Source organism: Ceratotherium simum, chromosome 26 (assembly GCF_057802395.1).
Source record: "Ceratotherium simum simum isolate JZ-2026a chromosome 26, ASM5780239v1, whole genome shotgun sequence".
Lineage (NCBI taxonomy): Eukaryota > Metazoa > Chordata > Mammalia > Perissodactyla > Rhinocerotidae > Ceratotherium > Ceratotherium simum.
Window position 1 is genome coordinate 34,430,188 of NC_141925.1, and position 1,153,433 is coordinate 35,583,620.

Here is a 1,153,433-nt window from a genome sequence, read left to right on the forward strand (position 1 = left end):
AAGAACAGGGACAAACCAACATATATGGAAATGAATATACAAATTAGTGGATAAAGGATGTTGGACAATTAATAATCCATATAAAACATTAGTTTCCTGCCCATAATGAACACAAAAATAAAATTCTGATGGACTAAAGACTTTAAATATAAAAAAAATTAGAAAACTCTTAATAGAAAATATAGAAAAATATATTTACGGCCTTTGTGTAGGGAAGTATTTCTTAAACAAGAAGCAAAAAATACAGACTATAAAGGAAAACACGGACGGATAAATTTGACTACAATAAAATAAGGCTTATGTAAAACAAAAGACAAAGTAAAAATATAAGGCATAGGCAAGGAGAAGTAATAACTGATTAAGATATGGTTTCCAGAATATATGAAGAATTTCTCAAAGTTGGTAAGAAAACCAAAAACTCAATAGAAAAATGGGCAAAGAAAACAATAAAGGAATTCATTAACAAGAATTCATTGACAAGGAAACCTGCATAGCAAATAAATATATGAAAAAGAAAAAAAGTCAGGGGCCAGCCCAGTGGCATAGTGGTTAAATTTGTGCATTTCGCTTCCGTGGCCAGGGATTCGCAGGTTCGGATCCCAGACGCAGACATACGCATCGCTTATCAAGCCGTGCTGTGGCAGGCATCCCACGTATAAAGTAGAGGAAGATGGGCATGGATGTTAGCCCAGGGCCAATCTTCCTCAGCAAAAAAAGGAGGATTGGCAACAGATGTTGCCAGGGCTAGTCTTCCTCACCAAAAAAATAAAATAAAATACAAGGTCAATCTCACCAGGAATCAGGCAAATGCAAATTAAAACAACAATAAGATATTGTTTCACACCCATCAGGCAGGTAAAAATTTTAAAGTCTGACAATACTAACAACAGCAAGAATGAGGAGAAATACAAACTCATATATTCTGTGCAAGTATAAATTGTCACAAACTTTTGAAGAACAATTGGCAGTATCTTGTAAAAACGGAGATGTGCATACTCTACCTCCCTCCAGTTGTATTTCCCGATGTATGTCCAAAATGTTTTCACCAAATGTGTGGGTTTTTTCCTCATACCAACCAATTCTCCAACTCTCTGATACCAACTGGGTGTCCCACAATTCAATGCAATTCTGACACTACCTGGAGTTAGTGCAGACCCCAGGGTTAAGGGCTCAGTCCCACAAGACTGCCCCCACTCACTTCAGCTGGCAGTCACAAGTCCCAGGGGCCACCTGTACTTCTGACCCACTGGTGAAACCGGAACTGATAACTTGGGGGTTCCCGTGACCCTCTCCTCAGGTTCGATAACTCACCGGCATGACTCACAGAACTTAGGAAAGCACTTTACTTACAATTACCATTTATTATAAAGAATACAAGTCAGAAACAGCCAGATGCGAGATGCCTAGGGCAAGGTATGGGGGTGGTGGTGTGCAGAGCTTCCATGCCCTCTCTAGGTGTGCCACCCTTCTCAATGTGTGCCATCCACCTCAGTGTGTTCACCATCCTGGAAGCTCTGCAAATCCCGTTGTTTAGGATTTTTACAGAGGTTTCATTACATCAGCATGATTGATTAAATCATTGGCCACTGGTGATGGAACTCAATCTCCATCCCCTCTCCCCTCCCCGGAGGTCCGTATGCAGGACTGAAAGTTCCAACCCTCTAATCATACGGTTGGTTCCTCTGGCAACCAGCCCCCATCCTGAAGCTATTTAGGGGACCACCGTGAGTTATCTTATTAGCATAAACTCAGGGATGGTTGAAAAGGGCTTGTTAGGAATACCAAAAAATGCTCCTATCATCCATATCACTCAGGAAATTCCAAGGGTTTCAGAAGCTGTTTGTCAGGAACTGGGGACAAAGACCAAATAGATATTTCTTACTGTATCACAATGCCCTATCGAAACACCCACACAAGTGCACATTAAGAGAGGTCCAAGAACATTCATTGCATTATTGCATATAATAACCCCCTAATTCTATCAGTTAGTAACGATAATATGATGTTCAGTTGCTAGTAATAGAGACATATCTATACAAGGGTTTATTCTCTCGCATTAAAAGAAAAGTTCAGCGCTGGGATAAAGGGTACATAAAGTCACCAGGGACCCAGTTCTCTTGTGTCTGCCTGCTCTGTCTGGCTTAGCAGGCAGCCTTCACCCTCAGCATCACCACATGGTTTAAGGTGGCTGCTGGAGCTCTGGCTATCAAATCCACATTCCAAGCAACAAGAAGAGGGAAAACGAGGAAGAGCAAAAGGGCATACCCCAACTGTCCCTCTTTAAAGGAGCCTTCTCTTAAGTCTTGTCCAGGAACCCCTGCTTATATTGTTGAGACCACAGTACAGACATGGCCACATCTGGGAGCAAGAAAGATGGGAAAAGATATCCTTTCAACTGGGCACATTTTTGCTCTCAATAAATGTGGGATCTGTTACTAAGGAAGGGAGAAAGGGATTTGGGAAGCAACCAGCAGTCTTTGCCACTCAACTTAAATGTCTATCTTTAGGAGAATGGATAAATAAATTGCAGTATATTTTCTCAATGGAGTACTGCATAGTGGTTAAAATGAAGGAAATGGAGCTACATGGATCCATATGGATAATCCTCAAAACAGAATATCTTGCCTGAAGAAGAATGTTGCAAAATGATTCAAAATATATGATACCATTTATATAATGTTTAAAAGCCTGCAAAACAATACAATGTATCTTTTATAGCTATAAAAATACTATGCTGGGAAGATACAAAAACATGAAGGAGAATGAAAAACACTAAATGCAGGATGGTGGTTACTTCTGGAGAGGGAGGGTGGCCAATGGGATCAGAAAGAGACACATCAAGGATTTCAATTCTACCTGTAATGCTTTATTTCTTTAAAAAGAAAAGATTTCAAGGAAACAGCAAAATACTGTCTTGTTAAATTCTAAGTACCCAGCATTTAACCTAACCTACCATTCCCTATACATTTCTGTAAGTTTGACATTTTTCATAGTATATAAACTAGAAGCAGGGAGAGAGACAGAGAGAGGGAGAAAATATATAAAGGTGTAACTAATGAGGTGTAACTTACATATATGTAGTGAATTCATACATCTCAAGGGTACAGCTTGATAAATCTTTACAAAGTAAATACATCCGGAGCATGCTATAAGCCAGCGCTGAAGAAGCTTCTCTCTAGCCCCGTCTCAATGATAGCCCTCACAAAGAATAACCACCATTGTGACTTCTATCACCATAGATGAATTGTGTTTGTTTTTGACTTTTGTATGAAGGAATCATGCAGAAGCCTACAGTATATTCTCTTTAATGGCTGACTTCACCTTCTCAGCATTACTTCTACGAGGTTCATCCTAAGGGGCTGTTCTCTAAAATTCCTCGGTGCTGATCCAATCAGGAGGCAGGGGCTCTGCGTTCAACGTAAGGAAGAACTTCATCCTTCAAGTCCTGAGCCCTGCAAAGCAGCGAGGAGGGAGATCTAAGTTTTGGGTGGTTTTCAAAATCCTTCTGTCCCTGTGTCTGTTTAAGGAGCTGGTATCTTGCTGACAGCTGTAGGTGGATTTGAAAATGTTCCCAAACTCCTTCTGCCCCTCAGTTTCCCGTTTCTCTCTTCTGATGTCTGCTTTAAATAATGTAACAACCAAGAGTCAGGGACGGCGGGAGAGACTTGAGAGAGCCCTCCCATCTCAACTCTCAGACAGCTTACCAGGAGTGTAAAAATAATTAAAGCTGCAAAGGGAGGTGTAGGTAGTGTTATTTTTAGACATATGTCCAAAGTTTGCCTCTCTTTGGCGTCCTGTTCCAATCCTTCACTTGCTGCCAGCACTTTAAAATGTTAACTCCTTCAGGTCGTTTTCATCAAAAATGTTAACTTACAAAGCAAAAAGCCGAGGTTTGTTATTGTTAAGAGGCAGAGGCTACAGACGCATGCTGGTAGGTCTCGCAGCTGGGCTGGAAGGAGGCAGTGCTTCGAAGTTTCCTGATGTGGAATCTGTCTCCTGCGTGTTGAGTGTTGATGGGCTGTGTTCCATCTACCTGCTCCCTGGTGTGTGGGGGCTGCAAGGTGGGCCACTGTCCCCAGGCAGCCATCATGCCAGTCAAACGCTCCCACTGGCTGCTCATAGTTCACTGGAATCAAGCATTGAAATTAATGGACTGATGGAAGTCTCTGCTCAAAATTACAAAAATGACAGGGGTGTTGGTGTAAAACACACACACACACACGCACACAATGTGGAGCCTAGCCATATTCTACTCCTACTTTGAATGAACCATTTTTCACTTCCATATTATCACTTTGTTTTGTCTGCAGCAGTGAGGTTAATCAGAATTATGTATCCTGTCAGTGGTTTTCCTGGAAAGATGGATTGCCAAAGATGACAGTCTGAATTTGACCCCAGACCCATTGCCTACACGTTTATACTCCATTCCTAACATACCTAAAGAACCTATACCATAATGGTTTTGTTTTTGCATCAAACAAGAGTGTAAAGCAAATTTTTCACTAATTATCCAGGTAAAACAGAATGTCTTGAAGCTCAGAAAACACTCCTGGTGAGAATGCAATTAATAGTCATGTCTGTGAATGGGAAATGCAGAATCATGATGTTGACTAGGAGAAAAAGGGCCATGTTTGTTGCCTTAGTGAAGCTGATTCACTATCCATACAAGGGAGATATTGAGCTTATTTCAACAAAGAAGAAAAATGTGGTCAAGTTCATTCTCTGTTCAGTTTAACCCGAACTGGATGGTGTCTATTTGCTTGTGATTTCCCTTTGACTCAAGAAGAAAGAAAGAATCACGACTCTGGAGAAAGGAAGGATGGAAGATCAGCAAGGTGCTGATGAGATGCCAGCTGAATTATGGAGAGTCTGTCCAGAAAAGGGGGAGTTGGTGTACTTGAAGATTCAGCCAAGGAGAACAGTGGAAACCAATAAATTATTTTGGCTGCTGAGAATAAAAACCTGTTGGTGGAAAAGGCACAGAACGGAGTGACTGGGAAGGAAAGGAAGGGAGTGTTGAGTCAGATTTCGATTTGGTGCCAGCTCCTCGAAAGTTGTAAGAGACAGCTGGCATGGTGGCTGCTGCCCTAATCCTCTGTCTGCAGCTCCCTGGGGCCGCACGACGCAGCCTAGCTTTTGTCTTCGCCAACTGGAGTTTGGAGAGAAAAGCTCCTTGTTAAAACTTGAGCCACTTGTACATGTATCAAATCTTGAATCTTCTACTATGTGCCCACACCTACCAGCGATTAGCAAACAACAAAATGCCATTAAAAGAAGAAAAAATACCCTTTAAGGATGCAGGTACCTTTGCATCTCTCTGAGCCAAAGCCCACGGACTTCCAGTCTGGTCGAAATTGCTACTAATTAATACATTTTCACTTCCCACTGAAAGAAAAAAAATTTACAATTAAGTCAGGCAGCCTACGAATAATCACTCTAACACCTTCTATGTATGTTTTGAAACGTGCCTCTCACATTTCATGATCCGTTTATTTTACAAGATGGGTAAACAGCAGACAATTATGGCAATAATATGGCTGAGGTGTTTGGTTTTTATCTCTTCGCAGTAAATTGTGGTTGTTCAAGCCTTCACAGTAATGGTTTCCATCCCTCTCTCAATTTCTTCATATCACTTGACAATAAATATGAGTTTTTAAAAAAGAATGTTAGTTTATTATAATCATATCACCTATTCAAATAGCAGTATAATTAAAAAATTTCTTGGTAGGCATGACTCAGATTAATTACACTAACAAAGATATTCTATGGTACGTGCCTCTGAAAATATAATATTAAGTATATTAGCTCTGTTGTGTGTCATTTCTTCCTGCATAGGCAAAAAGTGCTATCTGGATAATTGAGCAAGCAATTTTGCTTTTGAAAGATGCTATCAAAGGACACGAGGATTTAATTTCAGATTTTTTATTAGAAGACAGTGCATTCCACATGTAATTCTCAGCACGAGATCAGGGCTGACGTGCTTCAGAGGTTCATAAGCAGCTGGCACAAATATCAAAAATCAAAGGCAGGGCAATGAGAGAGTTGGACCACGGAGGGCTTCTTAGCATCTTAGACCTGTTCTTTTTATTGCCAGTTCCCTCAGAAATGTCCTTAGTCTACCTTTGCCAGAGGCGTTCTCAGACTTAAAAAAGGGGAGCCTGGTAGGCTGTTTGTAGAGGTCCAAAAGGATTAAGATTTGAAGGTGACAGCCCTGTTGGGATAATCTCCCTCAAAACTTCCCAAACAGTTGAGGGTAATATCCTTATACCTTTTGCATATTGGCTTTCTCCTGGGGGTGGTCTCAAAGTGTTTTTGAAAAAAGTGTTTCAAGAAAATAGGCAATCTGTTAGTGTGATTTAAAGATTACTTCCCAAACTCTCACTTCTGTAGAGTGCAGCAGGAAACTGTGATAATGTCACAGTGAGCCTTCCTCCACAGTGACATGGGTGGCCTCCCATTAATTAGGTTAGGGAAATGCAGAACTAAATTGCTATTTGGGAAGAGTAGAATGAAATACTCTTTTTTTTTTTTTTCCTGCCTCCTGAATTTTGAATGCATTGAACATGGCCATCCTTTAAGACCCTCTGACATTTGAAAGTAAGAAATCTGGGGTTTAATTTTATTGTAAAGCCCTTCTCCCCAGTCCCCACACTGTCATGGCAGGTCCACAGAGAGAGCCACAACTCTAAATGGTCATTTTTATGACAGTAATGAAAACCACGAAGCTCCGCCCATAGCACTCTAAATTTACAAAGTGGCTTTGCAAATATTAGCTCATTTTTTTGTGAACCCAAGATCCCTAGCACTTGGCAATGGTGGTGGGTGCGTGGGAGTCATGTTGAGTTTGCTTTATTTTTTTATTTCGTAATAGGAATTAAAGCAAAGGGAGAGCTAATCATTCCACTTTGTAGAACTCTCTCTGCCCATCTCTCCCTCTCCATGAACTCCGAATCTGTATTGAGCTCCACAGACCCTCATCACATTTTATTTGGGTGCTATTCTTTATGGCTAAATGTGCTTCCCATAGCAGTTCTGAAGGGTCCCTCAGAATGCCAGGAGGTGACACTTCCTGCTTCTCCGGGGGTCGCCCATTCTGAAATGTGATCTCGCTCCATCCTTCTCCAATCATTAGTGTTGATGGGGGAGCAGGTTTACACTGTGAAGCCAGCACAGCTGTTTTGTGACTCATGGGAATATCATATTTAGCATGTTTTCCCCAGTGAAATGTATTTATTTAGATGACACATAATACTGTTTAAAAGCCAAGACTGCTTTGCTCTTACATTCAGCCTTATGGAAGAAAATGGAGGAATAAAAAGGCAGAATGAGCTCATTTGGGAGAGCCAGCTGGTCAGAAAGTCCTCTCGGGCCATTCATGCAATGAGCTCACACTGGAAATCTAAACAACAGGGAAATCGACACTGGGTCCTGAACTGTGGGGCACAAGAAATAGGATGTGGCTTTGTAGCCAGCTCATCCTAAGCATTTGTGGTTCACAAATATTGCCACTGGGCCTGGGAGATCACTGATCACACACAACCATTCTGGAGAGAAAAACACAGTCATCTACCACTTGAGTTGATAGGGCATCTCGGGAAGTGATAGCAGCATTGTGGCTTTTATCCTCTCTGTGGGTTAGCCTCTGGAAGGTAACAAGCCCATTAGCACTTGAACAAGCCAGATGGCCCACTCAGCAGACAGCAGGCTTCCCCCTTAACAGGGTCCCCCAACTCAGCTGTTCCCAGGCTTGGCATTACTCTGCCTTACAGAGCTAGAGTTCAGAACATCCCCCAAATATAGAGAATTAGGGGGGAAATGTGCAAATGAAGTTAACCTGTAAGTGATGGGCAAACTTCCCATTTTTTTTTAACGTTCTTCTCGGTGATGTCTGGAGCACAGTGACTTTGCCAAAGCAGCATGCTGGAGGCAATCTCCAAGAGCTCCCATTTTATTAAGTGTATCACCTTGAACTTGTTCACATTCAATCTCTTCTCCCTCCTTCTTGCCCACCTGCGCAGTCTTAAGAGCTTCCTGTTTCCCTGTCATCAATTTCCCATCCCTTGTCCTTTTATCTGCCAACGCTGAGCTTTCTCTGCACTCCCCCCGCCTCTTCTAGCTCTTGTAAAAGAACGTTAAACAGAACTGGGGCTGGCACTGATCTTTCAGGAATCTTGCTCTTTACACCTCCCTATGGAGAAAAGGCTCTTTGTCATTGGCATTTGTTCCTTGCTCTCTGTCACTCCCTGACTGTGTCCACACAGCCTCCATCCCAACTGGTCAGTGGCTCAATTATTTCAAAAGGCCTTTAGTGAATACAATTTCTTGAAGTCTGGAAAGTCTAAGTAGGTGTTTTTCAAACCATTTTGGGCCACCACTGGACAACAAGAAGGGTGTGAATGTATAGATCAAGACCAGAAAAGTTATTCAATCAACTGGTAGCTGACCATGAATAGCAGCAAGGAGCCCAGGGAATGGTGAAACATAGGAAACGGCCCTTTCCTGCCTGGGTCACCTTTCAGTCTTTACAGAATCGGCCTCAGGTACAGGCTATCAGGGAGCCCATCTTTCAGAGGTCACCTTCCACCTTCCCTTTTCAACCCACTCCCCATTCAGGGTCTTGATCTCCAGCTTCTGATTCCCTGCATAGTCAAAGCCAGGGAAACTTGTTCTTTGTTCTATCCTGGATGGCAAGGGAGATGGTCAAATTTTTCTGTGGGTGTAGTGATGATGATGGTCATGATGATGATGATGAAGAAGAAGAAGATGATAAGTGGTGATGAAGATGATAGTGGTGATGATGATGTTGGTAGTGGTGGTGATAATGATGATGAAGATCATGATGAAGAAGATAATGATGATTGTGATGATGGTGGTGGTGATAGTGATGATGATAATGAAGATGATGATGATGGTGATAATGAAGAAGATGTGGTAGTGATGATGATGGTGATGGTGATGATGAAGATGATGATGTTAGCGGTGATGGTGGTGATGGTGGTGATGGTGATAATGATGATGAAGATGATAATGGTGATGATGATGGTGCTGGTGATGCTAGTGATGGTGATGACGATGATGAGGCTGGTGATGACAGCAGCAGTTAAAAGTGCAAGGCACCATTCTTAGCATGTATTAGCTCATTCAGTCTTCAGGACATCCTTATGAGCCAAGATTTACTATTATGATAAACTTCGTTTTACAGATGAGGAAACTGAGGCACAGAGCCATCAAGTAACTTGCTTGAGGTGACATAGCCAGTAAAGGCAGAGCTGGACTTAGACCCAGATGATCTGGCTCCAGAGCTCATGCTCTCAGTCACTGTACTGAAGGTGAAGATGCTTCAGAATCTTTGGTGTGGTAAATCTAGAAGAAAACGAACTTGTATTACTATTACACAGAACTACCATCAATCATGTTAAATGACCCCTCAGCAGTGAGGACGGGATGGGAGCTGAGAGGACAGAGAATCCCACCATGCCACACCATTTCTCAAAAGGAATCTTATGTAGAAAATAATTACAAGCAGAGCTGTTTGGGAAAAACAGGTAAGGGGGCCTGGAGTCTTGTTTCCTGACCTCCTCAAAGACCCTCCAAAGTGGCCCTGAAGGTTCTGCCCCCAGAGACCCTAGGGTGCTGTAGAACTCAGCTGGAAAATCCTTTGGTTCCAGGTGTAGTGGATAATACTAGCCACCTTTTATTGCCTACCTGCTACCTGCCAGGTGATTTCTTTATGAGTTTTAGCCCTCAATACTGCCTTTGGAGTGAGGTGTGGTTATTCTCACTTTACAGGTGGGGAAACTGAGGCTCAGGCAAGCTTTGCAACCAGTCCAGGTTCTCCTAGTCTAAGTTGGTGGCAGAGCCGGGGTTGAAGTCAGGACCGCGCGATTCAGAAAACCTACTCTCTCCCGGATATATTGGCTGCTACTGTACATTACCTCATTGAATGAGAGCCATCAGTTTCCCTTTGTGCACACACCACTCACTCTCTTGGGCCTTGGAGGACTCCAGTACAGCCATCAGGTGTGATTTCTCTGGGAAACACCTGTGTGGCTGCTCTCACTCCTACACCCCACTCATTCCTTGCCCTGTAGGTTATTTTTAAGTCCACAGGCTTCTCTTCTTTATTCCAGTTGCCACCAGCTTGGTCCAGATGGAGGGTGAGAGCTGACTCATCTGTGCTGTCATTCTCCAGGCCCCACTGAGACTCTCTAATGGCCGGGGTCACATCTGTGAGCTGACATCCTCTCCAGCACAGGGGCCATTTGAGCTGACAAGTCCCACACTCCTGCCAACGAACCATCCCAATTTCATCCATGAGCTCCTGCAGTTTTCTCAGGTGGATGTCATCTGCTTGCAGTGATTTATCTGCACTTACTTCTTTCCAATCTGGCTTAGAACATCCTGGTATTGACCATGGTTTGATCTAGTACCTGTCTGCTGCAGAAGCCATTCTAATAGCCTCTGTAGACCAAGGCTAGAAGTCCATTCAATCTGTTAGCTGTTTTCTTTTTATCCTTTCTCCTGTAGAGAACATCTATTAGTCATACCATCCTTTTCAAGAGTGGAGTGAGCGATGGGGTTGGTGGTTTGCGCTCTCCTAGCAGGATGCTGACCTTGTCTGTGATCAGGGAGTTGTGTTGCTTAGTGACTGACAGTATCAGCCTCAGAGTCAGACCGATCCAGAGGCTGAAGCCTGGTTCCACTGCTTCCCATCTGGGGAGCTTGTCTGGCCAGTAACGCTTTCTCCCCCTTTAGGGAACTGCTCACCCCACACTCCATCATGAAGATTGTGCTGGGGTCGCCAACACAATACACAGTCCCCTTGGACACAGTGATTGGTCCAGGGATAGGTCAAGCAGAATCCTTCCCTGAAATTTTTCTAAATAGAGCCTGTGGGGGAGGCTGTTTTTACTTATGTAGACAATCCAGAGCTGCAAAGTTCCTTTCTCACATCTCCAATGGAGAAGATCTATTTCGAATAGGTACGAGTGATGCCAACAAGCACAGAGAATGAGAATCAAAAGACAGGGAGGAATTGGGAAATGGGGAGTGAGTAGGAGAGCTGTCCCCTACAGCTCAGTTTCTGTGGTCTCCAGAGCCAGCAACATCGCTTGCCTTTCCAGTTACATGAATCAATGAGTCCTTCTTTTCCCCTTGAGCTAGTATGTGTTGGGGTCTTGTGATTACAACCAACATGTCCAGATTAATCTATCCCCCAACTGAGTTTCCTACTGTGTCTTTAGAAGTCTTTCCTCTTTAGCGTCATTAAAAGGCCTCTTTTCATGTGATTGGTTTGGGAATCTATTGCAAAATACACAACAAAATCTTGGAGGCCCAACTGTGTCTGGCTATGCCTCAGAGGATTCTCTACTTCCACCTAGACAAGCTTCTTCTTTTTTCTTTTTCTTTCAGTGATCCAAACTATTTACAAAGTACTTTGTACCTTGTGCCTCATTAAGTGCTGTCAGCCACCTTTTGAGATAGGAATCTATTCATTCTGTCAACAGACCTACTATGTGCCAGGCACTGTTCTTGGCACTGGGAATACACTAGTGAATAAGACCAAGCTCCATCTTCACGAACTTATATTCCAGTGGGAGAGATAAACTAGTGAGTGAATAAATACACAATATAATTTCAGGTGGCAATAAGTCCTATGACGAACAAATAGATCAAGTCAGACAGTCACTGGGGGAGTTGGGTGTTCCTAGGTGATCTAGGCAAGGTGTTCGTAGGTGAGAATAGAAGCCCCTTCTGAAGAGTTGACATTAAACCAGAGACCTGAATGAACTCATGGAGTAAGCCAGTGGGAAGAGCATTCCAGGACTATGCTACAGCAAGTCCAAAGACCCTGAAGCAGGAATGAGATTGGCATAATCTAAGAAAGCAAGGCCGACTGGATGGTATGAAAGTGAGGGGTAAGTCTAGGCATCCAATAGCCCACACAGTACCTCTGTGTTACTTAGAAAAAGGTACCCTTTCTGGGTAGACTAATTACCACCAGGCATCATTGTGCAGGACACAACCTGGACAACTGTACCTGGCATTCATGAAGGAAATCTTAGGAGGAGATAAGGTCAGAGAGAGACAGGAACCAGACCATGTAGGATGGACATTGGATTTTACTCCCAAGTTAGCACTGCCCAAGAGAAATATAACATGAGCCGCCCAAGAGAAATATAACATGAGCCACATACGTAACTTAAAATTTTTTCAATAGCCAAATTTAAAAAGAAACAAGTGAAATTATTTTAATAATATACTTTATTTAACCAATCTATATAGAATGTAACATTTCAACATTCAATCAATATAAAAAATTAATGAGATATTTGTCACTTTTTATACTATTTTTCAAAATCTGTTATATATTTTATACTTATAGCACATCTCAACTCAGCTGAATTTTCATTGGGAACACTTAATCAGTATTTAGATTTCATAAGTTTACAGTGAAGTAGATTCACATACCCAGCTTGTCCCAGATATATTTAAAAGTTTTCTAATAACTGAATTGGGCATCAGTTTTTAAATTAAATTAAATTAAAAATTGATTTCCTCAGTTGCATGAGCCATATTTCAAGCGCTCAACAGCCACATGTCCAGGGCAGGTCTAAGCGTTCTGGGAACCGCTGTAGGGTTGAGAACAGAGAGTGACATGACTTTATTGGCCTTTAAGAAGGAAATTCCTGGAAGCTGTGTGGAGAGTGGACTTGTAAAGGGGCCAGACGGGAAGCTGGGAGACCAGTTCTAATAGTCCAGATAAGAGACAATGGTGCATTGCACGAGGGTGGTAAGGCTGGTGGTGAGAGGGGTCAGATTTAGGATATATTCCGAAGGTTAGGCTCACAGACGTTGCAGGGAGAAATGGAGAGTGACGCCAGCGCACAGGCAGACTTTCTGGGACACTAAGGAAGCTGAAGCCTCAAGACCCCTCACTTGTGTGGCTTCTCTCCAAGGCTTGGATTTTGTCAATGCCAAGGTGTGACATTTTGTCGACTTTTTTCAAATGTGTTAACTTGCGGTGATTTTTCACTCATTCCAAATAAATATTCACTTTGTTCCTTATTTTATGAATAATCTTTTTTTTTAAGAGGGCTTTTTTGAAAAAGCTTCAAATTCCATAAAAACCTGGATCAGCCTCTGACCTAGGGTATTACTAGCCCATCTTGAAAATGTGAAAAATGAGACTTGAAGGGAAGGGGTAAAATGACTTGAGTAAAGCAAATCAATAAACTTTGTGTGTTTTTCTGTAATGAGGCACTTTTCATCTGGTAAGTTGTCTTAAGACCATGCTCTGGCTTTTATAGAGTTATTCATCCTTTTTAATGCCCCCTTCATGTTTTCCTAAAGCCCACTTTTGACCATACTATCCCTTGAAAGGGACAGGTAAGTAGGTAAGATAATTCTTGGGTGTGTGCTCTCCCCAATCTCCCCCAGACAATGAATTTGTTCTGTGACTAGGAAGTAGTGTAACCTGAGGGCTAAACTGTGGATTTGCCGTCAGATGCCTGGTGTTTGAGTCCTGACCGTGGTGCTAACTCACTGAGTGACCCTGGGCAAATCACTGAGCCCCATCAGTAGAACATGGACAGTAGCACCTATTGCGCAGGTTGGTTATGAGGATTCAATGAGTATTCAGTGATTAATTGCTATTATTATTATTATTTTGTCTATTTTTGTGTACCTGTCCTCCATGACTTCCTGGTCCAGTCATTGCTCGTTAGTCAAGGCCAGTGTCCTAACCCACCTATAACAGAAAAGAGTCAGTCAGCCCATCACTCCTTATAAAAACTTGATCTTTGCACCATCTTAACCAAGCAGTCAAACTTGGCATCACCAGCAGTGGGACAACTTGACATTGTGTGCCCCCGATGTGATGCATTGAGAAGGCCACAGCACTCATGTCCTTGTCAAAGTGTTTAACCTGAATGAAATCATGAGAATCAATCCCAAATCCAGACGGTGGGGCATTCTAAAGGACAACTGGTCTGGACTCTTCCAAAAGTTTAATGTTATGAGAAATGAACAAGCAAAAAGAAGTGAGGGACTAGTCTAGACTCAAGGAGTCTGAAGAGACAGAACCACCATGTTCTGTAAGCTAACCCTGCTTGGGTCCTAGTGAAACCAAACGAAACAAAACGGCTACAAAGGCATTCGGGGAACAAATGAGGAAATGTATTAGATGACTGAATTAATGTTTATTCTTATAGGCGTGATGTTGGCGTCATAGCTATTATCAGTAAAACACAGACAGTAATATCTCCTGTACAGGGTGGTTGTGAGGATTAAATGAGAACTCCATGTAAAAAAAAAAAAATAGGAGAATGTCCTTATTTTTAGGAGATATAGGGTGAAGTATTTAGGGGTGAAGTGATATGAATGGTTCAGCAAGGAGAGAGACAGAGAGAGACAGTGGGGTGAGAGAGAGAAGGAGGGAGGGAGAGGGAAAGAGAGAGAGAAGGGCAAACTGCTAACACTGGTAAATCTACAGAAAGGTGTATGTGTGTTCATCATACTATTCTTTCAACTTTTCTGTGTTTAAAATTAAAAAAAAAAAAGCCACTGACCTTCAAAGCCACTTGACCTTTACTTTCTGTTCAATAACATATTGGGCCTACCTGTGCAGCGTAATGAAAGGTTTCCATCAGCACCAGGACTAATCAGGCCACTCTGCTAACACCAGTTAACGCTTTTCTCTAATCTCCGTTGTCCCCACCCAGGGCCTGGCAGTGTGGTGGGGGGCAGAGTGTGGGTGTGACTGTAGCAAAGCCTTTTTATTACACGAGATGGAATTTCCACTCCCTGGGATTCCCTAGCATATCCTCTGTCAGGTAAGTCCAGGTGCCTTGCTGCTATTTACGTCACTTCTCTTCAAGCAGCTTTTCTCTGTCCGCCCACATGCCCCTCTCCTTCTTGCATAGTTTCTGGCCTAGAAGCCTATCCCATCAATTGTTCGCCTGCCACCAGGTCTCCAAGTTGCCAGCTATGTCAAGATCTCCGTTTGCTGCCAAGGATCCATATGAGCCATCTTATGATTTAGGCTCCTGGCATTGAGATATATAATTTGGCTTTGTTTATTTGACTCCTCTCTGCCTACCTAATGTCTCATTCAATGGGTCATCTTCTGTCTATTCCGTTTATTTTTTTAAGAAGATTACAAGGCTTTCCTCCTGGCCTCTATAACCGAAGCGTCATCAATCTTTATCACTTGCTGGCTTACCCCATTTCATTTTAAGTTTGGAAAATCTAGTGAAATAAATGGTGGACCTTTTTAAACTCCTGTAATAGAACCTGTATTAGTTGAGCTGTGACAGCAGAAGATTCATTTGTATCACAGTTAATTGTTCCTCTGTGTGTCCTACTCCAAGCTATAAGTTCCTTGAGGACAGGGACTGTGTCTTGTTCTCTGGCCCTCAAATTGTGTCTGGTACATAGTAGGAATTCAACAAATGACTCTTGAATAAAAAAAAAAAAATCCCTTTTGCTATAATCATAACCTCTCGTTAATTGGACAGGCATTCATAAGGAACAAGCCATTTCCCCTTAGACATCAGAAGGTTAACAATTCGTAAAGATCTCCCTGGTCTTTTAAGTCTTCAAGGCCGTTGTTATGCACAAGAAGTGTTTGCAGGGGACTTTTCTGGGCTCAAGGCACAGGGAAGAAAGAGGAAGGATTCAGTGCAACATGTATTTTTTGACCTACTACTGGTCAAGTCCTCTTGCTTTCATTCAACAAACTTTATTATTTACCAGGAGCCAGCATTCCAGGAACGATGTTGAGTACCAAGGATAAAAGGTGAAGGACAACTGATTGCTCTTAAGAAACTCCCAGATACACAACTGATAAACAGACAAAGTGGAGAAAAATAAGTGCCGCGAGAAGAAAGGTGGAACATTACCCAGAGTCCCGTTTCTAGAATGATCTCAAAAGCTCTTGAGATAAGAAATCAGCAAAATGATAAAGACAACAGTATTCGTAGAGTTTGTTATAATCACAGAGCATTCTGACGAGATGTAGATCCTCATCACCGTTGAAACATGAAACATACTCCTCACTTTATAGAGGAGAAAACAAAGGCTCATGGAGGGAAAGTGACCTGGCCTGGATCTCAGAGCCAGGCAGCAGCCAAGCAAGGACCTCACCCACTGCTTTGCCCCATTGTATGGTCCTACCTCTGATGAATTGGTGTGAGCTGCTAGTTGCACAGTAGGCTCATCAATTGCTCTAAAATTCTGATTCAATTGGCCTGGGGTCACTCTGTTTCTGAAACTCCCTGGGTGATATTAATGAGGACTGTTGTGTAGTAACCATATCTTTTTATTCTGTATTTTTGATATCTTGGGAGCTTGCTCATCCTGGAGGGACTGCCTTCCCAAGGTTAACCAATGCCTAGAGATAGTAAATAACTCCTTTGTGAGAGTGGCTTTGTGCAAACCAACCAACCAACCCAGAAGCCACACCCCAAAGCCCTCCTCCATGGGGATCTCACACTCTAGGCCAATATCCCTGTGCCCTGGTCTCCCCAGGGACAGCCATTATGCCCCAGGGCACATTGAAAGTATTCAAACTAGCCAATCCTAAGCCTGCTTCCCCTGCCTCACACATTCCTTTCAGAGAAAACCACAATGAAGGCCTTTGCCCACATTTCCCCTCACTCCCGCTGCCTGACTGACCCTGGTGCTTCCCCCACATGCCCCTCCCCCTGGGAAGTGTCCCCTCCTCTTGGGAACTGTAAGTAACAAACAATCTATCTTTTCAATGACAGGGGTCTCCTGATCTGTTAGCCTTGCCATACCTAAATAATAATAAAACCTATACCCTAAAACACAGTGATATGAGGAATGGAACCAATAAGAATTTGCAGCTCTGTAGAAAATTGGGATCACCCCCCTGAGAGGTCCCTTCTTCCTCTTCCCTTCAAACAGAGTGGCTTCCCTATTATGTAGTTTACATATGATCTTTTAAAACATCATTTTTTTTGTGTGTGTGTGAGACGATCAGCCCTGTGCTAACGTCTGCCAATCCTCCTCTTTTTTTGCTGAGGAAGACTGGCCCTGGGCTAACATCCATGCCTATCTTCCTCCACTATACATGGGACGCCGCCACAGCATGGCCTGCCAAGCAGTGCATCGGTGCACGCCCGGGATCCAAACTGGTGAACCCCGGAGCGCTGCAGCAGAGTGCGCACACCTAACTGCTTGTGCCGCTGGGCTGGCCCCTAAAACATCATTTTGATCACGGCATTCTCTTGCTCAAAACACCATAACGACTCCCACAAAGCCCAAGTTCTTATCATGTCCTCTAAGGTCTGCTCCCCACGGACTTGCTGACCTCACCCCCCCAGCTCACTCTCCTCCACCACACTGGCCTCTTTGCTGCTCCTGGAACCCTCTAGGCAGCCTCCCTCTTTAGACTGATTCCCTCTGGCCAGAATACTATCCCCCAGATAATCCCCAGGCTCAACTCCTCCCTCCCTCAGGTCTTTGCTGAAATGTCACCTCCTCAGTGGGGATACCCTGCCTTCTCTGTTCTACCTTTTCTTTTTTCCAATCACCCTATCACCCTCAAATATTTGATATCATTTATTTATTGTGCTTATTGCTTTGTCTCTCCTCTCCTCCCCTCTCGAACCTACTATGTGTCAGCTCCACAGACCAGGAACTTTGTTGGGTTCCTTGATATATTCCAAGGACACAGAAAAGTGCTTGGCACAGAGTAGGCATTAGAATTAACACTTGTTGAATGAACAAATTTCCACTTAAGATTTTGTTGAACAAAGGCTCCTCAATAAAAAAAAAAAAAAAAAGAGTTTGCAAACAACTTGCCTGATCTCTTTAACCATCTTCACGTTGAGAATGCCCTGGACCTGCAGGGTGTCCATTGTGAGGGTAAAGGATGTTTGTAAAAATGTCAAGGGAGGGTCTTCTAGCAGGGACCCTGAGAACAGCCAACTGAATGTCACTTCTGCTCTGGGCATGATGGTGACTCACTTATAAATAGTATGATCATCGAACACCAAAGGAAATGAGCGTCTGGGAGAAAAGCATCATTATTTTGAAAAAGGAAATCATGCCCAATGACATCTCTATTAGGGAGTAAGACAGTACAAGAGGACACACATGGAAATAATAGTTTATACTTTCAAAGAGTGCTTGACAAGGTTCTGCACCAAAATCTGTTTTTAAACCTTTAGTTAGCATTGTATAGGATGGGCAGTGTGGTTTTTTTTTAATGGATAAGAAAATGGCTTGGGGATGGAGAGAAAAGAACTGTAATGAAGCAGCAACTCTGGAAGGAACCGTATCAACTGCAGGGTCTTCGGCGAGGAGCACTGGAAACGTCCCTTGTGATGTTTTTGCAAATGACCTGGAAGAAAACATACCCAGTGAAGTCAGTGACTCAGCACGTGACCTTGGACCTTCCTGGGTGGTGGAATGTCATGCCAATGGAGACAAATGGCCGGAGGTCTTCAGGGCTGAGTGCGTGGGCAGGGAAGTGGCAAATGGGCTCCTCTGGGGCAAAACTCGGTAATGCATTCAGGGAAAAAAAACATGCAGCTGTCAGCCACGACCCAAGGAATGGGCCTAGGAGGCACCATACACTATTTCTGAAACACATCAGCCAAGATGCGAACAGAATACTGGATCTTACGAGGAAGGGCTTCAGGTCATTAAAGGGCAGTTCGTTATCCCACTGCTTTACGAAATGCCTTGTCTTCCACCAGTCTCTCCCCATGCCCTCCAACCCTATGCTGGGGTTTCCCTGCTCCCCTTTTGTAACTCCACACTTTTGAATGTTGTGTTGCCCTCTGCAGAGCGTACCACCATCCTGTGAGTTCCTAGTACCCTTTCAATCCCAACTCGAATGCTTTCTTCTCTGTGAGACCTCCCCCGACCACAGGCCCAGCCGTCACTGCTCAGAGTTATCTCGCCTCCTCTGTATTCATATAACTCTTTGCTCAGACCTTTGTTGAAAGCATGTTAAAATGGTCTGCTTAATATTTGTCTCTTGCACATCGAGCTCCTCAGAAGTGAGAAATGTGTCTTATACAGTTGGCGCTCAATAACTATTTATGGGATGCACAAATGGAGAGCAGACCTACTCTGTGTATCTCAAGACAGACACATGGAGATGGGAAAGGGCCCAAGTCAGCGATGGTGACCCTGGGGAGGGAGGAGCCAAAGTAGGGAGGCAGGTCTTTTTGGTGTGGAAAGATGATGGCTAAAGCAGACACAAGTCACATGTTGAGATCCTTGAAAGTATAGGGAAGGTGAACAGGGCCCTACTCCCCAAGTCAAAGAGTACTGGAAAGAAGAGGCAACCCTTGACATTTAAGAAAAACTCTAAAATATTTTTCACAAAAAGAAAGCTGCCTTAAATCTTTCTGGCTATGAATCATCATAGTTGTTTTTCTTTTTTTTTTTTTTGGTAAGGAAGATTAGCCGAGCTAACATCTGTTCCCAATCCTCCTTTTTGCTGAGGAAGATTGACCCTGGGCTAACATCCATGCCCATCTTTCTCTACTTTATATGTGGGACGCCTGCCACAGCTGGCTTGATAAGTGGTGCATAGGTCTGCGCCCAGGATCCAAAAGTGTGAACCCCAGGCCACTGAAGTAGAGCCCAAAAACTTAACCACTATGCCACCAGGCTAGCCCCCGAAGCATGGTATTTTTTTTTAATCAACATTGTTTTGGCAAAATTTACATACAATTAAATACACCTATTGTTATGGCATAGTTCAATGAGTTTTGACAAATGTTTATACCCATGTAACCAATTTGATTTCTATCACTACAGATTAGTTTGCCTGTTCTAGAGCCTAGTACATACATTTGGTGTCCAGCTTCTTTCCCTCAGCATTGTGTTTCTGAGGTTCATCCCTGTTGTTGTGTGTATCAGTAGTTGCATCTTTTTCATTGCTGTATAGTATTTCATTGTGGGACCACAGTATATTTTATCCATTTATGTATTGAGGATTTTTGAGTTGCTTCCAGTTTGGATCTATTTTGAATAAAATTGCCATAAACATTCATGTACAAGTCTTTTTGTGGCTAAGACACAGTGTTAATGAGAAAATAAAAGAGACAGAATCTCAGAGTTGGAAAGGAAAGTTGATAGGAATCCTAGCTCTTGCTGAATCCAACCCTCTACTTGCTGTTTTCCCTCCTCTACCACATCCCTGAAACCTGGCTGTTTGGTCTTCACTTGCCCCACCGACAGGGAACTCACTATCTCTCAAGGTTCCTATTCAGTGTGGAGAAAGCTCCAGTTGCTAGAAAGTTCTCCCTTAACTGAATTTCGACTGACCACTGGATAGGGCCCACCCACTGGTGCTGAAATGAAGTCAAATAACTTGTCCACACAGATATTTAAAAACAGCTACCAGAGTCACTTCAAGTCTTTCCCATCTTAGTCTACACATCCTTTGTTCTGTCAATCATTTCACTCGAGACTTGCCCTAGCTTATGGCTGTCCCTCTTAAGCTGCACCACCAAGAACCAAACACATTACTCCAGCTGTGGCCAGGCTGGCCCAGCATCGGCCAGCTCGTTCCTCTCACTGCACACGATGTTGACCCTGCTTTAGCCCGGGACCGCGTCCATGCATTGCTGACTCCCACAGAGCTCACAGGCAGCAAGGGAGCAGCCTCAAGACTTTTCTCACATGTGCTGCTATTAAACCATGTCCCCCCACCCCCATCCTGTGCTTCCCACAGTGGGTAGCAGATTTATGGCAATGGTACAGGCTTGAAAATACAAATAGCTTCAAAAATGATTCAGACAACTTCATGGCTGAGAATGGCTTGTTATGGCAAACTGGGATGTTCTGTTGCACATTTCTTGCTTTTCCAGCTGACATCAGGATAAATAACTATGTTGGATTAGATGGTTTTTGAGGCCCCTTCCAGCTCTCAAATTCTGTGATTCCTTGTCCTTCCTTCTAATGTTCTTTGGTGCCACTGTTGGCCCCCAAATGAAGCCAATGGGGCCAGGAGGCTGACTCAGTTGTAATGTTTTCTGAGAGGGGAAGAAGGTAGAGGAAAGAGGAAGGAGGGAGAGGTAGGCAGAAGCAGCATTACTAAAAATTCCAAACATCACTCAGTATGAGTTGGACAAAGGCTGTTCCCTCCTCATGTGGGAGGAGAGAGATGCTAGCACCACTTCCACATTAAAACATAACTTACTTTAGTTTACTTATTATTTATTATAAAGTGAAAATATTCATCTTAGAATTCTTAGAAGCTAAGAAAAATCTAACAAAAAAACCCCACCTATAATCCTATATAGGAATGACCACCATTAACATTTTGGTGCATTTTCTTCCAGTCCTTTTTAATGTTTGTTTATCTATCTTTAGATCCATCCATCCATCCCTCCATCCATCCATCCATCCAATATATATCCATGTCTTCCAAATTTTGTAAAAGAAAAATGGCATAAATTATTTTCCCCACTTAACACTACCTTGACCACTTTCCCATGTCATTAAATATTCTTTGAAAAGATAGATTTAATAATTTCATAGTATTCCATGATGTAGACAAATCATAATGTACAATAATTCCTACTCTTAGATATTTGGGTTGCTTCTAATGTTTTCCTATTACAAACAATGCCAAGATAAGCATTCTTGTAGATGAATTTGCATTTTTGGTTAAAGATATACTTATTGGAATGTAATTTTGGGCCAAAGAATATGAACTTTCTTAAGACTTTTCATATATATGTATTCCCAAGTTACTTCGATAATCCCTATGTGACTCTGAAGTCATGCATCTCTTTCATCTAATAACTCTTCAGAATGATGGAGTAGATCAACTCTCAGTTTCACTTCCTAACTGAATATAGCACAAGAGTGAAAGGTGAAAGCTACACACAAAACCCCAAACTTCCCTCCAAGGATCCTAAGCCCCATAAGGGAGGGAAAAAAACCATGAACGGTGAGAAAGAAAATTGGAGGTAACTTGCCACAACTGAAAAAAACCACGTTGCAGAAGCAGAAATGCCAAGGAGCACAGGTGTACAAAGATGTCCCTTAAGCAAGAATGGCAGGTCCTGTACTATTAATGCATGGTAATTCTTGGGGATTGTGCCCACGCGGCTAAAGGTACCTAGTCACTCATTGTGTTGGTTTGCTAGGGCTGCCATAACAAAGTACCACAGACTGGGTGGCTTAAACAACACAACTTTATTTTCTCACAGTTCTGGAGGCTGGAATGCCAAGATCAAGGTGTTGGTAGGTTCCTTCTGATGCCTCTCTCCTTGGCTTCTAGACTGCTGTCCCTTTGCTGCCTCTTCACATGGTGGTCCCTTTGTGTGCCCACATCCCTGGTGTCTCTTTGTGTGTCCAAATTTCCACTTATTATACAGAGGCCAGTCAGATTGGATTAGGGCCCACCCTAATGACCTCATTGTAACTTGACTCCCTCTTTAAAAGGCTTATTTACAAATACAGTCATCTTCTGAGGTAGTGGGTGTTAGGGCTTCAACATATAAATTTTGGGGGCACACAATTTGGTCCATACTACTACTAGAAGGAATGGTTTATGTGGCAGGCTTTGTATTTGTAATCTGATTTCATGGGCTTCTAAAGGCAGGATTCCTGGCCCCGCAAAGTACCCTTCCTCCAAGTAGTTCCCTGAATCCTCAGGGAGTATCTGTGGTAGACTGTATTTTCCAAAATGGCTACAATATCTCCTATCTTGCTGCTCTTCTGCAATGTGAACTTGCCTCCCCCGAGTCAAGAGGTGGAGTCTAATTCCCCCTCCTCTTGAATCTGGGCGGGCCTTAGTGACTTGCTTTCAACTGATAGTGGAAGTTTGCTGCATGCTTTCCAAGGCTAGGTCAGAAAAGGTCATGCAGTTTCCAGACACTTGCTCTCAGATGCTCCCTCTTAGAACCCAGCCACCATGTTGTGAGGAAGCCCAAGCTACATGGTGAAGCCACATGTATGCAGTCTGGTTAAGAGTCCCAATCAAGCCCAGCCTGCAAGGAATCCCAACTCTGGTACCAGACACTGAGTGAAGAAATTCCAGATGATTCCAGTCCCCAACCATTTCCCCACTGTACCCCAATTAAATTCCTGACCCCCAGAACCTGTGAGCGGAGTAAAGTGATTGTTTTATCCCACATTTTGGGGGGATGAAACAGAAGCCAAAAGAGGGTCTATGACTTATTCAAAGTGCTGGCGAATGATGGAACTAGATTAAAATCCAGCCTTCCCCGTTTTCAATCTACAGCTCCTTCCACCGTTTATTCTTTCAACAAATGGTTATTGTCTATAGTGTACCATACACTATTCTGGGCACTGGGGAGACAGCAGTGACACTTGCATATAGCTTCAGAGTGCAGAATGAGGACCAGTGGATGGACATTGCAGAAAGGCTGATTACAATTCAGTGTAAGTGAGACATTGGTAGTAACCAGAACTTTCTCCAAATGGAATGATCTTGAGAAATGACATAGAGGAGCTGAAAGCCTCAGGCAGATGATTGCACTTAATAAGTATTAAGATCAGTCCCAACTCTCTCTTCCAAATCTGAGATTCCATCACTTCCATGCCTTGCTCCCAAAAGGATTTAAGAGCTTTCTTTTATTTAAAACTTCCTCTTTTAAACAAAATGCTCATCAAGATCCTTTCTAATAAGTTTTCATGGTGCTGTCTGCACAACATTTATCCTGCCTACCCCAAAAGCAGGAGATAGCATTGGAAGACACAGGTTCAAATCCCGGCTCTACATCTCACTGGCTGGGTAGCCCTGGGCAAATGATTTAAATTTACGGAGCCTCAGTAAAGTAGAAAAACATACTTCTTATCACACAGGGATTGTTGAGGATTAAATAAAGTGCTTATGTGAAAACCAGGTGGAGAGATATCTACTGATTCTGTTCTATTGAATCTGCTAATCTCTCCCTTTCTCCACAGCAAATATCTTAACAATTCTAAATTCTACTCTTAAAGGGTGCCAATTCCCCTCCTCTCTCCATCCCTAAAATAGCCAGGTCCCCTGTTGAAGACAGTGATAAAAGGAGAGAGAAGCAAAGATCAGCTGCACCTTCCTCGACTTTCCCTGACCACTCACAGCTGAGCTGTGCCCTCCACCCCTTCCCCATCCTCCCTTTACAACGGACTAGATAGCCCTCCCCTGCGTGAGGCCAAACCTTCACTCACAATACATTCCCAAGGGTCTTCAGGACCCTGAGCTATTGATTACCAATAATCAGTTGGTAATCTTGGGTCTCCCTTTCTACAGAGAAGAAACTTCCCTCGAGCCCAAATCTTCTTGCCACCTTCTGCCCTCACCCAAACCTCTTGAAAGTGTCACCTTCACCTCCCACTCAGTCCTCTACCGCCTGGGGCTGGCTCAGGGTCCCACTGAAACCGCTGTCACAGCTCTGGGAAGACATCCTTGTCACTAAATCCAGGGGTCACTTTTCAATCCTTAGCTTCACATCATTCTCTCATCTTTGCCATCGTAGATTCCTTGAAGTCATCTCTCCTCATCACTGGGACACCATCCTCTCCTCTTGCCTCTGCTCCCTCCTTCTCAGCTCTGCCCCCGAACACCTACATGTCTAATGATCGTATCCTGTGAGGACATCCCACAGACATCTCAAAGCTAACGGATTCAAAATTGAATCGGGTATCTCTCTCACCCCCATCCCTCCAATTCTATTCCTCCATCTGTGTTCGCTCTCTTAAGAAACAAAATGGCCGTTCTTCCAGCTGCTCAAGCCGGAAACAGGTGTCATCCTCAACACCTCCTTTTCTTAACTATGGCTCCTACCTCCTAAATAGTTCCTAATCTGCCTCTTCTCTCCCACCCCAACTGTCTCTGTCATTTCCTATTGAAATTGCTGCAAGGGTCTCCTCGCAGATCTCCTGGCTTTCAATCCTGCCCAACTCTGATCCAGTCCAGGGCCTGAATACTGTTTCTAAAACCGTATCTGATTATGTAACTCCCTGTTTAAAAACCTTCAGTAGGTCTCCATTGTTCTCATGCTAAAGTTCATACTCTGGGCTTCTGCATGTGGTGTTCCCTCTGCCTGGAACACCCTTTCTTCTTCTCCCTGCTGTTGATTCAACTCCTGTTTATCCTTCAGGTCTCCATTTAGATGTTACTTCCCCTGGAAAACTTTCTGATTCCCCAAGGCTGGGAGATCCCTTCTCAGACGTTCCCTTAGGTGCTTTTGTCTAGCATACAATTACTGTAATTGTTTATTTACCTCTTGCCCAGCACTGGGACTGGCGCAAATCAGGAATTTAATAAATACTTGTTGAAAAGTAAGAATGGAAGAAATTACTTTCCAATGGTTCTCAAATTTGAGCAAGCATCAGAGATTCTGATTGGAGTTTCTGATTCTGTAGTTTGGGGTGATGCCCCAGAATTTGCATTTCTAATCAGGTGATGCTGATGATGCTGGTCTGGGACCACGTTAAGAACTCCTACTTTATACAGTTTAAAGCAGTCTGAAAGGTGAGGGATAGTTGCTTTTAAAGAAGGCTCTTAGAGGTTTTTGGAAGGTTGGTAAATTTCTAGTACCTCTCTTCTTCATAGCTTCCCTAATAAGAGCATTTCATGAGAGTTTAGCTTCTGAAAAACTCAGGAAACTAGGTGAGCTCTAAGGTAACGGAAGCACACGCCCCATTAGGGATCAAAGGCAGCACCTGGCGGCTCGTTAATGGGTTGCCAGGCAACGGAACAAAGGTGAGGCTGAGGCCCAGATTAGCAGCTGGCAGGAATCTTAGAGTGAGCTACTGAGGCATCCAGAGGGTAGACTTCTCATCAGGAGAAGACCACAGAAACCAGGTGTATGGAATCCCCGTGATCATTGCCTTGATTTGTACGTGGACGGGCACAACATCCCCGTGCAGAGAAGTTCATGTTGTAACTGGGCCTCTAATAGGATTGGGGAATATTTTTCTCAGAAGAACCACTGAGAACCCATGAGGGACATTTCTTAATGAGTTATAGGTACAAAATGACTTAGGCTCATCACCACCAGTTTTTTAAAAATGAGCTCCATTGATTTATCTTTTATTATAAAATACATATTCACATTTGAAAATTTAAAAGGTACAAAAAAGCATATTAATCCATGTCCCCTGAAGGAAATCTTATTCAAGTTTGCATCCATCCTTTCAGAAAAAAAATCAGGTTAACATAAAAGGGATTATTCTATATATACTTGCTCAATTACTTTATAAGAACACAACTGAATATAGTGGACAATTTTTGCATCAATACTTCTCTACATTCTTTTAACAGTCATGTGGGATTTTATTGTGTAGATACACCATATTGTACTTAACCTTTCTGGATGGGTATTTAGGTTACTTTCCATTTTTTGCTATTATTAGGAATGCTGTGGTGGACAACCTTACACAGACATCTTTGTGCATTTGTCAGGTGGAATGCCTAGATCAAAGACAATTTGTATTTAAAGTTTAGCTGCAGATTGCAAGTTTCTCTCCAGAAAGGCTGTTTAATTTATATTCCACCAATGTGTGCTCGTTACCAGATACCCACACCAACACTTGCCATTATCAGTCCTTTAACATTTTTTTTTGTTTGTATGTGTGTGAGGAAGTTAGCCCTGAGCTAACATCCGCTGCCAATCCTCCACTTTTTCCTGAGGAAGATTGGCCCTGGGATAACATCCGTGCCCATCTTCCTCTACTTTATACGTGGGACACTGCCACAGCATGGCTTGACAAGTGGTGCGTAGGTCCAGGACCAGGATCCGAACCTGCGAACCCTAGGCCACCAAAGTGGAGCATGCAAACTTAACTGCTACACCACCGGGCCGGCCCCTAACATCTTTTTATAAGCCCTATTACTTTAATTTTTCCATTCTTGGATCAATTTCTTTGATTGGGCATTCTTCAAACATTTATTTTCTCTTTATGTTTCTCCCAGACTTGCCTGTTCATGTTCATTGCCCATCTTTCTATAGGAATTGTTCATCTATTTTTCTTATTGACTTATAAAAGCTATTTATATATAGAGAGATTAATATTTGCTCCAGTTCGTTGCTTGTTTCTCTTGACACTTTTTTTTCACAGTGACATAAGGAGGTTTTTGGTTCTTAATTTGTATACAGTTGAGTCTACTGATGTTCTAGGAACTTGTATATTTTCCTTTGAAAATAGAAAAAATAAAATTATAATTCTATCATTTAAAAAATCTTCCCTTTTATCTCATGGCCCATTAAGGGCAAAAGAAGAGAGAAGAGAAAAGACAGAATGAAACAAAAGAGGAATGAAGACAGAGGAAGATAGAGAACACAAGAGAGAGCTGTATTCACTAGGTTTATTAAATCCCTAAGAGATATGGAGTGATTCTCAAACGTTAATTTATATATGAATCACTTGGAGATCTTGTTAAAATGTAGATTCTGATTCAGTAGGTCCGGGAGGGGCCTGAGATTCTGCATTTCTAACCAGTTCCCAGGGGAGACTGAGGGCCCCTGGACCACACCTGGAGTAAAGCTAGGCTTTACATTATGACAAGGGGACAACATTGGTGGTCTCGGTGATAGTATTAACGCCACTTAAATTACCATTTGTTTGAAAACTCTTTTCTCTCTCTTTTTAATTAAGCAGGGAAAATCCTAACTTCTTGTTCTGGAAAGTTAAGCAGGGAAAATCCTAACTTCTTGTTCTGGAAAGGAGGAGATAGCCACAGCTCATTTTTTAAAGAAAAATAAGCTACCTTTCATGGAGTAACATCCCTCTCCTCATGGCATTTTAGAATATGTGGCTAAAGATTTTTAAAAGCGAGTGTACTGGTACAAAATGTTCACTTCTTAAGACCTTCTCATTGGGCTGGATAAAATGAAATTGAGAGATTAATTGGCCCTTTTGGGCAGAATTATTCCAGCTCTATACTGGCTATCTCCCCACCCCAGCATTATAAAGGGGTTTCTCTGTATTATTTTTGAGAAATAATAGCTACAGTCTAAACACACCCACTAAGACAGTAACCTAATGGGTCATGTAAAAAGCAACACAGTCTGGTGGGGGGGAAAGAAGTCTTCAGCTAGGACTCAGGAGAGCTGGATTTCTGCTCTGGCTTTAACACGGCTACTTTGCGTATATTAACTTCCCTGGCTTGGTTCCTTCAACTGTAAAATGAGACGATATTAGAGCCTCACTTACCCAGCATGATTCTGGAATAAAAAAATTCCCAGAGGGGTCTCAGGACCTTCTGGAGCAGCATGATGTCAATGCTCCTCGTACAACCTAGAGTACGCTGGCTTGGCTTTCCAACTTCCAAGTGAGTTTCCACAAAGCTTTCTCTGAACTGCAAAATAAGTCACAATAAAAGAGGTTCTGGGCATTTTTTGAGTGTCCCAAAGTCAAGAAGTTGCCTGAGCCATATTCACACCCATGCTGTGAGGGCGTATGGGCATGGCTTGCTAATTGCAAGGAAAGTAACGGGTATATGTTTCTATTTGAAAGGAAACGGTTAAATGTGGACGGGACTCAACTGGTGGACAGCGCAAGGGTAGTTGGGGACAGTACTGCCAACTTGGTATGGGGAAACGGAAACCAGCATTTGAGTGTGAATTATCTCACTTCTGGGAGACAACTCTGTGAGATGGGAATTATTCCTAACTTTTTACAGGAATTTACAGTCAGCAATTTGCCCAGATTTCACAACCAGAAAGAGCAGAGCAAAGACCTCAAAACCCTCATCTGCCTCACTCATAGCCCACCCCACCCATCTCTGAGCAAAGCAGAGGTGCTCAGAGATGAAGCCTCAGTTTCCCCATCTGTACTAGTGACAGCACATCTCACCCAGGTGAGATGGGGGGATTAGTGTGACAATGCCACTGCACAGGGCTGGCACAGGGTAAGCGCTCAGTGCACAGCAGCTATTGCTTACTTTTTCCCCTAAGGCCCTGCTATAACCCTGCAAGGTAGAAGAGGCCCACAGCAGCTCCAACAGAAAATATCAGAAGATAACCCCCACTCCCAGTCTCACCCACACGGCCTCAGGACTGCACGCCCCAAAGGGCTCTGCTGTGCTGTTCAGTCAGTGCACACTAGTGCTGGAGCCTTCTACATGTTCTTGGAGACCATGCCTCCTCTCGGTTGCATCTCTGGCCCTCCTGGCATGGTCTGGGAATTGGGTAGAGGGCAGGCCCTGGGGGCAGATCTAGTTCAGAATTCACCTCCTCCAATTGGCTGCTGTCCTTAGGTCTCAGCTTCCCTGTCTTTCCTTCACAGGGTCATTGTTAAGACTTAATAGAGGTGGGGCAGTGTACAGTAGGTGCTCTGGAAGCGGGAGCTGGCTCGCACTCTGGAACCTCAGCCACAGTGACCTGCTCTCCACTCTCCCGCCTGGATCCTTCTTGGCTGGGGCAACAAACAGAACAATAACAGCAAACCTGCGCCCAGTGCTTCCCGGGGAGCCAGCACGCCCTGTCCTGTTGCCATCACCACTTACATGATCTCACTCAATCTTACATGCCCCCAGGCTCTCCCGGCCAACTGCCAACAGCATCAGACTGTGTGTCACCTTCCAGGCCTCCTCCCACAAAAATGCTGGCCTCCCAGACTCCAGAGCGTTTAGTTCACCCCATAAACTTTGCTAATGCTTACCACATGCTGCCTAGCTCGAGCATCCGCGCCCCACCCCCAGTCGCAAGCTCCCAGGACCTGCCTAGGAGACCCTCCCTCCTAGGGGACACTCCCCACTAGGACACCCTTCCCGCTAGGGGACCCTTACCCAGGGGACCCTTCCCCGAGACCCGCCCATCCTCCCGCGGGAAGCAGCCGGCGCTGTGGTCCCCTCAGGCCACACATGACCTTGGACGCCCTGCAAAGCCGGCGTGCACTCCTCTCTACAGGCAGCAGGTCTGCGCCCAGTAGAGCCTTTTGTTGCTAGGAAGTGAAAACCCGATGGAGAGTGTTTCTCGTTGGCAATAACGGTAACTTGGCGCGTAACCACCCGAGCACGGAGCCTACGGGTGGCAGCAGGGCGGGCTGGGGGCACCAGGAAGGACACGCCCACCTGCCCAGGCCCGCGTCCCGCCCGCCCGCCGGGCCGAGCCCGCCCCTCAGCCGCACGTGCGCCAGCCCACCTGCGCGCCGGCACCGCCCGGGCCCGGGGAAGCCGGCGCCGCCCCCGCCCGAGCCGCCCCTGGAGCGCGTGCCGAGACGGCGCCGGCCTGCAGTGCCCACCGCGCGTCCCTAGGGGGCGCAGCTGGCGCGGAAAGCCGCCGGAGCTGAGCGCGGGGCCCGGCGCGAATTTCCAGGCGGGCGGGCGCGGCGAGTTTGAAAACAGGCGAGGCGTGGAGGCGGGACGCGGGCGCCGCGAGCCGCCTCCCCTCGACCAATCAGCGGCGGCGGCGGGCGCGGGCGGGCGGCGCGTGCGGCCGGGCTGTGAATGGGGCGCGGCGGCGGCGGAGGGCGAGCGCCGGCGCGCGGGCGGGCGCACTTTCTCCTCAGCGCTGGGCGGGGGCGGCGGCGGCATCTCCTCAGCGCCCGCCGGACCCTTCGGAAGACGCGGCGCGGCCCGGGCGTTCCTGCCGCGGGGGCGCTGGGGGCGGCGTGACGGGCATCTCCCCCGCTGACAACTTCTCTTCCACCCGCGCCCCTCGGCGCCAGCTGCCCGGGCCCCACACCTGGCCGCCCCGCGGGCGCTCGGCTGAGAGGCCACCGCCCGCCTGTCCCGCCCGCGGGGCCCGAGGCCGGGGGCGGCGGCTCCTTGGCATGGCCCTGGGCGCCCGGCTGGCGGCCGGCGGCGGCGCAGCGGGCCCGGGGCGGCCGCGGGGTCTCTGCCCGGCCCCGAGCGGCGGCGGCGGCCCCGCGGAGCCCGCGCGGCGCCCGAGAGCCCCGGCGAGGACGCGGGCCGGCGCGGCGGGCGGCCGCTGACAAAGTTGAGCGCGGGCCGGCGGCGCGGATGGTGGGCGCTGCTGGCGCTCCAGCTGCACTTGCTCCGGGCGCTGGCGCAAGGTAGGAGCGGGCGCGGGGCGGCCGGCCGGTGGGGACGCTGCCGACCTCCTTCCTCCCTCCGCGGGCCGGGCGGTGGGGCCCCCGGGCGGGACTGCGGCCGCGGGTCGGAGGGGGCGAGGGGTTGCCGCGCTGCGCCTTCTCGTTCCTGCGCGCGCGGGGCCGCTCCGGATGCACCCCGGTTGCTTTTCATTCTGTGAAGCGAAGCCGTGCAACCCCAAACCTGCTAAGTTGGGCGCCGGCGCTCCTTGGAGCGTTGCAGTGATCGAGATGGGTGGGTGTGTAGCTGACTCCCGTTCGCATCAGCGCCAGGCTTCCCAGTACCAGGTGTCGGGCACCCGGCGCCGCCTGTTGCAGCCCTGTCCCCGGGGCCCGTCCTCCCCAGGCCCCGGAATCCCTCCGGCCCGCCGCCCGACCCCAGGTGGGTGCCAGACAGTGGAGAGACCAAAACTTTCGGCGCCCACAGCTTTTCCGCTCGGCTTTGTTTCCTGCCTCTTGAGAATACAGTGGAGGGTCTCTAAGTAGGTGCAGCCCATCTGGTGATTCCAAATGACCGCTTGAAAAGGGAGAGGGAAAATCTCATGAACCGAGCTTTCCCTCCTAAATCTGGATCCTTTAAAAAATCCTGGCGTGTACTCCAGGCTAGTGAGCATCCCTTTTCAGTGAAGTTTGCTTGTCTGAAAAGAAGAAAGATATGAGCAAACAACAACAACAACAAAATGCAGAAATGACTGTGTTAATATGTCCTTTTGGTGAGGTCTTGTGAGATGAGAGTAGCTGTGTTGCTGTTGGCAGTTTAGGCAGTTGGCGTTTGGGTTCCTTAGCTGTCTGGTGGAATACTACTAGCGCGGTAAGGAGCTGAGATGGACGCAGTGTGGGAGCACTCAATTTAAATTAGCGGTGCTCAGTGTCCAGGGAAGATGATTTATGTGTAGCAACATAGTATTTAAATGTAATAACGTTTTAAAGGTATGAACTCAAAACTCGTATCCGATAGTGTGGCAGCTAACTCATAATTCTTTTGTTAATGCTAACCTAAGGTTATCTGATTGTGGTCCTCCCCGCCCCCTCCCCCAGGCTTTCATAAATGCCTGCTTTCATGTTTTGCTACAGGAAAACAAATTGCCATATTTCTGGTTAATTTAACTCCTCCATTACTTGGAAAATTTTCATTTCACTTATTTTGCTTCTTTTTGCTTAATGACTGGCTTTGGTAGGAAAGCATTTATTAAGTCATTTTGTAAAAAGGCATCTGTAGATTGCCAGAGAAGCCAGGTTCAAATGAAGAAATTTAAATCACTTAGGGATGACCTTTAAAATAGAAATGGTGTTTATTATTAAGTTTTCCTTTTTTTTTTAAACAGTGACTTGCACTTTGCAGTAAGCTGTGTACATTTATACCTTTGAAGATTTGTGCACAAGTTCAAATGGTGGGAAAAAATCTGCTGGCTTTGTTTTGAAGTATATTACACGATTTCAAGTTTTTATCAGTTGCACTTTGAAGGCTGTATAACGTGTCACACTTTAACATAAAGTTGATGAAAATACATTAATTTTTTGAAAAAACATACTGAGACAGCAGTCAAACTTTGTTAGGGAGGAATATTTTATTCCTTCTCACCAGTAAAAACATTGGTACCTGTTTTACATTTATATGGTTTATAAAGTGTACGGATCTTTTAGTGTAAAATTTCAAATAGGTTGTCACAAATTTTGAGTTCATTGACAGGTTTCTGTTCTCTGTGAAATGTATAATATATCCATCATTTTTTATATCATATTGAAAATTCATACTACAGGGGAGATGTCACCATTTGACAAAAGCTCATGTATCTTGAAAATGAAAATTTTGGTGCTGCTATAGAGATTTCTGATGGGATGATGAGTTGGTCTTTTGAAGGGGGAATGTATTCTCTTGAATCTTATCAGATAAAATGTAACGTTCTAAATGGGATACTTACCACTAAGTTGGAACTAGTCATAAGTACTGTATTACTATGTAGCTAGGTGAAGCAATTCCTAATTTCTCTTTATGTGTTTTCTTCTAGTGGTGTTTCATGTGATTAGGCTTGGTTATGATATCTTGGGAGAAAATAAGTATAATATTGACCAGTAAAAGTTACATGTAGTTACATAGTCTAAGTCAAGAGCAGAGTACATAATTGACCATTATGTGAAACACCAGGTTTAGTTCTTCCAAATGTAACTTTAATAGTCCTGGGGTTTCTTCTTTCTACATGGTAATGAGAATTTCTGAGGTATATACTCTGCTTATTGGTGTGCATTTGTTTGTGACTTTTCTAGATTCCTAAAGAGCCAAGTTTTTAATTCTGAAAGGCAGGTGGCAATGCATGCTTTCTTTATGTTGTCCACCAACGAGCCGGACCTGAGTGTTTTAGAAGGATGCCTTCTGAGGCGAAGGATGTCAGGGTCACAAGTATAGTGTGTGTGAAGTCTGTGGTGCCCTAGCTTTACTGCTGGACCTTCGACAGGCTTATTGATTCTCATCACGTTCAGTACAGCCTCTTGTTAGGCGGAGAGGGGTACGAATGCTCTTCTCAGTTACTGCTTTGGGGTTTTTCATGGTTCTCAGTTTCTCCTTTGGAGTTATTTCCAGTCACTTAGAATGATGGTTCTCGAACTTTGTGTATCAGCATCACCTGGGGAATTTGGTAAACCTGTAGAGGGCCAGCTCCTTTTGTTCAGTGAGCCACAGCTTGCTTTCCAGGTGATCCTGATACACACCAGAGTTTGAGAATCACTAACTTAGAGTGCCTTATGTTTTTCCTCATTCTCCCCCCTGCTGACTTCCTGGAACCGTGTCTCTCAAACTTATTAGAGTCACTGGGGAGCATTAAACAATACTAAGGCCTGGATCTCATTCCCGGAATTTGTTTTAATTGACTTGAGGTTTGACCTGGTCAAAGGGAGGTTTAGAAACTCCCCAAGTTTTTAGTCAGTTGTTCTGTTTATTCCTACTGACACTGTCGAGCTCCTACTTTGTGCTGGTCTGGGGTATGCATCAGCATCACCAGTGACATTTTATTTATTTTATTTTATTTTTTTGTGAGGAAGATCAGCCCTGAGCTAACATCCATGCCTCCTCTTTTTGCTGAGGCAGACTGGCCCTGGGCTAACATCTGTGCCTATCTTCCTCCACTTTATATGGGACGCCGCCACAGCATGGCCTGACAAGCAGTGCCTCGGTGCGCGCCCAGGATCCGAACCCGGGCCACCAGCAGCGGAGCACGCGCACTTAACCGCTACACCACGGGGCCGGCCCCACCAGTGACATTTTAAAACACAGTCATCTGGGCTCCACCTCCCACCTGGAGGGTCTCTGGAGTGTGAATTTGTGCATTTAAGAAAGGTGATTCTTGTATCTTTGTGTTAATGGTTTTATCCTTGTGTTGGTCAATCCTGTAGTCTCGCCCATCTCTGTCATCTTTAGCCTGACTCCCTGTGGTCTGGATTCCTACCTAGACCTCTGCCTGGATTATTTTTATCAGGCAAATTCCCTGATAAGGGATAGTCTACTCATTAGGCTTCTCTGCTAGTGGTTTGCTGGAGAAATCACAACACTGTTAATTGGGTTCACTACAAATTGAGCTTCCTTTTAGACCCTTGTGGCTTCCCATTACCCCAGAAGTGCTTTGTTTCCCCCTTTCCTCTTACCCCTGGACCCCCTTCCCCTCAACTTTGTAATTTGAGTTTCAACTGGAACTTAACTTTCAGACTCCCTGCCCCCTTAAAGTCTTCATAGACAGTGCTACACTTAGTAAGTGTTCAGATAGTTACTGATTAAATTTGATTAGACCACAGCCTGTTTAGCAGATGGCAACTGGCCACTTGGTTGGTAACTGTCTTGTAAATCCAATAATAAGCAGTTATCACCATCTATGCAGTCTAATATCTAGCCACCTGGAGCTAACCTTTGTTGATCCCTTTTGTGTGCCAAGCACTAGGTGCTTTACAGGTGGGCTCATGTACTCTTGACAACAACCCCTGAGAGGTGGGTAGCATTTTTTACTCATTTTACCTGTGAGGAAACTGAGGCACTGAGATGTGAACTGATTTGCCTAAGGCCCCAGGACTGATAGTGATAGAGCCAGAATGGAAAGCAGGCTGCCTGATCCACGGTCTCCGTTCGTAACCAGTGGCTAGAGGGTCTCCCATGTGGTCTGTAGCTTTGTGTGGGGAGGGAGAGCAATCTGATCAATACCAAAGGGAAGATGGCGGTGGATGTTTTCTAAATGCTGTATTGAGTTACGTGACCTCAAGTTTCAAGTTACCTTATTTACTGTTATGATTGTAAAACAATAAAAATTACATTAAACAATTTGGAAAATAGAGAAAAGGAGTGCACACAACCCCCCTGCATATACCTAACCCTCTCCCATGATAAAATGACTGTTTCCATTTTGGTGTTTTTCTTTCCAAAGAAATTTTTTTTCGTAATGTAGCTCTCAAATTCCAACTGAGAATGGGTGTGGCAGTCTGTTGGCAGATTCAAATACCCCAGAATTGACCCCTGGGAGTGTACCAACCATTTCTTTGAGAAACACTTGGAAAATTCTTTTATCTGCACTCAAATACATGCATTTAAGTCCTTTGAATGAAAATAAAGTGATAGGATTTGTAAGGGACAGATCTTTTATTTGTTAGTTTGCTTTAGCATATGTTTTATCTAACCACAGTTAAGTTTATCTACATACTGGGATTGTACCTAGCCAGGAAGTTTGCTGTGCTGCCCTTAAATATTGGAGTAAAATAAGGACACTGACAAGAGGGTAATTAAGTGGAATCAAATATGATGTAGTTAAGTTCTACTTACCAGTTGCCTGTATGTTATTTCCATCCTAACAGTCCTTGCTTGTTTTTGTTGTGATTTGGGACCTTCCTTGAGGTGTCCCTGAGATCAGATACTGGTAATGTTGGTTGACATTAATGGTGTTCCATTAGAGAATGGAACACACACCCAGAGTGAAAAGGCAGAAATTAGATTTTGACTAGGTCATGGCTTAAATTTTTTTTAAGAAGTAAGAAAAGCAGTAGTTGTAAGAGTAGACCCGTTAAGTAGAAATCCCTGAAAGTTGAGTAAAGCTGAGGGTGGGGAATGAAAATCAGGTTAGAAGACATACTATAAAGAGGAGTTAAAGTAGAATTATCTTTAAAAAAATAATAAACTTACATCAACACTTTTACTTTTTTATCTGGGTAAACACTTCTAGTAAGTGATGATATGTTTCTACCTAATGTAACTGAGCATTTTAATTCGTATAGTCTCTTTTATTCTGATTAATTTGACTTCACCATTTCTATGAGACATTTGCTTAAACAAATTTCCCCCTAAATTTGTAAATGTCTTGTAATAAAAAGGAAATTATAAACATTTTTACCTATGATCCTGAGGGAGAATATATTTTGTCAACTGGGACTGCGAATATGGCGCCTCCCATCATCCTTTTGTAATAGCAGATAGAAATTAGTCTTAAGTTTTTCAATGAAACCCTGAAAAGTGCAAGTCGGTCGTAGTTTGACAGATACCTATCTGCCAGTTATGGATCCCATACCTGAGACCTATTCTGGAGAAATATATTGTTATTAGTCTTACAGCTTCATTATATTGACACTACTTTTACTGTACTCGAATACAAAAATTAAAAATGATGTTATGGGAGCACTGCTTTAGGAAACACTTCTTATTTATATATTTGCTATTCTAGTATTTAGGTGGTCTGAACTCCTGACAGGCAGCTCGAAAGCCAGAGACTCATTGCCTTAGCCTGAGCTCAGTCCCCCTGCCCTCAGGGTCTCCTGTGGATATTATGGGAAAGAGAGAATATTTTTATAAAGCTTTCCTAGAAACAGGGATGTGGTGAATGGAAAAGGCTTGGACTAAGGGTCAGTAGACCTTGTTTTTATTTCATTCTGTAACTAACTTGCAATATGAGCAAGTCGGTTAGCTTCTCTGAATCTATTTTCTCACCTGTAAAAATTGAGGGTTAGACTAGATCTTCAAAATTATTCTGCTCTGATTCTCTGATCATCGGTGTGTTGTCATATTCTTTCTGCCCTTCACCAGGCTCTGTAAGTATGTCTCCTGTCTGGGGATTCTATAACTCCATATGTCTTAGCTCTTAGAACCTAATTCTCTTCATTTTACTTTTGCCAGTGTATTTACAATGTTGAAGACAACTAAGATGCAATATAATATTCCTCCTTAGGTGCTGCCGTCTAACACATGATGTATTTACTCTAACCTGAACATGGTTCACGCTCAAAATTTTAGGTTCTGTAAAATGAATTAGTGCCATAATTTATCAGTGTAAGCCTGAAGTTTGGAAAAATAAATTTCCTTACAATGTGAGATATTCTTATTTATTTAAATGGCTAGAAGAAGAAAGGGCAAGACTAATTGACATCTACTGGAGATAATTAATGCAGTGAGAAATTAAAAAAGATGAAATAGTGGTGGATATGAGAATGTTTATATTTGCTGGACAGTGACCATCAGTAATTAAAGAGATTAGTAGATGTGTCTATTATGTTTCTGTGCTCAACCTAATGTTATGTTGGTTAATTGTCTTCATTAGGGACATCTGGTAAATCAGAAGGCCCTCAAAATTAACACAAGAATTATTTTTCACTTTAACAGGCTTATCTGGTACTCTGACATACAGACAATGTCTAGTGAAGATAACATAGCTGTCAATTAAATAATCCAATTTTTTTGACAGCAGATATATCAGTCAAATCTATTAAGTTACTGATGTTTGGAGATTAGCTTGTTGAACATGGGCTAAGACAATAGTTTCTGCAGTGTTTTTGGCTTTGCTATTTTCATGTTTTTTTTAAACTGACGAGGCCAGCCTTTGGAGATATAGGCTTGGGAGAATAGGCTAGACTCCTGGGCCCATATTATTACATAGACAAAATTAGCCTTTGGTGAATGTTTTGTTGCCTTTTCTCACTTTCAGAACTCGCCTCTCTATTCTAAACATGATTCCTTATCATGACAGGTTTAGAAGCTCTTAAATATATAAGCTTGATTTTACAAAGGTGAATGATCTTTCCAAGAAAAAAAATACAGGGAGGTAACCAAAGACTGACTATGGTGACTCAAAGAGGAGTATGGCTACTTGGGGAGTGCCAGTAGTTGCCTTTGTTAAGAATAATTGGTGGTGGGAATTATAGCAACCTAAGCAGGCTGGTTAGGAGAAATTTAGATTTGGGGTAAGGAGGGATTTTATAACTTATATCGCATAGGTATAACCTGTTATCCTTGGTTAAAGATGATCATCTCCAGAGATGGTAGTGTCTGTGGGTTCTTCTCTTTGGTGTGATCCCTAATTTATTTTGTGTTCATGGTTTTCTCATGAAAGAAGGCCTATTTTCAAAGTGAAGTTCAGTTCTATCTTGACTTCTCCCTAGGTGTTAGATGTGATACAAAAAGAATGGGAGATTGGTTTTTGTGGACCGAGCCTGTCTATACAATGGGTGTTAGTGTTGATTTAATACATGAACCACCAGATGGCAACATAAAAAGTGTTTATATATGATATAATCTGTAGTTTCCACAGCTGATTATTTTTTTCCTTTCATGGTGCACTACTTTCAGTATACTTATGTAATATATAAAGTTCTTGGCTATAAGTGAGTTTATAGTACCTGACAATGCAAATCACAACCGGAAAATAGAATAGTGGTAAAGTGTTACTAGAAAAAGACATTTTATATGAACGCATGTCTAAGCTGTTCCCAGAGGGAGTGGGTTTCCAAGGCTGCAACTTTATGATTTATATTATTGTATAGTCATGCTTTTACTTCTAACTTTTTAATTCAGCATTTAGCTCTACAGTAAGCTGTGATGATTTGCAGAACATAAAAGAAAACATGGCTTTTACCCTACAACATTTTATGTAACACCTTAAAACGAGAGGAGATACATGAGTTTACAAACGTTGAACATATATATATATATATGTATTTCTGGCCATGGGTATTTTTACTTTGTGTAGAATTTGTTTTATTTTTGCCCTTTAGGCATGTCCCCTTTTTCTAAGTGTTTTCTTGGCTCTTCTGAGGTTTTTTTTTTTTCCCCTTAGCTAAGACTCTTGATTGCATGCTAGAAACTCAATCTGAACTACTTTTAAGAAAAAAAGGATTTTATTGGAGGCATCCTGGGGTATCACAGTGTAACAAGAAGAATACCTTGAAACTTGGCAAATTTAGGATTCACCTCCACCACAGGAATAACTAGAGCCAAGTGTTCGAAACCTCTCAGGTACTGCCCTCATCTCAGTTTGCTTCTGTCCTGTGCTGGTGTCATTCTTGACTCACTGAAAATTGGCTTTCTCTTTGTGGCTGAAACCCAGCTGTCACCAGTCTTTACATTCCTATTGCTTCAGGCCCTGAAATAAAGATCAACTTAAAGCTTTGGTCCTGAGTCTAAAATCTGTGAAATGATCAGATTTGTATTTTAAAAGCATAGTCTTGAGGAAAAAACATCGTGGTTGCAAAATTGAGAATGGGTTGTGAGAAACCAGAATGAATGACGGTGGACAAGTTAGGCTGTATCAGCAGTTGAGGTGAGATAATGTAGTAGCTTAGGTCAGAGTGATAGTGTTGGAGATGCACTGTGCATGGATGGGGTGGATGGAGTAGAGAGATTTAGGAGGCAAAAAAGTGGACAGGCTTTGGTAATAGGTTGGGTATGGAGGGTGAGAATATGTCAAGGGTGTTGTCCAGGTTTTTGGCTAACATGACTAGTTGATGAGGGCAGTCATTCCTTGATGTTAGGCTACCTCAGTTTGGGCAGTACGATCATGATTTTGGTTTTGAATGTATTAATGTGAGGTACCTTTGAGGCATCCAAGCAGAGCTGTTAAGAAGGTGTTAGGATAGATGAGTTTTGCAATGAGAGGAGAAGTCTGGGATTTTGATATAAATATTTGTGGAGACAGTATAGCATATTGTTTAAGAGGATGGGCTTGGCATAAAATAAAACTGACTCAGCAACTTGCTAGCTGTGCTTTCTTGGGTTGGCTATTTAATCTTTAAGCATTATTTCTCATCCCTGAAGTAGGTATAATAATTGCACCTACTTCATATAGTTATTGTAGGGATTAATTGATATGATCATAGGTAAGATGTTTAGCACCTTATCAAGTCAATAGCATGCATCCAGTAAGTGTTAGGTGGTGGTATTTACACTTTCATGGACAGGAATCATGCCTTATTTATCTTTTCTCAAAGTAATTGGTATTAATGAACCACTGTAGGACAGAGTGGGGAGTATGAACAGTTGACATGACTAGAGTATAGTAATGTTAATCTGGCTCTGACTTACTGGATAAATTGAAGGAGGAAGAAATTGGAGCGAATTAGAGAATGGTTGTGATAATATAGGAATAAGTATTTAAACTGGGGTGATACTCAGGTGGAAAAAATTGGAGTGGTCAGTGTTGCTGCAGAAAGGTGAATAAGATGAGGATCAAGAAAAGGCTACTGGATTTGTTGGTTAGGTGGGAAATGTTGATCTTTTTGAGTACAATTTCACTAGTGTTGTAGGAGTATAAAGCAGATTGATGTTGATTACTGAATGGGAGTTAGAAAATGGAGCCACCAGGTATGTTCTCATACTGTTGAAATTCTCAGGAAGAGAACCGTGAAGGCATTTGAAGCGTGTAGTGACAAAGTGATCTTAAAATGCCTTGGGAATATTTATTTTTTCCAATTTGAAAACTGTTCTTTAGGCTGAAAAAAAATGGGGGCTGTTGTCATCTGGCAAAACGGTAAGTAATCATCACAATTCTCTGAAGTGATCATTTCACAGTTTCATATTTTGTGACTAATGGAGGCTTCTAGCAACATTGCAGCAGGGCGGGGGTGGAAGTCCTCTCTATCAGCTCTGGCAGCAAACACACAGAAAGGGTGGACAAAATTTAACAGGGACAAACAGAAGCATTCCTAGCTTGATAGACCAGGAAATCCCAGGAGCCAGAGTTGAAAAGAGATCTCAAAGCCAGGGCATAATCGGGATCTCAAAGCCTGAGGTGCCTTCAGATCTGCATGTAGCCCTCAAGGGTTTAGTCCTGAGGGTCTCATAAAGGAACAGGAGACATGGCCGTAGGTCTGCATAAAGAAGGAAGGTGGGTTCAGGTCTCCTGCATAAAACCTTGAGGAGTGTCCCATCTGTGAAAAGACTAGAAAAACCTTCCCCATTAGTGTGAGGAAGTGCAGAGAAATGTGCTGTCTTTCTGGGGTTTTGCATAATTAGAAATAAAAAATAAATAGAAAGAATCATCTAAACCTGAAGGCTGTACTTCACATTGGGGATGGGTTAAAATTTAACATTTCTTACAGTGCAACTAACCCTCAAGCTGAGAAATTAGCACAAAAATCTGGGCCAGAACTATAGAAACCAGTGGAGCTCTCAGAAGTAAATGTGAAACTGTCCTGCAGAGCAAATGAAAAACTTAGGATTCTTGTAGAAGAAATGACTCATGCTAAAGATGAACTTGCAATAAAAAATTGCCACCCAAGGAAATGAATCACTATGAAGAAGAGTCAGCAGATGTTGTAAATAGGAGAATTGGTAGTCCAGGAGGTGCTCCTGGGACATAGGACAGAGATAACTTGGTTAAAATTATTAGAGATAAAGGAGTAAGACTAGAATGAAAGAACATCACAGATTAGAAAAAGAACACACAGATTTGGAAAAGAACCAAATAGAACTTATAGAAATAAAATTATGGTCATTAAATAAAGGTAACCTCAATGGCCAGGTTAAACAGGTGAGTAGATACAATTGAAGAGAAAACTATTGATCTTTAAGGAGATCTGAGAAAATTGCTTGGAATATAGTATTGTGATATAAAGAGGTGTAAAATATGAGTGGTTAAAACTCATGAGCTTTAGTATGAGAAAGTCCAATATTACCTTCTGTGAGCTTCCAGAAAGAGAAATAGAGTGGGAGAGGCACTATCCAAAGATAGAATGGCTGAGAATTTTCCGTAGTAAATGCAAGGCCTGAGTTCTTAGGTCCAAGAAGCACAGTGAACCCTAAGCAGGGTAAATAAAAATAAATTCATACCTAGACACATTGTAGTGAAACACTAGAAAGAAGACAAAAGCAACTTAAGGAAAGTCACTGTCTAGACTGGCAGGCAAAATTTATTCACAGCAGATGACTGAATAACATCTTCCAAGTGCTGGGGAGATTGGTGGGAATCAACCACCAACCTGGAATTCTGTATCCATAAGAAGTAATATTCAAGAGTAAGAGTGAAATAAAGGCTTTGCAGATAAAGACCAAGTTGATCACTAATAGACGTTTGCTGAAGGAGCTACTAAAAGGTGTACCTCAAGAAGAAAGAAATTGAAACCAGAAGGAAGGAGTGAAATGCAAATAGCAAAGTGCTAAGTGATAGGAAGCAATGTGTCCCTCAAAGTCTTTCTCCCCCCGCCCCCTTCTCTCTCTCCATATATATATGCCTTGTGGTTTGAGAAGAGTGAGCATTAGCAGTTTCTATTAATATTGTAGAGTGGACAGATTAAGAGTGAGGGAGCAGAGTTCATTCATTTATTCAGTGCTCACTGAAAGCTTTCAGTGAGCATGGCACTGTATAGGGCAATAAAGGTACAGTAATAAATAAAACACAGTTCCTTCCCTTATGGAGCTTATTGGGACAGACACAGTGACAAATATAATGCAGTATAATTGGTCCTTAAGGGCCCTTGAAGCCATACAGATGGTTCAGAACCTAGGAGATCAGCTTAAACAGGATCATAGCAGGGATACAAGTAGGCAGGCCATGTTCGAGTCTGGGGATTCAGATTAGCCCTTGGGAACACGAAGATGAAGGATTCAGATAGAAAGAAACTGAGCAACAGGAGTGAGGAATTCAATGTCTAGAGGATAACAGGATTCTTGTCAGATAGAAGGACCACAACATCAAGACCTTTGTGTTTAGCCAACACGTTCCAAATGACCTCCTTTACATTCCAAGTTGGGGTCTTAGCTGTGGAAAAATAGCACTTGGATCTTAGCTATCAGAGAGCTAGATTAAACGCACAAGGATAAACTACTTTTAACAACATTGAAGGAAAACGAACATATGGAGGAACATGGTTAAGATATGAAGAAGCTCAATGGATGAGAATTAATGGCAGATGAGAATGTAGACATTTGCAGTTTTGTGGCAACTTGATATGATTGGCCTGTTGTTTTTAACCAACAACTCCTAGACTTTGAAAATTACTTAAATCTAGTATCATGGAATATTATAGTTAGAAAGACAAAGGTCGTCAGCATACTTTGCTGTTCTCGGTGGAATCAAAGGTATGAAACATTAAGTTGTGGTATGCTTCTGTGTAGAGGGATAGTTGTAGCAATTTAAAATTTATAATTTAGCATTTTATTAGCTGAAAATACATATTAGGTTTTTTTTTTAAACCACAATTTCTTCAAAAGTTGCTCTTTCTTCTATAAACTGAATTTCATCATAGATACTATTGACAATAAAAATATATATTTTTTTGTGAGGAAGGTCAGCCGTGAGCTAACATCCATGCCAATCCTGCTCTTTTTGCTGAGGAAGACCGGCTCTGGGCTAACATCTGTGCCCATCTTCCCCCACTTTATATGGGACACCACCACTGCATGGCCTGACAAGTGGTGCATTGGTGCGCACCTGGGATCCGAACCCAGGCTGCCAGCAGTGGAGTGTGTGCACTTAACTGCTATGCCACGCGGTGGCCCCCCTAAAAATATTTTTTAAAAACAAACAGCCAAACCTCATTTGCCCTGTGACTTCTCCCTAATCAACTGGTGAGAAACACTGAGTCCTAACCTGCTCTGACTCCTATTTTAGGGAACAAGTTGGGTTGGTTGAAGTCCTCTGTCCCTATGTGTATTAGTCAACAGCAGACAACCCTGACCAAAATGATGAGAATCTGAATTTTTCTGGCATCATTTCTAGTGGCTGATGTAGCACATGAGAAAACTACTGTACTACGTTGGTATTAAAAAGGATGTAAAGTTAATCTAATTGACATGGAAGGATGTTCAGAATATATTAGGTAAAAAATGAGGTTGTAGCATGCTTTGTACAGTGTAATAGCTTGTCTTTATTGCGTGCTTCTCATACATTGGGCGCTGTGCTAAGGCCTTTCTATGCAGTATCTTATATCCTCGTGACAGCCCTATCTCATAGATGAGGAAATTGAGATACAGAGAGGTTAAGGTCACCCACTTAAGTGGTGGAACTGGGCTTTGAATGCAGTGCTGGCCGACTCCGGGGCACCTGTTCTTAGTCCTTTCTCTGTGCTGCCTTCTGTATTAGACATGAGCACATGTCTAATAGTTTTGCTGACATAGGGTCGTTCATACATATAGATAAATAGAAAAGAGTCTGGAAGGCAACACACCAACATATTGATAGCAGCTGTCTCTTGGTGAGTAGAAATATGGATGTTTTATTTTCTTTTACTTTTCTCTATTTTCAGATTTTCTAGAATGGGCTTATTGCTTTTGAAATAAGAAATAATATAAAATCTTATAGAAAAGTATATATTAAAAAAAGTAATGGGGATATAATATTAAGTCAGAAATGGATAATATATTACTCAATTTTATAATATATGCAGCAAGTATGATTGAAGGAATAGACCAGCCTGCTAAAGTGCTTATCTCTGTGTTATGGGAAAATTTTCCTTTTATGGAAAATTTTTCTTTTTTTTCTGAATGTTCTAAGTTTAAAATAATAAGCATTTATAACTTTTTAAAAATTATGAAAGCAATTATTATTTACCATAATGTGGTATTAGTGGATTTTAGGAGGAATATGGTATTGAAGTAGTTCAGTGGTTCAGACTGAGGTTGCATTAATGGGGACCTGCGAGTTTGGCGTTTTTTCTATTTGAGGGAACTTAAATTATTGTTTTGGGCCTTATTTTGTTCATCTGTTTGAAAAAGGCATGCAGTATCTTAAATTACAGGCTCATTGTAAGAACAAAAACTCCTTTGAAAGATGGATTGATAAACATTTGTACCATCGATTTCTGGTTAATGCTGTTTAATCTTTGTTTTATGTTTCTGGTGTCAAATTCCCCCACTACTAACTCTGATATCAAATCAATTCAATGAATTCAAGTTTTTTATGGTATTACCTACAAAAAATTTGAAGCATGTAGTTGTAAATGAAAACTAGGAGTGATTTGAATTTTAAATACGTTTTACATTGAAGGTGAGAAGGGCTATCCTCTACTCACTCCGGGTCCTTTCTGACTGGGCTACAAATTAAATTGACATGAGAGCGAATAGCAGGAGAAAATCAAAGTTTAATAACATGTATACATGGGAGAAACCAGGGAAACAGAGTTTCTTGACAAATGGCAGAGGTTTTCACCTTAAATAGCATATTCAGATAGACAAAGGAGGATGTTGGAGGTGGGGGAGTCAGCTATGCGAGATGACCGAGATGACCGGAAAGCACAGCAATCAAGAGTATGCAGATTTAAGTCTTCTCCTTCAGTACTCATAAGAGTTTCTAGAGATAAGGTCATCTCCCCCCCCTTCCCAGTACAGAGAGGGAGATACCTTTACAAATGGAGATTTCCCTTACAAATGGAAATGTTTGACAAACAGAACTTTGATAAGAATGGGTGTAGCATGGATAGACCCTCCCAGTCTATCCATACCTAGAGTTAAATTCATTTAGGCATTTAGTGGGGGAGGTCAAATGTCCATCAGAGAAAGTAAGGTAAAGAGACATATTTTGAGGTGGCCAATTTTGATCTCCCATAATGTAAATTGTGTGAATTTATCAATAAATTTATATTAACTATAATATAAATGTAAATTAGAGAGTTATGTACAAATACCGTAGTGTAGTAGGCAGTAATTGGGGTGACACCTGGCTTACAAAAATGTACCATTTTTCTGAGTATGGCCCTGGTACATAGCAGGGGCCCCCAGTGGTCATTTCTCTGCTGTGTCATCTATTGACTTGTTTTCATACCTCTACAAATCCCTGCAGCCTCAGAGCTTCTCTGGTTCTTGCTCATCCTGAAGTTCAGACATTCAGCTTTTCTTCAAGTCTGTCTGTTTAGTACAGTCATGCACCACACAATGACATTTTTTCAGTCAGAAGTGGACTGCATATGTGACGGTAGTCCTGTAAGATTAGTACCATATAGCCTAGCCATGTAGGAGGCTATACCATCTAGGTTTGTGTGAGTGTTGTAGAGGAGGAAGAAGTTTCCCTCTGCCCTTCTAAGTTTTTCTCACTGGTTTAAGAATTAAATTGATGTGAGACAGATAAACAGAAAAACAAAAGTTTAACAACATGTATACATGGGAGAAACCCAGGAAAACCAAGTAACTTGGTAAAATTGCCAAAAACCTCACCTTAAATACCATCCTCAGCTAAAGACAAAAGAAGATGTTGGGTGTGGGGAGAGTTGGGGACTTCAAAGGGAAGGACGGCAATTCACAGGTAGGTGAAAAGGAGCAAACATTTGCGAAACAAGTGTTTGGCCGCACAGAAACAGAAGAACACAGAGGGGAGCCCAACCATCAGGCTTTTCTAGGTTCCTTCCTATCTACCACCTAGTTCATGTTATGCTAAGGTGATAGCTCACTCCCTGAGACAGGTTTTTTAATCTGAATTCTTTTAGGCAGTTAAGGGGGGGGTAATAAAAACTTTCTGAGTGTTCTAATCAACCTAAAATAATCCTCATGTTAAAGAGACACATTTTGGGGTGGCAGATTTTGTTCCCCTTCAGTATGTTCTATGATGTTCTCAGAACAAAATTGCCTAATGGTGTATTTCTTAGAGCATACCCTTGTCAAGTGACACATGACTGTATATCCCCCTTTTTGCTTAAGCTAGCCAGAGTTGCTTTTCTTTGAGCAAACGATAGTCAAATCTTTTAAAATGGAGGGACTTAATAAGCATAATAAATAATTTTGGATCATATTATAAATTTAAAATTGTAGAAATTCTAAAAGTAAGTATTTTAAGGCAAGCAAGGGAACATATATTGGTTCTGAATGGGCATATTATTCATTGACTTACAGCAAATGAAATTGGTCCTCATGTGTTTTGATTTGTTTTCATCTTTCCACTTGCCAGACTCATTGGGGAGTGAATTCCTTTTCCTAACTTGCTTTAGATGCTTCTGTGCCTTCATCTTCCTTCCCCATTTCTGCAGCTTGGGTTTGTTTGTAGCTGTGTTCCCCTGGGGCCTGCCAGGAGTGGGCTCGCCTCTTTCCATTCCTCTCGCTCTTGGTTTACTATTTTTGAGTGGCCTTTTTTCTTCCCTACCTCACTAAGGATTCCTACTTGCAGTCTCTCCTCCCATGTGTGCAGGAATTGGTTTCTCCTTTCCGTATGTGGCTGCACGTTTGATCCATGTTTAGGATGTGGGCAGTGTTAATAGGTACTCTTTACAGGTGAAAACATCTAGAAAGGATGCTTGCTTAAAATAGATATGCCTCTGTTGTTCCTAAGCCTCGTTATTTTATTTAGCTTTGGTAAGCAAGGAGGCTTAAGGCTTCATTATAAGATTTTAGTTTTTGCAATTATATTGTATTTTATTTATTATGTAGTGCTTATTTCTTATGAAAAATTAGTGGGTTAAAAAGTCATACCACACCAAAGTATATGTAGTGAAAAGTTTGGACTTTTCTGATCCTCAGTCCCTTGTTGCCCTCTGCTTGAGGCCATTACTGTTCCCAGTTTCTTAAGTATTCTTTCAGTGATATTTTATGCATATACAACCATATATATCTTTTCCCCCAGCCCTGGGGGTTTATACAAATGGTAGCATACTATAATTTGGAGACCGGCCTCAGCACATTTGTCTTTTTTCATCATTTTGTATTAACACATATAGATATGTGTCATTTTTAAATACATGCATAGAAAATGTGTTTTTAAGCCATCAGCTATAATGTATTGGCTTATAACACGATAGTTTTATGAGTCTTAGAGGTGGATTCAAATCCTGGCTCTGCCATTTATGAGTTGTGTGACCTTGGGCAAGTTACATAACCTGTCTGTGTTTCAGTTGCTCATTTATAAAATGAAGAGTTAATCTCTTCACAAGGTTTTTGTGAGGATTAGAAGAGATAATGTCTCTAAAGCATTTAGCACAGTGTCTTGCTTAGTAAATCATAGCTATTATTGTGCTCATTAATTTATCTGATCAAATGAATCCCTAATGTATTTCTCCTTCCTCAACTAGAAGAAAATACGCAGAAGGCGTTACATGTTTCTTGACCTTTTAACTTACCTTGGTTGTCCTTTTCTTCCAAACCATTGTTTATAGTCTCTCCCTCTTCCCTCCCAACCTTCTCCCCAACAAATAATATTATGTATTTCTTTTACTTCTTGAGGTTTCTTGTCTTGTTGATATGATAGGTCACTGACCTATCATATCATCCCTGGCATTGTATTATGTACCATTAATTGTGTTTTAGTATAAAAACTCAACAGAGAAGGAATATTTCTGTTGATGATACTCGAGTCAATTTAATATCGGCAATCAGATTTATTCAAGTCACTAGACAGGATGATTCTTTTTGCGATTGGGATTTCAGCTGGGATGGAACTGAGATTTGGATACAGGTGGCAACTGGCAGAGAGTAATAAATGTGGGGCTGAGATGCCACAGAAGTGCTTCAGCAGTGTGGGCCTCTCTAGGGGGCAGTCCTAGGAGGCCAGTCCATAGGGACTGGTCGTGAGGGGGAGTGAGTGTGCAGGGAGTGGGGTACAACAACCTGTTATTCACTAAAAAGTGAACTATGGTAAGTCAGAAGCAGTGAGGCTTCACAGGGAATGGTATACAGGTTGTGGTGTGTTTTTTAAAAAATACAGCAGACCGTGGTGTGTATCAACTGGATGAGGTCCCTTACTGAGTTATTTTAATGTTCTGCTTCAGGGTACAAGCGCTCTAGCTGTAGGAACCCCCCATCCTTTCTCATGGAGGAGGCACAGGTCTCACTTGACAGGGCTCTGGCAGGCTGTCATGCGTGGAGGAGTCAGGGTTGGTGTGCCTAGAAATACTTGGGTGTAGGGCCTTCTAAGGTGGTTGAGTGCCTGTAAGTACATCTGAGGGCTTAGAGCTGGTGAGTTTAAGGTATTAATTCACATAAGTGTGATTCCATCTATACCCACGGGCTGGAGTGGCCTAAGCAAGCTGGCTTATGTTATATAGGTTTCTTTTATCACTCTTCAAGGGTATGTTTTCTGGCTTCTTGGCCTGATAGATTTTCACTACTTGGATGATACATATATGTAATGTTTGATAATCTTACTGTTTTTGTCCCTTTTGAGTTCCTATCATTGTATACGTGGTGATGAGGAAGGATCTGTTATCTACTCCCAAGGTGTCTAGTGATGGCCTGCATGTCTGTGGTCTGTTTATTGCCAACTCAAATAGCCTTTCTGCCAAAGGACTATAATCACTGAAAGAAATACACAGAAATGTAGCACTTGAAATACATTTGAAATGTTCTGTTCAACGATTGCACTTTTGTTGTCACTGTTTATATTAAAAATCTGATTTCCTCTTCCATTTGCCTAAATCTAACCCATTCTTAACAATCCCTTTTTTCATTTACTTTTCTGAAAATTTGAACATTTAAGGAGATTGATGGCTCGACTATGTACCAAGGCTTTCTGAGGAAGAGAGAGGATGAATTTCACTTTGCCTAATAGAATTGCCCAGAAGTGTTGGAGGGTATGGTGTAGCAGAATCATAATTCTTCTGCCCTTTTGAAACAGTCCTTCCAGATTCATTTCCTCTTCCCCCCATCCGAGTCTGATATGTGGGTTTAAGAAGCTCCAGATCATTCTGCTTCAAACACAATTTTCCCTCTCTTCCTCTGCTAACCCCATACATGCATATACACACTGAAAGACTTAGACATTTTAGAGACTTGATTCTGATTTCCAGACATGTTTACCCTCCTTTGCAGTTAAAGCTTTCTTCTATTTTTTTCCTATCCCTTGTTCTTATTTTACACATAATACCTTGAATTCTACAAGTAGAATAAAAGTATATATTTTTATTAGACAGAATAAGAACTCATGTTCCTGTAAATTGCTGCTTGGCATTCAGAATTGTGTATTTCAGCGTCAGAGTTCCTTCTTTAAAAAACCGCCCTTGTTTAATATTGATTTTTTTTTTTTCTCTTGGTTGATGTATGAAAACCCTAAAGATAGAGGTGTATTTTGACTAATTTTTGTTCTTTACAAATAAGTCATCAGAAGTCAAACTAAATCTCTGTCTTGTGCCAGGTTATGGTCTTTATAGATTTTAGTCAAATATCTTATATATTTTAAGGAATTGGTCTATTTAAATAATAATAATTACACCCATTCCAGAATAGGTCCTCCTTGAAGTACAAAATTTGTTCAACTACACTTCTTTGTTAAGAAAGGAAATAAGACCTTTCATATATCTTTTGCTGCTTGTAGAATAAGATCTGATTTTATATAGTGTTAAGCTTTACGAAAGTTTAAAACAATTTTGATAGATTGCAGGAATTAGAGAAATTAGTACATTGGTACTGTCAGGAAAAGTGTGGCTTAAAAACATCAGCTAAGACTAAGCAGTCTTATTTTAAACTTTGTACTTGATAAAAATTGAATGTAGCCTGTAGACTCTGACAGAGAGGATCACAAAGCTCTTGAAGTTTCTGTATGTTTCTTTTGAAATTTACCTTTTGCTAACATAACATAGGATTTAGGGATACCTTTGCTATCCTAAAATTATAAGATATTTCAGGGCATATCAACTGAAGGTTCTTGAACACTATTGTGTATTTATCATATGTGAAAAGAAAATTTCTTTTTTGAAACTCAAAAATCTGGAAAACGTATCTGGAAGCAAGATGATACTATGGAATTTTTTGGTAGATTGCTTAGAAGCCTCAAAATAAAAAAGAATTAGAAAGTCATCTTTGATTTTCCTAGATCATTTAATCTGAGTTGATTTCTTCAGAGCAGTAAGGTTTCAGTACTAATGACGGGGTCCTGGGTGGTCAGCCTGTGAGCAGTGAGCTTTGGCCTGTTCTGCTGCCCCGGCCCTGGAGGCTCAGCCCAGAAGTGTGAATCTGTGAGTGTATCAGAACCTGTCATGCTATTCTAAGAACTCAAAGTACTTACTTGGTTGATACTAAATCAGTATAATGATCAATTTACATGAATGACAAGCCATGCTTTTTCTATTTAAAAAAAAAAAAAAGATACCGTAAAGATCGTATGGTATCTGAAGAAGTTACTTTCCAAAGAAACACACTTCATATTTTCTCTTTTCATATTGTGACAAAAGAAAAGTTATTTTTTTATTGATGTTTTAATAGTTTTATAACATTGTGAAATTTTGGGTTGTACATTTTTGTTTGTCCATCACCATATATATGTCTCCCTTCACCCCTTGTGCCCACCCCCTACCCCCATTGCCCCTGGTAACCACAATACGGTTTTCTACGTCCATGTGTTGGTTTATAGTCCACATATGCGTGAGATCATACGGTGTTTGTCTTTCTCTTTCTGGCTTATTTCACTTAACATAATACCCTCCAGGCCCATCCATGTTGTTGCAAATGGGACGATTTTGTCTTTTTTTATGGCATATATATATATATACCACATCTTCTTGATCCAGTCATCAGTCGAGGGACACTTAGGTTGCTTCCACTTCTTGGCTATAGTGAATAATGCTGCAATGAACATGGTGCATAAGTCTCTGGATTGTTGATTTCAGGTTCATTGGATAGATTCCCAGTAGTGGGATAGCTGGATTATAGGGTATTTCTATTTTTAATTGTTTGAGGAATCTCCATACCGTTTTCCATAGAAGCTGCACCAGTTTGCATTCCCACCAGCTGTGTATGAGGGTTCCTGTTTCTCCACATCCTCTCCAACATTTGTTGTTTTTTTGTCTTGGTGACTATAGCCATTCTAACGGGCGTGAGGTGATATCTTAGTGTTGTTTTGATTTGCATTTCCCTGATGATTAGTGATGTTGAACATCTTTTTCATGTGCCTTTTGGCCATCTGTATATCTTCTTTGGAGAAGTGTCTGTTCATTTCCTTTGCCCATTTTTTCATCGGGTTGTTTGTTTTTTTGTTGTTCAGTTGTGTGAGTTCTTTATATATTATGGAGATTAACCCCTTGTCAGATATGTTTTGCAAATATTTTCTCCCAGCTGGTGGGTTGTCTGTTCATCTTGATTCTGGTTTCATTTGTCTTGTAGAAGCTCTTTAATCTGATAAAGTCCCACTTGCTTATTTTTTTCTTTAGTTTCCCTACCCTAGTCTGGGTAGGCATGTCATCTGAAAAGATTCCTTTATGACCAATGTCAAATAGTGTGTTGCCTATATTTTCTTGTATGAGTTTTATAGTTTCAGGTCTCACCTTCAGGTCTTTGATCCATTTTGAGTTAATTGTTGTGAATGGCGATAGCAGATGGTCCACTTTCATTCTTTTGCATGTGGCTGTCCAGTTTTCCCAACACCATTTATTGAAGAGACTTTCCTTTCTCCATTGTATGTTCTTAGCTCCTTTGTCGAAAATTAGCTGTCCGTATATGTGTGGTTTTATTTCTGGGCTTTCAATTCTGTTCCATTGATCTGTGTGTCTGTTTTTGTACCAGTAGCATGCTCTTTTGATTACTATTGCTTTGTAGTATGTTTTGAAGTCAGGGATTGTGATGCCTCCAGCTTTGTTTTTTTTTTTTTTTTTTTTTTTTTTAAAGATTTTATTTATTCATTTTTTTCCCCCCAAAGCCCCAGTAGACAGTTGTATGTCGTAGGTTCACATCCTTCTAGTTGCTGTACGTGGGACCCGGCCTCGCGTTGGACGGAGAAGTGGTGCCTTGGGGCGCGCCCGGGATCCGAACCCGGGCCGCCAGCATCAGAGCGCACGCCCTTAACCGCCAAGCCACGGAGCCGGCCCTCCAGCTTTGTTTTTTTATCTTAGGATTGCTTTAGCTATTCGGGGTCTTTTGTTGCCCCATATGAATTTTAGTATTCTTTTTTCTATTTCCATGAAGAATGTCATTGGGATTCTGATTGGGATTGCATTGAATCTGTAGATTGCTTTAGGTAATACAGACATTTTAACTATGCTTATTTTTCCAATCCATGTGCATGGGATGTCTTTCCATTTATTTATGTCATCATCAATTTCTTTCAATAATGTCTTGTAGTTTTCGTTGTATAGATCTTTCACCTCCTTGGTAAGATTTATTCCTAGATATTTTATTCTTTTTGATGCAATTGTAAATGGTATTATCTTTCTGCGCTCTCTTTCTGTTAGTTCATTATTAGCATACAGAAATGCAACTGATTTTTGTAGACTGATTTTGTACCCTGCGACTTGCTGTAGTTGTTGATTATTTCTAATAGGTTTCCAACGGATTCTTTAGGGTTTTCTATGTATAATATCATGTCATCTGCAAATAGTGAGAGTTTCACTTCTTCGTTGCCTATTTGGATTCCTTTTATTCCTTTTTCTTGCCTAATTGCTCTGGCCAAAACCTCCAGTACTATGTTGAATAAGAGTGGTGAGAGTGGGCAGCCCTGCCTCGTTCCTGTTCTCAGAGGAATGGCTTTCATTCTTTCCCCGTTGAGTATGATGTTGGCTGTGGGTTTGTCATAAATAGCCTTTATTTTGTTGAGGTACTTTCCTTCTATACCTATTTTGTTGAGCGTTTTTATCATAAATGGATGTTATATCTTGTCAAATGCCTTCTCTGCATCTATTGAGATGACCATGTGGTTTTTATTCTTTGTTTTGTTCATGTGGTATATCACATTGATTGATTTGCGGATGTTGAACCATCCCTGCGTCCCTGGTATAAATCCCACTTGATCATGGTGTATGATCTTTTTAATGTATTGCTGTATTCGGTTTGCCAATATTTTGTTGAGGAATTTCCATCTGTGTTCATCAGCGATATTGGCCTGTAATTTTCGTTCTTGATATTGTCTTTGTCTGTCTTTGGTATCAGGGTGATGTTGGCCTCGTAGAATGAGTTAGGAAGTGTTCCATCTTCCTCTATTTTTTGGAATAGCTTGAGAAGGATGGGTATTAAATCTTCTTTGAATGTTTGGTAAAATTCACTGGAGAAGCCGTCTGGTCCTGGACTTTTATTTTTTGGGAGGTTTTTGATTATTATTTCAATCTCTTTACTTGTGATTGGTCTATTCAGATTCTCCATTTCTTCTTGGTTCAGCTTTGGGATGTTGTATGAGTCTAAGAATTTATCCATTTCTTCTAGATTGTCCAATTTGTTGGCCTGTAAATTCTCATAGTATTCTCTCATAATCCTTTGTATTTCCGTGGTATCTGTTGTAATTTCTCCTCTTTCATTTCTAATTTTATTTACTTGAGCCTTTCTCTTTTTTTCTTAGTAAGTCTGGCTAAGGGTTTGTCAATTTTGTTTATCATCTCAAAGAACCAACTCTTTGTTTCATTAATCCTTTCTACTGTTTTTTTGGTCTTAATTTCATTTGTTTCTGCTCTGATTTTTATTATTTCTGTCCCTCTGCTGACTTTGGGGTTTGTTCTTCTTTTTCTAGTTCTGTTAGGTGCAATTTAAGGTTGCTTATTGGCTTTTTCTTGCTTGTTAAGGTGGGCTTGTATTGCTATGAGTTTCCCTCTCAGGACCGCTTTTGCTGCATCCCATATGATTTGGCATATTTTCATTTTCATTTGTTTCCAGATAATTTTTGATTTCTCCTTTAATTTCATCAATGATCCATTGGTTGTTCAGTAGCGTGTTGTTTAATCTCCAGATTTTTGTCACTTTCCCAGTTTTTTTTTGTGGTTGATTGCCAGTTTCATAGCATATGGTCTGAAAAGATGCTTGTTATGATTTCAATCTTCTTACATTTATTGAGGCTTGCTTTGTTTCCCAACATATGGTCTATCCTTGAGAATGTTCTATGCGCGCTTGAGAAGAATGTGTAGTCAGCTGTTTTTGGATGGAGTGCTCTGTATATGTCTACTAGGTCCATCTTGTCCAGTTTTTTATTTAAGTCCACTATTTCTTTATTGACTTTTTTTCTGGATGATCTATCCATTGATGTAAGTGGGGTATTAAGATCCCCTACTATTATTGTGTTGTTGTTAATGTCTCCTTTTAGGTTTGTTAATAACTGCTTTATATACTTTGGTGCTCCTATGTTGGGTGCATATATATTTATAAGTGATATATCTTCTTGGTGGAGTGTCCCTTTTATCATTATATATTTCCCTTCTTTGTCTCTCTTAACCTGTTTTATCTTGAAGTCTACTTTGTCTGATATGAGTATGGCAACACCTGCTTTCTTTTGTTTGCCATTAGCTTGGAGTATTGTCTTCCACCCTTTCACTCTGAGCCTGTGCTTGTCTTTAGAGCTGAGATGTGTTTCCTGGAGGCAGCATATTGTTGGGTCTTGCTTTTTAATCCATCCTGCCACTCTGTATCTTTTGATTGGAGAGTTCAATCCATTTACATTTAGGGTAATTATTGATATATGAGGGCTTAATGTTGCTGTTTTGTCACTTATTTTCTGGTTCTTTTGCATTTCCTTTGTTTCTTGTCCCATTTGTTTCGGGCTGCTAATTCAGTTTGGTTGTTCTGTCTTATGACTCTTCTAGTTTTCTCTTTGTTTATCATATGTGATTTTGTTTTGATTATTTGTTTAGTGGTTACCTTGAGGTTTGTATAAAAAATCTTGTGTATGAGATAGTCCGTTATCTGATGGCCTCTTATTTCCTTATGCTAAGTCAATTCAATCACTTTCCTCTTCCCCTTCTAAGTCATTCTTGTTATACCGTATTCTATCTTGTGTTGTGGGTGTGTGTTTTCACTGATGAGGTTATATTTATTTTTGATGAATTCCTTCCTTTGATCTTTGATTTTGGTATTTAAGTGGTTGCTAACCTATTCCGGTAAAGATCTGCTTTTTTCTGATTTTGTCTACCTGTTTTTCTTCTTGCTCCATGCTTTGTATTCCCTTTCTTTTCTTTTTTTCAGGCCTTAGGGCCTTCTTGAGTATTTCTTCTAGTGGGGGTCTCATGGCAATGAACTCCCTTAGCTTTTCTTTATTTGGGAAAGTTAATATTTCTCCATCATATTTGAAGGATATTTTTGCTGGATAGAGTATTCTTGGCTGAAAGTTTTTGTCTTTCAGTATTGTGAATATATCATTCCAGTCTCTCCTAGCCTGTAAAGTTTCTGTTGAGAAATCTGCTGAGAGCCTGATGGGAGTTCTTTTGTACGTTATTTTTTGTTTTTGTCTAGCTGCCCTTAATATTGTTTCTTTGTCATTGACTTTAGCCAGCCTTCCCACTACATGTTGTGGAGTGGGCCTTTGCCTGTTGACGTATTTAGGCGACCTATTGGCTTCACTTACTGGTATTTCCTGCTCCTTCCCCAGATTTGGGAAGTTCTCAGCTATTATTTCCTTGAATAGGCTCTCTGTTCCTCTTTCCCTCTCTTCTCCCTCAGGAATACCTATAATTCTTATGTTACATTTCCTAATCGAGTCAGATATTTCTCAGAGACTTTCTTCATTTCTTTTTAGTCTTAGTTCTCTCTCCTTTTCCATCTGGAGCATATCTGTATTCCTATCCTCTATAATGCTAATTCTTTCCTCCATATTGTCAGCTCTGTTCTTTACAGATTCCAGATTCTCCTTTATCTCCTCCATTATGTTCTTCATCTCCATCAGCACTGATTGGTTTTTCTTTATGATTTCAATGTCTTTTGTGAAGAAACTTCTAATCTCATTGAATTGTTTGTGTTATCTTGTATTTCATTGAGTTTTTTTATGATAGCTGTTTTGAAATCTCTGTCGTTTAGGTTATGGATTTCTGTGTCTTCATGGTTGGTTTCTGGGTGCTTGTCATTTTCCTTCTGGTCTGGTGATTTCATGTACCTTTGCATTGTGGTTCCTGTATTGGCTTTGTTTTTCCTCATCCTGGAAACATCTGGTTGCAGTTTCCACCCGCTGCCACCATGTGGGGGTTAAGGGCTGTGTAATCTGAGCCCCCTGCGCTCTGCCCCGGCTGCTCGCTGTAATCAGCTGGCCGCTTGGTCTGGTCTGGTCAGCTGAGCTGCAGTGTTTGGCATGTGGGGAGGGGGGGTGGGCTCTCTCTTTTGCCCGCTGGGTCCCTGGCTTGGGGGGCTTCTCGCTCGCCCTTCATTATCTGCTCTCGGGGGTGCTCAGATGTTGATGCTACCCCTGTAGCAGTTCTGAGTCCTCTGTGTGGGAGTTTCTCACTGGCTGAGAGAGCCAGAAGAGCTACGGTTTCCTGACAGAGGGCTGCCCCTCCTCCCTCTCTGGGAGCTGTGCGGACCGGGATCGCTGATCTGATGGGGAGGGAGAAGAGTTCTCCTTACCTCTCCTCACTTCCTCTGGGGGCCCAGCACGTTCCACTCTCAGATGTGCGGCAGTGTGGATCTTTCCGATCTTCCTTTTTCACTGTCTAGGAGTCTGTTGTTGGTCTGTGACTGTTCCTTTTGTTGTATCTTATCAGGGGAAGAGTTTACAGGAAAGCTCACTCCACCATGATGCTGACATCACTCCAAGAAAAGTTATTTTTTTAAACCAAAGATTTAATAAAATGAATGTGGAGTTGTTATTTAAGACTACTTTGCAAACATATTTACAGGATTCAAAGGTCAAACTGTATAGAATGTATACAGAGAGGTCTTGCCCCTCAGCCTATTTGCCCCCTCCCCCATCACAGGGAACCATTTTTATTAGCTTCTTTCTTTTAAAATTTTTTTTTTTTCTGAGGAAGATTTGCCCTGAGCTAACATCTGTGCCAATCTTCCTCTATTTTGTATGTGGGTCGCCACCACAGCGTGGCTGCTAATGAGTGGTGTAGGTCTGTCTGCACCTGGGAACTGAACCTGGGCCACCTAAGTGGAGTGTGATGAGCTTAACCACTAGGCAACTGGGCAGGCCTCTAAAATGTTTTTAAAAATTGAGGTGAAATTCACAAAATGTAAAATAACCATTTTAAAGTGAACAATTCAGGCGCATTTAGTACATTCACAGTGTTGTGCAAACCCTATGTTTATCTATTTCTAAAACATTTTCTTCACTCCCGAAGGAAACCCTGTACCCATTCAGTAGTCACTCTCTATTTTCCCCTTCCCTCAGCCCCTGGCAACCAACAGTCTGCATTCTTTCTATGGATTTTCCTATTCTGGATATTTCATGTAAATGGAATCATACAATATGAGACCTTTTGTCTGGCTTATTACTCTTAACGTTTTCAAGGTTCATCCATATTGTCGCATGTATCAGTACTTCACTTCTTATTATGGCTAAATAATATTCCATTGTGTGTATGTGCCACAATTTGTTGATCCATTCTTCTGTTGGTGGACATTTGTGTTGTTTCCATCTTTTGGCTATTGTGAATAACGCAGCTATGAAGATGCATGTACCTGTATTTGTGTACCTGTTTTCATTTCTTTTAGGTATTATATCTAGGAATGAAATTGTTGGGTCATATGATAATTCTGTGTTTAACTTTTTGAGTAACTGCCAAACTGTTTTCCACAGTGCCTGAACCATCTTACATTTCCACCAGCAATGTATGAGAATTCCAATTTTTCCACATCCTTGCCAACTCTTGTTATTTTTCTTTTATTATTGTCATCCTAGTCTTTGTGAAGTGGTATCTTATTGTGGTTTTGATTTGCATTTCCCTAATGATTGATGATGTTGAGCATCTTTTAATATGATTGTTGGGCATTTGTATATCTTTGAAGAAATGTCTCTTCAAGTCCTTTGTCCATCTTTAAATTACATTGTCTTTTTGTTGTTGAGTTGTGAGAATTCTTTATATATCCTGGATATTAAACCCTTATCAGTATACGATTTGTATGTTTTCTCCCATTCTGTTATTAGTTTCTTGCTTATTTCTCCCATGTTCTTTTTTGCCAATACAAGCAAATATACACACATGTTCTTATTTCCCCCAGTCATAAATAAAAGGTAGCATATTACACAGAGTTTTCTGTAACTTGACTTTTTTTTTTCAACTTAACAGTATAGTCTGGAAATCTCTCTGTATTAGTACATAGGGATTCCCCCCTCCCATGCATAGTACCTCACTGTATGGCTATGGTACCATACCACCGTATATTAAGCCATATATCAAGTGTCCTCAGGTTACTAGGGTTCTTTCCAGTCTTTTACTATTCCAAGCAGTCCATATTGAATAATCTTACATGTGGGTAGTTGCACACTTGTGCTATCACTGTGCAGTAGATTTCTAGAAGTGGGATTGTTGCAGCAAAGGCTCATAGTCTTAACTATGATATCTTTGAAAGCAGAAACTCACTTATTCTTACCTGAGTTTTTTCTTTAGTGCTCCCATTACATTTTATCCTTGCTTTATTCCTGTAAGTATTGCTATATAGTGTCAGAGTTGTGGCTCACCTGTAACAGTGGCTGCCCCTATTACGGGTACTCATGAGTGTTTTACAGGAGAGTGCTGTTATACCTCATATAAAGGGATCTATTATCTTCAACTAAAAATCTAAACATTTAAGCAAATATCCACTTTGGATTTTGATTCTTTATCATAGAAAACATTGAGGAGGATTTGCGCTAAGCTGAGGAAAAGTGTCCCCCTTTCCTGCTACAAGCCCCTCTCTTACCTACATTTGACTTTTTGATTATTCTTTTCCTTTCTTTTATATAATGAGAGTAGTTGAAAAGATTGAGTAAAATATATGTAAAAGTCCACCCTTTGTTGTTATCATTTCCCTTTATTCTGTTACCTTCTTATCTGTGCTTACATTCCTTTACCTCTTTGAGGGGTCAACTCAGATGCATTCTCCTTCACACAATCTTTCTTAATTCACCTAAGCTTGAATAGTACCCCATCTCCAATAGCATTTCTTACAACTTCACTATAGTACTCAGAAGTTTCATCTAGTATAGTTGTGTGCACGCAAACTCTCCTATTGTACTAAATAGATTCCTTGAGACCAGAGATTGTCTTTCTCAGAGCCTTGAACTTCATGCTTAGAGAATTATAGCTGAGTATTTTGAGTGAATTAATGTGTAAAGTTTTATGTTGATTCCTCCTTTTCTTTCTTACCCCATCAATGTAAATGTTTCCCCAGGGTTTCATTTTTGGCCTTTTCTTCCTTGTAATCTCATCTACTCTTTGTCAGTAATCATTCCTAAACAAATGACTTCATCTGTATCTCCTCGTTCCAGCCCCTGCTATGAGCTTTGGGTCTGATTCATCCTACCAGAACCCCAAATACAGTATCCCCCAAGCCAAAGTTGTCATTGCATCATGTAGTGCCGTTATCTGGCCTATAGTAAGCATTTGCATTTTTGGAATAAGTGCATAAATGATTGAGTACATTTTTTCAATCCTTTTTCTGATTTACTTTTTTAAAGTAATGTTTTCTGATTTCCTTTTTTAAAGTAATGTTACTCAGACTCTGCTTCTAAAATTCTAACTGAATTTTCTGCCCATATTCTTGGTCAAGTCCATCCCCCACATAGCTTTCAAAACATAAACCTCACCACAGATCTCTGCTTACTTATAATGGCTCTTACTGCGGCATTCAGGGATCTTCATAATCTGAGCCTTGTTTTCCTCTGCAGTGTAATCTCTTCTTGGTTTCACTTGGCACTCTCAGAATACTGAATTGCCAGTAGTTCCACTCAGTTGCTGCCTTCTCCCCAGCACACTGTGTTGTTTTTGCCTCCTTGCTTTTGTTTTGCAGGTCCCTTGAGCTCTGAATGCTGCCTCCTAATACCCCTCTCTCACCCTGCCTTTGGCCAAACTTCAGCTCATTCGTTGAGTCTTAGCTCAGGCATCACTACCTCCTTGTAGCCTTTTCTGATTTCTGTGTCCTCCACACCAAAAATCATCTTCGTTCCCACAGTACAGTGCATCTCCCTGTCTCTGTACCTTCCTCATGATAGTTTATTATATCAGTCTCTTTCACCAGTCTGAGAACTTCAAAAGATAGGATATTATTCATTGTTATATTCCTTGCACCTGGCACAGTGCCTGATATGTAATAGGAACCCAGTAAGTGCTTGTTGATGAATTAATTTATACACTGTGTAACTATTTTTCCTTTATCACCATTTATGCCTGTGCTTATTGAATTTCCAGAGCTTGGTGTAAAAGATAGGAAGAAAATATATGGTTAACATTGGCCAGCATTTGGGTGGGCCAAGATATATCTGGAGATTGTAGAGAAAAATCCACTTCCAAGCTCATTCAGGCCATCGATCATGTTCAATTCCTTGCAGTTGTATGATCAAGGTCCCTGTTCCCTTGTTGGCTGTCAGCTAAGGCCACTCACTGCTTCTAGAGGCCACTTGCCTACCTTCTCTTGTGGCTCCTTCATCTTCACACCACCAATGACACATCAGATCCTTTTCATGGTTTGAAAATCTCTGACTACTTCTGCTTTTAAGGACTCATGTGCCCAGGTCAGGCCCACTGGGATAATCGCCCTATCTGAAGCTCAAATGTGCCATATAACATAACATCACCGCAGGAGTGATCATCATAGTCACAGGTTCCAGAGACTGGGGCAGGATCTTTTTGAAGTTCTGCCTACTGCAGTGCTCATAGTTTAGTGACGTGTAGACTCCATTTCTTCAAGCCCTTTGGTCTCAAATTCCTGCCTGTGTGACAAGGATTTTAATCAAGTGATGTATCTCATAATGTAGAAATAATCTTGAGAGAAATGAATTTAAATGGACTCTTGGTCCCCATAATGAGATCTAGTATGTATTTTTATAGAGAAACGTGATTAATGTTTCTCTCCTTTCTCACATTGCAGTTGTAGGTTCATATTGTCTTTCTTGTCATCTCCTGCTCCTCTTTTATCTTAACATTTGAAGTCGCTGAGTAGATTGTTTTGATTGTAAGCAGAATGTTTTTTTAAAGTAAACTTTTAATTGAAACAGACATAAAGGTACGCAAGTAAATATAGCACTTGATAAATTTTCACAAACAGAACATACACGTGTAGTTAATACCCAAATCAAAACCTTAGATTTACCTGTACCCCCAAAGCTTACCTATCCTGTAGCCCCTTTGAAAGCAGTGTTTTGTTTGCTTATTAACTTGATGAAGCTTTAGCCTATTTAATTCTTTTTTTTCCCTATTGCTTTTATCCTTTTAATTTAAGAAGCAGGTATAAAAAGATAATCCTTAAACTGTTTGGAGCATGCAATAAGAGTAGTTAGGAGATAGCTCTTGGAGATTTGTTTGCTGCAGAGGATGTGACCTAGTGATCAAAGGTGATGTGGGGCCTGATTCCTTATCTTCTCAGTAATAGGAAATAAACTCCTGTTGTATAACTTTTAGTTATTAAAAATGGGTTTTGCACTCAAAGCAATAGTAGACTCTTAGTTTTGCTGTTAAAATAGAAACTTGAAACCTGTTCCTTAGGAAAGTCATCCTAATGGGGTCAATTTGAGGTGGTTGCTGGTTTTTATATTTTATTTTTAAGACCAGAGTATCTAATTTTTATCTTCTATAATTTTATTAAACCTGTGCCCAGAAAAAAGTAAAGGACAAGATTTCAGAATCTATATGTTTGAAAGTTCTTATGGTTGAACATTTGAAAGGAAGTCTTTTTTCTATGCTTAATTTTTCTGTTTTAACAGACAGCAAACTTTCCATGTCGAACTTTTCTTTTTTGACAGAACAAGCTTTAGGAAACTATATTCAAGCCCCATGTATTGTGGTAGACTGTGCTAATGGAATACCTATTAGTTATCTGTCTCTAGAACTGCAGTTATCGTCACCATTATCAAAAGAATCCTAGACTCTGGGAGGGACAGCTTCTTAAATTTCTCTACTCAACCACTTTTTGGTGATGCTTGAGTCTCACAGGTCCATCTTAAAACAGATTCTGATGTGGTACTCTAATGTGGAAATTTGAGATCTTACAGCAATGGATCATATCATAAACATTGATATGCAAGGATTCATGATCTGAGCATTAATAGCCTGGTTTTTCTAATTACATATGTTATAGTAATCCAGCCTTTTATGTGTAACATCTTAACCTTTTTATGTAGCATCTTAACCTATTGGTCTGTATTTTTCTAACCTCATGGATTATTGCATACATTTATACGTGATATAAGTAATTTTACTTTTTGTTTTCGTTAATACTCAAAGAATACTAACTTTAAAAGGAGAAAAATATGGATATATTTTAAAATGAGAATTTAGGCATTGCAGTTAAAATTCTTTTTATTATAATCATGCGAAGAAGTTCTTTTTATGTAGGCTTGATTCCCAGGGACCAAAATGATTTTAATTCTAGATGATAGAATATAAAAGTAACTATTTCTATCATGGAACTGTCTTAAGGGATTAAAGTGCCTATCAACAAAATAAACCAGCTTCTTGTGTAAAATTATTAATATTTCTAAATAATATAGTTTATATATCTCTATAAAAGAGTACTAGAACAATTACTGAATAATGTCATATATTTTTTTTAAACTACATAAATAGTCCTTTGACTCTTTGAATTTCTCTGACATTTTGCTCATCTAATTTTTCATGAGCAGGAAAATGTTATAGGTTGTTATAATAAACGTGGTAGGCTTTTAGAAGCCATGGCTGGGTTGCATGAATCAAATATACTCCCTTTGAGAGACCTAGGAAAGACCATCTCACTTGGTTGTATCCATATGCACTCTCATGGGGAGAAAGAGCCAACCAAAGAAAAAGGTAGAATTGTACTTAGACATTTATATATATGTGTGTATATATATATATATATAAAACTTGTAAAATATCTCTTAATGTAACTTGAATAAGGTGGTTAGTTTTTTCCCCCCAGTGGCTTAGGTTTTGTAAAAATGGTACTTGTTCATTAAAAATTGTAGAGTATAGGGGCCGGCCTGGTGGTGCAAGCAGTTAAGTGCACACGCTCCACTGCAGCAGCCCGGGGTTCACCGGTTTGGATCCCGGCACGCACCCACGCACCCACGCACCACTTGGCAAGCCATGCTGTGGTGGCATCCCATATAAAGTAGAGGAAGATGGGCATGGATGTTAGCCCAGGGCCAGTCTTCCTCAGCAAAAAAAGAGGAGGATTGGCAGATGTTAGCTCAGGGTCGATCTTCCTCACAAAAAATAAAAATAAAAATTAAGAAAAAAAATTGTAGAGTATAGGGGTTGGCCCAGTGGTGTAGTGGTTAAGTTCGTGCACTCCACTTTGGCGGCCCGGGATTTGTGGGTTCGGATCCTGGGCACCAACCTACACACTGCTCATCAAGCCATGCTGTGGTGGCACTGTAGCGGTGTCCCACATACAAAATAGAGGAAGATGGGCATAGATGTTAGGTCAGGGCCAATCTTCCTCAGCAAAAAGAGGAAGATTGGCAACAGATGTTAGCTCATGGCCAATCTTCTTCACCAAAAAATAAAAAAATTGTAGAGTATAGAAAAGTATAAGGAAAGTAAAAATCAACAGAAATCTTCCTCCCCAGAGATAACTGCTGTTAACATCTGGACTGGTTTCCAGAAATCTCTCTGTGCCTATGTATGTATGTAAAAGTATACATAGCCAATGAAGTGGGATCAAATTTATGCTGTTTTGTAATCTTTCACTCAACAGTGTATGTTAGTTTTCAAACCTAACATAGACATGCACCATTATTTTCAATGGATGTGTACACTTCCACTGTGAGTCAGCTTTTCCTTAGCTCTCCTATTATTTGACATTGGAGTTGTTTTAGTTTTCCACTTTAAATCATGATGTGATGAATATGGTTAGGTGTGTACTTCTTTTTCTACTTGTCTGATAATCACCTAGTTAGGGTAATCTCCTTGGAGTAGGATTGCTGGGTCACTGAGTACATCCATTTGGTTCCCTATCACCAAGCTGCCCTTCAAAAGGTAGTATTAATTTACACTTCTGCTTTGTCAGTTTTTTAAAATTATTACAATGGGGTCGGCCCGGTGGCGCAGTGGTTAAGTTTGTGTGTGCGTTCCACTTTGGTGGCCTGGGGTTGGCTGGTTTGGATCCTGGGCACGGACTGATGCACTGCTCATCAAGCCATGCTGAGGCAGCGTCCCACATAGAAGACCTACAACTCTACAGCTTTGATATACAACTATGTACTAGGACTTTGGGGAGAAAAAAGAAAAAGAGGAAGATTGGCAACAGATGTTAGTACAGGGCCAAACTTCCTCAAAAAAACAATTGCTGCAAGAATATAAAGAAAATAAAATTATTACAAATCAGAAATTTGCAAACTGATAGCTTTTTTTTTCCTACTTTATTTTTCCTTCATTTATTTTTTATTGCTTTAACTTTTTATCATGAAAAATGTAAACATTGCAACGTTAGAGTATGCACCCATCACCCAGTTTCAGTAATTTCAATTCATGGCTAATTGTGTTTCTGCTACATCCCACCTGTTTCCCTTCCTCCCATTTATTTTCAAGCAAGTTCCAGACGTTATTTAATCTGTATTAAATTATTATTTAATACCTCATTTTTATTTACATCTCTTCATTTATTACTGAGAATGAATATCCTTTTATATACATATTGGGTACAAAGTGGTTATACATTTTGTTACTGAATTAGTTGATTTTCTTTCTCTGGTTGTATACCAATTGCATTAAGATGATTTAACACTTAGGTTTAATAATCTTAAGATGTTAGATATAAAGATAATGTTCAGTTCCAGGAAAGTAACCAGACTTTGTGCTGGTCAGATAACATCTGCAGCATTTGGTCCTGGGTGTATGACATTTTGAGAAGGACATTGACAAATGAGCATGTCCGGAAGAGAATGACCCATTGTGGTGAAATTAGGGAATAGTGTCATACAGAGAATGGTTGAAGGAGTCAGATCTTTAGTTTGGAGAGGACAGAACTGAGGGATGAGAGTGATGAATGGTGACAACTATCTGAAGATGTGTCATGTGGAAGGGCTTCAGGGATAACAACAAGCTGCTAATTAAGCAGCAATCAATTATATCTCTGCCTCCTTATACTTAGCTTTTACTGATTTTGTTTATATATAGCTGATGAAAGCAAGTGATTAGTTATGTGATGGAAATGTTGCTTTTGGATTTCCAGGAAAACCTGAGATGATCTTTGTCAGGTTTTACTCCACACACCCGTCTCTCCAAAAAAGGATTTAACTTTGAGATATAAAGTGATATAAGAAAATACTCTTCAGTAGAAAAAAATAATTTTCCAGCTAGAAGGCTGCCCAGTATAGGCCCAGAATCCCATATCTTTAGTTTCAAAATAAAGTTCTGAAAAGGTTTTACATAACTCATTTGGAGGCAAAACTTGACCTGAACAGATATGTCTTTATTTATCCCACTTGGTGTGACTATTCATACATTTCTTTGCAGAAATAGTAATGTTTGATTACGGTGTACTTTCCCATACCCCAGGGAGTGTTCTGTAACCTGTATTATTACCTGTCTAAAACCTAAAGAAGTCTGAATTCTGAAACACTTCTGGCCCAAAGGGTTTTTGTACCCTTGTACGAAATAATTGTTGTTTTTTCATACGTCAAATGATATAGTGTGTATTTTGATACCTGATCACTATGCATATGTAAAAAGAGGGTAATAGTTTCTCCCTGATTGTCCCTTTGAGGCAGTGAAAATTAGATTAATATGTAGAAAATATTCAGAATAGGACTGCCTAAAAATAACGTGTTACTAGTATGGTATTATTATTCTGAACATGTTTAACTTTCCTTCTGAAAATGGGAAGAATATTGTTGAAATATATAGTTGAAATATTATAACTGTGCAACAGAGATGTCTTGTAGAGGCAAATGACAGATGATATTTTAAAACGTTTCACTTCAGTCTGATTAGTGCAGTATAGTGTTATTTTGAATTACTTGAAATGAAGTAATGTATCATAAAACAGAATCATGCCTATTTTAAGGTCTACATTTATGAGCTCTTTGAATTTGCTTTTAGGCATATATATTGAAGTTGCTTGTAAACGATGATGATTTCATTTTAGATCATGCTAACATACTTCAAGTGATCTAGGTTGCTTGTATTGTATATTCTCTATTGTCAGAGAATAGTGAATATGTTCTCTATTGTCAGAGAATAGTGAATATGTTCTCTATTGTCAGAGAATAGAGAATATGTTCTCTATTGTCCACTGCTTTTTCACATACATGTCTTGGAGATCGTTCTATAAGTGCATGTGTAGATCTACTTTCTTTTTAGTCATTGTGTAGTATTCTGTGTATACCATAACTTTCATAACCAGTCCTTGATGGACCTTTGGGTTGTTTCTTTTTTGTTTTGCTATTAAAAATGATCATGCAGTGAACATCTTTGTATGTGTAGTTTGACATATTTTTGCAAGAAAATCCAAAACGTGGATTCCTAGCATGGAAATGCTGGGTATGGACATCTAAACATATTGATAGTGCTGAATTACCCAAACAAGGTCTCATCAATGTATCTTTTTACTCACTGTGTTCATGAATGCCATTTATCCCTTTCCTTGCTGCTGCTAGGCGTTATTTAAATAGGTATGTTTTTAAATATAATGAAACCTTTTTCATTTAAATTCATATTTTGTTAAAGACAATTTAAATTAGAATAATTTATATATGTGTGAGCCATATCATTTTTCATTTTGCAGGCGGGTTGGTACTCATGTAGGCTCTCAGCTCCCATGCCTTTGAACGACCTTCATGAGGTACTCTTATAACTTTGGGGAGAAACAGATTCTTTCCCCTCGCCTAATTTTGATCTCTTTCGGAGGAAGCAAGCTCTTTGTCTATATACTTTCCAAATTAAACAGTTTTATTCAGATACAATTCACATACCGTACAATTCACTCACTCAAAGTGCACGATTCAATAGCTTTTAGTATATTCAGAGTTGTACAACCAATTTTAGAACATTTTCATCACCCCTAAAAGAAGCCTCACATTCCTTAGCTATAATCCCTCTATGCCCTCTAGTTGTAGGGGGCTAATTAGCTTAACCCTAATCTAATTAATGTAATTACATTAGCCGGTAATCTACTTTCTGTTTCTCTAGGTTTGCCTATTCTGGACATTTCATGTAAATGAGTCATACAATGTGTGCTCCTTTTGCATCTGGCTTCTTTCTCCATAGCATCATGTTTTCAAGGTTCATGCACCTTGTAGCATGTATCGGTACTTCTATCGTTTTTATGGCTGAGTAGTATTCCATTGTATGACTATGCCTCATTTTATTTGTCCATTGATCAGTTGATGGACAAATATTTGGGTTGTTTTCACTTTTTGGTTATGAATAATGCTGCCATATACAACTTTTTGTGTGGACATGTTTTCATTTCTCTTGGGTATATACCTAGAAGTGGAATTGCTGGGTGATATGGCAATTCCATGTTTAAGCATTTGAGGAACTGCCAGACTGTTTCCAAAGTGGCTGCTTCATTTTATATTCCCATCAACGGTATATGAGGGTCCCAGTTTCTCCATGACTTGCCAGCACTTATTATTTTCCATTTCTAAGAAGAATTTATTATTGCCATCCTAGTAGGTATAAAGTGGTATCTTGTGGTTTGACTTGCATTTCCTTGGTCACCAATAATTTTGAGCATCTTTTTTTCCCCCCCCCCAGTGAGGAGGATTAGCCCTGAGCTAACATCCATTGCCAATCCTCCTCTTTTTGCTGTGGAAGATTGGCCCTGGGCTAACATCTATGCCCGTCTTCCTCTACTTTATATGTGGGACGCCTGCCACAGCATGGCTTGATGAGCAGTGTGTAGGTCTGGACCCAGGATCTGAACCTGTGAACCCTGGGCTGCCGAAGCAGAGCCTCACACTTAACCACTGTGCCACTGGGCTGGTCCCTGGAGCATCTTTTCATGTGCTTATTGGCCATTTGCGTATCTCTGGAGAAATATGTGTTCAGATCTTTTTCTCATTTTTAAATTAGTTGTCGTTTTATTTTTGAGTTGTAATAGTTCTTTATGTATTATAGATACAAATGTCTTATCAGGTATATGATTTCCAAATATTTTCTCCTGTTCTAAGTTGTCTTTTCACTTTCTTGATGGTGTTTTTTGAAACACAAAATTTTTAGTTTTGATGATGCTTTATCTATTTTTTTTTTGTTGCTTGTGCTTTTGGTGTCATGTCTGAACATAAATTTTTAAATGATGAACTTGCTTGATGAAACACTTTTCCTTTGGATACTGGATCCATCAGATTGGGTATGGGCAACATGCTTTTTGTCTCAACCACTCATTTCTTGAAGATGATCTCAGGTGCAGCTTATTTTAAGGCAGCCCCAACTAGTTGACTTTAGATATTTTACTTGGAAGTAAGTTTAAAGGTATTTTTGTAAAATTAATCTAGCTTTTATAATAAAATGTGACCTTGTAATGTAGTCTTGTATATTGTAAAAATTTGTTATTGCTAACTTTATAGGTACTAGAAAATTTACTTTTGCAATTTAAGAATGTAGCTTTTGCATGCCTTATTTTTTTTTTTTTTTAGCATTAAGCTTCTTCTTTATGCTAAGACGGTGGTGATTAATTTATTGCAGGTTAAAAAACACTTTATCTAAACTATTACTATCTTAAAAGTTAATGTCTCTAAAATTTTTGAATGCCACTAATTGATAACTGAAATTTTCAGAGATTTAAACTGATTTATTTCTGGTTATCCACAGAAAGTTAAATTTTTTCTTTATTATTGTAATTTTAAATATCCTCTTTTTTTTTCTGGATAATTAATGTACAGGGCATGGCTTGCTGATAAGTATGACTAGAGTTTTACAAATTAATCCTAGCAGGGTTCCTTCCATCCTTTAATGTCAGTGCTGTAAATTGTTCTCACATAATTACTGTTATTCTGGCATTATATCTTATTTAGATATAAATTCTTATTTTGTGGGTGAAAAGCGATGTGGTTCAATAGGATTCAAGAACTTAAAAATTGTGCTCTTTCACATTTATAATAAGCAATAACTCTTAAAGTGAAGTCAGAGTAATTATAAAAGAATTATAATGGAATCTTGTTATCTATTTGGAAAAACAAATCTTATTGCCATTTATAATAAGTGAATGGCTTGCTATTTATTTTGGAAAGAATTATTATATTTTTAGGCCCTAGAAAGACTCTGCATTTCATAATTAAGGTTAGTAGAAGCTGGAACAGTTTCTAGGAATGTCATGATATGCTGTAGGGGACAGTAATACTATTAAAGGTTCTGACATTCATCTGGTAAGGTGTTTCTATTTCCAAATAACTTCCCCCCCCCCGAAATAGATACAAGAAGTATTTTTGGTAAATCTGCCAAGTTTTTTATGTGATTCTCATTGTATCATTGAAGGTGCCTAAATAATATTAATATTTTAATTGGTAGTTACTCAGCTTACCACTTTGACATTACCACTGATTAGAATTGAAGGCTAAGTTGAGCCTGGGGAATGGTTTCATTGTCCAGAAGAGGCTCTTACATTTCTCCTTGCCAGTATATCATAACCTTTTTTAAGGGCATTGCCAAGAAAGGAAGAGACTGCTACTTAAGGCAGTGTATTGGACTTGGGTATTCTCACAGGTACACTGTCTGTGAATGAGTTCAGATTTCTTGCTTAAGAAATTGGGAGCTAGGCTGCTTCCTATGGTTCTGTTGCTCTGGGAGTGCCTGAGTCCTAATGAAGGGCAAAAGGCACAGAGCTGATGGGGCCAGTTATTGGCAAGATTATGATGTTCAGAAACTGTGGAATATCTGGAATTTCTTATTTTTGGGGAGTCCACTGGCTTCTGGAGAGTACATATGCATGGTATATGAAGGAGCATTCTGCTTTCTGGTAAGATGTTCATTACATTTCATAATCGTATGTTACCCTTTAATGAGGTCAAAGAAGTGTCTTTACTGCAAATATGGAATGCTTAGTTTTTCGTTCTGCTTTCCTTTAGTTGGCCTCCTCCAGGTCTGTGTCTTGCATTATCTCTGACTTCTGGTTAGTTGATGGTGACTTTCTTTCTTTCCGTACTCAGCCTGGGTTCCAGGGTCATCTCGGACTCTTACATCAGTACCCTGGACTTGCTGTGTCTGTGTTTTAACCTGTCCTGTTATGCATATTCCTAACCCAGCGTGAACTCTTCACCTCATCTGCTCTTGAGGCCACATTGCTCAGCACCTCGAGGTGAGTTAGAACAACTTTGAAGACTTGTGTTTGTATTGGTCAGGGTTCAGTTGTAGAGAACAGAATCTGATTCTTCCTACTTTAAGCAGAAAGGAATTTATTACAGGGAATTAAATGTCTTGCTGAATTGTTAAGAGGGCTTAAAAACGTATTCTAGCCTAACCTGCCAGGAGCAACTCCCAAATCCACCCTCCAGAACTGGGCTGCCAAGGGAGCCAATGTTCCAAACCGATCAAGAAGCCGATGCTTAAGTGGATGCTGCTGCTCAGCTCCTGGCCCTAGAACGATGCGGCCTCGGCTGCCATCCACAAGAGTGTGATGGCTGTGTCACGTTGTTTCTCTCACTGCTTAAGTCAGTTTCAGTCTTAACTCAGTTGGGTCATACAAATTCATGTTGTGTATGCTGTGTGTTTGTCATGTTCTGATTGGCAGAACTGAAGTCCAGTCCAGAACCCCAGTAGCAGGAGAACTGGGAAATGTGGTGTTGAGCTTTCCAGCCCCTGCATTTTGCTAGTAGAAGGCCGGAGTAGATTTGAGTGAGTCAGTCTACAGTATTCTCCACAAATGTATGGTTTCCAACTAGAGCTGTTTCTTAAAAATTGCCCTACTGTCCTTTCACTTGTCCTTGATAGGGTGATTCTTCTGTTCCTTAAAGAGGCAATTTCTACTCTGCTTCACTCTGACCTCTTTTACTCTTAGCAGATGACTGGAGCCTAAGCTTGAAAGAAAAAGAAGCTGTGATGTGAACTCGACTTAATTGTTCGTCTGTCCCTTTTAAATTACTGTAAGTAGCTGCAACACCACTGTATGGCATGTAGGAAAAAGGCAGGAGTCACCAAAGTCCCTAGGGACATAGAGATTTTTGGAATTGGGGTCCAGGAGGGGAGAAGGACAAGTATGAGGAGGGAAATAAAAACATTCTAGAGGCTCCAAAACAACGTCTCATGAGCATTTGACGCTGTCAGATTACTCTTCTCAAACCTTTCTCCCCGCAGAGTCCAGGACACTTCACTCTTCTGTCTCACTGACTGAAATTTCATTTCCTTTGTTGAATCCTCTCCTGGCCTCGGGGCTCAGTCCTTTCTTCTCTCTTGACGGGTAATCTCCCTAATTTATCTCTAACCTCAACCTTCCCCAGAGGTCTAGCCTTATATTTTCAATGGCATACGTTGATCTTCTCTTAGATATCCAATAGGCTTCTCAGATCTGTCTAAAACCAACTGTTTTTTTTTTTCCTCCTCCAAATCTACCCTTCACCCAGTGTCCCCCATCTTCTTAAATGGAATTATAATTTACCTGGTAACTCAGGCCCAAAGCCTTGGAGTTATCCTTGATCTTTTCTCTTTCTCATTCCTTATGTTCAACCCATTAACAAATTCTGTTGGCTCTGCCTTCAACCTAAAATCTTGAAACTGACAGCTTGTGATCAACCTTATTGTTGCCATCCCAGGCCACCGATATCACTAATAAGCCTTATAAATGGTTACCTTTACTTCACTCTTAACTTCTGTACCCAACTGCCAGAGTTAGTCTGATGATGCCTTTCCGCTGCTCACTTAGCATATAAATCCCATTGCACTTAGAATACAATTTAAAGTCCTTACTGTGGCCTAGAAGGCCTCCAGGTGTATGGTCCTGGCTATCTTTCTGACCTTACCTCCTGACCCCATCTGGCTCACTAAACTTCTTCCACACTGGCCTCCTAGTTCCCTATGTAATTTATTGGGATAGATACATAATGGTATGTCTCATTTTTTTCCTGTTCCCCAGTGAAATATAAGCTTCATAAAGGCAGGAACTTTGATTTGCTCGCTGTTTTATGCTTTCTTTGCCTGACACATAGTAGGTGCTCAAATATTTGCTGAATGAAAGGTGGGGACAATGAAATTATTCTAAAGGTCTTGTCTTAGTGGAAGATTGAAGAATAAAGTGTCTTTGGGGGGGGTCAGTTTGTAAGAAATAGTAGTAAAATATGTTACTGCAGGTAAGAGAAAGTAAGCATTAAGGAAGGATACAAATATAGAACTTTTAAATTAATAAGACAAAAAATGGAGTGAATAGCAGCCTGACCAGTAGGAGTTAGGAAAGAGAAAGTGGAAACAGTATAGAATAGCAAAGTAAGATGAAAGGAATAAATGGGAGTGGGCCAGAGACTTGTTCTGCCAAGATGAAGCAATCCCATTCCTCCAAGCTCAAAACCCTGGAGAAAAGGCAACAAACAAGCTTAGGAAGACTCTGAAAGGTGCAAAGAAGGTGGCAAACAATCTAGGAACCTGTGGACTGAGAAATGACAAAGGGGTGAGTCCTTGGGTTTCCTTATTTTCTCCCATATGTCCCGGACAGGGTGCTGCAGAAGCCTTCAACCCTGAAGAGCCAACAGTGCAAGGAAAAAAAGCTCCAAGGAGAGTCTGTTCCCCCTAGCCAAAGGACAGGGAAAGAGGATGGTCTAAGGAAAAACTTTGTGTCTGTACTTGCTGTGCTCCAGCCAAACACCAAGGAATCCCCTCCCCTGACATACATTTTCAGCAGGGCTGAGCAGAGTGGACGTTCTACTCCCCTTACTCCCTACCCCCTTGAAAGCAGGCAGCATGCTCCAGTCCTCTGCGTGGAGGTTGGAGGGGGCAAATATTCCATTCCCTGCCTGGCGGAAGCAGGTGGCGCTTCAATTTTCCTACCAGGTGGTGTCCACAGAGCCAGCCAGCTGCAATGAGATTTAACCAGGTGGTGCAAGTAGGGGCTAATTACTGCTAGGCTTGATGTGCCCTTCTGCCCACGGCCCCCAGTAGTCTCCCAGGGAGGCACTGAGCCTTTACACCCACTGGCATCAAGAAGGTAGAATAGATGGAGGGAGGCAGGGCTTGTTGGCACTCTACTTTCTCCATTCCCTCTTCTGGTATAGTGGGGCTCATTAGGGTGTGGCAGCTTTGCAGCAATGAAGTAGTGTGATTTAGCCTTTGGGTTTTTTTATCCCTGGTGGCAGCTTGGCCCCAAAGGAAGCTGATCTTATCACATGGAGGCAGCAGAAGTGGTGAGTTGGAGCCACACTTTTCCAAGAAAGGTGTCATTGAGCTGAACTTCCACTCCACCTGTCTGCAGCAAGACAGTGTGAGTCACGTCTCGCTTTTATCTGGGTGTTGGGTTGGGAGAGAGCCTAGTGGGTAGCTGAATATGTATACCCACCCATCCCTGGACTTATACCTTAACAGAAGATTAAATAGGATCCAGGGTTTCTTTCTTTCTTTTTTTTTTTTGGTGAGGGAGATTATTGGCTCTGAGCTAATATCTGCTGCCAGTCTTCCTCTATTTTTTTTTTTTTTTAAAGATTTTATTTATTTTTTTCCCCCCAAAGCCCCAGTAGATAGTTGTATGTCATAGCTGCACATCCTTCTAGTTGCTGTATGTGGGACGCGGCCTCAGCATGGCCGGAGAAGCGGTGCGTGCCCGGGATCCGAACCTGGGCCGCTAGCAGCGAAGCGCGCGCACTTAACCGCTAAGCCACAGGGCCGGCCCCTCTATTTTTTTAATATATGGGATGCCTCCACAGCGTGGGTTGATGAGTGGTGTGTAGGTCCACGCCTGGAATCTGAACCCACAAACCTCAGGCTGCTGAAGTGGAGTGCACAAACTTAATCACTATGCCATTGGGCCAGCCCCAGGATCCAGGGCTTCTTAACAAAAATGTACCTGGATACAATTAAACAATCACTCATCATACCAAGAACTAGAAAAATCACAAATGAGAAAGAACAATCAACAGGTGCCCACACTGAGATTTACCTGACAAAGATTTGAAAGCAGCTATGATAAAAATGTTTTAAGAAGCGATTATAAATTCTCTTGCAACAAATAAAGTAGAAAATCCCAGCAAAGAAATAGAATTCATTAAAAAGAGAACCAAAAAGAAATCACAGAGCTGAACAAAAAAAAAGCTGAATGGATTCAGTAATAGAGTGGAGATGACAGAGGATAGAATCAGTGAACTTGAAGATAAATCAATAGAATTTACCCAATGTGAACAACAGAGAAAATAGACTGAAAAAATTAAGGGTCTCACAGACCTGTGGGATGATGAGAAAAGAGTTAATATTCATGTCAACACCGTCCCAGAAGGAAAGGAGAAAGACCAAAAAAATATTCAAAGAAATAATATCTGAAAACTTCCTGAATTTGGTGAAAGACATAAACTTAGAGATTCAAGAAGTTAGTGAACCTCAAACAGGATCAACCTGAATAAGTCTATGCCAAGACACATCATAATTGAACTTCTGCAAACTAAAGACAGAGGAAAACTATTGAAAGTAGTCAGAGATAAATGATGAAATCTTCTATGATTACTCATAGAAGAAAGCTCCTCTCATTGGGATTGTTTGTCTCATCTAAAACCATGGAGGCCAGAAAGGAGTGACACAATATGTTTCAAGTACTGAAACAGAAGAACTATCAACCACAAATTCTATACGTAACCAAAAAAAAAAAAAAAAAAAATCTTTCAGGAATGAAGGGGAAAAGAAACCTTTCTTGGATAAAACAAAAACTAAGAGAATATATTGCTAGCAAACATACCCTTAAAGATTAGGTGAAGGAGGGCTGGCCCAGTGGTGTAGTGGTTAAGTTCATGTGCTCTGCTTCGGTAGCTCGGGTTCGCAGGTTTGGGTCCCGGGTGTAGACCTACACACCACTCATCAAGCTGTGCTGTGGCAGTATCAGACATACAAGATAGAGGAGGATGGGCACAGATGTTAGCTCAGGGCCAATCTTCCTCAGCAAAAAAAAAAAAAAAAAAGGTACAGGAAATTCTCTAAATGGAAAATAATAACAGAAGTAGTCTTGGAACTTAGAAAGGAAAGAACAACACTGGAATGGGTAAATATAATAGATAATCCTCTTGAGCTTCTTAAATCATATTTGATGGTTGAAGCAAAAATTATAATACGATGTGCTAAATGTACATAGAGGAAATATTTAAGACAATTATACTTAAAACATGGGGAAGATAAAGAGACCTAGGTGAAAGTAAGTTTTCTATACCTGAAGTGATAAAATATTGATACCAATAGAGTATGATAAGTTAATATGTATATTGTAATCTGTAGAGCAACCACTAAAAAACTTTATAAAGTGATATACTCAAAACACTGAATAAATCAAGATGGAATTCTAAAAATGTTTACATAGCCCACAGGAAGGTAAGAAAGGAGAAACAGAGAAAGAAGAAATAGGAAACAAACAGAAATAATTAAATGGCAGACTTAAGGCCTATCATATTTATTATTATCTTAAATGTAGGTAGTCTGAATATTATTAAAAGACAGAGATAGAGTGGATAAGAAAACACAATCCAAAATTCTACTGTTTACAAGAAACTCACTTCAGTACAGTGACTTAGGTAGATTGAAAGTAAGAGATGGAAAAAGATATACCATAACATTAATTAAAAAAATAGGAGTGATCATATTAATATCAGAGTAAATTTCAGAGTAAAGAAAATTACTAAAGATGGAGACACATAATGATAAAAGGGTTGATCCATTAGGAAGACATGATGCTAAATGGGTACATACCAAGGAACAGAGCCTCAAAATACATGAAGCAAAAACTGATAGAGCTGAAAAGAGAAATCAAATTTAATAGATAGATACATTTATATATAGATTTATATATGTATAAATGAAAGTTGGCGTCTTTAACATCCCATTCTTGCTAGTTGATAGAACCACTAGAAAGGAAATCAGCAAGACAACAAGAAAATCTCCCGACACTTGAGATTAAACAATGCATTTGTAAATAATCCATGGATCAAAGAAAAATCTCAAAGGAAATTTTAAAAACAAGACTGAATGATAATACGGTATATTAAATTTGTGGGATGTAGCTTAAAGCAGTGCTGAGAGGGAAATTTATAGCAACTTGAAAAAAAGAAAGGTCTAAAAATCAATAAACTAAGCTCCTACTTCAAGAAACTAGAAAAAGAGCAAAATAAACCAAAAGCAGGGAGAAGGATGGAAATAATAAAGAGCAGAAATAAGTGAAATTGAAAATAGGAAAACGAAAAAAAAAATCAGTGAAAAAAGCTTGTTCTTTGAAAAGATCAATAAAATTGATAAACTTTTAGCAAGACTAACCAAGATGGAGAAGACAAATCATAATATATCAGGAATGAAACAGGATATCATTACAGATCTTGTGGCTGTTAGAAAAAAAAAAAAGATACTGCTACAAACAACTTTGCGCTCATAAATTCTGCAATGTAAAGGAGATGAATTACTTCTCCTTTAGACTAAAACTTACCAAAACTCAACCAAGATGAAGTAGACAACTTGAATAGTGGTATAGCTATTAAAGAAATTTAATTCTTCATTAAAAAGATGCTGAAAAAGAAATCTCCAGGCCCAGATGGTTTCACTGGAGGAATCAAGCAACATCTAAAGAAGAATTAATACCAATTCTATGCACTCTCTTCCAGAAGATAGGAGAGAAGACTTACAAACTCATTTTATGATGCTAGTATTACCCTGACAGCAAAATCAAAGACATCACAAAAAAACTCTACAGCCCAACATCTCTCATGAATTTAGAGGCAATAATCTTCAACAAAGTATTAGCAAATTGAGTCCAATAATATATAAAAAAAAATATTTAACATGACCAAGTGGGATTTATTCCAGGCATCTAAGGCCAGTTCAACATTTGAAAATCTATTGATGTGTAATCTACTATATCAATAGGCTAAAGAGGAAAAATCATATAATCTATCAATTGACCCAGAAAAAGCATTTGAAAAAACCCAACATTCATTTGTGATTAAAAACTCAGAAAAGTAAGAATAGAGAACTTCAACTAGATAAAAAGCATCTACCAAGAATCTCCAGTAAGACCATACTTAATAGTCAAAGATGGGAAATGCTTTCCCTCTAAGATTAGGAAGAAGGCCAGGATATGTGCTTCTGCTATCACTGTTCAAAATAGTCCTGGAAGTTCTAGCTACTGCAATAAAGCAAGAAAAAGAATTAAAACTGTCCCTATTTGCAGATTACATCATCATTTACATAGAAAATCCTAAGGAATCTAGGAAAAAAAGACTCCTTGAATTAATAGATGAACTCAACACAATTGCTGCTTTACAAGATCAACACACACAAATCAATCCCATTTCTATTTAATAATGAGAAATATGTGAAACTGAAATTAAAAACAATATTTACAGTTTCTCCAAAAAACATGCAACATTTAGGTATAAACTTCAATATGTATAGGATCTGTGTACTGAAAATTACAAAATGCTGATGAAACAAAGAGGAGCTACATAAATGTTGACACATACTGTGTTCATATATTAGAAGATTCAATATAGTAAATATGTCACTTATCAAATTGACACATAGGTCTTATTCAATTCCTATAAAAATTTCAGCAAGGCTTTTTGTAGACATAGAGTTATTCAAAAATTTGTAGGCACAGGCCCCAGAATAGTTAAAACAATCTTGAAAAAAGAATAAAGTGTTTGGAATCACTCTATAGATATTTACACCTTCTCTGTACCTGTAGTAATCAGGATGATGTGGTATTGGCTGAGGGATAGACACATAGATCAATGGAATGGAATAGAGGACCAAGAAATTCACTCTCCCAAATATGCCCAACTAATTTTTGGCAAAAGTGCAAAAGCAACTCAGTGATGGGAAGATAGTCTTACCAGCAAATGGTGCTGGAGCAATTTGACATCCATAGATAAAACAATGAACCTTCATGTTAGCTTTATAACATACAAAATTAACTTAAAATAGATCACAGATTTAAATGTAAAACATAAAATTACAAAACTTTTAGGGGAAAAAATAGGAGAAAAGTCATCAAGATCCAGGTCTAGGCAACAAGTTTTTAGTCTTGCCACCAAAAGCACAATCCACAAAAGAAAAAAATTAATGAATTGGAACCTATTAAATATAAAAACTTGTGCACTTGGGAAGACCATGTTAAGAGAATGAAAAGACAAGCTACAGACTGGTAGAAAGTATTTCTGACCAATGTATCTGCCAAAAGACTAGTATCTGGTATATATAAAAAATTCTCAAATTTCAGTAGTTAAAGAAAAATCCAGTTAGAAAATGGGCAGAAGACATCAACAGATATTTCACTGAAGAGGATGTATAAATGGCAAATAAGCACAGAAAAAAACATTCGTTAGCCACTAGGGAAATGAAAATGAAAACCACAAGGAGAAACTACTGCTAAAGGCTAGAATAAAAAATAGTGACAACAGCAAATGCTGGTGAGGATGCAGAGAAATAGCATCATTTGTACATTGCTGGTGGGAATGTAAGATGGTATACTTGCTCTAGAAAACAATTTGGCAGTTTCTTATAAAACTAAATGTGCAACTACCATAGGACATGGAAGTTGCATTTCTGGATATTTATCCCAGAGAAACGAAAACAGTCATGTAAAATTCTGTATACTGATGTTCATAGAAGCTTTATTTGTAATATCCCCAAACTGGAAACAACCCACATGTCTTTTAAGTGGGTGAATGATTAAACTATAGTGCATCTATGTCAGGACTACTTCTCACAATAAAAAGGAACAAAGTATTGATATGCACAATGTAGATGAGTCTCCACATTGATTAAAAAAGCTTGTTCCAAAAGGTTACATACTGTATGATTCTGTTTATATAATATTTGTAAAATGACAAAATTCTGGAAATGGAGAACTGGTTAGTGGTTTCTAGTGGTTAGAGCATGAGTGTGTGAATGATGTGGGTGTGGCTACAAAAAGGAACATGAGGGATCCTTGTGGTGATGGAAATGTTCTGTATCTTGACTGTATAATATCCTGGATGTGATACTGTACCTCAGTTACTCAAGGTGTTGCTATTGTAGGAAACTTGATCAAGAGTGAATGGGATCTCTTTGTATTATTTCTTACGACTGAATGCAAATCTACAATTATCTCAGTAAAAAGTTTGAAAGGAGTCGCATCAGCATCATAGCAGAGTGTTATTCCCTTTCTCTCTCCCCGTCAAGTTACAATAAGTTGGACATCCATTGACCAACAGAAGATTCCCTATACAGCGCAACAGGGTGCCTAAGAGATCCATGCATCTACACATCTGAAGGTGGATGGACTGGACCCCTGGGAGGCAGTGGAACTAGGGGAGCAACCCCTTTTCTCTCGCCTGGCAGCAGTGATCCAGGGTGTGGATCCTCACGCCAGCACGCACCCCTGGGAGTGGATGCTGCAGGAGCAGAAACAACAGATGTGGCTTGATCCCTGCCCATCCCTTGGTGGACCCAGCATGCGTACCTATGAATAGAAACTGTGGGAGCCAAAACAGCAGGTGCCACTTGGTCCCTGTCCCTCCCCCAGTGGATCTGGTTCATGTGCCCGCCCCCCCCCCCCCCCCAAGCAGTGGCCAGGTCTTTCCAACAGTGGGGACAGTATGCAAGACTCAGATTTTCCTTGCTGCAGTGGGGCACCCTGCCTTGAGTTTTCAAAACACACTGGCTAGTGCCAGAGACCAGAGGCTGCATGAGTGAGCAGCAAGAACAATCTCTCCCTGCTTAGCATCTGCTCCCCCCTGGTGGTGGCAGGAGGAACCTGTGACCAGAGGCTTCAGGAACCACAGCAGAACTGGTGACTCAGCCCCCAGTAGCAGCACCCCGGACGCTGGTTCCACCAGCAGGAAGGGCTGCATACAAGTCCCTGGGCCCCTGGCAGCTACACCTGTAAACCCAGCACCCCTGGAAGTGGTGCATTCAGCACTGCCAGACAACCCAGGAGCAGCAGTGCAGGTGGTGCACAGGACAGCAGCATCTGAGCCCACAGAGAGCCAGTGGAAGAACATGAGGCCCAGGTGACTCTGGAAGCAGCAGAAGTTCTTGCAGCCTCATGACCATGGTGGTAACACCTGAGACTGTAGTAACATCGTAAGCAGCAAGGCACTGGCAACCTCAGAGGCACAGGCGGCACAGGAGGACACTGACAATGCCTCTAGTTGAGGCAGCGGAGGGAAGAAAGTGCAGGCTCTCAAATACAACCAGAAGCAGCTCAGAACCAAAGTAACCAAAGCTGTACCCAAATAAGAAAGGTGGTTACTACCACAAATGTGGTGGCAGAGGATCAGTTCATCAAGGTCTATGAAGAACTGCAGTAACACAACAGAACACAGAATGACAACACTCGAGAAACCAAACTGGAAGTAACAGAATATTACAATCTGACAGAGAATTCAAAATAGCTGTCATGAAGAAACTTAACGAGTTACAAGAAAACTCAAAATTCAATGAGCTCAGGAATAAAAATTAATGAACAGAAAGAGTACTTCACCAAAGAGATTGAAACTCTAAAAAAAACCTAAACAAATTCTGGAGATGAATAACATAAGAAAAAAAAAATGAAGTAGAAAGCATTAAAAATAGAGCAGAGCATATGGAAGAGAGAATTAGTGAGCTTGAAGATAGAAATTGAGAAATGATTCAGGTGTAGGAGGAGAGAGAACTAAGATTTTAAAAAAAGTGAAGAAATTCTAAGAGAAATATCTGACTCAATTAGGAAAAGTTATATAAGGATTATAGATATCCCAGAAGAAGAGAAGGAGAAAGGAGCAGAGAGCTTCTTCAAAGAAGTAATAGCTAAGAACTTCCCAAACCTGGGGAAGGAACTGGAAATACAAGTACATGAAGCTAATAGAACTCCTAATTACCTCAATGCAAAAAGACCTCTCCAAGACCTATAATATTAAAACTGTCAAAAGTCAATGACAATGAAAGAATATTAAGGGCAGCCAGAGAGAAGAAAATAACCTACAAAGGAATCCCCATCATTCAGCAGATTTCTCAGCAGAAACTCTACAGGCTAGGAGAGTGTGTGGAATGATACATTCAAAATACTGAAAGACAAAAACTATCAGCCATATCCTTCAGATATGACAGAGAAATAAAAGCTTTCCCAGACAGACAAAAGCTGAGGTAGTTCATTGACATTAGACCTGCTTTACAAGAAATGTTGAAAGGAGCCCTCCTACCTGAAACAAAAGGTAAAGGTTTACAAAGCTTTGAGCAAGGAGATAGAATCAGAAAATGGCAGCTCTATATCAGAATAGGTTAGTAAACACTTAACTATAACATAAAGGCTAAAGGGAAAGAAAGCATCAAAAATAACTATAGCCACTTCAATTTGGTCACAATGTAAAAAAGAATAATTTGTGACAATCGAAACTTAGAAGGGGAAGAGGAAAGGGACAGAACCTGCATAGGATAATGGAGATAAGAGGCTATCAGAAAAAGGACTATCTCATCTATGAAATCTTTTATGCAAACCTCATGACAACCACAAAACAAAAAACGCAGAGTCACAAATTATAAATGAAGAGAACTGAAAAAACAATCAGAAAAACACCAAACTGAAATGGCAGTCAGAAATACAAGGGAAAAGAAACTGGAAATATAGGACAACCAGAAAACAAAAGAAAAAATGGCAGTATTTAAGCCCTCATATATCAACAGTTGCTCTAAATGCAAATAGATTTAATTCACCAATCAAAAGACATGGGGCTGGATGGATTAAAAACCAACACCCAATGATATGCTACCTCCAGGAGACCAATCTCAGCTGTAAAGACAAACATAGGCTCAGAGTGAAGGGTTGGAAGATGATACTCCGAGCAAATGGCAACCAAAAGAAAGCAAGTACAGTAATACTTATATCAGACAAAACAGACTTCAAGACAAAAACGATAACAAGAGACAAAAACAGGCATTATATAATGATAAAAGGGACATTCCACCAAGAAGACATAACACTTACTAATATATACACATCTAACATAGAAGCACCAAAGTATATAGAGCAACTATTAACAGACCTGAAGGGAGAACTTGACAGCAACACAATAATAGGACATGGCACCCCACTTATGTTAATGGATAGATCATCCAGACAGAAAATCAACAAGGAAACAGTGGCTTAAATGAAACATTAGACCAGATGGACTTAAATGTATAGACCATTCCATCTAAAAACAGCAGAATACACATTCTTCTCAAGTGCATGTGGAACATTCTCAAAGATAGACTATATATAGGGAAACAAAGCAAACCTCAATAAATTTAAGAAGATTGAAATCATATCAAGCATCTTTCCCGACCACAATGTTATGAAACTAGAAATCAGCTACAAGAAAAAAGCTGGAAAAGTCACAAATGTGAGACTAAACAACATGCTATGGAGCAACTGTTGGATCAATGAAGAAATCGAAGGAGAAATAAAAAAAATACCAGGAGACTAATGAAAATGATGCAACATACCAAAACTTATGGGATGCAGCAAAAGCAGTACTAAGAGGGAAGTTACAGCAATACAGGTGTACTTGAAGAAACAAGAAGAGTCTCAATACCTAAAAGATTCAGACAGAGGAGAACAAACAAAGCCCAAAGTCAGTAGAAGGAATGAAATAATAAAAGAGCAGAAATAAATACAGACTGAAAAAACAATAGAAAGGATCAGTGAAACTAATAGCTTGTTCTTTGAGAAGATAAACAAAATTGACAAACCCTTCCCCAGACTCACTAAGGAAAGAAACACAAAATCAGAAACGAAAAAGGAGAAATTACAACAGATACCATAGAAATACAAAGGATTATAAAAGAATACTATGAAAAGCTATATGCCAACAAATTGGATAACCTACAAGAAATGCATAAATTCTTAGTCATACAACCTCCCAAAATTGAATCAAGAAGAAATAGAGAATCTGAATAGACCAATCAGAAGTAAAGAGATTGAAGGAGTAATCAAAAACTTCCCAAAAAACAAAAGTTGAGGACTAGACGGCTTCTCTGGTGAATTCTACCAAAGATTCAAAGAAGCTTTTAATACCTATCGTCCTCAAACTCTTCCAAAAAGTTGAAGAGGATGGGACACATCCTAACTCATTTTACGAGGCCAACGTTACCCTGATACCAAAACCAGACAAGGACAACACAAAAAAGAAAAATTACAGGCCAGTATTGCTGATGAATGTAGGTGCAAAAATCCTCAACAAAATATTAGCAAATCAAATACAACCATATGTTAAAAGGATCATAGACCAAGTGGGATTTATTCCAGGGATGCAGGGGTGGTTCAACATCTGCAAATCAATCATTGCGATACACCACATTAACAAAATGAAGAATAAAAAAATTCACATGATCATCTCAATAGATGCAGAGAAAGTATTTGACAAGATTCAACATCCATTTATGATAAAAACTCTCAATAAAATGGGTATAGAAGGAAAGTACTTCAACATAATAAAGGCTATATATGACAGACCTACAGCCAACATCATACTTAACAGGGAAAAACTGAAAGCCATCCCTCTGAGAACAGGAACAAGACAAGGATGCCCACTCTCACTACTCCTATTCAACATAGTATTGGAAGTTTTAGCCAGAGAAATTAGGCAAGAAAAAGAAATACAAATGATCCAAATTGGAAAGGAAAAAGTAAAACTGTCACTATTTGCAGATGGCATGAATCTATATATAGAAAACCCTAAGGAATCCACCAGAAAACCAGTAGAAGTAATTAACAAATACAGGAAAGTTGCAGGGTACAAAATTGACATGCAAAAATCAGTTGCATTTCTATACACTAACAACGGACTAGCAGAAAGAGAAATCAAGAATACAATCCTATTTATAATTGCAACAGAAAGAATAATATACCTAGGAATAAATTTAACCAAGGAGATCATAGACCTATATACTGAAAACTATAAGACATTGAAAGAAACCAAAGACATAAAGAAATGGAAAGATATTCCATGTTCATGGATTGAAAGAATAAACATAGTTAAAATGTCCATATTTCCTAAAGCAATTTACAGATTCAATGCAATCCCAATCAGAATCCCAGTGATGTTCTTCATGGAAATAGAACAAAGAATCCTAAATTTTTTTTTTTTTTTTTTTTTTGGTGAGGAAGATCAGCCCTGAGCTAACATCCGTGCTAATCCTCCTCTTTTTTTATTTTGCTGAGGAAGACCAGCTCTGAGCTAACATCTCTTGCCAATCCTCCTCCTTTTTTTTTTTTCCCCAAAGCCTCAGTAGATAATTGTATGTCATAGTTGCACATCCTTCTAGTTGCTGTATGTGGGACACGGCCTCAGCATGGCCGGAGAAGCGGTGCTTTGGTGCACGCCCGGGATCCGAACCTGGGCCACCAGTAGTGGAGCGCGTACACTTAACCGCTAAGCCACAGGGCCGGCCCTAGAATCCTAAAATTTTTATGGAACAACAAAAGACCCCTAGTAGCCAAAGCAATCCTGAGAAAAAACAAAGTTGGACGTATCACACTTCCTGAATTCAAAATACACTTCAAAGCTATAGTAATCAAAACAGTGTGGTACTGGCACAAAAAGAGATGCACAGACCAATGAAATAGAATTGAGAGCCCAGAAATAAAATCACACACATCTATGGATAGCTAATCTTTGACAAAGAAGCCAAGAACATACAATGGAGAAAGGAAAGTCTCTTCAATAAATGGTATTGGGAAAACTGGATAGCAACATGCAAAAGAATGAAGGTAGACCCTTATCTTACACCATACACAAAAATTAACTCAAAATGGATTAAAGACTTGAATGTAATACCTGAAACCGTAAAACTCCTAGAAGGAAACATAGGCAGTACACTCTTTGATGTTGGTCTTAGCAGTATCTTTTTCAATACCATGTGTACTCAGGCGAGCGAAACAAAAGAAAAAAGCAAATGAGACTACATCAGAATAAAAAGCTTCTGCAGAGCAAAGGAAGCTATCAACAAAATGAAAAGATAACCTGCCAACTGGGAGAAAATATTTGCAAATCATATGTCTGACAAGGGGTTAATTTCCAAAATATAGAAAGAACTCATACACTCAACAACAACAAAAATGAACAACCTGATCAAAAGATGGGTAGGGGATATGAACAGTTTTCTGAAGAAGATGTACAGATGGCCACCAGGCACATGAAAAGATGTTGAACATCACTAATTTTGAGGGAGATGCAGATCAAAACTACAATGAGATATCACCTCACATCTGTCAGAATGGCTATAATTAACAAGATAAGAAATAATAAGTGTTAGGATGCGGAGAAGAGGGAACTGCTGATGGGAGTGCAAACTGGTGCAGCCACTATGGAAAACAATATGGAGATTTCTCAAAAAATAAAAAATAGAAATACCATATGATCCTGCTATTCTGCTACTGGGTGTTTATCCAAAGACTATGAAATCAATGATTCAGAAAGTTATATGCACCCCTATGTTCATCACAGCATTATTCACAGTAGCCAAGGCGTGGAAACAGCCCAAGTGCCCATCAAGGGATGGATGGATCAAGAAGGTGGTGTATATATATAACAGTGGGATATTACTTACCTATAAAAAAGACAAAATTGTGCCATTTGCAACAACATGGATGGACCTTGAGGGCATTACGCTAAGTGAAATAAGTCAGAGAAAGACAAACACCATATGATTTCACTCATATGTGGAAGATAAATACACAGGTAATGAGAAATAGATTGGTGGTTACTAGAGGGGAATGGGGTGGGGGATGGTGAAAGGGGTTAAGGGGCACATATGTATAGTGATGGATAAGAACTAGACTATTGATGGTAAACACAATGCAGTTTATACAGAAACTTAAATATAATAATGTACACCTGAAGTTTACACAGTTATAAGCCAGTATGACCTCAGTAAAATTTTAAAAGTTTTAAAAATGTGAATGGACTGAATTCTGTCAGAAGACAAGATTAGAAATTGATTTAAAACATAGAATTGATTATAAGTAACATTTTAATCCAACTGTTAAAGAGAAGGCGAAAATAGGTGAGCAAAAAGATACCATACAAAGATAAAATGAAAACAGGAATGGCAATATTGATATCAGGTCAGTTGAAACCCACAGTTGAAAGCAGTAAACATTGTTACAGGAAACGTTATGTATTGGTAAAAGGCAGCATTTACGAAGAGGATATGACAGTCAAGGTGTGTAGGCACCAAATGACATAGTCTCTAAACACATGAAAGAAGTAGAAATGCATGTAAATTTTAATTAAAAATTCAGGTTAAACAAAGCAATCAAAGGAATACAAAGCCTACAGAGCACTGTGAAAGCCATGTGCATGAGAAAATGTAGAATTAAATGTCTTCAGTATTAAAGAACACAAAGTGAAAAGTAAAAATCCAAAAACCTGCATATCCAACTTTAAAAAAAATTTTAAATTGTGGTAAAATACACATATCAAATGTACCATCTTAATTTTTCAGTGTATGGTTCAGTAGTGTTAAATACATTCACAATGTTGTACAACCAATTTCCAGAACAACTTTTATCTTGTAAAACAAACTCTATATCCATTAAATAACTCCCCGTTTCTCCCCTTCCCAGCCCCTGGCAACCAACCAAGTCTCTATGAACTTGACTAGCTACCTCATTTAAATGGAATCATACATTATTTGTATGATATAATTATTGTATTTTTGTGACTGGCTTATTTCATTTAGCATAATGTCCTCAAGGTTCTTCCATGTGGTATCATGTGTCAGAATTTCCTTTTTAAGGCTGAATAATATTCTGTTGTATGGAATATATATATGGAATGTATATATCACATTATTCATCCATTGACAGACACTTGAGTTGTGGCTATTGTGAATAATGCTGCTAAGAACATGAGTGTACAAATATCTCTTCAAAATCCTGCTTTCAATTCTTTTCTAGGAAGAATTCCGGAAGTGGAATTGTTGAATCTTAAAAATCCTATTTTTAATTTTTTGAGGAATTACCATACTGTTTTCTATAGCGGCTGCACCATTTTATATTCCCACTGACAGTGCACAAGGGTTCCAATTTCTCCATGTCCTCACCAACACACATTTTCTGGGTTTTTTTTTTTTTTGGATAGTAGCCATCTTCAAGAGTGTGAGGTGGTATCTCTCATTGTAATTTTGATTTGCCTTTCACTAATGGTTAATGATGTTGAACATCTTTTCTTGTGCTTATTGGCTCTTTGTATATCTTCTTTGAAGAAATGTCTGTTCAAGTCCTTTGCTACATATCCAATTTTAAGCAATTAGAACAACATACTAACATATAAACCAAAAGAAACATGAAAGAAGGAATTAATAAATTTAAAAGGTGAAATTGATGAAATAGAAAAGACAAAGTAGAAAAGATGCATAAATCTAAAATCCAGTTCTTTGGAAAGACTAACAATGGATATCTCCCTCATGACACAGATGAGGAGAAAAGAGTAAAGGTAGTCAGTGGAAACAGAAAAAAGATGCAACCACAGAAAAAGAAGCGAGTAAAACATTTAAAACACTGCAACAAGTCTATGGTAACAAAATCATACATTAAGAATGATTTGAAAAGTAAGAGGAATCATTTTCCGGCTAGTTATAAATTATCATAATCACCCTAAAGGAAGTGGAAAACTTGAATACACCTGTTACTACAGACTTGACAAAAATGATTTTAAAGTGTATGTGGAAGAATAAATGCCTGAACATGGCCAAGAACAGTGGTAAGAGAAGGGTGAAGGAAATTTGCCTTGTTGTATATAAAGCCATGTGCTTTAATCAGTATGGTATTAGTGCTGGAATAGTACACAGGTCAGCAGAACAGAAGAGAAATTGAGATTCTAGCATCAATGAGAATTTAATATATCTCAAAGGTAGTAGTTAAGTCAGTGGGAAAGGGATGTTGATAAGTGACATTACAACTGGCTATCCATCTGGAAGAAAATAAAATTAGACTTTAAAAAATATATATATGTAAAATTATGTCTATAAAATAATAAAGCATATAAACAAATTTCAAATTGATTAAATACTTAAATGTAGAAGAGAAAACAGTTATATAAGATGATCTCAGAGACAAATGTATAAAATAGGAGCCAGAGATCTTTTTAAACCAGGATTGGAAACTCAGAACTTACAAAATAAAAGGCAGCACATTGGTGATATAAAGCCTAAACGTTTTCATTATAAAATATAAAAGAAACAAATGATACATTTGGAAAATTATTTTCAATTCAAACGATAAAGGAATAATAAAGAACTCTTACAAATGTACATTAAGAAAACTGATAAAAACGGGCAAATATGATTAATCAAATAATAGAGGAGCAATTATAAATGGTCACAAGCATGGAAAGTTGGTAAAATTCGCTGGTAGTCACTAGTAAGCAGAAAAATGCAAGATAAAGCGACAGTGAGGCCAAACAAAATTAAAAAGCTATCACATCGGTTGCTGGTGGGGATGTGGAGAAAAGGTAGCAACGTGCTTTGATAGAGCTTTTTGGGAAGGCAATGTAGGAAGAATTATTAAAATGTTCACACACACATATCAATTAAACATCACATACATACACGCCCTTCGACTTCAGTTCCACTCTTGTGATTCTATCCCATGGGATGAACTGCCAACATATAAGGCGATGAGAAGAGAATGTTTTACTGTGGCAGTGCTTGCAGAGACAATAGAAAACAAAGGTGATGACCATTAATAGAGGTATGGCTGCAGAAGCTGATATGTCAAGACCACATATAGCCATGGAATAGAAGAAATAGAGCCATATCAGATGTCTTAGAGGAAATTTCTTGAAGTGTTGCATGTGAAAATCAAATTGCAAAAAGGTATGTGTACTCTGATTCTATTTTTGTAATACAAATAATTATAAAGCCTCTTCTATATGTGTATGTATATGATTATATGATGGGGAAAAATACAGAGAGATACGTATTAAGTTAGCAAGGGAGGGGAGAGAAGGAAGGAAAAGGGGAGACCACTAAAATCTCACAAAATGGTATGTGTGATATTACGGCATTTATAGACAATGTATAGAGTTCCTGTATATGATATATAAAATGTCTGTAAAGTATATATGCATAATAATTTTTAAAAAGAGAGCCTGAAAACAGACCTACATGTGGATCCTTTTTTAGACCATAGCTGTTCTCTGGGGTATGGTAACCCCATACCTGCAGTGTTGGGCTCAGTCATGTTGCTCACACCCTTTCTTCTGACCAAACACAGTCTTTCATCTGCGAGGCGCCCAGCAGTTCATGTTAGAAACTTTTCTTTGTGATGCTTTCTGTGACGCCCCACGCGAGGTTATTCAGGCCCCTGTGCTCTTTTAACACTGTTGCTGTGACTCAGATACAGCTCTCTGTATTCTACTTTACGTGTTTGTCATTAGACCCTTAGCACCCTGAGGGTATCTTATAAGCTCATGTTTATAACATTTACTTACAATAAAGCCTATCAACGAGAACTGGATGGTTGCAAACAAAAAAGGAATTGAAGATTTATGAGTAATAGATGCAATTATATTGGCTTCAGGATCCAATTTATTCTCTTTTATTGTATGATATCTGAGAATATTCTGATTTAAGTCGTGGCAGTTAATAGCTTTTAAAAATAGTTTCTCTTGCTATTTCAACATGTGCTTTAGTTATACTGATACTTAAAAGAATTGTAGGAAGTTTATTTCCAAGCTGAATAAAGATGTGACAGCTGCTCTTGTTATTATCATGAATAGAAAAGAAAGACCCCCAAATTTGCAACAAACATTAAAACTACATTATGATCTCAGAATAGATGGATGTTGTGTCTTCATTTGTTGTTGCTGGGCTGAATATAATGGCATACTGAAAACACGTTTCAGTCAGATGTGCCTGAGCCCTATCTGGTGTGTAATTTAACTTGGCACCTGTGTGTTGCAGAAATATACTTAGTAGTATGGTTCTGTGAGAGTGAACATAAAAATTCAGTCAGATTCAGAAAATGATGAGTGGTGAGCCTTTGTAGTTAATGACATGATTACTGCAAGTCATACACACCCTTGTACAATAATATCAGGAGAAGCTTTGTTTCAAGGTCTACACAAGCACAAATTGACTACACAGGGTAGTGCTTGGGGGGAACTTCTATATGTAAAAATTTGGATAGTACCCTTGTGATTATGACTGTGCTTTATTACAGATTTTAAAATAAATATATTGCAAAAAGTTAAGTATTTATGGAAGCCATAAAGTTTTGCTGCCGAACATTGGGGCTCCACGAAACACAGTGTGATCACTGCTACACTGTAGGACGTGGAAGGAATGTCACTGGGAACTGCATTTTGGGTTTTGAGGAGTTTATTTTTCAGATGATTTACTGGTTCTATAGGATATAATCTATTTCCTGGTTTCTTTAGGACCAGACTTGTTCCAGATTAACAATATTTCCATAGTTTAAGTGTATTAACTTCAAAAGAACACATTGATCGAAAAAAGAGTTTGAAACAGAACATGTTAAGAAACAAATAAGAATAAAAAAAAGACTGAGTTAACCTTTTAATTCAACGTAAATGTATCATGTAAACAAACTGAAGTAGCTGTCATTTTTTAGGAGATCAGGTTTTCCTGAAAAGATGACATAAAACCCTACTTAGTGATATAAACACATTAGGTATATTTTACTTACTCCTACAACAAGAAGTATGATTTGCAGTGCATTTTTGTTAATTGCAAAAAACTAACACTGTTGGATACATGAGCTTTCGTTTTTCCAGAAAATTCTTCTTGATCTGAAGATAGGAGTATGGTAACCTCACTTATCAGGACCTGTAACATGTTTGTAGAAACCCAGATTCCAGGATGAGTTTTTAAAAAGATCATTCAGCATGATCTGTTGACTCTGGCTATGCCTTTCCTCTCACTTTCTTATTTCAGTGTCTCCCCGGAGTATCTCCTCAGTAGTAAATGACCTTGTGCTATGAAATTTGAGATTTTTTTCACATTAAATAGCTTCTGGTAGTAATTTCTTTTTTTTGCAGGGAATATTCGCCCTGAGCTAACATCTGTTGCCAGTCTTCCTCTTTTTTTTCCCCTCTCCAAAGCCCCAGTGCATGGTTATATATCCTAGTTGTAAGTCCTTCTAGTTCTATGTGAGCCACCACCACAGCATGGCAACTGACAGACAGGTGGTGTGGTTCCATGACCAGGACATGAACCTGGGCTGCTGGAGCAGTAAGAGTGCCAAACTTGAACACTAGGCCATCAGGGCTGGCTTAGTAATTTCTGATCTCTCTGTTGGGATGCACATCACCCTGTCTAGATGACGCAGCTTGGGCTGCTGTGATATCAGTGTTCAACCATTCTCAGCCTTTTGAAATTACACTGTCATCACATGCTATAGTTATTCGATTCTTGTTTTTTCTCTCTCTCTCTTAAGCGTAACTAAAACAATTCTTTTAAAACAATCCCATTGTTAGATGTTTCTAGTGTTTGTACTCCTGGATAAACTCTATTTAGTTTGGGTCTAATTTTTAACATTTAGAGTGTCAATTTTTCTAAACTGCTGCTTTGAATACTTCATGTTCTTCTGCTTAAAATCTTTCAGGGGATTCTTATTGTCTTCAGAATAAAATTCAAACTCTTAACTATACAGGACTGCTGTTCACCAAGTTGGTTGTGCCCCACATATGCCTATCAGTAAGGAGGTGAATCCCACCAGTTTGTCTACTATCCAAGCTCTGGGGCTGCTGGTGGTGGTGGGGCACTTTTCCAGTTCACTCAGGTGTCACATGGGCTAGTGGAGCTCCAGTGAGCCTTTGTAATGAGGCTGTTCACCTGGCTGTTGCTTTCTTAGAATCCACCTTATTCTCTCCACTTCTGCAAGCACCACAGACATACAATCCTGTCGTATGAAACTGCTTGAAGTTCTCCAAATGTACTGGGCTTTCTGATGCCTTTGTAGTAGTAATAATTAGAGCCAACATTTATTAAACATTTATGCCAGACACTTAAACATGCATTATCTTATTTAATCCTTACAGCAGGACCTGAAGTAGGTGCTGTTATTGCCTTCATTAAATACAACTAAAGAAGTGTTAAGTGATTTGTCTGGTATCACACAGCTATAAAGTGGTAGAGCCAGGATTTGAACCCAGGCTATGATGATTGGAACAATTAGTTTTTTCTTTATAATTGACATACAACATCATTTGTTTCAGGTGTACAACATAATGATTTGACATGTATATATTGCAAAATGATCACAATAAGTCTAGTTAATATCCATCGCCACACAGTTATAATTTTTTTTCTTGTGATGAGAACTTTTAAGATCTACTTTCTTAGCAACTTTCAAATATACAGTGCAGTATTAACTGTAGTCACCATGGTGTATATTACATCCCCAGGACTTTATTTTATATATGGAAGACTTTACCTTTTGATCACCTTTACCCATTTCCCCACCCCCACTTCTGGCAACCACCTGTCTGTTTTCATAGATGTTCTCATAGATGAGTGGTTTTTTTTTTTTTTTTTTTTTGGTGGTAGATTCCACATGTAAGTGAGATCATATGGTATTTGTCTTTGGCTTATTTCACTTAGCATAATGCCCTCAGTGTCTATCCATGTTGTCACAAATGGCAGGATTTCATTCTTGTTTATGGTTAAATAATATTCCAAAGTGTGTATATATAGCGTGGTTTCTTTATCCATTCATCTCCATGGACCCTTAGGTTCTTTCCATGTCTTGACTATTGTAAGTAATGCTGCAGTGAACATGGGGGTGCATATATCTTTTTGAGTTAGTGTTTTTGTTTTCTTTGGATAAATACCCAGAAGTGGAATTGCTGGATCACGTGGTAGCTCTATTTTAATTTTTGAGGAACATCCATACTGTTCTCCATAGTTATTGCACGAATTGACTTTCCACTGACAGGGCACAAGGGTTCCTTTTTCTCTGCATACTCACCAGCAGATTTCTTGTCTTCTTCATAATAGCCATTCTAACAGGTGTGAGGTGATATCTCGTGGTTTGATTTGTATTTCCCTGATTAGTGATGTTGAGCACCTTTTAATGTACCTGTTGGCCATATGTATGTTGTCCTTGGAAAAATGTATTTGGGTCTTCTGCCCTTTCTTTAATTGGATTGTTTTTTTGCTACTGAGTTGCATGAGGTCTTTATATATTTTGGATATTAATCCTTTATCAGATACATGATTTGCAGATATTTTCTCCCATTCTATAGTTTGCCTTTTCATTTATTTGATGGTCTCCTTTGCTGTGCAGAGGCTTTTTAGTTCGATGTTGTCCCATTTGTTTATTTTTGCTTTTGTTGCCTTTACTTTTGGTGTCAAATCCAAAAAGTCATTGCCAAGACTGATGTCAAGGAGCTTACCACCTATGTTTTCTTCTAGGAGTTGTATGTTTCAGGTCTTATCTTCAAGTCTTTAATCTATTTTGAGTTGTTTTTTGTGTATGGTGTAAGATAGTGGTCCAGTTTCATTCTTTTGTGTGTGACTGTCTGGTTTTCTCAACACTATATTTATTGAAGAGACTGTCTTTTCCCTATTGTATATTCTTGGCTCCCTGGTCGTAAATTAACTGACCATATAAGTGTGGGTTTATTTCTGGGCTCTCTGTTCTGTTGCATTGACTTATGTGTCTGTTTTTATGCCAGTGCCTTGCTATTTTGATTACTGCTGCTTTGTAATATGGTTTGAAATCAGGAAGCGTGATGCTTCCAGCTTTGTTCCTCTTTTTCAAGATTGCTTTGGCTTTTTGGGGTCTTTTGTGGTTCTGTACAAATTTTAGGATTGTTTGTTCTATTTCTGTGAAAAATACCATTGAAATTTTGATAGGGATTGTATCAAATCTGTAGATTGCTTTGGGTAGTATGGACATTTTAACAATATTAATTCTTTTAATCTATGAGCATGGAATATCTTTCCATTTATTTGTGTCTTAATTTCTTTCATCAATGTCTTATAGTTTTCAGTGTACAGGTTTTTCACCTCCTTGGTTAAATTTATTCCTAGGTATTTTATTCTTTTTGATACAGTTGTAAATGGAGTTGTTTTCTTAAGTTTTCTTCCTGATAGTTCGTTATTAGTGTATAGAAATGCAATAGATTTTTGTATATTGATTTTTGCATCCTGCAACTTGACTGAATTTGTTCATTAGTTCTAACAGTTTTTGGTGGATTCTTTAGAGTTTTCTATATATAACATCATTTCATCTGTAGGTAGAGGCAGTTTTACTTCTTCCTTTCTGATTTGGGTGCCTGTTATTATTTTTTTTCTTGACTAATTGCTCTGGCTAAAATTTTCAATACCATGTTGAATAGAAGTGGTGAGAGTGGGCGTCCTTGTCTTATTCCTGATCTTAGAGGAAAAGCTTTCAGCTTTCACTACTGAGTATGATGTTAACTGTGGGCTTGTCATATATGCCTTTATTATGTTGTATATTTCCTTTATACCCACTTTGTTGAGGGGTTTTTATCATAAATGGATGTTGAATTTTGTCAGATGCTTTTTCTGCATCTATTGAGATACAATTTTTATACCACATTAACAAAATGAAGGATATCACATTGATTTGTAGATGTTGAACCATCCTTGCATCTCTGGAATAAATCCCACTTGATCATGGTGTATGATTCTTTTCATGTATTGTTGAATTTGGTTTATTATTATTTTGAACAGGATTTTTGCATCTATGTTTGTCAGGGATATTGGCCTGTAATTTTCTTTTCTTGTAGTGTCCTTGTCTGGTTTTGGTATCAGGGTAATGCTGGCCTTGTAAAATGTTTGAAAGTGGTCCCTCTTCTATTTTTTGGTGGAGTTGGAGAAGGATTGGCTTTAGTAAGTAGAATTCATCAGTGGAGCCATCTGGTCCTGGATTTTTGTTTGCGGGGAGATTTTGATTACTGAGCCAATTAGCTTTTAAAACCTTAATTGTTAGAATTTTTAAAATCACTATCTTTAAAATTTGTAAGTTTTTCTGCATTTCTAGAGGTGGGGCCTGAGGTCACCTTTGAGGATAAAATGCTGTTTTGGGAAAATCACTTAAGTAAGCATTTCAGTTCCATAGAAGAATGCAAGATCTTATTCTGGAATGTAGAGCCAGACCGTTCTGCTGGGAAAATTTAAGGATTCTCCCCTTCCTGCCATTGGAAGAAGTGTTGTATTTCTAAATTGGTTTCTTTTAGAATGAAAAAACCCCCAGAAGTCTCTGTAGGTCTTGAGGGATGTCAGAGGCCTGGATTTCTAGAAGGTAAACCTGCTTAGAGGTGTGGTAAAAAGACTGGGCTTTCATGACTGGGTGGAATGTGGACCCTGAGCAATTGAGTATCCATGGCAGTACTCATGTCTTTCAATAGGGGTGGAAGAATTAAAAGCATGTGTAGTGTAAGGACAGCAACGTTATTGAATTAAGAGACTATTTTATGAAAAAGGAACCTAGAAAAAGTGAACATTGGAAAAGAATAATTAAGCCCTACTAAGTGTGGCTAGTTATATCTTTATTGGAAATTAGATGCAGTACAAATTGTTAAAGGAGAACATTGATAAAAACATCAGAATCAGTAAGAAAAGGAAAGCCAATGAGACCATATGTGAAAAGAAGTTAGCAGTGAATCTGAGAGGAATCTTTGTCCTTTTTTACTAAAGAAATTGGAGAAAGTTTTACTTTGGACACCCAAGTCTGCAGTTAAATTCTTTACTTGCTGCTCCCTGAAAGACTGTGTGCTCTCACTTCTGTTCGTTTGCTCATGCTGTTGCCTCTTTCCTTGTGATCCTCCTACATCTAGATGTTAGCCTGTTATTTAAAGTTGTGCTTGTCCTTATAGACCCTGCTTAGATGGCACTTCCTCCAAGAGTTCCTCTCCAACTGCACAAACCAGAAATGACGTTTTTTGTTCTTGCTTTACTTATAGCAATTTTGTACTACTCTAACACTTGATAAAAATCTTCTAATATTCTGTAGTATATGGAGCAATAGCTTTATAGGTTAAAGAGCATTTTCAATTTGGCATTGCTCATGTTTATATTGCCTTGAGTATACAATATATACAGTGAGATTTAGATTTCTGGAGACTTGTAAGTTCTGATGTGCTTTCACCATGAGATAGTGAGGAGGAGGAATGTTCCTGGAAGACAGACTGATAGGTTAGAACTCTTGAGTGAGGAGGCTGCAAGCGAGAGTGGGAAGATAGTACCACTTGGAGACCTGGTGACTCTTTCTGAAGCCACTGCTCTCACTCTTGTCTCTGCTAAAGGTACCTGATGAAGCAGGAGCAAAATAACTTTTTCTCTCATCTGCTCTCTGATAACTGCACTCAAGTATACACCATAGCCATTGGACCCAAATACTCTGTACAAGGTGGTTTTCTATCCAGAAGACCTAGGTATTTCCAACCTCCTTAGTTTCGTTTCTGACAAATTCTTGAGGGCCAGAGGCTAATCCACTGGAACAGTATTTCCCTGTAGCTTACTTTTTAATTGTCTTCTGAATTTAGTTTATATTCCTAAATGGTTTTACAATTTTTTTCTCCCCATGCCCTCAGAGGAAGTTATGTGTTTCTGAACCTCTTGGGTTCCATTTTAGTAAATTAAGAATTTAGTTCACTGAATGATACCCTTGTGGCCTGAAAGAGTTAATACAAGTTTCTTAAGTACCTTATTAATTTCCATGGAATAATTTATGTGTAGCTTAGTATCTCGCCAGTTATATACACACTATGGAATTTTTTTTTCCCTTTGGAAATTCGACTTGAGCCCCAGAAAACCAAATCTCAAATGGAGATTGAGCTTAAATCTAGGAATCCTGCTTCATAAATACTTAAACATGTATAATGTTTCCGTGAGAGAAGTGGTATTATTGTAATAATAAAGATGAAGCAGGTTCAAATCTCAGCTCAGCCCTGTACCTCTGTGAGACCTTGGTAGATTAACCTCTACAAATTCTCATCTCTGAAGTGGGGATGATGCTTACATCAGAGACAGCATAGAACAGTGGTTAAACGCTTAGGTTTTAGTCCATAACCCAGGTGCGCTGACTGATTTCAATTCCTGGCTTCACTACTTGATAACTGTGTGACCTTATGCAAACTAACCTCTCTGACTCAGCTTTTTTCACTTGTAAACTGAAATAATACTAGTACCTAATTCATAAAGTTGTTATGAAAAGTAACAACTCAGTAAATATGAGCTGCTATTTTTATTGTTATTCATTGTTATGACTTTTGTTGCAGACGGAATGAAGTGATACAAAGTGCCCAGTATTGTGTCTGGGACATAGTACCAAACACTGAATTAGAGGGTAGCTTTTGCTGTTAGTATTATTAATTATAGAAGGTTCACCTGCAGAGTGTTCCAGTTTTAAGGTGCAGATGTAATAAGCTACTCATAAAACATTTTGACGCTCTGCCCCTTGTTTCTCATGTTGTTAGGCTCTGTCCTCTCTCTGGAATGCACTCCCCATGGTTTTGTACATGTCACCATAGAGTTGATGTGGCTGGCTTGCTCTTCCTCCTCCTTTTTGACCCCTAGGCAGCAGTAACTTGAAGGTGAACTTTAGTTTTGGCATTTTCTTTGTTTCCGTTCTATAGCCTTGTGCCTCCCCTATGTTTGTTGCTTCCTTTCTCAGATTTACATTTCCTTTGGCTGCCCTGTGTTTGCAGTTAAAAAAAAATCATTGTGTTTGTAGGTGTATGACTTTGACGTTATGAGGACTGTGATAAAAGCAGGGTCTCACCCTTATTAGACTATGGCTCATTATCATTTAAGCGGAAAGTCATTTTTGGAGTCACTTATCTGAAAAAGGCTACCTTCTTGGACTGGAGAGTGGAACTCCCTACCCCCCACCCCCACCCTACCACTGGGGCGTGAGGGGTGGTAGGAAGAACTCTGGGTTGTTATAGGATGAGACTGCTTGACTCTTGTACCTGAGTGTGACTGACCAAGATGTCCAGGAAGGAGTTGCCTCCGTGTTTGTCTAGGAGGGACCAGCTATGTGGAGGCAGATAGAGGCCTAAGAAGTGGGGAATATGGGCAAATAGCCTGTGAAGTTGTACCTGCCTTTTGGGGCCAGAGTAGTACATGTATCTTAAGACAGCACCCTGTGTTGGTAGGTTTAAGGGGTTTACTCCTTTGGCATTGTTGGACTGTTGATAAAGTAGCAGCAGGAGGATGAAGTTCGACTTGGGGATTTTATATATCTCCCGTTTATGCTGTCTTTTTATGTAGCACAATGACGGAAGTTCATGCTGTTGATGGTATATGGGTGAGGTGCCCCAGTAACAGTGAGTTTGGCTTGGGAGGGGTAAACCATTTTGAGTCAATCAGTCTATAATGGATCAAAGGAGAAAGAGAGTGAGAGACCCCCAGCCCAGCAAATAACATCTAAAAGTATTAACAAGATGAATATACCAAAAAGGAAAAAGTGATCATTCAGCAATGGGCTCAAAAAAACCAAGAATTAGACAAAGAGTTTGTTAGTGCCTATGTGAACATTACCTATTGAAGAGGGTGGTCTCTTGGAGAGAGCATCCTAGGGCAAGCATATTCTCATGGTGGAAATGGATACAATGTGAAGCTCAAATCGCTGAAACTAGTAAATAAGTCCCTTTGTGTGATTCCAAATCTACTGAGCGCTCCTATGATATTACTTGTTCTCCAGTGTAGCTTACCTATGGGGACAGATTCTGGTGGCCAGAAGAGTTCAATATTCAGTCATGGTGGCAGTTATCTATTTTCTTGTAAATTACTAATAATGATAATAGGTCATTTTGCTTTATGGAATTGGTTGCTTTTAAGTTTCTTTGGCCTGAGCTATTTTTCCTGAGTTCAGTCAGCTCTAGGACTGTAATAAGGTCCCTGGGCTACAAGAGTGAGGATCTTATCCTGGAGCACTGGTCTGTGAGGCATTTGGCCACGGCCAGGTAGTGTTTTCCTAGTGATGTCCCAGCTTTTACTTCTATAGTCACCAAACATATTATGTCAATTTTGCTCCATTTTATAATGCTCAAATTTGTACCTGTTTGTTCACTTCTCACAATTGATCTTGCATATGGTAGTTTGCTCAAAACCTTAAAAAATTAGTGAGATAATTATAATAATCAGTTTTTCTTCCCATTAAAAGTGAAATAACACTGTTTTTGTTTCTGAGGAATTTGCCTTCAGCTGATTTTTATTTTGGGCTTGGTGTTAAAAGAGAATTATGATAGAGTAAATGTAATTAGTGACATCTGGTTGCTGCAAGGATCAATAATATTTGATATGTAGATATCTATTTTGTGATGATATACCTTAGTTTCATTGGATAAAACTAGAAGAATAAAAACAAATTTGAAAGCAGCTTGGTTACTGCCTAAACAGCAGTTATTTTGAGAGTCTATTGCCATCATTTTTAATGGGTAGCCTTGTACTTCCAAGGATTGGTTAATCTTAAAGACCAGATGGTGGTTGTATCAAAATTTCATAAAGATTTTATGTCCTGTGTTTTGCTATCAGCTAAAAGCATAAGAGTTTATTAACTAGGAAAGTTAAATATCACCCCATCCCAATGAGAAAACAAGCATATAAATAAAAATAAAAATTGATGAATCATTTTATTTACCTAATAATTTACTGTCATTATGCAAAAGGAACACAAGGGAGAAAATTAGAAAAAAGCAGATCTTAATACCACTGTCTTCTGTGAAGAGAAAAAACAGAAGAGGCAGGAAAAAGAGTGCAAAATAAAATAATTATAAATCCAAGTGTCAGTAATTACAATAAATGTAAATAGACTAGATAGAGTTAAAAGACAAAGATCGTCAGATTGGGTTTTTTTGTTTTTTTTTTTAACAAATCTAATGAGATACTAGATTTACAAGAAGCATATCTAAAACATAAGAATACAGAAAGCAAAAGAATGGAAAGCTTTATTTCAGGCTCATTCTAATCAAAATAAAGCTGGTATAACTATATTAATATCAGAGAAAATAGACATTAAAGCAAAAGGCATTAGCAGAGATGAAGAGAATCACTACACAATAGTAAAAGTTTCAATTCACCAGATATAAGAACTTAGGTACCCAGTAGCATAGGTGCAAATTATATAACAAAAATATATAGAAACAAGGAAAATAGCCAAATTTACAATCCTGTGGGAAGTTAGCACACCTTTCTGAATAATTGATAGAACTAGCCGACAGAAAATTCAGAAGGAGATAGAATGATTTAAAGAACACAAATAATCGGGGCTGGCCCCGTGGCACAAGCGGTTAAGTGCGCACACTCCGCTGCGGCAGCCTGGGGTTTGCCGGTTCGGATCCCGGGTGTGCACCGATGCACTGCTTGGCAAGCCATGCTGTGGTGATGTCCCATATAAAGTGGAGGAAGATGGGCATGGATGTTAGCCCAGGGCCAGTCTTCCTCAGCAAAAAAAAAGGAGGATTGGCAGATGTTAGCACAGGGCTGATCTCCTCACAAAAAAAAAACACGAATAACAAATTTGACCTAATGGACATACATGGAACATTACATACATTTTCTGTGGAACTCATTCTTTTGAAGCACATATAGAACACTTGGCATTGATTCTAGGACTGTAAAGCAAGTCTGAACACATTTCAAGTGATTGAAATCATGTCTAGTATGTTCCCTAATTGTGTTGGAATTATGCAAAGAATCAATAATCAAAAGATAACAGGAAAATCCCAATACATCTAAAAATTAAGAAATATACTTCCAAATATATTTTGTAGATTAATGAAGTTGCATAAAAGTACTGGAATGTAGAAAAATTGTCATTTCAACAACGACGACGACGATGACAAATCACTGTGTTGCTGAACCTAGTAACTAAACATTGTCAGCATTTGGGTGTATTTTTCTTAATGTCCAAATATTGGATGCTTCTATATTCCAGACATCTCCTGTATTTTTGAAAATTCTCCTTTCCCTGTAGGCTAGGTGATCATCTAAGTTGGATTAAGAAAGTAAGTCGCTAGCTAAATGGGGAAAAGATCGTTCCTGCTGGGGGCTAGAGGGTGTGCAGTAACCAGGAAGTCTGTGGATTTACTGAAAACAGGAGATTTACATGCAGGGTTTAGTTCACTGGCTGTGGCTTCTGTTTTCCTTTACCTAGAGCTGGGAGGCCAGCTGAGTCCATAGTGTGACCTTGGGCCAGACACTTAAGGAACTTTGAGGCTCAGACAGGGTAAAGTAGATTATTTCTACTTCTGTATTTAAATGATGATAACAGAGGCACCTTTAGGCCCTCACAGATGCACAGGTTTGGGATCTAACTACCCCTTCCATTTCTGTGGAAAAGGAAGAAGAGACTTTTTAGATTATTACTAATCGTTGGTGATCTAAAGAAGCCTTTTTTTCTTTTTTCCTTTTCTCTCTTCTTTTTCCTTTTCAAAGGTCTGAGTAGCATGAAAAAATTCAGGCATTTACAGCTTCTTGTAAGGAAATGAGTTCTGGCCTATGTTGAAAGAGTAAGAATCTAAAGCAGAACAGACACCAGGTTGAAGAAATAATTTGTCATGTCATGGATGCAGGAACAAGCTATATATGGGAATAGCTTGTTGGAGTAGAGAAGGTGTGTCTTGAGGAAAAACAAGGCATAAACGGTATGTTAAGTGTCAGGTAGGTATTGTGTTTTTCTGGTGCTCATGTCCCATTGGCTCGTTAGTTTTCTGTTTTTTAAAAATTTTCCACAATATCCTAATTTACAGTTTCTTTTTCTGAGGGAGTTTCTCTGTTTTGTTTCCTGTTATTGTTAGCTTTTTTTGAGTAGAGGCTGGATATGTAAGTGTTGTAAATGATGGCCTGGAAAAATTAAAGAAACACTAAGTAGATTGTATCCTTTTTTACTTTTCTTAAAGTGCCTGACTTAATCCTAGATAGCATCTTACAATTTTAATGAATATCTTTCGTTTTGGGGTTACTTTGAAAATTGGTGGCGTTTAGAATAAAAGTTATATAGACTTAGCCCACATTTGGATTTATACTGAACATGACTTCCAATTTTTGAAATAACTAATGAAAAACTAATGAAAAAAATTAAAACACAAATGAACTGAGAGACAGTTGCATTTATACTATGTCTTGGAATTAATAAAAGAACCCATATTCTTGTTTCTACTCTTTGTAAAATTCAAAAAATAATGTGTAGCTCTTATTAGTAGTGCCCTGTCTATAGTTTCCTTAATGGTTTACCTAAGAATTGGCTGGAGTCCATTTCTGAATGCCCAGTGGGGCTGCCCACCACTCCTAGACCTATTACAAATGATAACTTCCACTGTCATGAACAGAAACCATAACTAGATTAAGATACACAGACCATGCCATTCATAGTTATAGGAACCATGTTTCTCATTGTTGGGTGAAGACCATTCACTGTGGATTCCATACAAAAAATCAATGGAAGAAGCATGTCCTGTGTGTCAGCCTCCATGCGGAATGCTTTCCATACATTACCTCGTGTGGTCGTTGTAATGATCCCATGAGGTTGGGGTTGGGAAACCAGATCACAGCAGGGTTGACCCACTTGCCCAAGTAACACGTTTTGTGGTAGAACTGGGTTCTAAATCAACATTTTAGACCACTTTGCACTTCACCAAGATTCAGATTATTTAAGACAAAGAAACAAAAAAGAAAACTAGGGCTGTGGACAAGTCAGGACAATATGACTTCATTTTAGGCCTTACATTTATGTCTGGAAAGTTCATTATAAGGAAAAGGTTTTTGAAATACTGTTTTTCATCGGTACTTATGATCATTTTAGAAGTTGCTTTTTTGGAGAAAATGTTTGTAAAAGCAAACATAAAAGTTACATTCTTGGCAAATGAAATTTTCTTTTCTCATTTAGTGCTTTAACAGCTGAAAAAATTTAAGTCAAATTATCAATTTATATTATTAATGTATATCAGTCATACATTTATTAAATCACATACAGTTAATGACATTTCATTGGGAATTCATATTGGCTTTATAAGTCTAGAGTAGGCTGTTTAAATGGCCCTGCTAGCTAAGGCATTAACCCTTGCCCTTATTAAAAATATATCCTGAAGGATAAGGACAAAATATTATTGACTATGCTATGCTTAAATATCTTAAACTGAAATAGAATGAAATAAAGGTAAACAAGGAAACTGTTGGGCTTTATAAGAAGCCTCACTGCTGTGTAACTATAGGTGCTTAAAATAATCCACTAGACAACAATGTATGTGAAAGTGATTTACTTTCTTGTATCTATTGGGAGGCTCTAATTATATGATTATAAGTTTTAGTTACTCATTTTCTTTGATTAAATTGGGATGGGACCTTTCTGGCCAAATCTAGTCCTTTTTCAGTCATATTAAGTGATAATTCCATTGATGTGTTTTAAGATATGCAGTAAAGTGGCAAAAAAGTAAAGTAACTGAAGATTTCAGAATATTTCATATCTAAAAGTTGATTGTGAATATTCTTTGAAATTAGGGCCAAAAGTCTTTGTTAAACTTTGAGGAGTCATTCAATGTAGATAATGGAGTTATCTTTTAAAATATAGACATCCGTTGGTGAAAATGTACTGTTGGCCACTTGTAAATTTAAATCCCAACACTTCCACTGTATTTCCAGTTAGGACAATTGTCTGCATCAGCTCTTAGATCTTCCCCATTCTGCTCAGTCTCCTGGTCCCTCTCTCCTCACAGGTGCCTTTCACAGAGGTAGTAGAAGCCATTAGTGGGAACACCTTCAGCTTCCTAGCCACCTGTCCACAAGTTTATTCATTTTAGGCACCCATCCTTACCATCTATATTTTAGGGACTTCTGGTCTTAATTTCAGAAAATATCCCCTAAATGTCCATCATCCACAAATTCATTATTCATTAAATCTGCCGTTTTATGCCTTCTGTATTTTTACCTTCACATGTTGGGAGGGCAGGGCATAGACCTTTGCAGCACATCCCCAGAGTCATCCTTCTAGAGTGAATTTGATCCAGTACTTGATTCCCTTTATGTCTGGTTCTGTAAAGTTAAAAAATCATACAACGCCAGCATTCCTGGCATTTCTCCATCTTGTCTGCCGCCTACCTCGTTATCGTGAGGACTGACTGTACGAGTAGGCCACCTCATAGCTCTTACAAGCTATATTTCCTGACAGGTAACACTGTTGAAAAAGGGAGTTTCACAGCCTTATAGTGTATGAATTCCCATGTCAGCTTCATTAGCTTTCTCAAACTATTCTTAGTTTGTAAGAATCTTGCTAGGGATTCATATGAAATATATTTGTAGTTCGTGAAAGTTGGGACAGCATTTGCCCTTCTTCCGTCATCCTATACCTCTTAAATTTTTTGTGTGAAATATGGCACATATAAAAAAGTACATAAAGCAGATGTACAGTTCAACCAACTGTAAAATAAACACCTGTGTAATAACCCCCTAGATCAAGAAGTAGGACATTGCCAGCTCCCAGAAGCCCTTGCATTTGTTACCTCTCTTTAGAGATGGGAAAGTATTCCGTGAGCTTATCCACAAGTACCTACATTATAATTCATACAAGTTAGGAGGCTGCAGTTTGCTTAGAGTTTAAGATTCACTCCTTAATTATCTTTACCAATCTTTGGATTTAAGTTTTGTTTTTCCAATGTTTAGTTTTCTGTTTGTATTCTGAAGATTATTTTCTTTGACCAACAAAGTAGGTGTAGAGTTGTGCACGGTTTCTATAATTGTTACAATGTAGTGTAACTAAATGAAACTTTTCATTTTTTACAAACCTCATTTCATTCTGAGATTGTTTCCTGTTATTAATTTTAGAGATCCATGCTATTGTTTTATACACATGATGTCTTTCTGTCTTTGAACATTCCCTGTGAAAATCTGAGCTCGTCAGAAAAATACCTGCTGACCTTGTTAAACTCTTAAGTATCTCTTCCATTTCTTTCTTCTTGAAATCATGTGTTTGTAGTCAGAATTTAATCCTTTAGAGACTCTGGACACTCCTGTTGGAGTACATATTCATACTCACGGTCTTAGAGAATGTGACACATATTCATGGTCTTAGAGAATGTGACGTTTTATGTTTGTATCTCTTTCTGTTGCTTCACCTCTTTATCAGACTTTTTCCTCTTGTCCTGTTTTTTCCCTTGCCTCCATCTCTGTCCACCTCTCTCTCTCTCCTGCCTCTCTCTTTCTTCCTCTTATTTGAACATGATACAGAAACCAAAAAAAGCACAGAACCAAGTTTTTTTTTGTTACTTTGTGAGGAAGATTAGCCCTGAGCTAACATCTATTTCCAATCCTCCTCTTTTTGCTGAGGAAGATTGGCCCTGGGCTAACTAACACCCATGCCCATCTTCCTCTACTTTATATGTGGGACACCTGCCACAGCATGGCTTGATAAGCAGTGCGTAGGTCCATGGCTGGGATCTGAACCTGCGAACCCTTGACCACTGAAGCGGAGCGTTTGAACTTAACCACTATGCCACCAGGCCGGCCCCTGGAACCAAGTTTTTAAACTAATGGCACAGGTGCTCAGATTATCTAGATATCATATAGCTGTGATCTGAGGGACTGAAGAGAAAGGCAGATTTTACTGAGTAAAGAGTTAGGAACATATTTTAGGATGGTCTGATAGGTGCACATACTATTATGTGACTGCCGAGCCTATCTTCTGTGATGACAGTACCTTCTTGAAAACAAAAGATAAACTATGGACTTTTTCTGCTATTGGATTTATTATTTGTGATTAAGCCTATCTTTTGTTCCTCACTCATGCTCTCTTAGTTATGCGCAGATGTATTTCTCAATTATATTTGCTTAAAAAACCTATATATTTAGTAACACTAAGAATGTAGCATAATAAAACTTGAAATTGTTAATGAAATCCACAGATTGATGTGTATGCTGTTTCCATTCATTTCTTTCTTTTTTTTTTTAATTTTATTTATTTTTTCCCCCAAAGCCCCAGTAGATAGTTGTATGTCATAGTTGCACATCCTTCTAGTTGCTGTATGTGGGACGCGGCCTCAGCATGGCCAGAGAAGCGGTGCGTTGGTGCGCGCCCAGGATCTGAGCCCCGGGCCGCCAGCAGCGGAACGGGCGCACTTAACCGCTAAGCCATGGGGCCGGCCCTCCATACCTTTCTTATGTTAGATAGAAGTGGTGATCTTTGACAATTTATTTCAATAGTAAGTTATTTTAATGAGGGAGGATATTTGGAACAATTAGCTAATCTAATCATCAAAATGTACTCTCAAGCTTACAGCATAAGTTAAGGTAGGACTCATAAAAAAGTTTTTCTATAAAAGCAATCCCAAAATAGAATTAAGTATCATCTGGAATTACTATGCAGCTCTGAGGATTGAAGGTTGTAGCAGCTCTGAACATTAATATTGATTTTGAAAATTAAACGTATTTGCAGTCATTCTCTGGAGGACTTGATTTCTGAGACCTTTATATGTACTTGCACTACAGTAAATAAGAATGCATCCTAGATGGAACCAAAATGTGATGGGATTTAAGCATTTAATAGAAGCATTAAACATTTTAACTATTAAGTTTCTCTTTTCAGTTACAAATAAGGATTAAGTAATGATTGTTATAGATAGGAGTATGGTACACTCATTTCTAAGGTGTGGTTTGGAACATTAGTGCAGCTTTTCCCTCAAAACATCTAAATTAGAGCCCTGGTTTTCAGACTGTTCCTCAGAATTCCAGGGGTTACAGGAATTTCCTCAGGCATCACTTTGGGGGTAAGGAGTGTATGTAGGGGTGTGTGGGTGGTAGATATGATTCCTCCCCACTTTCCATCCGGCTCTGCTTTTCTCTTTTATTTATTTGCCTTCGTTCAGTACAAAAATAAAATGTAAGATTTAATTTAAAGGTTGACTTTGGTGAAAATGAAAAGTTGAAAAATTAGTACAGCGAGCTGTGGCAACTATAGTTTTCTGTCTAGAATAGTTTTCCTCCTCCTTCCAGTTGCTTTCACAATCCCATCTTCATTCCACACTGTGTGCAGGCACGGGAGTGCAGCTCTCTGGTGGAAGCTGTCCTTTATGTGCCCTCCATGTTTCCCCATCATAGAACTTTATAGCATCACCTTGGAGAGACAGTGTTAGTTCAGGGGATGGGCATGTGATCAACCAGGTCAAGTGGAGGCCCATTGGTTACTTTTCTGCAGGAGTAGCAAGGAAAGACCGCCTTTTCTTTTTGGATTGCTATTTGTGTGTGGGCTGCCAGGAGGCCTTCTTCCTGGCTCTCTGGGAGAGCTCCTCTGAAGAATGCAGCACGTGGAGGGAGCAGAGCCAGGGGACGCCAGCCCTCATGGCACTCTAGGAATCTGGGTCCTGCAAAGGTAGAAGTCTTTCACTCCTGGGCTACTCACTTGTGTGGTATATTCTTTTTTTTTGTTTAAGCTATGTGTTTTTTTTTTTTTTTTTTCTGTTTAGAATTGAGAAATATGAACAATACCTTAGGGAAGATGGCAAATTAGGAACTATACTTCAGGCTGCTGTTATTAAAGGAATCACAGAGTCTAGGCTTTTAGTTTTTAATTTTTAAATTTATTGTTATTATATTTTTGCTTGCTTGTGATGAGTGATTCTATAGCTGGCCAGGAATACATTCAAAGAAGACATTCTGGATACCTCCTCTAAAACGTCTATTCCCAGAACAGGATTACTCTGTGGTCCCTTATGGTGACATTCTACTCCAGAGGATTTTGGGGCTCCCTGTTTGGAATACTGTGAGAATGCTAGAGCAGACACGCCAATTCCAGGGTAGTCCTTGCCCTCACTCTCAAGTTTTTGAACCTCACTTCAAGAGTTTAGCAATTTCGAGATAGTATCTTTAGGCTTCATGGGACTCTTTGGGGGAAGCTACTATTTAGGGCATTCTGGAGGTCACTCTAGAAAGGAATAATGTTCAGTAATGAAGCCCAGGAGGTAGGAATTTGTACCGTAGCCATGACCCCTGGGGTCTTAGGGTGAATCAAGCAAGGCTCTTTGTTTGGCTGAATGAATCTTGAGGCATCTGCCTTGCCCCTAGAGTTATTGTCTTCATTTATAGCAACAAACACTTTCACAAAGAAATTTTATAAGCAAAATATTACAGTGTTTTCTCCATTTTACTTCTGGTTCTATCATTCTGTTGTCATCTTTGCAAGCCACATAACATCAGGGGCAGGAGGGGGGATGTTCCTTCCCCTTTCATGGCCTTCAGCATTCATAGAATGGAGCACCCTTTAACATTTCAACTACTTGTGTGAGTTTGCTTCTTTTGTGTTAGAATGTAAACTTCAGGATGACAGGGGTCAAGTTTTGTTCACTGTGACATTCTTCACTAGTCGCGGTGAGTACCTGGCACAACAGGTGCTCAGTATACAATCTGTTGAATGAGTGAACGAAGCTTCTAAGGAATCTAAATTTCAGTGACTGATTTCCCTGGTTCTCTTCAGACTAGTGCAGAAAACAATTCGTACTGTAAAGCAATTAGACTTTATAGGAACACTGTTATACAAGTGTGTAGCTCTGGGGTAGCCTACTCAAATGCCAGGCCTATAATGTTAGTGAATAAAGTGTGTGTGTGTGTGTGTGTGTGTGTGTGTTGTGGCGGGAGGGGGGCAATTAGAGAGGGTATGTCTAAAGACATTCAAATTGATGGAAACAGATTTTACTTTCAATTCTCTTTCAATATTAGGCCTCCTTAGGTTTACTGACATTCTTCATTCTGCTGCTGCTGAAGATTGCTGTTGAAACATATAAGCTTTTCTTTTCTATATGTTTTAAAATACGTCAAGAATATGTAACCAAGCTAGTGTTGGGTTGATTGTTTCAAGTTTTGTAACCCTGGCCCAATGCTGCATCCGTGGTCCCAACCACCTGGCCTGCCTGATCCTGGAGCAGTGGGAGAGAAGCTGTTTATTCTGTCGGAGCTTGGCTGCATTAGCAGCCCCCCCTGTCCCAAAGGAAGGCAAGGCTGTACTCTGTTATGAAATTGTGAGCCCTCTGGGGCAGCGGGGGAGGAGTTCTAATTTGGGGAATTTCTCTATTGGAAATCATTCTGCCTATGTATCATAGGATATATTTAACAAGGAGTAACAGTTCAACACATTTGCGTAGTAAGGCCTCCAGTTGCCATTTATAGCATATGTGCTGAAACAAAATGGTGAGTCGACAATCATATCTGTCATCTTTCCACTTTGGTTGAATTTTAAAGTTACAGACTTTAAGAAATTTAATGATCAAAAGATAATCTTAAACATATACCAAATTCTTAAAAAATATATGATCAGTTGTCTCTGATACTGTAGTTGTTTCTATAATAAAATAATTTAAAAACCTTAATTAGTACTAAATTTCTGAACATTTGTGGTAAGAATATTTGTATTTCCCTTTAGTACTTCTGTGTTACTTTTTCTTTGATTCTGCTTTATGTCTCACCTATTGGTAAGTTCTCTTCTCGTTTTTTCGATTTCAGTTTTCTAGCCTTGTCTTTTCTCCATCTGCATGTGTCTCTTCCTTAGGTTATTTTCTTCTCTCCCATCTCCATTTCCTCATCTTCTCCTTTATCTCCTCTCATCCTTTGTCTGCCTTTGATTCACTCCATTTAAATCTACAATTTGACTCTCTCTCTTTTTATTATTTATAAGTGTCAGTAAGCAGTTTCACATAGGATAAGAGCAAGCTATGCTTCCTGATGAGCTACCCTGTGGCTGCCTCCTTTTTGGAACTGTTGGCTAGAATTCTCCTTTGGTCATGCAAGCTGCATAAGGCCTTTACTGCATATTTATTAGAGGAAAAAAAGTATAACATTATAATTGTTTCATGACCAGTATGGCTGGACAGCTTCCTAATCTCAAACACTTAAAAATAACTAGTGAATTTTTCGTGGTGATTATTTAAAATACTATACTGATAATAGATACTGAAAGTAAGCCTTATGTACAACCTGGCATTTAAAAAAATCTATTTTAAGTATTCTAGATCTATACCTTGGAGCAGATTAATTTTTCAATGGCAGTCCTCATTTTCTCTACATTGAGTTATGTCTTGGTACCACACTTTATTGAAAACCTCTCAGACCTAAAGGATTTCAAGTTTATTATTGTGAATTTAGAGCAGGATGGAAAGAAAAATAATTTTCCTGAGTGAAGGGACCTAGTTCTTATAATAGCATTTTGATCTGAGGACTATACTGTGATAAATAACACTTAGTGTAGAATCTGGATGAAATTAACTCTGAGAGAACCCTATATATCCCTGAGGCGTTAGGTGGCCGATTATGGCTTTGTGTAATCTGTTTTCACACAGTGTAGTACACAAATGTGTGTGTGAGCTGAGTGTAATGCAACCTTCCTTTACCTTTTTTTGACTATCTTTCTGAAGACTCCCTCTGGAGAGGATTTATTGAACATGTGCTTGAATCTTCTCTCTTTGTCATCTTGGTAATCTTATTATTTTAGTAGCATTTTGATGATTGTGTTTGAACATAAATATTCAAAAAATTTATACAATACCAAATTCATAATTATTCTTGAAGTCACTATATCTAAAGAAATGCTATTTTTTCATATTTTTCTGACATGTTTGCAAGATCCGAGAATTATAAGAATATTAAGGTTTAAAAATGTTTTTTTAAAGTATAGCGTAATTTACTTTTTTTCTTCTCAGACTTCTAAAGGAATACACAAGATTTAAAATTCATTAGTTTTTAGAAAATAAAAAATTTGCATTTGTGAGCTAACACTCTGCAGCATGAAATACTTTTGAAACATATAATTAAGGAACACAATATTTATTAAGAATTATATGAATATACAACTAGTTTTCTTCCTGGAAGACATTTTCATGTACCATCTGAAAAGTACTTTTGGGGATTATTTATAGTTCATACTTTTCTTTTACCGTTTTCCATGCTGGTTTTACTAGACTTCTAAGGAAAACTTGGATAATTTTGGGAAATAAACAATCTCATTTCAGCATAGTTTAATCATTTAATACATTTTTATTTATTCATTTAAATTATTTTTATTTTGAGGTAAGTGTAAATTCACATGTCATTGTAAGAAATAGTACAAAGAGATCATCTGCCCCTTTTACTAAGTTTCCCCAATGGTAACATCTTACAAGTATAGAACAGTATCACATCCAGGATATTGACATTGATACAGTCAAGATACAGAACACTTCCATCACAAGGATCCCTCTTGTTACCCTTTTCTAGCCACACGCATTTTTCTCCTGCTGTCCTTAATCTGTTCTTCATGTCTATAGTTTTATCATTTCAAGAATTATATAAATTGGCTCATTCACTATGTAACCTTTGGAATTGTCGTTTTCACTCAGTGTAATTCTCTGGAGATTCATCCAGATTGCTATGTATATCAGTAGTTCATTTCTTTTTACTAGTGGATAGTAGTTCATGCTATCTATGTACCACAGTTTAACCATTCACCCATCAAGGATATCTGGGTTGTTTCCATGTTTTGGCTATTACAAATAAAGCTGCTATGAACGTTTTGTTACCAATTTTTCTTCCCCTGATGAAAAGGGGACTAGAACCCACAATCAGCCCTTTCTGTTCGGTGTTGTGGATTTAAAATGAAACTGAAGCTGAGCGTCCAACAGCGCAGGCTTTTATTCAGTGGCCAAAGAATGGAGAAGTGGGAACTATGTTCACAAATCACTTCTCAGCTCTTGGGGTGATTTGGCAGCTATTATAAGAGGTCAAGGTAAGGGGGGCAGGAATATTCATAGTTATTCTAGGAACTGGGCAGGCTTTTCAAGAGAACAAGTGTGCCACCTCTTTTCTTTCCTTGTTTGGTTATATCCTGCTGTTGCTATGGCAGTTGTAAACTGTCATGGTGCCAGTGGGTGTGTTATGTAGCATGGTAATATATTACAGTGAGCACATAAGGAGCTGTGGTGTCTATGTCAGGTCAAGTCAGACTGCCATGTTGCCTTCAACCAGTTTTGACTGGTTTTGACTACATGTCTTAGCCATTTCCTCCTTCCTCTCTTGTGGTTGGTTTCCTATAAGCCAAAGAGAACATGTTAGGCTTGTTTTGAGCAAGGCTGTGGTTAGTGTCTTCTGGGGTGGGTGGGCCAGGTTAAAATTTGTGTATAGGGTTTTTTTTTTGCAAATACAGATTTTCATTTTTCTGTGATAAATATCCAGGAGTGTAATTGCTGAGTTGTATGTAAGTTCGATATTTAATGTTTAAGAAACTTTCTGAAGTGGCTCTGCTGTTTTACATTGTTACCAGCAATGTATGAATGATCCAGTTTCTCTATATCCTCATCAGTATTGGGTGTTATTTACTTTTATTTTAGCCATTCTGATAGATGTGTAGTGATACTTCATTTTGATTTTAATTTAGATTTCCTTGATGTTGAACATCTTTTCATTTGCTTTTTTGTCATCTGTATATCCTCTTTGGGGAAATGTCTCTTGATGTCTTTTGCCATTTTCTAATTGGATTATTTTGCAGTGTTGAGTTTTGAGAGTTCTTAATATATTTTAGATACTAGCCCTTTGTTGGCCATGTGGTTTACAAATATTTTCTCTCTGTAGATTCTTTTTATCCTCTTAACAGGATCTTTTGCAGAGCAAAAGCTTAATTTTGATCAAGTTGAATTAATCACTTTTCCTCTATGGATCATGCATCTGGTGTCAAGTCTAAGAACTTACTGCCTAGCTGCAGATTCTGAAGATTTTCTCTTATATTTCTTCCCTATAGAAGTTTTATAGTTTTATGTTTCATATTAAAGTTCATGATCCATTTAGAGTTAATTTTTGTACATGGTTAAGTTTCGTTTTTTTAACCTGTGGATTCCAGTTGTTTAAGCACCATTTGTTGAAAAGGCTATTTTTCCTCCATTGAATTGCTTTGGCGTCTTTGTCAAAAATCAGTTGGGCATATTTGTGAGCCTGTTTTTTGGGTTTTCTGTTCTGTTTCATTGATCTATGCATCTGTGTCTCAGACAATATCATATAGTCTTTGATTACTGTAGCAATATAATGTTTTAAACTCAGACTGATTATTCCCTTTTCTTTTTCAAAATTGTCGTAGCTGTTCTAGTTTCTTTGCATTTCCATATAAACTTTAGCTTACTCTTATCTATATTTTCAAAAAACCTTGCTGGGATTTTGATAGGAATTGCATTAAATCTTTATATTAATTTTGGGAGAATTGACATCTTTAGTGTGTTGAGTCTTCCAATCCATGAACATGGTATGTCTCTCCACTTGTTTATATCTTTGATTTCTTTCATCACATTTTTTAGTTTTTGGTTTACAAGGTCTGTACATGCTTTGTTAGCTTTATACCTGAGTATTTAATTTTCCTTGGAGCAATTGTAAATAGTATTGTACTTTTAATTTTAGTGTCCATGTATTCATTGGTAGCATATACAAGTTTTGTATATTTATGTTATATCCTGTGACCTTGCTGATAGAAGGCCACATCTGCTGCGTTGTAAATCTGATGCCAGTGGGCATAAAGAAGGCAGAAATGAACTGGAGTAATTCATGTATGAGTAGATTTTTTGCTAGAGAATGGTGGTAGTTGAAATGCCTCTTGATTTTAAGGACCTTGAGGACTTGAAATATGTCATTCATCTTCAGTTTGGCTATGTCACTTCACTTTTCATTTTGTACTCTTTCAAGACCTGGAGCCAGCCTTCTCTCCAAGAAGCCCTGATATTTTTTAGGGGAGAATGATATTTAGAAACCAGGATCTGGGTACTATTGCAACAGGAGGCCATTGCTTCAAAACTCGCTCAGTGGTCCAGGCTAGGAAATAAGAATACTTATGAGTTCACATTGACATTTTGAAGTCCAATTTAACAGCAGACATTTTTTCCCCCTTCTTGCACTTTATATTTCTTTTTTTGTATGTGTGTGAGGAAGATCAGCCCTGAGCTAACATCTGTGCCAGTCCTCCTCTTTTTGCTGAGGAAGACTGGCCCTGGGCTAACATCTGTGCCTATCTTCCTCCACTTTATCTGGGACGCTGCCACAGCATGGCCTGACAAGCGGTGCCTCGGTGCGTGCTCGAGATCTGAACCCAGGCTGCCAACAGCGGAGCGCATGCACTTAACCACTATTCCACGGGGCCAGCCCCTCACTTTATATTTCTGTCCTTTTTCTCTTACACTGAAAATATTTGTTCCTTAATAACATTAACTTAGTTACTTATTTGCTTTAACCTACTCTATAAAATGTTTTAAAATTACAGTGTTAGTATTATTAAAAAGAAAACTACTGAATAAAGTTCAAGTTTTTTTGCAGGTGTTTTTTCAAGGGAGGAGTCTTGTCAATATATACTACCAAGGATGTACAGACAGAGAACTGAGTTTAAAAGTCTATTCAATTTTTTTGTGTAGGTATTTTACCAATTTGATATAAATATTAGTTTATTTCCATTTCTTTACATTCTGAGTTTTTATTTTTGATTTACTTCTCTCTCTGTGTATGTGTATATATCTATGTGTTATGTATACATACATATGTACACAGATGTGTATGTATACATATGTACACAGATGTGTGTATATATACATGTAGATGTGTATATATAGATATATACACACATGCATATACATTTTTTGGTTCAAAAGTCAAAATTAAATAAAAAGTTATCTTTGGAGAAGTCTTACTTCCATCTCTAACCTCTTTACTCCTTCCTAGCATCTACGTATTTTATTTTTTGTTTTAAAAATAAGCAAATACATATTTATTGTTTTTCCTTTTTCTCATACAAAAAGTAGTATTCTGTATTCTGTTCTCCACGTTGCTTTTTTAATTTCACAATATATTCTGGAGATTACTCCATAATAGTACATAGAGATCTTCCTCACTCCTTTTTACAGCTGCATAAGTACTGGGTAATTTTGCATGTGTAATTTTATTAGATGTTGCAAAACTTCCCTTTATGGAGGTTTTATTTTGTATTTTTATCAACAGTGTTTGCGATTTTCAGTTTCTTCTTAACCTCGCCTAGAGAGTAGATTTTTGCCAGATAGGTGAGAAGTGATGTCTAAGTGTAGTTTTAATTTACATTTCTCTTATGGGTATAGTTGAGTATCTTTTAAACTGTTTAAGGGGTTTCTTTTCTGTCAGCTATTGGTTCATGTCTTTTTGCCTATTTGTCTGTCAGGTTTTTTGTACTTATTGTCTCAATTTTTAAAGAAAAAGGAAGATTATTTCTTTGGGAAATGAGTTGTGAATAATATATCCTAGTTTGCCATTTGTCTTATGATTTTTTTTTTTGCATGCACAAGTTTTTTTTTTTTTTTTAAAGATTTTATTTATTTTATTTTTTCCCCCCAAAGCCCCAGTGGATAGTTGTATGTCGTAGCTGCACATCCTTCTAGTTGCTGTATGCGGGACTCGGCCTCAGGATGAACGGAGAAGTGGTGCCTCGATGCGCACCCGGGATCCGAACCCGGGCCACCAGCATCGCAGCGCGCGCACTTAACCACCAAGCCACAGGGCCGGCCCTGCATGCACAAGTTTTAAAAAATGCATCTTTTTTTTAGTTGTAATTTCATGTGATCTAGATCTTTAATGCAGATGTTCTACATAGGGTAGAGAAGTTAGGAATTACTTTTCATGTCTGCGTTTTCCAGCTGCTCATCTTTTTGGGCTATATTTGAAAACAACTGTCACTAACAGTGCATTATTCCAGGTCCTACGTTGGTTAATTTTCTCACCATACACCAGAAAACCACAGAATGCCACTACTGGCTTTTTGTCTATCCTAAACTTGTCATTTGTAAAACAGTTGCCTAGTGATGTTAATTCTTTTTGTAGAACTGCATTCATGCCCTTTTTTCCCCCCTTTGTGTTTGTAATTAATTCCTATAGTTTGTGTTCCTTGGATCTCTTGCCTAGAAGGTCTACAGTCTTTTTATGTAAAAGGCCAGAAGTAAATATTTTAGGCTTTGCAAGCCATATAATCTTTGTCACAATTACTCAGATTTGTTGTTGTGATATAAAAGCAGCCTTAGACAAAATGTAAATGAATGCACATGGCTGTCTTCCAGTAAAATTTTATTTGCAAAAACAGGCGAGAGGGGGAAGAGGGAGAAGAGTGGGCAGATTTGGCCCATGGGCCATAATCTGTTGACCTCTGGTCTCGAACATGACAATTTAACTCCCTTTAGACCTGTTTAACTGCCCATTTCCTTGCTGTCATTTTGACTAAGTTTAATATCAGTTCCCTTAACTGTAAAATCTGATTCTAGAGTCATGTACCTCTAAGGAATTCAGTATATTGTTTGGATGGCGTTGATTAGATTTTATTTACTTTATTTTTGATAGAAACTATTATTACAGCACAAAATGAATATATAGGAAAATGTTTTCCTTAGAAAGTTAAAATAACTAGAACATGCTTAAATTCCTATTTATTGGATGCTGATGCTGCCGACAGTATTCCCTTTGAGGATAAACACTGCAGAAAGACCATTAAACGGTGATACCATCACATTGTCAGATCTCTCATCACTGTAGAAGTGATAATTCTAAGAGAAAATGATCTGCACCAGGAAGGCGTCCTATCACATTTTTGCAAGTATATCATTGACCTCAACTAAAAGTAGGCTTAATAGTAATGGCATCTGTGAGTGAAAAAATCTGGAACAAGTGAAATATGTAAAATCTAGTTAAATATTGTTGAGTCAGTTATATAAGGCCTGATCATTTCTAGATAGTACAGAGAGAAGCAAGTGTTCTCAAGCTTCTCCTTTCCTGAAAGTCAGAACCTTCTGTGTACCCGCTACTGACATAAAGATCTTTGTCCTCCTGTTAGACTACTGTTTAAGTGAACATATAAAAATCGATTTTCCAGCTCACTTTTGTGGGAAACATTTATTCAGTTCCAAATTTTATCAGAGGGATTGCAAATCCACTGTCTCCTTACTGCTGTATTTCCATTCAGTTTTCATGGAATTGAAGAAGAGCAGTCAATAAAGGGTAGAGGGGGTCAAGTGAAGTGGATAATTGGAGAATTAAAATCAGCGTGGAAGGGTTTGGATCATGGGATGGTAGAGTTGAAGGGGTGACCAGTGAGGACAGTAGCAGAGGTGACCGACTGGAAACTCCTAGGACTTATTCGAACCCAAATCGTGTGCCGTTTGGACCTTTCCATACCCATCTTTCCTTGTATTCATCATTTCCACTTCTAGAAGTGAAAAGCAGCCTGAATGATCTGGCATCTCCTCTATGTCTTCACACTCTATTTTAAACCTCTTCTAGGTTGTTATGAGAACTGAATGAGACAATTAATGTAAAGCACTCAGAACAGTGCTTTACACATAGTAAGAGCTGAATAAAAGTTAGCTATTACACATAATTTGATTGCTATTAAATAATATAAATAATAAATTGCTATTAAATAAATATAAAAAATATAAATATAAAAATAAATTGCTATTAATCTTGTTTTCTCTTTTATATATATAAAAGAGTCAAGAAGTCTGTGTAATCCTGTGAAATTGTGTTGTCCCAAACTTTTATACCTCATTGCATTGTGCTGCTTCTTGCTGCCTCATTTAATAATGTAAATAAAGTTTGATTGAAACACAGTGATGCTTATTTGTTTATGTATTGTCTATTGCTGCTTTCACTTTACAACGGCAGAGTTGAATAGATGTGACAGAGATTGTGGCTTGCTAAAACCAAAAATATTTACTGAGTGTTATAGGAAAAGCTTGCCAACCCCTGATATACAGGGTCTTCTGATCCGGAGTGAAAGTAAATAAAAAGTACTCAATTATAGAACCGCTTTCTGAAACCAACATTTAGTCTTCATTTCTTTTACATCTCGTGTTGAAGCAAATGATGTTGTATAAAAGAGGATACCACAAAATAAGATGTTTCTTCAGGTTTTCATTTATGTTGCTACCAAAGAGCTGATATTGAAGAACTGTAAATTAATAAAACATTACCCGTTGCAATAAACTATGTGAATTAATTTAAAGGTTTGGAGTTGTTCCTTTTCTTTCATAATAAAGGAAAAACTAAACCCATAAAACTTGTGGCACATTTCTTTTCACTTATTAAGAATAAAGGCTTATTCACATTTATGACATGTAGTAGTTTACTTTCATAAGAATGTGAGTGTTTCAGGGTGGCACTGAGCCTCATTGGCTCACGGTCCCAACCTCAGAGCACATCACTCTAGGTGTGGTGTCAATGGTATCACCTTCACCCATGGGAGACAGCATGTTACTACCCAATGCAAAGAACTTTTAAAACCAATCTTCGTTCTAGAATATATCATTACCATTATCTAAATAATTTAGATTCAGAGCCAGAATAAATAGTATGAACATAGGCCTAAGATAAAATTTGAATTTAGACCTGATTTTAAATCGAAATATGTATATGACTTTAGAGAGTATGGTTTTGATAGTGTGATTGTTAATGTCTCAAAAGGGAATCTGCTTCATGAGTATGTGGGTTTTCGGAGCAGTCTCCTTACTGGCAGGGGAGCATCAGACAAGTGTTTTTCAGACAGCAAGGCAGATGGCTCTTTTTCTTCAGTACATGGTGTGCCAACCAAAAGAGACAGCTACACAAATGTTAACCCCTGAGGGAGTGAGAAAACAATTGCTGTCAGTTGTTCTTTATGAGGCTGTAGCTTGACTTCAGAATGATGTGGAAAAGTAATCTTGTCTTTTAAGAAAAGTATGCCTTAAATGCAATAATCTCAGTTCTCTCTAGAATAGTGGAAGATGATGTAATTACTTAAAGGAGACAAACTCTTAGGTCTGACATTTCTGGGATAATGTGGAAGCAGACTACTTGGTCCTGATAGACTGCTTCCGAATTCCTGTTAAAACATCCCTGAAGATGAGAAACACAGTCAATTGCACTATAAAACAATGCCGTGTGCCAAGATCTGGGTAGAAGCTTCCTAAATATGGTTGGTGGAATGGATTGAGACTAGTTTTGGGCTATATAGCACACGTTCTACTTCTAAACTAGAACAGGGCAAATGGCCCCACACAAAGTAGGACACAGTTTAAAAATTGATTTGCACAGCATGCCTAACTTCAGGAAGCACGTGGGTTATGCTGAGTGGCAAAAATTTGCCATTTGCGAACTTGAGCCAGTCAAACCAGTGTCCTTAACCTGCCCCTTTCCCTCATCTCCACTCGTTCCTTTCTATTCACTTGCGTCTAAAAACCTTAGCTCCCGACATGCAACCCAGCAGCAGGAGATAGGGGGAGATGGGTGAGGGTGCGCTACACCCCGAGTGCATGTCATTTAAAGCTTTTTAAATAGAGCTGTGGGTGCCCATGTTTTTCATGTATTATGTGTGGTGCATATGACAGCTGACAGGAGTACCTGACTATCAGAGCAGGTAGAGTTATACTCTGTCCACATGCTCACATTACAGGAATGTCGGTCACACATTACCAGTCGAGTTGAGAGTAGAACACACCTCTTATTTCCAAGTTGCAATCCAAGAGGGAGAACCTGCCAGCATTTAGTGGACATTGAGGAGACTAAGAACGTGTTACCCTGTCTGCACAAGAACATTAGATCTAAACAGAACTCTGCTTCTCAAAGGTAAGTACATAGAAGATGCCAAGCATGAGGCTTTTGAAAATGTTCTAGAATATAAGGGAAAAGAATGAGTTTGAAGATCTAGTGCTTCTCTCTGAAAATGATTACATGTAAGAAATTTAGTATAAATTTATAACAGGTTTAGTATAAATCTCCTGGTGTCTAAAAATTATGGCCTTGAGTAAAAAGGAAAACAGCCCTAAGGAGGAACAGGATGAAAGCAGAAATGTCAAAAAAGCTGATTGAAATAAAACAATGCAAGAAATTGCAGTAAAACTTAAAATTTATATTAAGGCAATAAAAAGAAGACTTGAAACTCCAGAAAATGGAAAAGTAGTATGGACAACTTGAGAACGCTTCCATAATGCAGAGAAAAGGACAAAGGTATGTACATATGAAAAGTAGATGGGAAGGACAGATGACAGGTCTTCAACCCAAGAGGTGTTCCAGAGCAGGAGACCAGCGTAGTAGTGAGGGAAATCGTGATGGAACTTTGCTGTGCCAGAGAAGAGTGTGAGTAAATATCAAAAGGGACCCCTGAGAACCAGCCAAAAGTAATGAGAAAACGTTCCTACTTAGACCTATCCTGCCCATATGTTTGAATTTTAAAGACAAAACTAAGCCCAGGAGATAAAGCAGGCTTCCTACTAAGGAACACAAATTAGGTTTGTCTCAGGTGCCTTGTTTATTAAATGTCAGAAGTCTGTGGGCCAGTAACTATATTCAGCTAAGTTGTTAATATACAATTTAATGATTGTTTTCGGATGTGAAACAACAGCGTTCATGTTCCATCCCTTAAAAAACTACTTAGGACCGGCCCCGTGGCTTAGCGGTTAAGTGCGCCTGCTCTGCTACTGGCGGCCCAGGTTCCGACCCCAGGCGCGCACCCACGCACGGCTTCTCCGGCCATGCTGAGGCCGTGTCCCGCATACAGCAACTAGAAGGATGTGCAACTATGACATACAACTATCTACTGGAGCTTTGGGGGGAAAAAAAAAAGGATTGGCAATAGGTGTTAGCTCAGGGCTGATCTTCCTCACACACACACACAAAAAGCTACTTAGACATATATTTCATCCATGGAGGAGAACACTCTTGGATTTTAGCTTATTTCTCTGACTGAAGGGAGAGCACAAGGTCATATGGCCTCCTGACCTTTTGGGAAGTTGGAATATGTTGGTGTGTCATGTCCTGTGATTGGTGGTTAACGGTACAGGCTCTCAGGCTAGTCCAGCTCAACTGACCAGGAAGTTGGGTAGTCCAGAGGAAAATGTAGCGCAAGTTACAGTTAGAGAATTCAAAACCCACCAGCCAAACAAAACCAAAAACAATCTGTATTTTCTTTGTAAAAGCTACATTTCAAATAAAATAGACTTAGGGAAATTGGTAAATACAAACAAAGAGAATATAGGAGTTCTGCTGTTACTATAAGACAAAGCATTAAAATGGGACAAAAGCAATGAAGATCAAAAGTATAAGCCATAATAAAATTAGTTTTTATGGGATAAATTACATCATAGTAAACATGTTAATTACTGGGAATGTGAAGAATAATGAGACGCTAATATGTTTCTTTTTGACAGATTGTTAACAGACAATAAGTAAGGGTGATGGTATGAATAATAATGAAGGGTGATCTAAGAGATACACACTGAGAGCTTTACCCTACAAATAGAGATGCCTTCTTTTCAGGACCCCAAGGAATTTTTTTCTAGATCATGATCTAGGGCCGGCCCCGTGGCTTGGCGGTTGAGTGCCCGTGCTCTGCTGCTGGCGGCCCGGGTTTGGATTCTGGGCGAGCTCTGATGCACTGCTTCTCCAGCCATGCTGAGGCCGCGTCCCACATACAGCAGCTAGAAGAATGTGCAGCTATGACATACAACTATCTACTGGGGCTTTGGGGGGAAAAAAACAATCATGATCTAAACCTGCAACAAAGAATAATGTGAAATACTTTCTCTAACCACAGTGGAATTTCAAAAATATCATACGTGAAAGTTTAAAAACCAAAAGCCCCAGATTCACTTGTGTCTCCTCCCCCAGCCATCTCCTAAGTAACTCTCGATTGGTCAAAGAAAAAAGCAAAATTAAAATTGCAAAATTTCTAGAAAAAATTATGATATTTTATTATCATATTAACACTGAATTGTGATCAAAGCGGTATGTAGAGGAAAATTAATGTACTTAAAATACATTACTTAGCAAAAGGAAATAATCCAGCATTTCAGCTCAGATATAAAAAAATGAAAAAAGTTATTAAAGATAAAAATATGCATTAGAAAACAGAACAATTGATAAGTTTATTTCTTTAGAGAGAAAGCTCCAATATAGTATGTAAGGCTTTAGGTAGCCTAATTGAGACAGACAGAAAACAGAATGTGAAAAATAAGAATGAAAAATGGAAGTTAAAATATTTTGTATAACTATATATTCATAAATTTGAAATCCAAATTAAATGGATACTTTTCTAGGAAAATATAAATTACCCAAATTGACTTAAGTAAAGAGAGACAATAAGTATAAGCAATATTAATAGCAGAAACTGAGGGTTGTTAAAGAGCTAGCAACGTCCTTCCAACACACGCACGTCTGTACCCAGATAGTTTCATTGGTAAATTCTTTCGCTGATAATGCCTACACTACTTACATTGTTCCTAAACGTAGATGAGAAACTTTTTTTTTTCACCTTTTACTATCCTGTTGGTTGTCTTTCTAGCATCTATTTTTCTTTGCCTTCTTCCTAAAAAGGTTCCTGATTTTTTCAGGAATCCATTCCATCCTTAGCTCCATGAGGTGGGCTGTGGTTAGTTTAAGAGCCAATTACTGGGAAGAAATCATCCCAGCACCATTTGTTGAAAAGACTATTCAATGGGAAAGAAATAGGCTTTTCATCATGTGGGATAATTGGATATCCACATGCAGAAAGATGACTCTGGAGCCCATACACAAAAAATGTATCACGGACCTAAACATAAGAGCTCAAAGGACAAAAGTCTTAGAGACCTAGGGTTAGGCAAATGCTTTCTTAGATAAAACATGAAAAGCACAAGAAATAAAAAAAAATTGGTAAATTGAACCTCATCGAAATTGAAAACTTTTGTGCTTCAAAACACACGCAGTTGCCTCCTACCACCATTTTGCAACTAGGAGGGGAGCCAATCTGAGGACAAATCTAATACCCTGAGGATGATGGAGCAGAGAGAGGGCAAGACTTTCTTGAGAACATCATTGGGCCCCCAAACTAAAGAACCCCAAAATTAGCTCTACCTCTGATTTGATCATTATTTGAGATGGTCAGTTTCCTTATTGTGCAAGATTCAGTTGGAGTTTTTGTTACTTGCAGCTGACTACATCCTTAGTGATACATTGGCAGAATTGCAAATGAATGGAGTTGATAGATTTTATTTCAAAATATGGGATTATCTAAATGCTAACATTCTAGACATTTCCTTTTATCTTTTGGTTATATTCTCAATTTAAAAATATGATAACAAAACATAGGAAAAAGTAAACTGCAGGATTTTGATGATGAAATTTAAGTTTTAGAAACTGGAATCCCACAATTAATTTAAAAAATAGCAAGTGGAATTTATTCTATTGCTCAGGATTAGGAATAATATAATTGAAATTATGAACAAATCAATGGAGGAGAACCATATGGTCTCAATAGGTGTTAGGAAGTTAGCTGATAAAATTTCACATCTGTTTCCTGTTTCAAAAGGAAAACCCTTAGTAATAGGAATCAAAGGACTGAAGGGTGCTATCCATCTTAACATGGTCGAAGATATGTTTCAAATTAATAATCATCATTTATTATAGTGAAACCCTACAAACACATTTAAAAATAAAGTTATCAATGCCGTTAAAAGTATTTCTTTTTGAAAGGGTGACAATGTTGTTTGACACTGAAAAATAGTAAATGACAGAAAGGAGGAAGCCAAATTATTGTAATTTGAAGATATGGTTAGGAAAACAAAGTCAAATGACAAACTATTAGAAGCAATTTACTATGGTGCTCATTTCAAATGAAGTGTGCAAAATTCAGTAACTTTCTATTATACCAACAATAAACATTTAGAATCAACAGAAAACCCCATTCGTAATCGCAAACCCAAAAGTTTGAAATAAACTTGATAAGTGTATATGATTAATGTGAATAAAATCATAAAACTTTTAAAAGGGACATAAAAAAGACTTGAAAAAAAGAAGTCATACTTGGTTTTCCCATGAGAATAACCAACTTTCACATGAGAATAACCACTTTTCCCTTGGTCTATAAATTCAGTGTAGTCCCACTCCAAATTGTAGTGGAATTTTTTTAACTTGATATTCTGATACCCACAGGAAGTGGAATGATGGGAGTTTTTAGATTCATTGCTGTGTATTATTCATAGCTAGAGGCTGGATGATTGGGGGACATGATCTGTCTGGTATCAGGACCCCGTGTTGCCTCAACTGGTTCACTCTTTAGGAGCAAGGTCACCTACTTAACTGGTCTTAAGTTCTCTACGTGGGATATGTTAACGCTCTGCAAGGTGTGAGGCTGTTTTTCTCCCAGTTGTGCACAGAGGAACAGATTGTCATCAGCTACTGTGGTTACCCAAAAGATTTTTTTCTGCAATTGACATTCTTCTTTCATACTGCTTTGTCTTTCGAAGAGTTTGGCTCCCTTTGTTTAGCATCTTAGCTGATCACAGCGCTAGCAGCAGTGCTATCTAACTCTTCCTCTGAAAGCTGTCCAGGGGCCACCTGAGGCACTGTATGATCTTGCTCAGCCACCACCTTCTCAGGTCACCGCACTTTCCCTGCGCTGTAGCTTTACTGGCCTTTTTTCAGTGCTTTGAACAAGACAAATTCTTCCCCACCACAGGCCCTTTACATGTGGTGTTCCCTCTGCCTAGACCAATTCCTAACCATCCTCCTCTCTCCCACTCCTCCCACACACCTAGTCAACTCAAATTCAGCCTTCAAGTCTCAGGTTAGGTAACACCTCTTCAGGGAGACTTCTCCTGACCTTTCAAAACTGGTTAGGCCCCTTGTTATGCTCACCACTTCAGATGGTGCTTTTCTTTCATAGTGCTCACCTGTAATCATAAGTTGATTTGATTTGATTTTATTATGGCCTGTTACTTCCATTAGATGACAGAGACTGTGACTGTTCATTATTATATATCCAGCACCTAGATGGTAGTTGCCACATAGTGGACATTCAATACGTATTTGTTGGTGAATTAATAAATGTACAATAACTTAAAACAAGTGTTATCAGTAGCATAATGTAGCATGTTTAATGAAGCTACATAGGCATTTTCCTTACACAGCTTTTATCAGCAACCCTTAACACTTTATCACAGAGGCTAATCTGGTCTCTCATGTCTAATAAAGTTAATTTGAAGTTCATTTGCAAGAATAAATATTTGTGAGTTGTGAAGAAAATTTCAGAAAACAATGAGGGTGGACTTGCCTTTGCACATAATAAACTTAAAGCTATAATTATTAAATCATTGCAATACTGGCTCAAGACTATGAAAAAAGAAATAGTCTAGAAGTAAACCCAAGCATATATGAGGGTTCAGTATATGTCCAAGATATTTCATTTTAAATTAGTGGAAAAAAGATAGGTGGTAACCAGCCTCTAAGATGGTCCCCAATGGTCCTTGCCTCCTGGTATTGTCACCCGTTTGTAGACCCTTCTCACGTTGGATAGGGCTGATCTACAGAACCTAAAGGATATTATGAAAATGATAGTATGTGACTTCTAAGATTAGGTCGTAAGAGATATTGTGACCTCCATCTTGTGCTCCCTTGGATCATTTGCTCTGGGGAAGCCAGCTACCATGTCTTGAGGACAGTCAAGCAATGCTATGGAGAGGTTCATGTGGAGAGGAACTAAGGCCTTAGTCAAAAGCCAGCATCAGTGTGCTAGCCATGTGATTGTGCCATCTTGGAAGTGGATCCTCCAGTTTCAGTCAAGCCTTCAGATCTCTGCAGCTCTGGGTGTCATCTTGCCTGCAACCTCACGAAGATCACCAAACCAGAACCACAGAGCTAAGCTGCTCCCAAATTCCTGATCTACAGAAACTATTGAGATAATGTTTATTGTTATTTTAAGCCATCAAGTATTGGGGTAATTTATTATACAGCAGTAGGTAACTGATCAGGTGGATTGTTCAATAAATGGTTTTGGGACAACCAGCCAGTATTTTGGAAAAAATAAGTTGGATTCTTACTACTTGTATCAACAAAATTCCAGATGGATCAAAGATTTAAATGTAAAAATGGAACCATTAATGTATTTAGAAGAAAATAAAGCTGAATATTTTTATACTTTTGGAGTGGAAAAGGACGTCCTATTATGAATATGCAATCTTCAAACCATAAAGTAAAATTCAGAACTTCATGACACCGAAGCCTTATAAGCAAGGGTGAAAGAGAAACCATGATTTAGGAAAACATGTTAGCAACCTGTATTACAAAAGGCAGCAGTGCTTAAAGAGAACTGTTGAAAATCAATAATAAAAAGACTCTTTCCATAGATGGGATCGCCAAGGATGTGAACAGGAAATTCACAAAGCATAAATATGGTTTAACGCATGAGCAGTAGTTATCCAAAAAATGTAATTAAGAACAATGATTGCATTTTACCTATCAGATTGGCAGAGGTTAAAAAGACTGATGAGGTTAAAAAGATTCCTGGATCTGCAGGAAGGTTAGATGTGGGTGGGAATGAAGATGTGTCTCACTTTTCTGGAGGGCAGTTTGGCGTGTCTCAAAATGTAAATACAAATGAGTACACACTGTGACTCAGCTGTTCTCCTTGTATAAATTTATCCTAAGGAACACACGCAAAGATGTATATTATTATGAAATCCAAAAACCCGATTCATTCTTTGGCCTAGTCACATTTCCTTCTGCCTTTTTCTCTATTTTCCACTTCTATTGCCTCTGTTTCCTTATTCAGAAATTCCTGTTGGACCCTCCTAGATCTATTCTCTGCTTCTCAACATTGTGCTCTTATTTTTCAAATTTTTGTTTCTTCTCTATATTAGTAATTTCCTCAATTTTAACTTCTGTGTTGCCAACTCTCTCTTTTGCCATGTATATTCTAACTTTCAATCCTGCTTCGAAAATTTTGTTTTGCCAATTACTTTTAACTTCCCCAAATACCTTATTGTTCCTGATAAGTTCTTTCTTCCAGGAGTCAGTTCTGTAATGGGTATAATAGCTCTTGAATCACTATGAGGATACTGATTAGAATTTTTTTTTTTAACTTTTCTTCAGATTCCTTGATTATAGCTATTGCTTCCAGAGTTAGTTTTTCTGTGTATTCATCTTGCTTCTTCCTTCTCATGCTATTAGATTGTCTCCAAGGGCTGATGTTCCTTGGCGAACTGTTCATAGTTATGAATGAAGGACTAGGTTAATTAGTACTGGTAGCTGCCACAGGTTTCTTTTTCAGGTATATAGGTCCGTTTTCCCAGCTGTCTTTTCCTTGAATGAGAGGGTTTACTGCAGCCTCCATATAGAGTGTGGAGCATGTTGCTTGGCAAGCTTCCCTGTTGGGTGCTGCCTGGGTGGGAAATGAGCAAGCAAAGTGGGTTAAGAAGGACTTTACTTTGTCATGGGGTGCTTCAGTGCCTTCTGTTCCGGAGGCAGAGCTATAACTTTCCTTTCTCCCCTTTTCCTCACCCCTCATCCCTGTCTTTTGCGGAGGTTCAGAGTTCCCTTTCTCCATTCTTCTCTCTGAAGCTGTAACATCCACACTCAGAGCTCTCCCCAGATAAACCATCTCCTTCGGGTTTCATTTTCATTGCCACGCTGAGGGCAAGGGATTGTGTGGTGCTTACTAGTCCAGCTGTTCCAAACTCTACTTTTTAATCAACTTGTGCCAAGCCACTCTTGCTTGTCTGTATTTGTTGACTCTGAGCTGGAAACTTCTCTTGGATACTTTGAGAACTGCTCTCAGTCTTCTGTTTGGGGCCACAATTAACATTGCCCTGTCTTCCAGGAGTCCTTCATATTTTTGGTCCCATATTTTTTCTGATTTCCAGGCATCCAATAAAATATTTGATCTGCTGATGGCACCATTTTTTGTGTCCCAGGATTCTTTAATTTTACGTAAAAACAGTAGTCCTTTCTGTCAGTTCGTCAGACCTGGGGTGGGAGAGGAAGTAGACACTTGCGCTCAGATGGCCTGTTCCTTTTTTGTGAGTGTGTTATCTCCATGAATTTCTCTGAGTATATTCATTTTAAAGTTTTCTTCTGCTGACTGTATTAACTCTTTACTCGGGCTAGGAGTATGGTCATATCCCTGTCTTACACATGAGGAAACGCCGAAGGCACAGCTAGGATTCAGATCCAGGCTCTGACTGCAAAGCCCATCCTGATAACCCTTTCACAGTCTTTTCTGGGTGCTAGTTTGGTGCCTCCTTTTCATGCTATTTGTTTACCTCGGACGTTTGGTGTTTCTTGTATTTCTGTTCACATCTGTAGGTAAGGATCTGTGACTGAGTAAGTATTTCCTCAGCTCAAGTGAGAATCCCTCCTCACCTAGTGGTGAATGCAGGTTCAAATACAGGAGCTCGACTTCAGATGACTTTTCAGGGGAAGGGGCAGGGGCATGTTGTAGGGCAGGGTATTCACTTAGCTGGCCTGCTAAGGGAGGCGGCTCTGCTTAGCTTAGTTTGTCCCTTTGTGGGCTCAGCTATCTTCTCTGTTAGAAAGCTGCATTCATGCCTGCCCACCCCTTCCTGGGAGCAAACACCAGAGTCAAACAGTTGAAGAAGGGGGACTAACTCAGCTCTTCTACCCTCCAATTAATTACTTGGCCAGTTGTCTGTGGCCAGCTCCCTCTCCTAGCCTGTGCTCCACTGATAATGGGATTATTCTGATCTTCTGCTGGGGAAACTTTTCAGCTGTCACAGATTCCTTGTATTTCTTTAAATTTGTCATCATTGTGTTCTCATCAGATTTAGATTTTTCCAGAAATTCACTCATCTGTTTCACAAATGTTTATTGTGGAGGACAGTGTGCTGGGTATTAGGAAATAATGGTAAAAAGAGAAACAGAGCCTATCATGATGGAGTTGATATATGGTGTTGTGGAGGAGACGGGCATTTAAACAAATAATTGACTCACAGAAGGTACACGTTATGTGAGGAAAAGTTGCATTGTGCTGTGGCGGCATATGAAGGGGCTCACTTATTGGGGGAGAAATTGTCATGGAATTCTACTTGGAGTAAGTGTCAGTTGACCTGAGACATGAGGGAAGAGAAAGAACGACTAGGTGATGAAGAGTGAGGACAAGAGTGTTCCAGGCAGAGGGAACAGGACATGAAATGACCTTGTAGATGAAGGGGAACATGGTCTGCTGGTATCACTCCCCATGGATATTTACTATTGCTGTGGATTTATTTTCATTATACATTTCTTCTCCCATTTCATGGGGTTTGGGAGGGAGAAAAATTTAGATGAAGTCTCTTGAACCAAACAGCCTCAAAGAATAATGACCTGGGAAAATTTTATGATATAATCAATAAATTAAAAAGCATAAAAAAACTTACATATCATATGTGCCATATATATACGTGTGTGTGTGTATATATATATGTATGTGTATATATGAAGGCAATGTATCAATACCAAAAATGTTCTCCTTGGGAGGTGGGATGACATGATTTTTATCATCTTTTTTTATACTTATATTTGATTTTCAACTTTTTGGATTGCTTTTGTAATCAGAAAAAAATGTTCTTAAACTGATGTTTGTCTTATGGTTTGGCTGATAATGATATATTAAAAAATGCAGAGTTTGTTTATAGGTCAAGGGAGTATCAAATGCAATATTATAAAGACGTTAATATGTTCTTAATGGAAATAGCATACAGTCAGTAGCAAAACTGACCCAAGTGACAGAAGAAAATTACTTTATACTTAAGAATTCTTCTTAGTGTCTCACGACATAATTGTTTTAAAGCTGTTAAATGGTTCATAATAACCAAAGACTTTAAATCTTTGCATCCTACAAATAATGTTATGAGAGTTACAGAAAAACTGTGAGTTTTAGATACCTCGACATTGAAGTGTCTGCAGAATAGCATTTAGATATTCAGGCCTAGACTATGTTTTTGAGGAGTTGGCAATTTAATTTGGCCAACTTTGGTGTTGTATCAGTTGGGATTGTATTCAGCCAGAAGTAACATAAACCCAGACAAACAATTGCTTAAACAAGTAATTTAAAGAGAGCAAGGTTTAAATTTAATTTTAATTTTTTAATTTTAACTTTTTGAAGCTCAGGACACGTATGGTAGTTTTTTTTTTTTTTATGAGGAAGATTGGCCCTGAGCTAACATCCGTTGCCAGTCTTCCTTGTTTGCTTGAAGAAGATTGTCCCTGAGCTAACATCTGTGCCAGTCTTTCTCTATTTTGTATGTGGGATGCCGCCACGGCGTGGTTTGACCAGCAGCATGTAGGTCACACTGCGGATCTGAACCTGCGAACTCCGGGCCGCCGAAGTGGAGCATGCAAACTTATCCACTACGCCACCGGGCTCGCCCCATGGTAGTTTCTTTTATATGCCATAAAGGAGCCAGCCTTTCTCTTCCTGATTACCATCCTTTTAGTATGGCTTTTGACTTCATGATAACAAGGTGGCTGCTGCACCTCTAGGAATTACATCTGTGATCCAGACAGGCAAAAGGAGGAAGGGTTTTCCAGTTAGGTTTGTCCTTTTTTATCAGAAAAAATAGTATTATTCACAGAAATCTCACTCATTAGACTTCCATTTGCATGTCACTGGCCAGAACTGTGTCACAGAGCCGTCTTTAACTACAAGGAAACCTGAGAAATCAAGCTTTTGTTCTTTTTCTTTTTTAATTTTATTTATTTATTATTTATTTTTTCCCCCAAAGCCCCAGTAGATAGTTGTATGTCATAGTTGCACATCATTCTAGTTGCTGTACGTGGGACGCGGCCTCAGCATGGCTGGAGAAGCAGTGTGTCGGTGCGCGCCCGGGATCCGAACCCGGGCCGCCAGCAGCCGAGCGCATGCACTTAACCGCTAAGCCACCGGGCCGGCCCTGTTCTTTTTCTTTTAAACCAGAGCAGATTGCTCTTCAAAACAAAATCAGAGTTCTGTCAATAAAAGACAGGGTGGATATTATTAGCTAGGCGACTTGCTATGTCAGCTATAGGAGCTATTTGCTTAGAGATGGTAATTGAAGTCAGGAGTGTGGTTAAGATTACTCAGAGGAAGTATACAGAGCAAGAAGAGAAGCAATGAAAGAACCCTAAGGAGATTTAGTGTTGAAGGGACAGAGGAATAGTGTTCTCAAAGGGCACAGAGAAGGAGTGACCACGAGCGAGTGGTAGGAGATTGACCCCCTGGCGGGTGTGGTGGTCTGCAAGCTGGGGGAGAGGGAGGAAGGTAGAGTTTACGTTGCCCTATGGGCAGGTGAGTCAAGTACGCCAGCTACTGAGGCATGAACTTGAAATTTAGCAAAAACAAGCCATCGGTGATCTTGGAGAAAGCATTTTCAATGGTGGCCGTGGGCTACAAAGTGAAGAGAGAGTAAAGTAGTAATAGAGTAAATGACTCTCAAAGATTAACTGATTCTAAGCAAAACGGAGAAGTAGGGGAAGGGAGAGGAGTGATTGGAGGGAGATGAGAGTTCAAGAGAAGTGATACATGGTTCAATGTCGAAGATGTTTGAGAAGGGAGATTATAGAAGGATTGTATTCCCCAAGGGAGGTGGAAGTGTTGAGATCCAGAGCCCAGGAGGAAGGATAAGCTTTGAAGGAAGGAAAGACATGTGGACACGGAGGGACTGCTGTAGCTTGGTGGCAGGGATATGAGAGGTAACCTTCTGCTGGCTTCTGTCTTTGGGAAATGAGAAAAGACATCGTCTTCTGTGTTAGGAGAGAGATGGGAGACCTGGAGTCTGAAGAGGATGGGCAAGACCACTGATAAATGTAGGGAGTTTGGGAGAGAGTGAAATGTGGGTTATTGGGCTGCATTAGGAGCCCACTCAAAGCTAGAGAACCTGAATTGAATTAAGGTCAGCAGCACCAAAATGCGCAGTGCATTTTCTTACATAGAAAGTATTTTAAAAAATTTTAGTTGACATTTTTGAATGATACCTGCAAGTACTTTAGAGGTATAGAACCAGAAATTTGTACAAAAAGCAGTTAAAACATGTTTAAATTTTTTTGTCTCTAAAACAAGTAATTTATAATAATAATAACTAGCATTTATTGAGGACCTACTCTGTCCCAGACAAAAAGCTAAGCACCTTACTTGCATTATTTATGCAGTCTTCACAAGAAGAACCTATGAGGAAGGTATTATTATTGTCCCCATTTTAAAGATGACAAAACCTAGGCTCAGATAATTTAAATACCGTGTCCTAGATCACACATCTAGTTAGTGGTAACACCAGGATTTGAACTGCATCTCTTTGACTTCAGAGTGGTGTTAGTAACTACTGTTGTGTGGATTGAACCATATAAAATTGCCCATTTTGTAGGTAGAAGCGATAAAAGATTGACAATTTTATGGTTCAACCTAATATAGTTAACAAATAATTGCCAAGATCGATGGACTGCTTTGTGCCAGGCGTTGCCCTAAGTGTTTTAATGCCATATTCTGTTGTAACATTTTGAAATATTTACAATCTTAATTATCCTGATTTTTAAAATCATCACATTAATGCTAATTTTTGAATAATGTACTTAGTTTATTTTACTTTAAATCAGGGCATTTTGGTAGTGATGTTGCCTTTTCCTGACTATACTGACAAATCATATCTTGGAGGGAGAACTGCTGGGAATATTGGCAAAAGTATGGAAGAAAACAAACATTATAAATCTAGTTTCTCACGACATGAATAAAACATAAAAATGGGCTAAATTGGAATCATTGTAAGCCTGCTTATTTAACATTCATTTTTGTTATCTTTCTCTCTATATATCTGTTATATATGTATAATCATTATAAGCCAAACTATACGATAAACATAAGTGTCTTTTAAGAACATTTTTTCTGATTATAAAAGGAATCCATTCTCGTAGAAAAGTTGAAAATCAAATATAGATAAATGATATATGTAACTAAATATATTTATAAAATGAGATATATATATATATATATTTGTATTCTCCACAACATCTGATTCAGTGAGTGGTAGTCACTCAAGAAATGTGGATTAGTTTTTAATTTAGTAAGTTTCTGTCTTATGTATTTGTTGACTCATGATCAATCTGATTTTCTTTCATGTATGAAGTTTGTTTTGGGTAAAGGGGAGGAATTTCTTCCCATCTTCTTACTTCATCTCCAACTTGTGAACACCTGCAGGTATCAGTCAATGATATTAATTAAAAGTAAATCACCCACTCTCTTATTTTACTGATAAAATATTAGTTCTTAAATTATATTCTTATATTTCAGTTAAAAACTCCCATTTAAAATTATGAACTTAGAAATCAGATGATTTTTTTTTCCAGTTAAAAAGTCTTAATTAAAAGGATAAAAAGTTATGCCTGTGATAGTGTTTGGTTAATTAAAAGCTTATGGAGGATATTTGGCCATCTTTTTTTGGCCTCTGTATAATCAGACTGCATACATATTTGAAACACTTGAAAAGTGTCTAGCTAATTGTACTCTCTGTGTTGAGGATCTGATCTTAAACTGCATAGTCTTCATATTTTTGTGTAACTTTTAGTTCAGGTACAAAAATTCTTTAAAAAAGGTATAGATACTGATTTTTATTATTTCCCTTCTTCTACTGATTTTGGGCTTTGTTCGTTCTTCTTTTTCCACTTCCTTTAGGTGCATTGTTAGATGGTTTATTTGGGATTTTTCTTGTTTGTTGAGATAGGCCTGTATCGCTATAAACTTCCCTCTTAGAACTGCTTTTGCTGTATCCCATAAATTCTGGCATGTCGTATTTTCATTGGTGGTTACCAGAGGGGAAGGGGGGAGGGAGGAGGGTGAAAGGGATAATTCGGTACATGTGTGTGGTGATGGGTTGTAATTAGTATTTTGGTGGTGAACATGATGTAATCTATGCAGAAATAGAAGTACAATGATGTACACCTGAAATTTTTACAATGTTATAAACCAATGTTACTGCAATAAACAAAAAATTAAAAAAAAAAAAACAAGGAAAAAAAAAGGTATAGACAATTAATTATGTGACTGAGAAAAATAATTTCCCCTAAGTTAATTGCACAAATTACTGTAGCCGTAAGAGGTTAATGATTGTCAAACATCTTTGATGCATACAGCCTATTAAATGCCAGTATCATTTGAATAATTTAAATGACTAGTCCTTTCTGGACAAATGGTCTCATTCAAAGGACAAACAGTACACAGTGCCCTTTTTTATGTTTTAGAGAAACATTTTTTAAACTCTTAAGTTAGAGAACTTAAATAAGTCAATCTTAAGAGCCACAATAGATTCTTGTATTTCAAACTATAAGGTGTTAAAACAAGTTATATTTCAAAAGCTAACTGTGATCATTTATAGAACTACTGAGTTATTACTTGAAGTTTATTAATAAATTAAATTTTTATATTTTATACAGACTTAGCTTAGCCCTTAAAGCATTAGATAGAATTAATGCACAATCATCACACATATACCTACACATACATGTTGTATAAACACACCTATATAAACAAATATACACATTTATAAGGATATATACACACATACAGTCATGTGTTGCTTAAGGACGGGGATATGTTCTGAAAAATGCATCATTAGACGATTTCGTCGTTGTGGAAACATCATAAAGTGTACTTAAACACACCTAGATGGTACAGCCCACTACACACCTACGCTATGTGGTACTAATCTTATGGGACCACAATCCTGTATGTGGTCTGTCGTTGACCGAAACATTATGCGGCACATGAATGTATATGGATATATGCACACATATGGGGGATGCACACATATTTAATTTATTCACTACAATACCTGCAGTGCATAGCAGATAGTTGAATCAGAAAATATTTGTTGAATAAGTAGATGAGAAAATCTTACCAGTCCATGACATATTCCCAACTGCCTTCTTCAAGATGCAGAAAACCGCATCACCAGGCTTAACGAGGTGTGACATTCACAAATATGCAGGTGGATGTGACCATTCTAGGGACCCTTGAAACATTAAAGACAGACTAAACTATTTTCTGTACCATTTCAGTACTGTGTCAAAAGAAATGGTCTTGGATTTTGGGTCGGGACACCCAGGTTCAGGCCTAAATTCTACCATTTTCCACTCATGTGATCTTAGGAAAGTTGCGGATTTTCTCTGAGCCTCAGTTTTTCTCATCTATGAATGAAGATAATGCTTCCTTTGTAGGATTATTGGAATATAATGTAATATATGGAATGTATCAAAACTTAATTAGTTGGAAATAATGCTTTCCAATGATAAAAATTATAAAAAATAATGTTTATCAATCCAAATATGGGGTGAATCTCTATTAAAAAACAAATGTGATTAACCTAAATTTTCCATTCCATATATATGTTGGATAAGAAAATTCCTATTTTTTTTTTTTCAGGGAAAAATTCACTCTGAGCTAACATCTATTGCCAATCTTCCTCTTTTTTTTTTCCTCACCGAAGCCCCAGTGCATGGTTGTAAATCCTAGTTGTAAGTTGTTCCTATTTGTTTTATTTTTGATGAAGACACTCATTCTTTTAAACTATGAACATAAAAATATGTATATTTTTCTTATTAATGGAAAATAATGAATGGACTTTTTCCATTCTTGTTTAAAAACTTCCAACCTTCCCCTAAAACTCCTGAAAACTAAAAATTCCTCAAGAGAATTTTCATGCTTTAGCCTCAGGCCCTTTGCACTTGTTGATCTCTCTGCCTGGAATGTTCTTCCAGATGTGGTGACTTTGCACCACTCTTTACTTCCCTGACCACATGAAAACTGTACGCATTTGTCTATCCCTTTACCCTGCCTTACTTTTTCTTCATAGTTCTTATTACTACCAGACATTTTATTACATATATTGTTTGTAAGGTGAAATGAAGATCACACGCCATGGGTATTAGTAAGGTATCGCAATATTTTGTAATCCTAAATTTGAAGAAAATTTCTTTGGAGCAAATTTGTATTTGCTTGTATAGTTTTTCATACCCATTATTTCAGCACCTTAGAACTAATGAATCTGTTACTTAGTAGTGATACTTCCATAAAATTCTGTAGTAGAATTTGTATCAAAATACATGTGCTCTCTCTTCCTTCTCTGCAGGGATATCTCTTGCCCTACGTGAAGGAAGCTGTTGTAAAATGTTACAGATTTTTAGTGGCCAGTAATATTAATCAAATAAACAATAGGAAAATATTTCTCTTGACAGATTGAATAGGTAACAATAGGAAATAATGGAAACTTGTTTTAAAATTATACTGATAACTTTTAAAAAATATTTGAGGATAGAAACAAGACTCCTTTTCTGCATTAGTGTTTAGCCAAATTATAACATTGTGTAATGTAAGGTTAATGATATTTGAAGATGTGAAACGTTTGGTTTTGCATCCTATTTATTAGAAATGTGTTTTTTTGTTTGTTTTTTGTTTTTTTTCTTTTGTGATGCTTTTAATACCAGCAGACTGTAATTTTAGCTATCAGGAATTTCTTAACACTTTAGGTGAAAAAATTCTCTTTTTAAAAGAGTTAGTGTTAAGGTTAAGGTTTTGTCAGATGGAATATGATTTAGCTTTATATAGCTTTATGACATAGACTTTTGCAATAATTTTAGAACATACATTTCTTTATATATTTTGTTCAGGGTTAAAAGAGCCTTCTAGAAGGAGCATCTAGTTTTTCTTCCCATCCTTCATGGTGTTCAAATTCTTTTGCGTGTTCTGTGTTGAGATGTATCTTCCTCCAGAAATGGACTCTTTTGACCGTCTATAAACATGTTTCTTCAGAAACTATGTCCAGTCCACCCAGTCACCATTTGCAAGGAAATGTTCCTTTACTAATGAAATTCAAGCTCAGACTTTCCAGTTTGATTTTTGTAGGCAGGGAGTGCGACAGGGCTGGCTGGCTTAGAGTCAGTCCCAGGGACTCAATTTCTTGTGGGCTTTCTGCTAATTACAGCTCTACCACCATGTTTATCTTTTGGGAGAATGGGTGCTGGTGCCTTTAACACTTTGACCCAAGAATAGATATCATGTGTCATAACTGAGACCGGGCTGTCATGTTTAAAGATATCTTTACTGAATACTACCAAGTAATGAAGGGAGAAAAACCCAGAGAGTACTATGAATCATGAATTTAGGCAATCTGACTTCAGGGCCATGGCATATTCATCTTCAGTTAGTTGGGACTGCTGCTTGCACATAAGTGCCTTTTTGAATTTAAGAAGAGTTTCCCCAGTTGAGCATATGTTCCCTCTGGGCTGACAGATTATAAAGAGGTGTCCCCTCTAAGGCGCATGCCTACTTTTCCAGGTGAACCGGCCACAGCCAACGTGCATAGTGCTAGGGCATGATTTCAGCCCCTCTCTCACACTCCCAATCTGGGCGTCTTTGTGTAGGGTACATACATATGTTGTAGCCTTGCTTTGGGGTCACCTACCTAGGTTTTTCTGGCTATCCTTTTGCCTTCACAAGATATAGACCACCTTTATACACCGCACCTCCCCCATTGGGATTGCTCTTAGAGGTACCTCTTCTCCTCAATGCAGATGTGGCTTGATTGTGTCCTCATCTCCCCTCAGGCGTTCACTGCCACGGTGCTTGTTTCACATCTGAAGCCCTGTCTCCTTTTTGGCAGTTCGCACCAGGAATGAGCTCATCCTTTTGCTAAGACAGTCTCTTATCCACATTAGAATAGAATCTGTCAACTTCCAACATCATGCAAGAGCTGCATATTGCCAGTTTTTATCCTATACCAGGTCTCCATATTTTGAAGATAGATGTTGGTTTTCATTTCATTTTTGTGTTTGCAAAAGTATCTTAGCTTGGGCCGCTGCAACAAAATACCGTAGACTGGGTGTCGTAAACAACAAACATTTATTTCTCATAGTTCTGGAGGCTGGGAAGTCCAAGATCAAGGAGCTGGAAGATTCAATGTCTGATTAAGGTCATCGTCCTGGTTTGTGGACTGCCACCTTCTTGCTGTGTCCTCACGTGGTGGAGAGAGAGATCATCTCTTTTGTGTCTCTTCTTATAATGGCACTAATCCTGTTCATGAGGGTGCCACGGTCATATCCAGTTACCTCCCAAAGGCCTCACCTCCAAATACCACCATACTGGGGATTAGGGCTTCAACATATGAATTTTGGGGGGACGTAAACATTCAGTCCATAGCAAAAAGTATATTGCTTAATAAAATAATACTTGATGAAGTTTACACATTTTTACTACATGCCAGATGCCAGTCTGAGCATTTTGCATGTTATAATTCACTGAATCCTTACAATAACTGTGTGAAATAGCTAGTACTGTAATTCCTTATTTTACAGATGAGGAGACTGTGCTGCATGGAAGATAGATAACTTGCCCAGGGTTGCCTGGCTATTAAAGGGGAGAACTGGATCCAAACCCAGGCTGTTGGGCTCCATAGCTCATGCTATAAACCACTACATTCATACAAATAAACATTGTCCTAATTTGATTCTATCTGTTGAGAAAGAAGGAACTCTGGGCTGGGAATCTGAAGACTGGAGTTGTCAGTTCTGGCTTTGTGACTAGACCACGTTTGTGATCAGCTTGTCTGATCCTCAGTTATTTCAGCTATAAGACAAGGAGACCATACAATGTTCATTGTTAAATTCTCTTTTAATTCTGCATGATCTGGATGTGTGTATGTTCTTACACAGGCTCTGAGGTTCGGTGGTCTATTCTAAACCTATGGAGTCTCTCAAATGCTGTGTGATTGAAGTAAGAAGAAAGAGTCATTATTAAACTTCATTTAGAAAAGTTGTTGGAGTTTCTCAACTATTAAATATGAACTTTCTTTTTATAATACCCACCACACAGTCAGGTAATTGTTGAATGGTAGGGTATAGTTTGAAACATATAAGTTTTTTTAGACTGTAGTGGAAATGTTATTGAAAATTGTTCCTTGAAATTTTTAAAAATTAATGAAGAGAGAATTTTTTATGTGCATGCTATACATATGTATGTATATATATCATATAAATATTTGTAATATTTTATGGAATATAGTTTGAAATGAGATTTCATGTTAAAGGAATTTCTATCATATATTCATTTAACAAATATTTATTGAATACCTACTATGTGTCAGGCCCCATGCTTGATGCTGGAGTGGAGAGGTGATAAAGAGAAGGTAACTTGCCCAATGGAGTTTACATTCCAGTGGAGAGAGCAATTAACAAGCAAAGAAATGAGTGAATAAAACCCATAGAAAGTGTGATACCTCCTGGGGAAGAAATAGCAGCATGCTGTGACAGAATCACCACTGTGATAGAGATGGGGTCAACTCTTAGATAGGGCAGTTTGGGAGAGCCTCTCAGAGGAAGTGGCATTTCAACTAAAAGCCGACAGAAGGACAAGAGGGAGCCAACTCTGAGAGGAATGAGGGCAGAAGTAAGGGATGGGGGGAGAATAGCAGTCTAGGTGAGTGTGGAAGGTTGAATATTGGCCCCCAAAGATGTCCAAGTCCTAATCTCTGGAACCTGTGAATGCTGCCTTCAATAGCAAAAGAACCTGTGCTTGTGTGACTAAGTTGATCTTGAAATGAGGAGATTGTCCTGGATTATCTGGGTAGGCCCTAAATACACGTGTTGTTATAAGAGGGAGGCAGAAGGAGATTTGACTTCAGAAGAGAAGAAGGCAGAGTCAGAGAGAGAAGATGCTGCACCCCTAGTTTTGAAGATGGGTAAAGGGGCCATGAGCCAAGGAATGCAAAGAATGCAGATCTAGAAGCTGGAAAAGGTGAGGAAATGGATTCTCCCCTAGAGCCTCCAGAGGGAGTGCAGCTCTGCCGATACCTTGACTTGAGCCCCTTTACTTTGGACTTCTGGCCTCGGGGACTATGAGAGAATAAATTTCTGTTGTTTTAAGCCATAAGTTTGTGGTAATATGTTATAGCAGTAATAAAAAACGAGTACGGATTTTGGTACCTGGAAGTGGGGTGCTGCTGTAACATATACATAAAAATGTGGAAGTGACTTTGGAAATTGTCAGTAGAGAGAGGATTGAATTTTGAGGTGCATGATTGAAAAAACCTGGGTTGCCTTGAACAGACTGTTGGTAGAAATATGGATGTTCAAGGCTCTGCTGCTGAGGGCTCAGAAGGAAACGAGGGGCTTGTTACTGGAAATTGGGGGAAGGCAGATTCTTGTTAGATAGAGGCAGAAAGCTTAGCCAAATCATTTCTTGCAGTTTTATGGAAAGCAGAACATGTAAGCAATGAGCTTGAATATCTAGCTGAGGACATTTCCAAGCAAAGTGTTGAAGGTGCTGTGTGGTTTCTTCTTGCTGCTAATGGTAAAATATGAGATGAAATTTTACATGTGGAGTGTAGCTTCAGTGCATGCTTGAGAGTCCCTGCGTGCCCTTTCTTACAGCCTACACTACAGACCACACTTTGGATAGCAAGGTTGTATAGAACCATGTTTATTTATTTAGAATGTCAAACATATGTCATATGTACAAGAGTTTGTACTTGCTCAGCAGCCTTCAAAATGTTTACCACTGACAATGACTTTACTGATCTAATTACAATTATCTAAGCCAGTATATAAGAACTGTGCATTCTCTTATTATTTTAGGAACTTTATTTGGCATCTCTCCTGTGCTGGGTTGAATATTATTCTCCCCAAATTCATGTTCACCTGGAACCTGTGAATGTGACCTTATTTGGAAATAGAGTCTTTGCAGATGTCATCAAGTTGAGATGAGGTCACGCAGGATTAGATGGGCCCTGATCCAATGACTGGTATCCTTATATGATGAGGGGAATTTGGACACCAGGGACACGCAGCGAGAATACCATGTGAAGACAGAAGCAGAGATAGAAGTTATGCTGCCACAAGCCAGGAACGCCAAGGATTGTCAGCAACCACCAGAAGCTAGGAGAGAGGCATGGAACAGATTCTCCTTTTGAGTCCCCAAAAAGGAACCAACCTGGGGCCGGCCCTGTGGCGTAGCGGTTAAGTGTGCGTGCTCCGCTGCTGGTGGCCCAGGTTCGGATCCTGGGCGCTCACTGAGGCACCGCTTGTCAGACCATGCTGTAGCGGCGTCCCTCATAATGTGGGGGAAGATCGGCACGCATGTTAGCTCAGGGCCAGTCTTCCTCAGCAAAAAGAGGAGGATTGGCATAGATGTTAGCTCAGGGCTGATCTTCCTCACACACACAAAAAAAGGTACCAACCCTGCTTACATCTTGGTCTTGGAGTTCTGGTCTCCAGAACTGTGAGAGAATAAATTTTTGTTGTTTTAAGCCACCTGCTTCATGGTATTTTGTTATGGAAACCCCAGGAAATGAATACATCTTCTAACAAGTAAAAAATTAGATAATGAACTCTGAAAAATTTATTTTTGAAAACCCAATAGAAAATGTCACTCTTCCACAGAGCCAATGTCTACTATGACTGTTTTCCAGATTTGGAGTTCTGGAAGGTTAAGTTAGCTACCGTAGCTCCTTGGTAATTCTTAAACTTTTTGCACCAGGCGAGATTTAGAATGAACCTTGAACATAGACTCAAACTTAATATCAAACTGAAAAGGGACAGGTAAGAACTAGAAGGAAGGTTGCATAAAGTGGCGCCATGTCTTCTGCAATTTGATTCTTGTTTTGTAATTTTTGCCCTGGGCTGACCAGGGAAATAATAGATAGACTCTACAGAAGTCAACTCTTAAAAACGACTTTTCTATCATTCTTTTCCTCCTTCCTGTCAACCCCAAATGACCTTTGTTCCTTTGTACATGACTTAGAAATGTACTTTGAATGTAAGCAGTTGCTTATAACAATGCTAGAAATATAAGGATGCCTCATTTTGTGGAATAGGGTTGTCCCTGGAAATTTTGCTTTAAAGTACATTCAGAAGTGAAGTTATATTTTTTCCTTTTAGTTTTTCTATTGTAGAATAGAAGATTTCTTCCCACAAAGAAATAATTGTACCCAAAATGTGTTTAAAAAATTTAAAAGTATGGGGCCGGCCCGGTGGCGCAAGCAGTTAAGTGTGCATGCTCCACTGTGGGGGCCCGGGGTTCACCGATTCGGATCCCGGGTGCGCGCTGACGCACTGCTTGTTAAGCCATGTTGTGGCGGCATCCCATATAAAGTAGAGGAAGATGGGCACGGATGTTAGCCCAGGGCCAGTCTTCCTCAGCAAAAAAGAGGAGGATTGGCATTGAATGTTAGCTCAGGGCTGGTCTTCCTCACACACACACAAAAAATTTTAAAGTAGATATATGTATCTTATTAACAAACAATAGAAAAAAATTTTAAAAGAATATTTATCATGTATTCAGGATAGCAAAATATATATACTACCTAAGGTTAAATTAAAAAAAAAAAACATGCAAAGCATTTGCAGAGACAGAAATAAATGCAGTGATTTACCACATTCACAATGGAAGGTATCAATATTATAAAGATGCCAGTTGTTCCCACATTAATCCATAAATTCAGTTTCAATCAACTTAACATTTTTCATCACAGACATTTTCAAACTTCACAAAAGTAAAGAAGATAGTATAATGAACCCCATGCTCCCATCATCCAACTTTGACAGTTATCAAAATTTTGGCAATCTTGTTATAGTTCCAAGGATTTGAGAGTAAGAGTGTTGTTTTATTTTCCTAGAGAATTTTTTTTTTTTGAGGAAGATCAGCCCTGAGCTAACATCCATGCCAATCCTCCTCTCTTTGCTGAGGAAGACCGGACCTGAGCTAACATCTGTTGCCAATCCTCCTCCTTTTTTTTTTCCTTTTTCTCCCCAAAGCCCCAGTAGATAGTTGTATGTCATAGTTGCACATCCTTCTAGTTGCTGTATGTGGAACGCCGCCTCAGCATGGTGGGACAAGTGGTGTGTCGGTGCGCGCCCGGGATCCGAACCCAGGCTGCCAGTAGTGGAGCGTGAGCATTTAACTGCTAAGCCAGGGGGCTGGCCCCCTTTCCTATGAATTTTAAAGCAAGACCAGAGGTCATCATGTCGTTTTACCTGTAATTACTTCAGCTTGCATCTCTAACTGATAAGTACTTATTTTTTTAAAAACATAATTACTATTCCATTATCATACCTAAAGAAATGAATAGTAATTCCTTAATATCATCTGATTTTCCATTCATATTCAGATTTCTCAGATTGTCTCCAAAAATGGCTTTTTAGAGTTGGCTTATTTGAATCAGGCTACATATAAGGTCCTTACATTGTATTTGCTTGTTATGTCCCTTCAGGGCCTTCAGGCCTCTTTTATTGTATAATGGCCTTTCCTCTTTTTATTTCCTACAGTTGATTTGTTGAGTGAGTGTGTGTGTGGTGTGTGTGTATGTGGTGTGTGGGTGCGCTCGTGCTTGCGCTGTAATGGTTTGAAACTGATCTCTCTCATAAACAGATATAAAAATTTATATCTGTTGGTAATTATTGCCCAGAACCATGATTTCCTCATGAAAAACAGTGCGTTTTTAATTTTATCATTCCTTATGCTTTTATTAGCTGGAATTCTTTGTAGAACTTACCCCTCATCAGCTATATAGTTACCTTGAAATAGTTTATACTAGAAGGGCAGGATAAATGCTTGATCTTTCCTTTATCAATTTCAGAGTAATGAGCTGATGCCTACTTGGTTATCTACTGCTGCGTTAACAAGTTACCCCAAAACTCAAGGGGCATAAGACAACAACTATTTTATTATACATCATGATTTGATAGGTCAGGAATTTTGGGGGGCTAGGCTGGCAATTCTGCTTTATATGGAAGAAGGTGTTTAACTGGGGGATGCACTGGTCCAGAGGGTCCAAGATGGCTTCACTCACATGCCTGGCACCTTGGAGGGGATAGTTAGAAGGGTGGGCTTGCCTGGGACCGTTCATTAGAGAGCCTGTACATATCCCCTCAGGCCTGGTAGTCCCAGTGTAGTTGGACTTTTTCCATAGCAGTTCAGAATTCCTGGAGAGAATGTTCCACGATCCCAAGTGTAAGCTGCAAATCATTTTATGTCCTAGCCTTGAAGTCTCAGATTAACACTTCTATTGCATTCTATTGGTCAAGTCAGTCACAAAGGCCAGTCTGTATTTAAGGAGAGGAGGAGGAAAGAATTTGCCACTATCTTTAATCTACCGTAATATCCTAGCAAATTCTACTGGTGACCAGTGATTTTTAAAAATTTAATATCATTATTGATTTACGAATTTTGATATGTAGTCATGCACTGTATACCGATGTTTCGGTCAATGATGGATGGCATATATGCCAGTGGTGTCATAAGATTAATACCATATAATCTAGGTGTGTAATAGGCTATACCATCTAGATTTGTGTGAGTATACTCAATGATGTTTGCACAATGAGGAAATTGCCTAGTGATGCATTTCTCAGAGTGTACCCCTGTCATTAAGCAATGCATGACTGTATTTGAGGTGCTCAGTCTATATCAGTCATTAGTTTTTGTTGATACACAAATTGTCACATCTTTGGCCAGTTGGAGCCCCTTTAAGTTGGATCTTGTGACCTTTTGATATAACTCCATTAGTTTTTTAAAAAAATTTTTTATTGTGATTAAAAATATATATATATAACATAAAATTTGACATCTTAACCATTTTTAAGTGTACAATTCAGTGGCATTAATTCCATTCAAAATGTTGTGCAACTGTCACCATTATCTATTTCCAAAACATTTTTATCACTCCAAACAGAAACTCTGTAGCCATTAAGCAATAACTCCCCATTTCCTCCTCTTCTAGCCCTGGTAACCTCTAATCTACTTTCTGTCTCTATGAATTTGCTTATTCTAGATATTTTGTATAAGTGGAATCATACAGTATTTGACCTTTTGTGACTGGCTTATTTCAGTTAGCATAAAGTTTTCAAGGTTCATCCACATTGTAGCATATATCAGAATTTCATTCCTTTTTTGTTGAATAATACTCCATTGTATGTCTATACCACATTTTGTGTATCCATCCATCTGTTGATGTACGTTTGGGTTGTTTCCACCTTTCAATTATTGTGAATAATGCTGTGATGAATATTGGAGTATAAATATCTGAGTCCCTGTTTTTAATTCTTTTGAGTACACACCTAGGTGTGAAATTGCTCAGTCATATGGTAATTTTATTTTTAGCTTTATGAAGAACTGCTAAACTGTTGTCCACAGTGGATGCACCATTATACATTCCTTCTAGCAATGTATGAGGGTTCCAGTTTCTCCAAATCCTTGTCAGCACTTGTTCTTTTCTTTTCTTTATTTTATTTTTTTAAACTGTAGACATTCTAGTATGTGTGAAATGGTATCTTATTGTGGTTTTGATTTGCAGTTCTCTGATGACTAATGATATTGAGTATCTTTTCATGTGCTTATCAGCCATTTGCATATCTTTGGAGAAATGTCCTTTACCCATTTTTAAATTGGGTTGTCTTTTTGTTGTTGAGTTTAGGAGTTCTTTAGATATTCTGAATATTAAACCCTAATCAGATATATTATTTGCAAATGTTTTCTTCCATTCTGTAGGTTTTTTCACTTTCTTGATAATATCCTTTGATGCACAAAATTTTTAATTTTGATTGTCTAATTTCTTTTTACTTTTGTTGTCATAGCTAAGAATCCATTGCCAAATCCAAGATCATGAGGATTTACCTCTATGTTTTTTATTAAGAGTTTTATGGTTTTAGCTCTTATATTTAGGCTGTTGATTCATTTAGAGTTAATTTTTGTATATTATGTGAGAGAGAGGTCTAACTTTATTCTTGTGCGTATGGAAATCCAGTTGTCCCAGCACCATTTGTTGAAGAGACATTTCTTTCCCCATTTAATGGACATGGCACCCTTGTCAAAACTCAATTGCCATAGATATATGGGTTTATTGCTAGACTCTCAATTCTATTCCATTGGTCTGTCTGTCTGTCCTCATGCCAGTACCATACTGCTTTGCTTGCTGTGGCTTTGTAGTAAGTTTTAAAATCAGGAGTGTGAGTCCTCCAACATTGTTCCTTTTCAAGATTGTTTTGGCTGTTTGGGGCCCCTTGCAATTCCTTATGAATTTGAGGATTGACTTTTCCATTTCTACAAAAAAAGCTCTTGGCATTTCATAGTGGTTGCATTGAATTTGCAGATCACTTTGGGTAGTATTGACATTTTAACAATATTAAGTTTTTCTTCCATGAACACGAGATGTCTTTCCTATTATTTAGGTCTCCTTTAATTTCTTTCAGCACTATTTTGTAGTTTTCAGTGTACAATTCTTTCACCTCATTGGTTAAACTTATTCCGAGGTATTTTATTCTTTTAGATGCTACTGTAAATGGAATCGCTTTCTTAATTTTATTTTCAGATTGTTTATTGCAGGTCTATAGAAATGCAACTGATGTGTTTATTTTGTACTCTGCAACTTTGCTGAATTTATTTATTAAGCCCTAGTACCCTTTTTATGGATTCTTTGGGATTTTCTAAATAGAGGATCATGTCATCTTTGAATAGAGATAGTTTTACTTCTTCCTTTCCAATTTGAATACCTTTTATTTCTTTTTCTTGTCTAAGTGCTCTGGCTTGAACTTCCAGTACAATTTGAATAACTGTGATGAAGGTGGGCATCCTTGTCTTATTCCTGATCTTAAGGGGAAAGCTTTCAGTCTTTGACCATTGAGAATGATGTTAGCTGTGGGTTTTTTGTAAATGTCTTTTGTCATTTTGAGGAAGTGCCCTTCTTTTCCTCATTTTTTTTTAGTGTTTTTATCATGAAAGGATATTGGATTTTGTCAAATGCTTTTTCTTGTCAATTGTGATGATCATGTGGTGTTACATTGATTGATTTTCTCATGTTGAAGTACCCTTGCATTCCTGGGTAAATCCAGCTTGGTCGTGGTGTATGATTCTTAATATGCTGTTGGGTTCAGTTTGCTAATGTTTTTTGAGACCCCTGTAAGTTTTTGATAGTTTTGTTGTTTTCTAGAACAACAAGCTGTCTTAGTCTCACCTTGCACATTTCATAACCTAGCTCTGGAATCAGTCATTTCTGAAAATAGCCCTTGTTCCTTTTAGTGGAAACAGTATTTAGAAACCACAGTTTGGGTTATTGCTTTTTGGTGTTTACAGTGGTCAGAGCTAGGAAATACACACAAATACACACATACCTATCTCCGAAGTCATATACACACACATATATATATATTTGTAGTAATGTAATAATAAACATAGTATATATTTATTTTAAAGTGAAAAATTGATATGTTCAATTCAAATGAAAGATTACTAGGTCTTCTTTGATTTTATATGGGTATCCCTTTTCTCTAGCTGAAAGCCCAGCTTCCTTATGATGCAACTCATTTGATTTATCCTCTGATATATCTATAATAGTTTTAAAATAACAATACCAATATTTCACTTTACAAAAAGACTATAGAATGCTATTTAATATTTCTTTTCAGCTCTTCCCCTCCCACCCACCTTAGGCTGTATCCCTCTGGAGAGATGTGCAGTCAAAATTCAGTATTTTAAAGAAACGAAGGAATTATTTTTTTCTATGTGCTTATGCCACCGACCTGATATGCAGTTTAGTTCATTTTCTGTTTCAAAGTTTGCCTTTTCCTTCTGTTTATTTGTTTTTTTTACATCATGTAATATGATTACATGGTTTCAGTGCCAACATTGTAAAATAAGATCTATCCAAAGAGATCAATCCGTGTCCCCTTCCTACTTGTATTAATTTTAGTTTCTCACCCTCTCCTTCTTTATTCCACCAAAGATACCTACTATACACAGCATACTGCCGTTTGCATTTTCACTTAACTATAAGCGAAACAATATGTGAACAATATGGAAATCTCTCCATAGTAGTTTATAGAGATCATCCTTATTCCTTTTCTAACTGTACAGTACTAATCCAAGAGGTCTTCTTTACATATGATTTGGCAAACTCTTCCTAAAATTCACATAGTAAGAAGCCAGAAATAGCCAAGGCAACATAGAAAAAGAAGAGTGGTGGTGTACCTTACTAGTTATCAACATGTGTTATAAAGTTTTATTAATTGAAAACATGTTTTTGGTATAGGGAGGAAAATAGATCAATGGAACAGGACAGAGAGCCAGAAAAACATCCATATACCTATGGGAACTGGATATGTGACAGGGATGGCTTCACAATTCAGTGGGAGAAAGGGTGTACCATTTAATAAATGATGGTGAGATACTTGGCCATAGATATGAAAAAAGATAAAATTAGATCCTTACCTTACATCAGAGTCAAAAATATGTATCACATGGTAAAGACCTGAATATGAAAAGCACACTTCTGAGATTTCTAGAAGAAAATACAAAAGGATATTTTTTGACATCAGGGCAGAGAAAGATTTCTCAAGTAAGAAGCACAACTCATAAAGGAAAAGATAAATTTGTATACACTGAAACGAAAACCTTGTGTATGACCACAATGTAGGATAAGTGAGTATTTTAAAGGCACACCACATACTAGACTTGCAACAAATGTAACTGATAGAAGATTTATGTTTAAAATGGATGATAGAACCCTCATAAGTCTGTAAGCAAAAGACAAATGATTCAGAATCAAAATAGGCGGAGTATGACTAGATTATTTATGTAAGAAGAAACCCAAATATCTGACATATGTGTAAAAGTTCAGTCTTACTATAAAGGGTGCTATGCAGTTTGAAACAATATCCATCAGATAGCTTGAAGTGAAACGTCTGTCAAGACCAGATGTTGGTGTAGAAGATGTGGGCAAACAAGAACTTTGATAAATTACTGTGGCAAGTGTCTGCCCTAGAGGAACTGTTCACTCGATTCATAGCAGTTTATACAGAAACGTTCATTGCAGCACAGTTTTAAGAGTGAAAAATGGGTAAACAATGAAATTATGCATCAGAAAAGAGTAGATAGATAAACTGCGGTTTATTCATACAACAGAATACTATACAGCAGTTAAAATGAATGGACTAGGTTTGCATCTAGCGTCATGGTTTAAGTCTCAAACCAAGAGTTGAGAAGATGGGGATCCACAGAATCTTTGATACATTGCTGATAGAAGTGTAACTTGTTCTGTCAGTTTGGAAAACAGTTTGTTGTTATATCATGAAGTTGAAAATCCATATACTTTACAATTCAGCCCTTCTACTACTAGTTAGATATCTAAGAGAAACTCTTGCCATGTGTATCAGGCACATGTATGTGATGTTCATAACAGCATTGTTTATAATAGAAAATACCTTAGAAACAACCCAAATGCCCACTGAAAGGAAAGCAGATGAATAAACTGTATATTCATATAGCAGAATACTATACAGCAGTCATGCAACATGCAATGATATGGATTTATTTTAATTTTAAAATCTCCTTATTTATTTTTTTTCAAACACCTTTATTGAAGTATATTTTACATATCATAAAATGCACCCATTTCAAGTGTACAATTCGGTGATTTTTAGTAACTTTATTGAATGGTATAACCATCACCATAAATCTGCTTTAGAACATTTTCATCCATGCTCCTCTCTCCCAGTAAGATCCTTCCTGCCCATTTATAGTTAATTCCTGTCTCCACCCCCCACCATCTCCAGGCAACCACTAATCTACTTTCTGTCCATAAATTCAACATTTTATGTAAATGGAATCATACAATATATGGTTTCTTGTGTCTAACTTATTTCACCTTGAATAATGTTTTTGAGGTTCATGCATGAGACAGCACATATCAGTAGTCTTTTCCTGTTTCCTATTGCTAAATAGTCTGTTGTATGGATAAAACACATTGTCTCTCTATTCACCAGTTGATGCATATTTAGGTTGTTTCTAGTGTTGGGCTATTATGAATAGTGCTGCTTTAAACATTTTTTTGTGTGTATGTGAGGAAGATCAGCCCTGAGCTAACATCCATGCCAATCCTCCTCTTTTTGTGAGGAAGACTGGCTCTGCTTAACACCTGTGCCTATCTTCCTCCACTTTATATGGGACACCGCCACAGCATGGCCTGACAAGTGGTGCGTTGGTGCGTGCCTGTGATCCGAACTTGGGCCACCAGCAGTGCAGTGCGCGCACTTAACCACTACGCCATGAAGCCGGCCCTGCTTTAAACATTTTTATGTGTTTGTATGGACACGTTTTCGTTTCCTTCTCTAGGAGTAGACTTGCTGGATCGTGTGGTAGTTTTATTTTTAAGTTTTTGAAAAACTACAAATTATGTTCCAAATATTTTACATTTCCACTAGCAATTTATGAGGGTTCTGTTTTTCCTCATCCTTACCAACATTTGTTATTGTCTGCCTTATTTATTATAGTCATTCTAAAGAGTCTGAAGTGATATCTCATTGTGGTTTTAATTTGCGTTTTCCTAATTGTTAATGATGCTGAGCATCTTTTCATGCACTTATTAGCTATTCCTATATCTTACTTGGTGTAATGTCTGTTCGTATCTTTTGTCCATCTTTTGATTTGGTCATTTTTCTTATTATGATTGAGTTATAAGAGTTGTCTGTAAATTCTGCATGCAAGTTCTTTATCCACTATGTGCTTTGCAAGCATTGTCTTCCTACCCGTTGCTTGTCTTTTCATTTACTTAATGGTGTCTTTGAAATGGAAATTTGAAAATTTTTAATGAGCTTCAGTTTATTACTTTTTTCTTTTATGAACCATGCTTTGGGTTTAAGAAATATTTGCCTAAACAAATTCTTGAAGATTTTTCTCCTATGTTTTCTTCTAAAAGTTTTAGAAGCTTACATTAAAGTCTATGATATATTTTGAGTTAATTTTTATGTGTCGTGTGAGGAGAAGGTCTAAGATCATCTTTTTGTGTGTGGATATCCACTTGTCCCAGTTTCATTTGTTAACAGACTATACTTTCCCCAGTGAATTGCCTTGCCATATTTTTAAAAAATCAATGGACTATAAATATAAGGATTTATTTTTGGAGTTTCAATTTTGTTCTGTGGATCAGAGCCTATCCTTTATGCCAACATCACGCTACCTTGATCACTGTAGCTTTATAGTAAGTTTTACAATTGAGACTTGAAAGTCCTCCAAATTTGTTCTTTTTCCAAATTGTTTTGGCTATTCTAAATGTTTTGCATTTTCATTTAAATTTTAGGATCTGTTTGTCAATTTCTGTGAAAAAGCCAGCTGGAGTTTTGATAGGGATATTTGAATCCATAGATTAATTAGGGGAGAATTGCCATCTTAACAATATTGAGTCTTCCAATCCATGAACATTGAATGTTTTGCCATTTTTAAAAGATCTTCTTTAATTTACTTCAAAAAAGTTTTATAATTTTCAGAGTGCAAGTCTTGCAATTCTCATGTTAAATTTATTCCTGAGTACTTTATTCTTTTAATGTTATTTTGAATGGAATTATGCTCTTAAATTCATTTTCAGATTGTTTATTGCTCATATATAGAAATACAATTGATTTTTGTGTATTGATCTTGTATCTTCTATCCTGCAACACTGATGTACTTGTTTATTAGTTCTATAGTTTTTTGTGGATTCCTGAGGATTTTCTATATACAGGGTCATGCCATCTGCAAATAAAGACAGTTTTACTACTTCCTTTACAAACTGGATGCCTTTTATTTATTTTTCTTGCATGGGTAGGACTTCTAGTACTATGTTGAATAGAAGAGGTGAGAGAAGACATCCTTACCTTGTTCCTTACCTTAGGGGAGAAGAATTCAGTCTTTCATTATTATGTATGACACACACTATAGGTTTTTTGCAGATACTCTTTATCAGGTTGAGGAAATTACCATTTACTCCAAGTTTGTTAAGGATTTTTACCATGAATGGGTATTGGGTTTTTGTCAAATGCTTTTTCTGCACCTACTGAGATATTCATGTAGTTTTTGTTCTTTATTAATATGGTGTATTACATTAATTGATTTTCAGCTGTTAAACCAACCTTGCATTCTTGGGCTATTTCCCATGTGATCATGGTTTGTAATCATTTTTATAGGTTGTTGGATTTGGCTCACCAATATTTTGTTGAGGATTTTTGCATCTATATTTGTGAGGGATATTAGTTTGTAGTTTTCCTTTCTTGTGATGGTTTGTCTGGCTTTTGTGTCAGGGTGATAGTGGTCTCATAGAATGAGTTGTGAAGTGTTCTGTCTTCTATTTTCTGGAAGAATTTGTGGAGTATTGGTATTATTTTTTCTTTAAATATTTGATTAAATTCACCAGTGAAGCCTCTGGACCTTAGCTTTTTCTTTTTGGGAAGATTTTTAATTGTTCATTCAATATCTGTGCTTGTTACAGATCTATGCAGATTTTCTGTTTCTTCTTTGATCAGTTTTGGTAATTCATGACTTTTTAGGAATTTGTCCATTTCATCTCAGTTATTGAATTTGTTGGTGTAAAATTGATTCCTTATAATCCTTTTAATTTCTGAGAGGGTCAGAGGTAATGTCTCTTTCATTTTTCTCTTTTTTTCTTGCTAAGGGTTTGTCTACTTAAGAATTCATACTTTATGAATTTTGTTAATATTTTTAAAGAACATTCTTTTGGTTCTTTAAATTTGTTTTTAAAAATTCATTTTCTCTACTTTTTATGCTTTATGTTACTTTAATTTATACTCTCACCTTTATTGTTTCCTTCCTTATAATTTCCTTCAATGTGTTTTCTATTTAACATTTTAAAGGTGAATGGTTAGCTTATTGATTTGAGATCTTTCTTCTTTACTAATATAGGCATTTAATGCTATAAAATTTCTCCTAAGTCTTGCCTTATTTGAATCACGTACATTTTGATTGTTGTCTTTTTATTTTTGTTGAGATCAGAATCCTTGCTAATTACCCTTGTAATATTTTTCTTTGACTTATAGGTTATTTAGAAATGTGTTGTTTAATTTCCAAATACTTGTGGATTTTCCAAATTTCCTTTTGTTGTTTATTTCTAATTTAACTCAAATGTGGTTGGTGAGCATACTTTGTGTAATTTCAGTCCTTTTAAATTTATTAATACTTTTTTTATGTCGTAGCATGTGGCTTATCTTGGAGAATGAAAGAGTGTCTTTTTCTGTTGTCGAGTGGAGTGTGCTATAGATGTTTATTAAGGTAAACTGGTTGGTAGTGTTATTCAAGTCTTTCATTTCCTTGTTGATCTGTCTACTTGCCCTATCCATTATTGAAAGTGAGTATTGCAGCATTCAACTATTATTATTGAATTGTCTATTTCTCTCTTCAATTTTGTCAGTTTTAGTTTCATGTGTTTGGGGGCTCTATTATTAGGTGCATAAATATTTACAATTGTTATCATTTCCTACTGAATTGACCATTTTATCATAATATTTTCCTTTTTTTTCTAGTAATAATTTTTGTCTTAAAATCTATTTTGTCTGATATTACTATAGCTCTCTTTTGATTACTGTTTGCATGATTCATCTTTATCCATCATTTTGTTTTCAACTTATTTGTGTCTTTGAATCTGTGAGTCTCTTTTAGAAAGCATATAGTTCAGTCATGTTTATTTTTTAAATCCATACTGTCCATCCCCGTCTTTTGATTTGAGTGTTTAACCCATTCACCTTTAATGTAATTACTGGTAAGGTAAGATATAAGTCTACCATTTTCTTATTTGTTTTCTACATGTCTTATGTCTTTTTGGTTTTCTCCATTGTTCCATTACTACCTTCTTTTGTGTAAGTGGATTTTTTTCTAGTGTACCATTCTGTTTGTTTCTTTTACTATGTATATTTTTGAGTTATTTTTTTAGTTGTTACCCCCGGGATTACAATTAGCATCTTAATTTAAAACAGTCCATTTTGGATTAATCCTGACATAATTTCAATAGTACACAGAAATTTGCTCCAATGTAGCTCTAGTTCCTTCCCCTACCTTTATGCTATTTTTGTCTTACAAATTATCTTTATACATTATAAGCCCATTAACATAGTTTTATAATTGTTGCTTTATACAATTGCCTTTTAAGTCAAGTAGAAGAAAAGCATTACACCTCCTCATCCCCCCAAAATACAATTATATTCTCTTTTATATTTCCCTATGTAATTTTTTTTTCCTAGTGTTCTTTACTTCTTCATGTGGGTTTAAGTTATCATTTAGTTTCAGATTGAAGGAATCCTTTAATATTTGTTGTAGAGCAGGTCTTCTAGTGATGAATTCTCTCAGTTTTTCTTTATGTGTGAAATTATTAATTTTAATTTTTGAAGGATAATTTTGCTGGATATATAATTCTTCGTTGATAGTCTTTTTCTTTTAGCACTTGGAATATATCATCTCACTGCCTTCTGGCCTCCATGGTTTTTAATGAGAAGTAGACTGTGAAATCTTATTGAGGATCTTTTGTAATAGATGAGTCTTTTTTTCTGTTGCTTTCAAGGTTCTCTCTCTCTCAGCAGTTTGACTGTAATGTAACAGTTTCTTGAGATGTAGATCTCTTTGAGTTATCCTCTTTGGAGTTCATTGAACTTCTGGATGTGTAATTTAATGTTTTTCATCAAACATGAGTTTTCGACCATCATATCTTTTCTGTTACAGTGTTTTTGAGTTCTTACATTTTCTTTTGATTCTTTCTTAGTTTCCATCTCTCTGCTTACATTTCCCATCTGTTCCTGCATGTTGTACACTTTTTCCATTAGAGCCCTTGATATATTAATCACAGTTATTTTAAATTTCTGGTCTGATAATTCCAAAATCGCTGCCATATATGAGTCTGGTTCTGATGCTTGCTTTGTCCCTTCAGACTATGTTTTCTTGCCTTTTAGTATGCCTTGTAATTTTTGTTGAAAGCTGGACCTGTGATACTGGGCAATAGGATCTGAGGTAAATAGGTCTTTAGTGTGAGGTTTTATGTTTATTGGCTTGGAGTTTGTTTTAATATTTGCTGTAACTGTAGGTATTAGAGCTTTAGTTTCCTCTAGTATCCTTGTTTCTTAGCAATATTTTCTCTCCTCATGTGAGACAGGGATGCTAGAGGGGCCTGAGTTGTGTAATTGCTCTTCTCATAGGTCAAATATAGTTTGAGTATAATAGTTTCCATTGAGGGCAGGGCTTTGTTATGGGAAACAGAATGCTCTGGGAATATTTCAAAATGCTTACTTTCCCACTGGGTATATTTAAAATGGTTATTTTTCTTTTCTTCCTGCCAAATTTATGATGCAATTTTTCTACAGTCTTCACTGGGAGAACCTGATGGGGCCCCGGAAGGTAAAACTCATGAAAATGTAAGGCCCCCCCTAAAACTGGGCCCCCTTTCAAGCTACTCTATGCTCAGCCTCCAACAATTAGTCAATTAACATTCAAGTTATTGGTTTAACTGAAATCAATTACTGGCTCTGGTGGCTCTCCTCCTAGTAAACTGTGATTCTGTGTCTCCAGGTTTTGGCACAGCTGTTTGCCCTGTGACCTCAGTTCTCTGAGGTATCTAAGAAATTTTGTTCATTTTCAGGTTTTTTTTCTTTTTTTTTTTCATTTTTCTTGTTGTCAGAATGTAAGTGATGACTTCCAAGCTCTATATGTTGGAGTAGATACTTGCAGTTCCTTTATTTCTTCAAGTATTCTTTTTTGCCTATTTCCCTCTTTTCTCATTCTGGAACTCCTATTATGTGTATCTTTGTACACTGGTGATGTCCCAGAGGTTTCTGAAGTTCTGTTCATTTTTCTTCACTGTTCCTTCTGTTCCTCAAACTGGATAATCTCAATTGAAATATCTTCAAATTTGCTGGTTCTTTCTTCTGCCTGTTCAGTCTGCTGTTGAGCCCCTGTAGTGAATATTTTCTTTCAGTTATTGTACTTTTCAACTCCAGAGTTTCTATTTGGTTCCTTTTTATAGTGTCTATATCTTTATTGAAATTCAATATTTTGTGAGACATTGTACTCACACTTTTCTTTAATTCTTTAGGGGGGATTTTCTTTAGTTCTTGGAACATACATGTGATAGATTATTTAAAGTCTTTGTCCAGTAAGTCCAAAGTCTGGGCTTCTTCAGGGACAGTTTCTATTGACAGCTGTTTTTCCTGTGTATGGGCTATACTTTCCTACTTCTTTTCATGCCTTATAATTTTTGAGTCAAGAACTGGAAATTTTAAGTGATTAAATGTGTAAACTTTGGAACTCAGAATTTCTCATCACCTCAGAATATCTTCTTGTTGTGTGGCTGTTGTTTGTGTAGTGACTTTTTTGGACTAATTCTCTAAAGTCTATTTTCTTCGTTATGTGTGGTCACTAAAGTCTGCCTGGTTTCATTAGTGGTCAGTAAATGATTGTACAAAGATTTCCTTAAATTTCTTTTACCAATAGGTCTCCTAGCCTTTTGTGAGTGGCTCTGTGTGCATGTTGGGGCAAACTTTCAACACTCACGTAATTTATGAGTCTGCCTTCACTTTCTGGTTGTGTAGGGCCTCAAGGTCATCCTGAAGTGAGAGAGAGGGGCCCTCTCAGCTCTTTGCTGGGCATGCGCATACCCTAGGTCCCTAAGAATTTCTCTGATCTTTTCAAAACCTTCTGTAGACATCTCATTCCGTAGATCTTCCTTTTAAATTTTTGACTGGACTCTTTTGCCCAACTGGTATGGCAGACTTAATAGCTGTGATGTTAATCAATTGCAGCTAATTGTTTTTGACAGACACCATGGGGATAGGGCTTTTCCTGCTTAGTGAGCTCTGAGTGACATCAAATAATGGTAATGCTTTGTGAATAGAGCTTTTCTGGGGAGCTGAGACAGGTCAAATATTGACAGTGCTCTAGAGATGGTGTTTTTTGAGATGGTCCAAACCTGGTGGCTGCAGGGATACATGTTTTCACAGTTACTGTGGTTGAGAGGCTGCTGGTTTGTGTGGTTGTTGGTTTTTAAGGCTACTGCAGAGCTTAGGAGAGAGGGATACAGTAGAGCACATTAAAATGCCATAAGCCCAGCTGTTTTAACTAAGGTTCAGCAGTTTTTCTAGGATAATGCTCCTTAGGTTATTGTAAGCCTTTGATTAATTTCCAGAATTTTGAAAAAGTTGATTTTCACAATTTTGTCAGCATTATCATTGTTTTTATGGGTGAGAGCATTTGCACAGGTCCTCACTCCACTATTCCAGAAGTGCTGCTCCCCCCAATATGGATGAATTTTAACAGCAAGTGAAAATAGTAAGTCCCTGAAGATTATATACAGCATTTACCCATTTTATAAGCTTAGAAACAACTAAAAGAACATAAATATACATGTATAGATACATAAAAATATATATAATATTTGCATTACACAAAAATACATGAACATAAAACTATAAAAAGAAAACTATAGGATTCCAAATAGTGGTCACCTCAGGTGGGGGCAGACCTAGAGATGGGATGGGGGTACATAGGAATATGTACGTTATAATTAAGGTCCAGTTTTATTTTGGAGTAGTGGGTTCATGGGTTTTTATTACATTATTAAAAACATATACATAAGCAAAAAACATTTTATGGTTGTGGTTGCTTTCACATTATCACATGAGATGGAGAATCTGTTATGCAACAGAGTTTTATAAAGGAACTTCAGCTTCGGCTTTCAAAGCCATTTTTATGGTTAGATGAAATACTTAGGGAGCATATCCCTACCGAGTCCTGCGTGGGGCTGCTTCAGCTGGCCTAAATCCAGTATCAGGACAAGACAGGGATAATGATGAAGGAAGTGATGGCTGCTAGTGCCACTCTGAGACGAGTAGTCGTCTAACACTGACCCTGCCTGGGTCCCTGCCACCATCTGCATTCTCATAGCCCTCAGCTAATGTGCTCTGATATGGGTTTAGTAAATATATAGGAGCTGTTAACAAGAGCCCGATAAATATACAGATAATGCTACCCTTATTAAAATCCATACTTAAAGCATGACATTCACCATTTGCTCAAGTGTTCAAGAGATTTTTTAGAATAATCATGTGAAGATTTTTGGGGAACACCCAAAACCTCAATGAAGATGAGTTAAGCATAATATCATGGAGGCAGGATCAGAATGGAAAGGTAACTAAGAAAATGGAAATTTAAACAGTTATAGTTTTTCTGTTTTAAAGAATAACTGTGTTTTAACAGAAGAGTCAACCTGAAACATTGAGAATGGGAGTACCACCACTGGATAATTTACATTATAAAAAAATTTTTGAGAGGAAGTATTAGTAGAGTCAAACAGTAGTTCCAAACCTTTTCATGTATGGAATCTTTAGAAAATGGTAATTTCATGGTTTGTTGGGGAGAATAGCAAGGCTACTCGTGGTCACAGTAGCCTGAACCAGCCACAGTTCACTGGTTGTGAAGACCTGAGTTTGACTTCTGGATTTACTTCTTACTTATACTTTGGGCAGTTACGTTACTTCTCTGAGCCTTAGTTTACCTATCTGAACTAGGGAGTGGTACTGCCTATTTGTAATGATTTTGTAGCTACTAATATTAGAATATAAAAATTACCCCTTAGTTTCTTAGTTATTAAAATATAAAATAACGTTTGAATATTGGCCAAAATGAGAGCAAATGTCATTTGTACAAATGGATAGTCATTCAATTTTATTGTTATTTAACTCTCTGGATTTGAAGGCCAGTGCATGACATTTGCTAGGAGTTTATATTTCTGCTCTTATATATTTGTGTCTTTGTCTTTACTGCTTTTGTCTATTAGGAGGTATGAACACCTGCTATATATGTACCTTGTGCTAGCTATTGTGGGAGATACAAAAGAAGCAGAAAACTGGGTCTTACCCTAATGGAACTCACTCTGGCTCGTGAGGTATAGCTTTTATGTGAATCATAAATGACAAACTGGTGTCATTTACAGAAAATAATATGCAGAAAATAAATGCAAAAAGCCATTAAAGAAGGGAAACCTCCATGTGGCTTAGTGTCTTGCACTCAGTAGGATATGCAGGAGATTTGTGTGAGATCTAATTGAGATTCTTAGGAAAGGCTTTAATGAGGAATGAAGAATTGAACGATCAGACATAAAAGATGGTGAAGTTTGGTGATTTGGAGAGTTATGGGGAAGGTACTTCAATAGTTTTTATTGTGTCTTCCCAAGAAATTCACTTGGAAGCACAATATTCATTTCTGAAGAGGCAAAGACGAAGTTTTAGAAAAGAAATTTCTCCTAGATACTATTATAAAGTTTGAGTATTTCTATTATGATTTTATTACTTCCCATCTGTGGTAGATGTTTTATTGAAATTATTTGGATGTTATCATCAAGCTGTGACAATGATGCTTTAAAGGTCATACGCACAACAATTAAATTTTCCAAGTGAAATAAGAATATGCATTGTGAAAGGCAAATAATTTGAAGTAGTTCCCTCTTTTTTCATATGGGCCATTTTATGATGACATTTTGAGGTGTTTAAATAAATCACTGTTGTTTTTCTTCTTGATTGCAATTTTGTGTGGCTTAAAAATAGAAACCAATGTGTTTAAGTTTTAACATGATTGAGTCTATTAGTTAATATAAACTTTATTCTAAACTCAACAGTAGATTCTATTATAACTCTATGTGGAAACCTATTATTAAAATTATTTTGCTCTTATGTTAATGTGATGGCTTCTGATTGATAGAGGTTTAATTATGCACACTTTGGTTTGTTATAAATTACACACACCAACATTTCTGTACCTCTGTTTGTCATTAACTTACTCATTAGGAGATCTCTATGATTCCTTTAGTCGAAAATTTTGTGATTTTATTTTATTTTACTTTTTTTCCCCATAAAAGTAATGAATGATTGTTCCTTTCAAATGTTTGGAAATTACTACTGGAAAAGTCTTAGTTATTATTACCCATCTCAGGTTATTTTAATATTGTGACTATTTGACAGCCTTTTCTGTGTGATTTGTGGTGCTGATTCACAAATGCCACTGAAAAACAGATGTTTTGGTTCTAATTTAAGGAGCAATTGTTTAGGTAGCAACATAATGACTTAGGCAAACAAAAATGTCTTTGCACCTATGAGGGAAATGAGAGATGATACCTAGCCATCTGGGTAAAGACTAAGAAGGATACAAGTATAGTAGGAAAGGGAGGCTCAACATCATTATCAGTTTTTTGATGTAAAAAAACCCAGAAAAAGCCCAATGGTTACCATCTATTAAAATAGTCTGTTATTGTTGGCTGTTTCCATACTGATGGCTCACTGTGTGCTCTCTCTGAGAGGGCGGGAGTACTATACATCTGTCTGGGTTCTAGAGTCATATATTCCAAGTTGCATTAAAGTGATATGATATATACGTGTGTGTGTGTGTGTATATGTGTATATATCTATATTTACCCATCTGTCTATCTTAGGTAACAGAGAATTGATAGCATTATTATTAATGGAGTCTGTTGACTTTTCTTTGTTTGCCTAGACAATTTATTAGTTTGCCCTTAGGCTTGACATTATCTTAGAGTGCAAGAATACTCATTGGAAAAGGAGTTTGAAATGTTTAAAATTATTAAATACTTCTGAACTGGTTTTGAAACTTCTCTGGGCGGAAAGCCAGTTGATTCTTGTCAGTGTTTTTACATGACTGAGGTCAGTTATTGCAGAGCTTGAGCAACTTGCCGTCCTGGTAAAAGGTTCAATTCTGTCCAGTTGTACAATATAGAACCCTTTTAAATGCTCCTGTAATTGGCATTTTAATAAATGTGTTTTGATTGGACAAGAACGTAAAAGCTATTTTGGAGTATTTTCAAAGTCATGACGTTTAAAATAATTCAACTTGTTAATTTTGTGTTCTGTAATATATACAAGATTTAAGTTTCAATGTTTGTTTTAAGTCATTGAAAATATTCAAATGAGCCTTTTATATAAGGGAAATTTTCTATATATAGAAAGATTCTGAGCAAAAACAGTTGGGTTTAAAAATTGAACTAGTTGCCAGAGGGCTTCGATTCTGATCATGGCCTGCCCACAAGCAACCTTTGTGACTTTGGCAAGTCTCAATTTTCTCATTGTGTGAGGATCTATTCCAAGACTGGTCTAGTCCAGCTTCCTCATTTGTAAAACTTTCCTTAGTCCTGGAATACTTTTCGAAAGAAATAAGCATGGCATGTTTGTAGCTCTACGAGTATTCTGCCATTACGGGAGTCTGAGGTGGCGGGTAATCAGTAGTAGAACTTAGACATGCCATGTCCAGAAAACCCAGAGCCTTATCTCTAGACAAAAGCAGTGCAGATTTTACACTGTAAATGCACAAGTTGGAAACAAGTAGCCACTGGGCTGACCACTGGTTTTAATGTTTTTTCTGAAAATGGTATGTTGAAACACTTTTACAGGTGTATGCTCTCTCCGTTTTCCACAATCTCTCCCCCTCCGCTCCCCTCCTCTCATCTCATACTGGACTGTTTTACCTGCCTTTTGCCTTTGAAAGCTTTTGAGTTTAGTGCATGCTGGGGTAATATGTAGACAGAGAAGTATTTTGAGAGGGGAGTGACATCATCAGATATGCTTATAAGAAAGCTCACTTTGGCAATACAGTGCAGGGTTGATAGAGCAGAGTCAAGAGTAGTGCTGGGTAATTAACCCAGTAAGGAAGTTAATACTAGTAATCTTGATTCTATTTCATTACTTTCTTCCTCAATATATTTTTGTGGTGTTTAATTTTCTAGACAAATTTGAGAACAAGTTAGTCAAGTGGTTAATCCAAGTGATTCTTTTTTGCACTCATTTAAAAGCTGATGCATTGAAATATGAACTCAGTCAATTACCATCTCACTGAGCTTCTCTTGGCATAGAACTTGGCAGTGTGTATTACAGCAGACTCTTGGTTTAAAAAAAAAACATATAAACTTATCTATCTCTACATCTATATCTGTGGGAAAGCTTTTCAGATAGCCCAGACAATATAAATAAGCCTGGATTTGTACTTAAGTAGCAAATGTGTTTCTCTCTCTCTCTCTGTGGAATTACTGCCTGTGTCTGAGGGAAACTTGCAGGATTATTTTTTCTTCCCCTACTGCACGGCCTTGGTATGTTATTGTCAAGATCAGATACTCTGGAGTCAGACAGACCTTGTTCAAATCTTGCCTCTCTTTCTTCAACTTTGGGCCGGTTCATTAATCTACCTGAGTTTTAGTTTCTTATTTTATAAATCATTTTGCAGATCAAATGAAACATCATACTAAAAGCATTTAGCTTTACCGTGCTGACTAGAGTACTAAACAAGGATAAAGCAATCTCCTAGTTTTTGGATGTGTTTCAGAAGAAAGGATATTTAAGGGAAAGTATTAATCTATGATCATTCATGAGACTTTTTGAGTGAGAAACCACACACAACATCTACATATAAACACACACATATACATAGGGAGATTTATATGTGTGCATGTATACAAACATTGATATACACACAAAATGAATTTAGAAAGTTAATTGACGAAGGGAGGAAGAGTTTCCATTTTGTAAAATAAGCACAAACAGTACATTTGTAATTAAGAGTCCACTTTTATACTAAAACATAAGAGCAAATTGATTTGAGTAAACTACAGAGTGGGTGAGGCACAGAGAATTGGTTGTGAACGTGATCAAGAATCCTGGAGGAAAGGGCAGACATTATCCTTTCACCCAAAATTACTCTGTCCATCCATAATGGGCGGGAAAAACAAGAACAAAAAAACACACAATGAGCAGAGACAAGGAATACTGGTCTCACTAAGATGCTTGGGGTGAAAGAAGTCCTTACAAGGTGGCTTGTTTCCCCCTTAGTTCACAACCTACACAGAACTTACTAGGTTTCCTGGAACTTCACATTAAAAACTTCATACGTCACAGCAGGAATTTTCAAACAACATAATCTTTGCTGATAACCATTACCAAACGTTTGTTCTTTTAATGACTGATTGAAAACAAAGCTTCCGTGAGCCATCTTGCACAGTGCCAGGCTTCACAGATTTTGCATTCTGCTAAGTGGTGTTTTTTGTGACCAGTGCCATGAGTGACTGGTCTCAGCAACCTGCTTAAATATCTGCGATTAAAAGATATGAATGAAAGAACAAATAAGTGAAGGAAAAAATAAACACAGTGACACTATGCTTACATCCAGAAATATGCTTATCTCAGTGACTGACATTGGGCAGCCAGCTCTCATTTAATAAGTTAGATTTATTTTCAGGAAACCAGCTTTATATGAGTGACATACATTATAATATGTTATTTACTGGGGCCTGCCTAGTGGTATAGTGGTTAAGTTGGCACCTTCTGCTTTGGTCGCCTGGGGTTCGACGGTTTGGATCTTGGGCGTGGACCTACTCACCGCTCATCAAGCCATGCAGAGGTGGCGTCCTACATAGAAGAGCTGCAACTCTACAACTATGTACTGGGGCTTTGGGGGGAAAAAAGAAAAAGAGGAAGATTGGTAACAGATGTTAGCACAGGGCCAATCTTCCTCAAAAAAAAAAAAATTAAAAAAATATATGTTATTTACCTATATTATAAAATCCAAAACTGGGTACTATAAATTGAAGATTCTTCATTTAGCAAACCTTTCTTGGGTGCATATTATATGTCAGGCACTGCTCTAGGCGTTGGGTATATAAGGATAAATAAGAATTGGTCCTTCCCTTCAAGGAGTCTCCACTTTTGTGGCAGAGACAGACTTGTAAACAAATCCTTTAACTACTACTTATTGAGGGTCTGCCATGCTCCAGGCATGGTGCTAGGCTCTGGAGAAAGAGGCAGACAGTCCTGCTCTCAGCAGGCTACGAGACGGGTATAGGCAGGGGCCTGGGAAGCACTGACAGAACCTACAAAGAATCAGATGAAGGCCAGTGTCCTGTGATGACCTGGAGAATGCCATAGTTCACTCTCTTCTTTTGGCTCAAATAAATTCGCTTTATGACTAAAATGTTGCTTTTCCTCTATTTTATATTATTACTTAATAATTCTCAGTCTTTAATTATAGGCATTGGCTTTATTGGTGTTTTAAAAAAATTACACTCTGGTTATTATTTCTAAAGGAAGTTAAGAACAAATTCCATACAGCATGCCATTTGACAAATTACTGAAAAAATAATATTTAAATAATATATTTGAGTATCTCATTTATCTTCTTATTCAACGAGGTTTTAGCCAATTACTCTTTGCTTCCTGTATGTTGAATTGATCATTCTTTTTAAGCACCTGTTTATATAAACTTATTGATTTGACCTGTACTTGAATTAAGTGTTTACATTTGATATGTTGGACAGTGTCATATAGATTGCTCTATTTATGAATTGTAAGTTGTTTTATTTTAATATACATTTTTAAATTCTGCTTTTAAAACTTTGCTTTTGCACACTCAACTATATTCACTAACGTTTGGTAATAATCATTATAGAATGGCAATGCCATTTATTTATCAAAGGCTTTGTAGTATTTAGCATTTTCCAGTTTTGAAATAATTAAGAAATGTGGATGTACAGTTCCCATTGCATTTTAAAGACCTAGCTAGTTAATTAGCTTAAGTGGTTCTGTCAGCCCTATTGACAGTTGGAGGCACGTGGTGCTGGCTTGTCAGGCTGCTAAAATGAAACATATAAGAATGGCATTACCATGGTTAGCTTCTTTCCCTCCCCACCCTTGAGATACGAGTTGGTTTTCTTTTCCGTGACATAAAAACAAAACCAGATAATATAAACTGACACTTCTGCTTCTGATTAACATGGGCTTTTTTGTTCAATTTGGGTTGGTCTTCTTCCACTCCTTTGCTTCCTGAGATCTCACCAATCTTCATATACTTTATCCCACCTTTTTCTTATGATGGCCTCTTGTAAGATTTTTTTGTGTTTTTGTTTTGGATGCCTTTGAGGCCATTTGAATCATGCTTCTGTTTACTCTGAGCACAGATTCTAATCTGATCACATATTTGCTCCTGCGTCTGTTGTCTGGTTGCCTGCAGTCAGGTGGTTTTGTTCTGTCTCTTCTCCCTCCATTGCCTTTCAGACATCCTTTATGGATGGGCCTTGAGGTGTTGTCGCTTCCTGTTTTCATTAAGCTTTATATAATTTACGGAATTATTCCACAAGCATACGTTTAGTATAGTTTGTTTGGCTCTAGAATCCAGCCCTCTGGCAGGAAAGGGGTGAAGGAAGTGGAAGTAGCAAAAGAAGGAGGAGTACGGGTGGGAAGAAATCCGGACTGGAGCTGGACTGAAGACAGCAGCGGGAGAGGAGGACGTCGGGGATGACTGGAAGTTAAACCCTGGGTGGCTGGTACCGAGTGAAAGAAGTCGAGAGGAGAATCATGCTTTGTGTATAGGTGGGGTGGCGTGGAGGGGAATGGAATGTGGAGTTTGGTTTTTGACATTCTTGCGTTTATGTTGGTGAGACAGCATGTGGAAATCCCCTAACTGAGTTTAAGTGGGTGAAGATGTATATGTTTTTTGGGATATATGTTTGAGAGTCATAGCATAGAGGTTTTCATAATAGCAGCCACTACTTATTGAATGCCTATTAGCTACTGTGAGGAGGGCTTTATGAACAAACGTGCTCTCTGTGCTTTAGTTTCCTCATCTTTAAAAAGGGTATGATAGTAGGATTCTTGTGAAGATTAAATGAGTTAATACGTATAAAGTGCTTAAAAGAATCTGGCACATAATAACTAATATTTAAGTGTTAGTTTCATCATCATCACAACTTAATCCAACATCCCTTTGGAAAGAGATATTATTATGCACATTTTTTAGAAGGGGAAGCTGTGGCTCAAGGAACTCAACTATTCTGCCAGAGGTCACATAACTAGTAAGTGGCAGAGTCAGAATTTGAACCAGGTCAAACCATAATCCTAACTGTACTTGTCTCTCTCCTTCCTTTGTGAAAATAAGCTCTTCAACAGTGGCTGCATGGTATAGAGGAAAGATGGAGGATGAAATACCTAATGCATGGAAAGTTGTTTTGCATATTAAATGGACAATGCCCTTTCAAAACACTGTAAGGAGAGCTTTTTAATAACAATTATCATTATAGGAGAGAAAATCTTACAGACAGGCGAGGATGAGGCTCAGCGTTTGAGAGCTGCTGGGGAAGTACAAAAGAGGAAAAGGGAGAAGATGAGCACAGGACAAGGCAAAGTTAGAGAGAGAACGAGAAAACAAGGAAAGATCATCTAGTTTTGCATTTAGGACAAGAGAACTTCGGAAAGTACCTGTGGTCGATGCCATCAAGTGCTGCATGGAGGTGAAGGAGGATGAGACCTGAGAAGAGGCGGTCCAAGTCACTCTTTGGTGTTAACAGATTAAATTTATTTCCCTTTGGAGCTAAAAGCGTTTGACAGTACATACAATTATAAGAAACAGAAACATATGATCCAATGATATAGATGAATCAGGAGCTAAAATTTGGAGCTTAGATTTATGCTTTTGATTTCCCCCATTTTCCAATCGATGGAATCTTCTGGTAGCAAGCAGTGTCTGACACTTGTCAGCTTAATTAGAGATCCAGTTGCAAAACTCAGCTATCTCATGCAGCTGTGATGCTTCTCAGCCAATCTGAACTGCAGTAGATACACTGCCATGAAATGATGAACAATGTGCTAATGTTAACCTGGAAAAGCTCCCCTTTAATGCAGTGGTTTCTCTCATTCATACTAATTCTTCTCATTTTTCCTCCTTGTGTCTACTTTCTCCACAACTAAAAAATTGTGAGCTGACTTGGCTATAACTTGAGAGCAACAGACTCTCAACTCTGGAGTTGAACTTGTCTGATGTCTATAAAGGCTCAACAGGGGCTGGAACTTTGTTCACCGGGTATGAACCCATTGTCTAGGATAGGAGGGCCTTAATAAATGTACTTTAAATAAGGAATGAATGAACTCTCCATGGAGCTTCATATTGATAAAATTTATACATAATTTATCTGACATAATGTAATGAGGTACATAATTAGTATATTGTTTAAAAAGTAACCAAAAGTAGAAAACAGACCAAGTAAATTGCCATTAAGTATAATTTCTTTTCTATAATAAAATCAGACTTCTCTGCAGTTCGCATTGTCTGTGTGCATGTGTGGGTGGTGGGTGGGTGGATTATGGAGCCAAGCTCAGGACCTGGACAGGGCAGGAATTGTAGACCCCCAGACCTGTGACCCAGCCTGATTGAGCTGCCAGGGATTCCTTATTTGCAGATTTTCAGACACTCTTCATACAGTAAGACGACACACTATGAACATCCATAATCTAGAAACTCACTTAACATGTGATAGGATGACTTCTACCCCCGTTAGTAAGAGTTACATTTCATCTTACTAAAAGGTGAAGAATAGACATGAATTAGGATAGTCTAGGGGTGAAGTCTCCAATGAATCTGGAGTGGTGAGATTCCTGGTGTCCATAATATTGATGTAGCAAATATAATTTGAGAACTTACTGTATACAAGATATCTTGAGAATACGAAGATGTGTAAGGTTCAGTTTATATCCTGGGGAAGTTTATAGCTTAGAACTTTTTTTTTGAGATATGCTTTATATACTGTAAAATTCACCCCATTTTAAAGTGCACAGTTTAGTGATTTTTAGCATATTCACAAGGTTATGTAAACATTACTACTGCCTAATTGAGAATGCTTTCATTGCTTCAGAGAGAAATCCCATACTGATTAAAAATTACTGCCCATTTCCCCCTCCCCCAGCCCCTGGCAAGCACTAATCTACTTTCTGTCTTTATGAATTTGCCTATTCTGGATATTTCATATAAATGGAATCATACAATATGTGATATTTTGTGACTGGCTTTTTTCCGTTAGCATAGTATTTTCAAGGTTCATCAATGTAGTGGGTGTCAGTACTTTTTCCCTTTTTGCTGCTGAATAATATTCCACTGTATGCATATACCACATTTTATTTATTTACTCATCAGTTGGTGGACATTTCTGTTGTTTATACTTTTTGGCTGTTATAAATAATACTGTGTGGACATTCGTGTACAAATTTTTATGTGAACATATGTTTTCATTTCTCTTGGTTATATATCTCTGAGTAGAATTGCTAGTTATATAGTAATCTATGTTTAACTTTTTTGAGGTTATGTAGAACTTTACTATTTAGGAAGTGCTTTATATTCTTTATATTATTTACTCATCCCAGTAACTGACAGAAAGGAAGCTGAAGATCTGAAAGATAAGACGGGCTAGAGAAAAACTTGCATGTGTTACAAAAATATATTTAAAATGAGGTTCATTGCATTGGTTAATATAGGGCAGAACTGAAACCTAAATATAGGTCAGTAAAGGTAAATAAAATGTGTGATATTCATACAGTAGAAGATTATATTGCAAGTGTGTGTGTGTGTGTGTGTATAGCAGTTGTATATCTAGCATATATATATATATATATTAACAGGAATAGATTTAAAACCATAAAACAAATGGTGAGTGAAAAAATGAGTTGCAGAATGATACATACAGTATAATATCATTTATGTAAGTTAGGAAAACCATAAAGTAATACTATATATTGCAACCCATATGCAAAAGTATAACAATGGATGTCAAGGACATTTGCCAGTCTATGTAGTGGTTGCTCTGCATCCCTACTCCTGAGCTTTAAAATCCCTGCCATTTCTCCTTACTATATATTTAATAAATTATTTCTATTACCAGACTGTCAATTTCTTTAGAACAGGGACCATTTTTCCTCACTGTTTTATGTCCATTGTCTAGCACAATGTGCCTAGCACATAAGTGTGAAAACATATTTTTGAATGGCTAAGCAAATGAATACTAGGACACTTAAATTATTTTGGGAACAAGATAGGGCAAGACTAAATAAATTAGCCACTCTCCCTTTCTGCTCGTTGTCTCCTCCATACCTTCACATTCTGCTACTGTTATATTATGAGGCTTGCAATTACAAGAGCAGTTCTGTGTGACATGACATGCTAATAAAGCAGATGGTGTGTGCAAATAAGCAGGATAAAAGATATCTTTGCTGCAAAAGTCATTGCTGTCTCCTTTAAAGTATGGAGTATTTTATGATATCTCAGTAGATTTTTATCTTCATTCTCAAGGTAATGATTATGGATCCTATAAATCTTTATGGCTTGGTTGTATCAAGTGTCAAATTACACAGCTTAGTCAGGTAGTTGTAGAAAGAAAGATATCTATGATCAGGTTTGGAAGTTAGTATTACTAAAATTTTTGCCTTTCAGGAAGATGTCGGTCTCACTTCTTTGTGTTTATATAGAGGAGGAAAACTCTGTTTTCACTTTGGGTCTCTCCTTTCTTTCTCTTTATTAACTTCTTCCCATGGGAAAAAGACTGGCAAATTGTAAAGTTCGAGCCTGACAATAATGTGAGTGAAGGTACTGTGTCTCCATGGAGCCTCTGTTGTGTCTCTCACTGTGTGCTTCATGGGTACTAAGGCTCTCTTCTGCCTGCCTGCTGCCTTCGGGCAATAAGTAGAATAGGAGACGTCAGGTCCTGGCAGCCCCAGCCTGATATATACTGTTTCTGGTCCAACGTGTCTGCCTTCTCCTGGGTGGGAAGTCTTGCTCTGTGAACGTGGCCATCCTCAGGTCAGGAGGAGGGACATAGGAATCCTATTTTGACCTTAGGCCTAAACTACATCCTCCAACACAGTTTACCAGAAGCTATCGGGGGTGTTGTATGCTACCAGACCTCCACTAACGCTCATGTTTTAATCTCCATCTATCTGTCAGTTATTTGTGGTTCTGCTCAGTTGGTTAGAACCAAGAAAGGTGGTAGAAGTGAGCCATACCTTTCCTATGCTCTCCTTTTTACCTCCTGCTAATGATGATATTGCTGATTTTCACCATTCTTTACAATTGTTGAAACTTTTTTCTTTGTAATTATGTCTCACAGAAACTTCAGCCAGCATCTTGGCATTATAGGAATTTACTGAGCTTTTTAGAAGAAATTTGACCTATCTGAACCTATAAAGGTAGTTAAAATCCTATGGGATTCTGACAGAGCACATTGTTGATAGTTGCTTTTATAGGTGTTGAAGCCTTTTGTCTTTACTCATGAAAGTACCCAAACGGTCTGTTTTCCTTTAAACAAATACCTACTCAGCATAGGAACATTTTACTTAAAAAAATATAGATATTATATTTAATTGAATCTAAGATGCCACAGATTAAAAAGATGCACTGTTATTTTGTCTCACTAAAAAACAATGCTGCCAATTAATTGTTAGATGCCATTGGTTATAAGATGCAGCCCCATTTCATAGATGTTAAAATATGAAGGAAAAAAGAAATATGGAATAAATGAGTTATAAATGAGTGACTGTCATTTGCATAATAATTCAGTAGAGGCAGGTTGGTGTAGTAAAACACTGAGTGGTGAGCTAGACATCTGAAGACTGAGGTTCTAGTTCTGGCTAAAGGATAAAATGTATATCATTTTCTTTAAAAATTATAGAACTAATAGTTTGGAACACCGTCTGGTCCCCGCCCACCCTTCCGGCATCTTCTCATGACACACTTTATCTTCTTTCTGCTCCAAGTAGTTCGACCTTCTTTTAGTTTCTCAAGCTCAACAAGCTTCTTTCAGCCCTGGGTCCTCTGCATATGCTGTTTTCTCTGCCTAAATCCCTTCTCGCTCCTTTCTGTGGCCAAGTCCTACTAACTCTTCAAGCTTACAGTTATATATATTCTTCTCTGACCCTCCAGGCAGGGTTTGATTGCTTTAGTTTGCTGAGGCAAATAAACCATGTGTATACGTATTCACTGCCTCTTGTATTGCTCTTTGGTAACATTTATCACAATAGTAATCAAATATTTACTTATGCAGTTATTTATTTGTTGCTTTTCTGCCTTTCATGACGATCTTGTTCATGCTATATCCACAATGTCTAGTACAGTGGATGGCACATATTCATGCCTAATAGAGATTCGTTGAGTGACTAAAATAGCAGTGTCCAACAGTGACATATACTGCTGAGATTTGGCAAGTCAAAGTCTGAAAGTTGTCCGTTGGATTTGTCAAAGGAAGTCATTGGGTATTTTAGAAGGAATGGTTTTAGTAGAATGGTGGGGACAGAATCGAGACTGCAAAATATGTTAAAATGAAAAGCAAGACTCAACTACTCACTGTAAGACATTGGAAAACTTGCAAATGATTTCTCTACTGATAGCACCTTTTCCTGAGTTTTACTAATTCAGTAGAAACTGTCAGAATCCTCCAAATTACAAAGGATAAAAAATAAATCCCAAGGCATGATACTATGATTTCTTTTCTCAGTGGATGGTGAATAGAATGTAATATTCACTTTAGTGCAAATAATCACAGGCAGGCAGTTCAGAGCATTCTGCTCCAGAAAGAGCAAAGAGTAACCCAGATGTTTCTGATCCCTTCTGCTTATCACTGAGCCAAAAGTACAATCATTTTTTTTAATACCAGTGGCATCAAAAAATATGTACTGTTTCATCTCTGTGCTCAACGGGACTTGAAACAGAACCTTAAAAGACCGACTCTTCACATAAGCATGAAATAATTTGAAAATCCATATATAATGGAAGTGGCCTTGTGAAAACATTTCTTGTGAAGACCTTCCAGAGTGTGTTGTGGGAGGTTCTATGGGCAGATCCAAGGGCAGTGCTGTGCATAGTCTTGGTGTGTTCTACTTACGAAAAGTAGTAATAGTAATAAATACACATGACACTTTGGGCAAGTTACTTGTTCTAAGCCCTTTACATATATTAACTCATTTAATCCCCATGAAGATTCCGGGAGGAAGCTGCCCTTATTCTTTTTATACCAATCAGGAAACTGAAGCTTAGAGAGCTTGAATAACTTGCCCAGGGTGGCAGAATTGGCATTTGAACCCAGACTTTCTGCCTTCAAAATCCACGTTCTTACCTACTATAATGTACCGCATCTCTGGGAGCACTTGATTATCAAGTCAGTACTTAGGAGTGGCTGCCATTCCCTCTTCTGCCTCCATCCTCCTGCCCATTTTCTCACCCGTGACACTGGAGCACCTGTTCTCTCTTCCCCTCTAGAATGAATGTCTAGAGAAATGTCAACCCAGAGGCTTCCACTCTCTCCCCATAAGGCAGCTCTGCAGGGAAGCTGCTGTTTTGGAACCCATAAGGCTCTCTGGACACCATCAACGGCTCTGTAGGGTTCTTTGGTAATAGGACCTTCATGTGGATTCAGCAATTTTTGAATGCTGGTTAGGAATCCTAGTCATCCAACCCTTCCCGGTGTTGATCATATGGGAAAATATGTTCCTAGTTCTGACAACTGATTTACACATACACTTTTGGAACATAATTTGTTTTTAAGTTGATAACTACCTGTGTATGTATTAAGTACTGAAGTTCCCAGTGTTCAAGAAATGCACTACGCTATTAAAAGAGAATTAACAGCCTTCTCTAAAGAAGAAAAACTAAGCACACTGTGGCCTGATATTAATCCCTGCTTAGAAGTTCCACAATCAAAAGGGCAAAATGTGGAAAAGCAAAGATAAATAAATAAAATTAGAAAATATGCAGAGCCGTTAGAGATATACCAACGACTCAGAAGTAGGTAATAATGAGCAGTACATCCAGCTCCTGTGGTTGTAAGTGTGCCATCAAAGCATTGGGTTTTTGAAGTATTTCTGTGGCACTCAAACCTCTTTGTCAGTGGTGAGCTGGAGAGCCTTCGATAGTTATTGCAAATAAAAGAATGACCTAGAGTGAAAACAAAATAAAATGCTATTTTATATTCAATTTGATATCCTTTAAATTTAAAAGTGTTAGTAATAATATTATAGGAGGATTAACAGTATTGTCATATTAGCGTTAAAGTTTTCCCATTATTTTTTTGGCTTGGTGAATTTGAAAGTATTGTTTAACCTAAAAGATTTTAAAAGGTTAGATGAAATGGCATTTATTTTGCACAGTTTGATGGATTGCCAGCAGCAGGGAAGAGTTTGCAGCTCAGATGGTTTAAACACCCTTCTGGTCTTCTTTTTGCATTTTCGCTTTCTCATTAATTTTTCTTGTAGAGTAGTAATCATTTTACTGTATGTAGAAAAGATGCTTAAGTAGTTAGGTATTGATGAACTTCTCCTGTGCATTTTATATATCTGCGTATCTGCTTTATCATAGCTCTTAATAGCCTTGCTAATCTTTTGGGGAAGGGTAAGGGGAGGTTTTACTTGATTTGGGGGTATACTTTGTCTTTTACAGAGCTTAGTATGTGGCTCAATAGTGAGTAGGAGTATAATAAGTCATTTAAGAGAAACTGAATATCATCTCGTTATATTCGTTTTAACATAAAGAGAATCGTTATGGTAGAATTTGCCACATCTCAACAATTATTTTTTAAGCATAATACTTGGATTGTTTTATTGCATTGTTGCTTAAGTGGTAGTCCAAAGGAGAAAGAGGAAATTAAAGCCTTTTATCAATGATTTTTTTACAAGTTTCCTTCTCTGCACTCCTACCTCTAGTTATTTCAATGTTAAATTTCCTTTGTCACGAAATAATTATGTTCACAATTACCAGAGATTTTAAAACTGCATGTTCATATTTTTCCTACTTTCTGATAGAAAACCTTTTGACCTAAATATTTAATGAATACTTTTAAAATTTCATATTATTGATATTAGTTTAGATGTGTAAAGTTTAATTAATTTTCAGTACTGAGCTATCATATGTAAACTGATTATATTGTGAAATGAAATCAATAGAGGATGGGTATTTTATACATTGCATGAGTGTCCAAAACTAAAGAACACATCTAGGCAATGAAGTAGCTTTGTTAGTTCTTGGTTGGGACTATGTTCTTGTGGACTTGACAATGAGTGTTATACCAGAAGACGTTAACTCCCCTCCTCTAATTTAAAGATGACCTTTAGAGAACGGCAGGTTTATGAGAACCTGCTCTCAATCTCAAATAACAGAGCTGCTGCAGGGGCTGGGTCTTTCCTTCCTGATTTCTGGGTACTTGAGACTCTTGGAAAATGGGCAAAGTTCTTCTTAAGAGAAGCAATCAATTCAGTCAACTTAAGATCCCTGGAGTGGTTGAGCCTCTCCTGTGGAATCTAAGTACTACTTCCTTACTTCCACAGAGCACCCCTAGTTTTTTAGGACTAGCCTGAATAAAAACTAGATAGCCTAGGCTTTTGTTTTGGTCCACATTGGATACTATAGGAATGACATTTAAGCTGAGACCTGATAATTAAGTTTTTAATGAAATTTGCAATATGCTAAATCTCTAAAATAACAAGAGACTGATATCAAAAAGGAATAATCTGAGTGTGGGAAAGAATTCTTGGAGATGTAAAGCGTAGTTGCCAAATGGGAGAATTAAAAGCAGACTGGATGGTGCTCAAAATCAAATAGTAAATCAGAAGACATAAGGCCTGATTACAACAACAGGCATTATTGTATATATCTGTAATGAGATTTCTGAATTTCAAAATACAGAGAAACTTCTGCGTGTCTAATCAGAATAAAACATGTTACCTGCAAGTGGAAGAAAATCAGACAGACTTGAGAATTCTATACCCAGCCAAACTGCTGTTCCTTAGGTGGTTAAAGGATCAGTATTTGCAGACATGCTGTTGTTCTAACTATGAATCCTTTCAGAAAAAATTAAGAAAATATTCCAGGCAGTGGCAAAATCAAGGGTGAGAAATCCACACACTATAATAGAAAAGACCTGATGGCTTGCATGCAACCAATGGAATTTGAATTGAATCTAACTAATTGTTAATAGGTTGTAAAGTGTTTTCACTGCACGAAAAATACTATAGAACATAACTAATTTTCCTTTTCCTAATAACGCTGGAGTTCCTTTACACAAATCAAGTAAATTATTTTTTCCTGCAGCTCTGAGTTCACATGCATTTCCAATTAATTGATTGGAAAATCTACTCTGGCAAAACCTGGGGGCCAGGGGATGAAAGGTGGGGGTAAAGTGGGATGTTTAGAGTGTGGGAGAGGAAATGATACAAATGTGATAGACTGCTGGTTCCAGGGAAAAATACCAGAAACAATTGATCTGAGTTTCAAACGTAATCATAAAAATAGGTAGTGTTTATTAAATATTGCAAGATCCTGTGCTAAGTGCTTTATTTATTTATTTATTTTGTGAGGAATATTAACCATGAGCTAACATCTGTTGCCAATCCTCCTCTTTTTGCTGAGGAAGATTGGCCCTGGGCTAACATCCATGCCCAGCTTCCTCTACTTCATATGGGACTCCACCACAGCATGGCTTGACAGGTGGTGTGTTGGTACGCGCCCAGGATCCAAACCCGCGAACCACGGGCCGACGAAGCAGAGCACACAAGCTTAACCTCTGCGCCACCGGGCTGGCCTGCTAAGTGCTTTATTTTTGTTACCTCATTTTACCTTGCGTATTACCAGGGATATTAATGGGCATGCCAATTTTATATACCTGCAAAAGTATAATAAGCATTGATTATTAATATTATAGGTACATTAATTTTAAAGTCATTTTTTTTTTTACTATTTCTCTTTTACTTTTAAATTGAAAAGTCTAGGGAGTAATCCTAATCAATACAGAGTTGAAAGAAACTACTGTAGACCCAGCATGTAAAGAGAAAAGAATAAATTGGTTGATAAGAGCTATCATTCTTTCCATAAGAAAATGTAAGCACAAACGATTCCAATAATTTACACTTTTTTTATGGCCAATATAGTTGGCTTGGTTTATATCAGACAGTAGAGAAGAGTAAAATTTTTATTGAGGAACCAGGACCTGAGTTTTCTGTCCTTGGATGAGGAAAATATGTAGTTAATTTTCATGATTCCTGTCAAAAGAACAATGAACTTTTGAGCAGATTGGCTGAGCAAAGAAAGTACAGAGCAGGGCTAATTGAATCTTCAACAGGGAGAATTTCTTGAGATAAGCAGGTTTCTATGATTTCATAAGATGGATTTTTTGGGGGCAATGAGAGCATAAAAACAATAAATTCAAGAATGAGAAGTCAATCGATAAAAGACCTTAAATTGTGTTTTAATCATGAGTCAATTGCTTTTTATGCTTTTTTGTTTTTATTTCCCATACAGAGAATCCTAAATATAAAAGAAGTATATTTCTAGGTAGTATAGTATAGTAGGACTCAGTAATTTAAATTGAATTTAGTTTGGTTTTGATATCTCAATTGATTAGGAAAATTCCTTTTGGGCAACCAGAGACCAGAAGGTCAGACAGACACCATAACAATTCCTTTGCTATGAAAATTATAATTTAACCTTGTAAAATATTTCTAATGTTATATTCTTTGTAAATAACATGGAGAGTAAAAATAAATAAAACTATCACTCTGGTTTTCTCCCTACACATTCTGAACAATAAATGAATGGTTCTTGGCAAATACATATAAATTTAATTTTAGGAACGTTATACTTCATTTTGAACAAAACTCTAAAAAGATGCATTATTTTATGCTCAAATGTGTGCTAACCAAGGTAGCTTGCTGTAGATTTATGGTATCTTTTTAGAATACCTATGTTTAGATAAATCTTTTCTCTGGAATCATGTCCTTAAACATTTAAGCCTAGTTATTCCTCAAGTATAAGGGGTTTATGAACTATATGTGGTATTTCAGGAAATCTTTTCATGCTGATGAAAACAGGAGACTTTAGCATTATTGTGAAAAGAGAGAAATGGGAGATCTGTGAGGATATGTCTCATTATGAATCTTACTTACTGCATCACATTTTAGTCCTTTTCTTTTTTGCTGACATTTGTTGAATGCCATGTGCCAGGTACAATCCTGAGCTGATATGCAGTTTAGTTTAGTTTTCTAAGAATTTTCCTTCAAAAACAAAATACATTTATATGTAGCACATTTTATTCTTAGAAAAATAAAGCCTAAAATATTTAAGATGGACAGCAAAATATTTTTCATTTTTTGAAGTGGCCATGGCTAATTAAAGCCATTTCCAACTAAATCAAGTATTTATTAATTAATGTAGGCATGGCATCCCTATATGGAAAAAGTATTCAAACCGTGAGGTCTTTGTCTTTCTATTCTTGACAGTCGTAAAATTGTCAGCTTTTTTGCAAGTGATAGAAGAGTTGTAGGAACTACTAAACTAAAAAATTACCTTCTCTTTTTTCCCCAGAAGCTGCTGCTCAACAGCTGAGTGATCTCGGGGAGGCAGGCCTGTGTTATCCTCCTGTGGCAATGATTTACACTTTTACAGAGAGCAAATTTATGGCCTTTATCTCTTGAAGACTTTTATGAATGACTGGTATAAATCAAGAATTGAATGACTGTTTTTCCCTTTGAGCATAAACCTATGATTGGGAGATTGATTTCTGAGTAACTCTTTGGTAACCCATTTAAATTATCATCTTCTACCAATTTTCTGTATTTCGGCATAAACTGAATAACTAAAATATATCTTAATACCGGCGTGATAGATTTGTTTTTCTTCTGTTAGGTAGTTCTGGAATTCACCTAGACCCCTGATATAACTATTAACTCAGTTAACAGAGTTGAAAACAAATTTATATAAAACATTGACCAAAGCAACTATATCTACCTTTCAGGCGGGAGAGGGAAAATGAAATATATTATATGTTTAATTTTAAACTTATGATAGAATGTACCATTAATTAGGGAAAATAAGTAGATAGAAAAAGTCATTTCTAGGACATTTGCAGACTAAAAACCTTTTATTGGAAGTCCTGGAAAAGTATAAAAACATGTTAGTCCAGGATCTTTTGAACGCAATTTCCTAAGAGGCTTTCCTTCAGGTAGACGTGACTTTCTAAAAACAAGGTGGGAGGAGACCTGTGGGCCCATGTAAAATGGAAAGCTAGATGTCAGGTGGTTAAAAAATAATTTCATGAACACTGTTTTTCCCCTCACAAAAAATTTTAATCTATAAATGGCAACTTATAGGCGGAGGGGTTACAGAATGCATGAAATTATATTATTCTTCTCAGATAAATGGTTCTTTCTTTATTTTCCTCTTGTTCCATGCAATTTTGTGACTTAAGCAGTTAACAGTATGAAAGAAATGACTGGTTAGGAGATAAGCAGTTGATCCCTGATTTTTTTTTTTTTTTTTATACTGAAATAGAGCCTTTATTTCCCAAAGCTCATGGAATAAGCTCTAGGACAGAGTAGGTCCTCCTTGCCTAGGAGGGCACTGGGCCCTGCTTGGTGGGCAGCTCCAGGTCCTTCTCCTCACTGACTCTGAGGGGCTGAGGACTGGCAGATTCTCCGGGGCCAACTTCTTCCTCTTGCTTGCTCTTGGCTAGAGCAGGAACCTGCACCCCGAGCTTTGCCAGCTCGTCCTTCAGCCTCTGCCTCTTCTGCTGCAGCTGCTCGTGTCGCTGGGCAGTGGCCTCCAGGAGCTGCTGGGCCTTCCTGTTCCCCTCCTCAAACAGATGTACTGCAGCTGCTTTTACTTTTACTTTTACAGAGAACTTTTACTACAGAGAAGGACAGTGCTGGTCACACAGTGGGTACTCAATAAGTATTTGCTGAAGGGCAGAAAGAAGGAAAGCAGCCTGTCAGGAAGGGACTACAGCATGAGAGGTGCAAAGCGATGGGGCCAGGGATGAAAAGAGGATGGCCCACTTGATGAGTGGGATGAGAATGGGTTCAGATGGTGACTCTGGAGTTGGACAGCCTGGCCCCAGTGCCAGCAGCATCACTTATTAGCTGTGTGATCTTAGGCAAGTTACTCACCTTCTCTGTGCCTCTAAGTGACAATAATAAGAGACCCTACCTCCTAAACTTGTTAGGAGGATTAATATGTAGATGTAAAGCCCTCAGGATCGTGCCTGGCACATGGCATTCCATGAACGTCAGCAAGCATTACCCTGGCTAGACATCAGCGCCATTCTCAACACCTGTCTCTAGTTAGTCACCACCTTTGGTCAATTCTACATTTAAGTATTTCTTAAAGATGGTTTCTCCATCCTGAGGGCCACAGCCTTAGTTTAGAGACTCCTAATCTCTCATATTAATTAACTCAACGGCTTCTTTTAGTAAAACTTTCCTAAAAGCCATGCTGCTCAGATGACCAGTTGATTTTCTAAAATGCAAGTCATGTCCTGCCACTCTTCTTAAATCCCTTCACTGGTTCCCTGTCATCCTTAAGGAATTTGTAATTAATCTTCAGCATTAAAGGCATGTAAGGTTCTTCAGAATTTAGCCTTTGCTTGCCTTTCCAACCTCATCTCCGAAGAGGTACTTTATAAATATCATCTCATTTAATTCTTACTACAGACTTCCGAAGGATGTGCAGGCCGTCCTCACTCAGGACTGTAATGATGGTGCAAGCTGGACTGTGCAAGGTGATCTTAATAACTAATGGGAAAAATTACAGTAGTTCCAGGGTCTTTAAAATGTTTGGTAAAACATTAAAAACTCTCTTACTGTTGTTGTAAATGTGTAGGGGAATGAAAAATAGTAAAAGTAATATTGATTTAGTATACTGTAATGTAAAACATGGGAAACGTTGAGAATTAAATAAAAACTTATCAAGAGCAATGTAAACAGTTTCTCCCTTCTTCATCTTGTTGTGTAACATATAATATGAAGTACCTTTTCTGTGCCTTAGTGAATTTTCATACTCCTTTCTGAGTTTGGATCAGCTTCCAACATTTTATCTTTTGTGCTTTCAATGTTATGAAATCTCTCCTGTAGTTCCTTTAATGTGAAGTTTTTTTCTGGCATCACTTCCTCTGGACATCTTCATCCTTTTGCTTGATAAATGAGTTGCCTTCCCTAAGTCCCTGTGGCTGCACACCCAGAGTCTGTCAAATAGTGGTGGTGTCAACATTCCCATGGTCAGCTGTTTCTTCTATAAACCCCCTGTATGCTTGATTCAAATTCCACTTCCAGTTTTACCACTATTTGCTTCTTTGCTACACTTTCATCTTTGTTTTGGCCAGTATCCTCTTTAGATTACCTATTTTTGTAAGATGCCAAGTGGGTTTATCACTGGGAGACAAGGAGGCACCACAGCTACAGACTTTGCTGTCTGGTCATGAAGTAACAGATGCACAGTGACCAATCACTGACAGGCTTTGAAAGAAGTAGTGTGATTGGTCATGGATCATGATACACATCTGTTTCTTGTGTAGTGATTTGAAGACTGAAGAGCTAGTGGTGGTTTGTCTTCTATGTAATCATTCATAGTTATATACCATAATAACTAACATCTGAACCTTGTTATTAGAGGAATGGTATTTAACTAAAATGTGGTCACTGAAATGCATGCATCTCAGAACTGTGCAAAGCAAGGACTGCCTGTCATAACCATTTCACAGACAAAAAAGCTGAGTCTTGGAAGGATTGAATAGTTGCCTAAGGTCACACAGTTAAAAAGTGTCAGAAACCCATTAACATTTTTAAATGCCTCTGGCCTTTGATGTTACGAGGATGCACAACCTGTCTGTTGATGCTTCTGTCAAAGAAAATACTGATGGAGCCTGAATTACTAATAGATTATCTTCAAAAAAGTTGTTGGCACTTCTAATCAGGTCTAACTCTGTAGGGATTCTGTCTCTGCTTAACTGGGCTAACCATGTAATATTGCCAGGGCTTGCGTGAAAAATGAACTATTTTACAAAACTTCTGGAAGCTGGTGACATGCCTGACCTTATATGAATTTGTTTCTTGGAATGAATCAAGAGTCCTCAGCCTTCGAATGAAAGAGGGACCAACCCAGAAAAATCAAAAATCCCTGAGAAGGAAGGGAACATCCCAGTAGTCAAGTGAAGAAAAATGGGCTAGTTAGCAGTGAAGATACCTGGTTAGGATGGGAGATAAGCAGAGTGGGTAGGTATGTTAAGTGACCTGACCTTCAGCTTCTGGGATTCAGGGATAGCTTCAACATAGTCTCCACTCCATTCATCAGCCAGCTGGTAGTAGGAGTCCACATTAAGCAGTTAAATCGGAGTGAGTCTGATTCTGAGAGGAATCCAAAACTGAGGAGGTCCCATTTGGAGCATCTAAAATTGTTCAGGGTAAAAGAGAGCTGTGATGTGGAGATGGACTAAAAGGATTAATACTAAGGCCTGGTAGGATGAAAGTTGAGAAAAAATATGATTACATGAAAAAAAAGATTGTATTATTTAGTGTCTCTAAAATGCCAAGCCTTATGCATGACTTTTACTTATTAATTGTGTAATTCTCATAAAAATCTTGTTAGGTGCTACAGTTGTTATTTTAGAGATAAGGAAATTGAGACTTAGAAAAGTTAAGTAATTTTTCTAAGATCACAGATCTAGTAAGTGGTGAAGCTGAGATTTTCTTTTTATCCCGGACCCCTTTTAATATATCACATAGCCCTTAAATGAAAGATACCAGACTAAAACATTATTAAAAGAAAGTAAGATATTTAGGAAGTGTATCTCTCATCTTTGGTCTTGACCTAAGCCTGTTGTACGGACCTCAGAGTGCAATTTTCTGTAGAAATAATGTTTGAAAACGTGATTTGGAACCCAGGCCATACTGCAAGAGCCTATTTTGTATGCTCATCTATATGTCTCTGTGTCTCTATATCTGTATCTATCTCTTTAGATATATCTTTCAGTACTATTTAAAGTGTGTGTAATTATTATATAAAATTGTACATTTTGAGTCCCAACTTGGGAATCCTGGAAATTTTGCTCCTTACCTGGAGGGCAGCCCTTCCTATCAGCTGCATTATTGATGAATAGGAGCACTGGTAGTTTGTTAAATGTTTACATCTGTACAGGAATGGCATCTGTCCTCATCTCTATGTGTTAATAAGAGAAACAGCCCTTTCAGTGAATCACTTCTCAGGTATTCTAAATTTGAGAATAAAAGGAAGTTACTTGATATACTCTGTGTTCCGTTTCTCTTAATAAATTGTTTTATTTATTTTTGGGGGGACTGTGTCTTAATCAGTAATTAAAGTTCTTTTGATAGCAAGTAACAGAAACAGACTCTAGCCTACTGAAAAGACACCAATTCTAAGACTACAGAGGTATTTCACATTCAGAATTGCCAGATCTCTCGAGGGACCAGGGACTGGAACTCTGTTAGATACTCAGAAACTTCTCTCTTTGCCTCTTCTCTGCCTCATCTCTGTCTCTACCTTTGCCTCTCTGGCTTTGAGGTCACTTGAAGCAAGCTTTTCTTTGCTTGTTGGCTTCATTCTTCTCTCTGCATTGACTGGCTTCCTCCGGACCTCTGAGCACATGATCCCACATGGTTGCCTCCCAGCTCATGGTTTTATATCTCCTCAACCTCAGTGATGAGCAGATTCTAACAAGAGTCTCTAAGACCTGATTCCAGAATCCCAAAAGACAGAATGACTTTGATTGGCCTACTCTGAATTAGGTAGGTATCCATCACTAGTTAGTTACTTGTCACTAGTTAGGTATCCATCACTAGTTTGTTATCCATCACAGTTAGGTGTCAATCACTAGTGCAGTTGTCTGTGGCCTGGGGGTCCTGAGTCCTGCCCTCCCCACATGCTGCTGGGGTTCAGTCCTCTGTTGGAACTGGAACAGAGGGAGAATGGGAACTGCCTGCTGAGGTCTGTTACTCACTAGTTGCATTTAGCTTTTTTGCTTCTGGCTTTCTATCTTTTACTACTTTTAAACTAAGGAAACAATTATCACCACACATTCTGTGTTTTCAAATTAAAATTTCACATCCAGAATATTCCCAATAATAAAGGGCTCTCAAAGAACTATGATATAGACAAGGACCAGGAGTAGGTTTACTCTGAAAACTATGGAACGTATTTTAAAGCAAATTTATACATTTGACTTAACCAGAATCCTAATAGCCTGCTGATTCTTTAGATGAGTAATTGAAGACACAGACATTGGTATGGTCTATGAGTAAGACTATGCCTTTTAGTCACATTCTATGTTGCTTCATTGCAATGAAAAATATCAAACGTGAATGCCAAATCAATTTTTCAGTATTGTACTTGAAAAGGCAGTCCATGAAGTGGTGAATGGAAGAATCAAACTTTTTTGGTAATCTTTTATTGTAATCTATTTTCAGTTCAGTCAGAGAAGCAGCATGGCCCAGTGGACTAAGGGGAGGATGGGGAATTTGGAGCTCTGAGATATAATCTATTTTGCAACTGACTAGCTTTGTGACCTTGAGAAAGCACATTAACCTCGTCTACTTCCTCATATGTAAAATGGGATCTACCTGATAGAAATATAGGTACCTTCTGATTTGAGCAAACTGAATAATAAGAAGGATTTTATACAAATCAGGGGCGATTCTTTTTTATATCAGCAGCCTGTGGTTTGTAAAAAGATTCTCCCTAGAATTCCTTTAAGACTCAACCTCTTCTCAGTCTTTTAAATTGTGATTAATTGAACAAAGTGAAGTTTCACCATACCAGTTTAAAAAAATTCACCCATTGGATAGAGTGATAAAAAAATTATTAGAATTGTGACAAGAACTCAGCAAATCCATGTGAAATACTTCAAAAACAGTGTTTTGCGGGCTGCAGTAAACAGTGTCCCCATACCTTAGATTTCAGGGTGAATTTCATCTAATATGAGAATGACATTAGTGCCAATTTTGCCATATTTTTGCTATCTTGTTGACGTTGGCGTCATCATATTGGTCTTGGCATTATGACACTGGTGCTGAGTAGACATTAACACTGGCACCAGGTCATCTTGCTCCAGTCAGGAAAGACTGTAGGCAGTTTCAGTTTATCTGCTGCTATGAGAATTTTGATGTAGCAGTGTTGAAGGTTTGGTTTGTTCTATGGGAATCTTATGCCTACTTGTGAATTAATTCTCCAGAGGGCAAAATATCCTAAAAGCTAATATGTAAACAAGCTCAAAAGATTAAAGTAGTAGGAGGAAATAGTAGTTTGTCATATATTTATGTTGAATTTCCATAACAGTCTTAGTTATTTAAAAGTATATTACTGTAGGAAAGAAATATGTTTTGCTGAGTTTCACGTAGAGAAACTCTTGAAGCACAGCGAGTGCTTAGAAACACAGACAGTACCCGAATCTTAATAAGAACCCAGATTTGTTGCCTTCCCAGTGTAGACTGCACCCTGAACTGTCATAGAAGGGTATTGGTTAATTGGGTTGTGAAACAGACTGATATCTACATTTGAGTTGCTTTTGAAGGAGTCTGTTTTCCTTCACAAATATGGTAACAAAATTTGCTAACCCCCCCCAAAAATTGTTTTTCTCCATCCAAAAGAGACTCTCCCAAACCAGTCTGAAGATGAATACTGGTGTGCCACCTTTTCCAGAAAGAATTTCATGGCTGAGCCTTATTGTTGTACGGATTCATAGCATGTTATTATTACTAACTAGTAAGTATTCATTTACAGAAAATAGCGGCTAGAATCTTTAAGAGTTGTTTTATATTGGTGTTGAGATTTTTATCTGAGTTAAGCTAATTTTCCATTCATTTTAGAGGAGGGTTTTTCCAAAGTTTCATCTTTATTGCAAAAGATATCCCTAGAGATTCTAGTCAACATAACTCATGCTGACCAGTTGGTTCCAAATGTGACAGCACAGTATTCAGCAAGTCCAAGTGAAACCAGGTGGAGGGCAGAGAATATGCCTGCTTTTGCCTAAATTATCTGGTTAACTGCTTCAATCCTCAATTTCAACTGGCCTCAAATGAATGTTAAACCAGAGATAAATTTTGTAGCCTTTTGTAATACTACACAAGTTTTGCATTGCGATTACTGGTTTATAGTCACTTCAAAAGGTGTGTGCAAGTTGACGTTTGGTTTAGTCATTTCAATACTTGGGAGGAAGGGTAGATTGGATTACATTTCTGTTATTTCTTTGAGAAAGGAAAGGCAAATTCTCAGATTATTGTATGCAGTTAATAAGCTCCTCTCTCCCTCTTCCTCTCTATCCCATCTCATCTCCATCTGGATCTCCATCTGTTCTTTTTCTCTCTCCTTCCCTTATTTCCTCTCCCTCTTCTTTAGGTTTATATTAAATAGAAAAAAAAAATTCCAGCACAATGACTGAGCGAATTGCAACATTAAAGACTGCTCGGCCAAGAAACTATTAATCTTTGTATGGCAGCCTTTAGGGACCAACCTCAAATACAAACATGTTAGAAATCTTTTTGCTGTTCTGGCTCAACTGACTCAGAAAATTTTTAAGAGCAATAGTCAGTGCTTAGTAGAAAAAAAAGATACTATTGTAAATCTGAGAAACTCTCATCTCTGACATGGCTCTTATGTATCAAAAGCTTGACAGCCTTACAGATTACATGCATGCTGCAGTTGACTTCAAGAATTTGTGTTTTAAACACAATTTTACATTCAAGTTTTCTGTGAACTTAATGATTTATTAATAAGTTTAACTTTTGTTAAATAGGTTACTTTGCATATAACAATGCATTAAGGAAGTGTTAAGAATTGTTATCCCACATATCTGATGATTTAAAGCAGTGTTCCTTTTAAACAATCAATTGAAGGTAGTTAATAAAGAAATAATAATAGAAAAGAAGCAAAAACCATACAGATCCATCTTATAATCTGTTTTTTGCTGGTAATTTTGGCTTATTTTGTGATGGTTTTTTTTCTTTCTCTTTGAAGACCTAGAGTTAGAAAATATGCATGCTGTGCTACTCACCTTACCAGGTCAAAGAGGCAGCATGATGGAGAGAAAATTAGGAAATCATGTTTTCAAAGACTCATTTAATGCAGATGAATATGTTAATTTGATTTTTCTTTCATCAGGGTTCTGTAAGAGAATTTCCACTTTGTTTTCCTTGATTTTGGTGTATGAGGTGGAATTTTTATTCAGGTCCTCTCTTTGTTAATTTTGTTGAGGTTGAGTGTCCTTTGCCACCTTGCATTTACCCTGAGGAAGTTTGCTTAGCCATGGTGCCACCCACTTCTCCTGAAGAAGATGGGGTGCCGTAACTACAGCTAATATTTATTGAAGATCACATATGTTTCTTCATTTTAATCCTCACAACTCCATAAATACCATCTCCATTTCATAGATGGGGACAGCTCTGGCTCAAAGATGTTGAGTAGCTCATCCAAGGTCATTTTTCCAGTTAAGTGACCAGGCTGGGACTCCAGCCCAAGTCAACTGGACCCAACACGGATGGTCCTAACTACTTCTCTAGATTGCTTCCCCATAAGGTGTGAGATGTTGCCATTACCAACCAAACTTATCTGCTTTTGGAGTTCTGAGTTGCAACCGCTGCTGAGTAGTAGTGCTCGCAGCAGAGTAGATCAGAATCTTGGAGAGAACAGAGCACATCCTGGTGGAGCCTCTTATTGTGTCTATGTTGACTCCCAGCAAACTCAGACACAGGTTAGAATTGACCCATTTCATAGCAATGTTTATTTTATGTTCGCTTGTTTCACAGACAATTTTTCTGGAGGCAAGATGATAAGCTAAAATTCTAGATCAATTTTTGAAGACTTTTCCTAATTGTCAAGTCTCCATCTGGATCCCGCTAATAAGATACAAAGCTATATCCCAAAGAGTACAGTACCAAATTACGTAATTCTTATTCTGATCAGTTAATTGCAATCTATTCAACTTCAAATGAATTAAAGATTTCTGACTTATAGTCAGTTTATTTTTGCGATTCTTAATACTTGTACAAAAGTCTCTTTATGTAGTTATTGACATAAATCCTTTCTTTTCCTCACTGTTTATGTTATGGAAGATGACTGAGAGAAAAGCAAACTATTATTAAGCAGGAAAACAGATTACATTAGAGATCTTTTCCAGTGTGATTTCCAAACCCATGTTTGATACATGACTTATTAAGAGGGCTACTATTTAAAGAGGAACTAAAAGGATAACTAATCTCTGTATATTTTAAATGTCTCTCCCATCCACCCCCACCTTTGCCTGTCTTGTGTGGGTATCTTCTGACTTGTTCCCTGTTTGTTCTCCTCCCTCCCTGCCCTCCTCTCTGTCTGTGTTCACTCTCTGGGGACCTGATCCTTTTCATGGATTTATGGTGATTACTCCCAAATTTACATTTCCAGCCCTACTCCCTTCCCTACAATCACGTGTTAACCACAGGATTATATAATGGAACCAACAAAAGATTTTCTCTCCACTAAAAATATTTTAAAAGGCAGGACTGTTGCTCTTGACTAAATGTTAGTTTTGGAAATTAGGTCTAAATTACGTTTAAGGTTGTAAATGAGCTTAGTATCATATGGCTTGCATGATAAGTTATTTTAAAGGGTTTAGATCCATAATGGTTCCAAATAATTGTCATTTTATTTTTCATATAATATGGATTTTAATTGTAACACTAATGAGTACTGAGGGCACTTTTTACATTCACTCATGTAAAGTGGTTTGATGAGTTGAGGTAAAATGACATTTGATGGATTTGATGGAAGTTTAGATCCAATTTGCATATCAGTGGTATTTTATGGCTGACTTAAGAAAACATTTTAGGTAGGATTTCTTGGTAAATTAAAGGATTTAGGGAGATGATTATGAAATAATTGATTAAAAAGTGTGCAATATTAGTTTTCATTGAACTTAAGCTTGTATGGGTTCGATTTAAAACCTAATTCAATACATTTTAGATTTTATATTTCCCTGAACTTCCTTTGGAGTATTAATTTTGTCATGCTTGTCATTCTAATCTAATGATGATTTAATGTTTGCAAACCTGAGTAAATTTGTATGCAAGGAGTTCTGCCGTGTTTTTAATCAATGAAGATTGAAATTTGGCAACCGAGATGATAAAAAATGAAAAATTTTAAATAGAAAATGAAAATAATGATTATACTTTAGAAAGTACTTTTACTAATGTTCTTGGCTATGAACCACGTAATATTTTCCCCTTTTTATCATGTAACACTTAGAAAGGTGATTGAACCTTAAAAAGAAGTAATTACTACTAAATTGTGAAGAATATTTAAATTAGAACAGAATCTTTGTGCTCATTTTCTTCCCTCTTTCCCTGAGACCTATGACCTAGAGCTGTAAATAAAAGCCAGAAAGATGCTAGACTACTTTTTAAAAACTCCTCTACCTTCCCCAGGAACCTGCGTAGACAATAGAATGTTCTCCAATGAAAGTATATCTTTACTTCATTATTTTTTATTGATAGAAAATGTAGTACCTAGAATGTCTAATTGATTAGTCAGACTAAAAAAAAATTCCTGGGTTAGATATCTAAGGGGCAGCTGTCCTTCCTCCATCAATCCAGGAGAGCCCAGTCTGGTTTAACATTGCTTTTCCATGACATTAAAAGATGATTAATAGAATCCTTAAAATCGATACAGGACATTTAGTCCTTCACCTTTATTGCTCAGTGCCCTTCAGGGCTGAAAGGAGATATGTTAAGGCAAAAAATATGTCTGAGAACCTAACTGAGTGATAAGTAATAAATGACTCTTTTAAAAAAAAATTTCTACCGTTGTTATTTCCCAGAATTGAGAGGTGGGTTTTGAGGTGGAATAAAAGATGAATGTGATTATTTTTAAGGCTGAAATTTGACTTAAAAAAAAAATGATTTAGCATAATATCACAAATGTTTTATAGTATATGAAAAGCAAAACTTCTTTTAATGATATGGAAATTTATGAAACCTATAATCCCCTATTAGATGTCAGCATTAGAAGTAGGTATGATTAAGGAGAACAAAAAATTATTCACACAGCTTTGTAGAAGCTTTGGCTGAATAGAAGCTTCATCTTTTGTAGTAGTGGAAATTATTAGTGAAGAAACTACATAGTTGACATCCCTTAAAGAGATAATTGGATGACAATGAGAATACCCTTTACACATGTGTGAGAGACTCGACGGCTTCTTTTACGTTATCTCGTTTGATCCTCAATCCTGAGACATTGTTTGGGCAGGTGGATTTATTCTACATTTTACAGATGAAGAAATGGACTTGGAATAATTAAGTTGTCCAAGGTTACATGGTTAATATTTGCAACTAACTTTTCCTCTAGATCTTTTGAAACCCTCCTTTCCCCCACAGTGCATTTAAGGTGCTGCATTGTCTCGTCTTTTGATTCTTTCGATTTTATGCATCATAGTTAACACTAAGCCAAAAATTTGCTACTAAGACCTATATGGCATTATTATTTCATATTCCCAATGAACATGACTTCTGCATAAAAGCATGTAACTAGGGTATAGTTATGTCGTCTGTGTTCCAACTAAATTTGACACCTTCATTTAAAGACACAGAAGATAGAATGTACCATGTATTCAAAATAATTTCTCTTTTTTCAGCCATAGCATCTTCTAGATCCTAAGGTTTCTGTGTGAGAGAGGCCTGCTAAATGTTCATGTTTCCTGTTGTTGCTAAGTGTTTCCATGCTGTCTGTGCCGTCTGTACAATGTGGACAGCTGCAGAGACAATATCAGCCTCATGAAATGTCTATTGGGAAGGCCTCTAGCCTAAGTGTCAGTGCCACTGATGGCATGAAAGAGAGTTGGTTTAGTGTGGTGGTCAGGAGTCTGGCTCTGGAGCAGGCTATGTCTGGGTTCCACTCCTGGCCTGTCGCTTAGTTGGTGTGGGATCTCTCATCTTCATTGCCAGCCCTGATCTTTGATTCTTTATTTCCCTACTTAAATTCTTAAAGTTTCTCTCCATAGAATCTTCTTCTCTCACTTCAAACAACCCACGTATCCCCATCCTGAAAGGTTTATTCTTCACTAATTCCCTTATTGGCAGCAATCCTGTTTCTTCTTTCCATTAATTGTTGAGTGTTTTGGATGTGTAGTTCATGGCAGTTTTCAGTTGAGACTCCACTGGTTAGACACACCATAGTTAACCCATTTTTAAAAGATAAATAACCTTATATTTCCCTTGAGTGAATGTTCCATCCAAAATGTATGCCACTTTCTTGCTTAAAAGCTGATAAAGCTAATGTTTCTCAAGCATAATTATACACAAGGAGCATACAAGCTGTGGATCCAGCTATCCCGCTAGAGACCACTATCGTACTCCTTAGAAACCTGTGGAGACATATTCAAGAGTAATATTAGATTGTTTTTAGATGTGGTCAACCTTTCCTAAGACTGACTCAGTGGACAGCAATTAGTTATATGCCAAGATAAATAAGCTAAATCCAAAATTCCATGTGTTAATACTCATACTGAATCTGTAAGGGAATGCTGCTGTGAGTCAGTGTTGTCAGGGATGTCCTGTATTGGCTTAGTTAATACTTTTCAGTGGGGTAAAAAAATATATTTCTCCTTCTTTTCAATTTGTTTCTTAATGATCTGATACACTTTTAGACGAAATATCATAGTTTGCTTTATAGAACAGAAAAGATATTTTCATTCATACTATTTAGTTTTATCATGATTTAAAGCCATTATCTTTGTGAGAGGAAGACAGTCAGAATGGCTAACAAAGCTCTAACTACACACTTGAAGACCTCCTTCCTTACCATAGGGTCCTTCTGCTGTGCCATAAGCTTCTGAGGTGGATAAGAATGGGACATTAATTCAGTTAACTCCAAAACTAACCTGTACTGGACTATTTTTTTTAAAGTTACAGCTCTGTTGAGGTGTAATTGACATACAGTAAACTGAAAATCTTTAAAGTATACAATTTGATAAGTTTTGATATGTATGCCTCATGAAATCCTTACCCCAATCAAGATAGTGAACATAAATCCCTCTCCCCAAATTTCATTGAAAAGAGTTGTAATCCCTCTATCAGGATCTTTTGCACATGACCCCGTCGTCAAAAAATCACTGATCTGCTTTTTGTCACTATAGATTAGTTTCCATTTTCTAGAGTTTTATATGAAATGAAGGCATGCAGTATGTCTTCTTTTTGTCTGGTCTGATTGTTTTGAGATTCATCCACGTTGGGTGTATCAATTGTTTATTGTTTATTTTTATTGCTGAGTAAGTTTTCCATTGTATTGACATACCACAATTTGTTTATCCATTCATCTATTGATGGAAATCTGGATTATTTCCAGGTTTGTGCTGTTACAAATAAAGCTGGTATGAACATTTGTGTATAAGCCTTTATCTGGACATATGTTTACTTTTCTCTTGGATAAAATAAGAATGGAGTGGTGAGGTCATAAGGTAGGTATACTTTTTTAAGAAACTGTTTCCAAAGTGGTTATACCATGTTCTAGGACAGTTCTAGTTTCCTCAAATCCATGACAACACTCGGTACAGTTAGTCATTTTAATTTTAGCCATTCTATTAAGCATATAGAGGTATCTCATTATGGTTTTAGTTTGCATTTCCCTAATGACTAAAGATGTTGAGCATGTTTTCGTGTGTTATTTGCCATCCATATATCTTCTTTGGTGACATATCTGTTCAAATCTTTTGTCCATTTTAAATTGGGTTGTTTTCTTTGTTGAATTTTGAGAGTTCTTTATGTATTTTTAAATCAAGTTTATCAGGTATATACTTTGCAGAGATTTTCTTCCAGTCTGTGACTTGCCTTTTCATTCTCTTAACAGTGTCTTTTGAGGAGCAGAAGTTTTCAGTTTTGATGAAGTCCAATTTTCCAATTTGTCTTTTATAGATTGTGCTTTTGCTATCATGTCTAAGAAATCTTTTTCTAACCCAAGATCACGAATATTTTTTCCTAAGTTTTTTCTAGAAGTTCTATAGTTTTAGGTTTTACATTTAGGCCTATGATCCATTTTGAATTAATTTTTGTATATGGTGTGAGGTATGGATCCAATTTTTTTTTTTTAATGGATATCTAATTGTTCCAGCACCATTTGTTGAAAAGGCTCTCTTTTCTCCACTGAATTGCCTTTGCACTTCCTTGGAAATAGTTCATCCGTGTATGTGTGGATCTATTTTTGGACTCTCTATTTTGTTCCATTGATCTATTTTTCTCTCTTTGCACCAATACTACACTGTTTTGATTACAGTAGCTTTATAATAATTCATGAAGTCAGGTAGCATTAGCCCTCCAACTTTGTTCTTCTTTTTCAAAATTGTTTTGGCTATATGAATTTTAGAACCAGCTTGCCAATTTCTACTAACAAGTCTGCTAGGATTTTGATTGGGATTACATTGAATTTATAGATCAGTTTGGGGAGAATTGACATCTTAACAATATTGAGTCTTGCAAACCATAAACAGGGTCTCTGGGTCTCTGAAATTTAAAACCATTATCTAGGTTTAAAATGTAAGCCACTTAGGATCGCTGATCAGGAAAGAAAGCAGAAGGGATATTTAGGGTGCCTCACCAATTAAGCAGGACACTAGGAATTGGTCTTTTTGCTTGATTTGCCTGACTGACTCTCCACAAAATTCTCATTTAATATGTGATGAGGAAATATTAGGTACTTTACCCAAAATAGGAACCTTGAGCCCTCCACAACATCCTTGTCCCACAGATGCCAGTCAACCATAAATATGTATCTTTACCTAGTCTGCTGACACCACAGCAGATGGTGGGCATTTTGAGTGAGATTAGGATGGATTTAAGCCAGAAATCCAAGAATATTCAAATCCTCCTCTGATCAACTACTACTTCTTGGGAGTTTTCTGCAGGAAAGGCAAAGGAACACATGTAATAAAGATTAAGCCATTATTAATAGGAGCAATGTAATTCTAGTTGTGAAGGACTGAGGTGAGGGTACCACAAGTATTTAGGCAGCCAGTCTTTTACAGAATATAGCCTTTCATGTTGGGGCTTCACATGTTTCTGAAAGAGTGTCAATTATAGTAATAAGGCTAAGCTTTGACTCAGGTAATGGGATTGTTTGTCATCACCATAGCTGATAGCCACAATCTTTAGTCATCATATGATGACAACAAATGATAATGTGACTGGGTCGTTGCAGATTAACTGCCAATCCTTGAAGGACAAGTCAGAACATATTTGTCATTGAGAGTGGGCCTATACTGTCCTCTTACGTGGAGAATACATCTTTTCGAACGAGGGTAGTATTGTGGTTGAGAGTGTCAAATTAGCGTGCCTGGGTTCAAATTACCACTCTGCCTTTGCAAATTTGGGGACTCAATTTCTCTAAGCCTCTTTTCTTTAAGGATGTAGAAAATCGTAATAGCAGCATGGAGAGAGTAAAATGTATACTTGGGTTTAGTGTACTTGGTACGTTTTGTATTTTTAGCATAATATATTTTTTTCTACTTTTTATCTTTTGTATGTTCTCGTTGCCACTGACTACCTGTGAAAATGTGAACTGTGTTCAGTGAACTGCTTTGGCTTTACTTTCTGTAAATTATTTGTTCTACTCACCCTGTCTAACCTCTTGTGTTCCCTCTTACTTTTTTGATCTTTTCTTTTCACCCCAGTCAGCCTTCTTTTTCACTTCAAAATTAATTTCTTCCAAGAAACCTGCCCTCACATACCACAGACTACTTATAGATTAGAGAGGGGGATGGGAAACATGATGACTTACAAAACAACACAAACAACCTATCCATATCCAACCCATAAAAATAAAAAGCCAAATGCTTTTTTCTACTCTGAAGTAAAGAGAAAAGTTTTAGGGTTATATCCTTAACATGTAATTTAGAGATTTCAAAATATTTTATGTCATATATAGCAATACTGAGAGTATTTAATAAGCATTGACAAAAAAATTTAACCATGTGGTAGATAGTATTCTGCCAATTAACTATATTATTTAGCTGTAGAATGAACTATGTCAGTCTGAGAGCTAACGGTACTTATTTGTGACAATTTTAGAATAGGAATAAGACAAAAATACTCAACAGAGATAATGGTAGCTTGAAAACTGTTTATGCCAAATATATTAAATTTTGAAATAGTTGAAGGCTAGAATCCAAATTCAGGAGTAATTAACTAAAATAGTTGACAGATGTCAGCCATGCTAATAAAATTTGTATACCCTGAATATTTTCCAGCTTGTAATTAACTGCACAGATGATGTGATCTGATTTTGTCACTAACTGCTTATTAATGAAGGAGATGATGACTAGTTGCAAAATCCATAGTGCTAGCAGAATACCAAGTTTAAATATTTCTCATACAGCTGGCATAAATAGGAGTCACACAAGCCTTGATACTGGGTTTGATTTGTGCTTACTTTCTTCATCTGTGGTTGCCAAGGGGAAACTGAATTTGTTAAATTCAGCTGAGTGACCTTGAAGATAGTAAATCTGTTTTTATTTCGTGGTCAGCAAGCATAATGGCTTTTAGTTTTAGATTCTTTGTTATAAATTTATTGTCATCAGGCTAGTGATATCACCATTGGAAATTCAATAATAAAGTGCAAACAGACAGTTTCAGGTTCACTTAAAGCTAAGCAGAACACAATCTGCCAATATGACTTGAAGACTTGAATGCAGAATACTATTATCAGAAATGGTTTAATAACAAAAGAGCATTATTCATTATCATCATATAATGTGGCATTTATTTTAATGTAAAAAAGAAACACTATTCAGATGGCTGAGGAATTTCTAAGCATAAACAAGAGGTTATATCAGGCGTTTCTGACTTCAGAGTGTGTACTCACTAGTGATCATGAGCCGTCGCTCCTGGGTGCCATTCTTCTCTTCTATCAACCAGTGCTTATTGAGAGCTCACGATATGCTAGGCACTAAACTAAGTGCCGAGGGTATAGTGGTGAGCCAAATCCTTCAGCATCTCTAAGGAGGGTGGTAGGCCAATAGTCATACTGACAATTCTAACTGTGGTGAGTGTTTTCAAGGGCAGGAACATTTTATTGTCATCGCTGCTAGAGGTCGGTAAAGCCTTCCTTGGGAATGTGCTGCTTAACCTGTGACCTGAAGTTGACTAAGTGAAAAGGAAGGGAAGAGTACAGGTAGAGGAACTGCTAGTGCAGAGTCCCTGTAGGGGAGAATACTTGCCACACTTGGTATTTGAGGCACTTAGAGAAGGTCGGTGAGGCTCGAGGCTGCTCTTAGAGAGAGCAGCAGGTCAGGTTACAGATGGTTCTGAGGAGTTAGGTCAGAGCCAGAGCATGCAGGGCCCAGAAAGCCAATTTCAGGAGATGTGTCTCTAAGCTGGAAGAGCAAAGAGAATCCACTGGAGGGGTTAAGGAAGGGAGGTAACATGATCAGATTTCAGTTTGGATGAAAATCTCTATGGCTGCAATTGGAAAATGGATTGAAATGAGCCAACATGGATGACAACTATAGAGCAGTTAGGAAGCAATTACAGTTGTTTTGGCAATAAGCATAGAAGCTTGACAAGAAGCAAAAAGATTCAAGAGATGCCATGTACAGCCTACCTACCCAAGCCAACTCTCTCTCTAATAGACTGCTATAGCTCTCTTAGCTCTTCAGACGTCTTTATCCTGCATTGCTATTGTCCTGTTTGCTTTTCCCCTGGAAAGGACAAGTTAGTTTAGTTCTGTCCTTATATATAAAATGGAGATGATTGATACTCCTGGGCCCAGGCCTCAGCTCTTTGCTTTCTTTCTTGGGGGGTCTGTCCAGTAGAGTGGTCTTACAGTATTTATGCTTGCCTGCCAGCTGGTTTTGCCTGTTTGACATCTCCGCTTGGTTATCTCCCAGACGTCTCTAACTTCACATGTCCTTAGTGTCATTTTGATTTTCCATTCTCCAAACTGATTGCTCTACCTCCTCCTCCCCTTATCTCTCTTATTCATTTTTGTATCCCTATGTTTAGGATAATACATATTTGTTGAGAGAGTGGGTTAATTCAAGATATAATTACAGTAGTGGGTAGTTCTAAGAAGAGGGGAGACTATTTCCTTACTCCATCCAAGAACAAGAAAACTCCATTTCTTTTGCAAGAAAACTGTAGTTTTTCAAAGTTATTTTGAAAGTGGGCCACCCAGAACTGGACACACTCTTTTATTGTCCACTGCTAGTTCTCCTTAGATGGTCTCACTTCTATGCTCCCCTCCCTAGCTAGCTATGCATGTTTCTACTCCACAGTCAATTGTTAGATTGCTATCCTTGATTAATATTTCATTTTTGTTAGGCTAATATCCAGCTTGATTGGAGGGAGATACCTTTATCTAAAGCAATAATCTCCATTTGCTCAGATGATTCATGCAGGGGAGGCTGGAACTTGGTAGTGCTGAGTGGTGATGGAAGTCCTTTGTCTTTTCTGATATCACCCCAGTGGGATAAGGGGAGTGGTACCTTGATACAGCTGGACAAGCGTGGCAGTCTAGGCTGCCCACTTGGCTTTTGCTTATAGGGATGTGGTTTTGTTTTTTTCTGTGATGTTTGGCTGGAGTAGAGTGGTTGTTGTCTAAAAGTTATCTGTCTTAGGTTGTGCCCTTCCTAGTCCTTTGGTTAGAGAAAGTTTTTCGTGGATTTTTTGTCTGCTCCCATTGGTTTTCCTAGGTTGCCATCTTCTGCAGCACCTCATCTGGGATAAGACAAAAAGAGAACCCAGGGAACATACTGCTGTGTCATTCCTTGGGTCCTGAGGTCACTAGCCGCTCTGACTTCTCTCCACCTTTCAGAGTCTTTTAATGATTGTTTTATATAATGTCCAGAATTTTTAGCTGCCTATAGCAGGAGGAATAGGGAGAAGTGTGTCTACTCCATCTTCGTTTGGAGCCAGAAATCAGAAAGCTCTCTTTAATGATTATATTTCTTTTAATAAAGTTAGCCCATTAAATTAAATCAGAATATACTCTTTTACTAGGAGAAAGTATTGTTCAGCCTGTTTAACTTATACTTGTTTTATGTATATTTGTATTTTGTTCTGTTTTTGGGATTTTTAAAAACTTTGGTGTAAATCTTAAATTTTGCTAATAATCACAATATTAATTACTGTAATTCATTGTACACCCGTGATGTGCTTGACACATCATGTGCCATCTCTAAATCTCTCCCAGACCCCCATGTGTTAGGTTATATTACCTCCATTCTGTAGGTGAAGACTCTAAGGCTCATGGAAGTAAATTATCTTAGCCAAGGTCACAAAATTAAGAAATGTTTGAGTTAGGGTATGAACCAAGGTTTGTCTAATTTTAAAAAATTTGCCCTTTATCTTTATCATACAATTGCAGAAAATTGGATGAAATCTTACAGTTGGCAAAATTTCCAGCATCTCTTCATGCACAACACAATTAAAATTACTCTATCAGTGCTTTATTTGACTTATATTTAAAGTAGGATCTAACAAGAGATAATGAGTAACAACAACTAACTTACTTTCAGGAATTTTTTCAAGTTAAATATTTTGGATCCATTCAGCTCTATTTATCAAGCCTCTGCTTTAAATTTCCTCTAGTAGACTCCTCACAATGTATTGTAAAATAGCATTTGTAGAACAAGTTAACAGTGATTTTAAGCAATACCTGTTTTCAAACAAGATTAAATTGTATTTGAATTCATTCCCTGAGAAACAACTAACATCAAATCAGTGGCGTTGCATAGAGTCAAGTTAATATCCCAGGGTATTGTTTTAGCTACAAGTGTTTGTGGATGTTAAACTCTACCGTCAAGTGGGTTTGCTTATGAGATTATTGCTTTACCGTGAATTTATTCCCTTCAAACATTTTTCAGACTTGGCAGTTACATGGCTCATCTTTTTAGGCACCATGTAATCAATAGAACAGCTTTCAAGACAAAAGTTGGAAAAAAGAGAGAAGAATTCCATGAAGGGAAAGTTAATGAAGCAATGTGATATATGAATGAATCCGAATGTGCAGTGGGTTTTAGGTCCCTTTTTTGTGCAAGTGACAGGTTACAGAACTCTGAACTTGAAATCTTATTAAAATTTTTGAGGTTGCAGGTAGAGTAAATCTCATTTAAAAAGTGTTCTCTACTCAACAGGTTTATAATTCAGTATTATTTGTGTCTGTTTTAATATATTAAATATTATACATTAAACTACATTAGAGGAGACAATTTTTTCTGTTTAATATTTTCTTTAATTACAAAAGTAAAATAACAGTTGTAATAATTGAAGCAATTAATATAATATGAAGGAAAAGTTAATTATTTTAACTTTTAGGATTTAAATCCTTGCCTTCCATTTTGATAAGTTTCTAGGTAAGGCCATCCCCCCTTCTTCCTGGTGCAGGGAAGAAGATACCTTTACAAATGGAGATTTTCTTTACAAATGTAAATGTCTCCTATAAACCATAGCCAGAACTAAGAATGGGCTTAGCATGACCCACCCAGGTACCCGGAGGTGTCTATGGTAGTGGCCTTTTCTGGGGGCAGGCCTCCCATCCCAACTCCTTTGGTCAGTTAGTGGGGGTGGGGGTTAAAATGTCATTCAGGGAGAGACATATTCTGAGTTGGCAAATTCCAATCCCCCATAGTTACTAGCTGCTTAATCATCAACGGCTGTTTGCTGGTTTCAGTATCTGAGTATGGATGTGTCAGTTTATTCAATCATTTCCTATTTGCGTAGTTTCTTGTGAGATTTTCTATTGCTTGTTGCTATACAAACAGTTGTTTGCTGTTATGAACAGTGAGGCGATAAACTTCTTTGCTTATATATCTTTATTCTTATATAGTTTTGTTTCCAAAGGGTAGATTTCTGATAATGAGAATGTAAGGTCAAAGGGTATGTATACTTAATTTTGTGTAGATATTGCTAGATTTCTTTCCCAAATAGTTACTGCAATTCATAGTCCTAAAAGTATCATATGAGATTGCTCATTTTCTCACATCCTTAACAGCACTAGGTGTTATTATTCTCTTTTTAATTTTTGCTAATTTGATGGGTGAAAAATGGTGTCTCCTTTTTTGCTTTAAGTGGCATTTCCTGATTATTGGTGAAGTTGAACATCTTTTCGTGTTTATTGGCCACTTCAATTTGGTCTTCTGTAAATTTCTTCTTTTTGTTATTTGCCTATTTTTCTGCTGAGTTGTCTTTTTTTTTCAAGTGCTTTCTGTATCAGCGATATTAACTCTTTGATGATCATTTATTTTAGAAGTATTTTTTACCAATCTGTAAATTTTTGAAGTGGTTTGTGGTATTTTTTGCTGTAGAATAAATAAAAATGTTATCACAATTATCTATATGTATATTGTTGTGGGTTTCCTATCTTCTTTAGTTCTGCAAATACTCTCCTAAATTCTCTATTTTGAGTGTTACTGTCTTATTTTTTATATGGAAATCTTTAATTCTTCTGGAGTTTGCTTTTATGTATAGTGAGATAAAGGAGCCAAGCTTTGCCTTTTTCTTGATAGCTAGTCATTTATTATGCTAATGCCGTTTAGTAAATAAACCATTCTTTCCCCTCTGAATTTAAATGCCATCAGTGTTCTTTTAAAATATTTAAATGATTACATTTCTTCTCCAGCTTAACCCATTTTCAGTAAGGTAATGACTTTTTAAAAGCAGGATTTAGTAAATTGGAAAGGTTATTTCTCTGTGCTCAAATGTCAAATGCTACCTGATACTCTTTATTGTTGCTGACTAAAATTGCAAGCAGAAGAAGGATTATTGCTGTGAACAAATCCACTAATCAGGATGTAACTTAACAATTTTAAAAGCCTGGGTAAAAAATATTCAATGCTTCTACAGAAGCAGTAACATGTAAGCACTGTGAAGAAAGTCATTTATTTAATATAAGAAAGAAATCTCACTTTTCTTTTCCCACATATACAGAGAAATCAGGTTCACAGAGGCCTTCCTCCTCCTTCATGGCGTAAGCTACGGGGGGTTGGCTCTCCAAGAAAGGCCATGTTACAGTCTGGGCTAGGGGCACCTCAAAGCTGTGCCTACAGAGGCAAACTACCTTTATTTTGGATTCATCCTTTAAGCATACCCTGCACAGAGAGATCAACTCCAGACATATCTTACTTTCGTTCACTGTGGAAGTAAGTCCTTGGGCTTGGTGATACAGCATTATGCTTTCCAAAATCTTTTTGCTAAGGAATGTTGATTTGAATTATTCACCGTCATACAAGTGATGAAGGAGTGGCAAAGGTAACTTCAGTATCTCTAACCAGGAGGTAGCTGGAAGAATTGTTTCAATTACAGATTTGAGAAGATTTTGTTATATATTGCATTATAGTAATGATACATCATCTTTGTAATTAGAAGTAGGCTCTTGGAGTACAAAGAACCCTTTACTGAACAGCTTAAATATCTAACTGTAAGGACATAAGTAAATAGAATATGCTGTATTCCTAGCATGGAATAGTACGTAGCTATTAAATATTACTTTCTGATGAGTATTTATAGTAGGTAAAAGTTCTCACAATATTATGTTTCATGATAAAGCAGTATCTACAGTGGATATCCAGCATTTAAACTCAAAAGATACCAAGCAACAAAGAGACTTCTGTGACTAGTTTGTTCATACCTTCATCATTTGCCAAATGTGACTAGTTTGTTCATTCATTCATCCTTTACCAGACGTCTACTGAGTATCAGCTATGCTGTAGGCATTCTGTGGGGCTTTGGGGAAGAAAGATGAAGGACGTAGTCTTTTTTCTCCAGTAGCTTACAAGCTAGTGGACAAGTAAGTTATATCATTGCAATACTGTGCTTTAACAATTACGTGAATGCTCAGGACGCTATGGAATGTAGAGGAAGCACACACAAATCAGACTGGGTGTGTGAGGTCGATAGGACTTCCTGGAGGTGGTAACATTAGAGTCAAGCTCAAAAGGAAGAAAAGAATTAGCCACGCAAAAAGAATGAGGATGATTGGAGGGAGGGAAGCTTTCAAATAGGAGTGGTTAGTAAATACAGACACTGAAGAATTAACTGAGTGTAACATTTGTGATAAAGTCCAAGTTATTGTTCTGTATAATGGATCATTAGTATGAGCATGTATGTGCATATGTGCATGTTTATTAATGTGAGGGGACAATTTGTAGAGTTAGGTCATAGCAAGCTCTTGAAAGGCCTCTTATCCAAAACTAAGGAGAGTGAGTTTTATCTTGGTGGAACATATTAAGCAGGAGGGTGATCTCTTCAGATCTGCGGTTTAGAAAGCTTTCTTTGGAGATATTGTGAAGGATGGATGAGGTGTTGTAAGTCCAGAGTCACGCAGACTGGTAGATGGTAGCATAATAGTCCAGGTGAGAAATGCAAAGTAGTGTAGTTAGAGATTTCAGGAAGTAGCATTGCTAGCACTTGGAATATGAAGGAAGGAAAGAGTCTGGGATGACCCTAGATTTCTGGTTTGGAGCAGGTGGATATATGGGGGTTTGATCTGTGAAAACTAGGGGAGGAATGAGTTTGGCAATGGGAAGATATTGAATTCGGTTTTGGGCTTAAACATTTTGAGGCCTTTGGGGAGAAATGAAAATATTTATTGGGTAGCTGAATAGATGTGATCTTGGCACATGAGAGAGTTGAAGAGTTAGATGTTATCAGCATATGAGTGGTTATTTTAGTTACAGAAGCATATGAAATTGCATAGATGGAATAACACCATGAAAAGAGGAGAGGGCTGAAGATAGAGACCTGGGGGCCACAGCATTTTAGATGTAGGCAGAGGATCCTGAGAAGGTGACAGAGATGAAACAGCCAGAAAAGTGGGAAGAAAATAGGAAGAGAGCAGCTTTGTGGAAGCCAAAGGAGAAGAAAGTCTCCAAAGGAATCAGTATTCACTGTGGTCATATGGCACAGAGATTTCACATCAGCTCAGTCCTTAAAAGGCATATGTTGGATTTGGCAACAAAGGGGTTATCAGTGGTGCAGACCTAGCAAGTTCCTGAAGTGGCGCTGATAGATGGTACTTTACAGGGACGGAATAGAGAATGGGAGGCGAAGTGGAGACAAGTGTACTATTATTCTATTTCAGGGAGTTGGCTATTAAGAAAAATAGACAATACAGTAGCTAGACGGAGATGATGTAGGGCTGAGGGAGAGAGTGTGTGTGTGTGTGTGTAAAAGATGAACAAGACTTAAGCAATGTCCTAAGTTTACAGAATAGAAAGATAGTAACAATATAGGAGATGAGGGAGATAATTGATACAAGGTCCCTAAGGAGACGAGGGAGCATGGAGCTCTATAGAAAAATAGGGACCTAGAGTCTGGAGAGAGGGAGGAAAAGATTAGGATGTAAGGTGCTGGCAAGTTTGGGTCAGCAGCAGAATAGGTGGAGAGAATAAGGAGAAAAGCTGCATTTTCCTTTGTGAATTAAGGGATGCCTTCTCAGGAAAGAGGGAGAAGGGATGGAGAGTTAGGGGACTTTGGGGACACAGGGAAGGGAGCTGCCTAGCAAACACGCCTCTGCACATGATCACTGTGCTGGCCATGTATCAACATGGGATCAGAATAAAGTAGATTGAATTTAATTTCTGTTATCCTTCACTACATAAGATGTTTTGAAACTGAGAATTTATGTTTAACGTAGGACTGAGTAATTTACCGAAATTTAAGCTAAAGTAAATACTTGATGAACAATGCACGTATAAAATTAAATAGTTTCGTCAGCCTCCAGGAGTCCTGCTCTACCTGGTCGCTTTTCATCTTGCTCTGCTTCAAAATATTAACGTTTTTTCTCTCAACTAACTATGAACATTTGAAAACCGACTGTGTATGGCCAATCAAACCAGTGCAGTAAGGGAGAGACTTGGAGAAGTACATAAAGGTGTTGCTTTGGGCATTTGCCAAGAAAATGGGCTCCAAATGGGGGTGTTAACATAATCTGTCTCTGCTTCTGAGCTCTGACTATAACATTGATTTTTTTGTATGTAGAAAAAAAATTTGTTCTAAACTCATTAAAGTGAATAAACTTGCGTCTTAGAACCAGGAACAGAGACTAGATTTTTATTGAGTTAAATTATGTAAATTTGTCAAGGGTTATTAAAACTGACTCGCATGAGTAAAAATAATTGTTATGGACAATTTGTGTCTTAACTGTTCAACATATTTGGGGCTTTTGTCATGTCAGCTTTCTTTAGAACAGGTAGAATTTCATCTGCACTCTTCAGAACAAATGGTTACTTTCTTCAAGATTCTAGGGTGATGCTGATATCTCAAATTCTTAGATGCTGGCGATATATTGCCTTTGCTAAGCATCTGGTTTCTTTCTGCCACTGTCTGAAAGCAGATGATTGGTATTAGAAACCGACAGATTGGGAGTGATGTACCTACACATTAATAACATGGATTTATTAATTCATTTTGAATTATAGGGAAATTCTTACCAGAAACATCCCTGGAATAAAGTTAACCTTGAGATTGTTGTATCAAAAATAAAAGGCCAGGAAGTTATTTTTAAAATGCATTGGTAACAAACCAAAACCTTTACTACTAAAATGTCATGTTAAGAAAACTCTTAATTTTGTGTACACTTGCTTCAGTACTAACAGATCATAATGCAGTCTTGCAAATATTTAAAAAAATGAAAATATTTGCCAACCTGCTATGTTATATTATATAAAACCTTCCCACAATATTGTCCTGTATATGATGACATTTGGAATTTACAGAGATATATGTAGCTTTGTGACTTCCCGTGAGACTTTCCCTTCCTTCGTTCACTACCCTCTTAGAAATTCCCATTTACTTTTTCCAAAAGTCCTGTAAGGTTTCTTGATGAATCAAAATCCTGTCGCTGCTCCTGCTGAAATATCCCTTTCTTCCCTCCTTCTTTTCGTTTTCTGGCTCTTTCTGTTTTCGTTTTTTCCCACCACAGAGCATATTCCATTGTGAAGCCCGTATCGATGTCAGTTACCTGATTCCACCTTATTCAACCATGAGAAAATTACACGTGACTATTGTTCTTGTTAATGCTACCACTCTGCCGTCCCAACATTGCTTCCTCAGCTCCATCCTGCCACCATGATAGAACTGACCCTGCATTCACATCCTGCCACTGGTGTCTGGAACGGTAGCAGAGATTAGACCCCCGTATCTCCTATCCACTTCTTCTCAACTTGCTGAAGCCCCATACCAGTGCCTGAGTAGGACGAGTCCCTTGGCACTGGAGGAGTCCCCTTTCCTAATACTTAGAACAGTGGCTCTGAAACTTGACTGTGCGTGAGGGGCATCACTGGCGTATAAGGAATGCAGACCTCTGGTCCTCACAACCAGAGATCCTAATTCGGCTGCTGTAGTAGGCGGAAAAATGTCTCCTCCAAAAGATATCCAACATCAAATCCCCAGAACTTGTGATTGTTACCTAATTTGGAAAAAGGGTCTTTGCACATGTGATTAAATTCGGGATGTAGAGATGTGGAGATCATCCTTGATTAGCTGAGTGGGTCCTAAATGCCATCACAAGTGTCCTTATAAGAAAGACACACAGAGGAGAAGACAGACAGAAGAGGAGGAGGCAGTGTGACCACGGAGGCAGAGAGAGAGTGATGGAGCCACGTGTAAAGGAATGCTGACGGCTGCCAGAAGCTGGAAGAGGCACAAATTATCCCTCAGAGCCTCCAGAGGGAGGGTAGCCCTGCCCACAGCTTGATTTCAGACTTCTGGCCTCTAGAAATCTAAAAGGATAAATTTCTGTTGTCTTAAGCACTCAGTTTTTGATGTTTTGTTATGGCAGCCACAGGCAACTGATATGGTAGCTTTGGGTGGAGCCCGGGAGTATGCATTTTTTGACAAGCACCTGGGTAATTCTGATGCAGGTGCTCACCTCACTACACTTGATACGTGTTGGCTTAGAAGGAGGGGCTATTTGTGCTCTTTGCCCTGCAGCCAGTGTGAGATGACACCTAGCATCTCAGGTTGACATTTGGACAGTATTTTTTTTGTGTGTGTGTGTGGAGGATTAGCCCTGAGCTAACATTTGTTGCCAATCTTCCTCTTTTTGCTAAGGAGGATTGGCCCTGGGCTAACATCCGTGCCCATCTTCCTCTACTTTATATGAGATGCCGCCACAGCATGGCTTGTCAAGCGGTGCATCAGTCCGCACCCAGGATCGGAACCTGTGAACCTCGGGCCACTGAAGCGGAGCGGGCGAACTTAAGGGCTACACCACCAGGCTGGCCCCATGGATAGTATTTATTAATGGAGCTGAGAGACCCTGGTGTATTCTACAGTTCTCCTAGAACTGTAATTCAGGTACATTTGGATTAACTGTGAGTCTGGATTAGTCTAGGTCTGTGAAGTAATCTTATTCACTACTCAGTTTTTCTACAAAGCATGGCCGTGAGACAGGAGGGGGAAGAAGTAGGGAAATTTTAGGAATTATAGGTTATATGGTTTTTTTATGTTGAGAACTTTGTCATTTTCATTAAAATGCTAACTTTTCATCATAATTCATTTCCTATTCATAGTAATTAACAACTGCTTTCTTATTTCTTATATAAACCTGAACCCAAGTTTGATTGGTTGTCCATGTATTTATACATGTCTTATTCTACAAAATTTTTGAGGCACTATGCAATAAGAATGAATAAATACAATATACATAGAAGAAAACCAAGTCCCAGGACAAAATTGATAAAGCCAGATCATAAAAATCAACTCAGTTTCTAGAATTTCATCTTTATCTTTCATTTTAATTTTACATTTTGTTGTTTTTTTTCTGAATTTTCCCTTGTAAAAATAAACTTTATTTTTTAAATTTTTTATTGATGTCGTAATAGTTTATAACATTGTGAGATTCCAGTTGTACATTATTATTTGTCAGTCACCATATAAATGCGCCCCTTCACACCTTGTGCCCACCCCCCATCTCCCTTCCCCCTGGTAACCACCAAACTGTTCTCTCTGTCTGTGTGTTAGTTTATATTCCACATATGAGAGAGGTCATATGGTGTTTGTCTTTCTCTGTCTGGCTTATTTCACTTATGCTACCCTCCAGGTCCATCCATCCAAGTTGTTGAAAACGGGACGATTTTGTCTTCTTTTATGGCTGAGTAGTATTCCATTGTGTGATACCACGTCTTTATCCAGTCATCTGTTGATGGATACATGGGTTGCTTCCACGTCTTGGCTATAGTGAATAATGCTGCAATGAACATAGGGGTGCATAAGCCTCTTTGGATTGTTGATTTCAAGTTCTTTGGATAAATACCTAGAAGTGGGTTAGCTGGATCATAAGGTATTTCTATTTTTAATTTTTTTTGTGAGGAAGATCAGCCCTGTGCTAACATCTGCCAATCCTCCTCTTTTTTTGCTGAGGAAAACTGGCCCTGGGCTAACATCCATGCTCATCTTCCTCCACTTTATATGAGATGCCGCCACAGCTTGGCCCGCCAAGTGGTGCGTCAGTGTGCACCTGGGATCTGAACCAGTGAACCCCGGGCCGCCGCAGTGGAGCGCGCTCACTCAACCGCTTGCGCCACCAGGCCGGCCCCTCTATTTTTAATTTTTTGAGGAATCTCCCTACTGGTTTCTACAGAGGGTGCTCCAGTTTGCATTCCCACTAGCAGTGAATGAGAGTTCCCTTTTCTCCACATCCTCTCCAACATTTGTTATTTTTTGTCTTGGTGATTATAGTCATTCTCACAGGTGTAAGGTGATATCTTAGTGTAGTTCTGATTTGCATTTCCCTGATGATTAGTGATGTTGAACATCTTTTCATATGCCTATTGGCCATCTGTATATATTCCTTGGGAAAATGCCTGTTCATATCCTCTGCCCGTTTTTTGATTGGGTTATTTTGTTGTTGTTCAGATATGTGACTTCTTTATATATTATGGAGATTAACCTCTTGTTGGATATATGGTGTGCAAATATTTTCTCCCAGCTGGTGGGTTGTCTATTCAAAATGCACTTTGTTTTTGTTAATAAATGTATTTAGATTTTTCCAAGTTTCTCTAGATTCATTTGTACTCATTTTTGTGAATGTGTATGTGTGCATTTAATTCTGTGCAGTTTTATCACAGATGTAGGTTTCTGTTTCCACAGTCAGCATACAGAATAGTTCTATTACTACAACGGTCTCTCATGTTGTGCTTTCATAACTGCACCTTCCTCAGTCCCTAATCCGTGGCAATGACAAATTTGTTTTCCATTCCTACAATTTGTCATTTCAAAAATTTAACAGTATGTAACCTTTTAGGATTTTTTTTTTCACTCAACATAATTCCCTTGGAAATCATCTAAGTTGTGTTTTTCAATAGTTCATTCCTTTTTATTGCTGAGGAGGGTTCCAAGACATCACTCTCCCATGGTTTGTTTAGCCATTTGCCCATTGGAGGACATCTGGGTTATTTCCAGTTTTTGGCTATTGCCAATAAGGCTACTGTTAACATTTATGTGCAGGTTTCTGTGTGAACATAACTTTTCGTTTCTCTGGGATAAATGCCCAAGTGTGCAATTGCTGGGTTGTATAATAATTGCATATTTAATTTTATAAGAAACTGTCAAACTATTTTCCAGAATGGGTGTACCATTTTAGGGTCCCACTGCAATTTATGAATGGTACAGTTTCTTTGCATCCTTGCCAGTGTTTGGTATGGTCATTATTTTTTAATTTAAACATTCTGATAGGTGATATCTCCTTGTGGTTTCACATTGCTCTAATGGCTATTGATATTGAATGTCTTTTGATGTCTCTTCATGTTGTTTGCTCATTTTATAATTCAATTTTTTGTAATTGAGTTTTGAGAGTTCTTTATATATTCTGATACTTGTTATTTGTTGGGTGACATGTGGGTTGCAAATATTTTCTCCCAGTTTGTAGCTTGTCTTTTCATCCTCTTAAAAGAGCAAAAGTTTTTAATTTTGATGAAGGCCAACTTATCAATTTTTGCTTTCTGGATTGTGCTTTTAGAGTCAGTTTAAGAACTGTTTACTGGGGCCAGCCCAGTGGGGTAGTAGTTGAGTTTGCGCACTCCACTTCAGTGGCCTGGGGTTCCCAGGTTCTGATCCTTGGCATGGACTTTCACACTGCTCATCAAGCCGTGCTGTGGCGGCGTCCCATATACAAAATAGAGGAATTGGGCACAGATGTTAGCTCAGGGCTAATCTTCTTCAGCAAAAAGAGGAAGATTGGCAGTGGGTGTTAGCTCAGGGCTGATATTCCTCACCAAAAATAAATAAATAAATAAAATTTAGAAAAATAAATAAAAGCATATGAGAGGTTTTTCAAAAAAAGAACTGTTTACCTACTATTAGTTTCCAAAGATTTTCTCCTATTTTTTTTCCTAAAAGTTTTAGAGTTTTAAGCTTTACACTTAAGTCTGTGATCTATTTTTTTTTTTTTTTTTAGCTTATTTGTTTATTGCAGTAACATTGGTTTATAACATTGCAAAAATTTCAGGTGTACATCATTGTACTTCTATTTCTGCATGGACTACATCATGTTCACCACCAAAATACTAATTACAACCCATCACCACACACATGCTCCGAATTATCCCTTTCACCCTCCACCCTCCCCCCTTCCCCTCTGGTAACCACCAATCCAATCTCTGTCCCTATGTGTTTGTTTTTTGTTGTTATTATCTACTACTTAATGAAGGAAATCATATGGTATTTGGCCTTCTCCCTCTGACTTATTTCACTTTGCATTATACCCTCAATGTCCATCCATGTTGTCACAAATAGCTGGATTTCGTCGTTTCTTATGGCTGAGTAGTATTCCATTGTGTGTATATATACCACAGCTTCTTCATCCATTCGTCCCTTGATGGGCACTTAGGTTGCTTCCAAGTCTTGGCTATTGTGAATAACGCTGCAATGAACACAGGGGTGCATGTACCTTTGCAAATTGGTGTTTTCAAGTTCTTTGGATAAATACCCAACAGTGGAATAGCTGGATCATATGGTAGTTCTATCCTTGATTTTTTGAGGAATCTCCATACTGTTTTCCATAGTGGCTGCACCAGTTTGCACTCCCACCAGCAGTGTATGAGAGTTCCCTTCTCTGCACATCCTCTCCAACACATGTTGTTTCCTGTCTTGTTAATTATAGCCATTCTGACGGGCGTCAGGTGATATCTCATTGTAGTTTTGATTTGCATTTCCCTGATAGTTAGTGATTTTGAACATCTTTTCATGTGTCTGTTGGCCATCTGTATATCTTCTTTGGAGAAATGTCTGTTCAGGTCTTTTGCCCATTTTTAATTGGGTTGGTAGTTTTTGTTGTTGAGATGCATGAGTTCTTTATATATTTTGGAGATTAAGCCCTTATCAGATGTATGGTTTGCAAATATCTTCTCCCAATTGTTAGGTTGTCTTTTCGTTTTGTTGATGGTTTCCTTTGCTGTGCAGAAGCTTTTTAGTTTGATGTAGTCCCATTTGTTTATTTTTTCTATTGTTTCTCTTGCCCGGTCAGATGTGGTGTTTGAAAAGATGTTGCTAAGGCCGATGTCGAAGAGCGTACTGCCTATGTTTTCTTCTAGAACTTTCACAGTTTCAGGTCTTACATTCAAGTCTTTAATCCATTTGGAGTTAATTTTTGTGTATGGTGTAAGGTAAGGATCTACTTTCATTTTTTGCATATGGCTATCCAGTTTTCCCAACACCATTTGTTGAAGAGACTTTCTTTTCCCCATTGTATGTTCTTGGCTCCTTTGTCAAAGATTAGCTGTCCATAGATGTGTGGGTTTATTTCTGGGCTTTCGATTCTATTCCATTGATCTGTGTGTCTGTTTTTGTGCCAGTACCATGCTGTTTTGGTTACTATAGCTTTGTAGTATATTTTGATATCAGGGAGTGTGATACCTCCAGCTTTGTTCTTTTTCTCAGGATTCCTTTAGCTATTCGGGGTCTTTTGTTGTTCCATATGAATTTTAGGATTCTTTGTTCTATTTCTGTGAAAAATGTTGTTGGAACTTTGATAGGGATTGCATTGAATCTATAGATGGCTTTAGGAAGTATGGACATCTTAACTATGTTAATTCTTCCAATCCAAGAGCACGGAATATCTTTCCATTTCTTTGTGTCTTCTTCAATTTCTTTCAGAAATGTTTTATAGTTTTCGGTGTACAGATCTTTCACCTCTTTGGTTAAGTTTATTCCTAGGTATTTTATTCTTTTTGTTGCAATTGTAAATGGGATGGTATTCTTAATTTCTCTTTCTGCTACTTCGTTGTCAGTGTACAGAAATGCAACTGATTTTTGTATGTTGATTTTGTATCCTGCAACTTGACCATATTCGTTTATTACTTCTAAAAGTTTTCTGGTGGATTCTTTAGGGTTTTCTATATATAAAATCATGTCATCTGCAAATAGTGACAGTTTCACTTCTTCCTTTCCAATTTGGATCCCTTTTATTTCTTTCTCTTGCCTGATTGCTCTGGCTAGGACTTCCAATACTATGTTAAATAGGAGTGGTGACAGTGGGCATCCTTGTCTGGTTCCTGTTCTTAGAGGGATAGCTTTCAGTTTTTCACCATTGAGGATGATATTAGCTGTGGGTTTCTCATATATGGTCTTTATTATGTTGAGGTACTTTCCTTCTATACCCATTTTATTCAGAGTTTTTATCATAAATGGATGCTGGATCTTGTCAAATGCTTTCTCTGCATCTATTGAGATGATCATGTGATTTTTGTTCTTCATTTTATTAATGTGGTGTATTACGTTGATTGATTTGCGAATGTTAAACCATCCCTGCATACCTGGAATAAATCCCACTTGATCATGGTGTATAATCTTTTTAACGTATTGTTGTATGCGATTTGCTAGTATTTTGTTGAGTTGATTTTTTATATAAGATGTGAGACTTAGGTTGAGGTTCATTTTTTTTTTTTATCCATGGATGTCCCAGTGCTCTTGCTGTTTGTGTTGAAAAGGCTATTCTTTCATTAAATTGTTTTTGAACTTTTGTCAAAAATAAGTTGGGCATATTTGTGTGTTCTGGGTTCTGTATTCTGTTTCATTGATCTGTGTATCTGTTTCTCTGACAATACTGCACAGTCTTGATTAATGTAGTTATAGAGTAGACCTTAATATTTGATAGAGTGATTCCTTTTACTTTGTTCTCCTCTATCAAGAATTTTGGGGGCTGGCCCAGTGGTGCAAGTGGTTAAGTGTGCATGCTCCACTTCGGTGGCTCGGGGTTCGCCGGTTCGGATCCTGGGTGTGCACCGACGCACCACTTGTCGTCGCCATGGCACCAAAGCCATGCTGTGGCAGCATCCCATATAAAGTGGAGGAAGAAGGGCACGGATGTTAGCTCAGGGCCAACATTCCTCAGCAAAAAAATAAAAGAGGAGGATTAGCACTGGATGTTAGCTCAGGGCTGATCTTCCTCATACACTAAAAAAGAATTTTGTAGTTATTCTAGGTTCTTTGCCTTTCCAAAACTTTTGAATAATCTTGTCTATGTCTACAATATTTATGTTTGTGCTGGGATTTTGATAGAAATCAAGTTAAAGTAATAGATCAGTTTGGGGGAAGGGCTGACATTCTTTAAGAAAATATTTGCTAGTCATGAATTCTTTTACTTTTCCTTTGTCTCGGAATGTTTTTATTTCCTCTTTGTTCCTCAAGGAAAATTTTGTTGATGTAGAAATTATAGTTGACAGTTCTTTTCTTTCAGTACTTGAAAAATGTTGTGTCACATCCTTCTGGCCTCCACAGTTTCTGCTGAGACGTCTGCTGTCATTTGAATTGTTATTCCTCTATAAGTAAGGTGTTGTTTCTGTCTCATGAATTTCGAAATTTTTTTTTTCTTTAGTTTTCATTAACTTGTCTTGGTGTGGATTTTTTTAGGTTTATCTTTTTTGGGATTCAGTTATCTTCTTGAATCTGTAGGTTTATGTCTTTTGCTAAACTTGGGAAATATTTAGCCATTATTTCTTTAGGTATTCTTTCAGCCCCACTAGCTTTCTCTTCTTCTAGGACTCCAATGATACAAATTTTGGATCTTTTGTTATAGTACTCCAGGACCTGAGTCTCTGTCATTTTCTAAGTGTATTTTCTCTCTTTTGTTCTGATCAGTAAATTCTATTGTTCTATCTTCAAGTTCACCGATTCTATTCTGTTATCTACACTCTCCTATTGAGTGCTTCCAGCCAAGTTTCTTTTTTTATTTCTGTTATTGTATTTTTCAATTCTATAATTTTCATTTGGTTTCTTTTTTTTATAACTTCTACTTTATATTTTTGCTGACATTTTCTTTACGTTTTTCTTTCATTTGTTCCAAGAGAATTTGTAATTGTTTGTTGATGCATTTTTATGATGGCTACTTTAAAATTCTTGTCAGATAATTCTAACATACGTGTCGTCTTAGTATTGGCATCAGTTGATAATCGTTTCTCATTCAAGTTGTGTTTTTCCTGGTTTTTGGTATGATGTGTGATTTTTAAATTGTGTCTTGGACATTTTGGCTATCATGTTAGGAGACTCTTGGTCTTAATTAAACCTTTTATTTTAGCCGACAGTCACCCTGTTTAGGTTCAGCCACTGAAATCCTAATCTACTTTCGTTAGTGGTTCCAATGACACCTTAGTTTTTAGAGCTTTTGTCTTCTGTTTTGGTCTGTTTTGTTCATCCGGTGCCTACAGGACTCATACTGATTCCTGCTGGTATCCTGAGGGTGCAGAAGGTGCTTCCCCAGTCTGGGCTGACTGGTGACTTTGGGGGAAGGAGTTTCAGACCAGGCAGGGAAGAGGAGCACTGCTTTTGGCTATTGTCAGTGAGATTCTCAGCTGAACCCTCTTTCTGATGCTGCCGTGCTCTCCTGGTGGCATCGCTGGGATTTCTGTTGATCAAGGGGAGGAATGAGCCTACCTTAGCTGCCTCCTTTGCTAGTTTAGAGGTTGGGAAACACCAGGCTTGGTTTGCTTTCATCTGTTAGGTGGGGATTCATGAGATGCCCTGCCATTTTGTTGTTCCTCCAATCCTGGCATCCCTAACCAATTCACTTTCCTCTTTCCACCTTTCAGAGTTCTTGTGGGACAAGGATTTAACTCTTTTGACTGATTCTTGTGCCTTTCTCCAACCTATTCCCGCACGTACTATACACATTGTCTACCATCCCTTCGTACTCCCAGTTTCACAACTTTTGGTTGAATCTGAAACATGGTGCTTACATTTCTGACTATTAATTATTGTTCATAGTTGGCCCACACAGTGTACTATGAGGATATTTCTTTTCTCCACAGGTTTCTGTTTTGCTTGGTTTTCTATATACCTATTACTAGTTTATCTCTAAACGCTATTAAAGTCAGCTTAATATGGCCAAACATATCAGCTGGCTTAGCATTTCCTTTTTTTTTTGTTTTTTTCTTTTTTTCCTGGAGATGTTCTTCTGAGAGCCAGGCTTCAATCGGAGGCGGTTGTTCTCTGGACCTTCTACATAGCTCCCGCCTTGGAACTTCACGTCACCACCACTCTACTTGCTTCCTTCACTGATCTCCTTTATTGTCTCTTATTCCTTGGATTCCATGTCTCCTTTCTTATTTTACTTCTTGTTTGTTGGAACACACCCTCTGGGAGTTTCCTGAGAATGCATGTGTGAGAAGTACATTTTTAGACACTTTTGATCTTTGAAAATATCTTTGTTTTACTTTCACACTTGTCTTGGTGTGAAATTCTTGGTTGAAAGTCATTTTGCTTCAGAATTTTCAGTGTTGCCCATTGCCTTACAGCCTACAGTGATTGCCTGGGAAATCAAATGCATTCTGATTCTTGTATTTGACATATAAGAATATGAATACTTTTAGATACTTCTCTTTATCTTTGATATTTTGAAATTTTGCATTGATATGCCTTGGCCTGGATCTTGGTGGGCTCCTTTATTCTGGAAACTGATTTTCTTTCCCTGGGAAAATACCTAATATTATTTCTTTGGTAATGTCTTTCCTCTTGTGTCTCTCTTCTTACTTTATTACTCTGCTAGAAGATAAGCTCCAAAACTAGAGAGATTCTTGTCTCTTTTGCTCATTGTTTTATCCCAGGTGCCTAGAACACTATCTTTACAGAGTAAATACTCTATACAATTAATATTTGTTGAATGAATGACTAAATGAACTTCCTCTATTTGGCAATCTCCTGGATTTATCTTCTAATTATCTTTTCTCTTCTGTTGTACAACTGTCTTTCTTTTTTTTGAGGAAGATTGGCCCTGGGCTAACATCTGTGCTCATCTTCCTCTACTTTATGTGGGACGCCGCCACAGCATGGCCTGATAAGCGGTGCATAGATCTGTGCCTGGGATCCAAACCTGTGAACCCCAGGCCACTGAGGAAGAGCACACGAACTTAACCATTATGCCACTGGGCGGGCCCCTACAACTCTCTTTCTTTTTGTTCTATACACAGGAGATTTCCTCACTTGCTCTTCCCAACTTTCCTATTGTTTTGTCTGCTAATATATTATTATTTCCAAGAGCCCTCCCACCTTTTGTTTCTTGTAATATTTTTGGAAAGCACCTTTCTAGTCAGTGTCCTGACAGGAAACAGAAAAATCTACAGGTGAGCATTCTATCTGGAATTGGTTTTTATGGTATATGGTATGAGATAGAGGTCAAGATTTATTTTTTCCATATGTGTTTGTATTTGACATATCATTATTAATATGATCATCATGTCTCAAATGCCATGTCACATTTGTCATAAATCAAGTGACTATGTACTGTATATGTATATTTGTTTTGTTGTTCTCTTTTGTCTCTCCTTGCACTCTTTGCATACTATTTTAATTACTGTAGTTTTATAAATAGACTTTATATTTGGTAATAAAAGTTTCTAAATTTTGTTCTTCTTCAAGATTGTCTTGATTATTATTGACCTTTTTATCTTTCCATTTAAGTTTGTAGAACCAATGTGTCAAATCACCTGTGCACACACACACACACACACGTGTAAAAAATACTCTGCTAAGATTTTGAATGGGATTGCATTAAATCTATAGATCAACTTCAGGACAAATGACATGTTTACAGTACTATATCTTTTAATCCATGAATTTTGTTTATTATTCCTTCTATTATAGTTTTTGTACTTTTTAGAACAATTTGCATGAGAATTTTGTCTATTTCCTGCAGTATCTTGTTCATTTAGTAGGAATTTTGTATTATATTTATAGTAAATTCTTACACCCATGTTTGCGTAAGTTGTGTTTTCAGTTACCATGCTTTTTTTATGCTTTATTCATGTTGAAATGTTTTGGTTCCAAATGATTTGAAACTCACAAATCTTTAATGTGTTTTGTTTTGTTTTGTTTTTTTAAACTTTATCTAAAGTTCACAGATAATCAGTACAGGGCTGGAGGTCGCCACTCCCCAGTGCCATCAAGAACCCAGGCTCTTCCTGTCTTTCTACTTCTCCTTCCTTAACGTGTTGATTTTTGTCCTATGCTTATCGCCTCATAGTTGAGGCATCATTTCTCTATTCCAGGCAGGAAGTAGGGAAAACAGCCAAGAGATGAAGGGAGATGCCTGCAGAATATATTTGTTCTCTCTTTTTAAAATCAGGAAAGCAAATGCTTCCCCAGGTCCCCACCCTGCAGACTGCTCCTTCCAGAACTGAGAACTGTTGTTAGCCAGAAGTCAGTTGCACAGACCCTCCAGACCACTCACTAATCAAGGGCAGTGGGCTCACTACAGATGGTTTAGACCATTCATAACTCATATCCCTGGCCCGGGGTAAGGGCCTTCCCTCCTCTCTGCTGCTGTTTGAACTGTTGGGGTTCTTTTAGCAGAAAAAGAGGAGAGAGAAATATTTTTAGGTAAGAGAAGGTGTCTGTCACATTTATTGTGGTTTCTTGATACATAATTTGTTGTTGTTAATTTTCAGAAACTTGCCTGCTTCTTGGATAGCAAAGTGGTTTTAATTTTTAGTATTTTTGTTTTTTGTCCAACATTTTAAAATTAAGTGATTTGGGGGTGTGTTTATTTTGAAGTCTGTTTTGTGTCTATTAATATATGGTGATATTTTAAGATGGTAAATGGCATTCCTATTTCCATAAACCATTGTTTCTTAAAGTGTTTCAGGCATAATGGCATTTATCTTTTTAATGGGAAAATGCTTTCTAAATTTTCCATTGCCAAATAATAGGATGGGGACAACTTCAGTGCACGTGGGTCCCGTATTATCACCTGCTTGCCACAGTTATATTTTGGGATGATTAAGTTATGACTTTCATAAGAATAGTCTGAGAACGAAGGAAATTGGTGAATTAAATCACTTTATTTGAGAATATTTGGTTAGTGATTATTAGTTTTTAGGAACTCTGCTTTAGATCTGAGTCAGTAAATATCTTTATTATAGGCTCTAGGTGTTTATGTCACTGAATAACTATGAAATTGTTTTATGTGTATCTTTTGTTATTTGATCACAATTCAGATTGTGTAACTGATTTTTTTTCAGGGCTCAGAAAGAAGGAATTTGGAAATGTGCTTTTTAGGGAAGAACAGGAGCTCTGATAGTTAATAATATGTCAGCATATCCTAACAATTGATTTATACAAAATCTCATTCACACAATTTCCAGATTTAATGACCCGAATCTTGCCATGTTTTCCCCTTTAGGCCTATCTTTATTTTATAGGTTATATTATCTTGCCTCATGTCCCAATTTGAAAAGAATTAGAAATAGTTTCATATGTGTGGTGTCAAGTGGCTTTGTTTTAGTCATTGTGAATCAGTCAGTTAAAAAGAACTTATTCAAGGGCCAAAAACAGCTCAATTGTTATAAATTGGAGAATGAATGAATCTGAAAATTATTTAACTCACTTATAGAAACCAGTCCTGGTTGTTCATATTTCCTCATAGCTCTGTTCCTTATCATTTGGTATTTTTAAAATAAGAAGTCTTAGACTGGATTCTTGACTAAAGAGCAACCCTTTTATCTTTGACAGAGAAATGATTCTTTTTACATTCTAAATAATACATCAACATGCAAGAACAAGTCACAGCCAATTTGAGAAACATACAGGGCTAGCCCAGTGGCGTAGTGGTTAAGATCGCGCGTTCCACCTGGGCGGCCCGGGGTTCGCCGGTTCGGATCCTGGGTGCAGACCTACTCACCACTCATCAAGTCATGCTGAGGTGGCATCCCACATAGAAGAACTAGAAGGACCTACAACTAGGATATACAACTATGTACTGGGGCTTTGGGGAGGAAAAAAAAGAAAAAGAAAAAGAGGAGGATTGGCAACAGATGTTAGCTCAGGGCCAATCTTCAAAAAAAAAAAGAAACATACATATCTGAAGTGGAAATTTCGTAGGATATTATATGCGTACAAAAGATTTAACTGGATTTTACACATTTTACATAGGATTTAACTGGCTTTTACACATTTTAATGTTTTTGATGTCTTGTAAAGTTTTCAATTTAAGGCTCACGCGTGATGGTTGGTGTGTTGTACAACCAATTTGGAGAGCAGTCTAGTTAAGAAATGTGCAAACTCTATGACCCAGGGGTTGCCCTAAGCAGCCTTCCTGTTGTTGGATCTTGGCTTTTTCTAGCTTCTCTTGATTCTTGCCCATTGGGGGCCCTTGTTTTCCTGTCATTGTGATAGTTCTGTGAGCAACATGATCTCCTTCCTATAAATTCCTTGTCTACTTGACATAGCTAAAGTAGATGCTGTTATTTAAAACCATCACCACGAGTGGTATAACAAGCATCAAGTTTTAGACATCATCCCTCTCTCCCTGAGAAGTCCTGTGATTCACTACCCAGAATGTCTTGTACAAGAGTCAGAGTAGGGGAAAATGATGTGAAGAAAAAACCAGAAGCGCCAGAGTACAGAGCAACAGCTGCTGTGGAGTGGCATGAGGGCTGAAGTTAAGTTTGAAAACCTGGGTTAGGATCTTCCTGGCACTTAGCAATTGTGTGACTTTGGTTGTCATTGAACTGTTCTGAGGTTTTCTTTTTGCCTCAAAACTCTTCCCCATCTTTCTTCCATTCCCATCTTTTCAACAGATGACTCACCTTATACTTGACAGAGAAACAAGCCATTAGATAGAAACTCCCTCAATACCCTACTTCCAAAAATGACTGAGCTACGTACATCTTCAGCATTTCCTCCTTTTGTTAAATATTTAAGGTCAATTATCTCCACTTGGGTTTTGAATTCCATCCTCTTCTATCTCCCTAAAAAATGTGTACTGTCAGTTTATCTTTTTTCTTTCCTAAAAATTCAACTTGTTGCTCTTAACTAAATCAGTTCCATCAGTATTTAAACATGCTCAAGACTCTTCCATATTAAAAAAGAACCATGCCCTCCCCCAACACTACATCTACCTACTTATTGCCCTCTTTCTCTTCTCTTTCCATTTATAGCAAAACTTCTGGAATGAATTGTCTGTACTTGCTGCCTCAGCTCAGATCTTTCTAACTTGGTTTCTTTTTCCATCATTCTATCAAAATTGCTCTGGAAAAGGTGATCAGTGACCTCAGTGAAACCAGACCTAAAGGATATTCTTCAGTTCACTTGACTTCTCAGTAGCATTCTTCACTAATGATCTTTCAGTCCTACTCATAACAAGCCCGCTCTCTTGGTTTTCCTCCTAAATGACCTCTGCTTTCTCTCTCAATCTCTTTTTTTTTTCAGGCTATCATTATCTCCTAGTCATCAAATGTTGGAATTCCCTAAAACTAGTCCTAGTTCTGTTCTGTTCTATTCTCAATCTATACTCTTTTCCTAAGCTATTTCATTCATGAATGTGGTTTGAATTGTCCTCTACATATGTTGTATATTAATGATTCAACAATTTATCTGAGGGGCCGGCCCCGTGGTGTAGCGGTCAAGTGCATGTGCTCCGCTGCTGGCGGCCTGGGTTCGGATCCCGGGCGTGCACCGATGCACAGCTTGTCAGGCCATGCTGTGGCGTCCCATATAAAGTGGAGGAAGATGGGCACAGATGTTAGTCCAGGGCCAGTCTTCCTCAGCAAAAAGAGGAGGATTGGCATGGATGTTAGCTCAGGGCTGATCTTCCTCTCACACACACAAAAAAAATTATCTGATCTTTCATCCTCTCCATCCAACCGTTAACTTGATATTTACACTTGGATATTTCCAAGGCACCCCAGACTCAACAGGTACTAGACCTAACTCATGTACCCAGTCAAGCACTCCATAACGTGAGTCATCCTTGATGCCTCATCCATATTATCCCCACATATCACTATTTTTCCTCCCAAACATCTCTCTAATCTGTCCCTTTCTCTTTATTTCTACTGCCATTCTAATCCAAACTATCATCGTCTCTTTCTTGGATAACTGCAGTTTTCTAACTGATCTAGTCTCATCCATTCTAGTCTCCTTCCAGTCTGGTTGCTACTCAATTGCCAAAGGGATTTTTGAAAAACAAAAGTAATATCATGTTACCCCGCCTGCTTATCCTTCAGTGCCTTCCCATTGCTGTTAGAAGTAAGACCAAAATCCGTAATACGGACAGTGTGGTCTGGAGCGTACCTCTCTGCTCTCTCCCTTCCTTTCCTCTAATCTGTGAGTGAGTCCCTTGCTCCCTCCTGCTGTGGGGCTTTATACTTGTTTCTTACACTTCCTTCATCTAACTCTTCACCTGACTGTTTCATCCTTCAGATGTTAGCACAGGTATCATTTCCTCAGGGAGGTTGTCCCTGACTCCCACGGAGATTGGGTGAGGACTTGTAGGGTCTCCTTGTCCTTACTAGTCCTTTACACACGTGTAACTTTACATTTAACTTTGTGATAATTTGATTAATGTCTCTTTCCCTGTGACAGCAAGGACTACTTTTTTTTTTCCCCGCCATTTTAACCTTGGTGCTGCAAAATGCTTATCATATAGTTGGGATTGACATATTCTTGAATGAATGAATGAATAAATGAATGAATAATGTCACATAGATTGGGGTTTGAGTCCTGGCACTTATCATTACTTGTTGTGTGACCTTGAGCAAGCTTTTACAGAGGTCAGTGTCTCTAAAAGCCTTTCTTCCTCATCTGTTAAATAGGTGTAATAATTGTACATAATATAATTTTATAAATGAAAAGTGCATAGTTTAATGTCAGCCCATGATAAGTGCCAATAAATCATCAGATGATCATGATTATTACTATGGGAGTGTTTGTAACTTCTGGTTTTCTAAAGTGAGTGAGTTTTCTATGCATATTTAAACTACTTTATCCTCAAGGAAAAAATGATGAGGACAGAGCTTAGGCCTTGTGATGGGACCTTCTGGTCTCATTCCAAGCCCCCTTCTCTGCTTCTCTCTCTAGTAATGATGGTCTTTCCATACATAGCTCTGTGTTAGTGTCTGCTTTTACTCTATAACAGGCTATATGAGGAGGATCTAATTTAATGGTGACTTTGGAACCTGCACTGCCTCTTTGACACATTCCAGGTTGTGAGCCCCATAGTTCTTTTATTCCACTCCAGGCATCCATAAGCTCAGGGCCATTTCCCCCATCTTTGGAGCTTTAGTACTCACAGGGTAAAATGTTCCTCTTACTGTTAATCTCTCTTTCTCAGATACCTTTAATCTAAAAATAATCAAATGCCTTTTAGTATGTTTTAACTATGACTTAACCAATTGTAAAAACCAATTAAAAATATTTTATTTACTTATTTCTGAGTACTTTTACACTGACAGATCTTTCTCTGAGTGAAACATAAATGCACATTTCAAGTATATAAAGCACTGTTTTGGGACAGAGAAACTTTTGTTTTCTTCTGTTAAAGCGACATATTAAAGTTAAAACTTGAAATGTCTTTTCATTCTGTCAATTATTCTTTTTTTTAGAAAAGCTGTGTTTTTTAAAGCCAACATTTATAAGGATAATAAATATTTGCTTAATACCTGATTCATAGTATGTTTTTAACATTCATGGTATGTGTATTTATGTGTATATTTATACATACATATAGAGTACCTTGGCTGAAATATATTTCAATTTTCTGACTTTCCTATTTCTCAGTTCAATTTTTTATAGAGGATTTTTACAAAATATGTCATGACTTTAACTGTGTTGTATATTCCGTTAGTCCCTATCTGGAGAAAAATATACATTTATGTGATTTTTTTCCCTTTAGCATTTGACATTGAACTATAGTTTCCATTGAGTATTTAAAAAACCATATACTTTGTGTTGCTAAGGCTAACATTTTTGCTAACTAAAAGACACACTAGAGGAAGATTTCTGAAAGGGAAGGCACAAACTCTTACAGGAATCAAGAGTCAGAAAATTTGAATGTGGTGGAGCTAACTCTGTAAGTAAGGCTACAGCTAGAGAACTCTCCAAAGCAAACTGGAGTTATGCCTCCTCTTCAAAGTGATTGGTGGAATTCCAAGGACAAACCCTGTAGTGTACTTTTTGATTTGTGATATGGCCTGGCTTCTGGTGTGAAGCAGAGGCCTTCATGTCCAATTTGTCACTTGTGACAATTGATGGCATTCTCTAGAGGTTATCATAATTTTTTCCAACGTTTGTATAACACATGCAAATTCAACTATGAATAAAACTATTTAAACCAAAAATGAAAATTGGGAGAAATAGATATATAAAATGTAGTGAGTAACCTCAGCATAATTTGAGATTTCAACAACTGAAGACTCAAACTGAGAAGAGGTATTTTTAGTAGAGATACTCTGCTGTCCTTGACCATCGTTTTTCCCTATCACTTAATACCTATGGAAGCTTTCCTCCTTCTTTCAATGGCTTTACATCCCTCTAATTGCTGAGGTTCATCAAATGTTGAGTTCTTGGTGGGATCAAGTCCTCCATGTACTGTAAACACACATCCTGATTAAGGAGGATGGGAAAGGCCCACAAAGGGAGGTGGACCCATATTCTCTTATCATTTGCTTATATGACCATTCAGGCACACAGCTTGGAAGATCTGAAAAGAGTGGTGAGCCAGCTTAGAGCACTGCATTGGTGTTTACTAAAGCATTTTACAGCCTACAATGGAGCATTTCAGGGAGTCAACACTGAGTTAGCCATTTGTCTAAAATCCCAACCAACCATAGGGACATGTTGAGGAGAATTTTATATTAACCACACCTGAGACATGTTCACATGGACCAAGTCCTTTCTGAATAAAAGGTGTTGCAGTAATTTTCCATCATTCTTTTTTCCTGGACTGATAGCAAAGCATAGACATGGATCCCTTTGAAAGCTACTTCAGGAAGTGGTGATTTTTTCTTCTCAAATAGACAGCTCTGTTAGAAGGTGAAGTTTTGTTACAGGTTATGCCTTCTACTGTGGGGACTGTTGGACACATTGGCAGTCATGACCCAGCACATTAAAACTCAGGGGAAACTAACTTTTGTTTAGTTCTTGGGATAGGGAGAGCCTTAGTGTCTTCAGGCAGATTCTTAGCTTCATATGCTAGTTCTGGGAGCTGTGTTCTGCAGGGTATGGAAGCAGTCATAGACCTCGCAATGAGATGTTCCCTCATGGATGCTGCTTCCCAAAACATGGATAGGAAGCACAGCAACATAAAATCCTGCTTTCTCCCTGATATTGGAGAAATGCTGGGTGCTCACTGGAGAACGAAGTGAACATTATTCTGTCACAGACAGGGTTCTTATCTAGTCTGTGTCCTAACCTCAAGAATCCAGTTGAGTTGTATCTTGTCAGTTGGATTATTGAGTTGGGGCTATGAGCTCAGTCTTGCACTGTTTCTGGCAGGTTTACTCATCTTCATCCAGTCTTATCTCAGAATGAGTATATCTGTTTTTTGAGCGGTGTTCCATAGGAACAGTTCATATGAAATTGCTTGTCATTCCTACTTATCACATAAAATAATAACTGGCTCCTTTCTATTGTAGCATTTGCTAAGAATGACAGAAGTATCCAAATGATTATGATAATCTGTCAGGAGGATTACACAAAGTATTCCCCCACCCCACTTCTCCAAAACAGAATTGAATTGAACAACATAAAGGGAACTTTTATAACTGAGGATTTTGACTAATGGTTAACTGTGTGTTTAAATTGATGCAGAGTGACTGGAGGCATTGAGTTTTTAAAATTGGAAATATTTACAAACCGTCCTTGGTAAACATTATGTACCATCCAATTTTTTTTTCAGTAGTATCTTCTCTCTAGTTCCTTTGATAAATATGCTTTAAAAATCTCTCTCTCTCTTTCTCTGTATAGCCAACTATGTAAAAACATATATGTAGTTAGTAACTAAGACTTTATTTATTTATTTTTTTTCCCCCAAAGCCCCAGTAGATAGTTGTATGTCATAGCTGCACATCCTTCTAGCTGCTGTATGTGGGACGTGGCCTCAGCATGGTCGGAGAAGCGGTGCATCGGTGCGTGCCCAGGATCCGAACCCGGGCCGCCAGCAGCAAAGTGCGTGCACTTAACCGCTAAGCCACAGGGCCGGCCCAGTAACTAAGACTTTAAAGAAAGACACTAAAATATTGATAAATGAGGTTATACCTGGGTGGTAGAATTTGGGATACTTTTTACTTCTTTATTCTTTGATTTATGCTTCATGGAGAACATGCATTATTTTTAGTAAAATCCTAAAAATATTTTCTCTATTGTAAGCACATATTACTTTTACAACAGAAAAAATGTTTTTAAAATTTACCAGTAATTAAAAACACAGTAAAATTTGTATATTCAGCAACATTTGAATTGGAGCTAAATACCACTTACATTCTATTACATTGTTGCCCACTGTACTTTTGGTATATGAAAAAAACTACAACCCAGTAAAACAACAATCTAATTGGTTTTTGGAGAAATGGGCTAGATGTTCCTTTAAAATTGGTATCTTGACTAAAATACAATGGAAATCATAGTCCATGTTTTGCAACTATCAAGGTTCCTTAAGAACAAAGTTTGTTAAAACCTTTAAAGATTTGTCTTATAAACAATTTCCTTAGTGATTTCTTTCTACATTTTTTTGATATTTATAAATTGAGGTAAAATTAAAGATAAATTTAATTTTATGGTAAAAAGTTTTAAATTGGACAGTATTTAATTAAAACCTATTCTCCAAAGGAAAATTTAGCTTCTTTCCCTTAGCATTAGACTTTATTTATTAGCTTATGCTTGGAGAAATCTGAAAATGCATCACAAGTTTATTAGAGATCTTGGCTTTATATAATTTTTAGGTTTTCTGGCTTTCTAATTGTCACACATAGGTGAGATAGTCATTACCGTTATTGTATTTCTTTTATGAAGGTTTTAAGCAGTAGTTTGCTTCAGACATTTATAATATGATGTAATACATCCAAAAAATGAAGTTATTTCAATACTTTTGAATGAAAAGAAATCATAAAGAATTCATTCATTTGTTCAACTTGTGAAAAAATTCACATATATGTTCAACATTCCTTTATTCTTACTTCATGTGATATTCATGTTGTCCAAAAGAAGTATATATTTTTTTACTACTAGTGAAATATGATTCTCTTGTGCCCAATGTGTTTTCTGAAAGGTTATAAACAGACATTGGTTTATATAATTTTGGGGGCTAACAGTTTACACAATTTGGGCTTTGCTCTAATTATGTGAGGTTATGAAATACTTAATAAAAACATGTTGTTAGGTTTAAAGATTGATTTTTCTAATCATGTGATTATGTATAGGCTGATTTTAAATTTGAAATTTTGTATCAATTAAGTGATTCCATCAGAAATTCTTTAATAGAAATTAAGTCTTGTAGTAAATAGCATTAGGTTATGTATACTTCTTCAGTAATTTTAAATATTTATGGAGAGTTTGTCTACTTAGTTGTGATTTAGTTTTCCAGTCAGGGCTCATTTCTAGGTTGGTTTTCCAAAGAAAGTTTTGTGTCTGTGCGAATGCCATACTTTTCCTGATCCATCGACCTTTCTGAAGACTTTGTATTCTCCATTTAATGCCTAATTATTTAAGGATTCTCTAAGCAGTTTGCTTGAAGTCTGTTTTTCCCTTTTAGGCATCAACAGCAAAACACATCTGCCTGAGCGAGGCCCCTTTGATCTTCAGAGGGCTTTATCTAAAGGGAGATTAAAAAGAAGTCTGTCAGGCATTTTCCCAAAAAAATTGAAAGTGCTTCCTAAGATTTCAGATCAGGTAAAGCTTCTTCTCAGAATTAAGACACAGGAAAATAACTATGCTGATCAATGGTTTAATCATTGGTTAGAGATTTCAGAGATTTGCTTGACTTGATATGAGAGAATATTTTTAATTTCACCTCAGGCACAAAATTCATGCAGTACTATTGATGGCCAGCAGCAACTTCTTTCCATTAATTTTACCGTATTTAACACTACTAGTGTCCATGCGGAAGAGACTAGTGAGATTCCATTTGTTCTCAGCCTTGTTAGGGCCTAGTGTCAGAGGAAGAATTTTCAACCAGTCTTTTCTGAATCTAGAGTTTAAAAATTTCAAAGATGCGTATGCCAACCACCCTCCTTCCCTACCTCCCTCCTTTTAAACAAATATATAGAGAGTGCTTATTTTGTGTCAGGCTCTGGGTTCGTACTGTTTACCAGGAGCAAACCTAACAGGTATAGGATCTGATATGCTATGGCTTCAGAGAGAGTCAAAGCACTATCCTCAAAACACTGCATACAACTATTTAAAGATCTTTTGAAGGGCCTCAGTTTTAGTAAAGTGTGAACTCTCTAATCAAACTAAATTTAACTTCTTATTTACTATTAATTTAGCCTTTTGTAAAATTAGAGCTAAGAACAGCTAATGAACTGTTAATTCATAATATATGTCTGTAAAAAAGTCTGCTTTGAGGCTCCCATTCAGTCAGTAAGAAAACCTTGGGGAGAAAGGTATAGCTGGGTACAATGGAAACTTTCTATTGAATTTGGGGTGTGAAAGGAGAGGAAACAGGAAGAAAGTCTAACGAAGGGTTACAGTCTGATTTCTGAAATAAATGGTTGAAAGGACACAGAAAATAAGGAACTGACAGGAGAATCAAGCTTTCCAAATTCCTTTTCAGAAATTTCAGGCTTTTTATGAAATTTAGAGAAAATGGTTTAGCCTTATGTTCTTCCATTTTGAGCTGCTTGGAAGAAAATACCATATAAATGCAAATTTCTGCTATAATCATTTATTCACCTTGTATTATGTGCTTAAAGAGTTAGAGAATCCAGACGCTGTTTAATATACAAGGCATTGCCTATAAAATATTCCTTTATCACACAAATAGTACGCTGTATTTTATAAGCAACTACCTCTCTTTCCTCCTCCTTATTTATACCTCAAATTAGTCTCTGAGTTGACCAAAAAGACCCTGTCAGCATCTGGCAATTATTATATCTGTTTAAGGACTGTTGGTACATGGAATTAGAATTGCTATTAGTTGATAACATTTTGATGTCCTTCATTTCATTAATTAGTTTAGGAAAACTATTTGGATTTCATATACAAGTGCTTGCTAATTACTTGAGTCATAGAAGACTGAGAGAGGTCCAAGCGTCCTATTAATTCCTTTGAGTCTGAAAATTTTCTCATAATTGGTTTGGCAGGAAGAATAAGTGAGATTAGTTGCTAATGAAGAGATAAGTATGTAATTTTAGCATGATATAAAGCTGTGATTGTCAGTAAGTGGTATTAGGAATCTAGATTATTTTTATTAGACTGTGTTTCTTTCCGCAAAATCGTTATCATCCCCTGATATTGTAAATTGGGTTATTTCACACCATTTGGGTTATTTTTAATATGTGTTAACCCTCAAACTATAGGTACTTAAAACCTTGCTAATTAAGGAGTCATTAATAAAGTTAGCAATATGAGCAGTCAGTTTAGATTTTTCAGCTAATTCAGATGAAATTCAATTTTGTATATTTACACTGTGTTTTCAGTTTGGCTAAGATGTTTGAAGTAAGTCAAGAATAAGAAATGTTGTCAAGTTACTTACTTAGGCCAGCTTAGTTTGTTTTCAAGTGAAAGACTGATAACATTGTAGAGACACAGATAAAATACTACTTTTAGTAGCCAAGAACAAAATAAGCTTTGTATGGTTTTACTTTTTACAGTCCATTTGGCTTTCTGGTGTTTTTTGTGTGTGAGGAAGATTAGCCCTAAGCTAACATCTGTTGCCAATCCTCCTCCTTTTTGCTGAGGAAGATTGGCCCTGGGCTAACATCTGTGCCCATCTTCCTCTACTTTGTATGTGGGACTCCTGCCACAGCATGGCTTGATAAGCAGTGCATAGGTCCGCACCCAGGATCTGAATCCGTGAACCCCAGGCTGCCGAAGTGGAGTGTGCAAACTTAACCACTGCGCCACTGGGCCAGCCCCGGCTTTCTGTTTTTGATGTAAAACTAGTCTGGTTATACTAGTTTGAAACACTCTCTGGGACTTTATTCGTTCAACTTCAATTGTGATATGAAGTTTCTCTGAAACAAATATTGAAGTATTTTGCATTTGATTTGAGGAAAAGGCTTATTTTCCTCTTAAAAAAGTCAAACTCTTCAAATTATTCATAACCACCATCACTTTTACTTGAAGGCTGCATTGTAGACTTGAGCATTTTTTCAGTTTTTCACTTTTATAATCTTTATGTCTCTCTTCTGTATTTTTGCTTATGTAAAAAAAGTAATGTTGTTATGGTGTATGTGCGTGCTTTCTTATTGTTTATCTATGTCTGTTTCCCCACTGTATTTTGGGTTAGTGAATTCATACTCCCCTCCATTATTTTTTGTTGGCAAAAAGGATTGTAAATATTGTTTTGCATCTTTTGTTTTTTAGAAATTCACAGAATTCCATTTTTACCCATAATGTTTTTATAATTTTGAAACACCTCTTGCTGGAGGCTGAGGGATGATAAAGAACAGTTTAGTTTCTACATTTTGTGCGAATTTTATTGAGCATCTGCCCAGTATGTTGCTAGGTACTGTGAAGGAAATGAAAAAAAAAATTAGTAATTTTTCTTGCCTGAAGAGATTTACCATCTAATTAGAGAGACAAGGCTAATAAGTTAGAAAACAATACAAGATACAGATAATATGTCAGTGTATTTTAAAAGAACAAATATATGATTATTATTGTTATATCTTAGCAGAATAATTGTATCTGATAATGACTGTATTTAGTTAAAAATGGTTACTTCCCTATCACAAGGCCTTGAAATAAACAGGATACTACCGTTTGAATTAAAAAAAAAAAAAGAATCACTGTCTTATTGAAGTTTGTGGAGCACCACACAGCTTTCAAAATTTAGAACTTTAGCCTGAATTTACATTTGAAGAAACCGAGGCCAATGACTTGCCTGAGTTACACAGCTAGACAATAGTAGTGCCAGCACTGGAACACAGGGTGACAGTTGGCCATACGCATTTGAGTTGTTGGCAAAACTCCTAGAAGAAAGCTCTTGTAAGCATTGCTAATGTAATAAAATGAAAGGCCATTATATTTGACCCTTTCCCTCCCCCCTCCTCTTCTTTTTCCTCTTGCTACTCTTCTTTTTCCATCATCATCAACACCATCAGCGTCATTATCCCTTATACTTATATGGCTCCTTATGGTTTAAAAATCATTTTCCTGTTTACCAATTTACTTGAGCATCACAGCAGTCTTGTGAGGTAGGTCAAGATTGACTTATCTAAAGAAAACACACCTCCAAATCAGTGAAACAATTTGCTAAAGTACGTGAAGCAAGACCTCAAACTCAAATTTCCTACTCCAAGCCTTTCCCACTGCCTCTCAGAAAGCTGATTCCACCCCAATCCTTTCCCAAACCAGAGAATCAATTAGAAGAACATGTAGAAAATGACGAGGGAAATTGTGTTTAAATGTTTATTGTAATTACTTGGCTTGTACCTTTTAAAATATGTGCTAAATTTACTTCTTCAATATCCTTGCAGGTTTGTGTTGTATGCATTATTAGTAGTTATATAGCAGAAACAAAAATCTAGACTGGTTTGAAGAATAGCTTTGTGGAGTTTTTAAACTCTGAGGGACCACCCTTTTCTAGATGAGACTCTTGCATTAAGAGGGATGTTGGCAGTCCTAGATGATCTCTAAAAAAGCGTTTTGAATTATACTGTACAGTTCCATGGGTTTATTCATTACTACATTTTTTTTCCCTAGGTTCAGCTACTAATATGTCTTGAATTATTGCTTTTTTATCATTTTATCTTTCTAGTTACCTTTATTCTACTTCTGGCTTCTTCTTCCTAAACATAGAGCCCTAGCTCCCAAAGTAAGGTGTTAATATGTATGATAATGTCCAGGGAGTATGATGATAGAAACTAGGTGATCATTTTAGACCATTGTATTGTCTTCACTTATTTTTCTTAGGCTATTTTTCCAAATTCGTTTATATTCTTAGCTACCACAGCAGTGACGGGTAGTGGAAGGAATCTGGGCTTTCAAATTGGGAATAATTTCGGTTGAAAGATGCCTTCCACCATTTGCTAATTGTGTGGTTTTAGGCAAATGCCTTTGACATCTTTGGGCCTCGACTTTTTCACCTGTAAAATGAGGGTAGTTGCCTGCCATGTGGGATCATGTGAGGGTCGTCTACCTGTCTACCTGACATCTCCATGAGATGTTTTAAAGACACCTCATGCTCATCGTGTCCAGTACCAGCCTTAGTCTCTCCCTCCAACCCTGACTCCCACCCTTGACCTGATTCTCTTTCAGTGTTCTCTGATTTGGTTGATGGCAGCATCCTGCATCTAGTTACACTTTTCTCTCTTTTTCATACTTTATATCTAATCCATTACTGTTTTGCCATGTTTACCTCCTACATTTCTCTCTAACCTGTCTATTTTTCTCCACCTCTAATGACTCATATTAGTTCAAACTACTGCTATCTCTCACCTAGGTGACTGTAGTAACATCCTAACTGATTTCCCTGTGTTCACTCTGGTACCCTCCAGTCCATTCTGCACACAGTAACCAGGGTGATATTTTAAAAACAAATTAAGGTTGCCATTCTCTTGCTTAAGACTTCAATTCCTTCCATTGTCTCTTCTGTAAAACATGGCCAATAGTTAGGTCCAACAAGGTCTGGTACCTGCACTGTCCCTCTTGCACTTTAGTTATCAGCTGCTTTCCATTGTCTTCAAGGCATGGCTTGTTCTCTCTGTCTGGAATTCCTCCCTCTCCGTCCTTTCTCTCTGCCACCCTCCCCAATCCTTGTCCCCTTTACTGCCCCTCCTGCTCTCCCTGGTTAACAACTACTCACACTTAGTCCTCTGGGGAGGCTTCCCGACTGCTGTGTCTCCTTGCAGATCTCTCAAACTGTGCAGGCTCCTTCGTGCAGCTCTTCCAGAATGGTGTTTCTTCCCTTCAGAGCACTTCTGTCTCTCACTCAGTGATGTGATCACTTGATTTGGCAGAAATAAGTGGGACATAGTAGATGCTTGACATACTAATTTTCTTCTCTCTCTATTTATTCTCCCTCCTTCCGTTTATTTTCCAACTGTGAAATTTATTTTAATTTTTAATGTTTTATAGGAAAGTAATTATTTCTCTGTTTGATTTTTAAAAGATTTACTTTTAGATGTGACTTGTTTATGTTATGGCCAGTTTCTTTTTTTTTTCCTCCAGGTGAAAGTCCGTGGGAGAATTGGACTAAAAGTAGAGAAATTCACTTAAGTCAAGCTTGTATGATATATTCATTTTAAAGAATGATGTATATTTGTACACACTGGTCTTCGTGTACAAATCTATGATTTCATGATGGATCTGCATTTTTTTAAAATCACTTGAGCTCTTCTGTGGCACTATGAGGTATTTCTTATTCATTGCCCTATGTGATTTCTGCTCAAAAACATTAATTAACTCAAACATTTTGACTTTCCTTTTAAAATTCCATCATAATTTAGTAGCTTTAATTTAGTTTTAAAGCTTGTTTATATATCCTACTTATTATCTTTTGTTAATTAAAACATCTTCTATTTGTCCTGGGAAAGGCTTTGTACATTTTAAAACCTATATTTTTAAAACCAATTTAAAACCTATTTCAAAACAGTGTCTCTCACTTGTGGATTAGGTGACTAATTTCATTTATCTTCTGTCTCATTCATCAAAGGTTTTAGAGTGCTTTCTAAAATGTGTAATAATCATATGGAAGCTGTTTCTGTAATCTTATTTCTTTGGTTGGCTTCCACTTTTATGGCTTTCTTTAATATCAGTGACCTGAACATTACACAAGATTCCGTGTTCCAAAGCAGGATGCCATTTATATGGAGACAATCTTATTCAGTTACCATTACCTGTCTTAGTAGCATCTAACACTACAAGGCTGTGTTTTCAAAATATGGTCAATGGTGATTCCAATATTTCTTTTCTTTTAAGCAGACATTATTTATTTTTCCCTAGATTATTATACTGTTACTCTCATTGAAATCCATATTCCACTCTTCTGCCAAATGATTCAATTTAGTAAAATCCTCCAAGATTTTACTACCAGAAGTTTAGGGTCATAAAGGACTCTACCATTATTTTATTTCAGTATATATATGATATTTCTCCCTGTGCCATTGCCTTTTGATTTTGTTGATGGTGGATTTATTTTATATACTGAAATTTAGCATTTTTATATAGTTAAATTTTTTTTTAATTTTTCTTTTATTTATTTTTTATTTTTTTATTTTATTTTTTGTGGGGAAGATCAGCCCTGAGCTAACATCCATGCTAATCCTCCTCTTTTTGCTGAGGAAGACAGGCTCTGAGCTAACATCCATTGCCAATTCTCCTCCTTTTTTTTTTCCCCAAAGCCCCCCAGTAGATAGCTGTACGTCATAGTTGGACATCCTTCTAGTTGCTGTATGTGGGACACGGCCTCAGCATGGCCTGAGAAGCGGTGCCTTGGTGCGCTGCCTGGGATCCGAACCCGGGCCGCCAGCAGCGGAGCGTGCGCACTTAACCACCAAGCCACGGGGCCGGCCTATAGTTAAATTTTCGATCTCTTTGTAGTGAACTTTTCCAACCTCTAATTCTTTCTCCCACCCATTTTCTGCATCTGCAATTTGGTTTGGCTGACCTCACACCCAGGCCCAAGGATTGACACTATTTGCTTGAATTTAAAGGCATAATCCCAAGCCTCTTGCTGTGATTGGAACCCAGGCCTAATCCAGCTAGTGCATGGCATTCTTTTTATTACAGTGACTATACAGAAGTGAGTGTATGCCTAGGACTTTTGGCAGTGGGTGGAGGAAGAAAAAGTCCTTTCTAGATGGTGAGGCACGCGGATGTAAGGACTGAGACTCTGTAGGTGTGATGGAAGCTACTGTGGATGAAGTTGGCACATGAAAGGAGTGGGCAGATTTGAGAGAATTGCAGAGAAACAGAACGAGAACTTTGATCAAAATGAGCCTGAAACATGACCTACCTCTGTATTTTGCAATTACATGAGCCACTCAATTACTTCCTTGTTTAAGCCAGTTGAGATAGATTTCCTATTAGCAACTGGAAATGTCCTAATGATTCACTTTTGCTTTATGCTTTTTATCTAATGTGTACAGTGAGAAGTTGGATGAAAATTTTACCTGTGTTTTCTTCTCATATTTGTGAAATGTTTGTTCATTTAAAAAATGTTTTAATCCATATGCCGTGTATTTGGTTGTATGATATGAGTTAGAGGTCTACCTTTATTTTCAAACAATTTCCTATTACTTATTGAGTTGTATCCTTTCCCATTGATTTAAAACATATATCTTATGAAACTTTATCCTGCTTGTGGATTTTCTGTTTTGTTCCACTGATTTATCTTTAAATCCCTATATCAGTAAAAAAATTTTCAAGTATTATCCTCTTGTAATACATTGTCATGTTTTTAGGGCAAATCTCTATTGTTATATTTCCCAAAATTTCTTGGCCATTACTTCTGTTGGCCATTTACTCTTCAGGATGAACTTGAGAATTATTTTATGTTTTACAGAATAACTTCTTGGAGTTTTGATTAGAATACTATTCATTTTGTAAACTAATATAGGAGTTTTGACATCTTTATATTATTAGGTTTTCCTGTCTATTCCAGGAACATGGTAAATTTCTTTACATATCAAGTATTATTATTTTTTTTTTTGAGGAAGATCGGCCCTGAGGTAACATCTGCCAATCCTCCTCTTTTTGCTAAGGAGGATTGGCCCTGGGCTAACATCCATGCCCATCTTCCTCCACTTTATATGGGACGGCTGCCACAGCATGGCCTGACAAGCGGTGCGTTGGTGTGCGCCCGGGATCCGAATCAGCAAACCCCGGGCCTCCCCATCAGAGCACACGCACTTAACTCCTTGCGCCACCAGGCTGGCCCCTATATCAAGTATTTTTACATTCCTAATTTTTTGAGATAGATTTTCCACATTTCTTGTTAATGTACTTTTAGGCATTTTGTATTATTATTGCTGTTGTGAATGAGGTCTTCATTCATTTCCTTTGTATTTTAATTTGGAGAAAAAATTTAAAACCACACACCAATATGAGAATGTCATATTTACATATTCTCTTTAAATAAAATACAAGTATAAAGAACATACAATCGGGAAAAGAAAGTCTCTTCAACAAATGGTGTTGGGAAAACTGGATAGCCACATGCAAAAAAATGAAAGTAGACCCTTACCTTACACCATGCACAAAAATTAACTCCAAATGGATTAAAGACTTCAATGTAAGACCTGAAACTATGAAACTTCTAGAAGAAAACAGGCAGTACGCTCTTCCACATCAGTCTTAGCAGCATCTTTTCAAACACCACATCTGACCAGGCAAGAGAAACAATAGAAAAAATAAACAAATGGGACTACATCAAACTAAAAAGCTTCTGCACAGCAAAGGAAACCATCAACAAAACGAAAAGACAACCTAACAATTGGGAGAAGATATTTGCAAACCATACATCTGATAAGGGCTTAATCTCCAAAATATATAAAGAACTCATGCATCTCAACAACAAAAATCTAACAACCCAATTAAAAAATGGGCAAAAGACCTGAACAGACATTTCTCCAAAGAAGATATACAGATGGCCAACAGACACATGAAAAGATGTTCAAAATCACTAACTATCAGGGAAATGCAAATCAAAACTACAATGAGATATCACCTGACGCCCGTCAGAATGGCTATAATTAACAAGACAGGAAACAACATGTGTTGGAGAGGATGTGCAGAGAAGGGAACTCTCATACACTGCTGGTGGGAGTGCAAACTGGTGCAGCCACTATGGAAAACAGTATGGAGATTCCTCAAAAAATCAAGGATAGAACTACCATATGATCCAGCTATTCCATTGTTGGGTATTTATCCAAAGAACTTGAGAACACCAATTTGCAAAGGTACGTGCACCCCTGTGTTCATTGCAGCGTTATTCACAATAGCCAAGACTTGGAAGCAACCTAAGTGCCCATCAAGGGACGAATGGATGAAGAAGCTGTGGTATATATACACACAATGGAATACTACTCAGCCATAAGAAACAACGAAATCCAGCCATTTGTGACAACATGGATGGACATTGAGGGTATAATGCAAAGTGAAATAAGTCAGAGGGAGAAGGTCAAATACTGTATGATTTCCTTCATTAAGTAGTAGATAGTAACAACAAAAAACAAACACATAGGGACAGAGATTGGATTGGTGGTTACCAGAGGGGAAGGGGGGAGGGAGGAGGGTGAAAGGGATAATTCGGTACATGTGTGTGGTGATGGGTTGTAATTAGTATTTTGGTGGTGAACATGATGTAGTCCAAGCAGAAATAGAAGTACAACGATATACACCTGAAATTTAAAAAAAAAAAAAAATATTGTAATTGTTAATTAAATCCAATTATTTAATTATTGACATTTAATTAATAATTTAATCTCATCTCCATTCTCATTCCCATCTCACATAGAAAACCATTCGAATGACTGATGTTTATATTTTTACCTGTATATGTTCTTATTCTATTGTATTTTTCATTTTTAATTTGCTCAAAAAATATTGTACTGTAAAACTCATTCTGTTAGATTGTCACTCAGCATTGTATATTTGCATCATTTTTGGCTTTTAACTGTGGCTTAGTATTACATTTTTCTAATCTGTGGGAAAGTTGCATAAGGTAAGATTTACATATTTTTTCTTGAATAAATATTTGTAGATCCTTCTTATAAAAAAAAAAAATACAAGTACAGTTGAATATCCAATCACCATGAATTTTATGTGTCTTTGTCTGTTTTCATTTGTGTAGGTGCCTCTTTCTTCTTGATCAATGTGTCTAGGGATTTATCAATTTTATTAGATCTTTCAAGAATCAAAGGTTTTGTTAAACATCTATTGAATCTTTGTTAACTTATTTCTGCTCTTTTATTATTTCCTTCATTATACCTCATTTAGGGTCATTCTGTTGTTCCTTTCCTAATTCTTAAATTAGATGCTTAGGTCGTTAGTATTCAGCTTATCTTCTTTTATAATTTAAGCATTTAAATTTATAAAATTTTTTCTAGTCACTTTTGTTGCTTCTTGGTAGTTCTGATATGTGGTATTTTCATTATTATTGATGTTTAAGTATTTTAACATTTTAATTATGATTTCTTCTTTAATCAATGAATTATTTAGATATGTGTATTTAAATGAAAAATGTCTTATTGTCTTTGAAGTACTGATTTCTAACTTAATTGCATTATGGTCAGAGATTTTGAGGTTTATTAAGCTGACTGTTTAAAACTTGTTGAGACTTACTTTATGGCCCAGTATGTGGTCACTTTTCCTAAATGTTTCACATTTGCATAAGAATATCTATTCTCCAATTGTTGGATACAGGGTTCTAAATGTATCTATTAATCAACTTGTTAATTATATTGTACAAATCTTCATATGTATAATGATTGTTTTTAGTCTGATTATGTAGCAATTACTGAGAGAGACGTGTTAAAATATTTCACTAAATGATATAGCTATAAATTTCTCCGAGTTCTTTCAATTTTTTCTTTATAAATTTTGAGGCTATGTTATTAGGTAGGCAGAATAATGTCCATCCTGGCACCCTCCAAAAAATGTCCACATCTTAATTCCCTGAATCTGTGAATACGTTAGCTTACCTAGCAAAGGGGAATTAAAGTAGCAGAAGGAATTAAGATTGCTAATCATGTGATCTTAAAATACGGAGATTATCCTGGATTATCCAGGTGGGTCCAGTGTAATCACAGGGGTCCTTGAATATGGCATAGGGAGGCAGGAGAAGAGGTCAGAGTGGTATGATGTGGGAAATACTCCATCAGCTGTGCTGGCTTTGAAGATGGAAGGGGCCATGAGTCAAAGAATGCAGGCAGCCTTTAGAAGCTTGAAAAGGCAAGAAAATGGATTCTTCCCGGGAACCTCCAGAAAGGATGCATCTCTGCCTACTGTGGCCCAGTGAGACTTGCGTCACGCTTCTGGTTGTTATCTCCCTAGTATATCTTTTTATCCTTCCTTATCTTTCTACCTTTCAATACGCTTGTGTTTTGTGTCTCTTATAAGCATTATGTATGTGGATTTTGAACTTTTTACCTAGTTTGACAATATTTTTTGTTTGTTTGTTTGTTTGTTTTTATTGTGAGGAGGACTAGCCCTGAACTAACATCCAATGCCAATCCTCCCCTTTTTTCTTGAAGAATAATGGCCCTGGGCTAACATCCATGCCCATCTTCCTCTACTTTATATGGGACGGCACCACAGCATGGCTTAACAAGCGGTGTGTCTGTGCGCCCCCAGGGATCCGAATCTGCGAACCCCAGGCCACCAAAGCAGAGCTCGTGCACTTAACCACTTGCGCCACCGGGCCAGCCTTGACAATATTTGTTTTTAATTGGAGACTCAGAACAATTTTAGTTATTATGATTACTGATATATTTGGAATTATTTTTACCATTATATTTCTACCATTTTATTTTGTCCCACTTTGACTTTTGAAAAATTTTCTCCTTTTCATATTTTCCTCCACTATTACTATTTGGATTTAATAAATTATATTTCTGTTGTTTTTGTAGTTACTCTTAAAGGTTTAACAACATATTTAAAGTCTAATGACTTCTCCCTAACAATCCAAGGACCTCTAAATGATTTTAATTCTGGTCATTTCTCTTCCACATTTTTATCTTCCAGTATATTTAGTTCTATTGTGTTTTTCTTTGTAAACCCCAAATACAATATCATTATTGTTGTTGTTTTATAAATAACAATATTTGTTTGGAATTAATCACTTTTACTATTTTCTTGGCTCAGCTTTTTCTCTTGCAACTCAGACCATCCTTCTGGGTTTATTTGCTTTCTTTCTCAAGTATATATCATTCAGAAGTTCCTTTTCACATTTTTTTAGTTTTGTTTGCCTGAAAAATATTTCTATTCTGCATTGCATTTGAAAGATAGTTTAATTTGCTATAGAATTTTAGGCTAATAGTTATTTTTCTTTTAGTAATATGAAGATATTATTCTAGATTAACAGTTCTTTTCTTTCTGCATCATAAAATATCCTATTGTCTTCTGGCTTCCAATATTGCTATTGAGAAGTTTCTTGTAAATTGAATTGCTGTTCCTAAGATGGTCTGTTTGTCTTTGGTGTTTTGTAGTTTCATGATAATGTGCCTAGGTGTGGATTCTTTGTAATTATCTTAATTGAATTGGGATTCATTATGCTTCCTGAATCTGAGGATTTATGTCTATCCTCAGCTCTGGAAGATTTTCAGTCATTGATTTCTTCCCTATATCATGTTCTTTGAAGATTCCTATTACAAGTATTTTAGTTCTTACTCTCTTCTCTCTGTCTCTTAACCTTTGTTTTTTAAATATTTGCTGACTTTTTGCTTTATGCTGCATTCTAGGTAATTTCTTCTTTTCTATCTCCTAGTTCACAAGTTCTCTTTTCAGCTGTGTCTAATTTGCTGTTTAAGTGATTCTATTTTTTTATTTTTAGGTGTATTCTTTACTTTGTAAAATATAGTTGGTCAAATTTTCATTGTCTCTTGGTCCTTACTTGTGACTTTGTCTGTTATTTTTCAAAACATATTTGATATCTTACTTTGTATTCTGTATCTGAACATTCTATATATCTTAAGTTTTTTTTTTGAGTCTGATGATCATGTTTGCTTTTTCTATTGACCCTCACTATGATGCTTTCTTTCCTTATATGTCATCATTTTTATTGTGAGATCATGTGTGTGGAGATATTAATTGTAAAAAATCTGTGAGGGCTATGTCAAGGGAGGCTTTTTCTAGAGACAGGTTTGAAACAGCTACCAAGGTGGGACTACTTCAAATTATTTTCTCTATTTGGAGTGTTTTTGACCACACAGATAGGGTAAAGTTAAATTTCAATCACTCATTAAGGTCTGGTTGTGATTAGAATTCATAGACAGGGGCTGGCCCCGTGGCATAGCAGTTAAGTGTGCGTGCTCCGCTGCTGGCAGCCCGGGTTCGGATCCTGGGTGCACACCGATGCACCGCTTGTCAGGCCATGCTGTGGCAGCATCCCATATAAAGTGGAGGAAGATAGGCACAGATGTTAGCCCAGGGCCAATCTTCCTCAGCAAAAAGAGGAGGATTGGCATGGATATTAGCTCAGGGCTGATCTTCCTCAAAAAAAAAAAAAAAAAAAGAGTTATATATAAAAAAAAGAATTCATAGACTTTTTTTTGCACCTTTATCCTGAATCAAGACCAAAAAGACAAGTTTCTTTTCTGCCTGCTTTACGGAATTGACTTTTTTTTAACTTTATCTTTTCACAGAAAGTAGGAACCTTTAGTTGCTCTGGCTTTATTATAATTTCCCACCTTATATAGGCCCAAGGTCTTGTCTCTTGTTTTTTGTGCAATCATTAAAAATAGAGCTCTAGGTTCTAGGGCCACCAACGTAAGCCACTTGGGGTTTGTGCTCCATCTTCATGTTCCATATTTGTTTGCTCTATCCTTTAAAAAGGAGTTCCTTTTCTTTTTTGCAAGCTGAATTATGCACATAAAAAGAATTTCAGATATTTTTCTTTGTGTATTTCATTTCAAAAAAAAGCTTTTGGGGGATCTAAATTAGTTTGTTGTTTTATTTTCTATTTTTTATAATGTATACATTTTTAGAATGTGAACATTTGTGAACAGTGTGCACTACTGCTTTATGAATGTATAGTTTTTAAAAAATATATAAATGATATAGTATATGTTTATTCCTAAATGCTGTTTTACTTATCATATTTTTTAGATTTATCCATTTAAATCCATATAGATATAGTATAGAACTTTTAACTGGTACATGAAATTCCATCTTATAAATAGTGGTTTGTTGTTATCAGTTCCCTATCACTAAGCATTTAAATTGTTTTCACTTTTTTACTGTAACAAGCAAAAATATTCTCATGCATTTCTTTGTGCATATTTTGTAAAGTTTCTCTGAAGTATATAATTAAAAGTGGAATTAAAATCAGTTAAACAGATAAAGTGAGCCATTCTATAGTTCAACTGGTCTGGTCTCTTCAAGTCTGTCAGGGAAAAAAAAATGTTGGAGACTACTTGAGATTAAAAGACACTTAAGAGTGAACTGATAACTGAATGTAGTGTGTTGCCCTTGGTTGGATCCTGATTTGAACAAACCAGCTATAAAAGTAATTTTTTTAGGCACTTGTAGAAATTTGATTATGGACTGAGGATAAGATGAAATTAAGGAATTATTGTTAATTTTGTTAGCTGTGACAATAGTGTGATTATGTAGGAAAATATCCTTATTTTTAAAAGATGTATGCTGGAGTATGCATGAGGCTATATCATGATGTGTATTATTTTACTCGAAAATAATTCAACAAAATATTGAAAAGATAAATATGACAAAATGTTAGTATTAAACCTTGATAGTGAGTATATAGGTATTCATTAGACTCTTTTTTTGTACGTTGCTTTATATTTGAAACTTTCATAATAGTTAAAAAAAAAAAAACAAATTATTTGCTCTTCATTCTGTAATAGGGGTTGACAAACTATTGTCTTAGGACCATATCTGGCCCCATGCAGATTCTTGTAAATAAAGTTTTATTGGAACACATTCATTTATGTATTGTCTGTGACTGCCTTTGTGCTACGTTGGCCGAGTTGAATAGTTTCAACTGAGGCCATTTGGCCTGCACAGACTAAAATATTTACTATCTGGCCTTTTACAGAAAAAAGTTTGTAGACCCCTGCTCTATATACTTACCCTGATTTATTTTTCTTTATAGCCCTTAACTCTTAATATATAATTATTTATTTATTGTTTGGCTCTGGTTACTAGAATATAAGCTTCGAAACAGACTTTGTGTTTTCATTAAAATAATACCAGGTACTTATAGGAGCTCAATAAATATTTGTTGAATATTGAATGAGTTAGCAACACATGGGAGTCTGGTTTTTCCACATTGTTGTTAGCACCTAATATTATAAGATTTATAAATTTTTCCAATAAAGTGGGTGAAATGGGTATTGCATTATTTTCATTTGCATGTCTCTGGTTACTACTGGTGAGATTATGCATTTTTTCCTTTATTTATTGATGAAGTATATTTTGTCTTGTATGAATTGCTTGCTAATCCTTCACCTGGTTTTCTATTTGGCTGCTTTCGGTAATGCTTTGATTCCTGGGTTGAAGCTGTTTTCCTCCAGAGAGGATTTCTATTTGCTTTTGCCAGTTGCCTGGAGGTACAACTACCCAAAGGCTACATTTAAAACTGATTTGCTTGAGGTTGCTTTGGACTTCCTGGTCGTGCAGCCAGAATCTGGGCTGTAGACCTGTGTGAGGCCCCCTGGTGGTTATAAATTCCCAGGAAGAGCTTTCCCTTCTATCCAGTGAGTCAGACTTGTTTCTTTGCTTTTCTGTCCTCCACAGGTTTTTATTTCTCACTGTGATCGAAGGAGTTTGCAATTCCAACTTTACTCAGAGGTCTCTTTTGAACTTCCCACCCTGTAGAGACCGTAGACTTTATTGCCTCTCTCTGATGCCCCATGCGGTTATTAAGACAGAAGCTCCTGGCCACCAGAATTCAGAGAGATGGTGAAAGCTCACTGCCCCTCTAGAGGCCAGCTTTTACTTTTTTCCCCTGCCAATTCCTTATTCTCTTGCCTCATCAGAAATACATTTCATCTAACATTTTAAATTGTCAGTAGGTACGTAGTTTAGGGTATCTGATCTATTGTCATACTGTAAAATGAAACCTGTATCTTTTTGACATACCAATACTATACATTTTATTGCTCTAGCTTTACGATATGTCTGGTAGAATATGTCCTTTCACTTTACTATTGTGTGGCTTATCTTATAGATGTTTTGACATTTTTTACATGCTTTAATTATTAATCTTTTCTTATATTACAAGTTCTCCCTGCCAAGTCTGTTACTTTTTTTTGGTCACACAAAAATTTAAATTTTGATGTCATTAAATTCATTAAGTTTTTCTCTTATGTATGTGTTTTAAGTTTTATGTCTTTTTATTTTATTTTTTACTTTATTTTTTTTGTGTGAGGAGATCAGCCCTGTGCTAACATCTGCCAATTCTCCTCTTTTTTTGCTGAGGAAGACTGGCCCTGGGCTAACATCCATGCCCATCTTCCTCCACTTTATATGGGACGCCGCCACAGCATGGCCTGCCAAGTAGTGTGTTGGTGCACGCCCGGGATCCCAACCGGCGAACCTGGGCCGCCGCAGTGGAGCGCACGCACTTAACCGCTTGCGCCACCGGGCCGGCCCCGAGTTTTATGTCTTTTTAAAGGAGTCCTTACCCAAGGTTATAAAATATTTTCCCAGGGCCGGCCCCGTGGCTTAGTGGTTAAGTGCGTGCGCTCTGCTGCTGGCGGCCCGTGTTCGGATCCCGGGCGCGCACCGACACACCGCTTCTCCGGCCACGCTGAGGCCGCGTCCCACATACAGCAACTAGAAGAATGTGCAGCTATGACATACAACTATCTACTGGGGTTTTGGGGGGAAAAAAAATAAATAAATAAAATCTTTAAAATATTTTCCTGTACGACTTCTATTAATATTTATATAGTTTTGAATTTATTGATCTTCAATTAGTCTAGAATATTTTTTTGTGATTGATATGAGGTAGGGCTTTAACTACTTATTTCCCCAAAAGGGTAGCTGATTTGATCTACTGATCCTTTATTGGTGTATCAGTCAGAGTCCTGGCAGAAAACAGATTGTGCAAGCAAACAGGGATAATTTGAGAAGAGTTTAATAAAGGGACTTTCATAAAGGTGTGGCAGTTTAGGGAAACTGAAAGGAATTCTGCCATACCCTGGAGCAAGTAACAACTGCTTTTTCCACCACTAGGCCTTAAGGGATAAGGTCAGTGGAAGTGGAAAATGGATGTTGCGGGGGCTGAGTGGAGAGGGCCACCTGATAGGAGCTGTGACATTTTGTCGAGGGATGTAGTGAGTCTTGTGGCAACCCTATAGAAAGAGAGCAGTTGTGTGTGGGGGGCAGTCAGGGTTCAGGGGCTGGAATAAGTACCTTAACCTGATTCTTTACCCTCATTCCCCATTGGGTGAAGCCAACTGGAAGTCACAGGAGCCCACTAATGCAGTCCCAACAGGTCAGCCTCTTGGGCACAGAGCAGGGTGCAGAAGGGCGCATCTGGAGAGGTACATGGAAGAAATTCAGCATGTCTGTTGATTGGAAATTCTACCTATTTTACTTCTCCAACTCCATAAACTATATAGCACTGTACCAGGATAATGCGGTGGTTACTATGATCAGAAGTACTGGATTTGAATCCAGATTCTGCCATCCACTGGCTGTGGGATCATAAACAAGTTACTTAACCTCTCTGAGTCTTAGTTTTCTCAGCTGTAAAGTGGGAATAATAAAAATACCTATTTTAAAGGATTGTTGTGAGAATTAAATGAGATAATCTATGTAATAAACTTAGAACTATGCCTGGCATACATAATAAGTGCACGTAAATGTCAGCTGTGATGATGGTGACGATGGCAACAATGCTGATGTTGATGATTTCATGGCTTTTTAATTCTCTTCTGATTATTGATTTCTCTCTGTATTAATAACACATCATTTAATTAATATAATGCTATATTGTTTTTGTATTGTTGCATATAGCTCAAACTCTTTTCATTGTTCTTTTTAAAAATTTTCTTGTGTGTTTTTTATTTTATGTAAGTTTTAGGATTAGCTTGTCAAGTTCCTGAAAAATTATATGTGAATTTTTCTAGGGATAGGGATTACAGTTATCAATGAATTTGTTAAAAACTGACATTTTTTTTTTTAAGTATTTTTTCTTTTTTTTTTTAAATTTTATTTATTTATTTATTTTCCCCCCAAAGCCCCAGTAGATAGTTGTATGTCATAGTTGCACATCCTTCTAGTTGCTGTATGTGGGACGCGGCCTCAGCATGGCCAGAGAAGCGTGCGTCGGTGCCCTCCCGGGATCTGAACCGGGCTGCCAACAGCGGAGCGCACGCACTTAACCGCTAAGCCATGGGGCCGGCCCAAAAACTGACATCTTTACAATATTGAGTCGTACCATTCTTGAACAGAGTGTATCTCTTTATTTATTCAGGCTTTTTTTATGTCCTTTAGTAAAGTTTTATAGTTGTCTTCGTAAAGATCTTGCACATTTCTTTTAGTTTTATACCCACTTTAACGTTTATGTTGCTTTTTTCTATTAGATTCTTAAATTGGCTATTTTGGAGGTATAAGAAAGCTATTGATTTTTGTGTTGACCTTGTATGTGGTCCACTTGCCAAGATTTCTTATTATTTTTCTGTTGTTTGCCTCTGATTTTCTAGGTGAATAATCATATTGTTTGTGAATTATGATCTTATCTTTTCCTTTCCGATATTTATAATTCTAAATTTTTGTTTATCTTATTGCAATATCCAAATAAGTACAATGTGAAATTACTCTTCCTTTTAATGGATGCTTCTAATATTTTACCATTAAATGTAAAATTTTCTTTAAATTTCTAGTATATACCCTTTACCCAAGTTTGCTAAGCATTTTTGTTATGAATTGAAGTTGAACATTATCAAATGATATTTCAGCCTGTATTTGATAATCATGATTTTTTTCTCCTTTAATATGTTACTGCAGTAAATTCATTGGAAATATCTTTTTCTTTTCTTTTTTTTTTTATCATTGAAATATATTTATATACCTTGGATAATTCACACATGGTCACAACACTTGGCTAACATTTACACTTTAAAATAAAACTTTATTTAAAAATGTTACATCTGTATTTATAAATGGTATTTCCATTTAAGTTTCTGTTCTCATACTTATCCTGCTTATGAATCCAATTATGTTGGCCTCTTAAAATCGGTTAGGTAGATTTTTTAGATCTTTTTCTTTGTCCTAAGATGCTTTATATAACATGGGAATTATCTATTTCTTGAAGTTTGGAAAACTCTTCCAAAAATCATCTGAGCTTAGTTCTTTTTCTTTTTTTTTTAGAGTTACATCATGATCTATCATTTTAGTTTTTTCTGTGATTATTTCGTCTGTTCATGTTTTCTTTTTATTCTTATGTAAGTTTTAGTACATTTTTCTTATATTTCGTCCATTCTGCCTAGATTTTAAAATTAATTAAGTAAAATGGGTAAAAATAAAAAATCTTTCAAATCTGAAGTTATGTTCACTTTTCCATTTCTAGTATGGTTTATTTGGACTTTCTCTCTTTTTTCTTAATCACACTTGCCAAAACTGCCAGTTTTTGTTGATCATTTCAAAGTACCTGGGTTTCAAATGTCCTGGTATTTTTGTTTTGTTTCCTAATTCCTTTCTTCTTTTATCTTCAGTAATTTATTCTACTTTCCTCTTTAGATTTATTTGTGAGGTTTTTTTTTTTTCATTTTCTAAGTTAAAAACTGTTTACTTATTTTCAGTCTCTTGTGTTGTCTAATAAATACATCATGCTATGATTTTCTTGTGACCCTGCTTTGGCTGTCTCCTGATCTTTATTCTGTAAGCTCTAATTCTTATTTATGTGTAAAGGAGATGGAAATTTAAAAGAAAAATTTTTTTCCTTTCTCCAAGAAAACATTTATAAGTAAGGTTTTAAAGTTCAATAGATAGATATAGAGATAGTGTTTTTTGTAGCCTTGTTTTAATTTAATCCCATTACATTCATTTAAAAATGTTTGTATGATTTCTGTTGTTTTTGAATTTGTGAATATATTCTTTGTCCTAGTATTTGGTTCATAATTTTTATGAACATTCTACATGTGTTTGATTAGAATGTACATTATTCTCTACCTCTCTTAACTGTACTGTCTTATTTTCTATCAATTTCTCCTTGTTTTTATCCTATATATATTAAAATTATTGTATTAAGTGCATAAAGGTTATATTTGCTTTGCAAATGTTGGATTAGAGATCTTTTTATGGTCTAGAACAGGAGTTGGCAATTTTTTCTTATAAAGGGCCAGATAATAAATATTTTAGGCTTTAGGAGCTAGATGGCTCTGTCACAACTACTCAGCTCTGCCATTGTAGTGTGAAAGCAGTCTTAGACAGTAAGTAAATGAGTGTGGCTGTGTTCCAATAAAACTTTATATATAAAAACACGTGCAGGCCAGAATTGTCCCACTGGTGTTAGTTTGCCAACTCCTGGTCTAGCATAAGGATTATGAAACTCTGAAATTTAGATATTATCTGTCTGCAATATTATCTGTGTCTTTTAACCTTGTTGGTAGTAATTTGTTGAAAATTTGTACAACTTTACCAATTGTTTTGGTATTTCTGGTATTCTCCCTCTTGAATCAGCATGGAAAATCCTTATTTTTCCAAAACTTAATGCACGCTCAACAAGGACAGTATTGTGAAAATTGTTTTGGCGGGGGGGGGGGTGGGGTGGGAAATCTTAGAAATGACAATGGTTTGTGGCTCTACCCAATAAAATCTTATTCCTTAGTGGTTAATTTCAAGGGCAAGGTGTTGATTAGGAAGAGGTCCTTAGGGGCATGATAATGAGAAAACAGTAAGGTATTCAGATTTAGTAGTGTTTCCTGAATGTAATGTTCTTTAAAATTTTTTTGGTATCTGTTTCTGAAGTTCCACATTTTGCTTACTTCCACTGTTACGTGTTGTGTTTTCTCTAATTGTTCTTTATTAGACTAGCTATAGGCTTATTTCCCGTGTCCCTGTCAAAGAAACGCTCTTAGGTTAGTTTTCCAATTCAACTGTTTTCCAGATTAATCTATTTTTATCTTTTATCTTTCTTTATTTTGCTTATTGCTGTTTGCTTTCTGATATCTTTAATTGAATGATTAATTTGTTTTTTGCCTCCCGTGCCCGCAATTTTATGCTATATCTTTTCTTCTGATTACAAATCTGGCTATATTTCTTTTTTCTTTTCCTATCTTTTTCTTTCTTTTTTGGTATGTAATGTTCTTGCTGTCATTATTTTCTAAAGATTTGTAATTACTTCTTTTTGTTTGAGAAATGATTTAGTATTTGAGGAGAAATAAAAAATATTTTTCCCATGTTTAGCTATTTTTGTCGTAAATTTCAGTTTTTATTGCATTATCTTCAGAGAACATGATCTCTATACTATATGTTCTTTTGAATTGAGGCTTAGTTTGTGTTATAGTGTGTAATCAAGTTTTATAAGTGTTCGATGATCACAAAATGATTTTTGAAATCCATTACAGTGATCATCAGTCAGGATGCTTTCAGCTACAGGTGATGGAAGACTAACTGAAAATGGCTTAAGCAGGAAGGAAATTTATTATCTATATAATAAGAAGCTCTGAAGAAGGGTAATTTTAGGGATTGTTAACTGGGGGACTCAATAGCATCATCAGAAACCTGAGTTTCTTCCATTTTTTCAGTCTTCCCTTCTCAGCCTGACAGCTTGGGCTTGTCCTCTTAGGCTGGCTCCCCTCATGGTTCCAGGATGGCGCTCACAGATAATGACCAGAGGTCATGTACATGTCCCCATTTTAGTGCCTCTGTGTGTGTGTGTGTTTGTGTGTGTATGTGTGGGTGGGGGCAGGGCGAGAGAGAGACAGAGACAGAGAGAGACAGAGACAGAGAGAGAGGCCTTCCCAGAAGCTTCCCATAGATCCGACAGTGCTTTCAATGACCAGAATTGTGTTACAGGCCCACTCCTAAAACAGTCATTGGGAAAGAGACCACCATGGGTAGTAAATGATAATAATAAGTAATAAGCAATAATGATTCACTACTTGAGGGTGAATTGGGGTTGGGGATGCAGAAGGACCAATAGCCTCTATTGAAGAACATAGACCCTGGACCAGAGTGATCAAAGTCAGGGTTCTAAGAGTAGCTTTAAAGGCTGGGTGGGGCAGGGGTTGCAGGGATGGTGGTTGGGTGGGAAACCGATATTATTGTCCACACGGTGGAATGCTTTGTCAGCTATAACATTACACAAACAATCCACACACTTCATTTGGAATATTTATTCCTTCAGCTGTCACTTAACAAGCATCTTTTTGGCTATAAATAATTGAGTTTATCATGGAAAGTTTGATATGATTTTTGTCTTTAATAAATAATTACTGCCCCACTGAAAATGATTATTATAAAATTCTCTTTCTATTACTATAAGTATATCAGATACATATTTTTGCTGTTTTCTTTATAATTCAGAATCTTAGGATTTTGAGCAGACATTATGTCTTCTTTATTGTTCATCCAGCACTGAGCACTGGATTTCCAGAAACTAATTGTAAAAGGTGCATACCTGGAGATAGAGTGAAGTGTAACTCAAGATGTGATTAGCTCCCTAGTTTGTTTTTATTAAAATATTATTTTTTCCTGCATATTTGTAATCTGGGGAAAGCCTCCAATATGAAAAATAAAGTAGATTTATTTTAAGGCAACATATAAAAAATAATTGGTTTCGCAGCATTGTGTGAATACAGATGAGATGGTCCTATTAAAATTTGGTCACAAAGTATATATGGTAATGCAGCAAGATTCATGCCAACTAATTACTAGTTCAAGTTTATTGTAAAATGCTGAATTAATGGGAAGTTGTAGTGTCACTAAATGAGTCCTGTCATGAAGAAATGATATTGGCAATTACACATAAAATAGTCAAAGGCTAATACATTTTGATAACTAATTGTCTGGATGAGCTTTTTTACCCTCCTTGTGCTTACTGGTCGTTTGTTTATTTTCATTTTTGTTGAGAGAATACACAAAAATGATATATTATCATTTGCCTTCAAGCTGGAATAATTTCTCTTGATGTTTAGATGTAGGTACCAATTAAGTGAAAAGAAATCTGTCTTAAGTAAAATTATTACTACTAGTATAGTATATCTTATAACTGTTTAATCTTGTAACTGCTAGGTTCTTTACTTTGCATCCAGGTAATTTAATATGATTGATGGGTTATTAAATTCTTTTTGTAGAAAATAGGCATATTTTAAGTTAATAGTCCTTATCACTGATACCAATTAGCAGAAGAGAAATGAATTCCCAGGATTTATATTTCTTAATAGCTCTTTCAGGATTGTTTGTTTACTCTTGGGGAAGGTGTATGAAATTTGGCCTAGATATCATATCTGGCATAGAATAAATTTATTCATTAATTCAACAAGTATTTATTGAGTGCCTATGATTGCCAGTCATTCCTGTGTTCTATACATCATTTTAAAGTATCCATTCCTTTTCTTCTGATTTTTTTTTAGAGACCTTATTTTGTGTTAAAAATTTATCATATAGAATGCTGTGACATCCCATCACCTCCATTGAACTTTTTATCATGAATAGAATTCAATGTGAACACGTGAATGAAGACCAAATGCTCAAACACTCAACTACTTGAAATGGCTAGTGAATGGGGAAACACCGCCTGAGCCCACATCCCTGACTTGGGTGGTCTGTTCAGCCACCCCATCCCCATCGCCCTGGTCTTACAGCCTCAGGATATTGCAGGGAGCCCCCATTCCCACATTTCTGCAGTCTCCCAGATTCTCCCAAGGCAGAGAGCTTCCTTTAGGCCTTGATGAAGTGTATTCTCTCTCATTTCTTGGGGCATTCTTGGAACTCTAGGAGAAGACTAGGAGAGTAGTCAATTCTCCCTGTCCACTGCTCCCACAGGCAAATTTGCTTCTTTTTGGCATTCATTCCTGTGTAGCATTCATCCTGGGGCCCTAAATTGCAATGGTGAAATAGCCACCATCAACAGATTGATCACCTTCCCCGTGCCTTTGCTCTATGCACGTTTACTCTAAGCCTCACATTACCCTACTTTATAGATTACAGGAGAAAAAGAATAAGGATCTTCTTTGGATTGCCTGGTAGAAGTTTGAGCATATGCTCAAGGAACTTCATTTTGCTGGCGTATGCAGCCTTAAGTGAGCAGGATATCCAAGTCTCCCGGGTTGCTAAGGGGTTTACTTTGGCTTCCATTCCAATGTTTCCCATGTTGACAATGTACAATGAGACTGCAGCTAGGAAGGTCAGTATATCTTCATATCTTAATACCACAATGTGGAGTACTGCAAATAGATCCCTATACGGTGTCTTAGAAGACTAGAATTGCTGAGGAGCCTATCTTTGGCTTAGAGCAGCTGTTCCTTCTGGGTATTGGAATCACCTGGGGAGCTTTTAAGACCACTGATTCTTAGACTGCCTCCTCCAACCAATTAAATCAGAGCCTCTGGAGGTGGAACCCAGGCATCAGAATTTTGTAAAGTTTCCTGATGATTTCAATATGCAGCCAAGTATAAGAACCACTGGGTCAGAGCTTTGAACAATGCAGTTGTTGCTGTTTTATGGTAGATGTTACAGAAATATATTGTTGAATTGCCTATAAAATGAATTAAAGATTAAAGCATTTCTTTTTTTTCCCCATTCATAAACCATTGTGTTAGCAGTCTTAACTTCTATAGAATTACCTAATTTTGCCTGATGAGATTTACTTAGAAAAAGAAATAAGCATACAGCTATATCTCTCCTGAAGTCTTTTTGCAGCTACTAATTAAGGCAGTACACACATTCTTAGCTGAGGTAGAACTTTAGATATTGTCTCTTTGCTCCACTGAAAGTAACCGGAGTGTTATGTCTTTTTAAATGAGCCAGAGCAATAAATCCAATGTTGTTTGCAAGCCAAATACTTTTTCTCATATGCCAACAATTATGTAATCAAAGTATAAAGTAGCCATTTAAAGATTTTTTACTCTTGAACAGAATTTAAATTTAAGAATTAGAAACAGTGTTTAGCATAGGTAAAAGTATCTTATTGACCACCATTTAGTTGATGCAGTGAATACAGGTGCTTTTATGAAACATAGGCATTTAAAATTCTCTATCCATATGGAACACATTACCTTTTGTTCCAATTTACACTGACTTCCTGTTGGTTTCTGGATGCAACTCAAGGTGTTGATTTCATTTTCAAAGCCAGATGTGATTTGGACATTTGGCAGGATAAAACTTAAATATCCTCTAATAGATGCTTTTTAGGGACTTAAAACATGAGGAAACAGTAATAACTGCTTGTTTAAATCAAGAGTATTTCCAAAAGTCTTCTCTCTTCATCTTAAACTTTCTTCTTTGTTGAAATTGTTTGTTATGTATGAGGGTGGATTTGTGAGTTAAAGGGTAATGTTTTTCATTAAAAAGCTGGTGCCTGACAGATGTGTCTGTGAAATTGGGTGACCTTACCAAAGGAAAGTGTGGACAGCAGGCGTAGCAATGAGTAGTTCTTCATCACTGTTCTTCCTTCTCCCTAACACAGCAGACTTGATCTTGTTGTATCTCAACCATTCATATTTAACAAGTGCCCTGTTGCTTTCTGGTTGACTGATGTTCTGTTTGTTACGTAACATCCTGACACCCTATTAAGACTGTAATTATAAAACAAAGTCCCAACTCATTGACAATAATGGCAAACAGAAAGATGCAGCTGCTCAGCTTGCTCTTCTTGATTGAACGTAGAGCTTAATTCAGCCTTTAGTTGACTAATGACTAAACTTTTTATATTTAAAGATGAGCTGAGAAAACATTGAGGATTTGAGATTCAAATAATAAGTAGCTTATGCATGTACTGTGTTCCAAGAGAAGATTTAAATATGTGTGTATCTATGTACCTACCTACCTATTATCTATCTATCCATCCTTGACATTTCTTGAGAGCTAGAACTCTACCTGAGTTTTTAAAGTCCAGAGTTCAGTCCATTGAGTTATTGAATTCATCAGCTTTTAATGCTGCTTATAGATTTTGTTCTCAAAAAAGAAAATTAAAAGTATTACTTCTAGTGTATTGTGCTCCTCTCACTACAGAGTATTGTTTCTTTTATTTCTAATATATGTATATTTACAAGGAAGTGCCCACACTGATAAAATAGTCATCATTAATCAAGAAATTTGATTTTCTTAGACTATTCTTTTATTTAACTAACTAAAGAAAAGGAGAAGTGTAGAAAGAATTTTATGAATCCTATCTTCATGAGTCAGGGCTTTTGCAATGCTAGGACTTTTCAGTTTCAATTTCTCTCTTGCAAGGTTAAAGGAATTATTCTTATGTTAACTCACAAATACTGCATTTGATCATCCTTTCTCACTTATGACATAGCCTCTGTGACTTATGGAACATTGGATTTGCTATAGTAGGTCAGTCTGAATCTGTTTCTACATGGAGTGACCAGATTGAATTGGCACCAAAGTTCCCTTACAGATCCTCCATCCAGCCTTCAAGTTTGAATTGGAAATATTAATTCAAGCAGCTCACAAGTCATCAAATGTTTCAATGGTTTCATATAACCAGAGCAGGCAGAAGAATAAGTTCTGATATAGACTGTTCATTGAAAGAGTCCATTTCTGTATTATATTTAGGTGAGTTTTGAAAAGTTAGAAGATTTTTTAGTAAACTTGCATCCCGTTTATTTAGAAGTCAAATAGCTTCCAAGAACCAAGGAGATAGCAGACAATCACCTCCCTCTCTCCCAACATTCAAAATAGCTATTATAAAGTCCTTTTTCTTATTGCATAGGGAAGACTTTTATGCTTTGTTATCTTGAATCAGTATTTTTACTTTATATTTGATTTTAACAAGCTTTGTTATATGTTATTCTATTATAGTGCAGATTAAAGAAAGATTAGAGGAGGTGATGAGTAGTGCTAGATGGAGCAATGAGAAATGGTTGGGGCATCATACCTGGAAGAGAGGAAGGGATTATGAAAGTATGGGGACATTTAGGGCGCTGGTAAATAACTCTGCATCAATAACTTCTCAGGGTATCATAACATTATGTTAAAGTAAGAAAATTAGTGTTAGAAATTATAAATTTATGAAAAAGAGTTGTGTTTTATGTACTTTATTAAATAAGACAGAAAATATATTGGGAAACCACCAAGATTAGTAAAATTTTAACCTAATGTTCAAAGTGATAAGAGCAAACGTTTGTAAGGTTCACGTATTTGGATCATCTCATTCACTGATTATGCTGCATAATTCTGAGATTACTACACATACTTTATTTGGTAAACATTTATCACATGCAAGAAGTGACCTGGGGACTTCTCCTGTCACCATGTGCCTGCTCCTTGGTCCCATGGTTTCATGTGTGTCTCCATCTCTCTGTCTGCAACCTAACCTCTCTCTTGAGTTCCAGACCATTATTTCTTATGGGTTGATGTTTAGTGCTGTCCTTCTCTCCTGTACAAACCTGAAACCTAATGTGGCTCAAACACATTTGTGCAAAAAGAGAGAGAATAATAGTAGTACATATGGGGAAACATCCCATAGGCCAGTGGGACAGAAAAACGCAACATCATCACAAGTGGACAACTTGGAGATCCATCCAGGAGTGCCTTTTGGGAATAGTTTTCTCCCTGTTGGAGCACATAAATTTTATCCTTCCCTGTTAAGTGTAGGAATTAACCTATACATTCTGGTGGTGAGGCAACCTTACTAACCTTGGTACTGTGACTGTCTGAGGATTGCACTGCCTATTAGAAGTTGGACTGATGCCGACGGATATCATCTTTTACCTATTCATAAATGATATTTTTAAATGAAGAACTTGCTCTGCTGTCTATACTTATAAACTCTTTGGGTGGGAAAAAGGAATTTCCCTAGATTTTAAATTTGTAATAAAGGCATTTAAAAAATTTCTTCTCTCTATCTCCCTAAAGTGCTACTACTCCAGAGTATTCCCTGTCTTGGTTAATGAGGGACACCGCTATCTGTCTCTCAAGCTGAAAGCTTTAGAGTAATTTCAACACTTTTCTGAGTATCCACAGCCTGTTGATCACAAGGTTGTTACGATTTTCTCTGAACTGTCGTCTCAATGAGACCCCTCTCTCCTTTTCTCTTGCCTTAGTTCGAGCCTACAGCTGGAATATGTAACAGTTCTAACTGGTTTCCCTGTGTTTAGGCTCTCCACAACATTGACAAAATTATTCTCTTCAAAAACAAAAGTGATGACGTCATGCTTCCCACAAAGACCTCCATTAACTACTCTGTCCACATCATCTAGTTCCTGCATCCCTCTTCAGCCTTAGCTCCTTCTACTGCCACCTCCTCACATGCCCCACCAGTGAGTGACAGGGAGCTTTCCTTGGTCCCCTCGTGGGCTGTGTCCCGCCCAGTTCTGTGCCTTTGCACGTGTTGTTCTCATTGCCTGGATGCTTTCTTAAACCGCTGAAGCCAAGGAGAAGATTTGCGAACTGTGTCCTGGGTTAACATCTTATTCTGCCGTAGCTTTGTTTACGTACACTTCTCAAAATTGCAATTTATAAATTCTAGAAAAAATTTGTATGTAATTAGAACATATTTATCATTTTCTCAGTGGCCTGTCACTATAAAACCAAATAGGATCTTAACTGTAAAATATAGTTATTGAGAAACTTTTTGCAAGGAAGGGAGATGATATAACATACTGGTTAAGAGCTTGGACTCTGGAAGCACATGGTTTGGTCTTGAATTCTTGCTCTACCATTGAGTAAGTGGCTGCATGACTGTATCCTCTCTGTTAGCCCTGCCTCCTCATCACCAATGTGGGGGTAACATGGTACCCACCTCATAGGGTTGCTGCAGGAGCAAATAAGTTAGCATATCTGAAGCTCCGAGGATAGTGTCTGGTGTGGAATCATGTGCTTTACATTTTAGCTGCTGTTATTATTATTGTAATTATTATCATCAGTTTTGATCCCCTGGTTGTAGCTATGTTTGTAATTCCCACAGTTTATTTAAGGGATTTTGAATAAAACCCTTTCTATCTTCTTTCAAAATATATATATATGTTTTAAAGTTTCTATAACTTTTCAGGGTATCAAGCTCTATTTTTAACATTATATTTCAGCATTATAGAAAGAGGTTGTCTGTACCTACTTTATCTTGTTTGGCTTCCAAATTATAAAATATAGGGAAAATCATATTGTTTTTGCATTAACAAATGAGTTAATTAGAACAGGTTGCATGGTGAAGGTGAAAATTTAGAACAGTGAGGATTCAGGTCAAGTATGATACATTGGTTTATGTTTAATAAATTTCAAAATAATGAATTTTCACATGTTGAATTTTCCTGTTTCATAAAGAATGTCTGTATTCTGAATATTTTGCTTCTCAATTCAGTTTCATTCATTACATTCTGAAAGAATGGGCCATTGGTTAATTCATTTAGTGTAGTGAAGGTATACAAATTCAAGCTAAATTTGGCTAATTTCTTCTACAGGCTGGAAGATAAAAATTCTTTACCTCCCACAGTTAGGTTAGTAGTATGTGACTGGACTCCTCTTCAGAGGTCACCTGATTTAATTGTGGTTGTGAAGCAGCCAAAAAATCTGAGTCACCATATTCATATTTCTGTCCCTTTACATTCTCAGCACAGGATAATTAAATAATTATTGTTGCAGGTCGTATCATTTTTCCAATGAAAAATGTTCACAACAAATACATAAGAGTTAAAATCATTCTTGATAGGAATGTTTATTAACGGACATGACAGTGCTTATTTCTAAGGCTTCATTTTAATCTATGACAACTAAAAAGAGAGACCTCGAAAAATGCTCCTGCAAGAGTGTTCCCCCTATGTAAGCACAATGGTCACTTTTATTTTTTAGTTGCTTTTGCCCTGAAGGTAGGCATCCCCAGTGCTAAAATTGTGAAATAGAAATGTACGCATGGCGACTGGTGCTTGTATATTTGTGTGAATAAATACGGTATTTGTGGGGAATGTCAAGCTACCTACTCTTTTTCACATTTTATTTTTTATTTTTTGATAGATGATGTTTATCGCTCTTTTTGTAGCTCTCTGCTATAGACGTCATTGCACCTTTATTCTGAAAGTGCTGTAGCTTTCCAGTCATTGCTATTCTAGAGCGAGTTTCTGAAGCAGCAGGAGTGAGATGATTTTGCAAATTGCAATATAATACCATATATGATCTTGTCTCAACCTGCAGCACACATATCCTCACAGAAGTAACATTTAATTATGGTAATATCCTTCCTGATATCAGGCACAGTATGGCGCCTGTTAAGATTATATTGTTTGTAGTAAGATGGAGTAAAAAGTGGTTTAAAGATGAAGGAATAAAATCAGATACCTTGATAAACCCTTTAGATGCTATTTAGGCTTTGGAGAGCTTTTGATTTCGTTTCCTCTCTTTACTCCCAAAATAAAAATGCACACAATAATTTGACAGACAAACACTGTCAAACGCTGTAACCCCATCTAATCCCCTCACTGCACATCTTAATCCCTGATGGACTTCTCTCAGATATATGGGCTGTGAGGTTAGGGAGTTTCTAGATGTGACACTTTTTTCCAAAGTCTCCCAGTGACAGATGCAGTGACCTTATCATGCAGACAGCTCTATCCAGTTTGACAGTCCAGCCATCTGGCTTATATCGATCATAATTGATTTAAAGCAACCAGCCCTCCAAAATTTGATCTTTTAAAACCCTAAGGTTAAATTGGCCTACATTTAATTTGAAGTTTTAAACCTTTGTTCTTGAAACTTGTTTTGGACTAATTTGTAAAATTAAGACTAATTTCTTGTCTGTGTGAGGTTTTGAGGTGAAAAAAGCTTGTGGCCTGCCTTGAAAAAAATCAACTTTTATGAAGAATAATTTATACTGTAAAGACTATATATGAATATGTACTCATAGTTTGAGTTTATGTCTCTTCTAAGGTTTTTAAGAGTTGAAAACTTAGGTGGACTTGAGTGTTAGGACTGGCTTCCTTATTTACCAGCTTTCTAGATTTGAGCTCATTACTTAACCTCTTTCAGTCTCTTGAGTCTTTAAAATGTGGTGATAATAGTACGCATCTCGTTGCATTTTTGGGAGAATTAAGTGAAATAATACATGTCAAGTGCTTAACATGCTGCCTACATGTTGTGTGTGAGAAATAAAGATTTATTTTACTACTGATTACTGTTACTAAATACCAGCTGCTGTTAATAGTCATTACTTCTTCCTTTCTTGAACCTTTTTCCTCTGCTCGTTTCTAAAACCTTCCTTTTGCCTGGTTCTTCTTCAATATCACTGACACAGTGGCTCAGTCTTTTACCTGCTTCTTCACTTATCTGCCTATTCAGTATTGGAATTTCTTGGAATTTTACTTGTAGGCTTCATCTTGTTTTACTTTACATTCTCTGTAGATAATCTCAACCACAACCAAGACTTCAGCCCTCACTTGTATGCTGATGGCTTCTACATGGTTCTCTCCAAATCAGATGTCTCTTTTGGGCTCCTCTGAAAGGCACTTCTTATCCTGCTACATGGCAGATCAGGGAGCCCAGTGGCCATAAGGGCAGGTAAAGATCAATTGATTGATCTGGAGCCAACTCTTACTGGTTAATTGATAAGAATATGTGGAACTCCAAAGTTTAATTAAAATATTTTATACTTTCTGTTTTTTTAAAATCCAGTGTTGCATATCACACTATAATACAAATAATTTTTAGTCAGGTGTTCCCTTTCTACAACTCCTGGTAATGATGATGCCTCTGGAGTTATTTGTTTTGGAAAACCTGGTTTTCTGAATTGCTGCGATTGTACTCAGTGCAGCACTAAATGGTTTCTTTAAGATGGACATCTTTCCAAAGTTATTTTGTGCTTTGATTTAATTCAACAATTAACAGTCATATATGCAACACTAGCTTGCATAAATGCCTTGGCAAGCTACCTACTCTTTTTTGCATTTTTGTAGCCCCCTTCTACAAACATCATTACACCTTTATTATGAAAGTGCTGTAGCTTTCCAATTATTGTAGCTTTCTAGTCATTTTAATAAAGTAATGCTTTATTAAAGCATTTATTAGTTTATTAACCAATCATTCCTTAATGCCTTAGCCATTTTTTTTGCTATTTTTGTTTTCATTTTTTAAATTGTGAGATGTATACTACATGAGGAAGAGTATAAAATGTGTGTTATGGTTTCAAGTATAGTAATAAAATGAACACCTAAGTACCCAACTTCCAGATTAAGAAAATAACATTATCAGTGTCTTACAAGCCCTCTGTATGCCCTTCCCCCATTGTTTCCCTCTCTCTCACCCCTGAAGGTAAACCCATAATGTTTCCTTGCTCTTCTTTACAGTTTAATCATCACATTGTTATTTTGCGTAAAACAATTTATTGTTGTTTTGAAAAACTGAGTAACTTATATACACCTAGCTGTGTAAGGGAAGGGCAATGTTGGCACTGCAGGTTCCCATAATTAGAGAGACTGGACTGAGTCTCTGGGTCATAGCTGGACTTCATTTTCCTTGGGAGTTTACAAAGCCCCTTCTGAGGAAGTTAGTGGGCAAAGTCATGAATGAGTCCTGGAAAACATAGGGCTTACCATAGTTAGAACAATTGGCAGGGCTGTTGTGCAGGTCTTGTGTTAGATGCCTGGCAGAAATATGGTAAGAGGGCATGAGTGCTTCTCTGTTTTCTGTTTCTAAGTTCATTATGCCCACCCCAGCTCTCCAGAGTAGACCAACATACCCACTGTAGAGTGAAAGGAGCATCCTCACTGGATAAATGCATCAAGGTGGTGTTGGGAGTTGGTCGGGGATAGAGTAGGAACTCCATTAACTTATGGTTAGGACAAGCCAAGTACAGATAAGAGTCTGGGTCAGGCTCACCTGGGCATTAAAAGATGGTAAAAATAAAAGGGGGGGATTTTTACGGTGACAGCCCTCAGCATGTCTATCTCTTGAGTCACATTGCTGAAATTTGGATCAATTCACTCTATATTTATTGCACAGCTCTGATCCTAGGATCATTCTTCACTGTGCTCTGAAGATTCCTTTGCTTCTTATCTGTGCTGGATCTCATTCTTTGTCTATCCCACATTTTCCTTTTTCTTAGAATACTTTCTTGTTTTGGTGGAACTCATCTTTTTTTTTTTTTTTTTTTTTTTTAAAGATTTTATTTATTCAGTTTTTCCCCCCAAAGCCCCAGTAGATAGTTGTACGTCATAGGTTCACATCCTTCTAGTTGCTGTACGCGGGACTCGGCCTCGCGTTGGACGGAGAAGTGGTGCCTCGGGGCGCCCCGGGGATCCGAACCCGGGCCGCCAGCATCAGAGCGCGCGCACTTAACCGCCAAGCCACGGGGCCGGCCCGAAACTCATCTTTTGAGATACATTTTTTGAGATCTTATACATCTAAAAATGTCTTTATTCTGCCCTCTTTTTTAGAATGACAGGATAGAGAATTCTTGGTTGGAAATCATTTTCATCAGGTCATCATTTTCATTAATTTGAAGGTATTTCTCCATTGTCTTCTTGTTTCCAGTGTTGCCATTCTGCTTCCTAATTCTTTGATGTGATCTTGTGGTTCTTCTTTGGTTATTTGTAAGAACTTCTCTTTTCCTCAGTGTTTTGAAGATTCACAATGATACGCCTAAGTGGAGATCAATTTTCTTCTATTTTACTGTGCTCAGTGGATCATTTTTAACCTAGGAACTGATTTCCTTCAGTTCTGAGATGTTTTCTAGAATAATTTCATTAATGATTTTCTCCCCTTCATTTTCTTCTCTCCTTTCTTTCTGGGATTCCTGTTATTTGGACCTTCTAGACTAGCCCTGTATTTCTTATCTTTTTTTTCATTTTGCATTTCTTTGAGTTTTTGCTTTACTTTCTGGGAGATTTCTTTAACCTCATTCTCCAACTCTTTTGTTTTTCCCTATCATGTTGTTAATTTTTGAGTTTCTCTTTTTGTTCTTTTCCTTTTCATAGCATCTTGTTCTTGTTTAATAGATGCAATATTTTTTTCATATCTCTGAGAAGTTTGATGATAGATTTTCTTTTGAAGTTTTCTCCTTCTCTGCACAGTATTTGTTTTCTCCAAGTTGCTTTTATTTTCTTTTTGGTTGTTTTGGTTTCTAACTTCTCTCTTCTCTGTTGAAGTCTTTCCTTAGATGACCGTTAATCCTAGATATGTGCTTATAATGCAGAATGGTAGGCTAAAAAGTTGAAAGTGCCGAGCCTCTGGGTGGGAAATGTTAACTTGAGTTTCACTGCAGGGTGATCTGCTTGAGCTCTTTTTTGGGGTCACCTTTGATGTTAGTATCTTTAGAGAATTCCTCTTGGACTGATCAGATTCCCTAGAGAAGATTCCTTCAATTTCTTGCTTGGCTTTTAGCTGTTGTCACTTTTCCTTCCTTTCCTTTTCTCTATTTGGTGTATCCAATTTGCTACGGGCTAGAGAATCAGAGGGAAAGAAAAACCTGATTAGGATTGTTTGAAATTAGAACAGTTAGGTTCTGAGAGATAGCCTAAGGGATTGGCATGTGCATAAAATGCTTTAAATATGTGAGTTTTTTGGCATCTATTTTGGTGACCCAGAAACATGTTTTTGTTTATTTTGTATTCTCAGGTATATTCTGGAAACATGATGTATTCATGTAACAGAATTCTATGTAGATGAAATATTAAAGCAAATTGTTCTAGAGTAATTTGTTTTTTCTTAGCCATTTCAGTTGATCTGGTACGTGTACTTTTCAAATTGATTATAAAATGATTTTTTCCTTAATTTGTTCTCTAATATTCCTAGTTGCAGAAGTAAATACTACTGGTTCTTAATTCTCATAATCTTCCTTTTACTTTTTGTGGAAGTAGAGCAGTCGTTTGAACTATTTCCAGTCATTATAGACTATCTACAAGTTCTCAAAAGTGATGGGAGACTATGTTTGAGAAATGTTTCTTACTTTTGATGTTCTCCAAGGTTCATATCATGAGTTCTTGTTGATTTACAGACATTTAGAAATTTAAAGTATTTTACAACCATTTTAACATATCCTTATTCTTGCTTGTTGTTTTGCCCTCCCAGACCAGAGGTGTTTGTTCTTTATAACTTTATATGTTTTTTATAACAGTTGAATTTCTAGTGATAGATAAATCTTTAACAAAAATTCCATTTATGCATAAGCTCACTGTCATTTGGTTACTATGATTAAACACGTTAATGTTATAATTAGAGTTTATTTAGTCACTGCCATTAAAACAAACATATGATATGAAAATTCAGCTGTACATAAGGATCATTAATTGGGGATTGCTTCTTTAGAGAATTTTAACATTCACTGTTTTAATAAAAGAATTTTTTTTAACAAAATGTTCCATAAGATTTATTTTTAATAGCACCTCTAGTACATTTAAAGCATCATTGCATATACTAGAAAATTTGGATTCACATACATTTTCAGAACTACATGTCTTGCATAAGCATACAACTATATTTCTTGATAAATGGAAGGACCTTTTATTAGAAATCAGCTCCAGCTTCTGATTTTCTGAATGACCTTGAGCAAATTGTTTACTTGTTCTATAACACACTTTGCCTGGCCATAAAACTGAGATGAAGATGTTAACCATGATCCTACCAAATCATCACCATATTGTGAGGATTAATGAACTAATGTTTGTAAAATATTTTGTTCTTCTTAGAATTGGAATTACCTAAGTAGATGATATTATGATTAATATTGTGTGTTATGTTCAGCACAGTGGACTAGATAATGATGCCATTGTATCATCTAATGTTTTGGATTTCTTTTAATTAAAATTACATGGAGATAGTGGTAGGCTTGCTGCAATCTTGTCCTCCCCTGCAAATGGCAAGTGAATATTAACATGGAATATTTAAATTATACATAATTACAAGGTTCTTAAGAATTTATCAGCTCCAGGGAAAAAGAGGGAGTAAGACAATATTCATTAAGACTCAGGAATTCTAGCAATCGTATTTGGAAGAATTGGATTATTTGGTTTATGGTATTCATAATATTTCAAAATATTCATTTTCAGCCAATGATGAGTAAGTCTTGTCAAACATGGTGTACAGCAGTGAACAATCCACAAATGAAATTAAAACAACAACTACATTTACAATAACATTAAAAAGAGTGACATACTTTAAAGAATAAAAATAAAGTGCAAGACTAGTACACTGAAAATTACAAAACATTGTTAAAAGGAATTAAAGAAGATATAAATAAATGGAAAGACATTACATGTTTATAGATTGGAATACTTAATATTGTTAAAATGGCATTATTCCCCAAATTGATATACAGATTAAATACAATTCATATCAAAATCCCAGCTGAATCTTTTTGTTGTTGTTGTAGAATTCAAGAAGCTACTACTAAAATCACACAGAAATACAAGGCATCCAGAATAGCCAAATAATATTGAAAGAGAAAATCAAAGTTGGAGAATTCACACTTCCCAGTTTCACATACTCCAAAGCTACAGTAATCAAGACAGTGTGGTATTGGCATAAAGACAGACATATAGATCAATAGCATAGAATTGAAAGTCCAGAAATAAACCCTTACATTTATAGTTAAGTGATTTTTAACCAAAGTGCTAAGACAATTAAATGGAGAAAGGAATAGTCTTTTCAGCAAATTGTGCTGGGACAACTGGATATCCATGTGAAAAGAATGTTTGGATCCCTGCCTCACACCTATTCAAAATTAACTCAAGTTTTTTGTAGCTAAAGCTGTAAAAACTCTTAGAAGAAAACATAGGAGTAAATCTTGAGACCTTGTGTTAGGTAACAGTTTCTTAGATATTACACTAAAAGCACAAGCAATAAAAGGAAAACAATCTTTCATACATTGCTGGTGGGAATGTAAAATGGCGCAGCCACTTTGGAAAACAGCTTGGCAGTTCCTCAAAGTGTCAAAGATAGAATAGGACTCAGCAATTCCACTCCTAAACGTGTACCTGAGAAAAATGAAACTATACATCCATTCAAAAATGTGTACACAAATGTTCCTAACACCATTATTCATAATAGCCACAAAGTAAAATCAATCTAATTGTCCATCAACTGATGAATTGGTAAATAAAATGTGGTGTTTCCATATACTTGAATATTATTCAGCAATAAAAAGGAATGAAATCCTGATCATTGTGTAACATGGAAGAACTTTCAAAACATTATACTAAGTGAAGACCACATAATGTATGATTTCATGTATGTAAAAAGTCCAGAACAGGCAAATCTATATAGAGAGAAAGATTAGTAGTTGCCTAGGTCTGGGAGTGAGCTGGGGAATAGGGATTAACTGCTAATGGATATGGAGTTTCTTTTGGGGGTGATGAAATATTCTAATATTAGATTGTGACAGTGACACAGCTCAGTGAATATGCTAAAATCCATTAAATTGTATACTTTAAATAGGTAGATTTTATGGAATATGACATATCTCAATAAAACTGTTTAAAAACCCCCAGCTATTCTGTAGTTGTGAGTAAAATGATAAAAAAACAGAAGCTTTTGAACTGTGCGTAATGGATGCTTTTTGTTTTAGAGATGTATTTGGGGCTGCCATGGGTGATAGGGAAGCCAAGTGGCAGGGCTTCAGGTGCCCCCAGGCCTCCTTCCAATTCCTGACAAAGTCCCTCTTTTTTTATTCATTGTATAGGTTGTAGTTCCACATAAGATTTTGTTTGGAAAATGGATCCTATTAGTTTTAAAAATAAAATAATGGGAAGTAGATATTTAAAGCATGAACTAATATTATAAGGATTTAGTTTACCACAAAGTATATATAAATATATATCTTAGTTTAGTTCTTTTACTGATGTTTATTGAGCACTTCTTATGTACTTTGCATAAGATAAATAAAAATAAACAAATAAATAAAATGTATAAAATTTCAAGTGGTGATACTGCTCTAGATGTTTTGTTTTTTGCTATATGGTAAGTCCCTTTGACTGTTAGAATAATTTTCCTTAAATGTAGGTTGTGTGTGCTTGAAAACAAAGTAGAAATTCTCCTTTTTTCTTAACTTCCTTTGGATTGAGTATTTTTAAGTATAAGCTGTTATCTTCTCTTTTGCCTTATTAACTAAACCTCTTGAATTTGTACTCATTGCTCTAGGGTTTACAATACATATATTTGACTTATTATTGTCTATCTTTACATAATATTATATCCCTTTGTGTAAAAGATAATACATTAGAGCAGTATACTTTTATTTCCCTCTTTCTGCCCTTTGCGCTATTATCATCTCATATTTTTTATATATGTTATAAGCTCTATACTAATTTTTACTTTTGCTTTTAACCCTTCAATTGTCTTTGAAAGAAATTAAAAAATAAAAAAATTATATTTATCCATGTTTACCATTTATAATGCTTTTTATTCCTTTTTGTGGATACAAGTTTTCATCTTATAATAACATTTTTCTTTCGCCTTAAGACCACTTTTTTTTTTTTTTTTTTTTTTTAGCTTTCCTTGCAGTTCAGGTCTTTTAAATGAAGTTGTTTTTTTTTTTTGCTGGGAGAGATTCACCCTGAGCTAACATCTGTTGCCAATTTTCCTTTGTTCTTCCCCTCCCCAAAGCCCCAGGACATAGTTGTATATTCTAGTTGTAAGTCCTTCTAGTTCTCCTATGTGAGCCACCACCACAGCATGGCTACTGACAGACAAGTGGTGTGGTTCCGTGACAGGAACTGAACCCTGGCCACTGAAGTGGAGCACGCTGAACTTGAACCACTAGGCCATCTGGGCTGGCTCATTCAGGTCTTTTGTAAACAAATTCTTTTGGATGAAAAGCAATTTGGTTCTGTTTTTAAAAGACATTATCATTGGATAAAGAATTCCAAGGTGACAGTTTTATTTTTTTCAGAAAGATAAGAATGTTCTTCCATTGTCTTCTGACTTGCATTGTTTTTGACGAAAATTCAGTAATAACTCTTATCTGTTCCTCCTGTGTAATTTATCTTTTTTTTCCTCTGGCTGCTTTATAAGCATTTCAATTTGTCATTTTGTCATATTTTCATAATTTATTATGAAATTTGTCATAATTTCATTATGTCAATTTGTCATAATTTCATTATGATCTGCCTTGGTGTATTTTCTTGGGGTTTTTATTCTGTTTGGAGTTTATTGGCCTTTTGGATATATGGGTTTATATTTTTAACTCATTTGCCAAAATTTAATTATATCTTAAAATAATTTGCCTTCTTCCAGGACTCCAGTGACATGTTTAGTATATTGCTTGATAATTTCCCTGTTTACTGAGAGTCTGTTTATTTGTTTCATGCTTTTTTTCTCCCCATGCTTCAGTCAGTACAGTTTCTATTACCCCGTCTTCAAATTCACTGATCTTTTCTTCTCCTACGTTTATGTGCTTTTAAGCACATCCAATCACTTTTTCATTTCAGGTGTTGTATTTTTCAACTCTAGATGTTTCTTTTATTTTTTTTTCCTCTATGTTTTCGTTTTATATTCATTATGTTTTTTGTTTTTTTAAAATCCTCAAACATATTTATGAGTTCATTTGAAGTCCTTGTCTGTTAATTCCATCATCTCTGTCATTGTTTCCTCTGTTTATGTGTTCCTGGTTAAGAGTTGCATTTTCCTTTAAAAAGTATTTAGTTTTATTCTGGCAGCAAGCTAAATTGCATGTGTATCAACTTGATCTCTTCAAGTCTGGGTTTTGCATTTTGTTTGGAGGGCAAACAGTGGTCTTTACTGTAGCATTTGTTTAGCCCAATTCTAGTGCATGGTCTTCTAGGGTCCCTACTGAATGCCCCAGGTGTTTAAGGAGGATCCAGTGGAATTCTGATGTCTTCTACTCTAGTGTGCACTCCAGTAGTTATTAGCTTACTTCTCTCCAGTAGTTGTTCTGTTTTTTTGCCTTGTCTCTTGAAATCTGACTCTATGCAAGCGCATCTTAGTATTCAAAAAGTCAAGGAGACCTATGTGCAGATTTCTGGACTTCTTTCTCTGTAGAAGTCCTCATTTTCACAAACTCCTCTGATCTCTGTCTCCTTAGCTAACAAGACCATCATGCTCTGCTTGGGCTCTCACTCTCCACGCCATGGTCCAATAAATGCCTCTAGGCAGAAACCTAAGGTGACTGTAGGGCTCACCTCATTTGTTTCTTTTTTCTTAGGCATCATAGTCTAGTGACAGAAAACAATTCTTTCTAATATTTTGTTCAGTTTTCTGGTTGTTTACTCCAGAAAGTTTGGTTCAATGCTAGTTACTCCACAATGTCTGGAAATCCTTTATTTATTCTTATTATTTAATTTGCAATTTTTGTCTCCTTCATTAATGCAGAGACTTTCCCCTGTCTTTGCTGTATCATCACATCTAAACACATAGTAAGTGCTTAATAAATATTTGTTGAATGTTTTATTCAATGATCTTTTCTTTTCTCCTGTGTGTTCAATTTCTCCTTCAGTGCTGACTTCCTCCAATTAGCATTTAAATATGTTTTAATCTCCCGTTGTTTTAACCAGCCATATCTGGACCGCTGTGACTTAATTCTTGACCTACTTCATTCTTGCTTTCACCAGTAGTTCCCTTGCAATAGCATTCATCAGGGTTATTCACGGCATCCTATTGCTTAAGTCAGTGGATGTGTTTCTCTATTATTCTCACTCAATTTCTGGTGCGATTTGACACTGTTGACTCCTTGAAATTCTCTTTTCCCCTGTCCTTCTCAACATCATAAGTTCCTACTTTTCTTTTTTCCTTTCTGGCTATCTCTTTCTTGTCTGGTTTTCTTTTCTCTTACCAGGCATTAAATGTTGGTGATTCTACGAGTATTGTCTATGGTCTTTGTCTTTTCTAATTCTACACTCTTCCTTAGCAATCTCAGATACTTCTATAACTTGAATTACCATCCAGAAGCTGATATTTTCCAAATTTTTTTTCATGGCCACGCTCTCTTCTGAGCTTGAAATTTGTGTAGACAACTGGCTATTGACTTCCCTGCCTATCAGGCTCTCAAACTCAGTATACCCTAAATTGGACTAATCGTTACTCTTGCCTCTCTGATATTATCATTCTTGAGATTGCAACTTAGATATATAATTCCCAGAATCTTTTGCTAATTCTCTGAAGAGTTCTGTACTTTTTCTGTCTTAACACTTGGAGCCCTTGTATGGAAACTGCCTTGTACCGCAGTGACCTTGCCCCAAACTTGTTTATTGCCCTCATTAGATTGTAAGTAAGTTCTTTGATGGCAGGAACTGTTTCTATCAGTAGGTACTCAGTAAGTATTTGTTAGATGAACAAATGAAGGAATGAATAAGATTTATAGGAAATGATTATTTCTTTTATTAAATATGGCATGTAGTTTATTCTTTTGCTCTTAAAGAATAAACACATCTAAAATGTTTTAGTAAGTGGAATGTTCTAATAATAGCTGTGGCAGTGATAGTGGTCATAGCAGGAGGGGAGCAGTGATAGGCTCAACATTTTACGGCAACCTAAGGAATGAAGTGTGTATGTGTCTGTGTTTCTGTGTGCACATGTATGTCTGTGTATATGCCTATGAGATATGTGCACACACACATACACAATCCATCCTAAAGGAGCAATAAGAATATTAAGTACGGTTAAGTTGTATGAGACAATGGAATTGTGCTCAATGACTTGACGCCCAAGGTACCAGCCCTGGCACAGATGCTTGGGGAGGGATCCTCAGACTTTCCTAATTGTGCTATATTTCTAATATTAGTGATGTGAGCTTCTTGGGCTGACCCTGGAGCTAGAGCTGCTTGGGTTTCAATCCCAGCTCAGCCAAGATGTGACCTAAGGCAAGTTTCTTTGTCTTTTTGTGTTTCAGTTTCCTCACATGTAAAATGGGGAGGATGTAAAACTGGGTTGGTGATTTGTAAAGTATTTAAAGGGTGCCTGGGGCATAACAATTGCTATTTAAGGGTTTGTTAAATAAATTCTTATAACCACAGTGTTGGGGACAATTCTGTCACTTCCATTTTATAGATCCCAAACTGAGGCCTAATCAGCTGAGTGTTGCTAAGGGTTCCTCAAGCAGCAGAGTGGCAGAGCTGGTCTGTCTGTCTCCAAGCCACTTTCCCTAGACCATGTCTGCCTCGTCACTCACCACGTAATGTTGTGGAGCAGGCTCACATAGCAGCTGCCAGACAGGCCTGTGTTCTCTACCATTGGCCCTGTATAGGATTTCTATAAGAAAAGCAACAAGACAGACAGAGAGAGCCCCCGAATACACCTAGAGAATGAGCATTTGGCATCTAAATTTTAGAGAAAAGAATGAGTTAGATCAGTGGTTCTCAACTCAGGTTGCACATGAGGATCAGGACCTCCAGTGGGTGGGGGCCTGTACTTTTCAAAACTCTCCAGATGGCTCTGAGGTACAGCCATGGTTGAGAAGAACCACTGATGTAGTGCTGGGCGGGGGCTCAGTTATTATCTTGTGCTTCCAGGTTTTTCGAGAGACAACCTTATCAAAAGTAGATCTCACAATGTTTTCACAGTGCTTTGCCCCAGGGATTTGTTTTTTTTACTGCAACTTGAATTCAATTTTGCAAAATATACTATGCTGCTCACTGTGGTGAGGGAAGAGCAGTGTGCAAGGTGATGAGGAAGTCAGCATGTCTCAAGGAGTGTAAAATTTCTTAGGGAAGCAATGTCTGAATGCTCAAACTGTAATTGATTTGCACAGAAAATTCTGTTGCCGCCACAGATATTACCGATAATGTCCTGGCTGCTTGAAGTTTTTACTTTACCTGTGTTTGCTGGCCATGCAGTGTTTGGTTGGTTGTTTCTGTGACAGTATTTCAACTGGCTACTGATATTCTGGTTTTTGCTTTTAAAAAAAAACAAAACAATTAACATGGCAGTTGGAGGGTAAGTAAAGAATTGAAGCATAATGAGAGGCTAGCTTTGGAGAAGGAATGTCTTTATCTTTCAGACATTCTTTTTAGCTATTCCAGTGCATATTTTTCTCCACAATGAGGATAGTTTCCAGATGTACGATAATAATCACCTTTAGCAGTACAGACTTTAAGTGTCACTGGTGTTAAAAGAGAGAAGTGTAACATTTTAAATGTATTTTTAGCAGATTTCCCATGGTAGGCCTGTGTACCATGGTAAATGTACAACTTCTTTCCTTCATTTAACACATATTTTTCTAGCATATACTACATGCCTGGGAGACATCAGTGAACCAAACAGACAAAAATTCCAGCCTTATTGAGCTTTTATTTAGTGACAGTAATCAGAGGGGACAAAGAATAAATAATAAACGTAATGAATAAATTGAATATAGTATGTTATAAAGTGATAAGTGCTATGAGGGAAGAAAAAGAGCAGGGGATAAGAGATAGGGTTGAGTGGCCTGCAGTTTTAAACAGAATGGCTGAGGGATGCTTCATGGAGATGGTAACATTTGAGCAAAGACTTGAGAGAAGTGAGGGAGTGGGCAATGCAGTTATCTCAGGCAGGAGTGTTCTGGTGAGTGCAAATGCCAGAGCGGGGGCGGTTCAGCTGGTTCCCATGAGTAGCTGGGAGGCTGTGGGCTGGAGACAACAGTGGGCAGTAGAAGAAAAGTAAGCTAGAGACATAACAGGAGCTCGGCCATCAGTGCCTTTGTAAGGATTTGGGTTTTCACTTTGTATAAGATGGGAAGCCATCAGAAGAAGTGACAGGATCCAGCAGAAAAGAACTGCTCTGGCTGCTAGGTTGAAGAGTGCAGGGATGAGGGTAAAAGCAGGGGGCCTGGATGCGGGCTATTGCAGTGATCCAGACAAAGATGGGTTGGGCCAGGGTGGCAGGGATGTCTTTGAGGGTAGAAACAACGGGATTCCATGGTGGACGTGTGGTCTGAGAAAGAGGAGTCAAGGATGACCCCAGGTCATACTTGTTTCTATTGAAGCTCACCACAGGCTGCCTCTGTTAATTTAATAAGATGATTTAGAACTTTATATCTTCCTTGTTGGACATATAAAACATAATTTAGTATATTCTGAAAACTATACTGTATTTAGAGTATTCTTCTTATTTGCAGAGTAATAATATCCTTACCTATTTACATGTTCTGAGATTTCACTCTTGATTTCAGGACTAGATTTTCAATAAAGCTCTAGGTCAAAAATAACTTCAATTCTTTGAAGTTTAAATTATTTATAGTGCAATAAGTAGATTATTTAGGTCATTTTACTTATGTTAGTGCTTTACCTTAAAATTTTCCTGTTTAATGAACATTTAACAAATAAGTAAAATTTGCTAAGCAAATTGCCAGACTCTGTTAAATGGCTTGTCAAAATGTTTATTTGGCTGTTATTCCTGTCTTCTTAATGTTGTGGAATCCCCTCTAATCCAGTTTTTACCTGGTAATTGTGCTAAGTGGCAGTAGTTAGCAATTATTTAAAAAAATTTTTTTTATTATAAAAGTAAACTCATTATAGAAAATTAGTAAGCATAAAAAGTTTAAAGAAAAAAATAAAAATAAAAAATCAACCATAATTTTACCTTTCTGCGGCAACTACTCTTAATGCTATTATTTCTTTCCAGTCTTTTTATTTCTACGCTTATTTGTATGAATAGTTGAGATTTGGGGTAAATATAATTTTGTGACCATTTTTCCCCCTAACTTGACATTACAATAAAAGCTTCTTTTCCTGTTTTGTTAAAAATGCACCATGTTGTTGTAAGAGCTGTGTAATTGTAATGAGGTTTAACATTCACCTATTCTTAGAAATTTTGGTTATCTTCACCTTTTAAAAAGTATAATTAGTATTGCCATTAAAATAATTGTGCATTGAAACCTTCCCTGTATTTTGGGTTACTTTTTTGGAGTACACTCCCAGAAGTTAAGTGACTAGTTTGGAGAGTAGAAGCATTTTTGAGGGTCTATATGTATTACGAGGTTGCTTTCCAATCATTATACTAATAAAAATAATAGTTAACATGACTGAGTTCTTACTCCGTGCCAGGCACCATTCTTAGTTCTTGTGATGTTTTAACTCGTTAAATCCACGCAGGGGTGTCAGGACCTATGACTCTCCTGCTTTACTGCTGGAGAAACTACAGCCCAGAAAGATGGTAAACGCGGAGCCAGGATTCAAACCTAGGTGGTCTGTCTCCTTCAGAGCCCCTGCTTTTGCATGCATTTAGCTGTGCTGCTTTGCATGGCATGCAAGCTCTGTAGCAGTTTGCAATCCTAGGTAGGTGCTGTTGTTCCCATTTTAAAAAATCTCACTAACCATAGCTGAGAAATGGTTTCTTGTTTTGGTTTACTTATCTTTGAATGTTAATGAAAAGTAACCAACTATGTGTTAGCCATTTGTATTTCTTGTTTTGTGCATTCTCTTTCTATGTCCTTGAATTGTTAACTTGCTGTGAACGCTATTCATAAGGAAATTAATCTATCTATATTATGTCATATTTGTCACAAATAATTTGTCCAGGTTAGTGGTTTGCTTTTTAATTTTAAGTTGGCTTTGATAGCAAATTTTGAGTTTGTTTAAAAATATGGTCTGAGTAGATTAATTTGTTTCTTTTATGATTTCTTCTGTTGCTTTGAAATGTAGAAACATCATCCAGAAAGTTGATAAATATTTACAGCTACATTTTCTCTTAATTATGGGATTTTGTTTAGAATTGTGTTAACTTTATAAATCAATTTGGGAATAACTGACATTTAAAACATAGTCTTTCTGTACACAGCAAATCTCTTTGTTCAAATCTTTGCCATTTTTAGTGTCTCTTAATGAAGACTTACTCATGTGGCCAAAAGATAAAGTTACGGCAAACAATATAAAGAAAATATTAGTGTTTTAGAAATCAGAAGGAAAGAGCAGAAGGACAAGACAGATTATCAGTGTGTCAGAGCAGATTTCTACACACTCACTGTCTAATGGAGTTTGTATGATTTTAGTCTAAATCCGAAATATGATTTTTTTTCTCGCGTGTGTGACTGTAAGAGATTTATAGTCGACATTTCTACATTTCATAAATTGAATGTGTTGTATAATCTTCTGTTGTTCCTTGGGTATGTTTTTATGTGTTAATTTGTATTTTCTGTTAATGAAACCAGGAAAAATGTGTAGTTAAAAGTCACAAATATATTCGTAGATAATTCATGTATCAGATTAGCGTTGGTAGCTTTCAGTAGAAAATTCATGTGGCTTAAACAAAGGAGAGGTTTATTTCTCTCTTGAATTTAGAGAGCTAGGTAGTCCAGGGCTGGTGTGGCAACCTAACAATCATGAGGACTCAGGCTCTATGTGATGCACTGCTCTGTTGTCCATGATGTGTCTCTTCATTGTCCTAGATGGACGCTCTTGTCCGACTGGCATGCATTTCAGCATGCAGGAAGGAGGAGAGTGGAGGAGAACAGAGCAAATGGCACGCGCTCAGCTTTCTTTTGAGGAGGTTTCGGAAGTTTCCTCACAGTGGTACCTACACTTCATCGCATTGGCCGGAACTCTAGGCCCATGGAACAAGGTGCAATGTTTTGTGCCAGCTAAAAATCAGGAGTTGTATCACTAAAGAGAAATGGGAGAATGGATATTGGGCTAGATAAGTAGCCATCTCTGTTCTACTTTATTTATATTTACCTCTAAATATATATACACAAAGCATTTATGTGTAGTAAGAGCAAAGGAAACATTTCTAATACTAATTAGAAAAATAATCCTTTAAGCCCTTTTCACCACTGAATACAAAGTTTTCTTGATGAGGCATTATTGGGCTTGGAAGGTGCCTTTGACATACTGTTCTCTTGACATCACCCAGTATATTCTGAGGGTGGAGAAGGCGGGTGACAGAAGGAGGAGGCTAAACTTGGCCAGGAGGACACCAGACCTGGAGGTACAGTGACTTGCATTCTGCTGTGTTGTTGAACAACCTTGTGAAGGTGAGCACATCTTGGGCTGAGAGCTGACTCTTAACCTCTTGGGACAAGCCTGAGAAGTAGTCCCATAGGAGGAAAGAGTGCTGAATGTTAGGAAAAGAAGAAAATTCATTCTTTTTTGTTGTGTCCAAATTGAATTCAGGAAGAGAGGTACCTCTAACTGGCAAGATTCTGGAGGGCAAAAATTGCATCCTTTTGAATTGCTTAGCACAGGTACATGTGCATAAATAATATGCATAAATAATGCCCTTAATGAATGTTTTTTATGGTAGTGATATGATAAAGGCAGGGCTAAAACTATGTATAACTCGTAATTTTAATTCTGCTTATAACTTCATGAATGATTTTGTTTAAGAACACATACTGTGCAGTTAAATGCTCAATAATTTACTCTCAGAGTTATATTTTTGATAAAATCATGTCCTCTGTAATCTAGAATGTACTATTAAAATACACAGACTTTTCTTGACCTCCAAGACTTAGAACTGAAAGGACAAGTAACTTTCTTGTTTTAGTATTTGGAAGTCATTTCAGAATTGCATAAGGGTTTAGCCAAAGAGAAATGTTGATGTAAATTTTGTTTTGTACATTTTGCACTGTTTTTCAACTCACTTGATTTTACAAATTACAAATTAACTTGAAATTACAAATACATTGTTAAGAAATCCCAGTAGTACAGTCTCAAAGATATAAATCACCTTATTCTGATCAATTTTTGAAGATTGAAACAAAACTAATGAAAAATACTCTTCACTATTTATAAGAGACTTAGCTGAAATTTTTCATTTTTCACCTTTGAAACTGTTTATGTAGTATAATTAAGGGCTTTCAGCATATGTAATTATTTACTAATTGTTATTTTATAATTCATCTGATGAGAACTAAAGTGTTAAGTCTTAACTGCATAAAGTTGAAAAAATGTAAGAAAATTTTGGTACTCTCTTTTATTCTTATCCTTTCTTGTGTTTTGGTCCACTTTCAAAATAGGCATGGGTGTGTGTATAATACATAAGATACATATACAAACTATATATATGTTTATATACCTATATAATATACATTATGTAATATAATTATGTAGATTATATGTATTATATATTTTGTATATACATGTACATACTATACATTGTGGATTATACATATATCCTATGTTTATACATACATGCACCTATATATAATTTATCACATACAGATGTACATAACCCTTGAATGAAAGCTACCTATGTCACACCATTTGCTGGATGATACTTATTTCATATTCTTTTAACAAAAACTAATTTTTATATTTTGAATTTATTTGCCACAGGCTAATAATTGAAAGTACAGTAAGAAATTTTTAAGTATTTTACTTAAAAAGGCTGTTTTATATTTTAAGAACTAATTAAAGAAATAATTTTCAAGCCTTAAAACATTCTCCTGATTTCTAAATGAAGTATTTTTAGAGCTTTCATGACCTCTTAAGGAATTCATTTTCTGGTGTACTACTAACAATACTTTTGCAAAGTGTTCTAAAAATATATTAATTAGGGTGTAATAGACTTTTGAATGAATTATTATGGGTTTGTATAAACGATAATTTGGAAAAGTTCTTGGAAGTCTAGTGTGAAGAACTCTGGTAATTGTCTGACAATTAACAATTTGAAATATATCCAGTATTATACATTTTTACTTTAAAAGAAATTGATACAAATCATTCAAAGAAAAGCACTTTCTTAAGCATTTCTTTCTTAAGAATTCGTTAACTGTGATAGACTTTATTACCCATAATTTGGAGACTCGAAAAAGCACTCACCTAAAGAGCTATGAAGTGCCATGTTGGGTCAGATCAGCCTGCTAGTAGCTCTCTGATGTTGACAACCAGAGAATTTTTTTGGAGGGGGGAAGTATGTTTGCCTTTGATTATGTCGTCTCAGAGGATGAGGGTTATAAGGAAACAACCCTAGTTTTTCTCTCTGACCTATATTGTATGCATCATTCATAAATGTATGAAAACCTTTATTGAGCCTACTTACATTTTCAGTCTGAACCATTTCGAGAAGGAACTTATTCCTAAGCTTTCTGAAAGAATAGCAGCAGTTGCTCTGATGGTCAGATAACTACATCTTTTATGTTTATAGGAGTGCCCATAATTCAAGCATGTCCATCATTATATAAAAACTTCAGTTATGCCTAGTTTACTGCTGGCATTACTGATAGACTAATGTTTTTAGTCTATCTTTATGTGGGTCCCTTATATCCTTTTAATTATTTTAGCTTATTTCTGTTTGATTTACTCCATTTCCTCTTGAGTTTTACCTGTGCAAATTCCATACAGCATGAGAGGTAGAAACGCATCATGGTTCCATAAAGGAGGAAGTCAAGTAATCTTCTGTGTTTCAGATACTCTTCCTGATGGTGCTCATCACTTTTACATGCTTTCTGCAGGAACTTACTGAGCCAGTTTCATTAGGAAATAGCCCAGGACGACTTAGGGAGCCACGAATGTGTCACCTTTCATGACTCATGGCTCAGAACCTGTCATCCCTGGAGTAGGTTATTTTCCTGAGTGTGTTACTACCTACAAGTTGTCCATGTTGATACCCACAACTCTTCTGATAAGGCTCTCAGCTTTGTTATGTTGCATGATCCATTAGCTTTGAATTTTACCACCACCCAATGCTTTCTCTTCCTAGCACATCTAGAGAATTCCTTGTGCGTTTCTTCTCCTAGGTCATCATTAACTAAGACCATTTTTCTAGCACCTGTCACTACAGTTGAAATTGCTCTTTCCAGAAAACAAATTCTTTGTTATTATGCTACCTTTAGCCAGTGACTAAGTATTTTTTCTTAGTCTAATGGTAATTCATTTTGTATTTTGGGCCTTTTCTCTTTTTGATGGAGAAGCCTACCAGGGGTATTTAAAGAGTCAAATTACGTTATAGTTTTAGGCCCTTTCTTGTCAAAACATAATTTATCTTTCAAAGTGTTTTAGTAAGATATTTGTGATATTTATGTTTATAGTATGTTTTTGCCTAGAAAATAGGCTGAGTTTATATATAGTATAACAAGTGTTGATATGAGACAGGAAAATACATTTCGTATAGGTGAATAATTTATTTTGTACTATCCTTCCTAGAAAAAAAAATAGTAATATCTATGAAAAATTCTTAAAGTGTGAGCTTTTCTACCCAATGATTATACTTCTTGGAGTTTATTGTAGGAAATAATAATAACAACAACAATAATAGCTGATATCTCTTGCTTGTTATGTTTGGGGCACTGTTTTAAGCATTTTACATATATTAACTTATCTAACTCATAATGCTATGAGGTAGATACTGTTGTTATATCCATTTTTTAGATAAAAAATTGAGGTCAGCAGGTGAAGTAACTTGTCTAGTATCCCATAGCTAGTGAATGGTGAAGTCAGGATTTTATTTTGTGTCCATTACACCCAGAGATATGCATAAAAACATATGTAAAAGATTAAAAATTTTGAATCCACTTATATTTCCATAAATAGAGGTTATTATTAATTAAATATGAGGGGAATCATATAATAGAATTCTTTGAGGAGATTAAAAATTCAAGTTGTGGAGAATGCCTTCCATAATACTAAACCTTAAAAAATGTGATACTATTTTTATAAAAAGGGTATTAATACACATATATTGGAACACAAATATTATATAAATAAACCAAGAAATCATCTAACAGAATATTAATAGTAGTGATTACCTCTGAATGTTGGGATTATTGGTGATTTTATGTGTGCATGTATTTTTCTGTTTCCCAAGTTTTTTCCATTGAGCATGTTATTCTGCATTTGGAAAAAAGGTCATTTAAGATTTCTTTAATTATATTAAAAGTTATTACCTTTAATTATATTTTTGCCATTGTGCCAGTTAGGTAAGTAAAAATGCTAGATATCAAGTTACCAGAATCTTCTCTGGAGCCCTTCTGTGGGGGTTACGTTCACACTCTACCCGTTTTTTGGCACAGTGATCTTATAAATGACGTGGTGTCAGGATTTTGACCAACAAGTTCATAGTTTCACCCTCTGTTCCTCTAGAGCTTCTGGATAAATGCTGTCTGGTTCCATTGATTTATCTGCATCCAATTTGTCAGTTGAGTTAAGAACATCCTGTGCAGCTATCTGCTCTGTAGAACCCTTGGATGGTTATCTCGTTAGTATAGCATTGATAATAACAAAGTTATGTGTACAATCTCTCTGTAAGCTATTTAACTTTGCTGTGTTTTGTGGTGCAGACTGTCCCCCTAATCCTCCCAGAGAAAACTCATTGGCTCATAAGGGGATGTTTTGCCTGAATGTTTGGAAATTTTAGCATAAATTTCTCACTGTATTTCAAAAGCAGTTGAAGCAAATAGCCTTATCAGATACTGTGGTGCTAATATATTTGAACCAATTACTTTAAAATTCGGTTTGGCTATGGGAATCTCTCCAAGTTTTCCTTAATAAAAACTGAAACATTAAGTGTACTCTTTACCTTTATCCCTGTTCAAATGGGCACGTTGATCCTTTGTCTGTCCAAGCTACCAGCATTTAAAGAACCACTGTATTTGACCTTGCACTGCCGTCTTTGTGAGCAGATTAGTTTCCTATTGCTACCATGATAAATTACCACAAATTTAGCACTTAAAATAACACTCATTTATTATTTCACAGTTCTGTACATCAGAATTCTGGGTACAATGTGGTCAACTGGTTCCTCTGCTTAGTCTCACAAGGCCAAAATCAAGCTGCCAACAGGGATGTGTTTCTGTCTGGAAGCTCTGAGGATCTAGCTCATTCAAGTTGTCTGAATTCAGTTCCTTGTGTTGTAGGAGTGAAACCCCTATTTCCTTGCTGGCTCTCAGCAAGGAGCTGATTTCTCCTCCTAGAGGCTACCCATATTCCTTCTCATGTTTTCCATATGGCTCTTTCCAGAAACAGCTTGAGTCCCATTCAAGGGAATCTTCCACTTTCCTTCTGCTTTAAGAGCTCATGTGATTAGATTGGGTCCACCCAGATAATCCAGGATAATCTCCCCATTACATCTGCAAAGTCCCTTTTGCCTTGTAAAGTAACATATTCATAGATTCTAGAGATGAGGGTGTGGACATCTTTTGGGGGCTGCTCTGTTTACCACAGTGAGCCTGCTTGTTCTCGTGCGGATAAACACATTCCTTCTGTGTGTTAACCATTATGTTATCCACGGTAGTGGACACCCAGAAAGCAAGGGCTATAGTCCTGACACGTTGAGTTGGTAAAAACTAATTGAGGAGTTGTGATGAACACCTTGTTGGTATTTTAGGATTTTAAAGGAAAATAAAAGCAGTGAAGATGGAAAATAAAGACAGCTTTATTGAGGAGGAAGCCACCTGAGTGGGCCCTTTAAAACTATTTTGGATTTTGATATTCTAAGGATTGAGGAGTTATAGAAGGCAGGAAGAACTTGATTAACTTGAACAAATATGGTGTAGGATTGGGCATGATGTATTTATGTGACAGAGAAGAGGCTGCATTGACTAGGTAGGAAGTAGTAGGAAATAATATGTGCAAATTGTAGAAGGGTTGGAGAGCCATGCAATGGAATTTAGGTATGATTTCCTAAAATGGGAAACCACTTAGTTTTGCAGCAAGAAAGTAATATACGGAAATGAGCGTTTCCTAAAGATTAGTTTGGCAGCAATAAGCAGGATGGACTGAAGGTGGAGACGGTGGAGTTAGATGGGTGAGCGGGTGCTGCTGTCATCAGGGCATGGGGCACAGGATCTGACCATCATCATCAAGCACCTTCTCACTTTGGTTGTCTCAAATATTGATGTCATAAGACTTTTTATGATTTTAAAGCATAAGTTTTAAGAGGTGACGTCATTAACTCCTTCATTAATGGTGCTGTTTTTTGCTTTTATCGTATACAGTAAATCTCTTTTTTTTGAGGCCATGAGATCAGTAAGAATGATAAACTTTTCTCCTGTGTCAGACTTTTAGTGCTTCACATACTTTTCTGATAGCAGTCTTCAGAATGCATTCAGGATAGAAAAAATTTCTTTTTCTATTTGAATATGAAGAGCTGAAATTCAGAAATCTGAAGTTATTTGCTCATGATCATTCAGCATGTCAGTGTCATAAGCAGGAGCAAAATTCTGGGCTTTAATTCTGATCCAGTGCCCTATCCCTGCAGCTATTCTTGTTAAATTGAGAGAATCTTCAGACACAGCTTAAACTAAGCTGAATAATCTTCCTGCTAAATAAATATATGTATGTATTTACTAGTTTTTAAGGAGATAACTTATCTATGAGGCATACAATAAATACTTTGGAGCTCCTTGGATGCAGGAACTTGATCCTCTTGGTGCCTCAGTGTTTATTATTGGGCCTGGCTCGTAGAGGAGCCCTGAGATGTTTATTAAATCAGTGATTGATGATTGGATTCACCTCGGCTGACCTTTGAAAGGCTTCTTATTTCCTGTTCTCTTCCAAACGGCCAGAGGTCTGAGGGCCAGTTGACAACCCCTGGAGATCCTAACCCTGAATCACTGATGCATGGGGTTTCAGCTTTAAGGCTTACAACATCCTTTGAAAAACGTGATCTTGTTTTAAAATAATTTCTATATTGGTCCTTTTGGGGGGAGCGAGATTCACAAGTATTCACATCAGAGAGTGTGACTAACCTTTTCTAAGGAGATCTGATTAGTTTGTTAAATTCAAACTAGCATTTTAGACATGACTTCAGTAAATGTTACAGGCGCTTTTTGGCTCTAAAATTTCATTTCAAAGTAAGAGGTCCCTAAGGGCTAGTTTGACTTATTTAATTATACCGTACAGGACTTGGGTAATAGTGTTATAAAAACCCTCTTCAAGGCAAATTTGTAATTTAACACAAAGTGGTAAATTGGTATACCTTTAACATTTGTATCATGAGACAGGTGATGTAGATTTGGATTAAATGAAGGGAAAAAACTTTAGGTATCACATTTGAATTAGAAATGACAGTATTTGTATACTTTTGAGAAAACTTGAAGGAGCAAAATCTGAAAAACACTATACACAATTGACCTGAATGACATAATTGTTAAAGAGCCACCAAATACTGTAAAAGCATTTGTGAATCATAAATGAAACAGCTTATTTTCTTATAGGTTAACAATTGCTAATGGCTTTTATATTCGGGGAACTATGCTACGTACTGGATCCTAGAGATGCAGTCTGTGCTGTCTTGGGGCTTCTGATCTAGTGGGGAATGAGACACACACAGGCACAGGACATACATTTCCAAGGTAGCTTTCTATGGGCCCAGAGAGAGCATGCAGTAAGTACTCAGCACACAGTAGGTTATCACTAAGTATTAGTGAATGAGAGTGACCTTTCTTTGAATCTTTTCTGCCTGGTGAATGGCTACTAATCTTTCAAAGTTTGGCTAAAACCTGTGAGAGTCCTATAGAGAGTCTGTTTTGACCCTTCACCGCCTTTGTCCCCGACAGTATGCGGTGTGTGCTTTTATCACAGCATTTACGACAACTCAATGGATATAGCACACCATAATGAGTGCAGATTGGGAAGCCTGGGGCACCCCGCCTCCCAGAGCAGGAGAAAAACTTGTAACTGTCAGAGATCAGAATTATCAAATATTAAGTAAGCTGTGCCAGTTGTTAACAACCAGTCAGACTTTTGATTTGCAGCAATGTGAAAACTCTTTTTCTTTTCATCAAGCTAGAATATAGAAACAAAGGAAAATTAGAAGCCTCTAGCTCAGGCGGAAGTCAGTTCTGCTTCAGGAACGATAACATATTTGCCTCCCCTGTCTTCCCTCCCACCCCCACCATGTTCTTTGCCTTAGCAGGTGCCCAATAAATGTTCAGGAAAGCATTCTAGTTCGAAGGAAACTTTTTATTGTGCTTGTTGGTATCACTTATTGGATTTCTAATATTTTTGTTTACTTTTTGCATTCTCTTGCAAATATCTACTTCCACTTCACTAGCTTTGTCTGATGATAGGCACGTGAGTTTCTGGAACAAAGTTCATTCACCTGCGTGACTGAAAGTTGTACCGTTGTCTATGTCTTCTTGTTTAGGAAACATGTACTCCTCCCTTTTGCCAATTGATGACCTCCAAATTTTCTGTCACCTATAGTTCACTTACTATATAAGATGAATTCATTTATTTATTCATTTGTTTAATAGGTATTTATTGAACAACTATTATGAGCCAGGAATTGTTGTAGGTATTGGCGATAAAACTGTTTTACAATTCAGACATCGTGCCTGCCCTTACATATACTATAGTCCAGTAGAGAAGACAGATAATTAAACCAATCATTACAGTGTAATGTGATGAGAACTGTCCTAGGGGACATATGGCAGACTGAGGGGGTTTAGGAAAAGACATTATAATGTTATAATAGAAACTCTTTGATATCAGAAAGCTCTGGGAAAAATGTTTAGTAGAATCTATTTGCCAAAAATAGGACTGTTGATCTCTAAGAAAACTCTTTAGAAAGTAGTCACTAGGAAGTAGTAAACCTATCAATGTCAGTTAAAAAAAAAACTTAAAATTTCCAAATTGCAATGTTATGGCATGTGTTGTCAAAAGAAAATTGAATAGACGTTTGACTTAAGAAAATAAAAGATGAAAAGGAAGTATTAATATTTTTCTGTATATTTAGAGGAAGAAATATTATCTGGTAGGTAATCAGTTAGATGCTTGTATTTTGGCCACTGAAAAGTCATACCTTATAGTAGTGCTTCTCAAGCTCTCTGTGGTGAAGGGCCAGTTTTTTCTTTTTTAAAAAGTTCTAATCCATTGCAGACTAGTTAATGGTCCTTCTGCATGCTCACATCACATGGAACCCAAACTAATAAACCTTGATCAAATTCATTGACATGTCACAGCCAAGTCAAATTGCCACAAAGTTTCTAAGTGCTTACTCTTAATTTCTGTTCTGACAGTGTGCAGACTGGCACCCATGCTAGATCACTTTTGAGCAGCAATTCTACAGTGTAACTGGATGATTAGTTTTGCTTATGTTCTTCCAGATAATTTCAATCTCTTTGTTCTAATATCATCATCACCAAGCCGTCTTGTGGTGGTTCATTTGGTTTTCTACTTAGTTTCATGGCAAAAAAATTACTATGAGTTTGGATCTGGGCCCCATTGTTGGCTAATGACTTGATGTCTATACAAACCTGTCTCCTTTGAGTCTGGGTTCTTGTGCCTGGCCCGTGATTCCATCACAGGGATTAAAATCCTGTAGTGCCTGGCCTGAGTCAGCATATCAGCTTTGTTGACAACATTGATTCATTCATTCATTCAGTAAATATTGCCTGAGAAGATGACATTTGAGCAAAGATTTGGAGCAAGGAAGAGAGTAAACTAAGTGGATATGTGAGGGAAGAACTTTCCAGAAAGAAGGACCAGAAAAAGTAATTGCTGTGAGATATAAGAGATGAGGTCAGGGGCACCAGATAGTGTAAGTCCTTCTAGAAGGACTTTGGCTTTTATTTGGAGTAAGTTGACAAACTATTGGAGAACTTTGAGTAGAGGTAGAAATTACAAGATCCTACTTACATTTTAACAAAATCACTCTGGTCGCTGTGTTGAGAACAGTATGGAGGGGCAAAGATGGAAGCAGGAAAAGCAATTAGGAGGAGATTTAAATGATCTAAGCAAAAGATAATGAGATAACTGGACTAGGTGGTAGCAGTAGAGATGGCGGGAAGTGTAGGATTTTTGGATATATTTTAAAGGTTGTGCCAACAGGATTTGCTGACAGATTGGATATGGAGTGTGCAGGCGCATGTGCATATGTGCTCATAAAAGAAAGGAAAAAGAGATAATGGAGCCAAGGATGACCTCAACGTTTTCAACCTGAGAAATTGTGTTTCCGTCCGCTGAGATGGGGAACGTGAGAGCAGCACGTAGGAGGATGAATGTCAGGAGCTTAGTTTTAGACATGTTCACTTAGATGTCTATTAAACGCCCCAGTGGAGTTGTCAGATAGGCAGTTGGATGTACAAATCTGGAGTTATGCTCAGGAGAGGTCCCGGTTAGAAATAAAAATGAGGGATCATCCGTGTAACAAAAGGCTTAAAAACAACAGGAAAGGATGAGATCACTAAGGGAGTAAGTGTAAACAGAAAAGAGAAGAGGTCTTTTGAAGCGAACACTGGACTGTCCAACATATTGAGATCTGGGTGATGAAGAGGAAACAGGCAAAGGAGACTGAGATGGCACAGGCAGAGCGGCAGGAGGAAACCAGAGAAGGGGGTGTCCTGGGAGCCCAGGGAAGAGAGGAGGTCACTGTGCCACCTGCTACTGCTGAGTCCAATGAGAGGGACTCTGATGCCTGAACACTGGGCTCAGCACCTGGGTGTTCTTGGCGACCTTAGAAGAATACTTTTGATAAAGTGATAGTGATGAAAACCTCATTGGAGTGGGCTCATCAGGCAATGGGAAGAAAGAAATTGGAGATTCCAAAGATGGAGTTTTTTGTAAAGAGGAGTAAAGAAAAGGAGTGGTAGCTGGAGGAAGGAGGGAGAGGCTTTTAAGGGAGGCCTTTAAATTTTAATGGGAGAATATTTGTAGGCCCAGAAGGGAGAAATCCCATGGAGAGGAAAAAGTTAATGAGAGGGAGAGAGAGGGTTGAATTGCTGGACTTATGTTCTTGATCTAGTGTACAAAGGCAGGTTTCGGCCTTAGGTGGGAACATGGCCAGTTTATCTATAGGAACAGGAGAGAGTGCAGCCTTTATAGGAACGGAGACAGGTGGGAGGGTAGTGGGATGAAGGGTCCTGTACAGGGGCTCTTCTGATGGTATTAATTTTCTCAGAGAAGCAGGAGCCAGCTGAAAATGAGGAAAAGGGAGGAGATATGGGAGGAAAGGGGTATAAAGTAGTTATCTAGGGGAGTGGGAGAGGGAATGGACCTGACAGTGGGGTTGCCCGGCAGCAAGAAGGGCCCTGGGAGGTTTGTGATCATGGATTTAAAGGGACCCAGTCAGTATGATTATGGGTCTTTTTCCAACACAGTCAGCTGCCTGGGAGTAGAAGTGGAGTTCACGCATACAAGGGAATGGGTTACTTCTGTTAACAATGGTAGGCATCTCTCCATGGATTCATGTCACCAGGAGTGGGTTCTGGGCACAGTGGGTTATTTTCTGCCCCCCACCCTTTCTTTATCTAGCGAGTTTGTATTGGGTGGTTTGCTTGCTTGCACTTGGGGAAAAGCCTCTTCACTCTTAAGGTTGTTTAGACCCCATGTCTCCCTTTTCTTATCTACTGGGAGGTTGATGGCATGGTACATTCACTCCCCAAGTACAGTCTGTAAATGTCACTGTTTGCTAAGAGAGCAGAGTTAACTCAGTAGTGTCCTCAGCACCAACAACCTGGAAAATGTTTTTGTAGCTGTTATGTGTACAATATCCTTCTGATCTCAAAGCTTCTACCCTTGTATTGGGTTAGGATTAATTCCTGTCACCTCTTTTATCTCTCAGAGTCCCATTTCTGGCTTCTAGACAGGTGATATCAACATGGAAGCCATATTTAGAGTTGGTCTTCCAAATGGCTCCCTCCACAAACCCTGTTATTTCTTGTCTCATTTGCTTTGTAGAAGATTTCTTCTGCCTGGAATTCCCTAACTCCCTATTCTCTGACCAATGAGAAAACTATCACATGTAATGTAATAACTTGTTCTATGTAATTTTGTCCACTTAAATAAAATTTAAATTTTACCAAGGACTTAAAATGGGGTTGGGATGGAGATTAATGAGATAATATATCCCTGCTCTCAAATAATTTACATTTTGGCTTTTATAGGATTTGTTATTTATACTATCTAATTTTACATTGTAGGATTTACCTTGGATTGTTATTGTGATATTTATTTCACTGTAAACTGGCAATATTTTGCATATATTGGAGAAAATTTTTGAAGTCAATTTTTTTTCCTATGATTTGATATAACTTCCATTTAATAATCATTATATTAGATTGAAATTTTATCAGCCTCCTTTTTATATCATATGTTTTCCTGTATGTAGTAATGTGAATATATGTATTCCATATATATATTTATATGGAATTTTTTTTAAACAGTTTTATTTATTTATTTTTGTGAGGAAGATCAGCCCTGAGCTAACATCCATGCTAATCCTCCTCTTTTTGCTGAGGAAGACCGGCTCTGAGCTAACATCTATTGCCAATCCTCCTCCTTTTTTTTTTTTTCCCCAAAGCCCCAGTAGATAGTTGCAGGTCATAGTTGCACATCCTTCTAGTGGCTGTATGTGGGACATTGCCTCAGATGGCCGGAGAAGCGGTGCGGCGGTGCGCGCCTGGGATCCGAACCCGGGCCGCCAGTAGCGGAGCGCGTGCACTTAACCGCTAAGCCATGGGGCCGGCCCCTATATGGAATTTTTTTCATTGCCTGCCAATAGTTATCTGGGGGAATTTTTATTTTTAGTTGTTATCCTTTCCTCTGTCACTTTGCTTGGGAATGCAGGATGAAATGGTTACTTTCATTTCTCTTTTTCACCATCATGATTGTTTCCTGCAGTCCCATTTATTTTTGTCAAGTTTTCCTTCATGCCATCAATCTTTCTCATTTGTGTACTGGTTCTGTTTCTTTTTCTTTTTCATGGCTGCACAGAGCCGTAGATGGTCTTTTATTTGCTTGATTTTCATTCTTGATGCATATACAAACCACTGGAGTATGCATTTTTGAATCCTATATATGTCTTCCAGATTTTGCTTTGTATTATTATGAAGATATTTGTCATTTGGGCAATTCCAAAAGGCCTTTTCCTTGAGACTCTCTCTGCTTACTTTTTCTAATGTTCACACAGCATGTTGTCAGTTAAATTGATATAAATCTATCTTTAGTTTCAGTGTTCTATAATTACATAAATTCTGTTATTAATGGCACATCTCTGGGTCGGTGGTCTGTTCTTGATGTTGCTAGTGGTCATTAACCCTGTTATTTTGCCATTTAAAGTGAATCCACATCTTCAGATGATTATATTTCTCTTTCATGAAAGTTTGTTATGCATACATTTGTGTTAATGTGTCAATTTAGTGAATATTTATTAAATGCCCACAGTGTCATACACATAAGTAATGAGAATACCATGATTAATACGATGCCCCTATAAGAATTACATTCTAATGTGGGAGGCAGACAATAAACAAGTAAATACAACACATTATAGAGCTACAAATAGTGTTAAGTGCTATAAAGAAAACAAAGCAAGGTGTGAAGGTGGAGCTGAAGACATGAGGTTTGGTCAGGGAGGGCCTCTTGGGAGAGGTGACATTCAAGCAGAGACCTAATTGATATGGGACGAATGGCAGTTTAGGGAAGGAAGCAGAATGTAGAGAGGCCCTGGGGCAAAACTAGCTTGGAGTGTCTGAGGGACTGCAAGAAGGTCCAGGGGGTTGATGGTAGTCAACTAGGGGGTGAGTGTTAGGAAGTGAGGTTGGAGAGGCAGCAGGGGTGATCCGAGGGCCTTATGGGGCATAGTAAAGAATTTGGATTTTATTTTAAGTGGAGGATTTGTCCTCCTTAATATGGAGGATTTTCAGTAGGATAGGGCCGTGAGCTTGTTTCCATTTGTTAAAAAAAAAAAAAAAACAAGAACACTCACCTACATAGCCACAATATAACCATCTGAATTAGGAAATTAATGTTAATATAACACTGTCAGTCCTATCCATAGATCCTATTCACATTTCGCCAACTATCCTAATGACATCGCTGTTTACTTCTGCTCCAGTATCCATATGTTGCATTTAGTTGCTATGTTTCCGTCTCTTTTAGTCTTTACTATTTTCTTAGTCTTTTCCTGTCTTCATGACATTGACAGTTCTGAAGAGTTCAGGCCTTTCATTCTCCAGGATGTCCCTTAGCCTGAGTCTGTCCAGTGTTTCCTCATATCCAGCCTCGGGTGGGAATTTTGGCAGGAATACCACAGAATGGATACTGTTCTCTTCTCAGTACTTCTCATCAGGAGGCACATGATGTCAACATATCCCACCACTGGTAATATTAGCCTTGATCACCTGATCACCAGTTATCCCTTTGTAGTTGATACATATTTTGTGGGGTGATACCCCAAGACTACACCAATATTCTGTTCCTTATCAAACCTCCCCCTTACCAACATTAGCATCCATTGATGACTCCCACCTGAATCAACCACCACTATGGTGGTTGCTGAACGGCGATTTTTAAACTCCATAGGAAGGAGGCAGGAGAGTTAGAACCAGAGAAGGAAATGTGACGATAGAAGCGGAGTCACAGAGATTGAAGATGCTATGCTGCTGGCTTTGAAGTTGGAGGAAGGGGCCATGAACCAGGGAATACAAGAGGCCCCTAGAAGCTGGAAAAAGCAAGGAAACAGGAGTGCAGCCCTGCTGACAACTTGATCTTAGCCCAGTGAAACCCATTTCAGACTTCTGACCTCCATAATTGAAAGATAATAATCTGTGTTGTTTTAAGTCATTGAGTTTGTGGTAATTTGTTACAGCAACACTAGGGAAATAATACAAATGGTTTAAGGCTGATTCTTCAAGTTTGCAGAAAGTTTTGAGTGAGGAAAAAGACCTGGAACCAGCCATGGCATACCATCTTCAGGGCAGTGGCATATGGGGTGTGGGAAATAAATGCTGCAGTTCACAAGGGGACACTTTCAGGGGACAGCCTGGTTTCACTTAAAGAAAGAAGGTGATGGGGCTTTTCAGAGAAGAAATTGAGGGTGTAGGGACGTGGCAGATGGTGAATTCCAGAAGGCACAGTGGTAGGGTATGGAGGTCAGGGGAGGTAGAATTCGAATACATTTACCTCATGGAGAGAGTTATATGGGGTTAAGAATCTGCATAATTGTGGATAACCTAGGGTGCTTGAAGTTGTGGTTGAAGTTTAAAACAAAACAAAAAGAAACAAAAATTAAAGCATGATGGGTTGCTCCTGGGAAAGGTGGGTAATCAGTTCTCATTTTGACTCCTTTGTTGGGATTGATCTGTTAGGCAGTGCATGGTGAGGACCACAGAGTCATGGCCCAGGGTGAGCAGCAAGTCCTCCTCAAAATAAGTGCTTCGTCTGGTCTGACCTGGGATCTTCTCCTTACAGACCTGGAAGGTACCTTAGCAGTTATAGAGATGTGTGAAGATACTTTTCCAAAGCCACAGTGAAACAGCAGCAACTCTCATATCCCCACCCATTCAGGCACTCTGGTACACTACCAAGATAGAAAATAAAATTCACTTCTTTAACAATTTTCTTCATTTTTTCCCCTGAATTTAAAAGAAACACGAGTTCATTATAGACATTATAGTAATATTTAATGAAGAAGAAAAAAATTATTCACTCAACATTCCATTTTGGTATACTTCTTTCCTGTTTATTTGATGTAGTTGTACACAGTTGAAATCATGCTATATATACAATTCTATATCCTGCTTTTTAAACATAATATACCTCATGGCCTTTTCTCTTTCTTTTTAACATTATAAGCAACTGTTTAATGTCAAAAAATAGTATTCCTTCATATAATTAAGTCATAATTCAACATTGTATAGTTTCAGAGTTCTAAGTTTTCACTATTATGTGATGAACACCTTTGTGGATAAAATTCTATATTTAAGAGTATTCCTTGGAATAGAGTTCTAAAAATGTAATAACTAGATCAAAGAGTAAGAATTCTTGAGAAGTATTGTTAAATTATATCCCCAAAACCTAGCAGCAATTTACACTCACGATGGTGATATGTATGTAGGTACCCGTTATATCAGCTCAAAATGACAGTGAGTTTATTTGCATACATTTTAAAATGATACAGTAAACCATAGAGTCTTAGAAATGACTCATTTCAACTTGCCTAAGAGCAGGAATTAGATATTTCTGGTGCAAGAACATTTTCTGTGGTATCCCTTGTAGATATTCATCACCCTCCTGCTTAAACACTTCCAATGAAAGGTCATGGATTTTATGTTTTTCTCAGTGTCTAAATGCTTATTAAAATTTTAGTCCTTTCCAAATTACTAAAGGAAACTTATTAACCTGTATGATAACTTATAGAAGACATCTAGTGATAACAAGTTCTTAGAAGGGCTGTAAGCCATGAGAGAAATAAGAAAACGAAGTCACACAGAATAAGGAAGAGATGGATAGAATTTAAAGATTCACTCATTTTATAAAGAAAAAGTATATGGGTAGAATGAACAAATAGAGGGAAAGTAGTATTCCTGTTGTTTATTTGTGATATTATTGACAAAGTAATACTTATTTTCAAATAGATAGGCATATAAGGTAAATCATCTATTTCAAAATTACCTTGACTATGAAATTAACATATGTGCATGAATGAGACGTAAAAATGTAAGCTATGGTAGTTAAATTCATACATGGAATATCGGCATTCATTTACTTCTTGAGGAGTACTTGTGAGTCAATGAAATTACATCTATGAACAAATTTGTGTGTTAACATATTTTCTGAAAGAATTAATTGCTTGCCTTATTATTTCTCTATGTATAAAAACATAGGCAACTATCTGGAAGGTCAAATCTAAATATTATTAAAATTTATTTCTCCGTGAAAAATCCTCATTGTACAGTTGATCATTTCTGTTGAATTTTCATTGGTTTGGAAATGATATGGCGGGGTTTGGAATTATGCTGTTAGAATGTTCTACCAAAATAGCTCTGCTTCGTGTACCAGTGAATGAATCATTCATTTAAGAGTCTAACAAGATTTGACTAATGGGAACTCTACTCTGAATACTGGATCAAGTACTGACCCTTGAATCACATGGAGTTTTCAGTTAATATTAAATGTGGATCTTTTGATAAGTCTGCGTTTTCACTTGAATAATTCAGGGGCACGCACATTTTGGATTGATCTTAATCCGTGCCCTGTCTTAGTGCTTAGTGTAAGTTCTTTATTTACCCATAGTTTTGTATTGAAATGTTCATGATTATTTTAGTTAAGGGTAGTGATAAATGTGACAGAAATTTAGCCTTTTTTTGAACAATGGGTATTTGGAAGGCTAAATTGATAATAAATTTAACTTTTACTTTCTTAAAATTCAAAAAACTGGATTTAAACTATCAGCAATTTGAGCAGTTAATTTGTCTTTTGGATTTTTTCACAGAGATCCAAATTTTCCTAGCCATATTCTGAGTCTAGTCAGAAGGGAATATAGGTTGGTTAGAACATATTTAGTGTATATAAGTAATTTAATTTATGCCACTATCTAAGTATATCTCAGATAGTCAAATATAAATGATTTTGATATATTCATTATTTGGTATCAACTATACTATTTTCTCCCTCATTAGTGTAGATAATTAAATTAATTCCATTATTTACTTTTGTTGCTTCCACGTGGGTACTGATATTTGAAGAAGTGATACATGGGAGAGTTTATTCTTGAAGAAATGATTCTGGTTTACTACTTATGACGCTTATCTGAATAATATAAAGTGTTACATATTAATATTTTAAATATATAAGGAATTCATAGGAAATACTTTACAGTTCAGGTAAAATAAGCTGTCTAGAAATTAAGTAGGCTTTTGTTTTAAACTTGATTCATTTATTTGTACTAAAGTAGCACATTCAGTAACACCTCATTTATCTGGTCATTTTCCGGAATAAGATGGAATTTTCCAGGTAACTGATTGTAAATTAGTTTTCCAGGTAACTGAATCTTACACGTTCAAGGACTAAAATCTTTTAAATTTAACCATTTTTGATGGAAATCTTTATAAAATATACTATATCCTTTCTACCTTCTTACTTTCCTACATTTTCTTAATCAGAGGGTACTCAATGTAATTTAATCTTTTTTCTCATGACTCAGGACCACTATTTTTTAACATGAAGTAGTTGAGTGTTATGCCTACTTTAAAGGTTTTTCCTTCTTGGTCAGATTATTAATAAGCTGCCATTTCTTCTGCTGTTGTATCCGCCTCAAATAACTTCTTTCTTCCTTAATGGTTTTGCTTTTTATTCTCCATGGCTGTGAAACCAAAGTTATTATTAGTGTTTATGGTAGATCAGAATCCAGGAGGATCAGAGTGAGGGCCCAAGGAAGGAAGTATGCTGCTGGAATGCTGTTCTTCTCAGTCAGCTGTGGCAGGCATTCACGTTTCCCCAGATTGCTTTTGGACTTGGAACTTTGTTCTGAAAGCTTGATTACTGAGAGGTCAGTGACTCATGATATGTTAGGTCTTACTTGGTACCTTCACCTTCCCTTGACAGGTGAGTAAACATAGCCCTAAGAGATTGGTCATTGCCCCAGTGTATACACAGTAAGTAGTGGCAGAACCCCAGGTTTAAGACCTCGTCTCTTATCTACAAGCCCAATGCTGTTCTACTGTAACTACAACCTTAATTCCAGGAATTATTATGAACACTGTCATCAGTCTTGATAAATAAAAAAGTCTCTCTTCTTTCCTGATGGGATTCTTGTTACTCACCCTCTTACATAGACTAGAAACAAGAGAATCATCCTAGACTTCTTTATGAGCACTCAATAAACAGAGAAAATATAGGAAGAAAGAGGGAGATGGAGATGGAGAGACTATGAAAAACATGGACATTTCAGGGGCAGAGAATGAGTACCAATGGGTAGAAAAATCATAATACTCAAATACAGATAGAAAATAATTGAACTATGCATATATAGATGTGAAAGAAAATGATTCAAGTGTCATAGCCAACCTAAACCATGTGATAAACGTAGAGTAAGATACAGTGAAAACCCTGAATGCATTGTGGTATATAACGTCGACTTCTGTCTTATCAATACTTGAAGATTAATGTCGCTGCTGACCAGACTCTGATGAGAATTCCATTTCCAATATGGCATAATACAAATAAAAAGTACAGACAGGGCTGCAGCATATGAGCTCTACTAAGTAAGTTGAAAAGTTGAATGAGAAGACCTATTTGTGAAGGCTTAAGGAAACGGAATTAGTACTACTTGGAAAGGAAAGTTTAAGAGATGACTTATATGTGACTTAAATATATACATTTTATTATTCTGAGGATGATGCGTAAATAAATTCTATATATTCTCCAGATAGTAAGAGATGATGTTATAAGTAGTATTTTAAATTTAAATATTTTTATTTTTAGCAACCTAACACATGTACTATATAAAGCCAATTAGCACTGTTAAGTCCATAATGAAAAATAGCAATACCAGGTACTCTGTTTATCCCTAATTCATGTTCTGGGAATATTTTTTTAGGGAGGAGGGCCTTAGTTCTTTGATAGTTTCCTTGTCTCTTTTTGTCTTTTTTTTTTTTTTTTAATTTTATTTATTTATTTATTTTTCCCCCAAAGCCCCAGTAGATAGTTATATGTCATAGCTGCACATCCTTCTAGTTGCTGTATGTGGGACACGGCCTCAGCATGGCCTGAGAACCGATGCGTCGGTGCGCGCCTGGGATCCGAACCCGGGCTGCCAGCAGCGGAGTGCACGCACCTAACCGATAAGCCACAGGGCCGGCCCTCTTTTTGTCTTTTATCTCTTTTTAGAGCTCTTGCTAGTTTCCTGTTGGACTTGCTGGGTTGATCCTCTGATTTTCATGTGTTTTTCTTTCATATTGTCCATCTCTTTGGCTTCCCCCCTTCACTGTTGCACAGTATTATTTTCTTAGCTATCTGAGGATATTCATTTTTTTTTTTTTCTTCTGCTCTCTTCATTGCCTCTGCTTCTTCTTGCGCCCTTTTTACATTTGTTTGTTTTGGTCTCTGTCCTTCATGTTGGAGGCTTTCCTCAGATGTCTGTTGGTCATAAACTCCTTGCACATGGATGGGACTCAAATGCTTTTTGGAAGGTGATCCACCTTATTTCAGTGGGGTTCTCCAGCTGTCAGTGTACATAGTTCTTTTCTTATATGTTAAGTTCTTCATATTTAACTAGCAAAACCAGAAAGCTATTTTAAAAAAGCATAAGAAAGGCTTAAATTCTAAAGATATTAGATATTGCATTGAATTATCATGGAAGGTTATAACATCTGAAAGCTTATTAACGATTTTGGCTTTTAAATATTAATGTTATCTGTATGCAATGCATTTGGCATGGGAGGTTTTGTTGGGGGAATTGGAAGCAGAGTCCTTGTCTTTTTTTGGGTGGGAAGGGTGTTGTTTTCAGGAGCAGTACAATTCTACTCCCCCAAAGTTCACCATAATTCAGGGGTTAAATTGGGTGTAGACTAACAAATTGCAACATATGCTACTACTTCTGGTAGAGTTGCTAGCCACTTATGTGGTTGAGGACTCCTTCTAAGTGATACTTCATTACTGTGATCCTTAATTATGATAAGATAATGGGCCATTTTCTTGATTCTTAAATACTTATTTATTGAGAAATTATTTTATATAAATATAATTTGTGTTTTAAACCAGTGTAAAAAAAGTAGGCAGACATCACAAAGAAAGTTCAGTGTTTTCATAGCAAGAGCAATGATATTTTCTCGAAATCGTTTTACTGATAGAGGCTAAGTGTCTTGTAAAGTTAAAAAAAATGCATTTAGGGCCGGCTCCGTGGCTTAGCGGTTAAGTGCGCGCGCTCTGATGCTGGCGGCCCGGGTTCGGATCCTGGGAGCGCCCCGAGGCACCACTTCTCCGTGCAACGCGAGGCCGAGTCCCACGTACAGCAACTAGAAGGATGTGAACCTATGACATACAACTATCTACTGGGGCTTTGGGGGGAAAAAACTGAATAAATAAAATCTTTAAAAAAAAAAAATGCATTTAGCCTTATGTTTTAAATTAATAAAATGCACCAGTTTATTTCAGAACTATCAAAGCTAATAAAATAAAAAAGCTTGGACATTAATTTTCATTAGTATGATTGTGTTAAGTGTTGGTATTTCTTTTATTACATTAAAACAAACTATGGTGGGCTATAAAGAGTCCCTTTGTTTATCTGTTGGTTTAATTTAAAAGTAAAATGTACATTATTCTAATTCTATGCATTAGTGTTGAATGTTATGTTCGTAAATTTGTGACTCTTATTCTTAATTTTAACAACATTTGATTACCTTATACCCTATGGCTACAGCGTGGAAAAAATGCTGCCTGGGATCCAAGAGGACTGTTCTCCAGGTTGAGTTATCCTACTTATTTAGCTGTGTGACCTCACACAAGTTATTTAACCTCTCTGCTTTAAAGTTTTCTTGGCTGTAAAATGAGAGCCCTTGGTTTTCTTCTATTTGTAATATTCCCTTATTATACGACAAAATATGTCTATATAGGTCTTTTTTAAAAATTAGTGTATAATTAACTAATTAATGCAAACATTATATATACGTATATATGTATATATCATGGTGGAAAGTTCAGACATTATCAGAGTGGATAAAATGAAAAATGAAAGTCTGCCCCCACACCCACTCAAAACAAAACAGATTAAAAGAAAACAAAAGTCTACAGTGACAGAGCTAACAATTACTAATGGTTCCTGTATGTTCTTGAAGAAATTTTTCATGCGTGTGTCAGTATACACACCCATAAATCATAATTCAGGTACTATTTAGCACCTTACTTTTTTTCCCCTTACATCTTGGAAATGATTTTATGTAAACATATTCCTGAGCATATTTATTTCTAATCAATATCTGGTAGCTATAATTTATAAATTAATAAGAAATTTAATTTTTAATTCTTTACCTTTTTTTCTTAAATCTTAATTTTCCCCCTGCATGTTTAAATTGTATTAGCAGAATAATTTTTAAAAATCTACGCATAGAAAAATGTCTGAAAGTAAATAAAGCAAATGTTAATAATGCTTGTTATTGGGTGGTAAAATTGAAGTGATTTTTTCCTTTCTTTATGCTTTTCTGTATATTTCATATTTTTAACAATTAACATTTTATTGGGGAAAAATCCATTTTAATAAAAAGTACCATGCTATTATGAAGTAATTATCAATCAGTAGTTGTTTAATTGAATTCTAAAACCATATTCTTTATTGGCTATTAAATCACGACTCATTAAAAATATTTCATTGTTATTTTTCCCAGTCTCTTTATTTTTTAATTGAAGTATAATTTACATATAATAAAATGCAGAGATTTTAACTATTCTCTTTGATGACTTTTTTACCCACTGCACTTAAAATATAAAATGTTCAAATAATCCCATAAAAGTCCCTCAAATCCTTTTTTTTTTTAAATTTTTTATTATTTATTTATTTATTTTCCCCCCAAAGCCCCAGTAGATAGTTGTATGTCATAGTTGCACATCCTTCCAGCTGCTGTATGTGGGACGCAGCCCCAGCATGGCCGGAGAAGCAGTGTGCGCCCGGGATCCGAACCCGGGCCGCCAGCAGCGGAGTGCACGCACTTAACCACCAGGCCATGGGGCCGGCCCTCAAATCCCTTTTAAATCAACCCCTTCCCTCCACCCAGGCAACCCCTGATCTGGTATCTATCACATGGATTAGTTTTTTCTCTTTTGAGCATCATGTGACTGGAATCCCATTCTGTGTACTTCTTGGCGTCTGACTCTTTCCTTATACAACATAGCAGTATTTATTTGTATCTTCATCACTATTTCAAAATACCTCTACTCTTCTTTTTCTTAATGTTTAAGTAACTGGCCCAAAGTTGCACAGCTAGGAAGTGCCAGAACCAGGACTTGTCTCAGGCCTGTGTGACCCCAGAGCTCTTTTCCCTGACCCTCTACACGCAGCTTTCTCAGGGCTTGTGATCAGAAACAAGTCGGAAAGGAGGGTGGTGTGGGATTGTGAAGTACCTTGCATGTCAAGCTAAGGAATTTGTATTTTATTCCTTATAAAGGGAGTTCTCTACTACAGTACCATGATACTTTGGGATTGTAAAGTGTACAAACTGCTTTTGTTACCAAAAAAATTCCAGTTTTTCTTCAGCAAGTATTCATCAAGCTGCTGCTAGAAATCAGACCGTGTTCTGTGCAGCTTGCTGCCTCCGAGCCCTGGCTGTGGGTGTTCTGACTGGACTGTTGGGGAACTTGACTTTAGATGTTGGCATATTTAAGTGTTTCTCCTTTGAGCAGGACAGTTTCCCCAGGTTGTCTCCTGCCCTAGAGGGTGACAGCCTGGCTGCCAGAGTTCAGGAAGTTGATGGGGCATATATGCATAAATTCAGGTAATCTGCCTGTTTTCAGGAAGGTATCTAGCCACAACTATCTCGGAGTCGCTGAGACCAGGTACCCTGTGTTACCCTCTGCAGAGAATTAGCCTCCAGTGCTTGTCCAGAACGGCAGAGGGCAGGAATCTGGTTATGCATCGTGGGGAAGGGCATCCAGATGTTTTTTAACCACCTTTCAAGTAATCTTCCTTATTTTGGATCCTCTTCGCTTCTGTCTGGGATAGCGCAGACCACCCGAAATCCTCTGGAGACTCTGCGTTGTAAGTCATACCTTCATTAGTTTCCCGATTGCCAACTTTGCATTCAGGCTTCTTGCATCAGCTATGACCTTCCTCACTGCGGTAACATTTTGCAGCTGTCCACATTTGGTATGCTCTCCTGTGTCCCCTTTACCTCTAAAAGAAAATCCTTTTACTGTCATTTCAGTGAATTTTCAGAAGAGAATTAAAATAAATGCGTGGTTTCAATCTGCCATCTTTATCTGGGAAGTTTTTTTTTAAAATCAGTCTAGCAATAGATCTCTTTTCACTAATTTTGTCTTTTTTTGTTTTGTTTATTGCAGTAATATTGGTTTATAACATTGTATAAATTTCAGGTGTACGTCATTATACTTCTATTTCTGCATAGATTACATCATGTTCACCACCCAAATACTAGTTACAACCCATCACCACACACATGTGCCGAATTATCCCTTTCGCCCTCCTCCCTCCCGCCTTCCCCTCTGGTAACCACCAATCCAATCTCTGTCTCTATGTGTTTGTTTATTGTTGTTGTTATCTACTATTTAATGAAGGAAATCATACGGTATTTGACCTTCTCCATCTGACTTATTTCACTTTGCATAATACCCTCAATGTCCATCTATGTTGTCACAAATGGCTGGATTTCATCGTTTCTTATGGCTGAGTAGTATTCCATTGTGTATATATACCACAGCTTCTTTATCCATTCGTCCCTTGATGGGCACTTAGGTTGCTTCCAAGTCTTGGCTATTGTGAATGACGCTGCAATGAACACAGGGGTGCATGTATCTTTACGCATTGGTGTTTTCAAGTTCTTTGGATAAACACCCAGCAGTGGAATAGCTGGATCATATGGTAGTTCTATCCTTGATTTTTTGAGGAATCTCCATACTGTTTTCCATAGTGGCTATACAAGTTTGCACTCCCACCAGCAGTGTATGAGAGTTCCCTTCTCTCCACATCCTCTCCAACACATGGTGTTTCCTGTCTTGTTAATTATAGCCATTCTGATGGGCGTCAGGTGATATCTCATTGTAGTTTTGATTTGCATTTCCCTGATAGTTAATGATTTTGAACATCTTTTCATGTGTCTGTTGGCCATCTGTATATCTTCTTTGGAGAAATGTCTGTTCAGGTCTTTTGCCCATTTTTTAATTGGGTTGTTAGTTTTTTTGTTGTTGAGATGCATGAGTTCTTTATATATTTTGGAGATTAAGCCCTTATCAGATGTGTGGTTTGCAAATATCTTCTCCCAATTGTTAGGTTGTCTTTTCGTTTTGTTGATGGTTTCCTTTGCTGTGCAGAAGCTTTTTAGTTTGATGTAGTCCCATTTGTTTATTTTTTCTATTGTTTCTCTTGCCCGGTTAGACATGGTGCTTGAAAATATGTTGCTAAGACCGATGTCAAAGAGCGTACTGCCTATGTTTTCTTCTAGAAGTTTCAGAGTTTCAGGTCTTACATTCAAGTCTTTAATCCATTTGGAGTTAATTTTTGTGTATGGTGTAAGGTAAGGGTCTACTTTCATTTTTTTGCATATGGCTATCCAGTTTTCCCAACACCATTTGTCGAAGAGACTTTCTTTTCTCCATTGTATGTTCTTGGCTCCTTTGTCAAAAATTAGCTGTCCATAGATGTGTGGGTTTATTTCTGGGCTTTCGATTCTATTCCATTGATCTGTGTGTCTGTTTTTGTGCCAGTACCATGCTATTTTGGTTACTATAGCTTTGTAGTATATTTTGAAATCAGGGAGTGTGATACCTCCAGCTTTGTTCTTTTTTCTCAGGATTCCTTTAGCTATTCGGGGTCTTTTGTTGTTCCATATGAATTTTAGGATTCTTTGTTCTATTTCTGTGAAAAATGTTGTTGGAACTTTGATAGGGATTGCATTGAATCTATAGGTTGCTTTAGGAAGTATGGACATCTTAACTATGTTAATTCTTCCAATCCAAGAGCACGAAATATCTTTCCATTTCTTTGTGTCTTCTTCAATTCCTTTCAGCAATGTTTTATAGTTTTTGGTGTACAGATCTTTCACCTCTTTGGTTAAGTTTATTCCTAGGTATTTTATTCTTTTTGTTGCAATTGTAAATGGGATGGTATTCTTAATTTCTGTTTCTGCTACTTCGTTGTTAGTGTATAGAAATGCAACTGATGGGGCCGGCCCCGTGGCTTAGCGGTTAAGTGCGTGCGCTCCGCTGCTGGCGGCCTGGGTTCGGATCCCGGGCGCGCACCGACGCACCGCTTCTCCGGCCATGCTGAGGCCGCATCCCACATACAGCAACTAGAAGGATGTGCAGCTATGACATACAACTATCTACTGGGGCTTTGGGGGAAAAAATAAATAAATAAATAAAAACTTAAAAAAAAAAAAAAGAAATGCGACTGATTTTTGTATGTTGATTTTGTATCCTGCAGCTTGACCATATTCGTTTATTACTTCTAAAAGTTTTCTGGTGGATTCTTTAGGGTTTTCTATATATAAAATCATGTCATCTGCAAATAGTGACAGTTTCACTTCTTCCTTTCCAATTTGGATCCCTTTTATTTCTTTTTCTTGCCTGATTGCTCTGGCTAGGACTTCCAATACTATGTTAAATAGGAGTGGTGACAGTGGGCATCCTTGTCTGGTTCCTGTTCTTAGAGGGATAGCTTTCAGTTTTTCACCATTGAGGATGATATTAGCTGTGGGTTTGTCATATAGGGCCTTTATTATGTTGAGGTACTTTCCTTCTATACCCATTTTATTCAGAGTTTTTATCATAAATGGATGTTGTATCTTGTCAAATGCTTTCTCTGCATCTATTGAGATGATCATGTGATTTTTATTCTTCATTTTATTAATGTGGTGTATCACGTTGATTGCTTTGTGAATGTTGAACCATCCCTGCATACCTGGAATAAATCCCACTTGATCATGGTGTATAATCTTTTTAATCTATTGTTGTATGCGATTTGCTAGTATTTTGTTGAGGATTTTTGCATTGGTGTTCATCAGTGATATTGGCCTGTGATTTTCTTTTTTTGTGTTATCCTTGTCTGGTTTTGGTATCAGGGTAATGTCGGCTTCGTGGAATGAGTTAGGGAGCTTCCCCCCCTCCTCAATTTTTTGGAAGAGTTTGAGAAGGATAGGTATTAAGTCTTCTTTGAATGTTTGGTAGAATTCACCAGGGAAGCCGTCTGGCCCTGGACTTTTATTTTTGGGGAGGTTTTTGATTACTGTTTCGATCTCCTTACTGGTGATTGGTCTATTCAAATTCTCTACTTCTTCTTGATCTAGTTTTGGAAGGTTGTATGATTCTAAGAATTTATCCATTTCTTCCAGATTGTCGAATTGGTTGGCATATAGCTTTTCATAGTATTCTCTTATAATCTTTTGTATTTCTGAGGTGTCTGTTGTAATTTCTCCTCTTTCATTTCTGATTTTACTTATTTGTGCCTTCTCTCTTTTTTTCTTGGTGAGTCTAGCTAAAGGGTTGTCAATTTTGTTTATCTTTTCAAAGAACCAGCTCTTGGTTTTATTAACTTTTTCTATTGTTTTTTTAGTCTCTATTTCATTTATTTCTGCTCTGATTTTTATTATTTCCCTTCTTCTACTGATTTTGGGCTTGTAGTTGTGGTGGGCCTTTCAGTCTCTTTATCAGGTTTGGGGAGCCCCAGCACAGTTGGCTGCAAGTTCTAATACCACATTTGTGTTGCAGTATTTCTTTTAAGTGAGTAGGCCCCCAGCGTGGCAGGTTGTTAGGCTCAGGGCCTTACCATTGATATAAGCCTCCAGCCTTTAAGTCTCTTGTCAGCTCTCTGAGGATTGCAGCTGGGTGGGGCTGGCCTCAGGCACAGGAGCACCCAATTGTTTCAGGCTTTGGAAGGTGGGGCAAACCCCCTATGTGGGTCTTTGAGAGGCACAAGTCTTCTGCAGCTGACAAGCCCTGCCGCCCACAGGTCCACACACACAGTCAACACAGTCCTGCCCCGTGTGTGCGCCCCGACCTCCCGACGTCGACCCACTCTCTCCATGGCGGGAGCCCCACACACTCCACCACTGCCCCACACTCTCCACCCACTCCTTGTGCTCGCCCTGCCCCACTGAAGTCGGCTCATTTGCCAGGCTGCAGAGAATCCAGTCACCAATCTATGCAGGCCCACAAGTTGCCTGAGGGCTAGTTGCTGGATGGGGCCAATCTTTAGGGTGGGCTGCCCACCCTGGCTGAGCTGGATTAAATCGGTGCTCTAGTGGGTGAGGCAGACCTGGGCCAGCAGGCCCCAGGGAGAACTCCAATGGCGTCTGTGTCAGCATGCCCACACCAGGCCACAACAATGGCTGCCGCCAATGTCCCAGTCCCTGGAGAGGTCTCACCTCTCACCGAGATGCACTCAGGGCCTATCAGGTGAGTCTCTTTTCACTAAAGCACTGTACACCTTTCTTTTGGTGATATTATGATGCTTTCTGAAATGGGTGAGTTTGTGCATGGGCCCTTTAAGAGCCAGTTTTAGTTTCTTTGTGAACCAGGTTTTCTGGGGGTCTCCCCAATGTTTTAGTAGCAGGCAAAGTCAGATATTATGCCGCTGGTGTCGATTGTGCTGGGTCCACAAAATGCCCACCACGGGGCGCTCCCTGGCTCAGGGGCCTGCGCCTCCAGGGAGGCTCTGTACCTGTCGACTGCTCCCGGGCAGCTGCGAAGCTGGCGGTTTGTGAAGGCGGCATTTTTTCTCTCCAGAAGGGAGCCTCTCCCTGGTCTACCTCAATCAGGATTGTCCCTTGTTGCAGGAGTTCCTCTTCTCCAGTTTTCAGTTCTGTCTCAGGGGTAATTTTTCCACGAGTAGTTGTAAATTGGCTGTGTCCGCGGGAGGAGGTGAGTTCAGAGTCTGCCCACGCCGCCATCTTGACTCTGTCGGGGGAAGAGGGAGAATCTCCCTCTGCCCTTTCCCTTAAGGTTCTTCTGGCTGGCCAAATAATCAACAAGACAGGTTAGCAGGAGAAAATAATACCAAGTTTAATAACATGTATATATGGGAGAAAGCAGGGACACTGTGTTTCTCCACACAATAGCAGAAATTTTCGTCTTAAATATCTTTTTCAGCCAATGACAAAGGAGGATTTTGGCGGTGGGGGGAGTCAGTTACAGGAGATTATCACTAAAGCACAGTAAACAAGAGTAAGGTTTATTATGTAGCTCAAGGCCTCACCTTCCACATTGATAAGTCACTAGAGATGAGCTCATCCCCTTCTCTTCTCTAAACAGAGAGGGAGATACCTTTACAAATGGAGATTTCCCTTATAAATGTAAAAGATTGTCTGGCAACTCTTTGAAGGGTCATCCAGAGAATGTGGCCAGAGAGACAGAACTTCTGATAAGAGGGGCTTGTTGGTGCCTTTCCTATTGTAACATTTACCCTACGTTATCTTTACAGCCATCATGATAGATCTGTTCCAGGAAGGAGCTACTATGTCAAATTCTTTAGGCAGTTAGTGGGGGAGGTCAGATGTCTTCAGAGAAAACAACCAAGGTAAAGAGATAGATTTCAGGGTGGCCAAATCTTGATCTCCCACAGTCCCGCCTTTGAAACTAAAAGTTTCACAGTCCTTTTGAAACTTAAAGAAGTTTCATAGTCCAGAAGCTGAGTTGGTAGATTGTTTTATCTCACTGAACCCATTTCTTAGTCTTGATAATAGATCAGTTCAATTAAGTTCTTTTTGGAAGGTGGTGATGCAGGTGGGCTCTCAAGGTTATGTCTATATTGTGGAAGCAAGCAATCAAGTATTTAATAGAAGTATTTCTATAAAAGAAAAACAAGGTTAATGGTTGGAGCAAGTTGTAAAGCAGTTTTTGAGTTCAGAGGACAGCCAGTGAAGAAGAATTTTAGATGTCAGCGTCAAAGCATCTTTTGTAGATTAAAATGTCTCGGATGGTGTCGTCAGGTCATCTCAAGTTTATATCAAGTCTATCAGCTTTAGTTTGTAAGGCTTCAGGAAAAAGGGCAGGTTCAGTTCTCAGTGATTTTAAATGAAAATGATGGGAAAAATCAAAAACGTTAGTTTGGATATCTGTAGCCAGATATTTTAGGAGACTAGAAGAAATCAGGATCCAGTCTAGTCAACAGATATAAAACAAAAACCTCAAAAGACAATTAACAAAACTAGGATCTAATATCCGCAAATGTATACTATAGTTTTTACTGAAACACAATTTTTCTCTCTAAAATCACCCTCATTTTTATCAAAGATAGCCAAATTAAAACTAACTAGTTTGTAAAATAAGTCTAGTTCCAATAGAGTTGGCCCAATTATTTACATAAGTACAGCAAGAATAGCAATTAATCATATAAGCTCTTTTAAATCTGATTTGCTGAAACTTTTTATAAGGAATTTCAGATTGAACTTTAAAGGCCTCTTGAGGCCAGGAAAGCCAAGCCAAGGATTTTGTCATCAGACTTTGTCTGTAATATCTATAGATTTGGGTGAATTCTTTTCTTTTGAGGTTCTTCCACAATATTTTGAGGTTCCTTGTACCTGCCAGATAAGTGACATTCTTTACTTATCCTGGTAAGTGTTGCTTGGAACATAAGGTACCAGGCCAATAGTTCCACGTGGCTTTATTTCATAAAGTCCAATCTTCATTTTTCAAAAGCTGTATGGTTATATCGCAAATATGATGTTCTAGTCACAACCTTGGTAATATAACCAGTGTTTCCAATTGTGTCCTGTTATAAGGAGAACAGATTCTTATTGAACTTATGCAAATAACTATATTGTCATGAAAACAACAATATTCACTTACTAAGAGTTTTTAAATTCGAGGGATCAGGTAGAGAGAAAAAGATAAATATTTCTATTTTACTTACAAAAGTATCATTTACCAAATTGTTATAAGTCATAGCTATCTCGGGAGAAAAGAGAAAAAGTTTTTCTTAAATCTGAAAAAACAAAACATTAAAAATTTAGCAATACTTCAAATGAAAAATCATAAAAATTATAATCATCTTTATCAGTTTATTCAGTCCTGTGTAATCTATTTTCGATCCCAGTCTTTTTGTTAGCAGCTTCATGAAGTCAGTTTTTCCATCAGATTTCTGTAATTTCTTACCAAGTTCAGTTTTATGATCAGAAAGTTTGTCAGAAACCTGTATTCTAGTGTAAATATCAGAGTCTTTTCCAAGAATTTTTCTGAAGTTGAAACATATTTTATAAAAGCATTAGAGCAAAGAAATGTCTGTAAACAACAAGACCTCAAAATGGCAATTGACAAAGAAATTTGGTTAATTTTGTGACATACAACACTTTAAAATAATAATAACCAGAATTATGACTGATAACCAGGACAGATCAGAATTTCAGTAATGTTATACAATTTTAAAACACCTATGTCAATAACATTTGCCCACATAATAGCACCTAAGCAGGCTTATCATCACTTGTCTGACAATGTTTTCTATGTAATTTAACATACTGAATCAGCCTAGTAAGTTTAGTATTTTCTTCCTTATAGGAAGAGAGCAAATTTCTTTGAGAAGTTCCAGGGCCCTTTGAAAATTCTCAAAGAAAAAAAGTAAAAATAAAGACTTCATTTAAGATACGAATTTTGGGGAGCTTGTCAAAAATATAAAAAGTCAAAGCAAACAGAGCATTAATAGTCCAAAAAGCCTTAATAGAGAGACCTCAGTCTTTGGAACACAGGAAATTATTTTAACAGTTTTTTTTTTTTTCAGGTAGACTTACTCAAAGGTAAAGAAAAATCTTTTATAACCTCTTTATCAAGTTTAAGCAAATTATCTTTTTACGAGAAATTTCAATTTTGCACCAGCTTACTTCTGCTATTAAAACTCATTTACTTAATTAAATTCATTTCAATCTTAGCCAACTTGACCATGTAAAAAGTCTTTTTCCAGAATTCTTCTTTCACAAACCTTCTATAACTTTCTTTTTACATTCAGAATTTGTCCCATGTCTTTCTTTTCCCTTCTAGTACTTGAGGACAAATTTATCTTTTTTAATCAACCAAACAAAATATTTCTATTCTTTGTTCTTTCTTTATATATCTTATTTTCTTTGTACACAGACATATTTTTTTAAATTTTTAATCACATATACTAATTAGAAATTTTAACCTTTAGAAACCTCAATTTGTAAGTAAAAACTAAACAATTATAAACTTTCTTTTACATTAGTATCTTGTGGCTTGGAAAATTTATAAACACTTCATAACTTCTAGAAACATGTTACTTTATAGTACAATCTTTTAATAAAACACATGTTTACCAATAGACCCAAAACACCTTTTAGTTTTCCTGTAATGAAAAGCCAAAAGTAGACAAACGTACATTTAGCAATCAATGTCTAATATCTTATCTTATTTGGAAATGATCATAGAGAATTTTTTTTTAATAAAATTTAGCAAAACTCTAAAGCTTTAAGTCACCAAAAAGAGTTTGGAAGCTGTAACCACCATAACACATAATTATTGTTTAAAGTTCATCCAACATTTATCTTTTTCACAACTATTTACTTGTTCTCAATAATTATTTAGATTGCCTATAAGACTTCCTAAGACTTCAGATAAAATTAGCCATCATTTAAATTACTATTTTTGTTAACCAGTTCTGTAATAGAAATAACATCAGTTTTTTCCTACAAAATTTCATGCAATTTTCATCACTTCTTATACCTTTAAACATAGTTATCATTAAGATTTTTATCAATAGGTCTTGGTCTTTTAATTTTGGACAAGGGAAGCATTCCCAGTCAGACATTTTAAAACATACTCAGGCAAAGTTGATGTAACCTCTTTATATAAAATTAGTTCAAACATTTTAACCTTTATAATCTTATAAACACTTACACTTTTACATGTTTTCAATTCAATTGTAACCTGAGTCAAGGTCTTAAGGCTAGTCAAATTTTTTTCCTTCCTTTTTTTTGGCCTTTTCTTAGGTACCAAATAAATAATTATGTGAGAGCTCTCAAAACATTTTTTTTTCCCCAATTTAGAAGTTTTTCTAATTCAAAGGATCCGTCGTCTGGCCATTGACGAGTAGGATCTTCATTTGTATATTTATTCCAATAGTGACTCGAACCAATAAGCCTTTTTAAGGAAAGACCCGGAGGTAACTTTCTACGCTTAGAATAAATCTACCATGGACGCAAGAGGCGTCCCTGGTGAGGGCGCAGATGATGTAGCCCCCATGATCCACAGAATTTACTCCCAAAGATATTCAGAGAAATTAAAGACCTTCATTGCACAGGCGGTAAGGATGGTGTAGTGAAAACGGTGTCTCCGGTCTCTCACAAGAGTGGGGGACGCCTCTAGTCACAGACCCGCTAATCTGTGACACCGGGCAGGCAATACTGGAATGGGATTTTTCCAGCACTAACAAGCAACGAAGGTTAAGACGACAAAAGCCCTTATGGACTGGGCCTTTTATGACAAACTCCCCTGAGAACTTGGCACAGCCGGACAAAGAGACAGTTTGGAACCCCAATCTACTCGACTGGCCACCAAGGTGCACTCCGGTAAATGCACCTTCCGTATGGTGGAGACCAAGGAGAAGATTCTCACTGGTCACAAAGCCAAGTTCTCAGGACACAAAACAAGACAGAGACTACTCTGGGAGGAAAAGGGATCAAGATCAAAACCAAGAGTACTCTACCAAATTTAAACCAAGAGTCACTAAAAGCCCAAGAAACTAGTTTCCCAAATATTTTCTCCTGCCAATCTAAATTTAGAAAGAGAAAAAATTCTCACCCTTTCCTTCCGCCAGACTCCGTAGATAGAGATTCCGGGAGGCTGACATGGTAAGAAGTCTTACCTTTTGCCGGCTTTCGTCAGGCGTTCCCGTATCTCACCATCTGCAGTAGTCCAGAGAGAAGGCAGGTCTTCCAGCCAGAGAAGGCAACTTGCCAGCCAGTGTGGCTCCTGCCTGGCTCGCCAAAACTGTCGGGAGAAGAGGGAGCATCTCCCTCTGCCCTTTCCCTTAAGGTTCTTCTGGCTGGCCAAATAATCAACAAGACAGGTTAGCAGGAGAAAATAATACCAAGTTTAATAACATGTATACATGGGAGAAAGCAGGGACACTGCGTTTCTCCACACAATAGCAGAAATTTTCGTCTTAAATATCTTTTTCAGCCAATGACAAAGGAGGATTTTGGCGGTGGGGGGAGTCAGTTACAGGAGATTATCACTAAAGCACAGTAAACAAAAGTAAGGTTTATTATGTAGCTCAAGGCCTCACCTTCCACATTGATAAGTCACTAGAGACGAGCTCATCCCCTTCTCTTCTCTAAACAGAGAGGGAGATACCTTTACAAATGGAGATTTCCCTTATAAATGTAAAAGATTGTCTGGCAACTCTTTGAAGGGTCATCCAGAGAATGTGGCCAGAGAGACAGAACTTCTGATAAGAGGGGCTTGTTGGTGCCTTTCCTATTGTAACATTTACCCTACGTTATCTTTACAGCCATCATGATAGATCTGTTCCAGGAAGGAGCTACCATGTCAAATTCTTTAGGCAGTTAGTGGGGGAGGTCAAATGTCTTCAGAGAAAACAACCAAGGTAAAGAGATAGATTTCAGGGTGGCCAAATCTTGATCTCCCACAACTCCTTCCCCTTAAATACCTAATTTTGTCTTTTAATTAATGTTTCCTTCCGTTAATTCTGAGGCAGGTTCAGAAATACTAATACTCCCTCATCTGGAAAGGAAGATGGTGTCGGATTGTGAAGTACCTTGGATGTCATGCTAAGGAATTTGTATTTTAGTCCTTTTATGTGGGAATTGACTAAGTCCACATGGTCACCTTGTATCTGCCAACCCAGCTGCTTCCGTGCTAGGCTTAGGACACAGGAATTTAAGACACTCCTTACCTCAGAATGTCATGAACTTGGAGGGAAGGCAAAAAGGTCCATTCAGGCACAAATCAAGAGGAAATCGCTTTGGTGGCTGGATAATGTTTTAAGAACAAAAGAGGGAAAAAGAAAGAGACCCAAAGCACATTTATGCTGCCAGCACAATTTTATGGTTATAGCCTCCAAGAGGTGGAAGGGATGTCCTCAAGAGGTGTTTTTGCTGGATTCCTTTTCCTGTTTCTGTCCTGTCGTCCAAAGTGGCATCATCTCCCTTCTGCCTTTTCAGCCCAGTTGTTAACTGGTGCGGCTCTGTTTATAAGAAATGGCTTTGGTTTTGTTGTTCATGTGTTGAATACTCCTTGCCACCATTAGGGGGACAAGAAGACTCAAGGGAGAGGTTTTCCAGCAGCTCCCTCTTCTTTGCTTGTGCCACCTAGTTCCCAGGTTGGTAACCCTTTCTATCCACAAGTTAGGGCCTGTGGGGGAGGGAGTTGCTAGGGCATCCTATTACCTGTACTAACCAAGACGTTGAAGCATGGCTGTTGAGACCTTATCTTGGAGCTTTGTTTTTAGCAGTTCCTTCAAGGACCTGATATATGCATGGTTTAAAACTTTATTTTAGTGAGAAAGTGAAAGAGGAGCTGTTGGGCCCTTGCCCTTGCCACCTGCAATGCCCAGAAGAGAACCTCTCGCAGGAATTTAGGCTCGACAAGCTAAGTTTGTGTTGGCTTCAGTGTCCATGTGAGATAGATCCCTGTGGTCTGGAGACTCTGAGCTGGGGCTCAGCAGAGACGGATGTACTTGCCTGGTTCTGTACCCTGGATTGGGGGCTCATTTAGAGCCAGGGCCACGTCTCATTTGTTTTGAACCCTGGGCAACTGGCATAATGCATGGCATGAATTAGGTGCTCAATAAACAATGATAGACTGACTGATTAAACGAGGCAGGTATGACCATGGTTATCATCCACACCAAGATGAGTCATGGGAATGAGTGGGAATTTACAAAGAATTATTGTGTACATCACCACGGCAGGGCTCATCAACTCAGTGCATACAGGGTCCAAACGAATGAAGAGCACCCACTGTAGGATGATAAACAGCTGAAGCTTGGCTCAGTGGCTGGCTGGAGATCACACGCCTTATCTAATGGGGGCAGTTGCTGCTCAGCTGCAGCCAGTAGACATGATGACAAAGCTCCCCATTTTTCAGATGTAAACAAAACTCCGGATGGTAACATGAAATATCTTGATTTTTAAATTTAAATTTGTAATACTTTGAAGAACAAATAAAACATACATATGAGTCAGATTTGGTCTGTAAGTCTTCACATTGCGCTCTCTAGCAAACCAAACAATAAGAAGAGGGCTGGGCACCTTCATGTAATGGGCAGGTGGAAGAAAAAGAATCCTTCAACAAACTTGAGAGAGCAATTAAAGAGCTAGGGGAGAGCAGTAAACTTGAATCTAAAGAAGGGAAGACTTTCAAGAAACCTGGGCAAGGTTGATGGATATCTGCTATGATATATGCTATGGAGAAGTCAAGTAATTAGAGAACATAGTGAGTCATTTATGAATGCAGGGAGAATGCATATTAACATTATGCAGCTATTTTTGGTCTGGCATAAATATGATCCAGACTGTGACTTAGGTATCAATTGGACCAAATTTGTTTTTAAAGTTATTTCCTTAAAGCTTTGGCAAAAAAAGGATCCAAGTTCATATAAATTAATTTGACATTTTGAAAACCATTATTCATTTATCTATAATATAATACTTTAAAGGAATATTTAAAATATTTCAAGGAACTTACATGAAACTGTCAAGGGAACCACTCTTTTTATATCTTCACCATGATAGGATGGGTCTTCATCTTGTCTGTCTGGGGAAAGTTATGACAGTAGATCCTATTACAGGAGGTTTTATGTTATTGGAGGAAAGCCCAGTTAAAATCTCAGTATTAATTTTCTGTAATGTTATCTGCCAAAGAACAGATTTCCAAAGTCTCTTGAACATTTGACACAATCATTTCCAATTGTTAAACTTGATCTATGTTTTTCAAGTGACATATGCATTTTAAGTCAAAATTGAACAAAGATATCCTTGAGTATAACAAAGTATGTCCTATCTAAGGCATTGGACTAATAGAAGTTTTCATTTTTATTTGTTGGAAGTTTATAATTATAAATTACTCTAATGAGTGCTTTGTGTAAGTTAGAAATTGCCTAGTTGAATATTTTTGGTATTTTTCTCTTCCGCCCATGTACTAAGTTCCTTCCAGTTACCTCCATATGCTCAAAGCCATTCAGATTGATTTGTTATTATCATTATGCTAAAGGGAGTGTAATCTAAGCCACACACTATTCTGTGTACTTCCATGCCTCTGTGTCTTTTCTCTTGTGCTTGCCTCTGCCTAGAATGTTCCATCCATTCCTAATTTCTTTTCCTGCTAATCTTTCTCATGAACTCCTACTTATGCTTCAGTTGCGGTTTAAAATGTCAATCCTTCTATAGCTATCCTTAACACCTCCTTACCATTATTTCTGTAACACTTTGTATGGATACAGCACTTATCAAAGAATATTTTTGGTATTTTTCTCTTCCACAAGACTGTGAGCTTCCTAAAGTCTGTGTCATTAATTTCTGTATCTAGGCATGTGTCTCACATGCGGGAGCTTTTCAACAAATGATTGTTGGCTTAGATTGAATCCATTCCTTAGGACAGATACCACTTCAGTGCATGACTCAGGCAAATAAACCCCAAGTGTTATTAACCATTTAGCTTAAAAGTATGATGAACTAAATGTCCTTTTATACTGTTATTATATAATTCAGACAAAAGAACAAAAAATAGGAATCTTTAAAAGAAGGACTACATATATATGTAAACCTTTATAAACTCATTAATTCAAAAATCTAACACTATGTTATTATATTTTAAGATATTTCACATTGATTTAAAAATTTAATTGTGGATAAGTAGTCAGTGATAAAGCCAAACTCTAGAATTCTCATTCAGAATGGTAGAGATTTCTCTAATAATCTGCGATAGATTTCTATTGTGTCATGGCCTGATACTACGTAGTTTAGATGTGCCACGTGTAAAATCATGATCCAGAAATCTAACACATGTGGAAGTCTCACATAAAACAACTTAGAACATTATTGTTCTCCCAACACTAATGTTGGAAAGGTGATCCAGTGTATCAAAAAGATCCTTTTCAACCTATACTTTGTAGAGATCACGAGCACGACACCCAGCATGGCCCTTGCTCCCCTGCAGAGCACTGGGTCTTTAAGAGAGAAGAACCCAGTGTATAGGGTCTGTCAAGGGAAATATCTTGGTATCAAGGGAAATATCCCAGCTCACACCTGGCATATAGTAGGTTAACATTTAATAAGCATTCATGCAATATTGCTTGATTAAAGTGGCATTGATATTGTGATCAATAAAAATATTTAAAATGTTAAAATAAAAGATATTTTAATCTATAAAAACACCTTACAGTAGCTATTGGTGACGTGAAATTATCTCTCTCAGAAATCATGTGATAGGCTTAGTTTTATCCTTTGTTTACTAAAAGTACATTCAGAGAAGGCACAGAGCTCTAAAAGGAGCCTTTTTAAAGAGTAAATGGAGAAATGAGAAAAAAACATCAAAGACAAAGGAAGACTTCTAAGAAGGAAAGCAAAAATTGATTTGCCCTCGCTTTAGAAGCTTCCCTCAAAAGAGGACCAGAAAAAAGAAGAGACCAGACCTTGCTGAGGGAGGGCATCCATCCTTCATTCCCTCAGCTTCCTTGCCTCGTTCCCTGATGCCAAGATCCTCTTTTGGGGGAGATTAACCTTTATGGTAAGTTTGCATTTGTTGTCGTTGCTCTCATCTCCATGCTGGGACAAGCTTAGACATCATTCCTGTTTGTGTTTCAAAGTTTCCTGCCAAGATGTATTGAACTATGTCTCCAAGCTAACTGGGGTCATGCTTCATTTTTATTTTATTTATTTTAAATCGACAAACTCATGTTTCTACCACTAGCAAGAAAAATTGAGATATCACCATAGGAACTGTCATTGTGATGGCATTTGTGGTAGGATTTGACCTTTTGAAGAAACAGATCCCATTCCCCTTGGCCTCCTTGTTCTACACTGTGTGTTTAATTTCTGTTTTAAGAATATGATCATTATCTGTTGTGATTGTGAGGGGAAAGCCACAAGGCCAGACTCCTCCCCTGTAGAGGCAGCCATTCTTACTAAAGAGTTGAAGCTCTCAAGTCTGAAAGGAGCCAGGGCAGAATGGATCCCAGGCAGGTCAGGTGTGAAGTGACTTCCTTTCTGGTAGTCTGCACTTGGCTAATAATATCCTTCCAGGAGGCACTTCTAATGGTGGGCCATCAAGGTGACACACAGCCACGTAAAGGCAGGTCTGGAAATGTATTAGATGGCTCTTTGTTTACTTCTGAAAAAAAGGTTTGGAATTGTTTTCAGTATGTTTCTCAGATTGTGTTATGCATGCTTATAGACACGGACAGGGATTATAAGGACTTCATCTTTATGATGCGTTTTAAATTCTATTGATGTTCATATGGTTTGAACTTCATTTTTGGTTCTATACAAAAGGACCATAAGGATTATCTTTTCAGAGCATTTAATGAATATTTGTTGTTAGTGCCTTGGAGTCAATTCCGACTCCCAGTGACCCTGTAGACAGCAGAGCGGAACCTTGACCTGGTCTTTTTGTGCTATCCTCTCACCTTCTGGCGCTGTATCAGACAATGCTCTACTGCTGTTCACAGGGTTTTCATGTCCAGTTTTTTCAAAAGTGGGTGGCCAGGTCCTTCTTCCTAGTCTGTCTGAGTCTAGAAGTTCCACTGAAACCTGTCCACCATGGGTGACCCTGCTGATATTAGAAATCCCACTGGCATAGCTTTCAGCATCACAGCAACATGCAGCTGTCACAGTATGACAAGTGACAGATGGGGTGTGGTTTCCTGACTGGAAAGGACCCAGGCCCTGGTGGTGAGAGCGCCGAATCTCAACCACTAGACCACCAGGGCTGGTTTTAATGAATATTAGCTTCTAAATTACTTCAAAATATTCCTTTATTGGTTACCTGATAGTAAAAACACCAACAGCAATCTGAGTTTTATAAACTTTTTGTTTTTATTATTAAGATGAGCTTTATTTTTGAAAAATGATCACTTCTTTACTCATAGATTGTTATCACTAGCTATCTATGCTGCTGTTCAACTTGTTTAATTTCTTCCTCAACTGTAACAATTGTGTAGTTTTTATATTTGAATTATTTTCCTCATAAATTATGTTATCCTTGGCTAAAGGCTTTTCTCTTTAGTAAATGCTTTTGACTATCTGGCCTTTATAGCATCAATTTCATTTTTAAATGCCTACAGAGACATGCTTGACTGCTTATAAATTTTCTAGTATAGTTCTGTAAGAATTCTTCACTTTCCAAGGACCATATGTATTTGTCTTGGTTCCCAACAGTTTACAACTGCCCGAATAATTTAAAAGACATTTTTCCTTTGCAACCTAATTTAGAATAGAGCTCCTTTTGTCAGCAAAGGGAGTGTAGGAAATGGTGTGGATCAAGCAGCATTCAGCCTCCAGCACACTCAAAGGCAGTGTGGGCCATCCAGAGAACACTGCGCTAGAAGTCTGATTTTTAAAATTTCAGTTTATTTCATGCTTAGGCTACACATCCCGTGTGGGTAGGTAGGGGGATTTCTGCTGCATACAGTCACTCAGGGACCTAGGCTGATGGGAGGAGCCACCATCTCAAATACTGCTGGTACCTGTCAATAGGGGAAGGAAGCATGGTGAACTTATAGCGCACTGGCTCCTAATGCTTCTGCCTGGGAGTGAGGCCCGTGACTTCCGCTTGCATTTCATTGGCTAAAGCAAGGGGACATACCTAACTGAGCGGGCAGGGAAGTGCAGTCCTGCCACTGCCTGGGAGAATGGGAATATTAATATTGGTGGGCAGCAGGCTTGAAACCACACATTACAGAGGAGATCCTCCAACTAAAGCCAACTTTAGGGGAGAATTTTAACTGATAGATAACATCTTCACTTGAGACATTTCTGCGTTGTGCAGAATGAGAACAATAGTCGTGTCAAAGCTGTTAGGGATGGGAAAAAGGCATTAGATGGAAAGCAGAGAAGTGTCATTGGATTGATGAAGGGGTTAGAAAAATAAACGTTTCAGCAGAATTCCAAATGGCCTAGTGCTATTAATCAATTTTAGGCCAATATGCCATTGAAAACTTTGGGGAAAAGAAAAGATGAATGTAGAATTGATTCTAGCAAGATAGGATTGTGGGCTTCCTTATAGCTGTTCACTTCTAGAACTCTCAGTTACTCCTCATCCTTCAAGGCTTAATTCACATATTATTTATTTGCATATATTTTTTCTCACTCAATCATGAATTCCTCATGGACAAAGGGCCATTTTTGTATTCTATGTGCCTAGCACATAGTTTACAGGCACTACCTGATTATTGAATGAGTGACTTAGAACCAGCTGGCAGCCTTCTCCCATGGTGCCCAGGTGCCTGCAAACCCTTTGGCTGGTTCAGCATTTTCCAAGGCTGGGAGCCGGCACGGGGGATTGCTGCCAGTGGAGGCAGTTAAAGCAAGATGGCATTTCTGAGAATTCTTGCCTCTGATCTATTAATTTTGGTGGGCCAGTGCAAGTAGGAGGGATAAGAAAGTAGTATTTGGATATCTGAAAAGTGAAAATGAAAAAGCAAATTTGTACCTAGTACATAATTTTTGTTCTGTATGTTTTTGTTTCATTCTTTTGAATTACTCTACATTGAGTATATTAGAATGAGGAATACCTAAATTAGCATAATCTAGTTATTTAAAGAGTTTAATGACCCATTGATATTCTTGTCTTCACATTTTTGTATTATTACAAAATTGCTAAACATAATTGACAAATAATTTAACTTTTAATCCTTGTGATGTAGATTGGTGGTTCTCCAACTTGAGAGTGCATCAGTTACCTGGAAGCTTGCTGACACCCAGCTTGCAGGGCCCCACGCCCAGTTTCTGTTTCAGTCGGTCTGAAGTGGGGCCTGAGAATCTGCATTTCCAACATTCTCCCAGGAGATGATGAGACTGCTGCTCTGGGGACCACACTTTGACAAGCAATGATGTCAAGGAAAGGGCACTGAAAATGGAGTGAAAAAATATGAGTTTGAATCTCCATGATGCTGCTTAATAACCGTTGACTTTGTGTCGGTTACTTAACCCCTCTAGTCCTCTATTTCCTTCTTATGGAAAATGAAGGTCATGATTGACCTCACAGAGGATCAGATGGGGTTGTATAATCGAGCCTTTTTTTAAAAAGGAAGGCTCTGTAAAAATATAGTTACAATATCCTATATATAGTGAAACATGAACAGTTATTTTGCATTCAGGTGTATACAGGGCACTGTGCAAGGGAATGGAGGGTAGGACACAGAAAGAAAAAGAAAACAGCATAAGTGTAGCACCTGCCAAGCCAAATGCGTGAAAAGGATGTTAAGAATTCAGAGAAGGAAGGTTGTAGTGGGCCACTCTGTGGCCTTTACCCAAACTTTACTGCATAACGACCATCGTGTCACCAGAAGACCCTGGTCCTTCTTTGTTGTATGTCTTTCTTATTGCAGAGGTTGTGTCCTGAAACCTAGAATCTGTAATGGTAGTGCATTCTGTGTAGAGTTTATCCTTTCATGGACTCCATTTCAAGTTACTTACCTCTTAGAGTTTGGTGAAGTTGAGTCCAAAATTATTCATTTTACCAGCATATAAATCTCATCATCTCAATAAGTAGATAATATTATAAGTATAAACATCAAAAAGATATGTAAAGTCATTTTCTTAGTCTGTTCAGGTTGCTATAACAAAGTACCATAAACTGGGTGGTTTATAAAAAACAGACATTTATTTCTCACAGTTCTGGAGGCTAGAAATCTAAGGTCAAGGCGCTGGCAGATTTGTCTGGTGAGGGCCTGCTTTCTGGTTCATAGATAGCCATCTTTTTGCTGTGACCTTACATGGTGGAAGGGCCAAAGGTGTTCTCTGACATCTCTTTTATAAGGGCACTAAACCTCCACCTCATGACCTCATCGCCTCCCAAAGGCCCCACCTCCTAATAATACTATCACATTAGGGATTAATTTTCAACAAATAAATTTGCAGGGAGCGGGGGGACACAAACATTCAGTCTATAGTAGGTTATCTACCCAAACTTTTGATTTAACCAAATGGGAGAGGCAGGGGTGGGGGGGTCTCTGAAAATCCCAACTGAAAAATGCAGCTCATATGTAGTTGACCAGCTCTCGCATTTTTCCTTTAAGGTGTGAGACCTTGTCCATTCTTAGAGTTTTAGGTAATTTTTATTATAGGTTAACCCTAAGGTTTTAAAATTATACTTAATAGTAGGTTTAGAAATTAATATTGAATGCAAAATATTAACATTTTTACTCGAAGTGCTTTAATAGCCCAATATCTAAGATTAGATAAAAATTATAATTTTTCAGTAATAATATTTATTGATTTTCATAGAAAATATGGATTAATTTTATAGGTCAGAGCGATTTATCTAGTAAATAAAAATTATTTTTGACAATAAAATTGAGATTTTAAAGGTTTTATTTATTTTATTTTTTCCCCCAAAGCCCCAGTGGATAGTTGTGTGTTGTAGCTGCACATCCTTCTAGTTGCTGTATGTGGGACTCGGCCTCAGGATGAACGGAGAAGTGGTGCCTCGATGCGCACCCGGGATCCGAACCCGGGCCACCAGCATCGCAGCGCGCGCACTTAACCACCAAGCCACAGGGCCGGCCCTAAAATTGAGATTTTAAACTTTTCTTGGGCAAAGACTATATCTGGGTAATAGATTGAGCTCTAGATGGTGAAGTGTAACTATATATACTAGCTACCATTATATTATATATAATATATATTATAATTATATAATTATATTATTTTTATATATTTATATTTATATATTATATATATATTTATATTTATATATATTAATTATATGTATATAATTAATATATATATAATTATATATAATTATAATATAGTTATATATAATATATATATAATATATAGTTGCATAATACATACTACCATTATGATTAAAATAGCACATTTATATGAAAGCTTTACTGTAATTGTAATAGTTTTTTATTATGTATTTTTTCAACCAATGAATACTAATAGGCTAGTTACTACCATTTGGATTCTGTTTATGTTCTTGGCATTAAAAAGGGGATCCTCATACTTGAAAAAGATTGGGAATCACTGACCCAGTTTATGGTATTATCCCAGTCCTTCATCTTGACTGGCTCTTTGGATCACCTTGTAACATATGTGTCTTACATATTTCTTACCCTTTGGGCTAGAACCATAGCATCTCTAAAGGAAGCAAGGATGGAAAACCAAGAATATGAACTAGTTTAAGATGTAAGCATACTTCACCACTCTCTTAAGACTCAGATACCACCTCAGCCTTAGAAGATGGCTTTTTGCTTCCTTGATTTCCTCTCTGCCTGGCCACTTCCTTCTCAGAACCTTCTCTGTTCATGTCAACCCACGTATTCTTGTTGAAGAATGTCTTAGAAAGCATAACCAATTTCTCCCACCATAATCTTTCCTTTTATTCTTTTAAAGATAACTTTTATTGTTTTTAAAGTGCCAATGGAACAATAAATCTGAGAATTTCCCCCCACATTCTTGAAAAATTTTGGTGTGAGACAACTCCAAAGCATCTACTGTGTACTATATATTTCCCACAATTAAATCAGTGTAAACTAACATTGTAATAACTCAGTTGAATAGATTAGAGATCCAAGTATATATGAAGATCTGATATATGATACAGCTGGCAAAAATCAGTTCAGAAAAGATGGTTTATTTAATAAATGTTATTGATATAACTGGCCATACTTTGGGAAGAAAATAATTTTAGGCACTCTTCTCACACTATGTACAAAAATTAATTTCAGACACATTATCATTCTAAACAGTCTAAATATACAAGTTATAGAGGCAGGATTTGAGTCTAGGTCCATCTCACTCCAAAGTTATATGCTACACTTTAAATATTGATAGATGTTGTCATGTTACATTTCCTGAAGGAGAGAAATGTTTTCTGTTGCTCAACATTTGATTGTTTTCATTTTTTTTTGTCATTATAAATAATGCTGTGATGAACATCCTTATGTCTAAATTGAAGAGTGGTTGCATAATTATTTTTTTAGAGCAAATTCCTATAAGTGAAGTAGCTGGATCAAAAGATACTCACGTTTTTGTAGGCTTTTGAAATGAATTTCTAACTTGCTCTTCAGAAGGCTTGTGTCAATGTAATGATTTTGGTTCTTTTGTTGTATTCAATGTCTTACTATTTTTCTGTTCAGGGTAGACCATCATTTGTTACAGAGAAGTATTGAACCCCCATCTTCTTTTTATATTGTCAAATTTCCAATTAACTTAGGGCTTCCTGTGAAATCTGGAGTTGATATTTTTTATCCTTTTTATCATCTATTGCAGATTAACATATTAATAAGCTCATGAAGAAAATCTCTTCTTTGACCCCAAATATCTCCTTCTCTAGAATTAGTCAGAGACCTCTGTTAAGGTCCAGTCACAAAAAACAACAACACTAGTGCTTTACTTTCCATGTTATCGATATTCCAACTGTGCAGGAGGCCAGAAGCTCCTCCTCCCTCACACTGTCCATGAATTACATCCCTGTAGAGCTTGCTGTTACGTGATTTCCGTCCCTCTCCATTATCTAGTCAATTGAAGTGCAGTGTATTTCCAAACTGTACAAAAAACATGTACTGTATCAGGACTGACTCCTATGTTTAGTTATCTTTCATGCATACGGTTCTTTTTGATAGAATCTAGAATTTACTGAATTAATTCCGAAGGCCATGAAATGTGATTTCTATGAGTTCTAGTCTTCCTACGAGGATGCATTCTCTTTTTGGAAGCTACCACAGGGTTGATACGGTATTATTCATTTTTCTTCCACTTACTTTTTGTACCTTCATCTGTAACCAACAAGAGACAGAGTTGAAATAATGACATCTCACCAATTATTTGATGTACATAGAATTCCTTGTGAGTTGCCATTTTACTTAAAAATTTCAAGTAATATATTGTGCTAAATATTATCCCTTGTGCTGAAGGAAAATAAAAGAACATTCTTTTCAGAGCAGGGAGTTTTATGTCTTACAGGACTCAGAGTGAAATAGGTTGGAGAGGTGTCATCAAGCATAGTGCACACCAGACTGAATTTAGAGGCTTTGCATCCTGTGATCAGAGGTACCTGGTCTCCATGCAGTGGGAGTTCTGTTTTTGTTTTACTTTTTAGCACAGACTTAGACTGTTATACTATAAGAAAGGTGAAAATTATAGGAATTGTTTAAGTTGGCCCTGAACGATAACACTGTCGTTTCTGTAAACAGCTTTATTAATGCACATAAAGGCAGTACTTTTTACTATTGTCTTTCTATTTACTGCAAACTAATTAATATGTAAACAGAGATGTGAATCATGACTTACTTTTGTTTGCAAAGGCCAATTCTTTCCTCAAGCCAAATTTAGCCAGAAAGCAAAAAAATCCTATTTTGATGCATGAAACACTAAAATAAAACAATGCAGCTTCATTTACAGTCTCCTTAAATATGCATCTAAAAATATATACTTAGATATATAATATAATATATATATGGTTGATAAACATCAGCACAATTATCATAATGATATTTGTAAAATCAATGTGAATTTTTAGCTTTACATATAAATATATATACATACACATGCATACATATGTCTCAATATATTTATGTATATATGTATATCTAAACATATATGTATATCACAATATATGTGTATGTATATATTGAGATAACACAGATTACAAATGCTTTATTAAACAGGCTGCAAATTTTAGGTATCTTGTGATGTTTAAATAAACCCACAATATTCAGTGCCTGGAATTGTTTTCACCTTTATATTTTGGTTACTTGCATTTTCTTCCCTTTTCTAATGTAGCCTTCAGATGAATTAATATACTCAAAATCAATGTACTATGACAGAGTGAAAATTATGGGTGTTGCACACGTTACCAGGGATTAGGTCAGAGTCGTCCCTGCGAGCACTTGGGGAAAGCGTATATCTCACATGCCCTCTCCCTTCAAAACCTCTCTTCAGTTATTGCTGGATACTTATTGTTATTCCTTCTCTGGTTTTATTGGAATAGTAAGTGGAATACTTCTTTGCCTACCTATCATAAATTAGTTTAGTTTTTCTCCATCCTTAATACTTGGTGGATGGCTACTAAAAGTGAACTTTTAGAACATGTAGGACAAGTCAGGAATTCTCTTGTCCTGATTATATCCATTTGACAGATGTGTTCAGAAACTTTCTTGTAGTCATTAAAATGTAAAGTCAAATTTGAAATACTTTGTGTGATATTGATATTATTACTCACACAAGTGATGGCTTAAGAAAGAAAGATTCTTGTGAGAACTCTCGTATTTCCTTCTATTTTCTTGTTTTGATAGTTCTGGGAAATGTTTTATTCTATTAAAGATTAGCTATTTATTGTTTTTTTGCAATATTGCTCTAGAGCCTAGTTGAAATGAACATATTAGCTTATTTTAAACCTTCATTTATCGTTCATGACTTTTAAAAGAAGTAAAGGTTAAAATAAGTTGTATAAGTGTTAGGTAAACTCAACCAGCTTTAAAAAATTTTTTAGCAGCGTAGGAGAAAGAACAACCTATTTAAGGACCTCACCTATTTTTAAATCATGCAAACTAAATTTTCTTTTTTGTTTAAAAATCTTTTTCCTTTTTTTCTTTTGTATTTTATTTGTTGTAACAGTTGTTTGCTGGGAGTAGATGTTTTCAGGAGTTACAGCTCGGCTGGGAAAAAAAAAAGCACATCTGTGTTATAATGCAATATTTATTAATATAGGTCATATTACTTTAATATATCAGTACCTGATGGGTATGTGAATTATTTAAAATGAGCATCTGTGTACTATTTTATGGTATTTGAAATAAAATGAATTTTTAATGTTCATATGTAATACAATCTGCCAAGATTATCCTTGTAAAAGTTTTCGAATCCAAATGGGGCATCAGCTGCAGTTTTTCTTCCTCACTTTGTAGGTCAAAGAAGCCTAAAGTTGGGCACAACTTCAGTGAGGTTTTCCTGCTTTCAGATGGGCTAATTATGTATATATTTATACACCATCATGTTAATAATTTTTGAGTCAGTTAAACTTTGAGCTCGCTTTCATGCCTCTTCAGTCCTTTTTTTCTGGAATTAAAACTATCCAAAAATAAAACCAGAAACATCAATTTAGCTGATCTTACTTTCCCCCCAAATTTTGTAGTTTTATATAACAGAAAACTTTTTAAAAGTTTTTTTAAAGAAAATTTTTCTTAAGGGAATTATTTAGACCTAGAAATTATGAATTATGTTATCAAGCTTTAAAACAGTCTTAATTTAATTGCGAAAGTTAAGTATGGATTTCATTCAGGTTTCAGTTCCATACAACTCCTAAATGTAAGATCTTATCCTTTCAGACCCTCTGGTGACTTGAAATCGAGGTCCCAGGCCCTCAGTAGTTGTTTGTTGAATGAATGCTCATGGAACCACTCCATTTTCCAGAGGCTGCTAGATTTTTACCTACCTCTTCTCCTGTCATATCTAGGCTGATATAGTCTTAAAGGGAGGCAGAGTTTGCTAATATGTAGTATGTGATACCTATTTTTTCCTTGGGAAGTAATTATTTTCATTTTGCTGGATCACATTTTTGAGAGCTCCTTTCTGTTGAGTTGATTCCAAGCAATATTTCTGAGCTGGACTGACCACAGAGGAGGATCTTAGCTTATTCACAGCTGTGAATCATATTAAGCTGTTTATCTTAGCTGTCATGCAATTTGCTAATTAGGTCATTCTAGGGGTTAAGGGAAATGAAAGACTTTGAAATAATCATTATATTCTCAGAACAAAGCAGCAGCAGTTAAATGTTCTTGCCTGATCATTTTGTTCTGATCTCTCATAAACCTAGAAATGGAAGGTGAGTTTGGATCTTATTGTTGCATTCATCATCTTTCTCACTGTATCTGAAGACTGTGCAGAAGATATTTAAATAAGTACTTTAAGAAGTGATAAGGTATATATTTAGATTATACTTATTTTTAAAATATTTTTTATCATCAAACTAAAACCTGTTAATTGTAGAACATTTGGAAAATACAGAGAAATATAGAAGAAGAAAATTTAAAAGTACCCATAATCCTACCATCTAGAAGTATAATTATTTAACAGATTTCCTTCTGGCCTTTTCTATTCATATATTTTTTTCACAAAATGTAATTATTGCTTTATATCTTGTAACAATAGCTGACATTGAGTGCTTATTTCATAGAAGGCAGTGAGCTAAGAGCTCTACATGTGTTATCTATTTAATGTTCACCACAATCTGTGAGACAGTTATTTCCTAGTGATGAGTCTGAGACTTAGAGAGATTTTACTCAATGTCAAAAAATTAGAAACTTGAAACTTCCAGTCTGGACAAGATGGCATAGACCTGTTTCTCTGTACTAAGTACAACTATAAACCCTAGAAATAATGTAAGAGGCAAAAAAGGAACTCTGAAAGGTGATAAGAAGCAGGCGACCTGTTTTGAGACCTCTGGACTGGAGGAACCATATAGTGGCAGAGCATATCACGTTCCCCAGCCAACAGAAGAGCCAGCCAGACCTGGCATTTCCTGACCCCTAAACTAGTAATAGAAGGCAGCTCAGGTGGGCCCCTTCCTTCCCTGAATCAAATAGGAGCAAGCCTGGCACCACCAGCAAGGGGGATAGTAGGAGCCCCTCCAGCAATCATTAGCTGGGGCATGCATTTTCCTTCTCTGCTGGGCCTGAGATACCCTTTCTCATTGAGAAACACTTGGGCATCTGGCAGCTCCTGCTACAGGGGTCTCGCCACAACAAATGGCCCAGCCAAGTAGTCCCTTTGTCCCCACCAACCTGAGACTCCCCTCCCCTGCCCAGAGACGTGAGGTGTCCAGGAGACACAGGTAAGGGGGATCTTGTCACAGTAAGCACCAGGTCAGAGAAGCCTCCAACCTGTGGACCTGAGCACTCCCCTATTTCCATTGAGAGACACCAGCAGGCAGACTTGGAGAAACCCCTTCCACTCTCTCAGGCAGCACCAGCAGGACCAGTGGGAGCCCCATTGGCACCAGATAAATATAGGAGAGCAAAAGAACACAACAATGGCTGTGAAAATTAGACTGTCATTGGAACCTCAGCCCACAAAAGTAGACCAGGACCTGCATGCTGAACCTAGACAGGATGACAGCCTAGAGAGAAAATCAGCAAGGATATGGAAAGGCTTGACAACCCAAGCCACCAATAGGACCTAATTGGCATTTCTAGAATATGTCACCCAACAACGACAGAATAGTATTCTCAAGAGTTCGTGGTACATCTGCTAAGATAGAGCACATCCTGGGTCTTAGAGCAGACCTCAGTGTGTTTAAAATAATTGAACTCATGCAGAATATGTTCTCTGACCACAGGGGAGTAAAATGAGGAAGGAATAGCATAAAGACAACAGGAGAACCTACAGACAGATGAAAATGAGACAGCACAATTCCAAATAATACATGAGACAAAGAGAGCTTAAAGGAAATAAAAATACATCAGAACTGAATGGAAATGAAAACACTACGTATCAGAATATGTGAGATGCAGCTAACACAGTTCTGAGAGGGAAATTTATAGCACTAAATTTTACATTAAAAATGAGAGGGTCTCAAATCAATAATCTAAGATCCTACCTCAAGAAATTAGGAAAAAGGGGGCTGGCCCGGTAGTGTAGTGGTTAAGTGCGTGCTCTGCTTTGGGGGCCCAGGGTTCGCAGTTCAGATCATGGGTGCGCAGTGACGTGCCGCTTGTCAAGCGGTGCTGTGGCAGCATCCCATATAAAGTAGAGGAAGATGGGCATGGATGTTAGCCCAGGGCCAATCTTCCTCAGCAAAAAGAGGAGGATTGGCATTGGATGTTAGCTCAGAGCTAATCTTGCTCACAAAAAAAAAAAAACCAAAAAGAAATTAGGAAAAGAAGAGGGGGAAAAAAGATAACCACAAAGAAAGCAGAAGGAAGGAAATAATAAAGAGGAGAGGTCAATGAAATTGAAAATAGGAAAACAATATAGAAAGTCAATTAAGCAAAAATCTGGTTCTTTGAAAAAAAAAATTTGATAAACTTCTAGCAAGACTGAGAAAGAAAAGGAGAGAAGACACAAATTACTAATATCAGGAATGAAAAAGGGAAAACACTACAGATCCTGAAGCCATTAAAAAGAACAACAAGGAAAAGCTTTATGCTTATATATTTGCCAACTAAGAAGAAATAGACCAATTTGTCAAAAACTACGAATTACCAAAGCTCAGTCAAGATAAAATAGATAATCTGAAGAGTTTTATAACTATTAAGGAAATTGATAGAGGGTAGTGACTGTGGTTGCAAAAAGAAAATACTAGGGATCCTTGTGGTGATGGAAATCTTTAGTATGTTGGCTGTGGTGATGGACACAAACCTACACATGTGCTGAAATTGTGTAGAATTATACACACACACACACACACACACACACACAAATGAGCACCAAACTGGAGAAATCTGAGTAAGAGCAGTGGATTATATCTATGATAAATCATGCTCCCAATATCCTACTATGTAGTTTTGCAAAATGTTACTATTGCAGAAAACTGAATAAATGGTACTCAGAATCTCTCTCTATTATTTCTTACAACTGCATGTGAATCTACAATTATCTCAATACAATTTTCAATTTAAAAAAAAGTTAACAACTTCTTGCTTTAGGAGTTGGGCCCTGATAGTGTGATTCTAGAGCCTATCTTCTGAATGACACGTCTGTGCCACCATGTTATTCTGAGACATTGCATTACTAGTAGTTTTATGCAGTCACATGTGAATCATACTATGTGTAAATTTAAAAGCGTGTGTCCCCCGTGTCCTAGTGGTTAAGTTTGCTGTGCTCCGCTTTAGCAGCCCAGGTTCAGATCCTGGGCGCAGACCTACATCACTTGTCAGTGGCCATGCTGTGGCAGCGACCCACATACAAAATAGAGGAAGGTTGGCACAGATGTCAGCTCAGGGCAGATCTTCTTCAAGCAAAAAGAGGAAGAATGGCAACAGATGTTAGCTCGGGGCAAATCTTCCTCAGCACACAAAAAAAAAAAAAGCGTGTGTATATATGTGTGCATGCATATATATCTTTCCTTTATCTTTACCAGTAATGATCAATATTAGGTAATATAGTTGTGGGCTTTTTTTCCTGTTTCTGTCATGTAGTTTGAAAGTTCCATTAAGTATTGGCAGCTGTAGTCATCAAAGACTCTTTAGGTTCCAAGTAGCATAAACTTGACATAACCTATTAGGGAGAAACAATTGAAATTGCCAATATGGTTGCCAAATTATATTTGATTTATAGAAATGGCAATTTCATATGGTTCAAAGAAATTGCTGGATCACAAAGGGTTTCTTGGAAGGATCTTGGAGGAAGTCATAGGATCACAGGAATTGTGGAGGGGACAAGAGAGCTCTGGGGGCCTATGAGGCCAGAACCCGGGATATACTCTGTTTCCATTTCTTATCTTTTCTTCTTCCTAAATTTTGGGTTCTACTGCAGATGAGCATTCTCCATACTGCCTGCAGTGGGATCATTGGCAGCTTCCAGGGTCTTATCCTAACAGTCCTCCAGTCAGAAGGAAAGGAAACCTTTTTTTTTGAGGATTTGTTTGAAAAAATTCCAGGGCAGATTGAAATTAGCTTGGTTTTGGTCACATGCCTAACCGTTTTCCAATCATTGGGGAAGGGGTAGTGATTGGCGCAGCCTGAGCAGCATGGACAGGGAGGCAGAGATTGTTGCTGTAGGAAGGGGGTGAGTGAGGGGAGGGTTTTCGAGGGGTGACCCAGACACGGCCATTAGAGTGACCACTGGGAGCCAGGAGCTGCTGTGTTCCATTTCTGTATTTATCGGGACAAGATATCCAAATGGGAGTTAAATCCTGAATATAAAAATAATTTTTAAAGTCTACTTAATTGCTATAGCTTTTGAGTTCAGTAGAATATTCCCATGTTAATGACAAACCAATCTATATTAGAGACTATCAAAGATATTTTAAAAGTAGCATTTAAACAAGGAATAATATTCGTATACTTTTAATATGCATTTTATTAGGCAAATATGTATTCCACTATAATTTCATATAAGCACTTTTTCCTACTGTCCTTGAGGTCACATATCTAAGTCTGTTTGTTTGAAAGCAGTCTTTTGACTAATGGGCATTGGAAGCAATGGCTAAACGTTTTAAATTTTCCTGTTACATACAGGATGTATTTTTTTGAACATTTAGGAATGAACATAGAAAGAAGCATGCCCTCTCCAACTGAAGGTATTTTCTTTGAAGTTTTTAGTCTGTAACTCAGGTGCTGAACCTAACCTAACTGTGATATATAAATAATTATTTTTATTATTACAGAAATCAGATGCGCACTTGGAAATAGAATCCCAAACAGTACAGAATAATGACTCTTGCAAGGATTTGATAATTGAGTAATTTACTATCATGCAGTCTGACTTTATAGCTCATCAGCATAGGAAGCATTGATTTGAACAATGCAGTTGCCTCCTTTGTAAAATGATAGTGGACAATATTGTTCACCCTGCTATCCAGCATGGCTTACGTGAAGACACACATGAACCTCCTTGTGTCCATTTCCCGGAAAAATGTTTTCTCCACCAATGCATTTTTGTGTTTCTTTTGCCGGAAAATGAAAACATGCATGCTTTAAGTTTTTCTTTAGTGCTAGGACACTTAGGAGCCCAATTTAGTGCCCAGATGTAGTAATCAGCATCCTCAGATGTAATCATTCATTTGTACTCTGTTAAATAACAAAAATTCAACTGAGTAAATTTGGAGATCTAATTGGCTTTATTGAATGATTCATGAATTGGGCAGCATCTTATCTATCAAGTAGAAAGGAGCTCCACTGAGCTGCAGAAAGGAAAAGTTTTTAAAGGCAGAGAGGAAGAGGAAAAAAGGAAATTATCAGCAAAGAATGCATTGTTTTAAGCAAAGTCACCCTCCTAAGGGGAACGGAAGGGATCTGTCTTTGGATGACCTCCTAGTGCTGATCAGGAAATTCCAGGTTGGCTGATGAAAGATCACATTCCTGGGGGGTTGAGACTGTAGTTAGGTTAGGCATTAAGTTTTGTGTGCAGTTTAGCACAAGTGACTCCATTTTGGGCCTGTTGTCTCCTTTTTAACAACTCTTATTCATCCCTGTGTCTCACAACAGCTTTTACTGTATCTGTCTGAAGCCCTGTTGTAAAAGCAGTGTCAATTAGATTCTTCTGCATATCTGTTTACAATTTCTAAATTATTTTTGCCATCATAAATCTTTGAACCTCAAAATAACCCTGCAAAGTATAAATAGAGATGACACTGTGTTTTTTCCTTTAAAAACCCACCTAAACAAAAATAAGCACAGATGAACTTCATATCGTCAACATAGATTGTAGACTTCACAAGGGCAGGGACTCTGTTGTGTTCACTGCTCTGTCCCTAGCTCCCAGTGTAGTGCTTGACACTCAATAAATGTTTCAAAATGATTGACGGTGAATAGACCTAAAAAGTACTGAGCTCCTCAGAACTTGGAAGAACACAGAAAAACTTGTATTGGCAGAAGAGAGAAATACACAGCCCCGGGAGACCAGAATGTAGCTCAAAGCAATGTGTCACAAGCACATTTGAAGTCTGGTGTTTTATCTTAAAAACTCATACAAATTTTGAATTCTATTTCATATTAGAAATGTTTGTTTTATCACAAAAATTATTTTAAATGTTATTTATCATAAAATAATATCAGGCTTCTGGAAAATGCACTGTGCGTATCCTGAATGCCCCTAACAAACATATCACTAGGGTACTTGTATTGCTTTTGAGAAATACAATGTCCAATTAATTATATTTGATTTAAGTACTATCTATATGCTGATGACATCCAAATTTATGTCTTCCATCCTTACTTTACCCCTGAATTCATCGTCTTAGTTAAGGGAAGCTCTGTCTTTGTGGTTGATTGGGCAAAAAAGTTGTTGAGTCATCCTTGCCTTGTTTCTTTCTCTCACAGTTTCCATACAGTCTGTTAGGAAATACTGTTGGCTCTACCTTGAGAATATATCCTGAATTTGATCTCTTTTAACCACCTCTACTACTACTACCAGACTGGCACCATCATCTCTGTTAAATTAATTCAACCAGGTGGCCATTAAACTGAGGTGGCTCTAATGCCATGGCAGCCAATGCAGACAACCCAAAATCTAATTCTGTCAATGCCTTAAGGTTACGAAAACAAAATGGTAAGGACAACCAATCACTAACAGCCAGCTAGACTTTAAGCTGTAGCCAATCACTGATTTCCTTCTTAGCTTTTGCACTTTCTCTGTATAAGTCTTTCCCCTGGCTCCTGCTGGGCGAAGCACTCCTAATCACTTCCACTTTGGTGCTGCCCGATTAGAATCGACTTTTGCTCAAATAAACTCTTAAAATTTTTAATATGCCTGAGTTTATCTTTTAACATCTCTCACCTAGGTTTAAGTAGTAACGTTGTAACTGGTCTCCCTGCATCTGCTCTGGCCCGCCACCCCTACCCCACCCCTCCCAGCCCAGTCTTCACATGGCAGCAGTGTGATCCTATAAACACACATGTCAGATCATGATGGTACTCTGCACAGCACTCTCCAGTTGCTGCCCATCTAAGTAGAGTGAGGGCCCGAGTCCTCATTGGGCCCTGCAGGGCCCTGCACATCCTTCTCTGTGACCTCACCTCCTACTGCCCTCTCTTCCTTGCTTTCTGTTCCTCCCTGCAGGACCTCCAGCATGCATGCATCACTGCTTCTTCAGGGCTTTGCATTTGCTGTACTCTTTGCTGGACCCACTCCTCCCCTAGAGATCCAGATAGCTAGCTCCTGCACTTCATTTGCGTCTTTACTCAGAAGTCACATTTGCAGTGAGGTCTTCCCCATTCATCCCATCTAAAATTTCATACCTCCCACCAAACACATCCCCCTTTCCCACATTATTTTTTTTCTTGACATTTACCATATGTAACATATTATATGTTTTATGTGTTGAGGGTGTTTACTATTTCTTCCTCCCTCTGCCCTCCTTCACCCACAGAATACATCCCTAGACTATAAGCTTGATGAGGGTAGGATAGAACGGTACCTGTTACATAATAGGCATGCCAGGAAATCATCGTTTAATCCTGTTCTGTCTCCAGAGTTTTATTAGAATGCTCTCTTTTAACTCTCCTCACTTTTTTCTTAGGGTCAGATCCCTAACACTCACCCTCAAAGTCTAAAGCCTATTTCTTGTCTTTAGGATTTTAGGCCAACTTTGTGTCAGAAATACTTCTGAGCCACCCTCCTAATTGTCTGTGGCTGCTACTTTCTTCAGGCATCAGGGGCAGAGCTTCTAGTGGAGAATAGAAAGACACTGCCTCCTTTTGGGTCATTTACTTATTCCCAGATAGGTATGCCAGGTGCATTTCTACATATTAGAAACTGTAAGCATGGTTGTGGTACTTGGAAGTCCCTGGGAGCATGAACGTTCTCATGACCACGGTGTTTCCTCTGGGCAGACTACTCCTAAAGAGACTTGCTAATCATAGCAAGTGTTTGTCTTCATAAATGGTAGTTATTGGGCAGGCATAATGCCTGGCACATAGTTAGTGCTCAATAAATCATTTATGAATCAAGACTGGGCCCCTGAATTTGAATTTGATGACTTTGCCTAGTTTCTTCTTACACAGCTTACACATGGCCTTCACATTTTTACGTTTTGAAGCTACAGGAGATATTATCAGAGGCCAAGCTACAAAGAGCATATGTTTCCTTCCAGAATGCACTGTTTCTAATAAGTAAGCTAAATGAGTTTTTCTGAATGTGGATTTAAACAAGATTCATTATAGAGCTGGCCTTGCGTTTGGAACGTTTTTGTAAGGAACTTGTAAGTTATGAATATTTCACTTCCTTTTCAAAGTTTTCTGTTTAAATTCACATTTGCTTTCATTGTTAAAATAGATTGAGAAAGATTAATTTAACAAAAGTGCCAGTGAGGAAAAATACAGAGAAAATATGCAATCATAATAAATATTTTAGGTCTCTGTTTTTCAACAGCCCACAGCTATGTTTACATAGCTGATCTAGGACAGAATGCAATGCTATATTTCTACAGTGTGCTGCCTCAAAGCCAGCGTTCACCTGGGGAATATAACTTGGATGTTTGGGAAACTGCATTGTGTCCTAGTGAAAAATGATTCCAAGTGCAAGGCAGACCCTATCTCTAAGGATTTCAGACTATATTGTACAGTTTCCAAAAATAACTTGTTATTATCAGCTTTGACCCCTACCTTTAAAATAGTATTTTACATTTATTCCAGTAAAACATGCTCATTGTAGAAAAATACTTTGGCATATTCTTCTGCAGGTTTTAAATGCAAAACGTAGTATATAGACTTTTAGTCCCAGCCAAGATGGTAAACTATCATAGACTACTGACTTCCTACCCCCACAATAACTTTTGAGAAATTGTAAAAGCTGGAGGGAAATATGGGTGCTAAGAACTAACAGTAAAAACATGAGGGACCCCTTGTGGAGACTGAAGGCTGCTTGAGCTTTTGTACAGGTGGAAAGTAGGTGGCTACACCCTCTTGGGGAGGCAGCCAGGGGTGTCATGAGAGTCTGGAGGAAAGCTTTTGTTTTTAGCTATTCTTTTTAATTGTGGTAGAATATACGTAACATAAAATTTATGATTGTAACCTTTTTCCAGTGTACAGTTCCGTGGTCCTAAGTATGTTCACACTAAGTTCTGCTTTCACCTTTCCCACTGCCTTGAATTTTATTTCCAGCCAAATCAATGCAAATGTCAGGGCGTAATAAGTATCTTCGGCTATAGGAGCCTTATAAAGCTTTCTGTATGAAGACCCACACTGAAATATGTTGGGAGGCAGTATTTAAATATGCAGGATAGCAAACACTGAGCAGCTCCAAGAGATAAGGGCAGGAAGGAGGATCAGATCCCCCAGGAGAGTTTATTGATGCTGTCACATAACAAAAAAAAAACACAATTTAGTAACGAGTTTTATGTCCTGTATTTAAAGGAAAACAATCCACGGATTGGGGGAGTGCAGTGCCTCACAAGTGATGGAGCACTGTCCGCAAGGGATTTGGGGCAAGAGGGAGTTTTATAGAATGTTAGAGGCAGCAGCGAGGAAGCAGGGCAGGATTGGTTAGGAGGCTAGAAGGTTGGGGATTTCCTGGTAAGGCCAGCAGGGCCTGTTGTCTAGGCTAGGTGAGCTTGCTAAAGCTGAGTTGGAGGACTGTGATTGGTGTATGTTAGGTTTCCTTGATAGCTGTTTCCTGTAAGTGCAATTAGAACTAGGTTTTTCACCTGTGACATGGGCTGGGCCACTGGGTGGCCTCCATTGTGTGGGTCCCGATATAGGAATTGACTTTATCAGTGCCTTTAAAAAAAGGTCAAGGACCAAAGAAAAGAGAAACCACAGGCAAAATAATCCAGGATTGAAATTCTAGACATTATCTGCCTCATTGGGTGGAGGGGAAACCAAAGGGACTTGACCAAGGGGTAAATAAACGTAAGACTGGATCTTAAAGGCAGCCAGTATACTTACAAAAAGCAGAAGGTGCAGGTTTTAAACTAGCAGAAGAAAACTTGATCTATCTAATCAAAAATAGGGAAGGGGAGTGGGATGGGGGAAGAAAACAAAAAGAAAATACATTAAATGGAAAATAAGAAAAAAGTGACCAGAATTTAATGTGACCATAGTTACAATATATGTTACTGGGTTATCCATTAGAAAGAGAAATGCTCAGACTGGATGAAAAAACAAGATGCAAAAATGAGCTATCTACAAGAACCATGCTTCAAAAGAAATTCAGAGAAAGGTTTTAAAATAAAAGGATAGAAAAGAGATATACTACACAAATATGAGCCAAGAGAAAGTAATGGTAACTTGAAGGAAATATATTATAAGGGAGAAGGTGGGAGGTTATATACTGATAAAAGGAACATTAGAACAAGAAGGTGTAGTCAGCAAAATATAAGTATCTAAGAGTCAGCCCTGCTGGCCCAGTGGTTAAATTTCGGCGCTCACTGCTTTGATGGCCCAGGTTCGCTTCTCTGTCGTGGAACCACACCACCTGTCTGTCAGCTGCCGTGCTGTGGCAGCTGCTCACATAGAAGAACCGGAACGACTTACAGTAGCATATACAACCATGTACTTGGGCTTTGAGGAGCAAAAAAAAACCGAAACAAAACATGGGGTATCTAAAAACACAGCCTGAAAATATACCAAGCAACAATTAACAGAACTGCAGAGAGAGAGAGAGAAAATCAACAATTGTATTTGGAGATTTTTAACACACTGCTTTGAGAAACGTAATCCTACAGTCAAAAAATAGGCAGACATGTAGAAGACCTAAACAACACAATAAGCTTGAACTATAGAAATATGCCTAAAACTGCATACTCAACAGAGAGTGTGATTTTTTGAGGGGTTCCTATGGAATGGTTATAAAAACAAACCATGAATTATGCCATAAATAAAGCCTCGATAATTTCCCAAGAATGAAAGTGATACAAATTAGTTAACCTCAGTATAGTGCAATGTAATAAGAAATTATTAACAAAATGATAGCCTCCACCCAATTAAAAAAATCTCTTATGGTTACAAATTAAATAACATATTTCTAAATAGCCCTTGGGTTAAAAAGGAAATAAAAAATGAAATTATGATATGTTTGGAACTGAAAGATAATGAGAACATTAAATGTCAGAATTGTGGGATATAGTTTAAGCAGTGCCTAAAGGGATTTTATTGTCTTAAATGCATTTATGAGTAAACAAGAAGGGTTAGAGAATAAGTGAGCTGAGCATTCAACTCAAAAGTTGGTAAAAAAGAACAACAAAACAAAATCCAAGGAGACAAGAAGGAAGGAAATAATAAAGATAAGCACCGAAAGCAATAAAACACAGAATAATAATAACACTAAATGATAGAGAAGGTTAAGAAAATCAAAAGCTGGTTCTTTGAAAGATAAATAAGCTAGACCTTTGACAGACTGAACAGGAAGAAAAAAAATAAAATATGAACGAAAAATGAGGAAAAATAGCTATAGACCAAAGATGTTTTCAAATGATGAAGGAATATTGAGACAAATATATACTGATAAATTTTGGGGGGAAAATTCAATAAAATGAATAAATTTTCAGAAAAAATATAAAATGTCAAAATTGTCACGAGAAGAAACAGAGACCATGATTAGACCAATATATGATTTGACCAATACATGGAAATAGTAGTCAAAGACCTTTTCTCCCAAAATGTCCAGGGAAAATTTTGTAGGTGATTTCTGGTAAACTTTTAAGAGACAATCATGTTTTATCTTTTGCAAGTTGTTCCAGAAAATAGAAGGTAGAGAGAATGATGCCAAGCTCATTTTATAAAACTACTGAAACCATTATCAGAAAATCTGTGAATGTAATACTGCACATTAAAAGAATGAAGGAAAAAGTATAATTATCTCAAACAGTGTAGCAAAAGCATTTGATAAAGTTCAACACCTATTTATGATTTTAAAAACACACACACATAACAAATTAGGAATGGAAGAGTATATACCAAAAACTATATCAAAGGTTACACTTAATGGAGACATTTTAGATACATTCCCTCTAATATTGGGTACAAGACAAAGGCACTGCCGTCCCTCACAGTTTAGCGCGGGACACAACAAATCTTTCCGGGTTTTCAAGCGGAAAGAGATGTAGTTCAGTGGATCAGATGCTGAAAAGTTGTTGGAAGGGTTTGGTGGAGCAGGTTTGGGGCACATTTCAAGATCCTATCACTGGAGGTACAATCCGGAGGACAGGAAGTTGCTACTGCTCCTGCTGCCACTTTCATTACCGTTTGCTTTTTACCCCTACAGGCTGATTACCAGACTCTGGCCCCACAAACTCATCTCTCCAACCTTGCTTCCCACCATCCCCTGGAGCAGGAAAACAGCCTCTACTTTACCTCTCTCTTCCAAATCTTCTGAGAGTGAACCTAGTTGGCAGATCCCAAGTTGCATCCAGAACCTTAGCTACAAAGGAGTCTCAGCAATGTAGTTTTTAGATTCAGACCTATCCAGATAGAGGGAGAGTGGAATGGAGTTTGAGAGATTCAATCAAAAGTATCCACCACATGTGCTCTCTCTCTGTTGCTGCCTAACATGGCTTTGGTGTCCTGATGAATGCTGTCCAGGAAGAAAAAGAAATAAGAGGCATAAGTATTGGAAGGAATAGATAAAATTGTCATTATTTGTGGACAATATGGTTATCTTAACAGAATGTAATAAACTGATTATTAAAACTATTAAGTATGGTGACATTGCTGTATATATGATCAATCTGCAAGAATCAATATAATTTCTCTATACTAGTAATATCCAATTAAAAATGTAATAAAACATAAGATACCACTCATAATAGCAACAGAAACTATATAGTATCTATGAATTAATCAAGAATGCACACTCTTTAGAGAAAAATTTAAAACTCTAATAAAAGATGATTATGTGAATGAATAGAGAGACTTTTTCTTCTCTTGGATGTAGTATTAAGAAAGCATCATTTCTTCCCAAATTAACCTTTAAATTCAATTCAATCTCTTTCAAAATTTTAGTTGTATGTTTTTGAAGAGCTTGATAAACTTCAACAACAGCATAAGGCAATAGGGAAAAATTAACTAATTTGATTAAATTGTGGATTTCTGTGCAATAAAGGCATCCATAGACAGATGGACAGATGACAGAATGAGAGATGATGTATGCAGTGTCCAAAACTTGTAAGAGATTAACAGCAAATCAATGTCTGGAACTGCAAGAAACTTGCAAAACAATATGAAGAGGGGAGCAATCATGATAGAAAAATGAGAAAGAGATAGGAGCATACGTTTCACAAAAGAGTAAACCCAAAAGGCTAACCAGCAAATGAGGAAATCATCAAATTCGTTAGTTATCAGACAAATGAGAATTGAAGCAACAATGTGATAATCACTATTAAACTAATAATAATTAGAAAGCTGAAAAATGCAAATACCAGTGGGGATGTATGAGTATAGGAATTCTCATACACTAATGGTGGGAATGTAGACTTCTGCGGCTATAATGGAGAACAGTCTGGAAGTTCCTAATGAAATTAGGAACACAAACTCTGTGGTCCAACATTTATTCTCCTGGGTGTATATCCCAAGGACATTGTCAATAATTGAATAAGGGATAGGGACAAGGTGTTCGTGGCAACATTTATTTCTAGATGCAGGAAGTTTGGGTGCCATTCTAGGAGAGCAGTTGGGTAGGATGTGGTAGCTACACACACGGAGTGATTAGAAGCAACTGCAGCTACTGTACACATAGAGCATTGTTAGATGTTACAGAATATTATAATGCGAGAAAAAGGAAGTAGCAGAATGAGATTAATAGCATAATACCATCATTCATTTGAATTAAAAGTATATGCACACAGAACAATATGCATTTTGTAAGAACACAGTCAAATAAAAAGATATTCACAAAACACATTAGAATCATTTTGGCAGGGGTTGTGGGATGAGTATGGGGAATGGGTTTTAAGAGGAAATCTGTATACGTATATCAATCCATATATGTAAACAAAATTGGGGCCTTGCACAGGCCATTAATAAAATGCCGTGGATTGAAGAGTATGATTAACTCAAGCCTCTGCCCCTGAGGTTAAAAGAAAAAAGAATTGGTGCATTTTCCCCTAATTTTTTTTTTACTACAGTATATATTTTATTTTGTGTTCTGTTTTTATACTTAACATCATATCTCATGTGGTTAAAATGCTTTGTAAGCATACATCTTTTGCTGGGTATATGATATTCCCTTTATGGATGTAGTATAATTTATGAAATCTGCCCCCTATTGTTAGGTATTTAGATTGTTTTAGGGTTTTTAAAAAGTAGTGTAATGAACTTCTTTGCATATATTTATTTGGTCACATTTTAGGTTATCTACTTAGAAAGAATAGTACTCTGCCATTTACCAACTGTGCGACCTCAGGCGAGATATTTATCCTTTGTGCCTCACTTTCTTCATGGGTTTTTGGGAGAATTAAATGGCTTAAACTTTTAACAGGATTAGAAGAGTGTCTGGCACATAGTAGATGTTTAGTAAATGATAGCTGTCCCTATAGCTTTACTCCTAGAAACAGAAGCAGTGGGTTAATTGGTATGAACATTTTTTTTAAGATGCATCATTCATTTGTTCATTCAATAAACATGTATTGAGTGTGCACTGTACGTCTTGGCATTTAGACAAAATAGACAAAAATCCTTGCTCTGGTGGAACTAAACTGCCACAGAACTGCTACCACAGTAAACAAACAAAAAAAAGTCAATAAAATATATCATGTTATGTGGTAGCAAGTGTCACAGATAACAATAAAGCTGTGGTTAGTTTTAATGTACTCTGATTCAAATGTGCTCAGCATTTGAGTCATTTACTCACCTTTTCATTCCTCATGTTATCATTCCACAAGTATCAGTAAGAGATGATAAACCCTTGAGGTTTTCCTCTTATTCATCTTTGGTTCCTAGTCAAGGTGGGGGTTAAAATGGCTGCCCATTTCCTAGCTATTTCATATTCTCCATGGTTCTCAAGAGAGTGATCATGGAGAGATTTGTTGTTTGAACCACTAATGATGATGTATGGATCAGTTCGTTTACTAAATTAATCTTTATTGGTCAACTACTTTAGACAACTCTGATATACCATTGCTAATTTCCTAGCTTTCTACCAGGTGAAGATGTTTCCCTTCTCAGTGCTCCCATAACTCTCTGTACTTCTGTTACAGCAATAATCACCATTCCTCTTTATATGATTGTATACATATATTTTTTGCCTCCTAGGTTTCAGATTCTTCTGGCAGGGACTATGGGTGGTTCATCTTTGACTCCCTAAAATGGTTAACATTCAAGGAGTTTTTGTCGAATTGAATTTTGACCTACCCCCTTGGTATCCTTTGGGCTTCCTTCTGGTAAATATTCAGTGTCCCCCAAGGTTATTCATTACCATGTTCCAAAGGACCTCAGAAATGATTTGCACCAGCAGCTTATGGTAAAGAGCAGACCCCTGACAGACAGAGCCTTTATCATTTATGACTCTACCTTTGGTGACATATGGATATGGCCTTTGGCAGGCTTCCTGATATGAAGTGATTTTTTTCTAAATTGACCTCATCTTGGAGTATCTGTGGTAGGTAATGTTGGTCACCAGATCCCTTTAAACACCATTCAAATTCCAATAAGTTTTGTTCCTACACAGGAGTATGTATCCATTTAAGTTGTTAATAAATATAAAATATTTTCCCAAAGGAATAATAGACAAATTGATTTAGTATCTTTTTTTTACTATACAAATAAACATTTATTTTTAGTCTAACTTGTCTAATTTATTACCAAATATTTAGCATGGCATATGTTTTTTCTAGTAGCGCATTATTGTTGGCGGTTCTTTGGATCTTAATTTTCTCATTTGAAAAATTAATGTTGGTATTTTTTGTATTTATTTACTCATTTAAAATTTATATCTTGCTTAGTTTTAAAATGCATTTAAAGTTGGCAAAAAGGATACAGAGAGTACAAAAACAAATACGTCAGTTAGAAGTGAGAAAAACAAGGACAAACCGAAGTAGGCCCGTGAGCTAGAACCTGCAGTGAGGCTCAAAGGTGCAGAGCCTAGGTCATTCGCTGTGGCTATGCTTGATTTTAGCCATCTGCTACAGCAGCCAACAGGGAAAGGGAATCCTAGCCAGTTGCCTGGTTCCCAAGGCTCATCAGATAAAGCAAATTCTTTGTTTCAGAGAAGCACAGCTATTCATGATGCTAGGACAGAGGATTTTTATTGAGAAGTTTGATGTGGAAGACACTATGGTTTAATGAGCAGTGTCTCCGTGGCATCCTTATACAGCCTTATAAAGAGTCCCAAAGGGCTGCCCAGGGCACTCTCCCTCCACATAGGCAGTGAGGTCGCCCTGACGTACAGCTAGAACGAGAAGGCTCTTTCACTTGCTGATCTCTGAGGCCTGGTAGTTCTCGGTGATCCGCTGTTGGAGAGGCCAGGATGTCTGTGCACCCTGGAATTATTGGCCTCTGCTTTGCACTTATTGAAGAAAATTTTCACTCTGTCATCATGCATTACAAATTTGTTACTTTTGGAGGAAGAATTTGACCTTAAAGTTGTTAGGGTCTGTTTTTTGTGACATACGGTCAACACTTGGTTTACTATTTTTGTGGGAACTGTGTCCTCTGGTGTGTCTTATGTGTGATAAACCATTATCTTCCTTTGCTGCCACCTCCCTGAGGCTCAGAGTGTCTTTCTCCAACTTTGGCTTTAGGACCATCATTTTCTCCGTATTACTCTCTTTTCCTGACAATCCTAACTCACAGACAACAGCTCCATCATTTGAGAGAGGTGAGACAGAAACCATTGGCTCGTCATTCTCTGTGTAGCACCAGCACCCAGTTGGTTTGGGACAAGCCTTAGGCTGCTTCTTCCCTTTGTTTTCTGGTATCTCTTAACTAATGGTTCCCTTTCCTCAAACTATTCTCTGCCCCTCACTGGATGATGAGAATTTCCGTTTAATCCATTGCTCTTGAGAGAATCTCTCCAATTCTGTCTTATCTGGAGATAGTTCTTATTTTCTAATAATAGTTTTATTTATAACAACACGGTCATTAACTTATGTCACAGTCACAGATGGCGATGGCCTGGCCCTATCCCACAGCGTGGCATGCTGAGGCATGCGAGAGTGGGCGCGATTTACTGAGCCGATGAGTCCCTAAAGGCATTTCAAGCTTTGCTCCACGAAGTGCTTTATTTTAACACAAATTAATGTTCTTTATTTTGTTCAGTGATTTTTGTCAATACATAAGTGCTTAGAATTCATTATAATCACAGTTCGCTTGCTTACTTTTCATGCATGCCTCTTTAATCTATGGTGATTTATGTGTTTACCGTCTGTAGTATGAATTTCTCTGTCAGAATATGTAGTGAGATGTTTGTATTTACAGTACACACATTTGGTTTATGTCTTCCCAGGGAGATAATATTTTATATTTTTCTCAAATATATTTATTTAATGAAATTAGGGTCTTCCTGTTGAAATGTTTATTTTTAAAATTCCGGTTAAGTATCCTATGCTATTTAATTTCATTTAGAGTTGAATTATTGAAGTTGATTATTTACTTAAATGTAATAGCTGGAATCTCTCTCTCCCTCTCCCTCCCCACCCCCCGTATATGTGTGTGTATGTATATATATATATATAAACTTATTTTAGATAGTTTATATTACCAATCTGCAAGATCTTGGTTTTGATGTTATTGTAGGCTTTGTTGTTAACAAAGTAGCTTTTTGTTTTAGAGTTTGTTATAGGGGAATTCATAAGGTCACATCTTTTAAAAATTATTAGCTCATCTAAAACCCTTTTTTTAACACTGAATACAGCATTCTTGGTAATCAAAGAATAGGATCAAATTTTTAACTTGGACAAGCAGTTCTAGCATGAGTTTTGAGGAAGTGAAAGGTGACCTGTTTTCTTAATATTGAGTTAAATCTGCTATTTTGTAAGCTAATTGGTAAACCTCTGCCTAGCCCTTAAAAAGCCATAAGTCATTCTCTTTTTTCATCTTATTATTCCCTTCTGTTACCTAAGATACTCACTTGCTAGCTTATCAGAAAAATCTTTAAATCTAAATCTTTAAATCTTTAAAATCAACTTGTTGAACCTAAGTACATAGGATTAATTGGCTAACTACCAATGCCTTACCATCAAAGAAAGGGCACCTGACCCATTAAATTAGACTTTCAGATCAGCAAGAAGTGACTAATATTTTCTTATTCAATTCAACAAATATCTACCAGGTACTTACTATGTTCAAAATACTGTGTATGATAGGAGGGCTAAGTCAATAGTTCCTAATTTCAAGTAACCTACATTCTTGCTTTTTTCTATTACTTTGCTAGACCTTTAATTTGTTTAATGGTATTTCATGAATTTTTGTAAAGTAAGCTTTTTTTTTTTTTTTTTGGTGAGGAAGATTAGCCCTGAGCTAACATCTGTTGCCAATCCTCCTCTTTTTGCTGAGGAAGATTGGCCCTGTGCTAACATCTGTGCCCATCTTCCTCTACTTTACATGTGGGACGCCTGCCAGCACAGCTTAATAAGTGGTGTGTTGGTCCGTACCCGGGATCCGAACCTGCGAACCCTGGGCCACTGAAGTGGAGCTCGCAAACTTAACCACTATGCCACCAGGCCAGTCCCTAATGTAAGATATTTTAATTAATGACAATCCTAGGTAAAAATGCCTCATTGGAGAGGGCAAGGAGCCCATTTGGGATTAGGATCTTCTAGACTCTCAGGGCAGGAGTATGGAGATTGTATTCATGATGGGCACCAAGACCTCTGCTTGGTGCAGGCATCATGTCTGACTGGAGTGATTTCTACCTGTATATCCTATAAACTGCACAGACCACTGAATGACCATAGGGGAGACAGAATGTGCCAGAAGGAGCACAGATTACATGAGCCAAACATATAAAAGAGCCTAGTAAATTGCCCTGCAGTGTATGAACTCAATAAATGGTGGCTTCTATTGTTATTCCTTTTTTTTAATTCTGATGAATTTTCCTCTGTGAGGACGGACAGCCACTCATTAATGGCTCCTTATTGAGTGCCTTTTGTGTGATAGGCATGGTACTAGGAATAGAGGATTTAATTGTGGACTAGACAGACCTACTCATTATCCCCACAGAATGTTTAGTTCTGTGGGGGATTCAGACGAGTGCATAGCCTAACAGTGTACAAGTGTGATGGTGGTGAAATACAGGGTGCAATTGGAATGTATTCCCCTGAAGAAGGGGCACAGGAGAATTCCTGCTGCAAGGTGTGTTTCAGCTGAAGAGTAGGTGGTCGTTGGTGAGAGTAGGAGGTGAGGGGCGCAGTGTTGTGGCAGAGGCAGCACCTAGAAGTGAGGGAAAGTACAAAGCACCCCAGAACTCATGTGTACAGCCCAGGTCCAGGGCCAGGTGGATCCTGCTTGGGCAGTGCCTCTAGCTTGCTCTGAAGGAGTCTGGGCTTTATCCCAGAGCAGTGGGGGAGTGATAGATTAATTTTAAATATTGCCGGGATCTGACAAAATCTTAGAAAGATTTCTCTGGTCTCATAGTGGAGAATGGGCTGGGTTGGTGGAGGAGTTGCTGCAGAACCAGTGGCAGAACTAGCACTGGGACTGGTCAAGGGACAGACATTGACCAGCTGTGACTGAGAGGGGCAGAAGAATGCAAATAACCCCACAGAGGCGGGGACAGTGGGCAAACTGGAGATCAGAAGGGGCTGAGCAGAGGGCCATTCCCTGTCGGGCCAGTCCTGGGGTTCAGTATACTCTTCAGCAACAGGAAATGGGGTAGATCTGTTTGCTGAGGGCCCAGGGAAGAATAGGCGGTGGGGAGCCAGTGTCACAGGGCAACAATAGATGCAGCTGTCCACTGGAGAACAGCAGTCTTCATATGTGTGCAGCAGGGAAGAAGTGCACGCCCAGCACCTGGTGAATGAGCACTTCCTCCAAAGCCAGCCTTTGAATAGGAGGAACAATAATCAAACAATGCTCTCCCCAGGGGTGTGGGGTTATCATGGTTAGCTCAGGCCAAAGCTGAACTAAAAATTGGAGGCTCTCTGGGAATCAGGATGTCTTGTGGTTGCTGTGGCCAGGTCACATTGTGACTTCTGCTCTTCCTTTTCTAAGGCACCCGAGAACCCTTGAAGTCCCCTGCGGTTCTTTCCATTGTCCGCTCTCTTGTTCCAGTGCTTATTACGAAAAAAAAGAAAAGAAAGAAAGAGAGAGAAGAAAGAAAATGAAAGGAAAAGAAATATGAATGTGTGATTAGGCCAAACATAAACACTGTGTACTTATTTTTTTTTTTCTTCTGACAGCTTCATCAATTCTATATGTGTTTATTGAACACATACTACAGACAGGGCTGTACTGTAGGTGTCATTCTTTGCAGAGTTGATGTTTTCACTTTGGTTCTGAAGATAGGGCATGTGTTGCAGGATTCCTGGTAGTTTACTTTGATGACGTGGATAGGCTTGGCTTCACAGTTGAGGGCTCGCCTGTCCTTCCAAAGCAGACTACATAGGCCCGCATTTGACCTGGTATGGGAGTTGCCTCTTCTGCTGTTGTTAACTGACTCCAGAACCCAGGTTTAAGGTAAGTTGTGGGGCCAGTGTTTTTAAGCTAAAAGAATACATTTATACATTTTCTGGAAGAGTCAGTTCTCATACCAGGTCAACTGGGGGACTATATATAGTCTGCTTTGAAAGGATAGCTGAGCCCTCAACTGTGAAGCCAAGCCTATCCACGTCATCAAAGTAAACTGTCAGGAATCCTGCAACACATGCCCTATCTTCGGAAACAAAGTGAAACACCAACTCTGCAAGCTAGAGGCACTGCCCAAGCAGGGCCCATCTGGCACCACCCCCCTTCCCCGGGCTGTACACACCAGTCCCCAGGGTGCTTTGTACTTTCCCTCACTTCTAGGTGGTCACACAGGATGCTGCCTCTGCCACAACACTGTGCCCTTCACCTCCTACTCTCACCAGCTCCTGCCTACCCTTCAGCTGAAACGCACCTTGCAACGTGAATTCTCCCTGTACCTCTTCTTCAGGGGAGCACATTCCAATTGCACCCTGTTTTTCACCACCATCACACTTATACTCTGTTAGCCTATGCACTCATCTGAATCCTCCACACAACTAAACATTCTTTGGGGACATCAGCCTCTTCTGCTATTGTTAACTGACTCCAGAACCTGGGTTTAAGGTAACCAGAGGGTCAGTGTTCTTGTTGCTAAGAATATGTGAACATGGGAAGGATTCCCGGCCTCCTTTCCGCATCCTGGGCTCTTGTCAGTGCTGGGTGCAGGGTGCCTACCATTTGCAAAGCATGACCTCAATTCCCACTCCATACCACCCCTCTCTACACACACATTCTGTGCAGCTTAAGAAGCATATAAAGTGGTTGGTGCTACACTGTGCTGCCTGGCTTCGTGAACGTCAGAAGGAGAACGTTTCATTTAAACTTATGAAGCAAACCAACTCTTAAACCAAATAAAGGAACAAGTGATAAATGGTGAAAGAAAGTTGGAAAGAAAGTACTGAAATGAGTAAGTTAGAGTTCTAGGATTAAGAAAAGAAGTAATTAATAGGCGGACAAATTAACAATGTGAAAGTCACTTTCTCTGAATTATAGAAAATATCTGAGTGTGAGCTGTCATGTTGGAACCGCTTGGTATCTCAAAGTGCAGGGGAGTAATTTTCTGAGTACTCCTTCCAGACCTACTGAAGTTGTTTGAATTATCACTGCTTTACACTCATGAGGAGCCCAAAGAATGCCTGTCTTCTCAGAAGACAGATCCTTAAGTTTGAATTGACATCTGTCTTAGTCAGCTCTGGCTGCCATAACAAAATACTATAGACTGGGTGCTTTAAACAGCAGAAATTTATTACTCACAGTTCTGGAGGCTGGAACTCCAAAATAAAGGTGCCCAGCCATTTGGTTCCTGGTGATGCTTCTCTTCCTGGCTTGTAGACAGCCACCTTTTTGCTGTGTCCTCACATGGTAGGGAAAGAGAGAGAAGGAGAGAGAATGCAAGCTCCCTGGTGTCTCTTCTTGCAAGAGCACTAACCCCATCATGAGGACCCCATGCTCATGACTTAATCTAATCCTAATTACCTCCCAAAGGCCTCCTCTCCAAATACCATCACATTGGGGGTTAACATATGAATTTTGGGGGGAGGCAGAAACATTCAGTCCATAACAATATCTCATTTGATACTTTTATTTAAGCTAAAAGAATACATTTATACATTTTCTGGAGGAAAAAAACCCCCACATTTGCTATAAATAGTGGTTTCAGCTGGCTTTTGATTTTTCAAGATCAAGAAAAGTAAATCTAGAGATAAACAATAAAATTCCATTAAGCAAGAGCTTCAAAGGGACCATATTAGTAAAGGCAATACATCTGTTTAGAGAAAGTTTTGGGGATCAACTTATTAATCACATTCAAGCCCATCAAGTTTTCTTTGTTCTTTTAAAGTTACGAGAATGGATTAAAAACAAGCTTCCCAGTCTATCATGTATCTTTGAAACCCAAAACACAATAGTATTTGTCTTGTTACGAACCAAGAGGCTGTAAATCTATTATTTATTTTTTATTAAAGGTGCAAGTTCCAGAGTGAGGCCCTTGAATAGCGAAGAGAAATAGGAGATGAAGCCTTTCATCTCTGCTCAGTTCTTCCCCACGTGACCCAGGTCGGCAGTGATTCAGTGCTTCTGCTACTCTTATGAATGTGTTTGTTTATCTGGACTGTGTTCAAAGGTAAAGAAAAAAGAAAGGGAAAAATGAGGAAAATCACAAATCTGACTTTACATTTCAGAACAGAGTTAAAATTATAATTAGAGAAAGCTACGTTATCCTTTCCAGCACTGACACAATTTTCCATCAAACCAGTTGTGCTTTGGATCTCTTCTAGATCATTATACATAATGTAGAATGATAATGCTGTGCTATTCCGACTCCTCTTTTATGGCCATCGCCCCCACTAGGTCCCTTGGGGTCACTGTTGTTTACAGAGTTGATAGTGGCCTGCCCCAGGTGAAGCCATCTGAAATTACACCAGACACCTCAGTCTGACTGTGAGCGAGCTGGGGGTATCTGAAGCAAGGTAAGCTGCACATTGCCTGGTTAGAGAACGCCTGGTACCTTCCTCAGGGAACTGGTGAGCAAGTGCAGAACGCATTGAGCAAAGAAGTGCTGGTGTGCAGCCGGAAGGCAGTGGGGACAGTTGGAGACCCCTGGTGCCTTACTCTGTTGGTCTTGTAGGGAACTGATCCAGTTCATGGATCCCATGCCCTCAGCTATCCAGCAAATAACTTCTTTACTTGAATATTTTGGTTGCACTATACTAAAGTTGCTAGTATCTTTAACTTGCTAGAAAAAAGCAAGTTGTAATGAAATCTACCATTTTTTTCCAGTGTAGGAGACATTCCTGTGTCAAATATGCACGGTCTTGTATGTGGCTGTGTTTTGCTTGTGTTAAGCCCATGTGCACAAACTAAAAATAGTGTTTCTTATTGCCCTGGAAACTAGAACTTCTGTGTGTTGTTCTTGATGCTTCCTTGATTGAGGTGGAAGGTGTATACTTTTAAATTACATACAGAGTCTGCAAAGCAGAAGTCAGCTGCCATTTGCTGGGACTGCCTTTGGGGAATAAATAGCATTTTAATTTTCTTAGTACCTGGTGGGCATCTGAGGAAGGTCTAGACTTTTGGTGTGTGTCTGTTGGCACTTCCACCACCGTGGATGAACTTTCATCATCTTTCCTCAGTGCCTTTGCAGTCACCTCCTGACATGACTCCTGTGTTCAGTCCACTTTGCAGCAACAGGGCCACACCCAAATCCCCGTGGAGCCTGGTCATGCTGGAGAGTTTCACCAGCCTCTGAGCCCATTCTGAGTTAAATCCACGCTCTTCCATCTGGAACCCAGACCTCCTGCAGCACCAGACAGCCCTCCTTTGCATTTCCTTTCCTCACACTTCTCTACAAACCATCTCGTCCCAATGACAACAATAGTAATAACACACTTCAAGGTTGGTCCTATTATTTACGCCATTTTACAGACAAGGGAAAGGAAATGGGGAGAGAGGTGTCCAGCCCAAGGTCCCATGACCAGCAGGTCCTGGCGTCAGACTGACCTGGGCTGTCTGACTGCAGAGCTCTTAGCCAAGGTGCTCTGGAACCTCTCCAGTCACCTTGGACTTCATGGGCTCCTAGAGGTTTGCGTGCCCCAGGAGTGGGCTCTTTTGTGCTCGTCCTGACTCCCTCACTGCAGCTGCTCCTGTCTCAAGTATAACCTTCTGTGTAATAGGTCCTCAACAGAAGTTTCCCTCACTCCATGTAACGCCCATGGAACTCTTTCATTTTTCTGCTGTTTATTGAACACTGTCTGTATCAGACACTGTGCTAAGAGCTTTCCGTGTCTGCAAGTTAAATTAAAGTGAAATAAACTGATAATTCATTCTTGCAGCAGCCGTTTGAGGAAAGCATTCTCTATTTTACAAATGAGAGACTGGCTTGCATTAAGTTATTGTTTGCTTATCTTGTCCCACAATCATATTATGAGCTTCTTGAGGGGAGAGACTATAATTTCCTCATTTCTTGTATTCTCAGGCAATCCCCGATATTCCATACACCAAAGATGCATGACATGAGTGCCTTGATTGATTCAGTTTAAAGGAAATCTGAAGCTGTTAGAGAAACAATCAGAAGAAAGAGCTGAGAGAGGTGACAAAACAGCTCTTTTCTGATTCACTTTATAATGATGAGAGAGGTAGTGAGGTTTCTTTTTTTTTCCTTCTCCCCTTGCCTGGATTCTCCTTGACAAGAAATTTTCACATTGAAGTATATGGGGTAGCTATTCTGATTTAAAACTGATTTGACTTGAACTAAAGAAGCCTGACTTATGGCCTGTCAAACATACATTGTACATCTGCTTAACCATTAAAGTAAAGAATGCATTAAAAATTATCTCAAGTAAAAGAATGCACTCTTTGCAGATACGAATGCATACTTCCCCGCCTACAACCAGCATTGGTGATGCCGCCTGTATGTATGTATGTATCCGTACTCCTGAAGATAAGTTCCCTTTCCCGGACATCAGGGTCATGTTGACCTGCTAATCTGCAACTGAGTACCTCTTTGAAACTTTGATGAATCGGTATCCTGGGCATATAATGTATGTTCCTTGTTCTAAAATGGTATAAAACTGGACTGAAAATCATGCTTCTCCAGAACGCTTTCTTCCTTTGTGGAGACTGCCTTCCCAGGTTATAATCCTCAGCCTGGCTCAAGTATAGGTCACCTTATCTCTCTTATCTATAGAACGGTTATTGATTATTTTACATTGACAACCTTATATGTTTTCCCCTGTAGTTTGCATTACTTTTCCCATAAAAAGAGGGCTTCATGAAAATAATATCAGTGCTAGTCTGAGAATCCAGGGACTTCAGTCCTAGTCCTTGTTCTCATTTTGCCAATAAAGGAAACAGAGTCCTCTTCACTCTCTCTGGGTAGGCCCTTAGTCTTCCACAGCCCTCCCTCACATTTTTCCAGTTTCTTATCTCCAATTAGCTCTATGCCTCTGGGTGGCAACGACTTTATTGTTAAGGACTTCTGGGGTGCATAGAGGAGAACTGCACATATAGGAGGATTGTGGCAGATAATAAAGGCATTGCATAGGTAATGGGTGTACATCTAGGAATGCACAAGCCTGAGGCCAACCATATTCCAAGGTGCTCCCTTCTGTTACTCAGGCCTACAGGAGGGTGGGGGCAGGGAGACCAAAAGCATTTTGATAAAGAAACTCAAATTGGAGACTGTGAACAAATTGGTGTAAACATTCTCCAAGCCTCTGGTTGTTTTTTACATTTAGGCCCTGGCTGTAGCCATGCAGGTCATATATCAGTACGACCTTGTTTACAGCTCTCAGACTAATGAGGATTATCATTTATGCCTGAGAGTATGTAAATTTGGCAGTTCTTGCTCTAAAATAACATTCTCCATCTTTCTGGTAGCAAACTGCTTTCTTAGTAAACAAATTTTCAGTTTATTATGTTACCATTTAGGAAGTTTCTTCTTCTGGTGCCAAATTGCTCTTAAAGGTGACTGATTCATAAAGAATATTTTATTTACCTTGAAACCAGATACTCTTTAGAACATATTAAAGCACAGGGACAGTCAGCAATCCATTGCAGGAAATATGTGAGGAGCTAACACACTGGAATCCACACCCGTGTTTATGTCTTTGAGAGGATGTTTGTATCGGGTTCATAGCACTTATTTCTCTATCATTCACTGAGTAGCTATTTATGTGCCAGACCCTCTGCTTGGGGGTCTCCTTGAGATACAAGAATGAATCGCATATAATCAGTCCCTGGCCTTTGAGCCTCTAAACTTTGAAAAGGGAAATAAAACAAGTACTAAAATAGAAGGCAAGAGTCCTAAGTGCCCTCTGAGAGGTGTGATGTACAGAGGAAGGCCCGGGCAGGACCATATTCACTTGTGAGTCAGAGGAAACAGCACAGAGAAGACAGTATCTGTGACAGCACCTTTATTCAGCAGTAGATGGAAGGTGGCAGGCATTTCTGGTGGAGGCAACTTATGAGCAGAGGAAAGTATGGGGGCCTGTGGAGCTGTGGGAAGTCTAGTGTGGTTGGAGTGAAGGTGACATGCTAGCAGTCAGGAAAGAAATAAGGCTGGAACCCCAGTTTGGGTTCAGATACCACCCCACCCCTCACCATCCCAGGAGGGAACCAAATGCCAATCTGAGGTAGTTGATGATGGAGAAGTTTCTAAAGTTTGTATAGCAAGCAAAGTAAATCAATTTGAATAATTTTCCAAAGTATGTTTTTAAAAACCTAGTTTGGGGTGTTGTGAGCAAAAAGAGTTCTGTGCTTAATTAAGTTTGGGAAATAAACAGATCTTTAATATAAGACTTCTTAAAGCCTTTAATATGCTTTGTGACTTTTTGGAGGGGATAGGTTGTGTCATTTCAGGTGTATTGCACCATAGAACCTGAATGGGACACAAACCAGGTGCACCTTGTTGGATTCCCTCAACCTCTTCCTTCTTTCTCAGGTGTTGCCTGCCTGGCACTCCCTGCCTAGTTTAGCTTACAGCCCCAGCCCTGCCTGGCCTCTCACTCTGGGCTCTATTATGATTCAGTTGACCCTCTACTTCTGGACTTCGATAACATACCACACCCACAGAGTTCCTGAGAGGCCACCAAGGGGCTGAGTGATACAACATGGATGTCCTGCGGGGGTTAGCTCCTCAAGAGGTGAATCTTGATCAATGGGAAGTGGGAGGGAGCTGGACCAGTGGATTTCTCATGCTTTCTCCTTTCATGGACTGCTCTGAGGTATGCTTTCTTCTGAGAACTTTTCAGAGAAGTCACAGGTGCCTGGACACGTCTGCCAAGTGAGCTGATGTGTCTTTGGGTCAGTGCCATTGAAACAGCTGGCATGACCCATTACTTCACATTTTTCCTTGCCTCGGGACTTCGTTTCTCTACATCCTTCTGCCCTAGCTTGCACTTCCCAATTAAAATGTCAGCATTTAATCTTTGCCTCATGCTCTGCTTTCTGGAGGACCTGGGCAAAGGCAGAATCCTTTTTTCGTTGAGCATTTGAGACTGGTGTTTCACAGGGCTCTCTTTGGGAAGTGGCAATCTGATGGCTACATGGGCTGGATTCGGGCACTGAGCACTAAGGTGACCAGCTTCACAATAGTCCGGACAAGCAATAGGGCGGACAGAAGGAGAGGAAATACCCAGTAGCTGGGGATGATGTGAATCAGAACTGGGAAGAGAGGAGCTAGAGGTAAAGATTTGGGGGGAGGTCTCTCAGAGACGATTGATAAAAGGATGGTAGTGTAGACTGCGTATGGTGGGAGGGTAAGTAGAAAAAGACATGTGATGGGAACATCTAGGTGTGGCAGGAGAGAGGAGGAGGAGCTCTTGGTAGGGAGAAGACTGAGCATAGAAGCAGGAGTGGAATGTGGAGCCACTGAGAACACTGAGGAACAAGTGTCCGGAAGAAGGGAGTGGGTCAAGGCCCCATGTTGGTTAAATACTCGGTCACTGGGGAGGAACAGAATGGTAGACTCACAGGTCCGTGTGGGTACAGTGGGTCCTGCCACGGTGGCACTCAGATTTGAAGTTTGGTAGAGAGGGGAGGAGGATGGTAGCTAGAAGGGACATCAGGGTTGAGGAAAGGGTAAGATAGATAAAATAAGGAAAAACCTAAGAGCAAAACAGATTATAGCCCCCTTTGCCTCTAAATATGTGGTATAATTTTTGTCAGTGGGGAAACAAATCTGTTTCTCTCTTCTTCCTTCAGAGACTTTGGCAAAGGGATTAGAGGGAAGACTGACATTTCAGGGCCTCTGCCATTGCTAAAGGAGAGAGTTTGTGGCTTTGTTTTAGCAGAAACAGGAATGAGCTGTTGGAAATGCAAATGTGGGCTCCAGAGCTGATGGGGTAGAAGAGAGCTAAATTGCTGTGCTAAATAAAGTGGAGGGATTGACTTTGTGGGGTGAGACTGGCCTGAGAGAGGGGCCCAAGTAAAAGAGAGAAGCAGAGAGGTGTGCAGTCATTAGGGAGAGAGAGGGCGAGCGACTGCTCCACTGCCCTAACCTTCAGTGAGGTGAGCCACGCACAGAAACACTTTGGATGAGTGTCTTGGGCAAGAGGGAATGGAGAGAGCAAGAATTCAAGTCATACAAAAAAAAGGGCTAAGTTCTACTGGGTCAGCATGGACCAGCAGAATAACCCAGTCATGAGCCAGCAGCCATGAGTGGGAGCAAGTATGCCCAGCTCTGTGACTGTGAGAACGGGTCTCTTAGGGATTAGCAGCAAATTGAAGAGGACTTTGGACTTCCCACAGTATGTGGCAAAGGACAACAGAAGCAATTTTATTACAGTGTCCAAAGACAGAGTAACCTTAACTGTCTTCTGGATGTCTGGGGGATTTCTTAATGTTTGTGTAGGCAAGAGGAAAGCACTCAGTGGAGATGGAGACGCTGCCACTTCTGCAGAGAGGTGACATGTGCTGGGGAAGTTGTGACAGAGCCAATGCGATAAGGATTCCATAAGAGATTTTTTTTTAAAGCAATGAGTGTCCAAACAGGGTTAGCTGGCCTTAGTGAAGCAGTCAGCACAATTGTTAGCTGCAGTAGAAGGAGGAAGAGGAGGAGAAGGAAAGGACAGTGGGGCCCAGTGCAGAGGTTTGGGGATTAACGTGGAGGGCATGGACTAAGGTTCTGTCAGGGAGGAATTCTTGGGCATATATGAAATCTTGTTGAAAAGGCTGGTTATGGATTTAGACACAATAGCTAAGTCCTAACACAAACTCTGCTTGTGGACCTAGCCAAGAGGGAAGAATTGAGAATGTAGCGGTCCAACTGATGCCAAAGACAGAGGTGAAGTATGGGAGAGGAGGAAGAAGATGGCAAGTAATGGTGGTCAGAGGGGGTTTAGAGAGTTTGAGATTTTTCAGTATTTGCTGCTTATATTAGTCATGGCTCTCCAGAGAAACAGAATCAATAGGATATATATATCAGAGAGAAAGAGAGAGAGAAAGAGAGATTATAGGTATTGGCTCACTCGATTATGGAAGCTGAGAAGTACCACAGTCTGCCATCTGCAAACTGGAGACCCAGGAGAGCTGGTGGTATAGGTTGAAAGCCTGAGAGCCCGAAGGCCAAGGGTATAGATTCCAGTCTAGGTCTTAACGCCTGAGAACCGGGAGCACTGAGGACAGAAGATTGATGTCCCAGCTCAGGCAATCAGGTAGAGGGGGGTGAATCCAACCTTCTTCAGCCCTTTTGTTCTATTCAGGCCCTCAGTGGGTTGCGTGATCCCCACCCACAGTGAGACGGGCCGTCCTCAGTCCGTCCGACTAGCTACTTCAAAAGCTAGTCTCTTCCCAAAACACCTTTACAGACACACCCAGAAATAATGTTTAACCAGCTGTCTGGGCATCCTTTGGCCTAGTCAAGTTGACATGTAAAATTAACCATCACACTACTCCATGTCCTTTCTTGGATCATTACCGAGCTTTCCACGTGTGTACTTCAGAGCTCCCTGTCCGAATCATCAGCTCCCCAGGGCAGGGACCTATCTTCTCCTTTGTGTTCTCTGTAGCTGACACAATGCTTTCCATGTACTAAATGTTCAATAAAAATGTGTTAGATGGTTCATTGATCCAATAAACTTATGTCTATGCCAATACAGAATTACTCTTGAAAAGCTGTGGGTAAAGCAATTCTTCGTAAATTGAATCTCATTTCAAACGTACCAGGGATGTTCAGTGTTTAAAGGAACCCCAGGTCAATCTTTTGGGAATCCAAGAGTCCTTCACTCTGTTATTCATATTATACAGATAAGGAAGCTGAGTTACAGAGAAATTAAGTGACTTGTTACAATCTGATTTGTCGGTCAAATATAAAGTTTGTTAAAGCAAAGTATACCTGTTATTTAGGTAGAGAGTGACTTGGTGAAAAGCCCAGCTATGGGGTTTATAACATTAGATCAATAACATCATATTTTCAGCAGTATTTATCTTTAGTCTGCAGATACTTAGTAGATTTGTTTAAATTAAAACATTATTTCAGTAATATAATAATGAGTAAAGCCTATACTGAACAGTTTTGCAGTTTATGGCAGGTTAAGAAATAAAAACAAAAATTGAAAGAATGTACAAACAGGAAAAGCTTCTAAGAAAATTCACTTATAAAAGACCCCTGGCTCAAAGCATTTAGTGTTCATTTTGTGACTTATGTGAGGATGATGAATGTGCTGGACAGGTGCCCAGTCCTGGGGTCCTGAGGGTATGTTCCTAGATTCATGGTTGAGGTGATGAAAATCTTTTCAGTCAGTGGCTTAATGTTAAGTGTGAGAAAGATGTTGAAAAAGATTTAGTAAAAGCTTTTGGACACTTCACTGATGGAATTATTCATTTTAAATTGATCAGGTTTTATCAACATCTATAGTGGGTTGATTTAGTTTCTTCTAGCTGTGTTCTAGAATAAAGTAATTTATTAGATGTGAGAAACTTGAGAAAAAAGCAAAGCTACTTTGGATCGCTGTTTTGGATGATCCAATAAAGAAATAAAAGAGTCAAAGTATGCATTTGATTTGTTCTCCTTTCTCTTCGTAGTCATTTTCACATGGCTTCTCCTTGTCAAAAATGATTTTCAAGTTGTTATTTACTACAAAAGAAGCTTCCTTTTCATTTGGGAGTTTAATTTTCTTGACATGGAACAGTGAATCAGATGTGAGGGGCGGGAGTTAATTCGTATTGATATTAGCTCACAGCTGCTGTAAGATATCAACTCATTTAATTCTTGCAACTGTGTGAGGTAGAAATTACTACCCCATTTTACAGATATGGAAACTGAGATGCAGAGGGGTAAAGAAATTCGATCACACAGCCATGTGGGCCTTTTTGACATTAGTGCGTAGACTCTTCCTGCTCATGGACACTGTCTCCATGGCCTGAATGTCTCCTTTCTGTTTTTACATATATTATCAGTGTCGGCTGCTGTGACCACTATTTTTTGAAGACAATGTGATATTACTTACATAATAATGTCTTGAATAACCATACTATTTGAGCAATATGAAAAGTATTGATAAATGGAATCTTGATATTATCCATACTGTCATCACAGTCTCCACTTAACCAGAATTGTGTGCTTCTTGAGCTAGTTATATGGTGCCGTATCAGGATATACACAAAAGTGATAGGGAGTGGAAAGTTTGTTTTCATGTTAGCATAGCTATAAATACGTTATAGGATAGAGAGTAAACTATGTGTGGGTTTATAAAGTTGAAAACTAAAATTGAAATGTATAGCTTGTAGCAGGTAGTTTCAGACTGTGCTCCCGACCTTTGGGGGCACCTGTTCAGTTTCTTCACCTGTTATGGGTCCTCCTGAGTAAAAGTTGAATTATAGTGGATTTGAAGTAGAAGTATATATAATCTTTCTTGAATTCTAGTTGGTTTGAAGAAATAGCTTTAGACTTTTTACCTGCTTTCGTATTTCCATTTATTTTGCTTTTCTTTTGATTAAAGTGTGAATGAATAATGCCATAGACAAAACACAATAAAGAAGGCAGATTATGAATAAATTGGAAAATCAAACTCTGTGGAACAAAGATTTCTTATTTTTAAATTATATGACAAATTTAATGAAATAAACTATACCAAAAAGTGAATTGACAATTTAAAATATTCTGTTTAACTTCTAAAAAATGAATACTAATGAATTTGAAATCACTGAATCACAGTAATCTTTTGCTTTATGCAACAGAGTTCTATTAATTAAAATTGTAAGTCTAAACATATTTTTGGGGAAGATTGCTAGTTTCAAATAACTGTGTGTGGCACCCTTCAGTTCCTTTCAGTGGTTCTCAACCTTAGCAGCACATTGAAATCACAGGGGAGTTTGACAAATACTGATGCCTTGGCCTCCCTCCCACACATTCATGTGTAATTGGTCTGGGGTGCAGCCTGGATATCAGCATTTTTAAAAACTCCCCAGGATTGGGCCGGCCCCATGGCTTAGCAGTTAAGTGTGTGCGCTCTGCTGCTGGCAGCCCGGGTTCGGATCCTGCGTGCGCAACGGACGCGCCGCTTCTCTGGCCATGCTGAGGCCGCGTCCCACATGCAGCAACTAGAGGGATGTGCAGCTATGACATACAACTATCTACTGGGGCTTTGGGGGAAAAAATAAATAAATGAATAAAAATTATAAAAAAAATAAATAAAAATAAAAACTCCCCAGGAGATTCTTTCTAATGTGCATCCAAAGTTAAGAACCACAGTTATATTATCCTCATTCTTTAATCATATTTGGTTATTTTTTTAAAGGTGGATCTCTGTATTCTAACATTTTGACTTTAGAATTGTACTATCCTGAGGAAGGCAGCTTGGATCAACTTATAGACAATTCAGTGTTGACCTTTATCTTTAAAGTTTTTATGTTTTAGATGGCAGTTACTGTAAGGATTACCCTTTCCTTTGGCAGCATCATAATACTGAGTGCAGGACCCAAGTTTTTGAAACCTCCCAATAGACCCTTTTTAAACTGTCCTAAGCCTGCAGGGTATGGCAGGACCTAGCTGTTAATTCAGGACTCTCATCTGATTGACATGGAGGATCACTGGCCACCTAGGGGAGAACTTAACCATTATTAATTCCTTTCTGGATGTCCTTTATGTGTCTGCCCAGAGGCCCTGGCATTGGGTACGTTTTGAAAGTCATAAATTAAAGAAGTATTTTGCACTGGCTGCTCATATTGACATTCAGAAAAAACAAATGACAGTAATGGGTGGGCTTCCTCCTTTGAAAGAACATGCACTGAGTGCCTTTTTGGTGTATTTCTTGGTAGAATTTGCAGTGGACCTGCTGTGCACTGATAGGTAGAAAAGGGTTAATGACCATGATGGAGCCACAGCTGCAGGAAGCTGTCTATAATCTTTGTACTCTTTTGTGTGTGTGTGTGTGTGTGTGCAAGCACACACATATCAGAATGTGCAAAAATTGTTGTTTTGTTTGTATTTCAAACATGAAACTCATTTTTAAAATGTTTGCAAAATTTGTCCAAACCGAGGAAAACCTTTAAATTGGTGATTCTCAAACTTTTGTAGGCATGTCAGAATCAGATTTAGTAAGCCTAGGATGGGGTCTGATGTTTGAGAGGCACTGATTTAAATAAATTTCCCCAGAAAGCTACCTTCTTAGATACTCTGATAGAGATTACAAACAAGGCTATTGATGGTTCCATACAGAAACAAATGAATATATTTTTACCATTTGTGGAAATTATAGCTTTGAAACTGGGAAGGCCTGTGTATCACTATCTGCTCTATTTTGGGAAGTAATGGAGGAAGTATTTCAACCTGATTACTGCCTGTGGAGTGAGGAATTTCTTAGTGTTTGACTGACCACCTGCTGATACTTTATTTCCTTAGAGCTTCTCAAGTCATTATAAGAATCACCCAACAGTTTGAAATCAAAATGATGTCTTACTATAAAATGTCAGCTATCATAAAAAGATTACACGCCATTTTAAAATATAATTGCCATATCCTTCTACCCCCGCTTACATTCAAACATTTCAAAATAACAGAATCCTTGCAAAATGAGAAGGAGCATTCAAGGTTCAAGCCTTGCAAATTTGAGAAACTGCCTTCTATTTTAAGTCTTTTAATAGTCCAGATAATTATAACTCCACTTACTGCCCTTTTCTTTCTCTCTACCTCTTGGTCATTCTTATGACATTTTAATGATGCTGTTTGTGTGTTGCTGATGATGAATTCTGCCCGGTGAAGGTTATTTATTTATATTTCCCTGAGCTGGACTTTATCCTCTGTTTGCTTATCTTGGTGTTCTGTTTCCTTTCTGAACTGCTACCAGACATTCCTTTCCATGCCATGTGAAATGCACAGCAGGCTGATGGAGCTTGGAGACTCCTGCTGTGGCAGCTCTGTTTGGGTAAATGTCACTGCTTTAGACAAAGAAGAACTTGGCTAAATCGCAAGTCCAGAAACAGCTCAGATTGCCACATCTTAAACATTTTATCTGATAATTTGAAAGTATATGTTTGCTGTATGGTTTTGAAGCACTAACTGGTTTGGCACAGGGTTTTTAATGCATTGCCTATTAATATCCTTGGGGTGAAGGTGAAAAGTAGCCAAAGGGGATCGGTAATCTGGAGTCCGTGCCCTCCTGCCCACTTCCCCTCCACAGGCTTACAGGGAACTGGGGAATTGAGAATGTACCCAGGAAAAGAGAACTCATCTGTGAGAACATTGTTGATACACGTGCAAAGTAGTGTTGGAACTTAATGGGGTGCAGAAGAGATCTTGCCTCTGTTTTACTGTTGCGGAAAGCATTTGAGTTGATTCAGTATCTGTGACAACAAGCTAAGGTTTAGGTACTATTTTAGGAAGTCTTGTTCATCTTAAGGCTTATTTCTTGACATTAAGAACATATTTATGAAGTAATGCTCCTTTTCTCAAAACCTCAGGACTTTTGAAAGGGGTGTTGGCCTTCACTTATTTCTACTCAGCAGTAGCTGCCCCTGGGCCTCTTTTTCTAGTGTAGAGGAAACAGGGCAGTGTAAACCATTTCCCCATGGGCCATCCCTCCCCTCCTTTGCCCCTCAGGTCTGGGAATGGTGTGTGCTCCAGATGGGCCACGATCATGGGGCAGTCGCCCCTTTCCTCGTATTTTGCTTTACTCAGGGACCTTGGTGGCTCCGAAAACACTCAGCTGTCTTTGTATAATTCTGCTCCTTCGGAACATGATTGTTTTGAAGACCCCTTCTCATGATGTTTTTCCTTCCCATTCTCCAATTGCATGGCTCAGCCTCGCCTAAGGACCTGGTCCGAAAAAAGGTACCCCTGCTACTGGGGAAAGCCTTTTAGCTTTCGAGAATGTGTCTAAACTTAAGCCAACTGTCCTTCTATCCTTCTCTCGACGTCCTGTCTTGTCCTGTGTCCCCTCCAGTCTTCCTGCCCTTCCTCCTACTCACTGGTCACTGCTGACACCCGCAGATGAAAGGGTAGCTCTTTCCAAGAGGGCATAGGGCATGGTGGGTAAGAGCATAAACTTTACAGACAGGTCCCCCGTGCGCAAATACTGGCTCTGCCACTTCCCGCTGTATACCCTTGGGCAAATTCCTTGACCCCTCCGTGCCTCAGTTTCCTCATCTGTAAGAGTGAAAATCACAGTACTTACCATGCTTAGCACAGATAGCTATTATTTCCTAAATATACTATTTTAACAGCTTTGAGATATAATTTACAGCTGTAAAGTCTACCTGTTTAAATTCAAGGTTTTTAATATGTTTACAGTTGTGCAACCATCACCATACTCTAATTTTAGAACATCCCCAAATCCACCTTGTACCTACTGACAGTCTCTTATCATACCCTCCCCCTCCCTGCTCTGCTTCCCCATCCCCCAGGTAACCACTAGTCTCCCTTGTCTGTACAGATCTGTCTATTCTACACGTTCATATTAATGCAATCATACAACATATGGTCCTTTGTGACTAGCTGCTGTCACTTAGCATAATGTTTTCAAGGTTCATCCACATTGTAGTATGTATCATGTATTTAATTCCTTTTTATCGCTGAATAATATTCCATTGTATAGATATAAGACATGTTGTTTATCCATCTGTCACTTGATAGACATTTGTGTTGTTTCTACTTTTTGGCTGTTAGTGAATCATGCTGCTATGAACATTCGCGTACAGACTTTTGTGTGGACATACACTTTCATTTCTCTTGGGCATATACCTAGGAGTGGAATTACTGGGTCATATGGTAACTGTGTGTTTAACATTTTGAGGAGATGCCAAACTGTTTCCACCTTATATTCCCACCAGCAATCTATGAGGGCTCCAATTTCTCCATGTCCTTCCCAACATTTGTTATTATTTGACTTTTTATAGCCATTCTAGTAGGTGGTTTGGGATGGGTTATCTCATTATGATTTTGATTTTGATTTTCCTAATTACAGATGATGTTGAACATTTTTCATGTGTTTATTACCCTAAATATACTATTGATGGTAATAAAAATTGCTTACTGTTTTAGAAATAATACAGATACAAGAAATATCAGTCCTTGCTTTTATAAAGTTTGTAACCATGATGAGAGTAAGGATAGTTTTCAAGTCAAGCTTACTTAAAGAATACCTGCATCTCATTAACAATAAGAAAATCTTAGTTCTAGATAAAGCTAAGTCATCATTAATGTTTAGAGTTTAATCATTTTCCTAATAGGTTTATGTGTAGAAAGATCGTTTCGTTTGGTTTCATCTCTACTACTTGCTTTTGTGTTTTAATTTTTAAAACTAGGTGTTTGGTAACCTGGGAAAATACCTTTGTTGCCACCACAGTGAGTGCCAATTTGTTCTCAATAACTCTGAGAAGATTGAAGTCAGATGCAGCCAATTTTCTACTAGTTATGATTTTTTTTTCATCTTGACTGAGTGATGTGAGTTTTTCAACTAGCTGCTTAAAATCGCTTTCAACTGGTGGTTTTTCTATAGTGTTGGTGAGTTTATGTAATTTTGCTTGTAGGAAATTGTATATATTCATCTTTATACCTCAATTTACTCTATCCACTGAATATTCCCTGCATAGAATATATGGCTATGATACTGCTTTTCTAATAATGCTTATCTGTACATAGTCTTGGATAAGTAGCATATTTGTGTGTATATTTTCTGGTTTTTGAAACAGAAACACAAACCACTCCAAATGTTAGTATTTAATCATGCAGTTATAATTCTATTCATGTTTAGTTTACCTTCTGAACCAGAGGGGCAGTGGGCAGAGTGGGTGGTCATAGAATTAGTTAGGTGACAGAGGTTTGACCTTGACTCTACCACTTACTATCTATGTGATCTTGAACGAGTTGCCTAACCTCTTTCTGTCTCAATTTTTTCACCTGTATAATGGGCATTAAAAAAACATGGCCTATCAGATGGGGTTGCTGTGGGAATACCTGAGATATTATTTATTCAAACATTTCTTCCTTGGTATGCAGTCAGTGCTCAATAATGGTTAGATAGTAGTACTAGTAGTACAAATATGAGCTATAATCTTGTTGACTCTTCCATCTGATTGGGAGGTAAGATACACATGAAGAATTAAATGGTAAGAGGAGAATCGAAAGTTCGGTAACAAATAGGCAGTCTCATTAGCATAATAGTACAGGAGAGTATGTTTTAAAGTGCCAGTGACCACGAGTGTAGACAACAGTCTTTGCTTTACAGCAGTTTGAGGCAGTGACTGAGAAAGATGTGTCACCATTTCTGAGACAGTGGATAGATGTATGCCTTAAGGACTTTTTTTTTTTTTAATTGATGTTTTAATAGTTTTTAACATTGTGAAATTTTGGGTTGTACATTTTTGTTTGTCCATCACCATATATACGTCTCCCTTCACCCCTTGTGCCCACTCCCCACCCCCATTGCCCCTGGTAACCACAATAGAGTTTTCTCTGTCCACGTGTTGGTTTATATTCCACATATGAATGAGATCATCCAGTGTTTGTCTTTCTCCTTCTGGCTTACTTCACTTAACATAATACCCTCCAGGCCCATCCATGTTGTTGCAGATGGGACGATTTTGTCTTTTTTTTATGGCTGAGTAGTATTCCATTGTATATATATACCACATTTGCTTGATCCAGTCGTCAGTCGAGGGACACTTAGGTTGCTTCCACTTCTTGGCTATGGTGAATAATGCTGCGATGAACGTAGGGGTGCATAAGCCTCTTTGGATTGTTGATTTCAGGTTCGTTGGATAGATTCCCAGTAGTGGGATGGCTGGATCATATGGCATCTCTATTTTTAATTCATTAAGGACTTTTAACTGAGGTAAAATTTATAAATAGTGAAATTCACAGATATTAAGTGTACAGTTCAATGAGATTTGACAAATGTATAGACTCACGCAACCACCACCTCATTCTGGATATGGAACATTTCTGTCACTCCAGCAAATTCCCTCATGCCCATTCCAATCAATCTCCCTCCCTATAGAAAACCATTTTTCTAATTTCTTTTCACATAGGTCAATTTTGCCATTGTTTGAATTTCATATGAAGGGCAATGATGTAATATGGATGGTTTTGTGTCTGGCTTCTTTCAGCCAGCATAACGTCTGTGAGATTCCTCCTTGGTGTTGAGTGATTCAGTTTGTTTGTTTTTATTGATGTGTTCCTCTGTTGTTTTCAGGTTAGGGTATTATAAATAATGCTACTGTGACTACTCATGTCAAATTATTTGTGTAGACGTATGGTTTCTTTTCTCTTGAAGAAATATCTAGGCCTGGAATTTCTGGGTCATTGGGTATGTGTTTGTTTAATTTTGTAAGAAATCCCCAAACCTTTTCCTCAAGTGGTTGCACCATTTCTACTCTCTTACCAGTGGCGGAGGAGACTTGCAGTTGCAAACATATTTGCCTACCTTGAGTGTGTCTGTCTTTTCCAGTTTAGCCATTATAGTCCCTAATGTCAAATGATGTTAAGTACTTTCCTCTGTGCTTGTTAGCTATTTGTAGATCTTCCTTTGTGAAGTACATGTTCAAGCCTTTGCTCATTTTTTGTATATTTTCTTTTGTCTTATCATTGAGGAGTAGGCATTCTTTATATAATTGGATACAAGTCTTTTAAAGATATATATAATCAGAATATTTTCTCCCACTTCTTGGCTTTCAAATTCACTATTTTAACAGTGCATTTATCTTAAATTTTTTTCATTTTTAGCTAATTATAGATGCACATGCACTTATTAGAGATAATACAGAGAGATCCCGTGTACCTCTGTACCCTTTACTCAGTTTTTCTGAATGGTAGCATCTTGCAGAATTCTCATGCACTATTGCTACTAGGATACGGACATCAGCACAGTCACGATACAGAACATTTATGTCACCACAAGGATCCCTTGTGTTGTCCTTTCATTTCCACATCTGCCTCTTTCCCCCACCCCCGTCCTTAGCCCTTGCAACTGGGAATCTATTCTCCATTTCTATGATTCTGTTATTTCAAGAATGTTATATAAATGGAATCATACTGTATCTGACCTTTTGGGATTAGATATTTTTTCACTCAGCAAAATTCTCTGGAGATTCAGCCATGTTGTTGTGTGTATCACCACCTTGTTCCTCTTTATTACCGAGTGGTGCACCGTGGTGTGGATGTACCACGGTCTGTATAACCATTCACTTTTTGAAGGACATCTGAGTTGTATCCAGTTTTTGGCTGTTATGACTAAAGCTGCTGTTAACATCTTGTACAGGATCTTGTGTGAACATAAATAAGTCTTCATTTCTTTGGGATAAATGCTCAAGAGTACAATTGCTGGGTCGTATGGTAGTTATATGTTTATTTTTATCGGAAACTGCCAAACTGTTTTCCAGAGTGGCTGTATTACTTTACGCATCCACCAGCAATGTATGAGTGATCCAGGTTTTTTTTTTAATATCATCAGCATTTGGTGTTGTCACTATTTTTTAAGTTAGCCATTCTGATAGGTGTGCACTGATAACTCATTGTGGTTTTAATTTGCATTTCTCTAATCATTATTGGTGTTGAACATATTTTCATGTGCATATTTGCCATCTGTAGATCCTCTTTAGTGAAATGTCTTTCATATCTTTTGCCCATTTTCTATTTGGATTGTTTGTTTTGTACTGTTGATTTTTGAGAGTTCTTTATATATTTTAGATACTAGTCTTTTTTCAGATACATGGTCTGGACATATTTCCTCCTAGTCTGCAGTTGTCTTTTTATCCTCTTCACAGGAGCTTTTGCAGAACAAAAGTTTTTAATTTTGATAGGTTCAGTTGATCATTTTTTTTTTTTCTTTTATGCATTGTGCTTTTGGTGTCAGGTCTGAGACTCTTTGCCTGGCTCTAGATTCTAAAGACTTTCTGCTATTTTTTTTCCTAAACGTTTTACACCTAAATCCATGATCCTTTTTGAGTTAATTTTTATATAAAGTATGAAGGTTAGGTAGAGGTTCATTTTTTTGTCTTCTGTGTGTTTTATTGCTCCAATACTATTTTTTTTTTTTGCTGAGAAAGACCAGCCCTGAGCTAACATCTATTGCCAATCCTCCTTTTTTTTTTTTTCTCCCTTTTTCTCCCCAAAGCCCCAGTAGATAGTTGTATGTCATAGTTGCACAATCCCTCTAGTTGCTGTATGTGGGACGCGGCCTCAACATGGCCTGACAAGTGGTGTGTTGGTGCACACCTGGGATCTGAACCCGGGCCGCCGGTAGCGGAGCACATGCACTTAACCACTAAGCCACAGGGCCAGCCCCAGTACCATTTGTTTTAAAGGCTCTCCTTCCTCCATTGAATTTCTTTTTTCCTCTTGTCAAAAATCAGTTGGCTGTACTTGTGTTGGGCTTTTTCTAGGTTCTCTATTCTACTTTTTTTTTTTTATCTAAAGTGTCTATTTCTCTGCCAATACCATACTGTTTTGATTATTGCAGCTATATAGAGTCTTGAAATCAGGAAGAGTGATTCCTCCCGTTTCATTCTTTTTCAAAATTGTTTTAGATATTCTAGTTCTTTTGCCTTTTCATATAAATTTTAGAATAATCTTATGTATATCTACAAAAAATCTTGCTGGTATTTTAACAGAAATTCTGTTACCCCTGTATGTCTATTTGCATAAGTTGACATCTTTACTATGTTGAGTGTTCCAAACTATGAACATGGTATGTCTATAAACTTTTGTTTAGGTCTTCTTTGATTTCTGCAATCAGCATTTTATAATTTTCAGCATAAAAGTTACAAGATATTTTTTTAAATTTATACCTAAATATTTCATTGTATTTGGAGGGATTATAAATGGCATCGTGTGTTTAATTTTGCTTTCCACATGTTCATTGCTAGCTTATAGAAATGTGTTTGATTTTGTGTGTTGATCTTGTATCCTGCAGCCTTGTTGAACTCACTTATTAGTTCTAGGAGGGGTGTGTGTGTGTTTGCATATTTGTAACTTCTTTGAGATTTCCTACAGAGACAATCATGTCATCTACAAATAGGGACTAGTTTATTTCTTTCCTTCTAATATGTATGTCTTTTATTTATTTTTTTCTTCCTTATTTCAGTGGCTAGACGTTGAATAAGAGAGGTGAGAGCATTCATCCTTGACTGGTTACTAAGTTTGGGGGAAAAGCATTCAGTCTTTAACTGTGGAATGTGATGTTATTAGATGTAGGTTTTTGGTAGATGTTCTTTATAAAGTTAAGAAAGTTCCTCTCTATTCCCAGTTTGGTGAGAGTTGTTTTTATTTGTTTGTTTGTTTTTGTTTTTTAATTGTGAATGGGTGTTGGATTTTTTCAGATGCTTTTTCTGCCTTAATTGATAGACCATAAGATTTTTTTAAGCCCGTTGATATGGTAAATTATGCTGATTGCCTTTTCAAATTTTGAACCATCCTTGAATACCTGTAATACGTTCCACTTAATCCTGGCATATAGTTATTTTAATACATTACTGAATTTGATTTGCTAATATGTTGTTGAAGATTTTTATGTCTAAGTTCAGTAGAGATATTGGTCTATAATTAACTTTTTTGTATTATCTTTGTCAAGATTTTATATCAGGGTAAATGAGGCTCAAAAAATGCGTTGGGGAATGTTTTTTCTCTTCTGTTTTCTGGACAAGATTATGTAAAATTGGTGTTACTGCTTTAAATGTTTGGTAGTCTTCTCCAGTGAAACCATCTGGGTCTGGATATTTTTCTTTCAGTAGCTTTTTAATTAGAAATTCTATTTCTTTAATTGGTTGTAGGACTATTCAGGCTGGTTCATTTTGGCTGAATTTTGTTAGATTATAGTTTCCCAGGAATTGGTTCATATCTTCTAAGTCAAATTAATGAGCTTAAACTTTCTCATTGTGTTCGCTTTTTAGTGGTTGCAAGATCTGTAGTGATAGCCCCTATTTCATTGCTGGTATTGATGATTTTTATCTTCTCTTTTTATTTCTTTCAGTCTTGCTAGAGGTTTATCAGTTGTTTTTTTTCCTTGAAGAACCAGCTTTTTGATCCATTGATTTTCTCTATTGCTTCTCTCTTTTCAATTTCATTGATTCTACTTTTATTATTTTTTTCTTTCAGCTTGCTTTGAGTTTATTTTAATCCTCTTTTTCTTTATTTGAGGTAAGATGTTGGGTTATTGATTTGAGGCTTTTTCTCTTTTCTAATTTAAGTCTTTAGTGCTATAAATTTTCCTCTCAGCACTGCTTTAGCTATGTCCCACATATTTTGATATATTGTATTTTACTTTCATTCAGTTCTATGTATTTTTTATTTCCTTTCAGGCTTTCTCTTTGACTCATGGATTGTTTAAAATATTGTTTACTTTCCAAGTGTTTGTAGGTTTTCCTCTTGTTGTCTTTTTGTTATCAATTTCTATTTTGGTTCCATTATGGTCAGAAGATACCCTCTATATGAATTCAATTCTTTTAAATGTGTTGAGGTTTTTTTTATAGTCCAGGATGTGATCTGTCTTGAGGAATGGTCTATGAGCACTTGAAAAAAAACCAACATATATAAATTAGGTGTGGTGAGTACTGTACAATTTAATTTTTTTTCTTCTTGGAATATTGACATTTGAAGGAATAGTTAAATTAATTCAAAGGGATATACTGTGGAATTTTAGGCATTGTGTCTGTCAGGAAGAACATACATAGGTCACTGCTTATAGGATGGTTTTGTATATTAAATACAGAATGTTTTATTTAAGGAAAAAATGTCCAAAAGGAAAAATGCCCATAGGCCTCAGTTAGCAGCTAAAAATCTCATCTACTTATTGCTCAGGCGTGTCAGACCTTCGTGTGTTTTACTTCTAGTAGTGTTCACATCCCCTTCTTGTTGGGAAGAAAACTAAAGTACAGTTTAATGGCTAAAAATTATGCAGTTAGATTATTGATACCATAATGTGTTTAGACAGCGCATTTTCCTATCTTGAATGATAGAAATGTCACCCACTATTTAATTTGCCTTTTCTTTCCAGAGTCATTTTCACCAGGTCTGATTACATAGTTAAATTTTACATACCAACTGGGTATGCGTGATGGGAAAATGAGAATTAAAATGTTTCAGGATAAAATTATTTCAGAGATTTTGCAAATCTTTATTTTAGGTAATAAAGATAATTTATATTTTTGGTTCTGTTATTTTTTAAATAATCTACTTGAGTATTTAAATTTTAACTTCTCACAAAATTAAATCATTTTAATAGCTATGTAATTTGTATGTTTCATATCTCTGGCAAAATTTTATTTTTTAAGTCAACTGAATTTTTTTCTATAGAACTGATAATTTGGAATTATCCAATTATTTAGTGTGAGGTGTTAATTTTACAGGTTTGCATTTTGCATTTTCACACAAAAATAATGCAAATCATATATATTGCATTAACTTAACTACCTATTGAACATACTCGGCATCAAGCCCTTGTTCTTTTCCTCTAAACCTGCTCCTTTTGTCCCATTTCAGGAAATGGCAACTGCATCTTTCTGGTTTCTCTGAGTAGAAACCTTGACATTGTCATTGATTCTTCTTTTTCTCTCATACCCCACATCCTACATCTGTGAATACTTTTGGCTCTACCTGTACAATATATCTCAAGTCTGAGCACTTATTGCCACCTTCATCACAACCAGCGTGGACTAAGTTATCATCATCTCTCATCTGGATTAACAGCCTCTGGAGTGGTCTCCCAGCTTCTGCCCTTCCAGCCCAATCTCAACACTGATCCCTATGAACCAGTGAAAACCTAAAGTGCATATCGCTCTTTTGCTCAGAATTCTCCATTGGCTTCCAATGGCACATAAGGCAAAATCCAAAGGTCTTAAAATGCTCCTGAGCTTCCCTTCTTACCTTTTGAGACTCGTTTGCTCCTACAGTCCCCCTCACTCACTCTGTTTCACCCTCGTTGGCCTAGCATTCCTAGAACACACCAGGCTCACTTCCACATCGGGCCTTTGTACTTGCTTTTCTTACTGCCTGGAATGCCCTTTCCATTTCTAAGTGTGTCACTCCATTCCTTGGCTCATTCTGATCCTTACTCAATGTCACCTTCTCCGTGAAACTGTCCTTATCTTCCTCATGTAAAATTGGAGCCCCTTACCCCAAATTCTCTTTTCTTCTTCTCTCTCATATTTTTTTATAGTGTCTATTGCTATCTTATATAAAGGTGTTTTTCTTATTATTCCATATATGTGTTCTTGAAAATTCCATGTTCTGTAAAATCATACACTAAAATAAATCACTTATAGGAAAAATAGTGTTGGGGCAGACCACCCAAAACTTATGGAAGTTTGCAACCAGGACACTAATAAAGAATTATACTCCTAGTAACTTTCTTCACTGATTTGCTGTTTTGATAAAAAGGAAGAAGCCTTCTGTGCTTATTTATCTGCACTCGCAGCTTCTCTCAATAGTGTAAAGTAGTGGGAAGTGAAGTGGTTTTTGAAGCCCCTAAACCAGCCCTTACTTGTGCTAAACCAAGAAAATTACTTCTTTAATTTTAGGGTTGTTTTGTTTGTTGTTATTATTATTGTTGCTAATTGTTTCCTTATAGTTGTAAGGCTTACTCTTTAATAATTGGTAAAGATTGTCTATGATCACATTATAACATTAGGATGTTGGGGAAAAATCATGTATAAATCAATACAGCTTTCATGTTATATCAATATCAGTTTCCTATTTATCAACCACGTGACATAACTTGGATAAAAGAAATAGGAGCTTTAGCAAAACAGACTTTCCTTATTTGTTTGTTTACTGTTTATCTCCCTGAACTAGAATATAAGCTACATGAAGGTGTGATTTTTATTCTGTTTTGTTTGTTTGTTTACATCTGTGTTCTCATCTCATACAAGTCCTTGTAGGCATTTGATACATGTTTGTTGAACAAAGGAATAAATAATCAAATCAAAATTTAGACTTCTCTGGAATTCTGAAATAATTGAAAATACAAACACATGTTTCTCTTTACATTGAACAACCTCTCTGGCTTAATAATTATTGACATTTAAGACTGTAACCTGACTTATGTGTGTTATTTAGAAAGCCAAAAGGAGATGTGTTTTGAATGAAGTTCAAGATTCAACATTCTTTAGGAAGATGCAATTTCATTCTATGACAATATGTCTTAATAAAAGCTAATGTGTGTATTGTGTTTCTGTACCAGGGGCTGTGCTAAGCACTTTGAACGCATTAGCTAATTTAATCCTTGTGACAACTCTCTAGGGTGGCAGTTCTCAAAGTGTGGTCCAAGGACCTCTGGTGGTCCTTGAGACTGAGACTCTTTCAGGGGGTCCGAGAGGTCAAACACATTTCATAAAATACTAAGACTTCTTTGCTTTTTCCCTGTGTTGAGATTTTACTGATGATACATAAGCAATCATGAGAAAACTCCTGGGCCTTGAGCAAGTGTATCACGGCAGTGGTGCCAAACCCTACTAGTTGGCATGGTATTCTTTCCCACTGCATACCTGCAATTAAAGAAAAAAATCTAATTCCCTTCAGAATATCCTTGATGAAGTAGTAGAAATCATTAATTTTACTAAATTTTGCCTCTAATACCTGCCTTTATAATATTCTATGTCGAAAATGCAGATTACAGAAAACACTTCTGCTGCATACTGAAGTTTGACGATTGTCTCGAGGACAAGTCCTTGTGAGATTGTTTGAGCTGAGAGCTGAATACAGTAGTTATTTTTTGCATGGTGCTCCATTTACTGGAAGTAGTGACTAACAGACAAACTATAGTAATTCAGACTTGGGTATTTGGCAGCATTTTCTTGTAAATGATCAAAATGATGTCGCATTAATGAAAACAATTGACAGTATTTGTTGCTAATAATAAAAATTGAGCTCTTATGTAAAAATTAGCCTTTTGGAAATCTTGAATGTGCCACCATGAAATTGACAGTTTCTCATTATTTATGGACTTTTCTGATGAGATAGGTAGCTATATTAACATGTGATATTTTTTATATTGCATAATGAAATATGTCAGTATTTGGAAGAGCTGCATAACTCAGTGAACCAACAAAGTTATGCGTGTTTAAAAGGTTCATTCAAAGTGTAAGATAGGCCAAAGGATTTTAATGTAAGAAAGCACTAAAATTTCATTGATAGAATTTCAGATTCCACATTGCAGCTAAGCTTTATGAAACTACTACTTGTTCAGTTTTGGTGCGGTATCAAGAATATTTACAATGATCTGAAAAGGCTATTAAAATATCCCTCCCTTTTCCAACTACATGTCTGTAGGAGGCTGGATGTTTTCATATCCTTCAATTGAAACAACATAATTGCAGAAGATTAAATGTGAAAGCATATATGAGCGTTTGGATGTCTTTTATTAAGCCACACATTGAAGAAATTTGGGTAAAAAATGTAAAAATGCCACTCTTTTAAATAATTTTTTTTGTTTGGGATAATACATTTATTTTTCATGAATATGTTTTTTGCAATAAATGTCATAACTTTAATGTTATTTTTAAATGAATTAACAAATATTTCAAAAGTTTTCAGTTTTACTTTCTAATATGATAAATATAGAAAGATATACTCACATAAATAAGAATTTTGGGGTTATCAATAATTTTTTTAAAAGTTGTAAAGAGGTCCTGAGACCAGAAAGTCTGAGAACCACTGCTCTAAAAGAAGTTGGTTTTATTATTTTGTTGATTGGGAAACCCAAGCGTAGGAGGTTGAGTTACCCGAGCTCACAAAGCTAGTAAGGGGAAGAGCTGGGATTTGAACCCCAGCAGGCTGGCTCCAGGGTCCTGGCTCTAAGCTGCCATGATGTACGAGTACTTCTCTTTGAGAAACCTTGATGGTTTGTAACTTGGCTACAATCAATAGACTTTATTTATTGGAACTTAGATAACCTTAGGAAGTTTTTTTCCCCATGTAATTTTCTTGGTCTAAAATTAAATCTTCACCATTTAGGTATCTTTTTGTCAGTACATACGTGATGTAAACTCACCAGTAAACATCTAAGCAGGGAAAGGTAAATCACATCTGAGTTTCTTTTCTTGGACTTTTTGGCCTTTTATTTAATCTGAGTTGGATTTCAGGATTATTTGAAAGAATAATTGAAAGAAATCTTGTACCATATTCAAGAAAAATGTTGATTATTTCTGATAACTCTGCTCTTATTTTGGTTGGTCATATTTTTTCACTACTAACCATAGAAATGACAATTTAGTGCAATTCTACTTTGAAATAAAATACTGGAGAGCTGGAAGCTTATTTCAGTTTGGAGAAATAGGGTAATTGCTTTTATTCCTCTGCCTCTTCTTGTTATTAATTTATATGCTGAAATAGATTAGCACAGTGCAGGATCAAACCAGTACATAAATACAACCATTTATGTTTCTACCATCAGCTTCACTGTGGATTAATCTCACTGAAAGCTTGAATGGTGTCTTAGGGGAAAATATTGGAAGGGTAGGTTTACCCTGTGAGTTCCCTTAAATATGCTGTTAATTCGCATTGATTATAGAGAAAAGAGAGATAATCAGTTTGACTTCCCCCTGACTGAATGTATTGGCAAGCTTTTCACAGCACTGTTTAATGGAAATCTTAGGACCCCTCCTGCTTTCCCTGTTTTCACATGCACAGATCCAAATACTGAGAGAATACTGCAGATGAACTACTCTACGCAGAGAAAATCCCACACTTTCTAGTCAAACTTTTGAGTAAGAAATGATGACTTTACTGTGAGATCTAGGAATGTGCAATGCAAACTTTGATCTGCTTTCTCCCTTCTGATTATGGTGCCCTCCAGAGAACCATGAGACGGAGACTTGAAACAGGGGTGAATAGTCTGTCTTTTAGCTGCTCTACAGTGTGCTCAGGCGTCCTGGCCCCTGGCTCCCCAAACTCTGTTCCTAACCAAGCTGAGCAGTCACTGACGCCCTCTCCAGGCCATTCCTCATCCTCAGAGGCCTCTCCAGGGCGTTCCTCCAGCTCTGCTCACCTCCACAGCAAGGCCCAGCCACAGACAAAGTGGCTCATAAAAGTTCACTTCTTAGTTGGGATGGAGGAGTGCATTTATCTAAAAAAATTCTCATTTGTCATAAAGGAAGGAGTAGTTCTTTAACAAGCCTTCAAAAGCCTTTGAAAGCTACTGTGTGGCTGAAGCAGCACTAAGAGATGCACCTGACGTTTCTGTAAGAACTTGGAGCCTCAGCCCCTGTGAAGCCTGAGTCTGTCAGGTTGCCCTGGACTCCCTGGGCACTGTGCCCCTTCAGCTCCTTCCCTGGCTGATGTGTGGACACCTCAGCCACGGGAGGTCTGTGGCCATGAACCCCATCAAGGGTCCTCTCAGGCAATGGCTTCATGCCTCTGTCCTCTCACCTCCTGCTATAGCCCTTGGCTTATTGACTAAGCCTCTCTCTCCCTGGACTGTGGCTCCTCAGGGTAGGGACCAGCTGTATCCCCAGTGCCTCACAGCCAGGGGACAATGAATGCTTGAGGAATGATGACATAACTGTAGAGCAGGGCAACCGTGTGCCTCAGTCTTGAGCCTCTTCTTCTGTGGGAAGCTCTGCACATACTGAGCAGGTGGTGAGGATCTTCTGGCTGTTGGTCAGAGATGCTGCAGTGCAGAGTAGTAACTTGACTTAAACTTCCAGTCTTGCCCCTTCAGAAATGCTTGAGATAGTGTAACAATATGAAAAACACCCTAGTCCTATGTTTTATAGTCATCATAGGTTAATTAGTTTTTTATTATATTTGAGATCCGATATATATATTTGTTCAATTATAGCTACCTTTCACCCTGAAATTTCTGGTACTCATTTATTTTTACAAGGCAGTAGTGGAAATATATAAAGTGACATACAGAGAAGTTGGCTAATTTTTTTTAGACTCACAGATTATGATGGTACATTCTACTATATTTTAAAGTCTATCACTGGAAAATATTTACAAATATTTCTGATAAGCTAGGAGAATGAAGCCTGAGAATTAGCTATGATGATAGAGCTGCCGCCGCCTCCTTCTCCTCCTTCTTCTTCTTCATTTCAACTTTAACCACCAAAGGGTTTACATAGGTGGTCACAGAAAGTGCAGCTTTAATCAGCTTGTCCTAAAGCATTTAGAGGACTTTGTCTTAAGACAGTAATCTTATAAGATCATCTAACATTGTAGTGGGACCTTTCCATATTTACCTAGTTAACTATAGTAGAACATATCTAATCATATATCTAAATTTTACCTCAGAAATACACTTGAAATGCACAACTGTTGTCTTTAAGAAGATTAATATTACTATTATGAAAAAAGCACAACATACTGTGAGATTAAATTCCTGGCTTCAATAGGTATACATAATGACCTGCCAGCAGCTGAAATTTGAATGACTGTATTTACCAGCAAAGGATCTTCTACCCATATTTTTCAGAATAGTTGTTCAGAAATGATACATTATGCCCTGTACTTTTGTTTCTCACTGGGATTTGAAAAATAAAACTTTCTGTTAGTGGTAAATTCATAAGCTTGGGGCATGAAAATGTTTGAATTTGACATAAAAGAAGTTTTCAAAGGAAGATTAGTGGTTTAAACCAAGAGATCAGTCGCCCTGGGAAATTCAGCTGTTGAAAAAGCAGAGTTCAGTAATAAAAGGTCCCGCTCCAGCTGATTGCTCCCTTCATGCTGCGATTCCTCATCCTTCCCACTGGACTCTCACCTGATTGATAGTGCTGATTACGACGGCTCAATAATTTTCATTGTCGCTTTACCAGAACGTGGGGTTTGTCTCCTTTAGACCCCCTTGTTTATGGTATGGTTGATTCCTCTGCTAAGTGGGAGTTGGTTATTATTTCTTTATTCATTATCAGTTTAAAATGGAGGAGAAAAGTGGAAGTTACTGAACAGATTATGATTATCCTAGCTGAAGCTCTCTCAGGGGCAGAGGCACAAGAGCAGCTTGTAGTTTGACTTTCTTGGGAACTAGTGGCTGATTCCTATCCATTCTGCTATGAAAGAGTTTCTGGTAATAGATTCTCCGTTTTCTGTTGTGGAGCAGATCATTAAAACCCATGGCAAGTTCACCTTCTTCATGGCAGGAAAGCCTAGAACCACAGGACGTGGTTCTGCTTCACAGCCTCTTATCCTCCAGCTTCCCCATGTAAATGATTTTTACTGTGGCAAATGGGTCATGGTTCCTTTCTAGATGAGCAGAAGATTATCTTCACATTGGACAGGTAAAGTTAAATCCATTTACATTATATCTGAAAACTTTAAAATTCCATTTAGGGAAGTGATTTCTATATCATAAAATTATGATGTTGTCTTGAGAGAACATTAAGTCTGTTCCTCTCCTTTGGATGGACCTTAAATCTATATTATCCAGACAGATGAGACTCTCTCTTTCATAAATGATTTATGTTCTACTTAAAAGTATGTGAAAATGGAAATTTCACAGTTTTCCTTAGTAATTCATTCCAGGGTCTTATAATGTTCATTGTAAGAATACAGAAGCATACTTAATCTCTGCTCCTTTTTTCTGAGGAAGGGAAGATCTATTAGTTATTATTTGGTAAAACACACATACATACACACACACACACACACACACACACACACACTCACCCCTCAAAGAGCATCAAGCAGACCATTGACTTTTCCCCAGGTCAGAGTTTGATAATCTTATCTCAGAAGTAATTCAATCATTTTTGTCTTTAGGGATCTTTTCAGACTTTTTTCTATTCCATTTAATGTATATAAAGATCACATGCTTTTGTAGGGGTCTGTGCAGACCTGAATACTAATCCTTCTGCCTCTCTTTCTCTCCCCAAAGCTTTTGTGTTTTGTTACCTTTATGCCTTCTTTTAATTTCATGATCTCCTGTGTATATTTCAGAGGTAAATAGTGCTGGGCTCGGAGAGATAACTATGTTATTCTGCACATTGGCTAATCTGTGTTAAAATACTTGTGGTGATAATTGTAACTTAGACGCTTACGATTCCAGAGCATTGACATATTTGCCCTCCCTTCTTCCTATAATAAATGTAAGCATCGGTGCTAACCATAATTCTACAATCATTTGAATCACAAGATATTTGCTTTCCAGCTATATGAAACTATTCTTTATGAAGATTCCTTTTCCTATTAGATCACAGTATCCAGTGTAATTTATACATAGTATAGGCATGTTTACTAAACTATAAATTCTATGAAAAATTGAATTATGGTATCATTTACATTCAAAACCATTATATAACATATTAAATTGATGATGCTGTGTCAATTGTAAAATCAAATTCTTGAATGTCTATCTTCAAGCTTTTTCCTTTCGAAAAGATGTATTTTTTATGACTCATTCTTGTAGGACACTGGAACTATGAAATGGCATTTCTTTTTCTGTTGTTAAATATAGTGCAAATAGCAGGGCATTAATAAAGCCTGTACCTCAGTCAATCCCAAGGTATCAAAGCTATATCCGTTGCAATTCAGCTTTATTAGATTGCTTGGGTCATGAGAATGGATGATTTTAGCGAAAGTACATAGCAAAAAGGGAAATTGGACACATGGTTGACAATCAAAACCTAAGAATTCGCTTGAAATGTAGCTTAGAGTGCATGATGTGCAGCAGAAGCAGGGGGAACTCTTGGAATCAGACAAGGAGTGACTGTTGCTGCCTTTGAGTTACATATTTCAGTCACAGCACCTAACACTTTACTGTTTCTGTTCTGACATCAGACCTAGACTGTAACCTCTTACGAGACAGCAACTGTGTCTTATTCTCGTTGTATTCCCAGTGCTGATTACAGAATCAATGGGTGTTTATTGAACAGCAAACTGTGCAAGTCAGAGACCTAAGAATCCTTCTTGACACCTCCCCCTCCCTCACCTCCATATTCAATCCATCACTAAATCTTTTTTGCCACCTAAATATTGTTTTAAAGCCACCCATTTTTCTCCCTCTCCACCACCACAATCAATTTTGTTACCTTGGCCCAGCCAACCATCCCCTGTTGGAGCATTTGCCTGGATCACTGCTGTGGCCTCCTAAATGTTCTACTCCCCTACTCTGGTCCCTCCTAATTCCTTCTCCACATTGCAGCCCTTTCAAAGTCTTTCTGCTGTCCTTTTATAATTCATAATGATAATACTGACAGTACTTTTGACCAAGGCCCATAAATAGAGTGGCCGTATAGTTTATCATTCACACAAGAACACTTTTGCATGTGAAGTGGGCACCATTGAAAATGACACACAGATGACCTAGGAACAAGGGTGTGTGCCTACCTTGCCTGCAGGCCCTGCACATCCTGGGCCTTGCTCACCCGGCTTCCATTCACTCTTTCTGCCCTTGCAAAACCGCTTGCTTTTCAGTCTTTTATACTTCCCAAGGTTACTCACCATGTTTGCTGCCCCCACAGGGCCTTCGCACATGGTGTTATCTAAGAATTTGACTCCTGCTGATCTTTTAGCCTTTAGCTCCTGGATGGCATCTCATTGACTAGGTTAAATCTGCTTATTATAGGCTCTTAGCACACTCACAGATGCAATTTAACATTGATTTATTTGAATGAATATGAGTAAGAGTTTGGTAATATTGTTTTACCAGTACACCAGTAATGGAATACAAGTGATCAGCACAATGGCAAAGTAAGCTCTCTATATTTAAATTCTCTATATGCAGTACAAAAGAAACCAGCTATATGTATGACAGTTTAATGTAAAAAATAGTCTCAATTTTAACACTTAATATGCTATTTGATGCTTCATTTGTTAAAAAATGCATAATTTAATTGAAAAGTCTAGTTTAGTAATTCCACAAATTTATCAAAAATTTGAAGTTAAGATATGGGTTCCTGAGAAGAAAGTTCCCTTATTTATAAACCTGTGACATTTAGAGTCATAATATATAGAATTGGTGGATTCTGGAACAGATTATCTAGGTTTTAAATCATGATTTTACACTTACTGTCTGAGTGACCTTGAGCAAGTTTACTTAGTTTCCCCGTGCCTCTCTTTATCTACCTGTAAAATGGTATAATAGTGGCATCTATTTTGTAGGGCTTTTGTGAGAATTAAGTAAGGTAATACATATAAAGCACTTAGAACAGTTTCCAGCACATTGTAAATACTCAATGAATACCAGCTATTGCTGTTTTTTTTGTATCATTACTACTATATTTATTCATTCAACAAATATTTATTCAGTTTCTGCTTTGTTCCTGGCATTATTCTAGGTGCTGGGAATTCAGAAGTGATCAAGATAGGGCATGGGAATGCACTGGGTGTAATCCATAAACACTTTAATTTCAAAATCTGAGGAGTATTGTGAATGAAATAAATGTTATGGTTTGTTAGGGCGTGTGTTGGTGGGGAGGAGCTTTGTTAATTTGAAGAGTCAGAATGAGTCAGCCTGCACAGAGCTGGGGAGGAGCATCCCAGGTGGGGAAAGAGCACGTGGAAAGGCCCGAGGTAGGAAAGGTCTTAGCCTGGTTTAAGCGTTAAAAGGCCCAGTGTGGCTGGAGTGATGTGTGAGTAGAGAGGGTAGGAGCCTGAAAGATTGACAGGAAGGAGATTTTGCAGATGTGCCATGGGATTTTATTGGAAAAATGAAAAGTCATTTAATTCTGTCTATTTTACTGATAAAGAAACAGAAACCCACGTGTCCTGATCAGGGTCATATGGCTAATTAGCAATGGAGCTAGAACTAGAAGCGAAGTGTCCTGTGTTCATATATCTTTTTAAATTATTGAAGCATACATACAAAAATTGCGCAAATCATACATAGAATGATTTTCTATGAATTTTGACAAGTGCCCCCGTTTAACCATATCGAGAAGTAGATATGACCTGCTCTCCGTAAGGTGCCCTGTTACACCCCCACCCCCATCCCCACCCCCCAGAGGTAATGTTCATCCTGACCTCTAACACCATAGATTAGTTTTGCCTGGTTTTGAACTTGAATATGAGGGAATTTCTCTTTTAGAACCTAAGTATATACCTTTGATTGTCACACCGAGAATATACTGTCTAGTTAAAACCAAGGCTTGTATGAGCAGAGATTGCCCAATATGCCCCTTTAATAAATAAGTATTAATCATAAATGGAAATAACTTGGATGAACTTGGCAGATGCTTTCAAATGGTACTATCATTGAGCTTTCAGCCTTTTGAAATATTATCTAGGGTATCGTGTTTCCAGGGGGTCAAGGATTATTTGCTACTTAATGAGGCCAAGTAGCCATCATTTCTACTTTGTAAACTTAGGTCTGTTTAAGTAAGTGATTGATTAATTGGATGAATTCCATTTTCATGTGTACTTCATTCAGGTTTCTTTTTCTCCTTTTTTTCTCTCTCTTTTTTTTTCTGAATATATTTCAGATGACATTGTGCCGTATTTTAAAACAGAGCCAGGCCTACCGCAGATTCACCTGGAAGGGAACCGCCTTGTTCTCACTTGCCTTGCTGAAGGGAGCTGGCCTTTGGAATTCAAGTGGATGCGCAATGACAGTGAGCTCACCACCTACACCAGCGAATATAAGTAATTAATTGCTTGAAAATAAGCTTCTATTGCAGGTTGATGTGTTTAGAATATTTGCCTTATTGGCCATAATAGCACAAGGGGTGAAAATATTGGATTGAATTTCTAATGCGTTAAAGATTAAAGGAATAGATTTGAACACGTAATTAGAATGTGATTTACTATTCTGATATAGGTTGTATTTATACCTAGGAAGTCTATCATTATATTTGTAAAAGTAAGCCCATTAGTGAAACTACCAGACAAAAAAAAACACAATGTAGTTACAGAGGAATGCAAATAACAGCTTTAGCGTGATAAATTTGCTGTCTTGTGACAACAGCTCCACCCACCAGTATTGTTCACATCTAATGAGCATAAATGTTTAAACAGAGGTCTTTAGCTGGTAGCTTCGGGAGCTCTGAGCAGTCAACAAAAACCTTTCCTAGCTAACTTTTAGAGCTGGGATGGGAAAAGATGGGACTATGAGAGGATGGACATGAATAGAGCATCTCCAGCAAAAACAGATGTTTATTGAACTCCTGCCATGTGCAAGGCATTGGAGTACAGGATTGAGCATGATGCTGGGGGACAGAGTACAAGGATTGAGATGGGGAAGGTGGAGTGCAGGTTACCTCTGAGGTGTGGCTTCACAGGAAGCAGCGGCACCAGCTTGCGAGCCTCAGTCTTTCCTTGCAGTGCTTGAGATCTTTCTGGGTTTGTATCTGTTTAACCTCTGTTCTAGGTGGGGATTATTATACTAGATGCTGCAGTTCTACATAGGATGGAGAATTAGTGACTGCCTAAAACATTCAAGAGGCCCCCAAATCAGTGAAAATCAGCAATACCATGCTCTAATTTAAAGGAAATAAGAAAGAGAATTGGTTGTCTAGAGGTATTTTAAATACAGTAATGAGCCTCTCAACATGGGGCATAGCCCACCACTCACTCTCTTTACCTCAGAGCTGTAATATGGTCTCTGTGAACCACATTCAGCCTGCCCAGAGTGTGGTGTGTATGTATTTTAAAAATCAGGTAAAAAATATATGTGGCTATACGTGCAACATATTTCTTAATTGATTGCCAGCATTTAACAGTTATAAGATTTCATATAAGAACCCTCTTTCTGGCCCCTCTTGCCCAGTCAGAAGGCCTGGCCACCAGGGTCTGCAGCCTCACATAGAAGCAGGTGCGGACAGTGCTGCCCTGCAGAGAAGGCACATCTGCTTGGTTCTCAGCAGTCTCTGGTCTCTGTACCTTACGAAGCCACACTTGCTTTGCTTTGCTCACGTCCATTGTCTGCCTGCCCTTTGTACACATAAGAGTTTGTGATGTCCTCTTTCATTATTAGGCCTATACTGTCAAGTATCTGCTGTTGTGAGAGCAGTTTATCATAATAGTTAAGAGCATGTTGAAATCAAACAAACCTAGGTTTCAATCCCAACTGACCACCAATTAGCATTAGGGTGTGACCTTGGGCAAGCCTCCTATTAGCCCCACTTTCAATATCTGCAAAATGGGGGTGATTATACCTCATTTGTGGTGGTGTGAGCATTAAAAGGCTCTAATGTATGTAAAACAACACATTTTCTGGCCCTCAAGCAGTCTGTTAATAAATCTTAGGCAATATTATATATTATTGTATGTGACATTATGGGGCTTGGTTTGTTAGAAGGCGTATAAGAAAGCAAAAAAAAAGTGAACTTAGAAATGAGAACCATATTTGAGTAATGGGCTTTGATGGCAGGTGACTTGAATTCAAATAATTCTATTCAGCTTAATATCTATGTGACTTTAGACAAGTTATCTAAGCAGTTTGGTCTTTCTTTTCTCACCTGTAAAATGGGTATAATAAAACCCCACTCAAAGGGTTCCCATAAAAATTACATGACATAATGTTTTGTATGCCCCAGGAAGAAAGGAACAAGATTTCAAAAGAATCCAGATAGTTCTTCCTAATAAAAAGTAGTGATGTGGATGATCTGTAACGGTGGTCTTCAAACTGGGGTACGCAGCCATGGATAGTGGCAAAAGAATTGTTTTCTAGATCTTCGGTTTCCGTATGCGTGTTTTCTGAAATTGAGCTTCCTGAGAACATGCCTTTGTGTAGGCACCTGCCAATTCTCTTTTCCTACCCTCTTTGTGTTATTTCTCCCATTTCACAAAAGAAAGGCACACATCTCCCCATCTTGAGTCTTCCTGTGGAGCCATATCTTAGGAGAACAAGGCAAACACATAGTTCAAAATATTGGGCTTGAAGAAACCTCTTTTTTTTTTTTTTTAAAGATTTTTATTTTATTTTATTTTTTTCCCCCCAAAGCCCCAGTAGATAGCTGCATGCCATAGCTGCACATCCTTCTAGTTGCTGTATGTGGGACTCGGCCTCAGGATGGACGGAGAAGTGGCGCCTCGGTGCGCGCCCGGGATCCGAACCCGGGCCACCAGCATCGGAGCGCGAGCACTTAACCACCAAGCCATGGGGCCGGCCCGAAGAAACCTCCTTTAAACAACCCACAGGAGAGCTTCTTGCCTTTCACACTTTATACATATTTGTTTTAAGGGCAAAGTATGACACTAGAAATGGAATATTCTGACCAATCTTGAAGTTTTCTTAATTCAGATGTGTTGTGTAGGTGGGTGGCAAGAGCTATACCAATTTTTTGTTAACAACCTCACCTTTTCCATTCCCCAGCTATCGTCAAAGAATATATTGTGCCTCAAGGCACGCTTAATGAGAGCAAAGCAGAGAGCATCTGCAAGAAATACCACAAGGGAGGGCACCTTGTTTTATCCAGGCAGCAAAATTACAGAAACACTCTGTCGCTTCTCCATTTACATAGATTAGAATTAAAACATTCAAGATTTATCAGAAAGAAAAAACAAGTTGAGAAATATTCTTCTATGAAGCACACTCTGCCTGCATTTCGCTCTACTCAGAAATGAGAAGAGCTTAGTGAGGCCTTGGTTGCAGATTTCAAAGAGGAGGAGGTAAAAAGTTCTGTTTAATTCCATCAGATCAGTGTTCTATCTCTATATAGAAGGAACATGCGCTAGAGGAAAGGTAGTGCTTTATATTTCCTCAAGCATTCATTCAGAAGACACTTTCATTAACTTGCAAAAAGAGATTATTTGATATTCTAAATCCATGTCCGTTTTTATTACTTTACTGTGTTTTGCTTGCTGCTCTGCATCAACCTCTTCTCTACTTGTTTATTTCTTCCTCGTACTCGTTAGATTTAAATTAACTGTATGCAAATATGTGATCAATACCTTCTCTTCTTTTTGTTCTTAATGTCTATCAAATTCTCTTCATTTTAATAGTAAATAACTTTCCATTTAATGAAATATAGAGTAATTGAAAAAACAAAACAGTCACTTCCATCTCATTATGAGATACATTTCTTTTTTGTTTTTAGTGTTTAATAATTATTTTTCAAAGTGGGTGATACATTTATGTTGTTTTGATTAACTGTGTAATAATTGCAATGAACACGTAATCCAGAAGACATTTTTTAAAGCACTTAAAGTCTTTGGGTCAAGGGAAATTCTTTTTAAATTGCCATTTATATGTATATTTTTATTTCAGAGAAGTATGATGGGCAATCAATAAGTATCTTTCAGGCATAAAAATATGTTACATTAGAATGAAAATCTGTGGGGCAAATAGATTTAATGCTCAAGTTCAACGAGTAAAAAGAAAAATTAAAGTTCTATCCATTAAAGAGTTCATTTTTAAAAAATGGGTAACATGGATGTCAAAACTACTATGTTATTTAGATTCCACTGGATAGGTTCAAAACAGTGGTCTAACAGTTTTATTTTAAAATACCAAAACGTACACTAAGCCATTATTATATATGGAACTATTTAAACTTATGATAAAACAATTTTGGTGTGAACTTAAAAATATGTGAGTAGGTGGAGCTCTCTTTGCATTGCTCTTTGCCCTGGCAAATTTACCTGTTAATTTGACACACCCTGGATAATCTACAAGAAGAAGAAGCATTGTTGGTTGTGTTGAAGCAAGATTGAGGGGGTAGCTCATTGTATATGGGCCATTAAAATAAGGTGGATGCTTCACTACCATCTTACTAGAAACTTGATAAGAAATGGGTTATTCTGAAGCAAGAATGGTTTGGGCATGATAAATTACCTTCTATTCACTGAGGGCTTCGGACAACTGAGATGGGTTATCAAAGATCCATCGTATTTTGTCATCATTTTTTTCAAAATATAAAACCTGTCTAAAAATCTCATGCTGTTTTTTCAAATTACTCTTTCATCTACTTCCTTCCAATAAGCACCTTCAGCTGTCATATGTTAACCTTCATGAGACCAATTTAAGTCTCAAATTGAAAAACCTGGATACTTTATGAAAATGGTAGCCATTTTCCACCTGAAATTGAGTCCCTATTCCTCCTTTGGTGTCAGTTATGAAATGCTAACCCTATAAAGAGCAAATATAAATTCACCTTTTCCAGCTTTGGCTAAAAATAGCATTTTTTTTTTTTTGCTGCTTGTGTTAAAAACTGCACAATGAATTTCAGTGAGTTTCAAATGTTGTATTATTCATATTGATGCTTATATTCACGTTTAGGAGCAGGTAGCTACATTGGCAAAATGGTAGTAGTTCAATAGTTAAACCAAGTTTGCATGGGTCTTATAAGCAGATTTGTATTTGTGTTATTCCAGAAAATATTTATTCTAAGTTATTTTCTACTATGGGATAAAAAATTATTTTATAACTATATTCAAAGTATATATATCTAAGCCAAGAATTTCTTTTTTTTTTTTTTTTGTGAGGAGATCAGCCCTGAGCTAACATCTGCCAATCCTCCTCTTTTTTTGCTGAGGAAGACTGGCCCTGGGCTAACATCCATGCCCATCTTCCTCCACTTTATAGGGGACGCCACCACAGCATGGCTTGCCAAGCAGTGCGTTAGTGCGCGCCCGGGATCCGAACCAGCGCACCCCGGGCCGTCGCAGCGGAGCGCGCGCACTTAACCGCTTGCACCACCGAGCCAGCCCTGGCCAAGAATTTCTTAATGTTAGTGACAATACTTATTGTTATAACAGGAAGAATAATTGGATACTCTAAAGTGCTGGAACATCTTATAGTCTCTTATGAGACCTGTCTCTGTGGTTCAATTTCTGTGGCAGTAGCACAATAGAAATTTGATGGATATTTATTTTTTTTATTCCAGTAAAAAGAATAGGAATGGTTAAGGGAAAAGTTACTTTTTCTTATGTCTTATAAAAAGAAGAAAAATTTCACAATATCAATAAAAATTATTAAATACCTGGGAATAACCTTTATAAGAAATGAATAGAACCAACATGAAGAAAAGTGGAAAACGTCACTGAGAGATATAAAAGAGAATCATAGATAGGAAATGTAAACAACCATAAAACTGGACAAAGTATTTGAAACAATTCTTTTTGTGGCATTGGACATAGGCAACTAAAAACAGTGATGCCCAAGAGACAGAAAACAAACAAGGTGAACCCTATGACTGCCCCAGCTTACTGGCTTCAGAGACTTTCCAGGCTATGGCATAGAGAGGGGGAACAAGCAAAACCCAGAGGACTTCTTGAGTTAAAGAGAGCTGAAAGTCAGAGAGATCAAGGCAGCTTGATTTCTCAGGGCAGAGTACTAGAGGGGAGAGAAAACTCTGGAAATCTGCAGAGGTTCTATTGTGAGTATTTAGCAGAATATTCATGTGAGCACATTCATGTGAAGGGACTACCCAAGGCCAGGGAAAGAGCTATGCAAGAAGTGGAGGCAATAGTTTACCATGCTCACACAGGGCTGGTAAGAACAGCCAAATTGAAAAATGTCATAATTCATGGGATTATTGGTTAAAGTATACAGAAGTGGGGAATTATTAACCCTGGACCAAATACAGCTCTGGTCCTGCCTAAGAAATCTTAAAAGCAAGACCAGAAAGGACCAAACTATTGTCAAGTATCTTTGCAGCATTGGAGAACAAAGCTCAAGAATATTTATAGGAACACAAAAATATTCAGCACGAAACCAGGTAAAGTTCACAATGTCTAGAATCTAATCAGAGATTATCACGCATGTAAAGAGGCAGGAAACCATGAGCCATAATGAGGAGAAAAATCAATCAGTTGAAACCAAGCCAAAGCTGACAAAGATGTTAGAATTAGCAAAGACATCGAAACATAACTATATTCCATGTGATCGGAGTTAAGTATAGACATGAAAGATATTAAAACACAGAAATGAAACTTCTGAGGGTGAAACCTATAATGTCTGAGATGAAAAACACATTGGATGACACTATCAGCAGATTAGACATTGCAGAAGAAAATATTAGTAAACTTAAAGATATAGCAATAAAACTATCCAAAATGAAAGGCAGAAAAAACAAAGGAATCAAACACAATGAAAAGAGCATTAGTGAGTTACAGGACAACTTCAAATGGCCTAATATATGTGTAATTGTAATCCCAAAGGAAGCAGGAGTGGAAAAATATTTGAAGAAATGATATTGAAGAATTCCACACTTGATGAAAGCTACAAACCCACCAATGCAGGAAGCTCAACAGATCCCAGTAGTGGAGTTACTAGCCAGTGCAATAAGGAGGACAAAAAGGAAAAGAAAAAGAAATAACAGGCATCTAGATTGTAAGAGAAGACATAAAAATGTCTTCTTCTTTTTGGTGAGGAAGATTTGCTCTGAGCTAACATCTGTTGCCAATCTTCCTCTTTTTTTGCTTGAGGAAGATTAGCCCTGACCTAACATCTGTGCCAATCTTCCTCTATTTTGTATGTGGGTTGCTGCTACAGCGTGGCTTGACAAGTGGTGTAGGTCCACGCCCGGGATCTGAACCCACGAACCTGGGTTGCCAAAGTGGAGCACGCTGGACTTAACCACTACGCCACAGGGCCAACCCCCCAAATGTCTTTTTCTTGAAGATGACATGATTGTCTAAGTAGAAAATGTGATATTATCTGTAAAAAGCTGCTAAAACTAATAAGTGCATTTAGCAATGTTACAAGATACAAGATCAGTATACAAAAATCAATTATATTTCTGTATATTAGCAAAGAATAGTCAACAATTTGTATACAGTCATGCACCACATAATGATGTTTCGGTCAACAACGGATGATGTATACCACAGTGGTTCCATAAGATTAGTACCATATAGCCTAGGTGTGTAGTAGGCTATACCATCTATGTTTGTGTATGTCCACTCTATAACATTCATACAATGATGAAATCTCCCAACGATGCATTTCTCAGAACGTATCCCCTTTGTGAAGTGACAAATGACTGTATATACATATGTATATATAATTTAAAAAATAGCTTAAAAAAATCTTAGAGATAAATCTGATAAGGGAGTTGCAAGATTTTTACACTGAAAACTACAAAACATTATTTAGGGAAATAAAAGAAGACCTATATAAATGGACAGATATTTCACATTCATATGTCTGAAAACTCAATATTATTGACTTGTCAAATTTTCCCAAATTGATCCCTTGGCCATATCCTTTAGGCTTGAGACCCTGAGATAAAGCACCCAGTTTTCCTTCATCACTAAGTCATGGGCAAGATGCCTCTACATGCTTTTTATTTTGTATCTATTGCGCCTCCCTACTCACCGAGAAGAAAGGTCTATTTAACTGAGAACACTTTTCTTAGGTGAAATGTAACCAGTTGATTTCTCCATCAACCAGCCAAACTGAGTGTGATTCCCATCCTCATCTTCCTGCAAAAGGCTTAGTTCCCCAAGTTGTCCGGCTTCAACTTTCCTAACCTTAGTTTCTAGTAATTCTTTTCTGCTGGTTAACTCTCCATTGGTCCTGTCCTCTATAAACTGCCCAGCACACAACAACAACAACAACAGGTTATATTTTGGCTCAAATAAATTAGTCTTGCCCATTTTGCCTAAAATAAATAGAATCCCTTATAGTCCCAATCTGCTTAAGGCTCAGGATATCTTTCTTATTTCACAGTGCCGAAGACGTGAATGGTTGGGACAATGAATGTAAAGCTTTCAACTTAATTTTGGCCTTTCATGTATATCACACAGTTATGTTTAGGAGCCCTGGATTTAACAAAATGAATTTCTCATTTCCAAGGTATCAAGTGCTTTTGTCTATTGTTTATAAGGAAGGAGAAAATAAATTTGGCAGGTAAAAGTGGGTGGACTAATTTCATCTCATTCTAAGCGGAAGTAACCAACACTGACTTCCGAGGCTTATGTGGTATGAACCTGTGCTATCTTACTTGATTTTCATCTCTGATATTAACATGGCGTGCCTCCAGTCTTATATCCCTCCCACAAAGTTGTGTATTATTTGTATTTATTTCTAACTTTAGTTTGACTGTCTTTTCAACTGCATGTGGTCACAGCAGATATGATTGTTTCTGGAGATTTTCTGAAGTAGAATTAGCATTGAGCTTCCAAAGTTCTTATTGGAGATGATTTGGATTTAGAAAATTAATTCCATTTCATTCATTTGTCTAGGAATCATTGTAGAATCTAAGTGAAGAACTTTAGCCAGAATGACCAAACAAGTATGTAACATAATTATCAACAAATGCTTCCAAATGAGACAAGTGAAAGCTTTTTAATTTATGTTTCTAATTCACTTATGCTTATATTGTAATACTTAATAGCTTAGGTCCTCTTTCTATTGTGTCTTGGTATGGGTAATTTTGACTGTGTAGAAACTAATATTTCCCCTCATACTTTAACCCTTCATGTGTTGGACGTTTTTATGTCTATAGAGAACCAGGCAATATAAGGAATTAAGTAAACAGAGATGGAATAAAGGATTTTTAGCTCTAAAAAATCAGTGTCTTCTTTCCCAAAGATTTTCTGAAACTCCATTCTTACTGACTTGAGAGAGAATTTTCTCCTAACAACAGATTTGACAGACTAGTTCCAGTCGTGAGTTCATGTTTCACTAAATGTGAATTTCTCCTTTTCTGCCCCTGATTTGATAATGGAAGGAAAGAATGAATGAAAAACGAATGATCCCAAAACATTGTTCATGTTAGAGAAAATCACATAAACCATAATCAGAGAAAATCACATAAACCGTAATCCCAGAAGAAGATTCTTGGAAACATTTCAACATTAACTTTTGAAACTCTGGATTGGCTTTTATAACTATGAGTGAAGGTGAAGTTTAAATGTAGTTATTCATGGTATGTGGATTTCAGCATCCAGTTGATCCCTGAAGACTTATATTCCCCAGATTTATATTCCCAAACAACTGTGACAGATTCTGTAGATCCTTAGCTCATCCCCTGCAGGGACCTGTTTATTGCCCCTTTCAACTGGATATAAATTTTTAAATAGATAAAATACAGATTAATGAACTTGTGCGAATATCATGTTCCTATTGGCCAGCTTTCATCTTGACCGTACTGTTGACTTCAACCTCACTTGATTACTTGAACTCTTCTGACAGGACTCAAACATACCCCCAGCTTGCTTAATGCCTAGGACCTACCAGAGAACTGGACACATCTTCAAAATTTTGTATCAACAAGTTTCAGTCCGGATTTTTCATTTCACTATTTTGCTTGAGGAAAAAGCCAACTGTAGACTCATTCCACTTTTGATTATTGTTATTTTTTAAAATTTCATATGGGAAATTTATAAAAATAAAATTGAAAATGTAATTATTTATCATCTCATTTCCAAAAAAAAGAATTTAAGTAGTTCCAAGAAGGATATAAATGGCTTACAGGGTTTTTTTCTTAGCCCTTTTTTTCATTTTAAAAATATGAATGGGCTTTGGGCCAAGATATGGAAGTTTATTGTAGAATTTGGTTGTTTATTTTTTGCAAAATAGATATTTTCGTACCAGCATAAAAAATTAAAGTTATGGGGAATAGTCTTATCTGGAGTGCCATAAAATGGATATAGACGCCCATTTAAAAGAAAAAGACCTTATATTTAATTTTAATGGCTGTGAAAATTCTTTCTTATGAATTGAATTGTGTCCCCTGATCTTAGAGGGAGAAAGACAGGTTTTCTCCTCTATATTGAAGATGTGGTTTCATTGTTCTCACCCATGGTAGGCCTCTGTACACCTGTGGACTTAGTCATAGTATCTAACTGTTGTTGAGAAGAACTGCTCAACAGTAATTATTCTAAAGCCAGATAGTATTTTGTCAGACATTTTCTAAAATTTTGGTGGTTCACGTTCAGGAAAATTCCTTATAACAAGTTAATTTGTTCCAGTGTTTTGGGACTAATTATCACCTAATGATTCTTAGTGCTTTACCAGGAAGCCATGGTTTTTAAAAAAGAGATGATTCAGTGAGGCATTCTTTAGGTTTTTCTGTGACCATGGTGAGTACCTAGTAACTTCAGAAGTTTTTTCAGCCAACACTGTTTTGGCTAAGTTCTGTGTTATAGAAATTTGAGGAGTTCTAGGACAAGCCACAGAAACAAATTCTCTCTTGCTGAAATGAAAAAGTAAGTGTTGGACTTTTGGTTGCTCTTAGAATCACTAGGCAATCTGGAGATTGAGCAGCAACAGAGCAAGCTGAGCCCACCAGAGCCACACCACCTCAAGAGCCAGTCCTAAAAGGGTCCTGCTGCTAGTACCAATGGACCCTGGATGCCATTGCTTGAGCCACTGCCCTGATTGGCACTAGACACTTGCACTGCTCCCCTGGTCCAGGGCTCCACTGTACCCCACCACTACTGCTGTAAGACAAATTGTCCTTTAGCCCTATTCCTGTGCATCACCAGCCCCAGATCTAAAAACCCAGAGTACATGTGTCCAGCAGTCATGCAGTCTCATACCTGTTCCCTGTTAATGCAAGGAGGGGTCTGTCTCCATCAAGACTCATACAGTGGAGAGTTCTCCAAATACAGGAAATGGGTGCAGATCCTAGGCAGACAAAAAATGTCAAATGTCTCCTCCAGGCAGGGCTAATTAAGCAGTTGTTTGTGGGCTGAAATGGACCTAAAGCTGCTTCCTTGAGAAATTCTGGGGTTGTTCTTGTGGGCCATTCCAAGTGGCAGTTCAGAACTGAGGTATTCTCCTACTTAGCAGAAATGGGCATTTAAACCCTTGGGTTTGTTGTGGGTTTGTGTTTGATTTTCTTTAATTTGCTATTCCTTATGATTAACTAGCCCTGGAAAATGTTCTGTTAATCTAGTAGAATTCTGCCTTGATACAGTGAATACAAATATTCCCTGCTGTGTTCATTTGAAATAGGAGCAGGCATTTTCTATATTTTAGTGGCATATGGTGCTAAGATTTTATCATACTTTCTTATAAAGAGCCAGTAAACTTTCTCTGCTTAAAAATGTGTTTATAAACAATAGGCTTGCAATGAATATTCCCATCTGTTAGGTGAACATAATTTGTGTAGGAATTCCTGTAATAGGTGGAGCACTTTGCAACTTTTTTATGTATTTCTTCCCCTGGTGCGTTAGACTAAAGAGATGGTACAAAACAGCATATGCCTAATATTCAACTTTGTATCTGTTTCTCCCTGTTGTTTGAAAGCGCTGCTATTTTTGTGCAATACTACATAGAATTACTATAGAAATTTATAAGAATTTAACATCTATTTAGGATACTGCAAAAAGGGAAAAATGGAATGAATAGCAATTATATAAATCTGGTTATGTTGCAGTGATGAAACTGTCCTTGTAGTTTTTCAAATATGTACTCCAATAACTTGTGTTATTTCTTTTCCAAAAACTTTTATTGACTTTGTTTTAACCTAATCTCAAAACTCCTCCTTATTATAATCATAGTATATAATAATCAATGGTGCTTATTCTTCTAGCCTTGGTTTGTAATTTAAATAAATGACATTGACTCTTTGTGTTCAGTTTGATATTAATCTGATTTTCTTTACTAATTAATTTTTTATTTGAGATGAACCATTCCTCAGAATAGAATAAAATTTTGAAGATTAAAACTCAGCAATATTGTTTTTCATAAAAGATTTTATTAATCTTGTCATACGATCTCAAGACAGTTATCAGAGGGAAAACATACTTTGATTAATATTTGCTTAATACTGAATTACCTGTATTGTCAAAATGATTTTCACTTAAAAATTATGCCTATTAGTGCCTTTTTCAGGTTGACTAATGGGACACACTTGAATAAAAAGATGAGCAATTAGTTGAATATAAGTGATTTCAAGGTACACTTAGGAACTGAGCAAAGAAAGCATACCATACACGGTACCTTTTACTTGATTTTTAAAAAAATTTCTCTCATACTTTGTAAGAGGAAGTATTTAAATTGAGGATAACTGTTACTGGAACGTCTTTTCTTTTAGAGGATAGCATCACTGCCTTTTCTCTTTTTTGTAAAATAGGCTACCATTCGATTGGGTTTTAGCTCTTTTTCTTTCTTGTGGTAGACACCTTCCCATCTGTGAAAAATATCCTGGACTCAAGCCTTATTCTTGATTTGTTTGTGAACATGGCCTAGGAATTAATTAATGTTCTCTCTTAGGCAGCATGAAAGATATGGGCTCCAGAGCCAAAAAACTCGCTTCAGTGGTCCTTGGTTATATATCCTTGCTTGCTTACGGATTTCAAAGTATCCTAAGTTATATAACCAACAGTAAACCTAAAGCATAGCTTTTATGGAAACTGTATCCTCTAACTACTTTTTTTCCCCTATAAAATTTTACTGAAGTTTTTAGAAAGGCATTGATTTGAAGGATGATTACTTACAGTCACAGGAATGGAAAATACAAATGAATCACCTTTCAGTCATCCAAAAAGTTTTTAAAGCTAATGTCAGGCCTTATGTGGAGAAGTAAAAAAGGGAAGTGTATAAATTGTGTTGGGAGATGTCTACAACGTGAGTGGAGAGAGGAGTTGTGTCACGATGTCACTGCTTCTTTGCCTTAATGACATTTCAGGAAGTGTCTCATCCTGAGAGCCTTGTTTGAACTTTTATATAGAGTGACATGACACATTATGTTAAGACTGTTGCCATTTCTCGAAATAATTTTTAGAAATCCTGAGAGAATTATAATGTTTTTATTGAAAAGTCTAGTTTAAGAGTAATGACATTTAACTGTTTAACATTTCTCATTCATTCAGCCAGCTGTGAGTGATATCTACTGTGCACATGGCACTGTACTAGGCACCAGGGGTACAATGACGAACAAGACAGATCTAGAAGCTAGCTCCATGTGATATTTACAGCCTAGTTGGGGAGATAGATATCAATTAAATAATCTCACAAATAAATTGCAGTTGCAGTAGGTTTGTTGGTCAGGGAAGGATTGTGTAGAGATTAGTTTACCAAAACTAAAATATTTGTTGAGTGCCTACTAGAAGAGATGTCAGGGCTGCTCTAGATATGGAACCATTAACACTTCTTCTTGGTATTTGGCAGGTATATTATTCCGTCTTTACAGAGGCTCGATGCTGGGTTTTACCGCTGTGTGGTGCGAAACAGAAGGGGAGCGCTCTTGCAAAGAAGATCAGAAGTTCAAGTTGCATGTATGTGTACATTGAAAAGATCTTCAAATAACGAAAACAAAGTATCTGTGGGGAATGCCAATCAAAATCACGTTTAAACATTGTAGAAGTTGAAATTCTGTCTTGAATTCTCTTTGGAATAGAATAATTGTTAAAATTGGTTGAGAGATAAGTAAATAGCCAATGTAGCTGGTCTGATCATCATGATGGGGCTAATGAGGCAAATACCACTTTTTTCAGTTCATCAGATTAAGGGGCCTATAAGGCACTGTAAAAGGGTAAAAAAAAAACGGGTTAAAAAAGATGCCTTCTGTTTTAAGAATTACTAGTTACTCTTAGCTTTTGTTATTTTCAGATTCAAATGTTATTTATTCGTTTGTTTATTTTTTGGTGAGGAAGATCGGCCCTGAGCTAACATCTGCTGCCAATCTTTCCTCTTTTTGCTGAGGAAGATTAGCCCTGAGCTAACATCTGTGCCCACCTGCCTCTATTTTGTATATGGGATGCCACCACAGCATGGCTTGATGAGCGGTGTGTAGGTCGGCGCCCGGCATCTGAACCCGGGAACCCTGGACCGCTGAAGCAGAGCATGTGAAATTAACCACTGTGCCGCTGGGCTGGCCCTCAAATGTTTTTTAAATAAGAAATTAAACCCAATTAAATAAAATTTCATCAATTCATAATCAGTTCTTTCCGATGATGATTTGCTTAGAAGTCCTTTAGCTGCACAAAAAATAGGATATAGACAGTCAATGTCCCAGATGGAAATGTTATAGTGATTTAATTAATTCTCTATTGGGCAGACCCATTTTGGGGAATGAAACTTTTAAAAGTAACTGAAGGAGTATCATAATGTAGGGAGCTTGGATTTTAGTGTAGTCTTTAGGAGGCTTAGGAGAGGGAAGAGATCTATGCAAAGCATTTAATACTTTTCTAGTCTAAAATCTGTGAAGGGTAGGGTCCTAAAATGGCCTGTGAGCTTTATTATATTTTGATTTTACTATCAAAATGTCTTTTCATTTAAAAGAAAGCAAAAAGTGTTAAGAAATTTTGAATTACATGTTAATATGTCATGATAGATCTTAGAGAGCTCTAAAGAGCTGTAAATTGGGCTGTGCTAACTAACAATGACAGCATTTTCTCATTTGTTCTTTTGACTTCCGTTAGGGCCTGTAGTTTTCAGTGTTACTATGTAAAATAAAATAATTTCTAGTTCTTCTACTACTCTTCTATAATTACGAGTGACTGAGTGAGGCGCTGATCCTACACGTTTGGTTATGTTTTTAATTACTAGAAAGTCTTAAATTTTTCGGAATTGTGGTGGTGAAGTCACTCAGTTAAATCTGTCTGTAGAATAATTGAGAACTTTTATTCAATTGAATTAATGAAAACATAATAAATTAAAAGTTCACATCAATACTCAAAATATATTTGAATAAGTTAACAGCTTGGAATTTATTATAATATATTCGATTTTATAAAATTAGATTTTGGACTTTTTCTTGCTCAATTATTTATATCTTTTTTTCCATCCTTTATATCTAGTTCTTAGATTTTCTCTCATCTCTTTTCTCCTTCTCTTTAGTAACAAACTTCACTTTACTTTAAAATAACCGGGAATATTTTCCTAATTGGTTTCATTAGTTTGTTTCATCTTTTTCCTAGAATATTAAATGCTGCTTGTGACATAGGAAATAGTTTCTTTTAAATCAAAAACCCATTGATAACAGATATCTTCTGTGGACTATTCAAAATTTATATACATTCAGACAAAAATATAGTATATATGTCATATCTATGTTTTTACACATACATCTGTACCTAATCATAATATGGAAATTTTTCAAAATTTCAAACTTTACTAATTTAAAAATTGACCACTTATACCCACATTCTAATGGCTGGGGTTTTTTTGCTGTGGACCCATGTTTTTAAATGTTGGTAACTAGTAGAACAAAGACTGGAGCAAAACCTACCTGCCCCAAACTAAGTCAACAGTATGGGGTTTGGAAAACCCTCTAAAAATGAATCAATCATTAGAAAATATTTCTCCAAAAAGATCTGTTAGGAAGACAGTCAACCCAGAAATGAAGAGAAGGGGAATCTGAGCCAGGAAACAGCGATGCCTGGGTGTAACTAGCTGGAGAGATTTGGGAGCTGGGAGATGTCTACAAGCATCTTATTACAGTTTCTGTGAAAACCACTTCATGTGGCACTAGGATGCTTTTCAACAATTTATTTCAATATTAAAATCAGCTGCAAACATTTTACTGTATTGTTGCAGCGACACAAAGACGAAGAAGTTCTGCTGATTAATGCGTTTCGTGGGCACTTTGGGGGCGCATGGCTTTACCAGATGCTTCACTTCACCACCAGATCTGCACTCATTAGCATTGCCACTCAGTCGCTCATCTTATTGCTTAATTATAGCGGCATCGGTGACTTTGCTATAAAATATAGTTATTTCCATCTTTGACCCTCCTCCCCTTCAAAAAAGAGTTTCCTACAACTTCAAAGGTCTGGTTTTTCTCTGCAGATATGGGAAATTTCATGGATACAAACCAGAGGAAAACAGTTTCTCAAGGACATGCAGCAGTTCTCAACTTACTGCCCATCTCCAGCTGCCCCAGACCTCAAGTGACTTGGTTTAGAGAAGGGCACAAGATTATTCCAAGCAACAGAATGTAAGTTGCTCCAAAGTTAAAAGTTTAAAATATAGCCCGTTACACTTGCCGGCACCATGTATATATTAAGTGTACCAATTAAGCCTAGAAGAGAATAACCTAGGCTAGTCGTCCTAGACGAATCCTTAATAAACAGCGATTTTAAAAAAACTGGCTTGGAAATTTTTAACCAGTTTGAGAATGTAGTCATGTAATGTTATTCTTCAGTATGCTGCATGCCCTGTGTAAAATACTCTTATTTACTCTTTAGGATCTGTGTTTCCCTTTTTGGAAGGTACTTTTTGAGATGTCATTGTCATCCCTGAGTTGTGTTTAGCTCCAAGTACTAATTTAGTGAGTGCTGGTATTTACTTACAGAGCTATGGGTTGTTCCCTTTTGTTACTGAGCCGTGTTTGATACTCCTGTCTCTGACAATAAAACAGTAATTACTGCTTATTTCTCCTTATCCTTTTATCCTACCATGACAGTTTTATTTCCCTTCATCTAATTAGTGGTTCGCCCATCTATTGCAGAATAGTTGCTTTGTGATTAGTTAAGCATTATTTCAAGGTGTTCTTGCCTATCCCACATTCAAGATATTTATCTGATGCCAATCAGATTTTCTTCATTTGGAACTTAAAGTGATTAAAAAGGATATTTGGTATATTTTTCATAACTGGGCATTTTGCAATGTAATTTAAAGATGACACACCAAATATAAAGGTTTCAAGGATGAACATTTCTTAAAGAATCCTGAAAGGCTATAAGCTGGGGCTAAAGGTCAAATATGTATGCCGTCAGATGGTTGCACTGAGATAAAAATTTATGGAAGAAAATGCTCTTGTTTTGTTTTGTTTTTTTGCCAAAAAAGGACATGTGTAAGACAATTTGCTGAATAGGTTTATATGTAGCTGTGAAAGTAACTATGGGACATCAACCTGCTTTCTCCCCTTCCTGAGCATCCATGGAGTCTCTTCTCTAAGCCCAGTGTCACCGCTCTTCCAGCCGGGCTCTGAACCCTGCCTGAACCTAGACTATTGTTAAGCTTATTTAGCAACTGGTTCTATTTTGGTTATTGGAAACAGGAAAAATATTGAAAGATATAAAAGCCATATTTTAAAATTCTAGTAAAAGTACCAATTACCTTAGTAAATGGGATAACTGCTATCCTTTTTCTTTACTTTATTAAAAGTTGCTTAGGTATCCAACTTTATATTGATTCGAATTATAACAAATGCCTCTCGAGCTGGGGTGAAACAAAGAGGAGGGATCAATTTCTCATTCTCTTAGAAGGCTGTCAGGTTGAAAAAAGGCAGCTAAGATGGATTTTTGTAAAATATTCCGGAAGGTTCTAGAGATGAGCACAGTATAGCTGGGCAAAGTTGGGATGAATGCTGGGAAGAGTTGGTACTAGAGAGGGATGGGTAGAATGAAGTAAGCTTCCTCTCAAACACTGGAGCTTCTAATTAATGTGAGTGGTAGCACAATTCATGGTGGAAGGATTATTTTAACTCAGTAGCAAATAACTATATTCATTTGTTAACCTGTGTTCTAGCTATATTCATGAGACATTTATTCGAAAAGTACAAAAGGATATAGAATGAACTAACAACTCTTAATTTTATAAACTTTTTTTTCACTTGCAAATTCTTGCTAAAGACTGTTTAATTCCTGGTGAGCTACTAAGGTAAAGATGCTAGTAGGGCTTTAACTTAGTGTCATATCAAACAAATGGTCTGCTTACATCCGTGAAGCCATTGATAAATCTCCAATCTCAGCAGAATCATATACTGGTATACTTTTTTCTTTGAAGAGATGAGATGAGTCTGATTAAGGATATTTACACGTTTGCAAGGCCCTTTAGTTGCTTTTATTTTCCACCTCATCATCACCCCCCTGTTTATTAAGTACCTGCTGTGCAAAATATCATAAATTAGTACGTGTGTGGTTTTCTCCACAGTTTACACATCATGCAAAGGTATATTGCTTTCCACTTCTAAGGATGTTCAGCCTTGGACGGCATATGGAAGGGCTTTTCTGTGTTGTCCCCACCCAGATGCTTGGGAGACAAAAGTCAGATGGCATTAGATCTGTTCTGCACCACCAGAGGGGTCATTTAAAAATGAACATTTGGCTCAGAGTGTTTCACACATATTGAAACAGGTCAAGCTTCTGCACCTGCTTTTAACCTGATTATCTGAGGTCAGTTCCCTAACGCAGTGAGAGAGATGGACCTTTGTCATCGGGAGGAGGAACCCCATCTCACCATTCCCCTATTTTTTAACGTTAGCTAATGACCCTCAAAATGTGGACTTGAGGCTTACAATTAAGATTTTTTTTTTTCATTTTCAAGGGAAACAGTAAGTTTAATGTTTCCTAACTTGAAGAATTAGTTGAATAGTCTATTAATAATTTTAACAGCAGCTATTATTTATTGAGTACCTACTTTGAACATATCTCTCTAATCCTCACAATTGCCTTCTGAGGCCGGTGTAATTAACCCGATTTGGAGCTAGCTATCAGATCTGAAGATTAGAGATGTTAAACGACCCACCCACAGGCACACAGCTGACCAGTGGCAGAGCTAGGATTTAAACCCAGGTCTGCCTGCCTCTAAATCTCGTGCTCTCTTCTGCATCAGGCTAATTCTTCTTTTCACTTTATTTTGCTGAACGTTCTTCTTGCTTATGATTTATTTTTTCCATACACTGCTTTAGTCTTTTTTTCTCCTTTTTTAGAGCACAGGCTTTCAATTTGAAATACTAAGGTTAGCCTGGGTTGCCATGAGCCACAGGCATGCACAAACACACATGCCCACATCAACACTGAGCATGCCTGTGTATGCATTATTTATGTTTCATATTGTGTCCATTAGTCCCTAACTTCAGAAATTTTTGGCAAAGAGAAGGCAAATGTGACCTTCCAGTTAAGGCATGGACTTTATGAAATTCAGAGGTCTAGTGGGCGATGGGGATGGAAGTTATCTCCGTATAGGGATCAGCAGGTGCCTTAGCACAGGGTGGATAACAACAAGAGATATAGGGGTGATTACCACATGCAGAATTCGATGCCCTATCATGGGCAACCTCTTTGTTCTTGAACCACATACTTATTGAATAAGGAGGTTTAAATTGTGTTGGAAAAATAGCAGCAGAAATTCATCATCATTCCCAGAAAAGTAGCTGAAGCGAATGTCTTGGTGGTGGTGTTTGAGCCACTTCACATTCACATGAGAAAGGCTAAAGGAAAATCTTACCAAGTTCTGACTGCAGTTTGGGCATTTTTTATTTTTTCCTTCATTCACCAAGTACTTGTTGAGGGCATACTATATGCTCAGTACTATTCCAGGCACTGAACAGACAGCAGTAAACAAAAGAAATCCCCTGTCCTCAGGGAGTCTACATCCAAGTGGAAGGAAGCAGACAGTGACCTGATGAATGTATGCTATACCAGCTGGTGATGAGTAGTGAGGAGAAGATAAAGCAGATGAGGAAGTAGGGAATGCGGGATGGGTAGATGGCGCTTTGAGACATGGAATCAGAGAAGACATCTCTGATAACAGACTGAGCAGAGACCTGAATGAATCAAAGGAGCAAAGCGTGGGTGTATATTGTTGAGAACAGCGATTGTGAAAGCCCTGAGGTGGGAGGCGTGCCTGGTGTTTGAGGAGTAGCAGGGAGGCCAGTGGGGCTGGTGTGGAGTGAGAGAGAGGGCTGGAGATGAGGTCATCGAGGTACCCAGGACCAGATTCCTAGAACTGGCTTACTTAGCAACAGTGAGGACTCTGTCAGGTACTCTGGGGATCTGGGCAGAGCAGCAACACATTCTCACTTAGGATTCTTTGTTAAGAATTGTGTTAAGTATAGACTGTAAGATGACAGAATCAGAAACTAGGAGGCCTGTGAGGGATGTGCTGCGTTCATTTAGGTGGCTCAGATCAGGGTGGTTTGGGTAGAGGTGGTGAGAACTGTCAGATACTGATGTATTTTGAAAGTAGAATCAATAGGATAGGAGACCCTGTTGGATTGGATGTGGGGTATGAGAAGGAGAGAAGCCATGGATAACTCTAAGAATTTTGGTCTGAGCAACTTATAGGATGAAGTCACCATTTCCTGAAGTTAGCAGATGATTTTGAGTGAAGCAAGTTTTGTGTATATGTGTGTGGGGTTGGTGATGTCTAAAATTTGTTTTGGACGTGTTAAGTTTGAGATGCACAGTAGATGGCCAAGAGGATCCAGTCATTAGATAGTTGTATGTATCAGACTCAAGGTTAGCAAAGAGCTCTAGGTTAAACTTGGGGGTTGCTGGTGTATTAATGGTATTTAAAACTCTTTAAAGCTCTGTATGAAACATGTAAACCAGTAAGCGAAGCCCAGAGTTCCATCGTATCAGTTAAGATGCTCTTAGCTGCAAGTCACAGAGGATGACTCTGGCTAAGCAAAAAGAAAATGTATTGGATTATTTAGAGAATTATAGAACTGAACCAATAGAAGGAGAGGACAGGGTGGTAACAGGGCTACTCCTAAGGCACATGGAGCAGGGAGAAAATCAACACTTCAGTGGCCTCTCAAGGATGTCCGAGTCCTAATTTCTGGAACTTGTGAATATGTTAGGTAACATGGCAAAGGGGGATTAAGGTTGCAGAAGCAATACGGAACTAATAAGGTGCGAAGGTGGGACAGAAGGAAAAAGGCAAAGTCTAAGGATAGTGCAATTAAGTTAGTGTCTGTACCCATGACCAGCAATGCCAAACGCCGGCAGCTTTTTCTCTCAACATCTCACCTTTAGACTTTAGCTGGTGAGAGTCACGATTCTGTATCGTGTTTGTAGGTCCTTCTGTTCAAGTAGCCTTAATCTCCCCTGAGTATTAACCATCTAAAACATCTTTGCCTTTATAACTCTATCTGTCCTGGTGCTATGTATAGCAGACATGCAATACTGGAATGGCTGAATGAATGAATGAAGAAATGTGAGGAAAAATCATGTAGTATCTGTAAACTTCCTCACCAAAAAGGAAAAATAAAAACATAACAAACCTCAGGAAAAAATGCTGTTGATGAAGGAGAAATATGTCTTGGAAAGGCAAACAATGTTTTGAAAGAATTGAGAATAAGTTATACTCAGAATTTTGATTAGGTGATTATAGGTTTTATTTATCTGAGGAGATGAGAAAAATGCATGTTTATTTTTCTGATTTACTGAATCCAAACAATTAGTTTGCTATCTTTGCATATCAAAGATGAGTATAGCCTTGTCTTATACATAGAGTCTAATTTGCTAATACAGTTGTTCTATGTTATTTCGGTTTAGATATATGTTTTTTGTTTCCTTTTATTTCTCAAAATATGAAATGTGGATGTTGATGGCATGCAATATTTCTCTTACCTCCAGGAGGTAATTTATGGCGGCACTTATCAGATTAGAACGCAAAAACTTGTTCTGTACAATGCCATTCTTTTGCTTAATTGCAGGTTCTTGTGCTCAAATTGCATCCTGTAGCCAACCTGACAGGATTGTGAAAGCACAAGTGTGCTTGTATGTATTTTCCTGGGAATGTGAAGTTTATAGATTAAATATTTCAAATCTCCCATCAGCTTTGCGAGACGCCTTGCCAGGAATGATCTGAATTGTGAAGTATGGGCAGTAAACAGTGTCCCAGCTGACTTAGAAACAGTCTGACTCGTAATTGTCCATGCTGAAATACTTGAGCATCCATTAACTTGTTACCATTTCATTTCAATTGCTTCAGGAAAGATTTGTTTAAATTAGCTCTTGTATTGGAAGTCACAACTTAATGCTTGAATGAAGGAGATCTGGTTGTAATAATGTTTTTATAGTTAGCTGAGCTTTCAAAATAATATACTTTTAAAAATTTTATATTTTACAAGCATTTTTTGCATGTTTATAAAGTATGTCTATACATGTGAATTGAGCCATATGGGTATAAGTAAAAAAGACTAGGAGCTATGGGCTCCAGATTGGACTAGGAGATATGGGCTTCCACTATTAATTCTAACCTTGGGTAAATTACTTACTCTCCTTTACCTCCATTTTCTCATGTCAAAATTGAGGAAGATGTACTAAATGACCTCTAAAGTTCTTTCTGGTGTTAACATTCAGCGATGCTCGAGGAAGTGGTGTTCAGGGCCAGTGCTGCCTCTCCCTCCCTCTCTTTCTTCCTTCATGCATTCAGGAGATATTTACTGAGCACTTTTTTGTGCTGGGCACTGTTCTAGCTGCTGGAGACAGAAATTAGGCATCGAAGGTCCTACCATCAATGAGTTATGGTCCAGTGTGGAAACAGGTTAATAAACGGGATACTTTCAGAGGAGGATGAACACTATGAGGGCAGTGAACGGGGGGACAAGAGAGAACTGAGTGGGAGAGAGAGGGAAGTAGATGCTACTCTACAATGAATGGTCAAGGACAGCCTTTCTCTGCAGGTGACATTTTAAAAACCATTTTATTGAGCTTTAATTTACGTACAACACAATGCACAGATTTTGAACGCACAGCTTGATGAATGTTAACAAATGTGTACACAGACATAACACCATCCCAATCGAGTTCTCTCACACAGTTAGTACCCCTTCCCCCTACCCCACCCCTGCCCGTGGTTCTAATTTCTATTATCATAGGTTAGTTGGCCTGTTGTAGAATTTCTTATAAATAGAAGCATAGAATATGAAATCTTTTGTGTCTGCCTTCTTTCATTCAACATGATTTCTGTGATATTCTCAAGGTGATATTTAATAACAATAATTATTAATATTTTTTGAGTGCCAGACACTGTTTTAAGTGTTTTCTCTGTAATGACAAATTTAATCCTCACAGCAGCCCCATGGGCTGTGCTGGTATTGTCCTTGCTTTACCGATAGGAGTGAAGGTGGAGAGAGACCAACAGCTGGTCAGTGTTAGAGCCGTTTAGTGCCTGAGCCCAGACTTCCCGCTCTGTGCTGTACTGCTTCCTCAGAGTGATATCTGAAAGATGAGGAGCCAGACATGCACAGATAAGAGGATGAATATTCTGGGTAGAGGGGGCAAATACATGCAAAAACAGGAAAGAGCTTGTTGTATTTGCTAAACTGAAGGGGCTATGGTGTGGTTAGGGCATTGTGAAGAGGGGGCAGAGAGAGTGCTAAGAGAAGAGGCCTGAAAAGGAAATGGTACCCTGGAGGCACCAGAATCGGGAAATGAATGTGGATATTATTCCATCTACAGTGGGAAGTCTTTGGAAGGGTTTGTGTTATTTTTGGAAAATATTTTTTGAAATGGTGGTAAAATATACATAACATAAAATTTACCATCTTAACTATTTTTACATATACAGTTCAGTGGCATTAAGTACATTCATATTGTTGTGCAACTATCACTGATCCATCTCCAGAACTCTTTCATCTTGTAAAACTGAAACTCTGTTCCCCATTAAACACTAACTCCCCCTCCCCACTCCCAGCCCCTGGCATCCACCATTCTACTTTCTGTCTCTATGAACTTGACTACTCCAGGTCCCTCATATAAGTAGAATCACACAGTATTTGTCCTTGTTTTCCAACTTTAATTAAACTTAGTTTTTTGAGTTAATTGTTGATTTACATATAGTTGTTAAGAAATAATACAGAGAGATCCCATGTACCCTTTAATCAGTTTCCCCAAATGATGAGATCTTGCAAAACTGTAGCACAATATCACAATCAGGATATTGAATTGATACAGTCAAAACACAGAACATTTCCATCACCACCAGGATCCCTCATTTTACCTGTTATAGCCACAACCGGTTTCTTCTAGCCCTCACCTCCACCCTAAACCTGACAATCACTAATCTTTCTCATTTCTGTAATTTTCTCAGTCTTTAGAGAATATTATATAAATGGAATCATGCAGTGTATAACCTTTTAGGAGCATAATTCTCTGATTCATCCAGGTTGTTGCATGTGTCAGTCTTGGTTCCTTTTTATTGTGTAGTATTTCATGATATGGACACGCCACAGTCTATGTAACCATTTACTTGTTGAAGGACATTTGGGTTGTATCCAGTTTTTTGCCATTATGAATAAAGCTGCTATAAATGTTTATGTGCAGGTTTTTGTGTGAACATAAGTCTTCATTTCTCTGGGATAAATGCCCAAGAGTGCAGTGGCTGGGTTATACCGTGGGTACATATTTAGCTTTTTGAAGAAAATGCCAACTGTTTTCTAGAGTGACTGTGCCCTTTTATGTTCCCACTAGCAATGTATGAGTGATCCAGTTTCTCTGCTTCCTCACTAGCGTTTAGTGTTATCACTACTTTTTACTTTAGCCTTTCTGATAGGTATGTAATTATAATTCACTATGTTTTTAATTTGCATTTCTCTAATGGCTGATGATGTTGAACATCTTTTAACATGCTGATTTTAAAAAGAACCAAATAGGAAAAAACTAAACTTCTTGAAATGAAAAATATAATCATTTATTGAAAAGGTTAATTGAATGGATGAAAGAGCAGACAATATGCAGCTAAAGTGAGAAATATTATTCTGGTAGATCTGAGGAAAATACTCAGAATAAAACACACAGATAAAAAGACGGAAAATATGGAAGACAGACTAAGATATATAGAGGATAGAATAATCAGTAGATATCTAAGAAGAGTTCCAGAAGGAAAGAATGAGGGATAGATAATGTCCAAAGATATAATTGTTATGATATTTCCTAAAATGATGAATCCTCAGAGTCAAGAAGTAAAATAAGCTCCAGATAGGATAAATGAAAATAAATCCAAATCTAGATGTATTATAGTGTCACTTTAGAACTTCGAAGACAAAGAAGAAATTTTAAAAGCAACCATACATGTAATTCAGGTTGTTTCAGAGAAACAATTAGATCCTGGTTGCCTTAGTCAATAGCAATAATAAAGAAGATAATAATATAGAGATAATGGAATAATATCTTCAAAATGCCAAGGGATAACTGTCATCACAGAATTCCATTTCCAGCTAAACTAATATCCAAAGTGAGGGAGACATGAGGATATTTTCAGACAAGACTGAGAATTTACATTTCTGAGAACTTTGCTGAAAGATCTGCTAAGAATGGGCTTGAAGAAAAATATGATACTGAATCGAGAAGGAAATAGAATCTTAGAAATGTTGGTCTTCATTTTATTCTAGTTAGGAAATGTTTAGTAATTGCAATTTTAATATATTTAAATAAAAGATGAGTAAGTGAAGGTAGTAAGTTGAGATAACTCTTTGGGAATTTTTATTGAGAATGGCCACAGAGAAATGTTGATCGTTTAGAATGGGTACCTGAGGTCAATGGGGGTGGTTTTTTCTGAAGATGGGAAATACCAGAGAATATTTATATGCTAATGAGAATTCTCCACTAGAGAAGGAGACTGTGAAGATTCCACAGCGTGAGTCTACCTAGAGGAGCAAAATCCTGGAGAGGTAGGAGGCTAGGTGGCATGGGCACCCGCATAACTGCATGAGAATGAGGGCCCCAGCATTGGGTGGTCCGCAGGCTTCCTCGCTATATGTGGTGGCCCTTCAAGGGATAGCCTGTGATAGCGTCAAGGACAGCTTCCACTATAACAGAACAGAAGCCTAAGAGGGGTTTGGATGAAAGTTGTTTGGCAGACATGCTTTCGGAAAATTGAGGGCTTTCTTGTGGATTTTTATTTCCTCTATGAATATTGAGATGAGGTTATAAGTTTAGAGTGAAGTGTGGCACAAGAAGAAAAGTGAAGGTATTAGATAATCATCCAGGGAGTCAAAAGCAAATTGAGAAAGATGCTAGGCTTATGGGCCCATTTGAGTACAAGTGCACATTGTGGTTTGTGGTGATGGATTTCTGCAGTAAAGTTGAGAGGTTCTGATGCAGTAGTAGAGAGGGCAGCTAACTGGGTTTAAAGAAGAGTGAAGTTTAGCCTAACTGTCACTTGGGAGTGAGAAACAAGGATGTCAAGGGTGTTTTGCAAGGGGGTATGGCTCTTGGTTGTCTCTGAGTTGTATGAGGGAGGAAGTGATGGATGGTCAAATATGGTAGAGTCAGAAGACTGCAAGAGTCTATGAGATGGAAGAATATTTGATAGGGGAATGAGAGGAAGTGGGTATACTGGGCACCTCAGATCCTGTCATCCTCATCTTGGCTACTCTATCCAGTCCCAGATATTGGGCTTCTCCTCCCATTTGAAAGTATCAGGTGATGCAATCCAGAAAGATGGCTGAGTTAAATTCTTGTAGGGTGAGCTTTGACCCTTAGGGAATCAGAGAATGGGTGTATGCTAGTGATGGGAGTGGACCTGCAGATAAATTTCTCACGCTGCCCCATTAGGACTGTTCAGTGATGCATAGCTTCAAGCAGCCTCTCTGAAGTCATCTTGTGGGTCAAGCACAGCTGCACAACTGCGGCCAGCAGGGTCACACCCTCCTTTGTCTGTGCTCTGTCCTCCTCTCCCTCCTTCCTGTGACTGCTCCCACCAGGAAGGGGTCAACATAGAAGCTGTTGCAGAAGCTCTGTTTCCCATGAAAACTGGGCTATGATGTGGGGTATTTGAGATCTAGACTTCGGAATGGAACTTTTATAGGGTTTCACAAGGTTTAGGGAGTGACCATGAGAGTGGGGGCTGAGAAGGTGTGGAGGAAAATGTCAGCGGAGGTAAGAGGCTTAAGACACTGAGGCCACTGTGTGAGAGTGGGCATCCACATGGATGGTAAGCCACCAGGGATGATGACAGGAGAAGGAGACAGAGGGAGATGGAGAGCCAGGAGTTTCTTTCTTTAGTAAATGGGGGAAGGAGGGTTTAATTAGAACTCCAGTAGGGGACACGTTGAGAATAAATGGTGGCGTAGCTCCGTCACATAGGCTTCAAAGGAGCTGGGGTTTGGAAGGAGGAAGAAGAGAAATGACTTGACAGAGCCCACTGTCATGGCTTCGATGGGGCTTGCTCTGGGTAGACTAGGCACTGGGAAGGCCTCCTGGAACTGCTCCTTGGGTGTTTGGCTCCAACATCTGGCAGCTTGGAATCCTACTGCTGTAGACTGAATGTTTGTGTCCCCCCAAAATTCGTATGTTGAAACCTTTCCCTAGTGTAGTGGTACTGAAGGTGGGCCTTTGGGAGGTGCTTAGATCATGAGGGTGGAGCTCCATAATGGGATTAGTGCCCTTATAAAAGAGACCTCAGAGAGCTCTCTTGCCCTTTTCCCGCTATGTGAAGACACAGCGAGAAGGCACCGTCTATGAACCAGGAAGCGGGTTCTCACTAGACACAGAATTTGCCCACGCCTTGATCTTATACTTGTACTTTGTGAGAAATAAATGTTTTTTGTTTCTGAGTGACCTAGTCTATGGCATTTTGTGATAGCAGCCCAAATGGACTATGTCACCCACCCAGGAAGTATCTGTCCTGGGCAGGTCACATAAGCTCACAGTGCCTCAGCTTCCTTTAGAAGCCAGAGAATGAGCTGTTCCTCTTGGAGTTATCCCAAGATTTAAAAGGAGATCATGAGGGAAGAGGAATTTACCAACTAATGTTTGAGGAAGTGAAAGACAGTACATGCTACATGTCACCCCCACCAAAATTATGTCCTGATGCTTAACTTAATGATGTCCCATGTAGATGTGGCTCTGTGCATGGCTGCATATGTAGAGGTCTTCTGGAACTTAGAGCCAGCTGGGAGGGAGGGACCCAGGGGTAGAGAATGTGCTGGAGCCATGGAGCACAGCACCTCTGCCCTAGTATGCTGTAGTGCCTGTACATGCCCCAGTGGCTTTTCCAAGTGCTGCTTTCTAAAGCCTAGAAAGTTCTTTTTGTTGTCGTTGTTCTAACCACATCCAGGAGGAGTCCCATTGTCTGAGCTGATATTATCCTGGGGCAAATTAGTGTCCATAGAAGTAGGGAAGGAAAAGACTGGAAGTGTTCCATTGCTTCAATGACTAGTACACAGAACACTGACTAAGGCTCCACCTTACTGTGCTTTATACAGAACCTCACCGTGCATGGTGAGAGGCAGGCTAAGACGGTTGTGAGAATTCCGTATTTTCTTTTAGACTGTCAGGCAGTGTGACATTATTGGTTGAAGGGTTACCTTTAAACACTATTAGATCAGGTTGTGGGCTATAGCTAGCAGTAGGCAGATATTTAAGCGTGAGGCCTGCATCGTCACATGATGCAGACTGACTTAATGAAGGTCATTAAAGCATCTTCTCTTTGGTAATGCTTGTTGGACATGTGTAGGCAGCTGACACTGTACCTACTGCTTTGGGATAAAGAGTACATCACAACTAGAGAACCATTCTGTGGAAACTGAATAGCGTAAGGGCAGGGGGTGGGAATCTTAGAATTACTTGGTTCCATTTGAGTTGGCAATGTAGTGTTGAACGACAAGAGTTTAATGTTCTATGTACCAATTTTTCATTTGAAAATAAAATACCACTTCATTTTACATGAGCAGATCTAGTGACAATAATGCATTTCTTTACAAATATTAGCTGATTATACGTCTTAAGTCAGTTGCACGTAATTGCATTTCACCAACTCTACATAATACTTTAATTAAAACTAGGATAATTAAAATACAGTTTTAATGAACAATAAATTCTGAAGTTGCCAAGCCTGGAATGTGTTACTTGAATCATACATTGATTTTTTTTAGCTCTTAAATCTGTATTCACATTATATTTTGAAATGTCAACAATCATGAGCAAGAGGCGTTTTTTAAATGCATATAATAGTGTGTACTCATAAATAATATGTTTCTTTATGGCCATCATATATCTATCTATCTCCCTTGCATATAGTTGGTTGTTTGCTACTAACTTGAATCCCTTGAAGCAAGGAAAAGAATTTTTTTTTATTTTTTTCCAGTTTTATTGAAATATAATTGACATATAACATTTTATTAATTTTAAGTGTACAACATACTGATTTGATATATGTATATATTACAAAATAATTACCACAATAAAAAGTTAACGTCTATCACCTCACATACTTACAAATTTTTTTCTTGCGCTGAGAACTTTTAAGATCTACTTTCTTGGCAACTTTCAAATATACAATACAATATTATTAACTGTAGTCACCATGCTGTACATTACATCACCAGAACTTATTTGTCTCATAACTGGACCTTTATACCTTTGACCACCTTCACCCATTTCCTCCACCTTCATCCCCTGCCTCTGGCAGCCACCAGTCTGTTCTCTGTTTATATGAATTCAGTTGTTTTAGAGTCCACGTATAAGTGAGATCATACAGTACTTGTCTTTCTCTGTCTGACTTATTTCATGTAGCATAATGCTCTCAAGTTTTATCCATGTTGTCGCAAATGACAGGATTTCTTTCTTTTTATGGTTGAATAATATTCCAATATATATATTATTATATGTAATATAATAATCTCACATTTTCTTTATCCATTCATCTATTGATGAACACTTAGGTTGTTTCTGTGTCTTGACTATTGTAAGTAATGCTGCAGTGAACGTGGGGGGTGCTATCTCTTTGAGAGAGTGATTCCGTTTCCTTCAGGGATATACCCAGAAGTGGAATTGCTGGATCATACAGTAGTTCTATTATTAATTTTTTGAGAAACCTCCAAACTGTTTTCCACAGTGGCTGTACCAATTTACATTCCCAACAATAGTACACAAGGATTCCCTTTTCTGCACATCCTTGCCAGCACTTGTGATCTCTTGTCTTATTGATGACAGGCATTCTAACAGGTGTGAGGTGATATCTCATTGTAGTTTTGATTTGCATTTCCCTGATGATTAGTGATGTTGAGCACCTTTTCATGTACCTGTTGGCCATCTATCTGAATGTCTTCTTTGGAAAAATGTCTATTCCTTCGCCCATTTTTTAATTGGATTATTTCTTTGTCTTTGAAGGCCCAGCAACTTAGCACAGTGCTTGGCCATACTAAATAGTTAATGTTTATTGGATGAATGGATAAGTATTTCTTGAATGAATTAATAAATAATAGTATTTGGCTCATTCTGGGGAGGTGATGTGGGACAATGTACACTAGACTGAAACTCAGAAAATAGGGTCTCAGTCTCAGCTCTGTCACTTAGTAGCTGTGTGACCTTGGGCAAGTCCTTTAACTATTCCCAACAAAGATGATACAATGGGATATCTCAAATGGAGATAATAGCAGCTACCCTATCAAGCTCTTGGAATTATTACAGAGAACATTTATTTGGTGGATAAAATTGTAGGTGTGAAAACATTTTCTAACCTGTAGAGTAAATGTAATGTAGTGGTATTATTTTTGTCATCCCCGCTTCTGCTCATTATGCCTTCTAATTTTATACGTAAACATGCAGTAGTATTCGAAGTCAACTATTCCTCAGCTCATTTGGAACTATGGATTTTTTAGGTAGTTTTTGTAAGGATTGTTCAGTCTTTGGTCAGTGGCACCTTGTAGTACAGAATACAATGAGCTATGACGCTCCAGCCTCCCCTTCCTCTTCCTTTCTCCCCCAGTTATAATGTCCTCGGGAAATTCAAGCCAGTCTTAATACTGGCTGGGTAATTAGGGAGGCATTGCTACCTGTGCACCTAATGTACAGTTCATTACACAGTCGAATATAAGTGACTTTTATTAGCTTCTATTTTGGATTATCAATGTCAGTGTTACTCTCTCCCAAATACAGATCATTTAATTCATTCACTCATCTGTTCATTTAACAAGTTCATAATTGTACTTGCATCAGCCATGAAAAGTTACTCCTGAAGCACCAAATTCCCTATGAGGGAAATATACTTTGGACTCTGGCCAAGGGGACGCTGCTGGAGTTAATAAGTCAAGAAGACTTTGTGGTACTATTTCATTTGTAACCCAGATGTAGGGCATCTTCTTTAAGGGCAGCCTCTGGTGATGCGCCAAGATGCATATCACCTTGTATATCCATGGAGAGCCAACAGTCAGAGTGCAGTTCAATTTATACACACACTTTGGGGATGCTATATCATGGCAAGCCTGGTCTCATCTGGTCCTATCCCAGTGACCATAGGCAGATATCTTGGATACCAAAGGGAAGTTCTGCACAAAGGAGGGTAAAAGAAACCTTAGGAAGGAAGGAATGTGCTTAGAGCTCAGAGAAAGTCACAGGATGTGTGTCCCACCCCAAGGCATGCGTGCACTTTAGGAGGCTGTGAATCACGGGGGGCATGGGGAAGGTCAAAGAAGGTCAAACAGATGAGAGGTGGCCCGCTAAACTTGGTGGAAGGAAGACGCTGTTGCATTTGGCAGGCTGAGTCCACTTGGTGCCCTCTTTGTGGGAAGAGATGCAGCATTTCCGGGGAGTGCAGTACACCCTCAGAGTCCTGGAGATCATATTTATGCAAGTGGTCGAGGAACGTAAACTGTCTGCACATGAAAGCTCCTATACAAATATGAAGTGTTTGAGGAGCAGGTTGGGCTTTGGGGAGCACACTGGATTTAAGCAAGAAGGACTGACTTTGAGAACCAGCTGTCTTCTTTAATCATTTTCTGATTCTAGGCAGGCCTAACTTAATGTTTGGGGGACTCAGCTTTTTCATATGTAAAATGGGGTAAAACCAATCCTGTGAATGTCTGGTGAAAACGTTTGGCTAATTCCTTGGTTGGGGCTCTGATGTGGAGTGGAGGGAGCTGGCTGTCCTCAGGGGGATGAAGGTCCTAAGGGCAGGGTAAGTGATGTGCAGCCCCTGCAGATGCTGTGGAGGGCCATGCATCTCTCTTGTCTTTCTGCAAGACTGCTCTAAATCTTCATGGCATTCTAGTAAAGAAAGCAGAGGAAGTCTTATCACACCAATTTTGTGGGTGACTGCATGGGGGAAGAAAGTGGCCACGTGATATAAGGTCAAATGCTACATTAGTGACCGAGCCAAGGATGGAGTTCAGCACATGTATGATGTCTTTCTGGTTATTTTTGTGAATGTTTATGGCAGTGTTGATCTCAGCTTGCCCCTAAGGGCTGTGACGTGGCCAAAGGAGCCCTACATTGGGCATTTATCACCCTGTGCTTTGGCCCCATGATGCCACTTGTAGCCGGGTATCCTAGGGCAAGTCTGTAACTTCTCTGAGGCTCCTTTTCTTCATCTGGAAAATACAGGTGATAATAAACCAGCCTGCCCACTTCACAGGACTTTCATTTTTGTGTGTGTGATAATCAAACACAGTGACAGACATAAGAGCCTTTTGTGAATGACAGTGTCGTATCTGTGTAATGTGGAATCATTTTCTCATGAAGGCTCATTCTTTGCTGTCATCATACCTGACCAAAGCCTAGTTAGATCTAATTGCTAGAGTTTTTGTATCCAAATGACACTTCCTGATGTCAAGGTCATCATTCATCCATTCAGTCTGTCAGTCAGTCAACACTGTGCCAGGCTCTGGGGATAAAAAGATCAATAAAAGGATTCTGGCTCTGAAGGGCTCACAGTGTCATCAGTGGATTGCAGCCGTTTCATCGTAGTTCATCTTGTTAGTCTTTTTTGTTAATAACAGCTTTATTGAGATGTAATTCACCTATCACAAATTCTTTTTAAAGAATATACCTTTCTAAAGTGTATAATTCAGTGGTTTTGAGTATATTCACAGAGTTGTGCAACCGTCACCACTATGTAACAGGACATTTCCGTCACTCCAAAAGAAAACCTCATATTCGTTAGCAGTCACTTCCCATTCCCTCCTTCCCCCAGGCCCAGGCAACCATTCGTCTGCTTTCTCTCTCTATGCATTTGTCTGTTCTGGACATTTCATATAAAAGGAATCATACACCATGTGGCGTTTTGATACCTTATGTAGTCTTTCTTCAATTGTTTTTTTTTTTCTTTTTTTTTCCTCTTGCCTTTTACTGATCTTCATTAAATATTTCATTGGGTCGCTTTTTTGTTAACTTTCCTGAGCTAAGTTCTACGTGGGTAAAGAAAAGACATTCCTTCATTCCTTTATCAGATATTTGTCAGATGCTTCTTTTGTGACAGATGCTCTGGCAGGTACTGATATGGTGTCACATGGGTCTCTGTTCTCACAGAATTTACAGTCTGGTAAGGGTAAACAGATAAAAAATGAGCAGACAACAAAGATATAAAGAAAATCAGGTGATTAGAGAAGCCCTATCCAAGGATATAATATTTAGACCAAAATTTGAAGAAAGAGATATGAAGAAATGTGGCTGGATGTTTTGGGTACAGCATTGGTAAAGAAACTGAAGCGAGAAGGAAGCTGATGTGGTCTAAGACCTGAAGGAAGCCAGCCAGACTACAGTGCCGTGTGATGGAGAGAGCAGCCCCATATGAGGTCAGCAGGTCCCAGATCTTGCGGCCATGGGAAAGGGTTTGGATTTTACACTAAGTGCAATGGAAAGGCATGGAGGATGCCGTGATCTGGTTTGCTTTAAGAAAATATGGCTGCTTTGTGAAGAATGGATAGTAAGGGGCAAAAGTGGAAGCAGAGAATCTTTAAGAAGCTTTTGCAAACATCCTGGCGGGAGGAGCTGGTAGCCTGGATTAAGATGGGAAAGAGGAAATGGAGAAAAGTAGACAAATTAAAGCTATAGGTTAAAAGAATCAATGGTGCTGTGAATAAATAATAACAAAATAAGGATTTAAAAAAGTAGAATCAACAGGACTTAAGATGCAGTGGGTATAGAGTGGAGTCAGACTTCTTATTTCTGATTTGAATCCTTGGGTATATATTTACTGAAATAATGTAAGTAAATAATAATATTTACTATAATAATAATGACAACTGGATAAGAATGGGTTTGGGGCATGTTAGGTTTGAGAAGCTTGTGAAAAGTCTGGGTAGAGAGATCAACTAGACATTTGGATGTACGCAAGTCTGGAGCTCAAAAGAAAGATCTGGGTTGGAGATACAAAACTGGGAATCATCAGTATACAGGTAGTATTTAAAACCAGAGGAATGGATGAGCTCTTCTAGGGAGAGGGATTTTAGACAGAAGAGAAGAGGAGCAAGCTCTGAGGAACTCCAACATTTAGCGAAGGGTAGAAAAATCAGATGTTCACAAAAAGACAGAAAGGGACAGCTAGAAAGGGAGGAGGCAACCAGGAGTGCTCGCTGTCATGGAATCACCAAAAAGAGAACTTTCTACCTGATTCCAGCCCATAAGTAGTCTGAGTCAGCTGGACTTGAATTCCAGTACACATAAAAGAAGAAGAGGAAGAGGAAGGAGGGATCAAAGCATAGGAGGAGAATGAGAAATGTGAGGGAAAAAAGGGACAAATGGAGAGAGAGAGATAGGGAAAGCCCATCATTTTATAGTTTTCATCAATCACCTTTTGGGTAAAACGTACCCATAATAGACTCAGCTCCACAGCCTGCTTGGGAAAAGGCCCAGTTTCCCTCTCTGCCATAGCCATAAATTAGAGGGCTCTCTGGACAAAACGTGTCGTGGACAGATTAGAAAGCTTAGGATCAAACAACCATAACAGCACTAGTTGATGCTTCACCCAGGATGATTTTTCTTCGTGTTTTAGTGGTTGGTCTTTATCATCACTGACGGAATTGCACTGTTTTACCTTGGAAGATTATAAATGGGAAGGAATCCTTAGTACTTATTTATCTTTGAGAGCATGAATCTTTCCTTCTTCAGTCTAGACGTGCCCATTCATTATTAGACAAGGTAACTTATTATATCCAAGAGATAAATTATGTCCTTTGGTTATATGTACAATGTATATACTTTATTTTTATAATCAGAGTCTATAGTTTAATGCATGAAGCAATTTGTGAATTACCTATGCTGAGTAATTTTGTGTATTTAGAAATTACGTATGTGAAGTCTACCCATGTTCATGGTCATTTTATCACATCCCTTTCATTCAATAAAATCATTGGGAAACCATTACTGCCTACCCTGAAGATCTAAGTTACCATTTACTGTGCTCTGGTGGGCTTAGTATTCTGTCTGAAACCTCTATCATGCCAAATACTTGAAACAACTCATTTTTCCTGTCAATAATCTTATTAACATTTTCTTATTTTAAAACTGGGTATATACAGAGAAATCGTAGTCTGGCTTGAAGCTGCTGTGTATGGGTTAATATTATTGAATTAAATTTTAGTTAAATTTGAGAATTTTGTCTATGGAAATGAATGTGAAACAGTATTTGTGTTAATTAAAGTTGGAGAGAAAGGAGGAATTGGCAACCTGCCATTGGCTTATCTCTGGTCCTTAGTTGTAAGTGGAATGTCTAGCTCTTTAGTGCCTGGCTTTCATATAACACATTCTATATGAATTTAAATAAATTGTAAATGCCCCAGGTAAAATTTAGTTCTTTGATCTAAGGATGAAATAAGGAATTGTGGCAATCATAGAATTTTTGAAAAGCATCTAATGATTAAATTTTTTTTAAAATCCTGTTTCTAAATATTTAGTGGAAAATACTCTTGTCTTAGCATTTTTCTATTATCTTGCTGTTCTTCTTAATATCGTTAGGAAAGATAATAAATACAACTTGCAAAGAAGCAATATAAAGTGATGGCTAAGAATGTGAACTCTGAAATCAGACTGCCTGAGTTCAAACCCTAGTTCTCCCATTTAATAGCTGTGTGGCTTTGGGCAAGTTACTCAACTTCTCTGTACCTCAGTTTCCTCTTCTGTAAAGCTAGTATAATAATAATACCTGCCTCAGGATTGGAAGGGTCACCTGTGTAAGCACCTGTAAATTTAGAGGGCTTAGACTACTACCTGGATCATGTCAGAGCATCATAACTGTTAGTGGTTTTTATTGCTCTCATTATTATTGCTACTTATTTGAGTGTTTCAAATAGAAGAAGAGGTTATGGTTTTGTGTTTCTCTGGGTGTTAGTTCTCTTCAAGTAAACCTTGCAAAGCAAAATTGCATTTTGTATTTCTGATTACTTTCATCCCATCTGCAGGCGTGAAAATTGCTTCCTTAATCCTTTATGTGAACAAAAGTCCAAGGTCTCAATAGCAGTAGGTGAGGTGGAACTAATGAAACAGTAGTGCAATAGATCCTGTGGGGCGAGTTGTAACTAAGTCGTGCAGGTTTTCAGGATATGATCAGCACATGTCACAATACTCTTCAAGAAGACATCTCTTTGGTTACGGGAAATAGGAAGCACCAGAACGTTTCACTGGTGAGACTTGGAGCCAGGGACACAGTTTTTCCTTACACCTTAGTCCTAAAAAGAACAAACCGTCACTGCTGACAACTCTCTAGGATTCCATTTGTCAATTTCAAGACCCTGTTTAGCAAGATAGAGAAGGTGCTAGGAGCCAGACTGTCTTTCTTGAGGCCCCAGAAAAAGAAGGATGCTGACAAGGGCTGCTGTGGAGGGCCAGAAGCTCACAGGCTCAGAGTCAGAGCGGGGATTCATTCCTGAGAGCACAACAGCAATGTTTAGGTTTCTGTGTCCTCCAAAAGTGTCTCACAGGTGTAGAGTAATATATGCTCGCACACACATACACATCTCTACATATACATACATATATAAAGATATGTGAATGTGTATATATGCACACCTGCATACACACATGCATGGGTACGTACATACACACCTATGCATGCATGCATATGTAAATATATGTATATGCATGCATATGTGTATGTATGTAGGTGTGTATGCATATATATGATATATATATATATCACAGCTAGTACATATATTTTATTTCATTTTAGACTTTAAAGGAATGCATAATTAGATTATTTTGTTTTAAATTAGTATTAATTAATGTACTCAGACTGAATAAAGTTGAGTCAAGTGTTTCCATATTTTTAAATCTACTGCAATGGTAAGAAGCTTTGACTCCTGTCCATATTTGAAGTGAGTAAAGTTATGAGTAAGATTTAGTGAGATTTGTCATGATAATAAAACATCCTAGATCAGAGCCATGAACATCCATGTTTCTGTCTCCAAATAGGGTAATTTTAGGGGAATTATACAAAAACTGAAGCTTATTTCATGCATACTAGTTTTTCTTCTTTGAGTTCTTTACTAAATAAAATATTTAGGGAAGGTGAATTTATGCTTATGACCTATCTCCTTGATTTGGGGCTTGTTCTCATGGTTTTGTTTGTTTGCACTCTGTGGAGTTGTCCTCTTAGAGCTTCATGCTGTAATTGAGGGATTTGTCCAACAAAACATTGGATGAGTTGAGCAAATAAGGATACCTTTAGAAGCTGTGCTAGCGAGAGAGTGTGTGTGCCTTCTAGGGTAACCAGCTCACTTCAGTTTGCCCAGGACTGGCCTGGTTTTAGCATTGAAAGTCCCCTAGGTCCCAGACACACCAGGATGGTTGGCCACACTACTTGTTGTTTATGGCTACTGTGGGTATAAAATTTGCCATATTATCATTACATATTTTCCCTACTAGTGTCAAAGGCTCTGCATCTATAAGGAAGCATGGAAAGTAGAAAAATAAATCTGGTATTAGCTAACTATCCTATAAATGCTAAGCAAGGCAGAAATGTTCCGTGAACAGAACTTAATTTATTTTCAAAGCATTTTTCTTAATAATATATCATTGTCACTATAGGAAGAACTTGTTATGCTTCCACAGTATGCCAGGCGTAGTAAATTTGAGAAAAATTAGCTATAAGATATTCCCTGACCCCAACATCTCATCTTAGTCTCACAGAATGACTGGATCACCAGTCACACCTTCTTACAAGCATTCTAGTTTATTTCCTCCTTCGTTCTCCATCTGAACAACACTCAACGCTTGTCAAAACATACCTGTTGAAATCAGCTCAGTGAGCATTTCCCAGTTTGCCACAGGGAGACATTTTTCTTTCTTCTTGGTGGAATGCTTGACAAAAACACACGTGCCTTGAAGGAGATATAAAATACAAGGCAAGTCAGAGGGTGCCAACAAGCTATGTCACTGGGATAGTCTTGGTCACAGCGATTGTTATAATGAGAAACACCAGGCCGTTAATAGCCCCTGCAGCTCAGGGCAACTCCAGCTAAGATGCAATTGTGTTGTGAAAAAGTATAATGAGAAAATCTAATATGTGTACTCTATTCTCGTATGCACATTTTATTCTGGTCATCTTAAAGCCTTTGCTGTCGTGCTTATAAATTTGAAAAACAGAAATAGTATATTCAGCTTTTGTATGCTGATATCTCTTTCTGGGGAAACTTTTTTTTTTGCTTACTCGTGGAAGTAGATGAAATCTGCAGGAGTGCTAACAACTTGGCATCTTGCTTGTGATTCTCAGACAAGAAACAGAAAATGTGACTTTCATATCTTCATATTTGAAAATAGCAATGATTTTAAGGGACAGTCATTTTCAGGAAGAATAGATGTGACCCATATCAACAGCAGAATGATGTTCTGCTGAGTTCTTTTGACTAACTCAGAGATCCTTGAGTTTACATGAAAGTAGAGAAATAAATTAATGACTTAGAACTCTAAGAAAGAATGGATTTTCTCTCTGACTGTTGTTTTCCTCAAACCCGTGAAAACTTGTGGATGGGTCCTCCATCTGTGAAGGAAGTTCCAGGTATGAATTCTCTGTGCTTTCTCAACACGTGACTGAATGCATGGAGACCCACTCTGTGCACCCAGAACATCTCTAGCCTCATCCCACCTTACAGTGATGCCTCGACCCCTTTTCACCACACTTTACAACTAATAGCCTCACCTATGGGAATGCTTCAAGCAAGTTCTGCGAGTTCTCTTTAACATAAGGGATAACTCATATGAATTCATATGACAATTAAAATAATCAGTAATACTGCTTTTATTCTGCTCCAATCTCCCTACCTTAAATCAAGCTAGGGTGGAATTCTTTGAGGATGGGACAGATCTTTGCTCACCCTTGCATCTCTTGCATACAACACAGAGCACCACAGAGTACTTGGTACTCAAGAAATATTTGCTGGTTGAATGAATGACTGAAGCTTTGTCTTGTGCCTGATATCCTTGAGTTCATCTTTCTTCCTTCCTCTCTCACTTCCTTCCTTCCTTTTCTTTCTTTTTATGGGGAGGGGGGGATGTAATGCTACAGCCAGAGGCAGGGAGAAGCAGTGTTTTAAGATTATTCCGGGGCTGGCCCCATGGCTTAGGGGTTAAGTGCGTGTGCTCCGCTACTTGGTGGCCCGGGTGCGGAACCACCCGGGGGCGCACTGAGGCACCGCTTCTCCGGCCATGCTGAGGCCGCGTCTCACATACAGCAACTAGAAGGATGTGCAACTATGACATACAACTATCTACTGGGGCTTTGGGGGGGAAAAAAAGGAGGAGGATTGGCAATAGATGTTAGCTCAGAGCCGGTCTTCCTCAGCAAAAAGAGGAGGATTAGCATGGATGTTAGCTCAGGGCTGGTCTTCCTCACAAAAAAAGAAAAAAAAAAAAGATTATTCCAGATGTGGGGTGTGGTCCACGGGGAGGTGGCCCTCTCTCTGACACTGACACGGTGGCAGTCTGTAGTCTGTTTGGTGCTCCCTTGGCCCGCCAGAGTCAGAAAAGTGGTAAATGGTTTATTCACGTTTGAAATATTGAGTGTTGTTTGTGTTGTTTTTTCTTCCTCCATTAACAGATTTGTATTGATTTTTAGTGATAAAGGTGGTTTCTCAGTTGGTTTCGTTAATGGAGGGGCAGAGAAACTTAGAACACTTTCTGCCGTCTTCCCGTGACTCGAATCCAGGTGGTCATGAAGTCCTCTTTCTCCACTGCCGCCACCTTCTCTCAGGCCGTCAGCATATTCTGCTTAGATTCTGGCAAAAACTCTGGACTGATCTCCAGGGCCCCAGCTTTTCCAGCTTTGTCCTTTGTCCACCCCCCCAATCCAGTCTCTACCCTGGAGGTTAAACAGATCTTTCCACAGGTCACATATCATCCTCCCACCATCCCACCTTTAAGTGGTGTCCCATTGTCTTCAGGATGAAGTCTGAGCCATGGTCCTCCTGGCCTGGCTGCTGCCTGCCTCTGGCCTCCTCTCCCTTACCCTTAGCAAGACAGCCACGTGGAGCACTTTGCAGTGCCCTTGCTGTTCCAGGCTCTTTTTTATCACAGGACCATTGCACATGCTGTTTCCCTACCTAGAATACCATTCCCCTGACTGGTTTTTACTTTTGGCTTCAGATTTCACCTTCCATATCACTTTCTCTGAGAATATTTACCAGGCCACTGTCCTCCTCCTAGCTGTCCACAGGTTCAGAGTGATTTCTGTGTGGTGCGATGTCACCTGTGCCTACCTCCGTTGTTGGTCCCGCCAGCTCTGTGATGTAACAACCTGTTGGTTGGTTTCTCTCTACATGTGAGCTCCTCCAGGACAGACACTATGTATTAGCCACTTGTGTATCCCCAGCCCCTACAAGAGCACCTGGTGCATAGGGGGGAATTGGTATTCGTTTGAATGAATTGGTTGATTTATGCCTAGTATTAATTTGCTTTTCATACTTATCTGTCTATTAAAGCACATTTGTGGAAATAAAAGAATCAAAGAGAGAGAGCATACTTTAACGATGTCAGTGGAAAGCTAAGCTGATTTACTCCTTTCCTGTGTCAGGTCTTGCAGGATGGAATGAGGGATAAGTGCTCACATTTGCTCTTATCTGCTGAGTCACTAGCAGTGTTGGCTGGGCAATCACATCACACTCTTTGAACTTGGAATTGAAGTGGGTTTTTAATTTACTTTTCTTTTTAAGGACTTGTGTTTTGTTAGTTTGGGTGCTCTTACAGTTTGGGAAATTGTATGGTAGGGATTTGTTTTCCCATTACGTGCTCCTAGAAGAAAAATAAATGATAAAAGAAATAGAAATCCCAATGAATTATGACACAGGCAATTTCTTGTGCATATCTGTGTACCCTGCCAGGTTATTCTGACCTAACTGTAGGTAAATTCTCATTTCAGAAATATATATCCATGAAGTTTATAGAGTTGTTCAAATGTAATTTTATTATAACTATATTATTATCAAAAACACATCTTTGGTACTCTGCAGCTTCTACTGATTCCATTATTAAAATGATAACATCACGTATCTTTTTTATGTGAGTCGTTTGTAGAACAACATTTTGTCCTAGAATGATTTTTTTTCAAGCTAGTTTTTGGAAAATTGGGGCTAAATGATAAACTGTAAACAGCTGGCTTACCAGGACTGGTAATTCTGGTTACCAGTGAAGAGGCAAATGGAAATATTGCTGATAGTGTAACAGGAACATACCCTGCATTAGCTTTTGGGGGTTTCATGTAAGTCAAAGAACTTGAAAGTTTAACAAGCTTCAGTTCAATCCATTACTCTCATTATTGCTTTCTTCAGTTAAGATATAAAGGCACATTGCATTGAGATTTTAACAATCAACCCGTGTAAAGGGTCACTTATCTGCTTTATTTTATACAAACGAATTTATCTTAGAAAAGCATCTCTGTAGAATTAAGTATGATACAGCAATATTAAGAGAAAAAAACATGTATTTCTTTCTATTGTAACTCCCATATCTTTGTTTTTCCTTCAACATTCATAAGTATCGATAAGTATTTTACAAAATAAACCACTGTCACTTAAACTTGTTACTTTGAAATCTATCTTCTTTCCCAACCCAGCTATACTATTAACGTCCTTGTTTCAGCTAATGCCACCAGCGTTTTCCCAGTCCCAAAGATTTTAGACTTGATTCTTGTTTCTTCAGTTTCTTACCCCACATTACATTAACCATCATCCTATATATTCTACTACTGGGCGGGGGGGAGCTTTAATTATGAAATATGCATAAATACAGAAAAGTGCATGAAACATCAATGTACAGAATAAAACGTGATTGTAAGGCAAACACCCATGTAACCACCTCTTATCCTGACGTTGAACACAACCTGTAAACCTCCCTTGGACCCCTTTCCAAGCATCCCTCTATTCCTCCCCAGAAGACTTGACCTTTGTGGTAAATATGTAATACTTGCTTGGTTTTCTCTGGTTTTACTGCTTATATCTTTTGCTTCTTTTTGGCTTTTATACAAAATGAATCGAACAGAACATATTCATTTGTGTCTTGCTTCTTTAATTGAACATTAAGTTTTTGAGATTCATCCATATTGTTGTTTGTAACTGTATTTTGTTCATGTTCATTGCAGTATGTTTTTCCATTGTATGAATAAGCCACAATTTGTTGTTCTATGGTTAACAGTTGTTAATCTTCTTTGTACTTATGGCTACAATGAACAACCCTGTCATGAATACTCTTGTATATGCTTCCTGCTGCATGGGGCCATTGGGTCATAGGGTATGCCTATCTTCAATAGATATTCCAAACTGTTTTCAAAGTGGTCGAACCAGTTTACATTCCCACCATCATCATGGGAGTTAACTCCAACTCTTCATCATTTTTAAATATTTGCCAATGTAGTGGGTGCATAGTCACACTTCACTATGACTTTAATTGGCATTTCCCTGATACTTAATGAGGTTAAGTAAGTTTTTATATGTTTATTTGTGAGTTGCATTTTCTCTCTTATGAAGTGCTTGTTTAAATCTTCACATCTTTTGCCCATTTTCTCTATTGGGTTATCTATCTTTTTCTTATTGATCTGTAGTTCTTTATAGATGCTGGGTACAAGTCCTTTTCTTGTTTTGTTTTCTTCATCTCTATGGCTTGCCTTTTCACTCCTTTTATGGTGTCTAGTGATGAGAAGAACTTATTTTTACTATAGTTATTTTCATCGATCTTCTCCTTTCTAGTTAATGTCTTTTTAGTCCCATTTAAGATATCTTTCCCTGTCGTTTGGCATGATGATATTCTCTTCTTTTCTGAAAGCCTTATGGTTTCACCTTTCACATTTGAGTCCCTAACCTATATGCTGTTGATTTATGTCTGTGGTGTGAAGGAAAATTCTTATATTCTTCCCTTTCTTTCCTCTATGTCCCTTCCTTTCCACACTCACCATCATTTTAGATTCTTATTGTCTTATGACTGGCTATTGTAATTACGTTCCTGCCTTCATCTTCCAGTTCATGTTCCATTTTACTTCACTAGGGAAATTTTCCTAGTATATCACTCTGGTGGTTGTGTATTGAATAAAAAAAGCCCACAATGTCACTTATTTCATACATGATTAAATTTGTCTATTTTTATGGTATTCAGAGCTCCTTAAAAACCTGTTGTTAGTTGCAGTTTCAGCAAGAAGAGAGAGCATCTCATCAGGGAAGATCCTCTGGCTCTTATGGCAAGTCATCACCACATCCAGAATCAGGTCCTCAGTTCTGCACATTTCAAACTCTTTTTTGTTTTTCTTTTTTTGTCTGAATTCTTGGAACTGATCCTACTCAGAGGACTGAGAGTGATGTAAGAGCCAAACACCCATTTACAATGAGGAATAGCACATTCCGATGACCATTATATTCATATCTGTTCTGTAGTCTTCCCTCTTTCCAGTATCAGAGTATCTAGGAAGCCAAGTTGGTATAACAAAATTGCTTTCTGTGCAGACAAAAGGAGCTAGGCCATTTTAACAAATATTTATTCTGAGCCATAGTGAGGCTAGACACTTTGTCCTATCTTTACAGCAGTCTACGGGTTTTTTCTATGCATCCAGTTCAATGTCTTTTTCCCTCTTGGATGGAGTCAGAGGAACACAGACAAATATTTATTCTTTGAACTTCTTTTTTCCAGGTTCCATGCTGACTCCCCCGACCCCCCCACCCCAATTAGTTATACTCCTTCATCAGGAAGAGCAGAGTAAAATTGAGTCAACTTGTCCCACTGTAATTCTGAAAGTAGCCTTTTTTTTTTTCCAAGTTGTGATATGTCTCACTGTTTCTCCACCCCTTTCCCCCAACCACTCCTGCTCCCTCTCTCCACCCATAGATGGACATCTATTTTACTTGAGCCTCTCCTGCTTTTCTTTCTTTAATCCTACTACAAAAAGTCTTGTTCTTTAGGCAGAACAAGCCACTGGCTATTTTTAAAGCATATCTTATGGTTTCTCTCTTGTTTACTTTTGGTTGATTATGTCATTTATCTGACTGGGTTACCCTGTCCCTAGGTCCATTAAATCTATAACTTTGAAAAAAATCCTATTTGGTGACATAATGAACCTTTCCAGTTCATTCCTTCTTCTCCAGGAAACATCTCACAATCACATTTCCTGCTGAATGGCAGAACCCTGTGTGAACCACATGATTCCTTTCTCTGGCCACAGCTGATTTCAGATCAGAAGTGACAGAGAAATTAATCCATTGGCTGATCATTGACTAGTCAGAATCTCTAAAGAAAGCTGTAGTGAGAAATCTAGACACCATAAAACATGTAGAATTATTTCTTGGAAAAACCAAAGCCACATATCGTCTGAAGTTATGGGGATACAGAGGAGCCACAATAAATAGAGGAAGCAGTTCTGCAAAGGGGGATATGGGACCGGTGCTAATAGGAAAATGGAAATGAAAGACATGAGGCCCAGGGAGAGAGAGAGACAGGAACACTGCCCCAGTCCCAGATGGCTTAGCAGCTCCTGTTTCAGAGCCAGTCCCTTTGAATGTGGCTGTGCTTCATTTCCAGATCTATGTCCTCATGCTGTGTACATGGTAACGAGGCCATCGTGAAAAGAAAGTCTTCCTTCAAACCTCTTCCTACCCTGAGTCTTTTCTACCCAGAAGTAATATCTTTTTTCCTTTATTTTAAAAATTAAGGTACAAAATTCACCCTTTTTAGTGTACAGTTCAGTGTATTTTCACAAACACATGCAATTCTTGATCTGCCACCACAATCAAGATATAAATACTTGCATCATCCCCAAAATTCCCTCATGCCCCTTTGTAGTCAACTCTTCGCCTGGCCACCAGTCCTTGGCAATCACTGACCTATTTTATGTCCCTATAGTTTTTTTTTTTTTTTTTGCGAGGAAGATCAGCCCTGAGCTAACATCCATGCCAATCCTCCTCTTTTTGCTGAGAAAGTCCAGCCCTGAGCTAACATCTATTGCCAATCCTCCTCCTTTTTTTCCCTTTTTCTCCCCAAGGCCCCAGTAGATAGTTGTATGTCATAGTTGCACCTTCCTCTAGTTGCTGTATGTGGAACGCTGCCTGAGCATGGCTGGACAAGCAGTGCCTCGGCACGTGCCCAGGATCTGAACCCGTGCCGCCAGTAGCGGAGTGCACGCACTTAACTGCTAAGACACGGGGCCGGCCCCTATGTCCCTCTAGTTTTGAATTTTTCAGCATATCATATAAGTGGAATCATACAGCATATAGCCTTTAAGTCTGGATTCTTTCACTTAGCATAATGCATTTGTGATTCATCCATGTTGTTGTGTGTATCAGTAATTTATTTCTTTTTACTCCTGAGTAGTATTTTATTGTGTGGATGTACCTTTTTTATTTTACTCCCCAATTGAAAGACATTTGGGATATTTTCAGTTTTGGCCAATTACAAATAAAGCTACTCTAAACATTCACAAATAGCTTTTGTGTAAACATGTCTTCTTTTCACTGAGTTAAATTTCTAGAGTGGACTTGCTGGGTCTTAAGTGTATGTTTAACTTTATAAAAAACTTTAGTTCTCAGTGGCAATAATCAGAAACCTAGTGTTCTATACCTAGGCAAACTGTCATTCAAGCAGTAAGGGGAAATAATGACCCTTTTAGACATGCAAGGTATTCTTATTGTCTATTGCTGCTAAATAAACCACCCTAAAATTTAGTAGCTTAAAACAAAACAACCACTTATTTCTACGTGAATCTGCAATTTGGGCAGGAGTGGGAAGGCTAATCTTTGCTCTACATAGTGTCAGCTGGGGTTGCTTAACTAACGACAGTAGGCTTCTCTTCCAAGATGACTCACTCTCATGGCTGCAAGTTGGTGTTGACTGTTCACTGGGAGTTCATCCAGGGTTAAGAGCCAAAGGCCTCAGTTCCTTTCCCCAAAAGCCTCTTCATGTGGCCTGGGCTGTTTCCGAGCACGATAGCTGAATTCCAAGGTAAGCTTCCCAAGAGAAAGAGCCACGTGGAAACCATATTGCCTGTTATGACTAACCTTGGAAGTCATATAGTGTTGTTATTGCCATTATGTTATCAATTGAGATAGTCTTATAGGCCTGCCCACGTTCAAGAGAAGTGACTCCATCTCTTTATGTGGGAGTGGCAAGGATCTGGAGGAGCATTTCATGAGGGAAATATTGTTGTGACCCATTTGGAAATTATAATCTGCCACATAAGGGCTCAAGAAGTTTACCACCCACCAAATCTCTTTGAAAGAATTACAAAAGGGCACATTCCAAGAAGAAGAAAAAGAAATCTTGGAAAAGGTAGACTATAAGGAGTGATAAAATGGTAAACTGTATCCGTTAGTCTAAGTGAATGTTGAATTTTTTTTAAGTAAAAAAATGTAGAACTAAAATCTCAAATTATAATAACATGGGGAAAGTAGTGTAGGAGCTGGGGGATGTGAAAGCTTGTGAAAGTTCTCGCTTTGTTTAATGAAATGATATAGATATTGGTTAATTATGGACCTTGTTACGAAATTCTTTATGAGAATATTTGGAACATGAGCAGGCTTTACAGCATCTCGTCACCTCCTTTTCATGCATCAATTCGTGGCAGTCTGCTTCTGCTTCCACCAAAAGGAATCATTTTTCAGTTCTTATTCTACTTGAACTTACTGGTTTTGACCCTTTGGTTCACTTTCTCCTTCTTAAAACACTCTCTTCTTTTGGATTCATAACACCACACACTCCTGTTTATTTTTCCGGTCTCTCTGCTTCTTGGACTCCTTTGCCAGCTCATCTTCCTCTCCCTGTCCTTTTTTAAAGATTTTATTTATTTATTTTTTTCCCCCAAAGCCCCAGCAGACAGTTGTATGTCATAGCTGCACATCCTTCCAGTTGCTGTATGTGGGACGCGGCCTCAGCATGGCCAGAGAAGCGGTGTGTCGGCGCACGCCCGGGATCCGAACCCGGGCCACCAGCAGCGGAGCGCGTGCACTTAACCGCTAAGCCACCGGGCCGGCCCTCCCTGTCCTTTAAATATTGGATTTCCTCAATCTTTGGTTCTGGGACTTCTTTACCTCCCACCTTATTTCTCTCCTTAGGCAATCTCATCTAAGTCCATCAGTTTACACAGCAACTATAGTACTTGCAGATGACTCACAAATATATATCTCTAGCCCACGCCACTCCTCTGACCTTCGAACCTGTTTATTCAATGGTATATTCATGGCATTTTCCTGGATTTTTTTCAAAGACACTTCATACTCAACGTATCCAAAACAGAACTCTTTTATCTTCATTGACCTTGTTTTCCTTCTCTCCTACCTCGCTCCACAAAAATCCTGGCTCTCCTCCAGCGTTCCTTTCTTAGTAAAAATGACACCACTGTCCAACAGTTGCCCAAACCAGAACCAAGGACTTAACCTTGATACTTCTTTTTTCCACCACCACATCTAGTCAATCACCAGGTTCTCTTTATTGTACCACCTAATATCCTACAAACCCACTCACATCTCTCTCTGTCCACCTCTGTCACCATCCCTGACCAAACTGCTGCTTCTCTCATAAATTTTTGCATTAGTGTTACAACTTGTTTCTCTATGTCCATTTTGGTTTTCTCAATCCGTTCTTCATGTTGTAGACAGAATGATTTATTAATGTGACCCCAATCATGCTACCCTGGCTTAAAATCCATTAGTATATTGGTCTAAATAACCAAATTCTTAATGTAACCTACAAGATCTATATAATATGGTCCCTTTCTTCCTCACTTGGCCTAATTTCTTGCCTTCATCTTTCTGTATCTGAAGTCCAGTCAAGCCACTTTGGTGTAATGGTCAGACTCTTAGTTTCTAGAGTCAGACTTCCTGAATTTGAGTCTTAGTTTTTTGCTTACTAGCTATAATCTTGGACAAGTTCTTGATCCTCTGTAAGTATCAGTGTTCTCATCTTTGAAATGGAATTATCAGTGTCTTCATCATAAGGTTGTTGTGTGAATTAAATGTGATGAAACATGTAAAGTGGTAGCATAGAGCCTGACATTTAATAGGCCCCCAATAGATGTTAGATTATGTCCTTGAGTGAACCGTGTTCCTTCATGTCTCAGGGAATTCCCACTGGCACTTCCTTCTGCCCAGGACACTCCCCTCCCTTCACTGGTTAATACTGACTTATCCTTCTGCTCCAGGAGGACCTTCCATCCTGGTTGGCCCAAGACAGACTCAGTTCATGTCTATTGTAGACCAGTTAATGCCTATTAATTATTTTTAGGTGTTCCATTTACTACTGGTTTGTGCAATAAATTATATGATCACCCTTCATGCTCACTTCAAAGATAACTTTTTCCAGGGTACTTTCCCTGATTCCATTGAGTCAGGTCCCCTATTATTTGTTCTCATAGTGCATCTGTATCTTTCTTTGGAGTAGCTATCACAATTATAATTAAAATGGGTCATTGTGTAACTAATTACTTGAGCTTTGTTTTTCCCATTAGGTTCTAAGCTCTCTGAGGATGAGGACAAGCTGTCTTGCCTCATCACTGATTCCCCAGCATCAGTCTTGTTTGGAGTTAGTGCTCACTAAATATTGTTAGAGAGAAGAAGAAACACTAAGCCAGGAATCGGATCTGTTCCATCCTGTTTCTGCCATTAAATATCAAGTCCTGTCCCCTCTCTGGGCCTCAGTCTCTTCACCTGTAAAATGAGAAAATTGGACTTGATGTTCTCTAAAGCTCCTTTTGACTACATTCTATGAGTCTAAGCACATCAAAGAAAACTCTTACCTATTTTCTAATATTTAGAATCATGAATTCTAAGAAATATATGCAATCAATTTAGATCCCCCCAAGGATAGAATACTATCTATTTATTGCCTAGTGAATGAAGCCCCGATTGTTATTATGGACTCCTAATGTGTAAACTGTGATGTTATCCTTTTTTTCTCAATATTTGTGAGAAAAATATGTAGTCTGTATGATTATATGATTATTGCTATACTTGTTAACAAGTTTAAGACTGAGCTAAAAGAAAAAAATCCAACTTAAGATTATTTAAAATGAACTTGTCTTTCTCCAGTTAGTTAGCCAATCAGACATTTTTTTTGTTGCTGTTGTCATTGCAAAAATAATAATCCTTGAGGAGACAATGTCATGAAAAGTCTAAAGCATTTTCATTGAGTTTTATAATGAAATTAAGTAGAAACTAACAGTGAGAAATGAAATCTGTAACTGCAACGGAAAATCTTGAAACCATTCTATGGGATTTTTTCCTTCTCATTTAATTGGGTCTCACAATATGTCTGTGAAATGGGAAAGGTTTTTGTTTGTTTGCTTGCTTGCTTGTTGTTTGTTTGTTTTTAATAATATAGGAAATTAGCTGAACCTAACTGCTCCCTTTCCAACTGATAAATGCATACACAACAGTTGCTTAGAGCTGAAAGCAGGAAGACCCTGGAAACTGAGAAATAGCTGCTCTGGAGTCATTTTGGTTTCTGGGAAGACTTAACAATGCTTTGGGATATAAAGTCTCCTGAGGTCTTCAAGAAATTTTCTTGGTAACTCTGAGGAATGGTGGGTCATGGTGCAGTGAGTGTTAGTCTAACTTGAAGGATTTTAGGATTGGGGGGCAGAGAGAATTATAAAGAGGATGTCTATGACTGCTGGTGAGAATAGACACATCCCCCAAATGGCTTCCACCCCAGTTGTGTTTACCCAGTGCTGCGTTGTCATGATCACCTACCATCCATTATTTTATCATGGCAAGTAGCTCGTCTACTGCACCCCACCCTCAAAACCTGGAAGTGTCTTTCTGTTTCTTGGCCTTATGGGAGATAGGCCAATATGAAAAACTAAATCTAAATCTAAAGTCCTTCTGCTGACAGCTCTTGGGAAAAAAACTGAGGCATTGTCAAAAGAGATAGAACCTATAGATGAAGAAGAAAGATGAACTGGAAACCAATGCCTAGATAAGTCCAGAAGTAATCTCATTTATAGACTCTGGGATTGCCTCAATAAAAGAGATGATGTGAAGAAATGAGAAAAATCGAGGAAAAGCTAAGCGTGCAGAGAGCACACTCGTGCCCAAACAGGCCCCCATTCTGAGGACCTGCCTTTGAGCGTTTGCAACGAGTTGGACGTAAAAGCTCTATTCTAACTCTTGAAACAGTTAAAATTTTTCTAGGTGCATCTTTCAATATTCTTTTGAAGGATTCCAAATGATTTCCTCTTCATTTGTTTTTTTCTTTTATTTTTAGAGGATAAACTTTTTTTTTTTTTGGCTTTGAGGCAGCTCTTGCTGATAGTAAATAAATACTTAAAGTACTAAGATACTTTTTTGTAGCACTTGACCACTTGGAAAGACAGTGGTTCCTAAATTTCAATGATACACCAAGCTTTTTAGAAAATGAGTTCCAAATGAAATTGATTTTTATCTGCAATACTCTCATCCTACAGACAGGATATTGACTACCTTTGATAGAATGGAAGTATGAAACTGGAATGAAACACTGCAGTAATAAATCCTATAGGAGCAATTCATGATCAACAGGATCATTCATTGGATGGAAATATCTGAGAGCTAGACAGTGTCAATAGAGAAGAATGATGAAAAAAAGCATTAGTTTTCTGAAGGCTTCTTCTCTCTGGAGTCATATGGTTTTTGTTGACTGGCTCTTATTTTCAGTATGCTCTCCTTTTCTAGCTGTTCATCAGCTCATATGAGAATCTTAAAACTCCTAATAATTTATAATCAAATATCTTAAAATATCAAAAATACTGGCATATCACAGTCCTGCTGGCATGTTACCATATGAATTGATTCACATTCATTGTGAGATGCCTTGGGATAGTCTTATTCTTTTATTTCTGTCTCATGTTATTTTGAATGTTATGCTTTCCTAATGCATTAGGTAGTTTTGTCTTACTGTGGGAAGCCAAAAGGTCTGTCATCAACAGGGAGCTTCTCTTCAGGACTGCAATCCCTGCTGTGTAGCGTATTTGGTTGCCGGCATAGTCACTTCATTATATGGTAGACAATAGTTTTCACACCAAAGGAGGAACACATAAATGTTGGTTTCATTTGAGAATTATATCAGAAAACTGAGTTCTAAGCACCTCTTGAATATTGATATCATTATTGATAAAATGATTATAAATCATTCTCAGAAGCAAGAACAAAGCAATTTTTATCTCATTAAAACTCAGAATAGAATTTTTATAGAGAATAAAGGATTACTTCAAGGAGCTTTTTAATAGGTGACAACAGGGAGACTTCTTTGATCATGGAGTTTTTAAGATTTGAAGTTTGGAAATCCATTAAGGCACAGAAGAGAAAATGAGGAAATATCTATGGATAGCATGGAATGATCATATGTTGATTGAAGGGCTATCAATGTGCATGTGTAAATGGTGAGTCAAGAGATATATAATCAAAAAGTAAGAGAGAGCCAGTGTCAGAAGTTGACTCGATGAAGGGATAGTGGGAAATTAGGCCAGATACATGAGATTCAAAGTTAAGGATGGAGGCATTAGGGAAGAAGGAGGTAGCGTGGACTGGACACAGCAGTGAGAAGCAAGTAGGACACATTCCAGCTCCAAGCCCAATGATATGAGGGGTGCGGGAAGTCTAGAGAGGGCTGCAAGGTCAAGAGTGCCAAAAGGGAAGAACTAGGGTTCAGGCTGAGCAAGATGAAGAAAGAAGCATTTGGAGAAGAGGTTGACCTTACAGGGGCTTTTGCTGAGATTCAGCAGTGAGTCCCGAAGGCACAATGAGAGTGGTTAAGGAGTTTTGGATTAATGAAGGATGCAGTGAAGCAGGAGATGTTCAAAGATGTCTGAGGATTTGAGTGCAGGAGATGAGGGATGAATTGAGATTCTGGCACTTTACCCATAAACAAGGATAGAGGCAGTGACATGCTGTTAAATGTTTAAAACTGGCTTTTGGCAAGAATTAAGTCCTAATTTGTAGCATTTGCCAATTTCTGTGGTGTAAATACTCCCACCAAAGCAAATTTCAGCTACCAACCTGACATCATTCTAGACAGAGGTGGACTGAAAAGCACAAAATTGGCTCTTGTGAGCCAGTAGGAGCTGGTTTCAGCCCACACTGGATAAAAGCCGTACTTGGATTAATCCTGGTGGACAAAAGCAGATAACTGGGCAAAATTATGAGTGGTAGAGAGTAGGGAGTATTTGATATCCCTCTTGACCCCTGTAGATAGAGATACAATGACCTCAGTCTTCTTAGCTTGTGGGCCATATAAAAACAGGCCTGGGCTGAAATTGGCCCATAGACCATAGTTTGCCAGTCATGGCTGTAGTCTTTATAATGCCTATGAAATGTCTCCAGTTGGAAATCTAATAGATACCTCAAATTCAATTGAATCTGATAAGGGATTGATATCCAGAATATATCTATAAAAAACTCCTACAACTTAACAATAAAAAAGCAAAGTTTAAAAATGGCTAAAGGATTTGAATAGCTACTTCTCCAAAGAAGATATACAAATGGCCAAAAGTATATTAAAAGATGCTCAACATCATTGGTCTTTAGGGAAATGTAAATCAAAACCTTAATGAGATATATCTACTTCACACACATTAGGATGGTTATTATAAAAAAATCAGAAAATAACAAATCTTGGTGAGACGTGGAGAAATTGGAGCCCTCATGTATTGCTGGTGAGTATGTAAAATGGTGCAGCCATTGTGGAAAACCATTTGGTGGTTCCTCAAAATGTTAAAACAGAATTACCATATGATCTTACCAAAAGAATAGAAAGCAGAGACTTGAACAGAGATTTGCACACTCATGTGCATTATTCACAATAGCCAAAAAGTGGAAACAACCCAAGTGTCCATCAGCAGATGAATAATGAACAAAATGTGGTTCATACACACAATGGAGTATTAGTCAACCATAAAAAAGAATTAAATTTTGTAAAATGATACAACATGGATGAACCTTGAAAGCATGCTGAGTGAAAAGAGCCAAACACAAAAGGACAAGTTTGATATGATTCCACTAATTTCGGATGTCTAGAGTAGGCAAATTTATAGAGACAGAAAGTAAAATAGAAGTTACCAGGGGAGAGGGGGAGGAGGAAATGGGGAGTTATTGTTTAATGGGTACAGATTTCTGTTTTGGGTGATGAAATGTTCTGGAGGTAAATGGTGATGGTTGTGCAACTTTGTGAATATGCTCACTGCTATTAAATTGTACACTTAAAATGGTTAAAATCATAAATTTTATGTATATTTTACCACAGTTTTAAAGAAAGCAATTTAATAGAGGAAGGATAATCTTTTCAACATATGGTGCTGGAGAAATTGGACATCTATAAGCAAAAAAATGAACTTCAACCTAAACCTCACATCTTATCCAAAAAAAAAAAATAGAAAGTGTACCATAGGGGCCGGCCCCGTGGCTTAGCGGTTAAGTGCGCGTGCTCCGCTACTGGCGGCCTGGGTTTGGATCCCGGGCGCGCTCTGATGCACCGCTTCTCTGGCCATGTTGAGGCTGCGTCCCACATACAGCAACTAGAAGGACATACAACTATCTACGGGGCTTTGGGGAAACAAAAAAAAGGAGGAGGACTGGCAATAGATGTTAGCTCAGAGCCGGTCTTCCTCAGCAAAAAGAGGAGGATTAGCATGGATGTTAGCTCAGGGCTGATCTTCCTCACAAAAAAACAAATAAATCAAACTGTTTTTTTAAAAAAAAAAAGAAAGTGTACCACAGATTTAAATGTAAAATGTAAGTCTATAAAACTCTTTAGAAAAAACATAGGGGAAAATCTTCAGGACCTAGGAATTAGTGAAGATTTCTTGGACATGGCATCAAAAGCAAGATTCATGATGGAAAAAAATCAATAAATTGGATTTCATTGAAACTGAAACCTTTTGCTCTGTAAAAGATGCTGTGAGGAGGATGAAACGATAAGCTATAGACTGGGAGAAAATATTTGCAAACCGCATATCTTTCAAAGGACTTGTATCTAGAATATTAAAGAATTCTCAAAATTCAGCAGTAAAGTAAATTCGATTAGAAAATGGGCAAAGGGGCCGGCTCTGTGGCTTAGCGGTTAGGTGCGCGTGCTCCGCTGCTGGCGGCCCGAGTTCAGATCCTGGGCGCGCACTGACGCACTGCTTCTCTGGCCATGCTGAGGCCGTGTCCCACATACAGCAACTAGAAGGATGTACAGCTATGACATACAACTATCTAACGGGGCCTTGGGGGAAAATAAATAAATAAATAAAATTATAAAAAAAAAAGAAAAGAAAATGGGCAAAGGAAATGAATAGACATTTCACCAAAGAGGATATACAGAAGTCAAATAAGCATGAAAAATATTTTAAACATCATTAGCCATTAGGAAAATGCAAATTCAAACCATAATGAGATTTCACTACACACCTATCAGAACAGCTAAAATAAAAAGCAGTGACAACACCAAATACTGTCAAGATGTGGAGAAATTGAATCACTTATGCATTGCTGGGGGGGTGTAAAGTGTCACAGCCACTCTGAAAAACATACACTTATCATAGGACCCAGTGATTACACTTATTGGCACTTATTCCAGAGAAATGAAGACCTATGTTCATGCAAAAACATGCACACCAACATTAATAGCAGTTTTATTTGTAATAGCCAAATTTTAGCAGTTTATTTGTAATTTGTGAAAAATTAGAAACAACCCAGATGTTCTTCAGTGAGTAAATGATTAAACCTACTGTGGTACATCGATACCATGGAATACTACTCAGCAATAAAAAGGAATGAAGTATTATTACAGGCAACAACTTAAGTGGATCTCAAAGACATTATGCTGAGTGAAAAATATCCAATGTCAAAAGGTTATGTGCTGTATGATTTCATTTATATAACATTCTCAAAGTAACACAGTCATGGAGAGGAAGAAAAGATTGGTGGTTGCCAGGAGTTAGACATGCAGGAGGGTTTGGGAGGGCACAGGAGGGGAGAGTTATGGATGTGAATATACAGGAGTGGCACAAGAGACCTTTGTGGTGATGAGATGGTTCTGTATCTTGATTGTGATGGTGGTTACACAAATGATGTACACATGCTAAACTTGCATAAAACTATATGCACACACAAATGAGTACATGTAAGACTTGTGCAATCGACATAAGGTATGGGGATTGTAGCAATGGCTGTACTGGTTTTGATATTGTACTATAGTTATGTAAGATTTTACTTTTGGGGGAAATTGGGTGAAGGGTACATGAGACCCTTCTGTACTGTATTTGCATCTTCCTATGAATCTGTTCTTTTGTGTGTGTGTGAGGAAGATCAACCCTGAGCTAACATCCGTTGCCAATCCTCCTCTTTTTGCTGAGGAAGATTGGCCCTGGGCTAAGATCCGTGCCCATCTTCCTCCACTTTATGTGGGACGCCACCACAGCATGGCTTGATAAGCAGTGCGTCGCTCTGCACCCGGGATCCGAACCTGTGAACCCTTGGGCTGCTGAAGCGGAGCGCGTGAATTTAACCACTACGCCACCGGGCCTGCCCCCAAATCTTTTCTTATTTGAAATCTATGATTGGTTTTAAAACATAGTTGTGCAGATTAATAAATTATTATAAAGTAAGTATTCACATGAGCAATGTCAAGAAATGGAACATTGCAGCCTCTGAGAAGCCCTTTCCCAGTCTAACTCCTTTTCTCCCCTCTAAAGGCAACAGTGGTCCTAACTTATAAGTACGTTAACCACTTTGTAATTCTTTATAATTTTACCACCTAAGTGTGCCCCCTAAGTGCTATAATTTAGTTTTTGGACTTTATAGAAATGAAATCTTACTGTATATATCCTTTTCTGTCTGACCTCTTTCACTCAACATTATTCTTAGGAAGTTCATACTTGTTCTAGAAAATAAACAGTAATTTTCCTTGCTATTGAATAGTCTACTGTATGCACACACCAGTGTGTTTATCTATTCTAGTGTTAATAGTCTTTTGAGTTGTCTCCTAAAGACTATTATAAACAGTGCTGCTGTGACCATCCTTACACATGTCCCCTGGTATACTTGGCTACATGTTTCTGTTGAGTTTTTCCTAAGAATGGAATTGCTGGGTCATAAAGGCATGCCTTCAAATTTACAAGAAAATGCCTGTTTTTCAAAATGTTTTGCCTAATTGTCCAGTTTTTCTGTAACACTTAATGCCTTTTAACATATACTTATTTATAATGTTTATTGTATGTCTTCCATTATTAGAATATAAGCTCCCAAGATATTGTTTTGTTTTGTTTTTTTCTCTTTTGTATCTGCAGTATATATAACAGAGCCTGGGACATAATAGGTACTTAGTGACTGTTTGTTGAATGAATAAATTGAATCCATGTGAGCTACATCCCAAAAGAGAGCTTTCCCTTCACTGATTAAGCCTCCCTTCACTTGAATCAGGTTAAAACTAATAGAGATCCAGAATATTTTTTCTGAACCCCTTAGGACCAGATGTGTTTTGGAATTCAGAGTATTTTGTTTTTCATATTTTGAAAAAATAATACAGTCCGTACACTGTATATTACCTAATACCACAAGTATGGACTCTGGGAGCATTACATATTCAAATGTATTCATGTCTCTGCAGTGAAACTATGACAACACTAAATGAGATAAGAAAAGACTCTAAACAGGCATATATCAGTTAAAGTAATTGTTTGATGAGTAAAATTTTAAAGGATCTGCCCATCAGATTATCTCATGAAGATGATGATGCTAAAAATTATACATCAGAATTTATAAAAATGTTTTAACTTTTATTGCAACTCTGTGAGATGATAGGCAATGTAGATATGATGATAGCCACTTCACAGAGGAGATAAGTTAGGCACCAGAAAATAAGGATCTTACCCCAAGGTTTACTATACAGCAGAACTGAAACTCAAACCTGGACTTCTGATTTTAATACCGCTTCAACAGTGCCACAGCTGCTTCTCATTGTTGAAAGTGGCAGTTTTTGTGATTCATAAATTAACATTTCCAGAAGGGAAAAAGCTTGTAAATGAAGCTGTCATAAATCATGCACACTTGTCCTGAGATTTGGAACAGAGCTAATGGCAGTGCTCCCACTGAGGCACATGTGTGCGCTAGGCTGTCCAGGTCAGCATTCATTTGTCTGCCGCAGTGAAGGCGCTGACCCTCCACGCACTGGGACATTTGCCTTCAGCATCGCTGACCTCCCCATTCTCTCTTTCCTTTGTTGAAAATTCTCTTTCCACATCAGATCCACAGTGCCACCCATTACACTCCAGCCTGGTCTCCTCTCTCAAAACAGAAGAGGATCTGAAATCAGCCATCTGGATTTATAAATTAAATAGCAAATCTTACTGGGAGTGATTTTCAGGGAGGTATTACCTGGCAAGGCATTTACATTGAGTGAATTGATTGAATGAATCAATGTAGATTACAGTCTTCTTATGGATTATGTTTATTGTATTTGTCTGTCTCCCCCAGTAGAAGGTAAGCTGCATCAGTACAAGGCTTTTTATTGTATTGTTTGCTAATGCTTTCCCAATATCTGTAACAGGACTCAGTACATACTCTGCTTATGTAACCAAATATTTGCTTAATATACAAATGAATATTTAGGCTGTTTAAGAGATATATGCCTTTGAGCTCTGTTAAAAAACAATTTCAGACAGGAGGAAGCAGATGGGGAGATTTTTGTGGGGAGTAGGTGGGTTTTGACATGCCCTATGAGAGCACTCATCATAGATTATTATCATTATTGTTTGTGTAATCTTCCATTAAGATTTAGTTATCTTCATGAGGACAGGAAATTCATCTGTGCCTGGCACATAATAGGCATTCAGAAAGTATTTATTGACTTCACGTGCTGCCAAGATGGAGTACCCCCATTGCTCCCAGGTCCTCCCCTTACTACTAGAATTCCCTAGACATGACACAGCAAAGAAGCAAAGGAAGTCTCTGAGAGGTGGAAACAAGAGGCAGTCTGCCTGGGGATTTGGGCACTTAAGGATCAAGGTTTTGGTGAGTTCCCAAGTGTCCTTACTGTCGCCTTTGTATCCTGGACAAGGAGCTGCAGAAACCTCTGATCTGAACCAGCAGCAGACACACATATACACAAGGCTCCGAGGAAGCTTCTTATTCATTTTAGCCAAAGGACGGGGAAATGAGTGGCCTACCAACAAAAACTCCTTTGGAAACACCTGTCCTACTCTAGCCAAACAGGAATAGAAAAAACATCCCCCCCCACCAGCCCCTCCTCATGGGAAAGTTAATGTTCCATACCAACCCCTGGTCCAGTGAAATAGGCGGGTACTCTGATCTGCCCATTGGGGGGTGTTGGCAGGACTGAGCAGTCTTATTATCGTCCATCCTCTGTCCAGTGGAAACAGGTGGTGCCCTGATTCTCCCACCAGAGTACTGTCAGCAGGTTCTAGAACAGAGCTGAGCATCCTCCCAACTCAGCAGAAAAGAGACTTAAGGAGGTGGTGAGAGGTGAGGCTAGTTACCCTTAGGCTTCACCCCTCACGCCTATTTCAGCTGGGCCCAGTGGGGAGGGGAGCTTCAGCCCCACCCTGTGGCAACAGAGCAGTCAGCCTCCCCTCCCCTCTGGGCTGTGGGGCCCAGAGTGGAGCTGCTCTTCACTCCCGCTCAGAGGCAATGAAGTAATGGGAATCGGTGCCCCACTTTTGCCAGGGTAGTGTTGGAGAGTCCCAGTACAAACCTGCACATACACACCCAGCTGGCGCTTATGCTATACAGCTACCATGGGTATGCCTGCGAAAAAGAGAAGATTGCATAGGCTGCAAAGTCTTATTATACTATCCAAAATGTCTAGGATCTGATTGAAGGTGATGTATCACACTGAGAACCAGGAAAATCACAACTTAAAAGCCAATGAACAGACACTAATACAGAGATAAGTCAGGTGTTGGAATTATTTGAAAAAGATTTTAAAGCAGCCAGTCATAAAAGTATTCCGACAAGTAATTATGAATTCTCTTAAAATAAATGAAAGAGTAGAAAACCTCAGCAAAGAAGTAAAAATAATTAAAAAAAGGACCAATTTGAATTTAAAGAACGGAAAAATACAGTAACCAGAATAAAAAACTCACTGGATGGGCTCAACAGCAGAGTAGAGATAACAGAGGATCGACTCAGTGAACTTGAGGACAGATCAAGAATTTACCCAATCAGAACAACAGAAAAAATAGACTGTGGAAAAAAAAAAAAAAATGAACAGGCCCATAGGGACCTGTGGGACAATAACAAAAGTTAACATCCATATCATCAAGACTTAGAAGGAGAGGAGGATGAAGGTGAGGTTGAAAAATATTTGAAGAAATAATGTCTGAAAACATCCCAAATTGGACAAAAACCTTAAACCTACAGATTCAAGAAACAGAGCAAAACCCAAATTGGAAATACAAAGAAATTCACACCAAGACACATCATGATTAAACTTCTGAACACTAAAGAAAAAGTCTTGAAAGAAGTCAGAGGGATATGACACATTACTTATAGGGGAACGTGAATTCTAAAGACAGCAGTCATCTGAAACCATGGGGGTAGAAAGAAGTGGCATAACATTTTTTTTATATACTTTTTTTTATTGAGGTCATAATAGTTTATAACATTGTGAAATTTCAGTTGTACATTATTGTTTGTCAGTCACCATATATATGTGCCCCTTTACCCCTTATGCTCATCTCCCAACCCCCTCCCCCTCTGGTAACCACTAATCTGTTCTCTTTGTCCATGTATTTGTTTATCTTCCACGTGTGAGTGAAATCATATGGTGTTTGTCTTTCTCTGTCTGGCTTATTTCGCTTAACATAACACCCTCAAGTTCCATCCATGTTGTTCCAAATGGGACAATTTTGTCTTTTTTAGGGCTGAGTAGTATTCCATTGTATATACATATATACCACGTCGTCTTTATCCATTCATCAGTCAATGGGCACTTGGGTTGCTTCCATCTCTTGGCTATTGGGAATAATGCTGCAATGACCAAGGGGTGTATAAGTCTTTTTGAATTGTAGATTTCAAGTTCTTTGGATAAATACCCAGTAGTGGAATAACTGGGTCATATGGTATTTTCTATTTTTAATTTTTTGAGAAATCTCCATACTGTTTTCCATGGTGGCTCTACCAGTTTGCATTCCCACCAGCAGTGTATGAGGGTTCCCTTTTCTCCACATCCTCACCAACATTTGTTGTTTTTTGTCTTGGTAACTATAGCGCTTCCAACAGGTGTAAGGTGATATCTCATTGTAGTTTTGATTTGCATTTCCCTGATAATTAGTGATGTTCAACATCTTTTCATGTGCCTATTGGCCATACATGTATCTTCTTTGGAAAGATGTCTGTTCATATCCTCTGCCCATTTTTTGATCGGGTTGTTTGTTTTTTTGTTGTTAAGTTGTATGAGTTCATTATATATTTTGGAGATTAACCCCATGTCAGATATATGATTTGCAAATATTTTCTCCCAGTTGATGGGTTCTCTTTTCATTTTGTTCATGGTTTCCTTTGCCTTGCAGAAGCTCTTTAGTCTGATGAAGTCCCATTTGTTTATTTTTTCTTTTGTTTCCGTTGCCCGAGTAGACGTGGTATTCAAAAAAATCCTTCTAAGACTGATGTTGAAGAGAGTACTGCCTATATTTTCTTATAGGAGTTTTATGGTTTCACACCTTACCTTCAAGTCTTTAATCCATTTTGAGTTAATTTTTGTGTATGGTGAAAGAAGGTGGTCTACTTTCATTCTTTTGCATGTGGCTGTCCAGTCTTCCCAACATCATTTGTTGAAGAGACTTTCCTTTCTCCATTGTGTGCTCTTAGCTCTCTTGTTGAAGATTAGCTGTCCGTATATGTGTGGTATGATTTCTGGGCTTTCAGTTCTGTTGCATTGATCTGTGTGTCTGTTTTTGTACCAGTACTATGCTCTTTTGATTACTATAGCTTTGTAGTATATTTTGAAGTCCGGGATTGTGATGCCTCCAGCTTTGTTTTTTTTTCTCAAGTTTGCTTTAGGTATTCGGAGTCTTTTGTTGCCCCATATGAATTTTAGGATTCTTCGTTTTATTTCCATGAAGAATGTCATTGAGATTCTGATTGGGATTGCACTGAATCTGTAGATTGCTTTAATCAGTATGGATATTTTAACTATGTTTATTCTTCCAATCCATGTGCATGGAATACCTTTCCATTTCTTTATGTCATCATCAGTTTCTTTCAATAATGTCTTATAGTTTTCATTATGTAGGTCTTTCATCTCCTTGGTTAAATTTATTCCTTAATTTTTAATTCTTTTCATTGTGATTATAAATGGGCTTGTCTTCTTGAGTTCTCTCTCTGTTTTTTTGTTATTGGAGTATAGAAATGCAATTGATTTTTGTAAGTTGATTTTGTACCCTACAACTTTGCTGTAGTTGTTGATTATTTCTGATAGTTTTCTGATGGTTTCTTTAGGGTTTTCTATATATAAAATCATATCATCTGCAAACAGCAAGAGTTTAACTTTCTCCTTGCCAATTTGGATAACTTTTATTTCTTTTTCTTGCCTAATTGCTCTGGCCGAAACCTCCAGTACTGTGTTGAATAAGAGTGGCAAGAGTGGGCACCCTTGTCTTCTTCCTGTGCTTAGAGGGATGGTCAGTTTTTCCCCACTGAGTATGCTGTTGGCTGTGGGTTTGTCATATATGGCCTTTATTATGTTGAGATACTTTCCTTCTATAACAACTTTATTGACAGTTTTTATCATAAATGGATGTTGGATCTTGTCAAACCTCAGCTTCTATTGAGATGATCATTTGTTTTTTATTCTTTATTTTGTTAATGGGGTGTATCACATTGATTGATTTGTGGATTGAACCATTTCTGTGTCCCTGGTATAAATCCCACTTGATCATGGTGTATGATCCTTTTGATGTATTGCTCTATTCGGTTTGCCAATATTTTGTTGAGGATTTTTGCGTCTGTGTTCATCAGCAATATTGGCCTGTAGTTTTCCTTCTTTGTATTGTCCTTGTCTGGCTCTGGGATCAGGGTGATGTTGGCCTCATAAAATGTGTTAAGAAGTGTTCCGTCTTCAATTTTTTTGGAATAGTTTGAGGAAGATAGGTACTAAATCTTCTTTGAATGTTTGGTAGAATTCTCCAGAGAAGGCATCTGGTCCTGGACTTGTATTTTTTTGGAGGTTTTTGATTACTGTTTCAATCTCTTTACTTGTGATGGCTCTATTCAGATTCTCTATTTCTTCTTGGTTCAGTTTTGGGCGGTTGTGTGAGTCTAAGAATTTATCCATTTCTTGTAGGTTATACAGTTTGTTGGCATATAAGTTTTTCATAGTATTCTCTTATAATCCTTTGTATTTATGTGGTATCTATTGTAATTTCTCCTCTTTCGCTTCTAATTTTATTTGTTTGAGCCTTCTCTCTTTTTTTTTAGTGAATCTGGGTAAGGGTTTGTCAGTTTTGTTTATCTTCTCTAAGAACCAGCTCTTAGTTTCATTGATCCTTTCTACTGTTTTTTGTGATTTCAATTTCATTTATTTCTACTCTAATTTTTATTATTTGCCTCCTTTTGCTGACTTTGGCCTTTTTTGTTCTTCTTTTTCTAGTTCTGTTAGGTGTAGTTTAAGATTACTTATTTGAGATTTTTCTTGTTTGTTACTATGAATTGCCCTCTAAGGACTGCTTTTGCTCCATCACATATGAGTTGGTATGCTGTATTTTCATTTTCATTTGTCTCCAGATATTCTTTGATTTCTCCTTTAATATCTTCAATGAGCCATTAGTTGTTTAGTCTCCACATGTTTGTCACTTTCCCAACTTTTTTGTTATAGTTGATTTCCAGTTTATAGCATTATGGTTGGAAAAGATGCTTGATATGATTTCAATCTTTTAAAATTTATTGAGGCTTGCCTTGTTTCCCAACATATGGTCTATCTTTGAGAATATTCCATATGCACTGGAGAAGAATGTGTATTCTGCTGATTTTGGATGAAGTGTTCTGTATATATCTATTAAGTCTATCTGGTCTAGTTTTTTGTTTAGTTCCACTATTTCATTGTTGACTTTCTTTCTGATTGATCTATGCATTGATGACAGAGGGGTGTTAACGTCCCCTGCTATTATTGTTTTGCTGTTAATTTCTCCTTTTAGGTCAATTAATAGTTCCTTTATGTACTTTTGTGCTCCTGTGTTATGTCCAAATATATTTATATGTGTTATGTCCACTTGTTGGAGTATCCCTTTTATCATATACTGCCCCTCTTTGTCTCTCATGTTGTTTTCTTATCTTGAAGTCTACTTTGTCTGATATATGTATGGCAACGCCTGCTTTCTTTTGTTTGCCATAAGCTTGGAGTATCGTCTTCCATCCCTTCGCTCTAAGCATGTGTTTGTCTTTAGAGCTGAGATGTGTTTCCTGGAGGCAGCAAATTGTTGGGTCTTGCTTTTTAATCCATCCAGCCACTCTGTGTCTTTTGATTGGGGAATTCAATCCATTTACATTTAGAGTGATTACTGATATATAGATTAATGCTGCCCTTTTTTTTTTTTATAAGGAGGACTAGCCCTGAGCTAACATCTGATGCCAATCCTCCCATTTTTTCTTGAGGAAGATTGGTTCTGAGCTAACATCTTCCTCTACTTTAGATGGGATGCCACCACAGCATGGCTTGACAAGCAGTGCATAGGTGCACATCTGGGATCCGAACCTGTGAACCCCGGGCTGCCGAAGTGGAGCATGCGCACTTAACTGCGCCACTGGGCTGGCCCCAAATGCTGCCATTTTATCACTTGTTTTCCAGTTGTTTAGTATTTCTCTTGTTTCTTGTCCCATGTGTTTTGGACTGCCAATTCAGTTTGGTGGCTCTCTATGATGGTTTTCTCATTATTTATCATTTGTGTCTCTGTACTGATTTTTTGATTAGTCGTTACCATTAGGTTTGTATAAATGATCTCATAGATGAGAAAGTCCACTCTCTGATAGCTTCTTATTACCTTAGTTTAAACAGGTTTCATCCCTTGCCTCTTTCCCTTCCAAGTTGCTGTTGTCACAACTTATTCCGTTATGTGTTGTGAATTTGTGGTTGAAATGAAGTGATTTTATTATTTTTGATGTTTTCCATCCCTTTATCTTTAGAGTTATAATTAAGTGTTTGCTAATCTGTTCTGATAGAGAGTTGCAATTTTCTGATTTTGTCTATCTCCTTGCTCAAGTCTTTGTGAATGTTTTTTTTTTTTTTTTTTTTCAGATATGTGGGCCTTCTTGATCAAATCTTGTAGGGGGGTGTCTTGTGGCAATGAATTCCCTCAGCTTTGTTTATCTGGGAAAGTTTTTATTTCTCCATCATATCTGAAGGACATTTTCACTGGATGTAGCATTCTTGGCTGAATGTTTTTGTCTTTCAGAATTTTGAATATATCATTCCACTCTCTCCTAGCCTGTAAGATTTCTGCTGAGAAATCTGCTGAAAGCCTGATAGGGTTCCCTTGTACATTATTTTATTCTGCTTTGCTGCCCTTAATATTTTTTCTTTGTCATTGATTTTTGCCAGCTTTACTAATATATGCCTTGGAGAAGGTCTTTTTACATTGATGTAATTAGGAATTCTGTTGACTTCATTTACATGTTATTCTAGCTCTGTCTCCATGTTTGGAAAGTTCTCAGTTATTATTTCTTTGAACAACCTCTCTGCTCCTTTCTCCCCTTCTTCTCCCTCTGGAATGCCTATAATCATTATGTTGCATTTCCTAATTGAGTTGGATATTTCTCGGAAAATTTCTTCATTTCTTTTTAGTCTTAGTTCTCTTTCCTCCTCCATCTGAAGCATTTCTATATTCCTATCCTCTAGATTGCTACTTCTATCCTCATAATATCAGCTTTGTTATTTAAGGACTCCACATTTTTCCTTATCTCATCCATTGTGTTTTTCATCTCCAACATTTCAGATTGGTTTTTCTTTATAGTTTGTTTCTCTTTTGTGAAGAATTCTCTCTATTCGTTAATTTTGTTCCTGATTTCATTGAACTGTCTTTCTGAATTCTCTTGTAACTCATTGAATTTTTTTATGATGGATATTTTGAATTCTGTGTCATTTAGTTTGTAGTTTTCTGTGCCTTCAGGATTGATTTCTGGGTGTTTGTCTTTTTCCTTCTGGTCTGGAATGTCAATGTATTTCTTCACACCATTTGATGGAGTGGATTTGTGCTGTTGCATAGTGATAGTATCTGGGCACAGGTTTCACCTGCCACCACTGGGTAGGGGGCAGGAGCTGTGTAATCTGAGCCTGCTGTGATCCCTTTCAGCTGTGCCTTTCCACGTCTGGGCCACTCCTTGGGATCGCAGTGGCCTTGTGTGGTCTCACACCAAATGGGAAAGCAATCACGTGGAGGCTCAGGGCTGTTGCCGCCTGCTTCCATGGTCCCGCCGAGGTGAGCTCCCTGCTTTGGTGCCACAGCATTACTATAGGCATTCGCAGCAGACGGGAGCTCATTTACCCTGATTTGCAGCAACACCACTGTCTGCTCCTAGGTCACACCAACCACTGTGCTTGGTGGGCAGGGCCTCCCCACTGGGTCCAAGCCAGAGCCGCACCCTGGGACTACGTTGAGACTGTGGAGTCTCCCAGTGGACGAGAGAGTGATCACACAGGGGCTCAGGGCTGCTGCTGCCTGCTCCCACAGTCCCACCAAGTTGCCCTCTGAACTTGCCCTCCGGGGCTGCAGCGGTACTATGGGCATTTGCGGCAGCCTGGAGCTTATTCACCCAGGCCACAGATATGCTGCTGTCTGCTCTTAGGTCTGCTCCTAGGTCACACCAGCTATTGTGCTTGGTGGGCGGGCCCTTCCCACTGGGTCCGAGCCAGAGCCACTCCCTGGGACTTCAGTGGGATTGTGGGCTCGCCCATTGGACCAGAGCATGATCAGGCGGGGGCTCAAGGCTACTGCCGGCTGTTCCCACAGTCCCGCTGAGTTGTGCTCCCGACTTCGGGGCTGCAGCAGTACTATAGGCATTCGATGCAGCGAGGAGCTCGTTCACCTGGGCTCACAGCTCCACCAATGTCTGCTCCTAGGTTGCACCAGCCTTTCTGCTTGGTGGGCAGGGCTTCCCCTCTGGGTCCAAGCCTGAGACATTCCCTGTGGACTGCGCGGCCCTGTAGACTCTCCCCCCGGATGGGGAAGTGAGCACATAGGGGCTCACGGCTGCTGTCACCTGTTTCCGCAGTCATGCTGAGGTGTGCTTCCACCCTCAAGGCCACGGGGGTGCTGTGAGTGCTCCAGCTGGGAGAGCAATCACATGTGTGTACTGGGCTGCCTGAGGGTCGGAGTGTGCTCACCTATCTCCACCACCTCACCGGGGGTAGTCCATCCACCTTCAGATGTATAGCTGCATGGGACTCTTAGGCATGATCATGTGCTGTGTGGGTATCCTCAACTGATCAATGAATGCCCATTTAGTTGTAGTTCGAAGGGGCGACAAAGGGAACAGTTCACTCTGCCATATGGCATAACATTTTTTAAGTACCAAAAGAAAAGGATTGTGAACAGCAAATTTTGTATTTGGTGAAAACATCCTTCAGGAATGAAAGGAAAAGCAAGACATACTCAGCCAATGGAAAACTAAGGAAATTTGTTACTAGCAAATTTATCCGTAAAGAATAGCCAAAGAGAGTTCTCTAAACAGAAAGAATATGATAGCAGAAGAAAGCTTGGAACTTCAGAAAGGAAAGAACATAGGATGCATAAAAATAGGGATAAATATGATAGACTATCCTACTTCTTTTGAGTTTCTTAAATCATATTTGATAGTTGAAGGAAAAATCATAACACCATCTGATATGGTGCTCAATATATGTAGAGGAAATACTTAAAACAATTACATTTAAAAAGTTAAGAGAGTAAAGGGACCTAAATGGATGTAAGGCTCCTAAACTTTATTCAGAGTGGTAAGTTATATATGTATATTGTAATGCCTACATCAACCACTAAGAAAACTACACAAAACGAAATACTGAAAAACACTAGCAATAATTCACTAGGTATTCCTAAAAATATGTTTAAATAACCCATAGGAAGATAAGAAAAGAGAAACAAAGTAACAAGAACCAGAGGAAAGAAACAGAAAACAAATAATAAAATGACTAATTTAAGTCCTAACATGTCACTAATTATGTTAAATGCAAATGCAATTAAAAGACATAGATTTGTAGAGTGAATAATAAAAATATGATCCAATATGTACTGTCTACAAGAAAGTCATTTCATTGCAATGACATGAAAGGGCTGAAAGTAAAAGAAGAGAATGCCACATGGTGGAAACATTAATTAAAAAAAAAAAGCAGGAGTGTCTATATTAATATCAAACAAAGCAGTTATATTAAGGTCCAAGGGCTGCTGTAAGAAAGTTCCACAAACTGGATGACTTAACAGAAAGTTATTGTTTCATTGTCTGGAGGCTAGAAGCCTCAAGTCAAGGTCTTGGCAAGTCCATGCTTTTCTGAGACCTGTAAGGGAATCTTCCCTTGCCTCTTCCTAACTTTTGGTGGTTTTCTCGCATTCTTTGGCATTCCTTGCCTTGCAGATGCATAACTCCAATCTGCCTTCATCATCACGTGGTACTGTCCCTGTGTGTCTCTGTATTCATATGTCCATCTTCTTATAAGGACACTAGTCATAATGGATTAGACTACCCTACTCCAATATGACCTCATCTTAGCTAATTACATCTTCAGTGACCCTGTTTCCAAATAAGGTCGCATTCTGAAGTACTGGAGGGGGAGTTGTTAGGACATCAACATATCATTTTTTGGCGGATGTGGGAGCACAAGCCAACCCATAACAGTAGTCTTCAGAGCAAAGAAAATTACTAGAGAAAAGAAAAGAGACAAGAGGAACATTACATAATGGTAAATGGTAAATCCACCAGAAACAAATAATCTACATACTTCTGTGTATGTACCAAACAACACAACCTCAAAATACATGAAGCAAAAACTGATAGAGCTGAGAAGAGAAATACACCACCCACCATTATAGTTGTAGACTTAAACATTCCAATCTCAGGATTGATGACTACTAGACAGAAAATCAGAAATGGGAAAGAGCAACTGAACAACACAATCAACCAATGGAAATTAATTAACATACATAGAACAATTCATTCAAAAAGGAGTGAATGCACATTCTTTTCAAGTACACATGGAACATTCACAAAGATAAACGTTATCCTGGGCCATAAAACAAACCTCAACAAATTAAAAGAATTGAAATCATACAGAAATCTTCTCTGAGCATAATGGGATCAAACTAAAAATCAGTAACAGAAAGACACCAGGAAAATTTCCAAACTTGGAAATTAAACAACACTCTTCTAAATAATCCTTGGATCAAAAAAGAAAACTCAGAGGAAATTTTTTAAAAATACAGAGAAGTGAATTAAAATAAAAATACAACATATCGAAACTTTTGCGATGCAGCTAAAGCAGGGCTGAGAAGAAAATTTATAGCATAAAATGCTTACATTAGAAAAAAGGAAGAGTCTCAATCAATAAACTAAGCTCCCACCTCAAGAAACTAGGAAAAGAAGAGCAAAACAAATCCAAAGGAAACAGAAGGAAGGGACTAATAAAGATAAGAGCAGAAATTAAAGACAGAATAATGAGAAAAAAATCAATATTAAAAACAAGCTGGGGGGCTGGTCTGGTAGTGTAGTGGTTAAGTTCTTGCATTCTGCTTTGGTGGCCTGGGGTTCACCAGTTTGGATCCTGGGCGTGGACCTATGCACCACTCATCAAGCCATGCTGAGGCAACGTCCCATATGGAAGAGCTACAACTCTACAACCATGATACACAACTATGTGCTGGGGCTTTGGGGGAAAAAGAAAAAAAAAGAGGAAGATTGGCAACACATGTTAGCGCAAGGCCAATTTTCCTCAAAAAAAAAAAAAAGATTCACAAAACAATAGGCACTATTAAAAAAAAATAAGCTGGTTCTTTGAAAAGACCGACCAGTAAAGTTGACAAACCTGTAGCAAGACTGACAATGAAGAGAAAAATACACAAATAAAGGAATAGTATGAACAAGTCTAAACATATACATTTGATCACTTAAATGAAATGGACCTATTCTTCAAAAAGCAAAACCCACCAAAACTCGACCAAGATGAAATAAATAACCTGACTAGTTAAATAAGCATTAAGGAAATTGAATTTATAATTAAAAATTTCCTGAGAAAGGAAATTTCCATGCAATTTCCAGTGTCACTGCATTTGAAGTGAGTTTCACTGGAGAATTTAACCAAACTTTTAAGGAATTAACACCAATTTCACACAATCTCTTTCAAAGAAATAGAAGAGGAGGGAAGACGTCCCAATTTATTTTATGAGGTAGTATTGCTTTGATACCAAAACCAGGTAAAGACAGTACAAAAAAAGAAAACTATAGACCAATATCTCTCATATACTTAGTCACAAAAATCTTTAACAAAATATAAGCAAATCGATTTCAGCAATGCATAAAAAGAATTACATATCATGACTAAGTAGGATTTACTCCATTTATCAAAGGCTGCTTGAACACTGAAAATCAATCCATGTAATCCATCATATCAACAGGTTAAAAGAAGAAAAATCATATGATGACATCAATTTGTGCAGAAAAAGTTTTTAAAAATCTTTTTATTGATGTTCTAATAGTTTATAACATTGTAAGATTCTAGTTGTACATTATTATTCATCAGTCACCATATAAATGTGCCTCTTCACTCCTTGTGCCCACCCCCCAAGTCCCTTCCCCCTGGTAACCACCAAACTGTTCTCTCTGTCCGTGTGTTGGTTTATATTCCACACATGACAGAGGTCATACGGTGTTTGTCTTTCTCTCTCTGGCTTATTTCACTTGCCATAATGCCCTCTAGGGCCATCCATGTTGTTGCAAATAGGATGATTTTGTCTTTTTTATGGCTGACTAGTATTCCATTTTATATATTTACCACATCTTCTTTATCCAATCATCTGTTGATGGCCACTTGGGTTGCTTCCAAGTCTTGGCTATAGTAAATAATGCTGCAATGAACATAGGGGTGTGTAAGCCTCTTTGCGTTGTTGATTTCAAGTTCTTTGGATAAATACCCAGAAGTGGGATAGCTGGATTATAAGGTATGTCTATTTTTAATTTTTTGAGGAATCTCTGTACTGGTTTCCATAGAGGCTGTATCAGTTTGCATTCCCACCAGCAGTGAATGAGGGCTCCCTTTTCTCCACATCCTCTCCAACATTTATTATTTTTTGTCTTAGTCATTATAGCCATTCTCATGGGTGTAAGGTCATATCTTAGTGTAGTTTTGATTTGCATTTCTCTGATGATTAGTGATGTTGAACATCTTTTCATTTGCCTATTGGCCATCTGTGTATCTTCCTTGGAAAAATCTGTTCATATCCTCTGTCCATTTTTTGATTGGGTTATTTGTTTTTTTGTTGTTCAGATGTGTGAGTTCTTTATATATTATGGAGACTAACCCCTTGTTGGATATATGGTTTGCAAATATTTTCTCCCAGCTGGTGGGTTGTCTTTTCATTTTGATCCTGGTTTCGTTTGCCTTGCAAAGCTCTTTAGTCTGATGAAGTCCCACTTGTTAATTTTTTCTTTTGTTTCCCTTTTCCGTGTAGACATGGAATTTGAGAAGATCCCTTTATGACCAATGACAAATAGTGTACTGCCTACATTTTCTTCCAGAAGTTTTATAATAGGTTCAGGTTTCACCTTCAGGTCCTTTATCCATTTTGAGTTAATTTTTATGTATGGCAAAAGAAGATGGTCTACTTTCCTTCTTTTGCAAGTGGCTGTCTGGTTTTCCCACCACCATTTATTGAAGAGACTTTCCTTCCTCCATTGTATGTTCTTTGCTCCTTTGTTGAAGATTAGCTGTGCGTAGATATGAGGTTTTATTTCTGGGGTTTCAATTCTATTCCATTGATCTGTGTGTCTGTTTTTGTAGCAGTACCATGCTGTTTTGATTACTATTGCTTTGTAGTATATTTTGAAGTCAGGGATTGTGATGCCTCCAGCTTTGTTGTTTTTTCTTAGGATTGCTTTAGCTATTTGGGGTCTTTTGTTGCCCCATATGAATTTTAGGATTCTTTGTTCTATTTCTGTCAAGAATGTCATTGGGATTCTGATTGCGATTGCGTTGAATCTGTAGATTGCTTTAGGTAGTATGGATATTTTAACTATGTTTATTCTTCCAATCCATGTACATGGGATTTTTTTTTTTCATGTATGAGGGCTTTCTTGATCAAATCATGTAGGGAGGGTCTTGTGGCAGTGAACTCCCTTAGCTTTTGTTTATCTGGGAAAGTTTTTATTTCTCCATCGTACCTGAAGGATATTTTCGCTAGATATAGTATTCTTGGCTGAAAGTTTTGTCTTTCAAAATTTTGAATATATCATTCCACTCTCTCCTAGCCTGTAAGATTTCTGCTGAAAAATCCACTGAAATCCTGATAGGGCTTCCTTTATAGGTTATTCTCTTCTGCCTTGCTGCCCTTAATATTTTTCTTTATTGTTGTCTTTTGCCAGCTTTACTAATATATGCCTTGGAGGAGGTCTTTTTACATTGATGTAATTGGGAGTCTTCTTGGCTTCTTGTACATGTAATTCCAGCTCCGTCTCCAGGTTTGGGAAGTTCTCAGTTATTATTTCTTTGAACAAGCTCTCTGCTCCTTTTTCCCTCTCTTCTCCCTCTGCAATACCTATAATCCTTATGTTGCATTTCCTAATTGAGTCAGATATTTCTCGGAGAATTTCTTCATTTCTTTTTAGTCTAAGTTCTCTCTCCTCCTCCATCTGAAGCATTTCTGTGTTCCTATCCTCCACACTGCTAATTCTCTCCTCCATATTATCAGCCCCTTTGTTTCAAGACTCCAGATTTTTCTTTATCTCATCGATTGTGTTTTTCATCTCTAACAATTCTGTTTGGTTTTTCTTTATAGTTTTGGTCTCTTTTGTGAAGAATTCCCTCTGTTCAGTAATTTGGTTCCTGATTTCATTGAACTGTCTTTCAGAATTCTCTTGGAGCTCCTTGAGTTTTCTTCTGATGGCTATCTTGAATTCTTTGTCATTTAGATCGTAGATTTCCATGCCTTTAGGACTGATTTCTGGGTATTTGTCTTTTTGCTTATGGTCTGGAGTATTAATATATTTCTTTATACCATTTGATGGAGTGGCTTTGTGCTGGCACATAGTGATAGTTTCTGGGTGCTGGTTCCACCTGCTGCCACTTGGGGGGTCAGGAACTGTGTAGTCTGAACCCGCTGCTGCAATCCCTGTCAGGTGTGCCTGTCCGAGACTGGGTTACTCCTTGGTATCACAGTGGCCCTGTAGGGTCTCCCACCTAATGGGGAAGTAGTCACGTGGGGGGCTCAGGTCTACTGCCACCTGCTGCCACAGACCAAGAGAGCTGTGCTCCCTGCTTCCGAGCTACAGTGGTACTGTGGGTGTTCATGGCAGCCAGGAGCTCGTTTGCCCAGATTGGGGTCTCAGCCACCCTCTGCTCCTAGGTCACACCAGCTGTTGTGCTTGGTGTGTGGGACTTCCCCTCCGGAACTGAGCCAAAGCCACTCCCTGGGACCAGGTGGGATTGTCAATTCTCCCACCCGGTGAGAGAGTGATCACACAGGGGCTCAGGGCTACTGCTGCCTGCTCTCACAGTCCCATCGAGACACATTTCCCCACTTTGGGGCCGCAGTAGTACTATGAGTGTTCACGGCAGCCGGGAGCTCGTTCGCCTGAGTGGCAGATCAGCCACCCTCTGCTCCTAGGTAGCACCGGCCTTTGTGCTAGGCGGTAGGGGCTTCACCACTGGATCCAACGCTGTGCCACTCTCTGTGGGCTGCGTGGCCCTGAGGGCTCCCCCACTAGGCAGGGAAGTGATCACACAGGGACCTCAGGGCTGCTGTCACCTGTTTCCACAGTCGCCCTGAGGCACGCTCCCACCCTTGGGGCCACAGCGGTGCTATGGTCGCTCTAGCCAGGAATGTAGTTTCACACGTGTGCTGCGCTGCCTGGGGTCCAGAGGGTGCTCACCTATCTCCACCACCTCCTTGGGGCGGGTAGTCCATCCACCTTCAGATATACAGCTGCTTGGGTCTCTCAGGCATCCTGGTGTGCTGTGGGTATCCTCTGCTGATCAATGAATGTCCTTTTAGTTGTAGTTCGAAGGGGGAGAGACAGGGAACAGCTCACCTCGCTATGTTGCTGATGTCTCAGAAAAAACTTTTGACAAAATTCAACACCTATTCCTAGTAAAAACTCTCAGCAAACTAGGAATAGAGGGGAACTCTCTTGAATTGATCAAAAGCATCTGGAAAAAAAAACCCAAACCTGCTCCTATCACTCACATACATTGCTGGTGGAAATGTAAAATGGTACAGCCACTATGGAATAGTTTGGAAGTTTTTATAAATCTAAATATGCAATTACATACAGCCCATAAAATGCACTCTTGGGCTGTTTTATAAGATTTGAAGATTGGTTTGATGGCAGAACACAACACACTGACCATGGGATAGGTGAGAGGCGGAACTCTTTGTTACTTACAGCTCCAAAAGAGAAGGCTGGCCCCGCAGGGTCTGTCCCTAGTTGTCTGGTGCCTGGTCTCACAGCAATTAGGGCTAGTGCAGAGTGGTCCTGGAGTATGAGAGCCCCATAAAGGAAGTGGTTGTGTGTGGACTTATTGGCTTCTCAAGAAAGGGGAACTGACTGGCTTCTACCAGGGCCTCAAAACTGTATTTTTAAATATAGTACTTTAAGACAGTATTTTTTAAAAAAACAATTTCATTTGCGCATTTTTTCCCACAGAAATGAAAAATTATGTTCACATGAAAATTAGTACATGAATATTCATAGCATTTTTATTTATAATCACCCCAAACTGAAAAAAACTCAGATGTCCCTGGACTGGGTAATGGATAAACTGTGATACATCCATATGTGGAATACTCCTCAGCAATAAAAAGGAAAGAACTATTGGTACATGTAGCAACTTGGATGAGTCTTCAAGGAATTATGGTGAGGAAAAGATTCAATCCCAAAAGGTCGCATACTGTATGATTCCATTTATATAACATTATCGAAATGATAAAATTATAGGAATGGAGAACAGATTAGAGGTTGCTAGGGGTCAGTGAAGTAGGGGAGGAGACAGAGGTAGGAGTGGCTATAAAAGAGCAACACAGGGGATCCTGGGGTGATGGAAATGCTCTGAATCTGGACTGCGTCGACGTCAGTGTCCTGGCTGTAACGTTGTCTTGTAGTTTTGCTTGCTGTCGCCACTGGGGGAACTGGATAAAGAATATATGGGATCTCTCTATTATTTCTTATGACTGCATGAGAATCTGCAGTCATCTCAAAATAAAAAGTTTAGTTTTTAAAAATATTTATTGAATGAATAAAGAAAGGAATGCCCATGGGACTGGGCCTGAAGATATGCATTGAACTCAATTTGTATGAAGTGACTTGTAGAGAGGCATCAGATGGGACATGAGGGAGTTCTGCCTGTTCTACATGACTCTCTTTTCCCTTGGCGACAAAAAGGGGCTGGAGTCTTGCTTTCTATGGCTTCTTAAGGTGCATTGAAAAAAAGGAAAAATAGTAATTGAGGTTTCTAGTTTCAAATTGCTTTGAAAACTCTACAGAGACCACCCTCTTTTCTTTCTGTACACTGGGCTAGGCACATGGATAATCAGAGTATAAAGCCCATAAGAGCTTAGAGTAAGGGAGTGAGAGGGGAGCTGGACACCTTCAAAGGTTGTTAGAAAAGGATTTACTCCAAAGATTAGGTGTCCAAAAGGAAACTACTCTGGAAACTATTTTTAACTGCACTCAGGGAAGCCTGTGTATTAAGAGCTTTAAGATAATCAATGCTCAGTGTGGTAATGATGCAGCCACTTCCTAAGTCTTTTCTGAGTGCTGTGTACACTAGGTTAATTGTATCATTACTATTTCAAAACAACTGAGGCTTTCTAAGTGTATCTTGGTTGGGAATGTTACAAGCCTTTCCGAAGCCCTGGAGAGCAGTGCAGTACACAGGAGGCTGTGGTCAGTACAGCCAGGTGGTTTTGCAGATCAGACCTAGGTTCTTGTTTTGGCTCTACCACGTCCTGGTTGTATGACCTTTGGCAAGTCGATTAATCTTTTGGGCTTCAGTTCTTACATGTAGACTGAGAACTGAGCAGTAATAGTTGTATCCATATTGAAGGAGTCTTGTGAAACATAAATGAGATACTTAATGTAAAGCTTCATACACGCTCCACAAATGCCAGCTTTGCTTCTGTTATTTTTATTACTAGAAGCAGGAGCAGTAGCGATGGTGCAAAGGAATCAAGAGACAAATTTCATCTCTGCTCCTAACTAGCAGTGTGATTTCTAGAAAGTCACTTACTCTCCAGGCCTTAGTTTCCTCATCTAGAATCTTAATATGTCAGAGCAGAGAGTATGCAAAGTATCTTCCAGTTTTCACCTGCCAGGATTCTAAGGTGAACTTGTTGGAGGCAAAATGATAAATATAACATGTGGCTGAAGGGCCAAGCTCTGGAGACTTCTAGGCCTAGATATGAGGCCTGCCTCTATTCTGTGGTGTGTACAACTCATGGCTGACCCGAAGGCTTTCCTAACTGGACGATAATTTTGTTCAAGACAGAACTGTGTGCTTCCCACCCCTGTGCTGAGTCATGATTGCTCTAAGACAGGTCAGCAAACTACAGCCAGCCAGGGGCAAATCTGTGCCCCCTCCCTCTGCCTGTTTTATGTTTCTGTAAATAAGGTTTTATTGGAACATAGACACCTATTCATTTATGTATTGTCTATGGTTGTTTTCCAGCTATATGGGCAGAGTTGAGTAGTTATGACAGAGACCATATGGCCTGCAGACTCTAAACGTTTTACTATCTGCTCCTTTACAGAAAATGTTTCCCAACTGCTCCTCTAAGAAAATGAGGCTATTCCTATCCCTTGGTTTCCTAGCTTCCCTTGCAGCTATGAAAAGATGGAGGAGGCAGGATTCTTGACAGACATCACTGAGCTGCTGTACTAGTCCTGAACTCCCTATCTCTAGTCATGTTGTTGTAAGAGAAAATAAGCTCCTGCTTCTTAAAGTCTTTTAAAATTGTTTGTTGTTGTTGCTTGTGATTCAAGGATTCCAACTTTCGTAACGTTTTACTATTTGTAAAACTTTGGACAAATTATTTAACTTCTTCAGGCCTCACATTTCTTATCTGTTTCTCACATCTAATAATATCGAGGATTAAATTAGATGATAAATATAAAGCTTTTGCTCAGTTCCTTCCATAAAGTAAGCAAATAATTGGAAGTTATTATTTTTGTTTCCTGATGAATCCATATATAATTTTAAATTACTATGAGTCTGTGTCTACACAGGCATATATTTGCCAAATTATACATTTTGCAAAAATCATGTTTTATTTAGAAATGTTTTGATAGCCAGAACATGTGTTTCTGTTGCAAACAAAAATATTTCCAGTTTAGAAATACTTGTTTCGATCATCTGTGTGGAAATGAGTGTCTTGTGTTTGAGTTGTTAAGCCACAAAATATATTTGCTAAGTGCTTTTGCAAATGTATTTGTCCATTTCTTAGAATATTGCCCTGGAGAAGCACCCAGTGGCATGGCAATTATGCTCTTAGGCAAGGTTTACAGTTTATGACTCAGAGCAGATATAACTTTTTGAAAAAATAGGGAATGGCAGCTGGGACAGACAGCTTGGTTACTGTCAATGCAATGGTTCATAGTTCTCCTCCTGACTCTAATATGATTCCCAGTGCTAGCTGGATGAACTTCCACATGGTGATTACCACTAATCCAGAATTAAATGACGTGTTATACTTACGTCTCAAGCATCATACAACATTGATTTTTTTTATTATAACTATAGTTTTTTTCCTTTGAGGGCCATGAGTAAATAGCATTTTTTTGCCAAAATTATAATAATTCACTTGAGGCTTATTTTTATTGTTCAGTGAGAGTGGCGAGGGTTTATCCTTTTATAATTCTCATATTGTTTCTCTTGAAACATGAAAAAGTAAGCCCGCTGGGTAGCCTGTCTTTTGCTGGCATTTAGGATAAAGAGAAACCCAATAAATCAAGCATCGAGCAGCCTTACCAATATTGAATTATGAGATCATAGTATAACTTTTACAGATAAATCACCAAGCCAGCGTCACACAGTCGATCTTGTTTAGAAAGTAGGAAAGCAGTTCTTCTTTTTAAGATTCCACATTAGTTTTAACCCCCTATAACATTATACCAATATTTTTTCAAGTTGATTGTGCTCTCCGCTGCAAGGTCAAGATAAACTTTACATTAATAAAAGCCATCTGACTTGTCTTTGGAGTTCCAAGAAAATTTAATTTAAAAGTAATACTTTGCATTTATATAACACCTTTCATAATGTGTAGTCTCAAAACACATCAGAAATAAAATACACTAATATGTTAGCCTGGATTTACAGGCAATTCACTGGGCTAATGTTCCCTTACAAGACTCTGTGACCCACCAGAAATACTCAAATATAGTGTGTTTGTCCTTGTGAGATTTTATTCTTCAAGGAAAATTATTTGGAAGAAAATTTCTTCAATTTATGATAGAAAAATACTTGTCTCTCATTTTCTTATCATTTAGCAGGAAGCTTGCCAATTTCTTTCAGACAATTATACTAATGTTTTATACCTAGAATTACTTTTCAACATGAATAAATTCAAATGTACATGAAAACCAATTAGAAATTTCTGAATTTCAGACTTGTGAGGGATAAAGAAGGGCTCAAAATTTTCTTAAGTTTAATGATTCTCACAAAGCAGAGTAAAAATGCTGTAGAATAAGACACTCTTATGATGTGAAGAGGTCAGGCTATTCCTTGAAGTGGGTGATGAATCACAGACTTAATTTTGTACTGGAATGGACAACTTCCCCGCCTCAGCTGTGGAAATCCACAGACAACAGTTTCATGGAACTACCAAGTGTTGGAAATGGCTCAGAAAGTAGGAACACCCTCTTCTTTTTTCAGGGACCTATGTAAGGAGGCAGTGATATTCACAATAACAAGTAGAAGATGAATGTTCTCTGGTGGTATGATATTTTTAAAAGAAATAAAAAGATTATTATGTGACATGATCCATGTGAACTGATCTTATTGACTTTCCTGTTGTGACCTTGGTCAGCCAACACCAACACAAACGTATATCCGTTACTGTTAGGTCTGGTTTCAGTTGTGCTTAGACTGCATCAAAGTCAGATAAAAAAAAAGTAGGTGCTTGTGGTATTTGTTCTTGCCTTAATTAAGAAGTAAATCTTGGTTTATCTACTTATCCATTCATACAGCCTGTGTTCCGCATGTTTTATAAGCCAGGTAACATGCTAGGCACTGGGGTCATCCTTAAGAAGCTGACAGTTAGAGGGGCTCCTTGTCTGTCAGACTCACCATGATCTTGCTTTTCCCCCCTTCCTTCCTCCCTTTCTCTCTTCCTCCCTCCCTCCTCCCCCTCCTTCTTTCCTCTTTTCCTACCCTCTTCCCTCTTTTCCTTCCTTCCTCCCTCCCTCTTTTCCTTTCTTCCTCCCACCCTCCCTCCCTTCCTTTCTTTCTTTCATTTATTCATTCATTCATTCATCAATATTTATTAAGTTCCTACAATGTATCAGGCACTCAGAATATAGCTGTGAGCAAGACATATATGGTTCCTACTCTAATTTAACTTAAAACTGAGTGAGGAGACATACATTAAATAAATAATTGTAAAAATAATTTTTATTGTAATTATAATTCCTGTTTAGAGATCCCAAATAATTTCTGATTTCTATTTTTTCTTAAAAAATTCTTTATGATTCTAAAACTCTATAGAAACTTTAGGAAATACGGGAATATATCAAGAAATAATAACCTAAGTAGCCCACCCACCCAAAATAACTGTTCTTAACATTTTGATATATTTCCTTCCTGTTATTTGTTTCTCTTTGTATGTATGTCTACATGTGCATCATATGTGCCCACATGTATGTGCATTTGGGATCAGACTATATATTCAGTTTTGCTATTTCCTTTAAATGATTATTAAATAGTAAGGATTCTTTATATTATTAAATACTCTTTAAAAACATATTTTAGGTTTGCTGAATAATTTTTATTTTAGTTATATACTATAAATTATTTAACTGTTTCTCTGTTTGGGCACATTTCAGTTATGTCCTCCAATTTTTGTGTTATTTTGCCAGATGTGATGATGAAAGTGTAAATTCTTGTTGCATTTCTGATTATTAGTCTAGCACATAATATAGAATTGGAATTACTGATTCCAAGGATATAAATATTTTTGGAATGCAACATATAGTGCATCATATATGAAGCATTATAAAAATATTTATACCTTTTGACCCAATTTATATAATGTACAATATGAAGCATTCTCCTATTTTCTGGAATTATACCAATTTACACACCCAATTAAGCAGTTAACATATCCTTGGTACTATCAAGTATTTTGCATATTTCAAATATCTGTCAATTTTATGGACAAAAATTATATCCTGGTATTTTAATTTTATATTTCCAATGATATGTCATCCTGTTGTATTTCATGTGTTTGTGTGTAAGTTGCCAATTTTCTGTTATGATACTCTTTTTTATTAAATTTATGAATACATTCTAGATAAATAATATATAAAATTCTAGATGACATACATTAATGTGACAATATATTCTAGAGATGTAATATATTATTTATGTACTTTAATAATTTATTATTTTTTACAAATAACAGAATGTCCCACACTAATTCATGATGCTACTTTATTTATGGATTATGCACCTATATATGTGCCAAAACTTATTTCTTCCTCTGTTTCTTTATGATCACATCTATTTCTCTTTTACTAATTCCCTTATTTTTGCATAAGAAAATGTCTTAATATTTATTATTGCAAGTCTGTCCAATTACTTAAATTTTTATGTCAGTGTTGCATCTTAATTTTTTAAATCAGTTTCAGAATCACAATGGACAGTTTAAAAAATTCCTTAAGGATTTTGGTTGAAGTTACACTAAAGGTATAATTAAATTCGGGAATAACTGACATCTTTACAATATTGCATCTTCTCCAGAAACATTGTCTGTCTCTCAACTAATTCATATTTTATTTTATATCTTCCAGTGACATTTGGTAAGTTGTTTTTTTTTTTTCCAGAGGTGACACACTTTTTAATTTTGCTAGATATTTTCTATTTTTTGTTATTATTGTGAATTTCTTTTCTGACTGAAATTATGTTTCTCTCTTGAAGACCATCTTTAAGTAAATTGTTCAAGAGGTGACAGGATGGTCTATTTTCAAGTCCCTGGAATATCTGGGAATATCCTATTATATCCTGTAGATTCTGGCATTAGCCTATAGGTTTTATCAGCCTAATCTCTACTACCTCCTGCATATACCCAAGCTGGGCAGTGAACTGGACAAACACCTGGTTCCTGTGATGTCGCATCTTCTCTTTCCTGCACATTGTCTATGTCTTTCTCTTTCACTGCAGTGACCTCCCCATCCCATGTCTATGCTTGTCATCATTCTACTTACTCTCCACCACTCAGCTCCTGTGCTACCCGACTCCTTTGGTTGTCCCACCTGGATGTGATTACCGCTTCCTCCAGACCTTCATGGCGTTTTGTTTGTACCTTTCTTGGGAGTATTTTTCATATTCTGTCGTTTATGATTTATATGTATACCTCTCCTTCTCAAAAAGTATGACAGAGTGGCAAGCAAATTATGAAAGACTAAGCCCTGCAACAGTGTGCAAGTCATTTAAATGTCTCTTTGCCTCAGTTCTCTTACTTATATAGGAATATTAACTTATGCCCTGCCTATCTCACAGGATTAGGAGGTCCGTGAGGGCAGGCTTGGCTTTCACATCAGTATTTCTGGGCAAGTTTAGTTTAACACAATGCGGTCATCCCATAGACACCCCCAATTAGACTGAATCAGTGGGTGGCCACTATTGGCAATGGAATAGCAGCTGAGTGCTAGTAGACTTTGCGGTATGCATAGAAGGAGGGCTGCCAGGTGGTCAAATTTGAAATTAAAACTAATTACCTGGGGATCTCTGGTTATCACTTATGTTGGTATGGAAAGTGTGTGTATATATCGATGGGAATAGTTGCAAAGGGAATAATCTGAAATTGGGCAAGTTCACGATTCAATAGATGCTCTAAAACACTCTCAGGAAAATAATACTCAGATCTTGGTGTGTTTCGTGTCCTGGGAAACTTTAAAAAAATACAAATTTCCAGGCCACATCTCTTGAGATTCTGATAATATGGGTTGGGCCCAAGAACCTACATTTTTACAGACGTCTTTGGTAATTCATATCATCAGGGAAGTTTGTCAAACCAAACAACAGAGTACCAGAACGACAGGATTCTTTTTTTTTTTTTTTTATTGAGGTTGTAATAGTTTATAACATTGTGAAATTTCAGTTGTACATTATTATTTGTCAGTCATCGTATATATGTGCCCCTTTACACCTTATGCCCACGCTCCAACCCCCTTCCCCTCTGGTAACCACTAATTTGTTCTCTTTGTCCATGTATTTGTTTATCTTCCACATATGAGTGAAATCATATGGTGTTTGTCTTTCTCTGTCTGGCTTATGTTGCTTAACATAATACCCTCAAGTTCCATTCATGTTGTTGCAAATGGGACGATTTTGTCTTTTTTAATGGCTGAGTAGTATTCCATTGTATGTATATACCACATCTTCTTTATCTATTCATTGGTTGATGGGCACTTGGGTTGCTTCCATCTCTTGGCTATTGTGAATAATGCTGAAATGAACATAGGGGTGTATAAGTCTCTTTGAATTGATGATTTCAAGTTCTTTGGATAAATACCCAGTAGTGGAATAGCTGGGTCGTATGGTATTTCTGTTTTTAATTTTTTAAGAAATCTCCATACTGTTTTCCATAGTGGCTGTACCAGTTTGCATTCCCACCAGCAGTGTATGAGGGTTCCCTTTTCTCCACATCCTCACCAACATTTGTTGTTTTTTGTCATGGTGATTATAGCCATTCTAACAGGTGTGAGGTGATATCTTAGTGTAGTTTTGATTTGCATTTCCCTAATGATTAGTGATGTTCAACATCTTTTCATGTGCCTGTTGGCCATCTGTATATCTTCTTTGGAAAAATATCTGTTCATATCCTCTGCCCATTTTTTGATCGGGTTGTTTGTTTTTTTGTTGTTGAGTTGTATGAGTTTGTTATATATTTTGGAGATCAACCCCTTGTCAGATATATGATTTGCAAATATTTTCTCCCAGTTGGTGGGTTCTCTTTTCGTGTTGTTCATGGTTTCCTTTGCCTTGCAGAAGCTCTTTAGTCTGATGAAGTCCCATTCAGAACAACAGGATTCTTAATAGTGATATACAAGCCTTGCTGAAAATCATTCCTTCCATGAAACGAAAAGTTAACAAACATATGTGCAAACACACAAGCACATACCTTAGAATAATAGGCATTTCAGTACTCCTGTATTTCCCTGTGTGTCTTCTTATTGATCCACCAAACTCTGAAATATTTTTGGTATACAAATGCTTGCCCAAGAAAGCAGGCATAGAGGTGGCTCGTTGGGACCTATGCACATTAGAGACAAAGAGTTGTCATGTTATGCAACTTTTCTGTAGTGCTCTATAACTCACACTTTCTTGATTACTAAAAATATTTATCAGCACATAATCTTAGAGTTCTTCTAAGACAGCTCTCTTATAAGGCTGTGTGGTCTATGTTAGCTACTTCACACTGCAAATTAAATAGGTATTTTCCTTCAAGAACTTGTATACTAAACATACTTGTGGGAGGACAGGAAATTGGTTTTGTCTTTATAATAGAATTTAATTATTCCTTTTCATGATTTTCAAAATTATACAAAACACATATTCATTGTAATATATTAGATAAATATAGAAGAGTACGAGTAAGAAGAAAAAAATCACCCATAACCGTATTTTCTATAGGCAGTTACAAGCATTTTGTCATGTTTCTACTTTCTTTTACATATGTTTTTCATATTGAGATCCTATTTGATAAACTATTTTGTAAACATTTTAAAACTAAAATTATATCATATACATTTTAATTTATCAAAAACTGTAAAAAAACTCCTTTTAATGATGGTATAGTATTTTGTCATACTTAGATTTGAGGTACTATACTTAGATGTGAATATCCTTACAAAATCAGAAATATAAAACATGGAGGAATGCATTGCCGAGACATTGTGTTTCAACTAAATATGTTTAATTAATTGAGATTTATATCACATGTACATTTTCCTTGTAAAATGTATTTATTAATGTGTTATAAATTATAAATGCCTGTCAGGAAACGAAGCAAATGTGAGCCAGTAGCCAGTATATGCAGTGAGGAACATTGAGGAAGACCAGCATTAACACTCAGAAGATGCCACTGAAATTGCTTTCTCCTGGCTCCGCAGTGACAGCCTGGTTATCAAAGCTAATGGACAATTTCCTATTTTTACAGTATTTTGCCTTTTGCAGCATTTGGAACTGTTATCACTTTCAGCTTCCTTGACACATCTCTTTTGCCTTCCTCGACACTATTCTTTCCTATTTCTTCCTTTGACTGTTCCTCCCAACTACTTTTTCTCCTTGTCACTAAAATGTTGGTATTCCTGTGCCTTTTCTAATGGACTCTCCTTTTTTTTTTTCATTCTAAATAATCTTCCTGGGTGATTTCTTTTTGCTCCCATGTTTTTAACTGCCTCTTAGGGGTGATAGCCCTGCAACTTACATTCTATGCTCCTCTCTCTGCCTAGGGACTCTCGTTTAACGCCTGCCATTCGTTGTGGTCCTGGTTCAAATCCACATTCTTCTGTATGACCTTGGCCATCCTTCTCTCCTCAGATCCCTTGGGTCACACAATCTCTGCTTCTATAAATTGCACCACACATGTATTTGCTGGACTGCCTCCTTAGGGGCATGTTGTACACACAGAGAGCACTGACGATGAGTGATGGGTGAATGATCAAATGACTGATTGCATCACTGACCAATGGTGATGAAAAATCCTCCCTCACCAATTCCTATATAACTCTCATTTTCTTTACCCAGGACTTGGTGATGGAGCTCTGAAATATGTAGTCCAACTTTCGCGTTTTCACAGAGTATACTTTTCTGTCTTCCTTTGCATCATCATCTATATTTAAGGTTGTTCAAAAAGCACCAATAATTAGATTTAATGTAATTATTGTCTAAATTTCTAACCCTTTGTAGGTGCTAACTTCTAAAACAACATTAGGAAAATTAATTAAAGAATGAAAGAAATAATATATTTAATTACTTTCTAATTTGTTGATTCTCTAATTATTGTATTAAATAGTATATTGAATTTAGCGACTAATATGTAATTATAAGAAGGTGATTCACCGTAAAGGAAGAGCATTTCATTGCTTCTGATTCCCTAGGGTGTCCAACACTAGTAGCTAGGAGACCTCTAATATTTACCATTGTAATTCCTTAAAGAAAACTTAAGTAACACGGTATGTGTGATAAATTCATTTTGTATATAGAATAGCAGTGCTGAGTGAAGCTTCAGTTTAGAAATCCTTTAAAGACCTTGAAAGGGACATATTCTCTCAGGTTCTTAAGTATAAGAATTGGAATATGAAAGAAATCTTTTACTTTCTAGATTTTCCTTCTCTAGCTGTCTGACCATCTTTTGTAATAAAACTAGATGGAGTGAATGAAGGGAATGTCAACCATTCCTTGCTAGGTTTTTTCTATTACCTTTGGAAAATAATGATAATGATTCTGTGCAGGGCTGTGGTTTTAAATTGCTTGTCTGCTAATTATAAGAAAAGCCAAGATATTGAAATTTGTGTAGTGCTAATTACTCGTCCCTTTCTCTCCCACTGTAATTTACAGTGTGTCTTTAGGATGTCAGTTGCTGATTTGGAGCTTCTGCCTCTGCTTTTTTCTCAGCAATTAGGTTTTATCTTCAACTAATGGAATTGAGCGATGTTTGGCTAACAATATGGAGAACTTCTCTTCCGCTGCTTCATTAAAAGTTGACATGAGACCTTAAAAAAAGTTTCCTGTTTTTTGTTCCTAAAGCTATGTGATATTAACATACTTTTAATTCTCCTTTTTTCTTAAATTATTGTCTTCTTACTCTTTGCCCTGTACAATTCTTTGACCATCTCCATCTCCAGGTCATTATCTTTTGCCCTAAGCAAAACAGAAGAGGTTTTGTTTTTACTTCTAAACTTGGTGTACAGTTCATAATTTATCCATTTCTTCTCCCCACTTTACTTTTGTAGTAGGTTTTTCTGTTGTTGTTGTTCCTCCAGCATTTCTTTGTGCTAATGATCCTTGAATCTTATTTTGCTGATCATCAGTCTGAGGAAGAGAAAGAAAGACTATTAAAAGAATCTTCTCAACTCATGTTTCTGAAAAGATGTAGCAGATGTACTTTTCTCTATTCCTTCTGCTAAGTACAGCTAAAATCCATGAACATTATATATGAAAAATGTAAGAAGACTCTGAAAGGGGGACAGGAGAAGGCAGACTGCATAGGGTCCTTGGGACTCAATGAATGAGCTTTCTATTTGCCTCACGTATCTTGGACTGGGTGCCAGAGAGGCTGAAAACCCTGATCCCAATGGGCACAGAGAAAAAAGAGCCTCTAAGACACTATTCTTTCTAGCCAAAGGACCACAAAAGGGACAGCCTAGCCAGACAGAAAAATTTTAGACAATAAACACTTTATTCCAGCTAAACACCACAGAAAACACTGTGTTCCACAATTACAAACCCCACCAGCAAAGGCTGAATGGGGAGCCTAGACTTCCAAACTTGCCAGGCTGTAACGAGATGCTCCAGCCCCCTGCCCCTAACCAGAGTGGTGAAAAAGAAGGCTGAATGTGTACTCAAGACTTACATCCCCTCTGGGGGCAATGAGCTTCCTCCCTGGTTTCAGAGGAGACCATCTGGGGAGCCTGGACTTCCACTCACACCTGGTGCTATCGAAGTCCCTTTCTCCCTCCCCACTGGGGTAATGTCAGAGAAGCCCTAGTCAAGAGTCAGGACTTTCACTTCCACCAGTAGTAACTAGGCTCCCTTCCCTGACAGTGTCAATGGCGGCTATGTAAAGAGCAGTGACAGACCTCCCTACACCCCGCATTGGGGAGGTTTCAGCAGAGGCCTAGTGGGGAACCTGAACTCTCACTGCAGCCCAGCAGTAATGAGAAACCCTCCAGCCCCCATTCCCGGGTGTCAGTAGAGGCCAAGTGGGAATCCTAGACTTCCACCCCCACCTGGCAGTAATGAGTGGAAGTGCTACCCTTCCTCCACCAGAGCAGTATCAGAAGAGGCCTGCTAAAGTAGAAGATTTAAGCAACATCCAGAATCTCATAGTACAATACTCAAAATGTCCATGTTTCAATTGAAAATCATTTGTCATAACAAAAACCAAGAATATCTCAACTTGAATGAAAAAAGACAGTCAACACACCCCAACACCAACATAACTCAGATGTTAGAAACTGACCAACATTTTAAAACAACAGACATAAAAATGCTCCAATAAGCAGTTACGAACACACTGGAAATGAATGGGGGAAAAAAAAGAACATCTCACAAAAGAAATAGAAAGTCTCAGAAAAGAAATAGAAGGGATATAGCAGTACCAAATGGAAATTTTAGAACTGAAAAATACAATAGCTGAAATAAAAAAATGTCAGTGGATGGGCTCAACAGCATAATGGAGAAGATAGAGAAAAGAACCCATGAACTTGAGGATAAAACAATAGAAATTACTTAATCTGGGCAACAGAGAAAATAGACTGAAAAAACAAAAGCAAAAACAAAACCAGAGCCTCAGAGACTTCTGGGACTACAATAAAAGATCTAACAATTGTGTCATCAGAATCCCAGAAAGAGAGAAGGAAGAGCATGGGGTTGAAAAAGTATTCAAAGAAATAATGGTTGACAAATTCTCAAATTTGACAAAACACATAAGCCTCAAGATGCTGAGTGAATCCCAAACAGCATAAATCCAAAGAAATGCACCTTAAGAAACATAATAGTCAAACTTCTGAAAATAAGGACAAAGAAAAAACTTAAAAGCAGCCAGACAGAATAGCACCTTACCTATAAGGGAAAGACATTTCAAGTGTCATCAGATTTCTCATCACAAGCCATGGAAACTACAAGGTTTCAGAAAGTTTTTCAGGTACTGAAAGAAAAGAATTCTCAACCGCTGATTCTATATCTGGTAAAGCTATGTTTCAGGAATGAAGGGGAAGTTAAGATATTCTTAGATGAAGGAAAACTAAGAGTATGAGTTGCTATAATACCTACCCTTAAAGAATGGCTAAAGGAAGCACTCCAAAAACAAGAAACGATAAAGAAAAAAAAAAGGTGGGGGGAATCTTGGAGCATCAAGAAGAAAGAAGAACAGTCAGAATAAAAATATGGATAAATAACTTTTCCTTTTCTTGTGAACTTTCTAACTTAAGTTTGATGGTTGAAGCAAAAAGTATAACATTGTAAAATGTAGTTCACAGTGAATGTAAAGGAAATATCTATAATAATCATATTATACATGGGGTAGGGTAAGGAATTTAAGGAGAGGTCAAGTTTCTATTCTTCACTCAAACTGGTAAAATGTTGACACTAGCACATCATGATAAGATATGTAGATAAAATGTAATGCCTAGAGCAACCACAAAAAGCTATGCAAAGAGATAAAGGTAACACTCAGGAAGGCAGAAAAAGAAATCAGAGAAATAATAATAAAAAAAAAACAGAGAAAACGAAAAATAAAGGTAGACTTAAGCTCTCAAGTATCCATAATTACAGTAAGTATAAATGGTTTAAATACACCATTGAAAAGACGGAGATCAGTAGAATAGATAAAAAAAATCATGACACAACTATATGCTTTCTGTAAGAAACTAACATCAAAATAATGATACAGCTACCTTGAAAGTAAAAGGATGTAAAAGATATGCCATGCAAACATAAATCAAAAGAATTCAGGACTCACTATATTAATATCAGATAAAACAGACTTCAGAGCACAGAAAATTACTGGAGACAAAGAGGAACATAAGAAAAGGGTCAGTCTACCAGGAAGAGGTGGCAATCCTAAATACATATAAATAAAACAGTAGAGCTCCAAAATATGTGAAGTAAAAACTAACTTTTTGTGTGAAGTGTAAGGAGAAATATGCAAATCCACAATTATAATTGGGACTTAAACACCCCTCTCTTGATATTTGATAGAATAACTAGACAGAAAATCAGCAAGGAGTTGAAGAACTCAGCCACCCCAGCTACCAACAGCATCTAATTGACACTTATAGGACACTTCACCCAACAACAGCAGAAGACCCTTTCTTTTCAGCACTCCTTGAACATATAACAAGGTAGACATTAAACTGGACCATAAAAGAAACTTTAACAAATTTAAAAGAAATCATACAGAGTGTGTTCTCTGACCACAATGGAGTCAAGTTAGACGTTGATAACAGGAAAATGTCCAAACACTTGGAAATAACACATTTCTAAATATCCATGGGTCAAAGAAGTCTCAAAAGAAATTTAGAAAATACTTTCAATGATAATTAAAATAGAACATATTATAGTTTGTGGGACACAGCTAAAGCAGGCTGAGAGAGAAATTTATAGCACTAAATGCTTACATTAGAAAAGAAGAAAAGTTTCAAATCCATCCAAGCTCCAACATTAAGACACTAGACAAACAAGAGCAAAGTAAACCCAAGGCAAGCAGAAAATAGGAAAATAAAGATAAGATGGAATGCAATAAAATTGAAAACAGAAAAATAGAGAAAATCAATGAAAATAAGCTAATTTTTTAAAAGATCAATAAAACGGACAAACCTCTAATAGGACTGACAAAGAAAAAAGAGAGAAGACACAAGTTACCACTGTCTGGAATGAAACAGAGGATATCACACAGATGGTGCAGACATCAAAAGAAAAACGAGCGAATACTATGAACAACTCTACACACAGACATTTGACAATTTAGATGAAATGAACTAACAAGCACAAACTACCACAACTCACCCAGTATGAAATACATAACTTGAAAAGTCCTATAACTAATATAGAAATTGACTTCATAATTTTAAGCCTTCCTAAAAAGAAATCTCCAGGCCCAGATAGTTTCACTGGAGAGTTGTACCAAACTTAAAGCGCACACACACACACACACACACACACCCTTGCAATTGTGTCCAGTCTCTTCCAGACAATAGAAGAGGATGAAATATTTCTCAATTAATTTCATGAAGTCAGTATCACTTTGATACCAAAACCAGAGAAAAAGCACACACACACAAAAGAAAATTACAGAACAGTATCCCTAATAAATGTAAACAAGAAAGCTGTAACAAATTATTAGCAATAGAACTCAGCTATATATTAGAAAAGAATTATAAATCATGATCACATGGAATTTATTCCAGGTATGCAAGGCTGGTTCATTATACAGAAATCAGTCGATGCAATCAAACATACTGGCAGTCTAAAGAAGAAGATTCATATGGTCATATCAATTGATGCAGAAAAATTACTTGACAAAATTCCACACCCATTCCTGATTAAAACTATCAATAAATTAGGAATAGAGAGAACTTCCTCAACTTGATAAGTAGCATATGCAGAAAACCTACGGCTGACATCATATTTACTGGTGACGCACTGAATGCTTCCCCCTAGGCCTGGTAACAAGGCAAGAATGTCCACTCTCTCCACTCTTCTTCAACGTAGTACTGGAATTTCTAGGCAGCTCATGAATGCAAAAAAGGAACTAAAAGGCATACAGATAGAAAAGGAAAAAAAATAACTTTTCCTATTCATAGTTGACATGATGTTCTACCTAGAAAATCCCAAGGAATTTAGTAAGAAAAACCTTCATAGAATAAATAAGTTTAGTAAGGTCACAGGATACCAGATCAGCTTACAAATATCAACTGCATTTCTACATAGTAATGATGAACATATAGAAATTAAAATAAAAAATACAAGACTTTTTACAATTGCTTTAAAAAAGTAATACTTAGGAGTAAATCTAACAAAACATGTTCAGAGCCTGCTGCTGAAAAATACAAAATACTGATGAGAGAAATCAAAGATCTAAGTATATGGGGAAACGTGCCATGTTCATAGAGTCAAAGAAGTCAGTTTTCCCAAAATTGATGTATAGGTTTAATGCAATTCCTATCAAAATCCTGGCAACATTTTTTTGTAGCTATAGAAAAGATTATTAGATAAAGTGGGAGAAATCACTCTACCCAATTTGAATTCTTACTATACAGCTAAAGTAATAAAAACTCTGTGGTACTGGCATAAGGATAGACACATAGATCAGGGGAACAGCATAAGGAACCCAGAAATAGACCTACACAAGTGCAGCCATCTGATTTTTGACAAAGATACAAAAGCAATTCAGTGGAGGAAGAATAGTCTTTTCAACAAATGGTGCTGGAGCAGTTGAACATCCATAGGCAAAAAAATAAACCTTGACCTAAACCCTACTCCTTATACAAAAATTAACTCAAAATATGTTGGATTAAATGTTGAATTATAGAACTTTCAGAAGAAAACATAGGAGAAAATCGCTAGGGTTTAGGATTTGGTGAAGAGTTCTTAGATATGACACCAGAGGCATGGCCCATAAAAGAAAAAAATCAATAAATTGGAATTCTTCAAATTTTAAAACTTTTGCTCTGCAAAAGAACCTGTTCAGGGAATGAAAAGACAAGCTATAGACTGTAATAAAATATTTGCAGGCCACGTATTTGAGAAGGCACTCATGCTAGAATACATAGAGAACTCTCAAAACTCTGCAATAAAAAAAATCTAATCATAAAATGGGCAAAAGACGTGAGGAGACATATCATGAAAGAGGGGTACAGATGGCAAATAAGCAAATGAAAAGATATTCAACCCTACTAGCTCTCAGAGAAATGCAGATTAAACCATGATGAGATATCACTAAGCAGCTATTAGAACAGCTAAAATAAACAGTGGTGACCATACCAAATGCCAGCAAGGATCTGGAGAAACTGGATTGTTCATACATTGCTGGTGGCAAGGTAAAATGGTCTAGCCACTCTGGAAAATAGTTTGTCAGTTTCTTAAAAAGCGAAATAATACACTGGTGATAAGACTTAGCAATTATGCTCCTGAGCATTCAACCCAAAGAAAGGAAAACCTACGTCTGCACAAAATGTGCACCCAGATCTTCATAGAAGCTTTATTTGTAATGGCCAAAAATTGGAAATAGCCCATATGTTCTTATGGATGAATGATTAAGCAAAGTATGGTACATCCATACCATAGAATACTGCTCAGCATTATAAAGGAATGAGCCACTAACGATGCACCAACTTGGTATGGATCTCAGGGAAATTATCCTGAATGAAAAAAAAGCCTATCTCAAAAGATCATATACTGTATGATTCTTTTTATGTAATATTCTTGAAATAACAAAATTATACACTTGAAGAACCAATTAGTGGTTGTCAGGTTAGAGATGGTGAGGGGAAGGCAGTAGATGTGTCTATAGGGGTAGTGTGAGGGAGGTGTTTATGGTGATAGAGTAATTCTGTATATTGATTGTAGTGGTGGTGAAGCCAGCTACACGTGATGAAGTGGCACAGAGCTATACTCACCCACTCTACCAAGGTCTATTTCCTGGGTTTTCATTGTACTATATTTACTTAAGATGTGTCCACTAGGAGAATCTGGGGGAAGGGTACGTGGTTTTTCTCTGTACTATCTTTACAACTCCCTATGATCTATAATTATTTCAAAATAAAATGTTGTTTTGTTTTGTTTTTTTAAAGGGAGCCTTCTCAGATGTCCTTTTGGTAATAATTGACCTATTTGAAAATACTTTAAAAATATTTGTCATTGGCTTCCCAAGTGGGTTGCTTTAGTTGTTGTTTCGTTGTGGTCTAGTTTTGTTGTTTTTGTTTGCTTGCATCAACAAATGGTTTCCTGTTTTTTAAAGTAAAATGTTTGTCTTGAAACTGGGCTTTTGAAAAAGTTTTCTTAGCTACTTTGCGGGAAGAACTAAACTTCTAATATCAAAGGAGAACTTGGCTGCCCAGAATTTACAAAGGTTAGAAACTCCAAGCTCTCTGCCCTTGATGTTTGTCATCAAGGACCCCAGTGATGAACTCTGTCACAAGCTCAGGAGCAAAGCATGTGCCAGATGGCCCATGACTTAAATATTCTCTTTGGTTTTGTATTTTTTTATCATTTGGTAAATTAATTTTAAATTATTTGGTATGTTATTTGACTATAGAGGAAGAAAGTGATTTTATTAAAACTCTTTAAATATTTCTTATTTAACTTTTGATATTGCTTACAATGCCTTTTACATTTTAAATCCCTTCAGGACAGGTAGAGAGTTGATATTTCTCTGGTTTTTAAGTGACAGATTCTGTGATATGTATAGCCAGTAATATGCTGCCATTAATTGGTCTCTTGTTCCATGTGTATGCATTTTGTTTTCCCACCTGGGTTTCTTATAGGGGGTGAAATACCTCTGCATCCTTCAGAATGACCTGCTTGATGTGAGATTGTCACATACTGGGTGCACAATTAATAACTAGTTTGTCCACTGGTTATTCAACTATTCCTTGCTTTTTAATGAGACCAGAAAAAAATCCATTACCCAAATCTGATTGTTTCTTATTAAAGTTCTTATGTTGGAATTGTTAAGGACAGAGATCTGATTGGAGTCGTTTCTAGTTTTATTACAAGAACAAGCTGTTTAGGGAAAATCTTTCTCTTCTGTCTCAGTGCTTCACAATGTACTTTTCTTAGTTAAGCAGAGTCTTTATGTACTTATTGTTTTCTCTCAAAAGCTGAAACAGAACAGTGACATCAAAGACTGTGAGAGTTCTTGCACACCCTAATTTCACTGCAGCCATGTTATTACTTAAACTAAAGGGGTTCCCAGTTGACCAAGAAGGCAACAGAGAGGTGAATGGGTCAACAATCTTGGCAGCCAACCTCCATCTCCATTTTAGAAAACGTCCTAGGAAAGTTTGCACTGGCATTTGATTATTTCTATTTTCAAATTACCTTATACTATTCCATACTATATTGAATGCTGCATCATTAATAAATACCTGGTTGATATCTTTATTATTGTGGCTTCACGTAGTAATATAGAGATTTTTCTCTAAAATATAAAGTGCATTTGAAAGCTATTCTTTTACATTTGCATCAATTTCAAACTTTAAAATTAAATTTTATTTCCTGGGAACTCTCAGGAGGTGCTTTTGTGAATTCATGAACTATAATTTGATAGCAATTTGTATTATTGTTCAGAAGGTAGAATAGCTTTATATCCAAAAGTTAAAATTATGTAATTTAATAAAGTTGATATGCTTTCTCTTTTATCAACAGTATGATTTGACTTTTTTCAACAACATAAAATATTTCTAAATATTTTTGTAGATTTCCTTTTTTCATTAAAGTGAGAATAATCTCCATTAATTTAGGAGACTCTGCTATCCATCATCCTTGCTATTAAGGACTCATTTATTCTGTCAGTAAATATTTATTGAGTATTGGGCCTACACTTCAGGGATACATCAGAGATAGACAAATAAGGTCTCTAAACTCATAAAGTTTACATGGGAGAGACAGGCAGTTGACAAGTAAACAAGTGAATAAACAAGATAATTATAGACAGCTACAAATTATATGAAGGAAATAAAATGATTCATGTAATAGGGCTGGTGAGTTACTTTGGTAGGTGGTCAAGGAAGCCTCCTCTAAGAAGGTGACATTTGTGCTGAAGTGTAAGAATGAGCCAGCAAATACCTGGGGTTAGAGCATTTCAGGCTGTGGAGACAGCGAGCTCAAAGAGCCCGAAGCAGAAGAACTGAGTGGATTGAAGAAGCAGGAAGAAAATGAGTGTGGTGGGAGTATGATAAGTCAGGGGAGGAGTCTAAGAGATAGGGGTGGAGACTTAGGCAGGGACCAGACCCTGCAGGGCCCTTTAGACCATTTATGTCATTTGGAATTTTATTCTGAGCACAATGGGACACCGTTCAACTCCTTTGAGCAGGGTGTGGCCGGATGTTTTGTGCATTTGGCTGCTGTGTGGAAGCATTGGCCAGGGAGAGGAGACCTGCCACAGCTGACCCGCGGGAAAGTTCTCTTGGGCTGTTGTCCTATATCGGCAAGTTACTTAGTCTATCTAAAGCTCAGTTTCCTCGTTTGTGAAAGACGTTAATGATAGTATCTACATAATAAGGTTGTTGAGAGGATTCTGTAAGCAAATGTATGTGAAAGGCTTATGTTTGCAACAAAGTGCTCAGTAATATCATAACAGTTATTGTAACCCATTATTGTTACAAAGGTGAATAAGACATTTTACTGCCTTCAGGATACACACACACACACACACACACACACACACACACACACGGCAGTGGGTGTATCAACAGACAAGTAGAGTACAGTAGCTACATTGTTAGATATATACACAGAGTATATGGACACAAAGGAAAGAAGTTTATTCTGGGGAAAAGGGTCAGAAAAGTCTACATAAAAGAGTTGAGTCTAAACGTGGCTAAATATATGCTGAATGGCCCTGTGATTTGGCGCAGGTGCCTCACAACATCACCCCCACGGACCTTCCGTAGTTCCATTGCATTCCCTCCTTTGGGTTAGAGCGTTGTTTCTCAAAAGCCCTTGTGAAGGTGCAGACCCACACACTCAACACCCAGAATACCAATTGTTTTGTTAGCTGTGAGCCTATCTTAAGAGGATAGTACCAACCAAGGAGATACCCGTGTGGCTGGGGGATGAAAGGATGCCAGGAGACAGGCTGGATCCCCTGGGATGGTGGCAGGAGTCCAAGTCTGGAAGAGCAGGAGATCTTGGACAGCCAGAGGGTACACGGAACCCCTCAGCAAGCCTGGGAAATGTGAGTGTACCCCGAGATAAACACCTACTTCAAGGCTGAGTCTGGCTGGTCAGCAAATCGGGTGATGGTGAAGACATTGTCTTCCTCTGTTAGGATAAGAAAGATAATGATTTTTTTACTTCAAAGCCTTGTAGAAACTGAGGCTCTGTGTAATGTACAATTGGGGTTGTTTGTCTCTCCATGCCCAGAGAAATCCAATTCCTCCGAAAAGAAAAAGAAGAGTTTCCAAAGAGTCTAAAGTAAGAAAGGATTGGAGGAGGGTAGGGATAGATGATTGCTACACATTTTCTCTTTGTTTCCCCTCAGGAATTCTTCATTCATTCTTTCATTATCTTAGATATCTCCTATTTCTTCCTTCCCAACACAGTCTTTTACCATTGAATTAGGCTTGGTCTGGACTTTAGTAGTTGTAACAGAAAGTACAAACAAGAATCTTTTCAAACACATGTCAATTCCATTAGAACCCATCAGTCATCAGATATCTTCAACAGCTTTCTGTCACAGTATTTGATCATTGATCATGGAATCTGAACTAGAGCTTTCCTCTGGAGAATACACTAGCTTTGAAAGCAAAACCACTCAATAATTTAATATTTAATTAATTATTGTATAATTTGCTTATGCTAAGATACTATAGTCACAACCTGTTGTTTGTTGACAAGTCCTATATCTAGTAACCATTGTGATTGAGAACAAAACTGAGAACCAGGAATTAGCAAAGCAGGCTTTACACAACCAAAATAAACCTCACGTTAATTCATGACTGGGTTTAAAAGAGCGAGCTCCTCAGACCCTAATTCAAAGGCTGTTTCATCTCAGTCCACAAACACATTTGAGATATCAGATTAGAAACAGTGAGAGGCAGGTGTACAGATGTCCGCAAGGAGTGAGTCAGCAGCCTAACAGCAACGGAGGAGACAGAAGAATGCAAAACGTGGAGCCAAGAATCACAAAACGCAGCCATTTGAAGCCATGTCGTGAAGGTGTGAATAACCCTGCCCATATGGTACAGCAGAAATAGCTCTGGACTTTAGGTTCAAAAGGGCTTTAAAAACCCATGAACTACAGATAGCACAGGATCAGGAGGGAGAGGCCTCCGTCACTCCCTCTGTGACCAGACAGTTGCATAAAATCCCTGAGCTTCAGTTTCCTCTTTGTAAAATATGAAGAATAATAATTATGGTTATTAGAATTAAATGAAATAATATTCGTGAGAAGGGCTTTGGCACTATAACAGTGCACTGTGATGTTAGTATTTTTTTACTCCTTTTTCTGCCTTTTGATTAACTATTTAATTATTGACTAGGCATTCACCCTCCTTGAAACTCAGTTTCCTCCTACATTGAGAATAATAATTGTATTTTATTTGCCCATTTCATACCAGTAAAATAATATTCTTAACACGTTTTGCATTCTGTTAAATCTTAAGTGGGTGATATTATCATTACTACATTATAGAACCATATACAAATTGTGAACATGGTCCTGAAGCCTCAAGAAAAGGTTAAATGTCATTCAATACACTTTAAGAAGGAAGAAAACTACAGTAGAATTAATTTCAGAAAATTTTCTCTAAAAAGTGATTCTAAACAAGTTTTCATGCTTGAAGCATTGAGCATTAAATATCTGGGAAATTTGCTTTTGTAGGATATCTCATTTCCCAATTGTGCCAGAATGAGTTATTTTGTGTATAATTCTAAAACATGGAGAGGTTCTAATTAAGTGCAAATTACAATGAAATTAATAAATGACACTAATTTTTAGACTTTAAAATGGGCATTGAGAGAATGCAGTATGGACTTTGATTATAATTCTAATGTTTTCAGTTGTGAATCAATATTGTGTAGCATTAAAATTCAATTAAATAAAAAATAAATGAAGAATCAAGTAGAGAGAACACTTATCTCTCAGTTGCTTCAACCTATCAAATGATGACTTAAAATCTGTTAAATGCTAAGATTATAATTGTCCTTATTGTTCACTATATATTCCGAAATGATTGCACATATAATTAGCATCGGTTAATGAGAGATATTAAAATACCCTATTCACAAATATGCTAGATTGTCATAAATTGTCCAAATGTAATTGCAGACTTAAGGTTTTATTTCACTTTTTGCAGATGAACTTCAGACTATAAATGAGGTAATGTATGTAATTACTTACCAGAAGTTTTATTAAATTAAAAACTATTTGACCCAGCATTTTCTGATCCTTCCCCAGTGGCAAAAGGTGGACCAGGTAGGTGCTTCCCTCCCTGGGTGGCACCAGCTTAGACTGAGCAAGAAGCCCACCAGCATCTGATGGGTCAGAGAAGCTTCCTCAGTCCAAAAGGCCAGGCCTCCCTCAGCTTACACCCAGTGACACAGGGCAGCCTAGGGAAGTGCCTTCTGTCTCCATAGGCTCCATAGCAATAGCAGAGATGGAGCAGGAACCCCAGCAGACACTACAGAATGAACGAGACCAGAAAAGCTCTGGAAAATAAATTGTCATCAGAACTACAGCCCACAAAAGTAAGCTAGATCCTATACACAAAACCTATCAGGCAACTGCCTGCTAAATAAAAGATTCAAATAGGATCGGAAGTCTCAATGTAATATCCAAGATGTCCAGGCTACAACTGAAAATCACTCACCATACCTAGAACCAGGAAGATCACAACTTGGATGGAAAACAATCAACTGAGGCCAAAATTGCAGTGAGTCAGATACTGGAACTACTTGACAAGGATTTTAAAGCAGCCACCATAAAAGTGCTTCAATAGTAAATTAATTCTTTTTAAACAAATGAATAGAAAAATATTAGAATATCTCAACAAAGAAGAAGAATTTTTTTTAAAAGAGGAATCAAGTGCAAATTAGTGAATTGAAACATACAATAACCAAAATAAGAAGCTAGGTGGTAGAGCTCAGTAGTAGAATGGAGATGACAAAGATAGAATCAGTGAATATGAGAACAGATCAATAGAATTTACTCAATCTGAACAACAAAGAAAAAATAGACTTAAAAAAAAAAAACAAAAAACAGAGCCTCAGGGACCTGTGACACCATAACCAAAGATCTAATGTTCATGTCATTGGAATACCAGAAAGAGAAGAGAAAGAGAGTGGGGGTGAAAAAATATTCAAAGAAATAATGGCAGAAAACTTCCCAGATAGGAAAAAACCCACAATCCTGGAGATTCAAGAAGCTAAATGAATCTCAAAAAAGATAAAGTCGAAGAAATCTATTCAAAGACACATCATACTTAAACTTATGAAAAGTAAAGAAAAATTAAAACTCTTCAAACCAAAAAAAAAAGAAACTACAATTTTCTCCAAACTCTGTAGTTTGAAACTACAGAAAGGAAAGAAGAACAAAGAAATGGATAAAATGAAAGTAAAGAAAATAGACTATCCTTCTCCACATGAGTTTCTTAAATTATATTTGAAATTTGAAGAAAAAAATTATAACACCATCTGAAGTGGTGCTCAATGTATGTAGAGGGAATACTTAAGATAATTATATTTAAAAAGTAGAGAAGGGAAAGGGATCTCAGTACCCCACTTGAAGTAGTAGAATGTTGACACAAGTAGACTGTGATAAGTTATATATGTATATTGTAATAATTAGAGCCACTACTAAGAAAACTATACAGAATGAGATCTGAAAAACACTATAAATAAATCAAGATGGAATCCTAGAAACTGTTCAACTAACCCTCAGGAAGGCAATAAAAGAAAACAGAAGAACAAGAAACAGAGTCTAAACATAGCAATTAAAAGACATGTCTACATGGAAAATCCCAAGAAATTTACCAAGATCTCCTAGATTAATAAGTGATTTCAGTAAGATTGCAGGATACAAAATCAACACACGAAAATCAATCACATTTCTACAGAAGAACAAGAAGCATGTAGAAACCTGAATTAAAAACACAATACTGCTTGCAATTGCTCCAAAGAAAATGAAATGCTTAAGTATAAATCTGACAAAACATGTGCAGGAGCTACATGCTCAAAATTAGAAAATGCTGAGAAGTAAGAGAAATAAAAAAATACCTAAATAATTGGAGAGACTTACTTTGTTCATGGATTAAAAGCAACATAGTAAAAATGTCAGTTCTCTCCCAACTGATCTAGTTGATTTAACACAATTGCTATTAAAAATCCTGCAATTTTTCATAGACATAGTCTCATTCTAAAATTTTCATGGTATGGCAAAGGACCTACAACTAAAATAATTTTGAAAAATAAGAATAAAGTGGAAGGAATTACTCTATCCAATATTAAGGCTTACTATATGGCGACGGTAATCATGATGTTATGGCACTGGCACAAGAACAGATCAATGGGACCAAACAGACAACCCAGAAATAGACCCACACGAATGTGTCTAACTGATTTTTGACAAAGGTACAAAAGCAACTCAATGAAGGAAAGATGGATTTTACAGTATTTGTAGCAGGAACAATTGGACATCCATAGGCAAAAAAACAAAAACAAACACAACTACCACCTTGACCTAAACTGCATACTTTGAGAAATTAATTTGAAATGTATCACTGATTTAAATGTAAAATATACAACTTTAAAACTGTTAGAAAAAATCATCAGAGAATATTTTTAGATAACACTAGAAGAGTTCTTAAACTTGATGATTCCAAAATTGTGATCCATAAAAGAAAAAAAGTGATAAATTAGACCTCACTACAATTAAAAACTTTTACAAATGACCATGTTAAGTGTATGAAAGGACAGATTGCACACATCGAGAAAATATTTGCAAACCACATATCTGACAAAGGTCTAGAATATATCTAGAATATACTAGGGTATATAGAATATATAAACTATTCTTAGAACTTAACATTAAAAGAAAGATTTCTTTTAGAAAATGTGCTAGAGACATGCACAGATATTTCACCAAAGAGGATATACAGATTGCAAACAAATATATGTACAGATATTCAACATCACTAGCAATTAGGGAAATGTAAATTAAAACCACAATGAGATAGCACTACAAAGCTATTAGAATGGCTAAAATAAAAAATGGTGATAGCACCAAATGCTGCTGAGGATGCAGAGAAACTGGATCCCTCATACATTGCTGGTGGGAATGTAAACTGGTACAGCCACTCTGGAAAATGACTGGGACTTTCTTCTAAAATTAAAAATGCACTTACTATATGACTCAGCAGTTACACTCTTGGGCATATCCTAGAGAAGTGAAAGCTATGTTCATGCAAAAACCTGCTCACAAATGTTCATAGCAGCTTTATTTCTAATAGCCCAAAACTGGCAACAACCCAAATGTCCTTCAATAGGTGAATGGTTAAAAAAACTGCTACTTCCATACCATGGAATACTGCTCAGGAATATAAAGCAATGGACTATTGATACATACAACAACTTTGAGGGATTTCTAGAGAATTATACCAAGTGAAAAGAGCCAATCTCAAACAGTCACATACTGTAGATTTCCCATTTATGTAACATTCTTGAAATCACAGTTATAGATATGGAGATGAGATTATCACTTACCTGGAGTTAGAGAATGTGGGTGTAGCTGGAGGGAGGTTTGTGGTAATGGAACAGTTTTGTATCTTGGTTGTGATGATAGTGACACAAAGCTACACGTGTGATAAAATTTCAAAGAATTATATTTACACACACATAGATGAATGCATACCATACTGGTAAAATCTGAATAAGCTCTGTGGATTAAACCATGTTAGTTCCTGATTTTGATATTGTACTATTGTTGTTCAGCAAGATGTCAGCGTTGGGGGAGGCTGGGTGAAGGATGCACAGAGCTTCACCATACATTTCTTTGCAAATTTTTGTGAATCTATAATTATTTCAAAACCAAAGTTTTTTTTTTTTTATTAATTAAAAATACAATTAGAATGTGCAAAAATCAAATAATGATAAGGCTTTCAAAGTATAAGCTTCTAAATTTTGGAAAGAGCGTCTTACAGTGATTTGCTAACACCTCTTTTGGTGTTCGCTTAGGATGCAAATGATCCTCTGATGTCTGTTCTGCTCTAACTAAACATCTGCCACCATGGGTGTCTGTCTAGAGGAAGATGGAATGAGATCAGAGAGTGTATTGTATTCTCTCTGAGGAAAGCTAAGAAGGCAAGAGGAGAAACGGACTATAAGAAAAGAGAATCCAGAGCTTGGAGCTAGTAGAAACGTACTCTGCTTTATTTTACTAAGACTCAGGAACAGGTTGCATAGTAACTTCAAGAACTGTCTGCCATCCTTTAAACTCCCCCTTGTGTGTCAGTTATCCACTGATTCTCTCATAAATTAGCAGTAAATCTTGCTAAGAGGATTTACGTGAAAAGAAGGCTCTGGCTTGGTAGACTTCATGAAAGAAGGAGAGGCCAGGAGACCACATCATGCCATAGCCATCATTAGAGAGACAAAAACCCCAAGAACAGAGAGAATCGCTGAGCTGAAGAAACGATCAAAGCAGTCTCTGTCCCCTGGGGAGTCAGCCCAGGGTAGAGAAGCAGATACACAGCTTTTAGTCAGCAAAGGCCACCTGGCTTTCTGACTCACTGCAGGGGACGCCACCAGAGGGCGAGCACATAGGAGCAGCTGGCCCTGTACGTTGTATGATGTGCTCTTTCAGAATTGGGAACTCCTTACAGATGTGCCATGTACACTCCATAGCACACTACACAATTCTGGACATGCCAGAGGTGCTTATAAAGGGCCATGGTATGTTTAACAGCACCCCAACTCCACGATGCCCAGACACATGCACTGTGAAAGCAAGTATCCCCCACCCCTGGTTCAGGTCCTCAGAGACAGGGATTGAGCTGTAGTAGGTCAGCACACACCCCTGCCCGTTCTTCAGGCCATTGCCCAAGGCTGGAGCAGAGTGGGCTTCTGGCTTTCGGGGTGCACACTCATTCCTCTCCTGGCCTTTTCTGCTCCACTCTCAGGAAATATGTATTTCCCAAGGTGGACAGGAGAACCAGCCTGAGTACTTAGTATTTATAAACTCCTTTTATCTTGAAATTGCTTTACAAAACTTAAACTTCACATTACTCTTTGGGAGAAGAAAGAAGTAACATGTTATATTCAATTTCACACTTGGGAAACAAACAGTCAGGTTAAGAAACTTTTGCAAGGCCAGATAGCATATCTGTGTTAGAAAAGAGTTTGTGACTATATAATTCTGTTCTCAGACCTTTCTCAAGTGTGTTCTAAAATGAAAAGCTTCCGTTCTCAAGATTTAGCTTTCTTTCTATCGAGTAATAAATTAAGAGCTCAAAATGAGATAGTAAATAAGTTAAACCAAATAAATAAATTGCCTTTGTGTACTGAGGTATAGACATAAATTTGTATGATTACTATAGAAATCAGAGAGCATTTTCCTGAAATATTAGAATAACAATTTTTATATCTTAAATATAAGCTTTTCTAAAATGAAATATTTGTTGATAAAAGGAAACTTCTAAGGGTGACTAAAATGTCTTGATTTTAAAAATAGGGAAGTTGAATGAGGTTACTTCTTCAGTTTTCTTTATTCAAACACTAGTAACAAAATTAGAAAAATTGGTGAGAGAATTATATCTGTTTTGTTGACCTAATGATAATATAAATTTTCATTATAAAACCTGAATTTCCAACATGTGCTCTTTTCGTTATTGGTTTGAAGTATTGTGAGAAGACAATTCATGCATTAGAGAGTAAAACATGGCATATTAAGTAGTAGTAATTCAATTGCACCATCAGCTTATTACATCTGAGCAGAATTTATTTGTTGTGTGCTGAGAGGTGAGGTTAAGAGAAAACTTTTTATGCGATCGTATTTATACCTTCTGAAGGTCCTAAAAGTGCACTGTGCTAGACCAGGCTATGGTAACAAATAGACTGAAATACAAAGTTCAAATACAAAGAAGTGGTTTGCATTCACAGAAAAGCCCAGGTTAGGTGTTCCTGGTCCTTGGATTGCTATCTTCCTTGAGGTGATTTAGAGATACCGGCTCTCTCTATCCCATAGTTGCATCCACTGCTGCTCCGCATCTGGCGTTTGGAAGGGATAAAGAGCCAGAAGGAAGCACACCTACCTACCTAGTAAGAGCCTGGCCTGGTATTAGCACACATCATTCCTACCAGCATTCAGTCAGAGGGAACTTGTCGCATGGCCACACCTACTGCAGAGGGGGTTGGAAATATAGTTTCTGGCTGGGGAACTGCTTCCCAATTATAAATGTATATTTTAGGAACAAAAAATGGATTTTGGTGGACAGCCAGCCCAGCTGCCACAGAAGCTTTTTCCAGCTGCATGAGCTTAGATTTTCCTCATTAGCCACCTTCTGTTTTTCTCTATATGGGCCTAGACAAGTACTTTAAAGAGAAAGATTGTTCTGGAGAGTTGAATCTATTTTCAGTTGATAAGGGAATTACTTTTTCTGATTAGAGTTTAGTTAAGGAAGAAAACTTGCTGGGGCTTTCTGAAAACTACAAGAAAATCTACCCTTCCTCTTACTAGAGAGGTGAAAAGAAACAAGGTTTAAAGAAGGGAGTCTTTTGGGCATCACTCCTAGGAATTTCACAAACTGGGATCCCAAGTGTGTGTGCCTGGACCTTGAACAACGAAGGAGCTGCCCCTCTTAAGGCGTCCTTATATGGTGAAGGCCTGGGGAAAGTTGGAAGAAATGCCATCTGTTAAATAACCTCTGGTCTTTTCTCTTTGAAATCAGAAGATGACTTAGGTTTTGACAAATTTCACATTTAAAAAAAAACTTTTCTAATCATAATGACAGAAGAAGCTGCAGTTAAGAATCCCCTTAAGGGCTGGACCCGTGGCTTAGCGGTTAAGTGCGTGTGCTCCGCTACTGGCGGCCCAGGTTTGGATCCCGGGTGCGCACCGACGCACCGCTTCTCTAGCCATGCTGAGGTTGCGTCCCACTATACGGCAACTAGAAGGATGTGCAACTATGACATGCAACTATCTACTGCGGCTTTGGGGGGAAAAAAAGGAGGAGGATTGGCAATAGATGTTAGCTCAGAGCCAGTCTTCCTCAGCAAAAAGAGGAGGATTAGCATGGATGTTAGCTGAGGGCTGATCTTCCTCAAAAAAAAACAAAGAATCCCCTTAAGAGGGCCGGTCTGGTGGCGTAGCGGTTAAGTTTGTGTGCTTTGGCGGCCCGGGGTTGCCGGGTTAGGATCCCGGGTGTGGACTAACGCACAGCTTGTCAAGCCATGCTGTGGCGGCCTCCCATATGAGGTAGAGGAAGATGGGCATGGATATTAGCTCAGGGCTAATCTTCCTCACAAAAAAAAGACTCCCCTTAAGAGAACATTAATGCTATCAGTAGAATTACTGTTATTTCAAAAGCTTTAGTCCATCCTTGCTACTCTTTTGCTCTCCACTTTTTCACATAAACCATACATAGAGAGACAGGAGCCCCAAGAGCAGACAGGATAGCCGCATTGAAGAAATAATCAGAGCAATCTCTGTCCCTGGGGGCTCAGCCATACGTAGTCAAACTTCACAGTTGCCCAAAGCCAAGACCATTGGAGAGAAGAAAATTGCCAGTGCCAGTGTAAGGGTACTACCCTCTTCTCTATGAGCACGGTCACGAATGACATCTGATTTGAAACCACAATTTACTACTGTAATAAAGTTTCTAAAATTACTGCAGTCAGAATTCAATTGTATTGAACAGTCAATTGATTCTGTACTAAAACATGCTTACATCACAAAATAATGACTGGTTTGAGAAAAATAAGGGTGTGTTCAGGTGCCAATATCTCAGAGCAAGAGGGACACTATTAAAGTTCTTTAGGGGAAAATAAATTACTGATTTGCTAAGTATGCTTGAAGTCACATCAGCTTACATTTGCCTAACAGCATCCCAGTGAGATGGATAGAGCAAGAATTACCACTTTATAGAGAAAGAGTTGGGATCCGAGAAGTCATTGCCTAAGAACCTAGTGCTAGAACCCAATTCATAAGAATCTTCATACTACTCCAAGTAAACGATGATGGCCACTGGATTGACAGAAACTTTCTTTTGTAAAGATTGGATTTAGACATATGCTTACTAAAATCCATTAACTCTGATCAGCATTGAGAACAAAGTTAATGCTTTTGGATGTTAAGGTAGATGGTGTATGCAAACAATGTAATTGGAGGTAGTAACTCAACTATAGGCATTTCTTAGTTACAGGAAATTTTTTTTTTGTAGCCTTATGGCAAGTTTCGACATCCAACTGTCACCCCTCTAACATGTTTTCCTTTAAGGGAATAAATGAATTCTTTGTTTTGTATTTTGTTAGTAAGAGATTTTTAAAATATTTGTTTTTATCTGGTTTTATCCATTACAATGCAATTGTTTCTGATTTTATTCTTTGTCATTGAATCGTTTCCAAGATTATAAATCAAATTAAAAAAAATCTAAACCTTTGATGCTTCAAAAAAAGTGGGGAACATCGAATTCTGGGTTCTCTCATGTAGTCAGGAGCTGGGGGAAATCAGATCTCACCACAGCAGAGGTTATCACTGACCTCAGAGCCAGCAGACCTTGTGGGTTCCATGTTTTTTAGTAAATGTTCTACCATCTGGCCCAACTCACTCTTCCCTTTACTTGGCGCCTTGGTATTAACCACCTCTCCACTTTGTAGTCCGTAGGGGTATAAATCACACCAAAAGGTTTTTGCTCACCCACTTTGCTAGAGATATTGGAAAGAAACACCATTTATTACATGCTAATCAAACTGTAATTGCCTGTCTCTGTGATAAATAGATCATGAATAAGGTACGTGTCTGAAGTGACACTCTTGGGAATGTGCCTTTCAGTCATTACAGGCGTGACATGCTTGTGACAAGAAAGCAAGTTTGTTGTTAGGGAGACGACAATGTTTGCCTCTATTGGAGGGAATTGATTTTTAAAATTTTCACTTGCATGGTAAATAGGCATTGGAAAAAGTATCCCTCGCTGATTGTTTACATAGCAGATAGAGAAGCAAGTTACTTTTAGTTTAAAAAGCAACCTTGTTGCCATATTGATTTAATTAGAGTTCTGTTTGTTTGTGTCTGCTGATTTAATGTGTAATCAGAATGCCTAAATAGGAAATGGTTTCGTTCCATTGCTCTGTATTCTGGAAAGAAAGTGTGATGTTGGATTTACCATTGACGTTTGCCGTCAGGTTGTCACCACCAGGCACCAAAGCCTTCTGCATTATTTCTGTGCTCCTGTAAGGCTGGTTCTGCCCTACCCATCGTTCTCTTTTTGCCAGGGACAGCAATTAAAAACAAATCATCAAGAATAAAACATATTAACTAAAGTCTATAATTGATTGGATTTCCTTAGTTTTCACTTAATGTCCCTTTTCTGTTGCAGGATCTCATCCAGGATACCACATTATACTTAGTCACCATATCTCCTTAGGCTCCTCCAATCTGTGACAGTTTCTCAGACTCTCCTTGTTTTTGATAACCTTGACAGTTTTAGGGTAGTGCTGGTCAGATATTTTATAAAATGTCCTTCAATTTGGGTTTTTCCGATATTTTTCTCATGGTTAGACAGGGGTTAGGAGTTTTTGGGAGGAGGACAACAGAGGTAAATGCCATTCTTATCACATCATATCAAGGGTACACACTAGCAACGTGATCTATCACTGCTGAGGTTGACCTTGACCACCCGGGTGAGGGCTGTGTGTTAGGTTTCTCCACTGTAAAGTTAGTCTGTTTTCCCTTTCCATATGCTTCTACCTATTTCAGTTCTGCCTATTCCACAAAGACTACCTCAGAATTCACCTCCTTCTAGATCTCTTCCCTTGCATCACCAATTTTGTGGATTATTAGACCATAGACTTATTATTTGAAACAAGCCTTATTGGGAACTGCATTAGGAAGGAAAGTGGGAAGTGCTCACCAACCCTTATGTGAGTGACCCACACTACAATTCCATAACATATCAAAATTACAGTCTTTTATTTTATGCATGGGTAAAACCTCAGAACTCCTCTAAGAATTGCTTGGGGTCAACAGTGGAGAAGGGTCTTGTGACACTGAGGGAAGGGGAGAGGAGACACATAGTCATGGGTTAGCAAACTCCAATGGCTATTTCTAAGAGTGCAAATATATATTAGAAAGGGAGCCAGTGTTTCCAGAAAAATATTCTGGAACTGTCACTTTGCTGGGATTTTAGCCTACCTTTGCCAACTGGCAAGATACAGGACATGTAGCTCCGACTGCCTTAAAGGTTGGCTTCCCTGGAATCCTTCTCCCCAGAACTTGAGCTTTTAATTATTCCTAGCCTGTAGTGTTCACTCTTATTTTATCCGAAAAATTTCCCCTATATTAACTTTCAGTCAGAGACCATGTCTTTTATGTCTTCTATAACCTCCAAGCTTTAGCACAGAGCTGAGCTCTGAGCTCTCATGAATGTGTTCCTAACGCTCTCTCTTCTGCTTCTACCATGTGTCATATTGTATTATCATTAGTTGTACGTGTGTAGAAATCTGCCTGTGCCATAAAGGACTGAGAATTCTTCATCCCTAGCACCGTCCCTAGCACCATTCTAGTGCCCAGCACAAAACAGGCATCCTAAACAGAAACAACAAAAGTCCTTACAACTTATAAAAGAAATACAGTGTAAGACAACCACAAATTCCATTGAAATGACTATATTCAAGAACGAATTTGTTAGTGTCAACAAGATACATAGAAAAATTTGTATTTAAAAATTATGAAGGAAGACAACTTGAGGGAGGATATAGGATGCCACTGGACCTTATGACCTTAGCCTTTGAGATTAGCTGCTGACAGCATGGGATCCCATTTGATAACTCAGTTTAACCATCTGTCAGCCGCACTGTCCTTGCCTGGATGGTGTTTGTACTTATTTTAACATGGCATCAAAGTATTTTGGGTATTAATGAAAGTTTGCATATAAGTTCCAATGAAACTAAGTGTCTTTATCTTAGTAAACCATTTACTATTTTGTTTTCAATTTAGAAGCAAAGGTAACATTTATATATGCAGGTGTGAAATTGTGCATTAGCTCAAAAGAAAATAGACTTTTGCAAAGGAACATACAGTTTAATGGCTGTTAATGTTGGAAGTGTTCACTCTAGTGCTGTCTTCAGATACTCATAGTAGCCTAGATTAGTGGTTCGGGGGTGGGGGGAGGATTTTTTCCCTTAGGGGACACTTGACAATGTCTAGGGACATTTTTGCTTATCACAACTGGGTGGAGGGGTGCTACTGACATCTTGTGGGTGAAAGCCAGGGATGCTGCTAAACATCTGCCAATGCGTGAACAGCCTGCCACAGCCAAGAACTATCTGATCCAAAATGTCAACAGCGCCAAGGTTGAGAAACTTACATAATGGACTACGCTGCCTCTAGTTCTTGTCTAGAGCACCTTTCCTTAGGCCCTGAGACATGTTGTATATTTGGTTTGATCTGAAAGATGTTAGATAACTCCAGAGAATGTCTGTGACCCTAGATTGACCTAAGAACGAACCTTCTAGAATGTTCTAGAATGATTTCTATAACAGTGGTTTCCACTCAGTCTATTTGAATATGAAGCCCTGTTTTAATGACCGAAACTTGCAGGAATTCTCACATAATTGGTGACCTCTCGTTATTCAATAACTGAGAAAATGCATAATAGTGCTAGCACACACATACACACACACAGTGGCAGTGGATTTAGTGAGATATTTAGAGTAATTTCTGTTTTGTTAATCACGACATTTGAAAAACAACAGTACATGTATGTCTGTGTGAGACCCATTATTTATTCAGTCTACAGATAGTGTTTGGGTGCACATGGATTTGATGGCTCCTGGAAAGAAATCTTTGCCCTCATAGGGGAAAATAGCCCACTGTGTAGGAACCCTTGTTAATGAGGATTCCTTTGAGACAGAGATGACCTGGAGAATGCTCACATCTAAAGCTTAGCAAATGATCAGTCTAGGAGAGAGGGTAAGATATCTTAACCCACATACAGTGATTGCTTATTAAATGTCTGCTAATGATGGTGGGGGCTTTACCATAGTTTTCATGCCTTATCACCTGTCATTAAAGGACTCTGACAGCTGAGGCATCAGGCTGCTTTCTTTAGCTGTAGTGAGAGCAGAAGCTCTGGAGTGAAGCCAGTGGATGGGACAGACTATTGCCAAGACTCTGAATCTTCTAGGACCATCTGTGTCCACTTTTTCAAAGAGCAGATTGTGAAATGACAGGAGGGTAGGCCATGGAGGGTAATAGAGATGTGAATGAGAAGATTCTGGGAAGGGAGAGAGAGGACTGGTGCCAGTGGGAAGAGGCCATCAGAAGAATAAGTGTCCTGGCAACAGGTCTGGGAGGATGAGGTGACAAATGGTCTTTTTCTCTGGGAAGGAAGCCAATGACATGTGAGAGTTGTGGTTTGGGTTCCAGATCTTAGATCATTTTTCCTTACTCACAAAATTAAGGTTCACATTCCTTCCAGGAAGCTAGCTAGAGCACAGATCAAGAGGCAGCCAATTGGAAGAGCCTCAGATGTAGTAAGAGGGTGGAGGGGAGGGAGAGGACCCCTAATCAGCTGTTTTAGCAGCTGTACCCCACCAAATTCTGGCCTTCAAGATTTTGCTTTGGCTCCCAAAGTAGAGGCCTTTTCATGACTCTGCCATCAGTCTTTGAGGCTTAAGGTCCCAGATGAACCTCAGGACAGCTTTTATTTTAATAATTTTGGTTCCTCAATTCATATTCTCTACTTTTCCATGGAGTAGTGTATCATTAGCTATTGCTGTGTACCAAACCACCTCCAAACTTAGTGGTTTCAAAGAATATTATTTATTATTATTTATTATTATTTATCATGAGTCTGTGGCTCTCTGATCTGGCCTCACTTATACATCCATGGTCACAGATAGCAGGATGACTGGGAGTGGCTGACCAAGGATGGCTTCAGATGGGAGATTCATCTATCCTCCACATGTTTCCCACATCCTTGCATAAGGCTCACGTAGACATGTTTTCACAGCAGCGGGTCCAAGAGAAAAAGCAGAAATTCACAAGTGCTTTTCTAAGCTGCTGCTTGGATTACGTTTGCTACTGAACCACTGTGAAGCAAGTCACATGACCAAACCCTAAGTCAATGCGGGAGGACACTACTCCAGAAAGTGGATACAGGGAGGCAAATATGGAGCCATTAACGCCATCACTGTACCAGAACTGGTGAAATTGAAGCAAGCCAGTTGATAGCCACTAGTTGTCAGAATGATTTTTCTCCTGCCTATTCTTTTATGTTTGGTGATGTTGTTTTGGAGCTAAACTCGGTATATATTTTAATCTACTTTGTGGTTGAGATCCACCTCGGCAGGCGTCTTGACTAGCGTGTTAAGTAGATAATTTTTCTATCTCTTAGTCATTCTGTCACCCACATGATGATGATAGAAACCCCAGGAAAACAAACATTACTCTAATACGGCATGTTCCGATGAACGAAATAAGAGAAATTTATAGATTTAAGAAGCAGCAGAATGGAATCCCCATAGAGAAAACCCTCCTGGTAATTTTATTTTTAAGATGGAAAGAGTATTTGTTAGCAGTGACTACACAGTGCTCCAACTGGCTTTCTGTTTTTTAGGAGTAGGTGGTGCAGAGAATGAGGTAGGAAACTCCAGCCATTTCTGTGTTTTGTCAGGAGGCCAAGGGAAAACTGCTGATTTTCAAATAGTTATGATCAAATGAACATAGAAGTATTTATAAACATATATGAATAATAAGAATACATTTTTGCACTTTGTCAGGAGAGAGCTGCCATATTATTTGGAGCTTATTTAGATAGAATGAAGTGCAACTTTCTAAAATTCCAAGAAAAGACAAGGAAGATTTTTCTAAAACCCTCTACAATTCTTATTTACAGCATTTCCATCAGTCCTCTCTCAGTCTTAACTATTTATTCCTATTCACAATTTTCTTTTTTGTTCAGTGCTGATAATTATACTTTTATATTCTTATTGGCAACACATTTCTCTGTTTTCTCCATGTAAAGCCTTCAGAGACTGGGAGGTGAACGCTAATTAATCCTTGCAATGCACTTTCTTTATTTGTTTAACTGAGGCACTGAAATGTCTAGGAACACACTCGATGGAATGGAATTTAGGGCAGAAGGATTGTGAAATCTTCAATTCAGGATTCTGTCGCTGCTGCTATAGCATTATAAGCAGTACTCGTGAGGCAGGTCCAGGTTTAATGTCATGGGAATGTAGCTGTGGTGATTAGACTATATTTATGTGCTATTCAACTTTTCTTAAAGTGCCCATCTTTACTTGCAGTAGAGAATGAATTTATCTTGATTGGAAGTCATCCCGGAGTCTAGGCAGGCAACCCAGTTTCTAGCAGCTAATCTTAGGAGTTACAGGCTTATGTTTTGGTCATTTGTCTACACATTGGCAAGCGACTCCATCCCTGGAGCTCTGTATATTTTTTTCCCCAATTAAATAGAACAGACATCAGGCACTTCAATGATATGCATAGAAGAGTTTGACAAGTTTCTTGAAAAGAAAGTGTTATATGACTGTGAATGGCTACCTCTGTAATGTGTTAGATCTTTGAAGGATATTTTAATTTACCACCTTGTGTCTTTAAATAGGCCACAAATTCAGTTTCCAAGTAGATACTTCACCTGGAGAACTTCAACAGGTTGACATGAAAATAGCTACTACGTTGGGAAGCCTTCTAAATGTGTGCAGGGAGGTAGCTATTATAAATTATTTGCAGTATTTCATTCAGTAGAGACTATCTTATGAGTTTTTTTCATGACTGGTATATAGAAACTACAAGTAATAGAAGTGCCCTCTTTGCTTTAAACGGATTCACTTCTCTCCAGAGCTGGAGGTCCTGGGTTTCCCTCGTGTGGTGGTCAGAGCGCTGAGCGCCGAGTGGCTGCGGAGGTGTGGCGGGCATTCCTGGGTGCCTGTAGCTCCTCCCTCTTTGTTAAGCATGTGGTTAATATCTGTGTCACCTCTAGCCCATGAGTTCCAAAAGCTACGTCTGTCTTCCTTGACTCTTGCTTCCTTAGCCCCTAGCACAGTGACTAGCAACAAAGTGATCAGAACATATTTATGAAATGAAGGGATGAATGAAAGAGCAGGTAGGGACTAGAAGCTGCTTCTCTTTGGTGTATTTCAAAGGCCTGTTGCTTCACAAGCCTTCTTTGGAGGAGATTTGGTGGCAGTTCCATTCCAGTTCTCACAACCTATTGTGACTGTTCTCAGGACAAATGGCTCTCAAATCTGAATGCACATCAGGATCACCTCAGACACTTGTTCTGGAATCCTGCCCTTGAGCTACTGACTCAGGATTTCCAAAGAGTGGACCTCAAGAGTTTAATTTTGAAAAGGCTCCAACATGTTTCAGGTGTAACTACCCTGATAATCCATGTCGGGAACTATTGATGCAGACCCACCATAAGCCCTGGCTGTGCCCTTACTGAAAGCTTTCCTGTTGCCCTGGTTCCCAATAAGGTGAAGGCTCAGAACCCATTTCATCTTCTTCATGACGGGTAATTGGAATTAAGGAGCAATAGCTCTCTTCCCTTACCTGTAGTATCATGCTGATATTTAACTACAGTTGTTTTTAAATGTATTTGTATCATTAGACACTCAACTGCTTCTGGAGCAGAGGCCTAATGCATAGTTGGTGCTCTGTAAGGAAGAGAGGGAGGGATAAATGAATTCTGTGACCTACTTAAAAATAAAATCAACATTGGCCTAACTAGATCAAATAGAATGTTAAGTTTGTCTTTACACAAATCAGCATGAGGAAATACATCTATTCAAATTAATAAAAGGTCATGAAATCTGTATTCAGACTTTGATTCACTTATAGATGATGTTAAAAATGATACTTGAATAGAAATACATTTAGAATTTGTCTGTAATGGAGCTGCTCCTTAAGTATTAATTCAGTAAGAGGGTTAAACATTTCAGGTGAAGATATTATCTGAGATTAGTTACCATTTGCAGCTTAAATAATGTTTCCCTTTCCAAACTTGATCAAATGAAATAACCATTAATTAAACACTAGTTCTTTTCCAGTTGGAGGAAGTGAATGTAAATATCAAAGGCTGGAGGCCAAATTATTTTTGAGATGTATGAGACATTTGTTTTGAGTGTGGCTGATGTGCATCTAAGCTACTTCATCTTCTGCTACATAGTTTTTGAATTGAACAGGCTCCTTAAAAACAAATTATAAATATCTTTAGAATCAGACTTTGTTTTTGGGCAATGTGTTTCATCCCTACTAGTCTGTATTTTCCAAGTTTAGCATATAGCAAGCTCTTGGCAGAATTATGAAGTAAGCAATCTGTCTTTAGTGTCATGTGTCCTTCACTCTCCTTTATGTGTGCATGTTCATTAAGACTCCTGTAGTTGCAAGAAACTCATTCAAGCTAGTTTAAGCCCGGTGGAAAATTTATAGTTAGACTGTAGCGGTATCTTCGGAATCATAGGGCAGTCCCTTCCAGCTAAGACTCAGGAAGCACTTGGATTCAGGAACTGGAAAACCCTCTAGATTTTCTCTCTTTTCTCTTTGCACCTCTCTATACATTTGCTTCATTCATTTCTTTCACTACATATCAGCTTCTATTTCTTTTTCATTTATTTTTCTTTTTTTGAGGAAGATTAGCCCTGAGCTAACATCTGTTGCCAATCCTCCTCTTTTTTGCTGAGGAAGATTGGCCCTGGGCTAGCATCCATGCTCATCTTCCTCTACTTTATATAGGACGCCACCACAGTATGGCTTGATAAGTAGTGTGTAGGTCTGTGCTAGGATCCGAACCTGCGAACCCTGAGCTGCCGAAGCGGAGCACGCGCACTTAACCACTATGTCACTGGGCCAGCCCCTATTTTTCATTTTTAATTGTAGTAAAATATATAAAACATAAAATTTACCATCTTAACCATTTTTAAGTGTACAGTTCAGTAGTGTTAAGTATATTCACATTGTTGTACAACCAATTTCCAGAACTTTTTCATCTTGCAAAACTGAAACTCAACACCCGTTAAACAACTACCTGTTTCCTCCTCCCCTCAACCCCTAGCAACCACCATTCTACTTTCTGTACAGAGTTTGACTACTCTAAGTACCTCATATAAGTGAAATCATTTAGTACTTGTCTTTTTGTGACTGGCTTATTTCACTTAGCATAATATTTTAAAGGTTTCCGTGTGGTATCGTGTCTCAGAATTTCCTTCCTTTTTAAGGATAAATAGTATCCCATTGTATGGATGGACCACATTTTGTTTATCCATTCGTCAGTTGATGGACACTTGGGTTGCTTCTACCTCTTGGCTATTGTGAATAATGCTGCTATGAACCTGGGTGTACAAATATTTCTTTGAGACCCTGCTTTCAATTCTTTTGGGTATATACCCAGAAATGGTATTGCTGGATCATATGGTCATTCTATTTTTTATTTTTGAGGAACCACTACACTGTTTTCCATAGCGGCCACACCATTTTACATTCCTACCGATAGTGCACAAGGCTTCCAATTTCTCTACGTCATCATCAACACTTATTATTTTCTTTTTTTGATAACAGTCATTCTAATGGGTGTGAAGTGATCTCATTGTGGTTTTGATTTGCATTTCCCTAATGATTAGTGATGTTGACCATCTTTTCATATGCTTGTTGGCCATTTATGTATCTTCTTTGGAGAAATGTCTGTTCAAGTCCTTTGCCCATTTTTAAGTTAGGTTATTTGATTTTTTGTTGTTGAGTTGTAAGACTTCTTTACATATTTCTGAATATTAAACCCTTATCAGATAGAGATTTGCTAATATTTTCTCCCATTCTGTTGGTTGACTTTTCACTCTGTTGATTGTGTTCTTTAGTACACAGAAGTTTTTAATTTTTATGTAGACCAATTTATCTGTTTTTACTCTTGTTGTCTGTGCTTCTGTGTCATATCCAAGAAATCATTTCTAAATCCAATTTCATGAGGCTTTTCTTCTACTTTTTCTAAGAGTTTTATAGTTTTAAGTCTTTGATCCATTTTGAATTAGTTTTTGTATATAGTATAAAGTAAGGGCCCAACTTTATTCTTTTGCATGTGGATATCCAGTTCTCCCAACACCGTTTGTTGAAAAGACTCTTTTCTCTATTGAATGGTCTTGGCACCCCTATCAAAAATCATTTGACCACATAGCTGAGGATTTATTTCAGGGCTGTTCTATTCCATTGGTCTATATGTCTGTCTTTATGCCAGTACCACACTATTTTGATTGTTGTGGTTTTGTAATAAATTTTGAAATCAGGAAGTGTGAGACCTACAACTTTGTTCCTCCTTTTCAAGATTGTTTGGCTATTTAGGGTCCCTTGAGATTCCATATGAATTTTAGGATGGATTTTTCTGTTTCTGCAAAAACAACATTGGGATTTTGATAGTGATTGCATTAAATCTATAGATCACTTTCGGTAGTGTTCACATCTTGATAATATTAAGTGTTCGAATCCATGAACACAGAATGTCTTTCCGTTTATTTGTGTCTTCTTTAATTTCTTTCAGCAATGTTTTGTAGTTTTCAGTGTACAAGTCTTTCACCTCCTTGGTTAAATTTATCCTGAAGTATTTTATTCTTATTTGATGCTATTTCAAATGGAATCATTTTCTTAATTTCCTTTTTGGATTGTTCATTGTTAGTGTTTAGAAATGCAACTGATTTTCATGTGTTGATTTTGTTTCCGGCAACTTGGCTGAATTTGTTTATTAGTTTTTATGGGTTTTTTTGTGTGGAATCTTTGGGGTTTTCTACTTATAAATTCATGTCTACAAACAGAGATAATTTTACTTCTTTTTTTATTTGGATGCCTTCTAGTTCTTTTTCTTGCCTGATTGCTCTGGCTAGGACTTCCAATGCTGTGTTGAATAGAAGTGACTATAGTGGGCATCCTTGTCTTGTTCCTGATCTTAGAGGAAAATCTTTCACTTTATCACCATTAAGTATGATGTTAGCTGTGGGCTTTTCATATATGACCTTTATTATGTTGAGATAGTTTCCTTCTATTCCTACTTTTGTTGAGTGTTTTTATCATGAAAGAGTGTTGAATTTTGTCAAATGCTTTTTCTGCATCAATTGAGATGATCATGTGTTTTTTTTCCATCATTCTGTTAATGTATTATATTGATTGATTTTCATATGTTGCAACATCCTTGCAAAGGTAAGATTTTAGGGCCTTTTCAGGTATTTCATGGACATAGTCACAGCCTTGTACAGGTATGTGGATTTCTAAAATTCCTGGAAGATATCAGAGCTTTGCAAAACGCCCTACAGGAATCTCATTCCCCAGTTTTTCCTTTTAAGTTTTTTGATTAGTCTCTTGATATCCCCAACTAGTATTGCTGCCTCAGACTACTAAAATATTGAACAGTTGTCACTGATTGTTTTTAACAAATGCCCTAGTTATAGCTTTTTTTCACACACAGTGAGCTCTGAGTCAGGTCAAATACAGTCATGCATTGCTTAACAATGAGGATATGTTCTGATAAAGACATCATTAGGCAATATTGTCATTGTGCAAACATCATGGAATGTACTTACACAAACCTAGATGGTATAACCTACTACACACCTAGGCTATATGGTACTACTTTTCTGGGACCACTGTCATATATGTGGTCTGTCATTGACTGGAATGTCATTATGCAGTGCATGACTGTAAAGGCAAACACTAAGAATGGAGCTTTTCAAGGGAGCTTCTTGACAAACTAAATTGTAACAATTCTTTGTTTTAAACCACTTAGTGGCTTCAAGGTGACTTAGTTTTTATGGCTACTGTAGTTGAAAAGCTGTTGGTTTTCAAGGATTGTGTGGAACTGGGGAAAAGGATATGGGAATAGGCCAAATTAAACCTTGTTCTTAATAAGGCTCATCTGTTTTTCTTTAAGAAACACTCCTTGGATTATTGCAAGCCTTTGACTAATTTCCAGAGTTCTGAAAAAGTTGATGTCACAATTTTTGCCAGAGTTCTCATTTTTTTAGGGAGGAGTTGATTTTCAGAGGTTCTTACTCTGCCATTCCAGAGATGCTTCTCCTCCCAGGTAACTTCCTATGGTTCAATCAGGTGTGGGCACAGGGAAAGGTCACTTTGTATAGAAAAGCAGTCAGGAACCTAACCTCATGGTTAACATGCCTACTGCTGCCTTCTGGAACCTCATGGAGTAGAGGGTCTGTGGATTACAGAACACATTGGCCACATCTCATTGAACACCCCATGCTGCCACCATTCACATACACACTAAGTTGATGTTATAAATTGAAGTGCTAAGAAAAACGTGACGGAATTACTGGGACAGTCTTCCCCTTACCAGCCATGGGATTGGCTGCAGTGGTTTGAGTTTCTCCAGGCAGTCTTTGGAGCAACCGCAACTTTAGGAAGACGCTGTCAGCCCACCTTCATCGCTGGAGCACTGAGCAGTAATCTACAGCCCCTGTTGTCCCAGCTCCCTGGGACACTCTTTATCTTTATCCTGCTCTCCCCTGCAGTAGTCTGTGTGGGAGTTGTCCACCCCACAGACAGTACCATATGTGTGTGAAGCTTATTTTAGCTATCCTAATCAGGAAATGATTAAAACAATTGGTTTTTAAAACTACTATGTATTTTATCTGTGCTATTCTTGAATATTGGATTTGTATTAAATACTAGTTTGCCCTAATTAAGTTTAATATTACGGATTTGTGCCTTTTGAACTCAGCATGCAGATTTATGTAAATCATATAAAGCTTTTAAGTTAGGAGCCCTAGCTTTTACATTTACAATTTAATTTATCCCTTGTCACCCTATCACTAACTCACCAAAGAAAGAAATGAACTCTTGCGAAGGCCATGCTTGATTATTTTAATTTTACTACCATACAAACTGATGAGCACATAGTAAATGACTTCCCACAGGTATAAATAGTTATTGACTGAGACAACCAACCAACGTCTAGTCTCTTGATTATAAGCCCAATACCCTGTCCATTCCCTTGAGCTGCAGTCTGTGTACCTGTGCTATAGTGCACATATACCTGTGCTGTATATTTAGTGATTTCAGAGTTAGTGCCTGAAATAGAAGGGACAGAGCACTAATTTGGGGGCAGTTTTAATTATATTTTCATATATCTGATTACATTAAATCCTCTTTTCCACCTTTTTTCCCTCATTCCTTTTCTTCTCTCTTCTTTCTCTCCTTTCCTCCTCAATCTCTTCTGTATCTGTCAAAGTTCATGACATAAAAGATCAATGCCCTTTTGGCCAGAGTTCACAGGGATTGGTTAATGGGAAGAGATCCCTGGAGAAATATTCTAGAAGAAAATTTGTTGCAAAAAAACAAGAAAATGCCAGCAAACCGCAAATCGTATGTATTAAAATGAGACTGGTTTTCTACAAGATGACTCATCTTCATCAACATTAGTAAGCATATATTGAGCTTTGGTAGGACATGACTCCTGCTTATTGAAAGGCATACATTTGATTGTATAGGATTCTCCAGATCGGTGCACATGGTTTGTGTCATGCAAGGGTGCATTCAAGAAAGTGATAGGCTTTGAGTGCCTTGAATGGGAGAGGGGTACTTAAACTGACCAACAGATGGGAGAGGTATCAATATAGAGGTAAGGGCAACTCATGTGAGGGGTAGTTTCAGGGAGGTCCTTTTTTAAGTCTATGCCTGGAGGTAGCAGCAGATAAATTTGGAGTTGGGGAAAGTTTTCTGTTCTGGGTGAGGTTTGACTCAGCTTCCATAGTGGGGCACATCTGACTGATGGGGACTCCTTTCCGGACCATAAGTTGCAGGTCTTTGAACTCTAAACATTCAAACCTTTCTCCCTGCCACATTCCCCTCACCTCTTTTCTTGTGTGACCTTCTATTTACAGAGCTGGAATTATCAAAGCTATTAGAGTGGACCTTTTAATTTAATTTAATTAATGGAGAGAGGACCAGCAGCCCCAGAGAAGATGGGAGCCTTCTTAAAGCACACTCACAGCCTCCAGCCTTGTTTTATTTTACTAGAACAGATGTGTTGGGATACAAAATACCCTAATACCTCAAAATAACTTCAATTATGAACAATTATAATAGTTAAGATTTAAGGAGTTGTTACTGTGCACCAGAAACTGTGCTTGGTGCTTGATATATATTAGTCATTATAAGTAGATGGGGGGTGGAGGGGATACATCACCATTGTATGTCATGTAAAGAGATAAAGACAGAAACATGATAAGAAAAATTTCCTGCTTGGATATTATTGTATGAAGGTGTAATGCCTGGAACTATAGTAGCCGTAAGTTAGCAGCCATCTGTAGCCATGCGTGGATCATAGGAGATGTTTCCTAAAATGCTGACGTTGTTCATCCACAGCACCAACACTGGAATCATTTCCTGCAGACTTATTATGTGTGATTAATTTAATTAAACAACTTTATTCATGTTACTTGCATCCAAAACCATCCCACTGCATATCTCAAGTCACTGCCGTCTCTCACCTTGTTTATTGCAATGGCCTCTTAATTTGTTCCTGCCTCAGGGTCCTTCTTATCTTTTTCTGCTTTAAGTGTTATTCCCAAGATATTTCCATGGCCTAGTCCCTCACTTTATTCAGTTGTTTTCTCAAATGTCATTTCCTGGGAAAGATCTTCCTTATCCCAAATATTCCCTTCCCATTTCTCTAGTTCTGCTGAACACTTACCTTATCCTACTTTGAATCTCCTATAGCACTTTTCATTACCAGTCCTTCTATCTATTTATTTGTTTGTTTATTGTCTGTCTCTAGTGTCTACCCCATTAGGATGTAAGTCTCATTTGGGCATGGACTTCATCTGCCAGACATTTAATAGGCATACAATAAATCTGCTAAATGAATTAATAGTATAAATAAAATGAAGAATCTGCTTCTTTTTGGTGGTTCTGCTATTCTTTTCATGAAAGCTAAATCCCCTTGTATACTTCAACAGAAGTCAGTGACAAGGAAGTGGTAGTATTAGGTATCAAATTACGTAAGCCTTCTTATTATGATTGTCTATTAGCTTTGTTATTGTCTTCAATGTGAAAAACTTATAAATCAGTGATCATACTCTTTGCCCTGAAGTTCCATGCCATTGCTAAATATAATCTTTGGGAGTTTTTTATCCAGTGTATAAGTGATAACAAATTAACTTAGGTTAAGATCCTATGGTATCTTGAAGTCTCTCAGCTCAGTTTCTCTATGTTTTCTTGTAATATTACTCTTGTCAATGCAAATAATCCATAACCAATCTATAAATCAAAATTGGGGTGAGTTTATTATGAGTCAGATCTGAGGACCATATAGCCCAGGAGAGTCTTTTCACAAAGGAATGGAGCACTCCAAACAAGTAGGGGTATACAGAGTGCTTATATACCATCAAAGAACATGTGTCACAAATGATTGGAATGTCCCTTTTACAGTAGTCACGATATTGCTTTGCTGGCACAGCATTTCACACAGCAGTTGATGAACAGAGCAGGTAGCAGGTCTGTGGTCTCAAGCTGGGTGGTCACAGCAGGTCAGCAATCAATCCCTAGCTTAGGAAGAGATGTTTATCTTTAAGGAAATGCCAATGTAGGGGAAGTTACTTTATCTTTAAAGGCATTGTTCTTGTCTTTGAGACATAGTAAATACTTAAAGCAGATATACAATGCATACTCAACAGCCATGTTAGCCCCTTTTGGGAAAACAAGGTCACGCTGAATTAGTTTTACACCAAATGGCTTCCTCATATACCCCAATATATCCTATTGCTTGTCATTTATTTATCACTCTTTAGGTACATAAATAATATATATCTTAAACCAAAATTATACTTATAGGTAAAATCTTAAAGCATTATTGTTAATGTCCAGAATAAGATGAAGGTACCTGCTTTTACCACTACCATTTATTTTGAAATTGAGACTCATAAGAAGTTGCAAAGATAATATATAGAGTCCTGTGAACCCTTCACCCAGCTTCTCCCAGTGGTGACATCTTGTATAACTGTAGTAAAATATCAAGACCAGGAAACTGACATTCATGCAATACTGTTAGCTAGACTACAAATTTGATTCAGTTTTCACCAGTTTTAACATGCCCTCATTTGTTTTAGAATTTCTAGCCAATATAATTATACATATAAGTAGTAGTAACACTATGGAAAAGAAAAGAAAGAAGAAAAAACATATCATTGTTTGCAAATGATTGTCTCTCCACAAAAGTAATTGACTGAAAACTATTAATTTGAGAGTTCCTATATTGTGGTGATTAAGAACATGTACTCCGCAGTCTGGCAGTGTGGGTTTGGATCCCAGCTCCATCATGTGCTAGCTATCAGTCTTTTGGCAAATTACTTAACCTCTCTGTGAAGGTTCTCCTCATCTGTAAAGCAGGAATCGTAGTAGTAGCTATCTCGTTGAGTTGCTGTGAGGATTAAAGAAAATAAGATGTGTAAAGCATTTGGAATTATGCCCATCGTGCAGTAGGTTAAATTATATGAAATAGCTGTTTTTGTAGATCAAAATGGCGGGATATTGGCAATTTCGTATAGTTTGGCCTAAAGGTAACGTATAAATGTTTTCTCTTATTAGTATTATTATCACCAGTAAGAGAATTCAGTAAGGGTAACTAGTCAAAAAATAAATATTAAAAACATCAGAGGATATCAACTTCTAGCATCACCGTATGAGGAGCTCCACTGACCCACTCCCCAGAGAAACAGATGAAAACTATTAAAAAACAAAACAACTTTTTAAAGCCTCTAGAAATGTCCCTAAGGGCAAGCAACAAATACAGAAATATCTATTTAAGAAAATCTATAAAAATTCTATAGGAAAGGTGAGAGTCTGTGGAATTTGAACCAAAACTGCTCCTTCCTCCTCCCTCCCAGCTTGGCAAGGTGGAGACTCTACTCCAGCCTCCTGCAGCCAGGCACACAGGGTTCTTTATGCCTCCATCTCCCCAGTGGAAGGCTTTTTTCCTGGGAGGAACAGATCATCAGTGTTTGTCATCCTGCCCCAGCTACCCATTGCTGAGTCTCAGCCCCAGAGAGTGCAGTAGAGAGTGGAGGCTCCCTTCTTCCAGCCAGCCACCGCTTGTGGATGGGATGGATACTCTGCCTTGGGGTCAGCACATGAAGAATACTGGGATCCTGATCACTCTTGCCTTGACTCATGAAGCAGTGGTTCCATGCCAAGAGAGGCAAGCTCAGAAGACGTCGGGCTTGTACCCTGCCCCTCCACCCAGAGCTTAGCTCCTGGAGGGGGTGGATGGCACATGACACTCAGAGACACTTGCCATTGTCCTCATCCCCAGCTCAAGAGCTCTGGCTCAGAGATTTTGTTTGAGGGGGAGTCCTTCGGATGTCAGAACAAGTATCAAACACTGGCCTCAAAAACCATTCCTTCAAAGGAGCCAGAATGTAGTTGAATTCGTTTGTAGAGCAATTTATGCCTCAGGGCATTATTGAAAACAATGGAGCAATCAGCTGGCAATTAGTAGAGTTTAACAGCTGGATGTGTTCAGGGAAAGAAAGGAAGAGAGCCCTACCAAAACCACTGTGACTTAACATTCCAAGGGAGAAATACACTTTACTAAAATAATCCAGCCAGTCAATAAATAAGTAAACAAGAGTAAGCCCTACATTGAGGGGAACCAATACCCAGACTTGCTACAATATGTTTTCTAAAATGTCCAGTTTCCAAAAGAAAATTATGAGGCATGAAAAGAAATAGGAAAGTATGAGCCATACACTGGACAAAAAAAAAAAAAAAGCTGCTTGTGAGAGTGACCAGATGTCAGATTTATCAGGAAAAGGCTCAGAGTAGCCATTATAAATATGTTCACAGAACTAATGGAAACCACGACTAAAGAAGTAAAGTAAGGTATGATGAAAATGTTGCATCAAATAGAGAATATCAATAAACAGATAGAACTGATAAACAAGAACCAAGTGGAAATTCTGAAGTTGAAAAGTACAATAATTGAAATAAAAAAACTTACTAGAGGGCCTCAGCACTAGATTTGAACTGGCAGAAGAAAGAATAAGCAAACCTGAAAATCTGTCAGGGTTGTGCAAGCCAAAGAACAGAGAGAATAAAGAATGAGGAAAAATGAAGAGAGCTCAGAGAAATGTGGGATACCATTAAACACTCCAACATATGCATAACAGGAATACCAGAAGGAGAGTGAGAGAGAGGAGCAGAAAAAATATTTGAAGAACTAATAGCTGAAAATATCCCAAATTTATTGAAAAACAATAACCTACCCATCCAGCATGCTCAATGAACTCCAAGTAGGATAAATGCAAAGAAATCCTTATGTCTGTATAAACAGATATGTCATAGTAAAAATGTTAAACGTCAAAGACAAGTAAAAAATCTTGAAGGCAGCAAGAAGGAAAAATGGCTTGTTACTTACCAGGGAGCCTCAATAAAATTAACAATTGACTTCTCAACAGAAACAATAGAAGCCAGAAAGCAGTGGGATAACAAATGTAAACTGCTCTGAGGAAAAAACTGTGAACCAAGTATCCTGTATCCCACAAAGTTATCTTTCAAAATTGAAGGTAAAGACTTTCCCAGATAACAAAAATTGAGAAAATTTGTTGCTAGCAGATCCTCCTTATAAGAAACACTAAAGGAAATTCTTCAGAAAGCAAATGACTCTAGATGGTAATTTCAATTCACATGAAAAGTCAAAGAACACTGGTAAACATCCATCAGAGAATTAAGGTCACAAGGCAAACCTCAACCCCAAAAGCTGGAGAGACAGGTGAATACAGAAAATCACAGCTGAGATCAGTTACCTAAAACAGAAGCCACTGAGCCACTAATGGGTGGGAACACTTAAGTAGTAATTTTGATGAATAGCAAAGGTAGGTGAGTGTGGACTAGCTTGAGATTTAAAATGCCTGGAGGACCAGTCTTAGGGAGGCTCCCACACTTTTGTGGGTTTTAGCTCCTGGAATTCCACCAAGTTCTTCCTGTAAAGATGTGAGAAAAATTCCATCTTGTTCCAGACAGAGAAGAGGAAAAGTGACCATTTTGAAATACACTCAGAGCATTCTCCATACAAAGGCCAGCTCTCCAAGGGGAACTAACTCATCTTATCTGACCTGGGAGCAGGGCAGTTGGCCAGCTCCTGCCCCCTGTAGCCTTCCTGTCATGTAAGGGAAGAAAAAAAATGGCCAAGATGTACTTCTAAAGGTCTCAGCCCAAGGACTCAGGCACACTGAAAACAGAGATTTAATCATAAGGTTATAGAACGCTTTCCCTCACAAACTCCTTACCACCACATCAACATGGCTCCAGTATAATAACAGTGGATGGCAACTGAGAGAGCTGTAAGACACAGACCCTATTTAAGAATGAGTCCTTAGGGAAACCCAAAGACAACAGGGGAGGAGGAAAAACCACGACAAGGGAACTGAAGTTTCTGGAATCTACAGCTACAGCAAACGTTAAACACAGCCCAGCTCCTAGCTAGACTAACATGAAACCTCATACTACATGCCTACATACATCAGTGTCTATTACCCCATACATCATGCCTGCTCTTCAAAAAAAATGACAAAGTGTGTTAAAAGCCAAGAAAAATCACAATCTGAAGAGTCAAATCAAACATCAGAACCAGACTCAGGCATGACACACATTTTGGAATTACAGATAGGAAATTTAAAATAACTATGATTGATATGTTAAGGGCTCTAATGTAAAAAAGACAATATGTAACAGCAGATGGCTAATGTAATCACAGAGATGGAAACTCTAAGAAAGAACCCAAGAGAATGCTAGAAAAAAAAATTATTAAAAAAAGGAGAATGTCTTTGATGGCTTAGTCTGGACATGGACAAGGAACAAATCAGTGAGCTTGAAGGTATGTCAATAGAAACTTCCCCAACTGAAATGAAAGGAGAAAAAACAATGAAAAAAATGGAACAGAATATCCAAGAACTATAGGACAGTTACAAAAGGTGTAACATATGCAACAATAAGAATATCAGAAGGAGAAGAAATATTTAAAGTAATAATTGCTGAGCATTCTCCAAAATTAATTACAAACACTGAACCACTTTTCCAGGAAACTCACGAAATACCAGTTAGGGTAAATTCCAAAGAATCTACTACTCATCAAATCATATTCAAACTGCAGAAAACCAAAGACAGGGAGAAAATCCTGAAAAAAGAAACAGAATGTGGAAAACATCTTGCTTAGCAAAGAATGAGAATAAGATATACATCAGACTTCTTGCTGGAAATCATACAAACAATGAGAGACTGGAGTGAAATATTTAAAACATTAAATGAAAAAAAACAGCAACCAGAATTATGTGTCCAATAAAAATAATCCTTCTAAAGTGAAGGAGAAATAAAGACTTTCTCAAGCAAAAACTGAAGAATTTGTTGCCAGTAGACTTGCCTTGCAAGAAATGTCAAAAGAAGCTCTTCAGAGAGAAGGAAAATGATATAGATCTGAAACTCTGATCTACATAAAGAAAGGAAGAACATTATAGAGGGAATAAATTAACATAAAGTATTTTTTGTATTCTTAATTTAAAAAATCAGTATCTTAGAATAGTTACTGTATAATTCCATTTTTATAAAGTTCAAAGTGTAGGCAAAACTAAATTATGGTGTCTAGAGATGAACACGTAGGTGGTAAATATATCAAGAAATGCGTCAGTGTATTTGTGAGTAGTTCGTTTTGATGTGAAGAAAGGTGATGATTGCAAGGGGCACCAGGTAGGAATGTTGCCGAGGTTCTATATTTTGATCTGGGTGATAGTTATATGTGTATTTATTTTTTGTTTTGTATACTCTTTCATATGTGTGTTATTTCACAATTTAAAAAATTTTCCAGATAGCTTTTCCTATATAATTAGCAGTGACCATATAGAAAACATCGTGGAAAGAAATTCTCCAAACCATGTAATATTTGGAACAAATATAACAAGAAGTGTATAAGACCTCTCTGAGGCAAACTAAAACTTTACAAAGGAATATAAATAAAATCTTGACTATATGATCAGTTATACCTTCTTCCTGAATGGGAAAACTCAACATTGTGAGGATACTGTTTCTCTCTAAATTGATTTGTAGATTGATAATGCAATTTCAATCAAATTCCTGGACGATACATGTGGAACTTGGACAAAATAATACTCAAGTTCTAAAAGTGCTAAATAAATTAGAAATAGTAAGAAAAAAATCAAAAGCCAAATAAAGACTCTTGCCTTCAAAGCAACAAAAGTGGAATGTCAAAGCAATGATCATAGAAATGACTTTTCCAGATAGCTAACTGTCTGGAAAATGACATTATGTATAAATTTGAGGGGTGGGGAGATCCAGGTATGCTAACAAACAGGGTATCAGAGAACTACAATTAGCAGGTAAATATATGGGAAAAATCATTCTCATTGGTAATTAAAATACATTTTAAAATATCAACAGCCATATATAGTTTTTACTCTCAGACATTTAGAAAATAATGATATAATAATAACTAATGCTTGTGTGTACGTTTAAGGGTGGAATAACATGTTTACTATGTTATTTTCTGGAGGGATACATGGCTATGTTTATTGAAGGCATTTAAAATTATGTAACTTTTGACAGTTATATTTTTAGGAACTTATTCTAAGAAGTCATCCACATCATGGATTTTGTTTGCTAAAACTTTATTGATTCTTTTGTTTAGCAAATCCTATTGTGGGCCTTCTCTATGCAAGACATTATGCTAGGTGCTGGCAATACAGTGTTGATGAAAACAGGAAGGCAAACATTAAATAAATAATAGAGAAAAGGAAAATAATCACTGGTGTCAAAGAGGAAGAACTAGAGCTATGGACGCCTTTCCCTGGAGGATATCGCCTAGCCTGGGTGTGGGTACCTGGTGTGGTGGGGGATGGCAATTGGGAAGTTTTCCCTGAGGAAGTGATAAAGGCTAAAACATGCAAGAGTAGTGAGAGTAGGGAGAAGAGGATGGAGGAGTGGCATGGGTGAGGCCAGCAGCAGGACAGGTCCACAGAAGCCAGAGGATGAAACAGAGCACACAGGCAAGAAGCTCAGGATGACTCTGGAAAGGCAGGAGAGGTCAGACTGCAGCAGACCTTTCAGACAATTTAAGGTTTAAACCAGGAAAGTGATAGGAAAAATACTGGTGTCAAAGACAATTATACAATATTAAGTGATATGATCTTGATATACTATTAGTATATTTGTCATTATGATGATGTATATCATAATAACTATATATGATTATATTGTATATCATGATTATTTATCATATAATCAATATTGAGTGATATGATTTTAATGACACATAATGATACAATATTTAATGATATGATATGAAATAAAAGCAGGACACAAAAGAGCACATACAGTTTAATCTCAATTTTGAAAAAGAAAAATTGTATGTATACACATGCAAAAACTGAGAGAAACTACTCCAAATTGTTATTCCAGTAGTTTTCTGTGTGGTTGGATGAAGGGTGCTTTTTATATTCTCCTTTATTTTCTAAATTCCCTAAAATGAATAGGTATTACTGTTTACTTAGAAAAATATGTATTATTTCAGAAAAATGGTTCAGTTTTATTTTGAAACATTGAAATGAATAGTCTGTATATGTTATTGTATGTATTACTGTATATATTATATATTATAATGGGCTTATGAAATTATACTGACAAATACCTGTTAAACGACATAGAGTCTGAGCTAATGTTGGTTTTGTCCCTTTGAGATCTTTCTCAGTGTACACTTTTCCATTAAATATCCTAAAGATTCGACATTTTTATTGAAATGTATTATTTAATCATGTGGATCTGGGAGAGAAACTGAAACTAGCTAGCCTTGGGCAATTGCTATAGAAATTCTAATACATGTTCAGTTTCTTCATGCTTCATGTATTGAACCGTTAAAATTCTGGTTTTGTTACCACAGGAAAATCATAGGGTAAATTAAATCTCATCCCTGTTTTATTTGACTGGGAGCAAAAACAAATCTTAAAATTCAAAATCTTGTGCAACCATATATAATTACTATACATAAACTGAGAATCTTGGCTACTGTATGCTTTTATTTTCAGTATTATTCACAGCATCTCTATTGTCCAGGTGTATCTGATTCATCATATCTAGACATTTTTTTTCTGTTCTATAGAAATTCGTTAACAATAGTGATATTCTGGTTTAGGATAAGTTTCAGTATAGCAGGTAACAAAAAAACAAATCATATGTAAATGGAAACATACTAGTAATGGGAATATTTTGACAGTTCATATTCTCGTTCTTCCATGCCTCCAGAATTTAATCAGATGTTCTAATAGATGTATGCATTAAAGAAGGCTAAGGAGAGCACTACCTCTTAATCTGAAATGAGAAAAGAAAGCAATGTTCTGATTAATGACAGAGGTGGCTCTTCTGCTGCCCCAGCTTGCTCATAGGTACACCCTGGTAGGGGAAGAGAAAAATCACCTTGGATCCTTCTTTCTCTTGGAATGGACCAGGAGCAGTGGGATAAGGTTCCTCTTGGGCTTAATGGAGTTCCACAGTGCCGATGTCCCGCGTCCCAGTGGCAGTTACATACCCTACAACTCCCAAGGCTGGAGCTGTCCTGGTGTAAAGTAGCAGCAGTAAAGATTAATTTGGAGCAAGTCAGTGCTATAAGAAGAAACAAAAATGAAAACAAAACCCCACCTCTCCCAGCTGTGTAAACCAAGGTAAATTGGTTTAATGAGTTCTTGTTAGCATCCAGGCATTTTTTATACTTTTTAATACAAAGCTCACGTAGGCTTTACAGACTATGGTAAGATATACGTGTTTAGGGACCAAGATGTGATTTATTTGTCTAGCACAAAATTGACCTAATTTATTGAACAAAATTGGCAAAAATGTTTTACTCTCAGAATATATGGTCATTTTGACTGCTTCAATTAGAAATCACTTAATAGTATCAGTTTATCATTGCCAAGGAGGACTGGAGATTTAATAAGATCTTACAGGCATTTCTAAAAGAAGGTGCTTAATTCAAGTAAAAAAGTGATTCAACGGACAACAAGGAATGTGAAAGAGGTGTTAATTGCATTGCAGAAGAGTGAAAAGTGAAGTAAACCATTTAATTTTGACATCTACTGTCATTGCTAAATCAAGTATAAAAGTATTTAAATATATAATTTCTATGTTATGCTTTCTGTAGGCAACTGCTAGTGAAATAAAAGATATTTGGTAGAGTGAAATGGGATAAAAGATTTCTATTTCTGTCATCTATTCACACCTTTCTCTTTTGCACCTTTTTCTGCTTAAATTGTGAGAAGATGCCTGAATATGTAGTGACAGCAGAGCAGAAGAGATGTATGTCAAGGCTGCCCTTCTTTGTATAATAATTTCATCTATCTACACGTATAGAACCTTTCCCTTCTGTGGATTTACTTTTTCCTTCTAGAGTGGGCCTGCCACCCACAGCAATGCCATGAAGCTCCATGTTAAGGCTGCTGTCACAGAGGAAGTCTGGGGAACCCCCACTGTGTTGGTCCGCAGTGCTCCCTCTGGTCCCCGTGTGTGGCCACCAGCCTGAGGGCTTGCACTTCTGATATTACAGGACGTTTAGGCACTCACTAAGATGAAACTTAAATTTCAGCCAATGGTTTTCATGTACATTTCAGGCTTCTGAAGGTCTGATAGTTCTTCTCAAGGTACCAAATAAGAGGGCCATAAAACTAGGATGATGTCCTTCTTTACTTCCTGTCCCATAAACCTTGAAGTCAGCGCCTCCGCTCATAATTCACTGCTGCTGCAGTCACTCACTCCAAGATGCTGCATGTAGCAAACAAAGCATGAGAGTAGGCCCAAGAGACGAGACACCAGCTACAAAGGAAGGAGAACTTGGGGGCCAGTGAGTGTGGTTACATTCCTGAAGGCCTGGATGCTGTTTAGTCCTCGTTCATCGTCCAGTGTGAACTATTTTCACAGGACTGAAGCTCTGTCAGTGATGATTCTCTGACAGCCACACAGACTTTCTCTTGAAAGATTCTTGTTCTCAATAGAAATTATTTACATTTCATTGACGGCAGTGCTGAGCTTTGTGGTCAGACGCGGCTCACCTGTGCTGGGAAGGGGTCTGAGACAGGAGGTTTACCTACGGCGCCCCTGAAGGTGCCTTACCCAGTGACTGGCATACTGGGGCTCCAGACAGCCCACCTCGAAAATTTTCTCTGAGGACCACTCTCTTCTGAAAGCCCTGGGAAAACTGTTTTCTACTTCCATTCCTTTTCCTGGTTCAGTTGTGAAATTTTTGTGGTTATATCTAATTTTAAAAAACATCACGGATGAAGGGCGAGAGACTAAAGAGAGTATTTCATGTGAGGCATATTTCGAATGAGCAGAGGATGAATTGAACTCTCCACCAACGGAAAAAGTGTTTCTTTTGCCTTCTATGATTTACATTTCAAAACAGCATTTTGGGAGAAAGTTAACTAATGAACACTTTCTAAGTCACTGCCTATATGATAGAACATACATTGCAATTTTTGTTTTCATCTTGCCCAGCCTGATCGTGGAGCCTGAAATTGACTCTGTTAGCTTGTCTTCCATAAGATTTTATTCACTGTTATTAAGAACTGCAATCTGTTTAATGAATTTATTAGATCAATTATTTTTATCTTAATGAATGTTTAGGACTTCAAAGACCTCTTTCTTTTGATTTTCTTTCATTTAAATAGTTTCCTGAACATCACAGTTTCAGTGCCTTCACTTTGATACGTAATTACTATTCTGCAAGAGCTCCCAATACTTTCAATGTCATCTAACCTTAAGATTTTAATAGAATTAAATGCAAACAGGATGAGAAAACACGGGTCATGGGGAAACTTGATTTGTTATTGGGCTTTGGGAGAAGTTTTAAATTCTTGGTCAAAATATGATTCTATGTTTAAAAAATCAAAAATGTGCCAAGAGATGCCTTCACAGAGAACATTTATACAAATTGCTTTTTCAAGAGTTTGATTTTAGAATTCTAGCATGGATTTACATCATCTAGGACTATATGCGATAGTCTTTGCTTATCCTCTAATCCCCGATTCTTAAAATTATGAGTTCTTTTCTTTCTTTTTATCTTTATTATTGTGAATCATGAGACCCATCTTCCAAGGCAAGAACCTTGTTATTGGGAAACAATGTGTGAAAAATTCTGATTTTTTTACCTGTAAATAAGTAGTGAGTCTATTATCTTTACTCTCCCTTGGAAATTCCAACAATATTTCTTTTTTTTTTTTCTTAAAATTTTTCTTTTCCCCCTCAAAGCCCCAGTAGATAGTTGTACGTCATAGTTGCACATCCTTCTAGTTGCTGTACGTGGGACGTGGCTTCAGCATGGCCGGAGAAGCGGCACATCAGTGCGTGCCCGGGATCCCAACCCGGGCCGCCAGTAGCGGAGCGCGTGCACTTAACTGCCAAGCCACGGGGCCGGCCCTCCAACAATATTTCTAATAAATTTATCATAAGTATATTGAATATTTTTTTCTATCTATTGTTATTATCTTAGCTTTAAATTCCAACTTTCCCTAATTGCTGTCTCCCCACCCTAAAAGATAAAGGGTAGACAGCAGTGATGCTACTAGTTCTCCAATCAAATAAAAGGAGAGGCAATGAACTCCTAAGGAGTCTTTGAATTCTGTTGCTGTCAGATCGATAAGATGTCTGGGGTGATGATCAAAAATTGAGAGAACTTGTGGATGAGGGGGCACTATTTGCAATATAGTAATTCATAAGCTAGATATCATAATTAGTTTATAGCTTACCATATCTGGAAATATTATAATTTTAATATTAATTCATAGTAATTTCTTTACTATTTTTACAACCTGAATTTATGGAAATAAAAATATCTAAACTATCATTTTGTGAATTTGACTTCTGAATTCCCCTGGAAACTTTAGATGTTCAAACCGTATTTCATTATCATAAAATATCATTATCAATAAAAAGCGAAAAAGGGGCTGGCCCAGTGGCATAGTGGTTAAGTTTATGCGCTCCACTTCAGTGGCCTGGGGTTCATGGATTTGGATCCCGGGCGCGGACGTACACACCGCTCTTCAAGCCATGCTGTGGTGGCATCCTACATACAAAATAGAGGAAGATTAGCACAGATGTTAGCTCGGCGACAATCTTCCTCAAGCAAAAAGAGGAAGATTGACAATAGATGTTAGCTCAGGGCCAATCTTCCTCACCAAAAGAAAAAAAAAAGCAAAAAAGTCACCGTCAGTATTCAACAAAGAATGCAAATTTTCTAAACTAGAGTTAGTGCCACTTAATGAACCTTTATAGCAAGAGAAGAGAAATGCAAGGCGGTAGCCTTTTCAAGAGAGAAAACAGGAATGAACCTGGCCAGGTTGTAGTCACGCCAAGGCAGGAAGGTTCTTGCAGGTTATTGCATTTGGCTCTTGACCCTCCCTCTTGAAAGCTGGGGCATTAAGGGTGAGCAGCCATTCCGCAGACCTGTTTATCACAGGGAGATTCTGAGGAGCCTGACTCTATGAAGTTTTTCTCGTCGATGAAATGCATGAGGTGCTGCTCCTAGGTTGGTGAAGTGGCTTTGTAGGCTGAATATGGCTGTGATTTGCAAATGATACATTTTGAAAGGCATTTTTCGAAGTAGCTAGAACTGGACCCTTCGGTAATTACTGTCCTTTTTTCCCTCTTTTTACTGAGTTTAATAAAATATGTTGGTGAGAATTCAGTATCACCTATAAAATAAAATTTTGATGGAAAGTAAAATGCAGGAAAAAAACTGAATTAATGATTTGATGAGGAAAATCTTTTTAAAAGGAACTTGATATTTCTAGGCATTCCTCTTGGCTTTCCATTCAAGACTTCTGCCCAAACTATAAACATAAATGACTAGGCCATATGGAAATTGGTTATAAAAGATGTTTTAAATTAGCTGGCCACTCCAAGAGTCTTGAATGTTATGCTGGCTAATGAAGCTGGCTCTTGGAGAGTTTTTATTCAACCAAACCGAAATTCTGTTTCTGAGAAATTCATATTACTTTTTAATATAATTGTCTTGATTCATACCCCAGGGATTTATTTAAGTTATAATTGAATATTGCATTTTTAGGAAGGTTTCTTAATTTATTGCTTCCTTCAGCAAATTTTGCTTGGTGTTGTTCTGTCAGAATAATTTAATTTTACATCAGCTAATTTAGCCCATATTAATATTCCCCCTGAAATTCAGATAGCTTGGCAAGCTGTTATAGGTGGTGAGAAAGAAAATTCTTTTATAGGAAGAATTAAAATGTTAAATTATTGTGAAGCGAAATCATTTTATCAGTCCTTGGAGGCATTCCATTGCTAATTCCATTGTATCCTTTAAAGAGAAGTTAACTTTTACTAAAAAGCTAGTTTCTCCTTTGCTCAGTTCGTCCTCTCCCCCTGCATTCCCTAAAGCCCCTCATTCCTTCCTGTCTCCTCCTATCCCAGGAAGTTCCTCCAGGATTGCTGACTGTAATAACAGCACGACCTGGTTTCTAAGTAACAACAACAAAAAAATCCCTTGTCAATGGTAACAATATGCAGTGAATAATTCAGACATGATGAAAGAAAGTCTCATTTGACAAGATTGTACCTGTTTCACCGAACAGCTAGTGTGCAAATAATGATGGCATTAGTTGGGGGAATACAAGTTCAAAAGGGTTTTGGTGATTTTGAAAGGGAATTGCAGCACAGGGAGACTTCAGCAGCTCCCTTTCTACTGTTCCTTTGTTATGCCCAGAGTTTTTTATGTTACTGATTACATAGCACTTGGGCAATGTTTTATCTAATTTCTGATAAGGCTTTGTTTTATAAAGTGGGTTTGCTTCTGTGGAAATAAACGAAGAGCAAAGGAGAACAAACAGAAGCTATTGATTCAGAGTCTGCTCTAGCAGGGGAGACTTGCTTTTGGCAGAGACTCAAAGGCGGGCCTGGGAGTGGGAAAGCTTTACAGTGAAAGAAGAGTAGTCTTCAGGTGGGCTCTGACGGGAGGCTGTTGGCCTGGGAAAGCTGGAGGCAGCTCACTAGAAGGGAGCATCCTATGTGGTTGGTTTGGGGAGTATGTTTGGTTGGTCCTTAGCTGGAATGAGTTTGTTGTATGTTGTTACATGCCATCAAGTCGGCTCCGACTCCTGACGACCCTATGAATAAGTGATGTCCACAATATCCTGTCCTCAGCAGCCCTACTCAGCTCCTGTAGACTCATGCCCATGGCTTCCTTTATGGAGTCAATCCATCTCATATTTGGTCTCTTTTCCTGTTGCTTTCTACTTTTCCCAGCATTATTGTCTTTTCCAAAGAATCCTGCCTTCTCATGATGTACCCAAAGTAGGATGCCTCAGTTTTTATCATTTTTGCCTCCAGCAATAGTTCAGGCTTAATTTGCTCTAGGACCCACTTTTTCATCTTTCTGGCAGTCCAGGGTATCTGTAGAGCTCTCCTCCAGCACAGTATTTCAAATGAATCAATTTTTTTCCTGTCAGCCTTCTTCACTGTCCTGCTTTTGCACCTGTACATGGTAATTGGGAACACGAGGGTGTGGATAATCTTGGCCTTAGTCCCTAATGACACTTCCTTACACTTGAGGATCTTTCCTAATTCTTTCATTGGTGCCCTTCCAAGTCTCAATCTTCTCTTGAGTTTTTGGCTACAGTCTCATTTAAATTGATGACAACCAAGGTAAACAAAATCTTTAACAATTTTAGTGTCTTCATTGTCTACGTTAAAGCTGTGTAGTTCTTCTGTAGTCATGATTTTTGTCTTCTTAATGTTCAAATGTGGTCCTGCTTTGGCACTTTCACTTTTGTCAGAAGTCATTTCAAGTCATTGCTGCTTTCTGCAGGTAAGATGGTGTCATCTGCGTATCTTAGATTGTTGATACGTCTTCTACCAATTTTCACTTTTCCTTAATATGAGTCTAGCCCAGTTTTTCATATGATATGTTCTGCGTACAGATTAAACAGATAGGGAGATAAAATGCACCCTTGTCAGACACCTTTGCCTGTAGAAAACCATTCTGTCTCTCCACATTCTGTGCTGACAGTGGCCTCTTGTCCACAATACAGATTACACATCAGGACAATCAAGTGCTAAGGCATACCCATTTCTTTCAGAGCAGCCCATAGCTTTTCATGATCCATGCAGTCAAAGGTTTTAAAAGGCCTTATTTATAAAATATGGACTAACCTTCTTCTGAAATTCTTTGGAGCATTCCAGTAGTCCATGAACAATTGCAATTAGATCTCATATGCCTCTCCCATTTTGAAATCCAGCTTGGACATCTGGCATTTCTTGCTCCGTAAAAGAAAAGCCTTTGTTGCAGCACCTTGAGCATCACTTTACTTGCATGGAAGTTAGAGCAATGGTCCTGTAGTTGCTGCACTCCTTGGCCTCTCCTTTCCGGGGGCTTGGGATATATATCGAGCGTTTCCAGTCTGTAGGCCACTGTTTTGTTTTCCATATTTGTTGGCATATTCTTGTTAGGATTTTGGCACATTCAGTCTTTGTGGCTTGAAATAATTCTGTCAATATCCCATCTATCCCTCAGGTGACTTATTTCTTCCCAGTACTTTCAGGGCAGCTTTTACTTCACTTTCTAGAATTATGGGTTCTCTCTGATAGGAATCTTCCTCCAAGGCATCTGTCATCCTTTTTGTCTCTTCTGTGTAGATCTTCAATATAGTTTCCACCTTTCCTTTATTTTCTCCTGATCAGATAGTATGCTTCCTGTTAGTTGTTCAGCATTCCTAGTCTAGGTTTAAATTTCCGTTTGATTCTTGAATCTTCTGGAAGAGACCTCTTGTGCTTGTTTTAGTTGTTCTCTTCTATCTTTGCATTGGCCATTATAGTGGTTCTTTTTATTTCTGTGTGACAGTTGCTGGAAAACTGTGCTCAGGATTCTAACCCTGCTTTTGTCACCTTTTACTTCTCACTTGTCCTTTGTAATTTTTAGTGTTTCCCCTGTCATCCATCTCGATGTTTCTTTTGTTTTTATTCAGGCATTGTCTTTTCACATTCTTCCCTAATAACATTTCTGGTTTCAGTCCGCAGTTCTTCTGGTTCTCTGTCAATTGAATATCTAGTTATATATCTAGGTATGTCTAGTCTCTCACTTGGTACTGAGAAATGTATCTAGCAATGTGTGAACTAAATATACTGAGTGGGCAATTTAAAATTAAGGATATTGGGATATACTTTAAATTTACTTTTTTTTTTTTTTTGGTGAGGAAGATTGGCCCTGCACTAACATCTGTTGCCAGTCTTCCTCTTTTTGCTGAGGAACATTAGCCCTGAGCTAACATCCACGCCCATCTTCCTCCACTTTGTATATGGGATGCCACCACATCATGGCCGGATGAGCAGTGTGTAGGTCCGCACCCGGGATCCGAACCTGCAAACCTCAGGCTGCCAAAGCGGAGTGCACAAACTTAACCACTATGCCACCAGGCTGGCCCCTAAATTTACTTTTGAATTTATATACAGTAAAATTCACTCTTTTTGAAGAACATTGAGTCTGGTAACCACCGCCATGATCAAGATACAGAATGTCACCTCCAGAAGTTCTCTTGTGCTGTCACTTTGTAGTCAACCTCTCCCCTCACCCCTGACCCCTAGCAACCTCTGGTCTGTTTTCTGGTGCTATAGTTTTGTCTTTTCCAGAATGTCATGTAAATGGATACATATAGTCTGGAGCTTTTTGAATCTGGTTTCTTTCACATAGCATAATGCATATGACACTCGTCCGTATTGTTGTATGTGTATCAATCGTTTAGTCCCTTTAAAAAAAAAAACCTAAACTTTGGACTTTATTTGTATTTCACTGGTTTTTCTCGTAATGTCCTTTTCCTGTTCCAGGATCCAATCCAGGATTCCACATTGCATTTAGTCGTCGTGTCTTCCTAGTCTCCTCCAAACTGTGACAGCTTCCTGGTCTTTCCTTATTTTTCATGACCTTGGCACTTTTGAAGAGTTCTGGTTAGGTGTTTTGTAGAATGTCTCTCCACTTGAGTTTATGTGATGTTTCCTCATGATTAAACTTGGGTTATGGATTTTGGGGAAAAATACCGCAGAGGTGAAATGCCCCTTTCATGACATTGTATCTGGGGGTACATGATATCAACATGACTTATTCCTGGTGAAGCAAACCTTGATTGCTTGGTGAAGGGGTCTTTGACAGGTTTCTCCATGGTACATTCCTAATTTTTTTCCATACTCTGTTCCTGGAAGATTGTTTTTCTCATATCAACCAAATATGTGATGATTTTCCACACCGCTTCTCCAATTCTCTGACACCAACTGGTGTCTAACAATTCAATTCACTTCTGACACCAACTCCCAGAGTAACCACAAGTTAAGAGCTCAGTCCCACAAGACTGTCCCTACTTCAGCCACCAGCTGCAAATGGGGTGCCCAGGCTACTCACATTTCTGTCCAACCTACTGCAAATTCAAGGGTTCTCGTGACCACCTCCCTCCCTGCTCCCCAAGATTTGATAATTCACTAGAATGACTCACAGAGCCCAGGAAAGCACTTTACTTACTGTTATAAAGGATGCAACTCAGAACAGCCAAAGGGAAGAGATACACAAGGCAGAGTTTGGAGTGAAGGCCTGGAGGGAAGTCAGGGTGCTGATCTTCCAGGCCCTCTTCAGGCACACCATCTTCCCAGCACTTACATATGTTCGCCAATCCAGAAGCTCTTCAAACCCCCTTTTTAGGGGTTTTTATGGAAGTTTCATTATGTAGCCATGATTGATTAAATCATTGGACATTGGTGAACAACTCAGTCTCCAGTCCCTTTCCTTTCCCCAGAAGTTGGGGGAGCAGAGCTGAAAGTTCCAAGCTTCTGATCAAGACTTGGTCTTTTTGGCCACTGGCCCCCATCCTGAGGCTATATAGGAGCCTGCCAAGAGTTACCTCAACAAAAGATGCTCCTGTTACCCTTATCACTTAGGAAGTTCCAAGAGTTTTATGAGCTCTATGCTAAGAAGCCAGACAAAGACCAGATATGTATTTCCCATTATACCACAGTTCCTTAGAAGCAAGTCACTTAGGTCCAGCCCACACTCTGGAGGAGGAGAATTAAGCTTTGCTCCTGGAGGGAAGTATATCAAATACTGTGTGGGCATATGTTAAAACCACCACAGTAATCAATAAATATTCTGGGGGAGATACTTTGAGGCTATGCAAATATATGTTTCTCCTTAAACTCTCTACCCCCAATTTTAGCATTCGTCAGTGGATCTTGCTGGCAGCAGTTATTATGGTGATGCTCTGTTTCCCTCATTCCTTCTACATTTATTATTTGTAATTCTTCTGTAACGAAGATCTGTCCCTTCTACCTATTTATTTATTTAGTCAATCATTTATCATATCATTATGGAGGCATGAATATTTGTGTTATTACTTGGGTTATAGTCTATTTTTAATTTGTAGAAAATTAACTTGGGAGTTAATTGGTCCAACTTTGGTCTTGGGAGATTTTTCAGGTTGGCTCCTGTGTCTGTTTGATTTTTTCTTAGCACTTCCTATCTCTCTGGCACCAGACAGATGAGATGCTCCAGGCTCATTTTGTATACTACCTGCACAAGCCCCAGAATCAGCTATTTCTTTAAGGATCCCTGATTTGTTTTTTGGAAAATGGGATTAGAAACTAGGATCTGGGTGCTGGGTGTGCTTGTTGTTTCTGGATTGTCACTACTTCTAGGTTATCAGTGGACAGAGCTGGGGAATGTAAACATGTATTCTAACCCATATATACACACAAGTCTATATTTTTTCTGTATTTATCTATCTGTATAAATTTTAAAATAACCATGAATTCATACAGGTATTTCTGACTCTAATCCAGGGCCATGAGTTCGTTCCACTTTTCTCCATTTCTTATTTGTAGTTTATTTCTCTGACAGTGAGAAACCTAACTCCATTATCTGCAATTTATTTACTTATTTAACCCTAGCATACATGTACACTAGTTTCAGAATTGCTAAGTCATTACCCAGTGAGAAACAAATTTACCAACTAAACAATCTTTATGTATAGCCCCTTTATTCTTTAGCCTCACAATAACCAGGCAAAACACTGTTTTTCAAAGCTATTTAAGTCAGCTCCATTTCCCCGCGCCCTTCGGTGAGGTTATGTCATACATGTGTACTTCATTCATTAATTATTCATTTATCACAGTCTGCATCCCATCCTGGGATCTCTCAGTATCCTGGCTGATTCTTGTTTGTTTTTAGTCTGCAAACAGTAAACTTCACTCTTTGATGTACCTTTCTATGGGATTCACAGAAGCACAGAGTTGTATATCCATCACTACTGTACCATACAGAACAGCTCCATCACCCAAAAAACCCCTCGTGAGTTCCCTTTGTGGTCAGTCCTTCCCTCCGGCCCCAGCAACCACTGATCTGTTTCTAATCATACAGTTTTGCCTTTTTCAGTATGTCATATAAATGAGATCTTTGGGTCTTTTGCCTAGCAAAATGCATTTAAAATTTATTCATGCTGTTGTGTGAATCAACAGTTCATTCCTTTCAATGCTGAGTGGTATTCCATTGTCTGAATGTATCACAATTTGTTTATCCATTTGTCTGTTGAAGGATATTTTGGTTGTTGGAGTGATTACGAATAAAGCCGTTATAATCATTTGCCTGCACAATCTTTCATGAACTTACATTTTCAGTTCAGCTGGGTAGATACCTAGGAGTGGGTCGGATGTTATATGTTTAATTTTTATGTAAGTGCAAAATGTATGTTTATCTAGAACCTGGAATGAACAGCACCTTTCCTTAGTGAGCTTTTTGATTGCCAAGTCGCATATAGCTTTTTAAAGTTGACTGATCTTCCCCCTCAATTTCTTTGAAAAATCCAGTGATTATTCTTTGGATCAAGCACATTTTTCTTTTGATCCATACTCATCGATCTATTTAGTTATTTGGTGGCAACTCATCTAAACAAATGAATTCATGGGCCATTTCATCTTTTCATGCCTTAAAAAAAATAGGCCTAATCATTGTACAGGGATCATGAAAAAAAAAGAGAAAGAGAGAAACAGGAGGAGGCAAAGGCAGAAAATATGTAGGATGCTGAGGACAAGTGGAAGGACGTGGGAAGACCCAGGAGTTTTGATGATACAGAATTGATTAGGGTGAAAATAGACAAGATCTGCAGTGGCTGAGTAACAGATGGAAATAGAAACATTAAGTTATGAAATCATGCAGGACTGGAACACTGAGGCTGAATAATCTGAAAATTGATAACAAAAATCGTAAGAATAGTATTTAAGAACAAGTATGGGGCCGGCCCCGTGGCTTAGCGGTTAAGTGCGCACGCTCTGCTACTGGCGGCCCGGGTTTGGATCCCAGGCACACACCAACGCACCGCTTCTCAGGGCATGCTGAGGCCGCGTCCCACATACAGCAACTAGAAGGATGTGCAACTATGACATACAACTATCTACTGGGGCTTTGGGGGAAAAAAAGGAGGATTGGCAATAGATGTTAGCTCAGAGCCGGTCTTCCTCAGCAAAAAGAGAAGGATTAGCACGGATGTTAGCTCAGGGCTGATCTTCCTCACCAAAAAAAAAAAAAAAAAAGAACAAGTATGAAGTTTTTGTCTGTGTTGAGATTTTTGAATAGCAGAATGTGGAGCTTTTCACTTCTAGCTCAGGGGTTTAAATACAGCCCTCAGCAGGCTAGCAGATATTGTTTCCATATGACAAGTCTTTAGCCATATTGACAAGTCTTTAGCTGCTATTTGAAATGCTTCTTTGTAGCAAACTCTAGTCACAAAATATCAGCAGATGACTGTGTACCTGAGTATATCTTTGTAGGCTTGTGTTGTTTTAACCACAACTTAGCCACATTATTGTTTAAAGAGATTGAAGATATTTTTATTGATTGAATGGTTTAGGAATGAACATGTGATAGCCTTCTAATGCTATTTTGGGGAATACATTTCTTTTTTTTTTTAATTTTCTGTTTATTGCAGTAACATTGGTTTATAACATTGTATAAATTTCAGGTGTACATCATTATACTTCTATTTCTGCATAGATTACATCATGTTCACCACCCAAATACTAATTACAACCCATCACCACACACATGTGCCGAATTATCCCTTTTGCCCTCCTCCCTCCCCCTTCCCCTCTGGTAACCACCAATCCAATCTCTGTTTCTATGTGTTTGTTTATTGTTGTTATTATCTACTACTTAATGAAGGAAATCATATGGTCTTTGATCTTCTCCCTCTGACTTATTTACTTTGCATAATACCCTCAATGTCCATCCATGTTGTCACAAATGGCTGGATTTCATCGTTTCTTAAGGCTGAGTAGTATTCCATTGTGTATATATACCACAGCTTCTTTATCCATTCTTCCAAGTCTTGGCTATTGTGAATAACACTGCAATGAACACAAGGGTGCATGTATCTTTACGCATTGGTGTTTTCAAGTTCTTTGGATAAATACCCAGCAGTGGAATAGCTGGATCATATGGTAGTTCTATCCTTGATTTTTTGAGGAATCTCCATACTGTTTTCCATAGTGGCTGCACCAGTTTGCACTCCCACCAGCAGTGTATGAGAGAGTTCCCATCTCTCCACATCCTCTCCAACACATGTTGTTTCCTGTCTTGTTAATTATAGCCATTCTGATGGGCGTGAGGTGATATCTCATTGTAGTTTTGATTTGCATTTCCCTGATAGTTAATGATTTTGAACATCTTTTCATGTGTCTGTTGGCCATCTGTATATCTTCTTTGGAGAAATGTCTATTCAGGTCTTTTGCCCATTTTTTAATTGGGTTGTTAGTTTTTTTTGTTGTTGAGATGCGTGAGTTCTTTATATATTTTGGAGATTAAGCCCTTATCAGCTGTATGGTTTGCAAATATCTTCTCCCAATTGTTAGCTTGTTTTTTCGTTTTGTTGATGGTTTCCCTTGCTGTGCAGAAGCTTTTTAGTTTGATGTAGTCCCATTTGTTTATTTTTTCTATTGTTTCTCTTGCCCAGTCAGACATGGTGCTTGAAAATATGTTGCTAAGACCGATGTCGAAGAGCGTACTGCCTATGTTTTCTTCTAGAAGTTTCATAGTTTCAGGTCTTACATTCAAGTCTTTAATCCATTTGGAGTTAATTTTTGTGTATGGTGTAAGTCTACTTTCATTTTTTTGCATGTGGCTATCCAGTTTTCCCAACACCATTTGTTGAAGAGACTTTCTTTTCTCCATTGTATGTTCTTGGCTCCTTTGTCAAAGATTAGCTGTCCATAGATGTATGGGTTTATTTCTGGGCTTTCAATTCCATTCCATTGATCTGTGTGTCTGTTTTTGTGCCAGTATCATGCTGTTTTGGTTACTATAGCTTTGTAGTATATTTTGAAATCAGGGAGTGTGATACCTCCAGCTTTGTTCTTTTTTCTCAGGATTCCTTTAGCTATTCGGGGTCTTTTGTTGTTTCATATACATTTTAGGATTCTTTGTTCTATTTCTGTGAAAAATGTTGTTGGAACTTTGATAGGGATTGCATTGAATCTATAGATTGCTTTAGGAAGTATGGACATCTTAACTATGTTAATTCTTCCAATCCAAGAGCACGGAATATCTTTCCATTTCTTTGTGTCTTCTTCAATTTCTTTCAGCAGTGTTTTATAGTTTTTGGTGTACAGCTCTTTCACCTCTTTGGTTAAGTTTATTCCTAGGTATTTTATTCTTTTTGTTGCAATTGTAAATGGGATGGTATTCTTAATTTCTCTTTCTGCTACTTCATTGTTAGTGTATAGAAATGCAACTGATTTTTGTATGTTGATTTTGTATCCTGCAGCTTGACCATATTCGTTTATTACTTCTAAAAGTTTTCTGGTGAATTCTTTAGGGTTTTCTATATATAAAATCATGTCATCTGCAAATAGTGAGAGTTTCACTTCTTCCTTTCCAATTTGGATCCCTTTTATTTCTTTTTCTTGCCTGATTGCTCTGGCTAGGACTTCCAGTACTATGTTAAATAGGAGTGGTGGGAGTGGGCATCCTTGTCTGGTTCCTGTTCTTAGAGGGATAGCTTTCAGTTTTTCACCATTGAGGATGATATTAGCTGTGGGTTTGTCATATATGGCCTTTATTATGTTGAGGTACTTTCCTTCTATACCCATTTTATTCAGAGTTTTTATCATAAATGGATGCTGTATCTTGTCAAATGCTTTCTCTGCATCTATTGAGATGATCATGTGATTTTTATTCTTCATTTTATTAATGTGGTGTATCACGTTTATTGATTTGCGAATGTTGAACCATCCCTGCATACCTGGAATAAATCCCACTTGATCATGGTGTATAATCTTTTTAACGTATTGTTGTATGCGATTTGCTAGTATTTTGTTGAGGATTTTTGCATCGGTGTTCATCAGTGATATTGGCCTGTAATTTTCTTTTTTTGTGTTGTCCTTGTCTGGTTTTGGTATCAGGGTAATGTCAGCTTCGTAGAATGAGTTAGGGAGCTTCCCCCCCTCCTCAATTTTTTGGAAGAGTTTGAGAGGATAGGTATTAAGTCTTCTTTGAATGTTTGGTAGAATTCACCAGGGAAGCCGTCTGGTCCTGGACTTTTATTTTTGGGGAGGTTTTTGATTACTGTTTCGATCTCCTTATTGGTGATTGGTCTATTCAAATTCTCTACTTCTTCTTGATCCAGTTTTGGAAGGTTGTATGATTCTAAGAATTTATCCATTTCTTCCAGATTGTCGAATTGGTTGGCATATGGCTTTTCATAGTATTCCCTTATAATCTTTTGTATTTCTGAGGTGTCTGTTGTAATTTCTCCTCTTTCATTTCTGATTTTACTTATTTGTGCCTTCTCTCTTTTTTTCTTGGTGAATCTAGCTAAAGGGTTGTCAATTTTGTTTATCTTTTCAAAGAATCAGCTCATGGTTTTATTAATTTTTTCTATTTTTTTTGGTCTCTATTTCATTTATTTCTGCTCTGATTTTTATTATTTCCCTTCTTCTACTGATTTTGGGCTTTGTTTGTTCTTCTTTTTCCAGTTCCTGTAGGTGCATTGTTAGACTGTTTATTTGAGACTTTTCTTGTTTGTTGAGATAGGCCTGTATTGCTATAAACGTCCCTCTTAGAACCACTTTTGCTGTATCCCATAAATTCTGGCATGTCGTATTTTCATTTTCATTTGTCTCCAGGTATTTTTTGATTTCTTCTTTGATTTCTTCATTGACCCAGTCGTTGTTCAGTAGCATTTTGTTTAATCTCCACGTATTTGTGGCTTTTCTGATTTTCTTCCTATAGTTGATTTCTAGTTTCATACCGTTGTGGTCTGAAAAGATGCTTGGTATTATTTCAATCTTCTTACATTTATGGAGACTTGTTTTGTGGGCTAATATGTGATCCATCCTGGAGAATGTTCCATGTGCATTTGAAAAGAATGTGTATTCTTCGGTTTTTGGATGGAATGCTCTGTATATATCTACTAGGTCCATCTGTTCTAGTGTGTCATTTAAGGCCAATGTTTCCTTATTGATCTTCTGTTTGGATGATCTATCCGTTGGTGTAAGTGGAGTGTTAAAGTCCCCTACTATTATTGTGTTATTGTCTATTTCTGTTTTTATATCTGTTAATAATTGCTTTATATATTTAGGTGCACCTACATTGGGTGCGTAGATATTTACAAGTGTTATATCCTCTTGTTGGATTGTTCCCTCGATCACTATGTAATGCCCTTATTTGTCTCTTTTTACAGTTTTTGTTTTAAAGTCTATTTTGTCTGATATGAGTATTGCTACCCCAGCTTTCTTTTCATTGCCATTTGCATGGAGTATCTTTTTCCATCCCTTCACTTTCAGTTTGTGAGTGTCTTTAGGTCTGAAGTGTGTCTCTTGTATGTAGCATATATATGGGTCTTGTTTTTTTATCCAGTCAGCCACCCTATGCCTTTTACTTGGAGCATTTAATCCATTGACATTTAAAGTAGCTATTGATAAGTATGTACTTACTGCCATTTTTTAACTTTTTTTTTCTCAATGATTTAGTAGTCCTTCTCTGTTCCTTTCTTCTTCTATACAGAAGTGATGGTCTCTTTAGTTTGACCCCTGTCTGAAAGCTGTACTCTTTAACTCCCCTCCTCCCTCCTTTTATGTTTTTGATATCATATCTAACCTCTTTTTTATGCATTTGTATCCATTACCCTCTTATCATGGAAATAGATAATTTTTCCTATTTGTGGTCTTCTCTTTTCCCCTTAAATCAGTCCCTTTAACATTTCTTGTAGCACTGGTTTCTTGGTGACAAACTCCTTTAATTTTTGCTTGTCTGGGAAATTTTTGATCTCTCCTTCCATTTTGAATGATAACCTTGCTAGGTAGAGTATTCTTGGCTGTAAGTTTTTTCCTTTTAGCACTTTAAATGTATCATGCCACTCTCTTCTAGCCTGTAAGGTTTCTGCTGAGAAGTCAGCTGATAGCCTTATGGGGTTTCCTTTGTATGTAACTTGACTTTCTCTTGCGGCTTTTAGGATTCTCTCTTTATCTTTAATTTTGGACATTTTGATTATGATGTGTCTTGGTGTGGGCCTCTTTGGGTTTATCTTGTTTGGGGCTCTCTGTGATTCCTGTACCTGGATGTCTGTTTCCTTCCTTAGGTTAGGGAAGTTTTCATCTATTATTTCTTGAAATAGATTCTCTGCCCCTTTGTCTCGCTCTGCTCCTTCCGGGACACCTATAACACAGATGTTAGTGCGCTTGATGTTGTCCCAAAGGTCCCTTAGACTGTCCTCACTCTTTTTAATTCTTTTCTCTTTTACCTGTTCACCTTGGGTAATTTCCTCTAGTCTTTCGTCCAGCTCGCAGATCCGTTCTTCTGTAGCCTCTACTCTTATTTTGAGTCCGTGTAGTGAATTTCTCATTTCCAGTATTGTATTCTTCATTTCTGATTGGTTCTTTTTTATATCTTCCATTTCTTTGTTGACATTCTCACTGAGTTCATCTATTCTTCTCCCCAGATCAGTGAGCATCCTTAACACTCTTAGTTTGAACTCTCTGTCAGGTAGGTTGCTCATTTCTGTTTCACTTAGTTCCTTTTCTGGGGTTTTGTCCTGTTCCCTTACTTGGAATATATTCCTTTGCCTCCTCATTTTGCCTCTTTCCCTGTGCTTGTGTCTACGTATTAGGTAGATCAGCTACGTCTCCTGCTCTTGGATAGGTGACCTTATGTAAGTGACGTCTTGGGGGGCCTGTAGTGTGCTTCCCTCAGTTCTCAATGTTCCAGGGGTGAGCCCGATGCGGGCTACGTGTGTCCTTCTGTTGTGGTCTGTTTCCTCTCCCTGTAGGCACCCAGGGAGGCCAAGTTATGCTCCTGGCCAGCTGTTGTAATGCTCAACTGCTTGTAGTTGTGGTGGGCCTTTCAGTCTCTTTATCAGGTGTGGGGAGCCCCAGCACAGTTGGCTGCAAGTTCTAATACCACATTTGTGTTGCAGTATTTCTTTTAAGTGAGTAGGCCCCCAGCGTGGCAGGTTGTTAGGCTCAGGGCCTTACAATTGCTATAAGCCTCCAGCCTTTAGGTCTCTTGTCAGCTCTCTGAGGATTGCAGCTGTGTGGGGCTGGCCTCAGGCATGGGAGCATCCAGTTGTTTCAGGCTTTGGAAGGTGGGGCAAACCCCCTATGTGGGTCTTTGAGAAGCACAAGTCTTCTGCAGCTGACAAGCCCTGCCGCCCACAGGTCCACACACACAGTCAACACAGTCTTGCCCTGTATGCGCGCCCCAACCCCCTGAAGCGGACCCAGTCTCTGCACAGCGGGAGCCCCACACACTCTACCACCGCCCCACACTATCCACCCGCTCCTTGTGCATGCCCCGCCCCACCGAAGTTGGCTCAGTTGCCAGGCTGCAGAGAATCCAGTCACCGATCTATGCAGGCCCACAAGTTGCCCGAGGGCCCGCTGTTGGGTGGGGCCAGTCTCCAGGGTCGGCTGCCTGCCCTGGCTGAGCTGGACCAAATCGGTGCTCTAGTGGGTGGGGCAGACCCCAGGCCAGCAGGCCCCAGGGAGAACTCCAATGGCGTCTGTGTCAGCACGCTCACACCAGGCCACAACAATGGCCGCTGCCAATGTCCCAGTCCCTGGAGAGCTCTCACCTCTCACCGAGATGCACTCACGGCCTGTTAGGTGAGTCTCTTTTCACCAAAGCACTGTACACCTTTCTTTCTGGTGATTTTAGGTTGCTTTCTGAAACGGGTGAGTTTGTGTGTGGGCCCTTTAAGAGCGGGTTTTCATTTCTTTGTGAACCAGCTTTTCTGGGGGTACTCCCCAATGTTTTAGTAGCAGGCAAAGTCAGATATTATGCCACTCGTCTCGATTGTGCTGGGTCCACAAAATACCCACAGCAGGGGCGCTTCCCGGCTCAGGGCCCCACTCCTCTACGGAGGGCTGCATACCTTTGGGCTGCTCCTGGGCGGCCGTGAGGCGCTGCGACCACACAAGCCGGCGTTTTTCCTCTCCAGAAGGGAGTTTCTGCCTCTTCTACCTCAATTAGGATTGCGCTTTGTTGCAGGAGTTCCTCTTATCCAGTTTTCAGTTCTATCTCAGGGGTAATTTTTCCATGAGTAGTTGTAAATTGGCTGTGTTCGCGGGAGGAGGTGAGTTCAGAGTCTGCCTATGCCGCCATCTTGACTTCGTCTCCTGGGGAATATATTTCTGATATTAAAATCTAAATGTTCCTAAAACAATCCTTTTTTCACCTTAGATCACGGGTTTTTAGCAGAGGTAGTACTGCTTCCTATGGGATGTATTGGAAGTTTGAAGGGGCATTTCTGGTGGTCCCAATGATGGCAATCATGGCCAGGTGGAGCCAGGCTAGACCACCTGTAATGCTCAGGATGGTCCTGCACCATGAAGAATGGTTCTGCGTTCTCACTTGTCTTTCACATGTCCCTTGGATGTTTACATAGGTTAAAAAAAGCAAACAGACCTATTCGTCATGATCTGATCCTAGTATTCCATTTTTAAAATAAACACATAGTATTTTTGCTGTGTTTTAACATACATTGACATTTTCCACAAATGCAATTACTGAGTAAATTGAGGGAAAATTGTACTTTGTTTTGTTGGGAACTTTACCAGGAGCCATCCGCCATTTCAGCAATGCCCTTGTGGTATCTGTGCTGCTAGTACAACACACCTGTATCCATCTTCGTTTGTAGCTGTAGCATTCAAAAAGATAAAAGAGGGAATTTGAAATTCATTGTAATGGACTTAGAACAAAATGTTTTTTAATTAGTAGAGGAACATGAACCTTTATTAATAAAAGTTTTTTAAAATGTCATTTATTGTCATCCTCAATATTTTTTTATTTTTGTAATATGATTTATGAAATACATTGTAAAATTACATATTTAAATTATTGATTTTAGGTATTGCCTGCTGTTTTTTAGTCTTATTCTGATACTACCCCCAGTAGTCTACAACCTACCTGTGTTATAACCTCTCAGTTCTTTCCTTCTTAAGTATCAGAGCCCAGATCTATTCCTTGGCATGTGATGGGGATTCGAGATATGAAGTACATTTTCTGGGATCCTCTGTCTGTACCCTCTCCCGTGTCAGCGTAGCACATTATTTTGACACTGCACTTAAAAATAAGCCTCATTATTCCTGAGAATGTCATATATTTCTTTTTCTTCACTTTAATAATGTGTAATTTGTCTTGGACCTTTATTTCAATAAATATTATTTCCTCTTTCTCTTATCATTTACAAATAAGACTAGTCTATTATTACTTAGCCTAACCTTAGTATTTTTAATTGTTTAATAGTAAATTTTTTATTGAGGTATAACTTACATATAGTAAATTACTCAAATCTTAAATATACAACTCAATGACTTTTTTTCAACATTTTATTATGAACATTTTCAAACATAGAAAGAATTGTAAAGTGAATACCCTTATACCCACCACCTAGATTCTACAACTAACATTTTGCTGTATTTGCTTCATAGCCATCATCGCTCTATTTTTCCACCAGTCTGTCTTATTCTTTGATGCATTTCGAAGTTGCAGACATCAGTACACTCTACCACTAAACTTTTCACTATGCATATTACTAACTAGAGGTCAATATTTGTATACTTTTTTAAGGTAAAATTTGCATACAATGAAATGCATAAAGAGTAAATGTACCATTTGATTTATTTTTACAAATGCATACATCTGTGTACAGCAAGCCCCATTGTGATGGAAAATCACTATCACCCCGAACAGCTCCCTCAGGCCCCTTCCCAGTCAAAGCAGACCCGACCCCAGAGGAAACCACCGTTCTGGAGTTTTTTCATCATAGATTAGTTTAGCCCTGGTCTGGGATTCGTGGGTGACCCTGAAACCCTTGAAGGGGGACTGTGAGGTCAAAACTGTTTTTATAATATTGCTTAGACGCTGTTTGCCCTTTTCCATCTCATTCTCTTGCGAGAGTCCAGTGGGGTTTTCCAGTTCTATATTAATTCTTTACATTATAGTGTTATTGCCACCAGCTTCCATATTTCAGTGAAGATGATGACCTAAGGAAAGAATAAATACTTTAAAGCATGATATAAGGCAATATTCTCAATCCTACTGGACAAAATATCCCCCCTTTTTAGCAACAAATATTTAATCATGCCCTTTTATTCTCCTGCAATGAAATTCATAGATAAAATAACCAGCCTACACATATAATTTCAAAAAATCAATATAATGCCCTAGCTTTGATATAAAAGAGGAATAAAAGGAAGTAATTTATAATGAATATGTATTTTAATATGTAAATTGAATGCGGAAGCAGATATGAGAATCCGTCTCTCTTTTATTAAGCCAAACAATAAAGAGATATTAAAAAATGTAAAACAGTAGCATTCTTTTAACTATTTTTTTTTTTGTTTTGGGAACCATAATTATTTTTCATAAAATATGTTATATCCATTAATATGTTAGGTTTATTGTTACCATTTTTAATGAATTAATGAATATTTTTAAGTGTCTCGGTTTAAAATTTAATGTGATATATAGAAATAAATCCAACGACATAAATCAAAGCTTTTTGAAGTTCTCAATAATTATAATTTTAAGACTGTACGAGGATACTGGGACCAAAAAATTTGAGAAGCACTGGTTTAGCCTGTACTAGAACTTCATATAAATGGAATCATACAGAATTTGTAATTTTTTTGTCTAAGGTTTATTTTACTCAACATAATTGTTTTTGAGATTCGTGCATGTTATTTGGTTTGTCAGTGGTTTGTTCCTTTTTATCAATAAATAATATTCCATCATATAAATATATCACAGTCAATGAAATGTACATATATATGCACCCATGGAAACACCATCCAGTCAGTATATAAAATATTTCCATCAATACTGCCCCTCCTAAAATTAACTGTTATTCTGATACCTACAAATCTCATATAAATGGAACATAAAGAATATACTCTTTTATGCCTGGCTTCTTTTGCATATTATGCCAGCTGTGATGTGCCAACTGAGATCCAACTGTGTTGTTGTTGTGTGCAATAGTAGTCTGTTCTTTTTCTTCACTTCGACACTAGTTCTTGTTCTGGTGTCCACCTATACCTCTACTCTTTCATTTCCCTGTACTTTCACATGGAATGGCTTTTAACCTTCTTGTATTTCCATTTCAAGACGTATTCATCATGAGAAAACACAAGCCTCTAACAACTTCATTATGCCTCCAGTGTAGTCAGGCTTAAGCATTTACATATTGAAATACATGGTCATTATAAATTGTTTTCTTTTATTTCTCCTTTATCTCGCTGTTAGGGTGTTAAACTGATTTTTTTTGAAATTTTATGTGAAGCCTGGTTATTTGATCTAAGAATTTCATTTCAGAAGAGTAAAGTGGGCATTTTATTACATATTTGTTAAAATGGGGGGGAACATTGGGTCCAAGAGGATTAATACTTCTTGGATCATGTTTTAAAGTATTTATTCTCTTCTTAGCTCATCATCTTTGCTGAAATACAGAACCGAGTAGCAACAACATTACAGTGCAAAGAATTAATCATTTGCTTCATAAGAACATGTTTTTAATAAGTGTATCATTTATTTAAAAATGACATTTTTCCAAGAGATGACATTTCTGCCCACTTGGCCAAGATTTGCAATGACAAATAGAAACATCATGTTTGAAGATTGGCATCTTGAATTATGTACAAAATTCTCATATTAATTTATAGAGGACATTATTCCTGTTGTATATGATTATATATATCTTGTCAGTGTCTGATTTGCATTGGTTAATATAAAATAAGCAAACTACCTATCCATTTTTTTCTCAGTCTGAACATTTTCTAAATTCATGCCTCAGGAAGTTCTTTTATTCCAAGAAAATGATCTGGCTACCATGAATTGCAAAGCGTATTATCCTATTTTTTTGCCTTGGGAAATAAGCAGAATGGCAGGTACAAGTGAGGTCTCTGAAGTCAGACTGCCTTGATTTTTATCCTGGCTCTATCAGACAAGTCACTTCTCCACCTGCCTCAGTTTTCTCATCTATTAAATGGAGGTAATCATACTTACTTAATACTAGTAACTGTACGTACTTAATAGGGTTGTTGTAATAGTAACTGGAATAATATAATGTGAAACACTTAGAATAGTGCCTGAGTTTTAGTAAGTGGTCAGTAAAGAATAGCTTTAGGTTATTATCAGTTTTTATTAGAAATACTAATAAATGGTGAAATTAGGAATTGTGTTCCTCTGATGAATTTTTTGGAATTAGTTTTCTCAGTAGACAGCAAATGTATATTGACCTATTATATGTAGACACTTAGGAATTAAGGATATGAATGAGTAATGATTATTTCTTAGAGCGAGCCCATGGCATTGCCTCTACAATAATATACCGGAAGATGGTTGTATTTAAATGCCGCAAAAGAGAAGTAACAATATCAGATGGAGCATTGGGGTCCAGTAGTCACTGTTTGGTTTTGGAAATTAGGAGCCTGTTAGTAATCTTAGTAGGAAAAATGAGAGGAGTGCAGGGATAGAAAGGAAGTAGAAACAGTGTGTATCCATTTTGGGGGAGTTTGGATAAGAATAGAATAGAAAGGGTATCCAGGGAGTCCTTTCTTAAGGATAAAAGAGGACAGGCAGCGGACTGCATAGCCTGGAGGGATGGCGCGTGGAGACGATGTGCAGAGAAGGTTGGAGAGGCCCATGGGTGGAGTCAGGAGACCAATCATGGCTGCAGGTGGACACTTATGCTCTGGGACTGGCTTCAGGGAGCTGACTAGGCGGTGAGTGGAGAAGCTTTGAAATTTTTGCTGAGAAGGAGAACAAGAGCAGCCTGGAAAGATGTTTGAAAAAAAAAAAGTGTCGCGGGTGGTGCTGAGAGCTCCTGGGATAGGAGACCTGAGAGTGTGAGAATATGATAAGACTTTTTCTCTTTTTTATTTTCCATTATTTTTATTACAATTGCTTATTTTAACACAAAACAAAATCCGCGATACCTAACACGTACATAGTGCTTGCTGTGTGCAGGCACTGTTCTGGTCATTTCCCCTCCCAAAAACCCGACGATATGGGTAATACCCTTCTCCTCACTGTACAGATGAGGAGACAGAACTACTGAGATGTGAGGTAGCAGACAGACCAAGGAAATGCTGTTAGGAAGAGTTGCTAGGATCTGAACCAGGCAATCTGACTCCCCACTTTGTGTTCTTAGTTATGATATGTAACCTCATAAAACAAAACAAGACAAGAAAACTAACTTTGGAATTATCTTGAAGGAAACAAAAAATGTGGCAAAACAAAGTTGTAGTTTCCCTCCTTCCAGGTCAATGATTGTCATAGAATGACTTCTTATCAAAGCAAGGAGGGAGGATTATTGAACACTTACTTTGAATCAGTTACTGGTTTAAGTTATTTACATTACTTTTCCCTTTGTAATCCTCACAGCTCTAAAAGGTAGGGACTACTATTATCCCTCCTGTTCACACACATGGAAACCAGAAGTGCATTAATTTGTCTGGGGTCACACAGCAAGTAAGAGGCGAAAGCCTTGTGCCATCCCAGACTCTTGATTGCCATACTGATGGTCACTAATGTCCCAGTTATTCTTTGGGTTGTTAGTTTAACAACCAGCTTTTTAATTGCATTTACTGTTCTCATTTAAGCATCTGTGAATGTAATAGGCAGCAAATATTCCTCTCCTCTACCACCTAAGTTTCAACATAAAAGCTGTTGCTTTGAAGGATATGTAACAGCATAGATTTACCCTACATAAAGCAGAGGGTAAAGGCCCCTAAATTCAAGGAGAATATTGTAGTGGGTGAATACAGCAGATTTAGCATGCTGATGAAGTATTTCATTATCATCCTAAACCTTAAACTTTAAGGAAACTAAATAAAAATCAGTAATCTCAAAGAGAGTATTTCATTAAGTAGGCAAGTCTTTGTTATTAACTCCTCAGTAGCTCTTGGCCAGCAGCAGTTTCCGAGGCTATGTCTAGTAATTCTATTAGATCATGCAGGCGTGTGCCAAACATTTGCAATGTCTAGAGTTGCTTCTTGAAAACTCCAGTGCCACTGGATGTCTGGAGTGAATTAAATGCGTATTCTCACTTCCTGACAGAAGTTTTCACACTCTGCATTGCATGGAACCTAAGGCTCTAGGACACAGCTATTGGAGTACTGAAAAATGGACTAGAAGTAGTCACCAGTACTGCATTTTCTGAAACCTCTGTGCCCAAAGCTCTGAAGTCTGTTCTCCCTGTCTCACTCCACCTGCTCCATGACCCAAATTATCATTTGTCTGGTTTTTCCAGTCACTTTCCCTCCCCTTCCCTAAGATCCTGTTTGGTAGACCCACTGTGGGAATACAGAACAAAAGGAAGCACTTTCTTACGGGACCGTAAGTTCCTAATGGGTTTGTTATGTCATGACCACCACGTGTATGTGTGCTGAGTGACATCTGTAAAATGGTTGCAATCATGCTGCTTTCTCTTGCTGCCTTATCTATGGTTTCCATTGAATTTTGAACAGTAGAGCTTTTTAAAATGAAACCTTTATTTTGAAATAATTGTAGAGTCACATGCACTTGTAAGAAATAATACAGAGAGATCCCATGTACCCTCTACCCAATTTCCCACAATGGTGGTATCTTGCAAAACTGTACTTCATTATTACAACTAGGATATTGACAGTGATAAAAACCCACCAGTCTTCTTCAGATCTCCCCAGTTTTGCTTATACTCGTTATGTGTGTGTGCATGTATTTAGATCTTCGTAATTTTATCACGTGTAGGTTCATGTATCCCTACCACCGTCAACATACGGAATTGTTCCATCACCACAAGGGGCCCTCCTTACCCTTTTATAGCTACTCTCAGCAACCTTGACTCCACCTCATCTCCTGTGCCCCTAGCGACCACTAACCTGTTCTCCATTTCTATAATTGTGTCATTTCAAGAAGGTTATATAAATGGAATCATACAGTATGTAGCCTTTAGATATTGGTTTTGAGATTGGACCTCAGCATAATTCCCATGAGGTCCATCCAGGTTGTTGTGTGATTCAGTAGTTCATTCATTTTATTGCTAAGTAATATTCCATGGTGTGGATGTACCGTAGAATGTTAATCATTCACCCATTGAAGGACGCCCGGGGTGTTTACAGTTTTTGGCTATTACTAATAAAGCTGGGATGAACATTTGTGTTCAGATTTTTGTGTAAACATAAACTTTAATTTTTCAGAGATAAATATCCAAGAGTGCAATTGCATCATATGGTAACTGTATTTTTAGTTTTATAAGAAATTGCCAAAGTGCTTTCCAGAGAGCCTACATCATTTTACATTTCCATCAGCAATGTATGAGTGATTCAGTTTCTCTGCATTCTCACCAGCATTTGGTCTTGTCACTATTTTTTGTTTTAGCTGTCCTAATATGTATATAGTAGTATCTCATTGTGGTTTTAGTTTGCATTTCCCTGATGGCTAATGATGTTGAACACCTTTTCATGTGCTTATTTGCCATATATATGTTCCCTTCATATATCTCTTTATATCATTTGCCCATTTCCAATTGAAGTTTTTGTTGTTGAGTTTTGAGAATTCTTTATAAATTCTAGGTACTAGTCCTTTGTTGGATATGTGGATTGCAAATATTTTCTCACAGTTTGTATCTTGTCTTTTCATCCTCCTAACAGACTTTTTTGCAGATCAAAGGTTTTAAATTTTTGTGAGGTCTCATTTATCAATTTTTCCATTTATGGATCATGCTGTTGGAGTCAAGTCGAAGAACTCTTCACCAAGCCCTAGGTTCCAAATAATTTTTTGTATGTACTTTTCTAAAATTTTTGTAGTTTTACATTTTACATTTAAATCTGTGAATCATTTGAGTTAATTTTGTATAGACGTGAGGGTTAGGTTGAGGTTAATTTTCTTTTCCCTTTTAAAGTCCAACTGTTAAAAACACTGTCCTTCCTCTATTCAATTACTTTTGTGCCTTTGCCAAAAATCAGCTGCTCATATTTCTATATTTCTGGGTTCTCCTTTCTGTTTCATTGCTCTATTTGTCTGTCAGGATACTGTCTCGATTACTATAGCTATATAGTTAAGTCTTAACATAGAGTAGAGCGATTCCTCTTATTTTAATGTTTTTTTTCAAAATTGTTCTCGCTGTTCTAGTGCCTTTGCCTTTCTATATAAATTTTAGAATAATCTTGTCTATATTTACAAAAAATCTTGCTGGGATTTTGGTAGAAGTTGCACTAAACCTTAGAACTGTTTGGAAAGAACTGACATCTTTACTATGCTGAGTCTTCCAATCCATGAACACAGTACGTCTCTCCATCTATTTAGATCTTCTTTGATTTCTTTCATCAACATTTTGTAATTTTCAGCATACAGAGTCTGTGCATGTTAAGCTTATAGTTAAGTATTGCATTTTGTTTGGAGCAAATATAAATGGTATTGTGTTTTTAATTGTAGTTTTCATATGTTGGTGGTTAGTACATGGAAATATAATTGATTTTTTTTTGCATGTGTTTATCTTGTATTCTGTGACTTTGCTCAACTCTTTTATTTGTTCCAGGAGGTTTTTCTTTGTAGATTCCTTGGGATTTTCTATGTAGACAATCATATCATCTGCAAATAGGGACAGTTTTACTTCTTCCTTTCCAATCTGTATGCCTTTTATTCCTTATTCTTTCCTTATTGTGGTGGTTAAACTTTAGGATCATATTGAATAAGAGGGATGTGGGAAGATATCTGTGCCTTATTCTCAACCTTAGGGATAAAACATTGTCTTTCATCCTTAGGTATGAAGTTATATGTAGGTTTGTTGGAGATGTTCTTTATCAAGTTGAGGTAATTTCATTCTATACTAACTCACTGTGAGTTTTTATCATGAATGATGGGTTTTGTCAAACGTTTTTTCTGCATCAATTGATATGATTATATGGTTTTTCTTCTTTAGCCAGTTGATAGGATGGATTACATGGATTGATTTTCAAATGTTGAACCAGGCTTGCATACTTCATATAAATCCTTGTTGGTCATAGTGTATATAATTCTTTTTATGCATTGTTGGACTCAATTTGCTAATATTTTATTGAGGATTTTTACATCTAAGTTTATGAAAGAGATTTATCTGCGGTTTTCCCTTTTTGTGCCATCTTTGGTTTTGTTATCAGGGTAATACAGATCTCATAAAATTGGTTTGGAAGTATTTCCTTCTCTTCCATCTTCTTGATGAGATTACATAAAGTTGGTGTTAATTTTTCTTTAAATGTTTGATAAAATTCTCCAGTGAAACCACCTGGACAGTGAGCTTTCTTTTGAAAAAGTTTTTTGTTTTTCTTTTTTTTTTTCACAAGTTTGATTTCTTTAATGGTATAGGACTATACAAGTTATCTCTTTCATCTTGGTTGAGTTTTCGTAGTTTCTGATTCAATGGATTGGTCTATTTCATTTGCATTGTCAAATTTATGACACTGACAATTTAATTTTCAGAATCCAAGTGATGCTATTTTGGTCTGCTTAGTTTATCTAGTGCCTCTGGGTCTCCCACTAGTCCTCTGGTGCTGTCTGAGGCACAGAGGGGTTTCCTCAGGCTGGACTGCCTGGTGCCTCGAGGTGGGAGAGGGCATTCTCAGGCCTGAGGTGAAGGACAGAACTTCTGATACTGGGCTCTTGTTTTGACTGGATTCCTCTGCCCTTGTGGAGGGAGAGCACTTCCCAGCTTAGTGCCATCTGGCCGCCTAGGAAAGCCTCAGGCCTGGGGACAAAGAGGCTTCCCAGCCCGGACACTTGTGGAGAGATCCCCCTTGCCACAGCTGGCAGCTGCCTGTATCTCTTCGTACGAAGGGATGGGGCCGGCCTTGTAGCTTAGTGGTTAAGTGCGCGCGCTCCGCTACTGGCGGCCTGGGTTCAGATCCCGGGCGCGCCGACGCACCGCTTGTCTGGCCGTGTTGAGGTGGCGTCCCACATACAGCAACTAGACGGATGTGCAGCTATGACGTACAACTATCTACTGGGGCTTTGGGGGAAAAAGGGGGGAAAAAAAAGGAGGAGGATTGGCAATAGATGTTAGCTCAGGGCTGGTCTTCCTCAGCAAAAAGAGGAGGATTGGCATGGATGTTAGCTCAGGGCTGATCTTCCTCACAAAAAAAAAAAAAGAAGGGAGTGACAGGCTAGTGGGGAAAGAAAGCCCTTCTTCTGGCTGCTTATTCTTGTGGGCTCTTGACTGATGGACTTCCTTGCCTGTGATGCCACACTTACCTTCTGTTGCTAATGGGGCTTCTGTTCAGTTCATGGGAGAGATGAGCCTGCCTCGACTGCCTTCTGTTGCCACGTTAGAGGCTGGGAAACACCAGGCCTGGGTCACTTTCTTCTGTTGGTTGGGGGTGGTCATAAATACTCCACACTATCTTTCTCCAATTCTGGGGTCCCTAACCAGTTCGCCTTCCTGTTTACAATAAGCATTTATTTTTGCTCATGAGTCTCTGGGTCAGCTGGGTGCTTTTTCTGCTCTTGGATGGGCTCATGCATGCATTTGTGGTCAGCCGCAGGTCAAGAAGATGGCTCTACTGATCCAGACTGGGCTCTCTCACACGTGTGGGGATTGACTGGCTGTGGGTGATTCGAGTTGGGCTCAGTTTGGATAGCTGTCTCTTCTCCATGCAGTCTCTGACCCTTCAGCAGGCCAATCGGGGCTTGTCTATGTGGCAGCTGCAGTGTTCCAGGAGAGGGGAAGTGTACAAGGCCCCTTGGGCCTTGGCTTGGAACTGGTATGTCATCCCTTCAGCCAAAGCAGGTCATAGGACCAGCCCAGATACAAGGGGAGGGGAGATAGGTTCCATGTCCTGATGGGACGTACTTCACAGTCATTGCAAAGAGAGTAGATACAGGGAGGGTGAAGAATTGAAGCCATTCTTGTAATAAATTTACCTCGCCCTCCCTGTCACCCATACGTCTGATCGAGTTAGTCTCTTGGGTTCCGAATCCCTTTAACCTGTCTAGGGGTTGGTTACAGAGACTGACATCTATGGCATTTCTCTTTGCTTCATAGGATGGATTTGGTTTTTTAACAAATCCAGTTTAAGCCATCCATCATGGAAAGCAACAGGCTTTATCTTCTCAGAAATTCCTATCTTTGCCGGATTATTTCTTGACATTTTTCTGCATGTTCCAAGTTTTCTAAAAAAAATTATGTTTTGTTTTTATAATCTAAAAATAGTTATAAAATTTAGAGGTATTTTTCCAGGATTTATATTCTTCTTCTGAATTCTACTCTTTGTCTAGCCTTTTAAAATTAATTTGTAGTATTAATATCGGATAACTCTGATCCTCAGAGTCTGATAAACCATAATGGGACCACTTCTAAATGAGATTGTTAAATTATCCAACTCATGCTTTCTTCTCTGAGGGAAACCTTTTGCCCCTGTGGTAAGTCCTTTCTGGAAGGTCCACCAGTCAAGGACTCATGAAGGCTGGGCAGTGCCCAGGTGCTGGTTGGTGGGAGGGTCAGCTCCTTGAGGAGCCCTGTCCATGATCTTCCACTCCTGTTCCTGGAGAAAATCGCCTACATGAATGTTCAGCTTCAGTTATTTTGGAATTACCTGGGTCATTGCTCTGCATGTGCTGGTTTTCAGTAAATACAGGTCAAATTAGAGGCTTAGAAATAGTTTGAGGTGTTTGTTTTTATGAGCTCCTCATAGTCTCTCCTCGCTGTTTTTGTCTTTTTAGGCCTTCTTGATTTCTGTGAAGTTGAACCGCGTGCAGTTGCCATTTTGCAGGTCAAAAGCAAGTGAATATTGGCAACTGATTATAGTTCAACCTAGTACTCTGCATCTCACCTGAAGCGGTTTGCGGCTTTGCTTGGGTTGCCTTCCCAACCCCCCTAGAAAGCTTTCTTTATTGTCTGCAGATCAGGCTTTTCCCCAGGCCTGACATTTTTCCATCCTTGACACATACACGTTTGTCCTGGTCATTCAGGCTGATGTTTTTAAGGTAGCTTTCAGCCTTCCATAACATTTTTATTCTTTAATTTTTTCCTGTTTAATTCTTATGCTTGGTCATTATTACCTCTTTAAATGAAATAATTATTTGATTGATGTCTTTGACTCTCCCTCTCCTACAGCTTAATTGCTTGTGACCACGATTTGCACTGCTTCACTAAGCCACTGAATCTTCTGGCAGTCCTTGTTTGCTGTCCTAGTAAGTGTAATCTGTTTCCCACCCTGTGTCATCACAGCATTCTTCATGCAGCACCTACTGCGTGTCAGGCTGAGTGCCCGGCCCTCTGGTCATGAAAAGGATAGGAAGTCGCATATAGTGTGTGCTCACTGAGTGTTTGTTGAATGAATACGTGAGAGAGAGAGTGAGTGAGTGAATGAATGAGTAGTATTTGTCCTCAGGAGAGAGAAATGTGCAAGCAGACAGTTTCAATTCTGTGTACAAAGGACAACAATAGATGTATGTGCAGGGTGCTTTGGGAACACTGAGGAGACATTTGTTTTTCATATGCACTGTACCACATTCTGCTTCCCAATTACATCCTGAAAAGATATTCTGTCAGATTTATGTTTGGATAATTTAAGGCCTCTATTACTATCACCTGAACAAATTGTGCCAGTTTCTCAATCTCATTTGATGTTTCTAGCTCTGTATAATGAACCCGGTCAGGTCCATTGTGGTGTAACATTTTTCTGCTGTACCCTCTCCTCACCTATCTCACGGAGTTGTTGTGAGGCTTGAATGGAAATGTGTGACTGTGTGTAAACCACTAAGCAAATGGCCTGGATTTTAAGCATGCAGTCACCGTGTACAATAGTTATTAGTCATTGCAAAATATATTAACAGCTCACAGTAAATGACCTGAGAAACAGGCGATATTTGCTGATTTTTTTTTTTTTCTGGGAGAATTAAAGCAGAGGCCTAAATCATATGCCAATAAGACGGTTTCCTGGACCAGGATGAATCTGGAAGGGACATATAACAGGAATTGACCTTGGTTTTGTTACAGAGACCTAAGAATGTCATACAGTAGTCTCGCATAACCCACCATATAGTGAAACTTCTCAAAATCTCCATGGTAACGTGCAGAGAACTGTATCACATAGAGCGGTGTATTCCTGCATGAACTTTGATCCAGCAAGAGATCTGCATCCATTCCCCACACACCACTTGCTCATTTTCATCTCTGCTTTCCCAGTGCCTCAGACACCTGCTTCTTCTTTGCTAATTATGATGATATTTTTCTCTAAAATCTATTTCATAACCCACCCTTTCTGGTTTTACTCTCTTCCCCTTTGGCACCCACACAGGATAAGATAAGTGTGTCACTGTAGGGCTGCAAACTCTGTATTATGATAAAGACACTTGAGACATAAAAGGAATATTTTAACTGCAGACCTGAATGAAACACGTTTGACCTTCACGTGACTTTTGTCTCACCCTTTATATTCAGATGGGTCTGCACTAATTTGTCCTGTTAGTATGCTGCTTGATAGATATTCCTAAGCCTTTTTACAAATAGTCTAATGTTTGAATAAGACTTTAAGGCTGTCAGAGTGTTTACTCATGTAATCCAACTTGATCCTCACCCTGTGAGATAGTCAGGGCAGGTTAAGCACAGTTGTCATTTTACAGGTGAGGAAACATCCTCTGAGGTGGATCAGCAAATCCACGCTGGAGCTGGGACTGGAACCAAGGTCCCTGTCCTTGTGCTTATGCTCCCACAACAGACTTGTAAAGAGCCCAAGACCTCTCTCCGCCACCTGTATCTGCTCATAGCTCCTGGTGTAATATTTAGCCTGAGACCAGAGTGGGCATTCCGAGAATTTCAGTTGACCACCAGCTTATAGCTTTTTATGCCATCCTACAAGGTGCATTTATATACTATTTTGCAATAATGATCTTAAGCTTAGGGACTTTGCCAAAAGTTATCCTTAAAGTATTGCTAAAAGTATATGGTGATTATGAAAGGAGATGTGGTCTCCCTGCCCCTCCCTCCCTTACTCTCAATTCTGAGCAGTAAAAGCACCAGCGTCCTGCCGAGAAGGGATCAGCAGGGGATGATGGACATTGTTATTTGGTGGCTGGCATTTCCTAACATGATTCTATTTTACCTGAGTAGCTTGAAGTCTTTCTTCATTGTGCTCTCGTCTTCCTTTCAGGCAAAGGAAACATTTTTGTGTGTGCTCATAGAAATCAAATGGTGCCCTGAATTTTCCATGCCATTATGACCACCATCTTGGTACAACCAGTAGTGTACAAGATGAGAGCCTTTCTTCCTTTGAGCAAACTTTGTTTTCGCTATTAAGAAAGAAGGTTAATCTGAAGCCAAAATTTTCTGTACTAACGTTAGTACTTATTTTAATAGGATTTTCCTAAAGAAAATACATCAGCATGAAAAAGCAAGGTAATATTATATTTTAGAACAATCCCTCATGGCTTAGATTTTTAAAATAATGCCTTTGTTAACTGTTTTGGGTTTCAAAGAAGAAGCCTCCTTGAGAAACTCCATTTCCCATTGCATGGTTCTTTAACTATCTGGGTTAACGTTCATGTTCTTTATTTTTTTATAGCTGACAAATATAGTCAGAGAATATTTTTGTTTTATCTAACAGTTATTTCTACACATCTGAGCAGGCAGCTTGCATGCGTCTATATTTATGCATTGACAACATGAGGGTATATTTTGTATTTCATTATAGTCAAGTACCTCCCATATGTTTTTAGTAGGTTGAAGTATATTTAGATCAAACATGAATCTAGCATGATCCATAAGCTAAAATATATTTAATCTTAGCAGAATAGACTTGGCAGAATGGCTAACTTTAAACATAAGCTTAAACAAAATGATGAGTTCATAATTATTTAATGTAAACTGAATAACGTTGAAGGGCCCTGTGGGGTCGATTATTTCAAAGTGCTTCAGTGATTACACATTACAGACCGCCTTTCCAGTAAAATGCTATTCAGGTGGGAGGCTGGCTGGCAGCACCATAAAGTACCTAAATGGTTTCAGCCTAAAGAATCTGTTAGTTTTGTAGGTTTAACATCCTTGACACTTAATAGGATTTGAGATTCCATTGTAGCAGCAGCTTTTATTGCATGACACTTTAATTGAATGCCTTAGAGTAAAATGAAATTAACAAAGACAGTATTAAGTTGTGGATGTTCTTTTTTTATCATTTGGCCAAGAATTCTGCAGTTTCTTTTTTAATTATATTATTTTAAGTTGAATGATATAAAAATAAACACACTATCTTTAAGACTAGGTATACCATCTTGTTGAAGAAATCCTGAACAGAATGAGTGGGGAGATGAAGTTGGCCAAGCTGTCTCTCCTAAGCTTCAGAAAGCAATTCCATTAGGTCTAGCGTCGTGTAAAAATGGCCGGCAATAAATCCCCATTCCTGAGTGAGTAAGGGCCAGGCAGATCTGTCTTCTTTGTCGCAGCCACCAGAATTACAAATGATTCTAAAGACAGATGGGAGACACTGAACAGGAGTTGGTTTTTGTTCGTGAAGTCATGTTCTTTTTAGTGTGGCAAAAATAAGCGTCCCACACGTTTTACAGTCAAGGCCAAAGTTAGCTGAATCTGAGCCAGTTTTATTTAAGCATCCATGAGTGAAAAAAAGCTCTCATGTTTGGATGTTGATGATCTTGATATTGCATCTCTTTTCCTTAATGCCACCATTTAAAATAAAAGGAATCTTCTAACTGAATCAAAATTTGAAAAACAAATTTAAGAAGCTGAGGCCAGTCTGTTTAGAAAATGTGAAAACAGAAAAGTGTAGGAAAACATTACAAATTAAATAATCATTTTATTAACAGACTATTGGTGTAAACTCTTCATAAAGTAATTGTCTACTGGAGAGAAAGGGGGGAAGAAAACAGAATACATTTGGGAAATAGGCCATTAAATACAGGCATTTAATTTGAAAAATACAATTGCCCATGATTACAAGCGCCCTTCCAAACTCTTAAGTCTGAAGAGTGTAAGGAGAGAGAAGACAGTCTCTCAAAAATTTCCAAAAGCATTACAAATTCAGATGCTGCTGTCGACAGTTGTTGCATCTTCCGTTAGTCACATCAACAGCCTGTTAAAACAACGTGCACTTATATTATTACCCATGCAAAATCATGAAGTAAGTATTTCCTGAGTAAATACATTATTTGTTTCAGATGAACACGGTTTTAGTGAGTTGCTCACTCTTATTGGATCATGGATCGTGTTGTGTTTTGTTTTTCTTTCTTTGGGTTCTGTTTGTCTGTCTCTTGGTTCCTCTCTTTCTCTCTCTTTCACTCCTTTCTTCCCTCCTTCTAGCAAACAGCATTTATATGCTACACAGAAGCATGTCCAGGCTGACTTACAGCACAATCCCCTCTTATAGCTGCCATTGTCATGCATAATCAATAATTGGTATTGTCCGCTTGTTGCAGAGTTAGAGTTTTCTAGTGAGTATAACTCTAGAATAGAGGAATAGTGGTATTAATTGAAATAGACAACTTCTATGGTAGCCACCACTTTGCAGCCTTTCTTCTCTTTCCCACCTAAAAACATACCAGATCGTTTTGGGTTCAGGATCTTAAATTCTGGCCTAGTGACAATCATATTTGTGAAACACAAAAGAAGGAGAGAGAGGATCTACTTTATGCCCTTATAAGCTTCTCCATATAAAAGAATGCAGATAAAAATGCAAGGGTTACCATTAGATATCTTCTGATCAGCAGAGCGATTTCCATGTCCTAGTGGATGGACTGAAGTCCAGTACTATCTGTTCGCCCTGATAACAGTGAATTTTATACAATTAATACTTTTTCTGATCTCTGTCTCTCTGTTGTAATGAATGCCCTGCATTAGGGCTAGAGGGAGAGAAGAGGTATCTGTTCCTGAGCACTTTACACTTTGCTCTTCTTTTAAAAAAATTTTTTGAACACACATAAGTAGTGCTACCCTACAACTAGTATCCCACAACTCCCCTTAGCTCCTCTTGCTCTCCTCCACCCCCACAAACACACTAATTCATACATAAGTAATATTGCCGGAACTCCACATCACCTTACTTAAAAATAACACAGAAAGTAGAAGACATAGGATATAAACATTATTCTCTTCCTATGCTCAAACTGAATTGATCAACGTCATTTCCTTTACACTTCAGTGGTGGTTGACATAAACGCTGCTTTTGTTTTCAGGTTGCAAATAAGAAATGTGACTTCTCTTGACAATATACTCATTATCGTTAAAATTCTTTCATCCCAGCAAAGACTTATTATTGAGATCATTTTGTAAAAATTCCCATAAGGAAAACTTTTCTGCTGTAGAGTGTAGTCCTAATCTTCTTTCTTCTTTGGCCCACTTAATTTTAATTTTCTGGCATTGTTTGAATGCCAGTTATAATTGACAAAATTACTCTTTCTAAATATATGCATCTAAATTCTGATTAACTCAGGAAAGCACAAAGAAAATATTTGTTTCATTTGCAGAAAGGCCAAGGTGGCAAAGCACAGCCACAAAGTAAGAATGATCACCCTGAAGATGGGCCTTGTGTTCTTCCTGCTGTTTAAGTGGGTTGATGATCATCTTCTGACCCTAGAGATGAACCTGTATAAAAAGAAGAAACAAATACCTCTAGACACTAGTTTTAAAACATTAGTTTTTCTAAGGCATTGGTTCAGAATCTCTTCTAGTTCCGTCACTTTCTGTGTCTCAGGAATTCCCAAAGTACCTTTTTATAAATAGTAAGACTCATTCCTCTAGGTGATGATGTCTTTTTTTAGCTGGCTCCATCCACAGTTGTCCTTTCTATAATATTGGCCAGTTCACCGTAACAGTTAACTCAGAGACGCACTCTTAAAACCCCTGTGAAGTTGACCTACTTGGCAGAAATGTAACACGTCTGCTCTCTCTGCTGTCCCTCAGACGTTTAGCAGCTTTGTGAAGTACTGCATGAAAGCGTTTCAAAGCACTAGAGGTCATTTCATTGGGGCCCTCCTACCTCAGGACCACTGGTGTTTTTGCTGCTATCAGTGTCAGAGGCAGATAGCACAGGAGCCGCTCTCAGTAGTCTGCAGAGACAGAGACTGAAGGTGAGCTAGGTGCTCATGGAGCCATCAGGAGGACTGCAGGGGCAGGCTCAGGACTGAGCTTGGGAATGGCTCCCAGGATAATGCCAAGGAATTGGCCTGCTCCGGGGACTGGGTCCCTGGTACAAGCAAGAAGTAGGCACTCTCAATGCTGTGCCACCAGTGCTGGCCCCAGTACCGCACTCCCTCTGCCGGGATGGGAAGCAAGAAACCACCTCTGAGACTGTTGGCTCCAGATGCCATCATCTGCAGCAACATACTCTGCCTCTTGACATCTCGGAAGTAAAGGACTTGGTCCTTGGAACCCCTTTGGTCACTGCTGCCCACACACCAGCCACCCTAATATCTGTGTTTGTCAGGAGAAACAGCAGACACACGAACCCCTCATTTCCTCCCACCACCTGCAACAGTGCATGCAGTCTATGTGTGAAACCCCATATGGGAGTCTGCAAATGTGGTCTTGAGCTTTCTGGCACCTGCCAAGCGGCATGGTCTACCACAGGGGGCTGGGATGGAGTTGAGCAAGCCACTCTGTGACATTGGCCACCCTATCTGCATTTGAATTGCAATTAACTCCGGTAGGTAAATATGTCATATTTTGTAATGTTTTCCATTTAGAATTCGGCATGCTGCACTATTCTAATGTCGTTATTCCTATGCTTTTAGGTCAATTGCATGGTGTATCAAACAGTGCTCTCCAAACACCCCTCAAAAAAGTACTGCTTTATAAGGACGTGGCATCTTCCAGTGCAAGATAAGGAGGTAGACCTCCGGCCTGAGTCTTTAGACTGCATCAATCCTGGTCAGTCCTGGATCAAGGCCTGGGGTCAGGGTGAGGTTTAGAGGTGGAACAGAACTGTTGCCAGGGCTTCCTTTCTGCTCTCTGAAGGTGGGATGTCACTGGTTGGCATAAGTACCACGGCTGACCAGCTCTTTTCTGAGGGAGCAGAGCTTGACTGTGCACTAGATGTGATAACACTGTTTTTTAGGGATAGATCCTGAGAGAATAAAATTGATTTACCCCAGGAAGGCTTAGTGACTGAGGAAATTAATTCTACTACTAGCTGCTTTTACTGCTTTACATATGTGTAATAAGTGTTCTTAGGTAATCCCTTTTAAAATTATTTTAATAGTACTTTGGTTGGGTTATTTTAGAAATGTTGGTGAGGCCATTTGTATATACTTTCTGAATTAAAAAGGAAAGTGATAATGCGTTGAAAAAATGTATCATCTAATTTCTTACTAAACATGGAATATTAATTTCACACTCTTATCTCTCCTCTTCCTCTTGAAACCCCATGACAATGACAGTAAGAGAATGAGAAAGTATAAACTACCAAGCAAGAAATAGGGGAGCCAACAGTGGGCTGGTGAGATAGCTCCAAAGAGCTTTGGAAGATAGAAAGTATTAAGAGGAGCAGGAACTTGATTAGCAGACCTGGGACAATTACAGTCAAAGATCCTGCAGAGCAGTTTACCCATACAGCCTGGAGAAGCTCAAGAACAGGCCCTGTGGGGGGTGGGGGTGAGGGGCAGGACCGAAGTGACAGGATTGGTACAAAGTTTTTATGTAGCGTTGTCACCAACCAAGTCTGTGCTATTTCCTACCACCACCTGTCCCTACTCCCCAGGACCAAATATTTATTCAGGGGAGAGGCTGAACTAGAGAGAGACCCCACACTCAGGAATCCTGGGTGTAGCAGAGGGCGGGGTGAGAACAAGGAGATGAAGTGACAGTGTGCATGCTGAATGGTGGAACTGCCAGCCTATTTTCTGCCCTGTTCCCCCGAATACCAGCAACCAGATATTTACATCATGGTCTAGAAGCCAGAGGAGTTGTCTCTGAAGAAGTTGAATGGACTCCAAGAAAAGACTCTCAGAAGTTTAGATTTGTCAGTCAGGAAAACAGAAATCACACTAGGTATTTCAATAGATGGGATTTAGCACAACATATGGAATTGATTTCATAGGTGTTGACAGGCTGAAGGCAAAGAGGAGGTGACCCAGGGCTGGTAACTGCAGGAGCAGCTGCCACCACTGGGGCTCCGGGGACACAAGGGAAGAGGCTGAGACTATGGGAACCCAGGAGCGGGGTCAGGTGGCCGAGGAGGCGGTGCCACCTGGCGGCTGCGGAAGGTTTAGAGGGGTACAGAGGACTTGCTTGCCCTGAGAGTGCAGAAGCCGGAGGCTGGAGCACAGCTGCTCCTGGAGCAAAGTCTGCTCTTAGGGCACACTGCCACGGCCAACAGCTGGCAAGGAGAAAGAATCCCTTCTCCTCCCCTCCTGCCTTCCAGTCTCTTAGTGGCTGCTCGTTCGCAGGACCGAAGGGAGAGCTAGCTGGCAAAGGAGTCTGAAACGGGTTTGCAGAGCCCCAGCCCCACATCACAGAGCCCGGTACTGAAGGGTGGGTTTGGAGCTGAGAGATCAAAGGTGCAAGGCCCACACAGAGGCCGATACCAGATGACAAGGCTAAAAGGCTTGAGAGTGATTGTCTGGGAGTAGGACTGGGCAGATGGGGAGGGGCGGCACAGAGGACAGCTGTGGTTTAGGGGAGAAATATAAGTATGAGGAAATTAGCTTGAGCTCTCACAGAGGTCAAGGGAGCTTTGACTCTGAGCCCCCCTGCTTGGATTTGAATCTCAACTCCACCACTCACTAGCTGTGTGACCTTAGACAAATTACTTAACCTTTCTGTGCCTCAGTTTCTAATAACAGTACCTGGCTCCCAGGTTGTTCAGAGGATTATTTAGTAGTTGTAAAGTTGAGCAGTGTCTAGCATATAGTAAACATTATGTAGGTGCTTGTTAAACAAAAACACTTGGCCTGTGGCTTGTACTGTTAAGGGCTGAGCTGGTGGGCAAAAGGTGAATGGGAGCATAATGTTGCTAGATCAATCCACCCAGTGGAACTACAGCTAGTTAAGTAGGAGTCTGGAAGCAGATTTGACCCTTGGTAACTGGTTTGAATGAATTAGATGTCAGGGCTCCAGATATTATAAGGGAACTGTGGTAGAAACCATGCCATATGGACCAGGTCATGGTATAGAGGTGAGGAAACACTTAGTGGCAGCTTGTTGTTCTAAGGCTCCTCCAGGCCCATTGGTCATGAGCCCAAAGCAGCACAGTGTTCCAGATCCTACTAAGTAATGGGATAATGCTACTGATATATCAACTCTTGCCTGGTCTTCTTTTCTTCAAGACTCAGTCTGAGGCTGAGTGGGATGATGCCAGTACCCTCCCCTGGATGGGGAGGGAGATTGGAGAAGATGGGGGCTCACACCAATGGGAGCCCAGCTGCAGGAAGCCTCCAATTCCCCATCTATGAAAGGGGAACTGATTTTGAAATAGATCTTAATCAAGGGCGATCAGTCCAGGATGTGCTTTAGGGACGTAATTCAATTCTGGATCATTTGGTCAAATATGGAACAAAGCTCCCAGTTACCAGGCATTGCTTTGAAACTTGCATGGACCCTAAACTAGACCTCTTAGAACTGCTTGGCTCCAACCCCTCCTGGACCCTCACTTCCATACCCCTCATGGCCAGATCCTGACCTACAGTTGCCTGTGAGGGTGGGAGTCCTGCACCTCGTAACCACAGAGCACCTGAGTACTTGTCTGCATATAGTTTATCCCTTCGTTCTTGTTTTCCTCTTCTCTTCTTCAGTCGTTTCTAGTGAACATTGAAGAATTAATTTTTTAAAATTTTCCTTACCAAGATATATGTTCTTGAAAGTATACACTGTGTCTTATACTTCTTTATATTCACCGTTCCCCTGCCAAGCAGGCCCAGCAAAGAGCTGACTCTTGTTCGTTGATGAATAAATGAATTACACAAACCGGGCCCTTTAAGTTTTCACTTTATTTCCCACTGCCTAACTGAATGTCCTTCATCAGGGACCTGAATATCTCTTTCTTGTCTCTCTCATCCATCCATCCTTCCATCTAATCATGCATCCATCCATCCATCAAATCATCCATTTATCCATCCATCCATCCATCAATCATCAAACCATCCATCCATCCATCATCAAACCATCCATCCATCTACTGTCCATCCATCCATCCATCCATCCTTCCATCTATCCATCCATCCATCCATCTTTCCATCCATCCATCCATCCATCCATCCATCCATCCATCCATCCATCCATCCATCCATCAATCCTGTTTTGTTCTCTGTACATCTTACTCTGAGCTTGTTTGCTTAACATCAGGGCCACTTGCTGGCTCCTGCTTAGGTTCTGATTCACCGTACCCTCTTCTAGCACACATTCCAGCCTACTTTTAACATAGAAAGCTTGATGAATGCATTTAGTTGTAACTTAAAAACAGAAATGTTAGCATTGTAATAACTCAAGCCGTTCATACGTGGGAAGGAAAATGATTCATTTCACAATAATACATAGAATTGTGTGGGAGATAATGGAAAAAACATCAAAGGACTCCAGAATCCTACAAATGGGACGATGATAAAATTAGTACCGTGAAGAATAATGCGCTGTTATGAAAAATATCTACCCAAATGTCCTCAAAAAAAGTTTTAGTAACATGTAAGGATTATAGGTTCAATATTTTGGTCTGTTTCTATAAAAGACAACACATTTCTAAATTTGAAGGCAACCTTCCACTATTATAAGATCCTATAAATGATTCATTTACTTAGCTTTAAATCTTGTCTTCCTGTACTCCTCTGAAAAGACAGGATCATTTTTAATACAGTAATCAGCTATACAATAAGATGTATTTTCGAAAGGATAGAAAAGCTGTGTGTCTGAAGATCCTCAGGCTCTACAAAGAAAAGCCTGCCCAGCAATTGACACGACTAACACTGAATATTTCCGTGCACTGAATGATAGTCGCCTTTAGCTTATGAAAGGTTTCCTTGTGCTTTAGATAGTCTTCAGGTTTCTTTCTTAGTGCAAACTTTTAAGTAGACCCTTGAGCCTCTGCCCTTTACAGCTTTTGCATCCTTCTCATCTGTCGATTCTATAACTATTGTCAGCAACTAAGCAATCTTGTTTTTTCTTTAGGTTTGGGAGGCTATAAACTGCATCCTTTTTAAGCTTTCACTCCTCTGCCACTTACTGAGCTATTGGAAGTGAGGTTTAAAGTATAAGTGGGGTGTCAGCATTCAGAACACTGATTCTTTAATGGCTGTGGAGTGTGGTTATTCTGGAATCACAGAAAGGGGATAGGCTGAGCCTGGGTGAAGGGTGGGGAGCAGCATTTTTACACAATTGCAGTCACCTTGGAAAATGTAGCTAGATATGCCTAAGCCTGATGAGGACCCCCTCCCTGTTAAGTCTTAAAAGGGATGTCTAGGAATAAGGTCCTCTCTGCCCTGCTCTCTGGAGAGTACTAAAATCCTCCACTTCTGAAACCTTCTTGCTCTGAGGGTGCCCTCTAACCCCTATGTGTGGGAGTGGGGTCCCTGGACTTAGCATGAGACAAATTTGTCTTATTTTTAATAAACATCATCTTCATAAAATTTCTCTATTATGTTCCTTGAGTTCATTTTACATCTTATAATATTACCTCCTTTAAAAAAACATATTATAAATTATTTCAGATATACAAAAGAATTTAAAGGAGAATGTCATGAATGCCTGCCTGTCCAGTGCACAGCTGATAGTGTAAAACTTTGCCCATGTGGTTGAAGGGCCTTCCTGCCTCTCCCATCCCTCTAGTCGTAAACACTGTCCTGAATTTTGTATTTCATATTCCCATTTTAGCTCTTTTTTTATTTTAAGATGATTTTATAAAATAAAAGAAAAGATTTTAATATACCAATTATACCTCACTAAGGGTAGAAGAATTTTTTAAAAAGAAAGAAAGAAAATAATGAAGGAGAGAAAATAGGTAGCAAGAGACTAGCTTTAGGATGCCCCCACACTCTATATTTCAGAAGCTGGATCATCCTCTCTTCTCCATTTGACAGGCCCAGAAACCATCTGCTTTAGATCCTCTGTCTGTTGCCCTACATGAATTCTTGGACTCTAAATTTGTCCTTTAAGAAAAGATTAATGGGCTTATTATAAAAAATAATGATAGCTGTTGCCATTGTCGTTACTATTGCACTATTAAGTATGAACTCTGTGCCAGGCACTCTGCTGGAAGCTTTGCATCTGTTACCTCATTTATTTCCTGCGGCAGTCCTGTGGGGTATCATTATTCCTTTTCTTAGATGGGTGGTGGAGCCTTAGTTAGGTCAGGTAGCTTGTCCAAGGTTAGTGGCACAGCTAACTGACTCCAGAATCTGTCAACCACACCAAACCGTCCTAGTCCTGTAGATGGATTTATTAGTGGGTACCTGGCTATCTCAGTCTTGCATCCTCCTTCGATGGGACAACCTGCTGTGGCTATGATTTTTTTTTCTGTACAGGAATGTTTGATATGGTGTCTTGTAAATTGATGCCACCCGGCATGCCAGGCCAAATGAGACTTGGCTCTCAGTGCACCCCTGGCGCCTGCTGTAGTGCTGCTGGAAGGGCCGACTCAAGTCTTACAGATCATTTTGTGAGTTTATGACAGAGAAGGGAATTCAAGGGCTGAGAAGCAAATATAAAGTGCACAGAACTCCTTCTGAAATGGGACCCGTGAGGAATGTTGGTGTCTGTAAAGGGCAAAAGGAAGAGGATTGGCTGCATTCGTGGAAGTTTTTCTTTTATCCCTCACTGTATCTGGTTGTTAAATGTCTGTCTTTCAGTTGGCGTTCTCTCTCTTCTCGTATTTATCTTGAAAAGTTAAATTACATTCAATTGAAAAGTGACACTGATATGCTATACCCCATCTTGTTAGACTGAGAGCTGAGACCTAGCTTAAAATGTGTCCTGTCTGAAGCATCAGCTCCAGAAAGTCCTTGGTGTTTTCCCCATATTATGCGGTTACAGGATAAAGGCACAAGAACGGGCATGTACCCATTTGTATTCTTCGAGTCAAGTATTAAAATCTGTGAAATTGACTGATTATACTCAGAATAATATCAGTGAGGACAATAAATCCAACTTTAGCTCTCATAAAATGTGTTCCTGGGAAGGTAGTGATTCATGATCAGATGCACACACAGATATCACGAGAGGGCTGAGAAATAGAATTCATAACCTTTGGCTTTAAAAATCATTGACTGCTCTGTGTGCTCAACCAGCCTGCCCTGGAAACCAGTAAAATGGAGTTCTATACTTTTGTGCAGGCTTTCTCTTTTTTTGCCTCTCTTGATTTGCTTAGAAGCCTAAGTTTTGCTTCTTATGATGTGCTAGAAAGGGAGAAAAAAGTGATTAAAGGGACAGAAAATAGTTCTGTAAAATGAAAGGGAGAAGCGAGTTTGTATAGGGTCAGAGAGGGAAGACTAACCAGGTCTTTACGTATGAGTGAATTGGATGCTAAAGAGTGTATACCCAATGCCCACAGATGACCAGATAAAATGGAAGAGGCTTAAATCAAGAGGGAAAGGTCTCTTTGGCCGTGAAAAAGAATTTCTCAATCAAGAAGCTAATAGAACATAGAAGTGGGCCTCAGAGCTTGGCTTTGAAGCATTTTCCCGTTTGCGTGTTGGTGTCTCCCGCTGGAGGCAGAGCTCCTTAAAGACAGGCTGCACCTTGATGCCCCCTGTCCAGCTGCATCCGTCCTTGACTCCTCCCTCTTACAGGGGACTCCCAAGCCAGAACACTCCTGTCGGCCCCGCCCTCAGTAAATGTCCAGAATGCCTCTTACTGTCTCCTGGTGACCACTCAGTCCAAGCCCTGGGGTTACTCTGTGCGCCCCTGGATTGGACAACAGCAGCAGTATTCATTGTTTTTATTTGCTTTTCTTTGGCTATTAATGATGCTGAGCATTTTTCAAACGTGCATTATTCATTTTTAACTTTCTAATGAATTTTATGTTTGTTTTATACATTTTTGCCAGTTTGCCTTTCAATTTTCTTGTGTTTTAGATAAACTGAAATTATAAACGTTATGTAAAGTTTATTAATCTCTTCTTTTGTTATTTATTACATAGTATTTAAATTTAGAAAGTAGATTTACATTCAGCAATTAGCATATACTTACCTAAATTTTATTTTGGTTTTATGATGTGTAATTCTTAAAATTTAGTCTCTTGAAACATATGTTCACACATATTATAATTTTAAATGTGCATAAATGGGATCACATACATCTTTTTAAAAGTTCAAATTTTCCCCTCTTTCCTTTTGTTCCCTTCCCCTCTTCTCCTTTTTCTCTCTTTTCATCCAACCTGTGTTAATAGCCTAACATGTATCTTTTCTTATTTTTTGTATAGTCATGTAGTCCCATGTAGACATGTGCATGCACACACACACACACACACAGTTTTTGTTGCCATTGTTTGTGAAAATTGGACTACACTTTATATGCTTTTCTATGTCTAGCTTTTCGTAGTCAACAATACCTACAAACAAAATCCCTGAACTCAGCTTGTATAACTCTGATTCATTCTTTTAAATGGTTGTGTGATATCCCATGTTGTGTATATCATAACTTATGAAGTCTTTTTCCATAATTTCTTTTCCGTTGGAAAATCTCATTGGAATTTTATGTTTCTGTGTCACATGAGGTAAGGATCTAAATTTTTTTTCCTGAATGGCTAGCCAGTATTTCCCTGATGTTTTGTTGAATTGTCTATTCCCGTCCTGTTGATTTATAGCTCTTTCTTTATTACATATTAATCATATTTATATATATATATATATACCATGGTCCGTCTTGAGGCTCTCTATTCTGTACAGATATCAACTTTTTGTTGTTTTTGTTCAATTTCATTTAAAAACACTTTTTATTTTGGAATAATTTTAGAATTATATGAGAGTTCTAAGAGAGTTGTGGTATTTGCTTCACCCAGCTTCCCCTGGTGTTATCTTACGTGACCGTGGTGCACTTATCAAAACTAAGAAATTAACGTTGGTATAGCACTATTAACTAAACTAGAGACTTGATTCGGATTTTCCCAATTTTTCTCCTAATGCCCTTTTTCTGTCCCAGGATGCAGTCCAGGATCCCACATTGCATTTAATCGTCACATCGTCTTAGTCTTCTCTAACCTACGACAGTTTCTCCATCTTTCCTTGTCTTTCATGGTCTTGACAGTCTTGAAGAGCACTGTTCAGTTGTTTTGTAAAATGTCTTGCAATTTGGGCTTGTCTGATGTTTTCTCATGATTAGGCCGGGGTTACAAAAAGTGGGGAAGAATCCTAGAGGGGTGAACTTCTCATCTCGTATCAGGGGCCCATGATGTGAACATCTCTTATTACTGGTGACGTTAGCCTTGATCACTTGGTTAAGGTAGTGTCAACAGGTCTGTCCACTGTAAAGTTACTGTTTTATTTTTCCATGTTCTATTTTTAGAAGCAAGTCACTTAGTCCAGCCCATATGCAAGAGGAGAGTAACTCACCTCCACCTACTGGAGAGAAGAGTATCAAAGAATTTGTTGACATAAGTTAAAGCCACCACAAAAAATTAATAAATATTTTGGGTAGATACTTTGAGGTTATACACATATCCTGTTTCTCCTTGAAGTTTTGCTGATTAATTTTAGTGATTCATCTGTGGATCTTGCCAGAAATCAACTATTTCCATGGATTTCTAATGGTGATTTTTCTGTTTTCCTCATTCCTTTCACATTTATTAATTCAAATTCTCCTCGTAAGGAAAATTGATCCTTTTTCCCTCAATCATCTATTATCCAAATCATTATTTATAATAGTATGGATTTAATGTCATGTGATAACTGGTAGGATAAGTCTGTCATCTTTATTCTTTTAAAAACAATTTAGACGTTTTATTACTTGATTTCATTCTTCTTATAGACTTCAAAAATATTTATTTTTCATTTTCAGAAAGTTCAATTGGCATTTTCTTTAGGATTTTGTTAAATTTTGCAACTAAATCTACAAAGAAATGATACCTGTATGATCCAATAGTTCTCTTATCTGGAGGTGTGGCATGCCTCTCCATTTTCTGAGTTATTCTCTTGAGACCTCTTCTGGCTTCTCCATGCTCAGAAATGAATGAATATGTTAGATACCATTTGCTCTAAAATGGAGAGATGTGGGCCCATAACTTCTCACTACCCTTGCTGAGCTTACATGTTCTTCATAATGGCAAATTTGGAACTATCTGCTTTTGGTATCTATTTTAAAATTTACTTTACTGACTAAATTACTATAATATGGATGAATGGTTCATGTTTTCTTCTGGTTTATTCTGTACTTTTCTTTCTTCCTGTTCCTTTCTTGCTTGTCTATAAGATGAAACAATATATCTTTCTCAGAGCTATGTAACTATTTAGGTTCCTGCACAGGTTTCAGTGTAACCTTCAACTACATACAATAACAACCAGACATTTCTTGGTTAGATTATAGCGAGGTGTGGCTTAGCACCCAATCCCCATCTTTTAGTTGAGCAGGCTTCAGTAAGGCAGGCTTTCTCCTTTAGATCCTAGTGAACTGTGTTAGAAAGCTTCTAGTGTGTGTGTCTAGTCTTATAAGGGAAGGTAGCAATTCTATTTTTTCTTTTTTAAAATCTTTTGTTCTATCAAACTTGGTATTTGAATACTGTGTATCTTTATTCCTATTATTCATGGGTGAAAATTTCTGGCTGTGTTGATGTGCTCTTCACCATACTTCTAGTTACCTTTTCTTTTTTTAAAGCAAAGGGCTGTTTACTGTTCTGTCACATACCAGATGACTCATAAAGTATAGCAGTATTCAGAATTTTCATCTGTATCACTCCTACACACACACACACTTTATCCTTGCATCAAAAGAGAAAAGTTCTTTGTACCCGTTGAGATATCTTATCGACCTGCAGAGGCATGTTAGAAGCCTGGGTAGACCAGCAGGCTGGCCTAGTGTGTTCTTAGTTCAGCAGATTTGTCCCTGTCACAATTCTTGGCTCTGGTTGAGCTAAGTGCCTTTAACTTTCCTTTTATATTGACCCCTTTGTTCCTCCTACCCTAACTGAAATGACCCAAACTCAGATATTTGCACAATGAAATGTAGTTTTTAGCAAATGCCTTTTATTTTATTAATTCATCCCAAGGCACAAACTAGCCATACCAAGCTGATAGTTTTTGAGCAAAGGAAGACACAGATGCAGATGATAAAATAAGAAATGTTACTATTTCATTTAGGAGGCATTATTGTGTAATTAGCTATTTTATATAACAGTTTTTTTTTTAATAGCCAAAAGTAATATTTTATCACCATAACCTTCTTTTTCTTTGTGGTAGCTTTAATGAAAATTTTTCTAATATGTCTCTACTTTTCTTTGGAGCATAATGCCTATAATTTATTCTCTTTTCAATATCACTGCAAGGTTAAAATTAAAAGCATAAATTCCTGTTCCATGACCCTCACAGTCTACTGAATTCTTTAATCCCTTTTTTTTTCTTTTTAATTCGCTAATTGGCCTCCGCTATGCATTTTGAGTTCTTATAGCTACATTTATATAATTTATTTACTCTCCTTGTAGACTGTCAGTGTGCTGTCAATATCTCTGTCTCTTTCATCCTTCCTCCTCAGCCCTGATCATCAAGCTGGACCAAAGCAGTAAGGGGGAGCCTCTGAGTGGTAAACTATGGGGCCTTCCCATTGATGAGGACTCCTGAGCAATGTCTGGGAGGTTCCAGGCGACATGGCTGCTCTCAGCTCATCTCCTTCCCTGCCTCCCTGGCTGTGTCTGCTCTCACCTCCTTGGCTTCTTTTGACATCCTGTAACACACCAAGCCTGTCTACCTCATGGCCTTTGCACTTGGCACTGTCTCTCTGGATCCTCTAACTCTGATTGCACTTTGCTCACCCTGTTTTATTATTCAGTTCTCAAACTCCAGCATTTATCTTTCCTACAAAACTCCAGCCAGAGCTCTCCGCTGACCAGCTGGTGTGTTCTAGGAGGATAAAACAGCTTGTTGGTTTTAGTTTCCAAATGTTCTACCCCGTAGAATGAGTTGGAAGTGTTCCTTCTTATTCTTTTCTCTGGCATAGGTTTTTTTTTTTTCCTTTTTCTTTTAACTTTTTGTTTTGAAATAATTATACCTTCACTGAAAGTTGCAAAAATTATTCAGAGAGGTCCCATGTACCATTCACCAAATGCTGACATCTGACATAACTATAATGCAATATCAAAAACAGGAGATTGACATTGGTACAATGTGTGTGTATAGTTCTGTGTCATGTTATCACATGTGTAGATTTGTGTAACCACCACTGCTATCAAGACACAGAACTGCTCCATCCACAAAGATCTCCATCTTGCTTCCCCTTTATAGTCCCACCCACATCCCTCCCCTGTAACATCCCCACCGGCAACCACTAACGTGTTTTTCATCTCTATAATTTTGTCATTTCAAGAATGTTATATAAGTGGAATTATACAGTATGTGACCTGTTGAGATTGACTTTTTTCACCTAGCATAATGCCCTTGAGATACATCCAGGTTGCGTGTATCAATTGGTAGTTCCTTTTTATTGCTTATGTAGTTTAGTATTACATGGTGTGGCAGGAGCACAGTTTATTTAACTCTTCACCTATGGAGGAACATTTGGGTTGTTTTCAGGTTTTGGCAATTCTAAACAAAACTGCTGTCAACATTTGTGTACAGGTTTTTGTGTGGACTTAAATTTTCATTTCCCTGGGATAACTGTCCAGGAGTGAAATTGCTGGGTCAAATGGTAAGTGTATGTTTAGTTTTTTAAGAAACTTCCAAACAATTTTCCAAAGTGGCTATACCATTTTACATTCCCACTACAATGAATGAAAGACTCAGTTTCTCTGCATCACCATTTTTATTTTAGCTGTTTTAATAAGTATGTAGTAATAGTTCATCATGGTCTTAATTTGCATTTACTTAATGGCTAGTGATGTTGAACATCTTTTCATGTGCTTGTTTGCCATCTGTACATCCTCTTTAGTGAAATGTCTCTTCATGTCCTTTGCCAGTTTTCTAATTGGATGGTTGGGAGTTTTTTACTGTTGGCTTTTGAGAATTCATTATGTATTCTAGATATGTGTCCTTTGTCAGATTTGTGGTTTGCAAATATTTTCTCCCAATCTGTAACATGTCTGTTCCTTTACAGGACTTTTCACAGAACAAAAGTTTTTAATTTTGATGAAGTCTAGTTTATTGATTTTTTTCATTTATGGGTTATGTTTTCAATGTTATGTCCAAGAACTCTGAACCAAGCCCTAGGTCCCAAAGAATTCTCCTGTATTTTCTCCTAGAAATTTTATAGTTTTACATTTTATGTACAAATCTATGATCTATTATGAGTTAATTTTTGTATAAGGTGTGTGGGGGTTAGGTCAAGGTTAATTTTCCTTTTCCCTCTGAATGTCCAGTTGCTCCAACACCATTTGTTGAAAGACTTTCCTTCCTTCATTGAATTGCATTTTCACCTTTGTCAAAAATCAGTTGGCCAAACTCGTATGGGTTTATTTCTGGGTTCTCTATTCTGTTCTATTGATCTATGTGTCTTTTCATCTGCCAGTACCACACTGTTTTGATAACGGTGGTTACATAGTAAATCTTAACATTGGTTAGAGTGATTCTTCCTACTTTTTCCTTCTCTTTCAAAATTGTTATAGCCATTCTAATTTAATTGCCTTGCATGTTAATTTTAGAAAAATTTCCTACATCTGTGAAAAAAATGTTTCTGAACTTTTGATAGGAATCGTTAAATCTATAGACCTGTTTGGAGAACACTGACTTCTTTATTTTGTTGAGTTTTCCAATCCATGAACTCGGTATGTCTTTCCATTTATTTAGAGCTTTGGTTTCTTTCTTTGGTGTTTTTGTAGTTTTTCACATGAGTCCTGTACATATTTGCCAGATTTTCACCTTGAGTATTTCTGCTGAGTGATTGTAAATGGTATTGTATTTTTAATTTTGGTTTTCACATCTTTGTTGCTATATATAGAAATGTAGTTGGTTTTTGTATACTTATCTTGTATCCTGAAACTTTTGCTGAACTCACTTATTGGTTCTAAGAGTTATTGGTTTTTTGTTTTATGTAGATTTCTTGGTATTTTCTGTGTAGACTATGTCGTCTGCAAATAGAAACAGTTTATTTCTTCTTTTCTGATTTGTGCGCCTTCTTTTTGGTGCTCAAATTGTGCCCTTTTAGGGTATGAGAGCTTCTTCAGGTTGATTCCTGAGTCCTTTTGATATGATCTCATCTTTGATTGTTTCCTCCCTGTGTGATAAAAAATATTCAAGACTCATCTTGTACTTTTCCTGCCCCAGACCCATAATTAATACTTTCTCCAAAGGCACTGTTTCATTTTTGTGGAAATGGCATTTAGAGACCACAGTCTGGCATTAGGGATTGGAGCCAGCACTTTTAACCATTGTGATAGATGCCTGACCTCGCAATCCCCCATTGGACTATCCCGACTGATAGACCCCTCGATACTCTCTTATCTATCAGAAAATTCCCCAGTAAGTGTTCAAAAATTGTTTGTCAGATGACTAAGTGAATGAACAAATGAATGAAACACATTTTGTGCTAGTCTCTGCTTGGTGGCAAAGCAAAAAAATATAATACAGCCCATCCAAAAAAGGTATATTGTCAAAGCAATTGAAATTGCTACCAGTCTCTCAAAGAATTACAAAACTCAGAGGAACCGCACAAGTTCCCTTCACATGCTCTTTCCTCCCTCCCATTGACCTCCACACAGCCAGCCTGGCCTCTTTGCCCGGGCCTCCACCTTCCTTTCTGGATCCATTCTAGACTTCATGTTTCCCTCCTCAGTGTGAATTCCCAAGGCCCTCCTTCTTCTCTGGATTCTGCTGCGACCCCAAACTGCTTGATAAGGCCCTACGGTAAAGGAAGAGAAAGATTACAAATGCTAATGATTGAAAATCTTCTCTTATTTTCATCACAAGTAAATGAATGAATGCCAATATTCTATCAGAGGAAGGTCTGAATCAGTCTTGCCATAAATTTCAATTTATCTGTGTGATTATGGGAAATACATTGTTGAATATTTACAATGCCAGGCCCTATGCTTAGCATATGTACATACTTTAAACTTATTTTTTTTAATACACACAACAACCCTGTGAGCTAGATAGAGATCTCTCATTTCAGAGATGAAGAAACTGGAGCCCCGAGAACTAAAGTTTTTCAGGAGTGTATTAATTTTCTATTGCTGCTGTAACAAATTACCGCAAACAGTTACTTAAAACAACACAGATTTATGATCTTATAGTTCTGGAGGTCAGAAGTTCGAAATGGGTCTGACTGGGCTAAAATCAAGGTGTCAGCAGAGCGGTGATCCTCTGGAGGCTGCAGGGGTGAATCTGCTTCCTTGCCTTTTCCAGCTTCTAGATGCACCTGCTTTCCTTGGCTTGCGGCCTCTTCCTTCATCTTCAAAGCCAGCAGAGTAGCACTTTCAGATCTCTCTCTGGCTCTGACTCTCCTGACTCCTTCTTTCACTTTTTTTTGTGTGTGTGTGAGGAAGATTAGCCCTGAGCTAACATCTGTTGCCAGTCCTCCTCTTTTTGCTGAGGAAGAGTGGCCCTGGGCTAACATCTGTTCCCATTTTACTGTACTTTATATGCAGGACGCCTGCCACAGCATGGCTTGGTAAGCAGTGGGTAGGAACACTCCCAAGATCCGAACTTGCAAACCCTGGGCCGCTGAAGCAGAGTGCGCAAATTTAACCACTATGCCACTGGGCCAGCCCCTCCTTCTTGCACTTTTAAGGACCCTTCTGATTACTTGGACCCACCCATATAATCCAAGATCCTCTCCCCATCTTGAGATCCTTAACTTAATGGCAGAGTGAGGCAACATATTTATAGGTTCTGGGGATTAGGACGTGGCCATCTTTGGGGGCCATTATTCTGCTGACCCAAAGGAGGTTCCTACACTAAACATGTGGCTAGGAGCTGGGCAGCAGAGATTTATCTCGTTCACCTTTTCCTGCCTGTCCTCCCGGCAGAGGCTGGCTTCTCCTTCAGGGAATCTCAGAGGTCTTTACCTTTGGATAACTCTGCCAAAGGGCTGGCTGTGGTCTTTTATTCTTTTCAAAACCTAGTGCCTGGTTCACTTTACTGTTTTGGGGCCAGGGTGCTAGTTAAATACTGCTTATGGCAAACCTAAGATGCCCCTTTAGAAATGTGGCCAAGGACCAAGAATGAATACATCACCACCTAACGAACAACAGTGTGGTTCTCTAAGAAGACAAATGGAGGCAATTATGTTTTATGTTATTGTGTTACATTTGTCATGGAAATGAACTGCATGATATTAACAATGGCAAGAAGTGGAGACAGTTGGGGAAAGTGGCTGTTACCATTTTTTCTATTTTTATCCATTTTTCTCGTTTTATTCTCATGTGCGGTGTCTGGGCACTGTGAGTGATATTGCCTAAATATACACACTGCCTGTATCTCACAGGTGTGTTGTCAGGGTTAATGTTTTCAATATACTTAGAATTTCCCAAAATGGTCCTCTTTAAATTATTTATGGCTCTATTTTGGCATATCCCCATTCACCCAGGTGAATCTGAAGTTGCCTGCTTATTTTCTCATTTTAGACACATCCTGATGTCCAAAACAAAGGGTATTATAAAACTTTTCCTGGGAAAGTCCAAGGTTCATAGTTCTTGGGAAAACATATCCCCTGTCTCCAAAGTAAAAACTGTTTTCACTAATCTTCATGGCCGAGTCTCCTATTTCTGCCCCTTGTGGCAGCACCAATGACTGTGACCTAGTGGAGTAGAAAACTTCCACAACAGTAACCAAGAAGGCCTAGCTGTGGGGGTTCTACCAGAATAGGAAAGGGAACTCTTGTCTCCAGCTTCTATAGCTCAGAGGCACAGGGGCTTCCTGATGGAGATCTGGTGTACGGTGGAGCAGTTGTCCTCCTGGTTGATGTCGATGGGACTTCATGAAACCCAAATGGTCCTAGCACCACTCTTTCATTGCATCACCTGTCCTATCATCAGTGCCTTATGCCAGGCACTGTCTTAGCCACCGAGGGGCCAGACGTGAGTCCTGGAGAAGAAGGGAGAAAGAGAGACAGAGAGAGGGAGAGAGACAGAGAGAGACAGAGAGGCAAACACCCAAGACGCAATCCTGTTGAATGCCACGACAAAGGTTTGCATCGAGTAGTTGCTAGCCTCTCACCTCACCGGGTCTGGGGAGAAGGAAGGTGGCATAGATTAGGGTGAGGGGCCTTGAGGAGAGAATCCACTTGGGGCATGTGGGGTGGGACTAGGTTAGAGTCCTGATTCTTCCACTTCCTTTGGGAAAGTTATTTCACCTCTAATAGCCTCAGTTTCCTGTCTGTAAAATGGAGATGATAACAGCAGGTAACCATTTTTAAGTTATGGGCATAAGCCAGGTATTAGGCTAATCAGTTTTTATATATTATTTCATTTGTTTCTCATACCAACACTAAGAAATGGGTACTTTTATTATCTTCATCGGCAGATAGGGACTGAGGATTAGCCTAACAGTCAAGCAAATTGCTCAGTGCACATGGCCAGGGAGTGTCAGAGGAAGGACTCGCACGCACTTGTCTCTGGATCCAAATCCTGAGCCTTAACCACTGTTTGCTGTGAGGACCAGAGGAGATAATGTATGCAGAGCACTTAGCACCGTGCCAGGCCTGTAGAAAGTGCTCAGAAAAGGTTGGTTCTTTTACTGTGAGGAGGGCAGAGCAGAAGTTTTGCAGAGGAGGAGAGTTGAAAGGGGGCTTCCTGCTCCTTCCCAGGACTTGCAAGCAGCCCCAGGTAGTGGGCTGAATAGGGGAGTGGCCAGAGGGTCAGGCCTCAGGGAGATGTGCCCAAAACAAACAGGTTCACTCCTGCTGAAAAGGAATGCAGAGAAACCCGTCAGAACTCTGAAAAGAATGCCAATGTCCGTCTCCCAACTATGACTAGTGGTTCAGCTGGATTCACTGATCAGCACCTTTGAAATTACTCCCAGCACAGGTGTAAACAACGCGCGGCCTCCTGGACCCCGGCCCAGCCTGAGAAGGGGGCGGCGCTTCTCCCTGGAAGATAGGTTTATTTCACAGTTAGCAAGGGATGTGGTAACCCTTCCTGAGAGTTTAGTTTAGGTGCCCTGGATTTTAAATAACTCCCAGCCTTGTTTATAAATTAGTTTCTCTCTATGGAACATTTTACCATTTCCCTTCATTTGCTTGCCAGAGCTATGCACATAACCACAGACGCTCGTGTGTCGCATGATAAAGCATTCTGCTTACAAATGCCACACCTATTGTAGTAATTTCCAGAAAGAAAAATAGTTAAAAGAAAATTGGGTTTTCTTCTGGGTTTTTTTCGTCTTTACCGTTGGCAGAGTTTTGTCCTTGAGCATGGAGATGTCTCCCTGTAGTTGGGGAGCAGGCGTTTTCGAGGTACGTGGAAGGGGCCGGCCGTCACTGAAGATGAGCTGTCATACCTGAGGCTCTGTGACTCCTCCAGCTAGCACAGGTGCTCCCAGCTCTGCGGGCACAGCTTTGTCCCTCAATAATCAGAAAGAGTTTAACAAAGAGTAAAACCTCTTTGTAATAATTATGTTCCTTTAAAGAACTAAACTGTGACCGACTTGAAAGGTGGAGAGCGTTTACAAAAGCAATGTGTGCTGCTAGTGATTTTGCAATATTCCTCTGCTATTGTTTGCTCCTGAAGAAGAGCTCTCGCTTTTATGGAAGCTGCTCCTTGTGCTTGATCTTGCCATGAAGACATAATCCTACACAGACGATATCACACGGAGCCAAGGTCAAGTGCTCTGCCTGAGGCCCCTTCTTCTGCAGAAAGGAAGAAAGCCTCTGAGTGCTTTATTCTAAAGAAAATAAGGTATGGAGAGAAACTGACTTGTCTGAAGCTTGAATCTTCAGCCCTAGGCTTTCCTGACACTACCCACTACATAGGAAGGGCTGGGTCAACCCCCCACCTCCCCGCCCTGCCTTGGGAGTGACTGAATGGTCACAGGGGCTGCAGGCGGACACTACACACCCTACACATCCTTCACCAGCCTCTCTTGTGTCCAGCGGGTTGGCAGCTGCCCTGGTCTTGATATTCTTACTTTGGGGAAAAGTCTCTTACTTGGCCATGGCAATACTCAATTTTTGGCTGAATTATGTATTGTTTTTATTATATGTAAAATGAACTTTTTTCAGATTTGTCCACTCTTTTCAGAGGATCCCAGGGATAGAAGAACTTGTGGCTAGCCCACCTCCAGAGAGGCTTTTACTGGTGGTCATCTATTTTTTAGATGACTTTCTGTTGTCTTTTTTAACAGTTTCTAGTTTTAGTGGATTTTACACTCTGGGTAAGTTCCACTATTTAAGGACCTAAAGACCTAAAAATGCATATTCCACACATTTTGTTTGTCTTGTTTCTTGTTCTTTTTTAAAAATTTTGTTTGTTTTAGCAGGAAAAAATCTTGGCTGGAAATTTTTATGCATAAACTTCAGCTCTGTTTAAACCTTCATTCACTTCATTCTTTTGCATGTGACCACACCAGAAATTTGGCATGGCCATTTATCTGTGCCTTGTGTGGGAACAATTAATTAAAATAGCAAAAGGCCCCTGAATAAGTATTAGATGACTAAAATGCTTTTTAAAACTAGCTAGAAAATTTAAGAAACACTGCTATAAACAAATATATTTCTGCTGGGCAAAAATCCCTGATGAAATAAATCTTTCACTAGTTACATCAAGTTACCCTATAATTTCTGTATTTCTTTTCCATCCCTCTTATTATGCAGTATCTATCCTAGAGGAAAAGGACTGATGCTGTTTATGACACATCAACACATGTTGAGAAGAAGCCAGGGATTTTGCAGCATTAAAGTCTTGTAAAGTGGGTTTTGCTGTTTGTGTGTTAGCCGGGTGGAAGTATCTGAAAACGGGTTTTTCCTAGGCCTCTTTGCTGGATCATTACACTTTTGCTCCTGAGCTGACAGCTTTTAGGTAGTAGCGCATCAGATCCCGTTATGGCTTCAATCTGATAATTCAGTGGCCCGGCTGTGTTTGTTTGTATGGAAGTCTGTTAACTAAAACTCTAGAAGGTATTTGAGATTTAGGCCCCAAGAGAGGAGTGGGCTACGTTTTTTATTATTTTATTTATTTATTCATTCATTCATTTATTCATTTATTTATTTTGCTGAGGAAAATTCGCCCTGAGCTAACATTGTGCCAATCTTCCTCTATTGTGTATGTGGGTTGCTGCCACAGCATGGCCGATGAGTGGTGTAGGTCTGTGCCTGGGATCCAAACCTGTGAACCCAGGCTGCTGAAGCAGAGCACACCAAACCTAACCACTAGGCCATGGGACTGGCTCAACATTTATTATTTTATTACTTGCCCTTCGTATGCACCACACCTGAGGAACCAGATCCAGATTCAGCAAACACTGAATGAGTGACTTATGTGTCAGCTTCATTCACATCACTACCTGATTTGCCCTTCATAAAGGTCCTTTTTATGTAAGTACTGTCATTCCTATTCACAGATGAAAAAACCAAGTAATGAGCCTGAAGGAACAGAATCAGGGTCAGATCTGATTCCAGGCCCATTGCTCCACCCAGGTCACACTTGTTTGAACATTGTAAGGACCTCTCTGTGTTAATACAGAACATAGCAATAACTTCATCCTGGGTTTATCTATAGTGTTACCTCCTATCAACTGTTATCAGCTTGGTCTGTAGAAAGAGGAGGTGTCTTCTCTGTAGACCACTTTAGATTTTAACTTTAAGGCAGGCTGTATTCTACCTCAGGCTCCCAGGAGCTGGGTTTGGGGATGAGTGAACTCTGAGCTCCGGTCTCCTGTCTGCTTTTATTCAGAGACAGACAGTGTGCACCCGAGTCGGGTGTCCCTCTCTGCTTCTCTTTGTAGTCCACTGAAGTATCCTCTCTGCCACTGTTAGCCGTGCTGACCGGGACACACACCAAGTGCCTGTGCACCTACAGAGCAGTCAGGGAAACCCCAGGCCAGGCCCACAGTTTGGGAGAAAGTTGGATGTGCTGCCCTTTTGGGGGAGGTGCTTCCTCGTAGGAGCCCTTGGCCAGAGCTTCAGGTGGAAGGCGAGACACGCAGATAGAAGGCTCAGTAGAAGAGAGGATGGTATTGCCTCCAAGGTCGCCTCCAGAAGCAGTCCTCCCATTCCCGGACAATTGCATATGTTCTGGCTTAAAGAGCTGGGTCTGGCCTTCTAATGTGTCATCTGATCCATATTGCACTTTTTAAGAAGCTTTTACGAGGAAGATAGATGTGGTCAGACTTGCATGTTTTGTGATGAGGCAGCTGCCTGTTTGGCTTATCTACTCCTCCTCTAAAATTCTACAAAATGCATAGACTAGTTTTACACATTTGGGACTTCATTCAGGTATCATTTTTCTTCTTATGCCTTTCGATATCTTCTTCCCTTGGAGTTAGCTCCTTGGGTTCAGTGACTGTATTTCCTGGTTACCTTTCCCAGACAGTGGTATACACATAGCATGTGCCCATACATATTTATTAAATGGTTAAATTACTCCTCACCTTGCCTGGCTTCTGGCACGAAATTATAGTTGCAAGCTCAGAAAGGAATAGTCGGAGCAAATATGTGAATATAAATAGCTGAATGTTTCCTTCTTTTCATTCATTCAACACATACTTATTGACTACATACTCTTTATCAGGCTCTGTGCATCAATACTGAGGGACAATTATGTATAAGGCAGAACATGTGTATATCTGAATATATTTCAAATCCAAACGATTTTAAGGGAGTTACCATTTTAGAAATTTCACCCTACAACTTACCTCCCTTTGTATCTATAATTAAGAGTTGACATTCTATATAGAAAATAATTAGATTGAAGGTTAATTTATATAAATTTAATTGTATGTTTCCATATACTTGCCATGTGAAGTTAATTATACCTGCCGTAGAAAAGCATCCTTGCCTGGGCTAAACTGAAATGTTTCGCAAGGCATGGAGCGCAACGGTCCCTGAGCTGGTGGAGGGCTTGAACGGCCCCTTCCTGTCTCTAGTATCTTCCCTCTCTGGTCGCCTTTGGTTTTTTTCCTCCCACAGAAGGATAGTGTCTCTATTACTGGACAACCATAGCTCTGAAATTTAATGGAAGCCTTTCTCCTCAGAGGCTGCATTCCTGTGTGCACTAGTGCTAACTTGCAATCCCATCTACCCAGTACTTCTTGTCATCTGTTCTGAGTATTCCTGTATTCTATTAATGAACATAACTCTACTCATCATTTCTATTGGTTTGAAATTCTGAGAAATAGGTTTCCCAAATTCTTCACTTGCTTTTAAAATGTTCTTCTTGTACCCAGAGCAAATGGTCAGCAGCAAGTGTGTACTTCTTGACTAAGTAAATATGCCATCCTGGTGCCTTAACATTTATTAAGTATCTAGAGACTCATTATTGCCAAATACTTGGAAGCAATTTTAGTTCTCGTAATTATAAAAGTAAGAGAAGTTCATCAATTTTGAAGTTGTCTGCCTTGAACTTGCTATTAAACTGTGAGGCTTGAAATCCAGATTATACTCAGAACAGTAAGCCTTAGAACCAACCCATTAAAAAGTTGTTTAATTAAAATAGAGACTATTTTAAATGTTTTTTTTTATTATTTTTAAGGGCTTGAAAACTAATGTTCTGCATTTGTCTGCACTCTGATTTTTCTTAAATGTACTTGAATGTCAGCTGAAACTAATGAAATGCTGCTTTAACATCTGAAATAGTAAAACCACAGAAACAGATTGTACTTTTATATTTTATGGGCAAAGTTCTTATACTGAACCCTTTACTGAATTTTTATCATACTGTATAAATCAATGTTTATATTACCAGCCTGGTTTGTGTTAAAAGTGTCAAAGATTGAAATACTTATTGATAACCAGTGACAGTTTATCTTTTCAAGAAAGCCAAAGGATGGGTTCTGTTGCAAGTTTTGAGGCACATCTTGGAAATATTTTTGGATACCCCCTGGAACTCCTCCCTTTGGGCCCTCGACCACTCTTACGGGAAAGTTATTAAAGTGTTTCCTATTACTTCTTATAGTTTATAAATATACCAAATCTAAGTTTATAAATATACCAATTCAGGTGTGTATTCCCTCCACTATGAGTCAAGCCTGGGGACACACATAGTTGCTGACTAAATAGTGAACATAGTTATTTTGTTCTGTTCCCATGGCAATTAGGAGGACATGGGCCCTTACTTTTCCTTCCTGTATTGAGCAACTACAAGGTACGCACTGGGCTGTTTTCACCAACCATGAACCCGGCGCTTCTAGAATTAGTATGTCAGTGTCCCATCTCTGAAAGCAGATGTTCTGATGGGATGGAGAGTACATCGTCTCCTCAACATTGGCAAGTGTGACAGGAAGCTCATCATAAATATCCCAGCTGGGTGGCCCCCCCAACCCCATACACCAAATGCATAAGCCCTTGGGTCTAGGCATCCACCTCCCAGGGGCATTTTCCCCCACGGATGTTTTTGATTGATGCTAATGTTCAAAGACCCCAGGTAGCTCCTCTGAGTTTTCCTCCTTTCCGAAATAGAGAAGTCTTATTTTGCCTGCTGCCTCAAGAAATCGTTGGGAGAATCAAGCGAAAAACCAAAAGGACTTAGAAACTTCCCTTTTGAAGTGGTCCTATTTTACTGAGCTGTGGCATTTCCTTCATTAGGAATCTCCACTAATAAGGACAACTGATAGATTTCTCTCTCGTGAAAACTCTCCCTGTGCTTATGGTCAGCAGCAAGTAACCCTTTAACTTGTTCTCTATGAATCCAGCTTTCTGGTTTCCTGAGCTGTGGTACATTTTACCCACATTGGACAAAGTTCTTTTAAGTTTTTTTCTTATTTTCCTTGTTATTATCCCCTAGAATTAGAAGTTAGAGTTATAACATCATTTTGAGGGGCCAGCCCAGTGGCTTAGTGATTAAGTTTGCACGCTCCGCTTCGGCAGCCCGGGGTTTGTGGTTCGGATCCTGGGCATGGACCTACGCACTGCTCATCAGGCCATGCTGTGGCCACATACCATATAAAGTAGTGGAATATTGGCACAGATGTTAGCCCAAGGCTAATCTTCCTCAGCAAGAAGAAGAGGAGGACTGGCAACAGATGGGAGCTCAGGGCCGATCTTCCTCACCAAAAAAAAAAAGATATCATTTTGAAATATAGAATTAAAATGGGAAAGGCTAAGGAAATAATTTTATGTAAAACCATACGTACATTTATTTTAATAAAGTTAAAATACAGGAAAATCTCTCTGGCTTAATACTATAATTTTCCTGTAAAGTCAATGTAAGTGTTAAATTAGTACTTTGGAATTATGTTATAATAAAGCCATGTAGTTCATATGATGGGCAAAGTATTAAACTTTGCCACCATAATTACTTAGCATGCCCTTGTGTTCATTCTGAAAATTGTTCTTCTGATAACAAAAGTGATATTTATTGTGCAAAAATTGGAAAAATGTTTTAAAATACAGAAATCAAAAGAAAATCACTTGTAATATTTTGACTCAGAGCTAAGCACTGTTAACATTTTATGTATACACATATATATAGAAACAGATATATAGGAATTTTTTTTTCTTGGATAGAAATATTTTATTCCCGGGTGCAAATGCAGAAAACAGGTAACATAAGTTGTTTGCTAAAGTGAAAAATGTGAGCATGGATTATGTTTTCTATGCACAGAGGACATACACTTTTTAATTTTTTTTACCCCAAATGGATGCTATTGCATATGCTGTTTTGAATCTGTATCAAGATGCATTTCACTTTTAGTAACAGAAACCCTAACTTACACAAGTTTAAACATGAATGAAATACATTATCTCATGAAATAGGAGGTACAGAGATAGGAAGGAGTGCAGGGTGGTTCACTGACTCGATCAGGTTATCAAGATCAAGGACCCAGGTACTTTCCATTCCTTCTGTCCTGCCACCGACATTATCAGCTTCATGCTAAGGTTGTTCCCTTCATGGCCATAAAATTGCCACCATGAACATCTGGGACAACATGATTTCTTGTTCACATCTAGTGGAGGAAGAAAAGCCTGATCCCCAACGATGGAGTAGAAGTCCTGCCCTTTGGTCTGATGAGACTAACTTAGGTGTAGCTACCCAAGACCAGTGATAGTGACTAGGTACATGCCATAGGGATGGTTTCCTCTATTAATCACTGGCAAGAGGGACTGATTAGCATAGACTCATTGGGGCCAGTTCTCCAACCCACATTGCTACTATAAAATGGTGGAGATATGGAATAGATGTTGGAAGTCAACCTCAGCCTCAGTAACCTAACATGTTCACTGAATAGTTATGATCAAATATAAGGGCCGTATTGAAGGATCACTTAGCTTCCTTTCTCATCATTGCCTTCAGGCTCTGGTCTAATTTGCTCTGATGCTGACAATTCTGTCTCTCTTCCTGCTTTTGTTTACACACTGCCTTCCCTCAGAGTTGCAAGGATGGCTACCAGCAACCCTGGGACAATGTATTTTCTGGCTGGCCTCCAGCAGGAGTGAGAAGATCCTTCCCCTAAGCATGATCCTTCCTTTTGGTCTGATTGGGCAACTTGCGTCCCATGGCAATTCCTCACTGTCTTGAAGGTGGCCGGGGTACTTTGACTGGTCTCTGATGACCAGGACGCAAACCTGGTGCTGGAAACGGAGCTGACTTGCTTTCTCACATGGCTGCCTGGGGAAGCCATGGGCACCACAGCAAGATTAGAGTCTCTTAGGAAAGAAGACTCAGAGAATGGATGCTTGGTACCCACTTCATTCTCTTTGAAAATTGTCCTTCTTCTTAAGCATTACAACAATTATCAGAATTTGAAATTAAGATGAATGTTTTAGTTATTTTAATTTTTATTAAAAAGTCAGTTTCTTTTGTAGAAATTCTCTGTTTAGAAAGAGTTGGACAGGAAGAAAGAATAAAGTCTTCTGGGGAACTGATCTTCATTAATCTAATGTTCTCCAGAATTTGGGCATTTTTGTGGTGTCATTTTGGCAATAGATAAGTTTTTCTTGTTGAGTTTTGACTTAAACTGGTACAGAATAAAAACTAAAAGAAAAAATAGCTAAAGATATAAATTATAATAGATGAAACTTTAATATTTCTATTCATTATGTACTTTTTTATTTTCAATACCCTTGAAACAATGTCATAAATAATATAGGGAATTAATGGACATTTTTAGAGAATAATTCTGAGAAATAATAGGCATATTTGAAATTACTATGGCAAAAATCAGATGTTAAAGGAAAAAAGTAATGATATATTCAGTTTTTAAATTGTACTATTAAATGTGTAACGTCATGTGTAATAAATATTCATATTTAATTTTAGATGCTAGTGTAACATATGCTAAAATAAAATGGAACAATTTCTATGGTTCTATAAAGGAATCTATAAAGGAGTCATAAATAATTATAGTAAAACTTTTTTGAAACATTTTTATGAGACTAGAAATTGAAAATTTCCTAATAGGAGAATTTTCTTAAATGAGAAATGAGGTAAGTTCGTCATAGAGACCTCAAATTGTAATATATCCTATGGGAACCCTGAATAAGCAGTAACTTCTTAAGATAATCTTATAAAATGTATAAAAATCAAGAGTTTTTGAAAAAGCTTTCAAAAGGTAGCAGGAAGAAAAGACTATTATACTAAAATTTCTCGTGAGAGGTTACTTATTCTGCATATTTTTTATGTTACTAGAATAGGGATCTTAGTTTACCTGAATCTGGAAAAACTGTGACTGTTTAAGATTTAAAAACGAACAAATATAACTATTCACTGTAGAGTAACAATTGTGGGAAGTAACACAATTCACTCCATGGTCCCAGGATGTTTCTAGTGTGTGGGAAATAAGAGCGTAGACTAAATGACATTTTGGTGCTCAGAAGGTGTTTTACCCTCAAAGCCCAAGTGACCAGCCAAGGAAAAGTTTACTCACCTTTGTATTTTTAACAAATTCTACCTCCCCCACCTCCTTAACTAGTATAAAGAAAACAGAATTGCAGCATGAGCAAAGGATATGAGGGCACCCATTTTATTTAAAAGTTGCTAGAATCTATGATATTTGTGTCTTTATTCTTTTTTCTTCTTCTTCTTTTAAGTAAGTAATCCTGGGAAAGTCTGTGTATGGTATGGTTGGCAAGAGATCAGTCTACATGTGAGAAGATCTAGTCCTCCCTCTGGTATTTTTACCTTGCTGTGTTACCTTGGACAAACAACTTAACCTCTCTGATCCTCAGTTTTCTTATTTCTAAAGAGAGGGTGGGTGGGTCAAATATGAGTCAGAGATTCCTTTTTGCAGTAGAATTGGGGTATGTGAGACGCATTCAGTAATGATCAACCAGACTGTTGGCACCTCTAGGATGTGGGGAGATGGCACAGGTGAAGCATATGCAGTCCTGGAGTTAGTGATTATGGGAGGATTGAGTTAAGGGCTCAGCACTATGCCCACTGGCAACTTTTCTTCTACTCATTAGTCTAGAAATAGATGTACAGAGGCTCTAATGAGGCTCCTGGGGAGCGGGAGAAAATCAATTCCTTTGCCCAGGGTGGCTCCAGGCTTTGGTGGTCCAGCCCTCTATTTGAAAGGTTTGTGACCAGTGCATGATCAAATAGCCCTGCCTGAAAGAAAAAGGCCAGCTCCTCTAGAATTTGTTCTAACTTGTCTTGTTATGAATTCCCAGAAGAACCTTTGAGTTTTAACAAACCTGGATGTGTATGTTCCCAAATGTCATCTTCCTCACAACCAAGGGTTGGTACTGCCATGGAGCCCCTGGAATGCTGAGTCCTTCACTGTAGGAGTGTGTCAGTTGGACCTGAAAAGGCTCAGCCACTGCCATATTCCTAAACTTGCCTGTGTGTTTGTTTTTGTCCTTCCAGGTCTTTTTTTTTTTAACTCTGGACCTTCCTTTATAGTTGGCCTCATAAATTAATTTGTCTTAGAAATAAGAAGTTCCATAGAGTGGCTTTGACATTGTCCCTTCGTCTCTGACACAGCGCCATCACGCTGGAGAATCAACTGGTGATCCTCGCGGCAACAGCAAGTGATGCAGGGTCTTACTATGTGCAGGCCGTCAACGAGAGGAACGGAGAGAACAAGACGAGCCCACTCATTTATTTGAGCATCGCAGGTGAGTATTGAAATTCCAAATGATAGTTCTAAAAGCAATAAAATCTTGATTTAATTATTAACCACTGTCTCCTGGGGCATTTTGCAATAAATCTTCTCTCTCTAGTATAGTGGTTATGGTTTACTATTGATCCAGTGTCAATAGTTGCTTTCTTCGAAGTGATAGGCAGAAAATGACAACTCTGGATGCAAGATCTCATTTGTTTTGAGGATTAAAAAAACAGTTTTGCTTTTGTACACTGTTAATATATATTGTTTTTAACAACAACAAAAAAATCTTCTGGTTTATGAGGGAATTGTATCCAGGAACCTTATTTGAGACAAGATTAAGCACAGGTTGTGTTCTTTCTTTTTTTAAGAGAGAGGGTTTTGTTTTTGTTTTTGAGGAAGATTGGCCCTGAGTTAACATCTTTTGCCAATCTTCCTCTTTTTCTTTTTTCTCCCCAAAGCCCCAGTACGTAGTTATATATCCTATTCATAGGTCCTGCTAGTTCTTGCTTCTGGGACACCTGCCTCAGCATGGCTTGATGAGCGGTGAGTAGATCCGCACCCAGGATCTGAACCGGTGAACCCCAGGCCGCGGAAGCAGAGTGCCCGAACTTAACTGCTATGCCAAAAGAACCCCATGTTCTTTTAATTTAATAATAAAATCCTTGAGAAAATATATATACTAAGTTGTGTTAAAATTAGCAGTATTTCTTAAGCATAATCAGCTGATCATTTTTTTCTACCTGATTTAACTAAAACCCTGAATCATGAAGAAAATACACACAAATCACAGTTATATGTTCAGTTTATTTAAGGACATTTGAGTTTGAGGAAACTTCATTTAAATGTTTGGCCTCTGAAAGAAGGTTCTAGAAATTCTACTAGCAAAAGTTGATTGCTGGAGAAAGGGAAAATGACCACAAGCAAGAACTCTGAACTAAAAGAGATTAAAATGTGCATCTGAGAGTGCATGCCACCAAATGTTTGCAGCATGAAGCTTCACGGTATAAAATGCGGTGATTATGCTGTTGAGAAAATACAGTTGGGAAATGGTCGTGGTAAATTTCAAAATGTTATGATCACGTCATACAAGAGTGAATTAAATGGATTTGTCTGTATAGTAGTAGATTTCGTCTTTTTAAAAAACATCTTGAAGGAGTAGAATGGCTTTCCCCATCAGGTAATTTGAAAAGTTTTGTTTCGTACATATGGAATAGGACTACAATGTTTGCTTCTCATGGTCCTCGAGGGATCCAGTGCTTTAGGCCTAGTAGAATTTACTGGGTGAGTGTTTGTGGTGAACACTGGGGGAACGAAACTGTGGAAATTAGCTGAGTGTGCTTTCACATGCCCATCCCATTCCTGGCAAGTGCTCCTAAGTGGCCATCATGCTGCCATCAGCCCATTAACCTAGGAGTTGAGTCCTGACCTCCAGACCAGAGACTGGGTGCAAGTTTGGCGACGAGCATGACCTTTTCCATCCTGTCCAAAGTTATGTCCGTTGATTAGGTGTGGGGTTCACAAAATCCAGTGCATGATGTACTGCTATTTAAAGGAGCCTCTGAATCAAGAATCATAGTAGAAATAAATGTAATTTATCGAAAATTTTTTTCAATATTGAGAATAAAGGATAGAAATTGTATTAGCAGGCAGATTGTAGTTGCTTTAATGATTTCTAAGTTTTACAATTAGAGCCATTTATTCTGTTTAGCAAATCTGATTTAGCACTCAATTGTAATATACATATCAGGATAATGATAGGTCAAATTGGTGGAATTTGGAGTCAGAAACAAGGAAATTAGCCTTAATTGGTTAGAAGAGGGTGGAAAAATGCCCCAAATATTCTGGCCAACATGATGCTAACATCACAAAGTTATGAAATGATCTGCCCCTAGTAGTTTCCTACATTTCTACTTTATAAAGGCCGGGAGAAAATAAAACTAGTACAGTGAACTTGCAAGTTGCCATACTAATGCAATGCCAGGGCATCAGATAATTGGAATATGTACATTTATTTTTCAATAATTTCAGTTTCTACTCCAACCGAGAAGTATATTGGAAGCAGCTCATAAATATGATGATTAACTGCCTTGCGTTTCTTTCCCCTGTATATTTTTATCTTTTCATTGGCACCAGGTGAAATGTGTAGAAGGTGAGATAGAAGGAGGTTGATGATATGGATGGACTGATTGTAAATCTTAGGAGAAAACCTGCATTCTATTCCCTCATATATTCTTTGCTTTTTATCGGGACCAGGTAAAACATGAGAAGTAAGGAGGTGGAAAAAGCGGCCTCATTTTAATTCTTAGGAGAACCTCACTGTTGACATATTGGATTTAGCTAAAAGTTAAATGACACCCAATTATGCATTTTCTCACTAAAAGTTCTGTTTTGAAAACCTCTGAAGATCAGAAGTCTTGATAAATCTGCAGAAAACCCCAGAACTGTGTTTCAGTTTTGCTCCTTTCTGGACTGCAGCTGTAAGCAGCAGAAAGTGCAGGTCAGGTCCTCGCTGCCAGCACCTTGGGAGGCCATGAAATACCAGAGGATGCATCACCTCTTTTGATTTCTCATGGCATTGGATGTTCTCAAGACCTGTTCATGCTGGTAGTAAGATATAGTGTGCTCTGCAGACTTAGACATCTTTTTTTTCTGATGTAGGCTTTGTAAAAACACCAAGCAAAATAGATGAAAAATTTTAAAAACTTGCCAGCCAGCATTTCTAAGGAATCGAAAGATATTACAGCCAATTATCGTTTAACAAAGATAAATTTTTCCTTGGCATTGGAAGAATAAAGTAGGGAACCTTAATGTAGTGGATATGATCGAGGTGGTAGGGTACTGGAAGTTAAATTCCTGGTGGGTTGTACTGCCATTAATTTAAAATTGGAGAGTGCCATGCGGCTCCACCTCTTGTTTCCCATCGTAATAATAAACCATTCCTCCTGCAGGGACAGCCTAGTGTCCAAGTGGAGTAGCACCCAGGGGCCAGCCTTGTCTTGAAACATCTAAATGACTGATGCTCGATCACCCAGCTAACGGGAGGAAATAATGTATTTTCCCAAACGACCGTATACTTGAGAGTTCAAAACCTCACCTCCTTTTCAGTTGCTGAATATTTTGGCTATACTTGAAGCTTATGGGAAACAAAAGATAAAGAGGGTTTATTTAAAAATAAATAATTTTTTTAAAAAGCCTGACATTTGGAAGTGAAATGCAGTCCCACAATGACACCGCTTTCTGTTTTGTGCATGTTTAGGAGATGTCATTATTATCTCTCAACGTTTCTTCCCCTTTTGTATGGTTAAGAAGATAAATTACAGCGTGTTCTGCACAGATATTTCCTGTCAGGAAGGAGAGGCCGTTTCTGAGCTATCCATTCTCCTGCTCCCAGTGAAAGCTGGCTGCCATCTCAGGGGTGGATTCACTTTGAAGTTTTAATGTGACGTGAAGCCAGCAGATGTTAAGGACATAGGTGGGACTGTTGAAGCATCCTGCATGAATTTTTCATAGCTGGCTCCCGCAGCTCAGGTGCACACCAGAAAAAGAATGGGCTGAACTCACCTGAGAGTAGACGTTTCTATTCTGAGGTCAAACCCAGGCAAGCTTTATAAACCTGTCAACCTGTTTTTGATTTTCACTTTGAAGATTTTACATTGAGTTAACTTTTGTAGATCAGATATTCTAAACTGAATTAATATGTGAATAAAAGTTTCTTCTTAAAAAAGAAGGATAGAGTATGGAGATGAGAAGAATTCTGTACAGTGATTAATCAATCTTTGTTTAAGTGCCATTGTACGTACCTCAGACACATCATCAGTTCTCACCCAATATTCAGAATGTCCAGTGTAATGAGATTCTCTACTAGGGATGAAGCTTAGATTAAAAAAGAAATGAGTGCCTCTCTCCTCTCTGTTTTTTTCACCTCTTTCATTTTAATGTCTCTTCAAACAACATTCACAGACAGGATATCATTTCCACTGATCCTCCTTCAGCCTGACAAACCCTTGCTTTTAATTCTGAAGACCACTTAACATTCTTTTGTCCTCTATAATGCTAATTTAACTGCAGACCTCATATGTGTTTAGTAGATGAAAGTGGGTTCCTGAGAATAATGTCCACGAACAGCCGTCCTAGAGGACTGCTCTGTAAAACATGGCTTTTATTGGCCAGATAAAATTCTATCTTATTTTTTGTGTGCCTTTAACATTAAGGAGGGGAGATGGAAGGCATAGCCTTTCAAATGTACTCTGACATGGCTTGGATTCCCAAAGCAATAGGTGTGGTTTGAAATATTACTAAAAACCAATCTGGAGACAGTGTCCACGTCACAAATGACCAATTTAGAATCCAGCTATAGCTTTACAGGATGTGTGGGATTTTACTGCCAGAATTTTGAGAAACATAAATAGGAAGTGTACTGTATAGTAGAGTAATGAGTTTAATCATTTAGCATGTTTTGAACCTGCTAAGGTGGGGTGTGTAATGAAGCATGCTCTGGCCTCAGCATCCTGGAGCTGGTTATGGACAGAACTAAGTCCAGGCTGTGGTCTCTAAAGCTTTTTTATAGGCACTCATCAGTAAACAAGTCTTGAGCATTCACCCCTAATATATGCATACTTAGTTATTGATAAATTATCAGCATTAAACTATCATACAAAAGAGATAAAGGTGAAATAAACAGTATCTTAAGTATCTTGATAATCATGAAAGTTTCATTCTATCTTTGGTTCATGTCCCATGGCACAATATACACTTTGTGAGTAGAAATCTGTATTTCACTTGGTCTTCCTGATGATGTTTAGTTAGTTTTAATTCTTAGGACATCTGTTTACAGAGAGTTGTTTATCCTGGTAATGCGGCTGATGAAGAGTGCATACCGAAAACAGCATCAGTGCTGCTGTTTGCTGTCCTTCATCCGTGTTCGTCTCATGAGTAACTCAGACCTGTGCTTTCTTCCCAGAAATGCTTTTGTATCCACTTATCTACTCTATGAGAGTTAGTTTAGTTAAAACTAAATACACAAGTACACCCATCTGGGCAACCGTGAAACCACAGACTGTTAGAAGGTTCTGGAAGCAAACATACATGAAGGCATCCTGTCCACCTCTTTGAAAATGAAAATTCTGAGATCTCCCCTTGAGAGAACGTGCATATGGTGTGTGACATGGTGCCATCCCACTGATAGATCCAATCTGCATAATAAAGAGCATTCAAGATTGGTTTTCTTCTTATGGTTTGAGTTTAAAAACATAAATAAAAATGCCAGTTGTAGTATTTTGTGTCTGAACCTCCAATCTATGTATATATGGATTGGTGAATGAGGTTTAGAATAAGAGTACAACCAGAGATTCTCAACCAGACTTCAGTAAAAAAAAAAAAAAAAGACCAAGAATAGTTAAAGAGATAATGAGGCCATAATTCTCTCCCCACTCCCAAGACAAAACTGGGTTATTTCTGTTACCTACTCCTGCTCTCTCCCCGTCTCTTCTCGCCCCAAGCTGTCTTTCTTTTCCCCTTTGAGATTTCTTCCAGCCTACTTTCACCCTTGGTAACTCTTAGGGAATCAAGTCAAACTGTGAATTGTAATTTGCCCTCAACTTTTGAACAAATTTGGGATCACCCTATATTCCCAATCTCCCAAAGCAGCAAACTTCAGATTGGTCTATGAGTACCTCTCGGGGTACACACAGATTTCCAAGGGAGTGAGCAGGCATATGTAATTCTTGGGGAGTCAATTGCCAGTGCTTTCATATGCCCTTTCTAAAATCAGACCTGTCCAGGGTGCCTAAGTTTCAGAGAGCTCTTCCCACGATTGCCCCTCTCTCACTGGGCACATGTTCCACTCATCCTGAATCTCTAATACAGGCATTATCTGCGAGTATAAACGTCCAGGTGTCAAACAGGGAGAGAATTCTAAACATCAGTGTCAGAATTGAGAAAGCGAAGTACTCTAATAACTGAGAAATAAATCATTTTATAAATCAGGTGTTTTCAATTCCTTGCTGTCAGCAAAACAAGGTAGAACCCAAACGCGCTGTTGGCCGACATTTTCTTACAAATAAGTCTTGAGGATTGCTAACTGTGATAGAGTCCACTTGCTCTTAGGACCAGAAGACCTTCTAGCCCCTTTGCAGTTTGGGGGGCCATGTGACAAACTCTAATCAATGAAATGTGAGTGGAATGAAGGGTGTCACTTCCTAGCCAGGTGTTTAAGAACCAGCAAGTCACCTTCATTCCCTCCCTTCCCCTGCGGGTCTAACTGTGGCCAGGCCACAGATAGAGATGGTGGAGCCTCAAGATGGAAGGTGCCCAGATACTTGAATTAGCACCTGGAAAGAGCAGCCCTGGAGAATCTCTCCAGCAGTGTGGGACTTTATATAGTAGGAAATAAACCTTTGTGGCCTCAGCACTGAGATTTTAAGGTTTACTTATTATTGGGAAAAAAAGTAGTCTATCCTAACTAACAAATTACTATGTGACCTTTGGTATAACTCAGAAGGAGTTGAAAGAATTGAGAGATATCCCTAAAAGAAAATTCCTTCCATTCTCATCTATGGAATGAACACAATTTTACAGGAGTTATATCTACAAAAAAGAAAAGTAGGGTTAGAATTAGAGTAAACCTCTGTCCATTTTGTGGAGAGATGCATTTGCAGTGATTTTTTTCTTTTACCTGAAACATTCATCAAAGTTTGTTATACAATTGTTTTGATTAATAATAATTGTAACAATAACTCAATCCAAGAGAAAAAAATTGTTTTTTACCCTAGAACCATCTGGTTGCTTAGAAAATTTAAATTTACATACATATTTAGTCAGAGGCTATGATCAATAAAATACTTTGAATTGTTAAATATAATAAATTTTTTAAATATAATGAATTAAATATAAAAATTCTGCAGGAAGTGTAGAATGGAAATACAAGTTGAGGAAGAAAAAAAGGAATGATGTAAAATTTCTGACTATTAAAAATTAGAGCTTGTTCATGTTTTGTTTTTTTTAACGTGTGATGATGTGTAGCAAATCCCTGGACCTACTCTATCAAATATTTAGATTCCTTTGGATACATTTAAAAGAGTGCTGCAGTAGCTTTATTTTATTAAAATACACTAGCATATTAAAAAACTCTAGAAATTAGATTCTTGGCAGTCCTTCAAATCTATGTTGAAAAACCTTAGATGTCAACTTAAACTGTAGAAGTGATACATAGTTTTACACAATTCTTTTAGGTGATGTAGGAGGAAAACTGTTCCAAGCTATATGCAGATTTGATGATAATTTATCAATAAGTGTACGTTAAATGATCCCCCAAGGGCATAAGTAGAAGCAGGGCGCTGACATGCCTCAAGATCCAGGTAGGCAGCACATACATTTTCCTTCTTAAATTCCACAATATCCCCGCGAGTTAAGGATCAACCCCATTTCAAAGCCGAGGGCACTGAGGCCCTAACAAGTTAGGTTATTGACAAAAATCGCAAGAATAGTAAATGGGGAGTTGGAGATTCAAGCCAAGGTTTATTTGATCCCTAAACCCCCTAGTTTCTCCTGTAAAAAGGGCACAACATATATCCTGGAGGCTGGGCATGCTCTTGGTGTCAACATGTGTCCAAGTGAGGGAAGCCTGAGGAGAAGGCAAAGCTCGTGGTGAAGAAGCAGCCCTCCTGTTGTACTGGCGATTCTGTTAAGAGCTCTTCCACACTCAAACCTCAGAGGAGCTTGGTTTTGTTTTTGAAAGGGAGGCCTTCTGTTTTGATGCCAGAACCACTCCCAATAAACATTCAATCTGGATAAAACCAGTGTGCTGTCCTTGCAAATGCAGCTTGAAGGCTGGCACCCTTTTGCAACCAACTAAGGTATGTTGGGTGGACTGTGAGTTAGATCTCGCTTACCTGAATGCAGGTTTGCTTACGGATGTAGTGGGAGATTAGACTGGGGTCAATGCTTACTAACAAAGCATCATAAAAATAAATTACAATTTATAATAGCTAAGTGGTATTGTTATTATCAATAATGCATTAGACACCACACAGGATATGAAGTAAGACATGGTCTGTCCTGGTAACATACACAGTTATCCTCCCTACTTCCCAGCTATTACTATTGATCTGTTGTGGTAGATTTTGCACAGGGAGTAAGCCACACCCAGGGAGTAAGGGGAACATGTGGGAGAGCTCATTAACCAAGCAGAGCTGACCAGTGGGATTCAGTAAATGAACCACAGTATTCATTTACTTCTCTCAATTATGGTATGATTATTTAAGGGCACAAATTATCATTCGGTAGTGATTTGCCTAATTAGATTTTTTACAAACTGCTCCACAAAGCTCAACTTTAATAATTTCTCCAAACCACCTCTCCTCATGCCCCCTTGTTAAGTGTACCAATTTGAATTATTATATTCAGGTATTTAAACACAGGAGTCTTTTAGTTGTGGCAGGTTTAGGGTTGGAACTAGAAGTAACACTAATAATTTTACCCATGACTTCTGGGATCTTGTTTTTTAACCTTAGCCAACAGCCACCTGCCTGAATTCAGTTGACTGAGAACTTAAGATCATTTCACTGTAGGCTCATAATATGTAAACATAACATTTCAAAACTTATATTGAGAGTGACTCCATTATAACTTACTCATGCAGTGAGTATCTTCCTAGCTCAGATTGCATTGGATATTACATTCGTTGAAGTGCTTTGTCTGCTGTCCTTGTCTCTGTAATTGATAAGAAGAGATCAGAAATTTTTAGAGGGCACAAACAAGGGGGATAAAAAATTGAATTTTCTCTGCAGTAATTTTATAAACTCTAACACACATCCATTACACATCTTGTCTGGGGAAATAGTAAACAAAGTCATGGTTACCAGCTAAGATGAGACCCCAGAACTAGTTGTTAATTGTAAATATAGTTTTCTTAGAAAAACTAAATTTACCCAGTAGTTGAATGCAAATGTTGATTGTGATCAGTTCCCTGGTGTTCGGCTTTTAGTTCCTTTCTGGGCTAAATAATTCCACGTCTACCTTCCCAATATTTTTTCCTTTAATGAGTAAGTTCAATATTCTGAAGCTGCTAATTAAGAAACACCTGTTTAGTTTCTCTTCTCTCAGAATTTTTGAGGTTTTTAAACTCCAGACTGTCTGATTTTCTGGTCTTGATTGTCTTTTCTTATCTCATCCTTGAGGAAAATGAGAATATATGATTTCTGCTTTGAGTAGAACCAACCACTGTACTAATAACATGGTATTTGTGTTGAGAGTAGGCCTAACATGCCATATGTTAACTTTGATTTCCAGCTTTAAAGTAAGATGGGAAGACATGATTTGGCCCAAAGTGTAATGAAAGCATATAATAGTAGTTGTCTTAGTCAGTTCAGGCTGCTATAACAAAATACCATAGACTGGGTGGCTTATAGACAAGAAACATTTATTTCTTATAGTTCTAGAGGCTGGAAGTCTAAGATCAGGGTGCCAGTATGGCTGGGTTCTGGTGAGAACTGGTCTTCTGGGTTGCAGACTTCTCACTGTATCCTCGCATAGCAGACAGGGGTCCCTTTTATAAGGGCACTAATCCTATTCATGAGCGCTTCACCCTCATGTCCTAATTATCTCCCAAAGGCCCCACCTCCTAATAACATCACCTCCTAATACCATCACCACCTAATACCATCACATTGGGAGTTAGGATTTCAACATATGAATTTTGAGGAGACACAAAAATTCAGTCCATTGCAGTAGAAGAAACAATAGCCATTTATTGAATGTCTGCTCTGTGTCCAGTATATAAATTTTATACTTAATTAAACCCCATTTTTAAAAAATCCCTATGAGGTCAATATTATCCCCATTTTACAGATGAGGAAACAAACCAAGGGAATAAATAACATGAACAAGGCTACGCAGTTAATTATGTGGTTTACTTTCAAACCCAGGTCTGCCTCCTCCCAAAGAGATTTTCACCATTATACTTATTGAGATTATTTGTATTGTGGAATTATTTCCAATTCTTAAAATCGTGTTGAAAATTCTTAACCCGATTGCTGCTTGTGTGTCTGCAGCCCAATAATTGGTCACCTTCTGATAACAGTTCAGTTCTACCTTTACCACTTAGTCATAATGTTTTATTACTAATCGCTGTAAATGATGTTCTTTCTGCTCTTATAAAAGGCAATTACAGCAGGTAATTAAAATTGTAGATCTTTACAATGTGGCTGAGAATATTAAATCAAGCCTTAAGATAATCAGATAAAGTACCTGTTAAAGTGAAAGGCCACTTAGCTCCTCTGAAGACCATTGCCAAATCCAGAGGGCTGGACTCCCTTCTTTTCCAAGAACACTTTGTATCTGAGGTGTAAAAAAATGGAATTTATATGAGAAATCTATCTTAAGATGTAGACTCTTTCTGTACGTTCTAATTAGTGAGTTCTTAGCAATGGTCTCTGCCAGCGATTCTTTGTTATTTCAGGTAATTATTCTGCCTATACCTCTCATCTTTTATGATCTTTAGGAATAACTGCCTTGGCACAAAATCAGTTCCTACTCTCGGAGCCTGGTGTAGCTCTATATTTGGCAAAGCAGGTCATGAAAGGGTATAAGAAATGTGACTGCTGATTGTCAGTGTAACTTGCTATTTGCCCAGGAGTATCTGGTAAGTGTAGCTTTTTCAGGCGGATTCCAAAGACTATCATTTCACATAGTGTTATAGAATCATAAAAATGTGAGCTGAGAATTCTCTGGTTCACCCTAGTTACAGACCTGAATGACCATCTGGGAAGTCTGCAAGCTGTAATATTTTTGTGATTTTCCTAGGGAGCAAGATACAGACACAAACCCAGAAGTACAAAAACTCTAGTGAAACTCTTAAAAGAATGATGGTTTTTCCATTTTGGTCCCCTACTTGGACTTAGGAGTAGGAATTGGAGCTAGAGAAGAAATAAGTCGGTAGTGGTGACCTGTTCAGCTGGCCCCATGGGGTTGTTTGTTTGTTTTCGTGTTTTACTGAGAATGGCTTGGTTGAGCTGTATCCCGTCTGGTATTAAATGCCCTGCTCTCTGCGGCTCCCTTCACTTTCTTGGAAAGATTGTTGCACACGCTAATATATTTCCCCGTCAAGATGTCACTCTGTGGTTATATTAATTCAGACAGGGTTGAATTACACAGAGGTTTGCTCTCGTTTGGGAAGGTTTCCAGCACAAATGTGCTCCAGAATTCAAACTTCTCCCTTTCCGTTCCTTAAGACTTTGGGAAGCCCCCTAATTAGTCAGAATGACTTACGTGTAGAAACCATATGCAGGAGTTGACCTGTGGTTCTTAGTTCATTTCAGAAAGTTTAAGAGGCTTCACACTTCTTTACCCTACTCAGGAAAACTTTCCCTGAATTGAGAAAATGGCCTTGGAAAAAATTATGCAAGAATGTTGCTGTCATAAAGAAATATAAAATGAATAGGCAGTATTTTGAACCTTTTATTTCTTTGTTCATTTTAGTTATAGCATTAAAAAATCATGAGAGTAAGCCTGTTCTTGATAAAAATAAAGGAAGCAGTGCTACTTACTTGAACCCTATACTGACATTAAGATTAAGATCATATCCACCTCTTAAGTTTGTACCTGAAAGACTGATATTAAGCCGTTATGCCCCCACTGGCCTCTGTTCTGATTGGTTGGTGCCCCTGCCATGTTGGCATGTTGGTCATTAAATATTTTGAATATCACCCCAGCCTGGAAGAGTACTCAGGGATGCATAAAAAGTAAACGTGTCATCATTATGAAAACAGCTTGCATACTTCCATGGTATTCTGGAGTCACTCCTCCACTGTTCCTGTATGTCTGCACAGAAGAAACAATTGGAAGTGCTGCCTTGTGATTTCTTTTGGCTTTTAGAGACCGGGTATCTCACTTTTATTCCAAAATGTACCATTTCCCCTTTTAAAATTACAGATTTTAGTTCTGGCATTTCATTCAGAAAACACTGAGCATCTAATATTTACCAGGCATTATGCTTGATGCTGAGGAAACTAAATGATTAAGACATATGGTTCTTGCCTTTCCTGAGCTGGCTTTTTGCTGAGGAGAGGGAGACCCATGAACCAATGACAAGAGTACAGTTGTTGAATGCCAGGTGAAATGGAGCTAGCTATAAAATGTTGTGGAAGCACAGGCCAGGGAGCGATTAATTCTGCTTCTGAGGCTGGAGAAGCATTGCTAGCAGAACTCTTTAATCTTTTCTTTCATTTGTGGAGAGATGCACCACCAGCAAGATCATTAAGGAAAGATTTGGGGTAGAACAGTGCTTGCCAACTAAGGATCATTGCAACTACTGTCCTGTTGTCTGCTCCCCTTGTTTTCAATACTAGTGTCCCCCGGCAAGATTCTCCATTCCTACAACCTCATTCATTAAGGGTTAAGGGTTAGGGGTATTGTTTGTCTTCATCTCCCACCAAAATGTAAGTTCCCTGGGGGCAGGGATTTTTGTCTCTTGTTTCCCCAAGCAGCTAGAACAGTGCATGACAGCTTAAAGAGACTCAATAAATACTTGCTTAATGAATGAATGAAAGTCATTTCCTATGCATTCCTTTCAAAATGCATTGCTCTTTGTATTTCCATCTTCATTCTTCACCACTATGCAATGAACCATTATTTTTTACTCCCTGTTTTGATTTTCTCTCCATCATTGGCTTCTCAGGATACCTTCTTACTGGCTTTGTTCTTGTTCTTTCTCTAGCTGCATTTCTTTTGGTGTTTATAGCTCCTTTTTGTTCTCCTTACCCCAAAATGTAAGGTTTCCCCATTGGCCAGTCCGTTAGTGCAAAGTTTTGTCATGTTTTCCTGCTGTATTTTCCCTCCTTGGAGAGCTCATTCATTCTTGTGACATTAAGTATCACCTTTGATCAAACATTATCTCCAAACATGAATGCCAGCGTGAGCATTCAGTCGTTGTTAAATGGAAAGCTGGATGAAATGATTTTAAGTCCACTATGACTCTAAAATTCTGATTATCTTCTAATTTCTTAACTTCTTTGTCTGATTTAGTAAGGTGCCCTAAAATGGAAGGGTTGTCCCATGCAGCCCCTCAATTATTGACTGACCTTTTGTCTGTTCAATGACTTCATTTGACCCATTGGTCTCTGGCTTCCCTCTTTGTCTCAATCTCACTCATACAGTTAATTATGCTGCTTCTGGTTACAGTGGATAAAGCTTGCCTAGTCTAACCTAGTACTTGGGACTTTGTGCCCTGAGAATGGGATCCACTGTGTTGTTGGACATTTTCACTTGGAAATTAAATTAGCCTGTCTCCTTATACTTCCTATCCCAAAGCAGATTGTTCTGCTAAATTCCCTAGAAAGTCATCTCACCTTCTTTTTATGTTTCTAGCTCTTAGCTATTCCTGACGATTTAGCTTAAATCCCTGCTTCTTCCAGAATATTTATCCACTGTCCATCTGTCCATATGGTATGGGATGTCAGTTAGGGAATAGTAATTTTCCCACACATCCTGAGTTTCTACCACTTATATTTCTAATCTTTTGCCTGCTGTAAAAGATAGAGTTAGTAAAGATAAAGTTAAGATGCGCAAGATTTTATATTCAAGAAACACTGTTTCGAAAAGAGTTCACAATAGTTCTTATTTATATGACTATTAGTATAGGCTTATATAGAGAAAATATGGAAAAATTTCAAGAGAAATTGGATTGGAAAATGGATTATGTTAGAAATAGAACAAGTCAGTAGAATTACAGCTTTCAAGCCATAGGCCTCATTATTCTCATGAGCAGGGCCCTTCTGTGGGCAAAACTGACTGAGCCATGTGAAATAATGCCAGTGCCCATGCTCTGCAAGCCCAGTATGTCAAACTGTAATTTAGAAAATGAGTTGCTTTACAAATGGACCATCAATATAAGTTCTTCATCTTCATTCAATATGTGATTTGTAAAAATTGATTTCCTTATAATTTATGTAGAAGTTATGTAGATAACTTGTATACATATACATAAAACAACTTACATGTATAAGTTAAAACTACTGTCTTAGTCAGCTTGGGCCGCCAAAACAAGATACCACACACTGGGTGGCTTAAACAATAGACATTTATTTTCTCACAGTTCTGGAGGCTGGAAGTCCAAGATCAAGGTGCCAGCAGGGTTGGTTTCTAGTGAGACCTCTCTTCCTGGCTTGCATGGCCACCTTCTCTCTGTATCTTAACATGGCTTTTCCTCTGTGCACGTGGAGAAAGAGAGAGAGAGAGATCCCTAGTGTCTGTTCCTCTTCTTATAGAGACAGGGCCCCACCCTTATTACCTCATTTTACCGTAATTACCTCCTTAGAGGCCGCATCTCCAAATACAGTCATATTGGGGATTAGGGCTTCAACATTGGAATTTTAGGGTGACACAGTTCAGTCTATTACAACTACCTGTTCCTTACTTCTGTTGTGATTTCTTTCCTGAGGTATAATATTACTCTAAATCAGAAGTTGAGATTAGCCATCTGTGGGCTGCATTTGCTCCTTGACTGTGTTTCATTTAGCCCACACAATACCTTAAAAATACATGAGCCAATATTTAAAAGTTGCAAGAGACATTTCCAGTTTTAAAAAATATCTGACGAAGGGCTGACCCAGTGGTATAAAGGTTAAGTTCACACACTCCACTTCAGCAGTCCAGGGTTCGCTATTTTGGATCCCCGGTGTGGACCTGCACACCACTTGTCAAGCCATGCTGTGGCGGTGTCCCATATAAATTAGAAGAAGATGGGCACACCTGTTAGCCCAGGGCCAATCTTCCTCAACAAAAAGAGGAGGATTGGCAGCGGATGTTAACTCAGGGCTAGTCTTCCTCACAAAAAAAAAAATCTGACAAATTGTCCACGCTGGGACCACTGTCCCTAGTTTGAACGGTCTGTTTTGTTGAACACATTTTCCTAAGGCAGAGGCTTCAGTTTTCCTGTGGAGTGCACTGTTCTTTGTTTTGTGAAAATATTCATTGTGGAATTTTAAATTATTGCAGATTTAAAACAACATGAAGGGCAAGTATTTTAGAGGGAGAGATTAAGTCTCTTTGTTTTTTGGGTAAATTGGATATTTGTGTTAACAGACCGCCTCTTTGGAGAGAAATGTTTCTGAATCTTAGCCTGGTTCTTTCACATTAGCTACCTGCTCTGGAAGCATTTTAGTTGTGACCCATGACCAAGAGAAGTTTCTGTGATGATGGAAATGTTCTCTATTTGTACTGTACAATATGGTAACCATTAGGTCCACGGGGCCATTGAATACTTTAAGTGTAGCTAGTGTGATTGAGAATGTGGATTTTTAATTTTATTTAATTTTAATTAATTTCAATTTACTAGCCTTATGTGGCTAGAGCCTATCATATTGGACAGGACAGTTCTGTAAGAGTGCGTAACATCTTATATACAAGAAGAACTGTTGAAACTCTCCACGTGACCCATCATTGATCTCTGCCTGCTCCTGGAATTATGTAGGAGTGGTAAGAGTTTGTCATGACCAGCACGATTTGACTCCCAGGTCCACTTGAGAGTGCTTGTACAAATGAGCAGGTTGTATACCGAAGCTTTATTTACCAAAGGTCTGGGGCCGTGGAGCTGTTTGTGCAGGGAGACTTTCCCTTAGCAAATATAATTAGCAAGTCCCTCATTTGGGGCAGTTGCATTGCATACCTTCAGGGTCTGTAGTAGTCTATATTAATGGTACCCCAAAGAAAGGGCCTGTGCGTAGCCTGCATGGGTGTACATGGCAATGCTGATTACTTCATTCCACATTACTAAATAGGATATCTTTTGTGCACCAAGCCTTGTGCTAGGCATTTAACAGTTAGGGAAGTCAAGGGTGAGATGGCCATGTAAATTTAAAAACCAGGTGATTCCAGATAAATATTGAAGACTTGGTGACACCGGACCCACGTCCTCCTCAAGACAATTAGCTTGAGCTGAGTAGATGCTGCTCACTTTCATGGTGCATCTGCTCATCTTGCCAATGTCCCAGCTCTCCCAGGCTGTATCCCTAGCAAGGAGACCAACCAGTTGCTGTTTATTATAATGTTTGCACTATTGTTTTTCTTATACTAGAGAAATCTTTTGCTATATCCAGTCTTTATCAAAAATAGAGAAATAGACAGGAAAGGTGGGGAGTATCTCACAGGCCCAGTGGAGTGATTTATGCTGCGTATCTGCTTGGTCCCCACAGGCATTAGTTTGGGCAAAGGCGCGTCAGCACTGCTCACCACCAACAGATGGGGTTAATCTAGATCAGGGGTCTTCAAATCAGGGTTCAGTCACTCCAGGGATCTTCAGTGATGGATGGTTTGATGGGAATCAGTTTCCACAACCCAGACTTATATATGTGCTCTTTCCCAGACTGATCACCTTGGGAAAGCGTCCACAGTGGAGGAGCAGATTCTTCTTTCTCACCTCCTCGTTCACAATTGCTTTTCTCCCACCTTACAAAAGAAAAGCATTCCTCCCACCAAGTCCTAATCTTTCCTGTGCATTGCTCTGGGCTGTCAAGCCCCCTACTTGCCAGACAAAGGATAATTTCAAATATTGGGGTCAATGCCGAGAAAGTGGATGACTTTAATAACTGGGTAAGAAATCCTCTTGCGAGTCAGGTGGCTTACAATTCCTAGCTTTCAACAAAATTGAAGGAGGACCTAATCAAGTTGTCAGCCAATAGATTATTAAAAATAAGGTTTGGTGATAAATTACAATGTGGTTTTGGGCATAGCGATCAGAATGATGTCAAAGAATTGACTGACGTTGTTATAACAAAACTCCTTCCATTCCCATCTACTTATTTCTGAAACTGTTTTCTCAGTGCATACATTTGTGAAAACAAAAAATAGAAATAAAATTGATGCTGAACCCTTTCTCATTTTAGCTAGAAGTAACATTCGCCCATGAATATATGAACTAATTAAAAAAAGAACAGTCCCCTTCATCTCATTGAGATGCATTTCCAGTAAAATTTTACTTTTTTTATTTAATATTTGTCAAAATTTGTAATGATTTATATTGGTTTGATTATTAATTATTAATGATAATTATAATGGATAACCAACCCAGAATTTTTTTTTAAGATTTAGAGTTTTAGAATCACAGGAATTTGAAAAAAAATCAATGTAATATCTATCCTTTCTTGTGTAGAGAAGTGTGGTACAGTGATAAAAGACTTTCAAGCATAGTATATAACAGAAAATAAAATTCTGTGCATGGATTGGAGAAGAAAAAGCAATGATATAAAATTTTCAGGTATTAAGATGGAGATTTTTAAATGAATTATGGTAGGTATCAAGTCACTGGAATCTAGGTCCCTTTGGATACATTGAAAAGAGTGATCTAAAGTTTCGTTTAAAATACACTAGAAATTAAATGTAAACATTTAAATGTAAACTTTAAATACATGAGGGGACATAGTTTTCAAAATTCTTTAATGGACTATATGGGCAAAAATATATATTCAGTGACAGGGCTAATGAGAGCTCTATGCTTAGTTTGGAAATGAAAGTTGAACCAGGGAGGGAAGTGGCAGGGGGAGAGACAAGAACTGCTGAAGAATGAATCCTGCCAAGGTGCCAGGACAGTGGGAAAACTGGAAGATCAAACTGACAGAGGGCAAACCACACAAAATTTGAAAAAGTGCTGGGCCAGTATATTTAACAATAATCATAGGAAAAGTAACAAAATAGAAGAGGAAGATTGGCCCTGAGCTAACATCTGTTGCCAATGCTCCTCTTTTTGCTTGAGGAAGGTTAGCCCTGAGCCAACATCTGTGCCAATATTCCTCTATTTTGTATGTGGGACACTGCCACAGCATGGCTTAACAAGCGGTGTGTAAGTTCACTCCCAGGATCCAAACCCACAGACCCTGGTCTGTGGAGCACATGAACTTAACCACTATACCACCAGGCCAGCCCTGATCAGGACTTTTTTTTAAAGCACCCAGGTGATTTTAATATATAGTCAGGGCTGCAAATTGTTGGGCTAAACTCAAAGTGTGGTCCTTGGACCAGTAATATCAGCATCATCTTGGAAGCTTGTTAGAAATGCAGATTTTTGAGCTCTGTCTCAGTCCTACTGAATCAAATTCTGCATCTTAACAAGATACTTAGGCAATTCATATGCACAGTAAAGCTTGAGAAAACCAAGATTTCCAACAAGCTCCCAGGCAATGCTGATGCTGCGGGTTGAATAGCAAAGTTCTAGAGTAATGCTGCTCAGAGGTTCTAGAGCAAAGCTGCTCAAAGTATGGTCTGGGGACCAGCATCACCTGGATGCTTGGTGAACATGCAAATTCTCAAGGACCCACCCCAGACTTACTGACCAGAACCTCTGGAAGTGAAGTCCAGGGACCTGTGTTTTAGCAAGCTCTCCAGGTGATTCTGGTACTCACTACAATTTGAGGACTGTGCTAGAGAGAATCTACATGGACCTCAGATAGCTCTGAGCCTCAGGTTAATTCAGAGAGATGGCTATGAGTTTGTTAATCCCTGGAGGCCCAGCTTAATGAGATAGCTGCTGCTGAAACTTTCATCACAAGCTTCACTGTCTCCAAGCCCGTGGGCACCTGTTCTGCCATGGGCCCTGAATGTACGACCAATTTTATGCAGGCATGATCTGATAGTGCCATGCTTCTTTCCTCGTGCCACACGCATATACAACTCTTAGGAACACTGCCCCTAGCCATTTATTGAGTGATTCAGAAGCCTGTCAGGTTTGAGGGGAAGAGGAGCCAGATCAAGAGAGGGGTGTCCAGTAGATCCAGGTGCAAACTTCCCCAGTGGCTCATGTCATTTGACCCAGCAGATCTGATGGTGCCAGAGGCCTCCTCGTTGGAGAGGGATGCTCTGTGTGTCTGTGGCAAACCCCAGGAGGAGAGTTGCAATTCGGGGCCCTAGAGTTCTGGAGCAAGCCTGTTCCTTCTGCAGCAGAGAACTGCTTATTATTTGAGAAGGACTGACATCTTGTTCTAATGAGTTTCTGGCCCTCACTGTTACTGAGTACCAAGTGACCAGGCCCCAGAACTACCCATCATGAGCCAGGTATTGTGAGATTCTTCAGCTCATGAGGATGGTTGGGTGGAAATGATACGTTTAAGGCCAGGCCCAGGCAGATAAAAAAGGCAGTAAATTACATGAAAAGCGACCCCAGACTCCCATGTCACCCACCTCTTCATCACTGACACTTCTCCCCCATCTCATGACCACAGCCTCAGTGGGAAGGGGTTCTTACAACCAGCTGACAAAGGAGTGAAAAACCCGGGACTGATTCACAAATGGGTCAGACCATATGTTGGCTGTAGCTAAAAATGTGGTTGCACGATACGCCCATCTAGGGGATGGCCCTAAAGACAGTGGTAAAGGGAAATGCTCCCGGTGAGCAGAGCTGCAGGCAGTCCTCTCACCGTTGCTCCCACTGACCTAGTTCTGGGGCTGTGCTTCCTGTTCCTAATCCTTAGGCCCTGCTGTCTTAGAGCTCCTACATCCTGAGAGACAATGCCTCTACCAAGGGCGACCAACAGACAAGGGGAGAGATGACTGTGCTGGCATGGGTAATTGATGCTGAAGACCACGAGGAGCCTGGACCGCTGCTACACCGTGGGGGCAGGGAGGAATCTCTCTGAAACCCAGGTGACTCGCTGGCGTGTCCCTGGTGCTTCCACACCTAACAGTAATAGAGGGTGGGTGGTTCTAGCAACCGGAGCAAGTCAACTAAACACTTTGAGGAAGGTCTGGGTCACCCTGCCAGACCAGCCACGCAGACCAGAGGAAGTGCTGGCCAAGCGTAAGGGAACTGCACTCCTTTTTTTCCTCATTCTGCATCTCTGGAATTGCACTCCCTGACAACCCTTAATCCAGGCACGGGCAGGGCCATCTGAGTCTTATAGCAAAGAGAATGTGGTGTCACCACAGGTATAGCCAAGAAATTTACTATGATATTTGAGGGGGTCTAGCATAAACCAAACTTGTTTCTTTGGAGAAGGATTCTCAGAAGAACATATGTCAACCAAGGAGAGGAAGGTGGCCCGACCCATATTCCTGTTTGCTGAAGCTGCTTTGAGCACCTGCTTTAACTCCCTCCAGTTTGGACTTAGGAAACAATGGGTCCAATGAGCAGCCTTTGGGTACTTTGCGACAGAGGAACTCCTGCAGCTCAGTGCAACCCCTGCCTTCTCTGAGCTCTTGACTTCTGGAAGGCTGGGCTTTAGCTGAGTTAACAGGCTTGCACGTTAATCTCTGGTATTAGCATGGAGCGTAATGCTAACCCAAAAGGGAAAACCAGAACCACTTTCCTCAACTTTTTGTCAACTTCTATTTACTTCAGAATTCAGCACAGCATGGGCTCACATTGCTTTGTATTCTGGACCAAGTTGAATATCCTGGCTTCAATTGTCTTTATGACTACAGATGGGATATGATTTATTAACTTTGTCTCTAGCTATTTTTAAATAAAGAGCTTTTATTGTGGAGAAGAAATTGTTAAAATCCTATCACCTGCAAAATAGGACTTGGCTATTGCTTCTCTGAATTAACTAAAATCAACCTGTTTTCAATTGGTGATATTCCTTCATTAGCTTTAATTCATTTTTCAGCGCATCTGATTTTTTTTATTCGTAATGCTTTTGATGAAAATTAATTAGTTTTTTTAGAACTTAATATTATCACGGGCACTCAGACATTGTTATACAAAAGGGCCTTGTTATAAAGCTGGCCTCAGGACTCAGAGTGTGTGTCGGTTTCATAGAGAACTCACCTTATGATGAAGCTATGGGGCTGTTTGACTTTCTGGGTGCTGGGAATCTGGGCCTCAGTTTTCTCATCTGTAAAATGAGGAGCCTGAACCAAATGAACTCTAAACTTTTGTTTTATGAGCCCAACAAAGCTAAATAAACTTTTATAGAATAGATGTGAAGACTATACATAAAGGTTTATGTAAATATTATACTGATTAAACATTTTATTAGCCCAATATAGAATGCTAATCAAAATTCTAACTAGTAAAGGCCTAGGGAAAAGGCGAACTGCTCATACAGAGGGGTAGGAGATGGAAGGAGAGGAGTGGACTCAATCAGGTATCAGGTGTCCACCCCAAACTAATCACTGAGACCTAGGGGAGCCTCAGATGTGCTAACCAGGAGGGGCCTGGGATGTGCTAACCTGGGATGTCTCAGGGGACAATCAAGCTTGTTGTCTATACCTTTGGTGGTCTTCTTCCCCAGATATTCAGCTTCCTGCAACTTAAGCTCTTTTGCAACAGAGAACTGAGAAACCAAATTTCACTAAACCGAAGAAAAATCCACTTCCTTAACCGTAATTTCAACAATAAAGAATTTAGAGAGAGGGAGAAAATCACGTTCAAAAGTACCGTTTAACTTATTGTGAACAGCAGCTCTACAGGGTGAGTCCCACACATGTAACATCATTGTTTGCCTAAGGCGTTGGAGACAAAAGTCAGACCTATTTACCTACCATGTTTCTGATTTGGCCTGATTAAACAAGAGGCTTAATTTTTATAAAATGTGCAATCCTGTATTCAAAATCCATTATGAGTAGAACCTCCTGAATTGATCCAGTCATGACTTACCAAATGTGTGTTTTTATTTTTTTTTCAAGAAAAGGGCTTTTAACATAATATTTTATTAGCTAGAATATATGTTTCAGCAGAACATCTGTTATCACACAAGCTACAGAGAATGAGCTATTTGGGCTTAATGGCCTGGCCAAGGGAGGCAAGGTGGGACGGCTCTCAGCGAAGCTTCAGAGAAGAGAGGTCTTGAGTGCCAGGGTGGGTCCAGAGTGATGACCCAGCAAGTTCTCATGGACATGCCCAGTTGAGGACAGCAGAGAGGGAGGGGAGCTGAGTTGGAAAGCAAAGCTACTTTAGGCAGGAAGGTAAAAACCTTATCGGAGGCTGTGAGTTGTTAGCCTAACCCAGCAAAAGAATGGAGGGCAGAGCAGGCTACAGAGCTGGTCAGACGGCCTGAAATTTGCATATGCTGGGCATGCTGGTGAGACTTGAAAACAGAGCACAAATGCCCTAAAAGAAACCAACTATTGGCTCAGTGTCCCTTAAGCAGTGGGCCCCCCTTCAGCATTTCAGATAGGATTCTCTCTACACATAATTTTTTTTTTTTTTAACAAATGCAGCCTAGTCAATTAAAAAGAAATTCCATTTGCACTGAATATTTATTTAACACTGAACAGGTTGCTTGCTGTATGAGCCCCAAAATAATAAAAATAACATATTTGAGTGAATAGAGAAAATTACAGAATACATTTAGAAAATAACTGGATTATCATTATAAACAGATTGAAATTGTGGTTTTTGGAATAAGTTCAGTAGAAATGATATTTTATTTGAGCTGCTCCCCTATATATAACTTTACAGAAATCCAATTTAATAATTTTAGACCATATTCCCAATTACTTAAAGAAGAATGGTGGGTTTGTATTTCTTGATAACGCAGATGTACTTCTGTTTGAAGTAAATGAGAGTAACCTGCACATAGCAGGAGGAAAGAGAGCCCCAGAAATTTTATTACCTATAAGTTTGGGTTGCTGATAAAGGACACTCTTATTTTTATGAACCAAATAATAAAAGGGCTCATGGGGGACACACACCCAACCACATGCGTGTGCACATGCACACACAGGAAAAGGAAAATGCTAGGGCATGCCCCTGTTGGTATGCAGTTAATATACTGTTTAAAGCAATCTCAGTAAAGATTTCCCATAAATTATGTTTATTGCATAAAAATAAGTAGAGTATAAGGTGTGAATTCTAAATATGCTAAGGGAATTCTGCCCTCTGATTTTAAAAAAGGAGGACGTTTGTTTAAGGAATTTGATTATCTACTGATAGGTCATTTCTGAAGATAATATAGAGCATCATCTCCAATCATAGTTGATGTTTTAATGTGTACCAATCTCCCCAGGCCCCAGCTAGGCACACCGCACTCTCTACACGCTCCTGATTCTTGGAAAAAAAGGAAGCCAGCCACCACTCTATAAATTCCCTCCAAATCTATGTAAATTGACTCATTCTTACTTACCTCCCTCCTATTCCAGAAGGGTATTCCTGCTCCTGTCCCAGCCTGCAACTCCTCCACTTCCCTGAACCCGTCTCCTCCAGAGCTTGGCTCTGTTTTCTCCTTTCTGTCTTACCCTTCCTCTGGAAGTCTGGAGGCATACTCAGCACCTTTTCGAGACAATCGTGTCTTTACCCCTGCTTGCCATCAGATGACCCTCTGACTCCCTGCTCCTTGGCCTCCTCCCTCAGGGGCCGTCTGTAGGCTGCTGAAACTGGCTACTTCGTGTCTGGTCCTCCCGGAACTGTCACCAGCAGGCGAAAGGTGACCTTTCACCTCCACATCTCGGGCTCTGTGCTGGCCATCTCCCTGTCCCTCGGGTCATGCTGGCTGCCTTCTTCGGCACCTCTACGTTCCCAGGTTCTCTAGCTCTCTGGCAGCTCTTGCTCAGGACTTTTCTTAGATGCTTTCTTTTCTGCCCTCCCATTAAATGGTGTTTTCGTTGGGAGCTGCCCATGCCTCACAGCTCTGTTCAGTTAACGTCGATCACTTAGGCCTGGAGCCTCCAAGTCTTTTTATGGTTCTGAGCTCTGCTCCTGGATCTCACACGTACACACCACTGCCCAGATGTCCCGTGAACTCCTCAGACTCAGCATCTACATGATACAATTCCTAATTTCTTGCCCAGACCTATTGTTCTCTCATTATCAACGGAGTCATCCTAAAACTGGAAATCATAGGATCATCTTAAATTCTTCACCTAGTTCCATTAAGTTCCCAAATTCTGTCGATTCTATTTCTGAAATAATAGTAATTTTATTTAGCCTTCACTGAGACCTCTAACATGCTATGCTGAGGGAGATATTTACCAGAGGAGCCTGCAGGAATAGTACTAGTAAAGGCCACAAGACTAGTAAGTGGTAGAACGAGGATTTGAACCTGATGTGCAGCTGTCAAGCCCAAGCTTTCAGTCTCGGGCACACCTCTCATTTCACATTATCTCCTTGTTGCCTCTGTCGCCCTTTCCTCGGCTCTCACCAGGACGAGGACACTTCAGAGGCTTTTGCTGCTCTTCCTCCTGAAAGAACTTTTGGAAACTATTTACCTTCTTGTACATTTTTTAAAAGATATTAAAACTTTTTTGTAAGTGTAAACAGTTGCAAGGAATATTTATTGTAAATATTGACATTTAAAAATAAAACTGTTGCATCATTCTTCTGAATGGATCCACCGGAATATCTAAATACCATGGCAATTTGATATTGTCCTCTATTTCAAAAGTATGTGGAAACATCTTCTTTGACAATGGAGGTCGCGCTGGTTCATTATTAAATTCTGCTCCCCACAACACACACAGAATTTTATCCTAATGTAATGCTTTTTTATGCTTCAGAAATTTTCATTGATCACCCAATCATACTTTCCTGCAGCATGCATACATATATTCATCTGTACATATGCACATGTGGGTACACATACACACATGCAAACACATGCACTTGTATGCACACACACATATATAAATTACATTTGAAATCTGTTATTTATTTCCAGTGACAATCTACTCTATTAAAAAATTCCGTATTGAGTTATTATTGTGATTTTTAGGACACAGGTAATGAGAATACCTTGAGTGTATTACGAATTTCATAAATAATTATTAAACATAAAAGAGACTGAAAGCTTGGGCTTGGTAGCTGCACACCGGGTTCAAATCCTGGTTCCACCACTTACTAGTTTTGTGGCCTTGACTAGTACCATTTCTGCAGGCTCCTCTAGTAAATACCTCCCTCAGTGTAGCATGTTACAGGTCTTAGTTTACAGTAAATAAAATGACTATTATTTCAGAAATAGGATGAACAACAGAATTTGGGAACTTAATGGAACCATGTGAAAAATTTAAGATGATCCTATGGTTTACAGTTTTAGGAGGACTCAGTTGATAGAGAGCAATAGGTCTGGAAACACATCTCTTAATGGGATGGATTCAGGACGTTTGTGTTTTGGTGCCCTGATGAAAGGAACTCAAACTGGTTCTCCATTTTGGTACCCAGAGGGTTTTTAGTCAATGTGATAAGTCATTAAGATTCAGCATACTGAGAGGTATGACTTTCTTTTTTAAAGTAGGAGAAGGGTGATGGTGGAAGGGAAGGTGTGAGGGGGAGCCTAGAGTTCAGAAGACTTCTTAGGCAGATAGTTTTAGGAAAGAGTACGTATGGAAGTTGTGTATCTGGAAATTAATTCCCTTAAAACTGCCCTTACTTAGAGCGTTCCTAAGGTACACCATACCAAGGGCACAGGTACCCTGGTTAGAAGACCACCACTGGGGTCTACTGCAGTGGCCTCCCCTCCAGTCCCTGGCAGGTACCTGAACCACCACCACCACCACCCCAGGTGACTTTCAGAAATGACATTAGAGTTCTTTTTCTAGAACATGCCACTTTTCTTCATGAGAACTTGAAATCTTCACTCCTTGGCCTGGTATTTAAGGTTCTTCACACCTGTCCCAGCCTATGTTGAGAGTTTCAATTTTCCATCCCAACTTTCCCTGTCAACTTTTCCCTCCTCTCCCCAAATTAATGGACCTCTCCTCTGCTGCACCATCCTTTGAGCAAATCCCCTGGCCTGGAATGCCTTCACTCCCCTTATTTCTGCCTATACATCTTCAAGATGGCTCAAATGTCCCCTCCTTTCTGAAATCATATCCAGTGTCCCTGGGCTCATTTGTGCCTCTGTCATAATGCTTATCACACAGAGTTCGGTGCACCTGCCTCGCCTGTTAAGGTTTGAGCTCCTCTCCAGACAGCACCTCCCTTTTGATCTTAGATCCTTGGGTCCAGCACAATGCCCAGTACAGAGCTTGGAATGGAATTGATAGTTTCAGATGCCAAGAAATTAAACTTCTTGGATATTTGTAGGAAAATTGACTTCTTAGTCTCTTTTAGAAAGATCATTTTTGAGGAAAATTTGTTTAAACAGTTTGATATTATATTCATTGATTGAGACAGTAATTTTTGACTTCAGAGAATATCTGAGAAAATATTGTGAATTTGGAATATCTTTTGAACCTTATGCTGACTGATGAATTTCAGCCTAAAGCAGGATACAGAATTCATTTTGGCAGATGATTCTGACAGGGCAGCGCATTTTGATAACATATTGGAATGTTGCTGATAGCAGCTATTACCTATATTACAACACACAATCCTTTAGGTAGTGGGATCATTTGTTTCTTTTCTTTTCTTATTGTACTTATCTACATAACTTTCAAAAATCATAAATAAACTTCTTTTTGAAATGCTGTTCCAAAGCTCACATAGGGAGCGTGTAATAGAAAAGCCAACAGACTTTTAATTATGAAGGCAGTGCTTGGTACCACGCTAACATATTAGCTTTACCAGAAAGAGAATGCAGAAGTTTGGAATAATAATACATATTTTCACAAGTTGAAATGACTGATAATCCTTTGGGTAGTGGGATCATTTGGGGGTGGAGTCGAGTTTCTTGGACGTGGTCTATCAAGTTAAAATATGGAAGGTGTATCCTTCTATATTTGTGTTCTTTTCTTCCACATCACTGTCCTATAACAAAAGCCAGTTAGGAGAGATGGTCCACTGCAGATTGAGGAGCGCCAGCCCTGGGGATGGCCACCTGCCCTGGAGTCTGGCCGCGCCACTGGTGTGTGGCCCTGCGCAAGCGGCTGAGCCTTCCTTCTGCTTCCAATTCCTCATCGGTCCTCTTGGGGTAGCAATGACACCTACCTTGCAGGAACATTTTAAGTATTAAATGAATACATGTAAAGTGTGTATAACAGTACCTGACATGTAGTAAAGTCATACTTATTTTAATTATTATTGTTATTGAATTATTGTCTTATTTAATTAAGTAAAACGGTGCTTATTTCATTATTATTGTCTATTTTAATTAGTTATTGTATATTATTGTTTTTTATTAATAAAGTAAGACACTTTTTAAAAATTTTCTCGAAATTGTCCAAGTTCTTGACCAAGTCAGATAGATCAACTAAAAAAAATCCCATGTGTGCATTATTAGTAACTCAAAATTATACACTACGTGTTGGAATTTTCACTTGTTGAAGTGAAAGTTATCATTTTATTAAAATGCATTTAAAGCTTGTTAAGAGCAGACAAAGATGCTATCTACTATGGATAATAAGCTTTTAGGAGACAATGTCTTTCTTGAAGACATGATATAGTCTTTTTTTTTAATTGAATTATTTGGTGATATTAACATTTTAATGAAGGAATTATCCTTTTTTCATATTTCTTAAGAAACTGATATTTAATTTCTACTTCATGTTAATGATGTTATAAGTATTTAACATATTTAAAAATCTCAGTTAAAATTAATTTATACTTCATATTTCCATAAAGATAGAAGCATAATATGCTTCTTTGTATTATGTGTTTATATTCTTGCTTTGTCACTAGTGTTCTCTTAATGGAGCTATATTTTGAAAATACTAATCCCAAGGAAATAGTAATTTAGATAAGTGATATCTTTGATGTGAAAGCTTGCCAATCATACAGGTGTTGTGAGGATGTGTATTTCAAAAAAAGAGCCAGGTAAGATTCGCTGGCGTTAGGCAGCTTGGTGTATGTGATTTATGGGAAAGCCTCTGGATGATTACCCAGTCAGTCCTCCAATAAGCCTTCCTCATAGGTCACCATTGTGAACACAGAAGAAATGGCCTTTGGAAAAGGACTCCTCATTGAAGTTAAATGGCTAAATAGCTTCAGACACCCCCTGATGGAGGAAAAATAAGATTTAAAGTGTTGTTATTAAAGAATAAGATCTGTAAATAAAGTAGTACATTCTCATACTCCTGACAGATTTGACAAATAAGGAAAAAATATGTTCCTAATAGGAACTATGTGTTTGAAGTGTATTTTAAACTATTTAACGCTGCTGGTGCAGGGAGGAGTTGGTTGTCGAGTTGAAGCTGAGTTAATCTGGGTGAACAAAAAGAGAAGGAAGAGTTGCTTTGATTGGAGGTCTGCCTTTCGTCCACAACCAAGTTAGAGGACAGGCCCACTGCTAGTTCCCAGTTCCCTGTGACGATGAGCTATGTGCAACAGTATGGGGCAACTCTTGTTTTTGCTGAGGATTATTTAAGTCATTTTGAAATTTCGGTTACAAAAATGGTTCTGGCTAATATCTTGGGGAAGCATTAGCAAACTGACCAGCCCAGAGTGATGGATGGTATAAGGTCTTTGAAGGGCAACTCACGTGTTTGGAAGATATGGTTGCAGTGCTGTGGATACAGTGCTGTCATCAGCCTTCACAACTGGAAACACATCAGTTTTATGAGTCTGGCAAAAGGTGAGAGAGGTAACATTTGTTTAAAAAATTTCTTGCTTGAAATTTACTTTAAAACATGCTCCTTAAGAAAAGAAAAAACATAAGTTTCTTTAGTCTTTAAATACCGTGTACCTTTATCATAGAAATCACCTGCCTACAGAGTCTTTCTGACAGAATCAGCTCCTGTGAATGCAGAATGTTAACTTGCGGTTACACTAAATAGTTCTGTCTTCCTACATAGCAGCACAGATAGGGAGTGTTTGCCATTTGGATGAAGTCCAGTGTGTATATTGATTTTGTAGGTTGGAGTGATAGAAAGCAATCTATTGTTCAGACTAATCTTGGAAACAGTTTGAGGTCCTGAGTATAGACTCTGGAGTTTGTTCATTTATCTGTCAATTTTGGAGGGTATTTATTAAGTGTCATCTGTTGGCTATATAGCAATAGACATGACTGTCCTCAAGGGCCTCCCAGTCTAGTCTGTCATATGTTTTACAATTGTGGGTTTTTTTTTATCAAGTGAATTTTTTTTTTTTTGTGAGGAAGATCAGCCTTAAGCTAACATCCATGACCATCTTCCTCCATCAAGTGAATTTTAATATCAAACACTCTGCTAGAAAATTTTTGTAATTAGACATTGTGTATGTGCATGTATATGTATGCATTACTTTTACTTAAAAAATAATGCTTTACAAATTTCTTAATTCGAGAATATGGAATAGGGATTATATCTCTGAGGAGTTATTTGAGAATCATATAGTAAATCTCACTTTCTTAGAAAACTTTTTGGAGCCAAATCTGATGTATAGTATGGTAGAGGAGGACGAGTTTTGGAATCTGACCTCGGTTCGGACCTCAACTCTGCTCCTTCCTAGTCTTGTAACTGTGGGAAGGTTACCTAAACTCCAAACCTCAGATGGCTCATCTGTAAAATGTGAATAAACATAACAATCCATACCTTACAGGGTATTTGTGCAAATTAAATCAGATCATATAAGTAGAGCTCCTAGAACACAATAGACACTCAGTAAATGTTAATTATTTCCCTTCTCATTTCCTTGACTTCATTCTCAGTACTTATTAGCAATGTCTGTTATTGACTGCTAAAGATGATCTGAGTATTGTAGGGTAACATAGTGACTGTATTGCAAAATTCCAAGAAGATCTTTCAATGAGAATAGAATGCAATTTAAGAAATATCTTGCTGGGCCGGCCCCGTGGCTTGGTGGTTAAGTGAGCGCGCTCCACTGCTGGCGACCCGGGTTCGGATCCCGGGCTCGCACCGACGCGCTGCTTCTCCGGCCATGCTGAGGCCGCGTCCCACATACAGCAACTAGAAGGATGTGCAGCTGTGACACACAACTATCTACTGGGGCTTTGGGGGGAAAAAATAAATAAATAAAATCTTTAAAAAAAAAAAAAAAAAAGAAATATCTTGCTCATGAAATTTTAAAAAGTCATACAACTGCACTTGAGTGCCTATATTTATTAGAAAACATAAAGGTGACCATTTGTATTTATTATGCAATATTTTCTTCTGAAAATATAAGAAAAATATTTGAGGGCTTTCAGGTCAAATGGCGGACTAAGAATCTGCAGTAGCCTTTCCCTCTCATTCCAAATAATAGAAACAAGAACAAAGATAAATAGATAGATGAAAGATAGATAGACAGAAAGCACAGAAAAGAGGAAAAGGGATATGTTATGAGGAATTCCTGGAGAGAAAGAAGAGACAAGAGTGAATTGAAAGGAAACCTACAAAAGATGGGAGGAGAACTAGAGATGGGGGACAAATGAGAGCAAGAGGGGACCCAGGTGAAAATGCAGGATGATTAATTGGGCTCAAAAAGCTCCATCTACAGTGTTCTCCATATACTGTACTTCCTCATTCCTCCCCTGCTATGGCCACAGGTGTGTATGCCTGCAGCTGAGAGCTACAAGTATTGGGACTTGAGTCAAAGAGAGAGGTCAGTTGTCTGGTAAACTAGGAGGAAAGGCAAGTACTCACCCCCAGAAGATTGTCTAGATAAGCGTCCTGATCAGCAGCACATTCACTTCCTCCTCTGTCTGCAGTGAACAGATATGGCAGATGTTCCAACATTGAATCTCAAATACAAAAATGAGCATGCCACCAAGAGCCACTAGACAGCTGGGAAACACCATGAAAGACAGACAGCAAACTCAACAAAGAATATTTATGTAAGGAAACATGGAAGAGAGCAGGTAGAAAAGAAGATACGTTTATTATCTTAGGAAAGATACAAGGAAATTTTCATCAACGAGGAAACTGGAGATCCTGGCAAGTAAAGATTGACTGTTGAAATAAAAATAGACTGAAGAAAAAAGTGGACATGACTGGAGAACAAGCTTAGGAATTCTCTTAGAATGCATCACAAACAGATTGTGAGATACAACATAGGGAGGAAAAGTAATGGTCATAGAAGATAGAGCCAGCAGTTATTCAATAACAGGAGTTTCATAATAAGGTAATTTGACATAGTGATATGCAAAGAAATCTTAGGGAATTTCCATAACTGTAGAAAGGCAAATTAAAGGGGTCACTGGGTGCCAATAAAAACAGAAACAAACAAAAACTTCCCAACACAGTATCCTAAAAAATCTCAGAAGGAAAAATAGAATACTTCTAGTCAAAGTTCTGAGGAAAAATAACTTTGAGTGTAGACATCTATACTGTCCTTCAACTGTCAAAATAAATAAAGACATTTGCAGACATTCAAAGTCTCAGAAATTTCCCACTTACAGACTGTGAAAGAATTAATAAAGGATATACTCCAGAGATAGTAGAACTATATACAAATGAAGTAATAATCAGTACAGAATTTGCTGAACCTTACTGTTAAATCTAAATAATGTTTATTGTTGATACTATCAATTTTAGAACTAAAATTCTAAGAGCTGTCAACAATGAGAGATATTATTGGTTTGGGGAGAAGAGAGAGATGAAGTGGGGGAGGAATAAAGAAAAAGTAAACTAATTTTTTTTATCTTGTTCAGGAGAAAGACATACTGGATATGACGAAAAAGTAAATTTAAGTAAATGTTAAAAATTTAAGGATAGCCACTAGAATAATAGAAAATGAATGCATAGCTTCCAAATCACTGTAGAAAAAAATAATGGAATGAATCAGATCAATCCAAGAAAGGACAGGAAAAGAGGATTAAAAAAGGGGGGGGGGGGGAAAAACCAGAAAAAACCAGAAACAACTAAGAATCATGGCAAAATAAATATGTAAAATAAGGTATCAGGATTAGTCCAAACACATTAGTAATCTCAGTAAATGTGACTAATTTAAACCCACCTGTTATAAAAGAGCCTTTCAGATTGGGTTTTTAAAAAGCAGTTAAATTATATGCTATTTATAGGAAATATTTTCTCAAATAGTGTAAAAAGCTTGAAATAACAGATCTAAAGGCATATCAGACAAATGTTAACCATAATCAATTAGGCTTAGCAATATTAATTAGAATATATGAGATATTAGATAAATTAGAATTCAAGGCAAATGGTATTAAAAAGGACAAAGTGGGATATTTCATGCTGAAAAGAGAAGATCTACCAAGACACTGACAGTCATAATTAATAGGGCCATCCCTCAGCATCCGTGGGTGATTGGTTCCAGGACTCCCGAGGATACCAAAATCTGCGAATGCTCGTTTCTTAACCGACCTTCCATAGCTGCCAATTCCACATCTGAGAATTCAACCAACCACAGATCGTACTCATAGCACATGATCCTCAGTTGGTTGAATCCCGGGATGCAGAACCCACAAATACAGAAAGTTGACTGTATACCATCACAAAGTAGGTTGGACCCCTAAAAATGTAAGGAAGGTTAAGAATTACACTATGAAAAAGTTCAGCTTCCATTCACTGTAAGAAGTATTCTTAGCCAACTTGGAATAGAAGAAAAACATTTTAGCTAAATAAAAGATGTCTAACAAAAATCTACTAAAAACAACTTAGTGGTATATTATGAGAAGCATTGAGTTTAAAGTCCGGGTCTGGGCAAGAATGCTTCCTATTACATTATACTGAGAACATGGTAAATGAAATCAGACCAGAAAGAGAGAGAGAGTGAGAAGTAAGGGAGGGAGGAAGAGAGGGAAGGAGACGGAGAAGGAAGGAGAGGGGGGAAGGCAGAAAAGAAAGAGTTATGGAAATTGGAAAGAGGCCAAAGTGTCATTATTTCAGGCAATATGATTGCTTACACAGAAAATCTGAGATAATCAATTGACTATTAGGGTGTATGAGAGAGTTTTGAAAGATGGCTAGATGCAAGATCAACATGGAAAAAGTTAACAGTTTTCCTGTTCATCAGGAATAACTATTTAGAAAAATATAATAGAAATGTTTAATTTTCTATAATAGAAATTAAAACATCTCATTCACTGTATAGCAAGCTAAACTTTTAAATATTTTGAATAAACCCAACAAGAAATACACAGGAATCTGTAGAACTTTATTGAGGAAGATTTTTTTTGAAAGGAACAAATGGAGTGATATACTATGTTCATGAATGGAAAGACTCAATTATATGAAGATATCAATTCTCCTCAAATTAATCTATAAATTCAGTACAATCATGAAACTTATCAAGTTGATTTTAGAATTAATATGGAAGCCTTCAATAAGGAAATGGCTTAATAAACCTTAGTATATCCATACTATGGAATACAATGGACCAGTTAAGAGTAATGAGGTAGATTTGTACATATGAATATGGCTAGACCCCCAGAACATATATTTGTGTGGAAAAAAAGAAAGTTGCAGAACAATACGTGTAGTATGATATCATTTCATTAAAATCACAAAATAATACTATATACATTTTATTAGTAAATATGTATACACTTAAATGAATTGAAAAAGATCCAGAAAAAAATCACATTGAACTGTTAACCACGGCTTTCTCTGGAGAGGGAGCATGTAAAAAAATTTTCAAAGTGGCATTTCACCCAACTTTCAGAGTCTTCTTATGTTTCTTTGTATATAAAGCCCCAGGGTTTTTAGTTGTCCTTAGGGAAAAATACATCTACACCATCTTTCTGGATGTACAAGTCCTCACACAAGTTTTGCAAGGACTAAAAAAAGAGAGAAGAATTTTCCTATTAGGTCTCAAAGCATATCATAAAGACAAAGTAATAAATTTGTGATATTGGAGCAAGGATGAACAAATGTACTATTTTTGGTTATCTAGAGTAACAGTTATCCCCCAAATTTAGTTGTTTAATACAACCTTTTTTTCCTCTGTTTTTTTTTGCTCACGATTTTGTGGGTCATGAATTGGGGAAGGGCTCAGCTGGGGATTCATCTCTGACCCACTGTGGTCAGCTGGGTGCTGGGTGAGAGGTCTTCCAAGGTTGCTTTTCCTCATGGCCTCTCATTCTCCAAGGCCTTTACTTATGGTGGCTTCAGGCTGGTAACACACTCTTGTGTGGTGAAATCCACTCATCAGTTAGGTTACTTTGGACTTAGGTAACAGAAAATCTCAACTCAAACTGGTTTTTAACAGTATGATGATTATCACATGTAAAGTCCAAGGGCAGAGCAGTGCCCAGTGTGGCTCATGAGGTCATCAAGGCCCCAGATTCTGTCTGTCTTTCTGCTCTACCATCCTCAGCTTCCTTGGTGTCAGCTTCATCCCAAATCTGATTTCCCTTATGTTGCAAGGTGACTGCTGATGACAGTTTGGGCTTTGTGCTTCCTCCTTACATTATTAAGAGAGAAAGTCACACCAGGAAAATTCCTTCCCTTTTGTCTTATTAGGCCAACTGCAATTACAGCCACCAGGGGAAAGCCATATGTTCCTGGGCTTAGACTGAATTTCAGGGGTTGAATCAATATTGACGAGTTAACCACAGTGTCCATGACACCTCTCTTACTCACACTGTGCTTATCAAAATAAATTCCAAGTAGATCAAACACATAAATGTAAAATATAAAACTATTAAAACCTTAGAAAATATTGGTGTAGGGAAGACCTTTTTAAGAAACAAAAATTTAAAGCAATAAGAGAACTGATAAAATATTTTATTGAATCAAAATTTAAAACTCCTGTGTAATAAAGGTCCCTATAAGCAAAGTTAAGAAACAACAGAAAGGGCCGGCCCCATGGCGTATCGGTTAAGTGCGTGCACTCTGCTGCTGGCAGCCCGGGTTCAGATCCCTGGTGCGCACCAATGCACCGCTTGTCAGGCCATGCTGTGGCGGCATCCCACATAAAGTGGAGGAAGATTGGCACAGATGTTAGCTCAAGGCCAGTCTTTTCCTCAGCAAAAAAGAGGAGGATTGGCATGGATGTTAGCTCAGGGCTGATCTTCCTCACACACACACAAAAAAAGAACAGACAGACTGGAAAAAAATATTTACAACATAGTTAATCTACAAAGGCTTAATATTCTAGAGGTAATCAATATGAAAAAAGAGAACTCCACAATCCCTGACTTCAAAACATACTACAAAGCAATCAAAACAGCATGGTACTAGTACAAAAACAGACACACAGATCAATGGAACAGAATTGAAAGCCCAGAAATAAAGCCACACATATACAGACAGCTAATTTTTGACAAAGGAGCTAAGAACATACAATGGAGAAAGGAAAGTCTCTTCAATAAATGGTGTTGGGAAAAGTGGACAGCCACATGCAAAAGAATGAAAGTGGACCATCTGCTATTGCCATTCACAAAAATTAACTCAAAATGGATCAAAGACCTGAAGGTGAGACCTGAAACTATAAAACTCATAGAAGAAAATATAGGCAACACACTATTTGACATTGGTCATAAAGGAATCTTTTCAGATGACATGCCTACCCAGACTAGGGAAACTAAAGAAAAAAGAAGCAAGTGGGACTTTATCAGATTAAAGAGCTTCTACAGGACAAATGAAACCAGAATCAAGATGAACAGACAACCCACCAGCTGGGAGAAAATATTTGCAAAACATATATCTGACAAGGGGTTAATCTCCATAATATATAAAGAACTCACACAACTGAACAACAAAAAAACAAACAACCCGATCAAAAAATGGGCAGAGGAAATGAACAGACACTTCTCCAAAGAAGATATACAGATGGCCAATAGACACATGAAAAGATGTTCAACGTCACTAATCATCAGGGAAATGCAAATCAAAACAACACTAAGATATCACCTCACACCTGTTAGAATGGCTATAGTCACCAAGACAAAAAACAACAAATGTTGGAGAGGATGTGGAGAAACAGGAACCCTCATACACAGCTGGTGGGAATACAAACTGGTGCAGCCTCTATGGAAAACAGTATGGAGATTCCTCAAAGAATTAAAAATAGAAATACCCTATGACCCAGCTATCCCACTACTGGGAATCTATCCAACAAACCTGAAATCAACAATCCAAAGAGGCTTATGCACCCCTATGTTCATTGCAGCATTATTCACTATAGCCAAGAAGTGGAAGCAACCTAAGTGTCCCTCGACTGACGACTGGATCAAGAAGATGTGGCATATATATATAATAGAATACTACTCAGCCATAAAAAAAGACAAAATCGTCCCATTTGCAACAACATGGATGGGCCTGGAGGGTATTATGTTAAGTGAAATAAGCTAGAAAGAGAAAGACAAACAATGCATGATCTCACTCATATGTGGAAGATAAACCAACACATGGACAGAGAAAACTGTATTGTGGTTTCCAGGGGCAATGGGGGTAGTGGGTGGGCACAAGGGGTGAAGGGAGACATATATATGGTGATGGACAAACAAAAATGTACAACCAAAAATTTCACAATGTTATAAACTATTAAAACATCAATTAAAAAAAAAAACTGCACTAGATGTTGGGGAGACCCCAAGCAGCATTCCTGGCTATCTCAGACTCAAAGATGTATTGGAGCCCTGATCCAGATGGGAGTCAAGCGCTGACTGGCTGGGCTGCATTTCATAGCAGGCTCAAGAGACTAGGAGAGGAAGATAATTTACACAAATGAGACCCAAGAGAAAAAAAAAAAAAGACAACTCAATGAAAAAAATGGGCAAAGCATGTAACAAGGCAGTTGACAGAAGATGAATACATATTGCCAGTAAATTTATGAGAAGATGGACAAGCTCACTCAATCTAGGCAATCCACATTGAAACAAAATATAAATTTTCACTCATCAAATTGCTGAGCATTTGAAAAGTTTGATAATATCCAATGTTGGGCAGGGTATATGATAATGGAAAATGCTATTAATTGATTTATAAATTAATACAGCCATTTTGGAGAGCAATTAGGTGATATCTATTACAATGATAAATCCCCATCTCTACAACCCTTCAGTTCACTGCTCTGAGAAATAGTCGCAAATGATCACAGGAAGTACAAAGAAGGATGTTGGTGCTGGTGTCAACTGGAAATGGTCCAAATAAGGGATGGCTGAGCAACCCAGCATGCAAAATGTTGCATAAAGGTCAATGTAACACTATACGTAAAGATCAAGAAAGAATATTGATCAAATGTCTCTTTCCACTAGCAACTTAAGTCATATGTATTTTTTGTTGTTGTTTAAACAAAATCCACTAGTCGTTTCCTTTGATGTCTTTGTGAAATTGGACATCTCCTGTAGGTTGTTGTGATGCTGCTTGCAGGAGGGTAGTAATCACCACGTAGGCATTTTTGGGTTTGGGGAGTGCTTGTGTGCTTCAAAGTGAAGAGTTTTAATTGACCCCCTGCTGCTTGGGTGCCACCAAGAAGAAATGGAATGAGTAATTTGAACACAAATGAGAGAAAGCAAGACTCATTTCCATCCCATGGAGAACTTGAATGTGTTCACCAGAAGGGCTGTCTGTTAGCTTGGTGCTCATTCAAAACCTTATTTGGGGCTAACACTTCTTATAAGATGTCTTCATGCGCCTGAAGTAATTCACAGAGATTGATTTGTAAAACGTTCTGAATCAATTAAGACTTTAATCAGCAAAGTAGCAAACTTCACATGGCTTGTGGACTAATTTTACCATCTCCCATCAATGTGAACCTAAGCTGAAAAAAGAAAACAATTATGAGGATGCAATTATCTGTCCTGATTACTGAATTAGAAGAGTTTGTGTTTATCTCTCCCAACATAAAGGTGGATATCTTCTGTGGAAAACAGTCCCAGCAACTTTGGGGTGCAAGAGCCTCACTGTGGCTACAGGGCTCCTTTCGGCAGACCTATTAGGAGTGAGGTTGACTCAGCATGCAGGAGATGCTAGCTATCAGCTTTAAGTGACCCAGCATAAAAAAAAAAGCTCCTGGGTATTGTTTTGTATAAACATTTTTGAGAGCAATTTTCCAAAAAGCTCCTTGCCTATGGCAGTGGGAGTTTCCAGCACAAACATTTCATTTGAATTACTACATCTACAGATCTGTCTACTTACGCAATGATTAGGAAATTTGTTTCCTTTATTTAGACCAGCTCTCAGCCACAGCTGCCTATTAGAACCACATGGAGAGCTTTGGAAAGTCCCAGAACCCACCTAGACCGATTACATCAGGATGTCAGGGGAGGAAGCCAGGCACCAACACTTCAAAGCTCCGCGGGTAACGCCAGTCTGCAGCCGAGATGGAGAACCCCTGATTTAGACAGCATTTCCAGGCCAGTGCGGTCTCATTCTGTGTGGTTATGATATGGTGACCACATCTTTTTGGAATAGAATGATTTTTGATAATTTGTGCTTTTTAGTAAAAGCTATGTGTTAAAAGTATAACTAAAGGTGACTTTTGTAACCTGGTCAGATTTTTTTTTTTCATATTTCTAAATCAGAAAGATCCTTTTCTCAGATAATGCTTCCTAATTCTTGATTTGGAAAAGTTGGACATCCAAATTATTTGTTAGGCAGCGCTTGAATAATCAGTGACTTTCATTTAGTCTATTCTTTATATTTATCAGAAATGTCAGCCTTTTTGTGACAAAACTAGAGTTCAAGATACTGGTGGTTTATTTTAGGCTTGTTCTCTGAGCTCTATATTCCAGAGTGAGAGGGTGGGCAGAGAAGGGCTGATGAGGACTTTCAGCCTGTTCTCCATCAGCCTGAGCCATTCACCTCTGTCTAATATTCTACTTGGCAAAATGATCCAACACCTTAGAAGGAATGCAGGAACTAGATATTGTTACTCATGGTTGTTTCTTGGGTGCCTTGCTTCTCATATAAATGGACTTACCAGACAATTTTTCTGCGAGGAGTTCTGGCACAAACTTTTCTCCACTTCTAGCATTTCCACTGATGGCTTAGTGCCCCTTGGAGATCGACACCCCGTTGCCTAGCAGGTCTTTTTTTTAAAATTGTGGTAAATTATGCATAACATAAATTTACCATTTTAACCATTTTTGAATGTGCAACTGAGTGGTGTTAAGTACATTCACATTGTTGTGCAGCTATCACCACTATCCATTTCTAGAATTTCTCTGTCTTCCCAAACTGGAACTTTGTCCCCATCATATAATAACTTCCCATGAACCCCTTTCCCCCCACTCCCTATAACTTCTGTTCCACTTTCTGTCTCTGTGAATTAGATTGCTTCAAGGACCTCATATATGTAGAATTATACAATATTTGTCCTTTTGTGTTAGGCTTCTTTGATTTAGCGTGTCTTGAAGGTTCATCTATATGGTAGCATGTATCAGAATTCCTTCCTTTTTAAGGCTGAATAATATTCCATTGTATGGATATACCACATTTTGTTTATCCATTCGTCCACCAGTGGACACTGGGTTGCTTCCACCTTTGGCTATTATAAATAATGCTGCTATAAACATGGGTGAGCAAGTATCTGTTCAAGTCCCTGCTTTCAGTTCTTTGGGGTATAGACCAGGGAGTGGAATTGCCATATCATATGGTAGTTCCATGTTTAACTTTTGAGGAACCACGATACTGTCTTCCACAATGGCTGCACCATTTTACATTCTCACCAACAATGCCCAAGTGTTCCAGTTTCTCCACGTTTGCCAACACTTATTTTCTGTTTCATTTTTTTTATCACAATAGATATTCTAATGGGTATGAAATCATTGGCTGATTCATTTTAAATACAACTCTTTCTGGAACTGGCTCACCTCTAATATTTTTACACATGAAAAAGAGATTCTTTTTATGTAAAATTTGGGGAGGGCACTCCAATAGCTCTGTATAGAGATATGCAACAATTCTCCATTTTCAAACTCAAGCTCAACTAAACTTTCTGTGGTACCTGCAGCCTCCAAGGCCTGCCTCTTTTCTGGTATAAATTGCCTCAGTCTTTAACGATATCTTTTTAAACAGGCACTTAAGTTGTAACTTCCCATTAATTTTTTTGTTCCAAAAATTTGTTGTATCTCCTCTTCTATTTGCCTTGCACTTATAGGCCAATAACTTAAAAAAATCTTTTACTGTTGTTTTAGTAGGGTTTTTGGAGGGAAAGAAAGTAAATATACAGTCAGCCTCTGCATCTGCAGGTTCTGCATCCGGGGATTCAACCAACCTCGGATCGTGTACTGTTTACAATCCACGGTTGGTTAAATCTGTGGATACGGAAGCCATTGATATGGAGGGCCCATTAAGGGACTTGAGCAGCAGCAGATTTTGGTATCTGCAGGGGTCCTGGAACCAGGGCATGACTGTATGATAACAATTGTTATGGTTTGAGGAGTTCAATAGACAGTACCCTCTCTTTCCTGCCTGAGTTCTCAACCTATTGAAGAGTAAGAAAAAAGGTATGGCAGATAGGTTAAAATATTATCTTTATAACTAATAAAGCAGATTTTAGAGATGTGGTTAAGATCTGCAGGAAAGTGGATTTTCTAACGCCAAAACCAGAGTTGAACTTAGCCACGCAGTCTTAAACAGCCCTGGACAACACATGTGCAGGTCCTGAGGAGCATGAAGGAGCCAAGAAGGTGTGCCTCGCCTGGGGAGTCTGCCTAGGAAAGAGAAAGAGGGAAGAGCAAACTGAACATATCCTGTTTATTTATTTTTCCCAAATTCACTAATTAGCTGTCACACCTCTTTTCCCAGTGAGGGGAAGAATGAGGGGACAGAGAGAGAGAGAGATCGGGAGTCATCCTAGTGGACTTCTCTCTACAAAGAAGAAAACAGAAGTGGGCAAGAAGCACTTTCCCCAGTAGGAATCCTCCGTATTTAACAGATTCTCCTTCCTGCTACTTGAACTTGATCTGGCCACTGGCATCTTGGGGTTGCTAGCTTTGACCACGTTTTCCAGACATTGATGCAGCTTCCTGCTACTCAGACCTCTTCCCCTTGACCTCAGGCCCGTGTTTCCTTCCACAAGTTTTACTGACAGGAGTAGAAAGAGGGTTATGTCCTAGCTCCTGGTCTTGGGGAGTGAAGTACCGTCGGCCCTTCATATCCACAGGTTCCGTATCCGCGGATTCAACCTATCTCAGATCAAAAGGCCTACGATGGTTGCATCTGTACTGAACATGTACACACTTTTTTTCTTGTCATTATTCCCTAAACCATACAGTATGACAACTACTTATATAGCGTTTACATTGTATTAGGTGTTATAAGTAATCTGGAGATGATTTAAAGTAAACGGGAGGATGTGCATAGGTTATATGCAAATACTATGCCATTTTATACAAGGGACTTGAGCATCCTTGGATTTTGGTATCTTTGGGGGTCCTGGAAGCAATCTCCTGCAGATACCGAGGGATGACTGTCCAAGCAGACACGATTTTCAGGAAGCCATAACTGAGCCACTGTGAAATAAGCAGGAGAGAGAGAGGAGGTAAGAGAGTGGTGAGAACAGGGCTTGGGTAGACAGGGAGATTCTCCTGGAGAAATGAGGGTGGAATTAACTTAAAAGAGTGAGTCAACTAGACAAAGAGAGAATAGAGAAGGGCATTCCAGCCATCTCCCTTTGGAGAGATGTTGGAATGTAATAGAAATAAGACCACAGGCTCAGAATTTTTTTCGACATATGACATGATCATTTACGAAAAATCCTGTCTGCAGGAAAAAATGATAGAACAGCCACCAGCTAGAAGCCAGGTGACTATTCACCTCAGTTCTTAATACGTCAGTTTTTTGGGTTTTCTTCTATAATAACCCATGTACAACCCAAGATCCCTATCACTAACATCTTTCCAGAAATTATTTTGGGATTCACAGGGAAGGGAAGCCCTTATAGTCATAAGTAAACAAACTTTAAATATGCATTTGAAAAACAAAGAGAACAATAGTAAACAAGGTGATACATACACCTGAAAGGAGACTGGATACGTATTTGAAAGGAAAGAGAACCACAGTACTGGATCAGAAGACAAAGACCATAGAACATTATGATTATAATTTGTTAGGTGATTTTTTTAAGATATTTTAGAATGTATGACAAAGTCCTTTTGATTATTGGAAGGCTGATTTCCCTCATCTAGAGCAGCCAAATCAGAGCCTTTCTTAGGTCTCAAACCACTTTGAAAGGATGATTTGTTCACGTATTCGTTAATTCAGCAAGTATCGATTGAACCTCTCTCACTGCCTAGACCTGTTTCAGGCTCCGGGAATTCATTGGTGAGCAGGACGAAGGTGACCCTCCTCTACTGAGCTCCCATTCCAGAGGGGGAGGATGGATGACAAGCAAGTCAACAAGCACCTACCTGCGATCCTTCCAGAGAGTGATTTGTGCTTTGATGAGAGCGGGGCAGACAGGACAAGTCCAGAGGCCTTAGGAAGGAAGGAATGTGTTCGGTTCAGTTTGGAAAAGAGGCCAGAGTAGCTGGACTGTAGCTACTGAGGGGAAATGTTGGATGAGATGATGACTGCTTGGACCGGCTCTCCAAAACAATACACACACACAACGTTACATACAATTCCAGGGAGGTTATGGACTTCCCTGCCCAGAATTCATGGACCACAGATTAATTCAGGAGAGAGACTGAGCTTTGATTTGGGGGCATACAGAAAGCTGGTTAGAGTGGAAGCATACCATTCTCTGTGCGTGGGAACAAAATGCTGTGTTTTAAGGGTGGTGACAGTGGAGAAGCAGTGTGAGAGAAAGGCTGAGGACTGACTGTGAAGGACTTGACTTTCAAGCTGAGGAGTTTGAACTTGATCCATTGGTGATGGGAGCTGGGTTGCCAAGAGAGCAAATGGCCCCAAGTCCACAGCTCTCAGCTCAGTGGCCCCCAATGTGGTGGCATGGCTACGGGTTCCCTGAAGGGATTCAGGCTAGACGGATGCAGCCATTGCCTTCTTCCTCAAATTCCTGTTATTCTGGCAAATAACAATGGGCAGGCTAGACACTGGGGGAGTGTAGACATGGCTGGGGTATGTGGGCATGAGTTTTCATTCCGAGAGCCTATGGAAAAGTCATATTTTTCCAAGTGATGACATAAGAACTGAGGGAAATTAAGGTTCAACTAATCACAGAAAAAGCATGTTTGGTGATTTTATCATATTGGATTCAAATGAAATAAGAATTGGCCTTGGTCAGTCAGTCTGTAGGAGATGAATTCAAACTGGTAGAAGAAAGAAAAGACCTTCAACACAAGAGGGGGAAAAAATGGACTCTTAATTGAAAGCATATTTTCCCCAAGCATGTTAAGAAATTAGAATTTGATTATTTTGATGTGAAGATATATAGAAATGCAGCTCTTTTTGATTAAAACATTATTAAAAACTTAAAATACACTTTATGATCTCTAGGTTATTTTTCCAGCTTTGAGATAGTGGAGTTTTTAAATCAGAATTTTCTTTAGAAATAATAGTGTGTTTTATTTCTTAGCTATCATCCATTGGCTCTGCATGGTTTTCCGCTGCATTAGTGAGTTCTTTTCTTTCTTTCACGGAAGAGATAAATATTTTCTGGCAGACCATTACTTATTCTTTATATCTTTCTAGAGGAGATCAGAGTCACAGATTACCTAAAACCTCTCATAAAAACCTTATTTCATAACTCAAGAATAATTTTGGTTTGAATGTTTAGCAGAATGTTAATCCTGGCATATTTGGCTGCCATGATGAAGGATTGCAGCTCTGTAGTGCATAAGTTCAGAAGAAATGCTCAAAACTGATGAGTCATAGGTCAGCCTTGTAAATCGGAATGAAATATAATCAAGTAACCTGACGTTACCCATTAGGAACATTATCATTTATTGTCTATTAATGAACAATAAACAAACCTGTCACCAATCATTGATTCTGAAAAATGTGCTGCCTGGTATATTCCGATGACTGGTATCATCTGAGCGGGGGATTTATCTCAGGGAAGCGCTAAGATTATTAAATACCATCAGACAGACTCTTGATATAATGAGATTAAAACTGTCTGTACAGAGGAACTAGACTTTATTAAAAAAGAAATAGGAAAAGAAAACTACCTTATCAAAGTTGGCTTTACAGAGTGCGTGAGGTCTGGTTAATAAATTTGCTATGTTTGTTGAAAACAATTTGCATTACTATTAGATAAAATAAAATACATGGAAGTCTTCACAACCAGATAACGTAATATGCTCTGCTACTATGGTCAAACCTTGTTCTTTTATATTTACTTTTCTTCTGCAAGAATTTACCAGTATTTTAACACTGCATTCTATCATGATAAACAGTCTAGACCCTCATCCTAATTTCAGACATTAGCATGAATATAAATCTACACTCTTGTGTTTTATATTTCATCAGAAACTAAGAGCACTTCTAAGGGTACATAAGTTACATGTACTGTAGTGTGTATTTTCTCCATGATAAAGGTTAAAGTGTAAATATTCTGTTAATCTGCACACGTAGGAATGTGTTCAAGAGCTGCTCTTTATAAAAAAAAGTTTGGCACCATTTCAGCCTTCAGAGTGAGAAGCATCTATATTGCTTGCTTTTGTTGCCTAATACTCTGAGATGAATAAATGATGTGTGCAGTATCATTACTCTGTATAAGAAAACGTAAATTACTATATTACATTGTTGAAAGGCAATAATACAAAAGGGAAATATGAAGTTGATTGTTATTCCTCATTTGAGAAAAACAAAGCTAATTCTGGTGATTCTGTGTGGGAGATTCTGCTTGGCTGCAGAGCATTGTCAATTGAAGATTTCTTTAAAAAAAAATAAGTGGAAACTAACAATGTGCATTTTGGCACAGCTGTATTTTTCATTTTTCTAAGATTTCAGTCAGGGGAGCAAAGCTCAGAGGGAAGTGGGGTGGCTAGAAGTCAGGTCAGCTACAAGCTTTCTGAAATCGCTGGCCTGTTGACCCAGTTCACTGCCTCCTCTTCTCGATAGCTCTTCCTCCTGCACACTCAGCACTCGGCTGCCACAGACCAGGTTTATTTTCCTTGCAAATAAGACAATATAGGCACACTGTTTTACCTCTGAAATTTAAGCTCTTGAGACCTGACTGGAGGAGGACATTGGCTCTCTCAGAGAATGTGGTATTGCTCAGCAAAAGGGAGGAGGGCTAACACGTGCAGTTAAATTAGAAACCAACATAACTCATTGCCTGCAACCTTTAACACATCGTTGTGGATTCCTTTTGTTCCCACAAGGTAGAAAAAGAAAATACTGTTTAAATCATTTTATTTGAAAGAAATGCCATCTGATATTTATTGTTCCCTGGGTAGGTATTACAACTTAAACGTCTCATGGATTTATTTTGGATCATCCATCTAAGTGTAAGGTAAAAGATTCTGTGTAAATGGAGTGCTGTCATTGTGTCATTAAAAGTAAAAATGATCAAAATAATAAAAGACGTTTAGAAATGGATTATTCTGTAATACAAAGCCTTTGTCAGCACTCAGAAAAGTTTATCTAAAGCTGTATAATACTCTGCTTTTAAGACTCCATAAAGATATTACAGTCTAGGGGCCAGAGTTCTCATGAGTTTTTGATATATTAAACTTAGCTCTCTCATTCTATAAATTTATTCTAATATATCAAGTAACTGCCACTGCTCATTATTTTTACAGCTCTTTGCCCCTTTTAAGCTGAGGCAGCTGACCTTATGTGCCAGTTTCCCAGGGAAGATGATTACTTATCAGGAATAAAATATGTGCTCGATGAGGGTGTAACTGTTACATTGAACAAGTGGGACTTAGAAGGGTGGAATCATTTTTAAATAAATAGCTTTTATACTTGTCTCTCACTGTCACTTCAGGACACTCTCCTTAGATTAGTCCTTCCCTGAGCCCTTGCGGGAAACCTCTAGCAGGTGCCATTTATCTTTTTTTTTTTTAAGTAAACTTTTAATTTTAAATAATTTTAGATTTACAGAAGAGTTGCATAATTAATACGGAGAGTTGTGTATACACTTCATCCAGTTTTCCATAACATTAACATCTTACGTAACTATAATACATTTATCAAAACGAAGAAATTAACATTCGTGCATTACCATTAACTAAAATACAGAGTTTATCCAAATTTCACCTGTTTTTCCACTGATGTCCTTTTTCTGTTGCAGTATTCATTCCAGGGTATCATGTCACATTTAGTTCTCATGTCTCCTTAGTCTCCTCAAATCTGTAGTAGTTTCTTTTTCTTTTCTTGTTTCTCATGACCTTGAAACTTCGGAAGAATACTGGTCAGGTATTTGTAGAGGTTGTTTGATTAGAATTGAATCAAACTCACTTATCAGTTCTAGGAGCTTTTCCATAGATTATTTGAGGGTTTTCTCATGGAGTCATTTCATCTGTGACTAGAGACAGTTTTATTTCTTCCTTTCCAATCTGTATTATTTCCTTCCCTTGCCCTATTTTATGGGTTAGGATTGAATAGGATGTTGAATAGGAGGGATGAGAGAAGACATCCTTTTCTTATTTCTAATCTTAAGGGAAAAGTTCTCAGTCTTTCACTATTAAGTATGATGTTAGCTGTATGTTTTTTGTTGATGTCCTATTTTAGATTAAGAAAGTTACCTTCTATTTCTCATTCACTGAGAGTTTTTATCATGAATGGATGTTTAATTTTGTCAAATTCTTTTTCTGCATCTGTTGAGAAGATCATATGGTTTTTCTTATCTAGTCTGTTAATATGGTGAATTACATTGGTTTTTAAATGTTTAACCCACCTTCCAATCCTGGGATACACCCCACTTGGTAATAATGTATTATTCTTTTGTATACTTTTATATGTTTCCGTATTCAATTTGCTAATATTTTTTGAGAATACTTACATCTATATTCATGAAGAGTATTCATGTGTAGTATTCTTTGCTTGTAATGTGTTTTTTTTGTTTTGGTATTAGGGTAATGCTGGCTTCATAAAATGAATTGAGAAGTATTCTCTTCTCTTCTTTTTTCTATTAGAGATTGTATAGAGTTGGCATGTTTGGAAGATTTCACCAGTGACACTATCTGGGTCTACAGTTTTGTTTCATTTTGTTTTTTTTTTTTTTAATTTATTTATTTATTTTGCTGAGGAAGATTGTGCTGAGCTAACATCTGTTGCCAATCTTCCTCTTTTTTTTGCTTGAGGAAGATTATCCCTGAGCTAACATCTGTGCCAGTCTTCCTCTACTTTATATGTGGGACACCGCCACAGCATGGCTGGTGAGTGGAGTAGGTCTGCACCCGGGATCCAAACCCGAGAACCCGGGCCGCCAAAGCAGAGAGCGCAGAACTTTAACCACTGGGCCACAGGGGTGGGCCCTCATTTTGTTTTTAAATGTTTCAACTACAAATACAGTTTTGTTAATAGGTAAAAGACTGTTCAGGTTACATTTTTCTTCTTGAGTCAGTTTTGGTAGTTTGTTTCTTTCAAGGAATTAGTCCATGTCATCTAAGTTATCAAATTTATGGGCATAGAATTGTTTGTGGTATTTCTTTATTATCTTTTTAATGTATACGGTATCAATAGTGATGTTCCCCCTCTCATTTCAATATTCGTAATTTGTGCCTTGTGTCTTTTGTCTCATTCACCCTGCCTAGTAGTTTATCACTTCTACTGATCTTTTCAAAAGTCAGCTTTTGGTTTCATTAATTTTATATCTCTTTTCTAAAAACTTTTATCATGGCTGCTAGAGAGTTTATGATATACATTTTAAAATAATCTTAATCATACATTTTACTTTTACACATGCTATCAACATACAATATGTTGTTGCCATCATAGCTTTAAACAGCAATCTTTTTGATAACAGAAAAATAAGAAAAAATATTTAATTTACCTTTGCTTATTCCATTGCTGATGCTCTCCACTTCTTTGTGTATATCCAAGTTTCTGACCTCTATCATATTCTGCTTGAAGAATTTGTTTTAGAGTAGGTCTGCTAGCAATCAATTCCCTAAGAGTTTTGTGTGTGTGTTTGTAAAAGTCTTTATTTCTCCTTCACTTTTGAAGGATCTTTTCACTGGGTGTAGAATTCTGTATTGACATATTTTTCTTTCAACATTTGATGTCATTCCATTGTCTTCTTCTTTGCATGGTTTTCTGACAAGAAATCTGTTATGTTTCTTATCTTACTCCTCTGTAGGTTAATGTGTCTTTTCTCCTCTGGTTTCCTTCAAGATTTGTTTCTTTGTCTTTAGTTTTCAGCAGTATGAGTATTATGTCTATATGTGAGATTTTGTGGGGGGTTTTTAATGCTGCTTGATGTTCTCTGAGTTCCTTGAATCTGTGGTTTGGTGTCTGTCATTAATTTTGGAAAGTTCTTGGCCATTATTTCTTCAATCACTTCTTCTATTTCTTCCCTTTTTTTTTCTGCTTGTAGAATTCCAATTACATGTGTGTTAGACTGTTTGATATTCTCCCACAATTCTTGCATGCTCTCTTCTGTTTTATTCACCCTTTTTTTCTCTTTGCATTTCAATTTGGGTGATTTCTGTTGATCTCTCTTCAATCGTTTTTTCTTTCAAATGTATTGATGGTCCCATCAGAGGCATTCTTCATCTCAGTACTTTGTTTTTGATTTCTGTCATTTCCATTTCATTCCTTCTTATAGTTTCCATTTCTACGTGGAAATTACCTATCTGAACTTGTATGTTATCTGCCTTTGCCATTAGAGCATTTAAAATATTAACCATAGTTAATTTAAATTCCTTGTCTGATAGTTCCAACTATCAGTCTGAGTCTGTTTCTAATGATGGTTTTATCTCTTCATGGAGTGTTTTTCCTTGCTTTTTTTGTATGCCTTATCCTTTTTGTTGAAAGCCAGATATGTCATAGATGGCAGATATTGAGATAAATATTTTTTATACTTGGAGAAAAGCATGCCTTTTCTTCTGCTAGGCCTCTAGTATGAGGGTTTTGTGTTAGTCAGAGTTGGGGCTGAATTTAAAGTTGTTGTCACTATGGTAACCCTCATTCCACTAGAGGAAATTGTGTTGCAGATTCCTCTAGTGATGTGTTTATGGTATGGGATAATTTTCCAGAGAGTTTTTCTGCTCCCACTTGTCTTTGAGTCCCCCAGCTTGTCTTTGGGTCTTCTCTTTGCATTGCTCCCCCGAGGGAGTCTGTCTCTTGTGCTCCCCCACTGTATCACTCAGTGATTTTTATTCACTGCTTTTTAGTGTGGGGTGGGGTGTGGGGACAGAGGGCATTCTCTTATATTCTGATTAAGCCTCACTCTTACGCAGGTCCTGTGACCCTAGGGCTTGGGGGTGTGGCCCTTACAAGTGTTCCTTCTCCTCCTCCACATGTGATGCTGGTCTAGCATATATTCCTGTCTCCCTCCCAGGGGTAGAGCATCCCTCACCCTGCTTCCTTACCCCCTACCCTACTGGGAATACCTAGTGGGATTCCACAGTGCCCTCACGCTACAGTTTCATTGCTCTTTCTCCTACATATTAAGGCTTTTGCTCCTTAGAGAACTTAGAGGAGATGGATATGGGCAGAATTTTCGTGGTGACTGCCATTCTCCTCTCCCAGCTGCAGGAGATTTCTACCAGTGCCTTAAGGCCATGGTTTTGTTGTTCTTTGCCCTACAGATTAAGGGTTTTGTTCTTTAGGGGATAGAAAAAACAGGTCTGGGTAGAGTTTCAGTAGTGGCTGTTGTTCTCCTACCTTAGCCAGCATCATAGAGGGGGAGCTTTCTTAGGATCTCCCCTATGAGCAGCTGGTAGGGGTCCTGGAGGAAAACCCTACACTAGGCCTTTAGTTTCTTTATGCCCGTGGCCCCTAGGACTGCACTCAGTAGCCCACACTTGGCCTTAGGTAATTTATTAAAACTTCTAGCTGAATCTTCTGATGGGCTTCAACCCCATTCAGTGGTGTCTGTTCCAGATAAGCAAATGCTCGGGTCTTGTTTTTTCCTGGAGGTACCTGTCTCTTTCTAGATTTTGGGTTGTTTGTCCTGCAGTCCCAGTTCTCTGACAGGTTCAAGAAAAGTCATTAGTTTGCACTTTTCCCAGGGTTTTTGCTTGTTGTAACAGTAGGAGTGATGTCTTTCCAGCTCTCTATATATAGGAGCTGAAGCCAGAAGTTCACTGTAACCAATTTCTGCCATTTACCTTTCAAGTCACTCTCAGAAAAATAAACAGTCCTTCACTCCCTTTAATACCCCAGATAATCACCAGTTCAGAAATTAAACTGTTTGGTAAAACATAGAGGAAATGCTCTTGAAGTTAGTTGTCCCCCCTCCCCTTTTCAGGCTTGTGTTGAATGGGGTGTCTGCAGTGGGGAAGGGGATTGTGGCTGGCTTCTCCTCTGCTTCCCCACTTCTGTCTCTGCTCTCTCTCTCCCACCTAGTTGTGGGTTTTATTGAACACTCACAATGTGGAGATTTAGGGACAGAGGAAGGGAAGATTGGCTAGAGTTTGGGTGGGGGAAGAGATATAAAGAAAGGATGCAGGAACGTTCTTACTTGACTAGTACTTTCTTGAACTGGCATAGGTGTTTAAAGGTGATGTTCTCTTGTGAGAACCCTGGTGAATACTCCTGAGACCCATTCATGCTGGGGAGTCTTCACCTACAGATCCCTTAATATGGAAGAAGACAGGAACAGAGTCCTAATCAATCAGAATGAACCCACAATGAACCAGAATGGATGTCTGACTAATCAGAATGGCCACATGACCTATCAGAGAGCCCCTAACCCCTGGGCTGTCCTGGCCTGCAGCAGCTGGGCATCATCCCTTCTTCTCTACCATCCATTCACTGTGAAGTCAGCCTCTCTGAGCCTCAGTTTCCTCCATACACGGGGATAATAATCTCTATCTTGCAGAATTGTTATGAGGATTAACCAAGGTACAGTGGTTCCTTGCACATAGTAGGCCCTCAGCAGAAGGTAGCTGCTATTATGATGTTGTTAGATGTTAAATATCTTCAAGAGGGAAAGAGCACGCTCCTTCGCTGCCTTGTACTTCAGTGTGCCTACCCTTGAACTTACATATTTTTGGGAGTTGGTTAATTAATTAGAGATGTGAACTATATCTAATGGAGACATTTCTCTGGTTTCCAGCTAAAAATCTTCAGGTGATTTCTCTCTTTTTTATCTTGGTTATAAAAGTATAAAACAATGAGAGAATACAAAAAAAGTATGAAAAAGAAATGTAAAATCACCTGTAATCCTATCATATAGAGTTAACCACTGTCAACTTTTGAAGTATATCCTTCCACACTTTTTTCTGTGAAAATATACAAATGTGTACAAGAATGATATTATACTAAACATAATGTTTTATAACCTCCTTTTCACTTAATGCTGTATCACAAACGTGTTTCCATGTGAGCAAATAACACCATCAAAGAATGCCATTATTGTGGATTTTCCAAATTAAGTAAATGTGGAATAATGTTCATCGATGGACATTTAGATTACTTCCAGTGAACTGCAGTGATTGCCTTACATGTCTATCTTTTCATACATGCAGTTATTTTCTTAGAATGCATTCCTAAAAGTGGATTTGCTGGACACAGGGAATGCATATTTTAAATAAGGCAACACATTACCGAATTCATTTGGAAAAGGCTGTTCTAAGTTCTGCTCCTATTAAAGCATTTGTAATACCCATATCTCCACATTTAGGAGTTTTAAAATAAAATAAAATATTTCTAGATTCTTTGATAAGTGAGAACATTTTCTCCCTAAAATCGAATAGTATCTTTTTAAAATTTCTTCATATTAAAAGTTTTAAAAAAAAGTCAGTTATTTAAAAAATAAACAGAAGCTTTTAACTATATACCAAGTCTTTTTGTCATAGCAACTATTAAAACTGCATTTACCAGAATTGTAGTGGGATCTTAACGATCACCTTTGGTAACCATGTATCTTTACAAATGACACAGTGAGGTCTGAACTCACAGAGTTGAGAGAGGAAGAGCTTCGGAAATCCCATCTGTCGCTTTTCCTTTCACCCACCTTCCTATATTGGAATAGTCATTGTTTTTATTCCTAGAGGAAATATTATTTTTCTCCTAACTTCAGGGCTGCCATATGACATTTAAATTTTTTTGATAGAAGTATAACACACATACAGAAAAGTGTAAAAACCTCAGCTGAATGAATTATTACAAAGTAAACACACCTGTGTAATTGCCGCTCAGGTCAAGATCAAAAAACTATTTTTTTACTAACATTTTCTTATACAGATGATCATAATGAAAAATGTGAAGTTGTCCTGATAATTCCTTGGACAACAACTTTTATATCAGACAGTCAATTTCTCTTTAGGGGATCGTACCCAACTGGACTCCTTCTATTCTTCTTCAGGGGCAATTAATTCTCAATATTCTGTGTATAGTAACTTGCCTAGTTTTTAGATTATCCACAGCACCAAAAAAGCTTTTAATATTCATACTCTTTGACAGTGAAACCAAACCAAGAAAATATAAGGGCAAAACATGGTGGCTCGAGAAGGTGTGTGATTGAGAGTACATACTGATCTAAAGCCAGACATGAATGGTTTGGCACAAGTCATTACTTGGCACTAACCTTGCAGTTACTAGATAAGGGTGGAGGTACAATAACAAATCGGGCATTTTGCATTGGGGAAGCTTGCAAGGATTTAGAAGTGCCTGGAAGGTTATTTGGTGCAACAGCCGGCAACCAAGGCCAGGGGACTCAGCCACTTGCCCAGAGACACAGAACTCGGATGCAGAGGCCATAGCCCTCCTGACCCCTGGATGTCATGCCCTTTCCAAGGTACCAGGCTGTGCCTCAGAGTTTGGGCAGAGAAGAATCAAAGTCGGCCTCGCCTCCCAGCAGCCGGCAGCTGGCTTCCAGCTCTGTGCTCAGAGCCACTCCTCCAGCCTCTCTTAGCCATTCCCTGCATGTTCGGGATGGACACCTGGTTTAATCTTGTTGTTCAGTCAATAGCTTTTGCATTATCTTTCTTTTTTGTGGTTAATGTACCATTTTTCTTTTCTTTTTTCCCCTGCACAAACACCACCATGCCTGAAGTGCTTCCCCTGCTTGTGGAAAAGTTATAGCCTGGTCTGTAGCGGAACAGTGCTCTGATTAAAGTGATTAAAACTATATACAGCATGCATAATTAACCTTTGCACAGGCTGTCACAGCAAGCTGATGCATGGAGCTGATACTGTATCTGTCTGTGGCAGCCGGCGTATGCTACATGACCATTTTTTTTTCCTGCAGAATTTTAATCACTTGAGATAAAGAGCCAGGAGAGAGAGATCAAGGCTGTATTAATCCTCTCAATGGCTTTATAATTTCCCTTCTATTCTACTGCTGGTAATCAAGAAAAATAATGCTGCCTTAATCCTAGATGCCAAGGTCAATCATCTCTGTGCCCTTTGATAGTAGGGATGTTATTATGAAAAGATTTTTAATGAGCGCAATTCTCGCTGTACTCCGCAGGGACAAGAGTATGTTCCACGACTTCAGGGATGGTCAGGCGTGCCTCTGGCAAAAATGATTTTAAAACATTAAGTCTATTAGAAATAAATTCTTAACAGCTGATTGGGGCCAGACCAGCTCACGTAGCAATTAGAGACCAAGGAATTCAGGATTGAGCCGCAGCAGCCAGTCAACAGGTGAGGAGGGCCTCCCTGTGATTAGCAGTTGGGCCATGAGGCCAGCTGCAGGCAGCCAGAGCAGCAGGAACACGGCCCTGCGCACACTCCAGCACCTCCCTAGAGTGCTGCCAAGATCAAAATACAAGTGCAGCGATGCTCAGATGCGTGGTGACATTTTAAAACAGTGCCCTGTTTTTTTTAAGAACATGCAGACAGGTGAAAAACAGAAATCCTTTCAGCTCAGAAGCACCTGAGCTAAATCCCAGATGGCTGCTTGCTGCTCCTTCTACCCACTCCCTCTTATTTGGTTTTCCCCAAAACATGTTCCCTTGGTCGAGGTGACGGAGCTGACATAGCCCTGCCAGGAAGACAAACCAGGGGCTGAGAGCAAGCACCAGTGCTGAGGAGGCTTAAGCTCCTGCTGCACTGCCAGCCGTGGTTCTGAACTACAGACTGGTGAAGCAAGATTGTGAGGAAATCTTCGTGCATCATGGGTCATTTATCCTGGTGAAAAAAGGCTGAAGGAGGCCTTGAGTGCAAACTTCAAATATACACAATGTGACTAGGATGATCAGAAAAAGATGGGTAACTAGCTGGCTCTTCACCCTTGAGAACAAAAGAAGAAAGAGAACCTCAACTCTGGAAGACAGGATTGCAGTATGATTGCATGGGAAAAAAAATTCTGAAGTGAGCCTGCACACCAGAATGGTTAATAGAAATAGTTTATTTATATGTCTTTAATAATGTGTTAGGTTTACCTTCTCTTGAGTGGTGCAGTTTCCCTTCGCATTAAGGGATGGTCCATGGAATCTTGGCGCTCTGCTTCTGAGATGCTCCAGAATTAGCAGGCAGTGGTGGCAAGAGAAGACCGCCGGAGATGCCCTTCCACCCTGTGGTGGTGCAGGCACATTGACCTCAAGGTGCTTAGAGTGAAGGTCAAGGCCGGTGATAACCAAGAGACCCTCTTTGTCTTGCAGGCATCCTTCTCCAAGGGCTTCGATCTTTCTTCTCCCCTTTATAATCTGACCCCAAACACTGATTCTGTCCTCCTAGAATTTGTGCTTGGACTCAGTAAATACCTCTATTTCGATTCTACTCATTTAGAATTTATGATTATCTGACCTGTCCTGAGATGAAATTTACCCTTGCACTATCTGTGAGAAAAGTGTACATGGAGCCAATTTAGAGTGTAAATAGCATTGAAGGGGGCATATTCTGCCTACTTACACGAACAAACTATTTTTAAGGACTTAGATACCGCTGATGTCACTATTTACAAATGAACCTTCTTTTTTATTAAAGCAGTCTTGGCAGGGCCTCTCCTTGGAACCACTTTGTTAGCAGTTCATCTGAGCAGTTAAAATGAATGAAACTGAATTTTTAAAAAATATTCTATAATTTAGACTTTCTCTGCTTCCTCTGAGTTACTGCACTCTATTGATGCAGAAAACAATTTAGGCATGCATACCTAAGAGATTGTTCTGGCTTTTGTTCCCTTCAAATGTAATCTCAGTAGTGGAGCATTTCCCCCATTTTCATAGATCAGTACAAGCATTGGCTAGAAGGGCCACACAGATGTGATCCTCCTAAGAACCTGGAACACGGGAGCTGCTGCTCTGGGTTCCTGGCATGACTTAAGAAGCCCATAGGCTTTTCTATGGGCTTCTACAGCTCAGGGGGCCTGGGAAGGTGCCAAGAGGCCCCCCAAGGTTAAAGCAGATTTCCTGGGTGGCCAGTGGGTAGGGCTTCAATAGTGTCCCAACACACACACACTTCATCCAGCATGCCCCTACTTTTCCCCGTTTTCTACATTGAGTTTCCTCCTGAGATTTCTTTTGGAAAAGAAATGTTCTTTAAAATTTAAGAACTTGTACAACCCTCTTTATATAGTCCCTTGCTCTGTCTCAAAGGAATTTATAGAGGGCAGAGTTGGTCTCCTTGATAAGAGCCTTAAGGAAGGGGTGTATCTGAAAGAGGAAGTTCTTTGGGCGTCATTGTGAGTCTGTCTTCCATACATTAATCCAGAGGTGTGTGTGCGTGTGTGTGTTTGTGTGAAGCTCTTTGTCATTTGAGGCTGCCTCATTGCAAAAAGGAGTTCCAGAAATTCACCCTGAAGGGTAACCAGGGAACTAGGGCACATGGGGCCAGGGGAAGACTTTGAGGACTCCAGATTATGAAGGCCTTTCATCTCATTCTAAGAAATGTAGACTTTATCAGAAGACAGAACCAGAAACCTAAGAATTATTCTCCAGATCTCTTTCCCATTGTATATCCAGTTAGTGATCACTCTCCTTCACAGGGGGTCTTGAATCTAGTCCCTCCTTTCCATTCCCTAGGTTCAGTCTTTATCACCATGTGATGTCGTCATGGTTCTACTGTCTCTAGCCTCTTCCTTTTGCTCAAGCCTCCACAGGGCCTGAAGAATTCTACTTTTGAAACAGATACGATCAAGTCACCAGCCTTAAAAATCATCTTTAGTTGTTTCCCATTGCCAGAAGAGAAGGTCCCAACCTCTTCACAAAGTGTCCAAAGCTCTCAAAGCTCTTCACATGGTATTCAAATCTCTTCACAAGGTATGCAAAGCTCTACAGTCTGGTTCTAAGTGATTTCTTTGTTTCCGACTTGTTGATAGCTGTCCATATTTCATATCCCACTAGATTGAGGCTTATCAAGGGGCTCTTGCATTTGAATTCCTTGTGCCTAACACATATAAGATGTTCAGTGTGTTTGAACTGAATCCACTGGAAATTTTACTTTGTTGTTGTTGCTCTATTTATTGACATTACAGATCTTCCTCGACTTACGGTGGGGTTACGGCTCTATAAACCCATGGTAAGTTGAAAATATCATGTCGAAAATGTATTTAATACACCAACCTACCAAATATTAGCTTAGCCTAGCCTCCCTTAAGCATGCTCAGAACACTTACATTAGCCTACAATTGGGCAAAATCATCTGACACAAAGCCTATTTTATAGTAAAGTGTTGAATATCTCATATAATCTATTGAATACTGTATTGAAAGTGAGAAAGAGAATGGTTGTCTGAGTACAGATGGTTGAAAGTGTATCGGTTGTTCACCCTCATGATTGCATGGCTGCCGCTGCCCAGTATCATGAGGGAGTATCATGCCCCATATCACCAGCCCGGGAAAAGATCAAAATTAGAAATACGGTTTTTACTGAGTACATATTGCTTTCGCACCATCGTAAAGTTGAAAAATCCTAAGTGGAACTGTTGTAAGTCGGGATCAGTCTGTGCTACGTGCCAGGCATCTGACATTTGGGCATATGCTTCTTTTTAACTCCTCACAACAGCCTTAAGCAGTAGGAGTGGTTAACTCCATTTCTTAGATGAGGAAACTTAGTCTCCGGGAGATTCAGTGCCTTGCCTACCTTTATTTTCATTTAGCTTAACGTCCTTTCAATGAGCAATTTGTGAGCACCTATTGTGTGCAGGCCCAGCGAGGTGCTGGGAGCACAGCTGCTGGGGGCTGAGGGCAGTCCCTCCCTCAGGAGGTTCACAGGCTGGTGGTGGGGGACAGGCATCACCCTCAGAGGGCTGAGTCTTATGATAGGGGAAGCACAGAGCACACAGAGCTCATGAGAACATTCCCCACTTCATGTGAAACAAGCATGGTTGGTCTCCATAAATAAAATGCATCTATGATGTGGCTCCTTCAAACTTCCTGTCAACGCAAATAATCCATAATCAATCTATAAATCAAAATTGGGGTGAGTTTATTATGAGCCAAATTTGAGGACCATTTAGCCAGGGGCCTTCCTTCGCCAAGGAAGGAAGGGCACCAAAGAATTGGGTGTACACAGTGGTTATATACCATCAAAGAGCATGTATCACATATGATTGCAATGTCCCTTTTACAATAGTCATGAGATTGCCGTGCCTGCACAGCGATTGATGGTCACAGCAGGTAGCAAGTCTGTTGTCTCAAGTTGGGTGGTCACAGGATGAGCACAGCAATCAAATCCTAGCCTACGGAGAAATGCTTATCCTTAAGGAAATGCCAATGTGGGGGAAGTTGCATCCTTATCTTAAGGTCATTTGTTCTTCTCTTTGGGATATAGTAAGTGCTTAAAGCAGATATACAATGCAAGTTCAAAGGCCACAGGCCCTTTTGGAAAAACAAGGTCAGGCTGAATTAGTTTTACACCAAATGGCTTCCTCATATGCTCCAATATATCCTATTGTTTGCCATTTATTTATCCCCGTTTCATGTGATGCAAACATGGTTGGTCTCCATAAATAAAATGCACCTATGGTGTGGCTCCTTCAAACTTTCAAAGAAAAAGATGACCCCCCACCAAGGTAGGTCATTACAGATTGGTGGTGGGGGCTTCTCTACTGAAGAGCAGGCCTGGGTCTTGAGGCCTGGGACTAGGGTAGGTGAGAGCTTACCTCTCACTTCTTACTCCTTGCCGTTGGCTCTTGTCACTCCAAGTGGGAAAATTGGAAAGGGGATATGGCGGGAAGGAAGTTGTCTCCCTTGACCATCTGGTCCCCCAGGATTCTCTGGCATAGCCCCTGGGGGCTGCTCTGGTAGTGATGGGAGGGTGGGTCAGGTGTACCTGAGCCTGAACCTGCCCGCACATGAGGCTGCTGTAACTTGATTGGAATACTGGAATACGGTGTGTGTACAACACAGGGAATTTGGGTAGGGTGACCTGACATGCTGGGTTGTGACAGCCCATAATGGCTGGTTTCCAGGGAGAGCTATAAATGAACTGGCAATTACTGGGGCTGGCTGCTTTGTGAATTAGCATATGTAAACTGGCTGATGCCGTTGGACAGAGTTCCCTGAGTACAGTAACGGGGCTTGGGGTTGGAACTTATGCATGACATGCATTCCTCATATTTTGTAGAGAATGCAGTGCAGACCTCTGGTGATTGTCCTCTTCACGCTGGGTGTTTATTATACATAAGCTTTTTCTGTAGGTGTCACTTATTAAGAACCTACAATGGCTGTATAGTATCAAATCAGCTCAGTCTAGTACCCCAGGCCACTTGTCCCTGGCTGCCACTCCCAGCCCTCACCCTTACCCGCTATGGATGGCACTGAGTGGCGTTTTTGTGTGCCTCTGTTTTCTCTCCTAAGTTGGTGAATGCTTTGGCATCTATTATCATATCTTTCAACAAACAAGATAGATGCTGCTAAATTATTTAGTTAATTCCTGGCCAACTTCATTTCCCATTATTGCACAATGCCAACTTTCATTAGTTGTATAGTTTCATTGAAGCCTTTCCTCTCTCTTATTTCCTCCTCGAGTTCATAATAAATAACAATGATAATAATAAATGCTAACATTTATTAAGCACTTTCTGGAGACAGGGCACAGAACTGTGCGTTTTGCATGTTGTTTTGTTTTGAATTCTCCCACTTACACCCTCAGCTGAGTTCTGAGTTTTGGTTGTCCCAGGTGTCCCCTGAGACAAAGATTTCAGTGCAAGTGGTTTACTTAGGAGGCAATCCTAGGACAGGAGTGGCCTGTGACACAGGAAAGGGAAGGTAGAGGTTTGTTATCAGATACAGTGAGTACTGTGGATGACTGGAGCTTAATCCCTCTGGGGAACTATGGAGCCAGTGCAAAACATGTGCTGTGTGGTTACCCCAACCCATGGATGAGGGAAGGAGCCGAGGTGTTTATAGGACAACTCCCAGCAGTTATCCTTTGACAGCTGCACATAAGGGAAGCTAATTCTCTGGCACAACTGGCCACTGTGGATGAAGGCAGAGCAGACTCCAGCCACCAGAGAAAGCTATCAGGCAACGAGATCTAGATGCTGGCCATAGGAAGTTGGCCAACGTGTACTACCATTGTAAAGCTGGAGAGGATATAGCATCTGCTGCATTAGGCCATCGTGTTATTTTCATTTGACAGATAATAAAACTGAGTCGTAGTGGATTAAGTAACTTGTTCCAGGTAACGTTTGTAAGTCATTTATGTTTTTTCCTCTGTGGAAAATCTCCTTCTTTCCTGCCAATCCAAATATTTAATTTGCAATTCAGTTCAACAGTTGCTTAGTGAGCTTGGTACCTGCCTCTATCTGGGTTGTGTGTCTTTTCCACCTGACTCTGCCTCAAAAGTTGGCCCTCGAAGTGCCCAGCCTACTTGTTTCCATGAAGGAGTCCGTGTCAGACTACTCTAAAGAGAAACCGATGAGGCTAGGTAAATATTTTTGTTGGAATGATGTATTTTTAATTGAAACTTTGAATAAATAGGCTAGGTTCTGCTGCTGTTATAAACAACCCCTTATTCTCAGTAGTTTAACACAAGGTGGGCTTATTTCTCATCCGCACAGAGTCCACTGTGGGTCCATGTGGTTCCGGGATCCGGGCTGCTCGACCTTGTGGCTCCCCCATTCCGAGCTCCTCAGTAGCTGTGTCAGGTCACAAGAATGACTGGAGACTCCTGCTTGGGCACTAATTTCACTAATTCAGTCCTGAAATGATAATGCCATTTCCTTTTTCCATTTTGTGTCACATGGCCCCAACTAATTACAAGACTGGCTGAGAAGTGCGGTCTTCCTTATGCCCAGAAAGGGTGGGGGAGGGACTGCTGAGTGTCCGTGAACACCAGAAATGTCTTCCCCAGAAGGGAAGTAATAATAATTAAGTAATCATGATCAAGCCCTGCCTAGGGCATTTCCTGGGGATTTCTGAAAGGCTGGAAGAATTTTGCCTTGGGCTGTAAATGTCAGTTACTCATTAATTCCTCAGAAATGCACAGGGCCAAGGTTGCTATTGCTAAAGATATATTTGTTTGGTTATTTAACAAATCAAAAAAGCGCATTGTCATTTTGCCCTGGTCCTGATGATTCTTTAAACAAATGAGTACTCTCCATTTTATACATCATATTAGTTACAACGTCTTTTTTATTTCTATCCCCCCAAGTTATGGTTGGGAATAAATCTCATTGGCATGAAATATCATCATGGGGTAGTAGTCAACAGTTGTTCTCACAGCTGTTTTGAAACCTAAACACTAAAAAATGCGTTTTAATGTTTATTTTAATAATCTCTTTTCCCCCCTAGCAACTGATGTGAGATCTGCTGGTCTTGCATCCTGCAAATTTTCATTTACACTTGGTGTATTCTCTTTCTCTTCTCTGTTTTATAGAAAAAGTGACAATTATGTAGTTCTTGCCACCTTAACACTAAAGGCGTACAAATGCTTTCCAATTGGTATCTTTTAAAAAAAAAAAATATGATTCAGCCAAAAGGAAACCAACAGATTTAGGAAGGCAGTGGATGTGTCCTACTTGAATGGTTGAAGTTCGACTTTCTTCTTTCATCAGTGAATAATAGACACCGTGCCTTCTACCTGACTCGCACAGATTCTATTTGATAAAGGAGGAAATCATACCTTTACAGCTGTTCCCAGGTTGTCCTCACTCGGCTATTTGTTATGAAAACTGTGAAAATAATTCCTTGTTCGGAGTGAGAATGACTAGTCACTTGATCTGATGCTGTTTTCGTAACATTGCCTCATGCCACAGTCTGGTCTCTGGCCTCTGGGATAGAATAGGCAATGGCTTCTACCGAGAGCAACGCAGGACAGGAACTGCACCCTACCTCTTGAGGGCTTACACTATTAATTGTCCTGATGTTGAATAGATTTACGAAGGCTTTTGAGGACCCAAAGAGAAAATGTATCCAATAAATCAATGGTGATGCATTAACAGACTGCTACTGTATTCATTGTTCACAGAATGTAATTCTTTGAAAATGGCATTTTGTACAGTATATCATCACAAAACAATAGTAATATCACCAAAGTAAAAATGACTTTGATAAATTACACATGAATAGGATCTTAGAACTCTAATGTAGATCTAATTTGGGGTTATCAGTATTTGTGGAGAGTAGATTTTACTTTTGCATTGTACAGAGGCACAAAAAATCTTGGGAGAAAGAATGCCCACATTGTGAGAAGCCAATGTTTTACGTAATAAGTTATTGGTGCAGAATTGGCAAGGTTTTCACATATTTTGACTTATTCTGTTCTTATTCTATATGATAAGCTATGTTAACTTTAATTTTTTCATTTTACCTTAAAATTAATCTATAAGCACTTCTGAAAATTGCAAGAACTTTAAAAAGGAACTATGAAATTTCATTTTTTTTAAGTGGAGATATGGAAATAGTATAACTTTGTTGCTATTAATTTTTTTAATGGGATTTGTTGATACCACTTCAAGGATCCTGACAAAATCATCCATAGCCCTTGTTATCCTCTAGGACCTTGAGATTCAAAAAATCTACTAGCAGCTCTTAGCTCTGATAAGAATTGAGACTGAAAGTGATGTCTAATCAATGCCTCAAAGATCCAGCCAAATAATAGGATCCTTGAGAATATAACAGTATTTAGTTGAATTCCTGCATACTTCTTAATACTAAGACAGATGCCTTATTCTAAAAGCACTCACATTGGTGAAGATGGCAGTGAGACCCTGAAAGGAGCTCCTTCTCTCTATCCTGGCTCCCTGGCATCCAGGAGTCAGGCATCTGCCTGGGCTCTCCCAGGACACTGGATGTAGCATGGGTGACACAAAGACAAAAGGAAGGTTGGGCTCTTTTATAGCAGCTGTAGCCACTTTAGAACTCACCTTGGTGGTGTCCAGAGGTGGTAAGTCTTACGGCAGTGCCAGGGACACCCTGGCCAGACTATTTCTACTAGAAGACGATAACTGTGGATACTGTTTCAGAGATACCTGAACTCCTGTTGGTCTGTCTTCCAAGACTGGCTGGCCAACCTCTTATTAGTTTTGTGAACTCCTGAGAACCTTCCAGGAAACCTGCCACACTTCCTCCTTGCTTTTGCATAGTTAGCATGAGTTGGTTTCTATCTATCGTTTACAACCAAGAATCCCTGACTGACTGAGTAGTCAGTATTGCTTTGACATTTCCTAAGTGCTCAAACAGAAAGAGATGTGGGAGATGGTTTAATCCCTCATTTTAAGATGACTCCCAGACATATCCCTTGCTCAGAGTCCTACAGATAGTTGGGAGCTGAGCTGGGACTAGAATCCTGTTCTTTTGACTTGTGGAAGTTCTAGTCAGGAAGAAGAATCATTCTGTAGACTTGTACTGTCCCATATGGTAGTCACTAGCCACATGGAGCTATTGAGCACTTAAAATGTGGCTCATCCAAGAAACGATAATGCTGTAAGTGTAAAATACCATCAGATTTTGAAAACTTAGTACCAAAAAAAGTAAACTATCTCATGTTTATGTTTTTTTGGTTGATCACATGTTGAAATGATAATATTTTAGATATATTGGGTAAGATTATATTTTTAAACTTGTTTTTACCTTTTTCTTTTTACTTTTTCAACGTGACTACCAGAAAATTTAAAGTTACAAGTGTGACTTGGATTATATTTCTGTTGAACAAAGCTGCTGAATACAGTCATGAGACAAAATGACACTTGAGTCTCTATGAGTAGCATCGGGTCTGTGGTTATTATGCTTGAATATTGTATTAGTCAGTTTTTGCTGTGGCAACAAATATTCCACAAATTTCAGGGGCTTACAACACCAAACATTTATTTCTCCCTATGAGCCTCCCAGTCAGCTGTGGCTCTGTTGGGCTTTGCCAAGCTTGTCTCATCTCTTCTTCGTTTTTGGACCAGGCTCTGATAGAGCAGCAACTATCTGAGGCATGTTCTCCTCATTGTAGAAGCTCCAGAGGGTGAGCAGAAACACACAATACTTCTTAAAGCCTCTGCTGGAATTGGCACACTGTCACTTCCTCTCATATTCCATTTTTCAAAGCAGGTCATTTGCCCAGGTCCAAAGTAAGCATAGCAGAGATATATACCCTGCCTATTGGGAAAACACAGCTAGAGCAGAGAGATCAGGAATGATTGTGAACATATAATACGACTTGCCACACTCTGCCCTCTTGGTCATACTTATTCACTCTCCTCCCATGTGAAAATACACTTCTCTCCTCCACAAGACAGCCTAAAAGTATCATCCATTTATGGCATCAGGCTCAAAGTTCAGGCAGTCAAGATCCACATCATGTCTAGGTACAGCTCCTCTTGACCTAGAGTTTCATAAACCAAAAAGGCAAGTTAATTGCTCCCCCACCCCCAATATTCAATGGTGGCATAAAGACAAGACAAGCTCAATAAAACTCTCATTTGGAAAGAGGAAGGGCAGGAGCCCCACAACAGTCCCTGTCAGTCCTAATGTCCTGCTGAGCAAATATTTGGAGGACCCTGAGGCTAGGAGTGAGGAATATTCCTGGATTAGGCCCCTGCTGTGCTCCCTGGGAGAACTGTTGTTGGCATGGCTCTAGATCGGCCCTCTGAAAGTATGCTCTTCTTTGATCCTCTCTGGCTACCACTGAGGAAGGGACTAAAAGATGTGCCCTCCTTGATGGATGAGCAGATTTCTTAACCTGTTTCCTACCCATAGAAAAGATGCAAGCCAAGGATCATTTTGGATCTCAAGTAGTCACAGTCTGTTTTAATTCAGGCTCAAAGCATGCTGAGTGCTTCATCTTTCCTAAAACCGTTGCGTTTGCTTGTAATTGATGTGATGCCAGTTAGCTCCATGTGCGCATAGCACTCCCACAGTTGTTTCTGGTTCAGGTTCTTCTCTCTCTCAACTCAGTTACAAGTGTTTTGAGTTTATCATGCTTCCAAGAGACCAAACTTTGGGTCTCTTTCCTCAGGCCTTTTTGCTCAAGCGAGATTCTATTGGAGGCCACATTAATATAGCTGGAGAGTTCAACAAAGGGGGTGCCCATGTGCTGGACTTTCCCAGGAGGCAGTGCCTTTATGGCCAACCTTGATTTGGTGAGAAATAGTTCCATTTTCAAATCCTGCAAGTCCTGGAATTTTTGGAATTTCTATATTCCCTTTCAGTTGTGTTTGCAAAGCAGTGAGGTTTTTTGTTGTTTTTTTTCAGGGGAGGAGTCATTTCTTTCCTGTATAGGATGTGGAGGCATCCTATAATGACCAATTTGCACTGGTAACATTCTGTTTTGAAAACAAGTTTAGTAGGTGCTTTTCTACCTTCTAACTTATCACAGGTGATATTTTTTTGCCTAATGTTTCAGTATTGCATACCTTGGGTTGCCATTTTTCCAACTTCCTATAAGAGTTTTCTGGCTCCCTATCACCTAGACCCAAAACCAATGCCCCATATTTCAGATTTTTGTTATGGCAACCCCTACTTCTATGTACCAATTTCTGCATTAGTCAGCTTTTGCTACAGTAACTAACAACCCCCAAATCTCTGTGGCATCCAACAACCAATGTTTATTTTTCACTTAAGAATCCTGTAAGTCAGCTACAGCTCTGCTGAGCTTGACTTTGCTCTCCATGTCTTCTCATGCCAAGACTGAGGCTGAATGAGCAGCCGCCATCTGGGCTGTACTCTTCTCTTGGTGGAGGGTGGGAGCTCCAGAGAGCAGGTGGAAACCCTCACTATCTCATAAAGCCTCTGCTGGGAACTGGGAAGCTGTCACCTTCTCCCACAAATTACATGGCAAGTCCAAAGTTAATGGGGTGGGATGTACCTTTCACCTTCTGGGAAGTCATGATAAGGGCAATAAGGGCAGGGTGGAGGCAAATAATTTTGAACAAGTAACGCAGTCTCTCACAGATGCAGTCTCCATAAAGAAACCCAGTAGTGAATCATCAAGAACAGCTGTGTTGCACTTTTTTAGAGGTAGAAGCATAGGCATCATATAAACCGTGGGGCTGGAGGACATCCGACTTGATCATCCAGCTGTGTATCCGGCTCAGTGAAGCAGAAAGAACCTTGTGGGGAGTTATGAAACCCGAGCTCTGGCCTCAGCCCAGCTACCACTTATATGTGTACCTCAGGCCAGCAACTTTTCTCTGTGGATCTCAAGTTCCAATTAACTATTAAGGAAGGGTTGGATTAGATGTAATCTTGGGTTGCTTTCAAGGATGATGCTTTGATTCTCTGCTGAATGTCTTCATATGGCATGGAACATGCTACATTATTAGGAGCCTGGGCTGTAGTCAGAAGAGCATAGGTTTAGGAATCAGACTGATTTGAGTTGTAATTCCCTTCTGCCATTTACCAGATGCGGAATATGGGCCATCTTAAACTCTGGGTTTGTTTCCTTGTCTGCGAAATGAACATAATAGCACCTTACTATTGTTAGGATTATTATTTTATGCACTTCCTATTGTTAGAAAATTCTTTGTTATGTTGAGTCAAAATCTGCTGCCCTTACCAGTGAACTTTGGCCCAGTTCTACCAGGGACAGCAAAGCCATTCAGAGCACGGGTGCCAGGCTGCCTGGGTCTAAATCCAGCTCTGCCAACTCCTCGTCAGTGTGGCTGTGGGAAGGATGCTTAACGCCTCTGTGCCTTGATGTGCTTATCTGTAAGTGAGCTACTAATAATATGAGCTTCATGGTCTCATTGTGAGAATAAATAAGCTAATGCATGTAAAAGCTAGTTACTGTTATTTCTATTACTGTTATTATTTCAAATGTCAGCTATTCAAGTACCTGAACCCAGTTTTCATGCCTTCTATGCCCTCCTGTATTTCTTCAGGCAAAGCAGTCGCAACTCCCTGAAGCATCCTGTAGATGTCAAGTTTTCAGCACTCCTCACCAGTCTAGCTCTCCTCTTGCGAATCTGCTTCAGCCACTCTGGTTAAGAGGCAAAGGAAGAGCTAGTGCATTCAGAGTTGGGGTTTGTTATCACAGGGACAGTCGCACTCTGGATGTCTTGAGCCAGCTCCACAGACACTCAGAATCTGCGCACAGCTCTCTCCTGCCTCCTCCTGGCTGGCTCGCTCAGCTCTGGGCGTTACCCTGCCCTCTCCGGAAGGTGGTGGCTTAATGATCCCAGTCACCTGCCCCAACCCTCACCTCATCCGGTCCTGGCTCCTGGGCTACCCATTACCACTTGAAATTTTTTGTCTAACTTTGATTTTCCTGGACTAGTATTAAGGATTTACAGCTTTACCTTCAACAGACCTTCTAAAGCTAGTGTCATAAACCACTTATTGATTCTTTGCTTTAGGGTATATTTCTTATTTGCCAGCATTCTATTTTAATGATCTGGACTAGTTAACCTGCTAAGTGGATCCCCCGCACCCACCGCCACCAAAAGAGTTAAGTTAATCAAACAGGGAAAGAAAAATTAACAATTCCCTGCATTCTCTGGCCTTTTCAAGTGGAAAATTAAAGGCGAAATATGTTATTTTTCTGAAATTTATGAAATGGTCACTTATTTCTTCACTTTTATTTAAAGTAGGGATTGATCACTCAGAATTTTATCCTGATACATCAAATTAATTAAGACTTTTAAAAAAAATTACTGTCCTTTAGATGTCAAGCAAACGATCTTAGCATTCTGAATGAATATAGTAAATCCCCACAGTGTTTGTATAAACTCACCAGCCTTATAGCATAGTCTACTGTAGAAATACAGATTTACATGAGCAGGGGTATCAAGGGCAAATATTCTCTAAGCACCACCTGTGTCTTGCTGCTGAAGAAATGAAATCTTGACATGCACCCTGTACTTCTCTTTTGGAACCTCTCTTAGCTTGACTGCCAGTGCCATCCCGGCTGGTTTCACCATGGCCAGGCACTGCAGCGATGTTTAAGGTATGAGAATAAATTCTCTAGAAAACACGGGAAGTTTCTTAAACCAGGTCTCCAGAGATTTCCCATTCTAAATATAGCAAGGAGTGTTTTAAGTACTTAATGCTTGGAGCTTTTCATGCTTTCCATCATTGGGGTTGGACCCGTTTTAGAAAATACGTATCATAAATAATCTTCAGAACATTTTAATATACTGCTGATAGTATTAAAAGTCAAAGCTTTCATAAAATTTAATTTACTTCTTACTTACTTTACTAACTTACTTCTTACTTTACTTCTAACTTAAATCGGGAGCAGTTTAAAAATGTGCATGGCCCCTGCTAAATTAATAGCTTCCCCTTAGCCTTCTGGGCTTGGGGGCCACATAACCTGCACCTGGAAGCTTGGTAACTCTATCTATGTGAAGCTATGTGTTCCATGTTGGTACTGAAACCACCTTACAGCCTTTGCAGAGCATTAGCGCTAGCCGCCCCCTCCACCCCCTACCCCCCAGGGTAGGGCAGAGTATAGCTTTCTTCTTACAAAGCCTTTATGAGATATCCAGGAAAAAACTCCAAAGATGGCCCTAGTTACTGAAAGGAATTTTGTGTCTTAGTCTGCAGCCTAGTAATACTCCAGGATCTCCATCAGAGCATCTTCCTGGACAGCTACCATGTCAGAGCATCAAATCCACTAAAAATAGGTGTGTTTCACTATACATGAAGTGTATATTGAAGCAAAAGCAGATGATCTTGTCTTTATTTCATACCTATCAATTATCAACATGTCTCTAATATATGTTTTGCTCATTTATTCCTCTAAGAATTTTTTGCTTTTACTTTGAATATGGTAAAAGTTTCTTTATAGGGTAAGAAGAATAGCACAAAATATCCAACAGGTATGGGGTAAATCATTGTAGTTGAAGAAAGAGATCATGATAAAAAGCAATTCAGGGGCTTGGTACCCATAGATTCAATTTCGTAATCACTACGAGAAGTTATTCGTGTGTTTAGTTATTAGACCATAATGATGATTAATCCCTCACTTTTGTATGTGATTTATGGTGTATTGGATATTTTCACCTATGTAGCCAACACCGTAGGTTGGCTGACCCAAGGCGCAGTCTCTAGACACTTCCAACTAGACGTGGTCAGGTACCAAGGAGAATTTAGTGGAAGTCTGCTAAGGAGGAGTTCCAGGAAGGTTTTCTGTTTAGGATGAGAAGAGAAAGGCATGGCTAGCACCACTTTGCCATTCTTCCTTCTTCTTGCCTGGAGCATGGATAAGTAAAACTAGAGAGAGTGCAACCATCTTGGGACTATGAAGCAGTGAGCATGATGACAAATGCCAGCATGCTGGAGGACCCAGGCTGGCTCGAGCTCTCTCTTGCTCTTTCCCCTCTACTATCCTTAATGTTCTTTGTTTTTAAAGTTGCTTAAAGTGGATTCTTAGATCACTGATTTGAGACCTTTCTTCTTTTCTAAGGTAAGTGTGTGATGCTATAAATATCTCTCTAAGTACTGATTAAAGTGCATCCCAAATTTTTGATATGTTGGGTTTTCATTTTCATTCATGACAAAATATTTTCTAATATCCTTTGTAATTTCTCCTTTGACCCATGGGTTATTTATAAGTGTGTTGTTAAATTCCTACTGTTTGGAGATTTTCCAGATATCTTTCTCTTATTGATTTCTGATTTAATTCTGTTGTGGTCAGAGAACATACTTTGCATGATTTCATTCCTTTTAAATTTATTGAGATTTGTTTTATGGCCCAGAATATCTTGGCAAATGTTCTGTGTGCACTTAAAAAGAATTTATATTTTACTGTTGTTGGGTGGAGTGTTCTATAAATATCAAATAGGTCAAGTTGATTGTAATGTTGTTCAAATCTTCTGTATCTTTACTGGTTCTCTAACTTTTCTTTTAAAGAAATTTTTTTAAATGAGAAACAGAAGTCTTATATTTACCATTTTTGGTATTCTTTATTCCCTTGTATACATCCAACTTTCTGTCTGGCATCCTTTTCTTTCTGCCTAAAGACACTGCTCTAACATTTCTGGTAGAGCTGGTCCCCTGGTGATGAAATCTGTCTGAGCACAAACTCTTTCTGGCCTTGTTGGGCTCTTGGGGTTCCATTGCCTCCTCCTTCCCTCTCTCTCCACCTCTGGCCTTGGTAGTTTCCTTACACAGACCACAGATTCACAGATCAGCATTCAGCAGAAGACTGGAGGGGACTCCTTTGCAGATCTCTGGGGCTCTGTCTGTACACTTGCTCCTCTCTAGGGTTTTGCCCCACAAGCTTTAGCCTCCTTGGCCTCCCCAAACTCTGCACTCTGTCTTGTCAACCCAGGAGCGCACTGGGATCTGTTTAGATTTCCTCATCCTCGGCTGGAAACTCTTTCGAGGCAGTGAGTTGGGCACTCTTTGTTTTCTTTCCCTCAGGGATCACTGTCCTATGCTGCCCACCGTCTAATGTCTGAAAATCATTGTTGCATATGTTTTGTCTGGTTTTCTAGTTGTTTAAGGTGGGGGAATAAATCTGATTCCTCTTATTCCTTCATGGCTAAAAGCACAAGTCCTCCCCATCTACTTCTTAAATAAAAAATTTTTAATTGTAGTAAAATACACATAACATAAAATTTACCATCTTAGCCATTTTAAGGATATGGTTCAGTGGTATTAAGTACATTCACATTGTTGTGCAACTATCACCACCATCAATCTCGAGGACTTTTTCATCTTCCCAAACTGAAACTCTGAACCCATTAACACTAACTTCCCTTGCCCCCTCCCCCAGCCCCTGGCACCCACCATTCTATTTTCTGTCTCTATGAACTTGGCTACTCTAGGTCCCTCGTATAAGTGGAAGCGTACAATACTGGTCCTTTGTCTGGCTCACTTCACTGAGCATAATGTCCTCAGGGTTCATTCATGTTGTAGTGTGTGTCATAATTCCCTTCCTTTTAAAGGCTAAATTTCCATTGTATGTGTATACCACATTCTGTTTATCCCCTCATCTGTCAATAGACAGTTGGGTTGCTTCCACCTTTTGGCTATTGTGAATAGTGCTGCTCTTCTCCATATACTTTTAATGTTCCACAAATTTGTTAAATTCTTCAAATATTGATGGCCATCTCACCATGTTGTCCAGTTTGTTTTTACAGGTGTGAGTGGGTATATATTTTTATATGTAATTCTCATGGGAAGAAGAAGACATAAATGGATCTAGTTAATTAGCCAACTTTGATCAAATTCCTTTTCCTTGCCATTTTCATTTTCTTTTCTTTCCATTTCCTCTTTCTTCCTTCTTTTTCTCTTTCTTTCTTTTTTCCTTGTTCTTTGCTTTTTTTCCCTTTCCTTTTCTGCTGTTCTTGGCCCACGCTTTCCCCTCTCTTCCTTCCATGTGTGAGTGCTGTGCTTACTACATGAAACACTGTGTGCACACAAAGACCAGTCAACATGGTTGACACGCTGACAGTATTCACATGTGGCAGTTCACATTCCAGGAGTGGAAAGAAACATGAACATCAATGACTGTAACGTGAGCCTAAATGGCCTCAATACAAAAAAAGAAGTACAGGTACAGTATTTCAATTATTCAGTGAGAGAGGTTGTTTTTGGCTTGGGACAATCCAGGAAGGCTTCACTGAAGAGCTGGCAGTTGACCTGAGCCCTAAGAGTTGAGTACTATTGGGCTTACCAATGGTGGTAAAGATTTCCTATGTTAAAAAAATGATGTGAGCAAAAGCATAGAGGTGGGAAAAATCTTTTGCCTTCTCATACAACTTTTCTGTCGTTATGTCATTCAGATCTCTTTTCCCAAGAATTCTTCTTAACTAACTTCTTAAATTTCAAAGTAATATATGGAAAATTATATATGCATGTGATAATTAAAATTGGACAATGAACATTAAACTATTTATTTTTCATGCACTTTGCCAATTTTTTGATTGCTTTTAGACATTGTGTATTGCAAATACTTTCCAATTTTATCATTTGTCTTTTGCTTTTTACATCCTATTGTTCTTAAGAAAATAATTGCTCCTGAAACAAAAGAGCAGCCTCTTAGTAATTCTGACTAATGATAAGTCATCTGAATTAGTAAAAAGTTTGAATGACTAATTTAGAATTTTAGTTTTATTATGTTAAAGGCATTTTGTCACCCTTGGTTGTCAAACTAAGTCCTAGCAATTAGTGCTTTTTGGAAACGTGTTTTAATAAATAGATGGTGGTTTTATTTCAGTGAACATTTTTCATTTATAAGTACAAAGAAATTTATTCTCGACCAAGTCAACTGCATCTCTAACATCTTGTTTATGTTGTTGATTTGCTAAGAGGAAATTTTATCTTTAAATAAATGTAGATTTTTTTAGCCCAATCTCTAAATGAGTTATCATAAGTTCTGAATTAATGGTTTTCCAATTATATAGTAAGGTAAAACAGTCCATATATACCTCATTTTATTATTATATCAGTACAATCTAGGTTTCTTTTTGGTTTCAATTTTAATCATGAGAAATTTATTAAAATATCGTATTTCCTGTAATCCTCCCAGATTTACTGGCAATGTCAAGTGGGACGGTGTGTGAGAACAGTCTTGGAAAGCAAAGACATTCACCCTCCTTGGTCTAGCATTGACAGACCTCCAAACTAGCCTGATCTTTAGTATCTCACCCTCAGTTCCCCTACAGAGATATTCTGCTTTAAAACTTTCACAGGCCTGTTTCTGTGGCACAGCTGTTCATGCCCTCCTCTCTTTAAGGTTCTTTAATATCTCCTCATCACAGGTTAAAATCTGTGCAAGAGCAGAGCTCTGAAGTCAAAAGACCTGTATGTAAATCCTGTGTCTACCATGTACTATGTAACTTACAGCGAACTACTCATTTTCTCTAAGCATCTGTTTCCGCGTCTGTAAAACAGGAGTAACCATGGCTCCCTTAGAGGATTGTTGGGGAGACTGAATGAGAATGCCAATCTCCTGGTCCAGAGTAAGCTCTCCAGAAACAGTGCCACTGCTTCTTCACTCTCGGGCCACCCCCCTCACAGGCCCCTCAGCGACCTCCTCCCCTCCTCGCTTCCGTCACATCAAGCCGCCTGCCCTTGTCCAAACACCCGGCTCTATTGCATCTCTCTGTTTTTGCCACCCTCTTTCTCTCTGCCCTCAACACCCTTGTCCACTGTCAAGTGTCTTCAAGCAGGAGCGCAGACTGACACTCCTCCAGGGGACATTACCTGATCCCTGGTCTCCCTGCTCCCAGGCCTGGTGCACATCTCAGCTGCAGGAATTGTCACAGCAAATCACAGTTCTTCCCTCGGGTATTGGTTCTCTTGCTCACATTCTGCCTGACCATATAAACTGTAAACTATTTGAATGGATTCTTTTTAAAAATTTTTAACTGTGAAATATTTCAGACATGTAAAAAGCTGTAATTTGATACCAGTGTACCCCACCAACATTTAACAGATGTGAACATTTTAAAGAAATACAATTTTACAGAAAAACTAATCCCCCCATCCTCTTCTTCTCTCTTTTCTGAGTAAACCATTAACTTGAATTAGGAGTGACTCCTAATTTATGTTTTCCTATTTTATTATATATTTTCATCCCCATAATTCTACAGAATATCATTTGTGTTTTTTTAAATTTGCATAAATATTTCCATTTTATAGTGGTTACCCTCAAATATTTAACACGCATAATTGACTGAAGGAGTCTAAATTAGGCAACACTTTCTGAACATAGACTGTACCAACTTCAATACCAATAAAACTTCTCTTCTATATTTCATATCTTTGTGATCTGCTATATTGCTTCTATCTTGTTTTTAGTCCCCAAGTTAGTTATAATAATAATACAAAATTATTTTTCACAGTTAGTGCTTATTTAGATTTACCAACATGATTTACTCATCATTGCTTCTCACATCCCCCCTCCTTCTGTCTGTAATATCCTTCTTACAGAAGCACCTCCTTCAGAAGTCATTTCATATTGAAAGTCTGAAAATATATTTATTTCACCTCACTCCTTTGTTCTCCTGCTTTTATTTTGGAAAATTTCAACTTGCAGAAATGTGAGATGAACAAAATGTGTATCTTATACCCTTCACCTAGATTCACCTATTGTTAGCATTTTGCTTTCTTTCTTTCTCTTTCTCTGTCTCTGTCTCTGTCTCTGTCTCTATCTCATGCACACACACACACACACACACACACACACTTTTTTAGACTGAAGCATTTGAGAATTTGTCATAGACATCCCACCCTAAATACCCCAGCTTCTATCAACTAGGAATGAGAGCATACTCCTCCATAACCACAGTAGAATTATCACTCTGTAAAATTTAGCATTGATTTAGCACTATTATCTAAGATATAGTCCATATCCAAATATCCCTAATTATAACAATAAAGAACTTCATTTTTTTTTTTTTTCAATTCTGGCATCCAATTAAGGATTATTCACTGCATTAGTTCTCAGGTCCCCTTCATCTCCTCACCCTTAATCTAAGGGTTCCCCGGCCTGGTATTTGTCTTGACACTGACATTTTTGAAAAGTCCAGACCAGTTGTTTTATAGAATGTTCTTCAGTCTTGAATTTATCTGATTTTTCCCTCTTTATTAGATTCAGGTTAAATGTCTTGGTGATATGATGCCCTGCTCAGCGCACCACATCAGAGGCCGCTTGATGTCAGTGTGTCTCGTTATTGATGCTTTTTGGTTAAGTGATTATTTGGTTAAATGGAGGACAACAGATTTATCCAAATGTAAAGGTGCACTTTTCCTTTGTAATTAGTTAAAAATCTGAGTGGTAATATTTTGTAACTATGTGACTATTCTGTTTCCCAGTAGTCTTTACCCAGTGGTTTTAACATTCGTTGACAAGTCTTGCCTCAATGAAATATTACCATGGCAGTTGCATTCTAGTGATTTTCTTAAACTTCTACCATTCTCTATATGTTTATTAAGTTAGCATTCTTCCATAAAGAACTGCTTTTCCTTCACCATACCCTCACCATTTTTTTTTTATTTTTTAGAATGCACTCGTGTTATTTTTATTAATTCAATATATTATAATGTAATCCTTCAATTATTCATTTTGATGCTCAAGTTCTTCCAAATTTGGCTGGTGGGAGTCCATTCAAAGTGTCCCATGTATCTTTTCAACATGTTCTCATCTGAGTTTGAGCATTTCTCACTTTCTGGTACAACAAGATGTTCCAAGCTCACCTTGTATTTTTCCTGCCACAGCTCTGGAATCAGCCATTGTTCCAAGAAGCATGGTTCCTTTGAGTGGGGTGTGGTATTTAGAAACCAAAATTGGGGAGCTAGGTGTGCTCATTGCTACTGAGATATTATTGCTTCTAGGCTCTTTCAGTGGACAGAGCAAGGATAGGTATATACACATATACATATATATATTCATATGTATATATGTGTGTGTGTGTGTGAGTGTATTTTAAATCATGAGTTTATACTGGCACCTCTAAATTCCAATTTAATAATGATATCACAGGGTTCTTTTTCCCTTTGCCCCGTTCCATGTTTGTATCTCCCTTCTCCTACAATGAGAACAGTGATTCCCAACAACATTAATATATTTATTCATTTTCTCTTTCCTATAATTCACACTAAATTGTTTTGGAATTGCTATATTAATAGCACTATCTTCTACAAAGTCATTAAGTAAAATTCAAGATTTCTTCCTGGTTCTTTTTGTGATTAGAAGATATCCCATTGAGGGTCAGATACTGGTTTCCAAACTTGCTTGGACTAGTTCTTTTTTTTTCTTCTGTGTGTTATGTTATCTATTTGATGTACAGATGTATCTATTTGTTTCTATCTGAGTCAATTGTAGGAAAATTTTCCTGTCTCTATTGATTTAATGATATATTTTTGGATATATAAATCATTAGCATAGTTCAAAAGTCAAAACAACATGAAAAGATACACTCAGAGAAGTCCACCCCCCTCCCTATCTATACATTTTCTCCCATTCTCAACCATGCCCCATAAATAGCCATTTTCATAAGTTCCTGGTATATCCATTCTATGTTTCTTTTTGCAAAAATAAACATATACCACAGAATGGAAGAAAATATTTGCAAGTCATATATCTGGTAAAGTCTATTGTCCAGAATAAAGAATTCTTACAACTCAACAGCAAAAAGACAACCTAATTAAAAAATGGACAAAGGATTTTAATAGACAGTTCTCAAAGAAGAAAAACAAATGGCCAACAAGCACATGAGAAAATGCTTAACATGGTTAGTCATTAGGAGTATGCCAATCAAACCACAAAGAGATACCTCTTCACACCTACTAGGATAACAATTATAATTTTAAAATAATGGAAAATAGCAAGTGTTGGCAAGAATGTGGAGAAATTGGAAGCCTCATACACTGCTTGGGGGAATGTACAGTGGTGCAACTGCTATGGAAACAATTTACAGTTCCTCAAAAGTTAAACATAGAGTTCCCATATGACCCAGCAAATCCACTCCTTGGTATATATCCAAGAGAAATGAATACATATGTTCATCCAAAAACTAGTACATGAATGTTCTTAGTAGTTTTATTCATAATCACCAAAAGGTGGAAATAACCCAAAAGTCCATCAGCAGATGAATGGATAAACAAAATGTGGTATAACCATACAATGATGTATTCAGCCAGAGAAAGGAACAAAATACTGCTGCGTGTTACAACGTGGATAAACATTGAAAATGTTATGCTACATGAAAGAAGGCAGATACAAAGGCCCACATACTGTGTGATTCCATTGATATGAAATGTGCAGAATAGGGAAATCCATGAACACAGAAGGTAAATTAGTAGTTGCCAGGGGCTCAGGGGCAATGGGAGCGACTGCTAGAAGGTACGGGGTTTCTTTTGGGGATGGTGAAATGTTCTGGAATTAGGTAATGTTGATGGTTGCACAACCTTGTGAATTTAATAAAAACTACTCAATTGTACAGTTTAAAATGGTGACTTTTACGGTATATGAACTATATCTCAATGAATTTTAAGTATATATTTTTTCTTATCTACTCATCAGCACTTTTTTTTTTAGTTAATATCCTGGAAATCAGTTCATAGAGATCTTCACCGTTCTTTTTTTACAGCTACTACATATTCATTGTATCATAGTTCATTCTGCCTTTCCTATAAAAGGACATTTAAACTGATGTCAGTATTTTTCTAAGTAATACCGCAGTGAATATTTGTGCATCTGTTTGTGTATCATTGGAAGTCATTCTACCCTCAATCTCGAGTGATCGTCTGGATGTGTATAAAGTTCCTGGCTGATAGTTCACTTTCTTTCAACCCCTTGACGCTATTATTCCATTTTCTTCTAGCCACTTTATTTTTCTGATAAGACGTCTGCTGCCGGTTCAATTATTCTTTTGTATGTAATCTTTCTCTATAGTTGTTTTTAAGATTTTTCCCCTAGTCTTTGCTGTCTGCTGTTTCCCTAGGTAGTTTGTTTCCTCCTACCTATGAATCATTATGTCTCTTAAGTCTGAGGAAACATGTTTTTTGTTAATTCCAAAATTCTCAGCCTTATTTTTTCTGAATGTTGCTTTTCTTGCTCTTGTTGTAGTCTCTCTTTCCAGAACTCCTGTTTGAACATATTTTGGACCTTCTTATTTTACCTTACTTTCTCTTTATCTCTCTTTGCTACATCTGGCAAATTTCTTTGATCTCTCTTCCATTGAATTATTTTCACTTTAACTCTGTCTTATTTGATGTTTATCCTTACCTTTGAATTTTTAATTTGAATGAGTATATTTTTCATTTGTAGAAGTTCTATTTGCTACTTTATTTTTGGTGAGGAAGATTGTCCCTGAGCTAACATTCGTTAACATTCATTAACATTTGTTGCCAATCTTCCTCTTTTTGCTGAGGAAGATTAGCTCTGAGCTAACATCAGTGCCCATCTTCCTCTATTTTGTTTACGGGATGCCCCCACAGCATGGCTTGATGAGCAATGCATAGGTCCGTGCCCGGAATCCAAACCTGCGACCCCCGAGTCACCAAAGAGGAGCGCATGAACTCAACCACTACACCACCAGGCCAGCCCCTCTATTTGCTACTTTTTAAGTCTACCTTTTCTTTTTTATAGCATTCTATTATTTCATTAGAATTTCAGGGAGTTTTTTTATGTTTAATCATTTTAAACTTCCTTATTTTATAGTCTCTCCCAAATTATTCCATTGTCTCCGGCCTGGTGACGCAAGCGGTTAAGTGCCCGTGCTCCACTGCAGCGGCCCCGGGTTCGCTGGTCCTCCTTCATTAGTAATTAATTCTTATATTCATGAATTATAGAAGTGACACTAGGGTATGGTTTACATCTGTGCCATTGTCCCTCTGGTTTCGTTGGTCTGGAGCTGGTTTAAATTAATTTTTCAGATTAAGGAGTCCTACAAAACACAGGTAGTATTTCTTTGTCCTTTTGATCTTTCTTATTTTTTGGCACATTCTAATTGTCTTCTTTTTTTTTCTGTCAAGCTTGGCTCTGAATTTTAAATCTCTTTCTTATATTTCACCTAGAATTTTATGTGCTTATAGCACAAATAGGGTCCATGATAGCGCATTCTGCCACATAGCTAAAATCAGAAATCTTTAAATAGATTCCTTTTTTTTAATTGTGGTAAAATATATATAACATAAAATTTGCCATTTTAACCATTTTTAAATGTACGATTTAGTGGCATTAATTACATTCACAATGTTGTGCACCCATCAACAATATCTATTTCCAAAACATTGTCATCACTCCAAACAGAAACTCTGTAGCCCTTAAGCAATGACTCCCCATCCCTTTGCCCCTGCCAGCCCTGGTAACCTCTAATCTACCTTCTATCTCTATGAGTGAGTATTTTTAGATATTTCGTATAAGTGAAGTCATACAATAATTGTCATTTTGTGTCTGACTTATTTCACTTAGTATAGTGTTTTCAAGGTTCATCTGCATTGTAGTATGTATCAGAACTTCATTCCATATTATAGCTGAATTTCATTGTTTGAATGTGCCACAACTTGTATATCCACTCACCTGGTGACGTACATTGGGTTGCTTCCAACTTTTGGGTATTGTGAATACTGCTGCAATGAATACTGCTGCAATGAACATTTGTGTACAAATATCTGTTTTAGTTTCTGTTTTTAATCCTTTCAGGTATATACTGGGAGTGGAATTGCTCCACCATATAGTAATTCTATGTTTATAAAATATATTCTTAGCAAAATAAAATAAATCACAAAGATGTAGCACTCAAACAGCAGAGGTTATATCGACTTGCCTCTATTTTGGTTAACATAGGTAATATTCTGGGTTAAGACCGATACTCGTTAGCCCCGAAATTGCCCAGTTTTTGTTGTGTGTTGCTCGGCTGTGTACACCATATGTATCCAATGTGATTTTTGATGAAACTAAAGTAATTTGATTGAATGAGTGCTTGTGTATGTATTGCTTATTTTTTTATTGTTATTTCGGGGGGGGATGTGTTTTGTTTTTTAGGGTTTGGAGTGATACTGAATCAGCACTATACTCATTCCTCCTTCAATACAGTATTCCCTGGCCTTTCTCATCACTTCTCCAACTGCTGCTTAGCTTTCCTTTACTTAACAAACATTTATGGAATGTCCACAATGTGCTAGATTCTGTGGCAGCAGTACAGTAAGACAGGGGTCCTAGTCAGTGAAACAGATACACAGAGGGAGAAAGAATTATCGTGCAGCATGGTGAGTGCTATAACAAAGGAATGCACAGAATGTTCACAGAACTGTATTCGTAACCTAGATGATGCCTGCTGTGTGTCTAATACATTTTGCACATTGGGCTGCAAAAATCAGACACTCATTGAGGTTCCAGCAAGTGATGGAAAACTCATTGCCCAAGTACCCATGGAAATAAGGAAGGCAGGATTTGGGGGAAGATTGCCCAATCCAGGTGAAGATCTGCTTAGTCTAGTTCCCCACCACGAACCTCATGCCAAGGCGATGCTGGCAGATCCCTTCATAGACTGTGGGCCAGATACCCACCATGGTTGAGTCAACTGAGACCAGAATAGTAGGTCATATGGAAACAGCTTAGCAATTCATGTAGAATGACCCCTTAAAGGATGTGGTGGACATGTCAAGATATTCTGATGCTTAGTCCATCTGGCACAACCAGCCATTGATAATCTCTTCCTTTAAACACTCTAGCAACTAGTCACCTCAAACTCTTATCACACCTGAGCTTATGTTGGTAACTGTCTTTTCCTTCAAATCACTTTTAATATATTTTTGACATCAAAGGGGGAAATTATTCTCTTTCATAAGAGAATACATTATAAATGTATTTTGCCTATGTCTTTCCAGGTATCTAGAGCAGGAGTAAGGAAAAGGCAGCATTCTTTGGGGGATCCAGGAGGGAAAGAAATCATTTTTTGGATGCCTTGGAATAAAGAAGGAATAAGCCACATTTGAAAGATATGTGTTGAACTCTCCTGCTTCCGTAGGTGTTCTTTCTACCAATGTAGGTAATATTGGAGTTCTAGGACGGTGTATTAGGAGATGAAAGTGAGGCCACATCTGGATGGTCTTTCTTTACTCAGGTGGACAGGGGGTGGGAGGTAGATTTGGAAGGCAGCCCCTTTGGTTGTGCCTCTTGGCACATTTTCCTCTTGATTTCCCTGAAGGTTATTTATTCCTGGAATTAGCTTTAAAAATACACAGGGGATTTCTTGGCATAGGTAATGGAAGGGTCCAGGGGCAGACCATCTTCAGACACAGCTAGACCCACATGCTTGACTTCATTAGACTGGGTTTCTTTCCATGTCTGGCTCTGCTATGCTCCAGTTTGGCTCCATTCTCAAGCAAGCTCTCAGGTGGTGACCAGATGACCAATAGTAACTCTGATCCTAAATTCTGCCTCGGCCATAGGGCAGATAGATGCCCCATCTGCTCTGTGGCTGATGCTCTTTCCTAGTATGAGGAGCAGCTAGCTGGTGGAGCAGGGGTGGGGTGTGCCCATCCCAAGGAGCATCCTCGATCCTCCTGCTGTGGCCTCTGCTTAGGCCACCACCACCACCTAGTAGCACTAATTGACCTTTTATACTTAGGCGTGTCCCTAGCTCTCCCAGAGATGATAAGCTAGGGACACATCTAGAGGGCAGGGACCATATGTGTGGTGGCTGGTACAGGGTCTTCCAAATATCAAGTGTGTATAGGTGGGTTTGTTCTACAAGCACTATGCTATATGAGGTTGTATTGTTTCTAAGAATAAACAAATATGCATTTTCTAGGTACAAATGTTTTAAAATTTGTAAAAGAAGCTCAATGACTAAAGAATCCTCTTAATTCACGTAATCTATGGCTTTATGTTTTTGTATACCTCATTTTCTTAAAGTAAGGTACCTCTTAAGACATAAATTAGCCCCTTTTGAATAAAAGTTAAATGCAACAGGGTTGAAACACAGCCTTGAAAACATAAATGAGCAGTAGGGATCATTATGCATCTACACTCCCAGGGAAGTGAATATTTTATAGCAGAAAAAGTAGAGGCCAAGGGTAAGGTTCATTTAAAATGTATAAAAATAATAAAAGCACTCATGGATTGAAAGGTCATCTGAAAAGACTGTTAACTTTTTTTGGTGATGCTGATGTGAAATCATTGTGTTTCTTTGCAGAGAAAACAATGACACAGTGTATGACTGGCTCCCTGCCTTGTGCTGCATCAGCAGACAGTCGCATTATTTTTCGTTGGAATGTGCAGTGCTCTGTACCTCTGTTCTCTCTCCAGCACATAGAACCACAGCAGAGAGAGAATCTGAGCATTTCAAAGAGAGATGAAACAAAAGCAGATTATTCTGCTGTGCTGCTGCATCACCGCAGCACAATACTCTGTTCAAAATTGTCTCTTGTGAGGCACATTTTTTAAACTGTGTTATGTCTATAAAGGCTCTCTGTGTTGGAGAATTTGCGTGTGTAGGGAAAATAGCTGCATGAATATTGCCTGAAGAGGCCAGATTCTTCTGGCCAGGGAATCTGTTTCCTTAGCATTCTGGAAGGTGCCTGAGCTTTCCAAGGTCACTAAAAAGTATTAATTGACTATACCATTCTGTTACATTGGTGCTACCATCCTGGTCTGAAGCCTTCACAGGCCTCTAGGAAGATTTGCCTTATACCCCAGCGGGATTTTTTCACAAACGTGCGATCTAGGCACATCCAGTTGGAAGATGTAGAAGTGAACATCTTTCCTTCCCAATTGCCCTGCAATCTCAGCCTGTAAGTAGTCCTCACTGTTAATTTTTGGAATGAAGGTCACCTGAAAGGCCAGTTCTTTGGCCCTTCTGCCTGAATAGCTGATAATTCTTCCTCTCACATCCATCATGATCAATTATCCAGAAAAATTAATTACTTGGATCGTTAAATCCCCAATTAGTCTAGATAATCAAACTCTATTGTATCCCATAAATGGGACACATGCTGTGGGGCTCAGTGGGCTTCCTCTCCAGTGCCCCATGGCTCCTCTCTCCTCAAGTTTAGGTGCCTGGCTCTCTTAGCTTTCTGCTCTCCTAACACTCTGGTTTTGTGGCACCTTTCTAAGATGGCGCTCTTGACTCTATACTAGCTCTAAATTTCGTGGAGACTAGAGTGATCCAGCTGGGGAATTTCTGTGGAGCCTCTCTTTTTTAACTGGGACAAAAGTTGAAATGACACATATACAAAGCACAGGTCAACTTGAATGTACATGCCCTTGCGCAGCCACCATGGCTGTGGGATTCTTTCCTCTGACTGTGGTAGAGCTTGATATCAAACCCATGCTTATCTGGTTGCCAAAGCCTGTACTCTTAATTAAGGACAGTAGTAGCAATAGAAATTAGGTGACCTACCCAAGGTCATGTAGCTGGTAAGTGGCCCAGGCCAGCTGGTTCTTTACTGGACCACTGTTTTGTCTCTAGTTCTATATCAGGCGTTGGGGGAGGGAGGTCATACAGGATATGAAAATGAGTAAATGAATCAGGATCAGGCCCTGCCCAGGAGGAGCTTAAGGGGAAATAGTAAATTTCCCTCAATGGTATATTATGTTAGCAATCTAACACAGGGTGAAAACAAATGACCTGAAGGAGTTGGATGAAGAGCTCATCTGGCTATAGAGATATTTGAGATGTGTCTGGAAGGATGGGTAGAAGCAGAGATTTGGAGATGGGAGAACATTCCAGGTAAGGATCCATGTGAGCCTTGTAGGTGGGGGTGAACAAGGCAAGTGGCCGCATTCACTTGGCACATAGGGCACGATGTAAGTCTGGAAGACAAGCCAGAGGACAGAGAAGTTTGAATGGAGTTGGAAGTCTATTCTATGACCTCATTGAAGGGTTTAAAGCCAAGGAGCTTCGTGATGACAGCTGTTTTAGGAAGACGAACCCAGTATGTGGAGGAGGAGCTGGAGGATCACCTTCTAAATTGTGTTTCTTAGGTCATAGGAAGTGGAGCTGCCTTTATTTCTTCCAGATTTCACTTTCATATGCTAATGCCATATTGTGAATTCTGAGAAGAGGGAGAGTTCCCCTATTTATTTGACCACAAAACCTCTTTTTCACAGTAACTGGTACATGGTAGGTCCTTGGTATTTTTGCATGAACAAATAAGCAAGTACAACACCAGTGTTCCACAGAATGTGGTTTAAGAAACACTGCGTTCTAGTGATTCTAGAGAGGGGCTGAAGCAAGAGGAAAGGCCAGTGAGAATGCTTTGATAATTATCCAAGGAAGATGTAATGATTGCCCAAGCTAAGCTGCAATGGGCTGAAGATAGCAAAACCAGTCATTGAGCACTGACACCCCCCAAAGCACCTCGTCCTCCAGCAGGCTTGGTGGGGGACCCGCCTCTGGGATGTCCTGCCCCCCTGGGCCCTTTTCATGCTGGCTGTCCACTCATTAGTATCCTCAAGCAGAGATGAGCACAGGCCTCAAGCCATTTTGTGGAAGGAAGAGGAAGGGGAACCTAAAGGATTTGGCAGCTAGATGGATCAGAGGAAAACTTGACTTCTTTATTTACATTGACTTGTTGGAGAAATATTTCAGTCTTTTAAGCAAAAAGCCTTTGACTTTTCCACTGCACCATCCGTTCTCACTAGATGCAAGTTGTTTCTGCGTAAGGGCTTAGAAGAGCCACTGAGGGGAGAGGGCGAGCAAGAAATGGAATATGCTCTTCCGTTTTCTTCTTATTACTCCTCTCCCCTGCCCTCTCCTTTTAAAGTGAGAATCTGTGATCAAGAGGGAATTCATGACAAGGAAAAGGGAAAGATGAGGGAGAGGCTGTCCACAGGAAGAGGTTGCAGAAGTGGAGCCCTGAGGGCATCACAGGGAAACTCCTGCGTCCTGGTTCAGGTGAAGCCCTGTTCTCTAAATGGCTCCAAGTCTCTGGCCTCCCCTGGGCCCCCGTCTTTCTCTCTCTCCTCCTCTGGCCTTTCTCTTCTGCCTTAGCTCCCTCCTCCCAAATCCTTTATCTCCTCTGGAATGTATCAATGCTATGGTAATGTCCTTCCCCTGCATTAATCTCGGGGCTGGCCTGGTGGTGTAGTGGTTAAGTTCGCCTGTTCCTGGTGGTGAGGTGGTTAAGTTTGGACGCTCTGCTTCGGAGGCCTGGGGTTTGCAGGTTTGGATCCCGGGCATGGACCTACATACCACCCATCAAGCCATGCTATAGTGGTGTCCCACATACAAAACAGAGGAAGACTGGCACGGATGTTAGCTCAGGGCCAATCTTCCTCAACGACAACAACGAAAAAACAAAAAAACTCTCAGCCCCTGGAAACCTCCTTGAGTAAGTTCGCCAATGACTTCTCTCTATTCATCTGTTCTTGTTACCTCCGGTACAGTAAAATAAGAAAACATATTTGGGGTAAGACAGACGCTGGCCTGTACCCATTTCTCTGTGATTTTCCTTCACATTTCTCCTTAGTCTTTTGTTTCACTAATCTCTGGATACACTCTTAGAATCATACAAGCCACAGTAAATAAGGCCTAGAGAGGTGACTGGCTTGCCCCAGATCACACATCTGGTTAGTGGCAGCGCTGGGACAGAGCCCAGTGTTTTTCCTACAGTACCACACTCCCTTCCTTGGCAACACCTGCTCTTTTAGAAGCTTCCTCCCTTCATTATAAAGATAGAAGAGTCTGCTCCAGATGTTGAAGAGAGGTAAGGAGCAATTCCAAAGGCCCAGTACTGAGGGTAGCTTCCCATTTTGCGTTTAGTGAAAGCCCATTTGCAGCTTTTCCTCCTGTTTGGTTTAAAGCCTGTGCATTACATAGTTCATTTGTGCCTTTATCATAATTAGGCGCAAGTCGCTACTGCAATATGCTTGTCTACGTTATTATTGTGTTTGCCTTTTCTTCATTCCTGCTCATCTTCTTATGCTATTTTGTCTTATTGGCTTCATGTCAAATCTTTTAAATGTTTATAATATTCTGTTTTCTGAGATTGGGCAAAGACTGCTGTCAAAAATTTGGGGAAAATGAAGACTCTGTATACATATAGAGAAACACATTGAAATCACAGCAAGGTTGTGGCAGAAATGAGAAAACATAAGATTAACGGCTTAGAGGGTTTTCATGCTCCTGGAACTCAGAAATGGTGTGTTTGCAGTTGCAGCACAAACGCGGTCTAATTGCTGTAGCTATTTTTACAAAGAACATTTAAATGACTAAGGCAGGGAAGTTCAAAGGCTTGCTCTTGCACATGCACAGTAATCTCTCCCAACCCTTATTTCAAAATGATTTTTTGCTTGAGGACAGAATGTTGGGTATCTGTGACAACCACAGTGACATGGGCTGAGAAACAGCTCCAGCGCAGTTGCAGAGGAGCCATTACAGCCCACTGGGTAATTAAAAGCTAAATGGAATGTTGAGAAAATGTCCATACAATTTGATTGGTTAACTTACTTGCTTTTTGAGAATTTAAATGAGACCTTTGCAATCATTTAAACTTTTAAAAATAAATCATTTCAAAAGTCTACAAAAGTGAGTATGTTTTGTGTGTCTAAGTGACGGGTGAGATTGAACTCATTTTCCGTGGGTGTTCGTAGCATGGATGCAGGTGTCACACTTGAACCATGTGCCATCCTCAGTCAAATTAGTAAGGCACATTTCTCTTAGAAGTCTCACAAATGCCAGTTACTCGCTTTTATGGGCCCTGCACCTGGGAGCTTTGAGGTAGCCCCTAGGAGCACAAGAGGTCAAGGATATTTTTCAAATAACAGAATCGGTATATGAACGATCCGATAGTGGCAATGGGTGGAGTGAGCCCAGTTTCTCCCCCATTCTCGTCATCTCTTTGGCAAAGCCAGGTGGTTGTGGCCATGGAGAAAGGATCCAGATGGGGCAAGGGAGTCTTTGAATTGGGGAGCACGGGAGAGCGTGTATTCTAGCCAAGCACCCTCTACAGCCAATTTCAAGTTGTTATGGAAATTGATAAAGTGCCCTCAGGAACTTAGTGATGAGTTACATTTCAACTCATTGACTATATGCACCTTCCATCCAGAATGCTCCGTCAAAAACCTGACTTGGCCAGGTACATTTTGGATAACTATGCATTTTGTAGATATTTAGATATTTCACTTTGTTCTTCTTTGTTTTACAGCCTACTGTTTGTTCATTTCTTTACCCTTTACCATCTCCACTAGTGGGAGGAGAGATTAAACTGAGAAGTCTATCTTGTTACTTCTTAGCGTTCTGGTAGAAAAAGGGATTATTTGTACTCCTGCTGCCCTTGTTTTCAAGTTGACTGCTCACGTATGTTATAGGCAAATCAGTCATTTAAAGCAATTCCTGGGGGGCCAGCCCCGTGGCTTAGAGGTTAAGTGCATGCGCTCTGGTGCTGGCAGCCCGGGTTCAGATCCCAGGCGCGCACCAACGCACGGCTTCTCTGGCCGTGCTGAGGCCGCGTCCCACATACAGCAACTAGAAGGATGTGCAGCTATGACATACAACTATCTACTGGGCTTTGGGGGAAAAAATAAATAAATAAAATTAAAGCAATTCCTAGGTAAGGTTTCACATGGCCTCAAATAATCTCTTAGAGACCAGCTCGGGGTTATTCATATTTTCCTGTTTTACATGCTTTGCCCATGTATGTGGGTATGTTTGTGCATTGTATTTCTAGGAAAAATATTGAGTGGCAATTTCTTTACTGAATAATGAGGTATTAGAGAAATTTAGCAATTTTCCTTCCAAGTTTTATATACTTCATATTACCTTCCATCTGATGGAAGAAGAGAAGTTACAGATAATAGATAGGTAGGTGGTAGAGACATAGACAGATAGATGGATAATTAGATTTCAGCCTCCACAGCAGTTCCTGATTGAGGCTTGAGGCACAGATGTACACTTTCTGTACAAAGTTGTCACCATACCCAGGTGCCTGACAGCATTTCACCATTTGGATGGCTCTTCTAGGCCCAAAGGCTCACAACCTAAGGCAAGTCTTCTCCACTTAAAAACACTACCGTCATCCCTTAACAAACTGACTACAGCATAACTGATTGTTTTCTAGCAAATGAAGTAGTATAAAAAATACAGACAAAGGTTCAATCTGTTGCATGGGCCACACATTTTCAAAATTCTTTTTGGGCTTATCATTTTGAATCTAATTGGCAATAAGTGAAATCAATCACTTGATAACATAAGTCTCTGATTTCTATCCATTGCCTTGTGGGCAAGTGTGTCTACTTCCACGTCACCGTTCATGATACATTCAGCTAATATTTATTGAACTTCTGTTTTCTGTTGGGAGTTATGCATGACAGGAGGGTGACTCCAACGTGAAGTGTCTGGCTGTGAGGGTTTCCCTCCCAGAGTCAATGGGAGGTATCCTTGTAGGCAGGGTACAAGAAAGCGCCTGTCAGATTTCCCAAGGCAAGGGCTCAGAGTGCTTTGGGAGCTCAGAGGAGAGAGCCTCCCTGTGCTTAGGGGCATCACCGAGTTAGCGTTTGAACTGGGGAAGGGAGAAGGGTTGGAAGAATGGTAATAAGGAAGGGGAGGAATGGTCAGGAAATCATGGCTTATGTTTGAGTCAAGCCAAACTCCTGCATCATACTTAGAGGTACTTCTACACCACCAACTGTCAAATTAAAAACATCAGCCATGCCTTTTATTTCCAAAGCTCTGAAGGAGGAAAAACGAAGACATCCTTGACATAATTTTGATGTCTAACAGGTTTATCTCAATGTTGCTTTTGTGCTTCACACCTGCACATGTATGTGTGCATAAACATCAGCATGCATGCACATACACGCACACACACACACACACACACACACCCCTACCTCTTCCTGCAATCAGAGTTTATGGTCACCATTGGAAGATGAGAAGATTTAGGGCTCACAGATTCTGGTCAAACTCTCAGTAAAGCAGAAACAGCTTCTGTTATAATTCTAGTTTTCTGTTTCAGGGCTCAAGAAAGTCAACTTCATGGGCCTCGTATGGAATTCATAGTTTTGTAGGAGTCGCCTTCTAGGCAGAAATAAAACAGCAACATTTCCTTTGACTGGGTCTCAGATCAGCTGCCCCAGATGTGCCTTCCCATCCCCAACTCAATGGAAGATCGGGGATCCCAAGAGTAGTATGGGCCCATGTGTCTCCCGTCTCCACAGCATGGTATCATGGATTACTCAGGAAGCATCTGTATGTCACTCAAGTCTGTCTGTAGGAAATGATATGGGATAAGTAGTTCTACAGAAAGCCTTCTTTTTTTAGCTGGCCCAATTTATTCTCTAATAATTTTCCACATACATGTTTTCTCACACTCTCTTTTTCTCATGAACACATCCATACCACTTCTGGTGTTATATTCTACTTCTTTTCAGATTGATCCATTGGCTTTGAATTATTCTTCTATCCATTATTATTACAACATTCAAGGCAATCATCATTAGCCCATTAACTCATAACTATTACTATCACTGCTAATATAATGACTATTAACTAAATATGAATAATTCATGCTATAACTAATATAATTACTATTATTAACTATATTCCATCTCACATAATCTGTCTTTGCTGCCTCATCTCCCTCAACTTCCTTTCACCTTCTCCTTGCCTTATGTTACTAACAGAACCAACCTAGTGTTCCTCACAGATCCTAAGAGCCAGGCTTCTCTCTCAGACCATAATGAACGTGTGTTAGTGCCCAATGAACAGTTGGTTCATCTGCAGAAGCAATACGTAGAGTGAATTGCTGGTTTTGCAGCCCCTGTGGGTGTGCCAGTATTGATTGCACTTGTCTTTAAATCAGATTTTGCCCTTGCTGATGCCATAGGGCCTGCCTAATGTTGCAGGTCAAGAATCAGAGATGGGTCACGTGCTCTGCCCTCCCTACCCATCCCATGAGAACAGATGGCACTTGGAGGGGAAGGAGAGGAGGGGTTAGAGGGACTAGAGTGGCTCTCTTCCTCTTCTTGGTAAACTGAAAGAGTTAGTAGAAAGTATCGATAATATCAAGGCATCGACCAAAACATCACCATGCATTTTATGCTCGGTAGAATCTATTTCTGAATGATTCTTAGAGTGCTTAAAGATTCTGATTTATCAACTGACAGTCTGTTGTTGTGCTCAGCCCTATGGGGTAGTTAGTGGCTGCTAACTTGAAGGAATCTATAGTCTTCTTGAGGACTATACAGTGTAATTTGTTAGGACCTGCTACGTGTCAGAGGCTGCACAAGACATGGCTGCACACACACCTCGTATCTCAGACAGACTTGGATGTCAGGGAGGTCGCAGTTCTCTGAGGGCAAGATGAGCAAAACAACAATTAGACATATAATCAGTGCTCCTGACCACTAGAGTAAGTACATGGGGCTCTGAGGTCACAGAGGAGGGGCACTTAATTAGCCTGAGGCGGGTGCCAGTTCTGGGAAAGCTTTACAGAAGACATGACAACTAGCCAAACCTTTCAGGATGAAAAGGATGCAGTAAAGAGGACTAGGTGAAAGGGCAATGCAGGCAGAGGGAACCCCATGCAGAGGTGGGAAAACATCCCAGGAATGACGATGACTTCATTATGGTTGGTGGCCAGTTTATGTTCAGGAAGTGATGGAATATGGGTCTGGGGCTCAATAGGGGAAGATCATGCTGTGCATACTGAGAATTTTGGACTTTATTCTGTGGGTCATGGTAATGCATTAAGGATTTTAGACCTAGGAGTGTTTTAGGAAGATTGTTCTGGCTGCAGCATGTGAACCAGATGAAATATTATAAGGCCTTGAACTAAGAGAGTGGCGATGAGAGTAGACACTTGTAAGTTTGGGGAGATTGTAGAATCAACATATGTTAGTTTATGGGACTAAAGAGAGGGGAGTGTCTTCTGTGACTTTCATGTTTCTAGCCTGAGTGACTAGATGGGTGGTGATGGTGATGTTTCCAGGGGTCAGGATTATACAAAGAGCAGATTTATGTGGGAAGGGCAGGAAAAAAGACAAGAGAGTGAGTTCTGCTTTGATATATTGAGTTTTAGAGGCAAAGATGAAAATTTCCAGAAGGCAAATTGGCACTTAAGCTGCCAGCCTGGGGCTAGAGATGGAGTCATTACTTTAGGATGGTTTTTGATGACCTCAGATAAGATAGCCCAAGAATAGGGTAGAAGAAGACCATGTGAAGGGTTAACCAACATGAAATAGTGAAGAAAGAGGATAAATAGTAGTAGAAAGCAATAGATGGTAAGTGTCAAACAGTTATGACATAAAGCAGCTGCTCTGGAGTTACTTTATGAAAAGACAGAAAGATCTCTTGATGTAGTGAAAGAAGGTTTTTGATAATAACTTGAATGCCTTCTCTGAGCCAGTCCCAAGCATTGTGGGCACAAAAATGAATAAGTACCATCCCTGTCCTCAGATGAAGGCCAGAATATAAACAGATAAATTATAGATCAACTTTCTGATTCCTGTAGTTGAGATATAAATAAAAAGCTATGGGAACACAAAGTTTATTTCTCTTTCTTATTACAAGAGTAGTAAATGTTAATTGCAGTAAAATTAGAAAATATAGATAAGCAGAAAGAAGATATCCATAACTTACAATTCTACACCCAGACTCATGACTGTTAACATTTTCATGCGTGTTTTATGCAAACAAAAGATAAACTTTTTTAGCAAAATAGGATTATACTATACATACTATTTTGTAGGTTTTATTACTTAATATTTTATTATTTATACATTAACTATTTATCTACTGTACCATTTTAAATAGCTGCCTAGTTTCCTTTTTTAAATGAACATCATAATTTATCAACCTAGATCTCAATTGTTGGATATTTATATTGTTTCCAGATTTTCACTGTTATAGACAGAATGGCAAATATCCTTGTAGCTACATCTATGTGAACATCAAAATTACTCCTCTACAATAAATTCCTAGCAGTGGAACTGTTATGTTAAATGGTGTTCTAGTCGAACTTTTTTAGTTACAAGAAATAGACACTGATACAAACTTGCTAGCTCCAGATAAAATAGGGGAAGGAGTTCACAGGAACAAAAGGAAATGAGGGGATCTCATGTAGCCCCAGAGTGAGAAACCAGAAATACAAACTCCCTGAATCTAAAACACGTCTCCAGCTACTCAGGAGCCACGTGGCCTCTTGTCTTTGCTCCTCTGTGCCTCTCTGCTCCTTCCTCTTCTTCACCAGCCTGTTCTGTTCACTTCTTTTGCCACCAGACTCAATTTTATACCATGACCACTCAGCTTCAGTGGCTGGCAGTCATCTCTGTCTCTTAGTTAAGATCCTTGGGAAGGTAAGTCTGATTGGCAATTCCTACCAGTCATGAGTCCTGGCCACTTAACTTTGGGCAGCCATGGGTTTGGGGGCTGAGAGTGGTTCAGGTGGTCATGTACTGGTGAGAGCTGATTGTAGGCATCTCCTCCCAACTCACATTCAGTGACGTCATGTTTGTAGCTTGAAATCTGCCATGGTCAGGGTACTTGCATCAGGAAATTGGCAAATACTATGGATCAGGGCCGAGGGTTAAATGTTTATCAGAAAACTATTGGGTGTCACGTGGAATAAAACTATCAGACTCCTTGAGAAGCAGGTATGGCCAATGATGGACATCTTTAGAATATTTATGATACAATTTAATTCCATTAAAACTCTGTAGATGTTATTTCATGCTATTCTAGCGTTTAATGTTGTAGAGAAGAAATCTGGAGTTTTTTGGTTTTCATTTTTGTTTTCTTTTGTTTGGTACCTTGTTTTATTATCTGGACTCTTGTAAGTTTCATTTCTTTGTTCATGAAGCTCAAACGTTTTACTAGGATATGGCCATAGTGGCTTTCTCTTTCTTGGTACTCAGTAAACCCTTCTTATTTGAAGATACAAATCTTCTTTTTTCATGTCAGGGGATTTTTTCCACATTGTTAATATGATTAATTTCTTTTTCCTCTGACTCTATTTTTACCTTCTGGAATTTCTATTGTGCTTATATTGGATCTCTTCGATCAATCCCTCATTTTTCTTATCTTCTTAACATAGCTCAATCTATTTTCTCTGAATTCTAGGAAGAACTCTCAATTCCAGCCAAATTCACTGATTTTATTTTATGCCCTGTCCAATCTGTTCTTCAGGGCTTCTACTGCATTTTTAATTTGGGCAATTGTATTCTCATCTAAAAGCAATCTTTCCTGATCTCAGATTATTCCATTTTCATATTTACAGTATGTTATTGACTCCTCTCAATGAGTTTTGTATTTGATTCAGATTTTCTGATTCATCTGAATCAATTTGATTCAGAAATTTCCTGAAGTGTTCTGTCTCATAAAAGGGATATTCCTTCATATTCTTTAAATTGATCCCTTTATTTTGGACTTTTTCATTATGGGCTTTATTATTAGGATTACTTAACTTTTATTTTGCCACATTAATGAATGTGTAGACTATAGTGAGGTGACTATAGTTCAACCTAACTGGATGAAGGGAGTTTTATTAGAGGGCTAAAGGATTCTTTTCCACTTTTCTTTAAATAATCCAGGTATGCTAGGACTCTGCTCCTCTCTCACCCGTACTTAATTGTGCTCATGAAGTTCTCAAAGTGGGGTAACCGGATCAGCAGTGTCAGCATCACCTGAGAGCCTGTTAGAAATGCACGTTCTCAGACCTCCCCCTAGATATGCTGAGTCAGAAGCCCAGGGTGTCAGGCATAGAAATCTGTGCCTTAGCAAGCCCTCCAGTTGACTCTGATGCCCATCAAAGTTTGGGAACTACTCATTTACCCATCACTTAATTTCTGCCCATACAAGTGGACACCAAATGTAAGTCCACATCCAGCCCTTCATGCAACATCTGTGCACTTTCCTGAGGTATTCAGACTGGCCTCCATCAGCCAGCCCCGTGGCGTTCTGACCTTGGTGGCATTAGTGTGGTTCTAGAAGGGAGAGAGTTCCCTTTGACTTTTCTTTTGCAGATGGGGGATTCAGATCAGTAAGCCTTTGCCAGAGACAGATCTCATTCATACTGTGTTGCAAAAATTCTCTTGTGGATGGTAGTGATCCTGATTTTCAGTATTAATACAGTCATACGTCATTTACTGATGGGGGTACATTCTGTGAAATGTGTCGTTAGGTGATTTCATCATTGCATGAGCATCACAGAGTATACTTAAACCTAGATGGGATAGCCTGCTACACACCTAGGCCCTATGGTACTAATGTTATGGGACCACCGTTGTCTCTGCGGTCTGTTGGCTGAAACATTATTATGTGGCACATGACTGTACAGTTATTTCTCTGTTTTTTTCCTCTGAAATTTCTACAGGCATTTAAGAAGTGCAAAGTAGGTGAGTTCAAATCACCTAGGGGCAGAAGTTTGATTTTTTTTTTTTTTAAATGACAGCATTTAGGGTGATCCAAGGAGAATAACCACAGAGACTCACATGGTCGTGGCGAAGCTGTTGTAATCCTCCAGGGGGAGGTGAGCTCGGCCTGCCTAAGGCAGTGAGTGATGTTGGGGGTGGGGAGAAGCTGGACTCGCAAGTATTTCTGAGGAACAATGGCTCAACTTGATGACCAGTGGAATGTAAGGAATATGGGAGGGAGGGAGTCAAGGATGGCTAAGTTATCCAGCATGGCTCCTGGACAATTTCTTGGAAGAGATTCAAATCGTATTTGGCTTGAGCAGAACAATGGCTCTAGATGTGGGAATGAAAGGAGGAGGCCATTCCTGACCAGTGGTGATGTAGCCGGGACATCAGCATGAGCATGAATTCTTGTGGCAACAGAGCTGCAGTCTCACCTGCTCGTGGTGCATCCCTAGCCGTCCTGGTCCCATGCGCGTTCACTGTCAGACAGCAAATAGGATGAAGAACCGATGCCACCACGATTCCTTTTGGGTCTCTTATGTTCCAATTTGTTGCTAATGAAAACAGCGTTCAGGACATTTCTCCAGGTTCCCTGAGAGACAGCTAAGGAGAAGTCACACTTGTCCTCAGGCTCACGGTCCCTCCGCTATGTCGATTAGTTTGTAGTTTTCCCACAAGTCATCTCTCAGAGTTTTGGCATGTTAATTTTCAAGTTTACAAAGTGGCACTGAAGATAATAATGAATATCTTCACCTGTTACCCTCCTCCTATCTGTTGTAATTCTTCCCATTCAAAATGTTTGCTTTCCTTGGTCTCTTCTATGTGTGTGTGAAGAAGTGAAGGGGCCAGTCTTCACAGTAAATAACCTACTTGTCTGGTCCTTCAAGTCTTGGATTCTCATTCCTAATTATGGCCATTGTATTTTCACCCGGCTGGTGATGTGGGGACCTCAGCCAGAATCTCTCAAGTGCTCCACGACCTGCTAGAACCAGCCTCTTAATTTGACCCTTGACAATTGATTGTGTCAGCTCCCTATCCCTCTTTCTCCTGTCGGGGGAAGAGGGAGAATCTCCCTCTGCCCTTTTCCTTAAGGTTCTTATGGCTGGCCAAATAATTAACAAGACAGGTTAGCAGGAGAAAATAATACCAAGTTTAATAACATGTATACATGGGAGAAAGCAGGGACACTGCGTTTCTCAACACAATAGTAGAAATTCTCGTCTTAAATACCATGTTCAGCCAATGACAAAGGAGGATTTTGGGGGTGGGGGGAGTCAGTTACAGGAGATTACCACTAAAGCACAGTAAACAAGAGTAAGGTTATTATGCAGATTTAAGGCCTCACCTTCCACATTGATAAGCCTCCAGAAATGAGGCCATCTCCCCCTCGTCCCAAAATAGAGAGGGAGATACCTTTACAAATGGAGATTTCCCTCATAAATGTAAATGATTGTCTGGCAACTCCTCTCAGGGCCACCCAGAGAATGTGGCCAGAGAGACAGAACTTCCGATAAGATGGGCTTGTTGGTGCCTTTCCTATTGTAACCTCTATCCTACATTATCTTTACAGCCATCATGATAGAAGATCTGTTCCAGGCAGGAGCCACCATGTCAAATTCTTTAGGCAGTTAGTGGGGGAGGTCAAATGTCCCTCAGAGAAAACAATCAAGGTAAAGAGATATATTTCAGGGTGGCCAAATCTTGATCTCCCACAGTCCCGCCTTTGAAACTAAAAGTTTCACAGTCCTTTTGAAACTTAAAGAAGTTTCATAGTCCAGAAGCTGAGTTGGTAGATTGTTTCATCTCACTGAACACATTTCTTAGTCCTGATAATAGATCAGTTCAATTAAGTTCCTTTTGGAAGGTGGTGATGCAGGTGGGCTCTCAAGGTTACTCCTATATGATGGAAGCAAGCAATCAAGTATTTAATAGAAGCATTTCTATGTAAACAAAAGAAAAACAAGGTTAATGGTTGGAGCAAATTGTAAACCAGTTTCTGAGTTCAGAGGGCAGCCAGTTAAGATGATTTTTAGATGTCAGCGTCAAAGTATCTTTTGCAGTTTAAAATGTCTCTGATGGTGTCGTCAGGTCATCTCTTAAGTTTACGTCAAGTCCATCAGCTTCAGTTTGCAAGGCTTCAAGAAAAAGGGCAGGTTCAGTTCTCAGTGATTTCAAATGAAAATGATGAAAAAAATCAAAAACGTTAGTTTGGACATCTGTAGCCAGATATTTCAGGAGACTAGAAGAAATCAGGATCTAGTCCAGTCAACAGATATAAAACAAAAACCTCAAAAGACAACAAAACTAGGATCTAATATCTGCAAATGTATACTAGAGTTTTTACTGAAATATAATTTTTCTTTCTAAAATCACCCTCATTTTTATCAAAGATAGCCAAATTAAAACTAACTAGTTTGCAAAATAAGTCTAGTTCCAATAGAGTTGACCCAATTATTTACATAAGTACAGCAAGAATAGCAGGTGATCACATAGGCTCTTTTAAATCTGCTTTGCTGGAACTTTTTATAAGGAATCTCACATTGAACTTCAAAGGCCTCTCAAGGCCAGGAAAGCCAAGCCAAGGATTTTGTCATCAGACTTTGCCTGTAATACCTACAGATTTGGGTGAATTTCTCTCTTCCGAGGTTGCCCCAAAATATTTCGAGGTTCCTTGTACCTGCCAGATAAGTGACATTCTTTACTTATCCTGGTAAGTGCTGCTTGGAACATAAGGTACCAGGCCAATATTTCCACGTGGCTTTATTCCATAAAGTCTAATCTTCACTCCTCAAAAGCTGTATGGTTATATCGCAAATATGATGTTCCAGTCACAGCCTTGGTAATATAACCAGTGTTTCCAATTGTGTCCTATTATAAGGAGAACAGATTCTTATTGAACTTATGCAAATAACTATATTGCCATGAAAACAACAATACTCACTTACTAAGAGTTTCCAAATTCGAGGGATCAGATAGAGAGAAAAAGATAAATATTTCAATTTTACTTACAAAAGTATCATTTACCAAATTGTTACAAGTCATAGCTAGCTCAGGAGAAAAGAGAAAAAGTTTTCCTTAAATCTGAAAAAACAAAACATTAAAAATTCAGCAATACTTCAAATGAAAAATCATAAAAATTATAATCATCCTTATCAGTTCATTCAGTCCTGTGTAATCCATTCTTGATCCCAATCTTTTTGTTAGCAGCTTCATGAAGTTATCAGTCTCTCCATCAGATTTCTGTAATTTCTTACCCAGTTCAGTTTTATGATCAGAAAGTTTGTCAGAAACCTGTATTCCAGTGTAAATATCAGAGTCCTTTCCATGAATTTTTCTGAAGTTGAAACATATTTTGCAAAAGCATTAGAGCAAAGAAATAAGTCTGTAAAGAACAAGACCTCAAAATGGCAATTGACAGAGAAATTTTGTTAATTTTGTGACATCCAACACTTTAAAATAATAATAACCAGAATTATGACTGATAACCAGGACAGATCAGAATTTCAGTAATGTTATACAGTTTTAAAACACCTATGTCAATAACACTTGCCCACATAATACCACCTAAGAAGGTTTATCATCACTTGTCTGACAATGCTTCCCATGTAGTTTAACATACAGAATAAGCCTAATAAGTTTAGTATCTTTCTCCTTAAGAGAGCAAATTTCTGGGCCGGCCCATGGCTTAGCGATTAAGTGCTTGCGCTCCGCTGCTGGCGGCCCGGGTTCGCATCCCGGGCGCGCACTGGGGCACCGCTTCTCTGGCCATGCTGGGGCCGTGTCCCACATACAGCAACTGGAAGGATGTGCAACCATGACATACAACTATCTACTGGGGCTTTGGGGGAAAAATAAATAAATTAAAAAATAAAAAAAAAAAAGAGAGCAAATTTCTTTGAGAAGTTTCAGGGCCCTTTGAAAATTCTCAAAGAAAAAAAGTAAAAAAAAAGACTTTATTTAAGATATGAATTTTGGGGAGCTTGTCAAAAATATAAAAAGTCAAAGCAAACAGAGTATTAATAGTCCAAAAAGCCTTAATAGAGAGACTTCAGTCTTTTGAACACAGGAAATTATTTTAACAGTTTTTTTTTAGGTAGACTTACTCAAAGGTAAAGAAAAATCTTTTGTAACCTCTTTATCAAGTTTAAGCAAATTATCCTTTTAAGAGACAGAAGACCAAATTTTAATTTTGCACCAGCTTACTTCTGCTATTAAAATTCATTTACTTAATTAAATTCATTTCAATCTTAGCCAACTTGACCATGCAAAAACTCCTTTTCCAGAATTCCTCTTCCACAAACCTTCTATAGCTTTCTTTTTACGTTCAGAATTTGTCCCATGTCTTTCTTTTCCCTCCTAGTACTTGAGGACAAATTTATCTTTCTTAATCAACCAAACAAAACATTTCCATTCTTTGTACCTTTATACATCTTACTTTCTTTGTACACAGACATATTTTTCTTAACTTTTTAGTAGCTTCAATCACATATATTAATTAGAAATTTTAACCCTTAGAAACCTTAATTTGTAAGTAAAAACTAAGTAAACAATTATAAACTTTCTTTTACATTATTATCTTGTGGCTTGGAAAATTTATAAACACTTCATAACTTCTAGAAATATGTTACTTTATAGTACAATCTTTTAATAAAACACATGTTTACCAATAGACCCAAAACACCTAAAAGGTGTTTTCCTGTAATGAAAAGCCAAAAGTAGACAAACGTACATTTAGCAATCAATGTCTAATATCTTATCTTATTTGGAAATGATGATACTCAGAGAATTTTTATCATAAAATTTAGCAAAACTCTAAAGTTTTAAGTTACCAGAAAGAGTTTGGAAGCTGTAACCACCATAACACATAATTATTGTGTAAAGTTCATCCAACATTCATCTTTTTCACAACTATTTAGTTACTTATTCCCAATAATTATTTAGATTGCCTATAAGACTTCATAAGACATTAGATAAAATTAGCCATCATTTAAATTACTATTTTTGTTAACCAGTTCTGTAATAGAAATAACATCAGTTTTTTCCTACAAAATTTCATGTAAATTTCATCACCTCTTATACCTTTAGACATAGTTTTCATTAAGATTTTTTATCAATAGGTCTTGGTCTTCTAATTTTGGACAAGGGAAGCATTCCCAGTCAGACATTTTAAAACATACTCAGGCAAAGTTGATGTAACCTCTTTATATAAAATTAGCTCAAACATTCCAACCTTTATAATCTTATCAACACTTACACTTTTACATGTTCTCAATTCAATTGTAACCTGAGTCAAGGTCTTAAGGCTAGTCAAATTTTTCCCTTCCTTTTTCTGGCCTTTTCTTAGGTACCAAATAAATAATTATGTGAGAGCTCTCAAAAAATTTTTTTTCCCCCAATTTAGAAGTTTTTCTAATTCAAAGGATCCGTCGTCTGGCCATTGACGAGTAGGATCTTCATTTGTATATTTATTCCAATAGTGACTCAATCCAATAAGCCTTTTTAAGGAAAGACCCGGAGGTAACTTTCCACGCTTAGAATAAATCTTTACCATGGACGCAAGAGGCATCCCTGGTGAGGGCGCAGATGATGTAGCCCCCGTGATCCACAGAATTCACTCCCAAAGATATTCAGAGAAAGTAAAGACCTTCGTTGCACAGGCGGTAAGGATGGTGTCTCCAGTCTCCCACAATAGTGTGGGACGCCTCCAGTCACAGACCCGCTAATCTGTGACACCGGGCAGGCGATACTGGAATGGGATTTTTCCAGCACTAACAAGCAACGAAGGTTAAGACAACAAAAGCCCTTATGGACTGGGCCCTTTATGACAAACTCCCCTGAGAGCTTGGCACAGCCGGACAAAGAGACAGTTTGGAACCCCAGTCTACTCGACTGGCCACCAAGGTGCACTCCGGTAAATGCACCTTCCGTATGGTGGAGACCAAGGAGAATATTTTCACTGGTCACAAAGCCAAGTTCTCAGGACACAGAACAAGACAGAGACTACTCTGGGAGGAAAAGGGATCAAGATCAAAACCAAGAGTACTCTACCAAATTTAAACCAAGAGTCACTAAAAGCACAAGAAACTAGTTTCCCAAATATTTTCTCCTGCCAATCTAAATTTAGAAAGAGAAAAAATTCTCACCCTTTCCTTCCGCCGGACTCCGCAGATAGAGATTCCGGGAGGCTGACATGGTAAGAAGTCTTACCTTTTGCCGGCTTTCATCAGGCGTTCCCGTATCTCATCATCTGCAGTAGTCCAGGGAGAAGGCAGGTCTTCCAGCCAGAGAAGGCAACTTGCCATCCAGTGTGGATCCTGCCGACTACGCCAAATCTGTCGGGGGAAGAGGGAGAATCTCCCTCTGCCCTTTTCCTTAAGGTTCTTATGGCTGGCCAAATAATTAACAAGACAGGTTAGCAGGAGAAAATAATACCAAATTTAATAACATGTATACATGGGAGAAAGCAGGGACACTGCGTTTCTCAACACAATAGTAGAAATTCTCGTCTTAAATACCATGTTCAGCCAATGACAAAGGAGGATTTTGGGGGTGGGGGGAGTCAGTTACAGGAGATTACCACTAAAGCACAGTAAACAAGAGTAAAATTATTATGCAGATTTAAGGCCTCACCTTCCACATTGATAAGCCTCTAGAAATGAGGCCATCTCCCCCTCTTCCCAAAATAGAGAGGGAGATACCTTTACAAGTGGAGATTTCCCTCATAAATGTAAATGATTGTCTGGCAACTCCTCTCAGGGCCACCCAGAGAATGTGGCCAGAGAGACAGAACTTCCGATAAGATGGGCTTGTTGGTGCCTTTCCTATTGTAACCTCTATCCTACATTATCTTTACAGCCATCATGATAGAAGATCTGTTCCAGGCAGGAGCCACCATGTCAAATTCTTTAGGCAGTTAGTGAGGGAGGTCAAATGTCCCTCAGAGAAAACAATCAAGGTAAAGAGATATATTTCAGGGTGGCCAAATCTTGATCTCCCACACTCCTTATCCTGTCGTAGCTTAGAATCTGTCTGCTTATCCTGAGCATATAATAAAGCAAAACGGGACACCCGCTCTCTGAGGAGCGGAGACTGGTGAAGCAGAGTTCTAGCGCCCAAGGTTTTTTACCACAACCTAGTTTAGAATCAAAGCCCAGTTGCTCTCTTGCCGTGGGGAACTACCGGAACACTGAAGCAGGTAGAAATACAGAGCACATTATCTGGAAAGGACTTTTGATAATTTGAGAACTTTTTACCCTCTATTAACAGAACTGGCTTTAAAAAATAAGGAAAAGCAATGAGGAGAAACTGAGTGGATGACCCTGCCCTCTAAGTTTGCTCAGAGGAAAAACTGCATTAAGGTTTCTGTATAGAAATTGTGGTTAGTGATGCATGCACAACACATTCTGTTGCTCAGATTGTTCTTGGCAAAAGCGATGGTGTTTATATCATTAGGAGAAACAATCACCATTAATCTCTAGTCGCCAAAGTAAACAGTTCTAATCCAGAACAGAATGGAGATGAATGGATGTGGGGAGGATGCTTCACCAGCTGCATCATGTTCTCATGGACCTGTCTGCCATCCTGACAGGAGGCTCAGAAGGGCTGGCCCTGGGGTTCCTTACAGCAGGCAGGAAGCTTTGGGCACACAGATCCTTTCTTCTCTCTTCAGCTCAAGAAATGCTCAGGGAAAGTGTCATAAGACTTGTCATAATCTCGGAGGAAAAGACAATCTGAATATCTGCTGCAGGAAGGCTTTGCAGTGTGTTCTCAATCTGCTGAGAAAATACCCAACAGCTTTACCTAAAAGGTGAAAAAATAAACTCCAGTTAGTCTCCAAAGGGCTGGTCATTGCTCCACCTTTTTCCCATTGACAGAATGGAAGTTATCTTTCAGGAGTTGTTCTTAACAATCCTTTGTATTTCCACAAGTAGGTTTTTACAATAATAAGTTGTACAAAGTTTTTACCCCTTTTTGCACCCTAAAGTAAAGGAGGACAGATGAGGGTGTGGTCTGCTGAGACCAGCACCCATGAGGAGTATTTTGAGCTACTGCAGGAGGAGGGGATTAGTTCCCCTGGGCAGAGTCACAGCCATCTTTTCTCAGCTTCAAGTCCCCGAATAAACTCCCCTTTAAATACCAGCTAACGGAGACTACAGGAGCATGTGTTATAGTGGAAAGAACGTTGGCTTTGGCGCCGAGCAGACATGTAGATGGTATTCCCTACCATGAGAGGCCTACCCTTGGCCTCCTCACTGGAACTCCCAGAGCCAGGAGAATGGGATCTACTGGTGTTATTGTGAACAGTGAAACGGCAGGATATGTACACACACAGCATAATGCCCGGCAGATAGGAGGTACTCTGGCAACGTTAGGTTTGTCTCTGTCTTCTTTTCCCAAGTTTCTCTGGGCTTGGTTTCATGGAAATGTCATTAAGTTGTTTTGATTTCAGATACACCCCTTAAAGCACAGGCTGTCACATACAAGCCAGGGGTTTCTGAGAGGCAGTAAGGTGTGGTGGTTAAGAACACAGGCTCCAACTTCCTGCAGATCTGGGTTCACATCTGTCGCAACCACTTAGTAAGGAGGGAACCTAGGTCAAGTTGCTTGAGTCCTCCATGTATCATTTCCTTAAAACAGAACAATAATCCTTTTTCATTTAGCGGAGAGAGTTGGCAGAAGCCAAATTTCCAGCAGGACTCATGGTGACCTGAACGTAAATAAAGTTAGCCTCAATGGCCTGGTCACCCTTAGGGCTTAAGTTGGGGACCCTCAGTACACAAAGTTGGCTCAATACTGAGCTTCAGGCCACAGATGAATCCCTGATCCATCCACCAGTGGGTTTCCATTGGCTCACGTTTTGCATGATGGGCAAGTAGAAGCTGACACTCTTTTCTCCCTTAGATTTTATAGTTTGGATTTGGGGGACTCAGAAATTGCATATGAGGTCTTATTGAACCAGGTCTGACTTCACATTATATGTAAAAAGTTATAAACATATTGGTATTTGATAATCCTTTTAAAAATATATGACATTACAAAGCAATCACATGACTTATTGAAATAGAATTTTTTTCATGCAGTAAATGTTGGGTTCTTTAGTTTCTATCCTGTTTTTAATTACATATTTTGGGACATTTGGTTAATTGAGTACCTACTGCATGCCAGATGCTGTGTTAGAAGCACCTTACAAGTGTTATTTTATTTAGTCCTTGCAATACCATAACCCCATTTCTCCTGTGGTAAAAGGAAGCTTGGGGTAAACAGAAGCTTGCCAGGGTCAGAGAGCCAGTGAGCCACAAAGCCAGAACTCAGACTTCAAGGTCGCTGGACTCCGATCCTGTACTCTTTCCATGACACCGTCATTTGGAGGGCACATGGTATGTCATCGCTAAAGACCAAACTCAGATACCGGCTGTTGCAAGAAATAATTTGTCTGCCTCATCTTCTTCTATTTTGTCCACCTTGTCTGCCTGGACATACCTTAAGTCACTTTATAGAATTATGCTTGGCAGTAAAAACAATATCTTATAATTTCATAAATAGATTGGATTTTGAGGTATATTTCTTTGCAGGAATCTAAGTCATTTAATGTCTTCAGAGAGTGAAAACTGTGGTCGTGACTGAGGTTCTTACCTAAGTTAACAAATGATTGTTCCTCACCACAGAACTACAGGAATGACCCTTATAAATGAACACATTCTTTGTTTTTTCTTGATTGCTGACAGCAGCCACTGTGAATCCTGAGTAAAAGAGTATTTAGTGAGAAAAGCCAGGCTAGTGTTGCAGCAGGGGAAAAAATTAGGAAATTGATGAATTATCTTTCTATTTGCACCTTCAGAAATAGGTTAATTGTTTCAGTGACTGGCACTGTCTTGATTAGGAAGCATTAATAGCAATTAATGATATAACTTCAAAAAACGTATAGGAAAATTAATAGAATTCTCAGCTAACATAAATTATAGTCATTATCTACTGTATCCAGAACCATCCCGGCTGCCAAGTCAGTTGATTAAAGTGCAAGTGGATTTTTTGGTCTGAATTCTCTAGATAATTGAACAAATCTTTTCTTTATTTTTTCAGCATGAAATTCCCTATAGTGAGCTAATGTTATTTAGTTCAAAATGCCTCAATTCTACAACTTAATTAAAAACCTTTCACAAGTTCATTTTATTAATATAGGCACATTTTATATACATGTGCAAATATTATTTGATTATGATGATGGAAGGTTTTTAATAAAAAAAGAAACTGCTAAAATGTGGCAAAGAACAGTTCAGGTCAAGAAATATGAAATTGTATGACTGATTTTACATAGCTTTAATTCTACCCAGCAGTAGAAACAGAAAGCATGTTCTTTGGAAACAGCAATAATATAGAGATTAGCAAGAGCAAGAACAGCAGTGATAGCAATGGCAATAACTGACATCGAGTACACTCTCGCCTTGTACCTGGGACTGGGTGCCATACCTCACATGCAATCTCTTTAATCTTCACATTTACAGCATCTTTGAGGTAGGCGGTATTGCCCCCCTTTATGAAGGAGGAAACTAAGACTCAGATCTGGTCAGGAACGTGTCCAAGTTTGCACAACGAAGTGGGAAAGCTGAGATTTAGACACAGTGGGGCGACCCCCCAGTGTGCCCTCTCAGTCACTCAGCTGAACCACTGCATGGAGCTTGACTTCTTTTAAGAAGATAAAATTTGCCTCACTGGATCCCACTCTCTGCCCCGTCTGCTATTCTTTCTCAGTGTCACCGGGAGAGACATTAGATACAGCTATCCTTCCCGACATCAACTCTAGACATTCAGGAGTGCTCCTCAAAGGAGTCTACCTGCCTTAAAATTTTATTACGGGTTCAGAACCACTGCATTTATCTTCACTCTTGTTCAAACTATGATCGGGGCAAAGTTGACTCATGTTTGCCATCTTATTTGTCCTTAATGTTGAGACGCCACCAAATTCCGTCACTCATTACTGAGACTTGATGAACCCGTCCCTATTGATCTTATATTACATAGGCTTCAGGATTGTAGGGACAGTGATCCTTTTGCCCTGCCTTAATCTGCCGGCTTGAACAGTACTGACCTTCATATACCAGGCACTCTCACCTCTCTGGTTGCCGTAATTGTTTTGTGTGTCTTTCTCAAATCTTCCTAGCTTGTTCTTTATTTTCTGGAGATACAGCAACCAAAAGAGCACTCCAGATTGTACCTTAACCTATAAAGAACATGTAGTTCGGGCCTTTTTTTTCCCCAAGAACATTCTTGAAGGTTAATCTCAAGATTCTGTTGGGATTCTTAGACAAAGCAACAGAACTGTTCTTCTAAATTCCTTTGAAAAAATCATGTATTGAAGTGTTACTGTATACTGTGAGGGTTGCATGGATTTGGAACAAAGGATCAGAGCGATTGGAGAAGTTTTGGAGGCAGAGGAATTTGATCTGGCCCTTGAAGGATGTTTGTGGAGCTAGATGGCGTATGCAGTCATCTCATAGGTGGGGAGGGGTGAGGAGGTTGAATGTGGACCAGGCACAGAGCTGGGAAGCAGCAGACCCCACAGACAAGGCAGTGAGAAAACCAGCATGACTAGAGCTGAGGAGGGATATTGGAGAGAAGTGGAGAATAAAGTTGGATTATTTGGGTGGGGATGGATTAGAGGGATTCTTGGAAGCCAGTGAATCAGTCAGGATAGACAAGGGGTATGTTGCAGTAAAGACAACCTGAAGATCTCAGTGGCTTAAACAACAAAGTTCATTTTTTAGTCACATTACATGTGCAGTGCAGGTCTTCCAGGGAAGAGGGGTCTGCTCACAGACCCTACTGTTGGATATGCCACTATTCTATGCTGTGGCCCTCTCCACTGGAGTCTTCAGGCTCACTGCGTGGGGTGCAGGGGATCTCACATGGGCACTTGAATGCATCTGCTTGGAAGTAACACAGGTCCCTTTCACTCACATTTCATGGGCCAAAACCAGTTACATGGCCACATCTAACTTGTAGGGGACAGGGAAAGATAATCCTCCCCTTGTGCCAGGAAGGAGAAGTGCACTCAAAATATTGATGAGCCTTAATAATGTCTCCCACCCCAGGCAGAGGGGTTAGACTTGAATTGGCACATATTGGAGCAGTCAGAGGCTGCATATGAAGAGTGTGTGTTCCAGGAAGATTAGCCGAGTTCAGCACTTGAAATGGCCACTCTGGCTGCGGAGTTTCTCAGCCGTCTCCTCTCTATGGGCTTTCATCTCGGCTACTTGTGCATGGCCATACCTTGGACCTCTTCTTTGGAATCAGGATGGGGTAGTAGTTAAGAGCACAAATTCTATCCATAAAGCCCTAGGTTTATATTCCCAGCTCTGTCATTTAGTAGCCCTATGACATTGGGCAGGTAACCTACCTTGTGAGTCTCAGTTTCCTTATCTGTCAAAATGAGAACAATAAAAAATATAAATCATAATTGATGCAAGGTGAGCAGCACATTGTCTGGCCCATTCTAAGCTGTTAATAAATGTGCGATAACTCTTATACTCTCTGAAAATGGTCCACCTTTGGGATCTTTAATTCTGTTCACAGTCTTCCTTCCCTTCTACCTTTCCTGCCCTTTGCCCTCTTTGCCTCATCAGTATCTAACTTATCACTAGTCACTCAATTCATTAGCTTTCTCCTAGCATCCTTTCCTTCCTACACACCATGGTGTCCACAATGTAATTATTTCCTTGTACATATCAGGCCTTTCTTGACCTTCCAGCATACCCAACTTGCCAAGGCTCAACTCATCTTCCATCTGCTCCCTCCTCTGCAGGGCTGAAGTTCCACCAGACTGGTGTTTTCTAGAGTCTCAGGACTTGTCAATGCTGCACAGGAATCCTTGGACTCACCCCGAGTTTCCTCTTGCCTCTTTCTTTTTCCCTGGTAGTTGTCCCAGACTTGCTTCTGTCCACCCCCAGCAGAACTACTTCCTGCTAAGTCATGTTCATGAAGACATAGTGTTTTATGTGTTTTCTTTTGTGTAATTGATAAACTGGTAAATATAATCCTGATGGAAGAATAAGATCACCTAGCACAGAAGTTCTCAGATGAAATGAGCATACACATCACCTAGGGAGCTTGTTAACATTTAGGTCCTGATTCAGTAGGTCTGGAGTGAGGCCCAAGACTCCACCCTTCTAGCCAGCTCCTGGGAGAGACCTGTACTGCTGGTCCCAGCTCCACTTTGAGGAGCAAGGAGTTGGTCAACATGTATTGAGTGTCTTGAATACTCACTATGTGCTGGAAAATCATGATCTTTTCCTTTGAATGAGTGAGAGCTCTGCTACCAGAGCATGGCCAGCAGCACAGGCTTCACCTGGGAGCTGATTAGATATAGAATCTCAGCTCCACTCAGATCTGCTGATTTAGAATCTGCATTTGAACAGGATCCCCAGGTGATTTTTGTGCACTTGAAGGTTTGAGAAGCACAAACTTAGAAGATATAAATAAAAAGGTCTTAAGAACATTTATAAAACCATATGTAGTTTTTCCATGCTCTGGAAAATGAAAATACTGATGTCAAATTAAGCTAATTAGTGAGTGGGTTGAAATTAATTAAATGAAAAGTGTCTCCAAGGAAAATAAATTTTGTACTAGGTTCAGAAGAAGAAAATGTGTTTATAAATGTATTAAGACTTGTGTTTTTATCATCATTTAGAACCTCTTATCCATTGCCATTTCTTAGAAAAGCCTGGTTGTAAAAGAATAATGATTTCCACATCTGTCCTATGGAATATTTCTTTATGTAAATAACAGCAAATTTGCATGTATAGTCTTATTTCTTCCCCCTTTTCTACCCCAAAAGCAACACATCATATATACTGTTTAGTACTTTGCTTTTTTCACTTATCAGTATATCTTAGAGATCTCTTATATCAGTCTTTAAAAAGCTTCCTCATCATTTTTTACAGCTGCATAGCATCCAACGGTGTGGATGGATCACATTAATGTTTTGCTTTACAAAAGGATATTTCGAAAGGTCTTTCCACAACAATAACCAAAACTTACATGTGGGAGGTCATACCTCCAGGAAATAATTACTAGATCTATGTTAGATTTCCATGTCTCTTCTAAAAACTGACTCCTTCAGGTAACCACCACATGTTCCAGTTGGGGTTATTTTAGGCTAATGTGTCTTTCCCAAACGGTACTTAATTTTCCAAATAAAGAAATATAGATAGCATTTATGATCTGAGAGACTTTGTAAGGACTCAACCAAAGGCAACTCTCTCTTTTGGGGGGGAATAATTTTGGGGAAAATCCTTGATTTATATTCAGGCATACGGGGTCAGTTCTAAACTCCTTCAACTCCCCTCTACTTCCTTTGGTGAGATTCACCAAGCATTCGTGTGCTGATTGATCCAACGCTGGTTACCAAGAGAGGGCTATCCTAGCTTCAGTCCCTTTCTCTCTCTCCCTCTGTGCAGACTTATAGGGCATTTAATGCTTATAGACAAGTTGTTCCGTGGATTGAACAGAGACTAAGTCAAATTTTTAAATAAATAGATGGCATCCTCTTATTGGAAGCTTTGGGAGAGGTTTGGTGGAAGTGCCTGTTGTTTAATGATTTGCCATAATTACTTTTGGATTTCCTACAAATTCTCTATAAATCTGTTATTCATGCTGCTTCACAGAAAGCTGAGCACCCACGCTGCTTTAAAACTCAGAAGATTGCTAAGTGTGTGAAATGCACTCTGAGTGTTCATTTGTTTGAACTGATAGTTTGCACAGTCCAGATTTGCTGACTAATCATTGACCTTCCACATTTTAAATAGGCCCACGCTGACCAGCTTCTTTCTTAATGTATTTGAACAATCACGTGAATGGGGTTAGGACTTTACTGTTTATTCACCTGCCTTCTAGTCTATGTGAACCGACTTCCTATGTTTCCACCAGCCATACACTCCTCTCTCAACAACACTTGTAATAATCTATTTGTAAGTGCATATCTTAAGAGGGATCTTAGCTGTGTTTTTGTACACTTAATTCTTTGTATACAGAGCCTCTGCTTTATATACTTGCCCTCTCTCTGTCATCAACCTTAGATTTATTGTTGGTGTTGATTTTAAACCAAAATATAAATGAGATTGCATTGACATTTAAAAAAACCTTGCTTCATAGCAGATTGAGTAGAGAACCAGTTGGTTTAAATAGATAACCAGGGGTCATATCAGAAAATGTCTTGTTCTAGCTGAATACTCTACTCTGGTGCTGTGAGACTGACTTTATTTCTTTAAAGGAAGCTAGGACAGACAGGAAAAGAAATATTTTCTTCTCTTAAGATTTCCTGATTTGTTTGTACCTCTGTTGTGACACCCAAGGGTAATTCTGATCTAGCAACTTTTAACAAAAAGAAAAGAGATAGGAAAACAGAAGGGGAAATTCCTCTTCCGTTATGAGTTCTCATTCTTCACTATCAAAGCATCCATGTGCCCTGGCTCCGTCTGTGGTCTTCTTTACTGTGCTCCTCGTCAAAGACAATGACCCACTCAATTCCCAGAGATAGACAGGGGAGAGAGAGTGTGCACACATGAGTGGGAATGAGAGAGAGAGAAACCAAGCAAGAAGCTAAGACCCCCACTCTTCTCTTACCTATGTGCTCAGATTGGATGTGTGGCACTACTCTACATCCAGATGTAGAGTGCTGAGCCTGATTACCCATGCTTCTCAGGGGTCAGTGCTCTCCACTCAGGATGAAAAATATCCAAAGAGACTGAGCCTGAACGAATGTGCCCTGGTGCATTGGGAGCAGTCAGTCCCGACACGTTGGTAGAGAGTACAGCCATGCCAGGCCCACCTAGAGATGAGGTAAAGTCAAGTCCCCACTCCATCCTCCAGAGAGAAATGCTCCTTGATCCTAATGTCAGAAAATGGAATGCTGTTCTATTCCTGGAATTATTTTTGGAATGAATGTGGTTGAAGGACTCGGTTATCTATCAAGTTGTTCACTTACTATGTATTGCTTTGGAACATGCTGGTTAGGATAGAAATCCTGCAAGATTTTCTGTCTCAGAGTTTTCCCTCTTTAAGAGGAAACAAATATGAGATTGATTATCTAAAAACACAGCCGAGGAAGATTTCATCAGTATATTTGTATGAACATTTGCATTTAAGGTGGGAATACATAAGAAAAGAAAATGCCCCATGATTGATAAAATATTTCTTTAGTTCTGGGTATAACCACCTTTCAGCATTTCAGTTTTATGAAACACTAAATATGTAAATGAGAGGTTTTATTTGGTTTTGGAGTTCTAATTTGAGAAGCTCTGGTTTTATTTAAGATATCAGCCTTTAAGATATGAAAAAATAAAAAGAGGGTCATCTGTTGGTCCATGGGGTACCCCTTCTGGTAAGGAACTGAAACCTTGAGAAATCCATTTCTCAAAAGATTGGCCCCTCAGCTCTTTGTGTTTTCACATGGCTGGGGCAGGGTATAAAATATAAAGCTTTCAATTTTATGTTGTTCCAATCAAGCAAAGTCTTCAAAAAGTAACAGCTCTGGGAATGTTCACCAGCAGTATGGCTTCCCAAGCAGGCTTCTTTATAACTAGACTATGAATTTTGAGCTTCCGCCGCCATAATTTCTAGTCTATGAGTTGAACAGTGGTATCTGCAGCATAGCAAGGGAAAATAACTTCAATTTAGTCTGGTTTTCTGAAGATCTTTATTGTATTTTAAGCAGGAAGGAACAATTGTGATTTTCAAGATATATTCTGCTGAACAGCCTGTGACCCCTTTCCCTCTTATTTATCTCTTTTTTTCTTTTTTCTTTCTCTCGTGTGCACAAAGCATTTGTTAAGAAAATTTTCTGTTTTCTCCAGGGGCTCAGGATTGAATTTTTTTGTTCTTGGTTTTATGTATTAAAGACACTTGTCTAGTTACAGATTCTGTTTGTGAATCACATGCTATGTAAAGAACATCTGATTTTCAGCAGGATTTGAGCCTGGCAAATAGTCACAAACATATCCCAGGAGCAGAGCTAGACTAGTCTCCTAAAACTTGTATGTAAAACTCTTGGCTTGAGAAGTTTTAGGAACAGATGTTTATATCTGCTTAGAAAATGTAAAGTTAGATTCATTCAGTTTAGCAAGCATCTATTAGTCACTTACTGTTTTGCCAGAGGCTCTGAAGCATACAGGGGGTTATGATTATCACATGCCTTCAAGGAGTTTGCAGTGGATAGGGCAGATATGCACATGTACAAGTGCCCTTGGCTGAAAGAGATAGGCTCTTGTCTTACTCCCCCCACCCCACCCCCAAACAGAGTATGTGAGCTCAACGAAGATGTGAGTGCAATAGTTTACTTAGAGGTGACCCATGGAAGTATGGGTAAAGGAGTGTGCAAAGGAGACAGAGAAGGGAAAGACGCCAATAGGGGGTGCATTAGTGAGCCCATCACCTCAGTGAGCACCTGGCCCCAGTCTGCCAGGAGACCTCAGGGAGACTGTATAGAAGCCATGTTAGTCTTGCTTCCCCAAGGGGGAGAAAGCTTGAGTATTTATTCATCAACTCCTATACTTTATTGGTTGAGAACAACTTTCAGGAGCATAAATTTACAGGCATTTTGGCCTGTCTATCCACCTCACCCTTGTAGGCCAACCATACCCCTGGCCAGAGAATGACCTCAGGTAGGAACTGGCAGGTGCTTGCAGAAAGCCCTGGGCTTGCAAGTGAACAGTGAGTGACAGAGACTATGGGCAGGGCATGGGCAACACCTGCTGCAGAGTTGTATTAACAAAAGTGTGAAAAGTGCACTGCATCCCTTACACCATGTACACCATATCCATGCTCAGAATGGATCAGAGACCTCAACCTGAGACCTAGAACTGTGAAACTCTTAGAAGGAAACAGAGGGAGAAGCTTCATGACATTGGATTGGGCAATAATTTCTTGGATATGATTCCAAAAGCACAGGCAACCAAAGAAAAAATGATAAATTAGACTTCATCAAAATTAAAAACTTTTGTGTATCAAAGGACACTATCAACACAGCGAAAAGGCAACCCACAGAATGAGAGAAGATATTTGCAAATCATATATCTGATAAGGGATTCATATCCAGAATATATAAAGAATTCCTAAAACTCAACCCACCCCCCTGAAAAAAACCAAACAACCTGATTTAAAAACTGAGCAAATGACTTGAATAGGCATTTCTCCAAAGATGATATATGAATGGTCAATATGCACATGAAAAGATCCTCTACTTTGCTAATCATTAGGGAAATGCAAATCAAATGAGATACCACTTCACATCCATCAGGATGGCTTTTATTTTTAAAAAACCGAAACAAAAGAAAATAACAAGTGTTGGTCAGGACGTGGAAAATTGGGATTCGTTTTGCATTGCTGGTAGGAATGTATAATGGTGCAACCACTGTGGAAAAAGTTATGATGGTTCCTCAAAAAATTAAACATAGAATTACCATGTGATTCAGCAATCCCACTTCTGGATATATGCCCAAAAGAATTGAAAGCAGAGACTTGAACAGACATTCATATACCCATGTTCATAACAGCATTATTCACAATAGCCGAAAGGTGGAAGTAACTTAAGTGTCCATCAATGGATGAGTGGATAAACAAAATGTAGTATGTCCATACAGTGGAATATTATTCAGCCTTAAAAAGGAATGAAATTCTGATATATGTTACAGCATGCATGAACCTTAAAGACATTATGCTAAATGAAATAAACTAGTGGGGCCAGCCCCATGGCTTAGCGGTTAAGTGCGCGCACTCTGCTACTGGTGGCCCAGGTTTGGATCCTGGGCGTGCACTGACACACTGCTTGTCTGGCCATGCTGAGGCGGCATCCCACATACAGCAACTAGAAGGATGTGCAGCTATGACATAAAACTATCTACTGGGGCTTTGGGGAGAAAAAGGGAAAAAAAGGAGGAGGATTAGCAATAGATGTTAGCTCAGGGCCCGTCTTCCTCAGCAAAAAGAGGATTGGCACGGATGTTAGCTCACGGCTGATCTTCCTCACAAAAAATTTTAAAAAATAAACTAGTTACAAAAGGACAAATACTATATGATTCCATTTATATGAGGGACCTAGGTTAGTCAAATTCATAGAGACAGAAAATAGAATGGTGGTTGCCAGGGGCTGGTGAGAGAGAAATGAGGAGTTGTTTAATGGGGATAGAGTTTCAGTTTGGGAAGATGAAAAAGTCTGTAGATGGGTAGTAGTGATCATTGCACAACAGTGTAAATTAATGCCACAGGACTATGCACTTCAAAATGGCTAAAATGATAAATTTCATGGTATATATGTTTAACCACAATTTAAAAATGTACTGCAAGTACAAAGAGGGAGGATTACTTTAACTGAGGCCTGAGAAGCCTTCATGGAGGAGGTGACATGTTCCTCGGCTTCAGTGGACGAGCGGGATTCAGGAGGCAGCAGTGTGGGTGAGGGGAGGTAGGAATGGAGAAAGTTGTTATAGGAGGTGGCACTCAGGTCAGAGGAGGGCAGTTGGGATGTTCCGGAGAGTGCCATGTGGTCGGGTACAACTGAAACACAGGAATATGGAACTATGAGGGAGACCCTGTGAAGGACAAGACCCGGCTGCCTGGCCATGGTCACCTGGGGCCTGGTCTTGAATGGTGTGTCAAGGAAGCTGCCCATAGGGTGACCAAGGGCTCGAGAGCAGGACAGTTCTAGATGAGACTGCTCTCATGATCTGAAGATGTCACTGCTCAGTTCTATCACATTTGGCCCTGCAGAGTTCTCCTGTAGACCCAGGAAGGAGAGACTTGTCCCAAGACCTTCACGCTGTGTTCACTCAACAGATATTTACTGAGTACCCACTACAAGTCAGGCGCCGTTATAGGCCCTGGGAGTATGGCCAAAATAGAACAGAGGGAAATGCCTGTGCTCCTGGTCTTGCCTTCTTGTGGGGAGAGACAGATGTAAACAAAACTAACAAGCACAGCCAATGGAGACTGGTCAGATGGAGTTTAGAGCCAGGGGAAAAGCACAGCTGGGAATGGAGTGAGCCTTGTCATGGGCCCTCCAGCCAGCACAGGCAGAGATCACAGGTCATGTAGCTGTGTCCTCAAAATGATGGTTTCATGATCATTAAAAATAAATCAAATGTGGTTTTGATCCTCCTTTCCAGTTTGCTAAATGCAGTGGTGTTCTCCCTACAGATCTACCAACCTCTAAATATTTTGTGTCTCTCAGTTGAACTTTGAAAAGAACTTTTTACCATGGAGCTCCTCCAGCTTAAGGGAGGAGGAAAACCAAGGCTTCAAAGGCCCCTGCCAAGGAGTCCTGTTTCCCATTGTCCTTGCTAATAGCCCCACATGGGCATCGATTGGCCTAGTGGGCTTGGGCTCCTCGCCCAGATCTGCATGTTTGGCAAAATTATTCAAGAGTGTTTCCTATTGAAGCTAAAAGTGATCTGTTATTGTGCCTAGCTACATTCTCAATAATTTCAGAACGTCATTTGGAAAATTGACCTAATCTCGTGAAAAATACCCTCTTACCCCTCTAACCCACCCAAACTGCATATAGTCCCAGCTTTTCTATTGGTTATGGTTCTTCTACTATTAAGTGGTAAATTATGCATTTCTACGTTTACATAAAAAGCAGGTTATCAGCTGTTGCCTCTTGAATCAGATATTGGGATCACTCCCAGTGTCCAATCATGCAGTTCCTCAGTCCACACTCCTGTTTTATCGTTTACCAATTTGTGCTCACCCCAAAATAAATAAATAAATAAGCCCACTAGAGAGCTGCCTTTTATCACCTTCATTTTTCTCTGCCCAGTAAAAAGCCGATGAAAATACATTCTTTGTTACAGTCCATTCATTTCCAAATGTGCAAGTTTTCAAATATGTTATAAATGAGAAGAAAAGAAACTGCTGGATTGTTTGTCAAACTGTCATATTATTTTATTTATCGTCTCTTGTCAATAGAAAAGTCCAGAAGTGTATTGAGATAAAAATGGAAGTACGTGTAAAGATAAAATTGTAAATGGGATATACTGCTGTATTTCCTCCCATTTTTCTTTCCTTCCTACTGTTGGCAAGTAAACAAGAATGGAGTCAGCTGGTGCACACTCATCTCAAGGGAAAAGCCAGAGCTTTTGCAGTTGGATTTGTCCACACGAGCACACCCACAGCCCTCACACCTCCTTCTCTCCCTCTCACTGTCCTTCAAGATTTGTGATGGAGTTCTGATTGATGAATGATAGACGATAGTGTCTAAAAGAATAGGAAAGTTTCCATAGACACCTCCACACACAACAGATTATTAACCCAGAAATTTATATGCCTGCTTCACTTGTTCAGGAGCTAGGTGAATAGAAATTAAAAAGTGAATTTGAGGACTAACAGTTTTCACAATAAAGTGCATCTTAAAATTACCCAAGTTCTGCCTCAAGAAACTGCCCCCTTGGAGTCCTGGGGAATGACCTGGTCGGCCTGCTGCCTACACACCTTTACAGGATTCGAAGCTATCAAGACGCCGGCTCCCCGTGATGGCAAGAGATCAGACACACCTGTTGCAATACTTTTGCAGGCAGGAAAGCATTTAATCCCTTTGCCAGAGCTTTTCAATAATGCAGAGAAAGATGACAGACTCCAAGTGGTTGCAAAAAGCAATTGATAAGTGGGAAAGCTATCTGGTTTTCTTTAAGTAAAATATCCCTATCCCCCAAAAGAGCACTACTGTACCTTGCTATGCATGGAAGGTCAAGAATCAGAAGACTGACCAATTAAATTGCACTTTTTATTGTCAGAAAGCAGCTTGAGAATGGCCAGAGCCAACATGTTTGCAGAAACTGAGCTATAGAACTGAACCAGAGTGACTCAAGTTCTACAATGTTCTAAGTGTGTTTTATAGAACAGTGAAACCCTTCCTGGTGAAGGTCAGGATTTTTGTTTATATATAGCTTTGCATTCCTTAGCAATTGTCCTACAAGGTAAACTCAAAGATTCACCTTCAGAAACTGAGCAGAAGCAGACTTGATTTTATATATGGGAATTTCTGTCCACTTGGAAAAAATAATAGCCTCTCTTTCCTTAGCGTCATAACATCTTTCTATTCCTTCTTCTCTGACCACCTGGTCTCCTTGGTGGACTTCCTGTGCCTGCCCTTTAAAAGCCAATGCTGCCTGGGGTTTTGTCCAAGGACTGTCTTCTGTTCTCATTCTTCATGCTCTCACAGAGAGGTCTCATTATCTCCCAGAATGTCAATGACCACTCATGCTGCTGACCAGCCAATGCCCCCTCGTCCTGCCTGCTTAGATACCCCACAGGCACCTCATATGAAATACGGGCTGCTTCTCAGGAACCTACTTCCCTTCTTCTCCATCCTAACACCCAAAGCACTGCCATCCACCCAAAGCACTCAAGCCAGACACCTGGAGAGTTTCTATGTACAAACCTAGCTGCCTGAGACTCCTCTGCTCCTCTCACCTCTCCCTCCCTTATGCCTCTCTTACCTGATCACAGCCTTCCTCCTCAAATCCTTCAATGACTCTCCATTCCTCACTGGAAAAAGTCCATACTCCATAGCATGACCACATCTACCTCTACAGCCTCACTTGTGGCCTCCCCCAGGCCTCAGTTTCCCCTCAGCCATCAAGAACTACTTTGCAGTTTTCCAAACAGGTCAAACTGATTTCCACCTCCTTTTTTTTCTGTTCCTGAAATGCCTTTCCTTCCCTCTTCGGCCTCATGAATATCTGGACATCTGGAGGACCTGGCTCAAGACTTTCCTAATCCTCCTGGAAGAATTAATCTCACCGCCACACACACCCACAGTGTCCTGCCGTATCCCTCCCTGCACCTCTCCCAGCCCCACAACAACCTGCGTGTACTTGTTCTGTTAACGTGACTGTCTTCCTCTACTAAACCCAGACCACCTTGATGACACTGACCTTGTGCAGTTGAACTTTGTAACCCAGCACTAGTGCAGCGCCTGGCATAGTGCACTTGAAGTAAGAGGCAATTGTTATTGTGGTTGTTGTCCTATAGTGATAATCATCTGATAATAACAACCAACCGTGTTATATTTGGACAAGACTTAATTCTTCTTCCAACACTTACAGGGCTGTTGTAGGCTAGGCAGTTTGCTTCGTACACAGATGAATAACACATATGTCCCTCCTTATTCCAAAAGGTGGACAGACCTACCCACAAATCATGATACGGCAGTGAGAGGAGAGCCAGGTGCCAAAGGAGCCAGGGTACCTGCAGTGCTGGCTCGAAGGGGATCTCTTCTGGTTCTATTCAGATAACCAGTTGCCTAAATTTTAAAGCATTTTTGTAACTGTTGTCTCATCTGGTCAACAAAACCAATAAATATTATTAGTATTGGATGCTGAAAAAAGATTTTTTTTAAAAGCCATGTAACTTATTACTCGACACTGAGAACTTTCACAAAGTATTTTACTCCTTGGTTTGTTTTCAACCTTATCTTCTCTTTTGTTCCTACTAATTTTAGACCAGTTGTTTTGGGAGCAGGAAGATTTTGAGGTTTCGAATGATCCTGTAGACTCCATTAGCTGCTAGCTTCTTGATGGGGTCCTGTTTTTATAAAAATAAAAACCCTGAAGATATAGACACACTAGGAATTGAAGAGCTGGAGATTCTTTTTAATCTTAGAATGTGTGACAGTTGTCACTCTACCATTTTTCCTGTAACAAAGTCCCCTCTCGTTGTATACATCTATTGTATGTGAGGAGAGCATATAGTTTGCTCATTTTGCACATTTACATGAAAGTTATGCATGAGTTTTTTGTCTTGGGGCCAATGTGACTTAACATCTTTTGGTTGAGGGAAGCATCTGACCTCATTATTTTCTGGTATGGCATAGGGAAAAACTGACATCGTGTAGGTAACGAGCCCATGACCTATCCCTGTTTGAGCTGGATGCCACAAAGACTTCCTGAGGCGTATTTGCCAGGAGCACTCAGCTCAAAATCAGGGCACTCAAGATAGTGGTTCTAAAGGAAAAAAACAAAATGTGAGATTTGCTTTCTCAGATGTTCTGGAAAATTCCACTTCTTTAGGGCATAGACTCATTTTTGAAAGAAAGAAGGCTGTATTTTTCAATGAGATGTCGAGATCTTTGTAACAAGAGAGAATGGGGAGAAATATGAGGAGGACATCACTGCAGAAGAGAAGGATGAGACCCTGGGACAGGATGCATAGCTATATACATACAGACATACATACGTAAAGTCTTGTTTTTAATGGCCCTGTGAAATGGGTGTCGTTTTACAAATGAGGAAAGTAAGGCTCAAAGAAGTTAAGTAACTTGCTCCCAAACAACTGGGAGCCATGGTATTTCCCGGTTCATTGAATTCTAAACTCTTCTCTTCATAACTACACCTCCCAGCTGTTGGGCACATGGGAACCTTGTCTGGGATAATTGGGGAAAGGGGGAGAAGCTTGGACTAGAAAGGACCAGGGTTTGGGTCAGAGGCTGGAGCAAGGGAGAGCCTGATTGAGTCTGCTTCCAGGGGCCTGGCCAGCACCCCGTCTCACCACGTCCACACGTCCAGGTTAGAACAAGTTGAGAAGAAAGAGCTGACAGTCAACACTAAGCATGTCAGCGGGGTCAACATTGCATGTTCTCAGGATGGTGTTATCCTCCTCACAGAGAAATTCAAGTAAATGAGAAAAACTTGGGAAGACGTGGTTATGGGGACAGGAGTGGGGGATGGGTGGGATGAGATCAGCTGCATTTTGAAGGGTGTTAACAGCCAAGGCAAGTTCCGTACATGGCTTCAGTCCTCAGGAACAATTCTGGACTCCACCAGGGTAAGTGTGGAGCTCACTCTAGAGAGGATCAGGAAGAGGGCATGAGACTAAATGCGGAATGTCTTTGTATCTGGTGTGCCGTGCTAGGGCACAGGAGCCGTGTGGGGCATGATGTCCACCAGGCAGCCTGCATGAAAGGACGAGGGCCTCTGGACTTGCCCACTGTTGCCATGCTTGGAACCCTCTTGAGATGGTGCAGGGCAGAAACTGAGACCCCAGTAAGGGAGACTCTGTCTAGTTATCAGTCCACAGGGATGGGCAGCTTTCGTTTCCTTTTTTTCCCCCTAAACTATGAAGAGAGAATTGGTTTTTATTTCTGCCTATATTACTGACAAGGAGTATGACCTTGAACCAGTGGTTCTCAACTGGGGGTGATTTTGCTGCACAGTAGACATGTGGCAATGCCTAGAGACATTTTTTTTCATTACATTCCCCAGATATTATTTATCTTATAGCTGGAAGATTGTCCCTTTGACCACCTTCACCTATTTCCCCACCTCTGGCAACCACTGATCTGTTCTCTGTTTTTATGAGTTCTGTTTTTTGAGATTCCATATATGTGAGATCATATAGTATTTGTCTTTCTCTGACTTATCTCACTTAGCATAATGCCCTCAAGATCCATCCATGTTGTCACAAATGGAAGCATTTCCTTCTTTTTATGCTGAACAATATTCCATCCTATATGTATATTTACAACACATCTTCTTTATCTATTCATCTGTTGATGGACACTTAGGTTGTTTCTGTGTCTTGGCTATTGTGAATATTGCTGCAATGAACATGAGGTACAGATATCTCTTCTAGATAGTGATTTCATTTCCTTTGGGTATATACCCAGAAGTGGGATTGCTGGATCATATGGTAATTCTGTCTTTAATTTTTAATTTTGTTGAGGAATGAGCAGCTTTCTTAAGAGATGGTGTTGTAGACAAGACAGGATAATGAACTTTGGGAGAGGGAGGCAAAAGGCCAAGCATGGAGGAATACCCAGGGCTCACTGCTGAGCCTTGAGATTAAGAGGCTTCCCTTCAGGGGGCCAGCCCAGTGGCGGCCTAGTTGTTAAGTTCCTGTGCTCCACTTCAGCGGCCTGGGGTTTGCAGATTTGGATCCTGGGCACGGACCTACTCACCGCTCATGAAGCCATGCTGAGGCGGCGTCCCACGTAGAGCAAGTAGAAGGATATACAACTATGACACTGTGTGAGATCAAAATTTGGCCGCCCCAAAATATATTCTCTTTACCTTGATTATTTTCTCTGACGGACATTTGACCTCCCCCACTAACTGCCTAAAGGACTTTAACTCTGGGTATGGACAGACTGGCAGGGTCCTCGCTAAGCCCATTCTTATCAAAGTTCTGTTTATCAAACATGTACATTTGTAAAGGTATCTCCCTCTGTGTACTGGGAAGATGGGGGGATGACCTTATCTCTAGAAACTCTTATCAGGACAGGAGAGGACTTAAATCTACATATTTTTGATTACTATAATTTCTGTCTCCCCGGCCACATTCTCTATAGGTGGCCCTACAAAGAACTGTCTGACAAACATTTACATTTCCCTCTCCATGTGAGTTGTCTTCTTCCCCTCTGAAATCCCAAACCACTACACCCCCATAACATCCTCCGTTGTCTGCCTGAATGTGCTATTTAAGGTGAAAACCTTCGCCATTTGTCAAGAAACTCAGTTTCCCTGGTTTCTCCCATGTACACATGTTATTAAACTTGGTATTGTTTTCTCCTGCTAACCTGTCTTTTAATTATTTGGCCAGCCATAAGAACCTTAAGGGAAAGGCGGAGGAGGATTCTCCCTCTTCCCCACAACACACAGCTATCTACTGGTGCTTCGGAGAGAAAAAAGGAAAAAAGAAAGAAGAGTGGCAGCAGATGTTAGCTCAGGACCAACCTTCGTCAAAAAAAAAAAAAAAAAAAAAGAGGCATCCCTCCAACATTTCACACTTCGAAAACCAAATTACTGAATTGTCCCCCACAACCTTTGACTCCTCTGGTCTTTCTGTCTCAGAAATGGCGACTTACATCTTCTAGCTCCAGTACTGTAGTTGTCCCCATATCCAATCCATCAGCCAACTGTGTGCTTCTGCCTTTGAAAAATGTCCTGACTCTAGTTACCACCTGCCCCACCCCAGTCTGAGCATCGCTGTGTCTTTCAGTCATCTGGCCGATTTCCCCATGTCCTTCACCGTCTGCAGTCAATTCCCCCACAGTCTCCAAAGTTTAACTGTTAAAACAAGGTCATATCATATTACTCCTCTGCCCCAAACATTCCAGTGTCTTCCTGTTCTCATGTAGAATAAAGCCCAGAGTTCTCACCGTGGCCTATGGGGCTCTACCTGAACTGATCCCTCGCATCATCTCATGTCCCCCCGCTTTTCCCCATATCTCTCTATTCCAGCCTCACCAGCCTCCATGCAGCTCCTTCAACACACCCAGCTCTTCCCTCTGCCAAGAATGGTCTGTGTGCAGATAGCCATGAGCTGGTCTTACTTCCTCACTGCCCTCAGGGTCTCGGTCCACCCCCTCCCACCAATCCTCGTGTTCTTAACTCTGAGTCTGTGTGACTTGCCATTTGTCGTGATGCTTGCTCTCCTACCTAAAGCACTGGGCTTGAGTGCAATGAAATGGGGTGTTTTCCACTTATCCTACTTTATCTGCAGTAATTCCACAGCTTAGCAGTTCAGGTGAACTTTGAACTTTTTTTTTTCTATTTGAGAGATTTGCTATTCTTTAAATGCACTTTTTAATTAAATGCAACCTGGACAATTTCTCCCTCCTCAGCCTCTTCAGTGATTTGGGGGTTCATGTGGGGAAATTGACTATGATTAAGCTCTGTTTCCCTCTGCTTTGATTCTTTATTCCTGTAACTACAAAGAGGCCTCATCTGAAGCATTTGCCTTTCTGCTCTGAAGCTGCCTGGTGCCCATTTGTTGCTGACCTCAGCAGAAATCTTCTTGATTCAATGTCTTCACCTCCAACCACCTAAAACCAGCTTGGGAAATGTTCAGTTGAAAAAGCTACAGTAAAATCTCAATTAAGAAAATGCTTGGGGGAAGGAGTGTTCCAGTTAATTTAACGTTTGGTTAACTGAGCACAACCAAAGTTTTTATTAGGAGGAGACAGCATTATGGGAAAGAAAGATTATGAACTTTTGGTGAAGACATTCCCTTATTTAAATTCTTTCTCTACAATTTGAAGTCATGTGACTTTGGAACTCAATTTTCCCATCTATAAAAGGAGATAATAATAGCTATCTGACTGGCTGCTTGCTAGATTAAATGAGGTGACATTTGTAACTGTAAACATTCAGCACAATGTTTAAGGGCCAGGTGGGGGCTGGTAAAGTACAGTTCCCTTCTCTCTTCCTGTGCTGTTTTCGTTCTTCTTGGAAATAATTCTTAATACATTGGCATGTGGCATTTTAAAAATGTTTTGTTCATGTAGCACGTTGGAGAAGAGGGAAGTATTCCTGATGGATGTAGCAGTGGCTCATTATTGTAGAATATTTATGAAAAATTAACCAATCATTAAGTATTTGCTGAGTGCTTATTATATCTCAGATGCTATGGAATAGCAGAAATAAAGAGGCTGTTTTATTCTTTTAAAAATGCCTGGATATTATTCTTTGCATCTTTCTTCTAAAAATTGAATGTGGAAAAAAAATTGGTGGAAAAGTCAGCATGGCAGGTTAAAAATGCACATCCATTACCTCCTCTAGCTTAAAAAAAGAAGTCAACACCCACTAAAAAGCAGTAAAGGAATAAGAGCCTTGGGTCCACATGGCAAAAAGAAGGGAGAGGAAGCCGTTAGCGAATGAGAGATGAAGCAAGTATCTGGAAAGCAGCTCTCAGCTGGAGGAATAACGACCATTGAGGGAGGAGGCACTGCTTGGGGACACCTGGAGTGGACTTGGTCATGAGGGCTAGTTATGACATACAGCTAAAAACAGGGGGATTAATTAATAGTTTGTGTCTGAACAGTCTGCTTCCTACCCTACTGCCGTGCACAGAATACTCAGCAGCTAAAGTGAAGACAGATGGACAAATAGGCAAGGATTCCCCTCCACTGAGAATGAATGGCCCCGGGGAATAGACTTTTGCACTCTAAGTTTCAGGATCCCTTCAGAGTAACAGTGAGTTTCCCACCCAACTGAAGCGAAGTTGCCAAATGACAAGCCAAATGTTCATATTTTGCGGGGGGAGGTAAGGGAGGATTGTTGCATTTCATTTTAAGCCTCTCTATACTGTGCTTTTTCATCCATGTATACATACAAGTTTGTAATTTAAAAACAATTTTTTTTAAAAGAAGATAGTGTGCCAACATTGTGTACTATAATGAGCACTATCCTTGCTATTAGGAGATCTGGATTCTTGGCACTTACGTATTTTACGGAAAAGTTGTTATAGCAGTTTCAATAGAAAATGCACGGGCTTTGCAATCAGAAGACCTGGCTTTGATCTTGCTGTCGTAGTTTCCATAAGTCAAGATCACCTTACCAGCGTCCTCATGTCTATGTTACAAATACTCTTTTTAGGAACTATTACATTTCATCTGTATCTCTTGCACCTACTTCTCCAACAAGTGTCATGTGTCGTTTATGCATCGCTAGAAAGAACAAAGGAGTCAGATCAGAAGGCTGGGGTTTGAGAACAGACTGACGTTTTCCAGCCCCTAATTGAGCTAGTCTCTCGACTTGTCCTGTTGACCCCCTAGAGTGAGGGTATGTTGAAAGAGTGTACTGGTATGTGCTGAAAGTGTGATATAAAGAAAAGTTACTGTTCCGTATGAACCACAGTTGAGGACTACTTTGTCTTCCTGTCAGTGTGGCTGGAGCCCATGATGGAGTGGCACATGCGGTGTTGCGTTCCACTTGTCCCCGAGGGGCCGTAAACTTGGCCTTGGTGCTCATCTGTCTCGAGCATGGTCTCCCGGGGTCAGCGTGCAGTGGAGGCTGACCAGCCAGGGGACTGTCCTCCCCGGGCAGTGACAAGTGCTGAGCACGGGTTTCCTCTTCTGCCACCGTGGCTGAGCGGTGATTAATGCCAAATTAGCACCTTGCTCAGTGACCTTTTCGCATTCACTGCTGCTCTCCTTCACTTCACATAACTATTTGCAAATATTAGCTTCTCAGGTCATTTCTCCTCATCAGCAACTTTCACAGATGACAGGCAGGCTGTTAATCTGATTGGCATTCAGCTTCCGTCCTTTGCCCCATCGTGAAAGTGCCTGCACTCTGGCATCTCCTCAGAAATCTGATAACCAGCCCCACAATCTCTACCATTTTATACACAGAGAGTGTCAGAAGGAAGCTCTGCAGAGGAGCCCTGCAGGGTTGGCTTCAGAGGCAAAGAGTTTGGGAAAGGTGTAGGCGGCCTCTCAGCTTTCCAGGAGACTTAAGGATACGTGAAAATCAGCTTCACATCAACGTAATCGATCTATAGGTTGAAAAAAATTAATTTATTGGCTTTGCCTGAATTAAGCATTATTTTTTTTCGAATTCACACGAACCTGTAATTCAAAAATCACACACTGCTTGGACAGTGAATGCCAGAACATAGAGCTGTGGGAAATTAGTTTTGATAAGAGGCCAGTCCTCTTTTTCCTATTGTTCTCTGTTGATGGCCCTGACTCCACTGCCAGCCCGCCCGGCAGGCTAGCAACTTTCATTTGCCAGAGTTCTCCTCAGCTGCTCGTCATGGTGGCAGGTCTCTGCTGCAGGAAGTATTTAGATGAAGCCTTTGGCATTCACAGTAATTTAAACTTATTTTTATTTCCAGTCTATGCCATCTCCACCTTTTATTGAAATTTCTGTTCTGGAAATGTTTGATCAGTCTTCATTTTCCCTAAATACACAGTCATAAAGTGTACTGTGGGTAGTTTAATTTTGATATTACATGTATTTTAGGGAAAAGTGGCAAAAATGTGTCATATTTTTTTCTCCCTTGTCACCAGAAGTAGAAGCTAAATTATTTATGGTTTGAGACTCACAAAACAGAGATAGATTCAAGATATTTACTTTTCAGAAAAAAAGGGATTGAAAGTGTACTAACATAAGGGAACACTTTGTTAATTGAATGTGTTTGCTCTGGGGAGTCACCTTTGGGCCCAAATAAGAAAGCCTGCTGCTTTCTAATGACACACGTGCCTAGCAGAGTGCCTCACACATGGACTATTTGTGGAACTGAACAGACTTGAACATAGTAGGTAGACTAGGTTCAATAAGCAAGGTCTTAAGTCAATAAAAAAATGAAGTCATCAAGCATTTTGGAGAATGGTCAACAGTTTAAAGCCCCCTATCCACACAAGATGCCGAGTGGCAGCAGAGGCTCTCAGCTCTCAGTCAGGACACACTCTCACTCTTACTAGCTGTGAATTCCATCAGAAGACTGGAATGCTTAACCCAGACTCCCCCGGTCTGACCACACCGAAGGGCTTCTTATAAGGGATTGTGGTAGGGTTGTGAGATTCTGGGTGTCCTATCAGAGTGGCTTGACAAGATCTCTCATTTGTCATGTTCCAATCTTCATATCTTCCATACTTAGGAGAGTCATGGACTTCTGCTTTCTCTACCACAGGAGATGTTGGCACACCCGAAACCATGGCCCCCGTCATTGTGATTCCTCCGGGCAACAGAAGTGTGGTAGCTGGGTCCAGTGAGGTCACCTTGGAATGCATAGCCAATGCCAGGTATGCAGCTAGTCCTCCACATGGGGATACCAATCCATAATAACAATGTGAGATTACTCTTCAGGGGACAGACACCTTCTGTATGTAGTTTGCTCTTCTAGTGATGGCGGTCTTGTTTGTCCAGCAGGGCTGTGAGCACAACATGTATGGGAAGATAGAAACTGGATTCCCAAGCCTTGTATTGGAATATTTATATTGAATGTAATGTTTATATTGGAAATTGGTGCTTGTCAATTTAGCTATGGGTCATAGTGAAGGGCCTCCTCTGAGATTCTAGCTGAGGAGGAGAGGAGTTGAGGCCTTTGGGTGCAAAGGAAAGAGTTAATTCCTCTTTTCCTCTGTAGTCCTGGGTGTTCTCGGCCTAGTTAGTGATTGCTCCAGAATTGATTCCCATGATCACACCTCCCGTGTAGCCGTGTCCCCTAGTAGTATTTATTTTAAACATTCTTTTCCTGAGCAAATGGAATCATTAGCACTTATGGTCCATTGCTGCTGCAATTAGCTATCCTTGCTCAATAGCCCTTGAGCATAATGTATCCTTGATGCATGCTGTAAGGGAGTAGAGTTATATCTGGATCGATTTTTAAATGTCCATTGTTCAACCCGCCATGGTTCCTGGTAGAATTAGCTTTGTCGAGCTTGTGCTGAATGGGCCTGAAGTTATTATTATTGCCATCTACATGATTCACAATTATTGTCACTAACACCCTTCATTCTCACAGGCCTGTTGAAGAGCTGAGCGTGAACTGGAAGAGAAACGGGGTGAGAATCACCAGCGGGCTCCACAGCTTTGGGAGACACCTCACCATCAGCAACCCCACATCTTCGGACACCGGGATGTACGTCTGTGAGGCGACGCTGAGAGGGAGCACTTTTGAACCAGCCAGAGCAAAAGCCTTTCTTTCTATCACGGGTAATGCTCTAACTGGTAAATGGTGTTGTCAGCATCCTCAGGTAGCAGCCCCACACTGACGCTTCCATGGAAACCACATAGTAACACCGATATTTCACCGACTTTCTTTTTAACTCAGCAAATGGAGGTGAAGTTGAGTCTATCTTCCAAAGTCATCCTATTCTTTTTTTCCAAGAATATAAATCCATTAAATCCAAAGAGTTGATGTTCTGAATACTTCCAAGAAATGTTCTTCTGAATACTTCCATCGTAAAGCTTGGGAAATAGAGTAGTGAAGTCCTTGTCGAATGTATCACCTTCCTGTGCTGGCTTTTATGCCACTAAGCTTTCCTATAATTCTTATTTGGCTGTTATGATCAGTGTTCAGAGATTATTCTATTACTGTTATTTTTTGACCCAGAAGAAAGTTAGAAACTGTTGGATGTTACCTTTTGTTAAATTAAAAAGTGAGAACAGAGATGTTTCCTAGAACATGAGCCAAATGTCATTCCTAAACCAGGGACAATGAGGAGATAAAATTAGGCACATTCTCAAGTTGCTCTAAATGCTGGAAAATATCAGTGTTTAGGAAGTGTGTGTTGTACAGTGGCTAAGGGAATCTTCAATTTATTTTCAGATTATGATAAGATTACATTAAATCGTGAAGCAGAACCCTCTGTTTCTCTCATTTTTTCAGCTCTTATAATACTTTTGCTCATCTTAAGTGGCTGTGATCACTATCATAGTGACCTGTCTAGCAGAGCGGTGGCCACTGCAGATAAGATGGGCCTTTGAGGTCGACTCCAGGAAGGAGAATCTCCCCGTCTTCTCTCCTCTTTGGGAAGAAGGTGAATTGAGAACAGGAAAGATCAAATAAGCAGAGAGCCCTTGGAGAGCAAGAGCTCCTCTCATAACATATTTTGTAGTCTGCCATTTTGCAAACTAAGAAAAAATATAAGCTTGTATTTTCATAAGAAATTAGCAGGAGTATCAAGAAATACTGCATAAGAGGCAGTTTGCCTTGAGTACGTCACATTCCTTTAAATCATTAGGAAGTGGCTCTGTGGCCTGAAAATGACTCTGCCAGACACACGCCATGCAAACCTGTCAGCCCCTTTGAAAGCAGTGTCAGAACTTCAGAAGTGTCAGAGAGGCAGGCTCTGAGTCACAAATCTCTGCTGATTCTGCACTAGGGATCTGAGCTGGTCCTCTGGCTGCCTTTATCGTCGGGACTTGAGCTGTAGACGTGGACACCACCTCCCCGTTCCCTGCAAGGACTTCTTCATCAGGGTTGATCTATAGCTATGTGAGCACAGGCCACGTAGACTGAAGCAAAAGGCAAATCTGTGACATGTAAATCTCTAGGAGACAGGGCTATATTGTGTTAAAACATTTGAAGGTAATTTAAACAAGAGAAGAAATTTATCTCCCTGTAAACTAGAATGTTTGTTTCCATCATAATTCCTTTTAAAAATATTTAAATCTTTCATACGAACCTCTGTTTTGTCTTCAATCTGAATTCCAAAGCAGATTGTCTCTGTATCCTCTGGAGTCACCATCTCTCTGTGTTCTGCCTTTTAAGGGTGCAGGAACACACTCCACTCCTTCATGATGTTGATTTAAATCCCCTTTTATTCATAAGAATTCGCTGTGACAGGTCGGATTTCCGTGGCGAGTCATCCAGGAAAAGCCCTGAAGAGCCTCTGTCAGTTCAGCGTGATTTGGGAGATTATAACCCAAACTCAGCGATCGTGGAGGGAGGGTCCTCAGGAAATGCTGTGGCCGGTTTCACGGGGCTGTCACTGGGGGAACTGTGAAAAGAGCTATCGATATGAACATGCAGATGAAAGAAAGCAGAAACAAATTGGCTTCCAATTACTTTTATTTCATACTGATGAAACAAGACAGACTGGTGGCAGCTGTTTACCTCACTTGTCAACTTCCCTGCCATATTGCTTAATTTCTGCGGTTTAAACAGGAACACAGGGTCTGACTGCAGGTGATGTCAGGCTTGCTGAAAGGCCTGTGTGACTGTCCACTGTGCAGGTGAAGCCGGCCTCTGTGTTCTCCTCCCCCTGACCTCTGCTTAGTTTTCTTCCACATTCTTCTCCCCCTGCCCCTCCACACCCTCCACCATAACCTCCCCACTTCCCCCACACCACACATCCCACACGGTGAGGCAGACACCTTGGCAGCCTTCTCCGGCCCTTGGAGCCAAGGTGCCCACTGTGTGGAGCCAAGGTGTCCACTGTGTGGCAGGTTGGAAGTGCTGGGATTAACCCTCCCAGGAAGAGCCCTCAACCAGCAGCAGATGGAACTGGTGATAAATAGCCAAGCTCCCTCACCCCTTAAGGTGGGGACATAATTTCAGAGGTTGTGTTCTACACTGGCTTCCAGAATTTTCCCAGTGAGCTTAAGCTCCAATCACTCGCAGTGGGCACTGCCTTGATAACATGGTGTTTTTCAGCTGACTCCTACTCTCCCAATGATGTTTCCATCACCTCCCAAATGAACCACTGCCAGTGAACCTTGTCTCAGGGTCTGCTTCTGAGGAGGCCAACCCAAGACTTTGACCATCGTCTTTGAGACTCTGAGCATCTGCTCTTGCCTGTGCTGGGATGACTGGCCTTTCCATCACTGGATCCCACTTCAGCTGGTTAGTGAGTCTGCATATCCCTCAAGACTCCTCTCAAATGTCACCGCTTGCTTCTGTGACTCTCTTGGACTTTTCACCAGAGAGAGGAGTGGTGCTCTCTCAGCCATACTCCTGTAGCATGTGGACACACTGGTGGGTCAGCAAAGCACGATGTGTCACAGGAACGGCTTTGGAGACAGGACTGGGTTCAGAGTCTCACTGACCACTCTCTGGCTTCAACAAGTGTTATTGCCTCTGTCACATTTACCAACTATTAGTTACATGACACTCATTTTTCACATTTACTGTCTCTGAAATCAGGATGTGTCTCACAATCCATGGGAGCACTTTTTCTTTCTTGGAGACTTTTCTTTCTCGCGGATAAATAAAACGACTATGCCTCTTACCAACAACTGCAGCATCTTGGATTCAGTGAGATGCAGTATTTATATCTTCCCGTCCAGACTGACAGATCACCATTTTCTCTGCACCACACACAAAGCGCTGTTGTTCACACGCTTGTCTTACTCCTGTGAATGTGCATATCCTGGCATGCTGGCTCTTTCACTCCCACTCAAAAATAGTTACTCAGTGACAGTAGCTATTGTAGAGAACTCTCTATATATCTCAAATCTATTCTGATGTTTTTATACACACATCATTCAGAAATTCCAATATCTTAACTATTATTAAAATAGAAAATTCCTTGTAACATCTCTCAGCTGATAGCAATACTACGATTGAGAAGTTATTCCGTAGCTGAACTCTAAGGTCTTTTACCTTAGGTCTTAAATGTTTGTATCACAACTTAACATTTCTCCCTCCTTTCCCTTCCTTCCTTCCTCCATTTATTGCCAAAATATTTATTGAGTCTACATCTTAGACACTGTGCTAGATATAGAGGACAGTGGAGTGAAGAAGTAGTCATGGTCACATCAAGGATTCTCATATGGAAGACAATCCCTTTACAAAGCGTTTACAATTCAGCATAATAAGTGCTAAGATAGTGGTAAGGGGCACCTGACCCTCACATGCCAGATGCAGTGGGTAGAGGTTCTCCTGGCATATGGCAGGCCAGGGGCTTCCACAAACAATTCAGGCCAGAGTAGAATCCAGCATGACCATAATCCTCTACTGATAGAGATTTACAGAGAACACCTGCCTTGTAACTCACTCACGTTGGTTTAAGATAAACTTAACATGTCTTTTTTAATAGTTTTCACGTATGACCTATATTAGAAGTACCCAAGTTAATTGTTGGTATCCTGTCACATCTATAGAACTTAACTATATGGTGGTTTATTACTGAATAAAGCTCAGAAAATAGAACTATGACAGAACTGTTTCTAAAATAAAAAGTAAATTTGTGTGAGGCAAACACCAAATGATGTTTGGGTCATTTGCTTCTGAATGCAGGATTGGCAATCCAGCCCTTAGTATCTCGGGATGGAGCAGGCATTCAATATTGAGAGAGCGGGGAGTGAGCTCTGCCATATACTGTCTGTTCTTCTAGGCTCCACCTCCATCTTCCACCTTCTCTGTTCATCCACCGATCGTTGATCAACTCATAGTATAGTATGTGCATGGCACTGAGCCAAAGTGCTGGCACAGGTAGAGGATGAAGGAGGATTGCAAAGATGAATAAGACACACTTCATCCCTAAAGGAGTTTAAGGATTTTAGATCTTTGGTAATCCCCTTCATCTCCTCTTCCAGTAGATAGTTTTTAAGTGTCTTCTCTGAAATTTATACAAGGTGCTAAAAATACAGAGATGACTAAGACAACATTCTTCTCTGAAGAAACCTTCAGTGTGGTGGGGGAGACTGCCATATGGGCAAATCGCACAAATATGGATCATTGGTACAAAAGGATTATGAGGGTGGGGCTGACTCTGTCTGAGGAGGTCAGTGAGGCTTTGTAGAAGGAGGCACACTAGGACTGATCTTGAAGATTGAGGCAAAATTTGCCAACAAGATAAGTGGAGAAAGACATTCCGTGCAGAGGAACTAGAACAAGTGTACTGCTGGTGTATTGCTGTTGTGAGAAACTACCACAACTTAACAGCTTAAAATAATACAGATGTGTTACCTCACAGTTCTGGGTGGGCTCAGCTGGTCTCTCTGTTCCAGGTCTCACAAGGCCGAAATCAAGGTTGTGACTGGGCTGGGTTCTTATCCAGAGGCTCTGCTGGAGAATCCACATCCCAGCTCATTCAGGGGGTTGGCAGAATCTAGTATGTGTGGTTGTGGAACTGAGGCCTCTCTTTCCTTTCTGGCTGTTGGCTGGGGTCATTCTCAGGTTCTAAAGGCCACCCACATCCCCTTGCTTATGGCCACCTTCATCTTCACAACCAGCAGCAGCCGGCCAGTCCTTCTCACGCTGCAAATCTCTCTGAACTTTCCTCCTGCCTTATGTCTCCCACTTCCAATTGGAGAAAGTTCACTGCTTTTAAGGGCTCCTGTGGTGAGATTGGGCCCACCCAGCTAAACCAAGATAATCTTCCCATTTTAAAGTTGATAACCTTAATCACATCTGCAAAGTTCCTCTTGCCATGTAGCATAGCATATTCACAGGTCCCAGTGACTACGGGTAGAGATCTTTGGGGCCATTCTTACCACCACAATGGACAAGGGCACCAAGGTGTGGACGATGATGGCAAGTCAAGGGCACGTCATGGGACTTGCTGCTCCCTGAGATGGTCATTCAGGAGGGGGAGGGAAGACAGAACGGGGAGCATCTTTGGGTCTTGCGGCAAGCCTACTCAGGGCAGGCCCACAACTCAGACTCAGGGTTTGGGGCAGAAGCCAGAGCCCAGCATCAGGGGCAGGAGAACATGAGGAATCCTTGGTATGCGTGGACAGTCTGCCGTGGTTGCCTCCATCTGGGCCAGAACCTGTGCTTTGTCACCCTAGCATTTTGGAGAGTGGGGGATTTGACAGAGGCTTTGGTTTTGGGGCTGCCTGGGAGGTATCCCGACCTCCAGTTCTGAGACTGGAGGACTGGAGGCTTGCGCTGAATGGGGGAGCTGTCCGTGGCCCCTGGGCAGATGTGGAGGATCGTCAGTATAGCTGGCCTTTTCCTAACACTCCAGTTTCACACAGGGGTTGAGAACATTTTCCTGATGTCTTCATATTGTTTCAAAAGAGGTGAGAGTGTTAGTTTCAATCTCCAGTTTTATTGACTGCAGTTGTGATAAATTTTTAGAAGTCTAGTGTGTGCCAATGTTGGCAGTGTACCCTTTCTGGAAAGAGTTGTTGCTGATTAGCTAAGACATGCACTTGCCCTTTGCAGATTAAGTGGTTGAAAAGTCTCATGCATGGGACGACTAATTCACAATAGATTTTTCCCCACTATTCAACACACAGTCTTTTCAAGGTTGATATGCCTGATATTTTCCTCCACCTTTTTTTCATATAGCTGACTATGTGTAAAAATAGCTGGGGATTGAGAGGAAAATCTTCCGAGCACCTGTTGAGTTGGGTTAATATGAAGGGTCAGCAGTGAGAGCAATTGTAACATATGTAATGTAGGGAAAGTAATGAAATGACGGTCAGAAGCTGTGGGCATTTCAGGTGTGAGACAAGGGGTACCTTTGGCAGGTCCACACCTCCTCTGCTTGCCCAGGGACCTGGAAGACTCTCTGGAACAAGGCAAGAGCATCAATAGATGAGCAAACATGCTCTGCCCATGCCAGTCCCAACCTTCCTAGTTTTCAGCTACTAAAACTTCCCTGGGTTTTGGCTCCAGAGGAGAGAGGCAGCACTTGGCAGACATTGGCAGGCTGCCTTCCAGACGGTGCCCGAGGAAGCTGGCAGCTCTGCAGTAGGTGCCTTGGAGTATATGGAGCAGATAGGTTTGTACCAAGCCCCATAGTAGCTGGCTGGGGTGGGAGATGGTAGTGCTCAGAGAGGAGGGGCCTTGGCCGGGCCTGGAGGTCCCTAATGTGCCACCAGCCCCAGAGCCATGCATTTGCTCAGCCCGAGCAGTTTTTGGTCACCGTGTGAAGAGTACCCCTTGTCTCTGACCCTGGACTAAGTCCCTCCTCCCTGGCACTTGGGGGAAGCTGGGGAGCATTGCAGAGTAGGAAAGGGCAGCACCGGGTCATCAGGCCGTTGTGCCAGACAGTATCTGTCGTCAGTACCTTGGGACTTGTCTGGTCCTGTAGATGTTGACCATTTATACGTGTGGATTTTTATCATCTAAGTGTAACCTTCTTGGATGAATCTCAAGGGAATTATACTGAGTGAAAAAAAAGCCAATTCCAAAGGTTGCGTACTGTGTGATTTCCTTTATATAACTTTCTTGAAATGACAGAATGATAGAGATGGAGAACCGATGAGTGGTTGCCAGGGGTGAAGGAGGGGCCATTGGGGTGGGCATGGCTATGGGAGGGCAGCATGAAGGATCCTTGCAGTGATGAACCTGCTCTGCATCTTGATTGTGGTAGTGGTTATCAGTGATATCACACAAGTGATAACACTGCTTTGATATAAATACGCACGCGCATGCGAGTGCACATGCATGCACAGGAGTACAAGCACAACTGGAAAGAGGTCAATACTGAAGGCTGCTTGTTTCACTGTCAAAATCTTGGTTGTGATGTTGGTTGGACTACAGTTTTGTAAGATGTTACCACTGGGGGAAACTGAGTAAGGGACACCTGGGATCTTTTTCTATTATTTCTTATAGCTGCTTGGGACTCTAAGATTAACTCAAAATAAAATAAAATGTCTAATTTAAAAAGGAAAACCGATTAATCATAGGCAAGTGTTGATGTTTTAACTTATTTTTTTCCTTTTCCCCTCACATGCCTTCCACCAGATCATGGTGGTGGATATGGACGTTAGCATTCACTGATGAATATGGGGCCTGCCCTGCACAGAAGGGCCTTGGCAGGATGCAGCTACTGTATGGTTAGCATAGAAATAATGCTGCTATCATGATTGTTGATGGAGATGTGGCTGAGTGTGAATACCTGAGTGTGCAATGAAGACCAACTTGAAAAGGAGAGACATTAAATCTTTGCAGGATGTCTCTAGGCCTGGTCTATACACACACAAAACAAAGTAGAGCGTTCTGCCTCCACCTAGTGAATTTGCAGCCATCGCCTCAGCCAGGGTAGATAATTCAGGTGGACTGTTTCTGCTTGAGTGATCCAGGTAATTGCAGAATTGTTACCTAACTTTGCCTCCATTGAGGAACCTTCAGCCCACTATCCTCAATCATTTCTTTGAAATGCTTAGTTTTCATTTCTCTTTTTCCTCTTTTAGGTTCCACCCTGTTTTAAAGATACAGTCAATAGAGGAGGCATGCCAAGCTATCTTATCCATGTTCTGTACAATTACAATGAAAATAAGCCACTCTGGAAGACAGTGCCCAGAAATTAATTATCACACAGAAAGTGAACACAACAGCCTTTTGTTATCATGATAATGAAATCACTACCACCTTAATACTCAATGAAGTTGGCTGTGCCACTGTTGAATTTCTGCTGAATAAACTGAGAAAAATATTGCACTTTACTCTCCAGGGGAATTCATTGTTTAATACAACCACTATTTTTTTGTTGAATAGGCAAGTGAAGTATCTAGAGATATGCAAGTGGTTGAGAGTTTCCTTTGCTACTAAAGATGGATGAGCAGCCCTTTTTCTTTTTTCTCTTAGCTGTTATTTTGCATTCCAGTGAAGTATTAAATCTATATTTTGGAGAACTGCTAAGACTTTAAAAAATATTTTAATAGGCTGCATGGTTCCCTGATATAGGCCTGGTACCTGACTATGGCACTTTATTTGACATGCTGCATGAATTGGTATTTAGTTTAGATACTTAAGCAAACTAGCCTATAAAATACTATGCTGTAAATATAAACCTTTATGAACCTCTTGGGATAGTCCTTCTAAAATGTGAATTAAGATATTCCATGATACAAGCCCATAAACTGACAAGTAGCCATCGCTCTGAGTAGTAATTTGTTTTCTGAAACCTTAGACTATAAATCGCCTTTGGCCTCTGCTCTCTGAATTCTGAGTTTGTGCGTACGACGGTAACTAAGAAATTTTCAAAAATAATTTTTAAAAGAAGTTGAAACTCTTTTAGGTTATAAAGGTCTGCTGAAATATACATCTCTTGCTTAGGGGCTATTTTGTTTTTTCTTATTTAAAGAGCCTCCATATTTTACTGCTGAACCTGAGAGTCGGATTTTGGTTGAAGTGGAAGAAACTGTGGACATCGTATGTCAAGCCATGGGTGAGTGTGGGGAGGCTGCTGGGCAAGCAGCCATGAGATGGAGGAACGGAAATGGCATTTTCCGGGGCAGATTCGTCATCATTACAGGGACATGTTGAGTGTGGTTGTTAGAAACACAGCCTTTGGAGTAGAGTAGAACTCAGTTACTTAGCCTGTGACCTTGGGGAAGGTATTTGACCTTGCTGAGCTTTTGCCTCCTCACCTACAAAGCAGGGATAATAATATTCACACAAGAGAACAACAAGGAAACCTTAACCCCATCCATCCCAAAAGAGGGAGACATAGTCTTGTCCTCTTGACTCCCTTCAAATGCTCTGATTCCACAAGAGCATGATGCCCCAAGACTTGGGGCAGGAAATTCATGCTCATCCATGGGGTGATTGGGACTGGTGACCTGTCTGCTCTGTAGGAAGAGAAACTGTGTTAAATTCTTTGAAATCTTCCTATTTTTCTGCCTTTTCAGCTTTGGGTCTACTTTGTTACTCGTCACTCCACCCCTCGTCCCCATGCCTTGATTACTGGCTGTCCACTGTCACCATTTCATGTCCAGCAGCACAAGTAATTATACTAAACCCCCAACAGAGACAGGCTTTTTAAGACAATTTCATTAACAGAAGCTATGTTAGTGCTCTGGAAATTGTCAAGAAATAAAAAGGACCTTTTTTTATGTTAATATCTGTCCATCTTAAAGGGGAGTATTTTCTTCTAAGAGCCTGCAGGGCTCAGATTACTAACAATTTTGTAAATGTTCAAAACAGCTCCATAGGAGAGATGTTATCATCTCACTGTACACATAAGAAAACAAAACCTTAGAAAGCAAGGTTAAGTAGCGTGTTTACGGCGCAGAGCCAGGAAGATGCAACGAGACACTTGTTATGAAACCCTCGCCCTGTGTCTGGCATGTAGGAGTTGCTCATTAAATACTGGGCAAGTAACCCACCCAGGGTCACATGGTAATGGAGACAGGATCCAAACCCAAATCCATCCACTACCAAAGCAAGATCTTGGGCCAGGACACCTGGCTTCTCCCTGAGAGCTGAGGCCCTGGGACTTAGAACAAATACTATTCATCCGTAAGTACCTGCATGTCATTTTCCTCTCTGAAAAGGAGTGATGGTGTCGCTCTGAACAGTACTGATGGTCATTGTAGAGCTCAGCGTCTGGCCGTCAGTCCCTTCCTCTCTGTCCACTGCACTTTGTGCAACAACAACAAAAGATTTGCTGCTTTAGTAGTTCTGGTTCTCAGCCCCTGGTCAGCTCACAATGGCCACTGTTGACAGATCTGCTCTATTTCTGTTCTTCTCTGCTCCAGCTCCCCTAATGCAGCCTAGGGGAAGGCAAGAAAAGGGTGAGAGAAGAGTAATGGGAATTTTAAATGGAAATATTTTCCTTACTATGGTCGCATTGCTCTTTCTTATATAAACACTAGCTTTTTAAGGCCAACAACTCTGTGAAAGTGAAGCTATAAAATATTTAGAGTGCTTATATTTTAGAAACGAGAGTTTACAGTACTGTGAGGGATAAGATTTCTGTTTATGAAGTTGCCCCCAAATAGATATACACCTAGTTCCCTATATACTAACAATTATTTTTCAATAAATGGCAATCTGAAGCTTTCCCCTTGACAAGAGAATGCTCTTTTTTGCATGATTTCTACAGGGTAAACTGCTTGTTAAGTATAGACTTATAAATACATATTGAACAAGTCTTTCAGCATTGCATTGCCATCATATGATTTACTGCTTTCTTTTAATTTTGACAATGAAACTAAAGCAGCATGCAAAGCGGTTATTCTTTATGAAAGCTACATCATGTAATTGCTGTTATGAGATTTTGCATGAATTGGTTATGCTTTTACCTTGAGATGGATTTTTTTAAATTTCCTGATTTAATGAAAAGTGACAGGAAACATAATTAAAGCAAAGAACAGAATATGAGAATACATTATCTTGAAATATTCCACGACATTAACTTTATTTATTAAAGAAGACATCTTACAGCTTCATAGCACCTTAAATCAAGGAATTTGGGCGTGCTTCTCACCATGAATCACGTCAAGATGTGTTTTATTTAAATTCATTTTATATTTTTAGGGAAACAGGTACAGAACCATCTGATATCTAGAAATAAGTCTAGATATTTCTGTGCTTTTCCCATTTTCCCATGGGCGCACAATAAGCATACATAGCCCACCATAGTTCAGGACTTTGTTTTCTTGAGTGCTTTGGTCTAGTTCTATGCACAGCCTCTCTAGTCTACCCAGTTCATCCCTCTTGGGTGGCTTGACCTGTCTTGGCTTCGAGAAAGGTCAGGGAGAAGTCCCAAGGAGGAGACTTCCCCTATTGCTAGTCCCCCAAGCCACCCAGAGAAGCTGCCAAGAGAAGGAGCCCAATATGTCCCCAGTCAGGGCTTGTCCCATGCAGCAATGCCACCAGGGGGAACAGGGCATGCGTGCATCACTGCCTGGGTTATGTGTACTGACCACAGCCACGTGGGGGATGAGCAACAGAGGTCCTCATGCTCTCGGGCTGAGGACAGTCCCTTCATTTACAACCAAGGTTCTATCCCTGTAAGCGTGTGCTTTGTCCCCTGCATATATCCCTCCCAAACCCAACCTCAACCTTCTTCAGGGTGGGCTGGCTAGATCGTGCACAGCTCCAGAATCATCGACTTGAGGCCTGATTTTTTGCTCTCATATGATTAGGATGAGGAAGAGGCTCCTGGGAGTGGCAGCTGGGCATTTAAACTCAGTCTGACCCTCTTGTCCTCTTGGTCAAAGTCTTGGCCATGCTCTCAGCTCAGTTCACTCTTGGAGTACAAGAATGGAACCATCCTGCAGCTCCTCCTTGCCATCTGCTGTACTCGCATGTGTCTTAGGGACCAAGGCAACTTCTCCTACATCTACAACTTAATACCTCTTATGTCTCCTCGACCTTTAACCAAACGCATCTTGTGTGCTTGTTGCATAACCTAAAATCGCTCCTCCCATACAGTAGACTTGCACTTAGATATCCAACTCCTTAGATAGAGGCTGTTTAAAAGATGGCACTCATTTTTATTGCTGTTAGTTGTAATAATAAACAAGGATACTATCCATTGAGCACTCACCCTGTGCCAGGCTCTAAGAGTTTTATGTATATTGGCACAACTAATCTTCACAACAACCTTCTGAGGTTACGATGATCACTTCTTTTCCAAATATGAGGAAACAGAGACAAGGATAGGTTAAGTGCTCTGCCCGAGATCACATAGTCAGCGAGGGACCCACCTGGTGCTTGGCTGTGTCCTGTCTCCTTCCCTGGTGACCCTTCCCCGAGCCCTGAATGGTGGAATTGGGCACTGCAGAGCAGCAAAGACCGTCATCCTGATCCCTGTCTGTCTGGAAGTCAATTACAGCTGGAACCGCCTTCTCTCCAGACAAGAGCCCAAACCCACGCAGGCTCAGGGGAGCCCAGAAGGACCTGCAGCCTGGGCGTCGGGAGTTTGCTCCTGCTCTTCCTCTTACCGCTTCTCTGTGTCGATTTCTTCATATAAGATGAGAAAAAAACACCTTACGGGGTGGTTGTAAAGGACTAATAGATAAGAAAATGCCTATTGAAATATTGCCATTTTAGCCTTTGAAACATTTTGCCTAAGTCCTCTTATAAGGAATTCTTGAAGTTTAATTTTTTTTTAAAGTGCCCAATTATTCCCCCTCCTACACAGGGGTCCCTCTTCCCACCCTCCAGTGGTACAAGGATGCCATCTCCATCAGCAAACTCCAGAATCCTCGATACAAAGTGCTCTCAAGTGGAGGCCTGCGCATCCAGAAGCTGCATCCAGAGGACTCTGGAATCTTCCAGTGCTTTGCCACTAATGAGGGAGGAGAGATCCAGACCTACACCTACCTGGACGTTACCAGTGAGTATTGCCCATCAGCAGAGCTAGACCCTCTGGACTGGGCTCTCAGGCTAGAGCTTCCCAACCTTTGCCCCATATGACACATTCAGAAAATGGTAGGATCTGTTCAGCCCCCTGAGGTAAATGGACAGGGTGCAGTGGCGAGAGGTGACCAGCCGAGGAGGCACAACTTAACCCATTGTGGTCCCCTCGGGAAGCTCCACCGAAGCCCATGAGCAGCGAATATACCCCTTTGCTCCCCCAATCCTTGGTGCCTTCCTATTCTTATGTAAGCTTCAATTTTTCCAGCACGTGAGCGCTCTTCTTTATTGAGAAGTAGAAAATAATTCCCCATTTTTTTGGACTGGAAGGACTGTTAAGTGAATAGCTCATTCCTAATCTTTTTCTTTTGATCTTTTTTCCATTTTTTATATTCATTTATATTCATTCTCTATTTTAGTTTTATTGAACAATGATAGTTCTTTTGTGAGTTTCTTTTATTATCCCATTAACAAAAATACTCTGGCACCCTGTCTTTGAAAAACAAAGTAAAGGTAAAGGTTTTCACTGTATCTGTGGGTTTTCTTTTTAATCTCCCATGGTTGTAACATTGTTCTTCTAAAATGAAGTAGAATTTAGTGATGATAGAATTATGCCTTTCACGTTGCCCTTTTGGAAGCAAATGCTGACATCCTCAGGGGTCGGAGCCGTTTGAGAAAGCAGATCAATGTCAGTGTGTATGGGGCCAATGGCTCTTGTCAGCCAAAACTTATGAAGAGACTGAGGAAATATTGAAAGATTCATGCATATATTTTGGTAAAGTAGGAGTCACTGCCTTGAACCTTGCCCAGGGGTCAAATTTATCTTCCAGTTTGGAGCATAGGAAACCAGTGTTGCTTCAAGCAGTAGAGACAATATTGGGTACTTAGGCAGGAAACTGAGTTTTGATCAATTAGAATTATTCAAAGCCTATCTTGTAGTTGTGGGCCGGGATGTTCTGGGGCAGGGATTGGCAGACTTCTTCTGTACAGGCTAGACGGTAAATACGTTTGGCTTTGAGGGACATGGTTTCTGTCGCAGCCACTCACTTCTGCTGTGGCAGCATGGAAGCAGCACAGACGATACTAAGCAAATGGGTGTGGCTGTGTTCCAGCAAAACTTTCTTTACAAAAACAGGGGAGAGGCTGGTTTTGGCCCGTGGGTTGTAGTTTGCTGGCCCCTTCTCTAGTGAGAGACCCAGAGTACATCACCTAATTTCTCTCAGCTTTAGTTTTCTCGTCAAAATGGAGCCAGCCCAGTGCAGTTCACAGAGTTCTTAGGAGGATCAGTTTGGAAATTTAAATGAAAGTGTTATTAAACTGGTTACCATGACAACTGGAGAGTGAACAAATAAATACATGATAATGATAATGCTATATTATCTGTTTTGTAAGTACAGGGTTTTGCAAAATGGATTTTTTAAAATTAAAATACCTTTAATGAAAGGAAAATATAGTGTGTAAAGCAATTGATGTGTATTCATTCACTTAAACGTTTATTGAGCATCTGTGTCAGGCACTCTGGGTCCATCAGGCTTGGCGACAGAGCTGCAAAGAAGACAGGCAAGGTTCTCATGCTTCTGGGACAGGGGGTCATGGAGGAGGAGGAAGACAGCACAGGACAAGATAACTCAGCTAGAGCTGAGCGCCGTGAAGAACGTAGAACAGGAGAGCCTCAGAGTGACCAGGAAAGACTCCCTCAGAGGGTAGGCGGTCAGGGACGGTTTCTCTGGGGTGGCACTGGAGCTGAGATCTGAAGGGGGAGAGGAGCCTGTCATGCAAAATCTTGGGGGACATGCATGTCGTGGGGTGGGAGTGGGGCTGCAAGTGCCTTAGAGGGACAAGCTAGCCTAGGTGTGTGTGCAGGCGGAGAGGAGGCAGGCGAGGACAATGAGCAAGGGTGGAGGAGGAAATAGCTTGGAGGGATAACCAGTGCCCATCAGGGGCTTTGAGCAGGGGAGTGGCAGGGTGTCATTTACAGCTCTCAAAGACCCCCCAAAGCCAAATGTACAATGGGCTAAGAGGGAAAGAACAGAAGGCTTGAGACGAGTTAGGAGGCCACTGCATCACCCTGGTTGTAGCAACAGAGGTGGAAAGAAGTGATCAGGTCCAAGACGTGCTTTGGAGGTAGAATCAACAGGACTCACTGCGGTTCCTAGGGATTCCCACCAGGTGAAGGGAGAGGCGGGCAGCTGTGCCCACTTCTTCTCCTGGGGGCACCAGTCCAGGCACCTCAGGGGCCCTCACACAAGATCTGGAAGATGATATCACTGTTGTTGAGGGCTTTCCGGTTTCATCATTATCAAAGTAGTACAACGTGAGAGGAACCCTCACTGAAGCCAGCCTGAGCCACTCCCGACTGATGGAGGGTGGTGGGTATTGGAGGCCCATGCAGTCCCCTGTGAACAAGAAGAGCCCCCATCACTCGGGGTCCACAACACTTCCCAGAAATTCTTTACTGAAATCCTTGAAATCTAGTTATTTTAGCTTTTAGAACAGATCCTAGAAAGTGTGAAATTGTCATCTTTTGAATGATATTTAATATTCAAAAATTAGCTTTTTCTTTTTTTTTTTTTAATAATGAAAGCAGCTTGTTGGATTTATGTAAATCAGTGTCTCTCCTCTCATTAATATTCATCTACCGCAGTCCCTCCTGGGCTCCTGCACGTGCCCACTTGTGCATCTATTACGTCACGACACTGTATTTCTCTTTTGGCTGTAAACAAGGATGGCAATTCTTGGGAGACGAATAACTGAAGGTTATAGTCACTCTTGAAAAGTTCTCATTTTTTATTGCTACAGTTATTTCTGTGATTAGTTCTATAAAAGTCCATATTGACTACTCCCCCAGGCTGGTTTGAGCATTTCTGAGGGACAACGCACTGAATATTTCACTAACTCCTCTGCTTAGATGTTGCGCCAGCATTTACTCAGCTTCCAGTGGATACCACGGTTACCGATGGGATGACAGCCATTCTGAGGTGTGAGGTGTCTGGGGCTCCCAAACCCGCCATCATGTGGAAGAGAGGTAGGTAGCTTGTGCCTGCCATAGCGGCATGGCCAACACAGAAAATGAGCCCATCGGGCCAAGGGTTGTTTTGTTATTCTCACTCTCATTCATTCATTCAATAAAGATTAAATAGCCATTCATTCAGCACTTACCAGGTGCTAAATGCCAGAGGTACAAGGATGAGTAAGGAGGGCAAGATCCTATAAGCTTCGTGGAGCTTATCATCTAGAAAAGGAAAGAGACATTTAAAAAAATGTGTGAATGTTACTTCCCTCTGTCTAAGCCCTTCATAAGATGCCTTAGGCCTGTTGGGGCTCCTTAAAATACTAGGTATTGGATTTGGAGTAGCGCTGCCAGCACTAGGTTTCCCATTTGTGAAATGAAGGAGTTCTTCCCTGGGAATATTAAAAATTAAGAACAATATCCTTTTTTTTTTTTTTCAAGAAAGATGCTTCTAACACATTATTTACATCCTCCCCATTTGACATGTGTGACACTCATAATTCCAACTGTATTTTCAGTCCCTGTGATGAGTGGTGTCATGTCACAGGCTTTCTCTGTAGTCCCCACAGCCCCTTATACAGGTTAGGGCCACATGTCACTACATGAACATCCCACATAGTCCATCCTTAATAAATCCATGCTGAATTGTGTTGATTCACATAGATTACCTGGTCATGCTTAGTGCACTGTATCTGGGTGAAACTTCAAAACTTCTTTTTCATGCTACCGGTAAACCAGCTGTTGGCTTCTAAACTCTCAAAGGTGTAATCTGTGCACTCAGATTATAGCTTATACACATAAAGTTCTGGGAAACGGCAGATTAATAAATAGGAAGAGGTTTCCCTATTTTATATATTTTCTTTTTCTCTCTCCTGATTTAGAATGTAATAATAGCTTTATATAGAAATTTTTCAAATGCATACAGATATAAAGAAACTTAAAATCAATCACCTAAAGATAATAATCACATACATGGGTCATAATTTCTTGAACCAAATCTCTCAATATTGAACAATTAGGATATTCTTGGTTTCCGTTATTCTAAATATTGACAGGTTATTTTAGTGCATAAAATTTCTACTTTATTCTGATTATTTCCTCAAGTTATTTTCTTGATTGTGGCTCTAAGCATGACTGTCTTTCAGGTGTTAAGGTTCTGACATTCCTGTTTTCTCTGCTGTTTCTCAGGAAACCACATTTTGGCCAGTGGCTCTGTGCGGATTCCCAGGTTCATGCTTCTTGAGTCTGGGGGTCTACAGATAACCCCTGTCTTCATCCAGGATGCTGGCAACTACACATGCTATGCAGCTAACACAGAAGGATCCCTGAATGCATCTGCAGCACTAACTGTGTGGAGTAAGGACCATGGTCCATGTGGAACCTTCTATTAATCATGGTTTAATCATCTGTCATCTGTGCTTAGGGGATGTCAATATGCCCTTGGACTCTCTAATCAAAGGAGAATGATTATTTTTACAACTAATTTATAGAAATTGGTCGAGTAATTAATTTTTTTTGTTTCTAAAAGCATAATTAGAAAATATATTCAAAGATTTAATAGGAACGTTTCAGAAGAGATAAAAGATTGACTTTTTAAAGTCAGTAGAGTAAGGATGTTATCCCAAACTAGCTGAAATAACAAAACTGATAGGTTGGTTCATTTTATACACATTATATAAGAAAACTGAATCAAGAATTAAAATCTTAGGAAAAGTATATTTTTTCTGTATTATCATTATAACCAAGTAAGACACTCCTAGTATATTAAATCTGAATGCTTCCTATAGACTAGGAGTGAACTGAAAGAACGATCTTTGTTGTTTCTCCAGCTTTTCTTTCTTTATATTCTATCTATATCACAGGTTCCTGAAATGCAGAATAAATTGTTTTCCAGAACATAAGGATTGGATTACTAAGTATTTATGCTCCCCCCCACCCCCTGTGTCTTCACTTGACAATGCACTTTTTCCTCTCCGCTTCATCGATATCTATACTGCTAAGAAATCATTGTTCAAAAACACAAAAACAGTGCCCACTAACAGATTTTCTTTTTCTTTTTTTTTTCCGTGAGAAAGATCAGCCCTGAGCTGACATCCATGCCAATCCTCCTCTTTTTGCTGAGGAAGATTGGCCCTGGGCTAACATCTGTGCCCATCTTTCTCCACTTATATGGGATACCGCCACAGCATGGCCTGACACGCGGTGTGTCGGTGCACGCCCGGGATCGAACCCGGGCCACCAGCAGCGGAGCGCGCGCACTTAACCGCTACACCATGGGGCCGGCCCCAACAGATTTTCATAAAGCTATGTATATGACAAGAGAAAATTTTAGCTTGCATGGATGAATAATTTGTTAAAATACTATCCTTGAAGGAAAATTAAATTATTGTGCTTTATTTAATATCTGTTTAGCATTTTCTATGATATAGTTGGTGTCCACTTTGATAAATGACCCTTTTTAATTTATTAGGTGTTCTAAAAATACCATGAGTTTAAAAGAAATGAAGCCAAATTCCGCCAATATTGTCAAGTACTAGAAAAGAGGTTTTGTTCCATTTGGTGGTCGACTCCATCAACCACTTCTGATTCATCGTGTGTCCCTAAAAATTAACCAGATATTTAAAAGCTTGTGAAAAACTGATGTCTGCATCTCTATAGGTCACTCATTAGAAAATTTTTTGGATTTCCTAAGATTTGAAATCATAACCACACTAGAGGGATCGGTACAACGCTTGTGTGGCCTGCAGAGAGTTTCCCATCATCACTGACTTGATTCTGTACAACTGTGGGTGATGTCGGCCGCTCCCTTTCACAGACAAGAAAACTAAAGCTCAGAGATGTTTTTCCAGATGCCCTGCTGGCAAGTGGTCAGGCTGGGCCTTGAACTTAGTCCTGTGACTCCCAAGTTTCAGGATGTTTGTGGTGCCAGAGCAGCATCCACCTCAGAGGTGTGCAGTGTGGGGACTGTCACCAGGGCCTTCACTGTGGCAGCTGTGCAGTGTGGGGTGGCCACAGGGCTGGACTGAGTCGCAGGCCTGCACTTAGCACCCGGCCCACTCCTTACCAGCTCCATGGTATCAGGCAAGTCCCTACATTTCCGAGCATCAGTTTTCATCCTGAGAACTGGGAGCAGTAATATTACAACCCTCACAAGACTGTGGTGAGGGTAAAATAAAACACCATAAAGGAAAACACTTTGCAAAGTCACAAAGTGCTATGCAGAGAGTAGAAATTACCAGAACGTTGATTATGTTGGGAAAGAGTCAAGATTTTTACCAAAGAGTGTAGAACTTGATAAACATTTGCGTATGATCTTTCATTCTCACTTTCTTCCGGAGGGTTTACAGGTTCAGGGATGACCCGAGAGGTGTGGGAATATTTGACTTCCTTCACTGCAGTATGGAAAGGCTTGCTTTCAATTCCCTGAAGGTTTCTGAGTGCTTCCATTTACGTTTTGCCAAGATAAGAGAAAACTTGGAGGTTTTGATGTCCGATGACCAATTCATTACCCCCTGAGGGAGGAAACTCTCAAGCATGTAATTTTGTCTGAGTTATGACTTGTATTTTTCAGATCGAACGTCCATCGTTAACCCCCCAGAGGACCGCGTGGTGATTAAGGGGACCACGGCCACGCTGCACTGTGGAGCCACCCATGACCCCCGGATTTCCCTCCGGTCAGCTCCATCAAACACAGTGTTTGGGGCTCATTAATATTGTGTGAGCTTAGGAAGTGAAGTTGAGATGAGAAGGGAGAATTTTAGAACTTTGGTTTCAGCCATAGATCCCTGATTATGGCATCTTACGGTCGTGGGCTCCATCATTAATCACACAAATCCCATTTTCCACTCCAGCCTTATGTATTATTTACAGTGAGCCATGTTCCACTTCATGACTTCAATACAGCTTTTCATGATTTTTCTGCCAAGGTTAATACACTATCTGTAAAACGTACTTGTCAGAGGCTGATACTTAATGAGAGAAAAATCCAGCAGGATCGAATAGGATTTTAGCAGTGTTTATGTGGGGGCTGTGCAGCACTCGAGAGGGGTTTTCTCTACTCCAGGGATGGTTTCATTGTGAAGTGGGGAGCGAGGGAGATGTGCACATGGAAGAAAGGCAACCACAGTTATCTGATTCATTTAGAGGAAAATGTATGTAAAGAAGGGAACTGGATGACTTGGAGATTCACTAAAGGAACTGTGATGTCCCGTCTTGGTTTGAATGCAGACTAGCAAGGTAATGATGAAAAATAAGACAGTCCAGGTAATTGCAGGGCAGCAAACACAGGTAACTGTCAGTGGTGAGCTTCTTCCCAAACAGCTGCCACTTTCAGAATAGTTTTTAATTTTGTGAATTAGCCTTGAAAATAAATCTAGGAAGAAAGATACCGTCATCCTAGTATTTTCACTCTGGCCTTAGCCCAAAAGTCATGCAGTTAGCCAAATGGATAGAATCAAGATGCATTCCTTCTTTCTGGAACATTTCACTCTGAGCCAAGAGAGACGGCTGTCGATGCATACATTATTAACTGGATTTGGAGACTAAGCTGTTTCTTCACTCTTCTTGGGCAGGTGTTTGGCAAGTCATGAATTTCCATATCTCCACCTGGCTCTCTGAGTTCCCCAGAGCTCAAAATCCAAGTTTGGTTGAATACAAGAATGTTGAATGTAAAACAAAAACTAACAAGTTAAAGATTACTGAGAGCATCCTTGGAGGCTGTCTGAGAGATAGCTATCGTGCCTGGAAAAGAATTCATTCATTGCTAAATGATTTAGGAGTGTGATTTGAGAGAAGAACGAAGGGCAAATAAGGCTGCTTTTCTGCTGCTCTGAGAGCTCAGGAGGAGTCCCCTTGGATCTTGGTGGTTTTCTCATAGCTTTTAGTGTGTGATTAAACAGACAAAATTGGAGCCTCCCTCCTGAGAAGGAATTAGATTGCTCCCTCTTGGGGCACCCCTGGTCCCAGGGTTTCTTTGCCCTGAGGAACACCAGCCCTAAGTGACAATCACGGCTAAATACTGCACCACAAAGTGAGCAGTTGATTCATTTCCTTCTTGTGGAATCAGTCCTTTTCTGTCTCAGGGTAAATTCAGATAAGTAGTTTGTAAATGTCTGGGCTCTGTGCATATTCAGTCTTTAAAGAACTTGGTGCATTTTGAAAATCCAAGCAAATTATTTTGGAGAGAAAAGCCAGCCAGCACTTTCATCCCACCCAGCAGTGAGGAGTGGCCCCTGCCCACTGACATCCGAGGGATCGACAGGCTCTTCATCGAGTCTACATTTGAGAAGAAAAATGTGCTAAAATTGTCATAAATAAAGAATTAAATGAGAAAGAAATGCAGTTTTAAGGATAATCTGCCAGAATGGTTGGATTTTAAGAAAACATGTTTATGGGGTGTGATCTATTTTTTTTCAGAAGTTGGGTAATTCCGCTCTGGGGATTTTTTAAATTGTCATTGCCTCCTATCCAGGCAACATTCTTGTCCTTCAGGAACATTCCTGGGCAGGAATGTGAAGTATGGTTTTAGTAAGTGACAAGTATGATCATGACTCTACAGACTTCCTATCGCCAAACCCAAAGACCAGATGTTTCCAATTATCTTCATTGTCCTGTTTTTAACTTCAGCATCTATTTTTGTATTATGACCAAGATATCTGGTTGCTTTTATTTTTTTTTTTAGATATAATTCACATATCATAAAATTCCCCCTTTTAAAGAGCACAATTCAATGGTTTTTAGTATATTCACAATGTCGTAAGTTGCTTGCTTTTTAACAGGGAAGGATCAGGGGTCAAGATCCTAACTCAGGACTCTTAGCTTGATCCTAACTCAAGATCTTTTCTAACTCGAGACTCTTGGCTTGGCCCACAGCTACGTCTGGAAGAAGGACAGCATGGTCATCACCCCATCTAGCAGTTCCAGAATTGTGGTGGAGAAGGACGGGTCCCTCCTCATTAGCCAGACGTGGTCGGGCGACATCGGAGACTACACCTGCGAAATTATCTCTGAAGGAGGGAATGACTCGAGAATGGCCCGGCTGGAAGTGATGTGAGTGTTGTGGCTGTTTAGTGTTAACTGTCTCATAATTATCTGTGTCGTTACAGTCAGTCCTCCCTCTTTCAAGTGACTGTCACTTAACATGTGTGACGGCCACATTAGGTCCCAAGCCAGCAGTCAGAGGCCGTTGCTTTATGCCTCACAGACATGTACACTTAAACAGGGATTTTTTTTTTGTAACCTCAAAATTAAAATGTTTCAACCTTGGTTTAGATGGTTTGATTATTGGTTTTTGGTCCTCATTGATCGCTTTTTATCATATTTCCCCCACTGATGCCATATTGTAATAGGCTCTATTTTCCACACCACACATAAGTAGCAATAAATTCACTTTCCGTTTAATGCCCATCAGAACTTCCGATTGGTGAGAAATGTCAGGGTCAGCCCACTAAGCAAGACTATTCTGTGAAAGCCAACTAGTCTGCAAGTTTAACTTCGTGCCAGCTGCCTCACCGTGGGTAAATGGACACTTTCCATTAAGTCTCTTGAAATCCTGAAAATAGCAAGCAGCTGCCCATTGCTTCTAATCTGAGCCTTCCTGGGGGTCCAGAGGGTCCAGATGGGAAACCATCGATCCTCTCTATCTTTGTGCTCTCTTTTGCACAATTCCCTCTCTGTTTATGGGCAGGAAGTTGAAGAGCCTGCTGACAAATTTTATTTTTCCAACATGTATTTATTTGCTTTTGAAAAATGGTGCCCTCCTGATATTCCCCAAGCACATATGTACAAAAGTAAAACCTGAAAGTGAAGAGGCAGAGCAGTGCCAGTGTCAGGGCAGCAGCCAGCTGCAGTGGCACAGGCCGCCATCCCCGGCTAACACGGGACGTGCTGGGCCATTAGAAAAGGCAATTTTGAGAGGTTTTTCTTACCAGACTCTGCTCACCTCAATCCAGGAAGGATTCTATAGACAATAATCATTCCCTAAAAATAGAATCTGAACACTTTGAATACAGGGCCATGTCTCATTTTTCTTTGAATCCCTAGACTCTGGTTGAGGGGATTAAAATGAAAAACATGCTTTCCGAGTGCCAAGCACACGCCTCCTGTGTTTGTTGCATGCACACGCACATGAATGAATGAACAGACAAGCAGCTTCCTGCTAGCCCCTCTTTGTGGAATTTGACGGGTTAATGATGCTTAGCAGCGAGTCCAGAAAGGCCTGTTGTTGAACCTCCAGTACCTGAAAAAGCCCCGTTCTACCACCCAGTTGGTCCTTCTCCCAGGATAACCCCTTGTTCTCTGTAGAGGTTAGTCACTTGTTGGGAGCAAAGGTCACCCTATTTAGTCGTGAAACAACATGTGCCCTGTGGCCCTAGAGGATCAGCTAGAGGTCCTGGTGCTGCAGCTGTGAGGCTGCTGTACAGATAAGTGTGCCGGAAGTGCTAGGGCTCCACACCCCTGCCTTTAGCCATTGGACCCACTGACCCTGGGCTCTTTCTGCCCACCTGTACCCTCCCTAGTCCTCCATCCAGGGCAGCCTCCGTGGCTTGACTTGTGTCTTCGGCCATCTCCACCTGAGGAACCTGCTCATCCATCCTTTAGGATTCAGCTGCGGATCACTTCCTGTCATTGGGATGCCAGGATGTTTCCCACAGTGCTTCCCAGTACCTGCTTCCATCCTCCCTCATAGCATTGATCACAGCAGGTGGAAGCACCCATTTTTGTGAGTCCTTCTCTACTGAAGTAAAAGCACCTGGATGGATGGCACAGCTTTGAATTTTGAGTGCCTGACAGTGTTTGATACACCATAGGCGCTCAATAAATATATGTTGGTTGGTTGAATGTATGAATAAATGTTTGTGTGTTACAGGCCATTGGCAATCCTCCTCCTGATTCTCCTCACATGCCCTGGGCTTTTCCCCTGTGAGCAAACAGATGGGCTGAGACCACACTGTCGAGAGCCCACCACCCAAACCCTTGCTCAGCTCCGGTCCTGTGTCTTTCCTCCTCCCATCATACTGGGGGTCTTGTTTTTTTTTAATTTTGATAATATTGGAGTACATGACCAGCAAATCCACATAATCCACTGTGCTAGTCACATTTTTAAAACTACCTTAAAGAACTCTTAGATCATCCATCATTGGTATCAAATAAATACGTGTTAGCATTTCATAAAGACTCTGTCAGCAGAAGCCAAATTGCATACTTCCAATAAAGTACATTCTTTTTATTCTGCACAGTTTTTATGTTCCACTGATTTATAAATCTTCCCTATTATTTGCTTATTTGACTCCCTCTAAATGAAACATGTTTTTCGGCAAATGTTGCTGTATCAATAAAATAATAGGCTTTCTGTAATGGTAAAACACCTCATCTCTAAATATAGAAATATTTGCAGATTTATGATTCAAACCAATTTAGGTAGAACTGGTTACAGAACTGATTTGGAAGACAGTTGTTCCTGGTGAATTGTTAGTGTCATAAACACTCCACTCTTCCGAATCTGAATGAATTGGGAAAGTTGTAGGTTATCTTGTGGTGTATCTTTAGATCCCAATAGGTCTTAACTCTACACCATCAGTAATGACAACAGTAATGATAATAATCGTAACTCAACGGTTGCAGGGCGTTTTGTGCTCCTCAGAGAACTTTCAAATTGAGCTCAGTAACATTTCCATGATTTACTCAGATGACAAAAAAAGAAAAAGAAAAAAAAAATCTCATATTGCAGCAGTGACTGAGAGGTACTTAGAGCTAAATACTGTCCTTCAAAAGAGCATGAAAGCCTGCTTCCCCTGCCTCCCCACTTGTGTTAAAAGCTACTTTGTTAAATATAGAAATTAGGAGCACGAAAGCGGGCTTTTCAAAAGCAGACCATCCTTTGGCTTGCTCTGGTATTTGTCTGCTCCGTGTTTAGCACTTCAATGCCTGCTTCTCTGGATGAGCCTGGTGGGAGGCGTGTCCCCTCGCACCCAAGACAGTGCAGGGAGAAGTCACAGTCCTGGCAGGACTGGAGGCCCCTCCCATCTCTGACTGATTGCCTGACTTTGGGCAAGTTACCTCACTTCTCAGCCTTTGTGGTTTTCTCACCTGAAAACTGGGCCTGTTATCATTTACCTTAAAGGGTTGTTGTGAGGTTTGAATGAACCATTGTTTGTAAATCCTTGCCTGGAACCTAGCTTTGGGTGGATACTTGCTAATACTCAATAATGCTCTCTTTTACCCTACTTTATTTTTGACCACACTCTCTGACCTTCTGACACACTAGGTATGTCTCTTGGCTGCTGAGCCCCCAAGGCCTAGAACAGTGCCAGCTGCATAGTAGGTGCCCAATGATCATCTGAGGAAGCCTCACTCCACTTACTAGGTTGAATTGGGTTTGCGTGTTTGGTACCACTGAGGAGGACTAATTTATGAGAGGTCTGCCTTCATCCCCTCCCCGAGAAGAGAGGCTTCTGCAATTCCAGATGGTCCCATGAGGTGTCTTGTAAATGTACAATACACAGGTTATCGTTAGGCTGGTCACCAGTTGTGATAGTTGTGTCTTTCTTGCTAGTTTGCTGGTGCCATGAGGGAAGGAGTGGTTCTGGGAGGATCTCATCCCCCAAAGCCTCTTGCTGTATTGAGCACACCAGAGGGACCAGGCTTCTGAGGCTTTATGTATTGATTAATTGTTAATCGTTTAAAGACCCAATTAGCTTGCATCTTTCCTTCTGAGATCAGAGACTAATTCTTAAGAGCCTAGAGTACAGGGAAAACCTAATTTACAGAGCCAACTTGAGACTCAGACCTTGAGACAGCGGGAGAGGTTTCTTTCAATGAAAACTACTTCTGACAAAGCCATAATAAGGAGTGAACAATTTAATACCATTTCTCAGGAGTTATCAGGCCCCCATCATCTTCATCCTTAGAGTGAAGTCAGAGAAGATAGGTTTGGCCAAGTCATCATTGTGCCTTAAAGAGGCGATGTTTTTTATATAGAAAAAGACTTATCTGATCCTCCTCTGCCAGAGCAATTCCCCCTACAGCCACAATTTTACCAATTGCTTTCTCCTGAGTCTTTTTCAGAGTTGTTTTTCTCAAACACACCTCGCTTAATCTCCTTCCCATACAGTCTGGGTTTTGTTGTTGTTGTTAATTTCTGATATTATTGTGGTGTAATCTGCTTGATGGTGATTTCTTACCCCATTCTCTTTAAATTACGAAATGACTCAGCACTGGGCTTCATTTCCATTGTTCTCTCAGATCTCTTTCATTTGTCACCCTGTCTGCATGTCGCTGTCTGTGAGTCACTCTGCTGATCGTTTATCTCCTCTCAAAGTTGGCAGAGAAATGCCGAGACACAATCTATTCCTATTAGATAGGGTTCCCTGGAATTGATTCAGAATATATTAAAGCCCCATTTATCGGTTATTGATGGGTTAGTCAAGTATTTCACAGAGCTTAATTTTCCAGATAACCAAAACTTTTCATTTAAAGAAATACTTTATGTTTCTAATGTATATTAAAAGCTTCTTTGCATTGCAAAACAGATAGTATTGAACACAAGAGATATTATAGAGGAGATTTTCATATAGGGTAGAGGCTGGAACTAGGGAAAAATCTAAATTTCCTTCCGACTCTGAGTCCTGTGATATGTGTAAAAATCACATTTTGCATTGAGCCATCATCGTGGGTGTGCTATGAGCCAATGAAGTGGACTTTGTTGGGCAGCATGGATGAAGGCTCACTTCTAGATGCATCCTGGACGGTGATGTCCTTGGGCACCTCTGGGCTCGTAGGTCTTAGTTCCTGCACTAAATGTCTCAAGGCTTCTTTGCCTTTTAAGTTCCTAAGTCATTTTTTTTCAATCTTTTTTTAAAGTCCTTTTTTTTTTAATTCCTCTGTCTCAGGCTCTTGGCTACCATTTTTGCTGTTCAGCCTGCCGACTTCTAGAAGGCCCTATGGCCTTCTTTTTGGTTGCTTATGATCTGCTAGGAGTAGAGAAATCAGAAGCACTCTTACTAGAATCTACCTGAGTAAAAGTCGGCAAGCCCTAAGGGATGGACAGATGGACTGTGCAGAAGCATATTCCAAGGACTTTGTGAACTAACATCTGAATGGGGGGATTTGCTCAAATGGCCCGGAACTCCGACTAGCCCTGCCATCCTTCTAAGTTAACGTTTGTCATGTCAGAAAATCTTCTGTCTTTACAATGCAATTCTGACAGTGACTACCTGGAGTTAGCACAGACCCCACAGGTGAAGGGCACTGACTCCAATGAAACTGTCTTCACTTTAGGCACCAGCTGCAAGCTCCAGGGCTCCCAGGCCACCCGTGCTTCCGACCAGCTCACTAAAATTTAGGGCTTCCTACTACCCTGTCAGGTTCAATAATTCCCTAGAATGATTCACAGAACTCAGTGAAGTGCTCTGCTTATGATTACAGTTTTATTATAAAGGATAAAAATCAGGACCAGACGAATGAAGCGAGGCATAGGGAAAGGTCTGGGAGGGTCCAAACACAAAGCTTCTGTGTGCTCAGGATGCATCACTCTCCTGGCACTTACCAGTCTGATTACAACCAGGGAGCTCACCTGAGCTTGGTGTCCAGAATTTTTATTGAGGTTTCATTACATAGACATGATTGATTGCATCATTGGCCACGTGATTGCATTCAATCTCTAGCCCCTCCCTTCTACTCTCAGGAGGTCAGAAGGTCGGGCTGATATCACCAGCTCAAAGCCCCAACCCTCTAATCACATGTTTGATCTTTCCTGCATGGACAGCCCCCCTCCTGGAACTATGTAGGGGTCCACCATGAGTGACCTCATCTGCATAAACTTCGGTGTGGTCTGAGGGACCCACCATGAATAGCAAAGACAGTCCTATCACTCAGGAAATTCTAAGGATTTAGAAGTTCCATCCCAGGACCCCACCTGGGACAAAGACTAAGCAAACTATTATACCACAGTCTTATTTGAATATATTTATCCAAGCTTATTCTTCGTTTGTCTTCAGGCAAGACTGTTTCAACAACTTTAGTTTGGTTTCAGACCATGCCAACTCTTAGAAAAAGATTAGGAGTAGGGGTTTGGGAGAAGTAGATTAGATATTTTTGTCCTGGCATTTTCTTCATATTGGTCTTGATTGGAAATGTAAGGGAGATTTGGTTATTGGAGAACTCAAAAAGAAATATCAGCTCCTTTTCTGATTTAAAACTTAATTCACAATTAAAGAGAAAACAAGACAACATTTCAGGCTCAAGTTCATTCTTTATTGTACTAATTTAAAGTCACGGTCCACATTAGAAATATTGGTTTGTTTATTAATGGTGTGCATGGGTTAGAGAAAGCTGTGTTTCTTAGATAACTGCAAGCACGTAACAGTTTAATAAATTTCCAAGTGTAACAAGTACATTTTTTAAATTAAAAATATCATGTATAATTATGAGTTTTGTGCTGAACTATGTGGGTCAGCAGTAATTGATGTTAAGAGAGATCACAAACTAGTTAGGGGGTGAAACGAGTCACACCCGCATCCCCTTCTCCTAGCGCTGACTTAGAAAGTTTATAGAAGGAAAGGCTGTCCCTAAAAGCCGCAAAACAGAGTCCTGCTGCCACATTCATGAGGGGAAGGGTTAAATACAGCACTTGGGCAGCTTAGGATTGTAAGGTTGCAGACTCCTCGGTGGGAGAAACCATGCTGTTGGATTTTGAAGCTTCGTCGCCAGTAAATTCTAGTAAAGACGTTCTCAATTACTCACTTCTTTTTGGAATTTGCTTCAGTTGTGTTTACATTTTATAGCCTTGCTGATATGTTATTTACTATTTCCCTAAGGTTTTAATTACTGTCTTCACCACACCTCCCTTCCAGTGCTTCTCCCAAATCCCCATTACCCGACAGAAGACAGAATGACGATCTAACCTCATGCTGTTGGTAATGAGGCAGCCACTTTGAGAAAACGGATGGGCCTTTGGCTGGTAGCTCCAAATGGCTAGTGTTGGAAACTTGCATGTTAAATCGTAGTTCCCAGGCCTTTTCTGGCTTATATGGCTTACTGCATTTCCATTAACAGCTTCTAGTTGTAAAGACAAATGTTGACCAGGTTTTCTCAATTAAATAATATACTGTGTAAAAATTGGCTCTCCCCACCCAATTTAAGTTACAGAGTCATTAGTGGTTTCATACCTACCAGAAGGATTAAACCAAATTATGTTTGGAAAACAAACAACATTGTGAATGGTATTTCTTCTTAGGGGGATAGTTAGTATTTGTGTTTGGGGCACAGTTTATGTTCTTCATTTTCAAAACATTACACACCAGGACTGTGCAACGTAGGAACCAGGCTAACCATCAATCCTGATGTGTGTTTTTTTCTTTTTGTTCCTTTGTATCCAAGTGAACTGCCTCATTCGCCTCAGAACCTCCTGGCCAGCCTGAATTCTTCCCATAGTCACACCGTGATGCTCTCTTGGGTTCGCCCCTTTGATGGAAACAGCCCAGTTCTTTATTACATTGTGGAGCTGTCCGAAAACAGTAAGTAGCAAAGCCAAGTTGTCGCCATGGACAATAATCAGATTTCTCTTGTGTTCTTAAGTCCCTTAACCTTTACTTGTGGCTCAGACCCAAAACAATTAGTAGAATGTTATGATGCTTTACAGAGTTTCAAATGAAAAACACAGCTCTGCTTTTAGGAAAGGTAAAAGGTGACATGGAGCCTGAGAGGGGGACGGATGAGAAGGAATAGTTGGAGGGCCTCCCCTGAGAGCCTGGATTTGGGGCAGAGGCCGCCAGGGTGGCCCTGCACACAGGGCTGCTCTGCAAGGGTACCTGGTTTAGCATCGTCCCCAGGGCAAACTTTGAAATAAGTTAACAAAGCCTCCACTTGGGGCTGATTTGAGAGTCAACAACAACCACAACAATAGTTAACATCCGGATGTTTTCTCTGGTGCAGACCATGCTGAGTATTCCGTGGGCCCTTTCTTTCCTCACCTTCCTCGACCTCTTAGCGGTGCTTAGCACCATCCTTCATCAAACATGCTCCTTCTTGGCTTTCCTCCAACCCCACTTGCCATTCTTCCCTCCTCTTCTCTGACTTCACCTGGTCACTCCTCTCTGCTCTCCTAGAATCTCTTCCAAGGAAATCCCATGCATCCCTGTGATTTCACGGGGTGTCTTTTCCTTGAAAAGATATCTTGATCTTTAACATTTTTATACAGACCTCCAGGATCCTATGTGGAGCCCAATTACTTGACATCTCTATCTGGTTGTCTCATAGACACCTTCAACTTCAATTCTTCAAACTGTGTCTTTGGACTTTTTTTTAACTCTAACTCTGTTCTCAACTCATTACTGCAGCCATTCTAACCTCAATGTCAGCATCCTCAAGGACTTCTATGTTACTCAAGTCAGAAGCCCAGGAACAGCCCTCGGTTCCTTTTTCCCTCTCCCGACCCCAGGCCCACATCCACCACATCAGCAGTCCTATCAGTTGTGTTTCAGGACATAGCTGGAATTTGCTCCCCTCTCTCCACCTTTCCAGACCACCATTACCTCTCACTAGGACAATTGCAACAGCCTCTAACTGGTCCCCTGCTTCAACTTTTGTTCTCTTCCAAACTGTTCTTACACAAGCAGAAATATTGATCTTCTTAAAATATAACTGGACCACATCCTCCCCTGTATAAACTCTGTAGGGCTTAGAACAAACCCAACCTCCTGGTCCCTGTGCAGCCTCACCCTACCCCAGGCCACTCTGCTCTTTGCTCGGCACGTGCCAACCACACCATTTCATGGTGGCTCCCTGATGGGCCAAACTTCCCACCTCAGAGCCTGCGCCCTGGCCTGGAATGCTCCCAGGTCTGGATTGTTATTCTTCATGATTACCCAGTACCTCCTCAAAGAAGCTCTCCAGCACACCAGCTCAATTTAACCTTTCACTACTTAAGCCTATACCATAATATATAGTTCCCCTTGAGTATTTATTACTAGTCTAAATACATGTCTTTCTGCAAGACCATGAACCCCTGAAGGGCGGGCAGGGTCCATGTGTTAATGCTCTTTGTACCTGTGATGGCCAACAGAGTGCCTGGTACATGGTGGATAACTCGTTAGGTGTTCACTTGCTGCATTTCACTGAGAAAGTGACTAAGAACATCGTTAGTCCCTCATTCGCCTCTGTCTCTCCTAAATGGATCTATCTGGAGCTGGCTGAGATTCCCAGCTGTTTTTCCTTCAGAGCCTCTGATGTAGAAGAATCTAGAATATTCTACACTATTATTATTATTGCTCAAAGTATTATTATTACACAAAGAATCTAGAGTATATAAGATGGTTATCTCTGAGCTGATCTTGATTTCAACCATACAAAATAAGTCTGTGGCCTCTGCTGAAACGCTCCGTACTGCTATGGGTTTATTAGTTGCATGTCTTCCTGCCACAGCAGACAGGAAGACCAGACTGTCATCTGGGCCAGTGATCTGGGTTGTATTTTTATTAGGAACCAGTGCCCTTAAGAAGCAGCTGAACATGCTGGCTAATTATGATCAGAAAGAACAGCTTTGCAGCAAGAACACTAAAATGGAAATTGTGTTTGGCCTACACTCAACACTGCGCAAGTGGACGATTCTAAATAACTCCATCCAGTAGTCCATTCATCCAGCTACTTGGGACACCCTCTGCAGCCAGCTCCTCCTGGCAGGCTAATTAGGATGCCATTCTCCTGGAACCCGTGGATCCTGCAGGGGCCAGTCTGGCGTGGTTTGGTGGTGGAGGCAGGCACTTCATCACACCTGTCCTCATGGCGTGCCAGCCATTACAAAAGGGCCTCTTCAGAGCTTTTAGGGAGCAGAACTCTGGAGGTGAACTGAGCCTTTTCCATGCATTAACTAGATTCAAAACCCTTTCTGGAGGGTAGGTTTGGCCCTCTGCAGGCATCCTATGGTTTGTCTCTCTGTGAAATTTGATAATTCTCTTGTCTCGATGCCTCTTTGGTAAGCCAGGGACTCAGAGGGGGCAGCCATCTCCTCAGGCCTGGTTCAAGGTGCAAGCCTGGTGGGCTGGGAGCACAGAGGGTCAGGTCAGGGGGTGGGCAAGGTTGCCTGGGGATGCCTGTGTTCAGAGAGTGCAGGATTCTTGACAGCTTGATAGTGAGGACCCAAAAACAGGCTGAGATTCTGTTGGATAGCAAAAGCATTTGGTCCACTCCCTAAAATGTCTGTTGAGTTTGATCAAGAATAGTCTTCCTTTGAGACTATTATGATCACAAGAGGGAAGACTGCCAGAAAAAAGTGTGAAAGACTTTGGAGTGGACAGGAAAATAGATCGCTGGGTGTCTCATCCAGCAGCCTTCAGGGTCATCTGATTCTATAGGGGCCTGCACTTTTCACTGTTTTTGAGCTATTTGACAACTCTGCAGATTGTAGAAAACTTAGAGTAATGCAAACAATTCTTGTGCATAGAAATGCAAATAAATTGTGTCCTACTCATAAATGATTATTGCAATAATCGGTTGTTGTGTTGTAGATATTAATCAGTTTTGCATCTATTTGTAAATTGTAAAGGCTAGTTTAGCATTCCTGATTATTAATATGTCTGTGTTGTTTGAATTCTCTTTTGGTGCAGTTGTAAGATCTCTCTGGGTCTTTTGTTAATTAGCAAGGTAACCAAAATCTTTAGCACCATGGTCATTGTAATTTGGATGAAAGCCATGATTTCACATTTTTAGAATTTATCCTTTAACACTAGTGGATTGGCCTCATATAGAGTTAGAAATGCACACACTCATCTAATGCAACAGTTGCCACAAGTTCCCATGATAACCCTGATACCTGGGAGAGGCGATCCTTACATCTCAATCTAATTCTCAGACTGAGCCCTTGCGTGTTTTCCATGAGTTGGACTGTGGCATTTCACTGCTAAAATAAGATAATGGTGGTCTTTTACAGTTAGAAAAATTATCTCTTTTTTTCCCTTGACTTTTTTTAAACCTTAGTACGTGTCTCCGGATAAGTACTTGCAGGAAACAAGCACACTTACATAAAATGTTCAGGATATGTCATTCTATTTAGTTCTACTATTAGTTTTTTAATAGATATGAGTGCTCATCATTATGGTTTTGCATTATACCTTAAAGTATTTAAATTTAATTAAAATATAAAATAACTGTAATTTTTTATTATTAAAATTATGTATGCTCACTAATAAAATTTTAGAAATTACTTAAAGCACAAAGAGTAAAAATAATCACTACAATCCCTGTGTATTGAAAGCCAATCCTCCACCCATGTCCTTGGTCCCTCCTCCAGGACTTGGCTCCATCACTTAATCCCTCTCTGCCCTCTGTCTTCAAGCTGTCCCTCTCTCCTGGTCCTTCTGCCTCAAAGGAGGATTATCTCCGCCTCCTATCTCTCATTCTTTCCATCTGATCTTCTCTACTGAAGCCATATCATCATTGCTCCAAAGGACAGATCCAGTGAACACGCCAGTCATCACCCTTCTGAACGTGTCTACATCCCATGGTCTTGATCACTCCTCCACTCAGAACTCTTTGTTCCCTTGGCTTGACTTCCGTCTCCCTCTTCATTCTTACCTCTTATTCTTTTATCTCTTGGACCACTTTCTCTGACTCATCTGGAGTCTTCATTTCCAATCCTGCCCCTAAAATGTTGGTATTCCTTGATTTTTCTTGCTCAGGCCACTGGTCTTCTCATCCTACATGCTTTCCATAGTGATCTCATGTGCACCTGTGGTTCACCTTCGTCCACATGCTGCAAGTCCCTGATACATATTTCCAATCTAGACCTCTCCCCTGAGCCTCAAATTCATGGACCAAATGGCTCTAGACATCTACACCTAGATGCCCATGAGTTCATCAAACTCAAACTGTCAAAATAGGACCCATCATCTTCCCCCCCAAAGTTGCCCCTCTTCCAAGTTAGAATCACAGAAGTCATTCTTGACTCCTCACCATTCCCCATCTGCAACAAATTAATCAATAAATTCTATTGGTTTTACCTCATAAATTTCTTATCTAATTCATTGCCATTCTGCAACCCGTGTCCCTCATCACACTAATCCATCCATTTGGCTTCCTCAAATCCACCCTCCATCAAGCCACCAGTGGGAGCTCTCTAAAGTGCACATCTGACTAAGCGAACGCCCTCCCCTGCTCGAAGGCGCCCAGCGGGCTGGCAGTGAGCCTGGGGCTCGGGTTCCCCTGTATCACCTCTGGCTCCTCCAGAGTGTGCTTGTGCTTCAAACATAGCCTGGAGACTAGTCCCTAGCCTATCTTCTAACCAGAACACTAGCCCTAATTCCTTCCTATATAGAAATTCTCATTGCTTAAAGAACAGATTCTAGACTTATTAGCATGGTATATAGTGTCATTTATCACCTGACCGCCACTTAAAGAACAGATTCTAGACTTATTAGCATGGTATATAGTGTCATGTATCACCTGACCGCCGCCTGCCTCTCCAGATTTATCTCCAGCCACTCATTGCTTTGCTTTTCATGCTTCAGCAACAAGGCGTTGCCTGCAGTTCCCTGAGCACACCAGATATCCAGTGCCACTGCACCTCTGCTCAGCTGTCTGTGAATTCTCTCCTCATTCCTGCCCTTAGGTCTTTGGTCAGCTCCTTTGTAGCACCTCCTCTATGTGCTGTCCTCAGTCTCCTCCTCTAGGAATCTCTGTCCTGAATCTCCTCCTCTGGGAGGCCCTGTTCCCTGTCTCCTCCCCAGGGGACACTGTCCCAGGTCTCCCTCTCTGGGAGGCGCTGTCTCCAGTCTCCTGCTCTGGCATTCCAGGCAGCAGTGCTGAATTACCCAACAGGCAAACTAAGCTGTTAGGGCAACCCGCAAAGGCAGGACACCAACACTAATGAAAATATCTGGGAAGGAAACTCATTAACTTTTCCTACTCCAGGTTTGCAAAGATATTCCTCTATGTTTTCATTCAGAAGATTTGTTTCTGAGTTTCTGCTCAGGTCTTAGAGTTGTTTTATTTTGTATTTCTTTGATTACTGGTGCTGTTGAACACATTTTTCCGAGTTGGCTGGCTTTTTGTACTTTCTCTGTGATGATCTGTCAACTTCCTTTCCCCTATTTTTCTTTCTATCAAGGCCTTAGGGTTTTTTCTGTCGTTTGTGACAAGTATTTTTTGAATTTGGTTTTTACCCTTAATTTTTGTGTATTGCTTTGTGACATCCAGAAATGTTTGATTTTTTATGTAGTTAAATCTATTGATATTTTACTTTATAATTTCTTTCATTACTTTTATGTTTGGATATTTCAACACTGTCAAGCATAAAATACATATTCTTATAAGTTTTCATTTTGTTTTTAAAGCTTTAATTTTTAATACATTAAAAATACATTGCATTTTAATACATTAATTTGTAATACATTAACTCTTTAGTACCTGGACTTTAGATGTAAGCGTTCTGACACATGACTTTTTATTTTTGCCAAATAACTAAATGACCACTTTCCAAATTTCCAAATGACCCCCATTTTCCCAATAACATTTATTGAATAATCTTTTATTTATGAATATTTCCTTTTTCATATATTAAAGGGAACTGTTTATATAAAAATCTGTTTGGGGTTTATTTGGATCCATTGATTGATCATCTGCTTTTCTGCCACTTTTATAATATTTTAATTGTTTTAGTTCCAAAATGTGTTTTAATAACTGATAAAGCAAGTCCCTTCATCTTTTCAGAATTTTGTTAGTTCTTGTCACCTCCAGAAAAATAATTGGAATTATTTTGTTAGGTTTCAAAAATAGTCCCATTGACTTTTTAATGATATTAAACCTGTGATAAGTTTTACAAGAACTGACTTCTTGGTAATTCTGTCTTTCCATTCAGAAAATAATATGCTTCTCCATTTCTTCAGCTGTTTTTTTATATTGTTTAGTGAAGTTTGCAGGTTTATACCTGTAGGTTCTATACTTTTTTATTAAAGTCGTCCTCAGATTTTGTCTTATTGTAACTGTGATTAGGATTTTCTTTCCATTTCATCTTCTAACTAATTATTTATTGTTGGACTATAGGAAAGCTATTGATGTTGAGGTATTTGTTCTCCACTTAGCCACTTGCCATATTCTCTTATTATTCTAATGATTTTTCAGTTGATCCTCTTAGTTTTCAAGGTAGACAATCATACCTTCTCCAAATAATAGAAATTTATTGTTTTCTTTTTGTTTTTTATATCTTACTGGGTTGGTCAGAATGATTTAAAAAAATAATTAGCAGAGTAGTGTCTCTTGTTGTTGTTTATTCTCTGATCTAAGTGGAATGTCTACGAGGATTTTACTGTTATGTATGATATTGATTTTTTTGTTGTTTATTGAGATATAATTTGCATATAATGAAATGCAAAGATCTCAAGTGAGTTTTGACAAATATATATACACCATGTAGCTCACACCTCAAACAAGATACAAACATTTTTAACATGTCAGAAAGCTCCCTTGTGTCTTCAGTCAGTCTTCTTCCTTCAAAGGCAAGCGCTTTTCCGACTTCCATCTCCATAGATTAGTTTTGCCTATTCTTGAACTTCGTGTAGATGAATATGGGAAATTCAGCTTAATTTGTGCCTGGGGTTAGACTCTTAGTGGCACCTGTCTTGAGTGTGGATCATCCTAAGAAACCAGAGCACCCACACTCAGTGTCTAGACAGACAGCCTGCTGTGGGGAAAGAGCGTCTCTGATGAGTGTGACGTTGCTGAGACCCTCGAAGGCGTTGATCCAAGAGAATATCTCCACTTCCAGATCATCTCTGTGACCAAGCCTTTCACTTTCTAGCTTTAATACTAATTATGACTACTAATAAGAAGTCAAAAAAACAAAATTGCACTTATCTGGAGTTTCTACCAAGGTGGAAAGATCAGCCTGTAATCCTTGACTCAATCCCTCTGTGCCTTCTTTTCTCATATGAAAATGAGGATAATCATGTCTGCCTCAGGGTTATTGTGAAGGTTGAATATGTACATATAAAGCCATTACAGTGCCTAGGGCGTAGTGGGGGCTCTCATTGAACAAGTATTTATTGAGTTCCTACTGTATGTCGGACACTATTCTAGATGCTGACGATCTAACAGTGGATAAAATAGATTCTAAAGGAGTTTGTTTTCTGGGTGGCTATTTAAGTGGGCAGCCATTATTATTATAACCTGATGCTTATATTTCAGGAGACACAAAGTGCAGACTGTGGTAGCCCAAACAGCGGTGGAAGTGAATTAGAAAAATAATAAATCTGCATCTTAATTCTGCCACTTAACTTCCTCCATTACCTGAGGAAGTTGTATTTTTTGTTTTTTGTGAGGAAGATTAGCCCTGAGCTAACATCTGTCACCAATCTTTCTTTTTTTGCTGAGGAAGACTGACCCTGGGGTAATATCCATGCCCATTTCCCTCCACTTTATGTGGGACGCCGCCACAGCATGGCTTGACAAGCGGGGCGTCAGTGCGCGCCTGGGATCCGAACCCTGGGCCACCGCAGCGGAGCACGTGCACTTGACTGCTACGCTGCCAGGCCGACCCCGAGAAGCTGTTGTTTTAGTGAGAGAATGTTCATTCTCATTCATATAAAAAATACAAGTAAAGCATCAGTGAGGTCACATTTTTCATTTACCAAATGTACAATTTAAGAGAGTAATAATGCTCAATGCTGGCAATGTTGTGACAAAATAGTCACTTGCTAAAAACTTTTTATTATGAAAAGTTCTAAATATACACAAAGGTATGGAGTATTGATGTATTCAGTTTCAATAACCATTAACATTTCACCATATTTGTTTCATTGATTCCTCACTTTTTTTTTTGCTAGAGTATTTTAAAGAAAATCTCAGATATTGTTTTATTTCATCCTTAAGTGATTCAGTAAACAGCTCAGAAAAAGGACATCACACCTAACAAAACTAATGGTAATCCTTAATATCATCTTATACTCAGTCCACGTTTAAATGTCCCTAATTATTTTGTAAAAAATGACTTTTCACAGCTGATTCATTTGAATCAGGATCCAAACAAGGTCCATCCGTGGTGTTGGTTGTTTTGTCTCCTATGTCTCGTCATTGTCAAGAGCCCCCACCTACCTTCCCCCGTCCTTGCCTGGTGCAGAAGCCAGAGCATTGTTCTATAGAATGTCCCAAGTCCTAGATTGCTTCCTCATGGTGTCATTTAACTGGTTGCTGCACCTTCTTTATTGCCCAGAGACTAGAATGAATTTGCATCGAGCTTTTGGTTGTGTGTTTCCTTGAATTGTGTATGTGTGAGTGTCAGTACTTCCTGAGTGTCGTGGGTACTTTCTGCTGCATGTCTCTAGTGTCTCATGAGGAGACACTAGAGGCCCTGCTGCTCTGCTTCTAGTGATGTTCAATCCATCAACAAGTCCAGGAAGTGACAACTTGTAAGGTTGGGGAGAGGTTATTTATACTTCCTGAGTCTTGGTGTCCTTGTCTGTAAGAGGAGAGATAAGATCTCCTCCCCAAGAGGCTTCATGAGGTTACAGATGTGAAAGCGCTTCCAGACTGCAAACTGCTATACAGACATTAGGTATTCATCATAACAATGGTCCTCTTGACAATTAAGAAAATTTTCTTCGAAAAAGTATTTCCCTTCCTCAGTTACCTTTAATTGAGAAAATGGTAATGCCCTTTTTTATTGGAAAAAGCTTCCAGTACATTTGCGAAGATCGAAAACTGCCAGCTTTTTAATCAACAGACAGAGCGGAGGAGTGATTAACTCCTCCTGAGAGCAAGATTAGTGAAGGCCGTCTGTATAGCAGAGGTTGTGTCACAGCCTGATTGGGAGAGACTCAAATTCCTTGTCTTTTAGATCAGAGGAGCAAGAGGCATCCCTGAAGGGGAGGAAAAAAGCTTTTGAAACTTTTATGGAACGGTTTGCTTTATCAAAAGATTCTTCTACATTCCAGCTCCAAGACCAGCATCACATAGTACTCGTTTGTGAGGACTGAGAAAAGAATCTTTTAAAGGGATTTTGCTTATTGATTGTCAGGAACAGACTTGCTATTTAAATTTTAACAGTTCTCAGCAAGCTTGCAATTCTGAAGCTTGTGAATGAGCAAATCCTTCCCAAACCACTTTTTTTTTTGGTACAAATCAGAGTGCCCATGAGATGGATCGGGTTCACTTGTATTAGTTTTCAGTTTAATCTCTCTTTCTGCCAGATCTTTTATCTTCTAGTAGGAGAGGAAAAAGAATAAATAAAGGATTCTCTAGATGCACCCGGAGGACTGAGCAAAGCCCCAAGGTATCGGACAGATTAATAGGCCCTATTGTCAAATCAAACTGGGCAACAGATCCTACTATTCAGGTTACATGCTTTCAAGAGCTGTTTACACTCTGAGTGAACCAATGGTGAGAATCAGAGACTCCTAGGGTGGAGAGTCTGGGAGGGAAGGCACCTGGCACAGGCAAAGCAGCGTTCCAAGCGCGCTCTGCCCCTTCCTTGCTGCAATTAACTGGTTCCACCACTGTCCTTCTGACTGTCTGTTTCTAGAATTGCTGTCGTCACTCTGTACCTGACTGAGCAGGTGAGCTTTTCGCTCACAGACCCTGAAATCTTCAGGAAGAAAGAGACAGAAGATAAGTTTTTTTGAGCACTGTCTCAGTCAGGGTCCCCACAGGAAACAGAGGGCACTCTTGAATTAGAATAATCAAGGAGGAAGTTTACAGAGGTGGGAGAGGAGGGAAACCATAGTAACCTGGGGCAGGGAGCAGCAGCAGAGCTGATATCACTCTTAGGGCACAGAGGCAAGGGGAGTCACAGAGCCCAGGAAGAGAGATTGTGTAGAGCTGCTCACAGGAGAAGAGCAGAAACCTTCAGATGAAGAATGCAGATAGTCTGGGGCAATCTCCCAGTGAGTAAGAAAGAGCCCACTCCTGCCTGGCAGGTCCTCCAGGGCACAGAGCAGGGTGGGGAATGTGGAGAGTGGATCTGGGGGGAAAACAGGAGCAGCCAGCACAAGTGTCCACTGTGGGCCAGGCTTTATGCTAGATGCATCAGTGCACATTCTCTTACTTCATACTCATGACAGCCTTGGGAGTGAGGTGTTATTCTCCTATTTTTTCACCACTTAAAAAAATATTTAATTGTAGTAAAATACACATAACATAAAATTTACCATCTTAACCATTTTTAAGTGTAAGTTCAGTAGTGTTAAGTACATTCACATTGTTGTGCAACCAATCTCCAGAACTCTTTTCATCTTGCAAAACTGAAACTCTGTCCTCATTAAACAATAACTCCTCATTCCTCCCTCCCCACAGCCCCTGGCAACCGCCATTCTACTCTCTGTCTCTATGAATTTGCTTACTCCGGGAGCTTCATATAAGTGGAATCATACAGTATTTGTCCTTTTGTGACTGGCTTATCTCACTTAGTATAGTGTCCTCAAGGTTCATCCATGTTGGAGTATGTGTCAGAATTTCCTTTTTTTTTTCAAGGCTGAATAATAGTCCATTGTTGGATGGACCACATTTTGTTTATCCATTCGTCCATTGATGGACACTTGGGTTCCTTCCACCTTTTGGCTATTGTGAATAATGCTGCTATGAACACAAGTGTACAAATATCTCTTTGAGACCCTGCTTTCAGTTCTTGGGGGTATGTATTTTGAAGTAGAATTGGTGGATTATATGGTAATTTAGAGGAACTGCCATACTGTTTTCTGTAGTGGCTACACCATTTTACATTCCCACCAACAGTGCACAAGGGTTCTAACTTCTTTACCTCCTCACAACACATGTTATTTTCTGCTTTTTTCATGGTAGCCATCCCAGGGGGTGTGAGGTGGTATCTTGTGGTTTTGATTTATCTCCCCATTTTTACAGAGGAAGCTCAAACAGAATTGAAAACTGTTTAAGTGGAGGAGCCCACAGTCAACTTCGGTCTCTGTTTTTTCTATTACACATCATCTGTCTTCAGAATGAAAAGTATATTTCCATTGAAGCTTGGCTTGGCATGGAGAGTTCCTGGTTCCCACCAACCAAGTCCAGTTACACTGATGCTAGGGAATCTCTTTCATCTTTATGTTGACAAATGGCTCTTTTCTGTAAGAGAGCCTGCTTAGGAAACCAGAAAACCATGAGCTGTTTGATGCTTCTAGAAAGGACTCAAACTCCCAAAGTGAAAAGAGAAATTGGTGTGAGTTTTTTCATAGTCAATTAGGGATGCACACGTTGCATTTTTAAGGAAACATAAAGAGAGAGGGATCTTCAACAACTGTAGATTACCTATGCCACTGAAAAACAAAAGCCAAGAACACTGAAATGCCCAGCTGGTGATGAGGACTGCATTCCCAGAAAGCCGTTTTTGAAAGCAGCTTTATTTGAAATAATTAAAAAGATTCAGCTTTTGTAGCCCAATTGGCATCGTGCTTCAGAGCAGCGTAACTTTTTGTTCAGGAATCCAGCTAACAAACTCTGACTCAGTCATGGACATCTCTGTGTGAAGGTCAACAGGAGTTGCCTTTGAGAGTCTCATTTCATTTTGGAGCAGTTTGTGGCTACTTCTTAGTGACCCGTAAGGAACTGGAGTTCATTTCTGATGAGCTCCCGAGCGCAGACCTGTGAATCCTCATGGTTAGGTCTTTAGGTTTTTGCAGAAGTGGCTGTGATTTTTGTGTGTGGAGTGTGCACGCAGCTGGCCTTGTCTGCAGTCTGAGCACAGCCCAATGCCATAGTGGAAACCATGCGTCACCTCTTTCTGACCGTCTCCAATGTGGGTGAAAGGGACTTTACCACTACTTCAGAGGAACAAGAAAGACAATTTGAATTCCACAAGAATCTTCTCCCCCCATGTTTTACTTCACTCATAACTTGAAAATGCAGCTCAGTCATCATAGCAATTCCAAATGGGAACTGACAGTGGGTGCTCAAAGTCAGTGCCAGGTCTTGTTCATTCCAGGGCATCACTCTGTGAAATGATCAGGCCAAAAAGCATGTTTAAACTCTGCAAAAAAAAAAAATCACCCAAAGGTGTAGGAGCCCGGCAGAACCTCCTGAAGCCTTGCAGGCAAGAGCCCATCTGGCTGGCAGAGTCACTCTTCCACACCTGCTGGAAAGCTGGGTGGAAAGATATTCTAAACTAGCTGTGAATTTCATTACATCTCTCTCCAGCCAAAGCCACTCAGGGGTGTGGTGGTGAAATGGGCTGCCACGCAGATGGGTTGCAAAATGCACAGCCCATCTGTCTTTATCATGCTCATTTCCTCTTTTATTAAAATGTTAATGAATATAGTTTTTATTTATCATTTGGTGACATGTGCAGCATCTTTTTCTGGGAGACAAATCTGCAATCTGCCTAACCGTGTGAGCTGAAAGAGAACTTTTTCCCGTTATATATTGAACACAGGAGTGAGGAATATTTGGTTCCATTTAAACTGCCATATGCAGGTTGAACAAGAGATTCCTTTACTCGTGGATGGCAGCATGGGGGTAAGGGAGGCACACTGGACTTGGAGTAGGAAACCCGGGTTTAATGCCAGGCTCCCTGGTACTAGCCACATGACATGAGCCTCAGTTTCCACATCTATTGAATGGGGATAACCACTCCATCTCCTGGAGCTGCCATGGTAAGCAAATGAGATAATTCACGGGAATGCATTTTGCATTCATTTAGTATTATTCAGACATGTGCTTGTATAGGTTTGAATTTGTTTTACTCATTCTTTCAGACTCTCCATGGAAAGTGCATCTGTCAAACGTTGGCCCCGAGATGACAGGCGTCATCGTGAGTGGCCTGACTCCGGCTCGCACCTATCAATTCAGGGTGTGTGCCGTGAATCAAGTGGGCAAAGGCCAGTACAGTGCAGAGACAAGCAGGTGTGTGAATGTGCGTCCCTCGGTGTGGGGACAGTGTGGGGATGAGGAGCAGCTTGGGCCTGAAAGCAAAACTGAAGCCTCACATTGGTTGGGGGAAATTGATCAAAGTAATCAACCTCCATCCCTCAGTGATATTGGCAAAAACGTGAATGACTATAAGAAAGAGGGAAAACACAGTTTTATGTTGGGCTGGCTGGTTTTCCTTAATTGCTCTGAGGGAAGTTTCTTAGACTTCTTGGTGCTCTGGTTGTGCCCACATAAATTATTCCTGCAGCACAGCCCTCTGTATACACGAAATTAAGAATTTACAATGTTTTCATGCCCTTTATGCCCCCTGACTGCCAGCAGGATGGGAGCTGGTACCACTGTCTTGACAAGTAAACAGCTAGCAGGGTGTTGTAGGGAAGCTGAATGAGCTCAGTGTGTGCATGGCAGCTGCGCATTCCCCAGTGGTCTTGCCGCTCACTCATCCCTGGGGAGGCTGCTTCTGAAGCTCTTTAAGATGTGACATGGGAATATGGCTTCATCAGACTTCAACGTGCACTCCCCAATTAACCTGAGCTTTGAATGGGCTTGAATTGTGAAATAGTTGAGCTCTAAGTGACTTTTTTCAAAATGTAGGAGTTTGCTATGAGAGCTGTTGAAAGAGCTGAAGAAAACCATTTGGAAGGAGTCTCAAACTACAGGCCTGTGAGCTGGCTCACTCAGGCTTGTAATCCTTGTAAAGAGTGGAGGTACAGTGGGTTATCCAGACAGAAGAAGGTCACCTCCCGTGTCTTCCTTGTCACTTGCTTAACTGATTTTCTATTATGTTGATTTGTTGTAACTATTTCATGCGTGTCCTTTCAGTTTGATCAGCTGGGCGTTTTGCTTTTTTCGTAGTCACTGGATTTTGGTAAAAAGGCTCAAGATTCAGATAGAGAATGCAGATGAGGATCCTTTGTTTCTGGCGCTAATCTCTCTTTCCCCTCCCCCTCTTTTATTTTTAGGTTGATATTACCTGAAGAACCACCCAGTGCTCCCCCGAAAAATATAGTGGCCAGTGGGCGTACCAATCAGTCCATCATGGTCCAGTGGCAGCCGCCCCCAGAGACAGAGCACAATGGGGTGCTGCATGGCTATATCCTCAGGCAAGTTGCTTGTGATAGGCTGCTTTTAGACTGTCATCATAAAGAGTCAAGTGTCTATTTTGCTGAGGTGGCAAACTCAAATGTCTGTAGGAGCCCAACGGTAATCAAGACAGTCAGGCAAGCTGTAAGACTCTAGGGAGTAGAGGGGACTGTGGCAAACTGGAGTGCACAAGAAAACATGGGTAGCCTTGCCGAGACAGTGTGTGCATATTCAACCAGATACGTACACACAAGAAACTGACAGCAGGGGGCCAGCCATGTGGTCTAGCAGTTAAGTTCAGTGCACTCTGCTTGGGCAGCACAGGGTTGGTTCCCAGGCGCGGACCTCTACCACTCATTGGTGGCCATGCTGAGGCAGCAACCCACATACAAAATAGAGGAAGATTAGCGTGGATGTTAGCTCAGGGTGAATCTTCCTCAGCAAAAAACAAACGACATCAGGTGTTGCATGTTGGCAGGAGAATCGAAGGGGATATTATGGGTTAGGAGCAAGGTGTGCTATTCATTGTAAATCCTTTTATTCTATTTAAGCTTTTACCAGGGGCATGTATTATTAAATATAATTCTTAATTAGTAATAATGCAAATGATTTAATTATTAGCCAGTTTTTACCACACTAGAATGTCATTCAGTATTGCCAGTTTCTCTAGTGTTTCAAAGAAATTTAAAAATCTAGCTTTTTTTTTTTTTTTGGTGAGGAAGATTGGCCCCTGAGCTAATATCTGTTGCCAATCTTCCTCTTTTTCCTGAGGAAGATTGGCTCTGAGCTAACATCTGTGCACATCCTCCTCTATTTTGTACGTGGGACACCACCACTGCATGGCTTGATGAGCAGTGTGTCGGTCCCACCCGGGATTCAAATCTGCGGAGCACCAAAGCAGAGCACACGAACTCAACCACTATGCCACTCAACCACTATGCCACTTTTTACGTGCAATCTCACAATTTTTTAATGTTGGAAATGAAATCAATATATTTTGAAACACAGAGCAGGCCGCACACATGTCTGCAGGCCAGATGTGGCCCAAGAGTGGCCGGTTTGCTATCTCTGCCTTATAAGGGGTGGTTAGGCTGCTAATTTGTTGAGAGAACTATACCAGAACTTGGCTAGGTCTGAGAGAAGAAACCTCCTTTGCCAAAACTACTGCTAATTTTAAATATGCACTGAATGTGATCATTGCAGTGATTTATTGACACAAAGAAAAAGAAAAAAGTAAAGCAGTATCAAAGGATAATTATTAAATCTCTCCTAATAGATTGTACAGCTGTGGACATATTTATTAATCTGACATGTACTTTGACTCCCTTGCCAGCCTTATGGATTAAGAGGTCCACTATTACCTTCCTCCGAATGCCTAGTCCGTGCCCATTCTGAGAGTGTGATCAGGAAATACTGGATTAACAAAGATCTTAAGTGGATAAATGTAATTTCTTAGATAAATGTAAGAGATTATGAAAGAGTTGCTTCTTTAACTCCGTTACTTTGCATATGGAGGACAACTCATTCCTAGTGTATATTTATATAATCATCCATTCATCGTTTAATACATGTTTATCTATATGCATGTAATATTTGTCTGTCACAACCAATTCACTGCTATTCTCAAGTTTCCCTCAAGCATATGAATTATCCTCTAAACATAAGCCAGATCATTGTCTGCCTGAAGTGGCTTAAGTGCGGCTGTCCCTTGGGGTACACGGAGGGCCGGAAGACTGGAGTCAGCACTCAGGGCCCCTTTGGTCGCTGTGCCGCCCCCATCTGTCCTTCCTCATTTCAAAGAAGGGTGAAGAGGAGACTGCGATCTGTCCCCTGCAGGCGAGGGGAGCCTGTAGCTCCAGCTCCTGTGGATGCTTCCCGACAATTCCCAGTTCCCCTCCTGAAAATAGCCTGGTGCTCCCACTGCTTGAAGGCTGAGGTTTTCTGTTGCATTCATGCCACTTGCTCCTTGCTTCAGCTGTAGCTCTTGTTCCGTGCTCATAACTAATGAAAATAATTGGCCTTGCCCTCTCCGACCATGCTTGTCATCCCAGCTGCCTCCGTCTTTTTTTCAGCACACGGAGGAAAAGTTTCCTGAGGCTCCAGCTGCCAAGTATGGACTTTAAAAGCCAGCCCACAGAACCAGGCTCAGGGCATGGAGTTTAATAATAAAATCTCTCTGATGTTATGAGGCCCCATCAGGGACTGCGTATTTCTCTATTTTGTGGGATTACTGCTGTTAAAAGGATTTTCCGTGATGGTGTCAGTAGAGTTGAGTGCTGGAAAAGAGGGCATCTGTATTTGTAGGGGCTTAAATCAAGAAAGCCCTAAAATGAGGGTGCACTACCCAAGGGCTGTGAATATCAAAGTTTTCAGAAATAAAGACCCATGCCAAAATGAATTTGCTTGGAAACGTTTCCACATAATCCTCCAGTCCGCAAATCAGCTCTATTTGCAAGCATGTGTCCTCCGGGGCACGAGTCTCTGTGTCAGATCTGCAGCACAGGCCACAGAAGAACAAAACGGAAATAAATCACCGCCATGGCTCTGGCCGTAAGAAGTAGTTAGCATGAGTGCGCAATAATAAAATATTTATAATAATGGGCAGGGTGTTTCTCTGAGAGGAACACAGGGGTTATGTCCTTTAAAAACATTCTCCTGTTTATTTCCATATAAAAAATCATCTTGTTCTGCCTGAGACAGTCTCCTGGGCAACGTATCTTACCAGTCAGAGGACGATGCCCTGCACTTCATTATTAATTGTGACCTTCCCAGACATCCTGTGAATGTTACAAAAGCATCCTGAGCCACTGGTCAGAAGGGACCAACCGGCCTGCTGCGGCAGGGAGAGCAGCCTGTTCTCAAGAGGAATTCTGCAATTTGATTACACAATCGTATAAAGAGGGGCCTGGGAGAAAGCGTGTGGCTCATGCAGGCTTAGTTTCTTATAACTCAGAGTTGTCCCTTACCACACTTCCTAGAAGATCAGTGTTTTCAAAAAGAGAAATGTTTAGGGTATGGTTTACACTGTCCCATATCTTTTACATCCATTGATTTTGTTCTTGCAACAATCCTGTGAAATGCCATTGTGATTATGTCATTTTAGGAAGGTGAAAACCAAGGCTCAGAGAAGTTAAGAATTTGCTTGAGAGCAGCCAGCTCATAACTCTTCTTCCCAGCTGAAGTCTTCTGGAGCTGATTTCTTTGCTTCTCCCTGGAATGTATATCTTATAGTGATGGGTCCACACAAGTGAGCTCTCAAGCGATCATGCCCAGCATGTGCCATATTGGTTATAAGTGGTCCAGGCACTGTTCACATGTACCAGGACACTCTGGTGTCTGCTGTGGGTGTAGAGCCAACTTTCACCTTTTTCCAAATGGCTATCTAATTGTTTCAGTGCCATTTATTCTAAAAGTTCGTGTTTTGTAGATGGGGAATTTAAGTGGAAATATCTGTCACGTGGGTTATTCCATGCCAGGCCCTTCTCCCTGTTGTCCACTGCCTTGTAGACCATCACGTTATAGAAACCAACCTAACTACCGCTATGAACTGCGCCCACACTTGCTTGGTGCAGGTATTCAGTAAAGGAATGCCAATTCAATGGGTGTCAGCAGTTGGTGGAAAATGAAGCAAAATGTGGTTGGATAGATTAACTTTCATCTTTGCCCATCGCAGAATAGCACTGGCCGTCCCCAGCGCCTCCCGCCAGGCGAGCTGCAGGCCTGTCATGCTGCTGCTCCTTTCAGGCAAGAGGCAGGCAGAGGCCTTGGACCTTCTTGCTACTCAAGGGCTGCTCTTCATCGTTTATTTTTCCTATCAAACAGGCCTCACCAAGGACAAGTGGTCTGGGGCAAGAGGGGATGAAAGGCTACTCTCAGAAAATCCTGATTTTCATGAAGAACCTTTTATTGCCATATCTTTGCTTCCTTGGTGCATTTTCAGCCGTCATTCTCGTTGGAGAGTTGTTTTCCATTTAAGGGCCTGAATTTCAGAGTTTCTTCTTTTTTCTGATGGCGGCAGTCTTGCTGACATGCTGGCCCCCATGAATCTGGCTCAGGTCCTTCCCCTTTGTGTCCAGGCCCTCCGCTGCCCTGGGGACAGAGCAGGTAACTAACCAGACTCTGCAGACACAGAGTCACTCTGCATGAGGGAGGAGCCCGAAGACCCTGACCTGCCATCACCAGGGAACGGATGTCCTGCTGGCACTCTGGTTTTGCATCCTCCTCAATCTTTTCCCTCTTCTACTTGTCATACAAAGGTACATCTTCCCGAGGCAAGAAGCACTTCTTGGAGAGAAATTAGATGCTTTTGGAAGCTGCGCAATAACTGAGGAAATTTACTCCCACTGTACATGCTCCTTGCTTTACCCAGGGGAACTGATTAACTTCTATCAACGGAAGCGTGGAAAAACATTTGCTACTCAAAATAATGCTATAAAAGTCCTTTGAGATTACAAATAGCAATTTCCTAATTTATACATTTTCTAAGTCCAGAGTCGTGTATGTCATTTTTAAAAAATAAATACAATTTTAAATTTCAGCCTTTTGTACACTAAGAGCATTCTACAAAGGTCCCCTAAAAAGGCAGTTTGTCATACTGGACCAGTATTTTAGGAATGTGAGCACTTTTTAAAGCCACTCATTCTAGTTCTGGGCCCTACTTGAACAAATCTAGAATTCCCAACTGGAAAGAGAGCTGGGAACTCAATCCACGGAGACCCAGAGGTGACACACTGCTTGCTTCTCTATTTCTCCCCACATTTCAGAGTCACAGGGGGAAAGTATTGCTCAGACTGATTTATGGTAACACCCCAATAGAAATCATGTCTGGAATTTTTGGTACTAAGTCACTGTAGTCCCTAGACAAGTTACACTTAAAAAGCTATAATTTTTCCTTAACCATAACATAGTTGAAATGTTAGTTCTGTTTTGCCCAGATCTTGTAATCACTGTGAGATTAGATTATACCTTTTCTAGGGGTTGAATTAGGAAGTAGTGTTGTCTCAGGCTGACCTCTCGGCTTTACTCCTGTTTATTGACTTCCATTTTCCTCTAACCATGCAGAATAACTGCAGGTAAACCCAATTTCTGGTTCGAGTCATTTCTCTACGGTCTGATGCAGGTACCGCCTGGCTGGCCTGCCTGGAGAGTACCAGCAGAGGAACATCACCAGCCCAGAGGTCAACTACTGCCTGGTGACAGAGCTGATTATCTGGACGCAGTATGAAATACAGGTGGCAGCTTACAACGGGGCTGGCCTGGGTGTCTTCAGCAGGGCAGTGACCGAGTACACCTTACAAGGAGGTAAGCTTGCTGCCCTGCAAGGTGGCAGTCATTGTTGGGGAGCAGGGTTTGTGAAGTTTGATTGGAGCATGTTAGAAATAAAAATACAGGATTCAATCCTCTAGGGAGCAGTTAGAAGGAAATTCATCATATATTCAATTTAATCTCCCCATCTATTCCGAAACTATAGCAGTACTATAGAAGGGAAACAGATAATATTCTAACTGGTTTTTTCTACTTACTATGGACAGGAAGGATCTAAACACATTGTTTAACCAGTCCACTTATTCTTGAAACATTCTGTGAAACTGACTTTTTCTAAATGGAATCATGGTGTATTTTGTAATAAAGCTGGCCTGGAGTCCTACATAGTACTGCGAATGTGTTTCCAAGGCAATGATTATTTAGAATTTTGTTTTGAGTGATGTAATATGATTATTGGCAAATAAAAACTCGTCCCCACACCCACCCCCCAAACATGACCAAGCAGAATGTTATAAAGCCAGTGGCTCTTACATAGATGTGCTAAGACCCAACCCCGTCATTTTAAGGCTTTCTACAGCGTCTGATTCCTCCTCTGATTCCTGGAGGATCCGGGTCTCGGTCCAGGAAGAGCCAGGCATCAGAAACAGCCTCCAGGTCTGCATTTCACTGTTACCGTTCTCAGCAGTAAGGGACAGACCCTCTCTGGATGCAACCCCGTGTGCCCTGCAGCAGCCCCCGTCCTGCCCAGAGAAACAATTCCTACAAAATCCAAAACCCTTCCCCACTCAGCAGCTTCCCCCTCGCCTGCCTCACGGGTGTGGTTTCATTTGCTTAGGCATTGTTATTGCCACCAGGCCTTGACCTTTCTCCAATGATCAGGGTTCTCACTGCCCACTTCTCTCTCAAACCATGCCTGAGACCTAATGTTCCTTGATATTACATGCTGTTATTATCATCCCTTATTGATTGGCTGTCTGTTGTCATCCCTAAGTCCATAAATCCTCCTTTATAAATGAAGTGCAGTCAGTCCCGCTTTCACAGTGACGAGCAGAGATGTTTAAAATGCAGGACAACCAGGAAGGACCTGCTCGTCGGCAAGTAATTCTTGATTACTCATTGAAAATGAAAATAGCTGGAAACCTGGACAATTAATGTTTGCTTTAATTAGTCTATTTAATAAAATAACTATAAATTTGGAAACACTTTAAATGACGGATATTGCTGTTAATAATCCCCTGTTACTGCTAATGGTGACGGCTTCATTTTATTGCCGGTGCATTTGAGTTCTGTGCAGGGTAAAGGGAAGCGGGTCTCCACCTAACTGAGAAGGGCTTTGGAGCCTTGAGTTTGGCTTTCATTCACTTGGCATCAGGGAGCCATTAAAGGTTTAGAGCTGTGAGTGACAGGCTCAAAATGCTGTATTAGGAGATGAATCTGTCGGTGGGTGTGCAGCAAGGTGGCGGGGGGAGCTGAGAATGACAGCAGCAACTCCAGAGACAAAGAGTGATAATTTGGCCCTGAAGTGATGAACTTCCCTGGCTCTGACAATGGCACTGAGAAAGGCGAGGGATGATATGTTTGGGCGGTGCTTTGTAGTTTTCAAAAGAGCTTGACATCTATTCCCTCTCTAGTGCCTCACAACAACCTAGCAAACCAGCGAGCACTCGCCCAGTGCGTCCTGTATGGTAGGACTGGGCTCGAAAACCATGGCGGGGGTGGGGGCAGCTAGCCCCTCCCTCAGGTTGCTCGCAGTTTATAGCATAGGACAGGGCAAGTTTTGTTTGCAACCATTTATGCATAAGGAAACTGAACGTTAGCTAGCTGGGATTTGGCTGGTCTGAAATCGCATGGCTAACAAACGGCAGAACCAGCACTAATACCTAGTCTTCAGAGTTAAGACCACAGTTTTCTGAGTGACGTCAGCAGCCTCTGATGTCAGTGGGACTTCAGAGGTGATTTCGGCCTGATTGGTGACAGCCTGGCTGCCCAGACTAGCAGGCCCGGGTGCAGGGCTCTGTGGAGATGGCAGCTGGCTGGGTGGCTCCCGCCCCTGTATGACGTGATCTCAATTGAGAAACATACTGAGTGTGCTTCTGCTCGGGGGAAGGATTTGTTTTCCTCACATAGGTGAGAAGCTAACTTCCATTAGCTCTTTGTGAAAATATGGTTCACAATCTCACTCTCTTTTAACTATTTTTGAGCTAATGTTTCTGAATGATGCCGTGCGTGCGGCTATCCCATCAGCATCTCAGTTTTTGTAGTGGAGTCATCTTTCCTTTTTCTGGGTGTTGGAGGCCTGGCGTGGAGCCCAGAGCCCGGAGCCACCAGCAGGTCTCAGGGGCACCCAGCGGACGTCATCATAATTCACATCTTCGCTCACTACAGGGCATTTCTGCTTTGACGTCTTGAAGCCATCCTTGTACAGACTTGATGGCAGTGTTTCGTTCCCCTCCTAACCATTGGTGTGGGCTCAGGAAACAGGTGGCATTTTCCTTCTTTGAGGGCTGCAGCCATTTTCTCTACGCATGTTTTAGACTTCCTGTATGTTCAGTGTGATTATAACTTCCCTGGGAAAATTACCCCGAACTTGCTGGAATTCAGTCATTTGGTCATTTCGTGCTCTGCTTCCAGACCCTGGTCCTAACCCTACACCCGTCCGTCAGTCACCGGACATAGCTTCTTAGGTTTGTGACAGCCGCTCAGACTTCCCCAGGAAGCACCGCCCGCCCTGACCCTCCTCTGTTGGAGGGACTTGCCTGAGCCCCAGGACAAATCCAGAGGGAGACCCTCGTTGGCCATGGTGTTGGGACACTCCCTGGGGTTTGGCTGTGGCGCTGACTCCAAGCCGGGCTCAGGTTCTTGGCAGGTGTCTGAAGGGGCACATAGCCGGCTGGCCCCTTGGCACAGGGTGCAGTCACACTGTGCTCATCTGTCCCTGCTCCTTGGGAGCCTCCAGGTCAGCTACCCCACAGCTGGACAAAAGGGAGCAAGCATGTTAATTCTGTCCTGGAACCAATGTTCCCACCCAAGGTAGCACAGAAATAGGAGAGGATTTGACAAGGTCAAGAAGAATGTGGGAGTGTGCGGGAGGACAGGCTGTACTAGCCTGGGTCAGGGGTAGATGAGTGAATACAGCAAATAAAAAGCTATCTGATTAGAAGGTGACACATTAGAAAGAAAAATGGCAACAGCGAGGGGCCATGAATAATTTAGGGAAACATGGAGACTGGGGCATTGTGAGAAGTCTTCACACACACACACACACATCCCGTTCTGATATGTGACCCCCCGGAAACGGCCCTTTCCTGGGAGTCCATCAAGGCCTGACTCTTAATATTTACTACTTATCTGCCTTCAAGAAGCACATTAACCTTTCTGAGCCTCAATTTTTTCATTTGTAAAATTGTGACATTTTTATCTGCCATGACAACTTTCAGGGACTTTGTGAAGGGAAAACAAGACCATACAAGTGAAAAAGCTTTGGAAACATGGAGTTGTTATACAAATACCAGTGGTGTAGTTGTTGTTATCTCTATTCCTCCTCCTACTGTGACAGCCACCAGGTTCTCCTTGAATGTTTGTGTTGTGGCTATTGGACAGAGAGAAATTTGGGGTCACTCTCTGTGCTAATATAAAACCAAGAACACAGACATCCAAGAATTGATGTGAGCACCTACTGTGTGCTCGATGTTGTGCAATGAGCCATGGCACCGAGAGTGGAGAAGATGCCTGACACATTGTCAAACTTAGGGACTTGCAGCCTAGCCAGGGAAGCAAGACTAACATTTATGCAACAAGAGCAGGGACTAGAAAAGAAGCCAGACTCATTCATGTGTGGTCACTCCCATTAATTACAAGGTGGATGTTACTAACATGCTTTGAAGACTCTCCAGTCAAGATACTCAGAGGAGTATGCCATTGACGTGAAGACCATCCCTGAAAAGGGGCTTTACTGGCATCTACATGGTGGGACAGCATCAGAGGAGGAAGTATGCTGCTGTCTGTGTTGGTTGAGAATGGAGTCCAGCTGCTAGAAACAGACCCAAAATGACAGTAGCTTAAATGAAATAAAGGGGTGTTTTTATCCTTCTCACACCCAAAGAGTGGGCAGTGAACCATACAGAATTGTAGTGGCAGCTCCATGGTCCCCAGAGAATCAGGCTCCTTCTTTTTACTTTGCCATCTTTAGCATTTTCATAGTTAGAAGCTGGCTACTGCAATGCCAACTGTCACATCTACATTCTAGAAGGAGGAAGGCACAGGGGTGTGCCTGGTGGCTAAGTATGCAAGTACGCCTGCCTTTGAAGAACTTTCTTAGAAGTCCCATCTACTGCTGACTTCCCCTTACAGTTCATGAAATATCTCTTTGTCAGAGAGCCTGGAAATGTAGTCTTTCCGCTGGACACATTTCTGTCCATTGTTAAGGAAGGAAGGGGGAAAGGATAGTGAAGGGCAGCTAGCAGTTTCTGCCTCACTTTCTATGGTGACTCCTGCTGGGGAGTCAAACCGGGAGGACATACAATTTCTAGACATAAAGTGTGTGACAATCTGTCACGGCTTGCCGCATGCAGAGTGCCTCATGATCCTTCATAATCACCCCCGCTGGAATTACCAGAAACTGCAAACCCACACCTCCTCTGGGCCCTCCCCAGGGGGGCTGTCTGGGTCATACCTGAGCATGCGTCTTTGCTGCTGGGAACCCTCCCAGGGCACTTGAGGTGTCCCACGGCTCTTAGCGCTGCTTGTTGAGAAAGCCTGAAGGACTGAGTCAGTCCTTGAAGCTGAAATGGAAATAATTTAAATGTCTGTATATTAAAGGGAAAAAGAATAACTCGTAAAATTAGCTATCTGTCAGCCTAATTTGGAAAATTATTGGAATGTGTATAAACAATTCTGGAGTCTCTCAGGAGGCCATGGGAATAACAGGGCATGCGCAGCCTCAGGAAGAATAGAGCTTCGGTCCAACCAGCCTAATTGTTCCTTCTCCCTTCAGCCAAGTGGCAAGCTTGATCCATCACGGGAAATGAGATGTAATTTGTCTTGACTTTAATAAGGCTCTTTGGATTTAGCTCCTCTTCAGAAGGTATAGGAATGCTGGGGAGAGCTGGTGCGGCTCCCACCACCATTAGGCCATTAGGCGGGCATGTATTGTGTTCAACGGTCTTTCTGAAAGAGAACTTATAAATGATGCAGTGTTGGCCCCGGGTGAGGAGTGAAGGGCACACAGGCCGCTCTTGTTAGCACTGGCAGCAGAGATGGAGCAACAGGAAAGCTGTGTGCCTCAGGGAGACTGAGCATCCTCGGGCTTCTGGAGCACATGAGTTTGGTCTCAAATGTATTTTCTTCAAGGAAGCTCCTGAAGGAACACAAGCAAGTATTCCTACCTCAAGTTCAGCATGATGTGATGTTGATCCCTGAAGTAATTTGAACTCACGATTCACCTGTCACATATCCCATTTTTCTGTTCAATCCAATTTGTTATTGAGATATGGTAAAAGTGTCTGGTCTGTCTACTTTGGTTCTTTACAAGTTCTCAGTGTGCACTAACACCTTGGACACACAGGGATTATGTAATATAAACTTCCCCCTTCCCCGCCTTTTCTTATTTCCCCCTCAGCCACCATCCCCCATTATCTTTCTGCCAATCCCATTTAATAGATTTTATTAGCAGTGCCTCCACGACTTTTTCTGCTCTAGGCATTTTTAGATGTGACATATTAACTTACAAATCAAGCAGCAGAACTCTAATACAGTTCCAGCCAAGTGAACTTTTCGGGGGTGAGAGGAAAGATTCCTTCTGTCACAGTAGCTGGGGCCTAAAATTCCAGCATCCGTGGAACCCACGCGTCAAATTTCCATTGTGATTACCCAAAATGAAATGGAAAATAACTTAAATTTACTCAAGAATTTGTTTCAAAATGTTTCCGGAAATCAATATGCTTTTGGTTTCAAGTGGAAAAAGCCATAGAGTGTAAGTTCTGCATAACTAAACACCCAGTATAATTACAGGCATTTTTCTTACTGCCAATGTCTACTTCAGCAACTTTCTAATCATTTAGTGCGGGAGGGAAAGTACTGTAGTCATTTGAAGCAATCAGTAGTTCAAATTCGATGCAGATGCAGTGTTTGGTTCCCAAATTCAGTTTTTGTTAAAAATTGTTCAACTAATGGTGAAAGACACATGAGGAACTGATGTGACAATGAAGTTCTCAGGTGAGCCCGCATGTGGAATCCTGTGCACTGTTAGAATATGAAATGTAATAGATGAGGGTTACATCCTAGAACAAGCCAGTGTACATTAGCGAACTTCTCCCATCCATTTCTTAACTGCGTCCATCAAGATACAGATGTTGGTTTTTTAATAGCTGGTCTAAAGACAAATTATCCCATAAATCATCATTTTGGGCCACTAAGGTTTTAATTTTTTTCTGGTTTTATTTCTTTATCATTTCTCTTCTTGTAACAGGTATTTTTGTGCTGTAATGATTTATTCTGGTTTCAGAACATTACCTTCTAATGAAAGGAAAATATTTCATATTTAAAGAGAAGTGGAGAAAACGTTTGGTTATCCACATTCCTAAAACATTAGTAAAAGCTCCTAAATGTTCACTTGGGCTTTGAAAGGTTTTCTAAAGTAAGGATTATAAATGAACACTCTGTTTACAAGCTCCATTCTTAACTCCTCTTGGGAAATTATCAATGTGGCATAAATAACATTGCACAAAAGATTTGTTTCTCAATCCTTAAGACTTTCTAGACCTCAGGCTGCGCCTACAGAGTAACATAATGTTCCAAATTCTGCCAGCATCACCTAAAACACAAAGTAAGAACTGAGCACAATGATAAGGGATGTTCCATTAGGTGTGGGCTTAAATTGGTCTTTTAGAACTTTCAGGAAAGAAAAGAATAGAAAACTAGCATTTTAGGGGAAGCCACTCTATACCAGTTTCGTTGTCCTATGTTATGCACTTAAATTCATTATCTTACTTTGTTCAGCCCCCAACAGTTGTGAGAGATGGGTATCACTATCCCTATTTTACAGAGAAAAAATGGAAGCTCAGAGAGGTGCCTAACTTTCTCAAGGTCACATAGCTAGAGAATGCTGGAAAATGCTGGAATTTATGCTTTTCTTCTTCATTCTGCATCTATGAAACATGGACAAATTTAATTCCAGATTTTCAGTGCGGCTGTATGAGGAATAGAAAAGAAGTGAGATCTCGTCTTGCTTATGCTCTCATGGCAGGTGGGTTTGCAGTAGCTTGTGGACATTTATGACTACAACACACCATAAGAAATCTATTTACATCGAAACCCAGTGTATACACGTACACACACACATACACACACACAACCAAAACAGAAGGTTCATGGAACAATAGTTACCCTTCCAGCCTATGGTGTTCTTTGGTATTTTCTACTTGATTCCATTCTGTTTCATTCTCTCATTCTTTAACAAATGTTGGCTGTGACCACTAAATTGAGTTCTTGGTCCACTAATGCATTTGTGACCTGCAGCTTGAAAAACACTGAATTTGAGCAATACGGGGTGTTTGGTTTGGCTCGTCTTGCAGCCCTTTCAGAAGAGGCTCCCACTGGCCTGTGGAACGCAGCAGAGTCAGGGTTGAAGAAGGATTCCCAAGAGAGATACCGCTGAAGCCAACAACACAAGACCGGAGTGGGGATGCGAGCAGGGGCGGCTGGCTGAGGCCCAGAGCTAAGATTTGGGGGCTGGAGGAGGGTTCCAGCACTTGTATCTGTGCAGATGACGTCGTGAGAAAGGAGTGTTCCCAGGATAAGACTTGCCCTTCAGCTGCCACCAGAAGACATAAGGAAAAATCAGACCAATCTTAAATTACTGTGACCTGAGCATTCTTTTGTGATGTACAGACTGGTCTTCCCTACAAGCCTGGGAACTCTTTGAGAGCAGGGGCTCTGTCTGATTTGTCTTATTTATATCTTATCCCTAAATCCAAGCACAATGCCTGACACGTACATAAAGCATAAATAGATATCTGACTAAAGACAGACGCTTATAGTTTCTATTTCAATTTCCCATGCTGCGCCAATTTAATCTCCATATCCAGTGCGATGCCCTGCCTTCTCTCCTGACTCTTCCCCTTGTCTCGGAAGCTCTAAGGAAAGCCCAGGGCCTGCTTGCTTTGTCCTCACCTGGTGTACCTCGCTAGCCTAAAAACAACTCCCAAATGCTTTCTCCTCAATGCCTGGCCAATCAATAAATGGGAAAAATAAGTTTAGAAAGGGACACGCAAAACTTTTTAAGTGTTAAAGTATTTTCTTTTGCGGGCCATTGAAAAAAGATACTCGAGCTTATTTGTCCAAAATTTGTCATCCTAATAATGTGTTAGAAATGTTAATGCAGTGGGAACATTCAGGTGTATCAAAACTGCAAGAACCGTAACCACACAAGAACCCAGCCGTGGCCTATAGCATCTGGAATTAGCGATAACACCCGACACACAAATTCTAATGTGCATATCCATGCAGTAATGTGTAGCCAGTAGCTCTGCCACATAATGCGCTCACTTCTCCCCTATTTGAAAGTCATGTACATTTAATTTGATGGGATTACCTGGAGAAGTAGATGCCCATGAATCCCCACTAAGTTCTGGATGGACACTTCAGTCCCTAATATTTGAAATCATATACTTTAAGAATAATGAAAAACGGAGTGTGCAGTTGTGGCAAAGACATGAAGATCTATGTGCCCTTCCACAATGTGGAGATACTGCTGGGGGCAGCTGCTCAACTAGCAGCTCCATTCCCAGTGAGTGGAAAGTGAGCAGAAGGAAGGAGACTCTTTCCTAGGCAAGGTGAGCCATGAATGGTCACATGCAAGGCTTCCCACCAACCAGGAAAACCGACATTGCACTTGAGGGTAATGAGAGATGAACTGTTGTTATGGTAAGACACTGAGATTTCACAGTTTATCTGTAACAGATAAGGTAGTGTTACTTTAATAGATGCAACTGGGCACATTAGAATATAGAAATTTTGTTGAACAATGCACTGTAATTTCCTTCTGTGCTAAATTCAGCTAATTTTATAGCATTATACTGGGCTACTTAGGATCTTTAGGTTGGGTTTGCATTAATCTGATAGGAAGTAATAAGCAGGATGTAGAAGTCAATCATTTTCTGACCACAGAGGCCTAGACACCCGTGTCCACCTATTCCATGAGGCCCGATGAATTTCTCTGCTGGCACTTCATAGCGTCACTTTCTTCATTTTATCTGTCGTGTTGTGAATCTGCAAAACCTCAGGTAGCTCCATGGTCAGTGCAGGGATTTTTTTTTATTAAGCGTTATTATAAACTGATCCTCCCATTTATGTGGACTGCAGAGAAGATGAATTGTAATGATAGACTAGAATTCACTCAGGGGTGTGGCAAATAAGTTTTACAGAATAATATTGTTTGAGTTCTTGAATGAAATATCAAAAGTAAAAACAATCTGTGTCTCACTTTTCAGCTACAGAGAATAGTTCAGGAAAAGTACCTACCTGGCATAATGTCAAATTCTACGGGCTGTAAATAACAGTGGACATTCCTAGTAGAAAAAGTGGAGAAGGTAGAAAAGAAGCTTGTGGGGACAAGAGTGGGTTTTTTTGCCAACCAATTAATTAGGCTCCAGAGAGAATGAAAATAATAACCAAGGGAAGAATGCTGGGATGGAGAGAGAGGAGGAGGAAGGAAGGTAGGTAAGTAGGCGGATAAGAAGGAAGGAGGGAAAGGAGGAAGGAAATAAAGAGAAAATAAGCAGAAAAGAAACTCCAGAGCAGTGGTTCTCAAAGTCTGGTCCCTGGACCAGAAGCATCAGCATCACTTGTTAGAAATGCACATTCTCGGGCCCTACCCCCCAACCCACCGATCAGAAACTCTGGTGGTAGGGCCTACCATTTGTGTCAAACACAAGCCCTCAGACGATTCTGATACATTTTTTAATTTGAGAACCACTCCTCTAGAGGTTGGTGGGTAGAAGCCTGTAACATCAAAGAGTCAAACCAATGAACGCTACCGTCCCATAATAGAGGAGGATTGTGCCCAGCAAGGATCAGTCCCACCTACTGGAGAAAAGCAACAATGCCTGTGAACCACAGCACATGATATGTAGGATTACCACGCGTGCTGGGGGATTGTAGGGATAGTGGTGCCTCTCAGAAGAAACCTCAACTGTGTTGTTAGAAACTCTGATGGTTGGGTAGGAGGCTCAAGTCTTCCTTAAGATGAAGGTCATGACTTGGAAAAGAAAGGAAGATATGGGTAATGATCAACTGGTAACTCAAGAGGAGTGAGCTGTTTGGACCAAGTCAACCAATGAGAATACACATATGTTTGGAGGAGAACAGGATTTCAGAACAGCTTCTTCTCCCTATTTATGTCTGCAGCATTTTGGAAGAAAGTGAGGCTAGGATGGCCACATTTCTTTCAGGTCAAGCAGCCTGATCATCTTTCAGTCGTCTTTTTCTTATGGTTTTGATCTGTTTCCCTATCGAGGTGAGTGGGATTTGTGTTGGAACGATGGGTTTATGACAAGGATGGCTTTCATCTCAGAAAGTGTAGAAAGAGCACATTCAGCTCTCTTGAACTCTCTTGAAAAATGAGAGATAGAGAGGAAACGCATAGGTGAAGCTATAAAATACTCACTAGTGGGCAGGGCTGCAGGTTCTACTTCACGGGAAGAAGTGTAGAAATACGGCCCTATAATTCTTAGGAAGCAGTCACTAGCAGTCACCTTTGGTCATTCAGAATGAACCACATCCTACTAACCTCATTTCCTTTTTGGGGAGGGTTACTGAGGTGATAGGTCCAAATACCATATTCATTCTGTAGCTTGACTTTCACTCATTCATTCACTCACTCAATAAGCACCATTATGGCTAACATGGGGAAATACGGATTGAGTGATAAAATAATTAGATAAATTTCTAGGGCTCAGCTATGGCCAAAGACTGTAATTTACTTGATTGATGCCCACTTGGATGGTGACTACAGTTGCAAAATCCATCATTCTTCTGGGCTTTTCTTGGTCAACACTTCTGTCAGTGACTGGGAGGGAATGGAGATGACATGCCTGTCAAATATGCAGGTGTCACAGCTGAGAGGTGTAATTCATATAGTCTATCCCCGAATGAGAAATAAAAAACTGCTTTTTTAGACTGATGGTTGAAATCAAATTGAAACATAAAAGGGATAAGCCAAAATACTGTATTTACATCCACACAACCAATCATGTGACAACAGGATGGGAGACATGACTTGCCAACAGTTACCATAAAAAGACTTGAGGGGTTTAGTGGAGCACAGATCCAAGGAGAGCTAAGACCATAATCTTAATCTCTCTCTATAAATGACATGTTTCTAAATAAAGGCAGATCGTGATGCCACAGAATCCTGTTTTGGCTACATGCCACTTGGAGCATTGAGGCCAGCTCCAGGTGCCTCACCATGAGGATGGTGAGAAAATCGAGGCTCCACAGAGGAGGATAACTAGAACAGGAAGTGCTCTGTAAATCCTGTCGTATGGGAGACAGAGAAGAGAAACGGGGTGTTTATTTGGCCTGTAGTATTAAAGCCTAGCTGGATATTTTTGTGATTTTCAAATAGTCTGGCAGCTATGTGTGTAAGGAACGGTTTACCCAGGAGACAGACGGGAATCGATGGGCAGAAAGTTGCAGAAGGAAAGGTTTTAGTTCAGCATAAGGAAAATCCCCTTTACAATGTATGGCAGAGGTGCTAATTGACTTAAGGAGCAGGAAAGTTGTGTCCAAGAAATTATGCCAGCAGTAGTTGAGCGGCCGCCTGTCCAGGGTGCTGTGGGCAGAACTCCTGCTGGACAGGATGGTGAACCACGTGACCTTGGAGGGCTCTTGCAACTCCTGCTTCTCCAGTCTGCAAACCCTATCTGGACATCATCAATAGGTTTGTTTGCATGACCCTTGCCTCTATGAAGCTTCATAGAAGAAGCATTCTTTACCAAAACTCTGGTTATCATAATTTCATGGAACAAAGCCATGGTGTTGGGTTGAGTATATGTATTTGAGTTTGCGTCCATGCCTTGGCACATCTCGGGTTGTAATACTCTTTCTACTGTGTTTCCACCTGGAAATTCCTACTTAAAAATTTGGCTCAGGAACTGTCTCCTCCATAGAGTTTTCCTTAAGGAAATTCGTGCTGACCTTCACTGTAGCACTTGTTACATAGAACTATAAGTGTCTGCTTCCCCTACTAGACCCTGAGCTCCATGAAGGTAGGAACCTTGAACCTAGATTCGTCATATATAAATACAGAGAAAGGATCTGGTTTCATAGCAGTAGGCCCTTACGTATTATACATATACATGTATACATATATACATATACATGCACACACATACATGTATGTACATGTTTACCTACAGATGCATACATATAAATGTGTGCACGTGCACATGTACATATATGTATACATGCATGTGTGCATATACATACACATATGTACATGTACATATACTTACACGTTGATATGTGCCTATACGTACACATATAAAAGTGTGCATATACACATACATATATACATATACACGTGTCATTACCAGAGATAAAATTGGCTTCTCTGTGTGAAAATGAAAATCTGAAGCCAAAGTAAGATGTCTTCCAGCAAATAATAATACTTATAAATTGAACTAGTGCATCTTACTATATCATCAGTTTGTGGTCTTACATCACAGTGTTTCTAGGGAGAAAAGAAGAATAAAAGTTTACTAGCTAATTGCAATATTGCTCATAGTAGGGAACAATAGATTGTATCAAAAAAAAGAGAGGACTTTGGGTCTATATACGCATATTAGTGTGTGTGTGTATATATGTGTATGTGTGTATATAAACATTAGAGCAAAAATACAAAGCTTCTAGTTACCAAAACATATGTCAAAAAAGACAGACAATAAAACAGACCACATGGTGAAGCAAACACACACATACACATACACAGAGACATCAATAAGCATATAGGGAATTATAACATGGATATATTTATAACATATGTATGTATGTGTATATACAAATGACAGAACTAAAGCCAAATTTATTGATTATGTAAATAAATGTAATGGACTTAGCCTGTGAAAATAAGAAGATTTCCAGGGCCGGCCCCATGGCTTAGCGGTTAAGTGCGCGCACTCCACTGCTGGCGGCCCGGGTTCGGATCCCGGGTGCGCAGCGACCCGCCGCTTCTCCGGCCATGCTGAGGCCGCGTCCCACATACAGCAACTAGAAGGATGTGCAGCTATGACATGCAACTATCTAGTGGGGCTTTGGGGGGAAAATTAATAAATAAAAAATTAAATTAAATTAAAAAAAAAAAAGATTTCCAGATTGGCTGAAAAGCAAAATCTAACACTATGCTGTAAACAAGAGATACCTAAAAGAAAGAAATTAATAAAGGTAAAAAGTAAAAGGATGGACAAAAGATGCACAGACAAATACAAAGAAAGCAGAGGTCGTGATCTTGATATCTGACCAACAGAACCTATATAAAAAAAACATTTACAAAGACAAAGGAGAGCATTTTCTAATGCTAAAAGCTACAAGTCACAGTGAAGAGACAACAACCATCATTTATGTACCTAGCAACATAGCAATATCCTTCATAAAGCAGAAACTATGGCAGATGCAAAGAAAAAGGAGAGACACTAGTGAAAGGAGACTTGAACGTGCCTCTCTCAACCCAAGACAGATGTAGACAAAGAGTAAAGTCAGTAAAAGTGCAGAATACCCAAGTAACCCAATAAATGAGGTTTAACTTATACACCAACTCTGAACCGTGCTAATAGACAACACACTTTCTTTATAAGTGCACAGGGAACATTTTTGAAGGTGGATCATGTCTTAGGCCACAAAAAAATCACAAACAATTCCAAAGAGTGTAAAGATTACGTCAAAGAAAAAAGGTTACAAACTAGTTTCACTTTATGAATATTGATGCAAAAGTGCTGAAAAATTATTAAACAAAATTCAACAGCACATGAAAAAATAGAAGATCATATCCAAGTAGGGTTTATTCCAAGAATGCAGTTTTGACATTTCCCAATATTCAACACCCCTCCATAGTAAAAATATATGATAAAATTTGAATTCATAGATATTTACTCAATATGGTGAACGATGTATGTACCTCAGCCCCCAAATCCATTTTCTCCGTTTACTTATTGGGGACGCACTACAGGTGTTCCTGCTAAAGGAGGAGCCATGGGCTGCCCACATCTCCTCCACTCTTCATGTTGCAATGGGAGTGTTCACCAAAGAGAAAGACAAGAGAAAGCAATTAGAGTCATAAAGCCTGAAAAGGAAGTGATAAAACTATCTCTACTTGCAGATAATAAGATTTGATATGTAGAAACTCCAAAATAGCCAATGGAGAAACTATTATAAATAATAAGAGAATTTATCAAACTAGCAAGTTACAAAATCAGCATATAAAAACAGCAGACCTCATAAGCACAGACAAAAAACGCAGCTGGAAGTTGTAATCAAGATCCCGCTTACAATAGCAGAATAAAATTAGAATAGAATAGAAAAGGAATGGAAAAAAAGAAGAAGAAAGGAAGAAAAGAAAAGAAACCTGGGATAAACTTAACAAGAAATGGCCAAAACCTATGAAGAAAACTATAAATGTTCCAGAAAGTCATAAAAGTAGATGTAAACAAATGGATTGACATAGCATGTTGTTGAATAAGAAGACTTAATATCACGATGATGTTAGTGCTCCCTACCTTAATTTAGAAATGTCACATGATCCCAATAAAAATAGTATCAGAATTTTTTTTTCTGGAGCTGGAAAAAATAATTTAAAAGGGTCATTCAGAAGAAAATGAGCAAGAATAGCCAGAAAAACCCTGAAAGAGAAAAAGCAATGAGGATGGAATAGTCCTTTAGGTATCAAAACATTGTAAAGCTCTATAATTTAAAAAGTGTACTATTGGTGCATGAGTGGAAGATAAATGGAATAGAATAGAAAATCCAGAAAGGGACCCAATTCCATATGAAAATTTAGTAAGAGTGACATCTCGGATGACTAAACAAAGATAGACTTTTTGATAAGTAGTACTGAAATAAGTGGATACCTATATGGAAAAAGACAAAATTGGATCCATTCCCTGCACCATATACAAGGATACCTTCCAAATGGATCAGAGATATCGATATTAAAAACATGAAACCTCAAAACTACTAGAAGAAAGCATTAGTGAATTCTTCTGTAACCCAGAAATGGGGAAAATTTCTCTGACTATGACTCAAAATCTAGATGCAATAAAAGAAAAGATTGATAAATTTGATTACATAAAATTTTTAAAAAGCTAAAATATTCCGTATGCAAAAAAATACAGTAAGCAAAGGGAGAAAAACATAAATGGGAAATATTTACAACTTACATCCCTAAAATAGAAACGAAAAAGACCAACAACCAAAAGAAAAAGGGCAAGAAATAAGAAAAGAGAATTAACAGAAATGAGAATAGCCCTTAACCTTAGGAAAAGATGCTCAATTTTGCCCATAATAAGAGAAATACAAAGTGAAGCTACACAGAGACACCATTTCTCACCTACCAGTTTGGTAAAAATTGGAAAATTTGACAATACTCTGTGATAAGACTCGAAACAGGCACCCCCATTCCTTGCCACTGGAAAGGCAACACAATACCACTGCTAATTAATTCAATCAGCATACATTGGTGGAAGCTACAACTGGCGGGAGGCAGTTGATGAGGAATGGATGTACAGAGTCTCAATGTATCCCCTCACAAAATACATATGAATTACAAAGGAAAAAGAATGACTTTACTGAGGCGAAACCTGGCCGCAAGTGATTACAGTTAGCTTCACCAGTAATAGGACAAATCAAAATTGTGCACCATGGAGAAGATGCAGTGAAAGAACATAGCATCACTCTGTGCTGTGCCCTCCTAAGATGCACAGCCCAAGTCTCATCAAGAAGAAACACTAGACAAACTCAACTGAGGGACATACTACACAGTAAATTAGCTTGTAATATCCAAAAATGTCAAGGGCAGGAGAGTCAAGGAAAAACTGAGGAACTGTTCCAGATTGAAGAAGACTAAAGAGTGATGATAACTAAATGCAGCGTCTGATCTGGACTGGATCCTGTTGCTACAGAGGATGTTATAGGGGAAATAGGAGAATTCTAGATTAGGTGGCAATGGTGTATCTGTGGTGATGTCCTGGTTTTGATGGCTGTATTGTGGTTAGGTGGTGAAAGCCCATGTTTCTAGGATTTGTATACCACAATATTTGGGGGTGCTGGGCTTATGTTAATAGCTCACTCTCAAACAGTTTTGAAAAAAAGCCTTTATGTAATTTCAGATTCTTTGTAAGTTTGAAATATTTTAAAATGAAAATTTTCTTTAGCATTTAAAAATGTTGCTAATTCTTTTTTGGTTTAAAATAAATAAAACCTAATAAAACTTCTAATGCCAATAACTAGCTAAATTGTATACCCTCTGACACACCAACTCTACTTGTAGGAATTTATTCCGAAGATACACTTGCAAACCAATGAGAAGATGAAGAGACATATACAGGGCCATTCACTTTAGCACTGTTTGTGATTCCACTATTTGGAATCTACCAAAATGCCCATCGTTAAGGGACTGGTTGAATAAACTATGGGACATCCACACAATGGAGGATTATATTCGTGTACGAAAAAAAGAGGGATGTTTCTAGAACTAAATCTACAGGAAAAGGAGGGTGCAGAAATAGAAATGAAGCTTCTCATTGACTTCAAAACCAAGTAAATATATTTTATCTATTTATAAAACTAAATTTAAAAAATTTATAAAAGCCTAAAAAATTGAAGGCAAAATGAAACAAATGAACATAACTGTATATTGAGTTGATGGCATAACCAAATGGAAAGTAATGATTTCAGGTAACTTTAAAACATGATCATTTGACTGTACATCCCTAGGAGGATATAATCCAAGCACAAAAACAAAAACTGGAAAAAAAAGATCTAAAACTGTTTTCAGTGGTCACAGTGGTGGTATTAATGTTGAGTTTGGCTTTTTGAGGCAACTGTATGAATATTGTGAGATAAAGCAATTAAGTATTATGTTGATATCATTGGGAACTGAAATTTTTGGCAAAGTTGAAACTCTAAATTTGAATTGGTAGTATGATGCTTTTATCTTTAAAAAGAAAAAGCAATTTCTTGTAAAAATGCCTAGAAATAACCAACCCGGTAGCACTGAGCTTCCCAGTAACCACAAAAATACAGACTTTCTTGAGTGAATGGATGATTCCAGGTCAGGAGCAGTAATGTGTAAGATGAGTCCAGAAGATCTTGTCATTCCAAAAAGCAAAGACACCATCAAACAGTAGTGACGGCTTGTCAAAAAGACTCACGTGCCGACTTGAAAAGGCTCCCACTAGTTAAGGATGGAAAAGTATGACAATCAATAATACTAATAATAACTGCAAAGGATTAAAATGCTTCAAATACATTTCAGTCCATTGATTCATAACAATATATATTTTTAAGAGCCTCAATGATCATCTTTGGAAAATGGTAGGGAAGCTGTTAAATACTGAATTTGTGTAGAAGTTCCAATCAAAAATCTCAAGATTGCTGGTGAGAAACTTGACCTTGATTGGTGAACGTCACTTGTTCAGTATCTGGTTTTATTCTTGAGATGGCTCCGTTCAGATTCCATCAAGACTTCTAACAATGTGGATGGGTCTAGAGGGTTTTATGCTAAGTGAAAGAAGTCAGACAGAGAAAGATAAATATCATATGATTTCACTTACATGTGGAATCTCAAAAACAAAACAAAATAGAATCAGACTCATAAATACAGGAAACAAACTGGTGATTACCAGAGAGGGGAGGATTTGGAGTGTGGGTGAAACAGGTAAAGAGGATTAAGAGGTACAGACTTCCAGTTATAAAATAAATAAGTCATGGGGATGTAATGTACAGCACAAGGAATATAGTCAATAATATTATAATAAATTTGTATAATGACAGATGATAGCTGGACTTATCGTGGTGATCATTTTAGAATAAATATATATAAATATTGAATCACCATGATGTACACCTGAAGCTAATAGGATATTATATGTCAATTACACTTCCATAAAAAAACACTAGTCATTAGGGAAATGCAAATCAAAACCACGAGATACTTCTTCACACCCATTAGAAAGGCCATTATGAAAAAAAAAATAGGAAATAATAAGTGTTGGTGAGGACGTGGAGAAATCAGAACCCTCATGTATGGCTGGTGGAAATGTAAAATGGTGCATACTGGGAAACAATATGGCAGTTCCTCAAAAAAATGAAACAGAATTACCATATGGTCCAGCAATTCCACTTCTGGGTATATACCTAAAAGAATTGAAAGCAGGAACTCAAACAGATATTTGTACACCAGTTTTCATCGCAGCATTATTCACAATAGCCAGAAGGTGGAAACAACCCAAATGTCCATCAACAGATGAATAGAGAAACAAAATGTGGTGTATACATACAGTGGAATATTATTCAGCCTTAAAAATGAATGAAATCCTGATACACGGTACAACATGGATGAAGCTTGAAAACATCACGCTAAGTGCTATAAGCCAGACACAAAAGGACAAATGTTGTATGATCCCACTTACGTGAGGTACCTACGACAGACAAATTCATAGAGACAGAAAGTACAATAGAGGTTACCAGGTGCTGGGGGGAGGAAGGAATGGGGAGTTATTGTTTAATGACAGAGGTTTTGTCTGAGATGATGAAAAAGTTCTGGAAATGGATAGTGGTGATGGTTGTACAACATTGTGTATGTACTGAAGGCCACTGAATTGTATACTTAAAAACAGTAAATTTTATATTATGTGTATTTTACCACAATAAAATTATTTTTTAAAACATAAAAAAAAAGATTTTTAATGGTAACCTCTTCAAATATTTGAAAGTTGCCACTGACAAGGAAGTGTTTGCACAAGTAGGTGGTCACAAATGCCTGCGGATTATTTATTGCCTTTCCTCAGTTGAGAGAAACTCCTTTCTTGTCATTAACCAGAATGAAGATAATTTAGTCTCTTTAAATTGTACTTTAAGGGTGCAATGTCTCTTTAGGTTAACAGCTCTTCCTTTTATTTCTTTGACAAATGTAATGTTGAATGGTTTTTGTGATTATGAGAATGAATTTGGATTCTGATCAAATGTTTTTCATATCAAGTATTTCAAAATAATGGGCATTTTATTTCTATATATCTATACAGATGCTGCTGCCAGTCTTCATAATTTGTCTTTAGAGTTCAAACATTGACTCTTTTAGAATTATAAAATTGATTATATATCACTAGTGAACAATTTTTAACTCCATAATAAAGTTGAATTTTTGCTTTGAATCCATACACTTTACACGTGTATGTTAGTATACTGCCACAAGGTCTCGGGAGTTCTCTATTGTGTCCATTCAGGTGCTCAAAAATGTCAATTAGGTAAGCCACTTCGGTGCCAATAACTTATCCTTCAACAGATCTTTAAAATTAAACCCATTCACCAAAAATAACAGCAATGATAATAATAATGCTTTGTTCAGTTCACAGACTCCTGTGAAACTCTTCTTTTGGACAGCTGATAGAACTTCAATTTTAAGTTGAAACAGAAAATAGGAAAGTTCTCATTTTTGAATAATACTGTGAGAAGATAAATGGATGGCACGTCAGATGACCCAGAGACAAACTTAGTCCAGACCGTTAAATCAAAAGAGTTTCTGTTGCAGACTGATGAGTACTGATGTTACTAACTGCGCCTGATGTGTAGCATTATCTTGAATCCCTCAGAAAAAATCCTTTTGTCAAAAGTGGTATTCTGATTCCGTTTCTTTCACAAAGCAAAAAAAACCCAAAAAACAAAAAAAAAAACCCATGGGACTATAGTGTCTTGGGTTTTATTAGATTTACCACTCAGATAATGTCATTTAATGAGGAGTTCAGGTCTACAGGCCACCTCTTACAGAGGAGACTTACTCTGTAAATGAAACAATGGATTTCTTGAATCTCAGGCTTTTCTGATTGCATTTGCTATAAAGTCTTTTTACCTTTCTCTCGGCATTGGTATACAAAACTTATACATTTGTTCTATAGTACTTTATTTATTCCCAGGTATCCATTTAGCTGTGACCATTTCGTCCGTAGTAGCTTGTCTGGTGTGTGGTATACTGTGGTGTCCCTGTCCAGATCAGTTCCTCTGGGTGACACACCCATCCGCAGTGCTGGCACCTGGCCTGCTGAGAGCTCACAGCTGTAGCCCTCTTGGAAACTGCCCACTGCCAAGAGGAACTGCCTCACCTAAGGGGACACCCCTCCCGTGGATCAGCCTGTGACCAATGGCTGGCTGCTTTGGGCCTAGAAAAGCCCAGTCCTCTGGCTTTAGTTTAGGACAACTCAAAGGGACATCCCTGCTCTGGAGCTCCTGGTAGGATCAGCTGAGTCCTCACGGTCAGCCTCTCCTTCTGCCCAGTCCTGGCCTCCTCACTTCCTTATAGGTATGTCTGCTGAGACGCCCTAAAGCTTATACATGACACTCTTCATACCCAGAGTCTGTTTTTAGGGAACTCAATCTAAGACAGGTATGTTTTTTGCATCATAAATAATGTTCAAAGCATTTCTTTTGAAGGAATCAAATTAATGCTACGTACCAAGTGCGGTTACTAACGTCAGTACCCACCAATCGGCAGTGGAAGCTTTTCTGATTTCATAATCTTCTGGACTAAGTTTGTCTCTGGGTCATCTGATGTGTCATCCGTGCAGCTGCTAACAGTGTTCTTCAAAAGCAGAGCCTTTCCTATTTCCTGTGCTTCATTGGTCCCAGACATGTTGCTGACAGTTTCTGTGCAGCCTGGCAATAAGAGTGCTTCTGCAATCGCAGGAGAAGTTTTGGCTCTAGCTGTTACATGCAGGGCATTGTAACTAGCTTCTTGTGCTCAATCTGATACAGTTGTAACCAAACTCACAAATACCCATTCTTCTTATTTTGTACCTGCAGATAATTTTCCCAGTTCTAATCTTTTTCTGTGTAAGATCGATGCTTTTAAGGAAGGGTGCTGGCATAATTTGCCTGGCATCATTGCTTCATCTGATTCCTTTTCCATCAAATACTAAATGTAGGCTGAAGAAGGAGGAGAATGTCGGAACACACAAATCTGAGTTATAGATCATCCTCGTTATATTCCCAGGGTAGAAAATTTTTTATGATTCTGACTTGGTGTACCTGATGACATCTCTTTACTCAAAAAGTTGTTCACTATGGTTGGAAAATAAATCTTTATAAATATAAATACGACTGATAATATTGACATAAATAATTTTAATAATGTTTATATATTTAAATATAAAATACATAAAGTGGACTGTAGGCCTAAATGACTTCAGAAATCAACTTTTCAAAAAGTTTTGGTTGCACACATTATAAGAATGTTTTCAAACAAATCGGGTTGAAAAATCCAAAAAATGAAGCATACAGTTAGCAATATTGACACATTTATTTTTATTTGATTAAAGAATTAAAATTCTGAAAAATTCATGACCTATAAATATTAATTGTGTAATCTCTGATCCAAAATACTTCAAAAAGTCAATTATGTGAAGCTGTAAAACCCTATAGTCCTCTTTAATGAGTTGGTTTAATTATGTATGTATAATTATGTATATATAATAAGTATGTTATTATTTTAAAACATTTTTTAATTTCTAAAAACAATGATAATTTTGAAATCCATCAATAATCAGATCTTGCTGAATTTACATGACTATCCAGGAAGAAAGGAAGGGAAAGAGGGAGGAGAAAATTTTTTAAATAATTCATATTTTATTGGAAACACCTAATACCAGAAAATAATCATAAACATAATCAGACGTGTCCTCTACATATGACCAGGTGAAAATACTAGCACGTTCATTGGAAAAAAATACCCACACACACTGAACAATAACAACAACAAAAATTCAGTGATGATAAGCAACATGCAGCTAAAGTACAACTCTGCTTGATAAGACAGGCCAGTGGGGTGTCAGGGAAGCGCCATGTGGCTTAGCCACCTGGAGACCTCTTTGCCACAGATACTATATTGAAGGTGCATGATAATGACTGGATTCAGAAAGTTTACAAAACAAGTCATATGCATAGTTTTATTTTTTAGATAGACTTTATTTTTGGAGCAGTTTTAGGTTCACAGCAAAGTCGAACAGAGGGTACAGAGATTTCCCGTATAGCCCCAGCCCCCATTATCAACATCCCCCACCAGATGGGACATTTGTTACCATTGATGAAGCTACACTGACACATCATTATCACCCCAAATCCACAGTTTACGTTAGGGTTCACTCTTGGTGTTGGACATTCTATGGGTTTGGACAAATGTATAATGACATGTATCCACCATCATAGCATCATACACAGTAGTTTCCGTGCCCTAAAAGTCCCCTGTGCTCTGCCTATTCATCCCTCCCTCCTCCCCCTGACAACAACTGATGTTTTTACTGTCTCCATAGTTGTGCCTTTTCCAGAATGTCATAGAGTTGGAATCATAAGGAATGTAGCCTTTTCAGATTGGCTCCGTTCGCTGCAGTGGTTTTCAAATGGTTTGAACATTTGAAAACACATGGTTTTCAAATGTAATTTCAACAGTTGTAAATTTTTGAGTGGCTGTAGACAATGGTTTACCACTATGAAAAATTGACAGACGTGAGTACCTCCTGTCCCACATGTAACCTGGTGGGGCTACTCTGCCCAGTGATACCTCCTACTTGCCACTCCAAGAAATCCCATCTTCAGGGACAAGAAACAGCCACGGCCTTAGGTTGCAGATGTCTCCGTAAGGGATAAAGCTCCTGTGTCTAAAACTGCTCCCGTGCTCTACCTTTCAGCTGTCGTCATTAGGTGCCCGTGATTGCTGGGTGCTCCATGACACAGCGCCTTGTCCTTGGCTGTGAGAATCAAGACGGCGTCGAATGGGTTTAGGGTTTGTTGAATTGAAGACTGAGCACACACTCGGATCTGTGCTAAGGGAATTATCTAGTGAAAATGGATATTTTTTGAGCAATGAAAACTACAAAAGAGCATAACATCTGCCACATTACCAGGCCTCTTCAGGGACTGCAGTTAGGAGCAGGGAAAGAAGGGCACTTTAAATGCTAATTATCTGGGGAGAAAATGTCCCCAGAGGCCTTATTTGGAGCAGCAGGAGGCTACAGCTTCCCACTAAGATCTTGTGTGAAGACTGAAACCCAAGTCTGTGAACGCGTGTGCATGGGCCTCCACTTTTCCGCACAGTAGTCGCATCTCGGAGATGCAGCACTCATCTTTTCTCAGAAGGGTAGGGTTACGTAATCCTCAATAATTAAGACCTTTCCCTCGAAACTACTCCTCTATTGGAAACACTGTCAAGAAGGATTTACTGGCTCTAGGTCTTTTTCTCACTTGAGGGAATTTTTAATTCCATTGTCCACAAATTTGTGAGTCACTTCTGATGACAATAATTAGGAAAAAGAGCAGCCGAAGGATCTGAAAATAGACGGGGGCTGAGAAGAATTGGCGGTTTTTTGAATAAAGCCTAGGGTGGGAGAGAGAAAGGAAGCTGAGACGTTAGAACCTCCATCCTGTGACTTTGGGGATGAAGAGTGTGTGCAAAAGGGTCAGACTCGATGAGCTCTGATGTGAGGATGGCGCAGGCAGGGCGATTCTTATGCCTCATGATTTTGTACGATCCCAGGTGATGAGAGGGAGAGAGGAATTGCCTTCTTAAGTGTCTCAACCAGGGGAATCATTCCTGGTTTTTGTTGTTCTGAGGCTGCGGTGGGTCCTGGAGATGCTCTGAGTTTAGGATGAAGAGCAGAACCAGGGAAGTGCACACCTCTCAAGGTGACAATGTTGCACTATTATGTTGTCCTTTTTCTCCTTCCTCCTCTTTCCCTTCTTTCTTTCAGTGGAGGCTACCCTGGTTATCCACGCAGCATAATCAACTTAGAGGTTTAAGACAACACTGTTAGATTATGTCTCATGATTTGTGGGCGGGAATTGGAGCAGAGCTTGGATGGCGGGTTCCTCGTGCCCCGTGGTGTCACTCAGTCAGTTGGCGGATGGGTTGGGCTGGTGGTTGGGGGACGGGGGTGGGAAGACGGATTCACTCACAAGTTGGTGCCTTGGCGGGAAAAGCTATACGCTGGGCTCCCCTGGGACTGCCGATTGGAGCATGGCTGCTCAGGGCTTCTAGGAAAGATGGTCCTACAGATGAGTAGAAGCTTCTAGTTATTAAGGTCTGGGTTGTATTCCATTGGTGAAAGTAGTCCCAGAGCCTGCCTTCAAGGAGCCCAAACACAGATACCACCTCTCCATGGGAAAAAGCATCAAAGAATTTGCAGCATTTTTTAAAAGTGAGATATATTGTGGTGTAATTACATAGAGTAAAATTCACCCTTTTGGTGTACATTTCTATAAATTTTGACAAATATATACAGTCCACATCACTACCGTGATCAAGATATAGAATACTTCTATCACTCCCGAAATCCCCTCGTGCTGCCCCTTTGTACTCAAAGTTCTACCCCTTCTCCCAGCTCTTGGCAACCATTGATGTTTTCTCTCCTTTTATAGAATATTATATTAATGGAAAAATCCAGCATGTAGCCTTTTGAGTCTGGCCTCTTTCTCTTAGTATAATGCGTTTGAGATCCATCTGTGCTGTTGGCGAGGACAAGTGATTTGCTCCCCTTTACTGCTGTGTAGTATTCCATTCCACGGATGTACTGCAGTTTACCTGCTGAAGACATTTGTGATGTTTCCAGTCTCGAGTGATTATTAATAAAACTGCTATAAACATTGCATACAGATTTTTATAGGAACTTAAGCTTTCACCTCCGTTGCATAAATACCTAGGAGCAGGATTGCTGGATTGTATGGCTAGTGCATAAGTAACCTCGTAAGAAGCTACCAAACTGTTTTTCCCGGTGGCTGCACCATTTTCCATTCCCATCTAAAAGTATGAGAGTTTCAGTTGCTTCACATCTGCACTAAAATTTGGTTGTTATTGCTTGTTTTATCTCAGCCTTTCTAATAGCTGTATGCTGGTATCACATCACGATCGTAATTTTCTTCATGACCAGTAATGTTAAGGATCTTTTCACGTGCTTATTTGCCATTGTTATATTTTCGTTGATGAACTATTTGATTCTTTTTGCCTATTTTTTGAGTGTTTGGTCTTCTTATTATTGAATTTTAAAAGTTCTTTATATGTTCTGAATAAAAGTCCTGTGTCAGATGTATGTCTTGCAAATATTTTCTCCCAGTCTGTGGCCTGTCTTTTCTTTTCTTAACAGGTGTCTTTTGTAGACAGAAGTTTTCTATTTTGATGAAGTTGGATTTATCAATTTTTTTCTTTTATGAATGGTGCCATTGGTGTCATAACTAAGAAATATTTGCCTAACCCAACATCACAACTATTTTTTCCTAGAAGTTTTATAATTACAGATTTATGTTTAAGCCTATGATCTCTATCTGTTTTGAGTTAGTTTTTGTATATGGTGTGAGGTATAGATCCAGATTTTTTTTTTTTTTTTGCATGTTGATGTACATTTTTTCCAGCACCAATTGTTGAAAAGACTATCCGTTCTCCATAGAATTGCACTTGTGCTTGAATCAAAAACCAATTGGTATGTATGTGAGTAATTTCTGGACTCTGTTACATTGATCAATGTGTCCATCCTTTCTCCAATAACTCTCTGTTTTAATTACTATGGATTTATAGTTAGTTTTCATATCCTGTAGTGAAGGTTGTCCAGTTTTGTTCTTCTTTTTTCAAAATTGGTTTGGCTATTCTAATTCCTTTGCTTTTCCTTATAAATTTTAAAGTTAACCTTTCAATTTCTAAACCATTCTAGCTGCGAATTTGATTGGGATTGCACTCAACCTATGCATTAGTTTGGGGAGAACTGACATCTTTATTATGTTGTCTTCTAATCCATTAATATGATATGACTCTCCATTTACTTAGGTCTTTCATTTCTTTCATCAGTGTTTTATAGTTTTCAGCGTACAGATCTTAACACGTGGTTTGTTAAATTTATATTTATTTCATGTTTTAATTGCTATTTTAATGGTACTGACTTTAAAATTTAAATTTCCATTTGTTCCTTGCTCATGTTGAGAAACATAATTGACTTTTGTTTTTTGATCTTGTATTCTGTGATCTTGCTAACCTCAGTTCTAAGAGCATTTAGTTTGTAGACTCAGGAATTTTCTACGTTGAATCATATTGTCTGTGAATAGAAAGAGGTTTTTTTTTTTTTTTCTTCTTTTCAATCTGTATGCCTTTTATTTCTTTTCTTTTGCATTGCTGCACTGACTTGCCCTTCCAGAATAGCAATGGTGAGCAAGACACTTTTGCTTTGTTCCTGATCTTAGGGAGAAAGCAATTCAGTCTTTCATCTTAAGTAAGATGTTAGTTATAGGTGTTTTATAGATGCCCTTTAGCAAGTTCAGTAAGTTTCTTTCAATTCCTACTTTGAGGGTTTTTTTTAAAATCACTATTGAATGTCGAGTTTTGTCAAATGCCTTTCCTAAATCTACTAAGATAATCACATGGGTTTTTTTTCCTCTATTCTGTTGATACGGTGAATTACCCTGATTGATATTGGAATGTTGAACCAGCCTTGCATTTGTAAGATAAACCCCACTTGATCAGGATAAATTATGATTTTTATATATTGCTGAATTTGATTTTCTAATATTTTATTGAGGATTTTTGCCTCTGTGTCCATGAGGAATATTGGTCGGTAGTTTTCTTTTCTCATAGTATCTTTTTCTGATTTTGGTGTCAGGGTAATGCTTTAGAATTGCTTTTATTTCTTATTCAAATGCTTGGTAAATTCACCAGTGAACCTATGTGCTTAGAATTTTCTTTGTTGGAAGGTTTTAATTACATATTCAAATATTTAATAGCTATAGGACTACTCAGGTTATCTATTTCTTCTTGAGTAGATTTTGGAAGTGTGTTTCTTTTAAGGAGTTTGTCCATTTCATCTAAGTTGTTGAATTTATGAGCATAACAATGTTCAAAATATTATCTTATTCTTTTAATATCAGTAGGATTTGTAGAGATGCCCCCTAATATTGGTGATACTGGTAATTTATGATTTCTCATTTATTCTTAATCAGTTTGGCTAGAGGATTGTTGATCTTTTAAAAGAACCAGCTTTTGATTTCATTTATTTTCTCTTATTTTTTTATTTTCATTTCACTGATTTCTGCTCCTTTTCTTTACTATTTCCTTCCATCTACTTGTTTTTGGTTTGATTTACTCTTATAGATTCTTAAGGTAAAAGCTTAGATTATAATATAAACATTTAAATGCTATAAATTTCCCTGTAACACTTCTGCATCCCCAAATTTTGATATATTGTGTTTTCATTTTCATTAAATTAAAAATGCTTTCTAATTTTCCATGTGACTTCCTCTTTGACTCGTGGGTTATTTTGAAGTATCTTGCTTAATTTCCAAATATTTAGGGATTTTCTACATACTTTTCTACAAATTTCAAGTTGAATTCTATTGGGGTCATAAAACATACATTTTGTGATTTCAATTATTTTTGACTTGTTTAGGTTTGTTATATGACTCAGATATGTCAGTTCCATGTACACTTGTAAAGAATGTGTAGTCTGCTGTTGTAGGGTAGATTTTTAAGTAAATATCATGTATGTCAAGCTATTTGATGGTGTTGTTCAGGTCTTGTATATCCTTACTGATTTTCTTTGTTTACTTTTATTTTGAGAAAGGAGTATTAAAGTCTCCAAATATAATAGTAGATTTGTCTATTTTTCCTTTCAGTTTTATCTGTTTTGCCCCTTGCATTTTGAAGCTCTGTTGCATACACATTTAGGATTCCTGAGTCTCCTTGGTGACTAGACCACTTCATCATTATGTAATGTCCCTCTTTATCACTGGTTTTATTCCCTGGTAGGATGTCTACTTTGTTTGACATTAATACGACTGCTCTAGATTTCTTTTAATTAGTATTTTCATGTATATATTTTTTCATTCTTTTTACTTTTAAGCTATTTATGTCTTCATATTTAAAGTGGGATTCTTTCAGATACCATACAGTTGGGTCTTGCTTTTTATCCAACTGACAATCTGTCTTTTATTAATATGTATAGACTGCTTACATTTAGTATAATTATTGATATGATGGGATTAAAATCTACCATCTGCTAATTGTTTTCTATTTGTTCCCTCTCTTAGTTTTTCCTTTTCTATTCTTTTTGGCTGCCTGCTTTTGGATTAATTAGGTATTTTTATTACCTAGTAAATAATTACATTATTTTTTCCACTCTTGCATTATTTATATCTCTTTTTCAAACTTGTTTAGTGATTGCTCTGGAGTTTAAAATGTATATCATTAATTAATTACAATTTATCTTAATATATACTACACCTTTTGTGCTATTGTGGCCATGTATTTTGTTCTCGCATATGTTATAAGCCCGCAATAAGTTACTACTATTTTTGCTTTCAACAGCCAATTATTTTTGGGAGTGAGTCAAAATAAGAAAAAAACACAATATATTTACCTTCAGTTTAACCATTTCTGGAAATCATCATTTCTTTGCATAGATTTAAAGTTTTGGTGTCTGTCTGATATCATATTTCTTTAACGTTTTTTATAGTTCAGGTCTGCTAGTAACGAATTCTCTCAGTTTTTGTCTTTCTGAAAATGCCTTTATCTTGCCTTCATATGTAAAAGCTGTTTTCACAAGATATAGGATTCTGGGACAGTAGTTTTTTCTACCAGTACTTAAAGATATCACTCCATTACCTTCTGGCTCACATAGTTTCTTATGAGAAGGCTGCTGTAATTCTTGTCTTTGTATCTCCGTATGTATTGTATCTTTCTTGTGTATCTGCAGCATGCAAACATTCTGTACTCCCATGCTGGCCCACATTCAGCCTTCAGCAATTCATTAAGAATTTTAGCTGAATTTTCCTTACCCAGTTGTATGGTGTCTATTGTCTCTTTCTCTCCTGCTCTGTCATAGGTGAGCCAGCACTCACATCCTTACTCCTCAGAGAGGCCCATCTTTTCTTATATTTCAGATGGTTGCCCTGTGACCTCAGCTTTCTTATGGGCTCCAGAAATGTTATGATTTTGTAGTTTATTCAGCTTTTTCTTGTTCTTAGGTGGATGTGATGTTCTTTCCAACTTTCTACATCCTAGACATAGCAATCCCTGTGGCCGTTTTTAATCCAAAAATTTTGGATGGATCCTGAGTGAGAAGTAGGACAGTTTTCTTAGTGACTTATGGAGGGAGGGACCAGGGAATATCACAGCCAGAGTCGAGAGTAAATGGGAAAAGAAACGATGATTTGGAAGAGTAGACTTGAGGGGCGTGGATAGCTTTATGTTGTTTTCATCTCTGCCTAATGAGATGAGCTTTAGAAAAAGAGAATAATGAAAGGTGTATAATTTTTAACAGGACCGTGCTCTGTCCCATGTGTTCTGTGCCAGGAGACTCTTGTCTTTGTTTCTTTACCTTGAGCTGAAGGATCCTTTGGGCTTCTGCGCCTTACTTTTGAAACAAGCTCCTAAGGAACCAGGACCTTCTTTTGCACCCTGCAGCAAGTTTTGTGGCACAGCCAGTGGGCTAGTCCCCTCTTTAGAGGCCACTTGGGTTACCATCTTTAAAAAGCTAGCCATGTCACATTACTGCCTTTTTCACAACCATTTGCTTCCCCATTACCTACCATATGTATTATCAACCACTGCATTTGGCATATGAGGCCATCCCCAAAGTGACCTATTCACTTCCTCAGCCCCATACACCCATATCTAGCCATGCTCCCTATTTTCTCACCATTCACCAGGTTTTTCATAATACCATGCCTTTGCTCACTCCATTTTCCCAGATGAGAATGCCTTTCTCAAGGCCTTTCTCTCTTCAAAGGTTTACGCTTTCTTCCAGACCTAGTCCAAGTGTCTCCAGATCTAAAGCCTTCCATACTTTCCTAGGGGAGGGTTGGTTGCTCTGCCCTCTGTGTTTAGTGGTCCAAAGAGTGATGTGCCTGTTTCAATTCCATGAGTATCTCCCCTAGAATGTGACTTCTTTGAAGGCAGGCCATTTGGCAGGTATATAATTGGGTTCAATGTAAACTGTTCAATAAAAGAAAGAAAGAAACAATGGAAAATTTAAAAAATGGTGGCCTCTGTGACAAAGGCAAATTTAGTCTCCAAATGAATAAATAACAATACATATGGGAGGGGGATGATTTTTTTTCATGTAAAAGGTAATTTGGCTTGAAACATAGTAGTGTACAATGGGGGAGGCAGACTTCTAGATGAAACCTTGTCTTGATCTCAAATATTGGGTAATTGAAAGAGAAATCAGAGAAAGCTTTTGTTTGCTATCCATCTTAGGATCCCTAGGAAAGGCTCACCCGTGGAATGAGATGATCCGGTCCACTTTTCTGCCTATGCCTTAGAATTCTCCAACAGAAAATGAGAAATAGCCCAATTCTTTTTCTTTGTGATGCCACTATTAGCTTCCAGAAACATTCATCACACTTCTCTGTTCTCAGTGCTGTAATTGTGGTGAATCGTGAGTGGCAGCTAAGAGTTTCTTTTTCATCTCTTCTCCCTACTGTGCCTCCTGCCATTTGTTTTGCTGCTTCTGACTACTGCCTTGGAACAGTGCCTACTGCGCCCCCACAGAACGTGCAGACGGAAGCTGTGAATTCCACGACAATTCAGTTCCTGTGGAACCCTCCACCTCAGCAGTTTATCAATGGCATCAACCAGGGATACAAGGTACACGGCCTTGGTTTAGAGTCTCTGAGTGGCTATCATGGTATGTCATGCTCTTGTGATCAACGAAGAGGCTGCTCACTTCTCATTTCATCAAGAACCCATTGCATCAAGTTACAGAGCATGTTGACCTTGGTGGGGTCACCAAGGTCTTATCATCAGCTATACTGGCTCAGAAACTCAAATTACTAGTTTTCAAGAGGATGGGTTCACACATAACAGAGCATTTTCTTATGAGAAAGGCCATTCATTTCAAAATTATCAGTGGGAGATCTATCTCAGTTGATTGGAATCAGCATTTATACAAACCACTTCTTCCTGGAGGGGAGCCCTCTCAGAACACAGACTTAGCACAAAGGGCACTGGCTGCAATTGAATGATGTTTCTATTGAGTAGGGACATTTATTCCTCCTCTTTCTCTACTCTAGGGAAAGTTCTGTTTATAGAACTGAGACCAGTTGATTCAGGGTACCTACCTGAACTGAATTAGAGACACAGATTCCCACTATCCAACTTCCCTCCATCCTTAGTTACCAGAATATGTTACCTTCACAAATGTACTTGGATGAAATTTCCAAAAGTATAATTTACCTTACCTTTTCAGCTTTTTCTGGGAGCCCATCTTAATTTTACCTACAGCATATTTGCTAACCTTCTGCAATGACAGGTAAACTCAGGGAAGATCTCTGTAGAGAAGGGATTCTATCTAGTTTGCTTGAATACATGGTAATTTCGAATTCAGAGAGTTATTTCCTCAGACATACAGTTCATTTTTTTTTCCATTTGGATTCAACTTACTGAAACACTTGTTTTTCACTAGAAAGGCATACGTAGCTAGAAATTTGCCCCATCTTTTCTTTTCCCCCAGAAAATTTTGCCTTCTTGACTCTTCTGTCAAGTCTTATTGGCAAGACTGGAGCGTTCATTCCATGGCTTGGTTGTCGGTTTGATGTATATCAATACACTTTGTGTCCTGCAGGGGGTCAACTTTAGACCTAATCAACCCTGGAAACGTTTGGTGTCAAAGGAATTAAAAGTCACACTCATACATAATGTTGTCCAAACATTAAAACTATATGTATATACTATATTTCCTTACAATTATAATCAATCTCCTAAAAATCCTTCTCAGAAAACTAGAGTGGTAGAAATTATAAATAATTAAGATTGTTCCTGTTGAATCAGGGGCTTCTTTTTGAGTCAGAGTAGGTGTCTATCTGGAAAAATATCTGTATTTATGTTTCATTGTACTGATCCAATTGAATAACAGATGGTGTTGTCTTTATTCTTTACTGTTAAAAAATACATATGTTCTATAATGTGTTCAAGTGAAGAGAAGGTGAAGGTTTTAGGAGTGTCTATTATTCCAGTATGAGTTAAAGTATATTTTACTTATATAGACATGTATAAAATATGTAAATATACATATTTGTATTCAGTAGTCTGTGAGATATCTTTTAAATTCAGTATTTTTCAGTGAGACTATAAAATGTAGGATTTATGAAGTTTCTTAGTTACAACTTTACTTTCTTTGAAGACATTGTAATTGTAAAATAAAACTCTGATGCAGACTTGAGAGTGAAGATATGCAATTAAAAAGGATCTCTTTTTCAACCTGTTCCATCCCAGCTTCTAGCATGGCCAGCTGATGTCCCTGAGGCCAGCACTGTAGTCACCATTGCTCCAGATTTCCATGGAGTCCATCATGGGTATATAACCAACTTGAAGAAGTTTACTGCTTACTTCACCTCGGTCCTGTGTTTCACCACTCCAGGGGACGGGCCTCCAAGTGCGCCTCAGCTCATATGGACTCATGAAGACAGTGAGTAATCCTTTGCCATGTGTCTTATCAACAGCCATAAGTCAGTTGTCAAAGAGGTTCGGACCACTGTCATATCCAGCTCTGCATGAGAGCAGAGATGGTCATTAGGAAACCCCATATTCTCAGAGTGTTTGCATTCTGCATGCCCTGGGGAGACAAGTCATTGAGAAATATTAATAATGTGTGGCAGCAGGTGGTATGTGGAATATGGAAGGAAGCCTGGCTAGAGGAAGAAACTCTGAGGGCAAGAGAGAGTCTAGTTCCAGCTGTATGGTCAGACTTTGGTCTTGCTGAACTTCTTTTCACTCAGATTTCAACTTCTAATCCCTTTACTTTCTTCTTGAATCCTCCTAATGCCTCCCAGCCCGTGGTTCTCTGACCCTCCCCAGGGGCATTTCACCTGAGCCCCTTTAAGCCCTTGACTTTCCATTATCTCCTTCTGGTCAATTCAAACCAGCTCCTTCTCTGCTCTCAGGCCAACTGGTGCTTCTGGAAAACATTATCTAATGAAGCTATCCTGAGAAAATGATCGCAGATGTGCACAAAGATTTATATATGAGGAGGTTCAGTACAATTATTAGTAATTGAAAAAAAAAAGAAAAACATTCAAATGTTCCAAAGAGGGAAAAATTATGGAATGACAATAAAGTAAATATTTTGTAGGTATTTAAAAATATTTTGAGAAAAAATGATCCTGATCTACTGTTAAGTGAAAAAAATAGTATACAAAACTATATGAGATCCAAATTTTAGAAAAATGCACTTGTATAAAGCTATATGAGCTGAGAAAAGATATTGAAGGAAATATGTCACAATTTTGACAGTTATTATTTCTATGTGGCATGATTATGGGTATTTTTTAGATTTTTCTTTCTATTTTTCTGCATATTCTCATTTCTACAATGAGTAAGTACTCCCTTAATAAGGAGAATTAAAACTAATATAAGTTTTAAAAAAAAGTCACCAAGGGCTGCCACTTGTCTCTCCTCCAACTTCCTCCTCTCCCAGCTCAGCTGGACTCTGGATGTGCTCCAGCCTTCTGTGTTTATCTCTACTTGGTGCAGAGGCCACTGCTCTGCTCTGTCCTGCTCCCTGAGGCTGTCAACTTCACGGCCTCTTAGCAGAAGACATTTATAGAGGTCAAGGCCATCCAAGATGAGCTTCCTCATTTTCCCCTTCCATCTCAGAGTTTCCCTTGTTCTCATTCTTGTTCATCTTCCCTCCTCCTTTAGAGAATGAAGTGTCAGACCTTTTCTCAACCCACAAATATACTCAGGTCTCCCTCACCTGACTGCACTGCCCCATTGAGTCACCCAGTTAGCTCCTTATTTCCTTTTGGTATAATTGATTACTCTGACCTCTTAACCTCTGACACTCCCTATAACCTTTAGCAGCCTGGCTTTCACTTCACAACCTACTGTAACCATCTGATATTGACTTAAGGTTGTGTCAAATTAGTGACACAGGAAGAATAGAAATGAATTTCTTGACCCTCCGAGACCACTGACCTTCCTCCCATAGAAAAGATACAGTAAAAAGTAACTCTGCAACTATTAACTGATCCTGGAAGTTATTCCCATACACTACCTTTGATCTGCTCTCTGCTTTTTGTTTAACTGAAATTTCCACTGAGATAATTATAGATTCACATGCAGTTGTAAGAAATAATACTGAGATCCCATGTACAATTTGCCCAGTTTCCCCCAATGGTAACATTTGCAAAAGTATAGTATAATATCACAACCAGGATGTTTACACTGATACAACCTACTGATCCAATTTAGATTTCTCCAGTTTTATTTGTTCTCATGTGTGTGTGTATTTAGTTCTATACAATTTGTCACATGTGTAGGTTTGTGTATCTACTACCACAATCAAGATACTGAATAGTTCCAACACCACAAAGATCCTTCTTTTATAGCCATACCCACTTCCCTCCCTTTCTTCCTTTCTAATCTATATGCTGTTTATTTCTTTTTCTTGCCTTATTGCAGTGGCTAGAATTTCTAGTACTATGTTGGATAAGAGTGATGAGAGCAGACATTCTTGCCTTGTTCTTGATCTTAGAGGGAAAGCATTCAGTCTTTTACTGTTGAGTATGATATTTCCTATAGCTGTTCTTTATCAAGTTGAGGCAATTCCCCTCTGTTACTAACTTGCTGAGAGTTTTTATCATGAATAAATGTTGAATTTTTCAATTGCTTTTAATATCAATTCATATTAATTGATATGATTGATATGGTGGATTGATTTTCCAATGTTGAACCAACCTTGTATACTTGGAATAATCCCACTTGGCCATGGTGTATAATTCTTTTTTATGTTATTGGATTCAATTTGCTAATACTTTATGGAGGATGTGTTGCATCTAAGTTCTTGAGAGATTGTGCTGTGTAGTTTCACTTTCCTGCATTTTCTGTCTTTGTCTAGTTTTGGTATCAGGATAATACTGACCTCATAAAATAAGTTTGGAAGTGTTTCATCCTCTTCTATTTTCTGAAAGAGATTGTGTAAAATTTGGTGTTAATTCTTCTTTAAGTGTTTGGTAGAATTTTCCAGTGAAATCCTCTCAGTCTGGAGATTTCTTTTGGGGGAACTTTTTAATTATAAATTGAATTTATTTAATGGTTATAACACTATTGAGTTGTCTATTTCATCTTGGTTGAGTTTTGGTAGTTTGTGATTTTCAAAGAATCAATCCTCTAAGTTGTTGAATTTGTGAATGTAAAGTTGTTGGTGGTACTCCCTTATCTTTTTAAGGGCTGTGGGATATTTAGTCGTATACCCTATTTCATTCCTGATATTTGCGATCTTTTTCTATTTTTTTTTTTTTTTGGTCATTCATCCTAAAGTTTTTTCAATTTTATTTATTTTTTTAAAGAACTAGCTTCCTATTTCATTGATCTTTCTCTATGGTTTTCCTATTTTCAATTTCATTGATTTCTGCTCTTATTATTTTCTTCCTTCTGCTTGCTTTGAGTTTATTTTGCTCTTCTTTTTGTAATTTCTTTGGGTAAGCATGTAGACTATTGATTTCAGGCCTGTCTTCATTTCTAATGCAAGCAATTAGTGCTCTCCATACTGCTTTAGCTGCATGCCACATTTTTTGATATTTTGTGTTTCATTTTCATTCAGTTCTATGTATTTTTATTTCCTCTGAAACTTCTTCTTTGACCCAAGGATTATTTAGTAGTCTGCTATTTAATTTCCACATGTTGGAGATTTTCCTGTTGTCTTTCTGCTATTCATTTCCAGCTTGATTACATTATGGTCAAACAACACACTTTGTATAATTTCAGTTCTTTTAAATTTATTAAGGTTTGTTTTAAGGCCCAGGATATAATCTATCTTGGTGAATGTTTTATGAGTACTTGAAAAAATAATGTGTGTTCTGCTGTGGAATCTGCTTTTCAATCATAAAGTTTGTATACCCCTTATCGGAGTTTAGGATTAAAGGAGAAAGTTGATCAAGTTTGGCCTTTTCCTTTTTTTAAAAAAAAATGGCTGTCTCATCAAGCTTGTACCTCTTGTGCCTATCATAATTACAGTAGATTGATTGATTCATTTGTCCATCTGTCCAACATACAAACACATATACATACGTACATTCAAATGTTTATAGAATACCTATTATGTGGGAGATAGCCAGCTGGGTGTTGAAGGGATTGCAGAGATGAGTAAGCACAGCCTCTGCCTTTAGAGCTCCTGGCCTAATCAGATGTGAAGTGGACATGACTGAGGTCAGTGCCACTGAGGGAGGAGGTCTGTAGAAGCACCTGTGGCAGCCCAGTGAGGAGTGACAGAAAATACCTGAGGGAGGCAGGTAAGTCTTTTAGAGGAGGTGACAACTAAGCTCAACCTTGATAGATGAACTTGTCATGCAGAGAATAGATGAGGACATTCCAGGTAGAAGAAATAGGATCCATAAAGGCAAAGAGAATAGAAGAGTGTGTGAGAAAATATGAGGTGTTTAGCATGTCTGTAGTATAGTGTATGGGGGTGGGAGGTGGAAACCGATCCAGACGAATCGCAATGGCTAAGTTTAGGCCCTTGGACAATGACAGTCTAGGCACTGGGGAACCACAGAAGGATTCCCATTAGGGGTGTTATTTGAGTAGGTCTGTGGCTTCAAAAGCTCTGGGGATTTTTGTGATGAGGGACTGGAAATAAAGATGAAGGAATCTGGGAAGAAGCCCAGAAGTTATGAGAGCCTAGACCCGGGCAGTGGAGATAGCACTAGGGGAGATTCTAGAGACATGTCACAGAAAATTGGGGGACTAATTAGATTTAGGAGATGGGTAGAAGGAATTCTCTAGAATGACTCAACACACTTTGGGCTGTGTAACTGGGTATGGTGATGCCAATAACCAAAATGTGGAATACAGACCTAGGGTTAGGACGCGAAGTCTAGTTGGGAGACACTTAGTGTGTGGTGCCTGTGGGACATCTTGGTAGATGGGGCCGATGGCAGCAGAGCGTCTGAAGGAGTAGATTTGGGAGTCCTAGCGATTAGCGATTGTGATCTTATTTTCGAAGAAAAGGTTAGGGAATATAATTGAGTATGTGGTCTAACCACAGGTGGAAATGTTTGAAATCAGTTCTACCTCAGAATGTCTGAGGTATGAGGTTCTTAGCAGTTAAAGCCACTTAAGTAGATAAAGTCACTTTGGGAATTAGGTGGGCAAATTGTAGGGGGAGCTGAACAGAAAGAAGAAGCTCGCTGGGCTGTGGCACAGTCGTGTGCATGGAGGCTGGTTTGGGCAGGAGCTTGGTCTTTTGGGACTGAGAGTACAGAGTGAGGCAAGCAGAGGGCCCATGCTAGATCTCTGGAAGAGGAAAAGAAGTCTTGCGGGGATGAAGGGTACATTCTCCACTCATCTGTAGGAAAACACAGCCTCATTCCTTACGTTCATAGATGAGGTGGGAAGGGAGATCCCTGGTAACTAAGGGAGGTGGTAATGAATTCTAGGAGCATCCGTCAAGCATCTCCCTTATAGTTCTTCATTATTTGGATGTTTTCCTCTATTTCATTTACTGAAGGAAGAGGCAAGGGCAACACCTCAGCACAAACCGCAACCAGGTCCAACTGGATATCAGATTTTACTTTTTAGAGGCTATTTCTTAAAATAAAAAGTGGCAAAAGAAGAGAACTTCTTCAAATAAAAGAGAGAAGACTGCTGGTTGAATTCTTTACTAAAAAAGCCCCATTGCTGCCAGTTAAACCGACAGACAAAAACTCTGAGCAAACATCCCATAAAGCTTTGTAGTAAGGAAATAGAACGTTAGATGCAGTTAGACCCACCATTAGTAAGTAAAAAGAGAAACTGGGGATTTGTGTCTTGGGAATTGAGAAAACTGGGAGTGATGTCATCTTTTTAGAATTTTCTAATTGAACCACCGTTTTTTGATAGGCGGGGAGCCCATTTATCCTATTTAGAAGGATAAAAGCATCTTTGTAAGTGTGGACTATCTCAGTGAAAGATTGATAGTTGGGTTGAAATCTGCTCTGGGGGTGTAGCCTTTAAGAGAGAAGTTTGGACCCTTAGGTGCTGGAGCAATAGTCTCCATTGCGCTCTAGCTGATGGCTCTGTAGTTAGTTCTGCATCCAGCCGGCCTTCTTTTCCAAAGCTCCAGTGAAATAAGAACCTATGCGACAGGGAGGGGGCGCAGCAAAGAGGACACAGAATATAAATTTTAAGCCTAGACATTGCCAGCTGGTTCCAGCAGAGTTAGAAGACAGCACATTTGGGCAGGAATCTAGGAAGCAGAAACACTGAGAATATAGAAGGAGCAAAAAGCTTTCTTTGCTGGTCTATTGATCGAAAAAAGAACAAGTCAGTTCAAAAATCCGTCAGAATGTCTTTCTGGAAACTCAAAATTGGAGGAGGATGAGATGGTCTTGACAGCCATTCTATTTCACCATCTTCCACAGGCGAAGAGTGAAATTTGTCAGTTGGAGCTTATCCATAAAAAGTCTTTTGAAAGTTTCATCCAGGTGACTGTATTTGCTGAGTAATTTAAAAAATTACAAGTTGTGTTCAGGGGCTTTGTCCAAGTACCAATTGAGTGCTCGGTATTGAATTCACCTTAAAAATATGCTGTCTGTGCAAGCAAGGCCGACAGTAGCCAGAGCAGGGTGAGGCTTATCTGTGGGAATCCCCCCAACTTGGCTCTCTGGCAGGGCAGCAAGCACCCATGACTTTATGCTCTCCCGTTTTAAGCTAAAAAATTGCATTTTATTATTATTTTATTTTGTTTTGTTTTGTTTGTGAGGAAGGTTAGCCCTGAGCTAACATTTGTTGCCAATCTTGCTCTTGTTGCTTGAGGAAGGTGGTCCCTAAGCTAACATCTGTGCCAGTCTTCCTCCACTTTGTATGTGGGACGCTGCCACAATATGGCTTGACAAGTGGTGCATAGGTCCACGCCCAGGATCCGAACCTGCGAACCCTGGGCCGCCAAAGCAGAGTGCGGGAACTCAATCACTACGCCACTGGGCTGGCCCCTGTATTTTGTCATTAGTAAAAACATTTCAGTGTGGCATTATTCAGAGGTTCACCAGGGGAGTCGTGTGGCCCAGCACTTTCAGGAGGAATCTGGTGTTCCCTGCCTGGCATGGAGTGTGTATTTAACTGATATGTGCAGAAACAAATCAAGTTCTTGTCTCCTCTTTGTCCTCCTTCTATTCCTCCTTTGTCTCCGACTCTGCCTTTGAACCTCCCTTTCTTCCTCCCTGACTTTGTCCCCTGCGTATCTCCTGAATTGGGTACTGAGAGGGGTTGGCATGGGGGACATCGTAGAGAGGCGAGCAGAGCGAGTCTGAGCACAGCAGCCGTCCTTTCTGGTGGAAATGACGGCCTCGGGTGTTTGCCAGGCGCCTGCACAGGGCCTGGCTTAGTAACCAGTGGAGCCCTGTCTCTCTTCCTTCCCCTCGCCCTATTCCCCATTCTGTCCTAAGACTCCAGCCTCCTCTAAAGCATTTCCTTTTCCGTCTGCTCCCCCCGCCCCACACAGAGCTGGGATGAACCAGCCACTTGTGGGAAGATCACCCGGTCACCTCTTCCCACTCCAACCACCACACGGGGCAGCTGGCCCTGGTGGGACCTGTTGTAGGAGCACTAAGAGCTCTACCTAGGAGAGCTGGAGCATGAGGGGGGCTCAGAACCCCCTGGAGGCCCCTGCCGTCCCGCCCACGGTTGCCACCTTCTCTGTCCTGCTGTCTCACTGGGGCAAGCAGGAGATCAGGGCGCTGGACCGAACTCTGTGACTGTGCGTCCTCGGGCAGTTGCTTCACTCCCGTGGGCCTGGCCATGAATTCTCCCACTCTGAAGTGGGAGAGAGATCAGAGTATGGGATCTGTAATGTCCCTCTGACTCTGAGAACCCAGGATCTTGGGCCTGTTTAACTCAGGCCCAAGACTGAGTTAACTCTGGCCTTTCAGGACTTTTCTCTTGAGTGCTTTTCAAAGCCACAATAGAAATGACTTTATATTTTGATGATATGATAACTGACAACTAATAATAATAATAATAATAGCTAACATCAGTCAGCATTTCTGTGGTGCCAGAGACCTGCTAACTGCTTTCCTGTTTTATTAAATTTTATTCTCACATTGACCGTGCAGAGTGAGTTATTTTTATTTTCCCCGTTTCACAGATGAGCAAACTAAGGCTTAGAGAGTTTAAGTAATTGCACAGCCAGCAAGCAGTGGAGCCAGGCTTCACACCTCACTCTGACTCCAGCAGCATTAAACCACAGTTCTGCTACACCACCCCACTGTGTTAGGAGGAGGGCTATGATGCAAAGAACCTCCTGGGAAAACATGCATTTTTGCTGGAACTTTCTCACCACTGCCCTGCCCCTGTGGAGTCCCTGGGGAGAGTGAGTGGGGGTTTGCAGCCTGCAGTTCTGGATCAGGTCAGCAGGCATCATCCTGGGGCTGGGTGTGGGCTGGCCCTGCTCTGGCTGCACAGGTCCTTATGGCCCCACACGAGCCAGACACATGGCTGCAAAGGCATGTCCAGGGACGCCAGGTGCAGGCAATTGCTCTTCAGGATCCAGCCAGCCTGATTGTTCTCATTAGCTGAGATCAAGGAGAAGAGAAGGAGTTGCGTATGAATCGGCTGCTGCCGGGCTCTTCAGTTCTCCGCGTGGCTGGGATGAAGCTGAGTAAAATAATTTATGTGACCATAGCCAGGATGCCTTTAACACCTCGAATTCCCTCATTGCTTCTGGGTTTTCACTGACATTTCCTGCAGGTTTCTGGCCTGCAGGCTCTGGCCCTGACTCACCACTTCCCTTCCATAGTTAGAACTTTCCCCACAAATCTGACCAGAAGAGAATCGGGCTATTGTGTTAACAAATGACTTTATTTTTAATTGCTAGAACCAGGAGCTGTGGGACATCTGAGTTTCACAGAGATTCTGGACACATCTCTCAAGGTCAGCTGGCAGGAGCCCCTGGAGAAAAATGGCATCATTACAGGTAAGCATCCCTGCCTTCCGAAGAAGAAAAGACAAGTCTGCCCCAGCACAAGAGGTGGGTCTGGCTTCAGACCAAATGCTGACAGAGTGGACATGTGCCTGCGGCCTTCTACAGGGCCACTGGCCATGTGGCAGAGAGAGAGGGCTCAGCCACCACACCCAGGACCCTGTCCCCGGAAGCCCTGCCTCAACCTCAGGGTTCAGAGATTTAGTCTCCTTGAGTTATCTTAACAAACCTCTAGAGTCCCTCTGATCAATGAGAACTCATCATTTTATGATGTATTCTCTCACATGCGTTTATCTCCCTCGATTCTCATAGCAACACGGGAAGGTAAATATGGGTATTATGACCGTTTTACAGATGCAGAAGCTGAGGCTCAGAGAGGTGAGGTGACCGTTCCTTCATTTGGCATATGTGCCCTGAACGCCTACTGTGTGCAGGCACTCTGCTAACATGCTGAATGACCCGACGCTTCCACGTCGGCGTCTTGGCCTTGGCCCCACAGCAGCAAGGCCAGGACGAAGTCTGGGTCTCCTGACAATGAGTGCCATGCCCCTTACCCTCCCCACAGTGCCTCCTGGGAGAACCTAAGGACGAGGAGAGGCAGGCAAGACGGGGAGAGCGGGCCTGCGTGGAAGCTCTCCGCGCAGGGCTAAGCACCGCCACCCCAGAACAGTCCAGCGCTCCTCTCATGGCTGCAGGTGTCTCTGGGAACAGCTCACCATTAGTAGCATTTTTAATGATTTTATTTTATAGAAGAGGTTTCTGAAAAACCTTTCAGGTTAAAACAATTTAAATCTTGGTTTGGAAAAAAAGATTCTAGGTTTGGTAACAGCAGCCCAGGCTTTGGCCTCAGGTGAAGTTGGGGAGGAAGCCATGTTCCACTATTTTAGTCACTCTGAAAGCCTCAGCTTACCTCTCAGACCCTCCGTTCTTCACCCTTGGGCATTGTAAGACCCCTCGTGGGGCTGTGGGGAGGATTCACTGAAGCAAGTGGTATGAAGTGGTCGGCTCAGAGCAGCTCGGCCACCAGTGGGCATCCCTTTCCCTTCAGTAAGCTTTACTTGAAATGCCAAGCCAGCCACTTAATACTCTTATAGCTCAGTCACCTGTTTACTGGACGTTATTCTATGGCAGGCATTCTGGGGGCATCTCATGTCATGTCAAGGGCTCTTACCTGGGTGTTTTTGCAATTGGACCCTGAGTGTCAGCAGGACCCAGCTCCTGAACGAGTCGTTTCCATCCTGCTAGTGAGTCTGTTAGGAGCCTGAGCTGTGTCGTCCCTCAGTCGGTGTTACATTGTCCAGCCGCCCGCAGAAGCCTGTGTGATCCCCCCCCGTGCCCAATAGTCCATGAAGCATACTTATGCTAGCTGGTGTACCCGAGAATCCGATCATGGAATGAGACCAGGAATGACATCTGTCCCTGCTCCCTGGCTGCAGGGTTCAGGGGCCCCTTCCTCCCCACTGCATGTCCTACAGCAGCAGCAATAGTGACCCTGGCACTTGCCACATTCAGGCACCCTTAGCATTGCAGGATCTTATTTAATTTCTGAACAATCATGTGAGACCTTCTTATAACCCCTGTCCGAGACCTTGGGCAGAAATATCCCACGGTCACACAGCCAGCAGGTGGCCGAGCCAACACAGGGATCTAGGTGTCCCTGTTCTCACCTCTACATCATCAATGTGCTGGAGCTGGGATTCAAACCATACTCCTAACCCCAACCCAGAGGTTCTGGATCTTGCTGGATTCACAGCTCTCTTGGGGTCTCTCATAGACTGAAGAAATACCTAACAGTTCTCTTTATTAAGTAGTTAGGTGCAAAGAATTTAGTAAGTATTTATATCCTAGCAACTTAATAACCGTTTGAAAAAATTTTATTAATTGAAAGGAAAAATATTTGTATTTCCTTCTTAAATAACCAGTTAGTTCCTGATGGGACGTGTGCAACATTGGGCACTGCCCAGCTTCGCGAACATGGAATCAGAGTGGACCCCGCCACCGTAGTTTCCTGTTCCCCCTTGGTTTTCATGTAGTACTTGTTTCCGTATCTCAGCAACCACCAAAAACTCAGCTTTGCAAAGGCACAATGTATCTGACCACAGGTGGCACGCTCTGATCCTGAAGTCGTGAACGACTCAAGCTAGTAGTCACGCTCTGATCCTGAAGTCGTGAACGACTCAAGCTAGTAGTTCACACTGTATCCCACAGACACAAGTGAGAGGCGCCCAGCATCTTTTTTCCCCTGTGCTGTTTCTGGGGGCTCCCTCAGTGTCCTGGGTGCCCCAGCACACAGCCTGGGGACTATGTTCCTACACTGAACTCCTCCCTTCTCTCCCATAACTCAGAAAACCTCCTGGTGCCAACCCCTCCCACTTCTTATCTACAAAATGCTCTCTAGTTATCTGAACTCGAGGAGAACACCACCGTAGAGACTGGGGTGCTCAGATCATATCACAAAGGGCACCTTTGATCTGACGCCGCCTCTGACTCTAACTTTCAAATAAAGCAAATTTATGGATCTGATTCTGCCCTCAAGAAGCTGATGTTTTGAAATCCCACTTTAAATAATGTTATAATTCCGGGAATGGGAAAAAGTCACTGTGGAAATCAGACGTTAAAACTCTGATCTGCTGTGCATTCTGAAGTCTTCTTAGTATAGGATTGCAAGTGCTGAATGTGTAAAATAAAAAGATCTCCCTACTGCAGTTAAACAATTACACAAAGTCTGGGGCGGGGGAAGGGACATTCTAGACAGCAGGCATCTAGTTTAGTTGAATGTTGCTCTCAGCCCCACAGAGGGAGGAACAAACAAACAAGTCAGGGCAGGGAAAATAAGACAAGGACTCCAGAAGCTTAGCCGGCAGCTACCATTTTGAAGAACAGGTTTGCAGCCCAGCCCCTCGGGGACCAGTTCTGTGGCCTGAATTAGAGCTGTACTTACTGCTGATTTCAGAAGAGGAACTGCGTGGGCGAGAGGCAGATCAGTCACATCTGCCCGCCCGGCTTTTGCGATTCCATTGACCATGTTTCAGAAATTGGCTAGGACTCCGCGGTCGACAGTCTTGACACAGAGGACTTCCCTTCTTACAGATCTGCACATGGAGCCCCTGCCCAGTCCTTTCTGAACACACCGCACAGTTCGGTCCTGGTTTAAATCTTGAAGGAAACCCATGGGTCTAATCATTTCAGTGGAGTCAACATTTCAGGGCTAAGCGGTGGTTGCCAATACTTCCAATTTATGATCATCTGTTCTCACCAGCTAATAGGGCTTAATGAACTCATTTTCGTATTTTATTTAAACAGATACATGTAGTTACAAGCAACAGCCTATTGTTTATTGTGGAACTTGGACTTCGAAGCTCTGGCTTCCCGGAACCGGATTCAGCCAGCGGCCTGCCCGCGCTGATCCCAGGCCAGGAGCTTATTGCGTAGTTGCGACACCAAGGGGCTGGATCCGAGCTTCAGGCAGACGCTCTGCTTTTTCCTTTCGCAGCCACATTGTCCCCGTCTCACTTTGTCTGGCCTGTGCCGTTGCCTTTCCCACCACACTATAAAAGGTGCCTGCAGTCCCGGAAGCTGCGGTGAATGCCTGCAGCTCTCTGGTGATGGCTGCGGAGGGAAAGGGCCTCCCTGGAGGTGAGACCGATGGCTCTTATTTCCTTGTTCTCACTGATCCCCCTCCAGTCACCTGCCCAGTGACCCCTGCCCTCAAAGAAGCTCTGCCTGGCACTGGATGCTCTGCCCTGACAGACAGGTCAGCACCCCACAAATTGACGTGGCTTCCAGTGGAGCGCGCCGGAGGCACCGCGGTCTATGTCATGCTGAAGGCATTTTACCAAGCAGAGCAAAAGAAAAACCGCGTCTGTGGGCAAACCCGGCCTCCAATGGCCACTCTCGGGAAACGTCGATATGGCACCACCGTCCTTCTGGAGCCTCCCTGTTAATGCTGTCGGCTGCTGTTAAAGGCAGCTGCCGGGGCAGGCGATGGCGTAGTGGTTTGGTCCTCTGCACAGGTCCACTTTATGGTCCAGACGCCCTGTGGAAAGCCATACTTTATCAGCCCTGGTGCATGGCGCGCACCCCCCATGCCTCCCTTTTAATTTGGGCCCAGAATGAGATGGAAGCTGAGCAACGGGCAGTCAGAGGCCTACTCAAGCAAATTGTCCATCGCCTTCTCATTGTGAATTTCAGCATCCTCCACTCTCCCTCCGTAAACTCTGATTTATGAGGGCCAGGATGCAGACAGACAGTTTGTGATTGGATGTACTGCTCTCTTGTAGAGAATTTACTTCAGATCAACAGAAAATTATTTCTGAAGCTCCTCGGGTCATTAGTCTCAGTTAGGCAGCCATTCTGAGCAGGTAGGACGCCTACTGAAGGTGCCCCGGCTCCTGGCTCCAGGCGGCTCTCTCCTCTCTCACACTGGAGCCAGATGCAACATTCACTGGCCAGAGCTACCATGCAAATCCCAAAAAGTTGTGCACAAATCAGAGGGCCTCTTTGCCCACCACATGCCCTCAGCTCTGTCCATCTGTGTGCGGCGAGCATCGCATGTCGTCTTTTACTCTGCATCTGGGCCAGCTCTTTCTTTCTGCTGGTGTTTCCTTGGGCCTCACCTGAGTAGATGAGGCTCTGTTGTTGTCCATAACAGTCGTAGCATAGCAAATTATCAATTTTGATGCTAAGAAATCCTACCAATGCTGCCCTACTAAAGATGCCGAAATTGCTATGTTTGGGCTCCAGGTTGCCATGATGAACAAGATGCTGTGTTTTAGTAAATTTTAATGAAGAACAGCTTTTAAATAAATAAAATTATCTGATAGACAAGGTCGTAACATTAAACAAAGCCTTCTCTTCCTGTACGTCCAGGAAAGACCCTGAGTATCAAATTATTCAGAGATTTGTCAGGCATAACCTCCCATGGTCAGGGATGGTTTCAAGTTTACTCATACGCATCAAGTCTTCAGAGAGAATGTGGTGTGGAAGGAGGCTCTGGCAGAGGCATGAGGAGCCTGGGAAAATCCTAGAAACCCTTGCCAGTTTCTAGCAAGTTCACAAACCTCTCTGTCCTTGGTTTTCTCCTTTGTAAAATGGGGGTAATGATGGCTCCAGCTTCAGAGGTTTGTTGTGAGGGTTAAGTGAATTCATGTACGCGAAGTGCTCAGAACACTGCAGGGACGTTGTAAATATTCTCCATGTATATGAAGTTATTAATACTCTTTGCCCAGAAGGGTTTTCTTTTTTTTTAATTGTACAGTTAATTCCAAAATTCTGAATTAGCAAAAAGGAAAGGACTGATTGATTTTAGTGCATCGTGATGTTAGTGCTGGTCCACTGAGAATGAGGGAGGCTAGACATCAGGATGGGTCATGAGGAGAAGGAAGATTCTAAGGTCCAGAGTCAGGGGTGGGAGTGGGAGAAGGGCAGCAGTGAGTGGTCAGCCTGTGCCAGTCCCAGGGGGAAGAGAAAGAGACAAGGCCTGAGAGGCAGGTTGGATCTCTCAGACAAAGAGGGGTTCATTGGTCCTCATGGGCCTGGGCAGAGACCCAGAGACCAGGAACCATCCCCCAGCAGTCAGCAGCTAAGGTAATGTGGGAGTTGTGATGTGAGCTGAGGCCCCCAGTGATAGGGCCGCCTCTCGCTTGCCTTTGCTCCCTGGACATCCCGTCTGCACCGCCCCAGCCGGGGAGCCCCGGGGCCAGGCACAGAAGTCGCCAGCCGTATGAGGGCTGTGGGACAGCAGACAGACAGTGGCTTCTGACATTAATTTTTTTTTTTCCCCAAAATATAGAGTCCCAAGATGCTCTCCTCTAAATTCTTGTTTACCTGCAAGTGCAAGTTTCTAACTATATTTATTGCTTTCATCAGAATCAGAAGGAACTTTAAGACGCCTCCTAGTGCTGCAGCAGCCCCGAGTTTATTGACTGGAAAGAAGGAAGAGCCAGCATTTTCCCTTTGCCTTTGGGCCCAGGAGGTCTTTCCATCACTGCATCCCCCTTTACAAGACACTCTTAAGCGTTCTCTAATCTCATCAACTCCCCTCTGAGGGGGCTGATTCAGGAGCTCGCTGGGTCTTTTTTCTCTGAGCCCCAAATCACGATGGAGTCCGAGGTGGAGTAAATTGTGATCATGAGGCCCCGATGGACTGAACAGAGTACAGGGGAAATCAGATTTCTCTAGGAAAACAGGAGGTGCAAAGAGGGGAGGCAGAGCTAGAAGCAAAACTCATGCGTTCGAGGTAAGAGAAACTTTTTAAAGCAGAGCACTTTGCACGATGAAAGTGTGTTCTGTCCGTCATTTCAGAAAGGAAAAAGTAGCAATGTGTCCACAAATTACTTGCAACCCAGGAGCGAGCTAGTGATTTAGGGTACTGTATAAGGAAAATATCAGCTTATAAAAAGGGAAATATTGATGAAACGCATCCATAATTTGACAAGGGAAGGTTAAATCAAGCCAGCAGGCTGGCAGTCATCACTCATCATTCTTCAGTGCACACACCAGGCACTGAGGTTACCAAAACATCAGCCAGGCCCTGTCCCCCTGCAGCTCCCTCTGTAATGAGGAAGACGGGCCCTGTGGACTGAGACGTGGTGCAGGAGAGATTTCTCCATGTGCACAGAGGAAGGAGGCCCGACTCTGGGTTTCATTTCGGTAGGGAAATGGCTTCTCATCAGACTTCTACAGATCTGGCGAGCTTTCTGTTGTTGTTTCAAATCTGCAAAGATAACAGCATGGCACCCAGCCTCTGCCCTCTGCTCTCAGGAGACCCCGAATTAATTGTGTTATCGCTTTCCAGGCTATCAGATTTCCTGGGAGGTGTATGGTAAGAATGACTCGCGGCTCACACACACTCTGAACAGCACAACGCATGAGTATAAAATCAAAGGATTGTCCTCTCTCACCACCTACACCATCGAGGTGGCTGCCATCACTGCAGTAGGGGCTGGCCTGGCGACATCATCCACCATTTCTTCTGGAGTGCCCCCAGGTCAGTAAAATCGTGCTTCGGTCTCCCTGCTAATGCATTTCCCTTAGGGATTTCTCACGCTCGGCATCACTGGGCATTTTTGTGCAGAAGCCGCTGGGGACCTTGAAAAGAGGGGTGTCAGCTTCCAGCTAAGATGGTCAGGTGGTAAGTGGATGATGACCCAATGTCAGTCTTGTTTTCCAGTGTCTTCTGAGCCTGGCTTAACATTTCTTCTGTCGGAGTGGGGTGAGGATTGGTGAGAATGCGCTTATGGAGACGGGGGGAGAGATCTGGATTCCACAAAGAGGGAGCTGGGACTGAGGTCCCGCCCTCCAGGGAAACCACAAATCAAGGACTGCGCAGAAGGAAAATGCAAGCTTTATTTGAGAGAGAGAAATAGGAAATATTGATATTAAAATTAAGAATAGGAAGCATAAAACTTTATTCACTCAACAAAACAACGAAAATCTGGGTTAGATAAGAAAAAGCAGTAGACAAGGTGGGAAGGAGAAGTAAAGAGACAGAGAGAAAAATTTAAGTGAGCTCTAGGAGAGAGGATTGGTGCAAAGCAAACTGCTGTGATTGAATTTGCTCCTTGGTGTGGGCATGGGTTATCCCTGCTCTCGTGTCCTTCTGAAATTCAGAGTATCTTCCCAAACATTCAGCACGCTTGTGTCAGCTTTGGAAAACTGCTGTTCAACTTTTTCCCTCCAGTTTTAAAGTTTGTGTTTAAAATGAAAGTGCTTTTCCAAGGAATTCACAAATCCATGTGAATGTGAGAAAATATTGTGGGACTATCAGTTCAATTCAGTAATTAAAGCCATCAGTCTCTTGCTATTTAAAAGATGTCGATTTGCCTTATTTTGGTCTTTGAGAAAAGCCTGACAGTCTCATTCGTGAGGCGCTGAAAGATCCCGTTGAAACCAGCATGTATCCCCTATGGTACCCCCACATCCAGTTCACTTTTCATAACCTGATTGTTTTCTTGGAAGGGTGACACACATGATCGGAAGAGAACACAAAACAAATAAAATGCATGCAGTAAAAACGGAATCCCCTCGGAATAAACATGTTCACCCTTCCTTACCTCTCCTCACAGGGACTATGGTTAATGAGATACACTGGTCCACTTTATATGTGGTGGCAGAGAAAGGGGACGAAGATGCTTCCTCTCCTCTGAGCACTGTGACCCCAGAGGGTACTTTCTAGAAGCCATTAGCTACCTGCCCTGCCAGCAGGGGAGCCTTGAGCCCAGCAGCGTCCCAAAGCAAATCTTTCTGTCCACCCATAGACGGTTGGCGTTGTCCTCTCCCTAAGGCAGTGGCTCTAACACTGTCACATGCTTCAGAGTCACTGGGGCTTCTTTAGAAACAGATTGCTGGGCCTGCTCCCGAGTGTCTAATTTGTGGGTCTGGGGTGATGTTGGAGAATTTGCCTCTAGAATAAGCTCTCAGGTGGTGCTGATGCGGCTGGGCGACGACCACACCTTGAGGCAATCTGGTATTTTTTTTATAGGCATTTACAAAATAAATATTCTTTTAAGAAGGAAGTCTTTGGCTTAGAGGAAGATTCCTTTAGTCTACATAAATAGCCAGTTCCCATAGCACATATTTAAAATATTGTCACTAATTTAATAACTAGTGAAGATGATGATGGCATGTTATTTATTTGTTAGAAATGGCTTACATACAGCCACTGAGGATAACATTGGGAGCATGTCCATGTGTGTGAGCAGGTTCTTCCCTGCGATGGTTTGGACACTATCCACTGGGGCAGGGAAACGGGCTCACTGACCTCCAGAAGGCATCTGCCTGCAGCCTGACTGTGACGGGCAGGCCCTACACCAGAACTGCAAAGTGGAAACTGAGAGGGGTGATGGGCACAGCTGTACTGAATAAAGCTCTGACAACCAAGTGAAAGGAAGGATGGAGGTACTGTTGCTTCATTTACAGGTCAGGTCACCTGTAGCTGGACATTGATCCTAAGACATCCTTGAGTGCTCTAAGTATTGGCAAGAAGCAAAATTATGTGATGATGACCACTTGTGGGGCTGTATTCTGTTTGCTGTGCTTGAAGTTTACATCCATTAATGACTGAAGAACCATTTTAAGAATCCAGAGAGCTGAGAAATATAAAAGAAAGAGTCACTTGTCTTTTGATTGAAATATTTTCCACTTCAAATTCATTAAACTAGATGTGGAAAGGACCCTTGAGACCCTAGAGACCCTGCCTGTGCCAATACTGAATTGATCACCAAAGTGGTTTTATTGTCCCTGGGCAAGACCTGGTTTTAAATACCCCAAGTGATGACGAATTAGGAAATCTTGCCTCAGAAGCAGTGCAGTCTGAAAGCCTTTTCTGTTACTTGCATTGCATCTTTCTTTCCTTCATTTTATCCCATATCTTTCTCTAGAGTATTTTGCATTGCACAATAACATAAGAGCTTCATTTTGGATTCACAGTATTTCATTTCTGAGTGGGACAGGCTCTTTGGGGGAGAAGCCTACTAAAAGGCCTCTATTTGAGAAGTAGACTCAGGCCACAGGTAACCTCAGATGATGGGGCTCGTGCAGAACCCACCTTCTCCTCATGTTGTTGCCAGAGCAACTGAACACAGGCAGAGTGGGAGAGTTCTGCACTTTCACCTGAATGTGGTTGTCTTAGAAACCAGACCCAAGAAGCCTAAGGCTCAGGACCTGCACACTTACCCATGTCATGCTGCCTAGATGCATGCGCACGTGCACTCTTCCATCCCCTCCCCATCCTGCTTTCCAAGGCATAATGGTCATTATCAGAGAGAAGATGGACACTCAGTTCTTTGTGTTCTTTTTGGAACTTTGAAGAATTATATTCATTCATCCTTTCTCCATTCAACAAGTGTCTATTAATTTTCTACTGTGTATGGAGATTAAGAAGACATGATCTGACTTTCAGAGTTTATCATCTAGGCGGCGTCATCAATATGTCTCCCGATACCGCTTCAGATGGCTTGGAGCCTAACGGGTGACCCTGTTAAAGTCAGAATCATGCTGAGGTCATGTTCCTGGGGAAGCCCTGCTTCTCACATTCATGGTTCTGAAAACAAATCCTATTTTGGTGTAAAGGCATTTTGAAATTGTTTATTTGCTGACATGTTTGATACATTTCCCAAGCTGTGACAGAATTTAAGTCTCCACCTTTGCTCTCTCATTTATCTCTAGAACTTCCTGGTGCCCCGTCCAATCTGGTCATTTCCAACATCAGCCCTCGCTCAGCCACCCTTCAGTTCCGACCGGGCTACGACGGGAAGACGTCAATCTCCAGGTGGATCGTAGAGGGGCAGGTAAGTGTCTCATGAAAGCTGAGAGTTGGAGTTTCCAAAGAGTGATACTGGGACCTGCCAGTCCCAGTATCGTCAGTTGATTGATGCCTTTGCAGAATGATTAATTAATAACGGGAGCTGACTCAGGGGTGGTTTGGGAGGGGGTCATATTTGGAGGAGGAGAACCAGAGACTGGAGACAACTGGTATGCTGGGGACAGGATGTGGAAAGATCCAGGAAAACAAAGTATTAGGCTGGAGTCTTATTGGTTGATAGAAGAAGTGATAATAGGGGTTAAAATTCAAGTTGTGGTGCAAAATAGGTACCCAAAATTTGATAGCATGGTTGATTGAGATTTTTTTTTAATTCTTTACCATAATTAGCTACCAAACATACTAATAGGATTAATTGTTTGGTACAACTTATCTGTCATATGAATGAACAAATACACCTTCATTCACCAATATTTATAGAACGTGCTTATTTCCAGGCACTATTCTAGGCATGAGGGATACAGCAGTAAACAAAAACTGACAAAGTTTCTGCTGTAAAGGAGAAAAGTTCTCTCTTGGGAAAAAGAACTTCAAGTTGCTGGAAAAGGAACATGCACATTACATTTGAGGACCATCAAGGAGGCCCGGATGGCTGGGGAAAGGGAGTGTGGGAGAGAGCCCCGGGGGCAGATCACACAGGATCTGAGAGGATAGGCCTTAGAAAGGACTCTGGATCTGATTAAAGTGTGACAGTAAGTCCTTGGAGGGCTTGTGAGTCAGAAACAGGGTTACACTGTCATTGGTAGATGCCACACAAGCCACAGTTCCGTGTTCTAATAAGAGCAGAGGAAAAAGATGAAGAGCCACATTATGGAAGCAGTAAAGTTTCAAAATAGTTATTGTCTGTAGTAAAATCCTAGTGATTTTCATGACTGTAGTTGTACTCTATTGTGAGACAATTCACTCTTGGAAATTGGCCGTAAATCAGGGAACAAATTCCATATACGCCTTTAAAACTTTCATTAAACAACTGCTCCTGGAAACCTATGCAGGATTCTGAAAGGGCGAAACAGCTAGCTGGGACTGATCAATCATTGGGGCTGGAACAATTATTTCCTTAGAAAAAATAACAGTATATCCCTACCTCATGTCACACTGAAAAAATAAATCTCCAGTAAATAAAAAACAAAATGATGAAAGTAAACTTTAAACCACACAGAAGAACGTGTAAGAGAAAAATTATGATATCTTGTGAAATCCAATTCTAGCCTCTCAGAGTCTGTCCCAAGTATCTGGGCAAGCACTCAGAGGAATTCAGAAGAATGGGATGTAGCCCTGAGTGTCACTAGATTACGTTATAGCTGAGCACCATGAATGCCCAGGAGGCAAGCTCTGCAGGCTTTTGATGGGTATTAGGCCAGTCTGTGCTGCAGTAACACAGAAATGCCAGCATCTCTGCAGCTCACCCTTCTAAAGCTTGATTTTGTGCCTCCAGAGCCAGACTTGGGAGTGAACTACACAACTTCCGTCTATATTCCATTTACCAGAACTTAGTCACATGGCGCCCACTTAACAAGGGACTCTAGGAAGTGTCTTTGAGTTTGCCCAAGAAGAGGAAATGAGGTGGTAAATACACAGGAGATGTGCTCTATGCCACTGTCCCACAACCTATGTCTTTATATTTTTCATATAAAAGATTTTAAACATACCAAAAGGAAAGAGAATAATATAATGAACTCCCACATACCCATTACCTAGATTCGTCTATTCTATTATCTAGACTCATCTAGACTCACTTTTCATTGTTCCTGAAGTGTTTTAAAGCATATCTCAGACGCCATGTCATTTTTATCCCAAATATTCAGCATACACCTCTAAAATGTATGTGCACACAACAATATGGATGATTTCACAAACAGAATGTTGAGCAAAAGAAGCTAAATTCATAATTTGAGTATACACCCTATGATTCCATTTATATAAAGTTCCAGAATGAGAAAGAATAATCTCTGGTGTCAGAGTACTGGTTCCGCTTGGGTCTTGTGGTTACCACTGGGGGAGAGAGTGACCAGAAGGCTCTGGAATGCCAGGGATGTTGTTTCTTGGTCTGGATCTGGGTTACTTACATGTGTTCATCTTGTGCATGTACTTATGTCTTGTATACTTGTCTGTATGTCTTCCTTCACTACAAACTTTACCATATTTACCTTAAAATGTGGATACTTTCTCTCATAATTATAAGGCCATATCACACCTGATAAAATTAATAAAAAATTTCTTAATATCATCTAAAAATCAGTCCATCTTCAAATTTCCCCACATTCTCCGAAAATGTCTTTTTACTATGGTTTTGATGAAAACAGAATCCACACAAAGTTCACACTATGTATTTGGTTGTCGTAGCCCTTAAATCATTAAAAACAATTTTTAAAAGCTTTATTAAGGAATAATTGGCATATAATAAACTTGATATTTTTAGAGTGTACGATTTGGTAAATTTCGACCTAGATATACATGTATGTGTACCTGTGAAACCCTCGCTACAATCAAGATAATGAGCAAACCCATCACCCCTACAAGTCTCCCTGTGCCCCTTGTAATTCTTCCCAAACCACCCCCCCGTCTCCAGCAACCACTCGTCTGCCTTCTGTCATAGATTAAGTCTCTTTTCATCTACAGCCCCATTCTGTTACCCATGTCATTGCCTTGGTGACAAATCCCAGTCACTTGCATGAATGTCCTGCACTGGAGATGTACCCTTTACTTCCTATGGTGTCAGTTCCCTTGTGCCTCTGCCCCCATCTTTCCTGTAAACTGAAAGTTCATTCCAAAACCTTGATTAGATTCCATTTCCACTCTTTTGTTGCTGTTGAGAGTAGTTCCCAAGTGGTGCTGTGTACCTCATACTGCAGCACATCAGGACACACAATGTCCAACTGTCCCACTCGGGGATGCTCGGATGGATCACAGCATGATCCCTACGTGGTCACTTCCCCATCAGCTTCATATGTAATGTTCTCTATCTTTGCCTGAATTATGTATTTTCTTTGTATATTTAAAATGACAATTCTTTATCAATCCTTCCTCATTTAGTGGCTGGAAGTCTGGAAAGAAGTACTTCCCCTCCTCCCTCAGGCAATTAAGTTACCCGTAACACAGGAAGACAGGATAAATGCTGAAATGCTGAGTCCTTTTTCCTTTAATTCCCAATTTCAGATTAAGGAGTGAGTCCTCTAGTTACTCGCAATGTTAAGCAGATTTTTCTTTGTTTTTTTGCCCTGCTATCTCTTTTCCCCAGTATCTATATGAAAGCATAGGCTTTTTATATATGTAGTGCATTTCCATCACCTGCAGTCATTATTCTTTTTGAACTTAAAATTGACCCATCTTGGCCAGTGGGCAACCCTTCACGTTCTAGGTGTTTTGACACAAGGATACTAATCTTTTATGATTTTCTTGCTTTCGGATACAACAGAATCTCCTAGAATCATCTTTTTCGTTCCTGCCCCAAGCTCAAGCTGAAATTGAGTCATTCCTACCTGGTTTCGTTTAGTGTCAAATGGTATTTAAAGACCATAATCTGGGCACTAAGGATGGGGGAAGGGGTGCTCATTGCTACTGGCTGGTTGTTGCTTCTAGACCTTTCCAGCGGACAGAGAAAGGAAATACATGATTTTTGAAACATCATGAGTTCGTACTGATATTTCCAATTCAAATTTAAGATTACTTAACTTTGAATTTATATTTAAATATATGTAAATTTTTTACATTAAAATTGTGTTTTATACAAATATTAACATAATCACTTATTTTCTTTCTCCTACTATTACATAAAGAGTTTCCAAATCGTAATTTCAATGGTACTCCTAACAATAAGACTACTGAATGCAATTTAAGTATTTGTCCTTAGACTGTATTACTCTATGGATGTACAGTCAAAATACGGAATTCTCAAGTCTTATAGTTCCTTTCTCTGTGTGGTTCTATCACCAACTTAACACAAAATTAGATTCATTCATTTCAGGGGTTTTGTTTTGTTCTTTTGCTTCAATTTTTAGTGATTGCTTTCTTTAAAAATCATTTTACTTTTTAAAAAATTGTTAAAATATTTTAAATTTAATTTATTTTTGAGCATATAACTCATTTGCATTTCTCAAAGTCAAAACTACTTTTAAACTTTTTTTAAAAAAGATATATTCAGAGAAGTTCTTGTTCATCTTCTCCCTTTACTCTGTTGCCTCTCCCCCCGAAAAGCCCCATGTTAGGTTTTTTGTTTATCCTTTCTTGTTTTTTGCCGCATAAGCAAATATACATATTTGTGTCCCCTCTTCTCACTCAGAGCGTAGCTTGTGCACCTTGCTTTCTTCAATTAACAGCACATCCTGAAGATCACTGTGCGCCGTGTGTGGAGGTCTTCCTCGCTCCTTTTCACAGTTGCATAGTCTTCTCTTGTGTGCATGTGCCAGGGCTCGTGTATTTTGCTGGTTCTCTGCTGATGCACATCTGGATGTGCATTGGTTTTCTATGGCTGCCATAACAAATGACCAAAACCTTAGTGACTTAAACAACACAAAAGTATTATCCTATAGCTCACTCGGGCAGAAGTCTGACCTGGATTTCATAGGCTAAAATCAAGGTGTCAGCAGAGTTGTGTTCTTGTCTGGAGGCTCTAGAGGAAGATCTGTTTCCTTGCTCATTCAGGTTGTTGGCAGAATTCACTTCCTTGAGGTTGTAGAACTGAGATGGCTGTTACCATCCCTAGCTTCTAGCGGCCACCACATTCCTTGGCCCGTGGCCCCTTCCTCCACCTTCAGAGCCAGAAATGGTGGGTCAGGTCTTTCTCAGGCTTCAACTTGCTCCTTCTTCTGTCTCATTTCTCTGACCCAGTCTTCTAGCTCCCTCTTCCACTTTTAAGGACTCATGTGGGTAGATTGGACCCACCCAGATCATACAGGATAATCTCCCTATTTCAGGCTCTTAACCTTAATCATATCTACAAAATCCCTTTTGCCAAGTAAGATAAATACTCACAGGTCCCATGGTTTAGGGTGTGCAAATCTCTGGGGGGTGAAGGGGGGTAGTCATTATTCTTCCTAAAGGTTGTTTTTAGTCTTTTGCATAATTGTTTCATATGTTTGCTGCTGAATCTTTGGGATACGTTCCTAGGAATGGGATTGCTGGATCAAACAATGAATGTATACACTGTGAATTTTCTAGACATTACCAAATCCCTCTGCTACAGGTTGTAATATTTTGCATTCCCATCAGCAATATATATAATTTTTTTGCCATGCCAAAAAGAAATTGAAGTCTAATTTATCAATCTCTTCTTGCAGGCTTTTGGCTTTTGAGTCATAGGTAGAAAGGTTTTCCTTGCTCTCAGGTTATAAAGGAATTCACCCAATTTTCTATTACGACTTTTATGGTTTTATTTTTGCATTTAGATCTCCATCCATTTGGAATTTGTCCTTATATATGGAGTGAGGTATGAATCCATTTTTATCATTTTGCAAAAAGCTATGTAATTGTCTCAAAGCCATTTATTAAAAATTCCATTTTTTCCTTCTAATTTGTAATATTAAATTCCCATATGCACTTGGGTCTATTTCTGAACTTTTTATTCTGTTCTATTAGTCCAGCTATTCATGCTCTAATTCCACATTGTTTAATTATAGAAGCTTTAAAATGTGTTTTAGTATCTGGTAAGGTCTCCCCAACCCCCCACCAATACACACAAACGTACTGCTTGACTTATTTAGGATTTTCCTAACCTTGTTGATATCTTATGATGTTGATGTCCTATGCTGTTGAGTCTTTCTACCTAGGAACATGATATACCTTTTCATTTGTTTAAATGTACTTTTGTCAGCTATTTTCTTCTTGGCAGAAGCCCTGGGCTCTGCTACCTTCATTCTGCTCTCAAAAAGGCAGGAAAAGTGAGGGGCAATCAGTGTGCCTCAAAAACTGTGATAGAAAGAGCGTGGGCCTTGTGCCAGGCAGCCCTGGCTCCCCCATTTTCTTCCCCCTCTCTTACCTAGCTCTGTGATCCTGGACATAGTTCTTAACTTCTGAGAGAGCGTTAATTTCCTCATCTGTAAAATGGAGTCAATAGTACTCTTTGCAAGATTGTCATGAGGATTAATTAATGTATGTATATTTTTAATTACATTTTCTGACTTCGTTGCTGCGTATAGGATCATAATAGATTTTTGAATATTTTTCTTTACTCAATGAACCCTTACGTGTCCTGAGTACTTTTACAAACATTAGCTCATGTAATCCTCCTAAAGATTCTGGGAGGTAGCTGCTGTTACCCATTCTTACAGATGAGACGTAAGGGACTGAGTTACTCACCCAGGTCACAGCTAAGCCGTGGAGCCGGCTTCGAGCTCGAGCGGCCTGGCTCCAGGATCCACACCTGTTACCGTGACACTGTGCCATGCTCAGCCTAGGGTGACAGCGCTACAGCCAGAAACTGAGAAGTCCCTTGTTAGTCTGTTAATTCTATCTAATTTTCTATAAAGAAGTCCCATCATCTGTTAATAGTAACAGTTTTCTTTCTTCCTTTGAGATCTTTATATCCTTTCTTTCTCTTTTTTGTTTCTTTTTATTTATTTATTCTGTAATCCTATTGGGAGGCTAGATTCTCCTGCATTATATTGAATTGCAGCAGTGATAGAACAATCTTTGTTTAACTACTAACTGTAAAGAAATTCTTTTAAGATTTTATCATCAAGTATGATATTTATAACATTTATGGTAGATTTTGTTGTTGTTGTGTGCGTGTTGTTTTTTTTTTTTTTTTGTAGCTAGCCTGTATTTGGGGTAAGATAATTCCTTTCTAATCCTGGTTTGTTACAAGTTGGGTTTTGTTTTAGGATTTTAAAAAAATCTTAAGTTCAATTTTATCAAACTATTTTTTGCATCTATTGAGTTGTTCATGTTTTTTCTTCTTTTGTCTGTTGGTAAATGATTTATGTTGCTATTCTAATGTTCAACCCTTCCAGTGTTCCTGAGATAAATACAGTTTGACCATATTTATTTTGTTTGGTTTAGTTTGGGGTTAAGATTTTTATATCCATGTTCATAAGTTAACTTGGCCTTTTCTGGTTGTTGGTTTGGCTTTTAAGACCAATAGTTTATTTTCACACCCATTTTCATAAACAGAGATTTGATCGCACTCAAGGCAGACATGAGAGGCAGGGCTGCTGACGACCTGACCTCGTTGGCACAGCCGGGAAACCTTAAGGGTATCTTCCTGCGGTGCTCAGCGTTTCTCAATCCTGGCTGCACATTAGCAAGTGGGGAGATTTTAAAACACACTAACCCCCAGACCCCACCTCCGATCCATTAATCAGAATCTCCAGGTGTGGGCTCTGGGACATTGCCATTTTCGTATATAACTTCCTAGGTGACAGAGTGGATTAAAAAGCGACCATCTCTGCTGCATTGGTCCCACCCCAGGGGGCTTGTATGCTGGGTCTCAGAGTGGGACATGTCAGTGGATGGGCCTCTCCCCAGGTCTCCTCCCAGAAGCTTCAGTCCTCCAAGGAAAAATGATCTGGGCAGGCTCCGTGCCTTTCCCCAGTGATCACCCTCCCCTGAGTCTGTCTCAAGTGTCCAGGGCGTTGAATCTCATGGCACGGAACCCGTGATTGTCACAAACTCGCCATGTGTGGGGCTCCTGGGCTCCTGTGCTCACGGCCAGCTCAGTCAGCCTGTAGCCATTTGTTACAAGTTCTAGCCGGAGTTTGAGTTTTCCCTGAAGTTCATTTTTACCTTTCACGTTGAAAGTATTTCAAAACTACAGAAAAATTGCAAGAATGCTGCAAAGAACTCTCCTTCACCCGGAGACCCCATCGAAGTTTTGTCAATTGTTCCAGTATGTCCTCGGTCACGTAAGGATCCAGTCCAGGACCACATGTTGCACCTGGTTGTCACGTCTCCCCAGTCTCCTTCCCCCTGGATTAGTTCCTTGGCCATTCCTTGACTTTCATGACCTTGACAATTTCAAAGATTACTGGCCACTCATTTCCTAGAATATCCCTCAATTTGGATTTGTGTTTTCACGATTAGACCCAGGTTATGCATTTTTGGTCGGAATGTCTCAGAAGTGATGCTGGGTTCTTCCCACTGCATCCTTTGGGTTTAATATGATATTGATATGTCCCATTATTGGTGGAGTTAATTTTGCTTACATGATTAAATGATGTCAGCCAGGTTTCTCCAATATCAAGTTACTTTTCTCTCCTTCACAATTAGTAAGTATTTTTGAGGAGGTACTTTGAGATTATGTGAAAATCTCATTCCCCTTTCCACTCACATTCACTAGTTTTGTCATCCACTGATATGTCATCCACTGAATTAGTTAATACAATGATGGTACCAAATAGTGACCTTTCTAATTCAAAGCTTTCTTCTACATTTATTGATTGGACTTTAACTGTAAAAGAAAGCTTTCTCTTCTCATTTATTCGTTCATTTTTTGTTTATATCAGTGTGGACTCATGGATTCCTATGCAATTTAACAGATTATAATCCATTGCTATCATTATTTTTTTTAAATTTTTTGTTTATTGCAGTAACATTGGTTTATAACATTGTATAAATTTCAGGTGTACATCATTGTACTTCTATTTCTGCATAGATTACATCATGTTCACCACCCAAATACTAATTACAACCCATCACCACACACATGTGCCGAATTATCCCTTTCGCCCTCCTCCCTCCCCGCTTCCTCTCTGGTAACCACCAATCCAATCTCCGTCTCTATGTGTTTGTTTATTGTTGTTATTATCTACTACTTAATGAAGGAAATCATACGGTCTTTGACCTTCTCCCTCTGACTTATTTCACTTTGAATAATACCCTCTATGTCCATCCATGTTGTCACAAATGGCTGGATTTGATCGTTTCTTATGGCTGAGTAGTATTCCATTGTGTGTATATATACCACAGCTTCTTTATCCATTCGTCCCTTAATGGGCACTTAGGTTGCTTCCAAGTCTTGGCTATTGTGAATAACACTGCAGTGAACACAGGGGTGCATGTATCTTTACGCATTGGTGTTTTCAAGTTCTTTGGATAAATACCCAGCAGTGGAATAGCTGGATCATATGGTAGTTCTATCCTTGATTTTTTGAGGAATCTCCATACTGTTTTCCATAGTGGCTGCACCAGTTTGCACTCCCACCAGCAGTGTATGAGAGTTCCCTTCTCTCCACATCCTCTCCAACACATGTTGTTTCCTGTCTTGTTAATTATAGCCATTCTGATGGGCGTGAGGTGATATCTCATTGTAGTTTTGATTTGCATTTCCCTGATAGTTAATGATTTTGAACATCTTTTCATGTGTCTGTTGGCCATCTGTATATCTTTTTCAGAGAAATGTCTATTCAGGTCTTTTGCCCATTTTTTAATTGGGTTGTTAGTTTTTTTGTTGTTGAGATGCATGACTTCTTTATATATTTTGGAGATTAACCCCTTATCAGATGTAAGGTATCACAATCCCTGATTTCAAAATATACTACAAAGCTATAGTAACCAAAACAGCATGGTACTCGCACAAAAACAGACACACAGATCAGTGGAATAGAATCAAAAGCCCAGAAATAAACCCACAAATCTACGGACAGCTAATCTTTGACAAAGGAGCCAAGAACATACAATGGAGAAAAGAAAGTCTCTTCAACGAATGGTGTTGGGAAAACTGGATAGCCATATGCAAAAAAAAAAAAAAGAAAATAGACCCTTACCTTACACCATACACAAAAATTAACTCAAAATGGATTAAAGACTTGAATGTAAGACCTGAAACTATGAAACTTCTAGAAGAAAACATAGGCAGTACGCTCTTTGACATCGGTCTTAGCAACATCTTTTCAAGTATCATTATTTATTCTGATGCTCAGACTCACCTACTCTCCTATTTGGCCATTGGGAGGCCTTTCAGCTGGCTTCTGTGTTCTTTTCATATGTCCCCACTACTCTTTAAGCACTTCCTTACTTTCTGGCACAACAAGATGTTCCTGGCTCATCTTATTATTTCCTCTTCTTTCCCTGCCATTTCTCCAAGGAACCTTGGGTCCTTTCAGTGGAGAGTGGTATTTAGAAACCAAGATCTGGGTCCCCGATGTGCTCATTGCTGCTGGGATGTCACTGTTCCAGGCCCTCTCAGTGCACAGAACTGGGAGATACACATGCTTATACAACACATGTCTACATCTCGGTCTATTTCTGTATCCATCTGTGTGTACAGGAAAGCATTAGTTCACACCAGCACCTCCAAATACAGTTCCCTACAGTCCATTTATTCAAGCTGCCCCCTTTCTGCATTTATACCAGCCCTTCTCTGGCTGCCAGCATCCTCAGTCTATTTATTTATTTGCTGAATCTCCCTGTATGTGGCCATTCCTTCAAGCTGAGTGGGCTGCTTGGACACCTTCTTTGCACAGGTCCTGACTCCCCACTGGGCTCCTTTGCATCGTGCTCCAGGAAGGAAGGATGAAGGCTGCCCTAGAAATTTTAACATACAAACTTCACTTATCAAAGTCTAAAGTTAATCATTATCTCTATCTTGCTCCCAGTAGTACAGGTTTCTAAAATTCCTTAATTCCAATCAAGTCATACTTGTTATGACCAGTACTTCAATTCCACCTTGTTTTCTATATCCCCAAAGTTTGTGATTATTATTAGCATCTTTTCTCACAGTCAGTGCTTGCTTAGATTTCATGGCCACTTGGCTGCAGCTCCACTTCCCATTTATGTTGGCCTCTAGATACATACGTACGTTGCTCCCTGAGTGCTCAGCTATGCATCTAAGAAGACATCTGTTTTACTCTGTCCAGCACTGCTCAGGCTTCAGGGGTAGGAGGCGTTTTAGGTTATCTAGTCTGCCATATTGCCAGAACTGGAAGTCCCTTAGAAATATTCTTTCTAAGATGTTTTAAAATTAACTCAGCAAGTCTAAAACTTCTAGTAGTGGCACAGATGGTTGAATTTTCAAAGCCAAACAGGAGTTTTTTTCCCCTAAAGCTTTTTATCTGAATCATTTGTGTTTCAGTGTTCCTGGAGAGTAAACATTCATCTATAAAAAGAAGCTTGATTCCAAATCCCAGAAGGTGTAGGGATTATAGACTTTTCCTGGGCTCCTTGGGCAATAATAATGGTCAAGAGGAGCCTGGAAGATAAGTGTTTGGCGTTTAGTCACTTGGTGTGTTGAGAGCCCTGAGCTCGTTCTGTCACAGAGCTGGCATATCCTTCTCTAATGACTCCTTGTGGCACATGAAAAAGATGCCCTTCTCCTCAAACATCTGGATTGACTCCTTCAACTGACTGCTACCCTGGTTTATGTTGTACTAATCCATTCTCTTTTGGTTGAACAAGTGGGTCTGGTTTTCAATCATATCCTAAGTTATGCCAAGAAAAATCTCATGATGATGTGGCAAAGGTTAGCATGAATATCCATTTTTTTGGCCAAACCACTCCTGCTTTTATTTTCAACCTGTTCCTACTAACCTTGAAGGCATATAGTAGCAGGGTATGCCTTTAAAAATGAATGAATGGGCATCTCTTTAAACGCCTTTGAAGACACTTCACTGCTAGGCCAGTGTTCAGTTTCCTACAAACTCAAGGCAGAATATACTCTGACCTACCCACATCATCTCCTAACTCTCCTATGGTCTCGACCAGGGAAAGAGCAGATCTGCTGCTCTTCTTCTCGCTCTTAGTACCTGGACTCTGACCACGAGGCCTTTCCATCCTGCCCCTCTCCTTGTGCCACCTTCCTGGCCTTCGCCACATTCCCTGAATCATACTCTGACTCATCCCCCAGAAGAGGCTGTGGACAAGTTGCCCGAGGACACATGGTGTGCAGGAGGAAACCGCCAATGACATAAAGACAAAGAGCGCCAGCTTCGGGGTCAGACAGATGGGCCTTGAATCCCAGCTCTGCTGCTTCCTAGCTGGGTGGCTTCAGGCAAGTCATCTCACTCAGGTTCTTCAGCTGTGAAACAGGAGTAATAGTGCCTGTCTTTGTTATATTTCATTATATTTACTTATTGAAGTTGTACATGCTTCTGCTTTCTATAGGCATGAGGTACTTTACGAATTAAAACTCCCTACTTTACGAATTAAAACTCCCCTGAGGACCCTGCCCAGCCCCTCAGGGCAGTGGGTGGCTGTGTTCTGGGGCCTTTGTATTCACCCATCCCATGTTATGTCTTCCTCCATGAAGCCTTGCTTAGTTCATCCCATCTACATCTCCAAGAATGTCTCGGTGGGTTCCCTAGTCCAGGCAGGCTCCAAATTTCCTAAACTCAGAATAGTGGGGCCCTTGAGACTGTAACTGATATAGATGAAGCCTTCTGGAACATTCCACACCTAACTCCCTTTGAAAGGATGCAAGCCAAACCCAGGCTTTCTGTGCCATAGTGAGACTCCAGAGTTCCCTCATCCAGTTTCCCATCCAAGAGGTGGTTGTTGCCTCCTACTCTATGCCTGGCTGTGGGCTGGAATTCGGGGAGGGGTCAGACTCGGGAGGGAGGTGGTTTAATAGGGGTTTTCTCAGGGTGCTGGCAGAATGCTGAGGAAGGAGGGATGGAATCTGTTCAGGTGGTTGTGGAGGACCCCATCTCAAGGTACCACAAACATTAACCCAGGGAAAGAACAGCTGGGCAGCCTTCCAGGTGCAAGGATTTGACTCCTACCAAAACACTTAGTGGCAGTACAGTGTTTACTTTTCCTGCTTTTGATCCACTTCTCAACCGTATCTTCCTTGCAGAAAAGTTTCTTTCAAATTCCGACCATTTTTAAAGTGCATCAAGAAGGTTGTATTGCTTTGAGTTATCTTCAGTGAATTATGGAATGAAAGATCCTAATCACCAGGGGAGCCCATTGAAAGGCCCTGTGATAAGCTGATGCTCAGATGTGGGTTAAAATTTTAAAAAGCAGCATTTATAGGTCTTTCTGGTTCAGTAATGCTTTGCCTTATTAGTAACCTCTGGCTGTAGAGTGAGCAGAACATCCCTTCCCCCGTTTTTATGGCACCCCATAAAAGGGGAGAATGCAAATGTTATGTGTTCTCATTTGCCGCTCCTGTTTGCCTCTTGGACCCTCCGTAAACCCCTGCTGCTTGCAGCCGTTTGCTGCGCTCTAATAGCCAAAAATCACATCTAGTCTCCTCAAAACGCTGCTCTGAGCAGGGTTTTCCATAACGAAGATGCTGGTGGTAACACTTTAGGTACAGATAAAACTGTTTCCATTCCGAAAATGGAAAGAAAAAAAAAAAAGCCCACTTAGTGCTTATTTGTGCACAATAGTAGCCATTTTCTTAAAAGGAGCTGTTTTAGAGAGTGTTATGGGCTAATAAAATAAAGCGCCAGTGTGTTGAGTGCTGGTCTCTAGGTAACTAAGGAGTAGTGGGCATGGAGCGCTCGGGGCGGGGAGCCCACAGGTGAGGCACTCACAGACGCCCGCGGTGGCCCTCGAGGCCCACGGCGATGGCAGTTGGAGTCACACATTCCTCGGAGGAGTCATCGGCACAGAGGCGAGTTCTCTCTCTCCCAAGTGCATTTCCCACCCAGGGACCGGACCACGGCCGATGCGTGGAAGGCCAGGCTTTGTTTCGTTTCTGTTTGCTGATGTACTCATCTGTGAATACAGCTCACGGGATATGTGGGGCCTTCTGTCTCCCTCACCTGCCCTTGACCCAAGGCCTCTCCCAATACATTTCTCCTAGTGGTGAGTTCTCAGGAAAATGTTGTCTTGGTAGATGAGTGGGTCTATTTTCTCTTGTCACAGTTGAAGCCCATACGACCCAGGCTTTCCCTCTGTGCCTAAGCTGCCCGGGGTTTTAAAGTGAAAGGTGTTGCCTGAGAATTCCAGGATGGGAGCTCTCTTCTGCTCCCTTCATTTGGATTTGCTTCCGTTCCGCGTCTTCATCCGCTCCCTGTGTGCCGAGCGCTTGTGTGTTCCAGTCCTGTGCTAAATTCTGGGGCCTCAGGGAGAAATCAAAAGCAGCCCCTGCCTCTAATGAGTAGGAAAGAGAGACTCACGGAAGAAACAAGGTGCCAAGACCTCATGGCAGATGTCACTGCCTTAGAGAGAGAAGCAAAATGCTGTGGGCCTCTGAGGAGGTTTTATTTATGAAGACCTTCCTTTTGAAAATAGGAGGTGTGTACATATGAAATAAACAGCTCTCCCAAAATGTTGCTCTAAATTGTCCGCTTTCCTGTGTATGTATTTTCAGTGAATTTTTTCTCTTTAGGAGTCGGTAAAAGTGTTAAAGAGCAAATTGGGAAATATTGAGGCTTTGAAATATCTAAGGTTCCTTGTAATAAGATACTTGGATCTCCAGCTTTGCCTTGGATCATTCCAGTGTTCCGTCCTGAACTGAGCCTGGCTGTTTGCAGGATGGGACCAGCTGGGACCTGCTAGGAAATGTATGGCCACAGGCAAGGCCAGGGGAAGGACAGGCTGATTAGCAAAGCAGAGCACCAGAGTGGAACATTAGACATGTTGGTGATGCACCATCCTCCAGGCAAGTGGCTGTTGTGGCGTAGGAGGGTCCATCAGCGCTGGCTGTTGGCATAGGGGTAAAGACCAGGGCCTGGGAGCCAGGCATACTGGGATGAGTAATGTGACCCCTCCTGGCCTCGGTTTCCTCATCACAACATTGGAAAAATAACGGTGCATTGAAAGCTCTAGCATGGGCCTCACACATAGTAAGCACTTAGTAAATGGAAGCTCATAATAAAAATAATAAAGTCAAGGGGCCAGCCCCGTGGCGTAGCAGTTAAGTGTGTGTGCTCTGCTGCTGGCAGCCTGGGTTCGGATCCCGGGTGCGGATCCCGGGTGCACACTGATGCACCACTTGTCAGGCCATGCTGCGGCGGTGTCCTATATAAAGTAGAGGAAGATGGGCACACATGTTAGCCCAGGGCCAGCAAAAAGAGAAGGACTGGCGTGGATGTTAGCTCAGGGCTGATCTTCCTCACAAAAAAATAAAAATAAATAAATAAATAAAAATAATAATAAAGTCAAGGCAAATGTTTGGCCTCAAAGAAAGCTGCTTGAGATAGCATGGCTTCAGAAGAAAGACTGCATTCCTGGGAGAGAGAGGCCCGTGAAGATAACGCGGGGCTAAGCCCTGGAAGGTCAAGCAGGCCACCGGAGCAGGCCCAGACCAAGGGCCAGGACAGGTCAGCTCTGACGCTCGGGATGGGAGGTGCTGAAGTGCCCTTCTGGGTCTCTGTGGTCAGACAACCAATGGGGGACGAGTCCCCAGTGAGATGGGGGTGTCAGCTTGGGAGGAGGCCCCAGCTCCTGGGGCCAGAATCCAGCCTCACTCGGGCACCCAGAATATCAGCTGAGAGTCAGGCTACTGGTACTTGAATTTATTCACACGGAACCAAAAAAATCCCACAGCTTGAAAAATGTCAAATCTGGCTATCCCTGGTGTCCTTTTCCTGGTAGTGAGTTTCCATCCTTTCAAAGCGTATCCTTTGTTGAGGCCAGCTCAGTGGCATGGTGGTTAAGTTCACATGCTCTGCTTCAGCGGCCTGGTGTTCGCAGGTTCAGATCCCGGTCATGGACCTATGTACCACTTATCAAGCCATGCTGTGGGGGCATCCCACATATAAAGTAGAGGAAGATGGGCACAGATGTTACCCCAGGGCTGATCTCCCTCAGCAAAAAAAAAGCAAATCATGTTCTTTGTTTATTTAACTGCCCAACTGGTTACCTACTACCTCTGACCGTGGAAAGAAATGCTAGAGTGTTCTGTCTCCGGCAGGGTCATAAGCCAGATTTTTTTATCTCATCACTTCAAGATCTGGAGTTGGAGATTTCTAATCACTAATTGTATCTCCTCCTTCCCTCATTATGGATGGATGTTAGGGCTATTCGCAGCCCTTTTGATAAGTTTCTGTGAGCATTTCAATTGTAGTAAACCTTGACTACATCAAATTTCTTTTTCATAATGGGAAAAGAAAGAGTGACATTATTTCTGAGTAGTCTGTCACGTATGCATAGGAGGGCTGTCACCGGCTCTAATGGCTCCTTCAGTAATGACTCGGTTATTTGGGTCAATTTGCCGAGACGGGCGTCATCTTTGTTCTGGGGTAAAGCCTTTGCCTAGGTGTTCAGACACTGCGGTGATAGGCGACCGCGAAACACACACGCACATATTTCAAAATGTTTATTGTTGCTTGATTGTCCGTAATAATACCTTTAAAATGACTCTCCTCTTTTCTTTCTCGACCAGCATAGGAAGTCTGTACGAGATGAATGGTTTGAAGTAGTCTTTCTGTTCTTTAGCCTATCAGATCCTTTTAGGTCCTATTATGGGACTTTTAAAAATGCCACAGGAGAAGAAAATACTGCAGCATAAGTGACAACTCAAGTAGGACCGAGGGAAGCATTTTACTACCAGTGTAGTTTTCAAGAAACAGAGGTCAACGTATATATAAATCACATCTGTCGAACCAAATTAAATTTTACAGGAGTCCTATTTTCCTGTTCTTTTTGAGGGCCGCTCAAATTCTTTCATCTTAATTCTCTTGTTGGATTTTTAGATTTGCCTTTATGCTTCATTTTTCCGGTCATTAGGTTTTATACTTGTTTCATTCAGTCATCCATTCATCCAGCAAACGTTTATGAAGCACCTACTGGTTTCTAGGTTTCAGGTCTCATGCTACATGCTAGATTATAGAGATGGAAAACTTTTAGTCCCCACCACTGGAAACTCGCAAATTGGGGGGGAATGTCAGAGGGACAATTGAGATACACTCTGATTGATACCAATGAGACTTGTGAGAATTTGCTAAGAGAGTACAGAAAAGCAAATAAGTAACTGACTAGGGTAATCAAGGAAGGCTCCACCTAGGAGGTGAAGTTTAAGTTGGACCCTGAAGGGTGAACAGTATTTTGATGGGGAGGAGGACATTCCAAGCAGAGGGAATATCTAAATGAAAGGCTCAGAGTTAGGAAATTCCATGGCCCCTATTGTTTTAAAATGTAAACTTTATTTTTATTCAGGTCTGGCGAGGCCAACAGATTAAGAGATGATTCATTGAAAAGATAGTTTCTTTCTCACAGATCCCAAGAGGAGGGGGCACGCAATGTCACTAGGGCCACATGGGGAGCACCAGAGTCAGTCAGGAGGCAGAGGGAGGGGGGAACTGTGGGCAGGAGCCTCTATTGTGGTTTCCATGGAAGGAACTTGAGAGGCAGGGTGAGCAGACTTAGGACTGGCTAGTTCGAGTAATTTCAGAGGGCTCTGGGGCAGAGGGGCTGTCCCCAGTTCTCTGGAACCCTGCCCTGGGTGATGAAGGCCTGAGTGTGAGGGCCTCATGGAGGAGAGGGTTGGAGCGTGGGCTCTGGGTTGGCTGGTTTGCACATGAAAGGTGTGCTCATAGGCGAGTGGTTTGCCACCACTAGGACTTGGCTAACTCTAGGAGGGGCAGTCCCTGCAGCGTCAGCAGGGCCCCGGAGTCAGGGCATCACATACCAGAAATGTGGCTCACTCACCCATGGGGAAAGCTGAGCAGCTGCGTAGTCGGGTGTGTGCGAGCAGGACGTGATGGGAGACGAGACCAGGAGGGGAAGCTGGGCCTGGTGTGAAAGGCCTGGAATGCCTGGCTGAGGGGCTCATTTGTTTCTGTCTGAAAATGTCCTTGAGGAACTCCTTCTCCTGCTCTCCAAGCACAGAGCCATGTGCCAGTGGGTCCTGGGCACCTCACACACTTCATCCCGTCATCAGAGTCTCCTGATGACCCTTGGGGACAATCATTGTCCTCACTCTGAAGATGCTAAAGCTGAGGCGCCCAGCTGCACACAAGCAGTTGGCCAGCCAGTCTCAAGCCCCAGTGCCTTTCCGGACACTCAGACCCCCTCCTTGTCCTCACCAGTATCTCAGAATCTCAGAAAAGCACAAAATCCCATTGTGAGGCTCAGGGAGCTGCGGGCATTCCTGTTTGTCCTTGAGAGGGGTCGTATTGATGGGAGAGAAGGGACAGACTCAAATGTTGTCCCCCTCAACATCCGTGACAGATGCAGAGGAGGCCAACCTCGCTTTAGAGATGAGCAGGAGCTGGTGACTGGGAAGGAGGGGCTGAGACTGTCCCTGAGTCCCCTCCCTGTCTGGGAGCAGCGGTTGAGTGTAGGGCTCAGCGCTGGGCACAGTGGGCCCATGACTCAGGGAAGGCAGGCTCGGTACCCAGGGACTCCCCAGGCATGGACAGTCATGGACCACAGAGGGCCTCTGGGAGAAGCCTCTTCACGGGAGGCAGAGGACTTCATGGAAAAACTGCTTCCTAGAAAGATATTTCAGGGAGGATACATTTGGGGAATAAAGTGGGAAAAGCTAGGGAGCATGGGGGGGTAAGACAGGGAAGACTGGATAAGAGGAGGCCTCAGAGGAGTCTGGGCGGCCTGGAGTGCCGAGGAACGAGGCTGGGCATGGACGAGGAGGACCATTAAATGGAGCTTGGGTCAGAGGGACAAAGCCATGTGCTAGTTGAATTGGGTGACCTTCGAGTTCATCCACACATAATCTCTCACTTTATGGCTACAACTGAGGCCCAGAACATTCTGAGGCTTGTACTTTGGGGACATTATCATCATGTGCTGTGTAGGGTGCCTGACGGGAAGGGAGTCCCTTGTGGAGATACATGTCAGGGACGCTGTTAAACCTGTGGCTTTCAAACTGCTCATCAGAGAAGTTGGCTCAGTAGGCCAGTGGCCACCACACGGACCCGACGACAAGCAACTGGGCAGCCCTGACCCTTTGGTGTGTTTTAGGGTAGAGAGGCTTGTATGAGAGATTGTATTCCTTTTTTTTAATTCACTGAGCTAGACTATCAGATAGTTCAAGCAACAGGTCAGGAGCTTCTACGCCAGGGTCCCATCATTGAAATCAAGCAAACAGAAGAGAGGCTAGGGGCTCCCACACTGGGCAGAGTGGGAGAGAAGTGGCAGGGGAAATGGCTTCTGTTCTCCAACCTTGGTGACAGAGGACCATGGTGCTGTGACCAGAAAAACGGCTGTCCAAGGGCGGTACGTATGGGAGGAAAAGAACGGGTTCTGCTGCCAGCCTGTGGGGTTTGAGGTGCTAGCTCAGAGATGTCCAGAATTTAGAAACACCCACCTGGCGGTCAGTAGGAATGAAGGCCACCCACAGGGCCTGAGACGTCCTTGTGGAGGAACACGAAACGCCAGAAGGAAGGAGACCATTGCTGAGGGGGAGAAAGGAGGAGGGCCAGGACAGACCTGGGAAGGGACTTCCTTTTGGGGCCGTTGAGGGCAAAGGAGGAACCAGAGAAGAGACAGCTAGAAAGCCAGAGGGGAACAAGAGGACCTGGTGTGAGAGGTGTCCAAAGAGCAGCGTTTAAGATGGAAGGAAAGTGATAGAAGACTCCAGCAGTCATTTCACAATCCTCCTGCTTCTGAAGATACTAAATAGTTAAAAAATACTATTTAAAGAATACTAAATAGTTAAAAAATACTGTTTAGTTAAAGAATACTAAATAGTTAAAAAATAAGTAAACAAATAACCAACTGGCTAGCTGGGTGAGAGAGAGGGCTGGGAAAGTCCGGCTTCTGGCTGTTTCCAAGCATGAAACCTCCTCACCAGCTAAGACCAGCCCAGTGCTAGGCGGAATCCCCTTCACATCTCATTAGAGTTGCACACTGTCCCGACTCGTTTCTGGAATGGGCCCTGGGCCTTGCTCAGGCCTGACCGCCTTCCTGGTTGTGCTGCGATTTGCCAGCAGCACGATGCAGAGATGCCCCATCTGTCCCCCTTCCTCTGCACCCTCCAGCTGTCTCACTGCAAGGCTTCATTTGGCTCGGGCGCCGGGGAAGGCTACTCAGAGCGAGAGGGACTCGGTAACTGGAAGTTGCTTGACGTGCAAGTTTTCCTGCTGACACCAGAGTTTCAGCCACGCAGGGTGCACTTGCTTGGCAGGTTTCCATGGAATGAATTCTTGGACTGTCTTTTTCCCTCTTCTTAGCTCTGGATGAAAGGAGAGCTGTTTCCTCCTGCCCTCCTCCTCCTCCTCTCCCCAAGCACAGCTGCAGTGTCATACACTCCCCTCTGTCTTCAGAGTTACCTTCTGGATGAGGTTAATGATCGTCCTCTGAGTCACCATTGATATCCTGGCCTCTGGGGTGCTGAGCTCGTCGCGGCCACCACGGCCTCCATGGGGGCGTTTGGAGGTCCTGCCCAGGCAGGCCAGTTTCCACCTGACTCCTCAGAGGCCCCGCTGACCTCAGAGGCTTTCCCAAGGCAGACAACTGGAGTTCTGATAGAAAAATCCACTTGGGGGGGGGGCCTGGGACGCCCATGTATTAAATGGGTGCATGTGTCCAAAGGAGCCCAGCCTCCTGGCCGGCTGGTGCCAAATGCAGGCCAGCTGTGGAGGCAGGAAGCTGCAGAGCTTCCCGGCGGAAGAGGCAGGGTGGCAGCTCCCGGGGCTTTAGCCGAGGGACAGCATGCTCCCTAACGGGTCCAAACGACCACTCCCTGCTGAGTGGTGTTTGAAATGTGTGGCATTTCTGCTTTTGTAATAAGTATTGTAAAGTGCTGTTTGTTAGCTTTAAAAGAAGAAGAAGGAAAAAAAAAAACTGTCAAAATCCTAGCTTCCCCGTGGAGCTCTGATTTGTTTCATCTTTAGAGTTCTGCCCCACTGTGTCCAGCGCATCATTAGCGAACAGCCAGTTACTTCTAGAACACTATGTGGTGATGGTCTTGAAATCTAACTAGGGAGCCGGAGGAGCCCAGCAAGTATTAAAGGACTTCTGTTCCTCGCTAAAAAGAATCCTAGCCTCTTTAAATCAAAATGAAGTCGAAATTTAAATTTATTATAGAAATTTAAGTTCCCCCCACAGAGGTCTATAAGTAAAATTACGTTTTTGGTACTAATTTGCTTTTGGAGCTCAGGGCAAGACAACTCATTTTTAATACTGATTCTGAAATCGTGCACATGTTCATTTGTGTATTCATTCATGTGTTAAACCAACGTTGGGCTCTGAGTTTGGACTGGACCCTGGGGGAGCTGCTGGGGGGGATGCTGGAAGAGATGCTGGGAGTACAGGGATGAGTCAGACCCTGAACCTGCCTCCAAGGCGCTCCAACATGGAGGGTTGGCCATGCAGATGAAAACAAGCATGGCAAGATCCCTCAGAAAGGAGACAGAGGGAGCACTGCATGCCCTTTTGGTGGAACATTCGAGCAGCAGTTGGCAAATTTTTTCTATAAAGGGCCAGATAGTAAATACTTTAGGCTTTCAGGCCAGGCGGTCTCTGCTGCAACTACACGGCTCTGCTGTGGGAGCATGAAAGTAGCCATTGGCAATACACAAACCAATGAGCATGGCTGTGTTCCAATAAAACTTTATTTACAGAAACAAGAGGTGGGCCAGATGTGGCCCATGGGCCGTAGTTTGCTGACTCCAGTACTAGGGCCTTGTTTAATAGGTCTGCCTAACACTCATCTGCCTTAAGGACTATAATTGTGTTTAACTTACTCTTTATGATTTGGCCCAGACCCTGTAGAGTTAGATGCAAATTTGTAGAAGATTTAAAGTTGCAGACCCAGAGATTACAGTCACATTGCTCTTATGACCAGTTTTATTTCTAACTTTGCGATCTTATCATAGGCTTCTTTCTTTCACTGACTCCACCATACTCTGACTCTGGTATTCTCCTCTGAACCAGTTTTACCACCCTGCTGATTCCCTCATTAATGAGCAAAATAAATCTTTGACACGCACTATATATTTGTATGAGAGTCATGTTTTTAAGTGGATACTTTGACAGGTATGATCGGCACTGTATCAGAGGTATGCACATGCCATGAGAGCACAGAATTAGGACCTCATTTTCTGGCAGCCTGGCTGGGGGACAAGTCAGGGGTGATGGGAGTGTTCTTCGTGGAGTCTTCCCAAAGGCCCAGATGCTCTCCAGATTCTGAAGGAGTTTGCCAGCTGTGCAGGGAAGGAGCAGAAGGGGTAGGCACGTTTTAAAGAGAGGAATGAGTCTTTGTGAGGTACAGGTGTTTGAGACCGTGTGATGCCCCAGGTAATAACAAACTGGAACTGCAGGGAGCAGTGGCAGCAGATCCCGATGGAGCCATGCGGAGCCCACCTGGGCTTGCCAAGGATTTGGCACCCATTCAAATCCAGGTCTTTATAAAGGAGACGGAGCACAGGATGGGAGGGCAGGGAAGTGTGATCTTGGGTGTGCCAATCCATTTGTCCTAGCCCTACAATTGTAGGTCACACTCAGCAAAACTAAAGCCCTACAGGCAACCAGCAGTAACCTTCCTAGAGGGCAGCTTAGAGATCATCTATTTGAGAATGGCAACAGCCCCCAGAGCTCTAAAAGGAAAGACCTCCCTCCTCAGAGACCCCAGTGCAGGGGTGTCGTTCTTCCCGGGAAGATGAAGTGGAAACATCATCCCACTGGCCTCCACGTTCCCTGACAGGGGACTGTTTCCCAGGCTCTTTACTAACAGAGTTTTAGGCCCAGTGGTTCTCAGAAAAACCGGACTAGCTTGTTGCTTCTTGCTGCCTCATCCTCTCCTGCCCTCCCGAAGCCCGTGGATGCCTCCTGAATGTCTCTCTCCTCCTGTGGCATTGGAGGTCTTGCCAGTTCTCCGAGCTTGGTCACGTGGATGGAACAGGCTTCAAAACCCAGTGCCGCTGACCACCACTGACCCTGCCGAGGCCATGTGGCCAAGAGCGTGCTCTGGGTGGATGTCCATGGGGTCAGGAAAGCCAGCAGGCCTGGAGACGAGTGCTTCCAGGGCTGGCAAAGCGACTGGACAGACAGAATCGATACATGCCCGGCTTCAAAGCCAAGAGCCCCACCACCACCAGGACCCCGTTGTTTCTTAGCCTAGTTTATTTCTCTGCCCGGGAGCTCAACAAAGCAGCAGAGGTTGGAGGGGTGTCACTGGGGGCATGGAGAGAAAGAAAGAGAAAGCAGTGGCTTTGCAAAGTTACATGGGCTTCCATGGTGAGGCCTGGGAACTTGGATAATAAATGAACTCGCCATGCATGTGTTCCCCTCACACAAGCGCCCCAGCACTAGCACAGCAGCGCCCGGGTGGTGGTGAGCAGACACCGCCGGTGCAGCGTCCGCCTCAGTCACTCAGTGCAGCGAGTGATCAGTGACAGCTGCCCTGCCCTGATGGCGAGCGCTTTCCGTAGCATTTCAACACGGGATTGAGTGATAAATAAAAGGTCTCGAATTGACTGCCCTAAAACTGAAGTCATTTCTTTTTCTTTTTTTCTTCCTTCCTTTTTTTTTTTCCTAAACTTAACTTGCAAGAAATAGCACAAGTGTTGGGTATAATACCCCAAGGATCCCTTTCACAAGAGGAGATCACCTGTCACTGCGGCCTCTGAAACCGCTAAATCCTTGTGCTGGGCCCTCCGTTCAACAGGGGTCCCCTGGCACCCAATACAATTCAACTGAATTAGTTAGCAGTTTGACTTTAAGGAATTCATAAATTTTGTTAACAGTTTATAGAATGGAACTAATAGAGCAGAGAAAATGTGGGGTTCAGTATTTCTTTCCCCATCATCTGGCTCCAACCTGCCTGCCATCCCCATCTCTACTACCCCCTACCCCCTGCAAGCCAGGGACCCTGCCCAGGATCCTGCCCACAGGAGCCTGAGCATGTCCTGAATACACCCCCTCCTGGCTGCTCTGCATGCTTTTCCTTCACCTGGAGGCACTAAAGGTGTCCTGGGCTGTGCTGAGCAGTGATAAACACTCGGAAAAAACGTCCTCTTTTCCGGCTTTGGCTTCCTCCCATGTGAAAGGGCTGGGAAAGCTTCTCCCAGCTCTGTGGTTTATCTGTCAGCTCATCGTCCCTTGACCTCACAGATAAATACTGCGTGCCTCCTCTCCGCTAGACGCTAAGCAGGGCAGGGCTTCCGGGTGCACATTAGTGAGCTCCCCAAGGTTCTTAGGAAGCATAGTCATGCTGTGGGAGACGCACCTCTATTTGCCCAGCCGGGCTGGTGGCCCCAGGCCATGGGTCAGCACTGACCAGTCTTCTCCTCCTCGTCCTTTTCCAGTTCACAGATGCAGTGGAGGGAGGCAGGTGGCAGCCGTGGGCCTCAGTGGCACTTGGTTCTTGGGAGAGCTCATCCAACCCAGTTAGCCTAGACCCTTCCCTTCTTCATGACAGGTGTCCTGCACAGCCTTGATCCATGTCTTATTCTCTCACTCTTTCGTTTCTGCGTCTCTGAAGTGAGGATCTGCGGGCTTCCATGGGGACCACAGTGCTGAGGACTGGAGGAGACTGCCCCATTCCTTCAGCTGTGCAGACTGCATGGTGTCTTCCTGACTTCCCTGCCCCGTTCAGCTGCCTTGCTGCTTTGCTGACTCCCGGGCCACTCATTATTAACTCTGACCTCCGGATCTTTCTCCACCAAATGTTTGTGGCCAATCCTCCCACATTTTATTTCAATGGTTTTTTTTTTTTTTTTCCAATTGAAGTGAAATTGACATAGCATAAAGTTAACCATTTTAAAGTGTACAATTCACAAGTTAGCCATTCACAATGTTATGCAACCACCACCTCTATCTAGTTCCAAAACATTTTCATCACCCCCAAAGGAAACACCACATCCATTAAGCAGTCACTCCCGTTCCCTCTTCCCCCAGCCCCTGGCAACCAGCAATCTGCATTCTGTTTCTATGGATTTACTTATTCTGTATATTTTATAAAATGGAATCATTCATTATGTGGCCTTTTGGATCTGGCTTCTTTCACTTACAATGTTTCAAGGTTTATCCACATTGTAAGATGTATCAGTACTTCATTCCTTTTTGTGGCTGAATAGTATTCCATTGTGTGTATGAACCACAATTTGCTTATCCATTCATCTGTTGATGGACATTCGTGTTGCTTCCACCTTTGGGTGTTGTGAATAGGGCTGCTGTGACCATGTGTGCATGTATTTGTTAGAGTACCAGTTCTCAGTTCTTTTGGGTATTTCCCTGGGAGTGGAATTGCTGGATCATGAGGTAACTCTACGTTTAACTTTTGAGGACCTGCCAAACTACTTTCATGTTTGTAATTCAGAGCATTTAGAGCTTTGTGTTTTGCGTTTAGTTTTCTTTAGGAAGCATGTTGCCCAGCATATGTTTGCTCAGTCTCCACTTCATCCTCTGTGTCTGTTTCTCCAGTTTACCAAGGTCATTTTGAATTCTCATGCCATCCTCCAACAACCTGGCCACCTGCCAACTTTGTTTCTCTGCAAACTTAATGGGCACGTTTCCTATGCTGTCATTTAAGTCATTTATGAAGCATTAAATGCACAGGGCCCTGGGCTGATCCACCTGGATACAGCTTCTTTGGCCTGACACTCTCTGTGCTCATGGCCTTCCCTCTGCATATGTCGCCTGGGTCCCCAGAGCCACACAGCCTGCACAAGTGCCAGAGTGTGACTGGGACAGGTATGCAGAAACCTGCAGAGTAGAACTCCTGGGGCTTTCCTGGCTGATAGGATGTCGCAGTGTCTCCGCCAGCTGTTCCCTTGCTGGGTCAGGCCCCATGGCACCAGCTAGGCAGGTGAGGGGTGTGGTCAGATGGGTGCGGGCAGAACTAGAAGCTACCCCGAGCAGTAACAGGAAATCACAAGACCTGTGACTTGGGGTCAGATCAGGGTGGTCTTAGGAGGGTTGGAGCCAAATGAAAATGCTAAATGAGCAGGCTGATTGGACTCAAAGTTCAGGGATGGGAATAAAATCAGCTGGAGACAGATCACTGGGCAGGACTAGAGTCTCAGATGAGGCAGAAGCTGGGAGAGCTTGGAGGGCAGCCCACGGGAGCTTCTTGGTGGACTGGGAAAAGGCAAATCTCTATTTGGAGGGAATCAGCTCTGCCCTGAGGTGGTTCTTTTACCTCTGAAAAGGACTGCACCTGCCAATCTAGCCCCCAGGGCAGCAATCTGTCCTATGCTCTCTGCATAACGACCTGCTTGTGTCACTGCCAGCAGTGGCGTCTTTGGTGTGTTCGGGGCAGAAAGGGGCAGAGTGGGAGTGGGAGAGACTGAGTCCTGACTGTGAGCTTTTGGTTAAATCCCACCCAGAGTTGATGGTGGGAATAGCAAGACCTGTATCTCCAATGCACAAGGGTGGGGGGCGGGGTGTGCGGGACTCAACTTACCCCCAGCCCGCCACACACCAGGCAGCTGCACATGCCGTGAATGGCGGCCTCCGCCCTGCAGCTCGTCCAGCCCATCCCAGGATCTCCCTTTCCACAGGTTGGAGCCATCGGCGACGAGGAGGAGTGGGTCAGCCTCTACGAGGAGGAGAATGAGCCTAACGCCCAGACACTGGAGATCCCCAACCTCACACCCTACACTCATTACAGGTGAGAGCAGCAGGTGATAACCCCCCGCAGGAGGAAGTGTGGCATCTCCAGCGGGTGGCTTCAGTCTGCAGTAACAAAACCCAGTTATGTGCCTGTCAGTGAGAAGTTTCCAAGTGGCCATAACAGTAAATGAAACCTTTAGGAGCAAGATACACTGCTGAGTATTATTCTGATGGAGATTATATCCCCAATGCTAGATTAGCAATGTTCTTTCCATCAATACCAGCTGGCAAGACACCCGACAGAAATGGCTCACTATTATATTAGGCTTACTAACCGAGAGCCACGGGCAGCGGGAGATGCCACGCTTTTCTGTACAAAACTCTACGACCTCTTGGGACAACGACATGCTATGTTTGAACGAAGCAGTTGTCCTGGGGGCATCCTTCTGCTTCCCCCTTCCAGGCCCAGAGATGCTGGTCTCACTGATCAAGTACTTAACATGCCATTTAACCTTTTGCTTCTTGATCCTGAAACTTTTCCAGGCAGTAAATCTTTGGCCTTAACAAAGGGTAGAGTGATCAGGAGCTGTTAGAGATGTTATAACTTCCCGTAAGATCATTGAAGGAGATGAAATTTCCAGTTATCACCAGATGTTGAGTTTGATAATGTCATTGTTCTGCCAGGACGGATACATTTCATGAGGTTGGGGAATAAAAGACTAAGAATGACTAATTCAGGGAGTAAAAGGTGAAATTACATCTTTGTGAAGAACGTTTTTTCAGTACAATAACAAAGTTAGGGTTTAAAAATAAAACCTAATGAGAGATGCTGTATAGCTTCTATTCATTTTAACATCCTTCCTAGGATTAGAGCAGATGAATCAAGGTACCATACACTCATTTTTAAAGAAAAACATTTAGCATAAAATGAGCTGGGATTCAAGACTTACCATGTAAAATTAGCATAGGCTATATAATTATTTCAAAGATCAGAAACTGTTATTAGAGATCAGTGTCCCTGTCTTAAATTCATGTAAATTTAGGAAGCCTCTGAAATAAGTATCTGTGTGTGCTTAGGATATTTTTCTTGTATATAAGTTCAATTCAAATAATTGTACATATAAATCTAGAAGAACTAGAACTGAAAACATTGACATAGGCTTTAAAGAACATCTAACTCCACCCTCGTTTTATAGATAAGGAAATGGAGACAGGTGTGGTTTGCCGAAGGTCTCAGGTACCAATGGAGTTGAGTCCTAGGGTGTGGATTCTGGGGCCATTGCCCCTCTCCTGAACCAACAGAGAATGAGGTGTAGGGTGCCCTTGGTCATTAAAAAGACATTGGACTTTCAAAGCTGTCATTTGGTAGCGACATTCTGACACTCCAGTTCTGTTAAATAGCAGCTCGAACTCTACTCCCCTGATATTACCCTAAACTTGAATCAGCCAATGGCAACTGATGACGCAGATTTCTGGCCATATAACCCATTCTCACTTGGGAATTTAAAATCATTGAGTTGCAATGAATTTAGCAGTCTTTGGAGGTTTTTAGGGAAAAGGGCCATATATGTAATTTACATTTTTAATGAAGCCAGATGGAAAGAGGGCATCCTTGAGCAATGGTCTTTACGATGTGGGTAGACACATATCTGAGCCCCCCAAGCAACAGTTGTGGCTTTTTTGTTTTTTCCACTTTTTCACATGACCTCGTGCTGCAGAATAACTCTCGTCAATGGTTTTACCTCCAGATTTCGAATGAGGCAGATGAACATTGTTGGGGCCAGCCCCTTCAGTCAGTCATCCCGGGTCATCCAGACGCTACAGGCTCCCCCTGATGTGGCTCCAACCAGCATCACCGTCCGAACTGCTAGTGAGACCAGCCTGCGGCTCCGCTGGGTGGTGAGTTGGGGGGTGAGACGGGGGGCTTCAGGGACAGTAGTCATGAGTATCCATGGCCTGCACATGAACCCAGAGCTGAGTCATTTCTTCATCATGCCTCCATCCCAGTCAAAACTAATCTTGTCATTAAACCAAAAATATTGCATTTCACAATTGATGTTAGATCTCAGACAGCCCAGCCTACCTTATTAATTAGTAGCATTACTCACTGGCCTCTTGGAACTGAGGAATGTTCTTTGGAGGAGGAAAGCCAGTGGTACTAAAGGCTGGACCTATAATTCCTTAAGCTAGGTCAGCATGGAACCAGTACTCAGTATTTGTAAGAGAACCAGCTTGATATTTAATCAGAACATTTCCCCACAAAATTCAGTCAAAACGTATTAAAAGAAGTTATGTCCAGCCAAAATTACTGAAAGGATTTCATTTAATTAACAGAAGAAAAGTTCCAGGGAAAAATAGAGTAAAGGTTCTAAGAATATTTGCCCCCAAAAAAATCTTCCACAGAACTGGCCTCAAAAGCCAGGCCCATGCTTGAAGACCTTCCCAGGTGACAATTCTGAGATGTCAGCTCACCACGGACTGTCATTTATTTTCAGCCCCTGCCCGACTCCCAGTACAACGGGAACCCCGAGTCGGTGGGCTACAGGATTAAGTACTGGCGCCCGGACCTCCAGTCTCCAGCTCTGACCCAAGTCATCAATGACCGGCTCGAGAGGGAATTCACCATTGAGGAGCTGGAGGAGTGGATGGAGTACGAACTGCAGATGCAGGCGTTCAATGCCATCGGGGCTGGGCCCTGGAGCGAGGTGGTGCGGGGTCGGACACGGGAGTCAGGTGAGATGAAGGCTCTTCCAGCCCTGGAGACTCAGCCCCTCTCCACGTCCCCTAGAGATGGGACTTAGTGGCCCTGAATCTCACTGGCATCCCACTGGTTCATCCCTCCTGTGCCTATGGTAGCATTTCCCTAACCCAGTAATCAGGTCAAGCCTCAACAGTAATTTAAGTAAAACTTGACTAGAGCCCCATGCCTCTAATTTGAAATTGGTGATGAATTCTACCAGGGGCTGGACTCACATTATCATTTTTTTAATTAGGGATAATTTTCACCACCAATGATGAAAAGCAAGAGTGTGTAGAGATTCCAAGGGAGATCTTTATGACACAAGGTGTTCAGGATTTCCTTTTGACAAAGTAGTGTGTGTGATATGTGAGGATAGTCTCACCTGCACTAACAAAGAGACCCTCTAAAGTCCTATCGCTTTAACACAAGAGAAGTTTACTTCTCCCTCATTGCAGTCTAAGATGGGTTGAGGCTCTCCTCCAGGAGGTGATTCAAGGACCCACGCTCTCCTATCCTTTAGGACTGATCACCATCTGCGTCCAGCTCCCTGAGGGAAAAGAAAAAGCAAAGATGGGCACATGTGCCTCTTAAAACCTGTCCCAAAACAGCATACAGCCCTCCACTCTTAGCCACAGGCTCAGGTTGAGACAGATATGTTGCCCTAATCTTCTAGGCCTTGTGGACTGACCAGCCAACAGTTGTTTGGGACCCTTCCGAGCCTGGTCTGAGTGTGTAGAAACACGAAGAGGAGAGTGCTGCTGACACTCTTTAAAGATGCACTGTGACACAGATCAGTTCTTCCAGATAGTCTGAAATCATGTGGTTTTCTCCTGAAAACGAAGCTCACTGCTCTTCTCCCAGTCTTCTGACGTTGTCACAGCGTGCGCTTGATATATCGAGGAGCTGTTAATTCTAGACTAGCTTAGGCTATTAGAAATAGTACTCAAAATACGTTCCTGACCTCTGCTCAGACTAGGGGTGAGGAGAAAGTAGAAAGTTTGAGACAGTGAACTGGGTCATTGGTCAGAGAAGACCAGGACTTCCCGACTCCCTCCCCCAGGAAGTCCTTGTCCCTTTCATTTATCCATGTCCAACGTTACTGTTCGTTCTCCCTCCCTTCCCTTCACCAGCATCTCCATTAAGTGAAAATACCACAGCTCTGTGGTCTTAGCCCCATCCTGACATAGCTGTGTTTCCTAGGACACTTCCTGAGCCCAGGGGAGTCCTCATTTTCTTGAGGCTCCACAGGGGCAGAATCAGAAAGGTGGCCCTGGAAGCACATGTGCAACAGGAGGGAGTCGGGAGGTGGCCAGCAGCCTCTAGCAGCTGTTTCCACCCGAAAATGCCCTGGGGACTCCCCTGCTCCCCAATCAGAACTCTCTGCTTCTGTCCATGTGCTAAGGCATTATATGAAGAAACAGTCTCCCTGTTGCTGTCATCATTTTAAATAACAGAGCTAATTAATTTTTTAAACATTGAAAACTGCCTTAGGAGGTACAGTTAGCATTCAGAGTGGCCTTGATGGGAAATACATAGAGGGATGCATTAGGAAGGCAATGGCAGTCCCTTGAAGAAAATATCTAGTGAAGCAAGCAGAAGGGCGGAGGACATGGTTGGCATGGGGCCTGCCGGCAGGGCTGAGGTGGCTTTGGAGGCAGTCATCGTCAGGACAATGGCACTGCAGAGGGCGGCAGGAACAGGCGTCCGACAAGCCCCGTCCCTTCCAGCACTGGCCTGCCTGCTTCTCACCAGAGCCCTGTTGGGACCTCTAAAGAGGGACATGAAAAACTTGGAGACAGTGCCAAGGGGGACATGAGAGTGCTGAGAAGCTGGGCAGTGAGGCTGGTGAGGACAGCTGGAGTGAAGAATGAATCAGCTTTGAGAAATAAGGGAAAGGTGGATTTAACCCTGGGTGGGCTGTCCTGGCCCCTTGGCCTCTCCTTCTGTTGCTCTTTCACGCAGCGCCAACTGGGGTGCTGTTTGTGCTGTAAGGGATCACATCTGTATTGAAACGCCAATCCCTCAGCCTCCAGAAGGCCAGGCTGGGTGGGGTGGGTCCGATCCCTGACAGTTATGCAGAGTGACAGGCAGCAGGCTCTCTACACCCCAGTCCATCAACCCAGTGTCACTTCTCTGTGTGTCGTGATGTGAAACTGTTTGGGAAGCACCAGACAGACGTTTCTCGTCTCATCGTTTTTGGCTCATTCCCCACTTCCCACCAATGACACCAGATAGGTCTGAATGTGACGTTGTTGTTATTAGGATGCACATGTAGGTCACTGGGACTGATCTACCTTGACTTTCGTCCACTTTCAGTCACATACTCAAAGCCGGTGTTTCATCCAAGAGCAAAGGCTCTTAGGGAGATTTTGACTTGATTTCTTCCTAATCTTGTCTAGGGTGGGAGTTGGGGTACAAGAGGGGACAGAGGGAAGAACTCTTAAACAGCAGGACAAAGAAACAGAGAGTGTCAGGCGAGGAATGCTCTTAGTGAGCACAGACGGGCTGACAAGAGCCACTGGAGAGCTGCTGTCACGACACATCAAGCTTCTGAGAGGACCAGTGTCCAAAGAGAGGTTTGCCAGAGCACCAGGGCTGCGATGGATGTCTTCTCTGGTTTTCTCTCAGGCTGTAGATTTTATCATGTTAGAATTAAAAGACTGAGACACACTGATGCTCAGCTTGTGACTGTGTGACCACATGGATTTTTAGAAAGCCCTATTATCTTCAATATCTGAATCTTTGTGACAAAGCAGAGAACTCAGAAAATTCTAATGGACAGTTCTAACTCCAATAACAGGCAGACCAATAAAATATTAAAAAACAAACAAAAACTTCTGCTATAACTAACTAGAAAATTATGGATAAAATATAATTTTTTGAAATTTTAAATTTATTGATGTGCTCATAAGAAAAACGGGGAAATTCCCAGATGTCAGAGGCGTGAGAGAACAGCATACTAGAGCAGTAGGTGCCAAGCTGGTGCTGTGGCTGCCCTGGGGTGGGGGATGGAGGTGGATCTATCTGGTAGTTTCTGGACTTGGGATTTGATGCCCATGCAGGATCAGGAGATTCAGACTCCAGTCTATGTGAGGGGGAAGTGAGAACGGAGACCCCTGCAGAAAGTCCAGGCTCTTGAAGGTTGTACCCTCTTTGAAAGGGGAGACTAAAAATATCTGCCCAGGGAAGTTTGTCTGTGTCTACCTGTCTGCCTGGACTCTGAATGGGAAAAAAAAGTAACTCTGAGTCCTGTGCCTGAGTTGGGTTTGGGTTCTGAATTTACACTATATGAATGGTCCAGAAACTCCCAGAAGAGAAATTAATGTAAAGCTTGGTTCCAGACACCAAAAGCACAAGCAACAAAAGAAAAAAAAAATAGATAAATTGGACTTCATCAAAATGAAAACTTTTGTGCTTCAAAGAATACTATAAAGAAAGTAAAAAAAAAAAGCAATACCCAAAATGGTAGAAAATACTTGCAAATCACATATCTGATAAGGGACTGGTGTCCCAAATATATAAAGAGCTCTTAAAACTCCACAATAAGAAGACAACCCAATTAAAAACTGGACAAAGGATCTAAATAGACATTTCTCTAAAGACATATAAATGGCCAACAAGCACGCGAAAGAATGCTTGACGTCATTAGCCATCAGGGAAATGCAAATCAAAACCACAATAAGATAGCACTTCACACCCCTAAGATGACTAAAATAAAATTTAAAAACAAAATGGACAGTAACAAGTGTTGGTGAGGATGTGGAGAAATAGGAATCCTTATGCATTGCTGGTGGGAATGTAGAATGGTGCAGCCACTCTGGAAAACAGTCTAGCAGTTCCTCAAAAGGTTAAACATACAGGTACCATATGACCCAGCAATTCCACTGCTAGATATATACCCAAGAAAATTGAAAACAAATGTCTACACAAAAATTTGTACATGAATGTTCATACCAGTATTATTTATAATAGCTGAAGCAGAACCAACCCAAGTGTCCATCAATTGATGAATGGATAAATAAAATGTAGTCCATCCATACAATGGAATATAATTAAGCAATAAAAAAGAATGAAATCCTGACACATGCTACAACATAGATAAACCTTGAAAATATTATGCTAAGTGAAAGAAGCCAGACACAGAAGACCACATACTGTATGATTCCATTTATATGAAATGTCCAGAATAGGTAAACCTATAGAGACAGAAAGTAGAGTCATGGTTGCCTAGGCCTGGGGAGGAGGGTTGAGAGGAATAGGGAATGATTGTAATAGGTACAGAGCTTCTTTTTGGGGTGATGAAATGTCTAAAGTTCACTATGATAATAATTGCACAACTCTGTGACTACACTGAAATCACTGGATTGTACACTTTCAATAGGCGACTAGTATGCTGTATTAATTATCTCTCAATAAAGCTGTTTTTTAAAAGAAGAAAAGCTCAGCCTTCCCTAGATTAATTTGGTGCAGATAAAATGTTATTAAAATAAGTAAAATTCAGAGATTGTACACTTTTCATGTAATTGGAAGGCCCTAAGAGTGTCCTCACTGACCAGAATATCTTCTTACCCCCGGGGGAAACAGTGACCAACTCCTCCTGAAATATTAAGTGTTATACCCCAAAAAAGGATTTTACTGTCTTCCAAAAACAAAATGAAAAGAAAAGACAAAAAAAAAAACAAAAGAAACCTGGTTCCAGGCCAGACTTTCTGGGCAGCCAATGAAGCAAACGTGTCTCCTCTCTGGAGAGATGTTGCTACAGCCAAATTATCTCAAATAACAATCAAGGCTTTTTAAAGATGAATGCACAATTGTCAAACACACAAGGAAATAATCTGCCACGAGTAAGAATGAGCATCTTAAAAAAAAGAAGGAAGGAAGAGAGAGGGCCCTGATTACTTTAAAATACATACTAGTCTAAAAAAGAATACATAATAAGTACATTTAAAATTATTAAAGACTTCCAGTTGTAAGATGAATAAGTTCTGAGTAATCTTATGTACAGCATAATGATTATGGTTAATAATACTGTATTATATACTTGAAAGTTGCTAAGAGAGTAGATCTTAAATGTTCTCACCCCAAAAATATACAGTAATTATGTGACATGATGGAGGTGTTAGCTAATGCTATGGTGGTAATCATTTTGCATATAGAAGTATATCAAATCATCATGTACACCTTAATCTTATGCTATGTATGTCAATTATATCTCAATAAAGCTGGAAATAAATATTAAAGTCTTAAATTATTAAAAGAAAGCATTAAAATTTTAAGATTAAGATACTGTTTTTTAAAGCAGTTTTCTTTTCTTTTTGGGAAAAGAAATAGGACACAGTCATAGAAAATAAAACACTATGATTGAGGTAAAAAGCAGTATAGACACTGCTAAAGAGAAAATTACCAAACTGAAAGCTAGATATGAGTAAATAATTCAAAATACAACACAAAGACATAGAGATTGAAAATATGATAGAGAGGTTAAAAGACATAAAGAATAGAATGAGAAGGTCCAACGTACATCTAATAAGACTCATAAGGGAAAGAGAGATGAAATGAGAGTGAAGAAACATATGGAGATAATGACTGAGAAATTCCAGAATTGATATAAGGCATTGTTTCTCAAACTGAAGAAGGATGAATCCTGATCAGAATAAAAAATAAATAAATCCACACCAAAATGCATTGTGCTGCAGCAGCAAAATACCACAGCCAAAGAGAAGATCCTAAAAACATTTGGAGTGAAGGCATCTTACCTACAAAGGCAAGATGATTTGAAGCTGACTTCTCAAGAACAATAGAGGCCAGAAGACAATGGAATAATAATCTCAAAGGGGCTGAAAGAAAATAACTGTCAACCTCAAATTTTATACCCAGCTGAATTACTCTTCAAGGATTCTGTTTGGAAAACAACAAACTAAATATTATGTAAAGATGAAGAAAATTTCATAAAAAATGAAAAATAATATTGTTTTAATAAGTTGTCAAAGAACCCTCTTAAAAAACAAAGTAAACCAATGGCAAAATTGCTGAGTTGAGACTACATTTTTGTAAAAATCTTTCCAGCTGCTGCAAAGCTATTTTTATAGTAGTCAAGAGCCTGCAGAGGATGTCACTCTGTGTGTAAACTCACTCCAGATGTTTTCTTCTAACCCTGTTCCCTACAGACAGTCTTGTATCATCTCCTTCACCATAACTCTGAAGAGACTTTCTTGAGCAATGTTGTTGTTTATTTTTGTAGGGATTGCTATCTTTTAATTAATATTGAGGTATAGATTTTGTATCTAAAAAAAAAGCGTAGTGTGTTTGTTTTTGTCTTGGTTGACAAAAACCAACACAAAGATATGTATGTATGGCTCGAGGAGAAGCACGTGTGGCCCTGCAGGACCACTGGATCAATTTCAGCATTGTCATGTTCATCATTCACTTGTTAACAAAGTTTTTGATCTAGAGGAAGAATTGTTCTTACAACTTAGGCTTTGCTTTGTCAGCTATCCCATTCTTTCTTCTTTTGAGGATTATGGCTTACAGAAAATCATTTTTTAGTTTTTTCTTAAAGGTTTGTTCATTTAGAAATTTTGGTTCAACACTTATCTCCCTGAGAAGAAAAGAAGAGCTTTGGTTCAGCAGGTGTTTTCATCATAAATTGAATAATAGGGTTATTGACCTTCATTTCATGATGTGGATAATTCAGACTTCAGATTTTTTTTTTTTTTTTGTGAGGAAGATCAGCCCTGAGCTAACATCTGTGCTAATCCTCCTCTTTTTGCTGAGGAAGACCGGCTCTGAGCTAACGTCTATTGCCAATCCTCCTCCTTTTTTTTTTTTTCCCCCAAAGCCCCAGTAGATAGTTGTATGTCATAGCTGCACATCCTTCTAGTTGCTGTATGTGGGACGCGGCCTCAGCATGGCCAGAGAAGCAGTGCGTCAGTGCATGCCCAGGATCCGAACCCGGGCTGCCAGTAGCAGAGCATGTGCACTTAACTGCTAAGCCACGGGGCCCAACCCATGACTTCAGATATTTTTAATGCTAGAAGAGTGGGCTCCTCGGGACCCCTCTTGGGCTGATCTCTCCTCTAGGGGTACTGGTGCTCAAATGTTGGTCCCCTCCACCTGGCACATTCTCTGGCACCCCCTCCAGTGTTGCTGGTCCTGTAGGGCTTTGGTACCTCCACCTCTGAATGGAGCTTCCAGTACCTTCTGCTATAGGAAGCTCCTTGCCTATGACCAGCAAGCCCCTCCCAGGTGTAGCAGTTCTGATGTCTTGCCTTCCCTGGTTCTGCTGAAGTTGGACACAGACATTCCTCAGCAGAGAACTCCACTCCCTCAGGGAACTGATCCTGCCGGGCACTGCTTGGCATTTTGAGGTGTGGGCGGAGAGTCGGGGGAGGTAGGAGAGCATGAAGGGATTTCCAGGGCCAGTGGTAGAGGAGAATAAAACTGCAGACTCATGTCTGGAGTAAAGCATCACCTCAGGGAAGATGACTGTACCTTGGTACTTAAAAATAGCACCGTATAAAGGTGTGCTGAAAACTAGTGTTGGAAGCATGGGCAGAACATTTTGAACAACTACTGTTTTGGAGTGTGATCCAACTGGTTTCATGACATCTTATAATTTATTGTGATATAAGGATAAATGAGGCCTTAAGAACCAAAAGAGACTGCATGAGGAAGAGCAGCCAACTGAGCAGTGAGAAATGCTGGAGAGGAAAGAGAACAAATGGAGAAGGAAAAATAAGTGCTTTAAACGGTCTTGCTTTTAATGAAAGTAGAATTTCTAAGACGGTCTCAAGACTTAAGATGTCAGGTTGGAAAAGGAGTTGAATCTGCCTCAAAATAGATAATGGGTAAGATTTTTCTTTTTCAAATCTTAAAAACATAAATACTTGGTAACTAAATGGCAGATTTTATCCTGGTGGAACTGGCATCGGCTGAAATTTTAACCCTGAACACTGCCATTTTCTCTGCCTTTCTCCTCGTTAGCGGCCCAGCCGTGTTGTAAGCGCCGTGTCTGAATGGCTACAGTTTCCAGGTTGCCCTCCTTCTTCCGGGACGCAGATGGCCCTCCAGTAAATGGGTGCACATATTACACATGGCAGAAAATCAGCTAGTACCGGTAGATCTGTATGAGAATTGGGCACTCACTGTTTCAAAGTAAGTTACACGCAGGAAACAGTTAAGAGGAGGTAGATCAGTTGTGTTGCTATGACAGTGGCCTGTCTTTTTACAGACAGGAACAGAGGTTTTAGAACATAGCACTAATACATTCAGCATACAGTATGTTTGGTGTTCTCATCTTATTCTAGATAAAGTCAGAAAATAAAGTCAGGGAATTGTAGGCTTACATTTTCTTTCAATGATAGTGAGTACTTTAATTCATGGTTGATTCAAGGCACCAGTTTATCACTCATTTTTTAGTGAAATAAGCATATATGTAAGCAGTTTTCTGGTAACTGCCATGGTGGAATTTAAGACACCCCTTGGGGGCCCTGTGGGAGACACAGGGAACATGAATGAGTGCTGTGGAACCACCGTTGGAAGGCACTGGGGACACAGAGAGTGGCATGTGTGACAAGCATCCTTCCCTTTCAGGGAGGAAACTTAAAATTATAAATATTCTTTTTCTGTGACGCTTAACTGCTCAAACAAATTATAATTATTTTGTTGAATGACTGAATAACTGGAAGAATGACTCTCAACTGACATATTTGGGAATAAAAATTTTATCTCCCAGGTGCAGGCTGACCAGCATTCTCTCTCTCCAGAAGTACAAGAAGGGTGCCTATGCTTTGTAGTAACAGGCATGACCAGGTGTCTTTGCTGTTTTACGGGCACACTGGCTGACCTGCACGGCAGCCGATCTAATGCCTGTGTTCTGAAGAAGGTCAGCACAGTAAGGAGAGAACGGGAGAGGGAGAAGCCGCTGCCTCCTGGGCTGTCAAGGCAGGGAAGTCGCCCTTTCTTGGGGCTGGCAGCTGAGGTCTTTGCCCTTCAGCATGCCCTCCATGACTTCCCCCTCTAGGGGCGCTGACACCCCCACCCCAGGCTCAGTGTTTCCCCAGCATCTTGTCCTGTTAAGGCTGCGACTTCGTGTTCTGTCCCTCGCCTTTGTCCACAGAATCTCCTGGTGTGGTAGTGACCCGGTCAAGCTTACCAAATAACCTAACAGCACTTCTTCCACCACTCGCATCAATCCTGGCACTTTTTCTTAAAGACTGTATTAGTTTCTGAGAGCTGCTGTAACAAAGTACCCCAAGCTGAGTGGCTTAAAACAATAGAAATTTATTCTCTCCAAGTTCTGGAGGCCGGAAGTTCAAGACCAAGGTGTCAGCAGGGCCGTGCTCCCTCTGAAGGTGCTAGGGGAGGATCTGTTCCAGGCCTCTCTCCCGGCTTCTTGTGGTTCCTTGGCTTGTGGCAGCGTAACTCCAGTCTTCCCATGCCGTTCTCCCTGCGTACGTGTCTGTCTCTTCACGTGGTGTTCTTCTTATAAGGACCCCAGTCATATTCAATTAGGGGCCCAGTGTCCTCCACTATGACCTCATCTGAACTAATTACATCTGCAACAACCCTATTTCCAAATAAGGTTACATTCTGAGGTATCAGGATTAAGTCTCCAACATATGATTTTTTGGGGAGACACAATTCAACCCATAACAAAGACCAAATCACTTTGGTGTAGAAAATCTGTGGATCAAACGTTGGAGAGCAGTTTTACTGTGCAAACCCACATCACTTTCTGTAATTCAGACTAACTGACCAACAGCTACCTTCACAGTCTCTTTGCTACAAGGAGAAAGTACTTATGAATGGGTGAATGAATGGGTCTGTGGATGGAGGGTAGAGAAAGCCCCCTGCTTGAGTGTTCCTGTTTTGGAAGTGCATTCACACATCTCACAGTTCATAGAGTCCTGGTAGGCCTGCCAAGGAGAGAGGAGACTGCACTTCTGTGTGCCGGGCACTTCACGGCGTTCATTCCATCCTTTTCCCACAGGGAGCGTGGTGAGAATACCACCGTTTCACTTTCTTCACAACACATAGCCATTGATCACCTGCTAATTGCAAAGCTGAGTGCTGGGCACCAGGATGGGGGAGAGAAGATGGGCTCAAGGACATTGGTGGGCTGGGCTTAACCATTTCACACATGGGACAACCAAGGCACAAAGGGATATAGCAGTTTTCCCAGGTCACACAACTCAGGATTCTCTGAGTCTGGTCTTGCTCCAGAGCCTGTGAGCCTCTCACTTCCCTGTGTGAGCCTCAAGATCACCCAGCGTCAAGTGGCAATTTTGCCACTTAGTAGTAACCGAGGGCAGGTCACGTGATCTCTCAGATCCTCCCTTCCCTCACCTGCAGGGTCGTCTTGACGGTTGAATGAGAAGGTGCCAAGTCCTATCACAGGTTACATACTCGTGAAAGGCGGTGAACTTGAAGTGTTTCACCTCCCTTTTGACTATAGTGGAGGGTGGTGTGATCTTCAGGCCACGGCTGCGGGCTGCCCTTTGCTCGGTGCCTGTTCATGAACAGTGCATCCCCCGACTTTGCTGGAGGACTCTCCAGATCCATCTTTTCCCATCATCTGAATGATGTTTAAATGAGTCCACAAAAAAATCATCAAAGCAACTTGAGATTATCTAGAATATAAAGTCCTTACTTTTAAAGTTTGTTGTCTTTATACACATTATATCTGAACCATTGCAAACATATCAAGACAAATTAGTTCAGTGACATAACGTAAACAGAAGAGAATGAAACCATTATCTTATGTGCACATGGGTCAAGAATCGCACAGCTTGCCACCATAGGCCCATCTCATTGTAAAAAAAGTGTTCATTTAAATGGAATGTATGCAATTTCCTCCAGCCTTGGTTTCTCCATCTGTAGAACAGGGTAATAATACCTACTTCATTGGGTTATTGTGGGGATTAAATGCGGTTGTGTATCTGAAGACACTGAGCACAGGGATGTGCACATCATTGGCACGTGGTAAACCTTCCCTCTGCTTCGTGTGGACCACACATCACCTCCTCTCCAGCCCGCCTGCTCCCCTCACAAAATACCATGTTTAGAGGTGTCAGTGAACTGGAGTCTGAAGGCGAGGACTTCCCATTTGAGATAAAAGTCTGCTGTTCCCACAAGTTAATATAAAACGAGACGGAGCACGTTCTCTCACTGGGCGGACTCAGGTAAAATTGAGCTCCTCAATACCCAGGATTTGTGGAATTTGTTGCTAATATTAAAGAGATTTACATTTCTGTTATACCCCTGCAGTTTAATCTGATCTCTACAAAGTACTCAGAACACATTGCTATTTCAAGGAGAACTTGATTATTTGGGTAAAAATTGGACCTTTATTGTAGGATCCTTTAGACTTTGGTGCCAATCTATTTAACTCATTTAAATCTGTTTAACTTGTTCTCTGCAGTTCCTTCAGCCGCCCCAGAAAACGTGTCAGCAGAGGCTGTCAGCTCGACCCAGATTTTACTGACGTGGGCTTCGGTACCCGAGCAAGACCAGAATGGGCTCATCCTGGGCTACAAGGTATGTGCTAAGGCGACCTTCCTTTGCTTGAGCTGTGACGATGCCATCTCATGTCACTCACCCAAACCAAGGAGCTTGTATTTTCTTCCAGATCTATACACTGGCCTGTCTCATGGTTTTCCCATCAGTTGTCTCATCTAAGCCTCACTGCAGTCTGGGGACTAGGCATTGGTAGAACCTCTTAACAGAGGCCAACACAAGGCACAGATAGTAGCCAGCTACGTAAACTCTGAGCCTCTGTTTCCTCACTGGTAAATGGGGCTAATAATGGTAGCAACCTCCGAGGGTTGATATGAGAATGAAGTGGGTTACTTTATAAAGTGTGCCTTGCTCGTGCTAAGTGCTAAGTGTTGTTAGATAAATGCATGCATGTCTGCCCATGTGTCATCACCACCCCATTCAGTCCTAGGCAGTGCCATCAACAGTAAGGGTCACATCCCAGCTTCTCCGGGAACCGTTTCTGAGTTTAGTCTTACGTGCATTTGCCCAGGCCCTTAAAAACCTACTTCTGTTTTTGTTCCATCACTCAGGGTGACAAGCCCGTCTCCCCCTTCTGCTCCTTAGCTCACCGCCCCCAAGCAGCAGAATGAATGGTCCTGGATCTGGCCAGCAAGCCTACACTTGTCCCATGCGCTGCTGCACAGATTTCCAGCCTGTCTCCTCTGTACTTTCCACAATTTAGATCCCTATTCTGTTTTTCCCACCTGTTTTCATGGCTGCCCCTCCGTGGGCATTCTCATCGCTCCCTTCTGGCTCCATCAGACATCGTGATCCCATTAGACATGGCGATCCCACTAGACACGGCGATCCCATTGAGTGGGTTCAGTGAGCAAAACTCCACCACATACCTGGGTCCTGGAGAAAAATGCTTCCTGTGTTATTTCCAAAATCCTCCCTGATGACCCCCTTCTTTTACAGCCTTCAGAGTCACTAGTCTTAGGGACCAGTTCAGAGAGAGTGAGCTTCGAGTGGGGAATCAGGAAATAAGGAGGAGCAGGCGGGGAGTGGAGGAGAGCATCTCAGGATGGCTGTGTCTGCAGCGTGGGCAGCAGCAAATAGGCCAGGGGGCCTGCAGCCTTAGGTCAGGTGGAGAACAGCAGCTCTTCCCAGGCAGGAATCCAATTTCCCTATAAGCTGGGAAACAGAGTGAGCTGCTGGCTGCTTTGTGGGAAGCAGAATGTCTGTGTTCATACTTGAGTCCTCGTTTCAGTGGCTGTTTCTGGCGTGGCTGCCATTGGATGCCTCAGATCTTGCAAATTATGGCCAGGCAGCCAACTTGCCCAGCCATTGGCTGGGTCATGACTCCAGCTCCCCTTCTACTGTGGAGTACAATCGCTTCCTCGCCATCCTTCCCCTAAATGCCAGCGTATAGAAATTAGATCCCCAGGCCTTCCACACAGCTGTCCTGGGGGAGAGAACACAGTTGGCTGGTCCTTGCCTTGTGATTGTGAACCCCCCGTGCCCACTGAGGCCCCTTCCTAGCACGCTACAACCCTCTGACCACTGTACTTGTATGTTGATAATTCAGATTCTGTTCCGGGCCAAAGATCTGGATCCTGAGCCCAGAAGTCACGTCGTGCGAGGGAACCACACGCAGTCGGCGCTCCTGGCGGGGCTGCGGAAGTTCGTGCTATACGAACTCCAGGTGCTGGCGTTCACCCGCATCGGGAATGGGGTGCCCAGCTCGCCCCTCATCCTCGAGCGGACCAAAGATGACGGTACGCCCACGGTTTGTGCCTTGCTGTCTCCCTGGTTTGCTTTAACACTCCAAACAGTTGGGATGGTTGTCATTTTTAACTTGATTTTGACATTACTTTTTTTTTCTTTTTTCGGTTGAGAAAAACAAAACAAAATTGTTTTTCAGTCAGTGAGAGTTTATATGGCCAATTTCAGCCTGGAGTGAATTTTTACAGCCTAATTATGAACCTATGCAGAATTTCCATCATAACTCTGCTGTAGGCAGTGCCATAAAGGCCGGGCGGGCTGGGGCCGTAAACTGTAAGGCCGCTGCTCTCAGTGGTGTCTGCACAAATCTGCTATAAACACCCACCCCAACCTATGCGCCCCGATTCTCTCTGTGCTGCCTGCTCTCATCATTTGCATAATAAGAGATAATTAGAAGTTCCCATATAGAGTGTGGGGTGTTCGGGGCTTCCAGGGAGCCCGGATCCTCATGTTTCCAGGCCTCAATAACAAGTGCGTCTTGGCAGCTTTGTTTTTATGGACGTCTAAATCATCAGTAAATATGGTCTGCCACTTCGCAGACGTCAAACACTTAAAGGTTAGCTCCTTTACATTTTCATTATTAGATAGACTATGACAAACATGTCAGGGGGAAAAGTACTGAGCTTCCCCCAAAAACCACCTCAGGGGTCAGAAGCGTCTGACAGAAAGGAAACAACCGTAGATTTTCTTAAGCATCTTTACTGACGTAACTAAATTAGCCCCCAAACAGACTCCAAGTGCTGAGTTGAAACTTTCTGTTTTACTCCAAGATAGCACCATGGCTGGGCCTCACCTCAGTGAGACGAAAGAGCCCGGCAAACTGTTTTGTTGGTCCTGCCCTGAATGCAGAATCTCAGGGCGGATGGGTATCGGAGAAGGGAAATGTGACCTGAAGGTTGTTCCTTTGCAGAACTATATGAAGCTATAGTGTGTCCCAGGTTACACAAATGAATGTAAAAGGGGCGTTTTAGAAACTGTTCCTCAATTATAGTTGTGTCTTCCTAGAGTGTAGGTCGGCAAGTCACAGAATGATTTTTCCTCTTCTCTCTCGGTCCTAATGTGAACATGTTTTTCCTCCCCCTCATTTCAGTGTGATCCAAATGGTCAGCCTTGGGCATGGCACAGGGAATGGTGCCACGCAAGACTGACGTCAGAGTTTGCGTATTTTCGAATTGGTCCTGGCCTATGAGCCCCGTGGCCTCCTTCTTACGTTTATTTTACTCAAACACAGGAGTCGTAACACATGTTTAAAATTTAAAATACTGTTCTCAGCTTAATAGCTAGAGGCAGAATTCAACATCCCTGGAATGACTGTAACACACATTTTATTTTTGCATTGATTGTTCCATGCCCATTGCCTCTTGCCTGGGAATCAATCAGTTATTGAGTTCCAACAAGAAAATTCTGATACTGGCCACACACTTACTCACCTGTCCGTTTAAGTAAATACATTTTACGAGGGCTATGACCTTATTAGTCAATGGCGCCACAAGATGTATCTGCCTTTTTAGTTATTGGTGCACTGTACCACACAGAATTATTATATGCATTTGTGAGCATCAACTCTTAATTTTCTAGGACAATGCAGGAGAGGAGTAGTGTGCGTAAGAGAAAAATCATTGATTATACACATTTTGTTTTGTCAGTAATTATAACCTCTATGTAGAGTTGGGAGGGACCTTAGGCCATCTCATCTATCTAACACCTGCTTTGCAGATGTCAAGCCCAGGAAAGAAATCAGCTCAGATGGTGAAATCTTTACTCTCAACTTGGTGTACACTCTGCGATGCCATTTAGCGACTGGTCTGCCAGCTTCACGCGACTTACACTCACAGGACTCCCAGAAGAGTTTACGAGCACTGCTTTTCAAAACTTGGAAAGCAGATGAGCTGAATTCAAAATAAGGTCTTTTCTCAAAGTGATTAGGGAGCCACACAGAGCCAGTTAGATTCCAAAAGGCATTTGCCCAAAACTTCGAGTGTTTCACCCGTGAACAGTGTCATCCATGGTAGTGACTGTGCTGGCTAGCCCACAGAATCCTATGCAACCTTGTCATGTGCCTAGATAACATCGTAAGGTTACCTGGATCACGAGTTTTTTTTTTTCCCTTCAGCCCCAGGCCCGCCGGTGAGGCTCGTGTTCCCGGAAGTGAGACTCACATCTGTGCGGATTGTGTGGCAGCCGCCGGAGGAGCCCAACGGCATTATTCTGGGTAAGCAAGCGGCAGTGGTTCAAGAGTTCACAGTTCAGAGAGAAATAACGATTAGGTGGATTTCATCTCTTTTTATTAGATGTCTAAGAGGTTAAAAAAAAAATCCTGTCTACAGCAGCCTGGCGTTTTCTGAACTGAGAGATGGTGGACCCAAACCTCTGCTGTTTGTGAGCTGTGTGCTAACGTTTCCTTGCAGATAGAAATTTACATTTTGTTAACCCAGAATTTCTTCCATGTGTTCATGGTTCGCAGCAATACCATCTGTAATTGACCTTCCCTTCAGCTCAGAAATAAGTAGGCTATTTTGATGTGTATTTGGAAAACAACAGGCTAGTTTTTCACAGAAGATATAGACCTGGGCTCTGCTCCCAAGTTTCTAGAAACATCTTTCTTCTGCTACAGGGCTTTCACCTAATCCTTTTAAGAAGTTTCCGGAATGAATTGTATGCCTTAGGTCCCAGGGAAATTGTTTACTTTTCACTTTTCATTCAGAGGGGCAACTCTGATAACATTGATGAAACGCTTTAATTTTTCCTAGTCCCCAGTTCCCCAAAGGCAGTAAATTAAAAAAAAAAAATCATCAGTTCCTTTGTGTATTCACTCTTTCACCATGACAAACCAAGGGCCTTCTGCCAGGCATCATGTGCATAGAGGGGAGTAAGGAGTGAATGAGACATGCCCATCCTCGAGATGCTTACGGCACCATCCGGGAGAGACACAGTAATAATACGACGAGTTGGGTAATATGTTAGACATTTCCCCAAATGCCCCGCGGGCAGCTCCTCCTGGGTGAGGGGGGCCCGGTGGGTGGAAGGCTGCTTTCGGGCTGGATCTTGTGGATAAGTGGCTTCTGAAGCCTTGGCGGAAGGGAAGGGGGGTGTCCACTCAGCCTGAACAGAGTGCCTTTTACCTGTGGGAGCGTAGACAGACCCAAGACTGGACATGTAGCTGAGCCGGGCTGGGAACAGCTGGGAACGCCCTGCTCTGCCGGGGGAGGAAGTGGCCCATAGGCCTGGACTTTTAAAACTAGGCATTTTAAAGGCAAGGGCCCCTGGTATATTCTCCAGACCCAGGTCAGCACTCACATAAGGTATTTACTTAATCCTCACCCAGAGCAGACCCCCAAATGTGTTAGCTGGTGTCCTAGATGAGTTACCATAAGATTATAAATCTGAGCTTACAAATAGGTAGTGAAATTCACCACTTTTACTTGCTCTTGATGTTAGGATTCTAAGATTTGGTTTGAAAAAGGGTCCACTTCATTAAAAAAAAACATTTTGAAAATCTGTGCTGAGGAAGCAGGGAGTCACCCGAGGATTCTGAGCAGCAAAGTGACATGATCAGATTTGTCTTTTGGATGGTAACCGGGCAGCCATGAGAAGGGCCAGAGGAAAGGCAAATATTTATCAGGTACTTGCCTCGTTAAGACGGGGCCTGGGGCGCTCCTGTGTCATCTCCACAGGAAGGCTGTGGCCCTCTTCCGTTTGACTCTTCCTATCTGCGATTCTTGGGGTTGCTAGATAGAAGTATTTTGCTTTGAGTACAGTATTTCTGTACTCAGAAACTGCAGGTTCTTGCTGCTAAAATCACGACGAGCAGCCATAGAAGCCTCTGTGGACGTGTACATTTCAGATCCTGTCCAGCTGGGAGGGGATCGCAGGCACGTCTCAGGCCCTGCGCTGTGAGCTTCACACCCCGGGGAGGGAAATAGCCTGCAAAAAGCAGATGGCCTCATGAGAGGGTTCCTGGAACACACACTCAGGCAGGGCCTGCCCTCACCACAGCCCCCAGGCTGCAGCCTTTTCTGGAACAAACAGGGCTAACATCTGATTACCTAGGGACGTCCCCAGCATTCTGTGAAACAGGAAACATTTTTAGAGCACAAATGTGAAATTGCAACCTGTCACTTACAGTCCCAGGAGTCTTCAAGCACCGTGTTCTCTGTGAAGAAGCAGAGCCTCCCCGGCTACTGAGGAGGGAGCCCCTGCCCTGTCCTGGGCCTTGCAGCCCCGGGCTCCCACCGCCGCCTCTGTCAATGCTCTGGGCAGGTCCTGATTCTCTGATGTCTCTGTGCCTTCACCGTAGCCATCCTGGGCTGATAAGAATCAGTTCTGACAGTAAGACTGTAGGGAGATGCGTAGGAGGAAAGTGCATTTCACGTGTGTTTCTCTCTTGCCATGGACAGACCTGCACTCTGATTCTGAGGCCATGACTTTGAACTATTCATCCAAGGTCTTCCTTGCAGACATGCGGAGTTCTGGCCTCAACCAGCACTAGGAGGTTATACTTGCCTGGTCCTTTGCCAGGAAAGACCCCTTCCTGGGCCCCTCTTCTTCCTGCAAGAATCCCATGAGATGTCATCGCTACCTACGGCTCCCTCCACACACATCCCTACCTGGGTTAGGGACCTCCCCTCTGTGCTCCCCAAGCACCTGTGCCCACCATCATAGTGTGTGTCTCGCTGTCCAAATGAGACCAAAAGCTCATTTTAAAATCTTGTCACTTACTTTTAAGGGGGGGTGTCTCTAACGTTTGTTTTTCTGATTATAAAAGCACCTATAAAATGATAATTCAGGCCACGGTGAAATACCGTCTCACATTCATCAGATTTAGAACCATGGAGGGTTTGGTAATACCCAGTGGAGAGGAGGATGTGGGGAAATAGCATTCTCACACTCTTGAGAGGAATGTGCGCTGATATAGCCACTGTGGAGAACAGTCTGACACCATCTAGAAAAGGTGACACGTCAGACTCAATATCCCAGCAGTTCTCCACTTCTCGGTCTTAAACCCTGGAGAAATTCCTGCACATGGACACCAGCAGAAATGCACAAGGACATTCATTGCAGAATTGCTTTCAATAGCAGGGAAAAAAAGAACTGGAAAAAATCCAAATGTCCATCAATAAGGCAACGAAAAGGTAAATTGTGGGCTATTCACACAGCAGGAAACAGTGGAACAATTAAAATAATGAATGAGATCTACATGTATCAACACGAATAAATCTCACAAATATCTGTTGAGTGAAAAAAAGCAAGTTGCAGTATGAGAATGTTTCTGTATATTTAAAAAATTCTACAGACATTACTCTCTATCACTTATGGGTGTAGTAGAAGTGTAAAAACATGGACAGGAATACACCCCAAACTGAGAACGGAGGTTGCCTCTGTGCGTGTCTGTGTCCTAATCTCCTCCTCTTCTAAGGACACCAGTCCTATTGCATTAGGGCCGCCCACATGACCTCCTTTTACCTTACTTACCTCTTTAAAGACCCTGTCCCCAATATGTTCACATTCTGAGGTCCTCGGGGTTGGGACTTCAACATATGAATTGGGGGGGACACAGCTCAGCCATCACATGTCCTTTGACCATCTTCCTCTTGAGGATTCACCCTTTCCTTACTGATTATTAAGTGCTGTTTATGCGTTGGCAGCATCATACATACCAAGTGACGGAGCACCCTGACCATGAGGTCAGAGTCTAGGTTTCGTGCCATGACACGGGGTAGGGACATTTAGCTCCATAAATATTGACCAATATGATCATTAAGAATATTAACTGTCATATATGTTGTAAAAGTTTTCCCTTTTAATTTTGGTTATGGTGACTTTCACATACACATTACGTTTTCATGTCATCAACTCTGTCCTCTTCGTTGTGGATCATGCAGTAGCTCCCATATGCCGACAGGCCTTTGTGGGCTGGGGTTTAAAGCGCCGCCAGGCTCCCGACAGGGCCACCGTGTTTCCTTCCGTTCTTCACCCTCCCCTCCCCACCCTGCATTTGGAGTGACGTAGCGTGAAATCCACATGGCAAGTACTCTTGGGGCACTGTGTCCACACAGGACATCATGGCAGGATTGTAGCACGTGGGGGTCAACTCGAAGATCAGCCACTCCAGGTTGCAGAGGGTAAGACGCAGAGAGAAGAGGCCGAACAGCCACATGGCCTCACCTCTCTCAGGATCTGACTCAACCAACTGTTTTCCAGAAGCATCTTCTGACAGCCCCAAGCAGCAGATTCATCTTCCCCCTGAGTCCCCAGGCAGTTATTTTCAGCACAACTTACATGGCACAAATCACAGCAGCCTGCTTGTATTCTCTCCGTGTTTTAAACACTGCATTATGGACAGGCCAAATGGCAGAGTGGGTAAGCCTGCAGATGCAGCAGCCACGCTGCCCGGGTTCTGTGCCCCAGTTTCCCCATCCCTCAGAGAGGAATAACACTCTCACCTCCCCCGTAGGATTAGATGAGTTGTGCATGAGGAACTTAGAACAGTGCCTGCCACATAGGAAGTGCTCAATGAATGTCAGCTTGGATACCGTGGTTATCGGGGATATTTCATCATTTCTCTTGGACAGAGGAAGCTGGAGGCCCTTCAGACTCCGGGGCTGGTTTCGGGCCTTCTGTATCACCTGAAGGCTGAGCCCAACACCAGTATTTACTTCATCTTCACCAATGGTGTGTTGCGTGGATTTGTTCTCCATCACCCTGGTTGCTGGAACAGAGGGTTCATACTGATGAGAGAGAGAGAAAAACCTAGAAAGGCAGTTTAGGGCCAGGTTACAGGATACTCCTAAGGGGTGTTGAGAAGTTTGGATTTTGATCCGTATCCCTGGGGGTCATTGTAAAATCACAGGAACCCAGGTAAGGAGAGGTTGGTATTTAAATATTCCAAGCCTTCCAACCACGGCAAAACAGATGCTAGATAAGACAGTGCTGTCTACCTCTAAGGCAGAAAACATCACATCTGAACCTCTTTTGTTGTAATGGCATTTAGTTGTAATTGTAACAAATGTTGTCTGGGTAACCTGTCACCTGGATATTATTACAGCTAGCACACCAAATTGTAGATGCTGTAGCAGAGATGGGAAAACAATTTCTAAAGATTCAGATTGGTGTTCACAGGGGAGAAAGGAAAACATCCTTTTGCGAGACTCACTCTACATCTGCAGACCTTGAATCAATGTTCCCGCTCTGGCAGCGTGGCCTTCTGAGTACATAACCGCCTCGGCAGCCCATGCTTTTGTAATCTATATCAAAACATGTTCTTGCATTTCCAAAAGAGATTAACAGCATGAGACACCGGCAGGCACCTAGAGGGAAAAACACTTGCTTATTTGCGTAAATATTTTACTATGGAGAGCTTTTAGCATTTCTAGCCTTCCTTTGGGGGATATGGGGGGAGCCACCTGAGTCCCACGTCCCTCCCTCACTTGCCAACACTCCGCACTCCTGTAAATGCTGTTAAGTGAAAGAGATGTGTGTGCTCCTCAAACCCAGAGGGGCTGTCCGGGCCAGACGCGCCAGACCTTCCCCCACCTCACCTCCACCGGTTAGACGTCTTCCTGCCTCCCTAGGGCCTAACATTTACCTTTAGCTTATTACAAAAGGGTGTGCGAAAACACTGCTGAGGATTAGGAGCTCAACGACTAGAATCCATGTTTGCAAATGCATCATTTTCATCCACTGTTGCATTTGTCTGTTCCCAGCCCTCAAATGGATAAGCTGTAAAATCAACAAGCCACACAGCATCCGGGCTAGGTGGATGCTGGCCTCCCAGGGCGAATCAGCTGCTGTAGGTTCTCTGAACAATTAATGGGTGTTGGTGGGGGTGTTGTCATGCATACCCACCGACTGCGGCTATGAGGGGGTCAGCAGCACCATGCCCCACGCAGCCTTGGCTTCGGGAACCTGAGCATCAGGGCCTCAGTGACGTGTCACTGAGCAGGCAACTCGCAGACTGAAGCCCCTGTTTGCCCAGGAAGCACACAGTCCATAAAAGGCTCGCGCCGACCTACAGTGTCTGTACCCAACTCTCCAGAATCGCTCTGGGCATCAGTCTATAGTCAACCCTCTGACAGAGGCAGCTGGGACTGCCCCCACCTCTCCCCCAAAGGCTTCCAGTCTTGAATCTCCTTTTTGCATCTCACATGGTGGATGGTTCTGGAACTTGTCTCATGTTGGCAGCACGCACCCTTTTTCGATTCTGATTTTCCAGGCGCGCAGCGTTTCCTGCATCTTCTGCGCATGTTCAGAAACAGCTCAGGCCGCTCTTACTCCACAGTTTGAATCTTCACTTTGGATCAGTGTCACTCGTACTTGGCCTTACCCCTCCGAATGCCTGTATTATCTTAATTCACCCATAACCTTAAAAATCGGGCTTCTCTTGGGCCGCATTTTATGCCTACTGTTGATGCCGCTTATCCCTTCTTTCCTAACACACAGCGCAGTCTTCTGACCTTGCATTGCTGAAATTCGACAAGCTAATGTTTCTGATCTTGCTGTAACCGTAATTACGTAACTAGCCTTTTCCACTAAAACGCTCTTATCTCTCAACACTGTCCATCATTATTCTCTAAAAATGCAAGAACTAGCACTCAGCTGCTTGTTTTTGCCATTCATGTGCAGAAAAAGACTCTCTTCTATTGTCCATTGAGTCTAGAATGTTTTAAAAACATGTCAAGGTAAGATAAACTATTAATCTTTGTGCTCAACAGACTACAGAATGGGGAACAGAGGATAGTATCCTTATTTCAGGGCAAATAATAGCAAAGTACAAATATGACTCACAAGCTGAAGGATTTTCTCTCAGTGGCTCGTTGTGGGAGCCAGATCAGAAAAAGAAAGAATAACCCAGATTTCCTGCAATTACACAAAAATGACACTGTGCTTTGCAGTTTACATACATTATCTCACAGTCATCACCAAGGCTGTACAAGGTGGCTATGACCATCTCCTGTTACAGTGCCAGGAGCGACAGGTCAGAGGAATCCGGGATGCTTCTGCTGCAAATACCGCCTGTTCCACTTAGGCCTGGCAGCAGTGTAAGTGGCAGGTCCACACGATGGAATGTTATAGTCATTAAAACTCATGTTTCTGAAGGAAAAAAATGCTTTCGATACGTGGTGAGAAGATAGCAGGATGAAACCCTGTATTTAGAGTAAAATCAGTTTTGTTTCAAATTCATACGCATAGAAAAATGATGACCAAGAAAAGTGCCTGAGACAGTAACAGTGACTGCCGGATGGTGAGGTCAGCTTGTCATCGATGCCGTGTGCGGTGTCCATTCATGGCGCCTAGCACTCGCCACCCCACAGCCCACCCTACAGCTTCCGAGGGGCCAGCCCCTGTGGCTGTGCCTGAGAGCTCCCTCTGCGATTGGGCAGGCATTTAGGGGAGCTGCCCCCCGCCAGCAGCCTTCACCCCATGACTGCTGGAAGTTGGTGGGTCAACGCAGCAGCCCCCTCCATCCACCAGCTCCAGAGCTCCCAGTGGGATGGAGCATCTGGTGCCCAGAGGGGTCACTGCTTCATAGCTCACTTCTGTCACCTCGTTCCCTTCCCGTCCCACTTCTCGGCCCCTCTCTTCTGTTCCTGGGGTCGCTGTTCAGTTTGGGCTGTCTTGGAGCTGACCGACCCTCAGGACGGAGGCAGAAATACCAACAGAATGGAAAGTACCTCGTGTGGGGCAGACCCCCCAGGCCCCTCTCCACATGCCTGTCTCTGCTTAGCTGGCTCAGTGCCCATCTCCTGGCCAGCCTGGCCAGCAGTGACTCATGGCAGGCCCATAGAATGTGACATTCAGAGTCTCCCTATCTTTGTGTCATTCACTGTCCTGGCGACATTTACCCTCCCTTGGTGTTCGGGCCTTTACAGACAGCAGAGCGCTCTGGCGTGCGGCTTGGCTGAGGGCTGCTGTCCACTGAGGAGGGTCAGCCAGCCTGCTGCTCGCAGGGTGTCCGTCCTCTTCTCAGCCTTCAAGCTGTGGCTCCAGGCCCTGCTGCAGGGCGCTTGGGCCCACCTCGCCTGACCTCCTTCCTGATGCAGGTACCCCGAAGCTCTTCAGATGGCCCCGATTTCTTTGGCCGCTTTCTGAGAGAACACGTCCGCTCCAGATGGAACCATCCATCGCCCACAGAGGTTCTGCTTCACCACTACACCTGGGTGGGAGCCCCGGCACCACGGTGTGCCTCTCGCAGTTTCTAAATGCTCTGCGATTTCTTCCACTCTTTCACGATCACCTTGAAAATATCCTGTTGAGCAGCCAAACTGTTTGCTGTTTTGTCTCCCTTTTCTTCAAATTGTCTGAATCCTATCATTTTAGAGCAGGAAGGAGCTACGGAAAACAGCAGGGCCTCCTGGGAAGAATTGGGACTCTAATGCCAGCAGACCCCAGCTCTGTCCTCTGCTTATTGTGTGCCCCACCCCGCCCTGTTCTCAGGTGTAAAATGGAAACATTAATATCTGCCCCACGGACCTGTCTGAATATGACAGACCTATATGAGCCTGAACTATAGAGGCGTTAATAAGTGGGGCCTGTTTTCATTATCCATAGCTAAAGGTGAGAAGCTGAGAGCCATAATGGAGTTGAGAATCACCCAAGGTGAGGAAACACTAGGCTGGGTGGGAACCCAGGACCCTCGACATCCTGCTATGTGGTCAAGGGCCTCTGAGAGAGGAAAAGGAGTGAGTGCAGAGCCATGTGAGGGAAGCCTACACAGGGTGAGGCGTGGGCAATGTCAAGGGTCACTCAGGGTTGTGCGCCAGGGGGGAAGACGGGAGGGAAGAGGTGGAGCCGCTGAGAGAAAATAGACCCGAGCCAGCCAGGCAAGGAGAGATGGCTCTCAGGAGGCGACTAGTTCCCGTTTAATCCCCAAATTCTGTGATTACAAAGATGTGCCTTTGAACAAAATCTTGGTTTCATCGCAGTATTTTTAGCTCTAGCAACAGAATAATCTGAGCAGAGATGAAACACAATAAAGATGTAGCAATAAGGACAACATGTCTATAATCATGTCCTGTTCCTGAAAGTGTGTGATTCCTCATGAATTCAGACACGTTAGGTGAAAGGCGGTTGAATTAGTGAGGAGTCTTAACCACACACCTGACTCCAAAATATGAAGGAATGAATGAAGGGAACTAACGCTGGCTGGTGTCAGGACGCATGGAAAGTCTCACATTAATTACATGGCAGGGCCAGGCCTCTGGGGTTTGAGGATGCTTGAAGAGCGTATGATAATGATGCTGCTTTTTGTACTGGGCACAGACTGACTTTCCTCCAGCAGTCGGGTGGAGGTCAGGGTCATTACCAAGGCCTTGGCTGACCCTGGTCCTGCATGAGGCCTGCTTCAGCCTTTGCGTATGAACCATGTTCCCGGGCAGAGGGTGCTGCCATGGGAGAAAGGCCAGCTTCCACCCAAGCTTTGATCTCTCCTATGTGGCAAAAGTGCACATCTACTGAGAGTGCACATCACTATTCACCCATAGGCCTACTCCAAGTCCCAATAATGTAGAAATAATAATACGACTCATAAAGCCAGAGGAAGATATATTGAGGAGGTCAGAGGTGATATGAGAACATTGGTTTATATAACCTTCATAGCAGTGGGGGTCAAAAGATGTGGTGCAGAATTAATAAATCAGATAACAGAGATATAAATGTATTTAAAAGTATAAAGGCACATACTCAGAGAAATACTAACAATAATATAACTAATCAAAGCTGTGTGACAGCAGAGGCAGAGGTAAGAAGAAGGGGAAGTGTGCTGATTCACCATCGTTCACAGTGAGGAGTCGATAGATGCTGTCCAGCGAATGAGAGGATTGAGTAAACTGCATAAATTGTCACTCTCAGGGTTAAGTACTAGAAGAACCAAAAACGATGATAAACCTTCAAAGGATCAGAAGGGGAAAGAGACGTCTGACAAAGCAGATGCAACCACAGAGATGTTAACAAGCAGAGTGAGGACAGGACAGGATGCATAATGTGCTACAGTGGGTATAAAAGAAGAGCGTGTCCCCGTAAACATTTTTATGTTTCCGTAGTGTTAGATTCTCACCAGAAAGATACACAAGACAGAAACTAGCACCCTTGCCTGCCCGAGCAGAGGGGTCTGGGAGGCGTGCAGGCAGGGTGTACGAGACTATTTATCTGACACTTGTGTACTATTTTTGAGCCATGTGAATGTAATGCAATTCCAAAAGTAATAATAAAACATTTTAATGTAACATTTTAATGCCTTTAAAAACAAAAAAAAGGCAGCTTAAGCCTAGAAGTTTTCCAAGATGTATATTAATTCCATGACAAGAGATGCTGTTCCCAGCCAGAGGATAGCCGGCCAGCGACACTGGAGTTAGAGGAGTTCCCCTGGCCCCCGAGGAAGCAGGAGGTTGTTGGGTGACACATGCATAAAGGAGGAGCCACTGTCACGCGGCACCTGCTCTGTACCTGGCTCAGGGCAGAGCGCGCACTGTACTCAATGAATGAGACGAGGCCTGAGGAAGCTGGGGGTCCCTCCTAGAGTGAAGGATCCGTCCCCAGATCCTAAGGGGCCCAGTGGGAGCTTGATCTGCTTCTGTCTGCTCAAGTCCCTGTGCTGCCTATGGCTGGCGGAGCTGCCAGCCCTCAGGCATCTGGGAGCCATCCCAGCATCATGCCTGGGTGAGGACCAGAGGCCCTCGGAAGGAAATCCTGTGGAGGCTGCATGTGGTCACGACAGAGAGACGGCCAGAACACCAGGCAGAGGGGCTACAGGGGGGCAGCATCATGTGGCTATAGAGGGTGGAGAACTGGCTCTGGTTATTATCTGGTAATAATATTACAACCCAGAGTGACCGTGCGTGAATGCTCTGCCTGTGCCCGGTCCTTACGGCCATCACCTCCTGCTGTTAGCCAGCAGCCCTCCCGTGACGCATTTCTTGTTGTTCTCCCCCGTCAGAGTCTAACACACTGAGATCAGAGAGGCCACGTCACTTGTTCACAGTCACAGAGCAAAGACTTTGCAGAGCCTGGACTGCAGCCCAGTATGTGCACCGCTGAATCGTGTGCTTGTCAGGCCCGGCACGCTGTTTTCTCTTGGGAAATAGGCTCCTACATGGTGGGCATCCGGGGACACACTGTCCAGAGTAACCAGGATCTAGCAAGGGGGCTCTCCCTCTGCTGGAAGATTGGGGTGGATGTTTTCTCTTCATGGAAACAGTATGACTTGGTGGAAAGTGAAGGCTTTGGAGCCAGACAGACTCAGGGTTCTAGTCCCGGCTCTGCTGGTTACTTCCTTTGTGACTTCAGGCAGACTGCTTACCCTCTCTGAGCTTTACTGCTTCATGGCAGAGTGAGGATGCATACAGTACCTGGTGGGACCGTTGCGAGGGCTCAGAGGGGTAAGGGCTGTCGGGAGTTCAGCAGGAAGAGCTCCAGCGTGGTGGCTGCAGTGACTAGGTTGTCCTCATTTTCAGGATGCTAGATGTCCAGGGGTCTCAGAAGGGTCAGTCTAGGGTTCCCTTTGCACCTGAACTCCAGACTGCCACCCTGCGACTAGGCAAGGGAGAGAAAGGTGGGAGGGAAGGTCCAGAAGAAGAGCTGGCTGCACATCTCTGGGCTGCCTGTCAATGGTCGGTGAATGGGGAAGGGCAGGCATCTAGCAGGACACCCTGGCCAGAGGCCCAACGCTAACCGGGCCACATCCAGGAAGCCCGGGGATAGCTGGTCATCATGGTGGGGAGATGAGACCATCAGAGGCAGAGCAGCAGCTATGACAGCAAGTCAGGGGCCAGAGTTCAGGGTCCTACAGCCACCCGGGCCTACAAATGGCAGTCACTGTAGCCAGGGCAGGGTATGCAGTCCCCCAGTCTGTGTGTGATGATACTGACAAGCAGTGGTTAGGGGCTTAATGCTAGCATGCACTCGACATCTGACCCCATGGAATTGTCCTCCTGGCCTCCCAGGTGGTGGGCGGGGAGAGGTTCTGTATATAGTTGGGCAGGTGACGATGTGCAGGAGCTGGGAAGATGCTGGTGAGCTCGGTCCCAAAGAACGTGGGAGAAGGAAGACAAGGAGCAGAGGCGTTTCCCCGGAGTTGGGAAGACGGAGGGTGGACAGGCAAGGTGTGTTGGATTACCAAGGCCCTGTCACCAAGGCTTCATCTCTGCAAGTGGCTGTCCCTCCTCCAGGAGGACAGCATTCAGCTCTGCTGGCCTGGCCCCCCACAAGTCCCTTGTTTAACTTGGTACATTTGGCTGTCATTAATGTTTGTGGATGTCACAGCACCCACCACTTCTGGTTTAAATCAGCAGAAATGCAGCAGCTGGACCACAGTTGTGTGTGAGCCTAAAAGGAGGCTTCACATGTTGTGTCCGAGCTGGGTCTCAGAGTTGGCACTGCCTCTTCAGAGCGGGCAGAGGGGGCCTTGGAGTGGCCTGGGTGGAGAGGTTTGATCAACCATAAACCCTTGATAATCAAGGAACTCTGAGCGACGTTCAGAGCGGCGGAGCCCTCCCTGAACTGAGTAATAAGCACCCTCCTGCCTCCTTGCCGGGAGAAGGATTATTTAAAGTGGAGCCCCCCGCTCAGAGCCACCACGATGGGGCCTCCAGGGGGAGTGAGAGCAGATGAGGGGCAGGAGCGCGGGGCTGAGAGGAGGGAATGGGCGTGCGCCGTGCATCAGCGCCGTTCTGGAAGCTGGGGATCTGCAGGCAGGCAGGGAAGATGAGAGAGGAAGGACGAGTAACAGCAGTGAGAGCCAACTGGTGCTCCGCGGCCGTCACGCCCCCACAGGCCACGCTGTTGGAGAAGGGTGCCTTTTAAAGAACTTTCTGATGGGAGGCCCTGCCCTGGGCCCAGGCGAGGAGAAGAGCAAGATCCTGGACAGGGGTGGAGGAGGGACAGAGAAAGCGCTGAGCACTCGGCCGCGCCCCGTCAGAAACACTCGCGGGTTCCTGTGGTGTGCTCTCTGCCTGCCAGTGGCCGCAGGGAAGAGGAGATTGTTTTCACATCTTGCTCCTGTAAAGGATGAAGAGGGGACAAGTGTAGTGGGGGGCCAGCACTCTGAGGCCCTCCGTTCATCACCAAGGGCGCGACTTCCCTCTTCACGGGCACCACCTCTGCCTCTCAGACTCCTGAGAGGTGCTGGCCGGGGAAGAAGGAAATAGCAAAGAAACAAGAAACAAACGGCTGTCTGGGTTCCCAGTGCAGGAGTGATTATGGGGTGGCGGGAAGCGGGGGATTGCCCCGTGTGACTGAAGGAATGCTGATGGAGCCGCCCTCTGTGCCCCACCTGCAGGGTACCAGATTGCCTACCGCCTGTCCAGCAGCAGCCCCAACACCTTCACCACAGTGGAGGTCGGCGCCACGGTGCGGCAGTTCACAGCCACTGAGCTGGCCCCGGAGTCGGCATACATCTTCAGGCTGTCCGCCAAGACGAGGCAGGGCTGGGGGGAGCCTCTGGAGGCCACCGTCATCACCACTGAGAAGAGAGGTGAGACCTGAGGCTGCGGTTCCCTGACACGGTCAGTAGGGGGAGGAGAGATGGGCTCAAATGGGAGCCGTGAACATGGAGGGCATGCAGCCTCCTCCGTCAGGCCCAGTGCTCTGCCCTGTGGGTGGCTGTGGGAACTGAGGGTTTATGAAGCACCCACTGAGCCATACCTGGAGCTGGGCATGTTACCATAGCGTGTCTACGTAACCCAACGTTTACCACATGCCTCTGCTCTCAGAGAGTCATGATTGTCCAGGTTTAAAGATAGAGACGCGGTTCAGAGAGGTTGTGTAACTGGCCCAGGGTTGCACAGAGTCACCGTGTTTGAGGGCAAGCTCCCTTAAGGCAGACACCTGGTCTCTGATGCTCAAAACCACATCCCCAGTTGAGCAGACACTCAATAAAGATGTTTTCTACCTAGCCATCCTAGAAAGAAGTGTCTTTATGGACACCCCTTCTGCTCCAAGCACTGAGTGAGTGCTAAATGAATATTATCTTGATTTATCCTAACCAAAGCCCAGGGAGGAACGTGTTGTGTGTGCCAATTCTACAGGAGAGGAAGTTGAGGCCCAGACAGGTCTAGTCATGTGCGCAGAACACACAGCTGTGGGGCTGAGATGTGGAGGATCTCAGCAGACCCCACGGCCCACTCTTCCCGCAGAAGTCTGCTGTGGTCTCCTGGGCACATCCTCAGCCTCGCTCTGGAATCTGCTTCAGCAGGCTCCCTCCTCCAGGGCCATTGCTGTGGGGCCTCTTACATAAGCAGCTTTGGCTCCAGCTCCAGGTTCTGAGGTCATGGCCAGACCCAGAGATCCTGGGGAAAATGACAACCCGAAGGAGCTTGCTGGCACAGCTGACGGGAACCGCTGGGAGCAGATGGCCTGTCCTACCTCCCTTCTGAGAGTCAGTAGGTGCCCAGGCTCTGGAGCTGTGTGACCTTAGGCAAAGCCCTTCTCCTCTCTGGGCCGTGGCACCGACCTGTAGCATTTATGTGAAGCTCTCAGAGCAGGGAACCCCTGAGAAAGTGTGCCACTTGCTGTCAGCATTGTCATCAGAGCTCCCCTGGGGGCAGAGCGGGCACAACCCATGAGCTCACTAAATGTGAGCTGGGCCATTGCTGCCTTTGTGACATTCTGTTACAAGATGGAGAGTAGACAATGTAAGGGAGCCATGAGTTGAACCCAGAGTGCTTGAAAAACAATTCGAAGGGCAGATCTTAAATCTAGAAAGTGAGAGGAAAAGGAGACTGACGTGTCCTGAGCGCTCACTACGTTCTGATCATCTTTGAGGAACGTGGTCAGGCCAGAGCCTTCAGTGTCGAGGGAGCAGCCAGGGCCCTGCCTTCCTCCCAAAGGGGACCAGAGCAGCTGGCCTTGGCCCTGGCCTTCCTGCTCAGAGTTGATGCAACCCCATAGGAACCTCCAGCACTTTCTAAAGTAGAGGGAAAGAGACGGGTTTGCCTTGACTTAAAAAGATCCGGGTTGGGGGCCGGCCCGGTGGTGTGCTGGTTGAGTGCGCATGCTCCGCTGCAGTGGCCCGGGGTTCGCAGTTTCGGATCCCGGGTGCACACTGACGCACCACTTGTCAAGCCATGGTGTGGTGGCGTCCCATATAAAGTGGAGGAAGATGGGCACGGATGTTAGCCCAGGGCCAATCTTCTTCAGCAAAAAGAGGAGGATTGGCGTTGGATGTTACCTCAGGGCCGATCTTCCTCAGCAAAAAAGAGGAGGATTGGCATGGGATGTTAGCTCAGGACTGATATTACTTACAAAAAAAAAAGGAAAAAGATCTGGGTGGAAGTATTAACATGAATGCCCTTTAGGAGGCATCCTGCTGCTGATGGGGATGGGGGCCACGCCCCCCCAGGCCCCCCGATCCCACCCCATACACCCCCACTTCACTCTGCCTCCCAACCCTCTCCCCCATACCACCTGCACCACCTGCCCCGCCTGATTCTCGGGCCCATAGAGTTGAGGAGATTTCCACCAGGGCCCGTAGATCCTCAGTCCTTGTAGCTCGCAGAGAGGGAGCCTAGGAGAGCTTTGCCAATCGTCAATATGTCCAGGAGGGGGCCTTTGAAGCAGGAGAGGGGACTCGGGGCTATCGCTGGGGGCGAGGAGAAATCCTGTGGCCAAAGTGTGTGCTGAAAGAGAGGAGTGCTGAAGAAGTGAGGTGGAAGGACTCCTCACAGGCCCCACCGCGGCGCCGGCAATCAATTGGTGCTTTATTACAAGCCACACATTTTAATCAGAATCAATAATCTTCATGATAAACAATTAAACAGTGATTCCTCCCCCTATGGAGTTTCTCTACTGAAATCGATGGGGTGAGGAGATGCCGTGATGGCAAAAGAAGCCGGGCACTGGCCCGTGCATTCCCCATCCCCATGGCCGCAGGCCCAGAGTGGACAGTGATGCCCGAGGCACTCGCCCGAGGAAGACTGAGCTCGATACTGTAAAGTCTCAGGCTCAGGCTGACTTGCACGGAAAGGAAATCGGTGTCAAAGATGCACTGAGCCCAGAATCAGAAAGAAAGAGAGCAGGGACCTGGAGGTGCTCAGGAGAGCCAGGTGTCACTCAGAGATGCCTGCACTCGATGGCACGGTGGGTGGGGGAGCACGTGATTGTTCACCTCTGTCTGTCTGTCTGTCTCTGCTCTGAGGGTGGAGCATTCTGGGAGCAAGCAAGGGTCGCCAATCCGATCCAAGCTGAGGCCCATCCAAAGGCAGCTGTAAGAGAGCCCCACGTCCCGGTGAAACCAGATTCTCCGATCCAGGCGGCAGCTCTCACGGGCACAGTGCACCACGGTCCATTTCACGGGGAGCCTTTCCTGGAAGAGCAGCCTCTCACGTGTCTCTGTTCTGTCCTCGTTTGGTTGCAGAGCGGCCAGCGCCCCCCAGAGAGCTCCTGGTGCCCCAGGCGGAAGTGACCGCTCGCAGCCTCCGGCTCCAGTGGGTCCCGGGCAGTGACGGGGCCTCCCCCATCCGGTACTTCACTGTGCAGGTGCGAGAGCTGCCCAGGGGAGAGTGGCAGACCTACTCCTCATCCATCAGCCATGAGGCCACAGCCTGTGAGGTCGAAAGGTACTGGAGAGTCAGGAGGACCCTCTCCCCAGGAACGGGGTCCCTGCTCCTTAGGGTGCCTGCCCCGGGCCTCCCCAGCCAGCTCCTGCCCACAGGGTAGGGAGTCTGTATGGTCCTCCACGGAGATGCACCACTGAGAGCTCATGTCTCTTCTTCTAATCGACATTCCCCATCCCAGGGACCCAGGATTTCTGCATCCTGGAGCCCACTTCCACAGGCCCACCCAGGCCTCTTCCCCAGTCTGTCCTCCCAAGCATGCCTGGCACAACTGGTTTGTGCACCCGAGGTGATTGATGAGGCATAGATGATAGGGACAGTGAGCCTAGAAGTGTGGGCATCCCTGAGAGGCTGAGCTGGGGAGGGGAGAGTGATGGGGAAGGGGTGGGCCCAGCCACTGATGTCACAGGGCCTGGAGAGTCATCCCTTCTCTTTGTGCTCGCTCTCCAAGCCAGCAAGGTAGATAGATTCCACCTCAGTGCTGTCATTTGTGAGTGATGGCTGATAGGGAAATGGGAGGGGTGAGCCCACAGAACAAGAGGAGAACCCACCATTTATTCGGTTGTTTAGGAAACCACTAGGCATGGGAGGGAGGGGAGTGCTGACAGTAGCAGCCAAGCTCTCTGCATGCACGACCTCCTTTGGTCCTTTTGCAGTCCCACCCCTCCTTACGGTGAGGAGACTGAGGCTGGGTGAGGTAAGTGAACTGCCAGGATCACACAGACCTAACAGGCTACATGGAGGGCCTGAGAAGTGACCTCAGGTCCTACATGCTCACTGCCGGCCCTGGGCTGCCTTGCTCCATCCACCCTATGGAAGCCCCCGGTCTGTTAGGTTGGCGGGCCTGCCTGGGGAGACTGGCATGGGCATCTTCACTGAACTTCTCATCTGGCTCTGATTTTAGTCACTTTCCATTAAGTTCACACTCTGGGATGTGAGGAGGGGCTACTAAATAGTGAGTCCCACCGTTTCTGTGGGGTCTAGCACCCTCACCAACCTTATAGGAGGATAGAGAAGGCTGTGACCGTGGTTTCCCAGGCTGGCCAAGGTTCCTCTCATATTTCAGACTCAAGCACCATGTATTCAGCACCTGCCATACCACGCACCATGCTAGGAAATTTCGTACATTAGCTCATTGAATCCCCACGATAGCCCAATGACGGGAAGACCATCGTCCCCATTCTGTGGATGAAAAACAAGGGTCAGAAGTCAGTAACTTGCCTGTAGCCCCCAGCCCATCCAGCAAGGAGCGTGCGTGGAACCTCCCATGGGTGTCCCGATCCTCCTCACTTGCAAGGCCACCCAGCTCAGCTCCTGCTCTCTGCTGAACCTGAGCAGAGGAAAAGAAGCAGACGGGGAGGCTCCTGTGGCAGCCTCGATCTTCAGGGACCCCCAGAGGCACAGTTCAGGCTTTAGAATCAGGGGTCAGGCTTGGAGTGTGGCTCTGTCACTGTCTTCTAGATGTGACAACAGCAGGGTTTAAAGAGAAGAGGAACACCCCCTCCCTGATTTGAGGACCAAGCACATGAAGGACGTGAAGCGTGATGCACATGGTGGGATATGGTTAGCACTGGGGTATCATGGGAAGATTTTGGAGCCAGAACTACCCAGGCTCAGGTCTGCTTTCTGCCACTCGCGATTTGGGTGATCTTGGCAGCTGACTTGAGCGTTCTTGGACATCTCATCATCACTTGCCTTTTGGGTTGTTTTGTGATTTGGAGATTAAAAAGGCACCTCGCAGCACCAGGCCCTGGGGCAGTGGTGGCCACTGGTATAATAGCATCATTGTCACCCTGCACTGCCCACTGAGGAGGCGCACCTGTGTGTTGAGTGCGTGTCCTAACTGGACGTCCATGAGCAGCACCAGGAGATCACACAGATCTTCCAGCATCTCTGCTTTGGCTCACAGACTTGGTGCCCCTGTTGGAGATGGCCTTCCGAGCAGGTTATAGGCCCAGAAGGAAGGTAGCTCATCAGCTTATAGCTACAGCTGTCTGGAACCCCTAATGATATACCTTTGCACAGTGACCCCTTCAGTCACATGATCCAAACAGCTCTCAGCTCTGTCCCAAAATGGAGGATGAACGGTCCCCAAGCACGAGTATTATTTCCAGCAGGACCGGAGTCACTGCCTGGCCTCCTACTTGAAGGGGACGACATTTGTTCAGACACATCTGTTGGCGAGTTGGAGTTTACAAAACCAGTTACAGTTACTACCACTGTAATTATGCTCCTCATGGTGGGAAAATGAGACTGGAATGGCATCGGTTTTGTGGTTCACCTCTGAGATGACCTGGTCAAGTAGCTTCCAGATGGTTAAAGCATTCTGTCCAGTCTTCATTACTGCCATTATTATCATTGCCATCACCATTACCATTATCATCTCAACATTATACAGCATTCTGTCATTTTCAAAACAATTTCCATATGTTGTTCCATGCAATATCCATAACAGCCCATGGAGACACAGACCAGACTTCCTATTATTCCTGTTTTGCAGGTGAGGAAGTTGAGACAGAGACATCTTAAGTAATGAGTATGCTGTGCCTCAGCCACTCCAAATGAAGGAGAGAACCTTTTAGATTCTTTGTAGTTCTAACATTCCCTGGGCCTGTAGCTCAGAGCTTCATGGACACAAACTATCTCACAGCTAATTTATGAGAGTCTGCGATGTAGTGAAAAACAGTATGTTATCTTCCAAACACCAAGCCCTCGGCAATCCATCTACCCCTTAGTGGCCGTGTGGCCTTGGAAAAGTCCATCATGTAAGCTTGCTAAGCCTGAGATTTCTCATCTGTGAAAGATGGGGCTGGAGGAACGACCCTGTTTTCCTTTCAGCTCTGTGAGTCCAAGACTTGCCTCAGTTACTGACAGCAGCGAACTGGCAGCCAACTAATAAGGCAATCCAAAACAGTCCAACTCGGTCCTCCCAGGCTGCTGCCAGGGTTCCACTTACCCTTTGAATGACAGCCATAGAACCCAAGAGGCGGAGCTCTCAGCCCTTCAGAGGAAAGCACTCCTGCCGCAGAGGCCTTCTCCCTGGAGCCCTAGAATTCTCCTGGCATGGCCCCGAGGGTTGGTGAGCGTGGCCAGCCATGCCCAGCTTACTCAATAAACCACACTTTAGTGCACTAGGTGCTTAGCTTAATTAGAACGTGCTCATGGATATAAATAATTTCACCCCTTTGTGTAACCATCTGAAAAGAAGAAGAAAAATAAAATCCAACTGCCTTTCCTGTCATGGAGCCTCCTGAAATCAAACAGAGCAACTGTGTGCTTGGGACTTCCTGTTGGAAAGGAGAGGTCCATGTTTCAGGACAGACAGTTTAATCTGGTATAGGAGAGACTGTTGTCAATTTCCTAATGGGCCAGAACTAGGACAAATGCTTCCTCTACCCATCAATAGAGAACGTGTCACGGGCAGAACCCCAGGAAAGCAATATTTTCTACACTGCCGTGGTATAATCTCCCTTCCTGTCTCATAATCCTGACGGCTACATTTTCCTTTTTTTTTTTTTTTTTGACGTTCCTTTTACATTTTACTTTGGCCAGTTGCATGAAATCTGCCAGTGGCCCAAAGTAATAAAGATTTAAACAAAAGTTTAAAACAGAAAGTTGAACCATCCACATCTAGTGGTTGTACTGACATCTAGTGAAGGTGGGTCTAGTGCACGAGGGGCAAGGTTGGGTTTGAGGGACATAGTTAGGCACCACTGCTGTCTGGTTGACGACTGCATCCCACGGAAATGCAGCAGGGCTGAAGAAGAGGAGGGCTTCAAGCCCAGAGCCACGTGGACCTTCTGGATGTCACTGGGATAGAGCAGTGCTGGTGTGAGCTCAGGTGATGTTGTGTATCCAGGAATGTGGGTCAGCTGTTCCTCTGAACCTCGCTCTGTCACAGGGGCTATGGACCCAAACCCAAACCCCAAGGGCCCAAAGAGAGTTACCGTGTAAAACAATCGGGATTAAATTACAGTCGAGATGCGGCCCTGTCTCCATTGGAGTCTTTCCTTTTTTCCTTCTGCGTAATCTTTAAAAATAATGCCCTATTAAAAATCGGGTAAATTTGGCCAAGGATAGCGTGCATGGGTTGGATATTCTTTGTTCTTTGTGATACAAATAATGAGTTCTTAATAAATATTTCCAGTACCTTAAAGATAAATAAATGAATACATAGAGGCCGCAGAGGATAGCTTCTACAGTGTTCAGGACTCACATATTTTACTATTATAATCAAAATGAATGAATGAACATATGGAGCTCCTTCTGTTTATGAGTCTGCATTTCACTCTGTGGGCGGCACACTGAACTGTGAGCCGTGACCTGCCCCCACCCCACCCCACCCCATGCCCTCTGGCTGTGTAGGTGAACCGTGGGGATGAGTGGAGGGTGACAGTCCAAGGCAGGACAAGCACAGACTTGCTTTCTAAATATGCCTGGTTCCTGCAAGAATTCCCATCACAAGTTTGGGCAGTGAGGGTCCTGTGTTATCCACATCTGTTCCTTCCCTGAGTTTTGGATGGTGAGAGTTTAGATAATGGGTGTTATCTCAAAAATTTACCTGAATCTATCCAGTTTCTGAGTTTGGATGGCAGAAAATTGGCAGGCGAGCCATGAGGAATGTGAGAAGGGCTGAGGGATGCTGCACGCAGCAGGGCTGGAGCTCCTGGGAGATGAGATCCCGTGGCCGGGCAGCCGGGGAGATGAGAAAGAAAAGGTCACATTTATTAAATGCCTACTGTGTGCCGAGAGCTCTCAGACTCCATGAGGCTCATAATTTACCTTTCACAATGGCCCTGGAAAGTGCGGGTGTTGTCGTCTCGGTTTTTATAGGTGAGTGAAGTGAGGCTCAGAGAAGCTAAATGACTTGCCCAGGTCAGGAGCGGCTGATTCCAAAGCAGAGGCTTGAGGAGGCCTGGAAGAGTGAACAGAGAGCAGAATGTGGGGAAATTAGAGGGGTCAAAGGAGAGTATTCCAGGATGGTTTGTCCTTTATTCATTTACCGAGTAGTCACCGGAGTCCGGCTCTGCGTAGAAGGGAGCAGGACAGGAGCAAGGGGGCGGGTGAAGGCGAGGGTCAGGGTGGTAGACCAGTAGTCTAAAGAAGCAGTGCCGCTGAGAGATGAGGAGCATGCAAAGTAGGCTACTGAGCGGGAGACCAGGAGAGGGGACACCGTCACCATCGTCACTTCTCATTGGTCATGAGCTGGCTGCTCCCTTCACTGCCTCTGAGTCGCCCTTTGCCTGTTTTCAGGCACCCAGCGGGGCTTCCTGCCCATTGGGTGAGCTCCTACAGCTCCGATGCCTTAGTGCACCCTGAGACTCCCGGAGACAGCTCATCAATCCTGTGAAGGAAGGGGGCCCGGCCAACACGGGTCTAACACCGTCTACCTCAGACCTGGGCCATGTGATCTGTATGCCCCGGGCTCCTCAAGACCCCAGAGGATGGGAAAGTGGTCTTCAAAGAGCTTGATGTTTGGCCTCAAATCCCGAAATTGTTAGAAAACTGTGAAGCACTAAATATAATGTAATAAATCACATGTACTAAATATATTCTAAATAATAATATACTAAATAAATATAAGTGCTAAATAAATATAAGTACAGTGACAAGGGTCATTTCTGGGGCATCTACTATGTGCCAGATGGTTTGCTGATTTTTACGTGCGTCCTCTTATTCAACCTCCCGAGAAACATATGAGATAGATAACGTCCCCCCTTCATTCATTCCTTCATCAGGTGTCCACTGCCCACCTCTGGGGTCCATGCACTGTTCTTGGTGCCAGGGATATGCAACAAATGAGGCCACTTGGTCCCTGTCCTCAGGAGTCCTGAGTCTTGTGAAGAAGATAAATGGTCATCAAGGAAACGAACCATTGATTGCAAACTGTGATGAAGGAGAGGAGGAAATGAACAGGGTGTAGAGGACAGGCATTTGCTTTAGCCGTTGAAGCTGACACCTACCGGGAAATAATAGTAGTAACAGCAGCTAACATCTAGTGAGCACTTGCCGTGGGCCAGATTGTCTTCTAAGCTCCTCCTGAGTTTATTCTAAACAACAGCCTCACGATGCAGGTGGTCCTGTCAGCCCGGAGAAGGGAACTGAGGCACAGTTACCTGCCCAAGGTAACCTGGCAGTCAGAGTCCATGTTCCTATCAACCACACTGTACTGCCTTCTAATTTGAGAGAGGAGCTGGCCAGGCTAATGTGGGAGCACAGGTGGGTGAGGCGGGAGGTCAAAGGAGAAAAAATGCAATTATCACCAAAATTAGATAAAATAACTCCCAGGAAGCTAGGAACAGATGGGAAGTTATTTGTTTGTTTTGACATAATAAAGGCTGTCTCCCCAAAACCTGTAGCCAAGATCAGTCTTCAGGGTGGAGCGTTAGAAGCCTGTCCAGCAAAGTTGCTTTGTCCCTACTCTTTCCAGCTGTGGAATCAGGGCACAGAGAGGCCGGAAGACTTGCCTCCAGTCCTGGCCTAGCAAGTAACATTGTAAGCCCAGGTTCTGCAGGGCTTTGAAGGACGAGCATCCCTGGAGATGTTAGCTGATGGAGAACCACTGTCCTCTGCTCTGAAGCAGGAGGGCAGTATGAAAACAGAGAGGGGAAATTTTTCTGATCATGGTTTGCAAAAATGGTTATCAATTTTTTAAAAAGCAGAATCCTTTCTCTAAACAAAGTATTACCCCGAACCAACTTATAAAGCAGATGGAAGTGGGGCTGCTGTTGGTTGGTGCAGGGGTCTGGGGGCCCTGGGCTCCCAGAGGGTTTCTCAGAGTCTCAGGGGTTCCTCAGAGCTCAGTTGGGAAACCACTAGTTTCCAGGTTGGATTGGGAGGGAGGAGAGAGGATTGGTTTTGAGGTGATTGATGAGGGCTTTGCTTGGACTGGTGGTTGAGGAAACTTAGAGATAGTTGGACTGGAAGGACAGGGGAGGTGGAATCTAGAATCACTCCAGTTGTTCTGGTCTGGGAAATAGAGAGCATGGTGGAGCTGCTGCTGGGAGGGGAGGGAGAGAATGCAGTTTCCTTATCTGCTCACTTTGAAGTGACGTGAAGGATGGCTGGCCAGCCAGGTACTGAGCAAGAGTGAGCACTTGCAAGTGCAATTCAGGCGACTTGATGAAGATCTGAGCATCGTCTGCACAGAAGAGTTTGTGTAAAGTATTAGTCTTGGGTGTGTACAGTGCTTGGCTCATGAGACCCAAGAAATACAGAATTCTCTATGGGTGGATAGGAGGAAGGAAGAAGGGAGGGAGGGAGGAAGGACGGATGGATAGATGGATGGAAGTAAGCCTGAAGTGGTGGCACCAAGTCGTGCCTCAGGGGATAATTAGTGCCCCTAAAATCTCCACCAGTGGGCTGGGAAGGGGCAGCATTTTTCATATGGACAACTGACATTATCTTGGTCTTAGGTAAAGTGGCCGGCAAATATTACTTCAAGATAAGACCCTTATTTCAATCCCAGCCAAGCCACTTACCAGTCCTCTGGCAGTGGGCAGGGGACTTACTCTGACAGGGCTTCTGTTTTCTCATCCAGGACATGGGAATCATAGTGACTCTACGCTACAGAGCTGTTCTGTGGGCTGAATGTTGTAATGCCTGTCAAGTGCTTGGCACCGTGTCTGGCTCAGTAGATGGGGGGCTCTGCCTGTAGCTGGGGCAGGAGCAGACCTTGGAGCCAGGCTGGGGCTGGCCAGTGCAGACCCCCACAAAGGAGTGGTTTGGCGTGAGCGAGGAAGTGAGCTAGGCAGGTGCTCATTGTACGCTCTGGATCAGAGCGAGGGCTAAAGTAATTAGCTCCTCCTGAGAAATCCTCAGAGTGGGTTCCTCAGAGAGCAGCAATTTGCTACACAGGAGTATCTCTAATTACAGGAGACAGTGGTTCCTCCCTCAGGAGCCCTAAGCAGAATCTCTGTCCCCTGGTCCCCTGGCCAGGAAGTTCTGCCTTCCCCTCCCCTCTGGGAAAGTCCTCTCTCCCCAGGCAGGCCAGTAAGGCGGTGCTGGGCATTTGAGGGCTACTCCCCAGACAGTCCTGGGGACCGCTGAAGCCCCACTCACTGCTGCCAGGAGTGATTCCACCCTGACCCCAGGACATCCTCCTCCTCGCTGGAGGAGCTCTGGCCACAGAGAAGACCTTCCCCAGGAGCTCTGGGGGCAGTGCAGGGGGGAGGTCTCCCTGCAGTCACTGGTATCTTCCATGTTTCAGGCTGAGGCCCTTCACCTCCTACAAGCTGCGCCTGAAAGCCACCAATGACATCGGGGATAGCGACTTCAGCGTGGAGACGGAGGCCGTAACCACACTGCAAGATGGTGAGCAACAGACATGGCCACTTCCAGCTGCTGCCTTTGGACCTGAAACATTGTCTCGCAGCGAGAGGCCCCACTTTCTTCTTGAGCCAGGAAGGGTCACCCGAGGGAGTGAGGGAAGCGGGGGTGAGCAGTGGGATTCAATTAGGAACAGACAGCCTGGAGCACTCCTGTACAGCCTGTGGCCGTAAATCAAGATTTCAAGGGCTTCCAAATGGAAGGAAGGTTCTTTGATTGGCTTCCAAACCCCTACAATCCATTAGCATCCCAGAAATTGAATAATTTATACGGTCATTAAAAATAAATGTCACAGGGTAGCTGAGTTTTAAGAGGTTCCCCCCATTTTTCTCATTCACAAGCGAACCCAGTTTTGCCATTTGACAGAAGCACAGTTGAGAGATGGAAGTGAGGTCCCCTAAAAGCTCCGTTCACCTTCCACCCCTCTGTCTACGCAGAGGACTTGGACCTGAAGCTCCACGGTGATTTCGTATGACAATTGGCCAGGCCTGGAGTGAGCCGGGAGACAGCGTCATCACACACGCCTGGTGGTGACAGGCCAACTTTTAGGATGGAAAGGATTGCCATTGCGTAGCAGATGCCGCAGCTCAGACCCCGGGCTGCGAACCTGAGCACTTAGCTCACCCAGCAGCACTTTATAATAATTCCCCAAACCTACCCCAAAGCACTGTCTTTTCCATTTAATGCACCAGAGGAACCATTTTTAAACAAACTAATCTCTAGCCGGCTTGCCCCAGGACCTCTCATCTTCAGTTCTGCACTTTTATCACCTCTGAGTTGAGCTTTTGCAAGACGAGGCTCGGGTGACCTTAAGGACCAGCAAAGGGGATCAGGGGGACCCTTCTAGCTTCTCAGCAATGCTCAGAGATTGTTTTACTGCACACCCAGCGCTCCTAGCAGAGCAGAACCCGCCAGGGCTGTGTGTTCTTGATCAGGGGCCTTCCCACCTTGAGAGGATGCCCAGGCCATGCTCTCGAGGAGCCCCAGCCTGGACAGGCCAGGGAGGGAAGGCAGGACCTGCCCCTTGAGAAACTAGGTTGCCTTTTTTGGCTCCTATTTTAATCTTACATCTAACAACTGAGGTAATATTTGTGACTAAGCACTAGTTCTTAGAAGAAAGAAACAAATACAGCAAGCTGATTTTTCTGGCGGGTCTCTGAGGAAATTATGTGCGAGCAGGACGCGTTGCCTCTGCCTGCCTTACATGGCTCAGGCAGAATGGGCCTTTTTTGAAAAAACATTCAAGAGCCTCTTCAGGCTTCCCAGAGGTCTTTCTTAATTCTTTGATATTCAAATCACTTCTTTTGATGCACCTATCCTGTTATCTTCCTTTTCTGAGATCTGCAATTTCTCTTTTAGTGGATTTGCATTGTGTTTGCATTGTATTGTCTCCAAGTCTGACCATCAGCTGAGGCTGGCAGGCAGGGACTGACTCCAGGGGCTGGGGAACCCTGTGTTGGGTGGTGGGGGGTCCTTTGAGTGTGTGGATGGTTTGCTAGTAAACATCTTATTGTAGTGATTAGGACATTGAGGCCCCCGTAATTGCGATCAAGTGTGATCAGGAAAGCTGGACAGGGCTCTACCACTGACTTAAGATAGAACAGCAGGAGGCCAGAGGGCATGGGCTACAGAGCCATCCATAAGGCAGAATAGAGAGGACTCAGGTGTGGCTGGTACAGACCTGCCCCAGGTGCTGGGCCCGGAGGATGGGGAGGTCACAGAAGAGGGGACCCAGGGACCAAGTCTCAGATGGTGAGTGAAGGGGGCATGCCAGGCACACAGGAGGGGGCGGGGTGGGGAGAACATCCCAAATCCTTCCCTTCGATGACTATTTTTGAACATTTAATATGTCATGAGTCTCAGGATTCTACAGTGGAGGAACCATAAAAAGGTCCATTCAGTCGGCTAAGAGGGCCTCACAGATCCGATGGGGCAGGAGCAGGGGGCGGGGTTCAGAGAGGGTGGTTGGACCTGGCGGGTGCTGGAAGGATTTTAGTTTCCAGGGTGCAGGGCACGGCCATGGGCAGAGGTCAAACTGACCTTGTCCCTCCAGACCACAGTGCAGAGCCACAGCCGATACGCAGCACATGGCAGACATTACTTCCACCATCAGAAGTCGGCCTCCTTTTGTGACAGACACATCAGTGTTTAAAACCCAGACCACTATGGCCTGGCTTCATCATTTGTCCTGTTTAGAAGTCTCCTGACCTAAGTACCTCAAATAAACGATGCCCCTCCTCAAGGTAGTCCCTGAGGAGATCTGGGAACTGCGGGAAGGCTCTGCAGGCAGGGGCACTCAGGCACCTCCATTGCCGTAAGTGGCTCCCAGCAGAGAGATCCAAACTTGTTTGTGTGTCTCAGTGTAGGTCTGTCTGTGGAGGATAAAGTCAGGGACATTATCTAGGGGTTACCCTCTTAGGATTCGGTCCCTTCTATCCTGGGCACAGGCTGTGCAGGTGGGAGAAGGGTATCCACTGGGAAGAGACAGAGCTGGGGATGTTGGCTCGTCACTTCCCCAGCTCTCGGGACTGGCCTGGCCCTGCCTCCTCGCCAGCACCGGGAGAGAGCTGGCCCCGGAACGGCAGCCAAGTACAAACAGAACCGACTAATCCATGCTTTCTTCCTCCTTGGATTTCAGTCCCGGGAGAGCCTCCGAGTTTTGTCTCGGTGACGCCGCACACCACTTCCTCTGTCCTGATCCAGTGGCAGGTAAGGGCCCAAGGAACCTCTCGGTGTCTGTAAATCCTGTGTGCTCATCCCCCGCTCATTCAGCATCTGCGGCAGCTGGACCAGACTGCAGACCAGCCCTGTGGCAGGTGTCTGAGGGCAAGACAAAGGCAGCACCCTGATCGGACTTCAGTCTGGGAGGGAAGGGGGTCGAAGTGCAGTTTCTAATACGGTGAAGACATGACTGTCAGGCACATGCAGGATGAACTTGATCTCAACTCACTAGGGAGGGACCGGCAGGAGGGCAAGGCTGGTGCAAAGAGCATCAGAGGACCAGAATGTTCCCTGCGTTTGGTGAGGATGGCAGAGCAGGGCTTCTGTGGTACACGTGAGACACATTCGTATCCTTCAGGGCAGTGAAACTGTAAGCTTTTCTACAGAAATCATTTGCAACCGGACAAAATATCGGCAGGATTGCATGCGACCCACTAAGTCCGAGTCTTTAATCCTCAGTGAACAGTGAGTCAAACCAAGGCTCATGCTCCTAGATGATCAAATAATCCTTAGTGGCTGTTAACCAACACTCTGATATGACATTGAAAGGACACGCTGCTCTCTTGTTGCCTTATTTCCAGTTTGGGTATTTTTTGGCTTAACAATGAGGTACATTGAGGACAAAAATAACAGAGGGGCAGAACTGCCAAGGAAGGCAGCCCAGCCGAGGGTGCTGGTGGGATCTGTGGGGAGGGGCTCAGCCAGGGCCTGGGGAGAGCCAGAGGGGACAGGCTCAGGAGCAGGGCTGGAGCTGGGCCAGGCAGGGTCAACAGATCAAGGGACAGGAGCCAAGGGCAGTGATAAGCATAGTTGAACCTTCTGTCCATCAAGAGAAGTTCCTGAGGCCGGAATGGGGGCTGCTGTCCTGGGAATAAGGGAGGGCAGTGCCTAGAGCCAGGGCTGTTGGGTAGGGGAGGCGGAGGGCAGGCACTGGGGTCTATGCTCAGAGCCAGGAGAGGTGAAGTCTGCCTAGGAGTGGCTGCTGTGGGCTGGGTCAAGAGACTGGTCTGTGGACATGACAGTCTTCCTCAAGTTTGATGATAATTGTCTAGACTAATGTCAGCATCTCATCCAGACTCAGTGGAGGGAGCAGACAGTTTGGGAGGTCAGGAGACAAAGGGACCCAGGTGATGCTGGAAACCGAGAGGAGAACAATGGTCTGGACGTGACCTTGGAGAGCTGAGAGGGCCGTGCCTTGACCAGGTGCACTAGGCTGGCACAAGGGAGGGCTGGAAGGGTTCCTTTGGAAAGGAACAGGAATGCCAGAAAACCCAGGGCAGGCCCTCAGGGAACCTGTCCTAAATGGAACACTTCCACAGGGCCCTGAAAGGGGGATGAGTTCTGGGTGTGGGAGTGGATTAGCCCTGCAGGCACCGGGACAGAGTATGCTGAAGATGCCTCTGGGCTGGGGCTGAGCCGAGTTACGAGGGCTCCCCAGCTACCACACCTTCTCAGGGACCCGACTTCTCGGGGACTGTTTAGATCCCCCCGAGAGTAGGCTTGAAGCTAGCAGGAGCTGGAGGCGCTGGGAAGGAAATCGGAGTCAGGAGCCCAGTGGTGGAGTGTGGGAGGAACCAGCAGTGACAGCGCTTCCTCAACTGCAAAGCTGGGGACTGCTACCCACTGAGGGTTTCTGCTGCTTCCGCTGATGTCATGACTCGGGGGCATCACTAAGTGTTAGGTTGAATCATAAGAAATATGACCGTGTGTAAGGTACAAAAGTGGCCCTTTCATATGGTTCAACCCAACATGACTTGACACTGCCCCTTAGACAAGGGATGGAGAGCAGGATTTTAATAAACTGAGTTTCTTTTAAGAGTGCATAACCTCCTTCAAGTATTGACAGAATAATCGTGGGCCACTTCTTCACCTCCTTCTGTTGCTAAGTGACAGCTTCTTGGAGGTGATGGGAACCTTTAAAGGTGATCGAAAGATATTTCCAAATGTCTTCCCTTGAAGCTGGAAATTCACCACCGTGGCATTCTGCAATTTCTGGCTTCACCAGAGTGTTGGGGACTGGATGCAAACCAAGAAAGTGTCAGCCAGGCTTCCATCCCCAGCCCCAGAGAAGCCATACCCCCAAGCTTGTCTCGGAGCCTCAGAGTCCCCGTCAAGTGAAGAGGGCCTGGCTCTAGATCTGCAGGCCCCAGCTTGCCATTGGACGACAGTGAGCCCGAGAGGCCTCTCTGGCTCCAGGTTCCTCCTCTGTAAAAATAGCTGGTCAAAAGTGACCTCTCAGTGTCCACAGGTCTCTGATCCAAGGCGCATTAGGTCTCCACACCCCCGACTCCCATTAGGGTCTTTGGTGGAAGGTCGGAAACATTCGAAATGGAAATTCAAGGTCCCAAGCGCTTCTGTTTCCCACCCTACACTAACATTATCAACCGAAAGAAGATTGGTCCTTTGCACTGTGCTAAATTCTACCAGAAAATTAGCATTTTCTTTGTAGATGTGGCATTTGGCCTCCCAGTAAGGAGGTAAGCTCCTATTCTGTAAAGGCAGCACTCAGGGCTGCAACACATCATCGCCTCCACAAAAGTTGCTGTTGACGTGACACCAGCTGCGGTGGACATGCCGCCAGCTGTCCACCCCGGCCATCCTGCCTCCCGACCACCCGGGGCTCCGAGCCCCTCAGCTGCGGTTGGACAGCTCTGTGAAGTGGTGCATAGCTGCACCAAAGGAACTTGGCATGTGTGTCCATCAGCTGTCCTCCTTCCCGGCCCAATAGAACAAACTAATTGCAAGAAGCCCAGAGCAGGAGGTGGTCAATACGATGTATTGTAGAAATAAATGCCTGTCAACTGCCAGGCAATTGAAGTATAATAAAAATTATGTGTAATTTACTAAATCAGAGTGAGCAGAACAAAGAGACTATGTTTAAATATAGATTTGCATTCCAAATGAAATGTTTCACCTGTAAACCATTTTTTTTTTAGTAATTTGTTTAAAAATGCAAACACCACCTGTAATTTCAAGGCTGCTGACCCGTTTAAAGTCTCCTCCATAGCAGTCTGTCAGGTTTGATTCTTCTTAGTAGGGTAATCAATCTTTACCTTTCATGGGGTCCAGTGCTGTTTGAAATCTAAAGATTTGAGCATGTATTCTAGACAGTACTGGTATTTTGTTCACACTGAGTGCAGCTCAGAATAGGCATTAACGTTTCTGAATTGGTCACAACATTGAAGCTGGCTGTTGTGAAACTTCCAGTGGATCATGCAGTCTGTCACTCAAATGTGGTTCCCCTTGGGTGGCTGCAGATTTCTCTAAGTGGACTTTGAGGCTGTTTTCTAGAAAAGAAAACATCCTAGGCAGTAGATCACATCACGTTCAATGGACTCAGCAGAGGACAGACTCGATGTTGTCATAGGTGCCTTCCTAAGAGGAGTGTTGCAGCCGCCTGGGTCCTGCCACTTACCCCGTCATCTGCAGAGGACCAGCTCCAGTGTAGGGGGCTGAGCACCCGGAGATGAATGAGACGGAGTTGAGGCCTTGAAGAGCTTCTATTTAGTGCATTGAGCTCTACAAAGCATGAGTGGGAAGACAGTGGAGGGGGAGCGATAACCCAGCCAGAGGTGGCCGGAGGGAGGGGGGAAGTGACAACTGAATGTGTTCTGCAGGATGAATGGACCTCCCCTAGGTAAAAGGCAGGGAGACAAGCATCCGGCCACCATGCACAGCCAGAGCAAAGGCTCAGAGGTGTGACAGCCACTGGGATTCGATGCTGTACTTCAGGAGAAGGCGTGTTGGAGCCAGGTTCTCTGGGGCCTCCTATGCTCTGCTGACTTAATCCTGTTGGTGTCAGAGGAAATCCTTGTTCTACACTCCAGGAAATGGAAGTCCTGGGAATATAAAGGAGAAGCTCAGACACCCAGGGATGATGGCAGTTGGATTAGATTTAGACTTGAGTTCCAGCCCTACCGCTGCTCGTGACGAGACCTTGGGCATGGTGTTGAACCTCTGGAAGCCCCAGGTCCCCACCTGTACAGTAGGGAGAGGTCTTGTCTGGGAAAGCCCACTGCGCCGATCCCAGCCTGCCCTGTGCGGGCAGCCGGGTGGAGTGGGACTATCATGGGAGTCCTGCCTCCTCCCAGCCCAAGCCCTTCCCTGCACTCAACACTGCTGCCTCCGGACACCCTGCCCTCGTACTCCCGGGTCGTGTCCAGCTCACTGTCCCCTTTCTGCCTGCTATTTTGGGTGATCAAGCCCAGGCTCACTCCTACCAGGTCATCTGCATCTTAACAGGGGACTTTTGAAAACTGAAAAGACACTCAGGATCCCCAAAGAGTCTACTAGTAGAATTTCTGGTGAGCAATAGGCAGAGTGCAGACATGTTCAGGAGGGGCTCCAGTCCCTTCAAGCATCTGCCCATACTAATAGCCAGTCCAGGGTGAAATTAACCAACCATCCATGGGGGAGCCTTGGATGTCAGCAAATCCAGCTCACGCCACAAGCACTGATTGAGCAACTGCTGTGTGCAAGGCCTGTCACAGGTGCTGAGGGGAAGATAGAAATGAACAAGACACAGACATGGCCTTGCCCTCCAATCAGTGCTGAATCAGAAACGTTAGGCATGGCGTGGTCAGGGCCAGGGCTGGGAGAACAGGTCTGTGTGTGCCAAGGGAACCTTCTGTTTAGAGTCGTCTGATACTGTAGGGACCATCTAGCCACACTGTTATGGATATGGGGTTGAGCGTGGGAGACTGAGTGGCCAGCCCAAGCCCACAAAGCCAGGACTTGAATCTAGAGCCTGAGCTCAGCCCATCGCTTCTAGAACTTTCCATGTGTCACATGGAGCTGCCCTACTGATACCTCCCAGGACATCCAGTCATAGAGGTCTCTTGCACAAATGACAGATAGGCTTATTCCAAACTCTAGGACCAGAAATGTGGTTAAACCCAATGCAGCATCCCAAGCAGGCAGCCCTGGAATCTCCGTGGAGTCTGCCCTTTGTGAGGCCAGGACCAGCTGCAGCCTTTAGAGAGGCTGCCCCTTGGGCTGTGTGACCACTTGTCCCCTCCCCAGGCCTGGATGGTTCCTGATGGGGGGGTGCGAGGGGGTTGCTGGTGCAGCATCAGTGAGTCTGTTGCCACATATGGACCCTGCCCGGTTGCCAGTGGCAGTTGTGCCTGTTCGGGGTGGGCCTCGGCCTCTTCTTACACCTCTGAAGCATCGTCTCTCTTTGGCTAGAAATATCTGTGAGCCCAGGATTGGTTGCCTCCCCACTTGCCTTCCATCTTCCAGCCCCAGGGTGTGTGGACACAGATGCTGGGGGAGGAGGTGCTTGCTGCCAGTGGCAGAACCACATCTGGTCCCCAGTGAGGACATTTTTTTTTCCCTAAACTCCCAATTTCCTGATTATTTGATATTTTTGGTGAGTGGAATTCAGTCCTCCCCCTGCCCCAGCCTCCCTTCTCCCCTAAAAGTACATTGCCCTCACTGTAATCCTATCAGGGCCTGTGTGTGTCTGCAGAGTCAGGCCCTGGGGACTCTGCAGTTTTCCTGCTGAGGTCCAAGTGCCTGCGGGCACCATGGGCATAATCTGGGCCTGCGAGGGAGGCTTTGAAGGTGACCTAGGGGTGAGATTGCTGGGCTGGTGCTTAAAGAGACCCACTGCAAGCTCTTAATCTGCCCACTCGCCTCTTCCTTCCCACCGATTCAAGTCAACTCGGATCCCAGGAAGGGAGGTATGAGATGTCTCCTCATCGCTGCCCAGACCCCTGCCACTCCCACCTGGCCTCTGCACAAGGATGAGGACGGTGCCCAGGGACTCTCAGCCAGGACGGCCTGGTTTCGTCTGAGCAGACCAGGGCTCACTGGGTGCCCTCCCTGGGTGCAGTGCTGTGTAGAACCCTGGATGCGGGGACACGAATCTCCATCAGTAGCCCAGGAAAGGAAAAGCCAAAGCCCGGGATCTTGGAAGTCTCTGCCGTCTCGCCTCGATTAACAGGAAGGATAAGCAGCCAGGCTGGCAGCTGAGCCCACATGTGGCTCCCATGGCCTGTCTGCTGGAGTTCAGCTCCAGGTCACTGTGGGGTCCACCCACATGAGGCACGATGGGGGACCTGGGCCCGTCTGAAACGCTGAGTCTTGGGGGTGGTGGGGGCAGGGAGCACAGCTGGCACAGACCCGGGGCCCAGAGAGGAAACTGACAGCCCAGGACGCAGGAGCACCCTCCCTGGGATGCTCCAGGTGTCTCCAGTACTAAGGTTTTGTCCATCAAAACTGGTAGAAAAGAAAAGGACACAATTTAATAAAACAAAAAACACAGCCTCTCTCTCTTGCCCCCAGTCAGACTTCTGGGCTTCCCAACCAGTTCTCTCCTCCCTTTTCTGGTGGCTCTCGGCTTCCTCAGTGCCTGGCTCTCTGGTCGGGTTTGGGTTTCATATTGTTCCCCTGAGAAGTGTGGGAAGCCCCGGGAACCTGTTGGGTGAGCTGGCAGAGGGCTCTCGCAGAGAAAGTGGTCCAGATCACTTTGGATTGTAAGTAGCAGGAGTTCAGATAGAACAGGATTTACCTGAATATCCAAATCCTTGTGGTCCTCGGGCTCGGGAAGTAAGAACTGAATAGTGAGAGTTTGGATAGCAAGGGTGTGCTAGTGTCCTGAGGCTGCCATAACAAGGTACCACAAATTGGCTGGCTTAGAACAACAGGAATTGATCCTATCACAGTTCTGAAGGCCAGAGTCCAAGGTCACGGTGGCCAACTTTGAAGACTCTAGGGAAGGATTCTTCTTTGCCTCCTCCAGCTTCTGGTGGTTGCTGGGTTGTAGACACATCACTCCATCTTTGCCTCCTTCTTCACATGAAGTTCTGTGTATCTAAATTTCCCTCGTCTTATAAGAATCTGTGGATCTTTTTATTGTCTCGGTCCATGGGGATTTCAGCCTTAGGTCCGAGTTGAGGCAGAATGGGGGTGACCTGGCATGCAGAGAGCTCATTGAGGGGCCCCGTGAGACTGCCACAAGCCTCAGTGGCCAGGGACTGAGGACAGGGTGGGGCCAGCCGGTGGACGATTCAGATCCAGGCCACATCCACCATTCCCTTAAGAGTTCTGAGTTTGCCAGGATCAGGCAGCTTCCTCACCCATCTGTGACCTGGGCCACAGTCGCCTGCCTCGGCCCTGGGGCTCATTTGAGTATCAAGCTGGACGTGGGATGAGACACCCGTGTCGCCACACAGGCCCCAGAAAACCTGGGCTCTGAGGGAATGCTCCACTGCCTGTTTTTTTTTTTTTCTTGTAAACAACTGAGAACCATCTATTTGAATTAGTGACTTCCTCCTGCACAGTTGGCTAATTAAACTTGAAGAAGAGGTCACCAGGCCCCTCCAGTGGGCTGACTGTGGTGATTTCTTTCAGCCTCCAAGGGACGAAAGCCTGAACGGCCTTCTTCAGGGGTACAGGATCTACTACCGGGAGCTGGAGTATGAGGCGGCCTCAGCCATAGAGTCCAAGACGCTCAAAAGCCCCTCAGCTTTACGGGCTGAGCTGACAGGTGAGACACTGTCCCCTCCATCCTGGCACAGGTACCAAACTAGGCCACCTGGGTCCCGGGTTGGCAGGGAGGTTCCCGGGTAATCATAGTGCATCTGCTCCATGCAAGGCCTGGTGGGAAATGCCATGGAGGGCCAGAGGAGATGCAGCTCGACCTCCAGTGTGCACAGGACCAGGGTGGACCTGTCTCTGCAGCAGCCCAGGGTACACAGTGAAGTGGGAGTGAAGAAAAGGCTCCAACCTTTGGGGCTTTCACCCAGTGGGGGGTCAGGGGAGGCTTCACGGAGAAGGAGCCATTGAGGTAGGCAGTAAGGATAAAAGGATTTCACCGAGGACGTGAAGGGAAAGGCATGACTTACAAGGGCCCAACAAAAACTAAATGATCAGGAGGCGGGACAAGGTGAGGGGCTCTAGGACCGGGCAGACAGGGTCAGCCAACCAGGAGCAGGTGAGTGCTTCCCTGTGTGAGGCCTGTGGGGGCGCGGCTGGGAAGGCCACGGGCCTTGTGTGCCACGATTTCATTAAGGGAGGAAAAGTAGCTGGGCCCTCCAGGGACGCAGCGCTGCCGCCCTCAGTGGAGCACGTCTGGGGTGAGATGGAGGCCGGCGACCAGCTGCAGCCTGTGGCACTGATCTGGACAGGTCAAGGGCAGGCTCCGCCCATCGTCACAGCAGACAGCCCTCCACGTGGAGCCCGTGGCTTCCCTCATCCCTGAGCTGATCTGCTCAGCCTGCATTCCGCTAGGATCGCTGGCATGGGCTCTGAAAGTTGTTCCAGCAGCTGTCGGGGCAGCTTCTGGAACCTGCACGCCCACAGCAGGGGCCTTTGATGCGCCAGGTTGTCTCCATGAGGGTCACACGTGCAGACGGGCAGCGCCCTGTGCTCACACAGCGGCCCCCTCCCTTTCTGGGGGCACGGGGCTGAGCTTGACCCTGGCTATGCCAGGAGTGGTGTTGATGGAGGGCAAGGGCTCAGCTCTCTCCCACACTCTTAGCACGCCCCCAGGCATCCCTTACTTATGGCCAGACAATTAGCGTCTCCCTGGGCTTTGCAACAAAATCAAAATAACAAAATAAAAGGACCCCAGGGTGCAGTTGGGTCCATATTCTACCTGGTCACAGGAGCTCTTCATTTGTGGTGTGCCCCTCCCCTTCAGACCAGGGCTCTTAGCTGAGCACAGGTAAGCTGACAACTGCATCTGCCACAGGGTATCTAGAAAAGTCGCTGCCCCAGGAGAAACCGATTTCTGTGTCTTTGCTACTGTTTCTTTGCGCTATGTCGTGCCAGATACTAATTTGATCCATTTAATCGGAGAGGTGAGCTCATGCCCCACCCCGTCGTGGGCCGGGATGCCTGGCTGTTTTATGAAGAAGCGTGGTAACCCCCAGTGAGCTGATGGAAGTGTTGTGGTGGCAGCGTGGGAGCTGAGTGGCTCCCGGGCGAGGCACCATTTCCTCCGTTTCTGCAGCACATCATTTGCAATAACTGTTCCCTGCATGCTAACTGCCTTTCTGCTTTGCTTACCCCTAATAGCCCAAAGCAGCTTCAAGACCGTGAACAGCAGTTCCACATTAACGACGTATGAATTAACACGTAAGTGCACACCGCCTTCAGCAGGAAGCTACCGTGACCCGGGGAGCAGGTTGGAGCCAGAGCCAATTGGCCTCTCAATGGACCAAGTGAAAACCAGCTTGGATTAATGGCTCTAATTTCTGGAATTTCCCCTCTCAAATGCTGCTTCTTGACTTGCCAAAACCATCAGGGAGACAGGAAAGGAAACTTCTAGAAACAGAGGCAGGGAAGGGGGATTTACTGACAGCTGGTCTTCAAGTTTGGGACAGAAAGTCAAAGTGGGCAAGATCTCATCTCTGGCTCCTTCGACTTTTTTTTAATCCTTTTTGTGTGTGTGGTAAAATATGCATAACATAAAATTTACCATTTTATTTACCATTAACTTAAAAACTTAACCATTTTTAAGTGCACAGTTCGGTGACATTAAGTATATTCACCTTGTTGTGCAACCACCACCACCATCCATCTCCAGAACTTTTTCATCTTCCCAAACTGAAACTCTGTCCCCATTAAACACTCACTCCCCATCCCCCTCCCCCAGCCCCTGGCACCCACCCTTCTACTTTCTGTCTCTGTGAATCTGACTCCTATAGGGACCTCATATAAGTGGAATCATACCAGATTTGTCCTTTTATGTCTGGCTCATTTCACTTCTAGGTTCCTCCATGCTATAGGATGTATCAGCATTTCCTTCCTTTTTAAGGCTAATATCCCATTGCCTGCTCCATGTTGTTTATCCCTCCATCCTCCCTTCATCTTTAACTAAACCGTGTCACTTCCTCTTGGATTCCTGGCTGGGGGATGTGTTTTAAGGTCCAAGTGCAGGTCTAAGTGGGCCCACAGTGTGACTCACTTAAGTGCAGAGGACTTTGCTGGATTAGAAAGTGGATGAAGGAAGGAAGAGGAGGAGCTAGCCCTTTCTGAGGCCCTACTGTGTGCAGACACCCTTCCAGGGCTGGTCAGCGCCACCCCATTTCATCCCTGCCACCGCCCTGCGAGCAGCTGGCCCAGCCCTGGGGGCCGGGGCCTCTGTGCTCTCCTCTGCGCGTGCTGCTTCCCTAAACATTGCTTCGTCCATCTGTCCTCTGCTCACTCACCCGCTTCCCTGTGCACCCGTCACTCATTCGCCCATTTCCTTGTCTCTCCCATCACACGCTCACTGAGTGCCCGCCCGGGCCAGCCACTCTCCCAAACGCAGCCTCATTGAGAAGCAGCTTAAAGAGTTTAGTGCAGACTGGGCTCTGGGGATGAGGGCTCCCTGTCTGGATCTCACTCTAGGCTTTTCAGTCCCGGGTTATGAAGACTGAGAGGGGAGGCCCCAACCCAGCTTGTCCATGTCCACTCTGGTTTCTCAGTTGATTCCTTATAGCCCCTTCTCCTTCTGTGGACTCAGCATCCACACAAGCCCCTGGGTTGACACTAACAAGCCAGGCCGGGTGAGTCTCCAAAGCCATTTCCGGTGGGTTGTTTATAAGGCAGCATAGCTCCACTGTGCTGAGAATGGGAGAGGCTGGATCCCAACTCGGCCACATGGGCAGAACCTGTCGACATTTCTCTGCAGCGATGGAGGGAGGACCTGGGTCTGACTCATTGAAGCTCTGCTACTAGGAGGCAAGATTTGCAGGCCTGTCATGAGTCACCATTCACCCCATTCACACAGGTTATCAGACATGCACGTAGGGCCTCAGGAAAACCAAGCTACAGAAGAAGCAATATTAACCAGTGGGAGAACCTTCCAGAATGTTTTGGTTTAAAGGTCAGCCACTCTCACCAAGTCGATTAGCACAGAGCTCCCACTCAGCTACCCGCCCTGTGTAATCCTATATACATGGCTTCACAGACTCTTTTCTCCCCAGGACACATTCATTAAAAACTCAAAGGCCTTTGGTTTGCCTATGTATATATATATTTTTAAATGCCAGAATATTACTCCACCTGTTCTTACTTTTAAGGGGAGATTCTGGACCAAAAGGCAAGCCCATGTCATGTCTTGTAACGTAGATTCTTTACCTTAGAATCTTGCTGCTGCCCCATCCCTGCATGCACCGGGATGAGGCTTTGGCTTCACCAAATGTGGCTGCTTCATCCCTCCCCGGGAGGAGGAGGACGGTGACACTGCTGGGAACAGAGGGTGGCAGCCCTTAAGACTGTGAACCTGTGAGGTGTAGTTCACAGAGGGGACTTTCTCAGGAGGGAGGTGGTCCTGGGCCAGCTGACCCATGTCTCCATCGCCTTGCAGATCTGAAGAAGTACCGGCGCTACGAAGTGATCATGACGGCCTACAACATCATCGGCGAGAGCCCGGCCAGCGCGCCCGTGGAGGTCTTCGTTGGCGAGGCTGGTAAGCTCTGAGCGTCCCTCCCCACACCTGAGGCCACGGCGCAAGGCCTGGCCCGGCACGCTCAGGCGCCAAGCAGTGTCCGCCCAAATTAAAGGTCATGTTGCTGGTGGGATGGGAAGTTTCTAGGTCACAGGCTCGGCCAACGGCTGGAATGTCCCCAAGGCTGGAGTGAGAGATCGTCTTGCCTTGAGAACCAAGGGGTTTCTTTAACATCTGGAGTCATCATATTTATAGGACCTGTCCTAGGAGAGCAATGCTGTTGTGTCCCTGGGGACCTAGGTGTATGGGGACCTCGGCATCTGGAGGGGGATGTCTGTACTTTGTCACCCGCCGTCCTTGGCTGGGCCTCCCTCGACAGTGGCCCCAGCACCCGGGTCAGCCTGACTACCTGGTAACAGCCCCTTCTTGGGTCTCAGAAGCCACATGGGTGGTTATTTCCACCCCTTTTAGATAGGATGTGGCCCCTGAGTTTGCTTCAAGGATCGTCCCTTCCGTGGGGCTGACTCGTAGGGAGACATCACGTCCTGTGTTGAGATCAGGTTGTGCCTGTGTCCTCCCCGGGCCCAGCATAGCCTTGGTAGCCAGAACACCACCTGCCCTCTGGCCAGAGGGGCCCTGCCCACAGCTCCTCCCCCTCCCCCTCAGCCTGGGGTTTCTGATCAGATCTGCTGGGCAGGGTGAGAAGGGTGGAGCTTCCAACCAGAAATGATTGGAATTCCCTAAGGACAGAGGCCCAGGCTAGCAGGGGGAAGGAAGTTTGGGTCCCTGGCCCTGTGCACAGGAACACATCAGGTGACCTTTTGTCATGTGGAGAGGTTATTATTATAAACCAATCAGCAGCACTGAGGGTCTAGCTCAGCAGGCTTTTTCTGGAGTGGTCAAGCAACATTTGCACACAAGTGGTGATGAGTGAAGTGAGACACCTGGAGCATAGGATAGATTGGCCTCTCTTTACACAGAAATCTGTCCCAAGGGGTTACTTGGAGCAGCAGGTGGGGGCTGGGTGGTCCAGGAAGGGGTGGGTCTGGCCACAAAGAGCTGACCGAGGCAGAGGAGGGGATGCGCTGTCTGTAAGTGTGGGTGCTCTGGCTGGCTTCTGGCACCTGGGATCTAGTTGGCCACCAAGGGGGGGTGGTCATATCCGTGGGTTGAAGGGAGTGCACAGTGGGCAGCCGGGATCCGAGGTACCTGCATTGCCCACCGGTCAGCCTGCACTCCAGAAGGGGACCCAGCATCCAGGGGGAACTTGGGGGACGCTAGGCAGGGCCTTAGTCCCAGGGACCAGGGCAGACATCCAGAGAAGACGACTGGAGTCTGGGAAGGAGACCAGGTACGCACTGGGGAGCCGCGTCGGGTCAGCCAAGTGACAACGTGACAATGTCTGGGTTCCCAGCTCTAGTTCTGGGTTTGTTTGTTTGTTTTGTGGTAAAATACGTATAACATGAAATTTACCACCCTAACCATTTTCAAGTGTGCAATTCGGCGGCATTGAGCCCATTCACGATGGTGTGCAGCCATCACCACCATCCGTATCCAGGACTTTTTCATCGTCCCAAGCAGAAACTCTGCACCCATTAAGCAGTCCCTTCCCTTTTCCCCCTCCTCCCCAGCCCCTGACAGCCTCTAATTTACTTTCTGACTCTATGAATTTGCCTATTCTAGATATCTCGTGGACGTGGAATCATACAGTGTTTCTTCTTTTGTGGCTGGCTTCTCTCACTCAGCATCATGTCCTCAAGGTTCACCCATGTTGTAGCCAGTGTCTGCACTCCATTCCTTCTCATGGCTGAGTAGTATTCCATTGTATGCAGACACCACAGTTTGTTTATCTGTTCGTCCATTGAGGGACATGTGGGTTGTTTCCACCTCTAGGGTTTTGTGAGTGACCTGCTGTGAGCATGGGTGCTGCAGGTCTTTTGCAGAGGTGCTGAGCTGACACAGCCCAGTGGGGAGGAGGCAGCTACAGAGACTGCAGCCAGGTGGGCCTGGCCCCGGACACAGGATGCTGGCTTCTCCTGCTCCCCCCGGGGCCTCTCCTCCCCTCCCCGCTCCACAAGGGGGGTCCCTGCTCCAGCTCTTACCATGGAGGCCTGTCCTCCTGTCCTGCCTTCTTCCCGACACACCCACTCCCCCACGGTGATTCACTGCCACGAAGTGTCCCTGTCTCAGCCTCTGGGTCCTTTATAATCCCGCAGACGGAAAAGGGGAGCCCTACCCAGCATGCCCAGGCTCCCATGGCTGGTCTGACCCCACACATGTGAGCTCTGAGTAGCTAGCTGTGTTGCTGACGGAGCCTGAAGGAGGTGCTAAGAACCAGGGCGAAGCTGGGGCACATTCGGGTGCCCGGGAAGTGCTCTGCAGAGCCTCATGAAATTGGCTTCCATGCAAAGCACTGGAGCACTGTTCACCCTCTTATCCCCTGGTCAGTCCTGCTCATGATCCAGGAGCGGGCTCCAGAGGCTTCTCCTCGGGAAGCTCTCTCCTACCCCCTCACTCTAGGCAGAGTTCCAGGGTTCTTCCTCGGTGCCCGGATCCTTGGCCACTTTGTGAATACCTCTGCATTTTGTGATCACATGGGCCTGTCCTGTCTTTGTATGTCTCCTCCTCACCGGACCATGGCGTCTCATCTCGGAATGCTCCTTGTCCTGGGATTAGGACCCAAGGGGCCCCGAATGACTTTGCTGTCCTGCAGATAGACGTTCTAGAACTCCGATGTGAGGCCTGCAGCAGTGGGCATCCTGGACACTGGCACACACCTGTAGATCAGGCTGAGATGAGAGCAGGTGGAATTCGTGTCTCAGAGCAGGTGGGAGGAAGTGGGAGGACAGAGCTAATCAGAAGATGCCTCATCCTGAAGGAAGGTGACAAGTGACAGAGACGTCTGCCCCCATAACTGCAGTGGCCCCAGTAACCTTGCTACTGCAGACACACACACTTCTGTCCTGGGCTTGTTTCTCTATTTCATTTTCTTCCTGATGCTCCTGCGGCAGCCTCGGCAGGGGAACGTGAGGCGGCCCCAGCGAGGGTGCAGGAGCCCTCGGGAGGAGGGCAGGCGGGATGCTGGAATACTGCCCCCTCAGTCTCAGTGGGCGGGCAGTGGTGACAGGAACCAGACCAAATCTGCTAAATGCTAAGTGCCAGGCTCTTTGCAAGGGGATTCTCGTAAGGGCCACACACATGAAAAACCCCACACATGGCCCTACAACTCCGTTGGTGGGAGGGAGGCAGGAATGGAAGGAAGTTCTATATTTGCTCCTCCCGCCATAATGTGGGTTACAGCCTGTCAAAGAGACTCCAGTCGAGGACATACAAGCAGGAGACAGAGCGCAGAGGCAGAGGGGGCTGGAGGACCCTAGGAGGGGTGTGCAGTGTGGCTTTGGGGAGGGAGAAAGGGCGAGGAGGAGGGTCGCCTGGCCGAGACCTGCCTGCGATGTCCCATGGAAACGGGCACTGACCTGTGCTCTGGGACCTGAGATGCAGGACGTGGGGAGGATCAGGGGCCAAAGCTGTACGCGGTAAAATGAGAATGCTCTGATGCTTGGGTGGAGAAGAAGATGGGAAGCAGGCTTCTCGGTGCGCACAGTAGCTGCTCTGGAGCCGCCGGTGAAAGAATCTCGGGTTTGCCGTAAGCAGCTGGGGCAGAGATTGCTGTGTTCACCCCAAACTGTCTCCTTTCCCCCGGCTCACGGCCAGACCACTTTCCCAGCGTCCATCCATTACAGTTGCGTGCGGTCACGTGACCGAGTGCGGCCAACGTTGTGTGAGCAGAAAGGACCCCACCACTTCCCAGTGAAGGAGGTTAAGGGGCGGATTGAATTGAGGGGACCCCATGTCCTAAATGAGGTGGAGCCATGAGACACAGACCCCACGTGCCCACGGGGAAGGCCGTGGGCTCCTGGCTCCTGGCCAGGAGCACTGGGACTTGTCAGGAGCAAGAAGGAAACTTCCTTCATGCCGACCTGCAGCGCGGCCTGTGTTGATCTAACTGATACACTGAGGAAAGGCGGCAGGAAGTCGGAGCACAGAATCCACAAGGGCCTGAGATACGCAGCTGTCACCGGCATCCTCCATAGTTTGGAATGCCATCCTTGTGGTTTTATTTAACAGGTACACACATGGCAGCAAGGCCCCACAAGTCCTTTCTCGCTCCGGGCACCCAACCCATCCCAGCCCTCTTTCTCCATCCTCAGACACACACTCTCCACACACGGGGTCCTCCCATCTGACCCTGGGGCCTAGGAAGAGGGTTCCAGTCCAGCCTGTGTGGACGGTGTCTGGGATGGTGGCTCAGAAGAAGCTTCTATATTGTCATCCCAGCTATTACTGATGAAGAAAGTGAGGCTCAGAGAAGACACGTCACTTCCCCAAGTCCACACTGCAGGCCGTCCACCTGGTCTCCCGCCCTCCACACCTGCAGATGGCCAGCCCTTCCATTGTGAACCCAGGGTCCTTCCCAAAGGCTCCTCTACTGGCTTCCTCCTCTGAGGCTTGGGGGCGGAGTCCTGTGACTGTTTCCACCATACCTCTCCTTGCTCTGGTTAGTTTGGGGTCCCAAGACAAAACGTGGGACCGGGAGGGGTCCCTGCATTCAGTCTCCTGCTCCTCCCCCCGTCAGATGAGGCATGGCTCTCCCATCCTGAAGACACACAAACATCACCATGTGTTGGGCCTGGCAGAGCCCGTCCCTGCAGTTGGGCTTCTCAGCTGTTGTTCAGCCTCAGCACGTTTCTCTGTCATCTGTGTTTACACGGCAGAGAATGTTCCAGAAGGAGGATGCCAGTGCTTCCAGCAGTGCTGCCATCCCAGTCTCTGCCTCTCACAGCCCAAGTATCCCCGTTGTAATGACTTCATTCTGACAGTAAGAGGTACTACTAACCAAGCCTTCAGAAAATAAAATGAAATCGGGCCGATTTCTGTTTACTCGGCTGGATGCTTCATCGTATCACAAATTAGTCAGCGTGAAATGCTCAGACTTTTATGAAAACTGAGACTGAACTGTGGTTTTGTGAGGAGACTTGCAAGAATTGAATGTTGGCTCTGCCAGTTATCAGCTGTGTGACCATGGGCAAGTCGCTTGACCATTCTGAGCTTCAGCCTGAGGCATCACGGTATAGAAGGGAAAGCTGTGAGCTAGAAATGAGGAGACTCCAGTCCTCATCCCAACTCTGCCCCTAACTGATCTGTCCTGCTTACAGGATGAATGTCCAGATGTGCTTGGACCAGGGTCAGCCTATTTGGTGAATGAATGATTGAGACCCTGGGTGACTTATTCGATTTGTCTGGCCTCATCTATAAAACAATGAGATCTCTGGCTCCCCTCCAGCCTGAATATATAATATCTAAATCTTTTTAACCTCAGAGAGAAAGGGTAATTTTCAGGAGATTTCTCATTGAGATTGAATTCTGAGCCCAGGCATTACAAATTGGTAAAAATAATATATCAGTAAGGACTCCAGTTTGCAGGAGATAGAAACCCAGCCCAAACAGGCTTAAGCTGAAAGAATTATTTATTAACTCATATAGCAGAAAAGTTGAAGAGCTTATATACAGCTTCAGGCATGGGTGGATCCTGCACCCTAACAAGCTGGTCTCATGCCCCCTCTTGGTTCTACTCTCTTCTCAGTTTGCTCCTGTCTTGGGCAAGCTCTTCATCAAGGTGGCCCTGTAGCTCCAAGCAACAGAAAGGGAGCTTCCCTTTTTTGACAATGCTTTCAGTGCAAATCCACTGGCTCTCTTAGGCTGTCTTTAGTCGCAGGCCCATTGGCAAACCAGTTGCTGTGAACAACGGCCTGAAGTCCCCGAAGCCAGGGGATACTGTCAAGTCTGCCTGGACCACATGGACCAAATAGGAAGGAGGACCCCCAGGGGAGACCAGGCTGCTGCTGCTGGAACAAGGGGAATGGGCATTTACGATAGATGTCTGCACGGCACTAATGGCAGAGTCGGCCAAGTGGCCAGAGCTTTTTCTGGAGGAGGTGTAGAGACCGTGTCTGCTGTTCCAGTCATCCCCAGTGAAATCTCTGGGACCGGCTCTGTGTTCTCGGCGTGTTGGGTGCTATAGGCCTGTAAAGGAGCCCATATCCTGGCCTTGAAGACACTTACTACTCGAGGATGGGCCCCCACTTTCAGTATAAGCCTGCCCCTTGCCCTGGGATGCTGGCCAGCACATCAGCCCCTGTATTTCCATCAGCCCCTGTATCATGCCTGCGTTCCCAGACCTCCCAGGCTGCTCCCCTCGGCACATACACCATTCCACTCACACCACAATTCCACCTGGAATTCCTGCTCTTCCCTCCCATCCCTCGAAGACCCCCAGTCTTCCGTAGCCCAGCTTCAGGGCCAGCCCCTCAGAGGAGGGGCCGCCTTCTCCCTCGGCCCAGGCAGAACCGGTGTTCCTTCCTCTGTTCTGGAGCACATTGCACACACAGCTCTTTGCACCGCCCCTCTCTGGTCAGGTCTGCTCTGTGCTCCAAGGAGCAGAGACCCCTTCTCATTCACCCCAGGATCCTTAGGACTTCATACGAAGCCTGGAGCACAGCAAACACTCTGAAATGTTGTGGGGAACAAGGGAGGGAGGGAAGAGAGCACAGTTAGACAGGAGGAAGGAGGAAAGCAATGCAGTCCTGGTCAGAATCACGAATGACAGGGCTCACAGAGCTGTGTGAGGCAGCGCCCCAGAGGGTGGAGAACCGGGGCCCAGGGAGATGAGGGAGGATCCGCAGGGAGGCCTCCTGCACCAGCTCCTGTCTGCCCTGCAGCCCTGGCCCCTTCAAGGAGGATGGGCATCTGGGAATCCCAGGAGCTCTGAGACCGTGAGGGGTTCCAACAAAACGCAGCAAAGCAGACCTGACCAGCTCCAGACAGAGCCCGGGGCTTTCCATGGGGGCTCTTGTGGCACAGTGATCAAAAATGGACCCCGCCCTGATGCTTTGTGGGACCAACGAGGGTGCGGCACGTGTTGCCTGCTCTGAGGGTGGGGATCGTGGAAGCAGACACGAGCACCCCCCACCCTGCTGCCTGCCTCTTCAAACTGGAAAGGAGAATGACAACACCATCTCTCATGGAGCAGGCACCCCCCTATCAGCAGCTGCCCTGAGCCACTCGTCCCTTCACCCCTTCAGGACCCAGCAGCCCCCGGACGCCACTCTGACCCGTCTATTGCAGGCGGTCACTGCTCGGGGCAAAGTCTTCTGTCCCTGGAATGCTGGGCTCTTACTGAGTCCTCTTATTCGGGGGGCAGGGGTGTTGCTAGAGTCCCTGTGGGTTGGAGTTGATTTCCTGAAGCTGCAGGGCCGGGGTCCCTCTGTCACAGGGTCACGGCGAGGATTCAGTGAGACTGAAGACACACAGAGTGCTGGCACAGCACCAGGCCCAGAGATGCACGGACAGTTGATAGCGGATTCCCTTCCCGTCCGCCTGAACCTCAAGGGCAGGGCAAGGTGAGCAGTCTCCTGACCGCGTCCAGCCCTGCTTCCCCTCTGAGCCTCGGCCCAATTTTAAAGGCAGAATGTCCAGATTCAAACCATTCCATCTGCAGAGCTGAGATGATCCTGGCAGGGGAGAGGAAACCCAGAGTGAACCCGAGGCAGGTCTGGCCAGATGGGTTGATGTTGGCCAGGAGCTGTTTGGGCCCAGAAATCGACCGCGTCAGCCGAGTGCTGGGCCTGGGCCTGAACCAACGGCCCAGACCCGTCTGATGTTCAGAGACTTCCCCTGGGGCCCGGAGACTGTGGGTCTGGGTTCTAGGAGGACGGGACACTCTGCGTAGCCCAGCAGAATCAGTGTGGATTCTGTGGCCCGGGTGTGCCAGTGCATGGCTTTTTTGGGCCTCCAGCTATTACTGGACATGCAGGAAGAGGGGAGGTGCTGGGGCCAGCAGCTGTGGGCGCCCGGGGAAAAGGCAGGCCGCCATCACACGGCCGCATGCGCCTGGGCCTCATGGGGAAGCGGTCTTGCTCCAGGGAGGAAACACAAGGTCAGTCTCATCCTTGACCTCTCTGCCATGAAGAGTTGCCGTCATAAAGATCCCAGCGTAGCAGCTTAGATTGAATACCGAGGTTGGACGGGTCGCCATTTCCAAGGGCTGGGCCCGTCTGGGCAGGGTGGGCTCACGAGCTCAGCCTCGTCCTCTCATTTACCCAAAACAGTCCTGTGGGGGAATGCCATCGGCCTGTGTGCATATGAGCAGCAGACGCTCCCAGAGGGGTCCAGCCACCTAGCCCAGGACCCCCCTCTGGCCGATGTGGCCCTCACTGCACAGGCTTACAGCCTGACCACGATGTTTCTCTGCCAAAGTCCAAGAGCAAAGTCAAACACTGCCGAGATGGGAGCAGCCCCCTCCGGCCTCAGGAGCTGCCCTGTGTGGCAAAGAAAGAGAGTAGGGAGGGCAGGCTACATGGGGAGTCGGCCAGGGCCAGTCCTTGGGCAGTTTGCCTCTCTGGGCCTCTGTTTTCTCATCCGTAAAATGGGGATGCTCCCTAAGCCCAACACATGGTACCCTTCCCAGGCCCCTCCCTGTGCAGGGGGCAGGAGATGAAAAGTGAAGTCCCCACAGTGCCTGGGGCCAGGTGGCTGCTCTGAGATGTGCACCTGGGCTGCTGGCAGCAGTTCACAAGGGGCCCAGTTGAGATTTTCAACCTTGTGTCCCACTTTGCAGCCACTTCAACTCTGAAAAGCCCAGCATTTGATTTCCCAGCCTGGCCACAGCCTCTGGATCCCCGTGGGCCTGCAGAGGGGCCTGGCACACAGTGAGCTCCGTGCAAAGCTGGGCTGGACTTTTCACCTCCAGTCCCCATCCCCGCCTGGTGGTCAGGGCAGCCAGACCTGCATGGCGACAACCAGAGGTTTTCAGCCCCGATGGGTGCCCCAACCCAGTGCCAGCCAGCCGCCCCGATGCCAGCTTTTCTCCTGGGTCTGGCTACTGTGTTTCCCCTCCTCCAGTGAGCACCTCCAGCACATCCCAGCTGAACACATGTGAACGTAACCGATGTGCTTGCAGCTTATTCGTGGAGCTCTGAGTGCAGCCACAGCTGCTCCAGCTTCCTGGAGAAAGACTGGAAGACCCCACCCCACCCACCCCAAGCCCTCAGACACTCTGAGTGTGTCTATTCTCTCTGCCCCGCTAGTCCAGGAGGTGCCTCAGAATCTCCTCGGCTCCTGCAGGGGGCGTGGGGTGTGGCCCTTCCATGGGGAGGGCCGATGCACCTCCCAGCCTCCACTTCCGTGGGCTTCTCCAGCCTTGTCCTTTGCGTCGGGGTCTGGCAGCAGCAAATCTAGGCCAGGTCTGGCATTGCCGCTCCTGGCACCTGAAGCCTCCTCCTGGGACTGGAAGTAGCAGGGGTTCCAGGATTTCTGCGTAGGAGGGGCTTGGGAGTAGTAAACTGGTTCAGAGCGGGAGTTGGGACTCGTGGTTTTCACCCTGGTTATGTGTGTATGTGGCGCATTGTGTGTTTGTGCGCCAGAGACCACGGGAGAGAGCAAGCAGGGCTTGCTGCTACATGAGGAACGGGGGTCATGGTGATGCCTCCCCTGGATGAGGCAGGTGGTCCTGAGGGGAGGGCAGCAGCTGGTCCCAGGTGGTGGAGAAACTGCACGAACAGCCTGTGAGGTTATTCCTCTTATTTTATGTCATCAAATCTGTAACTACGACCTTGCACTTCCACAGGACACTGGGTCCAGGTGACTTGCTATTATAAATAAAGCTACTGTGAACACCATTACAAATCTTTTACAAGTTCTCTGATGCTTTCCTTAGGATAAAATGCTAGAAGCTGAATTTCTGGTTCAAAGGACATAAACATTTTGCACTTCTGAGAAACTCAAACTCATCGACACCCTGTGCAGCAGTGACCAGAGTTTGGGTCTCGTGACCTTTTCCTCTCTCCTCCCACTTTTAGATCTTTCCTCATTAGCTAGACCAAAATTATCTCATTATGTCTTAATATATGGGTTTCAAATTAGTGGTCTGTGATTAATGCCTTAATTAATGAAATTAATGAGAACAATCACAATTGTTCTCATGGGGTCTTAGTGTTTTTTTGAGTTGATTTCTAAGAACTCTTTATATATTAGGGGTATCACATTCAATCATATTTGTGGCAAATAGTGTCCTTTTCCCATTGTTGGTTGCTAATCAGATTGTGTTTAAGTTGTTGTGTGGTCAAACCTGCAGATTTGCTGCGTCTCTGCTTCCCATTCAGAAACCTGGCAAGTATTCACCTGGGTTGTCTTCTGAATTGTTATGGTTTCATTTTTTCCATTAAACTCTTTAATCCATCTGGAATTTATTTTGGTACCTGGTATAAATAGATTATTTGTTTCCAGAGAACTTCCCACCTCCCAGTACCATCTCTTGATTGATTCTTTCTTTGTGACGGATCATAATTATGTTTTAAACTCTTAATAGAGTCAAGTCTGTCTGAGGCCTCTCCTTAGTTCCATCGCCATCTTTACTGACCCCTGGTACCGCCAAACTCTTTATTTATATCCGTTTATTATACATTTTCCATATTTAGTAGCGCTGGTCCTATTCTTTTTTGTTTTCCAAAATTTCTCAGCCACTATATGAACTTTACAGTCATTCTGGAGAATTCTCAAAAAAGCAAATTGTCCTGGGATTTTTATGGAAAGCATATTAAATTCTAAACTGACATAGAAATTCTTGATGTCTTCCTTCTTCCTACTTCCTCTCTGGGATCTGGCCTGTCTCTCCTCCTGCCTCTCCCACTGCAGTTGGTAGTTTTGTGGGTTCGGGTCCTGCACATTGCTTATCCGAGTCATTCCCCGCAGTGTCATTGCCGTGGTGCTCTGAGCCCAGGTGTCCCAGCACCCTGTCCCTGCTCTACCCAGGTGGATCAGAGCCGAGGCTGAGGGCCGCCTGGTTACTGAGGCACATTAAATATCAGTCCAGCAAAAAGAAGAACTTCATTGGTTCTCTAAGAAAGGCGGCCAGGACCTGCTCCTGCGTCCAGGGGAAGTGCCCGTGAGTTGAGGTCAGCAGCCGAGTGTCCAGACCTTTGGTCTTTGGCACTACAACTTTTTCCAAAAAGGGAAATCAGACATGCAAACTCAGTATTTACAATTATTCATTTGCTTTTAGTGGCATTTGGGTTGCTTTTGGTATATGTATTGCTTCAGAAGACAGAAAAGTACCTCAAAACTATTGGTTTGCTGTTATTTAAAGAGCAAAAAACTTGTTGTAGAATGTGGTTTCTACCTTTCTTGTAAATACTCCAAGTTTTTAATTACTGTTGGTTGGAACAAGAAAAGAATCACACACCTCCTCGCTGTGTTAGCTCCCCCTAGCGACAAAGGAAGCTGCTCCTAGAGCCTTACGTGAAATTCAAAGGATTCCGAGCCGCGCTGGTGTGAAAACCTGTGTGTGATGAAGAGTGAATGGCAGTTGCCTACAGAGTAATTGTGTGGTTATCCTGTGTCCATAGGGCTGCCGTGTCTCATTTGCGTCGTTCAGCAGGGTCTCCAGGTGATTATTAACAGGACACAAGGTCGTGAAGCTATGGAAACCAGAGGCAGTTTCCTACTGTTCCAGTGGCCGCAGTTTCCCCTGGCTGTGCAGTCGGCGGTGCTGTGTGTAGGCAGAGGCGTGGAATTGCATCTAGGCTGTCACCATTGATTGACAGCCGTCTGCTGACAGCCTACTGTGTGCTAGGTGGGAATCGCTGTCTCGGATTCTCAGATAAACAGCTGATGCTCAGAGATTATCACCGAGTCTGGAGGTGGCGGAAGGCTCCTTGGGCCCCTTCCCACCCTCTGGGGCTCCGGCTCATAGTTTTGTTCCCTTAATGCACAAACGCCCTATGAGCCATTGCCAAGGAGTCAGACTGGAGACCCTGCGAGGGGTCCTCCAGCATCTTGGTGCCTGAGCCCCAGCAGGTGGGGGGGCGCAGATATTGGTGAGTGCGTGGAGAATTTGCCCACCTGCTCGCCGTAGTGGGAGAATTACAAGATGTTGTTGAGGCCCTTTGCTGCTTCCTCCAGGCTCTCCCTGAAGCATCCGTTATCCCAGGATACCCTCTCCCTGAGGCCCGCATGGGGAATGAGGCAGCAGAGCCAAGTATCCTGCTGATTTTAAAGCATTCTGCAAGCACAGTGGGGGCTGGGGTGCTGGGCAGGTGGAGGGGGAGGGAAGGGCTGAGGCAGGAGTGACAGGAGCAGGTGCTCCCAGAACTCGGGGTGCTCCTGGGACTAAGCCAACTGTGCAGAGTTAGAGACGGCCCCTGGGAGAGGTGAAAGGGAAAGAGAATGGGCCTGACATGGCCTCATTAATGCTGGGGCAGAGGGAGGGGCAAAGACCACCCCACAGGTGTGAGCTGAAACCCCCCCAGCAGGGATCCCTAGAAACCTCTAGTGTCACCATCTCCACCCTATCCTCCACTCTCCTACCAGAGCCATCCTTCCTAAACACATCTCGTCCTATCACTTTGTGTCAAGCCCTCCATGGATCCCCATTGTCTGTAGGGGAAAAAATATCTGATCCTGAGATGGGCCCATGGGCCCCTTCATCCCTGCACCATTCTGCCCTCCAGCATCATCTTTGGCCTGGCTCTGGACCCACCTGCCTTCTTCTGGCCACAGTGAGCATCATCCAGTCCCCCAAATCTGGGCGTCCCTCCCATGTTCTGTGACTGCATATGCTGCCCCCTCACCAGGATTATTGCCTTTCCTAGCAGACACAGAAGCCTAGCAAATGTTGGTAGATAAATGACGTCATTAATAACTTTATTTCCATCAATGTAGGAAGGCTATGGGGAATATTCTAATGCCTAATGCTTTATTTGGAAAGGATCCCAAACATCACACAATCCTGAGTCTAACTCCTTGGCCAGATTTGCTGGAGAATCCTCTGGTTTACCATATTGGCCTCCTCATTCGCTCAGCAGCTTGGTAGGCCCCTGAAGGCCCGGCCCTTGAGGACCACACACACTGGGTAGAGGGGAGGTAACTTTGCCTGGGACCAGTAAGGGGCTGAGGCTCTCCAGGGTCAAGCTTTACAGGGTGTGGGGCCTCCCGCGTGTTGCAGAGGTCAGCATGGACTGGAGTCGGGGCTGGAGCTGAACTTTGCAGATTGAGTAGACACAGGATCATCCACAAGAGGAGGGAGGCATCGTCTCCACATGTGTGCCAGGCAGACTGGTCACGTGGAGTCCGGGTCTTCACACTGCCCTCTGGGTTGCTGGCAGCACGACACGGAGCAGCGGATTGGAAAGTGCGCTGCCCCAGGATCAGGGACCAACCCAGGCCTCTCCCCAAACCCCGGCCTTGCGCTTGCCTCTCCTTCCCAGACAAGCTCTCTCTGAAAGAACCTTCCTCCTTTTTCTTGTCTCTATGTTGTTTAACTTCTAGTTAGGGAATGTGAAGCGTGTACAGAAGTAGACCGGCAAGAATGCTCCTGTTCACCACCCAGTTCAGCCGCAGGGCGCCAGCGGCCCCTCTTGCTTCACCTTCGCGTCCACCTACACTCCTCCTCCCTGCCATTTCAAAGCGGTTCTCCAACATCGTTTTTTTTTTTTTTTGTGAGGAAGATCAGCCCTGAGCTAACATCCATGCCAATCCTCCTCTTTTTGCTGAGGAAGACCAGCCCTGAGCTAACATCTGTTGCCAATCCTCCTCCTCTTTTTCCTTTTTTCTCCCCAAAGCCCCAGTAGATAGTTGTATGTCATAGCTGCACATCCTTCTAGTTGCTGTACGTGGGACGTGGCCTCAGCATGGCCGGACAAGCGGTGCGTCGGTGCGTGCTCGGGATCCAAACCCGGGCCGCCAACAGCAGAGCGCGCGCACTTAACCGCTAAGCCACGGGGCCGGCCCCAAACATCATATTTTTTTAACATCATATCATTTTATTCAAAAATATTTCAGCATGTATCCCTAAGAGAACTCTTTAAAAATATATATATAACCACAAAGTCATTATCACACCTAGGAAAATTAATAACAATTTCTTAATATAATCAAACATCCAGTCAGCAAATCCCAATGGAATTACCTACTCTTACTGTCTTCTGTTCTCTCCTCCACTGCGAGACTTGCCGGCTTCAGCTCTGTGTGCGGGTGGAACTGCCAGGCCCCTGAGCTCCTTGTAACAGAGTCCAGTGAGTACTGCTCAGCCCTGGTCTTGGCCTGACCTTTGACTCTGGCCAACTCCCAGCTTGGTTTCCACGTCACTGTCCCCCTGGCTCCCTAGTTCCACCTCTGCCCTGTCTTTGGTGCCCTTTACTCGGGATCCATCCTCAGCCCTCGGCTCTTCGCTCTCCACCAGGCTGGTCGCATCACTCCCGCATGCTCAGTTGCCTTCTGGAGCCACAAGGTTCCTGCATCTCCTCCTCCATCTAGACCCACATGTCCAATGTCTACCCAACATCTCTCCCGGGATGACCCACAGCTTCCTCAAACCCAGCTTGTCTACAGTGAGCTTTCAGGTAGAAGTTAAGAGCACTGACTCGGAGGCAGACTGCCCAGGTTTGGCTCCTGGTTCTGCACCATGATCCTGGGCAAATTACTCAGCTTCCCTGGGTCTCAGTTTCCTCGTCAGTAGGGCTGTCCTGAGGATCAAATACATCAGAGAAGCCCTCAGGGCGGGGTCTGGTCTGGAGCCTGCTCCTCGGCCCGTGTGCCCTGGAGTGACGCCTCCATCCATCCCCAGATCCCAGACAGACACCGGGTATCAGCCTTGGTTCCTCCTGGTCCTTGATTCCCACACCAGTCCGCTGATCTCCAGGACTTGCTGATTCCAATCCTTGACATCAAATCCACCGCCATCACTTTCTCCTGTGTCGTGTTCAGGCTGCCGTCCGCACCCTGTGCTCTTGCAGCAGCTCCCCGGACTGGGTCCTCACACCCAGTCCACTCCGTGGCTACAGCCAGAGTCGTCGTCTTCAGGTACAACTTGGTGTACTTGAAGTGTGTCACTCTCCTCTCGTGAAACCTTCTGGAGAAACCTCTGACCCCTGAAGCCATGCAGTCCCTCGTGCACCGTGTCATCCCACTTCAGGGCTTGGCTCTTTCCTCTCCCTGGACTGCTGTCCCACCCCATCTGCTCTCCACCTAAGTCTTCTCTTCACCCTTCAAGTGCCCACACAGAGGCCACCTTTTCCAGGAAGCGCTCCTTGGCCCACACGCTCCCCGAGGCGTGGTGGAAGCTCCCCTGCGTGCCCCCACAGCTGCCTGTGCTCAGCCCAGCGAGGAGCTAATCCTGGAGGGTTGAAATTGCCTGCTGACCTGCCTGCGTCCTGCACTAGGTTGTGTGCCTGCCACTTGGGGACAGGTGCCCCTGAGTGCCATCCTGGGGCACAGGCCTCCCTTGTCATTCAGTACCTCACTCAGATCGCAGCACCGACGTGTTCAAAGACCATCTAATAAATGGAGTGTTGACTCCAGCCGACAAGGGCTCCTTCCTCCCTCCCTGACATGCTTAGGACAAGGCTGGAGTCTCTGAGGCTCCGGAAGAGTCAGGCTCTAGAGCAGGACGGTCTGGGCGTGATTCCAGCCTTGATCCTGTCGGAGCGCGCTATTTAACTTTTCTTCTTGTGAAACAGGAATGGCAGTGAAGGCCTCTTGCTTGCCGTGAGGATGGCACAGTAGGTGCAGCCTCCACCTTCCCTCCTCCCTGCAGTCAGAGCACAACCCCCTCTGGGCGGCCGGCTGCCTCAGCCCCACTCAGCTTGTCCAGGATAGAGACTTGGTGCAGCTTTTCCCTTGTTAAGAGTTATATGAGGGGCCGGCCCAGTGGCATAGCGGTTAAGTTCACGTGCTCTGCTTCAGTGGCCCAGGGTTTGCAGGTTCGGATCCCGGGCACGGACCTACACACCGCATATCAAGCCATGCTGTGGCCGTGTCTCATATAAAGTAGAGGACGATGGGCACGGATGTTAGCCCAGGGCCAGTCTTCCTCAGCAAAAAGAGGAGGATTGGCAACGGATGTTAGCTCAGGGGTGATCTTCCTCACATACACAAAAAAAGAGTTTATATGAAAAACACCCCTGTAAAGAGGGAAAGGCTGCCGTGTGGTCAGGGCCAAGAGCCCACGTGGTCTGTGAGGCTGAGAGCCCCCTCCACAGCCTCCACAGCCTGCGGCTCACTTTCATTTAGACTAAAACCCTTACCTTGTGTCCTGCGGACCTAATTCCCCCAGCCTCATTGCGCATTGATTTTTTTGAACAATGTTCCTTTGACCCTCGAGGCTCCCTGGAGAGCACCCAGTGGTCCAGCGCAGTAGTCCTTGGCCTTTGGACGGGAAGGAGAGTGAGAACGGAGGGAGACCCCCACCCCATTGCATTTTCCTTTATCCTAGTCCACAGACTCGCACATCGGAGCGGGTGCGGGGCTTAAAGGTGACCTTCATTTTACAGGTGAGAGAAACTGAGGTGCAAAAGCTTCTAGAGGGTGCTCCAGGCATGCTCAGTGGTCGGAGGTACCAGGACACACCAGTGGGACCCCCTCATCCAAAGCAGCTATTTTTCTCATAGAAAATGAGGCCCTCCGGAATCAGAGTCAGAACGGAAAGGCACAGGGTTTCAAAATGTGAGCAGTCAGTGGATTAAGCCAGTCTGTGCTCTGTTTCCAGCCTCACTTCCCCCGGGGCTTCTTGCGCCATGTCACCTGCCTCTTCAGACACTTCCTGGGGCTCCCCATTGCCTGCGAGATGTCACAGGGCCACACCTGCTGCCAGCAGCCCAAGCTCAGGCACACACGTCTCCACTGGACCCTCACTGGGGTCGCGAGTGGACAGAACCCTAGTGGCTGTTCTTGTTGCACCCCTGACAGTTCTGGGGTTAAATGATGGGGACAAGGTCCCAAGGGGATGGCCTGGGACATCTGGCCAGATGTCTTGAATCCTATCCCAGTGCTCATTATCCTGAGCCAAGCAGCTCAGCAGTGGAGGCCTGCCCTGTCCAGCCCTACTCCACGTCCTTCCTTTGTTGGCTTGGAGCGGGGTCTGCACACCAGGCCCACAGGCCAAATCCAGCCAGTGCCTGTCTTTATAAATAAAGTTTTATTGAGACATCCATTCATATACATGTTGTCTGTAGCTGCGACAGAGCCCTTAGTTCCCTCGAAGCTTGGGATGTTGTCTGCCCCTTTACAGAAAGCTTCCCAACTCCTGTCCTGGAGAGGCAGCTTCAGCCTTAGAGTTACGCAGACCCACGTGCAAATCCAGCCCACTCTGGGGCAAGCAACTTATCCCCTCTAAGCCTCCGTTTTCTAAGGTGTAAAATGAGAATAAAATATTCTTCCTGTAGCTTGAGTTTTGCAAATACAGACTGCATAGAATGCAGTTGATTAATTAGGGACGGCGAATCACATTATGCAGACCACCGTGGTTACAATACAATCACGGGCTGTCAGGACCTGGATCTTGCTGTGATGGGAAACTCACTGTATAGGCAAGGAGGGAAAAAAACAAACAACAGTTGCAAGCAGCATAGCTGGTTTGTTTGAGTGGCTTTCAACTTTGCTTATCGTAACAGTGGGGGGTAACGGTGACTGAGCCAAGAAGCATGTGTGAGCAGTCTGCTGCTGATGGTGTTGGTGACGGTGGGAAAACAAAGATCATTACTGTGTGAAATCACATGCTAACCTTTATCGTGGAAATATCTCTAAGAAAAATATGTTTGCTATTGTGAGTCTGAAACTCTCTGGCCTCCACCTCCTTTCCTATTGAAACAACTGTTTTTAAACCACAATTTTTAAAACCGTGCAGCGACTTAGGAGTGCAGCTGCCGTGTTATAGCAGATCAGATGAACGCCTACGTTCCAGGCCGAGGAAGGCAGAGTGTCCACTGCCACACTTTTGCTGCCCTTAGTCCCTTCACCTGGAGCATCCCTCCTTTCTCTCCACATATAAACATGCTCCACCAGAACTCAGAGCCCTGTTAACTCGTCCCTGCCCTTGTTCTGGAGGCACCTGTAATCAAAACCACTCAAAACTCTTGCACTGTTCCAGAATTCTATAATTCTTGTCAATACATCATCAGTAAAAAAGCGAGGAGCTTATCTTAAATTTCCTCTGCATACTCATGGTGCCAAGCCCTGAGCTGTGTCTGGGCTCTGTATAAACACATATTGACCATGACAGTGGGTTGTTGCTTGAACATCTGCACCATGAAATCCAGCGTTTATGACAGGGGCTGCAGCAAATTCAAGCCAGTCTCTGAGAGCCCAGAACATGCAGAGCCTAGGTTTGGGTTGGGTATTTCTCCTGGAGGAGCTTGTGCTCCTCGGGATGTATTGGTTATCTATTGCTACGTAACAAATTATCCCAACATAGCTGCTTAATACAACACATTTACCACCTCACAGTGTCTGGGTCGGGAATCTGGGCACAGCTTAGCTGGGTCCTCTGCTTTGGGTCTCCTGGTGTCAGCCAGGGCTGTGGTGTCATCTGAAGGCTTGACCATGGAAGGATCCATTTCTCAGCTCACTTGTTTGGTTGTTGGCAGGACTCAGTTTCATGGGCTGTTGGCCAGAGGCCTCAGTGCCTCAGGAGCCATTGGCCAGAGGCCTCCCTGCGTTCCTTGGTGAGCCTCTCCATAGAACATCTGACTACATGGCAGCTGGCTTCATTAGAGTGAGCTAGTGAGAGGGCATGAGAGAGTGCCAGCAGGAGGGGGCACTAGCGAGAGAGAAGTCTTGGTCCCTGTAACCTACTCACAGTGCTGCCACCCTGTTGTGTCTGCCATATTCTACACATCAGAAGCAAGTCACACGGGCAGCCCCATTCAGAAGAGGGGATTACACAAGGGTATGAGGACCAGGAAGGGGGTCATTGGAGCCATCTCCAGGATCCACGATGCCTACGTCCATGCCTGTGAGAGGCAGTGCCCAAGCCTCACCTTTGCTGCTCTTAGTTCATAAGGGAACTACAGGGGAGACAGACATTTAAACGTGTCAGCACACAGTGACATACTTACTTACAGTCTCTACAGGGGACATAGCCCAAATAGGACCAGTGCCCTACCCACCTCACTGGGCGAGTCACTGGACAGTGAGGTCCTGCTTCAGGGGAATGAGCTTGGAGCAAGACACCTGTGTTCAACTCGCCTTGTAGAGCCCCTGCCCTTTGCCGTGCTGTGCTCTCGCATTACTTATTTCATTCTATCTCTAAAACCTTTTAAGTCTGGTATTTTCTCCTATTTTACAAACAATGAAACTGAGGCTCAGAGAGATTGAACAGTGTCCCAAGTCCCACATGCTGAGCTCAGATCTTAAAAATCACCATTTAGGGCTCTTTCCATGACCTCCCATCTACAAATTCTATAGCCTGGAGTACCTAGCATTGATTTTTTTGAAAACAGGTTTTGTGACCAGTTTCCTGATTTTTCTTGTTAAGCTTCCTTGGAGTTGTTTTCTGTTCTGGCTCAGCAATGAGGCAATGAGAGGAAAGACTGAGGGAGTTGGAGCTTGAGGAAAGGACGGCAGCGGGAGGGAGACGAGGCTGGTCTGAGGAGACTGCTCCCGGAATCCAGGAAACGTGGGCTAGAAGTCCTTGCCCTCCCCAGGGACTTCTGCTGGGAGGGAGGCTCCGCTCGGAGCCAGGCTGCCTGGGCTTGAGTAGGAGTCCAAGTCACACACTTGCTAAGTGTGGAACATTGGGCAATTTATTTAATCTCTCTAGGCCTTAGTCTTCCCATCTGTGTAATGGGAACCTCCTGGGGTTATGAGGATAAAGTGAGCCCCAGTGAAGGGCTTGGAAGAGTTCCCTGGTTACCTGGCATAAAGAAAGCCCCCTCGATATCATCATCAGCGCTGTCATCCACATCCCACTGATGGATCGCTACAATTCCAGCCCCTGGCAAACTAGATCTTACCACCAAAAGTCTGGAAGTTTCTGGAGAGATGGGGGCTTTAGGTTGAGAAAAAGGCGATCCGTGTCCCTCGTGTTTGTTACAGATTTATCAAATATGAGCTTCTCACTTTGAATTGTCTGTTGTAAGCTTTGTTAAAAATTACTTTATAATGTCAACCGAAATGCTCCTTTACAGACGCGGAGTTCCAGAGGGCCGGCTAATGGCTGCCTGGCCCGTCTGGATGCCCCGGGCCTTGGACGTCCTGTTTGGTGAGGGCGGTGATTCACATGCCTGTCTTCTGGGGGACTGTGCACCTCCAGACTCGACGTCTTTGTGTTTCTGGGCTCTGCTCGCCTTCAGAGAGTCTGTTCCTTCCTCATCTCTTGCACTGAGTCGCTGCTCTGTCTCCAGTTTTCACTTGTCCCCCTCTGAGTTGAAGCTCTGTGATCTGTTTAAACTTCCTTTTTGTATCGAGAAGGCCCCAGAGGCTAAGTAATTACCCAGACCTGGAGTCTGTCTCCGGGTTCCCCTGCTTAGGGGAACAGATGTGTTGTCAAAGTTAGCTGAGAAGGTAAATTACATTAGAGAATTCTATTTCCTATTTACTTTGACAAGAAGTCAGAAAGAGCATTTGACCAGAGAAATGTTGATGCAATTAAATCGAACCAATGAATGTATAATTTTTAAAAAATCATATAAAGAAATATTTATTTCATTACATTAAAACATTAACAATGATCTTCAGGTTATCAGTTGAAAACTTGCTCTACCCAAATAATAAATCACTGGGTTACAAACATGAAAATAGAAATCTAGCATGGTCCAGCCTGGCTCTAGGACCGGCAGGTGTCCGGCGTGGCCGGGGGTGGCTCCAGGATGACCATCTGTCTGACGAGACCCCACAGACTCCCTGCTTTCTCCCCTCACCTGTTATATTGCTCCTTCCATTCTCACCTCCTACAGTGTCCTTGCTTCCATGGCTCATTGTCACATGTTAAATCCCCCCCATTATCTAAGAGCCAGCCACATGTCCTGTTTTCCAGGAAAGACCCACGTCGTCCGGCCAGAAATGACCTCTCCTGGCCCTTTGAACCTGTCCTCACATCCCACCTTGTACTATGATGATTGTGATTTCTCTCCTTTGTTAAACTATCTTTTACATCTTTGTGTTCACCCACCCCTCAGCCCTGAGCCTAGGGCCTGGTTGATACTCAGGAAAATGTCAGGGAAGTTATGCTATGGCAACAAATGACCCCCGAATCTCAGTGGCATAAACACCAACAGTATATTTCTCTCTCATGTTCCCTGTCCTTCAAGGTCATCTATGTCTTTCCTGTTGTCTTCTTTCCAAGACACAGACTGAGGGATCAGCCCCTGTGTGACACCTGCTGCTGTTGTGTTAGTGGGAAAAGGGGAGGTAGTGGCCCACAGAACCCTCTTGAAGCTTCTGCTGGGAAGTGTCCTGTGTCATTTATGCCCACATGTCACTACTGCTCACCTGTCATCGGCCAAACTAGGGTCAGAGGGGGAGACAGTAGCTCTCCCTCAGGAGGAGACTGTCCACAGGTCAGATGGGCAGCCCTCCCATGGGAAGGCAGTGGATATTTTGAATGAGTGAGTGAAGGACTGAATGAATAAACAGTCGTTCTCACTGCAGAATTAACAGTTCCTAGGGCACAGAAAATTTTCTCATGCTCTCTCAAGCCTCTACTCATTTACCAAATATCTTTATCGACATCTTTTCCTTTTCTTTCTGCAGTTTGAGCATAGTGGTGCCTGTCCAGCTACCTTACCTCGTAGCAGAGGTTCTAAAACGCTGATGTGAGAGGGGCTGCAGCTCAGGACTGCAATGCAGGGCCCTGATCAGGAGCCCAGGTTCACCTGGGGTCTGGTGGGACATGGAGTCATGAGGCCATGAGCCAGCACTCTCCACTCAGCAGCAAGTTAAGACTGAGTCAGGGATAGCCATCGTGTTCCGATGGCTGCTTGCTGATCCAGCTGATGCTTGATGGCCACGTCAGGGGCAGCGAGCTGCCCAGGGGGTTGAGTGAGGTGGACAAAGCGATGCCCTTACTGCTCTGTGGGGCTTGCCCACCAGCATTCAGCACCCAATTTTGCAGAGCCTCCCTAAGCAATTGGCCTAAATTCCAGAAGATTCCAGAAATCTCTGGAGTTCCACTACTGCTGTCAGGTGCAGGGTGCCTCTAGAAGTCCCAGAAGTTTCTCTGTTACTGCCTTGGCAGGCTCTCTCTCTCTGGCAGGGTGGCAGGAGCCACCTCACTGAGGACTATGGATAACTGCTGTGTGCCAGCCTTGTCGGCCTTGACTTGAGACGCCCAGAGAGAATCTCTGCTTTGCACCTTACCCTTTGCATCCCATCTTCAGTGCTGTTTGTAAGCAATCCATCTATCAGCACATGCCAGCGATTGCTGGGCTAAAACGCTTTTTAAAAATAATTTCATGCACTTACAAAAAGCATTCTGAGCTGATGTTTGTGTTCACCATACACCACCAATGCTAAGGTGGGAGAACAAAAAGACAATGACTCAGCAGATGCTCCATCAGTTTCCAAACTGAACATTTATTGTGAATAAGAATCACATTCGGGGTTGTAAAGAGCAGTGCCTTCCAGAAAGTCAAGCTCTCCTGTCAGGGTGGAGACCCAGAAGCTTTCAGGAGCTAAAAAAAATAAGTCTCGAAACTGATGTGCTTTGCTCTGTGTTGCCATATATTTCTCTCTTCCCTGCATGTGTCATCGTCAAAAAAGTCTTTGTTACCTGCAGTTGTTTTATGGCACAAAAGCACCGTGCTGCAGGATGGCTGGTAGGTACATCGAAGCATCTCAGCTGGAGGACAGCAGAGCATATGGCTCAGCTGCCCAGGTCGGGACGAGGGGGCTCTGCCCACGTGTCAACCCATAGCGAAGAGGCACGTGGGCCCCTGAACTCGGGGGGCCTCCTGGAGCTCGTGGATGCTCCGGTTCCTGTGGACGTCCGTGTCCAGAGCGTGTTTCTCTTACACCAGAGCTGTGTGGTCCCTGGGCTCGGCCGTGTCTTTGAAAAGGAAACCTTGGGGGTGGCTGGGGGGACCCCACACAGATGGTTCTAACCGACTACCAGGGTAATGGCCGTGCTCGATTTTGCCTTTCACATTTTAATTGTACAACAGTAATTTTGCGATAGAGTTGCCGATGGCAAACATGCAAAAGACATTAACTTTATTTATGTTTTGGATTATTAATGTGGCTGTTAAAATTCCTCCAGTTAGTTTTGATTGAATTGTTTTTTTGTGTGATTCTGTTGTTTAATGGAGCGGTAAATAAGAATTTCTGATAATGAGGCCGAGCATCTGTCACAACAACCTGGTGTGGGTTATTAACATTTCCATTAACGGCAGGGTGGGCAGCGATAATATGGGAACCACACAGTTAGAACAAAATAAATAGTTGGTGTCAGGCTGAGTGGGTGTTAATTACTATTTTATTCTACATTGGGGGGAGGGCGCAGAAAGTGGGGAGGGGTGACTCTCGAAGGTCATTCTCCCCCGAGAAGGCCTCTCCAGAGAGCCGGTGTGCTGGGCTGTCTCCCTCGGACAGTGACTGTTTTATTGTTTCCATTTATAGCCTATCAGTAGACGAGTGAAAAGGCAGTGCCTGCGCCCACAGGTGGAGGCTGCAGGGGGTGAGGAGAGCCTGGCCACACTCTGCCCCCCGCACCAGGCTCCCGGGACAGCTCCATGTTGCTCCCCGAGTCCAGTTCAGCACAGATTTCAATGGGGCATGCCCAGGTGGGAAGAGGGAGTAACTCCCAGGAGGCAGAGAACAGACCGTCCTGCGAGAATGCCCTGAATGGAGAAATGTTCTAAAACGTACACGTGTTCTCTGTGTTATTCCCAACTTCCCAATGGCTGTCTGATGAGGCGACGGCCAGCACGTCCTCATCAGTCATCTTTGGCCTTTGCTTGCACAGTGTGGCCCTGCTGACACCAACACAGCACCTGGGGGTCTTCCTCAGGTGGGAGGGAAGGAGTAGGAATGGAGGGTGATCAGAATTTGCAGCCATAAGAAGCCTCACAGAGGAACGGGGAGTGATGAAACCTTGTTTCCGTCCCTCTTGGAGGGGCAGCCCTGTATCTGCAGACTAACTCCGTCCAGATCAGGGCTTCCTGCCCCGGGACTCATGAACCTGTGATGGGAACACAGACGCCTTTATTTGCTCCAAGCTCCACCTGAAACTTAGTATCTCCCTCAATTATGAATGTGGTCACAAGCCGCCACAGGGTCAGCAGAACCTGTCGCCCAGCGACAGAGCCCGCCAATGTCCCCTTTGGCATCACGGCTGTTCCTGACACCTCAGATACCTCCTGCACCCTTCACCACGTGGACATCCCTGCAGTCATTAGACCAGCTCCTAAGCCTGGCTCCATGTCTCAATCACAAAGCACGGAGATGCTATAGCAAACCTTTGTTCTCAAACACTCTGCTCACAGTGTCTCAAAATCATTGGTTTTCTTTGTAATTCTCCAGATCTGATTTTATGCATTTAGAAACATGGTTCTGGGGTGGGTTTATAGTGTTCGCTCGCATAAAAGCTGACAGTCCAGGGCAGAGGCTCTAAGGCGGCCCGTCCCGGCATGAGGAGCCCTGCACATGTGAACAGCCGTCTCAGCTTCTCCTGTGCTGTTCTCTCCCCAGCCCCGGCCGTGGCCCCGCAGAACGTCCAGGTGAACCCGCTCACGGCCAGCCAGCTGGAGGTCACGTGGGACCCGCCGCCGCCCGAGAGCCAGAACGGGAACATCCAGGGCTACAAGGCAATGCTCTCTCGCATGGTTTGGCTCTTTCTTCCAGGTCACTTGCATGCCGCGATGAGCGGCCTGAATCCCCAGAGTTCCTGAGGGCTTCGGCTGGAATCCTGGCCCCCGCTCCACAGTTGCTGCCCCCGGCTCACTTTGTCCTGCCCAATTCCCGTTGGCAGATAGATAGCGGACCGTCAGCCCAGAGAGCTGTGGGCGGTATTGAGCAGCTGGAGCAGGCTTAGCCCGACCTTGCCTCTCGGCCTGGGGGAAACGGGCCTGGTTCTCTCTGTGGCTGGTTTGTGCCCAGGAGCCCCTTCCTCCACAGTGGCCTGCCCAGGGAACCCTTTCTCCTCCTGTACCCACTCCAGCAGTCTCCAGGACCTTTGCTGACAACAAAACAGAGCACACTAAAGAGAACAGGATCTCCATCCCAGCTCTGCCCTTGGGTCTCTATTGAACACTGGCGTGAGTCCCTTGACTCAATAGGTCTAGGGTGGGGCCCAAGAATTTGTATTTTAACAACTTGCCCCAGGGTAGGGGGGGTGTGGTTCCTAGGAACCCCGCTTTGAGAACCACCACACTAAAATATTACGATTCCACATTAGCTAAATGTTCCAGAGATGGGATGAAAGAAAGATAGCAGTCCATACCAGTAAGAGTATCAGAGGATGAATAATTACACAGAGTTGGTTTATCCAGGGGGCAGGAAGCTACTTGTAGCATTCCAGCTCTAAGACCACGCCTGCAGAGAGACTCAGAAGCCCGTGAGCTCAGCTAAAACCATCCCGAAGAAAACAGCCCAGTGCTGTTCCTTGAAAATCCCCCCATCCTTCTCCAGAATGGATTTCCTTGTCTGGTCTGTTGGAGCCCAAGATGCTGTGGGCTAGCCTGCCCTGATGACTATTGGACCAATTAAATGTCCATTTAAAAATGATTTTTGTAGGTGTTTTATGAAAATGAATACCTTCCTCCTTGGTAGGGCTGTTACAGTGATTAATGAGGTAATGGAAAGTCCCCTGAGCTTGGAGGCAAGGCACTATTTATGTATGTTCAAAATATGTTTTCCAATTTCCTAAATGATAAAGACATTGAACTTGGATATTGATCTCAAGTTATAAGGCCTGTTCGAGCAGACGATCTTATTTGGTCTGTTCAGAGAGCAGAAGCTGGACTGCATCTTGCCTGTGGAAATGTGATGCTCCCCCGTCAGGGCCTGCTCCAGCATGTGCCGGACGCGTGAGTGTGTGCAGCAGGAAGGCTGGCCCCGGGGGCTTTCTGGGGCTCCTCGCAGCCCTTGTGCTGTTGTTGCACGTGGGCAGCTGCTCTGATGGCCTGGCTTGGTTTAGGCCCACAGAGCCATGGTGGATCCGTGGATTGGTTTGCCTTTGGGCAGCCTGGCTGGCACTGGCTGGGGCAGCGCTCTTGGCCCACTGTCCAGGGAAGCAATTCTGGCAATCTCTTCAAACCTTCCTGCTCAGGTGTCAAGTTCACCCACGAGCACATGGAAGGTAGATGAGAGGAAATGCAATGCAGGAGAAACATGGGGCCTTCCCAACAGTGCTGAGCCCAACGTGGTTCTTCTCCACGTTATTTTTGGTTGTTTTAACATCTAAAGTATTGTTGGAAGACTTCAACATCAGCCTTGAACAAAATGTGGGTAGCACAAGGGTAGCAGCTCGAGGGCTGCTCTATCCACAGCTTGGAGTGGGAGGTAGACGTGGCTGGTCTCCTGTCTCTCCAGAAGACTTGGGGAAAGGGGTGGAGGCCATGAGTAAAGGCACCAACATAGCCAGCTCTATGAGAAAAAGCACTCTACTGCTAACTGAAGGAAAGCATCCCTTCCATCCTCAGACTCCCATCTTGAAGAGTGTTTTGTTCAGTCAGGCGGTGCTCAAGCTTTAGAAGAACAACTCAAATGCTAATCATCAGCTCCCCAAACAACATTAGCCCATAAGATCTCCCTCCACCCTGTCACTGACCTCACTACCCCCTGACTCCACAGGGGAAGCTTCTCCTCCATCTTTCCACCCAGAGTATAGCTCTACCCAAGAAGGCACTGAGGCCCACGCTCACAGTCTCATCTTGCACGCAGTGGCCTCCTGTCCCAGCAGGCTTAGAAGCAGAAGGGGTGCCATCCCTTCCCTGTGGCCAGCCTCCAACCTCTTGCTCTTCCCAACAGGTTTACTACTGGGAGGCAGACAGCCAGAACGAAACGGAGAAAATGAAGGTGCTGTTCCTGCCAGAGACTGTGGTGAAGCTGAAGAACCTGACCAGCCACACCAAATACCTGGTCAGCATATCGGCCTTCAATGCTGCTGGAGACGGGCCCAAAAGTGACCCCAGGCAGGGGCGCACCCATCAGGCCGGTAGGAGAACGGTGTTTCCTTTTTGCACACCTTTTGAGAGCAACAGCCCGTTGCTCTCTGGAATTGTTCCCTGACCCTCCAGGCAGAAGAATCACCCTTTCTCTCTGTTCCCACAGGTCTTGCTCTACCTGTCCTGTAACACAAATCCCATGTAGCTGGGGTTAACTTAAAAAGCAAATTCGCCAGTTATTTTACCCTCAAAACGGGTTTATTAAGGAATAGCCCAAAGAATTGCAATTCAGGATGTGCATGCTATGGTGAACCATAGGCAACTTGGGAGAACAAAGGAAGGGAGCAGCTTTTATAGAGAAGGGGTGGAGTAGGGAGGGGCTGTTCTAAAGGAAAGCCCATTGGAGGAAAATAGCAGTTCAGGGCGGCAATAGCTTATTATTGGCTGAGCTGCAGCGTTTCTCATTGGCTGGGCTGTTGCTGGATGGGGAGAGAAATCTTCCTTCAGTGGTCAAGTAATTGTACTTCCTCCCCCGAGACGCAAGCCTGTGTCTCTTCCTGTTTGGAGTGCAGTCATGTGTCACTTAACAATGGGGACACTTTTTGAGAAAAGCGTTGTTAGGTGATCTCATCATTGTGTGAATATCAGAGTGTACTTACACAAACCTAGATGGTACAGCCTACTACACACACAGGCTATATGGTACTAATCTTAGGGGACCACTGTTGTCTATGCAGTCTGTCCTTGACCCAAACATCATTATGTGGTACATGACTGTAATTGACGATGTATGATGGGGCATGAGAGCTCCCCCTACAGGCCTTCTCGACTCTAATTTAGTTGAGGTTTTTCTTTTTTTTTTTTTTTTTTAAAGATTTTATTTATTCATTTTTTTCCCCCCAAAGCCCCAGTAGACAGTTGTATGTCATAGGTTCACATCCTTCTAGTTGCTGTACGTGGGACTCGGCCTCGCGTTGGACGGAGAAGTGGTGCCTTGGGGCGTGCCCGGGATCCGAACCCGGGCCGCCAGCATCAGAGCGTGCGCACTTAACCGCTAAGCCACGGAGCCGGCCCAATTGAGGTTTTTCTTATTCGTTTCATACTGGGAATGTCTGGAGAGGCAGGAATTTCTGGGTTTGGTTCATTTGGTTTCCTCAGTGCTTGGCTTTGGCCTGGTGCATGGTGGTACTCAGTAATTGTTACACAGATATGAGCAACGCATGTTTTTCTCCGGAGCCCTCCAGGATAGTGGAGGGGAAGAAGGGCTTTGCATCTATACCTCAGCCTCATTCATAACCAACAGGATTTGTTCAAGTTCTCTCAGGGAACTTCTCATCAGTGTCTCTATACTAATGTGTCCAGATCCCCGGGGGCAGGGGAGTGGAGAGTGAGTTCCTTGTATGTTGAGCCCAGGCCACAGTATTGGGCATTCTCCTGTGTTTCAGGGCCACAGACCACCCTGGAAACATCTCGCCAGCCATCTCTCAGACACACGCCCCAGGCCAGGTCCAGCAGCATGGCAGAGGCTGTGCTGCCAGTTGTCCACTGCCTGTGGCCTCATCTCCACATGCAGTGTATGTTTAGAGCAGATCAGCCACTCCTCCCACGCATCTCAGAGTTTCCTAGTGGCCTGGAGAACATTATGAAGCTGATCAGGAAAGGATCAGCTGAAAGAAATGGTGGCTTGTTGGCCTTGGGGCCCGGGGAGCTCTGAGGCACTTTGTAAGATCTAGAAAGTTGAAGGCCAGGAAAGTGAAGTTAGGGAGCCCATGGGGGAAAGACCTGCCTCACTCGGGGCTCCCACAGGGCTCCCTGACATTCTGTGGGTTCAGCCAACTAACACCCTACCTAGATAATTCATTTCCTGGGGACAGGGGCTCTGAGCATCATGCTTCCCATGAGATGACCAGGACCAGATTGCAAGGATTGCTTCCTTTGGGCCTCATCCAGCAGCTCAAGAGAGGCCGTTTGCAGACTCTGAGCTGGAAGGACATGGGCAGATCAGTGAGGCAGAGAGTAGGGGTGGGGGCCACATCAGGGCACTGCGGGCCTGGCAGGTCATGGGGACAAAGGGCCTCCAGGGACTGTAGGAGGGCAGAAAGGGGGACGAGTGGGTGCCGATCCAGTGGGCATTTCTGAGCACCGAGGAGAACCAAGGTAGAGCGGAGTTGGTCCCCATCCAGGCCATCAGGTAGAGGCAGCTTTGGGGCCAGCACCTACCCCACACCCTCACACGGAGCCCAGACTGAAGGGGAGCTGTGAGCAGGGTAGGCATAGCTCCCTGGCCACACACCTGGCCGTCTGCTTCTGCTGGTAACTTCTTCCAGCTCAGGATGGCCCTTAGCTCCTGCCTCTCCAGACAAGAGGGGACACTGAGATGGCAGAGTGCCCTGTGAGATTTCAAATGAGGGCTAGGGGTCGTCCTCTGAGACCTCCAGGCCTGTGGAAGAGGAGAGGAGAGGTGGGCAGAGCCTTCAGCCATTGCAGAGCCCCGTCTCTCCCCAGAAGAGCAGGATAAGAGCTTCTGGAATCCTCTAGCAGTTGCTAGAAAATGGAGCTTTCTGCATTTCATTTTCAGTCTCCATCTATTATTCATTTTTATGCCTTTGTCATTGCGTCTCTCAGGCTCCTTTGTGTTTAAACACCATCATTTTCTCTGCTCTTCTCAGGAGGGTCTGAGTTTCTGATTGATCCTAGGAAGTTTGGAGATGATCAATAAATCTTCTTTTCATCACATGGCATTTAGACTTTTTTGAAAATAACATCTAATAACCTCGGTATTCTGTGTGGAGGCAGAGCCATGTATGTAGATGATCTATAAAGGAGCAAGGTGCAAGATCTATAAAGGGTGCAAGTCCCTTTATGTTCTGTTCTTCCAGCTCCTGGGACCCCCAGCTTTCTGGCGTTCTCCGAAATCACCTCCACCACACTTAACGTTTCCTGGGGTGAGCCAGTGGCAGCCAACGGCATCCTGCAGGGCTATCGAGTGGTATACGAGCCCTTAGCACCTGTGCAAGGTAAGGCCAGAGGGGAGCAGGGGCGGGCTGGCCTCACGGGTGCACAGCGCTCCACAGTGCACAGAGCGAGGCCGCGGGTCCTCCTCTGCAGGCGAGGAGCCTTGTGGAAGAGGCCTGGTGAACAAAGGCTGAGCCGGGACCAGAACCTCTGGGTCCTGGGTTCCAGCTCAGCGCTCTCTCTACGGGCCTGTGTGTGTTCACCCCCCAACCTGGTCTCTTTAATCCCAAAACCTTTCTTTCCTGTTCCTCCTGAGACTCCAGCCCTCCTGGGCACCCATGGAGACCACCGTGAATGCCACTTGTTGGAACCACATGGGGCCGTGCTGGCCTATAAGACACCATCGGCATCCCGGGAGAGGTGCAGACGGCCCAGTGTGCTCAGATATTTCTCTGGTGCTACCCTTCATTCATTCACTCAACAAGCATTTATTAAGCACCTGCTGCATGCCAAGTACTGTTTTGGATGCTGGAATCTTCAGATCCACGAAAGCAAGGATCTTAACTGACGTGTTTATCAAGATCCTTGCTGTCCTGAATCCAGTGAGTTTGTATTTCAGTGAGGAGAGAGGTGACACACACATAATTAAACGAACAAAAATCTGATACTGATCAGGGCTGTGAAGAAAGAGAGTGGTGTAATAACATGATAGTGTTGGGCAAGGGAAGGACTTGAGTGACAGGAAGGACCCAGGCTCCCACAACCCAAGGGAAGACCTTCCTACAGAAGGCTCAGTAACACAAAGGCCCCCCGGGGCCAGGGGCCCGGTGTCTCCCGTGGCCAGAGCTTAGTGAGTGAGGAGGCTGGTAGCACAAGACGCCTTCATGCTGCCAGCAGGGCCAAGTCACGTGGGGCCACAGTGGCTGTGAATGAGAAGATCTGATTTATGCAAGACCAGGATCCCTCTGGCTAAATCCCAAAGTCTAAATGCCCTGGGATGAAAAGATGTATCGATCACCTCCAAACTTCCTAGGACCAATCAGAAACACCGATCCTCCAAGAAGAGCAGAGGAAATGTTTAAACACAGAGGAGCTTGAGAGAAGCAACGACAAAGACATAAAAATGAATAATAGTTGGAAACAGAAAGTGAAATGCAGAGCTTTTGGGGAGAATGGGTTGCGGGCCTGGTGCAGGGGCTTGGGCGTACAGAGGCCAGTGGGGGCTGTTGTGGTTTCTGGAAAGGGAGCTCAGAGTAGGGGTGATGGGGGAGAGGGCGAGAAGTGGACAGATTAGGGGCACATTTTGGAGGTGGAGCCAAGGGAACATGGCTCGACTGGATGGGAAGATGAGGGAAGTGAGTGGCATTGCTCTGTCATTCATGTGGCAGCTACTCATGTCCGTCTGTATTAAAATGTTACCCAGCTCCTGTATTGTATTAATTTCTTACATATCCGTCTCTCCTCTCTACTCCACTACTGATGTGTTTCCTGACTGTTCCCTGGGCGTTTCTTTCCCTGCCCACTGTGTCCCCGGCATGGTGCTGCCAGAGAAGAGAGACAAGCCCAGGGCAGTTTCCCCTGGAAATATACACAGACAGATGGTAAAACTTATAGATTATTTAATATCGAGGAGGAAAAAATATAACCAACACTTCAAGTAATATCGGCTCCCCATTTAAAGCCGTGATAAAAATTTCCTTTGAAAATAAGTACACTCAAGTAAAACAGGGAGCTGATTGGAAGAGGAAAATTTAAGCACTAGATTTTATTTCATCGAATCTAAGATGCCATTGACTGTAAGATTCACTGCTATTTTATGAAGTGCTAAGAAAGAAAAAAGGATTCCAATAAGCTATGGCCCAGGATTTTTGTATCATCCATTCCGAGCTGCATCCCAAATCAGAGAAGTGGAAATGTGAGGGGAAAAAAGTGCGTCTCAGTCAATCGATGAAAAAACAGTAGAGGTGAAATGTGGATACGGTTTGTAAAAGAGGGCCTGGGACCAGCGTTGATTTAGTGTGGCCACGCTGGACTGTGTTCTTTTCAGAACCGAGCACCTGTCTGGGCACCAGGTGGCCTGGGAACCTTCCATTCTGCTCACCATTATTCCTTGCACACACACGCACACACACACACAAACACACACACACATTAGTTCCATGAGCCCATGTCCCTAACACCTTTTCAAGGATATTAACCAACTAGTGCCATTCAAATGAGAAAGGACTGCCAAAACTCATGATTCTGATTGGCCTACGGGGTCCTTCCTCATCACAGCCAATGACTTTCCCACACTTCCTCAAATAAGTGACTTACTCTGTTGACCAGTACTTCTGTGTTAATGGGTTTGCAGAATCTCTCTGGAAACTCCATAGCGTGCACCTCTGGGCCTGTCTCCTGGGCTGGCCCTCTTAGTCTTGTAAATAAGTACTCGCTGTCCAGGCAGGACCATTGCTGTGATCATCACCCAGTCGGATGCCACAGCGGGGCCTGGACGTTGCTTCCTGATGTCCTCCTCTCTGCACGCTCACTCTCCTAGAATTGCTGCTGGGTTGCTGTGAGAACCCCCAGAGAGGGAACCCTGCACATCTGCTGTCTCTTGTGTCATGCAGCATTCTGTGCTCCCTATAAACCAATCCCACCAGGTCCACAACAATGCAGGTAACATTTATGGAGCACTCACTATAGACCAGGCACATGCTCAGCACTGACACGTTCTCTCCAAATCCTCACAACAGCCCTATGCTGCAGGGGCCGCTTTTATTCTCATTCTGCAAAGAAATCAGGCTAGGAGCCCTTAAGATGTTTGCCCAGAGCCTACAGTTCGGAAGGTTGGAGAAGGGTGGGATTTGAACCCAGACAGTCTGGTTTGAGAGCCAAGGTCTAAACTGCTACGTGTTGGGGAGAAACTGTCTGGAGCGCTTGTGTTTCTGAAGGTAAACGTGATGGTGAACGTCACAGGGATGGAGCATGAGGGACAGTCATTAAAGCGGGTCACATTCCCGGGAATGGGGCTTGTCATTCTCCCACGTGACAGCGGATGGAGTCACTTTGGTCACAACCATTTTCCCCTCTTCACAAGTAATGAGACAGTTTGTCACCAGCATAGTCTGTTCCGTCTGTCGGGAAGGGCTGGCTCTTTCAGCCTGGATTTTCCTGGCTTTTGTGATGAGCGTGATGTGCTCTAAAAGGTGAGTGGGAGGAGGAAGCGCTTCGGTTCTGCGGCTCGCTCCTTCACTCAGCAGGTGAGAGAATGACCAGAATCTCAGCGTGAACGGCTTCATCAGCTCTCCCTGGGCCCTCAAGAAGAGAAAACCATTCCGACTCCCCCAATTGTTTTTGTTTGTTTGTTTGTTTGTTTGTTTTTTGGTGAGGAAGATTGTGCCTGAGCTAACATCCGTTGCCCATCTTCCTGTATTTTGTATGTGGGTCACTGCCACAGCATGGCTTGATGAGTGTTGTAGGTCTGGGCCCAGGATCTGAACCCACAAACCCCGGGGCACTGAAGCAGAGCGCAATGAACTTAACCACTATGCCACCGGGCCGGCCCCCAGACCCCCAAATTTTGACCACGTTGGTGGCTTGGGCACATCCCAGACTTCCTGATTCCTGCTCATCTGTCAAGTGGTGGCCCGGGGCTTGAGCTGCTCCAGAGGGCTGATGACGGGAAGCATCCAGCCCCCGCCCAGAGGCGTGGCAGCACTGCCTCGAAGCACCAGACCCTCACGAAGACTAAGGGGCCCCCACTGGGTTCTCCACCTCCAACCGCAGACCCCATCCCCCCAACAGCTCTGTCCCTGCTCCAGCTAGGGGTGAGGCTGCCACAGGCTTCACACCTCCTCCTGGCCTCTCTGGCAACCAGCAGACAACCTGTTCCTGGGAGCAGAACTCACCAACCCTGTGCCCGAGTGCCTCCCCAATTGACCCTGTACCCTTCTGAGGTGGCTTTGCTGACCACTGACGCTGGCGTCTCTTCTCAGGATCCCACCGTGTGCCTGCCTGGACTGATGGCATCTCCCAGCACCACTGGCTTAGCCAGACACTAGACAATAGGGCTGACCCCTTCCAGCTAGCCATGCCCTGCAGCCACACAGGCCAGAAGAGGAACATAGACCAGCAGGGGGTGGAAAATCAGAGCAGGAGTTGCTTGCCCTGTGGCCCCTCTCCACCCTTGGGCACTTGGGTGCATTTTGACCTCCTGGGGCAGGCAAAGGGGTAAGGAGAACTTTCAGTTGAATATGAGACCGTGCTATTGGATAACTGGAAAGGACCAAGTGCTGTGGGATGGAGTTGCAGTTAAGGACAGAGTGTTTGAACAGAGGGCAGTGACTGGGAAGATAGTACACAGCTTCCTGTACCTCGCAAGGTCCAGTTGCGCAGCCTCCCCACCGGCTCATCCAGCCCTCGCTGTCCCATCTCCCCCCAGCGGCCCCTCGTTCCACCTCTCACCCGGAGAGCTGTTCAATTGTTTATCTCCTCCCCTTCAGGCGGCTAGCCAACCAGATCAGTGTGCAGGCCTTCTGAGTGTGGGGTCTCCTGGAGAAGCCTGACCCTCACCCCCTCACTGTTGGATCGGGGGTCTCCAACAGGGAACCATGAAAGCAGTAATACTTTCATATGCCTCGTGGAATCCATGCATTTCCCAGACATCTGATTGCAAATGTAGTGAACACATCAGGCGTCTTTATTTGGGGCTACAATTATATGAACTCTCCATGGTAATGCTGGTTTGGTAATGTGAACATTGCCAAAGATACGGTATATATGTTTATGTACCTATGTACGTGTGTGTGGCAAAGAGAGTAAAAAATATATTTTTGTAAGTTGGAAAACAATCGTGTCACCTGAGAGTGACTCTCCTGGCCTTTTCATGCCTCCTCCAGGACTGGGCAGTGGGTAGAAATCTGCAGGTCCCGGCCAAGTGTTTATCAGCCCCAGCCCAGGGAGTAGAGAGCACAGCATTTATCCAGTGCCAGTGGACCTGTGGTCACTCCCTTGGGAAAACAGTCCCGGCTCAGCCCGTGTGCTGAGGTGGGGCCCACACCCGTCCCGGACCTGGCCAGTCTGCCGGTCACTATGGGGAGCACCAAACACTCCCTAGAGCACCGAACCGCATGGAGCATTGAGACATGTTCTTGGGAATCTGATTTTATGGCACAGTTATTTTTATGTTTTTTTAAAATGTTGTAAGTGGCAGTATTTTATGTGATTGCACCCTGAGGCTTTGTAATACGGGGCATGGTTTAAAAACTGACTAGATAAATAAGATCCTGACATAGTTGAGATGGAGGAAGGCCAGCCTAGTTCTACCTCCTAGTGGGACAGAATTCAAAAAATCTGTACGTGGGTTTGTTTTTGCTCTGGGGAGAAAGAAGGCATTTTTTAACCAAAAAAGGGGCTGCTATCCAGAATGACTATATCCAACAGGACCCAGTCCATTTGCTGCTGATGGTCATTGTGTGTGCAAATTGTCATCCCTGAAGCCCCTTTCTCAGGCGATGCAAAGAGAGGGTCTGGCTCTCTGGGCAGAAATGGCCCTGTTTCTCTACAGAAAAGCTCAAATTTGGAGGTCACTCAAAAGCAGTCAAAATCACTCTGAAATAATGTGAAAGAGAATAATTTAGCTGAATAAATGTTTTATAAAAGGCATAATATGAAAACTGTGAATCAACTAGAAGGTATTTTGGAGACCTATAGGATAGAGAAATTTGCTTCAATGACTTTGAAAGATGGGTCCAATTTGTTGGGCTCTCCGGAGGTCAAGGCTACTCTAGGATTAAAGGTGCTGATAGCACCATACCACCCACTCTGAGGGCAGGCCAACCAATGGGTGCTGTCCTGGGAAGCCTGTTGGTTCTCTGTACATGGGAGGCAGTGGGGATGGACAGGTGGACCCAGGACGGCCGGCGCCATGTACCAGGTACAGCTCTTGTAAATGAGTTCTGCTGACTAAGAAGTCTTGGAAATGCCCCATCCTTACATCCGCCTCCAAGAGATACCTGATAGAAATGAAGACATTGAAAACTCTGAGAAATCCTGCATTCGCGAGTTTATGGAACTTTTTTTTTAAATGCATCATCTTCAAACTTACTTAACCAGAGAGGCCCGTTTTTCCTTCCAGGAAAGTCTACGTTTGTGTAGTTTTCAGTACATATCTTCCTCCCAAAATGTTAAATCTCTATTTTCTAATTATGCTTAATGCACTCAGCAACGCTTTGGCTTCGTTTACATATTTATGAGTGACACTTGGCTCTGTGTCATCATCGTTCTCTGAATCGAGGCATTGATATTTGTGACGACAAATTTTTCTTCATCCTCGCTTCAGGGTCCACAGATGAAATTGTCAAGAGTTGCTTGAGGCCTTTAGGCCACAGGTTGGCCAACCCAGTCAGGCTGGAGACCCCTCATGGGGGAAGCCCACCTTGTAACTAACATGAAGGTCTCCCTGTGTCTTGTTCCATGTTCTCCTCCCCCTGTGACTCAGTCAGGAAGCTCGAGGTCACCTGTGCAAGTTCAGAGCCAAGTGGGGAAGGGATCTTTTCCAGAATATCCTCAGGGAGCCCTGACCTGGAGACAGGGGGACCTCAGCCCCCCCACAGTGCCTGTTGGCTGGTGTTTCTCTTCCTCCTAAGGTGATTAGTGAGACAGTGGGCTGCCTCCCCCGTCGTGCTCTCTCCTTTGTCAGCACCCACTTATCAACCTGAGACTCTAATTACACTTATCTGTGCTGAAAATTGGCTATTATCACCACTTAAACTCCTCCTAATTATAAGAAATACTTCCTTCGCAGAGTGGGGGTGGTTCTCCTAGTTATGGCAGCGGGATAGACAGTGCTCAGTTGCTTGTCTAAACCGAGCCTGCTTCTTGCCTCTGCTCTTGATGGTTCTAGGGGTGAGTAAGGTGGTGACGGTGGACGTGAAAGGGAACTGGCAGCGCTGGCTAAAGGTGCGGGATCTCACAAAAGGAGTGACCTATTTCTTCCGTGTACAAGCGCGGACCATCACCTACGGGCCCGAGCTACAAGCGAATGTCACGGCCGGGCCAGCTGAGGGTAAGTGGACTTCGGCTGTCAGACAGCTCTGGTCAGTGGCGGCTGCAGCCTTCCCCTCGTGCTCTGTCATGTTAGCGGTTTGTCTACACTCTCCCTAAAGCAGTGCTGGCCGCGTCGGAGCTGGCCTAACCTTAAGGATATTTTGACATTGTGGATGTCTTCAAATCATGTACGAACATGGACTTCTACAGGTGGACTTGTTAAATATAGATTGAGCAAATTCTTAGGTGTTAAGCATATAAAGTTTTTATTTGTTTATGGAAAAAATTAAGAGAAAACAAGTGAATTCAATTTTTGAAATATTTGAAAATCAATATTTGAAATAGTGAAATTAAGGATATTTAAAAGTTTTCACATCATGGAGAGGAGCCATGTAGCTCCCATTTAACAAATGATTTTGGCCTTCGTGCAAATACTTGTTAAGGCGAGGGTGGCTGAATCAAGTTTTACAGAGGGCCCATGCTGTGCCGGGCACGGCACTGGGCACTTTGCCCGTGTCATCTCTTTCCATCTTCTGGGCAGCCCCATGAGGCCAGTGTCAGCTTTCTCATTTTTAAGATGAGAAAACTGTGACTGGGCAAGGCTAAGCCACCTGCCTGCAGAACTAGAAACCTCGACAGAGCCAGCCCCACCCTGCAGGATGAGGAATCCACTGAGGGCCCAAATCTACCCTCTCTTTTCTGCTTATCCCACAGGTTCCCCGGGTTCCCCTAGACATGTCTCGGTCACCAAATCCGCCTCTGAACTGACCCTGCAGTGGACGGAGGGAGATGCCGGCAAGACGCCGACCACGGGCTACGTCATAGAGGCCAGGCCCTCAGGTAAGGGTGGCGGCCCTCTGGGCAGAATCAGGCGCTGCCCAACAGTGGTGTCTCCGCGGAGTGAAGCCACGTTCCTAAGGGCCCAGTGTCAGAGCCCGTTGGTCTCCTTCTCTCTCAGCCTCTCCCTAATACGCTGAGACAGAGAGGGCAGTTTAGTTGAAAGGAGGGGTTCATTCCTCACTCTCCTCTCAGGGTTCATAGTCATGATGGGGCTGGCAACCCTGCAGGCATCAGATTCGTGCTGTTTTAGCCACATTACACTCACTTAGGCTAATTGTCATTCTCAGAAATGTGCACATGAGAACTTAGGGACGTGTAAAGACATTGTCAACTCCTCAGTAAGATCCAAGAGTGTTTTCAGGGACATTCATCTCAGGGTTCTGGATGTTTGCAACCTAGACAGAAAGAGTCATGCTCATCTCTGATCATTATGATTATTCTTTTTAATAGTGAAACCGATACAGCATCTGCTTCATCGTTGAGGCTTCTGAAAATGAGGTCTAAGATCCATTCTTGACCCTATCTGCCCTGAGGGGGTTTCCCCCCTTCCTTCCATTTAACTTTAATAACTAAAGATGGAGAATATTGGAAAATGAGTTTCTGATGGCTTGAGTGGATATTACTGCATAGAGCTAGCGGGTACCCCAAATGCAGAGAGCACTGAGCGTGTTCACTGTGACCTTCAGACGGCTGCATGGTTAATCAGGAATATCTGAGCGTGAAAATACACCATGTGCCAGAGATGTGTTCAGAAAGCGAATTGCCACACCCTGCCCGGCTGATGGACCACTGTGCTAAGAATCATTTTAGCCTAATATTTAAAGAAGCTGTTAGACCAAGAGGAAAAATCCCCAAAGTTACATACATCACTGTGTCAGAGACGTCCCCTCCTCCCTCACCAAATTGCTTTTGAAAGATTACTGGTTATAAGTAAGTGCCTTCTAGAAATTTCTAAGGGGAAACCTAGTACATAAGACCAAAAAAATTTTTATTTAAGGGTCACATGAAAAATTCTTTGGCTCAAGAACTCACACATTCAGCTTGCCAGCCTGAGGGATTCTGATAGTTTCTGCTGAGCAAGGCATTCAGCCTGTTCTGGAAATAGAGGGTCCCAGATCAGTGACGGGCCAGGGCTAGGCAGCGGCCTCTGTGGTCACTCAGATACCCCCATACCCCTGAAAGCAGATGGCCCCTAGAATAGCCAACCGGCTCTGTGCTGATGACGTTTGAGTCCAGAGCACTTGCAGAGATGGACAAGAGCTTGGAAGTGAAGGCCCTCACGAGATCTGGGCCCAAACTGGGGCTGTGGAGCTGCAGTGGCCTGAAGGAAACAACTCAACCAGTTTTCTCCCCAAACCGAGGGAGGGCATTTATTACAAAGGTTACTTTGCCACTCTTCAGGCCCACCAAGGGGCCCATGATAGAATTCAGGAGATCCATGAACTTCGATGGGAAAAAATACCCGTTTGTTTTCACTAGCCTCTCACTGAAATTGAGCATTTCCTTCACTTATAAATGTAGGTGGGTTAGTTTGCTAGTACTGCTGTAACCAAGTGCCACGGGCTGGGCGGCTTAAATAACAGAAATTTGTGGTGTCATGGTTTGGGAGGCTGGAAGTCCAGGACTGAGGTATTGGCGGGACTGGTTCCTTCTGAGGAACCCGTGAGGGAGAGTCTGCTGCAGGCCTCTCCCCTCACTTCTGGTATGTTCCTGGAAATCCTTGGCCCTTGGCTTGTAGAAGCAGCATCATCCTGATCTCTGCCTTCCTCTTCCCATGACCTTCTCTGTGTGTCTGTGTGTGTCCAAATTTCCCCTTTTTATGAGGACACCAGTCTTATTGGACTAGGGCCCACCCTGATGACCCCATCTTAACTAATTACATCTGCAATGACACTGTTTCCAAATCAGGTCGCGTTTTGAGATATTGGGGATTAGGCCTTGAACATAGGAATTTTGAAGGGACACAATTCAACCCATAGCAGTAGGTAAGAAACCACATAGGTAATGGCAGTCCTTGTGAAATTGTCAGCAGTAGAAATCACAGCTACTTTCATACCACGTTCCAGCTCTGGCAGACATTTCACAAGATCGTTTACACGCGTCATTACATAGACACCACAATCCTGTGTAGACTCCTGCTAGACCTTGCTATCCAAAGTTGCCCTGGGAAAAGGTGGTCACCTAAATCCAACTCTCTCCACCACATCTTCCAAAGAACCATGTAGCTGAGCAAGTGGTGCAAAGAAAACCCCACATGATCCACACCTTCAGCATAACTAGGAGGCAGACATTACTATGAACTTCCATTACCTCTAGGTAATTATAAGCGTTACCAATATAACTTTTCAATTTTCAATTTTATTTTATCCATCTAAAACCATTCTGAGACAGTGTCCTTCAGAGTCAACAGGTTACGAAAGGGGTCCACAGCACCAAGAAAAGATTAAGAAGCCTTTGCACTAGAGACTGACACATACAGGAGACTCTTGCCAAGCCATTTCCTTCTACCTGAAGGATAGAAGGAAATGGATAGATCTAGTCTCCCTGACTAGAGAGTTAAAAATCCCAGTAGAGGGGCTGGCCCGGTGGCATAGTGGTTAAGTACTTGTGCTCTGCTTCGGCGGCCCGGGGTTCACAGGTTCAGATCCCGGAGGCAGACCTACGCACCACTCGTAAAGCCATGCTGTGGTGGCATCCCATATACAAAATGGAGGAAGATGGGCACAGATGTTAGCTCAGAGCAAGTCTTCCTCACACACAAAAAAAATCCCAATAGATGTGGGGCTATGTGGGGGCCCCCAGAGGGATCCTTGGTGAGGGAAATGCTCTGTATCTGGACTGTGTCCGTATCACGGTGTGAGGTTGTGCTGTAGTTTTGCAAGATGATGCCATTGGAGGACACTGGATAAAGGACACATGGGTCCTGTAGTATTTTCTACAACTGCATAGGAATCTACAATTATCACAAAATAAAAAGTTGAGCTTAAAATTTTTAAAAATCACATGGTGGTCTCCTCACCCTGTTCAGTCAAGTGCACCAACATATCTTAGAAACAAGCATTCTCATGTCAGAGATCAGCCTGTGGGCAATGTAACATTTCACCAGCCAGACACCAGAGCATGGGCTGAGAATCTCAACACTAGCGAGCACGTTTCGGCACTTTCCGAGAAATGACAAGGTATTGATTCCCAGGCTTGCCTGGGGAGCCATTTAATTTCTCCTCAGGTTGTCATATGCTCATCCAAGAAGGAAACAGGATGCCTATGGTTAGAAGTGCAGCTTCGGGGAGTCTGCAAGGTGGTGTGAATAAGAACTAATTTGGATGTGGGCTTGGGTCTCACACTGAGCCCCACAGCTAGAGGGCCTTGCCCAAACAGAAGCCTTCTGAATTCAGCTGGAGGTCTGAACTCAGCAGGGTTGGGACCAGAATGTGGAAAGTGACCCACAGGGGACGAAGACACTACAACAAACTGACCTGGAAGACGCTGTCTTTTCCAATTAGCGCTAAAGATTCTGCACTTCCGTTTTGTTATTCAACGTTCAAAAGCAGGTTGCCAAAGATTTCCCTTTCGGATTGTTGGCTGAACCAAAGCAGGCTGCTGGACTCGCTGTCTTGCCGTTGAAAGTTGAGAAAGACGCCCCCTCCCTCTGTGACCGAGGCCCGCAGCACTCAGAGTCAAATGAAACGCTTTTGTGGGTTGTCAATATTTAAGCACCTTGCCGGTACCTCGGGGCTTTGGATCTCAGCTGTCATCTATTACAGGCCTCATTACACAAGACATTAAATGCTGCATCATCTCATTTTCCCCACCAAAGCTCCCTGGCAAGACTTTCTCCAGGCAGAGGAGTGGTTTTCTGGAAGGAGCTTGGTATGTATATATGGGCCCTGTTTTTCATTACAAGGGGGCCACCCAGCCACACTAGGATCCCTCATGGCTGGGTGTCTGGGAAGACTGAGCCACTTTGTGTTGAGTGGCCCCTGGGGCCCCAGGCTGTCTGCTCGGCCTGGTGTCTTCCCATGCGGCCAAATGTCTGTCTTGCTCCTGGGGGGCAAGAAGCTCCTTGATGGCTGGTGCCGAGAGGGTGGCCAGCAGGCCGGGCAGCCCAGGCAGATGGCAGTCAGATTCACGCTCTCCTGCATCCTCATTTTAACCCCTGCAAATTCTGCTGAATAGCCCCATTGCTGCCCTAATGTGGAGACACGACAGGGAACTGAACAACAGCTAATGAAATTAGCCTCGGGCTAGAACACAGACTCCCTCGTTCCTGGAGAAGGGTGGTCAGTGAGTGCGGGCCCAAGGACGTCGCGTCCGACTCCACGGGACAGCCTTGCCAAAGACGCATCTCTCTGGTTGTGCGTACGTTTCCTCGGAAGCAGTGTTGCGAAGCTCCCTGGAAGGCAGTGGAAACTATGCAGTGGGCATATGCAGATGATTTATTTACACAAATTATCCCGAGGCATTTTACTGTGTAGATCACGAAACCTAATTTACATATTTACACAATAGACTGGAATGGCACTAAAGGAACTATAAATATATTTTTCTCTCCAAAGCAGCCATGAAATGCATATTTAGGATGTACCCAAGGCGGGCAGACGTTGTCTTGCTTTTTTTACAAATAGTGTCTTGAGCCCAGAGATGCGAGCTGGTTCACTGGAGGCCAGGCCCCCTGTCTCTGATTGGGATGCTCCCTGTCTGGTTTTACTCTCCTGGGAGCCTCCCAATTCCCTCCCCATTCATTTGGTTCATTTTCGGTCTTTGGCCATGGGATTTTTCAATTGAACGAAGAAGAAAATCAGTATTTTTCTGAAGGTTTAAAATCCGTGGAAGTTCCCAAGTCAGCAAATTCAGCAAGAGAGCTATAACTGCAGTTCTGACCCGAGCCGCTGGCCTTTTCTTCACTCCTCGTCTGTCTCATAACCACATTTGTTGACAGCCTGTCAGCCTTTGTATCCCCTGTCTTTCTGGGGTTGGTCTCCATCACAGGCCGTCCTTTGCATTTAGACATTCGTCTCATTTTGTCTCCTGTCTTAAAAAAAGATCAGAGAAAAGGTAATTTTTTATTGTCAGATATATTTAGCCTCGTGGTTAAGCCCCACCTGTTTCAGTTAAATTTCTAACCCACACTGACCATTTATACAAAGAGAAATGGCAGTGTTTAAGAAATAAACAACTGACAGGCTTCCATTTGCTCGGAGCCGCAGGCTGACAGTCACGTTGTTGGTTGTGTGAGTTAGTGGAACCAGAAATCTCAGGCCATGAATGACAGTTTCATTTAGCATGGAGACCCTGTTTAATTGTCCATGAAATCAAACTTCTGTATTGGCGTGGCATCTGCCCTGGTACCTGCAGCACTCCGCTCAGTTCGGGACGTTCGAGGGATAAATTGAGCGACGAACCCTTGAATGTGCCTGAGCTGGGCTCCATCTCAATTCAGAAGAAAGGTGTTCACATTTCCAGGTTTATTAGGACATTGTCTAGGAACAGATGTGCCTCCTACCTTCGGGGCAGGGGAGATGTTGGCGCTGAACGATAACAGCTGATTCATTCTGTTCACTAGAAACAAGTAAGGTCTGGGGTACCAAAACCTGTTAGACTGGAGATTTCTGTCTTCGGCGATCTTCCCTTTTGGCCACTTCCCTTTTTTTAGTTGACAAATAATGCGATGAAGGCAGCAAAGACAAAGAGTTTAAGTTCTTTAAAGAAAAACCAACCAGTGGGGGAGCCCTTCTTGTGCCTGTGGATCCTCACTCACCTCTCCTTCCGAGGCTGACAGGGTTTTAGGTGTGTGATCAGAGTGTGATTTATTGAGGAATATTTGCAGTATTTCTCAGTGGTTTCCCCGCCTTCTTGCCTTGAGGTAGCATTTTCCCCGACAGTGTTTCCGTTAACAGCAAGAGTCCAGGAAGGTGTTCTCTCAGGTGTCCAAGAAGGGGGATAGGCCCAGCAGATACGTGTGATTTGGCCTCACTCCACCGCCATGGACCCCGTCCCACAGCAGCCTGAAGGTCGACATTACTCCCCAGGAGGTTCAAAGCCTTGGACCCAGCAGGGGACACAGTGCCAGGCATCAGCCATCCAGGGATGTGGCTTTGGAAGGCATCACAGCAGTTCTCTTCCGGCCAGTCATGCGTTTTCCCTGGGGGGTAACATAGGTGCTCCCTAAGTGGGGAAGGAAAGCCCATCCGCGGTCTCCAGAGCATCCTGGCGGAGATGAGCTCACCTGGGGTCGAGAGCTGGCTGAATCGGATCCCCAGAACTGCCTTTTAAAAAATACAAGGGCTGCTCTCCTCTCAAGTGTTGATTGAGATGGAAATCCATGCACTGGGGATTATCCTGGTGCATGGAAAATCAGTTGCACAAATCTCATTATGGCTAATAGTTTTGTAATGTTATTTTTCCCTCTAATTTGTAGAGATACTTTTCTCCATCATTGATTTATTGAGATATTTAGCAGCATAATACAAATGAGAAAAACAATCCACGGTGGAGAAACAGTGGACGCTTTCACAGCTGCCAGGTTTTTCTTACCCACTCATGATCGTGGTGTAAGTATTAGTGTGGATAAATCGCCCAGTGAATTATAAGTGGAGTCTAAAATGCTGAATATGCTAATTTTGGAAAGGAAGAATTAAGCAGAATAAAAATGTGAACATTCTCTTCTGTTAATTCAGAAGAAAATTCTGTTGGTATGACTCCCCCTGCCAACATTTTTCAATGTAAATAGATTGCTAAATAAATCGTTCTGTGTTGAGATTCTGTATCAATATTTTAAAATGCTTTTATGAAAAATGCACACAATTCCTAGAGCTATGACAGAGTGCTTAAAATAAAATGTAGCCTTTAGGTGACAGTAGAGGAAGGGGAAATAACTTTTTTTCTTCTGCAGGAGGAAAGCATTACAGAACCATTAATGCAGAACACATTCGGAGAACCTACTCAGAACGGTCTGAGAATACCTTTGACACTCTCAGTCTCTAAATTTCAGTGGTGTTAAGCAACATCCAGTTTTAAAGAGTCTGTGTTTCTTTTCCTTTAGCCTCTTTTACAGCATAAAATTGTCTATCTTTTTAGAGGAAAAACACTGCACAACTCATTCAGCATTTAAAGCCCTTAGAGCAGTGACTTGCTCATAGTAAGTGCGAAATAAAATGGTGGTGGTTAATATTTCCTGAAAGCCTGCTTGTGCTAAGCCCTGCAAGAGGCTATGGGATACAAAGATGTGTGGATGGATGGATGGATGGATGGATGGATGGATGGATGGATGCAAGGAAGTGTGAGTGGGTGGGTAGGTGGAAGAATGGATGGATGGAAGGATGGATGGATGGAAGGAAGGAAGTGTGGGTGGGTGAGTGGGTGGGTGGATGGATGGAAGGATGGAAGGAAGGAAGTGTGGGTGGGTGGATGGATGGATGGGTGGGTGGGTAGGTGTATTGATGGATGGATGCGTGGATGGATGGATGGGTGGATGGATGGATGGGTGGATGGGTGGATGGATGAGTGGGTGGATGGAAGAAAGGAAGTGTGGGTGGGTAGAAGAATGGATGAATGGAAGGATGGATGGATGGAAGGATAGATAGATCATGTTGTCAGATATTTATTGAACTCTTGAAAACTTTGAGGGCCCAGTGGTGCAGACAGACAGGTAAATGTGAAGAAGTGCTCTGGAAGCCGATTGGCAGAAGCAACCATCTCTTCCTGGAGTGTAGGAGTGGGGTCAACATTGGCCTCAAAAGAGGAATCTGATAGGGTGAAAGGACCTTGTTGATTTTCCTCCATCCCCTGCCCATAGACTATAAATAGCTCATCAAGAACAGAAATCTCATCTGATTCCCTGAGGGGTGGAACAGGGCCTGACCAAAGCCTGAGCACTTCAGTATCTGTGGAACGAATGCCTGGATGAACAAGGGACGGGGGAGGTCTGGGCTCCCAAGGCAGAGGGAGCAGCCTATGCAGAGAAAATGTGGGCTCTCTGTGCCCATTATTCGCTGATTGTTCTTATGCAAAACCGGAATATAAATCACAAACAACAGTCATTCCATGTGCAAACCTCAATATTTTAGGAGGGGGATAAAAGGCTTAAACTATGGATTGCCATTCTGACATTATTGGTGGTAATGGGTATGTTGGTGAGAAATGAGTTTAAACATGAATATTTAGAAATAAGTAAACATTGTACTACTTTTCTGCTTGTACAGAGATTTGTACCTTGAAAATCTCATTCCCATCTATTCCTTCGTTAGCCTGTGACTATAAGGACTTAATCGGTACAAACTCTAAATCCTATGCAAATATAGACTTATACACTAGCAATTTTCTTTCTGTTTACCGTTGGGCTAATCCACTTGAGCATAGCTGGGGTTTCGAGGTGTGTGAGGAGGTTGGTTTCCAGGTAATCCTTAGCTCCCCAGAAAGCTGTCAGCACATGTGCGTGCATATTTGATGTGCTCTGCCTCTCCAGATCTGCTCTTTTTAAAAGATCACATACCTGTGCCTATAAAAGAATTTATAATTCGTGAAGGATCACGGCTTCGAATGAACATTTTGGACTCTGAGCCCACTTCTTACCAAACCACCTCGTTAGACATTGGATTTATATTTTATTTTACAAACTCATGGAGTGTGGTGCTTACTATGTGTGAGGCATTGTTCTCATCACTTTATAAATATTAACTTGTTTAATCCTTGAAGTAAACCTATGATGTGGATGCCTTTGTTGTCACCATTCTACAGATGAGGCGCAGAGATGTAAAGTACTCTGCCTGAGGTCACACAGCTAACGTGTGGTGGAAACAGGCTTTGCACAAGGCTATCTAGCTCCAGACTCTGACCTTTTAGCCATGATGCTATGCTGTCTGAGTTTTTTGATGAAAGATATCCCTGATCACATTTCCTTTGCCCTGTTGGTAGATGCCTCAGAACCAAATCCGTTTGCTTCTTCCATTCTCTCTACATCCCAATTTTCTGGCTTTAATCTCAATTTTAATAATGTTTTCCTATATGTCAGGGTTTAAATAAACTTGATATGTATGCTTTATTGTGTAAAATATACACAATGTAAAATTTACCATTTAACCATTTTTAAGTGTACATTTCAGGGGCATTAAGTACATTCACATTGTACAACAATCATCACCATCCATCTCCAGAACTTGTTCATCTTCCCAAACTGAAACTCTGTCCTCATTAAACGCTAACTCCCCATCTCCCTCCCCCAGCCCTTGGAAACACCCATTCTGCTTTCTGTCTTTATGAACTTGAGTACTCCAGTGACCTCATATAAGTGGAATCATACAGTAATTTGTGTGTGTGTGACTGGCTTATTTTACTGAGCACAATGTCCTCAAGGTTCATCCATGTTGGAGCATGTGTCACAATTCCCTTCCTTTGTAAGGCTGGGTAATATTCCATTGTATGGATGGTCCACATCTTGTTTATCCATTCATCTGTCGATGGACACTTGGGCTGCCTCCACCTTTTGGTTATTGTGACTAGTGCTCTATGAACAGGAGTGTGCAAACATCTGTTCAAAGTTCAATACATCTTTTAATTTACATTTGTGTTTGTTGTCCCTGGACACAGATTAAAAAACTAACTGGTCTTAGGACAGGTTTGTTGCTGCAGCGCCTCCAAAGGACGCTCAAACTCGAGGGCGGCACTTTGTGCGTTTGGTTGGGGAGGTTAAGGCAGAATCCCCGGGTGGGGAGCCAGGCGCTGCAGGGTTGTCCTGGAGCACATGCAGATCCCACGACTCCCAGCACCTCCAGGCCAGCTGCCGCCCAGCGCCTTTCCTGCAGATGCAAGCATACGTGTTGTAGGTTATTTAAAGTTGTTTTGGGAGCACTGCAGCTACCGCTCTGGGCTCTCTGGGGAAGGCAACAGCATCACAGCAGAGCTGGCAGCTGGTTGGTAAACGAAGCTGTTGTTTAAAGTTTTTGCTCTGGCCTGTCGGCTGGGTTGTCGTTTCCAGTTAGAATGCAGGTGGGACGAAGACCTCAGAATGGTGGCTGGCGTGCACAGGGACCAGCTGGTGACCGGTGGGTGGCGGGTGGCGTTGTTAGTGCATCAGGGAGCAGGATCATAGGGTTAGTGACGGGTGCACACAGCAGGCAGGGACAGCAGCCAGCCAGAAGGGAGCCAGAAATCCTAAACCAAAGATGAGATCCAGTCCCAAACCAGAGGCGAGGGCCTGGAATCCCATGGGAGTGTGATAGGAGCAAGGAGAATGTTCAGGAAAATGCCACTGCCAGGCTTGCAGCCTTAGCAGAGTCTGTTCATTAGGGAAAGGACTCGCCTCTCTCCCACGCCCCCAACCTTGTGCAACTCACCCCAGGCTCTGACACTTCTTCACAGGCCCTGGGTGAGGGGAGCTGCCAGCTGACTGCGGGGCCGTTGCGCGTCCGAGCGCAGGGGGCTTGGTTTGGGGGATGCGCAGCCCTAACCTCTACTCCCGCTCACTCGCTCCTCTTGCAGATGAAGGCCTATGGGACATGTTTGTGAAGGACATTCCCCGGAGCGCCACATCCTACACCGTCAGCCTGGATAGGCTCAGGCAAGGAGTGACTTACGAGTTCCGGGTGGTGGCCGTGAACCAGGTGGGCTATGGGGAGCCCAGCAGACCCTCCACAGCCATATCAGGTAGGGACCCCTTCCCGGAAATCTTGGGGTGAAGCTGTTTCTTCTGAGGGAAGTGAGGATGACATAGAACCATCGTGAAAAGAAAGAGGACAGCCCCTGCTTCTCTCAGACTCTCCAACAGTCGGAGGCCTGCCCAGGGGACAGGTGCTGGGAGAATGGTGTGCTCCCTGGACATCCTCCAGGCCCGGAGCCACGATAGCAACAGCATCAGCAGCAAGGCCTCCCACAGGCTCCATGTTTGAGAAGACTTTCCTTACCACACTGTACCCAAGCAATTCTGAATTTGTGTCTTCCTTTCTCCTTAATCAGAGACATATGCAGGACTCAGAGCAGTCAGCTTGAGCCGAGCAGTGTTCCCCCTGGGGTGAAGGCACTCCCGAGCCTGGTGGAGCCCCGAGACCCTCCTGTTAGCTGGTGCACCCTTACCGTGGAGCCATGTGCGATTTTTGAAATGCAAGAATTGCCCCCAGCAGCCATGGGGAGTGTGTTAGCACTTGACAAAGTAGTGTCTGATCAGGGCTTCCCTGAGAGACGACTGTCGCCTGTAGATGAGATTGGAGGTGGAGGCGTCTGTCCTCACCAGCGACAATGTGTAAAGAGGTGTAACAGATGGGAGAGAAAGTGACCACCTGGGAATCAGGAAGGGCTTCTTGGAGGAGGGAGCATGGGCCTGGGTCTTGAAGGGTGCACAGGGACGTGGCCACAGGGGAAGGGAGATCCTGGACAAGCAGAGGGAGCAGCCGAGACAAAGTCTTGGTCAAGATGAGGCCAGTGGGACGAGCAGGTGGTCGCGTGGCCCAGACTCTCTCCTGGGGACGCCGGGTGCCTGTGAGAAGCGGTCTCCACCCTGGCTGCACCTTAGGATCACTCAGAAAACACCCACTCTGGGGCCCATCCCAGGACAGTGATTACATAGCCTGGGCCAGGGGTCTGGGCATTATTATTTTTCAACTTCGCAGTGATTCTTCTGTGCAGCCACAGTTGCAAGCCAGGGCTCTAGAGGAGTTTAAGTGAGGGGTGGGCTGCAGGATGACAGCCTGAAGGTGTTTGGGAAAAGGGAGCTGGCAGCAGAGAGCAGGACAGAGAGAAGTCTAGGAGCCTGCAGGCAGAGTCTGGGCCAGAAACCAGGAGAGGCTGCCTTACAAGCAAGAAAAACACGTTTCACTTCCCGTGCATTTAGATTTGTTTAAGCTCCTGACTGCTCTTGTTTAAACTGAAAACGTCCTTCATCTCCGCTTTCCCACGAGTTTGCGGCGAGCTCGAGCCCCGAACCTCCTGGTTGAGGATGCACGTGAATTCCAGGCTCACTCAGTGAGACGTGCTTCGAGAAAGAGAAGCAGGGCACCACTCGCTTATTTAATAATATTTAGAAAAAATCAAAATGTTCTCATTTCCTTCATTTTTATTATAACAATTTTAAACATTCCCCAAAGTAGAGAGAATAGAATAAGGAACCCCTGGCACCTATCACCCCAGTTCAGCAATTCAGGATTTGCCTCACTTGGTTCATCCGTGAGAAATCGACGTAAAGCAATTCCAAGTGCACAGAGCTTTTAATTCCACACTCATGTGGCCGGTGGCAAAGGCTGCTTCCTGCACAAGAACACGCTCCCGCACTTCCCGTTCCTGGGGCCTTGTGGCTTGAACGTTTCTCTGAAACCCGCTGCGTCCCCATGCTGGCCTCGGCTGCCAGCCGGACTGCGATCAGCTTCTCTCACCCTTCAGAGAAGCCAACAGGCCTCACCCACTGGCTCTGCCTCGGGACCCGGCTGTGCAGATCTGGGGGGTCCTGCCCTGGGGGGAGAATCCTGCAGGACAGCGAGGCCCTTCTTTCCCAGGCCTACTCTTGGCCACTTCCCGGTGCTCAGGTTGAGATTGGTTGCCTTGTTGGATGGAGTACTTAATGTACAGCCTGAAAACCAGTGCTGTTATCTCCTAAGAAACCCTATGGTGTTACATCATCCAATGCAAACCCCCCACCTTATTCCTAGCGTGCACGCCTTCATCCATCCAGTGAGGTATGTAACATGAGGCAGATGCGTTGTTGGTGGCTTTTGGCAGCTGGGAGGCAGACCTTGGGTTTCCCCTGTGACAGACTTCCTTCCTGCTCCATCCTGGGCGTCCGATGCCTCGGAACCAGCTCCTCTGCAGGGGCACGTGGAAGGCACTGAGTGGGACCCCAAGGCCATCCGGCACCTACCAAAAACAGTTCCCATTTTTCAGTTCTTAGTAAACAGAATAAAACATGAGGAAGAAGAGTATCCTTCTTCAAAGCAACTTTTAAATGAAACCTTTTATATTCATTTCTCAAAAAACACATCTAAAGATGGGGCCCGTTGTTCTGCTCAGTTTCACTGGAGGCATGAAATAAATAAAACACAGCCCCAGCCTTTGGGAGGGCCCTGATCTAGTGAGGAGGCCAACAGGTGGACAGGCAAACACATGCAGTGAGTGCATGAAACGAGAGGTTTCTGTGCAGGTGTGGACAGGATGACACAGTGCTCGGCATGAGTGGGAGACAGGGCATGGGGCCCCAGGGGCTCAGGCTGTACCCCGTAGCTAGCAGGGAGCCACTGAAGGCTTCCAGGAAGGGACGGCTTGTCTCCTTCTGAGAAAGAGCTCTCCAGTGGCAACGTAAAGAATGGACTTGAGCAAGACAGGAAGAGGGGAAACAGTTGGGAAGTGATTGCAGTGACGGGCGAGAGGTGGCGAGGGCCCCAGGCGGTGGCAGTGGTGACAGAGAGGGCGAGGGTACTCGGGGGCTGTCTGGGAGGGAAGCCTCAGCGCTCAGAGAGGAGGAAGTCCGGGCGCTTTTGTTCCTTCCTCCCTTTAACCCGGACAACATTTGTAAGCAGGTGAAATTAGGAGAATGTGAGTAAGCGTGAGGGGCAGTTTTGATGGACAAGGTCAGGGCCAGCTCCAGGGTAGGGAAGGCTCCGGGGCGGGGGGCAGTGTGGGGACAGAGGAGCCCTGAGCCTGATTCCCACAGAGAAGGTGGGAAACTGCTACCGCTTGATTCCCAAACCCGAGCCTTGTCTCGGGGAGACTGGTCCATCAGCCCGCGACAACCCAGACCAGGTGGTGGTTCCGTCTTCCCTGTGACTCGGGGTTGTCCCTCATATCTTCCATCCCCCACCCACTCCGCTCAGCGGCAGAGGACTGAATCTGGAGTTTCTATCAGACATCACTGTGTACTCGTGTCTGCCCTGCAGCTCAAGTGGAAACCCCGTTCTACGAGGAGTGGTGGTTCCTCCTGGTGATGGCGCTCTCCAGCCTGATCATCATCCTGCTGGTGGTGTTCGTCCTGGTCCTGCATGGACAGAACAAGAAATACAAGAACTGCACCACAGGTGGGGCATCTGACTTTATTTCCCCAAAAGTGCCCTGCCCACCCGTGAGCTAAGGTTTATACATTTTTTCCTCTCCCGGATCAGCCGTGCCAGCATCCACACTTCCGTTTCATTTGCCTGTAGGAGATAAAGTAGATGCAACGCACTTCCCTTCTGGAGGCAGCGAGGTCGAGCAAAACAAGAGTCGACCTTGGTGCCTGGATTCTGGCCCTGGCTCTGCCCTCACATAAGCCATGTGTCTTGGATATGTCATTTGGTCATTTGGCCTCTCTGAGCCTCAGTTTCCTCACCTGCACTGTTGCTCAAATGCAATAGTATTTTTGAATCTGATTAGAAAGTATGAAGCATTAAACAGATGAAATATCGTACTGTTCAGTGTCATGAGAACAGTGAACTGGGTGCATCTCAGAAATGTCAGTGTGGCTCATGGAATATTACAGAAACGTGTCTCTGGTACAGCCTTTCTCATCGATTGAGTTTGTATCTGGCCTTACCCACCGCGTTCCAGCTCTGAGCCTCTGAGGGCCGGTCACTCATGTATGCTCAGCATCATGTATGCCTTGCCTGGCATACAGTAGGTGCTCAGTACGTGTTTGTTGCTGAATGAGTCGCCATCATTAGAGAAATGGACAAATGGACATGGGGCAAAGCCTGTCACAAAAGAGCACGTTCAGTATAACTCCATTTACAGGAAGGTCAGGATTGGATGTTTCTGGAAGGCAGAATAGTGGTTGTCTCTTGGTGGAGAAGTATGAACAGAGAAGGTATGTGAGGGAACCTTTCGGGGTGCTGGAAATGTTCTATACCTCTCTGCCAATGCTGGTTATACATGTAAGGAGGAAACATCACTCCAGAGGCTTGATTAGTACACTTTGTGCATTTTATTATCCTCAATTTTTAAAAACTCATAATTACCATTGAGACCACTTCTTTGCATAACCAGAACATGGCTGACCTCTGGACTGTGGTCTGTTTTAGCCCACACAGCATCTGCCGCAGCGGTAGCCGGGCCCAAGAACGTGAATGGTTCTCGGGGTGGCCGCGCCGGCGGGACAGGACCTGCCTGTGCCCAGCCCCGTCCCTGGAGCTTCTCCCGTCAGCTCCTCTGTCTTTCTGTTGTAGAAAGGCCGATCCCTGATGAGGTTTCCCTTTAAAGGAGCCGGCCATGGTAGCCCTCAAGGCTGAGGAGGCCGAGGAGCGGATCCCCCAACCCCAGCCACCAGCGCCACCCGTCACTGTGCTGAAAGGTTCACAAAACCAGGCACCTGAAGCACTTCCCCATTTGCTGTGGTAATGTTAAGCGAGTCATCCCTCCAAGAAAGGATTTATTTTTTTCTGTATAAATTCACTCTAACAAGTGTTCATAAATCAGGTTTTATTCCTATGGGATTTTACAATGTATGAATGGCATGTCATTTGACTGAGTTAATGCTGTTACAGAATCCCGTGTCTGCCGCATAGAAAAATCTCCCCGCTTTTCACTCTCCTTCTCCATCTGGAAAACAGACCTGAGAAGTCAGAGCTGACCTGCAGCTTCTGATACTTGGCCTCACCTTGGAGTATTAATTTAGCACCATAATTGAAGCCTAGAAAAAAGAATACTTTCTACCAGAGCGTCTACCTTCCCGCCCAGGAGATATGCAGAACCTCCACCTTTGCTATTTCAGCCTCCTTCTGCCCCCTGCTTGTACTCCCGTGTGCTCCCGTCCTCACCAGATTGCCTTTCTGATACTGCTTTTCACCTGCTCACCTCCCATCCGTCCAAATCCTTCCTCGCCAGCAACTTCAGCTTTCACCCTCCCCTCTGTGTGCTGTTGGCTTGTTCTGTCGCACACAAGTAGAGCATTAAGGCGTGTTGAGGGGCGCTAGGTTCCCAGCAGAGAGGGCCCCTTGGGGGTTAGAAATGGCCGAGGAATTTAACAGGCGTATGTCAGCCCCTGGTGTGTGCTCAGGCACTGTCCTGGCGGCTGGGACAGTGGGAGCATAACACGTGAAGTCCGGGCCTCAGAGAGCTTAGAGTCTAGTGAGGGGATAGAAGGTAGACAATCAGAAACAAGCACATACATGAAAAGTATATAAAAACACACAAAGGTGGTGATGAGCACCAGGGGGAAGCATTATGCAGGGTGAAGACCGTACGGAACGCTGGGAGAAAAGGAGGTGGGACAAGGGGCGGTTGCCCTTCCAGGAGGTCTGAAGAGTTCTCTCTGCCTCCTGACATGTGAGCTGTGACCTGAGGGAAGGGAGTGAGTAAGCCAGGAGGATATCTGGGGGAAGGGGCTTCCGGGGACAGACCGGCCCCAGCACAGGGACCACTGTAAGGCCTTTGGCTTACACGCCAGATGCCATGGGAGGCCATCGGAAACTCGGTCCTTTGGTTTCTTGTAGCTTGACTGTTATTCATTTGATCTGCTAAGATATTAGAATATGTTTTGATATGTATTTGTAAATTTACTTTTTTTAGAGTGGCTTTTAGTATATTGACAGATACGTGCAACAGTCAATTTTAGAACATTTTCATCACCTCAAAAAGAAACCCTGTCCCCTTTGCTATCACCCCCCAGTAAATTTACTTTCTACGTACTGTTTTGTTATATGATTGTGAGTTTTTCATTTTGAAATTTATTAAATATTTAATTTCTCCAATTTTTAAAAAGTTTATGCATTTTGAGTACTTTTTCATAAAATACTGATAAGAATACTGGTATTTTGGTGTCAGGCAAAGTAAACACCAAAATGCTGATACTGTCATTTTGGGGCAGCATTGTAACTAATAAACGGCATTTCTCCCCAATGTGACTCTAACGCCTTGCAAGCTGCAGCAGGTCCGGCCCGGCCCTGGGCTCTGCGTTCACGGGAACTCAGTGAGCACCTGTGGTGGACCAGCTCTGGCTCAGCGTGGCTGCAGAGGGCACCTACTGAACTGTCGGTGCTCGTTTTCCTGGTCTGGCTTTAGGTAAGAGCCTCTCCAACATGGAGGAGTCGGTGACCCTGGATAATGGAGGATTTGCTGCCTTGGAGCTCAATAGCCGCCACCTCAATGTCAAGAACACCTTCTCGAGGAAGAACGGGACCAGGTAGGGAGGCAGCAGCTGCAACCCCCATGGGCGGCATCTGCCCGAGGGACCTGGGCCAGCCAGGGCCGGGGTGCTGGCCGAAGACATTCCCCACGCCCACTGGTACCCCCGAATCCCAATAGGGGCAGCGTTGAATCTAGGAGGGCAGGCATGGCAGGGGGGGAGGGATATTTTACATTCGTTTCTAGAGATATGAAAAGAGGGCAGATCTCAGGTGTGTTGGGAAGTGGTCTGGGGAGACCCCTGTGCCAGCTGACCCAGCGCCTTGGATTAGGGGATGCCTGCTTCACCTGGGCGTCAGATTAAGCTGCAGTGGACTTGTAATGTTTTGCATCAGTTGCCAAAATGGTGTCAGAGGCAGTGGATTTCCGCTCATTAATATATGAACGAGACCAGAGGGCGGGTCAGGAGGCCTCCACGGCAGGTAGCTTTTGCCCAGAGCTGCCCTGAACCAGGGTAACTTGCAGCATCGTCCTCATCCCAGGTCCCCGCCGCGGCCGAGCCCTGGTGGGCTGCACTACTCAGACGAGGACATTTGCAACAAGTACAACGGTGCCGTGCTGACCGAGAGCGTGAACCTCAAGGAGAAGTCGGTGGACGCCTCAGAATCCGAGGTCAGTGCCTGAGACCACCATTCCCCACTTCTGTAGGGAGCCCTCTGCTTTCTTGAGGTGCCACATACTTGTCTTGTCTCATCTGAGTCTCACAAGAACCGCACAAGGCAGGCAGAGCCAGTGACAAACGACCCCATTTCACAGATGAGGAAAGTATGAGCAGAGCCCAAGTTCAGACCCACAGCCCCCATGGGCCGTCAGCCCCTCACACACAGCCTCGAGCAGAACAGATGCTTCGGGCCTGCTTTACGGGGAAGCAGATTGTGCCTCTCAGCAAATCCGCTTCTTAAATCCCAGGGAGCTAGGGTGAGAAAGAGACGAGCTGGCATCCTCTGGGAGAGGCATGCTGCGGACAAGGGTCGATGTGACTGCACGCCCAGCAGGTCTCGCATCTGCCGCTGGGCGCTTTCCCATGCTCTGTCTCCTTTAGTCCTGGAGGTGACATCAGTGGTGCAGGGCCAGCTCTGCGATCAATAACTTTCCCAAAGTGGACTTCCAATCTGGAAACCATTCTCTTTCTGTTTTGTTTTCAGAAATAAACCTAGTGTTTCTGGAGGTAACCTTAGAACTTGGTGGCCCCTAGACCCCAGTTGGAAAGTCGGAGGGCCTGAGCCTGCAAGACTGATAGGAATGGGGACACCCTCCCCCTACCCCCTGGCATTTCCTTCCCCTCCCACCAGCCTCACCCGTTCTTGCTTCCTGGTCTGAGGAGGGCGATTTAACCACGGCAGCTCTGGGTCAGTTAACAGGGTCTGGTGAGCTCCCACTTGAGACGTGTCCCTGTCCTCACTGAGCAGTTGGACGAAGGAGATCTTGCCCCCTAGAGAGTGTCGGCTTCCAGCCGTGACCCCCAGGACCGTGGGCCTGCATGTCTCAGGCCTCCTTTGTGTCTGGGCGTCCAGTTACAGAGCTGAGCACGTTCCGTGCGCGAGGCTCAGTGAGGAAGCAGGCCAGGGAGGACGCTGTCCAGGGAGATGGCCGTGGGGGCTCCAAGCAGGGGCTCAGCTCCCCCTCCCCTTGCCTCACCAGCGCGCCGTCTCAATAGCTTACATTCACAGGCAAACCGGCTGAAGCAGCAATCAAAGAGGTGGTTCCCTCTCAGTGCTAAACTTTCTTATTTGAGACATGCCAAGTCTGGAGAGGGACAAAAATCAGCAAGCCATTTGCTGGACACGTAGGCCTGCCCACCTCTTGGCATTCATACTCTAAATCAATATTTAATCTAAAATAAGTCTCACCTCCATTTTGACCTGAATTCAGGCCTTATTGAACCCCAGGTATCCATAAAATGGCTTCTTTTAGATTGTGGTTTGTATATGAACTAGGGAGACAGGACAGCAGCTGGGGTCAGTGTGACACCGGCTCCACTCTGCTTGGCACTGTCTGTTTACAAAGGACGCTGGGCTCCCCATCTGGCCCATAGGCTTGGGCGTGATGAAAACAGCAGCAGCACTGCAGCTGTTGGGAAAGGGACACTTGTCTGCAATCGAGGGGCTGTCAAGTGAAATCCTGCAAAAACTGACCTGCTCTCTTGTGATAAGGGAACAGCAGCCTCGTTTGTGCTGCTTGCACGAAAAGCAGCCAGAACGTGGGAAGGAGCAGGACTGCCTTCCTGCAGGGCCTTTCTGGGTCAGCAGTTAGAGACACGATCGCACAGCACCTGCTAGTGTCTGACCTTCATTCCTTGACCTGAAGCCTTTAATGTATACAGGCGTCATGGATGATATTCATGGCGATCGTGCATCAGCTCTGCAGGTTGAGCTAGTAACAGTTCAGTGTGTGCCAAGCACTAATTGAGCACCTACTGTGGGCCAGGCATACTCCTTTAATAGTCACACCAGCCCTGCGAGGTAGGGTGATTCTCACCATCATTCCGAGGACAAGGCTGAGTCTGAGGTCATCTCCAGAGCTTAGCTGAGCTCTGCCCGCTCCACCGCCTCCTCCAGCCCAATGCCAGGGAGTCAGCGGCCATCCCCAGAGCAGCCAGAATTGGATTCATTCTCGAAATGGGTTAATGGAAAGCATTCAGTCTGTTTCTCCTCTCACACACTCAGGGTGTTTTGAGATTTCAATTCAGCTGATTTTTATGGAGGATTATGAAATGCATGCAGGTTCTGAGCTAGGCGTATACGTACATGCATACATGCACACATACATGTATACCTCAGTACAAGCACACCCATACACACAGAAGTGGAGGAGGGAGGGGATGGGGCACGGAGGGAAGAAGAGAGGAGGGCAGAGGTAGGAGGCGAGAGGGACACGGAATCCACACTAAATCCTGCAAGGAGGTTGTTATGATCCTCATATAATAGATCAGAGAGCTGAGGCTTACCGAGGGTTTTGAATGCCTTCCCCAGACACCACAAATAGGTGGACTTGAGAGGCAGACCTGCAGTGCAGGACTGAGTTGTCATAGCACAGGGACATGTGGCTAAGCGAGTGAGGAGCCCCTGTGCCAGGAGGAAGGGGATCCTTTTGTAATTCCCACAGATGCCCCTCGTGGTACCTGGGTCCTCTATCTGCTCCTGAGTTCCTGGGTAGGTAGAGTGAGGCCTGTCTTTTTTCCAGAGTTCTTTGCTTTTATAACCTTGCTAGGTCCCAACTTTGAACCTTATGAATTTGGGAGATTTGCAGGCACTAAATATTCATAGAATCCAAACAGAGGGAATTGGGGGACTTTCATCCTCTTGGAAAAGCCAGCTCAGATGGGAAAGTTTACTTTGAGTCAGGTTTTTTAAACAGCTGGATTGAGGTATAATTCATGTTAGCACACAATTCACCCATTTGGCATATTGGTTATTTAGGAGTCTGTTTTTTAATTTCCTCCTATTTGTGAATTTCCCAAATTTTCTTCTGTTATTGATTTTTAATTTTATTCCACTGTGGTCAGAGAACATACTTTGTATATTTTCAATCCTTTTAAATTTATTGAGTCTTGTTTTATGGCCTAGCATATGGTGTATGCTGGAAGAATATTCCGTATCCACGTGAAAAGAATGTGTTATTCTGCTGTTCTTGTGTGGAGTGTTCTGTTGGTGTCTCTTAGGTCTAGCTGATTTATAGCGTTGTTTAAGTCTTCTATATTTTTTATCTTCTGCCATCTGTTAATGTATTGAAGTCTCCAAATATTATTGTTGAATTATCTATTTTTCTCTTCAATTCTGTCAGTTTTAATGTCATGTATTTTGGGAATCTGTTTTTAGGTGCATATATGTTTATAAGTGTTATATCTTCTTGATGTATAGACCCTTTTATCAATATAACATATCTCTCTTTGTCTCTAGTAACAGTTTTTGTCTTAAAGTCTATTTTGTCTGATATTAGTATAGTTACTCCAATTCTCTTTTGGTTACTGTATACGTGGTATATCATTTCCAACCTTTTCTTTCAATCCATTTGAAACTTTGAATCTAAAATGTGTGTCTTGTAGACAGCGTATAGTTGGATCTTGTTGTTTTATTCATTCTGTCAATCTCTACCTTTTGACAGGTTGTTTAATCTGTTCACATTTAATGTAATTACTGCTAAGGTAGAATTTACATCTGCTGTTTTGATATTTGCCTTCTATATGTCTCATATCTTTATTTCTCTATTTTTCCATTACCGTCTTCTTTTTTGTTAAGTGGATATTTTCTGTGTACCATCTTAATCTCCATGTTTTTTCTTTTACTATATTCTTTTCAGTTATTTTTGTTAGTGATTGCTCTAGTATCAGTATTACTTCAGATTTATACTAAATTTCAGTGACACATAGAAACTTTATTACTGTATATCTCTATTGCCTCCTCCCCTTTTTGTGCTATTGTTATACATATTATGTCTCTATATGTTACAGATTCAAGAATAGAGTTTTCTAGTTGTTACTTTACAGAATTGAAAGTCTTTTAAAGAAGTTGAAAGAAGAAAGGAGAGCTAGTATATATTTAAAGTTTATGACTTCAACCTTCTTATTTACGATTTCTAGTCCTCTTCATTTCTTCCTAGGGATTCAAGTTACTATTTTCTTCCTACTGCTTCCTTTATGCTGTTATTGTTAAAATGTTACATTTCTATGTGACAAGCCCAACAGTACAATTATGTACATATTGTTTTATGCAATTGCTTTTTAAATCAGATAAGAGAAGAAAGGAGAAGAAATATGCAATTATACTTTTTATAATTACCTATGTAATTGCCTTTGATGGTACTTTTTGTTTTTTCATGTCAATTTGAATTACTATCTGGTGTCACTTGCTTTCAACCTGGCAATCTTCCTTTAGTATTTCTTGTAAAGAAGGCCTGCTAGCAATGTGTTTTTCTGTTTTTGTTTATCTCAGAATGTCTTTATTTCACCTTCATTTTTTTTGTGTGTGTGTGAGGAAGATCAGCCCTGAGCTAACATCCGTGCTAATCCTCCTCTTTTTGCTGAGGAAGACCGGCTCTGAGCTAACATCCATAGCCAATCCTCCTACTATTTTTCCCGAAAGCCCCCCACTAGATAGTTGTACATCATAGTTGCACATCCTTCTAGTTGCTGTATGTGGGACGCGGCCTCAGCATGGCCAGAGAAGTGGTGCGTCGGTGCGCACCCGGGATCTGAACCTGGGCCGCCAGTAGCAGAGCGCGTGCACTTAACCGCTAAGCCACGGGGCCGGCCCTCACCTTCATTTTTGAAAGTTGTTCTGCTGAATATAAGATTCTTGGTTGTCAGTTTTCTTTCAGCACTTCGTGTTACCCCATTGCCTTCTGTCCTCCATTTTTTCTGATTAGAAGTCAACTGGTAATATCATTTGAGTTCCCTTGTACGTTATAAGTCATTTTTCTCCTGCTGGTTTCAAAAGTTTCATTTTGTCCTTGTCTTTTAAATTTTTGACTATGATGTGTCTGGGTGTGGATTTTATTCCATTTATCTTACTTTTAGTTTATTGCTCTTGTTGGGTGTGTAGATTTTTTTATCAAATATGGGAAGTTTGAAGTCATTATTACTTCCCATTTTTTTCTGCTTCTTTCTTTCTCTTCTTGTCCTGGGATTCTCATTACACATATGTTGGTGCACTCAGTGCTGCTTCACATTTATCAGGTGCTCTGGAGTTTTTTTCATTCTTTTCTCTCTGGTTTTCAGACTGCATGATCTCTATCAATCTATCTTCAAGTGCACTGATTCTTTCCTCTGCCAGCTCAAATCTACTGTTGAGCCCCTCTAGTTAATTTTTCATTTCGATTATTGTATTTTGCAACTCCAGAATTCCATATTTGGCTCTTTTAAAATCATTTCTATATCTTTATTGATATTCTCTACTTGATGTGATATCGTCATCATACTTCCCTAAAGGAAACATAGTTTCCTTTAGTCCTTTGAACATATTATAATAGCTGCTTTTGAAGTCTTTGTCTGCTAACATTTGGGGCTCCTCAGAGGCTACCTGCTTTTTTCTCTGTTTATGGGTCACACTTTTCTGTTTTTTTGAAAATAAGTCATTTTAGATGATATATTGTAACAGCTCTGAATACTGATATCCACCTACCTGCTCCCATTGAGGATTGTTGTTTGCTTAATTATTTGTTTATTAACAAATATAGTGTTAACTGGCTGGACTAGTCCATGATGCTCTTTGCCTCCACAATGTGTACACTCTGATGTCCCTCCTCAGAGGTGGGTCTTGGGCACGCATGCAGTCTTCCTGATGACAAGGTGATTGCTGTTTTAGCCAGGCTGTCTTTGTCTCTTTTTCTCATCTCCCCATTAATTTTCTGGATGGTTTACCACTATTGGTATCACACCCAGCTGTTAACCTCCACTATGTGCTAGCTCTATTATTTTTGAGGATGCTCTGGGGTACAAATTCCTCCATAGTTTGATCCAATTAAATCCCAGCCCTTTCACAGTGGCAGGATGTTGTCCATCTTTGTATTTTGCTCTGACCCCAAGAGGGCTCTCCTTAGCTGACTCTTTCCCTGGTTCTCTCTGTTAAACTTCTGACTGGTTCATTTCTTCACTTGTGGCTATCAGGGAACTACCAGCTTCTTCATAATTTCTCACCCCTAAGGTCTTCATTGTTTTCAACAACGCCCTTAGGCATGCTCTGTTCCAAAGAAAGCCATTCCCCTTAGACAGAGATGAGGAGCTCTCTATTCTTATGGACTGTCTCTCCCTCCTGTCAGGACCTCTGTGTCACAGCACCAAAGCTAGGGGTGGGGACAGCAGCCCTCTTCTCCCATGGTGACACACCTGCCTTACAAGTGGGGCGCTGGGCCAAGATGGTAGCCCCTGGTCTTCTGGGCCTGCCCCACCCCAGTGTGGAACTTCTTCCCTACAATCGAGCTGGGGTGGGGGCAATTGAGGCTCAGTATTCTCAGCTTGCCACACCTGGTGTAGACTGTGCAGCCTACAAGTTATGACTGGATAAGGGAAGGGAGCCAAGTTCTCTTACCATACCTGCCTGCAGCATGGAGCTGGGGGCGTGCAGTGGATGAGAGATGCCGGCAGCTTCCTCCCCTAGGTCACACCAAATTCCCAGACTAGGAGCTGGAAGGAGAGGGAGCCCTGTCTTCTTGGCCACATCTGCCCAAAGGGGAGCTTCTGTGACACTGAGCTGGGGGATGGGGGGAGCAGGTCATGGGTCAAATGCCATAGACTCGCTGTTCTTAGTGAAATTTAGATTTTCTGGAATAAATCTGTCTCCATTTGCTATATGTTTTTGGCACCATTGCCAGAGACTTTAAATTGTTGTTTATAAAATAATTTTCCCCAGTTGAATCATTGTTCCACTGGAGAGAACTGCTGGCTCCTCACATGGCCATTCTGGAAGTATCTTTTGCCTTCATCATTGATGATCCTGATATTCAGAGGGGACTGGTGAGAAACACGGGCTAAGTTCTGACGTTTGCTTTCCTAATGTAGCGTTGACTTCTGGCCTAGTCCCTTAGCCCCAAATTCACAGAAATAGAGTCAAGTTACAGGACCGTAGATAAAACCCTTAAAGAGAGAGGCCAGGGTCTCAGGGAGAGCAGACCTGGGGTGGTCAGCAGAACACACCCAGAAGCTGTAACGCTCATTTCAAATAGGACTGTCTAAGAGGTGACTTGGGTCTGGACTTTGATTTAAGATGTTTATCGTCCCTACTGGAGGCTGCTTCTGGATTGAAATACATTGTACTCCGAGATGTTAGGGAGGCAGAGTAGAGTACGCCTTGTGCCCTGGGTTCTCTCAGTGGTTTGACCCAGTGTGGAGGCAGGAGTGAGGAGGGTGACACCATGACTGGGGCAGTGTCCCCTCCCTCCCCCCTGCCCACCCTCTTCCCCAGAGCCCAGGGGAGCGAGGACTCAGGAACACTGGAGGTCTCTGCTGGAAGAGCTCTTCTGCGAAGCTAATATTTCCCTAAGGAAATAGTGATGTTGTCTTTTTCTCCCCAGAGTGTTTTTTCCCCACCATTTTCAGAAATATTGCTAAAGTGAAAATTCTGAGAATCAGTTTACAGCTGCACAAGGACCTGCCTGCTCGGAGCTGCTCTGAATTAGGCCGCCAGCCTCACACGACACACGCTGTGGCTCTTTATGTTTCTCTGGTTAGAAATAAGAGGGTTTCTCACTACTTTATCACATGTCTGCTTACGAGTTACATCAGGACTGTTGTTCAAGTCACATTTTAAAAACTGTTTTCAAAATCCAAAGAAACAGTTTTCAAAATCTCTCCTGCTCCAACCCATTTAGACCAACCCCCTCGTACCTAATTCATTCCCTAATAATATTTGGGTCTTTCATCTTGCCAACATAATACCAAAAGTGCTGAGATTATCTCTATTAGCTGCTTGACAGGCATCGGTGCACCTTTAGAAACTCTCACAGTCAGTCTGCCACCACATCCAATCACACGCTGTCCTTCCATGGTTTCCTGGGAAACCAACACACATCGCTACCTCATATCACACAGAAAACTTAAAAAAAAAAGGACCCCGCAGCATTTCCTTATTGTCAATAATTCTAATGCATTAAAATACATCCCCACTAAAACATAATAATGTCATATAAACAATAAACAGAGCAGGCCTTAGGAGGAAGAATGGCATTTAAATTCAGGGTTTTCTCGTGGGGACAGTGCCAAGGTCTGAGCAGGAGGCCCCGCTTATGTGTCGTGTGACCCTGGGTGAGTTCACACTTCTCCATAAGTGAAGAGCAAGAAGCAAAAGGAGCCGCTCTTAGTCTCCTCTCTGTTCCTTCTGCATGGCGGTTCTATTCTCTCACGGTGGCTTTTGGAACCACTTGGCTGGACCTGTGGCCCTGGCCACTCCAGGCTCACAGCCGCCCAGGTTTGCCCCCGCATGAAGAACTCTGCTTTTCCAATGCAGTGTGGAAAATCCCAGGGCAAGTTCTGAGAGGCTCAGCTTAAGTCACGCCCACCCATTAACCAATCACTGTTTTCTGAGGGACAAGCCATTCAGCCCATGTGACAGGGAAAGGCAGAGAAGAGTCACTTCCTGAAGGTCATTCAGGAAGGTCAAAGCCCAGACATGAACCCTGGGACATCGCTGTGAGCTAGAAAGCCACTCCTGACTGTGTCTCCAGCGAGGACCTCTTCTTAGCACCCACATTTGTCACAGACTAGTCTCTCCACACTACAGGACTTTTAGATCTTTGGTTGAGAAAATACATAATGATATATAGCTACTAAAAGTCTCCAATGAAACTATTTTTTATTAATCACATAAACACACATATGGGTGTGGTACATTTGATGCATTCATCCTCCGGGGCGGGCTGGACTTGCTCTTAGAAATGCTGACTCCTGCAAGAACTCAGGGGTCCCTTCCGGACTGCCCTTAGGTCCCGCCCGGCCCCTGTGAACCCGGCTTCTCTACAGCCTGAGTGGCTGTAGGAGAAGGGGTGGGCAATGGTAGAAAGAGGGGAGAGAAGTGTCCGAAAGGTCACCACCTGGGTGCTGGACAGATTTGCCAAGACAGAACTGCTAGCAGGAGTGACCACTGCCTGTGGTGATTTCTCCACCACTCAGAGACTTGATGTAAGACCCACCGTATAAAGTGTTTCTCTAACCTTTTATAAAACTGTGGTTGAAGGTGTCCCCGACGTATTGCTAGAAAGGCTTTACTTCTGCCACCTTTGGCTGCGATACCGGTGCTGGGTCTGGCCCCACTCTCTCCCTGGTCAATATGACCTTGAGAAGGTCATTTTCTTCTGTGGGTCTTGGGTCTTTCTACACAAAGTGAGGAGATTGAATCCATTTGCTACTTCTCACATTTTCCACACAAGTATTCTTTGTGGTTGGGACAGTGAAGGGGGAGGACCCAGGGCACCAGGGGATATGATTTGAAGAGAGTGGAAATCCTGAATCCTATATTCAGTCTTGAGATAATCAATGAACCCAGAACCCAGTTTGTGAAACCGGGAACCATATTGCTGTCGTCCGTTCCTGAGTGTTCTGCAAATTTCTCATGAGAAAGGGAATGCCTTCGATGTATTTTGACATGGGCTCTTTTCCCCTAAACTTCAGGAAATTCAGAACCAAAATCAGTGTCTGAAGAAGCCCAACTCAGGGACAGGTGACATAGATTCCTTCAGCTCCTTCCGATGACTGTGGCTCTCATTTCTCCCATCTTAGTACACTCAGAGCTTTGCCTTGTCAGCCGCCTCAAGGCCTCCAGAAAACAGATGAAGAATAGGTCTTAAACAGCAGCCACAAATACAGAGGCCAGATCTCTTATCTGAAACCCTTGAGGCCAGATATAGTTAAGAATTAAGCGTTTTTTCAGGTTTGGGAATATATCGTATATTATGTAACACCTCCAGCAGGGTCAGGGCAGCAATCTATGATCGCATACTTAGTATTTCTGCAGCAAAACCTAAAAATAAATTAACGCTAAACAGCTTCACATCAGTTCAGCTCAGGGTGAGCTGCGGAATTAGCTCAGTGCAGGTCAGGCTTTGGCACCAAATGAGTTGCAAAACCAGCTTTTGATTTTCAGAGCATTGTGGGGTTTGGAATTCCCAACAGGGGGTCATGGACCTGATCAGCTGATGTGAAGGAGGCGCCGGGAGCTGGGGACCAGTTCCCCATCAGCTGAGGCCGCAGAAGCCTCGGGGGCTGCAAGGCTCAGACGTGGGCTCCCACCCTGCCCGGGAGACCTGGGCAGCTTGCGGTCTCTCTGAGCTTCTTTCTTCATCCAGAAAATAAGAATAACCACACCAAAAAAAAAAAAAAAAAAAGAAGAATGACAACACCCACCTCCCAGGATCACTGTGCAGTTACAGAGACGGTGCAGGGGCTTAATCTGGTGTATACTAAGCGTCCACTGACAAGAAGCCGCTCTTGCCTCTAACGTCATCATCATTGTCGTCCAGTGATGGAGGAGCTGAATGTTCTCCACATTTGGGACATGTCAGGAGGGCACATTTTTCAGCCCTGCATGTATATGAGCTCTGAGTCAGTGAAAAGCAGAGGAACCACAGATGTGTACAGCTGCCGCCAGTTTATTGTGCCGTAATACAAACAGTTTACATTGAACATCCTGAGAAGTCCTGAATCTGTGACTTACCGTCACTGTCATGTAAATATTCCAGTTAGAGCCAGATTTTCAGTCTGCATCCGAAAAATCCCAGGAGTCTCCAGCTCCGCCCTACATACACCAGGGATTTCTGCAGGGCCCAAGGCCACCACTCTTATAGGTTTACAGGACACAATGCTGGCTCCCAGCTGGAGGACGGTGTCAGTCCAGGGATCAGAGTTTCCTGCGCAGGTGGTGACGTGGGTCATTCCCTCTCCAGCAGATGAGGGAGAATGGCTCCAGGCACAGCGCTCAGAGCACCCAGGGACCCTCTGTTTTCATGAGTCTCTGTAGGGACTCCACCTCCACGTAACATGATGGCAAGCAGCAACTTTCCCTTCTTCCCCTGCCCCCACCCCAGCCTGGCTGCTGATCAGAATCCTCCCAGAGCTTCAAAGAAATACACATTCCCGGGCCCTGCCCCAGACGCAGTGGATCAGGAGAGCAGGAGCCATGGCCCGGGAATCTGTGCTCCTCCAAAACTTCCCTGGTGATTCTGAGAGGGCATTTTGGGGCCACTCACTGCTTTATACCTTCCGGGCCTCCTGACAGCCTCTGGGGAGAGAGAAAACGGCAGGTGTGGCTCACCCCTTGAGAGCTCAGGTACTGGAGCCCAGAGAACAGGTGTGCCCTGCTGGGCCGGGCGGCTGCAGTGTGAGGGACCAAGCCAGACGCCAGCCCAGTGTCCGGTCAGCGTTCTTTCAGCCCTGGCAGGGTGCCCTGAAATGGGAGAGGCTTTACCCAGCTACAGTTTCCGCTTCCCTCCTTGAATTTGAAAGGCTGGCCGGCCACTGTGTCTATAGACCCATCCTTGGCATATCGAAGGCGGCCTCTGCAAGGTCCCCAATGGGCCAGGGAGGAGCTCCCTGTGCTTTCAGGGTCTGTGGAGCATCTCAGTGTCGGTCCTCGCAGCAGAGCCTGGGCCAGCCTGCGGGCTCCATCCCCACCAGGTGGCAGGGAGTGCTGAGGGCTCAGGAAGCTCCCAGGATCCAGGTGAGGGTCCCAGGTTCACCCAGCACGACTGGGACGGGGACATCAGGGGCCCTCCACCCTCTTGGGAAAACACTCATTTCAGCCTCCACTGTCTCCTTTAGCAGTTCTTCCAACGACTTAAAATCAACTCCAAAGACCGTAAAATACATGAGATAGAGTTTTGCTTTAAGAAAATGAACATAGAAACTGTATGGACTGAATGTTCTTAGTGGAAACTGCTCATTTATTTTATAAAAAGAAAGGGGAAGAAAAACCCTCAGAGGGGCTGATCTTCACACATCCACGAGCCGCCCAGCTGCTCCCGCCAGCTTGTCTGCAGCCTCGTGCTGAGGGGTCGGGCCCTTCAGCGCCCGGAGAGGGAGGGGCCCTGGATGCATAGACATCATGCCGCATTCAGGGCCTCATTTCTTGGTGACCTCCCACAGAGGGCTGCACGGATGTGTGGAAATGTGTGTCCCATGGAGGAGACACCCCCTCCTCAGCTCCACATGTGCTCAGATAGGTTCCCACTGGTCTGTGGCAGCCTACTTTGTGGTCTCAGGCAGGTTCTAGACCCTGGACCTTCCACACTCCCACTGCTCTTCTGTGTTCTATGCTGTGAGGACACACCGAGCGTCTTCTTGAGGCCGTGTAGACCTCTCCTGGTGTGGGAGTGCTGTGTAGACCTCTCCTAGGGCAGAAGTGCAGTGTAGACCCATCCTGGCGTGGGGGATGCCCTGTAGACCATTCCTGGGGTGGGAGTGCAGTGTAGACCCTCCTGGGACCAGCTCAGGCACACTGAGGGGTTGGGGAGTGGAGAATTAGGAGCAGGAGGGACAGCACGTTGTCCTGGCTGGACACAGCAGAGATGCTGAGCTCCCGTGGGGCTGGCCGGGGGAGGCCTAGGGAGGTCTGTGGGCACCGTGTGTGGGTGGGATGACTTGGGGGCTGGGGGTGGGATGAAGGGGAAGAGGGCAGGAGACAGTTGACAGGCACAGGCCCAGGGTGGGTGACTAACGCTGGTCCCACCTCCTGGCCATTCCCTGTTTCTGGCTCAGCCTTGCTGCCAATGGCCGCCCTCCCCTATGGTCACCCTTTCCCTGTGGTTGCCCTCCCCTGTGGCCACTCTCTCCCCATGTCACACCCCTCCCCCCGCGCGTGTGACCACTGCTCCGTGCCCCCTTCCCATGCCCCCCCAGTGCCCCCTGCTGCCCCTGCCCCGCCCTCCCCCCCGCCGGCTCATGCGTCCCTCGCTCACCCTCGGCCGCTCTCCCCCAGGGCACCGACTCCGAGTCCGAGGACGCGCCCCCCCAGCACTCCTTCGTCAATCACTACATGAGCGACCCCACCTACTACAACTCGTGGAAGCGCCGGGCGCCGGGCGGGCGCGCGGCCCCGCACAGGTACGAGGCGGTGGCGGGGGCCGAGGCGGGCCCGCACCTGCACACGGTGGTCACCACGCAGAGCGCCGTGTTCGCGCCCGCCGGCCACGGCGCCCGGACTCCGCTCACCGGCTTCTCCTCCTTCGTGTAGCGCCGGCCCGCCCCGCTGCGGAGTCTATTTTTAAGACAATCAACTCCAATAACTGAGCTCCAGTTTTTGTTTAAAAGAATTCTGATACGTGATGATTTTACCTACTTGTGAACACTAGATTTAAATTAGAAAGGTTTTTTTAATGGCTTTTTGTAACATCGCTGCAGGAAGCGGGTTTCTTTGTTTTTCTTTTCTTTTTACGAGAAGGTGTATTTCACTGGTGCAATGGCGTGGCACCCCGGGGCCTCTGAAGACCTGAGACCTCCCCAGTGCCAGGTTTCTCCGTCCTAACGTCCAACTAGGAAGGCTGGAGGGGGAGGAAAAGCTGGGGGTCAAGGGAGACCCCCACCTGCCTCCAGGCGGCTCCTTCCTCTTCTCTACCTCCTCTGCCTGCGGAGCCCCAGCGGCTCACCTGACTCTCCCTCTGTGACATCTCCGGGCTGTGGCTCTCTCCTGGGGTGTGACAAGCGGACGTCTGATCTGGGCTCAGGGCTCTCTCCCCAACTGCTTCCATCTCTGCAAGGTCCCCACTGTGCGTTTCTAGGTGGGGAATCAGCTTTAAGGCTCCTGGCAATGGGGCAAGAGATTCTAAGTGGTGTCTCTGACCTGGTGACGGCTCAGAGCTGCATTCTGTCATTCCAGTGGTGAAATATTCGGGGCTTTCTTTCTCTTTTCTTTCTTTACACCTGATAGTCCAGGAGCAGGAAACCACCCCCACGGCTGGACGCCACCAGCACAGCCCTCAGCAAGCTAGCTCCTTCCTGTGAACACAGCCCACGGCCACCGCTAGCCCCGAGGAAGCGAGCCAGCGGTTTCAGAATTGCTTGTTGTGTAAGAGGTGTGCATTGTTAACCAGAGTATTTTTTAAACCTTTTTATCATTTTTTAAAATATGTCACATGAAATGAATGAGTCTCTGCTGTCTCCAGGTGCCTTTTTATTAATCGTTTAGTTTTGTACATGGGAAAGACAAGAGCGCCAGTGTCTCCAAATAAAGTGAACCGGCTCCAAGGAAACGGGGGCTGCCTGGCCTTGGGCTCACAGCCCTCCGTGCCCGCACACAGTGCATCCTCCAGCCCGGCCTCTGGAGGCACCCTTGCTCCCCCCCGCTGCCCACCGCCTTGCCCGCCAGTGCTGCTGCTGTCCCGTCCCCCGATCCGAGGCCAGCTTTTAGCCTTAACAGGTTTTCTGAAAACGTTTTTTCTTCCTTTACTATTGTTTTGTTTTAGTTTTTTAGCTAAATGAGAATGGCATGAACTACTTTGAAAATCTTAGATTCTAAGCCGTAGCTGTCCCTCCAGCCCATCACATTATTTTAGCAACAGGTGGCTGAGGTGTGGGTGATCAGTCCCCCAGGCCAGAGCCGGGTCCATCTGTAACCCGAGTGCTGCTGGTGCCAGCCTGTGTGTGTCCGGGAGGGCCCCACGTCCCCGCCCGCCGGCAGGAATGTGGCACATTAGAGAACAGCCACTCTGTCTGTGGACACTCCCAGCGCACAGGGGAGCAGGGCGGTGCTCTCCTCGCCGGGGACCTGCCGGTGCTCTGAGGTGGGAAATGGCGGGGCCCAGCGCCTGGCCGGTCTCGTGCCTCCTGTGGAACCTGTGGTCTCTGCTCCACTCTCCTTTCTACACCTCCGTGGGGCAGAGGGCATGTCTTCACCCCCAGCTGTCAGAGTTGCTGGCTGTGGCCCCAGGAGACCAAGGAGAGTTTTGCGTTGGGTGAAAAGCCCCTTTTCAGTTTTTCCAAAAGTAGAGGGTGTGTGTGGAAAATTTCCTTTCTCTCTCTCTCCTCCTCCCTCCCCTCCTTCCTTCTCTCCTTCCTTTTCTGCTTCCTTCCTTCTTTTTCTGAGTGGAGGGAGAAATACTCTAAACCAAAAATCCTAGACACTCTGCCCAAAGCTGCTTGTGTGTGAGCCTCGCTCCCCACAGTTCACAGGACCCACCGCGGGGCACAGAGCCCACCTCCCTCCCCTCGGCCCCAAGACCCAAAGTGGATGGGAATCCGTGAGGCTGCAACATGAATTTCCTGGAAGAGAAGGGATAGACGGAGAACGTGGACAACACTGCCTTCTGTGCACTTCGCTCTCTAAGCCATACAGACTTCGCTGTAAATAACGGGGAAAGTGTTGAAACGTCTTGGGATGAGGACGATTTGGGTTGAAGTGTGGTTTTTGCTTTTGGGTTTTTGTGACAACAACATGACACTCTTTTTTCAGGCTCACTGTATTCCTGTATTCTCTCTACTTTTAGTAAACTTTTTTGGTATGGGATTGTCTGTCCGAGGCTGCACTGGCCCCGTGGCTGCTGGAGGACTGGTGGCGTCTGCGCTCCCCTCTCACTGGGGGGCTCTGGCCCACGAGAGACACCCGCACCAAAGGAACAGAGTGGGTGTTTCTGGTTAGAGTTCAGCCTCCTTCCCAATATGGGCGTTGAGAAGCGTCACTTCCTAGCTTCTCGTCTTTAGGGAAGGAAAAAAATCACACAACAGGAAAATGGATACTGGATTTTAATCGCAGTTCTGAAAAAAGGACAAGCAATGTCTCTTTAACCAGGGCCGCCTTCTGCAGTGGTGCCATTCAGGTGCCTCGTGGTGGGCAGTTGCTGAGTCCCCCATGGAAGCCCTCAGATGGGCTTGAAGAGTGCCATGGCAGGCGGTGGCAGATGAGCTGCCCTTTCCTTGTGAGGAGGACACAGCAAAGCAGCCAGGAGGGGCCGCGGTCTCTGTCTGAGCTGCAGGGGTGGGTTTGCATGGGGCTCCCCTCTCCACCAGGGAACCAGGGCACAGTGTCCAGACAGGTGAGCAGCGGGGCAGGGCTGTGGGCAGTGCCTGTGCCCAGCGGGCGGTAAGCACATCAACTTGACCCCCTTTACCTCGTCCCTCTGAATAAGGCCCAAACAGAGGCCTCTCCTACCCCAGCCTTCCGTTCTGCTTCTCTCACTGCCATGCTTTTAAGGAGCACTCCATTAAATGTGGTAGCAGAGAAAGACGCGATGTGGGGTAATGTGGGGATCCTTCCCCCCTGCCAGCGATGGAAGAGACTGCAAGTGGATGGCCCTCTGCCACGTAGAGCTTCCACCCTCCCGGAGGATGATGCCCCCTCTGGAAACTTCTTTTGATGCTGTGCTTGGACCTGATCACCACTGGACTGCAGCATGGTGTTTGCATAATGGTTCGTAGCATGGTTTTCAGTTTTTTGGAATTCTTCGCACACAGTGTAGTTATTCTCCCAGTGAGCAATCAATCCGCGTATCCAAACGTGCCTCTCTTTAATTCCACATCCCTGTAGCTTGGTTCTGGTCCGAGAGGTGGAACAAAGCAAAAATCCGTGAACCGGGCTAGTCTGCCGGGGCATGCCACCTCTCTCAGCGTCTCCTCCGGTCTATCGAGAGCCTAGGTCAGTCCTGAAGCTTTCCCCACAATGTTTTCTGGAATTGGGCAGACCACCAGATCTCATTAAAAAGAAAAAAAAAAACCCAACTTGTAGGAAGACAGAGAGGTGCTATGGGTACGATTTTTAATAAAAACATCCTTTTGTTCCTTATGCGCTTGTGATTTTCTTCAAGTATTGATGAAATGACTCATGACTTCTGGGCTGTAAAGATGAAACACTGAAACTGAACCCTGGGGCTGTTCCAGACCCCGCTCCTGTTGACGTGCCAGCGGGCACTGGCGTGCAGGACAGGGGAGTTGAGGTCAGAGGGATTCAGACTCTCCCAGGGGAGGCATGCCCCGGGCAGCACCCGGGCTGCGTAGCCAGGTGGCCTGAGACAGGCAACATGGAGCCTACGCCCTGAGTGGACTACAGGCATTCTCAGTGCCAGCACCAGCCCCCCACCACCTGGCCATACGCCCACAGACTTCACAGGTGCTCAGAGTGGAGACTGCTCATTACCAAACTTAGGTTGGGGGAACGCGGGGCCCTGAGCAAGACTGCCTTCCTCCTAAGGAATCTCCCTTCCCCTGGGGGCCTTCGCAGGCTCAGGGAGCACTCTGAGTGTGGGGAAATGAATGAGGCCATTCCCTCCCTTTCCAGTTAGACATGTGTGTCAAGGGCGTGTGGCCGCAGTGCCAGAGTCCACCAGGAGGGGCGCAGCTTCGCCCTCATCCTCAGGTCCTGCCAGCCTCAGATGGTGGTTCTCAACTATGGTGCTTAAAATCTCCGTGCCCAGGCCACACCCAGACCAACAAAGACAGAATCTCTGGGGCTCAAGCCCAAGCAGCCAATTTTTTTTTGTTTTTGAAAGCTCCCCAAGTGATTCCCAGGCGTGGCCAAGGACGGGGTGTTGGGAAGAGGCAGCGGCTGCCAGCTGCAGGGAGGAGGGGGCCGGGTCCAAGGAGAAGGGGGCCTGTGATTCCAACTCTGCCCTTTTGCTCCAGAAGTAATCACTGCCATTGATGGGCCAGAGGTAAGAGCGTTTTCATTTTTCTCTCTTTTCCCCAACATTTTCCCCCACCATCCCACCCCCCAAAATAAAAAATTAAAATCTGCACATTTTCCACTATCTCCAATATTTTAGAAATTGCAGCTGCCGTGTAAAAAGATAGTTGACGTTTATGGAACACATACCCTGTGCCGGGCGGTGTTCTGTGTTCTTTTCATTGGTGAATCCACGGGACTCAGGACTCCTCCAGGACCGGATGAGGCAGGCACAGTCAGGGGCCCCATTTTGTAGATGAGGAAATGTGCCCAGAGAGGGGAAGCTCTTTGCCTCACTGTAGACAGCCGGCAAGGGGCAGGTCCAGGGTCCAAACCTAGGCAGCTGGGGGCTGCAGAGCTGGGTCCCCAACCACAGCCCTGCACTGCCTCCAAGACGCCGTCTGCTCTCACCTCAGCTTACATCAGACCCATGGACCATTAGTCTTGGAGAAGAGCTGGGCACAGTCACGGCACCTACACATCAACGTACAGAAGATTTCATTGTCCCCACATCGTCTCCTATATTAATAAAGAGAAAACGCATGAGTTAATTTGGCCTTTGTTATGCAAAACCTTGCCATTGTTACCATTGTTATTATTATTATTGAAAAGTTAATGGAAAAATGTTCGAAATGCAACTATTTATCACAGGAGAAAGAAATCTCCATCATCTTGGATGACAGATAGATAAACCCCCCAAGAAGGGAAGACGACTGAGATGGGAATGCTGGCTGCAAGCAGCTGAGTGGAGAGCGTGGAGCCCTGCTGTGGCCTCCAGGGCTCTGTGTGGTCTTGACTCGGTGGACAGGAAGGGGAGGAGCAGGAGGGGAGGGACCTGCCAGCTTGATGCTCACACCTTCCTGGAGAAGCCTGTGGATTGGTGGGCTCTGAGTCCCACAGAGCCCAGCCCCCAAACCATCTAAAGTGGGCGTCCATGGGCGCAAAAACAGTGGGGGCTGCAGGGGCTGGTGGGACCTGCATCTCCATGAGTTCAGGTTTCCTCTGAAAGGAACTGGGGGTCTGGGTCCTCCTCTCCTTCACAGAGAGCCCGATGCACAGGAAGGTGAAGGACTGGGCATCACGAGGACTCTTGAACCAACTGGCACAGACCTCAGCAAAGCGCCTCTGAGCTGAGCTGGGCCTCCAGGGGCAAGCTCGTATGTGTGTGTGGTGGGGGGAGGTCATTTGTGCTTTGACTGCCTAGAACCCATGTGTCCTGCCCAGCTGCATCCTCGCTGCCTCTGGGGCATCGCCTCCCCCCTGCACGGTACTGTACGGATGACCTCCCAGGCGACAGATGACCCCAGCCAGGCCAAAGGCATGGTGCCGTCTCCTTGGAATGTGAATCTCCAGCAGGAGAAGACAAGCTGGAGGCACCTCTGGGATTTCCTCTGTGAGATCCCCTGGTGTCCAGAGCAGCTGTTCTTTCTGCCAGTTTCCCAGCTCAGTTCCTGTCAGTGTGGCAGCTCCCAACATTCTCCCGTTCAATTCCTTCTGCTTAACTTCGCATGAGACGGTTCACCTACTTGCATCTGGAGAACCCAGCTTCTCACCTGGAGGCGCCCTCGTCCTCCCCAGGCCTGATCCCCTTCCCTCCAGCTGGGCCAGCCTGGAAGGGCTGCCCGTGGAGCCACCGGGACAGCGCGGGCTCCGCAGCACCCCCTGGGCAGGGCCCCCAGCCCTCGGAGAGGCGGCCACCTTCCCTGCTGCCCGGGCTTGGGAAGAGATCAATACGGCAGGCTTCCGGCTAAGACAAACGACTCTCCCCATTACAGGAGAGATTTGCCTGCTGGGCGAGGCCTGGTTCACGGTGCACTGTGGATGTAAGCCTTAAGTGTGTTTTCCACAAAATGAGGCATTTCCAGGGCAAAAGAAAACCCACTCTGTGAAAATCACGAACTATTTTTAAACAGGCCCAGCCTGGTGGGGCCCTATCTCTGTAGGTCGGCATTGCTGTGCCCACTCAAGCAGAATATTTGGGTTGACTCTGGTAAATGATAACACAGAGCAATTGCCCTCATGCGTGTGCCCCGCCTTCACCACAGCCCCATCCTTCTGACCACGACCGAGAGGCAGTGGCTTATCCCTGTGGCCCCAGGGCATGTACCTCATGGTACATCCACCTGTGGGAAAGAGAAGCCAGAGTGGGCCTGGCCTTGGACAGCACCGTTTGCAATGAGCTGGCCGGGTCTGAAGGTGGCCTCGGCCCCTCACAGCCGCCGCTATGTAATTCTGAGGTGATGCTGCCAAGGCCTTGTGCCCCCTGCTCAAACCATGGACCCACAGCTCCAAGAAAAAGGCGAAGCGAGAAGTGGTTTGAGGTTGGTGACAAGGCCTTGCCATACTCCCACGAAGACCAAAATTCGGCATGGTTATTGCCAATTTCTGTGACATCCATCAGTTTTAGAGGTTTGGTTTCGTCTGAAGTGGAACCCTTTTCAGATGCTTTATTTGGGAGCTTTTGCAAACCTTCTGATTAAACAGCCTGTTTTTCCTAAAATGACTGATTCGCCAGACACATATTTTAAAATAATTTGAACATGTCCATGGCTTTGCTTGTACAAGTACCTTAGGATTTGCCAAAAACTCTTTTCCTTTAATGGCTTAAGTCAATTAACAGCTAGCATGGGCGAAAATTCCAAGCTGTTAATTTTGGGCTCTGTGGTCTTAAAATGTTCTGCTTCTCCTCAGATAAGACAATATTCTGCAGTCATTAAGCAAACCACTACATTATGGGGTTGAATTTGATCCAGACTCAATATTTTAATTTAAAAAATTCAAATTTCTGAGGCATCCTGAAAATATTTCTGTGGGATTCTCCAAACAGGAGACAGCATTGTTGGCCTGCTGACTTGGGGGGTCCAGAGAGCTCCATGGGCCCCAGCGGGAGCCCAAGAGGAAAATCCTATTCAGCCAGTGGAGCTCGGGGTCTACAGGTAAGATCCCTCTGTCTTAGGGAACATTTTGTTAGAACATTGAGTGCTGGAAAATCGGAGACTTCTGCTCCAGTGATGAGATGTGACAGAAACCCGAAGAAGCCACTCGGAAGGCCTCCAGGGACAGCTCTGCTGGAAAGAGTGGCCACACATTCTCACGGGGACCGCCGGTGAGGGAAGCCACGTATGCATCTCCGAGAGCCCCCCTTTCATCATTCGCCTCAGTAGCACCCACACACCGCCCCCAGTGTGGGCCCTCCACAAAGCCCAGAGACACGGCGTTCCTCACCAGGGTCACCTCCAGTGCAGGTGTCACCAGGCCACCCACAGCAGGAAACGAATTATGCTGCATCTGCTCATGGGAACCTATGCAGTTATTTAAAAGAATGAGATGGAATTACATATATGGGCACAGAGCAATCTCCAAGTTATACCATGAAGTGCAAAAATAAGGATCCTCCCGTGTGTGTGCGTGTGTGTATACATGTATGTGTATGTGTATACACATACACATTCACACACGCACACACATATGCTAGAATGTGTAGAGACTCTTTGGAAAGATGCTCAAGAACTTGGTAACCAAGTAACCAAGTTACCTCTTAACCACGGTACCTCGTTACCTCTAGAGAGGGGACGAAAGGAGAGACTAACCTTCACACCGTGTGAACTTTTCACCAGGTACATGTAGTATCTTTTCAAATAAAAAAGAGAAAAACTGAACAACGCCAGGGCATCTAGGCTGATTGGGCCCCTCCCCCTACCCTACCCCCCAGTACCTGCCTCTCTTGGCATCCTGGACACCGGACATGACGTGAATTGAAGAGGATGGGCCACTTCCTAGCTGTGTGGTCTGGGGGAAATCACTAATCCTCTCTGATTTTTTTTCTTTTCTATAATACAGCCGTGGGTCACTTAATGACAGGGCTATGTTCTGAGAAATGCGTCATTAGGTGATTTTGTCGTTGTGCAAATGTCATAGAATGCACTTACACAAACCTAGATGGTACAGCCCACCTCACACCTAGGCTACGTGGTACTAATCTTATGGGACCCCCGTCGTCTATGCAGTCTGTCATTGATGGAAACGTTGTTATGCGGTGCAGGACTGTATAACACTAGGTTACTTTGAGACTTAAGTGAGAAATGGATGGGAGAGCTGTTTGCAGACTCCAAAGATATGTACGGTGTTAAGTAAAAGTAGCCCAGTTCAAAACAAAACTCACGACCCTGGTTTCAACCAGCCCACACTGCAACTGGGGTGTGATCAATGTTTTATTTGGGGGCAACTTCTGGTTGTACCTTGGGTCAGTCCCATCTTCCATTCAGATTCTGTCTGTACTGAAAAGTGTCATACATTTTTAAAAATTCTTTTTGAAGTTTTAGAAATATTTACTTCTCTAGCTCATGACTTGAAAACTTAGCTAGCTAAGCCCCGCTCTCTCCCGACCATGTTGCCTCTTTTCCTCTATCATGTCTTTCTTGTCCTGGCTTCCTGAGAAGCTTCTAATTCTAATTGTCTTTCATCACGTCGAAGACAATCACCACTAAATTTGATGTCTGCACTTTCTATTGCTTTCCGAGTGAATCAGAATCCAGCTCGAGCTAAAACTGGAAACACACTGGAATCTCAATGAGGACGCAGAGAATCCTGGTGGCTATTAGCAGAGATGATTGGAAAGCGAGAAGATTAATGGCGGGAGGAAGCACACGGTTGGATGAGGTCATGGTAGTCACGACTCCCGACGCCTGTATCTGCTCTCAAAGAGGTTGCTGTCTTGCCAGATCCACAGCAGCCAATTTATCTGCCCTCCTTTGACATCCTGCTTCCATCTGGCCAATGGGAAGAGAGGCTCCCACCCCGCCAGGGCTTAGGAAAGAGCCAGGTCAGCAGGAGGCTACTAAACAGAGGACGATGACGTCACAGGATGTCCGGGATCAAGAAAGTTCTGTGACTTTCTCTGTCCCTTAGAGGCACAGCCTTTGCGTGGCTGTCTCCCCAGTTTATGGATCTTCAGGAGCTAAAATCCTACATCGGATGCTGTCAAAATCCTGGGGCAGTCGCCCCCTCCCAGGCTTGCACCAGCTGATGTCATGGTAGTATGTGTTCGTGTAGGTTACTTATTTACATTTCTCTAAATCGAAATGCACCTGCTTATTAATTTCTGTTTTCTGGAGCCATATCCTCTCACTTGTCGTCAGTAGTTTCTAACGTGGCCAACCCATTCCCTTTAGGGATTCACAGAGGTACCATGAGGGGGCTTCACAAGATATTTTCAATATTTAAAAATGCCCAGGGGCCAGCCCGGTGGCGCAAGCGGTTAAGTGCGCACGTTCTGCTGCGGCAGCCCGGGGTTTGCCGGTTTGGATCCCGGGTGCGCACCGATGCACCGCTTGTTGAGCCATGCTGTGGCGGCGTCCCATATAAAGTGGAGGAAGATGGGCATGGATGTTAGCCCAGGGCCAGTCTTCCTCAGCAAAAAAAGAGGAGGATTGGCATTGGATGTTAGCTCAGGGCTGGTCCTCCTCACAAAAAAAAAAAAAAAAAAAAAAATGCCCAACAAGAGGTTATCTATTTTTCCTTACTTACGATGTGCAGGTGTCTATGCTTTGGGCTGAAATAACATCTGGCCTGAGTGGCTGCCTGGGTCAGCCAGGCTGATGGGTGCTGCAGGGTGGGCCCCAGAGGCCAATTGTCTGAATTCACACCCAGGTCCCATCCCTACTGGCTGCCTGACCTGGGTAGATTCTTAATGAAGCCGAGCTCAGTTTTCCCATCTGTAAGATGTGGACGCTCAGAGCACTCAAGAAATGGTGGCTATTATTATTGTACTTGATTCTTAATAATGAAAAGGAAAACTGAGTATTACTTAATAATGATTCATTCATCAACAGATCTCCATTGAGCTTTTTACAGTGTTCCAGGAACTTGGGAAACATCAGTGAAAAAAACAAGACAAAATTCCCCCTCGCTTGTGGGATTGACATGCAAGGAAAGGGAGCTGGAAATAAACAACAGACGTAACTAAGAAGAAACTGTATAGTCTGCTCTGTGGTGATAAGCAGGTGAGGGATATGGGGGCGGGGGACGGGGCAGTTATCATTTTAACTAAGGTCGTGAGTGTGGCCTCAATGAAAAAGTGTCCTTCCACCAAAACCTTGAAGGAGCTAACTATGCCAATATTTGAGGAAAAGCAAAAGAAATTTGCTAAATAGATAAAATCTTCCGAAATACAGAGTTCAAGGGGAGGGAAAAAGATAAAACATGGCTCTTCAGAGAACACATTTGGAAATCCAGAGCATCGTCCATGGTGCTATTTGGTTTGTTCAACACACACTCTCTGAGACTTGGTTGATGGGCAGCGGTTTCTGAGAGCCTCATGCGGAAGTTCCTGGGTCTTCGAGAGAGAATGCAAACGCTGACTGAATGACTGCCCGGTGGGGCCAGCATAGGTCATTGGTCTAGATGAGGTGCTTGCAAATGACAGTCGCAAGCCAAATGCAGCCCACTGCCTGTTACATTTTTTCTAACAGCTTTATTGAGAACTAATTTATACGCTTGAAACAGGTTCGGCTGTTTCAAGTACGAGTCAATGGTTCTAACTTGTACATTTACAGAGCTGTGCAACCATCACCTTATTCAAATTTTAGAATATTTTTATCATCCCAAAAGGAAATCTTGTACCATGAGCAGTCACTCACTATTGTCCCCTAAGCCTGTCCCCCGGCCAGCCTAGGCAACCACTAAGCTACTTTCTCTCTCTACACATTTGCCTATTCTGGACACTTCATATAAAAGACATCATACTGTATACAGCCTTTTGTGACTGGCTTCTTTCACTGACCATGGTGTTTTCAAGATTCATCCATGCTGTGGCATGTATCAGTACTTCATTCCTTTTGTTTTGCCAAATAATATTCCATTGTATGGACATACTACATTTTTTTTATCCATTCAGCAGTTAGTGGACATTTGGATTGTTTCTGGGTTTGGTCTACTATGAATCATGCTGCTCTGAACGTTTGTGTACAAGTTTTTAGTGTGGACATAGGTTTTCATTTCTTTCGAGTGTATACCTAGGAGTGGAATCGCTGGATGATACGGTAACTCTATGTTTAACATTTTGAGGAGCTGCCAGACTGTTTTCCAATGCAGCTGCACCATTTTCCATGCCCATCAGCAGAGTATGAGAGTTCTAATTCCCCCACATCCCTGTCAACACTTGTAACTGCATGTCCTTTTTATTCTAGCCATCCTAATGGGTATAAAGTGGTATCTTGTGGTTTTAATTTGCATCTCCCTAAAAATGCTGTTGAGCATCTTTTCATGTACTTATTAGACATTCATACACTTTCTTTTGAGAAATGGTCATTGAAATACTTTGCCCATTTTTAAATTGAGCTATTTATCTTTTTATCATTGAGTTTTAAGAGTTCTTCATGTCTTCTGGGGGCCAACCCAGTGGCGTATCGGTTAAGTGCGAGTGCTCCGCTTCAGCGACCCAGAGTTCACAGGTTCGAATTCTGGGCACACGCTGATGCACCACTTGTCAAGCCATGCTGTGGTGGCGTCCCATATAAAGTAGAGGAAGATGGGTACAGATGTTAGCTCAGGGCCAATCTTCCTCAGCAAAAAGAGGAGGATTGGCAACAGATGTTAGCTTAGGGCTGATCTTCCTCACAAAAAAAAGAAAGAGTTCCTCATGTCTTCTGGATCCAAGTCCCTCATTTAGACATATGATTTGTAACTATTTTCTCCCAGTCTGAGGTTGGCTTTTCACTTGCGTGATGGTGTCCTTTGAAGCACAAAAACTTTTGGTTTTAATGAAGTCCAATTTATCTATCTTCCCCTTATCATTTACGGTCTTATTTAAGAACTCGTTGCCTAGGGCCAGCCCCGTGGCTTAGCGGTTAAGTGCGCGCGCTCCGCTGCTGGCGGCCCGGGTTCGGATCCCAGGCGCACACCGACGCACCGCTTCTCCGGCCATGCTGGGGCCGCGTCCCACATATAGCAGCTGGAGGGTTGTGCAGCTATGACATACAACTATCTGCTGGGGCTTTGGGGGGAAAAATAAATAAATAAAATCTTTAAAAAAAAAAAAAAAAAAAGAACTCATTGCCTAGCCCAAGATCACAAGGATTTATTTCTTTGTTTTCTTCTAAGAGTTTTATAGTTTTAGCCCTTACATTTAGGCCCATGATCCACTTTGAGTTAATTTTGGGATATGGTGTGAGATATGAGGTAAAATTCTGTCTTTCACATGTGCATTTCCAGTTATCACAGCACCATTTGTTGAAAAGATTGTTCTTCTCCCCATTAAATTGTTTTGGCATCTCTGTCCAAAAACAAATTCAATTGACCATAAATATGAGCGCTTAGTTTGGGATTCTGCATTCTATTCCGTTGATCCATATGTCTACCCTTATGCCAGTACCACACTGCCTTGATCATGGTAGTAAGTTTGAAATGGGCAAGTGTGAGTTCTCCAACTTTATTTTTCATTTTCAAGATTGTTTTAGCTGCTCAAGATCTCTTACATTTCCATATGAATTTTAGGATCAGTTTGTCAATTTCTGGGAAAAACGTTATCCAGCTGGGATTTTGATAGAGATTGCATTGAATCTGTAGCTCAATTTGGGGAGTATTGCCATCTTAACAATATTAAGCCTTCTGGTCCGTGAACAAGGAATGTTTTTTCATTTATTTAGATCTTTAATTTCTTTACAGTGGGGTAACCCAGAAAACACTACCTCAGGCAGATGGTCAAGGTTAGCACCCTCAGTGATGTCATGTAGACAGTGTGCACCCTTGACATGATGTGCTGAGCAGGTCGCTTCACCTTTGTGGTCTTCCTCCCCAAAACCCATAACAAGTCTAATCATGAAAAAAAAATCAGAAAAACCCAAACCGAGGGGCATTGTACAAAACACCTGACCAATACTCCTCAAAACTATCAAGGTCATCAAAAACAGTGCAAGTCTGAATAACTGCCACAGACCAGGGGATCCTAAGGAGACAGGATGACTGAACGTCATGTGGGATCCTGGATGGAATCCTGGGACTAGAAAAGGACAATACGTAAAAACTGGTGAAATCCAAGTAAAGTGTAGAGTTTAGTTACCAGCAATTTATCACTGCTGGTTGTTTAGTTGTGACGAATGTACCAGAGTAAATGAAGATGTTAACAATAGGGAGGAGAGGGTGTGGGGTACACAGGAGCTCTCTGCACTGTCTTTGCAACTTTTCTGTAAATTGAAACTATTCTAAAATAAACTTTGTTTAAATTAAGAGACACCCCAGAGTTAAAGAGTGAGTCACAGGCTAGGAGGAAATATTTGCAACTATAAAAAACAAATGAATGATATCAAGGGTATATGAGGAACAACTTACCAGTCAATAAGAAAAAGCCAAAAAAAATTTTTTTATAAGAAATGGGCGTGGGATCCAAACAGGAAAATCGTAGAAGAAGAAACATAAATGGCCAAAAATATTTTAAAAGATCTCAATCCCGCTAGTAATTTGTCATGTGGAACTAAGACAAAATAAGAATACTTTTCACACGCTGGCTTGTAATAAATGAAGATTCATAATGTCAAACATTGATGAGTATGTTGGAACAGGAATTCTCATTAACTATGGTGAGTGTGGACTGGTGGTTAGAGTGTTAGTAAGGAGTGAGTTAAGGCAAGTGTTAGTAATAAGTAAAATTTAAAATATGTGTACTCATTATTCTAGTAATCCTTTTCTAGGGGTCTACCCCAGAAAAGCTCAAACAGGCAGGAATAAGGATATTAATAGCATCATTGTTTATAATAGCAAAAACTTATAAATAACTTAAAATTCTTCAGTAGTAGACTCATTGCATAAATTGCATTCATTTATAATATGGAACACAATTCCTTTTTTAACAACAGCTAAAACAAATGGTAGTGTATTGATGTATAGTGACGTGGAGAGATCCCTGAGACATATTAAATGGACAAAGCAAATTACAGAACAATATTTCTAGCATTTGACTGTTTATAGAAAGCAAAACCATATATTTCTGTATGTACAAATGTGTGTAGGTAAATACAGCGGGGGAAAGGTCTGTAAAGAAAAACACTAAATCTAGAAAAATCATTAGCTCTGGGGAAGAATTAGAATGGAGGAGGAGGGTGCATCAAGGGGAAATTAAGTGTTTAAAAAGAAGATATAGAAAAGAGACTCCTGCTTCCAGAAAGATGGAGTAGATGTACTTTTTTCACTATTCCTCCCACTAAGTACAGCTAAAATCCTGGGTATTTATGTAAAACAAACAGAAGAAGACTGAGAAAAGGAGAGAAGATGGTGGATTGGCTATGGACCTCAGATAGCCAAGGAAGTGAGTTCTCTGGGTCTTCTTTTGCCCTCATATAGCCCCAGCTTGGTGCTGGAGAAGCCAGTAGCCTGGGTACAGACAAAAAAATCTCCAAGAAAAGCCTGTTCTTCCTAGCCAAAGGACCAGGAAGGGGCAACCTAGCAAGACAGAAAAAAATTAGACAATAACTGTTCTACTCCAGCCAAACGCCACAGAAAAAAAATCGCAGTATATCCCTGCATTGGAATACTACTCAGCAATAAAAAGGAATGAACTGCTGATACACACAACAACTTGGATGGCTCTCAAGGGCATTATGCTGACTGGAAAAAGCCAATCTTATAAGGTCACATACTGTATGATTCCATTTACATAACATTCTTGAAATGACAAACTTATAGAGACAAAAAACAGATTTGTGGTACCCGGGGCTTAGGGATGGTGGTGGGGAGGTGGGTGTCACCATAAAGAGGTCGCAGGAGGGAGATGTTTGTGGTGATGGAACAGTTCTGTGTTTTAATTGCAATGGTGGTTACACAAATCTAGAATGTGATAGCACACACACACATTGTACCAATGTCAGTTTCCTGGCCTTGCTATCGTACTATCATTACGTAAGATGTAACCGTGGGGGTAGCTGGGGGAAGATATACTGGAGGTCTCTGTAATAACTTTGCAACTTCCTATGAATTTATGATCATTATAAAATAAGTTTTAAAAATCACAATGAGGTACCCCTACACACTTATTAGAAGGCTAAAATTAAAATGACTGAGCATAACGAGTGTTGTCAAGGTTGTGGAGAAGTTGGAACGCTCATACACTGCTGATGGCCATGTAAAATGGTACAACCCCTTTAGAAAACAGCTGGACAGTTTCTTAAAAAGTTAAACATACACCTACAATATAATTTAGCTCTTCCCATCTAGGTATTTACCCCAGAGAAATGAAAGGATATGTCCATGCAAAGATTTGTAGATGAATGATCATCACAGCTGTGTTTGCAATTGCCAAAGCTGGAAACAACCCCTGTGTCCATCAGCAGGTGAACTGAGAAGCAAATTGTGGTACCTTCATACAGTGGAATATTACTCAGCAATGAAAAGGATGGACTATTAATATGGTAACCTCATGGATGAATCTCAAAGTTATGCTGAGTGAAGAAGCCAGACAAAATCCTGTATGATTTCATTTAATATAAAATTCTAGGAAATGCAAACGAATCTATAGTGACAGAAGGCATGTCTTTGGTTGGGGAGGGGCAGGTGTGAAACAGTCCATGGTGGCCAGGAGAGGGTGATTAAAGAAAAGTTTTGGGGGTAACAGATATGTTCATCACTTTGATTGTGGGGCCAGTTTCATGAGATACGTGTATATCTCCCAGGTCCTCTTTAAATATTTGCAGTTTACTGTATGTCAATTATACCTCAATAAAGCTGCTAAATATTGAAAAAACAAAAAGAAAATATATTTGTGGATTATAAATGTAATGATAAAAATGAAGTAAAAAATAAACACTTCTGGGTGAGAATTGATGCCAGATCAGAGGTCAGGGTGGCATCCACCTACCCCGACTGCTCCCACCTGCGCTGCCCACCACGATTCCACGGCCCAGAGGAGTAGCCCTGAGGTCACTGTCAAAATGTAAATTGGGTAGAGATGTGAATTTCACAATCATAGTTGCAAAGGAGAGGGCAACAAGGAAACTTGATTTCTCCATCACTAAATGGAATCCTTGGTGCCATGCCTCCTAATAGTGGAGTGCGTGGTCATCCCTCTGTGTGAACTCTGGCACCGGGCCTTTGCTGCATCTCCATCCTGTATTTTCCAGGAGCTAGTCCCATGTGGCTCACCCTGTGACCCCCTAATCCCAAAGGTCCCTGGCTCTGAGAGCCACTCTCCCCGCTGACAAGTCTGCCCATCTGCTTTTGCATCAGTAATTGACAGCCGCTACGAAAATGGGCGAAGGCGAAGAGTGCACATTCAGGTGTAAAAATTGTGCCCATACCACGCAGACATGGTGACACCACGGGGAACAGCCCCAGGAAGAGAAGGAGTCCAGACAGCGAGAGTGGGAACGAGGGAGGTGGATTCCATCCTGCCTGCGCAGGAAGCAGATGCAGGGGACGAGGCTATGAGTCGTCCCGTGAGCGTGAGGAGCACAGAGGTCAACCCTTATCACCCCAACAACAAGCGCCCTTGGTCTGTGGGAACCCTGGTGTCAGGGCCATATGACCTGCGTTTTTAAGTCCCCCAGGCTGGCAGGGAAGGCACGCCTTCTTCAAATGACTCGGGGCGTGTCCCTGAGTCAGGCTGACGGATCCAGCGCCACCTGGCTCAGCGACAGGCCCAGCATTTTGAAACCAACGTACGTTCTGCCTGGAAGTCAGTGGGTGCAAAACCTTCCCCTCTTTGCTGTTAGGAAGGGAGATTGTGCAAGACACTGCACAGCCTGGCATTCCCGGGGCAGACCCAGGACCAGCGGTCACAGGAATAAAGCAGAGGTCTTTTGTAGCCGCTCCACAGTCTCGGTGCCTGCCCGCTCCCCCCCAGGCTGAGGACGGGAGCGTCTTCCCGAGCCTGTCCGCGGAGACCTGGCTGCTCCCGGCTGCTGCTGTGGGTCTCCAACTGAACACAGCCTTCCCGGGCCCATCAGTGTTGGGGGGCAGGAGGTTTTGACCTGGATCAGGGCATTAAGGAGGGGTGGGGAGAATGGGGCCTCTCCTGGGATCTGGGGAGCTGGGGACAACCAGACTGGGGTGAGGGCAGCGGTCAGAGGGCCGTGGGGGTGAGAGGGGAGCAGCCCGAGGCTGGAAGAAGAATGAGAATGCTCCAGGCGTGTGGACGCATGCCCGCTGGGCTCTCAGGGGGCTCCTGCCCCTCTAGCAGGGCTTTGAGGTCACTCCTGTGGGTGGCAGAAGGGGCGGCCAGGGGTCCACCCCACCGTGGTGGGGACAGCCCGGGGCCTGGCCGCCAAACTTGAGTTCCCAAAGCAGGACAAGGCCTCAAGGAGGGTCAGGAAGTTGTTGGGAGGGTTCCCTGCTCATCCCTGTGTCACTTGAGATGCCAGGCCATCTGTGGGGGAGATGGGGCTTCGCTGCCAGGAGGAGATAAGATGGAAACAGAGGAAAGCGTCACATGAAGTGCCAGACACTAGGGGCTCTCGGCCAAACCACAGCAGATGTGGGGAGTTAGACGGCGCTGGCTCGTCAGATGTTAGCTGTCATTGTCCTGTTGTTGCTTTAAGTATTCAGAGGATGTGGGGCTGTTGACAGACAGGAGGGCACAGTGGGTGCTGGAACAGAGGGACAGAACCTTCTGGAACAGACATGCGTATAGGTGGGAAGTGGAGAGAGAAAGATTTCCAATCACTGGAAACAAGACAGGAAGAGCCAAACCAGAGGTGAGTGGACCCAGCTGTCCCTGTCAGCGGGGAATCCTCGAGAATGATGTCTATACGTGAGTGATAAGGCTCAGAGCCTTGTGGCTTCTCCTGAGGGCAACCGAGTGGCTGTATCCATGTCTGCGGGTGCCGTTCCTCCTCCAACTTCTATGCCAGGGCAGGGACGTGGGGCAGGCGGATGAGGTCGCTGTCTCACGGAGCTGACATTCTGGGGGGTGCACAGGCAGTAACCAGCAAGTCAGGTCATCTCAAGTAACGAGGTGGAGCTGTACAGAAAAGGGCTCAGGCACAAGATCACACAGCCAGGGGTGGCTGGCCAAGGTGTGAACGCAGGCCAGCCTTGGCCGGGCCAGCATCTTCTTTCTCCACCACATCAGCTAATCCGAGGTGGATCTTTAGTATTTCAGAGTCTCCCGCCCCACACACGGCTGCTTCACCAACAGATGGAAAATCCTTGGTAACAGGTGACGGCCCCGCTTAGGAAGAAGAGCTTTAAAGCAAAAGGACTCCCTTCGTCTCCACGGCAACGCGTGTGGTCCATAGACAAAAATACAGCATTAATGTATGGAAGCCACTCGAAGGGAGAGAGACTTTCCTGGTCTAGAGAGCTCCTGTGTCTCCTCACTAGCTGGATGGAAGGGATTCTCTCTGACACTGGCAGGGGAGCCCAGAAATTGGGGTTGTCTGAACACATTAAATCATTTTAACAATTAGATTGATTGGTGTGTTTCCTTCCAATTTGGGGGAGTAGGGGGGGTGGGTTTTTAAGAAATCATGTTGTTGGGCTGCAATGTGCTTTTCCACTCGATGTATGCGCCCAGATCTCTCATCAGGATATGTGGAGCTGCCTTCTTTTTTAAGCTGCTTCATGGAGCTCTACGGTTTGACTGTAACATCAATTATTTCCCTCATCTTTATGTAACCACAGTGCAATAGCAAAACAAGGAGACTGACGTTGATAACGTGTGTGTGTGTGTAGTTATGATCTGTACCCAATTGTAACGTGTGGGTTTTCCCCCACCCTACACAATGTTCCAACACCAGCTGGGTGTCCTACAATTTAAGTCAATTCTGACACTATCTACCTGGAGAGGGCGTCAGATCGCACAGGTGACGGGCTCAGTCCTACGAGACTGCCCTGCCCCCACTTGAGGTGCCAACTGCAAGTCCATGTTGTCACCTGTGCTTCTGACCGACCAGATGGAAGGTTCCAAGATCCCCTCCTTGGGTTTGATTAACTTTCGAGAGTGGCTCACAGAACTCAGAGAAACATTCTACTTGCTAGATTACCAGTTTCTCAGAAAGGATGCAACTCAGGAACAGGCAGATGGAAGAGACGCATAGAGCAAGGTATGGGGAAGGGGCGCAGAGCTTCCATGCCCTCTTCAAGCGTGCCACTCTCCGCTAGTCTCCACATGTTCACCGACACACACACACACACACACAGCCTGGAAGCTTTCTGCACCCTGTCTTGGGTTTTTATGGAGGCTTCATTACTTAGGCATGATTGATTAAATCATTGACCATTGGCAATTGAACTCAATCTCCAGCCCGTCTCCCCTCCTGCAGAGGTCAGGTGGTGGGATGAAAGTTCCAACCCTCTAATCACATGGTTCCTCCCTGGCAACCAGCCCCCATCCTCAGGTGCTTTCTGAAAGTCACTTCACTAACATAACAAAAGACACCCTTATGCCTCTCAACACAGGAAATTCCAAGGGTTTTAGGAGCTCTGTGCCAGGGCAAGGGATAAGGACCAAATATATATATGCCTTATTTTAAATCACAATGTCACAGTAGTTCTATGTCATGTTTTCACATATGTAGATTTGCGTCACCACTACCACAATCAAGGTTAGTGGCAACCACTAACCTATTCTCCATCTCTATCATTTTGTCTAGAGAATGTTACATAAGGAGGATCATACAGTATGTGTCCTTTAGAGACTGGAATTTTTTCACTCAGCATAATGCCCTTGAGATCCATCATGTTACGTGTATCAATAGTTTGTCCTTTTTCTTGCTGTATAGTATTCCACAACATGGACCCAACATGGTTTGTGTAACTCTTCACCTGTTGAGGGACCTGAGTTGTTTCCAGTTTTTGGCGATTCCAAATAAAGCTGCTATGAACATTCGTGTACACGCTTTTGTGTGGACATAAGCTTTCACTTCCCTGGGACAGGAGGAGATTTCTGGGTTGTATGGTTAAGTGTATGTTTAGTTCTTTAAGAAACTACCAGACTATTTTCCAGAGTGGCTGTACCCATCTATTTTCCCACCACAATGCATCAGAGAATCATTTTCTCCACTTCCTTACCAGCATTTGGGTTTTTTTTTCAGCTTTATTGAGATATAATTGACATATAACATTGTGTATGTTTATAGTGTACAATGTGATGATCTGATACTGATTTATATTGTGAAATGATTACCACAATTAGATTAGTTAACACCTCCATCACCTCACATAGTCACCATTGTGTGTGTGTGGTGAAAACATTTAAGATCTCTTCTCTTAGCAACTTTCAAGTATACAAACAGTATTGTTAACTATACTCACCATGCTGTACATTACATCCTCAGAACTTATTCATCTTATAAGTAGAAATTTGTACCCTTTGATCAGTATCTCCCCTTTTCCCCAACCCCTGGCAACCACCAGTCTTCTGTTTCTAAGAGTTTGGCTTTTTTAGATTCCACATATAGGTGAGATCCTACAGTATTTGTCTTTCTCTGTCTGACTTATTTCACTTAGCGTAATGCCCTAAAGATCCATCCATGTTGTTGAAAATGACAGGATTTCTTTCTTTTTTATGGCTAACTAATATTCCATCATCACTAAATTTTATCTTACCCAATTTGATATGTCGTGATGTCTCACTGTGGTTTTAATTTGCATTTCTCTAATAGTTAGTAATGCTGAACATCTTTTCATGTGCTTATTTGTCATCCAGTTTATCCTTTTTAGGAAAATGTCTCTACATGTCTTTGGCCTGTTTTCTAATTGGATTTCGTTTGTTTGTTTTTTACCTGTTCAGTTTGAGAGTTCTGTATATATTCTAGAGATGAGTCCTTTGTTAGTTAGATATGTGGTTTATGCCTATTTTCTCCCAGCCTGTAGCTTGGCTTCTCTTCCCCTTCACAGGGTCTTTCACAGAGCAAGTACTTTTAATTTTGACGAAGCCCAATTTATTGATTTTTTCTTTTATGAACTATACTTTGGTGCCGTGTCTAAGAACTCTTCTCCAAGCCCTATAGCCTGAAGAGTTATGTTTTCTTCTAAAGGTTTAAGAGTTTTACCTTAACATTTAAGTCTGCGATCCATTTTGATTTAGTTTCTGTGTACATATAAAATCTAGATCAAGGTTGATTTTTTGGCCTATGGATATTTAATTGCTCCAGCACCATTTGTTGAAAAGGTTGCCTTCCTCCATTGGATTGCTTTTGCAAAAATGAGTTGGCCACACTTGTGTGGGCCTATTTCTGGGCCCTCTATTGGAGGCTTTAATCCCCGTCTCTGTCCCTCCGCCAAGAGCACACGGTCTTGATTCCTGTAGCTACACAGCAAGTCTTGAAATCAGGTAGAATGATTCTTCCCACTTTATTCTTCTTTTCCAGAGTGTTTTAGCTATTTCAGTTCCTTTGCCTTTCCATATAAATTTTAGAATAATCTTGTCTACAAAAAAAAAGTTTGATAGGATTTTGATAGGAATCGCATTAAGCCTGTTTATCAATTTGGGTGGAATTGACATCTTTCCTGTGACGAGCCTTCCAGTCGCATGAACATGGAATATCTCTCCTTCTATTAAGCTCGTCTTTGATTTCTGTCATTAGTGCTTTGTAGTTTTCAGCATACCAGTCAGATGCATGTTTTGTTAGATTTTCACCTAAGTAATTTTTTAAAAAGCAATTGTAAATGGTACTGTACTTTTAACTTCAGTTTCCCTGTGTTCACTGGTAGAATATAGAAAAATTAGTTTTTGTATCTTCATCTTATACATCGCCACCTTGCTGAATCCACTTATCAGTTCTAGGAGAGTTTTTCCGTAAGTTCCTTGGGATTTCTAAGTGGACCATCATGTCATCTGCATATAGGGACGTCTATTTCTTCCTTTCTGATCTGTGTGCTTTTCATTTCCTTTTCTTGACTTTTTGCCATGGTTCAAACTCCTAGTACCATGTTGAACAGCAGTAGTGAGGGTGGACATCCTCGCCTTGTTTCTGGTCTTAGGTGGGAAGCATTCAGTCTTTTGCCATTAAATACAATGTTAGCTGTAGTTTTGTAGATGTTCTTTATTAAGTTGTGGAAGTTCCCCTCTATTCCTTGTATTCTAAGAGTTTTTATATGAATGGGTGTCGAGTTTTGTCAAATGCTTTTTCTGCATCAGTTGGTATGATCACGTGATTTTTCTTCTTCAACATGTTAATATGGGGGTTACACTGATTGATTTTTGAATGTGAACCAGCCTTGCATCTGTAGAATAAACCCCATTTGGTCATGGTGCATAATTCTTCTTATATATTATTGAATTCTGTTTGCTAGTACTTTGTTAAGAATTTTTGCGTCTATATTCACACGGACCATTGATCTGAGTTTTCTTTTTTTTTTCTATTGTCTTTGTCTGGTTTTGGTATCAGGGTAATGCTGGCTTCATAGCATGGGCTGGGAAATGTTCCCTCCTCTTCTGTTTTCTGGAAGAGATTTATAATTAGTGTTAATTGTTCTTTAAATACTCGGTAGAGTTCTCCAGTGAATCCATGTGGAGATTTCTTTTTCTGGAGGTTTGTAATTATGAATTCAATTTCCTTAACAGCTGTAGGGCTCTTCAAATTAACTATTCCATACTGGGTGAGTTGTGGGAGTTGGTACTTTTCAAAGAGCTTATCCATTTCATCTAAGTGGTTAATTTATGTGCGGCATTGTTTGTGGTATTCCCCTATTATCCTTTTGATGTCTGCAGGATCTGTAGTGATTTTTCCTGTCTCATTCATAATATTAATAATTTGTGTCTTCTCTATTTTTTTTGGTCAATTTGTAGACGTTTTCAATTATCTTGATCATTTCAAAGAACTAGCTTTTTGTTTCATTGATTTTCACTATTTGTATGCTTCCAATTACATTGCTTTATGCTCTTACTGTTATTATATCTTACCTTCTGCTACTTTGGTTTTATTTTGCTATCCGTTTTCTAGTTTCTTGAGGTGAGTGTTCAGATTAGTGATTTGAGACTTTTCCTCTTTTCTAAGGGAAACATTTAGTGCTATAAATTTTCCTCTCAGCACTGTTTTAGCTTCATTTCACAAATTTTTAAATGTTGCATTTTCATTTCCATTCAGTTCAACATATTTTTTTATTTCCCTGAGATATCCTATTTGACTGATGGATTATTTAGAAGTGTGTTATTTTGTTTCCAATGTAGATAAAGATATTCTTGTTATCTCTCTGTTATTGATTTCTAATTTGATTCAATTATGGTCAGAGAACACAGTCTGTATGATTTCAATTACTTTAAATGCAATACTTTCACTTTCAACCTATGCATGTTATTGTATCTGAAATGAGTTTCTTGTAGAAGACATAGAGTTGGGTCACGTTTTTTAATCCACTTTGCCAGCCTTTGTCTTTAAGTGGTGTCTTGAGACCATCTGCATTGAAGGTAATTATTAATATGTTAGGGCTTAAATTTGACATTTAGTTATTTTTTTTTCTGTTTGTTCTGTTTTTTGGTTTCTGTTTTCTTGCCTTCTTCTGGGTTACTTTATCACTTTAACTTTTTTATGATTTTTTTGTCATACCAAAGTTTCAAATATTTACGTAATTTTGGTGAAATACATCTTGCTACCTAGTCCTACATGATTTCATGAAATCGGAAACTTACAGCATATTTGGGGATTTTCATTCCTACCATATTTTTAATTCAATCTGCACACCTCTGCAAAGCCCCAGGCCCCTTCCTCCACACTCCAGGCCCAGGAGGAACCACAGCAATTACAGGGTCCTGTTTTTTAGAGTTCTGGGACCCACGTCTAGAGAAGCGGACTGAATTGCTCCCTCTGAATCATTACCTGTCAGAGGAAGAAGGAGAAAGGCTGAACCCAGGAGGTCTCGAGGAATGCTCCTTTCTTTCCACATTTGCAAGTAACTTCCTAGTTTCTTATTGATGGGACTGAAAACCCAAATAAAGGCAGAATTCTGCTTCCTTCAGAAGGACTTATGAGAAGCAGTTTAATTTGAAAGACTAGGCACATTGTGTCTTTGAAATAGAAAAGATGACAACAATTTTAATATGGCTTTAGATGCGCCAGCAGACCATTAATTCTCAGGGCAGACACACACAAGAGCAAAGCTCCTCAAGCCAGGAGCCTCCCTGACTCCCTGTGCTCCACAGGCGCCGGCAACTAGCCTATGAGAGCCACATGTTTTGACCCTCACAGTAATCTTCTTAAAATGAGGTCTTGCAGGTGTTTTTGTCAGGTGAATTAGCCTTCATTCAGGACTGAGAAAACCTCACTGTCTTGGGCAGACTGATTAGTCTCAACAACTGGCAATCACCCTTTCTACTCTTGTTTTTATGCAACCTCCTCATGCCCCACCTCCTAGATAGTTCTGGCTTTCCTTATTCAAATCCTGCTTATCACTCTGCGTCCATATGGAATTCCTCCACATCCACAAATCCTTCCTCATTGCTCCCTGCAGAAGAAGAAACGAGCAGATGGACGGAGGGTGTGTTTGGCTCAGTTGACTATCTAACCAGCCCTTCCACGGGTTCAGTTTAGAGCTGGCTGTCTGCTACAGGAGCCCACGAAATGATTTGGGCAGAACATGGACAAACATTCGTTAGGTTAATATTAACTATTTTAAAGTAAATTAGAAAAACATATAGCTAGTACACATAGTTCAGAATTTCTAAGATCTTATTTCACAACATAAAGCTACATTGATTTAGGTAATTCAAAAAAAAAATGTTGACTTGTTTGGGAAACAGCAGATGGGGAGATGGGGATGGCCCGAGTGTCTGAGCCATGTTGACACAGCAGTGGATCACCTGTCTAACAGGACTTTCTTCTTCCAGAGGGGATTCTGGAATTTGAACTGAAATGTTTTGAGAAATATGGCAAATTATGGGGGAAAGGCTCTCACCATTAATCCTCCTCCCTCCCCCACTGCAAGATAAGGTGGGTCGGGGCCTCCTCCTCTGTGCAGGGCCATCTGTATAAAAGTCCGGCCCGCCAGCCAGTCTGGGAATAATGGCAGTGAGAGCACAGTGCCCGCTGTCGTCCCTGCTCTGTAACGCCCTGGTCTCACTTGGACAGTAGATTCGGAGGCATTATCATGTCCTTGTCAACTTGAACATTAATCAACCAATACGTGAACCACAACCATGTGCAGGGCCCTGAATCAGGCACAGGGCAAGGACTCATATTTCCAGAATCTTCCTGGATTGGGTGATAGCTGAGTGGGATCTTGAGAAATGCATAGGAGTGAGTAGAAGCTGGCTAAATAGAGAATCTTGGAGTCCAGGGGGCGAGAATGTAGACGGATGCAAACACAACACGCTGAGACAGGATACAGAGGATTCTGAGGGAGCCAGGAACCCAGGTGGCCCCAGGTCACCTCAAGGATGCCGGTGATCTGCATGAGGATGAAACAGAAGCCACCACTACCCCACAGCTAAGACGACCACCCTTCTCCAGTGTGCGCGCCCGGGCCCTGGCAGAAATGTCCTTATGAAGGTTGAGTCCCTCTTTAAGACGGTTCCATACGGAAGCACGACCTAGGCAGCATTTTCTATGTCGTGACTGGTGCTGCCTGACTTTCACTTTCTCCCCCTACCCTCTCAGGATTCAAACAAAACAAATTTTAGTGCTACAGCCCAATGTTCCCCTAAGAAATTCGAGGACAGGGGATATGGTATTGGACTCCATCCATCAATATATTGATAACCCTTTTATACAGTTTAACCTCAATGTCTCTTGAAATTCCCATTTTAAAAGACTCAGAAATGCCAAGATTTCAAAACCAGAAACCAGCTTCTGCCTCCATGTCTGCTCCTCATTCATTCATCAGACTCTTTTGGGGCCTTTGCTGTGGGGCAGGCACACTGCCGGGCACCGAGGGGACAGAGACATTTAAAGCACAACTTCCGTCTTCAGGGAGCTTGTGGTTCTGTGAAGGGAAGAGAGTTCAACAGTTGATACAAATTCAACACAAAGGCTATGCTCACTCCATAGGGACACAGAGTTTAGCTGGATAGCCACACGGAAAAGGTCTCAAAGGATGAATAGGAGTTGGTCAAATAGAAAGGGAGACAACCCATTTTTCACCCATTCAACTAGAATGGGTAAAAATATAAAAGATTGACATTACCAAATGTTGGTGAGGGTGTGGAGCAACTGAACTCTCACAGTGTTGGCAAGAGTGTAAAATGGCTCCACCACTTCAAAGAACTGTGTTTCTTATCAAGTTAAACATACATTTACACTGTAACCCAGCAACTCTTTACCTGGATATTCACCCAAGAGAAATTCAAACATTGTCAAAAACAAGCAAACAATTTGTAAGACAATGTTCACAGCAGCCTCATTCATAATCCAAGTGTTCATCAACACAAGATGGACAAATTGTGGATTTGTTTAGAAAATGGATAAACAAATTCCAAATGGTGGAATGCTACTCAGCAATAAGAAGACACAAACTATTGATACACACACCAGTGTGCGTGAATCTCGTAAACGTTATGTTGGGCAAAAGAGGCCAGATGCAAAAGAATACATATAACATGATGTCATCTATATGAAACCCAAGAACAGACAAGAAAACATATTGATGGTGGCAGAAATCAGAAGGTGGTCTTGGGGTTGGGAAGCTGGGTGGTGCATTGACCATAACTTTGCACGTGTGGACATGTCTACATCTTATTTTGGGTGTTGGTGATCACAATTGCCAAACTCTTAAGATTACAAGTCCCAGAGCAGAATGGGATAAAAAAGAAAGGGCCCTGGAGTGTTCTGGGTGCAATAAATTCTAAAGATATCAACACAGCTGGAGCATGGGATGCCTGATAAAACAGTAGGGAGGTAGGTGGAAGCAAGATAGTGAAAGAAATTAAATACTCAGATTTTTTATACTAGAAGAGGGAAACAGAATTGGGGGCCTGCATAATAATAAAGTTCTCAGAGAGGAAATATGCAAAACACCGGCTTGCTAACCAGGACATTTTAGCTTGAGGAGTGTATTTTATTTTATTTTTTATTTTTTTATTGTTGTTGTTGAAGAAGATTCACCCTGAGCTAACATCTGTGCCAGTCTTCCTCTACTTTGTATGTGGGTCACCACTACAGCATGGCTGATGAGTGGTGGAGGTCCGTGCCTGGGATCCGAACCCATGAGCCCAGGACCCCGAAGCGGAGCACGCCAAACATAACCACTGTGTCATGGGGCGAGCTCCATAGAGGAGTGTACTTTAAATAGTCACTGTCCATTGGTTGTGTTTTGGGTCTTGGTGTCTGCAACAGCATCTACGAAGGCAGGCGCCCATCCTGGTCATCCTGGATCCTGTCCTCATCAAGTCTGTCCTGGAGAAGGAGTTTTACACCCTTTTTACCACCCAGAGGGTAGGTTCCAGCTCGAGCTTACTTCTTCCACTCGTATTCTTGACCAGAAGCAAGTTGAACTTGGGCTTTCTGTGCTGGCAGCTTCCTCTCCCTCCCTCTAAACCCGAGATAGGAATCAATCATCAGCTAATAGGCTTGAAGCCTGTTTTCATATTCATATATTCATTTCATACTCTGATGGCTTTGAAAAATATGGTTTGGCTCTTTGCAATCCCGCCAGGATCTAAGATGCAGAGCAGCTGCCCATGAATTGGCGGTCATTTTTGGAAAATAAAGGCAGGTTAATATGGAAATGGCTATACACACCCAATGGTGGCCTCCAAAGTTACACGATTTATCCTTGTGCTGAAGTTAAGATAGCCATATGTCAAGGCAGGTAGGATCTGAGCGATTTTGATGGATTGCAGGCCTTCACCAGTTGGCGGTCTCCTCTGCAGGGGATCTGAGAAGCCTCGGGCAGGCCTCTGTCCAAAAATCTCTCTCACTTCCCCTGGTCATGATAACTAAATCTGTACCATTGGATATTAATTCGTTGGGGTCTTCAGGGCCAAGAACACATTTTAATCACTTCCCTAATTGCCTTTCCTCTCACCTTTATCACAGCAAAACAAAAATCAATGCTGAAGTCTACTGGACGTCAATTTTCTGGAAAGTTTTTCCCCATACTTTTCCATTTTTCTTAGTAGCAAGTGTCCCAAATCTGATTTCTAGTCCCAGATTTGGCTCAAACCAGCCACAGGCCCCTTAGGTAGCTGAGTTTCCTCACATTTCCGAGAGGGTGACGGGCATGTGCGAGGAAGGTCTTATCTACTCTTCATGCAAGATTTCAACAGTCTTCCCTCAGACTGAAAAATAATCGTTCAGAAACATTCATGGCTGATTATTTCCCCCAGCCAAGAAATAGACGGACTAGTTCTGCAGGGGAAACTCTGAGACCCCCTCGACACTAGTGACAGAGGTTCCTCGCCTCGGGAGCAGCGTCGGTGTCAGCTCTCAGCACACGCCCCCCACATCTGCCACCTTGTCATGTTTCTCCGGGACGCTCAGGGAAGAGGCGACATTGCACGGTATCGGAATCCGTGGGTTTTCTTTTTTTGGTTTTGGGGTGTTTATTTTTTTTGACAGTGCATCTAATCCTTCCTTGGAAAAACTCCCAAGCCTTGTTCTCTACCCCAAGCTGTGCCTGCTTTCACTCACTTAATCCTCTTTAGAACTTGGGTTTAAATGGAAGTTTGGAATCCAGCCTCATCATCACCGAGGATGACAAGTGCAAACGGCTCAGAACCATCATCTCCTGGATCTTCAGCAGCGGAAAGCTCAAGGAGGTGAATGTTGACAAGCTGGCCCCGAAGAGCAGGCGGGGGGACGCTGGGCCCCTCAGGCTCAGAGCCACCCCCAGGGATCGGGGAGATGCCGGGCAGGTGGGGAGGGGTGTCAGGGTCTTGAAGCTCTTTCATTTTCCATCGTCAGGTTCCCTTTCTCTCTTCCTCCTTCCTGTCATGCTCCATTCTTCCCTCTCTCTCCCCCATCGGCTTGTCTCTCTTCAGTGCAGCTTTACCAGTGCCTGTCGCTGACAGAACGTGGTGTCCAGAAACGTGCTCCTTACACTCTAGTGGCAGAGACGGACATTGATCAGAGGATCTGTCGGCGTCCAGTGGTGCTGAAGGAAAGGAACCCAGTTCCGAGAGTGTAGCCAACCTGGACAGGGGGTCCGGGAGGCCTCCCTGAGGATAGAACATGCCCCACTTTCTGGTTCCTGTCAGCTGGAGAAACTAAATATCTGATTTCAAATTTTCCATCAGACAAAAATTCTTAGATTTTAGGTAAACGTGGACAACATCATCCTATCACTAACGTGTGTAACAAAATGGTTTAGCTGTCCCTAAATCAGAATTTTTAAGAAGTGGGTGGAAAGTAGGTATACAGCATTCAAGTTTCCAAATGTGACTTTCTTTCTATATATGAGTCTCTTCTGTCCCGATCCCCACCCCCCGGGAACCTGGGGAAGCGGTGTTTGGGAGCCCTGCAGGTGGATCCCGGTGACTGGGGAGCAGTTGGCAGTGGGATGACCCACTGGCTTTCCCTTCTCCTGGCCTGGAGCCAGGGGCCAGGAGGCTCTTCAGACCCGGCCCACCCTGGGAAGAAGCTCTTCGGCCTGGGCTCATGGAACTTCTCGCAGAGTGCTTCAAAGAGCAGCTCCTCTCGTGACAAATGAATTTAAGGTGGACGAAATACGAGGCACCTTTAATTCTGAACGTGGGCAGGCAGCACGTTCCTCAAGGGCAAGGAGTGAGGGTGAGCGTGAGCAACATTGAGAGTCCAGACAAGTCTCTTAGCAGAGAGAGATTTAAAACCCCACGTGCCACCATTAGTTCTGTTGGACTAGTTCCTATTCAATTAACAGCATCTTAAAGGAAAGAACAGAGTCTGTACTGTCTCGAATTGTTATTAGCCAGAAACCAACTCAAACCCTCAATCTGGCCAGAGTGGGATGCAGTGAGTTGACCCACATGGGACTTGTTCGTCCCTCAATTGTTTTTTTTTTTTTTTTTTTGGTGGGGAAGATTAGCCCTGAGCTAACATCTGTTGCCAATCCTCCTCTTTTTGCTGAGGAAGATTGGCCCTGGGCTAACATCCTTGCCCATCTTCCTCTACTTTATATGTGGGATGCCTGCCACAGCATCTCTTGATAAGGAGTGGGTAGATCCACGCCCAGGATCCGACCTTGCAAACTCCAGGCCGCCGAAGCAGAGCTCGAACTTAACCACTATGCCACTGGGCCAGCTTCTCATCCCTCAATGTTTTTAATCTGCACTTGCCTTTTAGACAAAAGGGGCCAGATGATAGCAGAATAAATTTTTCACTTATATATATATATATATATATATTTTTTTAAAGGGGGTGGCATAGCCACTGGCTTGTACCACCTGTGAAACCCAATTACGCACGTCTTGTCCCCACTTCTCATGCTGGGATATCACACGGGGAGCTTGAAGTCGGCCACAGAAGGAGCAGTTACACCACAGAAATTGGTAAACACCACAAATCAGAGCTTTCTCCCTTGGAGAGCCAGTTGTTAAACATTTACCAACGTTCCACCGATATCCTTCCATCTAGAATTTGAGCCAATTTCCTCCCATGCATGGTGATGGCTTAAACTAAGATGGTCTTTAAGTCCTAGAAAGATTTATATTCATAGACTGGACTTGCAAAAGCAGGCAAGTCAATTCGAGCTTCAGAAATGTTCTAAGAACCGTAATGAAATAAATGTCTTTTCTTGCTCAACCTAATTCATCAGAACATCTCATGCCTCTTGAAATTCACCAGAATCCCCCTTTGCTTCAACAGTTCTGGTCAATGGCAGTTTTCTATTAGATACACCCAGATGTCTTTTTCGGCACTGGTTACACCAATGACTAAACGCAGAATGGCTATGATTGTGCTCCACATGTTTCTACTACTCAAACGCCATGGAGACCTTCTGGTGCAAAACACTGAGAAGAAAGTGGCTCAGAATGAGTTCATGGAAGTGAAGGAAGAAAGTATGGCCATCGGGGAGGAGAGGGGTCTTTACGGCGTCGGGAATTCGAGCAAGATGGATGGAGGGGCTTTGGTCCAAGAGCCCAGGCATAAGTACTCAGGATTTTCTCTTCCTCTTTTTATAGATGACAGTACGAAGCCAGACAAGCCCCATTTGCCTTTTCCCGGTCCTGCACATTATTAGCATGGCCTAAAAGGCCCAGAGCCCAAATGAGTTTAGAACAGGTATAAAAAATAATGCGGGGATTTTACTAGAGCTGGAAATTACAACCCGAGGCCTCGGTGGTCTGCTAGCGCCGTGCACCTGCAGACCGGGCAGCGAAGCGTAGACGCAGATTAGTTGTGCAAACACGCATGCTGGGTAGCTGCCCGAAAGCTGGGAGCTCGTGGCTGCAAGTCTGCAAGGGGCTGAAGGTTTAGGGAAGCAGCTCCAGCCCCTGGTCCCTATTAAGATGCAAATCCCCCCTTCATATCATCCCCTCAGCGCCCTGCCCCAACCACGCTCAGCACGGTGGTGTGGCTAGGTGGCAGCACTCGTCTGAGAGGTAGAACCGACCAGGAGACCAGAGGAGGGAATAGGGGTATACTTGCAGGGGCATGTGGGGTGTCATTGAGGGAGGCTGAAGGTGCAGAACCGAAGCCAGAGGGGGAATGACAAGTCCTCCAACCTGGACGATTTATCCAGTGCTGGCTCCATGCTACTTGGCAGAAAAGAGTGGCAATTTAAGAGACTCTGGGGATTATCTGCTTAATCTCCTTTTATCCATTCAGCATCTGAGGACTTTCTGAGCACCTACTGTGGGCCTGAATTTTGATGCCACCGACCCCACCCCCTCAACCCACGGCGTCTCCTCTCTTCTCTCTGTGAACAATCCGCACGGGGAAAGGTGCCTGCTCTGGCCCCCGGCCCAGCCCTCTCTGGGAGGAGCCGTCCCTTCCGTCTCTGCCCACTGACTGCAGGAGCTGATGCACATGCGAAGCCGCAGCCCACGGTTTTCTGAATATTAAAACAGCTTTAAACGTTTCCCTTGGCAGACTCGCTCAGCAGCCCTCAAGTACAGTGTGTTGTTTTTGGAAATAAATAAAGCTACATATTTCCAATCTTTGAAACACATCTTGTTCAATGAAGCTGCAAGGAAAGGACAATTTTGCTTTGGAATACTGATGCGTTTCAAAGCGTTTCCCCTGCAGCCCAGGACGGATGATGTGTTGCAGCCTGTAGTGATGGGGACCGGGGTGGGCCGGGGGAGGCAAGGACTTGGACAAAGGTTTTTGCAAAGGTGTATATTTCTGCCTCAGGAAGCTGATGTAAGGATAAGAATAACTCAGAGGATCAGACTTTGGTTTCCCCAAAAAGATGGAAGAAGTTTCCCCCAGTAAATTTCTGGAACATGGATTCATTCCCTGAATTGTCCTTTTTTTTCAGTTTGATGATTATTTTTGGTTACTTTTAAAGCCACTTTTATTGAGGTATAACTCGTAGACAGTAAACCACACAAATCTTATGTGTATAGTTTGATAAATTTTTACATTTGTTTCTATTTGTGTAACCATCAACTAGATCAAGATATAGACTATTTCCAGCTTCCAGAAGGTTCCCTCATGCTCCTTCCCACTTGTTCTCCACCCCCTATACCTGGAACCCCTGCCAGGTTACTAGTTCTCCACCTCTATCGTTATAGATGAGTCTGGCCTGTTTTTGAACTTTGTACAAATGTAACTGCATACTACTAGACTCTTGCTGCTCTGGTCTCCTTCGCTCAGTGTTATGTCTGAGATTCATCTGTATCGCGTGCCGCTGGAATTCATTCATTTTCATTGTTATTCGTATGTCACGCTATGGATACACCAGAATTTATGTACCCATTCTACTGTTGGTGAATGTTTGGGAGTTTCCAATTGGGACTCCTATGATTAAAGGTGCTATGAACATTCTTGTACACATCTTCTGGTGGACATATGCACCCATTTTTCTTGGGTATGTACTCAGGAGGGGATTTGTTGGGTCATAAGAGTGTGTATGTGTTTAGCATTTAGTAGAAACTGCATAACTGCTTCCCAAAGTACCAAATCCCATTTTGCATTCCCGGCAGCAATGTCTGTGCCCCTCATTCTTGTCAACACTCACTATAGTCAGTTGTTTTAATTTGAGTCATTCTGGTGGGTGTGTAGAGGTCTCCTATGGTGGTTTTAATTTGCATTTCCCCGATAGCTAATGATGTTCACCACACTCTTTTGCTCTTTTACTTACAGAAATTCTCTCCCACTTTTCAGGCCCAATTGATATCTCTCCTTTTCCACGAAGCCCTTCCTAATGGTCAACCGTCATCGTTCATTCCTCCTTTGACCCTCTGTGGAAAGCAGACTCCAGCACCCTGCAGATGAGAACAGAGTTGTCCTCTGGTTGATTCTCCAGTGTCCATTTCACAGCGTTGCTCATTGTACCTGCCAGAACCTTTCTGCTGCGGACACTCCGTGATGGGAGGAAGGTTTCCTCTATTCTTTTGAGTTTTTGATTTGCCCAGGAGCCCAGGAGCCCTGGGCCCGAGCAGGGAGCCCAGGAGCCCTGAGTGGGAGCCCAGTCAGCTGGTCCCTGATTCGGTCCCTCCAAGTCAGGGACCAGCAAGTCGGCTGCTCAGTGGGTTCCAAAGTCCCCAGATCCTCTTAACCACTTTGCCACCTCTGTTTTATTTCCTTAAATTTTAAGTCATCTTTTCCAACTTGGCACCTTTGGGGTCTGGCTGTCATCACCAGCACCTCCATCCATGTGGACACAGATCCCATCAATAACCTTGATGATGTTCTCCGCCGCTGCGTTAAGAAGCTGATCTCGTTCAGTTTCATGGGCCCTCTGATCATCGTCATGGGTACAAAGAACTCTTCACCATTGATGGTGCTCAGGGCAAGCTACCCCAGGAAGCACCACTCTGGTATGCAGATTATTTCGAGCTGAAGACAATAAGGACTCAGAGAACTCAGGAAGAATATTTGAGTTTCCCCTCCCAAACTGCCTAAAGAATTTAAAACAAAAGATCTGTTTCAGGTAAGAGTTATTATCATGACTGCTATAAAGATAATGTAGGATAGAGGTTACAATAGAAAAGGCACCAACAAGCCCATCGGAAGTTCTGTCTCTCTGGCCACATGCTCTGGATGGCCCTGCGAGGAGTTACCAGACAATCATTTACAAGGGAAGTCTCCATTTGTAAAGGTATCTCCCTTTCTGTATTGGGAAGAGGGGGGGATGACCTCATTTCTAGAGACTTATCAATGTGGAAGGTGAGGCCTTAAAACTGTATAATAAACCTTACTCTTGTTTACAGGGCTTTAGTGGTAATCTCCTGTAACTGACACCCCCACCCCCAACATCCTCCTTGTCTTTGGTTGGACATGGTATTTAAGACGAGAATTTCTGCTATTGTGTTGAGAAACGCAGTGTCCCTGCTTTCTCCCATGTATACATGTTATTAAACTTGGTATTATTTTCTCCTGCTAACCTGTCTTGTTAATTATTTGGCCAGCCATAAGAACCTTAAGGAAAAGGGCAGAGGGAGAGTCTCCCTCTTCCCCCGACACCATCAACATGCAACATCGCGCTTCCAGCTTTGGCCCCTGGCCATCTTTGAAACACACCATGCTCCCAGAGCACCTTGCCATCAGCACCGCCGTCCTGAAGGAAAACCAAGACCCACTTGCCCTTCCGGGCTGCTGTGAGCATCAAAAAAGACCAAGTGTGGGAACAGGATTTGCAGAGAAATAAAGAAGATGCTTCATGTCAGTAGAAAATTTCTCCACGTTTCCCAATGTGGTTCTGCAGGAGTAGATTAAAATAGAACAGACCGCTAACGCACAGCAAGCCCGGTGGATCCAGGGTCTCCAGCTCTCTGATTGCACACTCATGTGAGTAGCAATTTTTCCAGCATGCATCACAAATATGTGCGTATTTATTTATTTATGAAGCGTACCACATTCTGCTGTGCAAATATGTTATGTACATAATAAAGCATATTCCAAATAGGTATTTTTCAAAGGGCAAAATAAAAGTAACACAAAGAGAATTTTTAAGACCTTTTCTGGAGCGCTGGGGGTTGTTCTGAGCACCCCCAGATGCAGCAGGCCCAGCTCACTTTTAAGAGATTCTCTGGTGAATGCGAGGTTTTCAGGACACAGACAAAGCGTTTCCTCAGCAGCATTGTCATCGTGACAGGCCTGGTCGCAGCCCTTCCAGGGCGTGTTTGTCCTGGCTCGCGTTCTCCCCTTGCCAGCAACCTGTCGAAGCCCAGCTTTCTTGCCATTCTGGCCAGTCATGGACGCAGAAATGATGCTTACATCAACGTACGCAGAGGAGGCTGTGAGAGGTGCAGCCCTTAGAGTGTGGACCCCAGGCTCACAAGGCCTAGACTTCAGTCCAGCCCAGCCTCCTGTGCACGTGGGACCCGGTGTGGGTTTCTCACCTCCATTTTCCTCATCTAGGAAATGGGTCGTAAGAGTTGAATGAGATGACGCATGAAGAGCACCTAATAAACGTCAGCGGCTCTTACTCTTCTCTGCGGTCATTCTTATTGTGTTTGTTTGGGTGGGGGATAGTCTCAGAATTCTCACATCCCCAACATCCTTCCCATCCAAGAACGCGTGGGTCCCATGCAGGGTTGGATCCCCCTTGGGGTGACCTCACCACACTTGGAGTCTCCTGACGGTGTCCACTTTCCCGTTCCTTCTGGTGGCGTTCCCTTGCCTTGCGCCACTATTGGAAAGAAGGAAGGCAACTCTGTTGACTGGTGAGGAGTTGGACTTCCTCAAAAATGTCACCTAGCATCTTAAGGCTGATGGACAAGCCAGTGGCCGAGGGTAGGCCCAGCGCTCCACCCCCACCAGGTTCCACCAGTTGTCAAGACGCCTATTTGAGGTCCTCAAAGGCAAAGTGACCTTGGTGGTCCCTGCATACCAACGTGCTCCAAGCATTTGCATTAAGAGCCAACTCTTGCCTTCCCCCAGAGCTGCCTCATTCTCCAGAACTGAACCTGAATGGCAGTGACCCAGGGAGAATTCAGGCGGCCTGAGCAGCCTGGTTCCCGGGCTGGCAGGCTGCGGAGCAGAGAAGTGAGCAGGACAGGAAGGTGAAGCAGCTAAGCGGAGGTGGGCACAACCTCTGTCCCTTTAAAAGGACAGACTTTGTCATAACCAAAGATCCCGACGTGATGGGGACGGGGTGGATCGAGCTCCTCCGCTGGGACCAGATGGAAAGGCAGCATGGCGGCCGTGGAGGCAGGTGCCTGGGGAAAGGGAGCCAGGCTTCCGACTTTCCCGAAGCACCGTGACTGACGCGGCTGGACCCGGACAGGCCAGGCCCCTCGCCATTCCTCAGAGTGGGTTTCTTGTCCATCTTAGTGTCCTAGGGCTCACATAACAGGGTACCACAGGCTGGGGCCTCCCAACAACAGGAGTCTGTTCTCTCACAGTTCTGGAAGCTGGAAGGCCAAAATCTGGGCCTGGGCAGGGCCTCGCTCCCTCTGAAGGCTCTGGGGGAAGATCTGGCCTGGCGTCTTCCAGGTTCTGGTGGCTCTGCAGTCCTCAGCATTCCTTGGCTTGCGGCTGCATCACTCCAGTCTCGGCCTCCGTCACATGACCTCACTTCGTCGTGTCTTCACACGGCCCTTTTACAAGATGCCAGCCCCTGGATTAGCACCTGGTCTAATCCCGAATGACCTCGTCTTAACCACATTACATCTGTGAAGGCCTAACTTCCAGATGGGGTCACATTCACAGGAACTGGGGGGGTAGGACTTCAACACGTCTTTTTTGGGGGACACAGTTCAACGCACAGCATTGTCCGTGATCAAAATGCAGATATCCTTGATGGGATTATACACTAATCCACGTTCAGCCGTGTGTGCCTCATTGTCAAAGAAGAGAAATAACAGCTGCTGACCCTCCGTGTGACAGGCTCTGTGCTAGGAGTTTTTACAGACTGTTATCTCATTTCTTCTTCAAACTGACCTCGTTTTACAGGTTTCTCTGGTACTCAGGTAAATCCTGGAACCCGCCCAAACTCCTACAGTGAGCAAGTATTTGAACTCAGTCTAGAGGCCCAAACTCCACGGTGTGGCGCCTACTGCCCCAGGCCACCTCAGCACGGATGCACCTACGGGACCCCTTCCACGGTGACCCTCAAGGGAAGGCAGGAGGAGAGCACGTGGGGTGGCAGAATGAGGAGGGTGGGCCTCAGTCAGGGAGGAGAGAGGGAACTGAAGACCATCTATCTACCTGATTAACTGCAGACAGCAAGGTGGGCACAATGCCTGTAAACATACGACAAGTGAGGGGCCGCCCGGCGGCTCAGCGGTTAAGTGCGCGCGCTCCGCTTTGGTGGCCCGGGGTTCGCAGGGTTGGATCCCTGGCACGCACTGATGCACTGCTTGTCAAGCCACGCTGTGGCGGCGTCCCATATAAACTAGAGGAAGATGGGCACAGATGATAGCCCAGGGCCAGTCTTCCTCAGCAAAAAGAGGAGGATTGGCAACGGATGTTAACTCAGGGCTGATCTTCCTCACACACACAAAAAAATACATGACAAATGAAGTGTTACTACACTTAATTTATAAAGAACCTGTGCAAATCAGTAAGAAAAATACCAAGGCCCCACAGATAGACACTCAAAGGACATTCGTAAAAGAAGAAACACAGATGCAAATCAACATATATAGGAAGACATTCAACTTCATTAGTAACCAAAAACATACAGATTTAAAAATATAGCATAGTTTATTTTACTATCAAATTAGAATTTTAAAATTATTATATATTATAATAATATTTATATATTGTATAATAAATATTATATAGATTATATATATTAAGTGTACATATGAAATGTTGGAAGAGTTGGAGGCATGGACAATATCGGTAGAAACTGGTACAAACTCTCTTGAAAACAATGAAAAATAAATAACAAAAAAAGAAAAAGTATTCAGTTCACATTCATTGAAGGAAATCTTCTGAGGCCTGCTACTACCAAGATAACAAATCATGCTTACATAAAATTTTGCAGTGGTAAATAAATATACAGAAACCCAGCCTACTCAAATCACAAAACAATTTGGCACTGAGTGGGGAAAGTTTTAAAATGATTCCCACTCTTGACCTGGTGATTCCACTTCAAAAAAAATCTAGAAATCTATTCCAATATAATAATCAGAAATGTGTACAAGAAAAAAATTCTGAAGAAAATTTGTTCATTGGAGCATTCTCTGCAAAACAGAAAAAAATTGGAAACAAAGCAAGAGTTATGTAAGTGATAGCACACTCATATAATGGGCTCTTATTTGCATATCATCAAGCGCCTGCTGAAGAATTTTTTATGGCAGGGGAAAATGCCAAAATTATAATGATAGGAGGAAAACACCAAAATGCCGAGATTGTGCATAGAGTGTTAACTTATGCATGCAAACAATGCTGGAAAAAAGACTGGAAAGAAATACAAAAAAAACTCAATAGCACAACAGCATGTATCTTTACGTATTGGCTTATGAGTAATTTTTATAACATTTTTGAATGTTTAGAAATATACATAAATCTAAACAAAATAATTTGTACATAAAAATAAACGTAGAAATTCCTACTTCAGCAGTTTTGCTTAAGGTAGCTCTGCTGATGAACGAGTCTAGTGGGAGGTGGTCACTGGGCTGTAGACAGGTAGCAGACGAGAGCAGGAGGTGGCCACCTTCTGGTTCCGCCTGGACAAGGTCGCAGATGGGACACAGGCTGAGGTCTGGGAAACACAGCCGTGGCCTCTCCTCCAGTGGGAGCCAGCGAGCAACATCTAAGACAAAGCTGTCAGCTTTGCCATCCTCGCTTCCTCCCCTCTCCGCTCTGGTCAAGATCACGTGGATTTCCTGTAGCGAGTGATCCACACCCGGGAGAGCCCGAATCCAGCAAGGCCAGCCAGCTCCCTCAAGGTAATGCCACAGAGGCACTCAGGGGCCACACCTGGAGTGACAGTTAGCTTGTTCTTTAAATTGAGGTAAAATATACATAACATAAAGTTTACTAACCATTTATTAACCATTTTTTAGTGTCCAGTTCAGTGGCATAAAGTACACTCACATTGTTGTACAACCATCACCACCATCCATCCACAGAACTCTTTTCATCTTGTAAAACTAAAACTGTCCCCACTAAACGCTAATTCCTCATTCCTCCTCCCCCCGGCCCCTGGCACCACCATCCACTTTCTGTCTCTATGAATTTGACTACTCTAAGGAACCTCATATAAGTGGAATCATACAGTGTTATCTTTTTGTGTCTGGCTTATTTCATTTATCATAGTGTCCTCAAGATTCATTCACATTGTAGCATGTGTCAGAATTTCCTTCCTTTTTAAGGCTGGGTAATATTTCATTGTATATATACAGACAGATAGATATACATGTATATCTACCCATCATCTCTATCTATCTATCTATCTATATCTATCTATCTATCTATTTATATCACATATTATTTATCCATTCATCCATCACTGCATATTTGGGTTGCTTCAACATTTTTTGCTGTTGTGAATAATGCTGCTATGAACATAGGTGCAAATATCTCTCCCAGACCCTGCTTTCAATTCTTTGGGGTATTTACCCAGAAGTGGAATTGCTGGTTTCTGTGGTCATTTTTTATTTATTTGTGAGGAAGTTTAGCCCTGAGCTAACATCTGATGCCAATCCTCCTCTTTTTGCTGAGGAAGATTGGCCCTGGGCTAACATCCATGCCCATCTTCCTGTAGTTTATATGGGACGCCACCACAGCATGGCTTGACAAGTGGTGCGTCCGTCCGTGCCCGGGATATGAACCTGCAAACCCAGGGCCGCCAAAGCGAGGCATGTGAACTTAACCACTATGCCACCGGGCTGGCCCCATGAAGTCATTTTTTAAATTTTTTGAGGAACTATCATACTGTTTTCCATAGTAGCTACAACGTTTTACATTCCCACTAACAGTGCACAGTGTTCAAATATCTCCACATCTTAGGCAACACTTGTTATTTTCCAGGTTTTTGTTTGTTTTATAGTAGCCATCTTAATGGTATGAAGTGGTATCTCATTGTGGTTATGATTTGTGTATCGGGGGGGCTTGGCTTTTATGAGATCTAGTCTCCAGCTCGTAGAATCCCATGAGCCTTCTGCCATCTTTCCATCATCCTCCTGTTTCCAGAACCTTCACCAGACCATCTTCTTCCAACTAAACCTCATGGGGTGAGTGTTCACAAATACCACCTGCCCAGCCAAGGGCTTCTGCTTCCCAGTTCCTTTTTCCCTTTGTTAGATGGGCATTTCACAAGAACTGAGGAGAGGTGGTAAATTTCACATGGTTAGATAGCCAGGAACACACCAGAAAGGGAAGGACTCTCTGAGGCCACCGTCGCGGGAGGTGTCCAGACTCCATGTCTGTTGTTTCTGTATCTGTTCATAGTGCAATTCTGTTTTTGCCTCCAAACTTTGACTGACATGGATATTTCTGCACAAGCTGTTACCTTTATTTTTGCTGGCTATGAGACCACAAGCTCGACCCTCAACTTCATAGCTTATAACCTGGCCACTCATCCAGAGATGCAAGAGAAATTTCAAGAGGAGGGAGACAGTGCCTTGCCTAACAACGTGAAGTGGCTTGGGAGCCTTCATGGGAACAACAATCCTGGCTACTTAAATCTCACATTTTTAAGTCTGAGTCTAAATTCTAGAATGTTCTGAGAATGGGAGATGCTGACACCATTGGACCAACAAGTATGTGTTATATGACACCAGATATTGACTCCAGGATCTCATAGGAGCAGTGCGAGATAGGAATTCTGCCTCAAAAGAACTAATTAGGGGTGGCAGGAATGAAAATGTGGCATAGTTAAGAATATCTTAAAATTACATAATATGTGCAAAGTGGCCTGACATTCGTGCATGCAGCAAATCTTTGTTGAGCACCTAGAATAGACCAGACCAGGTGTCAGGGGTCCAGTGGTGTGCAAGCAGGACAAGGCTCTGGCTTCAAGGAGCTCTACTCACAGGCATGATGGGTGGAGACGGGGTTGGCTCTGTGGGTGGGAGACCCGTGCAGGAGCAAATGCGCTTGATTGAATGTTCTGTCACTGTCTTAAAATCCTTCATAACGTTTGAACAAGGAGACCTGCGTTTCCATTTTGCACTGAGCCCTGCAAATTATGTAAATGCTCCTGGGTGGGGAGGAGGCAGACAGGCAATAAACAATAAATAAACCAATAAATAAGTAAAGATAGATGTAAATAAACCAATAAATAAGCAAGACAGATGCAAATGGTGATACATTCGGTGAAGATAATACAACAGGACAGCAGGTTGGAGAACAGGGACGGGGCAGAGGGTGGGGCGGGGGTTGGGTGGAGGGTGTGCTTGAGATCAAGTGTTCTAGAAGACATCTCTGAGGAGGTGGTACTTGAAGGAAGATCTGACTGAGAAGAAGGCAGCCTTACAATAGAGTGCTCCAAGTGCAGGGACTAGGAGGTACAGAGGCCTCGAGGCAGGACGGGGCTCAATGAACCCAGGACCTGTGAGAAGGTCAGGGTCCCCGGAGAGTAGAGAATGCAGGGGGAGGATGGCGGGGAGGGCAGGGTCCAGATCCTGTAGGGCTTTGTAGACCACGGGATGGAGCTGGGCTTTGGACCTTGCTGCAGTGAGAAACCACTGTGCAGGGGATGATGTGATAGGATATATGGAGTGGGAAAAAGTGGAGGCAGGGAGGCCAGTGAGGAGGCTGAGGTCCAGGGGAAAGAGGACAGAAAGTAGACACTGAGAAATGGATTGGGTTCTAGAGAGATCTGGGAAGTGAAACTGATGGGATTTGCTGATGGATTGAACAGGGTGTGTTTAAAAACAAAGAATCAAGGACTTCTAGGTTCCGGGCCTGAGCAAGCGGGTGGATGGTAGGACCATTGACAGAAATGGGGGAGGCTAGAGGAACACTTTGATGGGGACAGAGAATTTTGTTTGGCCATGTTGAGTTAGCCATCCCACGGAGATATTGAGTTGACATTGACATCCATATACGTATAGGCACAGACTATTCTGAGAAAGGAAAGGTTTTACCAACCCTAAAAGTAATCAGTGGGCCGCCATCTCACACCCAAACCACTCCAAACTCAGTGGAAGAGACTTACTGGTTAAACACATGATGACATCCAACGAGACATGGGACAGTCGAACCCACTCTCACCCGCAGCTCACAGTGTCTACACAACAGACAGAACTGGCTCTGAGCAAGCAGAGGGGCCCCAGTAGAACCCTGAAAGATAAGATTCTTCATTTTTCTTGGCATCTAGCACAGGGTGCATTCAGTAGCCACTTAATAAACACCTTTTTCTCCGTCAGGCGCCCCACCTACCAGGTCTTCCTCCAGATGGAGTCCCTAGACATGCTGGTGAACGAGTCCCCAGGATCTGCCCCCCAGGAGGACATCTGGAGAGGGTCTGTAAGAAAACCACAGAGTTCAATGGGGTGAACATCCCCAGGGGGACTCCGGTGATGATCGCCATCTATGTTCTGCACCGTGATCCTGAGCACTGGCCAGAGCCCAAGGAGTTCCATCCTGAAAGGTAAGCAGGCTGAACACCAATTTCCAGCATCTCTCAGGGTTGTGTCATCATGGACCTTTTTTTGATTATGAGCTTTGATAAACATATATACCAGAGCAACCACCACAGTCAAGATATGGAATATTTTATCACCCCAGAGAGTTCCCTTGGGCTCCTTCCTAGCTAGTCTGCACCCCACCCTAAGGAACCACTGTTCTTATTTCTGTGGCTATAGATTAGTTTTGCTGGCTGATGATCTTCGTAAAATGGAATCACCAGTATGTACTTTTGTGTCATTTGTTCCTTTTTATTACTGAGCAATAGTCCATTGTATGGAGGTACCACAGTTTGCTTATCCATTCTCCTGGTGACAGACACTTGAGCTGTGTCTGTCGATAATGCTGCTATCTTCATTCTTAGGAAAGCCTTTGTGGACATATGTCTTCATTTCTCTCGGGTAGATATCTAAAGGTGGGAGCATCGTAGAATTTTTTAAAGGACCTTAGAAGTGCCACTTCCCACGCCATCCCAGATGGCCTCTGCCCGTTATGTGTTGACACCATTGTAAAAAGATCATCTGAATGTTCGCCCAGATGTATCCAATCCACTCTCTCCAGCCAAGGAGCTTTATAATCTCCATTTGCACACTGTGCTCAGAATTTAATTAACTGTATTGAGAAAAGTGACACCAGGACTGGCTTATAGCGGCTGTAACACTGAGGGGTTTATGGCCACATATTAAAACCAAAGCCATAGGGAAACTGGCTTGGAGCCAGACAAATCAGCAGCAAGAAGGGTAAAGATGTGTTGAAAATAAAATTTGATTTTCCAGCTGTGGTTTTGAGCAAGCCATATTCTGGCTTCACTGTGGGGTCACAGCCCAACAAACGAGGCAGGCACGGAGGATGGCGTCAGAAGCCCAAAGGAGCGGCAAACCGAGAAGATTTAGCAGCCCCACGTGCGGGTTGGGTCAGTACCAAGAGCAGCCTTGATGAAGGATGTAAAGCCTGCGCCCTTTTTTGCACAAATCCTCACAGTCACAATCAAGGGAATCACCTGGAACCTATTCAACTAAATCGCTTTTCACAACAGGTCAGGCACAGCAGGAACTAATTCTGTATTGGCCTGGAGTAAGAATGTCACAGCCCAGCCAGGCCCAGCCTTTGGGGCAAACTCATCCTTGGTCAGAGCAGCTGTGCCGTTGAATATGTGGCCACCGCAAGACCCAACTTGACCCCACTCCAGCCTGGCGCCCAGACTCACTGTCCGCTCTTCCGTTGGCTCTACCGCCCGGACATGTCCATCTTCCCCAGATGTGCCTGCGTCTCACACGGTGGCCTCTTTGCTCACAGCGGCCTTTCCCTCCACCCCACCATCCTTCAAGTTCTGCCTGAGACGCCAGCTCTTCCACACGATCCAGCCGGCTCAGCCAGTGCACCCAACGGCTCCTTCTCCCTGTCGCTCTGCGCCCTGTATTAGCACAGACAAATCGTGCCCACCATGCCCTTCTCTAGGGCTGCAGCCATGTTCTCTTCATCTCCATCCCCCACTGTCTGAGCTCACCAGGGCTGCCATGACAAAGCACCACCGACTGAGGGACTTAAACTTCAGAAATATTGTCTCACAGTTCTGGAGGCTGGAAGTTCCAGACCAAGGTGTCAGCAGGGCCGTGCTCCCTCTGAAGGTGCTAGGGGAGGATATGTTCCAGGCCTCTCTCCCGGCTTCTGGTGGTTCCTTGTCTTGTGGCAGCGTAACTCCAGTCTTCCCATGGCGTTCTCCCTGCGTGCGTGTCTGTCTCCTCACATGGTATTCTTCTTATAATGACCCCAGCTGTATCGGATTAGGGGCCCAGTGTCCTCCACTGTGACCTCACCTTAACTTATTTAATTACATCTGCAACTACCCTATTTCCAAATATAGTCACATTCTGAGGTATTGGGGATTAGGACTTCAACAGATGAATTTTTAGGGGGGAGATGCAATTCAACCTGTGAAACCTAAAACAGTGCCTTATACATCATAGATGCCAATAAAGATTCGTTGTTATTTGTATGCGTGTTGGGCATCTAGCATGTGCCACGTACTGGGTGGAAAGCAGTGAACAAGGTACCCAGGAATGTTATTCCATCGTTGGAACGTATGTGAATGTTCACAAAAAATGCTTCCGTTTTCTCATCTTCCTAGTAATCTCCTTGCCTGGATCCAGGTTCAGGAAAGAAAACAGAGAGCTGCTGGACCCCTGCGTGCTCTGCCCCTTTGGCTCTGGGCCTTGGCACTGCACTGGGGTGACGTTTGCCCTGCTCTCTGTGAAGTCATCTCTGGTCATGCTCATGCAGAAAGCTCCATGGAGACTTGCAAAGAGACCCCCATGAGACAGTACTTTCTCTACTTTTAATCAAATTTGATTCAAAAGCCCCCATGGTCTTTGGGTTGGAGTTTGGAGAGTGCGCTGTTAGGGAACAGTCCATAAGACTGCCTTAACTTTTGACACCAATTGCAAGTTCAGGGGCCCCCAAGACCCCCCTTAGGTTCAGTAATTCGCTAGAAGGACAGAACTCACTGAAAGCTGTCCTGCTCGTGGTTATGGTTTATTAGAGTGAAAGGATTCAGATTAAAATCAGCCAAGGGAAGAGGTGCCCAGGGCAGAGTCCAGGAAAGTTCTAGCCTTGGAGCTTCCTGTCATCCCCTCCCAGCAGAGTTGAGAACAGCGTTACTTTCCTGGCAAGGACATGTTATAACACACTAGAGTGTTGCCAGCCAGGGAAGCTCCTCTGAGCCGGGGTTTTCACTGGGACACCATTATGTAGCCTCCAGCCCCTCTGGAGGTTGAGCTGATGTCACAAGATCCAAAGTCCCCGCCCTGATTCACATGTTTTACTATTTGGTGTGACCCAAGGCCCCTGGGAAAACAAACACACTTCTATTAGGCCTGATGTTCCAAGGGCTTTGAGATCACCTCCCAAAGCTGAGGGTGAGGGCCACACCTCTTTTTGGGCAGGGGTTAAATTCTGTACAACCCAGTGAGGGATCCATACACATTTCCTAGAAGTGAACCAAGGACTCCTGTTTCATACTCTACATTGCAAGGTAAACCTGTTACAAAAATATGGTCTACAGTCTAGATACATCATGCCCCTAATCACAGGACTTTGGAATTTGGGAAGAAATTTAGAAACCATTTCAATGGGGTGGGGGGTGGGGGGGATTTAAACTTGCTTAAAACCACACAATGGAATAATCAAATGCTCTGTCCACTTTGCCAGTGGGGAGAGATTGTAGGCCTAAGCGAGGGCACAAGGAGGGGGCTTGCTTCCTGATTTAGAGAGCTCCGTACTGAACACTTTGCAGCTCTCGGTAGCCTGCCGCCCTTATAATCTTCCTCAAAGTCCTGTCTGCTTTTACTCCACAGATCCCCTTGGAATTGGAAAACAGGGGTTTCATACTGCCCAAGAAACCCATTTTTCTGACGCCCAGAGTGAGAGCTGAGTCCCGGGAGTAAAAAACAAGCACTCTATACCAGGCAAAGTTCCATCCACGGGACTCCGACCGCTGAAGGAGAATCAAGACATCTTGGACGGCCGGGAAGAAAGGTGCTACCTGGTAGAGGTCGAGTCGAATGTTGGCCTCTCCCCAGTGGCAGGCTCAGTGCCTGGGCAGCCCCACCGCCCTTGACAGCCACGTGAAAAGAAAGCTTGCCCTGGAACGCTGAGGTTTTGTTCTTTTAAAATCAGGCCCTCTGCCTTCCACCCCGGCAAGCAGAGACACGCAGTGTGAAAACTCAACCTGCTCGTCAGTGAGCTCTGCATTTTAGGTCCCTTCTTGCTGACCTGGTGGTCGGGGCCTTTGCTAGACTCAGAGCCATGTGGCTCAGGGGATCAAATCCTTGGTAATTACCCAAAGACAATTCTCACTGCCTAATGTACTCCATACCTGTTCTGAAAAGGGGACTCCACTTAGGCACATGAATAAAAGCATTTCTGAGGCTTGCTGGCCAGGGCATGAACTGGCGAGGTGGAGATGAAATTCACCCAGGGTGAAAAAGGATTACGGAGGCCAATCCAGCCACACCCGCCAGTGCTGGCTGTTCTTGGGATCTCCTTAACCCCAGCCCCGAGCTCATCCCCCAGCTGCCTCTCGCTCCTTAGATGTATTTCCACCGTCTCCTTTAATGTTCACCACCACAAATACATCTTGCAACAGGGATTAAGGTGAGATGCTTAATAGGAAAGCAGACTGTGGGAACCCTGCAGGCACCCATCACCACTCACCACTAAGAATCTGATGGTTTTCTTAAATGTGGAAGGTTTGAAGCCCCAGACTCTGCACAGAGACTGTCCTTTTCTCTCTGAGAAGCTGGAAAGGAGCAGCGAGTTCAAAAAGCTTTCCAAGCTCTGCTGGAGATGGGGGAAAAGTTATGTGGAATGGCTCCAAGGAATTTAGCTTCATACCAAGGGCTATGGAAAGCCATTGAAGAATTTTAACCTGAAGTGTGAAATAGTCTCGTTTGCATTCTGGAAGTTTCTCTCTGATATATCTGCCACAGTGTCAAAGGTAAAAGCATGAATTTGGAGAAGATTATATCAGTAGTGCAGCTGACAGATGATGCAAACTTGAACTAGAGTGGAAGGCAGCAGAGATGGAAATAACTGTACAGGTAAAATTTTGAGGAAGATCCAATATTACTTGGATCTGTGAGAGATGGGAAGGAGGAACATCAAGTCTGACCTCTGCACATATTGGCTTGAACACTTGCTTGTATGGTGGAACCATTAACAAAGGTGGAGAAATAGGGAGGCACAGGTCAGGGGGAATCAAGCAACCTGTTTTGCCCATATTAAGTCTGAGATGTTTATCCAGGAGGTGGTTCCAGAAGGCAAGTCCTTTCATGAGTCTTGCTAGAAGCTGGTGGCAAATCAGGACTAGAGATGGGAACTTGAGAGCCGTCAGCATACAGATGATTGTTAAAGTCATGGGACCGGATGTGATGACCTAGGAATTCAGTGTAGTTAGAGGAGGGATGGGGGCTAAGGTTAGTGCCCTGCTTTCTTCAACATTCAGACTTAGGGCTGATAAGAAAATAGAATAATAGACTGAGAGATCAGACAGAGAGAGAGAGAGAAAGAGACAGAGAGACTGAGAGAGAAGGAAAGAGAGAGGGGAGAGAGAGAGAGAGAAATCATAGAGAAGATAATGTTTCAAGAAGAGTGCGGGGATCAGCTCCGTCAAATGCTGCTGAGAGATGAGGAGTCACAAGAGGGAAGATTTGTCTTGTTCTGAAAATGGGAGACATGAGAGCAGGCGATATCCTGATGAGAATGGTGCAGCAGAGACAGAATTTTGCTGGTGCCAGGGAGAAGGACAGGTATAGGACAAGGTCTTAGGACAGGAGAGCAGGGATAGGCACCAAAATACAAGTGGGAGGATTGGTCTTGATAAGAGCAGGGATAGTTTGTCTGCTATAAATTGAGAGAAGACAGGAAGCAAATAGACTTGTTTGTTACTGAGAATAGGAAGAAGATGCTATTTTCCCAGCTAGGAAGGAGAAGAGCTCCTAGGAAATATGGGAGGTTTGAGGAAAAGGTAGGAATGGCCAGCCTCCTCTTTCTAGGGAAGTGGAGTAGGATTGCCTGTTCATATTATATCCGCTTGTGGTTAGTGGTTATGACTTTAAGGTGAAACCAGCTAGCCAGAGTGTACGGACTTTCCTCCAGCCATCTTCAGCTACCTGGATGCAGATGGTTGGGGTCAAGCAGAGGTGGCATTTCCCCAGGCAAGTATACTGGAGACAGAAGAGCAAGACAGTCAAGGGCATGTGCACATGTACCCGTTAGGGTGACCTAGCTGACAATGCCAAAATTCCCATTCACAGTGGATGTGCAAATGAAGAGGATTAATTCTCTCACATAACCAGACGTCCAGAGGTAGGCAAGTCAGTAGTGCAACGACGTCAGGGGCCTGGGTTAGGGCCTGTGAAATTCTCTAGGTCTTCGCTTTGTGGCTGTAAAATGGCTACAATTAGCATCAATGAGATGAAAGATGGAGGGAGACCAAGAGGAGGATTAGGGGGAACTTATAGTTTAAGAAATCACTAGGCAAAATGAACATGAACATAGCTAAAGAAGTCCATAGAGAAAATTTTATAGCTTTAAATACTTTTATCAGGAAAAAAACAAAGGTTAAAAATAAACGAGCTGTCCACACAAAAACTGATACAAACATCCGTAGTGGCGTTATTCAAAATAGCCGAAAGCTGAAACATCCCAAATGTCCATCAACTGATGAATGGATAGATAAAATGGGGTATATCCATGCAATGGAATATTATTCTCCATGAAATGGAATGATGTAGTGACATGGGCTGCAATGGGGATGAACCTTAAAAACATGACGCTTGAGCCAACCCCGATGGTCTAGTGGTTAAAGTTCTGCGCTCTCACCGCTTCGGGGGCCAGGGTTTGTTTCTCGGTCGCGGAACCACACCACTCTCGTCTATCAGTTGCCATGCTGTGCAGCAGCTCGCATAGAAGAACCAGTAGAAATTATAACTAGGATATACAACCATGCACTGGGGCTTTGGGGAGGAAAAAAAAAAGAGGAAGATTGGCAACAGATGTTAGCTCAGAGCGAATCCTTCTCTGCAAAAAAAAATCGTGCTCAATAAAAGAAGCCAGTCGCAATACACCACATATCGTATGAGTCAATTTATGTGAAACATCCTGAGTAGGCAAATTCATAGAGACAGGAAGTAGGTTAGCGGTTGCCTAGGCCCTGAAGAAGGGGGAGAAATTGGGGGGGAAATGGAGAGTGACTGCTGATGGTACAGGTTTTCTTTATGGGGTGATGAAAATGTTCTAAAATTAATCGTGGTGATGGTTGCACAATTCTATGAATATACTAAAAACCATTGAATTGTACTTTAAATGGGAAAATCACATGGCATGTGAATTATATCTCATGGCTATATAAACAAATAATAAAATAAAATAAGCTGGACTTTCTCTTCCAGACAAGATGAAATTCCACTCCATTCCTCCCGATAATTGCAACCCCAAACCGTGTACAAAATAAATAATTATCAGAAGACTCTGAAAGGTGGAGAAATGAAGGCAGACTCGCTGGGACCATGGCACTCAGGGTGACCTGCAGTGAGGTTGTTTCTTCATTTGTTTTGCCTCCTGTACAAACCTGTGGGCACTAGAGGAAGCCCACAGCCCGGAAACACCAATGGGCACTGACAAAAGAAGTCCCAAGAAAATCCTGTTCTCTCTAGCCCAAGGGCAGAACTCTTGACTGCCCGCCCAAGTCCAGGTGAACACCACAGGAAAAGCTGCACCGCCTCCACTGCCATGGCCCTGTCACCCAGCCCCTGCCTGCACTGGTGCCCTCAGACTCAGTGGAGATATATTCTGCGCTCTTGTACGGGATGCAAATATTATAAGGATAACAATTAATCTATAATTTTGTTGCAATCCCAATTGAAAATCTAGGTTTTTTTTAACTTGATAAACTTCTTCTAAAATTTGTAGATTGGAATAAATGTCCACAGATACCTAAGTCAATCTTGAAATAGAAAAATAAAGGAGAAAGGCTTGCCCTACCCGATATTAAGAAATAGCGAAGACTCCATCTTAATTTTAAACAGTGTGATTACAGTACAAGTAGAGTGAAACTGCGTGGAGAGTTCAGAGGCCAATCCATGTGTAAATGGCAACTTACTGGATGGTAAAAGCGGCCCCAAATATAAACGGGTGAAGGACAGATTGTTTCGTACGGTGCATCTCACAGTTTAGCATCTCTAAGAATGAGCCTCCTTCCCAGTTTCTGAGCAGGTCTGAGGCAGGAGCTGAGAACTGACATTTCCAACAAGTTCCAGACAATGTAGATGATGGTGCAAGGAGCACACGTTGAGAAGCACTGCTGCGGTAGACGGTGCTGGGAAATCTCACTGTATGGAGAAAAGCAGAGCTAGATCCTAACCTAATATCCCTCTCCAAGGAGAAGGTTAGGTGACTTAAAGACCCAGCTGTAAAGAGTAAAGCTAGGCAGATGTTAGAAGAAAATATAAGAGAACATCTTGTGATTTGGCATGGGGATGGACTTCTTAAACAAAACTTCAAAAGCACAAAATTTGTCATAAGTGAATACCACTCCTAGTGAAATTTTTTACATCAAAGTTATGAATTTCTGTTCAATGAAGGACACCATGAACAGAGTTAATAGGTGACAGAATAGGAGAAGATATCTGCAGTGTCTAACAATGACGGGAGAGAGATAGCTAGAATAAATGAAGAACTCCTGTACAATCGATCAGAAAAGTACAACAACCTCCAGTAGTAACATGAGTGAAATATATGAACAGGAAATTTGCAGGAGAGGAAACCCAGAAAGCTAACAAGCACATGAAGAGATGCTCAAAGGCATGAGAACTTGGAAGAGCGTAAATTAAAACTAGTTGTCACTTTATACCAATTAGGGAATTTTAGTGACTTAGATCAGTCCTCCCGGGTGGGATGGGGAATAGAGGATCGCTCATGAATTGCTGGTGGTGGTATGGGCTGGAGCAGCCAATCTGGAAAGCAATTGCCATTATCACCATCATGACCTAGCAGTCTCTCTCCCGGGTACATATCCCAGAGAACTTCTGACACAGTCCGTAGGGCACATATTTGAGGATGATCATTGCAGCATTACTTGTGATGGCAGGGAGGTGGAAGCCACCTGGGTGACCATCACTGGGAGGTGGATAGGTAAGATATATTGGATCACACAGTATGGAGTCTGATGCAGCAATTAGGAGAGATGGATTAGATGTATAAATAGAAACATGGATGGATCTTAAGTTCATGGTATCTAGTGAAAAAGAAAAGAATGATATTAGGACACAATACAATTATATAAATTAAAAACACAGCCACACAAAGCAACAATATGCATTTTGTAAAAACACCAACAAAAAGGTATGCACTAAAGGAATAGCTGCCTGTGGTGGGGTCGGAGGAAGGGGCTGTGAGTGGGACGTGGTATTAAAATGGAATAAACGCAGGAATAGAACACAAGAGTGGCATTGCGCAGACCAGGAATGATGCTGTGCCATGACCAACTCGACTCTCTTTACCTGAAGTCAAAAAATATCCCTGAGTGGATACCACTGAGTTACAAATTTTTGAACCTATTGTTTTTAATAAGAATGAAATAATGTCTATTGGCCCCTACACATAAGGTGAGAAAATTAGCATGTTCTTCCTCCACATTTTCACTCACGTCCTGATGTTTGTTGGAATAATTTTGGGTTTATTATTAGTAATTATTAATTATTCAACCAATAAATTTGAATATTTAGATGAAATGAACAACTTCTTAAGGAACTATGAATGACCAAAGTTAACTCAAGAACATTTAGAACACCTGAATCACTCAACAACTGTAGAAGAAATTGAAAAAGTAATCCAAATTCTACCATACCAAAAAGTCATTGGTACCCTCCAGTTGTGTTGAGGATTTCATTTCATTATTTTATTTTATCATTTTACGCATTTTCATTACACTTACTATGGGCCAGACGTTTGTTAGTTAAAATATTAACTAACTTATCAGCAAGGTTGCAAGATACAAGACCAAGCAATCAAAAAACTTAATTGTAATTCTATACACTAGCAGTGGAAAATCCAAAAAGAAATTAAGAAAAATCAATTCCTAATTACAATAGTAACGATAAGAATAAAATACTTAGGAAGAAATTTAATAAAAGAGGTGTAAAATTTGTACACTTTAAACTACAAAACACTCTTGAAAGAAATTAAAGATCTAAGTAAATGGAAAGATATCCCATATTAATGGAACAGAAGATTTCATATTGTTAAGACAGCAATGCTCCCCAAAATGATCTGCAGATTCAATGCAATCCCTGTCAAAATCCCAGCTGACTTCTTTGCAGAAATTGAAAAGCTGATCCTGAAACTTGTTTGGAAATTTAAGGCACCCAGAACAGCAAAAACAATCCTGAAAAAGAACAAAGTTGGAGAACTCACTTGTCCTGATTCCAAAACTTATTACAAAGCTGTGATAACCAAGAAAGTGTGGTCCTGGCATAAGGATAGGCATATAGATCAAAGGAGTAGAACTGAGAGTCCAGAAATAAACCCATAGGTTTTTGATCAGTTGATTTTGGACAAGGGTGCCAAGACCATTCAATGGGGAAAAAACAGTCTCCTCAACAAATAGTGCTAAGACAACCAGATATCCACATACAAAAGCATAAAGTTGTATCCCTTCCTCACACCAAATACAAAAATTAACTCAAAATGAATCAAAGACTTACTCGAAAGAGCTGAAACTATAAAACTCTTACCATAAAACATAGGTATAAATTGTTGTGACCTTGTATCAAGCAATAGATTCTTAGACACCAAAAAAGCAAGCAACAAAAGAACAAATAGATAAATTAGACATCATCAAAATTTAAAACTTTTGTGATTCAAAGGACACCATGAAGAAATTGAAAAGAAAATCCAGAGAATTGGAGAAAAATTTTGCCAATCATATGTCTGATTGCATCTGTACCTAGATAGAAATCTAGATCTGATAAGGGACTATATCTAGAATAAAGAACTACTACAATTCAATAATAAAGAGACAACTCATTAAAAATGGGCTAAGGATATGAATGTCTATATATTCTGTATTTCTCCAAAGAAGATATCAAATGGCAATAAGCACATGAAAAGATGCCCAGCATCATTAGCCATCACGGAAATGCAAATCAAAACTATAATGAGATACCATTTCACATCAGGGAAGATGGCTGTAATCAAAAAGTCAGATAATAACAAGCACTGGGGAGAATGTGGAAATAGGAACTCTCATACGCTGCTGAACGGGAATGTAAAATGGTGCAGCCACTTTGGAAAACAGTCTGGCAGTTCCTCAAATGGTTAAACACAGAGTTACTGTATGATCCAGCAATTCCACTCCTAGATATATACCCAAGAGAAAAGAAAACGTGTCCATGCAAAATTTGTCAGAAATATTCACAGCAGCATAATTCATAATAGCCAATAAGTACAAACAACTCAAATGTCTGTCAACGGATGAACAAATAAAATGTGGTATGTCCATGAAATTGAATATTATTCAGCAATAAAAAGGAATGAAGTGCTGATACATGCCAGAACATGCATGAACCTTGAAAACATTACGCTAAGTGACAGAAACAATCACCAAGGGCCACTTATTGTCTGATTCCACTTATATGAAATATCCAGAATAGGCAACTCTACAGAGACAGAAGGTAAATTAGTGGTTGCCGAGGTCTGGGGTGGATGGGAGAATGGGAGGGTGTTAGATGAGGGGTTTCTCTTTTGGGTAATAAAAATGTTCTAAAATTGATTATGGTAATGGATGCACAACAATCTGAATACACTAAAAACCATTGAATCATACATTTTAAATGGGCAAATTATAGGTATGTGAATTATGTCTCAAAGTAGAACTTTAAAAATAGTAATTTAATGCTTAAAACAAGTCTACTATTCCCTGCATTTTAGGGACTGGGAAACCACAGCACAGAGGGGTTTAGGGAGATGAAGCCCAGGAGTCTGGCCCCAGATGCTGTTTCATTGTTTCTGTATTTGCAAGAGCATTTCACACCACCCACTACTCACTGAAGAAATGTAGCAAGATAGGTAACTAATTGGATAAAAATAAAGTTAGTTTCCATCCTTGCATCATATATCAAAATAAATTGCAGATGGTAAAGAGTTAAATATAAAAACCAAGCCACATAGGGAGTCTCAAGGTCGGAAGGACTTCATAGGCATAAAAACACGAAAGAAATGGCAACAGAAATGAATGAAATCATACTAATACACTGTTGTTAGAAAAAAACCTCATGAACAAAATTAAAAGTGGAAAGACAAAATAGGGAAAAATATTTACACTTTGTATGAAAACCAGTGGCTTTGGAAGCAAGTCCTAAAACTAGAAAAATAGCTACCAAATATGTACAGTATTCAATTTATTAATCAAAAATATAAAACAATGCAAAATGAGGTGTTAAAAACCAAAATTTTGGGGCCGGCCCAGTGGTGTAGTGGTTAAGTTCACACACTCTGCTTCAGCGGCCCGGGTTTCGCAGGTTCAGATCCTGGGCACGGACATATGCACCATTCATCAAAGCATGCTGTGGCAGGCGTCCCATGTATAAAGTGGAGGAAGAGGGGCACAATGTTGGCTCATGGCCAATCTCCTTCACCAAAAAAAAAAAAAAATCAAAAATTCGAGGCTTTAAAAAAATAGCATACGGTATTAGTATGAGTACGATGAAATGGACATTTCCATTCAACCGCTCACAGAAGAGAGAGATCCCACTGTGTCTCTGGAGCTCCACCTGCACATAAGCATCCAAAACTTACATAGTGTTTATACCTTGACTAGGAATCTCATTTAGCAATTCATCCTCAAATAGCAATTAAATGAACACACAAAGATTTATACACAGATATTAATTTATAACAGCCAAATATGGGAAACTTCCTAAATATGTAAAAATAAGTAAACAGTTAAATAAACTGTGATAAATTTGTGTAACAAATTTTATGTACCACTTAAAAAGCTACTGAATGGCAAGAGAAAATGCAAGCAATAAAACATTAAGTAAGGGTCCTAGTGGTTAAGTTTGGTGTGCTCCACTTTGGTGGACCAAGTTCGGTTCCTGGACACGGACCCACACAACTTGTCAGCAACCATGCTGTGGTGGTGACCCACATACAAAATGGAGGAAGATTGGCACAGATGTTGGCCCAGGGCAAATCTTCCTCAAGCAAAAAAAAAAAGAGGAAGATTGGCAATAGATGTTGGCTCAGGGCAAATCTTTGACAGCAAAAAAAAAAAAAAAAAATTAGGGAAAAAATAACAAGGTACAAAATAGAAAGCTTGGTACATCTTAATTTTGAAGTATAAATACACAGGCATATGTGCACAGAAAAAAATCCTGAAAGGAACAGTGCTTGACATACAGTAGGCGCTCAATAATACCGTGGAATGTTTGATAATGAGAATGAAACAAATACACCAAAATAGGAATGCTGGCTTTTGGGAGGTGTGATTTGGGGTGACATTGGTTTTATCCATGATTTTGTACATTTCCCAAATCTTTTACGATCAACATGAATTAACCTTATAATCAGAAAATAATATACTTAAATTTTAAAAAGCTAGAGATTTAGAGATGTCAAGTAAAATAAAGACTGAGAACTATCTGTCATAGTATGAAAGCAAACACTCAAATAAAAATCCAAACTAAACAAAAGCAGAACAGACAGGTGTTGGATTTTTGGTTTGTCCCTGCTGGACAAGGAAACAGCTTCGTATCTTTTCCCTTTAGGTTTATAAGAAATGAGTTTAGAGTCAATTTTCCATCCAGTGTCCCTGTGAGGAAGAAAAACCAAAACTGTCACCACCAACAAAAACATTTTCATGGGTTTTATTTTTGGATTCCCAGTCAATAATTTACTATCCCTTTCATCAGAAGATTTTGTCACTACCAGCTCGTAACAGGTGGAAAATTGCAATTGTTTTGTCAAAAATCACAGGCACATTTCAGAGCTAAGTCTACCCAGGTGTAGAATGGAGCAGGTGCTGGCCCTCGAAGGCCGCTCGCCCTCGATAGAGACCCCTCTTCCTCCAATCTGAATCTGGCTGTGCAGAATCCTGAATTACTTTTCACCCTTTGGCCACCAGCATAATCACAGCAAATGAACACGGACAGTGGAAGTCCTTAATAATGCACAAAATGACCCAAATTTCTGCAGAGTGGAGCTATAAATGTAACATTGAAATCCTAAAACCCTCTTAGTTAAGAGAGCCAGGCTGTCTCATAATCTGTTGAGAAGAGTAACTAAAATATTTCTGGAAAGCAGCTGAGGCACAGATAATAAAGAAGATTTGGGTTCATTTTTGAGCCAAACAAAATAATGTGATTCATATTAAGCAGCTGCATGGTAAACTCAGAGTCATTCTGTCTGGTTTGTCCCAACACCTACTCCAGAAGATTATTTTTTTCCTCTCAAATTTGCATTCATGGATCTAAAACTATGGTTTCTAGATATTTGAGGAAATGGAAAGTAGCCTAGCAACTGTTAACACACTTCCTATGGTGTGGAAAATCAGGGTCATTCTCTAGACCCACCCTATGGGGGCGCTGTGCAAAAGTTAAACTGCAAAGAGATGGTGGATACAACTACTTCGAGCATTTCACCCCCTCTAACACTCCCAACTGCTGTTGGGATGCAACCCATTTGCAAGGCAGCATTTTTCCTACCACTCTATTTTTGTGTGTGTGTGTGTGAGGAAGATCAGCCCTGAGCTAACATCCATGCTAATCCTCCTCTTTTTGCTGAGGAAGACGGGCTCTGAGCTAACATCTATTGCCAATCCTCCTCCTTTTTTTTCCCCAAAGCCCCAGTAGATAGTTGTATGTCATAGTTGCACATCCTTCTAGTTGCTGTATGTGGGACGCGGCCTCAGCATGGCCAGAGAAGTGGTGCGTCGGTGCACACCTGGGATCCAAACCCGGGCCGCCAGTAGCAGAGCACGCGCACTTAACCGCTAAGCCACGGGGCCGGCCCACCTACCACTCTAGATGTTTGTTCATGTTCCTGGAGATCAGGACCTTCAACCAGATTTGACACAAATATTGGTGCTGAAGTGGGAGTTCCCTACTTCCTTTGCACACGTTCCCCCAAAAGGAGCCCTGTATGACTTCTGAAGCAGGGCATTGCAAACTGGCAGTCTGAATGTGGCGGTGGACACTTGAGGGGAGCTTCACCTGCGGTCCCCCACACCCTGGTCTCATATCTGCCCGCTTCACATGTTTACGTTATCTGTCCAGCCCAAGGGCGTTTGCGGGAGAGACTGATAGAGCCTGGAGCTCCTGCCATGGGAAATGGATTCAGTACATTTCGTGCTCTCCATTCTTGGTACAGATGAAGAGGTTTCACGAAGGAGCCACGAGCTCTGCAGGGTGACAGCAACCTGAGGCTGCAGGAATCATCAATTTGGAGAGGTTTCATGAGCTTTAATACATTTCCTACCCCCTTTTTACAGTTTGGAATGGCCACAGGAATATCAGGAAGGGATAAACGTCCCCCAATTGCAATTGTTTGCTGTGAGAATTTGTGGAGAGTATGTAAGAACACAGCTTGTGAGTTTCTATGCCTTGCCTACTCCAGCTGGAATTATTCACATGTCACCCTCTACATAGATCATGATGTGAACAATGCCCCCTGGAGTTGTGTACCAAGACAGCCCTAAGATGGGACTTCCACCTTTCAGCGGGCATCTCTTCCCATGGTCGTCTCTAGAGGTGGCACTTTAAACTAGGCTAGGATTAGGGATTCTTCTGGGCCTGACAGTATGTGTCATAGACCTGCTGGCTCTCAAATTCATGGGGGCTTCCATTATGATGTGTACATGGGGCCAAAGCCAACATCATACATGCTAAAATATGAGCTGACCCATAAGACCTCACCCCAGAATATCATGATCTTTCAACACTCACAAACTCCAATGTCAAAGATGGCAAGAGCGAAGAAATCATGCGAATCAGCCAGTATCATGTGATAATTCTTTTTTCAAAAAAAAAAAACACAGCTGTATTGAGATATAATTCGTGTGCCATATAACTCACCATATAAAGCGTACGATTCAATGGGTTTTAGTCTATTCACACAGTTTTGCAACCATCAACAAATCTAATTTTAGAGTAGTTTCATTACCACCCAAAGAAACCCCGTACCCGTTAGCAGTCATTCCCCATTTCACTCCTACCCTAGCCCTAGGCAAACACTGATCTACTTTCTGTCTCTATAGATTTGCCTGTAGATTGAGCATTTCATATAAATGGAATCATAGCACGTGTAGTATTTTGTGACTGGCTTCTTTCATTTAACATAATGTTTTTGAATTTCATCCATATTGTAGCATGTTTCAGTAATTCATTCCATTTAATTGCTGAAAAATATTTCATTGCATGAATATAGTGCATACTATTTAACGTGTTGTCAGTTGATAGACATTTGTGCTGTTTCCACTTTTTAGCTGTTACCAATGATGCTGCTATGAGCATTTATGTACAAGATTTTGTGCTTTCATTTCTATTGGGTATATACCTAGGAGTAGAATTTCTGAGCTATATGATAACCCTATGTTTAGCATTTTGAGGAAATGCCAAAGTGTTTCCCAAAGTGGTTGAACCGTTTTACGTTTCTGCCAGCAGTGCACGAGGGTTCCAGTTTCTACGCAGTTTTGTCGACGCTTGGGATTGTCTGTCTTTCTGATTGCAGCCGTCTCAGAGGGTGAGAAGTCGTATCTCATTGTGATCTGGATTCACAGTTCCCTGATGGTAATGATGTTAGGCATCTTTTCATTTGCTTTTTGGCCATTCTTATATCTTCTTTGGAGAAATATCTATTCAGATCTTCTGCCCGTTTTTTCAATGGGAATATTTTTTAAAAATCATTATTACTGAGTTGTAAGATGGTTTACATATTTGGGATACAAGTTCTTTATCAGATATAGATTTGTAAACATTTTCTCCCTGTCTGTGGGTTGTCTTTTTACTTTCTTGATGGTTTCATTTAAAGCACAAAAGTTTTTAATTTTGATGAAGTCAAATGTATCTATTTTTCCTTTTGTTGCCTGTGTTTTTGGTGTCATATCTAAGAAACCCTAGACTAACTCAAAGTCATAAAGATTTACTCCTGCGTTTTCTTCTAAAGAGTTTTATAGTGTTAGCTCTTACATTTAGGTTTATAATCCATTTGAATTAATATCTGTGTATCACATGAAGAAGGGGTCCCCTCCATTCTTCTGCATGTGGCTATTTAGTTGTCCCAGCATCATTTATTGAAAAGACTATTATTTCTTATGGTATTGTCTTGGAAACCTTTTCAAAAAAATCAATTGACCATAAATGTAAGAGTGTATTTCTGGATTCTGGATTCTATTCCATTGATCTATGTATCAGTCTTTATGCCAATACAACATTGTCTTGATTATTGTAGCTTTGTAGTAAGCTTTGAAATAAGAGTTAGTATTCATTTTTAATCTTCTTTTTCAAGAGTGTTTCAGCTATTCTGGATCCCTTGCATTTCCATAGGAATTTTAGGATCAGTGTGTTAATTTCTGCAAAATAAGATAGCTGGGATTTTGACAGGGATAGCATTGAATATGAAGATTAATTTGGGGAGTATTGCCTTCATAACAATATGTCTTCCAATCCATGAATATGGGATGTCTTGCTATTTAATTAGGTCTTTTAAAAACAATGTATTAGGGTCAGCCCCATGGCTTAGCTGTTAAGTGCGCACGCTCCGCTACTGGCAGCCCGGGTTCGGGTCCCGGGCGCGCACCGACGCACCGCTTCTCCAGCCATGCTGAGGCCGCATCCCACATACAGCAACTAGACGGATGGGAAACTATGACATACAACTATCTACTGGGGCTTTGGGGGGAAAAAAAAGGAGGAGGATTGGCAATAGATGTTAGCTCAGAGCCGGTCTTCCTCAGCAAAAAGAGGAGGATTAGCATGGATGTTAGCTCAGGGCTGATCTTCCTCACACACACAAAAAAACAATGTTTTATAGTGTAAAGTGTGCAAGTTTTGCATTTCTTTTGTTACATTTATTCCTAAGTATTTTATCCTTTTTATGCTATTGTAAAAGTAATTGTTTCCTTAATTTTATTATAGGATTGTTCATTGCTAGTGTATAGAAATACAAGTGATTTTTATGTGTTGATCTTTTATCCTGAAACCTTGCCAACCTCATCATTTGTTCTAACAGTTTTTTGTGTTTTTTTTAGTGTATTCTTTGAGATTTTATAAATACAAGGTCAGATCTCTGTAAATAGCGATAGTTTTACTTCTTCCTTTCCAAACTGGTCAATTTTTATACCTTTTTGTTCCTTAATTGCCCTGGCTGAAACTTCCAGTATGACCTGGGACAGAAGTGCTGAAAGCAGGCATCCTTGTCTTGTTACTGATCCTAGTAGGAAATAATTCAATTTTTCACCATTAATTATGATATTAGTTGTGGGTTATTCATAGACGCTCTACATCAGATTGAGGAAATTCGCTTCTATTCCTAGTTTGTTGAGTGTTTTTATCATGAAAGGGGTGTTGGATTTTGTCAAATTCTTTTTCTGTGTCTATCAGGTAATCATATGGTTTATGTCCTTTAGTTTATTAATATTTTTATTATATTGATTATTTTCATATATTAAACCAACCTTGCAGTCCTGCAATTGCTCCCAATTGCTCATGGTATATCATCATTTTCAGATGTTGCTGGACTTTGTTTACTAATATTTTGGTAAGGATTTTTGCATCCCTGTCCACAAGGGATATTGGTCTGTAGTGTTAGTCTCCTTTTGTGATATCTTTAGTTTTAGTATAAGGTTAATACTGACCTCATAGAATTAGTTAGTAAGTGTCTTTCCTCTTCTATTTTCTAGAAGAGTTTGTTAAGCATTAGTGTTAATTCATCTTTATTTGATAGAATTGACCAATGAAGCCATTTGGTTGTGGGCTTTCATTCATGGGAAATTTTTTGATTGCTAGTTCAATCTCTTTACTTGTTATAGGTCTATTCAGATTTTCTATTTCTTCTTGAGTCAGTTTTGGTAGTTTGTGTCTTTCTAAGAATTTGTCTATTTCATCTGTTATCTAGGGTATCTATATAATTGTTCAGAGTACTCCCTATAATTTTTTTTTGTGTGTATGGTCCCTTTTTATTTGTGTATGGTCACTAATTATGTCCCCTCTTTCATTCCTGATTTTAGTAATTTGACTCTTCTTTTTGTGCTTAGTCAGTCTAACTAAACGTTTGTCAATCTTGTTAATCTTTCCAAATAACCCACTTTTGTTTCATTGATACACTGTATTGAGTTTCTATTCTCTATCTTATCATATTTCTTCTCTAATCTTTATGATTTCCTTCTTTCTGCTTGCTTTTGGGTTTTGCTTGCTTTTTTTTTTTTTTTCTTGTTTCTTAGGGTGGAAAGGTTGGTGATTGATTTAAATTGTTGTTCTTTCTTTTTTCTACTATATAGTTCCCTTAAGCTTTAGCTGCATTCCACAAGTTTTGGTACATTGCATTTTTATTCTCATTCATGTTAAAATATTCTTGAATTTTGTTTGTGATTTCTTCTTTTATCTATTGGTTATTTAGGAATATGTTTTTAATTTTCATGTCTTTGTGAGTTCCCCAAATTTTCTTCTGTTATTTATTTCTGATTTAATTCTATTGTTGGAAAGAATACTTTGTATGATTTCAACTTTTAAATGTACTGAGGCTTGTTTTACGGCTAGCATAGGGTACTTGCCTTGGATACTGCTCCACGTGCACCTGGGAAGAAAGCCTATTCTGCTGCTGTTGGGTGCAGTGTTCTGCAGATGGCTGTCAAGTCTTGATGATTTATGGTGCTTTTAAAATCTTTTATATCCTTGTTGATCTTTTGTCCAGTTGTTTTACCATTTTTGAAAGTGGGGTATTGAAATCTCCAATGATTATTGTTAAATTTTCTATTTCTCCCTTCAATTCTGTCATTTTTTGCTTCATATATTTCAGCAGCCTGTTGTTAGGAGCATATATGTTTATCATTTTTATATCTTCCTAATGGATTAATCATTTTATCGTTATAAAATGTCCCTCTTTATCTTTAGTAACATTTTGGGATTTAAAATCTATTTTGTCTAGTAGTATAACCAATCCGGCTCTTATGCTTGCTGTTTGCGTGGTTTTACTTTTTCCATCCTTTTATTTTCATTGTACTCATATGTTTGAATCTGAAATATGTCTCCTATGGAGAACATAGAGAGTTTTTTTTTTAATTCTAAGCTGACAACCTCTGCCTTTTGATTGGATTATTTCATCCATTAACAGTCAATATTATTACTGATATAGTTGGATATACATCTGCCATTTTGATTTTTCTTTTCTATATCTCTCATGTATTTTTTGTTCCACTGATCTCCTTTCCTCCTCTCTTGTTTTTTTGCATTAAGTGAATACTTTCAAATATAACATTTTAAATCCTTTAAGACATTTTTACCTATTTTTTGTTACTTTCTTTTTGGTTTCTCTCAGGCTTACATCTTAACCTATCAGAATCTACTTCAGATTTATACTAACAATTCCAGTGAGATATAGAAATGTTACTCCTATGTAGTTCTAATCCCTCTTCCCTCATTTTGTGCTATCGTTATTATACATTCTGTGTCTCTGTATGTTACAAACTCAACAAAACATTGTTAATTTTTACTTTACGTAACTGTATGTCTTTTAAAGAAACTTAGAGAATAAAGGAGAACAAGAATGTATTTATGGAGTTTGTGATAGTAACCTTCTTATTTACCATTTCTAATTCTCTTCATTTCTTCCTGTGGTTTTGAGTTACCATCTGGTGTCATTTCTTTAATCCAATACAGCTTGGTTCCCACTGCCTCCTTTGTGCTGTTATTAAATATATTATAATTATATATATTATAGGCTCAACAATACACCTTAAGAATGTTGTACCTTTTCTCTGGCTTCCACCTCTTCTTATAAAAAATCTGTAATCATACAAATCATTATTCCTCCATAGGTAATGCATTGTTTTGCTGGTCTTTTTTTCCTAGCTACTTTCAATATGTTTTCTTGTTTTTAGTTTTCAACCTTTTGATTAGGATGTGTTTGAATTCCTTTAAGTTAGTCCTGTTTGTGGCTTGTTTAGCCTCTTGAATCTGTAGGTTTTTGTCTTTCTCCAAAATTGGGAAATTTTCAACCATTATTTCTTCAAATATTTTTTAAGCACTGTACTCTTTCTCCTTTCCTCCTGAGACTCTGATGACATGAATGTTAAACATTTTGTTATTGTTCCACTGGCCCCTGAGGCTGTGTTCATTTTTTTCCATCTTTTATTCTATTGTTCATATTAGATTATTTCTATTGATATATCTTTAGTTCATTAACTCTCTCCTCTGTCATCTCCATTCTTCCATTAAGTTCACTCAGTGAAATTTTATTTCAATGATTATAATTTTTTCATTTCTAAAATTTCCATTTTCTAAAATATTTTCTATTTCTTTACTGAGATTTTCTATTTCATATGTGTTCTAAGAATACTTGTGTTTGCTCATTTGATTATCATGACAGTTGAACTCTTTGCGGTTCTTCGTACCCTGAAAAACTTTGGATTATATCCTGGACATTTTTAATAGTATGCTGAGAGACTCTGAGTTTTGTTTAAATCCTATGGAGAACGTTGATATTTTTTGCTTAGTGAACAACTGACCTCATTAGATTCAAGCCGCAAGTTCTGTGGTCATGGCTCCCGTGTCAGCTTAGTTTTCGAAGCCTGAATAGTGCTCCTCACATCATCTGTCCTGTGTGTGCCACCCAGTGGTCAGTCTGGGGCCTGAGAGGAGGCTTATCCATCAGCTCAAGTCTCAAGTTTTTTGGTTTGCTAATTAGGTCAGACCCTGCCACCCTGAGGGGAGCCCTGGAGTTCATACACACCTTTGTGGAGTGACTTTCCTGAGCTCCTCCGTCCTCTGGCCAAGGCTAAAGGCTCTAGTCACTCTTGTCTGCTGGGCACTTCTGTGGTCAGGCCTGCATCTGGGCCCAAGTTGGGGGAGGAAAACTTGGGAGAGAGAGAAAAAAGCCCCTGGGGTTGGTATCTCCTTTTAGGGTCACAGCTCCACTGATCATAGAGGAAAGCTCCCCTCTCTCGGAGTTTTGGCTCCTGCTGGCCCCTTTACCAGATGCTGCCACTGCCCCTGGGATTGTCCGAGAGCTGGGACATGAGAGAATGGAGAAAACAAGAGGAAAGAAAGAAAAGGAACTCCAGGGGATGTACATGCTCTCTCTGAGCATTAGGAGCTCCTTACTCGTCTTTGAGCCAGAACTAGCTTTCCCTGAGCGCTCTCTGTCTGTGCTCCAGGGCTCACGTCTGGTTTCCAGCTGCATTAAATTCAGGCTGGGGACACTAGAGGGAAAACATGACAGACTCACCACCCATTTGGTGGTGCTTTAAATCCTGGTCTTCTTCCCCAATATGCCCGACACTGTTTTCTTTTCAGAGTCCTCGGGTAACTGCTCCATGCCTTCTGTCCAGGTTTCATAATTATATACAGTGGAAAATATGGGCGAACTGTTATTCCATCTTATCCAGAACTGGAACCTGAATGGGATTTTAGAAACCAAAACGAAAAGAGAAACACAGCTTAATGAAATCCATTACTTTTACTGGAAAGATAATTAAGCCCATTGTCTCCTGGTGGTAGGTTACAAACATCATCTTCTCCTACAAAGGACAGCTTCATTATTATCATCTAAATTTTATACCCCAAGCATAGCTTTATCTAACTTTGCTATTTGAAAGAATTATTGAGATTCATGAAATTTCCACCTGCTTCTAGACTAGGTTGAGTAAATGACTCTTAGGGACTTTCTCACCTTTTAGAGATAGTTCACAAACTGCGTACTCTAGGATTCTTCCGATTTCTACATTGAGTTTCTGCAGGGATTATCTCAACCCACAGTCTTAAATATTGACCTCCATTATTGATAAGAAAGTTGATGGCAATGCCAACTCCAAAAACAAGAATTAAAAGACACTAGGTTGCATTCATTAGATGCAGGTGTATGATGCTTCCCACAGATTCTTTAAGAGTCGGCCTAGCAAAACACAAGGAGAGGTCAGAGGGCAGACATGCCACAGTCCTCAACTCACAGAAATGCAGAATTTACCTGACGGAAGCCATGGATCCCCCAGTCAAACATCAGAGAATACTGTTTAAGATATTAATTTGTTTTCTTCCTGTACTTACCTATTTTCTCCCCCTATGGATGCTGTCAGCGTCAGGAGATTTGGTGCAGGAGGTGCTTGCCAGATACTTTTTTTCCCTACCTGGGGAAAAAAAAGCTTTTGAAAGTTTAGTTTCAAAAGCTTAAGCTCATTGAGAACGTAGAGTTGGAAGAGAGAAGTGAGTTTCTGAGGGAAACATGGAGGCAGAGGGAGAGATTCTCTTAGATAAAAAGAGAACTTCTCCTGGGGGTGTGGAGTAGGGGCCACAGGTGCCCTCAACAGCAGGGACCTGTGCCAGACCTCAAACTACACTCCAAATAGTGCTGGCCCTCAGAGACAATGGCCGCATGAAGTCCCAAGGGTGTGGATCTCAGCCTGGACTCCCAGCTCCACCAAAGATTCTAGGACCCAACCCTGGTTCACAGGCGGCAAAGAGGGCTTCAGACTTCAGAGGTCCACAGGAGCCGGCGATGGGTGTCTCTGTTCTCACCCATCTGTGACCCAAGCAGCCTCCCAGCTGTTGTTGCCCCACCTAGAGCTCCAAATCCTAGGCATAATTTCTAGAAGAAGCTAGTGTGGTAAAAATGCCTTTGGTATTCCCACCAGCCAAGCAGGAAGGGGACTCAGAGACAAAATTACGTTGATTTAAAGACCTTGAAGACATAGGACGTTTCTGGTACACTCTAGGCGTGGACTGAGATTCTGGTCCCCCACGCCCCCAACCCCCAACCCCACACGCACAACAATAAATAGTAAACAGAGACATAACCTTTGTGGGAAGAAGAATTTTTAGCAAATATATGGGGCTGCTGAAGTCAGGGAGTCTTATTCAGCCAGATGATTACAGCCTGGGTTTTATGTCTAAGCGTCTTTCTGGCATTATGTTGTCCCCTAAAATAAGGAGCACTTCTTGCGCAAGTGCGAGAGGATCCTAATTGGCCCTGGCGAAGGAATTCTTCATACGTTTCAAGAGGGAAAGGATGAGCAGCATATGCAGTTACACTAATGGTTTCATTTTTTAAGACACCGAGCATTGTTTATGCGCTATTCTTATTTTATTGCACACAGATTAACAATTGCTCATCCCAAGTAGAGAGCCGCGTTCGGGGGGCGCATTTCATCTACTCGCTACTGGAGCTTCCTTGATTGGTTTTTCTCTCCCCTGCTGAGGTCAATAACCAGCTCCCAAATGATTTCTGCTGAATCAGTTTGCTGTGATTTGTCTTGTCCTCCGTCCTGACGTTAATTATATCTCCAATTGAGCACTGGGCTGAAATACAGTGCTTATTTCAATAGTGGAAAAATGTATTTCTCCTCATTCGATGGTCCTTCATTTTGACTTTCAGTTCCCTCCCCGTCCTGCCAAGGTCTCTAATCAATAGCCACGTGTCTCGGGTCCTCCATCTGGGAGAGATGTGGAGACTTTGCTGTACTTTCTTCTCAGACTTCAGAACCCAGAGTTAATACAGGGATAAAAGGACTTTATTCTCCTTCCCTTTCCAGTGAAATGCATTCTCAAACTCTTATTTTAAAATAGTCCTCCCTTCTAGAAAACTGATAAATTTCTCTCTTCTATCTCCTGGGAGTTTATATGGTTCATCTTACAGAAAAATAGCTCTGCCTCTAGGTGACCAAAAGTAAAAGCAAAGTTCAAACAAATAACTTCAAAAAAAAAAATCCTTTTCTCAAAGAGAAACTAATTTTTTGTCCAATTTAGAATGTGAACAGCTGCCAGATGCCTCCAGCTTACCAGAAATTCAGACGTTCATTCCGCAAACCTGCTACATGGTGCTGTGGGCTTGTGGTGACACAGAGATGAAGACATTCTAGCCTCTAGCCTGGCACAAGCTATATTCTCCACTAACGGTCATTAATATAAAACGAAGGCCATTAGGTGAGCCCAAAATGCTGATGATGGAACTTAGCATTATCACTACAAAGTAAGGAAGGTAAGTTATCATCTCTGCTGTCCGTGGCGATGGAGAAAGGATGGGTTGATGGAATCCACGTATGAACACCAACCACCATCTTCACAGCACAAGTGGTCAAGATGTGTCCCTTCATCCCCTCCGTAATCACATCTCCACATTTGGGGACCCGCCTTAGATAAACTGTTAATAGGAGCACCCCTTAGGAACCATCAGACCCTTGCCCCTAGAGCATCTTACCAACTTATCCCTCCCTAGGAGCATCTACAGTTGAGTCTCATCATTCCCAGTAATTATATTCTATAAAGTCACCGTGAACACCGAATTAGAGGATACCGAACCACTGCTCCCAGGAGAAATACTACACCATTCCCGAGGGAGCCTCTGGTCACAACATTTTTGTAAACAGATGGATATATAACCTTGTTTGTGTGTGTTTTTGTTTAAAGACACCTTATTTAATGTATATTTATTGTTGATTCGTTAACACTGAGCTCATAGCCAACAGCTCTCTATCTCATGCCCAGACGAAGGTTGCCTAACACGTGTATTCTCTCCGTATGGCACATCGCCGCCTTCTTGCACCTGGGAACACTGCACAGCACTAAGGTTGGGGCCATTTTAAACAGCAAAATCACCAACCAAAAGCACAAACATGCAAAAAGAAGACTTGTTTACAGCATGAGCTGAAACTAGAAGGCTGAGTGTGGCCTTGTTCCACCTTAGCTGAGAACGTGTCCCTTCGGCGACTCTAATCTTTCGCTGCTCTGCGCGTGTCCGTGAATGACCCTGCAAGCGCCACAATGTTGACTCTGGGGTTACAAATAAACGTGAAGGAGCTGGCGAATTTGTATGCGTGGAATCTGTGAATAACAAGGATGCACGCTATATCCTAAACCTCTTTACACTTTTCCTATCAAAACCTCTCCATCCTGCGTCCCCCTTGTTAGTCTGCTCGGGCCCCCATAACAAAGGACCACAGACTGGGCGGCTTAAACAACAGAAATTTATTTTCTCACAATTCTGGAGGCTGGAAGGAAGTTCAAGATCAAGGAACCAGCAGGGTTGGTTCCTTCTGAGGCCTCTCTCCTTGGCTTGTAGCTGGCCGTCTTCTCCGTGTCTTCACGTCACCTTCTGTCTGTACGTGTTTGTGTCTTAATCTCCTCTTCTTATAAGGACACCAGTCATATTGGATTAGGGCCCACCTCAATGACCTCATTTTACCTCAATGACCTCTTCAAGGTCTGTCTCCAAATACAGTGGAATTCTGAGATACTGGGAGGTCACGACTATAAAGTGTGAATTTGGAGAGGACACACTAAGCCCGTAATAGTCCCAGTCCCTCAAGTCGCTGCTAAGCCACACGGATTTACTATCTCGATTAAGATGTGAGGATCTTAAATTGGAATTTTAGGTGTGAGCAGGAAGGGCTTTCTTCTGTTAAGAGTTGGGATCAGGCTCCCGCGTGCGGGCCTGTCATGAAGACTAAGGTGTAGAGCAAAGCTGACAAAACAAACCCCCAAGTGAGGTGTAGGGCATCTTCCCCCGTGAAGGTCAGTTACTCAGGAGACTGGAGAGAAAGCAGCCTCATCCAATTCCGGACCAGAACAAGGCTCACGTCCAATAGAAACACCTGGCCCCTGAGTCCTTGGTGGCCCTGGAGGGGACTGCTGCTCTGCTTGTCCCTGGCGACCTTTACGTGCCCGATTTCCTCGAGGGAGCCTCATGACCTCAGGCTTGGGGGGAGGGCTCCTTTGGGCATGCCGTCAGCCCAGGGCAGGGACTCTGCACACCTCTGGGCCTCTGACCATGGAGGAATCCAGGAGAACAATTCTCGGTAAACTCAGTCAGACTTCTGCCTTCCACGCTCGCTCCCAGACTCGTCTACCCACGCAACTCCAGTGTTATGATTGTGCCCCCTCCCCCTCAAAAAGATGTTGAGGTCCTAACCCCCAGGACCTGTGGATGTGACCTTATTCGGAAGTAGGGTCTTTGCAGATCATCAAGTTAAAATGAAATCATTGGGGTGGGCCTAATCTAATAGGACTGTGTCCTCTTAAAAGGGAAATCCGGACCCAGACACACACACGGGGAGAAGGCCATGTGGAGGTGAAGGCAGAGATCAGGACGATTCTTCTTCAAGTCAAGGAACCCCAAAGATCGCCAGCAAACCGCTAGAAGCTGGGAGAGGGGCCTGGACCCAATCCTCCCTCACAGCCCTCAGAAGGGACCAGCCCCGCCCACACCTTGACCTCAGACTTCTGGTCTCCAGACTGTGAGACAATGAAGTTCTGTTATTTAAGCCACCCAAATACTTCGGGTGGTACTTTGTTATGGCAGCCCTAGCAGACTAATACACTCAGAGAAACTGTTTTTAAATCAGATTCCTTCTACCCTCTGCTTAAAACTCACCGTCCCACTTAGGATAAAATTCACCCTCCTTATGAAGGCAGATGAGCCCTGCATGGCCTAGTCTTTGCTGACTTCTCCCCCATTTCATGCCTCTTCCTGAAATCCAATACACTCCATGCTCACTAGACCCCCTTCTGGACCACAGACATACCAGATCCTTTGCTACCTCAGGGCCTTTGCACCGGCTGTCCCTTTCATCTGGATGGTTCTTTCCCTAAGTGATTTTGTCATTTTGGTTTCGGTAAACACATCACCCCTTGCTAGAGGCCTCTCTGACAACCACATCTAAGGCAGTACACCCCAATACCCCAAGCCCTTATCCTGTTTCATTTCCTGCATAGAACTAATCATGATCTGAAATTATCTTGGGGAAAAAAGAACTGAAAGGAAATATGCCAGAATGTTGCCAACAGTTATATCTCTGATGAGGTTACGCATGGCATGATTTTAGCTTTCTGCTTTCTAGAGCTTCTGCCATTAACATAATCAGAAAAGAGGCAATAGCTGCTCAAAAAATGGTCAACAATCGATTGGCATCTGTGCCCTCCACGCAGTGCTGGTAGCTGGCAGAGCACGTCCCTTCTAGGTGGTTCTCCAGCAGAGTTTCCTTCCAGAGGATTGTGGTGGTTTTAAAACACTTCTTCAGAATTCTTTGATCTCTGTCTCTCCTGTCAGAATGAGGCTGACCTGAGCGAGTTGCTTGTGACCAAAAGAATGAAGCAGAAGGGACGCTGTGACTTCCAAGGTCAGGTCGGAAAGAGCCCTTTCTCTTTGGACGCTTGTTCCAGAAGCGTCTGGAGGAAACGAGATGCCATGTTAGAAGCACAGCTGTTCTGAGCCCACTGTGCTGCAGAGGCCGCCTGCAGGCGCTCCAGCCACTGGCCCCACGGACCACCTGCCTCCCACTTGAGCCGGCGGGGTGCCATCTCGGATGTCCATCCCCTGAGGTCCTCAGACAACCAGACATCAGCCACCATCTGATGGCAACAGTGTGAGCAACTCCAAGTGAGAATGGCCCTGCCAAGCCCTTCCCACCTTCTCGTCCCAAAAATAGTGAGCAAAATAAAATGATTGTGATTCTACACCCCTAAGTTTTGGGGTAATTTGTTTTGCAGAAACTGAAACAGTATATCTCCATGGAAAAATAGTGATTTCCTAGTGGAGTCTAAGGAGCCGGTAACGAGGGGTGCTGTGTGAACAGCAGAGGGCACTCCCAGGGGACCTGGGGCTAAAACAGGAGACACTCCTGGGGGACGAGGCAGGCTGCTGGGGAGACTGGATCCTGCTGGATTCCCAGCCCCTGCATATTTGCTCTTCATCCACAACTAGAGCTTCATGCCCCGCCCTCTACTCGCTTCCAGCCCAGGCACGTGCAGCTCCGTCTCGATCCGGAGGACTCAGGACTGAGCGAAGCCCTGGGCAGAAAGGACGTGGGGGACTCTCACCCAGTGAGGTGAGACTCAGCATCACGCCTGTGGCTCCTGAAGCCTGGCCATGTTGCATGACAGTTTTGCTATTTTTCTTGAATTCTGGGAGCCTGCTTCAGAGTCTTTTGTCAAGGAGCTACCATGGTGGAGTGGAAACTAGGACTTTGGAGTCAGACAGCTCTGAAACGTTCTAGTTCTGCTCTGCTACTTTATCAGGCATGCATTTGGCTGCAATGAAGAGTAAACTTGAATAACATGGGTTTTAAAAAGAAAGGGGTATTTTTCTCACAGAAATCTGGAGGTAGGTGGTTGCTGGCACTGCTGTCACTGCTTTAATAGTGTCACCTGGGGCTGTGTTAGCTCTGATACTCATGATTTTTTTATTTTTATATTTTTTGCCTCATGGTCACAAGGTGGCTGCAGCAGCACCAGATATCTGCTAACTAGGCAGTGAGGAGGGAGGAAGCGTGAAAAGTCACGCTAGCCACCTCTTTCCTTTTTATTTTTTTCACAAAAAAGCAAAAGCTTTCTCAGAACTCCGGGTAGCAGTCTTCTGCTTAGGTTTCATGGGTCGGAACTGGATCACATGGCTTCCCCTAGCTGCAGGAGAGGCTGGGGAATTGAGAAATAGCTTTGTCATGATTGTTGTAGATAATCAGAGGTTATCACTTGGGGCTGTGTGCATTGCGGCCTTAAACTCAAGGTCTTCTTAGCAAGGAAGAAGGCGATAGTGGGTTTTAGAGACACAGTTAGCAGTATCCACTCTGGCCACTTGACCAGTTTAATGGCTTGGTGACGTTGAGCATGACACTTGAGCCCTGTGAGCCTCAGTTATTTGTTTGTAACACGGAAAAACACCGTGTCCTCAGCATCCAGCAGTGCACCTGGCTCCCGAAGGACGTCCCGGATGGAGGCATTCCTGGAAGAAACCCAGGCTGCCTCACCTATCCAAAGACATCGCAAAATGTCTAGAATCAACTCGGTGATGGGTTGCGTCATGGGAACACAGACATGTTCACACTTCTGGCTCTGAGACCAGCAATCTGCTTCAAAAGGAAAAAACAACAGAACTGGATGCTCCAGAGAAAACTTTTTGCTGCAAGTCCTCACCATGCAGAGCAGATGAAGTGAGCTGCGCTCTCTATGTCTTTATTGGGCTGGAGACACCAGATGGAGGCAGAGTTATGGCCCTAACCACGCTGCTGTCAGGCTCCGCGCTCGGTTCATTTATGACCCGTGGTTACTGTGCCCGGCAGGGGGACACCACTGCCCACGGAGATCTCTCTTTGCATGTACTACTCAGCGGCACTTACACATTCATTTCTCAGAGTTTACTTTTTTGTAGGCTCATTACCTACTTCAGAGGTGCATCTGAGCCAATTTCAGTGGTTAGAGAACAGGCTTACATTTCGCCCAGGGCAATATTATCAAGGTCGTCCTGGGATGGCAGACAATGAGATGCTGCTTTTGTCCCTAACCCAGATGCATTCTCTCCTCGTCTGATCTTGTCGTTCATCAAGCTGATTTTCTGTCACCAGCCTAGATTGGTACTTGTTGCAGTCTCTTCGTCCTACAGAGAAATCCCTTTTACTGCCAGATCCTGAGAGGCCAAGTCCTTGGCTCCTTCTAACCAGGATAAAGTGACTCGTTAAACTATTCCATCGCCTTTCGGAATGAACATAGCTGTGTAAGAACATTTTTCTCTGTCTCCTCCTGGAAACCATGCATAAGGAAAAAGAATTTTAAAACCCCATGAACTCCATCTTTGAGGAAACCAGAAAACAGATATAGTCCGCAGGCTTCAAAGTATGTGTATGGACTAGCAAAACAGCTGGGATTGAGCAGAACCATACGGGAGGAAAGGGAGTGAAGAGGGGAGACCAGTGGTAGCTGAAGAATGCACCTGTTAAAATGCACCGCCTACGGATGAGGGGTTCTCCCTGAAACAACAGCTGTACCTATTGTCTGCAACAGCGAGTGTGGGCACTGGGCCAGAGGCTGGTGGAAGAAGCTCTCTTGGACTTGGATTGGTTCAGAGAAGCAAAGGAGATGGGGCTGGAAAGAAAGGAGCAGTGTTTATGAGAAGTAGCCTAACTCTGGTGGGAGAGAAGAAACATCCACCCAGGTGGACAAATTTCATTCGCCATCCCTCACGACTTCCTGTAAAGAGCTCACCTAGCAGATTGCTGGGTGTCTTCCCAAAATCTTTCTCTTCTTTTTCCATGTTAGTGGAGTGTTAGCCAGGCACGTGGCCACCCACCTGGAGACTACATTTCCCAGCCTCCCTTTCAGCTTGATGTGGTCTTGTGACTACTAGGGGCCAATGGGATGTGAGCAGAAGGGAAGCGCACAACTTCTGGCCTAGAGGCAAATGACTTGTTTTGGACTTCTGCCCTTTTTCCTTCTTTCCCACAGGCTAGGATGCAGATGTGGCAGCAATGCCACTCCCACTATGTTGGATGTGGACAGGAATCTAGGGGATGATGGAGCAATAAAATGGAAAGAACCTGGGTCCTGAGTGACATCGTGGAGTATGGAGCCTCCCCAACAGCCTAGATTGAGAACCACTTGACTGTTGTGTGGGGGAGACAGGCTTCTCTCTTACGTAAGCTATTGGTTTCTCTATCCCTAACCATACCCTGTATTTATATCCTTAATATAAATTTGCACCCAGAAGTGAGGTGTGGCCATAACAAAAACCTAAAGTAGTGTCACAGGCTTAGTGGCCTGTGAGGGGCTCCTTGGAAATGGAGCAAGCCTGAGTCCCCACTCCAACCCTTTGTCTGTGAATCAGCCTCTCCAGGGCTGATTCCAGAGAAGCCCAGTGTCGCCGGCTCCTGGGCCTCCACTCCTCCTTCCTACAGAATTAGGGGAATCTCTCTGGAGTTCTGTCACTCTCTACACAGTTGCCAATTAACTTCCAAAGCTTGTTCTTAATATAGGATCCCAAATTTCAGAAAAATTTGCCCAGAAAGCCTCAACTGTGCAGGAACACAAAAATATTTTCTCTGCAACAACCTCACAGTAAACGTATCGCACTTGTCATCGACCTCTCATCTTTTTCCATTTTTTATTTCACAGAGCTCAAAGAGGCTTCCCAAGCATTCTGCAAGACATGAGCTCTCTGGACAGGACGAGTCGAGCTCCCTGCAGAAAAGCAGCAAGGGCTCTTGACAAGTGTAGTTACGCATCTCACCAATTAGACGTGGAGCACTGCAGGTAGAGGCTCGTCCTGAGGTTGAGGAATCTTCTGCAGAGTCTAATGCACTTCTTTGCCCATGCTGGGTGGCCAAATGCTTGTTCTTTGACTTTCTAAAAAACTCAGACTCTTGACTGTGAAATGATTTCTAGGCGGAGAATGTGCTCAGTCCCGAAAACAACCACCCACGAGCCTCCCTAACATGTTTCCAGTCCCTGTTTTTCAAGCGATGGTTAGTAGCAGAAACTTCTTTTTTTTCCCCAAACAAAATCTTACCCAAATCATCAATATATAAAAAAAGACAAAAGTGAATCTGATTGTGGTGGGTTCGGAGGGCACAAGGACCTTACTTCTGGGCTCATCTGACCCCCATTCCTCCTTTCTCAGCCAGTCTCTGGAATCAGAGCAATCCTTGTTCAGATAGAAGCAATGAACTTCACAGCTTCTCTGTGGTCCGCCATGGACCACTTTATCCTTCGCAGTGCATAGAAACCATAGATTAACTACTAATGCACACGGTAGCACAGATGAATCTCACAAACGTTTTGCTAAGTGAAAGACGCTGGACACAAAAAAAGTACATACTGTTTTATTCCATTGATATGAAATTCTAGAACAGACAGAACAAATCTCTAGTGACAGAAAGCAAATGAGTAGTTGCTTCTGGCGTGGATGGAGACAGGGACTGACTGGGGAGGGGCAGGAGAGGATGATCCGGGTGACATGAAGTTCTGTATCTTGATAGAGGCTTGGCTTACACAGGCGTATGCCCTTGTCAACACTTGCCAAATCGTAACACCTAAGACTTGTGCGTTTCCCTGTATGCAAATTTTACCCAAAAAAAGAAACATAAACAAACAAGGAGGCTGGGGGCTGAGGGTGGGCACGCTGAGTGGCCTATTGGAGCAGAATGGAGTGAGGGTGGGAGGGCCAGTTGAGAGCCGAGCCTGGACAGACAGGCTGGAGCTGACCACGGAGCCGTGAGCAGGTGACTGGACTCTGGCCTCTAAATGGGATGCACTGAAAGTTTTAGTGTAAGAAAGAGCATAACGTGACCAAAATTATATTTTAGGAAAATGATTGTTTTGTCACTATTTCAAGTGGGCACATCTCGGCTCTTGCGGTGAATGTTGCTGTGAGTGCCAGCCGCCGCGCGCGGGAGTCTCTTTTCTGTGTTTGGGAATCGGGCAGGGCCGCCTGCACCTCCCAGCAGACAGGCGGGAAGAGCCAGCCCCTGGCTTTCGCGCCTCCCCGGCAGCTGCGCCAGGGCGCGTGGCCTGGGGTCCAGGGTCGCTAGTCTTGGAATCGGAGCCAGGAGGCAAAAGAAAAGGGAGCTCATGGGTCCTTTCTGCCAAGAGTGGCCACAGCACAGCAGCTGCGTCTGGTGTCCAGAGCCAAACAGAGAGGCAGCCCGGGCGTTTGGGGTTGAGGGGCTGGTGGGGCCAGCAGACCTCCCAGCACCCCGGGGTGGGGGCCGCAGCACCTTTCAGCCTGTGTGAACCGGGGCCTTGTTAGTGGCAAGGGGCCCGATTCTTAGACCTCACGGAGATGTGTGAGCCCCCTGAAATCCTCTCCTGCTTTAATTAGCCAGATTCCACTTCTGTTGCTTGTAACTAAAAACCCAAACCAATAACACTCCTCTGCGTTGAGCCTCAGTTCCTTGGGTTTGAAGGTAGTCACGGCAGAGATGTAAGGAAGAGGATGGAAGCTGGGATTTGAAAGCCGGCTCTCTCATTAGTGCACGGTATGATCACAATGAGATTCTTATTTTTACATCTCTGGGACTCCGCACCTAGAATGTGAGAGTTACAGCAAATGATCAGAAGATCTCATCCAGCTTTAAAGACACAGTGGTCTGCGTGACTAAGAGGTAATATTTAATACCACTCGATGCCTCCACTTGGACGAGTGCACCGGGTTGAATGGTGACGGCATGCTCTCCCCGCTGCAGCGCCCCTACACTGGGGGGTGTGGGCACCCCTGGGAGAAGCAGCGTCCACCAAGAGTTCCAACAGAGAATGTGGTGGAGGCCCTCAGTTGTCGGCTTTCCCCTCTGCCCGTGTGGCGTGCCTCCCCTCCGAGACTTTGGCCCACAGAGGGAGGTCAGAATATTCATCTCACCCCTCTGAGAGCTGAGTCCACCTCTATGCACGCAGCTTCCCCCTCGGAACTAAGAACCGGGGATTCTCACCCGGGCACATACTGCTGTAATGCAGTGAGGGACCTCATCACTTGCTTCAGGAACATCTTCAAAGTCAACTTATCTGAACCATGGATTCCCAATCAGACCCTTCCCAGGACACAAAATTGCTCCACTGGCACAGCATCTGCTTATCAAACGACTATGTATTTATCAAAACTCCTTCTAGATCCCTGCCTCATTGTGCCCACCAAACCTAGACTATTACGTGAAGAACGTTGCCCAACCTCAGTATGATCTCCCCCTCGAAAGACCCACCTCAAACCACTGAAGACACGTAGAGGGCTGAGTGGTGTCCCCAAAAGCTGTGCCCACGTCCTAATCCCTGTCACCTGTGAATGTGACCTTATTTGGAAAAAGGTCGTTGCAGATGTGATTAAGGATCTTGAGACGAGAAGCTCATCCTGAATTATCCCAATGGGCCCTAAATCCAATGACGAGTGTCCTTACAAGAGACACACAAAGGAGGGACACAGGGACGGGAGAGGAGGAAGGAGTGTGACCGCAGAGGTGGAGACTGGTGTGGCACCATCCGTGGCTGGAGCCACCGAAGCCAGAAAAGGGCAGGAACAGACTCCCCCCTCAACCCCCAGAGGGAGCGCGACCCTGCTGGATTTCAGACTTCTAGTCCCCAGAACGGTGAGAGAAGAAATCTCTGTTGTTTTAAAGCACCTAGTTTGTGGTAATTTGTTACAGCAACCACAGGAAACTAGTGCAATGGCTAATTGTCATCTTACGGTTAACACATCCAACCTGAGCTCTGGGTCTTCCTCCCGAGGCCCACTGCACTCACAGCCACACTGTGGTCTCCTTCCCTCCAGCTGCTCAGGCTAAAACCGTGGAGACAGTCTTGACTTTTCTTTTTTGTTCCCGTTTCACAATCAAGCCATCAGGAAATCTCGTAGCCTGCACCTTGAAAGTGAACCCAGAATCTGAGCACCACCCCCATCACCAACTCTGCTTCCGCATGCTGGATTCTCACAGGGTCCTCCAACTGGTCTCTCTCTCTATTCTCTCCTCTCTCATATTCTCTCACATGTCTTCATTCATGCCATTCCATCCTTCTCGGTGCTCCTGCAATACCCCAGGGCCTTTGCACAGACTGCCTCATCTCCCTAGAACACACTGCCCCTGACAGCTGTACGGCTCTACGTCTCTCCTCCAAATGTTTGCTCCAAGGTCACTTTCTCAATAAGTTCTCTCTTGACCACTCATTCGAAACACCAACACTTCCCCCATTGTTCCAGATCTTTCTTATCCTCCTCTATTTTTTCCCATAGCCTTAACTCCTTCTGTCACGCTGTGCCCTTTATTTATGTAGTACATTGGTTTATTGTCTGTGTCTCCCCGCTAGAATGTAAACTCGAGGCCAGCAGGAATTTTTACTTCCTTTCTTCCCTGATATATCACCCAAAAAGAGCCAGACTCAGAGGGGGAGCTCAATAAATATTTGTTGAATAAATAAGTGAAATTAAAAAAATGTCAGCTATTTCTTCCATAATAGAGACCATTTGTTGAGTTACAAAATAAATGAAATCGTGCGGTCATCAAAACTTATAGTCTGTGGTGCCATGTTTTGAAATATGGAGATCCTCAGCTTTGCTAAAATGGTTGTCATTTTTCTCGTCTTATCAGCTACATTTAGAAGCTTTCCCACTTCGTAGAACGCAGTTGATCACTTACCCCGGGAACAGCAGCGTTTTTCTCTCCAGTCTGGACCCAGATAACAGTTGTCGGGGGGCACACTGAGAGCATCTGTAACCCCCCCGCACACTCCCAGGGATGGGCGGGGTGACGCTGCAGCAACAAGCAGCCCCGAGATTTCAGTGGCTTAAAACAGAGTTTGCTGCTTGCTCACAGGAAGTCCCCAGGGGAACGCAGTGACCATCCAGGCCGCTGCCCTCTGTGTGGCAGCTCCTTTTTGCACGACTGTACTAAGTGTGCTGCCATGACCATGTTGGCAGCAGAAGAGAGTCCTGGAGCCTCTTCTACAGGCATTTAAATGCTTCCACTGGCTTCACTTCAGTGACATGACCTCAAAGGATTATGAGCCAGGAAGGAGCGGAAGCAGAAATACTGACGCGCAGCAGTGTATACGCCACCATGAGTGAAGCTGGGCATCTTTTATATGTTTTTTGAGCTCTTTGTTCCTATATTTTGTCAATTTTGCTAATAAACTGTTGCTTTTTTCTTATTAATTTGGAATAACTCTTTACACAATTAGAGAGTCAACCCTTTGCTTCTAAGTTGCCAACATAGTGTTGCAAGTTGGCTTTTCACTTTTGATTCTTTGTGATGTTTTATGCCATGCAGAGTTTAATGTTTTTAAAACCGCTTTCTTGTAAAATAAAACATGGGCACAGAAAAACACACAAAAGGGATGTCGAGCTTCGTGAGTGGTTTTAAGGCCAAAGCCCTCGTAAACACCAGCCGGGTCGGAACAGCGTGCTCAGAACCCCTCATCTAGTCGGATGGGGATTCCTCTCTCTCCCCACAAAGTGACCACCCTCCTGACCCGTGTGGTCATCACTTCCTTGCATTTCTGAATAAATGATCACCTCGTGTGCATTCCTAGAACACTATGGTTCAGTCATGCCCACTTTTTAAAAATTGTGCTCTGTCTTATAAATCTCATTTAATTTTGGGAATTCCCTTCCATCTTTTTTTTCTTGCAACTTATCTCAGGAAAAATCTGGGGTAGGTTTGACTGATTGCATCCTGTAGTGCCATTCAGCACGACCCTCTGGTCTCTGTATCTCCTGCAAATTGGCCACTCGATCCAGAGGCTTGATTCGATCCACGCTTGATCCCTTTGGCAAGACTCCAGATGGTGTCTCCTGTATGTTGCACAGGCTCAAATCTCCAGTGCAATGTTAGATAATAATATTGCTAGCAAAATCATTATCATGTTACTGATTTTAGTGAAAGCACTTCTAGGAGATTGCCATTGAGAATGATGCTGGATTTTGAGCTGGAATAAATAATTTTTATTGCGTATCCATAGTGGATAAGGTAGTATCCGATATTTCTATATTTCTTTGAGTGCTTTTCTAAAAAAATTAAAACGGACATTGAAAATTTTCAAATGCCCTCTTAGCATAAAATGAAGGTGCTCTTTTAATTTCCCTTCAAATTATATTATTTTATTAGATTTCCTCAAATTGAACTGTTCTTATATTCCTCACATAATAACATACTTGGTCATGATGTATTTGAAAATGTTACTAGATTCATTCATTAATATGATATTTTATTTAGAATTTTTGCATCTGCATTTGTGAGTAAGAATGGCTTACAGTTGATTATTGTTACTATTATCATTTGTAGTGGTGTCATGTCTACTGTGACTGTGATCTGTTCAGTATTAATATCAGGGTTATGCTCTTTTCATTAAAATAATTTGAAACATTTCCTTCTTTTTCTGGTCACACACTACTTGGCTGCAGTAGATCCTCTAGTGCTCCCAAGAAGGACTCATAGAATGATATTTTCTCAGTTCTTTCACATTTAAGGCATTTTTGTGGGTAGGCTTTACTTTAAGGACACTTTGGCTGGGTATAAAATTGTGGCTCATACCCTCCTTGCATGAGAATACTGTAAGGATTTCTCTATTTTCTTTTTTTTTTGCTTTGAATGTTGCTGTAAGAATATCTGTGATCTGCTTGAATTTTTTTCTTCTAAGTGTCTTCCTTTTCTTGCATGGTTGCCCAAAGGAATTTTTTCTCTATCTTTGAAGTTTAGTAACCAATTAGGAATGTTTTGGTGTTAACTGCTCTGACAGGCATAATGTGCTCTTTCATTACATAGATTCAAGTCTTCTTTTATTTCAAAGAAGTTTTCTCGAATTGTATCTTCAAATAGTTCTTCTATTCATTTCTGGTTTTCTTCTTCAGGGACTCCAATTATATGTATGTAGGATCGCCTTGCATAGCTTTTGTATCATTCACTCTATCTCTCCTTTAAAACTGGGTCTCTTTTAGGTTTTTCCTTTTTTTTTTTTTTCTCCTTTTCATTTCTCTCCTCTATGTCCACTGTAGGCTACAACGTTATTATTTTTTATTATTTTTATTTTTGGCAGTATCCTCTTTGCTCCTTCCAACTCCATCTACATTTCTGAGATGGTTTAACATTTTCCTTCTACTTCTTTCCTGAGTTCTGTCAACTTTTGCTTTATCCCTCTTTCTCTCTCACCTGAGATTTTGAGTGTTTTATTTGTCATCTTCTTTATTTGCGATTGTTTCCTTAATTTCTTACAAATGCGTGGTGAAATGTTTGTTTGCAACTTCCATCTGTATACTATGGTGTGGTAGGCTGGATAAGGCCCCCCCCCCAAAGTTATCAATGTCCTAATTCGTGGAACCCGTGACTACATTTTGTTACATAGCCAAGGGGAATACATGTTGCAAATGGAATTAAGGTTGCTAATCAGATGACCTTAAAATAGGGAGATTACCCTGGATTATCTGGCTGGGCTCAATGTAATCACAAGGGTCCTTAACGTGGAAGAGGGAGATAGAAGAGGAGGTCAGGGTGATGCAATGTGATAAAAACTCAACCGGTCATTGCTGGCTTTAAAGATGGAGAAAGAGGCCAGGAGCCAAGGAACGCAGGTGGCCTCTAGACACTGGAAAAGACAAGAAGACCATTCTCCCCTAGACCTCCAGAAAGGAACGCAGCCCTGCTGGCCCCTTGATGTTAGCCCAGTGAGTCCCATTTCAGACTTCTGAACTCCAGAGCTGTAATAATAAGTCTGTGTTGTTTTAAGCCTCTAATTTTGTGGCAATTTGTTACAGCAGCAATGGGAAACCAATATACACTGCAAAATATCTGAGTATTCTTTGTAAGTTTTCTGCTGTTTTTCTCATGTTTTTCTTTCAGTGCATTTATGTAGATGTGCTAGTTATAGATATATATTTTTTTACTCATTATCAAATGAGTTAGGACTTTGTAACAACCATTGTCAAGACATTCCTGCAGGTGGGGAAGGAGGTCCAGGTTGCATTCAAGCCTTGTAGGGTTTCACGATGCGAGGTCTTACTTCTCATCAACCGCAGCAAGAGCAGATTGCTTCCTGTAACGTGGCGCGTCTTCACGAGTCTGTGTAGACGTCTCTAAACTGGAATGGTTCCAGTGGGAGCATCTGTCACCCTCTTTTTTTCTGCCCACATCGCCGCAGCAATGAGAAGCTTTTGCCCCTCAGAGTGTGTCTCTTACCTTACAGAGCTGCACTTTTGCTGGTGTTTTCTGAGATTTGCAGCATCTGGACTGTCACCATTTAGATCTCTCCCCCATGTCTCTCCATTTCCTTCTGCCAGCTCCCCGTAGGAACCCAATTGCTTCTGGCAGCATTTACCTATATGCTGGAGTCTATCTTCATTTGCTGTAAATGAAGTTTGCATTTTTTCTATTCTTTTTTTTATTTCTAGAGTATGAGGGAAATTGAATTTCACAGTTATGTTCATAAGACAATGCTAATCTGAATTTTTAACAAGTTTCCCAATTAACCAAAAGAAATCTTTGGGCCATGCTTTGAGAAACATCTAGAAATTTTTCATCATTGAAGGAAGAGACTTGACCCTGAATCAAAGACAGAAGCAGGGGTCCAGCTAAACCAGCACATTGTATCATGCTTGGCACACACTAATGAGTCATAAGCACATTGAATGAAACAAATGTGGTTTTTCTAGGTCTTCTGCTAAGGAAAATCCTAAAAAACAATATTGTTTATTTTTTTGTTAAATCAAAAACTAACAAAGAGGTCAAGTAGGATAGTTTCGCCTCAGCCACTAGCCAGATGAAGCCTGTTTATGAAGACAGCTCTTAGGATCCTTGGTGACCAGGTGGATCCAAAGGCTCTATTTGCCTAAAAATATGTCTTAGCCAATCTGCAGGCTTGAAAACTCTCACCACTCAATGGCTGAAAAATAAGGTGAGAAGGATTGTCTCCAAGGGCACAGGAAGATGCCAGATCAAAAAGACCAGGTCTGTGTGCAGCCCTGGCGTCGGATGAGAAACAGTCTTTGTTTACAACAGCACGAACCAACTGCTGACGGAAATATCTTTGATTAATTCTTTGAAGGTTTACTAAGCAGCTATTTTGTACCAGTGGCTATGTTGTCGCATTTACCAAATTTGTGAGGGCTAGTCTCAAATTTATGCAGACAATAAGTAAACATGTTATACCGAAAAGAGAGTATGTGTTGTATGAGTCATGGTGGTTTTTCTCTACTTTTGATCAAAATATCACTCAAAGAATATCTAATTTTGTCGTTACTACTCTGGAAAGAATTGTATATGCTTGAGTCCACCCTGCACTTATCCATTGTTCACACAAATGATGTTATGGGCTGAATTATGTCTCCCCAAAATTTGTATGTTGCAGTCCTAACCCCCAGTACCTCAGAGTGTAACTGTCTTTGGAGACAGGGCCTTTAAAGAGGTGATTAAGTTATAATGAGGTCATGTGAGTGGGCCCTACTCCAGTAGGACTGGTGTCTTTATAAGAGGAGGTTAAGACACAGATATAGAGGGAAGATCATGTGAGGACACAGGGAGAAGATGGCCGTCTATACACCAAGGAGAGAGGCCTGAGGAGGAAAAAAACTCGCTGAAACTTTGATCTCAGACTTCCAGCCTCTAGAACTCTGGGGAATCCATTTCTGTTGTTTAAGCTGCCCTGTCTGTGGTGTTTATTACGGCGGCCCTAACAAACTAATACAGGCTAGTGATTGGACTGAAGACATGGACGTCTTCAAAGAATAACATTGATAAGTGTTGCCTGGTTTTACCCTTGGAAAATCTTGTTCCCCTCACATCAATCTCCCATTCCCACGCTTTTCTTTGACCTGCTTGTAACAAACTCTCAGGAAATAATAAATATCTTAAAACCTAAGAGTGACAAGAGTGGACAACTTTGACCAGTTTATGTCAAGATTCAACAGAGGCCTGCCTCTCAGACAGGATAAGGAAGGTGGGTACTCCCAAGTCTTATCCCGGGTTTCCACCAAGTCTCTGACTTAATCACATGCCCTCTCCCCTCCCCCACCCTAGGAGGTTATGGCTGAAAAGGTCAGCTGGGATTCTGGGCTGTGGAGCCTCATCCGATCACTGACGGTGACTTCTCCAAGTTTATTTCCTACTCAAAGATGGGCAATTATATGAAATTTATTCACAGCTAAGAAGAAGAAAGGCAATTATAATGATTTTTGCGTGCATTTGGAGACTCTTGATGCATTCCCCCCAGGTGCGTGACAGCAGATGAGCATTTCCATTAATATGAGTCACTGTGGTTAATGTGTATTGGGCACCTTCTCCACGCCAGGCCTGTGCTGGGTGCTGCAGATATGGGAGACTCCTGCGTGGCCCAGCAGAGCTCAGGGTCTCCGGAGAGGACCAGACGCTGCTGAAACGAAAACAAAGACAGTTCCCAAACTGGGATGAGCGCAGCGAAAGAAGAGAGGCCGTGCCCTGGAGAGCGGCGCAGGGGGCCACATCACACCCGGGCTCGGGACGTGAGCAGCATCGGAGAAAGAGAGTGAGCGGAGAAACGAGTCCCGGTGGAGAGACGGCCTCCCGCGGACCCAGGTGGAGTCCAGCCATTCCCGGCTCTGCAGGCTGCTATAAAGACTCCTAACTTGGTATTAAAAGCAATGGGGAGCCTTTGAGTGCTTTTGTTTTAAACAGCTGTATTGAGCTACAATTCGTCCATTTAAATGGCTTTTAGTATATTCACAGATCTGTGCAACCATCCGCACAATTTTAGAACATTTTCGTCATCTCAGGACATCCAGTATCCTTTCGGAATCAGGCCACCAATCCCCAGCCCCACCCCAGCCCCTGTCAACCACTAGTCTACCTCCTGTCTCTGTTGATTTGCCCATTCTGGATAGTCCCTATAAATGAAGTCAGACAACATGTGACCTTCTGTGACTGGCTTCTTTCATTTAGCATCATGTTTTCAAGGTTCATCCACATTGTAGCATATGTCAGTATTTCTTTTTATAGTTGAATAATATTCCATTGCATGGATATACTATATTTTGTTTATCCTTCATCTGTGAGGGACACTGGGTTGTCTCCATCTTTTGGCTATTGTGAATGGTGCTGCTTTGGACACATGTACCTGCTGCCCTAATTTTGAAGGAACACTGGCCTGTGCTATGTCCTCCCCACCCACACACCTCACTGCCTACTCCTATCTCTCCAGAGCCGGTCTCCATCTGCTTCTTAAATGTCTGCCATGGCTGTGAAAGATGGGCAAGCCCCCACTTCACCCGCAACTTAACACCCTACCCCTGTCCTTTTGCCTTCCCAGACTCCCAGCACAGTTACCACAAGCCGTAAGGAAAAGGAGACAAGGGTCACAGTGGCCCTGCCACTCCCAGGGAATGTTTCCAGACCTTTTTCCATGTATTCCTATTCACATACGCAACATGCAACTGAAGAAAGCAACACATTTGTGTGTGTGAGAGAGAGAACATAAAATTATTCTCTACCTTTCATTCGGTAATTTGTTTTTTATTTTCTTAACACTACATCTCAGTGTTCCATCACGTTAGTCTACACGGACGTACCTAATTGTCTTTAGCTGCCGCAAAACAGTTCACTGTACCAGTCACCACTGCCTAATTAGCTGCTCTCCTGCTGATGGATGCAGGTTTTTCCACTTTTCACTAGACCAAGTAATTTTTCAATGAACATTTTTAAATGCTTCCTTGTCTGAAAGTGTCGCTCAGGGCTGCCCAGTGGCATAGTGGTTAAGTTCGTGCACTCCACTTCAGCAGCCTGGGGTTTGCACGTTCAGATCCTGGGTGCGGACCTACACACCACTCACCAAGCCATGCTGTGGTGGCGTCCCACATACAAAATAGAGGAAGATTCACAGATGTGAGCTCAGGGCCAATCCTCCTCACCAAAAAATAAATAAATAAATAAATAAAATAACACTGTCGCTATTTCTCCTCAGTCGATACCGAAAAGAGGTCTCTGTCGTTGGATATGTGCATTTTTAGTTTGAATAGAAACTACCAATGGCCCCCAAAATCCTTGTTCCTATACTCCCGTTAGGAGCAACCTGTCTCCCTGCAATTTTGTCAACACTCTACATTATCCAGCTTAACATTGTTGAAACCCAGTGGGGAAACTAGCATTTAATTCTCATTTTAATTTGCATTTCCCTAATTGGGAGATGCAATTTCCCTGTGGTTGCATACCAACCACATAACGGTTTGTAGATTGGACTAAAGTGGTGGTTCTCAACTAGGGGCGATTTTGCCTCTGCCAGGAGCAGTGTGGCAATGACGGAGACATCTGTGCTTGTCACACTGGGTAAGCAGTGCTGCTGGCAGCTGGTGGGTAGAGAACAAGGAGGCTTCTACACCTCCCACAGTGACCTGATATCCCACACAACCAAGAATGCCAATAGGGCTGAAGCTGAGACACCCCAGACAAGAGAAATGCACCTTATGAAACCTGTCATCGTCACTGTACCTGGGTGGTGAGAGATAATGCCCTCAAATAATTCCTGTGGTTTTTGTAGAAAATGATAACAATGAGACGTTTCTCAGCAAAACCTCATCTCTTCACCCAAGTCTGGGAGTATTGCCCCCCTGTGTGATGTGCCCAAGCCGTACGGGCCGTGAGGACACCCTATCAGCGTAATTAGCAATACGCTTGTCTACGTGTGATTTTTCGTCTCCAGCCTCAAGTGATAGGATCAGAGGGTTTTGCAGTTCACACTCATTGATCCAACATGCAATTTTGTCATCCCTTCCCTCTCCTCTTCTCTCTGCGCTGGGCAGTTGTCCCCACCTGAGCAATCCCAACCATCCCTTCACCTTATGAATCTTACCTTTATTTCACAGGCAGGTTTTCGAAAATGCCAATTAAATTATTCAACATTTTCTGCTACATAATGAAAATTTATTCCCCTCAACTTTCCCACATCACTTTAAAAGTAAGAATTAACTGTTTAGGAAATACATATTTATTCATATTACTCCTGGCCTCCGCTTCTTTACAAATGGTGAAGGAAAATTCTGCAGTGACTTGACGAACACGAACCTTAAAAACAAATTTCATTGCATACAAATCCCTAGGATTAATGTCCATGGGCAGGAACCTGGAAAGGGATCATCTCCCTCGATTTTCGTTAATGGAATTCCACAAATAATCAAAAGAACAAACACTAAGTAAAGAATAATAATGAGCCAAAATATTTGCTCCTTTATAAGCTTTGTTAATTCCTATGCATATGCCAGAACTCATCTTACCATGATGACCTAATAAAATAAGATGGTCAACAAGAATTTAATATGATTTCAGCCTTTTGCTCCCTTTCGATGCATGAGCGAATGGTAATAGAGGAACTGGATAGGGGTTAGAGGCATGGTTTACCCAGATGGCGCTATGTTGCGTTGCTTCTCGATGCGGCTGGAGAATCCCAGTCCAGGCTAGGTCAGTTTGCGACCCTGAGTCCTGGGGCTCTGACCCTTCAGGCTGAGTCGAGACAGTGCTGCTTTCAGAAATGGGTGGGGTGATGCTTGGCGACACTTTGGAAGCAGCCTCCCAAAGTTTGGTCTCCCATGTGGGTAAATTTGCAGTTGTTAAATTCTATACAAATAATGAGGAATCTTTGTGAATCTCTTGAATATTCCATATTTGTTGATTCCACAAATATTTAAGCACCCTGGGGTAAACTGAATTACTGGTGTGAATGTTTCACTCCCTTGTATTGTGCATCCACATCCTCGCTGTGGCTTCATGGTGGGCAGAGTATTTCCCCACCACTGGACACTGGGCTTACCCATATGTCTGCTTTGCTAGTAGGGTGTTAGCAGGTGAGATGCAAAGGCTTAAAATGTGCTCGTCCAGATGGGCTTTGCCGTCACCATGAGAAGAGCATGCCTCAGATATCCCACTGACCCCAGAATAAGAGACATACAGAGCAGACATGAACTGAACTCATCCCTGAAGCCAAGAAGAGCCAAACTCAACTCAGATCAGCCAAATCCCAGCCACCAGGCAGGCGTGTGAGCCAGAAATAAATGCTTGTCATTGTACACCAGGGAGTTGGGGGGTGATTTGTTATGCAGCATTGTTGTGGCAATAGCTGACCAATACGCTCCTATAGTATTCTCAAACTAGGGCTGCAAAGTGGGCAAAAGTTTAATCAAAGAAGGTCCCAGGTTTAGGGAGCACGTAGTCAGTGGGGGAGCAGACTTGTAAACAGATGAAAACTCTGAAGTAGGTGCTGTTATAAATGGATGAGCCAGGGTCGTAGAGACCTACAGGCAGGGCAGAGGGGTCTGCTCCTCCTGAGAGATCAGAGAATCCTCCCCAGAAAAAGAGACTCAAATTGAGAGAGTCACCAGGTAGCTAAGGGAGGAATAGGGGCCCTTGAAGCAAAGAGAAAAAGAGTGTGCAACGTCTGTAGGTCTGCTGGCGTTCAGTCTGCTGGAGCACAGGATGCTGGGGGAAGGTGGGCTGAGGAATGGAGCCAAAACTAGGGGCTTGTACTGCCCTGTACCCCATTACTACCAGAGCATCAACCGTTCCAAAATTCCTGTGGGAAAATCTCATGTAAAAACCTGAAAATTATTAAAGAGAGACTTTGAAATAGTGGAGGAAAAATTCAATGTGAAATCGGTATAATAATAAACGAAATCAGAATCTTAGACAATGCTAGAAGCTCCAGATGAGACTTGATGCTTAGGCTATGCCTGATATAGACAGACAAAGGATCATGGAAGCAGACAATATCATCCAGATTGACAGGATCTCCAAGTCAACAAAGAAATGGAAAAACAAACAAACAAAACCGGAAGGATAAAAAGCTTGTAAGTGGGCTGAGATCTCCCAGGCAGGAAAAAATGAAAAATGTCTGTTGACCAAAATTTAAGACATGTCTCCTGTTCACCCTGTCTCATACACAACAGCAGCAAGACCCTGCTTGACCCTGAAGAGCTTGCAGGGTCAAGAGGAAAAACTGTGTGTCCAGCGACCCTGCAGCCTGAGAACAATGGCTTGTAGTTCACTGTGTCCAGGGATCAATGCATGGGAAGGTGTCCACTGGAAAGGACCTGGGCACAGACCACTGGGGGCTGTCAACTCCAGTGCCCTCAGGAGTTTGGTAGGTAGTGTAAACGCAGACAGTAGGCTGGGGTTAAGACAATAGGGCTTAGTGGGGACTAGGGCAAACTGGGGCAAACAGCCCAGAAGGGCAGCTGATACTCAGCCCCACCCAACTGTTGGACCCAATAATGCTGCATCTTCTGATTGTTTTTGGAGAGGTCAGAAATCAAGATTTTAATGGAGAATCGCCCAACATGTAAATGTTGTTAACTAATGCAATTAAAAAACAAATAAAGCACTGCAAGTGTCAAATAAATAGATTAAATCCTAACTGCTGCCTAGTAGTTGAAATCTTTTATTTAAACTTATTTAAATCCCAAGGTGAATGTAGGTGATCACTACCAGGAGAGGATTTCAACAATAGCCAGGTTTAACCCCAAATCCAAAAGCTTCCTGTGCTGTAAGCCTCAGACCAGGACAGGCTTTCTAAAGGAAGCACACAAAAGGCTAGAGCAGAAAATATTAGCTGGCCTCAAAGTCTTTGAGAAGCTTCTGTGCTGCGTCCTGAGAATAAAATACAGATACAGATGTCATATTTTCCTCCAAAACTGGCTTTGTGGGACTTGGAGGTTTGTAGGTTTGGTGTTTGGGTTTTTTGAACCATTATACAGAGGAATAAAAAAACGATCTCGTTTAGTTATATGTGTACCTGAGGGTTTCCGGAGGTATTCTGAGTCATAAGCCCCTTTCATAGTAATACGTGGTCATAGGAACCGTCTTAGGAATTTTAACCATTTCACAACTTCTTCTTGGCGTATGTGTCAGGGCTCAGGCAGGGAAGCAGAACCACTAGGAGTATTATGGGATTAGGGGTTTTGTATAGCTGTTGGACCTTGCACACACGTGGGATGAGCAGTGGAAATGGAGGGTTGGAAGGCGGAGCTGGAAGATCGTAGAACAGTCACTCAGCAGTTCCCCCCAGGCATGGGGCCGTGGGCAAGTTGGGTCCTTCAGGGAAATTCAGAAGTCAAGCGCAAGCTTCAACTTCAGTGGGCTGTGGCTGGGAAGTCCGCAAGAGGACTGTGGAAACACCTACCCTGTGTGGCTACTGTCCCTCTGGACCCACGGCCAAGGGTCTGCAGGTGGTAAGAGTGGAGGACGCTGCAACATGGAGCCCTAAGGATGTGCACGCCCCAGGGAGAGTGGAGGAGGTGAGGGCGGCTGGACCCTGGACACCTCAGTGTCCATCCTACACCCGACCGCCATGTTCTTCTGCAAAGAGCAGCTGCTCTTCATCTCTCAAATCTCCCATAAATTCCTCTTTCCACCAACTCTAACCCGAAGCTTATGGGGCAGGCGGCTCTGGGAAATGTAATTCTCAGCCTCAGCCAAGGTGATCAGATAATTCTGCACACTTGGTGCATGATGACAAGATTTGAAGTTAAAACGCTTCATTTTAGGTTGGTATAATTTTGAAACCATATTTAACACAATTTATTATATAAACATATTTATTTCATGAACTATGGAGAAATAGGTGGGCTTTCCAATAACTTTATACAAAAAGCTTGATTTGTTTATTAAAAAATTTAAAATTAGTACTGAAATTCAACTATCCACTACATCCTAAAAATGGACAAAAATTGGCTTGATGTTTGAACTTCTTGAATCAAGAACTTCAAAACAATCAGCTGTTTTAAAAAGAAGTTTTGTGTTTTATTTTTAAGTGAAAAGATGAGAGATGGTTTCAAGTGCTGCCTGCTAGCATTTCTGCACAAATAGCACATTGCAGAGATGGATGGAATAAAGACTATATTCCCAGAAGATGGGAAGTCAAATTAGGCAGTGTGGTGGCTGCACTGTCTCTTTGTAACAATAGTCTTTAAAATATAAAGGAACCTCAATGTGCCATTTTTAATACAATGGCTGTAATTTATGGATCCAGTAAAGAGCTTCGGAGTGTCATCTAGAGATAAATTTGAAGACTCTTTATTTCTTTTTATTCTCCTATTCAACTTACATTTAAAATTCGGAGTTCCATATGCTTCTCATCTTTGAATAATGGTCTATTTCATGTATGCATTAAGCATGGCAAAGGATGACAACCATTTAAAATTATACAATTAAAAACCATTTAAAACTTCATGGTGGTCCATCCTGCCTTGGTGGCCTGAGTCGTTCCATAAGTGACAAAACCGTTGGAGGAGAGACGGTCACAGTCATCTGAGCTCCACTAGCGGGTAGGTGGACTCTCTGAATATGTACCTGAGGGGCCCGTGTCTGTCTCGCCCCTACATGGAACACTGATGGAACTAACATAGACACCAGAGGGAGCAAGAGATCCTGGGCTCCGGAGACAGAAAGGAAAAAAGAAAGACTGGCCATCCGGGACAGTGAGGAACAAAGGCCCAGAATCTCTAGCCAGGTGGACCAGTAAGGGTCTTTCCCAGTCAAAGCTAGTCCTCAAAATCTGGGAGAGGGGCTGTTTCTTCAAACATGCAGACACCCATGCAAAGCTATGAGGAACAGGAAGAATTAGGAAAACATGAGAGATTCAGAAGAACAAAATACATCTCCAGTATCTGACCACAGAAGTCCAGGGACCGTGACACACCCCCTGTCACAAAGTGGCATTCAGTGAATGGTGACTGTGAGGACGAATAGAGGGTCATTTCTGAGTCATTGGGGAAGCTTTCGGTGCAGGGGCCAGAGAGCTCAAGTCAAACTGGTTTCCTACAAAAGAGCATTTACTGGCTCACGTAACTAAAAAATCCAAGGGAAGACCTCATCTTTTTCCAGGGATGATGACATCAGGCCCAGCCTATCTCCGTTGCAAAGCCCTGTTTCCACCGTATTGTCTTCTCTATTGGTTAGCATTGTCTTTGACTGCAAATAACAAGAAATGTGACCAACAGCAGCTGCACATCTCAGAAAGAGCCAGAAAAGACACTTCTGTCAATAGAGGGCCTTCCTTTGTTTGCAGCTACATGAACTGGATGCCTGCACAGGAGACAGAAGTCCCCCTGGACGTGTCGGTTGAGTGTGAGAAGCAGAGGAGATGGGACGAAATAGGAACCACAAATAGAAGAGAGACTTTTGCTTTGTATAAAACTGCAGGCAAACAAAAGAAAAAAGAAAAAGAGGGCCGGCCGAGTGGCATAGTGGTTAAGTTCATGCACTCCACTTCGGCAGCCCAGGGTCCATGGGTTCGGATCCACTCATCAAGCCATGCTGTGGCAGCATCCCACATACAAAATAGAGGAAGATGGGCACAGATGTTAGCTCAGGGCTAATCTTCCTCACCAAAAAAAAAAAAAAAGGAAGAAGAAAAAGAAACAATATTAATATATAAAACATAGCTTCATATATAAAACGACTAATTAGAATATATACAGAAGAAATAACTCCCTGAAAAAGCAGTAATAGCAAGAACAAAGATAAAATACCTAAGAATAAATATGCAAGGTCATTATGAAGAAACTTTAAAATGCTGCTGAGGGGCACAAAATAAGCCTAGAATAGATGAAAACATATACCACATTCTTGGATCAGAAGAGTCAGCATAATCAGATGCTGGTACTTCCAAAATTAGTGTATAAATCTAACATAACCCCAATAACAATAGCAACAGAGTATTTGTTTGTTTGATTTACACAGCTGGTATTAAGTCAATGTGGAAACACAAGTAAAAATAGATAGAAACATCTGAAAAAGAAGGGAAGATGAGTATTAAAACATATTTTATTATTTACTTATTAAAACATATTTTAAACCTACAATCACTGAAACAGTGTAGTACTAACACATGGATAGACAGAAAAATCCATGGAACAGAATAAAAAGTCCGGACATAGATTCAAATACTCATGAGACTTTAGTTTATGATGAAGTTGGCATCTCCATCAATGGTTTTAGAACAACGAGGTAGCCATTCTCAACGTCCACAAAAATAGCAAATAAGTCAGAACAAAGATTTAAATTGTTTTTAAAATGGAAACCACGAAAGTAATAAAAAATAACATGGTAGGTTTAAAAGATAATCTTAGATTTGGGGAGCTATATATCAATGATACAATTTCAGAAACTATAAGAAAAAAACCAGATATGATCACATAATAATAACAACAATAATAAAAAGTTCTGTACGACTATCCACTCTAAGCTCCCAGGGGAAATATGGGGTTAGGTTCCCACGAGCCTCGGTCACAACATTCTCATCAACTAATCAATACATAACATCATTTTACATGTGTTTCCGTTTAAAGACACCTTATTTAGTATATATTGTCGATTCATTAACCTTGAACTCACGACCAACAGCACTATAACTCACACCTGAACAAAGCTTACCTAATACCCGTGTTTTCTCCATAAGACCCATCCCAGCCTTCTCATGCTTCGGAACACCAGCCCACACGTCAGCACTACGCTTGGGGGCCATTTTAAACAACGAAATCACAAAACACGAAAGCACGAAAGTGCAAAAACTGTGGCACTAAACAGACAGCAGAGAGGACCCTCGTTTATGGCGTGAGAGCCGACACAAGGAGGCAGGGCATTGCCTTGCTTGACATCAGCTGTAAAGGAGCAAATGGGGCAACTCAAACTTTTTACCACTCGATGCAAGTCTGCCAATGGCTGCAGAAGCACCAGGAGTATTGATTTGGGGGTTACAAATAAATTTTAGCAAGTAGGCAAATTCCCAAATACAGAATCTGCCAATAATGAGAATCGACAGTACAGTGAAATGAAGACGACAGGATATTGAACAGTATCTGTATTATAGTGCATGCACACGTGTCTGTCTGTGTGTATATGCACATATATATGTGTGTGCATACGCACACATACACATATTTGGTTGTCTATACATAAGAAATATGTCTGGAAATATACACACATATACGATCACAGACAAGATCGGTTGCCTCTTGAGAGAAGAACGAGGTAGCCTGAGATGGGGTGGAAGGAAGATGTTCATTATGTACTGTTCTGTATCCTCTGAATTTCGAACCCAGTGAATGTATTATCTATGCAAAAAGTTGTTAAATTTAAAAAGGAAAAAATCTAATTTTAGAATATATATTTATGGTTTTCATATCTCAATGATTTTAAAACAATTATTATTCATAATGCGTCATAACAAAGATCCTTGCTAAATGGGTAGGGATTGATGAACTTCTCGGAAATACACAATAGTTGATTAAATCACATTAGTTACGGTTGTATCAAAAAGCAGTGATGAGATGTGTTATCAGGGAGGATAAAGGAGAAGCCTCTTCACTTTCCCGGACATGTAATGGCCAGTTTTTGCTAAGGAGGAACTCTATCTGGACCATATCCTTGGTTTTACAGCGTGGTGCTAATGAGTCCAGTGTCATGAGGTCAATATTTTTGGGAATCATAAGTGCTCACCCCTTCCAGCCATGTTTTAAATCCCACAGGGTAGCCTGTTAAGAGGGCAAATGTCCCAGTGGAAATCGTTGCTCATTACTGAGAAAAGAACAGAGGCGCCGTGTCCCACTGCTGCGGGTCAGCGGAGTCACGGTTTTTAATGGGCTGTGCATAAGACTGTGCCGCTGCCAGAGCAAGGACCAGTCCATGCGCTGAGGAGGCTAGACAAGCCTGAGCAGCCCCCGTGGGGTTCAGGTCATCCTGCACACTTCAGTCAGCCTCTGGCCCTCCCGAATACACTCTGCGCTAAACAAAAAGGAAAATAAAAATGAAAAAAAAAAAAAAGGAAATGAAATTTGTGGAAGGAATTTGAGATATAAGAGTTAAGGAAAAAATAGGCCCTCAGAGCACTAACAGAGCTGGGTGCTTGGTGAGAAATTTCTCTCCTTTGGTCTGCGCTTTACCCACTTACACCTCTGAGATCGAGGGCCTGTTCTCTGCAAGTGGGGCTGTGATTCAGTCAAAATCTGGATATTTGGGGGCCGGCCTGGTGGCATAGTGGTTAAGTGCATGCACTCCGCTGCAGCGGCCCAGGGTTCGGATCCTGGGAGTGCTCGGACGCACAGCTTGTCAAGCCATGCGGTGGTGGCGTCCCATATAAAGGAGGAAAATGGGCATGGATGTTAGCCCAGGGTCAATCTTCCTCAGCAAAAAGAGGAGGGCTGGTGACAGATGTTAGCTCAGGGCCAATCTTGCTTACAAAAAAAAAGAAAAAAAAAATCTGGATATTTGACTATGGCTGCATGGAATAGACCATAATGTGGATTTGGTGGCAGCCCGGTCAATCCTCACGATTCATGGATTCCGTAATTTGCCTACTTGCTAAGACTTATTTGAAACCCCCAAATCAATACCCAAAGTGCTTTTGTGGTCATTCATGAACACACACAGAGCAGCAAAGTGTTTGATTCATCGTAGGAGTTTGCTAGGCCTGACATAACAAAATGCCATAGACCGGGAGGCTTAAACAACAGAAGTTTATTGTCTTACAGTTCTGGAGGCTGGAAGTCCCAGATCAAGGTGTCAGCAGGGCTGGTTTCTCCTGAGGCCTCTCTCCTTGGCCTGCAGATGGCCATCTTCCCCCTGTGTCTTCACACAGTCTTTCCTCTGAGCACCTGAGCCCCTGGTATCACTTTGTCCTAATCTCCTCTTCTTATAAGGACACCAGTCAGGTTAAATTAGGACCACCCTAACGCCCTCATTTTAATTTCATCGCCTCTTTAAAGACCCCATCTCCAAGTACAGACACATTCTGAGGTCCTGGGGGACAAGTTAGAGCTTCAACATATGAATTTGTCTGAGGGACACAATTCAGCCACAACAGTCACCAGATGCACACGTTTCCAGCTGAGGTCAGACAAGGCAACACTCTGCCTTCCCGTTTCAGCTCTCACACAGTAAACAAGTGTCCTTTTCACCGTCTAGTTAGTGTAACTTGTTCTCATGTTTGTGCTTTTTGTCGGTGATTTTGCTGTTTAAAAGGGCCCCCAGGCAGAAGTGCCGAAGTGCGGGCTGGTAGTCCCGAGTTCGGGAGGGCTGTGATGTGCCTCCTGGAGAGAACACGTGTGTTAGATAAGCTTTGTCCGGGCATGCATTCTATTGCTGTTGGTTGTGAGTTCGATGTTAATGAATCAACAACATATATTCAATAAGCTGTCTTTGAACAGAAACACACATAAAACAAAGTAATGCATGGATTGGTTGGCTAAAATTCAGAGGCCCACAGGAACCTAACTTCCCCTGGGAGCAATGGTGCAGAATTTGCTATTTCAGTGTTCACAGCAACTTTATAGAACGTTAACTGAATCCACTGAAACCTAACCCCCGTTCAGTCTGAAGGAGACGCACAGGCCTGCCTCTAGGCTCATCTATCTTATCAGTTGTTTCCTCCCGCCCTGAGATAATTCTCCCCACCGTTGGGTAGCCTGGATGGCCAGACATTTTCCTAACGTTCTTTATGGAGTTTGCAACGCCTTCTCTAACATCATCAAGGTACAGGTTGTTTCTTCAGAAGAGAGACCACCAAGGAAAAGCAAGAGCTTTAATTTCTGATATCTTGGAAACTCTTTCTTAGGCTCATTCTATTTATGCATCAACTTGTCATTCAAATTAGAATAGTCTATATTTATGTGTTGTTTCTTCCATATCAAAGGAATAAAAAGCACATGATGTATTTGAGAAAAAAGAAAGAGATGCTATGTTCAATAAATAATCTCTAACTAAATCCTGCTGTGGATGAAGCACCCCTGAATAAGGTGTTTCGGGGACAGAGAACCCTCGCCTCCAAGCTCTCATTTCCTTGAACAGGAGGAGAACAGACCCTCACCCACGGTACCTCAGTTCATCAGGGCAACCACCCAGAAAGCTAGTTAATGTCAGCCCTTCTGAATTTGGGGTTGTCCCTGAAGCAAACCTTGAGACAGGATTTGAGTGCAAGTATTTTATTTGAGAGTGGTCCCAGGGAGCACAGCGAGGGAATGGGGAAGTGAGACAGAGAAGAGGGGGAAAATGGATAAAGGATGTGTGAATGTCAAGGTTATCACCGTGAGAACTCTCTGAGAGACGGTGAGGAACATCCAGCACTGCCCTCCCCACAAGGAGCAAGGGAGCTGGGGTATTTATCCACCAACTCCCTTTCTGCACTGGCAGATGGTCTCTCCTGGGGCGTTAACTCATTGGCGTTTCTAGCCTGGCCTATGTGTGTGGGCCAAGGATGCTCCCGGGGCCCGAGAATGGACTCAGGCAGGAGACACAGGAGGCTGCTCGTGTGTGTCAGATCCACCTGCAGGGACTCTGGTAGGGGTCAGGGGATATGGGTGGGCACTGACTGCCACAGCCCCCATTTTATGATGAAAAACGGGAAGCAACGTGCCCAAGGTCACCCAACAGTGACTTGGAGAGATGGCTTAGTAGGTGTCATTTGCCACTTAACAAATTATCGCAAAACCGAGCAGCTTTAAACCTCAAGCAGTGATGATCCCACGCCATTTCTGAGGATCAGGAATCTGGGAGCGGCTCAGCTGGGTGGTCCTGGCCTGGGGTCTTTCATGAGATTGCAGTCAACATGTCAACAAGGGCTGAAGTCGTCTGAAGGCGTGACCTTGCTGGAAGATGGGCTTCCAAGCTCTCCACATGGCTGTTGGCAGGAGGCCTCAGCACCTCATCACGTAGGCCTCTCCAGAGGGCTGCTCAAGACGTGGCAGCTGGCTTCCCCCAGACTGAGCAATCGAGAGAGAGGTGGATCAAGAAGGAAGCGGCAGTGTCTTCTATAACCTAATCTAGAAAGTGGAAGACCATCACTTCTGCTGTTTTCTGCAGGTCGCACAGACCAACTTGGTATAACATGTGGGAGGTATGATATCTATCTACTGTAGATAGAATCTGAATTCAAATTCTCCTGACTTCAATGACTGTATCCTTTTTGTTATACGTGATCAGTATTCCCATTTTGCAGGAGAGATAAGTACCTTGAAAAGACAATATCTAAAATTCAAATCTCTGTGCTCTGAGGAGGTTTTTCATAAGGTGTGATAATGTGTCCTCTTCCTTATCCTCCTCCTCTTCTGACTCTAACTAGCTGAGCTCATGCATTCAGACCCTCTCCCCCAACCTTCTTATTCACCTGGTGGGGATGCAGGGGGCAGAAATCTCCCCAGCATCCGAACTTCTGCTCTCTTTCCAATTGCCTTCTCCTCCACAAATTCAGGGAAGTTTTATTCCCTCTGCAGTGACATGAACTTTGGGGATGTTGACTCCTTTATACTGATACCAAATCTCTCTGTCTTATATCTAGGCCTTAGTTCTTTCAAACTTAAAATTCAATGATTTGATCTGATGTTCCAGTTTCCCTCAGGCCAGGGGTGCAAGGGAGGTCCTCCAGTTACAAGTGACGACATCCAGGGTCTAACTGAGGAAGACAAAGAAACATGTTGGTGAACTCTTCACAGTATGACCCCAAAACATGGGTGATCTCATTTACTTCTTACTGGTTTCCATCCCTACTTACAGATGAGGAAATGGATTCAGAGACAGGTGAAGTGACTTACCCAAGGTCACAAGTGGTATAGTACCTGAGTCCAAAATCTGTGACTTTCCACTGTGTGTCACTCAGACATTTCTTGAAGAGATGAATGGATAGTTTTCCTCATTAACCGGGCTTGTTTCTATATCTCAATGTTCAAACTATAATACAGAATCTGACCACAAGACAGAATATTTGAACTCAGGGCTGTCATATAAAATCTGTGTCGTATAGGTGCCATGCCGATCTTTATCAATACCAACACAGTAACAGGCCTTTAAGCATCCATGGTGAGTGTTATTAAATGAGAGTTTTCTTCTTTTTCTATATGTTTTTAAGCATGCTGTAATTCTTCTATTGTTGGGAGTGACTGCTGTTAGCAGGAGCTGGCTCCATCCTGGGTAAAGCATCAATACTAATGCAGGAGTAGGCCATCAAGCTTCCATAATATGCATTTTAGATGTGTATTTTCTTCCCATTTAATCTACTTTGTTTAAATATTCTCCACTCTACACACTATCAACTATTTTTCTGTACTAATTCTGTTTCCCAAGGGTCTTGGTAAAATGTTATGTAAACAAAAATATATCCAGTAAACGTGTAAAGAATGAACAAATGAGTTAATTCATCAATTTTCTGGACCAAGATGCCTCAGGACAAATGCAGCATATTCCAAGGAGAGAATCCTTATGAAAAGGGAATTATCTCAGTGTGATCCAAAGGTTTTCTCTCTCTCTCTCTCTTTCTCATAGATATAGATATAGATGATATATGACAGAGATAGAGAAAGAGAGAGATCTTTACACCACTATTGGGCATTTTCTTTGTAGAGTCTTGGGAGACACTATAACATGGTGGTTAAGAGAAAGGGTCTGAGTTAAAGGAAGAAAGTTATTCACTGTCAGTCCCGTAGAAGACCACAAATAACCTTGACCAAGCAGAACTGAGTTTATTACCCACTACAGTTAGGCATAATCCTAGCTCAACAGTCTTAGTAGTATCTCAGCAAGAGGTCAAGTGTTGACACAGATGAGTTTTTGAGGTCTAGGCTTGTATTAGTTTCCTGCGGCTGCTGTGACAAATTACAACCACTGGATGGCTAAAAACAACAGAAATCTCTTCTCTCAAAGTTCTAGAAGCCAGAAGCCCAAAGTTAAATGTTGGTAGGACCACGCTCCCTCCAAAGGCTCTAGGGGAGAATCCGTTCTTTGCCTCTCCCAGCTTCTAGGGGCTGCTGGCACTCCTTGGCTTGTGGCCACATCACTCCAATCTCTGCCTCCATGGTCACATTGCTTCCTCCTTTTCTGTCTCTATGTCTCTTGTAAGAACACTCATCATTGGATTTAGGTACCACCAAGATAATCTAGGATGATCTCCTCATCTCAAGATTCTTAATTGCATCTGCAAAGACCCTTTTTCCAAATGAGGTCACATTCACAGAATCCAGGGATTAGGTTGTGGGCATATCTTTGGGTGGGGGCACCATTAAGCCCACTACATGTCTTCAGTGGTTTAATGTGGGCCTTTCAATGGGGAGATCCAACTGGGGCTGGGCAAAGTTCTCCATATAATAGTTTAGGTTTGGTGGGCACAATAAGGCAAGGATCCAGAAGGAGTTTTGATAAATACACAGTTGTTTGATAAGCAAATACTTAGCCTAGTTGAGCAGTCTCACATCCTGGAAGGAGCCTGTTGGAGCAGTCTATGGTCAACTTCCTGGGAAGTTGCACTGGTCAAACTTCCCGGGGGCATGACAAGAAAATGGACCATGTTATCCTTGCTAGGAGTCAGCTTCTGACACCAGCAGAATGCCCAGGAACAGTACTGCGAACACCACTTCTCAGTGGATGGCAACCAGAGAACCCACAAAGGGCAAAGCAGCCCCCTCTTATTGGAGACCAGTGGATATGAGGCCAGGGGCGCTGCCCAACCGAATACCCTGAGAACACGGATGCCCCTAGACACACAGATGCCTCCTCAGGAGAGCAGGAATGCTGGAAAACTGAATATTCACCTAAAAGATGGTATTTAGGGTGGCAGAGGCTGATTGGAGAAATGTAAGCCTCCCTCCCACCCTTCTATCCATCCAGATGGGGCCTAATAAGGAAAATTAGACCCACTGTAGGAAATAAAGAAGCTACATTTTATTTGCACATCTGAGTAGGGTAACGTTTGAGACACAAGCGTAGTGGTAATGTGGTTAGAGCTCAGCTGAAAGGGATAAGAAGAAGGGATTTGGGGCATACAAAGTAAGGGACAGTTGGTATCGTCAGAATGACCAGCAGGGCATTGGCTGGTCATCTAAGCAAATTTTACCAAATGATTCCTCGAATCCTGCTACCACGAGGTATTTGGTTCATGATGAGGGTTGAGAGGCCCAGTAGAAATTTGCTTTACGTTGTGTAATCTGTTCTCTCCTACATTTATTTTACCTTGGAATTTTTTTTCTTTTTTTGTGGAGTACCTGATGGGAACTACCTAACTCGAGCAAGAAGAAAAGAGAGCCAAGCCCAAGCCCTGGGGAACGCCAACATCTAGCGGATGAACTGAGGAGGAGGAACCAGTGGAGGCGTGAGGAGGAGGAGATGGAGAAAGGGTGGGAGAGGCAGCATGACGATGATGCTGAGAAGCCAACAGACAAGGAAGCTTCAAGGTTGCCACAAGTCACCATAGAGAATCACCTACTTGCTCAACCAGCAGTTGCCGTCACTCCATTGAGCAGGGAACTCACGCTTCTGCGGGGATTTTGGAAAATGCTCCTCTCTTGCTGGGAAGATGAGAATCCCCTCTCTGCTCACAGGATCCTACACCAGGCCCCTTCCCCACCCTTCCCTCCACCCCCCAGCAGCTATCCTCTCTGCATTTCCACAGAAAGTCCCTTTGCCTTTGTCCTCTCGGATGTTCAAGATCCAGCTCGAGATGCCCCCTGTCTTTGGAGCATGAGAATTTCTCTGGTTGTTCCAAGTCCATGTTCTCTGGCTCACCGGTGAAGGGGTTTCTTTTTGGAAATGCAGAGTGACACTGCCACTGCCCCCTTAGCTTTCTCTTGAGAAATGGATCTCTTGAGAAATGGTGTCGCACTGATTGCTATTGGAGACCAAAGGGCAAAGGGCAGGCTTAGCGACATCCTTTACCCCAGCGTCTGAGGCTGGAGTGGTCCTAATCTTCAATAAAACTGTGCTTAGAGAGGAGGTCACTGTCCTGCTCCCGAGTCACACCACATACTCTGTATCTTTCAAAAATAGTGTTCAGAATGGAAAAAAGCAGCATCTGCCTGGCCGCTCACCTATGTTGCTGAGAAACGCAAAATAATCACAGTCCATCAGAGCGCTATTTATAGGTACAGTACTTGTAAGATTCCCCGGGGGGAGGGATCAGAACAGAGTCAGCTGTGTGGGGCTCCCACAGGTCCCGGATGTTCCAGATACTGCCGCAACTTCATTTATCGTCTCTGGTTTCTTTGCTCTGCGATGGTGGCTGCGGTCCTGGGTGGTTCCTCGCTGGCTTTTCCTGACAGCTGTACTCAATCGTCTTTCTAAGTCACTCTCTCTCGCTCTGCAAATGTGCTTCCTCTTCTGGCAGGCAGAGGGTCCGTGCAGAGTCTTCAGGGCATCGCTGGGTTCTGTCCCTCCGAGAGATTCTCACACCTCAAAGAGAGATCAGGGACCAAGAGGCTTCACCTCTTCATCTGAAGCAACTCAAAGTTTCCATTTAGATTCATGTTTCTCGATGTTGCCAATCTCGCAACAATGATTAATTTACCACTGTTGGCTTTGTTCACTGTAATAGATTTTTCCTGCAGAGGGGACTCAAAGGAGCAATGCTGCGGTCTCCAGGCATCAGCTTCCGTCAGGATTTGAAGAATGGTTATCTTGTTGGTCCGGGGCGGGATGGTATCTGATGTAAACTTATGTTTTAAATGTAACACTTCCTCCTGAGCCTAAATGTTCAGAACAGCATTATTCGCAGTAGACAACGGATGGAAAAAACCCAAGTGCCCACAGACAGATGAATAGATACAGAAAATGTGGTCTATACATTTTACAGATGGTATTTTATAAATAGAATATTCCATTTATACGTAAATTTATACATAAATGGAATATAACTCCACCTTAAAAAGCAATGAAATTCTGATACCTGCTACCAGATGGATGAACCTTAACATTATGCTAAGTGAAATAAGCCAGACACAAAAGACAAGTCCTGTATGATTCCACTTATATGAGGTCTCTGGAGTAGTCAATTCATAGAGACAGAGAGCAGAATGGAGGGAAGGGGATGGGGGTTAGTGTTTAATGGGTGCAGAGTTTCAGTTTGGGAAGATGGAAAGTTCTAGAGGTGGGTGGTAGTGATGGCTGCACAACGATGTGAATGCACTTAATGCCACAGAACAATTCACTTAACAGTGGTTTAAAATGGCAAATTTTATGTTGTGTATATTTTACCATAACACAAAAAGTTAAATGTGGTTGTCTGTGAGGAGTAGGACTTGAGCATGGGGAAGATTGATTTTCATTATAAGCCTTGTGATACTATTTGATTTTTTAACTACGTGTACATAATACATTAATATATATTTTTTAATTAAAAAATCAAACACAGTAAGTGATAGCTTTTAGTTGGAAGAAAAGGAAATCTACACAAGAATATAAACCCTCGTCTCTACTCCATGTCTCTCAGCTTGCCGGAATAAGAAGTAACATATTTTTCTTCCCTGATAGGACTGGCAGAAATGTGGAAGCAGTTTGGATGACTGAGATTTTACATCAGAGATCCTTTTCTCATGAAAAGAGAATGCTTTTAGTTCACATTTTGCAAAGCATGCTCATAGACATCACCTTATTCGATGTCACAGCTTTGTATCATTAGCAGGAAGTGCTTGTCGTCTTCATTTTAAAAATAAGGAAACTAAAACATAGATTAATTGTAAATTCCTAGAGTAGAAGACTTCTCAGTGCCTGGTAAACTTGTGCTTAACATTTCACAAAATAGTAAATTTGCCAAATGTTAGTGGTCAACTTGAGCTTAGTGGGCTCCAAAATTAATTGACAATTAGCAAAACTATCTAGCTTTCTATCTATCTGTCTATAGTCTAGCTATGTATCATCTATCTACCTATCACCTATCACTCATCTATTTAACATCTATCATCTATCTATGTTTTGTCTATCTATGTATCACCTGTGTATTATCTATCATCTATTTACCTATCATCTATCATTTATCTGTTTATCATTTGTCTGTCTCTCTATCATCTATCTACCTATCTTCTATCACCTATCATCCATCTATGTATCATCTATCTATCTGTCTGTCTATCATCTCCGTATTATCTGTCATCTAAGTATGCACCTATCATCTATCACTTATCTGTTTATCATCTCTCTCTCTCTCTCTCTCTCTCTCTATATATATATATATATATCATCACTAGGGTGACCAAACTTCCCGATTTGCCTGAAACAGTACCGGTTTCCGTCTGTGGTCTTAGACATCCCATTTCTAACCACGCAGTACTCTAACAGCTGCCCTAGAAGAAGCCCAGATGGAAAGTACGCTGTGCACTTGAAGTGTCGCCACCACCTCGTCTGGTAGCCTGTGAGACACGTGCAGAGGAGTTCTCACTCTCACGTGTGACTGCATCTGAAAGCCCATCAGCAACAATCCATCTCTGTTTCCCAAGCTTCTCCGACATAAGCTGATACCTCTTTTTCAAGGAGAGCACGTAGCGGACTCACTGATCATACAAAGCAGGCTTGCTGATAGAGTGGAGTGAACTTGGATGGGAGAGGCTAGACACAGCCACCTCCTTACAGTGTGGAGGGTGCGGGGAAGCATTCAGTATAGCTGCCCATGCTTTGGCCTGCAAAATGCATGCAACGCCCAGGCCACCGGTGGGTGAGACCACTGAGACACTCGGGAAAATACACATAGGGGCACGTGAAATGTATGTGGGAAACCAAGGCCCAGCAGCCCTGCAGTGAGCGTGTTAGGGGGAGTAATCTGAACCCTCTTGCTGTAGTATATGGACATTTATTGCATGGAGGAAAGCAACAACGAGTTATGTATTTTATGGTTTTGTAATCCCTTTTTATTCATACAACAGACTCTTAAAATAGTAATAAACTGAAAATGAAAAGCAAAAGTGCAGGTTTAGTAAACATTAAAGACTGAACTTCCATTTCTCCAAAAAGTTGATGACAAATATGTAATTGACACAAAATGCTTGTTGACATTTACTGTCCACCATGGGGCCATGGTGGTGGCACGCCCCCCATGAAAACCAGAAAAAGGCAAAGCTGCTGAAGAAGCTTCAGTGTCTACTTCAAAAGTTAATCGTCACTTTAAGAAGACAGTGCTCAAAGATGACAGCGTAAAACATGTGGCTGCAGAAGGTACATTTACATAGGACTCCGCGAAGCCTAACTTTTCATTTAGAGCAAATGATTGTTCTTCTAAATTAATGCTGCTCGTATTCACTCCCAAGGTTTATTGCATATGCACAAAAAGTAAACCAATAGCTGTTACTGTGTTGACTTCATTAGCAGAAGAATTTCACGAACAGTTAAATGATGCCAGTTTTGTATCAAGACCATGAAATATTTCTAATAGAAAATAGTTCATTCCAATAATAGTTTGATTTTTTTCATCCAATTCATAGTATCAAAGTAAAGCCTTTGAAAATTCATCTTGTTGAAGGTGAAAAACCTAAAATCATTATGAATGCTATTGAAAATTAAGTTAAAATTCTTACTAATAAAATCTTACTGATAAAAATTCTTACTAATAAAATCTACAGGGCAAAAACGTACTTGGAAATGGTCATGGTGCACACATAATACTTTCAAAATACTCAGCAATATTCTGCCAATAGAAACAGAAACCGGGCCTGTCACAATTTACAATATTTTATTTATACAAAGAGTAACTGGACTATAAAAATATTTAAAGGATGTTGATGATAATTTTTTTTTAATTCAACACTTTCTCTCTTTGCTTCCCATCATCGATTCATTTTAGAAATGTTTGAGCCTTAGAGAAAACTATTTAAGTATCCTAAAATGATAGTGACTTTTTTTGTTTTTTTATAAATGAATCCTCCAAATTTTGGATGCATTTTTTTTCAAATCAGTTGGAAATTTTTAATTAAAGTAATCATGGAGTACCAAAAGATCTTAGCAAAATGCAATTATTGAAAATAAAGTCTGCAATCAAGAAGGTATCGAAATTTTTCCCACAAAAGGAAGGCTGGAAGTAAACAACTTAAATGATATGAGTTCAAACCATGTGCAAGATTTAATTTTAAATTCTAAAATTGTGTTTGGGAGTATCTAAATTTGCAGGAAGAATCTTTTGAAGGAGCATCTATTTTTAATTTGATAAACTGATACTCAGTACTTATAATTTCCCAGCATCTTTGATTAGCAAAACCCTCAAAAGAATCATAAATAGAGTAAACTTACTTCGCAAATTTTGATTCGTAAAAATATTTGTCAACAGAAGGCATTCTGAGTGGAAGCAAAAAGACAGGATCTATAAAAATTTGGACTGAAATATTTAACACAAAAATAATAAAATCGATAATAACTTCCATTTATCGGAATTGTTGTGAACTTACTCCAGATACCTCAGGACATGTGCAGAGAAGTGTTTTTGCAATTTAGAATACTATGATTGACTGAGAAGGATCGATTGAAAGTGTCAACGATTTCAAATTGATTAATCATAAAAACCATTTTGAAGAAGATTGTAGGCAATTTTATGAAAAATAAATAAAATAGAACAATATTGAAAATCTTTGTTGTTCAGAAAAATATTAACGACATGATATTAGGAGTAGATAGGGCTAAAAAACTGAGAGAAATACATGAATAGCCACCAAGAATAATTATTCTTCCCATTTTATTATCTAGTGTTCAGATAAACACTATTTTAAGTATATTATATTATGTTATATTATATTATAAATGTATTCTTAAATGTAAAGAATTTGAAACTGTTTTTCCTTTAACGCACATAGATTTTGGTTATCTTTTTTAAATATTTATTTGTTGAAAAGAGCTATTTTATAAACCCACCAATACAATGAAACTAATTTGTCAACCAATAAATAAATATTTTAAAAATTATTTATATTTTAGCATCACTTTTCAATTTCAAAATTTTCCCACTTGAGACAAAAAGTTATATGGTTATCCCATCTTATAACCCTTCTCATTCCAGAAGAGTTTTAAGGCAACATAAAAGATTATGGAACATCCCAGCTTTCAACCTCACTAAATCAGATTTTGGGGGCTCAAAGTCTGTTTCAGGATTTGTCCTGCTTTTAGTTAAGGTGACCAGTTTCAAGGTAGAATAATGTTAGCTTGATTAGTTTTTACTGTAAATAAAATTAAGTTTACTAAACAGTTTTTATTTTATATCATACTTAATAATTTGTCTGACTACTCCTTAGGACCGAGAAGCAAATTACAAATGTGAGAACGTCCATCTTCAGGTGCCATCATTGTAGGCTACTTGTATACATTTTTAATTTGAAAATCAATCAATCCAGCAGTTATTGGATACTCCTCCCCAGTCTGTGGGGTAGCATGACTTTCTAGAATATAAGGATGAGGGGAGATGTGTATAACAAGATCTTTTATCAAAACATTTGGATAGAATCATAAGCTTTTGTTTAGAAGCAACTCCAATTTGTTCCAAGGTATCTAAAAGTGAAAGAGATTTTTGTCTCTCTGTGCTCTCTGACGTGAAGCTGTGTGATGAGGACAACAGGAGCTATGGAGATTTTATGGGGCAGTTTATGGGGATAAACGTTTCTTCAGCATGTAGTTAGGGAGTTAGCCAGCCTGGCGGGGTCTCCTGTGGAAGCGGATGGGAACATATCCCAGAGGTCAGAGCCTTCCTCTCCTCCCCGTGACCTACAAAGAGGAGGGTACAGGGAGTCAGCTGAGAGAAATGAGTGAGTTCAAGAGACAACTGTCTTGCTATCAACGGAGGTAAGGCAAGCCTGCTGGGATATTTACAAAGGATCACTGGAATGTTCCCAAAGACAGCTTGTTACAAGCCAGGTCTTAGCCTGGGTTTCCCTAAAGGCCAACCCTGAGACAAGGATTGGGGCCCAGGTCATTTATTTGGAGGGAAATAAAAATAATAGATAATAAACGTTAAGTAACGATAAATTTCCCTTGGCCTCTTCAAATCATCTCCAAATCAACAATGGAAGAGAAAGCAGTACAGCACTGTGGACCCCTGGGGCTCCATCCTGCTGGGGAACTCTTGGAGACCGCGGAGAACAGGCCTCAGAGGGATGGTGGAGCCGCAGTTCTTTATCCGCTAGCTTCCACCAGTCGCTGTTTGCAGACTGCTCTCTGGGGCTGTGGGCTGTTAACACCCCAGAACTTCGAGACTTGCTGGACAAGCGTTGATTAGGCTCCCATCACAGGTGCTTGCAATTGGAAGCTGGGGGTCCACACCCACAGGGATCACCCCCTGGTGTCCACTGTGTGGCTATACCACGGTACACTTGCCCCGTCTCCTGGTGACAGACGTTTATGTCATTCCCGTCATTTTGCCTTTACAAACAATGCTGCTATGAACGTTCTCAGACTAGTCCTCGTGAACATACGTGCAAGGTCTCCTCCGGGATCTGCACGTGGCATTGGAACTGCTCTTTGGAGGTGTGTGGGCGTCATCAACAGCGCCAGATATTGCCAGATCACTTCCCAAGGTCATTGTATCTGATTGACATCGCCTGTGGTGGTGTATGAGTATTCCTATTGATTCACGTCCTCATCAACATTTCCTATAGGCAACCTTTCTGAATGTTGCCACCCTGGTAAGTGTGGCTTTAATTTGCTTTTCCATGATCTTTGATGAGGTTGATCATCTTTTCATATGCTTATTGTCCATTGAATGCTTTAAAAAAAAAAGTCTGGTGTTGAGTGTTTAATTCCTTAAGCCCACTGTGTGTGGCATAGGAAGAGGTGTGTTGGGGGGGCAGTTCTTTGTACACTTTGAGGATTTTTATCAAGCAAAATTCTTCAAACTATCTAGGGAAGATATTTGTGACAGTTATCAAATAGTGTTTTTTGTTGTTGTTGTTGTTGTTGTTTTTGGTGAGGAAGATTGGCCCTGAGCTAACATCTGTGCCAGCCTTCCTCTGTTTTGTATATGGGACGCCACCACAGCGAGGCTTGATGAGCGGTGTGTAGCTCCACGCCCAGGATCCGAACCTGCAAGCCCCAGGCCGCCAAAGCAGAGCTCTCGAACTTAACCACTAAGCCACCACCACCACGCCAGTGCCTCAAATAGTGCTTTTTATGGAGATCCTAATAATGATTTGAACCATTATAATACTAAAGTTATGAATAATAACATCCTGATAAAAATAAAATCGTAGTCCCCGATACCACATCACAATTCCTTCACATTTACTTTCATTGTAGTATTAGCCTACGTTTGTATTCAGTAAACCATGCAAGCACCTCGGGAGTCTAAACAGTACTGGTTTTGTGTGGTTCCATTAGATTCTGAATAGCTGCCTCGTATTTTGATCACAATCCAAGATTTTCTGGTTATATTTAACTAGCATTCCCTTTTGGCCAGCTATTCTTTCACGATCAACACATGAGGAAGGGCATCACCATCTGCCATAAATAAGTCCTTTCTTAGTTTATTAATTAGATGCAAGAGCAAGAGAAGAGAAGCAGCTGAGCAGGAGGAGTCCCCGTAAGGACGCTCTTCAGCTGTCATCTCAGCGCTGGGATGAACTTCACGTCAAGAGCATGCACGGCCCAGAAGTTTAAATCGCAGTTCAATGAACAGGTAGCCATTGGTGACGGGGACCCCTTGGAGTACAGGGTTAAATCAGCAGGTCCAGGTTGTCCAAACCCTGCACATTAAAGGTTTGGCCCTTGACTGGCTCCGGGGAGGTAAGTTCTAACCCTTAGAATGTCCTGCCTGATAAGAGTGTCTTTTTACGTGGATAGTCTATGCTAACAATGCGATTTAGCGGGGGGCCTCAGGCCACACAGTATCAGCTGGGCCTCTGGAAGGGCTGGAGACTAAGTTCACCCACATGGGTGGTCAGCCACGCTCATGTAACTGACCCCTAATACGAACTCTAGACACCAAGACCCGGGTGAGCTTCCCTGGCTGGCGGTACTCCATATATATTGTCACACATCGTTGCTGGGAGAATTAAGCGCTGTCTGCAAGGCTCCACTGGGAGAGCACAACAGGAAGCTCTGCTCTATGCGCCTCTTACCTTTGCTGATTTTAACATCCTTTTGTTGTAATAAACCATAACTGCGAGTATAACATCTCTTCTGGTTCATGAGCCCTTCTAGTGAATCGCTGGCCCTTAGGGTGGTCTGGAAGACTCCCGGATTGCAGTGCACACTTACAGTGCATGAATGCAAGGTACAAATACATGTAGATCCTTTCTCTCCTACCTAACCCCATTGTCATTACCACTGTCTTAGTCAGTTCAGACTGCTATAGTGAAAATACCATAGTGTGGGTGGCTTAAACAAAAAATAGTTATTTCTCACTGTTCTGGAGGCTGGAAGTCTGAGATTGGGGTGCCAGCATGGTTGGGTTCTTGGTGAGGGCCTTATTCCTGGTTTGCAGATGGATTACCTCTTGCTGTGTCTTCACCTGGCAGAGAGATTGAGGAAACAAGCAATCTCCTTTTCTTTTTACAAGGGCACTAATCCCATTCACGAGGGCTCCACCCTTGTGACCTAATCACCTCCCAAAGGCCCCACCTCCAAATGCCATCACATTCAGCAGTTCAACAAATGGATTTGGGGAGGAAATAAATATTTGGTCCATAGCAACCACTAATAATGGATGTCCCTCACCCCTACCCCCTAACACTAGTGCCTAAACCCCATGGGAACCAGCCAAAATTTCCTAAATTGTAATAAAGAAATCCTGGAGACAACGTTTACTGCCTTTTGCTTCCATCAGCTAAGTTCATGACTCTTAATTCACATTTCAAAGTGTTGTTTTAGAATTGGCCTGGCCACACAGATAACATCCTTTACAGACACGTATTGTCAATTCTTTTTCTGGCTGAACTTATTTGAATTCTCTAATTAATAACGTATTTTCAGGTAATGTATTTGTATCCTGTGACCCTTACCCAAGAGGCCATAATTTCAAAAATTTCAACCAGCAAATAAGCATAAATAACATTGACTGTCATCCTGTTTTCTTCAGCTCAGGTTAAAAAGTTCACTTGAATTAGAAGAAAATTGCATGGGAAGTAGAATATGTTTTTAAGTGAGAGAAACAATCACAGAACTATATATGTAGTGTAATCCTAATTTTGTAAAAACCCACAAATATTTGCATGAAAATAATTACAGAAGAAAAAACCTTCAGATGTTAACAGTGGGCTCTTGGGGGAAGGGATGGAATTTGGGGTAATTTTCCTTTTTTATCTTTTTGTTGAGTTTATTGTCTGACTTTTCTAAAACAAATGGATTAATCGAGAAAGAAAGGAAGAAATATCGATAAATGAGTACATTATCTCGATGGTCCTAGTTTGCCTTCTTACCAGGCCTTCTTTAGGAAGGAAATGCTCTGCAGGGATCATGAGGGAATTTTATGCTAAGAAGAGCCTGTGGTGTTGTGCTGCCATGCAGAGTCCTGGGGCCAACCCCAGAGGGAGGGAGGGGAGCCGGGAGGGCAGGGACCAGCCTCTGCCCCCCAGGAACTGGACCAGTGCCAGCACACGGCTCATGCTCCATACTTATTTGTTGAATTGAATGGGATTCTCTTTATTTTCTTTATTAAACCTGGTTTGAGAATTGTGGGGAGAAAAAAGGAGGAGGAGGAGGAGAGGGAGGAGGAGAAGGAGGAGGGAGATACCTAAGTAAACGCATCCTGTTGGCATCTAAGTCATTTCGTAGCCGTTGCTTTTCAGAAGAAAGCTTGGAGAAACGTACACTGGAAAAGTCGATCCCACAGTATTTCTGTAGATCCTGCTCTCCCGTCTGGTCCCATTTCCCACAGCTTCCAGATCTTCTAAAAAATGAATTATCTTTGAGCGTAAACCCCAGATGTGGCTGAGAAACACATCCACTCTCTGTTTGCCTGACCGAGGGGCTTAATGGAAATTGGGAGCCGTGGCAAAGGTCAATGTGCCCCCCTCACCCACTGCCCGTTTCCCCAGGACAGAGCGGCAGGACCAAGGGTTCAAAGCTCATGCAGGAAAATTGCTTCACTGACTGCATAGACCTAATGCCTCACCCTAGAGAATAAAGAATTCTTAAGTTTATCTAAATCCTCAAGGCGAGGCAGAAAGCACTACATAATCTTTAGTGTGTGATTTTCCAAATAGGGATGCAAGTCACTGAAGCACAGACTTAAAAGGACCCTGAGTATCGCACACACTCCAGTTTCCAGAAGGGTCGCAGCATGTGGTGTTATCAGCGTGAGCCCTGTCGTGTGAAATGAAAAATATACTCAACATATAAAAATAATGTGGGACGGCATCCTAAAGCAGGGTCGGCAGACTTTTGCTGTAAAGGGCTAGATCGTAAACGTTTTCGGCTCTGTGAGCCTTGTGGCCGCTGTCAGAGCTATTCTGCCTTCATAGTGCACAGGCAGCCAGGGAGGGTATGCAAACAAATGAGCTCAGCTGTGTTCCAATAAAACTTTATTCACAAAAACAGACTGCGGGCCATAGTTTGACTATCCCTATTCTAAAGGGAACAGTAACCCTGGAGGTTTGTGATCTATCTATTTAATTTCCTTCAGAATTTGTGTGTGTGTGTATATACATATATAATCTATATTCAATGTTATATACACACACTGAATATATATTATATATGTACACATTGAATATATATTATATAGGTACACTTTGAATATTTATTATATTTATATATTTAATAATTTTAATAATATATCATTATTTATTTTCATTATATTAATTATAATCTATAGTATATAATATCATATAGTAATATAAAATGTTTAATATTGTATTATAAATTATTTTATTTTTACTAATTATTTTATTATTTATTAACAATTGTTTTATTATTAATTAAATTATTGGTATTTTATTGTTTTGTTGTGATTGGTTTTATATTAAGTATATTAATAATATAATAATAAATAACATAATTGATATTATATGTAATATATGTATTCAAAGTGTATGTATAAGTATTAGTCGGGGATCTCCAGAGAAACAGAACCAATAGGAGATATATATATAGAAGGACGTTTAATATGAGGAGTTTGCTCACAGTTACAGAGGCTGAGAAGTCCCATGATCCACCACCCGGGTCTGGGGCCCGGGAGAGCTGGCGGTGTGATTCAGTCCGAGTGTGACGGCCTGAGAACCAGGGGAGCCGTCGGGTAGATGCCAGTCTGAGGGCAGGAGAGGAGAGCTGAGATGTCCCGCCCACTCGGTGAGTCAGGAAAAAAGGAGTGAACCCCTCCTTGTTCCCCTTTTGTTCTCTTCAGGCCTCAGTGGACTGGAGGATGCCCACCCATATTGGGGAGGGCCATCTAACTTTACCAAGTTCACCGTGTCAAACGCTAATCTCATCCAGAAACACCCTCACAAACACACCTAGAAATAGTGTTTAATCTGGGCGCCCCATGGCCGGCCAAGCTGACATAAAACTAACCATCACAGTATAGAGTTATTTACCTGTTTTTACACTCAGAGCTCCTTCTATGTTTCGTGTCTCCTGTACCAGGTCTATGAACAGAACGTGTGTGAAACTCAGGGGCTGTTTGCCACCCCGTGTTCACACACGGTCTATGCTTTGGGCCCTAAAAGCTTTGCCTGGTGCTCTAGACGACCATAAAAGACAAGAAGTGGAAAGACCGCCGTTGTCCCTCAGGTCCGGTCACTCTCTCAGTCTCAGTGGTCCTCTGACTCCCTTTCCAGACCCCATGGGGAGTGGTCCGAGGCTTCATACCACCACATTCTGACCCTCCGTCTATTCCAGGGCTTCCTTCCTTATGCGCGGGAGGGAATTAACAAAGGGAAGCACAGCTACCAAAGAGGTGGCTAGAATAGATTTAAACTTTATCGCCTACGTCTCCAACTTTCTCCAAATCAACAGCTTTTTCTACTCCACTTTTTACTTTACTTTTTTTTTTTACTCATTTTTACTCCAAATGACAGCTTTTCTAACACCCAGATAGGATCCATCCTAGAGAAAAAATATTCAAACACGTTCATTTTTATTGCCCAAGAAACACCTTGGTCATAGCAGCTGCCTTCCTATTGATAAAATATATGTGATTTTTATTACACCCCAGTTGAAACTTATGTAGATTTTTATTATTTCCAAAAGTCATCAAAAAAGAAGCATTTGTAACCTCTTTTAGTGGCAAATCGGGAATGAAATGGAGCAGAGACAAACCATTTGTCCACTGGATGACCTCCCTTAGGTGGCCCAGCCGCTGACGACTCAGCAGAGAGGGCTCCAAGGCCTCGGCTCAGACAAGGCCAGTGTGCAAACTTTCCAGGCAATTGGCGTCCAAGAACAGGATGTTTCACACAGGAGCCAGGCAGTAACCCCAGCCAAGGATTCTCGCCCCTTCCAACTCCTATATAGACGTGTTGGGTGGCAGGACAGGGTTCCTCTCCTGGGGCGCTGCCCACGTACAGCCATCAGCGCCTAATCCCAGCATGCCTTTCTATGAGGTTCCAGTTATTACTGCTGCACAACAAGCCACCCCAAAACGTAAAGACATGAGGGCATATTATGTGGGCATAATAAAATGGTTCTGCGAGTCAGGAATTCAGAGACGGTCATCAGGGACAGCTTGTCTCTGCTCCTCCAGCATGTCTGGGGGCTCAGCTGGAAAAACTCGAAAGCTGGGGTGACAACAGCGTGTGCCTTTGAATACTTGAAATGGAGCTAGTGCAACTGAGGAGCTGAACTTTAAACTGTATTTAATTTCAATTAATTTAAAGTTAAATGGCCACGTATGGCCCATGTCTACCATATTGGACAGGATGGATCTAGAGTTAACTTCCCTCATGCGCTGGGCAGCTGGTGCTGGCTGTCAGCTGGGACCTCGGCTGGGTAGTGGCTGGAATGCCTACTTGTGACCTCTCCATGCGGTCTCTCTGCATTAGCTAGCTGGGCTCCCTCACAACATGGCAGCTGGCTTCCAAGAGTGAGCACCCCCAGAGAACCAAGGGGAAGCTGTGTCAGCTTTTATGACCTAGCTTTGAGAGTCACATAGTGCAATTTATGCTGTAGTCACAAGCCCACCTAGATTCGAGGGGAGGGAGCATAGATGTAGTCGCTGTTGGAGGAGCCTCAATGTCAAACTGTGAGAATATGTGGAATGGGAGACATTGTGGTAAGAGGGCGGCTAATATTAAAATCAGTTATCTATTACTGCACCACAAACTCCCCCAAAATGTAGTAAATGAACAATTATTTATTGTGCTCACAGTCTACAGGGTTCAGAGGAGACAGTTCATCTCTGCTCTAAGTTGCATCAGCTAGGGCCGCTCCACTGGGGACTGTTGGATCCACATTCAAGATGGTGCACTCACGTGGCTGGCAAGTTGGTGCCGGCTGTCAGTCAGCAGGGAGCTCAGCCAGGGCTGTGTTTGGGGGTCTTGGTTCCTCCCGACGTGGGCCTCTCCATGGGCTACTTGGGCTTCCTCATGGCACAGTGGCTGGGTTCCAAGTGTGAGGTTCCAGGACAGGAAGGCATTTTTATGACCCAGTGTTGGAAGTCACATAGCGTCACTTCCATCGCACTCTATTGCTAGAAGCTGTACCAGGGGCCACCCAGGTCCTACAGAAGGGGACACAGATCCTTTCTCTTGATCAGAAGAGTGATAAGGACACACTGTAAGGAAAGCACGTGGGATGGGAGGCGTCACAGCAGCCATCTTTGGAAAATGCAATCAGCCACACATGGGAAGGGGAGGGTCTGGGGTACCCTGCTGGTGCTGTGCCTGCAAGGTTTCTTGAGCGTGCAGTGGGTACCATTTATGGCCTTTGCCTTTCCCAACAAACTGTCACCTCTATTCGTATTGTACTCCTTGTGCCCACTGTCCTCAGCATCCTGAAAGGCACAGTTCCAGTTTTCCCTTTGATTCACCTATTTACGATCTGTGTCCAGTGTTAGCTAACTCTTCATTTTTCCCTATGGAGTACAAACATATCCATCTCTTAAATAGAAGAATATGAGCTGCCGCCAGATGTGTGAATCAAAGATTTTCATATACAAGTCCAAGGGAAAAAAGAGAGTGGCAGTTTGTATTAACTAAATCACTATGTGATATCTGAATTTCAGCTATTTCCAATCACCACCCATTTCCCCGTCTGATCAGAAACCTGTGGCAGCTTTTAAGAAGTCTTCCCACGTGTGCCAGTTATTCTGCCATATTGGCAGCTTCTGGAACATTCCAGGAGCCTTTATCTCTGCCTGGAATTGGAACGTTCTTCCTTTTCCTCTTCCACCTGTTCACATCAATCCTCTTCTGAAGCATTTCGCTCCCCTCACGCCAGGCTGAGACGGGTGCCCCTCTGTGTCATGTCATGACTTGTCATGGGACGTGAATTGTCATTGTTGTCGTTGTTCGTTGGGGACAAAGACATGTGAGAATGATTCAGGGTTGCGTTACATTAGTGTAGTCCGTGAAGCAGCCCGTGGACTGGGTTTGAAGCTTGATAAAATGAATTCTCCGACACATAAATCTTTTAGAAGTTGAACTTTTCTGTAATAAGCTCGAAGGACACATTCTCAGCAAACCACGCCAGAGGATACCAGGCTGTAGGATTCTGGGGAGTGAGCACGGCTTCTCCCATCTTCTGGAGAGGAGCTTGGATCAGTGGTGACAACGTGCTGCTTGTTCGGGGTGTGGTCTTACGGATCTGGGAATTCCCGGGTGGGGCTTTCCAAGCCTCAAACATGCCCAACTCTGTCACCCTGCAACCTCAGCATAAATGCCTTGTATACTTTCCCTGGATGTGCTCCTGGATCCCTGTTATATTTCCAAAACCCAACACAGCGCCTATAACTGGAAACTCAACAGACGATTGAGACCCAATAGAGTGTAATACAGTGTAGTCACATCCCACATGCATTTACCTTTGTCCCGTGTGTGTAGTCAGCTATGAGAGGATGAGAAGGTGTCCCAGGTCAAGAAAGAGAGAGGGAGAACGATGTGAGTGGTGCTCACTTCTGCCACTCGCCAGCCCATATTCCCAACGAGTGTGAGGTAGGAGACAGAATCTGCCGTTGCCGGAGCCGGGTCCACGGCCAGCTGCGTCTCACGGCACGTCGCCAGGACAGGGCTGATTCTCGTGTTTAAAGATCCATATTATTTAGATAACATGGCCTGTACACTCAAACTAACCACGCTGTGTACACGTGAAATCATGGACGCTATCTGTATCCGTCGTATGTATATTTTTATATATGCATATACAATATTATATATCATATATTACATACAATATAATTATAATTCATAAGTAATATTATGAATTACAAATAATATATTAATTAGATATTTACATATATGCATGTATTGATCATACTAATTATAATTATCTCAATAATATTATATATAATATATTAGTAAAACATTGATTTTAGGGAATCGGCTCACGCAGTGGTGGGGGCTGGCGAGCCTAAACTCTAGGGCGGGCCAGCAGGTGGGCAACTCAGGCAGGAGATGATGCTGCAGTCTTGAGGCAGAATTTTGTCTTCTCCAAGAAATCTGTTTTTGTTCTTAAGGCCTTCAGCTGATGGGATAGGACCAAGCAAATTGTCAAGGATAATCTCCTTTACTTAAAGTCAACTGATTGTAGATGTTATCCACATCCACCAAACGCCTTCCCAGCAGCACCTGGATTAGTGTTTGATGAAATAAACAGGTGCGATAGCCCGGCCACGTTGACATCAAATTAACCATCACACCACACAGGAAATTTTCAAGGATAATATTGATTGAACTTGACTTTTTCCCATAAACGCTGACTTCAAAATCAAACTCCAATATGTATACAACTACATTGTACACTTAAGTGTAATAATAATGTTCCAGGGATTGGGACGTGGATATCTTTGGGGGCCATTATTCAGCCTGGTGAATAAATCAGTAAGTAAGAGCGGAGGGGTAAAATACGGCGCCTAGTTTTGTGGATTTAAAAGCAATACATATCGCTCCATCTATACCACACTGAACAATCTTAATTTATTTCTGAAAACCCTACCACTGAGTAAAAAGCTATTAAATGAAAAAAAAATTCCATTATTCATAGTAAAAATTGTGACGTGTTCCATCCCAAACCAAAATATCCAAACAGTTTTCACAGATAAAATATCTATCAATTGAACAATGGAAACAAGATTATAAAAAGTAACACTTTTAAAGTAAATAAATACAGTTTGTCCATAAAATGTAATAGAGTTTTATGGTAGTTTCTTTTTTCTTCTTTCTGCACTTTCTTCATCAATTTTTCAACCTTTGGGGAGCTCCTGGTTACTCGAAGTACTCTTAAAAATAGAACTATAACACAAAATCTCCTTGAGGGCGAAATAAAGGCAAAACACGAGAAACCTTCAAAACAAAAATGCAGAAATAGGGCATCCACACAGCAGACTGAAGGCTTGTCGAAAGTCTGACCTTCTGTCCCTCTCAGCTGGTGTACGGAAGCAAAACAAAACATTTGGGCGTGCAATTAAAATTTATTTTATAAACGTTCCCCAGCAAGAAACTGTGTCAAGCAAATTGTATGTCCTTGCTTGAAACTGTAACGTCAAACTATTGCTTCTTTATAGCATATTTATTTAGTGTGGTTTTGGTGAAAAAGTCATCACACACACACGTGCATGCGTGCACACACACACACACAAGGAGTCATTGTCTAAAAAGTGCCGTAACTTTCCGAGAGTCTTTATGGCCAAAGGCCGTAAGCTGAAGAGTCGCTGTGTGGGGCCGGCGTGTGTGTGCTTGCAGATCCACAGAACGTTTCTAAAAGGATCCACCAGGAGCTGGTGACAGTGTCTGCTTCTAGGGAGGAGGGAGGAGGGCCGAGGGACAGAGATAAGAGGGAAGTTTTGGTTTAACTTGATACCTTTTTTGAAATGAATGGAGAAAAAATATATAAGGATACCAGCAGGAGTCCCTGAGTGAGTCCCTGCAGCCTCAAAGCAGAGTGTGCATTTGAAGATACCACGGTGAACGGTTTCCCTGCAATGCTGTCCTGTGGAATAAGAGGGATTGCACCCAATTCTGATGTTGGTGTGAAGCCTGTATCTTTCCAAGGAACTTGATCAGAATTCACTATATTGCCCTCTACCAAAGGGCCTGTGGAGCAGACTCTGTTGCTTTCCCTTCCTCTGCCCTTCTTCCCAGCTGGCAAAGCCCTCCACCCACCACAGCAGCTAAAAATGACAGGTATGTACTTTCCAGCCTCCCTTGCAGCTAGGTCTGGCCCACCTTCTGTCCAATGAATCATCAGAGGAAATCCGCTGGGGAAAAATCCCTGGTCAAGAGGGACATGCAAGGAGAAAGTCCTCTTCCTTCTTTTGGACATGGTTGAGTGAAGATGTGATGCCTGGAGCTGTGGCAGTCATCTTGTGAAAATGAGGAAACTCACCTATGGAAGAAAGCTGAGGATGACTGAGTAAAAAGATTGAGAGTACCTAGGTTCATGATGTCTTCATGGTTCCACTGAAATAACCAACCCCGGAACAACTTACTGTTGGACTTCTTACAACGAGAGAGACTAGATGTCTGTATTACTTAATTCCCCATTTGTCAGGTTTTCAGTTACTTGTAGCTAAAGTATCCTAGCTGATATAGCATGTCATGAACTTCTAAATAATTATTCTACACTGACCATGTCAGTGAACATGATTTTCACTATGATATGTTTTCTTTGTAGAATCAGTGGATGAGAAATAAAAATTGAAGGAGTGAATATTTTATTAGAGGGCCAGAGGCCAGCCAGCACTTCATGGTTTATCACCAGGAATCTGCAGAATGTCAATCAGGAACAAGTGTGCTTGGGGAAAATGTCTCTTTGACATTTAACTCTTCTAAAATTTCTTCAAGGGTTGTCCCCATGCCATAGTGGTTAAAGTTCGGCACACTCTGCTTTGGTGGCCCAGGTTCTCGGGTTCGGTTCCCAGGTGCGGACCTACACCACTCGTCAGCCATGCTGTGGCTGCGACCCACATACAAAGTAGAGGAGGATTGGCACAGATGTCAGCTCAGGGCTAATCTTCCTCAAGCAAAAAAAAAAAAAAGAAAGAAAGAAAAGAAAAAATGTCTTCAAATTAAGATATCTTTTAGCACTTCCTTATACTACTCACAGGTCCCCTCTCGGTAGGGGAGCTGTCATTGTGTAAACCATAACTTGGGAAATAGTTCCTCTAAGCCTGTGTTGGGCCACGTACACCCAACCCACTAGGTCTGCACCACCTTCAACAGTTACCTCCAGTGGGTGGAGAGTATAGGGGAAATAGAGGATTTGGAATTGGAACATTTGGGTTTGAGTCCAAGTTCTGGTGACCCAGTCCTCACTGGGGGAACTTAAACAAGTTAGTGAACTCTTGTGGGCCTCAGTCTTCGTGGCCCTAGACATAGAAAGACATGCATCAACCATGAACATGACTCGTTAACATCCTGGAGACTGACTGGAAAGCCCAGTCTTTACCTTACAGATGTTTAGTGATGCCGTGTGCTGGCTATTGTATCATTTAGAATTCATTTAGCTACAAGTAGCCGAAAACTCCACTAATAGAGCTCTACTCACTTAGCAAGGAGATAGGTAGTGGCTGCCCTTGGCTTAAAAGAGATGTCAAGGATCCAAGATCACTCCATTCTTTTCTCCTTCATCTTTAAGATGTGAGCTTTCTGATCTCATGCTTGTTGCCTCATGGCCACAAGGTGGCTTCTGCAGCTCCAGGCATCATGACCTTTTCCAAAAGCAGGAAACCTTGGAGGCAGTGGCAAAAGGTCATTTCCTATAGTGGTTTTCTCTTATTATCACCAATAGGAAAGCTTTTGTTGAAGCCCCTCAGCACATTCCCTTTAAGGACTATGATATGTGACAATCTCTTGTGGCCAAAAAATACTGGGAAAGCAAACATCTAGCCATTTTCCATTCTCTGAAGTGGAAGGTAAAACAAAAGAGAAGAGAGCTGGGAATGGTTGTTGTCTGACAGTGAAGATCAATTGTAATTAGGTCCATCCCAGAGCTACATCTATTCCCAACACTGGAAAAGCAGGTTGGTGTCATAGCTTCAACCACAGAAAATCAGATTTAATAAACAAATTCATATTGAGCATCTATTAGATGCCAAGCAATACACAAGCCGGGAAAGGTTTCTGTCATCATGGAATTTACGTTTTAGGGAAGGTCCACAGACGAGAAGCACAGAGGCAATTAAGTAAATATGATCATTTAAAATTGCGATCTATGCCTTCAGGAAAATAAAAGGGGTATAAAAATAAAAGGAAATAAAAAATAAAAGGAAAATAAGATAAAATAATGAAGTAGAGAGTGATGCCAGAAATGTGAATCACTCTGGCCAAAATACAAAATAAGATTTGTGAAAAGCAATACCGAACACAGAGCATTTTTCTCAAAAATCCAGTTGCCTTCTAATTGAAAGTGGCAGTGGGCCTGCGCTCCCCTCCGAGACCGTGCTCAGCACCGCTCCTGGTGCTCCTTTCATTTAGACAAAGTTTCCAGGCCCTTTATGCTCAGCCTGTGAACACCGGGTGCCGCGCGGTGTAGGGTGTGCTTCCTTCTCATTATTCATTAAGAACCGCCTGTCTCTCTCCACCGGGAGACTCTGCCTACAGTGCGGGTTTCTCTTTGATGATTTTCTTTCCATTTTGCTTATTGATCCTATGAAGAATTCTCGTACTTCTTTGGGGAGTTGGTTTATATTCAACATTTTAAGAAGAGGAGCTGGAATGTAAATACAATTGTAAAAAGCAAAAGAACACGCGGTGGAAACAGGTCTGCCGCAGAAGCTTCTGTCTGCCTTGATGTTCTCACCCCGGGAGGCGAATTCACTCCCTCAGATTATGTGACCGAGACAATTGACATGCATGGAGCCCACAGCAAAGGCAATGATAGGATCTCAGAGCTGTCAGTGACCTTAAAATCATCTCATGCAACCTGCCACAGGCTGCAGAAATCCTTGCCACAATGCTCCTGACAAGCGTGCGTGCGGTTTGTTGGGCCAACACCAATGGAGGAGAGTCCCTGTGGATAAGAGCCCGCTAGGGGTGACCCAGCTGCTCTGTGCTCTTTCTTATTATGGTTATCATCTCCCATGGGTCCTGATGTTGCTTCTGGAACCACTGCCCCTTCCCTTCCTTCTAGTATCTCTCCAGCTGACTCCAATCAGGTTTCTAAAGCCGCCATTTCGCTTCAACCTCTTTGTTGATTTCACCAAGCATTCCACATCATCAAACCCAACGCTCAGTGTTCAGTCTTCATCTTATTGGTTCTAGTAGCAACTAGCTGATCACCCGCTTCTCCTCCAGTCACTTTCGTCATTTGGCTTCCAGGGCACAAACCCTCCCGGATTCCCTCCCACCCCACTGGCTACTCCTTCTCAGAGCCCTTTTCTGCCTCCTCCTCCTCTCCCCTCCCTCTAACCTCCCAGGGCCCAATCTCCTCTCTAGCTACACGTTCTGCCTCAGTGGTCACCTCATCCAGCCTCGGGCTTTAAGCTCCGTCCACCCACTGATGCTGATGGCCCCTGAGAGCAGATCCCCAGCCCAGTCCTCTCCCTGACCCTCAGACTCGGAATTCTGCCTCCTCATCCTCACCTACTCTAACAGGCTCCTCAACCTTCACGGGACTGAGAAATGGACTCCTCAACCCACCCACACCTAGCTCTCTTGCCGTGCTCCCGGCTCAGTTGACACAACTCCATCCTTCCATTGCTCAGGCCCCAAAGTGAGGCTTCATCCATAAATGCTGTGCCTCTGCCCTCAAGGTCTCCAGGATTGGACCCTTTCTGGTCAATTCCACTGCTGGAACCCCCATCCCCTTTCTGCTGGTTTAGCACTACCCTTCCTGCTTCCACCCTCTGCCCTTAGGGTCTGTCCCCCCAAAATCCCCCAGGGTCCCCAGCTTAGCATGGAGGTCAGTGTCTCACGGGGCGCTCCTCAACCTGGCCCCATCCCTTCCTCTTACCACCGCCCCTTTGCTTCTCTGCTCTTGTCGGCCAGGCGTCGACAAGATTACTCAAGGAGTCTATATTCACCCCTAATCACACACTGGTCATTATGTCTGTGCTGTAGGCACCTCAGGTTCTGGGAAGAGAGAGAACAAAATCGCTACGTTTTGTTCCTTTTGAGCCTCCAGACAGCTCCACCTCATAGACAGAGAATCCTGATCTAGATTAGTGATCGAGGGCAGTTGGGTGAAGGCTTAAGATTTTCTGTGTGATATTTCAAATCAGATTTTAGAATTGTGAGTCAGTATTGACTATGTTGGTCTAAGGTTTCTCATTTCCATACCAATGACAGTTCAGTGAAATTTATGGACCTGGACCTTGCTTAATACGGGAAATATAAGCAGTTCCCTGTAGCCTACAGCCAGGCCGGGACTCTTGAAATGCCACCGATGACACATGGTTTTCTCTGGGGTGCGACCTGATAGATCCTCATTCTTGTGCATATACTGCTCGCTCTTCTCCACTTCCTCCTGGCTGTTTCTGCACCGACTCCTCCCCACGGTGCTTTACATGTGAAACTGGCCAGCACGTGGCATCTGCTGACCACCACCAGGAGTGGAAGTCCACTGCATCTTGGTATCAGAGTCACCAAGGAAAACACAACACAGTCAAGAGCTGATGGACGCTTTGCTCACATAGAGAAGAGACTTAGCAAGAGCAGCTTCAGTAGTGGACAGGGGTCCCCCATAGCCAGCAGGTCCCTCCTGGCAGCCAATGCAGGGCAGTCAGCCTGGACGCACCCCTCTTGTGCTGAAACAGAAGGACACTCTCCCCTCCATCCAAGGGGACAAATAAAGTGGTGGGTTGGCGGGAAGCCGTATGACACACGCTGAAGCAGAACAAACGAGCCCACATTGAGTGCAACAGGGACGACTATTCTCACACAAGGTGGGCTCTCCATCTCGTGGGAAGGAAGTATTTCAGGCCCAAGGCCCATTCTCATGAGGCCAAGCAGGGGTCGAAATACCGTACATATGAGACCGCCTTTCCCAACAGAAACATCTAGAAGTCACTATACTCTTCAAGACTAGGGAGAAAGATGATATTCTATAGGCTTCACTGCTTCTTAACAATAAAGAAAATACTTCTTCTGGTTGCATTAGAAGAGTCAAGTTCATCTCTCAGGAAGATTAAATTAAAACCAGAGAAAATCAAAGACGCTTAGATTTCAGACAGGCTCTGCTCACAGACACATTCTTATAATTTCTTAAAAAATTGTTTTTTAGCCTGTTGGCTTTTCCACCTGTGTGTGTGTAGTGAGAACACAGTTAGAAACTCCTGTCAATGTTCATCATCTGCAATGAGATAGAAGAAGTCAGCCCCTGGAGACTAAAGTTCTGGGAAATCAAAGTTGGGCTCAGTTTAAACTTTTCCAGTTAATGAGCATTTTTCAAAACTGGGATGTTCACTTAACGACCATGTAGGAAACAAGGATTCTGTCATATAATGAGGGGTTATTGGCGGGGTGTGCTGGAGGAAATACACAAGCCTGCTCACACTTCCGTTTTCTAATAAGATACAATCACACTGATAACGTGATGGTTAAGTATTTCCTAAAGAAATGGTTATGACTCTTAACAATAAGGACTCAGTCTTTAATACCAAAATTTCCGAGTATCTTGGGAAGGGGACTGTCAGTTCTGTCCTGAGCCCTAATGGAGGAGGGCCGGACCCATGACGACCCCCAGCAGGTGAGGACCACCACGAAGTCCATGGGCAGGGAATATGTGCAGACAAGTAGCCCCACATTGACTCAAAAGTCAATTGTAGAGTTCACAAACCTCATTTTCCAAATTGTTTCCTGTGATCCTATCTCATCTAGGATGGGGACATTTCTTGCTGGAGACACAACAGAATAAACATCAGCAGTACTTGAGCAAAATGTGACTTTTGTCACAAAGCCACCTAGAGATCTTTCTCCAATAGGTTTCAGATTGCTCCATTAATCTCCAGCAAGGAAAACTGACAACCTCCAGGCTTCAGTTTTGGATTTTTTCTTTTAAATGCATTTATACACTTTTTAAAAACCAAAGACCAAGTTAATTTCTCTCTTCCTATCTATTGGTTGGTTCTTGAACATTACAAACTACTTGAACCCTAAGTATGCTTTGGAAACTAATGTAATTATATTGCATATTCTTAGGATAAACTCTTTTTTCCAGAGTTGAATTGAAAGTTGAATTTATGCAATAGGGATTTTTTTTTTTAACACAAATACAGACAGAGAGAGAATCAGCAGACTTTCTCAAAAGGAGAAAGCTGAACAGGTTATGACCTGGTTCTCAAGCAAACTGTCCAGAAAACATTCTAATTGGGGAGAACAGGCATGAGGGTCTGATGCTCCTGGCGCAAAGCTGCCCCCACAGCTGAACTCTTATTTTTTCTTCCTGTGTCTGCGACTTGCGAGGCATTAAAGTGGAGCTAAGAGCACAGAAGTTGAAAAGGCAAAAGGCAAGCCTTCTTCTGGGTGGTTCGAGCCTTGTCCTAGAAAGGACTCCTGTTTGTGAAGGTAAAACTTGTCATTGCGGTGAGCTGGGCAAGGCTGCCACGGTGGCGTGATCAGGTGAAGCCGTGGATTCTAGAAGCACAGCACAGTGCCCCCGCACCGCGCTGAGCGAGTCGGGGCAAGAAGAAGCCGACGATGCTCCTTTTTTGTCGGTTTGCTCAGCATTCCTTGTATTCTTTTGTTCTGTTCTGTTTGCATTTCAGAAATTGTGATGGAAAAGTTCTAGAAATTATAATCATGCATCATTCGTAGGAAAGGTACTGAATGGAACTTCAGATTTGGTTCTCTTTAAAAGTTTGAGCATCTTCTGAAATTGTGTTTGAGACGAGTTGAATACATACATGTATATAGCTTGTAAGTAAGAACCAAAGCTATCTTAATGGGGAGCCAAAGCCCCTAGTGCTCTGAGCAAAGAAAACAAATCAGAAGGGAAACAATTGTTCTCGAGGAATTTGTTTCGCCAATCCTGAAAGATAGGCAACACCTCCTGTGGGGGACACTGCCCGGCTGTGTCCAGCCATCAGGTCCTGCAGGGGAGGAGGCTCCGCTACAGAGAACACCCGCCCACCCAAGGTCATCCCTTCCTGGGCGGCCACTTCTGGTCACTGAGCAAGGAGGGGGCACAAAGGCCCAGCCCTTTCACCCCAGGGACGAGCGCTCTGACGGACATGATTTCTCCAGAGCCCGCCTGGGCTGGCTGAGGCCTGGTGGCCTGTTTGCAGCCTGACTTTTCCTGCCTCCTCCTGTTCTCTTCTCCGGTGCTGGTCGCCAGTGACCCACCACGCCGTCTCGGTGTCTGCTTCTAGAGAACCGGAAATTCCCCTGGGCACTGGGATGGAGTGTGGGTTCCTCTTGTCTCAAGTGGTTCATCAGGCCCCCCAGATCTACCAGTGGTAATTGACCTTATTTAGGTCAGAGACCCTCGTCAAATGGGAAAACCGAAACAATTGAGTAACGAGTCTGATGTCCTGTATTCAAGGGAAAACAGCCCACGGGTGGGGGGAGCGCAGAGCCTCACAAGCCGTGGAGCGCTGTTCCCGAGGGGCTGGGGGCAAGAGCGGGTCTTACAGAGAGTTAGAAGAGGCAACGCGCAGCGGGGCAGGGTTGGCAGGAGGGCGGGGATTTCCCGCAAGGCCAGCAGGTCCATCCGGGAATAAGGAAAGAGTGTTAGGCTTATGCTGATGGGCCGGGTTGCATATCTGCCCTTATTTAGAGCAAGGAAATCATAACCGTTTTGCGGCAGTTGGGAACAGGCTGGCTGGACATACCGAGTTTCTGGTCATGTGGAGCATTTACAGGGACATGGAAGTTATCCACATTTCAATTTGCTGATGTGGCACCCAGGCAGGAGTGGCTCCATCTTGGTCCTAGAAATTTATCTCAACACCCTTTCAAGAAAGTGATGAAGGCTACATTTTGACCCAGAAAAATGTACATAAGCACATGTAATTTTTGCCTACAGTTTCATGGACTTTGAATGATATCTGACTTTGAAGCACCTCTGAAACCCACCTGTGAAACCCGGAGAGACGTGGCTCCCAGGCTTAAAATCCTGCCCCAACTCTCCCTTGAATAAAGCTCTCATAAATTCCTTGGACTCTGGGCATTCATTGCTGTTTGTAGTGGTAAAATTTGGCTCTCAAGGTAGATATTTGAGGAGTTGAGGTAAACCATGGAAGTGATGGTGACTCTTAAATTAGGAAAATGAATTTTGAACTTGACTTAAGCTTTCCTGTGCTTGAAAACCCACGTAAGAGATTTAGCACCTGGTCTCTGAGTAACAAAGAGCCAGTGCCTTTATTCTTTCCTGCTCAGACTCTTCCAACTCATTTTCTTGACAATTCTTCTCACCCCTCAATGAAATCTCAGGCAGATCGCAGAGATGTATGGGTGACTCCCAGAAAATATAAACAAATAATATCTTTTTCATGGGTAAAGAATAAAAATTTTCTGATTTCATTAATCTTTAATTTCTTTCCTCCATCAGCTGGGACTGGCTTTAGGGTGAGAAACCTCCAGTGGAAAGGAGAATGGTCCTTCGTTTCCCATCCCTCGCTCGGCCTCCCTCACCAGCTGTGCTGGGTGTTCCCAGGGTCGGGCACTGCGGGGAGAAGGAGGGGGGAGGAGAGGAAAGGTGCTATTTGGCTGGTGCATTTGTCACCCAGGTCGGAGCACTTTGGATGTGGCAGATGCTCTGAGGGGTGTTTCCAGGGCCCCCCTAGATATTCCCTGCTGAGAATCTGACTGCAGTTCCCTGATACAAGCAGTGCCTCCTCCATCTGACTGCTTTCAACAACCCCAGCCTTCTCGTAGTCCACCCATCTGCTGAGTCACTTTGCCCGCCAGGCAGCTTTTGTAGTTTCCAAATAGCTCACTGCTTTGAATCCACATTCGGTCACTACCCACCTCTCCCACCAGCACATGCTTCTGGTACCATTGCGGTAGATGGTGGTGCCACCTGTTCCCAAGGCGGCCCTCGTTCTCCTTGCCCTGACACCAGGGGGCGCTCCACACAGCCGCTCACCTCTGCAGTTCTCGGGAGAGAGTCTGATACCTAGCCCTTCGTCCCTCAAACTCCACTGGACTTGTGTCAATCTCCCCGAGCGTTCTGTCAACGGCACGGCAACCCTCTGGCGCTCCAAAGAAACCCTCCCTTTCCAGTGTCCTCGACCCCCATAATCAATTCTCAGATTTCTTGTTTGCAGCCTCCCGATGGAGGGTGGGCTCAAGCTGACAGAACCACTAGACAGTCCTTGCCCGTCCTGACAAAACTCTGAAACAGGAAGGTTTCCGTGTCAATGTCCCGTGACAACTCTGTGATTTATTCTTTAGAATAAGGTCCATCTATATCCTCTATTTCCCTCTGAATTGTGAGCCATGTGGGAAAAGGGACGATGACTCCTCTATATTACAAATTCCAGCATCTAGAACTACGTAACCATGAGCTTCTAGTAACTATTTTTGGCAGATTAGGAATACTTTGTAATGCTAAAGGAATTTTCCCATCTGTGTCAAGACCCCCAAGAGAATATATATATTAAGAAAATATCCATTCAAATACCAAAAATTTATAGACCAGAATAACCACTGTTTCTTTGAAATAAGCCCCACTTCCTATAGATGGCCTGTGATCCTGGAAAGCAACTGTAGCGAACCTGTTTTGGAAAGCTTAAGATCACAGAATTTCAAACTTCCAGAGGGTGCCCATGAGTTACCTAAAGCAGAAGTTTTAGGGAAAGGACTAGAAAGTTCCCAATCCTAACTTTTTGATAAGCCGTAACAGGTCAAGGAGCGTCACAGAAATGCACCCCAGGGATACCCATCTTTGAGGGTCCTAGATGGCCAGATATCATTCCTACAGATCAAGAAAAAATCAAGAATAGAAAGTTGTGGCAAAAATACCAAAACTGACCACTGTTTCCACCTTATGACCTGAAATCTAGTAAACTTGAAGATAAAGTTCCAGCTTCTACAGAACACACCACGGCTAAATAATGCAGCAAAAACAGACACTTGGGTGCAAAGAAAGTTGGGTCCTGATGCAATGAAAAGTTTCTTTTTGAGATATTTAAGAAAGAATGCGTTTTTATTAATCTGATATACATTTAAAAATCAACTATTGAAAAATAGGAGTCCTACTGAACTTGATTTAATGAACAGACAGAAATTATTTGGAATTCACATTTATATTTCCATTTAAATCCATACTTAAAAGTGTGGGGGGGGGGGCCCATGGCCTAGTGGTTCAGTTCGGCACTCTCCGCTTCAGCAGCCTGGGTTCGGTTCCCAGGCAGGGACCTACACCACTCGTCAGTGGCCGTGCTGTAGTGGCGTCCCACATACAAAATAGAGGAAAGTGGGTGCAGATGTTAGCTCATGGCAAATCTTCCTCAGCAAAAAGAGGAAGATTGGCAACAGATGTTATCTCAGGGTGACTCTTCCTCAGGAAAGAAAAAATGTATGTGCATGTGTGCATATACATATATATTTTTTCCTCAGATTTCCTAACCTTTTTTTCTAGTGTAATTCTTACCCTCTATTTGGTTGATGATAATTAAGCATTCACGACATGATTTGTACATTAAGATTTGTTACAGCTTTAAGTGGCATGAAAAGAGGTTTCTGTCAACAGAAATCCAGCTTGTGTTCTAGGCAGCAAGATGCTGGTTAGGAACTCCAAAAGACTGGGCAGCTGGGTTTGATAAAAATATTTTAGGCTTTGCCGGCCACATGGTCTCTATGCAACTCCGCAACTCTGCTGTGTGGCCGAAAGCAGCCACAGACACTATGTAAACCAATGAGCATGGCCGTGTTCCAATAAGATCTTATTCATGGACACTGAAACTTGAATTTCACCTAATTTTCACATGCCACAAAATATTATTCTTCTGGGTTTTTTTTCCGCAACCCTTTAAAAATGTAAAAACCATTCTTAGCTCACCGGCTGTAAGGCGGCGGGTCAGATTTGGCCAACAGGCCCCATTACACCATAAACAGCCACAGCAGTCCGTGAAGTGGGTGATATTGAAGCCGTCCCTTTATGAAGGAAGAAACTGAGGCACAGAGATACCAAGTGAATTCCTGAGGTCAAACAGCCAAGAATGACAGAGCAGTGACTGGGACCGGTGTATCTGCCTCTGGCGCCCACACTCCTAAGGCTGCATTAGCTCGGTCTCTGGCTTCTGTATATAAAGCGTGTTTATCGATCGCTTCCCCACCTCGGCACATGGTGTCGTTAATTATATGAAATTCTCTTCCAAGTGCTGTGTTTTATTCCTGATGCCTCCAAAGTTTTCCATTATTGAACTTATTAACAATAGAACAGTGGTTTGCAGTCAGTCGAGCAAATAGCCCGAAACAGTCGATGCTTTATCTCCGCCAACCCCCAGGTGCAAGAGGCATCATCACTGTAATCATTTACTTATTTATTCCCATCCTACAATGTTCCTGAAAGGGCCTTAGGTAACCAAAAGCACCAAAACCACATCAATTAATGAAGATGTAATAAATGGGTGATGTTAAATCTTTAAATATAAACCATAAAGCCTGGGGCATGCTCTCGTGGGATTATTAATTTGATTTCTTTCCCTTTCCAACACTTAAACAAGAAAAATCATTTCTCCGATGGGAAAAGCCGAAGGTGGGCTTGTCAGCCTTCCAAGTCACACACCTGGAGTTTCTGACAAGGTTTGAACAACTTCCCACCATGAACATTTCCTCTTCACACTTCTGTGCTCCTCTTGCTTTAGCAAATTATTTGAGAAACTCCAAAAAAGTACTGGATTCAACCCTTATGCTCAGGGAACTTACAGCCACTGAAGAAATTTGTTCTAGATGAATCCCTCACTTAAGAAATGCTACTGCAGCCGTATTTGCTTCTGTCTTTGGTTTTTAGAACACATCCAGGAGTGACCTGCCTCAGGACCTTTGCAGCTGCTCTTTCTTCTGCTCAGAACAATCTTTCCCAGGACTGACCCAGTGGCGTAGTGGTTAAGTTACGCACTCCACTTCAGTGGTCCAAGGTCACTGGTTCAGATCCCGGGTGCGGACCTACACACTAATCATCAAGCCATGCTGTGGCGGCGTCCCACTTACAAAATAGAGGAAGATTGGCACAGATGGTAGCTCAGCGACAATCTTCCTCAAGCAAAAAATAAAAGAGGAAGATTGGCAACAGATGTTAGCTCAAGACCCATCTTCCTCACAAAAAAAAAAGAAGAACACAACCTGATCAAAAAATGGGCAGAGGAAATGAAGAGACACTTCTCCAAGGAAGATATACAGATGGCCAATAGGCACATGAAAAGATGCTCAACATCACTAATCATCAGGGAAATGCAAATCAAAACAACACTAAGATACCACCTCACACCCGTTAGAATGGCTATAATCACCAAGACAAAAAACAACAAATGTTGGAGAGGATGTGGAGAAACAGGAACCCTCATACACAGCTGGTGGGAATGCAAATTGGTGCAGCCTCTATGGAAAACGGTATGGAGATTCCTCAAAGAATTAAAAATAGAGATGCCCTATGATCCAGCCATCCCACTACTGGGAATCTATCCAACGAACCTGAAATCAACAATCCAAAGAGGCTTATGCACCCCTATGTTCATTGCAGCATTATTCATTATAGCCAAGAAGTGGAAGCAACCTAAGTGTCCCTCGACTGACGATTGGATTAGGAAAATGTGGTATATATATACAATGGAATACTACTCAGCCATAAAAAAAGACAAAATCGTCCCATTTGCAACAACATGGATGGGCCTGGAGCGTATTGTTAAGTGAAATAAGCCAGAAAGAGAAAGACAAACACTGTATGATCTCACTCATATGTGGAATATAAACCAACACATGGACAGAGAAAACTGGACTGTGGTTACCGGGGGCAGTGGGGGTGGGGGTGGGCACAAGGGGTGAAGGAAGTCATATATATGGTGATGGACAAACAAAAATGTACAACCCAAAAATTTCACAATGTTAGAAACCATTAAAACATCAATAAAAAAAAAAAAGAAGAAGAAGAACAATCTTTCAGTGGGCTCCTTCTCATCCTCCAGGTCTTGGCTTGAGAGACCCGGCCTGAGCACCTACAAAGGCCTTCCCCTTTTGTTGGTCTGTCTCACTGCATTCTGTTTGCTTCGTACCCCTGTTCACAGTCTGTAATTACCTGATTTACTTGGGGTTTGCATCTTTATCTGTCTCCTCCTCTAAACCGGAAGCTTTAAGGGGAGCAGGTCTGCTTTTCGCTCACCGCTGTTTCCCTGGCACAGGGTAGAGGCTCAATAAATATACATGGCATTTTGTTGACCAAAAGCAGCCAGACACAAAATAGTACACAGCGTGTGGTCCCATTCACGTGAAATGTGAGACAGCCAAAACCCACCTATGCTGATAGAAACCAGATCATCTCTTACCTCTGTGGGGCAGGTATTGACTGGAGAGAGGCCCAAGGGAGGCTTCTCGGATGATGGGAATGTTCTAAATTTTTTGGTGGGGTGGTGGTCACACACGCACACACACACACATGATGTAACCTAGATATTAGTACATTTCACTGTACATATGTGTTATACCTCAATAAAAAAGGCTTTTGAAAGGAAAGGATGAACTCAAGAAAGATTTTAAAGATAAAATTGAGGTTTCTGCATGATTGGATACGGAAGTCAACAGACAAGAAAAGGAGGGTTTCGAAGTTCCGTGAATAGTGATTCCATTGATGGAAATAGTAGTCAGGTAATGGGCTGGGAAGCTGCTTCACATTGTTCAGAACATTTTGATTTTGAGACAATGGGAGGGTCTCCAAGTAGAAATGACCAGCAGATGGGTGGAGATCCAGGTCTAGGGCTGCGATCTCAGCCGGAGATGCAGCCTCTGAAGGCAGCACGCGGTAGGTGAAGTCTTGAATACATTGGAAGTCTCCAAGGGAGAGAAGGTTAAGAAAAGCACTCACATTCAAGATTGGTCCTCAGGTAATGTCTACGATTAGGAAGAGAAAAAAAATGCAGTCCACCAAGGGGAGGCAATGTTGCAGAAGGCAACAGGATCTTGATTAGAGATCGACTGACACGGAGGGCAACTTTCACACGGCTGGATCTTGGCTTAGTCTTCCTTCTTTCTTTCGAAAGGCCTTCGTGGATTTTTTCTCCTTTGTCCCTATTTATCAGGGTCCTCACATCTGGGAAATGTTGTTGGGGTGCATTTCCTAAGCACTCCCACCTTACTCATGCATCCAGTTGTCCTCACCTTTCCTGTCAATTTGTCCTGAATTCCCTCATTCAAACTGAACTAAAACACAAATGTTAAAAAAAAAAAAACAATCAATGGATTGGGGAATATATTTACTCTTCAGTGCTAGCCTAGAGATGGGCTGAGGGGGCATTTCAAATAATTATCGCCCTGATAATTGAGCAGATGGCAATACCAAATCAAGCAGTCCCCACCAGTCGGCGTCTCTGTAGCTAATTCACCTTCATGCCTGGGCAATTGATTCTAACTAGATTATATTTCACAATAGCAACTTGTATTCTTTGCTTTTTGAGGGGCCCCTGAAACTGAATTTCCAAGGGGTTTGTATTCCATAAGAAGCTATTCCTACAGACACTACGAAAATTGGCATGGGTCCAGAGAGCAGACGTTGGCCTCTTGAGACATCGTAATTTCCAATCATACCTTTTTCATCGCTGCCTCTGTGTCTTTGCTTGAGCTGTGCCTCTCCTTGAGCTGTGTTGCCTCCTTACCTATGCCACAAAGGTTTTTCCTGACAGCTTCTGCAGAAGTGCTACACACAGAAAAGGCCTTCCAGCAATCTCTCCCCATGTTTTAATGAGTCAAATCCAGAGAAGAGGAAGCAACTCAATCACAGTCACCATTCTTCTTAATTTGTCGTCTTGGTGACCCTATCTTTTCTACCTTCTAGTTGGGCCCTTTTTACAGGAATTCTAAGGGAGTTAGCTACCTGCGAAAATTCCCCTCTCCCCAGGAAGCCAATCACCCCCAGTGGCAGGCGCTCCCTCTGTGAATGGGTCATCACTTTCAGGCAGGGACGTGAATAGTCCATTTACTCTGAAGAAATCAGAGGACAGTATGGAGGCGACAACACATAATCACTTAATTTGGAGCCGATCCAGGACCAAATACAAGCACCTTTGATTTAAAGGAAAAAAAGCAATTAAAGACAGTTGGCAGAAAGTTCTTTCAAGTCAACGAAGTCATTCAATCAGTCCAGAAAAAATGACTAGGTTTTGAAAGCATAATTTAATCCCAAGTGAAAAGAGGAAAAAAAAAAAAGCAGATTGGCATCCAAGAGAAGAAAAAAACTAAAACCAAATGATAGATCATTTAGGAATTTCCATGACCTCATCAGTTTTCTAGTCTCATTTTCTAGAATGGTTTTCCAGTCATTCTACTTCTCCAACACACTCCAAATCTGTCGTTCATTTTGCACTCTCAGCATCTAAACCCCTCTTAGCATTTGACGAGGTCCCCAGCTTCCTGGTGGAGGGGAAAGGCGTAGAGATGGCTCTCATGACCAGGACTGAAAATGCTAGACACTCACTTTCCCAGCCTCCCTTGCAGCTCAAGCTCAGACATGGGACCTGCACCCTGCAATCAGCACACCCTCGCATTGACTCCTGAGATAGTGACATCAGGAGCGTGGGACAGGCAGCTCTCTGTCATTCTAGTGGCCCAAGTGTCCTCACCAGAATCAGTTCTGAAGTGTGGTCAGGGAATGTCTCCAACTTGACACTACTAGACATCTAGGAGAGGGAAGACGGGTAAGAAAGAGCAGGCTGGTGGGAAGGGGCGACAGAACACCAATATAACGCAGACCTCACAACTGTGCTTGGAGGGGAGTGAGTTCAACTTGTGGCAGAAGGGGCCTCAGATAGAGTCAGTCCTGGGAAAAATGAGAACTTTGCTTTCAATATAACTTTCTCATCATTCCTCTGTATCTCCCCAAACTGCCCTGAGCATCTAACGCGTGCTCGTGGCCCAGGCTTAGCTACCAGATGCCCAGTGTCGAGGCAAAATAACCAATAACCGTTCCATAGATAAGAGAAATAAGGTGAGTTTACTTGAGCCAGAGTGAGGATTATAACTGGGAAGTCCTTAGAAAGCATTCTGGAGAAGCATGGTTTTCAGCACAGTCTTATATCTTTTTAGAACAAAGAACATACATCAAACACACCCAGGATACATTTTCAAAGTTTCAAAGAGGTATTCAGTTGCAAATTATCAGGTCAACGTGACCCTGATGTCGTGAAAGGGACTAATACGGGCGTTACCAATAGGGTGTAGGAGAGGAAGTATGCATCCTTATCTTAAGAGAATGCATTCTTTACTTTAATGGTCAAGGCAGATGTACAATGCATGCCCAACAGGCCATATATCAGGCCTCCCTAGTTCAAGTTGAACCAGCTCTGAGTCTGAATAGTTACCCCATATACCTTAATATGTGAAAATCTCTTGTCACCACTAAGTGCTGCCCACCCAAGTCCCCAACCCCCTCACCTTCGAGGACTTTCCTTCTCCCCTGCTCACTGCTGAGCATCTGTTTATAACTGAATTATACCTATATCGTGTCATATTACCACTAGAGGACAATGTGCCTTGGGGCCAGATGTGTTTTGGAATTCAGAATTTAGCAGCTTTCAAAGATAATGCACTGCACATGCTCTGTATTAAATTAAAAACCCCGAAGGATCCGGGGGCAGCACCCCGTAATCAAACCCATTAACATTTCTGCAGGAAAATACATGAATATTCAGACTAAGTGAGGAAAATGATTACAAATCATCTCTCATCAGTTCAGGTCAGGTTTTGCAGCCAAAAGAGTTCCATAAAACTTTCAGTTTGCAGAACTTTCGAATTTTGGAGTTGCATATAAGGATTGTAGACCTGTATTTACACATCTTTCTGCCCTACAAGACTGAACTCTAGGAAGGGAGACGTGGGTTCCCTAGCCATCCGTAAAGTTTGCGGCCTCACTACAGTGTGTGACTACATAAATGATGAAAGAAGCAAAGGAAGTGTTGAGGAATCGAAACGTATGCCCCATTCCTTCTCCAAAGTGCCGCCCTCCTTGGAGGGACGGGCTAATCTGACAAACTAATCCAAGGCTCGATAAACTTTTTCTGTAAAGGGTCAGATAGTAAATAGTTTTCAGCTTTTTGGGCCAGATGGTCTCAGTTGCAACTCCTTAACTCTGCCATTGTAGTGCAAAAGCAGCCTTAGACAATATGTAAATGAATGGGTGTGGCTGTGTCTGAATAAAACTTTATTTATAATAACAGGCTGAGGGCCAGAGTTGGCCCACAGGCCACATTTGCTGACCCCTGAGCTAAGCCATGCAAATGTCTTGTATGATGATCAGGATTCGTTCAGCAAATACTTATAGAGCTGCTGTCGTGTATTGGGCATGCTTCCTGGTGCTGAAAAATTCAGCAGTGACTAGAACACAAGTTTTTGCCCTCATTAAGCTTACATTCTAGCTGATTCTAGGAATTAGACTGAAATTTTCAGATCGTCTCAGCCTTGTGCTTCACTATGCTTTTATAAAAGTGGACCCGGGTCAAAGATCTTAACAGACACCTCACCAAAGAAGATATACAGATGGCAAATAAGCATATAAAAGATGCTTCACATCATATGTCATCAGGGAAATGCAAATTAAACAACAACAAGATACCACTACACACCTATTAGAATGGACAAAATCCAGAACACGGACAACACCAAATGCTGGTGAGGATGTGGAGCAGCAGGAACTCTCATCCATTGCTGGTGGGAAAGCAAAATGGTACAGTCACTTTGGAAGACAGTTTGATGGTTTCTTACAAAACTAAACATACTCTTGCCGTAGTACCGTAGGATCCAGCGATGGCGCTCCTTGGTATTTACCCAAAGGAATTGAAAACTTATGTCAGCACAAAAACCTGCACACAGATTTTTATAGCAGCTTTATTCATAATTGCCAAAACTTGGAAGTAACCAAGATGTCCTTCAGTAGGCAAATGGATAAATAAACTGTGGTCCATCGAGACAATGGAATATTATTCAGCACTAAAAAGAAATGAGCTGTCAAGTCATGAAAAGACATGGAGAAAACTTAAATGTGTATTGTGAAGTGAAAGAAGCCAATCTGAACAGACTACATGCTGTATGATTCCAACTATATGACATTCTGGAAAAGGCAAAACTATGGGGACAATAGAAAGATCAGTGGTTCTGGGGTGGAGGTTAAGGGAGAGATGAATGAGCAGAGCACAGAGGATTTTTAGGGCAATGAAAATACTCTGTATTATATTATAATGATGGATATATGTCATTATACATTGTTCAACCCATAGAATGCACAACTCCAAGAGTGAACCCCAAAGTAAACTATGGACTTTGAGTGATTATGATGTGTCATTATAGGTTCATCCTTGGTAACAAATGCCCCACTCTGCTGAGTGATGTTGAACGTGGGAGAGGCTGTGGGTGTGGGGGGGCAGGGGCTATATGGGAAATCTCTATACCTTCCTCTCAATTTTGTCGTCAACCTAAAAAGTGCTTTATAGAAAATTGTCTTCAAAAAAAATTGTTGGCACCTAGAGTTGATCCTCCCTGTTCACAGATTCTATCCTTCTGAATTTTCTTACACACTAAAACTTATCTGTAACATCAAAATCACCACTTGTGGAGCTTTCGTGACTATTCGTGGACATGTGCAGAATAGCTAAAAATCTAATTCACCCAATACATGCGTTCCTGTCTGAGGATGGACAAGGCAACGCTCTGCCTTCTTGTTTCAGCTCTCGTACCGTAAACAAGTGTGCTTTTTGTGGTCTACTTAGTGGCATGTTTTGGGCATTTTTGTGCTGTTTGCTTTTTATAATGTCCCCCAGGCACAGTGCTACAGTGTTTTAGATAAGCTTCGTTCGGGCTTGAGCTATCAAGTCGTTGATCATGAATTCAGTGTTAATGAATCAACAATATATATCAAATAAGGTGTCTCTAAACAGAAACACACAGACAACAAGGTTGTGTATTGATCAATTGGTGAAAACATCGTGAGCAGAGGCCGGGAGCAACCTGACCCAGTATTTCCCCTGGGAGACAGTTTGGCATTCACTAATTCAGAGTTCATGGTGACTTTATAAAACACAGACGCAGGAATAACAAAAATCCACTCTGTTTGTTAATAGCATTCTCTCATCTTTTAAATCACGACTTCATCCATAATTATAATTCTTTCTTCACTTATGACATTATGTATCTCGGCCTTCTCTCTTTTTTCTTGATCAGTCTTGCCAGAAACTTGTCTATCTTGTTTTGTTTGTGTTTTTTCCAAAGAAGTAACTTTTGGCTCTTTTTAAACTTCCATTAAGAGTTCTTCTCTAACCCACAAGTTATTAAGCAGTATGTTTTTAAATTCCCAACTCGTCAGCATTTTTTAATTTGTCTTTTTGTATTAGCTTCTAACTTCATAGCAATGTGATCAGAGAGCTTGCGCTGTATGAAATGTATCCTGGAGGATTTATTGAGGCTACCCCGTGTGGCCCAGCCACCATATGATTGATATTTGTGGCTTCTCGTGGGTTGTCTACATCTCTAGCACTGAATGCAGAATTCCACGTGGGTCCATTAGGCCAATGTTGTGATTTGTGCAGATCTCCCTTACTTTGGCTCATTTTTTGTCTAATTAACTTATCAATAATTGAAATAATTGGAAGGGTGGATTTACCAATTTCCCCTGCAGTTCTATTAATTTTTAGCTTCCTGTGTATGAGGCTCTTTTGTTACGTGCATCCATATTTAGAATGGCCATATCTCCTTGATACCTGGAACCTGTTACCGTTATGCAGAGCCCAGCTCCATGCCTTATCATGATTTTTGGCTTCAAGTCTGCTTTGTCTAATATTTATCTAAGTACAGCAGTCTTTTGGGTAGTATATTCCTGATGGGTCCTTTTCTCCACCCTTTTATTTTCGAACTCTGTGTGCCTTAGACTTTAGATGTGCCTCTTAAAAACCAGAGACAGAGATGGAAAAGAGGAGTTGGGGTAATAGCAACCTCCTCTCTCCCCCAGAGCAAGCTATAAAATCACTGGCTTCTGCAGACACTGCTTGGATTCAAGGATGGGGTTCATTTCCTGCCCCAACCCACCCAGATGGAATCATAGGAGCCAGCAGAGGAGGAGCAAGTTTCACTGACACTATGGGAAGGACGGGAGGAACCCACTTGTCACACACTGAGGCTGCCCTCAGTCTCCCTTTTTCTTTTCTTTCCCTATATTTTGTCTTTGTTTTACTCGTCTTCATTTTCCATGAGGTCAGACAGAGGACTTGGGGACCAGAGGCTGAACGGGACCTACAGAGCAAAGAAGAACCAGAGACCCAGTGTTTCGAAAGCCACCCCATCAGGGCAGAGAGTGCTCGGTTCCCAGATCCATTCATGCAACAAAGCTCTGTGAAATAGAGTTCACATGTAAATCACTGTACAAGGTCCTTTTCTGCATGTCACACCCTCTTCTTCTATACCAGAAAAAAAGAGATTGAGAACAAAACTCATATGCCCATAGAAACAAGGCAGGGAAAGTAAGTGGGCGAAGCAAGCAGCCTTAATCATTGGGAAGCAGTGGGTACAATGTGAATAGATAGTACTGGTCCCATCTACAGGCTGCCAGCTTTCAACCTCATGGAATTCCCCAGCTGTTCAGAGGTGTCTAGTGATTGGAGGTCTGTACTGGTTGGTTGAAAGCAATCACTATCGTGGGTATAATGAGCTGGGAGGACATGCAGAAGGTATGCAGAGCAAGGCAGAGCCAATGTCTTGGGAAGGATGCAATAGCACCTTCTGTCTCATTTTTTTTTTTTTCTGCATGTGTATGGATGTTCCTCTGCTGGGCTAGAACCTAATCCAGGGTAAAAAGGGATTTACAAACATTTGTTGAAAGGACCAAAATTGAAAGTTTTTGATTGAGTCACAAGAACATCAAGCTTTTATAACAACTTATAAACTTGAAACAATTATCCTTTAACATCAAGAGAGAGACTCAGATACATTACATGTTTCAATTGCGACATGATCATCTAATCAAAATAATTAAATTTTTTGGAGAAGACTTTTAAAAATTGAACCTTTGGAAGTCAGTTTACCTGAGACTATCAAATGCTTTATACAAAAAGCATACATTTGACCTGAAAATTTCACTCACAGGAACTTGTCTTAAGGTCATAAGGGGACCATTGAACATAGAAGAATGCCTGGGGATATTAACTGCATTACTCTTTTTAATAGAGAAAATCGGAAAATAACCTAAATGACTATTGATAGAAAACTGATGAAAAAAATCATGGCATATCCGTGCAAAGGAATACTTTGCAGCCATTAAAATTATGCTACAGATCAACAATTATTGACATGGAAAGATGGCCATGTTATATTAAGTGAAAAAGGCAACGTGATACTATTTTTCTTTAAAAAAGAAACGTGTATAGAGATACACGTGCCTTGAAAACTGTCTGAAAGGTTATTCATCAAAATGTTAACAATGGTTATTTGAATATTAGGATTACTGGCAATCTGTTTTTTCTTTATGCTTTTTTATGTTTTGTAAGTTATTTGAAATAAACACAAATTATTGTAATAACATAAAAAGCAAGTTACTAAAGAGCACGTTGATAAAGTTCTTTCCGCATTTAAATGAGTAATTGATCTATTCAGTGGGTCTTGCTTACTCTGAATGATAAATTCTCAAAGAATAGAGAGCATTTTTCATGCCTCATCTCCCCACAGATCCACACACAGCACTGCTAGTAATAAGAACCCTCCTGAGGTTGTTGACTGAGTGGGTATTTAGATGTCAAGCTGAGGAGATATTAGTGAAAATAGCTGAGAGCTAAATTGCATAGCTGAGCTTCTGGCACTCAAACTTTCATAATGGAAAACTAAAACCTTCAAGTCATTTCATTTTATTATAAATGAACACACCTCACAAGTTCCCTTCAGTTTTGAAATCTTGCCAAAGTGTTAGTTGCGATCCCATCACTTGGCTAATGTGAGAGTTTTAAAAGCTATTTAAAGACATCATTATCCTGCAAATCATAACGAGGGAGGCAAAAATGAATCATATATTTGACAAAGCCGTGCTTGGCCCTGTCATTTCTGATATGGGAGCAGGGCCTGCCTAGGCAAATGTGAGAAGGTGGTAAAGTTATATTTTGCATCCCCAACTTCCTCATTATTGTCTTTGCCTTCTGTATCAGTCAGCTATTGCTGCATAACAAACAACTAGAAAAATCTCAGTGGCAAAGAAAACATAGCATGTGTTTGTTGATCTAGGCTGGGCTCATCTGGGGGTCTCTGCCTCTTCAAGCTAGTCTGGCTGGCCTCTCCCTCTTCTACCTTCTAGTCTGCACCATGTGAATTTGTGTCGGGTCCAGGTTAAAGAGGAAGAAGCTATTTAGGGGAAGCTCTTCTCCTGTCAATGGTAGAAGGTCAAGAGCACAGGCCCAACCACGCCAGCACACTTCAATTCCTGCTTGTGTCATGTCCACTAACATCCACTGGTCAAAGCTAATGGCAACATAAGTAGGGCAGGGAAGACCACAGCAAGGGTGCATGATGGGAAAATGAGGAATTACTACCAACAATTCATCCACCACATCCTCCATTTCAGGAGGTAGGTCTCCCTCTCCACTTCCTCTTTGACTGAGTCATCCCATGTTTTCATGCAGCCCCAGCCTCCTCCCACAGAGGTGTTAGGAACAAAATGAACTTCCGCTTACACTCTTGGAGAATATCATGTGGGGACATTAGCGCATAACCCCATGAAGGAAATAAATTGTGAAATTTTAGACAGGACAACCCTCCAAGCCAGCCCGGCCTGGAATGGTAAGTTGGGTGTCGTTTTTGAGTAAATAAAATGCTGATCTGATGTTTTGTTGACCAAGCTCTTATTCTCTTTGAAGTTTCTTTGGAGTGGAAAGGCTCTCCCCAAGTTGAGGTAAATGTAGCTTTTCATCTAAGCTAGTCATAACGGCCAGACGGGGAAAGAACATAGGGGAGAGACACAAAGAGGCTTGCCGGCCATGTGCACAGGGTGAGTACCCGTGGGCTGAGGGAAGAGTGGAGTCCATTTTACCTCAGTTTGAGAAGACACACAGCGATGGCCACAGCAGCGTGCAGCGGGCAGGAGGCCACGTCAGTTGGCCTGTTATAACCGGCACCAGCTGAGGAGGAGGATTCGCGTTTCCCTCAAACTGTTAGTAGCAACAGCGTTTTACTCTAATAGCTCCTTACTTCAAATCTCTAGAAAAAGTGTGTGCAATTTTATTTTCTAAAGTTGTAAGTTAGGTTGGGTTCTTGGGAACTGCAGTGAGGTACGTCAGGATGTGTATAAATGTGAACAATATTAGGAACACTGAAAGGATAGACGTTCTGGGTAAAAGGGTATTTCTGCAGCCTTTACTGACTAGCAAACTATAGAGGGGCTTTCAGCTTTTTCCTTCCAAATCTAGGCACCAGTTGGCAGTTTTTTTGTCTTTTGTGTTCTAAACGAGGAGGGGTGTACCTAACTCTCAAAGGCTTAAACGTGGCTGAGATGAGAGGACACAAGGAAAGTCTAAGCAATAATACAAGGCAGTAAATAGAAAGATCTAGAGGTAAGTACCACAGATGAGGGAGGCTTGAAAATAGGATGGGTCAGAGCAGAGTTTCTCAAAGTGTAGTCCTCAGGCCAGCAGCGTCGGCATCACCTGGGAGCTTGTTAGAAATGCAGATTCTCAGGCCTATCCCAGACCTACTAACTCAGACACGCTCGGGATGGGGCCCAACTACCCATGTTTTTAAAAGCCCCCCAGGTGACTCAAGTCAGAGAATCACGGGTTTAGGGGACGTCTCTTATCTGCACCACTTGAAGCAGAAGGACAGTCTATAGAGGTTCCAGAGAAGGAAGGGCATTCCCAAGATGATGGATGAAGATGGGAACAGCATAAACCAGGATGAATGGCATTGCATTACCCTGATGCATTAGTCAGCCAGGCCCACCATTACAAAGTACCACAGACGGGGCAGCTTAAACAACAGACGTGTACAGTCTCACAGCTCTAGAGGCCAGAATTCTGAGACCAAGATGTCGGCAGCACTGTCTCCTCCTGAGGGCTGTGAGGGAGAGTCTGTTCTGTGCTCCCGTTCTAGCTTCTGATGGCTTGCGGTCCATCTTTGGCGTTCTTTGGTTTCTAGAGGCATCACTCAATCTCTGCCTTCATCTTCACGTGACGTTCTCCCTGAAAGTCATCCCAGAAAGTCCAGGTGTCCAAATGTCCTCTTTTTTGGAGGGTGGGGTGGGGTGGTGAGGAAGATTGGTCCTAAGCTAATATCTGTTGCCAATCTTTCTCTTTTTGCTTGGGGAAGATTGTCCCTGAGCTGACATCTGTGCCCATTTTCCTCCATTTTGTACATGGGAGGCCGCCACAGCATGGCCTGATGAGTAGTGTGTAGGTCCATGCCCAGGATCCAAACCCATGACCCTAGGCCGCCAAAGTGGAGTGCACAAACTTAACCACTAGGCCACTGGGCCGGCCCCCCAAGTGTCCTCTTTCTATGATGACACCCATCCTATTGGATTACAGCCCACCCTAACGACCTTACGTTACATCTGCAAAGACCCTGTTTCCAAATGAGGTCACATTTGCAGGTCCTGGGGATTAGGACCTCAACATCTTTTTTAGGAGGGGACACAATTCAACCACAATTCAATCGCTGGCAATAGTGATTGATATAGGGAAAGGCATGTAACACAACAGGAGCCAATCAGGTGCAGTGAGACTATTGCTAAGAATTCTGGATTTGAGCTTGAGAGGAGATAAGATCTGGAGGAGCCCAGCCATCTCGGGGCTGTTGGGGAAGAATAGGAGTCCAAGAATGTGAGAATATAAGGGAAGCAACCTCCTCTTGAAGGTGAGTGGAACCAAGAGAACATAGGCAAACACTGGTCCAGGTGCCATCACTCGAAGGCCTAAGGCCAGGCTATTCCTACACTTTCCAGTTACGTGAACCAATATGTCTCCTTTTATTCTAAGTCACTTTGGATTGTTTTTCTGCCCTTGAAGTATAAAGAATTTGAACAGATACAGATGGTTTAGTGTCTAAACGTCAAAGCTAGCTCTTGCCCACTATGGTACATGAAAAACGAAACCACTGGAGTAGAATATGAGGCTGCTCTTGGCTGGAGAGAACCAGTCTAGAGACTCAAGCTGCCCCAGGCCCTACTCACCTGCAGAGAGAGATCTCTTAACCCCTCGACCCTATGCCTGGCCACCAGTGTCTCCACGCACACCACATGCGAAGCTCTAACCCCTGCTGCTCAGAGTGTGGTCCGTGGCCCAGCAGCATCTGCATCGCCAGGGAGCTGGCTGGAAACGCAGGTTCTCAGGCCCCACCCCAGACTTTCTGAATCAGACTCTGCATTTTAACAGGATCCCCATTGATTCAAATGCACGTTGAAGCTGGAGAAGCACAGTTCCAACCGAGTTCGGGAGCAAACGTTGGTGAATTAAATTCCAGCTATTTTAACAATCAAATTGGGTTTCTGCTCATTCCGTCTGATCTAAACCTGTACTTCTAGGGATTGAGAAAATCAAACAACTAAATCATCCTATGAATATATTATATTATATTATATTATATTATATCATATATAACATAACATATCAATATTAATTTTATTACAGTGTAGTATAGAATATAGGTTCCATTTTGAAGTACACTAAGTGTTAGACAGTATTTTTTATGTTCATGTTATGTCTTTATCGAATTGCATTAATAAAATACTACACAACATTAGGACAAAATATGTACCTCAAATGGGGATACTATGTTAACCATAATCATCAGCATTATAAATAAAGTGATCGAGTAACGGCTCAGTCTTAACTTTACACATTTCCATTCATTGAGTGTCCCGAAGAGCTTACTGGACACTTGGTCAGCACCAAAATCGCATCCCTTAGACACCAGCGCGGCTGAAGGGCATTGGAAATCTCTAGCAGTTCATCTCCTACAGAGAGTGACCTCTGTCTTGCTTCCTGAATTTCAAAGTGATGTTTTTTTTTTTCTGTGTTAGAGAGCTACTCAGAGAGACTTTTGGGAGTTAGTTTCCACTTGTGGTCATTGTTCGTGGCACAACTTCAGAATTAGGACACCAAATGTGCAAGGGTGCCCTGGGCACCCCATTCCGTGGGATCCCAGCAGTAAGGAAGAATATTTAGAACCCACAGATGACAAATAAACCAAAACTAGACTTATCCTCACACATGCAAAGCTTTACAAATAAATAAAAATTACTTGTGACCTTTTCACATCTTTGACTCTTTATAACTTTCTTTTACTTACATCAGAATGGACACCATCAAAAAATAAAACAAAGACCACCAGAGCTTAAGCAAAATGTACAAAGCTGCATCTATTCAGATGCAGGAAAAAAGCACGTGCCCGTGAAGAAAAACGCTGAGCAGAAATGCAAGGTTTAAACTCTGCACAGGGGACGCTGGCGGTCGTGCTGATGAAGGACTGACAGCCACTGTCGTGGCTAGAACTGAATGAGCCCGTAGGTGTGTGCACAGTGGGTTACAACAAGCCCTGTTGATCATTGCTCGGCAAAATGTCTTCAGTTTGGTCCAGCTGGGGTCTGGGGTCCATCCAGACGCATGGTCCTCCATCAGCTGCAGCTGGCTGAAGCCAGTCGTGTTATGTCCTGGACACGTGCTGCTGTAAATGGCAATTTTTTATATACGACCTACATTCACTTAGTCATCTTCAATCCTGTGATATTGCTTTCTTCATTCTGATCTTTGCTCAAGTGTCACTGCATGAGAGAGCCTTTCCTTATTGTCCTGTCTAAGATTGCATCCCCCACTCCCCCCCCCGCCCCCTTGCTCTGGTCAATTTCTCTTCCTTACTCCTGTCGCTGCATGTCACCCGTTACATCTGTGCTGGTTTGCCACTGTCTACCCCACTCATGGCTGAGCCTCCGCAGGGAAGGGCCTTTGTGCTGCTTCCCGCTGCGTGTTCACACCCAGGACAGTGCCAGGCAGAGAGTAGGTGCCCCGGAAATGTTTCAAAGCAAAAAGCAATACATCAGGTACTCGACGCAGTATTCTAAAACAGAAACAGTATTATACAACATAAGCTCTATATTTTAGTAAAACATGTTTTAAACCCTATATTAAAAGGCATAGGGAAACGGGAGCACTTGTATCCTGCTTTGGAAGGCTCTTAATCAGCATGTATAGACACTAACTTCTCTGACGCTCCAACCCAAGAGCTCTGCCTCTCTGGGTTTCCTCCTCCCTTCGTGCACAAGGGACGCACTCAGGTGTTCACAGCGGCTTTGTTTGTGAAAATTGCAAACAAGCTTCAGGCCCCATCAGCTGTGTGCTCTCCGTGGGTCTCATCAGAGGACAGAGCAAGCGTTCACTGAATGCAGCCCATATAATCCACAGCAAGATCCTACCCCTCTTCTGTCACGGCCTTTGTCATGGCCATCTACATGAGTGACTCAGTCAGTTCAATCAGCAACCACCATCTGTTTCCACAATTCACGGCCCCCAAGAGGGGTGCCCTGGGTCTGAGAGTCTGAGCTCCCCTGCTAAGTGGAGCGGCCCTGTCTGCTCTCGGCCCTGCATAGCCAATGCTGAGGCTGGGTGGCCGTAGTGGACACCGTCGGGGGTCAGCTTAGACAGGCCCAGATATTCAGGGGAACTTCTGTGAATGAAGGACGTGGAAAGAGCCAGCAACTTATGCTTTCTTCAGGCAGCAGAGTGGGAGACCAAGCTTCCCCCACAGAGAAAGCTGCCACTTTCTCATATAAAGCTGAGCTCCTCCTGGGTCCAGGCTGACTGCAGACTTCAGTACATCATGTCCTTTGGACAAGTGAGGCTTGTGGGTCCTTCCCCTGGTCAATCACGGTGTTCAATTGACCCATCCTCCAAAGATGAGAGCAACAGGCAAGGAATCCCAGGTCTCTATGGATCAGGCACTCAGTTTCAACAAGAGCTCAGGAGCAAGCTAGTAACTACTTTTCAGAAGCGATGTATCTAGTAGCTATGTCGAAAACGCAAGCCCAAAACCCCACAGTGTACCTCCTGGTGCAGGCTGCCTCCCTTTGGAGCCCGGAGGTTCCAATTAGCAAGATCTTGATACTGTTCTGTCTTCAATGTCTAGAGTTCACTAAGATGCTAGGTGCTCACGCTAAATCCTGACCCATTGGTGGCATCAGACGGCAGTGAAGTCTGTCCCCCCACAGTTCTCTGCATGTGGCTCTCCTACATCATGGAGGGCAATCTGCTTACCCAAATTTAACCGATTTAAGTGTTAATCTCATCCAAAAACAGCCTCCAAGGGGACACATAAAATTAACCATCACAGTACCTGTGCCCCTCCCCCACCATGCCCAGCTCCCCCCACAGGACCAGTGGAATGGTGACTTGGTACCCAAAAAGAGAAGTAAAATTTTGAGATCCTCTCCTCCCCATATATTCAGACAGTCCTCCAGGGCTTTCAGACCTCCTTGGGGATGACAAGACCTCAGCCCCACCCTGAGTACTGAAAACTGCTTAGAGGCAGAGGGGGACGTGGAGAAAGTGTCTTTGTGCCAGTAAGCAAGACGTATTTACATTCAGGTTTCAGTAGTGTGACAGCTGCTCGTGGCCCTATTTGAACAATCTTCCAATGTTACTAGTCCACCCAAAACCCTCCACCAGCTCTGGTGACTCCCTTTCTCCTCCAACCTGGAGGAGAGAGCAAAACCCAAAAGCATGATTTGGGCTACTTGTTTCAAGCCTACAGCCACCTCCCCAAACCATCCTATTAACGGGCAACAAAGTGGAGGAATCCATATTGCCCAATTGACTGTACCGTTTGGTCAACATGTCAAGCACCAATACCCATGAACTTCCCTCAGGTCCCATTAATGGGTCTTTGGGGCCCTCATCTGCCTCTTCCAGAACATCAGCATCCCAGCCTCATTGCCAAAATGTGATGCTGGAATCTGGGAAGGGCCTGGGATTTTGGCCTTCGTGCATGCTAACTATTTAGTTTGCCTCAATTTTAGATACATATACACACAGAAGACACCAGACCCCTGAGTCAGAGACATGGACAGTTTATTACTCACTTTAAAAGCAGTAGACAGAGCAGCATCTTGTGAGTTTCCCCATATCCTAATTCCCACAGGGCCACGCACTGAGAGAGAGCCAGGTGTTATCTGTACATGCAGTGCCTCATGGGACCCTAAAACTAGAAGACTCTGAACTTTTATGAGGCTGCCGGCATATCTGCTCGTCCTCTCCTCTGGAAAGAAAGATTATTCATCACCTTGGAATGTAAGCAAGTATTTCCAGAAGAGGAAGGAGATTTTATCTGTACCTCCCTGACACATCTCCAGGGAGGCACATATCTAAACTCCTCTGGTAGAATCTCCTATCTCTAGCTTCCAATACAAGCCTGCTATTCAAACATGTTCTTTGTTCAAAAGGCCTTAACCATGCAAGAATATAAGAAATCCATAGAGAACTGCCTTCCAACAATATCAGCTTTTATGAGTTGTATTTTCAAATATTTGGCCCATTTTTGTTTGGCAATTCATCTTCTCATTACTGAGTTGTAAGTATCTACATACAAGTCTTTTGTAAGATACATGTATTGCAAATGTTGCAAACAAACAAACAAAAAACCCTCTAATTATGTGACTTGCCTTGTTGTTTTCTTAACGACATCTTTCAATGAGAAGTTTTAAAAGTCTTATAAAGTCCAATTTATAAATTTTTTTAATTTTATAATTTGCCTTTTGAATTCTATTTCAGAAATTCTTGCATCCCCCTAGGTTGCAAACATTGTTTTCCTGTGCATTCTCCTAGGAGCTTTGTAGTTTTAGCTTTCACATTTAGGTCTATCTTCTATTTTAAGTTAATATCGGGTATGGTATGATGTAAGGGTTGATGCTTTTGTCAAAATTCAATTAATCACATATGTATGGATCTATTTCTAGACTCTCTATTCTAGCACAGTCCAATAGAAATATAATGCAAGCTATAAATGTAAGCTACATATATAATTTTAAATTTTCTAGTAGCTACATTTTAAAAGGCGGATGGCTATTGAACCCACAATAACCCATAGTTTAGTCAATCATGAATACTGACCCACTGGTACAGTTTTTATAATCAATGGATCCAGACTGGCCAATAAGCGTGAAGGTCCATCAGGAAATATGTGTCAAGTAAAGTAAAACAGATTAGGTTGGTCCAAACCTGGAGTCCTCAGCTGAACACAGAGCCCACAAGTTGTGACTTTCAATATGATATTATATAATCAATGCTCAACATTCCCTCCTACTTAAGCTGTATAGACCAAAGAGCAAGATGCTAGATCCATAATCAATACCATGAGTAATATGAAGTTTACTTAACTCAAGAGGCAAGAAATTGTTAGCAACTGAAATAAGTCTTAAAATAAACATTAGTTAGAAATAACAACAATATTCTATGCCCAGCCTCACGGCTTAAGTTTCTAAAAACAATTGGATGAGACATTGTGGTTAAAAAACAAAGATTTATGGGATAAATAACACTAGGAGAATAAAGATCGTGATGAAGCATGCCTTTATAAGTGTTGATTAGTTAACAAAGAATAAACAACAAAGACACAACAGAATGATGTACTAAGCATCACTTTCCTCTGACTCCAAATCCCATAAAATGGCAGAACACATCATTTTAAAGAGAATAAATCCATAATAGTACTCAACTAGAAATTTAGAACATTTTTGGAAGTATAGGAAGGACACAGGACATGATCTGTGGAGGGGAAAAAGCAACAAAAACAGGAATTCAAAACACGTGTGGAAGCAGAATTTGTTCAGGGCTGCCCCAAGCCCAGAGCAGAGCCGTGATTGGAACCCAGAACTCCTGGCTCTGACCACTGATTTCTCCATCACACTCCCCATCTCTGCTAAATATTTTCCTAAATACTTAATATTTTTAAAGTAATCTCAAATTACAAAACTTTGGCCTCAAAACAACAAACAAAAAAAATTCCCCAAAAAAAAGCATCCTGATTCATCACCACAAATAACATTTCTTTTATATTTTCCTATTTTCAAGTATATTTTACATATGCCTAATTGTAATAGTAGTATTCATACAATTTTATGTCCTGCTTTTCATTTAACCTTGTGTAAGTGTTTTCCATCTTGCCACCAAATTTTCATAGCTATCATTTTTAATGTCTACATAATATACTTTGATTGAATGTACCATGATTTATTTTCTTCTTTCCTTTTTTTTTTTTTTTGACCATATGGGTTGTTTCCAATTTGTGCTATTATAAATAATACTGTAATTAACATCTTTATTTCCTCAGCTAAATTTAAATCTGTTTCACGAATGAAAAGGCAGCTGAATTGACTTCTGTGTCCTTCCTTTTTGAGCAAAAATGGAATGTCCTGGTTTCGTAACAAAGAACAATAAATTTAGGTGTTCTGACAGAGCCATGTGACAAGTCGGAACAGCAATGGCAGAGTTCCTAACATGTTTTAGACAACGTCTGTTTAGCTTACTTGTCCCTCTTTAGGGAATAGAGTAAGTCCCATGTTGCTTCAGCTTAAAGTGAATCTCAACACTGGTAACTTTACACTTGACAAGGGTCATTTTTTTCTAATAGTATCACTTGTGGCTGCGTTACTTTCTTTAGATCTTTCTGCACATGACCAAAGTTAAGGTCAACTGTGAATGCATAATTTTCAAGCTATTTGAAACAGTGAGTAACACTGACAAGGTTTCTGTTTATTTATAAAGTATTTTGTTGCCACAGATAAAGCAATGCAATAAGTGAGCAAAGCACGTGATGAGATTACAACGGATATGTGGGGTGGGGGAGCAGGTGAGGGAATAAAACAAAGGACCAATTAGGATCTTAGAAATTTAAAATATGATAATAAAAACGTTAAACTCAACAGATCAGATGAAGAGTAGATAGAGGCCACTAAAAAGGAATTATTTCCTGAATAATCAAACCACTCCAAAAGCCATCTAATATGAATTTCATGTGTAGAGAATTGGGAGAATGGAGAAGAGAAAAAATTTTAATAATAAAATTATCCAGAGTTAAATAAAGATACAACTATTGGGGTTGAATGAGTTCACTGAATGTCGATCAGAACAAATGAACAGATAGCATCTATAGCATCTATAGGCACCGTTGGGAAATTTCAAAACAACGGGATGAAGGGGAAGTCCTGAAAGATTACCAAGCAAGCAAAAAAAAAAGGAAAGAAAACAAATTGCCTACAAAGAAACAAAAATCAAATTTCATTCTGCCTTCACACTGGCAACAATGGATGCTAGAAGACAATGGAGCAATAACCTCAAAAGTCTGAGGATAAAAATAACTTTGAGGGGCTGGCCTGGCTGCATAGTGGTTCAGTTCCGCGCGCTCCACTTCAGCAGGTTCAGATCCCAGGCACAGACTTAACACCACTCATCAAGCCACGCTGTGGCAGTGACCCACAAACAAAATAGAGGAAAATGGGCACAGATGTTACTTCAGGGCCTATCTTCCTCACCAAAAAAAATAATAATAATTTTGAACCCAGCATTTTATACGTAGTCAAAAACTAATATTTGGGCCATGGCTTAGCGGTTAAGTGCACGCACTCCGCTACTGGTGACCCGGGTTCGGATCCCAGGCGCACACCGACGCACCGCTTCTCCGGCCACGCTGAGGCCGTGTCCCACATACAGCAACTAGAAGGATGTGCAACTATGACATACAACTATCTACTGGGGCTTTGGGGAAAAAAAGGAGGAGGATTGGCAATAGATGTTAGCTCAGAGCCAGTCTTCCTCAGCAAAAAAGAGGAGGATTAGCACGGATGCTAGTTCAGGGCTGATCTTCCTCACAAAAAAAAAAAAAAACCTAATATTTAAATTTGAGATCAAAATAAAGACACTTTCAGACATACTAGGACTCAAAGAGTTTACTATCACTAAATCTTTTTTTGAACAGATTAGTTAAGGATTTACGCCACCAAAACAAACAAAAATAATGAATTTAAGTTGACAACATGAGATGCAAGTAACCATAATGAGAAAAAATAAAATAAAATAAAACCACTCCAATGGTCATCTCATGAGTTTCACATGTAGAAAATTGAGAGAATGGAGAGGAGAAGCAATTATCTATCTGTCTAAATAATACAGGATGCATAATATTTAAAAATGTGTTTTTGAAAACTTTAAGCCAAAAATATTCCAAAAGATTTCAACTTGGGATGTGTTTGTTAGCGTGAAGAGGAGGAAGGAAGTCTGGTAGGAAATGAGAAGAGTAAAATTGTGTGAAAAGTCTTGTCTTATTCAGGAGAAAATAAAAATAATAATTCTAGACATCAAAAAAATTTAAGGGTAATTACTAGAAAAATACAAATGTATAAGTTCTTAATCTCAAACTACTGCAGGAAAAACAATAAAACAAGGAAATGATCAATCCTCAAAAGAAAGGAAATAAAACATAAAATAAGATGGGGTAATATATTAAAACATATTGATAATCTCAATAAAGAAGAACCGATAAGAGACAAAATTTGCAGAATCTACCAAATAATATTCAGTTACATATACTTAAAACAAATCACCTGAAACAAAATGACACAGAAAGTTTGAAAATGAAGAGATGACAAGAAGATGACTTCTGGTTAACTTTTAAAAGAACAAGTAATTGCTATGTTATTTAAGCTAGATGTGCAGTAAGATGAAAATCTCTCCAATTCACAACTTAATTTAGCATAACTTAATTTTAAAACCTGTTCAGGTTAGTACAAAAAGAAGACGAAATCAATGAGTTCAACATCCATCTCAAGAACTTAAAGAAAAAGAAAATCTGCAAGTGCCGGCCCCGTGGCTTAGCGGTTAAGTGCACACGATCTGCTACTGGCGGACCGGGTTTGGATCCCGGGTGCGCACCGACGCACCACTTCTCCGGCCATGCTGAGGCCGCGTCCCACATGCAGCAACTAGAAAGATGTGCAACTATCTACTGGGGCTTTGGGGAAAAAAAAGAGAAGGATTGGCAATAGATGTTAGCTCAGAGCCGGTCTTCCTCAGCAAAAAGAGGAGGATTGGCATGGATGTTAGCTCAAGGCTGATCTTCCTCACCCAAAAAAAAAAAGAAAATCTGCAAATTAAACTAAAGAAAGTAGACAGGAAGGAAATATTAAAGAGAAGAAATTAAAAACAAAAAACAAATATACAACAGGCAGGATCAAAAAGCCAAAAATTGTATCTTTGAAAAGACTAATGAAATTATTGACTCCTTGACAAGAAAAAAGAGAAGGAATAAATAAATATCAAGAATGAAAAAGGTAACCTCTACAGATATTTAGACATTAAAATGAAAAGAAGAGACAATTATTGTGAGCAAATTTATACTGATAAATTTGCAAATTTAGATGAAATTTATAAATACCCAGAAAAATACAACTGACCAAAATGACACAAGAAGAAACAGAAAATCTGAACAGCTCTATAACCATTAAATAAATTGAACCTATAATTTAAAAACTCCCCACAAAATAATCTCCAGGCCCAGATTATTTTCACTGGGAAGTCCTTTTATACATTTATAGCATAAATAATGCTAATCTTATACAAACTCTTACAGAGAATAGAAAAAAGAAGGAACATTCCAAAATTCATTTTATGAGGTCAGCATACCAAATCCTGACAAAACCAATCACATTATGAACACAAATGTAAATTCCTGAGCAAAATATCAAAGTTGATTCCAGCAGTAAAAAAAGGATGACACTTAATGACCAAGCTGGGTTCATTTCAGGAATGCAATGTGGGTTTAATACTCAAAAGTCAATGAATGACATTATAGTATCGTCTCAATAGATGCAGAAAGAGTTTTATAAAATTCATCATTTAGTTGTGATTTTAAAAACTCTTAGCAAACTAGGAATAGAAAGAAACCTCCTTGATATGATAAAGGATATATATATAAAAAACAAAAATAAAAAACTACAGCAATATGAAAGCTATACCAAACACTTGATGAAATTTTGAAAGCTTTTCTTTTGAAACGAGGAACAAGAATACGTCCAGTTACTTCTGTGCAACATTGTATTGAAGATCCTGTAAGACAGGAGTAAGATGAGAAAAAGAAACAAAGTACATAAAGATTGAAAAGGAAGAAATAAAATGGTCATTATCCACAGATGGTATTACGGGTTTGTAGAAATCCAAAAGAATCTACAGAAAATAATTACAGTTAGTAAATGAGTTTAACAAGATTGCTGGAAACAAGGCCAATACATAAAAATCTATTTACACATACCAGCAACAAAAAGAAAATAAAATCCGTAAAAAGATACCATTTTAATAGCATAAAAAATTCAGATACTTAGAAATGCATCCTATAAAGGTTATACAGGACATCTCTAAAGAAAACTAAAAAGCATTATTGAGAAAAAATAAAGAAAGCTTAAATACTACGTTCACAGATTGGAAAATTCAATGTTGTAAAGATGTTGATTCTCCATAGATTCATCTATAGCTTCAATTTAATCGCAATTAAGTTACAATTTTTGTAGAAATTGACAATCTGCTTTTAAATTCATGTGAAAACACAAAGGGTCAATATCAGCCAAGACGTTCTTCTAAAAAAACAAGGGCAAACCCTGAGAAGAAAGGGGTCTAGCAATTCTCATGACTCACAATGTGTCCTAACTCCCCAGCTGGTTGGTTTATGTGCCTGGAGAACCTGAAGAACAAGGTCATCTGGATTTCTGCACTTGAGCACTGGTTCCTCGGGCACCCCTCTTGGTGTCCAGCCACGTGGAGGGGCCACGTGGGGGCGCTCTGGTCCATAGCCCCAGCTGAGCACCAGCCATGTGAGTGTGCCATCTTGGATGTCCAGCCCAGTCCAGCCTTGAAATGACACAGCCTCAGCACCGTGTGACGGCAGCCCCATGAGAGGCCCAAGCAAGAACTACCCAGCCAAACCCTTCCCAAATTCTTGACCCACAAGATCACAAGCAAAATGAAATGGTTGTTGTTAGCTGTTAAATTTGGGGTTAATTTGTTAAGTAGCAACAGATAGGAACAACCACCCAAAAGAGACATACATCTCCCTGGGCCAAGGGAACTGCCAGAGAGGACCATGTAGCCAAGTTCTCAGGGGTACTGAGCTGTTTCTGGGTCTGCAGCCAGGACCACAGTTGGCAGATCAGCTGCTTGGGGGAGGGTCCTTCCTTCTCAAAGTGCTCTCCTTGGTCTTGGACTGCAGTGAGGCTTCGCCATCTCATACCTGGATCCCACAGCTCCCACAAAGGCACTTTCGTCCATGGACGGATGCCCAGTCGTCGTTGTTGAGGAGAGATACATGCCAGGGAAGTCTTATTAGGCCATCTTGCTGACTTCACTCCAGGATTTTTTATTTCATATATTGGTTTCTGGGCCCCTTTATCATTCTGTATCCTCTTATCTGATTACACTTCAAGTTTGTCTGGGATTTTTTCTCTTAAAACAGAACACTTACGTAGGCTTACATGTAGAATTGCAGTTTTCCAAAATCTCTCTGAGTCTTATGCTGTTATCGACCAGTGGACTTACCTTCCCAGCATTTTGGAAGGATTTAATTCACGAGGAGGTAGGGATGATGACCACATCCATGGGGTGATGGTTTTACATGCCCCAGGAAGGGCACACACACGCCAAAAACAAACATTCCCCAAATCCAGTCAGTGTTGCTCACAAATTCCCAAGAGAGACTGTTGGTGGGTTTCGTTCCCGCCATCCTCACACATGGTTTTTTATTCACATCAGAGTCGCAGTTCAAATCCTTGGAGAGGGGCAGGCAGGTGGGGAAAGGACCCTGGTTAGCAGGTAGACATGTAGTCCCAGCATGGCTGTATCTTCTCATTTTTCCCAGAAAGTCAGAAACCTGGGTTTTTTTTGTTTTTTTTTTTTTTTTGGTTGGTAACTCTCTTGATTTCTGTTTGTTACCAACAAAATAAAAATAGTTTTTAAACATTCTATGATCCAAGCAAAACAAATATATGCACCTGATTCAGAAGAGACTTGTGACCTCTGATTTACAGCAAGGTCTAGTTGGAAATAAATCACAAGGGCGATTAAATTTCCAGGGCCAGAACTTTGGATCCAGTAGAGAAAGGGAGGTGGGCCAGGGAGATGAGAGCCACAGCCAGCCCTTTGCCGTGGGAATCCCATGGGGAGATCAGTGGGAGATTAATAATAATTCCGTACAGGGCTGTAGCACTTCAAACTTGAGTGTCTGCTCATCTATAATCTCATTTGATCCTTCTAACAGCCCCATGAGCTTGTCAAGAACATCCAACACTCTCTAACCCAATTAGAGGGAGATAAGGACTCATACAATTTCACCTACGGAAAGAAAGAGGCGAGACAAAACGGTAACAGAGGGACCCAGGTTTCAGTGGAAAAGCTCAGAAATAAGTTCATTTTTCCTTGCTTTCATCTGTTCTCTCTTATCCTCCCTCTGTTTGATATGCTTGCCTGTTCCGTGGTTGCAGAAGGCAGGAGGAGAGTGTTCATATAGTACGGGGCACGGCTGCAGCAGGGGTCAGAACTCTGGCCATTGAAATAGAACCTATCTGGCAAGATTTGTAACAAAAAACACCACCTGATAGTTGAGGATCCAGAGATGACCCTCACTGACTTGTTGATATCCAAAGAATGGAACTTTGACTGACCTCAGTCAAGTCCAAGCTCATAAAAGAAATCATCAACTGAAGCTAATCTTTATAATCTGGTGACTCAGAGATAAATGTTCTCTTATTGAAAGTGGGGTGAACAAACCCATGAGGAGGACTACTATCAAAAAAAAGAAGCAGAAAATAACAAATCTTGGCCAGGATGTGAAGAAGTTGGAACCGTTGTGCACTGTAGGTCAGAATGCAAAATGGTGCAGCCACTGTGGAAAACAGTATGGTGGCTCCTCAAAATATTCAAAGTGGAATTACTATATGATCCAGCAATTCCATTTCTGGGTATATACCCAAAAGAATTGAAAGCAGGGTCTGGAAGAGGTATGTGCACAGCCGTGTTCATAACAGCATTATTTGCGATAGCCAAAAAGTGGAAGCATCTTTTGTCCATCGGTGGATGACTGGATAAACAGAATGTGGTCCATCCATATGATGAAATATTATTCAGCCTTAAAAAGGAAGGACATTCTAACACATGTGACAGCGTGGATGAACCTTGAGGACATGATGCTAAATGAAATGTCAGTCACAAAGACAAATACTTATGATTCTAGTTATAGAGTACCTCCTGATTCAGAGGAGTCAAATCACAGAGACAGAGAGTAGAAGGGTGATTAGCAGGAGCTGGGGGAGGGGAGATGGGAGTTAGTGTTTAATGGGTTCAGAGTTTCAGTTCTGCACGATGAAAAGAGTTCTAGAGAAAAATGGTGGTGATGGTTGCACAACCATGTGAATGTGCTGAACACCACTGAACTGTACACTTAAAAATGGTGAAGATGGTCAATTTTATGTGATGTGTATTTGACCACAATTTTAAAAAAACACGAAGTGAGGTGAGGTCACAGAACTTGTGCAATCCCCATGGCCTTAGCCTCCCTCTGCTCCCATTTTGGGTTTCAACAACTCCACCCTAATCCCTGAACCCCCAGTGACACTCAGCAGGTCAACACCTGGGTAGGTTTGCCAATTCTGTTTGCTCTCCCTGGAATACTCTTCCTTTCTTTATCCTGTTTTTTGACCAAACCCAGCTCAAATGTCAGCTTTCAGAAGCCTTTCCCACCCTGACCACCCACAACTTGCCCTGAGTGTTTCTTGATCACTGTTCGGGCCAAGACTTTGCCTTGTCTCCTCTTCTCATTGTCCTTTCGTATGCTGTATGGCTGCTTGTTTGTTCTCCTCAGTAGGCCGTGGGGAATCTTGTGGGGAGGATGCATAAAGGAATGATGGGGACCTGGCATATTCTCAGCCACCCAGAGCAAAGAGTAAGGACCCAAATATTTGAAGACAGAATTTAATTAAAATGGGATTGTAATGGCCGTCAACACACACCCTTTGTGACTTTGTGGTGAATCTCCTACCTCCCTATGTTGTAAGAGTAGCAGAGGGTCCTACGCTGGTGTCACTGCAATTTTGGACATCTCTAGAGGCCATCAGGGTACAGGAGGGCCCCATAAATCTCATGGAAGAAACAAAACCCACAGGAGATGGGTGAGTCCCCATCCTGGTGCAGGCTTAAGATTCATAGTAAACTGTGTCCTGTAGAGCAGGAATCCACTTTTAAAGAAAAGTGCCTGCTGTATCCATGAGGCCCAGGAAATGAGGATTGGGCGTGGGGGTGGCTGAGTAATGAAAATACATCCAAAGATCAATCCTGGACACCTTTGTGCACGTCACCTAATCCAACCCTTAAGAGTACTTGGCCCAGATTCCCAAGAAAAGAAGATTCTATAGTAAACAGTAAAAGAGATCAATTAAAAAAAAAAAGAAAGCTATATCCCCAGGGATATTTAAAAGCCTACTGAAAAGAGAGAGAGAGAGATAGAAGGAAGAAATGAGTCCAGAAATAGACCCAAATATGCATAGTCCCTTGATTTATTACAAAGGTGCCAAGGCAACCCAAAAGGAAAGAGATAGTCTTTTCAATAAACGATGCTGGAACAATTAAATATCCATAAGCAAAAAATTAGTAAATAGACTTTAACCCTTACCTCACATTGTGTACAAAAACTAACTCAAAATGGATCATAGACCTAAATAGAAGAGCTAAATCCATAAAACATCTAGAAGAAAAATATTGAAGAAAACTTTTGCAACTTTGGGTTAGGCAGAAATTTTTGAGATATGACAACTAAAGCACAATTTTAAAAGAAAAAAATGATAAATTGGACTTCATCAAAATTTAAAACTTCTGCTCTTCAAAAGACACCGCAAAGAAAACAAAAAGACAAACCACAGACTAATTGAAGATATTTGCAGATCATATATCTGATAAAGAACTTGTATCCAGAATACCTAAGGAACGTCTGTAACTCAATAAGAAGAAAAACAACCCAATTAAAAATGAGTAAAAGATTTGAATAGACATTCCACCAAAAAGTTATACCAATTGTTAATAAGCACATGAAAAGATGCTTAGTATTGTTAGTCATTAGGAGGATGCAAATTAAAACCACCATGAGATCCCATTAGGTACCTCTAGAAGGGCTCTAATCAAAAGGACTGTCAATTGGCAAGGATGTGGAGGAAATGGAACTCTCAGACATTGTTAGTGGGAATGGAAAACTGGAGAGCACGTTGGCAGTTTCCCTAAATGTTAAGCATACGCTTATCATGTGAACCAGCAATTCCACTCCTAGGTATCTACCCAAGAGAAACGAAAGCACACGTCCACAAGTCAACTTGTACATGAATGTTCAGAACAGCATTATTCATAATGGCCCCACCTGGAGACAACCCAAATGTCCATAAACCGATGAATGGATAAGCAAAAGGTGATCTATCCATCCAGCGGCATAACACTCAATAACGAAAAGCAATAAACTACTGATACGTTAAACAGCATGGATGAAACTCGAAAGCATTATGCTAAGTGAAAGAAGCTCAACACAAAAGTCCGCATATTGTATAATTTCATTTATACAAAATTTCTAGAAAGGATAAACTTCAGAGATAGTAAGCAGATCAATAATTGTCTGACTTTGAGGTTAGGAACAGGCACAAGGGAATTTTGGGGGAATGGAAGTTTTCTAAAACTGGGTAACAGTGGTGGTTGCAGAACTGTATAAATTTACGAAAAACCATTGAACTTGCACTTTCAATGGTTGAATCTTGTGATCTGTAAACTATACTTCAGTAAAGTTGTTCCAAAAAATATTGTTAAATGAGAAAAATAAAGCTGCAGAAGAGTTTGTTTATCAAAGAGGATTAGGAACAGGAGGTATTAAGATATTTAAATATGTGTTTGCATATCCTTTCAATAAAGAAACCATTGAAGTTCATATATATTTTAAATTTTGCCTACAGGAGAGCCTCTTGCCTGGTGCCCCTTCAGTCTGGAACAGTAGTGTGGCTAAAACCACATTAAATTCCATGACAGCAACTTACAGCCGCAAACAGAAGGACCCTCACCAATCTGTCACCTGGGAGTCACCTGAGGTGAGTCTAGGGGAGGAGAGTGGACCTCGGGAGTGCTGTAAGCAGTGGTGTGATGGTAAACGCTTAACACCTGGCTCTCCAGGGGGAAAATCCTGATTTGTAGTGTTTGCCAGTTTCCATGGTGTCAATACCTCTATCGTGGCCAATTTCAAACTAACATCGTGACGTCACTGAACCCAGAGCTGGGAAAAGATGCACTTGATCATCTCTCCTGAGCAGTCCAAACCAGTTCTAGCACGTGACTGGCAATGAGGTACCATTTCACACATTTAATTAGCAAATTGAAAAGCCTTTAATACCAAGTGTTTAATACAAAGATGCATTAAAAGATGGCGGGAGCGTAAATTGGTGCAACCACTCTGGAGGGCAATGGGACATTATCTAGTAATGCACATACTCTACAATCCAAAAATATTTGCAGTTTTCCACCAGGAGATGTGTAACAGTGCTTTTTGCAGCATTGTAGGTAAGAGCAAAATTTTTAAAAACCTAACTATCCTCAGTAGGAAAATTTATACGTAAATCATGAACAGTCATTAATAGAAGAATGCTATACAGCATTTAAAATTAATAAGCTAAATACCCAACAGTGGAATAGCTGGATCATATGGTAGTTCTATCGTTGATTTTTTGAGGAATCTCCATACTGTTTTCCATAGTGGCTGCACCAGTTTGCACTCCCACCAGCAGTGTATGAGAGTTCCCTTCTCTCCACAACCTCTCCAACACATGTTGTTTCCTGTCTTGTTAATTATAGCCATTCTGACAGGCGTGAGGTGATATCTCATTGTAGTTTTGATTTGCATTTCCCTGATAGTTAGTGATTTTGAACATCTTTTCATGTGTCTGTTGGCCATCTGTATATCTTCTTTGGAGAAATGTCTGTTCAGGTCTTTTGCCCATTTTTTAATTGGGTTGGTAGTTTTTTTGTTGTTGAGATGCATGAGTTCTTTATATATTTTGGAGATTAAGCCCTTATCAGATGTATGGTTTGCAAATATCTTCTCCCAATTGTTAGGTTGTCTTTTCGTTTTGTTGATGGTTTCCTTTGCTGTGCAGAAGCTTTTGAGTTTGATGTTGAAAACACCAATTTGCAAAGGTACATGCACCCCTGTGTTCATTGCAGCCTTATTCACGATAGCCAAGACTTGGAAGCAACCTAAGTGCCCATCAAGGGACGAATGGATAAAGAAGCTGTGGTATATATACACAATGGAATACTACTCAGCCATAAGAAACGATGAAATCCAGCCATTTGTGACAACATGGATGGACATTGAGGGTATAATGCAAAGTGAAATAAGTCAGAGGGAGAAGGTCAAATACCGTATGATTTCCTTCATTAAGTAGTAGATAATAACAACAATAAACAAACACATAGGGACAGAGATTGGATTGGTGGTTACCAGAGGGGAAGGGGGGAGGGAGGAGGGTGAAAGGGATAATTCGGTACATGTGTGTGGTGATGGGTTGTAATTAGTATTTTGGTGGTGAACATGATGTAGTCCATGCAGAAATAGAAGTACAATGATGTACACCTGAAATTTTTACAATGTTATAAACCAGTGTTACTGCAATAAACAAAAAATTAAAAAAAAAAATAAATAAAAAAATAAAATAAAATAAAATTAATAAGCTAATATATGTATCAAGATGACTATATCTTGGAAAAAATATTGAATAAAAAATCAAGCTTTAGGATGTTATGTTATGCATAACATAGAACTTCTGCGAAAGTTGAAAATGCATAAAATGATACTCTGCAATATGGTATAGAGATATATATTCACTGAAATGTGATGAAATCATTTTAAATAGAGTAGACAAATACATACCAAATTTATGATAATGTTGCCTCTGGGGAGGAAAAAAGGAGATTGAAACTGGGGAGTGATACAAAGGTTATTTCATCTTTATTACATTATTCTTGCTCCTTTAAATATTAAAAACATTGATCTGAAATAAAAATGACAACATATTGATGGTTTAAATTCTGGATTCTGAGTAATAGGGCATGGTGCTGATCACCTTTTTCTTTATGTTTTTCAATATTTCAAAAACTCCTTCAAAACACTGAGGCACAATCTTTAATGACAAGAGATTGTTAATTCTGTCACTGTTCACTGGCGAATCCTACAGACCAAATATTTAGGCAGAGCACTACCTTTAGAACGTGATCACGTGGCCATTTTCTACTGAAGGGGCATGGGGCCGTGGGGGACAGTTTCATGTCCCCTTTTCTGGGAAGCCTCTTGTGACCTCCTCCTCCGAACACCTGGTGGCATTTCATGAATGTACCTACGGTGTCATTTGTCACACTGATTGTACAATAATTAATGTTTCTGTCTCTCCCATTAAACCGTGAGATCCTCCTAGGTAGAAACCACAGCTGATTCATTTCTATATTCCTGGAGTCTGGGCGTGTCACAGCAGGCATGCTGATTTTGAATGAATACATGAATGAAGGAATCACCTCCATCTTGCACAACCACCTTCTAAGTTTAGAAGATAGTTCTGTGGTCTGAATGTTTGTGTCCCTCAAAAAACCATATGTTGAAATCCTAACCCCTGATGTGATGGCGTTAGGAGAGGGGGCCTTCAGGAGGTGATTGCGATGAGTGCCCTTATAAAAGAGACCTCAGAAAGCTACCTAGCTACCCCCTCTGCCATGTGAGGTTACAGTGAGAAGATGGCCGTCTATGAACCAGGAAGAGGGTCCTCACCAGACACCGAATCTGCTGGTGCCATGATCTTGGATTTTGAGCCTCCAGAACTGTGAGAAATAAATTTCTGTTCTTTAAAAGCCTGTCTATGGAATTTTGTTTTAGCAGCCTGAATGGGCTAAGGCAGGTGCAGTTTGCAGAGGTCACACCACTCTGTAAACAGATCATTTAATTAATCATTAGTACCAGTTCTCATGGCATAACACAGGGGTCATGGGTGCAACGACATAAGCCACTTACAAGTCACTAGTATAGGGAGAGTTGAGCTTTGTGCAAATGTGGCCAGGACCATGGGACCCTTGACACCTGCAGTGGCTGGCTGTAAGCCCAGCGCCTGCTGCTGACATTTCCCCTGAAGTCAATTCACCAAAACCATAAGACACTAAGACCTAGGATATTCCATCACTGCCATTTCTCTGCCAGAGACAGAGACATAAGTACACAAACATAGAGAATACAATAAAGTGTGTATAAGGGAAAGCCCACCAATGTGCTCATAGAATGGGGGCCACAGGGTGGGCCCAAGAAAGGGACAATGCAGGGTATGCGGCAGATGTCAGGGCAGGACACAAGTCCAGAATAAAAATAGTAAAGTGCGTGGGGCCGGCCCGGCAGCATAGTGCTTAAGTTTGCTTGCTCCACTTCAGCGGCCAGGGGTTCGCAGGTTCGGATCCCTGACGCAGACCTACACACTGCTCGTCAAGCCGTGCTGTGGCGGTGTCCCACATATAAAGTAGAGGAAGATGGGCACGGATGTTAGCCCAGGGCCAATCATCCTCAGCAAAAAGAGGAGGATTGGCAACATATGTTAGCTCAGGGCTAATCTTTCTCACCAAAAAAAAAAAAAAACAGTAAAATGTGTTTACAAGAAAACCCACTTCTTCACCTCACAGTGCAGCATCACAGGTCGGGGGTGGGGGAAGTATCCTCAGGAATCCAGTGACTGAGTCATTCAGCAAACTGACTCTCCAGCAAATTGATCTGTGGCACATTGAGCTGCTTCCACCACTTCTGCAGCTCAGGGTATGAATCTTAATAACGATGGCCAGCACTGCTGGGGGCTCACCACATGCCTGGAATCATGCTGAGCCTCAGCAGTATCAACTTCCTTAATCCTCACAATAACCTCATGAAATAGGTGCTATTATTATCCCTGCTTCACAGAAGAGGAAACAGAGGCTCACCAAGGTTAAATAACTAGATCCCCCAGCTTGTAAATGGCAGAGCTCACTAATGAATCCAGGGAGAGCCTGTCTTCTCAGTCACTACACCCTATTGGCAGCAGTAGTCTTTACCCTCCCATCAGGTTGACTGCTGGGACCCTCCTCCTTCACATGCGTGTACACACGCCCCTATGCATACGCAGACACGTACACACACACACCCCCCACACCATCACCACCACTAACACCGACTCCCTCCCTTGCCCAGAAAGTCCAGCTGACAGTCGTGCCCCTGGACAGTCTCCAGAGTTCTCTGCTGCAGCCACCCAAGATGAAGTCTCAGCTCCTCTGTCTCTGCGTTAGTTATCTATTGCTCTGTAACAAGATATCCTAAAACTTAGTAGCTTAAAACAACAATCTTATTATCTCAGATTCTGCAGGTGAGGAATTCAAAGGTGGCTTAGTCAGGTGGTTCCAGCCAAGCTGTTGTCTGGGGCTGCTGTCATTTGAAAGCTGGACTGGGCCAGATAATCTATTTCAAAGGTAGCTCACTCATCGGCCTGGAAAGTCACAACAAATTATCGTAGGAGGTCTCAGTTGCTTGCTATGTGGCTACTTGAGGGTCCTCACAACATGGCAGCTGGCTTCCCCCAGAGTGAGTGATCCAAGAGGGAACAAGGTGGAAGCATCTATGTCTCTTATGAGTCAGCCTCAGAAGACACACACCATCAAGTCCACAATATCCTAGTGGATCACAGGTAAGCCCAATTTATGTGGAAGGAGAACACACAAGGGTGTGAGTGCCCCAGGAGGAGAGAATCATTGGGGGTGCTTTTGAAAGCTGGCTACCATAGCCTACAGCCACAGTGTGCCCCACTGAGAGGCATATCATGGGAACACAGAGGCTTGGTGTCAAGCCAACCCAGCATGTGATACATGGTCACACGTGATAGGTCCTCCCTTTCCCTTTTGTCCATGTCACTCCAAGGGTTACCCCTCCTTAGACCTTAGCCCTCCTTCCTCTGAGCTGACCCACCACCCCACTGCTGCTTCCAGTGATTCGCAGTAACTTAGAGGTTCATTGCTTCCTCCACTTTCCCTCAGTTCTCATCTCTCTTCTGGGTCCTATGCATCTTACTCTACTGAAGTGAAGAAAGGATGTTCCAGTTATCTATTGTGGCGCAACAGACCACCCCAAAAGAGTGGACGACGGTAATCCTTGATTTTGCGCATGACTCTGGGGTTGACCGGGCTCAGCTGGGCAGCTCTTGCTTGGGGTCTCACGTGGCTGCAGGCAGGCTGGAGCTGGGTCATGCCGGAGGCTCTCTTCATACATATGGGCTGCAAAGACTCAAACAGCTGGGGGCTGGAATGCCTGCATTTCTGTCCTTCTACATAGATACACAGATGATATAAATGACAGATGATAGATGATTGATAGATAGATAGATAGACAGACAGACAGATAGATAGACAGACAGACAGATAGATGTAGAGATAGAAAGAGAGAGATAGTGGTGGGTTGTAAACACATCATCCCAGCTCTCTTGAACCAATTATTAAAATATTCAGGAATTTTGTGAGCTGGCTGCCAAACCATTGGTAGCTTGAAATTGACCGTGACAGGAGTATTTACATCACAGAAATAAGCTACAAATGAGGTCTTTTTTATTTTTATTTTTATTTTTTATTTTTGGAGAGAGAGAGATTGTTTATATCATTGGATATGGGTAGATATATTTATATTTTCAGTTCTGTGTCAATAACTCAATTTTCCTAGCTTTGTCCACTGAGTGAAGATAAAGAGGTAGGGAGAGGTAAAGCCCCCTCCCACTTGCTTTTGGCACACAAGCACGACATTCCATCTCCCGCTGCACTGCTCGCCGCTCTCACCTAACCTCCAGCAGCTCCAAAAGGGACCAGCACTGCAATTGGCTGAGGCCACCCTACAAAATCATCAAATCCATCAACCCACCAGGAAATGCTGTGGTTTGGAAACATCCTACACCTCTTCTTCAAAGTCAGTAGAATGAAGTAGACAATGAAACACTTGTATACACTTCTATTGAAAAGTCTTGACTTAAAATTTTTAAAAAACAAACAAAACTCCACACTTGCAGAGAAAGTGGAAAAGGTTGAGCAGACATGGTTCCCTATCCTGTTTACCTCTACCCCCCAGCCCTTCTTTCTAAGGTACGTATTAAATCCGACATTTAAATAAAGCACTTTTGGCAGTTAATTAAAAGTGAATCATGTGGGAAAGGACTAATGACATGCATTTACAAGCACATATTAGAAGAATCTGAAATAATGCATTTTTATGCAATGAAAGGTGACCTAAGGAAGGAAAAATGGAGACCAAGGGAATAGTGAGACCCTGGACAGAAAGTGATGCTCCAAGTCTCTGGGACATCAAAGTCTGGAGAAAACGATAACCTGCCTTTTCTGGCCTGATTCAGTATGTAGATCTCAACACCTGGGGACATATGGGATCCCTGGGAGGACAAGCCTCCAAAAACTTGACAACGACAGCTTCATCCCAAGAGGCTCTGGACTGAGATTGCCCTCCATACCACAGGGCCCTTCCAGTGGAAGTCCCAGAATACTCACCCCAACATGGTTCCACTTTTTTTTTTTGCTGAGGAAGATTCGCCCTGAGCTAACATCTGTTGCCAATCTTCCTCTATTTTCTATGTGGGTCACTGCCACAGCATGGCCGCCGATGAGTGGTATAGGTCCGCGCCCAGGAACCCAACCCACAAACCCAGGCCACCGATGTGGAGCGCACAGAACTTTAGCCACTCAGCCATGGGGCCAGCCTCCATGCTTTTTAAAACATGTCTTGTCAAAATCCCAAAAGCCCTGCAGAAAGAAACAAAATTAGATTATTAATCTAAATGTATTGAACCCTACCTCTTATTGGGACAAAAATGACTCAAATCCCAGGAAATCAGGCTTACTATCTTTCACCGGCATTGAGAGGGAGATCTTATTCAGAGACATCTTAGGGGAAAGGAAAGAAAATAGAGGAGATATTTGAAATGGAGAAGTTAAAGTCACTCTAGAATTTTCTCCAAGTATTGTAGATACTAAATGACTTACCCATGTCTATGAATACTAAGTAACTCCTTCTCTTCCTAAAGTGTTTTTGCTTGTGCATGCATTGTCTCTAAAATCTCCTAACCCTCTGAATTATTACCTCCATGGATACGTGAGAAAACTGAAGCTGGGGCCCACCTGGTGGCGTAGCGGTTAAGTGCGAGCATTCCGCTGCGGCGACCTGGGGTTCGCAGGTTCGGATCCCGGACGCGCACCGACGCCCCGCTTGTCAACCATGCTGTGGCGGCATCCCATATAAAATAGAGGAAGATGGGCACAGATGTTAGCCCAGGGCCAATCTTCCTCAGCAAAAAAAGAGGAGGATTGGCAACGGATATTAGCTCAGGGCTAATCTTCCTCACAAAAAAAAAAAAGAAAACAGAAGCTAAGGGAAAGTGAGAGTGGCCTGCACACTCTTTGATCTCCTTGTTAAGCATCCTTTTCATTTATCTCATGAGCCCTCTCTAGAATTCTAACAGAATTAGGAAGTTTAAGACACCAGTGACCTCTTTTAGTCTAGCAGATTTAATAAGTCTAAGGCATGTTTGTTGACTCAGAAAGTGAGTGAGTGAATGAATGAATGACAAAGTGGACCTGCCTTCCAGTTTTCCAGCTCAACATGGAAAAGACAGAGAGAAGCCACCAGTCCACACAGGATAGAGCAAATTAAAATATTTGCCCTGAGTTTTCACTTCTGTAACATTAAAAAAAAAAAAATCTTCCTGTCACTAAGTTTGAGCTGTGGTGTTTTGGCTATGCAAAAGGAAGGCCCAGAAAAATGGATCTTGGGGTGCATCACCAAGGCGCTGATCTGGGAAAGGTGGAGAGGAAATTATTGCTTTTTCAGGGGGAAAAGAGAATGAGAAGTTCTTAGGCGGTGATAAGGCACTGAAGGCCTCATCCGGGAGAATTAGGATCTGAGAAACAAGCCTCAGGTCTGCGGAAAAGGAAATCTGAACCAGAGAGCAGCCTGCACGCAAGGCTCTGCCAGCTTGTAGTCTGGGCATGAACACGTAACCTTCCATCCAGTGGCCAGGCCCTGGGAGAGGCATCAGAGCTGGATTAACCATAAAGGCTCCACCAAAACTCACAGTCCGTGCGCCACCTAGTACATTCCGTTCAGTTAACATTGAATTTGTAAAGGTTTTGTCCAATCATCCCCTTTCTAGTGATTTTCTATAAGTGATTATGCCTTTTTTTTTTTTTAACTCATTTAGAGGTTAAATATCTGGTCGATAGACAACCACCGTCTTGTCTCCTCACTTCCTGCTCAGACTCACCCATAGGGTGCCTCCTCTGAAGACAGAGAAGTAAAGGAGAAAAGTCTTGTTCCATTTCTCAAATCCCAAAAGATATCATGGGTGGCAAAAGGCGGAATAGAGCCATGGATATAACTACAGGGGTGTAGCAGTTCTTAAGAGATTCAAGTGTGTGCAAATTACCCGACGGTGAATACAGGGGCTGCCTAGTAAACGGAAGTTTAAAAACTACCCAGGAGGAAGCAGGAAAAAAGGCTACCCAGAGCTCATGCTACGAGCAGGAAAGTCTGCCTCTAGTGTACACAGCTTAATGAGCCACTACCGAACACTCCCTTCATTCTTTTCTCCTAATACTAGGTGTGATTGTGCCTTCCTGGGAACCCACATCTGGCAGAAAGATAATCCTCTTCACAATGCTCACAAGTTGGGACACCAAGTCCTGTGCTGAATCAGCCAGAGAGCTGGGCTGTCCAACTGAGGCAAAACCTGAGACTCCTAACAACTGAAAATAGAGCCCTGGGGTAAAACTGGCCGTATGTGGGTGAAGCCTGTGATGCCATTTCTGGAAAGTGTGAAACCTCAGAACGTCCTCCTGAGGAGGAACGTTTTTACTGTGGAACTAAGCTGGGATTTGCAACCATAGGAAGCAAAAGAGGGAGCTCAAAGAACGCTCACTTTATGGTAGACCAGAATAGTGCCCCAAAAAGGCAGAGGTGTCGGCCTAGGAATTCCCAGCTTCTTAAAAGATCCGTGAGTATAGGTCCCATGTCTATAAAGTGAAAGAGAGACCCAGGTTGCAGGGATTGTGGAATAGGGGCTGGGGCGGGCCAGTCCCTGACTCAGAGCTGGAGCACTCAAGAGAGGGAGGTAACCTGTAGGCGATAAACAATAACAGCAACTCCAAGAGCAATAATTACATTCACTCACCCTCTCCTTTCCCACCTCCGTGGTGAGAACCACAAAAAGTACTGATGGGCAGCTAAAAGCGGCTGAAGTCTCCATGGTCCCAAAGCTAGAGGGAATACTTGATAATTGTTTCCAAACTTGAATGCTCAGGAGAGGTTCAGGCTGGAATTCTTTGGGGCCACTCGTTTATGGTGATTTAGTAAACTGACTCTTCCATGACTTGGGGGATTCTCATTCTAAGTAAAAAAGGGGAAAAACATCTTCTTGCTCCAGTGATGGTTAATTTTATGTGTCAACTTGGCTAGGCTATGATACCCAGTTTTGGTCAAACAGCAGTCTAGATGTTGTGGTGAAGGTATTTTTTAGATGTTATCAACATTTAAATCAGTAGACTTTGAGTAAAGCAGATTACCCTCCATAATGTGGGTGGGTCTCATCCAATCAGTTGAAGGCAATAAAGAAAAATCTAAGATCCCCCAAGGAAGAAGGAATTCTGCCTCCAGACTGACTTCAGACTCGAGGCTGCAACATTAACTCTTCCCTGGGTCTCCAGCCTACCCTGCAAATTTCAGACTTGCAGCTCTGGAGAAAGCGAAACACCTTAGCCACCAATGACATGGCAAGTGTCACTACAGGCAGCACACACAGCACTCAGTCCTCCAAAAAGAAAAATAAAAACAAAGACATGAAAAAATGGGAGAGAGGGGCCGGCCCGGTGGTATAGTTGTTAAGTTCACACGCACCGCTTCGGCCACCTGGGGTTCACGGGTTTGGATCCCAGGCGCAGATCTACACACTGCTCATCAAGCCTCACTGTGGCAGAGTCCCACATACAAAATAGAGGAAGATGGGCACAGATGTTAGCTCAGGGCCACTGTTCCTCAAGCAAAAAAAAAAAAAAAATTGGAGAGAAAAGATAAGAAAATTAAAGAATCGTTGCAGGAGTTCCAGCATCAGACCAACTAGGGCTTTCAGAATAGAGAATAGAAAAAATGAAAGAAGTAATTCAAGAACATTTCCCAGAACCGAAGGGCAAGAGTCTCCAGACTGAAAGGTCAATGAACTGCACTGTCCAATATGGCAGCCCCTAGCCACATGTGACTAGTTAAATTTAAATATAAATTAATTAATAGTAAATAAAATCAGAAATGCAATTCCTTGGTTATGATTCAAGTGCTCAATGTCCTCATGCGGTGGAGGCCACCGGATTGGACAACACAGACATAGAGCATTTGCATCATCACAGGAAGGTCGATTGGACAGCTCTGGCCTCCAGTAATGGATGGAAGGAGATCCACCAGGGAACATGGTCATGGAATTTCAGAACACCAGCAGCGAAAAGAAGATCCTAAAAGCTTCCAGAAAGGGTGAGGGGAGCAAGACACAGGTCACATACAAAGGATCAGAAATAAGAAGGACTTTAAATTCTCAACAATACTAAAAGCAAGACTCTATGTCTTCAAATTCAGAGAGAAAATTCTAGCCCACCTAGAATTCCATGCCCAAACCATCAATCAAGCATAAGTGTAGAAGAGAGATGTATTCAGACATGCAAGTTCTTAAAAAAAGTCATTCCTCAGAAAGCTACAAGATGTGAGGCGAAGGATGTGTTAACTAACCTTATCGTGGTAAACATTTTGCAATATATCCATGTATCAGATCATTACATTGTACACCTTAAACTTACACAATTTTATATGTAAATTATATCTTGATAAAGCTGGGAAGAAAAAAAAAGAAGACACCCTCTACCAGAATGAGGCATAAAATCAAGAAAGAGAAAGCCCTGGGATCTGGGACCAGGTAATTCAGAGCAGCAGAGAGGCAAGCAAATGCCAGGATGACCGTCCTGCAGAAACCTCCAGGAGCAAGAATCCTGGACTGAGGCCTTGGGAGGAATTGTGTGTGCTGAGAGTGGAGTTAGGCTTCGGGTTGAAAACAGACAATAGAGACAGAGAAAAGTCATCAAATTACAAAAGGAATCCTTGAATCCAAGGAAAATGAAAAGTTGTCAAGAACGGAAATGGAAATGTGGAAGGGTGCATGGTTCAACTGTGAACTACTCAATAGGTAGAAAGTGGATTCTGGAGGGAAAAATCAGAGTGGGGATCAGGTAGGACAATGCACCCCTAGTTTTCTTATAAACCTTGTAGAACTGCTCAGTGTTATAAAGAATGTACATCTATAAATTTCATTTTTAAAAATAATTTTCTAAAAGCCTCAGATCAGGTGTCAGCTCCTCCCAACCCGCTCTGGGGACAAGTGCTCCTTCTCTGTGCTCCCAGAGCACAGGGCTGACCTCCTGCCATATTGAATTGGTCTGTTCATGGGTCCCGTGTTGCTTCCCCACCAAAGTGGGTGAGTCTCGTGCCTGACCCAGAGGGGTGCTCTGGAAATGTCTGTGCACCTAGACAAAAGCCTGGACCAGGATCTCCCTGCTGACCCCCTAGGGGTGTTTCTTTCTTCTTCTTTTTTTTTTTTTGTGAGGAAGATCAGCCCTGAGCTAACATCCATGCTAATCCTCCTCTTTTTGTTGAGGAAGATCGGCTCTGAGCTAACATCTATTGCCAATCCTCCTCCTTTTTTTTTCCCCCCCAAAGCCGCAGTAGATAGTTGTATGTCATAGCTGCATATCCTTCTAGTTGCTGTATGTGGGACGCGGCCTCAGCATGGCCGGAGAAGCAGTGCGTCGGTGCGCACCCGGGATCCAAACCCGGGCCGCCAGTAGCGGAGCACGTGCACTTAACCGCTAAGCCACAGGGCCGGCCCACCCGCCACGGGTGTTTGAGGTCCAGACGAACCTCCTGACAGCAGGTGTTGGGAAATCCCCACGTGACATAGGACGAGGGGTGCCAGTGGGAGTCCATATGGTGTTTCCAATACATGTTACGCAAACAGCCATGAGACGATTTCACTGAAGACCTACATGCTCAGCAGCATGCTAGGCCCTGAGATGACACCAAAGGGGCCAACATTAGCCTCAAGGCCACCTCTGCCCTTTGGGGGCCTGTGGGCTCCATCCCAGCAGTGGGACTAACGAGGTTTTGGAAACAGCACAGCATATTGGTTAAGGCCCCAGGTCTGGAGGGCTCCGCCTTTTCCACTGCCACTTTCAGTCCATCAGCGAGACTTGTCCATTTCTCCCGCAGGATGCATCCCTGGCTGTCTGCTCCCAGCACCTCCATGGCCATCACCCCGACTCACACTGCCATTATGTTTCACCTGAATGCCTGAGATGGCTCCCAACCAGCTCCCCACTTCCTCTCTGTCCCTTGCCAGCCAGTCTCCATGCTGCCACTGCAGGGAAAGCACATTGCCTCCCTCTCCCACTAAAGACCCTCCAGTGGGTTCCCAATGCACTTAGTAAAAGTCAGACTCCTGCCATTGGCCCCGAGGTCTCTGCCCACCACTCCAGCCTCACCTCCTTCACCACTTGCATCACCCACTGCCTTCCTGCCTCATGGGCCTTCTGTCCTTGTCAAACAAAGCCAAGCCCTTCCCTGCCTCAGGGTCTTTGCACTTGCTGTTTCTGCCACCTGAAATGCTCCTCCCCTGGCTGTTCATGGAACAGGCACCTAATTCTTCATGTCTCAGCTTAAAATACCTCCTCCTCAGAGACTCCTTTCCTGACCCTCCGGGCTAATTGGATTCCCTGTTACTTGTGGTCTCAGCACCTCCTTCATTTCCTTCTTGGTGCTTAAGCGATGTATAGCTACTGTGTTTGCCTTCTTGTTGGCTGTCTCTCTCCCCATAGGATGTGAGCCCCCGAGGGCAGGAACCCCATCTGTCTAGTTGGCCCTTGTATCCTCAGCACTGCAATAGTGCCTGGCACACAGTAGAAGTTCAACAAATATTTGTCAAATAAATCAAAATTCTCGATTTTGGTCTTCAGAACTACGAGAGAAGAAACTGTTGTTTTAAGCCATCCAGTGTGTGAGACTTTGTCACGGCAGCCCAAGATCAGTCACCCTCCAACTCAGCCACATCTTAGGCCTCTGATCTCCTATGTCATGAAGATCAAAATAACAGTAGCATGCTTCATAAGGCGATTGTCAAGATTAAATAAGAAAATGCATGACCAGCGCTCAGCCCAGGGGCTCACAAGATCAGCTCTCAACAAAGGTGAGCGGCAAGATCGGCTGATATGGTCGTCGTTGTCATCGTCATCCTCATCACTTTGATGACTTCCTTTGGGTCAAGTAGTGATTCGGGTCCAAGCAGTGGAAGCCAGAGTTGCCGGGCCCCGTGACACAAGCAGGATAGTGTGTGTGGGAAACCCACCCGCTGCCACTTTCCCAAGGAAAGTTAACAAGCTCGTTTATCATCCGGGACCCAGAGCGGCTTCAGGAAGCAATTGACCTGGAATCTGACACAATCGGCGCAAACAGTCCTGCAGCACCTTTATCACCAGCAGCATCTGTGTAGGCCTTGGCTGGTGCTGTCCGTCAGGGAAATGGTCAGTTCTGTCCCCTCGGCTCAGCCGGTCAGCTGGCTCAGTCCCATGGAGGGACAGGCATCTTTCAGGTCAAGGTAATCTCTGCCTTGTCCATTACGTCATTCAGTGACACTTGTATGACATCCACCTGAAAAATTCCTTTTATCGTTTAAAACCAGGAGAGGTCTTTAATGACAAGTGGACCAGCTTTATTCTCTATTAAATAATGTGACTCAGGCAAGGCTGTTTCCCTTAATGCCCAGACCAACAGGAATCCCAGAGCCAAATTTAAATTTCATCACAGTACCTTAGTCCTGGAGGGAGCATATTTATTCCTTTTTATGGCTTTGATTTATTTTTCTTTTCCCATAATCTTATTGGATATGTCTTTATTCTAAGTGGCCTTAATATCTCTTTGGGAGTCACCAAGCCTGGCTCATGAACGCCTCACAAGGAATGGCTTTGGAAGCCATTAGTGAAAATTACAGGAAAGAGAGAGTAGTCAAGTCACGTCTAGAAAAACAGTTTTGGAGCCCTACTCAGAGGGTAATGGGGAAAGGAAGAAAAGAAGGCTGCTCGGAGCATCACGGCTAGAAGCAGAGGTGAAGCCCACGTGGGCATGAAGGATTCAAGAGCAGAACCGACATGAATGAGAGACCATAGTGTAAGAAAAAGGAAGGAAGAGTGGAAACCAAATGCGAGAGGCATTCGTGTAATAATAAGAACGTAATTGAACATTTGTGGGCTCTGAGGGAAATGGGAGCGATTGCCTGGAGATAGGAAAATAATTTAAAAATATGTATAATATTTTGATGTAAGAGTGTAGTATTTTCATTTACAATCTAAAAAATATTCCACCGAGTCTGAGGCTTAGATAAAGCCTTGCAAAAACAGGGGACAGGCCTGCTCGAGGTCTCTGTCTTTGAGTATGGAGAAGTGTTGCCTGAATTTGATTTTTGATAAACAATTTTGAGAACTTTTATGCAGAGCCTTGGGGCTAAGCACAGGGATTTGCAATCCACATTCTCTGCTGCTGCATCTGATAGTAAATTCAAGCCAAAAAAAGCAGAACCAGGTAGCTTATGACTTCTCCAGTCTTCCAAATTCCAAATGAAATGAAAAGGGGGGGATAAATTTCAATAACAGTTAGAGACCATCCCTAGATAACCAAATTAGGCCTTCCTTGATGAATGATGTATCATATAGAATCAAACCTTTCGCTGAGATATAAACATGAAAGTCACTATGACTTAGGAGTAGGGGAGGAAAGGAAGGAACCTCTTGCTCTCTAACAATTTTAGCTTTCGCTAAAGGAAGGAATTGATAAATATCTCTTCTTCCAACCATCTGTCCCCCAGGCTTTCTGTCATTCCTGGATACACATCATCTGCCATGCTTATGTTCCTGCCAGATAGTTTTCCATGTACAGATGACGGAAACCCTGGATCTCCTGGTGAGGTTGTGTTTTGAATGTCATTATCACAGACATCTCTAGGAATCTAGGGCCTGCTTACTGCATACAGGGCCCCAACACACACTTCTGGATAGTGAACACAACCCAACCTCCCTCTGCCCCCATCCATCATCATCCACTAATTCATGGGATTTCCAACCACCCAATTTCCAGCTTGGAGCCTAGAGCTAAAACTTTAGAAGTTCTCTGAGAAGGTGTATGTACATTGATAAAGAAAGACAATTGAGGCTGGGCAGAAGACCACATTAGCTAATACAAGTCATTGGCATAATCCTAAATGGAAGTTTGGAGTCTGTAACCCCACTATTCCAGCTTACACACCCCAGCTGCCTGCCAGACACTGAAAGAGGAACCAGTTCAAATGCTTTTTTTGTCCTGGGCGACCTGAGTGTTGTAGTGGGTTGAACAGTGTCCCCATAGAGATACATCCAAGTCCTAAATCCAAGGTCCTGAGAATGTGACCTTATTTGGAAATAGAGTCTTTGCAGACGTAACTAAGTTAAGGATCTTGGGATGGGATTATTCTGGATGGTAAGCAGGCCTTAAATCTGATGACTGCTGTCCTTCTAAGAGAAGGAGGGGAGAACTGAGACACAGAGAGACATACGGAAGAAGGTCATGTGAACACTGAGGCAGAGATTGAAGTGAGGCAGCCACAAGCCAAGGAGCGGCAGGCGCCTCCAAAAGCTGGAAAAGTAAAGAAAATTCTCTTATAGAGCCTTCACAGGGAGTGTGGCCCTGCCAACACCTTGATTTCAAACTTGCGGCCTCCAGAACTGTGAAAGAATAAAGTTTTGATGTTTTAAACCACCTAGCTTCTAGTTTTAGCACTAGGTAATTTATAAAGGCATGATTGTGAAATCTTAAGGCAAAATGCAATAAAATGTTCAAAGCATTGGACAGATATGCCCTGCTGGTCAGAACCTGAATATGGCACTGCCCATACTGCCCTGGAAGGGGCACTGACATGCAGGAGGCCAAAATGTCCTTTTATCAGGTGACAGATGGACGTTTGGGTTCACTGTGAGAGAAGGAAGTCCGTGAGGGCTGCCATGAATCATGTACAAAAGCGGGGGTCTCACAAACGTCACACTTATGGCAACAGCAGGAGGAGGGGGAGGTACAGGCTTGCTAACGAGCAGAAGATGACAACATGTGTCAGCCACCCCTGGCTTCTTCCCCCCTCGTCCTGCCAGCTCACCAGCTTTATCTTCTTGGGAGAGTCTCTGGCCACAGACGCTCAGAGCCGCGGATTTGCTGCAGCCGTCAGCCACACACACTGGTCCACACCGGCCCCTCAGGACTCTGTGGCTCCATGGGCCACCAGTCAGCAGTCATTGCTCACCCCTCCCAGGCTGGCCCTCTGGGACAACCCCCCGAGTTCTGGCAGGATTCTGTAGGTATGGATTGACATCCGATACAAGGGTCACGATGAGCCGTCCAGCGGGTTAAATAAAGACACAGAGCCTGGCTCTTCATCTCCCGCCGCCTCTGGCTGACTCGGGTTTTGGCGACGCGGGAGCAAGTTAGAATTGTTTACTTCCTCATGCTGCTGCTGACCAAAGCTGGCCAGATTCCACTGGACCCTCAGCTTTCTGGAGCCACCCCAGTCACCGCCGGCTCTACGTCACCAGGCTCAACCACCAGGAAATATCCATCTCCAACCACGGCAGTAACGCTCATCAAAATCCTCTACATTCAAAGAGCCCAGATGAGCTTCTGCAATGTGGCCATTCATTCCGTGAATACGTTCTTAGACCCTCCCGGGTGCCGGCTGCCCTGTTGGACACCACGAGGGGGTGACACAGAATTTGAAAACGAGAATGGCAGAGAGGGAATGATTCAGTCTCAGACTCCAAAGATAAAGCTTTGACTTTTCAGATTTTGAATATTAATATAATTTGTTCAATGACTCATTAAACTCCTTAATGAGTGCCAACACCCTAGTCCACGCTGGGAATACGGTGTGAGAGAAAACAGGCAAGTTTCCTGCCCTCACAGAACCTGCACAGAACTCATAGGGGAATTAATAACAATAACAATTACAGCAACAGCAACATCTGCCGAGTTGGGTGTTAAATGCCCTTTATTCCATCACATCCTCACCCAGGCAGGTCATGTTATTATTCCTGATTCACCAATAAAGAAACAAAAGTGCAAAGAATTTAAGTATCTGTGACTCCCACAAGTGTTTTCAGTGGTGATTCGTTTTTTTAACATTTGGGGACATTGTAACTTCTAATGACTGTCTTTCTTCTTGGGTGTTTCTTGGCTAGATTTGACATTTCCTCTGGTGAAAGTTTATAAGATATTAAAATTTAAACGTAGAATATTGGATAATAGTCACACATTTCCTCTTGGGCTGCTGATAATAAATGAACAATTTTTTTAAATTAAAAATCTTGCCAAGGTCACATGACTCCTGAGTGGCAGAGCCAGGCCTCAGACCCCAGTGGGTCTGCTCCACAGCTCGTCCTCTTGACCATGACATTTGCTAAATTAATCACATAAAGTCAGCTCGCTGCAGCCAGAATCCTGCACCCACTCCAATTAGCAAGGATGGAATTAGAGGTCCGGAGTTCATTCTCTCCACCTGGCTCTGAGGATATGCTGTAATGTAGTACAATAATGTTTCTGAATTATTAACTAATCCCTCTCTTTTTATTTTTTTCTTATTGGGGTGAAATCCACATAACATAAAATAAGCTTCTTTAAAGTGTACATTTTAGAGGCATTTGGTGCATTCACACTGTTGTACAACCATCACTTCTATCTATTTCAAAACATAACTAGTGCTTTTCTCACGCCTGGTATTTCCTTCGACCTTGTTCATAATGCCCCAGTGAAAGAATGGCAAAGCAGAAATGCTGAAAGAAAATGAGCCATAGCTATGGTTGGAATGTGGCCCCCCAGAATTCATATGTTGAAATCCTAACCCTGAAAGATGATGGCATTAGGAGGTGGGGCCTCTAGAGGTGATTAGGTCAGGGGGGTGGAGCCCTCACGAATGGGATTAGTGGTCTTATAAAAGAGACCCCACAGAGCTCCCTCACCCCTTCTGCCATGTGAGGACAGAGTGAGAAGGCGCCAGCTATGAACCAGGAAGCAGGCTTTCACCAGAATGCGACCCTGCTGGCACCTTGATCTTGGACTTCCAGCCTGCAGAACTGTGAGAAATAAATGTCTGCTGTTTATAAGCCTCCCAGTGTGTGGTGTCTTGTTATAACAGCTCAAGTGGACTAAGACAGTCCTTTCTTGGCTTTTGAATTTCATGGGCCCCAAAGGCCTAGAAAGTTCTCTCATATATAGATAAGAGATTGGGGAAACAGGATGAATAGGATAAAAAAAATCTCACCTGTAAGGCCAGAAAGGCTTCCCGGGCTGGAGGGTGGGAAGGGGTGGGAGAGACAAAGGGGACTTGAGGGGTGAGGGGTCGTAAGTTGGAGGAACCTCTCGGACTGGAATCTGTCCAACATGGCCAGCTTCTGGGAGCCGCATGGAAGCTGTGTCAATGCCCCAAGACCACCAGTTTGTATTGTACGGAAACCTTCTAAGGGGCAACTTATTTGTTGCCCTTCCTTCGGGAAAGCAGTGAAGCCCTACCCCTTCACTCCACCTCCATTTTTAAAAACTCTTTATCCAGGTGTAACCTACATGCAAAGGTGCACAGATCATAAGCATAGAGCTCAATGAATTCTCACAACCTGAACACACCCATGTATCCAGAAGGCGGAGGAGGACGTGACCAGAGCCCTAGAGTCCCCCTCGGGCCCCCTTCCAGCAATCCCCACCACCACAAAACAGTACCTCTATCTTGATTTCTAACAGCCTAGATGAATTGGGGCTGATTTCACCTTTTGTATAAATGGAATCACACCAGACGAATTCTTCCACGTCTGCCTTCATTCACTCAGCAAGACGTTTGTGAGATTCATCACGTGTGGCAATAGTTTCTTCATTTTCGCCGTGTAGTATTCTGCAGCGTGAATATGCACAATGTAGTCACCTGTTCCACTACTGGTGGGCACTGGGGTAGTTTTCAGCTTGGGGCTATTATGAATAGTGCTTCTCTGAACATTCTAGTAATGTCTTTTGGCGAACATGTGGATGCATTTCACTTGAGTGAATACCTAGGCATAGGAGATCTGGGCCCTGGGGCATAAACAGGTCCAGCTTTATTAGATGCTGCCAAACAATTTTCTAAAGCCATCCTACCAAAATTCATGTGGAAATGCAAAGGGCCGGGACTGGCCAAGACAATGCTGGAGAAGAAAAAACAGGAGGAGGAGAAGAAAATTGGAGGGCTTATGCTACCCAAGAAGACCTACTATCTGACCAATGATAAAGCTACAGTAATTAAGACAGCGTGGAAATGGCTCCGAGATGACAGCAAAGGTTGGGAAGCCTTTTGGAAGCCTTTTAAAAGAAAAGCAAAAGCCTAAAGCTAGGACTGTCCATCTCACTAGGAAATGAAAATGTTGGCAATATTAAGAAAACTGTGGAAGGGAGTCCAGCGGCTCTCATCGAGGTGCTGAGATGGAAGCAAGGACACCCAGAGCAGTTGTGCCCAGGGTTTGCTGCACGAGGAGAACTCTGCCTACATCCCACCAGCATTTGGCTTGCTAAGCTGCCCCCTATAGGACTGGGTCCGCCCAAGGGGTGACTTTTTCCCCAACATTTTAGCATGACACTTTCAAACAAGTAACAAAGTTGAAGGAATTTTATAGTGTACACCCATCTACCCAACACCTCGATTCTGCCATGAACATTTGGCTGTCCTCACTCTGTCACATATCGATCCATGTCTTCATTTCAAACAAACTGCAAACATGGATTCGCTTCTTCCTAAGTACATCCGCATGCATATCATTACCTAGAGTCCAGAGTTTGTTTACTTTTGTTTATGTAAAATTTGCATACAATGAAAGGCACAGATTTTAAGTGCATATTCATTGAGTTTGGACAAAGGCATACCCCTGTGAAACCCAACTCCTATCAATATATAGAAGATTCCCATCAGGGGATGCCTTTTTTAATTCAAACAAAAGTTACCTGTGGTTCTGGATAGAAGATTCTGAAAGCTGAGCAGCCAGAAACCCCCAGGTGGAGCTCGATCCCTGGAAGCTGTGACCTCAAAAGTAATTAGTACATTTGAAACAGAATTTGACTTAAATCTTGATTTGCCAAGGAGAGACCAAGTCTATTCCTGGGTTTCATACCAGACCAACTTTGTGGATCCTGCCCAATGTCCAGTGAATAACAGACTTGATAATGCAAACCCATAAGCAGAGGAGGCAATGGCAAAGGAAAATAAAGTGAGTGTGGGGCCCTCACCTCATAGAAGAAAAGTACTTTCTAGGAAATCTCTAAGAACATCCATGGGTATGGCACTGTACGTGTACAGAAGGGTCTGTTCTTCCTTCAAAATACTCCCCCAAACCGAACTGATGGGATTTGGATCCTGGCTCCCCCCTGGACTCGCTGGGAGCCAAGACAACTACCTCTCTGGGCCTCGAGTGCTCATCAAATGGCACCATAATAGCATCTACTGTACGGGGTCTTCGTTCGTTTTTGTTGTTGTTTTAATAATTTATTGAGGTGAAATTGACATAAAATTAACCATTTTAAATTGAACAGTTCAGTGGCATTTAGCACATTTCATAATGTTGTGCCACCACCACCTCCATCTAGTTCCAAAACGTGGAGTCGTATTGAGAGGAAACAAGTGCATACGTGGGATGTGTCTGGAACATACGGGCGCTGAATGAATATGAGCTATAACAGTTACAGGACTTTTTTTAACTGCATCAGGAAAAGGGTAGCTTCTGTTGCCTCATCTGGGACGGCTTCTCCTTAATCTAACAGATGGGTGAGTGGTCGGGCTCGGAGAAGCAGGAGTAGCAACCTCAAGCAGATGGTAGTTGTGGTGGAACATTCCAGAATCGGAGGTTTCCTCGATGTTTGAGGAAGCAGCAGGAAGACGTCCTATGGGGGACTCTAACCAGAAGCAGCCACTTCCCCAGGAACATCGACTTGGTTGACAGAGCAGCCTCTGGCCCTCTGTCCAGGGCTCAACTTTCATTTAATTTCTCCTCTCAGTTTACTTTGCTTTTCAGATCAATTTCCTCCTGTTTTTAATTAATTTAGAGCTTAATTAGTTTGATTTTTAAAGGGCGTGCAATGGTTCCAAAGAGTCTCTTGGGACAAAGACATATGAAGCCTCAACCTAATAAAATTAAGCCATTTATAGCAGCCGTCTGCACAGGCTCTCTCACCCAAAGAAAGCAGCGAAGGAGACGAGGTCTCACGAGGGAGGCCAAGGGGCCAGGGGCACCACAGAAGGGCCCATCCCCTCAAAACCTGAGAGCTAAGAGACTGTTTCCTTCTGCGCATGGATTCTGTGAGTCTGGAATATGGACAGGACACAGCAGGAAGAGCCTCTCACTGCTCCACCGTGTCCGGGGCCTCAGCTGGAGGCTGGAGGCTGGAATCATCTGGAGATGTCTTCACTCATATGTCTGGTAGCTGGTCTGCTGGCTCAGACCTCAGTGGGCTGTCAGCTGGAACACCTACATTTGGCATCTCCGTGTGGTGCTGGGGTTTCCTCACAGCATGGTGGCCACATCCAAGGGCAAGTGTCCCACAAGAGCATAGAGGAAGAGGGAGAATTCCTTTCTGGTTCTTATGGCTGGTCAAATAATTAAAATGACATAAGGCAGCTTAGCAGGAGGAAATCAAACAAAATTTAATACGTGTACACGGGGAATTCACACAAGTATGAAGAATTCCAAAGCCAGTCAGGAAAAATGAGGTATACATGTCTCTCTGGACTAAGGAGAGGGAGATAGACATCTGAGACTTCAAAGGGGGAGAAGGCAATTTACAGGGAGATGAAAAGAGTTCATATTTGGTCAACAAATGTTTGCTGGGCCCTCTTTAGACAGTGGGACCTGAAAGAGATCTTTGGATAAAATGGCCCTTGCTAGATGCCTTCCTGCTCACCACACCTAGAATTATCTATGGTAATAGCTCCCTCCTGGGACGGGCCTTCTATCTTAAATTCTTTTAGGAAATTTGGGGGAAGGGCAAATGTTCTTCCTGAGTCTTCTGAGCCTTTATTATCTTCAACTCAAAATAATCTGCATGCCAGAGTGGCACCTCTTGGGGCGGCCTGCCCTGAACCCCATCAACAGCAAGATGGAAGCTCACCAGATGTTTACATCCTCGCTTCAGAACTCACATAGCATCACCTCTGCTGTACTCTGTGGGTGAGGCTGTCTCCAAGGTTGGCCCAGGTTTGGGGGGGGAGGCCCTTGATGGAGAGAGGGAAGGTTCTAGAAGAACACAGGTGACTAGAGCTATCATTGCAGCCATCTTTGGAAAACATAATCTGCCACACCAGCTTCTACTGAAGGGTCACCTTGCCCCACCTCAGCATTCCCAAGGCAGGCAGCTTGTCTCTCAACAGAGCCACCCCTCCGCCAGGGACCTGGCGATGACTCCAGAAAGCTCTGCAGTCATGCCCAGCCTGCATCAGTCTATGGCATGAAGGAGAGACAAACAACTGAGGCAGCCGTGAGACCTTGGGGCGTATCCGTTGCAGCAGCTTGTGGTGCTTATGTTGTTGATTAATAAAGCCAACTGAAAATAGAAGTCATTCTTGCCTTGGCTTTCTCACAAGGTGGTAGGAAAAACACACACCCCTGAGAGATTCATGGCCCTAAGACACTCCTTTAACTGTCTTACTAACCAGCGTGTTCTTGGTTCAATTTCACTGTTTACAAAGTGCTTTCAGCACCTTCCTTCTTAATCAGGGTAACCAGACCCAACCTGTTGATCTCACCTCCCAAATGCCTCCAGACTCCATCAACCTCTCTCCATCTCCGCAACCAAGTCCTGGCCTAGGCTATCCTCCTCCTCTCTCACCTGGCCCACTGCAGGTGTCTCCTCACTCATCTCTGCACCCACATGCTATTCCCACTCCCATCCTTCTGGTTCCTAGGCTTACAACTGTCAGTGGCTTCCATTTTTCTTAAGACAAAGTCCAAAATCGTTCCATGGCTACCAGGCCCCACCTGCTCCAGCCCCTGTGGCCTTCCCTCAGTTCCTCTGAGGCTCCTCAGTCACACTCGCCACTTTTCACATGCTCACGAGCCACAGGTGGCCAGTGGCCCCTGAATGGAGGCCCTCATTCACGCTGCTCACTCTGTTTCTTCTCCAGTCCTGGGGCAGCTCCTTCTCAGGGTCATGCTTCATTCTGCTTGTCCTCCTGAGGTTGATCCTAATCTATTTATATTTTTCTATTTTTAACACACGTTATTCTTCTAAGCCACTAAAATCATGTGTGGACCAAATTTTCTCAATCCCAACATGCAACATATGCCTCACATGCCTCTACCTTATGTTATGTGGCTGCTGCAGTCAGGTTCCCCAGGAAGTGCACTGTGCAGGGGGAGGGGACAGGACGGGCAGAGATGGAGTTGCGATGTCGTTCCAGGGACAGGGAGTGCCGGGGCTGGAAGGGCCCTTCAGAACCGTTCCACGTTGGCTTGAGATGCTGGGCTCTGTCCCCCAGCATCCAGCAGTCACTGGCTATGGGCTCCCCAGGAAAGGCGAGTCCTCGGGCCAGGTGGCTCTCTACAGCCAAGAGGCAGTCCCTGCCGGCTGTCATCATCAGCACTCCCAGCAGCGAGGGCCACTCATCCTTACCAGGTCCACACCCTTCATGTCCACCACCCTCTCCCACACTCAACTCAAATAGGAAGTCCCCCAGCTCCTCGCTCCCAACCAGCATGCACAATCACTAGTCCACCAACCTCCTGCTTCCCAGGAATGAAAGGACCATCAGGGACTGTCTGGTTGCACATTTCTTTTTCCACAAACGGGAGCAGGTTAAGGACCTACAGCCAGTCAGGGGAGCCTGGACCACTTCAATCCCCTGCAAATCTGCCTCTCTTCCAGGACTGACCCTCTCCTGATTCATTTTTTAAATGATTAAATGCACAAAGAGAACCGGGGAGCAGCTCCGGTAGGTGGAGATGGGCCCGAGGCTATCCCCCGACTTGTTCTGGCACACTACGTCCCACCCTCCCCAGGGCAGCGGCCCCTGGGCTCTCCCATGTCACACAGCTGCAAAACTCGGGGCTCACTCAGCATGACTGTGTCTCCGACCTCACAAGACTCCCCTCTTAGAAATGTGTCAAAGCGTCTCAGGTAACCCATCTGGCTCCAGAGCCAGGTCAGTCAGTTCTGTGTTTCTCCACAGGAGGAACTCCGTCTTTTTTTAATATATGGTTTTTTCTTTTGTTTTTTACTGAGGTGAAAGTCACGTCACATAAAATTAACCATTTTCAGTGAACAATTCAGTGGCCTTTGCTGCATTCACAGGGTTGTATAACCACCTTCTCCGTCTAGTTCCAAGACATTTTCATCACCCTAGAGGAAACCCCTTACCCATGAGCAGTCACTCCCCAACCCTCCTCCTTCCAGCTCCAAAACCACAGACCTGTGTTCTGTCTCTATGGATTTGCCTCTTCTGGAGGTTTCATAAAATGGAATCACATAATATGCGGCTTCTGTGCCTGGCTTCTGTGCCTCATGTTTTCGAGGCTCCATGTTATAGCACGTATCAGGGCTTCATTCTTGTTTATGGCTAAGCAATACTCCACTGTATGGATGGACCACAGGACCATGACTTTTTAATCAACTCATTAAAGACTCTCAGGTCTTCTTCTATCCCTCATAAACTCACAGAGAGCATCTCATTCTGTTATGTTTTATTTGTTAGCAGCAAAACACTTTTGTCAAAAGAAATGTCCCTGTGGACCCTCAACATGTAAAATCAGAGAACCCCCTAAGATGAAAATCACAGACTGTCACAGCCGATATGATTGAAGTGGACATGGGCAGGAGACACTCCCACTTGCTCCTCTCACCTTCCACTCTTTGCCATGGACCCTGGGACACCCCTGTGGTACCCCAGGCTCCAAGGAACAAAGTCTGAGAACTGATGATTTAAGTCATTACAACACACAAAGCTTCTTTATGAATTCCTGCTTAATTTACATCTAAAATGTATATGAAAGTCTGGAGAGATTCTTTAGGCTCCTCAAACTTATTAAAAGATCATTCTAGAAGTGAAAATAGCCTTAGATATAACTTTTGGAGAATGTTAATTTGTCTCTGAGTTAAAGGCAGCTGGGATATACTAAAAAACTATGTTGGTTGCAGTCAGAGGACCCAAGCAGGAATTCTGACTCAAGGGACAAGGAACTTAGCTTCTCCAAGCCTCTGTTGGCCACATTTCCTACAAAATGGCAATAAGACTTCCTTGCCAGTTTCTACGAGAACTAAATGAGACAGGAATTGGGAATGTGCCCAAGGATAGACAGAAGGCACAAGAAAGTTTCCCTTTACAAAAAAAAAAAAAAATTGGACAATTCATGCAATAGATGCAGCTATAAAAATTGATGTTCAGGAAGAATATTTATTGTGTGTAAAGATTCATAATATATTGCAAAGAGTAAAAAAAGGAAACATCAAAACGTGGTGATGAGTATGCCACTAATTTTGTAAATATATGCGCTTTGTAATTTTACACATGTACATAATTTTATAATTATCTGTAAATCATTGAGGACCTATAAGTATGTATAATTTGTGTGTGTATGTGTGGGTGTATATATATTTTTAAAACCACAAGATCATTATCAAAATATTAGTAGTGGTTATCTTTAGGTAGCAGGATGTATGAGAGATATTTCATCTTTGTGTTTTCTGTGGTTTGTTTTTTTTTTTTTCCTCAAATTTTTTGCATTGAGCTTGAACTGTTTGTAATTGGAAGGTGAAGTTGATCGTTCCATGTGAGGAGGGCCGTGCAGGGGGCGAAACTTCTTTTGTCTTGGACAATTGGTACAGTATTCTTGAAACTGTGGAACCCACTTTTTAGTTCAGTATTTTGAGTTACATGTAAACTGAACAACCTGTTTTAAACAGAACAAAAAGCTTTTCTACATTAAATCATTTGGCCGTGAAGAGTGGTTAAAACAAAGCTGATACATCTTAACAGACATATGCAGGCAAGGAACGTTATGTGGTCATGAGTCTGATTTGCAGGGAGTTGCTTTGTTTGGGTCGTCGGTTTGGCTTAGTTTGGCCTGGCTTGGTTTGAACGAGGCCCAGGGGGACAGCTCTGCCTTGACCTTGGCTTTTGGACACCTGGTAAATGCCCTCTGCTGAGGTGGACAGGAGGACGCCCAGTAGCTGAGGCACTCAATAACGTCAGAAAGATCTGCCTGGAGGGGATGGTGCCCAGGTATAACAGTGCCACTGGAGAGGGGCCTGGGCCCAGGTGGGGAGTAGATAGGTGCGAAAGGGTCAAGGAGGGGAGGCTGAGTATGAACGGTGGTGGACAGGTGTGACAGTGACACAGAAGACCTCCGCCCAGGCGGGGAGCAGACAGGTGTGACAGTGCCAGGGAGGAGAGCCTGGACACATGTGGGAGCAGTGAGCACAGCAGGCTCTCAGAGGATGGTCTTGGGAGCTGCACTGGACAGAGCTCCAGCTGGACAGACGTCTGCTCTGAGTGTAGCCAAGATCACCAAGGAAGCCAGTGTAGCTCAAAGGGAAGCAAGGGCCAAGCTCGCTCGCCAAGCTCGTGAGAATGCCAGAGTTCTGTGATCAGGGGATGAAGGGGGCCAGCAAAGATCTCAGTCAGGCAGGAGGATCCATTAAGGACTTTCTCCCAGGAGAACCCAGCAAGGGAGTGAGGGGAGCAGACGGAGAAGGGGAAAGAGCCCGGCACAGGCTGGGGAGCAGTCCCAGCGTCCCAGAGGCAGCCCTCTGCAGAGGTCGCAGGTGTGGGCTGTTGGAAGCCCAGCGCGCCAGACCTGGAGAGGGACCCACCAAATCTGTACAGGGACCCCAGGAGATGGGGGCAGAGCACCAGGAGCGTCCACACAGCCTCTGCCCCTGCCCCCCTCCACCCCCACTGCAGATGTGCACTGCCCTTTGGACAGACACCATTTTTCCTGAGAAATGCCCTTTTTCTCAAACATCTTCATTAATATACCCCAAGGGCAGAGGAGGGTGAGGGCAAACCCCCAGGAGTTGTGGGGTCCTAGTGCCAAGCAGCCAACACAACCAGAAATAAAACCTGGAGATTTATCTTTAAAATGAGTGAAAACTATTCATTCCAGTCCGTGATCTATTCCTATGTGTTTGCCGATGAAAATGCTCCTCTGACTTGCTTCACCACTAGGTCAAGTTGAAGCTCCCAGAAGATGTACCAGGTTTCCCCTGTGGCTGGGCGCACCCCCAACAAGGTGTCACGTGGCCCCGTTACCGCAGGCCGAGGAGCAGCAAGACAGGACAGGTTACCTCCTGCCCTGCTGCCCTGGAGCTCTGCGGTACCCTTCCAGTGACTGACTCTCTGCTCTGCCTCACCCCATGAGTGAGATACACAGTTATCAAAGGGCAAGTTCCTCGAGTCAACACCTTCCTCACAGCACCTCTGTAGGTCAGGATTATATTCTGTGCTCATGCACAAAATATTGAGTCAGTAGGGAGGCGTCGATATCTGAGGCTGGTTCCCATTCAATATTTCTACTCTTAATCTGCCTGGTTCCCAATAAAGTCAGCACCTCCCAATGCTCTCCAAGTTTCATCGTCAAGAGAGCAACGTCATCTCTCACTCGGTCCCTCCAAGATTCCAGGGTCCTTTGGGTTGTTGGACCACTTGTTCCTCATCCGAGCTCTACTTCCATCTTAGAACGCTCATTTACACTGTATCTCTCAGTTCCATTTTCCTAGCAGATTCAGATTCAGAGCTAATGCCAGACGCCAGGGGGATTTTTTTCCCTCCCAATACTGTAGAAGAAAAACAGATCTTCCAGATGTGGGAGTTCTCCTGACAGTTCAGAAAATGATGGATGAGCTGAGTCTCAATTCATCAGAATATCAAGGTGTGAGGCTGACTTCTGCCACTCAATCTTGTCATCTGAGTCATCCCCGAGTGTAAGATCACACTCAGATCTGCAAACAGAAAATACCAGAAGTCTCCTTGTCAGAGCTGGGTACACACGTCCACTCACCCAAAGGTGGTATGAGACAGATGTAGAGGGAATGGTTAACTGGACTGTTCGCTCAAGGTGAATCTAGACTGGAAACAAAAGAGGCTCTGGACAGGTGCACTTGAAAATCAGAGTCCCATTCCTGCTCCTCCCTGCTGGACTTAGAAAGTCTCTGAGGGCAGGGAATCCACATGGGCAAAGCTGAGACAGCACCTCATTTTCTCGTTCCTTGTCTCCTGCAGCTGCCCCAACACACACTCCTGCGGTGCATTTGACGTCTTGCTCTGTCCCTTCGTGACAATGGCTAATGGGGAGTGAAGGGAACCTGGAGATAAGTTCCCAGGGCTCCAATTGCGACCTCCTCTCTTCTTTCTACTGACACTTCCAGTTGTCACCACTGTCCTCAAGATCCTTAACCAAAGGCCCAAACTCCTCACTGATGCGGCAGCCCAGCCTCCCACTTCAAGATGATTAAGACCTTCAGGCCTAAATTCTTCCATGTCTTCTCTACTCCCCACCCACACCTGTGCCTCCATTGCACCTTCTCAATTGAAGAAACATCTAGAACATCTCAAATATGTCTACAGAATTTGGTCATCAAGAAGTCATTCCTGGCCTTGAGCAGAACATTTCCAGGGGTGTGATGGCGGCACAAGACAGATTGTGGTAGACTGAAGAGCGGGTGGGAAGGAGGAGTGGGGCCAGAGCTTTGGGAGATGATGGAATGTTCTAGATCTTCATTTTGGGGGAAGTTCCACGACCATATACATTTGTCAAAATTCATAGAACTGCACACTAAAAAGGGTGAATTTCACCAGATGTAAATCAACCTCAATGATACTGACTTCAATATAAAAATACAAAATAAACCATTCTTATTCAACAATGACCATTTTCCTCTTCCAATAACTCCTTTTCACTCTACACATCACATTTCAGATGCCGCTAATATAGAAGACGATGAATATAAGTATTTCTTTCTCGCTCCATTTTCCGCTTTCTCCATTCACCAATTTTCTTCTCATTTCCCCCTCAGCATAGATTTTCCTCTTTTCCCCTAATAGTCTCAATTCTATAATTAGTCTGCTTTGATAATTCTTTCATCACATATGTTTTATTTCCAAAATATTCACTACCGTGTCTGTCCCGTAATGCCTTAATTCTCAATTCCCTGATCGCCATTTTAACAATCGTACAGTATTAATAATATCTTCTATTTCAGGAGTGCCTTTTTTTTTTCTTTTTGTCTGACGAACAAAAAAGCACTTTGCAGGCATTTTATATCCCTGTGAGGTAGGAAGGAAAAGAGATTTTTACAGATGGAAAAATATAGGCGCAAAGCGTTGTGAGGTGTGACGGTCACAGAAGATGGCCGTGGATGTTGGTCAAAGTTCAGCTCAGGGCTTCATACCCCAAGAAAGTTGTGGCCCCTCCACCCTACGGCACCCTCCTCCAACCCCTCCAAGCCTGGGAGAATCTAGAGCCGGCCCCAGCCTGGGCATCCTCCTTTACAAGGCAGAATACAAAATCTGCCCCATCCCCATCTGACACAAGAGACTCTTACAGGTGTTTGGAGTAGAAAATGACCAAAAATGAAAACGTGATGAGTACACAATGCCCACCCGGAGAGGACTGTGAAATTTCTTTAAATCCAAAGGCCACCTTTGCTAAATGCCCTGACTATGATTTTGTAAGCACACCATACACTCCGCCCAGGGGCAGGTCCCAAGCCAAGACCCACCCCACAAGGACACCCTCCAGTGTTGTTTCCCCAGCCAGCACCCCAAATAGCTCACCGGGTCCAAGCCAGAAAATGGAACACCTTGTCTCAACAAACACAGACCTTCTGAGTTGTTGGTCTCTCCCAAATTTTCCTCCTCTCTGGTAAGGCTCTCCCACAGAATCCACCTTGTCCGACAGGCAGTCTGCCCCAGACAGTGTCAATCTTTATCACAACATGGGACATGTCAAGCACAGATCACACACATGGTTATAAAGACGTGCAAAGGGCTTTGCAGGAGACCTGACCAACTATGACTAGTTGTGGTCACACTAACAGGCATCCTAACCACTGCTCTGTGAGCTCCCATCAGTGGTGGTCGCATCACACATGCCAGTTGTGAGGGATGCAGGGAGGTGCAGGTCGAAGGTCACCAGGTGGTAAATGGATGGCTGGGATTGGGACCACAGAGCATGCTCCTCCTCCTGCCTTTCCTTTACATGAATCATAAACACGGGCCCTCGGTTGGCTTGGCAGACGGTTCTCCCAAATCTTTGCACTCCCTAGTGTCACTCTCTCTCCAGTCTTATGGCAGATTATGTTTTCCAAAAGTGGCTACAGGCATATCTCCCATCCCACCTGCTCGTATTAAATATTAACTTGACGTTCCTCCCATGGAGCGATGGGGTGCGTGTGCCCTCCTCTTGACCCTGGGCAGGTTTGGAAGACTAGACTTCGTGTGCTCATTCACTTATTTTACAAGAATTTATGGAGCATCACGTATGTGCCTGGCATCCCCACTCAGATTTTAAATACTTCAGACTCTACATTTACATCCTAGGAGAGAAATTCCTCCCTCGCAGGCTGCTCCCTGGTTTGCTTTGAGGAAGCCGGCTATGAGCACCCAACGTGATGTCTCCACAAGGTACCAGGTGGACCCAGTACTGAATCGGCGCCCCTCCCTGCCCGTTCCTGGGGGGGGCTTCCGTGTATGGACCATGGAGCAGGGGGGAGCCGTCCCAAGTTAAAGACGCCCCATCCCGTTGTATAAGATCCAGGGTCACTCAGATCCTTACATGTAGCCTGGGGCAATCAGAGTGAACAGCCATTTCCACTCCCTTGTTTGTTTGTTTGTTTGTCTTTTAATGCATGCTAGTCCCTTTCCTTTATAATGCCGTCTCCCTCTTAAATCATATCCCAGCACAGGAAAGCGTCAAGCTGACAGGGAGCTTGGGAAACGGACCATTTGACTAACTGCATTCCTGGTTGACAGAGCTGAGCTGAAGCCATTCTGCTCTGACTCTGGGTGTTGTAAAGCTTTCTACTCTCCAGGCTCGGTGAGTGTCAGCTAATCAGATTTGGCTTTAAGTTACAACCCAAACCAAAGGAGATTTTCATAGTAGGGATGCAGGAGTAAGGAGTTTAGGCTCCAGAATGAACCACAGCCAGGAACTCTAGCACTTCAAGGAACCCAGGCATCAGTTCTGTGTTCTTGGCATGCCCAGCCACCTGGGAGAAGATGACCTTCGCCAGAGGCACACAGGGTTGCTCTCTCCTGGAGTCCAGAGGGCCATGCTCAGCTGGGGACCTGAAGACGCTTAGCGCCAGGAAAAGTCTCTTGTTGGACCAGCTGTGGTCAGAAGTCACCTCCAGAGCAAAGGATTGTATCAGCGGCAGATGCTGAACAAACATGGTGGCTCCCACTGTGACCATGAGATAGAAATCAGAGGCACAGGATTGGGAGAAGGCGCAGCTTCCAAAAATGGAAGCCTGAGTAGATAAAATCATAGCCATTCATTGCATTTTCAAACTCTCTGGTTGACATACAGCCCCAGATCTGAAGGCAGCCTGGAAACACGATTTTACGTAAAGCCCCGATGCTGAGTGTTTTCTTGTCATGGCCTTTTCCTCTTTAATTGATGATTGTAGTGGGCTGTCTTAATCTGGGTTTTCCCAGAGGCAACACTGAGAGATAGATTTGAGTGCAAGTAGTTTATCCGGGAGGTGATCCAGGAAGCACCAGTAGGAGAGGAAAGGTGAGATAGGGAAAGGAAGGAAGACCATCAAGAGTATGTTGACGCAGTACCTAATCTGCAAAGATGGCGCCCCAAGAGCCACTCATCCTGGTATTCACACTGCGTGTGAGCGGTCCTCTCCCACGCTGGACCTGGGATGCCTCCATGACTTGCTGTAACCAAGAGGATGCAGCAGAGGCTGTGCCAGTGCTGAGCTCAAGCATGAGCAAGACCTGAGAGGTTCTGCCCTTGCCCTCTGGGAAGGCAGCTGCTACTTAAGAAGACCAGCCACACTGCCGGAGAGACTCCACGGAGAATTCACGTGCAGAAGGTCCTAAGGCCACGTGGGAAAAGAGAAGGGCCCAGCTGTCCCAACAAGCCAGCCGAGCCCAACCTTTCAGCTGCCCAGTAGCAGACATCTCATACATTCCAGTCCCAGAGGTCACCTGATGACACACGCCTGAGAGACCCCAAGCAAGACCAGCAGAGACTTGCCCTATCAACACATAGTCCTGAGAAATAAGGAAGTACTGTCATTTTAAGCCATTAAGTTTTTGGTGTGGTTTGTTACACAGGCATAGGCAACTGAGATGGTGAATGAGCAGGTTACCACTGTGGGCACCAGGGACCTCCGGGAGAAGGGACGGAACTGGGGTCAGAAGAGCAGAAAAGCTCTACAACACCAGGAGAGTTGTCTCAAAAGAGGGGTGAGGAAGCCAAGAGGTGTTTATCCTCCAGTTACTGCTTATCATTGCCTGAGGGCTGCTGTGGGGAGGGAGGGAGGTGCATCAACTCCCAAGGATTTGTAGTTTGCCCAAAATGCTGGCTGAGCAGTCGGTGAAATGCCGTGGGCGTTTGGGCAGGACACCAACAGATTCTGTTCTGTGGGCTCTGATTGGTTTTTGCCTGCCCAGCATCCACATCCCTCCTATCGTTTGCAGCATCTCAATTTCTCTGGAGGCATCACCTCTCCCCAGTTGTGTGGGCTTAGTGGAACTGTCAGTCAATGGGCCCCATCCTCCCCTGGCCAAAGGTGGTCACATGACCCAAATGCAGCCAATCAGACTCTTTCCTGGGATTTTTTATGAGGAAGGAAGGAGTATCTGAGCCCATTCCTCCGGCCAGCTGCTCCCTGAAGAAACCTTCAAGGTGAGTTCCTGCTTCCTGCTTCCTATTTCCTGCTTCCTGTCCTTTTCTGAGCCCGGTTCTCAGACTGTGAGCTAACCCCAGGCTAATCAATTCTTTTTCTGCTTAAATGAGCAGAGTCACTTTCTATAGCTTACAACCAAAAAATTTTCAACTGTTAAAAAGGTTTCCAGTGAAATATGTACTAAGAACCCGTCCTGGAGTATTTTCATTCTCACTAAAAACAACGAGTGATACAAGTTCTTGATTGTTTGTACATCTTCTGTGTGCAATTGTGTTTTCACAAATACAGCCATCACAAATCACATTGCCGATGACCGGACATCACCTTAGGATGCGTTTTGCTGATATTTACAGAGTGCATCTAGGTGCCACACATCACTGGACCCCACTATATATGTTATTCCATCTGGTGCTTGCCACTCTCCCCATTTCACAGCTGGGGGGCTGAGACTCTGGGAAACTAGGCACCCTGCCCAAAGATACACAGCCTGTAAGTGTCTGGTGCAGGGTTTGATGCCAGCTTGTTTGACCTCGAAGCCCAAGGTCTCGTCAGCTCTGCCGTAAGATCTCCCTTACCATTTGTCCCCACATGTGTTAGCTGGCTAGGGCTGCCATGACAAATATCAAAGACTGGGTGGCCTAAACAACAGAAACTTATTTCCTCACAGTTCTGGAGGCTGAAATCCAAGATCAAAGTGCCAGCAGGGTTTGTTCTTTCTGAGCCCTCTCCCCTTGGTGTGTGGATGGCCATCTTCTCTCTGTCTTCACATGGTCTTCCCTTTGTGTGTGTCTGTGTCCTAATCGCCTCGTGTAAGGACACCAGTCAGATCAGACTAGGACCCACCCACATGACCTCATTTTAGCTTAATTACCCCTTTAAAGACCCTATCTCCACTTCCAATCACATTCTGAGGTACTGGGGGTTAGGACTCCAACCTATGAATTTGGGAGGAACATTATTCAGCCCACTGAAGCCATGTGCCTCTTCACCACAATCCATGGCACACACTTGCCTCCTTGAAGCTTCTAGAATATTCAGCAGGCAGATAAAATTATGCAGTTTCTAAGATCGCTTTGACATATTCAGAGTTTTGTCTGGAGATGGAAGGTAATCACTGAAAAAAGAAATCGTGTATTCTATGCAACTAAGAATGAGTGAAAATATAGTGTATGTCGGCATGTGAAAACCCCAAATAATCTATTTTCAAGGCTTAGAGCAGTAAATCACTAACTTTTAGCCCAGCCTCCCAATCAGAAGAGCCACCTTCTTTCCACGAGGGGAACAGAAAAAGGACAGAGACAGTCCCCTCTCTGACAGTGTTTTTTTCTCCCAGAGACAGATAGCCCTTCTTTCTATGGAAATACGAGGAAAGGAGAAAGGAGAGTCCCCCCTACAGCATCTTCACAGCCTAATTTCAGCTCCCCTTTCTCCCAAGAGCCTATGTTCTAGCCACCCCAGGAGATCTCTTATACCCCAAAATCCCTGCGCTTTCCAGCCTCAGGGACTTTGCACATGCTGTTCCTTCACCATGCAGCATCGGGGCTTTACGTAAAATCGTGTTTCCAGGCTGCCTTCAGATCTGGGGCTGTATGTCAACCAGAGAGTTTGAAAATGCAATGAATGGCTATGATTTTATCTACTCAGGCTTCCATTTTTGGAAGCTGCGCCTTCTCCCAATCCTGTGCCTCTGATTTCTATCTCATGGTCACAGTGGGAGCCACCATGTTTGTTCAGCATCTGCCGCTGATACAATCCTTTGCTCTGGAGGTGACTTCTGACCACAGCTGGTCCAACAAGAGACTTTTCCTGGCGCTAAGCGTCTTCAGGTCCCCAGCTGAAGGTGTCTCTTCTTCGCCTAATTGGAAAAGTCAGGCATTCTTTAAAACCTAGTGCAAATGTTACCTCATTTCTGGAACATTCCCTGACATCCACCTCCACAACAGCGTTGACCTTTCCCACATCTGTGCCCCTACACTACTTTGTCACTCGTGTGGGTATCCATTTCTGCCTACACTTTGGGCCCCAAGGGCTGGGTCCATGCATAAGATAAGGCACGTATTCAATAAATGATTTTTTATTGAGGAAATAAATGAATGAACATGTCCAACCCATTTTGACTTCTGCACCCGGACGGATTTTGCACACATAACCACCCCCTGCCCATTCCCAGCACCCTTCCCTCCAAAGGCTTAGACCTCACTGTTAGCATAGAATGAACAAGACCCAGGTGGTGTCTCTTCATTTTCTTCTCAGAGGGAAATTTCTCATTCTCCTGGATGGCTACTCCCACATAATGCAAATAATCACCTTTTCATGGCCGAAGAAAAGCTTTTGTTTAATCCAGCTGGCAGCTGTCTTGAATGCAAGGCTCGAGTGCAAATAAAAGTGCACGGCCAAAATGTCAGGGAGCCGAGGCACCCCTCCCTTGCACGCACATCACCTGTGAGCCCGAAATGCCAGAGGAGTGAAGGGGAGAAGCACTCAGCTCTGGGCCCGACTCCAGAGGAGAAACCACAGCACCCCCATCTGCCTCCTCCTTCTCCTGCTGCCACTATAATCATAGCACTCTGTGTTTACCCAGAGTTTTCCTCTTTTTCCAGACACTTCCACGCCCATATCTCATGTGATGCTCACCACACCCCTGCGAGGGCGCATGCAGATCTGGTTATCCCACAATATCCTGGCTGAGCCCTCCCGGCAAGGGTGGGGTGCCCCTGTGCTGCAGCTGGAATCAAAGGGGAGCCGAGGTCCCCAACTAGGAGGACCACACAGAAAAGCCACGCGTGGATCAAGGCTGCTGACATCCACCAACTTGACAAAGGCCTCTCCAGGAAAGGGGCAGCCCGCATCCTGCTGGTGAGAACGTAAATTGGCTCAGCCTTTCGGAAGAGCAGCATGCTCTGATGCCTGCGGGATTTGGGAACGCGGAGACTCAACACAAGGTGGAGGAAATCCCTGAGTCAGAACCCAGGCTTCCAATTCCGGCTCTGTCACTGATGGGCTGTGTGACTTTGTGCAAAGTGTCAGGTCGCTCTGTGGGCCCCTGTAAGAAGAAGGTGCGGTGGGACGCCAGTGGTTTTCAGCCTGCGGGGTCTCGAAGCTCGTGACACCAAAGGTCAAAAAGACCCACATTTCCACGAAAGATGTTACGGTGCAGGGGTATTGCACCAACACATTTCTAATTATCACAAAGCACTGGTTTCCAGCCTAGATTTTACCTGGTGCCACCAGTGAAGAGGTTCTGCTTCTAAATCAGATGGTATCTGAGCTGAAGAGCAGAGGCGTCCACAGCTTGAGCCCTGCAATCCGGAAGATCTGGGCTCAAATACAGCCCCCCACTTAGTGTGATTGGACAAATTGTTAAACCTCTTCAGGCTTCAGTTTGCTTATCTGTAGAATAAGTCTACAAAACAGAGCTGATAACAGTATCTACACGAGGGCAGATAGCATCACGTGAAGATTAAATGAGATGATACAGCAATAAACACAGGGAGTATTGTTATCACTGACATTTAACAAAAATGATAAAGACAATTACTTCAAAGTTAGTTGATTCAGCCAGTAAATGCAAAAAAAAAAAAATGCTACATATATAGGTAAGTGAGAAATTCTTGAGTGAATCAAGAGACTAAGTTAGAACTACGTAACGTAAAGATCCGAAATTTTCAATTCTGTCTCAGCCTCTTAACTTGTTAGGCTGCCGTCCCAGCCCTGATCTCTGGGATACCAGAGCCTTTCTGAGCAAGTTCTAGATGCAACCTGCTCACCCTCACCTGCTCATCCCAGCCCCTCCTGCCACATTCCCTCAGCTTCACCGTTTCTGGGCCACCAGCTCAGAAGCAGCAACCCCCTTGGGCAGGGGCTGCCAATAAACTCCAGCCTTTTGACCCTATCATTCCATAGAAACCTTGTCAGATGGGATTTTCCCTCCAGTACAGAGAAGATGGGAGTTATTTTATCTCACAATCTAATGATCAGTTTGGAATTTTTTTTCCCCCTTACCAGTATCAAAACTAGTGATCACAAATGTGTATGCTCTCTAGCAGCAAGGCAGTTACCATAAATAAGTGAAGACACTTGGAAAGGAATTTGGCTCTGCAGTAGCATGATATTTGGTTTTGCTACTGCCGTTGACAGAGGTTTTGGGGCTGGGGGACAACAGGGTATGGTGGAGACTGAGGCTAACTGGAGGAGACACATGCAGATCAGCCTGTATGTCATAATTTGGGGATGAGGGCCCAATTTCTCTGATTTTTTTTTTAGATTTTTCCAGATTTTTAGGCAAAATCCCACAAATTTTAAAATATTGGCTTGATTTTTTTTTTTTTTTTTTTTTTACACTGTGGGTCAAATAAAACATAATTGCAGACCAGATTCAGCCCCTGGACTATCATTTTGTAAGCTTTCCTTGGGCCTCCTCTGCCTGGTCCACACCATCACCTCCAGTGTGTGTGTGAATAACAGTAGAGAGTGGCCAGGGTCACCACGCGTGGTTGTCCAGGTTGTGCACTGCCCAAGCGCACCACACCCTGAGAGGCTGCCGTTTCTATCACAGCCATCCAAGATTTGTACTATGAATTTCAACAGTTTTCCAGCAGAGGGCAGTAACATGACACGCTCTAACAAAATCAGTACATCACAAAAATTTTCGACAGATGGAAATGAAGTGTCATAAGGCAGGAATGTCCTTTTTCTAATTCCCACAAAGGTGTTGTAAGAACCAGCAGCAGCCCTGACAGTGGAGAATATTGAAGTGAATGATCCCATGCATTCTGATTGGGTTGCAAAATGCAAGTTCCAACTAGCCGGTGTTGGCTAGGTTTTGGAGGAAGCAGGAAATCCTGCACTACCAGGAGGGGAGTGAGTTGGTACACCCCCACTTGGGAAACTTTGGCAGCACCTAATCAAGCTGAACACACAAATACCATGACCCAGCAACTCCACCGGCTGTGTACCCAATGGCATGCATACATACGTGCACCCAGAAACATGTTCTAGAACATCCAGAGCACACCATTTGTAACATCCCAAACCAGAAAGAGCTCTGATGCCCATCAGTAATAGAAAGGGTCAATAAATCGTACACTCACACAGTGAATACCAGACAGCAATGCAAACGAACAAACTGTGCTACGAACCAGAACATGGACAAATCTCATGAAAGTAACGTTAAGTAAATGCAGTCAGCCACAAAAGAGAGCAGCCCGTGTGACTTCATCTGTATAAAATGTAAACGGCAGGCAAAGCTAATCTGGGGTGTCAGAAGTTGGGACAGCGTTACTTAGGGATGTGTGTGGGTGGTGATTGAAAGTGCACATGAAGGAATCTCCTAAGGTGCTAGGAGGTTGTGGTTCTTGACCTGGGTGGTAGTCACATAGGTGTGTTCACTTTGGGAAAATCCACCAAGCTATACACACTAGTCCTCCATGCACTTTTCTGCATGCATGCTATATAGTCCAATAAACAAATGTCTTGGTAGAGAATCCCACGTGTGCATTGGGCAGGGAAGGGCTTTGAAGAGGAGAGGGAGACAATGGCCACCAGGTGCGTGCGTCGCCGCCTCCAGGTGTAATGTTCATTGCAGAACTGCCCGGAATCGTAGACATTCATCGTTGCAGGGAATAACAGCTTCCTCACATTGGCCATGTCGACAGACCAACTTACAGGATTTGGTGACCAGGAATCCTTGCTTCTGGCTGTCATGAACACCAGGCTGGCATTTGCCATTCGAAAGTGTTGTTAGCCTCTTGTTTTATAGAGGAAACAAAAATGCTACAAGTTATCAGCACATTGTTTAACAATTTATCACCACGTTGGAGCCCGCTGAAGTTGATTTGTGATTCCAGCAAGACGGGCAGTCATCTGTCCCCCCAATTCTGAAACAGAGATGCCAGGAAAAGCCATGAGGCCAGAGTCTAGATTCAATGTCCCCCATGTCCCAGGAGGACCATGCATGCTCTCTGAGCTCCCCCAAGGTCCCACGATTTTTCTCGGCCTCCTTTGGCTTTGGGGGGCTTTGCTTCTAATGGTCTGCACCCGCAGAGCTGTTTTGCCTACACATGCCTGGGGTTTTCGTCCCCCAGGTGAGCCCTTGGCCATTGATAGACAGATAGAAGAATACAAAAGCCCAGCTCCCTTGCCTGAGTCTGGACAAACTCTGAGGCATACCCTGCATTCCAGCATCCTCCAGAAGGATCAGGCCAAAGCCACGCTCTGAAGGCCTTTGCCAAAAAACCCCTCCCTCACTTGGCTCCTTGGTCTCCCTTGCAGCTCTCCTGGGACCACGACCTTAATAAATGACTTCACCCACATCCTCATCTCTGGGTTTGCTTTTGGGGACCCTGACCTAAAACGGAGGGGAAAATGGATTCTGGCATCTTGGAGATTTAGAAATCTGAGACCCGACGTGGCCCAGCCTACTCCCACACACACAGGCCTGTGTATCAGGTTTCTGCAAACTCGAGCAAGAGGCTTGCAGCAAGCTTGCAAGGAAGGCTGTCATCATTTCCAGGATTTGCTATTACTCAAGTTGTAATGTTTTCTTTGGGTACACAGACACGCTGCCACAGGCCGCACACCAGGGCTCACTCCTATGTCCCTGGCCTGGAACTTGGAATGTACTTTCCCATAAAAGTCCCAGGGCCGGCTCACACCAGTACAGCACCATAACCGACCAAGCCTGTTCTCCAACACCCCTGCTTAACCCGTGTTTTGCCGAACTTGAGTTTTTAAAGTGCTAATCTGAATTCTGGTGATCTTCCTCCAGTTTGAGGGGGAAAAAAAAGTTTTCCTCTTCTAGAATCAAGTCTGCTCCACAGGGCAGTGGGGAAAGCTCACTCTCTGTTATAATCTGAATGACTCGGATCCACCACTTAGCCGTGCTCACCCTGGGACAGGCCATTGGCCCTCTCTGCCCGCCAAATGTCCCATCGTCCAATGGACACCGGAACGCCAACCTCTCACGATTGCTACAGTGAGAGGTAACATTAAGGGGGAAACAAGCATTTGGAAAGGCGCTGCATAGCATTAACCACCCAAGAAATGCAAAGAAAAATTACAGCGCGATCCCAGGCTGGGCAAAAGTAAACTCTCTCCTGTTGCATGGGAGCACAACATGGTACAACTTTGGAAATATACTCGGCAGTGCACATACCCATGACCCACAAGCTCACTCACGCCCAGGAGAAACAAGGGCACGAATCTCTCTAAAGACACGTTCAAGAATGTCCACTGCAGCTTTATTCACGACAGGCAAAAGCTGGCAACAACCCAAACGTCCATCAACAGCGAGTGGGTCGGTAGCGTGTCGTGTGCTCTAATGACAGAATATGATACAGCAATGAGAATGAACAAACCGCACTCTAACAAATGCACGAGCTTCACAGACACTACGCTGAGCAAAGAAGCCAGACATAAAAGCGTATGTACTATATGATTCCATTTAGATCAAGTTCAAAAACAGGCAAAACTAACTATCTTAGTCAGTCCAGGCTGCTATATCAAAGAACCGTAGACTCCACAGCTTACAAACAACAGGCGTTTATTTCTCACAGTTCTGGAGGCTGGAAGTCCGGGATCAGGGTGCCAGCATGGTCCAGTTCTGGTGAGGACCCTCTTCCAGGTTGCAGATGCCTTTATATACGACCAAATGACCCAGCAATTCCACTCCTGGGTATATACCCAAAAGAGTTGAAAACAGGAATTCAAATAAAAACCCGTACACCCCTGTTCATAACAGCACTGATATTCACAATTGCCAAAAGGTGGAAACAACCCATGTGTCCATCAACTGATGAACAGATAAACAAAATGTGGTCTAGCTGTACAATAGAATATTACTCCTCCATAAAAGGAATAAAGTACTGATACATTCTAGAACGTGGTTGGACTTGAAAACATGATGCTAAGTGAAAGAAGCTGAGCACAAAAGGACATATATGGTGTAATTCCATCCATGGGAATATCCAGAATAGCAAACCCACAGAGACAGAAAGCAAATTAATGATTTCTAAGGGCTGGGGGAAGGGGGAATGGGGAAGGAGCGCTTACTGGGTACGGGGTTTCAGTTTGGGGTGATGAAAAAGTTCTGTAACTCGATAGTGGTGATGGTTCACAACATTGTGAATTATTTAATGCCACTGAATTGTACAATTTAAAATGGTTAAAGTAATAGATTTTATGTTACGTGTATCTTGCCACACACAAAAAAAGTTAAACACATAGAGTCACCATATGACTCAGCAATTCCACTCCTAAGTATATACTCAAGAGAATTAAAAGCACATGTCTACACAAAAACCTGTCCATGAACATTCACAGCAGCATGATTCATAATAGTCAAAAGGTGGAAACAACCCAACTGTCCACCAAATGATGAATGGATGTTTTGGTTTCCAAGGGCTGCCAAAACAAATTACGCAAACCAGGTGACTTAAAACAATAGACGTGTACAGTCTCACAGTTCTGGAGGACAGAAGCCTGAAGTCAAGGTGCTGGGAGGGCCATGCTCCCTCTGAAACCTGTAGGGGAATCCATGCCTCTTACAGCCTTTGGTGTTTGCTGGTAATGCTTGGCTCGCAGCTGCACCACTCCAACCTCTGCGTCTGTTGTCGCACAGCCGTTTTCTATCTTTGCATCTCATAAGGACAGCAGTCATTTTGCTCTAAGGGCTCACTCCAGAATGACCTTATTTTAACTGATTACATCTGTAACAACTCTCTTTCCAAATAAGGTCACATTCTGAGGTGCTGGGAGTGAAGACTTCAACATTGTTTTTCTTGGAGGACAGAATTCGACTCATTAACAATGGATAAACAAAATGTGGTATATCTATACAGTGGGATATTATTCACCCATAAAAGGGAATAAAATACTGATACACAATGCTAAGTGAAAGAAGACAGATACAAAAGGTCACATAAAGTAAGATTCCATTTATGTGGAATGAAAGACCCAGAACAGCCAAATCCATAGAAACAGAAAGCAGATTAGAGAGGCTGGAGGGAAGAATACAGAGTGACTGCTGATGGGTATGGAGTTTAATTTTGGAGTGAGAAAAATGTTCTGGAATTAAATAGTGCTGTCAGTCGTACAACTTTGTGAATATACTAAAAACTACCGAATTGTACACTTTAAAAGAGTGAATTTATGGTATGTCAATTATCTCTCTAAAAAAAAAAAAAAAAACCTGTTAAGAGGATGAAAGAAACAAGCTACAGAGTGGAAGAAAATATTTGCAAACCACTTATTTACAAAAGGACTCATATTTAGCCTATATAACCAAAAAAAAAAGCCCTCAAAAATCAATAGTAAAAAACAATCTAATTAGAATATGGGCAAAAGACATGAAGAGACATTTCACTGAGAAAGATCTACAGATGGCAAATAAGCACATGAAAAGAGTTCGCCATCATTAGCCACGGGAGGAATGCAAATGAAAACTACAATGAAGAATCACTACACACCTGTCTGGAAGGCTGAAATAAAAAATAGTGACAACACTCAATGCTGGTGAGGATGCGGAGAAACCAGATCACGCATGCATTGCTGGTGGGAATGTAAAATGGCACAGCCACTCAGGAAAAGGGTTCGTCAGTTTCTTACAAACCTAAATATGTACTTATCACTAAACCCAGAAATTACACTTGGGGGCATTTACCCAGAAATGAAAACTATGTGCTCACAAAAACCCTTGTTCATAGTAGCTTTAGTCATAATGGCCAAAAATTGGAAACAACCCAATACCCTCAGAGGAAAGTCTTACACCCACACTCCAAATACTATGTAGCAATAAAAAGGAACAAACTGTTGGTACACATAATAACTTTTACGCATCTCAAGGGAATTATGCTGCCTGGGGAAAAAAAACAATCTCAAAAAGTTACATATTATATGATTCCATTTATATAACATTCTTTAAATGACGAAATTCTAGTGATGGAGAACAAGTTAGCGGTTTCCAGGGGTTAAGAATGGGCGTGGGTGGGTGTGAGGCTCTAAAGCGGAAGCGTGAGAGAGCTCTTTGTGGTGGGGGATCAATTCTGTGTCTTGGTTGTGGTAGAGGTTACATAGATCTATACGTGTGATAAAATTACATAAAACTACACACACACACAAAAGTATAACTGACGAAACCTGAATAAGTTCAATGGTACAAATGTCAATTTCCTGGTTATGATACTGTACTGTAATTATGCAAGATGTTACTACCCGGGGAAACTGGATGTAGGGTACACGGGACCTCCCTACATATTTTTTTTTTTGCAACCTCTTGTGAATCCAGCTTAATTTCAAAATAAGAAGCATTTTTAAAATAGATTGCTTATTTACAAAAACGGTGAACAGCCAGTCCTGCCTGGGCACTAACCAGTCTGAACAGAGCCCAGCCATGTCAGCCTCGCACAGACCCTAGGATGAAATCAAATGAGAGGTGTCAATGTCGTGGCAGGCTGTGTCCTGGGAGGGGATACACTGAAAGATGTTAGTGCTTTTAAAGATGGGAATGAGAGGAGAGGAGAAAGGGATAGGCTTCTTTGGTGCAAGGCCACTAGACGGCAGACAAAGAAGAACAACTCAACTCCCCTCGTCCTGCCACCTTCTCCAAGGCAGCAAATGCGCTCCAGGGCTGGCTAACCGGAAAGAAAAGTTCAGAGAGTTTGTCTATAACAAAGTTGATCTATAACAGGGGAAAACTGGCAGCAACCTCAGTGCTCCTCAATAGGGGACTGATTAAATACATTAGATGTATCCATGCAGTGGCCGATGGGCAGTCCTTTAGAATGGTGTTTCCCAACCAAGCAAAATTTAGCAAAAAGAGGAGGGGCTCACTGGGAGGGATCTGGGCCCCCTACTCCAGCATCAGTCAAAGCAGCTCCATTTAACCTATTTTGTGCACTGCACATCCCTTTAAGATTTTGTTTCTTTTTTGAGAGCTAGAAAACCACTAGTTACTAAAATACTTATTAATACGAACATATTGTTAAGGATATTTATCTCTGGGTAGTGGGATTACAGGTGATTTTGATCTTTTTTTTTTTTTACATATATTTTCCCTTTTTCCCACAATAAATCTGAATCCATTGTTTTTATAAGGAAGAAAAAATAAGTTACGGTGTCAGTCTTCTTTGGTTGAAGGCCACAGAAAGTAATTCAAACTAATCTAAGCAAAAAGAAGCCATAGGAAGGATGTTGGGGGCTGAGGCAAAGAACGTGATTTGCCCACCCAGTGTCCGTTCTCTGCCTCTTCCTTCCTAACAGAAGCCTGGTTTTAGTCAGGGTAGGAATGTGTCCAGTTACCTAAACTTCTCAGTTTCCCTTTAAACTAAGGGTAGCCATGTGACATTGTCATGAAAAATAAGATATAAATGGAAGTTCACTGGGTTGGAATTCTGGGGAAAAAATTTTAAGTGGTTGACTGTGCTAGCAATACCCTTTTGACCTTCCTTGTTTCTCCTACATGGAATATCAATGTGATGGCTGGTGCTGCAATAACAGTGGTGACCATTTTGTGAGCTTGAGGATGGAAGCCACATGCTGAGGATGGTTGGAGCAGAAAGAGATCAAGAGTCTGGAACATAGTGACCTCACGGAGCCAGCCATAGACCAGATCTGGGCTGCCTATCTCTGATATCTAAGCCACACTTTTGCTGCTGCCTGCCAACACATCCCTAACCAATCCAGAGCTCTCAGGATCAACAAGAATCTGGAGAACCAGCACTGGAAATGGGCAAGAATTTAGGCAGCTCAAGAGTTAAGAAGCAAGAACCATAACATGAAGTTATGGATGACCTCATCCCCATCACATGATTCTCCTTCTCAAAGGAGCAGCTGGGCTAATAAACAGTCCCTGGCATCCAAAAGCAAACCACACCCTTTCCTGGAAGCCAAGCTATAGATTGAGACAGAGAGAGAGAACACAGAAGTCCACAAACTTGCCTTCTAAAAGCCCCTCTTTGGAGATTCTGCTTGCTTAGTGTTACGATGTTTCCAGAGAGAAACTTACCCTCTCCGTGTGTCAAATAAAACAAGAGCTATGAACAGATGTGCCCACAGTCCTCCACCGTGCAAGATTTCTCCACCATCTGTACCCTGCAGGCGATTGCTTGTGCCCACACCTCCACCAGGTGAGCTGTGGCAGCTCAGAGGCCCAAGATGTTTAGACAAGTGATGAAACCTGTCTCTGGCAGAGAGCTGGAAGTACTATGGGGTAGACCTAAATATGGCTTAACATAGTGTTTAATAGGGAATAAAAGGATAGCAAAGCCCTTTGGAGTCCCAGAATTTCCATCTCACTCTAATTTTCAAAAATCTAAGTGTGACCTAACCCCACAAGGGGTGGGGGCCTAATTTTACCACATCATCCTAAGATAAAAAGTCCCACAAGAGGAACCAGGGAGGATGGAAAAGAATGCCACCCATTTTCAGCCTCTACCCTCTTTGCCCCAGATTCAGTTTCCAGAGGAAGAAGCATCCAGTTGGGTCTAGCCTGGGTCATATGATCCCCTTTGGCTTGAGGAGGACAGACTCCTGGTTATAAAACACCCACCACGACCACCACCACCTCCACTGAACTGCATCTAGTGGGAAAGGATAGGCGATTCTCAAGTACAATCAGAGGGAATGGATAACTGGGAAATACATATATTTTTTACCTTGAAATACATAAAATTTAAATTAAATTTTTAAAAGAGAAAAATTCATTTAAAACTTTTAAAAAGAGAAAACCAAATTTCCAGAGAGGTAAGGTGATACTCAGCAAATTTCTGCTTTAAGAGTTCAAGTTTCCGTGCCCAGATGAATCCTATGCTGAAATCAAGCTGAACAATACTGTGATTCCCTCAGGTCACACAAAGATAAATGAAGCGGTCCCCGGCATCCATGAGTTCCCAGGCTGCAGAGGAAGCAAGATCTATATGTATGACAAACCAAAAAATGTTTGCTAAAACCTGTTCAACATACCTGACCAAAGTACCATGGGAGAACAGAGAAAGGGGATTGTTACTTTTGACCCTCAAGATCAGAGGGAAGGCTTCCTGGAGGAGGTGATATCTGAGTAGAAGATGAGGATGAAGACAGAGATTTGGACCAAAGCACAAGGAGCTTTGAACATCAGGCTGAATTTTTCCGTGGAAAATGGAGTGTCATTAAAGGTTTTTGAGTAGACAGATAATATGGTCTTATCTTGGCAGCAATGTAGAGATTAGCTTGCCCCAGCAGGAGAGGTTAAAGGTTAGGAGATCAGTAAGAATGTTGTTGCAATAATTCAGATAAGCAATGATAAGGGGCTGCCTTAGAGTCCTGGGAAGCCAGGGTAATGATGAGAAACCATATTCCAGGGAGCAAGCCTGGGCGAGTCTTGATGAATAATTGGATGTTGGGGGTCAAATAATGCAAGACTTCTGTCTTGGGTGATGCTAACTACCAATCTAGGGAACTCAGCGTGGAGGGGGATGATGACGAGGTTGACTCGGATCAGGTACAGCTTGAAATATTTTAGAGCCACCCCAAGGAAATGTTCTACAGGCAGTTGGAAATCCGAGTCGAAAACTCCAGAAGAAAATGTTGGGAGTCATTCATTACCTTTGAGTATTGAATTATGGATGATTTTTGTTTGGTTATTTTTTAGGATCCTTAATGGGCATATGCTATTTTTATCAAAAAAGAATATGCTATTTTTTTGAAGAATAACTAAAGCAGGCGACAGGTTAGGATCTGGGAAATCAGGAGGATCACAGACACGACAAAACTTGTGACCAAGACTGCAGGATTGGAGTCAGTTCCGTTCAGGGCAGATCAACACAGTGACTGAGCACTTCCTCTTTGCCAGCTCTGGGGGCACTGCAGCAAACAGGACAGTGACTGTGACAGAGGTAGGGCCCATCCTCAGAGAGCCCCAAGGAGTGGGAAGGTGCCAGCAGAGGAGAGATAACAGATGTCCCACTTTACAAAAAAGCAAGGAAGGGTAGATTCTGGAAGCTACAGAACTCAACATCTGGCTGGGCAGAAATTCTACAATCTTGCAAACCCTGGGAGAAGAAGGCACAAATGGATGGTCTTAGGAGGTCGCCTGGATCCACAGAGACCTTTCACACCAAAGGGA

The 1,153,433-nt window shown here is 41.3% G+C and overlaps 1 protein-coding gene and 1 pseudogene across 2 annotated transcripts; both read left to right on the forward strand.

The window, feature by feature from the left end:
- Positions 1–30,675: 30,675 nt before the first annotated feature.
- SDK1 (sidekick cell adhesion molecule 1) lies at positions 30,676–948,666 on the forward strand. 2 transcript variants are annotated; one of them, XM_087417496.1, is made up of 45 exons: positions 30,676–30,972; positions 375,163–375,322; positions 388,689–388,795; positions 391,311–391,458; positions 568,986–569,119; positions 693,174–693,285; positions 694,008–694,198; positions 702,976–703,059; positions 706,765–706,959; positions 709,888–710,004; positions 711,178–711,345; positions 713,561–713,663; positions 715,861–716,037; positions 723,367–723,503; positions 736,674–736,821; positions 737,811–737,951; positions 743,051–743,232; positions 773,955–774,070; positions 775,697–775,889; positions 784,272–784,370; positions 791,173–791,364; positions 794,544–794,665; positions 820,926–821,035; positions 822,726–822,876; positions 823,473–823,710; positions 835,140–835,255; positions 836,784–836,973; positions 839,094–839,192; positions 852,252–852,446; positions 855,327–855,528; positions 863,735–863,838; positions 866,492–866,562; positions 873,931–874,066; positions 875,599–875,658; positions 877,877–877,978; positions 902,474–902,589; positions 904,754–904,940; positions 907,770–907,907; positions 914,735–914,896; positions 915,592–915,717; positions 926,194–926,358; positions 929,571–929,708; positions 932,665–932,785; positions 933,270–933,399; positions 946,188–948,666. In XM_087417496.1, the coding sequence occupies exons 2-45, from the start codon at positions 375,279–375,281 to the stop codon at positions 946,440–946,442; spliced, it is 6,222 nt and encodes a 2,073-aa protein (XP_087273622.1). In that variant the 5' UTR covers positions 30,676–30,972; positions 375,163–375,278; the 3' UTR covers positions 946,443–948,666. The 2 variants fall into 2 exon arrangements, with proteins under 2 accessions (XP_087273622.1, XP_087273623.1); XM_087417497.1 differs by lacking the exons at positions 30,676–30,972; positions 375,163–375,322; positions 388,689–388,795; positions 391,311–391,458 and adding an exon at positions 522,411–522,554.
- A 28,913-nt stretch (positions 948,667–977,579) lies between these two features.
- On the forward strand, positions 977,580–992,775 carry LOC101404673 (cytochrome P450 3A19-like; annotated as a pseudogene).
- The last annotated feature ends 160,658 nt before the right edge of the window (positions 992,776–1,153,433 follow it).

What these genes read in the sequence shown, in the direction of transcription:
- SDK1 (XM_087417496.1), top strand. Translation starts at nt 375,279, where the DNA reads ATGCGCAATGACAGTGAGCTCACCACCTACACCAGCGAATATAA. An exon ending in GAATGCATAGCCAATGCCAG is followed by an intron (nt 693,286 to 694,007) that starts GTATGCAGCTAG and finishes TCATTCTCACAG; the next exon opens with GCCTGTTGAAGAGCTGAGCG. An exon ending in CGCCATCATGTGGAAGAGAG is followed by an intron (nt 710,005 to 711,177) that starts GTAGGTAGCTTG and finishes GCTGTTTCTCAG; the next exon opens with GAAACCACATTTTGGCCAGT.